The sequence below is a fragment of the Vicugna pacos genome, chromosome 7 (assembly GCF_048564905.1).
Source record: "Vicugna pacos chromosome 7, VicPac4, whole genome shotgun sequence".
NCBI classification, from domain to species: Eukaryota; Metazoa; Chordata; class Mammalia; order Artiodactyla; family Camelidae; genus Vicugna; species Vicugna pacos.
In genome coordinates, this window is record NC_132993.1 from 75,624,335 (window position 1) to 76,582,725 (window position 958,391).

The window sequence follows — 958,391 nt, forward strand, 5'->3', positions numbered from 1 at the left end:
AATATTATCGACCTTAGGCCCTTTCCCAGGCATTACTGCCTTCAACTGTAACCACTTTCCTATCATTGTCGATTAGATCTGCCTATCTTTTAACACTGTAAACAGAATCATACAATATATACTTCTGTGTTTGCTTTCTTTTCATCAACAATATTCTTGTGAGACTGTGATATTGTGATTTATAATAAGAAATATACATTCAGTCTCCAACCCATTCCTGGTTCAGAGCTCCTAAAACTCTTGAAATCACCTGATTAGAGCCAAAAAAGGTGTCTTTTGTTATATTAATGAGGTGACTTTTGGAAAGCCCTTAGGTAACCTAGGGAATGGGGGCTGGTTGCCAGGGGAACCAATCAAGTGATTAGAGGCTTGGAACTTTCAGTCCCACAACCCAATCTCAAGGGAGGGGAGAGGGGCTGGAGGCTGACTCATTTGCCAGTGGCCAATGATTTAATCAGTCATGACTATGTAATGAAGCCTCCATAAAAAATAATAAAATAACAAAACAGAATTCAAAGAGTTTCTGGGTTGATGAACACATGGAGGTGCTGAGAGAGTAGTGCTCCTGGAGAAGGCATGGAAACTCACCCTTTCCCCATACCTTGCCCTGTTTTATCTCTTCCATCTAGCTGCTTCTGAGTTACAGTCTTTTATAATAAATCAATAATATTGTAAGTAAAATGTTTTTCTGAGTTCTGTGAGGCCACTTTTGCAAATTAATCAAACCCAGGGAGGGGTTTGTTGGAACTTCCAATTTATAGCAGATAGTTCAGAAGCCCAGGTGACAATCTGGATTTGCAACTGGTCTCTGAAGTTGTGGGGGACAGTCTTGGAGTGACCCCTTAACCTATGGGATCTGATGCTATCTCAGAGTAGATACTGTCAGAATTGAGTTAAATTGTAGTATTTCTTCTTGGTGTGGGGAACCACCCCTCCTCAACACACACACACACACACACACACACACACATTGGATTGATGACCAGAACCTTTAGAGACTCACTCATGTTGTGTGCAGTTGTGGTTTGTTTATTTTCATTGCTATATAGTATTCCACTGTATCAATATAAAATAAATGTTTAAAAATCCATTTATTATTGATGGACATTCAGATTGTTTCCATTTGGGGGAGTTTTATAAAGGGTGATACAATAAACGTTTTTGTACCTGCCTTTTGGTATACATTTACACCAATTCCCCTGCTTTTCTGTTAGGGAATATACCTAAGAATGGAAATGCTGGATCATAGAGTATGCAAATGTTTAGCCTTAGTAGATACTGGCAAACCTGTATCTTCACTTCAACAAAGTGGTTTTGCCAAATTATACTCTCACTGGCAGAATATGAGACTTTAGGATGCATTTCATTCTCACTGACACTTGGTATGTCTGTCTTTTTAATTTTAACTTTACTGGTGGGTAATTTTAGCCTTATGGTTTTGATTTTTTTCTTTTTTACATTAGCTATTTTTATTTATTTATTTTTCTTAAGTATAGTTGATTTACAATATTGTGTTAGTTTCAGGTGTACAGCAAAGTGATTCAGTTATATATATATATTTTAAGATCTTTTTCATTATAGGTTATTACAAGGTTGGACTATAGTTCTCTGTACCAGACAGTAAATCCTTGTTGCTTATCTATTTTATATACAGTAGTTTGTATCTGTTAATCCCATACTCCTAATGTATCCCCCGCCATCTCCTTTGGTAAATATGTTTGTTTTCTGTGTTTGTGAGTCTGTTTCTGTTTTGTATATAGACTCATTAGTATTCTTTTTTAGATTCCACATATAAGTGATAGAATATTTGTCTTTGTCTGACTTACTTCACTTGATGTGTTATTCTCTAGGTCCATCCATGTTGCTGCAAGTGGCATTATTTTATTCTTTTTTATGGCTGAGTAAAGTCCATATCTTCTTTATCCAGTCATCTGTTGATGGGCACTTAGGTTGTTTCCATGTCTTGGCTGTTGTAAATAGTGTTGATATGAACATTGGGGTGAACGTGTCTTTTCAAATTAATGTTTTTGTTTTTATACCTAATAGTAGCATCTCCCACCTGGTTCTGCTGTGAAGGACTGTTTAGAAAACTATGACGTGCTGAAACATTATTATTATACTCCACATCATTACTCAAGTAATACTCATTATTTTATTCCCATGTTAAAATATACATATAATAAAACCATAACTTTAATACATTCACATCATGACATCATGAGGTAAACATAATTAATTTGTTCATATTAACTTTAATATAAAATAAAATTTTCTGGTATTATTTGATATATTGTTTGCAGGCCTGGATTAGGCAGTGGAGTTGAAGAAAATGTCGTTATTGTCTAGAATCTATGTGAATAGAAAGTACTTGGTTTGTCAGCACAGTTGATTTTGAGTCTTCAGTTGTCTCAATCCATTTTTATATTTATCATATTAGTTATGCCTTAATATGGTGAAATTCCACTGCACTATGGAGATAAAGCCTTTGAAAAAGGAAACATACTGCATTGTTCTTGCTTTACCTCACTGGGAAAACATTCTTATGATCATATTTAAACACTTGTTCATTGAGATTTACCTGCAACTTTATCAGACAATTCTCTGGAAGTTAGGTAGGCATTTCTGGGAATTTGTTGAAAACACTATGATGTCATTCAGTGAAGTGTAGTCTTAATTTTCTAAATGATATTCTGGTTCCCCGAATTACTAGACCAAATTGAGAGGGTTATTCTTTATCTGGTGAACTTGTGATAAAAGTGCAGCAAACATGAAGACAACAAAAATGGGAAGGGAAATGATTTTTTTTGTCCTACCTGTTTACATGGGGATCTTTCTTGAGGCTTTGGTTGTGTAAGAGATCTTCTGCGAGATTTCAGTTGGTTTTCTATGAGAATTGTTCAACATGTAGATGTATTTTTGTTAGTTGGGGGAGGTAAGCTCCATGTCCTTCTGCTCCGCCATCATGATCTTTGCCTCTGGAAGGGGAATGATCTGATATGGTGAGAAGTCATCTTAAAAATTGTGAACAGACTCACTTCTTTACAGATTGCTTCACACACACTATCTTTCTCTAAAGGTCTTACAGAGATGGGCCATCTAGAATGAAGCTGGGAGCAATGAGTCATGATGTATACAATGCAAGGGTTGGATTTTCTGAGCAGTTTCTGTAGCCAAGCACTTTCTCAGTGCTTCATGTGCATTATCTCTTTTAACCTTCCTAATAATCCTCCAGAATGGGTACCAGTGTGTACCAGCTGTACAGCTAAAGAAAGTGAACTTTGGCAAAAATAAGTAATTTGGCCACAGTGACACAGTTAATAAATAATAAGTCAGGATTCATCCCCAGGTAGCTAGACTTAAGATCTGGCACTCTTTATTCAACAGTATGCTATACACTCTTTGCATCCTGCCAGTAGACATTTAACTTCTGAAGAAAAATTAGAGCAGGGCTTTTCAAGGTGTACTCCAGAGAGAAATTAATTATATGCTCTTTATCACAAACATGATCACCTTATCAGGTTAATCAGCAGCCATGTTGCACTGAATCCACCAAGTCCCTCAACTTGTATATACCCAGTAAGACACATGCCACAAACATGCAAAAGTAAAATCAAGAACCTAAACAATTCCAGACACTGTTGTTCAGAAGAGGTCATTGAACATCCCTTTGATAAGGTATTTCTGCTATCCCTAAAGTAATCTTTTAAGTTGCTTCTCTGCCAATCATAAAATTATTATCAGCTTGAACCCTGTATCACAAAGATTAGAATGAGGCAATTTGGTAGATTTAAATAGCCTAAGAATGGGAAATGAAGATAGGGAAGACTAAAGAAGAATAAAAGAGTGGACAGAAATAAAGCACAGAGCTGGGATCTAGACTGGATGAAAGGTATAAATCCTCTATATTACTATGATTTCTTTGTGACTCTTTGATGTGCTGTGTTGATGATGGTTGCTTTGCTCTGTTCCATTATTTAAATGGTTGATTGAAAAGCACTTTGTAGTGACCAAATATTCAATCTGATTTAGTGATCCTGACAACCTAACTTGGATAGTTTGTCAGTGAAGTATGTATCTCTTTTACTATATGTTCCAGTTATCTCTTGATGTGAAACAAAATAGCCCAAAATTTCATGACTAAAAATAATGGCAATCATTTATTTGGGGCAGAGCTTTGCAGAAGTGGCTCGTCACTAGTCCACACAGTACTAGCTGGGGTGGCTCAACTCAGGGCTGGAGGATCCATTCTCCAGAGGCTGTTATACATTGTGGCAAGATGGTGCTGGCTGTCAGATGGGAGGTCAGGCAGGCCTATGGAATGGGTGTGGGGGGGGGTCTCAGTTCTCCATCTTGGACTTTCCTACAGCTTGGTGGCTGAGGTGCAAGACCAAAAGCATCAAAAGAACCAGGCACAAGCTGTTGCCTTTTATGACCTAGCCTCAGAAGTCATATAACATCACTTCTGCCGGAATCACAAGCCTACCTAGACTCAAGGGGAGGGAACATAGTTATCACCTCTCAACAGGAGGAACATTAAAGCCATGTGTTAAGAAAAGCATGTGGGGTGAGAGATATTATTGTGACCATTTTTGGAAAGTGAAACCTGACACACCATATGTGTTCATTCATACAATAAATATTTATTGAGCACTGAATTAGCAGTTAAGTGATGAAGAAAAATATACATTTATTGTCTGGTGAGAGAATAGGCATGATTCAAACATCTTATATATATATAAATTATAATGGTGATAAATAGTGCAAATGAGAGAGCATGAGGAAGTGTAAGAAGGTCTAAGAGGTTGGTAAAGGTTTCTTTCCAGAAGAACAAATCAGAGTTAAACTGAAATCTTGAAGATGAGGACAGGTAAATTTCTCCAAGAGCATTCCATGCACAGGAGACAGCATGTGGAAAGGCCCTGTGGCAGAAGGACAATAATGTGGTGAGAATAAGGATAGAGAAGTGAGTGAGAAGGACGTAGTCAAATAGGCTGAGGCTGGCGAGGCTGGTTGAAGTGTCCAGACAAGGCAGGAGCACGCTGAAACATTTTGCCTTTAGTCTCAGAGCAGTGAAATACCAGCAGAATGTTCTAAACAGAGGTATAATCAGATCTACATTTCAAAAAGTACGCTGTCCTCAGTGTGAGAGATGAATAGGAGAGGGTGAAAGCAAAGAGGGTGAGAAAGCATTGTTATGCTGTGGCTATTGCAGTAGTTCAGGCAAGAAGTGATTAATAACTTTGATTAGCCTGGTGGTAAAGATGGAGAGAATTGAACAGATTCAAGAAGTAGATAGGAGGTCCTGTATTTATTTAGATCTCTCCTGAACCACTGGACTTTGGTTCCTCTAGAGTAATAGGGGTCAAATCTGAATAACCTTTGAATCCATACCACTTAGCCCAGCATCTGGAATTTAAGAGACAATTAATGAGTATTTGTTGGACGGATGGATGATGGATGGATAGAAAGATCAATAAGAAAATAAACACATCTCTCCTCTTCAATTCTAAGTTCCCTAGTTCTTTCCTGCCTTAATGCCTTTACTGGTTTTGTCCTCTCTTCCTGTAACATCTTCTCTGCTTGTTCTCACTTTTCTCTGTCCCTCATCAATCCATCCCTCATCAAGGGAACTTTCTCAGGTTTAAAGCTAATTAGATGCTTCCCTCTGTGTCTTCAGAGGATGCCTCTATTAGATGCTGGAACTTTCTACACTGCATTGCAGAACTCAGTCTGTCTCTCTTTTACCTGATAGTATGCGCCCTCTCAGGCAGGGACTCTATCTCATTCATACCATTAAGGCCAGCAATTAGCACACTGTACAACCTAGAGTAGCCACTAGTTAGTAATTGTTTATGTCAGTGAATGAAAGAAATGAATCTTGCACATGGAAGAGCCCAAAATGCAAGGAGTCAGAGCTTATGTTCTGTGGGGGTAGATTAGGAGTTCAACTAGCCTTCTTCCCCAAAGGGTTGCCATTGCCTCTGCTTGGGAAGAGACTGGAAGGTTGCTGATGGGCTGTCTTCATTCCCCATCCTCCCTTCAGAGTGTGCAGCCACCCCTCCACCCCTGGCCAAGAATCTGCTTCAGCATTTGGAGAAATACTCAGCTGCAATTTCAGAATTCTCCATCACAAAACACAGTAGGAATGAATTGGGCCTGAAAAATACTTAAAAGCATGTGCTTTCAATTTAAAAATGTAATAAATAGACTACCCCTCCCAACAGAATAATTATTTGGAGCACTATTTCATGCTTTCAGTGAGGACACTGATGAAATATAAATGCTCACAAAACTGAGAAACACTACCAGGTGAGATGTGTGATGATTTAGGCCAGTGCTTCTTAAACTGAGATCCACATATTCTTCAGCATTTTTGAGTTCTCTAGGAGAATTTTTAATTTTAGGTTTTAATCAGGTGCTAATTTAACAATTAATATGAGCACATTTCAAATTATCTGATACATTTACTATCTGGTGAGAAAACAGGCTGAAAAACATTGCTGACAAACAGTTTTGGATCAGAGGAGGACTCTGTAATTGCATTTGCATTGATGCTGATAATCCACCAAAGAGTTTAGTTTTAAATATGTTGGTAAGCATGTCCAGCTCTGTTACACATCCTAATGTCAAGGTGACTACACTCATCTCACAGCTACTATTAGACAACTCTCACTACTTTTAAAGACAAAAAAAAAATCCCACTCTTCTTTTTTGCAGTGGTAATTAGCAATTGAAAATCATCTTCATAGAATAAGGTGTTCATTTCTTACTTACTGTCTATGATACTGTCATTTGAAAATGCAGTACAACAGAGAGTAATGCCATGAAGTAGTAACACATGAAAGAAGTGATCTTTATAAGTAAAGTCATTCATTCATTCTTTTGATATCTGCAATATGTCATGTACTACTGTTCTATGCTTTGGGGACACAGCAGTGAATCAGAAAATGTTCCTGGTCCTATGGAGCTTACATTCTAGTGAATGACGTCTAGGCACCAAGTAGAGCCAGAGTACATTTTGGTCCAACTGTGTAAGGGAGAGTTTTGCAGTAGTTTGGAGGGAGAAAATTGGTGAGATAATTGAGTTGCCACAGGGCACATTGTAGCCTAGGCATTACAGCCTCTGAAAATACCTGTGCCAGATCAACCGTGGCCAAATTCGCAGTGAGAGAGGACTGTTTGTGTTAATCTTGTCTTTATGCATATCAACCTGTATTAGTACATGTGAATAAATAATTTTAAGGAAAAGACTTTTATTTGGTGGTACCTTTAAATTTCTTAGTTATGTTCTGGAAAAGTTAATTTGAATTTTATTAGTTTGGTGATTTGACTATATTTAATTTGTAAGTGAATTTTGGATTGATAATTGCATAAGTAGGTTTCAAAATAAGCATAAGAAATGGGAGTTTACACTTAATTTGGTAAACAATTTTATTGATGTGTAATTGTCATGCCATAAAATTCAAGCATTGTAAGTGTTCAGTTCAAGGATTTTCTAAATAAATTTCTACAGTTCCACTATCCCCATAATCTAGTTTTAGAACATTTAAATTTCCCCCAAAAGTTCTCTTGTGCCCATTTGAATCCATCCCTGCTCCCACTTCCAGCTGCAGGTGATCACTAACCTACTATCTCCAGATATTTTCCTTTTCTGAAAATTTCTTATAAGTGGAATCTTTTGCATATGGCTTCTTTCACTTAACATCATGCTTTTGAGCTTCATCCATCTTGAAGCATGTATCAGTAGTTTTTTCATGTCTGTGGTTAAATAAATTCTGTTGTATAGATAAAACACATTTTGTTTGTCCATTACCAGTTCACAGACATTTGGATTGTTCCCTAGCCAATCTGACACTCTGTCTTTCGATTGTGGTCTTTGGTCCATTCACTTTGTTTTTGAAGTTAAAGTATATGTATGTTTACTTTTACATATAACTTTTAACATTAAACTTTTTATTTTGAGATAATTGTAGATTCATATGCAGTTATAAGAAATAATACAGAGATATTCATGTGTACCCTTCACCCAGTTTCCCCCAATTGGTAACATTTTGCAAAACTAGAGCACTATAGCACAACTAGGCTATTGACATTGATGCAGTCAAAATACAGAACATTTCTATTAATACATTGATCTCCACAGTTGTCTTTTTATAGCCACACCCACTTCCCTTGGATACCCACTCCTTCCTTAACCCCTAACAGCTGTTAATCTGTTCTCCACTTTATAATTTTGTAATTTTAACAATGTTATATAAATAGAATCATACAGTATATAATCTTCTGGGATTGGCTTTTCTTCACTCAGCATAATTCACTGGAGTTCACCCAAGATTTTGCATGTATCAATAGTTTGTTCCTTTTTCAAAAATGGTGAGTGATATTCAGATTTGAAGGACAGTTTTCCTGGATATACCATTCTTGGTTTACACTTATTTTTTTTCTTTCAGCATATTAAATATGTCATCCAATGCCACTAGCCTCCATTGTTCCTGATGAGAAATTAGCCCTAAATATATTGTTGTTCCAATGTTCCTATGAATTGTTTTTCTCTTGCTGTTTTCAATATTTTCTCCTGGTCTTTAGCTTCAGCAGTTTAACTATGATATGCTTAGATATTAATCTCTTTGTGTTATCCTACTTGGGATTTGTTGACCTTCTTGGTTCTCTAGAGCAATGTTTTTCATCAAATATGTGAAGTTTTCTGCCATTATTTCTTTAGGTAAACTTTCTGGCCCTATATGGGACTTCCATTACATATTCTTTGGTACACTTGATATCATCTCACAGATCTCTGAAGCTCTGCTTATTTTTTTAAGTCTTTTTTTCTCTGTGTTCTTCAGATTGGATACTTCTCTTAATTTATCTTCAAATTCACTGATGCTTTCTAGTATTATATCAAATCTGCTGTTGAACCCATCTAATGAATTTTTCATTTCAGTTGTACTTTTCAACTCTGGAATCACCATTTGGTTCTTTTTTTGTAGTTACTATTTCTCTATTGAAATTCTCTATTTGTTTAGTAATAGTTATACTTTTATTTATTCTTTCAACATGGGTTTCTTTCATTTTTTAAAACATATTTTTTAAAATTTATTTTTATTATTGAAGTATAGCTGATTTACAATATTGTGTTAGTTCCAGGTGTGCAGCAAAGTGATTCAGATATATATATATATGTATTTTCAGATTATTTACCATTAGAGGTTATTACAAGCTATTGAATATAGTTCCCTGTGCTATACAGTAAATCCATGTTACTTATCTAGTTTATATATAGTAGTTTGTATCTGTTAATCCCATATTCCTAATTTATCAGCACCCCTCCTCCTCTTTCCCCTTTGGTAACCGTAAGTTTGTTTTCTATGTCTGTGAGTCTATTTCGGTTTTGTGTATAGAGTTATTAGTATTTTTTTTAAATCCCACACACAAGTGATATCATATAATATTTGTCTTTCTCTGTCTGACTTATTTCACTAAGTATAATATTCTCTCAGTCCATCCATGTTGCTGCAAATGGCAATACTTTAGTCTTTTTTATGGCTGAGTAATATTCCATTGTATATACACATGTATATCACATCTTCTTAAGCCAGTAGTCTGTTGATGAGCACTTGGGTTGTTTCCATGTCTTGGCTATTGTAAATAGTGCTGCTGTGAACACTGGGGTATAAGTATGTTTTTGAATTAGAGTTTTCATCTTTTCTGGATATATACCCAAAAGTGGGATTGCTGGATCATATAGTAGCTATAGTTTTAGTTTTTTAAGGAATCTCCATACTGTTTTCCTTAGTGGCCGCACCAATTTACATTCACACCAACAGTGTAAGATGATTCCCTTTTCTCTATACCTTCCCCAGCATTTATTATTTGTAGACTTTTTGATGAAAGCCATTCTGACCAGTGTGAGCTGATACCTCATTGTGGTTTTGGTTTGCACTTCTCTAATAATTAGTGAAGTTGAGCATCTTTCCAAGTACCTGTTGGCCACCTGTATATTTTTTTGAAGAAATGTCTATTTAGGTTTTATGCTCATTTTTTTTATTGTTTTGTTTGTTTGTTTGTTTTGATATTGAGTTATATGAGCTGTTTGTATATTTTGAATATTAACTCCTTGTTGGTTGCATGGTTAAAACATATTTTAAATAGCTGCTTTGAAGTTTTCATGTACTAAAACCAATATCTGAGACCACTCCAAGTCATTTTCTACTGATTGAGTTTTCTCCTTAGTAAGGGGTTAGATTTTACTTTTTCTTTGCATGTCTCATTTTTTAATTGTTGTTGTTGAAAACTGAACATTTTAAGTAATAAATTATAGCAAATCTAGATTCTCATTTTTCCCTCCTGAGGGATTTTTTTTTTCAGTAACTTGCCTGGACTTAGCTTGCAGAATCTGTCTCCCTTATGGTATGTGGTTGCTGATATCTCTGCTCAGGTATTTTTTTTTTAATGATTATTATATTTATTTTTTAGACTGTCTTCCTGCATTTTTTTCTCCTTAGGTGTGCATAGCTTTGTGGTCAGGCAGTATTTTTGGTAGAGACTGTGCTCAAATACATCAAACCTGTAGAGCTCCAATCCTCTGACAATGGATTCTGGCATTTCTCAAGTCTTCTTCAGCTTTTACTTTCTATCAAATCCTTTCTGGTCTCCTCCAAAATTAGTTGGCCAGGGATGTGGCGAGCTTATCTAGCTTTTCTATGGCTCTCTCATTTCCAGGGTATCTACATTAAATTTCTGACTTGCCCTAAGTGGGACCTTGAGCTTGCAGAGCCATGGGTTTTCCATACTTATTTCTTACTGAGCTAGCTAATTTCAGTGATAATGTTGCTTGGCCTGGGCTCTTGTCCTCCACTCTAAATGAAGTCTTCCCCTTCTGGCAGAAGCTGCTGGTGTTCATGGCCAGCCCTGCCCTGATAAAACAATATGCTGACTGAGCTGGTGGTGAGTAGAAAGGGAGCCACCCTAGGCAAAAAGATCACAGACTCTGCTTTTCTTATTCAAATTATAGCTATTCTTCATGAATAAACACCTCTCAGTTTGTTGTTTGCCTTTGAAACCTTAAAATGGCTGTTTTGACAATTTTATTCAGTCTTTTACTTGTTTTGGAGGAGAGGAGGCACTGACTTCTTCATGCCACCATATCTGAAAGTTGATTAAATTAAGTTTTATGCTTTTAATTTTTACTCTGCACATTTAAGTAACATTGCAATAATAATCTTATAAGTCATTACTGTGGGTACACTAGTTTTTTTTTTTTTGAAGAATACATACTCAAGTTTGGAAAACACTGTAGGTTTGTGAGAATTCACAAGGTAACATCCACTTTGAAACTAAATGACATTTCTTGTGATGCACCCTTTAAAAGGGAGAATCAAATAGCATGTCTGAATATTATAAAATGTAGAAATTAATTATAAATTTAGCTTCTCATGGGAACTTTTTCAGTTTATTAATTTTTCTATATAAGAACCAAGTAAAGGCAGATTCTTCAAAGAAGAGTGAGTGGGATGAGGTATTTATCCAAAATGAAATAGTCTACAGTCTTAAAACAAAAATCACATAGGCATGTAGTCTAGGGACCATTAGAAAAGTAGGTTTTTACTAAAGTTTTGTCAGAGGATGGACATGATAGATTTGATTAAAGTTCTTGATTTTTTGCTCATTTGTTTCTTGTAAGAGGATTATGTATCCCTAGCACACTGACATTAGGCTTTTTCTTATGATAAGCTTTTGCCAATGGAATATGAGATGACATGCTGCATGCTATATCTGAGCAGAAGTTTTAGATACTGTTCTATAATTTGCCTTAATCTCTTATACTTCCGTCCTTATGCCAACAACACGTCCCAGATAAGAGCTGCTCCTTCAGATTGGACCTAAGAATGGCAGTATAAGCAGACCTGCAGTCAGGTCTACTCTCTGGACCTTGGTTAGCCAATCAACAACTGTTGTGTGGTGTGGGTTAGAAGAAAATGCTTCTGCTTATAAGCAACTGAGAGTTTGGGTTGCTTCTCTAGCAAAAGCAGATTAATATAGACATGAAAATGTGTCTCTTCAATAAAAGCACTGAGTTATCAAGATTAATACTTTTGTGTCATAAGAGCAGTAAAAGAAGGCATCTGGATGGGTTTTCTTCACATTTAGAGGGGTGTTTGGGATTATAAGATTTAAAATAAATAGTATGTGGCTTGGGGGAGATTCTCCGTAAGGCTGAATCGGAGATTTGAGAGATTTGAGCAATTGCCAAGTAGGAGAGGTAAGCTTTGTGGATAAAGATGCCTTTAGCAGAGAATCCAGGCAATGGTTTCAAGTATGAGTCCAATATTAAAAATTCAAGTGTAAATGTTCCAAATGAGAACGTTGGTTTTCAATCAAGGTACATCTTGAATGGAAGACTCCATAAAGCAGGTTCAGAATGAATAGCAAATAGAATTCATTTTTTAAAGATCAGGAAGACCAATCAGTAATAGACTCAAAGAGAACAAAATCTACATACTGAACTTAATATCATTTAATATAATATCATTCCATTATAGACAAAAAAAATCATACCTCAAGTGATGGTCATGTTTCCATAGTATTTTATTCAATAGAGGTTACTACTTACCTTCAGACAGAATTGTTCTGAAATTATCAAGGGCTTAAAAAGATTAACAGAGAGATAGTTCTTCTAAGATAGGCTGTTGGAGGTTCAGACTTATGAGAAAACAACTTATGGTCTTAGCTGGGTTCTGGAAAGATGAAAAGAATTTAGTAAAGGGATAACTCTTACACAGAATCCAATTCAAGATAGAGGGAAAAGGTAAGAAAGAGAATGACTGATTTTCCTATTTCCCATTTCTCTCCATGTGTGGAGTTCCACATCTCACTGCAAAGTGGTATAGACCAAGGTGCAATGAAATCAGAGCCTTGTGATCAATTTGACCTTGATTCGTAAGGGGCATTGAAACACTCAGCCCATCTGACTGCCACTGCTAACTGAGTGACTGATTAACTAAGAGATGTTGTTTCATGATTTCCAAAAAGCCCTAAAAGAAAACTAAGATGGAGAAGAGGCAGAAGGAAACTTTCGGTGAATGAAAAGAGCTTCAATTACTAGAATATTTATTTTCTGGAGCGGGATCTGATATTGACCTTGGTAATTGCCCTAGGAATTAAGTAATAGATTTTAGAAATAATCCTTTTCTCCATTTTCCAAGGTCATAGCAGTGACTCATCTGAAAATACTAACCACTCATTGCCTGAAAGATTATAACAGTTGGATTTCAGAAGGGATTTTCAATTTTGTATAAAACGTCTGCATCGTCAGAGTCTGATATCTCTTGTTTGGTCTTACCTCATTTTTTTTTTCAAGTACTGCATTTTATCTTTTTTTGCAAAGTCATCCTGGAATAGTCTTTGTGTAGAACAGGATAGAATTTTACTGCAGAAAGGGACCTGAGAATCCCTCTGATGTCCCCTTTCCCTCACCATAATTCTAGAGATGAAGAATGGAGCCCCAAGAGTGTTGGTCTCTCATGATTAGCTAAAGGCAGTGCTGCTTCTGGATTCCACGTCTCTTGCCCTCCAAGGCTTTCACACCTTCCCAAGTCATCACAGATTAGTTTGGGATCAAAACGTTTCGTTCTTTAACTCACCAGGAATTTTTTTAGTAGCGTTCGACTGTTCTTTTGTTATTTTCTCTCTTATAGCCCTAACATTAAGATACAGTTTGGGGAAAAGTGGATCTCACTACTGACCCTTTGTGGCAGTAAGAGAAAAACATTTTTAACAGTGAAGTTTGAGATTTGAGTGTTCAGTGTTTCTAATTTGATGCTGTCAATAACACTGACTTCTACTAGTTATTTAGCACATATGAATCATGTTATAATTTCAAAATACTTTTCTATCAATAGTAACTCCTTAGCATGAACCAGGCTAGACTTATTATTTCCTCTTCCCCAAAACATCCTTCCTGATCACATCATATTTGATAAATATAGGTAGTTGCCCAGATGCTTAGCTGTTTGAACTCCTGAAGTCTGCATGGTGCTAGACTAAAGCTTTAGATTAAGAATAGGGACAGTCTTACCTCTGGGGTTTCTGGTTGCCAAGGGCAAGGTTGGGGATGGGCATGGGGGATTTGGGAAGAAGATGTAGGAGGATAATCTGCATTCACTGATGGCAACTAAAGAGTCTATAGGCATTGCAGTTCATGCCTAATTCTAAGAGTCTTGGGAGATCCTGCTTCATCCTGGAAGGATGAAGGTGGAGAGAAGGGCCATTGGCAGGGTTCATTTCATCCTTGACTGACCCCTCACCTCAAGGAGCAACAGTTCAGATTCTTAGGGGGAAGGGATCACTTTAGATCAGCAACACACCAACACCGGTCTGTTCCTAGCTGCTGTTGATAAGACGGGACACCTTGTGTGTGCCCAATGGCAGACTGATTCTGAGCACGAACCCAGAGGCAATTCCAAAACTGGAATGAGAATAAGGCTCTCCTTGGGCATGATTCAAATAGAAAAGCTCTTTGAATCACAACATTTGAATCTGAGTCACTCGCCAGTCTTTTCTTGGTCCTGTAAAGGCAATTTAAGCACTGAGATCTAAACCAGGCTTTTTGATTCTCAGCCTTTCCCCTCTCAGCGACCTTCCATCTCAGCCACCCCAGGGGAACAGTAAGATGTCTTTTAGGCATTGATTTTAAAGAAAGACCACTTTATACAAGCAGGTTTAGGAGGATTTGAGGGCTTGGAAGAGTCACCAGAAATAACTGTCAGTTCTTGCTGTAAAGCTATCTCTGCCCCTGGGACACATGGCCTGCCAGATGGCCCCATAAATCCGATTACCCTCACCTTTCCTCTGCCTCCTTCCATGTTAAAACTCTCCTGATTTTCTTACTTACCAGCAATTTCAGGAGAGTTAAGACAAATGAAACCTAACAGAAGTTCTGACCCTCCGTCACCACTAATGCACTGATGATGCATCATCACGAATTATATTTTTAGAGATTCGCAAGTGTTATATTGGGCTGGCTCATATTTAGGTCACCCTCTCTACCTTACCCCCCAAATCCCTCTGATTTTTAAAAGACCTGAGAGTCTACAACCATACTTGGGAGAAATCCTTAGTCACCTAAACTTACATGTCTCATGCCACTGTTTAATTCTGTTCCCTTTACTTCCAAAGTCCTGCCTCATGGACCTTGTACTGTCATACCTGAACTTCATGCCTATAGGAAAAGCTGAATGTAAGATCCTAACTCACCTTTTAAAATCCTTTCTTAGTTTCAATCCCTTTATTAGCTTCTGTGTCCCACATCCCTGTTTCCACTGTCTCCCTCTCTCTCCCCATAAAATCTCAGAACTTCAGGTTAGAGGAGGGGTATGGTTGGTCTGCATCACTTAGGGTCTGACCTCTCTTCTGTAGAACAGCCATTTATGAAGTATAGTATCTTCTGGAGCTTTCCTTCCTTCCTTCGCAGCAGCTCCTTCTCCAAGCTGAACCAGTCTAAGAGTTCTGACCTCTTCCTAACATCATATTCCACCTTGTGTCTCATGTCTCTCACTATTCTAGTTAAGAAAGTGGACAGATTGGGCATTATGGTAAGAGGGTGTCAAGGAGCTTCCATATATTTTTGCATTATAATAAAGTGTGTGATTAAGTGTATACTTAAGGGTCAAATTCTGGCATAATTCTCTCCCTTCTACTCAGAGAATTCAGTGGTCTTATGTTTCAAAATGGTTGGTTGCTAAAATCTGATGCTGCTATTGAACATTCTGGTTTGATTGCTTTGAGCAGAGATTACATGCTTCTTTAACTAAAAAAGTAACAAATGGAAACAGAGAAAAGGAGTTTGAAAGGCTGGGACAGTTAAAAAAGCAATAGAGGCTTGAAAGGGAAAACTTTAAGCTAAGGAAACAGCACAAAGTGCAGGTATATAACAGCAATGCCACATGAAAATATAAGGGGTTATATATGGATCATTCAGAGGAAATTTTCTGAAAACAACTCTCTGGTTAGCTAGATCTTTGGGTTATTGGAGGAGGGGGAAATACCTAGACAAGGAAGGAAAACAGTCATCTGGTGTCACCATTGTATCCTGAGTACCTAGCACAGTGCCTGGGCACAGAGTAGCTGCCAGTGAGTATTAGTATAAGAAATGTACCCTGGCCACACTACTCAATATTTTCAAACTGCACATTTCTGTGACACAGTCACTTCCATATCCCATAGGCCCCATCTATGGCAGGATTTGTGGGGAAAATGACCTGACATAAAGGAAAGTATAGGCCATCAATAGGCTACAGTTTATCTGGCTGCATGGGTTGGGGAACGCGAAGAGGAGACAAGTTCAGCTGAGCAAGTGTGAGGCTGTCATTAAGGTGTGTCTTTTACGTTTTTGTCTGTCAGTTTCCTGCCCAACTTCTGTCTCCACCTCGTGGACACGACCGGAGGCCACTGACGAGTTAGCTAGGGTCAGTTTTCAGTGGTTGTCAGAGGGGAATCCTTTGCAGGCGGCAGGTCTCTTGTCCCTTTGGCGTCTCGCCTACATCAGCCGCGCTGCCCCTCGCGCCTCTGCAAAGATGCAGAGGTCGAAGCACGTTGCTGTGCGACGTTTCAAATGGTCCCAGAATCAGCCTCGGCGCCTGGCCCCTAACACCAACCGGGATCCTGGGATCGCCTCTGGGATCCTACTGGGTGCTCCCGCCCTCTCCTGAGGTGCCCCCTCCTCGACTCCAGGCCCGCTTCCCTGGCCCACAGCCGCCACTTGAGAGGCGTTCCTGGGTCGCCGCGGTCCTCCGCGCCGTGGGGTTTCCTGCGTGGAGCTGGGAGGAAGGCGGGAACTGAGCGGGGGGTGGGGGCGGGCGCCCGAGCTTGCGCGCCCCGCTGCCCCGCGCGGAATTTGCCGCCTTCAGCTGCAGCAGCTGCAGCCGCGGCGGCGGGAAGTCGGGCGAAGGGCAGTGAGGAGGGCTGGAGCCCCAGCCAGGAGTGGGGGAAGGAGGGAGGGAGGGGGACCAGGAGGCTGTGCCAGGCGAGCCAGAGGGGTGCTCGGCGCTCCTCCGCCCTCCTTCCGGGAGCGAGGATGCAGACTCTGAAACTGGCGCTGCTGGGCTGAGGCGGAGGCAGGGGAGTTGCAGCGCGCGCGGCACGGTGAGTGTGTCTCCTGAGCGCGGAGAGGCGGGGGGAGGCGGAGGACGAGGAGGAGGAGGAGGGGGAGAATGCCCGGAGCCGCCGCTGCTGCTGCCGCTGCCGCGATGCTCCCGGCTCAGGAGGCTGCCAAGCTGTACCACACCAACTATGTGCGGAACTCGCGGGCCATCGGCGTGCTGTGGGCCATCTTCACCATCTGCTTTGCCATCGTCAACGTGGTGTGCTTCATCCAGCCCTACTGGATCGGCGACGGCGTGGACACCCCGCAAGCCGGCTATTTCGGGCTCTTCCACTACTGCATCGGCAACGGCTTCTCCCGAGAGCTGACCTGCAGGGGCAGCTTCACGGACTTCTCCACGCTGCCCTCGGGCGCCTTCAAAGCCGCCTCCTTTTTCATCGGCCTCTCCATGATGCTCATCATCGCCTGCATCATTTGCTTTACTCTCTTCTTCTTCTGCAACACGGCTACGGTGTACAAGATCTGTGCCTGGATGCAGCTCACCTCTGGTGAATGCGCGCTCGCCTCTGGGAAGGCGGGGGGACCGGGAAGCCCGAACCCGGGAAGGGCGGGAGTAGGAGGGACGGGGACTGTGCGCGTCGTTGGGGGCCCAGCAACTTAATCCGCTCAGGCGGGAGCCCTGGGAGGCCGGAACCCCCGGGGTTCCCCAGCCTGGGCACCAGCGCCTCGTCCCGGGGCTTTCGAGAACCTCCCAGGTGTGGGGGGCGCCACCCAGAAGGACGCGCGGGAGGCAGGGCGGTTGCTGGGCCGAGTCCGCTAAGAACTAAAGATGGGGAGAAGAAGCGGCAGTTTAGGGCGCGAGCTGAGGGACTAGGGAGGGACTGACAGCGCGGCGAAAAGCGGATTTGGAGAGGTTGTAGTGGAAGGAGAGTCAGCCTGCTCTGTCCCTCTCTGGGACTGTTTCTGTCATTGCTTCCTGAGAGTGGTTGGGGATGGGGGCTGGAGTGAGGTTGTTTCTCTCTGTCCTGGAAAGTTATAAAATTTTTATCATCCATCTGGAGATGAATAAATCCATATTCTGTTTTGGGTTTTACCCTTTTAAGAAAAATGTAACTTAGAATGTTCCTTAGCAATTCCCCAATGTCAAGGCTTCAGTTTGCTTCCTTGTCAGAGAAAAGGTCCTTCCATTCCATCTTTAAGCAGAGAGGAGTCTTGAGGAAATTAAGAATTCTCAAGGTCTTACGTTTTGGGGAAGAGGCTTTAGGAAGATGGGCAGAGGAAAGCCTGTTTCGTTGGTATCTCTGATCACTCTTTGCCCGTGGCTAGTAGATTGTTGCTTGTTGGAGAATATGAAAGTACTTTTTCTGAGCATCAAAGTTACTTTCAACCCAGAAAGAATGGAGATACATTTCCTGGTAGCCTTGGAGAGTCCTGAAACAAAAACAGACTCTTTTCTCTACCTCGCGTGATCCCAAGTACCCTTTCTGCTAGCCACCTTGGATGCCTTGCCTTCTAAAGGCAGACTCCATCCTCAGACACTCAACACTCCCCTGTTCTAATGTTGGGGTCCTTTTGATTTTATGGATGGTCTGGTAGTACAGGAATATAGGATGTCTCAGGCAGCCACATTTTTCTCTTTTGGGTTTTATTTTGTTCTCTTTCTTTAAAGGTGTTAGCATCAAGATTCTGTAGTTTTTCCTATGCCTGGGGAGGTTTTCTAGGGAGCAGGGATTTGATCCTGGAGTTTACCAGAGTGTTACAGGATGATTAAGTCCGTAAAAATGCCAGGCAAGCACATTAAGGTTCATGATCTTATACTGCTAGTTTAATATGAGAGAAGCTTGTGGAAGAATGAACTTGTTTGGAAGTTGTATTAAGTGTATCTCAGCAGTTTTTAATTTGCTGTGAACATGTGCAAGTGAAAGGCAAGAAATGTACATCAGCAGAGACCCTCCCCCTCCTTGCCCCCGCCATATACCATTATTCTCCTGGATAATAAGAGTTTTCTGCTCTTCCTTACACCCCAATTTCTTGAAGCACCCTCCCCATGTTTTTATAATGTTAACTTTTATAGCCATTTCATGAGCAGACTAACTTTGAGATTTGAATTAAATTCATGTATTATTGTTGTTCTTGACACTTTTCTCTGTTTGACTTTGAAGACAACAGGACACTGAGGATGCAGATGTTTTAGAAAAAGAATTGACCCTGCATAGCTAATTTTAATTTTTCTAAGTTAAATGACCTATTTAGGCTGATTCCAATTAGATTGTTTTTCAAAGGTCTGAAAGTAATTTGCAGGTGATTTCTCAACAACATGTTACTAGATGTTTGATTTTTATGAGAATTTATACTCTAAACCCAAGTTCTTGTTGTTTTTAAAAGGTAAGAAAGGAAACTATCTTTGGAAAAGAGTTACCAGCTTTGAAGTTAATATAAATATCAGAAAATATCACAATGGCTTTTTCTTTCTCTCTTTCTGGATTGAGCACACAATAATCATTTATTCTGGGGTAGTGAAATATGATGTCATGTTTTCAGAAATTTGACATAAATACGCTATCCTGTTTCCCACATATCAGTGTAAAATGTGATCATAGCCTTTGTATTGGTGAAGATATAAGGACATTTACTTCATTTTTGGAGAAGTCCAGATCCTTAAGTTCCTGGTATACTTTTGGAAACCTTCATTTGTAATTTATTTGGTATTTTATTTCTAGGAAAACCACGGAAGGACATAATTTTATTTATTAATGAAGTATATTGATTAAAGAATTGATTATGAATCAAATTCAGTTATATTAAGAATTAAAGCCAGTTATAGTCACAGATTTTTAAGGGATGGGATAAAGGATATTTCTGAAGAAAGTCACATTTATCATGGTTTTCAGTTTTTTTTAAGTCTCATGACACTAATAACAGATTCAACATAATGTACTGTAAGTTACTTTCAAAGTTTAGTTTCTAACCTTTAGACTATTGAAGGCTTCTCATAATTTAACTGTACCTTGGCTTCTCGAGTGTGATTTGTTAACTATTAAAGATGAGACTTAATGTGCCATTTGCTAATTAGAGACTGTTTAACCTTCATTGAAAGTCAAATGATTAAGTTGTGTATTTAGTTATCTAAGCATTTTAATATAGTAACATCAGAGATCCTAGCCAGGTAGAATATAAAACCCCTTATGAAATGATACACTAAGATGATGAGGCAGGAGACTTTCTTGTGGCAATACAACATCCAGAATGATTCTTTTTATGATTCTGAACAATGAACTAGAAAAAGTGCATAATTTATTGGTCCTAAAAATGATGTTGCTCTCTGGTTGTGGGAAGCACACATAATTAATGGTGCTATTATGAACACCTGCCCTCTCGCTTGTGCTCTCCCCTCTGAATCATCATTAACCTCAGCAGAGTGAAACTACAGAATTGGGAGCTAAAATGTCACACTTCTTCCAGATGTAATTCTGTACTTAATGGACCATGCCGAACATAAAGACTGACGACATAAAAATAAGGTGGAAAATAAATAATAACAATTACAGATGCGAAATTTCCCCCATCGACAGAGAGACCACTTCTTGAGAAAAAAAGAGAGACTTTTCTTCTTCGTGTATAATTTCTCTCACACTAATAAGAAAGAAGTAGATCTGTAATTGGTCAAACAGGGCAATAAAGTTCAGATCCTTTTTTGAAAAATCAGAATTTAAAAGGGGGTTTTGTCTCTCTGGGAGCTTGATTCTCTGCTTTCATGTGTTTGTTTTCAAATCAGTTTTTCGATCTATTTCCAAGTCTATTAATAGCCAAGTCTCATAAAGGTGGGTTTTTGTTTGTTTGTTTTACTGACTATAAGCCCTATCTTAAATTGTTTCCAGAAACCCAGGTGTTAACCATTACAGGCCAATGAAGTCTTTTCTTTTTAAAATAAGCTGGAGCATTAAGGCAGGATTTAAGGTTTTTAGACATCTACCCTGGACCTTTTGGTCGAAGACAACAGATGAGGAGGTACTTGCATTCATCTGTGTAGAAGGAGCATGTGATCCAGGTTGGATTTCCATATTCAGGAGGGATAAGATAGGAGGAGGGGGTTGCATTCACTAGCTCCCACATCTCTAGCCGTTTTGAGCGTACCAACCAGAAGGGCCACCCAGATGGCAAGGCTCTATGGCAAGGGTTAAGGTCTGAATTGCTTAGTCACTTCTCCTGGCTTCCCAGCCTTAGTTTTCCCCAGCTCTTTTCAGCTAGCTTGCTTTCTTAAATTTTGTACCTTTGTTATTTAGGTGAAGTGAGAATCACCAGGGGTAATTACTGCATTTCTTAGCCTGCAAGAAGAATCTTTGCAATGTTATACCATCCTATCTCAGAACACCATGCTCTTTTCTTGTATATCTTATCAATATTTAAGATTACAAATGTATTTAATGTCTGCCTTTTTCAGTACATTGAAAATTCTGTAAGTCTACGTCCGTTGTTCTTCATATAGCATAGAGGTCAAGTTAGGGACACTGGAGTAAAAAGATGTGGGTTTAACCCTGGCGCTGACACTCATTGACTTGTAACCTGGGGAACTGATCTCTCTGCACTTCAGTTGCTTATCGCAAAGTGAGCTTATAATTGTACTTACCCTAGGAGGTTGGTGCAAGGATGAAATGAGTGAAGATATATAGAAGAATGGTGTTCAGCACATAGTAAGCAAGCACTATATGCATGTTAGGTATGGTTACTGTTCTTAGGTTATTATCACTATTGTGTCTTGGCACTCAGTAGTATGTATATGTCTGGCACATAGTAGGTATTCAATACATTTTTGTTGAGTTAATCGATAAAAAAATGAATGATTCATGAGGTGAAGAATGAAAAGAGAAAGAAGTGATTTAAAATGTCCCACATGCCATGTTAAGAAGTGAATACCATATACTTTGAAAGCCACAATGCTCATCTTTTTCATTGGTTTGTGGCATCAGCTGTGATTGCCTAAAGGAACTCTTCCAAAACCCTTTGATGGCAGTGGTTGTGACTTGACCACTTAATTCATGATGAGCTTTTTTTCCAAATGGAGGCTTTTTCTGATGCATAAGTGATGATGTTTATTATAATGCTGGGATATCATCGGTTATATCTTAGGATTCAGCAAATTTTCCCTTACCTTTTAGATTCTTGTGAAAAAAATCATGGTATTCAAAATAGAGGTTTTATGTAAGAATGAAAAGATCAGGCTTTCTTTCTTAATAATGGGACTCCCGTTCCAGGATGCATTTCCTTGCACGCCTTCAGGAGCAGTTTGGACAGGAGAAGAGGATGTGCCTTCCAGGCTTTCCTTTCTTCTTTCTGGCCATCAGTGTAGATGTGCTCTTTCTGGACTTGCAAAGCCTGCTCAGATGTGTGGCCCTGCATGTGCCGGGCTCTGCTGGGGGCTCTGAAGAGAGGACGAGGTCAGGATTTACTCAAGTTCCGGACCATCACCAGTTCTTACCATGTGACTGGTGCGGAGCACATGAGAAAGGCAGGCCTTGCCTCTTAGAGCTGCGAATCCATCTTGAGTTCAGAGCTTGGAGCGTTTCCTCTGCCAGAGTATTTCAAATACTCCCCCAGGTGCAGAGAAGAATGTGTGCTCCCAGGGAAGGCAGTTTTCCTTTCCTAACAACTCACTTCACTTATAAGAATTTTCTTTTTACCAAGCCAAACTTAGAAGAAATTGATTTGAAATGAGAATTTAGAAACTATTTTTTTTAAAATAACTGAGATTTTAGGTGGACATTTGTGAAAATAACAGGCCTTGCATAACCCATACAGTATATTATTAGGTGGTTTCTTTTTCTTGGTGTGAGGCTACACATTTAATTTTTTTCAGTTGTAAAAATGTTAACAAGGTGCTTATATACTTTTATAAATAATAAATACATACATCTATGTATGTATATACATCTATGTACATAACCAGAATGTGGTATCAGATGCTTAAAATGAGAATGTTTATTTAGCAATTGGTGCTTATGTCAGGAGTGATGATATGATCCAGTAAAGAGAATCCAGATGGCCAGGTCTGTATGTTACATTTTATGTGCATACCTTAGAAATCTTTCAAAGTGAGCAAAATTTTAAATGAAAGAACCCCCAACCCAGCAAATCATATAGCTGTAGTTACAGTATGTGGTTCAGTGTACTTCTGTGTGTGGTGTGAGGAGATAAACTCTGAGGACAGGAGAGGGAGGTGAATGAACTTCAGATCACATTGGCGTGAAGCAAAGAACACTGCAGGAGAATTCTAATTTAGGGGCTTAATAGCATGACAACTGGGAGAATTTTAAAGTGTAATTTTTATAATATATTTGAACTTTGGGGGTCAGCACCAGCTTTAATTAATGTAATTTTTTTCCTTAGAGTGAGCCAATTGGAGTTTTTATTTGATACGAGGATAAACCAATGAGCTGACCTTTATTCTTAATAATAACAAGAAAATATTAATAATGACAGAAAGTAAGAAGCTGGTTCACATAGAAAATAGTAGATAAGTTATTTAATGACTTAAACATAAAGCTATTATGAAAAGTCATTGGGGCATTTCAAGAAAAGAAATAAATAAAAGCAACCTTCTCCAGCATCCTAAATGTTCACATAATTAATAACATGCATCTCTCAAAGTATGATTATGATTCCATGAGGCTCATACTTCACAGGGTCATGGTGCTGTCTGTAGTTAAATTGCCCTCACTGTGATCTTGAGCACATTTCTTATTGCTTCTGCTACAGTAAAACAGAATGAGTAGCTTACAAGAGGAAGATAAATAATTTTTTGATCAATATAGACATGAACCATATCTAACTACTATTGAGCACAATGAAAAAAGAAAACAAACCTTTCTGAAATAGAGCTGTGGGCATGGAATTGTCAGAATGGGTCTCTCCTGCCTGGATTCTAACATCTTTCCCAATGAAACCAGGTCTACAACAGGGTAGGGACTGTCTACATATACTTAATAGGTGAAACGATCCTAAATGGTGGGCTGGGTGAAGTCAGTCTAATTGCATGGAATTTTTGAAATGATGACTCATCAGTGAAAGAGGGTGGCAGAGCAGTTAAAGTTAGTGAAATGAATGATAAATAGTTGTAGATCAGATAAGAGACCTTAGCACAGAGGCAGACATGCTAAACTTAATGAAGGAGAAAAGTTCACATTTTTTGCCCTGTTAGAGAAAAATGATGGCAGACAGGAGTTTGAAGGGAACTCAGCGTTGGCTTTAGCACAGAATGCATGATAGGCCCATTGACTTACGTGTCTGGAAACTCCTGGGGCGGGGTGCTCTGCATGGCCATATTTTGGTTTAATGAAGATCAAGAGTGAGGTTGTAAAAACCAAAGTGGGAAATGTGTATCATCATTGACAGGAGGCTCAGTATTTGAAAACCAGGCAGATAGATTCAGGTATGAAGAATGACAGGGACACAGAAGAGTGACAGCAAAAATAAATGAAGTATGAATAGAAACGACATGAAAAAATTCAAAGTTGGAAAGCCTGTGAAATTTGATAACATCAAAAGCCTGTTGAATTTGATATCATCGTTGGCTTAAAGATGTATTGACACGGGACAAGCAGAGAGCTGGAATTTGCACTACAGTGCAAAGCTGCATGCAGATCCCAATTACCAAGAAAAAATTATGGCTCCACCCTCCCCACACAGGAAGTTATAGTAGATTTCTAAGATCAAGCTAGTCAAAGAGAGAGATGATAGAGCTTCTTGTATGGCAGACAGAAACATGGTGAATTAAAATTCACCTAAGAAAGACCTAGAAAGACAAAGTCATTGTAAAAGTTGATAAATAGCATTTCTACAATTTCTCTTTGAAAATCTGGTTACAGATGGTGAAGCTAAATTGATTTCTAGAATGCTTTTAGTGAGGAAAGGGAACTTACAGTGAGCATTTAGGGTAAATACATTCTCAGAGCATTTTAAGAACATGTGTAGTTATAAGCTAAATTAATTGAATGTATCTAAATTTCAGATGATTAATAACCAGCAATATTGTGATCTGTACAATGCTGCATGTAATTTAACTGAATATCTGTACTTGAACCAGTTGACTGGACAAAATGTAGTATTGACTAGTTGGCATTTTAAAAAACCTTCATAGAGAAAGAATTGCTGTACTGTAGCGTTTTACAAGCTGTGGTTAGTGACCCTTTGATGGATCATGGAATCAATTTAGTAGATAATAATCAGCATTAAAGCTTGAATTAAAACAGAATAGAAAATGTGAACGCAATGCAGATGGTAAGAATTTGTGAAACCTTTATTTCCTAAAATATTTACATATGTGTGTGTGGACTAGATTGCAGTGTATTGCTTACTATGGGCTGTAGTCAAAATGTTTGAAAGATACTATTCCAGAGAAAAGATGATGTATTATGAAGGTAGAAAAATAATTATGTCTTCTTCGGAAAATTTTGAAATTTTTCACCAATTCCTAGGTAATTTTGCATTTGAGAGTAGATTAGGTAAAACAGATTAAATCTAAGCAATTTGAGTTATTTTTCTTATCTCATATCCATTAAGGACTTAATGCTGACATACCCTAATTAGACTGTGGGTTGATTGAAAGTAAGGATTATTTTTTCTAAATGTGATTTGATTGACCATGCATGCTATAAAATGACCTGGTCCTATAGCAACGATCTGTCTAAGCAAACATTTAAACAAGTGTACTTAACCCAGTGCCAAATGAATATAGACTCATAGGCTTTTAGAAGTTGGAGGGAAGTAAAAAATAATTTAGCAGTCTCCTCATGTTCTTGATAAAGAAATAATAATAATTAATACTATTAAGCAACTACCACCTGCAAAAACCTTAGTACATTTAGTTAGTATATTTAACCTTCACAGCAAACCTACAAGGTTAGAATTGTTATATTCATTTTGCATATGAATAAATCGAGACTTAAGAAATTGTTCAAGGTCAAAGAACCAGTAAATGGTTTGAGCCAACATCAGATTTTTACCCCTGCTCGAAAGAATATTTTGTCTCTGAGGCTGAGAGAAATTGAGTCTTGCCAAAATTACACCTTGATAGAGTTGAAACTAACACATCTGATTCTCAGTTCAGTACCTTTTCTATCACTTTCTTTTGCCTCCTAACGTAACGTACATTTGCTTAAGTTTAGTCTTCAGTACGCATTTGCAACATTTTATATCAGCACCAAGGGAAGGAGCTGGTATTTACAGGGATAATATCTATATGTTTACCAGACTTCCCTTTTCAGGCACGCTTAGGTGGGAAGAGGTACTCCTCATCCCACTCTTTCCATTTTTGTAACCTAGAGCCTGGGTGGTTCCTTACCTACAATATCCCCTTGGTTATACCTCTGATCTCCTTGCTATTGTTCTTAGACTATGAATTGTTGTAGGACAAGGGCAAATGTCAGCATTACTGGCTCTGTGTCATCCATTTCTGCCCTGGATCAAATATAGGAATGTTCTTAATAGATTGGCTTGTTGATGGTGCTGGTGAAGGTGGACAGGATCACCAGGTCACAGATACAGTTCTAGAGAGGGTACGAATAGACTCAGGCAGCTTCTGGAGGCAGCAGGGAAATGGGTGTGTGTTTGGAAGATTTGCATCTTGGCTTAGCCATTTATTGTCTGGAAACTTTGGGCAAGTCATCAAACTACTCTTGACTTTTCATTTTCTTGATGTTATTTTTCTAAAGTTTATATATTCTAGATACATAAAAGGAGGCTGCAAGTTATAGTCATTAAAATATATATCATCTGCTAACCAAGTGTTGCTGTGCCTTTACCAATAAAGTAAGTACTAGGAAAATCATCAAAGATGGGGTGAAATTAAAGGAGAAAGCAAGTAAGGAACAATTGTAGACAGGTAGGTATCTAGAGTTAGATTTCTTCAATATAATGAGACTTTAAATAGAAACACCTATCTATTGTGTTCTTAGGATTATGGAATTAAGTAAAACACTTAAAACTAGACCTAGCACACAATAAACACTCAATACATAGCTATGGTTGCTGCTGTTGTTATTACTACCACCAAAGAGAGCAGGGCTGGAGGAATGGTTAGTATTCAGAAAATCTAGTAGACAGAAAAATTGAACTCACAATACACAACTTAAAGAAGGGACAATTTCATTTTACAACCTGTATAGGCCAGACATACCTTGTTCTGATGATCAAGAAAGATAATGGCTGTGAAAACCTTTTAGAAATGCAGTGTTATATAAATGCCATTGTGATTCATAGAATGAATTTTGTGCATTACTAAGAATACACCGTATTAAGAGTTTAATTTTGTGTTAACAGGGTCTAGCTCTTCCATTTTATTTGTCTACAGCAGTGACTCAAAGGTAACAAGAATATATTTTGGAGATAATATTGAAATGTTTGATAACTTCAACTGAACAAATGTGAACACAGAGAAGCCAGGTTTTGAAGGTAATATGAACCAGACAATCTTTTTATTATGTCAAGCAGGACCTAAACACTTAGACATTCTTAATTAAGTTGCCCCCAAATGAGAGAGAAATCTTATCAGGTATTACCCTCTTCACCGTTATCAAAAGAAAAATTGACTATTCTTTATCTCTAATAGCATCATATAGCAGGAACAAATCAGAAGTAGCATTTTATTCTGTGATTTTTTTACATGTAACTGTAATATATTGAAAATTAGATTTCTCAACATGATATCTGTGAATATTTTTCTTCTTAAGCAAAGAAAGTAGTGGTTAAAGATTTTCAGGTTAATGCTCAAATGAGAATTATGTTGCTCTATTTTTTGTTAACTTGTTAATTCCTTGTATTTCTTTAGCGTTTCCAAAGAAGAGTAAAAAAAAAAAAGCCCAACATTGCTTCTTATTAATATTTTCATTTCAGGTTTAAAGTCATCAGCTTGTTGTAAAGTTTGAGTATCAGTTTGTTATGACTACATCTATGACTATGACCCAAACCATTGGATTGAATAGTGAACAAATGAATGTTCTCTGCCCTACATAGTAGCAAGATCCCTTTTGTGGTGACTATCCAGAGTTGAGGTTGACAAGAGCACTTATTAAATAAGCATTCTTGACCAGACCCTCTGCTTCTAGAGATGCTGGTGGGCAATGCTGGGCATCCTCCCGACGGCATCCTCAGGGCATGGGGAATAGCTCTGCTCTTGGAGAACTTTCAGTCTGCTGGGAAGGGTTCTCCAAGAGGATGAACTGGGATGGGGGAGTGGGCCAGGATCCATCCAGCCCTAAGTTCACTTTATTGAAGACCCCTCCATGCACTGCAGGATGGACTCTAGAGGGAGCTCCAGCCCTGTTGTCTTGTGCTTCTCAGACCTTTCCGTTTTGTAGGGTCAAGTCCAGAGTCATTATCCTCCTGACACTATGAGTAATATAGCATTTTAGAGGATGGAGGCTGAAAAAGAATAAGAAAAGGCATTTATGAGAATCCAAGCAGTAGAAGGGAACACTCATTTACCTACAAGGAAAAAGCCATCTCCTCCTGAACTTTTCTGGAGCCCCTTGCCTTGATAGAAATTCTTTGAAGTTACTCTTCTATAACTTTTGTGACTTGTTAGGAAGCTGCTATGACTTCCCACTGGCCTGCTTTTTAGGTGACTCATTGGGGTGGTCTTCCCCCATCCAAACATTTTGGCTATTGTTTCTAAGCTTGGAAATGGACACTTTGGAATAGCTTGGACATCCCTGGAGAATTAGCAGGCCACTGGAGACCTGCTAATAGTAAGTTACTGGAGAATTCAAAAGAAGTTAAGGAATTCAGAACTGCAGGATTCTGAATAGCTTTTTGATCTTGGCAGTCATGAACTATGCATTATGGTTCTGTCTCTGCAGCAGCCTGAGCATGTTTTGAAACTTTAAAAAGTAGAGTTGGAAATACCATTTCTTGGGAAACTTTAGGGACTTTGCAGAATTTTAAAATAATGTTTACAGTAACTTAGAACATGGGCCCCAGCCATAACTAAATAATGCTTCACATGGGTACTTAATTTCCTTACTAGCACTAATCTACATATTCCAGTCTCCACTTCCTTAAACACAACAAAATAAAAAGAGAATGAAGGATTGCCTGCTTTACTCACACATACCTTTCTCCACTGGAAGCCACTTGAAGAACACACCAGTTCTGCTCTTTTCTTTTTTTTCTTTTTCCTAAAAAAAGGGACGTGATCTTAATCTGGTTTCTATTTTGTCTCTTTGGGAACAGAGAGTGCAGGAAGTTCTATAGAGGAAAACTTTGAAAAAGCACACTTCTCTGCTCAATATTGAGCCTTTTTTTTTTTTTCCCATCTCATACCAGAAAACATTTGTTTTAATCCTCCTTAGACTTCCCCTTCATTAGCTCCACTGCCCTGACTCTGGCCCCAGTACTCACTAAAGTGTCTGAACAGACCGAGCAGAAAATCTGGAGCTGTACCAACACTGCGGTTCGATACAGCACACTAGCATCACTCTGGAGCCTCTTAGAATTTGGGTGCTGAATTTAATGTGTGTAGAACAAAGGGGAAGAATTCTGTAATCAGTGTGAGTTCATTTGACGAAGGCTGTTTCAATCCTTTGTGTACTGTTAAAAAATTGATTTTTTTACCAAAGATTTCTAGAATACCAGCCTAATGATGTGGGAGGTGGTCCCTAAACGCTAAAGTTTTAATTGTGATAGATTTATTCAAGAAGTGGAATGAGTCTCGCATATAATTCTTCCTCACTAAGTCTCATGGGAATGTGCGCAGTTCATTTGGAATTTATTCCCTAAAGTGTTAAACTACTAAGTTTAGTGTAGAAATATGACTTATATGAAGGTAAACTTGAACTTGTACAAGGAAAGAGAAGGTGATTTAAATTTCTGTTGCAGTTATAATGTTATTTAGACTAGCCATCATTCTGGTCTAGTTTAACATTCATTTGCAGAATGAATCATTGTTTCAGTTCATCTGCAAACATGTTTTGAATAATGTATTTTACATTATGTGCATGTGCCTCTGTGTGTTTGTGTGTACAGCTTAAAGACAATAATAAAATGACTATTTGTGTAACTGCTATCTACTTTCCTGATTATAACCACCCACAGGTAGCTACTTCTTTGAATTTTGTTATTACCCCATATTCCTTATAGTTTTATTACTAAAGTCCATATTCCTGAGTAACTTTTTTTTATCTTTTTCTATTTTTAAAGGAAATTTTTTTAATATTTCAGTATTTAGTATGACATATGCTGTAGGTTTTTTTTTTTCCCCCAAATACTATTTATTAGGTTAGGAAAGTTCTCTTATATTCCTACCTTGATAAGAAGTTTTTACATTGTGAATATATATTGCATTTTAATGAATGAATTTTCTGCATCTATTGAGATGATCAAATGAGTTTTCTGACTAGTGCATGTTGATAAGATGAATTACAATACTGGATTTTCCAATGTTGAAATAATGCGTTTTTAAACAAAGCCAACTTCCACACACATTGTCAGACTCAGCAGTCTGTAATATTTTATTTATTATTTTTGAAGTATTTTCATGAGTAGTTGTTCTTTGTTTGTTTTTGTTTTTTTTCTCTTTTCTCTTTTCTTTTTTTTTTTTTTCTTTTCATACTGTCATTATGTAGGTTAGGTATCAGTATCAGGGTTATGTAAGATTCATAAAAGTAGGTGAGAACTAGGTAAAGGGTGTAGCTCAGTGACAAAGTGCATGCCTAGCATGCATGAAGTCCTGGGTTCAATCCCCAGTACCACCATTAAGAAAAATAAATAAATAAACCTAAAAAGAAATAGATGAGAAGTCTCTCTTGGGTCTTTGAAAGAATTTGTGTACCATTGGAATTATTTGTTTCTTAAATATTTAGTAGAATTATCTTGTAAAACAGTCTAGGCCTGGGATTTCTTTGTAGGAAAATTCTAAACTACTGATTGCATTTATTTAATTGTTATAGAATTATTCAGGTTTTTCATTTCATCTTCAGTCAGCTTTTAAAGATATATTTTTCTAGGAATTTGTCCATTTGATCTACCTTGTTAAGTTTATTGGCATAAGGTTGTTCATATTATACTCTTGTAATTGTGTAAGATTTATTTGTTGGTATCTTCTCTGTTTTTATTAGATCCATTTTGCCAAAAGTTTGTCAGATTTATTAGTCTTTTTAAAAGAACCAGCATTCTTTGTTCTTCTCCGTTACATTCCTCTGTTCCATAGCATTAATTTTTGCTTTTATTTTTTATTTCCTTTCTTCTGTTTTCCTTAGGTTTATTCTCTTGTTCTTTTTCTAACTTCTTAATTGGTTATCAAGCTCATTGATTTTTAGCTGCTATAAATGTATGGAAAAAATGGCCTATCCATAGTGAGACTTTTAAAGAGATCATCTTTAGAAGTTTTTATTAGTATTTGCATGCAACTATCTCCAGCATGACATAAAATGAAAAAATATATACATCCATGAAAGTTCAAATTACATTAAAAATATTTACAAATATTCTAATGGCAGGTTAATACAAATTCAGTAAATTTAGTGTTGAATGTTCAATATTTTTAATACTTTATATTTTATTTTCCTTATATGAAGTAAATATAATGAATGTTTTTGCAAAATTACATGTAAACATTCCCAAGTGCTCTCTCATTTATTCTAGCAATTGCTAATATAGTAATATCATTTTCTATGTGTATTGTGATATGAAAAAGACGAGAAAAATAACCCTCAGCCACTAAGGATCAGTTGATGCCAGCAAGGTCAGTGTTAGCTTTGGTGTTCAGTTGCTTTTCTGAATATTTGCTTTGTCTTTTTTCTTACCTCTAAGAATTTCTCTTACTTTATTGCTAAGCCATGCACATTAAAAAATATTTTGAAAATTTATTCAGCATTTTTAGGGATTCCATTTGGGAGATTTTTGAGGAGGGGTCATTTGACTTGCTATATTGCCCAAAATGTAAATCCCATGGATAATACTTAGTTGACGTTGCTTAGTTCTATGGTCACATAGAATCTAGACTTCAAAGTTCCAAGTCAACCAATTCATGCCATTGCTAAAAGGGGGACATGACTGGAAAGATGTGGATTGATGAATACAAACCAATTATAATTTCTGATCCCACTACTTAAAACTCCTAAATCTCCCATGGCGAATTAGCATCATGTTTTTCTAAGATGAACTATGTATTAGGAGCAAAGGAGTGAAGGTCTCCACTTCCAGTGATGTGTGTGTATAACGTAGATTTCTCTGAGTTTTAATATAAAATGACCAAATTAACAGAAATAATGGAATTGAGTTCTCAATTTTCCTTTTATTCTTTCATTTATTCATTTATCCTTCCCTATTGCATTCCTATTATGTGTATTAGAGAAGACATGAAGACTAAAACACTTCTAATAATAAGGATCTCTTTGTGGTTGGTTTTCATCTCAGGATTGGAAAGAATTTTGCATTACTAAGAAGGAAAACATGGTGGCAGCTATATGGTACTAGATAAGTACATATGCTCTAAAACCAGGAACATGTGTGTTTGTGGTAGCTGCTTCACTTACAGGGTCATTGTATGACCTTGGGCCAATTCATTAGTCTATCTATGCCTCTGTTTCCTCATCCATAAAATAAGGATAAATATAGCACCTTTCTGATGTTTGGACCACAGAAGACACCCATAAATATTAGGTGTCAGTATTACCATCACCATCATCGTGTCATCCTCAGCACTCTAGAAAGGCAGTCCCAGAATAAATAAAAAGAAGTGTAAACCACATAGTAGGTTGCTGTTCTATAAAACCCCCACATGACCTCAATGTTTTATTTCTCTTTTAAGCTAGCAGAGGAATCATGTACATTTTGAAGCTGTCGATTCATTGCAACTCCATTTTTTGATTGGGTGAGGTCAGCCCTTTCTAGGCCTTTGAGAAGATTTTATGGTAGAGAGGAGACTGGAGAAGGTGGTGGAACTTCCCTGCAGTGGGTGCCCTTTTCGCCCTCTTTTTGGGTTGAAGACTGGGGATCTGTAGTGTGACATCATCAGGGCTCAGACAGGAAATGTAGTGGCTAGCAGTTTAGCTCCTCGTGCCCTTCTGACTGGAAGTTCCCTGAGGACAGGTGTCATGGCTGTTGTAGTCACCATCACACATTTCGTGCCTAGGATGCTCGGTGTTTTAAGTTTGCTTTACCTTCCAGTGCATTAAACTGATGCCACAACTCAAAGCTCTATCCTAGGAACTGATTTAAAGACAATTTCTCAGCTCTTTTTCGAGAAGGGATCAACATAGTGATTTCCCTACAGAGTTAGTGCAACTAGAGATCTTCCCATTTCTGTATGATTTAAGCTCTACTGAAGAAGACATGTTCTATTTTTATTTCCAGTTTCAAAGTGATGAACTATGAACCATACTTGATTATGCTTTAATATCTCGTGTGTATGAATATGGAATGACACACTCTGGATGGCTCACCTTGGCCGGACAAATTTGGCACTGAAGAAATAGGTGTTTTATTAACATCACATATGTGGGGCCTATGGTTGGTGATTTTTGACTTTCACACAAAGAATAAAAACATTACAGAACCAAGTAAACACTAACATGTGTGAGGATAAACCTTATTTTTAAACACACTGTTTTCCAAAGGAAGTTCTTTTAGTTCTCAGCCTTCAAGGTAACAGCCGTAGAGTCTGAGAGCAGAGCAAGACAGGACAATCTACAGGACAAAAGAGAGCAGTGGAGTCTGAGGAGCTGGACAGACAGGACTGGTGTGTGACGGAGGCAGGAGTAGTCTCGTGTGGTCTCTGCCATCCCTGTCCCATTTACGGACATTTATATAACAGTGGCAAGAGGAGAGCTGATCAGATAAAGTCTAATCAGGGAGCAAAATAACCTTTATCAGTCCTCCTCCTCCTCTTTGCAAATTTGGCTTGACATTCAAATTCTCTGCGAAGGAAGAAAAGCATGAAGTTTATAGAGAAAAGAAAACCTGTATAGGTAGGGAAGGAACTTTTTTTTGGAGGCTAACAAAAATACAAAATACTAAAAAATTAATTCAAGCCTCCTTCAAAATACGATAACATAGAGTTCACCACTGCTTCCCTAGGGCAACGATAAAGTGGTGTCATAAGCTATCCTTCATAATCATGTTTTCTCACAAAATAATTGTTTTGCCTTTTTCATTGCTGTAAGTTTTTAAAAGACATCTAAATAAACCCTCAGAAATGAGAAAAATGTGTAGAATATTGAGTGTAGTTGTAAAGTAGAGACGGGGACCTGAAAGAAAGTGTTGGGAAGTGAACTCTTTTCAATGATAAACCCCAGATGTACAAGGGAGCCCTTTCGTGATATTGTTCAGTTAGATTGTTTGCAAGGATTCTTTAAGAAGATGCTCATTATCTTTGATTTTGAAATGACTTTGTGATACCTGGCTGCTATGGTAACTGCTGTTTTATGAAAGTATAACATTGATAGTCAGCTGAACTTGTCAACTTGTTGGCATGCGACTCTAGATTTCCCTTACACTTACCTTGTTTTCTGACTTAGTCATATATTTGATATAATCTTACTTTCTGGAAATGTCTAGATCTCCCTTTACTTATTTATACGTTAGATTAATAGTGTTATGTCTGAGTAAGGACTCAGTGTTATTGCAATGCCAGCTGCTTTTGCCCACAGTAGCACCATTTCCTGAGCGTTCACTGTGTGCTAGGTACTTGTATTGAGTGCTGTATATTCCCTGATCTAATCCTCACAAAATCCTGTAGGTGTTGCTGCTGCTGCTGTAGTGGCTGTTGTTGTTGTTGTTACTATTACCATTTCACTAATGAGGAAATGGAGACACAGAGAGATTAAGAATTTTTTGTCAAGGATTATATGGCTAGAACTGTGTTGTCCAATACAGTAACTTCTAGGCACATGTGGCTACTTACAGTTAAACTTAAATTAAAAAATTCTTTCTTTCCCAGTTTCTGTCTGTTTTCCTTTGAGCCATTAGAGCCCATTGCATTTCTTTCAAATATCATTAATTTTGTAGTTTGCAGACTGAGCAACACAAAGCAAGTCTTGACACCCCTCTGTGATTACCCTCATCTCAATGGGATTACAGGATCATATTTGTTGGAAAAATCTTTCTGCTTTCATGGCCCCGTCCCCTCAATAAACAGAAACAAGTCTACCAGAAGTTACTATATGTAAAGCCAAGGTGATAAAATTCTTTTTTGAAGAAAATTAAGATGAAAAGAGACTAAAGCATGGTCTAAGATGTTACTTCTAGAATCAAGAAATAGTCTTATGATTTTAACTTTTAACTGTTAATAGTTTCATCAAACAGAAAGTGAATCCCAAGTCTCTGAGTAAATTAAAATTTTTCAGGATGGCAACTACCTTAACACCCCAGAAGGATACATTCAGCATCTCATTTGCCAAGTGTTTGGGAAGCTTTGATTTGTAAGGCAATCCCTAGGAATTTCTGTGCACCCTCCTTTCCTGACTATGGCACTGTTCCTCCCTTGGTCTCTACATCCTGTAAGTCCAGGTTCATGTTTTCCTTTTCTCTGTTAAGATCTAGTACAACAGGATCACTGCTCCCTTCTCTTAATTGTGAGGACAAAATAAGTTAATGAAGTATGTGAAATACTACTTTTATATTTATATTCCAAGCATTTTTCATGTAAAGTGCTTTTACACGTGAAATTCTTTGAATAGTACCAAGTTCCTGATAAGAACTCCATAAATGTAAGCTGTTATCATTATTACCTGCAATACTCCAATCCCTTTCTCTGCTTGTTTTGAGTAGGTCTTGCCTCTAGCTTCCTACCCTTTCTTGTTATAGCCCGTCTATATTTTCCAGTCCCGCCCCTGTTTCGCAAACAGCTTGAATACAGCGCATGTCTCCTTTGGTGAGCACTGATTCTCCTCCTGGTTCTCCTGATCTATCCTGCAAATGGGACTTCCTGTACCCTGAAAACCCTTTAAAATCCTGTACTAGGCACTGTTGAGATTTCACTTGTTTACCACAAGCATTTTTAACCTAAAGAGAAGCCCTCCAGGCAGAAGACAATAAGCCTGTTTCTCCAGGGGCGGAGCTTCCTCTATCCTTTTCCTTCAATGTAGGGGGAATCACGTGGGCCCACAACAAAGACTCCAGCTGTGATTCTGGGTGCAGTGAGAGTGGGCGGGATCCAGATAGAACCAGCGACAGGCTCCTGGCTCATCTACCAGTAACAGTCAGGGTTTCCCAGCCCCATTCAAAAGCAGTCAAAAAAAAGCTTGAAAGTTGGCAGAAGGGAGAAGGTGAGTCTCCAACTGCACTGGAGAAGAGCCTGATTTCAGTGGGGGGGCCGGTGACGGCTCTATGGAAAGGGTGTTTTCCTGCTGCAGTATGGATGCCTCACAGAGGCTCTGAAGGGGTTGGAATTTGCAGGCTTCTTTCTGCAATGGATTTGGGGGGAAGCACTAGAAGCTCTGACATGATGATGAACCCAGACATTTTGTCCAATTTACTGTACAAATATGTATATTATATATAGCTTATAAATAAAATATCATATCATATTATATATACATTACACTTTGGGCCACTCTGTGAGAAAGTATAAGATATGGAGCAGTAGCCAGTGTTGAAGGAATTCACATTTTAAACCTATCCAAGCTTATAGGCAACAGCACCAAAGAGGAGTAACTTAGGGACTGTGGGCTGCCGTGGATGTTAGATGAGACTAAATGAGGAACATAATGTATGAGAAGGATCACAGTTTTCACAAAACTTCTTAGTATTCTGTCACTGAATCACATTAGTCCTATTTATTTGTGTTTCCTCAGGCCTGAGTTTGGGTCTGTGTTCCTGATAGATACAGTGATAAATTATTCATTCGTGTATAAACATAGCAGATTCTGGGGGGGAAGAAGTATTTGCAGAGGGAGAGTAATTCCTGTAAGATGAAAGATAATCCTTTCAAACTACCTAAAATCTGAATTATGGCACCTGAGTTTCTTCATCGATGCCTGACCACTCTCGCGTTAAACAACCTATGAGCATCAGTGCCTAATAGAGCAGGAGGATGTGCCCCAGAGCATGAGCAGGGCCTGTATAAACTCCAGGTGATAATGGTCATTGCCATTTAGGAGCCCTGGGATATGCCAGTCCTGTATTGGGTGCTTAGACGTGGCACCCCTACTTCTCTTAACAGTTCTTCAAGATAGATTTTACTATTTGCTGTTGATGTAACTGAAGCTTGGAGGCTGTGTGACTTGTCTGCAGCCACCATGGTAAGTGGAAAAGCATGCTCGATTCTGTCTCTCTTCTTTGATATATTTTTTTCTGCTTAGTCCTTTTTCCTTCATTTCCCCCTCCCATTGCCTTCCTCACCCACTGACAAACCATTGTGACGAGTCTGATGTGTATCCTTTTGTTTGTATGGATTCTTATAAAAAAACTACCTTGCTCTATTGTGTTCCTATATTTTTAATTTCAGCACATGGTATTCTGCTCTAGATTTACTTCTTTCTTTGTTATCAGTTTATCTATTTAAAATATTTTTTCATGCAGCACTAGGTTTTGAAGATCCATCCATTGGCTGAAGGGACTTCTGGTCCATTATTGCCAATGCCTGCACAGTGCTCCACAGTGGTATCCTCCACATTTCATCTGGTAACAGATACCTAGATGGCGTCTAGGTCTCCACCCTGCATTGAGCATCTTGTCCACATCCCCTGGTGAACCGGTGTGGGATTGTTTGGGAATTGTGGGACCAGAGGGCACGTGTATGCTAACTTTGAGCATATTGGGTCAGTCTGTTGTCCAGACAGGCTGCCTCAGTCCACACGTTCACCTGCAGGGCAGGAGCACTCCTGTATACTCTCATCTTCACTGGCACTTCCAGTTTTCTCATTTTTCTAACTTTCTAGTTTTGTCATTCTGTATGTATAATGTGATATCTCATTGTTTTAATTTGCATTTCTAGATTTTTAACATTAAAAATAATCATCTCTTCATATGCTAGCTAGCTGAACTCTTTCTATTGTTACACCATGCTCCAGTTCACAGGTGAATGTTATGGTCAGAGCCCTGCCCATCTCTCTAGACAAGCACTGTTCATTCAAAATGTAATGCAATTTCAGATTTTCTAGTAGCCACATTAAAAAAAGGTAAAAGAGATAGGTGAAATTAATTTCAGTAATGTATCTTATTTAACTCAATAGATATAAATTGTTGTTTCCACATGCAATTGATAAAATAATTATTAATGAGATATTTTATATTCTTTTTTTCCATAATAAGTCTTCAGAATCCTGTGTGTATTTAGCAATGAAATCACATCTCCATTTGGATGCTAAATTTTCAGTGGCATAAGTGAATTGTCACTTTGTACAAGTAAAGTTTTGTTTAACAGAAAAATACTTTACAGTGTTTAGAAAATTTTAGATATACCTGATTATTATGTCTCTTCTTATATTAAGCCAAAATCCACTTCTAATATCTACTCATTTGTCCTAATACTGCTTTCCATGGCCACACATAAAATGTGTAATCCGCCTTTGAGAAGACATCCTGATAAGCCTCAGATTACAGCTTTTGAGTTTTACTTTCCTCATGACATCTTCTCTTCTTGGTCTTCCTCATCCTCATCTAAGTTGTAACTCACAAGACTTAGTTCTTTCATTTAATCTCACTGGACCCTTGGGTGGATTGCATAATCTTTCCAAGAAGGGGCACTAGGAGCAGCATGGTTCTTCAGATGTTGTTTATGGATGGGGCAGTGCCCAGATGAATTCTAGCTTCCTCTGACCCAAACACTTGGCCACCACCAGAGTAACCTGAAACTGAATTAGCTTTTAACAATCACATTTGGGCTTGGCTAGCAGTTGCTTATTGTTTGGTAATTCTTTTGTTGATGTTTTTCAAGTATCCACTGCGTGTTTACTATGTCGATAAAATTATAGATCAGATGAGACCTCCTACCCACAGCAATTTCTAACGGAATCGAGCTTATAGAAATAAAATTTGCTTAAATAAAATAGTACATTCCCCTCAACTCTTAACTCCCTACCCAAAAGCCCTCAAAAGACCCATTCTCAGAAATAACTATAGCATGTCGTAAGTAACTGGAGAAATTTCTTGGATATAAAATTAGTGGAAAGCCTCTTCTTTTAGCATTTAGCATCTAGCATTTCCAGAATGAATTAGTAGCCCAATCTTTGAATATTTCACTGTGACATAAGAATTAGTATATTTTGCTGCAGAAGCAAAGCCACTATACAATCTCATTTTATTAAGAAAAACATGATATATAGAGGTAAATTTCCATCTTGATATTATTGATGGAGTTCATTACACAAACATACTGAATTAAGAGATAATAATATGCAATATGGTAGGCAGTAATAATAAAGAGTGTGAAAGATTGTAGGACAAATGCAGTATCAGAAAAATGATTATATTAGGATATTGCTTTTATAACAGAAGGAAACATGCTATAACAAAAGAATGAAAAATGTGGTTGCTTGCAACTTCTCGGCCCATGGGAGGTGAAGAGAAAGAAACAGAATCCAGACTCAAGGCAAGAATATAGCAGATAAAAGAATTTTCTTCCTTGTTTTCTCTAGTCCTTAATGTTGATCACAGACTTCCTCTGACCATATATCCAGGGAAAGGGGTAACAACTTTAACCATGAAATTTGGCAAGGACCAATTTGAGAAACACGTGATGGGGAGGAATAATCAAGCAAATGGGAAGACATGTTGGGCCTGGAATCATCCTTACCTGACCCTTTTGAATCCCCTCCATGTTAAAAATCATTTCCAGGAAGAGTTTCATTTGGACCATGGCAGCTCTGGGTTCAAGTATTTTCGTTCAGTTCTGGTAGAACAGGGCAACAGGCAGAGCAGGTGATGGGGTGAAGGAGTAGGCAAAGAATGAAGAAAAGAAAACCCAGTTCTCGCCCAGAAAGATTAAAGATGGGCTCCCTGGCTCCCATTTCTCCCTAGATTCCTAGGTCTTAATTCACTTCAGCAGACAGGCTCCTAGAAGACACTGTGCTAGTCTTACAGGATCCTAAAGATGAGTGATACATCGCTCCCATGGACTGATGGGGAGGAGATGGCACCAACACACAGACAAGGAAGATCAAGGACAGACTGTGCTCAGTGGTCTGGGGGAGACACAGACTGTTGTAGGAGTTCAAAGGGAGGCCTTCACATTTAATTTAATTTGGAGACTTGGGAGTGAACTATAGAGTAGATGGTCTTTAAAGTGAACTTTAAAGGATGATTAGCATTTCCAGAGACAAAGATGAGGGGGGAAAAAGCATGCTAGGCTACTCGTTCAGAGGGAAGTCCCAAGTGGTTATTGTATAGCCAGAATTCTTTGCCTACTATGCACAAGGGGCTAAGTAGTAAAGGCATCCTTGTCTATGCCCTGCGTGTCTCCTAGCTTTGTGACGATAACCCAGTGTAATCTCGGAGCTGTAAGACAAATACTTCCTTGTTTCCTCAGCGTGCAGTATCAGCCAGATGCCTGGCCTCCAAATATGAGTCTGAACCTGGGATACAGAGTCAGATCTTCTTCCTCCTCTTGATGGCAATTAATACTTATTGTCAGGGGCATCTGGGCAAATAGCTATCTAAAACAACTATTTAAGATAAGGCGTCTTTAAAGCTCTGTAAGCACTAACTTTTAGGTACCCAACTTCAGTGGACTAGAACAATCAGAATACTCTGTGCTTAAGTCTCTCTTTTTCCTCCTGTATCAGTCAGAGCTCAATAGAGAAACAAAACCAATAGGAGATATCTATTAAGAGATTTAATCCAGGGAATTGGTGTACATGATTGTGGGGACTGGCTGGGCAAGTCTGAAATCTGTAGGGCAGGCTGTCAGGAAGAGCAGGTGGGAACTCTTGGATATGAGCTGAAGCTGCTGTTCTATGTGGAATTTCTCCTTTGGTGTCTTCAAGGAAGCCTCAGTTATGCACTTAAGGCCTGCAAATTGATTATGGACTTTAATCACATATACAAAATACCTGTATGGCAACACTTAGATTAGTGTTTGACTGAATAACGGGGGCCTAGAGCCTAGCCAAACTGACATGTAACGTAGACCATCACACCTCTTTTAGACAAGCTCTGATATTAAGGTGAGAGCAGGTAATATTAACAATGGAATGAGGCAACTTATAGCAGTGGCAGAGGGGAATGAATCAAAGATACAAAAAAATGCACCTATTATATGAACCTATTCCTATGAATAGCTGAAATAGATGAATCTGCAGAGATAGAAAGCAGATTTCTGGTTGCCAGGGGCTGAGGGCAGCAGGGAATGGAAAGTGACTGTTTAATGAGCATGGGTTTCCTTTAGGGATGATGTAAAAGTTCTGGGACTGGAGAGTGGTGAAGGCTGCACTACACTGTGAATGTACTTAATGCCACTGAATTGTATGCTTTAAAAGGATGAATTTTATGTGATATGTATTTTTACCATAATAAAAAAATAAATGTGACTGTAATTAAACAGTGCTCTGCACAGTTGACTGCAGGGGGCCTGAAATTGGAACAGATCTCTCATTGCAGGTTGGTAGGATGTAATTTCAAATTGCCAATTTGGTGTTTTTTACCTTTGCTTAAGCAAGGGATTCAGGTCCTTGACAAGTGGCAGCCTCAGCTCCCTTATACACTTGAGATGGACATTGCTCAAGCCTATTGTTCTGAATCCCCAGCTTATACTGTGAAGGCACAGGCAGGCTTTGCTTAGACAACTTGAAAGCATTTTGAGTAATGAAGATAATACAGAATTGGGTGGCAGAGCAGGTGATGGAGATCTTCAGATACAGGGAGCTTTTGTTTAGAGAGTACCAATTGGGAAGATGGTCATGAATCTCTGGGCTGTCAGAAAGAAAACTGAGATTTAGCTTGGCTGTTGTATTGGTATTCCTGGGAATACTTTACTGCCATGGCTCTTTTCTTCTTGATGAATGCTTTTCTGACTTGCTCTTTATGGGGAACTGTGATGTGTGGGTCCTTTCCTCTGCGTAAAGCACGAGCTCTCTCTTGGTGCACAGTGGATGTCAGTATAATGATCCTTTTACAGTGGTGACAGTTCAGAGAAATGTTTTTCAAATTTGTTGCTACTGATAGACATAGATGAATTCCCAACTAGAGTTATGGATCACCAAAAAAATGGGCTCTGACAGTGCCCTGGGGCTGGGGAGTGAAATGGGCCTTCCCTGGAAGAGGCTGCGTGGGGCATGTGTTGAGAGCTGATGTGCAGAGCCGCACAGAGAGAGCCAGCTCAGAATGTTCTTCTGTTTATCATCTCCATGGTTCTTCCATCTCAAGTGGAAACAACACATTGCATGTTTCATGCTCTCAACCCAGGGATTTCACCTTGGAAATGTTTTCAACTCTTTTAGAAGCAACATTAAATATTTGAAGTCATGAAGAAGGAATTTATTTACTGGTATAAGCAGGACTTCAGACAACTGAAAGAATCTTTGTCGGGGGTGTCTCATGTTGGGCTTCATTTATGTCATTTTTACAAGTTAAAAATGAAATTTTAAAGTGACTCATTAACGATCATAAATGCTTATTTCATGTATAACTGAATTCAGCCTTTAGAAAACAGATTTTTGACAAAATTAATTTTTTGAGGTGTGAGTGTGAATGTTCTCATCCTTAAAGGACTCGATAAATGTATAAAAAAGCTAAGTCCAATTTGATGTGGTTTTTTCCCATAGACCTGAATCAGCCAACTTAACACATCTCAGGCCTCCTTTGACTTATTCAGGTCCCTGAGTCTGGCAGATGGGAACCTATGACTAGCTTTATATTTAAAGAAGAAGAATCTTCTTTAAATCAACTGTATCATCAGTGATCACTGTTGGGGTCCACGCTTCAGGCTGGTCCATCTTTCAGGGACATGTCTTGAAAGATGATTATTTGAGTGTGATGTAGTGTGTTGGATGTCTAAGATTAGCTGTGATTTCATTTTTTCTAACAATTTTGTGCAGTGTGTATCATATCATAAAACTGACACTGAGAAAGGTGAATAACTTCCCCAAAGTCACACAGATACTAAGTGTCAGAGTTGACTTCAAACCCAGGACAGTCTGATCCTTTCCATTGCTGCATGCTAACAAGGATTTTCAACTACAGATCTAATGTCTGAGTCTGTTTGGGCTGCTATCACAAAATATCACAGACTGGTTAACTTATAAACATCAGAAATTTATTGCTCATGGTTCTGAAGGCTGGAAGTCTAGGACCACGGTGCCAACGTGTTTGAGTGACAGCTCTCTTCGGGGGCACAGACTTCTACTTGTATCCCTTCTTGGTGGAAGGTGCAAGCGAGCTCTCAGGGCCTCTTTTATAAGATGCTAACCCCATTCATGAGGGTTCCACCCTTGTGAATTAAGCACCTTCCAAGGGCCCCACCTCTTAATACCATCACCTTTGAGGGTTAGGATTTCAACATATGAATTTTGGGAAGGGAGAACACAAACATTCAGTCCGTAGCAAGTAGTCCCCAAAAAACAGGGCATAGGGCACGTACAACTTTAAAGGAGACAGGGCAATGAGGGGATGTTTCCTGATGGGAGACTGGGGCAACGGCAGTTGATTCACTTGAAGATCATCTGTTCTCTTAGAAAACACAGCTCAAGCATAACCTCTTCTTTGGTGCCTCGTGATCCCAGGTATCATGTCCCACAGTTAACCACACACTCTTCTATGCTTGCTGTAAACCTGCCCAGGTGTCTGTGGTCACACTTGTCATCCATTATTCTTGCTGGCACAGAGCCTGGCATAGAGTAAGACCAGAGTGAGTGCTTATTGGATTAATTGGGTGAAGGCATCCAGGTGCATCTGGGAGAAAGGGAAGACCAGAGGGAGACTGGGCAGGGGAATTAGGAGACCAGGGATGAGCTAACTGCACGTGAAGACAGGCCATCAGTTTCTGTGCCTGAGGATGGGTCAGCCAGCACCTGGAATAATAAATGCAGTGACAGACTTGATGATAAAATCCAGGCTTTCTATTCATTGTGTTTTCAGCTTTAGGGAAGTTGATTTCCACAGCGGATATATGTATTTTTTAACATGCTTTCTCTTTTGTGTGTGTGTGTGTGTGTTTATACATTTACATACATTCTTGCCCAAGATGAAAACAATGAAAGAATATAGAAAAAGACTTCAGGGAGAGTGAAATTGGGGACATCATCTGCTCTGAGGACTCAAAAGCCCCCCATTTTGGCCCCTAAACTAAGAACTGGGCAGCTATTTAGCCTGTAGGCCAAACCCCTCTTGCTGTCTGTTTTTGTACAAAAACCAAGCAAAGAATGATTTTTACATTTTTTTAGTGGTTGCAAAAAAATCCAAAGAAGAATATTTCGTGACTTAAGAATTATATGAAATTCACATGCCAGGGCCCATAAATAAAGTTTTATGGGGACCCAAACATGCCCATTCATTTATGGCTGCATTTGTGCTACAAGTGCAGAGGTGAGTAGGGGCAACAGTGATACAGCTCACAGAGCCTGAAATATTTCCTATCTGGTTCTTTGTGGAAAAAGTTTGCCAATCTCTGCCCTAAACCAAAGTGGTGTCACCAACTTTTAAGGCTGGTGGGAAAACAATATCATTGTTTCCATTGTTTCAGGAGCCTTCTAGCAGAGCATATTGATTTTATTTGTAGATTTCTATTGATTTTTTGGTGTAACTTTAATCTGTTGGCATGAAGGGCTGCGATAATTGTTGCACATTGTGAAGGTATATTCTAGATAGCATCTGGAAAATCTGTCATGATTGATTTTTGTAAAAAAACTTTAATTTTTAAATTGATTTTGAACTTTCCTACTTGAGAGTGGGCACTGAAGAGAAAGGGTGGGGTGGGTAATAGCGGCCCTCATCCCACGCTTCCTCATGGGCTGCCATGAAGAGTCATGATGTAACATATAGGCATTGTTCGTGCTTCTCGAGGAAAGACAGTGACAAGTATAAGACATTATTATTAATGACACACAGAGGGCCTTGGGGTAATGATCTTCATCTCTGACTCACAACACAATAGGTTTCTAGTAAAACAATTCAGATTTGATGGTTAAACACGTGTTTGTAATGGGGCTGAACTAACAAGGAAATCTTGGAGCCATGAGAGAGACCAGTGTGATTCCAAGATATATAAATCTGTCTCGAGTTTTTAAAAAAATAGTTTTGGGGATGTGCTCCTGAGAAATAAAAGTGAGGAGCAGGGAGATTAAGAGAAGGAAAAGGAAAAGCCAATAGAAGATGTTTTCCTGGGATAAAATCCAGGCTTTCTATTCATATCTATTGAGGGATGGTGAACCTGTGGACAACCTGGGCTCCATCTGCTGGGGACCCTCTGAGACACTGTGTAGATTAACCCTCAGATTCCCAAGGAGGTTAGAATTAGTAAACTCATCATATATAATAAATATGACCATTGCCAAGTTTTGAGTTCATACATTGTGCCAAGACCTTTGCCTGAATAGTTTTCTTTAATTCTGGAAAAAAAAAAATCTGGGAAGGTATCTCTAGGAAACAGGTCCAGGTCTGTCTAACAGCCCCACTCATGCTCTTTCTTCTATGCTATGTATGAATATAATTGACTCCTACTAAAGTCTTAAGTTGTTTTTAATTTGTAATGTTGGGAGGATGGCTACATGTGGCAAAATTTTGCTGCGGTAAGAAACAGCCCTCAGGATCTCAGTGATTTAACCACAACTTATTTCTCTCACTACACATGCATGTGGGTGGCAGGGTGGCCTCATGTGAATAGCATCCTCCCTTGGGGATCCAGAAGGATGGACAGCTGCTATCTCATGGTGCTGGCTCCAGGGTGATGCAAGCGAAGCACCGCTGGCCCTCACTCTCAGGGTCATACAAGTGCCAACCCTGCATTTACACAACCCTGGGAGTGAACACCTCCTAAATTCTGTACCATAGGCATCTCACTTTGTTTTCCCTTGTTTAGCCCAAGAGGCAGAGGGAAGGGGGACTGGTGAAGTGTGTGTACCCTCTTAAAGCTTTCACCCAGAGTGGCATGCTACCTCTATTCACATTTCATTGAAAAACTAGGAAGAATACCAGATAGTGGTGATTGATCATAGAGTCTCCCAGAGTAGGTTTGATTTAATTCATTTTTACAAGCTTCCTCCTTTTTAATTTTTTTGTTAATAGGTTAACAAGTTTAAGCTATTAAGATCATCATGGCTTGGAATAGATTTAATTCCAATGTTGACTTTCCTATGTGGGCTCATGAAAATTCAGAGAACCCAAGTGCTGCAGTTGAAAGTTCCTATATTTGAGGGTTAGAAGTAGAGTAACAGTGAGGATGCTCTGTAAAAGTTCTTGCCCACAAATCAGCTACCTACAGCTAATCTTGGATTTAGCCATTTCCTAGATGGCCTGGAGACAGAGGAGACAGACAGGCAATTATTACTCAAAGATTTTGTCTTGAACATCTAATAAGAGCCTTTGGCAATAGGCACAGTTGGATAATATTACAGCATGATGGTGGTAGAGGGCTTGTGTATGAGTGGTTGCCCTTTTCAGCATGTGGTCCAGCAGCTTCTTTTGTTGTGGGCTACATTTTCTCTGTGAGCTGGAAACACAACCAAACAGAGCAAATGTAAAAGGAACATTAACCACACACATAACACACACATTTCAGAGGTTTTGCAAGAAGAAAAATAGCTGCAAACAAATAACAGCAAATCTGACAGTAGACATTAGATTTTTATGTCCATTTAGCATGGTTCAGAAATCCAGAGAACCCAGATCTTCTACCAAAGTTGTACTCTGGTTTTGAGGGCAAGTTCTAGGTGTGGAAAATGACGTGGTACAGTCATGCTTAGTATTTAGGTGCTGGGGGGAGAGAGCAGAGTGTTAGGAGGAAGGAAATCATATCTCAGTGAAGAACTGTAGTATCCTTGTGTTTTGACCCACTCTAACATGCACAAGTTGTGTAACCATGGGCAGGTCATATAACTTTGCTGTCTTAATTGGAGAGGATTGTAGCTCTAAATTTGGCAATGAAAATAAAGGAAGAAATGGTCAGTTCAGAGGGATAGCAGCACTGAGACATTTCTGTGTTAGGCTAAGAGAGATTTTAGAGTATTTGTACTTATGCTGAGAGAAAGGGTTAGCTGAGAGGGTTACTGAAAGAGCAGGAGAAAGGAAATTTCTGTGGTAGCAAGGTTATGAAGGAGGTGAGAGTGATCAGAAGGTCAATGTGGGGGATTCAGTTCAGAGAGGTAAATGGGTGGGGGCGGGGGCGGGGACACAGTGGGTGGCAATCCAGGTAGTGACAAGGATGAGGTAATCTATCAAGAAGATAAAAAGCCTCATGCCGCCTTGGTCATCTCCCTAGGATATGTGGGCAGGGAGGGGAGATGGATATACTAAGATGTTGAGAAAAAGTTTGGAACAACTGTGTGGAGAGTGATCAAGAGATTTATCGAGAGGGTAACATTTTGAGGTGTGGCAAGGACTCCACTGAAGTTGAACAATGGGAATTGCTGTGAATCCAGTTACCATATTTTTTATGATCTGACACACCAAGACAAGGGGTAAGGGAGTTGAACTGGAAGACAGGGCCACCTTGGAATGATTGCCTTGGCAAACTGGGTTGGGAGGAAAACAGAGAGTTTGAAGTTTTCTGTGGTCTCTATGAGGGACTAGAGAAGGATCAGTAGACACAAGAGTGTGGGAAAGATTGGAAGGAAAGGATGTTTTTAGACACTCAGGAAACACTAAAGGCAAAATAGTGCTCAGAAAAGATGTTCTAAGAACCATGAGTGATTGAAATAGAGTCAGAATTACATTCTATTTTTGAGAAGATTGAGGAAGAGGGAGGGCAGAGTGCTATACTGTGAGCCCCATAAGGCCAGGGCCAAAAGTCTCTTGTAGTTTGATATCCTGACCCTTAGCATGTTGTCAGGCGCATAGTGGATGCTTAGTCAGTCTTTTTGGAAGAAAAACAAGCTGAATGTTGTCCAGAATGATGGCAAATAATGGAATCAGGAAGAAAATGCTGCAATGACTGAGCAGTAGACGAGGTTGACATGTGGAGGTCTCATCTCATTCAGAGGAGGTGACCTAGTTTCTCCTGCCAAACACCCTGTCAGAGGTTTTCCTTTCCTCTCTTTATGACTGGCTCCACAAATAAGGGGTAATTTCCCTGCCTATACCAGCCGTGCCTCCCACTTCTATAGAAAGGGTTTTTGCTAGCATCCTGATACAAAATTACATCCTTCTGCTTGCCTGTATGAATACATTTTATGGTCATGGCTTTGACTACAATCTTGATAAAGAGTCATTTCAGAAGATGTAGTAAATATAATACAGAGAAAATGAAACAGAAATGAGAATCCAGCTAACTTGTACTAGAGATGGGTGAATCTATTTGTGGATTGTTGAATTTTGAAAAATAACCAGGAAAGCAAAAACAAATAAATCAACAGCCAGCACTGCTGACTGTAGGCTTTTTCCCCATGTATTTTGCTAACTGTGGATGGTTATTAATTACATATTTATGATAATACTTCATAGCTTAGTTGTGAATGTCCTGAAGCATGTTTCCGAACCGTAATGAAGTCTGAAGTGCATGGGGTCCTCTTGCTCTGTTATTCTGCTATTAAAATTTATCTGAGAAGTGGTTAAAGTTTTGCTATAGAGTTTGTGGGTTAATTATATTGGGGTGGATTTAGCCAGGTTCTGATGATCAAACTAAAATACCAGAGAGACATTCTAAATTTTGAGAGGTTCTGTGAAGTTTCTACCTTTACTGCATACAAATAATGTCTTTGATCGTTAGAGCTATTTCAGTGCTGAGCTCTGACAGCCTTATGGGCTATAAATTTCAGGGTAACCCCTTAATCTCCAGCTTGGGAATTAAATGCCCTATGTTTAACCTGCGTGTACATTTCTCTTGTTCCCCTATTTCCAAATTAGGGAATTGGTATGTTGTTACCCTCAAGCTTTGTGTCTTAAGGTAGGTTTCAGTGTTAACCTCTACCTAGTATTACTGTTAGCACAGATGCAATGGGCTGTTGATGGCTTTGGGATATAGATTATTGGATTTTCAGTAGGTGGAAGTAGGAGGCTGCTCTCATAATGAGGACCCCAGTTAAAGATAGTGGAATTGGAAACATCACCATAGTGGATGTATGTATTCCAAATTGGAAATTCTAGAGTTATTCACATATTAGGAAAAAAATGTGTGTGTTTTGGTTTGTCTGTTTTTGTTTTTGGCAGCCTAGGCAAATGAAGTTGCATTGTTGTGACTTGCAGATGAAAGGGGCAGTTGCTGTGGGATTGATGGGACTTAAGGAGGGGGTGAGTATCCCACAGTAAAAAGTTTTTAAAATTTCATCTAAAGACATGAGGAAAAAAATTGCATCTCCGTAATGGTCCTTTTAGTAGAAGTCGCTAGCTATATCCCCAGCGCTTACTTTCCGTCTTGTACTTCTGAACTTTAAGCCTTTAGCCCAGAAGAACTTAGGCATTTGTCATTGTAATTCTTTGACTGTCATTTCTTGCCTGTGAACCCAGCTTTCCCCTCATTGGGCATTCAGTGCTCTTGCTAGGTTGTTTATCCACAGAGAGCGGTACTGAGTGAAGCTGTCAGCTCATTAGCAGTGGCGCATGTGATTTAGGTGTCCTGTGGAATTCAGGAGGGCTGAATTAGGAGGCTTTGCCAGGCAGCCTTGCTGTGGGTCCTGCACTTTTATTTTCCCCAGCAGGACAGTTTGGGTTTGAACATTTTCCTTGTGGTTATAACCTTCGTCCAGCTTCTTTTGAAAGGAAGTGTGAGGGAGAAAGGAAGGAAGGAGCCTGAATAGTTCTGTTTAGAACTTTCCAGTCTGATTTTAGCTTAGCGAGAAGCTGCAGGACCCTGGCCAAGGCTTGGAGACACCCAACTACCTGAATGGGGTGGAGAGGTGGAGCCCCACTTCTCCGGTTTGCAGTCTGTTCCTTTATGCTCACCAGCATTTCCTGACTTTTTATCTCTTTGTTCCTGCCTCTGCCTAAGTCTTTCCTCTCCTTTCCTGACCCTGACTCCCAGCCCCAGTATCTTTGTCCTCTTTTGAAATATGGGTGTGTGTGTGTGTGTGTGTGTGCACGCGCGCTTTTTTGTTTTTCTTTGCATAGCATTCCCACAGACCAGCAGTTCTATGGTTTCGATGAGGCTGTCTCCTTTTGGATACCTCATACTGGCCCCTTAGAAGGACCTGGCTAGCTTGTTCTGCTTTGATACCTACTATGTGCCACGCATTGTGCCAAGAGCGATGATATATAATGTTTAATATATCGTGGTACAAACTAATAATAATGTAAGTGTTAACACTTAGATCACACTTACTATGTGCCTGATGTTATTTTACACATCTTCTGCATATTAACTTGCTTTATATTCACAGCAACCCTAAGAGGGTTTTATCTGTCAGGGTCTATCTAGCAGACGGAAATCATGCCATTTTTAACAGCTCTACTGCATATAATTTATATACCATAAAATATATCTATTTTAAGTGTGCAATTCAATGATTTGTAGTAAATTTATAAGCTGTGCAATTATCACCATAGTCCAGTTTTAGAGCATTTCCATCACCCCTCCCCCTAGAACTCCCTGGAACCTGTTTGCAGTCAATACCTGCTCCCGTTCCCCACCTCGTGCAGCCACTTGCTTGCCTTGTATCTCCAGAGATATACCTTTTCTGGATTTTTCATAAGTATGGAATTGCATAATCTGTGGTATTTTGTGTCTGGTGTCTTTCACTAGCATAATGCTTTTGAACATCGTACATGTAGTTGCATGAAACTGAAGTCCATTCCTTTTCATTGCTGAATTGGATTTATTATATGGTTATACCACATTTGTTTATTAATTTCCCAGTTGATGGACATTTACATTTTTTTCCAGTTTTGACTATTATGAATAATGTGTGGACATATGTTTTCATTTCTTTTGGAAAGATTCATAGGACTAGAATTACTTAGTTGTAGGGTAAGTTTATGAATAACTGTTTAGGAAACTGCCAGACTATTTTCCACAGTGGATGTACCATTTTACACTCCGATGAGCAAGGTATTAGAGTTCCAGTTTCTCCACATTCTTCCCCATACTCAGTGTTGTCTGTCCTTTTGATTATAGCATTATTGGTAGGTGTTTAGTGGTATCTCATTATGGTTTTAATTTGCACTTCTCAAATGAATAATCATTTTGAGCACTTTTTCATGTGCCTATTAGGCATTCATATGTCTTATTTGGCATATTAGTCTATTCAAGTCTCTTGCTTACTGCTTATCTTTTTATTTTTGAGTTGGAAGACTTCATTATATATCCTGGATGCAAATACTTTATCAGATACATAATTTGCCAATGTTTTCTCCCAAACTATATCCCAAGCTGATCTTTTCACACATCAGCTATTTTAATAGAGAAAATTTAATATGCAGAATTATTAACCCTGTTGATATACATAGTAACCACATATTGAAGAACTGAAAAGGCAAAAAATAATATAAGAGCTTCATGGAGGCAAACATTGCAAGATGCAGACAATACCCCTGAGGATGGAGGGACAAAGGGAAGAGATTAAAATTATAAGACTCAGGAGCTTGGAGAAGGAGCTTAGTCCTCTAAGGGGACGATGTTGCCCAGCTGGTACTGGTGTCTAGGAAGAGGGTACAATGAGACTGGGTTTTGGAGTGTTGGGAAAACTACAAACTAGAGTCAACTGCTGCTACTGGAACTAACTTCCCCTAATGGGAAAAAGAAGAAAGGTTAGGACAACTGACAGGAAGATCAAGAAGTCCTTTTTTCCTCTTCCAGCTTTCTAGCCCCTTCCCCTATCCTGTTCATTGCAGAGCCTGAAAAGGAGCAATATGGCAAAGCAGAAATATGGCTTGCAGAGTCCTAGCCCTAGTATCAAAGAATAGAGTATAAAAGGGTGGGTTTGAAGGTGATAGACAATATTACCCAGCAGGCATATGTGGTACTATTATTCCCATTTCACAGATGAAGAAACCCAGGAACAAAGAAGTTATATGATTTTCCAACTTTCCCAAGATAGTCAAGCTGATGAGTAACAGAGTTGAGATCTGAACTCACATACATGGTTCCTGAGTCCATTTTCTAAACTGCTTCCTAGTCTGCCTCTCTCATCCAACCACATCGTAATAAACCATACGTAATAAACAGTGCTCTTTCCTGTTTTGAACTCTTGGATCTTCTATGGTCCTGTGGTCTTCTTAGTTGAGAAAAAGCTACTATAGTTCTTCTGAATTTTTTTTAATCTTTTAAAATTGAAACATAGTTTACAATTGGTCAATTTCTGGTGAACAGCATTACTGTTTCAGTCATACAAATACATACATATGTTCATTTTCACATTCTTTTAATTATAGGCTACTACAAGATTACAAAGTATAGAATATTGTTCCCTATGCTATACAGAAGAAACTTGTTGTTTATCTATTTTATATACAGTAGTTAATATTTGCAAATCTCAAACTTCCAATTTATCCCTTCCTAACCCCTTCCCCTCCCCACAACCATAAGTTTGTTTATTATGTCTTTTAGTCTGTTTTTGTTTTGTAGATGAGTTCATTTGTTTCTTCTTCTCCTTCTCCTCCTTTGATTCCACATATGAGTGATATCATATGATATTTTTCTTTCTCTTTTTGGGTTACTTCACTTAGAATGATGATCTCTAGGTCCATCCATGTTGCTGTAAATGGCATTATTTTATTCCTTTTTATGGCTGAGAAGTATTTCATTGTATAAATATACCACAGCTTCTTTATCCAGTCATGAATTCTTGAATGCATAAGAAAACTGTAGAGTTCTAGACCATACCTAAAGAGACTCCAGACAATGTGCTTTGGCTTCAGTCTTTAAAAGAAGCCCGTTTACCTAGTTTATTTATTTTTTTTTAAATAAACCTGTCTCCCACTTTCAACTTTTTTTTCCTATAACATCAAAATGATTTAAAACAAGGGTTTTTCTCCCCCAGTGTTACCCACAGGGGATGAGAGAATTTGACATTAGAGGAGAATTGTTTGGGTATGGTTCTTTCTTAGGACAAGAGTCTAATTCACTTGATCCTGTGTTTTCCAGTTGGTGATGTCTTTCTCTTACTTTTTAGTTGCTTTCTAGTTCTCCAAGTTTCAGAATATAGCTCATTCTTTTCACTTTGGAATTGAACTTGAGGCTTTCATTCCTTAGCTTGCAAGTTCTGGAGTAACAATATTACCATGACTTTTCCCAACTGAGATTAGGGAAATTTTCTTTTTTTCCAGATGAGTTACAATATGAATGTTACACATCCATGATTGGTTCAGTAGGCTATGTGGTACTCTTATGCTTAGAATTTGAAAGTGACATTTTAGAATACTTATAAGAGTAAATGTGCATAATTTTGCACAGAAAAATAGCATTGCAACAAAATAAAGTGAGCTGTCTGGGATATGCACACAGCATGTGAGTGTTCTCCCATTCTATGAATATACATGTGGGAGTTATATATTTTCCCTGACAGATTTATCCAGACCAAAATTGGACCAGAATTCTCTCACTGCACATTAAAACATCAGAGAGAATAAAATTTTTTGGTGGGTGGATTGTTAATGGCCAGTTAATTCCTTTCAGTGAAAGTTACAGTCCATTTAAGAATAACCTAGCTCTTTCAGAACCATTTCCTCTTTGGCGATAATTTGTTACTGTTCCAAACAACCATTAAAAACAGTATGAACTCAGCCAGAGTGGTCAGGACCTAAACATGACTTTAGTCTTATAGCTGAAAGGACTCAGATGTCCATCCACAACATAAAAATCCAGCCTCTAATGGCCTGGGTGGCTGTGAGGAAGCTACTCTCTCACGTATACGTTGACTTTTAGACTTTTGTCCCTTTCTGGTCAGGGAGCCTGTGAAACAAAAATTCATGGTTGCAGTTCTGAATATATGATGTTGATGTGAGACCAGTAGGAGCAGTAAATCTGATGCTTGTGTCTGAGTATTAGCATAGTTCTTGATTCCTCTGTGACTTCAATGCTTTCTGGATTCTGTCCACATCCTATTATTCCTAGGATCAGCTGGTTGTGATTTTATTATATATTAACCAGTGAATGATTGAATAGTGAATGAATCCAGATAAAATACTCTGTGCCAGTCATTGACTATACTTCAGAGTAAAGGAAAATGTCTATGGTTTAAACATGCAAAAAAAAAGTTTTCTTGAGAGATGTTTTTTAAGAAAAACCCTTCTGTAGGCAAATAAGTTTGTGAACTGCTCTAGTCCTCTACTAAAGATTCATAAAGCACTAACATATTAAAGGTTCTGAGAAGTTCCATAGTAAATAATGCTTGTGAACTTTGTTCATCCAACATGTTCTATTTATTTGACTATAAGACCTTTTCCTCCATGTAACGTCTAATGGAATAGTGTATCCATCAGCATATTCTGCTGTAAGCAAAATTTTGAAGACAACAAGGTGCTTGAATTTTACTTGGAAATAACTTCAAAGAAAAAAGTCTTTCTTTACTAATTTGCACAGTATCAGTCACATTTCAGGAAAAATTGTGAAATAAATGAAGTGAATTTTTAGTTGAATGAACCTAGAAAACACTTGGTTCAGAGTATTATATATGTTTTTAATATTTCTGAAGTTATTTTTGCTTTCTGTTATTGATGTTGTGCTGTAACCTGCCAGCCCATCAACTGCCAAGCTGGAAATAAATATGTCTTGACTACTGTTGATTTGGGGGATAATTCTGTTATCTGTGAGTGGATATTAAAGTTTCTTTGCAGATTAGAGATCGGGATGGGTGAGAGACACAAATGAGAAATGGAAATTAAGACACAGCACAAGAAGTTCTAGGTGGGGGTTGTCTGGGGTGTTAGAAACCCCCAGAGCTCTGCCTTGATCTAACAGGACAGTTTTGTAACAAACTCCCATAAATGGCATCAGAGGGACTAATGCTAGTGCAGATAGTTTTGGAGCCCACTAGAAGTGTGGGTTCCAAAAAATAATTTCACATTTACCATGTCCTTAGCACTGTACCAGGACCTAAGAGACAAAAAAAAAAAAAAAACCCCGTATAAAGTCCTTCTTAGAAATAAGAATGCAAAGTAAAAATGAAAATGACAAACACTGCGCATGGTAAAATTTGGTATGTTTGGTAAACTAATTGTAAAACCAAATCTGTTGGGTAAAATTGAAATCTGTAAAAACTGACCTGGGAAAAATTGGACTTGATGAAAAGTAATCAAAGTAATAAAAAACTAACAAGACTCAAAATTACACCTGGTTAAATTTCTTATTGGCTACGAGTTCACAGAAGAAGACAATCTTGACAGCATTTAGATTTATAAGATTTGACCCCAGAAAAAATAAATGGATTTGGTAGAAATAATGTGTGCAAAGGAAGTCTCACGGACACTATCCTGGGCCCTCTACTTAAGTAGCCGGTTTCTGGAGGCAAACCTTCATGGGCTAGTATTTTTCTGACTTTATTTTCCAGAGAATGCATTATTACAGTTCTCTAGCATCCTGCATCGTCTTGGCATTGTCATAGCTGCCTGCCTTCATCTTCTATGTTAAACTATGCACAGATAAAAAGTATCTATTTTCAGGTAGTGCTAACTGCAGTAAATGAAGTGTAATGAAGTTTTCGTATGGAACTTTTCAATGTATCATCAAATACCAAGAGCCCATAGGAAGAGAGATGTTAGGTAAATCCAGTCATCTCCTCAGTAGAAGCAAGGGTGACGTTGGGAGTTGTCTCCTTTCCATTCCCCTTATAATATCTCTGCTATTTTTCCTGATGTGGAGGTTGTCATGGTGGTAAGATGGGGCTGAAGTGGCAGGAGGTTTTGAAAAGTTGCATTGTGAGAAGGAATTTTTGCTCCAGAAAAGTTCTAGAAAAGCTTTCATCAAAATATGCTCCTTTGGTGGACAAGAAGAAGATAATAAGCTTGATGAAGTGTGGTGACGTGTTGGTGAAGACTCTGGTACTCTGGGCTGGCAGGCAAGCTGTGGCTATGCTCCTCCTCACTGCTAGAATATATTGGCGAATTAGGCTATTTTAGTCATCTTACCAATAATAGTTATACTTCTACACTTCAGAATGCATAGTTTTTTCTTTGAAAGTTCTAGGCGTCCTGCAAAGCAAGTTAATGTTGTAGTTGGTATGTGTATACCTGGGTTATGACTTTAAAATTTTGATATGTGATGTAGTATAAAGCTTAATTTTCTTGTTGGAAATTTTGCTTGGTAAGGGCAAAAAGGAAACATCACCAGTTGGCTACATTTCCCCAAATATCTGGACAGTTTCCAGTTCCCAGCTAACTCCATTAGGACTGCAGAAAGGTTGAAAATATCCCGATTGTTGTGGGTGGGAGGGGACTGGATTCATTGTGACATCTTGTAAAGTTCCATCCTTGTCTAATCACAGGGTATAAGGACGAATTTGCTGATTCACCTACCACCCTTGCAGGGGCCTGATTTAAACCATCCTAGGAAAGGTGACCGAGAGAAAGGGGGGTCATGGGGTTCAGTCAAACGCTGAATGCCTCTTGCAAAACACACTTAACTGTGAAAATGTCTCTTTGTTTCCCTGCTTATTTGTTACTTGAAGGGAGATGTAGCTCCATGTTTTATAGGAAAAGAAATGAAATCAGTTTTGATGTGTCACAAAGGTACACACAGGTAGGAGGAAAAGGAAGAATTTAAGGAAAGAAGCACTTCAACTGAATGCTTTGGAAAAGCATCTCTTCATCACAACATCTTTATTTTTTTGGAATCAATTTTTAAAGAAATGACAGAAACCTCATTGCTTGGGGTACTTAAAACCATCTATTGGTTTTTCTGAAGAATAAGCTTGCACCTGTGAGGAACTGGATCAATTAGCATAAGTTGACTCTTCACCATTTTCTGTGACATTTGGCAAAACAGTGACTGCTCCACATTTCACCTTCATCCCCAACCCAGACCATCGAACTGTCTTCTCAGCATTACATAACCCCTGGGAAGGACAAACCTGCCAATGAAAAAAAAACAAATAATGCTTCCTGAATTTCCCTGGGTCTTCTCAATAATAGTAGCTTAGTTTTTATTTGCTTTAACTTAGAAACCTAGAGTTTACTTGCCTATGACTTCTTCAATTCTTGGGAAAATTCTGTCTTGTGAAAACAAAATGGATGGAGTACTGCACTAGAATTCTGAGGTTTCCCAGATGAAATTTACTTTCAGCTTAGTTTTTTAAAAATATATCAACTCCTTGGGGCTGTAATTTTCACATAATAAAATGCACTCATTTCCAGCGTGTGGTTGAGAGTTTTGACAAACTATATACCTCAGTGACACTATCACAATCAAGAGGTAGATGATTTCTGTCACCCCCAAAACTTTCCTCCTGCACCTTTGCAGTCATTTCCTTCATCCTTGACCCAGGCAACCATTGATCAACTGTCTGTCATTATAGACGAGTTGACGTTTTTTTTCAATTTCAGAGAATTGGAATACACTGTATGTAGTCTTATTTTGCTTCCTTCGTAGAGCCTGCTTTTCAAATTCAACAGAATTACTGTGTTTATCAGTAGTTCCTTGCTTTTCATTACTGAATAGTATTCTGTTGTGTAGCTGTACTACACTTAGATCTGTTGATGAGCATTTATGTTGTTTCCAGGTTACGAATGCTGTTACGAATGAAGTATTCGTATGGCTTGAATATTGCTTGGTATTGCTTTGAGCATTCAGGTGCAAGTCTGTGATGATACATCTTTTCATTTTTCTTGGGTAAATACCTAGGAATGGAATTTCTTGGACATAGTAAGTGCATGTTTAATTTGTGAGAAGCTGCTGTTTTTCAAAGTGGCTGTATCACTTTACATTCCTGCCAGCAATGTATGAGAGTTCCACTTTCTCCACATCTTCATTCACACTTGGTATTGTCCATCCTTTGAATATGGCCATTTAATGGATGTATGATGGTATCTTACTGTTTTAATTTGCATTTCTCTGATGACTAATGATGATGTTAGGCATCCTTTTACGTACTTCTTGGCCACTGGTGTATCTTCCTCAGTGGCGCATCTTTTCAGATCTTTTGTAAGAGTTTGGTGTGAGACTTCTTCATATATCCTTGGTACGAGTCCTTCGATACATCTATAGATTTTGAATCTTTTCTCCCAGTCTGTGATTTGCATTTTTCTTAGTTGAGTCTTTCAAAGAGCTCAGTATATCTGTGTGTGTGTGTGTGTGTGTGTGTGTTTTATGCTTTGGGTTCAATTTATTCTTGTCTCCCTATACATCATCTACAGTATTGCTCCTGAATTCTGAAACGAATAATCAATTATATCAGGTGAGTGTGCTGACTTTTATTTTGTGAACTAAGCACAGTAATTTAAAAAAAAATAGTGCCAGATGGCCTAGGGATACACACCTCACTGTTTCTTGCCAATGTCAGTCCAGCCAGGTCTACTTCTAGGGCAAACTTGGAAATCTAGATCGACTGGCAGATCCCTGGTGCTGCTGCAGGGGAAAGCCAGGCCTCCAAATTGATCTCTCGAGGAATTCAAGGTAATCTGGGGGGACATTCCACACTTCCTGGGTGTTCCTCAGTGAAAACTCGCCTGAACCAGACTAAACTAACTGCCAACATTGGATATTTCCCTTGTAAGTTTGTAAGTGTGCCCGTCCATTATGATGCTTTCTTGAATATGAAAATTGAGTCCCTTCCTAATTCCCAGAGTCTAGTAAAGGGTTTTTTTGTTTGTTTGCTTTGTTTTTTGTTTTTTAAGGATCATGAAATATCTGAGAGAAGTACCATATCTGAAATAATAAAGAGCTTCTGTTTTAAAAGTCTTAAGACAAGTCAACTATTTTAATTGTCCAAACTGGCAGTAAGGAAACAGGACATTTGAGGAAGAAGGTGATATAACAGACACATTGGCCAGTGGACTTTCCTGTAGGTGCACCAGTTAATGCTTCTAGGACAGCATCCAATAGAGCAGAAACCCACCAAGCTATTGAGGGAGGAAGTCCCAAAGTTTTGTGTATGTGTGTAGGTCCATTTTGAACCTTATGGGAACTAGGGATGGGGGGAAGAGGGCTGCTCTGCTATGTAGAGGAAGCAATAGGTGTGGGTGGAACCTCAGTCTGGGACCCCAGTCACAGTGATATCCCAGGCTTTATCAAATCTCATGCTTATCATGCTGTGAAATGCCATATTTGAGTGTTTATTGGGCTGGTTATATGAAAATGCTCTGACTAGAGCAGAAACACTGAATTCTGCTGATGGCATAGATTTAATGGGAAAAAACACTTTCTATTTGTTATTATAAATTCTTATCTGTTTCATTATGGTATATATTATATTATTGATTATTATTTTGTTTTATTATGATATATATTATATTCTTAAGCATAGTGATTAAGAGCACAGCAAAGAACATGCAGAAGGATTACCTTCCTGTCATAACTCCATCACTTACTAGCTATGCAACCTTGAACATGTAATTATATTTTGTTGAAGCCTCATGTTTCTCAGCTGCAGAATGAGGCTATAACAGAACCCATCTCATAGAATTTTCTTATGAAGATTCATTCAGATAATCCATATGCCCAGCATATGGTGAGTCCTTAATAGATATTAACTATTATATTACTTAAAGTAATATCCTTGTAGAGATATACATGTATATATATTGAGAAATGAAAATTAAGAAATGTTAGATGTGGAGATGAGAAACCATAATCTGGTTTCTCACATGGTAACTGGTGTTTCTAACAGAAGGTTCAAGAAGAAATGGAACGTATACAGAATTCATTGATACAAATAGAAGAAAATGCTCCAGGGCTGGAAGAAGACTTGAATCTACAGACTGAAAGAGTTTACCATGTTTCAGGAAAAATTAATGAAAATAGCCAAAATCTAAATGTGTGATATTTTTGAATTTCAAGGGTAAAGAAAAAAATTCTGGCAAGCATTCAGTAAGAGGAAAAAAAGTTTCCTACAGTGGAATCAAAATGCAAGTTAGTCTTAGACCTCTCCGTAAGATGAAGGCTGTGTCAACAGAATTTTAGGAGAGACATTTGTGACCTAGCAATTCTAAATCATATATGCCTAAAAGAATCAGAAAGACATTCTCAGATTTAGAACTTAGAAAATGTGTCATTTATATTAATCCTGAAAATTTTACTCACAGGCATTCTTTAGCCAAGAAAGAAATGCATAAAAACAAACAAGGGAGTTCATGTTATAAAACGAATAATTGTGAACATTGAAATCGGTTGTGCAGATTTAATTCTTAATTGTTGCACATTTGTTTACTGAGAATGTAATTGTAAGAAATAATTCTTGAGAGAAAATAAATACTAGTTTATTATTTATAAGCTTGGTAGAAAATCTGAATTTTTTTAAAAAAATAGTGTGAGGAATAGTAAGGTGAAAAATAGTAAATATGTTCATTTTTTAATCTCAAGAGAGGGAGTTAATAAGTACTGTTTCACTTTCCTGCTGATGATTAGTGTCATAGGCTCAGTGTTTTTTTCTTTAAGCTGAAATGTCCTTGTAATTAGAATTATAAATAGAACTATACTTTCCAAAAAGCATAGAGACTGCAAATAGGCATGTATAACAGGTTAATAACAGGTTAATTTTAAGGCATATAAATGACACTGAAATAAAGCTGTTTTTAAAAAGTATAGGAAAGTAAAATATAACCCATGTTTAAAAAATAGACTGTAATGGAAAGCTCAGAGTACTATACAAAATAAAAAGCGTAAAGTATCATGACCAGATTAAAACCCAATGCTCAGTTATGACCATGCTCAATTATGACTATAAGTTAAAGTGGGTGCCATTCCTCTATGTACTGACCAAGATTTACAGATCAAGTTGATTAACAAGAGAGTTCAATGGAATAATGTATATAAGAGCAGACGTTAAATAGAGTGACTCAAAAAGGTCTGCTGTTGAACTTCTAGCATTTTTGCCTTCTACGTTAAAAGTTTTTCTTTTTCATATTTCCATGTCATGCTATTCACTCCATAAAGATCAGTGACTACTATCTCTTTTCTTATTGAAGTATAATTGATTTATAATATGTTAGTTTCTGGTGTACAGCATAGTGACTCAGTTATATAAATATATATGTATATTCCTTTTCATTAGAGGTTACTACAAGGTTTTGAGTCTAATTCCCTGTGCTGTACAGTAGGACCTTATTGTTTATCTATTGTTTTAAGTTACATTTCCATTATTATTATTATTATTATTATCATTATTATTATTTTCAGGTTTGTTCGGCTCTCTTCTTGCATTGTATTTTTGATATTTTGGATGTTTTTATATAAAGTCATCCATGTTAAAAGCACTGTTTTAAAACTCATACTCTTTTATTTATTTATTATAATTTTTACTGAAGTATGGTTGGTTTACACTGTATTAATTTCTGGTGTACAGCAAAATGTTTCAGTTATACATATATATATTCCTTTCCATATTCTTTTTTCATAATAGGTTATTATAAGATATTGAATTAGTGCCCTGTGGTACATAGTAGATCTTTGTTTTTCTATTTTGTATGTAGTGTTTTGTATCTGCTAATCTCAAACACCTAATTTAGTCCCACCCCTTTCCCCTTTGGTAACCTTTGTTTTCTATGTCTGTGAGTGTTTCTGTTATGTATATAAGTTTGTTTTATCATTTTTTTGGATTCCACATATAAGTGATATCATATGATATCTACCTTTCTCTGTCTGACTTACTTCACTTAATATGATAAGCTCTAGGCCTATCCACGTTGCTGTAAATGGTATTATTTCACTCTTTTTTATGGCTGAGTGGTATTCTACAGTGTGTGTGTGTGTGTGTGTGTGTGTGTGTGTGTGTGTATCACATCTTCTTTATCCAGTCATCTGTAGATGGGCATTTAGGTTGCTTCCATGTCTTGGTTGTTGTAAATAGTGCTGCTATGAACATTGTGGTGCATCTGTCTTTTCAAATTGGAGTTTTCTCCACATATATGCCCAGGAGTAGGATTGCTGGATCATATGGTTAGTCTAGTTTTAGTTTTTTAAGGACTCTCCATACTGTTCTCTGTAGTGGCTGCACCAAATTACATTCAGACCAACAGTGTAGGAGTGATCCCTTTTTTCCACACCCCCTCCAGCATTTATCATTTGGGGATTTTTTAATAGTGGCCATTCTGACTGGAGTGAGGTGATACCTCATTGTAGTTTTGATTGGCATTTCTCTGATAATTAGTGATATTGAGCATCTTTTCATGTGCCTATTGGCCATCTGTATGTCCTCACTGGAGAAATGTCTGTTTAGGTCTTCTGCTCATTTTTTGATTGGATTGTTTGTTTTTTTTTGTTGTTGAGTTGTATGAGCTGTTTATATATTCTGGAAATTAAACTCATGTCAGTCACATTGTTTGGAAATATTTTCTTGCAGACGACTATTATCTCTTTACCATGGAGTATATTCACTTAATCTTCTCTGCCCCATTTATTGTTTTTGGCCTTGCATTATGTTCTGAATGATTTCTTCCTCCCCTTCTGCCTTCCTCCCTTCTTCCCTTCCTCTGTTTAATATGCAGCTATTGAGTGTTTGCTTTGTATCAGGCACTGCACTTACTCTGGATATAAAGTTGTAAGTAAAACAGATATGTCTTTGCTCTCATGGAACTTAAAATCTAATGACATATTAAGATTGTGACTCCTGTTTTCATTTTTTGCTGGATGAACCTCTGCTCATCCATTAATATAAAACATTTTTGTAAATGAGTAATGGTAAGTAGATTTTGACTTTAAAAAATACCTGGTCTCTTTCATTGAAAGTCTGGTGTTGGGTGAAATATTATGACTTCCACTGGAACAGATGCCCTGGACTGATAAGAGACACTAATTTAGTTAAAATTACCAAAGATTAGCAGAAAAATGCAAACCCTACCAAAGAATGTTCATCATCTGAGCCAGCCTCAGGAAAGAAGTTGTGAGGCGGGCAAGAGTGTGTTTTGTTCCCCATTGTGTGTCTCTAGACTCCAGTCTGGGATACTTTGCTCCTCCTACCTCCCCATTCATCCATCCTCCCACTATGTTGTGGCTTCTCGGACTCATTCAGGCATGTGGATGCAGAGGGAATTCTTGACTGGCTGGGGCAGTGGTTCTCAAAGTGTTTTCCTCAGACCAGCAGCATCAGCATCACCAGGGAATTCTGTTAGAAATGCACATTCTCAGGCTCTATCCTGTCTCTGCTGAATCAGAAACTCTGGGGTGGGGAGGCAGCAGAAATCTATTTTTAACAAGTTCTCCGGGTGATGGTAATCCAGCAGGCCTCAAGCTTGCTGCGCTTTGGAATCACCTTGGAACCTTTACTAACTGCTGATGATTGGGTCCCACCTCCAGAGATGCTGGATTTAATTGTTTTGGGGCATGGCCTGAGTATCAAGAACTTTGAACTTGTACAGCCAAATGTGAATATTGCTGGCCTAGATCTTTACAGACTGTCCTTCTCTTAAAACTCCACATGTGATCACAGTTTACATATCCTGCATCCCATTTCCACAAAGAAATCTGCAAAACCAAACAACCAGCTTCATTCAGATCTTATTGTGGGGTCAAGACAGTATGAACATGCATGCCTGGGCTTGGTGACAGATGGTCCTGACTACTGTTCAGGGCTCCGGCACTCACCTGCTGTGTGCTTATCAGCAGGCCACCTCGCTTCCTTATGGCTCAGTTTTCTCATCTGAAAAATAATAATCAGAATACCTGTGTTCCAGCCACTCTCAAAGGCAGCTTATCTGTAATCACTGATCTATTGTTCACAGCCCCCTTTCACAGATGAGGAAACTGAGGCACAGAGAGACTCTAGGACATGACAGAGCCAGGCTTTAAGTCCAGTTAGTCTACTTCTTCAGTCTGTGCTCCTGCCAACCATGCTGTAATGCCTTGTCATAATGATAGTAAGAGTTGGACCTTGGGAGATTTTTGTGACATCATATGTAGTTACCCATGTGAAAAAAACCCTAGTAGTACTTTAATGTCTGGACTTTTCCTCCCCTTTCTTTCCTCTTGTGAACTGTACATGTTTTAGTGTCAATTCCTATGGCTGCTCCTGTCTAACCTAGTGACAACAGAGTGGAGGTTTCAAGTACCAAGACCAACTATGGGTGGGGTCTCAGACACAGGATGTCAATAGCCCTCACAAATCTGTTTAGACATGGGCTGGCCTTGTCAATCATCATTAAAGTAAATTTTTTAAAATATACATGCTCATTGGCCCCGTGAGCGTACTCCCTTTAACCAGATAGTCAGATGAACCAGCATTTGGAGATCTTCAATTTGACAGTTTATGCCCTGAGATCTTAGCATTTCATTAGCATTTACTGATTAAATAGACAGCACCTGGCTTCTCTTTCAAAGTGTTGCTATGAAGGAAATGGTCTTCTCTCCTAAAGGGCAACATTTTAAATTCATGTGATTTCTAGATGGAAAATTGTTGCTCTCAGCAAGCCTGCACCTTGTTGCGACTTTGCTGCTCTTTTTGACAGTCTTTAAAGTCAGAAAGTAAGATTGCAGGAATTACTGTCCTGTTTAAAAAAAAAAAGCACTATAAATATACAAGAAAGCAGTGGCACTCTTTCTTTTCTGGTCAGGGGGACTGGAGAAAGTCTATGGACCCTCATTGGAGGTTAGTTTTGAATCTTGAATGTCAGCAGGGCTTGTTTCTGTGTGTCTTGTGGAATTATTTTTAAGCATATCATCAGGTGCCTGACTTGTAGTCAAGCCTCTTTCAGCAATCAAAAGGGCATTATGTGAATCCTGGAAGTGTGGATGTGAGTATTACTCACTTGGCTTTTCCTTTTCTATCTGCAACCTATACGGGTGGCAGAAATGGAAATGAGGGATATTTTGAAAAATTAGAGCAGAGTACATAGGGAGAATAAGTTAAGTGGTGGACTGCAATAATGGCAAGGGAAACTAAATGAAGCCAACCACGGAGGAAACTGAAGGTGGGAGAATTAAAAGACCTAGTGAATAAGCATGTCAGGAAATGTTACCAACTCCAGAAATTGAGGGAGGTGAAATAAAAGGCTTAAAAATAAAAGGGAGATAGACTAGACAGAGGGTAAAGGGGAAAAGAGAACGATCAGGAGTCTTTGTAGATAGTTATTTGGACATTGAATGTCACGAAAACATGTTTGATGCAGACACAGTAAGTACAAAACCAAGTGGCAGAACCAAAAGGTGGTTAAATTAGACACCTCCTGAAACTGGGGTTGCAGTAGCTCTGTTAAGTCTATTTGAGGGACTCGAATGACGCCAAAGTAGCACTAACAAATGAACTTACCAAAGAGGGGTTGTTTAGAAATGGCACATATTAAAAGGGGAATCAGCAAAGAGGATCTAGGGGAGAACCATTCAAACTTTGCCCAGGAGAGGGAAGTCTTTTGCATCAGAAAGGTAAAGAGCAGCTGGGAAATTAAATCTTAGCCGTGTTTTGCACTGAGGAATTCTATAGGTTGCAGAAAAGTTCTGTAGGTTCTTGAGAAGTTTGGCCTCTGGTTTTCAGTCTGCCTTTGCTCTCACAGGTGGAATGGTCCATTTGAAAACTTGGGGCTTCTGAGCAGATAGGTACTGACTGCCCTTTCATCTGAAAGGGGGACTGTAGGCCTCTGCCACTTGTGGAACCACTTTCCCAAACCCTATCCCCCTCTTCTCCTTCTCAAGCTCAGTGTAATCATGTCCTTCCCACATCAGACCATTTCCTCTTCTTATTCATGCATCCATCTCCTTCTCCATCCCAACTGGGGCCATGCCAGCTTAACTCCTTGCTGGGCTCAACTTTCCAAGCAAAGATTGGTGATGGCCCAAAAAAAGCACAGAGAAGACGTTTATTCCCTTCCTTTCTTTTGCCTCCCCACCAACTCCCTCCTCCAGGTAAAAACAGTCTTGGATTTTATACGGTGAGATTACCTTTTCATTATTTCTTGTCTCCTAAAGCAAAAGGAACAAGGCAGAAGCTGAGTTTTAATAAATTCTCAGGCCTCTGTAGCCCAGCGTCATTAAACATTTGAGTTTTTAAACAATTTTTGTTGTCCTGTTTCTGTGCTCACCTGGCAAACATCTCAAAAGGATTTGTCTTTCCATTTAGATCTACCTCCAGGGAGAAAATGCACTAGAACTGCTGATATAATTATTGTGGTCTTCATGGCATTTATAGTTTTTATGGTAAATTAATAAGTTGGCATTATGATCTCTCTGAGCTGGGTTAATGAGAAGTTGTTTGAGAGGTGTGGCTCCACTTATGTGCTGACAGACTGGCTTAAGCCAAGTCTGCAAATTTGAAAGCCAGACTTGGCACCAGGGTAGAATCACCAAGATAATAGATTGCCTCTCTAGAAGGCATCTTGGTAGGCAGCCAGCCTGCCTCTGTTGGTGATACTTGAGTTCCTGGGGAGCATGGATGGATATTCATCATTTATGCATGCATTCACTTGCTCTTTCATTTATCCACTCATGTACCAATTCACTCATTCATTCTTTCAAGAAATAGAGGGAGTTTTACTTTAATTCTAGGATGAGCTAAGGTAACTGCACTTTCTTACCTACATTATAATGCTGTGAACTGTACATGGTCCTAAACTGAAGTTAATACATCAATGTCACATTCTCATTTTTTGGTTCTTTTAGTATAAAAGGAAGTTTTAAAATACTTATTTTTAAAAGTTTGAGAGGAGGAAGCACTTTGGGAATGGACCTCCAAAAACTGCACCCCCTATAAGAGCAATGAGACCACTGGCAAAAAAATATCAAAATCAACTTTTCCTAGAGCTCTGGAAGCTAACCAAAGGCTTGCAGAAATCTGAAAGAATCTGTGAAAGAAAAACAGCCGAATCTCACTAGAAACAGTGAGCTTTGTGGCATTTTTACTTGTCTCATACCCACCCCTCCTTACCCAGCTCTGTGGTAGCCTTGAGTACTGGCAGTCTCACAACCACTGGAGTTGTGAAAACCAGCAACCTAGAAGCCACTGCAGAGGGTTAACGGGTTGGGAACTCTCTAAAAAGTCCCACCTCCAGAGTATTGTTTATCTGACCCTTCCCTCAGTTCCCTGGAAAAGCTCTATTCACAGAGTGGTTATTATTTGACCTGATTTGGAGCACACTCACTAGAAGAATCAGTATCCCTGAGGAATGTGTGAAAAATAATCATTGGCAGTTGTTTAATATTACAGCTGCCGGAGGCTATAATGCCAATTAGGGCAAACAAGAGTTTTGCAAAAAGCTTAAAAGGAAGATGTGAGAAGCATGACACCCAGAGGAGTTTTTGAAATGTTCTCCCATAGTCCTATGGATCTAGAAGGCCACGTACGTGTGCAAGGCTGTGATCGTATCAGGAAAGACCAGAGAATGTTTTAATTTATCATATCTGGTTGACTTTGAGGCTCTGTACAACTAGAAAATGAAGGCACTAAAGCAGAGTTATAAACTTCTAGAGCATTGAAGGTGTGTCCCGGTACATACACACAGCCCCTTAATAGTTAAGAACAACAACAAAAAATCATAAATTGATGAGTGGATAAACAAAATGTCTTATGTCCATATGATGGGATATTATTCACCAGTAAAAATAAACGAAGGACTGATATATGCTACAACATGATGAATATTGAAAACATGCTAAGTGAAAGTAGCTAACTGCAAAATAGGCAAATCTTTAGAGACAGAAAATAAATTAATGTTTGCTGGGGGCTTGGATGGAGGAGGAGTGCAGAGTGACTGCTAATGGGTAAGAGTTCTTTTGGAAGATGATAGTGTTCTAAAATCAGATATTAGCAACAGCTATACAACTCTCTGAATATAGTAAAAACTGATTTGTATGCTTTAAAAGGTGAGTTTTATAGTATGTGAATTATATCTCAATTAAACAGTTATAAAAATTCTGCTTCAACACTTTGGCAAAGCAAACTAAGTCTACCTAGTATAGTAGTTTTCAGCTTTAGTGTACATCACATCACCTGGAGAATCTTATTAAAATGCATATATTCTGGTTCAGTGGGTCTGGGGTGGGGCCTGAGATTCATCATTTCTAATGAGCTCCCAAGTAATGTTGAAACTTCTGGAATTCAAACTAATAGACTTGAAAAAAATAAAAAGTCTAAAAAGATAACTTCAGAAATATTAATTAATGGGCCTAGTGATGTAATTTAGGTCACTTAAATTGTCTTTTTACACCCTTCTAAGTTTTCTGGCTCTTTGAAATTTCTTTTTTTCCCTTAATAATCAGAAAGGTGTAAATAGCCATTTCTAAAAAAGGAAAAGAAATCCTCTGCAAGCATGTTATATTTGTTTTAGGCTAGTGTTAGTTTTCCTTCTTTCCTACATTTCTGTCAAGAGAACTGATTTTGTAAAGAAACTGTGGATGAAAATCTAAATATATATTCATATTATTATTGATTTTATATTTCCTTTTTAAACATTCTGGTTAGCATTAATAAGGCAATTGAGATCCATTAGTTATAATTACTAGCCATCATTTTTCTAAGGATCAACACTGCCATAAGTTGTGACTAGTTCTTGCCCAGAGAGCTAATTTTTATACCACAATTATCCAACATCTAGTATATGCCTCATTGCCATGAAAGACACCAAGGAGGAAGGGATTCTAAAGATTTGATTTACAAAGACATTATAGTTATTTTAGTAAGGACTGGATAGCTTACTAAATTACAAGTCTCATTTTAACATGATCAACAAACATGGCGATTTAAAAATTAAAATAAAAAATTTAATTTAATTTTTCCTAAATATATGTATCCATAGTCCATTAAGAAAGCTGACTTCAGAGCTGTTTAGTTGTGGCAGTGGCCAGATCCTCCTGTCTGCTCATGTGCTCCACTTTCTGTGAGTGCATACAGTGACTTATCTGTGTGCTCCAGACGGTCTGCTACTTAGTGTCATTTGTATCATTACGGGCAATAATTTTTTTCTGAAACTGGCAGCCAGATTTGTTGCCACCGACTCTCAGCCTTCCTCCTCCGCTCCTAGCCCAGGGACACTCTCCATAGTTTTTATCTGCTTAGCTATCAGGAGAACCCACTGACTGACAGGAGGAGAAGCAGTTAGGAGAGGTGAGACTAATTGGACAACAGGTGAAAGAAATAAATTGCCTGCTACTGATATACTGACTTTCTTCTGCATTTTTATGTCTCAGTTTCTGCTCTGTCCCCAATATACTTTATGAGAATAAATTCCAATACTTTATGAGAATGAATCTCCTCAGCCTGGATTTTTCTAGGGCACCAGGTGATATCACATATTGGTGTAAGTCTTAATGAGTTTTATTCTTTATTTCCTCATGTTTACGGTGTTCATCTGGCCTCAGATCTTACAACACCCTCAAAAAAGAAAACTTTGCTTTTTATGAACATGCATTTACTAACAAAGGCTCTTCCTGGCTAAAAGTGATAGAAACAGGCAAAGTTAACCTAAACTTCAAAGGGGATCCAGATTGTCTCACTGGCCTCAAGAGCAAAAGGGCAGGTGGGCCTGAGGGAAGGACACTTTGGAAGACCACCAAAACTCCTCTTCTTCACTGTTCTCTCTCTGTATGGCACCTTTTCCTGCCCTTGGGGCCATGTAGAAAACATGGCAACTCCATCACCTCTATTGACCTGAAATATAATAGTGAACTGCCAGATATTTCTCTAACAAAGATGGGTTTATTTGGGGTCTGCAGATAATTGAATTGGGATCTGCAACCATGGGGAGCCAGGTGCAGGTCCCCCAACAGCAAGGAAAGGAGCATACTTTTATAGAGAGGAACAGGAGCTTGGGAAGGCTACATAAACAAAGAGACCATGGCTTTTCATTGGCTGAGTCCTTGCCAGGAAGGAAGAGAAGTCTTTCTTCTTCCTGTTGGGCTCTACTCTGGTTGCAGGGCATGACAACTCCCTCTTCTGGTCTCCCACCTCTATTTAATTGAGGTTTCTGTTTATTAATTTTTTACATCTCTGAATTTGTGTGTTCATAATCCTTTAGGTTCAGCCTTACTAAGAGGGACCAACTCTCTCCTAGACCTATTCCAGATTCTGAGGAAAGGGAATTAGCCCAGTTTTTTTCAGTTGCCCACCTTATGTGAGGGTCACATTGTACAAAATGACTTCCAAAGACCACTGCTACAGGGGACATGAAGGAGGTCAAATATAGGGAAATGAAGATGGCACAAAATGACACAAAACGGTATTGACCTAAGAGAAACAGTAACCTAGAAATGAAGGTCTCCAGAGCAGTGGTTATGGTAAGATACCAGAGAAAGTTGGTAAGATTTTGACTGACAGAAGCACAGGATATAGCCAGCAAGGGTGGAGTTATGAAGCTATAACTCTTCAGCTTCTCAAGGGAAGGAATGACAGAGCTATTATATTAAAGGTTCATCAAAGCTCAATCTAGGGAAATCAGAGGCATCCTCTTTTCTATAACCCATACTCTTCATTAGATCCCTTATGTTTCTACTATGAACTATGGTAGAAAAGCACAATGAGGAGTTAAGAAAAAGAAAGGTGAAAAATACGCGGAGATTTTCTTCTGTGTTCAGTTGTCATGTTTTGCTTGCTTGGGTTAAAAGTCATTCAATTAACATATCCAAGGAGTCCCAATAAAAATCTAGAAATCAGAGAAAACTGAAAATCAAATCAAATCTAAAAATAAATTTATTAGAGCCTAAAGAATATTCTCATAGTGCTTGGGACACATTTTATTTAACGTAACTAGTAATAAGTGAATTTTCCAGTAAAATTATACAAATTCCATTGTAGTAAAAATTATAGGCTATAATTTTAATATCATGTAGTATTATCACTTTGAAAATTATTCTAGAGCTGTAACACTAAGAGTAGAGAATCTTATCATTTTGGGGGTTTTATTACCCAACAAATCATATCACCATTTCACTCTTAACTTCCACAGTTATTTCATAAAAAAAAGTTTTTTACAGGTTTTATTTGGAGATATTGTGGGTTTGGTTCTAGACCATGACAATAAAGCAAATATTGCAATAAAGCAAGTCCCATGAGTTTTTTGGTCTTCCAGTGCATATAAAAATTGTTTACACTATACTGTGGTCTATTAAGTGTGCAATAGCATTATGTCTAAAAACCTGTACATACCTCACTTAAAAATACTTTATTGCTAAAAAATGCTAACCATCATTTAATCCTTCAGAGAGTCATCTTTTTGCAATAGCAGCATCAGGAATCACTGGTCACAGATCACCACAGCAAGTATAACAATAATGGAAAAGTTTGAAATATGGTGGGCATTACCAAAATGTGACACAGAGACACAAAGTGAGCAAATGCTGTTGGAAAATTGGCACCAGTAGATTTGCTCAATGTAGGGTTGCCATAAACTTTCAATTTGTTAAAAACACAATAGAGCAAAGCACAATAAAAGGAGGTATGCCTATATATGAATTGTGATTGTAATTTTTGGCCTTCTCACTACCTAAGAAAACCTGAGACCCTTGCGATGTTCCAGAATTCCTAGGAAATTGTGACCATACTTGCAGTGGCAGCTGGGGAAGCAAAATGTAACTGTTGGTCTAGAAGTTTTCAGCCACTTCATCACATACCCCCTCCTTTCCCCCAATTATAGCACTGTCCTTTCCCCCTTCTCTGGGTGCAGTCTGTCCTCCAACAGCACACACCTCATGATATTAAAAGAAGGCCCATTTCTTATCCTCCAGTAACCCATTTATTCAGCAAACACTTAAAGAGTATCTACTACTTGAAAGGCAGAAGGAGGAATGTAAACAACCAGAAAAGAAGCAGTGTCCTTAACTACTTGGTGTCCTGAACACCAAGGAGTGTCTAGTTCAAAAGGGAAATGAGGATAGACTTGAGCCTTGAATGGAGGGTGGGAATTTGATAGCAAACAGGGAATGGGTGTTCCATGTTAAGCAAATAGCACAAGTAAAGACTCCTGTGGCTAAAAAAGTTTATCTTAAGCCCCAAGAACATAGCAAATACCAGAACCACTTCAACAAGCAGTTTCTCATGATAGATAGACAGGGTTGAGCCCTTATTTTAAATTTCTCTCTCTCAAGATGGAAAACCAGCCCCTCTTAAGTTTTAACGGGTATTATTTTCTACTCATTTAACTTTTCTTCTTTGTTTTTTGTTTGTTTGTTTTTATGTTTTGGCAAGTCTCTTCAGCTTCTCTTCAACTTTCTTATAACATAAATATCACAACTATACAAAATCCTCCTATGAAGCTTTCACTGGACAGTCTAGCTTGAACTGCAGAAGTGATCATCAGTTTATAAAAAGTCACAGTCCTCTTTCCATGTGTTCAGGGTTAAGTCCCTCCCCCTGGGGAACAACTCTGTGTTATCATCCATGTGAAAAGCATAAGGAAAGACAGAGCTTCAGGGTTCCATCCCTGTTTCCAAATATCATTTCCCGAACAGAGAGGACACAGAACGCATGCAGATGTAATCCTAGTCGGAGTTAGTAATCTACTGCTGTTCTCTCTGGGTCATTTTCTTCCTGTTGTTAGTGGATTTCCTTTGTCTCCCTGTGCGGTGAGACCAGGGCAAAGTTAGGAGGCAGGTGAAAAACTGTCCCACAAAAGGCAGGAACCAACAGTTTTAATGCTTTACAGTTTGCAGAGCATTTCCACATGGACTGCCTCTTTTAACTCACATGTTCATCTGTGTTGATTATCCCATTTTACAGAAGAGAATAGTGAGACACAGAGAGAGAAGGTAACTTCTCAGTATCTTCCAGTCATTAGCAACAAGTTCAAGCCAGGTCTTCTTGCCTGTCACACCTTATTTCCAGTGATGCTGAGCTGCCTGGCAGCTGTCACATCCCATTCCTCCCTCTTCCTCTTCTGTTCTTCGTGGGCAAACTTCTGTTTTCCCTCCTTCCCTGGCAAAAAGAGTGTCCCCTGGGTACTTTTATCTGAGCTACATGTCCCTAATATCACAGCTCATCACAGTGTTTTCCTCTGATTTGTTTGCCTGTTTTTCCCCCTTGCTGGCCTGAGCGTCTTTGAGAGCATGGATTAAGTCTTACTTGTTTCAGTGTCCTCAGTGCCTCCCATAGGATCTGACAGGTAGTTGGTGCTTAAAAATGGTTAATTCCCTTTCTAGACACTGGAGTTATAGTCATGGTTGGAATAAAAACACTGGTTTCCAGGAGCTTCTGTGTGCTGCAGCAACGTGACAAGGAACTGGGGGGAAGATGTCACTTCCTATGTAGTTTTCTGAGAGGTAGTGAGTTTCTGTGAGCTGATCCATAGCCGCCAGCCCTGCTGTCCTCTCACTTCTCAAGCCGTGTTACTGAGTCCATGCTCATTCTGCTTGCTGCACAACAGGCCAGTAAATTGGGAGATGAGGTGTTAGGGCAAAGAATAATAACTTTATTTAGAAAGCCAGCAGACCAAGAAGATGGAGGACTAATATCCTAGAGAACTATGTTCCCCAAGTCAGAATTTAGGCTCCTTTTATACTAAAAAGGGGAGGGGATGTGGTTGGTTGTTGCAAGCTTCTTGGTGTGGGAATACTTTGTTCTTGCAGCTGTCCATGTAAGTCAGGTCATGGTGTCCCTGTAAACCTCCAACGAGACAAATGTTATTCTCTATTCTGCAACTTTTTTAGCTTTATCTGAATGAGAAAGTGTTAAACCCTTAAAGGTTAGAGCTTTGAGAGTAGGCTCTCCTGTATGTTCAGGCTATAGTCAACATTCTTTTTACAAAAGGTGCAGAACTAGCATGACTAAGCAACAGAAACAGAGCACAGGGATAGAGCCAAAGGAACAGACCAAATACGGAGTCAGATTTGTTCTTCCCTGCTACAGCCATGTTGGTTTGTTGGGTGAACAAAGCCCTGGTGCAGCTCTAGGTACGAGAGTAAGCATCTCGGTACTAAGAGGTTTGAAATTAGAGTGAATGTTGGTATTTTGCGCAGTTTTCATTTTGCTGGGTAATTTGATTTTTATTTATTATGCTATAATGATGTCTTCCCACATCTATTCTGTAACTAAGTGAGGTCAGAGTAAATTGTCTGAGAATCCTGCTGTGTTCTTCTGTTCTTAAGGTGATCATGTTACCCTGAAGTGGCTGCCCAAGATACCCAAGGGGTTGGATAGAGGGCTATATGAAGACTCTGGGAGAGAATTAGAACTTGACTTGTCATGTGTTTTTACAGATTGATATCCTTGAGCAGTCATCCCGGGTCAGGTTACTTACAGAAGTTCAAAGAAGAAGGCAAGTGTTCTCAGTTGTGGGCTGAACCAGCCAGTTAACTTTTATTTAAAAGACCAGTTTGGCATAAATTACACTGCAACTAAAGTTGTATTTGGCAGCTTCTGTCCATCATTTAATGGGAGAATATAATTAACCCTATCTGGTAGATCAGTTCTTTCAGCTACCGTGGGGCATATTCTTACGATTATTCATAATGACAGGCTCTTTAATTGCAATCTTACCAAAGAAAATTAAATATTCTACATAGACTATACTGAGGTTCCTTAGTTTATGAGTTATGTTTGAAAAAGTTCAGTTTTTAATTACCTGTCATCTGATTTTTACCAGATTGCATAAATATTAAGTGAAAAAAATCTAGAAATTTGGCCTCAAAGACAGTATCCTTTCCACTCAGCCAAACTAACAGACTCAAATAGCCTTTAAGCACTACCTAAATGGCCCAGTCTCTAATTTCTGTGAAAATTGCAGACATTTCAAACATTTTCTCAATATTTTCACCTCAAAAATTTCAGCCTTCTCCTTCTCCAAACCTTTCATAATGACCATTGATGAGTTTTTCCATTATACATCATTTGGAATCATTTTTATAAACACTCTGTGTTGGTGACGACAGCCGCCATTTATAAAGGTTGATTAGACTATATCCATGTGCCTAATGACATTATTGTAAGTAATTTAGAGCTATGAATTTTTATGTTGATATCTCCACTCGAGTCTTATAGAAATAACAAAATGTATAAAATTTTCTTGTTTGTTACAGAGAGAGGAAGCTCTAGGGCCAATTGTTGTCTGGGTTTGGGCCCGAGTCCTGGCCTTGACTGTTGGGTCACTTCACTTCTTCGCTGTAGCAAGGGCTCTTATTCTGTATACAGTGATTAGAAGTAGCACAAGTAATAAACTGCATATGGAGAAAATCAAGATTCTCAGCCACAAACTCCAGACACAATAGAACATGGCTATTCTAAGCTTATTCCAAGGATTTATCCCAAATTTGTTTATAAAGATTCTTGAAATTCTTGGAGGAAAAGAAAATCTTAGAGATAATATTATATTTGCACATATTTTAAAGGCTATCAGATGGAATTTTTAGAAGTGTATTTGGCATAACATTTAAACTAACATTTTCATTAAAAACAGCCAAATCAATTTCAGCAGTGTTCAGAAGACCAGAAAATAATTTGTGTTTACCAAACAGAAAAGGACAGAGACCAATGGAGAAGGAAAAACAAAACAAACAAACAAACAAACAAACAAAAAAAACAGAGCATAACCTTTTGAATGACTTTGAATTTGAAAAACAAAAGCAGAAATCCTAAACTCAAACTTTATTTAAGGAAAAAGAAGCTACCTAGTGCCAGATATTTTTCAGAAATTCAATTTGGAAAGGAGAATATTCAGAAATTGTAAGTAAAGGCAAACTAGATTCATTCTAAAAACAGCCATAAATAAACTTATACATTCTCTGTTTTTGCTGTTGGTATTTGAGTGGCTCAGCTGCAGACCTTTCATTAAGACAAAAATTCAGAAAACTGAAGAGAGAACCTGGTGAAGAGAAAACAAATACTGGAAATTATTAAGGGAACAATGGAATTAAATTATAAGGAAAGATTAAAGTAGCAAAAAATGTGTAGCTTTGCTTAGAAGTGACTCAAGGGAGTGAAGATAACAGTCTACAAACATTTAAAAGGTGTAAAACACCAAGAGAAAGAGGAATTATTTAGCATGATGCCACACGGGTATAATCAAAAATAGCGGGATAAACTCAAAAAGGTTATCAAAAAGACCTTCCAACCAGTAAATACTTTTGGATGACTGAATAGTTACTCCCACTGGAAGTGCTGCAGGTTTGAAACACTGAGATTTGTGAGCAAATAGAACAGGAAAGGTCCTCTTTTTTATTACCAGTCTGATCACTTAGTCCATGAATATTCTCAGATCCAAATTCCAGGGAGGTGGGAGAGACCCCACAACCTAATTAAAGTAACTTTATATGAAAGTTTAAATTAGGGAGTTGTGTCTGTTTGCTTCGCCAAGGGCTTTTGCAAATAAACTGCTTATTCTTTTCTAGTTCACCTTCCTTGGCAAACTCTTTCTTTGAGACTCAGTTCAGATATCGTACTAGAGAAGGCTTTGCCGCACAGGTGAGGGGTAGTTATTTGACTTGGGTCCTCCCGAGATGGAGTGAGGATGCCTGCACCCCAGCACATAGCACAGTGTAGCTTAGTGTGTGGAATCCGAGTTTAATTGCCTGTCTGGGTGCCTTTAGGGCAAGGACTGTGTCTTCTTCACCTCTGCACCCCTAGCACTTCTCCAGGCACTGTGTGTAGAATAGACACTGCAGAATTTTATTACCTGGATGACTGAATGAATGAATGAGGAAAAGATACAATTAATGATAGAGCTATTCTGCTTTTCTCCTTTTGAGTGCACTGCTTTGGTCTTTGGATAAGTTTTTAATTCTCAGATCTCTTTATACCATTTTTACAAGCGTGCTTAAAGATATCTTTGGAGGCTAAAAAAAAGGAGAAAAAATTATGAAGTAAACCTCCAGGATCTCTCCAGAATGGCCTGTGGTTTTGGTGGCACCGGGGATCAAAATGAGCCTAAGTGCTCATTCTCTCTTCTTATAAGACAGAAAGCCTGTAATGGAGGTGTCATTTCTTTGCAGTGTTCAGAGCTGGGTCGGCACGGTACAGCTACCAGGCCTGGTCTGGCCTGCCACCTGGTTTTGTGCAGCTTATTATCTAAGAATGATCTTTGCATTTTGATATGATTGAAAAAAAACAAAAGAAGAGTATTTTGTGATATGTGAAAATTACATGAAATTCTCATTTCAGTGGCCATAGACAAAGATTTCCTGGAATACAGCCGTGCTCATTTGTTGACATACTAATCTATGGTTGCTTTTGTGCTATAACAATATAATTTGTGGAGTTATAGCAGATTATATGGCCTGAAGTTCAAAGATCTGTCTGGCCCTTTGAAGAAAAGCTTGGCTGACCCTTTTTCTAGAGAGAGAATAGAGTTTTACCCTACTCTCAAGAAGAATGGTGTCTTGTATCTTGGTCGATAAGCTAAATCTTTAAATAATTATTTTAATGCGATCACTTAGACAATTATTTTCTTGATTTCCTACTTTCTGTAATAGATATGGGTGAAATAGTCATGTTTAATATTTGAAATGAAATATTTTTAAATTTTCAAAATATAATTACAATTAATTAAATATCTTTGGAGTTAGACTTTAAGCCAAATGAAGCAAAGATTTCTTTTTTAAATGTTTATGTGATTCATTAGAGATCAATAATGATTTGATTATAGGTCCATTTTTACTGAAGTAAAATTCTTTGTGAAATGCACACTATATTTTAGAGCATATATTTTGAAGGGTAATATCTGACTTGAGAATCAAGGTTACTGACTTTTGACCCTGGTTAGTAGCAGTAAATCACAGTAGTCACTTCTCCAGTCATAAAAGGGATCAGAATTGAGCCATAAAAGTATAAGACAAACTGCACTGGTTCAAACTAGCACTTTGTCTCCGTGCTTTTCTGCCTCTACTGTGTCAGAGAAGCCTTTTAAGGAGGCAGAGTAGCTGACCTCCATGAATCAGACCAGAAAAACTCAGGTGAGCAGGTCGCCCCCTTTTTTTGGTGGTAACCAGCTACCTATGAACCTAGCTAAATATTTATTGAACCATTTTGTATTTTCATCTTCTATGCTACCTTATAGGGACTCTAAGTTCCTTGACTTTGTAATTGATTATGTAGTTCGAGCAAAAATAAGCAAATAAACTCCTCTAGAATTACCTGTACAAAGGAGGTGAAAATTAGGTTGTTCTCAAATTTGTTGTTTCACCCTGGTCTACTGCTGATACTTGCTAATTAACTGATCAGGTCCATAAAATTTTCTCAACAAATTGTTACACCTACTGTAGTTACCTGAGGTTTTAAGGGGAGGAGTGTGGGTGAGTGTGTGTGTGTGTGTTTGCGTGATTTTTTATGTTTCTAATAAATTTAGGTGGGTAGTTTTTTCAAAATAGTGTTGATTATATTTGTGAGATCTTACTTTTTACTTAAGGTAAGCTCATGATGGGATTGTTTTTCTGATCTGTTCAGCCTGTTTTCCTACTGATCAGATTTTTGAGCCTAGCAGAACAGTTTAAGTACTACAGAATTACAGAATGAAGTAAAAATGACATTTGAGATACTGCTTTCTCCTGTTTAATATTTTATGGTTTTAAAAACTATTATTTTGCCTCCCTGCACTTTTACTTATAAATAATGAAGAAATGACAGGAAATAAAATATTTCTCATTGCTGACCTCAGTAGTACATTTACTGCTTAACTTATTAGGTGAGCAGTAAAGTAAAAATAAAATCCAGGGGATCAACTGTATGGTGATGGGTGGAAAGTCAGTTTTTGGTGGTGACATGCTATAATGTGTACAGAAGTAGGAATAGAATGTGTACACATGTAACTTATGTAGTGTTATTAACCAGTGTTACCTCAATTAAAATAAAAAAAAACATGTTCCCAAACAATGATAGCTAAGATTTACTTGGGAGTTATCATGTGCCTGGCATTCTCCTAAGTGCTTTACATAAACTTTCTCTCTTCATCCTGTCAATAGTCTAACAAACTAGGTGCTATGATTATCTTCATGTTATAAACTGGGCAAAGAGAAGGTAGATAAGTTGTCTAAAGTCACACAATAACAGTGGATCCAGGATTCAAATTCAAACTATTTTCAATCAAAAGTCCTAGATTTTAACCACTATACTATACTGCCTCCCAATCATTATATTCCTGACAATTCTTTAAATTATAAATTTTGGTTTTAGAACTTTGGGGCCAATCAGAATACTTAAAGCATGGATATGTCTGAGAAGATTTAGATTTGGCATACATTAGTTTATTACACGTTAGGCTGTAGGCAAGCCACATTCACTTCCTCTAATTCCCTTTATTCCTCCCAAGAGCTTGAGAAGTAAGATTCATTATTCCTGTTTATAAAATAGGAAATGGAAGCTTAAAAAAGTTAGCAAGTTTCCCTAAATCGAACAGGTAAAGTGACAGCTAGAATTCTAATACAGAGTGACTCATTTCTAACTGTATCTGGCTAGGAGTCTCTTTTTCCTTTATTGTCCTCTAGATAAGGATTCATAAATTTTCACAAGTATGCTGTCAAGTCAAAGTCTTCACTAATTTAAAGCTTTCCATTTATAACCCAGCCACTCTCCACCTAGATCCTTGCCAATTGGGAGCTTTCTGGTGAGCTGGGACCCAGATGAATGGAGATGTAATTGTGCTGCAGATATATTCCTATTTGCCTGGAAACTGTGAGTCCAATGATTGTAGACTGGGGCCAGCGCAGCATCCTTGCAGGCAGACGTTAGAGGGAGAGTTTTACCTGCAGAATGCAGGCTGAGCTGGACATGTTAAGAGAACAGTTTCATAGCCGACACTAGCAGTGATTGTACAGGGTCGAAGAGATAACTAAGATATATTGCTGCTGTAGACTGAATGTTTGTGTGCCCCCAAAATTCACGTGTTGAAACCTAATCCCCACTGTGATGGTATCAGCAGGTGGGGCCTTTGGGAGTGATTAGGTGATATAGGAGACCCCAGAAATCTCCCTCATCCCTTCCATCATACGAGGACACAACAAGAAGACGACCATCTATGAACCAGGAATCAGGCCCATACCGGATATTAAATCTTCTGGTGCTTGATCTTGGACTTCCCAGCCTCTACAACTGTAAGAAATAAATTTCTGTCATTTATAGGTCACCGAGTTTCTGTTATAACAGCACAGAAAGGCTGACAGTTGCCTATCTGCTATATGCAAGGGAATTCATATATTTTCTATCATTGATTCCTCAGAATCACCCTAGGATGTTGTTATAACTATCTCCATTTTAATTAATACATGAATTAAAGTCAGAGGGTGAGTAACATTCCCACAGTTTGTGTGGTAGAATTCAGACCCAGGTCAAATGACTCCAGAGCCCATGATCTTTCTACTGAATTAAATTCGTTCTCAGAGAGAGATATGTGTAGGTGTGCAGGAAGAAAATATGATGTCATTGCTGCTGTATGGTGGCCAGCTCATGTCAGGTGTCCCAGGTGACTGACTGGGAAATGCAATGGAGACAACAGATATTCACTGTTCTCTTCTTGTGACCAAAGGCAGTGTGCTAAAACCAGTGGAATTCAAAAAGACATACAACACACGCTCTACTTTCAGGGAATTTATAGTTTAGGGAACATTCTAGGATATCTACAGTGTCTGTCTTTCTGGAAAACTGTGCTTAATAACCTATACCTCTTTGGTTATGAGTTAGAAAGCCCTTAGACTTTGGCCACTTAATAGCTGGTGGATCTTGGGTAGCCTCGGGAACCCTTCTGAGCCACAGTTGCTCTTACAAGACTTACCTCATTAGATTGAAGTGAGGGTTCAAAGGATATCCTGAATAACACATCTGACCCTCTGTTGGATATAAGAATTACTCCTTCTTTCTCCAGGTTACTCTCACGTAGATGCCAGTTGCTTAGCTAGATGCTAATTTCACTCTGCTAGGTTCTGTGGTTGGGGGAAGATTATAAAACATAATCCCTGCCCTTAAGTAATTTAAAGTTTTGAGCAGATAGTCAAGAACAAAAATTGTTTTAAGAGTAGATAGGATAAGTTCTATAAAGAAGGCACAAAAACTGCTATGTGGATCTTATGAAGCAAAAGAAATTAAGAATGGGGAAAACCTTGGTGTCACTGGGGTGTGACCTAGGACTTAAAAGATGTTTAGGATCTCAACCTGAGAGGTGGCGGGAACATAATCAGTAGAGCTCAACTAAGTTCTTTGTGCCTCATTTCCCATTGGTGGTGAAATAATTTTATTTGAATTATCACATTTTCTTTCATGGCAACCATCTAGAAAGTTTAAGTAAAAGTTACATAACTAATAATTCCCCATTTTTCCCTCTCCACAGTCCCTGACAAGCACCATTCCACTCTTTGATTCTGTGAATTTGATGATTTTAGATACCTCATTTAAGTGGAATCATGCGACTTCCTGTGACTGGCTTATTTTATTTACCTTAATGTCTTTGAGGTTCGTTCATGCTGTCATATATTACAGAACTTTCTTCTTATTAAGGCTAAATAATATTCCATTGTATGTATCTATCAAAATTTGTCTATCCATTTATCTGCTGATTGATATTTAAGGTGTTTCTACATCTTGGCTGTTGTCAGTAATGCTGCAATAAATGTGGGAATACTAATATCTCTTTGAGATACTGATTTCAGTTCTTTTAATAAGTAGCCAGAAGTGGAATTGCTGGATTGTATGGTAGTTCTACTTTTAATATTTTGAGGAAACTCCATACTGTTTCCCATAACGGCTACACCATTTTGCAATGCACAGGGTTCCACTTTCTCTACATGCTTGACAACACTTGGCTTTTGTTGTTTGATAATAGCCGTCCTGATAGGTATAAGGTGGTATCTCATTGTGGTTTTGAATTTGCATTTCCCTGATGATTAGTGATATTGAGTACCTTTTCTGTACCTGTTGGCCACTTGTGTGGCGTCTTTGGAGTTACTAATCAAGGGACATAAAGTTGCCGTTAAGCATGACTAAAGAGAGCTAGAGATCTGCTGTACAGCATTGTACCCATAGTCAACAATAATGTTTTGTACCCTCAAAAATTTGTGAAAAGGGTAGAGATCATGTTAATTGTCCTTACAATAAAATAATTTTTTTAAAAGAGAAAATTAAGTGATAAAAATGGAAGAAAAGGAGGGAGGGTAACAGATTAAAGGCCAAGCAGGTAAAAACGCAAGTGTAGAAATGTAGAAGTCTGAGAGGGGAAAAAAAGAAGAAAAAAAAAAAGAACTAGGAGAATGTTAGTAAAGTCAAGGGAGAAAGACTGCAAAAAGAAGACAAAGTAGATGATGACCAACTAGTGTAGTGAGGGCAGAGGGCAGTTATCAGTGGTTAAAGAATAAACGGAAAATGAGGAGCATGTGACATTGTTGTAGAAGAGATGAGAAAGGAAAGTGGCTGAGAGCAAAATAGAATTGCTACTCTGTTTTTAGATAATATAATCATGGCTGCTTTATAGTTTTCAGCTTTTCAGATTAAAAATTATGGACTGATCATTTAAGAAATTTAATGTATATTTTCAGATACATTAAAACATGTATGTATATTAAATTTAAACCTTGGGACAACTTTCCACTATCCAAGTCTGAACTAGTCATGGAATAAAACTTAGCTTTGACCCAAGTAATGCTTAAAAGAATTATGATTCAGTTTATTTTATTTTTTCTAAGTAAAGCAAGGCAGCCCAAAGTGGCTATAAACTAAAAAAAGATAGATTAACCCACAGGAGGAGCTATGATGTAGTTTGATTCTCCTCAGTCCTTAGCTACATTATATATTTGGAATAAAGTAAGAATAACTATTTCTCTTTTCCTGATTAAAAGCATTTTATGCTTTAAATTATGTCCTCTAAGTCTGATGTATAGATTTAATTTCTAACATTTCCATAATTTCTAACAATAAAGAGCATGCATTTCTTTCATCTTAAAAAAAAGATCTAGTAAATGGGATAAGGTGGACTTGAACCTATGTATTATTATCATTCTAAATCCAGTGATTTTTCACTTCAGCGCTGGCTGTCAACTAATTTCACTGTCTCTGGGGATAGGATTATAATCAGATTGCCTATGGTTTGTATTTCTTTTGAGCCTTCTTCTAAAATGGGATGGATTAGGAAACCCAGAAATTCCCTACTTTCACATATTGGACTATTTGCTTGGCCCAACAAACCCAGAGACATGTGAGTGGGCCTTTTCTGACCCAGTTTTATTATCCAGCACAGTTTGCAATGACTAAGTCCACTCCTTCGATCTTTGAACCTTCTTTCCTGGTTTTAACAGTATCTAATCTATGCAAGAGGAATGTTTGAATTATATTTTTTCCTCATTTCTGTTATTTCAGACTCCCTTGTTGTCCAGTTTCAGCCAATAGCAAAGGTTAATTTTTGAGCTATCTTGTTCTTTTGGGAACAGTTTTTCTCCAGATTGGATTTAACTTTCACATATGAATGTGTAGTGTTTATACATACCAGCTGGTAATTTATTCACCAGATCTTCAGATATATAGAGTAAATATGATAGTTTTCTGCATTCCCCAAATATTGATCAGTACTGGACAGTATGATACAACTCTGTTGTTCTACACTGGTGTTATGTGAATCGAGCAGATTATGATTGGAGCTCAGCCCTTGAAACCAAGAAGGAAGCTATCAGGCCCAGTTCATTTTTTCACCACAACTTCATAGTGTTGATCAGTACAGTCTATCTCAGAAATTGCAAATAGATTACACTCCATATGCCAATTATGAGCTAGTGGGTAGTGGCTGTCTGGATGCTCAAGGCAGAAGTCTGAGACATATTTATGTTGGTTGGAATGAGCTCTGTGATAGACTAGCAATGCCTACGTTTTGTGCTGAGGGGGCAGGTGGGACAGAAAAGGAGTCGCAGCACTAGTGGAGTGATTGTCTAACCCTGTTGAGAGAGAAGAAAGTAGCCCTCAGTCCTTGCTCCTTGCTCAGAAAACTAAAAAAGTGGCCTTCCTACATCTTGATTTGATAAAATCTGTCAGAAAGTTTAAAACTGTGTGTGTGTGTCTATGTATCTGAAAGTTATTAAGGCTTAAAACTATCAAAGAATATTGGGTGAATCCTTGGTGTTGCTCCAGTTCTCAGAAGATTTGTTTCTGTTCAAGAATAGACTTAACTTTTTGCTGAAAAGTTAAAAATTTCTCATAATCTCACTATCCAAGGATAAGTACTATTAGCAGATGTTATCTTGTGAGCAGATTGTAAATATTTTCCCATTTGTCCAGTAGTTCTGAAAATAAAGTGAATGCATACTATTTCATTATATTGAAATAACTAAAACATGTAACTATTCCCTTCTTTTTGGGTGCCTGAGTGATTTTCAATGATTTGCTGTTACAAATAATGTGACAAATATCTCTGAACATAAATCTTTGCTTGTATGTTTGACAATTTCTCTTGACTCCTAGAAATGGAATTAGTGGAGTATTATAAATTAGCAGGCTCATTACAGGTCGAAAAATTTCTTTCTTTTTTTTTTTGGCTGTTTTATTTTTTCTCTCTGTATATGTATATGTATATGTATATGTATATGTATAGTCAGTTTACAATGTTGTGTCAATTTCTGGTGCATAGCACTATCAATTTGCTCTCCTGCCAACTTCATTAGAGCTTGTATCTCTCAGAAAGCCATGCACTGATGGTATACCTCCTTTTCTCATGCTCATCTCCTCCCTTTTCTGGTTCCCATAGTTTCCTGGGTGTAAGAATTTCGGAATGAATGTAGCGGGAGGTACCCAAGGAGAATGGGTGTTGCTAACACTTAGTAACCGTACATAACAAATTCATGGCAGAAGATAGTGCAGAGGTTTTTGATTGGTTCTGGTGCTAGATTATTGGGTCCAGGGGCCAGGAAGAGTCAGGGCAGGGAGTTGGAAGGTGGGGAGAAAATCTCTCTGTCTTTCCAAGTTTTCGGTATTATTTCAGTGGAAACTACACGGGTGACTCTAGTTCAGATTCTCGGTTCATTTCTACTGGCCCTGCTTCCTCCAAATTCTATGGCAGTACTCCAGGTTTTGTTTTATTTTATGTTTTAATGATTTAGCTGTGTGTGTGTGTGTGTGTCTGTCTGTCTCCACAGGGCTGCTGTGAGAATCAACTGGATAACATAATGAATGTGAAAACAAGTTAAAAGTTAACAAATTTAGTGACTAACGGGGTGTAATAATCCATAATCTGGAATATTTCACCATTAAACTGACCCACTAAGTCATGTGTGAGTTATAACACATCTTATTAAAGATTCAAACAAGGTCATTCAAAGGACATGAACAGCACATTATTTTGCAGCAGTGAGGCAAGTGTGTGTAAAAATGTACTTAATATTGTGTTGATTAATATGGATCATACAAAGATAATCACCAAACGATCTTAATGATTCTACAAAGAAGCAGCTAAGAAAGATATCAGTAAACATGTAAATTAAAACATTTGAAGGATGGCTTGGCAAAGGCAAATGTCTAATGCTGATGTGTCTTGAGTATCTCAGTGTGATTCTAAGTGATTTTCAGAAGTGATTCATTTCCTCAATCATGCAAGAAAACAGGAATTTTATAGGACCCAGCGAGAAATTATTTTAATGGAAAACACCTTCTCCTGTGCCTTAAACACTGCAGAACAGAGAAGGCATGTTGACTATGCCCTCCTAAAAGTAGACTCTTTCCAATTGGATTAATTTCAACGAGGATATTTTAGTTAAAAGGTAATAAGGGCTGAACCTGTGTGGAACTTGTTACAACTCCATCTCACGCGTGCTGGTGGCCAGTTGGTTTTGAATGTGTTAACCTCTCGATTTATGACTTACAAGTTCAGTTCTGGGTTCCAGTAGTTCTTCTTATTGATAACAATGTTGATTTCTTATCTTTATATGTGAAAGGATTAACAAGATGATAAATAGCTGCAATGTATTAAGAATACCTTGGAGTCATTACTCCGAAGGGCAGGTTATTTTGGCTAGATACTAGTATAACTTTGTGACAAACGGTGACAGGAGGGAAAGATAGTTTATATAGTTTTTGTATATTTTTGGAATTAAAAAGTCTTAATTCTTTGAAACATGCAGGAAACATGTGTGTCCTTCAAGGACTCTCCCTGCTCTTTTCCTAAAATCACCCATCATAGACCTAATTGAGGCTTAGAAGTAACAGGTTTAGAACATGAAAATAGGCTACCCAGAAGAAGTCCTCAGAAGACAAAATTTCTCCTTTCAACTCCTTTTATGGTTGTGGGTTTGTCCTAATTTCATTTGAGTCTATCAGAATATGAGCAGGACAAATAGCACACACATGAAAAGCAGTTCCAACAAGGGCAATATTGAAAGTAAACCAAAGAAAAATTTTCCTTTTAGAAATAATACTGCAGTACTGTAATTCAGATGTTAAAAAGTAAAAACATTTATTTAAATTTGTGGCAATCTATGGAACTAGATTTGCTAGCTCCAGAAAACAGGTGCAAAACAAGTAGCAATATTTTAAGTTGTTTTTTAAAAATCTGTTTAAGCCACAGAAGATGTGGCTGAAGTTCTCCATGCACAGCTCCTTTCTGATTGTTCAGATCAGAACAAGAAGCACATTGGCATAAAATTAAGGTGAAAAGAATGTGATCTTTCTCATTTTACTACCTCTCTACTACTTCTTGTCTGCCAGCAAAAGGCACTAATCTAAGATCCAGTAAGATCTCCCCTCAATTTCAACAAGAACTATGACTTAATGAGTGTTTACTGTGGTTTTAAGCAATGTATTAAGCCCCTTATGTATATGACATTGTTCATTTAATCCTCTCAGCAGTGTCTGGAGGAAGCTTGGCTCTCTCCATTTGACAGATGAGGAGGCTGAAGTAAAGACAGATCAAATAACTTGTGCAGAATTTTGCAACCTATGAGAGGTGGCATCACATCCAGTGCTCCTGCTCTTTACCAATCCACTCCACTCCCCTGCCTCCCTGTGTGCGGCTGCTCTGTGAAGACTGTCACAGAGAGGGAAGAAATGAAAGTAGAATTGTTTATCAGTTATTCACAATAAACGTAGATAACACAAAGCACCAAATAGTGAAATCTTACTCACACATTATAATGATCTTATCCAGTATCAAGCTTCACTAATAATTTCAAGGATACAAATAATTGCAGGGCATAGGCAAAGCAGGGAGTGGTCTAGAATCTGCAACACAGTACCCCAGGTCCTTTCTTGTTGCACCAGGATACACTCTGGGCCAAGATAAACACAGAAGGTATGTAAGTGATGTGTGCAGTTCATATGGCTTATATAAAAGTAGAATGTCCATTTTATAATAGAGAGTTCCATAATTTATGTGACATTTTCTATTTCTGTCTCATAAATTTGTAGATTCCAGCTATGTTTGCCATAAGCAATCCAGGCACATCCTACTAAAAGTATTCTATTGATAAGAACTCTTCTGCTAGTAAATACCATTCATTTATCAGATCTGTCCTTAGCATGTTTACAAGGAGATTTGAACTAGTCACTTGCCCTCTTTCTTTCCAAAGCTCTTCATCTCCTTCTAGTCCACCCCACAACCATACACAATAAAGGAAGAGGATGGATTGCAAACCGGCTCCTAACCCACTTCCTTGCAATCTTAGAAGAAGAAATGGTAGCTACTGGTCTCTTTTCATAATCAACTACTGGCTTAGAATATGTCAGGCAAAGGGAAGGAAAAGGATAGGCTCTGACTTGTTGCCACCTGCAGATTCCATCCCCATCAGAGCAGTCAGATTGGTGGTCAGCATCAGCCAACAGAGTGAGACCCCAGGTGGTGCTAACCAGCTTCTTCTCTCACATGAACTAGGTGTTGTTAAACCCAGCTTGACATAAAGGCCATGTTGTAGATTTTGCATCCCCACCTTGTTTGTCTTTGCCAGGATATGCCTGATCTTCCAGTTGGCCTTTGCCCTTGGTTCTTCTCTGAATCCTCAACATCCACAACAATTATTCTGGCTCAGATTTAGAAAGAACTTATGTGTCAGGTACTCCTCCAAGGTCTTTTTTTCCCCAAAGTGAACAGACACTTTATTGCTCAGAAGAAAAGTGCTCGACTGAGGAGCTTGTCAGCCAAGATGGCCAGTAGAGACAGCCCCAGCCGTAGCTTTGGGCCACGTGGTCCTTTCCGGGAGACTTCTGCCATCCTGTCCTTGTTTCAGGTATGCTGGAATCAATTGCCTTTCTTTTCTGTCCTTGTACGTGGGCTTTTCCAGGTATTGTCATGGCAGTTGTCAACTGTCATGGCGCTGGCGGGCGTGTCACTTAGCATGCTATTGTGTTACAATGACCGTATAATGACGCTCAAGGTCCACTGAAGATCAAATTCCCCACCATCTTGGGCTTCACAGGTTCTAAACAGTTCTTGTTTCTTCTCTTTGCCTCCTGATACTTAGGTAAGAGTAGTTTCTATTTAAGGGAGGGGCAGAGGTATGATCCTGGGGGCAATAGCCTTGGTAACCAGGACCCTGCTCCAAGGCTTCACTATTGTTTCTTTTTTTTTCAAAGTCTTTTTATATCAGCTCATTTAATCCTCAGAACAATCCTAAGGGGGAGATGCTATTATACCTATTTTATAGGTGAGGAAACTGAGGCACATAGCAGTAAGATAACTTTCTTAAGGTCCCATAGTCAGTCAGAGGTAGAGTGGGAATTGGAACCCAGGTTATCTGGCTTGAGTCCATGCTCTTCACCCATGTGCTCCTCCTGCCTTCTCTAAGAGAACTCAGCTCCATGTCCTTCACCTCTGGTAGAACCTTTCTAGGATGCTCCAAACGATGGTATGCTCTGCACTAGAAACAGCGTTTACTCATAGAAATGCCATCTCCCATTGTTTTTAGTATCCTAGGGTCTTTGTTTATGACTATTTTGTATTTCCATCATAGCACCAGACAAGGCTTCCAAATTGTGGATGAGATTGCCTGTTTTTTTGCCAGGAACCTTTTAACTTTTTTAACTTTTAATTTGACCCACAAGCCAGAGTAATTTCTTTTCTGCATTAAAAAGTGATTTAAAATATAAAATTCTCTCACTTACTAGAAAAAACAGACTTTAAAAAAGGATTATATTACAGTAGAGTTAGGATAGTTAAATGAATCCCTTCATCTCTTCTTTTTTAAATTTTTTTTTATTTTTTAAATTTAATAAATTTTTAATCATTTTTTAAATTAAAGTACAGTCAGTTACAATGTGTCAGTTTCTGGTGTATAGCACAAAGTCCCAGTCACCTTCATCTCTTCTTAATGTGGCACTTTATTTCTCCATTATATCAATGAAAGAGAGCTATATCACACAAAAGTTTATTTTTTCCTTTGATACCTGTTCATTTGCATTTAGTATAAATGGTAGATGGAGAATCAAAGTTATAACAAAAATGATGAACCATCAGTCACAGGGGCTTTCATACTTTATCCATGTGAAAAATATCCTCTTAATTAGAATTGCCCTTTTGCTTTTTAAGAAACATAGATTTTCAGTAATAAGAAGAGGAAATTGCAGCTGATGAGTTTTTCAGGATCCCTAGCAGATGAATTTCTGTGTGGATTTTTTAAAGGATCTTGTGGAAGGAGAACATTGTTAAGCATTTAATAGAGTTTCTGAGGATCCTCTGTATTCTGAGCAAAATATGATTGTACCCCAATTTGAGGAAATGAAACACAGCTGTCCTGATATTTTTAAGAAAATTGTAGGGGAGACACTATGTGCAATCAATTAAATTGTTCTTTTTCCCCCTTTCAGAAGACAGAAGAAAATTGTAAATGTAGAGTTGCTGCTGAGAATGTAAATTGGCTAGAGTATCTGTTTATGCTGTTAGATTTATGCATAAACTGTAGATGGCACAAAGTCTTATTGACCTTAGCAGCTAAGCAGTGATCCAAAACAGGCTCGTTGCATTCAATTTCATGCTACCTACCAGCAGTCTTAACAGTTCAGTTTTGAGGGTTGAACTCTCTTACTGATTTGAAAAGAACTTTGACAAATTCAGTTAATGTTGCCATCTAAAATTTTTATCCACCATGTCAAATGAGTGTGTTTCCAACATTTAATAATGGCATTGCTCAGAATGTGTTTGGATTTAATGGTCATTAGCATTCATTCATGGGTCAGTCTGAGAAGAAAACAAATTGCCCCATATTGTTACACCACCAGTAAATGTTAACTCCATTAGCATATAATTGAGATCATGATGAAAAACAAGGAGTACAGAAATTGATTTAAGAGCATAACTTTTTATTCAACAACTAGTGTCAGTTTGAGTGGAGCCAAGAAATTGGAAATTGTAACAGAAAAGTGGGAGAATAAATTTTTAATCCTTTATCAAGGACACTTGCTTACTCATACAACTATTAATAACTGTTCAACAACAAATATTCTGTTTGTGATGCCTGTACTAGGTGCTAACAACAAAATAGTTATGATAAAATTTCTGACTTGAGAACTTGATTGAGTGGCTGTCAGTCTTAACTATTCTGTGAATGATACTTGATATTTTTTTCCTAATACCAGAGTGGTAGATGGATTCCCTATCTCCAAATGCTATTTTGAAATTCCTACTAAGAAAATAATAAGTTATCGTATCAGATTGGATACTACAGACTTTGATTCGTTCATTGTTTCTTTCCTTCCCACTTCTTCCAGAAATTCTGAAAATTAAGAAAAGTACATAATATGGAAGACAATGGTGAAAAATTGGTAAACCATGGCTATACCCTCACCCCAACCCCGATATAATATTTTCCTAATGTTACTTTCCAGTTCTTGACTCCCTAAGTACATATTTTCACATGCATATAATCATAAAACAATTCCATTTTCTAGCCCGATTTTTTCATTTAATGTGATACATAAATATACTTTTAATTAATAAGTTTTTCAGGACAGTTTTAGGTTTACAGGAGAAATGGGCAAAAGTACAGGGAATTTGCATATGACCCTCTCCCTCTGCCCAGTTTCCCCTATTGATATCTTGCATTAGTATGGAACGCTTGTTAAAATTGATGGGCCAATGCTAATACATTGTTGTTAAAGTCTAAAGTATACATTGGGGTTCGCTCTTTGTACATTTGTTCTTCAGTTGATGAATGGATAAACTGTGGTATATCCAGAATATTATTCAGTAATAAAAAGAAATGTGCTATCAAGCTAAGAAAAGACATGAAGGAACTTTGAATGCATATTGCTGAGTCAAAGAAGTCAATCTGAAAAGGCTTCACGCCATGGGAGTCCAAATATATGACATTCCAGAAAAGACAAAACTATGGACACAGGAAGCAAAATCAGGGGTCGCCAGGGGTTAGGTAGGAGGAAGAGATGAGTAGGTGGAGCACAGAGTTTTGTAAGGCAGCAAAACTATTCTTATTCTGTATGATACCATAAGAGTAGATACATGTCATTAAAAATTTATCAAAACCCATAGACACATAAATATTTTTATACTTCTAGATAGTTGTATAGCATTCTTGGTTGAAAACAACAGAAATGTAGCTCATTTAAGTAGGAAAAGAATTATTAAGGGACATTAGCTTCTAGAATTTCTAGGAGGGCTATGGTTGACTAGCGAGCCCAAAGCAAGGGCCCAGTCAGGTCTCCAGCATGAGGAGGAAGCCACCATGTACTGGACGCTGAAGCTTGTGCTGGAGACAGGCTGACATGGGTCGGTAGATACCTCTCATCTTGGGTTGCATTGTGGCCCCCTAAAAGAGAGGTTGAAGTCCTAACCCCTAACATTTCCAAATGATGTCCTTTAGAACGTGACCTCATCTGGAAATAGTTGCCGACGTAACTAGTGAAGATGAGGTCATACTGGAGTAGGGTGGGCCCTTAATCCAAAATGACTGATAGCAATATCCTTATGAGAGGAAGGAGATGCACAGGGAAAGAGATGGCCATGTGGCGATGAAAGCTAGAAGAACAAAAGAATGATTCTCCTCTACAGGTTTCAGGGGAGGCACGGTCCTGCCAGCACTTTGATTTTGGACTTCTGTCTCCAGAACCATGAGACAATACGTTTCTGTTGTTTTAAGCCACCTAGTTTGTGTGACTTTGTTACAGCAGCCCTAACAAACTAACATATCACCTACCACTATGACATCTACTTACTGCTCTCACTGTCTCCAGAGAGAAACCTTCCCTGACCTTTCTTTCTGACTCACTAGCTCCTCTTTAAAGCATGGCAGGAGCATCTGAGCAGCGAATCCTAGGACACATGTCTGTGCCCCAGCTATAGGGAAGGCTGGGAAAATGAAGATCTGGCATCTTCTGCTTTCTGTAGGCTCTCATTGCAACTCATGAGGTATGGAATTCTCCCAACCTTAGGAAGGATGCCAGGCAACCGAAAGGAATGATAAATGTGTGATATAATTGACTTTATAATTGTGAATTTTAAGGGCCGCATAATATTCCATTATGTTGATGCCATTTCTAAAAAGCTTTTTCTGTTTATTGCAGGCAGAGTAATTTCCAGATTGCTAGTATTTTACATGGTGATATATCTTTGTCTATAAGTTTCTGGTTCTGTTGAGCCATGTCTTAAACGAAATGTTGCAGCGTTCATGACTCCAAGTACATATTCATAGATTTCTTTTCAAAAACATCTTCTCAGTTTATAACTTCACAGGTAGTATATATATATATTTGTTTGTTTCATCATAATCCTAGTATTAAGTGATTTTTTAAAAAATTTCTTTGTATTTAATTGGTAAATACCTTAAGGTTGATTTGATTTGCATTTACTTGACCTTTAGAAAGAATAAATATTTTTCCACATTGAGTTTTTATGTTGCATTTCTTCTGGTCTGATTTTATGGGGGCCTTGCTATTTTTTGAAGGATATATTTAAACAAGCACTTTTTAGATATTAGTCTTGAGAGATGTTAGGTTGCTGCCAGTAGTTTTGCTGAGGATCAACCAAATTGTATATGAATTATCAAAGAAAGCAATCCTTTATTTCCAAGTTACATGAATTAAAATAGACAAGGAAGTTGTGTCCTATCCTATGGCATGCCTAATATACCGTACCACACTTGGCAATGCCTGCCCCAGGGCAGGTATGCTGAGATGCTCAATAAAATGTCAATAACAGGTAACTTTCATGTTATTTTTATGTTGTGGGTATTTCCTATTGTTCTTAAGATAAGTAAAATAAAAACTTCACTTACCCGTTGTTTCAACAAATATTTCCTGGAGGCAAGAGATTGCACCAGGCACAGTAGATGATTCAACAATGACCATAGGTCAAGTGGCTTTACATTGAGTGCAAGAGATGAGAAAGCTTGCCATGAGCTGTAATACATTGTGATAAGCCTCCTAAAAAACAAAGAACTATGATACAATGTGATAAGCCTCCGACAAGTGATACAGATTTTCTTAGGATTTCAGAGAAGCAGGGAGTCACTTCAGAGTGTAATGAGTCCAGAAGACGTCACAGAAGGGAAGGATTTCACCCTAGACTTTAAGAGTGAGTGTGATTTCAATGAACAGAGATGGAATGGAGGCATTCCAGGCAGCAGGGATGACATGAGGAAGACACAGACAGGAAAGCATCCATCAATCATGCCCCAAGAATGAGAAATAATTAGTGGTATTCTAGCTAAAAGGTAGTGAATCCCTTCCACTGTGTCAGGCCCTGTGCTGACTCTGCACTGCATGTGCATTATCTAATTAAATCCTTAGAGCCAGACTGTCAGACAAATACCACTATTCTTTCTATTTTATGGATGAGAAAACCATAGCTCAGGGAGGTTATGTAATTAGCCAAGGTTACATAGCTACCAGGGGTGGAGTTCATAGCTTGAATCCTGGTTTGTCTGACTCTAGAGCCCAAGCTCGATACCGCATGTGAGAAAATTGTTTCACACAGTAAAACTAGCAGATGAAATTTGGTTGCAGTTTAGACTGCAAGTTGGAAATTAATAGATGATAAACCCAAGGAGAAGAGATATATTGGCGAAACCTATGGAAGGTGCGTTAGTGTCATGTGAAGAGGTTTGAACTTCATTAGCAGGGACAGAAGTGCCACTGGGGTTCTGAGCAGCAGAGTGATAGGTTCAGAGTGTTGCTTTGGAAGGGCAATCTGGTGCCATCATATAGAATTTTTTCAAAGAGAGATACTGAGTTAAGGAGATAGGTTAAAGAGAGAACTTACCATTGGCAAGGTAACAGGAGCTTGAAATATAGTTGAGAGATTGGTATAGAACTATTGTTGTGAATTTGAAAGCCATTTCTAAGATAAGTGAGCATAATTTAGTGACCTGTGGAAAATGAGGACAAGGAAAGGAGAGGAAGAAGTCAAAGATACATTTGTGTTTCAGATCTGAGTGACTGGAGGATTTTGATACCACTAAAAACACAGACCTAGATGTTAAAAGGAGAGTGGATTTTTAGGGGCAAGAATGTAAACTTGACTTTAGACATGTTGACTCAGAACTAGAACTTGGAAGAAGGGTGAAGTTAAAGCTACAGATCTGGGGGTCCTCTGAGTGGAGATTTTAGTTGAGAGCATGTATATTGGTTGAAGGAAAGGCTGAAGAGGATGCGATGGAGGTCAGAAGCCCCGGAATATCACAGTGAGGGGAAGGGAGGGAGGAAAAGGGGCGGGGAGGAACACGGAGAAGTAACCGTCTTCTCTGTGTTATGATGGGGTAGAAATATGATTGAACTGAACCAGGGCACCTAGAAATACCATTGAAAAGCTTACTCTCATCCTCAGACTCCAAGTGAAAAAAAAAGTTCAGGGCAGGCAAAGAAAGGAGAGGAGCACTTTCTAGTAGATAGCTTTAGCTCAAACCCCAGGAAGAGTTCCAGGGGTTCAGACTTGGCCACGTGGAGGACCCCATCTGCCTCGGCTGGATAAGCCTGAAGAGCCCAGAAGCAAAGCAGGATGGAAAGCACTTTTCTGGGCCTTCTTCCAGGAGCTATAGCCAGGCTTTCTCATTGCTTTTGCTACACAGAAAGGACAGAACTAGAGAAGGCCACGCTAGTAGTGGGTCCTGACCCCCTGGCACAGTGGTCAGCAAAGTGTCCATGGCATCCTTCCCTCCCTTGCATTGGTAGCCAAGCCACCAGACATAGAACAGCTAGGACTGTCCTCTGCCTTTTGTTTAACAGAGGCAGGACAGACAAACAAGTAGGTAACAGAGATGCTTGTCAAAGAAGAAAAGAGGAGCTGAGAGATAGAGGTGGTGGTAAGGGTTGAATTCCATCTGAGGACAAGGCAAGGTGAAAACTGAAGAAAAGTTGCATTTTAGTTTCTAAAATTTAAATTTAGGTGGTTGCCATCCAAGGGATGAATTTAGTAGGATAGTTGATTTAAAACATATTAACAGAATTAAAGAATAATCATGTGGGAAGCATGGAAAAGACTATATTTTGCAGTAATTTGAGTCTAAAGTTGTTTTGTTTTGTTTTGTTTTGTTTTTATTGAAGTATAGTCAATTTACCATGTTGTGTCAATTTCTGATGTACAGCATAATAGTTCAATCATACATATACATACATATATTCCTTTTCATATTCTTTTTCATTATAGATTATTACAAGATATTGAATATAGTTCCCTGTGCTATACAGTATAAACTTGTTGTTTATCTATTTTATATATAGTAGTTAGTATCTGCAAATCTTGAACTCCCAGTTTATCCCTTCCACCCCTATCCCCCCTGGTAACCATAAGTTTGTTTTCTCTATGTCTGTGAGTCTGTTTCTGTTTTGTAAATAAGTTCATTTGTCTTTTTTTTAAGATTCCACATATAAGTGATATCATATGGTATTTTCTTTCTCTTTCTGGCTTACTTCACTTAGAATAACAATCTCCAGGTCCATCCATGTTGCTGCAAATGGTATTATTTTATTATTTTTATGGCTAAGTAGTATTTCGTTGTATAAATATACCACAACTTCTTTATGCAGTCATCTGTCGATGGACATTTAGGTTGTTTCCATGTCTTGGCTATGGTATATAGTGCTTCTGTGAACGTTGGGGTGCATATATCTCAAAAGTTTTTTTTCAGTAACTCATAATGTAGTTATAAAATAAAAAGTTCTCTGTCAAAATACACTTTTCGCTGGGATGAATAAATGACAACAACTCAAAGGCATAGCCAGACTGAGACATTTGTAGTTGTTATTGTATATTGTTTAAAAGACAAGGGAGATTGGCAGAGAGAGGAAACCGCAAATGTAGTAAGTTTATGCAAAAGAGAAATATGCATTTAGTGAAGTAAGATCCTGGAGGACATGAGAAAGGATAGAATTAGAAAAGGATTTATCACTGAAATTTTTCAAAAAAGGAAAATGCTGTGAATTTTTAATAAAACTGGTCTTAAGGCAAGAATAGTTTTGTTCCAGTAGATTTAAGGAAGAAATATAAAAGGTGGACAGATTTAGGTGAGGATAGAGAAGAGAAAAGGTGGAAGTGAGTCCTGACCAGAAAGGCTTTGGGGCAGGAGGAAACTGGATGTGTTGCAGCCTACCACCTGTTAGCTGATTTTTATGGAATGTATCATAGAGTTAGGAGTCAGAAGGAAAAGACCCAAAGGAGCACACTAGGGAGAAGGAAATGGGCTGAAAATATGATTTGAGGTAGAGGAACATCACATATGATGGGGGGAAGTCACTTGAAAGTCTTCTTGGGAAGAGGCCATGAAGATGATTTTTTTTTTCCGGCAGTCTCTTGAACTAGAATAAATGAAGTGTTCATTGAGAATTGGAGAGGCTCAGCTAGGGAAGCCAGAAAGAAGATGATGGCTGTCAACCCTGGAGATTACATGAAGCACTAGAAGAGAAAAAGCTCTACAGAAAAATGAAAAGGGGGAGAATAAGATAAGTAACCAGGACTTAGAGGAGGAAGAAATGGATTTGGAAATTGTTCAGGCATGGAAAGCAAAGATTGTCCTGGTCCTCCTGACTTCCTCCTTTCCCAGAATAAATTAGGTTGGATTATATGGCTTATAGAGATTCACTTATCTTCAACTAACTTTTGTTACAAAACAGTTAACCAAGAATTCTAGAATTATTAACTGTCTATGTGAATTGGGCAAGTTACTTCATCTCTCTAAGCCTCAGCTTCTTTATTTATACAAAGGGGATAATAATGTAGTAGCTACATCCTGGTGAATATTAAATATGGTGTTGCACCAAAAAAGGGTCCCAGAACCAGCAACTGTTACACACTCATTAATATTCCCCATTACCATGATGATGGGGATGTAAAATACATTGGAAATTCAGAAATGGATAAGAAAGAGCCCCTGTCCTCAAGGACTCAGAGGCTATTGGCAAATAGATTAATACCTTTGAGTGAATCAATGATTATAATAAATTATAAAATTAATTAATTCATTGAACAAATAGTTATTGAGCCCCTTACAATGTTCTAGGTACTGCGAGTACATTGGTGAGTGAAATGTACCAAGATGAAAGGAGAGAAAAAATAAGTGTTAGAGTAAATAAGGGTTCTATTAGAAAGGAGGCGGTATGTGTATGAAAGGAGAGGAGAACAAGCTAATGGTAATGGAGATCAGGGAGGGGAGAGGTGAGGGGGATGCCAGTTAAAATAGAGGCTAATGTTAATGGCGCAGGGTGCGTGGGGGTTGTGATAGATTTTATAATGAAATCATCAGAGGGGCTGCTGCTTATGGAAGTACAGGGTGGAGCATCCAACTTTGCCTGGCTGTGGAGAGAGAAAAGGCTCCCCAGTCCAGGGGACGTTTGAACTAGAAAGGGCCAGCAGCAATCATAAAGGCTGGCAGAGCTTTGGGAAACAGAACAGAGATTACGCAAAAAAAAAAAAAATTACTAGTAGAAGCAATTCCACTTCTGGGTATTTATCCAAAGGAAATGAAATCACAATCTCAAAGAGGTATCTGTACCCCCATGTTCATTGCAGCATAATTCACGATCACCAAGACATGGAAACAACCGAAGTGTTCATGATGACTGGATAGAGAGTATGTGGTATATGTATATATGCAACAGAATATTAGTTATAAAAAAGAAGGAAATCATAATTTTCAACATTATGGATGAACTGTGAGGATATTATACCAAGTGAAATAAGTCAGACAGAGAAAGACAAATACTGTATGATCTCATTTATATGTGGAATCTTAACAAAAAAACCCAAACTCATAGAAACAGAACAGATTGGTTGGTGGGGGAAGAGGTTGGTCAAATGGTACAAACTTCTAGTTATGAAAGGAATAAGTTCTAGGGATCTAATATACAGTGCAGTGACTATAGTTAACAATGTTGTATACTTAGAATTTAGTAAGAGTAGATTTTAAAAGTTCTCATCGTACACACATACACACAAACTGTAACTCTATGAGGTAACAGATGTGATAACTAACCTTATAATGATAATCATTCTGCAATATATAGAGATATAAAATCACCACACTATACACCTTAAACTTATAAAATATTATATATTGGTTACATCCCAATAAAGCTGTGGCAGGTGGGTGGGGAGGGAGAAAGAAAAGCCAGCAGAGAACCGTTCTGTGAAGAGGGAACAATGCTCTGAGAAGGTCTTTAGCTTTGTCTGTAAAGAGACAATATGATGCATCCTAATGTGCTCGCCTAAAACAGAACAGAACAACAACAACAAAAAATCAGTCAACTACAGCTTTAGACAAGAAAATATCCAATAAATGCTTCTTTCTTTAAAACAAAGAGTGGGGAGGGAAATGTGATTTACAGTGTTTTCATATTAAGTTTCTGAAAACTATGACTACTTTACCAAGTGTGTGATTTACTGGTATCATTATAGAGAAATTGGTTTTCAGCATAACTGACTCTCCATAGGCCCAGGCTGTGCAAGAGGCGGCAGAGCCCCACTTGGCTCGAGGCACTTTTGCTGGGAATCTGAGAACTGTCTATTGTCACTCACAGAAGTGCTGCTGAATGAAGGGGCAGAGAGAAGAAAGCTTTCCACTGAGGTTCAGAGCTCTCACAGGATCTGCACCAAGACTAGATAGCTCTTCTGTTCATTTCAAAATGCTCACAAGCTTCCCATTAAAGAGGAGGCTGTGCAAGACCAAAGAAAGAGAGATAACAGTATAGATGACCTAAATAAATATGTTGAATCCTCCCCCCCCCAAAAAAAAACCCCAATAAATCCAAATATGGATAATATAAAAGGTCAGTCAGCCAGGTCTGGAGACATCAGTGGTCATCACAGCCAGCTGGGGGAGAAGCTACTGATATCTGCTAGGTAGAGGCTGCCTTCGTGGTCAGAAGTGAGGGGTGCTGCTGAACTACCTGTGATGCACAGGACGGCCGCCACCGCAGAGAATTATCCACCCCCAAGAGTCAGTGGTGCCGAGGCTGAGAAACCCTGTGACAGAGCATGGCATTTGAGCTGGGGAAAGGGAGACAAAGACATGAAGTAGACGAGGGGCAGTAAAAAGTGGTACAATCGCTAGATTGTAGGGTCCAGAATGGGGAAGCCGTGTTGCAGTCATGGTAGTGGAGGAGCTGAGACAGAAAGCAGATGTGGAATTAGAGAGTGAGGATGCTTGGTGGGGACTTCAGAAGGGGGTCTTCCAGTTATTAATATTGACAAAGGGTGTTTGTATGTCACATACACATGGACAAGGGTTTAAGTGTTTATTCCAGCAATGTAGTAGTTTTGTGATCTTTGTTAACTTCTCTGAGACTGTTTTCATATCTGCAAAATAAAAAAAGGTATTTGCCTCATTTGCCCATATGAAATAATGAATGCAATAGTGTATGTAAGCTCTAAATATAGTGCTACCTGGCACATGTTAGATGCTCAACAAATATTAGATCTTATTGTCACCATTATTATGATGATGATTAGAAAGACAACTGTAGTTATTTGCTGTCTTGTCACCTGAGGGGAAAAGAGGGACACGAAATGAAAGAAAAAGGGAGAGAATTTAGCCAAAATGCTTTTTGCTACACTGTTCGTTTAAGCATTTTATTCTAATGTATGGAGGGATTTCAATTTTAATTTTTTCTTGCTTGTTAAGGATTGAAATTTCATAGGTTGACTTGTATATGATATTTTCATTTTTATTCCTGTGTTCTATACTATATTCCAAAACGTAGTGAAGCTCTTAAGAAAATAAAGTCAGTGTTTATGAAAGGGACCAAATTAAGAGCAGATCAGAGAATTTAAAAATTGGTGAGCCAGGGGTAACTTTGTCCTGATAGTTCTCTATCTTATATATATTTTGCTAAGAGTTCTCTTTCCCCAAGACATCCTTTATTCCTTGGAACTACCTCATGCTTTTCTTTAGATTAGTGAGCTAAAAAATACTTTTTGTTAAATGGCTTAGCATTGCACTTCCATACTGCTTTATAATTATCTACAGTGGCCTTTCTCCTTTACTAGGTGTAGTTCCTTAAGAGAGGAGGAATTGTATATTTTTCACTCCAGCTACCCCCTAGCCCAAGGCATGACATGTAATAACCATTCCAAAAAAAAAAAAAGCCTATTGAATAGAATTTAAATAGTGAATAATTAGCAAAGATTTATAGAGTACCTACTGTGTTCTAGGTACTGTGCTAGGGATTTAAAAACATTGTATCTCAAGGTGTTCAGAGTCTTATCTGGTCAAACCAGCGAACACTTGTCCAGTGTCAACATTCAGTGGTGTTTATGGAGGGATAGAAGGCAAGACGGAAGAAGTGAGAATGGGAGGGAAAAAAATACAGCGTCCTTGAATATCTTCAAGGAATCCAGTTCTCAAGTGAAACGTCTGTAAACTTGAAAGGCTGGCTTTATAGATGAGTGAAATATTAGTATTCCCAATTCTGTTCCAGTCTACACTAACCTATCCAAGTAGAAGAGTCTGCTAAGAAATTCACAGGTGAAGGAATCATAAAGCTTGTCTCCAACTTCCTAAAGGAAGCAAGTTATTCTTTTAATCTGTTAATTGGTTTATAAAAATGAATGGTGCTAGTGTCAGATCATTCTTTAAAGCAGGCCTGGCAGAGTCTTTGCTTGAAGTTATTTTGTCAACATGTAGTTTGAATGACTGTGTAAATTTGAAAGAAGCAAACCACATAACTTAAAAACCTATATATAAAATAGATAAACAGATTTATACTGTATAGCACAGGGAACTATATTCAATATCTTATAGTAACCTATAATGAAAAAGAATATGAAAACAAATATATGTATGTATATGTATGACTGAACTATTATGCTGTACCCCAGAGATTGGCATAACATTGTAAACTGACTATACTTAAAAAAAAAAATTCTTTGGTCAGGCTTTGTACTGATGCAGCCTGACTTGTTCGCTGGCTGATTCGATCTGCATTAGGGCTTTTCTTTGCTATAAGTCGAAATCATTTGCACTCTCTTCATCTGGGGTTATAAGGAGACCAGCAGTTCATGTAGAATCAGAAGTTCTAAACCCTATTTCATTTCAAATCATCTAGTTCTTCAAGTACTTGACATTTTTACATGCAGGATCGTGAACAAAGTAGCTTGAATTGTTCAGTTCAAGCAATCACAACTTGAAACACCTCATGTATCACTTTTGGCTGTGATGAGCGTCAGGAATGAGGACTATCACCCAGCAATCCTAACTGCTTCTTCAAAATAAGAAAGCTGAGATTGTATAGCATATGCCAGGGTAGAACCTGTCTAGTTAAAATGGATGCCTGCCCACAATTATGTTAAAATCTACATGTATAACCAGGCAGTGAGATCCCATAATGCCAAGTTTTCCTCACTTAGGGAAGAGACAGTAGAAGAATTCATGTATGGAAACAGGATCCTAATATAATCATTGATTAAATTGTTTTACCATATCCAAGAATGCATGCTATTGTCTATGTAAATTTTCTTGCAGTCAGTATCCTTTTTCAAAGATAGTAACAATGGAATCTTCTTGATGACTTAGGAAGTAACAAAAGTAGGCATTTTCTTTTCAGGCTTTATAACGTTAGCCAGCTCTCTTGCCAATATCTATGTACATGTAGTTGACACATTAACAATTGCTCTCCTGATTGTATTGTCTAATTAATGTTGAATCTAGAATTTTTACTTAATCAGATGTTCCCAGAGCTTCCTATAGCACTAAAATGTCTACCTCAAGTCCAAGTCTTGGCTTCTGGCTTGTCAGTCATAATCTATCTTTGTGGAACTATCAGAATGGACCACTTAGGACTATAAAATAATTTTTGACTCTAGAAACTTTTATTTCATAATTATTTTCACACTTCTATTTTTTATTCTTTAGAAATGAATAGCAAAATATGTTTCCCTATCCAAGAGCCTCACTTTAATATGTTATCAATACGGTTTTCTCTGACAGACTAATAAATTATTATTTTAAATAATTCAGTTGATAGGAAAATGTCTTTGGAAGCTTTCCTTATGTACGCATACTGTCCTCTAGGAATTAAATACTGATATCAGGGCTGGGTTCAGAATTTGACCCAAAGCAAACAAGCAAAACCGCTCTGACTTCTAAATGCTTGCACAAAAAGAAAAATCCCTCTGAAAAACTGAAAAACATTATAAAATCAGGAACTACCAATGATGTTATCTGTTGCCTTTCTTGGTTATAAATATTTCTCATTTTATCCAGAGATGTGTGTTTTTGTTGATGAAATTGCTGATGTACAAGCATTTAAAATTTAATTCCCCAAAAGGGAGCTGGGACCACATGTACCCTCCTTAAAAACAGCAGCCTAGGTATTTTTTTTTTAATACAGAAGGATAATGTATCAAAATGTTTCATGTTCCTTCTTCCACAAAAGTGGGACAGGGTTTCACTCAGAAAAAGTTGTCAGCACCTACTGATGTACTACCAGAATCCTCCTTGGGCTTTCTGAAGCAAACAAGAAGTCCCTTCTGAAGCAACGAAGGGATGGGAATTTTCTCTTCCTATCTCTGCTATGCACTCTGAAATAGATTTGTCTCACAGCCACGAGTAGTTTCTATGTGAACATCCCTGGTGTTACTTAAACCACCAAGAACAATAACAACAAGCAAGCAAACAAAATAGCGTAGAAAATACCAGAGCAGAGCAACAGCCATTTAAAGATCCAGGAAAAGATCCAGGGACATCCGCTTAGGAGTCTAAGTGTGTTGTTCCTTATCATTTCTTACAAAAAAGTTGGACTCAGCACCGCCACTTGGGCTGTAATCAGTACAACTGGGACAGGTTACTCTGATTTTATTTTTTCTTATCTAAAAAGGTAGGGTAATAATATAAAACAGAGTTCTTTGGAAGCTGAAATGCATTTATATATGTATATGAATTTGAGACATGATGGAAGTAAATCAACAGAGAGTAATGCAGGTAGACTTTAAAGTTCAATGCAGGAAAAAAAGAAAAATAGCAATCGTGGTGGACCTCTCATTTCCTTGAATTTAGCCCCATGTTAGCATTCATCCTTTTGTAACTCTTGTTTGTATCTCCCTCACTGGACTGTGAGCTCCTTGGGTCTTTGTCATGGGTTTCCAGCACAGGACCAGATATATAGTAGGTGTTCAGTAGCATTGTTGAGACAATAAATTTAAAAAAAATTGTATAGTAATATAAGGCATTTATAACTGACTTACGTTCCTTTTGGTGCTTCGTAAAGTGGGGTTATGGTTTTCTATAACAGATGCATTAATTCACACCTTTTGTTTAAAAAATTCCAATTTTAAAGTACCAGTAAGGTATTAGTTGTGGATGCTACTGGGTGTATTCTATGGACCAACATATTTGATGGTTACAGAGGACTAACTGCTCTTGATTGGGTCTGCCTTCCCCTTACGAACCAGGAAATGGGTATAGTGGGGCTAGGGCATAAAAAGGAGAAGCAGTTCCATGTGGGTGTGACTACTTCCTCTGCCACCTAGAACTATGGAATATTTGCCTGTGGGCCATCTATGCCAGCAGTAGATTAACCTAGGGTCAGAGGAGCAGAGGAGACACAATGAAATTTGCATGCAAAAGCTTTTTTGCATATGTCAGTTTTTCTGGAAAGTAGATGTGTAGTTTTCACCTTTGAAAGTGCTCAAAGATGCAGAAAAGCCTAAGAACCACTTTACAGTGAATAAATTGCTTTTTCAGTGTGTAATGGGTTATTTTATTCTCAATGAAAAAGAGTGAACTTAGATGCAAGATCAATCAGTGTTCCAGGTCCATTTTACAATGGCATATTTATACTTACTATGACTCTGTGGAAATTCTCTATTGAATTTGTAGAGTTCCATACCATATGTAATACAAGCTGAGGATGTGAGTCTTTCTAAATTAGACAGCTACTGTGCAAATAGACTTTGAATGTGATTAGAGGCAAATTTGGACCTAAATTTTTGGGTTACTGCTAATAAATCATGTTCAAAATAACCTTATGCTCAGAAAGCTATTTTATAAGATCAGATTTCAGTTGCTGATTAATTCTTTAGACAAATAATTTAAAAACCATCAATATTTTTATATACATACTAATTAACAATATGATTCATTTTATTAGGTATTTGCTTAACTATTTATTAATGTATTATCAATTATTTATTAAGTGTGTTAAGTGTTTATTAAGTGTTTTGTTTGCTTCTGTGACATATCTTTTTTGCTAAAGATATGACTTACTTATTTGGTGGCATAAAAATATTAAAGCAAAAGAAAAATAAATATTTTAAAATGAAAATGAATGGTAAAAATAGGATTAAATGCTTTCCATAGTATTCTTCTAAATATTCATTTATTAAAAGGTTAGTTATACTTTGATATTTTTCCTTCCAGGTTAGATTTCTCTACTTATTTGTATCACCCCTCCTCACTCAAGATCTGCACCCTGGTAATCTTTATGGTTAGGAAGTGTTCTGGATTTGTTAGAGCATCAAGTGTCCTCAGTCAATGGCCCATTGCTTGAATTGTTTAATACCTTCTTTCTTCTCTGTTTTGAAAGATCACCCCAAGAAAATCTGTCCCTTATTGAATTCCTGTCTAAATGTGCATTTCCTCCTGATAGATTATTTATAGACTAGCCCCATGGCCCGTGTTTCAATCTAATAAGGTAAACTGGGTTCCTAATGATTTTCAAACAACAAAGATAAGGCCATTTCTAAGATCCTAGAAGAGAAATAGCAAAGATAATACTATAATATTTGATCTAGGACTATGGTTTGGATTTGCATTTGAATGTGAGGATGTGTGGTGATCTGAATAATAAATATTTCACATAATAGCTATTATACATGTTTATTATCTTATAGACCTATAGTGGCCAATATGGTTGCCCCTAGCCACATGTAGCTACTGATCACTTGAAATGTGACTGGTGCCACATGTTGAGAGGATAATATTTTGGAGATGTAAGGTTAAATAAAATATATTACTAAAATTAATTTCACCTGTTTCTTTTTACTCATTGAAGCTGCTAGAATATTTCTAAGTTACATAAGTGGATAGCATTGTATTTATTATATGAAGTTATATAATGTAAATTATTGTAATAGCTATTAATATAGCATTATTATAATTATTAATATAATAATGTTATACAATGTTATTACATAACATTTATTACATAAAGTTACATAAGTGGCTAGCACTGGTCTAGGCACTTTATATGCATTTTAATATCATTTAATCATTATAACAACCCTATGAGGTATGTATTTTTAATATTCTCATTTTTCATAGAAGGAAACTGATAAATAGAAAGCTTAAATAGCAGTCTTGGGTTATCCATGGTAGAACCAGTACCCAAACCCAATTTGTGCTCTTGACAAGTGGTCTCTAGCCTTTTTGATAACATCTCCCATCAGTTCTTTTTTGCCAACACTGACAGCAATGTGATTGAATAGGCTTCTTTATTTTTTTGAAGTCTTGGTTTCTTACTTTGTGATGGAGCAGTTCAAAGATCTCATTCATTTTTTTAAATGCGTGCATTTAATGGATTTGATGGCTGAAATATAGACCTCACAACAATGTGTACATCATGTGAGGAAGGGCAGCATTGACGGACTGCGCTCACTAAATCATGATGCTCAGAGTTTTTAATCCACTCATTAATTTTGCAAAGGCTTTTATTGAAATTCAGCTTGTAGATGTCTGTCTCTCCTCATGTCATTAAGTTGTTCTTGCATGGTTATTGGATGATGTTGCAGTTTTATATTATCGAGTGATTCCTACTAAAATTCTTTGACAGATTTTAAAACAGGTTTAAAATGACATGAAGCTTTTCGGAGATGACACTCATAATTTTTATGAAGGAAAATATGTAAACATTTCCACAAGTTATTCTTTAAAGTTCCATACGTTTAAGCATTTCCATATGCTTATCTTTTAAATCTTTCTGCTCTCATTGCTTAAAATGACACCCTCGCTTTGAAAAGACAGATTAAGTGTAATTTTTTTTCAAAATATCTGCTATGTCACAGACTACTTGTCATCACAGAAAAATTCAGAAGATTTATAACACTTGTCCTTTGTCAAAAAATGTGCAACATCTTTATATTTGACCGTTTTATTCAGTTCTGTATTTTGCCACAAGATACCAGAGATAAAACAATTTTTATGTTTAGAAACAATCTTGTTTTAAAATATTTTAAAGATTCTACCAGATTCTACTTTTTAAAAAATGTTAGTACAAAATAAACTGCATTGTGCGCTTGGCTGCCCTTGTTAGTGGCATTAGCTTGACTGTGCAGTGAATGAATTTTGTGTCTGGTGCTTTCTCTGTGACCTTACTTTGGAAATACTTTCTTTAAAATGCTAATTTAAAAAGTTACTCTACCTCTGGTTATACTTGCATAGATTTTCCATAAAACATTGTTCTTATCAAATAATTTATGTACTGTGAGCATATTGATTCTCTGGTATATCTTGTCTTTGGAGGTTTATGAAAACAATTCTTCATGATTTTGTTATTGAGGTGTAATTTGTATACAAGGGGAATTAGAAAGTATTTAAAACTGAATGATAATGAAAACACAGCATATCAACTTGGGTATGCAGTTATAGCGGTGCCTAAGAGAAATTTATGGCATCAAATGCATATATTAGAGAGGAGGAAAGGCTTAAAAATCAGTGATTTATATTTCCTTGTTAAGAAGGCAAAGAAAGATGAGCAAATTAACCCAGAAGTAAGTAGAGGAAAGGAAATAATAAATTAAGAGTAGAAATAAATTAAATGAAATACAAAAAAAAAAAACAAACAGAGAAGATTAACAAAACCAAAAGTTGGTTCTTAAAAACATCAACAATATTATTAAATCTCTGACAATGCTCTTCAAGAAAAAAAGAGAAAAAATGCAAAATACCAATATTAGGAAGGGAAGGGGCTATTACTACCGATTCTACAAGCTAAAAAGAGTAACAGATAAATAATATAAACAAGTCGATGCAATAAAGTCAACAACTTTGATGAAATGGATAATTTTTTGAAAAATATAATTTATCAAAATTGACAAAGATGAAGTAGAAAATATGAGTGAGTTTATATATATAAATAACATTGAAGTTATTATCAAAAATCCCCTCCCAAAGCAAACTTCAGACCTAGGTAGTTTCACTGGTGAATTCTATCAAAGAATTAAGAAAGATATAATAATCATATGCAAACTCTTTTACAAAGCAGAAGATGATGAAATACCTATAACTAATTTTATGAAGCCAGAATAACTCTGGATACCAAAGCCAGGCAAAGACATTACAGAAAACTACAAATTAATAACCTTCATAAACATAGGCATAAGTTCCCTTTTAAATTAGCAAATCAAATCCAGCAATACATATGAAAATATTATATATGGCATATATAATATACATGATGTATGTATGACCAACTGGGATTTATCCCAGGATTGATTCAAAACTCAAACAGTATAACTTACTATATTATCAGACTAAAAGTTGAATAATTATATGATTATCTCAAAAGATACAAAAAAGAATATTTGATATAATTCAATGTCCATTCATGATTAAAATAAAATGAACTGAAAGTAAACAAGGAGTGGAAGTAAACTTTCTCAGCCTGGTAAAGGGTTAAATTTACAAAAAGCCTACAGCTAAAATAGGAACAGTGAAAGATCGAGTGCTTTCCCCCTAGATCAGGAACAAAGCAAGGCAAAGATATCTACTGTCACAATTTTTATTCAGCATAATAGAAGAAATCCTAGCCAATCAATAAGGTAAGGAAAAGAAGTAAAACAAAAATTGATTTAAAAAAGAAGCAAAACTGTCCCTATATAAACATGATGGTACAGAAAATTCTAAGGAAACAATCACATTCTCAACCATCACGACAAAACATACCAGAACTAATATGTGAGTTTCACAATTCAAGATCAGTATACAATACAAAGCCATAAATGCTTCACCCATGGAAGTGTGGTTTTAAATGAACCAAAGTGTTAGTTTGGCCTTGTTAAATTTTAACCTACTTGAACAGCCATCATATTGAACAGCCTAATAATAAGGGGAAGGAAAAACTGAGTCATTCAGATTCCCATATCGCTAACATAAACGTGTGCATACGGACCTATATACATAAGCAAATGACATTAGTCAGCCTACAGTTTATATAGTCCCTCTTCAGACACTCATCAGCTTGAAGAGAACAGTTCACTAGCTTATTTTCTCTCTGTCCCAGCTTCTCTCACAGTAGCACTAATTAGCCAAAAAATGGGTGGAGGAGAAGAGTAAGGGACAAGGAAGGGAAGGTAAGCCTTTTCAGTTGCATAAACTGTGATTGCATGTTGAGTAGATTAGAATGCTGAGCAGAGTTCATGGAAGAGCAGGACCACAGAGACCTTCTGACTGGTTCAAGTTGTATGGACTGTGTGGGACTCTTATTTCTAAGGAATTGTGTGACCACATAGATGAACGGTCAGTCCTAATGAAGACTGGGTATCTGCTTGTAGGATATTTACATACACTAATATCTGATTTAGGACCTATGTCATGTGAGTGGTTCATTTCAGTCCTTTTTTTTTTTTTAGTTTTTTAAACAACTTTATTGATGTAAAATTGATACAAATTTAATGTATACATATTGATGAGTTTAGACACATGCGTACATCCATAAAACCATCACTACAATCAAGGTAATAAATAGAACAATCACCTCCAAAAGTTGCTTTATGTGTCTTTTTTTTCTTTTGTGTATGGTAAGAACACTTAATATCAGATCTACCCTCTTAATAAATGTAAGCGCACAATACAGTATTGTTAACTGTAGATACCATGTTGTGCAGCAGATCTGTGCAAGTTACTCATCTTGCATAACTGAAACTTTATACCCATTGAACAGCACCACTCCATTCCCTCCCATCCTAACCCTTGGCAACCACCATTTCAACTCTTTGATTCTATGAATTTGACTATTTCAGGTACCTCATATAAGTGGAATCATGCAATATTTGTCTTTCTGTGACTGGCTTATTTCATTGTCATAATATCCTCCAGGTTCATTCATGTTGTCACATATGGCAGGATTTCCTTCTTTTCAAGGCTGAATAATATGCTATGATATGTATATATCACATTTTCTTTATCTATTAATGGATATTTAGAATGTTTCCATATCTTGGCTAATGTGAATACTGCTGCAATGAACATGGGAGTCCAGATATCTTTTTAGATCCTGATTTCCATTCTTTTGGATATATACCCAGAAATAGGATTGCTGGATCATATGATAGTTCCATTTTTAATTTTTTGAGGAACCTCCATACTATTTTCTATCATGGATGCACATTTTTGCATTTCTGCCAACTGTGTACAGGGGTCCAGTTTCTTCACACCCTCACTAACGCTTGTTGTCTTTTTTTTTAAATAATAGCCATTCTAACTAACAGGTGTGAGATAATATATCATTGTGGTTTTGATTTGCATTTTTCTGATGATTAGTGATGTTGAGCACCTTTTCATATACATGTTGGTCATTTGTTTATCTTCTCTGAAGAAATGTCTGTTCAACTACTTAGCCCATTTTTAATTGGATCATTTGTATTTGTGCTATTGTAGGAGTTCCTTATACATTTTAGTTATTAACCCCTTACCTACTTCAATTCTTTTAAAAAAAAATCCTAGCCTTATTGTAACTCTTCTCCATTTCAGCCTGTGTATGTAGACATTGACATGAAGCTTTGCTACAAGGATTCTTGCTTTTTGAAAGATAAAAGGAATGACACACTATATGTTGAATTGAACTGAATGAGAAGTTTATGGAGGCTGAGGGAAATTATCTAAAGGAGTAATTTGCTAAGGTTCTGTGAATCATTATCTTTTCATGAAGCAGTTTATATCCAAGAACCTAAATTTGTGGCCTACTGGGTAGAATCTAGGTTTTTAGGTTGATGATTCTCTGAATATTTCTTCAGCCAGATGGTTCTGCAGGCTGGGTGCCATCTGACCAGGCAATGTTTAGTTAGATTATTTAATTGTGTGTTTATGAAAGCTTGCTCTTTCTGGAAGCATATTGTACCTTTTTAAAGAGTCTCTTTGGCAAACTGCTGAGTTTGGGGCGGTGATTATTTTTTCAAGTATATCACAGGAGCTGCCAGAGATCACCACTTACTCTCCTCTCCTCTAGAATGCCAAAGAATAGGGCTTCCTGATCTTTGGACCTCACTGTAATCCTACATAGAAACTTTTTATTTTTAAGCCTGATCCTTCATGTTTGTAATATTTGGAATTGTCCTTTGGAATGATTGTCGTAGATGATCTAGTGATTGGTGATTGAACCCTGAATCCTCTCATTGACTTGGGTTTTCTTGGAGAGCATCAATAGTTTATACCTGACAGTTGGTAACCATGTCAGGACCCCATTTTCACAGTGTGGTTAGGGTAACTTAAGCAAAGATCAATGTGGCTGGTGGAAACGTGGGAGATTTTGTGGTCCTTTGTAGCCATTGAAGAAAATGAAAAACAGGCAAGATGTAGCCCTATGCTTGCCCCAGAGTGAACAGCACAGCATCCCACAGTGCTAGCATACCCCAACCCTACCCATATACCAGGACACTACCCACACTGGATGGCACAGTTAGGGGTGAATTGTCAGAGGAGGCAGGAGTCTGTGACCATTATTTCCAATGCATGGATGTTTGGCCTCTAGGGTCTGTGTTCTCCTGTGAGCTCTGGTCACGTTGTGCCTGCCCATGAGCACTGAAGGGTACAAACACCATTAGACACCTTGGCACAACTTCTGCCTACCAGGTCTACCATTCATAGATCAGGCAAATGGTTCAGAAATGTCTAGATTTTTAAAAGACCCTCCATATCAGTCATGAGAAAATTCAAAAGCATTCAGGACAAAAGGAATGGGAGCTGGCCCCGGGTGCTTCTGTTTAACCAGCAAGGATGTGAAACTAAAATTCCTTAATCCCAAAGCAGCTGTGAGTCTTGACCCCTGGTAAGTTGTCTAAGTGAGGTGTCTAAGGCTGTTCTATGATATTCTGCAGACACCACTGGCTTACGCTTCTGCAGGCTGTTCGTGAAAGTGATCACAGAGATATTCTTCAGTGGTCAGAAAAAGCAGAATGGGTGTATTTCTTTAGGGAACTGAAAGAGTAACAGAGGAGTGTACAGAGAGGACAAGAGAAATTATAACAATAGAAAGATGATTTATCAAAATCTAGCACATTCATGGACTTATTGAACTAAAATGTAGATTAATGCAGTATTCATCCCCCTAAAGTTGACTGGTCATCACCATGGAAAATGGGTTTTGGCAAATTAACATGACCTCTGGGCATTTTAGAGAGGCTAGGGAAACTGTCATTCAATGTGCAGTTAAAGACTTATGGCTGAAACTGGATTCTTACAGTGAGTTTCCTTTCTCAGGTGTGATTCAGTACAGGAGGAGAGAGGCAGATACCAGCCAGGGGCCATTTGTAACCAGCAGAGCATCTGTGGCATGCCTGCAGAGTAACTTCGCCATTCTTTAAAGGAAATTTATGAGTGGTAACTTTGGCCAGGTGCACATCCCTGTAGCAAGCAAACAATAGCATTGAGGCTTTTGTTGTCAGGACAGTAATGTGTGTGTCAGTGAAGCGAGTGCTGAGTTATGATTGCTCTGAAATCCCCTGAACTAAGCGTTAGTTTAATGGACCCACTTTGTGCATGTGTTAGAAACCACTCCTCAGTATTTTAAGAGATTTATTGTATATGGATTATGTTTAAAGGAATTTTAGAACTCTTCATTGAACATTCTAGGTACCTCCACAGGTTATAGAATACATTCTGTCAGACTATCATTGTTCTTTTCCGATAATTCTTAACCGTAATTTCTAAGTTACAGTCACCATGTTCATTGAATCATAAACAGGGACTGGCAGGACCTAACTACAAGGAACCTGAATTGGGTGGCTTGGTAATTTTTTTTTAAGAGTGGCATAGAAGTGTGGACTTTTCTGATATTTAATTTGAATGTGCTCTATAGTTGAACAGAAGTTTTGTGTTGCCTAGGCGATTTTTGGTTGGTTTGTTTGTTTATGGTAGTTGTTGTTTTTGTTTTTAATACTATAGTGGTTATCTGGCCAAGGTGTGGTAGTCTTGTGTATTTACTTGTTCTTAATACACTTATGTGCCTTATGTTACTAAAACACAGGTTGGTGTTTTATGGAACTGAAAAATCAATTTCACAAGCTTCAGTATAGAGGGAAATGGTGTAACAGAATGGATAAGAGCTTTGATTCTGGAATCAGAGTTTTTGAGTCCAGCTCTCACTTTCCTTCTTACTAGGTGTGTCCTTGGACAAGCTACTTAATCTTTCTAATCTTTGGTTTCTTCATTGTTCAGTGGGGATATTAAAGAGTATCTATCTTAAAAAGTTGCTGTGAAGATTAAATGAAGTAATATACGTAATACAGGGCCTGGCATACAGAAAATATTCAATAAACTTTTATCATTTCATCTATTAACAGTCTCACAGGCTTGAGAAATCGTGCCTGCCCCTGGAGTTAATTTTCCCTTGTCTGGTTCCTGTGTTTAAGGAAGTGACACAAAACGACCAGACTTCTAGACTAGTGCCTCCTTTTTTTATATAGATACTTTTTCATTTATAACAATCAAATTTGTACCTAGGCAAAGTTAAAGATATGAGACTTAGAAACAGTTCTTTTCATTCTTTTGTGTCTTTTAAAAAGAGAAGTTTAGCATGATGTAATACTCCACCAATTTCTCAGATTCCACCTCTCTTAATATCTCTCCTACAAGTTAATAGCTGCAAAGCAAGGATAGAACCAAGACCATTTTCTCTATTCTTTGATTTAATCTCAGCCTCTTGACCCTGATCCATAAAGCAGAATATTTCATCTTCTGCAGGAACTGCTAATGAAATTCAAGTGTTATATGGCATTGTTCTTATCACCAGGAAGGTTTATTAGTTAGTGCCTTCTCAGAGAGACACAAGGTAATTGGACAAAGCTGGATATTTATTGGTTAAAATGCCTTGTAGGTCAGTTTCTATGAATTTTTCCTCAAGAGGACTGAGAATTATCCCAAAAATGAAAGGAAAAATAAAGGTCTTTGGAGTTGAGAATTAATTTTCAGTAGAGATTGACTTATGGGAAATCAGTTCTGTTTGTGTTTTCTGTTCTCTAATCACTTAGAATGACATCTTGCTTTATAGGAGGAAAGAGGCAGGTGCAAAAACAAAGACAAAAACAGTCTCTGAAGATGTGCTTACCAGAAGGTCATGCAGCACTATATATGTTCTTTCCGTATCTATAAACCCTTTGGGTAGGAAGAGTCATCAGAGCTATTCATAGATACCAGTTTTATTTGGCACTCATATCACATTTAGGTCTTAGCATCTTTAGGGTTAAATTTTTTTCCAGATTTTATCACCTGTTTTTTTGAACTATCAGTTACAAAATAGCAGCTTGCTCTGATTGACTCATACTAATGATATGTTCTTAACTTCAGGAGAATATTAGTTTTCAGACACAAAGATAGGAAAACTGTATCACATTAGGGGAAGTATTGAAATCTGTAGTTGTTATGTTGCATTTGGATGCTGACTGCAACTAAATAATACATTTTGCCCTTTTTCTACAACCCTTTTTCCTAGCATATTGTAGAACTAAATATCAAATTGCATTGAGCTTGGCTCTCAGACTGCAGAGTGTGGGGACTGGACCATATTGTGGGGGTAAACACTAGGGAAAAAACTGGGTTCTTTCTCTAAAACCTCTGGTGATAACTTACTGTAATCTGTAGCAAAAGAAAGATTGTAAGTTTCCCTCCCCAGAGGTCTTTGGGATTCACTTGTAGATACTAAATTTAAAAAGACAGTACTTTCTCTAATTGGTTAATCAAAACACTTATTGAACTAGATGATTGATTCAAATAATTATAAGTTTCTTACCTTCAACAATTTTTTTCATCTAACTGTTGATACAAGTCAAAAGGCCAGTCAAATTCTTTATAAATCAAGGCCACCAATGGTCTCTAAATCTTTAAGTCCAATGGCATTTTCTTAGTACTGTTTTCGTTAGTTGTCAGTCATCTTTAGCACCGGTGCCTGCCCCTCATTTTGGGACCCCTAGGCTGATACTCCTCTTAGCTTTCTGACTTCTATATTTCCTAAATGAAGATTTCATCAAGGTTCATATCTTAGGCATTTTCTATTTTCTCTGTAGCATTTGTTTTTGCAAAAACACTTTTAAAATGTTACCTTATACTTTTTCTTTTTTCTATCAGTGAATTTAAATAAATGAAAATATTCACTTATCTGGAAATAAAAGTTCAGGACACATGTATGATATTAAGTTGAACCATATGAAATTACTATTTTTGTAGGTTGGAAATAATCAAATATTGGCAATATCTTCTTTTTCTTTTTCTCTTACTCTACTGCTATGTGGGAAATCCATCTTCTGCTGTATAAATTGAGATATGATTTACCTTTAGGGTTTCCAATACATTTTAATGAAAAAATTCTCATTTTCAACTACATTGATTTATTTTGATGTTATGTTTTCCTCCTCAAGTCATGTGGGTAACTTCCATTATCATTAATATGGTACAAATATTGCAAAGGGAGGTGGCATCCTTGAGTTCTTTTTCAGGAAAATAATTTATTGGAATCACAGGTTTAACTGGCAGACTTTTTTTTTCTCCTGAGGAATACTGAATAATGAAAATGACAGGGAAATTCTTTTCCTTCTTTTGCTTTTGTTCAGAGTGTAGTTTATTCATTCCTGTCTGCAGTGCCAGAGTTAGAAATAAATGTAGCCAGATTTCAATGTCTCAGCCTTGTAGCAGGTTCACCTCATTTCTTGGCAGGCACTGACCATGCTCTATATGATGACTCTATAATTACCCAGTTTCGGTAAACACACATTATTTAGCCAATACAGCAAAATGGCTCCTTCAGAGCTATCACATTACAGTTCATCAAGTAAATAGTGATTTAACCATTTTTATGAAAAATGTGTGTTATTTCGTTGATAGTCTGTCAATCCACAGCATTCAGCTAATGTCCTATCATCCTTTATGAGTATTTTGGGACCTCTTTTTGAAAACCGTTACTGTATTATAGGAACACTGTACAATGATCTATTTCAATGTAAAAATCACTTAGTGTGATTGTTTTCACAGATATTTCTATGATGAACAGTCTCTCAGTGTTAGAGATACCAGGACACAGTGCCCAGACTATTAATGTGAAATGCTTTGATAGACGAGAGAATGGCTTTGATTGTCTTTAAAGAATGGGAAGAAATTATTTTATAATGATTAGGCCCTGGTGAAATTTTTACTTGATCATTTAAATCTGGAATAACTTAATCACAGAGGTATAAAACCTATTTAAGAAGATATGTTGAAGTGTCTCTGGCTGTTGTCTGCAAGCAGGTGTGCACTAGCAAAGCTGAGCCTTAACAGGAGCACAGCTAGTTTCACAAAGATGCCTTTCAGATTGAAATTAAAATGATATCTTTACTTATCTTTCAGAAGGAAAGGATTCATTTCCTTTAGGATGAGATTACAGTGTGTGTGTGTGTGTATGTATCTTCCTGGGGGCACAAGCATCAAGAAGTAGGCTTCAGAACTCAAAGGCAGAATTCATTGGAGACAGAGGTGAGGAGTTTGCACATTTGTTGTTGAAATGATGCATCCTGCAAGGATTTCTAACAAAGCAGTGCATTAGGATGGAGTCCCTGCCCACAGTAATGATTTTTTTTCCCTAGATGACGAAAATAGCTGCCCTGTGCTTCTGGGCTTTGATGGAAAATGTCATGCTGTTTCTTGCCTCCTCCCCTGATGGAATGGTACATAGACTGAGTACAGGTGTGACAATCTAAGTATATTTAGCAAGTCTCTGCAGGGCACAGAGGTGGGAAGTTAGAATGGAAGTTAGAAAAGGACTCTGAAATGGAATCCTATAAACCACATTGGACCTTGCTGCCTTCAGTAGTTCTATGAGGACAGGGCAAAGAATAAAATCTCAATTGCTCTTCACATATGAATTAACAGTGGTTCATATCTCAGTCTGTCTTCTGGCCCTAGAGTGTGGGTTTGCCTTAATGCATTTGCATTACAGAGAAAAATCCTTTAGGCCATCTTGCGTATGCCTGTGTGATTTAATAAGGGCAGAAAACTGAGTTTGAAGACAAAGGGCATTTCTGCATGGTGCTTTCCCATCGTCCCTTGTGGTGGTGATGGCCTCCAACTCTGCCTTGTCTCTCCAGCTAGCCACTGACTCTAGGATGTCTTCCCTAATAATGTGAGATGTCAGTAACGTTTTCTATCTCTGATGACCACTTGCTTGATGATCAGAGGTGTCTGCCTGGATTCTCTTGGTTGGTGACATATGAGAAGGACAGTTCCTTCAATTTCAGCTGCTTCCCTCAGCTCATACAACTTTCTGGTTTTGTTTTTACACTTTTATCCCTCTTTTGAGTGGCAATATTCAAGGAAAAGGGCCAAAAGAAAACCACCTCATGATGGATGGCAATATGGTTTTTGGGCATTTTTTTCTCCCTCAGAAATATTTGTGGTCTTCTGGGTTTTCCTGAGGACTCTCCAGGAAAATAAAAATCACCTGAACCTACATGAGAAATCTAGAGAGGAAGGAGAAGCAGAGAAAGAAAAAAAAATGAAAAAAGTTGTTTTGTTCATGGAGTTTGGCATCAGAAGTTCCATCTGTAGCATTCAAAGACTCCTGACTTCCGAATTTTAAATAATGTCTGTTAAAAAAAAGCAGTTGTAGGAAATGAAGTTGCCCTTCTAGATGGGGCAAAAAGTTAAAATGGCAAGTGGCTCTGTGTTTGCCCTCATGACTTTCCTGTGAATGCCCTGTCCCTGTTCTGGAGAGAGCTATCACTGTCTCTGAAAAGCCTTCTCTAACAAGACAAAGCAGAGTGGAAATGAATGGACCAGACTCCTATAAACCCTCCCCTATTTACCTCTTCCCTTCTCCCATCCATCCAGGGAGAGTCCTCAGAGGTGGGAGGCTAAGCATAGGTGGGCAAAAGCCCCGAGTGAGGAGCCCATAATTCCTCCTAAAAACCCAGTGGGACCAGGACCAGAGAGAACCAAAAGTGAAATTGAAACCACAGATCTAGATTTTGCTTTTCCGGATAGCATATGTATGTAATGGCTAAATCTTTTTTTCATGGAGAGTGTCAAGATTACAACTCACCAGATTACCACTTTTAAAATATCTTCCTGGTGATAAGGTGGCAAGGCTGGAAGGTACACTTGGCTACCATGTTCAGAGTTAAGACAACTGAAGAAATTGGAATCAGTAAGGCTAACCAATCAATTATAGATTGATTAAGCATACGTAATCTGTAAAGGACTGGGGTATTAGGGAAGGGGGAGAGTCTTGATGCTGGTGATGAAGAGTTCTGTATTTTTCTGCTTGTTTTTCAGTGCAATAACTTTTTCTGATTTAAAAAGTACTGTATATCTGTATATGAGAACATCGATATAGAAAAAGTGTGAAGATAGTAAAAATTAGTAATCATCTTAGTACACATAGGTAACTGTCAGCATTTTGGGAAAAGAATCTTTCTTTTTCCTATGCTAAATATATGTCATAAAATTGGTTTTAGAGTTGTGTATTCTATGTTTAGAATATTTGTATTTTTTTGGAAAAAATGATCCATGTTTGTTGTTTAACATTTTCAGATAATATAGTCAAGTACAAAAGAAAGAAAGTAAAAATTTCCCCCAAACTATCACCCAGAAATAGCCACCACTAACATTTTGGTGTTCTTTCCTTAGAATCCTCTCTCTCTGCATGTGTAGGTATGAATTGATCTGTGTGACTTTTACATGAATGGGATCTGCTTATTTACTCAAAATACCATGTGGCTTCTTCTCACACCAGGCATCAATTTTAATGGCTGCATTGTGTCTCAATCTGTGGATGAATTTTATTTTAGCATGGCTTAATTGATGGACATTTAAGTGGCTTAAAGTTTTCACACAGCAGTACAGAAGATATCCTTGTACCTGAAAATTTTATTTGTTCAGATTATTTCCTTAGGATACATTCCTAGACGTGTAGTTTCTGGGTTGGAGGGTATACCTATTTGAAAAGCATTTTGTGCCTAATGACAAACTGATATTTTTCAGTTTTAGTTTATATTTGTTTGTTTACTAGCTAGACTTAACCTTTTCATGTATTAATTAACTATTTGTATCTTTTTCTTTTATTGCTATTTTGTCGATATTTCTTTTATCCTTTTATCTGTATCTTTTTTGATGAATTGCCTGTTTGTAGTTTTTTAATAATATATAAAACTTTGTATAGTAGGTATTAACCCTGTGTTTGTCATACGTATCGCAAGTACTTTTCTGGTTTGTAGTTTGTCATAAAGACTTACTTAGTAGAGTCTTTACAGTTAACTGGTTCTTGATCTGAGACTTGCTTGTGTAAAAGAAAAATTGAACTGGATCAGCTAAACAGGCAAGGAAGACTTTATTCACAACTGTTGTAATAGGATGGAGAGACTGAACCCAACTTCACTGAAACAAAAGGTGGCGTTTTTAAGCACTACAGTGAGCTATGGAAAAGTACCAGAGGACTTCTGGGATAGGAGGATCTAGGCCATCTGTGTTTGCTGATTGGTGCTTACTGGTGTTAGGCTCCTATCCCCCCACAGAGACTGGGAGATAGGGGTGGCATCTTTCTCGATGATTGCATTTCAAAGGGAAGGCTCCCAGGCCCTTGAGAAAGATACTCCTGGATTATAGGAGACTTACATCTCAAAAGGGTAGAAAAAGAATTTACAATTGCCAGTTTTCTAAAGTAATTGCCTTAGAAAAGGGAGGTTTAAAGGGCCATTGGTCGGGAAGAAACTTCTCTGGTGGGGGGTGCGTTAAGACCGTCTTGCGTGGGAGTATCCTTCTCAGGCATACGGGAGGTAGTGAGGGGAGAGATGGGTAGCTCTGACTCTTCCATTTGCTGTCCGAAGTACTTCTCAGGCAGAAGCTAGGACTGAAATGTGTGTCCTGTGAGTATAAATGGTTGTTGAAGTAAAAGGCACCTGGTGGGGAGGGGTATCAGTCAGATCACAGGTACTGTCAGACCCCATTGGTTGTCCTCTGAAACCCTCCACCAGCGTCAGGTTGTGGTAAATAAAGCAGGCAGTCAAAATATATGTTGGAGGATTGGTTCTCACCTCTGAGAAACGAGGATGGTTACTGTCATTAGGCACTCAGAACGGGATTCTGCGAGTTCCTATTTCATTTTCTACATCCTCACCTGCCACAAATTGCTGCTGTCAGGGGTATCTAGAGATATATCCACAACATAAAGAAAAGCATGAGCTCTGAGACGTGCAAGCCTGGTTTCTAATCACAGCTCTGTGATCAGTGCCCTGAAGACCAAGTAATTTAACCTCTATGAGGTCCTTACCTGTAAAATGGTACTAATTACTCTTTTCAAGATTTTTGGGATAATTCAGTGGGATCATGTAAGCCGAGTACCTGGCCCAAGTCCCTCCCACAGAAGGAGCTCAGTTAATTTTTCTTTCCTTCCATATCACGTTGCCTCCCCAGCCCATTAATGACATCCCCCTGCTTTGATTAAAAGACGTGAGAGGCATAATTGCCTAAGTGTTCAATTCTTTTGTTCCTATATTGCCCATCTATAAGGGTGTAAATTACATAGGAATCTATCCTTTGGCTTCATGGTCTAGTCTGCAGTGTATGAATGATGAGTGGAAAGGAAATGGGGTATGTAACCTGCTTCTTCCAATTTGTCTTACTAGCTGTGATCAATTAGCTGGCCTCCTCCTTGTGCCTCTGTCATTCTGCCTCAGAGCCTTCTTAGTGTTTTTCCTTTATAGTTTCATTTAATCTTGATGCACAAACTAGGTGTGGATCGCAACTTTTCACTTTATCACCAATATCAACGTTGACTCTAGGCAGCCCTGTTCACCAAAAATGGATCTTGTGATTTTAAAATGCACATTAATTAGCATTTTTCTTTTAATGAGTTACTGGGGATGAGGCAGATTAATTGAGTCACAAAATGCTTATCTCAGGTCTATAATGTGCAAATTACTTGATTCACAACTAATTGAAAAGTTTCTGATCTGAAGATTTGGACAATGGAAGGCAAGCACTTCAAAAAACAATCTAAAACTTGAGTCATAAAAAAAGAGAGACTTACACTATGAATTCTATATATTAATAGTTATTTCTCTCAAGCTGCTAAGAATTAGCAGCTCAAGATAATGACCAAGTATACTCCTTGTAACATTGTACAAATAGATTATTTGTAAGGAAAAAATACTCAAAAAGTCAGAGCAATCTCTATTTTCATAAATCATTGCATGTATTATTCAGTGGTAATTCTTTTACATTTTAAGTGTTCATGATGGGAATTTAAGTAGTGGATTATGAAGTTTTTTGTTTTTGTTTTCTGTTGTCCAACAGAACATGGAGCACCTAAGTGCCAGGAATACTTTTGTTATCTGTATTTGTTAGTGTGATTACAGAGTCGACTTTTAGTGAATTAACTATTATAGTTCTGCATATATAAATGAAAAGTGTCTTTGGCACTTTTATGCACTCTGTAAATAATGGAAGAATAATATAAGTATGCAGATACATTTAACTTAAAAAGTTATATTTATACAGTGTGATGCTTTATGTTTTTGGAAGCTCAAAAATTATGATGAAATAGTTAATTCAAGACAGAGCTATTAAGCATAAAGTTCTCAGAGGAACTCAAAAGATTGAAGAGGAAAAGGGCAATGCATAGAGAGAGGACTGATGGTATGTACCTTTTAATAAAATGATTTGTAAAAAATTGAAGCAATAAAGGCATACATTATGTAAGTGTGTTCAAACTATAGTTTCAAAAAAAAAATCCCAATATGTAAAAAGTAAGTTAGAAGATGTTGCCAGAGATCTGGTAAGAAATACACAGTGGCTTCACAGCTTTAAACACTTTACAGTTGTTTTCGGCTTTTATCCCCAAATCATTTTTAAAGGATCTCTCTTCTGCTGTATTTAAAAAAAAAACCTGTATACTGTTATTGGCCTGTTTGCTCTAGGCCATCCTGTGCTCTGCTAGGTCCCAGCACTTTCAGACTGTATTTCTCACATCCCATTGTCAATGGGCTTTCCATTAGGTTCTGCTAATGAAAGGAACTATTAGGGAATTGGGAGGTAAGGAGAGGGGAGGATTTCCAACAGGGCAGGAGAGGTAGTGGCATTGTTAGCGTTGGCCACGGGATGGGGTGAGGGAGACAGTGGGTATCTGGGCAGCAGGCTTCTGGGCTTCTGCACACACAGCCAGGCTGCCCCAGACAGCTGGAAACATGTGGCACCGAGCCGTGACCTCCAAGAGTGTTTCTGTTTCTCCGGACCAGGGCAGCACTTAATCTTGGAGTAACTTAATCTTGTCCTTGTCCACTTTGGCTGCTAAGGTGCTTCCAACACCTGAGTGACCAATTCCTCTTTTATAGTTGTTCTTTTTGAAATATCTAGAGTAGTTCCTTTTTTGGAATCGGTTCTTAATGCACTGTGTTCAATCCCACATTTAAGGGCCACTTTTGACCTGTGACTGTATCCAAATCCTAATGTGTGGGTGTACTCTCTGAATTTTACCTGAAGTAACAGATTTAAACCTGAAGTAAAATTATAGCCTAGGGCATGAGGCTTCCTTCTGAGTTTTCTTCAAAGAAGCCACTCTAACAAGACAGAGTGGGCAGAAATATTTATCTGAGGAGATCCAAATTCTTGGTGCAAACTGCCACTACTGACCATCTAAAGAATACTTTATTTAATGTTTTTCTGTGGAGGATGTGGAAGGCAGGAGTTTATAGGGACCCAAATATGTTCATGGCTAGCTCTACCCATCATGTTCCTGGCTGCATCACACCTCCCTATGCTATCGCCTTGGAAACTGACAGAAGAAGAGCCCTGCCAGTGACTGGTACTGGAGAGGACCATGAATAATGGGATGTCACATTTGAGCTGTCCTCCTCTTTGCATATTATTCTCCAGGGACATGTTAACCTTAATCTTAAAGAAGAGTCCGTTTTTATTGCTTAAACATATTTACAAAAAAGTTGCGTCAAGTGATACCTTGATTCAGCGTCGTTTTAACTATTGTGATTGAGAGTATGCAAAGTATGACAAGCAAAAAAATTCTTAATATTGTTGACACTGGTAGGTATGTTTCTGATTTTATTCTTCTATAAATGTGGTTTTTGGAGCTCTCCTGGAGGTTAGAGATACACTTGAATTGAAGGGATAAGCTGCAGAAGTTCAATCCATAAATGTGCTTTTTGACAGTTCTTACAGCTTTGTCCTTCCCCGGGAGAGTAGGAAATGTCAATGTTAAAAACAAGAGAAATAAGTAGACTGTGTTACCAGGCTTCAGACAACTGTGGGCATGTCTTAGTTCATTCAGGCTGCCATCACACAACACCACAGACAGAGTGACTTATAAACAACAGAAATTTATTTCTCCGGAGGCTGGCAAGTCCAAGGTCAGGGCGCTGGCAGATTCCATGTTCAGCGAGGGCTGCCTTCCTGTTTCCTGGGGGTGTCTCCTCACTGTGCTGTCACGTGGCAGAAGGGGCAAGGGAGCTCAGTGGGGTCTCTTTTATATGAGCTTGAATCCATTCATGGGGGCTTTGTCCTCATAATAACATCACCTCCCAAAGGCCCCACCTCCTCCTAATACCGTCACTATGGGGGGACATAAACATTTATTCTATAGCCTTATATTATTGCAACTACTAAAAATATTGAGGTAATTTGAGAATAATCTACTCTTCCAGTGCTAAGAAAGTGACTATTGTTTTTTAAAATTCTACAGTGTCCAGCTATGTCCCCATGTTGTTACCAGTTCTTATTCGGCCACGACTCTTGCCAGTATGTCCATCAGTTCTACCCTATTGAAGCAAACTGGCTTTTTTATGATATTGTTTTATTGTTGGGTCAAGACTTTATGGACAAGTGGAACTGGGTGTTTGACCTAGCTCCGATCCCTCCCTATGGATTAAAAGGGATTTTAGCTGGAGTTAAAAACTTTTGATGAGAATCAAATGAAACTATTGTAGGACTCCACATGTTCCAGCAACACAGCATTTACCCGGAATCATCATCTGAGTTTTGGTTCCTATTCCCATTTTCTTCTTTCTCAAGAAACATATTTCTGATGCTTTCCTTTAATTCTACCCTCTTCCCTCTAAGGTGCTCACCATTGTGGGAATACACTCCTTCTAATGATTCTCTGATGGTCAACTCCATTATTAACTCCATTATTAACATCAGTTTCCTCCCTAGCTTCACATTGGTGCCTCTCTTTTCTAGCATTCTCTCTAGTGTAAAATGTTCTTTATTTTTGTCCTTTTATCTGTGAATTCCTGTACTATCTAAAGTTAGTCGGAGGTCAGGACAAAGGCCGTGACTTTGAGTGACTTGTTCTCTGGTGGTGTCAATAAAATTTATTGCAAAAATGGGAGGAGAGGTGTTGCCTGCCGTACCTGTCCTGTCTCACATGGTTGGTATGGCAGTCAAACAAGAGTAAACAGGATGCAGTAAGGGATAATGGAAAGGACCTATAGGTTTGGGGAAGGGGTAGAAAACTTTAGCTTAACTCACATCTCTGCAACTCAGTATCATGCAGTCTCCTTGAGTGTCTGTTTCTTCCACTGTCAAAGAGGAATAATAATAATTTCTGCCTGTCCATTTCACTAAAGTATATGAGGAGCAAGAGAGGTATGGTGTATGAATATAGGCTGTACACTGTCAAGTGCTATGAAATAAGAGATTATACAGGCTTATCTCTGCTCAGGGAAAAAAGTGGCAAGTTGACTATCCTGGGTTAATCCGTTTCATTATCCCTGTATTAGATTGTGTCGGATGACAAACAGGCTGTCTTCTGTTATTTGGCAGATTGCAGGTAGATGCATATCCAATTTAATAACGTTTCTTAGGTTGGTTTCTCCTCACCCAGTCAAGAAATTAGATACATTTGGACAGGACCATACTTGAGAATAGACAGATTGAAAACATGGACTGGCAGTAATTGAGAATTTGCATTGAGCAAATTGGACACCAAGTCATTTAGTTTCTTTCTTTGCTCCTCCCTCTCCTCCACTCTCCTTTCTGTTCCTCCTCCTCCTCTCCACCCACCTCGCCCCTCCACCATCTCCGTTTCTCTTTCTCATCTCTTCTCCAGATGATTTACCATGTCTTTCACCTGTAGGCTGACCCATGAATTTCCTTAGTGTTCAGTGTTTTTGCCTTCCCTTGACATTTGCAGTAGGGGGCAGGTTTTCATTCCAACTTTCACCCAGGAGAGATGGATTTGTCAGTTTTCAGTGCACTTGAGATATCTGCAAGAGAATGATTTAGTCTAGAGAATTAGGTATTTACAAATTATTGGAAAAGCTGGAGGAGCAGAAATCATCTGGACGATTGATTTCAAGGTTCAAGTAGCTTAGCTCCAACCTGGAGGCTAACAAGTGCAGCTGCTCCCCCTGCTCCCCTGCCTCAAATGGCTTGTACCCTTGAAGCTGTGACTGGACACTGGAATATGGAATCCAGTTACTGACGTTTAACAACCTGTCTTGCCAGCAACGGCATCTCATTGGCAGAAAGTATATTGCCAGAATTTTAGCTGCAAGGGAGTCTAGAAATGCAGCTTTTAACTTTCCACCTTCTACAGGAATGGGGTGAGAATGGAAACTTTTGCCAGCAACTTCAGCTCGAGAGGCTGGCTGGCATTTACTACCAGATCATCCTGAAGTTTTCAGGAAAAAAGAGGGGAAAGTAATGACTTTGGATTATAGGAAGCCCATGAAATGGATGCATCACTTGCAGCCTCACAAGTTGAGAGCAAAGATGGGAAGATCTGCTCTCAGACTGAGAGTTGTAGAGGCATGTTTCAACATGGAACATTTTCCGTGGAGGATGACAAATTCCCCAAAGTAGGGAGGACTTGTGAAAACGCTTCCGGCCTTCAGCCATGGAGGTGCTTCCCAGGGAAGATAACTTTGATTCACTCAGCTCTCGTGTCATTCATTCCAAGGGAGACTCCAGTTTAACAAGCTCACATCAAACCTTTTACCCTGTGGACATACTGATGTTTTGATCCTGCCTCTCATCACTGGAGTAAATAAAGTGAGCACCCACTGCTTTGGAGCTGATGGATGATTTATTTCAGAAATGGCTGCTGCAGATCCTTAAAAGTGCTATGTAGAAACAGAGAAGCGTTGCCATGCAGGTGGGCTCAAAGCTGACCTTCGTTCTATCCCTATCTCATCAGCAGTGTGTTTTGTGCAAGCAGAAAAAGGACAGGGTCTTTTTAACCCCCTGCCACCTTTTGTACCTGACTCATGAAATCTGTGTGTCCGATGATATAGCTTTACAACACTGTGCTGGGGGATTCATTTGCTTATTTGTGTCTGCGTTTTCTTAGTGAAAGTTTCCTTCTCAAATAAATAGCTTATTAACTATTCTTAATATTATTTACCAGATTTAAATAACTCATAAAACTTTGCATAAATCTTCTCCAAGGGGTGGCCGTGTGACTGAGGTAGCCAGGAACTGACAATATGCATCTCCCACCCATTTTCCTGCTCACCGCACTGGAATTTAGCTCTTGGAGATCTCTGGGATTCATGATGGGTCCCCTTTCTAAATTAACCTTTAACAGTGACAGAACTCTGTTCCATAATAGGAAGCGTTAAGTTCTGTTACTTGTTTTCTAGAGGTCCATGAAAAATGGTTATTAGAGAAACTTTGACTGGAGTCCATGTAGCACACTTTTTGTTGTTGTTGGAGAAGGGTGACATTTCTTAACTTCCAGAACATGAATGAGATACAGTTACCTTTCTAAATGTGAGATGAATAATGTATTAACATTTAGCCCTAATCTAACATTCCCTTTGAGCACAATTATAGCACAGTTATGGAAAAGTGTAGGGAAGTAGTTGGCTGCATTTAAAATGCCAAGGTCAGAGGATGCCCAAACCCCAGGAGAGGGCGCTGTGTGGGGTCAGATGCCAGGTTGGAGCATGTGTTATCTTGTGCTTCTTTCTGAAAGGAAAGAACTGTTGAAGAAAAAGACCAGTGGGGAGATACAGAGAAAAGAAGAAAGTGGGTATTGTTGAGTTTTTTCTGCTCTCTGTTCTTAGTGTCTGGCCCCATATTTTCAAAAGCAAGAAAAGGAAAAATGATCACTTAGAGTGGTCTTAGCCAGGACTGGCCTTTATTGGTAATTTCATGCTACTTCTCTCTTGTAAGATAATTCTGAATTTGAGGAAATGAACTATTTCACAAGTGAGTTAATCCAACTTCATCTTCTTATCTTCAATAATGACTTAAGTCTTTGTAAGCCTCTGTTTCTCACATGGTCCCATTCATATAAGATACTGTGTATAAGACAGGATTTTAAAGAATTGCTAATATCTCTACTTAAACTAACCTTGGCCAAGGGAGCAAATCAGCTCTGTGACCGTCTCCATGCCTGGCCCAGAAACAGTCTCAGCATGTTATGTTTATCCAGCACTGTTAGTGCTCACTCTGTGCAACCACAAACAGCTCTACAAATACTAATTTGCTGAACTCTGATAACAGCTCTATTGTTCTTTGTTGTATAGACGAGGAAACTGAGAGACAAAGAGCATAGGGAACTTGACCAAGGTCACACAGCTAGTAAGTCCCAAAGCGAAATCTGAACCCAGGCACCCTGGCCCTGGACTCCCGGTTCTTAACTTTCTACCTCTCCACACGTACAGACATGAACCACGTCTTTATTACAATTTTTTTAATTTAATTTAATTTTATTTTATTTTATTTTATTTTATTTTATTTTATTTATTACAATTCCTCTGGCTCTTCCATCTCTTCCATTTCATTCCAGCCCCCATTTCCATAATCTAGTTTCTGGTGGGACCCTTTTCTGTACAGCCTCCATGTCACTTCCAAGACACTGCCTTCCTGCCCGTTCCCAGCCCAGCTCACAGAGTGATTATTTCTACCCTTTGCTTTGTTGAAGCTTTCTCAGTTTCTGGTGTGTCCAAGAAGTCTCAGTTTTTCTGCAAAGACATCCCTCACCGATAAGAAGACAATTTCTCTTTATAAACATGGAATTCCTGTGATTTTTCTCATTCATCATATTCCTGATACATGATCATTATGCTATACACAATGTGACAATTAAATATTTCTTTCCAGGGAGTATACTTTTGGTATATTTTCTTTTTTTTCTTTTTGTTTTTATTCCACTCCCTCCCCACCTTAGGGCCTTTGCATTTGCAATGCCTGGTGTCTGGAACAGCCTCTACGTCGCTTTTCAAGGGGCTGGCTTACTTTTGGTATATTTTCTATATGTTTTTGTCTCTTAGACTCTAGAGGTCAGAACAGTCCTTGTAATTCAGTTCAGAGCATCCCATGGAACGTACTTAATAAATATCTTTGATGGCAGTGGTAATAGTTATTGATGATGACAATACTCAGTTGCAAGATGAGAATGTGCACTGTTGAAACAGCAATGTGGCTTCTTCCTTGTTTTTGTCTTATCTTCCTCCTCCTTATTGCAAGCACATGCTTCTAGTGCTTATAGTGTACCCCCTACACAGTTATAAGTTGTTTCGTTTAAGCCTTATCACCAATATAAAGTGGATATCATTACTCTTGTGTTACACATGAGGAAACAGATATTTAGGTCGCTTACCCTAGTTTGTACATGGCAGTGCCAGGGATCACAATCAAGACAATGATTTCAAAATCTTTGGTCTTGACAATTATTGTATATAGCTTATAAAAACCTTGATCAGCCTCAAATAAAAGGTTCTCTACTGATGACCTCCGGCAAGTTACATAACCATGCTGTGCCTCATTTTTCCTGGCTACATTTTATTTTTATTAATAGAATCAAAAGCCACATAATTTCACATTTAATACTTTACATTTGGATTTATTCCTTGAATTTGAATTATATTAATAGGTGTGTATCAATACTATGAGAAATCTTACACTGAAGTTGTATCATTAACACTTTGATCAAACATTTTACTTAATGTAAAATTCAAGAGTTAGTAAATGTATACTATTTCAGTCACTATGATTGAGCAAACCAAAGTAGATCAGCCTTGTGCCACTGATGAATTTTAGATGCTTTCAAGAAGGAAAGGTGAGAAGTGGAAAGAAGCTACATGTTTAGAAATCCAGCCTCACTTTCCATGAAATGGGTAATATGACGTACTGCCCTTAAAAGCTACTTCATCCCATTTTTGATAACATTTAAATACTACCGATGCTTTATAGAATATTGGAAATACAAGCAAGCAAAAATAAAATAAAATATCACATTCCTACTACTCAGAAATCATCACTGTGGCATTCTCCTTCATATGTTTCCAGATCCCTTTGTGTCTGAGTATTTGCAAATATTCATTTTTAATTAATCAGAACGTTATCCTAATATGCCCATTATTATATAATCTTTTATTTTTTTTTCAACCAATGATTTCTGTTTCATTTAGGTAAAATTCCATTTCATCTAAGTCAAGTCCATATTCCTATTTTACCAGTTGGCCCTATATTTTTCTGTACATTTTTTGGTCTGTTCAAACCAGTATCATTATATTTGGTTATTACCCCTTACGTCTCTTTTAATTTAACACAGTCCTTTTTTTATGACACTGGCTTCTTTTTAATTAAAAAATGCAATTTCATTGTAAAATATCACAATCCAGTCCTTGACTGAGGATTTCAAGCCTGATCAAAATAAAATTTGATGTGACATTACAGGAACCTCCTTCATCAGACCCTCCAGGAGATGTATAAGAAATATTAATGATCCTAATAAAAGGTATTTCTAATTTCAAATAGCTGTAATTTTAATAAAATTAAGATTTTATTCTTTGTGGAACTAGAGGCAGTGAAATGGAGAACCGTTTTCAAACACATGGCCTCAGAATCATACTGACATAGTCTGTGAAATATAAATCCCACCAACATATTGTCTGTGGTGAAAACAACAACCAGAAACCTGGAGGGAATACATGCTTTTTTCAAACATAAGTTTTTCAACCTGTTAAAATATTTTCCCATGCAATTTATGGTTGGCCTTTCTAAAGTTTTCTCTTAATGAAAATAAAGATTTTCTTTAAACAGATTATTCCAGTTGGATTTTTCAGTGGAACACCCATATACCCCGCATTTTTTTAAACTTGTGTCTACTATAGACTGAAAAGCAAATGGCAGGCAAGTCAACTAACATTATAAAAGCTTTAACATGCTTGTGCTTGGTTCTTATAATCTTCTTCCTGTCTCATCAGTAGTTTCCACTATTTGCCAAGAAAGAAAACAGGTGTTTATTCAATGCTGACTTTGTGCCTTTCTATCCACACAAGTGGTAAGGAGCTTGAGTTCTGGAGTCAGAACACCCTGGTTTAAATCCCTTCTCTCCTGGGTGACCTTGGGCAAACTACATAACCACTCTGTGCCTCATTTTTTTTTTTTTTGGTTGTAAAATTAGAATGAAACAGTCTCTGTCTCATGGGTTCCTTGTGGGGATTAGATTGGATACCCATGCCAAGCATTTAGAATAGTGCCTGGAACTTGGTAAGCACATAAATCTTAAAGGAAATATATTTTAAAAATTGAGTTTGACACTCTTCTGAAAAATGGTCCTTGATAGTCACCATTCATAGTCACCATTCACTAAAAGAAACAAGAAAAAGAGTAAAACATTTATTGGGGGAAAAGTATTTATAAAGGTGCATGATGTACACATCCTCATTCTCCCACCTAGGCACACACACACACACACACACACACAACGCACACTCTCTCAGTGTGTGCTATTTGCCCACAGGCTCACCATGCTTCCCTCAAACTTGCCACTATCAGGAAGCAAGAAAGCATCCCAAGCCAGGATGCACATGGGAGCTACTCAGCAAGGAGTCATATAAAATAAATCCTAAGACCTCTTCTTCTACCCCAATTCAGCACAGTACAAGAAAATCATTCCAGCCCAGTTTAGCTTATCCCCTGCCTTCCGGAAGTCACAGATGTAAGTCATCCCTGAACAATTAGAATTCAATCTGCTTCTAAAGACCTTCAAAGAAGGTCTATTCTGGGATTCAGTTTAATTCAGCTGAACAGATATTTAAGTGTTTATTATGAAAAGGCACTATACTAGGGCTAAGGTAAATTAAAAAATTAATAAATAATACTTGACTTCAAAGACTGTGTGGCTCTAGAATAAGGGATATGACAACAGGATGAAATATATGTTGAGAAAACACAAGCGAGGTGTTATGGAGAGGCTTTCTTTCCTGTTGCAGAGAGAGAAGGTAGGTTCTTCCTGAGTGGAGAACATGGGAGAAGCACATGCCCAGATAAAATCATAAAAGAGATAAAGGCACAGGGATCTAAAGATAGCATACAGTGTGCAGGGAATAGTGGGATGACTGAAGCACTGGGTATTAAGAAAAAAGACTAGAAATATGAACTGGGACCAAATAATGGAAGACACAGAATCCTTGCAAAGAAGCTTGAACTTCATGTTTTAGGCCATGAGAGTCACTGCAGGGTGTTAAAATGAGAAGAGACATGATACAGTCAGTTTAATGATACTCTTCCCTGGGAATTCTTCCTTACACATAAAACACCCCTTATAAGCTAGAAGCTTGCACTCTTTGAGTTCTTAGTACAGATGGAAAACCATTGCTTCTAATAACATCTCAACAATATTTCCCAGTTTTTATTCTCTGAAAGTCATGGGAGTAATGATAATCAATAGAGATGTATGGAATGATGATACAGAGAGAGATTCCAAAAGATGTGACCCATTATCATTAAAGAAAACCACTAAATATTTTTGGTTAACCATCTCCAACCTCTGTCCTGATGGTTTTGACCTTTTAGCTAAACCAGAATTTCTTGGCATATTACTTGAAAACTCTTGTTTTTTGGTATATTAAAGAGCTTACAAAAGTAGAAAGATTGCCAGGGGCTGGGGGGAGGGGGAATGGGGAAATTGTTCAATGGATAAAGCCTTTCAATTTTTGCAAAATGAGAGAGTTCTGGAGATCTGATCATGTCTTACAGAAAGGGCTCTGTGATTAAGTATGTTTGTGAAACGTTCATGCTTATAATTCTGTTTTGGTGATTTAACAGTTCACAAAGGCTCTGAGAAGTCCTGCAAAGGAACTGATTTGGTTTTGTTTTGTGCTAAATTTCCAAACGTACTAGTACACAGTAGTTTTTCTCAAAACAATTTCAGGAAATGCTTGTCTAGACCCCATGACTAGATAATAGTGAATGACTTGTTTTCTATTCTTTCTCGAATGGCATACGTGAAATTTACCAATTTTTTCTGCCAATTTTTTATATCTTCTTAATTTTGGGAAAAACTCTTAACAGATATTCTCACTGACACTAGTCTATCTAAGAAGTAATTGTTCTTCTTGCCTGAGTGTAGCATATCTTGAAACTGTGCTTACTAAGCTTAGAGAAATTGGAGTGGTAACATTTGTTTATTACTGAAAATACTTATTTAATGTTCCCTCAAGCATTTTTCATTGACAGATATCTAGCTAGTTCCATCTAAAGTTGGCATGCCTGAAGGAGCCTCTTTGTTAATGATTATTACAGAAAAATAAAACAAACATAAAATCCCATCAAAGATCTTTTGACTTGGAGAAACCACACAGGAGATGTACAATAGCAAAATAATGTGACAAAACTGCCCTGGTAAAAAGATTGGGAAACTAGAGTTCAGATGATGTTGATACTGTTCCTGACTTTTGTACTATTATGATCCAAATGTTGGAGGAAACGGGTGTGTGTAAATGACTTCCACTATTCTTTTTTGTTGGAGCATAGTCAGTTTACAATGTTGTATCAATTTCTGATATACAGCATAATGTTTCAGTCATACATAGGGAAAACTTAAAGGCTGCTAATAAAGGAGCCTTACTGAGTTGCTGGCACCCTTTGGTATGTTGCTGCACAGTTAACTCTCAATTGTTAGTTTTAACTCTCATGCACAATAAAGTGCTCCCTGGGTGTAGCAGGAACGTCCCTGTGGAGATGGTGAGCACGGACTGAGGGTGGGGTGGTAACAGGACATCATTGCCTGAGAACCAGATTAGGGGACCATAATCTGCTTAAAACAGTTCTGAGAGCTGTGCCGAGTGACTGAGGAAAGGACATATGTGTGCCGTGGTGGAAGGTTTCCCTCCACTGTTGAGAAGGACCACTTCCAAGGAAGCCTGCCTGGGCTGGAGTCGGCACTGTGCTGGGCTTGGCTGGGGCTGGGCTTGGCTGCTGGCTCTGGCTCATGTGGTGAGGAAGGACTTCATGCTGGAAGAAAGTTCCCAGAGCCCGTAGGTCCTTTATCTGAAATGAAAGGAAACACTGAGCTAACCCACATCTTGTCACCGTGTGTCCCAGCGAGCACTAACATAGGAGCACAAACAGTTTTCATCAAGGAGTTACTATTTTCCTCAGGCACTGAACTGTCTAAAGGTCATTCTGAAGGATCCCTTAGGGGCTCTTAGGTCTGCTAGTTCTATACCACCCCTGAATTAACCCGAGATTTTGAGGGGTCATCCTGAAGCTTCTTCCACTTCTGTTGATATTCAGCAGCCCTGGAGAGGGGAGAGGGGAATTTATTCACTTCCCAGACTTCCTGTGTCTGCCAAACCTGCAAAATTTTTGAGCCCTTCCAGCATGTATTTTCTGCTCCCAGCCACCACAGTATACCACACATGGACTAATGCTTCCTGTTTGTGTAGCTGTTTATTATTTTCTAGGACTTTCTTGTTGATCATCTCATCAAAATTAATCTGTAAGGTTGGGAAAATAGGTTTCATTTCTTCTCATGCAGAACAGAAGAAGATGGAAACTTTTGGATGAAGGTGATAATGTTTGGTATTTACTCATCACAGGTTTATACCAAATAAAATTTTGAAGCATTCTGTCAGGGAGACAAGTATGGAGAGAAGAAAGCATTGTAGGAGGGAAATTAGAGCCCTGGAGGAAGGCCAGCCCCACTGTGAATCCTGATGTTCTGGGATCTGTGATTAACTGTTTAACCTCTCTGAGGCTCTATCATTAACTATAAAATCAGAATAATGACTCTACCTCACTGAATTGTCCCAAAGATCAAATGAGATTACTAATATGCAAGTCATTTAGTTAGTACCAGATGTATAGCAGGTGCTCAACAAAGGATCCCTCCTCCCCCTGCCACCTCCCCAATTTCCAAAAGGCATAAAGTGGAAAAACACTGAAATTAGTGCTTAGTTGTGCGTAGCTGGTTGCAGACAGCCCTGTTCAACTGCAGATGAAAAGTTATAGAGAAAATTCCCTTCTGTGAAATGGGAAAATGTATTTGAATTAGAAGAGAGAATAGACAACTCTACTTGGACAATTTGGAGTGGATTCTTCTCAGAAACTTTTCAAGGATGTGTAATCGTGAGGTGTGAGCATTTGTACTTATGCCCAACTGCCAACTTGAGAGTTGCTTCTTTGTACAGCTCTCCAAAGTAGGCTGTTTTGAATCACTCGTTAGAAAGTTAAGTGTCTGCAAAAAAATAACAAATTATGGAACATATCCTGCTATTGTTCTACACATAGAGTGTCCCAAAGCTGAAATTATGGCCAGAACAAGGCCATGCATAAAACAGGTATTCTATATGCAAATAAGCTAATAGTAATGAAATCTTGAATAACCCATGGGCAAAATCAGGAATTGCTTTCGGTAGATACTTGTGGCTGGCATTTAAATGAGAGTGGCTGAAGGTGAGGTGTTGGGAATTCTGATTTATTTAGAGAAGTGTAAGACTTACCCATTCATGAAATAAAGCACTAGGCCTGGCCTTTTACGGGGCCACTTATTGAGGGGGGACACCAGGATGAAGCAAGGAAGCCTGCACTCGAGTCTCATTTCTGTCACTGGTCAGTTGTGTCACTTAGCCTTCCTAGGTGACACAACTCTCACCTATGAAATGCAGAGCTGTCCTGACACGGACATTCTACGCTTCCATGGATAAGGCCCTTGAATAAGGACATACAAGGCCCTCCACCATCAGGCTCTCTGCTCATCATTCCTGCCTCCCCTCTGACTTTCCCTCAGCTGAGGCTCCAGCCACACAAAATTACTTACAGGTCTCCAGTACACCTGGATATGTATAAACGGCAGTTCAGAACCCAGAGACCAAGCTCCGTTAATTTTGTGGAGATCAATACTCTTTGCAAGGAGTCTCCTTGTTGTCTGAGGGAAAAGTTCTGGGCTCTTGTTATTTGTGCTTCGATCTATAAAGCATGGATGCCACCAGTGAGGAGCAGTGGGGACAGGGCATGGGAAGTCCCATGAGTACAGAAGAATGTGGAAAAGCAAATATGATTGGAGGTTGGGGATCAGAAAAGAGGATAAGGGCATGGGAGCTGGTGAGGGGCTAGTGTGTCCGTGAAAGAGAGTATCGCTGTGCATAATGGGAAGTTGAAATTCATAAGTGTCTCCTGAATACAAGATATAAGGCACCTGACTTCAAACACTGAATGAAATAAGAGCCACTGCTTATGAAGATAGCTCATTTAGAAAGGATATAGGCTCAAAGACTAAGTGGTTGACCTTGCAGCCTAGGATGCGCCACTGTGTAGTAGCAGCTTCTGATTCCCTGTCCACGTCTGTAACTCTGCACACACCCACCCTTCTCACTCCAAAAGTGTGGGCTGCTGTGGGATCACACTTGTACCCTTCACTAGAAAATTGCCTTCATTGGAGGGCAATAAAACTGCGTGAATGGCTACATGCTTCCCTCCTCTCGGGGTGGTAACTGATGACTGATTGAGACAGGGGTATGAAAACCCAGGGTCTTTTCTGCAGGGTGAGAGAACCCTATAGTGCCTGCTGTTTTCACTCTAGAGCTCCCCAGGTGACCAGGTCGAGGTTACATTTCAGTTGAACTACATCCTTATTTTCTCTCTCTCCCTGCATCTCCCTCTTTCCTCACTTCCTTACAAGTTTGTCTCTTAAGAACGAACATGCCTCATAAATCACTTGCAAAATTACTTGGCTCAGGCTCTGCTGCTAGGGACTCAATCTAAGCCACACCAGGTCATCTGGAAACCCTCTCCTGGAGCCAGACTTTCCTGATTAAGGGGCTTTGGAGGGTTGCTGCCAGTCATGTATTTGCCCAGATTGGAGGAGCCTCTTTCAAGCCACTCTTCTCACCCAGAATAGATGTCCTGTCAATGGTGTGGTCAGCAAAGCTCTTCTTTAAATTGCGTCTGTCCATTTAGTCTCTTAGGTGTTTACACTCCTGTGATCCTCTCTCTGCTGTGATGTGTGTCATAGGCAGAATGAATCAGTCATTCTTCACAAATGGGGCTAAAAGAGGATCCTGCCTTTCTTGTTCCTTCTCCCTGCCACCCTCTCAAACCCAAAAACAGCAGTTGTTTGCATCTCATGAACACTGAACAGATTTAGGACCCAAAAGGCAGCTGGCAGTTTGCCCAGTGTGCCATCTGCCATCTTTCCCACCCCAGGTATGTCCCCTCTTGACGGGCAGCTCATGAGCTGGCTGTGGTCCAAGCTGAGGAATGGAGAAGATCTGGAAGATATGCTCAGCTCATTCTTCACAGAGCCAAGTCTCCATCTGGGTTTTAGTTTGTTGGACGGTGTTTTTTACCTGCCCATAGGGAAATGTACATGGAATACAGGAAGCACATTGGATGCACTTTGAGTCCTGATAATCTGGATACATATGGAACCACAGGGATACTTTCAACCTTGGTTTTGCAGAGAGATTGAAGTGATCGCAGAATTGAGGCGTTGACTTCAAAGAGGTGGAAGTCATTAAATTATGTGAAAATGTGCTCACTGTGATCAAAACAAAAGCGTGGGGACATCTCCACCATCTGATCAAAGGATAGGAACCAGTCGTTTGTTCTCACTCTTACTCCTGATTGGTTTTGCAAGATAGATTCTGCTCTCTTAGATGCCCTTCTTATCCTAAAGTAGGATGGAAAACAATCTCCGGTAAGTGGTGATGCTTAATTAATTGTTGATAAACTGTTCTCGGCTGAGATTAAGCTGGAAAAGTATGAATCACTATAACTGCCACTCTAATTTACCATTTCATACATTTTATGTTCAGTTGTAATGGCCTTTCTTAACTAAAGAACAAGGTTTTAAAATTGATGATCCACAGACTTTTTTTGTTTGGTTTTGTTTTTTAATTGAAGTATAGTCAGTTTATAATGTTGTGTCATTTTCTGGTGTGCAATGTAATAGTTCAGTCATACATATAGATACATATATTTGTTTTCATATTCTTTTTCATTATAGGTTACTACAAGATATTGAATATAGTTCCCTGTGCTATACAGTATGAACTTGCTTGTCTGTTTTGTATATAGTACTTAGTACCTGCAAATCTCGAACGCCCAATTTATCCCTTCTTACCCTCTTCTGCCACTGGTAACCATAAGTTTGTTTTTTATGTCTGTGAGTCTGTTTCTGTTTTGTAAATAAGTTCATTTGTCTTTTTTTTTTTTTTGATTCCACATATAAGTGATGTCATATGGTATTTTTCTTTCTCTTTCTGGCCTACTTCACTTATAGTGACAATCTCCAGGTCCATCCATGTTGTTGCAAATGGCATTATTTTATTCTTTTTTAAAGCTGAGTAATATTCCATTATATGAATATACTACAGATTCTTTATCTAGTCATCTATTGATGGACATTTAAGTTGTTTCCATGTCTTGTAAATATAGCGCTGCTATGAACATTGGGGATGCATGTATCTTTTCAAATTAGAGTTCCCTCTGGATATATACCCAGGAGTGGAATGGTAAGTCTATTTTCAGTCTTTTGAGAAATCTCCATGCTGTTTTCCACAATGGCTGCATCAAACTGCATTCCCACCAACAGTAGGAGGGTTCTCTTTTCTCCACATCCTCTGTAGCATTATTTGTGGACTTTGGAATGATGGCCATTCTGACTGGTGTGAGGTGATACCTAATTGTAGTTTTGATTTGCAATTCTCTGATAATTAGTGATACTGAGCATTTTTTCATGTGCCTATTGGCCATTTGTATGTCTTCATTGGAGAATTGCTTGTTTAGGTCTTCTGCCCATTTTTGGATTGGGTTGTTTGTTTTTTTCTTATTAAGTCACGTGAGCTGTTTATATATTCTGGAGATTAAGCCCTTGTCAGTCTCATGTTTTGCAAATATTTTCTCTTATTCCTTAGGTTGTCTTTTTGTTTTTCTTATGGTTTCCTTCGCTATGCAAAAGCTTATAAGTTTAATTGGGTCTCATTTGTTATTTTTGCTTTTATTTCTGTTGCCTGGGTAGACTGTCCTAGGAGAACATTGCTAAGATTTATGTCAGATCATGTTTTGCCTGTTTTCTTCTAAAAGGGTTATAGTGTCTTGTCTATGTTTAAGTCTTTAAACCATTTTGAGTTTACTTTATATATTCTTGCCTCCTTTTTTAAAGATTAATTAACCAAAAGTTTGTGGGTTTATTTCTGGGCTCTCTATTCTGTACCATTGATCCATATGTCTGTTTTTGTATCAATACTATGCAGTTTTTATTACTGTAGTTCTGTAGTATTGTCTGAAGTCTGGGAGGGTTATTCCTCCAGCTTCATTCTTTTTCTTCAGTATTGCTTTGGCAGTTCTGGGTCTTTTGTGATTCCATGTAAATTTTAGGATTATTTGTTCAGTTCTGTGAAAAATGTCCTTGGGAATTTGATTGGGATCACATTAAATCTGTAGATTGCTTTGAGTAATATGGCCATTTTAACAATATTAATTCTTCTAATCTAAAAACATGGGATATCTTTCCATTTCTTTAAGTCATCTAATTTCCTTAGTCAATGTTTTGTAGTTCTCCATGTATAAGTCTTTCACTTCCTTGAGATTTACTCCTAAGTATTTTATTTTTTTGGATGTGATTTTTAAAGGAATTGTTTCTTTGCTTTCCTTTTCTGATATTTCACTGTTAGTGTAAATAAATACAACTGCTTTCTGTATGTTAATCTTGTATCCTGCTATCTTGCCGAATTCTTTTATCAGCTCTAGTAGTTTTTATGTGGAGCCTTTAGGGTTTTCTATATATAATATCATGTCATCTGCATATAGTGACAAGTTTACCTCTTCTTTTCCAGTTTGGATCCCTTTTATTTCTTTTTCTTGTCTGGATGCCCACTCTCACCGCTTCTATTCACTATAGTATTGGATCCACAGACTTTTAAAGCTATACAGAATTTCTTTTACTATTTGTCTTCCCTCAAAAGGTATATCATGTAAAGGAGACTTAAAAGTAAAATGTGGATGAGATACTCTTGACACATTTTGAAATATTTGTAGTTCTTCCATGTAATTTAGTAAATTCTTAAACTTGATATTTTAGGCATGTAGTCATTTTACATAAGATATTGATTCAAGTAAATGAGAAAAGTTGGTCCATGTGGCAACTTTATTGATATGTTTTTACACGGAATCCTTGTGATTTTCAAATCTTATTAATTATAATAGGCCTGGAGATGAGAAGTTTTAATTCTTTTCCCCCTTCCACTCCTTCAATGGTTTGGGGCTCTATAAGTTTTTATGTCCTTTCCCTATTAAGAAAACTCATCTAGCTGTGATGAGTTCCTCCATCAGGTTTTGAATGGTACCACTGGCTCTGAATTGTTAAGGGAAGCAGGACTGAGCAGACAGGTACTAGTGACATTGGAGGTCTCAAAGCTCACCCCCCACCTTACTCACCCCAACCTCATAGAGACACCTTCCATCCTTCACTCCATCTCTCGGAGCATGGACATCCCTGGACCAAAGAGCTGGGGATAGAGCATGACGGGAGAGGGGCAAGGCTAAAAGCTCTGGGGTCCACAGGCAGTGTGCTCCTGTTGATCTCCTTGGCTTCTTGATTCCTTTTGGACTTACCTTCTTGAAGTCTCTCTTCTCTTCTCTTCTGAAGCAGATGATGCAGAGGATTTAAGGCCCCTCACATGTAGAAGGGGTCTCCAGAGGTGAAAATGGGGTTGCAAGCAGTAGAATGAAGGCCTGATGATAAGGTCTTTTTTTGTAACACATTATTCATACATTTTTTAATAGGCAATTCATTCATATGATTTAAACATCATGAAGACAATGTAAACTGTGTCTCCCATGTCTGATTCCCATCCTCTCAGTTCCTAGCTGTGGTGTTGAATTTTGCACTAAGAGAGATAGGGTTTATCATGCAAAGGCGGTATCTTGACTTCTCATTTCATGAAATGTTCTTTTTAAAAAAATTCAAAATGATAATGATCGAATATTTTAATTTTCTTGGAACTACAAATATAGTGAATGATATTAATGTAATTCTAAATATTAGACCATCCTTTCATCATTATTCCTTAATGTACTGTTGGATTCCATTTACTAATATTTTATTTAGGGTTTTTACATTGACACCCATAGGTGATATTGATCTATTGATCTACAGTTTGGGAATTTTTTGTGTGTACTCTTTTTTTATCATATTTATGTACTAATATTATACTTACTGTATTAAGAGAATTTAGAAATGTTCTTTTTATTGTTTTCCCCTGGAACAGCTTAAATAGCATTGCAATTATATTCCTTTTAAAGGTTTGGTGAAGTGTTCCTGTGGCAGCATCTTGGGGATTTGGAAAGATCCCTTTGATAGCTTCCTGTATTTCATATATGAAAAATAGACACTGTAGATTTTCTATCTTTTTTTTTAATTGAAGGCAGAAAGGGGCAAGGGTAATCATGCATGCTAACTGAGATTCACAAACCTACAGCTCTCTTCTTGGCTGCCACCAAGACAGGCGGCTTCCTGTATATGTGGCTAGTCTCCATGGTTTGTCCTGTAGTTCATTCTCCTTTGCTTTTCTGAAATAAACCAGGTGAGCTCCTTCCCACTGTGGCAGGCAGGGTCCCCTTGGAATGGGCCCTTTGACTTCAGAAAGTGTGTTTTTGTCATTATTTTCAGAGACCTCCCACAGCCAAGTTCTTGCCATAGAAATCTCTGCTTGGCTTCTCTCCAGTTTCCTCCAGGCAGCTCCTGAGTGAACTTGATTGCTTTTGGCAACCCCTACAAAGATTTTAGAATTTCTTCTCCTAATTTTGCCAAAAATTGAGTGCAATTTTGGATGATTTTCAAGAGTAGAAAGGGAAAATTCTAAGTGACATGACCATGTACATACCAAAACTCCCTGTGGGCCTTTAGGGAGCAATGCTATTTTCTTTGATGTACTTTCCTTGGAAGAGTGGTCAGTATAAAAGAGCCAAGAAGGCTGTCACCCTGCTTTTCATCTGGTCGGCTTGAGGTTTGGATCCTGGGACATTTTCTTTTCAGCATAGGGAATGATGGCACGATCTCTCTCTCTCACCTCTGGAGCCTGACTAAGAATCTGAAAGATCCAAGACCTGAACTGTAACCTATGCTTTCATCCCCTCAGGGGGGTGTCAGATGGTCAAGGGAGGAGAGAAAGTCCATCTGACCATGACAAGAGGTCCAGCTGATTGGGCAGCATAGGGCGTCAAGACACATGGCAACAGATTGCAAGGTAGTTCCAGTAAGAGTGTGGTGTCAGGGAGCCCCAGCTGCATTGAAGCAGTGTGTTGAGAGTCCAGAGCATGCAGCAAAGTTCCAGGCAGGCAGCAAAGTCTGCCAGCACTTAGCAGGATCCAGGGTCTCCACTGAGGATGAGTGGCAGCTGGGAAAATGTTCTGAGTTTTTGGGAGACTGGACTTAAGGCAGAGAGATCAAGGCCATATAACCAGGGCTGGCTTCCTGGGCACACAGCACAGTGTGCAGTCACAGTGTTCATGCTTGGAAGGGGCCCCACATAATTTACTGCTATATTGTCACTGTCTTGAAATCCTTTGTACTTTCTGAACAAGGGTCCCTGAATGTTCACTTGCACTGTGCTCCGCAAATTCCACAGCAGGTGCTGCATGTAACTCAAGATAGAGCCCAGGGTCTATTCATCCTTTTTATTTCAGTTCAAATCCTCAGCTACATCCTCTCTTACCTTTGTGCCCTCACCATCTAGTGTGCCTCAGTAAATGTTTAATAAATCAGTATAATGGTCACCAGAGGAGGGGCACAAGGTCCAGATAATTGCCCTTGGACTCTTTCTTCCCCCCATGTCAGTAGTAAGATGGAACTCAGAACCTGAGGTGGGAATAAACCACAGGTTACTCAACTCTAGGCATTGAGAAGTGTGAGGACAGGGAAGCTGGCCTGTTGAAGACCATAGATGATGATGTAACGTAGCACCATGTATGTGACATATGTGGTACCATAGTACCATGACATAGTACCATGACAAATATCCTGCTCCCCAAATCCAGGTAGATATAACCCTCTGGTCCACTGGGATAATTTGGAGATGAGCAGTTTTTGTGGAGGATCAGCTCACTCTTACTTTTCACGTGGTTGGGTGCACATAGTTGTGCAGTTTACAGCTTCCTCACTGCTGATGCCCTAATCTTTTTCTTTTCCTACCACCCCCACACTGTGGCCCAGAATATTAATATATGCTTCTCAGGAGAGTCTTTAAAAAAAAAAGTGTGCACCACCCTACAAGAGAGTGTGGGGGCTGGAGAAGGACTTGCACCAGGAGCTTGGTGCCTGCCTTATCACCAAGCCCTGGTTAGGAGGTTTTGTAGCTAGTTTTCAGATAGTGTCTACGATTTTATGATCAGTCCCACTTTTAACCTTTCTACCAGTCTACTCTCTTTTTCTTGAGAAACTAGGCATTCCTGCCTATCCTCCTTTTCTTTATTATTTTACCCCCTAAATGAGTGATCAACATTCCCTCATCCTTTTAGGGACTTCCTTTTTGCTTCTAAACTACCAAGCGACTTTTACGTGGAAGCTCACCCCAGTAGAGTGATAAGAGATTTACAAATAAATAATGATTCCTCTCCAGAGAAATCAGAGGGTGTGGCAAATACATGGGGACATTAATTCTGCTTGACCTCTGGCAGAATATCTGAAAATCAGCCCCTGCATACTCAGATCCAAGAATTCCCCCTGGTCACATTAGGCAGCCTTAAAAAAAATTTTTTTTTTGAGTTCTCCACTCTCCACCAGGTACATAGAAGACCACAAAAGGGCCTAAAGACCTAAAGCCACTAAAATAAAAAAATAATTCTCCATATGTTTAAGACGTAATAGCAATGACCAGAAAAACAAGCGGGGAAAAATTGAATGTTTTGCCAAAGATTTGCTCTAATTGTTTTTCCAGATAGAATAATGTATAACATAAAAAACTGAGCCTCTTCTATCTAAGCAGTGCTCCCTGGAATTCACTCTCTCCTCCTCTCATATGCTTCCTTTTGGGGTCCCACCTCCTATTTTAAGGCATTTTTATGGAGCTGCAGTTAAAATAGCCACAGCCATCCATACTTGGTCCTCTTCATGCCTTGTTCTACTGCTCCGTGTGGGTGACCCCTCCAGGGTGTGCAGAACTTACGTAAGAGTTCATTTACATGCTAAGTTCATTTGGAACTCGTTCCTGTAAAGATTGGTATCTAAATCCCAGGGGCCCTGGATTTACACCTGTGGGTGCTCAGATCCAAGAAAGCAGACCCCAGAGAGCAGGGCCCTGGGCTTCACTCCAGCTGTGGCTCTGGAAGATAAGCTAGGATTTAGATTGGACCAGAGACTCATATATGCAGCACTGGTGTTTCATTTCTATCCTGACTCCATAGATTTACCTCTTACATCAGCAGTCCGTTAGCTAGGAATTCTGGCAGAGCTCTACTTCCCCTACGGAATATACAGCTGAGGGGAAGTGGGATAGAAAAATGATCCCTTCCAGCCAAGCTTTCAGTGATTTGTAGTGTGTGCGCAGGTATACATCTCCTCTTGTAGATCACGGTATGTTCTAGCTGCTTTATATTTACGTTCTTTTCTAGGTATTTTCATTTAGAGGCAAAAATGAGGAAAAGTGTAGAATTATAATTCTTTTAAATTTAAAAGTGATTTCCATTGTAGTCTGTTTGTATCATCCAAATTAAACATTTTAATACTCTATCCAAAATAATCAATAAAAAGTTTTCCCATCCAAATTAAAATAACCAGCACAGAACACAAAATACAAAGTTTCCAACTAAAAATGTTTTATGCTTACCAATTTACAATCCACAATTTTATTCTCACATTTTTAACATAAATATTCTCATTCAAAAGTCATACAAAAATTAGGTCTATATTCTAAGAAGACATGTGTTTATGTGTGTGAAAGTGTGTGTGCCAGTGTTGGACTGATTGTGTGGTCAAAAGTAACTGGACTTGAATGTTTCTTTCCTTCCTTTTGTATGTGCTGATTCACCAGGATTTAATTTATTTTAAAACAATCAAAAATTCTTTTTTTGTTCTAGCATAAGTTCTAAACCAACAGATGAGAACTATAGAAACACTTGAATAACCATGACACAATGCATTGGATTTTATTTCTAAATGTTGCTTTTGCATTTAATGTTTGGTTAAGTAACTGTTTCCCTTTTTTTATTTACAAGAATTTAACAGGAAACAGCCTCAAAGTTCCTATAATAGAAACAGGATAGTAACATTCTTGAATCTGGACCTTCCCTGGGCTAAGAGGAGACTGACTTGCCCCAAATTGTTTACTGACTTATTTTTGGGAGAATGTTTCAGCTGCCAACTGGTTATCTCTGAAATACATTCATTTAGAGCATGCCTGAACCTAGAGCATGATCAGACCCTAAGACCATACTGAATTTACCAAAGAAATGGTACCTTATGAGGAGTATTGGGCAATAGTTCTGTCTTCAGGCTTTGCCTGGCATATGCTAACTCTTGTGTTGGCTGCGCTTTCCATTGGAACCTCATCCAGTTAGCACAGAAGAGCTTAATAAATATTGTATAATAATAAATATTCAAGACATATGGTTCTGGTTCTTATGTAAATTCTATGAAAATCTATTCTGTTTTCACATTCATTTTTAACTACCATATCCACTAATTTAAAGGGTGTATGACTTGTGAGAGCCCTCAAATTTCTTACTTTCCAATTTAAAATGACTATATCTTAACCTACCCTCTCTCCCTTCCTTTTCTGTCTTACAGGATGATGTAGATGTTCCCCTGTTCCCTCTATTTGCGTCATTAGTCCTGCCTCTTTGAGGCCCTTCATCCATCCATCATCACTCTTTCACCCCTCCTTCCCACCAGATCCTTCTCCTGAGTCTGTGAAGAGGGGCAAATCTCACTAATCCTAAAAGACAAAGCATCAAACCTTCACTTTCTCCTTTAAGCAATTCTTTATTGCTTATTTATTTATTCTCCAAATATATTAAAAAAGTGATATATGTGCACTGCTTCACTTCACTTTCCACATGCTCTTTAACCCTTTATAGTTGTCTACTTTTCCAACTATGTCCTAGATTCCCAAAGGTTACCAATGACCTTGTTAAAAACCCTCTCAAGTCTTGGTACTTATCCTCCCCAGTCTCTGCAGAATCTGACCCCTACTTTCGTGGAATGTGCTCCACCTTGGACACAGGGCTTTCTCAGGTCTCCTTGGACTTCTTTGATTGCTCCTTCCCCATCTTCTCTTCTTCTCTCACCTGCACCTCCAAGTGTGGGTGGGATTTTTGATTTTTGGTTCACCTCTTCTTCCCCTAAAGCTCCCTACCTCTGAAATACACCCAGTAGCAGAGTTTTAGTATCTCCTCTGTGTGATGACCTTCTGATCTAGCTCTCAGGAGCCATCTCCTCTCTCTGGAGCTCTTGCATTTCAAGAGCCTGCTGGCCTTTTTTACCTGGCTATTCTCCAGGCACCTTCAAAACTGAACCCATCAACCAACTCATCAGACCAAGTTGGCTGCTCCTGCCATGTTCTTACTCCTGAGGATGCCCCCACCCTTCAGTCTTGGAGTCACTGGGATCAGCTTTGACTCCTCCTTCTTCCTTAACCTCAGTGTCAAGTTAATTTTCAGAGGCTGTTGATTTTACTTCTGCAATAATTCTTGCAACTGTCTTTTGTTCTTTGTTCTTATCATCGTCATCCAAGTTCAACCCCTTTCAGCTTCTCTCCTGGGCTATCACAGTCATCGCCTGAGTAATCTCTCCTGGTCTCTTCTCTACAGTATCCATAGAGATCAGTGCTATCCAATAGGGAGCCACTAGTCACAGGGGGCTACTGAGCACTGGAAACGTGGCTAGTCCCAACTGAGATATGCAGTAAGGGTAATACATACTGCATTGATATTGACTTCATCCTGATATTGAATACTTAATACTGAAATAATAATGTAAAATATCTCAATAATAATTTAAAATTTGATTACATGTTGAAATGATATGATATTCTGATATATATTAAAATTAATTTCATATTTTCATGCAAACTAGAAAATTTTAAATTGCACATATGACCTTAAATATATTTCTGTTAGGTAGCACTGCTATAGCATATAGTGAGGCTTGTATTATTTTGCTCAACAAATTTAACAGCTTCTCATTATCATGAAATGATATAGATAATAGTAGCTATAATTAGTATCAATTATTTTACAAAATGCTTTCACATAAGTGCCTCCTGTAGTATCACATCTGAATGTTTTAGTTCAGCATTCCATGCCCTGAACCATCTGGTCCCAGCCTGTATTTCCCATGCATTCATTCACTCATGCAACAGATAGGCACCATCCCCCTCTGTTGCTTGCTTATACCCTCCATGCCTCTAAACCTTGCCTGCCACATATTCCTCATTCATCCCCTTGTGTTCCCATCCCTTTTTGTTTATAATATTTTCCCTACTTAGAACTCCTTTCTTATTTTCACATGTCCATATCCCACTATAAATAAAATCTTCCCTGCTTCTTCCATGCCTGAAAAGTGCTCCCCCCCAGTTCCTTTATGCAGACTGCTCCATGGCCCTTTTCAAAAAGATCATATTTGCTTGGTCCGTTTGTCTTTCCAAATCCATATAGCAAGAGGCAGAAGCCAAGATTCCAGGTGGTTTCCCAATATGTCCCCCTGTTTCCGTTGTACTTCTCTCTCTCCTAAAGTGTTTCTCTGGTTCAAACATCTCCTCCTCAAGGAAGGCTAATCGCTTTCTCTTCTACCCCCACCAGCCAGCTAGTCACTATCTTCTTTGGATTTTCATGGCACTTTTATTTGAGCAGTGTTTCACTTCCTTTTGTTCTCAGTACACGCCAGACACTCTATGTACATTATCTCATTTAAACCTCACTTATTTCTTCACTTTAGGATGATAAACTAATTATCTGAAATCACATAGCTGGACTCATAAGTAGAGGAACCATAGTTTTAAACTTGCTGGTTGCAGAGTCTGTGTTTAGCCATTAACTCGTGTTACTTCAGCTTAAATGTAATTGAATACATGCCCTTGAGCATGTATCTCATCATCACTACTGGTGGACGGGGCAGTGCCTGCCCTCTGGGCCAGCGTGGAGCAGTCCGTTCACGATGTGAATACAAAGCATTCCTGGAAAGGGAAGAAGGGGAAACCTAGAAAAATTTTAGTCTCAGTTCTTATAAACTTTCCAGTTCTTATGCGCTTTCCTAAGTTATTTTTCAGACATCATCTGCCCCTTGATGACTTAAAATTAAAGACGTATGCAAAGAACAAAGTCCCGTTTGTTCACTCCATTATTCCTGCTCTAAACATCTCTCAGTCTCCCTGGAACCTGGAGAAATCATCCCGCAGACTGTTTTGTGACTAGAGACCCTGGTTGTTACCGGTGATTTGCCGGGTAGCCTAGGTGCCAGGGGTGTGAGAATGGAAGAGTAGAAGATCTGATTACCATTCTTACAGTCATCAAGTATGATCAACAGGGGGAAAAACAAAAGCAGTCTTCCCACAGCATGTTTTATGCGTTTACAAGTTTACTTATGTGTCAGAACAAAACATTGCTAATTCATTTCATAAGAAGGTTCATAGGTTTCAAGCCCCAAAAGTAAAATTTCCTTTTGAACATTATTAATAGAAAACACACACACATGCATAATGTAAAGGTAGCGCTGTACATGGTAGAACAACAATAAAGCCAACAGGAAGCCACGTTGGAAGGCTTTGTCTTCATCTATGAGCATGAGCAGATCTGCCACTTTTAGTAAACAACCTATGATACGCATTTTTGAGGTGAAATCTCATTTCTCTTATTCTGCTGTTACTATGGTTACCATCCTACAGAATTCCTGCACACACCAATAAAAAAGGGGGAAAAGGAAAGCACAGACATAAATTTCAATATTAACATCCTTCCCTAAGTGTGCAAAACTGAATACAGGATAGGCTGCGGTGCGGAAAGTGCTGGTCATTCCTCCCTCCAGTGGCACCCACTGCTGGGAACCTGCTGGGACCCTGGTCAGACATCTCTTGGCTCCAATGTCCCAGTGTTGCCATCTCCACTGCCACTGTGCCAGGGTGGAGAGGCTCATTTTGATAGCAGAGTCTGGACCACTGAATCACAGAGTCATAACCTGTTGCAGACTGGTACAGAAGCCATGTGAGAAGCCAGGATCCGGGTTTTAAGGAAGTCAGAAAAACTAGGCATGGGGGGTGAGGCAAGTGTAGGTGCCCAAAGTCCAAATGATTTTTGCCAAGTCTCTTTTTTTTACAGCAGATGTAGCTTTTATTCTCAGTTTTCTAAACTCTAACGGGAGGACAAAAATAATAATAATACTTGCCCCACAGAGTTTTTGTGAGGATTAAACAAATCACTGTGGATGTATTTTGTGAACTCACAGTACTATAAACTGCAGCTTTTCATCATTGTGGTTATGGGTATAACTATGACAACAAAATCAACCACGACCTTCATTACTGGAAAGAAATCCCCATGTGTTCTGTCAGACCATCAGGCCCTGAGGCCTCCTTGTCACCCACTCCTATTCCTTATTCCAGATCTCCTTTCTTTCTGTAGAAGATAATTGGTCCAAAATCTTTTAATCTGAAATGAATTTTAATCCTCATTTGTTGCATTCACTTATGCTTCACTCTCTGAACATGGAAACAATTTTTAATAAAATTTCCTTTTCCCTGGGCAATAAGAATGCTTAGAAATGCCAGGTCTTAGGATGAAAATGGGTCCACAATCAATTCTAAGCTAACAACAGAACATTTAAGTACATTTGTAAATGGAAAGGTGTATTCATCTGTTTCTCCTTTGAGGACTAGTTCCAAAAATGTTCAGTGAGTTTCCTTCCATGAGGACAGTGGGTATAAGATTTGGGCATTCTGGGTACAGTAACTCATGGAAGCTCAAATGAAGTGGAGGAGGAATGAAAGTCATCTTTTACTCTGAAAGTGATGGCAGAAAACATGGCTAGAAAGATTTTTTTTTTAATTGCCTTACCTTATCCCTGAGGGGAGTAGTGTCATCTTAACCACTTTGTGAGGAAAAGAATACAAGGATGCAAGTCAGGAGACTTGGAATCCAGTCTCCCCTTTGCCATCAACTTAATGGGCGATCTTAGGAAAACCATGAAATCCTTGTTTACCTGTTTCCTCATTTGCAAAATGAATCGAAACTTCCCTACTCATCTTAGCAGAGTTCTTGCTATAAAATGAAGTGATTGATAATCAATGTGCTTTCAAAATAATTTTTTTAAACATCCCGAACCTGCATTATTTACATTTTTGTTCGTATTTGCTCTTAAGAGAAGAAACTCGTTAAGGTTACAATGAAGCATGACCCACTTGTTACTATCCTTTAAGCAGCTACCTTAGTATCACCCTGGCAGGCCTTGGAAAGTTCTTCCACCAGCCAGTCTCACTGGCTTCTCAGCTTTTGGAGAAAGGCCTTCAAGAGAATGAGGGAATTCTTTGTATTTGTGTTAGCTTTCAGTGCACCAATGTTGTATCATTAATTACAGGATGTTTTCCCTCCCCAAAGAGGCCTGGTGAGTAGTAATAAGATGAATTAGCTCAATCTGCTACATTAATTTCTTTTTATTGGGAGGTTTAAATCATTAAACTAATGATCATCATCCATATTTTGAAGCAAGATAATAAACCGCATGCAGTTATAATCACATTTAACCCCCAAATGATACAGAATTTGGTAAATTGCCTTAAGAGATCCCAGTATATTTTAATAGTGCTTTCTTAATAGTGGAAGGAAAAAGAAAATACTGCTGGAAATAAAGAAAATAACAAAATGAACCAACAGATTAGAGATGTTTTACAACTTTTATTTTTCCAAATGTGGTAAATGTATTATTCTGTTAAAGAATTCTTTAACAGGGGGGAGGGTGTAGCTCAAATGGTAGAGTGTGTGCTTAGCATGCATGAGGTCCTGGGTTTAAGCCCCAGGACCTCCTCTAAAAACAAAATAAATAAAAACCTAAGTCCACCCACACACACACAAAATAAATAAATAATTTAATTTAATTCAATTAAAAGTTAAAAAAATTCTTTTTTAAAAAAAAGAATTCTTTAACAGAATAATGGAGCATTGAATCCTAATAATGAGCACAGCACAGGTGGATGGGTAAACATTGGCTATATATCATCCCTGATTGGATAGCTGTTTCCATGGACTGATTCAGTCCAAGAAGAAATGGGAATGTGGGTTGATACTGGTGCCTCAGAGATCCCACAGGTGACCATAAGTCTTTGTGTTCTTGAGAGGTTTGTCCTTTTAAGAGATAGTTGAGGGGGCTCTATAGATTCTTGCAATCTATTTCAGCAGCCTGCTGATTTTATCAGTATCTTTGGGATCCCTTCTCATTAAATGGAAATCAATACTAGATATTTGGAAAAATAAAATAGAAAGAGTTTGCTACAGCCTAATTTGCGATTTTGTAAAGTATTTCTTACTTTACAAGTTTTGCTTTATAAAGCCAAAAGTGTGTTAACTTTTCACCTTTATGAAGGTTAACAAAAAGATAATTGGTGAAATTATATATATAATATATATTCAAATATATTTATATTTATATACAATTACAATTTCGTTACTGAGCCTTTTGTAGGTTTATAGAGGATGAGTTCCTTGCAGGTTTTGTGCTATCTCTTAAATCCTCCACCTTCTCTCTTTCCTTTTTACTTCTGGGCTGCCTGGGGCTTTCATCCTCTCTCACCTGCACCATTGTAATTAGCCCACTTTGATCCCCCTGCCTCACGTCTTTCCCTCTTCCTCACCTTTTTCTCCCCATGGAAGACTGAGTGACTTTTCTACACACAAATCAGATCACTCACCAGCCTGAAATTCTTGAGCAAATCCCTGCCCATGGAATAAACCCTCTCTTCTGTTTATACATGACTGTGTGCAGTTGTCTGAACATTCTGTGCTCCTTTATGTCTCCCAGCCTCCTCTCCCAGGGATATTCCTGTTGACCTTTCAAGTGCCTTGTCATCCTTCAAGTGTCACGTGTCCCTTAGATGCCCTCTCAAACCTGCCCCACCTAACCCTAAACCTCCAGAGCCTTTATCCTCTAGCTTGCCTGGCGTATACCTTGGTATATACTCTTGTCATTTTATATAGAAACTTTGTATTTACCTCCTGCCTCCTCATCTTTATCATTAATACACCTCCAGGGTTTATCACAGAATCTGGCCAAAGTGCTCAGTAAATGTGTACTGATTGAAATAAGGAAAGACTAAAGAGAGGAACATACTTTTTCATTTGGTGCATCCTTATGAATTTCAAATATTATTCCTTGGTTAATCATACATATACTTGCAGAGACTCCTTACAAAATTATAAGCCAATACCCTACACCACTTTAATGCTGTTTTTCTTTCAACAACATTCATTCTACTAATTTAAAAGCTATTAAGTAAGATGAAGCCTTCAAAACCAGTCAACTAAACTGCTCCAGTCACTTGGGAGCAGTTAGTGCTCTGTACAATTGCTAATGTGGTTTAAACTGAAAGCAAACTTTTTTAGAAGTGAAGTTAAGAGCAAAAAAAGATGTTAATAAAATTTGGAGCTCCATCTAAATGGAATTTTTGGCATGTGGTTTTATATGTTGCGAACTGTAGAACTGAAGATACGCTCCATCCCCTAAACATAACAGCAAGTCATACCAACAAGCCACTCACTCCTTCTCTTCTGGGGGCTTGGGAGCTCTATTTCCCACGCTCTGCTTCTCTCTGAAGTCCACCATAAAGCACCATGAGTTCAGAGGTTCTAGGCCGGGTGCCTGATATAGCCTAGGGCTCAGGTATGTTAAAAGAAATGAAACAGAGGGAAAAGGAAAGGTTGTAACTCAAGGAAAATCTCAAAGAAAACCAAATTTATTCCACAGCTCTGTCTAGACTCTGCTATTGAATTAGCTATAGCATAGCTGATTTGATGGTTGTTGTCCTTTGTCTTGTCTTTTCTTTTCTTTTTCTGGCTGTAATAACTGGATTTCTGAACAATAAATTAGATCAATTGTACTGTGCTGTGAATCGAATTAACTGAAAGGACTTTAAAATAAACAGATTGTGGTCTGCTTATTGTAAATGCATTTCGTCAAAGGGGTGGAAATTAGATTTCTAAAGATACTGATAAAGAATATGATCCAGTGAAAATATACATGAATCATCAAACCTTCACATTATCATTATTGAGATTTTATGAATATTGAAACAATTCAGAATTGTTCATGTCCACAAGAACTGTAGATCTGGTTTTCTAACTGTATAGCACATTGCTTTCTGTGTTGTATATGAAATATAATAGTGCAAAACACAGTTTATTTGCTAACACCTGACCTAGTTAAAAAATTTTATCTTTGTCTCATGGTTTGGAATTTGGAAATAAGTTCCACTTCTACCTAAAAAGTTTTTAAAGCTTCTTGAAAGAGATAATGCTTACCTCCAAATTAAGAAGAAAATGGTATTATACTCTTCTTACCTGAAGTCAAAAAGATGTTCAGGAAAAGACCACAGAAACAGTGTCTATGTGTTGGCTAAGCCATCTTCCTAGTGGGTACTTGCAAAGCTCTTGACTCTGATGGTGTGAATGATCACTGTCCACGTTAAGATTGCAGAAGATGCACCTGTTGTCCAGGGTGGATCCAGGTTGCTGTGCTGTACCTGCCCCACTCACACACATCGCCGCCTGAGGTATTTGGGTGTGCTCCTTACAACGAAGGTGAAATGCACGAATGTAGTGTTAACTTGTCTAAAACTGCTTTTCTAACCCTTACAACTCAAACGGTTTCTAATAGCATTTATTTTTTTTAATGTCGGTATTGTTACGGCATAAATATTATTTCTTATCGTTTATTCAACTCTATTTCATACTGACTGGGTTATAGGAATGGTGCTAGTAGTTCCAGTTTTCAGAGTATTATGTTTCAAAATGATACTTAGTTATATCTGAGTCTTTAGAAAAGGACATTCTTTCTCACTGTCAGTGGTGGTATAAATCATTTCCAGTTTTCTGGAAGATAATTAAGAAATAGTTACTAACAGCCTTCAAATTCTGCAAACCCTTGATTCAACAGTTTGCTTCTAGAAATTTATATCAAAAATGTAATTACATATGTTTGCAAATATTTAATTGTATAAATTCTCATCACATGTTTGTAAAAAGCAAAATCAGGACAATTTAAATACCCCAAATAAGGGATTGGTTAAATAAATTAAACTTTATAGGACAGTAGAATACGATGAAGCTATGAAAAAATGTTCATACATAATTTTAAGTGGAAGAATCAGGTTAAAAAATAGAATGAACAAAGATATCCTATTTTGGTGAAAACAAGCACATATACGCGTGCATATGCAAAGAAAAGACTTGAAGGCTTTTACTCTCTGGCTTGTGGGATTATAAGTGCTTTTATGGTCATCTCTTTGCTCACCATTTTTTCTAGATTATCTATAATGAATATTTATTTATTTCATGAGAAACAAAAACACTTTTATGTGCTCAAGGCAATGATATCCAAAATGTTTTCGAGTATTCTATTTCATAGTTTGATAATTTCCATATTTAAGAAATTTTTTTCTGAAGTGCAGCCAGTATTTCTTTAGCATTCATTTTAAACCCATTTCTTTTCCATTAAGCTCTCATTTTATATGTCTTGTTTTGTTTTCATTTGGTTGATAATGGAAATCACTGTTCAGCACATTTGCATGATCTGTCCTGTACTTGAAGCTAGTAATCAAGTCACCTGTTACTCATTTTTCTCTCCAGGCCTAAAAAGACCCCACTCCTTTCATCTTTCTTTGAGAACTGATTTTCTATTCCTTTAATCTTTATTTGTTGTTCATCTCTGACCATTCTGGTCACTACATTTTAAATTCTACATGAAGAAAGTAGAGAATGGTCAGAGAACCATAGAAAAATGTAGCTAGACTGTAGTGGAAGGAGTTTTCCTTAAGCCTTAGCTTTTCATGAACATGATTTTTTTTCATAATCATTATTAATTGTGTATTCACTTTACACTTATAAATATTTCCCAGGATTTTCTCTTTTTACTATATTTTTATCTTATTATACTTTATTCCAGTTTTTAATGTCTGCTGTTAGATTTTTGTTCTAAATGTTTTCTCACTTACATGCTTACCCATATGGCATTAAATTGCATTCTTTTGATACTAAAGTATCTCAAAAAATATTGAAGTCATTTTGAATGTAGTCAGTGGTATGAAGAGTAATAACAACTCTTCTGACTGAGAATTCTCTACAGATCTGTAAGTGCATTCCTGATTCTGGGTCATGAATGTTGAATACAAATACAGTGGCCTCAGGGCTGATTCCAGTACACCATAGCACCTCTTCCTCCAGGTTCCATCCTTTCAGCTCTCTGCCCTCATTACAGTAGGGCAATAAACACCTTACTTCCTACCTTGTTGATGAGATGTGGTGTGCAATGGCATTAAAACTGTCGCCACATTTCAAGATAAATCACTTAAGTCACTGTTTCTTTGTTTTTGCTGTAGTAATATCATGAAAAGAAAAACAGTTGGTTCAGCATGGTTTGTTCTTCATAGAGTTACTGTGGCAGATTTTTGTTGGCTGATCCCCAGCAATGCCCTGATAAAATTCTCCTAGTCTTCAAGAATTGCAAAGTCACACTTCTTGTATGTAGGAGGTAGTGCATCATAGCAAAACTCTTCAGCATTTACAATTGAATCAGAGTGGCCCTGGCCCGGCAAATCAATATTCAGAAAGATGGCATTAAAGAAAATATACATTATTTTTCTGTCCTGTGGGATATGAATCATCCAACCAGTGGAATTTTGGCTTCCAACTCCATAATTACATTCAGTCATGAACAGGAGAAAACATTTTACCTGGGCCGCATTTATTTTTAAAGCCATCACATTAAAATGAGATATGGAAGTGGAAAGCTTTCATATTGCCGATGTTGAAGAGCAAATTAGAAACAAATGATGATAATTATAAAGCACAACTCTGTGTTCTTCTGTGCTTAGAGGTAATGAGAAGGCAGAGGGTAAAAAGTTGGAAATGGTTAAGATGGAGAATGGTGAACTGTTGGTGTGTTCTAGATGAAAAGGCATAACAACATCAGTGGTGTTGGGTGTCACGGGGAAAATTGTCTGAGCATGGGTGATTGAGTTGTTTTGTTCAAGAGGAAAAAAATTTAGTGAAGGAGGGTATAGCTCAGTGGTAGAGTGCGTGCTTAGAATGCACAAGGCCCTGGGTTCAATCCCCAGTACCTCCATTAAAATAAAGAAACCTCATTGCCCCCCAAAAAAACTAAATAAATGAAAAATGATGTTTAAAAAAAAGAGGAAAAAAATTTAAACTCTTTGGGATTATTGCAATTGGTTAATTATCATACATCTCTTTCTTCCTTCCTTCCTTCCTTCCTTCCTTTCTTTCTTTCTTTCTTTCTTTCTTTCTTTCTTTCTTTCTTTCTTCCTTCCTTCCTTCCTTCCTTCCTTCCTTCCTTCCTTCCTTCCTTCCTTTCTTTCTTTCTTTCTTTCTTTCTTTCTTTCTTTCTTTCTTTCTTTCTTTCTTTCTTTCTTTGTTTCTTTCTTTCCCAAAAAAAGATAAGCACACGTGATGAACAAATGATGATAGTGGAAGAATGCAGTCGAGTATTGAAACATGAATAAATGCAATTAATGGAATTAGTCACTGTTACAATTATCAGAGCATGTCATTATAAAAGCTAATCTCTCTCAAGTAGATTAATGAAAAGTCTTTAAAAAGTTACTCTTCTCCATTTCTAAAGATCATAGTTGTAGACCAGAAGTTATCCAGTGAAAAAACATCTTGGTATATATCTCTTCCTCCAAAGCCGAAAATGGAGTTGATTCCACATAATATGTACTCGTTTTTTTTGAAAGTGAAATTTACTTCCAATTCACTGGAATAGCATGAAAAAATGACTTTATAAGGAAAATATTTTCTTCCTCTTGGTACTTCAGAGTTTGCAGAGCACATCACATATCATATCCCATTACTGAACTCCTACTCATACATCAGGACTCAGCTTATATGTACCTCCTTTGGGAAGCTGTGCCTGAGCCCTCAAGGCTCCTACATGTTCCCATGACAATTGCTGTTCATATCATGTTCCTCCCAGTTAGACCAGGACCTGTTCACTTCCTGTCTTTGCCGCTATACTGTGTCAAGTCCTTGAGGATGTATTATATTCGCTGTTGTATATCCCAAACTGACCATAGTGTCTAACACTAATCGTTTCACTAAATACCTACACATAATATCACTTGGGCCTCATTTCAATCCTAAAAGATAAAAGTCTAGATTATAATCCCCATTTAATAATGAAGAAAGTGAGACTTTAAGAGCTTTTATGATTTGTACAAGTTCCTGTGGACAGTTAGTGAAAGAGCTATGATGTAAACATTTGCTCAGAGAAACACAAGGCAGATAGAATGTAAACAGGAATAACCAGATAATTCTAAATGCAGCAGACATTTGGATTTAATTTAAGGAAAAGGATATGGGGGTAAACTGGTAATCTTCAAGAGCAGTATCAGTAGAAGTGCAAATCCAAGAAATTTAGAGAAAACCAATTGCAATGAAAGAGAAGTAATAGAAGTAGCTGACTAATTCACAGTGTTTTCCATTGAAAGCTAGAAAAATGTGGAAAAATTATTACGGTATATTAAGCAAATTCTTTTTCGTAAGGAGAGACATGGTGCACATTTAAGACAGAACAAAGTTCCACCTCAGGGAAGATGGAGTACATGTATTTTCCTCTAGTCCTGCTAGGCACCACTGAAAACTGTGGACATTATATACAAAACAAACAGATGAAGACTAAATGGTAGCCAGAAGAAGACAGATGAGCTGTGGACCTTCAGGCCTCAAAGAACAAAATGGGAGTGAGTACCGTGGGTTTTCCCAGACTTAGAGCTGAAGAAACCAGGAACACAGAAATGCCAACGAGCAGAGAGAAAAAAAGTCCCAACAAGTCTGCTCTCTGTCGCCCACACACTTGGAAAGGGGCAGCCTAGCAAGACAGGAAACTTTTCAATTATAACTGGTCCACTGTGGCCAAATATCACAGATGAAACTGTGGCTTTCTTCCACCCATGCCAGCAACAACCAAGTGGGAAGCTTTGACTTCTACTCTCTTCCACTGTCTCCATGCTGTAATAAGTCCCTCTCATCTGCTTCGGTGTCAGTGTAGACCACATGGGACACCTGGACTTCTATCTCCACCCAACAGTAACCTGGTGCTCTTCCCTTTCCCCACTGCGGCTTCCCCTCAGAGGAGGCCTACTCTAGAGTCAAAACTTCCATGTCCACCGAGCAGTAGAGCCCACACCCTTGGGTATCAGTAAATCCTAAATACGGAACGTGGAGTTCTACTTGCACATAGAAGTAACAATGAAGTGACAACACTCTGCAAGAGTGATGTCAGAGAAAATCAGCTAAAACATAAGGTGATTTCAAAATGGATTGTGGATTTAAATGCAAATCTATAAGACGTTTAGGAAAAAAATCATGGAAGAAAATCTTTTTGATCTAGGGCTAAGCAAAGAGTTCTTAGATTTTTTTTATTGAGTTATAGTTAGTTTACAATGTTGTGTCAATTTCTGGTGTACAGCACAATTTTTCAGTCATAGATGAATATACATACATTCATTTTCATGTTCTTTTTCACCATGAGCTACTACAAGATCTTGAATATATTTCCCTGTGCTACACAGTATAAACTTGTTTATCTATTCTATATATACCTTTCAGTATCTACAAATCTCAAACTCCCAGTCTATCCCCTATCTCTTCCCACCCCTGTCCCCCTGGCAACCACAAGTTTGTATTCTATGTCTATGAGTCTGTTTCCGTTTTATATTTAAGTTCATTTGCAGTCTTTTTTTTTTTTTTAGATTCCACATATGAGTGATGTCATATGGTATTTTTCTTTCTCTTTCTGGCTTACTTCACTTAGAATGACATTCTCCAGGAACATCCATGTTGCTACAAATGGCGTTATGTTGTCGGTTTTTATGGCTGAATAGTATTCCATTGTATAAATATACCACATCTTATTTATCCAGTCATCTTCTGATGCACATTTAGGCTGTTTCCATGTCTTGGTTATTGTAAATAGTGCTGCTGTGAACATTGGGGTGCAGATGTCTTTTTGAACTAGGGTTCCTTCTGGGTATGTGCCCAGGAGTGGGATTGCTGGGTCACATAATAAGTCTATTTTCAGTCTTTTAAGGAGTCTCCATACTGTCCTCCATAATGGCCACACCAAACTGCATTCCCACAAACAGTGTAGGAGGGTTCCCTTTTCTCCACAGCCTCTCCAGCATTTATCATTTGTGGACTTTTGAATGATGGCTATTCTGACAGGTGTGAGGTGATACCTCATTGTAGTCTTGATTTGCATTTCGCTGATAATTAGTGTTATTGAGCATTTTTTCATGTGCCAATTGGTCATTTGTATGTCTTCATTGGAGAATTGCTTGTTTAGGTCTTTTGCCCATTTTTGGATTGGGTTGTTTGTTTTTTCTTATTAAGTCTTATGAGCTGTTTGTATACTGGAGATCAAGCCCTTGTCTGTTTCATTTTTTGCAAATATTTTCTCTCATTCCATAGGTTGTCATTTTGTTTTGCTTATGGTCTCCTTTGCTGTGCAAAAGCTTGTAAGTTTAATTAGGTCCCATTTGTTTATTTTTGCTTTTATTTGTATTGTTTGGGTAGACTGCCCTAGAAGAACAATGCTGAGATATAGAATTCTTAGACTTAATTTCAAAATGTAATCCATAAAATGAAAAATTTACATGAGATTTCATCAAAATGTAAAACTCTTGCTTTGTGAAAAACTTATTAAGAGTCTGGAAATACAAGCTATGCAGTGGAGAATATATTTTGCAAACCAAGTATTTGACAAAGGACTAGTATTTAGGACATACTAAGAACTCTCAAAACTCTCAAACTCAACAGTAAAAATAGAAACAATCCAATTAGAAAATGGACAAAAGACATGAAAAGACATCTCCTTGAAGAAGATCTACAAATGGCAAATAAAGGTATTTCAACATCATTAGGCATGAAAAATATGCAAATTAAAACCACAATGAGACATCTCAAGGCACCTATCAAAATAGCTAAAATAAAAAGCTATGCTGTGACACCACCAAATTCTGGCAAAGAGGTGGAGAAATTGGATCACTCATAGATTGCTGGTGGGTATGTAAACTGGTACAACCACTTTGGAAAATAATTTATCAATTTCTTAAAAAAAACTAAACATTTAACTACCTAAGACCGAACACTTGCACTTCAGGACATTTCTCCTAGAGAAGTGAAGACATATGTTCTCACAAAAGCTGAAACACAAGTATTCATAGCAACTTCACTGATAATAGCCAATCATTGGAAACAACTTAGATGTCTTTTAATAAGTGAATGATGAAGACATACAGTGGTACATTCACACCAGGGAATGCTGCTCAGCAGTCAAAAGGAACAAACTATGGATACACGGATAAATCTCCAGACTGAAAAATGACAATCTCATAAAGTTGTACACTGTATGATTTTACTTACATAACATACTTTAAATGACAAAATGGTAGAAACAGAGATCAGATTAGTAGTTGCCATGGGTAAAGGAGTAGGTGAGAGTGGAGGGGAGTGGCTGTCACTGTTAAAGGACAGCTTGGGTGGGTCCTTGTGATGGAAATTCTGTGTCTTGAATGTATGGACGTCAGTATCCTGGTTGTGATATTGTACTACAATTTGGCAAGATGTTACCTTTAGGGGAAATTGAGTGAAGGGTATAGAGGTCTCTGCATTATTTCTTACAACTGCATATGAATCTACAGTGATCTCAAAATATGAAGTTTTACTTTTTAAAACAAAATGTAGAGAACCAGTAGAAAAGGCACGATTGAAGATGAGAAGAGAGAGTGTAAGGGAGAAACAGGAACCAGGAGTTTTCCTTTTCATTTAGGAGCTTTCCCTGGTGTTCCTGCAGTTTTAATTCCCATCCAACTGTTAATTAAGAAGTTATAACACAGAGGAGATCTCCATTACATGGTGAGTCCTAATGGATCAAATGGAGGCAATAATTAAAGATGGAAAGTAGCAAATACAAACAATTTTTCTTTTCCCCCCTTGTATTCTCCCTGATGGAATCCTGAGTTTAGGACAGTGCTTCTTAATCTTGCTACACCTTGGGATCACAAAGGGGCTTTAAAGAATACCAATGGCCAGACCCCACCCCTAACCCCACTTTGGCCAAAATTCTAATTAAATTGATCTAAAGTATCTCTCTTTGGCATTAGCATTTTAAAAAGTAATTTAGAAGTAGCTGCACACTGTAGCCAAGGCAGAGAATCAGCGGCCAAGTGGAGGTCCACAGCCTGTTTGAATCTTATTTGTGGGCACACATCTTCTGTATGTTTCAAACTGAAAGAAAAGGGATAAGGTCATGTGTGTGTGAATTGTTTCACTGTGTCTGTCATGACCGGCTTAAGTACATGTTTTAAGGCTGAGATTATATTGTGAACGAAATCAATTAACATAGCTTGTTGTTAACTCTCCCAAGACTTCCCTGCCTTCTGCGTAAACTGGCCTTCTTTCAGCTCCTAGAACATTCTCTGTTTTCTTTCGCCACAGATGCCATTCTCCTCCACAAATCAAGAAGTCTTTTCTCTTTCCTTTCTCTCTCTCTCCCCATTCTCTCTCTTCTCCCCCTCTTTCTCTCCTCCTCTCCCTCCCTTCCCTTGCCTAACAACCCCATTCTTCTTTCTCTCCCTTGCCAAACTAGTCTCATTCAGATCTCCTTCAGTCCTCACCTCCTCAGAAAACTCCACCTCTTACACCACCATGACCCTCTCCTTCTCAACAGTTAACCGCAGTTAAAATTTTACAATTATTTATCATTGTTCCATTAATGTCTGTCTCTCCCACTAGACTTTATAAGGGCAGAAATCTCATCTGGTTTTGCTCACAATTTTATCCCCAGCCACCAGCCTAGTGCGTGACATTGTAGGTGCCCTATAAATAATTTGTTGCCTAAAGGACCCAACCACTGTCTACTTAGAAACTTGAGGAGTGTTCACCAGAGATAGAGGATGTCAAGAAAGCAATTGCCTTGGAGTGGTTCAACTGAAAACTAGTTTAGCACGGCCTTGGGCAGGTCACTAAGTCTCCCTGGGGCTCAGTGTATCATCTGTGAAACAGAGATAGTTCTCAAACCTTGCTGTGTATTAGAACTGGGAAAACATTTAAAATACCAATGACTGGGAAACTCAAAACAGGTGTTCTCATTTAACTGGTTTGAGGTGATACCCAGGTATTAGATGTCTTGAAATACTCGAGGATGACTGAATATGCAGTCAAAGTTGGAAACCATTGGGCTGAGCTTAATGATGTCTAACATCTGGCATGATGATAAAATTCTAGGATCAAAAAAAGCAACCACCTATTTTTGGAAATAACCCTCCTTTTCTGTTAGAACAATTTGTACCCAGAGGAAACCAAGCCCATGGCGACTCAGGGACAGACGCAAAGGGAAAGGTCTTTGTAACCTACCACATTGATTGATGTCCTGCTTCTTTTACTTGTAGTGGTGGTGGTGCTTCCACTGCCATCTTTCCGCAGACTTGGCCTGCTGCCATCCCATGAGGTGAGACTGTGGGATGGTGCTAGGTGAGATACAAGTAAATTGGGAATTAATTGTTGACATAAAAACAGAGCAAATCAAAATTTGCTTTTTTGATTTTTAACTTTCTGATTTTCAAAACAGCAGTTGAAAAACACATCTTTCCATCCAAATGCCCAGAGGGATTAATCTGCATTGAAGATTAATTCCCTGAGATATTTCACTGTTTAACAGTCTCCTGGTTTGGTTTTTAATATTTGGCCCTAAAAATAGAATCCAGTGCCAAATTTGACTTGTTGTCACTTTTTAGCTGTAATTGACTCTAAGATCTAAAAGAACTCACTGGGCTCCGTGACTTTTATCTATAACAGAGCAGTGCCCCTGTTCAAGGAACTGGGATCAGAAAATGCAGATAAGGAGAGAACTTGTTACCCAGGCGTAGGAGAGGCTGCTCCAGAGCTAAAAAGCCAGGGCTGCTCCCTCCAGCTTCCTCCAAGTTGCATTATTTTTTGCTTTTGTTTACTGGCTTTGTGACGTAAATCTCAGCTGATTAGTAGAGTGACTGGAATTATAAAGAAATCATGCTTTGAAGTAGTATATTTCACTCTAATTAGAAGAATTTGTTGGCCCAAGGAGCAAAAACAATATAAAGAGGGAGAATTTTTTACATCTCTTTGCATCTCTTGAAATTAAGTGCCCTTCTGCGGTGGTCCGTTCACAGGGGGTGTGAGGAAAACACCAAGACAGTTTAAGTTGTTGGGTGGCAAACAGGAAGAGCTGCCCTCTTCATTCTCGACCAGTGCAGACAAGTACATTTCCTTCTCTGCCTGAATCACTCTGATACCCAGATGTGTGCATGGGAAGCCTGTTCACTTCTTGAAGCCAGACAGGTCCTATCTGAACCCACTCTTCAGCGGTTCAGTTACTTATATGGTTCCTCCCTGAGTGTTAAGTTACTACTAAAAGATATAGGCCAAAATGGACTTGCAGGCAAACCTTTTATTTGGGGAGTTGAGGGGGGCAGGCAAATGGCTGACTTTCTAGTCTTCTGTACTGGGGAAGGAAAAATAAAAGAGAGAAACTTTCTTTACTTCTACCTTTCAAACAAAATAACTCTGGCCAAAATCCAGCAGTAACTTATCTTAGAATGAAGGCAACCTCAGGGAGAGAATTAAACCTTTTGATCATTCACACTTTAGTATGAATTATGTAAATTAGAAAATCAGGTCACTTTCCTCCTCAGGGAAGTCAACCATCAAGAGAGACTGAGAGTTTGGAATGAGAGGGAGATGAGGAGTGGGGTTCATTTTAGGGCATAAGGACAGAAGGTTTGGATAGGGTCCCAGCGTAGGGGATTTCATATGGCTAGAAGGAGTCTGAGAGGTCCTGAGGGCTGGGTCCAAGAGCTGGGCATGTTAGAAACAGGGCAGACTAGAGCCAATTTAGAATAAGGTTTGTCTACTTTGTACATTTGCCTAAATTTAGCCACTAACTTATGTGGCAGCCAAAAATATACTTTCTGCTACATTGAGTGTGTGCATTGCTATAGGCAAAGAAGAGGTTTTGTTCTCTTAACCTAAAAATTAAGAAGTATGACTTCCTTAGGAAAACTGATGCAGTTGGCCAGAGTGTAGCCAACTACCCTCACCATCTCTCTGTTTGGTTGTAGCACTTCCTTCCATCCTCCCCTTGGTTTCCCAAGGCCAGAGAACTCCACACTGGTGTTCACCTGCTCCCAGGACTTACAGAGAGTGTCAGTGTGGACCCAGGGAGCAAAAGGGGATCAATTTCCAGATCTCCAGTGTCCACACGTACTCGTTCCTAAAACTGAGCTGCTTCTTCTGTGGGTTCTTCTTTCCCACCTCCTTTTCCTAGTCACTCTTTTCCTGCTTTATGAAAGAAAGTCTCTTTCACCTTTCCAGAATCTCCCTATGGTAACCTCCAGAATGTCAAACAAAGGGACAACTGGAAATACTGAAGTTGGGTCACCTCCCTTAATCAAAGCACTTAGGCAGGGCATGTGTGTTCCCCGTCTTAGACACATTTCTGTTATAGGACAGGCATGGTGTTACAAGGCGAGTGTGCTGGTCCTTGCTGAGATGTTTGGATCCCATTCGTGATGGCAGTTTTTTTTTTTTTTTAATGACCTCCTTCTTTCCATCCCCCAACTGTTATCAAAGAATGTGTTGCTCCTGAGGGAGAGTTCTTTGAGAGCAAAGCCACCGAAGCATAAAAAGAAATATTGAAGATGACAGGGCTTTATTTCATCCTTGCAACAAACTCTTGGCAGAGCTCCATGCCCTATCTACCTCTCCATCTGAGAATTAAAAATCTGAAGTGAGATGGCTGTCATGGAGATGCATATTAACACATGGATTAGGATGGAAGCGCAAGGCCAAACAGAAAGTGAAGTTGTCAAGCCAGTTGTTTGACAATAAGGACTGCTTTGCCAATTACGTTAGATCAGAGACATCTTCCATAAATCAAATGAGCTAGGTCTGCAGCTCCAAAGTTTGGACAAGAATTTAATTGTCATGCTATTTAAAAAATTTGTGTTGGCAAATGAGTTTTGAAGTTAACGATATTTTTATTTCCCCAACCATTCCCCAGCCCCACTGAGTTAACTAAGACACATTTAAGTGAAAGAGAAACAGGTATAATGAATAGTTGCTTGACAAACCTTGGTAAAATCTTTCTGGTCCACTTCCCAGAACCTGACAAAGTTAATGACTCCAACAAATGAGTATCAAATGCTTTTGCAAGATGAGTTTCTGTTTTCCAAAGTGAATTAGAAGTTGCCAGAGGCAGGGGTTGATGTTAGGTGAAATGGGTGAAGGGGCTCAAAAGGTACAAACTTTCAGTTATAAAAGAAGTCAGTCCTGGGGATGTAATGTACACCATGGTAACTACAGTTAATATTACTGAACTGCATATTTGAAAGTTGCTAAGAGAGTAGATTTTAAAGGTTGTCATTGTAAGAAAAAAATTTTTATAGCTGTGTACAGTGATGGATGTTAACTAGACTTATTGTGGTGATCATTTTGCAAATACCAAATCATCATGCTGTACACCTGAACCTAATATAATGTTACAAGTCAATTGTACCTCAGTTTTAAAAAATGAATTTAAAGATAGCATTAAAATTCTTTTAAATAATAATTAATATTAAATTTAACTAACTAATTAAATTTATTTGACCAAATAATTTCAAATGAAATTAAATTTTATTAATTAAATTATTAACTAATTTTAATGATAAATCCCCCTGTGATTTTTGGCATATAACTCAAAATTTGTTCAAATAATTAGTTAGCATTATTTTGACACAATTCTATCTACTTATTTATGTGAGCAACATTTCATAGTGTATGTCTATAAAAATGAAAAGTGGAAATCAAATTGATAGTGAGCCTGGTTCATTCCAATAATAAATATTAATCTAGGAAATATATAAGCTAGATCAACAATAAGAATAACAAACCATGAAGAGCTGCATTTCCAACAACATTTTACTTTGATAATTTATCAAAATTTATAATCTACTTGTGTTATTTTGATCACTTGTATACTGCTGATAATATTTATTTATCACTACTAATAATTATAATTTCTTCATTCAGAAGAAAATTTGTGAACTTTTTGCAGCCTTGAAATTCTTTAAAAATTCTGATTTAATATAGAACCTCTTTGTTTCAAAGAACTATGATAGGATAATCAATAAAAGGTTTTCAAGGATTAAAATCTAATAGTTTGAATAATAATTAGTGGAGAAAGTGGAAGGCAAATACAACTTAAAGGAGCAAAAGAATAGTAAAAGTTTTTGAGTTAGAATTTGGTCCTAGTTGTATTAAATAAATGATAATGGGTTATTCATTCAGTCTTTATGCTATTTAAATTCCATTGGATATGTTTAAAAGAGTGATGTAAGAGTTTTATTTTAGAATATTAATATACTTCCTTTATAGCTATTTAATTTTGTAATAAACTATTTTAGATATTGAATTGAAAATGTGCAAAGGGGCACATAGGTTTTCAAAATTTGGCGGGGCTGGGATATATGAGCAAAAATGTTTTGGAGACCCTTGTCTTAGAACTTTCCTTTTTCTTCCAACAAAACTCTCCTGTTCCCTCAGGACCCTCCCCACTCCCTCCCAGTCTGACTTGCTGATACTCACTTTGATGTGGGTGACTGTTAATCAGTTACTCTTCCCAAAAGGCATTTGTTCTGTCCCAGGACCTCCTGAAAATAATGATGTGACCTGGAAGAATGGTGTTACAGTGAAGCTTTTCACCCAGGGACAAAGGCACTTGAGAAAAGAAGGAAAGTTCCCAGAACATACATGGGTGTTTTGAGATTTGCTGGGCCTTCTTTGATTGCAGGTAATACAGGACTGCTAGGAGAGCCCAACCAGAGAGAGGGGAGCCATTGGCAACTTCATGGACCAAATCAAATTTGGGCTAAACTCATGATTGAGAAAATTAAGTTCAGTAGATATGTGTTGCTTTTTCTATTTCAATAATAATATTTCTGACACTGATACTGTGTATTTTGACAGATGTGTATGTACACCCAAAATAAGCTTGAAACTAGTTAGGAGTAAAGGAAGGAAACCAGCACCTTTAAAAGAAACTGATCATTTGCATTCTTGAGTTTGTTTGTTTTGCCTTGCATCGACTCAGTCCTCCCCAACTGAACTCTGTCAAGACAACACCTTTGATTTTTTTTCCACTTCAAAATATCTGATAAGCAGGCCAAGATCATGGCTTTGATGACTGTGTTGACAATTAAATTTATGTTACCTGGGAGCCATGGACAATAATTGATACAGGAGAAAAGCACAGGTGCCTCCAAGTGCTTCTGGGGAAACAACTGTAGATGTCATATTGAGGGATGGTCAGGAACATCATTTTTTACAAGTGAAGAATTGTAAATTATACATGGATTGTCCTTGGCGCCTGTGGAATTCGTCCTGCCTGTTTCTCTGGACTTAATGATTGTCAAGGTCTTGCAGCATCTTTGCCTGTATCCTCAGGCTTAACCTAGTGCTTGTCAGTGTGTATTGAACTGAATTAAACTGAATTGAGGACTCCTGATTGACTCTGACCCATGGTATGGCTCAAGAGTCTTATACTATCTTATTCACAAGAAAGAGATGTGTTTTATTTTGAAACATTAATTACAATGCTACTTTGGATAAAGACCAAGAATAATGGGAATGTTTTAATGCTGAGTTGTATTTGGCCCACAACTCTGATTTCTTCCAAAATGAGTAGGTACTATGCCTCCCCTAAGATATTATTTCAGCCCTGTTAATCTCAGCCTATTGGTTCCTTTTTCTCTCAGCAGTTTGCTTTAAAAAAAAAAAAAAAAAAGAAAGAAAGAAAGAAAAGAAAAAAGCCTTTTTTTCATTTTTTTCCGGTTTGGCTTCTGCAGTGCTTCAAACCGCTGACAAATTATACCCACCCAGTATTTCTGCTGTAATGTTGGCTTCCTAGAGAAGCAGGCTGTGCTGTGGCCATATGCATCGTCCTGGAAATATGAGAAGGTGGTGCTGATTCCCAACAGCTCCGTCAGCTTGTGTTGGAGTAACAGCTCCCCTTAAAATAGTAGTGGGTGTTTGTTTCCCACTCAAGAGTTGAGCTCCTCAATGTGTATCACACATCTTAAATCTCAATATGCTGCTCACTGTTTTAGCTCCCAAAACCACCAAATTCAAATCATCCTCCCAAAAGCAACCCCTCCCCTTTTCAGACTGCTCACATCACCACTTCTGTATGTACTTATGCACTCATAAGGGAACATAACGACTTCAGGCAATGGAATTCTGAAGACTAATAGCATCAGTATAAATGTATATGATAAATATTCAAGGGGCCTCTTAGAGCTCCGTTATATGTAAGATTTTTATGGGCATTATTTTACTTTAGGGTGGTGAGGCTACTTTTGGAAGTGATAGAAACCCAAGTCAATGAATTTAAGCAAAAGGAGGAAGTGATGACTCCTGTAGAAGAGAAAGCTACTCAGGAAATTCACCAGATTGGAAGAAGACCTTAAGGAATCAGGTGTCAGGGACTAGTCCAAGGGAATTGACTCCAGATGCCTGTCTTTATCTTCTCTTGATTCTGCTTGTTTCTCCTTGGCTTTATCGTGCAGGTAGGGAGGCTTTCCCCATGTGTGGAGAAGAGGGCTGCTGGACCAGACCCAGACTCATACCTTCTCCAATTGGCAACCCCAGTAAAAAGAGAGCATCTTTTTCTCAAAGTTTATGTATCAGTCCAAGAAAAAATTTTGATTGGTCCCACATAAGCCTTTTTCCTACCCCCCTGATCAGAGTTTCTCAGCTTTTACTGTGCATAAGGATTACCTTGGGTACTTTTGAAAAGTTCAGATTCCCAGGCACCACCAGCAGAAATTCCAAGTCGGTGGTTAGGAAAACCACATGAAATGGGGAAGCCGTGGTTTTCCAAAACAAAGGGACACTAGCCAAACAAACACAAAAAATACAGCCATAAAAGAGCTTCATTTAGGGTTTGTGATTCTGTGAAAATACTGACAGGAATCTCTGGGGCACAGCAGTGATACCGTAAAAACATAGAGGTGGACAAAAAAGATGGAGCCTTTTGTGTGAAAGTGTCACAACAGTCCTCAGCTTTCTAGTTACAAGTGACAAATTCATTAGCTATTTACTTAAATAATATAAGTAAATAATGGCTAGTGTCAACTTGAAAATGTGATAAACCCCTTAATGATGTTAATTAAGCATTTCTTTTAAATGCTGATTTCTATGTTCTGAATGCTTAAGTTTCCTCTGAATTAATATGTTAAAATCCTAATGTCTGACAAGTATTAGGAGGTGGTACCTTTGGGAGGTGGGTCATAACGGGAAACCCTCATGAATGGGATTAGTGTCTTTGTGAAAGAGACCCCAGAGAGCCCCCTTATTCTTTCCACTAGGTGAGGACACAGCAAAAGGCACCAGCTATGAAACGGGTAAAGGCCCCTCACCTAACTATGCTAGTGCCTTGATCTGGAATAACCAGCCTCCAAAATTGTGAGACATAGATTTCTGTTGTTTATAAGCTGCCCAGTCTAAGGCACTGATGAACAATCCTGTTGACCCACTTGAGAACTATTACCCGGACTTCTGCTGACACTGTAGGTAAGGCTTTTTGGTGCTCTAACAGCAGAGGCCAGGAAGCAGTTTTAGGATCTCAGAAACGTTCTGATTCTGTGGACCCAGCATTAATACCAAGAGATTCATCTCAGCAAAGACAGAGGACCATTCATTCAATGGTTGTGTTGAGTACCTATTAAATAAGAGGCACTATTCCTGTGAGGAGGAAGACTCTCAAAATCCCTACCCTTGTAGAATATGCACTCTAGTGGGGAGACAGACAGTAACTAAACACACACTTATCTAACAGAATGCCCAACAGTGTTAAGTGCAATGGGGAAAAAGAAAGCTGGGTAAAAAGTGTAAGAAGGGGTGCCACTTTGGCTGAAGGGTCAGGGAAGGCCGTTCCAAGGAGGGGTGACACAGGGATGGAGTGAGAACAGCAGCCGTGTACAGATCTGGGAAGAGTGCAAAGGCAAAGGCCCTGAGGTGAGAACAAGCTTGGTGTGTTCACACCAGAGTGGCTGCAGCAGTCGGTGGTGGGCACTGAGGTTGGAGAGGAGGGAAGGGGATATATAATGTAGGGCCTTATAGTCCTTGCAAGGAGTTGAAGTTGTATCCTAATCGTGGTGGGGAGCCACTGGAGGATTTGGAGGGAGGTGAGAAAATTGCCAAGTTTTATAAGAACTCTCTGGGTTTTGTTGGAGGCATAGACTGAGTGAATGATTTGATAAGAATTCATAAAAGCTGTCCCCAGGGCACAGCAATGGAGGCGATGTAAGATGTGGACAGATTTGGATGTGTTTTGGAGGACAATACACTGGATTGCAGACCAGGGAGAGTGTCAATGAGAAGAAAGTAGTAACAAATGTTAAGAATCCCCCCAAAATAGAGAGAGTGAGGACTGAGGAAAGGGTTTTGAGTTGGACAATAGGTCAGTGTTATTTTTAAATAGAAAGAAGAATATCAGTAGTGATTTTGAGAGAGGTGCAGGCAGAATGCTGGGGAAGCTGGGCAGCTGGGGAGTGAGGGAGGAAGCAGGTAATGAGGAAGGTCAGGCAGCAGCCCCAAGGCGGCCCCTTTGAAGGTCTTGGCCTCCCGGCAGCCATGAAGCTCACCTGGCCCTCATGTCTCATGTCTCATGGCAGTTCATGTCTCATGCTCTCAACTCTTTAAGGAATATCCATTTACTTCTGCATCTCCTCAAGTAGAGGACAGCCTGGGACACAAAAAACTGCAATAAGGGCAGAACCTGTATTTTAATATTCAAAACGGGTGACCATGTTTATTTAAATGCAAATCAAAAATCAAAGTTTACTCCTGGTTATCTTTGGGGACATTGATCTCTATCCTTCTCCATCTCTTGGAAATGACAGTTCCAAATTAATTAAACTCTCAAGAGAGCAGAGGATTTATGTGAAAGGCTGATCATTAAATTAATAGCTCCTTAGACATTGTGATACATTTTTCGCAAAGGAAACCAAAACAAGTTGCTTTTACATCAGGAATCCTGTGGTTTGATCATTTCAAAGGAATTGGTTGTTTCCTTTTGGGACCAGCAGCCACCATGGGATTTATCAACATATTTCAAAGCAATTGGATGAGTTGCTGTGATTGGTAGAAACATGTACAAGAAAGGGAGGACTTAGCAGTTATGTAAATAGAGTCATTCAGCTTCCTCTTGAATAAGCAATGTTGTAATAAGGGGATTGAAGCTAAATTTGATGAGAAGGGTTCAGAATCCGAAAGGATTTTGCCTTTTTTCCTCATCCTTTTTACCCAGCAGATAAGCAATTAAAAAACACCTACTGTATACTCAGGACCATGTGGCACATACAGAATTGTGGTCCCTGTATCAACAAGAGTAGAGCGAGTTGAGTGAACAAGACAAGTGTATAAGGATCAACGATAAACCATCTATGGGATAATGAAGGGCTATTAATCACGTACAACTGAATATGTTAACAAATGTTCCACTTTCAGGAGTTATTTATTGTTCCCAGGCCTTTTTCAGGATTATTAAAGGTTAATTATGACTTTCATATTAATTAAGAAGGTCATAATTATGTAGATTCCGTGCCTCACACCCTGTCGTTTTATTTTCTAGAGAACTAAGTCCAAACACCTTAACGTGGCATTCAAAGTGTATGTCTGAAGACATTTTTTGGGTGTAAGGGATAGGAAGCCCAATTCTGGCTTTGGAAGCAAAGGAAGTTCATTAGCTCGTGTAAATAGTCTAGGGTTGGGTGTGTTTTTCATACATGCCTTGATTTGGAAGCTCAGTTTCTCTCCAGCTCTCTGTAAGCCTTTTCCTGTACTGCCTTGAGTCTCAGACTACATGTTAGCTCCTGGCAGCTCCAGGCTCACAGTCCCAGTGGACAAAGAGCATGTGTTTTCTTCCCAAGAGGTCCAGCAGAAGGTTCATTGCATCTCTTGATTCTGATTGGACCATATGTCCAACTCTGAACCAATGACTATTCTCAGAATGATGTGATACTTTGATTTGCCAGACCTTATTAACATAGCTTCCCTTGGATATTCTTTTGCTATCTTTTCCGAAGGGAGTGTAGTCATGACAAAAGGAGTGAGGATGTACAGGAACAGAACTAGGCTGTGAGAGAGTATTGCTTCAATTACTTCTCATCCAAGAATGTGTCTGTGCTCTGATTTTATCCTCCCAGCCTAAATGATCCTCAGTACAGCTTCTGTTGGAATGTTAAAATTAGTGGAACATCTCAAGGGGGTTCTGACATATTAGGAAAGAAAAGATGATACAATTGAATAGTCATTATGATTGCAACTCAGAATTTGAGACTCGGGACTTGACTTCTATATCTAAGTCATTTTACATCCCACAGAAATGAAAACGAATTCCCTTAGACTTGCAGAAGATGAGATACTGGTTCTATTTTCCAGTGACTCAAAGGTAGCCAAAATCACTTTGCACTTGAGGCCATGTGGCCCTTTATAGCCACAAACAGCAAGCATATAGCCTAGAGAGAGCTTTCCTGCCCAGCAGTGATATTTCTAGTCGACCCAAGGCCCAGCACATCCACAGCTGTAATTGGCAGACAGCTCGTGTGGCTGGTTGTTTGCTTGTCCTTGTAAAACTGAGCATGACAAGCCAGTGAGGGGTGGAGCTGTGCCTGTTGTAAACATGTTTAGAATTCACAAAAAGCGAAGTGTAGATTTGAAAATTTTATTTGTGAAGCTCATAACTATTCATTCGTTTCTTAATCATAGTTAAATTTAACAGTTGTGTGACTGAATTCACAGATGACAACAGCAAGATATTCTGGGCCATAAATTACTAGCTGCTTTAAGAAAGGGACTGATTTAACAGTGTATTGTAGAGTAGTAATAGAAGCACTAAAATCTGTCTTTCTACCTCCAAGGGTTTTCTTTTAAAGGTTTAGATTGCAACAATAAACATTCTTTTAAATCTTCACTATGCAAGCAAGTCCACTTTCAGAGGCAGTCATTTACTTGTCTTGTAATAAAAAGTAATTTATGGTATGTGATATCGATTTACATTTATCCTTTCTCTCCATAGCAGGGGCATAATGCTCTTTGGTTGTTCTGGTAGAAAGTGCTTTACGATTATGTAATGTCTGAAACAAAAATATTGCCAATATTTAAAAACAAAAGTTCTGAAAGTTGGAATGGGGTCTGGAATGGGTCTGAGTTACAAAGTCTTAAGTGAGCACTGAAAGATGCCCACTTAGCATTTGCTTCTTGTTCTAAACCACTGATGTTCATTTTTACAACAATGATTGCATCTCTTTTCATTTGATTTTATTCCTGTCAGTGTTGAGTATTCTTTTCTTTCCCTCTACAACCCTTTTCTCTTCCTAGAGGTGTCCAGGCTAATCAGCTCACTTTGTCAGCTGAGAACTTCAGGGAGCAGTAGGACACCAGTGAGGATAGATGCAGCTATCACAAGCCAACAACCTCAACATCTGTTAACCACTAGATAAAATAAGAATTGGCAAGGGCCATTGGGTCTGAATAGATTATTTTCCTAATGGGAGGGCTAAACTTCTGCTGATCAGCACACTCAGGATCCCGATTCACTTTGTGGCCTGATGCTCACATAATTATGTCATTGGCCTTGAAATGAAACGCTTACTTTCAGAGATGCTTCAAAGGCAATTTTTGGTTTTTGCTTTTTCCTGGAACCTGAGGCTCTTACAAAGATAGTCTGGCCCATCTGTTGTGTGCAAACATACCTTTTAGGGTTTCTCCAAGGATCGCATCTAGATGTATAACAAAGGGGTCCATATAGGAAATTATTTATGTTGTGGGTGTGAATAGAGGGCCACAAACTCAAGAGTACAGAAAATGTATTTTTTTTTCATTGAACAATGTAATTCTGACTTTATGATACATCACATTTTGCTGGACTATAACCTCAGCTATCCATGCGGTTCTCCCCACCATGATTTTGCTAAGATTCTAGGAGTCAGGATGGTCCCCCTGGCCATCAAATGTCTGTCCCTACATTATCCCAGCCCAGGCCATCAATGCATTGATTGATGGCTTTGGTTTGACCCTGGGCACATAGAAACTATGTCAAAGCGGGGAGCCTGGGCTTTGATTTCTCCTAAGGTCTGCCAGTTCTTCTTGGTACTGACAGAAACTAACTTATAGTTTCTAATGCCACACACCTCTTTCCTCCTTCCAGCCAAGATAATCTTTTTAGTCTTGGAAAATTTCCCTTTCTCCCTATTTCCATCAGGAGCGTGAACACAGACTTCTCTTCCCTCTAACTCTGACCCTGAGAAATCTATTTTTATCTTGAGGAAATCCTTCTCTCTTCACGTTTTCCTCATACCCCATATCCTTACACCCCATTACTCTCAATGGGCTTTTGCTACAAAGACTGAAAATAGAAGTTTCTATAGGCAACCTTTTTTTCTTTCTCTGAAGAGGAGAGGAAATAGAAAATGTAGGGTGAAAATTGTAAATTACTATCACAAAAAAAAGCATTCTAGCATAAGCATATATATACATTCTCAAAGGCAGTTGCATGATTGATTCATTTTTGCACTGGGCAAACAGACAAACAGAAACACCAGACAAAAGGGCCTGCAAATCGTATGCATTGAGTAATTTATGAATTTGTCACAGTGTCCAAGATAAAAGAGAAACTGAGTTTAATGTGTCAATGAGGAGAAAGTGAAGAGAGATTCAGCTTCCCAGAAATCTTCCAAGGAACCTATAATTGTCAGGTTTCCACTTCAAAATTAAACTGTTTTACCCATATGATTTTATATATAATTCAATGATTTTTATAGTCATCTTTTATCTATTAGCATTAGACAAATCCTCTACATTATAATGATTTTTATAGAGATACATATTTATAAACAGAAACAACAGAACTAATGAACCTTCTCATAACCTTTGCTGCACTGGACATGAGAGACCACTCTTTTTTGAAACTCTCTTCTCCCTTGGACTCCCCGGAAGCACTTTTTTATGGAAATTAATACCCATTCTAAGTGGTTACAATGGCTGCTCTAGATTTCTCCATCTCCTCATTATTGCTTTCATCCAACTGGCTCTGGGACTCCAGATTTGACTGCATTCTTCGCTTCTGCCCCTGCCAGCTTGGTAATCTTTGGTGTCCCTTTCTGCTTCCTGGACTTCAACTTCCTTTTAATGTTTCACTCTCTTCTATCTCTCTGCGATCTTGTCCCATGCAATCTTGGAAGAAAGTCCCTGAGCCAGTGTCTAGGCTGCCTTCCACTGGTGAAGGATGTCTTGACTTCCAGGCTTGGCTTGAAGTCTTGACTCCTCACTTTCCTTCACCTCCTCAAACCACTAAGCCATCATCGAACCTGCTCTGAACTCTCCTGTACTTCCCTGCTGACACTGCCTTAACTGAAGCCCTCATCCCCTCTTCCCTGGATTATTCAAATAGCTTCCATGTGGTTTTCACTCTCCTATTTTATTCCCCACATGGCAGCCAGAATGATTGCTCTAAGATACAGTGCTGATTATTCCTTTGCTTAAAGCTCATCAGTAAATATTTGTAACCCTGATATCTCATCAGAAAAAAAAATCCATGAAATGTTTCAAATATATTGATTTTGGCTTCACCTCCAAAGATGGTAATTCAGTGGATTTGAAGCAGGGCTTTGGGCATCCATATGCTGAAAGAGCTCCTTGGGTGACTCTGATGTGCAGCCTCCTTCACATGGCCCCCCCAGATTCACAATGACATGCCTGAACCCACACTTCCATCTCACCTCCTGCTCCAGAAGATCTGGAGGGTGTATCTTACCTTTCTCTAACCGGAGGTCTATTAAGGTCTTAACATTCATTGACATTAACTGGACAGTTGCAGGATGAAAGCAGGTATTATCAAAGAGCCAGAGCTGTTTTTGAGGTCATTAAGCACCCTGGAGCTACAGTTTAAAGAATTCCTTTGCAGTTGTTCACACTGTAATTCAATGTATTCCTTTTCTTAATTCTATGTTCAGTGCTATTTCTGTAGAGTACTAGACAAAATAACTCCTCACCCTACTTGGTATTTACACCTTTAAAGTATTTGTAGACTGCTTTTATATCCTTACTTAGTCATCACTGAAATAAGCAGTATGTATTTTGCTTCCACACTATTAATTTAGAAATCCATTCCTCTATAAGGTGATAACTTTTCCTGAGTAATTCCATTCTTTTATGTAGTTCTTTGTGTTTTTTTTCCACTTTGGATAACTTGATTGTAAGCCCATTGAGGATAGCAGTTATGTTACAATTATGACTTCAGCTTCATTATTACCTCTCCCATGCTTGACACAGACCTGGGCATAAAATATTGGTAAGTGAGGAAAGAGTTGATTTACCAAGACTATATACAGACAATAAGTTGTGACTCCCCTTTCCATCATTTTTTTGTCCTGTTACCCCATACTTAAGATGCTCATTACTCCTACCACCAGGTGTTTTAGGCATCAGTATTTCTCTGATTGAACTGAGGATAAGTTATTCAAGATGCAATTTTCTTTGGTAAGAAAGAAAACCTAGGAGAAAATGGGATACTTTGTATTATTTTACATCTGTGGAAAAGGATTGACCACATCATATAACTTGCTAAGAATCTGCCAAAAATCCAAATGATGCTTCTATCAAGTGTTGTAAATTGTCATTCTGGATCTGTATTACAAGAAGTTGTATTTGGCTACAATCCAATGAAATGTACCCAAATGCCATTTCCAAGACATTCAGAATAGTACCCTTCATTTGATTCTGTGCATGCCAACGTAGTAGGTGGAAGACATTCATTTCCTATTACTGAGTGAAACAATTCAGGACCCATTTCCATAATTAGACACCCTCCCCACCAACAGCCCTCTCAAGCACCTGTCCAGTTCTGTTCTAGAGAAAGATTTAAGTGGAAAAGAGCCTTTACTAGCAGAGGAATAACCCTTGAGCCCAACAGCAGTGAGAGCCACAGAAAGAAAAGAGAAGAATTGTGTTGTTGGAAAGTGGGAAGCAAGTGGCATCAATACATACCTTAGCAGCCCCTGGAGTGAGCTGCGTGTGCCCCTTAGCCCAGGTAGTGTAGCTCTGCCCTCTGGAGGGATCATCCCTGTGCTCACAGGACCTCTTAACAAGTTCTGTCATCTTCCCGTGGCCACACCATCTACACCTGCATTTGTTGCTGTAGCTGCATGGAGGGAGTCATAAATAATCCGTAATCGTAGAGGACCCAAACTCAAATTGAGATTGATTGATTGATTAATTGATTGGCATTTTATTTGCCTGTTTTGGAAAGTGCAGATGTATGTAGTATATTTTTAAAGATTTTTAATTTAAAAAATAATTTAGTATAATGGTACACTTCTGTTCCTTTCTCTCTAACTTTTGTGTATCTGTTGTAGGCTTTTGATTTGTGGTTACCACAGGGTTCATATATGTTGACCAATAACTATATCTAATATTTATCTCTAATGAAACTGGGAGACATCTGTAACCCCAGACTACAATAAGCAAAGATGAAAAGCAGATGAATGTGAGAAGACAATGACATCAAATTTTGATGAATTCACATATCGTTTAATGGTTGACTGAGCCCACATGTCTGGGAATACTTCGTAATTTCATCCCCAGGCCATTGTGAAATTTTTTTTCAAGTGTGATTTCCCAGACCATTACATCAAGTCTTCTCCTAAAGCAGGAATAAGTAATTGGCTCTTTCTCAATATCAGTTAAAGTTGTTCTGTCAGAGGAAGCTATTGATCCAATTTTCTGTGATCTGACTTTGCTCAGAAAACATGAAATATGACCTTTAACCTCTAGTTCCTCACGTGCTTCCCCTTGAGTACCAGCCTCATATTTTCTATTTAATTTAATCCTTCTACACTGATGATAAGATGCCCTTACTGTTTACTTCCCTGATCCAAGCCTGTACTGTTTATTTCAACATGGTAATGAATTAAGCTTGCATTTACACAAAAACACTTCCATTAATTCCCTTCAAGTCAATGCATTTCTTTTTTTTTTCATTTTTCAGTTTTATTAGGTAAAGTTGATACAGTTTGACTGCACATATAGAAAATGTTACATGCAAATACATATATACAATATATTGCACATATTTTTAATTTACATGTATGTACTGTTCATTGTCTCTAAGAATAGTTTAGAGCTTTAGCTTTTCAAACTTACATAGTTATCAAAGCCAACCACAGAATAAGAATCAACAGAATTCAGTAATCCAATCATAAAGGACAGTCATATGTGCTTACACATATTTGAGAAATCAATCATCTAAGTTATAAATAATAAATAATTCATTTGTGTCTGGTTGTTTTTAGATTCCACATATAAGTGATATCATATGGCATTTTTCTTTCTCTTTCTGGCTTTCAAGTCAGTACATTTCTGATAGAACACACCAAAAAGTACCGATGAATTTCAATAATGAGCAACAGATTTAGGCTTAAATGACCATTAATTCCATCCTTTTTGATCTGTATTTTTTCCTGTAGTCCTTGATATCAATATTGTGGACGGTTTAATCTTCCAACTCTAGTTAGCCATTTTTTTTAGGTTGTAGAAAGTTCTCTCATTCAGGATGTGAGGCTAAAAAGAAATTTTAACTGTTGAACCCTTGCAGCTTCTTTAATGAGTCTGGCTGATCTTTAACCTGAGAAATTGGTGGGCCATCTGTTCAAGAGAAGCTTGATTCCTGCAGTTGTTTGGCTGGCGTCGCAGAAGGCATTTCAGCACACAGCCTCCATCTGGTCACTGCTGCTTGCTAATCTAAAAAGAGACTTGGGGATAAGGGAGAGTGACATTTCCAGTTAACAGTAATTATTTCTAAAAGCGCTCAGCTTCTTTTCATGTTTCCTCCTCCTCCTGACACTTCCATTTCCCATGGAAGACTTGGAAAATGAGGTTATCAGTAGAATCTTTAGACTATTTATAAAAAAGATATTCCTGTGCTGAATTTCCTCAGCTAGGCAACCTTGGTTTTGCTTTTTGATTGTTGATCTGTTACCCCTTCTACTCAATTGCTGTGGGTTCCAGCCAGAGTTATTTGTTTTTCCCAAGTCCATTGCCCATATCTGAAGCATATGTGATGAAACAGGGTGATCTCACTAAGCCTGCATCTGAGCCATCACCCAACCTCTCTAGCTGTTTTAACCTGTCTTGATGACCAGTGAAGGCTGTACATGTAAATTCATAATGCATCTGTCAGTTTTAATTAACCTAGATAAAATTGTTGGATTCCCTACTTCGTGCATGTGAACATTTTGAAGCTCAGATAATCATATAGATGGAGGTTTATCATCAATGACACTCCTCTTGCTAACTTAAATCAAGACAGCACTGTCAAAATGTGGTATATATTTGCAATGGATTTATTCAGCCTTTAAAAAGAAGGACATTCTACTATGTGCAAAAATATGGATGAACCTGGAGGATGGTATGCTAAGTGAAATAAGCCAGACACAGAACGACAAATACTGCATGCTCTCACTTAAATCTAAAATAGTCAAACTCATAGAGGCAGAGAGTAAAATGGTAGTTGTCAGAGGCTGAAGGGTGGAGAAGTATTGGTCCAAGAGTATAAAATTTCACTTATGCAGGAAGAATAAGTTCTGGAGAGCTGGTGTACAGCATGGGGACTGTAGTTAACAGTTCTGTATTATATACTCAAAATTTGCTAAGATCTTAAGTGTTCACACTACTGAGAGAGGAAGAGAGAGAGAGAAGGAGACAGAAAGAAAATGGTAGCTTTGTGAGGTGATAGATATGTTAATTAGTTTGATTGTGCTGACCATTTCACAATGTATACATATATCAAAACTTCAACTTGTATACCTTAAATATATACAATTCCCAGTTGTTATTTATGCCTCAACAAAGCTGGGGAAAAAGAGAGAAAGCTCTCTTTCCCTGATAGTCTCTAATACAAATGGATGAGGGAAATTGGAGAGACTTGTCTAGGATAACTTACACACAGTACTACCTATAAACAGATGATTCCTTTGGATTCCTTGCCACCAAGGTCCTCCTTCAGAAAACTATTCTGAAGCCAGGGGCAATTTGCAGCATTGTCTGACCACCTCAACAGACTGTAGGGCATAGTGAATGGAAGTCAAGGCAAGATTTCTTCTGCAAGAAATAATCTCTACAGAGCCCTGCTCTAGAAAATAAAACTCAGTAACTCTGGGTTTCGGTTCACTGGGAATTAGTGATGAATTCTGCCACAAAGACCTTACTTACCGTGCACTATTACATTAATTAAGCCTTGAAGTGCGCAAGCCATAAATCACCACTGTATAATCAATGCTAAAGTTTTAAACAAAAATAGCCCTTCCTACTCAACACAGGTTTTGCAAATCTGAACGTTGTGACAGCTAAAGGGAAGCAAGCTTGTGAGAAGGTGTTCTTAGATCAAAGTTAGTAAGCCTAACTGTGTAGTGTTTCAAGATGCTAAAAATACCTTGACACCTAGGGATGAGTGTTGCCTGACCGCGCAAAGCTGAGTTTCAAAAGCTGGAACCCAGTTTAGATTGTCTTTCAGATGTCTTGTATGGCCATGAACATCTGGCTTTTTTTAGCATGCATCTTATTTATTTTTTGTGTGTATATGTATATATATATGTATATTTATTGAAGCATAGTCAGTTTACAATGTTGTGTCACTTCTGGTGTACAGCAGTCATGCTTCAGTCATACATGAACATACATAATTCATCTTCATACTGAACACATACTGAACACAGAACATCTTCATACATGAACATACACAGTGTTGGGAGAAAGCATCAGTGCATTTACAAATGCCATCTAAAAGGTGCTCATAATAAGGTGCTTTCACTGCTTCATCATCCACTCCACATGGTGATTGTCCACTGCACAATGTGGATGTTTTGCCGTTGCTTTCTTTATCACCAAGCTATTGGAAGGAGCTTTATGTCCACATAGGCCTGGATTCAAATCCTGATTCTATCATTTATTATTTTTTTGATCATGAGCAAATTTCATTTCATGAATAAAGAGTGAGGAATGTGGATTGATAAAGAACAGTGAAAATGGGTATAATGGACAGAATATTGGCTCCCAAAGATGGCCACACTCTAATCTTCAGAACCTGTGAAATTATTACTTTACATGGTGAGAGTAACTTTGCAGGTCTGATTAGTTTAGTTTAAGGACCTTGAGGTGGAGATATTATCCTAGATTATCCAAGTGGGCTCAATCTAATGACAAGAATCTTTAAATCAGAGAACGTGTTCTGGCTTACGTCAGAGTTAGAGAGAGATGTGACTGTGGAAGAAAGGTCAGAGAGATGCAACATTGCTGACTTTGAAGATGGAGGAAATGGGCTACAAGCCAAGAAATTTCAGGTGGCCTCCATAAGCTGGAGAAAGAGAAAAACAGAATCTCTCTAAGAGCTTCCAAAAAAGGAAAACAACCTGTCAACACCTTGATTTGAGTCCAGCGAGAACTGTGTCAGAGTTCTAACGTACAGAACTATGAGGTTATAAATTTGTGTTATTTTAAACTACTAAGTTTGTGGTAATCTGTTACAGCAACAATAGAAAACTAGTACAGTAGGTATCCTGGTGGAGGGAGTGGAATATCCAAAGCCAGAGTCAATTCCACTACTGGATATAGCATACATTTATTAGATGCCCACTGTTTACTTGCAAGGTCCTTTTCTACAAAGATGAGGAGATGCTATTGGTTATAGCCCATATAAAAACAACTCCATGGGTAGATTATGGAAGTACCCCAAGAAGTGAAGTATGTGAACAGAAAGATTGCCTCTGGTTTGGACACAAGTTAATTTCTACATGCCGGCTTTGGAGAAGGAGTGGAGGTTTCCAGGCAGGGATGAGTGGGAAGAGTGCACTGGGGTAAGAGCATACAGAGGTCCATGGGCCAGGAGGGTCAGGCCAAGGAAGAAAATAGCCTAGCCTGGTTGGCCTGGAAATGAGGTCAGTGGTTCTAAAAAGCTGGTCCATGATGAAATTGGCACCAAACTTCTCAAAAATGAGGAAAATGAGAACACTATAGTGAGTCCTTTCATAAAGCTAAATTCAGTGCATTTAAATTCCTTTCTTTTATCCTGATATTATGTTCCTTTCTATTTTTCTGATATTAAAATTTCCTTTAACAAAATGATAGTAGAATGGTTGTTGTGGTTATTATTGTTGTTGAAATGTTATTACCTAGAAAAATGAGATGTTGGCAAACCTATGTTGGTTTTCTATGTGTGGGTAAGCTGAGGTGGGGTGGGGTGCAGTTCCTCATCCATGAAATGTTGAAGTCTGGAAGACTGAGTGTTATGGCAAAGGATGAATTGGGGGTGGATAACAGGAGATAATGATATCCAGCTGGAGAGTCAGAGGGGCTAGATTTATGCAGTGTTGACTGCGTACTAGGAGTTTGGGCTTTGATCTCTTGATAATAGAGTTGATGAAAATATCATTCAGTGACATTCAATATTGTGTTCTAGGCATTGTGTAAAGTGTGGGGAAATTATGTGGTATGACATGTGAATGAAATGGTAACACATCTTCCCAGCTAGAGTGGTGGTCCATTGAGGAAAGTAATCAGAAATTGTATTTTTAAAGATTGGATGTGGTATTGAAAATGTAGTTGGGAAAGGGACAGAAAATTCTAGAGCAGTGATTCTAAACCAGAGCCATTTCCCCCCCAGGTGACAAGTATGTTGGTCAATGTCTGCAGACATCTTTGATTGTCATCTCTCAGGTTGGGGTGCCACTGGCACCTAACGGCATCTCATCAGTGCACAGGATAGTCCCCACAGCAGTGAGTTGTCAGGTCTCAACTGTCAGTCCTGCCAAGGCTGAGGATCATTGCTGTACAGGAAGTTAGTTTCAATATAATAAAATAACAGAACTGCTGTGCATTCTGGAGTAGGGTATTACAGTTTACTGACAACTTTCTCTATGTCAGGCATTCTCATATGCAGTAAATCCTGATTTACCATCATAATGATAACAGGTGTTATTGTTATCTCTCTCATACAAATGAGGACACCGAGACTAGGGAAGATTGTGATTGGCCTGTGACCAGTTAATGACCAAGATCAGATTTGAGCCTAGCCCTGTTCCATTTAGTCATTCACCAGGGCCAGTCAGTTATTGATTATCCCCCTTCTGTCCATCCCCACTGCTACTATCTTTGTTCAAAGCCGCCGTTACCTGTTGCCTGGGTTACTGAATGCAACAGCCTCCAACTGGCTTTCCTCTCATCCCTTCTCCCAACTATAGTCAGAGGGAGTTTTCTAAAGAGTTTATCACTTTCCTGCTTAAAACCTTGCAATTTCTGGCAATCTGTCTACTCACTGTGCTTGTGCTTGTTTTCCTCATATCTACATCCTCCCCACAATACACACACACACACACACACACACACATACACACACACGCACGCACCGTTCACCCCCTAGCTAACTCTTGCTCCTTCCTTCAAAATTCACTTGCAGGGGAAGAACTTCCCTGATCCCCAAGGCTGAGGCAGGTGCCTTTCCCACATGCTCCCCCAGCATCTGTGCGTATCTCATTACTGCCTTTACCACCCTTTGCATTAGTGATTCACTAATTTTTCTGTCTCTTCCACTGAACTGTAGACAACTTGAGAGCCAGGACAGCGTGATTCCAGTAGCACTAGGCACATAGTAGGACCAGATGATACGTGTTGAGTGAATGACCCCCACTGTCAGTCTGTATGAACATTGAGTTGGGTTCAGTATTCTCCACACAGGAGAGCCAGATAAAAATCTGTTTTCTCCCACTAGGCACAAGGTGATGAGGATCTTGAATAAGGTTTTGGCCATGAGGAAGGAAAGAGCAGATGTGAAATACACAGAAGAAACAAGTCTATAAGACTTGTTGACAGATTGGCAATGTGGGAGAATGGAGAGAGATTACTGAAAAGCACTCTTAAGTGAACAAGTGTGTCAGGATGCTAAGGTTGTCAAAATAATGATACAGAAGCATGCTTCTGCCTTGCATAATCTCAGTAAATGTTAAATGAATAAACTTGAATGTTTTCCTTAAAATTTGAGAACCATCTAAACAAAGCATAGATGGTACTTAAAACCAGAGGGATAAATGGGATCCCTGAGGGAGAACATCTAGCAAGGAAGAGAAAGGAGTGTAAGATGAAGCCCAGGGAATACCAACAATTGTAGGTCTTTAGGAGAGGAGGCTGGGAAGGCAATGAAAAAGAAGATGCCAAATGGTAAGAGAAAATCAGAAAAGTGAGAGCATGCTGTGAAAGACAGAAGAGGAGGGTGCTTGAAGAAAGAAGTGGTCATCTCAGTGCAGTGCAGCTGGGAGACAGAGCAAGATAAGGAAGAAAAGTGACTATTTCACAGAGCTTTCCTTCCTGGTAAGGAGAAGTACCAGGAGTGCTCGCAGACATGGGGAGGACAAAGATGACTATCATGGGGAAGGTGGCTCTGTGTTTGAGGCTCCAGTTCTAGAACCTGGTCATGGAGACTCCACCTTGAAATTATTTTCATTCATTATATCACTTTGAATTTGCTCCCCTAAATAAGATAAGGCGATTCAACTAGTGAATGTGAAAGCCCTTCACTTGTCTGAATGGTCTTAAGGAACCAGCAAGTACTTATCAATAACTTTAATGGAAGAGCCAGTGAGTAGTGGTCCCTCTTCTGAAGAACAGAAGCAGGTATGAGGACTACCATAAAAAAAAAACAAAAACCCAAGACCAGATGGCAGACCCGGGCTGCTCTTTGAGACTTCCCAAATTAGTCCTGAACGGAACATGCTCTGATACCCAATTCTTTTGTCCCATCTTCCCTCAAGTGGAATCTTGTAAAAGAGACCCTGCCCAGACAAGTCCTGATCCTCAATAAGGCATTGTCCTTGCCTCCTCCCCAGATGTATCCATTCCCAAGTGAAAGGGTTCTGGAAGCACGCCAATGCATCGAGGTGTGAGAAGACCATTGACATTGCTTCCTTTTTCATTGACTTACCTCAGTGCAAGAGCTCTTCTTAAAATATCTACTATTAGGAGTTTTCCATTCATTCAACCCCCAAAAGTGGGTGAGGAAGAACTCTATTGGACTCTCTAATGTTCATCCCTGCCAGTTTCCCTCATTCCCTAGATTCCTGGGCTCCTCTAATACTGACCTCCAGGGAATATCCAAATCTTGTTAATAGTCAACTCTTCTGCATCTTTGACTGCTTGCTCTGAGTGGAGTATAAAGAAGCATCCTAATCTTTCAAGGGCTTTCTTCAAGTGAGTTTGATCTGGTTGACTCTGGTAGAATACTGTGTAAGCCACCACCTCCCCTCCAACTGTACAGGCAGCCCCTAGAGACACTGAGAGGACTTAGTTTTAGCCTATTGCATCCTCCCAACCAGCAGCTTCTTCTTACCACCCTCCCTTAATTGGTGGGTCCCATAATTGGAGCTTGCTTCTTCAGCAAATCTGTTTGAAAAGTCTAAGAATAAGGAAATTACTCTGTCAGTCCTTCCTAGATCTGCCTCCTGCCTCCACCAGGTCTACTTCCAATGGGGCACTGCAAACTGAAAAATGTACAAGTCAAACTCCTCTCTTCTACATGGAACAAGCAGACATTTTCCTTTCTTTCTCAACTTGTGCGAAACTCTTCAGACACTAAAACTTTGTGTGTGTGTGTGTATATATACATATATATATTATATATATTTATAATTGAAGTATAGTCAGGTTACAATGTGTCAGTTTCTGGTGTACAGCATAATGCTTTAGTTATACATGAATATACATATATTAATTTTCATATTCCTTTTCATCATAAGTTATTATAAAATATTGAATATAGTTCCCTGTTCTACACAGTATGAACTTGTTGCTTATCTATTTTATGTATATTAGTATCTGCAATCTCGAACTCCCAATTTATTCCTTCCCACCCCTTCCCCGGCTGGTAACCATAAGTTTGTTTTCTATGTCTGTGAGTCTTATTTCTGTTTTGTAAGTAAGTTTGTTGTCTTTTTTTTTAGATTCCACATATAAGTGATATCATATGGTATTTTTCTTTCTCTTTCTGGCCTACTTCACTTAGAATGACAATCTCCAGGTCCATCCATGTTGCTGCAAATAGCATTATTTTATTATTTTTATGGCTGAATAGTATTCCATTGCATAAATATACCACAGCTTCTTTACCCAGTCATCTGTCAATGGACATTTAGGTTGTTTCCATGTCTTGGCTATCATATATATTTCCCTCTGGATATATGCCTAGGAGTGGGATTGCTGGATCATATGGTCATTAAAACAACAATCCATTAAAACTTAATGGATTGTTGGCTGCATATGAACCTGCTATGAACTAGAATATTACAAAGGATACTGTACACACACACACACTGCAAAGGAAGAAATTTTGGCCTGGCATTAGCAAACTAAATTTTTATTTCAGAGGATGGTTCTGAGCTATTAAGGCATATTTCATTATGACATAAATGTTTTCACGAACTTTCTGAACCACAGTGTGCTTAATGAGTCTTCAGTGGATGCATGCTGTTTGCAGACTGACTTTGAAAGAAATATCCCAGGGAAAAACCATGGAATTTGATTTAACACCTCATTTGTCATTTGTATTTTATTGTGTATTTCTAGTGGAAATATATGAATCCATAACAAAATATTTAATCTAGCACCTTTGGATCAGTAAATTTATCTTGGAAATTCCCTTGATACATAGCCAAGACTCATTGCCAACTACTATTAATCACATGTTGTATAATGAAGGTTAATAAAGCATCAGATAACAAATGTAATTTTGTGTGTTGAGGGGCAGGAGGGAGACAGAAGACACTCAGAAGAAAGTCAAATAATGAAACTAGTAATTGACATGAAGACTGATCTTTTAATGAATGGATTCCTCCCTGTAATGTAAGTGACAATGTAGATTTCTTTCATTGTAGTACAGATTGTTACTATTGCTCATGTACTTAGCAACACATTGAATTAAAGATCCACTGTAGCTATAGAGGATCATGTAGGGAGCTCATAACCTACAGTAAATTCTTGGGTCCTCCAGAGGCTGCATAACTGACTTATGAATGTTCTTGCTTTGGGTTAGGAAATCTGGGCTCATATCTTGGCTCCACAGCCTGCTCTCAGAAAGCTGTGTGATCTTGGTCATTTTCTGAGCCTCAGTTTTCTCTTCTATAAAATGAGGAATATAATCTGTACCCACCTCACAAGGTTGTTGGAGGATTAAATGAGAAAATGTAAGGTTCTGGCACATGTATTACCAAAAATTCAACAAATGATGGCTTTAAATAAGTATAATCTATGCCAGTTAATTCCCCTGCTCCCAGATGGAATTAATTTATTCACCTGTCAGTGTAGATGGTTGCATTGGTTACTTCAAAATACTTGAGGGATATACTGCAGTTCTTTTTCAATAGTGTATTCAAGGGTTTGGAATCTCGGCTTGGGAGCATGAGAATTATAACGAGTGTGAATAATAAATAGTTACGTCATTCTCGGGTGCTCCTTGAAGGTTGCCTCTTGAATATAAAAGCAGTTTGTGTGCATATGTATCCTGTGTAAATAAATCATGATCGCTGATGGCGACGGTAGACAGAATTCTCCAGCTGTCCAGAGGGCCATGTTCTTCCATACTCCTCCCATGCTTAGAAAACTTCCGAACGGCACATTGACCTGCCAGTTCATTGGCCTTTCTCATACCGTAGTACATGAGGAAAAGTCAGAGATTGAAATGGAGATATAAACCTTCCAGGACCCGTAAAAGCCTATGGAAGGAATATTTGGGCCATTCGTCTTCAGTTTTCATTTATATCAAATGCATCTGATGATAAGTAATATGACAACTAGCTAGAGTTTCAGCAATTTAGAAAAAAATATTTTCATTTGCCTTCACAGTAAATATCAGCAAATACAAGTTAAATCCCAGCTATTCCAAGTCTGGAAAAAATGGTATCATTTAATGTGATTTTTCAGAAATATGAAATACATGTAGGCAACTGTGACAACATGCACACAATTAATTATTGCTTAAAGACTAAAAAATCACTACATTTTTAGTGTTATTTTATTCTGAATAGTATTTTCATCCTATGTTAAAGCTACATAAGAACTAAGATGTCTGAAACCAATATTCTTTAAACCATAAAATTCTTTCCAGTAATTAGTGCAGTTTTCTTCTCAATTTTGATTACTTGTCTTATTTTAAGCATTTGTTCTTCTGTTGCATGTGTGTATATGAACACGTAAATAGTTGTATGTTAAATCAAATGAGAGTAAGAGAGGAAGAGGAGAAAAATGGAGAGTTCAAGTAAATATGTCTTATCTATGTATAACCAGAAACGTTTTTTTAAAAATTGGTGATTTTTTTAATTAAGCATCATATTTATAACTGTTTAGCTGTAGAAAATTCCCTTCTTTAAGTGTTCCAGTAGCAGTCCCTGGCCAGGAAAGATATAGCTTGGCCAGGCTTGCACTGGTTAGCCAATCCAGGTGAGTGGTAAGAAGAGAGGTGCCCACACCCTCTTTCCATGTCTTCTTGTGAGAGGGACACAAAGCTGTGGCTGTCTCTCGATTAGCTCCCAAGCATTACTGCAGACTGTGAACTGCCCTGGGAGGAAATGAGGCAGCCGCCATCGATCTCGCCCTCCTACACAAAACTGCTAGACAGGAGTTCAGTACATTTCTTTTACGTGTTTGATAGAGTTGTAAAGTCCCTAAGGGATTCTTAGAGCAGAATTTGAGAGTCAGGAAATATTTAAGAGAACTGGACTTGACTTCAACTTTGAAGAATGCAGTAGTTGGACCTGTGGAGAGAAGAGACCTCTATAGGTTGAGATGGGAGTTCATAAGATCTATATGGGAAATAATGGGGGAAACTGGTGCTTTGGAGGAAAAAAAGGAGTAAATAGCAAAGATGATTTTAAAAGTAATGTGGAAATCTACACTTGTTGCAGTAATCTCGGTGGGCTTCTGAAAGGTTCTGGGTCAGGAATGATACTTTCTAGTCCTTACTATATTGGAGACATTGTTCTATTATTTATTTGTTTATTTATTTATTTGCTTATTTACCCTCGCTACAACTCAGTGATGAAGTGGATATTGTTAATCCTCATTTTATACATTAAGACATTCAAGCACAGAAAGGTTAAGTAAACCACCCTAGGTTGCATAGCTATCCTGTAATGGAGTTAGTATCTAAAACCAGGCAGTTGGTTCCAGACAGTACTTTCAACCACTACTTTATGGTACTCTTGAAGGGAAGTGCAGGAAGGAACATTAAGTGTAATGATTTTCTGTCATTGAGCTCAGTTTAGTGTAAGGGAATGAGTAGGAAATTGGTCCAGGAAACGTGAAGAGGTCTTGATAAAAGTAATCTTGTGCAAATAAGAGCTCAGTCTCCTGCCGTATAAAATGAAGGTGGAACTGTTTCTAATATTTTTCAATGCTAGGCACATGGTAACCATTCTTGCTTAGCACAGATAATCAAAATTGACTAAAATAGGGCTATAGGAGTCACCAGGATAGCGTTTTTTCAGGGTATACTCTTTTCAGCACCCCCTAACACACATATGCTTACATATACAATACACATTTGGTATGCACTTCCTATACCCAAATATGTGTTGGGATGGTGGGAACCCACAAGGGGCATTGCTTTCAGGGGTTTGCTTTTATAGTTGGCAGATAATGAGGAGGAAGAGATGAGATTAGAAAAGAAAAATTATAACAGCTTTGATTAATCTGAGGATGATCTTTACACAATGGGAAAATTTTTGTTTAGCTTCTGTAGTTCTGTATCTGTCTGACCTTGATTACTTATGGTTCAACTTATTGTGTACCAGTCACTGTGCTGGGTGGACACTGTCCTCCTGGAATTTACAGCTGAGGGGACGACAGAAATGTAAACCAATAAATATGATCAACATGCTGGGTGTTATATCATAGGTCTATATGAGGTACAGTGGAGGCCAAAGGGAAGAGGCAATCATTTTTGCCCTGAAAAGAGGAATAGAGGGTGGGGCAGAGCTGTCACGTGGTGGTGTGACTGAGGAAATAACAGTTCAAGGGTGAGGAAGAGTCTGCAGACTATGTGGGAAAGGACATTCTGTCCAAAGACACGGAGCTATAGCACAGTCATTTGAAGGACCACAGAATAAGTGGGAGAAAAACAATATAAGAGGGAACTGGAAACATATAATCATTGGCCAGAATACCAAAAGCCTTGATGGTATGGCCAAGAGTTTTTAGGCCATGAGGAAGTCACTGGGATTTTAAGCAGCAAAGTATCCCAGTCATCAGTGTGTCTTAGGAAGGTCACACTGACCTCGGCTCTCACAAAAGCAGCAAGATTGTCAGCTCTATTTAAACCTGTGAAAATGATTTAAGTTTCTTAGAGAAGAGATAGACTAGTGGAACATAGCATTATTTTTATGATTTTTTAAACAGTGAAAATTATTCTAGATTTCTTTTTAAAGGTATTTGCTAAGAAGTTTCATACGTCCTTGATACCTCTTTTTTTCAATCACAACTTCATAAAAAAGAACAAAATCCCTTCAAAAAATGTTCTTATCTTCCAAACAGTGTGAAAGCCTCTCAAAATTTTCCAGAGCTCTCCAAACTCTCTCTCACCAGGTTATATTTAGCTCAGCTATAGACCATGACCTTTTCAATAGACTGCACAACACGATACACTAATCGGAACATTTCTTAATAGACTTGAATGAGGTTAGTGGCCCCAACCCAGGCCTTGTCCACACACACACACACACTCATTCATGTTTTGGAGTATTTTGAAAAGTAGCTTTTAAATTGGCCCAGAGGAAGGCAGATGTTTTGTGATTTTGATAAAACAATATAGGTTTTAAATAGTCTTTATTTCTTTGATTTTAGGGAAAGCATTGATTTGCATTTCTTTTTTTCTTAGGAAATTTTTCTTTCTGTTTGAAAAATGTTGGCATATTTCCAGTAGCTATAAATTTGGGGTTCTATTTCTCAGATATGGTTTGCTTTGCAGGCAGGATCTATTTGCAGAGATTCACCTGCTGCGGTGCAGTGCTCTTCCTAGGAACATGACCCCTCCCCTCTTGTCCTTCCTTTCCGCCAATTTTGCTGTGCTGCTCCTGTGGATTGGTTTTGCTCAGGGAGACCTTTGTCATGTTGTCAAGGTACTTTCAATGCAGAATCAGGTTTTCTTTTTCATGAATTCCTCTTTTATATTATTTATTATTGTAGTATTAATGGTGATACTAATTACAGTGTTGATGACAAAGTGAGAGACCAAGCATGTCCTCCTGACTCTTGGCAACACAACTACTCAAAAATTAACCTAAAATAAGTAAGCCAGAAAGAGAAAGAAAAATACCATATGATATCACTCATATGTGGAATCTAAAAAAGAAAAAAAAAAAGGACACAAATGAACTTATCTACAAAACAGAAACAGAATCACATAGTAAACAAACTTATGGTTACCAGAGTGGGTAAAGGGACAGGAAGGAATAAATTGAGAGTTTGAGATTTGCAAATGTTAACTACTATATATAAAATAGACAAAATACAAATTTCTTCTGTATAGCACAGGAAACTATATTCAATATCTTTTAGTAACCTATAATGAAAAAGAATATGAAAATGAATATATGTATATATATTATAAACTTATTATACTTCAATAAAAATACAAATTAAAAAAATTAACCTAAACTTGGCAATCCTATTTACAATAAAAGTATTGGTGATTCTCAGAAATAAAAATAAAGGAAAACTGAATAATCAGGGGAAATGCTGAGTAGTTCTCCCAGGGAGGAGTGTGAGAACAGGAAGAAAGACTCCTTTTGAAGTGTATCAGTCTCTAAGAGGATATTCTTTCTTCATAGCAACTTGGTCAGCTGGCCATTTACTCCTTTCATGGTGTGCTCTGCTCAGCAGCCACCCTGTCCTCTCTGAAACTCTCAGTTTCATGGCACGGCACTTCCTGCCTGCTTCTGTGCAGTACTTAAGCCTTGTAGACCTTTATTTAGGGAGATGATTGCATGTGGAGGTTCAGAGTGTGGTCTCTGCCACTGGCCTGGCTGGGTTTGAATCCCAGCTTTCCTGCTTGTTAGCCATAAGCCTTGGTCAAGTTACTTAACCTCCTTGTGCCTCACTTTCCTAATCTGTAAAGCCCTGCCTAGATAGGCCACAGAGCTTAAAGTTGTCCACAGCAACATTAGAGAGGTATTAGGCAGCAACTGTTTGAGCAAGACATGCACCAAGTAATCAGCATGAGGGGGAATAAACACTAGCAAGACCAGCATGTATAGCCAAGCTCAGAAAGAGACCAGCACCATGGACAGCTCTGCGCGGTGCTATACTTTTTCCAGTAAGAAACTATTTCTTTTTTTTTTTTTTTGAGGTTTGTGTGTGTGTGTGTGTGTGTGTGTGTGTGTGTGTGTGTGTTTTATTTACTTTTATTTTAATGGAGGTACTGGGGATTGAACCCAGGACCTCGTGCATTCTGAGCATGCGCTCTACCACTGAGATAGACCTTCCCCCGGAACTATTCCCTTTCTGACTTACCATTGTAGCAGTTTCCTTCTAATTGATTAGGGCTCGCTAGATTTTAAAGGTGCCCAGAATGTCACCCTGTCCATGGTTGGGCTGTTTGAGATCTAACCTGACAGATGTTACTGAGGGTCCTGTGAGGAGGATTTAGATTCCGTAGGGGTGAGATAGGAATGGGAAGGCATCTTTTTCTCCCCTCAGAAAAATTATCTTTAGGATTCACCATTGTTTTTGCATTAAGCCATGGAGGTCTGAATCAGGTTTACAGCCTTAAAAGGGACAAACTCAGTTCTTGGCCATTTCTAAGAAAGTGCACGTATTACCTGTAATTAATCTGTGTTACGAAATTTATATATATGTAGATTTTATAATTGAAATATTTTGTGTTGTAGGTTTTTAAGCTTGCTGATTATAATCTAATGAATCCAATGAAGAAAATTGCTCTCTAATTTTTCTTCTTTTTTAACCTAAATTTTTATAATCTGGAAATATAGGGAAGGGATCAAGCTCACAAGTTCAGATCCCAGTTCTGCCTTTTATTAACTGTGTGACTTGGGCATGCTACTTAACTTCTCCCTGTTTTGATTTTCTTTCTTTAAATGAAGATAGGAGTGGTACATATTTTGTCTGTTATCTTGAAAATTGGATGGCGTAATATCCATAAAGCACTCAGACTGCTGCCTCTTAAACATTAATCTATACTATGATTTTGATTATTTATATATTAGATTTCTTTTTTGCAAAGTACCTCTCCACACCACCAGCTAAGTATGCAGCTTTCTACTGTGTTATTTTGATCTTGAATCTAAAATAAGAATTCAGGTCTTGTTCTATAGGTATTTTGCAATATCATTGCCCAAGAAAAACATTTCACACTCTGAGAGTTCACATCTTTTGAATTGAAGCTAAAGTTTGGCCTTCAGATTAATAACTCAGGGCAGAAGGCAGCCCACAGAAACTGTGGTAAGACCCAAAAATATGCTCTCCTCTGCTGCTTTGCCACCTTTCTGTCTATTTTGATAATAATAAGTTATAAAGGACCCAACATCCTCAACATATATAAGTTAGGTCCTTCTTCTGTTGCCTGACATGGTGGGGAATGAATAACGTGAGACCACTTGCTACTTCCCTAATCTTTGAACACCTTTCAGAAAATTTTAACTCTTCTGGTTCAATATGAAACTGCCTGTAGGTCCAGTAAATTTAAGAATATGAATCTAAAATGCAAGTGACTTAAGGTCTATTTGTTCCCATTTCGCTTTTCAGTTTAACTTTTACTGTGCCATACTGATTTGCATTACATTCTTCATAAGCCTTAAGGCAATTTATAAAATAAAACCACGGAATATTGGGATTATTCATACTCTACAAATAAGCAAGTCCCCTTTGTTGCCATAATAACATCCCAACTGTTACTGACACTCCACGCTGAGAAGTAACCACTAGAACTTAATTAGTCCAGGCCTGGAGGAATCTTCCTTTTCCAGTAACTAGTGTCTGGCTAGACTAGAGGCTAGACTGTGTGAATGTGAATTATTGTGGATTGTGGATTGATTCTGATTTGTTTCCAGGTATTCACTTGTGATGTCTCTGTTCCAAAGTCCTTTCCATATGATACCCAGGTATCTTATGATGTGACTATTTCTGGCTGATAACAATTATTCAGTAAAAAATCTGATCTTCTATACCATGCTTTATATTGTCCATCAATCTTACAATGAGTTGTCCTTGTCTATTTCATTGTGATAAACAAGTCAATATTTTTGGTAGCAAGGCTGGTTTTTGTTTTTGTTTTTGTTTTTGTTTTTGAATACTTGTACCAGTCTCAGTTGATTTGACATTCTTGTCTTCATCTAGGGATAGGATTATAATAATATTATAATTATTTTCATTAATATTTATTTTTCTTACCATGCATTCTAGATGATTTACAAATCTTATTTGTCATCATGTTTCACGTCTTGCAAGTCAGCTAACCAAATTGCAAGCCAACAACCTGATTGGAAGATCCTTGGGATACATTTTATTCCCTTCAAGTACAGCATTTTATATATAAAAGTCAATAAATGTAAAGAAATCAGCTAGCTAAGCAGAACTGGCATCAGCCAAGGACTTAATGATCACTAGGCAAATAGAACTGCAATAACTGATCTTCCTGTCGTAGAAGATTCCCAATGGCAATAGTAATAGCTACCATTTATAAGCTACAATTTACCATTAATAAGTATTACGTGTTATCATGGGCCAGAAATTATGCTAAACATTTCCTGTGCAATATCTCATTTGATCCTTTCAACAATCCTATGGTGTGGCTACTGTTATTTCATATAAGAGAGAATAGAGAGATTTAGTAACCTGCTCAAAGTCACACACCAGATAGAATCAGTATTTACACCTACGTTTGCCCTACTTAAAACTTGTATCCATAACCCCTATGACATGAACTTTATTGCCTCTACTTTTGCTGATTGACATTCAGAGATCTAAGTTACAGTCACAGCTTTACCTGTCATAGTCAAGACTCAGTAATTCTTTTTTTTTAACATTTTTTATTGATTTATAATCATTTTACAATGTTGTGTCAAATTCCAGTGTTCAGCACAATTTTTCAGTTATTCATGGACATATACACACTCATTGTCACATTTTTTTTCTCTGTGATTTATCATAACATTTTGTGTATATTTCCCTGTGCTATACAGTGTAATCTTGTTTATCTATTCTACAATTTTGAAATCCCAGTCTATCCCTTCCCACCCTCTACCCCCCTGGTAACCACAAGTCTGTATTCTCTGTCCATGAGTCTATTTCTGTCCTGTATTTATGCTTTGTTTTTGTTTGTTTGTTTGTTTTTGTTTTTGTTTTTTAGATTCCACATATGAGCGATCTCATATGGTATTTTTCTTTCTCTTTCTGGCTTACTTCACTTAGAATGACATTCTCTAGGAGCATCCATGTTGCTGCAAATGGCATTATGTTGTTGGTTTTTATGGCTGAGTAGTATTCCATCGTATAAATATACCACCTCTTCTTTATCCAGTCACCTGTTGATGGACATTTAGGCTGTTTCCATGTTTTGGCTATTGTAAATAGTGCTGCTATGAACATTGGGGTGCAGGTGTCATCCTGAAGTAGATTTCCTTCTGGATACAAGCCCAGGAGTGGGATTCCTGGGTCATATGGTAAGTCTATTCCTAGTCTTTTGAGGAATCTCCACACTGTTTTCCACAGTGGCTGCACCAAACTGCATTCCCGCCAGCAGTGTAGGAGGGTTCCCCTTTCTCCACAGCCTCTCCAGCATTTGTCATTTGTGGATTTTTGAATGACGGCCATTCTGACTGGTGTGAGGTGATACCTCATTGTAGTTTTGATTTGCATTTCTCTGATAATTAGTGATATTGAGCATTTTTTCATGTGCTTTTTGATCATTTGTATGTCTTCCTTGGAGAATTGCTTGTTTAGGTCTTCTGCCCATTTTTGGATTGAGTTGTTTATTTTTTTCTTATTGAAGACTCGGTAATTCTTGATGTAGTGATACTGCCTTTAGAACATCCTTTCTTGCACTACAAAATATACCACTGTGATAGGTAAAATAGCCAGGAGGAGGAACTGATGACATTCAATTGTACTTCATTCAATTGGACAAACACTTACTGAGGGCCTGTGGTGTGTAAGATATAGAAGTTCGTTACCACCAAGGATAAGAAGATACTTGAATAGCATAATGAACTCATCTAGATACCTCATTGAATCTGATCACCTAAATAAAAAATAAGTTTTATGAGAAAGAAACAAAACAGGCACAGTTGGGCAGAGAGAAATGTATTCTCCTGAATGTCTTTCTACAGACCTTCTACTCTGGTAATGCCCTACGACCAAGGCAATTAGATGTGAGTGTGCACCCGGTCCATCTCAGAAGGCCATGGGAAGGAGCAGGGGATGGGAAGGTCAGCCTTAAAATAACAGATATTGATGAGCTCTGTGGTTCTGAAGCCTGGGAGGACCACCCCATGACACCCACCTTGTCTCTGTGTAGGAGGAAAGTGTGCTGAGATTCCCAGAGTGGGTAGAAGACTGGGGAGGAGACACTATCTTCCTTTCCATGCTAGAGCAGAGGCTTGGATGTTGGCTGTGTAAATGTGAATTACCCATGTTCACTGCTTCTATTAGCAAAAACTCTCCAGTAGTGATAATGAAATGTAAGCTGAAAGGAATCAGTGATGGAATCTTGTGAATGTGGGAAGTTAAGTAACAATGTGTGGCCTGTACTGATCTGGAAAGTTATTTTGCAAATGGCTTAATTTATCATCAATAGAAAATACTGTTAATGGCTTAAAATTACAGCTAACTAGTGGACTTTAGAGAAGTACAAATCAGTCTTTGAAATCACCTAAGCATTCAAACTTAAGAGACATGTTTGTTGAAAAAATGTTAAATCCTGTGGAGATAACCTTATTCAGTGTTGTGACTCACAAATATTTTGAAAGAAACTAAAGCCCTCCAGAAAAATCATAAATTTAAGTCTGCCTCCTGTTCAGAAAGCTCTGTGCTTTAAATGATACATTTAAGAGACTAATGCAAAAGATGAAATGCTACTATTTACTTGAGCACTTTTTTTTAAAAGCTGTATTTAAGAATCAGGACTAAACTGGTCTATTTGTTAAATTGATCTAACTTGTCTAAAATAGATTTTGTTCAGTAGATATGAGGGGAGGTTGTGTTAAGAGAGAAGAGAAGAAAAGTAATTGGCAGGAAATAGAGGAGGAGAAATGAAAGCTGTGTGAATGTTTAAATCCTAGGAAAATACTAATTTACAATACGAATAACTTATTGCTTGTCTCTGTAATGAAAGCCATGCAGCAAATGCATGCACTTCATCCAGAGGAAGATAGACAATAGTTATCCTCCTTTTATTTCACAAGTTTCCTCATGCTTGCATAAATGGTACCATGTTTCATCTTCTTGTCTTTGTATAATTTCCGATAATCTTACCACATGACCTATCACTTTAAATATCAATTCTTGGGCAAGTATAGTCATCAGTATGTTTCACATGGCATCTTGCTTCATTAAAAAAATACAATAATAATTGGCTTTTGCACAAAAACTGGGTCTGTATAGCTATAAGAAGACTTCTTTTTTAGTCTTTTCTTTTAGTAGCCTTTATGTTATCACTCAACAAGGTACCCTGAGCTCCCATTCTAGGGCAACAACTGATGAGTGATGACTCTTTGTGACCATTATGTGACAGGGCCAACAAGTGTGGTGAGGTATTAAGACCCATTCACCAAAGGGAAAAAGTTTTAACTAGAAGAGCCAAATAGATGTAGGAATTGGGAAATAAGCTCTAATAATTTTTGTGACTCAAACCCACCTTCTTCCTACACCTATCTCCTACTCTTAGCTTCCACATCTGGAAATAAAAATACCCTGACTTCTCTTGACAAGTCATTTATTCATGTCTAGAAATTGAATTGTCAATCATAAAGTTTATACAAGGGCTTTCAGATTTCCTTTATAATATTAAGGAGGAAAGTGATGGATTTTGAGTAAGATCCAAAGATTACTCATATTAGTAAAACTGAGAGATGTGGAAAGGCCCACAACAGGGCCCAAAGCCTTGTTCTGACCTCCTTCCCACTAGCTAATTGCTGGCCCCAGAAGTCTTGACCTTTCTTCCCCAGTGATGATACCAAGGCAATTGTGCACCCTATTTAATGAGAATTAATTAGTATTTTTTTAGATGAAAAGTTTTGAGGAAATACTACATGAGATGAGAATTAATTAGTATTTTTTTAGATGAAAGGTTTTGAGGAAATACTACATGAGATGGAGCCAAGTCCCCTCTGTGCCATTTAAATTTCTTCATTTATCCAAGCACCAAGGAAAAACATTATTTATCTCTTAAATGCAACTTTCTGTTTCATAACTGTATTGCATGAGGTACTTCATAAGGGGAAAATGTTATAACTTTTCAAGTGAAACAAAAAATCCTCCTTGATCTTCTCTTGGGGTTTCTCTTCTCCAGGTCGTGTGCTTGTAGCTCATCTCTCACATGCCTTTGTTTTGTGCCTGTCCTCGCCAATGACTGTTATGATTCTTGGCAAACTTGGTTTTATTTGCATGGCCTCTTCTCAGACAGCTATGTCTTTTCTACATTTTGTGTACAAAATACAGTCAGCTTTATATCAAACTACGCTTTTAGGTAGTACAGTCTTTTCTCTTATCTTTTGTGAAAGCAGAGTTTCCAAAGTGATTTCTGGTGATTGAGGAACGGTACATATTTCAGAAGCTTCTGTTTTCTTTACCAATGAGTTCAGTGACTCCTCCTCAGTAATTATACCCAAAGGAACACATGTGCAATAGAGCAGGGTTTAATCATAGCAACATCTTAAGCTCTCCAGATAAATCAGTCATTTGCAGGAGATGCCACAGACTTGGGGGGCCTTCCTCAGGAGGTCCCCATGCAGCTTTCATTCACCTCAGTTGTGCCCCGGCTGTGTCAGGAGTTGGAGGCTTTCTTACATTCTTCTCCGTGAATGTCTGACATCCCCGAAGCTCATGTGTTGGCCCATCTATGGCATCAGATAAGGACCTGGACAAGCTTTAGGGTCAAAACCAACAGACAACCAGGACAAAAGCATTCCTCTAGTCACAAAGCTATGTGTGTCCCTTCCTCTTTGGAGGAGGTTCTAGAATCCTTGTAGACAGTACAAGAAAGCTGTTTTGTCAGAGACCAGCTCACAGTGAGGAAGGTGACTGGGCCCGGTGGTGAGGGAGGGGGGTTCTTCCCTTTTAGTTTATATCATGAAGATGTCCTGCCCCAAGGCCACAGCACATCCTTCCACATGCACCCACGGATCCCCGCCTCGTTCTGTAGAGGCCATACCTTCAGTACAGACAGATAAGCCCTGCTGTTGAACTAATGGTCATGCCAGCTGCATTGTTCTGTGGACCCTCCCACCCCTTCCAGGCCAGAGATACTCTTCCTCCCATCCCTCTAAGCCCTGGACCCTGGTGCATAACTGCTGCCCTCTGAGTCAGGTCTCGGGGTACCAACAGTGCCTTCCCTAGGAGCTGTGCTCTGCTCTTCTGTAGGTTCAAAGATGTCTTGATGGAAGAGGCCTGAGTCTAATACCCTTGTTTAAATCACCTTCCTCTTCAGTCCCCACACCCCTCCTATGGGGCCTCAAGGAACCCTAGAGACAAAAATCTTCTAAGAGGATCCCTAATAGGTATGTATCTGAGATTTACCTGGGGAGAATTTTCAAACTCAGGCTCTACAGAAAGCAGCTGACTTGGTAGATACAAGAAGGAACTCCCAAGATGATTCTGATATGCAATCCTGGTTAAGCATCTGATACCAGAGTAGTACTCTTCTTCTTGGGCTGAAAGTCCTTGTGTTTTGCTCATCTCTCTCACCAAACTGTGAGCTCCTTGAAGGCAGGGATCATGTTCTGTTCTTCTTATAACCGTATTATTTATCCTATGGTGAATACTCAATATTTGTAGACGAGATGGAAAGTTCTTCAGCTGAGAAAACCAAGCCTGGTGAATGTTAAACAACTTAACCAAGGCCACATATGAATTTCTTGCACAGTTAACACGAGGGTTCTGATCACCTTATTCCCAGAACACTGTTCTATTTTTCCAGAACTGACATTGTACGTTTACCCTCTAACCTTATGGTATCCATGTAGACTCTCTCTGGTAGGACCTAACTAACCCCTGATTGCAGCCTATATGAGATGCTAAAAATCATACTGCCCATCTGGCAGCTTCCTTTTCCTTTCTGACTGTTTCTGTCTTCTTACCAACTGTGACATGGTGCAGATTCTTGTCTCTCAAAAAGCACACTGGTGGTTCCCTGCCAGAGGCCAGATAAACCACAATTCATTTCCTAAAACATTATAAATCAATAACTAAACTTTTCAATCAGTTCCTCAGATTGCTGTTAAGTTTCCCGTGACTCTGTTCTTTGACATGTAAAACAACAAAATGCTACTAAAAATCTAGTGAGCTTTTTCTGAGTCATGTGAATTATTGGGGAAAGAAGCTTTGTTGTGACTGAATATAGAAGTGCATATTCAGCATATGTGAAAGTGACAGGCAAACATAAATGTATCTTAACAACAACAAAAGATCCCCCTAAGAATTAATAGATTTGGTGATTAGTCTTCATTAAAAGATCCAGTGCCTCTAATGCCATATTTTTATTAAATTATGTTTTTCAACTCACCTTTTATGTTGTAGCCTTGGATGGATGTCCAGCTACAGAGTAGATAGTGATTGAAGAACAGAGAATCAGAGGATGAGGGCTTCCCGTGTCCCTTCCTTCCTTGGGCCGTGCTGTCTCTTACATTTATCTCTAGTGTAGCATCCATGACATTGTGCAAAGTATTTGTTTTTATGACTGTGTCCTCTGCTAGACTCCAAGCAACGTAAGGACAGAGAAATGTCTTATCTATCCTCGTATCACCAGCATCTAGCGGATAATAAACGCATTCAGAAGGTACAGAAGTCTGTACCTTCTCATTCAATTATCTCTTAATAGCAACAGTTCTAAATACAGTATTCATAATAACATCTAACTTCTCTTGAGGGTTTATTATGTGCCCAGCACAATGGTTAGTTTGGGATACTGTGTCACTTAATTCTGAGAGCAAGCCCTGTAAGATAGATGCTATTGTTTCCCCTGCATACATGATACAAAACAGGCTTTAAAATGTTGAGTGACTTGCCCGAGGTCACATAGCCTACAGTTAATGTAAATAAGATTCAGACAAACTCTAGTTTCTGTTTGGGGCTAGAAATTATCTTCTCAACTGCTGTGCTATACTGCCTTCTGTCCCCTTCCACCACCTAATTTTCCTGATTATCTTCAAGAATAATCTTAAGACAAACTCAATGAAAGTCATAAATATTTGCTATAACAGAGACGTGACTCGTGTTTTGGAGCATGAGTCTTATATGAAAATGCTAATTTCTCCAAAATATGTTTGCTCTAACATGTTCAAAGTCCTGGCTTAAATTAGATTAGACTGTTTCTGTGTTAGGAAAGCTATCCTTTCCACAAGCCATAGGAAAATTGTGGGATGGGGAAAATTTACCATTACAGAGTAATTACTCAATCCATTTTGATTAATCAACTGATGGATTCAAGCCTTTCCATTTCTACCTGTTGCCTGCTCTTGTCAGTCCTGCCCCGTGCTCAGCAGTCATTGGCATTGCTTATACTGCTCATGATGCCACCACCCTTTGGCTAAAGACAGCTCATGCATGAGCCTTCCCTGGTGACTTAACATTACACAAATTCTTCACCCTAAAGCATGACTTTCTACAGTGGAATTTCGGAGGCTATGTCCTCAGTGGCACCACTGTCTACTCAGCAATAGGTTAGGTAGCCCTGGATTCAAATCAGAATTTGGGACTGATGATATGATTTGCATTTTTCACTATGTCAGAAGCCAAAAAAATGGCTCAGTTTCCTTGAATTTCAGTCTCCTTGTTAAATGGGCAGTAAATTTATTTCCGGTACCTGCCCTTGTTTATCCTAGAATGAGTGCCTCACAGCTGCACTGTCTTTATTATCATCAGTTTCCACCAATAGAATTGTTCCTAATAAGTTCTTTGCTGCTTTATTATGACCCCTTATACATAAACAACCCTACTTTTCCTTCTAATAATCATTCTGGAATATTGGCTGTTCTTACCTTGTGAATAATCAGACATTTTCACATGACTCAGACGTCCTGCCCTCAGTGTTCACCTGGTAAAAAGAAATGTTCTGGAGAACCCAGCAAATGTGAATAAGAGTAGCATCTGAATTAAAATGTTAATTTGATTATATTTCATACTCTGCTTAAATTCATCCTGCCTCCGTGTTAAAAACCTCTTATGGACTCCTTCAGCAAGTTCATCCTAAATGGTTTATGTCAGTAATTCATACTTCTCATTTTCACACGATGCCCTGAAGTGTCTACTTTAGACTGTATAATAAAAAGGCCATGAAAAAGTTTAAGAATTTGTCATTTTATCCAATCAAGAGACCATAAATGATTCTCCATTAAACCAAACTCTTTCCTCTGTTTTTTCGATCTTCAGTCAATAGCAAAAGATGGTGTGGGATGAAGTGCTGTGTTTCAGCACAAATCAGAGAATCTTCTATCTGGAAGGGGCCTCGAAGCTCCTCCATCCTCCATCCTTCGCCTTCTCACAGTGCAACCACCTCATCTCTGAAGTCACTGGTTGGTGGTTCCTACGCATTTTCTTCAGCACATTTAGTGAATAGGAGCTCACTCCTTTGAAAGAAGTCAAATTTATTGATGAGCTGCTCAGGTTATAAGAAAAATACTCCTTGAATAGAAACAAAAATCTGCCTTCCTGTTATTTCCACCAATTAACCTAAATTCTGCCTTCAGAAGAAACAGCACACATTTTACCCCCCGGCAACCCTAAGGTATTTGCAGACAGCCAAGTCTTCCCAAGGGTAAATAATCTCACACTGTCATTCCTTCCTCTGAGGAATGGTCTTCACTATACTTAAAACCCTGATGATTCTCTAAATGTACTCTATTTTGCTTTAAAAAATATTTTAAACAAATTATTCTTATTTTAAAAAATCTAAATATGCATTATGTAAGGTAGAATATAAAAATCTAAAATCTTGAACATCCCTCCCACCCAGGAATAAGCACTCTGAGCCATTTTGTGGATTGGTGGATATTCTGACTATCAGTCCATCTTAAAGTACAGATTTTAACTGAGTAATTCTATTCCTTTCAAGAGATGTACAACTTGAGTTTCATAAAAAACCAAATCTGTCATATAAAAGAATGTGGTGGTGTTTTCAAGTGTTTTCCACATAGATTTAAATCTATATTTTGTTATTTGAAAAGTTGTTAAAATAACATACAATTATAATTTTAAGCTCATCTATGGTCCACCTATTAGAGATATGACTTTAAAGCAAGAGAGAAATGAGGGTTGTGGTTTGGCAAATGATCAAGTCTGTTTTTGCTCAAAAGAATATTCTTGAGAAGAATTTTATAGCTTCATAGGTTCAGTTGGGGGATGCTAAAATCAAGCCTTTTAGAGAAAGTTCCTTTTCTTCAAGCACTGGGAACATTCATCATAATGTTGTCCAACATTTTTATACAGCCCATTGTCACAACTACATTTTCTATCTCTCATTGAAAAATATCACCAACTGTATTATATTTCTCCTGAATAATTTTGCAAAAGAGCAAAAGAAAGATTATTACTACTCTACATAGTTTCCTCATAATAGCACACACTTCCTAATAGTGCTCTGCTTCTAAGGGTTAATCTTGTACAGAGATTAGAGTAGATCAGTGTTTTCCTAAACCTGGAACTTCACCACTCGTATTACAGCAGATGATTTTAGGCATCGTAGGGACTACACTGAATACATTGAGAAATAAGTGAGAAAGGTATTTCTTTAATTATCTTTAATAGAAGAACAAAGTCTCATGTTGGTCTCTAACATTAACCTATTTCTTTTTAAACAGAAAGAGCAAGTCAACCACGTAGTCTTGGCCAACCACAAGATTTAGCTAAAATTAAATGAAATTTTAAAATTTTCATTGTGTTTACATTAATAATTATTAATTTACTTAATAATAATTAATACATTTATAGTAATTGATTATTTTCCATTAAAGTTAATATAGGAAGTTTCCTTTAAGTCAATTCATTCAGTGAAGAAAAATGAGTTGGTTTTAAAGAAAGATACCAAAAAAGATAATGCCACAGGTGGTATTTGGCTATTAAATGGTATATAATGGACTTTAGGAAATGAAGGTTTAAATGAAATACCAACTTGTATGACATAATTTTCCTGTTTAGGTATTCACTCCATTTGGAATTTTTTTCTCTTTTTCCTGTTCTCAGCTATAGTCATCCTTACATCCTTACATCAGTTTCTGAATGGCCCTTTCCTCTAATAGCGAGAATTCTGGATACAGGCTGGAAGAAGCCTGTTACTGTTTTGGTTTTCTTTCAATGTGCTCATCTTAGTGGCCCTTCCTGATAAAAAGGCGATTAATGGGTACATTCCCTTTCTCTCTCAATACCTTCATTTATTCTGGTTCCAGTGCTTTGCATTGCACAACTGACTGCTGCATGTTCCTCTTTTCTTCAAGGGTTCCCCATCTAAGCTTTGTCCTTTGCATTTGTTTAAAAGGATAGTATTCTACTTGAATTTTAGTGTCAGTGAGGATGACATTCACAAAAAAGCATGAATTGGAAGAGGCAGAGAATGGAGTGATTGACATTTGGGATAAAAAATTATTGTGTCACAGGTTTAAAATATTTACTGCTAATTCAGATCTCTCAACTGTGTCCAAACCGTACAGGTGGAGTCAAAAATAGGTAACCATGAAAAACCCAAGCAAAATTAAGAAATTTTAGAAGTTCCCAATAATCTAACTAAGTGTGATATCAAGTGAGTTTTCCAATCATATTCACCACTCATGATTGTCAACCAAAGAAAATCCAACCAAGAGAGATGGTTTAATTATCTGCTCAGAACACCATTGCTTCAACTGAAAGAAGTACAATTCTCATGCACCAAGTTCCATTAAGGAACAGGGACAGAGACGGCGACAAGCTGTGCTGGATAAGGAACATGAAAGTCCTACATTCTCATTAATGGATTATTAATTTTAAGAGAATTAGAATAGAGTAAAAGGCACTTAACGTAAAATTATGCTGAAAATATAACTCTCATCTTTTTATTCAGAAAATCCCTTAAAGGACTTTACATTTTTAAAGTAAGAGTTTTAACAAATGTTAAATCTATGAACGACTGCTGAAAGCAAATAGTAACTTTCAGAGTTCTCAATCCTATTGGAGTCTTTTTTTTTTTTAATGGGAGAAGGAAAAAGAACTAGCAAGTTGCCCTCTAGAAAATAAAATTTAAAAAAATGCCATAAGAATTTGAGGGTAATAAACATAGGTATTGCCAAGAATCCATCTACCTTATACATTTCCTTGATAACTAGAAACCTAACTATTCTGAAGTGATATATGATAAAGGATATTTTTCGACTTTGTAAAATCTACTTTATTTCATATATATTTTTTAATTTATTCAGGATTTTTCCCAGTCATGCATACTCTTAGGGTTTTGCCATTGGTAAATATTTTGTAAATGTTGCTGCTCTAGAGGAAGAGAAGATAGTACTGGGGTTAAAGAAGAGCAGCAATAGAATACCGGGTGGAAAATATGACGCCCTATGCGTGTAGGTCTTTGGAAAAGGATGAGAAGAGGTACCCTGTGCATTTTAACCACAATATAATTGATGAGAGTTTCACTAGAAAATGGCCACTGCTTTTGATGAATAAATATTAACTCTTTAATCATTATTAATGTCCAATAAAGTAATAAATTATTTATTCATACATTTATTTCTGAGAGAATAGAAATGGAACACATACAACAAAAGACTTCTTAGAAAGAGGCTAAGAATATTTTGCATATCACTAATTCTTTAAATTTGAGAATTGAAAGTAGCCTTAGAGGGGATCCAGTTTCCCCAGTTTGGCAAATCAGAAAACTGAAGCCCAGAGAAACTGTGCCTAATTCAGTTAATCGCCAAGTCAGAACTAAATATCAAGACCTCTGCCTCTCAAACTATTCCTCTGTCCACTGCACCATTATCCTTCCCATTGCTTTTAAAGAATTCTCTTTAAGTGTTTGCATGTAGTCTATGATATGCCCTAATTACTTTTAAAACATCAATAATCTTGAAAAGAAATTTGGAGATTAGTTTATTTAAAGAATATAATGATAGAAATTGAGTATGACTAGCTGAACAATTTTGACTATAAAATTCATTGCAAGTGTTATGTGCATTTTTAATATATTATTTACAAATAAGCCTATTTTTAACGTGGAAAGTGGGTGGTAAAATTGCAGACAGTACCCCAAGAACTTTAAGAAACAGAAATAAGCAAGCTGCCTAGGTCACCATGGTAGGCTTCTTCACTTTACCCTTGAAACATGAAAAGGGTAACTATTTCCCCTTACCCCCAACTGTTCTTGATGTGGAGTTCTTGAAAAGATTGTCTGCAGAACTTCCAAGTAGAAGGGGCTTAAGGGAGGCCATTTTTTTGGAATGAGTGGTTAAGGAATTTTTCTTACAGCCAAGATTGTAAACACACTGTTTATATTTAGACTGTATGTTCATTCTGAGTAGTTTGAGAAAGAGAACTGATGGAGATTATAGGTAGACTCAAGTACCACCAGTATCCTTCCAATGCTAGGCATTGCTATTAATTCTTAACCTTCCAGACTGCCTTCCTGTCTAAATGAAGGATAGATTTCCCTACCATAGTAAACATAGGTCTTCCTCTCAGGACAGATCTACTGATCCTCTGTCCTGTTGGAGAAAGTTGCTGTCCTTTCTGACATGACTTATGTTGTTTCATGGACCATTCATTCCCCATTGCCTTTTAGTCAGCAGTCTCATACCTTGACCTCCAGGTTGCCTGAGAAACAAACAAGTTATGGTTATATCCACATCATGGCTAAGGTTTAACAGGAGAGTGATTAGTGCCAAATTTCCAAAAACTATCAGTCTTATCTGCCATCACTTCCTAAGGGTCTTTATGTGTATGTATTAATCTCTCTTGACAGTCTCTCGTTGGGTCCTTGTCCACAGTGAATATGTCCCTAAAGATTCTCTGCTTACAGTCCTTGGGCCCTGGGCATTAGCCAAGTCCTCTGTTTAATCAGTTACCTTCTGATAACTCTTACCTTTACGATGCGCTACAAAATCAATTGAATCTATGTAGCCTCAGCTTTCCTGTATTCCATGAAAAGGGTCCAGCAGTTCACTGATTTATTCATTCAGTACACATTTACTGAACATTAAACATGAATCAGGAACTGCTGTTTTAAGGATATAAACATTCAATTCTTACCCTCAGGAGAGGGACATATTTTGTAGATGAGAGAGCTAGATGTATTAAATAGATAAATAAAGACACTGTGCTTTAGGAGAGGCTATGGAAGTGTGTAGAGAAGCAGGTGGGAGCCTGGGGATGTCAGGGAGAGCTTCCTGGAAGAAGTCACTTATAATCTGAATCTGAAAGGGTAAGCAGGTGTGAAATAATGACTAGTGAGAAAAAGGTATCCAGGCAAAAAGAACAGCATAAGCAAAGGCCTGGATGTAAGAATCAGCACAGAGAACATGGAGAATTTCAACTAGTTCAGCGTTTGGGAGCATAAAGTTTTAAGAGGAAGTGAGTGGCTAGGCAATCACTGGGGACTTTTAAGCATGGGAGTAGTCTAGAAAGATCATTCTCACTAAAGAATGGAGAATGAATTGAGATGTACAAAGCTAGAAGTAGAGAGATAATTGAGGAGGCTGTGGCAATAATCTAAAGAAAAATTATAAGGGCCTGAACTAGACCAAGGAGAAGACAAACGTAAGAGCTATATGAGACTCAAAATAAGCAAGACTTTGTGATTAATTGGCCTTGGGATATATGAGAAAGAAGCAGTTGTGCAGTTAGGACTCTGCTTCTAGCATAAGAATTGAGTCCATGGTGACTTCCCCAACTCGGGGAGACAGTACAGGGAGAAAGCTAACTTAGAGGAGGAATAATGAGTTTGGGGAAGGAAAGCATCATCACCAGTTTGAGGCTCAACAGGAAGGTTTAGTATTTTAAGGACTGAAAAGTGCCCATTAGATGTTGCAAGCCAGTACAGGAGGATTTGGGAGGGTGGGAGGGGTGGTGGGTGATGACAGCCTGATTGCAGTTGGCATATAAATGAATAGGTGGAAAAAGGAAGGGTGTATTTGAGAGTTTGGATGAAAAGAGGAGAGAAAGATGAATCTTATAACTGGAGGGAAACAATCAATGGGAGGGAAGGAATGGTGATGACTGATGATATGGGCAAGGGGTAGGGGATGGCAGATAAAATATGGTTCTAGAGCTCGCTGGAGAAGGTATGGTCAAGGGCAGAGTGTTGGACTTGACCCACTTCACCCTCTGAAACTTGAAAATACATATGAAGATGAGTTGGATGTGGGTAAATTTGGGGAAAAGTAAGGGTAGCCTGAAACAGGAAGTTGCATGAGATCATGCCCAGTGGCCCCTTGTGAGTGAGCCTGGGATTCTAACTGAGGGGAAGGAGAGAAGGAAGTAACTGAAAACAAGTAAAGAGATTGATAGGAGATACTTTTCTGGGCATTTCTGGGCACTTGGGACGCAGGAGTATTGATGCTGGACCCAACTAGCAAATAAAGGGCCAGAGAGGATGTCCTTGTTTCAAACTCATCCCAGTAGGTGGTGGTAGCAGAGAGGCTGTGACGGGGTCAGGGGTGGATCTGGGGTGACGAAGGAAAGAGAGGATCACTCTCCCTTGTTGCTGAAAGTGCCAGTGCCCCAGGAGAGGGTAATTTAGTTGAAGCTGGCAGTGGGCAAATTAGACCTATTTTTATGATGATGTTTCAAAGACCTGTCTCAGTGGTATGTGTGTGTGTGTCTGTATTAATGGAGGGCCAACAGTTGAGTTTGATGTAGCCTTCTTGTTCTCCTCTCTTTATTCTGACCCCTTCTTTCCCTGGCTTCTCCTGAGTCCCCCTCTCCTGGGTCTAAATTTGGTCTGTGATTCTTAATTCCCAGCATCGTGAAAATAAGAGCTTAAACTGTTTTTGTTCTAAAGCCAACTGTATTTTAACTGATGTCAAAGAAAAGTATTTGATGTCAAAGAAAGTGTTTGAACTCTTAACAGTTAAAATTCAGGCATCAGTCTTCACGTGGCTGCTGACTTGGTGCCATGGCCCAGGGTTTTCACCTCATCTGTGAACTGGCCTGTCCTTCACTGCAGAACAGCCGGTATGTCAGAGACACATTTTACTTAGTGGGTCAGATTCCATTACAGAAGGAACAAATGAGAATGTTTGGCTTGAGCCGTTCTGCCTTCTGAGAATACTTGAAAAATCCAGTCACAGGTCCTGTTGATTTTGTATTGTGTGCGTCAGTCAGGGTCAAGGATAACCATCACCACAGAGAAGGTTTCAAGTCAAAGTTTAAATGTTTTATAAGCCATCTTGCCTCACCTTAGAAACCTCGGAAATAAGAGAGAAGAATGAGAGTTCCACCCAAGTTCTTGGGAGAGAGTTTCACCTTTGGAACTCATGATCTGGAAACTCTCCACACATGTAAGCTGTATTTTCTTTAGTTCATTAGCTAAACTCCTCCTTGAAACATCCTCTTTGAAAATATCTATCTGTTCTATTATTCAGCACACATGTATGAACACCTAGCATGTGCCAGACTGTGTGCTGGGTGCAGGGGATGTGAAGGTGAGCAAGACACAGAGCTCCAAGGAGAGAGGTGTGGTCCTACCATTGTCATTGTGTGATGGCAGCTGTGACAGCAGGATGTTTTGGGAAGGAGGTGATAGTGCCACCTTCAGGTTTCCATTTAAGAAAACTCATTCTTGCTTGGAGATTTAGATGGTCCTGAGCCAAGACTCATAAGCATTTGGCTGGTATTCAGGGACAGTTGGTATGGTTGCCAGTCCAGAAACAGAGCAGTGAGGAAAACTTCAGGATTCCAAGATCCCCTCACAGTTTAATGAGAGAATTGCTTATGTGAACTAGGTTTTCTCTGATTATCTCATCTGGTGGGTCACCTACAGAACTGAAAATTAGAGCTGAATCTTTATCATCGGCATACAAAAGAATTGATGCACTCAGATCGTCCCCCTGTGCCTCAGTTTCTCTACTGCATCAACGTGAAGTGGCTGTGGAACTGCTGTTCTCAAGTCTCAGATGAAATTCTCTCCCTGCCTCTCTCTTCCATGGCCCCAGGTTACACACAATAAACTGCCTTAATCTTGTCTCCTAATTCAATCACCTTGTGTTAATCACTTGCTGCTGCCATTCTCTGAAGTCAGGCCAAATTTTTTACCTCCTTTGACATTGAAAGCTCCATGTTCTACTTAGAGTTATCTTGACGTATGTGAGGAAAATAATCATATCCTTCTCCTGTGTACTTTAACCTTTGTGTTTACAGAGTCTTAAACTTTTAGCCACTGCATTTTGTTATAGAACCATATGTAATTTATTTTCTTCTAATGCTCTCAAATATTTTAACCTTTCCTAAGGATTTTTCTTTCTGTTCAGTGGCTGCAAATTGAATTATCTAGTCCCTCGTGCCTTATAAGCCAGTACATCCCAAGTACATCCCAAGTGTCCTTTAGCTCCTGTTGGATGATAAACTGTCAAAAATTAAAATTAAGGGAGCAGGGAAGATACAGCTCAGTGGTAGAGTGCATGCTTAGCTTGCATGAAGTCCTGGGTTTAATCCCCAGTACCTCCATTAAAAAAAAAGTAAATAAATAAAAATAAAACCTAATTGCCTCCCCCAACCCCCCAAAAAGTAAAGCTAAATAAGTAAATATTTAAAAATTAAAATTAAGGAGTTTGAACCGTTTTGGCTGTGTCAGAGAAATTTATTTTTGCATTTGTGTTATTTTATTAGTGAAAATCTACTCTTGACTTTTTTTTTTTACTCTTGACTCCTGATAGATTGTAACTAGTAATAGGCAATTCAGATATTTTTGGGGGGATCAGATCAAGAAGGTGGAGTAAGAGAATATGGAGCTTATCTCTCCCCACAAACACATCAAAAGTACATGTACATGTGGAACAAGTCTCACTGAGAATTAGCTGGACACTGGCAGGACTCCTTGTACAACCAAGACTGTAAGAAAGATCCATTCTTAGTCATAAACAGACAGAAATTCTGTCAGTTGTACCAACATGGATGAACCTAAAGAATATTACGCTTGGTGAAAGAAGTCAGCCAGGGATAGATAAATGCTGTATGATGTCACTCATATATGGACTCTGAAATAATACAGACAAAAGTGTATAGCAAAACAAGCAAACTCACAGACACAGAAAACAAGCTAGTGGCTACTAGTGGGAGAGGGAAGAGGGAGGGGCACATTGGGGGTAAGGGATTAAGAGATACAAACGATACATATACACTATTTTTTTATGGAATGCTTGAAAGGAAAACAGACTGTCACATCAGCGAAACAACAGATTTCTCTACCTACAAACGGCTCAGGGACTCCGTGAGGGAGAGATTCGATGATCGGGGTGTGGTTGTGTAACACCATGAACTAAATGATGTTGTTCTGGTTTCAACCCAGTCCTTGCTATTAGCTAAATAGCCTTCTCTCACCTAGAATCATTACTGTTGGTTTTTCATTTCGTAGACCCATTTTCAAGGAAACTATGATTATTATAAAAGGCAGTGTATTTAATAAGAGGCTTTCTCATAAATGTTAATGAGAAAAGACATCCTTGGAGGCTGTGAAGATCTGTCCTTGGCGTTTCACCTGAGGGTAGAGGAGTTGAGATTGCATGGCAACTCAGTAACGGATCTCCTCATGATTTCATTTATGTTGGTTTTAAAGAATCAACATTAGGAGCCAGAAGGCGCCGGGGAACTCACTTTGTTTACTTCGTTTTGTAGATGAGGAGCCTGAGCTACAGGTTGGCTAGCTTTCAGCTCAGGTGAGAGCCTGGTCCTGAGTTCCACACTGTGTCGATTAGTCTTATAAAACATCCATACAGTACTGTGAGACTCACTCTCTGGGGGCACAAGAATCAAAACCATACAATCAGCTAATTGAACTAATAGAAGTTTTTTTTTTAATTTCAAATTTCTTGACATTTCAAATTTCTAGTCATGATAACTTTAGAAAGAACTAGTTCATTTTGTTTAGTTATTCAGCAGATGTTCGCTGAAGACCACCTCTACATCAGGCATTGTGTTCAATACCTCGTTTATTCTCAGTAAATAATATTAAAACATACCTTAAATTTAACCAGTGGTTTAACTTGGCATCTCATTAAAAAATAGCCAATAAAAGTTCACATAAAGCCTTTCTTCTGTAAGTTTATGTTTAAGTTATTTGGAGATTAATTACACAAATCTTTATTGTACGGGTATCATTTGCAAGGTAATTGCTGTGAGATGTAAAGGAGAAGAAAGCTTTTTACTATGTACATCTCAGAATTGCCAGTCTGTGAGCATGTCCCTTTTGTGACCAGGACACCAACACACGTGCCAGAGGTGTATTCAATCTGCCCTTTATGTCAGTAGTTCACCCAACTAAAAGTGGGAAGCTCAGTGCAGTGTGGACGCTAATTCACTTCTTTATTATGAACATTGCACCTGCCTCCAAACTGGATTTGAAGAGCAAACAATACAAGACAGATAACATATTTTATCAATTCTAAGAATGCATTTTTTTCTCTGATATTAGCGTGAGTGTGTTAATATCAATAGATCTTAGCATTGTTTCGTAGCTTAATTAGCAATGGTTTTTCTTGGTTCATATAATAATATTGTTTTATAATCTTAGATTGGATCAAATAAAGTACAATAGGATAATTACAATCAGAGTTTTTTTAAATAGAAGCAAAATAATTAGAAGTGAAAACTGAGCAAAGAAGGCTAGCTGCTGCAATGGAACCACAAATCTGACTCTAGGTTTCTAAAAATATAGGTAGAATGCCAGTTAAACAAGCCAGCACCCCCTGTCCCCCCAACAAGCCTCCTCAAAGTGAGAGTGAGGAATAAAATAGTACAGCCATCGCCTATCCACTCCGTGCAAAAAAAAAAAAGACTACTCAACAGATGAAAGATTTCAACATATGTTCACAAGACAGAAAGCTGAGTGGATGCAGGAGTGATAAGTGACATAGCGGAGTCAAGGTGGCAGTGATCTAAATGCCTGTAGAAGGGATATTGATGGTTGTGAATTGAACTATAGCTTTATGAGAGTATTTTGAGGGGCAACTAAAATTAGGTAGCCTGGGTAGGTGGGATTTTCGTAAGTACTCAGAGCGTCTTTTTAACCATCCCTTGGGAAGACTTCTAAGACTTCTCCAGGCCGGGGGTGGGGTGGGTAGGGGAAGGAGGAAGCCAGCACAGCAGCTGCATACCTTCTGTGGGGTCCACACTCCAGCAGGTTTCAGTCTGATGTAAATCTGACTTGTATTATCTCACCTTTAATATAGCTTTTAAAATTTGTTCAAGATTTTATTTAATTTGGAATAGTTTTTAAAACCTAGTCAATTATACTTTCTGTTTTAAAACATATAATGTTCCATTCTTGGGAGGATTGGCTCAGGTGGTTTAAATTGCATTAGTATCTAAATATAAGTGTAAGTATGAATATATACATGTATAGTTTATATATTTATAAATGTATATATGTAAATGTATGAGTACGTGTGTGCATATGTGTGTGTGTAAGTGGATGTGTGGGTGCAGGATGAATTCTTATTTCATATACAGGATCTTAAACCTACAGATGTTTCTCCCTACTGTCCCTCTGATATTCAGTGTTTTGCTAGAAGTTCTCCTCAGGTTTCATAAACTGTGCCTTCTGTAAATTCTAATGGCTAAGTGGGAGATGGAGTTTATTCTCCATAATGTGAGGCATATTGAGCTGTTTTCTGTGAGTGGTCATTCTCATTATCTCCTGGTATATTCTAGAAAACCATCAGTGTGCCTATTCTGCCCCAAGGCCCCTAATGCATTCTGACATCTTTAATAAATACTTAGACCTTTTCCACAGTAATATAGACTCTCTTTTTCCCCACAACCGTGAGGAATTGAGACAACTGTATTTGGGTCTGTTGCTCTATGGAAGAACAAAAAGAAATTCTGGAAGGAAATTCTGTCAGTTTATTATCTTATATTGTGGCATATGTGGAATGTCAGGAAGAATGGTGATCTTTATCTTAGATAAAGAAACGCAATAAAGGACAATTATTTAAGGCATTTTTCTAAGTCACTTGATATTGGTTGGTTGTGTCTCAGGTGTCAAGAAAAAGTTATAAGCAGTTAGCTTTTCCAGCAAAGACGTTTCAGAAGGAGTCACTGTGATTTATGTTTGAAGATTCACAGTATTATAGACTTGTTGTAAAAAGGCTTCCTTCAGGCATGGATAACTCCCAGTGAGCCCCCCTACTAAGAAGCCTCCGTGGAGCTGCCTTGCGATGCGTCTGCTTCAGTTATAATCCTTGTCACTTTCCATCCCACTTCATGAGACATTTGAACCCTGAGACTTCCCATCTATCATAAGCAGATTCTGCCTTTGATCTCCATATCCACACACCCTTCTCTCCAGCCAGGGGTACCCTCTGCCTTTACTTGTGCATTCCAGACCTCAAGGCAGCAAGGCAAAAATGTTCTGAGGATCAAATAAAGCATCTGAAAATATTTTAAAGCCTCAAAAGTTTTGATAGTACATTGTATTATATTACATTATATCATATTATGTCATATCAAGTCATATTATATTATAATCTACTGTCCACTACTATCCTTGCTTCAGCTTTCCTGGTATCAAATCCTTAGCATTTATTCTGGGACTCAGCCCATCAGTACCCCCACAGTAGGCATGATGGATGCTGCTTGACAGCATCACCAGTAGGGACCACCCTCTACCTTATCCTCCTCACTCTACACTTAGGTATGTCCTTGAAAAGAGTTAAAATTGATAGATGGGCAGATCAGCAGATAAAGTCAAAGACAAACTGAAATACAATTATTATGAGTGGTCAATCAAAAACCATTCTTGGCTACTCCTGAGCCTAAAGTAGAATTATATTTTAAGTCTCCTGTGTGATTTGAGAGCCCTGCCATCAGTTTCCTGAAGCATCCTCATTGTTTGGCCAACTATTCAAGGATGTAATAATGCATTCTAGAAGTAAATGAGAGGTCTACTGGGCTTCTCTGCATTACCTAATCTTAGTTTATGCTTGTCTTTTCCCCATAATCTAAAGGCCCGAGTAAATCAGCCAATTACCGTTAGCGCTTGTTGTCATTGTTAGTGAGCACTTACGTGGTATTTATAGGTATCTATGTTACTTCATTCAGTACTGAGTACTGAATTAGACCGGATTAGGACGCTAGTGAAAAAGCTGAGCCCAACCCATAATATTATCTAGCCACTCAACACAATGAATATTTACTGAACATCTACCATGTGCAGGGAGCTCTGCTAACATTGGGAACCCAGTACTGAGTTAAAACAGAGTTTCTGGCCTCCTGAAGCTTACTGTGTAGCTAACCTGCAGCTTGTTTATAGGGCATGCTGTAGCTCTTTGGAGTTGAGAGTTAAGTCTCCTTACTAGTTAACTGCACAACTTACAACTCAAAACTTAGCTTTTTGCAATGACATAGTTACCTAAATTGTTAACTGTTGATGCTAGATTCTGTGCTATAAATATCACTGTTCAATCCTAAATTGAAAAGGTGAGATACCCAGCAAGGTAGTGGCAAAGATCCTCAGGAGATTTACAGAAATTAAAACACTCACTCATCTTTAGTCAGAATAAGTTTTGATAATATTTTCAAGCTTAATGCACTCTTTTTAGCTGACCAGTCAGCTCTGAAGTGCTGGTATATGCAAATCATTGGTGACTATTTGTGAAGGCCCAAGAGTGCAGTCTGTCACAGGTGACAAGTGCAGTACAGGTTATTTTTTCTTTTTCCCAAACATTTTATTATGAAAATTTTCAAACATAGGAAAACTTGGAAGAATTGTACAGTGGTCACTCATGTGCTTGCCATCTAGATTCGAGAATTGTTAACAAGTTTGTGCTTTATTATATATCTTTCCATCTATCCAACCATCAATCCATCTTATTTTTTGGGTATTTCAAGGTGAGTTGCAAGCATCAATGACTTTAACACCTACATACTTCAGCATGAATATCATTAACTAGAATTCAATATTTTATTATAAGGTACAAATCTCAAGTGAACTATTCAGTGATTTTTGGCAAATGCATACCCAACAGCTATAAATACAGATACAGAACATTCCTATCACCCCAGAAAGTTCACCCGTACTCTTCCCAATCAGTCCTAACTCCTACCCTCAGAGGCATCCACTGTTCTACCCCACACCTACAGGGTGTCACAGGGGCCATCCACTGTTCTGATTTTTTCCACAACGGATTAGTTTTGCCTGTTCTAAAACTTCATATAAATTGAAGGAACTCTTTTGTGTAAGGCTTCTTCCACTCTGCATAATGTTTTTGAGATCCATTCATGTTGTTGCATGTATCCTAGTTCTTTTTATGTTGAGTAGCATTTCTGTGTATGAATGTTGGTTTATCCTCTCCTGCTGGTGGACATTTAGGTTATTTCCAGTTAATGAATATTATGGGTAAAGCTGTGATGAACATTCTTGTACAAGTCTTTTTGTGACTATGTTTCATTTCCTTTGCGTAAGAAGTGAAGAATGGAATTGCTGGATCACAGGGTAGATGTTTAGTCTTATAAGATACTGCCAGAATGCTTTCCAAAGGGGTTGGACTACTGCACACTCTTGTCAGCAAAATATGAGAGCACCACATCGTTACCAACATTTGAGGTCATTAGTTCTTTTAGTTTTAATCATTCTGATGGATGTATGGTGATATCTTACTGTGGTTTGGTTTGCAAATCCCTGAAGCCTAATGATGTTGAGCACTTTTTTGTGTGCTTATTGGCCATTCATGTATCTCCTTTTGTGAAGTTTTCATTCAAATATTCTTCCCATTTTTATTGATTTGTTTGCCATTTATTATTGAATAGAATATTTTTATGTTCTAGATGGAAGTTCTTTGTCATATATATATACTTTGTAAATTTTTTCTCCCATTGTGTGGCTGGCCTCTTCGTTTTCTTAACAGTGTTATTTGATGAACAGTAATTTTTTATTTTGATAAAGATTAATTTATCAGTTTATTTTATGCATATTTTCTAGGCCCTAAGAAACCTTTCCTCAGTTTGTGAATATTCTTCCTACGTCTCCTTCTAGAAATTTTATAGTTTTAGCTTTTACATTTGAGTCTATGATCCATCTCAAATTAATTTTTGTATATGATGAAGTTTACTTTTTCTGTTTAGATATCCAGCTGTGCTAGCCTCATCTGTTGAAAAGACTTTCTTTTTCCTATTGAATTATCTTGGCACATCTATCAAAAAGTAAATAACCATATAAGTGTGGGTGTAGATCTGGGCTCTCTATTCTGTTCCATTAATCTATTTATCTATTCTTATGCCAAGTGCTACACTATATTGATGTAGCTTTATAGTGGGTTTTAAAGTAAAGTATTGAAGTTCTTTAATTTTGTTGCTTTTTTCAAATTGCTTTAGGTGTTCTAGATATTTTTCATGTCCATGTAAAATTTTAAATTAGCTTGTTCATTTTTACCAAAGAAAGCCTTGATGGTATTATTATTAGAATTGCAATAAATCTATAATCAATTTCAGGAAACTTAGTATCTTAACTATACTGGGTCTTCTAATCCAAACGCATAGTGTTATCTCCCCATTTATTCAGTCTTCTTTAATTTCTCTCATCAATATCTTGTAGTTTTTAGTGAAGAGGTTTGTACATCTTTTTAAAATGTATTCCTCTTTTCAAATCCCTTTTTAAATTTACTTTGTGTTTATTGACACTATTATTAATAGAAATGTTATTTTCCTTTTTCATTGGTATTATATAGAAGTGTTATTGATTTTTGTATGATGACCTTGTAACTAAGTTTTAATTATTAATTCTAATAATTATTTATTTTTCATTTTTATTAAAGTATAGTTGATGTACAATGTTATGTAAATTTGGGGTGTACAACATAGTGATTCACAATTTTTAAAGGTTATATTTCATTTATAGTTATTACAAAATATTGGCTATATTCCCTGTGTTGTAGAATATATCCTTGTCGCTTATTTATTTTATACATAGTAGTTTGTACCTCTTAATCCCCTAACCTTATCTTGCCCCTCTCCCTTCTTGTTCCCCACTGGTAACCACTAGTTTGTTCTCTGTATCTGTGAGTCAGATTCTTTTCTGTTATAGTCCCCAGTTTGTTTTATTTTTTAGATTCCACACGTAAGTGATAACATACAGTATTTGTCTTTCTCTGTTTGACCTATTTCACTAGCATAATACCTTCCATGTTGTTGAAAATGGCAGAATTTCCTTCCTTTTATGGCTGAGTAGTATTCCATTGTATACATATACCACATCTTCTTTATCCATCCATCTCATGATGGACACTTACATTGCTTCCATATGATGGCAACTGTAAATAATGCTGCTATGAACATTGGGGTGCATGTATCTTTTTGAGTTAGAGTTTCCTCCAGATATATGCCCAGGATGTTAGCTGTAGGTTTTTCATAGATACTCTTTACTGGATTAAAGACACTCTCTTCTATTCCTATTTTGCTGTATTTACTATGAATGGGTGTTGAATTTTGTCAGATGCTTTCTTGTATCTCTTGAGATTATCGTATATGCCTTTTTTAAGTCTGTAATATGGTGAATTACATTGATTCATCATTTTGCTAAGGATTTTTGGGTTTAGTATGTATTATTTTTAATAAACCAGATTAAATAAAACTTGAAATCATTGAGTAGCTGATCTGGCACTTCTGGAGTGTATCTGGGTAGGTGATGAAGTACTGCCAAAATAGACTTGTCCAAACCAAAACATTGCAAACATTCACTTTCCCCACTTTAGTCAAACAGCTGAAGGGAAAATAGAGATCAGTTACTAAATCTTTATTACTAAAAAAGTTTTTGACATGATTTTATTTCATTTTCCCAGCAATTAACTAAAGTAACATCTAAAGGTAAACCAACTGGTAAGCCATTATCCAGTAGTAGAGGTCAGTTGTTATTTATCAGATTAGAAGACTAACCAGGGTAAGAAAGTCTCAATGAGTTCTTAGTACAGAATCTTGAATATTTAGGAAGAATGCACTTCCTTAAGGATGTATGCTTATGTTATCATATCAAAGAAAGAGTAATACTCATAAGTCATCAAAATAAAAATGAGTCACTAGATAGTAGTCCTTAAGAGGGAAATCTCACTGCTCATAGTGGTCCACAGAGTAAACGGAAGTCAGCACAGTAGCTCAGTGACCTCAGCTAACCTAAATTGACTAAGAAATGTTGAGTAGGTTTACCAATATAGGTGGCATCTGTAGGATTTGGGGTGGGGGGTTATTTTTCATATGTTTTATGTTCACACTAAAGCCTTATGCACGTACATGAAGGGCAGCCATTCCATCACATCATGGTCCCTCAGGGGCTCCTGAGCCTCATGGGTGTCTGCCATGATTGGTACTTTTTCCTCTCTCACATCCTCTCTCCTTCTCTCTACTCCCAACATTCTGTAGTAGTTTTCTGCCTGCCTTCCCTTTCCTCCTTTTACTATCTGCCCTCTGTCTCCCTTGTGCCGTGGGCCTGTCACGGATTCTTGTGGCACCTGGTGACTCCCACAGGGGCTATTTTGCCTGGGGGTTGGCTAAGACTAAGGATTCTACCAAGAAAAAGTTTGAACCAACTCTCTGTTCCTCTAAAGGAAGATGTTGACATTTTCCATGTATAAGTCTTTCTTTTGTCAAGATCTTCATGGGATTCTTCAGCATTCTCCATCCTCCTCCTCATCATTTTAATCCATAGCCACTTTATTTGAAGATGATGCAGCTAGTCCTGGAATTAGAATAAGGCACTGGGAAAAAAACAACACACACACACACACACACACACACACACACACACAAACACACACACACACACACATACACATTAACCTGGCTTTGTCTCTGATAAGGATTTAAGAGAGCAGGAGCCTTTGCATGATGAGGGTTTTAAACAGATTACATTGTTCTAAAATTTATCACTTGATAACTTTTGCTGCCTCCAAGTCATTGTATTTTCCCAAGTGAAGAACCTTTGGCTGAGCCGTGGAAATATACACGTTCCACAGAAATGAAAAGTTATTAAACTGAGACTGCAAAGAAGTGCAGAGGAGTGTTCTGTTTGTAATTCTGGGGGAAACAATTTAGAATGCACTTTTAAAGCCTTAACAAAATTACTTAAAATCTTGCAGGGAAACAACCAGCCTTTTAAAAATCTGGTCCCCGAGGATTTCATTTATCTTTTAGATCTAGTTGCTGTAAAATACTGATAATGCTCAAATTCTGTGAGGTGTTAAATCTGCATCTAACAGTGGCTTTCTGAATTAATCAAATTACCTTAAAGTTAATGCTGCCAGTGAGAAGCATTTAATGATATTCAAAACCTTCATGGTAATAATTATAGATGAAGAGGGTCAGTCAGTTGAGAATTAATGTGAAAAATGAATAGAATGAAAATCTGAATTAGGATATCAGACATGCATGAATTATGGGGAAGGTGAACCATGAAAATAAAATTCATTGATATTCATTTGGAAGGAGGAAATAAAAGAAGGTGTGTTCGAATTTGAACCTAGGGAAACCTTAAGGGTTGGATAGTTCCAATGGGAAAAGAGAAAGAGGAGTTAAGTATGGATAGGAAAGCAAGTTAGAGAAGAGCAAGCATTATTTCTTCTAATAGCTGCTTTCCTCCATCTTTTAAAGTGCTGAAAATAGCTTTTTATGATTCACTTACCACTTCCACCCACAAGTGTCTCCTCCTTGATGTCATTGTCCACACACCTTTTCTTTCTCCTCTGTATTTTTAAGAAGAGAGATAACACAACATATAAATTACCCTTTCTGCTCAAAAAATAATTGATTGTACAAGTTATTACCAAGTAGAAGATTGAGAAGACAAAGTAAATTACATTTTCTTCTAATTCATCTCGCCTTTCCCAGAATCCGTTTCTTAAAAGTTGGAAAGGTATGTTTTTTAAGGGAATATAAATATTCTTTTAAAATTTCTAACAGGTGAAAACATCTTAAATATTTTAGAATTAGCTTTATCTACTCACGTCATTTTTATAGAAGCCAGTCACAACAGATGGTGTGGTAACTTTTAAAAAACAGATGTGGTTCTGCTGTATTATATGTCAGGCAATATAAGGGTGTTTTATAAAAACATCTAACAGAGCACTTTACCCAATCTGTAGACCCCTAGTGAGTCAACTGGAAAACTACTGGAAAAGTTGGTAGGCACCTCTGGGAGTATGTGAAATGTTGAAAAGACCCTTTTTTCACATGTACCCTGTTGAAAGATTATATCCATGCTCTTCTCCAGTTCAGAGGCATAAAATTAGGAAGTTAGTATGCATAAGTATGAAACAAGACAGAAATTATTCCTATTGTGATGCCAAAAATAATATAGAGAGAAATGCTCATTGAGTTAGTCATTCATTCATTTATTTAGTCTGCTTTTATTGAGCATTTATGGTATGGTCACTGTGATACGCACTGCACTTGAGATACAGAAATGAACATGAAGGTGGCTCCAGACAGGAGGCCTCTGTCTGGAGTACAGAGATAAAAATGCAGCGACATATTCTGGGTACCACAATAGAAGGGCGTACAAGGGCATATAGAGAGATCAGGTCAGAGACGCATTCAGTGTTGAGTCTCACAAGATGAGTGGATGTTCCACTGCTTGGCAGAGGGAAGATGGCATGGGAGCCTGGTACCAAAGCAGCCTAGGGCCCCATGGAATGGCCCAGTTGTGGAAATTACAAGTAGCTAAGTTTAGCCAAAGTGTCGAGTCGCTAGAGGGCTGACAAGTTGGAGAAATAGGTAGGTTCCAAGTTATGAAAGCTCTCTTAAACTCTGTCTGGAGTATAGGCTTTATCTAGTAGGCATTTGGGAGTCCTGAAGTTTTTAGGCAGAAGGAGAAATAAAAACAGAGTTGATAGTTATGAAGATTACTCTAGTTGTAGGAAGGAGAACTTAAGTATAAGGGGAAAAGTTTTAAGATATTTTAGTTTTAGCAATGTTCTTCTAGGGCATTCTACCCAGGCAATAGAAATAAAACCAAAAATAAACAAATAGGCCTAATTAAACTTATACGCTCTTGCACAGCAAAGGAAACCATAAGCAAAACAACAACCTACAGAATGGGAGAAGATATCTGTAAAAGATGAGACTGACAAGGGCTTAATTTCCAGAATATATAAACAGTTATACAACTTAATAACAACAACAACAAAAAAAATTCAATCCAAAAATGGACAGGAGGCCTAAACAAGCAATTCTCCAATGAAGACATACAGATGGCCAATAGGCACATTAAAAAATGCTCAATATCATTAATTATTGGAGAAATGTAAATCAAAACTACAATGAGTTATCACCTCACACCAGTCAGAGGGGCCATCATTCAAAAGTCCACAAATGATAAATGATGGAGAGGCTGTGGAGAAAAGGGAACCCCCCTATACTGTTGATGGGAATGTAGTTTGGTGCAGCCATTATGGAAAACAGTATGGAGATTCCTCAAAAGAATTAAAAATAGACTTACCCTATGATCCAACAATCCCACTCCTGGCCATATATCCAGAGGGAACTCTAATTTGAAAAGATACATGCACCTCTGTGTTCACAGCAGCACTATTTACAATACCCAAGACATGGAAACAACCTAAATGCCCATCGAAAGAGGACTGGATAAAGAAGCTATGGTATATTTATACAATGGAACACTACTCTGGCATAAAAAAGAATAAAATAATGCCATTTGCAACAATACGGATGGACGTGGAGATCATTCAATATATTCAATATCAATATTCAATATCTTGTAGTAACCTATAATGAAAAAGTATATGAAATGAATATATGTATACATATGTATGACCGAAACCTTATGCTGTACACCAGAAATTGATGCAACATGGTAAACTGACTATACTTCTATTTTTAAAAAAAAGATATTTTAGTTTTACCAGAAATTAAACATTCAGTAATTATATTGCAAAAGTCATCTGGGTGACATGGTGGGTAGGTCATAATGCCCATCGTGGACTGCAAAGGCTGTTCTTCCTGCTGGTTTTTTGCTTTCACCCAGGAGCTCCAAGGTTGCCTCAGTTCCTATTGCTTCTCCACCACCCTCCTCAGCAAATGTATTTGTTTATTCAGTGAGTGCTCCTGTGCCAGGCCCTACAATGGCCCTCGAGATAGCAAGACAAAAATAGCCCATGGTCCCTGCCCCCAGGATGTTCATTGGGGCCATCTCTGAATGTCTCTCTGAAGCTGAACATGACCCCAAAGACTTGTCATCTCATCCTGTCTCATGCAGCCACCTCTGACCTGTCCCTCCCCCTTCCCCATATCAGACTCATTTGTTACATCATAAGATTCAAGTGCCAACTGAGAAGTGAGAAAGTACACCAGAAATAGCAACCACGATCAGTTTCATTTTGAGAGATGCCATGAAGGGAAGGGTGGGAGGGTTGAGTTTCATGGTCTACTAGTGAGTCAAGGCCTCATGCACCAGTTTAAATAATTTAAAAGGTGACTGCTTTTCACAAGCTTGCTATATATTAAGTTGCCAAAAATTCTATCACTCAAGGATTCAAAAACATCAGATGCCCATGATAGACATGTACGTTAACATACTAATCATTGTTTTGGTATCTAGAAAAACCACCCTGTCAACTACATTTCAGAGCCTCTCAGTTACATAAGCCAATGGCTCACTTAATATTCGGGAAAAATAAAACTCATAAAATGTGGTGCAAGTGTAAGAGGGTTCATTAAATCCAAAGAAATGTTATTTTATAATTTTTTTTGTTTCGAGCCTTGTTATAATAGGATAACAAGCTAGTACAGAAAGCCCACTTGAGTAAGAGTGTAGCTTTGCTTTCCTGACAAATCTTTCCTAATTGGTTTGGTAAATTAAACTAGAAAGAAAAATGTGTAGTGTGTGGAGGGAAAGAAGTCTGATACTTAGGGCTACATTGAATATGGATCATTTGCCACAGTTTTAGACCATTGCTATCTGAACTACCTATGACTAAATTCACACTCAGTAGTGCAACTTTCCCTTTTATGCTCTCAGTTTGTGGGGAACGTCTTCAGAAATCTCTTGCCAACTTCTTGGAGTCAAGTTGTTTCAGTGACATGAATTTCTTGGAAATTGATCGCTAGTAGTGTGAAACAATTCCTGAAGGACTTCCATGCTATCCCTCATAATAAGTGGAAACTTCTTTTTAAAGATGCCGTAGACCTCACAGCATAGCTTCCAGCAGTGAAAACTTGTTATCGTTGTCTTGCAGACTTCATGGTAAACTTGTCGACTCTGGCAAAGAGTTAAACAGCCCATGCTGTTCCATTGTTGATTGAACAAATGTTCATGAGAGCCTACTGCGTGACAGGCACTGCTCCACGTGCTGTTTTCTCTGCCTGGACACCCCAACCCCCAACCCCACATCCGCCTAGTCATTCTCCAGGTCTCTGCCTAAACATCAAGGAAGACTGCCCTCAATCCCCTCCACCAGGTTAGGACCCCAGATGGATGCTGTCATAACCTTCCTCAACTCTCTATAAACATTCAGCACTATCAAAATTGTGTAATTTTTTTCTATAATTTGAAGGGAAGGAAAAGCCCATCTTCCCCACCAGACTATAAGCTTTGTGTTAATGAGAATCATTTCTTGATTTTACACTTAACTGGGATCTGGTTAGGCCATAAGTAGGAATAATGAAGTATAAAGAGTGAAAACAAAAACTTTATTTTGTAATTAAATTAAATGGTATTTATAATATTGTAATTACAATATTCCAACTAGGAATCATGTAATAAAGAGCAGAGAGCCCTGAGGCACAACGTATGACTATCATGTAAACAATCAAGATTGCTGAATGCTCCGTGATATGAACTGGTTTGATAGAGCCTGGCCTTTTCTAATAGTTTTTGAATGGAATCCTCCCTCCGCATGCCCCTTCCTCATGCAGAATCTGCTTCAGACATCCTTTGCAAGCACACATGAAGGTAACTTCAGACATGAGGACGGTCGTTTATCTGATGCTTCCAAGGAGGGTCTGGAGCAAGCCTTTGCAACGCTCCCCTATTGTTACAGACAAACATGCTCTCTCCAGCTTTGGTGGCAGTGTCCAAAGCTCACGTTGCTCCTTTGATTTTCATCTCATGGGATGCAATCTCCCTTCCTAGTGCCTTCCCAGGGCACATAAACGTGTGTCTAGGCAAAAGGTGCCAATGAAGACCTTCACTGTGAATTCCACTTCCACATTGAGCATATGACTTATTTAAATACATCCCCCTCAGGATTTCTGATTTAAATCTCCTCCTTTGTGATTTTTTTTTTTAAATTGAAATACAGTCAATTACAATGTGTCAATTTCTGGTGTACAGCACAATGTCCCAGTCATGCATATACATACATATATTTGTTTTCGTATTTTTTCATTAAAGGTTATTACAAGATATTGAACATAGTTCCCTGTGCTATGCAGAAGAAACTTGTTTAAAAATCTATTTTTGTGTGTAGTGACTAACATTTGTAAATCTCAAACTCCCAAATTTATCCCTTCCCATGACTGGTGAGTAGCTACAAATATTGTGAGCACTTTTCAGGCCTCTTTGTCCAACAGGAAGTAGAGATAACAATAGTAACCCTGCATCTTTTTGAATCTTATCAAAGGTTAGGAAATAAAAATTACTCTGTTTAAATCTGTTTGTTTGTTTCAAGATAGATGAAAGGCACATGAATAACAAAACATAGCTAGTGACACACGGCTCCTCGGTATACTTCATCTCTGCCTTGGTAATTATAAGACCTACTGTTGTAGAGTGGAGGGTGCATTCAAGTACCTAATAATACAATTTAAAATTCACACTCCTAGACTTGGCCCGCTTTCCTCCTAACAGCACTCCAGGTCCATTGCCAGAAGGTGAGTGGCTAGGCTTTTGCACTTTGTTGGAGTGACTGATGAGCTCTGAATAGTTATCTTTTTCTATCTCCATCCTCCCCAGTGACCAAAAGCTCACTGAGGGAATTAGTGACCTCATCTTGTTCATTTGCTTTATCCCCAGCATCCGTCCCAAAGCCTGACCCAAATCTGAGTGCTGAATAATGATTTTGATTGAACTGTCTCTTCTGTTCTTCCCCACTGAAAGCCACTCTAGTCCTCTACGCGCCAGAGAAATTCGTGTTGAGTTTCTTTCTAAGGCACAAAGCTATAGCGTGATAAATGGATATATAAGATGTTACAGCCAATAATACTTCGCTTAATGGGAGGAACATTCTTTTATGCATTTGTGTATATAGCATGTTGAGGCATTTCTTTCCATTTAAAATTCTCTGGGGATAGTTGTTCTTTCTTTTTGTCTTTTGCATACTACTTAATTCAATTCAGTCATCCTTTTTGTGAATATTCATTAAAGCTGCCTTTAGAGTTCACTACAAAGTGAAGTTTCCGTTTCCAGTCTTTACATTTGAAGCTTCGATACAACTGAATCATTAAACGCTTTAGTTAAGACTTGCAGATGCATCTTTAAATTGATCCCCCTTGATTAAAGCTGGTTTGCAGGCGTCTGATAATACAGTCATACCAGAGGAAATTAAATGCTTATTATTCTCATTAGATTATTCAGGTCTACTCTGCTTTACTCCACTATGTAAATAGACAAGTAGCGCCTGCCTCTGCTGAGATATATGGGAGAAAATAAAATGTGGTTACTTACTTGCATTAATGCAGAGGAAAGACAATCTTAATTAATTAAAGTCTGAAATGGACTGAATTGTTAAGGAACTAGAATTGTCTTTGCTAAAATTCTGACTCAAATTTATTCTCTTTCAATCAATATATAAAACTGCTTTGTATATTGACAGCACTGGCTTCTTCTAGCACTGTGATTGCCCCTTTTGCATGTATATGAATGCTCCTGAAGGACTTCAAGGCTCTGCTTTTCTTTAATAGGTAAATATTCTCCCAATTCTGTCCACTGGTTATTTTTAAAGATAATAGAGGAGAAAACTTTGCTCTGATTCCCATTTGAACGATCACAAGTTGAGAAATAATGACCCAATTAATGAGTTATTCCTGTAGATTTCTCCAAGTTTATGTGATTTTTAAACCCATACATGTTGAGTTACTATTATCACCACTGATGATTTCTATCATAGAAGTGTTTTATATTTACTTTCCTTTCATTTTCATTGGAATTAAACTTGGCTTTCAAGTTCTATTTTGGAAATACACTTTTTCTCATAAGTGTAATGGAAGTTCTTGGATTGGATGTAGTGGAGGTAGAAATAGTCAGAATAATGAAGTTAGGTGGCCCCTGATAGGTCAGCAAATCCTCTGTCCTCTCCTTATAGGTAGAGCAGCATTGGCTTTGAGAGTGAAAGAACACATCACATGTTTTATCCTTTCCCTTCCTTGTTCATTCAATCAGGCTAGAACCTTTTCTATGCCAGAAACTATGCACAGCAATAGGAATAAGAGGATGAACCAAGCATATATCACTGCCTCATGGAGGAGACATCAGAAATGTAATACTTGAATACACTGAAGAAGGTCTGTGACTAGATGTGCACCAGGTGTTAGGGAAACATCACAGAGGGACCTAAACCAGGCTTCTCTTCCTTGCAGCAGTGGTGAGGAGGGGCCAGGGGCCTGGTCTCTTGTTTCCCCATTCAGTCAGCCAAAGTGCCTCTGCCAGCCAGACATCAGCTGATGTGAGGCCACTTGATAAACAAAGTCTGGCTATGCCGGCAATCCTGAGTTGTACTAGCTTAAAGTTTTGTAAAAGCCTTAGACCTCTTAAACTCAGACACCACCCAGAGCTTCCCTGGTCCTACAGCTATGGCCCCAGGGAGCACTGTGACAGTGGCCCTTTGGCTCTGGCCCCCAGCCAGGCCCGAGACTCCCCATCCTATGCCAGGAGCTACAGATAAGGACTTAAGCCTCTTTGCCCTTGGCCTGATGTCTGTATAGGGTAATGCACTCAGCCTTCCTCTCCACTCTTATTTTGTATTTAACCCTTGTAACTGTAACTCCTGGCCCACTGACTCATAGGTAATATTGGGGAGTGAAGGAAAAGGAAGGTATCTGGATTCATAGTAGAATTGTTCGGTGGGCTTTCTCACCACACCATTACTTCACTATGGAATACTTTCTGAGCTGACTACTTTTGAGAATTAAACCCTCGTTCTTCCCCTTCAACAAATATTTTTTGAGATACTGATCTCTGTTCTGTGGAGAATACAAACCCTCAGAAGCTTAAGGAACTGTCTTCAACTTTGTATCCTTTCCATGTCACCAAGCTGATCTGTGACTGAAAGATTATTGTCACGCAGGTTCTAAGAGGACCTTTACTTTTCAGCCGAGCTGTTATCAGAGCCATTGAAGCCATCATTTTGATGTTGATGGTGATGACAAAAAGCTCATGTTCCATAATGCTTTTCATTTTTACAAAATATTTTCCAAGCTATTATCTCATTTCATCCTCACAGTGAAGAAGTAGATAATGCAGATAAAATCCTCTTTTTACTGATAAATTCTTAGCAGCACCAAAGACTGATTTGGTCACTTAGCTCATGGTGAAACCAGGAACAGAGAGCCTCATGCTTGAATGCACTCTTAGTTTGTAAGTGGCTGTACTGTTATTTCATTCATTCTTTACAGTTTCCCCATGAGTTGGAGTTACTCCTCTTTCACAGATAAGGAAACAGGCTCATAGAGGTGATGTAGCTACCCAAGGTCATGGATAGTCACATCCAGCTAAGAGGCAGAAGCAGCTACCAGGCCCTGTGCTGAGTGTATTCATCTATAATGTCTTATCTAAATCATAAGAGTCTGTGAGGTAGGCACCGTTGTTTATGTTTGACGAAGAGTAAACCAGTTAATTACCTGGGTCTCCATTTACGAGCAGTAGAGTCAGTTCTCAAATTCCTTTCTAATGTTCTTTCCATTAAGCCAGAGGTTCTCAGCCTTTTCCCAGCCCCAGTCTGTCTATAAACAGAGCACATGCTCATTGATAATACCTCTTCTTACACCACATAGATTTTTCATAAAGGATTTGATCCCGTAGGAGATAGATCAGAATCTGCTGGCAGAGGAGGTGGGTAAGGAGAGGGGCATTCGGGAGAGAGGGTAGGTTAAGACTCTTCCCTTCCCCTATTAGTGACTAAACTATATCTCTTAACTCTTGTAATCGGCTTTTTTTTAAAGATACAACTTAATTTTTTCCTTTCAACAAAAATTTGAGTATTTACATGTACCTAGTGTGTTCTAGGTGCTGAAAATACAGCGAAATCTATGAGGCTCCTCCACTCACGAAGCATATATTCCAGACAGTGACACGTTCTCTGAATGGAACTAAGCCAGGGGATGAGATTGTCCCCTGGGGATGAGGGGAGTAGCTGCTGGACACGGTGGTCAAGGAGTTCCTCCCTGAGGAGTGACATTCAGGCCAGGACCTGAATGGCAAAAAGCAGCCAGCTGTGCAGGAAGCTGAAGCCAGGTCTTGGGCGTTTTCTTGCCTGCAGCCAGCCCTGGCGCTGCTCTCCCACATCCTACGAAGGCATCAAGCGTGAATTCAGACTACTAAGCCCCAGTCCAGGGCAGAATGCCGAGAGCACCAGACAGGCCTGTCGTCACAAGCCATTCTCCATGCCCAGGCCTGGAGCTGGCTCTGGGCCACATGACCTGGAATCATGACTGCGCTGTCCTTGGTTCCACAGCCCTCCAGGCCCCTCGGGGTACTCACCCCATCTTCGGTAAGGGTGGGAACCTACACACAGAGAGCCCCTGACTCACGTGCTAGTTGACTTTCAGAGTATAAGTTTTTTCCAAAACTGAAAAGCATTTACATCAGAGGCTTATTTTTCTGTAAGGAGTTTGTTGGGGGTCCTAATTCTTTTCTTTCCTTGCCCAGAAGGGACTTAACATAAAAGCAGGAGACAAGGCAACTAGTGGAGCGGGTAGGAACTAGAAGATTCTGGAAAGCAGCTTGACTCATGATTCCTTGCTTGACGTGTCTGTACCCCCATGTCCTGTAAGTTTTCATATAAGGAGACTGGCAGCTATGTTTCCATTCCATTTTTATTACATAGGGAGGCTGAGTGGTGGAGTTCCCCATAATTAAACCTCAAGGACACAGTCAGTGGTGCTTTCAGAATTGTGTCAGTAGAAGTGCTTCATGCAAACCAGTCACGGAAATAGATCAATCTAAGGACAGTGAATGGAAACCAAGTTTATGTTTGTATAAAAGTGAAAACCACACTTTAAACCACAGCCTAAAAGATCAACGATGTGGGTAAAGGAGGTGTATGACCCCTGGGGAGATTTTCTAAATTAACATTCCTTTCTCTCCTTCTGCGAAATTATGATACGTATCTTGGGGATATGACTCCTTTGACAATAATCATTATACTCCGCTCGGCTATTCATGATTTGTATTGGAGCAGAAAGAAAATTCTGGAACTGACTAGAAGAGAGTTTTTCACAAAGCCAAGCTTTAAATAAATTATAACTTGTAGAAGCTGTCAGGCCAGGATCAGGATTTGCACAACCTTCGCTGATGACCCCCAAGTTGTAATTCACACCCCCCCTTCCATAATACTTGCTGTGTCTATAACGGCACCTCTGCATCGCATTGCACATGTAATTTGAGTTGTCTCCCCCACCTCAGGGTGAAGACAGACAGATGTCGTTCACCTTCATAGCAGCACCGTGCCTCATTCATAGATGCTGAAGATTTGTTTAAAAGAATTTCTTGTATTCAGACCCTTAAACACGTCCTTATTTTTTGCAGTGATGCCTTTGGACAGAATTCTGGATTTCTAAGATAAGCTTCTCAAGTAGCACTTGGACCCTAAATCGGTTTACTCATTTCTTTAGTAAGTGTTCATTAGCATGGACAATACTGATCATCTTACCTCTCATAGATTTTTAAATACATACTTTAAAATAACATCATTTTTGAAATCTGTATAAGTCCTGATGATTTAATTTTAAGGTTTTTATGACTTAAAATGCTTACCTGTCTAATTTGAATCTACCTAAGTTGGCAGAAGCTTTGATATAAGCCCCTCCAGGATAACAGAATAAACTGTGTCTGTCGCTATGATAGGATTTTTTTTTTAACTTCTGGGAAAAGCAAATAGCAGGAAGATCAAATTCCTCCAATAATGGATTTTTCCACTCAATTATTCAGCTGTCGAAGCTGCTGAGCCATGCAGAACTGGTTTCAAGACTGCGCCACTGCCAGATGAAGCTGTGGGGATTGTCAGTCTCTGGGGAGCCTGGGAATTATTTCAGAATGGTCACAAAGGACCATCAGAATTAGACGGACTTCACTGGGGGAAATCGGTTCTTTTCATCCTGGGGTTTACCAGCCTTCTCCTTCATCCTTCAGGGTGCTGAAGAGTCTCTCAATAAACACAATTCTGTTATTTTCAATAGTCTCTAGAAGGTATCTATAACTAGTCAGATAACCTGGGTTTTGGCAGTGTAAACACAGCCAGTCTCCTTTTTTTTTTTTAAATCTATACGAAAAATTCTACACTATCAAACAAGGTTCCTAAACTTTTGAGTGACAGTTCTCAATCAAAATAACAGCTTTCACTTTGTTTCATAAGGACAATCCTTTTATCTCCCTCTTCTTTCCAATAATCTGACTTTTCAAAGACTTTTCTTAGTAATAGAATAAAAAGGAAATGGAGAGTTTTCTCCTATTAAAGCAAGTGAAGAAAATGGCCAGTTCCTTTGATTCCAGTGACAGTGATAAGCATGTATATTAATTTTCTTAATGGCTATCCTAGCTGTGTTTGGTTAAGTCTTACAAAATCATGCTCACTCATATTATAACTGCTGCAGTAGTATAAACTTACGGCTTGAGAATGCTAGTCATAGAGTAATGAATGAAAAATATTTTATTGATGTGTACTTACAAATTACAAATACACACACACATACACTCATATGCACCATATACACAAAAATTCCAAGGTCTACTCTGCACTTGATAAAGCTGACTGTGAAATTATAAACTCACAAACCTCAGTAAATGACATTTCTTATAAAAGCAATCTTCACTTTAAGAGCCTCAAATCACATTTTTGGTGATTCAGTTTACAGATAACTTTCAAGAACATCCCTTTTGCATAAAGCAATGTTTACCACTGTTGATACAATGACAGAAAAAAAAAACCAACTAAACTTACTTTTATATTAAGAGAGCAGAAAATTCAAGTCTGTTTTTTGAAGCTGGACTAAATCAAAAGGCCAGTTACTAAAAAGAAACATCATAAAAAATATTGAAAAGCTACTGCAGATTTGACAAGCTCTTATTGTTAAATATAAACAAGACACGTTTAGATGATGGCACTTGGGAGCTCATGGGGACTGAGAACGTGTGGTATGAACCCTATCATAGTCATCCATCTTTGTTCGGGTGACTTAAAGAGCATGCTTGGCACTTGGCCAAGCAGCAGTGAGTGAGATTTGGAAGTAGGGAGACAAAGATATGGGAAGGCACTATTGCTTTTGTCATGGTTTTTTTGTTTTGTATTGTTTTGTTTTGTTTTGTTTTTTGTGGGTTTTTTCAAATTCATCATTTGATCGTGTCTATAGATAACAACTAGCTTTGTTGTTTTAAACAGCCTGACAGGTGACTAGGGCTGACTTGCTTTGACTCTGTGTTTGAAATGCTCCATCGTTTGTGAGCTTGGCAAATCACTTATCCTCTTTGAACCTCAGGTTTCTGTAAAAATGTAAAAAGTGGTGACGATGATAATATCACTCCTGCCTGCCTCAAAGGGTTGGGAGGAAGGTCAAGGGAGATCCTTACGATAAGGAGCTTTGAAAACCACAAAGCAGTGCATAAATGTACGGTTCCATTCTAATGGTCTCAGAAGAGTTGTCTGCCTGAAACACATCAAGCAATCCCTAAACCTTAACTACATGCAAAACTGTGTGTTCAGATCAGAGTCACTTGTATGTCTGCCAGAGGCTTTGCAAAGCTCCCTGTGTGATGTTCCTTCTACAAACCATCACCATGGCATCACCATAGATTTGCACAACTGAAGACTGAGGGCTCGTGGCAGAGGGTCAGCACCCATGGGATGCCAAGCCTGAGACCAAAGGCACCACATCTGGCACCTAGAAGCACACCCACCTTTCCTCAAAGTGTGAATGAAAAGTAAAAGATCCTAATGCTGTTCTAGACATTGTGTCTGTCCTGTAGAAAGACTTAGGAAAACTCTGGCAGAAATCTAACCTTTTAAGCAAATGCATTCAAGTCCAGGTGTGGTATTAAACCAGTCTAGTACAGAACAGAGTTTGCAAAGGGAATTCTGCTCGATCCACCTACCTATGTGAGCAAGTTAAGTAACCTCTCTGTACCTTGATCTGTGAAATGCAGATAGTAATGCACATCTGATGGGGGTCGTTAAAAGGATTAAATCTAAAAAAAAACCACTTGGAACAGGCAACATAGTGAGTGTTCAATAAATGTTAGCTACAATTAGTTTTTTTTAATAACCTTATTTGAGGTTTAAACTGCTATATCCCTACTGGTCCATCTATAATATGAATGTAAACACCTACTCATCTCCTGCACATAGTAATTTTTTTCCAGTAATTGAGATATATATGTCTTGAGATACATAAGTAAATAATTTTTCTCTTTGGTTTAAGAGGCTGGACAAGATAAGGGATCTCTTAAAGGAACAGGAAGAGGCACAGAATCACCAGTAATGGAAGTGGTGCAGAGGGTGCAAAACAGTAAACAGGAGAACAGTAAAGTACATTTAAAATGACACTACTGGTATTACATGCTGCCCATAAAACAGCCAACATGCAGCTCCTGCCAAGCTTATTCGCCATCACTTCCTAAATTTGGCTTATAAGCGAGGAAGACATCTGGAAAAACAGTTAAAACAAAACAGTTTCTAATTAGTTTTAAAATATTTTAGTTAAAAAGTACAGTAATTAAATAATGCAATTCTGGGGATAAAAGGAAGAGGCTATTCTGGGAAGACACGATATTGCATTCTGAGACATTGCCAGTGGAGACATTTGGAGCTTGTGAGGGAAGCCTAATTATTTCTTCTTTAATTTTTCATAATGAAACTACTCAAACTGAAAAAAGTACCCAAAATAATAACCTTTTTCCCACCACTAAGATTAAACAGACATCAACATTTTGCCTTAATTCCTTCCCATACTTACTGTGAAAACCAAAATTATATCCACTTATTATGTTAGCTGATCCCCATTCTAGTATTGATTCTAGTTGGCTGTATAACTATTTTCTGTGACAAGGGATCCAATACAACAAATTAAAACTTGGGAGTAAATGTTAGATTCTGAGTTGTAAATAAACAATCCTCCTTGTATCTTCAATAAGACTCACTCGGCATCTTTGATTGAATTAATTAGTTTTTTTTTTTAATTGACCAAAGCAAAGCCAACTGTCTACATTAGGGGGTATGATTTAAAGTACCTTAGAGATCCTACTTACTCAGTGACATTTTTCCCATCAAGTTGCCAATTCCCCTATTGATCAATTGGAATTCTAATCATAACACACTCCTATGGGGTCTGTATTAGTTTGGGTTCTCCAGAGAAAAAGAACCAGTTGGGTACACACATTTACACACACACACACACACACACACATAAACATATACATATACATATTAAGAGATTTACTATAAGAAATTCATACTGTCCTTCAGGGATGTCCCAGAAAGGAGCTATAGTGCTACGGCAGTCCACTTTCAGGTGGTGCCTGCCTAGCATGGAGAGCCATCTCTAAATCTGGCCTCAATCTTCCTCTGACAGCTGATCAGAGGGGGCTCCCCATGCGGCCATGGGTACAGGCTTGGAGAAAGAGGGCCGTGTAGCAGGTGTGGGGATCATGGGCATTTGGGCCAATTCATCATGTATTCATGTGTCCTCTCAGGGCCTGCTGAAGCTCAGTCCCATGTATTCCACTTCCATTTGGTGATAGAGTTTTGTTCAACATGCCCACCTTCAAGACTTGGTGGGTCAGGTAACACCCAGTTCATGACAGGCAGCTCAGGCTGCCTGGGAACTTGGTAGCTCATGGTCCAGCCTCCACCAAGGCCCAGGAGCCAGCCAAGAGCTGTTCCTCAAGAGGAGAGTATCGTTGACTCTGGAACAACACAGATTTGAATTGCTTGGATCTTCTTACCATGCGATTTTTTTTTCAAAACATGCATAGTACAGTCCTGTGTGATCCGTGGTTAGTTGAATCTGCGGCTGTAGATACACACAGCCAACTGTAAAGCTATACATGGGTTTTCAACTGTGCAGAGGTTCACATTGTTCAAAGGTCAACTATAGTTGCTTTGCTCCAAAATCCTAAAAGCTCGCACAGTTGATTCAGCATAGGGAACTGACTGCCAAAGGCTGCAAACAGCATCCCCTCCAAGCTCTGACTCTTCAAGCACCCTTGGATCTGCTGCGTCTTGCGGCCAGCCAGGAGGGTGGTTCCACAGCAGCCGGAACCTGTTGCAGAGCTGCTTTTGTTCTCAGTCACATTCAAAACTAGCAGCTTTTTGGCTCACTCAGTAAGTGGTCCAGGCTAACACACTTAAATGAGGAATGTGTTGCCTCTGTTGTAGAAGGGGCCAGATGCAACAACTTATCCTTCACCTCAAAAGGTGAACGGGCATCCCAACATGCCCCTCACCACTGCACCCCTAGACATTTCAAGAAAGTGGACATCCTCTGAACTTTTGTCAGATTTATTTCTCAGCCTCTGACACATAAATGTCTAAGAGTAAGTCTTAAGTGGTTTCTACTTCTTGCTCACTACATTCAAGCAGCATAAATTCATCAGTGTAATTGGCCTGTATAATATATTATTGAAGAAAAGGGCAATTTAGATCCCTGCAAACTAGATGAAGACATAGGGCTGGAGAGTTGAGGTAGGACAGCAAAGGTGTATTGCCAGCTGAAAGCAAACTGCTTTTGGTGGTCTTTACCAACACGTATCAAGAAAAAAGCATTTGCTAGATTAATAGCTGCATACCAAGTCCCGGGAAATGTGTTAATTTACTCAAGCAATAAAATCACATTTAGTACAGCAGCTGCGGTTTGAGTCACCACCTGGTTAAGCTTACAGTAATTCACTGTCATTCCCCAAGATCTATCTGTTTTCTGTGTAGACCTGATAGGTGAGTTGAATGGGATGTGGTGGGAACCACCAGTCCTGCATCTTTCAAATCCTTGATGGTGGCACTAATCTCTGCAGTTCCTCCAGGAATGCAGTGCTTTTTTTTGGTTTACTGTTTTCCTGGGCAGAGGCAGTACTAGTGGCTTCCACCTGGCCTTTTCCACCGTGGTCCTTCTCATTCCATAGGTCAGGAAATCACTGTGGGGATTCTGCCAGCTGCTCAGTATCCATCCCAGTGATTCATTCTGAAACAAGAAATAACCACAGGATGGCTTTGCAGACCCACTGAGTCCACTGTGAGACAAACTTGAGCTGAAAATCCATCAATCACCTGATCTCCATAAGCTCCTACTCGCACTGGTGGACCATGATGACATTTGAGATCTCCTAGAATTAGTGTCAGTTCAGCACCAGTGTCCTGTAGCCCCTGAAAAGTTTGATTATTTCCTTTTCCCCAGTGCATAGTTACCTTGGTAAAAGGTTATAGGTCCCTTTGGGGATGGCTGGAAGAAAGATTAGTCCAGATTTGGGCAGTACACCAGGGTCCTTCCCCAAGGGGAACCAGCCTCCCTTTCATTCAAGGCGTCTGGAAACTGGCTCGTATCTGGGAAGTGATTGGGATGCCATGATTGTTTTTATGACTCAGGTTGGACTTTTATTCATTTGACCTCCAAAAAAATTCTGCTTATGCAGCCCAAAGATTTAGTAGACTCCTGTCTGTTCTACTTCTATGAATACCATGAACAACTAGCCAATACCACAGGTTTGCAGGGTCAGACTATTCTGATCTCTGCTTTGACTCTGCTGTCCATTATGGTAACCACACCCACCTTGCCTTTGAGATTCAAATGCTGCCACTTGGCCCTTCCCATCCTGGTATCTAATTACTCCCACTACCTTTAGGTTACTGAAGTCAGTGACCGCTGTCCCCACTGTAACATCTAGTCTGCACAGAAGAGCCATCAGAACTCTTTAAGGATACTGGGGCACCCTTCACAAACTTACTTTTCACAGCAGTGGTAAAAGATATATCTTCTGGGTGGGTGAGTAGATCTTAAATAGTAAATCCTCTCTAACATTCCAGTCTCCCTAAGCTTTTGAATCCTTTCCTCTACATTAAACCAAGGCAGGTCTGGTATTCCCAATTTGCATACTGTGGATCACTCTTTAATCTGTGTTTCAGTGAACCAAACAGTTACAGCCCTTTCTAACTACCCAAGCTGCAACATTAAATGCAAAATCCCTGCTTAGTGGGCTTATATCAATAAATTCTGCCCAATCCAACTTTGTATCCCTTCCACCATTATCCTACACCCTCAGTATTCATTCCTATACATGTTCCCCAGATTTCCGTCTATATAAATTAGAAAACTCAAGTAATTCTTTTGGAATGTAGCACACCTCCTCCTGGATCATACTTTGTACCTCACCTATAAGTGCCTCCTGGGACTTGAGACTAGTTACAGGTCTAGAAGTGAAGAGCTGTAGGGATGAGTCCTAAGGAGAATTCCAACCTACCACGGCGATACTGCTGGAAACGAATATCAATACCAAGAAATACAGGCCGCATGGGGAGTGATAAAGGCAGAAAACACACAAGGGCACACTTCATGCACTGCACAGTTTTGCCCAAGCTAATTAGAGGAAGGATGTATTTGTTAGAACACCTGAAAGTACCTGAATCAAAAGGCAAACAAGGAAGACTAGTCTCTGATGTTTAGCTCAACTCAGAGAAGTTGGCAGTGAGGATAGTTGACTGTAGTGAAAGAAAAAAACAAAAGGGGTAAAAGAGAAATAGAATCATCTTTGCTCAATCTCCCCATTCCCAAGCTTGAAATTAATTATAGAGGCAAAAGAGGAAACATGGGGTCAAAATAAGATGGTTGATTAGAAGACAGACTATATTAACAGAAAAGAAATTTAGATAGGTTTCTGTGTAGGGATAATAATAGAATAAGAATAGTTACAAATATATGAATTAAATCCCAATTTAGATCATTTGAGAGAGAGAAGTTAATACAGAGGTGTTGAGCCTTGTATGATAGATATTGCAATCCTGGGCTGCCATGTACCTCAGGTTGGTGTGCAGGTTCTTTGTGAGCATGTCATCCACTTCTGACACAGCATTTGCCTACAGTAAGTGCTCAGTAAAACATGTCATATCCCAGCTTTGCATTGGACAATTATCACAAGTACTTTTCCATTATTAGGCAACAGTCTAATTTTTGTTCTTCTTTTGGAATTACATGGTATGTGAAACATCAGAGAACTTAATGTTTGGAAATTCAAGACCAGAGATTAAGAATATAGGCTTTGGAGTCAAATCAAATTTTTAATCCAAACTCCTCTATCTATTAGCTCTAGGGCTTTAAATGTTAGTGAATCCCTCTGATCTCAGTTTCCACATTTGTGAATTAGTGCTGATTTTAGTTACCTCGCAAGTTGTTAAGGATTGAATAAAATATGTATTATCCGGACGCTTCAATAGTGATGATGGATGGATGGATGGATGGATGGATGGATGGATGGATGATGGATGCTTGCTCAGGAACCGAAACAAAACAATAAATGCCTCAAAAAGAAATGAACGCACTTAGAAATACCCAGTTTAGAATAAAGAGAAGTCCCACAAAATTTTATAGGGTACTGTCACCTCTCTAATTACTGCTAGTAGGTTTAGAAGTTTTTGAATGCCCACACAATGCGTTTGGTTGGGCTTCTAAAATTTGGCTATGAATGCAAAAGCCTAAAAAAGAGCTCTTGATGAAAGCCCCCCAGGCACCTGTGCTCAGATCTAAACCTTCACACCTCTCAGCTTGTGGAATTGTGGGCCAGTACAGAGATGGGCTGCTGTGAAGGATGATGTGGCTGCTTTGCTTAGAGAGGCTGACGTTTCATTTTCCTAACTGCCTTGCCAAATGATCCTCTTCCTCTTCCTCCATAGGCTATCTTTGAGAATCCAAATGTTGTGAATTAACCTGTGGCATTAATATAGCTTCCATGTTCCTGAACTTTTCATACCAGTGTTTTTCTAGGCCATAGTCAGCTCTCATGTTTATGCTTGAGAGGTGGAATTGGAGTAACTCATTCAGAAACAAATATGCAAAGAAATGTGTTTAACAATCATAGTGCTTGTAATGAAAGCTCCTCAAATGTGGACTCCAGAAAATTTGACTGTGAATTTACAAACTCATATCAGAGAATAGAATGGTGGTTACCAAAGGAGGTGGGGGCAACGAGGAAATGTTGCTCAAAGGGTACAGACTTTTAGTTATGAGATGACTAAGTTCTGGAGACCTTATGTATAGCATAGTGTCTGAAGTTAATAATAATGCATTGCATACTTAAAATTTGCTTAAGGAGTAGATGTCAAGACTTCTCACTTACACATACATACACAAAAGGTAACTCTGAGATGGTAGACTTGTAAATTAGTTTAATTTGTTGTAATCATTGCACAATGTATATGTATATCAACACATGTTGTACACCTTAAATATATGCAATTCTTATTTGTCAGTCATACCTCAATAAAGCTGGGGGTGTGGGAGGAGTCAGTACTAAATGATGCCAGAGCCTCAGAGCTTTTTAAAAGCTCCATGCCCAGATAGAAACTCCACAGATCAGCAGATCTAGGTGAAAAGCAACTTGAGCCATTTAAGAATTTTAAGAAAAAAAAGCTCTATTGCCTTGAATCCTAGAATTGCTTTTCTGTGAAATTGCAAATGACCCTCAATGCCTTTTAATTGCTGCTGTCAAAGAAAGGGATCCTGGGCCTAGAAAAAGATCATGCTTTTGAAATTACCTTTTCAGAACCAGTAGAAAGGCTAAAAGTGGCCAGTGGTTGATGAAAGGTGATGATAAAGAGTAGTTTATTCCTCATTGCCTTGCATACCCACCCCATCCCCAACACCAACCCACCTACCCTCCACTCATCAGCATTTGCCCGGATAACTCCAACTTTCAGACCTGTCTTAATCATCACTTCCTTTGTCAAGTATCCCCAGCCACTCTGCTACTAAAATTAGATTAGACTATCAAAGAAAAATTGCACCAGACAAGTTGAATAGACAGGGAAGATTTTATTCAAGACTCAAGCAACAGTAGAGAGAGACTGAACTCAGCTCTGTTGAGAAAGAAGGTGGGAGAAGTTTTAAGCCCCGGAGTGAGCAGTGGAAATGTTGGTGACTGTGATTAGGCCACCTGTGTTTGCCAATTGGCACTTAAGTTAGGCATCTACAGCCACCTCACCACCCAGACTGAGAAGTAGGGGTGGTATCTTTCTTGATGATTACACTTCAAAGGGATGGCTCCCAAGTCCTTGAGAAAGACATTCTTAGGCTGTAAAACTGGCAAGAGTTTGGGAGATTTAAATGCCAAAGGGACAGAAAAGGAATTTACAATGACAAGTTTTCTAAGAAAAGGGTGACTATGGATGGGGGCCTAATGTCAGGATTCAATCTGTCTAAAAGTCTTGTCAAGGGGAACATTAAAGACATCTTAGTCAGGGTCCTTCTGTCTGTTATATGCTTTCATACACTTTCCTAATAGTTGCTCCAATGACAATTATTTGTTTGGGCTTCTAAAAATTTCACTGTGAATTTACAAGTTTAAGAAGAATTTTTGATGAGAGCCCCAAAGGTACCTGCCTTGAGTGTAACTGTTTGTTTAGTGTTTGCCCATTTGGGCAGGGAGAGCATCTCTACTTTGTTCACCACTATCTCTTTAGTACTGAGTGCCTGGCACATAGCAGATGCTAATCAAATATTTGTGGGAAAAGCAGAAAGTATTGAAAGAATCCAGTTTCTTCGGAATTCCTCCCTGCTCTTTCTTTGTTATCACAGGGTTAAAGATTCACTTGGATATTGGATAAATGAAGAAGGACTTAATTTGTTAATTTAGAAATATTTACTGCAATGACCACAGCACTGTCCCATCTAAATAGCATATCTTTTACCTGATTTTCCCTTGCTAAGTCAAGTAAACACTGGTGTAACAGAAGTCTACACATGGAATGCACAAAATATTTTTTCCTGTATGTGAGCTGGCTCAGACTGATAGATTAGCCCTGATAAATGTGAGAAAATTTTTCATACCCTCAAATTCACAAAGATGCTTTAAGAAGATAAATGGCACGTGTCTCCTTAAAAAATTATTTGGGAATGTTTATACTAATGTCATTTTTTTCTTTCAAAAATACTTCCTCACAGCAAGTAAAAGCATTTACAATCATCCTTTTGATCATTCTTTTTCAGAAATAGTCATTGTACTTTTATAAACATTTTAAATCATTACTCAAGCCTCTATCCTTGGACTAGAAGAATAAGTTCTAATAGAAGAATGAAAGTATTCCCAGAACCTGGAACACGAGCTCCTCAATAGGGATACTTCCCCTAAATTCAGTAAATCAGCTGCCTTTTTAAAAAGTAAAGATGATTGTTAGCTGAATGTGAAGCCCTATGAAACAAACGTGATTAAAATGAATCTAGAAATTTTAAAACTTTTTCTAGCTGCCAAGAATCACTCAGAGTTTTCCATACATGGCATGAAACAGCATTCTTAAATCATAACACAAAATAAAGTCTTTCACTTCTGCCGGGACTATCTTGTGGTTGCGCGGTAAAGACAACAAAAGCGAATTTACTCCTTTACATATTTCATTGGTCCCTTCCAAAGTTTCAGAGTTGGCAGAGTTTTCATAAAGGCATCTTACATTTCTTTCGTATTTCCTAGATACAATTCATGTTTACATAATGCTTAAACACCTGGATGCAAAGATAGAAATCTAATTAATACTTTATGGGTTTTTCTAGATAATATCTAATATCCATATGTTTCCAGATGCCTGAATCACAGACACATAGTTGTCAACAAATAATTATTAGATGTATGGCTTGACATCCATCCAAATGCTCTAACTTCAGATAGATCCCAAACTCACTACTTTGTGGCTTCAGTAATGACTTCAAGCTGAGACTTCAGAGTTTTAGGGTTTTCTTTAACCTATTCATGACAATAGTAATTCCATATTTGTTGAAGACAATATCTGAGCCACTGTCTGTGTATCTAGAGGAAATTTGCAATCTGTGCATGCTGTATCAATTATAATGCTTCACCTGCCAAGCAACAGAAAATGAACTCAAAATAACTGAGGCCTTAAGCTTTGATAATGTATAGAATTATCTCATTGGTGAGGTGATTCCAGACTAGTTGAATCTGCAGCTTAACAATAGCATCACTGGCCAGTGTTTCTGTTCTGCAGTATTCCAGGTATCTTCCTTTTCCTTGGGACCAAAAGATAACTGCCCCAGATCCAGATATTGGGTTGAAGAGACAGGACATCTTTTCCTACATGTCCGTTTTTATCAGCCAGGGAACTTTTCTCTGCGGTCTTTCACATTGCCTCATATTATTCAATCACTCGTGCAGGCCTAAGCTAGTCACTCGCCAGAAGAGTGAGACCATCATGAAAGACAGAATACCCAGGATCTCCCCTAATTGGATGTCCAGGTTCCACCAGTAAGGAAGGAGGGGATGGCTTTGGGTATTTCGAAGTCCCTAGAGCTCATCCAGTCATTTATTCATATGCAACATTTTGAGTGCCTACTTTAGAGACTAGGGATAGAGCAGTAGGCAAAACAAATTAAGCCCTGCCCACATTAAGCTTATGGTCTAAAGGCAGGAGATATTTAAACATAAACAGAAATAAAAACAAAAACCAAGAAGATGAGTGCCGTGGAGGGGAAAAAGGGAGATAAAGAGGCTTGGGGTTTTCTGGTTCTGAAGGTAGTGTGTGTATATTTGTGCACTGAGGGTAGGGGGAGGGCATTTGGGTTGTTGCTGTATTATATCTGATAAGGGGTCATTTGAGCAGAGACTTGGGATGTAACTGAGTGAAATGAGAAGACATCACAGGGTTTGAGGAATGATGTGATCTAACTTAACATTTTTAGAAATAGACAATAAGTGGGCAAGGGCCAAGGAGGAGCACCATGAAGACGCCATGGCTGTACTAAGGTGAGAGATGATGTAGGCTTGGTGTAGGGTATTAGCGGAGGAGGAGAGAAGTGGTGGCATTCTGGATACACTTGCTAATGGAAGATTGGACATGGTGTGTGAGAAATAGAGTCAGGGATGATTCCGGAGACTTTGAGCTGAGCAACCAGGACAAGATCACCATGAACTGAGATGAGAAAGATTATCCAGGGACTAGCCTCAGGGGAATAGGGGCAGGTTTCATTACTGCCCACTGGATTTAGCAACATGGAGATCATTGGTGATCTTGACAAGAGAAGAGTCTTTTGGTAGAATGGTGGAGATGGACATCTCATTGGAGCACCTGTCTACTTCTAAGGAAAGGGGCTCTGAGAACGGCAACTCTATGTTATAAAAACTTAAGTAGTGCCGAGACAAGCCTTTCAGTAAACACTTTGCCCAGAAATGTACATGGGTACAAATCTTGTCTGTCCTGCCAAAATACTTGATGTTTGCAGAGGCCAGTAGCACATCCCAGAACTGACATAAGCAGCTTGCACCACTGTTCAGTGGCTTGGTGGTGGCGATAGTTGTCGTCTTGATGGAGGTTTCATTTTCTCAGCACCTTTCCTCCAACATTGTGAGCAATTTTATCATTTTCTTCCATGGTACCGATTTTATTCACCATTGTATCCCAGCACAGTGCCTGGCACAAAGTAAGATTTCAGTACACATTTGTTGACTAAATACATGTCTATTCATAACAGGACTCCCAGGTATGACTGAAAAAAAGGGTTATGTTCAGTCCTTGTTTGTTGTTTTTTTCCCCATAATCTCTTTCCATGCTAGCTCCATAAAACAGCTGTTCTTTTTTTTTAATAGCCAGAAATTTTTTTCATCTTGGCTTCTTGCTGTAATATATAATACCCATTACTGTACTTTGATAAAGATTGTGTTTTATAACCATGAAAACAAGTGAAGAATAAAGAAATTCTGTAATGAAGAAAATAATACCTCAGTGCTTCAGTGAACAGATGCTTGATTAACAACCGCTGCCTTGTGCAGAGCTTACCACAGGCTTTCACACACAGGCTCATAGAACCCTCATCACAGCCCTACAGGGAAGGTACTATTATTATCACTCCCATTTTACAGATGTGGAGATTGAGACTTAAAGAAGTTAAGTGTCTTGTCCCAACTTTCATGGCTGATAAGTCCCAGAACCAGGATTCAGACCCAGGTGGTCTGGCTCTGGAGTCCACGTTTTTTAACACCCGTTTCGGCTGCCTCCTTTTTAAGGCCCTACCTCCTCCAGTTCCTTGTACATTGTTTGATCATCTTAGCTTTACTTGTCTTCCCATTTCTGAATAAAAAACTTACTTGGGCTATGTCATAGACCTAACTAAGCTAAAGAAACATACTCATTCTTTTAAAAATCGTTCTTGTTTTCAGAGAGTGGAGCTCTCCATTCTAAAAAGGAAGAGTAATGTAAAAATCACTAGATTTGCATTATTTGATCCAGATGAGAAACTAAAAGGCAGAAAGGTCACATAATAGCTAAAACCCCACACCCCATACCCTTTAGGTAGATCTGGGACTAGTACACATATATTTTGCCAGCTACTTAGCTGGGTTTGGGGATGGTATCTTAATCAAGTTCAAAATGATGTGTGTGGTACCCTTTGCAAATTCAGGACAGCTGAAAGAATAGGCCCCCTGGTAGCTTCTCAGTTCATCCTACTTAGTGATTTGTCACTCGGTGATCACATAAAACCATTAGTTGTGATTGTAGCAGGAGCATTGCTCAGGCTTAATGCTGTCCCTTTGGACTCCAGGAGAAATGAGGCAGCATGCCATGTGTTCTGTGGAGAGCGGGAAACTCGAAAGGCTTTTTAAGACTGACAAATAGGTCTTTTTTAAAGATATAAATGGCTTTAGTAAGAATAATATACAGTTTCTCATATATAGTGACAACTTATAGTCTCTTATTTGTCACTAATAATATTTATTTCTGATACTATTTTTAAACCACAGTGTGAAAAATATTCTATCATTAATTCCATTGCTTTCTTTTAATCTCTTCTCTGTACTTCTGCTGTTTTTCACATACTCCTTTTATCATGACTTTCTCTAAAATTTTTAACCTAAGGCCACTGGTACTTTAATGCTACGTATCAGCTTATAAATAATAGTCCCTTGTTCTTGCTTCAGAGTTTTTTGTTTCATTTTGTTTTTGCCAGTGCTCATCATGTTCCTTTTATAATTCAATTAAAGTTTGTATTAATTGAGAATGATTTGGATGAGAGATATTCTGGTTAATAAAATAATACACATTTATTCTAGTTAGTAGAATACTACATATTTATTAAATCAATATGCTGAGGTATCAATTTTCAAATAATTCAAATTAAGTGAACTTAACAACTTAATGCTCATTAATTTATTCCTTTAATAAGAAAATATTTATTAGGCAAATCAAGCAGTGTTCTAGATACTGGGAAAATAACACTGTCATAACTTTGCTCTTCAAGGAGTTTATGGTCTACTTGGGGAGTAGACAAGTGTCATACAGTACAGCAAGTGTCATATGGTGAGGGTAAGAACACAGCGCTTAGGGGACCTTCAGGCAAGTCTGTGACCCAGCCTTGGGAAATCAGAGAAGCAAGCAAATCTTGTTAAAGATAGTTTGATCTTGGATGATCCAGAGAACACTTTGGGGTCTAATAGTCCTTACCTTTGTTATTAGAAACAGTTACCACTCTTATTAGTTCATAAAAGTGTTTGTTAAGACTTTGACAGACGAATGATGAATAAGTCCTTTTTTTCTGTATCGATTGTGTTACAGATTTTTTGCTTCCACCTCACCTTTTGCTTCCTTGTCCAATTGTACAACTTTTGCCTCCATTTTGACCATTTATCACTGCATGACGCTCTGCTTTTTCCCTTCAAGTCTGTGATTCTTTCAATACTTTCATAAATCAACATCCATTTCATTTCTGCAGGGACTCCTTATCAGTCTTAACCCCTTGTCTAAGCCTCCACTTTGGTCTTTTGTTACACACAACAACTCTAGTCAAATAGAAATACTTTTTATCTTTAGTGTCACTCTTTTTTTCCCCAAGTGATTTTCCATTTCTAAGTACACCATGGCCTAGAGCTCTTTAACTCATCATTGAGGGTCTTGAAACGGCAATAATTCCTGTGTGTAGGAGCCCAATTTGGGGGTTTGTGATTAACAAGAAGGCAGAATGAAGTACCCAGCTACTTTTTCTGGTAGCCAGAGTGCTATTGCAGAGAAAGATACGATGTAGTTATGACTGAGGTTGAACTTCAAATGTCATGAGGTCAAGGAACATCTTTTGTTTCCTTCCTCAGAGAAAAAGCCCTTTCCTTAACCCTTTATGGTGTAAGTCTCTACCCTCTTCAGGAAAAGCCCCAGCCCCTGCTCATAGAAGTTGGCTTTCTTCAGGCATTTGTCCAATACATCCTTCCTTACACAGGCAGTCCAAGGAGCAAAATGAGGACTCAGGTTTCAAGTTTCTTTATCTTCTACATCTTCTGCGGACCCATCCCCAGTTCTCCCAAATTTTAGTCTCCAACCCTACCCATGATCCCATAACACCTCTGCTGCCCATCCAAAGGCAGACTGAGATCTGGCCCTAAAAATTAATTTGGGGGCTCTTGAAGTTTACTTGAATTGGGTTTTTTCCCCTCCTGTTGATAGATTAATAGAAAACCCTAATATTCCATGAGAGAGATTTCACTGAAAGAGTTTGCCACTCCAGAAACAAGCATGCTCATGTTTTTGCATGTGGCCTTTCCTAAGAGCACAATGCTCATCTGTGATTTCCCAGAGGTAACACATTTATAAATGGAATTACTGCCCACTCCGCTGACTCATACTGAAAGAAGCAGCTGCTGCTGGAATGAGTGACAAAGACCACTGAAGAGTGAGCGGGGCAAGAGGGGGCACCTAGAACTTCCAAACAGAGGTGATGACCTTGACATCTTTCCCTCCATGGAGCTGGCGGATCACTTAATCTTCCTGCCATCTATGAAGATAATGGCAGGCTAGGGAGTTGTTCTCTCTCTCACAAGGGGGTTGTAACTGGCCTTTTAGTTGCATCTGTAACTAGGATAAGAGATGGCAGCATGCACACTCCAACTTCAGTCCTCGTATTTTATCATAGAATGTTAAAAGGAAGGAAGGCCGGAAGAGAGGACCCCTCTACTGATACAGGTCACAAAACTTTAGCTTTATAACAACTTTGAACTCTATGTCCCCAAAGAATTTTTTTTAAATTAGCCTCTCATGTTCAATCTTCTGGTCTTTTAGTAATCCCTGCTGACACTAAAATACATCACCTTCCATCCACCAAAAAATCCTCTTCCCACCCAGGAAGATGAAGCATATGTGTTTACAATGACTTAAATTCCCTCAATTTCTACTTACTGTGGCGTAAACAATGAGCCCTCCTAGTGTGCTAGATCGTGTGGGGCAACAGTACCCACCAGCCACCAAAAGCCCTATTGAGATATAATTCACATACCATAAACCTATTTAAAGCATACAATTCAGTGGGTTTTAATGTATTCACAAGTTGTACAACCTTCACAACAATTTATTTTAGAACATTTTCATTACCTAACCCCCTCCCCCCAAATCCTCATGCTCAGTAGCAATCACTATCCCTTTCCCTTCCCCGCTTCCCACCCTCCAGCCCTAGGCAACCACTAAGCTTCTTCCTGTTTCTGTACTCCCTGTTCTGGACATTTCATGTATGAAATCATACAGTATGTGTTCTCTAGTGACTGACTTCTTTTCACTTAACTTGATGTTTTAAAAGATCATCCCTGCTGTTGCTTGCAACAGTACTTCATTCCTTTATTACTGCCAAATAACCTTACATTGTATGGATATACTACCTTTTGGGTATTCATTCATCAGTTAATAGACATTTGGGTTGTTTCCACTTTTTTTGGCTATTATTCATAATATGACTCTGAACATTTGTGTACAAGTTTTTGTGTAGACATATGTTTTCATTTTCATATCTGTTTGGTATATTCATAGCAGTAGAATTGCTGGATTAGATGGTAACTCTTATGTTTAACCTTTGGAGGAGCTACCAGACTGTCTTCCAAAGTGGCTGCAACATTTTACATTCCCACCAGAACTGAATGAGGGTTCTGATTGCTCCATATCCTTACCAACACTTGTTATTTTCTGTCTCTTTTATAATAGCCATCCTAATAGATATGAGGTGGTCTCTCATTGTGGTTTTTATTTTCATTTCCTTGATGGCTAATCACACTGAACTTCTTTTCCTGTGTTTATGGGCCATTTATATATCTTCTTGGGTGAAATGCTCATTTTTTATTATTGAGCTGTAAGAGTTCTTTATATATTCCAGATACAAATCATATATATGATTAGTGAATGTTTTCTCCTCCCACATGCTCTTGTGCATTGTGATCTTGATATTCCTCTTTCAGCCTGGGCCGACTCTTTGGCCCCTTTGACTGATATGTGACAGAAGTGATTCTGAGTGACTTCTGAGTCTGTTTCTTAAAGAAGTGTCAAATTATGCCTTCAGACTTAGAAAAAACTTCTCCTTGGAACCTAGCTGCCATGCTGTGAGAAAGCTCAGTAGCCCTGGGGAGAGGCTCACGTGAAGGAAAACTGAGGCCTCTGGCCAATGCCTCCCACTGAGCTCCCAGCCAAAGTCAGGGTGAACCGCCAGCTACGTGAGTGAGGCCATTTTGGACCTTGTGGGTATTCCAGCACCCCAGTCAATGCCGTGTGAAGCAGAAGAACCATGCAGATGAGCCCGGTCCGAATGTCTGACTCAGAAGCATGAGAACATCAGATGCTGTTATTTTAAGCCACTAAGTTTTGAGGTAGTTTGTATCACAAAAGTAGATAACGAAAACCCTGGGAAAGTGACTGTTTGTGTCTGATTTAGAAATAAAAGGTTATATTTACTGAGAAACTTACTATAGAAGAGATGATGTTCTTTGGTGTTATAATTATGATCCTAAGTCTTGACTACTGTGGATACTGGAAGGTTTTTCAGGCCGTTAGTCTATAGTGATGCCTCAACTGGAACATTGCTTCAAATTTAACCCAAATATCCTAAGACCTTTACACATATCTAAAAATGGAGCCTCCACCTTAGAAACAATTCAGGATGCAGTTTGTGGAGCTGCAACTGAGCTCAGCAACCCAGCTACTAGCTGAGTAGGTAACATCGAGAGTCAGAAGCTTCCTCTAATTAACTCCTGTGGTTTGTGTATAAAGGAGGATCTGCTGAAAATCAGAAATTCCTAGGAATTTCAACTATTCTAATGGTCACTTGTGGATAAGTCACTTCATCTCCTTGGAACTCGTCTTCCTCCTGAGCTCCACAGAGTCCCATAGTGTACATGGCGATGCTTCAGCTACAGTTCCGGGGGAAGGTGGGGTGAGAAAGAAGAACGAGGCCAGTGGGTGGGCCTCCACAGCACCATCCCATTAGCCAAAGTATGTCTGCTTTTTTTCTGACTTAAATACTGGAAAAAAGAAGGGAGTCATTATTTTGAATTATTGTTATTAATTTGAAGAAAGAGAGAGAGGGATGGATAGATAGATGGATGGATGGCTGGATGAATAGGAGGATGGATAGAAGGATGAACAAGAGGAAGAATAATGTTCTTGAGAGATCATTTAGTGATATGCCTTCAACTCAAAAAAAAAAAAAAACCCCACAAAAAACAGAAGCATCACAAGAAGTGGCAGGTTGAGATTTGTGAATGGTGTTCGCTTCTTCTTTCTTTCCATAGTGGAAAAGCTGGATGTGTCTTTGGTTTATCATACATGAGAGATATTTGTCTCCAGAGAATTCATTAAAGAGCAAAAGGAGAATAAATCTGGGTTCAGGTATAAAAAGAACTTTCTGACCATATGGGATGTTAATCATTGAGATGGTTTATAGATAATAAGCATTGTGTTTTCACCACCTTAAAGATTATGAAGAATTAAATATTCATCTTCGCATACTCTTTTAGGTGACGCTTGCCTGTGAGTTATATGCAGAGGGCCCTTCTTGCTTCTAATTTGTTAAAACATCTCTGAAAGTCACGTATAGTCAGATGAACTCTTCACTTAGATGGTCCTTGCATTAAGTCTCCACCCAGATAGTTTTTAAGTATTGTACAATTATTTGAAAGATAATAACTATATTTAATATAGTGTCCTCCTGCACCAAACAAAATGTGTGAAAAGAAGGTGACATTCTAAATTAATTGTGATGTTTATTTGAAAACAATGACTGTAATTACATTTGGCACTTTGGGCTTATCACAGAAAACAGCCAACTTAAATAACAAACTTACAATTCTGCCTTTTTGTTCAATGAGAAAAATGCTGCCCATCTCAGTTCCACAGTATAGGATACCAGACTCCTCCTGTTCACGAGAAGTCCAGCAGCAGTAATAAGCATGGCACTCCAGCAGGGAGAGAAGCAACACTGTGCATTTTCTCTCTTCAAAGTGTCTGCTAAACATGCCTTAATTTTGTACCTCTACATCTTATCTATAAAGGAAGGATAAGACTGTATTACCCTTTTTATCCTTGGTGTTTCTGTTGAGACTGACATCACTAGGCATTTGGGGTGCGAACAGCAACCACTCTTGCTCATTGACTGTCCTCCATCTCTAAGTTACAAATAACTGCAGTCACTGTGTGGTCAAAGGCCCACCTAAACTTGAAACATCAAGGGGAAACTTTTTTACCGATCTATGAACAGCTCCCTGGGATCTTTCATGCGCTGGATGTGACTTTACCAACCAAACAAAATCAAGTTGACGCACACAGGAATGGCAATGTTTAAAATGTTCACATGGTACTCACATCATGAAACTTCTTCAGAGTTCCCAGAACAACACCCCAGCCAGCTGTCATCTTCCCTCCCATGGCCCTGCTGCCAGAGCCAATTTGCCTGACAGGCCTTAATAAGCTCCACTTTCACACTTGGCATATACTCAGTAAGAATAAACAATACAACGTTCTGTAGTCATTTCTTTCATATAAATAAGACGGTAAGATTGTGGGGAAAACATCCTCCAAGCCTATGTAATTTTTTCATTTTAATCAAAATATGCACTAGCTCCAGGACCTAATACTTTAGGTCCTGCTCCTTACAGGATTGCTTTCCAGAGGGGGTGGTGTGTGTGACTCATTATCAACCCCAAAGACACTTAGGGCCCTGAGCATCTGACTTCCTGCCTCTAGAGTCCAACTGTTCACAGCTACAAGTGTCAATATCAGAGGCAGACAGTTTCAAACTTGCATTCTATTTTTTCAGTTTCCCAATTAGGAATCTACAATAAGCTGAGTTTCTCTGACTTGCATGATAGCCTTTCTTTGTTCTCTCTTTTAATTATTTAAAATACTTACTGCCACTCCATCCTTCATTTTATGGTCCTCTTTGTTGTGATCTGGGGTCCTCAATCTAGTATACAAATCTTTGTAATTTAGGATTTTGACAAATGGATGCTGGACATTGTAAAATGCAAAAGAATTTTAGATATTATGAGATACTGGGGTATCTTGGTTGGAAACATCCAGAAACTAAATTATTTAATTGATGAAACACCCTTCCTGCTGCTTTTAGAATCTAATTGTGAGGTATGTTTTGTTATGATAATGGAAGGGACATCTTCCAGAGGAACTAGGAGAAGACATTGTACTATTGGACAGATCTGGGGTGAGAAGGCTTCTCTATAAAATTAGGTCTCCTCCTGGGCTGTTCTTCCAGTGCAGAGACCTCCTGATTTTGCTAGGACCTCATGAAGATACCATTCTTTTTAGTATTTGTATTGAATGTTCTTCTGAATAACAAACTAGGAAGAGCTCAGGACCTAGGGTAGTTCCTTGCATGCATCAGCAGCTCTGTGTTGAGAATCTGAGATTGGAACTCAGAATTTCTAATATTTGATCCACAATCAAACCACCAGCCTATACTGCCTTCAAGGCAGAATCCAAAGACAGTACTTTTGCTTCATTATGTAGTGTTATGGGGAGAGAATTACTGAAAAATCTAACATTCTTGCTCTGTGGTTGACTGCTGCTCTTGCAATAAGGGAAATCAGGAAGTAATTGTAACCATGAATTATCCAAACCAGATGTCTGTAGTCCATTAAAGTGGTAAATTTATGATCCTTTTCATCCTGAATCATCAGAGGAGGCAGGATTTCTAACATTCCTCTGCAGTCAGGGAAGCTATGCCTTGACTGTTGAATGTCAAAATAACTCTTGAATGCCTTAGATGGAAGGGCTTGTAGAGCAAAAAGAGGGAAGCACCAGTCTGAGGTGCATGACAGAAATAGCTGTTCTCTTGTCCATTAAAAATCAAATACACATGGCTCACTCCTGTCTACATTAATGCTGATAATTGTACATGAGTATGGAATCTCATTGGGGGTAATGTTTTATTAGTTACATTACCGAGGAAGCTTAAAATAGAAATGTACTTTATGGCTACAGCTACTACCCTAGACTAAGGCTTTCCTAAATCACTGCCATGTTCAGCTAAGACAAAGCACCAGAAACCAAAACACAGCACTGCCCTGGAATACATAAACCTCAGATACTGACAAATCAAGCTGTAGAATTTGACAAACAACAAAAATCAAATGCTCAATGATTTTTTTTATCTGATGATGTATGAAGGATCCTTTTATGTTTACAAAATGTTTCTTGGGGAGATATCAGTAATGACATAAATAACATTTGCTTTTAAGTCTGTGATACTGCAATATTAAATTTGGTTAATAGATCTTCCCTTGTGGTCCCATAAGGTGAAAATTGTCAAGGATCTCACTGCATGTGCAGAATTGCTAAGTTATTACAACTAGTGGCAGTGTTTTTTGATCATTGGAAATAAGTGGCTGTGTGTGTGTGTGTGTGTGTGTGTGTATGTGTGTGTAGTGTGTGTGTAGTGAGAAGGAGAGGGACAGTCATATTACTGAAATTCCCTAGAGCTAAATTTAGACCTTTTCAGTTAAAGCTAAATGTACCATTTTTATAGGATTTTTCTAAGTAATTTTAACTAAAGGTTAGTTCTTTTTAAAGAAATTAAGAATTGACCCCCAATTCTACTTTAATTGATTAATAACGGTGTCTTTGGACATTTAAGCATAATTATTGGAGGCTACACCTTAAGTGGGAATGTTTCTTGATATCAGATATGAAGCAGGCTTCTCAAATCCAGGGGATCAATGACTGTCTGAGGACCAGTTATATTAACATTAACTTAAGGTATCTTGGAGATGTTCTTTGCTAAAGTGTCTAAGAACATTGCTAAATAAAATACCATCTTACCTTCTGTCAGATAAATTTTGTTTGGGTTTTATTCCTTTTGTGTAAATTGTAGTACTGTCACTTAAGCCACCAAAAATATCTAATATGTGTTATCTCCTGGTGACTGGAAAAGTCTTTCCTTTATGTGTCAGCGTTCTCCCCCATTTCTTCCGACACATTAGACCTGTCTTACTTACTGCCCTTTGTATTCATACAAGGATGCTGCTGACGTCACTGATGCTCATGTGCTTTCACATGGTGATAAAGACTGATAGGGATCAGCAGCTCCTTACTTACTGCATCTTCTGGAAAGTTACCTGCTGACTTGGTCACTGTCACAATTTTGCTTATTTACTCCCCAGAATTTGTGGTCCCATAGTTCAGAACGCTTTACTTTGTCTCTGAGGGCCACAACCCAGGCTGATTAGCTTGCTGCTTCTGCAGTATTTAGAGTATAGTTAGCAGCACCTTCGATCTTTCTCAGGAAGTCTGCACTGCATTTCTTTTTCCTGCCCTTCCCTTCCCTGCACAGAAGCTGGTTAGCAGGCCTCCTGTTATCTGTCATTTGTACATTTCCAACCCTGCAGGGCTGATGCTACTCCAAGCCTGGCTGCAGTGCTGATAGCGTGGCTGTGTTCCAGCTCACCGCTTGTGACTCAGACTTTCCAACTGATGCATAAAAGGTATTGAGAAAACTACTTAAGAAGCTCCTCAGAGTAGCTATAGCCAGTCTGTATCCTAGCCACATTGGCCTTCGGATGTGGTCATCCCTACTCTGTTGCATTTAGCTAACTCTTCAGCTTGATGTAGTGTTGCTGCCACATGGATGGGGTTTATTTCTGACCACAACTCTTAAGTAAGGAATGTATAAACTGGATCATGTGCATTGCCTCAGTGTCACATATGCCCCAAGGTGTGGATGCTTCTTTGGGCATTTTTCTTCTCCTGCAGCAGTTGTCAGCATATATCATCTGTCAAAGAAATGACAAAGAATCGAAGGTTCTGGCTGTCCCTAGTCATTCAGTTATCTCTGACTAAGTAAGTTGCCTCCAGTGAGCATAGTACCAGGTCCCTGAAGGAAGACATGTAGGACAAATAAAAGACAAAGTCCCTGCCTTTGAAGAGTTTGTGATTTACTGCCGGAGTCTCAACAGACTTATAAAAGAGATTTCAAACATTTAAAATCCCTATTTTATATTGCACATGTACACCAAGGCCACAAAAGTACCAAGGGCAGAAGCAGGACAAATGAGCAAGTAATATGTGGTAAAGTTCATTCAGAAAGTTTTTTAGAGAAATTGAATGGTGATGCAAGTTTTTAAGGAGATTGGCCTGGTTCAGAGGAGGAAAACAAGCATTCAAGAAGGAGGTAACCACATGCAAAAAAGGCACAAATGGTTGAAAGAATATCGGCCACCTTATGGAAGGCAGCGGTATGCAGATTTGGCTAGAGTAAAGAATGCTGACAATAGAAGAATGAAAACTAAGATTTCTAAGATGGTAGAGCAAGATAGGGACTATCAATGGGAGGCCTGGAACACAACGCACCGGAGTTGAGTCTAGTAATTCAACACCAGACAATTCAGGGCAGGGGACAACTCCATTATTTTGTTTTGCATTTGCCAGGTTGTGTCAAGATATTTACTCACTTCATCTCTACAAGCTGGAGTCAGTTCTTTCTTATGGCCCTTATGTAAGAGTCAAGTTCCAATTAGGAGAGAAAAACCACACAGTAGCTTGAATAGGAAAGTTGAAAACAAAGAATTATTATTCATAACTGGGGACTGGAGCAACAAGAGATTGACTAGTTAAAAAAAAAAAAAGCTAAAGAGTTCTAAAGAAGATAAGAAAATAAGTTCTAAAGAGTAACCACTACCCTTAGAGCTTAGACAGTGTCCAAGGAAGAGACTCTTCCCACCCCACCCTTGCCTCAGGATTAAAATCCAGACTTTAATGGAGAAGGAGGAGCTGTGGCTCACTAAATGGTAGAGAAGTCATCGGGGTACCATGATGGTCGAGCTTGCTGGGAATCTGCCCTTGGGTGCTAGGAAAAGCAGTTCACAAGGAGGTGTCTCATTTCCTGCAGTATCTCTACACCTTTTATTGATGAACGTTAACATCGTAGTAGCTGATGAAGAAAAAAAAAAGCCCGCTCCATTTTTGCAGAGCAAGCAATGAAGTATGAATTTGCAGCTGAGTAATAAATTGATGACTGGAACACCTTTACTTCTCATTTCCTGAGAATTTACCAATGTCCTTTTTCATTTTTCAAATATAAAACCCTGTTGAATATGCTTTTTAAGTTAGTCACCTGTGTCTCACCCACCCAACCAACGCCACCTTCTCCAGAGATCTTGATTGGTCTTTGGAAGGAGCATGGCTTATGATTGGGAATCAGTGGTCTAAACTAACATGCTTATGTTCAGTGGGTCTATTGATCATCTCTACATGCAAAGGATGGAGGAGGAATGGATTTGTCAGTTTTTGTGAAAAAATATCTGGAGGTAGAGGGGTTAGTTTTCTCTAAGGACACTATGGCCCCACCATTTGATATGATCTCTTAAAAAAACAAAAAACAAATGCAGCCTTAGAATGCATTAAGGGGATTCAGAACAAGAGATATATTAACCTAGTTTTTGCCTGCAGAGCTTTTGCTATGACCTAGATACTGCATTCAATTCTAGGCACCTCCTTTTCAAGAAAGACAGGAAGAACTATAGCACTTGCAAAACCATATGATGAGGAAGCTGAGAAGGAGGGAAGGACCTGGAGATATAAACTTAAGAAAAAGAAGGCAGAAACAAGTCATGTTTGCAACCTTTATAAGTGCCTTCATGTCAGAAGATAATTTTAACTTATTCATTATCATCCCAGAGGGCAGAAGAGGAACCATTAGGATTAAGTTATGGGAAGGAATCTGAGATCTAATCTAAGGAGGACTTTCTCAGCATTAGCATTGCTTAGAAAAATCAAGGACTACTTTAGGAGGCAATGAGTCACCTCTCTTAGGATCGAGGTGGGACAGATTTCTTTGGATTTCCTTCTTTCTCTAGTCCTTGAGGAGATTCTATGAACAGGCCAAAGTAACCCTGCTTATTATCCCAATATTCCTTCAGAGAGACAATGTTCAAACCTCGTATTTAACCCATCCTCTAAGTTCCTTGTATCTGATGAGGTCACATCTCTTTTGGGAAGGAAACAATGAAGAGACCAGTAAAACCAGCTTTTCATATATAGGCAGCAATAAGACTTATAATCATCCCAGTCCTAGAGACACAAATAATTAAATTCTTGTACATAATTAAGTTGCATAGGACCATTACTAATACCACTATTTGAATGTGCTCTTCATGGTGTAGACATTATTATTATAATAAAAGGAAAGGATTTAATGGTTTATTTTAAGCTGTTATGTGAATTCTTAACCGAAAGATGATTACAGTGCTATAATGTGAAGCAATTTCTAATATATAACTATTGTGAAATAACCTAATTACATTTTAAAAGGAGAACAATGACTATTTTATAAATGTTTTCTAAGAAACTTGATTCAATTTCTCTAGTTTTCTATATAGATAACACTTTTAAATTAAGTCAGAGTTATATATAATTCAGGTCACCAGGTTAGATGTTAAATGTTAAGGGTGTAGATATGAAAACTATGAATATTATGCAAGTAGTTGTATAGTCTTAATAATGCTTTGAGCACCTCAGAATAACATTTTTCAGTAATTACAAGGGATGATGATGATGATGATGGTGATGATGGCAAAAATAATAATAGTGAAGTCTAGAGACAATTTTTAGTGCTGTGAGAGGCTTTTGAAACTTTCCCAGCCCTTGCTAAGGCTTCTATTTTGGTTGTCAATTTCTCAATGTCAGATACTCTCTGGAAAATATCATTCAATCCTAAATGCTAGTTAAACATTTGGAAGCATAATTTAGTGATTTGTCTTCCATTCCCAGTTCCTAGATTATATTCAGCAAATATAACTTTCTAGGAAAAGAATAATACTTTTGTTTCTGTAAGAGTAGAAACCACCTAATATCTGCATCTTTCAAAGCTTCCTTCCTAAAACTTGATATTAGATGGAATGGCCACATGTTTATGATATTATGGCAGTGAGGGATCATTTTTCCAATATGTACAATTTGTGTTGCATAATTACATTAGTGGAAACTATCTTTTTAATCTGTCCTAGACATAAACCTTCTCACTTGGGAAAAATTTGCCATCTGTGTATTTTCATCTACTAAAAAAAATCTTATTTTTATTAACTGCTAAATTTGCCACCATTAAACTGATTTATTTCACTGTGGGGTGACCACTTTTTCCTACCCATTTTCCACCCATTTCTCTGGACCCAGCCTACTTGTGGGTCTGGCCTACTCATGACACCCAGCAGCTGGTGTTGGATCTAAAGACCACTTTGGTAGTGTCAACCACCCCTCTCTATTCACCTACAGTTCAGAGATTCCAAGACAGCACTGATTAAGTACCACTATCGTCCTAACCTTTTATAAGAATATGTAACAAATCCCTTTTTTCACTGATGTCTTCTTTATTTTCCAAAGTAAATATGTAAAGTCTAATAGCTTAAGAGCATGTTTTCATTAAAAATATTGTCACTATGTATATTGATCAGCTGCCATAACAAATACCATAGGCCAGATGGCTTAAACATCGGAAATTTATGTTCTCGGTTGTGGAGGCTGAACGTCTGAGATCAGGGTGCCAGCATGGTCAGTTTTGGCTCCCAGTGAGGGTTTTCTTCCTTTGTGGATAGCCACTTCCCACTGTGACCTCACATGGTAGAGAAAGAGAACTCTGGAGTTTCTTCCTCTTCTTATAGGGGCACCAGCACTACTGGATTAGGGCCCCACCATTATGGCCTCCTTTAATTTATCACCTCTTCACAGGCCCTGTCTTCCAAATACAGTCACATTGGGGGTTCAGGCTTCACGTCTTAATGAGGAAGGGACATAATTCAGTCCATAACACTGTGTCTTCAGGATTCTTAAGCTATTTGCTGAAGAGTGCCAGACAACTGGGCTAAAAATTTAACACATATACTCTTAATCCTTACTGCAACTCTGAATTTAATAATAGTAGAGAGGCTATAAGGTCAAAGAGGTTAAGTGAATTGTCTGAGATGGGAAAGGTAGAAAAACTCAGAGCTTGGATTCAAGCCCAGATCCTTCCATGCCCAGAGTTTGTGCTCCTTCCCATTATACCATATTGCCTTGAAAAATACTTTGTCATTCTATATACCATGAGCAAACAACTTGCTAGACTAACATTTTACTCAATGAGCTGAACAGCCATTTTAACACAAGGATACAGACTGTTCGAGGAAGTGTATGTGCCTATCTTTTTGTCCTATAACTTATAACCCTTCTCTCTAAAAAAAAAAAAAAGTTAAGACAGCAGAAAGAACAAAAGCAAAAGCACAAATACCATTTTGAATTAAACAACGAGATATATAGCATCCTGCATCACAGCATTTGAAAAGAGAGAGAAAATATAAGAATGGTAAATGACTTATCCAGGAAGAGTAAAGTTGAGCCTATGCACCAGAAGCAAGAGGAGGAAGGGTGATGACAAGCAAGCCGATGTTCTCTTCTGTGGGACTCTTAAAAAACTTCAGAAGTTGGAGACATGAGCACCATGGAAGGAGGAATGCTGTGGCTGACAAGAGGAAGGGTATTTGAAAGTCTATATAAGGCATAGATGGAACCCCTCAACATTTCATATGCACCCCATGCAATTAAGAGACAGATCTTCCCGCACCTCCATAGAAAATAGAGGTTTATGCCTTGAAAAACACGAATCGTGTAAGTTCTGGATCAAGAACACGAGGAACTAAGGAGGAAAGAGTGTTAGACTTTAAATGAGAGGATTAAATCAAAGTCTGCAGGGTGAGCAGTGAGGCCCCTGAAGTCTTCTTCCTTCTCCCAGCTCTAGTATGCTAGCATCCAGAATCTATCTCCTAAGCAGGAGATTGGGGATCCTTCTGTGAAGAAAGTAAGCGATGCCAAAGAACTACAGATAATACAGATACTGAAATTTGGATATTGCCCCAAAATGCAAGCTGGCCATCCACTTCCCTACAGGAATGCCCTTGAGTGTATTGGTTCTGCCTGTGCCCAGAGAACTTCCAGTCATCTTTTTGGTGCCTCACTCTTAAATATAAATGGACAGAACAGGATCATGTGACACTTGAAAAAAGTTTCCAACATGAAATACAGAAACTAAAACAGAAGAACAGAGCCCAGGAGAAACAAATAGTACAGAAGGAAACAGAATCGAGTATCAAAGAGACTACAATTGAAATGCTTAGAAAGCTAAGAGAAGAAACACAAAACAAGAATAAGACGTTATGTTAAAGAAAAAGTGAACAATTAAAGACTAAGTAAGAACTCTTGGAATTTTAAAACGGTGTACACAAATAATTTTTTTCAATGGAAAGATCCCCCAGAATGTAGAACAAAAAAGAGAGACAATATAGTGGATGGAAAGGTAAGAAAATAGAATATCAATCCAGAATGCCCAACATCTAACTAATAGGTGTTATAGAAAGAGAGAACTTAAAAGACAGTGAGGAAGATATTTGTAAAGAAATGGAACAGAATTTCTAAGACAGAATGATATTAATTTCTCGTTTGAGAAGGCTACTAAGTACTCAGACAATGAATGAAAAAAGGTATACTCCAAGGTACATGATAATGAAATTTCAGAACATCAGGGGAAGAAAGAGAGGGTGCTGAGAGACATTCTTCTGCAAAGAACAAAGGGACAAAATGTAAAGGAAATGAAATAAAAGAGTGTGGGACCTCTGAATAGAAACATTGGAAGCTGGAAGACGATAGAGCAATGACCCTAAAGACACTGAAAGAAAATGATCTTTAAGCGAGAATTCTATATCCAGCCAGACTAACATATAAACAGGAAGGTAGAAAAAACATATTTTCAGACATAGAAGCCTGCAAAAAAATTTATATCTCCTCACTGTTACTCAGGAAGTTACTGAAGCATGTGTTCTACCAAACCAAAGGGAATGAATGAAGAAAGGAGACAACGGGAGATCAATACAGGAAAGAGATGAAGGAAGCTTCCAATATGAGAGTGAAAGGAAGTCCTAGCATGACGTCTCTGCTCCGGCCGGAGCACAGGCAGCCAAGATTGGGGCAGAAAACTAGAGGACCCCAGGAGGTATGTCTCTAGGGGAGAGATGGCACCAATAAATTAAATGACAAATTTGACCCTGTAGATCACACTGAGAAGCGTTCTATAGAACTGCTGGAGGTTGTAGGAAAGACTTAATCAGATCTTCCCCCCAAAATGAGTAAGTAAAAAAGGAATTCTTAGCCGTATGCATACCAAAATGTAATTCAAGACAGGAAACAGAGTCACATTAACTTTCTGGTTCAGCAGTGAGCAATCCTTACATAGTCATTATGATGAAAACACTGAGTACATGTGGACCTAACCAAAGTTAAAACATAATTACTTTGGAAGTAGGGGAAGAGTATGTACCGATAATAAAGGAATTTAAGCCTTTTTCAATAGTTAGTGTATAAAGCAGATGTGTTAAGAGGCGGCAGTATACGTATACACTTAGAAACATGGACGTTAATGCCGGAAGAAACAGCTCAGAGAGTTGAAAGGGGTTACCTCTGAAGAATGGGGAAAATATTTATGTTTGGTTTTGGACCATATTACATGATTTTAGAAGCATATTTGCCCCTTGCAAGATGCTTTCTTAGGTTAACTCATATAAAGACAGGTTTGCTTTTCCTAAGTGCACATACCCTGTGGGTGGAAGAGCAAGAGTAAGGCACACTAGCTGGGAGGGTATAGCTCAGTGGTAGAGTGCATGCCTAGCATGCACAAGGTCCTGAGTTCAATCCCCAGTACCACCATTAAAAGTAAATAAATAAATAAACAAACAAACCTAATTACCCCCCAACAATCAATCAACCAATCAATCAATCAATCAAGTTTTTTAAAAAGAAGGCCCACTAGCCTGAAAGTAGGACAGGGAATAAGTAAGTGGGTTGACCACATTTTTCCTTAGACAAGCTGTCTTATTTCCAATGGGATGCCAAATAACTTGAGAAATATCAAAAGTAATAAAAGTGTGAATTTCAAAATAAACCAGGCATTACTTCGATCACCAGCAATGCACATGCCAGAGAAAGCTGGCATTGTCAGACTTTGGTCATTCGGTGATTTGAATTAGAATTCCGAGTCTTCACTGGAATGGGACCATGCTACTCCCTCCCTGAATGCACCACAGAGAACATAACACACTCGGTGAATTTTGTAGAGAGGATGCATGAATGAGCTTATTTTGTTGTGAAAGAGGGTCTGGCTGGTGGCTTATGGGATAATTACCTCTCAGTAAGTACCCATCATTTGTTCCATGTTCATTTGAGGTCAACCTGAAAATCAGACCTGATTTCTTCTGGAGAAAGGATAGTCTTCAAGTAGACACTTCTCTTTCTTGGCAGTTTCCTTTAAGTAAAATATGAGAGGGTTTCCTCAGGTAACTAATCACTCAGTTTTGTTGATATGCTCTGGCCTGTGCTTTCAATGACAAGTTCCTTCTTAAATTGAGTGGGAAGAACCTTACATGAAAGGAGAAATAAAAGGGAGGGATTATAAAATGTTTGCAAGACTCCTCACTCACATCCTCAGAAGATTAGGTTCCAGCTGAACTTTTTTTTTTATGTTGCACTTCTTTTTATATTGAGATATAACTGACATAACATTATGTGTATCAGACTTTCCCTTGGTTATTATTTACAGACAAAGAAAAAGGACCTTCTTATGAAAGTGATGGGTATTTGTTCTCTGCACCTCGTTATATAAGCCAGTGTTTTTGAAGTAATACGTAAACGATGAAAAACAACCCAAGTTTTATAACCAGACATAACATTCATAGACACTAAGAATAATAAATCTTTGGCTTATTGCTCTTAAGATTCCTCGGGAGCAATATTTAAATTGCTTCACACCGAGATTTTCTTCTGGCCCATAACTTCTAAGTTTCCCAAATTGGTCTGTTTTCTTTTCCTCCCCTCAAGTAATCTGGTTGTTCAGGAATAAATATGGTAGAGTACAAACATCAATAAGAATGTTTCCAACTGAATAATTTGTGTTTTACTCCCTGCTTCAATTTTCAGAGCCCAGGACATCTCATGTTTACAAAACAAAGCCTCTTGCTTGTGAAGTTTCTCTCTTCTTCCTCCTTGTTAGTCACAGGGAGAGGGTTGTTTTCCTTTCCATGTGGAAATAAAGCCACTTTTCCCCCCTCCTTCACTCCTCCCCATAACCTGGACCCCTGCTCTCCCAGGCAGGACGTGGTAGGAGAGGATGGGAGGAGCAACCTTGCTTCTACTGCTGCCACATCTATTAATAAGCTCTGATAAGCTGACATAGTTCGAATCCAAGGACCATGAACGGATGTCAGCTACTTGTTCTTCGCTGAGTGTTACCTGTACTAGGAGACTGTAGCCACTGATAAAACATTTCCATTTTTGAATTGACAGTAGTCAAAATAACTTGTCATTGATTTCACAGATTAGTCAAAATACTAATTATCAAGTTTCTCCTTCATCTCCAGACAAATATTTCACTGATGCAGTCATAAATTACAACTGCCATTTCTGAGTCTTTCTAATAGGCTTGGGGACCTGTGCCTGTAGAATGATCAGTCCCGAGGCTGTAGGTACAAACTTCGTGTGTCTTCTGCATCCTCTCACCTAGAGCTCTGGTTCATACACCAACCCAAGCTCAGACTGCCCGCACTGTGAGAGTTCTTTACTAATGTTCTTTAACCCTGTAGTTCCCAAGAAATCTTTTTTTCACACACTTCCCATAACACAGCCAGAAAAATAGTATAGGGCAATTATAAAAAAACAGACACACACACAAAAGCACGGATGAATTAGCATCCATGCCCACTCTTAGGAGAGCAGTATCAAGAATTGGTCATCATTAAACTGGGTTAGTGGCATTTTCTTTGTCTGCCAAGCTGAGCACTTTACAATGGTCAAGACTGAATTTTCTTGGTAGAAAGACTACTTGGTACCTGGTAGTGTGTGACATCCAGCAGGAGTAATGGCTTTATCCTTAGCTGCTGGAGCCCTGCTGAGGGCTATGGCTCAGAGAGAGGCCTTGAGTCAGACTCTCCTTCCCTGTCAGTGCCTGCTGCCTCCCCTAGGGATGCGCATTCTCTGCCCTCCCTGCCTCCCATCATCTCTCCCAGCGGTTTTCCAGCCCCAGCTGAATGAATCACCTGGAGGGGCTTTTAAATTACAGGAGGCCCAAGCTTCACCCGAGATCAATCAAAAAAAAAAACCCTCCAGGGTTTTTTGGGGGTATTTTTGGTATTAGTATATTTTTAAACAGTCCCACGTGGTTTTGATGTATACTGAGTGTTTGAAACCACTGACCTGAGTCTCTCGTCCATTACCCACCTCACCCCTCCCCTCCCCACCACCTCGCTGCAGTTCCCAGATCTTGTGTCTACTCTGATCTCACTATAAAAATGTTCCCACCATAACAAAGAGGCAACCACTCGGGTTTTTCTGTTGAATCTAGATTATCTAGATTCTCCCTTCTGCCCTGTCCACGCGGACACAGCCTGTGCTTTGCTGCATTTATACCTGCAAAGTAGCCCCAGGTTCTCCTCTTTTCAAAAAGGAAAACCGGGCACAAAGATGAATTACGAGCAAAACTGGGACAAGGGCGACTGGTGGGCATATAATCCAGACCTTAGTGAATGGAATTAGCATTTGAAACAAGAGCAGTGGCACAGAAGCATCCCTCAACCTACAGACACTCATTAAGACCAGCTTCGAGAGTGAGTTGGCTTAAATTTTCCACTGATTCTTGTAAGACAAAGTCAGCATTTGAGGCAGCATAACTCACAGACCATACTTCCAACTCTGGCTTTAAATCTTGACTTTCTCAAAACTGAGCAGGCATTTTACTTAACATACCTGGGAAGTAGCCACATCTATAAAACAGGATTGGCTTGTTATGGGGATCAGATGAGAAAGTATGTAAAATGCTTAAACTCAATATTTGGTAAGCATGTAATTAATGTTCATTATTGCTATGGTTAGGTATTTAAGAACATTTTTAAATGTGGAAGATTTTTAAAGTTTTTTTCGTATTATTACGGAATTAATATCGATCATTTCATACAGAAGCATTGACTGGCTATATTAATTTACTTTTGCTTGCAAGAAACAAAAACCAACTTCAGCTTGCTTAAGCAAATTGAATTATTACAAGGATATGACGATGTTTAATAGAATCCAAGGATGGGAATGCAGCCCGGAAAGGCCTAAGTCCAGGGACCACACCATGATTCTCATCTTGTCATTCTCTGTGCATCTGCCTTCTCCTTCTCTTGTTAAACCAGCTTTTGTGTATGTTCAAGGTAGTATTGCAAATCAGTTAGGGTAGACTAGTCAATAAATGGTGTTAGAACAACTGAGTGCAACTGAGAAAAACAAAATTTGACTTAGCATATCACATCATATGGGACAATAAATTAGAAATTAAAGAATGAGGCTGTGAAAATACAAGAAAATGCCAAAGAAACTTTTATATAATGTCAGAGTAACTCGATTATATAAGAGCTCCTAGAAATCAATAATGAAAGAAATGCAGCAGAATGAAAAAAGGCAAAGGATATTAAAAAAAAAAAAGCACATCACAAAAAAGAAATTACAAATGGCTTAAACGAAAAGACATTCAACCTCACACATAAAAAGAGAAATGAAAATTCAAATTGCACTGAGATACCACTTTTACCTGTTAGATTAGAAGACCTTCAATAACTTGATAACCCATTGTGTTGGCAATGCCATGGAGAAATAAACTTTCATATGTAGCTTATGAAGAGTCAATTGGCTTAAATTTCAATGAATGACACATCACAATATCTATCGGACTGCAAATGCACACATCCTTTGACCCAGCAATTGAAGGTCTAGGAATTGATCTCACAGATATGCTTGGAATGTGCAAAAAATATGTAGAAGCTTATTCATTGCAGCAAAAAATTAGAAACTAAGTGTCTATCAAATGGGGGGCAGTTAAATGATGGCACATGTATGCACTAGAATTCAGAGCAACTGTTGGGGGGGGGAAGCAAGGTGAAGAGTAAAGTGTATTGTATGCTAAAATATATTTTAAAGGGGTTAAAGGACGTGTGTGTGTTCATGCACTTGTGTTTACTTGGTGATGCTCTGACATCTCAGAAAGGATTGACAAGTGACTGCAACTTGGCTGTTATCACTTTGGTAGGAGGATAGCAAATAGATGAGGAGAGTGGTGGAACATAGAACATATTAACCTGTTCAGACTTTGTTTCTGAGCCATGCGCATGTAATCTAATCAAAACTTTCAATAAATACATCTTATTTTTAAAAAGACTTATCACATAAACTGTAACTGCCCAGTGAAAGAAATTTTTTTAATGGAGGTACTGGGAATTGAACCTAGGACCCTGTGCATGCCAAACATGTGCTTTACCCCTGGCGCCCTGAAAAGAATTTTTTAAGAATTACTTCAAAAGTACTATGTTCCCTCTGAATATCTCACCATAACTGGACTCCTGACAAAAAGACAATATGAAGTAATTCTGTGAAAGAAATCATTTATAAATATAATTAAATGTTTCTAAAGGAACCCTGATATAAGAGAACTCTCCTGACATTTCTGCTCTGTAGGGGTAGGTTTTCCATATGCCTGCTCTTTAGAATTAAGATCTCTCATCCTAGGAAAGCAGAGCCTCACAGAGAGGCTTCCCCACAACACTCCAGGCACCGTGGTTTAGGGGAACACGAGGCTTTACCCTCAGACAGGACTGGCTTTGATTCCAGGCACTACCTCTTATTAACCAGGTAGCCAAAAATAAGGTACTTAACCTCTCTGAGCCTCATTTTCCCTGATTACCTGAGAGCAGGATAATAATGCTGTTGGGGAGTAAAAACTTTCCCACTATCCTCTTAGGTTCAGTGAATGGGGCCTGTAAATATAACCAACAAAAGACCAATTAACAAACCAATTAATAAATGTATTAATATTTTTACATGCATGGGAGGTCACAGTAAAGAAGTGAAACTCAAAGAAGTGGTTAGACTTGGAAGTTTATATATTCTTCCTTACAAAGAAAAGAGTGTTTATGGAGCTCATCCCAGTGCCAGCTCTCCGTCTCCAGTGATAAGGGTCACTCTCTTCATCCTACCACCAGAAAGCAGGAAATTTATGCCCTCTTTTTAGGCAAATAAGAAAAGGGGAGAGAACTCTTCCTGTATCTGTTGTTTCTTAATTGCCTTCAGTTCAAAATGATCCTTAGGTCAATGGGCATATTTTGGGATGGTGTACCCTGATCCTCTTCAGTGCCTGTATGAGACTTCAGTACATTTTGTACAGCAACAACCCCAACGCCGGGTGTATTGTAGGTGGTTGATAAATTAGTCGTTTAATTTATAAACATGTATTGTAAAGAATTTTTTCACTTCCGCTTGGGTTGCTTGTTGCTCACCAAGGACTCTAAGTTTTATTTTGTGTAGCACACTCTGGAACATTCTTTAAATGATCATCAGCATCATTGTAAGTGAAGAAAAATAGTTCTATATTTGAATCTAATGAGGAATTATGATTCAGTTTTATTTCTGTGAAATAGAATATAAAAATTGGGCAAACAGACAGAAAAGGGACCTGAAGCTTTTTTGCCTGCATTATCTGGTTTCCACTGAAAAAGCAGATTCTAAAACTCAATAAGAAAATTGTTTAAACTGGGAAGACTCTCCAGGTTTACTTGTAATATGTACTGTACTAAAACAAATTAAATGGGCAGGCACAAATTGTAGTTGTCCTCATCAAAGATAAACATAATTATAGGGGACTGTGCTATTGAATGTTTATATAACCTAAATCATTAGTCGCTAAGTTGGTTTTCTGCACATATGAGACATTTAGAGCACAGCAATAAGATCTGAATTACCAGCTCACTGTTAATAGAAACTATTTCATTTATTTAGTGTTTAGCAAGCTTCTGTAGGGTTCCAGATTCTGTGCTAAATGCTGAAATACAAAGATGAATAGGCACAGTGCCTGCCCACCCCCCTCAACCCTCAGGACCCCCCACCTCACCACCATGGAGGTATGAACATGAGTATCTTGATTTAGCCCACTGAGTACAATGGTGGCTGTTAGAAACAGGCATTGATTATCCGGGAGTCACAGATCCCATCCTATGGCCAGTGAAAGGCATCAGAAGTCCCTTTGGGATACTCAGGACAGACTGGGAGTCTAAGAGGAAGTCTTGATTATATACTTCTTTTCATTTAGCCTAATGAAAGCACAAGTCTCTTTGTTTTTTCACTGTTGATAATATAGTTGCTACAGCGTAGCAGTTGTGAACCTGAGTATTTCAGGAAGCAGGAATTCATTTGTCTGGACCAACACTAGAGAGCTTCCTCCTTAGTTCATAAAGGCTCATGTCACCCAGAACCCCAAGCAAAGTGTTCTGAGCTAAGTAAGGCTGACATATTTCCATCTTAGGGTAGCTTTGGACATCAGGTAGCTGAGTTTGACTTGAGCTAGTGATTCCTGCTCAAAGAAAGTATTCATCCAGCTTCCAAGGAAATGTAATGAATGGGGGCTAGAATTATGAATATGAGTTCTACAGACATCTTGGAAGAGTCTTGAATAACTTGTTTGTCTTCCTAGTGTTGCATTGGTTCCTAGCGCACATTTGCAAGGTTTATCACATCAAATATTCATTTTTAAAGTGCCATATTGTATTCATTAGCAATTCTTTCACCTGCAAGTACAGCACACTCCACAAGAGTGGCTTCAGTGAAGAGTTTTGTTTTTCTCATAAAAAAATTACTGGAATTCGTTTCAACAAGTCTACAAGGCCAGTGTAGAAAACTCCTTGGTTCTCGCATCCTTTGCCTCACATCATTGGATGGCATCTTTTTTATGTTCCTTTAGGAAGAAGGATGAAGGGAAAGGGGCAGCATATGTATCAGGAAAGCAAAAGGTTCCCAGGAAGCCTACAGCAGGCTGCTGCTGGCAATTCACTGAGCCAGGAAGGGGAGGGAAGTTGGGAAGGAGATGGGTCACCCAATCAGCCGAGTCTGCTGTACACCCCTCTCACCAAGGTAGTGGATGATACTGTAATAAATGGGTAACTGGACTCACATATCTGCTAATTAAAACAAATGGACTCGTATCGGCAGTGATGTCTGGTTTCTGAGGAAGGCTTCTACTGAGCGGATTAGAGAGTGAAATATCTACCATTTCTATTAGACATTTAGATGTGTTCTCTGCTTTCCTTGCTGAGTAGCTGGGCCATTTCCATCTGACAGATCAAAGCTTCAGTATAATTATCCCTGAAGGACCTCTCCTGTGTAGGCAGCCAGTGGCAGAGACACAAGTCCTGAAGTGTGTGCTGTTCCAGCTCCTGGGCTGCTTCTCTTCACAGCAGTGATGATAACATCTCAGTGTACTGAGAGCTTCCCCACTGCCAGGCACCATGCTCACGAGTGAGCCGGCCAGGGATGGCCTCTCTGAGTCCTTCCATCAGCCACATTTCCTTCATTCCAAGATGAGGCCCTCAGATGACATCTACATTAATAGTTTCTACCTCCAGACCCCGGCCAAAAGTAAAGCTCTTACTAAATTAATGAAGTATCTTTCCATTAGTGGCATCACAGAATCAAGGAACTGTGAGCACACAGTTACCATCTGAGCACACAGAAGCTAGTGAAAGAAGGTTTGGTAACTGAGCCTCTGTCACCCAGCTGGAGCCCCAGCTTGTCTGCTTTCAGCCCTGCACCACGTGATTCTTCTCTTCCCCAGATTAACGTGGTGCTGCATAACAGGGTAACAACCGTGTACAGAGTATTTACTTTGTGCCAGGCACTGAGGCCAGTGCCGGTCATGGAGAAGCCCATTTCATCCTCACAACAGTTGCCTAGCGACTACTAGCTCCAGTGCCTACTAGTCCTGTTGGCAAAACAGGCTCTCAAAGTTAAGCTGCTTGCTCAGATTAAACCCAGGTTGTCCGATCTCAGATGCCATACTCTTCACCATAATGCAGTACTAGCTCTCAGTGTAACATGTGGGAACGTTTAATTCTGCTCTATTAGACACATCTTGTCAACTCTCCAACCCAAACCATGGAGACCTCTGTGGACGTACCCTGGCTTCCCATCCTTTGAAGTGCTCCTCCCTGTTTTCTTCATTCCTTGTGCTCCAGTCAAGTGGCTCAGTGGGCAGCATCACTTGGATGCTGCTTACCTAACCTATGATCTAGGAGTTGAGAGAGGATTTGACTGCTCTGAAGCGCAAATAGGTTAGCTGGCAGAAATTACTTTATTGCATTTATTTGAAGAGCAGGGAAAAGTACTGGGATCGATGTTAGGAATGACAAGAACACTTTGCAGGCCCCTAAAGAACTCATAGTCTGCAAGGCATATTTGGGGAATAGAGACAGGCAAATAAACAAAATGAAACAGATCTGTCCTGGAAGCAGTTGGAGCATAGATAAGGGTGCAAGCAACCCTGCCTAGGGAATCCAGGAGCGCTTCCCAGAGGAGGAGGCATGGATCTCTTGCCTCGCAATAGCAGAGGAGGGGAGGGGGGCTCCTGGTAAAGGGGTAGTGTATTTAAAATCCCTGAGGAATGAAAGGGCATGGGGAATTTGTAGCATCAAAGAGATAGGTCCTGGCCTGTAGCAACCTCTCAGTCGGTATCGGTCACTTGGAAGGTGATTTGAGTGAGGGAAGGAGACAAGAGACCAGCCCAGAATGATAAACCATGATGTTTGCTGCGTTTGGGATTTTGGCAAACCGTATGTAGGCTTCTGTTGAGAGAGCACGAGTCTGCCAAAGGTGCTTAATCCAGAGAGGAGGATGGGTTTGTGTGTGACAAGCATGGAGGTGTGAGAGGTGGGGAGCAGCAAGAACGAGGAAAGGGCTGGTTCGTCCCAAATGGAACCATGGGCTTTGGGGAGGGATCCCCTTGAGATGCTTTCACAGTATCTTTGAATCTAGTATCTTGTACTCAAAATTGTGGTCAGTGGTTCGCATCCACAATACCTGGGAGCTTGTTAAAAATGCAGAATCCCAAGCCCCACCTGAGATCTGCTGACTCAGTGTGCACTTTTAGTAAAATCCTCAGGTGACCCGTTGAAGTCTGAGAAGCACTGCTCTAGTAGCTAGACATGGGCAAGACAGGGAACTTGATCAAGGGGTCTGTTTAAATCTGAGTCCCAATAGAAGGCTTTTACTTGAGGGAAGATGGCAGCTAAAAGGAAACATATAGGAAATCTTGGACAAATGAGAAGTGGCCATTAATGGATGTGGGGTTTCTTTTTGAAGTGATGAAGATATTTCAAAATCAATTATGGTGTTGCTGCGCAACTCTGATTATACTAAAAACCACTAAATTGTACACTTTTTAAAAAAAGAAGCCAAAAATCTGCCATCACCAAAGTAAGAACGACAAGGGAGGCTAAAGTGCCAGGATATGATGCCTTGTGCTCGGGCGCAGGAATCTGGAGAAGGTGTGTGTGGTTAGAGGCAGCCGTTCAGCCACCTTTAATGGGAGGATGTGGCTTCTCCCCGGAAGAACTGAGCCACCCTCCAGGGTGGGTGCACACGTCCCCAGCAGCCATACATTACTTCTAGATCCTGGAGAGCCCACTTGGTGGGGCTGGGAGAGGCACTCCAGCAGAGAGACAGCCCCCAGATAATGAGGGTGATGTAGAAATCGTCCTCACTGCTTCTTTCTTCCTCCTTAGTGAACAGCTCCTTCTAACAAGAGTTAGCCAGTTAAATGCCTTTAAGACTTAATGAAGCTGGAATATTAGAGAAACATTTCATAGAAGTCTAAGAATGGCAGTGCAGAGCTACACATAAGCAGAGTTCAGTTATTCCATTCAGCTGATGAATCCCTTGCTGAAAGCACTGTTTTCACGACACCTGAGCACCCCTGGAGTTTGTAAGATTCAGAAAGTTTTTCCAGCCTGAAGAGAGTGAGCTCTTCAACGCTACAAGCTTCTGATTACCCTTTCTTTTGTCAGCACACACATGTGTGGTGGGGGGTAGAAAATCCATGCTGTGGAGGGAGACCTGTCCTTGACTCTGTGACAGATGCAGAAGAGGTCAGTGGCAGGAAAAAGGGACAAGATTGTGAAAGCAAAGTGGACCGTCACTTAAGGTGATTCAAAATTTCTATGGGCATCACAGTGAAACTTCTAAAAGGAATGATTTGTATTGTCAAAGAGAGTCTGATAAAAAAACAGATTCAACAGTGACTTGCTTCGATAGAAGTCTGTCTTCATCTCAAAGACCTGTAAGACCCCAACTAACTGTCTTCGTGTGACAGGGTCGCCTCTGAGTGTAGTTGAGGGGTGAGGAAGCTGCCACTGTGAGAATAATCAGACTGCGTAACACCACAGGGGGTGCAGACCAAGGGTGAGTTTAAACTAAGCCACCAAGGGAAGATGTTTGAATAAGTGAGAAACAGGCTGCCCTTTGATGGGCCACACTGAGAAGCACTGTCCCCGATGATGTGGTTTCTCTTCCATGTGCTAAAAATCCGAGCCTCCTCAACCTCTAAAATGGGCAGAAATTTGAAGAAAGCCTTGATTGTCTGGGATCCTTATTGCCAGTATTCTGAAATAAAGAGTTTAAGCCATAGGGTATCTGGCTGCAATGCACTGAGAGCTGTGGGAACCCAAGGATGAAGGATCTCTGGGAAAACATGTCTGTGCAGCTCTGAGCCCTAGGGCCTTGGCACCTGTTCCAGGGTGCCCCATGCCTGGCAGCAGATCAGATGCTTACGCTGGCACATGCCCTCAGCAGTGCCATTTGTGAAGAGAAGGGAGGCCGGTACCTGCCTTTGCTTTTCATGTGGGCAAGGCTGAGTTGGATACAGGAGATCCAGCATCGTGTATTTTTCATAGAAGGGTACGAAAGGAATAAAAGTGACTTGAGCCAGGTCTTCTTCCTTCTCCGCAATCATACATTTCTGGTTTCACTATGTATGCCTCCGGCGTATACCACCACTTTGATTTTGCCCATGAAGCACATCATAGTGTGCACTTCTGGATTCACTCTGTCTCCCATTAGCAGTGAGACCTTGGAAGAGGTAGTAACCTCTCTGAACCTCAGTTTCCTGATTTGTAAATAAATGGTGGACTCACAGGTGGTTGTGAGGATTAGATGACGTCACCCATGTCAAGTGTCTAGTGTGGTTTTTCTGACCCATAATAGATGCTCCGTAAATGTCAGCTACCTTATCTATGTCCCCCGGGGTGGTGGAGAGATTTTGTGATAAGATGTGGGAAAGGAGCAGGAGAGAGGTTCTGAGTTCCTAAGCTTAGCAACTAGGTAAATGGAGTGGCTTTCAACTGAGAAAGGAAATGGAAGTGGAGGAAGAAGTCTGGGACGAGATGTTTGGTTTGACACATGCTGAGTTTAAAAGGAGGAGGAGATGTCCAGAGACTCTTGAAAAAATGCATTGATATCCTGGGACAGTAGATTGTGTCGGTTGAAGCCATTAACATTAACAAGGCGGGGGGTGTATGTGTGTGTGTGTGGAGAAAGGGCCAAGGAAAAGTCCTGGGGAGCGCCCACACTGAAGGGTAGGTTGGAGAAAAGAGAGCAAGCTTAGTTGGCAAAATAGGAGCAGAAACAGATGCTGGCAGTGCCCTGGGTTCTTGGGGAGTTTCAGGCAAAAGGCCTTTGTGTGGGGTCACATGATGCAGAGGCCGGAGAGGAAAAGGATGAAAGGAGGTCACTAGGAGGTCAGTGGGGATTTTATGGACATAGCACCCTGATTGCTGGGGATTGAGGAGTGGGTGGGAGGTAAGAGCTAGGAGGTGCTGAAAGAGGGCCACTCTGATGAGGGACTAAAGTTATGGAAGGTGTCAAAGAGAGAGGAAGCCAGACATTAATTAAAACAAACAAACAAATGAAAAACACACTATAAAGGCTGATTTTACTCAGTAACTACTCTAGTAGGGAAGAGAGTCCAGTGTGAACTGAGCTCAGTTTTGATCCGTGCAGAGTGACTCAGCGTTTTAAAGGTGAAAGGAGAGAACAGACAGGGGGAACAATCAGGGCTCAGACCGGAAAAGTGGAAAACTATAAAATGCAGGTGAAGAGGTTGGTCAGTGTAATTAGGCCACCCAGGTTTGCTGACTGGTGCTTATTACAGACTGCAGAGGTCCTGTCCCAAGCGGTGTTGGCTGGAACAAACAGTAAATTCTTTGGGCAGCTTTGAGCTTTCCCAGGCAGGAACCCAGGGTTGCTGGGTGGACCCAGGGGCGTGGCCCTGAGATGTGAAAAACTGTACTGTTCAAGTCTCCTAGTGAAGCAGGGGGTGGATGAAATCGTTTGTGCTGAGTCTACAGTCCTTGTAAGCCAGAGGTAAGGCCTCACCCAGAAGAGAGCACAGAGGAGCCTGAGTCGGGTCCAGGATAGAGTCTTCGTTTGAGGCAGGGTCCTGGAAACATAAAGATGTTAAGCTGAGTGGAAGGATCCAAGAGAGAAGAAAAGTTGCACCAGAAATGGCAGACTGGGTAAAAAGCACAAGCGATCAAATCCGCAGAGTGGGACTGAGGTATGCAGGCCCCTGAAGTCCCTGGTGGCAACAGTCAAGCCGGGGATCAGCACATTTTCTCTGAAAAAGTCCAGAGAGGAAATATTTTAGGCTTTGCAGGCCATGTAAGGTCTCTGTGGAATATTCTGCTGCTCTTTTCAAACCTTTAAAAATGCAGAAGTCACTGTGGCCACATCAAAGCAGGCTACAAGCCGATTTTAACCAGCTGTCACTTGCTGGCCCCTTTACTAAGCTCTGGTTTGACCTCCTGTATGTGAGGAGGTCGCTCTTTTCACCCCTCAAATTTACGCAGAACTCTTTGACATTCTCCCTGCCTGTGGGGACTTTCTCAGAACGTTCACCTGCAAAATTTCCTCCCCTCCTCCCAGCCAGGAGAAAGAAATTACAACCTCATCTACGGGATGCAGGACTGATTTGTTGCTTGGCATTCCCCCAGATCCTCAGGCGCCACTCATTCCATCAAGCTGCATGCCGGCAGCCTCCATTCAAAGCCAGGTGATGCTGCCTCCCTGGAGATAGCACTTTTTTGCCCACGACTTCAGCTTAATTGGGAGCAACTTCCTGCATGACAATGCTCACATTAAAAATATCTTTGGATGATACCTAAGATCTGCCCATTCACTCCATTCCAAGAAATTCCTGACTTGCTTCCAAAGAGAAACCACAAGGAGGCAGTTCCCCTTGGACTGCAACACCACATGCGATTTAATTAATAGGTTTCTAGTCTGTTGCATTATCTGAGAACAGGAACAGGAAAGCAGATGTAGTATCTGTCCGTGTATCATGCTGATACTTCTGCCTGGTGTCACTGGCAGAAAACCCAAGGACTGACAGAAAGAATTTGCTCCTTTCAGCTAATGATAATTTCTGAGAATTTTGTTTGTTTTAAATATTCAGAAATGTTTCCAGGATCAGAGGATTTAGGGGGGCTGCTGTGAGTAAATGATTTCCTGAATCCTGTACCCTCTGAAGTGCACCTCTGAGAAAAGCAGTGTGTCCTAGTGGCAGTGTTCCAAATTTGGAATCAGACCTGCATCTAAATTCTGGATTCAAAAATCTGTGTGACCTTGAGCAAGTGACCTAACTTCTCTGAACCACAGACTTATCTGTGGAATGAGGATAATTGTGCATACCTTGCAGGATTATCATGAGGATTAGATATAATACTTGTAACCTCCCAAGTGAGGCATCTGGCACTCAGAAAGCACTCAGTAAATGGTTGTCATAATATTTGTAAGGTCATAGAGTCTCATTTCAGAAAATATAAAAAGAAACTAACTGCCATCTATGCCATTTGGATATTCATCTGCCTGGAGATGAATCACTAAGCAATGTGACTTGTTCTCAAAGTCTTTTTTGATTCTAATTCTATAAACTCCAGATTCTTAACCATGTACTTCTTGATCCCAGCAGCCCTTTCTTATAGTTCAGTTATACTCCACGTACAAGCTTAGCAAACACAAACACATACACACACATACACTTCGTTACACCAAATCCAAATTGTTCTCTCCTACCTCGAGTATTCACGCCTGTTGCATTCCCTACCTCCGGGGCTTCCTATGCTTCTTTCCATCTCTGCCTTCCTTTCTGCCTTCTCCATCTGGTCCAGAAAGCCATCCCTGAGTGATGACAACCCTCGTTCCTCTAACTCCAGCTCTCCCACATGTATGCATAGTGCTTGCAGCTGGCTTTGGCAAAGTGCAGTTCCTATGTTTTCTCTTGCTATTTTTCCAGTTGGATGTCTTTTATTTTTCCACTCCGTATGTTTGTTCTGTCTCTTAGGTTGTCTCTTTCTTGGCCCAGGGTTCTACATCTTGTTTCTTCTATCTTTCCTTTCAGTGCATTGCTGGCATCCTGTGAATGCATTTGACTAATAATTAAAAGTGGGGAAAGATGATTATGTGGCAGGTACCTGGGAGTCCATCATGAATAGGTGCAACTAGCAATGTTACAACGTTTCAGGAGTAATAACTTGGCAATCCCAAAGGCAAATACTTTTGGCAGGAAATAGTGTTGGGAAGGCATTTTGGGGTGACAGCCCTTGAGGGCAAAATTGGGGATACCTAAAGGGCCACAGGCAAAATGAAACACTGAATGGGTTTTATTATAAGACACAACTCTTCTGTACACTAAGGCCAAAAATAAGTATTCCTTATGTTGAATTGTTTGTGTGTGGCAGGGAATTTTGTTACAAGAAATCAGCAAAATGCAGATAGAGATGTTGTTCACAGGAGTGTGGGCTCAGTGCATCGTGTCTTGCAGGGGGATTTAACCTACGTTGCACTATCTTTCTCCTACCCCTTCTTATCTTCCTTTGAAAGACATCCAACCATTCACTGTTCGTTTCCTTGGTTACCAATGACTTTAGTTTTTCATTTGTGGGTTTCTGGTGTTAAACAAAATATCTCTGCTTTGTGCTGCATTGAGAAAGGTTAGAACTAGTGATGGGCTTTTGTCTCCAGAAAAGCATTGCATTTTGTTTCTTCAATAAAATGAATACAGTAAGGAAAAAAATAGAAAATGAGTACTAGGAGTTTTCTTTAGTGGAGAGATTTTATTTCTCTTGTCACAGATTTCAGAATTGAGACTTTTGATTTAAAACTCTATATAATCAATCTTGTTGTACCAAAAAAATAATCTGAGCTTCTCCACCTAAATAAAATAAACAAGATGACTGCTCTAATTTTTTTTTTTGTATTTGATCCCCTCCAGCATCCCTGAATTGGCTAAGTGTGTTCTGTATGATTCCAGGGGAAAATAGGTGAGCTGGGGATTAGGGCATGCAGGTGGAGAGCCTGTTCCATAGAGGCTTTTTTTTTTTTTCATTATTATGGAGTACTGTTCTACACAACAATGAGTTCAAATGAACTTAACCCAAGTGTATCTTTTAGTCTGGTGAGGCCTAGAGTGGGCCACAAAGGAGGGAAACTTGAGCTGGAGTAAGTTTTTGTGTCGGTGAACAAATTGGGGGCTGCTTTCAGGGATGTGACACTGCTCACCCCCAGCTCACAGCCCCATGTCTCAGTTTCCATCGATGCTGCCTGGAATCTAGTGACCAGGTCGCCTGGCAGAGGCAGATGCATATCCTGACTGAGGAGTTAACATGCATGGGCATCCTTCCCCTTCATGCTTTCTGAAGGGGTGGCCCTTTGGACATTCCCAAGCCAAGAAGGACCTGCCCAGGGGAAACCCACTGGCTGTGCACCACAAGACTACTTTGCAGCATTCTCCTCCTACCTCCCAGACTTCTTCAGGACGCCCTGAGCTGAGGGGGACCTGTCTGGCAGAATATCTGCTGACTGTAAGACCATTTGCAATCACATTGTATTTTCCTTTCAAGACATCAGGTAGATATTCTAATTCCCCATGTGGACATCTTTGCATTTGATTGCCCCGTTTAAAAAAGGTCATGGCCCTCCTACATTGTTGGTGGGAATGTAGTTTGTTGCAGCCATATGGAAAACAGTATGGAGATTCCTTTAAAAACTGAAAATAGACTTAGCATATGCTCCAGCAATCCCACTTCTGGGCATATATCTGGAGGGAACTCTAATTTGAAAAGATACATGCACTCCAGTGTTCACAGCAGCACTATTTACAATAGGCAAGACATGGAAACAACCTAAATGTCCATCAACAGATGAATGGATAAAGAAGTTGTGGTATATTTATACAATGGAATACTACTCAACCATAAAGAATAATAAAATAATGCTATTTGCAGCAACATGAATGGACCTGGAGATATCATTCTAAGCAAAGTAAGACAGAAAGAAAAAGAAAAATACCACATGATATCACTCATATGTGGAATCTTTTTTAAAAAAGACACAAATGAACTTATTTACAAAACAGAAACAGACTCACAGACATAGAAAACAAATTCATGGTTATCAGAGGGGAAAGGGGTGGGAAGGGATAAATTGGGAGTTCGAGATTTGCAGATACTAAGTACTTTATATAAAATAGATAAACAAAAGGTTTTTACTATATAGCACAGGGTACTATATTCCATATCTTATAATAACCTATAATGAAAAAGAATATGGAAAGGAATTTGTATATGTATATGCATGACTGAAACATTATGCTGTACACCAGAAATTGATGCAACAGGGTAAACTGACTATACTTCAGTAAAAAAAGAAAAAAGGTCATGGGTCTCTACCCCTTCCCTTTGGAGCCTGCATTAATTTACATGTGTCTGAACTTGTGGTTGTCCCCAAGTCCACACCTGAGAAAAACATGCCTGGCCAGAAACAAAGCCCTGGCCTCTCATTTACCTTTTTTAAAGGGTGTGAGTAGGAGCTCGGCTGACTGTGCTGACTCACTTTCTCCACACTCACCTTTACTTTTCAATCTTGTGTAATCTAACAGAACGTAATCTAACATAACCTAATCCATTTGGAGCAACTTTATGTGCATGCTAATTAAATTTATGAATCCCTCTCCAAGTGATTCCTAAGAATCGAAATGTCCCATCACCAGTATGTTTTCCAACTCTCTATAAACCAGTAGCAGTTTGCACAACCTCATCTTTGAAGAATTCAGACTAACTGAAATGTGGCCAGGGGGAACCCTGCTTCCCGAAGGCGTGCTATGCAGAGCCTGCCTATCAGTACTTTCAACTGTTCTAAGTCATGTGTAGCTAATTACATTGGAAAGGCAAGGTTTAAGTTGGGTTTTTCAGGCAGTAAATCATTGGTCGAAATTCATTCTGAACATTAAAAATAAAATCTAGGGCTTTTTTTTTAAAGTTTCTGTTGGATATACCAGTGTCTAGTTTAATAGTTTTTCCTTACTGAGCATCCAGTATCTGCAGAGATTGAATCCACATAGCAGCCTAGCAAAATAAACAATAATATTCCCACTTTACTGAAGAAATTAGGAATTATGTAGCTAATTACTTTGCCAGGTACATGAAGGTGCTAGATGTGAATACAGATCTGTTTCCGAATCCCACACTTGTTCCAGTATAACTGGCTCTCTCCCCATGTGTTTCATCCCCACCCACCCTGCAGTCATCTTCCTTCTCTGGCGCTTCCTTCCTTGGCCTCTTAGAGGCTTCCCCTTCCCCACCTTGGAGGTCAAGGCTTCAAACTCTTCTCCAATGTACTGAAAACTTCCAAAATCACATTCAATTTGAACTGCTTAAATGATAGTAAATCCTGAGTCTTAACAGTTGAATAATACCCCATTTTATTTGGCTACTAACTTGCCAGTAGAAGGCAATTACAGTGATATGTGGGCCCATTTAATCAAGTATTTTTCCATAGATACTAGCACAGTCATTTTCAGTGCTAAGCCTTTGGCAGGAAAAAAAAAATAGGGCCATAATATTAAATCATAAAGTGTTCATTAGAAGAAAATAATACATGATTTCAAGTAAAATTATGAAGAGCTTTTGAATTTCTTGCTGCCTTGCAGATATAGAGGATTGCTTGGTATTTAGTGCTGACTTGGTCAAATAATATGCATATAGTACTTTATGCACCATTAAATATATCTGTATACATATATTATTGCAATTCTCAGTTCTGACTTCTTTTAAATATCAAGTAGATCAAGAAGAAAGACTCTAGGGAAATGCCTTTTCCCCAGTATATGTACACATCTTTCTGTTTTGGGTTTTTTTTTCACTCCAGCCCAACTTTGAAAACATGATGACGTAGTCCTTTAGCTGTATAACAAGTCTGTGAAATCAGTTTAATTCATCTCTTTTGTTTTGTTTTGTTTTGTTTTATTTTGTTTTTAATTGAAGTATAGTCAGTTACAATGTGTCAGTTTCTAAAGTACAGCATAATGTCCCAGTCATGCATATATATACATATATTTGTTTTCATATCCTTTTTCATTAAAGGTTATTACAAGGTACTGAATATAGTTCCTGTTGCTATACAGAAGAAATTTGTCTTTATCTATTTTTATATATGGTAGTTAGTATTTGCAAATCTCGAACTCCCAGATTTATTCCTTTCCACTCCCTTTCCCTGGGTAACCATAAGATTGTTTACTATGTCTGTGAGTCTGTTTTTATTTCATCTCTGAACTGCTCAGAATCCCAATAGATGGCATCAGTAGTTCTCCATCTTTAGGACCTGGAGTATTTACTAAAACGTTATCCCCTTGGGCTACACCCCAGATTCAAATTCAGGATGTCTGGGTTGGAGCCTAGTAATCTGGGTGTTTGACAGGCACCCCAGATTCTGACACAGGTGACCCTCAGACCCTACTTTGAGAAGAGCTGGAAGAGATATAAGTGCTAGAATAACAAACATTACCTTATTGGAGTTCTCAAGATAGTCCTGTGAGATAGAAATTTACCAGAGGAAAATCAGGTTCGGTGAGGTCCTACTACCTGCACCATCTGATTCTCTAGGCATGTCATGTGCCTTTGCACATGACCTTCCTGTGTCTGGACCCCACTCACTCTTCAGGGTGGCTCTAGGTAGGCAGAGTACACCACCTGCTGCTTGTATGCAGAGCCCTGGGCTTGCTCTGATGGCTTGGTGTGTACATACCACATTTAAGGTGGCTGGTTCTGCATCAGTCTGTACCCCCACAGGCTGTTCAGCTCTTCTGTGGCAGGTGTCTTCTCAGATACTCAGTGCCTCCCCCGTGCCTGGAATGTAGGAGATGCCTCCTAAAGCTTGTAGAGCCAGGATCCAGACCACCATCTTTTGTCGGCCATCCCGTGCTCTTTCCTTCCCACCAGGAAAGATGCCGGCCAGGAGTGCTCCATAACACACAGTATAGCCACGTGCTTTTTCTAGATGCTTCTGGTGACCTAAATCCACAATGGTAGGGGAATTCTTAGTAGGATTAGGGATATGATGTGAGGCCCTGAAACAGACCAAAGAGACTACTTTTCAACACAGAAAGTGAAACCATTAACATGGGTACCTTAATGCAGTGTCCAGAATAAGAAAGCAAATGAATGTTGCTGCTTCTCAAAATCTCAGGCAGTGAAATCAGGGAAGAAACTGGGCTGCTTCCATGGGCTTGCTTTGGTCTGGATTAGCCACACACCCTATTTCTGAGCCAACTAGCACTAATACTGGAGAGAAAGGATTAGTTAGAAGTGGTCCCCTGCTGTGTTCTGCTGGCCCACTGCCCCCAGAGAAGGGCCTCATTGTCACTTTCTTTCTAATCCTCATGAGATGTTTCAAATTGATTCCTTTTCTGGCCCTCAAGTTTCTCAAGGAACCCTTTTTGTTTAATTGAACCTGATATACAACAAGTGATCAGTTTACCATCAGCTTTGGCAGCCCAACCAGCCCAGCTTTGCTCATCACCAGTTCCTGGCTGAGAAATCTTTCCAATCATTTGTGGCTTGGACAAAAAAAAAAAAAAAAGGATTTATTTTCCCTCAGTCAGTGTAGGGGAGAATGTTAGTCATACCATGCTGCTTGTTTGTACTATTCCAGGTTGTCTATTTCTATCAGCAAGATGCAAATTTAGCAGAAGGTACATGATTTATGTGTCAGAGTGGGTTAGAAAGTTGCTATATACACAATCCAATGTGAACTTCCTAGTCACCTTCTGTTGTACGTGGAGGCGTAAGGAAATAGATTACTCTCTAGTCAATGTCAATTAAATCATCCTTGAAGACTTTCATCTTGCCTTGAAGGTTGTATTAACAGTCACATTTGCATAACTCTTTTCTTTTTCAAAAACTTCCATATTTGGCCTCACAACAGCCCTTGGGCATCAATGTTCATCTCATCTTACATAATACATAGAAGTCAAATAGTTCTCCCAAGGTCATACACTCCATTGTACACCATTTGTCTGGGCTTCTTTTCATTACTGGAGCACTTCCCCTAAAATTAGATGCCACATGTCTTCATATTATACCCACATGTAAACTCAGATGGGCTTAAATCTGAAAACTGGTGCTGCTCCTGGCTAGCAGTATGGTTATAGAGACACCACACTTCTATTCATGAAACTAACTTTCTTAATGAGATGGATGCCATATTGAGATCCCATGAGCGCTGATACCCACCAGGCTTAGGGATGGTACATTAATGATCCATGAAGTTGCTGGACCCAGAGAACAGTGAACTTAATTAAGTCAAAGGAAATTCATGTTCCCAAGAGGTGGTGACAGCCGCTGGATATATAGAGGTAGACGACACACAGAAATCTCTCTGGCCTCCAGAAACATCATTTGGCTATCCCACCCATTCCACCCATGTGCCCTCTTCCCTGGAGTCTTTACCCCAAATAGTTACAGTTACAACATCCCTGGCAATATTACCAACTAACTGAGCTAACTCATGGTAGACCACCATTTGAGAAAGCAGGCCATCTGAACTGCCCTTCTCTGAACAACAAGCAATTAATTCAGGAATCCAAAATGCATATGTCCTGACTCTTTTATCTTGTTTACTTGGCGGAGAGGAGAAAAAGATACTTTTATGTTATTTTGTGACAGGGACAAAATGTGTTTCCCTCATAACAGATACTAATAACTGTGGAATCAGGACACAGTTTGTAATATTTTGTGGTTCAGTTCTGGTGATATATTTGAACTGAGTCATCTTACAGGTAGTTATTATAGCAGAAGTATATTAGTACTCACTATTTACCTTCACTGCTCCAGGCATTTTTTTGTAGATTATCTCATCGAATCCAACCAAAGACCCAATGATCGAAGTACTATTATTAATTTACATTTTGCAGATGAAGAAACTGAGCACAGTGACCTTTAATAACTTGCTAAGGTTACACAGCTGATAAGTGGAGGTGCCTAGAGTTAAATTCAGGGAGCTTGGCTCCAGAACCAACTCTCTATAGCTATGTGCCCCATGGAGTATGGTGGGTGACACTCAACTCCTAGGGCAATGAGGATGCTTTATAGGCACTTAGTGAATATTTGTTGGAGAAATGATACAAACAAATGAGTAAACAAACAAACAAATGAATATTCAACCAGTTTGCAAAGACAAAAAAGGAGTTTCTTTTTTGGGGAATTATAACTGTTGATGGAACCTATCTTCCCAAATACTGGATCAAAATAATTTAATAAAAGCAAAAGCTGTGTATGATTATCATTAGATCATCAATTTTTAAAGTTTTACATGAAAATGTATGATTTTCCAGAAGCAGTCTTTAGACATTGTGAACTGATTCTCTCAATTATCTCAAAAAAGTCATGCTTGTCTGTGTTTAAAAAAATTTTTCCTTCTCATGACAGTTTATTCAACTCCCGATTCCTCATGTAACCTTTCTTCACAAATCCAACCATGCTTGGCACTTAAAAAAAAAAAAGTTTATTTGAATGCCTATTCTTCCAGTGTTAACTTTAGAATATAAAATAAAATAATAACCTTGATCACAAACTCAAGAACCTGAAGTTTCAACCATTGAGTTAGAGTCAAAAGTGTTTACAGTGCATGCAAATTTGAATCTGAAATGCTTTATGGAATTTTAAAATGAATTATTTTAACTGTATGCCAGAAGACCAACTCATGCACTGAAGGAGAAATCTCTCCAGAAGTAATGGATATCCAATGCATAAAGAGAATTGGCGTGAATTTCTCTTTTTTCCTCAACATCTTTGGGCAGCCAATGTTAGCATGCCAACCCAGGAAGAGTTGAACTTTTATCTGAAGGGATTCAGCTAAAGAAAACCATGTTTCAGGTCTGGCTGGAGCTCCCTGTCTGCACGGAGGAGCCAAGGCTTGTTCATCCTTCACTGAGCATAGATCCAGGCTGCTGATTTCAAAGGAAACATGGCTGTACCATCTGGTTAGAGAATTCATATACAACGTGCAGAGTTTTAAAGAGTGACGTGCCCTGCCAGCAGCCTCACTGTCATGGTTAAACCAAGGAGAGTTAGAGTATATGCCAGAATTTTCCAGGTTACCGTGTAGGAGATCAAATTTAGGAAACAACATATTTTATGCTGAAAGAGAACAACCAGAAAACTAAAAGAGCTAGGACTTCACAACGTTACAAAGATAGATTTCTATTTACTAGCACAGAATTCCATGATTCTAGAATTGGATCCATGTAAATGAGAGGTCTTTGGATTTGAGTGTTCAACTCTTCAGTCACTCAGACCGTATTTATTCACCTTGACTATAAGACCAACAAAAAATCTGAAATGGGCACAAGATATTACTGCATGTGTTTTCAGTGTTAGGTGATGTACTAGCTAGCAGACCTGCCTATCAGACCAGCAGATCTGATCTTCTAGGGGTGTGTTCCTTTGTTTGATTTGCTATTTACTGATTACTAAATAGATAGTAACTTTTAGAAAACTAATAGTGATGGAAATGATTCTTGTCTAATAGCAATCCAATGAGGTTTTTGTCCAGCAGATATAGAAATAATTTCTGTCCCATATTCTGTCCCATAGGAAATAAAACTCAAAGATTATATATTATTGCCCTGGGACATTAGCCAGTTTTGTACCAAATTAGTTTTATTTAATCATTCTTTCTTTCAGCCATTCAAAAACTTTGACCCTCCAATTCTCTTTGAACACATGCTAAAACAATTCAAAAAAATTTTAACAAAAAATTTTGGGATGTCTCAAATACAGAAGTTTATTTCTTTATCACTCCTTCAGATCCAAAGTGAGTGTTCCTAATCAGACACTTCTCCTCCTTGCGCTGATTCAAGAACATAGGTTCCGCCCATACTCTGTCTCCAACATCCCCTGTGGCAAGAGTTGGCAAATTTTTTCTTTAAAGGGAGAGACAGTACATATTTTAGGCTTTACAGGCCATGTAATCCCTTGCCATTCCTCAATTCTATAGTTGTAGTTGGAAAGTAGCCATGACCAAGGATGGCTGTATTCCAAGAAAACTTTATTCACAAAAACAAGTGGCAGGCCAGATTTGGCCCATAGGCTACTTTTTGCTGCCCCCTGTCCTTGGGTCTCAGAATCTTCTCAGGAAAGGGAGCACACACACTCCCTGAAAGTGTCACACATCACTTCCTTTGGTGAGAATTAATCTAGGGCTTCACCTAGATGCAGGGGTTCCTGGGAAATGTAGTCCCTGGCTGGGAAGTCACTTCCTGGCAACACGTCTACATCATAGAAAAGACACATGAGTTTTTGATAGACATTTACCAATCTCAGCCTTAGGCATATCACATACATAGCAACTATTCTGCTGGTCCCGTAAAAGGGATGCATGTTGAATTTCAGATTTCTTAAAAGCAATACTATTCATGGAAATGAATTTTCACACTTAATCACTAATTTCCTGATTATGAATTTCTTGGCCCAGACTGCTATTATAAAACTAGTTTTCAAAAGAGGTAATTCATTCTATATTGGAAATAATAGATCATGATTTTATCGATACATTGTTGTTATCTACAAATGTGGCATCTAATGGAAAGTGATGGTTTGTGTATCTGTAATTAACTGGTGGCTCTTCTGTGTGGTTTTCATCAGAACACTCAGCAGTTGAGTCCACCCATGAAGGCTGGATGTTGAATTGTTTTTGAAGTTGAATTGTTTTCTTCAGAAGATGAGGAAGACATGGTTCTGAGATATTAAAAAAGGCAGATTCTAATTATAATAATTCATTCAATTAAAAAATACAACCATATTGAATTTTTTTAATTGTAAAAGAAAAATTCCAGGAATTTCTAAGCTGTAGTTTCCGCAGTAACTTTGACTAGTCCATGTACAGAAACTCTGCTTTGCATAGATACAAAGCAATTGTATCAAAACAGAGTTGAAACCAAGGCAGCAAGAGTTATGATTATAGACATTCTAATTTGCTGAAAGAAAATGTGATTTTATTTTTTTTAGTGAAGCTTTACATATGTTTTATCTCTGCTAAAAGGCAAGTTGTTTCAGATGCATGAGGCAAGAATGACCTATCTCTAATGGACTTGTGGTTAAGGAAAGAATTGATCTGCTGTTTTTGATTTTTTTTTCCAGTGTCTAAATTGACAGGTGTCTTCCTAATCTCTTAACTCTCAGAAGAGACCACCTAACCAGTCATACAGTGTGAGGTGGGGAGGTCTGCTGCTGCTCTGTTTCCCACTTGGAGTTCACCTTCTGGGCATAAAACCACAAACTCCAAATACATTGCGGGTGTATCTTGCTTTATCTTTATAAATCCTATTTAAACTATTCCATGACAGCTTCTAAATGATTTTAGTTGAAATCTTTTTAAAGGTGCAAATTCCCAATGCATATATCTCGTTTTATAATTATCCTCTTCTGGTGGGGAAAAATCCTTAATTGGCTTCCTCAGCACCTGGTATATATGAGCGTATAAAGGTGTTTTATGGTGGCTATGCCACATTCGTGTAGTCACAATTCACTTTCACGCTCACTGCCTGTATTAAACATCACATGCTGTGGGCCATTGCTGTCACTTTATAGATTTGACTTTTCAAGGCTCACAACCCAGTGGTTGCTTCCATCCTCCTGGGTGCTTTGGCTGTAATTTAAATTAGCTGCCCCAGCAGGATCAATGTCATCTGGGTGATGAACTTGCAGTCAGAGTAGCCAGTCTTCCTGTAAAGCCTCGTAATTGGGATAAATATCAGCATAACTAATGTTAGTTTATCCATTTAGTGTGCCACACTGAACTTGTCAAAACAGCCAAAGGTAAATAAATGATCACTATGGTTAACATGCCATTGTATTTGCAACTTACAACTTAGAGGAATAATTGAAGAAATAGAAGGAAAAATTATGGACTTTTCTACTGTATGGTTATATAATGACAGCAAATTCTGGCTTCAACATTAGCTAGTTATGTACACTTGAACAAATTACTTAACCTCATCTGGTCTCAGCTTCCTCATCTGTAAAAAGGATGTTAAGAGTCTCCATTTATTCAGTACTGTGCACTGAAATGCTTTACATCCATTATTTAATTTATTTCTAATAACAACCCGGAAGGTTTTATTATACCCATTTTATAATTTAGTTGGAGAATTGGTGTTTAATTTTTTTCTCTAATGTCAACAACCCTGTTTCTTTTGAAAGAATTATTCTTTCCTTTCAGTACTTTTATTGATTATGATGGTCGTACTAAAGAGCGATTGATGCAGGCAAGTGGGAGAGTGTTTAATCTTTTTATAATATATTTTCCCTTCTTAGAAAAGTTGCTTTAACTTCCAAGTGCATCTTTTGTTGTTGATGGTGCTGCTGCAGCAGTAGTTACTCATGCAGATTTCCTCTGTTGTGGGATGTCTGTGGGACTGACATTCAGCCGATAGGCACAGAAGGGCCGAAGTGGTGGGTCAATGGGTTGTTTTTTTCTATCTGCATCCCTTGTGACTCAGCAACACCAGTTTAACAAGATGTTAAACATTTTGACTATCGTCCGAGGACAAATGATACGGGCTCACATAGCCCCTCTCTGCCGGTTGCACTAATCATCTTGGGTTTTTTTTCTCTCTTTTTTTAATTGACGTATAGTTGATTTATAATGATGTGTTAGTTTCTGGTGTACGGCATAGTGATTCAGTTATACATATATGCATATATACATATTCTTTTTCATATTCTTTGTCATTGTAGGTTATTACAAGGTTTTGAATATGGTTCCAATATCCTATACAGTAGGACTTAGTTGTTTATCTTATATATAGTAGTTTGTATCTGGTAATCCCAAACAACCCTGTTTTATAATCTATCTGTTAGGCGTGCGTCTCCCCTTCTAGTCTGAGGACTTCTTAGGGCCAGAGTCCATATCCTGATTCATTTTTGTGTTCCTGGTTCCAAGCAGAGTGGTTCACACATTGAATGTGATCAATAAATGTTTAGATCAATGAATGAATGACTAGAGAGTGAGCGACATGAAGGCAAGGCTCAGAGACATGAATAATCTCATCAAGGTCAACTGCTAGAAAGTGGCAGCGCCAGCTCTGGCTCTTCTCCCTGCATCTTAAACAGTCAGTGAGAGAATCAGCTTCGTAAGATCTTAGATGTGCCTAGCACTAGTGGGAACTCAGAGGTTTATTTCCTTCCTCTTCTCTTCCGAGGTATTGTTAGGTAGCTCAGTCTGAACCTTTGTTTTTGAATCACAACTTGATCTAGTCTTGGCTTTTGTCGACTCAAGAGAAGCACACCTTTTCAGCTCATCCTGAACCCTCATCGAGTCTGTGCTGTGTCCCTTCACCTCTCCTTCTCCCATTATCTTGGTTGACCCCAGGAATGGCTTCCTATTGCTGCCCTCTTCTTCAGAGCAGCTAAGTCCTCAGGGTTCCTGTGTCTTTTTCTCTCCCCAATCAGTAAAGGAAAAAATAGAGTCATTTCTCTGCATGGCTCTCCCAAGACTGTTTTTATTTCTAATCCGAATGAAATAATGTCCCACCCTTCACTTGACCTTAGATGTTTATCCTTTGCCGTGCTAGCTCACTTACTGATAAATTTACATTTATGTGCGAATCCATTATGACATCCAGCAGACCCCCTGCAAACTCACAGCCTGCCCTCTACTTAGCCTCTATATCTTAAAAAGGCTGGGAATGACTTGAATTCTGAACTAAATCAGTATTTAATTTTTTAAACACTTGAGCAAAATATAAAAAGGGTTTGTACACAGGTCCCAAGTGACTTAGCCACACATAGTATGAAGTTCTTGGGGAACACTAAATTAGCATTATTTTGTTGGTTTTCCTTGAGAAATTCCAAAATAGAATATTAAGTATAAAATTATTTGCTTTTATCTGTTACATGTTTTCGGAGGGTCACTGATTTTACGTAATCTTATGATTACAATGGTGACACATGATCAGAGATCTTTGTAATCAAAGGCGACACACAGGGCCCCTCCTGGTTGATAGTTACTATCTGTCTTTGCACCTTTGCTGCATGCACTGTGCGAAATCTTAGGTCAAACCAAGCCAGATGTGATGCTTTCTGATGTGTTCCAAAAGCTGTATGCATTAAATTAGAAAAAAAAAAAACCCTTCTCTTTGGAGAAATAAAACCTCCAGGTATAGAACAATGAGATAGTGGTACAGAAGAGAGGATATGATAGGAGACAAAATTGCCTGCTAGAGACTGAGTGCCGTGTGAGTTGAAAGACACTGTTCATAGTCAGCTGTGGATCTGATGGCTAGAAGCCAAACCAGCCTCAATTACTGAAGAGCTCAGTGCTGGATGAAAACAATAAAGACAGGTTGTTGTTGTTGTTGTTGTTGTTTTAATTTGTTTTGAAGTTAGATCCTTAGACCTGGGAATACAGTGGAAGCATAGCACTCTTAACCACTCTGTGTTGGAGCTGTATCTATGTAGTACTTGTGGCCTGTCTATGTGTTCCATTAAATAATATGGGAATTAAGAAGGGAAGAAACTGGGTTGCTGAAGAGGACTTCTGCAGGACTCCTCAGATCCCTTGTGAGAGGAGACCAACTGGACATAGCTCAGTTCTTCAACAAGATCTTGGCCACATTGAGGCTTATCTAGAATCAGCTTAGAGAGAAGAGAGTCCCAGGAGCAGGCCCTGGGTAACCTTCTACTTTGTCCATGATTAGGAAAAGCTCAGAATACTTGATCTTTGAAATATCAAAACCAATCGTGTTCTAGAAGCTCTGATATTCATCCTACTCTGGTCAGTTCTCACATACCTCAGTCTTATTGTCAAACACACCATACAGCAAAGATGATCTCAGATAGACTGAAAAGGTAAAAAATTTTAAAACACGCTATAAGAAAGTATCTGTGATTATTTTATTTAATGTGAAGTGGGGAAAGGACTTTGTAAGACATAAAAGCAATGAAATAAACTATAAGGAAAAAAGATTGACACATATGACAGCATAAAATGTTAATATTTCTATACTTCAAGGGACATCATAAATAAAATTTTAATGCATATCAAAATTAGGAGACAGTGTTTCCAAACAAGAGTAAACATATCCCAAATATACATCAGTCATATAAACCAACAACAGAAACACTGAAGACTTGAAAGAAAAAGGGATCAAAGATCTAAGCAATTCAGAAAAGAAATAAAAAATGTACTCATTAAACAAAACAAAATAAAACAAAGTAGAGCAGTAGGAATCCCAGGGATTGGAAGGCTGTGCACCTGAGAAGATGACATTTAAGCAGAGAGAAGAGAGGGCACTCAACATTTGGATATCTAAGAAAAGATCTTTCTAAGGGCAGGAATAGCAGGTGCAAATGCCCTGAGGCAGAGAATACTTAGTGTTTTCAAAATAAGAGCCATTAGTGTGGCTGAGCAGAGTGAGCAGAATGGACAACAGTGGGCAATGAAATCAGAAAGGCAACAGATAAGAACAGATCCTGCAGGGTCTTCCTGCTATTTCCTGCCTTTGCTCTGAGTGAGATGTGAAAGCTTTGGGAGTTTTGAGGAGAAGAGTGACAGTGTTGCTGGCAGTTTAAAAGGATCATCCTTCTGGTTGCTATGTAGAAAAAAGCTGGTGAGGACAAAGGCTAAAGCAGAGAAAGCAGTTAATAAGCAACTGCAATAATCCAGGTAGTAAAACTAAGGTAGCCTGGACTAGGCTGATAACAGGGAATTGTGGGAAATCATCAAATTTTAGATATATTTTGTAGGCAGCATCAACAAGTATTGCTGAAGTAGCCAATGAGGAGTATAAGAGAGGGGAGTCTCAAATGCCACACGGGTTTGCTGACCTGAGCAGCTAGATCAGGGATTTGCAGGATGGACATGTCCGTAGGGACATCTGGTTTGGGAGGAAAACTCAGGAGTTTCCTTTTAGACATGATATGCTTGAGGTGTCCCTCCAAAGGGGTTGGATGTATGAGTCTAGAGTTCAGAGGACAGGATGGGACTAGAGGTGGACACTAGGAGTCCTTAGTATATGGGTATTTTCTGCAACGTGAAACCAGATGAGATGCTCTTTGGCTTGGTGCTGAAGAGGTAGAAAGAAGAGAAGTTGTCTGAGGCTGAGCCTGGGGTGCTCCAACATTAAGAATCCAGCTGATGAGGAGGAGCTGTCAAAGAAAACTGAGAAGTACAGAAGAGTAAAATTTTTATGTTGTGAGATACATCAAATGTTTGCTTCACGATTTGTTCTACTGCTTTTATGCTCACCTGGTCATTCTATGTTCATTAAGTGTTCTCTACTTCTAAGGACATTTGCAAACTAAATCTAAAGACAGAAAAACAGGACTGGGGTAAATTTTTGAACCAAGGGTTAATATTTCTGATATATAAAAAACTCAGAAACTCCTAAGAGGAACACTAACTCTTCAGTGGAAAAAAAGGGTTATACGTATGAACAAGTGTGAAGTCAGGAAGTCATAGCTTTATGCTTATCATCCTTTTACTTTTTAAAAATCCATTTTGGGCTTCCAAAGGAGTGGAAAAAAATATTTAAGTATATCTAATGTAAAAGCAAAGACGTAATGAAAAGTCTCATCAAGAAACTTCCCATATGCATTTATGATGCACATATTCTTTTCTGGTAGATATTTTACTGAGCATATCTTATATTTTTTAAAAAATATTTGACAGCTACATTGGATGAAGCAAACCATGTTAGAAGTACCATTAATAAAGACTTGCAGATGTTTAGACTTACTAATAAATAAATACATTTGAATGAAATTTAATTTTTCCCTTACAAAATTGGAAAGAACACAAAATAGAAAAAAATTCCAGAATTAACTTTGAGATAAAGGTGTGGTCTTTCTAAAACAATGCTGGAGATTTTGTGAATTGGTATACATTTTCTGGAGGATAGTGTGTCAACTTGTATCAAAAGCCTGAAAACTTGGCAGACTCTTTGACTCAAAAATCTCAACCTTAGAAATTCTGATTCTAGAAGCATATCCAAAGGCAACAATACTTGATTAGGGCCAATGCTGAACAAGGAGAATGTTCATGGTATCCGTAATTAAGGTGGTGAAAACTTATGAATATCATGAACAAGACAAATATCTATATGATAAAATACTATGCAGCAATAAAAAATGATGTCATGGAAGTAATGACATAGAAGAATGTTTCTAATATAGTGAAACTGTTTGACCTATTTCTGTTTACACATGCCTGGAAAATAGACTGGAAGAAAATAAGCCAAAATAACATGTTCATCTCTGGGTGGACTGAGATAAACGGTCTTAATTTTATTAGATTTGCCTGTTTCAACTTTTCTGCCATGTATTTATTACATTGGCAAGTGGAACAATTACAGAAGAAAAGGCTGGGAATTTTTCACAGAAATAACGCAGACGCAAGCACAACCATTAGAACTTTTTGCAGTGATGGAAATGCTCTGTTCCTGTGCTAACACAGTAGCCTCATGTGGCTATTGAGCACTTGAAATGTAGCTAGTTCAACTGAGAAACTGATTCTTCATTTTAATTAAGTTAAATGTCTGAAGCAGAATACAGATAATGGCTACTCTATTGGACAATGAGGTTCTCTGGCAGTTTGGCATGGACGTGGAGGAAAGGATCCGCAGACCCTGCTCAGTGTGAGAAGAGACAAGACCCAGAGTAGACAAGATCTAAAAAGAACAGTCCCTTTGGAGCTAGGATCATCAGTGTCCTAGGAGAAACTGGAGGTTTATTTCCCACTCCACTGTATAGAATTCATAGATGCATGTAATTTAGGTATAACTTAACTGTTAGTAAACCACAGAGTTCTCATTCCATAACGTAGGGTTATTTCTTAATTTCTACAGTTGGTTGGTGTCATTAAATTTATAATAATTAAAGAACTCTTCTGGTTCCTAGTAAAGACAGAATTATGGGCAGGGTAAATACTATCCCACTGTTACAGGCAATATTCTGACACTCAGACAAGGTAGACAACACCCCTTCTCAGATGTTGTTTTTAAAATAGGCTCATTTCTGTCTGCATGTGCCGCACGTTACAGTTACACATGAAGAACTACCCTACAATGACCTCTTAAAGGGAGGAAGGCAAAAACCACTCTTCTCTGCTATTTTGTTTTGTGGCTGATGTTTTAAGAGCTGTTTTCTTTTGGTTAATGTGTTTAAAAGCTTCCCCAAGATCTACTACCATTTTTGTTTTTAACTAGAAGAAAAAGGCACCATTCTTAATTCTTCTTAGTCAGGATTATTAAATTTTATAGCACTTAAGGTAATGTAGCTATTATACTCTGATGGGAGAATAATGTTTTAAAAATAATGAAATTATGACCAAGGCATTTAGATATAATTATGGAACCATAAAAAATTTCAATTAGGCTTCCTTTTCATTGCAATTAACTCTGCATTATTTAAATATTAATATTAGCATGGCTATAGGTTTCACTTGTTTCCTCCTTTTTAAAAAAAGTAAGAAATATTTTTCCTTTTTGTTTTCACATTAGTGGGAGAATACTCTTCGAAAGCTTAATTATAATCTAAATAAATTTTCCCCAGAATAAGCAAAAAGCACAGGAAGTTATAGTCCAAGTTATAATTCATAAGTAAGCACTGTATTATCTATTGATGTGTGAAAAGTTAAGCTACAACTTTGCAACCTAGGACATGTACTAGTCACATCGTTTCTGAAGGTGAGGAACCCTCGAGCAACTTTGCTGGTGGTTCTAGGTCCGAGTCTCACGACATTTCAGACAAGCTGTCCGCCAGGGCCGCAGTCTTCTGAAGCCTTAACTCAGGCCTCCAAGTGGAGAAGTCACTTCTATTAAGTCTGGCACAGAGTCTCAGTTCTATACAGGGTGTTGGCAGGAACAGGCCTCAACACGGGACTGTCTCTGCAGGGCTCCTTGCGTGTCCTCACTACACGGCAGTTGACTTCTGCCGGAGTTAGTGATCCAAAAGAGAGAGTTGAAGCCTCATTGTCTTTTATGGCCCAACCTTGAAGCCACAGAACCATACTTCTGCCTTATTCTGTTCATTAGAAGAGAGTCACTAAGTCCAGCCCACATTCAAGAGGTGAGGAATGAGAATCCACCTCTTGCTGTCTGCTTTTCCCTACCTGCATTCTTCCTCTGGGTGAATCTCATGCAATTCAGCAAGGTTCAGATTTTTTTATCTCCAGCCCAGACAGCTCCCTGGTCTTCAGACCTGTATATCCAGCTGCCTACTCAGTGTCTCTGCTGGGATGATGCATTGGCTTCTCAGACCTTCCATGTCCAAAGCAGAATATTTCCTTCAGAGTCACAGGGAAGAAAAAACGCAGTGAGATAAGCTTGCAAAACACTACAACCTCGTTGCTTCCCCTGAAATTGGGCTGTTTCTGCCCACGTGGTGATGTGGCTACTCATCGGCTGTGCTGCTCCGATGCAGAGGGGACGGGAGGAGGCGTATCCCACTCCTTTGGCAGCAAGAGTCATTTTCTGACAGGGCTCCAAGCTGCAGATGGATTTCCCCTATTTGGATGTCATGGCACTGCCTATGTGACAACATTCATCATCCCTCACGGCTGAAGGAATATTTGCCAGCACAGGGAATGACTCATCAGTCACTGATGCTCAGGATTGCATGGGCGACATGAGCAGGAAATTCTGATGCTGTGACCCGAGGCAACTTGAAGTGCTTTTTTCTCCAAAAACACCTCCCTACTGAGTCCTGCCATTCTCTGGTTCCTATTGTATCATTCAGTCCTCCTTAAATGTAACTCCCCTTGCAGAATCTAACATTCCAGGAAAGTGGGTTTCAAAGGCTTTTGTAGATTTTGCTCCATGGATACAGGAAAGAACATTCACACTATAAAGGTACACATTAGCCAGGACAATTTAATATGACATGCTTACTATCATCTCTGAGAGATCCTTGCTTGGGAGAACCAGGACAGAAAAATAGATGATCTTGATGGAGGTGAAAGAAGAAGAAAAGAAGGGAAGTCTGGGGGTTGCCCACAACAGGTAGATTCTACCTGAGGGCCAAACATGGGAAGGGAAGCACCGATAAAAGAGGACAAATTAGCCTGGTCCTCACTGTTTGTTGAATGAACGAGTTACTGGCTGAATGCTTAGAACTATAGTACCCATCAAACCTAACTAAGCTTAAGCTCATAAAATACTGCTATTTCGTATAGAAAAGTAACTGTGTACTTGAACAGGTTGTGTTACAGGAGATACAGCCTCTTTCCCCAGTGTCTTAATAATATTTTAATTTTTTAAGCAGTTATTAAAATGAAAGGCATTGTTTTACATGCTTAGCATATTTTACTGATTTTGAGGGGTTTGTTTGTTTGTTTTTTTGGTTTCTGTTTGTTTTTTGGGGTTTGGTTTGGTTTTGTTTTTGGTATGCCCTGACTATTACCTGTTTCCTCCAATAGAATGTAAGGGCCATGAAGATGAGGACAGGGATTTTTATCTGTCTTATTTACTGCAGTCTCCCTAGGCAACATCTAGAATAGTTTTTGGCATAAAGTATGTCTTCAAGAATTATTTATTGAAAAAAGAAGGAAGGAGGTCAAAGGATATTAAATGATGAGCAAGTTCTATAATGCACAGCTTGGTGACTGTAGTTAACAATACTGTTTCATGTACTTAAAGTTGCTAAGAGAGTAGGTCTTAAATGTTCTCACCTCCACAACAACGACAAAAATGGCAATGATGTGAGGTGAAGGGTATGTTCACTCACTTTACTGTGATAATCATTCCTCAATATATATGTGTATAAAATTATCACACTGTACACCTTAAACTTACCAATGATATATGTCAATTATATCTTAATTAAGCTAGGGAGGAAAAAAAGATGAAGGAAAGGTGGGAGGAAAGAAGGAAATATTATTTCGTTTAATCTCTACAAGGCTTTTTTATCCCTATTTTACAAGTAAGGGTATTGAGGCTTAGAGAGATTAAGTAACTCACCTAAACCGCATGGCTAACAAAGGACTTGGTTCTAACACATACTCTTTTAACATATATCCTTCTTGTAACCTTTACAAGACAACACTAGGGCACACGTGGGCCAGATCCCACACACTTTATTCTGATCTACACCCTCATACATGACTCTGTGACTTGTGTGTAAGACTTAAATAGCTCAAGTTAAATCCAGATTCTGCCATCAGCCTCCTGTAAAGAATTTAAAGATACCATGTACAATCAACTGGGCCAAAGTACACAGATGATAACAGTTACCTCTCTTCGAGATAAATTGATGGATTAGCAAATTAATAGTTACAGAAGAGCTCTGAAAATATAATGAACCCCATAGTTGCCAAGCATTGTTATTAGCAGCCTAACTAGTATGGAAAATAACTCGCGTAGGCATCCTAGGAAAGCTAATGCTGTACACGTCCCTTTTCAGACCCATTTCACTTTTACTTTAAAAACATCCAAAAAAGTAGAAAGGTATTCTCACGTCCATTTTTCACTAGCTGTGTGACTTGGGATCAGAGACCTCCCTCCGGGAATTCTTGCTCCTCAAAATGTCACTCTGAGGGCCCAGCAGTACCAGCTTCATCTGGGAGCTTGTTAGAAATGCAGAACCTCAGGCCCCACTCCAGACCCGCTGAATCAGAAACTGCATTTTAAGATCCCCAGGTGACTTGCAGGTATGTTGGATTTTGAGAAGCACAGCTCTAAGCCTCAGTGGCCTCACCTGGTAAAATGTCTGACACAGTGTCTGACAGTGCTCAATAAAATTCTGTTCCTTATACCCCCTACCCCCTACAATAACAGGAATCTTGAAACCTCTGGGAAAGCCATGGTGTTCTGGTGCTAAAGGGTCAAGGTGAGGGTCTGGCTTTGGAGGGTCCTGGAATGAGACTGTGCCAGCTGGGAAAGACAATTTTTGGGATAAGTATGCCCCCTTCCTCTGCTCCAGTGTGTATTTGCGAGTTTATTTTTATCCTCTCAACTGCTGAGCTGTTGTTAGGATTTGATTGTGTCATGTGCTTTGACATTAATTTTAATATGCAACAGTTTGAATGCAAGCTCATATTTAGTTCAGATGGAATTTTTTCTTCTCATGTTGCTTATTTATATTTGACTATAAAAGCAGTATATGCTTATTGTAAACAAGTTAGAAAATAAGAACCACTGCTGATAACGCATGCTTCTTATCAGTCTTTTTTCAAGCAAAAGTGGAATTATATTGGTGAATTTTGTGACCTGATTTTTTTCACTTGGCCTCGACACCTTCCCACCTTTCATAATTTGAAGATAATTAGATGGATCTCTGTTATTCTACTTTGTGATTATTTCAAAATTTAACCACCCCTAATTGAAAAGATATATATGGTGTCTAATTGTGTTTACTATTTAAATCACGTTATGATGAACATTCTTCTTTATAAATCTTTGTCCATGATTGATGATTTCTTAAAATCCTCATGATTGGAAATTTCTGAAAATTTTCTGAGTCAAAGGGTATTTGATACCTTTACTTTGAAACATAATGTCAGCTTCCAGAAAGACTATGCCAATTCCTGGTCCCAAAAGCAGTCTAAGTACTAATCTAAATATGAAGCCTAGAGTTAGTGTATGTTTCTGAGTTTCTACTAAAAGGGCAGTATAATGATGATTACTTATATTAATTAATTTGCATTCTTTGTTTCTTAGTAAAATTCAATATTATCACCAAGTTACAAAAACAACAATCGAAAGTCCACATCCTTTTAATTCAGCTTGGGAAGAATTGACATTTATACAACATTTAGCCTCATTAGCCAGGAACTTAACATTTCTCTCCACTTATTCAAACTAAATATTTCAACAAAAAAATCATGTTGGCTTTAGTGTATGCTGCTATTATTATAAAGAACCAATACTTTCTGTAATGTTTGTGAAAAGACATATCTACATTTAGGGGTAGAATTTAATCTTCTTTTTCCTATAATAAAGAAAATGCTGGATTACTTTTAAAACGTTAGTTTCTGGAACATATGTTAGTGCCAAGCTTGTTAATCCATCATTTCTGGGTTTAAATTTTGCTTTCTATCAATTTCCTTTTATTTCCCGTATTGTTGTCGTACTAAAGTTAATTCATGTTAAAGAATTCTTTCATACTTAAATAAGATTAAAATGAATCAAGCAATCATCATATAAATAATGAGGTTATATTCATTCAGAGTTTTTCAAAAGCAGGTCCCTGACACCCCCTTTCCTAAGGGACCTTCTCAGGTGACAACAAGGAGGAGGCAGGATTCTGAATACCCCTTCCCCTGACCCTACCTCCAGTCTCCCCACTAACCAGCTCAACTCAGCTCTTTATCTGTTTTTCATACCATGCTTCTGCTTCAGACTTCCTTTGAACAAAAGACTGTGTAGCTAAAATAAATTAATAGCATGGGATGGGATGGAATGGCAGAGAGCAGGATAGAATAGAATGGATGGAGTGGAATGGAACAGAACAGGATAGGATGGAATAGAATAGATGCCACTTGTCCTTCCAAGTAGAAGAATCTGACTCTTGCTCTTTGAAACACCTTTAATATTCCCCTGAAGGATAGGCTTGATAGAGATACATTTTCAATAAAACTTTTGTATTGATTGTATTGCCAAATACTAGAGAAAACAGAAAACAAAACAAACAAAACAAAAACCTAAAACAAAAACTTCCACCTTAAACTGGCCAGTATAACATGGATGGATCATATTTGTTTTTAAAACTTGCAGCTTTACTAATTGGTTGAGATTATTTAATGTGCACCACCCAGAGATGACATTTGAACACAAAAAAGACTGAAAAAGAAGGGACTTTAAACCAAGTTCCCAATTCAGTAAAACATCTTCTGTAGGCTTTTCTGCAAACAATAATATAGCAGGTGTAAGTCTTATTTCACAACACTCATCAAATAAACATCCCAGTTATCTCTCTAAATCTAATTTTGTCTACAGTGAACATCAAATACCTCAGTCATTATGGGGCTCCTCTCACCAGAGACAAATGACAGTCCCAAAGGTTCTTACAAGGTCCAGAACTTTCTCCACAGGCTCTCCAGTCAAGGGGTCAGCACTTTCTGTAAAGGGCCAGATAGTAAATATCATAGACTTTGCAGGCCCTACTGGTCACTCTGGCAACAGCTCAATACTGACGTTGTAGAAACCAGCCACAGACAACAGGTACATCAACAGATGAATGTAGCTGTGTTTCAGCAAAACTTCATTTAGGGACATGGAGACTTGAACTTCATGTAATTGTCCCGTGTCATTGGGTGAGGAAAAACCTTAGTCCTCCTTTTACCGAACTGAGTCGTATGGACCCTGCTCAGGCCCTAGCCAGGCGGAGGCTCTCTGCCTCAGTGGGGGAGGGAGGGCTCTTTTTCCCATCGGGTTCAAGTAGGCAGATAACGAAACTGAAGCTGAGATCAGCACAGCACAAGCTCTATTCAGTGGCCCATCCTTTTTCAAGGGAGTGGTGTGCCACCCTCTTCTTACCCTGTTTTGGTCCTTAATGTCTGGTCATGGCCCCTGATAGTGTGTCATTTAATATGCTAATGTAGTCAGATCAACATATAATGAGACTCAGGTCTGTCGGAGGTCAGATTCCTCATCTCCTTGGTCCCAGCTAGCTCCATCTGGATTTTGCTATTGTTGTTTGTAGCTTCCTTTCTCATCTCTGGACTTTTAATTTAAGGATTTACGTTAATTCTTGCTAAAGGTGGGGATTGGCACGTTTTGAGCAAAGACTTGAAGCAGCTCTGGCAACATTCCCTCTGCCTATATTTCTTTTTTACTCTCACACTATTACCACACTCACCATACTTTTGACACAGATGTGTGGATGCTTTCCCCACAACAAGCAGTTCTGTGACACCAGCTGGGTGGCCTACAACTAAACTCCGTTCTGACACTGTCTCTCTGGAGGTAGCATCAGAGTCCACAGTGTAAGGGCTCAGTTCACAGGACTCCCCCCACCCTTTAGATGACAGTCACAAGTCCAGGTTGTCACCTGCGCTTCTGACCAAATGGCCATAAAGCAGAGGTTCCCAAGCTCCCCTCCTCGGTTGGATTAATTTGCTCGAGTGGCTCACAGAACTCAGGAAAACAGTCAATTTACTATTTGCCAGTTTATTCTAAAAGGAACTGATAAAGGATACACATGAACATCCAGATGGAAGAGATGTATAAAGCCAGGTATGTGGGAAGGGACACAGAGTTTCCATGCTCTCTCCTAAGCACCCTGTCCTCCCAGCACCTCCCCCAAGTTCTCCAGACCTCATACTATTGAAATTTTATGGAGGCTTCATCATGTGGGCATGATAATTATTAACTCCATTTCTCCTTTGGAGAAGAGGGGGATGGGGCTGAAAATGTCAAGCTTCTAATCATGGCTTGGTAACCAGCCTCATCTAGGAGCCTATGAAAAGTCACCGCATTAGAACAAATGACACTCTGATCACCCCAGAAATTCCAAGGGATTTAGGAAACTCTGCGTCAGGAACTGGGGTCAAACACTAAATATTCAAACAAAATATGTTCCTAGTGCTCTTATCACTTAGGAAATTACTGGGATTTGGGGACCTCTGTTCCAGGAACAAGGGACAGAGGCATGTATATATATATACACTATTATCTCATAGTCATAAATTCTTCTTCTTTTTTAATTTCTTTTTAATCATTTAAAAACATAAAATCCAATTTTGTTCCCAGGCTGTATAAAGACAGGCAGCAGGCTGTCTGATTTTCCAACTCTTGCTCTGATCTTCTGTCCACACTGGATGCAACTGATATGCTCAGGGTAGAAACCCACCTAGGGCCCTCAAAGAAAGGCAGTTATAGAGGCTGGATCCCAGCACCCAGCGCAGGCAGCCCTAGGTGCTCCACGCTGCCACGCCCTGCCAGGACCAGAGCGGGGAAGCAAGCCCAGCTCAGACCTCGCTGGCTCCTACTTCTTAGACAATTTTCATCCTTTTTTTGAGAACTTGGGAGTTAAGGATGCTCCTGATCTCCACCACTCAGGGTCCTATTTGTCCTCTTTTGGGTGAAAGGGTAAGTCATACTCATTCTGTTTCTTTGACAGCAGTAAAAACAAAATATGAACTGATCATCTCAAATTATTCTGCCACTGTAGGTACTTTGAGAGGAGAAATAAGTTGTCCTTCTTAAGGGGAAACTCATTTATTTATTCTGTGAGGATGGAATAAAGAATTAGATATAGGACTTGGGAATTGTGCTGCTCCAGTTCATTGTTCCCTCCTTCTGATGAAGTCTAGCCCAGAAAGTTTCAGTAACTCATTAAAAAGACAAAAACAAACAAACAAACAAAAACACTCGAAGGCAATAGCATGATCAAACCCAGGCATTCTCTGTCCTCTTCCACACTGTCTTCTCCAGAACTCATCTTCCTTGCCTTGCTCAACTCACTAGACTGTTAAGTCAGAGTGTAAGAGTATCCAGGACGTATCCCTACAGGTGCTTATCACAGGAAGACTCCAAAAGGTGTAACCAGGTACCTGTTGCCACTTGCAGTCAACTGAGTGTCAGCACTGCAGGACTCTTGGCCTCTAAGATTCTGCTCACTCGACAAGAGACAGAATGTAGTGTTGAGAACACAGATTCCATGAGACACACACTCTGCGTGGTTACTTCTGAGATTCTCCTAGTGAAGCTGTAGGTATTCCTCATGTGAAGATCAGTTGCTTCTTGCGGCTAGTTGTTTATGTATCTCTGAAGACTTAGGTGGGGAGGAATTGAGAAAATGGATATCAAGTCCAGGCAAGACCTGAGGAGACTTTGCAGCGAGATGATTCCGTGTTAGCTTGATAAACAGAAGTGCCATTTCAGTAACCACAGTGTTGCAGGAGAAAGTGGAGCCCTGAAGTGTGCTGTTGAGCCAGAGGGGAAAGAAAGACGAGGAGAATAGAGCTGGTCCTGCCTTTACTTAAAATTAGAGGAGAACTTTCAGAAATGACTTTCTGTTAGATGGGTACATTCTGAAATTTGGGGCTAAGAGAATAAATTTCTACTTGAACCGCTTGCACTGTATACTTCTTAGTGCCTCATCCCTCTTTGGAGAAGAGCTGTAAAAGCAAAGCTCCAAATACTCAGCGGAGGGTACAAGATGTTCTGCTTAAGCTTCAAGGCCAGATTCAGAATACATTTCTCCACGTAACTGGTAGCCAGAATTAACCAGGCTCTACATGTGAATGGCCATCATTATGCTTTTAACCTCAGTCTTGATACTCCAAGCTGCCCAACTGCTAGACCTACCAAAAAATATCTGTCTCTTCCTGGATTGCCCTCTCTAAATATTTTTAAGACAGACGAGGTGCAACTGGGACCAGATTCATCCTCTGCCACCATCTTAGGCCCCAGTCTGAGGTTAGGCCTCTGCGTCCAAGGCTTAGAATCCAAGGATAAGTTTAAAATCCAAACAACACAGCAGATTCCCAGAAATCTGGAAGGAAGGAAAGATTCTCAGGTGGCTTATGCATTTCAGATGTAAATGGGCACACCTTACTGGATTCACCAAGGGCTAGTTACTCTTAATTCTCAGATGGGTAGGGTATGCCTCACCCTACTGAAATTGAGTTTTACTGATCGAAATATATTAAGTATAGAAATGGTATAGATAAAAAAGTTAACAACTAGTCCTTTAGCATGAGAAGTAAGCACCTGAGGATTGGTGAGATCCTGTTTCAGAATGCTACCTTATGTTTGCACCTCTAGTATTTCATATTACTCTTGCTTTTTCCATATTTGGGAGACCTAGGCAGAATTCTGCCTTCACTCCCTCAGAGGGGGGTCAGGGTATAGCTCAGAGGTAGAGTATGTGCTTAGTATGCACAAGGTCCTGGGTTCAATCCCCTGTACCTCCATGAAAGAATAAATAAATAAACAAACAAACAAACAAACAAACAAACCTAATTACCTCCTCCCCTGCCAAAAAAAAAAAAACAGCACAAACTACAAAACTCCCTCAGATAAAGGACAATTCAGCAGGGCACACATAATGAGTCAAATTCTTGGTTTTGGAGTTTCAAAAGCCTAAGCACTGGCATAAGACAAAAGGTTTGGAAGAACTGTGAGTAATGAGAGCAGAGTGCCCTCAGGGTTGAGGGGTGTAAAGGTGGCCCCTAAGGAGAAGTCCTATTCCTTACTCCATCCCGGGACCACATCTCCAGGTGAGTCTGGACCCTCAAAGTGGGCAGAGATAGCAAGAGCCCAGCCCCACAGCCCGCATAAGAAACAGCTGGGTGTCCAGGCAGACCGGCCCCAGTCTCTGGGACCCCCTGCACCACCCATGGGACCTGCAGGGGAGCCCCGGTGCCTGACAGGGGCAGAGAAGTACAACTCACTGCAGCACAGTGTGGGGCGAGAGTAGGGGTCAGCCGTGTGCTTCCCCTGCACCAGGATGGGACAGCTGAGGACAGAGAGCCTTGCAGGTGGATACAAGGAGAATATAACAGTGTCCTACCTGGAACAGCATTTGGAAGACAGGGCATCTCAGCAGACACCAGCACTGATAGGAAATGCAGGACCGGAGCTCTGGAAGCCTACCTGGAGTTTAAACAAAACCCCAGAGAAAAGAGGAATGAGTCTTGAGTTGCCTGATGTTGAATGTCTACCATGCAGCAGAGTAGAAGTAAGAAATAGAAATTAAATTCCATTAAAGAAAAATACAGAAATTTGGGTTTCTTGCACACATGAATTTGTCAGATTCTTAATACCACACACATAACTAGTAATTCGTTTATGTTATGCATAAACTAGTAAGTCCCTAGGTCTAGTGATAGGGTCTTGAAAAGGAAGGATAAAGAAAGTGTTTGCCTCTCCCTTCCTATGCAGAAACAGCAAGGACCATAAAAAAAAGTTCTAGAATTTTTTAACATCTAACCACAGTGTCATAGAATTTACCTTGGTGGTCTCTGCATGCATTCTCAATTGGGGAAATATCAACTTATAGTGGTTTGTGATTCCCTACAAAAGGGCTTCAGTATATAAGCAGATTCATAATTCATTTTGGTATTAAAATTTCTTGGGAAGGGAGACAATTAAGAAAAAAAGTCTAAAAACGCTCCTTACACAGGAATAATGAAAAAACAAAGATTGAGAAACGCTGGTCTTTTGCAATAAGGAAGCCCAGGGACCCAAATTGAATAGTCTTAACCTAAGTACACCTCAAAAGAACAGTTATTAAAGGCACTATGACAACTACATTGAATTAACGAAGTTAATTTACTTATCCAATTAAAAACCTGAAAACCCTTTTTTTTTCCTTTTTCTGAAATTGGAAGCAGTGGTTATAGAAATCTGTATAAAGGTTTGCAGACATGATGTCAAAATAGAGTGAAAAATTCAGAGTTGTATGGATGTCTACCACCACCACCACTCCCCCAAAAGAAAGGGAAACAGTTTGTCAGGTTTTTAATTGAATAAGTGAATGAATTACCTATGTTAATTCAATGTAATTGCCATTGATGGGTCATCTACCGCCAGAACTAAGAGTGATGCAGTAGAATATGCAAAGCAACAAAGAAGCAAGAAGACAGGTGAGATTCTTATCGAAAGGGTATAGACTTGAACATAGTTCCCTGTGCTATACAAAATTTTTTTAATCTATTTTTATATATAGTGGCTAACATTTGTAAATTTCAAACTCCCAAATTTATCCTTTCCCACCCCCCCCCTTTTTTTTTAGATTCCACATATAAGTGATATCATATGGTATTTTTCTTTCTCTTTCTGGCTTACTTCACTTAGAATGATGATCTCTAGGTCCATCCATGTTGCTGCAAATGGCATTATTTTATTCTTTTTATGGCAGAGTAGTATTCCATTGTATAAATGTACCAGAGCTTCTTTATCCAGTCAGCTGTTGATGGACATTTAGGTTGGTTCACATTGTACTGTACACCAGAGACTGACACATTGTAATTGATTATACTGCAATTAAAAAACAGAATTAAAAAATAAATTTAAAACAAAGGGTATAATCTTATCTGTTGGGTCTCCTAGCTTTTTGCATCCTCAATATTCTGGTAAGGACAATTAGCTGGAGAGAAACATCTTAATTTGTAAACAAGGCCAAACAAGCTGCTAAGGATAAGAAAATCAAGGGCTTTTCATCTGGGTGTCTCAGATCTGGAAGACTGACACATTGCTTTTGCTGGGTTAGGTCCATGAGATGAAGTAAGGTGACAGGAGGAATGCAAAACATCCAGAGGAAACTCACCACCTCCCCAAGGGACTCACAAGCATGAGCAATAAATATACTAAATCTAGCACGTGTCTACCTTAGACAAGGGCAACAAGCAATGAGCAGAAGGCCTGGAAATAGTGCAGAACACTAGGTGCAAAAGCAGCAGGCTGGAGGAGACAGAGAAACAGACCAGGGCTCGCCTCCTTGCTCACCCACTTCAAAAACATGTATGTCCTTTGCCAGATGATTTGAATTCTGAGCTTCAAACCTCTCATTTGTAAACTAGAATTAATCTCTACTTGCAAGATTATTTTGGTTTAATCCTTAAGACCTCCATTTAAAAAAATTTTTTTAAGATTATTTTGAGAATTAAATGAGAATATGTGAACTGAAAAGCACCAGGGTCTAAAAAATGCACCCAGCAAATGGGAGTTTAAATAAAGAAGATGGGTGAAAGTTTAAATAAAGAGATGAATGGAAGTCTTAGTTAGAAGAGCAGACAGAAATGAGCCTAATCCCTGTTTCACCATCACTAGAGAAGACTAATCCCAGCAAGAACTGAGAAATTCAGAGTCGTGCCCCCAAAAATGAAAGAAATGGATGACGCTGAGGATTTTTCAGCACCTGGTAAAACTGTCCCTGCAGAATTCCAAGCAAGGAATTTGCTTTGGGAGTTGGCGTTGGAGCTGCTTGATGAAAAAAAATAAACACATAGCACTGGGGTACAAGGGCAGCAGACTGGCTCGTTGGAAAGGGGTTTCAGAGCACAGGAGTGAACTTGCAAGAATGCTGCTGAATAGGAAAAGGTGAATAGGAAGCAAAAGGAAAAATACATGTATCTAAGCCAAATTAGCTTGTGACTTTAAAGTGAAATAACCCATTATTTTATCCCTTTGGTAGAAACTGTTCCTGTCAACAAGCTCTGGGAGAGAGGGGGATTAGGTCACTCCAGGTAGGATTTCTCTGTTCCACATTAAGAATACCTTTCCTACACCAAGGAAATAGCTGTAGGGTCAGGAAGAAGGAGACAATGATGCAACCAAAAGAATGCTGGCTCCCAAAATAAAAACAAGCATTTTAATGACTAATAAGAGAGAAGCTCTGAGCAAAGACTTATCAAACAACCCGAGTTCTTTGAGAATGTGGGTGAAAACTTGCAATTTATTTCAGATTGGTAGATACATGAGGAGGTTCACGTAATTTATAGGCTGTAAGACTCCATAAACAAGGATTGAGTAAATACATTGCCTGAGAATAGTAATAGCACATGATCAAAAAATAAATAAAATAAAGTGATGTTTCCTGCCAAAATGAGGTTTTATAGCCTTCTTAGACACACCAGGAGAACAGAAATCAGATTTACTATATATTAGGCCAAAGAATGTAAGTGTAATAATTCACTTGTCTTTGCAAAAATAATAAGTACATAGTATACCTGGGAGATCGGAACAGTTTCTCCATACACCATTTCAGAAGTGCAACCAAATGAAAAGAGCCAAACTTTTATTTTGAGCTTTTCATCTAACTTGTCTTTATAATTGAGTTTTACCCTAGTGCCAGTGCAATATTTATGTTCTTAAATATGAAAGGGAAAGAAAGCTGGTTTGTCAGCTCTTTAACCTGGGGCTCAGGGCACCAGAGCAGCAGAGAGAACACCCGGTTAATGAATCCGCGTCCCAGGGATCTGGCGGGAAGGCCACAGGTGCGCCAGCACACTGATTCCTTCTGAAACTCTGTTTTGCCTTTTATGACTTTCAATTTAAATTCCCAACTTTAGCATGGTTGTATTCTGGACTTCTTATTACCAGGGTGATGGTTTTCATGTTCTTGAGAAAGAAAAACAAATAAGTTCCAAATCCTCATCCAGTATCACAGGGCCTGTGTGTCTAATTCTCCAAATGCTGAGCAACGTGCTCGCCGGCCAGGCCTCGTTCTTGGTGTGGAACGATGTTCTATCAAAGTTTTCATGGGGCTTTTGTTATATTTTGCTTCTGAATTTTCTGCCATCTTTTTGGGTAGAAATGTATGCACTCAAATTCAGATGTACAAGAACAACAAAAAGGCAACTTTCATTTTTTGTAACTGATCACATTTTGCATACAGCTTCCATTCCCACTTAGTAGCAAAAAATAAAAACAAAACAAAAAAGTCATGAATTTACCAGTTGAAGTTAGCCTTGTCTCTTTCTGCTCATTAATAAGCTTTGGAGGGGTTGACTTAGACTCTTTGGGGGTCTCAGTCAATTCAAAGTTTAAAATTCTATGAGGACCAAAAGCACAAACAAGCACCAAAAAAAAAAAAAAAAAAGACTGGGTAAATTGAACTTTATCAAAAGTTTAAACTTTTATTGCATCTGAGCACACTCGCATCAACAGAGTGAAAATTCAGTCCACAAAATGGGAGAAGGTGTTTGCAAATCATGTATCAGACAAGGATTGGTATGCAGAATTATATAAAGAACTCCTACAACACAACAATGACAAAACGAACGACCCAGTTTAAAAATGGGCAAAGGACTTGAATAGACATTTCTCCAAAGAAGATATATAAATGGCCAATAAGCACATGAAAATATGTTCAACATCACTAGCCATTAGGGAAATGCAAATCAAGACCACAATATCACTTCACACCCTTTAGGGTGGCTACTATCAAGAAAGAAAGAAGGAAAGAGAGAGAGAGAAAAAGAGAGAAAAATAAGGGAGAGAGACAGAAAGGAAAAAAGAAAAAGAAAGTATCAAATGTTGGTGAGGATGTGGAGAAATTGGAACGCTTGCACATGGCTGGTAGGAAGGAAAATGGTGCAGCCGCTGAAATAGTATCATTTTTTACAAAAAAAAAAAACCCGAAACCCATAAAATTACCATATGATCCAGCAGTTCCACCCCTGGTTATACACCCAAAGAAAGAAACCAGAGGCTTGAGTGTCTATCGGTGATGAGCACGTACACCAGTGTCCATAGCAACATTATTCACAGTAGACCCAAGTGTCCACTGACAGAAGGATAGATAAGCCAAATGTGGTGTATGTACAATGGCATGTTATTCTGCCTTAAAAAGGGAGGAGATTCTGACACACGCTACAACATGGATGAATCTTAAAGACATTATGTTAAGTGAAATAAACCAGTCACGAAAGAACAAATATTGTTTGATTCCTCTTCTGTGAAATTCCTAGAGTAGTCAAATTTATAGAGACAGAAAGTTGAATGGTCATTGCCAGAAGTTGGGTGATTGGGGAATGGGGTGAATGTTTAATGGATACAGAGTTTCATTTGCGAAGATGAAAAAATGCTGGAGATGGATGGCGGTGATGATTGCACCATATGTGCATGTACTTAAAATGCCACAGAATTGTACACTTAAAAGTGCTTGAAATGGTAAATTTTATGTTATATATATTTTACCATTAGAGCAGTTTTTTCCACTTTCCAGGCTTCTCCTGGCTGCTTCCTCCTTCCCAGAACTTATGTATCCTCACAGCATCAGTTCCAAGCCTTTGGGTTTTTTGCATGTGGACACCAGTTGGGGTGTCTTGACCTGAGGAAGTTCTGACCTCAGCATTGCCTCCAGCATTATGATATCCTTGGTCTGTTCTTCCAGGAAGTTGCTCTTTTCCTCTGTGTGGACCTCAGCCATCAGGCCTCACAGTTCCCCTGGGGTCAGCTGCAATCTCTATTCATTCCCCAGTCTGTGAGTCTACCCTTCAGTCCTTAGCTGCAAGGTCACCTCACCCCTTGCTGCACTGACCTTCCCTCCCCACAATAAGACCACCAGTCAGCATCTTTAGGCTTCTTACACGTCCCCACATGTGAGGACCTTGCAGGATCTGTATACTATGTGGAATCAGGAAGAGCTGCCTTGAGTCCTCTCTTGAATCAATATGCCAGACCACCATTTCATTTTCTCCTGTCCCTTCCCAGTATCCTGCAAGCACTATTAATCATCTCTACTTTGTCCATTGGCTGGCTCTAAAAGTTGAAAATGTCTGAACTGCCTTTACATTAATATGACTTGCAAATATGCTTTTGTCTTGGGGCACACGGTGTGTTTGATTATGTTTCTTTCCTCTATCGGTGACTCAAAGGAGAGTATTTTTAGTGTTGAGGTTAATGAATTCGCTCTTGTTACAGTCTATCAGTTGTTTAAATTCATGCCATATTTTAGTTTACAGTTTTGATTTTTTTCTAGTTTTAATTGTCTTTTTGTCTTGCATTATTTGACTTTATTATGTCCTTCCTTTTTTCCCCCTAAAACAACCATCATATTTTCTATTCTGCCAGCTTTTTTTCCATTCCCAGCATCCAGTCTATACCAGTCTGTCTCCAGGTCTGCTGCACATTCAGTAACTGGCAACCTCCCTTTACTGCCCTTCTGCGTTGGATCTACTGTTTCAGGACACCATGCCTTTCTCTTTGTTTACACCCTCATTTTGCTGGAGTATGTCCTCAAAGAACTCCTAAGAACAGATGGGTGGGTTATGAACTTTGAATCTTTGTATTCCTGTGTCTTTACTTTGTTTTCCCACTTAATGAATAATTTGTCTGGGTATAGAATTCTGGGATGAAAAATTTTTTTAACATGCCATTGTACATACAGCACATTTGGTTTATCTATCCCTCTGTCAGTTTTTTGGAACTGCTTGATTATTTTTAAGCATCCAGTGTTGCTGACAAGCCTGATGTCAGTCTGATTCTTGTCTGTTGTACCTGAACCATTTTTTCTCTAGAAGCTGTTAATGTTACTTTCTTATCTTTGGTGTTCTACAGTTTTATAATGACATGTGTTGTCTAATTTTACTCATCCTGCTTAGCATTTACTGAGTTTTTTCAATCTAAAAATTCATACCTTTCAACTTTGGGAAATTCTGTGTTTCTGAGAACTTCTTTTTGTTCTGACTCTTTTTATGGCATCTTCTTCTTACTCTTTAGAGGATATTAATCAGAAATTAATATCCTTTCTATGTATATAGGGGGAACAGTAGGATTGTGTTTTGTTTTCTAATTCTGTTCCTTTCCCTACATTATTTGTTATTCCTTCAGTGTCTTTTTTTCTGTTTGTTTTTCTTGTTCTCATTCATGTTGCCAGCTTTTCCTCAAATATCTACTAATCCTCAGTTTTCCATTCACAATTCAGAGATGAGGCAAAAACCAGCTAATTGTGAGGACTGCATATCTGAATAGTGGACTTCACTGGTGGATTTGACTTTAGGATGAGCAGACAGTGATCTGACCTTCAGACTAAGAACCAAAAATACCCAATGAAGAAGCTCTTTTCTCTTAAAAGCCAGTTCCAATACTGGCTGCCTTAGTTCTTGAAACAATTAGTTCAATTTCTTTAGAGGAAACTCTCCAGTTATTTTGACTGGCACATAAAACAACGAATGGGCATTATGTACCTGGGAAGGGAATGGGGCCAACTGTTCCATATAGATATCTTCAGTTAACCCCTATTTTCTACGTCATAACTCGTTCTCAGGTTCTACCTGGCTTTTCCAGTATCTTCAGATCGGGTCTCTCCTCAGTCCTGGCCCCTTCATCTCATATTCTAAGCTGTGGCCTCATCCAACTTGTTTAATCATTCACTAATCCACCTTCTGCTTCCATGCTTCAGTAAAATACTGGACAGTCTCAACTGCCAATAACAAACTTTCCCGCCTATCCACTGTCTTTGTTGTGGGATTGTATCGTTTTTCCTATATCGACTAAATTTAATGGCATCTCAGAGCGATGAAATAAACATGTCATCAATCTACTATCTTGAAGGGCAAAACTTTGACCTATAGATTATATATAAACACCTCTCCTTTCCACTTTTTGCTGGCTATTTTTTTAAACTTTTGGTATATATTAAATTTCCAAGTAGTTTTTCTGGTCATCTTTTTATTATTGATTTCTGATCTTTTCAAATCAAGATATAGTTCCTAAATCCCAATTTTGATTAATTTATTTACATTCTTTATCACCAAATTGATGTCTGTAAGTGTACTATGGGCTCAGATCTATTGTGTTTGTAGAGTAAAAATTCTATAAAAGTCAACTAACTTGACCTTGTTGATCATGTTATTCAAATTCTTTAGTTTATTTTTAGACTGTCAAATTCTAAAAGAAGTTTATTAAAATCTCCCACTGTGATTTTATCATTTTCTCCTCCAAATTTTAGCAAATTCTCCCTAATGTTTTGGTGTACTATGCTTGTACATAACCTGGTACATAAAGATTTATGGCTTATTTTTCTCATAGATGTCACCTTGTGTCAGTACATAAACTTCTTTGTCCCGTTAAATGCTTTTGACTTTGAATTCTGCTACTCCTGCTTCCCTTGTTTGCATTAGTTAGATTTCTCTTTGTCCATACCCTTGTTTTCAATCTTTCTTTGTTACCTTTTTTTTCATACATCTATGTTTTCTATGTTCTCTGCATCTATAACTCTGTTTCTGTCTTGTTATGTTTGTTCATTTGTTTTGTTTTTTAAATTCCACATATAAGTGAAATCATATAGTATTAGTCTTTCTCTGTTGGACTTCTTTCACTTAGCATAATACCCTCTAGGTCCATCTATGTTGTTGCAAATGGCAAGATTTCATTCTTCTTTTATAGATGACTAATACTCCATTGTATATATAACACATTTTCTTTATCCATTTATCTATTGATGCATTCTTGGGTTCCTTCCGTATCTTAGGTATTGTAAATAATGCTGCAATGTTATAGGAGTGCATGTATCTTTTCTAATTAATATTTTCATCTTCTTCAGAAAAATCCACAGCAGTAGAATTGCTGGATTATGTAGTAGTTCTGTGTTTAATTTTCTGTAGGATCTCCTTACTGTTTTCCATAGTGGCTGCACCAATTTGCATTTCCACCAGCACTGCACAAGGGTTCCCTTTTCTCCACCTTCTCACCAACCCTTGTTATCTATTGTCCTTTTGATAATAGTCATTCTGACAGATGTGAGATGATACCTCATTGTGGTTTTGATTTGCATTTCTCTGATAATTGAGCATCTTTTCATGTGCCTGTTGGCCATCTCTATGTCTTCTTTAGAAAAATGTCTATTCAGACCCTCTGGCCATTTGTTAATTGGGCCTTTTTTTTATGTTGAGTTGTATGAGTTTTTGTATATTTGGGATATTAAGCCCTTATCAGATATATTGCTTGAAAATATCTTCTCCCATTCAGTAGGTGATCTTTTCTTTTTGTTGATAGTTTTCTTTGCTGTGCAAAAGCTTTTTAGTCTGATGTAGTCCCATTTATGTATTGCCATTTCCCCGGGCTCAGGAGGCATATCCAACCATATGTGTGACATATCTTTGTCACTTTATTTTAATTGTGATTCTTGTTAATGTATAACTGGATTTTGTCTCACCGAGTATGATAATGTATTTTGATAGGGAAATTCAGACTTCTCACATTTGTTGCGTAACTGATATTCTTTGTGTTGTTTCTTCCATTTACTTTAGGTTTAATATTGAACCTACTTCATTTTTTTTTTCTTTTTCCCTCTACTTACTTTTCTTCACAAGTGCTTTTCGGTTTTTCCCCAGCCCCTTACATGGGGCAGGATGGCTAGAGGGGGCTGGAGCTGGGCGTTTCCTCCCTTACCCCAGGTTGATTAAGCTCTAATAAAATCCCATTAGATTAGACTATGGTAGAATAGTTTCCCTTGAGGGGAGACCACGTGAGAATGAACAGACACTCTGATATTTCAAAATAGTTCCCTTACCACTCTTTCTGCCAGAAGCATGAGATCTTTCTCCAGTCTTTACTGTGGGGCTCCAGGAGGTAAAACTGACCAAAGTGTGGAGGCCACCTTATGGCTGGGTCCCTCGAGTTTTAAACTTTCAGACTTGTCCACACTGAGCCCCTAGCAATTTGTCAATTACCACTCAGATTTTCCTATCCCAGCACTGGTTTCCGAGGCCGAGGTTTCTGCTCTTAATAAATTCTGAATCTCTGTATCCACCTGTCTGTCTCTCCAAATGTGAGGGCAGTGGTTTTTTGCCCTGTGACCTCACTTTCCCAAGAAAGTTATTGATTTTTTTTAGTTCAACTTTTACTTATAATTAGGATTAAGTGGTGACTGCCAAGCTCCTTGCATGATGGCCTGGAAACCAGAAGTCCCTGTTCTTACTTTTCTGATTTGGTCAGTTCTCTCCTCATTGCATTTTGCCCCATTAAGTTGGAAGTGCAAACTAATTGTTTTCAATTCTTCCAAGGCTTACTTTCTCACCCCAACAGAGATAATCACACCTGCATTTCTTTTTTTTATTGAAGTACAGTCAGTTACAATGTGTCAGTTCCTGGTGTACAGCACAATGTCCCAGTCATGCGTATACATACATATATTCATTTTCATATTCTTTTTCATTAAAGGTTATTATAAGATATTGAATATAGTTCCCTGCTGCATTTCTCATGTTAAAATTGCCCCCACACCCCCACAGTAAGGTACCACTGAAGTATCTTCTTTGTGTACTTATTCAGGATCCTACAAAGATGATACGTTTTAAGCTGTTATAACCTCTCCTATCTACCTTACCCCCCTCTTCAGTGGTGTCCTGGAGCTGGTTTAAACACTCCTTTCTTCCCAATTCCGTGTTCAGTGACATCACTTGAGAGCTTGAAATTGACCATGAAGGGAGTAATTACTCTGTGAAAATTGGCTAGAACTATAAAAGCAAGGCTTTATTTTGTTTATCATTTTTCCATAGGGTCAGTTGTTAATCATTTACCAATCCACCACTGCATTTCTACTTCCTCTAAAATTTGTGGAGTTTGCTGGACTGCTTCAAAATTTCAGTTTCAGTATATGTTTTGTTTCAGAACTCTTTAACAGATACTAACCACAGCTTTAACTAGTTTGACTGTTGTGGTCATAATTTTCTATGCTGAAGTTTATAAGATTTTTTAATCCAAGGAATTTATAAACTTTGTCAAGATATAAGAAGGTATGTAATTTTTTTTCCATTCATCCCACCTGAGTCTTGGTAACCATTATTAATCTAAAAACTTGTCTTCATTCAAATAAATTTTCTTCCTTTTATAAAAGAAATTATTTCTCCATATATTTCTTTCTTCTTAGAGCTTTTAATATTTACATTTTTAAGTCTCTAGCCTCCAAATCTCTTGTCTTTTCCCCACAAATCCTTGAGATTTTGTTCTTTTGTACCGTTTGTTCTACAAGGTCTTCCAAACCACTATTTCAGTTCTCAACAACACCCATCTTTTTCAGTTTTTTTTTCTTTGTTTAGCTGAGGTTGATGTTTAGCTCCAGGAAGTCTTGGGTATTCTAACTGCGTCTCCTTGAGAAGCTTCAGTACTTTGAGTTCTCTCCCACTTCTTTGTTCTATGGCAATAGAGCCCCAGGCCCAGTTCAGCTTTGCCTTTCTCCCTTGGGTCTCTGGTTCCTCTTTTAAAAATTATCCTTTTTTTGTCTCCTCCCAATTTATTTACTTTCAGCACCAGTTCAGTCAGGACTTTGAGGTTCCCTAGGCCATTGATGCTGGGCATGCAAACTTCTGCTTATGTTGGTTGATAAGCAATTGAGCTGACAGTTGCTATACTGAAGCAGGAAGGAGTCAGGCAGGCCTTTCTAGAAACAAGCAGTAGTCCTCTCCCCTTAAGGGACTCGGAGCAGTTCAGCTACCAACGTATCTCCTCCAGACCATGAGGTCTGACATTCCCCCCGGGAGTGTAAGCAGCACTTGCAAACAGGTCCCTGCTTGCCTGGCCCCCTCCAGAAGCAGGAAATTTGGAGTCCTCACCCCACAACCCTCTCCGCTCTTCAACACCACAAGGAGCAAAGTGCCACCACTGTGGCACACACCCTTCTGGCTCTGCCAGCAGCCTCAATTTGTTCAAGGTCAGTAAAGATTGTATCCCAGAACCACATTGTTTGAGGATGTTTGAACTTACTGCATTAAAATGTGGTAAAGATTATAGGTATTAACTATTCACTGGAAGTCAGTTTTTAGGTAGGTAGGTCATATCTTACAAAATACCCCATGATGGCCTCCTCTTTTATCAACCTTCAAACGGGAGAAAGGTCATCATTGGTCAACTATATGGGTGATGTTTGTCTAGGTGATGAAATTTCAATGACCAGTGTTGATGTCAATATCATTCCAGATAAAGTGGCTCAGCCACAGTCCTCATATTTGGCAACATCTTTTTAAAAAATAACTGGTAAACATGAGTAGCTGCAGTTATGAGACTCTAGCAAGAATAAGGTCTGTGGGCATGGGGTGATGCCTAAGAGATCTGATGCCCAGCTAGACTAGAATGGATGTTGATCAATATCCTGGTCCCTCAGGGCATAATGATAAGAAAATAAAAAGAAGCCTTAGATCTTCATTCTAAATTTGACACCAAACATTCAACATCCCAGGTGTGCCAGAGGAGCAGTTGCATCATCACTCAACCATATCTAAAGCACAGCTTCAAGTCAGACCCAATATGAATGTACCTGACAGCAGATAGATGGAGACCTAAGTTCATGCTCCATTAGGCTTAATTCACACCAGAGCTCGCTGTTTCCCAGGGTACACTATAGCGTTCAGTTGAGGAAGAGCCAGGAGCTTAGGGTTTCTAACCAGCCAGTTCACTGAAAAATATATTGTCAAATTTATAATTCTATCAGCCTGCAATGAATAAAATAAATGCATGCCCCCTACCACCACCCCAGGTGTGGAAACTTTCTGGTCAAGTTGACCTGGAAAATTGGGACCCTGTAGGAACCACAAGAATGCACTGGCCACCAACCAGATGAGAATAATCTGTGACATTTCAGCAATTGATACCCTGGGAAGACAAGTCTGCAACAGTTCCATGTCCTGGATCCTCAAGGAGCTCCTAATTTAAGGATTTAACCATTCCTGGTTGAGATCCTACTAGGACCACATGGAGGATGTTCCTTCTCTTCCTCTGACCCATGAGTAGTTTTAAGTACAGAGTTGTGCCTTTTCAATTTTCTCTAGTACTTTTTAAAGATTTTTCTGTATACTGGCTCCATTCTGGCTTATAAAAGCCATACTGAGTTCACGAAGTGCATCTGCATAACTGAAAACACTTCCTGTAGAATTCAAGGGGCCAGTGTGATCACCTACCCAGTGCATGAAAAAAGATGTTTAAGGAGAAGGGACAAGGTAAGGTTTTGGGAGACATATTCAGCCGTGAAACTACCGTCCCAGCCAAGGCAAGCAAGAGTAATCTAGAACTATGAAATGGTGCTTAATTCCAAAAAATGCTAAGAGAGGAGTCTACAGGGGCATCAGAGAAGCTAAAGACCTCAAATATATCAGAAATAAAGAAAACATGAGGAAAGAGGAGAAGTCTGAGTGCCTAGAAGTCTTTTCCCCTTCCTTCCAAGGGCCAGCTTGGAGGGCTAGTGGAAACAACCAAACGCCCATCACCATGAAGAAAGGCCCAAGAACAAGGTTCTTGTCAGCCTTGATAGTGCATAGGTCACTTCAGGTTTTAGGCAGAATTCTAGGATCTGGCACAGAGAAAAGATATGAAGTATCTTCATCCAAAATATGAGCATGGTAGATCATTTTTCCTGCCATTTGGACTCTCTCAAGGAAAAGCAACTTTCACTCTGGAAGCATCCAGTCCTCATATTTAGAAGAAATAAGTAACATACCACACTGCTGATGATATAGGGAGCTTGTGTTTGAAGTTTATAGTAATATAACAGAGACATCCCCTGACCTGCTCAGCTTGAGACTATAAACCAGTTCCTATTTCTTTTGCTATAATTATTAGTTTTTTAAAAATCCTTTTTGTCCTCTCTAGTCATTGTAAATTCTACTGCACATTTCTACTTTGATGCTGGTTATCTTCTTATTCTTAACAGTTATATTTGTACCTAAATTTTATTTTATATACTATAATTAAATAACCATGCCCCCCCCAACATACACATATACATACTATTTTACTTCCCTCCTCCAACCTCCAGTCCTTGTTCCCCAGTCTTCTTCCAGCTGTTGGGTCTGGTTGAAAGAATAATGGTCTGGGACTAAAAATCTTAGATTTTCCCTTTCAGTAAATTTTCAGATTTCCAAGCTTAGGCTGGAGGTTTAAAATCATATGTTCAATTCCACTCAGTAGCCTATGTCTCCCTTTTTTTTCCTATTATAGCTGTTAAACTGGGCACCCTTTTAGATTACAGGTCCCTCGAGAGAAGGCATTAGGAGTGTCTTAATCAGTGCTATCCCCAGAACCAGGACATAAATAATAGTTAACTGACTGAAGAGGCTGTTTGCCAAGGATTTGGAAAATTGCTCTGTCTGGCAATACAAAAAATGGCAGCTCTTAAGACTGTCATCAGCCACTGACAAGAACTCCCTTAACTGGGAATAGATTGCTCTAAAGTTCAACAAAAACAACAACAACAAAAATTGATGACGTTCTTGCATTTTAGCTTCCTGAGATTTTGCTGCCAGTTATTTCTAGGGATGTCTTTTTGACAACTCAGAATGCCAATACTTTAAGATGAGTTGGTCCATTTCTGAAAGTTCATGGGAACTCTAGTATTGTTCCACTACAAGACCATTTCTCAGTAACAGCCTTCTAGCCACGTACTGCAAGACAAATATTTGTTGATGAGTCCAGTTTTTGCATTTTTTCCAACCCGCTTTGACCTTAGTTGTTGACTGTATTTAGTTAAGTCACAGACCAGTCCTTCATCAGATTACATCAGTCTTACCAGTTCTTAGGTGAATCTACTTCTTTTTGATATTCTGATTTTACTGTCAGAGGAAAGCTCTGTCTTTTCCCAAAATAATAAAAATTAAACTCTACAATTATATAACAGTTAAGAGACAGAATGGCAGTCAGGCTACCCAAGGTGTCAATCCTGGCCCCTCACTTAGTACCTGTGACATTTTTCAAGTTACCCAAGCTCTCTATTCTTGTTTCAATTTCTATAAAATGGCAATAATAATAGTACCTACTTCATAGGGTTGCAATGAGGTTTCAATGAATTGATTCATATAAGGGTGTGCCTGGCACAAGTGCTCAGTAGTGTCAGCTATTATTTCTATAGTGTTATTTTAAGAAAATGAAGGTACTACAGGTTTTGTGCCAATTCTCCTACCAAATTTATTTTCTTCAACATTTGTTCAAACTACTAGTTTCACTGGGGATTCTAGACTCTCAGAAACCTAAATGATGGCTTTGACTTTATGTAAAAATAATACTATTAGTGTCCAGAGATCAGTACATGGAAATAGTGGATAAAAATTGAGATACTAGACCCATAACTAACTCCTTGCAGCGACATCTAGCTCTCCCAGTATATTGCCTGTCTTCGTGAAGAGGGTTAGAGATGTGAGGTTGAGCCCACAGGTGCATCAGTACCTAGAGGTTAGGGGACAGGACCCATAGGCACTCTTATCCAAATTTTCAAATGTGTCAAATGGCAAAAGTTTCAGGAAATTTCTTTTTGGCTCTGTCACTCTGCAGACACCAAAGGTATTCATGTTGATCACCCACACTTTGGGGAACAGTGGAGACAGTATAGTCTTTGGTGGCCACCTCTGCAGGTCTAGAGCTGTTAAGATGGCCTTGGTGGTTGCAGTTTGGATGGGTTCAGCCAAATAGTGTGCTGTGACCCCCAACAGGGAACCAGTTCTGAAAGGGAGAAAGTGGGGTGCAAGACTGTGCTTACAAAGAGTCACTTAAGAGGAATAGCCAGTAGCCCAAAGGATTCCAAAGTGAGGCTTGCTTCAAGCTGGAGGCAATATTCAAGGCAGAGAGGTGGCCAAGCAGTGGGTTGAATCCTACAGCAAGAAGACTCCCAAGTCATGACCTTTTTGAGCCTTGCTTGCTTTGGTCAAGATGATCCATCCTCTTGAAACATGACTTACACTTGCATTTAAGGGCTTTAGGAAAAGAATTTCCATAGCCAGAGACAGGTAGAATATCAGGACTCCAGGCAAGCAGGCTCAAAATAAAAGGTCCCAACAGGAAGCTGTAAAGCTGACCAGGAAACCAAGACTGAACCATGGTCATTCTGAGAAAGCCCAGCAGAGACGCATGGAAGGCTAGCCTTGTGAGGCACAGGGGCTTAGGGTCTATCCCATACAACAGATCTGCAATTGACTTTATGCCCCTCAGTCTGGACCACAGTAATTACAACTCAGAAGACAGGAACAGGGTTGTAATAACAGACTACTGTGTGTAACATCATGTGACAGGCAGGGTAATACCCATCAAAGATGTCCACACCCTAATCCCTGGAACCTGTGAAAATGTTAGGTTATGTGGAAATGGGAAGTTAAGTTTGCAGATGCACTTAAGGTTAATAATCAGCTGACCTTGTAATGGGGAGATTATCTTGGATTATCTAGGTGGGCCCAATCTAATCTCATGCTTTTTTGGGGGTAATTTTTAAATTAAATTTTTTATTGTCAAATAATTATAGGTTCACATGCAGTTATAAGAAATAATACAGAGAGACCCCATGTACCCTTTATCCAGTTTCCTCCAGTGATATTATCTTGTAAAATTATAGCACAATTCCACAACTGGGGTATTGAAAATGATAGTTAAGATAAAGAACATTTCCATCACCACAAGTATCCCTAATGTTGCCCCTTTTTTTAGTTAAAAACTGATTTTAATTTTCAGCTCTTAAACATTTTTGTAGACCCCTGAAAGCATAGTTCTAGGCACTTAGAGCTCTATGTCCATTTACTCCTAAACCTACAACTGGCTTTAGCCTCACTTCTTTATGGACATTGCTCTGGCAAAAACCATCAGAGTCACATGAATTCTTAAATGTGGAAGGAGAAGAGGCAAAAGGGAGAGTCAGGTTGTACACAAAAAGGACTCGACTTACCATTGCTGGCCATGAAGATGGGAAGGGGCCAGGAGCTAGGGAACGCAGGCAATCTCTAGAAGTGGGAAAAGGCAAGGAAACAAATTGTGCCATAGGGCCTCCGGAAGGGAATGCAGTCCCACAAACATCTGGATTTTAGCCCAGTGAGATGTATATCAGAATTCTGATTTGCAGAATTATAATAAATTTGTGCTTTTTATTATTCAAAATAACCTATCTTTATTGATGTACATATAAGCATTCTGCATAGTTACAATCAATCAATCAATTGCTTTGTCTTAAAAATACCATTTAGTTTCCATTTTTCCTCCTTAATGTTATTTCATACAAACAATACTGTATTTTTTAATCTATCTAGATAAAAAATAGAGTTGTGGTTTCAAATAGATTTTTTAGTATTAAATTACTTTTTTAAAGACATTGAAGTGTAGTTGATTTAAACCACTAAGATTGTGGTGATTTGTCCCAATAGCACTAGAAACTAATACACATTACAAATAAGGAAATGTTTAACCTAAATTGTGTTTGAAGAATCAACAAATCCTCAATTTGTCCCAAATGGTATTTCTTTTATATATGAAAGTCAATGACTTCTCTTTGAAAAAATACAGTTCTTGAAGAGGGAGAGCAGGCAGGCTTGAAGGATGTGTTCATCTTCTTTTTATTCCCTGGAGCCGGGCTCAGGTAATGCTAGGGACCAGAACTCCCCTGATCATGGCTGCTCTAGACTGTTTTCAATCTCTGTTCAAAAATTTTAAGCTCTTTTTCTGGTCTCCAAGAAGAATTAATCTCCCCCACTCTGTCTGGGTAAACAGGAAACTGGTATTCTGGATTCTGATGGTTTTTTAAAAATGAAGAAAGAACAAATTCTTTAGTGAAACATATTGGAACAAGGGTACCATCCTGTTGCTTTATTAAATGTTTCTAACTAGCAGTTTATCAGTAATTCACCTGGCCATCATCCCACCATTTAAAATGCTTTAGATCATCCCAGTACCACCAGCATATTGCAAATCAATCACAATGGACTTTTTTAACCCCAAGAAGGAATCTGGGATTCCTGGTTTAAGGGTGGGAAATACCAGGCCCTGAGGGGAAGAAAGATCCCCAATGGCAGAGAGCAAAAGCTAAACTCCGCTCCACCTCAAGTTCCAGACTTACCCACAGCCTTCCCTGGGCAATTCTAGCCCCTGAGTTCAAAGCAAAAACACCTTCTGGGCATTTCACTGGCAGGTGAAGACTAGTTTACATTTCCTTTTAGTCAAGGGAAGGCATTGTTCTGACTCAGGCATTGTTCTTCAAATGTCACATGGTCAAGGTTTTGGTTATGTTTACTGCTTCCAGAATTTGCAGTTGGTTAAATATTTTTCCTCTTGTCTGGTATCAAATTCTAGAAAAGCTATTTCTCCATTATGTAGCTCCTAAGTGCACGAGTGGGTAGACTCATGATTCTCTCCTTTCTTGTTAAACCTCGGGGTGTGGGTTTCACAGTTGATTCAGCAAAAGGTAGAGGTGGATGCAGGGCTCCCTTTACTCAGGCAATTAGGCTGAGAATCTGTGCAGAGTAGAGATGCCTTTCTCATCATCACACATAACTTTCTAACTCTCCTTTTTTGAGAGCTCATTGTTTTATCTACACTTTCTTTTCCCCCACCCCTTTCTAAGGGATGTTGTATCTTTTGTGTTATGACCTCAAATTAAATGCTCATAAAATTATACTGGGTTTAAAACCAAAATTTATCAGGAGACAATTTGTTTTCTCCACTGGACTCTAAAACCACAGTTAACTTCATGTCCTAGATTGTCTGGCATCTCAGTTTTCCAGAGGTAAGCTAAGGTATCAATATAGTACCTTTTCCAGTCTTGGAACTTCAACAGAATATCAATTGCATAAAAATACAAGCAAAATACCCATTGCATAAAATGAAGAACAACTGTATATTGTATCATACTTCAACACTGTAGTTCAAGTTTTTTGGCCATGTGCTAATGAAGAGACTGTAGGAATGGGTCTTGGCTCTCCTTTACCAGGTATTTGGAAGAACAATCCTGGTGTGAAAGTGCCCCCTCCATAGCCTGGCAGCTCTGCTGGCGTCAGTTTCTTCCATTGCTCCATGCCTGAATAATTGATAGAATTAAGTGAATACAGATTCTTTTTTTTTTCACCACGTTCCCCTTGAGTGCTTCAGCCACACGAGGCAATTTATCATGCTTTTTGTGCAACCATGCATGGACTTTTTAAAGAATGAATTTAGACTTTCTCTTTCTGTCCAAAAAATAAGCAGTCCTCCAGTTTGCAGCGTTGGAAGTCCTGATTAGGATAGTTGGTCCAGCAATATCAGCAGGCCCAAGTGACCCAAATCATAGGCCCCTATTGCTTTTCTCATCTTGGCTTCATTTCCCTTTGGAGAAAGACCTAATTAAAAACATTTGTGGATTTTTCAGAGGCTGTTGGCTCCACAGAGGTTACGTTCAGTTCTTTGGCAAGAAAGATGCCAGAGCAATTAGTGGCTCCAAGGAAGTGCTAGCTGTTTGTGTACTATTTCAGAAGAAGCCGATGTGGGCAGCAGTAGCCTCCACGCAGGGGTTCCTTTTAGAATGTGAAGGCCTCCTAACCATTTGGAACAGGCTTAAAATTGAAATCAAGTCATGCCCTCACAAGGGTGCCTTGATGGTATCTCCCAGATGAAGGAGTGTCATGGCAGCATTCAATAAAAACCTGGGTTTCTTGTCATTATTCCTGTCTGCTCACCTCCAGCGTGGGAGCTCTTCGTTTTCTTTAACATACAAGAACGTTCTCTGGTATACTTCCAGAAAACCTGCTGCTGAAATGAAGGGCTCTATAACTGCAAGTAAGTTAGTCATTTCCTAGGTGACAGTCTAATAAGAAACCCGGTTTTGGAGAAGAGCCTAGTTGGAACTAATTCTCCACGGTCCCTCCCAGTCAGGAAATAGCATGTCCAAGTGAATCAAATATTCTGATGCCTTGTATATTCTGATGTTTAGTGTAGTGATGGTGCTACATCTTACAGGGTGATAAATTTGTAAAGAATTAGAAATAATTATTTACAAGGCCAAGAGGAATATTGTTTAATCTTTTGTTGACTGAGGCATTAGCCTAGGATCTTGCAGATACTTCTTTTTTATTGACATATAATCATTTTACAGTGTTGTGTTAATTTCTGGTGTCCAGCATAGAGATTCAGTTTTATATATATATAATATATATAATATATTTATATATATAAATATATATGTTCCTTTTCATTTTCTTTTTCATTATAGGCTATTACAAGGTATTGCATATAGTTCCCTGTGCTATACAGTAGGACCTTGTTGTTTATCTACTTTGTATGTAGTAGTTAGCATCTGCAAATCCTGAACTCCCAATTTATCCATTCCCAGCCCCTCTCCCCCTGATAACCATGAATTTGTTTTGATGTCTGTGAGTCTGTTTGTTTTGTAAATAAGTTTATTTGTATCTTTTTTTTTTAGATTTCCGCATATAAGTGACATCATATGATATTTTTCATTCTCTTTCTGGCTTACTTCACTTAGTATGACAACCTCCAGGTCCATCCATGTTTCTGCAGGTGGCATTATTTTGTTCTCTTTTTGTGGCTGAGTAGTATTCCATTGTATGTATGTGGTATATGTATACCACATCTTTTTGTAATTCCTTTTTTTGTTTTTTGTTTTTACTTTATTATTACTTATTTATTTTAAATTTATTTGTTTTGGTTTTTTTTTTTGGTCAGGGAGAGGTAATTAGGTTTATTTATTTTTAGAGGAGGTACTAGGAATTGAACCCAGGATCCCATGCATGCCAAGCACACACTCTACCACTTGAGCTGTATCTTCCCCTACCACATCTTCTTTATCCAGTCATCTGTCAATGGATATTTAGGTTGCTTCTGTGTCTTGGCTATTGTAAATAGTGCTGCAATGAACATTGGGGTGCAGGTATCTTTTTGAATTAGAGGTCCCTCCAGATTCTTTCCTCAGAAAACTTACAGCCTGTGATTGAGATAATGCTTGTAAATAAGTAACTATAGCAAATGTTAAAAAAAACAGCAAGAGCTTTAAGATAAGTGCAGTCAACAGCTATGGGAGTTCAGAGAAGGACAATGTGTAGGTGAAGAAGAATTTGAGATGGCTTTGCGGAGAATGTTGCTTTTGACTTGAATGTTAAGAGATTTTTAAGAGTAAAACACATAGGGATAATAGTGGCAAATACTCCAGGCAAAAGAGAAAATAGAGATCCAAAAACTTGTTGCATGGACAGGGGATCATGTGTATTTCAATGTGTGTGAAGTGGAGAGCATAAAGGGGAGGAGGACTGAAAAAGTAAGTGGGGGCTAGATCATGGAGCCTTGAGTACCTGGCTGAGTGGGTGTTCTTCAATACCAGTGGGAACCAGCAGAACATTTTGAGTCTGAGCTATAATGTGTGATCTGAAATAGAGTGAGGGCAAACTGAAGGCAGAGGGAAGTTAGGGTTCCCTCTGAGAGATAACAAAGGCTTAAAATAGGTGTGTCAATGACACCTACCTATGCAGGGATACTGCACAGATAGATGAGAGGAACATGGCAACATTTGGGATGTGGGGTAAGGAAAAGAGAGGAATTAAGTGTGACCCAAAGTTTTGAACTATCATTTTATAAAATAACTAGGAATCCTAGAGCAGAGTTCTCCCAGGCAGTCTTCCTATCTGTCTCCTCCAGACCTGCCTGGTAGAGCCATGCTCCTGTTAAAAAGTAGGGAAGTGGTTGTCTACTTCTGGCTTGTTCAGTAAGTAGCAGTGAGGCAAGAGTTATATTGGACTCCCTCTTGCCAGCTTCAGGAGTGGTTTGCCTCTACTATCACAGAACTCTGACTTGGTTGTACCATCATGATTTTTTTTAGTTATGTGCCCTGAAAGCAATAGCCTGCCTTGATGTGTCACCCCTGCCAGCCTCACAGCCTCAGCTTCTCAAAAACACCAAGTCCCTGTCCAGCCTCAGGGCCTTTGCACATGCTGCTGCCTGGAACATCTTTCCCATCAATTTCACATATCTCCTGCTTTGCATGTTTTTGGCCTTCACTTAAATGCCACTCCCTCAAGAGGCCTTATCTGATCACCATCTTTGAAGAAGGTCCCACTCATTACTCTCTATCTGAACCCTTTGTTTCTTTCCTACCTATTACTTAGTACAACTTAGAATTATCTGATTTGCAAGCTTACTCATTTTTTTCCCTCTTTTCCTGCCAAACATAAAGTCTGTATTAACATAAAGCATGCCTGTTTCCTTGATTGCTGTATCCCTAGCACCAAGAACTGTGTCCCACACTCCATGGGAGACACTCAATAAGGGATTATTAAATTAATGAGCAAAGGAATTGATGAATTAATGAATGAGCCACCTATTCAGGAGGCTCTGTATAACCTAATACTGTCATTTACCCCCAAATGATTTGATTAAACGTAAAGAGATTAGTAACAATAGCCTTCAAAGTAACATATTCTTATTAAAAAGTAGTCATGTGATTCCTGCAGTGATATTTGGGAAACAGAACATAAGTATTCTCCTGAAATTCCTGAATTTCCATAAATCTCTTTGGGTCTACAACGTGTTGCCGTGTTTTTCAGACTTTTAGAAAATGAAATAGAGCAGAGAATAGAATTGAAACTATCAGAGTGCATTGCATGTGGTAAGCATAGTTTCAAGAAACTTCTCAGTGTGTGTTGGAGGCCACAGTATGAAATTATTTTTCACTGTGACTCAAAGTCAGTATATGCTCTGATATTTTCCATGTTACTCGTATCCCTCTTTGGGTGGCTGTCCTAGCTCTTCAAAGCCAGCACTGAATTATCATTCTGCAGTGTTAGGATTCCTTGTGGCATATTTGCAGTGGAAGCCTTCCCACAATTGCACACTGAAATTTTTTTTTTTTTTTTTTTTAGTATAATTGATCAGCATACTTTAACTCCTCTTTGAATGCTCCCTTTAGAGCATTCCCAGAGCTCCTCTCACTGCAGAGTGCTGGGCTGCTGGGCTACTTTTAGATTAAACAAGGGGGTGAAAAACCACTCAGGGTTGGACAGCAGGTTTAAGATTTTCTGTTCTTTACATCAAGAATTTGAACAATGATTTGACATGTAGTAGCAATATTTGCTGAAATGAAATTTATGTCAACTCCTTTCCTTTTTTTCCCTCTTTTAGCTGCCTGCCTTGTGCTTGGCTGCATGATTTTCCCTGATGGCTGGGATTCAGATGAAGTAAAACGGATGTGTGGAGAAAAGACAGACAAGTACACTCTTGGAGCTTGTTCAGTCCGCTGGGCGTACATCCTGGCTATCATTGGGATTTTGGATGCCCTCATCCTCTCGTTTCTGGCGTTCGTGCTTGGTAACCGACAAGACAGCTTGATGGCAGAGGAGCTGAAGGCAGAAAATAAAGGTAAGATCGCTTTGGTCAACTCTTTCCTGCTCGCCTCAAACACAAAAAATGACACCCTTCATTCTTTCTTGTCCGGTACCAGTGCATTCCCTGTGGGTCTAATTTGCTGCATCATTTAATGTTGTCTGGTTCACAGACCTTCCCCAGACTCAAGACATTTACACAATTAAAATCGCGTATTTCTATGTTGACCTTTTCGAGGCTCTCTGAACCCATTATTATTTAAATACATTTTTTCCAGGTTCTTCGTCCTTCCCTCTCTGAGTTAAAGGCTATGGCACAGCTGTTTTGGGGGGAGGGGTCAAGTTGGCTAAACAGAAAGTGCTTTCTCTCCACATATTCAGCTATTTTCCGGGTGGAAATAAATGCCTGGAGAATCTTTGAAAATAATCTATAAGCATTGTTATTAAACTGCTCACTATCACTATATTTGAATTCAGACTCATCCTCTCAGAAAGAGGTAGAGATACTGGGCCCAAATGGGTACAATTAGATGTTTCAGTATTTACCTAATGAGCTGAATTTTATATATGTTATCTGGGTAATCCGAAGCCCTTGGATTTCTTTTCAAAAAGAAAATGCCTTCTGAAACATACACACACACACCAAAAAAAAACTAGGATAGAAAATAGGATGTTGACTAGTGAATGATGTTGATTAGCAAATGATAAATATTATCACGTGTCAATAAGAGGTTGTAAGTCATTATTCAAGATGAATCTTAATTTTCTTTCCAAATTTCTAAACCAATTTCTTGGGATAGAATTCTGCTGTCTGTTTTGTTATAGACTTAGATTCATTTAACTATTTTATCTTCATGTTATCTTTAACTTTAATACTGTGGACTTATATCAGCACCTTCAACTGAGTGGCTCCTTTTTCTAGCTTTTATTCCGAATTAAGAACTAAATCCATCCTTGAATTAGGAAATTTAGTTTATCTCAAGTAGTTGTTAACTTCAAAAACTCCTGATTGCTTCACCACGCCTCAGATATAAGCATACATTAGTATCTGCATGAATGTCACATGTAATGGCAGTGTAGCAAGCTTTATATTTAGAGCATCACTCTTCACAGTTGTAAACCGTCAACTATAAAGAGATAAACAGAGAGGTCTGGGAGAACAGCAGTCACCCACAGCCCTTTATCTTCCTGATTTATGGACAGAATACATATTAGTTTACTTGGTTCTGTCAAAAGTATGCTAAACACAAAAATAATCCTTTCACAGGGGAATAGTGCTGGCACTTCCTAAAAACACAACTACTTCCCTCCCAGAGTGGCCCTTTCTGGATAAAAAGGATGATAGGAAGGTGCTAATTACACTTACAAGCATGTGCAGATTTAAAGTGCTTTCACACGCACTCATTCATTTGGTGCTCTTGGCTGTTATCTTTGTGACTTGTTGGGTGTGCACAGGTCTCTGTCCTGTTAACGTCACTTCAAATTGAATTGTAAAGGTAGCTCAATATTAGAGGAAGTTCCCTTTCCCTAGAGAAGGAATTAAATAAAGGAAGCACTACTTTGTTCTGCAAGTGCTTGATTCCCACCACCACCAGAATGCTGTTGATTCACTGCACAGTTCAGGTTACATTGAGAGCCTTTAACTTTCCAGACATCCCTTCTCCACATATTAAGGAGAAGAAAATTCAGAAGAAAAAAATTAATAAATGACAAAACCAGGAAGGTTTTCGCTTGGCCACTGAGAATGCTAACTCATAATCACAAAGACAAGTGATACTTGTCCTGAATTCATGCTTCAGAAAGGAACAGGCAAGATTATAGAGAAATATTCAACAGTTTTCAAAATGGGTTTTTCTTCTGGTTGATTTGGTTAATAGTGGACGTCTGAGCCCTTCCACCAAGGTCTTTATTGAAAAAAGCGTCATATTCTACTCAGTGTTAGATTGGGACCACCTCAGTGACAGTGTCAATGGGAAAGAAGTTTAACATAGGCCAGTATGAGGTGCAGGGACTACCTGCGTATAGTTCTTCCTGTGTTCGTCTTCTCCATTTGCATGTATTCTGTAGTTTCTTCCATCTGGTCTGAAGGACTAAAACCAGTAGCAGTTCATCTATATCAAATCAGATAGATCCAAGAAAGCAGCAGAGAACATCAGGCCATGTTGATGAAGTGTTTCACTTCTACCACTTGTTTATCTCACAGTTGAAACTCCTTTCCCTGGAACCCTGAGACAGAGTGCAGCTCTATTACTCAGGCAATTCTGATCCTTAAACAGTAGAGTCCGTATAAAATCAAACCATAGTTTCTAAGCCCTGTAATAAAATGTAATCCACCTGAATGTTTCTGAGAAATGGTACAAGATTTACAGTGGCTATACAAAGCAGCCTTTGTTGTTTGGTATCATTTAAACATTTGTTCCACATTCAGACTTCTGAAAACTAAAGGTTTGCATGTTTGTGTAGGAACCTAGTTTCACTAACTGTAGTGTGATGGCTTTGAAGTGCACACAATAACCAAAACAAAATTCATCAATGTTACTGCCATAGATCCTCAGGGAAGTAAGGATCGATAAGAATAATTTGTAATTAAGGAATTGGTTGTATATAAATAGGTGCTTTTACAGTTTTCATGACTACATTAATAAAACTTTTGACTTGTTGAAACACTGTTTTTCACTAATTTTTTTTTCTGATCAAACTACCATGATGTTCTCTTGATAGCTAGGGCTTTGTTTGGGTTCCAAGGCAATGCAATGAAACAAGAGGCCAATCTAGCTCATGGAATTTTATTTTATTTTTCTTTATTTTTTACTTGAAGTACAGTCAGTTACAATGTGTCTATTTCTGGTGTACAGCGCAATGTCCTAGTCATGCATATTTATACATATATTCATTTTCATATTCTTTTTCATTAAAGGTTATTACAACATATTGAACATAGTTACCTGTGCTATACAGAAGAAACTTGTTTTTTTAATCTATTTTTAGATATAGTAGCTAACATTTGCAAATCTCAAACTCCCAAATTTATCCCTTCTCATCCCCTTTCCCCAGTAACCATAAGACTGTTCACTATGTCTGCAAGTCTGTTTCTGTTTTGTAGATAAGTTCATAATGGGGTTTTTGCTTTTCTTTTCTTTTTTTTAAGATTCCAAATATGAGTGATATATGGTATTTTTCTTTCTCTTTCTGGCTTACTTCACTTGGATGGACCATCTCCAGGTCAATCCACATTACTGCAAATGGCATTATTTTATTCTTTTTTATGGCTGAGTAGTATTCCGTTGTATATATATACCATAGCTTCTTTATCCAGTCCTCTCTTGATGGGCATTTCGGTTGCTTCCATGTCTTGGCTACTGTAAATAGTGCTGCTATGAACATTGGGATACATGTATCTTTTCAAATTAGAGCTCCCTCCAGATGTATGCCCAGGAGTGGGATTGCTGGATCATAGGGTAAGTCTATTTTTTTTTTTTGAGAAATCACCATACTTTTTTCCATAATGGCTGCACCAAACTACATTCTCATCAACAGTATAGAAGGGTTCCCTTTTCTCCACACTCTCTCCAGCATTTATTATTTGTGGACTTTTGAATGATGGCCATTCTGACTGGTGTGAGGTGATACCTTACTGTACTTTTGATTTGCATTTCTCTAATAATTAGTGATACTGAGCATTTTTTCACGTGCCTATTTGCCATTTGTATGTCTTCATTGGAGAATTGCTTATTTAGGTCTTCAGCTCATTTTTGGATTGGGTTGTTTGGTTTTTTTTTTTATTAAGTCATATGAGCTGTTTATATATTCTGGACATTAAGCCCTTGTCAGTCTCATGTTTTGCAAATATTTTCTCTCATTCCATAGGTTGTCTTTGTTTTTCTTATGGTTTCCTTTGTTATGCAAAAGCTTATAAGTTTAATTGGGTCCTATTTGATAATTTTTACTTTTATTTCTATTGCCTGGGTAGACTGCCCTAGGAGAACATTGCTGAGATTTATGTCAGAGACTGTTTTGCCTATGTTTAGATGCTTTTATTAATTCCATGATGCCTTCTGGTATCACAGAAGCAGACAATACCATACTTCAAGCCTTGTCTCAAAATTGGAAAACATTTGTACATCCTGATATAGGTTATATCACTATACATACTGTAATATCTTTTACAATCTTCCAGTTTTATGGTCTGCCAATCCTCCTAACAACCTCCATCCTATAATAAGGAGCAGGAGCATTACAGAAAAAATAAACCTGCAAATGTGTCATATGCCCCCAATTCATAGAAGTTTGACCTGAAAGGTTTCATGTTATGATCATCTCTTCTTTATGTGGCTTTCATAATTAATCTAGTAACACACTTCCCCCATGTGTCTGGAAAAGCCACCAAATGCAATAAGATACTGCTTAGATGCATGAATCCTTCCCTACAGCCACCCCAATGGATAGAACAAGAATCACTGTTACAGAACGTATCAGAGAAGGGAAGGGAGCTCAGTTCTAATCGTCTTAAGATGAAAGGGAGCATAGGAAGCTCCAGAGCCATAAATGAGCCATCACAAAGGTGCTGTTCAAAGAGAAAACAGGGGGAGACTCACAGATGAACACGTCCACCTCTGCAGACCATTGCCTCTTAAAATAAATTTCCTGTGTACTCACTCCCATCCCATTTTTATGTCCCCATACCACACTTCCCACCACAATGCATAAGGCCCTCCTTTTCCAGGAGTGTAAAGATAATGTGAAAGAGGTCTTAGCTGAAATTTATCATAAATGGTGAAATGGCAAAATTGGAATAAAGGAGTTGTAACGTTCTTTCACCAAACAGAAGGCAACAACTTTGATGATGCAATGTGTTGTCTTAGAAGGAACTTCCATGAGAGATAATCATCTATGGAGCTCCATTAAAGTCCTGGAATATTTTTTTCATGCCAAAAAAAAAAAAAAACTCCCAGTGAAAAACGAACAGCAGTGAAAACTCTTTAAATATCCAACTGACTTTATACAAGAGTTGGCACGTGCAAGAAAACTCAACTGCGTACTGTGAATTTGGGGAGCCAGCCCTGCAGGCTGTGTGCTGTCCCTGGCTCTGGGGATAACGGCAGATGGGCAGGTGTTCATTCTTGTTTGGGAGCTCGGCAGCACGATTCCTAAATGAGCCAACAACAGTAGGCGTTTAACCTTGATATGCTGCTTAATTGCGTATTTTAACACACTGAACTGTGAAGTCAATTTAATTATGTAAAATTAAAGTTTCATCCAGATAAAAAGGATTGAAAATGAAAGCTTCATTTTCAATTTCTTTCATTAATTGTGAAAAGATAAATAATTACATTTTCCAGAGCTCCTTTGCCACAAATATCTCTTTCCTTGGCAGACACCATTCATAAAGAGGTCTGTCTCTGCGTTTGTGTATATGGTCTTTGGAATTGCTTATCAGATAATTGGGTCCTCTCATGAGCAGTTTTAAAGTCACTTTGTCTGCTAGCACTTTAACTGCAAATGAGAAAACATGATTATCCATCAAGAGGTGACTCCAGCTACCATTTATTTATTTATTAAGTGGTTTAAGCCCTATTTAATGCTATAATAGGGTGAGTTAGGATAAATTCATTTTCCTTAAACAACTAATTGAGAAACGCATCAGGATGTTGATTTAAGGTACCACGCCATGCCACGGCCTGGTTGCCAGCAGCAGCGTGGTGGAGTGGAAGAAGCGTGCACCGCCCAGAACTGGTGTGACGTGACCCAAGGAGCCTTGCGCTCGTACCTTCAGGTCCCCGAATTCAGCCTCCTTGTCCATGAAATGCAGATGGTCTAAGAGCATCTGAGGTTTCTTCCAGCTGTGAAACATTCCAATTCGAGAGACACCTTCCATGATGTCCTTTTAAGGATGCTCTGGGCGTGGTGAAAGCTTCTACCCTCAGAGCAATGAACACACTAAAGGCTCTTTGAGGGACTTGTTAGCCACGCATGGTGACTTGGAGAAGGGAAGGATAAAGGTCAAGGGGATGGAGGTCTGAGATGCCTGCATGTTTCTCTCTCACTCATGTACCCCCCCCCACCAGTCCTGCTGTCACATCCCACTCCTTCACACCACCAAGAGGAGAAAGAGTCAAATTTAGAAGCTGTGTCCCAAGCACGGTCTCCTTGCCACAGTAGATTCCCATACCACATGGTGTCCATGTGGACACCCTGACAGTGGACAGAGCCCCAGATCAGAGACAAAAACTTTGTTTCTGGTCTCAACTCTGGCACTTACCAATCGTGTGACTTTGAGGAAGTCCCTTCACATCTCAGGGCCTCAGCTTCACCTTCTTTAAAATGGAGCAATAATAACATCCAGCCCTGCCTCCATAGGGTTGGGAGAGTCTGACAAAAGCATTGTGTAAAAGCAGTTTGTAATCAATATTGATATAGGCTTTACTGACTCCTTTTTTTTTAATTTGTAATATATATATAGAGAGAGAAAAATACAGTCAGTTTACAATGTGCAAATTTCTGGTGTACAGCATAGTGCTTCAGTCATACATAAACAGATATATTCGTTTTCATATTCTTTTTCACCCTAAGTTTCTACAAGATATTGAATATAGTTCCCTGTGCTATACAGCATGAACTTGTTTATTTTATATATATTATAAAAGTATCTGCAGTTCTCAAACTCCCAGTTTATCCCTTCCCACCTACTTCCCCCACTGGTAACCAGGCTTTAACTGATCTTTAATCATTTTCCTCATATAACATTTTATTTGATCTTTGCAACAATCCTGTGAGATAGTTACCATCATTCTAGTTTTACACATCAGAAACTGAGGCTCATAAAAGTTAAATATTTTGTCCAAATTTTCACAGCTAGGAAGGAATGGATCCAGGACTCAATCACATATCATTTTACTCGAAATTTCAAGTTATTTCTGTTACACAACAGGATGGAACCAGAGAGCTCTTAGTGGATGCTGATTCTCTTGTTTTCCACTTGACCATCAGCCCTCCCACAAGTGAGAGTTTAGTCTTGTTTTCATTTGGTAGCTTTTAGATAATGTTATGTAATGAAAAGTTTAATATACACGAGAATGGAGGGTAGCCTTGAATTCCAACTCATCCTCTTACTTGACTCCGTAATTTTATAAAAACTAGTGAGGTAAGATCAGGAAGCATAGGAAAGAAAGTATCATCAAATGCTTCGAATTAAAGCATTAAGGCCATAGTGAACTGTCTATTTCCTGTTGGGATTTGTCTTGAACAGAGTCATTGTGGTCCTCAAAGCTCCTCAGAGTGTGCCTTTAAAAATCTGCAAATATCCTGACACTTTTTCAGAAGGGCTCAAATCAATCCGAGAGTTAGAGCAGACTTCAGTGCTCATAGAGTTGTTTTATGTACTTGCACCTTCCAATTCCTCTTTCATAAGCTCACTCAATTCACGTTTTCACCCCTAGCACCTCACAGACAGTGTCTTATGAAGGCCACCCCCAATCTCCTAACTGCTAAATTTCATAGTCAATTATCCCTCTTTGTATTGACTTATCAGCAAACTTTGTACAGTTGTTTACTGGCCCCATTTTGAAAGTCTTTTTTGAGTTGGCTTTCAGAAACTGACCTTACCTTGATTTCCTTTTGCCTCTGTGGGGCTGTTTCTGCTCAATCTCCTTTGCTAATTCCTCCCTACCTCTCCACTCTTTCTGTCTACACTCATATCCCAGGTGATCTCATCTCTGCCATGGCTATAAATAACATCTACACTCTAAAGACTCCCAAGTTTAACCCATCTCCCACCTCTTCAATGAACTCTGGTCTTATAGACCCAACTGGTTACCCTTTTTGAATATCTAATTAGCTTCTCAAACTTAACATTTCCAAAACTGACCTCCTAATCTTTCCCAGAAAACCTCCTTCCCCCTGTCTTCCCATCTTAGTTCATGACAACTATATCCTGCCAACTGCTCAGACCAAAACCTAAATCATTCTGGACTCTTCTTATTGTCTCACAACTCATATCTAAGTCATCCAAAAATCTTATCAGCTCTACCTTCAGAATATATACAGAATCCTCCCACTTCTCACCCCATCACTGCTGCCATCCTGGTCTAGGCCAAGTCTGATCTTAACAGAGCAGAATCAACATGGTCCTGTTAAAGGGAGGTAGAATTATGCCATTCCTCGGCTCAAGACCCTCCAGTGACTGGATGATCTTGAGCAGAGTGACAGCCAGAGTCCTTTACCATGGCCTCCGAGACCTTGCAGATCTGCCTCCATCTGGGCCCCTCATACCTCGTCTCAGCTTTCCCCCCTTGTTTCCTCTGTTCCAGATGCATTGACTTCCCTGTTGTTTCTCAGACACTCCAGGGACAGTCCCATCTCAGGGTCTTTGCATGTGCTGTTTCCTCTGCCTCAGATGTTCTTCCTCAAAACCTCAGAGCTCACTCCCTTACCTCTTTGAGGTCTTACTCGAATATCACTTCTCAATTGGGCATTCCCTGGCCAACCTCTCTAAAATGTTACATATGCATTTTATCTAACCCACTGTGTATCCTACCTCTTTTTCTGGTTAATTGTCTCCCCACAGAAAAGTTCCACAAAGGCAGAGACTTTTGTCCCTTTTGTTCACTACTGTATCCTCAGTGCCTAGAACAATGCCTAGCGTATTTAAGTACTCAGTAATTATGTACTGAATGAGTGAATTATTGGATGAATGAGTGAATAGATTCTGATCTTTCACTCATGAGAAAGTCATTCCATTGTTGCACAGATCTAACCTTAGAAAGTTTTTATTTCCATTGCTATACCCTCTTCTACTGTAAACTATTGACTTACTTAGAAATCATTATTGTGTCTGTTATGGTTAAAGTTACACGTTCACCAGCGGCATAGCTCCCCACGTCTTGCTGGGCATCTGGAGAAACCCATGAGGTCAGTGCTGTCCATTGCCCTCCCTAGGTACCAGGGCAGAGTTCCACCCCTGGTGGGGAGGAGGAGGGAGAGGACATCCAAAAGTGTAGAGGAAGGGAGAGAGCTGTACAGAGTTGCTCATGGATGTGTTGCTAGAAATTGTCTCCTTCAATTTATCTTCCACGCCAAGAAGTAACTTGGACAACATCTGAACTTAGGAGACTGACTCTAGTCCATCCAGCAACTAAACATTGAGCTGTCTCTTTGACCAGTACCCAACCTTAAATGATCCTCTCAAAGCCATTTATCTTCCTCTCAGCCTTCCGCAGTGAACAGACTTCCAGTCAGAAGTGGTTTAAGAATCTGAGGGCAAAGCGGTGCTGACTCTGAATGACTGTCACATGCTCCAACATTACCTGCTTTACTCCAGTAGCCAAAATAACATTGACATTCCAGTGATCTTTTTAGTCTCTGAGATAAGGAGTAATCTTTTCCATCCTGGAGAAAGAGTCTCTAGGTAAATATTAAACTAGTGAGAAGAAAGAGGAGGGAGTGAAAAATAAAGGAAAATATATACAACAAAGTCATGTTGTCTAAGATTTTCAATTAATATTCCAGCATAACTTTAAATGAAGTCTCACAGTTAGGTTAACATTTACCAGCTTCACCTCCACCCTTACCTTCTCCCTTTTAACAATATCATCCTGAGAACTGAAAATAGGGAGTCTCATGACCTCCATGAGGCCCCACCCAGGTTTGTGGACTGTATTTCTTATTTCTGTCACTGATCTGTGGCTGCTTCTTTTTTAGTTCTATTTTATTAAGACTGAGTCTACTTTCAGATCTGTGTACTCTGTGTACTTTGGTAGGCGCCTCAGTCTTTGAAATTAATTAGTGATCAATTACCTCTTTCTAAATTTACTGGGTTTTTTTTCACATGTAATGCAGACTCGCTCATTAGAGTAAACTTTATTTCAGGGCAAATCTATTATTTCTCATCATCTCATCTACACATTTAAACTTCTAGACCACAGCTATACCTCTGAAAATATCTTCTCCCCCATAAATATACTCAGGTCATTTATTTTTCTTCTCGTTTATCTAGTTAGTTTCCTAATAATGAACCCCTCTAGCTTTATTAATCCATCCTGGGGTCTCTGGTTCTTTTCCATGCACCTTACCTGGGCACGAACAGATACTAAGTGAAACATTAGTGTTCTTGACTTTAATTCTAGTTAAATCTCCTTGGGCCTTAGCTTGCCTACTCAGACTGGTTTTTTAATGTGCATGAATCTTTTTTGGCAAGTCATGTTCACATTCTTGCTACATGCTAAAAGGTTCCATTGTGAGATCAAGGAACAGACGGAAAATGTAACCTGTCACTTCACTTGTCCCTGGCAAAAGACTAACAGAGTTGTTTTTAACATCTAGTAGGGTGGGTGAGAACACAGCGCCAAGCAGATACTATTGAGTTAAATAAATGTTGAGATTACTTGTAGAAATAGGTGTTGTCTCTATTGGTGCTTCACAAAATATGACCATCCCTCAAAACCCCTGCAAATCACATTTTTCACTCTAGATTTCTTGAGAGCAAGGACTATGTCTTATTTATCTGTTATCTCCAGTATTATAGTTCCCAGGACATAGTAAATGCTTAATAAGCTTGAGCACTTGTTATTATTGTTTTTATTGAATCAATTACATGAAAAAATTGTGTAAATGTTTAATGTCCCCACTAAACATGTCTTCTGTATGTGAAGCAGTTTGTCCTTTGCTGCATGTTACGCATAGATTCATATTTTTAAAGAATCAAAGAATGACATGTTAGAACAATATACTGAAACTCTGCCCCTTTAGGCAAATCAGTGCACCTCTTTAGGCCTTATTTACACTGCCACAAAAATGTATTGGGCACATGCTGTGTGCCAAGCAATGGGCAAAACTGTGGCATTCAACTCATCAAACATTTCTTCCATGCCTTGTGTGTACCAAGGCTAGCGATAGGCACTGGGAGATTTGAAATGAGTGAGATGAGGTTTTGCCCTCAGTCTCTTTGGGGAGAACATGTAGTGTTGCAGGTACAAGGTTATATTCCTGAGGTCCAGTGCCGTTCTGATATCTGTGGCTTCCCCAGGGCACTTGGCTGTTGCCACCTCCGTGTAAAGTGAATGCATGCCCATCCCTGACAGCTGCCTTACTCCAGCACCAGTGAAAGATGATGCTATAATAAGCACAGACTGCTTCCCAAGGACAGTTTGACATACAAGGTCTCATCTGCTGAGAGGCTTTAAAAAAATCAGCTTGTGGAAAAACATTGCTGTGTCTATCCGTATTAAATAAAGGAGAACATAACCATGAAGAAATGAAAAAGTACAGTAGATGTGTTGTGGAGCAGGGTAGGAAAGGATGAGAGGAGAGGTGGGGAGTTTACTCTTCTTGCTAAAGCATCTGTTTTAGAGCAGCCTATTGAAAATCTAAACTCCAGAAATTGCATTGGGGAAAAGTCCATTGTAACAGCCAATGTGATCACCCTTGAACCACGTCTTTGTAGTTAGTCAGCCAGCTGAAACTCAGCAGGGGCTCCATCTATGCATTTTGATGAACTTTTTCTTCCTGCTTCCCTGCACATGTAGTCTGGGCTTCAGATTGGGGTGGTGGGGGGGGATATTAGTTTGGCCTGAATAGATACCCTCTCCCTCACTTAACTTGACCATGTCAACTTTGAAAATGTACCTGGATTAACCAGGTGATGAAATGTGAATTTTGGCAACTGCCAGGCAATGCTGTCTACAAGTCAATGTGCTGTCAAGCCACCAAAAGAAAGAGTGATGATGTTGTCAAGTGATCTGGAGGGCAGAATTCAGCTGAGGAGAGAAGCACCTGGGTGTTAGTGTCAGCCACACCAACACATGTTCTGACAGAGCCACTAGACAAGCCAGCTGCTGGAGAGAAGCTGGACCCAGCCCATCCCGTGCAGCGCTTGCTGGAAGGAGGGCTCTGACCTGGAGAGCTCAATAGGGAGCAGATTCTCCAAAGAAAATCCAAAACACTGTCCCTGGTCCCAGGGAAGGTGACAAGCCCAGAAGACGTCACATGAGCAAACTCCATCTGCTGGCCTGCTAGCTCCTCACCAGAGGCTGGCCTTTTGGTGCCAATGTACAAAATGAACCAGACGTTCTCTGACCACCCAGGTTGGAGAAGTACAGTTGTCTCGGCTCTGAGAAGCTTTGTTAGCAGTTCGCTCATTTAAAAAAGAGAAAAAGGGGGGGGTTCCTTTTCCTGGTCTTGGTAAGGGGGGCTTCAAAGATGCTATTTAGATTGGTAAAAGGTAGCAGATGACCAGATGACACTGTCTTAAAGTCTCTTGTTCAGGAAAATTCTCTAAAAACGTGAGTGACTATTTCTTTGGTTGGTTTTTGGTTTTTGGTTTTAAATCAACCTGAGGAAAAATGTCAGTGGTGGGCTTACTAAATCTTCAGACGTAGGATGAATGACCATCTGTCTCTTCTCATCTGTACCGGGGGTCAAGCTAAAGAAATGTTGAAATACAATCACAGAGTGAACACATTTACAGCCAGAAATCCTTGGTTCTTTACAGTCACCTGGGGAGCTTTAAAATAGAGTCCAGGGCTTGGATCCCACTGCAGAGATTCTAATTCAGTTGGCATGAGGTGAACCCAGGTAGGAGAAGTCCCCAGGGGTTTCTTTCTCATGTGCAGCCAGGGCTAAGGACCAATGGGCTCACCCAGCACCCTCATCTTACAGAGGAGGAAGCTGAGCCCCAGAGAGGAGAAATAAAAAACACCTCATCTGTTTGAATTATTATAACTAGGAATTAGTACATAACTCATGAAAATAGTCAAGTTTCATTCAACAGTGGGCTAACTGATCATCTCTCTGATACAGTTCCATTGCTGCCGTTTTTGGAAGCAGAGCTCTCTGGCAGCCCTGGGAAATTGATGCGTGCTACCTGCTAGCTCTGTGAATTTGGGCAAACGTCCTCATCCGTAAGGACAGTAATAGAACCTGCCCCACAGAGGTGTTGTGAAAATAAGATAATGCATGTAAACTGTCTGTCACAGTGTCTGACACCTGTCAGTTGTTTTTATCTTTAGAGATTTGATTTTACTTGACAAACACATAGACAGAGCTTTCTATATGCCATGATTCATGCAGTGGAGAACCCATGCCGTAACCACTTTGCCCCACTGTCTCCCTTTGTTCTTAGCAACTCTGTGTCATAATGGGGACCTCATTAAGATCTAGAAATCGCTCCATCCCATGTTGGAATGCGATTTTTTTCCCCTGGTAGCTTTATGAATATTTTTGATATGACACAGGAGGGTTAGTTGGTGAGTTGGTTGGTTGGCGGTTTGGGGAGTTTGTTTTGTAATCTTCCTATGTATACCCATATCTCTGGATAAGCAGGGGCGGAGAGGATTATTCCTTTACATTGGCTACTCAAAGAGCTCAAACCGTATAGCTGGCTCTGTAAATTCAATGACAGTCACCAAGGAGAGCCTGTGCTCCCCTGATAGAAATGTGACTCACTCATTACAACGTTACCCCATTTCAACCTGGCTAAAAATTCCTTCACTGCACTGCTGGACAGATAAAGGCCAAACTCAAGGCTTTAAAAGTATCTGAGAGGTGTGCTTCAGAAGTGATGGAGTGAAGGGAGCCCACCAGGAGGCAGAAGAAGCAAGAAAGACAAGAACCCCCTGAATGTAGGAAAATACAATCATTTCAGTTCTTCCACAACATGATAAAAATTTAGTGTCACTAGGCTAAAAGATCACTGTGTTTTGGTCAGAACACATTTTTATTTTCCTCACCATACACATGGCAAATAAAATTCACATGTCAAAAGTAAATTATAAGGTTTTTATTAGAAGCTAAAATAAACTGGGGAGGAGGGACTCTTCCCTCATTATTCAAAAAACCATTTCTCTCTGGCTCTCTCTCCTGAAGTGCTCTGAAATGGTCCCTTCCCTCACCAGCTAACTAACAAGCCTTATTATCATCATTACTAAAATAATAATTTTCAGGTAGTAGCTATCAAACTTCTGTGAGAATAATATTTACTTGGGATGCTTATTTTTAAAATGAAATTAAAAAATGAAATTATGGCTTCAGTAGTTCTAAGGAACAGCTCTGGAGTCTTTTTCTTTTTTAATTAATTAACTTTATTTTTTAGAGCAAAAATAGATTTTAGATTTATAGCAAAATTGAGGAGAGTTCCCATATATCCCCTTCTCCATATACACAGCCTCCCCACCATCAACATTCCACATCAGTGTGGTTCATTTTTTCTAATGAACCAACATTGACACATTTTTATCAACCAAAGTCCCAATAGTTTATATCAGGGTTCACTCTTTGTACATTCTGTGGACATTTTAATAAGCACATTCAAGTAAATGTGCGACAGTTGATTCGAGGGCAACACCTTAAGCAACACTGCTCTGGGTCATTTATAATCAGATTAACACTACAGTTACAATGTAATGCTACTAAGGCCAACAGCCACAGCCAAACCAGTATTGTAACTTTAGAGTTGTTTTTCATAAATATCCTGGTACCCTTCAATGCATAAGTAAGCTCTATTCTAAAAGTTCACTTGTAGATTGGTATTTTGGAAGTATTACATACTTTTCATAGAAGCAACTGATGTAAACAATAGTCAGGTTCTTGGATCTGTCCTCCAAAGCTTGTTTCAACTCATAATGTTAGAGGAATAAAATTATTTTAGCAATCACATTTTAAAAGGAAACAATAGAAATGTAACCTCATAAAATTAATAGATAAAAATATGAAATAAAAATCTTTGAGAACTGGAGATGTGGTAGGAGTTTTAAACAAAACTTCAAGGCACAAACTATAAGGCAAAAAATAAATAATTGAATTACATCAAAGTAGGACATCTGTTCATAAAGGACAATAAAGACAAAGACTAGGTGACAGATTTTTGAGAAGTTATTTGGAATGTTACAAAACAAGTGTCTAGAATAAGCAAGGAATTCCTCCAAATTAATAAGAAAAAACAAAATCAATTGCAAAATGAACAAAAATAATGAACAAGCCATTTTGTAGAAAAGAGAACAAAAAATAGAACCGTTAACACGAAGAAATGTCCCAAGTCATTGATAATTGAAGAAATAGAAGTGAAAACAGTGATGAGTTATAAATTGACATCTTTTAGTTTGGCAGCATTTGGACAGGATAACAGGCAGGGGATTTGCCTCCACGCACTGCTAGAGGGAGTTTGGACTGGAGCAACCATTCTGGGGAGCAATCTAGTCCATTTGTTAAACATACTCTATGACCTACCAGTCCTGCTCCTGGATTTATGTCCAGGAGTTTCTCACTAGCACCATGAGGGTCCATGTCTGAGGATGCTCACTGAAGTATTACTCGTGGTGAAGAGTTGGAGACAATCAGGATCTTCATTGTGGAGAAGTGAATAAATAATTTGGGGTGAGTGGAAACCATAGACTGTTATGTAGCAGGTCAGAGACAACAAATTAAATCCACACATGGCAACATGGATGGATCATTTTTTTATTGAGGTATAGTTGATTTACAATATTGTCTTAGTTTCAGGTGTACAGTAGTGAGTCAGGTTTTTGCAGACTGTATTCCATTATAGGTTATGACAAGATATTGAATATAATTCCTTGTGCTATACAGTAAATCCTTATTTATCTATTTTATGTATAGTACTTTGTTAATCCCATACTCCTAATTTCTCCCTCCTCTCCTCCCTCTCCTCTTTGGTAACCATAAGTTGGTTTTTTATGTCTGTGATTCTGTTTCTGTTTCATATATACATTCATTCATATTATTTTTTAGATTCTACATATAAGTAATATCATACAGTATTTGTCTTTCTCTGTTTGATTCATTTCACTAAGCATGATATTCTCAAGGTCCATCTATGTTTGTGAAAATGGCAATATTTTATCCTTTTTTATGGCTAATACTCCATTGTATGCATATGCCACATCATCTTAATTGTCTGTTGATAGGCACTTGGGTTGTTTCCATGTCTTGGCTGTTGTAAATAGTGCTGCTATGAACATTGGCATGCAAGTATCTTTAAGAATTAGAGTTTTTATTTTTTTCTGTGTATATACCCAAAAATGGCCTTACTGGATCATATGGTAGTTCTATTTTTAGTTTTTTAAGGATCCTCAAGTCTGTTTTCCATAATGGCTGCACCAATTTACATTCCCACCAACAGTGTAGGAGAATTCCCTTTTCTCCACATCCTCTCCAGCATTTATTGTTTGTAGACTTTTTAATAATGGCCATTCTGACTGATGTTGTAGTTTTGATTTGCATTTCTCTGATAATTAGCGATATTGAGCATCTTTTCATGTGCCTCTTGGCGATCTATATGTCTTCTTTGGAGGAATGTCTATTTAGGTCTTCTGCCACTTTTTGATTGTGTTGTTTGGGGTTTTTTGATACTGAGATGTATGAGCTGTTTGTATATTTTGGGTACTAACCGCTTGTCGGTCTCATTGTCTGCAAATATTTTCTCCCATTCTGTAGGTTGTCTTTGTTTTGTTGATGGTTTCCTTTGCTGTGGAAAAGCTTTTAAGTTTGACTAGGTCCCATTTGTTTATTTTTGCTTTTATTTCTATTGCTTTGGGAGACTCATCTAAGAAAATGTTGCTATGATATATGTCAAAGAGTGTTTTACCTATGTTCTCCTCTAGGATTTTTATGGTTTCAAGTCTTTCATTTAGGTCTTTAAACCATTTTGAGTTTTTTTATATATGGTGTGAGGGAATGTTCAAATTTTTTCTTTTACATGTAGCTGTCCAGTTTTCCCAGCACCAGTTATTGAAGAGACTATCTCTTCTCAATTACATATTCTTGCCTCCTCTGTCATAGATTAACTGACCATAGATGTGTGGGTTTATTTGGGGGCTCTCTATTCTGTTTCATTGATCTGTGTATGTGTTTTTGTGCTGAAACCTCATGGTTTTAGTGACTGTAGTTTTGTAGTATAATCTGAAGTCTAGAAGAGTTATACCTCCAGCTTTGTTCTTTTTTTTCAGGATTGCCTTGGTAATCAACACTTGGCAACATGAATTGCTCTTAAAAACAAGATGCTTAGTAAAAAAAAAAAAACAGAGTAAGACAGGTAATTAAATATTGTTTATATAAACTAAAAATAATGCATATCAAAAAGTAATAATATATATCAAACAACAATCCATAGTGTAAAATAAAGTTTATTAAAATAAAAATACATACATTAGTGATTGCCTATAGGGGTGAGAAGAATGACAGTGGGAGATGGGGATAAGGGGATTCAACCAGAGTGGGTAGTGTCATGTGGGTAAAGAGCCCGGGCTGTGACATCAGACTGCCTGGATTAGAGCCTCAGCCCCACCACTTACTAGCTGTGGATCTTGACTAGCTTCTTCACGTGTAGAATGTAGATTCTGTCGTCTATCTTACAGCATCACAGTGAGATTTAAAACATACCATCTGAGGAAAGCACTTAGCTCAGTGCTTATTAATTAGATATAGTTAGTATTCAATAAATGTTAGCAACAATTATGATGAAACTTCAGCCTCATCATGAAGATTGATTGTAGGACATTGTTTATTAAGGGAAGGAAATGAGGGTTGGGGGAGAGAAAGGAAATGACAAGAGCTGAGGCAGGAGCAGGCTGAGAGTGATGACAATTAAGTTTTCCATCTTTCCAACAGGAATCCCACAGTTGAGATCAGTCTCCTCTCCTTTGCCCTTTTTCCCTCTTCACCTTCCCAGTACCACAGAAGGTCCCACTGTTAGCGACCAGGTGCTAGGACAGAGTGATGTTAGGTGGACGAGAATCCTCTGAAATAGCAAAAGGGAGGTCTGTGGTCTGTGGTGATGACAGAGTAGGGAGGATGGAAGTTATCGCTGTGTACAAAGCATCCCAACACTCATTGGCTCAAGAAGACAATCATAAATTATTCTTTACAAGTCTGTGCGTTATCTGGGCTTTGGAGCGTCTGGCTAGATTTGTCCAGGAATGTTTCTGCTCCACGTGTCTCTCATCCTCTTCCTGGAACGAAGAGGCTAGGATGTCCTTTCTGGGGTGATGACAGGGTCACAGGAAAATCAAGCTCAACCACACAGGACATTTGAGCCTCTGCTCTGTCACACCTGCTAACATCCCACTGGTCAAAGTAAGTCATGTGGCCATGCCTGCAGCCGGGGGACACACGCTGCCCACAGGAGGAAGGCATAGTGAAATGTCTAGACAGAAGGTAGGGAAGAGTGAAGAAGTGGGCCATTCATGCAGTCAACACAGGGAGTGACATCCTTCTTATGGGTGACAGGAGGGAGGGAACAGAGCCTAGCTGGAAAAGCAGGAAAATTGAAGGCCAGATGATTCAAAAAGTGGGTCCAAGCAAGTCTCTCTCTCACACACAGAAAATACCCACACACATGAGGGCAGAAGCCCCAATAACTAGTGTGGTATTAGCTTTAATACTGTCAGTTGGTAACTAAAGACAGGAAAGTCTTACTGTGGGGTCTGGGGGTGGGACATGCAGAGGGGTGGAGATCTTTCCTTAAAGAAGTAGATGACTGGATAGAGAGTGCTGATTTGGGGATGTTAAAAAAATAAAACCTTTCTGGAATCTAGAGATGTTAACCAAGGATGGGATGAAATTACAAGTTTTTATAAAGTTTTTGTTCCTAACTTTTAAGTAATGGTACCTTACCCTGAACCTTTGATAGACTTACTGTCATAGCCTCATGTTGTTGTTCAAACTAATATCAATAGCTACAGTCTGGTGTATATAAAATTCAAATACAAAATTGTCAGTTTCTAATGAAATGGATTAGTACCCATAAATCTCTTTTAAGGAGGAAAAAAATGAATCCTTTGTCCCACGGTAGGGGCAAACCTGCTTAAGCAGCCTGACATGAGCATTCTTATTTCATTATGAACACAAAAGTTTCACCTTCAAAGAAACATTCATTCACTCAAAAAGGTTTTTTGGGTTTGCATACTAAATACAGAGTCTAAAGACTTTTCACTATTGTGTGTAAAATATTCTTTTCTCTGCTGCTAAAATTAAATTTAAATATGCCTTCTATACTTTAGAAATGTACCTAAAATGGTGCCTTGCAAGCAAGGAAAAAAGAAAACAATGAGCCCTGTGCATGAAAATCAATAAAATAATCTTGGGTTTGTAAAGGAAATTGTCATTTATTTCTGTTTTAGTTTGAGCTAGACCTAGGACTGTGTCTGTTCCAGTTCTGTACCCTTAGTGCCTGGCAGAGTGCCTGGCATCAGCAGGTGCTTAGTGTTTATTTGAACTTAACTGGGAACTTTCTGCACCCCACCAAGCCAAAAACCTGAAATGACTGATCAGGTATCGTACATATTACATATGCAAGTTTACAGGCATCGAGTCATCTGTCTTTACCTCATCGTGTCGAGGGGCTTCTTTATGTTATTAAAATGCTCTGAGTCTCATATAAGAGTTGGGTTCTTCAAAAGAGACTAAATATTTAAAACAGAGTGCCAAGTTTCCTTAATCCTAAAATCTTTTTAACGATTAGAGCTGACTTGTGTTGTCTTGAATAATTGAAGAGGCACGAGTACAAAATTGTCATTTGAAACATCTCAACTCACATAATTCCATGACTGCTTCTCTCTGTAATGTACTTGATTGACAGACGGTTTCCTGAGCCAATTTTTAAGTCAAACCAAAGACAAATATTCATCCGAGGGAATTGCCTTTCACTGTCTTTATTTAAGGAAAGATAGAGTGGGCTGATGTGGAAAGAACTCTCATTTCCTGAAAAATGACTTTAAAATATCTGAAAGGTTAATCAAGCCTCTAGATTCTGCCTGTAAGAGAGCAGGATGGAGTAGGGGAGAGGTGATGGCTGATGGGGTGGGGGACCATCAGCGAGCTTTCCTTAGAAGAGGATGTGACTAACAAGCACAGGTGGCCTGTGTTTTTATCTGCACCCACCCCAGCCTCTGCTTTGTAGTTTCTGTCGTTCCTTTGCGGTCCCGGTGCACCACTGTGTGAGGGCGTGTGTCTGTGGAGGCCTCCACTGGCCTTCGAATGATGAAGATCACTTTAATGTGTCTCATAATTTAGCCATGACCTGCCTCACAGACTGTGTCCTAAGGAGTAACTGATGAAAAGATAGTGGAATCCTTTGCAGCTACAAAATGCTGCAAAGATGATCATGAGAACAACTCCACAGTAATTATGCATTTTATAACCAAGAAGCTAAAAAGCCATTTTTATCAGAAGGCTCTTCCCTTGTCTCCTGGGTCTGGCATGAGGGCAATGCAGTGACACTGGGGGGGTTGAGACCAACACTGTCCAACAGAAATGTCACATAAGCCACAAAGTACTTCTACATTTCCTTGTAGCCACACTTTAAAAAGTAAAAAAAATGGTGAAATTAATTTTAAGGCTGTATGTATTTAACCCAGTATAGCCAAACTTTCAATTCAATATGTAATCAATATTTAAAAATTATAAATTAAATATTTTTACTTTTTTTCATATTAAGTCTTAAAAATCCAGTATGTATGTTATACTTGCAGCTCATCTCAGTTCAGTGAGCCACATTTCAAGCGCTCAGTGGCCATACATAGCCATTGGGTCCTGAATAGAACAGCACAAGCCAGGACAACGGATAGTCTGCTTGATACAAGATGTCTGACTTCCATTATGATGTCCATGAGTATGTGAAAATGCTCTTAATTTTCCACAAATATTGATGAATCTGATCTGCTGGACTTCCCAGCAGGAACCCAGAGCAGGGAAGAGGAAAAGCATCAGTGTTTTCTGAGCTACTGTATGAACAAGGACTTAGGTCATCTCATTTGCCCCAGAACGGATTTGTAAGGAGGGGAAAAGAACATCAAGATCAAGGAGGCCAAGGGCTTGCCAAGGTCATGCCAAGGTCACGCAGCTAGTGCTGGCGTGCTCGCACAGCGGGGAGGGAAGGAACATAGGCTTAGCTCCAGAGCCCAGGTGCTTTCCACTCTGTCATGTTCCCTCCACAGACCTCACTGGGTAGGAGTGGTTCCCACATTGGTGAGCATCCAAATTGCCTGGAGGTCTTGTTCAGACACTGGTTGCTGGCCCCCCACTCCCAGGGGTTTTGATTCAGCAAGTCAGGGTGGGGCCTTGAATTTACATTTCTAACAAATTCCCCGGATGCTGCTGCGGCTCATCCAGGGACCACAATGTGAGAACCTCTGTACAGACCCGACGTGATGCCTTTAACAGGCATCTGTCTGTCTGAAGCTAATAATAATGCTACCCTATGCTCCCCGATACTGGACTTTTTTTTTATTTTTTTAATTTTAAAAATATTTTAAATTTAAAAAATTTCTTTTATTACAAGATGTTGAATATGGTTCCCTGTGCTATATATACAGTGGGTCCTTGTTGTTTATCTGTTTTATATATAGTGGCTTGTATCTGTTAATGCCAAATTCCCAATTTATCCCTCCCCTTTCCCCTTTAGTAACCATAAGTTTGTTTTCTATGTCCATGAGGCTATTTCTATTTTATAGATAAGTTCATTTGTGTCATTTTTTTAGATTGCACATAAGTGGGATATGATAAGTGGTTTTGTCTTCATGCTAAGTGAAGTCAGACAAAGGATTTGTCTTTGTCTGACTTCACTTAGCATGATAATCTCTAGGTCCATCCATGTTGCTGCAAATGGCATTATGTCATTCTTTTTATGGCTGAGTAGTATTCCATTGTGTGTGTGTGTGTGTGTGTGTGTGTGTGTTTTCCTCAGTCACCTAATGACAATATAAATGAAAGTGAAGTGGTGTCGGGCAACTAGGCTGGAAAGACCACTAGGTCTCTCCATGGCACTCACAGCCTACATCTTTCATAACAGATGCTTTAAGCCTGTTTTCTTAACTGAATGTGCATGGATTGATTGGGGGGGGGGGTTCTTTTTTGTTTATTTTTAGAACAGTTAATCCTTGTAACATTTAGAGCTTTTAAGGGAATGGGTGGGGCTTTGGTGTATCTGAATAATTGGAAAAGGATAAAAATTATACCCCAATATCACAAAGACATATTTTGAGCAAAAACATGAGAAAGAAAAGCTACCAGTTCAGTCATGTCACCAAAATGCCTGCCATTTTTTTCAACGCTTTCCCCCATTATGTCCCCAATGACTCGTGGGCTCTGCTTGGGTGCTGGTTCTGAAGAACTGGTGAAAGGAAAGTTTGGGGAAGTCTGGAGTAGGAAGAGGGAAAAACCATATGATAAAAAATGGACTATAAGGGTTCCTTCTCTTTTATAATGCTATTCACAAATGCAGAATTCCTTCATTTGATTTGATCCAGAAGCCAGTAGAACTGCCTTAGAGTGAATTTCCTCAAATACATAGTCTCCCAGAATCTTCCTTTAGCTGCCTCTTGACATAAGCCTGGACTTCATCCTTAAAACACAAAGCCCATGCCCTAGATGAAAAGACATGGAATACCATGCTGCAGTCCTTTTGATGCAAGACATAATAGGAAACAGCAGTTTGTTTCAAGAACATCACAAGGAGGAAGATTAATAGACGGTGCCAGACACTACCGAAAGATTTTCTAGCCTAGCTATGTTTCCTTGCTAGAATGCAGTGCTTCTCAAACTTTCATGTGCCTATGCATCACCTAGGGATCTTGTTAAAATGCAGATTCTGATTCAGAATAAGCTGCACCACAATTTTGAGCAGTAAGGACCTAGGGGACTTGGTTTCATATCCGAAAACACTGTGTGGCAGGAGAGAGTTAATATTTCAGAACCTGAGAGCACTGAAGTGGGGAAGATGCAGGTAGGAAAGGAGGAAAAAGGACCCAAGTAAGAGACCCAGTTCCTGCATTAAATCCCTTTCTGCTTAAGCTAGCTAGAATGGATGCGTCTTATCTGCAACTGAACCTTGACTAATCCAGGAGGAATTTACAATAAGGATATGTAGGGATGTCACTTAGAAATGGAACAGTAAAGAAATCAAAGAGTACCCCCTTCGTTCTTATTCTGTGTGTGTGTTTATCTCTGCCTTTCTCACCTACTTCATTCTTGTTCTCAGTCAGCCTGCTTTCTTCACTAATCAGCCCTGCATACAAGATGCTTTGAGTTCTCTTCTTTCTGACATCCTTGCTCAGAGGTGATGGACAGTCCTTTCATCCTAATCCCAAATTCTCAAGGGAGAGAAACTGATGGAGGTTAGACTAGATGTCTACCCTTGATTTACTTGGCTATTATTTCAATTACAAAACCCTGTGAAGTTTTTTGGTAGTTTAATAATTCACATTTACAATTATTTTACTATGACTTAATTTAATGACTTGCCCCAAATCACACAACTGTTAAGCAGGAGATGTCATATTTATACCCATGTCTCCTGAGCTCAAATTTGATGTTCATTCCACTGGACTGTCACTGCTTCTTTAGTATTTAGAATTCTATCTATGAAACACTTTACAGTTGACAATGTGTTTTTATATCCTCTCTGATTTGATCCTTCCAGCAGTCCCATTATGATTGTCCTCACTTTACAGACAACAGAATTGATGCGCACAGAAGCTAGGTGACTTGTTCAAGGTCATACATTTCATAAGAGCCAGTACCAAGGTTCACACCTCCATCTTCTGGTTCTCAGAGGAATTAATGTTGGGGTAGGGGTGGGGAAAGACAAAATGTAAATGGAGCTCAATCTCATGGGTTATCAGATCTGAAACTTCAAAACCACTTCTTATCATGGGTTGTAAGAAAAGCAACCAGAATATGACACTTAGTTTTTTGTTTTGTTTTTGATGAAGTAGATGGGGAAAATTCTGTTGGACCCTAAAATTTTGATAAATCTAAGTAAATGGCAACTTTAAGGGAAAGGACTCCAGCCTAGCTACAAGGAAGAGGAACATTTATGACACTCGCAGGTGACTAAGGAGCTGATAAAACACATCTGAAATAGGAATTAGGTGATTTTCTTAAGAGTTAGAGATCAGCGTGGACTGGAGAATGCTGTTGAACTCAGTACTTGGTCAAAGACCTTGCTATAGTTTCTTACCATACTTCAAAGAGGTGCCTAGATGACCTTCCAAATTTAATCCACCTTGGGAATTACTTCTGTTGGGGAGGGACAGCATTAGCATGAAGGACTCATTCTTGTTCTCTTGTCATCACTTTTAGAAGTGGTTATGCTTTCCTTTCAACCTAACTTTGGCAAAAAAAGACATTTCCCAGGAGAAATTAAAAAGGCATTTTCTGCACCATCTTTAATAGGTATTGAGCTGCTGTCACATACCAAGTGCAATGCAGGGCATGCAAAGGACCAAATACTTATCCATAAGTTTTTGCAAGCTGCTCCATTATTCCTCCCTTGATGACCTTGTGGCAGCAGGGCAGAGCCCCATGATAGAAGCCTCGATTACTGTAATTCTCTCTAAGCAGAGCTTTCAGCAGACATTTCCAGTCCCCACCATTTCTGGACACTGCTGGCATCTGATGAGTTTGTAGCACAGTGATGGAAGTCTAGGCTCCAATCTCTTGTGCAGAAATCCTGCCCTTCTCCTGGAAAACTTCTGGCAGCTCTTTTGTGGTCAGCATCAGGCTCAGTCCACCTGCCCACACTTCTGACGGCTCCTTGGGAACTGTTTTAAAACTCTCACATGTTCTTTCCTATTTTATAGTCAGCTTTCATAACTCTAAACCCTACTGTATGGCTAGTTTCAGTATATTTTCTGTTATATCATCGTTGTATAACAAAATCCTTTGTTCCTGAGTTGGCACAGAAATCCATAATGACTATCTGGAATGACCCTAAATTAATTTCTGTGAATGGTGAAGCTGAACTTTGCTGTTATCTTGGCTTTCTAGAGAAGAAAAGAAACTTAGGAGATGTGAGAGACAACCTGAAGAGGGAGGAGTGGGATGCTCTGCAGCTAACCTGTGTTTTCTTGGGGTCTGAATGGCGCAGGACCAAGGCTTTGACCGAGGCCAGTGTGAGGAGCTCCCTCTTCGTCAAGGCCCTGAGCTTGGGAAGTCCAGCCATGACGGGTGTGAACCAATAACAATGACAGGATCTTTCCCTTGGATCATTTCTGATCTTTGCTGACTTTCTCCACCTTGATCATTTCATGATCCTCATTTTAAAAGTAAAACACTAAATGGGTAAAATTTCACCTGGGAAACTATAATGGGCTCTGTCTTTAGGATTTTATTTTGCTGTCCGGTCCATGAAAGTTCTGGGAAAAGGGCATGGCATCTATGAGGAAGCCCCTGAAAAGAACTGCTGGGGTTCCTTAGCCCACCATCTGCAAACCCCTGCCATACTTCTAGCCTAGTGTGTGATCCTCTGATTCTGAGCGCCTGAGATGAGAGGCAGAGTTTGCCATCAGAGGATAAGAGAGCAAACATTCCTTTCTTCTGTCATTCTCCTCCTCGACCTCCTGCTCCCTTTTTTTTTTTTCTTTCTCCTCTAATTTCCTTCTCTCCACAGTTTTTCTCATCTGTCACACTCTCAGGTGATGGCAAAGTTCAGACTGTGGGTTTGGAGAACCATACCAGATGTCCCAGAAAAGTCATCCTCAAACCACATAAATGATGTTTTGGGAAGGAAAACTCATTTCAAGGGTTTTTCAGTCAATACCTCTGATTAGCACCAAATCCAAAGTAGCTTAGTATTGGTTTGCATACCAAGTTCATGCATTTTATTATTATTTGCATTTAGCAGAGCTTATTATTATGGGAAGCATTGTAATTGCTTGTCTTCATCTTAAGAAACTTGGATTTTCTTTTTGAACAGCTAAAACCAAAAATCACTGAACGTTTCCAAATTTTGAATGATGACGTTATAATCCAAACCAGTTTTTATAAAAGGTCAAAATTCTGATCAAATGGGATAAGCTGGGGCTTTCTGAAGGTGATATTTGTCAAGGCAGCCATCATACACAGGCCCTAGTTCGGTGCCCTCAGTGAGGAGACTAGTAGTGATCAGAAAGAAACTGTTAGGACTGGAGCTGGGGTGGGGGCGTTACCTGGAGGCAAGAGAGGTCATCTGGCCCTGCAATCAGGGAATGAGCTCTGGAGGAAGAAGTGAGAAGGCTGGAGGATCTGTAAACCAGAGGTGCCTCTGGCAGGAAGGTTGCTGCCCTTCCTGGAGAGGACCTGGAGAGAAGGGCTGACCATCCAGGTAACACCCAGAGGGACAGGATTAACAGAATCATCCTGCCTCTGGTATTTCAAGGCCTGTAGAAGCTCATCTGATTCTCTCCAGTTGGTATTTATGTAGTCTCTGGGTAAAGTTTGCATTTAGGCTTCTCCAAAATGAGTTTAGGTACCCTGTGTGTATTTTTAATCTTTTTTATAAAGCATCCTCAGCTTACTTTGTTACACTGTCTTGTATTTCTAAGCACTTTTCATTGAGCCTCTCAAAGTACAAACTTCAATTAAACCAAACCTGCAACTTCCACAAAAGGCAGGGAGTGACTTTGTTCAAAAAAAATCATGGAAGTTCAGTGGATTGATGAAATACATCACCAGATCCATGGGTTGGCTTTAGAATAAAAACCCAGAGTTCAGTGGCTTCTAACTCCCTCTCCTGACGACCAGATTTGGGGGTTTTTCCCCACTCGTAAAATAATTTTTATTTATCTTATCTTCATGTGACATGACTTTTAAGGAAATTACAGAACTAAATAGTAAAGGAAGACATGTGATTTCCTCTTTACCAAAAAATGAATACTCCAAGGTTCTGTTTGCTGTCTGCTCATCCCCACCATGTGGCATTCCCCAGTTCTCTAAACCCTAAAGCTCTGAGACAATGACTCTTTGCGCATAGAAAAAGAAGCTACTGCCTTCTTCCACATCAGACTCCAAGGAGAATACTCGTGAAAGACTGAAGCAGACATCAAACACCGTCTGCTAAAACAAAACAAAACACTTCCTTCCTTCCTTTTACTTGAAATATCTCAGGCCTCTAGTTTTGAGCTTCATGTTCTCTATTGTTTTTAGGCACAGTGACCTGGTCAGTTGGCTGAGGGAGTCTAAGAATTTGCTGAGAACACTTTTCTTAGCTCAGTGAGAAAAGGTTGACACCAAAGGACATTTCACTGGCCTTTGTGAACTGACTTTACACTCTTATCTCTGGAGAGAGAAAACTACTCTTGAGTGTTGCCATTTTTATTAGTAAAGCCAGCAGAGTTGGCCTTGAGCCTGCTCCTTGGCCCACATAGCTAGAGGTACTGTGTGACTAAATGGTATGTGGTGACAATGCAGGGAACCAGGTCTCTTAGTGTCCCTTTGTCCTCCGTAGATGCTCCCCTTCCCAGCAGTAGAATCCTCTAATTAGCCAACTGGCTGCATTAGATCTATGACTGACAGTTTTCAGACAATGAGAAGTAGGCACAGCGAGCAAAGACCCTGGCACAAAAAGATGAGTTTGACTTTCATTTCCAGAAACAGAGCACTACTCCCAGCATCCCCCTTTTGGAAGACGAGTCTGTTGCCACCTTCTATCAAATTGAAACAGCCCTCTCTCCAACTTGTCTGTTCCGTTGCACTCTTTAGTTGCACTGCAATCCTTCATACAAATGTTAATCAGAACATTCATGTACTTCCATACCTGCATGCACACACAGCCATTGGATTCCATGAGTGAAATGAAAGGGGATGCTCAGACAAAACTTCTCTGAACACCAGCCTAGCCTTCTTGCCAGGTTCCATCAGCAATTAAACACAGATGCTACTCAGTAGTTAATCCAGAAACCTAACCATCCGTAGGCATTTGGGAAACAAATAAAGGTGTGGACATCATTTCAAACATCCCAGAGTTTCTTCTTAAATACTTCTTATTTCCATCTAACCAGTGAATACTAAAGGGGATAAGTTGCCTTCTGACTTTACGGCATTTGTAAAGGCCGAGTTGAAGGGTGTCCAGCTCTTCAAGTTCGGGAAGAAATTCTTTTTTTTTTAACATTTTTTATTGATTTATAATCATTTTACAATGTTGTGTCAAATTCCAGTGTTCAGCACAATTTTTCAGTCATTCATGGACATATACACACTCATTGTCACATTTTTTTCTCTGTGATTTATCATAACATTTTGTGTATATTTCCCTGTGCTATACAGTGTAATCTTGTTTATCTATTCTACAATTTTGAAATCCCAGTCTATCCCTTCCCACCCTCTACCCCCCTGGTAACCACAAGTCTGTATTCTCTGTCCATGAGTCTTTAGATTCCACATATGAGCGATCTCATATGGTATTTTTCTTTCTCTTTCTGGCTTACTTCACTTAGAATGACATTCTCTAGGAGCATCCATGTTGCTGCAAATGGCGTTATGTTGTCGGTTTTTATGGCTGAGTAGTATTCCATTGTATAAATATACCACCTCTTCTTTATCCAGTCACCTATTGATGGACATTTAGGCTGTTTCCATGTTTTGGCTATTGTAAATAGTGCTGCTATGAACATTGGAGTGCAGGTGTCATCCTGAAGTAGATTTCCATCTGGATACAAGCCCAGGAGTGGGATTCCTGGGTCATATGGTAAGTCTATTCCTAGTCTTTTGAGGAATCTCCACACTGTTTTCCATAGTGGCTGCACCAAACTGCATTCCCACCAGCAGTGTAGGAGGGTTCCCCTTTCTCCACATCCTCTCCAGCATTTGTCATTTGTGGATTTTTGAATGACGGCCATTCTGACTGGTGTGAGGTGATACCTCATTGTAGTTTTGATTTGCATTTCTCTGATAATTAGTGATATTGAGCATTTTTTCATGTGCTTTTTGATCATTTGTATGTCTTCCTTGGAGAGTTGCTTGTTTAGGTCTTCTGCCCATTTTTGAATTGGGTTGTTTATTTTTTTCTTATTGAGTCGTTATGAGCTGCTTATATGTTTTGGAGATCAAGCCTTTGTCGGTTTCACTTGCAAAAATTTTCTCCCATTCCGTAGGTTTTCTTCTTGTTTTATTTCTGGTTTCCTTTGCTCTGCAGAAGCTTGTAAGTTTCATTAGGTCCCATTTGTTTATTCTTGCTTTTATTTCTTCTAGGAGAAAATTTTTGAAATGTATGTCAGATAATGTTTTGCCTATGTTTTCCTCTAGGAGGTTTATTGTATCTTGTCTTATGTTTAAGTCTTTAATCCATTTTGAGTTGATTTTTGTATATGGTGTAAGGGTGTGTTCTAGCTTCATTGTTTTACGGGAAGAAATTCTTTTGAGCAGCTTTTCTTACTGTCATTAAGGAGGGAATAGGCAGAGAGAGCTTTGAAGGCAGAGAAACATGTTTTAACAAAATATTAACATTAATTTCTCTTTTGCATTTCTAAATACAAGACAGTCTCCCTAGTTTAGTCTAAATCTCAGATCCTCAAGATTAGGATTGTTTAAAGAAGATATATAATATTAGGTTGAACCACAGAAAATTGCTGGCAACCTTTTTGACCTAAAATATGGCAATTTCCTATAGTTCAATCTAATAGAAAAAATTTACACTTTTGACATACAAAATAAATTTTGTGCTAACACAGTAGCCTAAAGCAATACAGTCACAACAGAGAAAGGATTTTCTAAATTTTTTTGACTCATCAAAGGCTAAGTAATAGGGTTTTCTCCCATCTTCCTTTAAGGCCCAGTCAGAAGGCCAGAGTCATCCTAGTATGAGATATTCTGGAACTGTTGCAGGAAAAATGGGACATGAGAGGTTGGGTGAGTCCCTGGGACGTGCCCTGCCAAGTGAGGGTCCTTGGCGTTGTGCAGGAAAGAAATTGAAGGGCGAGCCATAGTGAAGTGAAAGCAAATTTATTTAGAGAAGTGCACACTCCATAGACACTGCAGCCTGTCTCAGAAGGGAGAGCAGACCCCAGGCATGGGTCCTCTAGGAAAGCGAGAGCAGCTCAGGAGATAGACATCCCATAGGCAGAATGTGGGCCATCTCAAAGGGCAAGAGGCCTGGGGGTGCAGGGATATTTCATTTTTATGGACTCAGTAATTCGTATGCTAACAAGTGAAAAGATTATTCCAACTATTTGGGAAAAGGGGTAGGGATTTCTAGCAACTGGGCTATTGCCCACTTTTTGGCTTTTTATGGCCAGCCTTGAAATTGTCATGGCACCTGTGGGTGTGTCATTCAGCATGCTCATGTATTACAATAAGCTTGTAATGAGGTTCAAGGTCTATTGGGAGTCAAATCTTCCACCATTTTGAATCTAGTTGGTTCTAACCAGTTAACCTATCTTCAATTGCTGTGTCATTCTTTTAATGGTTGTACCCTGTCCCCTTCCCTCCTGTCTTAGAAACTCAATACACTGCAAGAGATAGGAGGCAAAGAAGATGAGTCAATAAGGAGGGCTATATAGTTTCCCTAGGAGACTTAAAGGAAAGAAATAGGTCATTCTCTTTCTAAAATGCTATGAGGGGAATGAATTAGATGACTCCAAACAGAATACAAGAATAGAAAATAAGCAACTAAAAATTCTGAGAATCTAAGAGGCTGAAGCTCACTTTAAGCTGGGGTCCAGGGAATCAAAGAAGTGGAACCACAAACAGAAATATGTTCTATGAAATATTGCTCTGTTACATAGCTACTTGTGGTCTTAGTCTAGAGGGGATAAAAGTTTAGAGAAGTCACCTAGTAACACTTCCATTTATGTAGGGGAGCCTTTCTCTGAGAATATTGAAATAAGTTTTCGTGTACACATAAGTGCTGAACTTAGTAATACTCGCTTATTGGGCTTCATAACATTCTCAGGAGACTGGAATAGCACAGACCATAATGGCACAGATATAATCCAGCCACGTGAGAATGGCGAATATCCCACATACATTCTCCAATTCTCCCTTGGCAGACATCACTAATCAATACTGTCACTCTCCCACCTGAGTCAGAAGAAAGTCTCAGAATCCTCCTCAACATAGATTCCAGACAGCCACTACCAAATAATCTGAAGTAAAACCAGAAATGAAGCTTATTTTCCAAAGCCCCTGTGAGTTCCCTTTCTGTATCTTTGTTAATGTTGTTATCTCCCCAGGGATGATCTTTTCTCGCCTTTACAACTTGCATCTTCTGCCTCACCCAGCCCCCACCTTCCTCCACTAGAATTTAAGTTCCTGGTGCAGGGGTCTTCCTCTGTTCATTGATGAACTTCCAAGGCCCGAGAACAGTGCTTGGCACAGGGGTGGAGCTCAACAAATATTGAATAAATGAATGAATGAATCTTTGCTTGTTCACACTTTTCAGGGGAAGCTTCCACATCACCTTTGTAATGAACCCTTCTCAGTCCTTCCAGCCAGAAGTCACCTCTTTCTCCTCTTGCTTCATGTAGCCACATGTATAACCACATGTGCAATTTGCCAAAATTACCACACTTGGCCTGTAGACCTCAGTCGATATTTGTTGAATTAAATTAGAGTAAGAACAGAGACCAGACCAAAAGATTAAGACAATGAGAACTCACAGGTCTACGGCACTTTCATTTTTTCAAATATGTATTTCATTTCATTTCATTCAACCCAATTATACATTTTTGGAAATAAATACTAGTTACACAGTTGTAGTTATGTTATATTTTGAGTATTTCACTAGTTTTTTAGCCCAATGAATATTAATTTTCTGGCTCTATTTTGTAGTTACTAATTAATATTTCTCCTCCTGCTCATCACACTCATCCCTGAGTGACTTTCTTACTCTACCTCTTTGCATACTTCCTGAAGAAAATAAGAGACTGGATTTTCCCCCCTGAGCCCAGAATTCACCTTTAGTTTTTTTATTTTTCTTATTGAGATACAGTTGACATTAGTTTCAGGTTCACAATGTAATGATTCGATTACTGTGAAATGATCACCATAATACGTCTAGTTATTATCTCACCAGACGCAGTTGCAAGTTTTTTTGTCCTGTGATGAGAACTTTTAAGATCTACTCTTTTAGCAACTTTCAAATATGCAGTACACTATTATTAACTACATCACATCCCATGACTTATTTACCTTATAACTGGAAATTTGTACGTTTGACTCCTTCACCTATTTCCCCCACCCCCCATCCCCTGACTCTGGCAACTACCACTCTGTTCCCTAAGTATCTATGAGCTTGTCTGGTGTTTTGTTTTTGTTTTTAGATATTACATACAAGTGAGGTCTTCATCTTTCTCTGTCTGACTTATTTCACTTAGCACAATGCCCTCAGGGTTCATCCGTGTTGTCACAAATGACAAGATTTCATTCTTTTTATGGCTGGATAATATTCCATTGTAAATATATGTACCACATCTTCTTTATTCATTCATCTGTTTGTAGATACTTAAGTTGTTTCCTTGGTTTTGGCTATTGAGTAATGCTGCAACAAATGTGAGATTGCAGATATCTTTCAAAATACTGTTTTCATTTCCTTTGGATATCTACCCAGAAGTGGAATTTGTGAATCACATTGTAGTTCTATTTTTAATTTTTTGAGGAAGCTCCATAATGTTTTCCATAGTGATTGTAACAATTTATATTCCTACCAACAGTTCACAAGGGTTCCTTTTGCGCCACATCCTTGCCGACACTTGTTATTTCTGATCTTTTTGATAATAGCCATTCTGACATGTGTGAAGTGATTAACTCCTGGTGGTTTTGATTTACATCTTCCAGATGACTACTGATTATTATTGATACATCTTTTGGCCATCTGTATGTCTTCTTCAGGAAAAAAATCTATTCAGGTTTTCTGACTACTTTTGAATCAGATTGTTTGGGGTTTTGCTATTGAGTTGTATGAGTTCTTGATCTGTATATAGGATATTAGCCCCATATCAGATACATAATTTGCAAATATTTTCCCCCACTCATTGGGTTGCCTTTTCATTGTGTTGATGATTTCCTTTACTGTGCAGAAGCTTTCTGGTTGATGCAATCCCATTTGCTTATTTTTTACTTTTGTTGCCTTTGCTTTTGGTGTCAAATCCAAAAAAAAAAAATTACCACCAAGACTAAAGTCAAAGAGCTTATTGCCTATGTTTTCTTCAAGAAGTTTTATCATTTCAGGTCTTATAGTCAAGTATTTATTCCATTTTAAGTTAATTTTTTGTGTATGGTGTAAGATAGTGGTCCAGTTTTTTTTTTTTCTTTTGTGTGTGGCTGTGCAGTTTTCTCAATACTATTTATTGAAGAAAGTGTCCTTTCCCCATTGTGTATTCGTGATTCCTTTGTCATAAATTAATTGACCATGTATCCATGGGGTTTTTTCTGGACTCTCTATTCTATTCTATTAATCAGTGTATCTGTTTTAATACAAGTATACTGTCTTGATTACTATAACTTTATAATATAGTTTGTAATCAGGGAGTGTGATGCCTCCAGCTTTGTTCTTCTTTCTCAAAATTGTTTGGCTATCTGGGTTTTTTGTGGTTCCATACAAATTTAGGATTGTTCTATTTCTGTGAAAATTTCCTTTAGAATTTTGATAGAGATTGTATTGAATCTGTACGTTGCTTTGTGTAGTGTGGACATTTCAACAATATTAATTCTTCTAATAAGAAAGCATGGAGTACTTTTCCATTTATTTGTGTTATGTTTCTCTTATTAATGTCATAGTTTTCAGTGTATAGATCTTTCACTTCTGTGGTTAAATTTATACCCAGGTATTTTATTCTTTCGATGCAATTGTAAATGGGATTGTTTTCTTAATTTCTCTTTCTCATAGTTCATTATTAGTGTATAGAAATACAAGAGATTTTTGCATGTTGATTTTGTATCCTGAGACTTTACTGAATTCATTTGTTAGTTTTAACAGTTTTTTGTTGGAGTCTTTAGGATCTTGTAAATATAATATTATGTCATCTGCAAATAATGACAGTTTCACTTCTTCCTTTCCAATTTGGATGTCTTATATTTCTTTTTCTTGTCTAATTGGTATGGTTAGGACTAGGACTTCAAACACTAGGCTAGGACTGAAAATATTATGTTAAATAAAAGTGGCAGGACTGGGCATCCTGGTGTTATTCCTGATCTTAGAGGAAAATTTTTCAGTTTTTTCACCGCTGAGTGTGATGTTAGCTGTGGACTTGTCATATATGACTTTTACTATATTGGGGTATATTTCCTCTACACCCACTTTGTTGAGAGCTTTTATCATAAATAGATGTTGAATTCTGTCAGATGCTTATTCTGCATCTATTGAGTTGGTCATATTTTTCTCCTCCATTTTGTTAATGTATTACATTGATTGATTTGTGGATGTGAAGCCATCCCTGCATCCCTGGAATAAAGCCCTCCTGATCATGGTGTATGTTCCTTTTAGTGTAATGTAGAATTTGGTTTGCTAATACTTTGTTGAGGATTTTTGCATCTATATTTGTCATGAATATTCGCCTATAATTTTCTTTTCTTGTGGCATCTTTGTCTGGTTGTGGTATCGGGGTAATGCTGGCCTTGTAAAATAAGTTTCGAAGTGCTTTCTCATCTTCTATTGTTTGAAATAGTTTGATCAGAATTGGTATTAATTCTGCTTTGGATGTTTGATAGAATTCACCAGTGAAGCCATCTGGCATGGACTTATGTTTGTTAGGAAATTCCTCAGTTTTATTTTGTATTTGTATTCGTTTCTGTTTTGTCTTTTTTCTTAATATCCTAAAATCACAACTTCCCTGCTGGCCAGCCAATTAAAGCTACTAATAACTACTTATATTCATGGTACTTCTGTGCCTATCATTATTTTTATTATCTCACCCCAGAGGGACAGAGTGAATTTTTCACCTCCATTTGACACATGAGAAAAATGAGGCGTAAAAAGGGGAACGGACTTGCCAAAAATCATTCAATTAGTTAATGACACAGTGACTATTAGAACCCAGTTCTTTTGACCCCGGATCCTGTACTGTTTCTGCTCAGATACAATGGTCTTTGTGTGAGCTGTCTCACAGCTTCACAGTTCCAGGGCGTGCAGGCAGGAGAGCTCAGACAGTGGCTCAGTCTGATTCCTTGCACCAACCCAACGAAGACACTGGAACCTATACAGCAGTGCCCTTTCCCATTCTGATGCTACCTCTGCTCCCTCTCAAGGAAGAGGGAGACTGTGCTAAACTGCGCTGTGCCCTGCAAAGTAAATGGAAACATCACGCAGAGATAAAGTAGAAAGCAGAAATCTCATTCCTTTGCTGTCTTAAGGTGGAAAAGAAAGCATCCTCGGGGCTCCTCCTTCCAAGAGTAGGTTCACATCCAAAATGTAACCGTGACATTTCCTACTCTCGAGGCAGGCAAACCACACGTTCAATGGGTAAGACACATGACTCAGGTTGAAGTCCTGCAATCAGATATATTTTTAATTCAAGTTCTGTGCAGTTTGGCTAACAGTAACTTTATTGGGCAATTACCTTATTTGGAGTGCTCTTTACAGCACTAATGACAAGAATGTCAGCTTGCTGTGAGAGATGTTCTTGCTGACTGCAACACAACACAAAACTGTGGCAGGTTTTTCTTTTAACCTATTTATTAAAATTTTATGAGTCAGTCATTTTCTCCCATTTGGGCTCTGCCTTTTAGTTTGTATGGGATCACAGCTGTTTGAATGTAAAGGCAGCCTGCCAGTCTCCCTGCCATTTACACCAGCTGTCTGTAGGCCAGGAAGGCCCCCTTGGTGGGGTATCTCTCGCCCACACAGAAACTGACAGGGCAGTGAGGGGCTGCTGGCTTGGCTTCCCCCATCATCCCAGTGAGCTAACCGAGGACAGGCAGGACACTGCTGGAGGAGAGCCAGGGTGGGCTCTGCCCTGAGATGGAGGGATAGCTTCTGAGACTGCTTACGATCAGCCCTGATTGTCCACGTTTCCTGACAGGGAAGTCACGGCCCATCAGCATCGTCCAAAAGGCTGTCCATGACTAGCGTGAGGCCATCATGATTCTCCTCAGTGGAACAAAAGTGCTCTCTAGTTAGATCAGTTGGAGGAATACCCTGCATGCTTTCTGCCCCTCTTGGAGAATCAGAGAGCCCAACAACAGCTGGGAGACTCTGAGGAGTGTCCTTTGTGTTATAGGTAGAATTGTGTCTCCTGCTCCCCCAGCCAAATTTAAAATGTGGAAGTCCTAACCCCCAGTACCTCAGAATGTGAACTGACCTGGAAATGGAATCCTTGCAGATATAGTTAGTTAAGATGAGCTCACACTGCAGTAGAGTGGGCCCAAAATCCAGTCCTTATAAAAAAGAGGATGATGCTTCTATAAGCCAGGGAAGGCCAGAGCTGGCCAGCAACCCCCAGAGGCTGAAGGGAGCACAGAGTCGTAGAGGAGATTCTCCCCAACAGCCTCAGAAGGCGCCAACCCCACCGACGCCTTGCTTGGGTCCTCTAGCCTGCAGAACTGTGAGACAGTACATTTTTGCTTTAAGCCACCCAGGTTGTGATACTTTGTTCAGAGAGCCCTAGCAAACTAATACAGGAAAGAGAACTTCCCCACAGTCTCACAGCTGGTTAATGGAGAAGCCAGGAAGTGAATTCGGCCTCCCGGCCTTGAGGGCAGTACCGTGTCCATACATCACACTACGTGTGCTCCACTTCCACTCCTCGGCTTCAGACCCCTTTCGAAATGCAGCAAAGACGTAGAAATGGGAGGAGAGAAAGGTGACCAAAAGGAAAGGAGAAAAGAAAGGAAGAAAGTAGTGCTTCCTCGACTCTTCCTCCTCTTCCAGGGCCTTCCTCAGTGAGTATTAAAGTGATCTCCTTAGCAGTAGCTAAACTCACTGAGCACTTGCTGTGTGCCAGGCATGGTTCTAAGCACTTTACATCAAGACCTGACCCCAGCCTGGAGCTACATACTACTGTTATCCCCAATGGACAGGTAAAGAAACTAACGCAAAGATTTTTGGATAACTTGTCTAGAGTCACTCCGCTAATTAGCGATGGAGCCACAATTTGGTCCCAGGCAGTCAGTCTCCAGACCCAATTCTAACCACTCCACTGTGCACTTCCGTGCCTTCACTCAAACAACGTAGGGAGAAAGGGTCTTTGCAACCTGAAGTCAAACAAAGCCTTTCACGTTTTCAGTGCTAAAACCCCAGGAAAGCCTCTAAGCCAATACCCATCATCAGGTCCAAGTGTTTTTCCAGAACCTGGGCTTTATAGAAAAAGAAGGCTTTGATTAGTTATATTCTGGGCATCAAGACGCCACTCGTTTTATTCAAGAACTTTTGTCTATTCAGTTCCTTCTGATTGTGTTCTTTTATGGAGTTTGGCTCTGAGGATCTCTGTTTGCAGTGCAAGGAGCATACTGGGTTAAAGGCCTCATTCAGGAGGCAAAATACATGAGTCCTAGCGTCTTTATACATTAGAGCAGAACTGCACTGTAAAATTTCCACTTGCTCTGCCTCTTTGATGCAAGGCAAATGCTGAGCCGTCAGCACTGGTGCTACAGTTACAGCAAATCACTGGCTTTTCCAGGGCAGGTTCGATTTCAAGGATCCTGCCCCGTTGTCAGTGCACATGACAAAGGTTGAATCACACCAAGGCTCAAAAATAGGATTACCATAATATGATGCATTTCAGGCAATAAACTACAGCTACCAATTTTTATAGGTTATTAACCAAACAATATCTCCAAGGAAGCCTCAGCTCTCTTAATATTACACATTTGTATCCAAATGCTAACTTTTTTTTTTCATTCTCCTGCCAGGTGTGTGAGAATTAGAGGCCACATAGGGAAAAGTTACAGATTAAAGAAACAGTTTGCAGGAATTTAAAATACCGTCTCCTGCCAGACTGAACAATGTGATTTAAAACCTCAAAGGTTTTTTGCTTGCCCTGAAGCAAGCAGCCACTGTAATAATTTAACTGGAACATTTTATTACTTTAGTCATTAACTTTAAAAATGCAGATCTTCTGAATATAGCCAACAACTAACAATCTTCTTCTTGGCTAAAAGATTTATTCTTCAGGGTTTCTTCTAGATTCTCTGAACTTTCTTTTCCATCTTTTCTTCTCAGCTTAGCAGAATATAAAAAATGCATATTCACATTTTTATTAAATCTTGATTTTCTATCTGTATTCTAAAATGCATCTGATTTGTATCAGAATCTTGGAATGCAGTGTTTAGAAGAAAACAAGGAAAATGCAAATCCAAAAGTAGCCTCTGTCTGTATTTTCTAGTTGGGATTTAAAGTGTAGACTGGACCAGACCAAAGCCAAAGAGGCATATAGATGCAGTGGATATAAATCTAAACATATTCCTAAGAACACTGAAGCTTCATCATAGCGAACATGATACATACAAAGGACTAGGAAGGAAGTCACCTCTGTGAGTCCAGTCACCCAGACTACAAGTGAAATTATACTCCCACACTGATAAGAAAAATGTATTTGGAAATATGACACTTTAGCCTATTGCCATGATTATAATGCCAAATAGAGCAAATTTTTAAATTCATACCCCAAATCCATGTTACCAAGCTACCTATGGGTCTCCCCACCCGCACTGCTGGTACAGCCCTCTTCACCACTTCATCCCAGACTGCCTGTATCTGAAATACCCTGAAGTCCTAGGCCAGGCACTAGAGCCCCCATCTGCTCCCTCTTGTACTCAGGTAAAGGAAACAAGTGGCTCTCACCTAGCAGTGTGCGTGAGAACCGCCTTCCAAGCCTCCTGTTCCACTGGGCCCCACCCCCAGGGCTTCTGATTCTGAAGGTCTGGTGTGGGGCTGAGGAATGTGCATTTCTAACAAGCTCCTAGTTGATGTGAATCTGCCGGTCCTAGGTCCACACTCAAAGAATCTCTGGTCTTAAACTAATGAGAAATTGCTGTTTTAAACATCCCAAATATTTGTATTGACGTTTAGATGCTTTATCTTCATGGCATATTTCCCCTGTGTTTGGTTTCCCATTTTATAGCATGTTGAACTGTGAGGATCAGATTGGATGGCTGGGCCACCAGACTGAAGGGAGATTGATCTCACATTGTAAAAAAAAAAAAAACTGTGACAGGCTTTTATGACAAGGGGAACAAACACGAGTGCTTATGGCTGAACACCACTCACCCCTGATTCTACTGCGAAAAGCCTCACTTGGGAAATAAAATGATGCTTGCTGATTTCTTCAAATCGGTCCTGAGACCACTTTGCTGGAAAAGAACATCATGTTCTGGCATTGTCCACAGGGCACAGCGCTATCTGACTCTGAGTGTCAGGATCCCCAGGAGCCTCACGTAGTCTGGGCTGCGGGATAGAGATGCAGGGAGCTAAATATAGCCCCGTGGATTTTTGGTGTGGCCTTAGGAGAAAGGAGCCACCTCCCTTGTCATCATTTTCTGCCTTGAAGGGACAGTGTTCCATGTATGGTTTTTAATGGTCTCTGCACATTCTTTGATACGTTTGGAGATGAGCTCAGGCTTGAGCTTTTGGTGTTTTCCTTCCGGGGGCTCCTGAGAAAACAGGGTTCAAGAGGTTAGCAGGAATCGGCACTCCAATAAGCCCTGAAGTCCTTTAGCGGATGCCCTTCTGTGGCCTTCGGTCCTGATTTGCTGCTGCCCCGGTATCGAGTCAGAGAACGCAGTGGGCTCGGCAATAAGGAGCCACAAGGCTTTTCCTGAGGAGACCTTCTGGTTGCTTTGTCTGCAGTTTCTTCTCATTGCCCTTTGCAGCTAACTGTTCCCTTGTCCTGATCCAAACCCCGACAGGCAGCCTTCCTGGAAACCCCCAGTGCCTCATCGCCAGCACTTTGGAGAAAGCTACTTGTCTCCCTGAACATAGATTCTGCACAAACTCAGCAGACACGTGCAGCAGGTCTGACTTGACAGCAATCTGTAGGTGGCTTGTTGTAGCTGCATTTGGTCTCTGAGAATCCATCCTACAGCCCAGCTTCATGACTAAAACCCCTAAGTGGAACTCTTCTAAATTATATATATTTTTTAAAGTAATCTTTAATCTTTTAAAAAATAATCTGTCATAGCTTATGCTCTTATCTATAAGTGAAGGAGTTTTACAGTTTTAGAAGGGCCAGGGGCCCCTCCTCGTGTGCAGATCTGTACAGGTGTGGCCCCATCTCTGGGCAGAGAGACCCCACATGCACAAGGACTGGCAGACCCTCACTCCACACACTGGTGGCCGCCGCCACCTCCTGAGCGAGTGCTGGTGCAGAGTCCTGCTTTCCTTCATAGGAAAGAGCCAAAGCAGGGGCCCAGGCAGGCATCCCTCTCCCACTGTCGGCAAGTCCCTGGCACCCTTGATCTCCCTCTACCTCCTCCCGGGATTTTCCCTCCACCTCCTTGCCTCAACTGAAGCCCAGCTCTGCTCTGAGAACCCCACTTCTGCAGCCCTGCCCGGAGGAAGCGCTCACTGTCCCACAGCTTTTTAAGGTGGTGGTGACGCTGTCCTCCTTGATTTCCAGTGCTGCTTCCAGGGTATATCCTGGCACCCTCAGGTTACAAACAAACAAGAATAAAAAAAGCTCATTGAGATTCACATCACCAGGTGGCCTCTCTCCCAGCCTCTCCCCATCGCTGCAATGTACAGCCTCCCAGACCTGCATACTTTCTGAGCAGTTTGGCAGCTGCCCACCCCCGCCCCCATCTTCCCCCACCTTCAAGCCCTGCCGCCTTCACAGATACCTTTTCAGTGGGCATCTATACAAATGTGGACTCTCCATGCTTTGATTTCCTCTACTTAATTCCTCTCCACTCCAGGCACCCGCTTCAGATCCTGGATTCTGCCATTACCTACAGCCTCCAAAAAACAAAAACGAGATATCCTTTCTCTGTCCTTCAAGCTGGTCAAGACCTTGATCCCTCAGACTTGACTTTCTTTCTCTATCATCACTGGCTTTCTGACCAGTGCACCCTCACTTCAATCCTTTCTTTACCAACATTCTCATATCCTTTACCTCAAACCCTTGTCCTTATAGAACTCCACCGAGACCCCAACCCTAGATTACTCTAACCACCTGCCTTCTTTACTTCCACACTGGGCCAGTTAAGTAGTACCCGAGGGAGAAGAAAATCACACAACCACAGAAACAGGTGCCATTACCAAGGATGCAATCCTTCTATGTTTCTCTGCTCAGCTCCCTGCTGTGCCCCACAGTGGCCGTTTCAAGTCTTCTCCATTCTCCTCAAAGTTTATCTCACCAATTCCCCACCAGTCCAAGCACACAGCCTTGTCTCCTCCCTCGCAGGAGAAATAGATACCATCACATAAAGTATCTCCTCACCCTACAGCCACAACATATCCACGCATTTCTCTTCTTCTATAGCACCATTTCCCCGTTCTCTCCTGCCACAGTGCAAGAGGGGTCCCTCCTTCCAGCCCAAGCAAATCCCTCTGCTTGTACACTAAAACACGTGCCCTCTGGCTTCTGCACAATCTTACAGTGTCCACTTGCCCCCAGAGCCTCTCCTCACTCTCTCCTTGCATTTTGTATCCTTCCCATCAGCACCGAAATATACTCAAGTCTGATAACCTTTCTCAACCCTACATACCCAGGGATCTACCCTCTTCTTCACCATGAAGCTTCTTTTTAAAAAGTTATTTATTTTTTTAGTTGAAGTACCGTTGATTTACAATGTTGTGTTAGTTTCAAGAATACAGCAGAGCAATTCAGATATACATATATGTATATATACATATATGTATATATACATATATACATTCTTTTTCAGATTCTTTTCCATTATAGGTTATTACAAGGTATTGAATATAGTTCCCTGTGCTATACAGTAGGTCCTTGTTGTTTACCTATTTTATATATAGTAGCGTATGTCTGTTAATCCCAAATTTCTAGTTTATCCCTCCCCCTATTTCTCCTTTAGTAACCATAAGTTTATTTTCTCTGGCTGTGAGTCTGTTCTGTTTCATGAATAAGTTCATTTGCATCATTTTTTAAACATTCCACAAAAAGTGATATAAAAGATTTGCCTTTGTCTGACTTACTTCAGTTAGTATAATAATCTCTAGGTCTATCAATGTTGCTGCAAATGGCATTATTTCATTCTTTTTCTAAGGCTGAGTAGTATTGCATTGTGTGTATATATATATATATATATATATATATATATATATATATATATACCCCCCATCCTCCTTATCCATTCATCTATCAATGGGCATTTAGGTTGCTTCCATGTCTTGGCTATTGTCAATAGTGCTGCTATGAACATAGGGGTCCATCTATCTTTTAAAGTTGGAGTTTTCCCCAAATGTATGCCCAGTAGTGGGATTGTTGGATCATGTGGTAAGTCTGTTTTTGGTTTTTTAAGGACTCTGCATACTGTTCCCCATAGTAGCTGTACCAGTTTACATTCCCACCAACAGCATAGGAAGGTTCCTTGTTCCCCACATCCTCTCTAGCATTTATTATTTGTAGACTTTTTGGTGATGGCCATTCTGACCAGTGTGGGGTGATACCTCATTATAGTTCTGATTTGCGTTTCTCTAATAATTAGTGATGCTGAGCAGCTTTCACCATGAAGCTTCTTGACAGGGTTACTTTCATCTTCTGCTTCGATTTCCTCCCTGCAGACTGTCTTCTGGACTTAACAGACATTCACCAAGGTCACCAGTGACCTCTGTGTCATTAAATCTAGAAGACACTTTGGTCCTTATCTTTTTTACTTCTTGGCAGTATTTGACACTAATAACCATCCTTTTCTATTTAAACTGCTCTCTTCTTTTGGCTTCCATGGCACCACACTCTCCTTGTTTTCCTCCTTTTCTTTATAATTTATTCTGCTTTGAGGACCTCTCTTCCCCTACCTGCCCCTTAAATATTGGTGTTTCTTTGTGATTCAATTATTGAAACTGTTCCAATTATCTATTATTGCAAAACAAACTACCCCAAAACTTAGTAGCTGAAAGCCACAACCATTCCATTATGCTCATAACATTGTGGGTTGGAAGTTGAGGCAGGGCTCCACGGGATAGTTTGTCTGCTCCATGTGGCATCAGCTGGGGTCACTCGATGATATTCCACTAGTGGCTGGGCTGGAAGTCCCCAGATGTCTTCACTTACATGCCTAGCACTTTGGCAGAGATAGCCCGAAAGCTGGGGCCCTGTCCTGATCCAGGTAGTCTCAGGACTTCTCCACATGGTCTCTCCAGCCAGATTGTCAGTCATCTCACAAGGCAAATCAGGGATCCAAGAACAAGTATTCCAGAGATAGGAAAAAAAGGCTGCCTGTCTCTTAGAGCCTGAGCCTGGAATCTAATGCAGCATTACTTCTGCCTTATTCTATTGGTCACCTAGTCATAAGCCCACCCAGATTCAAGGGAGGAGACACAGACCCAGCTCTCAATGGGAAAAGAGATCCAAGTATTTGTGGTCATCTTCAATCCACCACAGTCTTCTCCTCAGCAAAAAACAGTCTCTGCACAGCTGTCATCATCTTTCTCCTAGATTACTAATGCCTTCCTACCTGGCCTGCCTGCCCCCACATTGCCCCTTCCACCCTGTTATCTGCAGCAAAGCCAGAGCAACCTTGCTGCAACGTGTATCACATCACAGCACTCTCCTGACTGGACCACCTTAGAAGCTTCCATTGCCCATAGAGGGAAACTCAGACCCCTTATCATGGCCAACTAGGTCCTTTACGATTTGTCACTACTGATGTCTCTGCCTTCACTCCTCACCACTTCTTATACTCCACACCCTGTGATATTGATGTCCCCAAGCATGCCATGCCTCCTTTGATCTCCAAGCCTTTGGAGTACTTCTGCCCAGCACTCCCTGGGCTCCACCACCCATGAGTGAGCACAAACGCATGCTCACAGGTGTTCCACCTTCACCCTCCTTCAGATCTTGGCTTAGACGAGTGATTCCCAAAATGTGGTCCCAGAGCAGGCAGCACTGGCATCAACTGGGAACTTTTTAGACATGTGGATTCTCAGGCCCCACCCCAGACCTGCTGAATCAGAAATTCTAAAGATGGGGCCAGAAATCTCTGTTTAATAATCCCCTCAGGTGATTGTGGTGCATGCTGAAGTCTGGGAACACTGCTTTAGACAACACTTCCTCCAGGCAGCATTCCCTGACCTGACCCCCACCCACCTCCTGGGATAAGAATCTCTTCTGTGTATTCCCACAGTCCCCCATCCTCCTCTGACCGTATCCCTATCACAGGGTAGTGTGATTGCCTACTTACTTGCTTAATCCCAGTAGGCTCTCTCCGAGCTCCCACAGGCAAGGACTGTGTCTTGTTTATTGCTGCATCACCAGCATCTGCATAATGCCTGTCACAGTAGTAGCTCAATAAAAAGTGGCGAAGCCAAGGTTCAAACCCCAGTGTGCATCTCCATCTTCTAGAAGGGCAGTCTACAAACACCAAAAAAGAGAGAGAGAGAGAGTCTGTGTTAGTGCACTGAGGATACTGGTAATTAGCAGCTGGAATCAGGCTTCAAGTAAATGCTTTGATCCTTGCATAACAGAAAGGAGAAACTGAGTAGGTACAGTGCCTACAAGAGAATTAATAAAACCCCAGAGGGGAGAGAGATGCACTGTTCAATCAATTTTAAATTCTGAAAATTGACTACCTGACTCTAGCCCTGAAGTCAGATAAACCCAGCTCATCATCTCCCTGTCTCTGCATGGCCAGTTCCCCACTTCTGCTTGCATTTTAATATACTAACTGTGTTGACTGGAGTATCTAAAAATGCCACTGAAACTTTGGGAATTTGGCAGAAAAGAAGAATCTGGGTCATGCAACTGTGAAATGTAAATAAGGTATAATTAACATGTCCATCAACTTTCACAGAAGTGATGCAAGTTTGCAAACTTCATTAATTCTGCACAATAACAGCAACTGGGTACAATGCAGAGACAGAGCAGGAGATAGGAGGCTCCGCTTAGTGCTCACCTGTGGTGCTGTTGGTAGGAATGTAGGAATGAACTGCTTCTATTTTCTGCATAGAAAGATAATGACTGTTTAAGTATTGAGGGCCAAAATTATCAGAGTGGCAATATAATTACTGACTCTTAATCCTTTTAAATGTAACCTTGTGATTCACAAAATACTTTCCAAATTATGAAACACATTTCATGAATTGCTAGGGAACTTAAGAAAATGAGCCCTTCTCATTAGAAATAAAACATCAAAATGGCTACATCTGAAAATCAGGAAAGACCCAAAGTCACGTCCCAAGTCTTAACTAGCTCTCCAGACTAATGTTTCTGTACCTCACCTGCAAAATGTGGTAATAATACCTCTTTTTTCAGAGCATTGTTTTGACAATTACATAAGATAATGCATGCGTTCTCCTCAACACACAGCTAATATGCATAATAGCTATCTTTTCTATTCTTCCCAGTCAGAATTAGTGATACAAAAAACCAAGTGGATGATAGAAAACAGTATGGTGGTTCCTCAGAAAATTGAAAGTAGAACTATCATATGATCCAGCAACTCTACTTCTGGGTATATATCCAAAAGAATTGAAAGCAGGGTCTCAGAGAGATATTTGCACACCTGTGTTATAGCAGCACTATTCACAATAGCCAAGTGACCCAAATGTCCACTGACAGATAAATGCACAAACAAAACATGCTATATACATACAATTGAAATATTATTCAGCCTTGAAAAGGAAGGAAATCCTATCACATGCTACAACATGGATGCACCCTGAGAATATTATGCTAAGAAAATGAGCCAGCCACAAAAAGATAAACACTGTACAATCCCATTTACATCAGATATCTAAAGTAGTCGAACTCACAGAAGCAGAAAGTGGAATGCTGGTTACCAAGGCCTAGGGAGAAGGAAATGGGTAGTTGTTTAATGGGCACAGAGCTTCCATTTTACCAGGTGAAAAGGTTCTGGAAATCCTTTGTACAACAGCATGAGTATATTTAACACATTGAACTGTATGCTTAAATATAGTTAAGATAGTCAATTTTAGGTTATGTGTTTTTTTTTTAACCACACTAATTTTTTTTAACCTTAAAAAACAAGTAGACCTGATTCCTTCCCTTTGTTCCAGCTAGTTCTGTGGGCTCCTGCCTTTCTCACCGCTCCTTCTCAGCCCTCTTCGCTCCCTCCTCTTCTCCCGCCTGCCCTCTGGTCATCGAGTTTCCTTAGGATTCCGGCTTTGGCCATCCTCCCTTCTTGTCTCACACTCCCAAGGGTTCCAGCCACTTCTCCAGCCTTTACCAGCCACTTACATGTTGATGACTGTTCACTGCTCTGTTCCAAGTTTCTGCAATAGGCACTCAATAAATATCTGTTAAGTCAATGAATATCTAGATCTCTCTAGTCCCTACCCAGCTCAAGGCTTCAAAACTGTATTTTCCATCTTCTCAATGAACACCTCCAGCTGACTGTCCCCTAGGTCTCACAAACTGAACATAACCAAATCTTCATTTATGCAACTTCCCCTAAGGAAATAAAGAAGCTCCTCTCTTTGTGATCTTGGTTAATATTGTCCTGGATTTCCCAACCTGCTTTCACTGATTATCCAGACCCTATTGATCTCAAACTAGTGATGTCTTGAGAATCTGGCCACTTCTCTCCTTCCCCAGAACGTCATTGTCTCTCACCTGGACAATGGCAATCGCTCCCTGCCTGTCTCTATTTGCTCCTCCAAGTTTATTCTCCACACTATTGCCAGATTTTTCTTTCTGAAGGGCAGATCTCATTGTGGAGTAATGTTGCTTAAGCTTTAACCCCACCAGCGCTTCCATAGGCTCCCATCTCCTACAGTTAGTCCCACGGGCATTGTTTGGACCAGCAGAGCCCCTGTGTCCTGGCCCCCACCTGCTCTGCCACTCTTTCCTCCCTGACCCAGGTCTCCGGCATCACAGACACACTTTCCCTCGCCCACCAGGCCCATCCTTAATCCATGTCTGTGTCCATGCCAGACCCTCTGGATGGACAGACTCTCCACCACCCCAACTTCCCTTCCTAGGAAGCACTCATGCTTCGTGGAACAATGTAGCTGTGATGTAAGCAATTTCACCTTGAAAAATTTCCCACCTGAGCACAGTGGTCCAACCAGCTTAGCTACTAGTTACAGGCTGAAATGTTTTTACAAAATTCTGCTATCCACAAGGAAAGATTTAGGTGCAGGGAGTGGAGATTCTGGCTAGCAATACTTAGAATTAAAATCATCACTTTTATCAACGTCAAAGAGCATAACTGTCAGGAGCCAAGCTTTGAAAGTTTCTGTAGCTGGGTTATTTGCTCAGCCCCCTTATCTGCCAAATAAGGTTAAGAATAATACCTACCTCATAGACTTACCAAATTTTGGATGAGATGATATAAAAAGTGATTAACCCAATACATGGCATAATGTAATGCTTAATAAGTGGCACCTATTATTACAATCATAGAATCATCTTTCTCATTCTGCTACTTAAGCATGTGTTCTCACTAACAGACCTCATTAACATCTCCAGGATCCCTACATAATTCCTTGTAGGCAGAGGGGTAAGAGAGATTGAAATAATAGGTGCCGTCCTGAATGGTATGACATGAAGGTCCATGGTCCTCTTGAGTAAGACTACTGTGTGTGTGTTCTGTATAAAACTTGAAGAAAAGATTTATGTACCTAATAATGTTGTTACATATGGTTAGTGCAATCTAATTCTGCTCATTTGTTCTAATTACGCAATTAAGTTTAATTACCTAGATCATAGGAATGCAGTTGTATTATTGGAAAAATAACTTTTAAAGAAACAGTGTGATATCTTCTAAAAGCCCAACATTGTTCAGAACCAACAAGAGAGTTCTAGAAAATTCTCTTACCACACCCCATGACTAGTCCTCACTGCAACCTGTTATTATTAAGGTAGATCTTTGCTACTGCAAGCCACTTACCACTATGCTTTGTTCATTTTGTTGTCTTTTAAATACGTTCATCGCTGGGCATTGTGGCAGATACTCTTCCACTCCTCAGATGGGCTTGTTCTCACAGTTGCATCAGGAAGCGCTCAGAACCACTCAGCATCATCACTGAAGCCTCGTGTAATTCAGCTTGCACACTCTGCCCTGAAGTATAGGAGATTCTTGCAATTGCTTTCAGTATAATTTGGGTGACTTGATGGAACATAGCAGCTGTGAAGCCAAAGATGAATGTTAGCTCATTCCCAGTACAGTCACACATCCTAAAACAATAGCGAGCATGAGGACAATAGACTTGGGATGGTTATCTTCCTTACATTCTTCTCTTTGAATTTTTAAACCCTGTTCTGTGCAACTGATCCCTAGTGATCCTCTTATAAATTGTGTGATAGGACCACAGGAAGAGTAGAAACCATTTCTTTCTGTTCACACGTAGGAGAAAATGTAATTCCTTGATGAAAAGTATTCCCAGCCGATTTCCTGGTTCTGTTCTTATAATCTCTGACACATGATGTAGGTCAATTAATTTATAGTCTAAGAAGCAGAACAGAACCACCTACAGCCTGTTAGGGAACTCATTGTCTGTGTATCAAGAGACATGAACGGACTGTTCAAGACTGTGCTCTCCAGAAAGCATCATCGACGCTGCACCCTGAACCCCGTCAGCTACAGCCTCTCAGAACAACTCTGCCGTTAACTTAGCTCATGCTCCTCATGCACCATTTCACACTTGATCTTTTCAAACTACTGTAGAGCTTCATCCAACAGGACTATAAAAACCTTTTTCTGTTACTTTGCTCTCACACTGTTGAGAAAACATGTAATGCTCTATTTCGTGCTTACATTATACATGTAAGAGAATAAACTAAGTCCTGGCCCCCACCTGCTTTCTCTCTGACTAAGCCCCACCAGTACCATGATTTTCTTGCTTTTCTAATGAGGATAGGGCTGTCTTCTCCTTGCCCTCCTCTGGTGAAAGCTCTGAGAGTTGCTGAAGCCCAAGAGAAAGACGCTGCATCACAGGTGGAGATGTGACCGTTCGTGGGCAAGGAGGCATCTTCCTGAGGTGTCGCTGAAAGAGGCATCCGAATCCTACCACCTAACTTCCTAGGACTTTCTCTTCACCTTCATCTCTCTCATTCTTCAACAAGACTGCTTGTCTGTGGGACTTGTGAAAGTCAGCAGCAGGGCAAAAATTATGTGAAGCCAGAATTACCCTTGAAAATCCCTTTCGGAAAGCATCATCCTTTCTCTAAGTCTAACACATCAAAGTTTTCTTTCCACTGGTATGGGAAGCGATTGCTGCTGCCTGGTTGAGCACCATTCTTGCATTTATGGACTGTGCTTTAAAAAAAAAACCTTCAAACTTCAAAACACACAAAAGGCCAAGATGCTCACAGCATGGAAAGCACAGGGGGACTGAGAAGGACTGAGTGAAGAATGGAATTCACAGCCCATCATCTGCTCACTGACAGCCTCCCTTCCAGATCCACAGTGGAAGGCCAGTAACCGCCCTACACCATTTTACACTCTCTCTCTCTCTCTCTCAGTCTTACACACACACACACACACACACACACACACACACTCTCTCTCACACCATAGCATGTACAGGTACATGGTGTTCTTGGTGAATATATGGAGAGAACCTAACTCAGTCCTGGGGACAGAGGTCAGGGACAAAGTGAGTTTTAAGGACTGTAAACTCTAAGATTCCTAGAGTTGAGAGGAATGCTAAGGGGCCATCTTTAACTGGGTTGGATTTGGGGAGTTTTCCATGTTCCAGCCAGCCTTCAACTATCTGTGTAGGAAGCCACTGTGAAGGAAATAAAATAAGCGTAAAAACATAGATTCTGGCTTCCTGTCCCACTGCTCAACCTCTGAGGAGTAGGAAACTTTGGCTTCTATTTTCAGGCACCAATTTCTCCTTCCCTACTATTTTGTACTAAATCCATATGCACCTTAAAATGGGTTGGGATGACTTAAAGAGGAGCAGGAAAACAGAAGAATTAGCTCATGCAGCCATCCGTTCATCAACTGTGATCTTCCTTCCATCCTTAGTCTTCACCGTTATTACCAGCCCCAGGTTCAGGTGGCTGTGGCTCACTTAAATGTCTTTCAGGAGAATTTGTCTTCATACACATCTAATGGAGGAGTGAAGCCTTAACAAGACTCTTTGTCAACATTCAGACTGATTATAGGCCCTAACTGTGTCTAGGATCTTTTTTCTTTGCTATATAATGAAGGCACTAAATTAACATTACATATTGTAGAATTTGTCAGCCAGACAAGTTTGTCTCTAGGTTTCCAAACTTCCTGTTTTATCCTGCTAGTTTTTTGTTTTTGTTTGTTTTGTTTTGTTTGTTTTGTTTTGTTTTTTGTATTCAAAACTCCCTTGCAAGACAGGAAGAAAGCTGGTGGGAGCACTTTGCTGAGTAGAGTAAACCAGGTGGACCATGTGTATTCACCAGGGCTCTCCACTCCAGACTGGTTGCTTCCAAATGTAATTCCAAGCGTTGAAATTTATTCTGAGGTGTTAAATGATTTAGGTCCTCACAGCCTGATCTATTTACCACCCTAGGCAATTCTTCCCACAAATTCCAAAATCTCTTTGTACATAACTAAGATCAGGATATTCCCCCAAGTTGCTTTTTCACTCCCTGGGTCAGATTCCTCCTCTCCCCATGGGCAGAGCCTACTTCTCTCCAGGGCTCAGTTCACATAGATCCTGCCTGCTGTCTGAAAACCTTCCAGCATTGCCTGGCCATATTTGTGTCTTCTTTCCTGAATTTGCTTGCTTTTTTTTTTTTGATACTATCCAGTTTTACAGTGTCTTATTTATCCCTTATTTCAGAGCCACTCTCTGCAACCAGATTGTAAACCACCTATGAGTAGCGTCATGTCCTATTTTCCTTTGGAAGCCCCTGGTGCTGGAGACAGTACTCTTACAGTAATCTTAGTTATTCTTTGACTTATGTTAAGCTGCCAAGTCCATCTTCTAGAATTCACCCTCCTGAAATATGTTAAACAGAACATTCTAGTGCACTGAAATTCATATCTGACCCATCGCTGGATGACCAGATTCCTCGTTAATTCATGACTTTGGACAAGTCACATAACCTTTTTGAGCCTCATTGTTCCTGGATACAAAATAAATATGTTATATACCTTTCTACTTCCCAGGCTCAAATAGGAATCAAACAAGATAGGATAAGCAAAAGCAGTTAGTATCAATAAAACACTATTCAAGTTTTATTGTCAAGTCATTGGTTTTTCTATACATTGTTGACATTTGGATAAAGCATCTTGAACTTTCTAGAAGGTCTTCCACAAATCCAAGGCTTTATCATTGTTTTTCTGACTGATATTCTATTATTATTTCCATAACCTGTCCCCTTTTTCTTCATACTTCTTGTTGGTGTAGTTGCAACTGTCTTTCTAGACTGTTTCCTCTCCAATAACCAAGTTATCACCATTGTGATCTGATCTAAATGGAGGGGAGGATGTCGTTGGCTTAGACTTTCGTGGTGTCAGGGAAACCTTCTAATTGCTCACAAAACAAGCACAAAAGTAAAAGGAAATTTGAAAAGTCTGGGAACTGAGCCTATGGGCAGCGTTTCTATTGACAGGGCTAATTCTGGCATAATTAAAAAGGGTTTAATTAATCATGGAGTTAAGTATAGAGAAAGGGTTTCTGGCAGTCTCACATCACAGGTTCCTTGATATTTTTGGCTTCCCACCATATGAACCCTGCAGTTTAAGGGTCTCCCCACCTGCCTGCATCTTTGGAGGCATGGCTGAAATCGCTGGTTACCTTGCCATCCTTGGTAATCTCAACCCTTTGGGCTGCTGCCTCTTCTGCCAGTCAAAGAAGATAGGGCTAGATTCTGAATTTCAGGGGTCCTAAGGGATATATTTCCTGCCTGGTTGTAAATAATACCCCCTCAGAAGTGCAGGGCCTAAGTATTCTTGGATTCCAAGGCAACTATGTCTGATTCACCTGGCCTATCAAACTAGGACAACCTTATCTGACAGTCAGCTTTTAAGAATCTTCAGTGGCAGCTACAGGATGATTTCAGGCCTCTTTTTCTTGAGATACTATGCTCTCAGGAGGCGGAGAGCTTGCCTATTCCCAGTCTCCCCATGGATTGTAGAAAGATACTGGATCTTTAAGAAGTTCAAAATAACAAAGTTTTAATACTGCTGATGGAAGGAAAACATCACTTTCCTATTCAACGTCCAAGACAGTTTTTCCATCAGTGTCATCCCTGCTCTTTTCCCGCCTCCTTTCTCCCTTTTCCCTCAACCTGCAAAGGCAGGCGGGCCTACAACCCTCCAGTGAATAGGGAGACACTTGGGTAGATATCTTGGGAAGGAGAATGGATAGAGAATGGCTCCTTATTAGCTAGAAGGCTGTCAACTTATAAATTGTTTTTAATCTCAGAGAAGATCTCTCTTTGGCCAGCTTCTCCCCTAGAAGCCATGACATGTCTCTCTCCCATCTGAATCCAAAAATCACTAGAACTCTCTGTGAGTCCCGACTCTATTACAGATGAGTTAATCACTTCCGTTACAGCCACCTATTGCAGTTCACTTTGACATGGTACTATCCATGACTAAATAGTTTTTCACTGTTGGCTCTTAGAGGAATGTCAGAGAATTCTGCTGCCTCTGGGGAGGAAGACACAGGCTGTAGAAAATGCCCTCTAGAGAGCAAGCCCAACCACTCTGTTCCTGAACCTTGTTTTTACTCCTGTGACTCTACCCCTTCGTTTACTAGACAAGCAGGATCTATTCTATTTTTCCATATGCAGTAACTTACAGAGCAGAAAAATAAGATTATCTGCAGATAAGCTGAAAGAGTTCAGACAGCTGGTAGATCTGATTCTGTAGCCACTTTTATTTCAGTACATTAAGAATCTGCTTTGGAAAAAGTATCTGACTGCTCAAAGAGGGATGTGTGATCAAAAGATGCAAATCTCATGGATATTCTGTGAGCTGACCATTAGTCTGTATCAAATCCTGCCATTTGCTAATATTTATAGATGCAGTCAGTTGCACAACTGGATGGTAAATGAAGCATGTAGATTTACAATACCTCCTGGAGAAAGGGGAGAAATCAAAGGAGTGATGAGAAGTGTCTGTCATAGAAACTAAGTGTTTAAATCAAAATAAAAACAAACAAACAGACTAGCGTTGCATTATGAAATGAGACATAGAAAGTTAGCTATTCATTGGGAAGAAATTTAGAAAGTACTCGAATGATATTTCTGTCTCTGAATCTACTAAAACATCAGTGATGAAAAAGCAATACTGTCAAGGATAGTAATGTGTCAGGGTGAAAATCAATAGCAGCCACAAAAAGGTAATACATTTTTCTAAAGAATGGTTGGAACTCACACTTATCGAATTATAACTGTCATCAGAGTGGCCAAGAAGCAACTAGGTGGCCCTGCCCTCACAGCTGACCAGACAGGAGGTGGGTTTGGCTTGTTTTGTTCTTTAGCAACGTGGCTCCAGTGAAGTGGTCTTGTCCCTAACTGTGAAAGATTCTAGAGCCGCCAGCATCTCCTGCCAGCATCATTTTTGAAAATACTGAACTCTTGTATATTATCTCCTTTAGAAGGTATCTCTCTTCCAAAGAAACTATGGTGGTGGTAGAAGGACCACTGAGTTAAAGGCTTTGGGATCCTTTCATGTGAAGTCTGGACGCAGGCAAAATTAGTCTCAGTAGGAGGAGACAAGAGGAGGTTACCTTAGGGACACGTGGTGTGCTTGGGAAGAAAGCTGGAAAGTACTGATTCTGCATCTCAGGCCAAGTGCTGTCTGGGTGGGTGTTTCCACCTTGTGAATTCATTGAGCTTACACACATGATGTGCCTACATTTCTACATATCCTACCAAGGTATCACACACATTAGACTTCAGTAAAACATTTACATTAAAAAGCTTTTGCATTCTCTTGCTGTGTCCTCTGAATAGCCAGCAGACTTGGGGGAGCTCACTTGAGCCCTAGTCTTCTACAAAACGAGAAGGCGGACCAGATGATCCCAGTCCTGAAGCTCCTCGGTGCCGTCATCATTGGCACACGATGAATGCAGAGCATTGATATTCCTGCTGTTAGTGACTTGAATAGGAAGCAGAACGTGGGCAAAGTTGCCACAGTCCTTCCCAGAAGAGGCAATGAACTGAAAGCTGTGTAAATGTGCTGCGTGGGGAATGGTGTGGAATAATAACTGGAACTACAGGGCTCGTGTTGATAGCAAAGACATCAAATTCAGGTGGCTGTCAATGTGAGCCCCTCTTTTAAAAGCAGGTGTTCATCACACAGCTAGTGATGTAGTGCTATCACATTACACCGGAGAATCAATGTTCCTCTAATAGTCTCTTCCCAAAAGTAGCTGTTAGAAAATATGATTCTGTTCAAATATACTACGGGAACTGCCAACCAATCGTGCGGCTCAGTGTTTCAAGCAGTCCTTTTCCTTTCTTGTTTTAATATCAAGTGAACTTTGAAGGTGACTTATACAGGGACTGATTGGCAGCCAGGGAGAATCAGCATCTCTGTTATCAGTGAGAAGTTGCCAGTCACACCTCACTGGATGAGAAGAGTCCAGAGCCTGGGCTAGAGGGCATTTACTGGACTGATAGGAGAAATTACTGCAGCCTCCATTTGATAAGAAAATGAGCTGTACCCAACTCCCTAGGGGCTTTTCCTACAACTTGAGTTTCTTAGAAGGCAAAATATGTTTAGTAGAACACAGAAAGGAAAAAATAAATGATTTTGATAATCCCCTGCACAATCAAACTAGGCAATCAGCACCTGGTTCCACAGGGAAATTCTTAAAAATCTCATGATCCTTTTCTAAAGTCTCTAAAGTGCCCTAGAGATAGGTCACCTGATTCTGCTAAGCCACCTGCCTTGCTCCCCCTGCAAACCATTCTGGAAAACCAGACCAGACATGCTCTCTGATGGCTGTCCCTCTTCTGAATCCCAAGAATAATCCTTTGGTACAAACATAGAAGTGTATTATTTCATCTTCCAGCAAACATGAAGGGAAACAATGAAATGAAGGAAATGCAAATCATGAGCTGCCACACAAGATCCTAATTACCATAATCTGACCCATCCTCCTTCCCACTGCCGGAAAGTCAGCCTTCTGGGTGGGAGGAAGCCAAGCCGGCTAGATAACAGCCTTCTGTTCTCTCTCCCCGTCCCTCGTCTCCTTTCTTTCTTCCTCGCTTCCTTAAATGATGTTCATTAAGACAGCGATTCTTCTAACGGTTTGTAAGCCTCAGTTGTATTAGTGAAAGCCTTGCATGACTTGATAAAACGAGCTAAAGAAAAGGAGAGGGGAGGGAGGGGGAAGCGGACAGATGCTGTCTCTTTACTCCCCAAAGCAACAGTCAGTCTCAGAATATTTTCCTAAAACCTGCCAGAAATCTCTCTGGAATGATCCCTGTTAGATACAAGGATAGTAAATCTAAAAGGTCCAGGTTTTCCATGATTTTAGAAAGTATTAATAATTGAGAAAAGGGCCAATACAGACTCCCCGTGTCCAGTCACATCAGTAACACCAGGCGCTCTGCTCCCCACACAGCTCCTAGAATAGTTCTCTTTCTTAAGTTACTCATAGCTTTATCTTGTCCCTGACTTCTCCAAAATGATTTGAGATAAGTTATGTTGGCATAGCTTCTTGTATTTATGTGGTAGATGAGTCAGGCTGGGAGACATACAAAATGTGTTCACCTCATGCCTTTTAGACTTCACTTAAAATATGCCTATTAAAATCTGGATCTAGGAGAGAGGGTAATTGCTCAGTGGCAGAGTGCATGCTTAGCATGCATGAGGTCCTGGATTCAATCCCCGGTACCTCCATTAAAAAGAAAACAAAACTGAATCTAAAAAGCACATCCCTGCTCACTCAGTGCTAGGGCTTCTGCCTTTGGCTGTGACAAGCGCCACAGAAATGGGCTCTACTTCACCTTCAGCTCATGTGTAGGATGTGATAGGATGTTTCGATGGCAGCCTTAAATCAGCTTGCTGAGGCTTCAGTAGTGCAGCTCCAATTAGGACCCAAGCAAGTCATTAAATCACAGAGCTGACAGCTCTTTGACAGCATGTGCTGCTGACAGAGTGGGGGTACTGCTCCGCTGATCTTTCATACTCTATTGCATTTACTAGGTGGGCTGCTTTAGTTTCAGTAAGTGTGTAGGTAAAATACAATTTAATGATAGAAAGGGCATATTTCCAAGAAGCAAAAATGTACTTGAGCACCTGGTGTCCTTAGCATTGGTGTGGGGGCTGCTACCTCAAGACAGGCCAGGAATGGTCCATGTAGTTGGAGGCAGAGAGTAAAAGATGAGCAGGCCATATGTGAAAGTCCTGAAGTCAGTAAGTAAGGGGAGGAATTCTTATGACAGTAAATCTATATTGAGGTAAATCTATATTCTATATCTGAGTGAACTGTACCAAGAGGGAAAGGCAGCCAGAAGAGTATGAATAAGGAGGCCAAGTTGGAGTCAGGAGCTACAAATCAAGCAGGAAGGACAGGAAGGAAACCTGGGTAAGCAGATATATCAGTTTGGATGCTTTTGGCTGCAAGTAACAGAAAATCCAACCCAAAGTGGCTTAAGCAATGAGGACATTTTTTAGCAAGGATAACTGAAAGTCCAAAGGTGGGATAGGCCTAAGACTTGGCTGATCCAGAAGCCAATCATTTCATCAGGACCCCAGGTGTTTTCTAACTCTGCTCTACCAGTGTCCGCTCTATCCTGAGACTGGTTCTCCTCTTAGTCACAGAATGGCTGCAAGTAGCATTTCAGCTTCCAGGCTTTCTCCCTCAGATCCAGGGAGAACAAAGGAGTTAGTCCTAGAAGCTGTGCTAGGAGAATGAGAAGAAACTTCCCCCAAAGGCCCTGCAGCCTCTCATAGCATCTCAGTGATCTGAATTATGTTTCATGTTTCTTCCCGATCCAATTTCAACCAGGTTTAAGATTATTTTGATTGGCTTAAATGCATCAAGGGCTATTCCTGGAACAGGAAATAGGTTCAGATTTGCCCAACTTAATGGACAGCATGGGAAAGAGAGAGATAACTAATCAAAGTCAGTATTCTCCTAGGAAGGATACAGAGAAGATGAATATTGTGTGGGTGACTATACTATAAATCATTAATTCTGTCCACCAAGTATTTTTGGCTTCCCAGCTTCCTGACACGTGATGGGATTACTTTCTGGTTCTTAGAGCTTAGGGGGACTGTGATACTTGCTACGATCAGTGACTAGGAAGCAGAGGTGACATGTGTCATTGCCAGGCCAGAAACCTTAACAGCCAAAATGAGGCCTCCAGACCTATCTTTAGTTCTGCTTGGGAGACAGGTGAGTGCTTGAGATGGTGGCTGCTGCTTCAGTCTGTATCCCTGAATGAGGAGATAGAGCAGAGCCCCAGCCAACCCATGGTGGGAGGCACAAGAAGTAAAGTTGTGTTGTTGCAACCCACTCAGATCTTGTTTCTACTCCAACACATGAGTCTATCCTTGATGCCACAGCAAACAATACCCATGGCAGCTGCTGACGTTAGCTCTTGAGGTCTTGTTCTCGGTAAGGAGGCCACGTGAGGTGGACATCAGTATCACATATCAGTGTGGACAGGCCAGTGTGAGCAAGTATGTACTCGAGCCAGAAAAAAAGCAGCCTTGTCCTAAGAATCCCCTTCTGTAGTCAGAACTGCCAGTTACGGCTCTTGTCCTTGGGGAAACAAAGGAAAAAGATTACTCTTAATCTGTCTCTTTTAAATAATCTAATGATCTTCAGGATATAAACACATGCCTGACGTATAAGAAATAAAAAGGAATCTACTTTCTGTTGAATTTTTTTTTAATTAAAGAAGTAACTCAAGAAATTAGGAAAAAAGAATTACCCAGAATCAAGAAAATCTGAATTCAGGTCAACAGTTACTTAAGATCAGAGATGTATTCATGGAAAAAAATAATCTACAACATAGAAAACAAAGATCGTAAGTCTCACATTTATTAAAATAAGTTTAGAGGTTTCACTAATTAGTATGAAGATTTAACTACATATATGCAATGTTTATTGTAATGTATAGTCTACGAAAATATAATTTGGTACCATTTCATCTTATAATTGGCTTTTTTATTAAAATGTAATTGACATAACATTGTGAGTTTAAGGTTTATAGCTTGTAGATTTGATATAGTTATATATCACAGTGTGATTACCATGCCACTTAACGATCATTTCTATTTTGTGGTGAGAACAAATAATATTCTCAGCAGCTTTGAAGTTTGTAATGTGGTATTGTCTGTGATCACCATGTGATCACCATAAGAGCTCTAGGACTTATTTATGTATCTACTGGTTACAAGTTTGTACCCTTAAAATCTCCCTAATTCCCCCAGCCCCTGGTAACCACCATTCTACTCTTAACTGCCTTTTTCTAAAATAACAGAATTTTTAAAGTATAAACAGATATATAATACAGATTATCCTAGTACCAAGAAAAATAAGTGCTGTGAAGTCTCCAGATATTTTCTGATTTTTGAAAGCTAGGTCTCAAGTGAAGATAAAACATAAAAAGTTCTCATTGTTTATTGATTAATTACTAGAACACTGCTTCCATATATTCATCTATATCTTCTTTCTTAAAAAACTTTAAAAATCAACTCCTCTGTCTATTGCTACTTTCTTTGGGCTGACTCTGACCTGTATATATTGCAAAATTTCTCTAACCACCTCAACAAAAGTGATTGTGTGAAATTCCTTGGTGCGTAATCTGAGAATGATTTGGAGGAGGTTTTTTTGCTCTCTGGGTTTTCCTCCAAGAGATAATTTTTATTGCTGCATTCAGAAACATGCTGTCTGGTTGTTGAGACCTTCCAGGGCAGTATACCTGGGTAATTTTGATTAGGTCGTAATCTTCAAAACATGTTACGATTTCATAGTGACAAGATGCTCATGTTTTAGAAAAATTTTTGCCCTAAAATGCAGTTATAATTCCCTACTTGAGGGCTATTCTTATTATCCTCTTTTCAGAGCTGAAAATACAAAGGCAAAGAAATTGTTAACAGGTTGTCTGCTGGTTTGTGAAAGGGCACTGGCCTGGGAGCCAGAAGATCTGGGCTCTGGGTTCTGGTCCTGACTGCGGACACTCAAGCCAGCAAAGCCTGGATGGGAGTGGAACCTCAGACATTTGCTGGTGGGAAACGTGTGTGGCACGTACACATCCAGGCAGCCCCACAAGCCTCACCTCTAGAAGAGGTTCCCTTTCCTTTGACCAACGACCCTCCTGGGTCTGTCTGGTCAGTGTGAGATGGTGAAGCACCGGCCTTGGCCATGCCCTGCCCAGTCCTCCCCTAAAAGTCAGTCCAGGGAGGAGAGCATCCCAAAGCCCCCAGGCCCTGTCATAGGAGGAGAGGGGCAGGCTCCCCCAGGGCCACCCTTGGGCATGGACCACCCTGGCATCTAGACTCCCTGCCCAACCTTAGGAGCTGGAAGCTGACACTGCCGACAAAAGGGCCTGCTGGGTAAGGGTGTCGTGGCATCTCTCCTGATGATTTCCATCACGCTCTTGCTTCCCACACGCTGTGCCCTGAAGCACCTCATTGTCCCTTCACTTTTACCTTGATTAATGCCCTTCACGAGTTTGCCTTCCCACGACTCACCCTGCAGTCGCTGCCTGGGCGTGTACTCAGCTGACGTGATCTCTGGGAGTTGTTGTCCATCTCCTTTCTGGCAACTGCATCAGCATTCCTCTACCTCCTGACCCATGGCCAGTGGGTGCTGGAGGCTTTTGCTCTGCTCTGCCAAGTGACCTTCCTTTTTGCAGGTGCTGGATACCAGGTCTAGGCTTTGTCTTTTGTTGCTGTTACATCAGTGAGCTGAAATTTCAAATAGTTGCAAAGGCAGATCATGAAGGGGCTGATGTCCCCAAACCAGAGATGTCTATAAGCCTAAGACAGCTGACAGCACCTCCCCTTTGAGACTCTTCCTCATCCAAAGTAGAGCTTACACCTCAGCTTACCTAATATACTTCTCTCTTATTCGAAAGGCAAAATGAACTTTTAAGTATTGCTGTTTAAGTAAGTGGAGGGTTCAAAAGTTTCCTGGGTGGAATATGGGATGATCATAATCCCCAATGTGTCAAATGTTAGTTTCTTGCTTTGTGTCAGTTACAACCCATTCTGTTGCTGATCACAGAAAACATGATCCAAACTAGACTGGGCACATTAGGAATAATACACTTAAGGCACAGCTGGATTCAAGGCATCTTCAACAATAGCATCAGGACACTTCTTGGTTTCCCTTCTGCTATGTTACCTTCAGTCTTGGGCTTTGCATCATCACAGATGGAGGCAGCAGCTCCAAGCCCTAGGTTCTCTCCAGTTTTAAGTCAGCCTGAAAAATGGCGTATATGTTTCTAGGACTCCCAAGAAATTGTCGTTGTTTTTCATTGGCTCTTGTTAAATCATATGTTTGACCCTAAGCCAATCATTGTCACCAGATGTGATATTTCTAATTGACCAGGCTTGAGTCACATGTCCACCTCTGAAGCTGGGACTGCTGGAATCACTTTGAAGGTGATGGAGAGAGCTGTACCTCAAAGGAAAATCGAGGTCTTAGAAGAAAAATAAATGGATAGAAAGCAGAAATGAACAACAGATGTCTGCCAGCCCTCTTTCTTTCCTGTGGTAGGCAGACTCAAAGTGGCCCCCAGTGATTCCCCAACCCCCAGCATTCTGCCCTTTTGTAATGCCCTCTGCTTGAGTGTGGGTCAGAACTGTGACTTTTTCTAATCAACAGAAGGAATATGGCAGTGGTGATGGAATGTCACTTGCATGATTAAGGTGTAAGACTGTGGCTTCCACCTTGTCAGCAGACTCTCTGTATAGGCTTCTTGGCTTGCATGCTTTGGTGCATGATTTGGACAGGCCCACATGGCAAGGAACTGAAGGTGATATTTGGATGGGAACTGAGGCCCTCAGTCCAATAACCATCAAATAACTGAATTTTGCTGACAACCATGTGAGCTTGGAAGTATATCCTTCCCCAGTCAAGCTTTCAGATGAGACTTCAGCTCCAGTCAACATTTTGATTGCAGTTTTGTGAGAGATTCTGAGACAGAGAACACAGAAAAGCTAGATAACAAATGTATGCCATTTTAAGCTGCTAGGTTTTTGGTAATATTGTTAGGCAGCAATAAATAACCAGTGCACCTCCTTCTCCCTCCCACATGCCTTTCGGAATCTCTCCTAGGTCTGCTTTGGTCCCCCCACCCACCCAGCACCCAGTGCCAGTCTTGAGCATCCAGAGGGTCTGTACACCCTGCAAAAGGCCCAGCCCTCCTGCTCCCTGTATATTCCTCTCACTCATGTGCACAAACCTCAGTTTACTGTTCAGAGAACATATCTGACTGGGCATTCGTCACAGATTCCTCAGGACTTAACCCCAAAGAAAGGACATTCAGTGACATTTTTCACTGATGATATCTGGGGCCCTTCTGGCATCCCTTAAGTTCAACTACAAAAGTCAGCTCCACACGTAATGTGATGGTGCAGAGCTGAAGGGTAAGGAAGCATTTTGGACCCCAAAATAATTGCCCTGCAAGAGAGAAATAACTCAAATGAAAATGCTGTCCTTGTAAATGGCAGGTCATGATTGCCTGTGCTGCTGGGGACAGTTGTCACCTGTTACTCTTCTTGACGACCTTTCCTATCTGGAGTCAGCATAAAGGTCCAGAGTCGACTGTGTGGTCCCACACCAGCCTTCTTCCTGTCTTCAGTCCCATCCTCTTCCCCTCTTTCACTCTTCCTGGGGACACACTGGCAGCCTCGTAGAGCCCAGACTGCAGTAGTGGGAAGGAGGGTTCACAGCACTGCACAGAACTTCCAGTCACCAAAGCACAAACTTTTCCTTCAGTCAGGCTCCAGGGTCTCCCAGCTCTTCTGAGAACCATAACCCTACATGGAGATTCATTTTTCCTCTTTCTTGCGGGGCTTTTTAGGCTTACCCCAAACTCTCTATCCGCTCCCATCTGTCCCCTCTCTGCCAGATCCAGAGTTTTCAGACGAGATGCCTCACCTCTCAGCGAGTAGGATTCACCAGGTTTACCCCAGCCGTACGGCTTTATTCGTCTGCAGATTCTATGATTCTGCAACTCAGTACAATGTTTCAATCTCCTTGCACAGTAAACCATATTTCGTGATTAAGCACTAAAAAGGCGACAGGTGGTGCATTTACACGTAATTAAAGCCTGCCGCGGGCCGTGTTGTAATACATGCGACTGACAGCACAGAAATTACAGCAACCCTGGGTGAAGAAACAGCTCTGCCTGTCACATTGCATTGCTATCAGACAAAGAGCAAGATTCAGGGGAAAAGCTCATTTTTTTCTAATGATTTTTTTCTAATTGACCTTTAGGTCATTTGGGTGGTAACTACTTGAAGGTTCTAGGTTTTTAGTTTCACTTTGGATTTTTTTTTCCCTCTGAGCATTCTGATGCTGTATGCTACAGAGCATAATGATTCTCTCATACTGAAGTTTTAATTTCTTCAGGACTGAGTTATTCATAGGCTGTTTAGAGATGCATTACATCTTTAGAATTATTAACGCGGGATAAAACTCCTTCTGTTCGGAGGAAATTTTTATGACAGTTATCCCAAGAATCTTCCAATGGTTCTGGATCTTGGCAGATTCCTAAACTAATAAAGGGATCGCACTGACCCCAAAGTTGTCTTTGATACAAGCACAAGATCTGGATTCAGGCAACCAAAACATCAAAATTCTCTTTCTAGTAACACTACATGCTCTCTTAATGACTGTGAATGTCTTCTCTGGAGTGTCTACTGAAATGAAGAGCACTTAGGATCTTTTTAGGATGTTTGTCCGTTATGTTCTTTGATCTGAACATCATCTGAATGTTCTCAATATGAAAAAAAATCAAAATGATTAAATCTTGTTGACATTTCTAGAATGAAGCTTAATTATTTGTTAATGCAGGGAGGTTCTCTTGCTTCATTCAGTTGTAAACAAAATATTCATCAGGTACCTGTGGGCTGGGCCCTGGAATGAGGACAGGGCACCAACAAAGTCCTGCTGTGGGCCCTGCCTGGGGTCAGGCACCTGCCTTTACCCTCCTGTCAAAGCCAGGGGTTCGTTGTACTCGTGATGACTCAAAGGCATTAAACATTACTTTTGGAAATTCTTGTCTCCTTCTACATGTTCTTCCTAATAATTTCATTCATTTCTATGACACTGATGTGGAGTGAATTGTGTCCCCCCGAAAAAACGATGTATTGGATCCCCAGCACCTTAGAATGTGACCTTATTTGGAGATAGGGTCTTTAAATAGGTAATAAGGTTGAAATGCAGTCACAGAGTGGGCCCTACTCCAGTATGACTGTGTCCTTGTGAAAGGAGAAATTTGGACACACCAGTTGACACAGAGAGAACGCCATGTGAACATGAATGCTTCTAGGAAGGCCCAAGATGGCCAGAGGACCACCAGAAGGGAGAGGCCTGGAACAGGTCCTTCCTCACAGCCCTCAGAAAGAATCAGCCCTGCCAACACCTTGATCCTAGACTCCTAGCCTCCAGAATACTGAAACAAAAAATTCTGTTGTGGAAGCCACTCGGTCTATGGACTTTGTCCTGGCAGCCCTAGAAAACTAGTGCAGACCCCAGCTGCCTCACTGACAGGGATACACAGCTTCCCATGTTCACGTAAAGGGCTCATTTAGCCCAATGCCTGGTCCGTAACAAGTTCTCGGTAAAAGTTAATGGTGCTGCTACTTCTCTTGCTGCTGATAATGATGATTATGATGATGCTGATGAAGTGGCAGAAGATGAAGGGGGAGGAGAAGCCACAGCAGCAGGAGAAGCAAAATCAGCAGGAGGAGGAAGAAGAGAATGAATTAACTGAGCCCGGCTCTCCTCTGTGCGATACAAAAGAAGTAAGCCGTCTCCACCAGATGTGTATAATGTCTGTCTTTGTACTCGCCCCACCCACCCACCCAAAGAGTTAAAGCAGACTCATTATGGAATCTTCGGAACGTCTGTTTTTATTGATGCATGGGTAGACACTGGTGTTTAATTGCACATGGACACCCTTGAGAGGAAATCACAGTTCCTGGCCCCTTCGTCCATTCAGGGGAAGTATTTGTTTGTGGTCAAGTCGTCTGGATCTATACTCCCTCCTAGAGGAAAGGGAGGTGTATGTTCACACGAGGGCTGTGCCTGTGACTTAAGTAACAGTGCTCTGACTCCCAGCCTCCTCTTCTGCCCCTTCCACAGTCTCCCTCCAGAAGACAAGAGGAGGCGTAAGACAGCAAACTGTGCCAACTTCCTGCATGGCCCAAGCGCCCAGGTTATTTTAAATAGTACCATTTATCAAGTACCCGCTAGATATTTAAAACACTAGGAACATACTGTGTACTCGTTATTCCAATTGATCCCACCAACTCCCACTTTCAGCATGGAAGAATTATTATTCCCATTTCAAAAATTACCACCTATTTCACAGCTGGCTGGATTGCCTGAGGTCATCTAGCAAGGAATTGGCAGAGCTGGGATTTGAACCTATGCCTCAGGACTGCCCTGCTGAGGAGCCTGACCCTGGAATGGTGCCTGGTGCATAGTGGTGTTCAGTCAACAAGTGTTTTGTGGCCCATATGACTCCAAAGCCGACACCCTTTCCACAACATGGTAGAAATCCTCTAGAATTGGAAGAGAAGAGGTGAAGAAGACAGAAACTCAAGGCCAGAGCTCTGGGTGACAGGGGTCTGGATATTGAGAGATAAATATTCATTCTTTTTGCACTACCAATGGCTGGTTCCACCAACTTGTAGTAATTACACACACTGCAAGGCAATATGTGTTAGGTAACTTAAGGTTAGTGAGTCTTAAAAACAGATAAATGACAACAACAAAAGAAAGGTTATTATCATCAGGAACATCTCTTGATTTTAGGGTAATCTCTCACAAAATATTCGTTTCATTGATCACTACTTAGTCACTTACTGCCCTCTCACACAAACCCCATGGATCTTGGATCATCTTGCCAAAAGATCAAGAATGAATCTAAAGTGCAGGTCTTACAGAAAGACAAATACTGAAAAGATCACTTAAATGTGAAATATTAAAAAACTGAACTCATAGAAACAGTAAAGTGATGGTTACCAGGAGCCCCGGGGTTGGAGGGAGGGCAGGGGAAATGGGAAGATGCTGGTCAGAGGATACAGATTTTGAGTTATAAGACAGATAATTTCTGGGGATCTAGTATACAGTGTGGTGATTATACTTAATAATATTGTATTGTATACTTGAAAGTTGCCAAGAGAGTAGATCTGAAATGTTCTCACCACAATAAAAAAAAAGTGATAATAATGTAAGGTGATGAGGGCTTAGCCAACACTATAACAGTAATCCCATTTTGCAATGTATAAATATATCAAGTCAACACGTTATATACTTTAAACATTGTTATATGTCAATTATATCAGAATAAAGGTAGGGGGAAAATATGAAAAAATAAAGTGCAACTCTTTCAGCCCCAAGCTCTCCAGAAGTCCAAAAATCATTTAACATCTTTTTCCTAAATGTCAGTTTCCTGAGACAGGCAGAAGAGGTACACATGCCTTCAGATTCTTCTCTTAGTACGTGTCCTGAAGAGAATGAACAAGATGGGAAGGGCCCTTTCCAGTTTCCACCTGGCAGGGCAGATTAACTGATGTTGCAGTGGGTACTGGAGGGACGTCCACATCTGCCTTAAGGGGCTGAGCCTGGACACAGGACAGGTTTTCTATTAGGAAAAACCCTGAAGCCCTTAATCTAAAGTCAACTGTGTTTACTAGTCCTTGATACATTTTATTTTTTAAAATATATAATCAGCACTCTCATAATGACATTTTACATTTTGAATTATTGGTAAATAGTATTTCCTGTCAATTATCTTGTATCATGTAACATATGAGTTTATATATAGTACCAAATAAATAGTTTAAGGAGATAATTATGGAAAACAAGAGTCTGACCCAAACAGTACAGAGGAAGTTCCTTCTTCTGTGGCTCAGATACCCTGGATTGAATGTTAGTCATTGTATTGAGGAATTTTTCTGAGCATTATTGATGGGCTATGCATTGAGCCAGCTGCCAGCAATGTAATGATAAGCAAGATGAACACAGTTCTAGCCACTTGGAGCATATAATCTATAAGAAAGCAATGGGCAGGGGGTGTTGGCTATAGCTCAGTGGTAGAGCATGTGCTTAGCACACACGAGGTCCTGGGTTCAATTCCCAGTACCTCCATTTAGAAAAAAAAGAAAGAAAGAAAGAAAGAAAGCAATTAGAATCAATTGTGTTCAGTGCTTCAGTAGGAAAGATGCAGGATCCACCTGACAGGAAGAATGAGTCTAGTCTAGAAGGCCAAGGAAGGCTTCTTGGAGGAAGCAGCAACTAAGATGAAATCTGAAGGAGCAAGCCAGGTAAAAGGGAAGAGCAATGTATCTACAGATGAGGAGAAGTCTATCTACAGCACCTCAGAGCACGTGGGCACAGTCCTTCCTAACACCCGAGGTCCTGCATGTCTGGAAGGTGGAGGGCAACATGAGGGGTCCCAAAAGGAGCAGCCAGAGGGCTAGATGTGATGGGTCCCCTGAGCCATGGACTTCATGCAAGGGCAATGAGAGGCCATGGCAGGGATTTAAGCAAGGGTGACGTGATCAGACTTCTTCAAAGGGGGGGGGGAATCAAGTTACAAAGGAGCAAGACAAGAGGCAGAAGGACCGGAGGGGAGGCTTCATGGAACAGCCCAGGCAAGAACTGATGGTGTAAGGAGAAGATCTGTGGCAGGGAGGTGGAGATGTGCTTGGTTAGAGAGAGGTTTCCAAGGTAGAATCCACAAGGCCTGATGAGAGAAGATCATTCCTCTGCTCCCCTTTGAGCCACAGGAAGGATGATGATGCCAGTAACTGAGAAAGGGAACATCAGTGAAGTAGTAAGTTGGAGGCGTGGAGGGAGGTTGGACGAGGGAGGACATGAATTACATTAGGGTAGGGTGACCATATCATTTATTGTCTAGACAGGTACATATTTGAAAAGGAAAGGAGGCACAGTTGGTGCTATTGGGAGAACAGCATAAACTGAACCTGTACCTCACAAGCCAGACATAGGGTCATTCTAGGTTGGGGATGTATTAAGGTGGGAGTTACTGATGAGATATTGAAGTGAAAGTGTCAAGTACACAGATACATGTGTCTGAGTTTAGATGCCTCTTAATCAAAGGCTTTTCCAACAGGAGAACAATTAAGGGAGTTGTTTCTTTCCAATTGCTTTATGATGTTTAATTAAGACACATTTTATGACCGTCATCACTATAGTTGCCAAAATAAACTGGCAGCAAAGGATATTGCCCTGTCCTTTCCCTTAGAGCATTTCTAATATCAGTGGTCCAAGAATACCCTGAGTGTGCCCAGGAGAACTATCTCCAGCTTGAAGTTAGAGGTAGGGTGAAATGTGATCAAAGGCATCTTGCCTAAGCTCCGACTTCTAACAAGGGTTGGTTAAGAGCAGAGATGGATGAGCACACATATACTGCAATCCTGGAGGGGGGGAAAAAAAACCTCAAAAATAATAGTCTACTGACTCTGGATTAGTGGCATCATTTTATGTCTGGATGACAGCACGTTGTTGCTGTGGTTGTTACAATCATTAGCAATTATCATTATTATTATTATGACAGATGCCATGCTGACACACAGCATCCATCTTTGTCAATGCAAGCATAAATGAATGCATATATTAAAGCTGTTTCCACTTTTAGTTCATTCTCATTTTGAAGGCTAAACCTGAAATAACATGAAGACTTTTATTGCTGTCACCTACTAGCTGATTTTATCATCATAAGAGAAAGCTGTTTTAGAGAATGCACACAGCTGTGAAGGATTTGGATAGTAAATCTGCAGAATTAATACAGCTCACAAACAGTAAAGGTTTAAATTATTATTTGATAATTTGTAACCTGAATGCAGTAATACAGAGAATTAGTTCTCTAATGCTGACAAAGTCACAGGAAAGTTGCCAATGTGGATCTCCAGAATATATTAGCAGCTCATATGACTTAATAAGAAACAACCAAACAACCTAATCCAAAAATGGGCAGAAGAGCTAAACAAGCAATTCTCCAAGGAAGACATACAAATGATCAATAGGCACATGAAAAAATGCTCAATATCACTAATTATCAGAGATATGCAAATCAAAACTACAATGAGGTATCACCTCACACCAGTCAGAATGGCCATCATTCAAAAATCCACAAATGACAAATACTGGAGAGGCTGTGGAGAAAAGGGAACCCTCCTACACTGCTGGTGGGAATGCAGTTTGGTGCAGCCACTGTGGAAAACAGTATGTAGATTCCTCAGAAGACTAGGAATAGACTTACTGTACGACCCAGGAATCCTGCTCCTGGGCATATATCCAGAAGGAACCCTACTTCAGGATGACACCTGCACTCCAATGTTCATAGCAGCACTATTTACAATAGCCAAGACATGGAGGCAGCCTAAATGTCTGTCAACAGATGACTGGATAAAGAAGATGTGGTATATTTATACAATGAAATACTACTCAGCCATAAAAACTGACAACATAACACCATTTGCAGCAATATGGATGCTCCTGGAGAATATCATTCTAAGTGAAGTAAGCCAGAAAGAGAAAGAAAAATACCATATGAGATCATTCATATGTGGAATCTAAAAAACAACAACAACAACAACAAAGCATAAATACAAAACAGAAATAGACTCATAGACATAGAATACAAACTTGTGGTTGCCAAGGGGGCGGAGGGTGGGAAGAGATAGACTGGGATTTCAAAATTGTAGAATAGATAAACAAGATTATACTGTATAGCACAGGGAAATATATACAAGATCTTATGGTAGCTCACAGAAAAAAATGTGACAATGAATATATATATGTTCATGTATAACTGAAAAATTGTGCTCTACACTGGAATTTGACACAACATTGTAGAATGATTATAAATCAATAAAAAATGTTTAAAAAAAGGTAAATAAACCAGTAAATAGAGAAGCCAAAAAAAAAAAAAAAGAGTTGCCAATGTGGAGACTCAAACTTCTCTGTGTTTGAGCCACCATGAACCCTATTGTTTGTTGCATATGCTGTCTTACTTGGAAAGTGATTGATCATGCTTTCTCAGTGACTGATCTTCATTACAGTCTAGAAAGTCTCCTTCTGAACCTCAGTTAACAATTTTTTTTTTGACATGACCACTGTTGACAGAGAGCCAGCTACTGCTGAGAAAGGGATGATCTCAAAAAAGAAAGAGAAATGACCCAAGTGGCCATCCCTACTGGGACGGATGAATAAATAGGTATATTCATGGAAGGGAATACTAGACAGCTATGGAAATAAAAGAACCACAGCTTTTATAAAAGAACGTGAATGAATCTTCTAACGCGCAACGCTGAGTGAAAGATGGTAAATGTAGAAGAATACACATTGTATCCGTCCAGGATCAAAAATTGGACTTAGACTGTGGTTGGAATGTGTACATAACTGATAACCCCATAATGAAAGGCAAGGAAGTGATTCTCATGAAAGGTAGGGTAGTGTTACCCACAGAGGGAAGAGAAGGGCATGTGACTGGGAATGATGGACGTGGGGGGTTTCCAGGATGCTATTTCTTGACCTAACTGGTAGTTACATCAGGGTTCACTTTATAGTTGATCATTAGTCTCTGTATCGTACACACTTTTCTGAATGTGTGCTCTACTTCACCAAAAAAAAGTTTTAAGATAAAGAGACAACTTGAGTAGTGATATGAGGGAACCTAAATCTCTACATTTAAAATTTCTAGTTACAATGACTCATCCAAAAGGAATGAAGAATTCTTCCAGCTCCACCTTTCCCTCCTTTTCCTCCTTCTGTTCAGAACTCTTCCCCAATGCCACCTCCCTCTCAGATGGCCCTTTCTTTTAGTTCCATTCAGTTCTCCCTGTCCCCTACCCTACCCACAGGAGCGGTCATGCCCTGAACCGCGTCTTGGATTCTGACACAAGGAGAGATCGCCTCTTGGTGGGCTGCAGGCATGGCTATCAGGAGACATGGGGTAGCCATCCCACTGCCTCATAGCAGCACTGGGAGAGAGAGACTCCATGGTGAGAATGGCCTCCCGCCCAATTTACAGTATTGGCAATGCCCCCGCACCGTGAAGAGTGAGGGGTTTCTGCAGGGAACTGCTTTGCTCACTCAGAGTGGAGAGGCCAGACTTCTCCTCGCAGCTGACCACAACATTCCACACAGGCCAGCACTGCTGCCACCACAACGAGGAGGATTAGCCCTGTGGTGTACTTCTCGTCACCTGTTCTAGGCCCTTCTACAACAGGCTTCACCCTCCTTCTGAGTATGAGGTGGAGATCCCTGCCTGAGAGAGCACCCTGAAGAACCGAGCCCCATGAGAAAATCTTTTGTTCTTCAGGCTCCTGAGAAAACGTGTTTTGCAGGGATCACCCTTGCTAACAGGTGCCATGCTTTCCCCCAGCTAGGCCCCCCAGGAGCAACAGAATCAGCAGTGTAGGGAAGAATTATGTCTAAAAACCTCGCACCTCCGTTCCTTTCAGCCAAGCAGGACTCCATCCTGCTACCCAGGACTGGAGGCTCTGCCCAGACTTTCAGGGCTGTGGAACCTCTGCACTCTCTCCCGAGATTGCTTCACAAAAGGATGCATTTGCAAAAGATAATCAGATAGTCTATACAAAGCATATGTGTGAGCTCCAGCTTGAACCTTTTCTATTTCCTTGGATTTGAAATCATCACCTTTGATCTTAATTTTAGTCCTCTGTGGTAACCATGGTTTCAGAATCCTTCTTCCAATTGTTATGAGCAGTTACATAAAGGAGATGTTGAGTTTAATCTCTTAAGCCTCAGCTGAAATTTCTGCCCCGGGCTGGGTGGCAGCTCCCTTATAAAATGAACCTTAGAGCTGGCTTTCCCAGGCAGACAGTGGCTGTCGGAGCTGAGTAGTTTTATTTTCAGGCCACACAACCTGGCAGAGGGCTTGGCGAGACAACCTTTGGCCAGGTGCGGAAACAGCACATCTCACTACAATCACCACCTCCACGGGGCCTCCCAGCCTCGGGCTGTTTTAACACCCCCATATTTGTCAAGAAAATGCCCTTTCGAAGGCTGCCTCCTTCTCTCAGAGTCTTCTGACTTTCCAGAGTCTTCTGGGTCAAGCACACACTTCTGAGCATGAGCACCTTCCCTTGAGAACAGCTAGCTCCTCCAGTCACTCTGTAGTTACCCTCTGACTTTTTTCCATCCCTCCTCCACTTCCCACCCAGTTAAACTCTCCAAGGCCCGCTCCAACACACACACCCTGGCCACCTCAACCCACAGGGGCCTCTCCCTGCTTGAAGCTGGGAGTGCCCTGTCCCTGCCTCTCCAAGTACTTCACGGACTGCTGCTCCGTGCTACTCTTGACCTCGGTTTAGGTAGAGCTGGTTTGCCAGGCTACAGAGCCTGTCCAATACTTTGTGTACACAAACAATGCCTATCCTATGCTGGGCATTTGATATTGATGTGTTGAGTAAAGGCTCAGATTTCTTTAACTTCACCCCATAATCTCAGGCAGCCACACAGGCCTCCCCTTTTCCTCCTCCTTGACTGACCTTCTCTAAAGGCTGCCCAGCCCCAAATCAGAGAAGAGCATGGCTTTCTTGATACCTGGGAAGTTCTCTTACGAAGATGCAACCATTTTTTTCCACCTTATTTTCCAACAGTCTCTGGATTCCATTCTTTTCCCAACCTCTCGCAATATTTATTTGCTTGTGTTTCAGTCAGTAGTATAATCTCTACTCTTGTTTGTCTCTCTCTATTAAACTGGGAGAATACTGAAGACAATATCCATTCCTGTGCTTGATTAGATAGCCCCAAGGGCCTCACATCCCAAGGGAACTCAGAGGCCTTTCCTGATGTGCCAATTGACAGTTTTCAGTAGAAATTCACAGAAGCCTTCTCCCTGGGACAGAGCCATTTGTCTCATTCTAATCCCCTGTGAACCTCCCCACCCCCACCCCCGCTTAATCACACCATTACACCTTCCTGCTCTGAATAGTCCTCCCTCACAAGGCATGATCTACTGGCCTTTGAAATCCTCCCACTGCTGACTCATTACAAAGTCTTCAGTTTATATTTAAATTAATTAAAATTAGGCGGGAGGGTATAGCTCAGTGGTAGAGTGTATGCTTAGCATGCAGGAGGTCCTGGGTTCAATCCCCAGTACTTCCATTTAAAAAATAAAGAAGTAACCTTATTTATCCCCACCTCAAAAAAAAATTTTTTTAAGCTTTATCTAAATTAATTAAAATTAAATACAAATTATTCCCTAAATTTTCCAGTTTAGTCACACTGGCTACATTTCACATGAGCAATAGCCACATGTGGCCAGTGGCTACCATATTGGACAGCACAGATATAGCACATTTCCAACATCGCAGAAAGTTGTATGGGACAGTGGTGACTTAGGGCAAGCAAGAAGAGTGATGAGAAGGGAGGATTTATTGCGCCAACAGGGATCAGCTAGTTCGTTACAGAGCTCTTAACGGATGAATGTGCCTGAACTCTTCTGAGGAATATCGCGGTTCATCCTTCTGTTCTGCTTCATTTTCTACCCATTTCATGGAGAGTCTTTTCACCACCTTCTGGGTAATCTATCGAACCTGTCACAGTCCACCCTTGCAGGAAGTTCTCCCTGAAGTCTAACCTTGCTTGTGGAATTCCTTGCCTGCCTAAGACAGCTGACCTGGGCAGCCCAGTGTATGTGATCTTTAAATATCTTCATGATCCTTTTAATTGCACTTTCAGCTTTATGCTTTCTTGAGATTCTTTTGTACTTGACTCTGAGTGAGCATATCATTATGGACTCAAGTTTAAAAGTGAAATAGTTAATCATCTGAAGTTCATATGTTCAAAATACTCAGAGAGGGGAAACTGGAGCAAAGCCAGAAAAACAGAGACATTTCACTTTTCCTATTATGTGGTTATTTACATGGGTTGGATTTGGGAATTTGTTGGCTTGTTTTAGTAAGTTCTCCTCTGGCTTGCTCAAATGCTGGGGGAGAAAAAAGTTCCTATACAAATTCAGGATCTTAGCGATTTTATCTTGAAGTGCTTGTTTTTAGGCCTCTTCCTCTTTTTTATCTCTGGTAATTCCATCACCAACGCTGAGACTTTCCTTTCTCATCATATGTCTACTACACAGCAGAAACTGCCTGTACAATTCATAGCTATGTAGAACTTTAAGAGAAAATATATCATAGTCTCTTGTGGGTATTTATAATGTTTATTTTACATGCATTAGGCATAGCCCCAAACCATTCCCAGCATTACTAAATGGATTTAATATCAGCTTAATGTGATCTCTGTAAATGCAACTGAAATTTTTTCATCTTGGCCATGCTAAGAAAGTAGTAAATCACAGGAATGATGGGGAGTGTGCTTGCATTTCTCATAATAATTCCAAAACAGATGGTCCCTATTTACAACCATTGCAATTAACATATCACCACCAGGAATCCACTACAGCTCAGCACAGTTCAGTTTTATGCAAACATCTTCTGCTGCCCTTTATCTGTCTCCAAAAAGATGCATTCTTCTTGTTCATTTGGATCTGGGAAAAGAAAACAAAAAACAAAAACCTGCTCTCTGCTCTCTTGACTACTTACATTCAGCTTTGCACAGGAGCCGCCTACGTGATTACACACAAAAACTCTGACCCTAGCTTATGAATGATGTCTCAGTATCCCAGCAGGGAAAAAAAAATTTCAATAGGAAGCCTGTGCTTTTTTTCCTCTTCTCTCATAGAAAAACAGCAGTTGTATTACTCCTGTGATATAAAGTATATGTCCTTCAGCACTAATGCCCCATGTCACAGCAGTTAAATTAATCATTTTAAATGCCGCTCACAGGGAAGCCCTTTGCTCAAAAGTAATCATGACCATTCAGGATTCCAGTCATTTTATATTGGAGCTCATTGATATTTGCATATTTTAGAAGGGATTCCACACCATCTTTACAAATCTGCCCCTGCAGCCTGTATTTTTGAAGGCACACAAACAGTTTGTCAAGGAACAATCCATTTCAAAAATTACAAAGAGACAAACATGGCTATAGATAAGCTTCAGCTGCCACAATGGTCCCCACTGTCACCAGGCCCCTGACGGAAGGGAAACTCAGGATCAAACCCATGCATAAAATGAGCTGGTTGTGACCTTTTTTTAATGAGAGAGAAAGCTCTTTTTGTGTTGTGTTTCCTTGTGTGTTTAACAATTTGGGCTCCATATTCATATTCTTGCAAAATCCTCTCCGGGAAAATTGAGCTCATCGGGACGTTTGCACCTTCTCACTCATACACATCTGGACATGTTACATCTGAAAATTGGAAAATGCAAGTGCATTCGCAGACCATGCAAAAAATGAGAGCAGCCAAGCCCATTTATCATTCTCAGTGAAAAATTGTCCAGGCGGCTTCCCCTGCAAGAGAAGCAAATGAACTAAAGGGTGAGTGGAGTGCTAATAACGAACGTACCACAGCTCCAGATTAAAGTGTCAGTGCTTTCCGCTCAGCATCTGAGCAGCTGAAATGCTTCTCTGGGTTTGATTAGCAAATGGAAGATCCTCAAAGAGATGTGAGCTGCATATTCAGAATACATTTTCATAAGCCAATCACGCCTCGTTGGACCAGTAGCAGCGATGATGCTGGCAGAGTTGCGAGGCAGATGAATCGGTGATTCTAGGGATATTTACTGAGGCTCTCTAAGAGCCTGTCTCATGCCCAGATTTCTTCATTTTATGAGCAGGGCACAGAGATCCACCATGTATGGAACCTGCACCACCAGCGTCCTCCCAGTACCACACAGAAGCCATTCCTCCCTCTAGTCAGACAGCTCTCCTCACTCACTCTATCTGACCCTTACTGCTTCAGTGAACACCGACTTGGGGGAGACACCTTATCTCCCCCCTGGGCAAAAGAAGCAAAGGCCTCCATGCCAAAAGGTCTTGGCCACACTGTCTCCAGAAGAGGAGGAAATGCCTCCCACACCTTTGCAATGAGCTCACTGTCAAGGAGCACAAAGTTAACTTCTTGACCAGTTTGTCCTGGCATTGGTTTCAAGCATTTTCAAGATCTGATCCCAGACGGGAGCCTAGAGAGACATCCCTAGGGTTTCCCCACTGGAACTGGCCTGCATTTGCCTTCTCTGGGAACTTCAGACGCTCCCAGGAGCCTTCTTCCCAACGTTAGCCCTTATACTGCTAATTTTCAAAATGGAACCTTCAAAGCAGTGCCACAGTTAAGCTAATCTTTGTTTCTTCTCCCTGGCTTTAGTAAGACATAGTTGACATAGACCACCTTTGAGGAAATTTAAGGTGCATGATGTGATCATTTGATACAACTATCTGTTGTGAAGTGATTGCCAGAACAGGCTTAGTTAGCAATTCCATCTCCACACACATTTGTTGTTTTTTTTTTTAGTGAGAACATTTAAGATGAATTCCATTGCATGTGTGTATACACCGCATCTTTATCCATTCATTGTCGGTGGACATTTAGGTTGCTTCCATGTCTTTGCTGTTATAAATAGTGCTGCTATGAACATTGAGGTGCATGTATCTTTCCAAATTAGAGTTTTTATCTCTTCTGGATATATGCCCAGGAGTGGGATTGCTGGATCATATAATAACTCTGTTTTTGGTTTTTTAAGGAACCTCCATAGTGTTCTCCATGGTGGCTGCACCAATTTACATTCTCACCAACGGTGTAGGAGGGTTCCCTTTTCTCCACACCCTCTCCAGCATTTATTATTTGTAGACTTTTTGATAATGGCCATTCTGACCAGTGTGAGATGATACCTTATTGTAGTTTTGATTTACATTTATCTCATAATTAGTGATGTTGAGCATCTTTTCATGTGCTTGTTGGCCATCTGTATGTCTTCTTTGGAGAAATCTGTTTAGGTCTTCTAACCATTTTTTGATTGGGTTGTTTGTTTGTTTTTTTGATATTGAGTTATATGAACTGTTTGTATATTTTGGAAATTAAGCCCTTGTCAGTCATATCATTTGCAAGTATTTTCTCCGATTCCATAGATTGTCTTTTCGGTTTCCTTTGCTGTGCAAAAGCTTTAAGTTTGATTAGATTCCATTTGTTTATTTTTGCTTTTATTTCTGTTGCCTTTGGACAGTGACCTAGAAAACATTGCTACAGTTTATGTCCGAGAATGTTTTGCTTATGTTCTCTTAAAAGGGTTTTATGGTGTCATGTCTTGTTGTTATGTCTTTAAGCCATTTTGAGTTTATTTTTGTGTATATATAGTGTAAAGATCTTCTATGCAAGCACCTACTCCACACTTCTTGCCCCATCTTGTGGCAGATTTCTTAAACTTGAATGCCTTCTCGATCCTGCAGAGCCATGCCATATGCTGACAACCTCCCTTTTGCTTTCCAAAGGCAGTACTGATTGTTCAGGTTTGTGATCTCTCCCAGGCCCACCAATTCAGGCTCACTAGCCATCTGCAAAAGCTTGCTCTTGCCATCCTCGGGAACACATGCACGTATAGGGAGTCGCGCATCAGGTAACAGGGCTTGTGGATGAGGTGCGCAGAGCACTGATGGTGTTCATGGCCCAGGTAAGGAGATCTGCAGGCGAGGCATCCCCAGTGCCTCATGGTCAGGCTTCCCCCATGAAGTCCCTCATAGAGTTATTAGGATCTGTGTCCCCTTGACATGTTCTGGTCCCTCACTCTTGCAGCTCATGATGCAGGAGAGAAGGGCTGCTCTTTTGCAGCTTTTCCCAGTACCCCTGGGAAAACTGGGCACTCAGTCACACCCTCTCACTTTGCCCCACAGGGGAAACCACAGGCCAAGAAGGGCTCTTGGCACTGAACTGTGCCACCTTGGGGAAGGTTGATATGGGTCATATCAAACCGTTCCTCTTTTCCTCTCTAGTGCATTCAGTTTTGAATTGGTTTGCTCCAGTAAATTGCTGAAATTTCTCCTCTGGAAAACCAGACTTCCACAAAGGTGCTCTCCTCCATGGGTGATTATCTCAGTCAGTATTCACCAGGCGCTCCTGGACCATGACCAGGAGTGGCTGGAGCGGGTTCACAGGGCACTCAGCCCAGTCAGGACCAAGCACACAGGTGACTCCGCTCACCGTTGGGCAAGCCTTGTCCCAGATCCCTTGGTGTATGATCCATGAGACAGAACCAAAGCCAGATGGGCCTGTAGCCTCATCCTCAGGGAGACAGTGTTGTTTCTGGGCCTGTAGTCACGACCGTGTGAATCAGATGTCTGGGTGAGGGCCTGTCTCCTAACATAGCCTTCCTCATTCTTGGACTTCCCGGGGTTTCACAGTCTCCTACCTGGATCCCACAGCTCCCATAAAGGCACTTTTGTCCATGGATGGATTCCCACTTGTTGTCGAGGAGGGGATAAGAGATGAACATCTTCAGCCATCTTGCTGATGTCGCTCCTTCTGGATACCCAGATTGATCTTTTGTGCATGTTTTCTGTCTTTAAAAAAGTGCTATTGCATTGTGTTGAATTTTTAATAAGTGTACATGGAGTGCCTGCCAGAGAAGAACAATTCCATAGATTTTAGCAAGTGTCCCTAGTGGTGAGGGCATGAGGGAAGTGAGGCTGACGGGCTGCCCTACACCCTCCTCCTCCAAAGCTCTGTGGACCATCATAGTAGCACAGGCCCCCTGCTAAGGGCATCGACCTCAGGGTCTGGCAGGGCTGCCTCTGCAGGAGCAGAAGAGTTAGGGAAGGAAGAGTTCTGATTCAGAAGCACTTGCAGCTGTGGGCAAGAGGTGGTTGAATATAGGTGCACTCTGAAGTCAGGGCTGAGGAGGGGAGTGTTCTCGTGCTTCTGAAATGAAATCCTGAGTTATCCCTTAAGTACATTTACCTGTCCCTGCTCCTCAGGGAGAGCCACATCCCCAAGTTCCAGAAGGTCTAACCATGTGGGCCCAAACGTTCTGGAAGACAAAGGCTGGACCCACTAAAGGCATTCCGTGTGATGTGCATGAGGTGGGACCTGAATTTGGGGAATCTGATTTAACCTACAGTATGACCATCTCACTGCACTGCTATCTAAATTTGTCTTTGCTATCTCTAGTGGCCTCATGTAGCAGAGCATCTAGGGTTGCAAAAGCTGAGTTCACAGAGAAATGAATTAAATAACCAGTTCTCCCAACTCTAGGTGAAACCTCATTTAGATGCAATAAACTGCACAAATAAGAATATAGGCGAAGCACTTTGCAAACACAGATTAAGTACTGTAATCAAAGGTTGGTAAATTTACCAAGAGTTTTAGAGAGCTACTTAGCTCCCCTGAATTGTGGGGTGGGGACAGTCTATAACAGCCTGCATATATTAGGAAGGCATCAACACCAGGGAGAGAAAGGGCCTATTTGGTGAAGCAGCGGGGGCTGAACTTAGAGCCTGGTGACAGTATCACCAGGAAGAGGAAGGGGGAGGATCTCTCAGTGATTCACACCCAGCAATCATAGCTGGGGCTTTATCCTTTTAAGGAGGTTTCCATGAGACTAAGTGATTGGACGAGCTTTCAGTAGCCTAGGGCTCAGAAGTGATCTTAGTCCAAAGGGTCTTTCCCAAGGTAGAAACATAAAGCCTGAATAAACTCTAGTGTAGTCATGATGCTTCAAAATACAAATCCAAGAAGTATTCAGTCTTGATCCAAGCAGATATTTGATGCAGGAAATGCTAAATTCTTACCATAACACATTTATCAGGTAAAAACAAAGTCCCTGATATTTTATCCTAGTCTAGTTCTGAAAGTTCTCCTTCTGCTGCAGGGTTTCTCAGTGTGACCACTATTGACATTTGGACCAGCTAATTCTTGGGTGTGGGGACCCTGCTGTGCGTTTCAAGATGTTTAACAGTGTCCCTGGCCTCTATTCATTCTAAGCCGTAGCACCCTTCAGTTGTAACAAACCAAAATGTCTCCAGTTATTGACAAATATCCCCTCAGATCCAAAATTTCCCCTGGTTGAGAACATTGGCAAGGAAGAAGTGACTTTCTGATTCCTTCGAAGGCACCCTATGGGCTAGCAATGGCCTATTAGCAGAACCTTCTTTTTTTTTTTTTTTGTCTTTTATTTTTATTTATTTTTTTAACATTTTTTATTGATTTATAATCATTTTACAATGTTGTGTCTAGCAGAATGCTCTTTGTCCACCCCTAAGACTAAGTAAGCCATATCAGCTCAGAGGAATCCTAGATGGAAGGGAAGTTCAAAATAGCTATCTTCTTCAGCAAAGGGTTAACATAGAAAGGACATGGGTTGGGAGAGTAAGGACAGTGGGCTAGTACCCAGAGATTGCTTTGTTTTCATTGTTCATTCTACCAAGAAGTGCTTGTTGACTATCTATGGTGTGACTGGCTTGGGGTTACACCCTGCAAGGGATACAAAACCAAACTAACATGGAGTCCCAGCCTCCAGAACTTTTTTAAAAAATATTTTTATTGAAGTATAGTTGATTTACAGTATTTCTGGTATACAACAGAGTGATTCAGTTTTTATATATATATATATATATATATGTAAATCTGAATCACTCAGATTCTTTTCCATTATATGTTATTGCAAGGTATTGAATATAGTTCCTTGTGCTATACAATAGTTCCTTATTGTTTATCTGTTTTATATATAGTAGCATGGATCTGTTAATCCCAAGTTCTTAGTTTATCCCTCCCCCCATTTCCCCTTTAGTAACGATAAGTTTGTTTTCTCTGGCTGTGAGTCTGTTTCTGTTTTGTGAATAAGTTCATTTGTATCATTTTTTTTAGATTCCACATATAAATGATATCATATGATATTTATCTTTCTCTGTGTGACTTACTTCACTTAGTATGATGATCTCTTGGTTCACTTTTGTTGCTATAAATGACATTATTTCATTTTTATGGCTAAATAATATTCCACTGTAAATATATGCCACATCTTCTTTATCCTTTCATCTGTCAATGGATTTTTTAAGGCTGAGTAGTGTATGTATGTATGTATACACACACACACACACACACACACACATATACCACAACTTCTTTACCCAATCATCTGTCAATGGATATTTAGGTTGTTTCAATGTCTTGGCTATTGTAAATAGTGCTGCTGTGAACATTGGGGTGCATATGTCTTTTCAAACTAGAGTTTTCTCCAGATATGTGCCCAGGAGTGATCCATCATATCATAAGTCTATCTTTATATTTTAAGGAACCTCAATGCTATCCTCCATAGTTGCTGCACCAATTTACATTCCCACCAGCAGTGTGGGAGGGTTCTCTTTTCTCCACACCCTCTCCAGCATTTATTTATTTGTAGAATTTTTAATGATGGCCATTCTGACGAGTGTGAAGTGATACCTCATTGTAGTTTTGATTTGCATTTTTCTAACAATTACTGATGTTGAGCATCTTTTCATGTGCCTGTTGGCCATCTGTAAGTCATCTTTGGAGAAATGTCTATTTCCCAAGCCTGCAGAACTTTGTAGTCTGTGTGAGGAGATGAGTGTAGACATGTTGAACAGTAGGATTGTGGTCCATAGCAGTATGTGATGAACAGAAAAAGTGACATATGAAGGTACACCTGTAGGTCCTGCAGCACAGTATGTGGAGAGTGTTACTGACAGCTCCCCAGATTTATAAATAATTTCAGAAGAAGATGAGTTCATTCCAAAACATTTCTATTTCCAAAAAATTTAATATTGTAAGTATCTTTCACCTGAATGTGGTTTGGAAGGCCCAGGTTCAAGAACTGGTCTTGTCCTCACCAGCTTTGTGACTACGACAGGCACTGAATTGCTCTGGGCCTTAGTTTTCCCGTCTCTAAAATGAGAGGGCCGGACTGGATGATCTCTTGGGCCCTTCCAGCTACAGCATTCTCTGACTCTGAGCCCATTTGATTTATTGTCTCCAGGTGATTGTATTTATTGAGCAGTTTTAGTTTCTCCATTCTGAGCTTAATTCTCATCCTCTGAAGTATTTCATCCCAGAATGTTTTATATATTTAAAAAACTGTATTTCCAAATCTACAATAGCTTTAGCTTGAAATATATATTATGCCATAAAGATCACTATAGATTTGTAAAGCAAAACTCAGAAACATTAAACAGCCCATAAGTGCTTTAAAATTAATTTGGTTTTGAATGTGTCTGTGAATGAATGGGCTTGACATAAGCCTTTCAATTTTTCTCTCCGCTTCCGAAAGTGCACAAAGTACAAACTGTAAATCAACCTCCACATTTGCTGATAGGGCCACTAAGCTGAACCAAAAGGAAAAGAAAAAGAGATATGGCTAATAAACTATTCAAACAAGATTTAGGAGCTTGGAAATCACAGGGCCTAGCTTGTAACTTGCCTTCTTGGAAATATTCACGGTTGTGCATTTCAGCTGGTGTCTAGACACACACAGAGTGGACACTGGAAGTCATAGGTCCAGTAACTCAAGGCAGAACAGGGCTTAGCTTTGATCATCCATTTCAATCAGGCACGTATACATGAGATAGAACATATTAAGGTAGGAGGATGAGAGAAGGAACTGGGACTGAGATCAGAGGGATACAAATGATCACTTCCCTTCCGCACTCATGTTGGCATGGGTCAAGCACAGCAATGGTGAACCTGATGGACTGAAGCATATTTCGACAGCAGTGGTAGTGCATGGTGTGGGTTGGTGCAGAATTTGCTATCACACATTGGCTGCTAGGTTAAAAAAGGGGGGGGTGGAGAGAGAGAGAAGCAGCATGGAAATATGAAGACCTTGGAGTCAGACTGATCCAGGATCACATCTTACCTCTACCACTTACTAGTTATGTGTCCTTGGACACAACATTTAACCTCTTGGTTGCACTTCCATATCTATAAAATAGAAATACTAAGACCTATAATCCAGAAGCGTGAGGATTAAATGAAATAATGTATATTTCAGGATTGAGTCAGCTGCATGTAACAGAAAATCCAAATAAGAGTGCCTTAAACACAGAGAGGTTGATTTTCTTTCATATGATATGAAGTCTAATGGTAGCAGTCATGGCTGGCACAGGGGCTCTATAACCTCAAGAATATTCCAGTTTCTTTCTTTATTTTGCTGTATTATCTTCAGCTTCTGTCTTTGAGATCATAGATTACCTTGTGATCATAAGGTACAGCTACAGCTCCAACCATCACGTTTGTATTTCAGGCAAAAAAACACCCTGACTCCCAAAGCCCATCCCTGTGCGGCCCAGGCGGCAGCTTGGCCCAGACTCCTGGCCTCAGGGTTTAGAACCAGCCCTCACTCCCCCATCAGGCAGAGCACCCCCATCGAGAGCCTCCCAGGGGGTCCTGCTCTCACTGACCAAGGGTCCGCAGCCTGGCTTGCCCCCTCACCATCAAAGGCAAGCAGAAATGGGGAATTACAAAGAAAGAGAGTAGGAAAAAAATAAATAAAAGGACCTACTCCTGCAGCGAGGAGGGATAGAGATCACAAGTGCCTTTTAAGTCATGGACTGCTGAGTTTCTCGTGGAAATTTTACAAAAAGGAAACGTGGTTTCCTTTTGGCTAGGATGGGTATCCATCCTCGTTTTCCTGAGCAGTTTTATACCTTGCTGACCTGACATAATTTGTTAATAACTTCCACTTTCACTCTCAAAAGCGACCTGATTGGACAAGACATGGTGACTTTACCTTGGGGAGGGACTAGAAAAAATAAAAGGTTATTCTTTTGATAATTTGTCTCCTATAATTCACTGTATATGTATAGCTAGACATTGACCCTTTTACCAAGTGACCATTTTCATCTTTAACAGATTAAAAATTTTACTCTTATCCAAGCTAAGTTATCTTAAAGTAGTACAGCATCAAGCTGCACTTTTATTCTTAACAAAAAAATACATTATCTAGGCATAAGGGTAATGCTAAAATTTACCAGAGAGAGTGCTGATGAAAGTACAGTCTGTGCAGTGTTTCGTTCCCCTGACTGCTGGAAAATTCAATTCAGGCGGTTCCAACTATGGACAGAGAGCTTTAGAAGGTAGCTGTGCTCTCAAAACTTTCCCATACTTGAGAGCATTTTTTCCTTAAGAAAAACTGAGTTTGTTTCTTTTGAAGAAAAAGACAAAAAATTTAAAGCACCAAGCAGGGAACAACATTTAGAACCTGGAGGTGTAGTTCAGCCTGTGCGTAACCACGTCCTGCCCTATATCAAAGAGAAAGTCAAAGGCATGCACTGCCACGTGGGAGAGTGACCTGCAGCCCCCTGCCCTCCCCCCACCCCACCCCTTGCTCTCTCCCAGTCCCCACGTGGACCCTGCTCACACCAGACCTTACCAGACACCCCAGTCACATTTCTAGATTCTGAGAGCCTCCCTGCAGCACGGTTTCCTCATTTGAAAAAACAGAGGCAGCAGGAATTTTCCTGCATCACAAAAATAATTGTGAAGTTTAAGATGTAAAGTTTCCTAGAATACCTTAATATATCAGGAAAAGATGCGCCAGAATACTGTACAACACACATAGTGTGCTCAGTAGTGTATCGTCCGCAGAGCAGCGAGCCCTGAATTTGAATCCCCAGCAAACCTGCACTACCGCTTACTAGTCAGGTGACTTTGGGTAAGAGACTAAAGCCTTCCAGACTTACTGTCCTCATTTGTAAAAGGAGGGTTAATAATTCCTGCCTTCAAGATGTCATGGAAATGGACTAAGATGGGGCATAAGGAAATGCCTGTCATACAGCAGACAGTCTCAATCCCTCTCCGCGGTTAGCCTTTCAGTAGTGACGTGTGCACTGTGTAAATTTTTCCTGTCCCTTTGCCTCTCCTTTGTTCCTGTATTTTGCCATTTTAGTATGTATTGGTGAAAGCAAAGCTAGAATAGTGAGGAAACTTTGAAATGGCATGAAACTTACAGAAATCAGCATTATCCTTTTTTATTTTTGCTCCAGTTAAAGAGCTTGGCACAGAAGACAGACTCGCATATTTGGGTGTTTAGCTGCCCCAGATAACTGCCATTGACCCTTTATGGTGGAAAATCTAAAGTTGGTTGCATTGCCCGTCATCCTAACAATCATAGTACTCCATTCTCCACTGAATGTTAAAAAAAAATGAGTTAAGTAAGTATGAAAGACCAAATTTTGCTCCCAGCTACACGTTTAGTGACTTTAATTCATAGGGCTTGAGTGCATACATCTGAGGAGAGAATTTCCTTCATAACCAATGTTCACTATATCCAAATATGTCACAGAGTAATAGTCCTGTAAAGCATATTTAACCTAGCAAATTGAGTCCAAAAGCACTTCTTTTTCTCTGCTATTTCTCACTTAGAACACTTTTCATCCACCTCAGAAAGCTCTTTCCCTGTCATGCCTCACCACCTTGTCTTAGGCTCTTTCTGTTCAGTATTTCTACTTGATGCAAAGGTCACACCTGATGGTTAGAATAACTAAATCCTCAGGAGGACTTTCCTGTCTCTGGATTCCATGGGGGCTGAACCTCAGGCTTCTTCTGAATCCTCACCTGTTGCTCTCCTGTATCTCCTAGACACCCTTAGACATCACCAGTGCTTTTGCCTCTTGACCTTAAATATTCTGTAGCATCATTTGCTTCCTAAAAGGATCTGTTTAGACCTAGTAGACCTCAGAGGGATCTGGATGGACAAGAGAAATAAGATGGCAAGTCCAGACAGCAGAGACGATGTGGCAGTTGTCACTGTCCAGCAGAGACAAGCAGTTGCACAAAGGGGAGGTGGACAGAAGGAAGACTAAAGGCCAAAAGCCAGCGGACGGGCTCCAATGTTCCATTGGCTGGCTAACCAGCACGCATGTGCATAGTCCACTCAGTGTGACCTGCTCAGGTCCTGGAGGCAGAGAAAGCAGCTTCAGTTTCATGATGGTTCAGATGGAACGTGCCCAGGGAATCCCTTTACTAGATCCCCCTAGTGCTGAGACACTTGTTCATCTCAGTGGACGTTCTCCCATGGCTGAAGGCCGTGGTAGCCTTGGAGACGTAGGGATGCCTTTTATTTTGATGGAGTAGGAGACAGTTATCAGCCAGATTTATATTCATTAAACAAATATAAATTTCTATTCTCTGCCTTTTTTCTTTTTTCTTTTCTTTTCTTTTCTTTTCTTTTTTTTTTTTTTTTTTTTTTTTTTTTTTTTTTTTTGGCCATTCATTCCTTCCTTGCATTCTCTTGTGTGGGTTCCATTGTAAATTTTCTACAACAGTTAGCAGTATGGCCTCTGGAGTCAGATGCCCCAGGGGTCAATCTTGGCCGTTCCATTACTATCCTTGTGGGCTGTGGGTGTTACGTTTAACTTTAAGGACCTCAGTTTACTGATCCTCACTAATGGAAATGAGAATAGTGCCTATCTGATGAATTGATTGAGATTAAATGAGTGAATCCCCATCAAGACCCTAGTATTAGACACAGAGTAAGCATTCATTAACTACTGTTCAGTCAACAACATTTGCTGTATGTTTTGCTGATAAGAGTGGTTTTTGGATTTGCTCTCCAGGGTTCTCCACATTTTGCATCTAGTCCACCAATACCCAGAGCCTGGGAGATTCGCTGTAGGCACAGACAGCACCAGCAAGGAAATGAGTTTACATAAGCTATGGTCCTCACACAGTTATCACTCGTTCATCCATTCCTTTCAGTCAGAAAATATGTATTGAGCACCTACTGTGTGCTAAGTAAAGTTCTAGAAGAGAGAGATAAATTTGCTAGACAAAATCCCACTTCTCCTGGAGTTTGTTTTCTGCTGGGGAGACACAGGTGATACATAAATATAAAAGACAAGGAAATGGCAGATAGTGTAAAGTGCTGTGCAGAGAATTTAAACCAGGTGATATTAGAGACTATGACCGAGTAGCTATCCCAGCCCTAATGTTCAGGCAGGGCCTGTAAGCCAGAATCTGGAAGGACTGATCCAACAACAGTTGTGAGAAAGAATTTCAGGCAGTGGGAGGAGCAAAGGCAAAGAGCCAAAGACAGGAAGGAGGAGCGGAAAGAAAGCCAGTTTGGACAGTACTGAGGGAGGGGAGAGGGGTATGAAATGAAGCTGGAAGGTAGGCAAGGGCCAGATCCAAAGGCTTCGTAAGCCATGGAAAGGAGTTCAGATTTCATTCCAGCTGTGATGGGAGCCATTGGATGGCTGTGAACTGGGAGCAATGTAATCTTACATTTTTTAGTGTGCTTCCTAGCTGTCTTATACCTTTCTCGACTGTCACCGTGAATGGCTGGCCCTCTATGCTGAGGTGTTTATTGTCTTTGGAAGAAGCTACCCCTTAGAGCCACACAGGAAGAGTGCTCAGCAGACCTAGAGGCCATCACATACTGCAGAGTCCACGGTCCTTTCGTCATTTGTGCTTTCAGGAGGTGACAAGATGAAAGCAGTGATTGAAGCAGGGAGACATCTGCCCTGAGAAATAAAGACCAAGAAAGGTAGTACCAGGGCTGCAGTGAACATGAAGATGGGGTCCTACCTTCCTGCACCCTGTTTTTCAGTAGTTCACTGTGCAGTCCCAGTCAGTCTAACATCACAAAGAAGTTTGAAGGTTTACCGCCTGCTGAACAGTGATGAGCCTGGTTGGCTTTGGGGATGTACCGCAAACTAGATCCTGAGAACACTGGGCTGTTATAGGTCGTGAGTCTGCACTGAGTCCCTTCTAGGAGCTGTGTCTCATAGAATGTTGATTTACTTCTGAGGACAAATGAAACTTGCGCCCAGTGTGGGGTCTGGCTTCTGGAGCTAATGCACTGTGTTTGGAAATAACCCCGTAGCCCAGTGATAGTAACATAAGCATCTTTCCTAACATTTTGTGGTGATGAAGATTTCTCTTCCATTAGGAAACTATCAATTCATATACAACGAACACTGGGCAGGGAATCAGGGACCCCAGGTTCTGACCTCAGCTCTGCCACCAAGGAGTTATTTTTAAAGTTTGGCGAAGCACTTTGACTTTGAACCTTAGTCTGCTCATCTCTGAAGGAAGGAACTTGGACCAACTCCACCTTGGATCATTCTCACCTCCCACACTTGATTGTCCATGTGCCATCATCCTGATTTCCTAGAGGCCCACTCCTGTGAGACAGTGGGGCTAAAGGCAGGGGCATCTGGTCTGCCCTGCAGCTGATTGGCCCACACAGGGATTGAACCTTTACCTTTGACTTCTTTAGCACCATTTCATTATCAGTTGAACCAGCCACCTCTGCAGTGAGAAGGAGTACAGCTTGAGTCGGTTTATCTTCTCACTAAACTGTATGCTCCTTAATGATACTATAGTCACTAAATTTTACTGAATGTTTACTGTGTGCCTTATTATTCAGTCCTCATAGCAGCCCCATGAAGTAAGTGCTAGCATTATCCCCAATTTAATGCAGGAAACTGAACCTTGTAGAAGTTTAGTAATTTGCCTGAGGACACAGCTCAAGCGTACCAGATTTGAAACCAGGCTGACTCCAAAGCCCATACAGGAATTCAGCTGCCAACTCCATGCCTTACTTACTTTAACATATTCACAATATATATCATGGTGTTTGATAGATATTATTATATGTTCAATAAGTGATTGTTGAATGAATAAACATTCAATGATCAGCCTTCAATATTTACTCACGCTGTTTTGCAGAAGCAATGTAACCTTGCTAACCAGAAGGGCTTTACTCACTCTACTTAGACTTTTGTGCAGACTTACCCATGAGACTCTCCTCTCTAACCAGAACTTAACCTATGTGATCATTAATTTTATGAGTCAACTTTACCTGGCTCAGAGATGCCCAGATAGCTGGTAAGACATCATTTCTGGATGTGTCGTTAAGGTATTTCCAGAATAGAACAGATTGAGTGAAAAAGACCACCCTCACCAATGCGAGAGGGCATCATCCAGTCTGTTGAGGGTCTGAATGGAAAAGAAAGTTGGAGGAAAGTTGAATTTGTTCTCTTGCTTCAGGTGGAACAGCCATCTCCTCCTGCCTTTCAGGAGTGCCTTCAGATTTAGCCTGGGACTTAACAGCCTCTGCTTCCCTGGTTCTCAGGTATTTAAACTGGGACTGAATTACGCCACTGGGTTTCCAGTTCTCAGTTTTGTGGATGACAGATCATGGGACTGCTCGGCATGAGCCATTTCTTACCATCAGTCTCTAACCTGCCTGTCTATCTGTCTCCTATTGGGTCTGCTTCTCTAGAGGACTGTGACTAATACAACCTGTATAAGGACTGATATATTTAACTTAGATAAATTATCCTGATATTCTGTGATTAGGCACATCTCCCCAGCCAGTTTAGCCATTTTTTGGAGCCATGGTTCCCAGCTAGAGAGATGGAGTGAGAAGACACTTGAGAACCACTTGAGGAGCTTTTTCAAACTACACAAGTTCCACCTGCAGTACTTCCCCTCTCTGACAAATCCTAATCCTGTCTGGGTAGGGGGGGAAATGTCTAAGATGACACAGGTCATCTTAGGTTCCCAGGTGTTTATGCTACGTTTTCCCCAGACAGTTCCTCCATCCCCAACCCCACACGTGCACCTCCCTTTAGAGGAAGTTAGTTCTATCTCTTCATTTAAATAATGGCTGATCTTCTTAGAATCTGAATTACGTGATGAGGCTTTGCATGGCTGACTTGTACGTAAAGACAGCCAGATTCCCACCTGTATTGTTTATAAAATATATTACATAATTATCCTCAGTACTTTACAGATGGGTTTTGACTGAAAATATCTTCCATATTTATGTTTCATTGCATCTTTTTTGGAATTCAATGTCTAGCGCACAGTACATGGCTTACATTCAGATTTTCTTAGAGCATGATAAATGTTACAGAACAGCACCATCCCACAGGACAGTGATGGAATGTTTTATATCTGCTCTGTCCAATACAATGCCCCAGACACACGCAGCTTCTGAGCACTTGAAATGTAACTGAGAAACCAAGTTTCTAATTGTATTTCATTTTAATTAATTTACATTTAAAGAGCCACATGTGTCTAGAGGCTGCTGTACTGGAGTGTACAAGTATGGTATAAAGAAACATTCTTTCATTTTTCTTTTTAGTCAAAATAATATAGAACTAGGACCCATTCCATTTTCTTTAATCACTTTCCATAAAATCCAAAACAAAGACAACAACATGGCTATAAGGAGCCTGGAAGAATTCTACCAGGCTTACATTTTCACTGGAGAATGAATTCTTAATGAAATAGAAAATTCTGACCCAGGATAGATGAATGCAGGTAGGCAAGAAAGAGACACTCCCAAGGGGAGCTCCCTGGCAAATTCCTAGTTGTCTGTGTCTGAGACGCGGAGCAGAGAGAGACTGTCAAGGAAAGAGAAATTCCCCCTCAGAGGAAAATCTAAATGTGTTTTTAGCCACCTGTCACCCCAGAGGGAGGACAAGATGGCAATGCTAAATTGGTGAGACTGTAAAACAAGAAACTTAGCTACCAGACAAGGCCAGCTGAGGTGTTTAATGTGCATTTTAACTGATGGGACTTCATTCCTGAAATCCAGATGGTGGCTGATGCTGCCTAGGTGGGAACCTGAATCTCTTTTGTTTTAAAAAACTAGCATTTTTATTTAAAAAAAAAATACCATTCCTTAAAAGCAGGATTATGCTGAGTATTCATCTAAAAGAAATATCAGGAAAATCACGAAGTGACCCCAGATTCAGAAAGGGTGATGAGGCAACAGGAATACGGGACACACAGGCTCTGGTGCAAAAATGGGAACTGAATATTCATTCTGTACCAAAGAAGTGGCTGCCAAAGGAGTGAAGGTAGAAGGGATATAAGCTGGGGAAGTTCATTCAGAGGCCCAGGGAAGAAACCGGAGATGAATTCTGAGCTAGGACAGTGTTTCTCAAATCAGGTTTCAGGGACATATGCTTGCGGGGACATGGTGGGGGTCTTTGGATTTAATAAGGATATTTAGGTTTTGTGCTTTCATTTTACCAGTTATAAAGATAAAACTTGTCTTTTTTCACTGAGACTTCTCAGTTGAAAATCATGTTCAAAGAAGATTTCATCTTTCTTAAGTAAATGTTTCTCAGATGCTGGTTCAGAAAATTTATGATAGATCTTAGAGGATTATTTTCCTGTAAAGGGGTCCATAGTTTATTCAGTTTTAAGGATCATTGACTGAGAGGCAGACCACACACACACCATTGATTTTTATCTTGGGGCGGTGGGGAGTGGGGGAGCAGTTTTCGAACTTTGCTCTTAGCTTGCTTATGAAGAAATTAAACCTTTCGAAACTCAGAGGGCAGGCCTGGCATACGACTCCTATTATATTCCCTAATGGGTGTCCTCGCTTGGGAAACTGTGCTCTTCCACTGCAAGTGGAAACCAGTGTGGTGGGGTCGAAGGTCTGCCTCTAACCCTGACTCTCCAGCAGGCTCTCACTTGTCCTTTCTGAGCCCCCGTTTCCTCATCTGTCAAGTGAAGCAGTGGACTGGATAGTTAATTCCCAAGGTCACATCCAGCCTAGATTTCTTCGGTTCCAATAATAAATTGCAGTGACATCTTGCGTGTCTTCTCCGAAAAGCCTCTCAATTGAAAATCGTTTTCACTAGGACTCTCTTGCGTTTTTGTTCCTTTCACTGTCCCCCTCTACCATGCGCCTCAGAGGCCCAGGAGGGGGATGCATTTGAAGGGGAAAAGAATCAGTCAATACTCAGCTTTCCGTCTATTATCCGGCTACCCCCTGGGAAGCAGGAAATTAAACTACAGAACCCAGTCTCCCAGGGCTTAGTACAAATCACCCAGATCAAACACAAGTACTCAGAGGGGCATTTGGGGTGTTTTCTATAAAGTCTGCAGTGTGTGCATGAGGCAGCTGTTTGCTCAAGTGTGAGTGAATCAAGTGGAAACAGAAAAGCTACATCTGTTTTTTATGTTTTGAGTATTATAGATAAAATTTCTTAATGAGTGGACTCTCGGACTACTGGTTGATCTTCCCCTCTGAGAGTGACACACACTCAGTGAGCCCCGTGAACAGTCAGAGGTGTCCATACAAGCAGCGATGGTACAGGCCTGTCTGTGTTTGTAGCAGAGAGAAAAGCACGCTGGCCGTGCGTGTGCGTGGAACCGCTGCCACCACTGCCTTTTGGGAGGGGTAATGCTGCTCCCTGTCTCTGTGGGGGCCCCCTCCCCCTCCCCCTTCCATGGAAACGTGTATATAAAGTCCGTCCCATTGCCTCAGCTACGATGGGAATTTCACACCTGTGGTCTGTGGGAGAATTCCTAGGGGTCAGAGGGATCCAAAGGAGGTTTGCTTGAGACCTCTGTAGTCAAGAGAGAGCGTCAGAGTACCCGAAATGTTACCCAGACATCAGCCTCTCGTCTGGCGATAGAACCCATTCTTCTGACCTTTCTCCGGCACGGGCTCCCCACTGAAACACAGCCTGACAGCTCACGCCTGGAAACGCCTGTCCTGCCTCGGGAGAGGACTGGGCCCTGGGACTCAGAGCAGAACGTAGCCACCATTGCTGTTGAACAAGGTGGAGTCCTGTGGCCTGGTGGGGTCAGTGACCCTCCAGGAGATGTGGCATTGCTTGTCCCGTCAACAAGAAAAATGGGACGGCCTCTGTCTCTTCTGTTAAAATGACAGTCTTCTGGATGGCATGGAATGAAAGCCCTCCAAATCAAGAGAATGACTTATTTGAAATGGTTCCCTTTGAAACCACTGTGTAGTTCCCATATTAGTTATAATTTGTCTAATTGCTTAATAATCCTGTTTAAACGTCTCGGTTGCTGCAATTCATTAGACCTGGTTTTTCCGTTTGGAAATCCCTTTGATTCTCGAAGTCTCCTCTGCCTGTTTCTCCCATTTTTAGTTTTGCCAGAACCACATTCTGATGACGTAAATAGCATCCCTGAGAAGATGTGCTGAACAGATCAAGGTGTCTCTCTCTTCCAGAACTGAGGCATTGTCATCTGTGTCTTTGAAACAGTACCTGTGATTGGGAAAGAGCAGAGTGTGTGTCTTTAAAAAAGCAGCCTCCCTGCTGGACAAAAGAGGCTTCAATCAGAACACCAGCAGCCCTAATCCGGTGGGGGGGGGGGGAGTTGGGGGCGGCTGTGCTTCACAGAGTGAGAGGCTGGCTGCCCGAGAACCCAGCCTGTAGGAACCCATGGCCCAACTAGCAGCTGGGGTGACATGTACACAAAAAATATTGTCCAGGTTAAAACTGCTCAAAGCAAAGGCCTTTTCAGAGCTCAGCAATCTGTGGTTGGACACACACACACACACACACACACACACACACACACATACCCTGCTTGCTGGGAGAATGCACCTCTGTGGAAGCTGAGAACCACTGCAGGGTCTGTGCTCCGGGGGTGGGCGTGCTCCCTGCCCAGGCGGCCCGTGACTCACCCTTTCTGGCACAGGTCGGTTAAGCTCAGCCACTAAACAGACCCTGGCGTGTTCTTTGTCCTTCCCTCCTGTGTTCCAGCGGCTGAAGACTTCCAGTGTTGCTTTTACTTTTTCATTGGAATTGATGCATTTAGCGCCCAACTTTCCACCTATAAAGAATCAGATCCCTTCATCCCAATGCTCACATCCCAGCAAAGGCCACCCCTATCCTCCCCACCTTTGAGGAAGTGAGAAAGGGTATGAGGAAACTCGGAGTGATGGGGAGAGGCCCGCAGCATCCACCCTGGAAACCTTTTGAGATCAGTGATGAGTAAGAAGTGACACCAGCAGGTAACAGCCGGATGAGAGAAGTTAAGGACAGAGTGGACTGGGAAGCAGGAGATGGAGGCGTTCCAGGGGAAGGAATCGGGCATCCCTGGGTCGGAAGGCGAGGGCAGCCTGTCCGTCTGGGGTTCGTGGAATGCCACGTGTATTAAATAAGCTCTGTCTCCGTGTGCAGATGCACCACTGGGAGATGGAGGGGGCAGTGAAGAGCTTGCAGGGCACTGGTCCAGCCATCCAGGGGCACAGAGTGTGATCAGCAAAGGCAGACTCGGCCCAGGTCCTCCTTGCAGCACTTTACTTACAGGTTCCTTTCAGGCTAAGGTCCCATTCTTTCCACAGGATCCTGCCAGGTGAGGTCAAAGCTGACAGAATGGTTCTGGGAAAGAACTGAGGAGAGAAGTCTGTCGTCCTGCATGGCTTGTGCTCACAACCCACCCCACCCCCCCACCCCCGTCCTTCCACTGGCACCTTTTAGCAATTCGCTCGCTGTGTGAGGCACTGGGTGCAGGCGAGTTAGAACATGTAAGGTGCCATCAACCCAAAGGGGAGAATCTGATGATGTGTCCACTGCCTTGAGTTGTCCCACATGAACCAGGCCTCAGGTTCTAATCAGTCTGTGTATGTGTGCCATTGATTTTATTTTTCTTTCTTAAAAACCTACTCTGAATTGCTTTGGAATTTGAAATGACGGCCTCGGAGAATTATAGCAACACACGAGCCATTGCTCAACCCGTGCATTTCTAACTCTGCCTTTTTTCTCCTGAATGAGTTGATTTCTTCTATTGTTTTTCTTATGGGGCATCTAAAATTCTCACCAAGTCCTTGGTTTTCTGTGAACATCTCATCTGGATGTTATTACCTGAGGAAGGCAAAGGTCAAAATAACAGCAATGATAGCTAATAGTTAGGTAATGCTTAGTATTGACTGGGACTGTTCCAAGTATTTCGCATGTATTACTTCACTGCCTCCTCACTACACACAGTCTTCTGAGGTAAGTGCTACTATTAGACCCATTTTATAGATGAGGAAACTGAGGCACAGAACGGTAAGACACCTGCCCAGGGTCACACAGCTGCAAGTGGCAGAACCAAGATATGAAACCACAGTCTGGCTGTCAGAACTGTGTTTCTCACCTCTATGAATTGTCATCTGTCTCTCTCTGCAGGCTAGGAATGGGATGGCCAGGAATAACATTGTTATTTTTAACCTTTAAAAATAAAGTGCGAGCTCTTGATTTATTTTACCTTTAACCATTCTGTTTTTCCCTCCCAAACTCTCAGATGATGGAAATGCTTAAAGCAAACTAAGGTAGTGTGAGACCACACCATGTAAGTGTGAGCATGGCTCCTCGTGGGTCCGGCTGTGTTTTGTGCGCTTCTGCCTACCATTCCCGCATGTTTTCTCCGCTGTTCTGACTCCCGCTTTTGCCGCTTGGCACTGGGGCCGCATGAACCGTCAATTTTAAGCCATAGATCTTATGTCTTTGTTCCTGATGTTGTTTGTGTGTTTCTCTCTCCCACAATCCCCAGCACGTGGGTGAGAGCCAGCTCACATGCAGCTGTCAGCCTGGCACCTTCCAGGCAGGAGCTGGGGACCCCTGGGAGATGCGTTGGGTTATTGCTCTCTGACAACAAACCCTCATCTTGTCAGCTTTTAGGATTCTGGGCATGTGTCCATGCTCTCACTGCAACATTCTCTTCTGCAGAGTGGAAATGTATCTTGGCCCCTAGTGCTGGCCATGGTCACCCATAGTGAATCTTTGCTCTGCAGGGTTCTTCTGGGGCCTCCAGTCCAACCAGATTATTGTTCTGAGAGTCTTTGCAGGAGTAGGTGCTATGTGAAAATAAATAGCAGGTAACAGGGCTAAAATGAGCCCTGGAACAAAGTGGTCATCTTCTCATTTGTTTATTATTTTCTCTGTACTTGGGTGTATGACACACACACACATCCATATACTGCACAAACCTGTGATTCTGAAGGAGAAAGGTTAATAGTTTTTAAGCCAAATGCGAGTTATATTGGCTCTTCATTGTACACACACACAGTTCCTTTTCGTGTTCCTTGAATCTATATAAGCTATATTTCCACTTTGAATTTTGCATGTGATAAACTAGATTTCCAGAATAAATAAACTGGGGAGAAGGAATTTGTGCTCGACAGAGTATCCTGAGTTTCTGTACAGTCTTCCCCACCTGCCCATGTGATTTTAGGGTTGGAACTTTCTCTTGTTCTCAATCTCCCTGAAGTTTCAAGTGCGTGTTGAAAGGGAATTCGTTAGGAAGAAACTTGACAAGTTAGTTTTCAGTGATGACAAGAATTTAAAATTGCAGGGGCTCTCGTGAGATGTGACTGAGCACTTAGTCTGCTGCAGTATTGAGACCCCAACCTGTTGCTTAGACACACACAGAATTCTGGAGCTAAAGGGTCCTTCAAGATGGGAGATTCACCCCAAACCCCTTCATTCATAGACAATGACTAAGGCCTCCAGAGGGAAAATCGCTTGGCCAAATGGGGCAGAGCCTGGATTCAAGCTCATTTCTCCTCTCTCCATCAAAGCATCTTCTCAGTGTGTTGTCCTACCTCATTCCTCCCTGGGAGAGAACCCCGTACACAGCCAGGAAGTGAACGAAAGTGAGGGAGCCAGCACCCCAAGAAAGGACCAAGTCCTGCCTCTGCTGTTAAATATCTGGGTGACCTTGGGAATCTACCCCTCTGGACCTTGGACTCCTTGTCTGTAAAATCACTTTGACAACAGCTGATTTCAGAAACCACACGATGCTAAATTGGCTGCTAACCTGGGGCTTTTGTCATGCAGCTTCCCCTGAGCAGTATTCATTTCCCACAGTACGATTGTGGAAAAAGTTATAGTCAGGCTGTGTAAATAGGGACAGCCTACGGGAGCAAGAGCCCTGTGAGCCTCTGTTCTTAACTGAGGAAGGACAAAGGCAGGAGGGAGAAGGTGCAGGTGAGAGGCGTGTAGCCTGCCCTCCTCTCCACAGACCTAGGACACAGCCGTGGCTGCCCAGCTACGCTGATGTCTGCAGTCTGGAATTGCTGAAGTGCTGGTCTCCACTGCTCTCCCTTCCATGACACCGCTGATTAGAGCTATGGAACTTACAGAGACTCAGTGGGTGAACGAAGTCACATTTTCTCCTTTCAGTGTATTGCTTACTAAGCTAACAAGGCCAGGGGAGTCTCTGAGGCAGTCTGAGAATAATTTGAAAGCCAGTTAAGGCAACAATAGAGACCCACACTTGCCAGCTTCCAGCAGAGTTTTGAGGTCCACTTCTTGTTTATGTAAAATTATAGAAATACCAAGATTAACCAAATATGCAATGTCATTTTAACAGAGCTTTCTTTTTCTGTGGTAAATCCATGGCATTTTTATGATGAATCTTTCTTATAAAGGCAAGAATCATCACTGATTTAACATTTGGCCCATTTCAGTTTCCACAGATCAAGTTTGGCTTAACGTGCAACTTTTTCCAAGACAGCCCATCTGGTCTGCAGCTGCCTTCCCTGGATCTGATGCTGATTCAAAGTTGGGTGGGAAGAGCAGGACAGGATGGGGAAAATCACAGAGGTGAATAACTTCCTGTGCACTTCTTAGTTTCTAATGCTGCTGGACAAAATGCAGCACTGCAGAGAGCTGTGACCTCAGAAAATATTACTGGCACAGAAGTTCAGCTCCAGCATTTTGGTGGAGTAGGGGCTTTTTGCAGGCAGCAAATCTGGCTGGAAGGGTTGTACTAGAGGACTCTTAGAGCTGCATTTGCATGGCACCTCACATAGGACTGAAAAATGCCAGTCAGCCATGTCACTGGGAGGGAGCAGCTGGTGGAAATCATGGTAAAGTTCCTGCAGGCCCCCTTGCAAGCATCATTGCCCTAGTGTTACCCTTCCTTCTCACATGATGACCATAGCGCTGAATGAAGGGGAAAATGACATCCCTGGGCAGCCGTGCAAGACCCTTTGTCACATTGAGGATACTGGACAGGAAGGCAGCGGTCATGAGCCCCCCACCTTACTTTTCACTTTGCTGGAGAGCCCAGGAGGGTGGAGGAAAGAAGCACTTCTCAGGCTTCATCCTTCCAGGTCCTTCCTGGCCCCTTCCTGGGATAATCATTGTCCTGCTGAGACCTCTAGTGGCCATACTGGTAACTACAGGAGCCTGAGTCAGGAGGGGAGGAGACAGACACTGTGGGTGGCGGGGAACCACAGCCCACCCAGCACGTGCTCCGTCGTCTGTGGAGGTCTCAGCCTTACACACCTTCTAGATGGAGGAAAGGGAGCATCAGAGACCTGAGACCCCTGAGGTGTCAGCCTGGAGGCCTTGTGGCCTGTTGCCATGGGAACATGTGCAGCTGTTAGCCATGGTGATGAAGACTGCCTTCTTGGGTGCTTCTCATTATTCCAGCCTAATTCTGGGATCGAGTGTATCCTTCATGTCTTGCCATTGGACAGATGTATGATCCCACTGTTACCTAAAACCAAACTGAGCTCCCGAGAGTCTGAAGAGCCAGCCTCCAGAGGCCTGGCCTTGTTATCCGACAGACTCACGGACCAGCCCACATTTGCCCCTGGGGGACCTGTGTTGACTGGCCAGGCATGGGGGCTAGAGGGCCTTGCCCTGCATCCCCAGATATTCACCTCCCAGAGGGACAGGACAGCATCCCCCCCACCACTGCCTCCCACACTCTGATCCTCTGGGCTTCCTGAGAACAGTAAGTAGGCTACACCTGACTGACACGAGACTAAATTGTTATAATTGTTCTAACCCAGTGGTTCTCCACATGTGATCCCCAGACTAGCATCAGTATCACTCAGGAACTTGTTAGAAATGCAGATTTTCAGGCTGTTTTACCGGCTTCTGGGTGACTGTGAGGCTCGCTCAAGTTTGACCACCTCTGCTCCAAGCGCTGATTTACTGTATATGTGATGACAAACTCTGCTCACTGCAATGTGCGTGCTGACCCCTCACCCACAGAGATTCAGTAGTTCTGCAGTGGGGTTGCAGAAATCTAGTTCTTAAACCATCATTCCATGTAATTCTGATGCGGGTGAGCCACGGACCACTGTTTTCAGGAATTCTGTCCTAAGAAGAGCAGGGTCATCTTCACTAGCAGGTTTAGCTTCCTCTCTTGAATGAGAGATAAATGTTGTTCTCATATCTCACTGGTCACGGAAGAGACCTCAGTAAACGTATCAGATACTCCAGGACTTTGGCAGGGGTCATATTGTTCCCTCAGCAAATGAGGTTTTGCTACTGCTGTGAGGAAGATCTCAGTGGGGTCTGTATCATAATTCAAATGTGAAATCTTCCCCTGGAAAGAGATACTAATCACTGAGGGGACAGAAAGAACAGGAGGGCCTGCGGCTTCTTGTGAGTCTGGGTCTCTGGGGGGTACGCTGGGCTCATCCAAGGAGCAATGTGTCATCCCTAGGCTGTGAGTCCGCCAGGTGGCAAGGTGCCCTTCTCCCTTCTCGAACAATTCAAGACTTTGTGGTGCTTTCTCCACAAGACCTCAGACACTGGTTTATTATAAGACTGCTAGGAAGAAAAGGCTTTTAAGACTTGAGGTTGTGAGTACACCTGACTCACACGCCCCCAACTTTGATCACCCTGGAAAAACAGTTCATTTGTATAGAGATTCTTGGGAATGAGAAGTCCCATCTCGCCCAACACAGCTCTGGTCCTGCTGGGAGCTCCAGGGGGGATTTGCCATCGCTCTTCTTCTGTCCCATTTAACCAACACCCCAGTTCCCTCCGGAGCACCCGCACCGTCACGGGGCGATAATCCATCGGGCTGTTCTCTGGGAAGACTCATAAGCAGAGTCACATTTTCAGAGAGCAAGAGACGTGGTGGTGACGCTCCTGCTCCCCCCTGGGATCCTCAGTCCTGTCTCGGCGCCTGTGTGCATAGTATTATCCACTAGGGGGCAGCAGCTTTACCAGATCAAGCCTCTAGTCTCTGGAATCCCGTGGGTAGAGCTGGCGAAGAGCTGGCGCCCTTCCTTCCTTCTCCCTCTCTTCCCTCCCTCCCTCCCTTCATTGCCACCCTCCTTCCATCTCTTCCCCTTACACACCTTCCCACGTCCCTTTCTTACATTTTCTCTGCTTCTGTGACTTTCTCCAGCTTTTCCCCCTCTCTCCTTTCTTCTTGGGCGTCCCACAATCCTGAAAAGCAGCACCCTCAGCCCCACGCCTGGAGCTGAAAGAGCCTCACCAGCATGGACTGCTGAAGCCACACCGCACCTGGCCAGGCAGAGAATGTCACCTTAACTTACTGTAAAGCATAATTTAAAAATCTCCCATCTCCCGTCGCTCAGACAGACTGAGGCAGAAGGGCAGCAAGGAAGGGAAAAGCAGCAAAGGAAACTCTAAAAAGAAGCCACAAACATGTTGAATTTAAAACTGTGTCGGGAAGGGGTGCTGTCCACATTGCCCCCAGCACCGGTGGTCTGGTCAAAGCACCAGGCTTAAAATCCAGAGTTGGCTTGAAAGGGAGGAGGAGGAAGAAAAGAGGGCTATGCGAAAAGCAGGGCAATAGTAAAGAGAAGGAAAGGCTTTTGTCCAGAGAGTAAAGGCACTCTTCACAGAGACGGTCCTGGGTCGGGAAGGACCTTGTTCTGGAGTTGGGAGCGGGCGGGGCCGGCCTGGCTGGTGGGCGGCGCTGCTGTTCCTCCCGCTTCCTTGTTCTTTGCTCCTGCACCCAGGGCACCACGAGTGCATGACCGGTGTAGTCCCACAGGGTCCCACTCTCAGAAGGACCCTGCGTTTGTGGTTTAATGGTCTGCAGCCCAGTCCTGAAACTGTTTTGTAGGTGAAGTCTGATGGGGCAGTGGCACATTGGAGCATGCACTGGGCAGGGAAGCTTGGAGACTGTTCAGGGAGCCCTGCTTCCCACTGCCTCCCCCTCCCTCCTCCCCCCTCCTCCCTCTCCCCACCCTGTATCCCCAGCTCCCTAGGGGTGGGTCCTTAGCCCATTCTTCTGCTCCCCGGAACCTGGGACCTGCCTGGTCTCCCCTCCTTGTGCCTGCCCCGTGACCACTGCCACCCTCTACCTCAGGAAGCGCCCAGGTGCAGGTGGGGAGATTCGCGGTTGGATGCATCTATCCTGCAGCACCTTGGGGGCAGGGCACAGCAGTGGCCATCCCGCCCAGGACTGGCAGTGCTGCAGTGTATGTAGTGCACATAGGGTAGGGACCACAACTCAAAGAGGGTAGGACCTATTGCCCACCCGGATCCGTTTACCTAGCACAAGGTTGCAGTACCTTGGGGGTGTCCCCCACCTGAGCCAGCTGGGGGTTCCTCTGGTGGGAAGGGGAGATCCCCCAGGGCCTGCCCCAAGCCAGGAAACAACAATGTGTGGGTCCATCAGCTGGTGGGATGGGGTATCAGCAGCCATCATCAGGCCTGAGAGGGCACATGGGGCAGGACTCCTCAGCGCCTTGAGGCTCTGAAGTATCCCCAGGCCAGAGACCCAGTCCCAGCCAGCTCCCTTGAGCCGCTGTGTGCCTGGGGGGCCTGCTCTTCCTTCCCAACCTTCCTGAATCTGTGTTTGTTTTCTCTGGCCAGCTCAAGTCATCCTCCAGGGACAAAATACATCTGTGTGATTTCGATGATTGCACAAATGAGTTAAATGCTCTGACATTTGCATTTAAAACTGGCTTTGCACGATGTTAAAATTCATGCTAGCCATTTAAATGTTTAATTTTTATTTACTTAGAATGACATTAAATAGCAAATAAAAAATGTCATGACTGGTGGTGGCTGCACAACAATGGAATGTATTTGGTACCACTGAACTGTATGCTGGAGATGTAATGTGTAAATATTTAAAAAAAAAAAGGTTCAATGGCAAGTTTTATGTGTCTATTACCACAATAAGAAAAGGGAAAAAAGAGTGAAAACAAACAAACACTGTGACAAGGTGAGAGAGAGAGAACACAGGGAAAAGGGGAAAAGCTTTGTATTTTAATACCTTTAGTGGCACTTTTTCCTGCTTTTTGAACAATTTTCATCTAACATTGAGCCTGCAAATGACGCAGCTCACAGTCCCTCCTGACTTGGAGATGATCACATTAAATCTTACACAATGTTACAGAGGTGATTCTAACCCTGTGCAGGGGAAAGTTCCCAATCTATGACTAAAGGTAATTTCAATCTTAGTATCCATTCATCTACAGGGGGAAAAAAAGAGGAAATCTAAGAGTGAAAAAGTAAAGAGATTCTTGTGTTTAGAAGAGCACCCACACACTGCTAGGTGACTTGGAATCCGCACAGGCAGTGAGAGTTCTCGGGTGAGGTCAGTTCAGTTATTTGTTGGAAAATGTCTTCAAGAACATAGCTTCTCACTCAGCACAGATTGTCTACATTTCCAGTATATCGCAAATGATTTTAGTCATTTATCAGCCTCCTGTCTGAAGTCTGGCGCCTCAAATGATAATAAGTTTATAACTTCTCATAGCTTTAGTATGAAAAGAGGAAATAAAGCAGATTTAAGTGCAGAAAATACCATTTCTGTAGCACCATTTGTGTAAAATTTGTGGAGCTAAAACTTCAATGAGATTTTTAAAAGAGATTATAGCATCGTGACCCTTCCTTCCAGGTCAGGAAAATTTTGTTGAAACTTCCACCTGCTATGGATTATAAGTTCCTGATAATTACTCTCTTTGGGCTGATAATGTATCCACCCAAACACACCTTGCTGTGCCCTGGTGAGCCTCAGTAAGCGCTTTAGGCAGGCGTGGGAAGCTTAATGTATTTCCTGTGAAATCGTACCATTCTCCTTGATCTGCTTATCCCCGCTTTGCAAATTGAAAAAATTTCATTCCTGTCATCAACAGCCTGTTAAATTAGTTCTGATTAATAGCTGAATCTTAAGACCCTTTCACGGCAACATTTACAACAGATTAGTGGGAAAGGGGGAGTGACACCCTGTAGCAGCATGTCGTGCTGGGACAGACTGGTGACCTCAGGCTGGAGGTTAAAGGTAGCATCCAGACCCTGGGAGGTTTCATTTCCTGAGAAGTCATGCAGATATACAGAAAATTCTCCCCTGGAGACTGATGGGTCTAGCATATTATCTCTTAGTAATATATTTTTAATGCTGACCTAGACACATTCTTCTTGGACTTGCGTGTGACTGTAGGTCATATTCTTGTGGTTCACATTAAGCCCTCTCAGATTTTGAATTATTTACAATGGCAATGCAGACTATTTCTTTCTTTAGTCCTCATGGAGAAAATATGGTCCTCCTACAATGTCAGACTGAGAAACAGATGGGCTTCTAGCTTCACAATCCAGAAGTATTCTTTTGGATGCTTTTTGGGCATTAGGATGTCCAGGTAACTCTGAATCTTTGTGGCAAACCCTTTAAGCGTGTCTACACTTGTACAACACCAGAACTTGCCTGGCCCAGGCTTTCCCAGCCCAGTCCGTGACTGAAGGTAATTTCAAGCCTGTCACTCTTTCACCCACTGGAGAAAGAAGAAGGAAACTTAAAAATAAAAGAACAAGGAAGTTCTTGCTTCTAGATGGATACCCTTCACATTTTTAAGTTCTACCTCTAGAGTTTCTCAGTGAAGGCTTTTACGCTGCCCTGAAGTGTTGCATCAGAACCACCTGGGAGATTGGTTTAAAATGCTGATGACTGTGTTCTACCCAGATCTATCGATTCTGATTCTTTGGGAATTTTTTACTTATCAGGAGACTCTTAGGTAGTAAAAGTTAAGAACCGCTGACCTCCAGACACTTTCATTAATTTCAGTGAGTTGTTGTATTTTCAAAACCTAAGGATCTGATGGTTCTATTGTTTTGCACATATGAGAATATTTAAATCCCTTGCTTAGTAAGACTAATGTGTATGTTTTTTAATTCCCAGAGGTTGAGAGCACATTTCTTTCAACATTCATTTGCTCATAAGCATGTTCTGAGGATGTGGGAGGACTTGTGCACTGCACTGGGTTCTGTGAGTTAACTAATCCTCACGGCTTCTCTCTGAGCAGGGACACCCTGCATGTTTGGTGTATTTAGGAAAACCTCAGGCTGCCAGAGACAGTTGAGAAGTGAATCTTTAGGAGGATTAGAGAACAGTAATCATATTGACAGCCAAGAGACTCCCAATTCCCTTGCATCATTGTGATTCTGCTATATGCCAGGGCTTGGCCCGTATTATTTCATTTCATCCTCACAGCCACCTATGAAGTAGGTACAAGTACGATGTCCCATTTTCCAGATGAGGACACTGTAGCTCAGTGGGGCTGTTTGGCTAGTCAGCAGTGCAGGGGTCCACTCCCAGCAGTCTCTGGCCAGAACACAGGCTCTTATTCACCACTATTCCAACTGTCATGGTAGTTTTCCTTTCCCCAGTGAGGCAGAAACCAGGAGGTGATGCTATGAAATGTCAATATTTTGTTCTACCATGTGGCCACCCAATTTCTGTTCCAATGGTGATTCACTGTGTATCAAATCCATGAAGCACACATGGATGCCAGGCTCTGGGGGTACAAAATGAATCGGTGTGTGCCAGGAAGCTCCCAGTTCCTAAGACATGCAGTCAGATAGAGAGTCTAGAATTAAAACTCACAGCCCCCAACTTCCTTGAGCAACACTGAGCCTGTCCAGCTGCGTGACCTGGCTTTCTAAAATTCTCCCCAGGGAAGTAGTTTCCAACTCGCTTGCATCAGTGTCATGTCAGAATAATGGCCAGCTTGGCTGTTCTTACTCAAGGAAAACTACTGCTGAGGGCAGTAAATTTGAAACTGAAGCCTCTTTGTCATGCAGTCTGGAGAATTACCATTTTTAACACCTTTCAGTGTGTTAAAGTCCCCCCTTTTCTTCCTTCCCGAATGCCGGTAAAATTTACTGGGCTCCTGAACCTGGCCCCCTCAGTGTCATCCCTGATAATAAAGAGCAGAGCTATGCATGAGAACAGCAGGGAGGTCTCCAGCTGAAGGTTCTGCAGGAGAGAAGTGGGGCATGTGGTTTGCAGCCATTACTGAGTAGCCGCTCTGTGGCAGTTAAAGTCTAGTTAAAATAAATTCTAGCTGCGTGCCAGGCTACTTCCTGCAATGAAGACTGAATACAAACCAGGATATCTCACTGTCAGTATGAAAACTGTGTAAAAATATCTTGAAGACCCTTTAGACTTGACCAAAAGCTAGCATTGCAGATATCTTTTATCCCAAAACAATCCATCTGTAGGTATTTTCCTAACCCTTGTACATCATAGGTGTTCCTGTTGGGGCTTACTAGGAGCACAACAGCCCTGGGGCTCCATTACAGACTGTGGGACCTGGGGCAGCTCAGATCTTACAGCAAACTACAGCTCACAGGCTTCCCTCCCCCATCGCAACGTGGTCCCCGAAAGCAAAGCTACATGCAGAGATGCCCTTCCAAACATGACTATAGAAAGAGAGGGTGTCTTGCCCTGCCCTGCTCAAACTCTGTAACACCCCCAAAAGAGTCCCCCACCTTGAGGACCCTGAGTCTAGCTGAGCATAGCCAGACCCCAAATGTGGTGGCACGTCCACTGCACCTTCCTACGACTGGCCTCCGCTGAGCACTCATTGACACTGGGCACGTCCTTGTCCATTCCTTGCTGGTCCTGCACACCTCCCTTCCAGAAATGGCTCCAAACCTCCTCCTCTTTGTTCAAGCCTGCAGCACACCTTCACCCTCAGTGGGCACCCCCAGCCCTTCTGCTGAGATGATGTCTAATAACAGTTATCTAATAACAGCTCCCAATTCCTTCTGGCCCACCTCAAATCTGTTCTTTATTTTCACTCTGTCTTATTCCCTCTTCACTGTCTCTGTCCTTTTTCTGTCCCAGAGACTACTCTTCCTCTTAAGTTATTTTTTTTAATAACTCCCATCCCCTCTCCCCCAGCCCCTGGGAACCACCATTCTACTCTCTGCCTCTCTGACTTTGACTACTCTAAGTATCTCATATAAATGGAGTCATTTATCTTCTTGTCACTGGCTTATTTCACTTAGCATAATAATGTCTTCAGGGTTCATCCATGTTATAGCATTGTCAGAATTTCCTCATTTTTTAAAGCTGAATAATATTCCATTGTCTGTATACAGCACATGATGCTTATCCATTTGTCCAGCAGTGAACAACTTGAGTTGCTTCCACATTTTAGCCTCTGAGTTCTTAATCCTCTCCCCTTTCACCCATCCAAAGTTTACTTTCTTATTCCCACAGGGAAGCTCTTTCTCTTCATTGGCATCTTTCCTTCATCCTACATATATGCATCGCAGTCATGCATATATATACATATATTCATTCTCATATTCTTTTTCATTAAAGGTTATTACAAGATATTGAATAGCACAGTTCCCTGTGCTATACAGAAGAAATTTGTTTTTATCAATTTTTATATATAGCAGTTAACATTTGCAGATCTCAAACACCCAAATTTATCCCTCCCCACCCCCTTTCCCCAAGCAAGCATAACATTGTTTACTATGTCTGTGAGTCTTTCTAGTTTTGTGGGGGGTTTTTTTTGTATATGAGTTCATTAATGTCCTCCTTTTTCTTTCTTTCTTTTTTTTTTTTTAGATTTCACATATGAGTGATATCATATGGTATTTTTCTTTCTCTTTCTGGCTTACTTCACTTAGTGTGATAATCTCTAGTTCCATCCATGTTGCTGCAAATGGCATTATTTCATTCCTTTTTGTCACTGAGTAGTATTCCATTTTATAAATATACCAAAGCTTCTTTATTCAGTCATCTGTCAATGGACGTTTAGGTTGCTTCCATGTCTTGGCTATTGTATATAGTGCTGTTATGAACACTGGGGTGCATGTATCTTTTCAAATTAGAGTTCCCTCTGGATATATGCCCAGGAGTGGGATTGTTGGATCACATAGTAAGTCTAATTTTAGTATTTTGAGGAATCTCTGTACTGTTTTCCATAACAGCTGTACCAAATTACATTCCCATTAACAGTGTAGGAGGGTTCCCTTTTCTCCACAGCCTCTCCAGCATTTATCATTTGTGGACTTTTGAATGATGGCCATTCTGACTGGTGTGAGGTGATACCTCACTGTAGTTTTGATTTGCATTTCTCTGATAATTAGCATTGTTGAGCATTTTTTCACACACCTCTTGGCCATTTGTATGTCTTCGCTGGAGAATTGCTTGTTTAGGTCTTCTGCCCATTTTTGGATTGGGTTGTTTTTGTATTAATTTGTATAATTCTGGAAATTAAACCTTTGTCAGTTCCATTATTTGCAAATATTTTCTCCCTTTCCGTAGGTTGTTATTTTGTTTTGCTTATGGTTTCCTTTGCTGTGCAAAAGCTTATAAGTTTAATTAGCTCCCATTTGTTTATTTTTGCTTTTATTTCTATTGCCTGGGTAGACTGCCCTAGGAGAACATTGCTAAGATTTATGTCAGACAATGTTTTGCCTATGTTTTCTTCCAGGAGGTTTATAGTGTCTTGTCTATTTAAGTCTATAAGTATATTTAAGTCTTTAAGCCATTTTAGGTTTGTGTATGTGTGTGTGGTATGAGGGAGTACTCTAACTTCATTGATTTACATGCAGTTGCACTTGTGGACTTTTTAATGATGGCCATTCTGACAGGTGTGAGGTGATACCTGTTGTAGTTTGGATTTGCGTTTCTCTGACATTGAGCATATTTTCATGTGCCTACTGGCCATCTGCATATCTTCTTGCCAGGCAGGCTTTTGATTGGCACAGATATCTGGAGGTGATTCTCCCCATCAAAGTCTAAAAGTGCTAGGGTCCAAAACTGCTGACTGAGAGACTTCATGGGCTTTGGGGGACCAGCAGGGGGGCTGGTCTGACAACTGTTATGGCAGCTTTGTGACTTCTCATGCGTGGAGACATGGTCCTGACAGGCAGCAGGTTAGAGCTCACTTGCACAAGTGACACTGCAGTGCCCCTCTTCCACCATCTTTGTTTTCAGCTATCAAGGAATAAAGGAGACACACTGACTCAGAGATAGAAAATAATCTCCACATTTCACTTCCTCCAAGTTTAAGCCTCGAATACAACTTCCCCAAAATGCAAGACATGCAGTCTACCAGCTAGAAGACTCAGCCCCTCATCTTTTGCTGGGAGTTACAGACCCTGGCTAGTTAGAATCCCCTAGACCCTGAATTTTAATGCAGGTGAAATGAGATGAAAAGGAACTTCAGGGGTGGTCTTGAAAGGAACTGATGGAGGAGCTACTGCATATTGCCACCTCCAGGCGCCAGGCAGGTTAAATACCTCTGATCTTCATTACTTACCTTTCAGATCAGTGGTATCATCTCCATTTTATTTTTCAGATGAGAAAGTGAGGTTGGGAGGTGATAAGCAGTGGCCCAGGGTCACACACTGGTAGAGCAGCACTGTACCCGCGGTTTCTCCAACCGCAAGCACAGGACCCCAGTGCCTCACCCCTCCAGGCAGCAGAAGGCTTTGTGCTCTGACCTCTGTGATTTGGAAAAGGCCAGGTCTACCTGCTTGTTTATGAGCTGCTGGTCTTGTCCAGGTCCCAGGTCTCTGACTGGGTACCAAATCCAGCATCCCTTCATCCCTGCAAAGCTCTAAGCTGGACACTGATCTGTACCTGCCACACCCTGGGGCCAGCTTTTCAAGGTGCTTTATCCATACCTCCCACTAGCCCTCACAACAGTCTGGAAGTAGGTGGAGCCAGACAGGTAACAGTCATCCCAGGAGAGTCAGAGGTAAGCGCACACTCACACACACACACACACACACCCCTGCTGCCCGAGACAGAACTGAGAGAAGAGCCCAGCTGCTTGGACAGCTGAGCCCCAGCACGGCATGCGTGGGAAGATGTTGTACAGCTGAGAAAGTGAGGGTCTATAAACAGCCTTGCCTATTGCAGATGTGGACTGTAAAGCCCAATCACACGGAGCTGAATAGTGCTCTGTTAATTGCCCTTCATATTTAGCTTAGTGAAGTTTTCTAATTGGAGCCCCTGACCTGCCCTGAAAAGAAATTAAGAATAGAAATGGCTTTGTGTTAGTGACTCCAGATCATAGTTTCCGTCGTTTCCCTTGACCTCCATTTGACTTTCCTCTCTTCATCTCAAAATCCTGTAAAATAAACAATGCAAAAATGACGGATAGGGGGTTGATCTTCTGGCTGGAAACATTTCAATTTGTTCTTACGAGTGTATTGAATTTTGTTCTGGCCAAAGAAAATTGACTCTCCTGCCTCCGTTTTCACAGAGCATCTGCCAACACCTGTGGCCGCTGACCAATTACAAATAAAGCAGCACATTTAAAGCTCTGTGTTTGCATCAGTGACATCAAAGGTTATCCAAGATGCAAGCGCTGTGTTTTTAGGGTCTTCCCTCTTACACCAGCTCCTCTTCAGTTGGGGTCTGTGTGGCAGAACCTCAGGACACCTTATGGTCAGGATGGCAAGGGTGCAGCCGAAAAGGCAACTGCCGTCTCCCGCATCACTATCGCATGCCAGCCACCTCCCTCCAGTTACCACCATTCAGTTCTAACATAATCCTCCGGGGTAGGATTTACTGTCCTCATTGGAAAGGTGACAATACAGGTCCAGAGACGTCAAGTAACTGGCTCAAGCTCACATAGCAAGTCACTAGCTGGATCAAGCTTTGAACCCAGTTCTCTCTGATTCCAAAGCCCATTTTCTCCTCCTGCCACACTTCTCACTCCATCTCGCTCGTGGGGGAATCAGGCACTGACCTTCATACATCTGGGATCAGTCACTCACAATAGGCAGGCAACCCTGGAGAAGTTTCTCATTTTCTGCTGGGCAGGTATCCTCCTGATGCAGACACATGTATTTCTCTGGGAGTCGGTGGGGTGCTCCATTTTTTAACTTAGTGTTATTCTTGGTCCTACTTTCTTTTTCTCACAATTCCATCTTTATCTTTCCTTCCAGCTTCTCTCATTCTCCATCTCAGCTCCAAAATCATTTCTCAGCTTCCCTCTTTGTTGACTTCTTGCCCAGTCAAGTCCTGCATGAATGAGGTTGCATTTAGCTAATTAGTCGCTTAAAATGTACCAAATCACCCACTACATGCCAAGAAGACATGAAAACCAGTGAGCCCCAGCTGCAGCTGGAACACAAAGGGGAAGTGGCTGAGCAAGCCTGTGGGGGCCAGGAGAGCTTCCAAGAGTGGTTTCCTCATCCAGGATAACCTATCCTTACACCAAGAGAATCCTCTACAAACAAAAAAACAGAGGTCTCAGAGCCCCTTTTTGGATGTGCTTATGTTCATTCAGGAGGAGGAGGATGTGCAGTGTTCAGGATCCCAGACTGGAGAGCAGCCGAACTGCCTATGATAAAATTCCAAGTCCACCACCTGCTGGCTGTGGGACCTTGGACAAGTTTCATTACCTCTCCACACCTCCCCTTTTCCATCTGTAAAATGGGAATATTAAAATTACTTGCCTCTTGGAATTCTTAGGAAGCATATGTTTATAAAGTGCCCAGGTCATTGCCTGGCACAAAGTTAGCAGTCTATAACCATCAGCTGTTCTTCTTTGCTCAGTCGACAAACATTAGTCGAGCCCCTGTGCAAACGTTCTGTGCAGGAGACAGCCCTACAGCCGAGAAGCAACCTCACTCATAGCTGATGGCATGGAGTTTGGTTTTGCCCGGATCAAAGGCAAATCCCAGCTACTTACCAACCCTGTGACCACAAGCAAGCCACCTCCCGTCTGTGAGCCTACCTGCACGTCTGTAAAGTGGGAATGGTGGTATCTGTCTCCCAGGGCAGGGGTTACAGGTGCAGGTGTATGAAGACTCTCAGCCTAGAGCCTGCCTCACTCGTGACAAAAGCAAAATAAATAGCAACTGCTAATGTCATCGCAGACACTGTCCCAGGTCCAGACAACTGACTTCAGGGAGCTTTCAGCCAGGAGGCTGAAATTTCCCAAGTGGGAAATTCTACCAGCCCTAAAGCAGAGTGGCCTGGGACAGCAGGAACTTCACCAAAGACTGACAGCCTGGTTTATGTATCGAGGAAAGAAGCTCGGGGCCATTTCCTTAAGGACTCTGACTTCCTCTAGGATGGCCTCCCCGAGATATATGCAACCTGGAATGTAGGATCTGGATGTCTGGAGCCAGGTGTGAAAGATGGACAGCATCGTGAGAAGCATTCTGAAGAGAAGGAAATGATCTCAACTGTGACCCCTTTTTCTCACCAAATCGTGAGACCAAAAGGCACTATATAGACAGTGTAGATGTACCCGGTCCTGCGAGGCCCCGGTTCTCTAGCTCATAGTGGGACAGGAGCAGGTAATAGCCCTGGACTGAGGCCAAGGTTCCCTTCGGCACCCCAATACTTGACAAGGGTGTTCTAATCCGTTTAATTGCCCATGCAGGTTGAAGCACTGGGCTGCTTCTACTTTTCAAAAGAAGACAAAGTAGATGTGTGTGTGTTACATGAATATTTCTGTCAAGTTTATCTGGTCTTCAACTCATCTTCCTAAAAGGAATATGTTTCAAGTAAATAAGCTGTTACTAAGATTATTTTCAAGGAAAAACAATGGCAGACGATCCTATTGAGGAAAAGAAAAAACTGAAACTGGTTTGTTAATTTTTTCAGTTCTGATTTTGAACAGCATATGAGTGTGCTCATACACTCCCACGCACACATTTTATTTATTTTTCTGCACATTTCCGAGGGCATTTCAGGTACTGACAGCCAACTGCCTCCACCCACTGTTTGCCTTCAAAAAGTGGGAGATCTCAGAATGGGAGGCATGGCCCCTGGCAAGACTTTTAATTGTGCCCATTGTAGGAAGCCTGTCTTGACCATCAGGTATATCCGTGGAAGAGATGGTAGGGAGGAGAGAGGGGTGGGTGGTTTCACAGGCACCAGGAGTTCCCTAATGGAAACTAGGCCTTGGAGTCTTCCTTCACAGACAGGACCATTGGTGAGCAGAAAGTCACCCCAGAAGTGGAACAGGACTCCCCACAGGTGTCATCCATCTAGAGCTGGCAGCATCTCTAATCTCATTTCTCTAATTCTCCTTATTATTAGAATGTTCAAAATATTAACCTCACTCTGGATATTAAATTAATTTCGACAAATCACAATTGATGCCAATTAGCTGTACTGCAGAGCATTTCCTCTTAATACTACAATTCACAATTGCACATAATTGCAACTTAATTTATTTGCTTTAATTAATGTTTGACGTATATAAAATGAGAAGAGAGAGAGAATTTTCAAGAGTGTCTTTCTGCTGAGTGTTTTTGTGCCTAAAAGGAAGCCTTTTTCTGTTAAGGTAGTTCTTTGCTATGTTCAAATGAGTTGGGTTTCAAGAGGCTCTGAGAGTCATAGTACATACATGTTAATTCATGCTTGTTTGTTGCCCCTAATCCCATGACATTAAAACTCTGTTACTTGATGCTTCTTGCAGAGAATAATATTACATGAATTGTCCTCTCAGTCTAGAAGATGAAATGCCCATTCCCCATAAATAGGGCAGGCCCAGGGCCCGACTGTGCAGTCAGAATTCATCTCTGATGCTCCTCCACGTTCCTTTCTTTGACCTCCCCCCTTGTCATCTCCCCGTTTGCCCACCCGCAGATCGTCACACCTCCTGCCACCCTCCCTCCAGCTCACCGGATCTAAGCCAGCTCCACCCTTCCTGGCCTGAGACCTTCAGAATGTACTAGCCCTGAGTTCTGGCAAGTCATTAGATCTGTCACCTGGCTGATAATAGCTCCCAGATAATCCCAGATAATATAGCTTCATTTCAAGTGAGGGATGTTTAATGGTGATGGAAATGTTATGTGTTAGTAGCAGAGACAGATTTTTCTGACTTCAACAAGCCTTTTAGAATTCCTTAAATTATGTGACAAACAAAAAAAAAGATCACAACTCCAGACCCTCAATAAAGAGAGGCAGGAGGGTGCCCAGTTTAGTTAGCTGCTGATTCAATGCTTATTTCAGATATTTATCAGTCACTCTGTGTGTCCCACATTGCACCAAATATTAGAGCTAGATGAAGTTACTCTCTATTTACAAAACTTTTCCCTCCCCACTCTCCCCCAAGTCATTTGAATAGAATTAAGATGAAAAAGAGGGACCAGTGGGGTTTGAAGTTAAGAGAAAGAGCTCCCAAAGGGTTCAATATCTTAGGATTCTTTTAAAAATGATATTAATAATAGTTACATGAAATAATGTTTCTTAAAGGTATTTCATTTTGGATGAAGCTGAAGCTTCCTCCCAGTAGTTGAGTACATGATGAATTGTATTATAAGTAAGTCTATTTTTAGCCCACAAGTGCTTTGGCAGACAGGCTGTTAAAAATAGAAGCAGGCCTAATAGAGTAGAGGAGATGGGAAGCTTTTCCTTACTGATGAAAGAAAATGAAGCCGGTTCTCTGAGCCTGAATGGTTGGGGAAAAGGTGTGTGCAACTGTGTGATCAGGTTAAAAGGCCGTGGCTTGTAATTTGGAAATTAGTGTGTCGGTGAGACAGAAGATGAGTTCCTACGCGAGTTGCCTGGAAATGCTCAGACTCAGGGAGTCAAGGGCTTGCGTGTTTGATTAGGTGACAGGCGCCTTATTTTAAGAATCCAATTTGGGTCCTGCGGAGCCAGGACTCTGTTCATTGACTGTTCTCCCCACGACTTCTCAGTAAAACAGGTTAGCGGCCACCAGGGGGCAGCAAAGTAAGCCCATCCCGGAGGAACGTGTGCTCGTCGCTGAGTCATTGCCGCTTGGTGATCATCACAGCTTTCTTTCCCTTTGAGCTTTCAGGCCCCGACCGCGCCTTTCAGCAATGCAGCTCGGTGGGTGAGCGCATGGATTTGCGGTCAGCCAGACAAGGTTCAGACCTGGCTCTCCCGCTTAAAACCGTTGCGGCCTCTTTAACCCACAAACAGGGATTATAAAGTACCGCCCTCATTAGGCAGGTGATAAGAATTAAATGAGACAGTGTCTGGAAAGTGCTTAATACCTATCCCGTGCCTGGTGTGTCATAAATGCTCAGCGCCTCAGTCCACCCTGGAAGCTGTAAGCGGGTTCGGGTGCTAACAACAGCACAGAGAAGGCATTAGCTTCCTTCCGTTCCCTTCCATTCTGGACTCTCTTCGCCTTCACTGTCTCCTTCCTCAAGGACCCCTCGAGACCTTCATCTCAGTCAGTTGAAAAGTCTTCATTCTGGCAATCTGCCAAACATGTTCTCCACAAATATACCCAACCATCCCCCAAATTCTGTTCAGTCCTCTCTATCCCAGTATTTTCCCCGGATTCACAAGCCACCTGCATCAGAATCATCCTCACCCACGAAACGGGAGTTTCTGGGGATGGAACCCAAGGCTCTGCATTTTAATGAGCTTCCCAACTCAGTCTTATGTGTGATACAGCTTGAGAATCTCTGCCTTATTCCTAGAGAGATTTTTTTTTAATAGAAGATATAGTACAGCTTGATCTCAGCCAGCTGTTAGGAGGGAACTTAGCTGATTATCTGATTAAAGTAATTCACACTGAACTATGAAGAACAAATAAACTCCCCTTTCAGGAGAATTTGCATTCTGACATTTTGCAAGCCGTGATGAATTTTCAATTAGTGAAATGTCTGGGATGGATGTTTAAAGAAAAATGACCTTGCCTGTGACCCACACCTCAGGGGAAGCCTTCATTTGCCCTAGAATCACCTGAAATTCAGCCCCACGCTTGCTGACTGGTGGAGAAGAGGGAAAAGAGGAGGAAGTGAAGTGGAAGGCAAAGGAAGAATGGGACATGGAGGAAAGGTTAAGAGAGGAGTTGGGGGGAACAGGGGCAGAAAGGACACCCCTCCTAAATGTCCCCACCCCCACAGCATTCAGTACTTCAAGCTTATCCAAGTGTAGGATGTACTCATGGGGAAAGGACTCAGCCTTTCCACTCTATCCCAGAGATGATCACAACTGACACTTCTGTTTTATTTGCTACTCACTTTAATTTTTTAATGCGAAGCTGCCCAGTTGCCCAGTCTAGTATGAAGCTCCAAGGATGCAATAGCGCCTTGCTTCTCTTTGTTGCTCCCAGACCACTTCTTCTCCCTCTGAAGGTGCATACAGCACAGGCTCCCATTCTTGGGCTTCCCTTTTCTGTTTTACAACCCCTGAGTGAATTCTTCCTAGCTCACGGTATTAAATACCATCCGCACAACTGATGTTTCCTAAACATGTATCTCCAATACCACCCTCATCCTTGCTGTCCAGATCCTTATGTCAGACTGCCTCCTCGTTGCCTCCACCTAGATGTTTAATAGGCAGCTCAAACTTTAACACGTATAAAACTAAACTTCTGATTTTCCTCCAAAATAATCTGTTTCTCCCCCAGTGTTCACCATCCCAGTGAACAACATCCCTCTCCCCCAAATGGATCAAAAACTTCGAAGTCATCCATGAGTCAGTCAGCCTCCCTCTCTCTCCCTCTCTCTCCTCCCCTTCTCCCAACCCCAATACCCTCTTCATCCACCCTATCACCACGTCCCGTCCCGATGGCTCTGCCTTAAGAGTGCTTCTTGAATCTGACCCCCTCTAACCACCTCCACCTCTAGCAGCCTGGTCCGAAAGCATCCCTTCTCACCCAGTCCACTTCGCTGCCTCCCAGCTGTCCTCCCTGCTTCCATTCTCACCCCTACAGTCTGGTGGCCACATATAGCCTCTGTTGAACTTTTTATGACTTAATTCTCGTTGCCTCCCTCCCCTTTTTCCTACCCTCTGAAGACTTCTCATCACTGTAAGAATAAAATCAGACACCTTACTGTGGTCTGGGTCCCACAGGACTTGCTCCATCCACTTTGCTGACCTATCTCCTATCTCCAGCTTCCCTGTGCTTCCTCCTGCCTCTGCTTCACTGATGCCTCCACCCAAAAAGGTGGAGAGCCCCAAATATCTTGTTCCCTCACTTCGTGCAGAGAAACCCTCCCTGACTGCCTGCCCCAAAATAGCAACTGTCCTCTAGCTCTGATTTCTTCCTCTTCATAGCACTTAAGTATCTGATATATTACAGTATATATTTACTTGTTTCTTGCCTACCTCCCCATTGGATGTAAGCTCTATGAGAGCTGGGACATACTCTCTTCTGTCCACCGCTGTGTCCCCAGTGCCTGGAACAGTGCCTGATGCATCGTATATGCTCAGTTCATATTTGTTGATTGAAGGAAGCAAAACTAAGCAAAAGTACAAATGTTAAGTAAGGATGGCTACTGACAGGGGGCTTCAAGGTTACATTGAAGGTCTTATTTATTAGGAGAGTTGGGGAGAGGCTGGAGTATCTAGTTCCTCCCCTATGTTATTTGGTGGTGTCTATTCGGTTAAGGCATGTCCCTGTTTCATTGCCTATTTCAGTAAGTGACCATTTCTGGAGTTCTGGACCTCCTCCTTGCACACATAGAAAATCTGTTCTTTATTCCACATTCTAAGCACTCAAAAATTATGTATTCATAATTACCAAGTCACAAACTCAGCTTTTACCCACTTACTGTCCATAAAACAGAGCTAATGAGATTAGGCAATAGGAAGCTTTTCTATTACAGAATTATATTAGTGGGGTTCTCCTGGGGGCTAAGCTGTTTCCTCTCTCAAAGTTAAGCACATTCCAGAAATCACATTAAAACTCTTTCAGGCTTCCCTGGGCCTTAGGGGTCAATGGAAGGGAAGCCTGATGTAGCTTCACAAAGCAGCTTCTGAATCTTGACATTTAACTGTGGATGGAGAATCTGCTTTGTGGCTTTCCTCCCGTGGGTTAAAGTCAAGAAATCCATAGTATTTTCTCTTTTCCTGCCAAAGCTTGTTATGCTAGCAGCCGTCTCCCCATAAATTTCCCCACAGAGATGGGCTTCGACTTCCACTAGAGGAACATCAGTGTCAGCTCCACAGGGCAGAGCAAAAGGCAAAACTGATTCCTTCGTAGGAAACCGTTGGAATAAAGGAAAGGTGACTAATGTATTCTGTACGATCTTAGTTTGAGTCCCCCATAAGCAGACCCTGAAACAAGGAGTTGAGGAACAGATCCCAGGAAACACTGGTGGGGCATGAGAAAGGGAGGTGTGGGGGCAAGGGGTCAGCCCCAAGTCACTACTGGATTTCAGTCCTGCCAGAGGGCCCGCAGGGTCCAGGGGCAAGAAGTGGGTATGTGTACCTCATTTCTCATCAGTCGCTGACTGAGGACTGCTGAGGTAGGGGACTTCATTCCCTGGCACTACTGGTCTGCCCCACAGGTGAGCAGAGAGGGCTCCAGCATCCAGAGAAAGCCCTCTGGCAAACAGATGCCAGGTGGGCAGTTGGGCACGGGTCCAGTGGACATGGAAGAGCCCCAGGAGAATGCGGCAGAGAACTGACAGCCTCTGCTATCAATGTTGGCTTTTGCAGTGAGAGAACATTGTAAATTGTACAAGATGCAGAGATTGTATGGAGGAGGCGGCATGGGGTACAGCAGGACTTTTCACACAAGATTCCTTGAATCCTTGGAGAGCTGCAGAGATGTGATACAGAGGAGGGACAGGCGAAGAAAAGGCTGGGCAGAGTTCTGGGCCCTTGATGGGGGCAGCTGCACTCAATTCTGTTTCATGTGCAGAACTGGCATTCCTAAAAGATGGACCTGGAAACAGCTTTCCAATGGAAAAAAGGAGAGAGAGAGATAACTTAGTGGAGAAAGAACATCACTCTAGGTCAGAAAAACTCTAATCCAAATCTTCCACTAACTAGCCAGATGCCTTTGGGCAAAAGGGCCTCCGAGTGCTTACCTGAAAATGAATGAATAAATAGAGGGCTTGGCCTTGTGGACCCCTGTTTCGGTCTGTTAGGGCTGCATAACAAAATACCAGAGACTGGGTGGCTTAAACAGTAGAAGTATGTTTTCTTACGATTCTGGAGGCTAGAAGTCCAGGCTGGTGTGATGTCTCCTGAAACCTCTCTCCTTGGCTTACAGATGGCCGTCTCCTTGCTGCGTCTCACATGGCCTTTTTTCTGTGCATGCACACCACAGGTGTCGCTGTTTCTTCTTGTCAGGACACCAATCTTATAGGATTAGGGTCCCACCCTTAGGACCTCATTTCACCTTAATTACCTCTTTAAAGGCCATGTCTGCAAATCCAGTCACAATGGGGGTTAAGGTTTCCACACCTGAATTTTGGAGCATACAAGTCAGCCCATAACAGTGCCTAAGGTTTCTTTCAAGAAACCTCAGAGATTGGCTGAGCATCTGCTCTGTGCTGGGCCCTGCTCTGGATGCTTGAGACACACAGGCTCATCGGAAGCAGCCTTCGCATTCCCAGAGCTCCCTGTCTGGAAGGATGAGGCAGGCTTAGCTAAGTGATGACAGGTGTGAAATGGGCCTTTTGGTCAAAAGAGAGAAGGAAGTGAGCAGGAAATGCCTCCCGGAGACTTGATGAAATTTGAGACACGCAAGTGTGTTCAGCACTTAGAGAACTGAAGGACAGGCATTTCGGCAGAAGGGGCAAAGCCCTGGAGGGCCCATTCCAAGACCCCCAGGTCATAATCAGGAGGCCAGAGCACAGTCTGAAGTGGGGGCCCATGAGGTGAGGCTGGAGTGGTGAGGCCATGCTGGGCCTCCTAGGCCACGCTGAGCAGGTGGACTTACTTGGCCGCACAGAGCCACCTGTAAAACGTTCTAAGCGGAAGAACAGTCCATTCACTTCTGCATGATGAAAAGCCCTAACACTGTGCAGTTCAGCTGGTCTCTGACTCTCCCTGTCCACTGTGTCATTTGTGGCTAACTGACGGCAGCCAGTCAGTGATGGATCACACGTTTACTAAATGCATTAGCTCCTGGTTACTTCTCTAACAGGGGCTGAGGGGTGTGTGGTGTGTTGATTAGATCTTGATTATAAATTGCCTTCTGAACTCTGCAGTTCACTTCCCTTTGGTCTGAAGAGGAAGCATACCTCACACTGAAATGTCTTATTACATTACGACAGACACCCATATGCACAATTAGAACCAGGCCTACTAAATTTGTGGTAATAAATGCATATAAAGCCTCATGATCTTGAACGCTCTGCCTGCTAAAGACTCACTCGAGACCATAGGTCCACATTCTGAGAAACAAAAGCTCACCACTTCCTGGGGGAGAGAAGGAGTTTGTTGTTTTGAAGAGCTGTGCCTCGCTGTGATTTCACAGAAACTTGTAGAGTAGTTAGAAAGAAGAAAGAGGAACATCAGTTGGGCTTCAATAGCTAATTATTAGTAAATTCCTTCTTAATATCACTGATTCCAGGGCTCTCTGAGAGATTTTCAAAAGACAGTCCCTTCCTTATCGTAAATAATATGCTAAAAGAGGACATGCGTTATTAAATAAAGCACTTAGATATATGAATACAAGTATATCAATATACACTGTCCAGGCAATATGATTAAAAACAAAATCTTCCCCCAACCCAGAAAATATCTCCATAAAGGTAGTAAAAAAAGAAAAGGGTTTTATTATTGACTAAGCATTAAACTACAATGTGGTGCACATCACAGGCAGTCTGCAGACCAAATGAAATTTTACCTTTTTGTAGGACCCAGCAGATACAACCCATCACATACCTGTTTCCAGGATAAATAACTCTTCCTCAAGAGGGCTTGGCAGCACCATTCATTATAGACAGATTTGCCTGGTTAATAGGGGGGGACCATCTGTGTCAGTTCATTGATTTTATACAAAAGAAAAATGAACTTCTCTTTACGACAGAGAGTTTTGCGCCTGGGAGCAAGGTGCCCTCCCACAGGGACTGGGAGACTGGGGTGCCGGCTTCCTTGATGTTTGCATTTCAAAGAGATGGCTCCCAGGTCCTTTTGAAAGACGTTCCTGGGTCACAACACTGCCAAGAGCCTTCTTCAGTTTCTAAAAAAATTTACACACATTTCAAAGAAACAGAGAAAAAGCATACAATATATTTCTAATGCTCTAAGAAAAGGGAGAGGGTAAGGGGAGTTTTCAACAGGGAGAATTAAGGCTCTTGTTTTTACTTTTTATTTTTCCTTACAATTTCGAGGTAAAAATCTAACCCCAAATCATAATAATCATTTTTAGAGCTTAAAGGTGTTGGCTTTATTTTTTTTTATTGAAGTATAGTTGATTTACAACGTTGTGTTAGTTTCAGGTGTATGATAATAATCATTTTAGCTACAGAAATAGTTATCATATCATAGTACTTGCTGTGTGGTAACTTATTTAAAGCATACAACGCCTCTGTGAGCAAGGCTAGTCTTATTCCCATTTTACAGAAGAGGAAACTAGGACAGGTAACGCGCCCAAGGTCACAGAGCTACTAACTGGCAGAGGTGTAGTTCACACCCAGTCTGTCTCCAGTGTCCCCAGTCTCAACCATCTCAGGGAAAAGTAAATGCTTACATGATTTACTAGCAGCTATTTCTGGAATGACACAGTGCCACTTATGCTATCCTGCATTTAAAACAGAACAAAACGCAACACAGCCTGCCAGCATTTATTGAATTCTTCCCATCTGCCAGGTTTGCTCATTAAGTCATAAACAGCTTGTAAGCATCATCTCAGTCAATCATTGGGACAGCCATGGGGAAGGGTAGCCCCATCTTTCAAATGAAGCTCAGAGATGTCCAAGAACTTCCCGAGAGTTACCCAGTGGTGGGATTAGGACTCAAATCCAGAGAAAACATGTATTTGACCAATAAGCTATATACTTACAAGAAAATCAGGAACCTTTCTTATCAGGGGTTTCCAGGTGACTTCAAGGTCGTGTCTGGAGAATAAGAGAAAGTCTGTGAAGCAGACCTTGCTGAGAGCAAGAGCACATCTGGGGCAAGACAGGTGAAGACAGGAGCAAGGACCAAGAAGTGCTGTTATCCTGGGTCGTGTCTCCTGAGCAGGAAGGTGAAGCAGCCTAGGGGAAGATGTGTGAGGCTGAATATTCATTGCCACAGACAGAGGTGAATATTTATTTTGAGAAGCCAGCACGTGTTTGGGTTCCATCATTTGCAGTTTCATGTGTGGCAATACTCAGATTTGGTTTTGCCTTATCTATACTTTTAAACAACTGTCATGACCACAGAGTGAAGTGTTAGTCATGAGCTAGTTCATGAGTGGAAAGGCAATACAATGAGGAAAAATTTTGTAACTTCTGTGCACAGAAGAGTGCATAGAAGTAACTAAACTGGGGATGGCACAGCAAGATGGCCACCCAAACTGTGAGTTCTTGTGAAATGCACCAAGATTGAGGGCATTCTCCCCCTGTGATGGGCAGGTCTTTGGGACTTCAGTATTAAAAAGCCTTTCATCCTGTGTGAAGTATGGAATGGCTCCCTGTTAACAATGGACAGTGAACACTGTTAGGATTACTAAGTCAGCACCCACATTCTGTTCTCCACATGCCTGGGGAAGGCCTACCAAGTAGTTGTCCCTGTTTTCTTGTTTTTAATAGATTCTACAGTATTCCTTAGTGGGGACAAGAGGAGGAAGGAGAGAAAAGAGATGTTCATGAGTAACAATCAAAATTTCTCCTCATGAATTACTTTCTAGAAAAGGCCACACGAGATAGTGTCGTGCCTGATGTGGAAGCAGGATTGTCTGTTGTACACAGGAATGGCGCGAGGTCACCAGGACTTGATTCTTAGGCCATTTTCTGCCCCTTCTCAGCAAGGAAGTTCTACAGATCTACATAAGTAGCCAGAAGAGCAGTATTAGCAATTATCCTCGGACTCTCCTGTGTCCAAATCAGTATGTCAGATGGTGTTAGTAGGAAACAGCAAAATAGGGAGAGCAGAAGGCAGAGAATATAGAGCCTAGAAAAGAAGAAGAGGCTGGGGGAAGGAGGGAGGAAAGAGAATGTGCTAGGACTGTCCCAGGTTGTACATTTTTCATTTCCTAGCTACCTCTCTATGTATTTATACTAAAAAATAATAATAATTATTGTTACAACCAAGCGATAAAATCTCTCTCGGGCTCAGGATGAGGGACCTCCCTCCCCTACCTCTGTCCAGCTCTTTTAATGGAGGTGGAAGGAATGGAAAGCTCCCAAAAAGTCCCCGTGGAGGTTTCAGTTCACTGAGTACCTCCACCATTCTCTTGAGATTTGCTTTGCCGAGTTTTTCATAGATTCCTGTGATTGGTTTGGTTTCATCCATTCGTTCAACAAACAACTCTTGAGCACTTGTTATACAGCCAGGCACCTCCTTGAGCTGGGAATACAAAGATGAACAGAACACAGTCTCTCCTCGGGGAGCGCAGTCCAGTGCCCTGTTTCTCAGAGTGTGGGACCAATGGTGGTGGCAGCATCACCTGGGAGGTTGTTAGAAATGCAAATTCTCAAGCTTTGTCCCAGACTCACTAAATCAAAATCTGCATATTTAACAAGATCCTTGGGGGAATCTTAAGCATACTGAAGTATGAGAAGCTCTGACCTACTGGATTACTGGCAGGGAGCGGGAGATCCTCTTCCGTTTCTTACTTCTTCCATTTGTTCAGCAAGGATTTATTGATGACCTGCCATATAGATCAGGCTCTGGGCTGGGAGCTGGGCTGCACTGGTGAGAAAGCCAGAGGTGCCGCTGGCCTGCCGCTGGCATTCTCGTGAGGGAGAAAAACAGAGAATGAGAAAAAACATACTATTGTTACAGATGATGAGTAATGCTGGGAAGCAAATAAGCTGAAATATGATAGAAACTAAAATGAGCTATGACAGGGAAGGTGGTGGAAGTCTTCAGGAGTAAGTTATTTCTATTTCGGATCTTGCTTTCTGTCTAAAAATGTATACATAGTCACTGGTCCTACATGAAAAGAGCCAGAGATTTGTCCTTCTTTCCTCTTCTCCCGACTCCCCATCACTCTGCCTCTGGCACCCAGCTCTTAAGCTATAGATGCCACCAAGCAGGTACAAGCACAGCCTGAGCAACTAAGAATTTGGATGCGAGCTGAATTATAAAACCCAGAAAGAAGCACCAGTCTTGCCTTTATGGTTGGGGTAAAAAGACATTAGAGAGTGTAGAAGGGCAGTAACTGGGGTTGTAGCTTCCTATCCTGCTGTCTGTCTTCTTGCATCTCTGTAGTCAAAGGCCAGCGAGTGTGCTGATGGGGATTGCGGGGGCTGCAAGTAAAGGTTAGCAGTGGGAATATACAAGCCACCACAACGAATTCAGACCTTCTCATCCCCTATAATGCAAGTGTTAATCAATCTGCAACCAAAATCAGTGTTAGACCATTCAGCCCAGAAGCATGTTGTGAGCATGCGTTGATTTCCAGTACAGATCCAAACCCCCTACTGTTAGACCACTTGAGAGACAAGCCAGTGATTTCCCAAACAGATAACCTGGATAGACCAGTGAGCGGGCGATGGGGTTTCAGGTATTGCTTCTCAAGAAATTATGTATCAGGAAGGAAAACACAAGTCAGAGATGGCAGTGCTCTTTCTGACTTGTGAGCGTTGTGCAGCTGCCGCCACACGTGTGGTTTACAGTGTATTTAATGCAGCCATCTAAACCACAGCCAGAGAAAGGGCATTTGCCTCTGTTGGCTTCTCTATTGCTGTGTAACAAACTATCCCAAAATTTAGTGGCTTGAAACTTGGTAAAAGGTTTGTTGAAGAAACTCATACCTGTTAGGATGACTACTACAACCTCTTATTATATCTCACAACTGTGCAGACCAGGAATTCGGGAAGAGTTGAGCTGAGCAATTCTGCTCCATGTAACATCAACTAGAGTCGCTGTGTGGCATTTGTCGGGTAGAGCAGCTCTATAAAGGGTCCAAGATGGCTTGAGGGCCCCTTACAGAGTTGGCTGGAAAGGTGGGCTCACCTGAACTGTTCTCCCTCCCCACCTACCACCAAGGCCTCTCCAGTGTGGTCACTCCAGCAGGGGAATCAGAAACTACCGGTACTCTGAGATTCTCAGCATCAGTAATCATCCGAGAAATGCAAATCAAAACCACAGTGAGATACCACTTCACACCTATGAGGATAGCTACTCTCAGAAAAGCAGAAAATGACAAGTATCTGAGAGATGTGAAGAAATTGTAACCTTTGTGCCTTGTTGGTGGGATTGTAAAATAGTGCAATAGAAAATAGGGTGACCATTTCATGTATAACTGAAAAATTGTGTTCCACTCTGGAATTTGACACAACATTGTAAAATGATTGTAATTCAATAAAAAAAAAAGTTAAAAAAAAAAAGAAGAAGAAAATAGGGTGGCAGTTCCTCAAAAAATTAAAAATAGAACTACCATATGATCCAGTCCCACTTTGGGGTATACAGCCAAAAGAACTGAAAGCAGGGGCTTGAAGAGGTATTTGCACACCCATGTCCCAGCAGTGCTGTGGACAATACCCAAGAGGTGGAAGCAACCAAAATGTCCCTCAGTAGAGGAGTGGATAAACCAAATGTGTGTGTGTGTGTGTGTAATGGAGTAGTATTCTATCTTAAAAGAGAAAGAGATTCTGTCACCTGCTACAACGTGGATGAACCTTGAGGATGTTATGCTAAGTGAAATATACCAGTCGGAAAAAGACAGATACTGTGTGATTCTACTTAAAGGCACTCTCTAAAGACATTAAAGTCATAGAAATAGCAAGCAGCATGGTGGTTACTCAGGGATGGGTTAGAAGGAAAGGGGGATGTTGTTTAATGGGTATGGAGTTTCAGATTTACAAGATGAAAAAGTCCTGGAGGTCTGTTTCACAACGATGTGAATATACTGGACACTACTGAACTGTACACTTAAAAATGGTTGAGATGGTAAATTTTGTGTTTTTAACTACTTTAAAAAGTAAACCGCCAATTCTCTTAAAGCCCAGATTTGGGGTGGGGGGGACCATAGACCCATCTCTCAATGAGAGGAAAGGCAGAGAATCTGCTGCCAGCTTTAACCTGCCACACCCACTGTGGGGCAGAACCTGTCTGGAGCGCCTGAGGGCACAGGCGGTGAGATGTTATTTCCAGGAGACTTTATTGAACCTCCTAGAGATGTTAGAGGTGGGCACAGTTTGAAGCAACAGAGTGGGAGAAAAAGACAAAGTTTGAAAAACCAATGAGAAAAAAATGGCCTGGAATTTCTTCCTTACTCATTTTCACAACAAAGATACAGCAATCCTTTCTGCCAAAAGCCTGACCGCTCCCACCAAGCATTCTTCTCACGCAGACACTGCCTGCCCCCACCCCCAGCCCTCCTGACAGTGGGGGCTCCAGGCCCCAACGGAACAGATCAGATAGGAACAATCCCCAGAAGCAGCTTGCAGGAGACCGTTCAAAGTCGGCAAACACAGAAAATTCAATGCCGCCCAGCATTGAGATAGTCTGGACAGTGTGTCCGTTATAAATGCTGCTCTCATGAGCAGTGATTCAAATGACAGCTTCCAAAAGGCTTTGCAAAGAGCCCTTTGGAAATGGAACACAGGCAACTCAGAGCCCATGACATGTTACAAGGACAAACCTGACTGAACAAAGATCCGAAGCAGCATTGAATGACTTATTTATTCAGTCTTGCTCTGTACAAACCTAGGAGAAGATGACAGCTTCTAAATTGCCTCCCTGAGCTATGCAACATCCGTGGTGCATGGGAAATGTTAGCAAAAGTTTTGCAAAAAACAGAATGTTTTACAAAGTGAGGATCACAGTGTAACTGTGTTCATGCTCCCCCCATTCTGCAAAGGTTCCTGGTGTCTCACAATCATTAGATGGAAGGGGTGGTGACAGCATCTGGGGAGGAAAACCCTGCCCTTTATCCTCTTTCACCTACTGGCTTCACACATCTGTTTGAAGGGCTAGCCCTTTCCGAGCCTTCAGGTGGAAAATTCTTCTTCTTGCAGGCCATTTAAGTAATCGAGGTAGCATTCCAATTGTATTCCTTCACCAAAGTGTTTTCCTGGTGTTGTGTGGGGAGTGTTGATGTTCTGCTCACCCATGGAACACATGTGCTAGTTCTTTTAGCCTAGCAGCGTCTGCAGGATTTGCACATGCCCTGGGGTTCCTGTTGCATGTTGGTATCATGCGCTCCTACATGGTAGGAGCGGTGTCTGGGCGACCCCAGCCCAGCCAGCTTCCCAGGAGGCCTCGTGACGGTGCAGCCTGTGCTCACAGGCAGGACTGGGACTAGGATGAGGCAAATGAGGGGCCTAGAGTGCAAAATTTAAGGAGACCCTCGCCCTGTATTTGCACAACCCTAAGAGTGATTGCCTCCTTCAGTCTGGTCCCCTAGGAGCCTTGCTGGCCTCACTCTGGTCCAGGACTGGCTCACTGGCTTCACTCTCTCATTTTCCATTCCCCGACCAAGGTTTATAGTAGGGGTGGAGAGTGTAATCCAATGTTGACAAAAGTCAACAAAGAAGAGAGCTTTAAGAAAGAAGGGCTGAATAATCAATCAATGGTGAGATGACAGTGAGAGATCCAATGAGGAGTTTGGCTATGTGGAGTCTACTTGTGACCTAAGACCAGAGCAGATCCAAGAAGGATTGGTGGTGGATGACTTGTCCTGGTCAGCGCCCTCCGCTGTGGACCCAGATGGTGAGGCATAAACAGGAAACCCTGTGAGATTGGCCTCAGATGTTCCCTTCCCACAAGAGTGCTCAGGATCTTCCCAGGAAGGTTCCTACCCTGCAGAAGCTCCCTTCTCCCCAGACTTGGGTGTCAGAGCTCTGGGGGCTGATCTAAAGCCCTTCCACCCATTTGCTGTCTTCCCAACCCAACATGATGTCATAAAGCCAAATCGGCAGTTTAGAGCTGGAGAAAAGAGAAAGTAGGAGTCTCTGGTTCCTAGATGCTAATAAACACTTTGCAACCAAGCAAGATTTTCCTATTATGAAATCAGGGGTATATTCCATTTGCGAACCTCAAGACAACAGGGGCTACCTTCTCGCCTCCCTCTTCCCCTACATCACACAAGCATAGCCCTGGGCCCATCCGGGTGCTACCTTCTCTTCCAAATGCACAGCCACTTTTCAACACCCATTTCCCTATTCTCCTTCACATGTTTACAACCCCACCCATTTTCCCTCTTCCCCACCCCACCTAGCACTTTGTACAGATCTTACTGGAAAATCCAGACATTCAGCTTTGTGGATTTTAAATAGAAAAGTATGCAGAGTGAAATGAAATGATGCTGGAGTCGTGGCATCATGGACCCAGAAACCCAACTTTGGATTCCATCTAGCAAGAGCACCTCCATGACCATGAAGCTGAGAGAGCACTCAAGGTTTAGAAGTGCCTTTAACACTGTAAAATCCACAGGTTGCTTGCTTATGTTCCCTTTAAAAATATCTGAAGAAAGCATTCTCTTCTGGAGGGTTTCTGCCAGCATGATTCAAGCTCAGAGGATCATTACAGACTAATCATCATTATGACATGGTTGTATTTCAGTTATCCCCTGTGTAGTCTGGGTACATTAAAGAGTAAGAGAAGTGCGTTAAAAATCATAATGTGCATTAAGAGTTCTTAAAGCATGTTGGACAACAGCGAGGGGATAAATTCTGGAAGCAACAACAGAATCTTTCAGAGGTTTCTCTAGCACTTACTCAGAAACCATAATCTTACCTTGTGATGTGGAACAAGGACTGTAACTGAATAATGGGGCAATCGTTTTATTATACTTTGTGTTTCTACGTGCTCTGTGATGTAAAACCCAACAGGCTGTTTTCTTTCAGCCCAAATCTGCCAGCTCGGTGCACTGACCAACTCTGCAGTCTTTAAGGTACCCCTAAGCCCTGGTTAACAGTGCCAAAGTCTATGAAAATCATCCAAACCGTGGAATCGATCATACTATTTGTGGTCTATATCAGTGCAGGCATAGTCCCTAATATGTTGGAGAAAAGAAAAAGCAGCATCCCCTGAGAATTTGTCCTAAAGAAAGAAATTTTAAAAACAGAGTTTTATATGCAAAGACATTCATTATTGATAATAACAAAAGAAGCGGAAGCCTACCTACACATCTGATGGTGGTAAAATAGTTGAGAATGGAATATTGAGCATGGAATGGAAAGGAATGAGATTGGAATGGCATATAACACAGTCATGCAAAACTGATGCTGATGCTACCAGGAGGGGAAATGTAGGAAATTTCTTTTAATACAATGTTAAAAATGTCATCTAGACTGTGATTCCAACCATGCCAAATAAGTGCACGTTTAGATAAGGAATAGAAAGAAACATGAGAAGAAAAACTTTGGTGTCTCACAGTGATTGCACTGGAGGTGATTCATCTTTATAACCATTACTTTTGTAGCTGTTATAATGTTGATTGGATACTGAATAACTAAACCTTGGAAGGAAAAGGTGAACACTCAAGCGAGACATTTTCTATGCCAGTCAGAAAAATTGGTGATGCTTGAGATCATTTCTCATTCTTCCTTGCTCCTTCAAAGCCGCCTGTAATCTTCACCCAGATGTAGGGAACATGCACATCTGGGTTCTCAAGGGACCCCCTTGCCAGGAAGACTGTGCTGTTTGTTCAATGGACCGGAAACCTCAAACTTTTCAGTCTTTTTGAAAGCAAGTCTAAAGTGCATTTGAACCATTTGTTGGTGGGGTTTTTCCATGACAAATACGCACAAAAATCTTGCGGACAGAAAATGATGCATTTGTTCTTTCTCTCTTTTCTCTTTCTCTTTCCCACTCCCCTATCCTGTTCTGCAGTTCTGCTAAGCCAATATTCTCTAGAATGAGCACAAAACAAATCAAATAACAGCTAAACAAATTGAGTAACAGCTTTTGTACATCAACATCAAGAAAGAAGACGCTTGGGAGAGATCAGAGTACCGAGATGGATATGGGAGAGAGTTGAAGTATCCACTTCAAAGCACCTTCTAAATCTAGATCGGCAGAGATGGGAATGATTTTCTGGAAGAAGACGTGATCATGGATTAAACACCAGCTCATTGGAAACTATCATTGAATAAGGGCAGATAACATTCATGAGAAATCACATTCAGGAAGTATTTTAAGGAAGGGGAATATAAATGTGTTAGAATGAACATGTAAAATATATATGTACTGAAGTTTGTAAACTGTCCTTTTTTAATCAAACAGAAAATAAAAAGCTTTAATCTTGCAACATTATTTTAAAAAAGGCAGTCAATCCTAAATTATTCCTATCTCAATAGCCAAGAGGCTGATCAGGCATCAGTGATTGAGAAAGCGTCTTAGAAAATGCCTCTGAATATTTTCATAGGAGCCATGACCTTTGGTTCCTGTCTCTGCTGTTCATTTATTTCACTGTGTAATTAGTTACAACCACTCAGTTAAGAGATGTAATGCTTCAAACATTTTACCAAGTCTGTGTTCAGTTTAATCTGTCTGTACAAGTTATTACTGAGAAAGTGTTTCTGACATATACTATTACTCCATCAAGCTGTATATTACATCTTCACATCATAGACTTCCCTATCTTTCAGGAAACGGCATCAAGGAACTCTAAAAAATATAGAAAGCTCATTTTCACCTTGGATGCTCACATGTAATATATAGGCTACTATCAAACAAACACTTTTTCTAATTCTCCCTAGTATATGCATAGGAATTCAATATACTTTATAAATAGACATCTAAAATATCTTTTTTTTTCCTATTTCTTTGCTGACATGTCATCATGTCCTTTCTTTCCATATCCTTTCTTTCCCTTACTGACAGGCACTCATCTTTATTTAAAAAAAAAAAATCATTCCATTAAACCTATTTCTAAATGATAGTAAGTGGTACTAACAAAATAAATAATAATTTAATAGCCTTAGAAATAAATGAATATATACTTACACAGGTCAAAGAAACTTAGTAGGAGTAAGTTGCCTTTTTGTTGACTAATGTTGATTTTAAGACCACTCAATTTTTTTTAGTTGATTGGCATTTGGAAGTAGTGACAAATGATCAGTTGTCTTCAACAATCTTTTGCTCCCAGGCTTCCCCCACCATCACCCTCACCACATATCCTGCCAATCTGCAACAACACAAAAACATTTAATATCAAAGAAGCCAATTCCTTGAAAATGAACAGAAGCTAAAATGTATGTGCAGGGGTAGTCAGTGTAAGCCAAACCATGTTCTATAACTGAGGAGAAAACATGTACGTGTAGAATGCCTTCATTTTTAGACTTAAAATTAAGATCCAGTTAGCATCAATCACTGGAACACCACACAGGATAATACAAGAAGTGGTACAGATTACGGTGGATTTCTCTTACCCTGTCTTTGTTAGGACCACACTCAGTTTTGCCAAGTGTTTCTGGTACTAGCCATTTTTTCACCATAAATGAGATTATGTTTCAAATGGCTAAAAGAATATTAAAGATACTGTCAAATAAGTGCAACCCAATTCACAAAGACACGGATTTTCTCAAGCACGCAATTAAGGGAATACTTATTATCTCTATAAAGTATTAGCCATCTGGGAGTTATTTGTTGCTTTAAATAATAGCTCTCCCACTACTTTCAAAACACTGTACTTACTAAATTTAATTACACACAACTTTTCAAGAATTCATCATTTATTTAAAGGGAGGTACCTCTCTACTTTAGAAGAGGTATTGGCTTTCTCTAATCCATGTAAATTACAGGTTCCACAGGGAGTCCTACAGGACTAGTAGCGGCGTTTATGAAAGTGAAAAAGTGCTTCCCATCCACATGCAAATGTTTTTAACAAGTTTTCTCCATAAAACCTAAGTGTGATTTAGCATACACAGTGCTCTGAAGAGGGGTCATTGACCATGTACCATTTGTACATAGGTAATACACATGTAAATCACTAAATGTCAATTAAGTGTAAGAAGTACGTTTTTACCTTTTTTTAAAAAAAAAAAAGTGACTCCCTTTCTCATTCTGTTCTGTTGTATTGCGTCCAAAAGTTGTGTGTAATTTTTTTAAGGTCCAGGAATTGTAAAGAAATTTGTTGGAATATCTGAATTTCTGTAAAAAATAAAAATAAAAATAAGATTTTGTTATTTAAAAGATTGCTTGGTGGTGTGGCATACCTTCGGTATCCGTCTTTGTCCAGTGATCCAACGGCAGGTGATGATTTGAATGAAATAACTATCTTTGGGAAATCTGCTTGCTATCAGATTCCATAATATTTTGCCAACAGCAGACATTTATCAGATGTGAAGGACCGTCATGTGGAAGGCATAATTAACATCTCCAAAGCCTCTTCTAGCCAAATACAGGAAAACCTCAAGCTAAATCTTCATGGACTCAGTGGAATGAAACTGATAAGTAAATAGCCAGACCATTAATATCCAATTAATTGCTCCATCTTGACTTTTGCGTATTGGAAACAGCTACCTGTTCCTCAGACAGGAGCTGCCCTTTTGCAATAGTTGGTATCGAGTGTGTGTTGTCTTGGTAGGTCCCAAAGCCAGACCCTTCATGTGCTAAGTAACTCTAAACAGTGCAAAGCCTCAGTGTCCTCACCTGTTAAATGAACACAAGTAGTAATACCTGGCCTCATAGTGTTGTGAGGCTCTAAATTGTAGTGTTGCCACGGTGCTTGACTGGTAGGAGATGTTCAATGAGCTTTCACTCTTTCCCTCATTCTATGTGCAAGACATTGAAGAAGGAGAAGAAACATAAAACAGCCTCTGTTCTCAAAATGTCAAAGATACTTAGAGTAACATTTATGAGCAGGGATTGAAAACTCAAACACCTACAGGGGCCAGGGAGATAAAGCAAGCTGGGCTGGGAGGATAACAGGAAGCAGTGGGCACCGCGGAGCCCTGGAGAGCAGGGGTCCTGTCTAAAGAGATGGCGTCGCCAATGCTCAGTGCTCGTCCTTCAGGAGATGTGCAGAGTACTGACTGTGCGCCAGCAACTGTTCCAAACCGGACAAACAAGGTCCCTGGTCTTACAGGTCTCCTGTTCTAGTAGGAAAAGAGATAATGTCAGCTAATAATAGTCAGTGCCCTAGAGAGAATCGAAACACGGTGATGTGGTGCAGAAGCAAGGAGGCTGATCAAGGAAGGCTGCTGTGAAAAGGTGGCATTTAAAGTGAGACCTGAATGATAAGAACGTGCCGACCGTGGGAAGGAAGGGGGAGGAACATTCTACACAGGGGAGCCACTAGTGTGAGGGCACCAGGCAGGAATAAGGTGACTAACTGGAGGAGCAGCGAGGTGGCTGAGAGGGCCGAGAGTGATGGAAACTGTTCCACAATGTTTAAAAGATTATTCCTGGCTTCTGCTTCTGACAGTGTGAACTAGAGACACTAAAAAGCCTTCCTTACACAATACTACCAGGTCTTGGACAAATCACAGTGAGCTTGTTTTTAATACGCAGCTTAGCTTGCAAGGTAGTAAGAGAAATCCCAAAGGCATAAAAACGAGAAAGAAGAGTAAACGGAAAGCTGACCGTGACATGTAAGCAAGTGCAAAAGCTGGGACTGTCTGAAGGCAGGTGCCTACATCAGAGTAGGGCTGGGGAGCCTTGGGCCACTGGAGTAGACGGGCTAAATGTGCAAATCTCGCCCTAAACCAGGACACTTGAAGATGGCCACTACCCTTGACAGGGGTGGCCCAGGAAGAATACTCATGCTGGTAAACAAAAGTAGCCTATCAAGAATTGTGACCCCACACTAATTCTAGATAGAGGGAAAAGCAAAAGAGGAACAGTCAGCAAAAATCCAGACTGTAGAACTCTGTCAGAGACTGAGTTCTACAACAGATAAAGTGTAAGGAAACGAAAGGAGGGAGGGAGAATCTGTAGATTAAAAGAGACTTAAAAGACATGACAAGGTGTTTTTTAAAAAAAATAGGCAAGACTAAATTACAGCATAAAGAAGTGCAAGGGAGAGATTGCTATGGAAGTCAGGACAGTGATTGTTGTGGAGGAAGAGAGGGGCTGGGAACTGCAGGGGGCATGTGGAGGGACTCCTGAGATGACTAGAAAAGTTCTGTTTCTTGACCCGGGTTGTGGCTACAGGGTATCCACCATACTAGTTTCTCACTAAGCTCTGCATTTGCTTCATTTTGTTTTCTGTTTCTATGACTTACTTTACAATTTGGAAGTTTTAAAAAGTTTTTTTTAAGTTGTATTTCTCTATCAGGCAGCAAGCAATTAGAATATATAATTTTTAAAAAGTATTAACTAAAATAATGATTCCCAGGAATACATTTAGCAAAATATGTATAAACCTTTATGGAGCAAATTATAAAACTTCAGTGAAAGACTTGAAACAAAATCTTTTAAAATGTAAGGATATACTATATTCACTGATAGGAAAACTCAGTATCATTAAGATCTGATTCTCCCCGAATTGGTTGTTGTGGAGAGACAGTTCTACATGAGCCTCTTGTGTTTCTGCACATCTTGCAAGAGACACTGACTGCCTTTATTCCAGGCTATCTTTTCAAGACTCTTTGTGTAGCAAACAGCCTGGGAGGATGGAGACAGGGTCTCCCTCCAGAGCAAAGAGTAGGTTTGTTTATTGTTCTCTAAGAAGATAATGTCTCCCTCTGGGGCAAAGTTGAGGCTGACTCATTGCCCGTTATAAAAGGTTCAGGTTCCCTAAGTTCAGTGTCCTCTCTGGTAACATAACCCACTGCACTGCAGGTCCCACCCAGCCCTCTCCTCACAGCCCTCTGTCTGGGAACATGGCAGGGGAACCAACACCAGCATGCTGCTTGCTGGGCTGGGAGTAATAAATCCTGTCCTTTGTCTGTGACCCAGGAGTCTACTGTGTTCTGCCAGCATCCATGAGACTGTGGCAGGCTAGCTTCTTCGTGTGCAAGTAAGATAAAATCTCAGACCCTTCACAGTTCTTCCCCGTTAACTACTTGGGAAATTGGTATATAGTTAAACACAGTGCAGACACTGTGAGGGTCAAAAACACATCTAGGAGTCAGGTTCAGCCAATAGGTTTTGAGTTTCTGGCTTTCATCAAAAGGACATGCTCTCATCCAAAAACGGGCGTGCTCTCAAAAAGTAAACTGAATCCACGGCAAAGCACACTACAGGACAGGTGAGTGAGTGCAGGAATATTGGGGAGGCTAGAATAGATAGAGAGTTGGGTAAGATTCCCTTAACATGACCCCAGAGTGGAAGGCAAGCCTCAGATGGACTTTCTCAAAGTCAAGACTGAAGGAGCAGGAAGAAAAAATTGATAGCAAACCCTTGTGACTGCGTAACCGATCCTCCAGCGTAGCATTTCTCAGCAGTAACACTGACATTTTGATTTCTGTGTGGCCCTCCCATTGAAGTTATTTAGGTAGGAGGATCAGATTGTCAATGTCTTTTAATTCCAGCTACTTTGAAGTTTGGACTTTATTCTGCAGGCAATAGGGAACTATGGAAAATTTTTGAACAGAGGAAAGATATAATCAAAGTGAGTTTTAAATAGGATTATTGCTTCAGCAGTGAGCAGCATGGAGTCAAGCAAAGTCAGTGAGAAGCAGAAAGTCCACGTAGAAGGCTCTTCCAGTTGTGGAAATGGAGACTAAGAGGTGAAGACTGATGGATGTGGGGCATTAGAGAACAAAGACGATGCTGGCGTTTCCAGTCTACATTTGTGTGTGTGTGGGGGGGGTGACCACAGGGTTGGGAGGGCTAACATGTTAAAAGGAGCAATAGCCAGTATGTGGATGGCGCCGTATTGCTTACAAGTGCTTTCACATCCCTTATCACATTAGCTCCCCCAGGACCCCTGTAAGGTATTATTATGCCCATTTAACAGTTGAGGAATCTGAGGCTCAGAGAGGCTAAATGATTTGCCCATAAGGTCACAGAGGATGGTCTTGACCATGGATGTTCTCACTCCATGCTTTGATAATGCCTTTCAGATACACTTTGGCTCTTGGTGGTCTATGGGCAGAGTCAGCCTGTGTTTCCCTTTCAAAAGGCATGTTCTGAAACTTCAGTTTCTTGGAGGAATTAGCTGGATTCCATTTCTTTGATGCTGGTTTCCTGTGAACCTTCTAGAAGAGCCTCTTATTTGCATATGATAGAGAGAGAAAAAAGAAAGAATCCATTTCTACTTTAGTTTTCCATTTTGAGTCCAGGCTTTCCCTGAAATAAAAAGTTAATTCTTTCTCCTAGACAGGATACCAGATCATTAAAATTCATCCTATGGGAGCCAAACCTTGGTAAATTAGATGAGCAAATGCATTTGCCTCACCTCTCACTGCCTGCCACTCACCCCCACATAAAAAGCTGGGAATCCGCTGCTAATGGGTGAAATCTATTTCATTATCTCAACCACAGATCAATAGACCCAGCGGCTCAGATGTCAAACCAACCTGTGGGTCATTTCTGGCTTCCTAAATTACTTAAATACTGGCTTTTTCTCTGGCATTAACTGAAAGGAACTTCCCCAAGGAGTAATTTGACAACTATATTTCAATTATAGACTAAAGGCTGATTCTTATCCAAACCAAGATGGTGGACTGAAAGGATTCTAGAAGTATGTGGATATGATATTACCTTACTGATGCAGTTTCCCAAGTCAAAACACTTACTTAAAACTGTCTTCCTCCAAAGCAGGAATTTCTAAAATTTTAGAAGTTTTCCTTACAAAAGCCTTTATGCTTTTCAGGTCTTTAAACTTTTAAAAGCTTGTGAATTATCTTCTAGGTGATTAAAACCCATTTTGAATTAAATACAGTTGCCCTGATCATGTCAAAAAGTGGCTTACAAGAGCTTAATTTACTATACAGACTTAGAAAGCAGCTGGGTTTTTAAAAATTGATTTGTACTGCCATCTAGTGATACATTTCATTGCAAATTTCAATACCTTCGAGTGTGTTTTGGTAGGTCTGCTGGGTTACCCTTAACATTGTAGAATAGAGGATTTACGCTTGCAAACAGAGACTAGCAAGATACACATACTAGCAACGCTATGCAATACACAAGGCTCCTCATATACCTTGCAGGCTAAGAAAAATATTTTAACAGATTTAGAAAGGGGTCCTCTTAAACCACTGATGCTTCTTACATTAGCTTTTTTAATTACCTGATTTTTACCATAATTATCCCACATAAGCTATTGATTTCTCCTAGGTAAATAAATTCAATCTGGCTGACTAATTTAATGGTCATTCTGTTTGGAGAGGTAGGATTGTGTACAGGTAAACACACAGGAGCTAGCATGATGCTGTCTGGTTCAGATCCTAGCTCAGAACAATCTCTGTGCCCTTGGAGAGTTATGAAGCACCTCCATGCCTCAGTTTTCTAATCTATTAAAGAGGGATACTAGTCAAATCTACTTCACAGAGTCATGCAGAGACACTGTACCTAGCACAGGAACTAGCACAAACTAAATGCTCAATGGAAGCGCAAGGTACCATTATATTGGTAGATCACAGTCAGCCTAATTTGCATAGCCCCTCAGGATGCCAAGATAGCAGAACAGCCCCCGTTCCATCCTATTAGCAAACAGATCTTTGGGCGCGATGAGGACCCAAGTCAGGTCTCTAGACACTAGAATTACCATATGCTCCAGCAATTCTAGGTAAATACCTAAAAGAATAGAAAACAGAGGCTCAAACAAATTTTTTATACCAATGCTCAATACAGTATTGTTCACAAAAGCTAAAAAGTGGAAATAATCCAAATAGTCATCAGCAAATGCATGAATAAATAAAATATGATATATATATATACATCAGTGGAATAGTTTTCAGCCTTAATAAGGAATGAAATTCTGATACATTGCTACAACATGGATGACCTTGGAAAGATTATGCTAAGTGGAATAAGTCAGACTCAAAAGGATAAATATTATCTGATTCCAAAATATGTAAGGTACCTAGAATAGTCAGATTCACAGAGACAGAAAGTAGGATGGTGATTACCAGGGGCTGGAGGAAGTGGGGAAAAGGGAGTTATTGTTTTCTGGATACAGAGTTTCAGTTTGGGGTGATGAAAAAGCTCTGCACATGCAGTAGTGGTGATGGTTGCACAACAATGTGAATGTACTTAATGCTGCTGAATTGTACACTTTAAAATGGTTAAAATGGACTGTGGAAAACAGTGTGGAGATTTCTCAAAAAACTGAAAATAGAGCTACTATATGACCCAACAATTCCACTCCTGGGTATATATATATCAAAAAAAAAAAAAAACCCAAAACACTAATTTGAAAAGATACATGCCTCAATGTTCATAGCAGCATTATTTACAACTAACATGATACAGAAGCCACCTAAGTGTCCATCAACAGGTGAATGGTTAAAGAAAATGTGAAATATATGTATACAATGGAATACTACTCAGCCATAAAAAAGAACAAAATTTTGCCATTTGCAGCAACATGGATGAACTTCAAGGGTATTATGCTAAGGGAAATAAGTCAGACAGATAAAAATAAAGACTGTATGATATCACTTATATGTGGAACCTAAAAAATACAACAAACTAGTGACTATATCCCCCACAAAATGGTAAAAATATACATTTTATGTTATATATATTTTACTACAACAACAACAACAACAAAATAGGCAGGGCCAGAGCCTTGGCCACACGTTCCTCGTCCCCACACGTTCCTCTTCCCCAGACATTCCTCTTCCCCACACATTCCTCTTCCCCACTCTTTACCCTCATTACCTACAAATGCTGGCTAAGCAGCCCTGGGGCCCCAGCAGGCACAGGGATCCCAGCCAAGGGACACCAGGACCTCAAAGGAAGCCAACAGCCTTGCACTCACAAACGCACACACACAGACACCTTTTTGTATGACCTTCTGACACTTGGAGGGAGGACAGAGAGACAAGTCCCTGGGATCCTGGAAAGCTGTCAGGGCTTGTGGGACAGTGGCTCTTAAACTCCAGCCAGGGCCCTGCTTCTCCCATGTGGCTGTCTGGGCCTGGTAAGTCTAAGTTATGCTTTCAAAAGAAGGGAAATGTCAGAAAAACGTACATGATTCTAATTTTCATTTGTGGGTAGATCAAGGACTAAACGTGGACAACCTCGATGCCTATTGATTAACGGCAGAAACAGCTTAACTGAACCAGTGAACCAAAAGTAAGCCAGTTCCAGAAACAGCTGTGGCTCCCAGCCCCCTCGCTGGACTAGACGTCCACGGGACAAGTCAGAGATGGAGACCTAAACGCCTGCTCTTCTATGCTTTATCCTCAGGTAAGTAATCTTACATGTGAAAGGGGCCAGAGAAAAGCAAAATCAAAAAGTCCCTTCCCCAAAACCCCATCAAAAATGCTTGGGCTTAGAAGAAAACAGAGTTTGGGCCCAGCTCTTCGAAAATATCTTATAATGAGACACATTGTTTTTCAAATGTATAACCCAGAATTTATTAATCACGTATTTTCAGATACTGTTTTCAGATACTGTACTGACAGGATTGTTGTATTATCTATTAGTGTGTAACAAGTCACCCCAAAACTTTGTGCTTAGAACAATAATCATATATTATCTGTTGTTCTTTCTGTGCGTCAGGAACTCAAAGAGGGCACAGTAGGGATTGCTTATCCCTGCTCCATGATGCCTGGGACCTTAGCTAGAAAACTTGAAGGCTGGAGCCTGGTATCATCTGAAGTCTTGTTCATTTATGTGTCTGATGGTTGATGCTGGCTGTTGACCAAGGGCAGCTAGAACACTTAACATGTGGCCTCACGATGTGACCTGGATCACACAGTGGTCCACATGGTGGTGAGGATCAAAGTGCAAGACTCCCGAGACAGAGAGCCAGTGGAAACCTTACTGCCTTTTATGATCTAGCCCTGGAAATCACACAGCATCGCTCTGGCCACATTCCACTGGTTGGTGTGTTACAAGAATCTGCCTCAATTCCTCCCATCAGGAGGGAACGTGGGCCCCACCTTTCCTGACGCAAAGTAAAAAGAGCATTTAGGATGTGATCTGTATCCATATATATTGATATCACCATCTTTGGAAAATACAATTTGCCACATTGTGCTTTATCTCAGTTAATCGTCTCCCCACCCAAAACAAGCAAACAAATGAACAGACAGCAACAGATGAGGTAGATATTATTAGACCTGTTTTACAGCTCAGGGAACTAGGGCTCAGAGAAGTAACTTTCCAATGGCAAACACCTTGTAAGTGGCAGCACAGGGACTCTGACCCCAGTGTCCAAGCCCTTAACCCCCAAACTGATCTTCCTGCTAGAGGTTATATTGCCTTATCTACAAGTATACACTGGAAGTTCAAGTTTCAGGTCTGTTTATGAATATGCGTAAGTTCTTAAAGAAAAAAAAATTTCTTATTACAGGAACATTGGGTCCTCTGTTCCTTCTGTACTCAGGGCTGGAGCTTCAGGAGCAGACTGTATAGAAATATTATGTCAGGCCAGACAGTATGAAGTCCACACACAGCCCAGAGTAGACATCAAGGGTGTCATGCGCCCCCAGAGAATCAGCCCGAGTCCCCACAAAATGGCCAGTGCACTTGGCAGAGGAAGGTGCCACCACTTGGATCTTGTCCAGCTGACCCTTAAAATCAGCCCAGATTATTGTGGTAGCCAGCCTCCAAGACGGCCCCAGTGATCCCAGTGATCTGCGCCTCCTAGTAGCCACACCTTTGTGTAATGTCCTCTCCCAGGGCTGTCGTCACACTCTACCAGGGTTGGTCTGTGTGACCAACAGCATACAGCAGAAGAGATAGTAAGTCATTTCCAATATTTGGTTTTAGAATACTATAACTTCTGTTTTGAGCTCTCCCTCTCATCACTCACAGAAGCCAGCGGCCATGTTGTGAGGACATTCAGGCAGGCTCTCAAAAGCCCACAAGCAAGGAACTGAGACATCTAGCCAACAGCTAGCAGGGAACTGAAATCTGCCAACAGCCATGTGAGTGAGCTTAGAAGACGCTTCTCCAGTGTCAGTTGAGCCTTGAGACCTCAGCTAAGCTCCTCCTTGACTCCTGACCCTCAGAAATCACTTAAGGTAACAAATGTTTATTGCTTTCAACTGCTACCTTTAGGGGTCATTTGTTACACAGCAACAGTATCATATAGTAGAAGAGCTGCAGCTTTGGAGACAGGCACACTGCCATTATTTTGTTGTTGCTGTTTGGCGGGGGTGATTTGCACTTAGGATTTTATTGTATGTAAATCCTACCCCAAAATACAAACAAAATAATTATATACACGCTGAAGTATTTAGGGGTGAAGTGTACCTGTAATTTACTTTGTGTGTGTGTATGTGTTTACTGAAGTACAGTCAATTTACAATGTTGTGTTAGTCTCTGGTGTTCAGCACGGTGATTCAGTTATACCACACTGCCTTTAAATTCTGGTTCCACCACGCCCTGTGTAAATAGCGTGACCTCTCTGAGCCTCAGGTTCTTCATAAGCAAAAATGGGGATAATATTTATTCTAAAGGCTGAGTAAAGGTCAAAGGAAAGAAGTTAGAACAGGGAACATTCCTCTTCTTCCTCCTCAGTGTTTCTAAAGCTAGAGTTAAGAATCCCCTCAGAGCAAATTGCTCTGTGATAATAAGAGGTGATCATTGTACAACCAGCACTGTAGTGGTAATAAAAAGAATAATCCCTTATTTCACACCAGGCAATGAAATTTAAATTTAAATTTCAGGCACAGACCTCCTGTACTGTTACTTCAGCTTTGTTTTTATTCTTTTTATAGGCACATTAGAAAAATTGTAGCATTAATAATAACATGTACTTTTAAATTCTGTTTTACAGAAATGATTCTTTAAAAAAAAAAGCCTATCTGCTTATAGTACAAGAAAGTACTTAAATTATTAAACTAAATACACAACATATTTCACCTGTTTCCCATATACATTTTATCATTTAGTAATCCATAGACAAGTGTTTATAGAGTACCCATTAAGCCCAAGATATTGTCCTAGGTACCATGAGGTATGAAAAATAGTCTAAGGAATCATCTCTGTCTTCAAGGAATTTACAGCCTTCTGAGGATAAAATAACATGAAAAATTTAAATACCATAAGACAGCACTACAAGTGAAGTTACAAGGAAGTAAGTGACTACATAACACAGCAAGCTCCACTGGCTTTAAGCTATATATGTATCTGGAGCAATCTCAGATTTGCTGTTTACAGCTTGTGGATTTAGGAAAAATCACTTACCTGTCTGTGCCTCAATTTTCTCTTCTGTAAAATTGAACTAAGGTTGTTGTAAGGCCTAAATGAGGAGATAGATAGATGGATAGGTAGGTAGACATAGTGCCTAATATAAGAAGGAACACTCAATTTCTTATAAAGATATATCTCCCATGTGCAGGTGTCTGTTTATGTGGAGGTTACAGGCTATTAAGAAGAAAGAGACACCAAAACCACAATGAGGTATCACCTCACACCTGTCAGAATGGCTGTCAGCAAAAAGAACATCAATAACAAATGTTGGCAAGCATGTGGAGAAAAGGGAACCCTCATACACTGTTGGTGGGAAAGTAAACCGGTGCAGCCACTGCGGAAAACAGTATGGAGGTTCCTTAAAACACTGAACACAGAACTACCATATGACCCAGCAATCCCACTCTTGGGTATATATCCGAAAAAAAAAACAACATGAATTTGAAAAGATACATGAACCTCAATATTCATATCAGCATTATTTACAATTGCCAAGATATGAAAGCAACCTAAGTGTCCATCAACAGACGCATGGATAAGATGTGGCATATATATATGTGTGTATGTATGTATGTATATGTATGCATATGTATATATATGTACATGTGTGTGTATACACACACACAACAGAATAGTACTCAGCCATAAAAAAGAATGAAGTTTTGCCATTTACAGCAACATAGAAGGACTTGGAGGGCATTATGCTAAGTGAAATAAGCCAGACAGAGAAAGACAAATACTGTATGATATCATTTACATGTGAAATCTGAAAAATACAACAAACTAGTGAAGATAACTGAAAAAGAGAACAAACTAGTGGTCACTAGGTCGGAAAGAGAGGGGGAAGGGGCAACATAGGGGTAGGAGAGGAAGAAGCACAAACTATTAGGTATAAAATGAGCTAGAAGAATATATCCCACAGCATAGGAAATATACAGCCAATATTTTATAATATCTATAAATAGAGTATAACCTTTAAAAATTGTGAATCACTATATAATACACCTGTAACTTATATAACATTATACATCAACTATACTTTAATTTTTTTTAATATTTTTTTAAAAAGAAGAAAGGGTAAACCAGGCTGGAATAGGGCATGTGCTGGGAGATATTGAGAAAGTGGTTCTTGAATTGGCCCTCAGGACCAAGCCAGCGTTAAATGATCTGGGAGGAGAAAAGAGGGATGCTGTGGGAGGACCCGGCCTGTTCTGAGCATGTGGGAGAGCTCAAAGGACAGCCTTGCCAACAGTAACATCTCCACTCTGTAAAATAAGAAATAATAGAACAAATAATAACAATGGCTAACCTCAGGTAGTGCCAAAGACTTTGTGTTTATTTCCTTGCATAACCCTCACGTAACACCAGGAGGTAGAGCCGTAGTTACCAACCCATTCTACGACGAAATTGAAGGACGAAACTGAAGCTCAGAGTGTTTAAATTACTTACCCCAAGACCATGCAGCTAGAGAACAGCAGAGCTGGACCTTGAACCCCAGCAGTCCCACTGCAGACCCTGGGCTCTTAACTGCTGGATTAAACTCCCACTGGTTAATCAATGACACATTTTTCACTCTACTTAACATTTTCCCACCACTTAGCCAAATCCCAAGACAACCGAATAGAAAGTTAAACTAATTTTAAATGAGCTCCAGTTAATATTAAATCAACAAAACATTATCTGACTCAGTCCCAAAGTAATGATTCCTAACCTTTGGAGGTTACATATCCCTCTGAATATCTGACAACTGAGGCCCCTCCTCCAGGAAAATGTGTATCTATACACAAATACAAAGTTTGCATAGAATTTCAGGGATTCCCTGAAGCCCGGGAGGGGCCCTAAGTCAACACTTCTTGACCTAACACTTCCAGAGCCAAATAAATCCCCTCCCAGTGCAGATGATGGAGGGCATCACACCCAGTCCCAAGGTCCTGCCTTTAGCACAGATAATCGAGGGTGCGGGGGCCGCTGCTCTGCCTACACACGTATTCAGGTCACAATCGCTCTTCCACCATGGATGCTCTATTGAGTTCTTGGTGGGCCGCAGGCCTCGCGGTCTGGGATGCGGATGCTTCCGTTCTGCCAGCATAGAGGGGAGCAGGCCGTGGGTGGGGCTTCTGCGGGAAGCCTGTGTGATCAGACGGTGTGCCTGCGGCTGAAAGTGCTGTCAGGTGCCACTGGCTGCTCAGGTGGTCAGAAGCCTCTTCCAGCCTGGGGCCAAGAAAAAAAAAAATACAGAATTAACCTAGCTCGCATCCTGGAACAGTCCTGCCCTGCGTGTATTGGAGGAAGTCAAAGGCATTAAAAAATAGTTTCCTTTCACCTTACTCTAAGTCTAGCAGCAGTATTTTTCTCTAGTGTTCTGTGCAAAGAGCAAAACTCAGACAACATGGTATAATGTGGAAAAAAAATGTGTTTAGGAGACAGAAGTAGGTTTAAATCCTAGTTTTACCACTTACTCCGGCAAGTTACTTAGCACCTCTGAACCTCTGATTTCTGTTCTAGAAAATGTGGACACGCATGTTTATATTGCAGAATTGTTGTGAGGATTAAATAAGACAGCACACTTGTGTTCCCAGCGCATAAGGAGTACTTAATAAGCAGTCACTAAAACCAGACCTCATGATATTTATCTTTCAGGTTCTTAAGTTTCCACTGAGATTAATAGCCCCTTGAGATGGGTGTGTTTAAGTCCTTGAATATCAAGAGCTATTGTGATCTCAAGGAAATATAAAAGAGCCATAAATCCTAAATCCTATAGTTCAGAAGCCATAACTGCTTTCTTAGATGTCTCTCCACTCCTGGCACAGAACTTAGTGAACAATTGAATGTTGGCAGGTACCTATGGGCCAGAAGTCACTCTGGGAGAGCCAGGATCCCCTTAAGAAATTAGCAAGTGGAGCAGACATCCTGTTCACTGTCAGAAGATAGGGTCCACGTTAAGTCATAACTACCTTGAAGAGCACTCTGTGTCAGGACGAGGCTTGCTCTTGGGAAGTATTGTGCAATTCTCTGCTTCCCTGAGAGGAACTGGCTATGAAGTACCTTTGGGCAGGTTCTTCATCTCTTAACTTGGAGGTGAGGAAAGGCCTTGGAGGAATCAGCTGGATTTATTAATATCCTGATCTTAAAGCAAACAAACAAAAAAGAATTTGAAGAGAATTTATAATGAAAGACATATAGTGGGCTTTAAGGCTTAACAAACTAGAACACAGGATTGAGGAAAAAAGGAGAAGGAGATACGATAACCTTACAACGTACCAGAGTTGTACATTTCCCTCTGTGATTCTTGAATAAAAAGAGAGGCAATCTTCTAGCTCCCATCAGAAAAAAATAAATGAAATACCATTTGTTGGAGACACAGCTCTTTCCTGGCCCTAAATCTGGTGAAAATTTCTCATACAGAAGAACACACACAAGGAGCTGGAGTCATGCCAGGCACTGTCCTCAACAACTGTTGTACAGCAAATAAGTGGTTTTCGTGTAGCCCTTTATCATAACGACCTGAAATAAAACACTACCTCAAGGGAGATGATCAGACAGCACCAGAAAGTGCAACACTTCACTGTGCCTTAATGTCTTCAAAAAGTCAGCACTGAGAACGGAAAAGGTGAGGGTGGCGGGAATGTTTAAAATGAAAAGAGACAAGATCCTGAAGAGACAGAACCATTTCCGATGCATGAATCTTGGTTGGTAAAGAAAGTCATGGTAGGACATTTTGGTGATAGTCTAAGAATCATGAATACAGACTGGTTATTTATTAGATGATACAGGGAAGTATTGTTAGATAGGGTAATGGTATGGTGGCTGTGTAAAAGACTGTCTTTTTATTTGTTATTTCTTTTTAGAGACATATACTGAAGTATTTAAAGGTAACTTTGAAATGGTTCCAAACAAATTTTGTTTTTAATTCACACACACACAAATGAATGATATTTGACAAAATGTTAACCCGTATTGAATTTAGTGAGGGATACATGGGTCAGTATATATTCTACTATGTGTTTGAATATTTTTACCATAAAAAATGAGAAAAAAAAAAGACTTGGAGAGAGATCTCAGAGGGGCATGTGCCCTACATGCACCAGTGAGAAAAGCTGACAGACCACCCCAGGCTGGGAGGAATGAACCTCTTATGAACTGAACTATGGCTCCCCTCAAATTCATTATTTTTGAAGTCAATGCCTAGTACTTCATAATGTAACCATATTTGGTGATAGGCTCTAAGATGAGGTCGTTAAGAAGGGCCCTCATCCCATATTACTGGCATCCTTGTAAGAGGAGAAAATTTGGACACAGACACACACAGGGAAGATGTTACGAAGATGCAGGGATAAGACAGCCATCTGCCAGACAATGGCCTAAAACAGATCCCTCAGAAGGAACCAACCCTATGGGCACCTTGATCTGGAACTTTTGGCCTCCAGAACCATGAGAAAATAAACTCCTGTTGTTAAAGCCACCTCGTCTGTGGTACTGTGTGAAGGCAGTCCTGGCAAACTAATAGAGAACTCCTTGATTTGCCCCCAAAGCCCCGGGGAGATTTTCCCGTATCCCCATGCCAGCCCTCTCCCCGACACTGCAGAATCCACAGTGGGCAGAGCATGACTGCGAGACTCATAGAAGGTAGCTGCCCAGGGCAGGCTGGTGGTGCACTCTCTCCACCCCAGGGACTGCGCATCTGAACAGCTGCGACCCAAGTCTGACACGTGTGGTCCTCTGCTTCTCTGGGTTTTCTGTCTTAAAAATGAAGAAGCCGTATGTATGTGTGTGTGTCTGTGTGTCTGTGTGTGTGTGTGTGTGTGTGTGTGTGTGTGTGTATACATGCCTGCATGTGTGTGTTGCGGAAGAGAAAATCTAGCTTTAAAAGCCCTGTAGCTAATATTTATTTATTCTAATGAATAATTAATATTTAACATTTAGAATTACAATTGATATTCAAGTGGTGTACTGCCATACTCGACTGTTAAAATATTGAAGTAATTCACACTTGTAGATAAATATCATTACCTCTCTCATCACCCCAGCTCATCTCCAGAAACTCTCCACAGTGCTGCATTGAATGAGTTAATGCCCGGCACCAGAAGGTGTTCCAGAGTCTGCTTCAGCAACCTTGCCCTCCATTCTGGTAAGAACAGCCATCTCTGCCTTTACTAGTTGCTACAAGCTTTTCCAGTCCATCCCTGTTTGGTATGCTTCCAGCACTGTCCCCTAAATTCTTTCTGTTCATTATTTCACAACAACTCCAAAGCATATACTATTAGTATTTCTCTTCACACGTGAAGAAACTGAGGCTCAGAGAAATTAAGTAGCCCAGGGTCACAGGCAGAGTGGGTACCCCCCAGAATTGGTCTGTCAGAATTCTTTGATCTTAGAAGAAAAAGCAGAGCAACCAAGAAGCGTTCAGAGGCTGCAGCCTGAGGTCCTGGGGAGCCTGGGTATTCTTGGGGCATCTCTTTTCTCCAGGTGGGATCTCCCCATGTGAGAACACTGACAGAGGTACTGAGTCGTAGTAAAAACTCACAAAGAACAAGCAGTCCTGCCACCAAACAGCTTCGAAAGCTGCACAGCGGTTCCGGGCTCTCCTCCCTGCAGGCACTATGGGAACAAAAGACACCCCTCACCTGCAGCCGTGGGACCCCTTGAGGGCGAGGCAGGGCTGAGCGGGTGGGTATGACCCACTCTAACCTTTCAAAGCCGTGGCAAAAGCCTGCACAGCTATCCGGGAACACCTGGGCGTTCCTCTGGCCCTGAGAGTTTTGCTGCAGGGACCTTGTCCTCAAGTCCCCGACGGTGTCCGGCCCACTTACTGGACACTCCCTTGGGCCCTCTAGTCATGCAGTCCAGGGGGGCCCACCTCCTTTCACTCTGGCCCTGGCCCCCTGGTTTCCTGGTGACCTTCTAACTTTGTTTTTGCCTTTCCCATGGCACTTAACCCCAGTGTGACCTGAAGACTCTATAACCCTAAAAACCAGTCCTGCTAACCAGCTGGCCTGGGTACAATAGCACATGGAAAGCAAAGTCATGGGACTGAAACCAGAAAAAAACCTATTCATGAGAGAAGCAGCTGGCAGCTGGAAAACAGAAGGAGAGAGAAAGAAAGGCCAGTCCTTACTTCCTACAGGACCCGATTAACTGGGGATTTCGAAGCAAGAGTCACTCAACCTGCCTAAGACCCCCTCCCTCTACTAATGAAGGCAGTGATGCTTACCGCCCCCACGTCCCTTCATCCTTCCCAGCAGGGCTCAGAGAAGCCATCCTGCTGACAGGAGCTTTGAGATGGAAAGCAGTGGGGAGAGGGGTGGAGGGACCACGGCTGCCTTGGGCAGTTAAGAGATGCTCTTCATCTAAGGCTACTCTCCAGTTAAACACCAAAAAAAAATTGCTGAGGGCATATGTTCAATAATTTTAAATAATTATTAAGTAATTGTATTCATTTTAAAATTTCACAAGTAGTATATGTTCACTGAAGAAAAAAAAGAGAGAAAGAAAATTCACCCATAATACAACTAGGACATAACCACTTTCAATATTTAGTGTATATATGTTTTTCACACACAAAAAAACTAGCTACTACTGTATATGTCCTCAACAATAGATCATAAACGTCTTTCTACATCAGTACAGCCACTTCTACCACTCCTAGAAGGGGGTGCAATGTGTTTTATTACATAAATAAAATGTAATGGTTTAAGCCAATCCTCCACCGCAGTGCATTTGGACCACTTCTGATGGAATTTAAATTATTTTATGACGTGGCAGATGCTGGGACCAGAGGAGGTGACACCCCAGCCTCTTAGACTGGGCTACCACCCCCGCCTGCCCAGCCCCCACTCCATGTCCCACTCCAACCTGACTACTTGGCATTTCTTACGTTGTGTTCCCTCCCGCTCAGCCCCAGGACGTTTCCACATGTTTTACTGCATGAGCCCTGTCCAGAAACAGGTGTGGTAGGGCCCCTGCCTCATCTTTTACTTTCGGCTTCCCGTCTTAGCCCTCAGAGATAACAGATCACAGCTGAGGCAAAAAAGGTGGCTTTAGCGAGATCTTGTTTCCAGCATCTTTATTTTACTAGCGGCCGGTGATTTCTCAGTTACACTGTTGGCACCTCCCTGCCCACACTAGATCTTCTGCCCTGGAACTGGCTAGCGGGGGCGTGATGCTCCCCAGTGAGAGAAGGCTGAGATGGGGTAGGGACGAAGAGATGCCAAGTGGGGAATCACACGCATGTGTGCACGCACACACACACACACACCAGCACACTCTGGAACCTGTACACATAGGCGATGAGACACTATCATAAGGAGACAAAAGTTCTGTCGTGCATCTCAGAGGGAGCAAACCCAGGGCTAGGGACCATTTTGCCCCCAAAGAGGGATGCCGGTGCTAGTGTGAAGGAAAAGCTGGGCTGGTCTAACAAGATAACTCACAGGTCTAGGAATGTAAAGGAGAGGCTGGGCTGGGCTAAGAAGTCTAAGTATTGGAATACCGATCTGAGTTCTGCTGGACTAACTTGTAAATCTAAGTTAATTCGTGTTGGTTTGCTGTTTATGTTTTTTTGCTAGCCAACTGGATTTTCAGAGATACATATCTGGCTTTGGAATGTTGGTTTGCTGCCTCCCCGCCTCCAATTTTGTGATGATAATGCTGCTACAGTTGTTCCATGCCTATTGGCCGAAAACCCCAAGCTTGTACTTTACCCTATAAAACCTCATGTGCACATCTTGAAGGTGCTCAGAGCTTCGGAGCAGAAGCCCCTCTGAGCCCGCTGGCGTAATACATTTGAGTACTCCAACCCTCCGAGTGGTGCTTGTTTCTTGGCTGGCCTGTCGTTTCCGTAACACTAGAGGCTCTCTGTGGACGCTGAGCCAGCTGTGACTGAGACGATGTTGTTGTCAGGTATCACACCTTTGCCATCTCTTCTTTCTTCCTACTCTCTTTTTTTTTTTAACATATTTTTATTGAAGTACAGTCAGTTCACAATGTTGTGTCAGCTTCTGGTGCACAGCACAATACTTCAGTCACATAGGAACATACGTATATCTGTTCTCATAGTCTTCTTCCCCGTAGGTTACTACAAGATATTGAGTATGGCTCCCTGTGCTTTGCAGTATAAGCTTGTTGTTTATCTATTTTATATATATTAGTTAGTATCTGTCCTAGTCTCTTTGAAATTGCTTTAAGGTCTCTCCCTTTTCTCATTTCCTCATTATGACATCAAGTGCACCCTTGAGACAACAGAGTACCTTTAAATGGTTAAGATGCAGCTTCTGAGGAAAAAAGAAATGACGTAGGGGTTAGGGGAGGCCACTCCTGCTTTTGGCAATTAAACGGAGGCGGAGGCGGGAGGAAGGGGAGCCTCTCCCCTCTGGCAGGGAGTGTCTGGATAGAACAGAACAGCCACACCCTGACATCCCTGTTTCCTGCTCTTGATGGTATCTGCCCTCTCCAAATTGCCCAGACTTGAAAAGCTGAAGCCTCTTGGTCTTCTCTTTCTTTTTCTGCCACACCTAAGTGTCAAGTCCTGTGGCTCCTCTTTCCTGTTTCCCCACTTCCACAATCCCGTCCCTTCCTTTGCATTTCCATAACAACTGCCCTAACTCAGGCCTTTCCCCAGCCTCCTGCAAGTCTTCACCTTCCCCACTCCACCATCTGGACTCCTCCTGGCCCTTGCAACCAACCAGATTTGTATCCCTAGTTAATGATTTGCATTATGTTGTCCAGCTGCAAAGCTCTCCATTGGCCCCATGGCCTGGCAGGAAAAGCTCACCACCATTAGGCTCTGTCCTGCTCTCCCAGCCTGTCCGGCCCCAGCTGCTTCCAGCCACTTGCAGGCAATCCATTCTTCCCTGGAATGTCCACCTTTCCCTGGAATTCTACCCCTGGAATACCTAGCCTTTCTCACCTTCACCTTTGGAATCAGTGGGATCAGAATGACTCTTCAAAGCGAATCTACATGAACCTTTCATTTATCTCTGAATCACAGGAAGGTACTTCCTCTTCTATGGCTTTATTCTCTGTACCTTTCACTGCCCTTATTTTATTATCTGGTTAACATCTTATCTCTCCTGTACATTTCCTAAAGGGCAGGGGCTGAGTTTTGTTGGTCATTGTATTGCCTGCAGCCCCAGGAAGTTCTGAGTTTATGTGAGCTGGTTTGGTAACTACGGGTAATTACCTTGGCAGCTCTGTTGGGTTGAAGACCTGGCTCAGAGGCTCACCCACCTCCTGGGTTCCCAGGCATGAGAAGAGAGGCCAACACTTGCCAAAGGAGCTTAGGCTGGTTTTATAGTTTGAATTGTGTCCCCTCAAAATCCACGTGTTTAAATCCTAACCCCAAGGACCTCAGAAAGTGACTTTATTTAGTATAGACACTTTACCAAGGTAGACAAGTTAAATGAGGTTATTAGGGTGGATCCTAATCCGATTTGACTGAGGGTCTCATAAAAAGGGGACATGTGGACCCAGAGACACAAATGTAGAGCAAAAATGTTGTAAAGACACAGAAAGGACATCATTCATAAGTCAAGGAACTTGGGAGGCTACTGGAAGCTAGGAGAGCGGCCTGGAATAGCTCCTTCCCTCACAGCTCTTAGAGGGAACCAGTCCTGCCAACCTACACCTTGATTTCCAACTTCTAGGCTCCAGACAGTGTGACTATAAATTTCTGTCCTGATAAACCACCCAGTTAGTGGTGCTTTGTTGAGGCAGCCCTGGCAAACGTACATACTGGATTCCTGAGAATCATAACGAGGGCAGAGCCAGTCCTGGAGATGCCCTGGGCAGGAAGGCGGTGGCCCCCAACACCAAGTAGCCTGTGCCAGCAGGCGAGGGCTAGCGCTCGGCCTGCCTCACACAGCCCTTTGAAGAGAGTGTTCTACTTTTATATTTGGGCAGGGGCAGGTGGTGTTAGGAATGGGGGCAGGAAACGCCACTGGAGGACAGACCCTCCTTCCAGGCTCCAGATGCTTCCAGCCACACTCTTTAAAAGAAAAGAAATGGAAGGACTTCATAAACTCTGCAGAGACTGGGAACTCTGCCCTGGAAACTCCTCCCTAATTACCACCTTCCACTGTGGTTCCTGGTGCCTCCTTCCTCCTCAGCAGGGGGCGGGGGATGTGGCTGGGCCTCTACTCCTGACTCAAAGGGGCATTTCCTGAACCCTCCTTACCCCAAACATGCCCTTCCACCCCTGGGGAGCCCCACCAGACATGCTAACTGCATTAGGCTTAATTGGGTATAATTAAGTTAGCTAAGTGGAAGGACTCCCCATTAGCAGACAGGAAAACTAAGGCATGATGGGTCTCATGTTGGCTGCTGGCAGGAAACATACCAGAGTTTCTGCCCCCCCCCAGAGTCAGTCCCATAACCTCCCACAGTGAGGGCAGTAGGCAGGGAAAAGTAAGAGCAGAGGCAAGGAGTTGGGGAGGATGTGCCTCGGGCCCAGGGCCGTGGAACAGCTATGCCACTAGACACAGCAAGCACAGTGCTGTGGAGCCTACACTTAGGCACCAGGCCCTTCCTATGAGCGCCCTAAGCCTGTGCTGCCCAGTACGGGAGCCACTGGCCACATGTGCTTACTGGACACTTGATGTGTGGCTAGTCCTCCAAACTGAGGTAAGCTAATTATCCTTTTCTTTTTTAAGTAGTGCTAATTTGCCTTTTCTTTTTTTATAATATGATGACTAGAAAAGTTCATAAATTACACATAAGTCTCGCATTTATATTTCTCTTGGAAGGAACTGCTCTAAACACAGCATCTTGCCAAATCCTTAGCACAGCCCGATAGAGTTATGCTATTCTCATTTCTGTTTTACAGAGATAACAGTCAAGCCCTGAGAGGTTAAGAAACTTGTCCAAAGACACACAGCCAGTAAGAAGGAAAAAAAAGAAAGAAAGAAAAGAAAAAAAGAAACAAGGGAGCACAAGGATGGCAACAGAGAGATCTGTAAGGAGGTGAGCGATGGGAACGGCTTGGCCTAGGGCAGTGGCAGGGAGACGAAGAAAAGTGAGCAGGTGCAGATGCATTCTTAGGCAGAAATAGATGCCAGGGTTGTGTGTGAGGAGGGGAAAGGATGACTCCAGGCGTCTGGCCTGAGGCACAGGAGCATTTGGGGTCACAGGACCAAAGTGACACTGGGAAAGAGGTGCAGAAATAATGTTCAATCCCAACTTTTCCATTTACTGAGTGTCTTATCCGGAAGTTATGTCACCTCTCAGGACTCAGTTTCCTCAGCTGGAAAATGGAAATCATAGACCCTCTCATCACAGGGACATCATAAAGGAGAAAACAGAATGATGAATATGGAAGTGGTGCCTAGGTGTTTGTTGGTTAGTTGTTTAAGAAGAGAGAGAGAGATGTTTCGGAACCTGAAACAGTCCTGTCCTCCACTCTTCTGTCATTTCCCCAGGCTGCTCAGTCAATGATTAGCTCCTGGACCACCTCCCCAGGGAAGCACATCAAAGAGAGCACAAGTGGAGTGGCTTCTCCCCCTCCAGGGAGGCTGCCTAAGTAGGGTCACAGCCCCTTTCTCACGGGAGGAGCAGGGCCAGGGCCACAGAGCAAACCAACTCACAATGTCAGGTCAGCCCCAGGGCAGAGATCTGAGAGGCAGCTCCTTTTCTCCCCTGGGATTCCTTGTGCAGATGTAGAGCCACACACCTCCAGAGGCAAACTCACCCTCCTCTCAGAGAGTATCTTCGCTGTTTCAGGACAGAACCCTCCCAATCCTGCCCAGTGCCATTATCTTCGATGAGAATGGCCCCCTCTGGGGTTGTGTGGCAAGACTTCCACAAATCAAAGCCAACTGCTGGCTGCCTCAGCTAGTCCTACAAAGCCCAGGCAGATCTGAGACACGTGTTAAGGGTGTTTCGAGAGCTCTCTCCATCCATTCTGTAACCCCAGGCAGGAGCACTTCCTGAGTCCTGCTCTTCCTTACATACTGCAGTGGCAGATGGAGGAGATCTGAACTGAATGCGGGGCCCTTCCACCATCCTGCCCTGGCCTCCACCCTGACCTTGGTACACTGAGTTGACGTTTCTTGCTGTCACTCCCATTAGACTGGGCAGGGTAGCCCCTACTCTCGTCTGGTGTGTGGTGCTTAGTGAATGTTTGTTGAATGAACAATGAATAAGTCCATCTCTGCCAACAATCATTTCCCATGGAGATAGTTATATTATAATGGCAGGTTCTTTAAAACCAAGACTTTAAGAGCCAAAAGACTGACCACTCTACTAATGGCATACCCACTGTGACCTCAAGGAAAAGGAGCCTTTACAATCCTTCTCACATTTTACCAAGTAGGCAACAGCCTACTGCTCCCTGGGCTTCAGGTGGGCTGGATGGGGCTTTTGGAGGCACTCTCCAGGTGTGGTCCCAGCAGAACTCTCTGTGACAAGGCTGGCTTTTCTCACGTCTCCACCCAACTTCAGTATCTAGGCCTGGGTTATCTGGGCCACACTTCCCACACCTTCTGAAGGGCCCTCCCCTCCTGACTAATCATCACCATGGGGCTTTTCCAGGTCTCCTAGCTCTGACTATTTGTGAACACCATCATTTCTCAGCTGAGCAGTGTCTAGCTGAGCATTCGCCTCTGGTGTAAAATTTAAGGGGGCACCAAAAAACTCGGTAATTAAGATAAACAGCATTTTGATGTAATCTTTTTTAAAAATTAAAACTAATGTAAAATAACCCATGATGAACAAAATACCAAAAAAAATTAAAGATTACATTGAAATATTATTTATCTTGATTGCGGAGTTTTTTGGCGCCCCCTTAAATTGTGCACTGAGGGGAGCACCTCAGTTTCTGTCTGTGTGGAGTGGCCATTGCTAACCTCAGCTCCTGGCTCTCACTGCTGCTGGCCTTAGCGCAGACTTCAACTCGTGAGAACCCGCTTGGAGGAAGTTGGTGGGATGGTGATTGGTCTGGGGCCCTTTTACCTCTTTCAGAAAGCCATGTAAACAGATAGGCAGGGGGCCAAGTCTATTGTTCCAGAGTTTCCACAGGCTTGAATGGCCCTGGCGCTCTGCGGTCTGGTGATCAGAGGTGTAGAGGTTTCCGAACAATCCCAGGCCTTTGATATGGTTGCCAACACCCGCATTTTTCATTCTGGGAACAGTGCCACTGAGGACGAAGCCACCCTCCCCCGCCTGAGTGAGGAGGTGTCTGCTGGTGGCGGGAGGGAGGGCAAGGGTCAGGAGGACGAGGAGCCTTTCTTATGCTGGCTGCCTGTCCTTTTCCCTCTGGTACACGCTGACCTCTCCACCCCTCTGCACTTTTCAAAACCTGTACTTTTCTTATCTCTCTGACCCCCTTGGCCAAAGCAAACATACATCTCTGTTCCTCCCTCTGGAGGAGCTGTCCAAGCACTTTACAGCATGTAAAGATTTCCCTTCACTGGTTCAGAACTTGGCCGTGGCTCTGTTCTTATGTCCTGACCCCACTGCCGTTTCTTTTTTCAAAAAATACTAAAGAGAGTGAGTTATCTCATTACAGTAGCAGGAAAGACAGAACCTCAGGTTCCCCTAATGATGCCTTTAGAACTCTCTTCTGAAGAACTGGGGCATCAGATTCATCGAAAAAGTCCACTGGGGGGAGGCACCACGTGGGGATGCCCCCCAGAAGAGAGGAAATCTGGGCTAATTTGACTGCTGTTTTGGAAGAATGCAGGTGAACGAAAGGTAGTTTCCACTATGCAAAATGTTTTTTCCACTTCCTGTTCTATGCTATTTTACTTTGTTCCGGTGTTAAACCACGGAGTTTCAGAATCAGATGAAACTTACAATGCAGACCTGCCACAAGGTCTCCATCAACCCCATAACCGGGTGAGTCAACTAGATTTCACGATGCCAATCAAAGGACAGACTTTTGCAAGAGTTAGGCAGAACTCACGGTTCTGAATCAGGCTCTTAGCAGGAAGCCTGGATCTCTTGACATTTTTCTTCCTAATGCTGGCCTGATGGAGACGTGCACTTTTTCTTGGAAAGTATCTGCGTATTTTCACTTCAGCCCCCCACAACTCCCCAGGAATGACTAGGGGGTTTCTTTCGCTGTCATCTGGCCCTTGTGAGGAAGCCAGGAAATGCAGCCGGGCTGCCGGGCCTGGGAGAGCCCCTGCAACCACAGCCTGACAGCAGAGCACGCTCGCAGAACCGGAAGTGTGGGCGTGTTATGTTGCTGCGCAACCAAAGGCACCGAAGCAGCAAACCTCAGAAGGCAGAGCCCATTAAACTAGGGGGAGTTTCAAGCACTTTGTGTCCCCAGGGACCGGGCCTAGCTCCATCAAGGGAAAAGTCATCATCCAGAAGTCCTCAGTGACGCAGAGGAAGCCAGGGGAAACAGTCAATGGTCAGTCACCACTGACTCACAGTCTCAGAACGTTAGAGCAGGAACGAGCTGCGACAGTTCTGACCCCTCGCTTTGCTGATAAAGGAACCAGAAGCAGGAAAGTACTTGATCAGGGTCCCACTGCTAGAGTCAGGGCCAGCACCACCGCCCTTATGGCCTTTGGTTGCACAGCTTTGATGGTTTGCACAGCTTTGACAGTTTGCAAACTCTCTCACCTACTTTCATGGCGTTTGATCCTGAATGAAGATCAGATATTTATCTTTCAAAGGAGAGGCCAAATGAGGACTGCTTTGTTTCCTCATCTGAGAGAAGAGTCTGTTTCTAAGGGAAGCCTTATTAGGATTAATAAATTTGGGGCATTAACAGTTTTGGAATTCAAGAGAATATAATAAAGGACACCCCTCATCCCTTACAAAGCTCTGGGTAATTAAGGGATGGACCTGAAGAAATCAGGCAAATGGGATCAAAATATCAACTTCATCACTCAAAGGTTTTATGCTGGAGTCAGTGGTTTATATGTGTGGATAAGTGAATCCAGAATTAAGCAGGGTTCCTGCACAGGCTAGGACAGGCCTCCCAGCTGGGAGTGTCCCTGTAAACCACACATCACGGGAGAAGAGAGCCAACAGCAACTCTGGAGGAGGCCTACTGCCGAGAGAAACAAGAGAGAGGCTGAGCTCTGCACCCTAGAACCACTACTGAGAAGCTGCTTCCTCCCCCTCCCAGCCTCCCGTCCCTCCCCACTCCCTGGGAGGAGTGAGTGGAGAAAAAGGGAGAAATCTTACACCACAAGAGCTTCCTCCATGCAGAAGGAAACGTCAAGGGTGAGGAAGAAATTTTTTTCCACCCTAATGAATATGTGTAAACACTTAGTACTTGGTACAATTGTAAGTGCTCAATGAAAGTTAGCTGTTACTGTTCTTATTCTGGCTGTAGCCTATTAGTCACACCAGAGACTGCCTCACCTTCACCAGTGTGGCTTCTCTAATTGGGTCAGCCCTTAGATGTGGGACCTCAGGCATGGTACTTAATGTCCCTGAGTTTCAGTGTCCTCCTCTATAATAATAATAGTACCTACCCTATAACTGGGGGAAGTACATGATTTAAGTGGAAAGAACTTAGCCTGATGCCTGGAACATAGTAAATATTCAATGAATGGTGACTATTGTCATTATAAATAGAACCTGGGTCTGGGGAGGCTGTAGCTCAGTGGTAGAGCGCATACTTAGCATGCACGAGGTCCTGGGTTCAATCCCCAGTGCCTCTTCCAAATATAAATAAATAAACCCAATTACCTCCCCCTCATAAAACAAAACAAACAAACAAAAAGAACCTAGGATTTCTGAGCAAAATAAATGGAAAATTAAGGCTGAGACATGATTGATCTGGAAGAGGCATGTAAGAGGAAGGCTGGCTACTATCCACTCGAATTAGAGCAGTTGCTTCCATTGGATCTACCGTCTGGACACCTGAGAGTGTAGCCCTGGAAGCACTGCCAAACTCTTTGGGCCTTTTCCCATCACTTTCTATTCACGAAGGAGAAACTCTCAGTCTGGTGTTCAGCTTGGGAAGATGATGACGTTCTTGAAGCTGTGAGCTCTTTGGGAAAGGATAGCTAAGTGCTGTTTTATGAATGGACCCAAATGGCTTGAGCCAGTCACAGAATCTAAGGGCCACTGTCTGAGCTCCAGGATAGACTCTGAAATTGTCTTATTCACTGCTTTGTCTTTAGCACCTAACATGGTGTCTCACATAGAGCACAAATTTACTAAATATTTGCTGAATAAATAGGTGAACCGGCAGGTTGCTCTCCACATCAAGAGATGGTGCCTGAGATGTGCTCTGACGCCTCTTCTAGGTCTAAAAAATGCTGAACCAGAAGCATTTGTACAATCCCTGATATTGGCCTTGCTGAGGGGAGGGGGCAGGGAGAGGGGGAGGACTAGGTTGCTGAATAATAAATAACCCACAGAACTGTAGACTGCTGCTTTTTTTCTTCAAAAGCCCAGTGGGTGTTATTTTGAACATAGGAGCTTGAGATATTCATGTTAAAGATTTCCTGTGCAAAAGGAGATAAGAAAGAGTGACAGATGGAATTTTAACCATCAGGCTACACTATAGCAGTAGCCCATTTTGAGGCAGGGATAGATGTAGGGTGGTGGCAGGTTTAATCAGATTTTATCCTAAAATCTCAGACACTCAAAGAAGCTACAGGTACACTTTATATAATAGCAAAAGACTGGAAACAGCACAGATAGCCATCTGTAAGGGACATCTACACAATGGAATATTGTGCAGGTAAAAAGGAGAAGTGAGTCTGTGTATTAACATGATCTCTGGAGTATATTGTTAAGTGAAAAAAAGCAAGATGCACAGCAGTGTGTAGAGTATGCTACTGTTATCTCAGAAGGGGAAATACAACTCCTTATGTGTATTTGCCTTTTTTAAAGGGAAATATAAGCCAAACACTAGTAGAACTGCTTATCTGTAAGGAGAGGGGGCATAGAGTGAAGAGGGGAGAAATAGACTTGAGACTTGACTTCTCTCAATGTACTTTCTTTTGTAGATTTGACTTGAACCATCTCTATGTTTTAAATAATTGTAAAACAAAATTTAATAAAGATGGGTTAAAAAAGATATTCCTAAAGTTTGAGAGCACGTGAAACAAACAAATCTAATTGATTTATTAGAGTCATTTGAATCTATTGAATTAGCACCAACTATACAGAAAAGAATTATTTCTAATAACTTTATTGTACAGTAAACTGACTCTGTCCCTACTATGATACATCCTTTTCCTTTTTTTTTTTGATAGAGGTAATGAGGATTGAACCCAGGATCTCGTGCATGCTAAGCATGCGCTCTACCACTGAGCTTTACCCTCCCCCCAGCTAATGATATATCTTGAAAAGAAAAAGAACCGTGTATTAGTTTGCTAGGGCTGCTGTAACCAAGTACCATGGGCTGGCTAGTTTATACAACAGAAATTTATTTGCTTACAATTCTGGAAGCTGGAAGTCCCAGATCAAGGAGTTGGCATGGCTGGTTTCTTCCGAGGCCCCTCTCCTTGGCGTGTAGATAGATGGCTGTCTTCTTCCTGGGTCTTCACAAGGTCTTCTGTGCATGGCTCTGTCTTAATCTGCTCTTCTTATCACCACACCAACCACCCTAATGACCTCACTCAAACTTAATTACCCCTTTGAAGACCCTATCTCCAAATACAGTCCCATTCTGAGGTACTTCAACATATTAATTTGGAGGGACACAGTTCTGCCCCTAACAAAATGTAAAGAAATGTAAGACTGTATTCCATGTTGCAGTAGTAATATTGGTGTAGGGGTGTGTGTCTAGTTTGAGTTTTAGCCCCAGCTAAAGCCCCAGACACCATGAAGCAGAGATAAGCCATCCCTGTTTTCCATCCCAAATTCCTGACCCATAAAATCATAAGCAAAATTAAAAAGTTATTTAAGCTTCCGACTTAAGGGGTAATTTGCTATGCAACAATAGTAGCCAAAACAGAATCATTTTTGTCCCCTCCCCCTACCAAAAAAGCAACTGGTTGGGGAGGGCTGAGTCTTTTCAAGCTGTCAACGTAATTCTGCCCACCAGTTTGCAAGATTAAGGAACATGTTAGGGGAGCATAATGCCACAGAAATACAGTCAGAAAAGTCCAGAATGTGGGGATACATGCAGGACAAACAGTCTGGCTTTTTCAACAACAACAAAAAATAGCAAGAAGAGAAAAAAAGAAGGGGAATTTGTAGGTTAAAAAACATGATACACCAACCATGCAAACTCAACATGTGGGCTTTGGGACCTGATCAGGCAGACCGAAACCAAAACATTATTCATGATACAATTGGGAGCATTTGAATACTGACTGGATAATTGATGGTGTTAAAATTATGGTTAAGCTTTTCAAGCTTGAGAATGTTACTATGGTTATGTTGTATTTGTTTTCTTTTGTTTTAAGGGTCTTTATCATAAAGGGATAGATGCTGAAGAATGTGAATGAAATGAGGTAATGTGTGTGGTTTTGTTTTGGGGGGTTTTTTATTTCTCTTTTGGCGGGGCAGAGATCAGTAGGTTTATTTATATATTCATTCATTTATTTATTTATTTTTAGAGGAGGTACTGGGGATCAAACCCCGGACCTTGTGCATGCTAAGCATGCACTCTACCACTGAGCTATACACCCCCTCTGTTTTGGAGGGGTTTTTTGCCAAAATAATCATGTGTATTGTGGAAGTTGGGGGGAAATAGAGTGGAAGGATATAGGTAAAATGTGATTGGTCATGGATTGATCATTTTTCAAGCAGAGTGATGAGTGCACAGGAGTTCATTTTACTGTTTCCTCTAATTTTGTGTTTGAAAATGTCCATAATAAAAGGGGGTTGTTGTTGCTGTTAGTTTTGTTTGTTTTTGAGCAGAAAACTTTATCCTTCAAATATTTGAAGGTATAATTCACTTAACAAGCATTTCATTCAACGTGAATTGAGCACTTACTGTGTGTCGGCCGGCACTAAGCTAATCTCTGAGGGTACAGAAATAGATGAGTCATGGTACTGCCTCCTTGAAGCTCATGGTCTAGTGGCAAAGAAAGCATGTATACAAATGAAGTACAAGGAGAAAAAAACATGCTAAGAACTGCAAAAAGGAATAGGCTGTCCATCTAGGACAAAATTTCAACAAAGAGTTTGTCTTTGCAGAATCCATTCCCACCACCCCACTATGACTTCAACGCTTTACTCGGCATTTACACCCGAGCCTCCCAGGGTGTAGCATAATTAGGTTTGGTTGTGTGTAGGAAACATGACCTCAAACTATTTGAAACGCTCCATGTGTTATGATATGACTGCAGCTTTCCCAGCGTTACAAAGGCTGGCCAGCTTCCTGCATCCACTTCAGGCTTGTCCTCATCAGCTTGAGCTGCCGCAGCAAGATGGCATTGACAGGATGGCTTAAACAACAGACATTTATTTCTCACTGTTGTGGAGGCTGGAAGCCCAAGATCAAGGTGTCAGCAGATTCAGTTCCTGCTGACCCTCCCTTCCTCACTCGAAAATAGCAGCCTTCTGGTTGTGTCCCCACATGGGAAGAGACTGAGTGCCTGGGTGTCTCATCTCTAACCCCATCATGAGGGCCCTAGTCTCATGCTCTCACCTAAAACTAATTGCCTCCTAAAGGCCCCATCTATAAATACCATCACATGGGGGTTAGGGCTTCAACATGGGAATTTCAGGGGGACACAATCAGTCCATAGCAAAGGTCTACTTCAGTGTATTTTCAAGGTAAGGTCCACAATCCAACTGTATCAGAATCACCTGTTGAGCTTTTAAAATATATTCATTATCAGAAACCTTACCCCAAATTCAACAGGTCTGAACTGGGCCCTGGCATCTGACTTTTTAAAATAGCTTCCTGGTCACTGTCTTGAGCATTTGGGTGAGAACCACTGGCTGAGAAAGGGTCAGTCCATTTGGCTGAGAAAGGGTCAGTCCATTAGGGAGTGGCCACACCTGGGGGAAGGGTAACTTAAACATTAAATTTCACAAGGTCAGTATTTCCATCCCCCAATTTCTACTTTCTTATTTTTTTAGTTGAAGTATAGTCTATTTACAGTGTTGTGTTAGTTTCTGGTGTATAGCATAGTGATTCGGTTATACATATATATTCCTTTTCATATTCTTTTTCAGTATAAGCTATTACAAGATATTTAACATAGTTCCCTGTGCTATACAGTAGGTCCTTGTTGTTTATCTGTTTTATATATAGTAGTTAGTATCTGCAAATCCCAAACTCCTAATTTATCCCTCCTCACTCCTTTTCCCCTCTGGTAACCATAAGTTTGTTTTCTATGTCTATGAGTCTGTTTCTGTTTTGTAAATAAGTTCATTTTTTTAGATTCTACATATAAATGATATCATGTGGTATTTTCTTTCCTCTTTCTGGCTTACTTCACTTAGAATGACAATCTCTAGGTCCATCCATGTTGCTGCAAATGACATTAGTTCATTCTTTTTCATGGCTGAGTGGTATTCCACTGTATAAATATACTACAACTTCTTTATCCAGTCATCTGTTAACAGACATTTAGGCTTCCCTAATTTCTACTTTCTAACTTTGATTTTGGATTTGTCTTGCTTTTCTTTTGCTTTTGTAATTCAACTGTTTACTGACAAATTTTCTCACTCTGGATCCCGGCATCCAAACTTCTCTCCTGTGTAGATGCTAATTCTTCTACTTGACCCAATCTCCCACTTCTGAACATATTCACTATTTTGTACTCATCTAAGTTAATCCAACTTATACCTGCAGCATGAAGTTTGTTTTTTTTTTTCCTTTCTGGAATAAGAAAACACTTCTTCAACAAAAGACTTTAGTAGTATCTTTCCTTATCTTTCAAATTTATTTAACACCTTTGCAAGGGCCACCCAAGAAGAAGTAAATTTTCTAGACTGTTTCAAGGGGTTACATATATAATTTATTAGAATATAAATTCCTTATAAAACTGTGACTTTGCTTTACTTCACTAAAATGTGCAAAACATTTCATGGGATTAAAAACACTTTTGGGTCTTGGGATGGGTTTTAAGAAGCTTGATTAGTTGCAAGCTGATTTTTTTAATTTGTTAAAAATTTTGCTTCTTTCCCCTTATCTCATCCTTGCCTGCATATGCGTGGCTTCCCGGCTTCAAACCACCAACCAAAAATGGTAGAGTGCCCTGTCCCCTGTGTGCAAGGCACAGTGAATGACAGCAGAAAAGGAAAATACACATTCCCTACCTTCAAGATTAAAATGCAGATGGAGAGATAAGAAATCACAAGGGATTATAAAAATAGTCTAAGGCAGTTTATACAGCAATGACCATGTTCCAAGTTTTTCCTTTTTTAGAATGTGTTAGTCTGCCAGCTTAATTGACTAGATAATCTGAGTGATTTGTTTTCTTCATTCCTCCGACCAAGTGTGGGCTATCAGGGGAGGCAATCTGGCATTTTCTCAGGGGCCTATGAAATCACCTGAGCTTTGTATAAACTGGCAGGAAAGAGAGGAAGCAGCCATGGTCTTCTGTGGCTGAAACTTTTGCACAAAGCTTAGGCATCATTGGCGTTCTTTGCTGAGAGGATTTGACTTCCAGGCAGCACTTGGAACAAGCAGCCGTCAGAAACATTCTCCACCCTCCTCCCCTTTCTCGCTCACTTCAGTCATTGCTGTTATATAAACTCACTCATTCTTTCCCTTCAAGCTCAAGCTTGCTCATCCGGGCAGTACCTTTTTCCGTGGGCCAGCCTTCTGTAACCTCTACTGCCGTGAAGTCTACAGGGAGCTTTGTCACAAACACAGGTCCTTGATTCACCTTGTGTACTGGCCAAAGGATCCTTAAACTCTAATGCTTAAGAACTCATATTTCTTTTTAAGCCACATTTTATAATTCTCAGACTCTGAGAAAGGAAAACCATACCCAAGGGCCCAGAGAGAGAGGCGATTTGAGAGCTGGCTACTGAGTTTTTCCTTTGTTTTAAATAGCTGGCTGTTCTCACTGTTTCAAAGCAGTGACTTCAGTTCTCAGCACTTCGGACTTGTAACCTGCCAAATGCACAACATTGTAGGACAGCAAGGTCTGGATCTTTGGTCCTGGAGTCAAGCTCTGATGCTGTGCACATTTGATTTTATATGCTCTGCACCCCTCTCTTATTCAGTCAGGACATAGAAATAAAATAAAATGCCTGTTTCATATTTACTGAATCCTCCTTGGGAAGAGAATTGCAAGTGGTAAACGAGTTAATTTCCCAAGCAGGACATCTTAAAGGATGCAGCTGGACCCCAGGAAATCTGCCACCTGGCCAGCCAGACAGAACTGTTCAATGGGCTGTTCATTTGATCACAAGTGCCTTGTCCACTAAACACCTCTTGAGACCCTTTTGATTGTAAGTCAAATTTGCGTGGAATCCAGGATTTCTGTCTGCTTAGTACTGCTAGGAACCCAGAATTTCTGAGTTTCTTCCTGCTTGGATACTTGTTTATCTACTACATTAAGATGAGCAACATGGGAAGTGAATACTTGGCCTGGCTATCTTGTTGTCATGGCAAGATCTTTTTAACCTTTATAAAAATCAGTCAGAGCCACATATCATATGATTCTTCTTATAAGTAACATCCAGAAAAAGTAAACCCATAGATACAGAAAGGAGATTAGTGGCTGCCTAGGGTCTGGGAAGTTTGAGGGGAAATTGGAGTAGCTGTTTATGGGTATGGAGTTTCTCGGGAGGGTGATGAAATGTTCCAAAATTCTTTGTGGTGAGGTTTGCACAATTCTGTAAATATACTAAAAACCATTGAGTCATACATTTTAAATGGGTGAACAGTTTGCAATGTGAATTATATCTCAATAAAACAGTCAGGACATACACAGGCAGCATTGAGGAGAGTGTGTACACAGATTTGTTCCCGTGAAGAAGACAAACCACCTTCTGTCACTGAAGGAGAAAAGTCTGGTCTCTCATCCTATTTACCCTTACTATGTATACAGTTTCTATTTGGGGCCTTTTTATAGTCTTACTATAGATAGTGAGCAACAGTTAAGTCAAAAACCACAGAAAGGCCTTGGTTACAGCTTTCCTTTGTTTTCTATCAACAATAAACATGACTCATGTCACCAAGGCTCAACTCAACCACATATGTGGATTCAGGAAGTTTTGGACAAGCCCTGGGGGCTGGTGGGGCTGACCAGCTGGAGACTCGGCTCCTTAGGGAGACAGTGGTTGGCTAAACTTGGGCTCCAGAGCCAAGATGTTGGTGAAGTCTGGGAAAATGTCTTCCTCTGACCCATGTGGAAGGAAACCTGAAGATAAAGAGAGTTTTCTGACTTGGTGTGGACATAGAGGCTGTGAATTCATGAGAAGAGCAGATATTGAGCCCAACATCCCTCTAATTAACTTCCAGTTCAGCACCCCTCTTCACCTCACCCTGTCCCCTTTCAGTGACCTCCACAGGAAACCATACCAGGTCAGGACCCCAGGGGACCTATGATGGAGTGACTGCACCAGAGGTAGGGTGCAGGAGAAACACAAGAATAGAGACACTTCTCCCCTGTCACTTACTAACAAGGGTCTGTGATGGTTAATTTTATGCATCAACTTGACTGGGCCACAGTGCCCAGATATTTAGTCCACTATTACTCTGGATGTTTCTGTGAGGGTGTTTTTGGATGAGACTGACATTAAATCAGTGAACTTTGAATAAAGTAGATGGCCCTCCATAATGTGGGTAGGCCTCATCCAATCAGTTGACGTCTTCAACAAAACAAAAGGCTGACCTTCCCCGAGCAAGAGGGAATTCTGCCAGCGGATTGCCTTACCACTTGACCTGCAACATCGGCTGTTCCTGGCTTGCTAGCAGAACCCATGGGTTCAAACCACAACTGTTTCCTGAGTCTCCAGCCTGCTCTTGGCCTCTGCCATCAGATTTTGGACTTGCCAAGCCTCCGTAATGAGCCAGTGCTTTAAAACAAATCTTCTCCATATATACATGTTCTACTAGTTCTGTTTCTTTGGAAAACCCTAACCACTACAGGCTCACATTTCTCTCTCTTCAAGAGTAACACTTGGAGCAGAACAGATGTATAGCTCCAGCCTCACCACGAGGAGACTAGAAGACAGCAAACCAGGGACAGGAGCTTCCCAAGTAGGAGCTGAGGTCTCAGCACAGTGACATTGTGAGCACAGTCACGTGAGAAACACTCACGGTGCCTCCAACTAGAGAGGGAGGGTTGGAAGCCCGTACTTCCAGGCTGCACCCACAGCTGGTGTAGCTCGGAGAAGCGTGGATTCCCTGAAGTACTAAAGCAAATCCTGCCTGTCAAGCCGGAATCTTCATGTTGAAAAAGCTTCTTACAGAGAGGGTCAGTCCAGGTTTGGCTCTCCAGGCTTGGAAAGGGTCACTTCGAATTTCCGCTCTTTGTGGACAAAACTCATCAAATACTCATTATGTGTGGGCAACAACAGAAATCTCCATGTTCAGCTTCTTGACCTGCCTTTAAACAGTGGAACACACAACAAACAGCAGCGCTTGAGAGTCCTCATGCACATGGGGTGATGCTTGGCTGTCAGCAGGGACTCACATGCTGGCATATATAAATAACACCCGCTTGGTCAGGCTTGCTGCAAACTTTTTTTTTTAAGGTGGGTAATTAAGTTTGTTTGTTTTTAGTAGAGGTACTGGGTATTGAACCCAGGACCTCATGCATGCTAAGCATGCACTCTACCACTGAGCTATACCCTCCCCCAACTGTGAACTCCTTCGAAACTTAGGGACACATACATAATCTGTAGTGAGTCACGCTGGTAAAAAAGATAGAAGGATAAAGGCGCTTGATATTTAGGAGAAAAGGAGAGCTCCGTGGGCAAGTTACATAAGAGAAGGCACAGAGGAGGAAATAAGGAAGCAGGAGCAAGGCAAAGGCCAAGGTCAACCGAAACAGGAAAATCAGCCTGAAAGCACATTGCTTGGTCTTTGAAGAGGGTTCCTCCAAGTCCCAGCCAGTCACAAAGCCTAACCAAACCTGGGATGGGGAGCACTCTGGCCTTGGAGCTCTGAGACACGCGCTGTCTCCTTTGGCACGTGGCACGGTTTTCTGGAATCATGAGCGTTTCTGTACAAATGTCCTGATTCTCCTGTTAAATTTGAAGGCAGCACCACCACCTTTTTTTTTTTTTTGGAATAGTATATCCATAGCGCAAGAAGTACGAACCAGACTAGATTTTAAGCACAAGAGAAGTTAACACAGGGAAGTCGGTGCTTATAAAATAGTTGGAAGTACTGAAGGAGCAGGTGTGTGGGCTGGGGCTTTCTGGAATGACTCCCTGGAACCCACAGAACTGACCCCCCACCTCCCAGGAGCTCCAACCTCCACACAAATTAGGATGATGGGGGACCAGGGGGCTGTCTCTGGACCTGCTGAGCTCGTGAACACACTGCAGCTGCTGTGCTCGAAAATGTGGAAGTTGGAGTCAGGAACCACCCCTGATGCTAACGACCGACCGAAGCTTGAGCAAGCGCAGAAAAGAAGGCCAGCGGCCTCTGTTTCACTTCCGCCATCTGAAACTTGCACAATCAGTGAGTTGCACATCCGCCACTACTCGGGAGTCTGGGAGATGTAGTTGTAAGCTTTCTAGCTTCTGAAACACAGAGCTTCTGGCACCCCAGGAAGAGGTAGGAATGGATATTCAATGCCTGTCGATATCCCACATAAGTAGTGATTATAACTGGGGTATTATCCTTGCCCTGGCTCACTGGTAATCTTGCGCTGGTTCGGTTCAGCCACACCCAAGATCAAGCGCAAGGCCTCTCTCCCTCCTGTACCCTTTCCACTAGAGGTCCGGGGCCCCGCCTTCCTTCTCAAAGGCTGAGGAGCATTCCAGGATGTTGCAAAGAGGGGTTATCCATATGGAACAGGGAGGACAGAGACCCAACAACTTCTCCTGCCGGCCAGGCAGTGGAAAAAGCCTGGTTGCTGGCAAGCGTAAGTCCTCACCAGACACGTCGTTGGCACAAAGCATGGGGCTTACTCAGAGGCAGGCAGGCACTCAGTCTCAGCCCCAGCACCTCTCTCATCACTTCCCATCTGTCTCCCCCATCCCTCAGCCTGGGGAGTACCGTCCTAACCCAACATCAGGGGCTTTGCTTTTACTGCTCATGTTTTCGAAATCTGCTGCTTATTAGTCCTCTCCAGTCCACAAGGGTCTAGAGCAATGGTTTTCAAACGCTGCTGCGTCTAAATCACTTGGAAGGCTTGTTAAGACAGGCTGCTGGGCCTCATCCTCAGAACTGCTGGTTCAGGTCTAAGGCAGGCCCAAGAATTTGCCTTTCTAACAGGTACTCAGGTGACCCAGGTGATGCTGACGCTGTTGGTCTGGAGACTGCACTTTGAGAACCACTGGCCCAGGCTTTTGAAACTCCAAAACTCTGTGCTTTCTGCTCTCAAGTCCCATGCCTCAGGTATGAGCAAAGAATGGCTTATTTGTTCAAATGGGGGTACAGGACAAGGGGAAGGGGGAATAAAAAATCTGGGAGGAAAAATAATTAATGTTTCAAAAACATCAACAACAAACAAAATCCCACCACTCTGTGGCAATAACGTGACACCTTTGCTATGCCTTTAATATTCGGAAGAGTAGTGCTTAAGTAGTTGAAAAACCTGGCTACTGGATGGTGCAAAATATTTTTTCTTTGCTCCTGGAATCTTGTATCTGCCCCTACCAAGTATGTCTTGGAGGACAAAAGGGAGCAAGTCCTTCCTCCCTGGTTCTCCTCTCTCCTCTTCCTCTCCGTCTTGGACCTTCGGTCTCCCCTTCCCCGCTCTGCTCCCTTAGAATCTTGCTTCTTCCCTCTTTCTATTCCTGGTTGACAGTGAGGTACTCTATCCAGTCTTCTCCCAAGTGGAAGAGCTTAAGCTACTACTTCTGGATGCTTGCTGAGCAATATACATACGATGTCTCCTTTAACCCTCACTACAGTCCTGTAGGAGAGTATTTTGTTCTCATTTCACAGATAAGGAAATGGAGGGTTAGAGAGGTCCCACTACTAGGAGGTGGTGAATCAGGGTTTGAGCCCAGCTTCATTTGGCTCCCAGCCCTGGGCCCTTCCCACATCTTCGTGGTCTTGTGTCATTTCGCATCCCCCTGCCCATAGGACAGATACCTTCCGAAGGAGACCCGCAGTCATTGCAAAAGCTCTGCTGTAACTATATTTAGCCTTTTAGATTAGGTACTTAGGGCCAGCGGCCCACCACCAAGGACAAGAGCAGCAACTGAAGGGACTCCATGAAAGATGCCAGTCTCCAGGCCAAAGCTTTCTGGGACACATCACTCATGGTAGGGGCTGCAGGACCATTGTTTCCACCCAGGGGATTCCTTCTCTGGATGTGTGTTCATTTTGGGGACATTCTTTTTGAAAATGAACTTGGTGGGAACTTATAGTTTCACTCCAAAAAAAACCCCACAAAATTCCCAGTGAACCCCAATCGTGTAGGTTGTAGGGAGGAAGTATGTTATTTTTGGCAGAGATAGTCTTAGTCTGGCAGTAAGCTTCTAAAAACATAACAAAAGAACTTTTTAACATCCTGTTTTTTCCTCCTTTTGTTGATTTTTGAGCATTTCTTCCCAAGCAAGGAGTTATGCAACAAGATTTAAAAGTTACCAGACTTTTGTTTTATTGGGAGCTTTATTTGGTTCCGTTTCTATGTTTCTGTACACCTTATCTGCTTTGAACTTTACCCTAGGAATTGAAGTGACTATAGAGCACGCTGAGAGGGGCCTAGAAACCCCATGGGGCTGGGTTACAGTTTCCTGGAGCAAAGTGAAAGGCTCCAAAAAGTTAATTGCAGGCTCTGAAGGTCATATGTGGTCCCCTGTTAGTGGGTAGGCAAGCCTTAAACCTAGGAATGTGGGTATCTGTGATAACCAGTCCTTGCTCTTCCTGAACAGAAGATTTCAGATCCCTGTGTCTTTCTAGGTTTCAAAAACATCCATTCCCCGTTTCCCATGAAAGCCAATCTGGTGCAGGGGTTAGGACTTTGGAGCCCCAAAGTAGGCAGTTTCATCCAGATCTTGGTTCTGCCTCTTCCTAGCTGTGTGATCTTGGGCAAGTGACTTGACCTCTCTGTGCAATTTCCTTGTAAAATGAGGATGATAAAGCATCTGCTTCACAGGGTTGTTTTTTGGATTGAATACATTAATACATATAAAATGCTTACTTAGAGCAGTCTCTGATGTGTAGTAAATGCTCAACTAAAGTTGCTCTTATCATGAAATTTCCTTTGTCTTATGATGTAAATTAGATCACAACATGTGAATACATCTAACATCTTTCTGGCTTCCAGACTGTTAACAGACAGAGTCCTGATCCTTGCCAAAGGTGGGTGGTCACAGTGATTCCTCCAGAACACTGGTGCTTCTTATAAATAAGTAACATCGCCATCCTTTTAGAGAGGCCTCTTTGCTGCCCCATGGCAGAGATTAAAACCGCAGAGGCAGAAGTCGCAGGTTCAAGTAATCTAGCTTGCCATCACAAGCCCTGCTGCAAAACGTGGTCTTTCTCGTTTCCAGCCAGCTCAGGGGGGCCTGGGCACAGTGAAACTGCAGTCCTGGCCCTGCCATTAACTAGCTGGTGACATGGGACATGTTACTTCAGTTCTCTGGGCCTCAGTTCTAAATAGTAAAATGAAAGGCTTGGGCCAGAACCCTGAGATTTAGAGCTTCCTAGCCCCCAGGGAAACCTGTGCAGGCCTCAGAAAGTGCGTGGCTGCCTGGCCCAGGTGTAAAGCTTGATCATGGCCAACAAGCCCTGTCCACTGAGAGGGAAGCCAGCTGAAGTAACAGAAGCAGAAGTAAGAGAGGCAGAGTCATCAGTGTTCTAATGGGTGGTGGTGTCCAGTGCATCCTGGGAGCCTGCTTAGCTGAGACTTTGCACAGCCCCACAGAGTGCTTCCCCCCAGCAAACGTACAGCGCACGGGAACCATGCAGAGGCGGAGTGAGTGCTGAGAACCCTTGGCCTGCAGTTAAGAGGATTTACCTGGTGTAATCTTGTGATTTATAATAAGAAGTGGGTATTTGGTCTTTGTCCCTGTTCTTGGCATATTGCTCCAGAAACCCTCGGAATTTTCTAAGTGATGACAGTGATAAATGTGCGTTTTGTCATGTCAATGACGTGCCTTTGGGACCCCACCGAAGGATGGAGGCTGGTTGCCAGGAGAACCAACCATGTGACTAGAAGGTTGGAATTTTCAGTACCCACCCTGACCTAAGGGGAGGGGAGAAAGGCTGGGGATTGAGCTCCGTCACCAATGGCCAATGATTTAATCAATCGTGCTTAAGATGCCCCTAGAAAGACCTAAAAGGGCAGGTTCCTAGAGCTTCCAGATTGGTGAACCAGTGGAGACTGGAGGAAGGTGTCAGCTCACAGAAGGTATGGAAGCTCTGCGTCCTTTCCCCATACTTTGCCCTGTGTGTTTCTTTCATTTGGCTGTTCCTGAGTTACAACATAAACTATTAATCTGGTAAGTGAAATGTTTTTCTGAGTTCTGTGAGCAGCTCTAGTAAATTAATGGAACTCTAGGAAGGGGTTGTTGGAACCTCCAATCTATAGCCCATTGGATAGAAGCACAGGTGACACTTGTTTTTTTTTTTTACTTTTTGTTAATTGAGTTATAGTCATTTTACAATGTTGTGTCAATTTCCATTGGAGAGCACAATTTTTCAGTTATACGTGAACATACATATATTCATTGTTGCATTCTTTTTCTCTGTGAGCTACCACAAGATCTTGTATATATTTCCCTTGTGCTATACAGTATAATCTTGTTTATCTATTCTACATATGCTTGTCAGTATCTACAAATTTCGAACTCCCAGTCTGTCCTTCCCACCCTCCTCCCCCTTGGCAACCACAAGTTTGTATTCTATGTCTATGAGTCTGTTTCTGTTTTGTATTTATGTTCTTTTTTTTTTTTTAGATTCCACATATGAATGATCTCATATGGTATTTTTCTTTCTCTTTCTGGCTTACTTCACTTAGAATGACATTCTCCAGGGACATCCATGTTGCTGCAAATGGTGTTATGTTGTCATTTTTATGGCTGAATGGTATTCCATTGTATAAATATACCACATCTTCTTTATCCAGTCATCTATCGATGGACATTTAGGCTGTTTATATGTCTTGGCTATTATAAATAGTGCTGCTATGAACATTGGGGTTCAGGTGTCACAGGTAACACTTGTGATTGGCATCTGCCGTGGGGTAGGGTGCAAATTCTTGTAAGACCTTACCCTGTGGGATTTCACATTATCTGCAGATAGTGCCAGAATGGAGTTGAATTGAATGAACAAACACCCAGTTGGTGTCTGACAATTGCTTGGTGTGGGGGGAAACCCACATGTTGGAACTGGGAGCAGAACTATACCTGGCATCAGAAAGACCTAGGTTCAAATTTCAGCTGTGCTGTTTACTCTTAGGGTGACCTTAAACAAGTCATTTAACCTCTCCCAGTGTTGGTTTCTCTAAGTGTTGTAGTTATTATTAAATAAAGTATATTAACACCTAAGACAGTTTCTGAGACAAACCTTTTAAAGTATCATTAATTACTGTTATTAGCAGCATCACCTGGTGGGAGGAGGGAGGCGGGGCGCTGACTTGGCCAGCAAGGCTGGCTCTGGAAAAGGTAATCAGGTGGGCTCAGTAGATAAGGCAAGCTAGGATCTGGTCCAGGAAACTATCAATATCTTCAGGGAGCAAAGTAAGCAAGGGGAAATGACTGTGTTTAGATCATGGACCAAAGTCTTGGAGGAGTCACGACTCTTGAGCATTTGACTTGTTCCCAGCAGAGGCCCAGCCAGTGGGGGCTGTGGAAGGGTGGATAGAAAGGCATATCGCTGGTAAAGAGCAAGACAGAGTCACTGAATGTCAGCTAAGGGGCAAGTCTTCGGTCCTAATGAGGTAAATTGAGGCATAAGGGCAGAGAACGAGCTAGGTCACTGCAGGGCGGATGTCCAATAGAGGAAGGAAGGGGAGGAAAAGCTGTGACGTGGGAGACCTCGTGGGCTCTCGGAGCCCCGCCCGACCAGTCATGGCCACCAGTGACTCCAGCGCTCAGCACATCTCCCAGCAATGTGATCACCTGATGTCCAGGGAGGCATGTGGTCAGCACATGACAATCAGAGGGAGACAGGAAGGAGGAGAATGTTCCTCAGCAGTGACAAGGGCCTGAGCTTGGAAGAAAGACTCTTCTTGTCGGTCTACGACGTACATGTGGTTTGTTCTTGGAAAAGAGCACTCCTGGGTCTACCCTAGCTGTCTACTCAGTTTTTTAACAACTGCCGAATCAAAATGAAATGGAAAGGTTGGAGGGTAAGAATAACTAAAATGACTTGGCCTGCAGATTTGAAGGAATTTCCCCAAATAGTTTACCAAATATGAAATGTTTTAGGCTCAGACTGGGATTTTGTTTTGTTTTTAATTTAGAAACAAGCCTGAGTACTTGAACCCTCTTATAAACTGTGTTACCAGAAGTCTGGAAGTTTATACTTCCAAGTTTCCTGTCATTTTTTTCCCTATGCATTTGTTTGTAGTCATGCACGACTCATATGAGAGACGGAAGAAAAAAAAAAAAACATACCTCTGGGATAGATGGCAGTTCTAAATCTTTTAGTTTTTTTAACCTGCTCATAAGATTTTTCATTTACTTTAACGTCTCTTTATGGTACAGTTAAACTATCCTTTGCTCCTCTACAAACCACTACATGATTTTTGGCCTCAGCTTTGTTTCACTTTGCTGAGCTTTCTTGTTGAGTCTGTTTGTGAGCCAAGTGTCTGTATGGGGCCAACTCAACTTCAGTTGTGAGCCACTGGATTTCATCTATGCCTCAACTTCGAAATGAGTTCCCTGGAAGAATTAGTTCTGTCTCCTTGCTAATGAAGTTAGTAATAGCTGCAACATCATTTCTTTTTATTTTTTCTAAGAGGAAATGCTTCAAAGTCTCTGGTTTGAAAAATGGGAAAAGCTAGCTTTTATCTTTTATAGATTAAAATCCTTTCAGTGCAGATTATAGACTTGACTTTTTTTTTTAGCTGAGCTCATGGTTGTCATCTAATGATTTTAAAAATGCTAATTTGTCATACTTCTTATGGAATAGCTATATCTTAAATATCTCCCAACTCCCTCTGGAACAAAAATTTCCACTTAGGTACAGGATATGAGAAGATGGTTTGGGTACAATTGGTAAAGATGATTTTTTTGTGGATTTCATCAAAGCCTGTTTTAAAAAAATTGTACTACTAAGCTGTTTTAAGTTTTTTAAATACATTTTTATTGAAGTATAGTCAGTTTACATTGTTGTGTCAATTTCTGGTGTACAGCACAATACTTCAGTCGTATAGGAATATACATATATTTGTTTTCATATTCTTTTTCACCATACATTACTACAAGATATTCAATATAGTTCCCTGTGCTATATAAATATAAACTTGTTTATCTATTTTATATATATTAGTTAGTATCTGCAAATCTCAAACTCCCAATCTCTTCCCCCACTGGTAACCATAAGTTTGTTTTCTATGTTAGTCTATTTCTGTTTTGTAAATAAGTTCATTTGTCTTTTTTTTTTTTTAAGGTTCCACAGATAAGCGATGATATATGTTATTTTTCTTTCTCCTTCTGGCTTCACTTAGAATGACATTCTCCAGGTTCATCTATGTTGCTGCAAATGGCATTTTTTATGGCTGAGTAGTGTTCCATTGTATAAATATACCACCTCTTCTTTATCCAGTCATCTACTGATGGACACTTAGGTTGTTTCCATGCCTTGGCTATTGTAAGTGGTGCTGCTATGAACATTGGGGTGCATGTGTCTTTTTGAACTAAGGTTCCCTCTGGATATAATGGGATTACTGGGTTATATGGGAAATCTATTTTTAGTTTTTTTGAGGAATCTCCATACTGTTTTCCACAATGGCTGCACCAAACTACATTCCCACCAACAGTGTAGGAGGGTTCCCTTTTCTCCACACCCTCTCTAGCATTCATCATTTGTGGACTTTTGAATGATGGCCATTCTGACTGGTGTGAGATGATACCTTATTGTAGTTTTGATTTACGTTTCTCTAATAATTAGTGATATTGAGCATTTTTTCATGTGCCTATTGGCCATTCATATGTCTTCCTTGGAGAATTGCTTGTTTAGGTTTTCTGCCCATTTTTGGATTGGGTGGTTTGTTTTTTTCTTACTAAATTCTATAAGCTGTTTATGTATTCTGGAAATTAAGCCCTTGTCAGTCTCATCTTTTGCAAATATTTTCTCCCATTCTCTAGGCTGTCTTTTTGTTTTGCTTATGGTTTCCTTTGCTGTGCAAAAGTAAGCTGTTTTTCAAAGTGATAGTTATGTGGGCCCAAAGTTTTACATAATAAGTAGTCAGAATTTATATTTCCATTCAGCAGTGCACAGGTTTCATTACCTATTAACGGAATACAAAATGTTCTTGGTAGTTACTGTGGTTTCAAGTCAGCTTCCTATTGTCATGACCTTATTATACTTAACTGGCCTAAAACCAGCTGGAGAAGATTCCATTATAGCTAGCTCTGATTTATTGGTTTCACGTTTGCTGAAGAAAGCTTTTGTAAAGACCTACTCTATAGGTAAATAATGTCTCAGTATTTTTATAGTCCTGTCTTTAGACTTTGTCATTGTAAAGGGATCGCCTTTTGGTACTGTTAGAAATAATTTGGGTTAGGAAGTAAATATTGGTAGGTTTATTCTTAGTTATTGAGTTTTGTTTGCAGATGATTAAAAGTGAATGAGAAATTTTTTTTTAAGTGGAAAAAAGTAAAGGTAAATTGTTTCCTTGAGTCATCATAAAAACACATTTAAAATAGCATTTCCCGACCAGCAATGAGTTGTCACAAACTAGGGGTGATCACTGCTTTTACTCTGTGCTCCTCAAGTCTGTTTTAAAAATAGCATATACACATATTGCAAAGGAGCAAATCCCAAATTGTGTGTGTACAGCGTGTGTCCTTGCATGTGTAAATAGCAATTATGAAGTAATATTTTGGGCACAACAAATCTGAGAAATTTTTAAGTTGTGAAGTTAGAGTAAATGTGACAGAGAGTGAAAGGAGGAGAGAAGAGTGAAGTGAAAAAACCTGATAGTATTATTTTGTCCTGTTCATTGTTGGCAAAATGGTAAAAAGAAGTTTCTATTACATACCACTACAAAGGACTAATTAACATATGGAAGTGTTCTTTGCATAGTCAAAAGCTAAGCAGGGAAAAATAATGTCACCAGAAATTGCTGTAGCAAGTTTCAGTAGAGGATTGCAGAACAATAAGGCTTTGTTAATCCCATACTGGCTTGTTCAAATAGTGTGTAATTCAAAACAATTGCTGCTCCCCAGGCAGGAATTTACAATTGCTACATTTGAAGGGAGGATAATGTGTCATTCCAAGGGGAAATCAGGTCTGGAAAAGGCCTTGTGGTTGAAGAACCTCATATGTCCCAAAACAGCTCCAAAGTAGGCCAAGGAAAACAGACCGAGTGAGAACCACCCTGTGAAGTCAGTCGGCTTCGAAATGAGCTGTATTTCCTTTGCTTCTCTCCTGCCTTTTTGGTGGATGGCAAAATGTCCCCAGAGCAAGGAGAAGGGAGCAAGGCGGGGAGGACAGAGGAACTCCAGTCCTGGATAAGCTGACTTAGAAAGTGACTCCTCGCCCCTGGTAGGGGCATCCAAGTTCATTCCAGAGCACGCCATCATCCATGTATGGGCTGTATGTTTGTTTAATTGATGATGATAGTGAATACAGAGCATCCTCCCTTGGCATAAAAACATTGGACAAGAGTCAGACATGAGTCAACTGCAAGAAGAGGCTTGAATCATATTTTGAACAATTTTGGTCAACAATCCTTCAGAGGACAATCCTCCAGTTTTATGGTGTCATTTTTGTGGAATTAAATGTGAACAGCTTAAAATGCCATGACTTTTAGAAAGTTAGCTTTGATTCAAAAGATTGATCTATCCATGCTTCCAGGGACACCAAGCTACGTCAGTCCTCCACAGACGATGGTGAGGCTACACAGAGCGACCAGTTTCTGTGAACTAGCTAATTAGGTAGATAAATAGGTGGTGCCCATAAAACTCTTATGAAGAACCCTCTGTAAATGGGGTAGGCCGTTTTTGACCTGAGAGCTGCCTGTTAGGCACTCAGGAAATAAGGAAGACCTTTTAGATGAGACATCCCAGTGGATTTGGGTTCAAATGATGGTTTGGGGCTCTGAGCTGTCATTACCTGTTACAGCATGCACCCGGCATCCAGGTGCTGCTTGGGCTGCAGCATCGATTGTTCACCAGGTATCTGTGTGCTTCTCCATCAGTCGCAGCCTTTCTCTAGTGCATTGTGTCCAACTACTGAGATAGAAGTGACCCCTGTCACTTCCAGGCTGACACACAGAAGCACCTGTGTTTTCTCCAGGCACCTCCTCTCCCACTAGGATGGTAGAGGCCTAAGACTCCAGTGATTCAGTTCCAAACATCAGAGCGAGAATAAACTTTCATTGTGTTGGGCCAAGATTCTGGGCTTCATTTGTTACTGCAGCACTGTCCAGGCTAATACAGCTGCTTTTCTAGACCCTTTTGTGAAAAAGGGAAAATCCGTCTGGCGAAAGGATGAGCAGTGGGATTTGTGCTGTCCTGGACCCGGCCACGAAGGCACTGCCAGGTTGCCTCTGCCCCCTGGGCCCCGAGTTACTCCACTCACGGGCTGGCGCTCTTCCTGCAGGAGGTGGTGAAGGGGGAAGTGAGGAAGAGCCCTGGCTGGCGGTGGGGTGCCTATGTGACAGTTCCCTTCTGATGGTTTCTCTTCTGATTCACTGCCGCCTCTTGGGATTTCAGGCTTGCTAAACATATGGTACAAATCAGTGAAATTATTCATTGTGGTTTTCTTCTGAGTGAGAGAGTTTCCGCTCCTAAGAAGGGTCTTAACAAAACAGGAAGTTTTTCTTGGATCTAGAAATGGAACTCTGCCTTCTGACATGAGTTTTTACTAACTTCTGCAAATCTCAATTTTCCTACTTCCCAGTCAAGAGGGTGGAGTGAGGAGCAGAGATGAGATAAAAACCAGAAAATGCTGATGTGTGTAGTAGTAGAGTTAGGGCTGGTTGGGTTCAGAGGGGAGAAGGGGAGAGGAAACTGGCAGCCTGACCAGGGCAGACCTCCTTCCCCATCTGACCACTTTATATCCCACCTCTTCCCACACTTGGAGGTCTGAAGAGAGGAGTGAAGGGCCAAGGAACACGGTGAGTGTTGGTGGTCACCCCTTGATAGGAACCCTTGACATACATGTCAGAGCTGACGTTCCTCATGACATTTTGATGTGCCTCACCTGGTGGATTCAGCTCCAAGGGGGCGGGGAACATGTCTCAATACCAGCCACGTAGAGGGCAGCCAAGAGTGCTTGGAGGAATACAGGAAGGGATACTTGATTCTCATAACTGTCTTTATAATGGGGACTGAAAAAACCAAATATAATTTCTATTTTACCTACAGAGAAAGAGAAACATTAAGAATTTGTTACTTGCTCAGAGTCACACCCAGGGTCAATTAAGAGGTGGGGTTAAAATGCAAGTCTCCCAATTTCTATTCTCTTTCCACTGTATGACCAGTTAAAGTCCTCTCCCCACCCCACACATAACAGAGACCACTTACCATCACTGCCATTGTGTAATGTAAATTATCACCCCAAGGCTCCATGTCATTTATGCCTACATTTGTATTAGGCAGCTCTATCAGGAAAGACATCACAATCTAATGTTATTATCACTAGGGGATGGAGTCTTATGATGCTAATTCTTAATTTCTTACTGATTTGTATTTTCTATTCTTACCCCAAGAGTAAACACATATTACCAATGCTATCTAAAAATAATAGGGTAAGACTGCTTCTAGTTTTCAGTGTTTTCTGTATATAGAGAATTCAGTAGGCTTCTAGTTCAGCACTTTCAGTGATGAACCAAGTAGGTCGGGAGTGGAAAAACCACAGGAAGGGAATTATGGCAAAAACTGCTAGTTGTCCTCCAGTCTGTACTTTTCTTCTATAATTATAGAATTTTGCGGGAATGTAGATGTGAGGTTGGAGCTGGAGCCGCTATCTTGGACTATGAAATAGAAACCATGTATTGAGCATGGCAGCACAATGACAGAAATGGGGCCCCTGACACTGCTGAACCACCAATGTTTTTCGGCATCTCTGTTAACTTGTGAACCCATATCCTAAGAAATACCAGATCCAAATGTTTAGTCGAACACTGCTCTGACTTCCTGACCCCAAAAACAAATGCACTCTTTGGAAAGAACATTCAACTGAGTTTGTCAAGCTTTCTTTTATTTGTGGGCACAAGAACCTGATTCTACCTTGAGTGAGTCCAGGACACGTATATATGATAAGGATGGTAAAGAAACTGCAGAAATGCAGCAGATCATATATACCGGGGCTCTTATTTTCCAGTTGTTCCTGCCTAACACTAACCAACCGGTCCTGCCTTATTCAGCACCCCCCCACCACCACCAATTCAGAACCTGTGCATATGGTGCCAGGGGTGTGGTGTTGGAGGGCTACATTTATGAGCCTTCTTGCCACCTCGCCTCTCAGGCAACATTGTGAATTCAAGGCCACATTTGCCACTTAGTATGAATTCAAATGAATTATTATGATTATTTTATTTTTATTGAAGTGTAGTCAGTTACAATGTGTCAATTTCTTGTGTACAGCATAATGTTTCAGTCACACAAATACATACATATATTCCAAATGAATTATTGAAAATTATAGTCAATCATGTATTAACACACAGGATAGGTTAAGATGACTAAGGAAAAACCACGGGGTAGCAACATGAGAGAAATTCTGAACCTTTCTGACAGCTCTTAGGTTAGGATCACAACATATGCTCACCTCCTGAGCTACTCATTGACAAGATTCAAGCCAGGCTCTGGTCTGTGACTTCCCTGGGTCATACTGAGCCCCTTTATAATCTACAGACAGAATGTCATAATTTAGAGAGGTTGGCAAAGCTCTCCAAACCTGTTAATTAGCATATCTATTCTACTCAGGGAAGTTTGTAAGTCATCCAGGCTCCTTCCAGATTAAAGCAATACCTGACTGAATGCTGGAGACACTTCATGATTGTGTTTGAGAATTCTATCACAACTTTCAAGGTTAGTCTCTGATACCATGGGCAAGGCAGTGGTAATATTTCATTTCCCCCTTTTTCCAAGTAAGGAATCTGTAAAGTCACACAGCAGCGTCAGGATTTAAACCTTTCTTCATCTAAGGCCAAAGCGCATTTTGTTTCCAGCCCTCACTAGGCAGAGTTGGTCCAGAGGCTGGAAAAGTCATTTGACAGCATTCCAGCCCCGTCAGCATCTTCACTGAGTAGCTTTGTTATTTGCTGTAAACAGTTGTAAATTTCCAGAACTGCAGACACACCCATATAAAAACGTTAATGACTAAAATGCCTCATAAAACCAATGTAAATGAACAGTGTATTGAAGTCCCATTAGGATTCTGTTTCTAGATTCCCTCCACCAGCACAGATAATTGACAATGGACAAGACTTAGTTTTTCTTAAATTATGTTTAGTCAGCTCTATAAAATCTGACTCCTTCTGTCATCCTGTGAAACTTCTCAATTCTGGAGAAAATGGTGGCTGATGTTATGCTTTAAACTACTTTTCAAAAAATGTGAAACCTATTTTTCTAAGGGAGAAATTGAGGCTTGTGTAAACAACAGAAATTTTCCAGGCTCCCAAGTTTGGCTGAAACGCTTTCCGAGGACACACATAGGGGCAATTCTGTTGTTAGTACTTCTGCTTTCTAAAAGTTCCAGAAACCATAGCTTCTGGTAAAGTGCCCTGCTGGAATAGCAGGCTTTAGAAAACAACAACAAAAAAAATCCCACTGGGATGAAAGTGGCTCATTTGTTTTCAAGTTGTGGCCCTTCCACCCTCCAGGCGGCCCCTCCCCCTGCCTGTGTCTGCAGCTGATTTATAATCTTCCACCCACACAAGCCTTGGCGTTCACTGAGCTCCTACAAGGAGGTTAAGGTGTAAACCTAGAGGAAGCTTTTAAGGACAAGACCTTGGAGTAGAGGGAAGGAGGGAGAGAGCTAAAGAGAGGAAAAGCAATTAGAAGAACACATGCTTGGCCCAAGTGAGCGCGCACATGTGTTGGGGAGGCCGGGCTAACTGAAGGACTGACTGGTGGATGTGGTTTTGCCCGCCAAGACCAACCTTTGGTTCTTCGGCAGCTTCTGGTGGGAGAGCTCATTGCCCAGTGTGCTGTGACTGGTGCGCTTGTGAATAACCCTCCCTTTTGTCAAGATTTCTTTATGTGCTTGCACAGCCAGATCTGAAAGTGTTCCCAGCTGTAAAACTTGGGATGTGTCCTGTATCCTCTGGGGGGTAAATAGCAGCTGCAATCTTGTGCCAGGACAGAACTTGCTGCCCCGGCGTGGAGGTTCAGTGGGTGATGAGTGCAAAAAGCTTTCTGGAAGAGAAAATGAGATTCCCCCATGAGCCAGCCTTTGAAGACTGTAAGGTGCCTAGCACATGGGAGCCATCCGGCTTGTAGAAATGATCATTATGGCAGGGCTAGTTAGGTGGGCTGTCTTGAAAGGAAGCAGCTCAGAACTGATGGCCAGTGCCTGAAGGGAGCTGCAGGATTCTCCTTGCACTTCTGAAGACTTTCTAAAATTCTGTGTGTTTCTGATGCAGTGTTGAAGCCATGGGCTCTAGAGGCTGACTTGGGTTGGATGTCTGGCTCTGACACTTACCTGGGTGACAGAGCAGTTTTCTCTTCTGGGAATAGGGAAAATACCCTTTGCCTAACTGGACCGTGGTTTTGAGAGTGAGAAGTAATATATGTAAAATGCTTAACATAGTGTCCTGACATATAATAGAAGCTCACTAAATGGCCAGCTGGTGAATGTTTACGGAAAAATTAATCTGATCGAGCACTGAAATGGTACAAGGGGAAGAGAAACAATACTGACATGTCTAATACAAGGCACATAGGAAAATTAAGCATGGGGACACTTACCATATACAAGGCCAAACAAAGACTCCAAAGGGGGGATGAGGATATAGCTCTGGTAGAGCACATGCTTAGCATGCATGAGGTCCTGGGTTCAGTCCCCAGTACCTCCTCTAAAAATAAATAAATGAATTAATAAACCTAATTACCTTCCCCTTAAAAAAAAAAGACTCCAAAGGGATTCAGGGAGTCAGAAGCACCCAATGCTTTCTGCAGATAACTGGGCTTTGGGGGACCCCTGGACATGGTGATGTCAAGCACCAAAGCCTTGGTCTGTCAATGCAGGAAGAGAACTACAGGTGGGTCAGAAGGAATAAACTAGCTCGTATGCCTAAGCAAAGCTGGAACTAGGTGAGAATGGATGAGAATTCTGGAACCTACTACTCTCACTGATTTGTAAACCCTGATTCACATGGATTCCATAGTCAATTATGCTGCTTTCACTCTGTATACTGCTAACACACATACTGCCCAAGCCTGTTCAGAAACCACACTAATCCAGAAAGAGGCCTTTGGAGCCTATGCTCAAAAATCAGAAATTTGAATCCAAGTGTTCGAAGTTTCAATTATTTTCTATCACTCTGCATCTTCTATATTTTCTAAGGTCAACCATGTAACCATGTACCTTGAACATTAAAACAAGACAAGTATTCCTTAAGGGAATGTAATTATAGGCACTGCAAAGGATGCCAAGAAATTTAACATGCTTCCAGATTTCAAAAATGGCATGAGTTGACTCAGTAAGATGGGACCAAAGAATCATAATTAGGCCTTTATTCTTTTTTTTTTAAGCTACTCACTAACATTTTTCACATTCCCCAACTAGCAGATTATGACACTTGAGTCAAGATTACTGTCTTCAAGCATGTTTAATATTGACTGGATCTATAGTGTAAAACAGATAGCTAGCAATTATTGAGCTCCTATTATGTATGTGGACATCCACGTTATAGTTCTCATGATTATCATCATTTTATAGATGAGGAAATTGAAGCCCAGAGATTAAGGAACTAGTTAGTGTAAGGTCACAACCTAGCGAGTGTTATGACTAGGAAATAATGTGTAAGTGCAGAGATGGGTAAGTCTCTTTGGATGTCGAAAAAGCAGCAAGATCAATCACACTGGGAAGGTGGATTGAAATGGACATTTTATCCTCTTCCAGTGAGCAGCTGAGGAAGGATCAAGCAAAGCTCTTGTCATTTAAAAATAGTGCACTAGAGGGCGCCAAACACACAAACTGCAACTAAAACTTTTTTTGATAATGCAGTTCCCACAGTGCTACGATATATAATCAGTAATGGATTCAAGCCAAAAGGCCATCCCAAAAGAGTATGACGTAGTTTATGATAATTAAGTAGCTGTATTTCTAGCCCCTCAATTAAAAACAAAAACAACCTCGTGCTTTATATTGAGCAATTTGTAGTTTGTCTCTACTTGATACTGATTGTTACTCAAAGGGCCTTTCAGCTGGTGTTTAATTTCTCTTTGCTCTGCCTGCTGAATGGTAAAGGGAAAGGACAGAGTGACCTGGAAAGGGCAGGATAACCTAGATGAAAATCAATTTTTAAAAATTACACTGAGATATATTTCATCTTATAAAATTTATTTAGCAAAGTAAAACATACGTTTATTAAAGATACACACACACACAGACATCCATATCCAGGAGCTTAAAATGAAAAGGAACAAGACCTCAACCTTTTAGAGGTAACTCCAGATTCTTAAATATGTTTATGTTTCTAGTTCTTGATTTATAAAACTGACATTATTTGTTTTCTTCTATGGAAATTGAGGAGTTAGTTAATAGAATATCCATCTCTTATAAGTTACAATTTACAAAATAACTTATTTTACACTATTACAAGAGGAATACCTCAGCATTGCAGAACATTTTAAAACTAGACATAAAGAGGAAATATTAACATTTTGATGCATATCCTTTACACAATTTTTTTTTTACAAAATGGTATTATGAACATGGGATTTCCTCAAACTGTGTATGATGCCCATCTTTCTATGTCAGTAAATATTTCATTTCATTTTCGGTTCATCTTTATTGTAGTATAACTTACATAAAAGTTAAATGTTCTAAAGCTTAGGGAACCTCCACCTCTTCAGCCAGTGTTGGGAACAGGTAATTTCACTCCACAGTAAGAACTAGTGTTTGAAGGTATCATTCAGTCTCAGTTATTGGTCAGTGAGAATAGTGTCTGAAGGGGCAAGGACTTGAGTCCTGCTGGGAATGCAGAAATCAATCAAAAGAAGTTAACTTAGCCTGGAAGGGAAAAATTCTATTTCTCAACATCTCAAGACTCAGTGGATCATGAATGAGTGAGTCACAAGTTTGGAGTTTGTCCATTTTTTGGCGGAAGATAATCTCTTGTATGCTTCTCTATCAGTCCCTTATAAATTATCACAAGAAGCGTAACTACTAGAGTCATTAGCGCAACAAAAAAATAAAAAAGCATCTTTCTCCTTTTCAAGACTGCCCCACTCTACCCCCACCGGCACCTGGTTCCAAATGGTAGAGGGCAAGAGTTGGGAAGTGTTATGGCCTGCTGTCAGGCAGCAGCCTAAACTACGCCTGGGAAGAGGCTTATCTACCTTTTCATTCGCCTCCATTTTCCCTGTGAAATAAAAACATGGCGACGCTACAATTATAGCAAACCTAGTCTTGTCCACTATCCCTACAGGGTATTCATCCAGTACAAAGTTCTGCAAAAAGGGGCAAGTCAAGTTGGGTAAGAGCAGAAACTTCCTTAGGAACTAGGAGCTTGAAAGGCTGCCTGGGAGCTGGCAAACATGCTAAAGAACCATTAGACAAACAGCTCTTTCATGTGGAGAAAGCCATTCCTATGGGGAAGGAGACTCTTTAACATACCTAACACAACCAACATTACTTGGAGCAAAAAGACGCTCGATAAATTCTTCTCACTTTTCCTTATTTTTACTTAACCTTTATGCTAGCTGCTACACTGTGCCAGGTATTGTTCTAAGCGCTTTGCATGTATTACCTCATTTGATTCATTAACAAATTAGAGGGGCTCAGAAATTAAGTAACCTTTTAAATTTGAACACGGCTGGGAGGCGGTGACAGGGGATTCAATTCAAACACAGGTCATTCGCACGGCAGGGACATGATTGCTCTGGCCTCTCTCGCAGAGCACCACGAATAATGAGCAGTCACTTCCTCCCGGCACACAGCACAGTAAGCTGGCCGCTGCCGGCATTCCGGAAGACGGCGGTTGCTCCAGGTTCAGTCTGAGCGGGGTGCGCCACGGCCCTGGGGAGTTGGGAGTGGCATCATGCTGTGTTTTGGAGGGAGAGGAGAGGCTGGCGTTAAAGGGTGTTACACGGTATCCTGAGTACAGAGGAGGCTCAGGCTTAGTTTAGGCTCTGGGCCCCGACAGCGCCGAGCGGAAGCGGGCTCGGCCGCGCAAGAAGTGCGTTTCTGGGGCTACCCCCCGAGGACGCGGGCGGGGCGGCAGCGCCTGCGGCACAGCGGACGCGCGGACAGCCCGCCGGGCTCGGCGCGAGGGGCTGCCGGGCTGTGGACAGGGGAGGGCGGCTTTCCGGGGCCGCGTCCGCCCGCCCCCAGGCCCGCGAGGGCGGCGCCCGCTGTGACGCAGGAAGCGGCTGGGCTACGCCCTTGACTGCGCGGCCAGCCGGCTGGGCTGAGGAAGACGCCAGGCCCCGGCTCGCTCGGCCGGCCGCCAAGCCACGAGTTTGCATCTGCTGCGCAGCCACCCACGGCTTGCTCCTGCAGACTGAGAGCGAATGTTTGGACGGCGTGGTAGAGATCACGAGGGCAAAATACCATCCCATCAAGAGCGAGCAAGATCTCAATGAAGAGGTTTCTCCTCTAGTATCAAGGGGATCTTGGGGCGGGTGCTCAGTTCGGATTAAGCCAGTTAGGTACCACACACAGTGAGAGGGGCTATTTCCACAAAAAGCCCAAACTGGGTGACGGAACCTCTCCCTCGTTTTGATTGGTCAGCTTGTTTGGAGGGCTAACTTCTTTCTCAGTTGTTTCCAACTAATGTAAAACTCCTCACTGTGGCGTCTCACCTCAGCCACTTTTAAGTGAGCTAGATTCTCCAGGGTCAGTCGAGAGAAAGGGTTATTCTAGGCTAGAACAGGGTGTTGAGGTAACCTTAGCTACAGGCCACGTTACTTAGCCTTCCTTCAGAGTTTCAACACCTGGCAAAGGATTCCTAACAACGAATCCGTAAACAGAAATTTAGAGTTGTGTGCACTGCTTAATACACATCTACAGCGTTCTGAGAAAGGATTCATAAACTTTAGGAGGCTGTCAAAAAGGTCATGGCACAAAACTAGTTAATGTCTGTGTATTTGGGGATCAAGGGAAGCATCTCTGGAAGAAACTCATGTTAAGGTGATTTAAGCTTATTTTTTGGGCGCTTCAAACAAACGGATCTTGTTGCAAATAATTTTGTTCCATGAAACCATCGGAAAAGTAAAGATTCTGATCAATCATTATTTTAATCCACACTTTGTAGATATTTTAAAGCTGTTTTCCTTATGTACAAAGAACCTGGTTTTCGCACTTGGTTTCTCTATTTTCCAGTTATGGCTGGATTCAGGTTACTAGTGTAACTCAAAAAAAAATTTTTATGCCTACACACTGTAGCCATTTGAGTAGCAATATCAGATTGTTAAACCCACCATACAGACAAGTAACTTCTTTTTAGATACAAATTTCCCTGAAGATTGTTATTCTTCTTGTTACTTTAACTCTTTTGGCCAGGTGAATTCCCTTACCCCACAAGTCTTCGAAAGTGTTATTATTCATGAATTCTACAATTAAATATCTTTTGCAGCTGGTTATCTTTAATCATGTAGGTTTCTTGTTCACCAGGAATAGAGAAGAGGGACTGTCAAATCTCACATGTGATGCAATTTATCTGCACGCAGCTCAAAATAGTTTTTCCTTCCTCCTTTCCCTGTAGGATTGCACTGTAGATTCATAGCTCCCTCAAAAAGCTGTGATTGCTCATATACACTCCTCTTCACAACTATTCATACTATGCCCTATATAATATTTGCATCCCTCAAGTCGTTAAAAAATACTGATCTGGGTTTCATAAAACATTGCATAAATAAGGAGCCTAATATTATGGTATCATTTCTCATATTTTAAAAGGAGACAATGTCTTCAGTGCAGTTTCAGTATCAAAAAAGAAACATTTCTTTTGATTATAGTTTCCTTTTCAAAATATAGGACTGATTTGATTTTAACTTGGTAGGTTTATCAAAATCTGCACCACTGGTAACTCTGCTGCAGGTTGACCCAGAATCTGCATTTTTAAGAACCACTGGCTTGAAGGCAAACACATCATGCTTGCTTCAAATCATTTCTTTGGTTAGTACCAGGTTCTCCTGACTGTACAATCAGATGGAAAATACCTATTGAGTCATGATAGCCACGAAACCGAGTAATTTGTGCAAAAGTGCAAATGTGCTTCAGGAATTCATGAAGTTCTATTGTTTCACAGGGAAGGAACACAGCCAAATAAAATGTATTGGATGGAAATGTGGCCTTTTCTATGGAAAAACCTGTATTACAAATACTTCATGTTATTATTAAAGATGTTCAGGCTTGGAGATAATGTATTCCAAGCTGATTAAACCAGTTTAAATTCTCCACCTATTTATGATCAGAATTTATAATTATTACCTTGATTAATGTTGATTAAGGGCCTCGGTTGAGGGAAAGCACTGGAGTTGGCAAATCAGGCTTTTGCAGGCCCAGGACCTGAATCTAGTAGTGAAGAACAGACCCTGTACTGCAGTCACACCTTGCCAAATACCTGGTAAAATTAGGCAGCTAAATCCAGTGAGACACTCCCCAAAGATATTAAGCAGATGCTCTGTTTCATTTATAGCTGTGTTCCTCTGTGACAAGCAGCCAAAGGGTTCTTGTTAGTATCAGTCCTATACCCAGTGGGACCTTGCACCAAGCATCAGTGTCACAAGGTAGAAGAACATAGAACTGATCATACTTGCCACTTCCTAAGCAAGTACAAGAATATACTTGCCAATTTTGTATATTGCCCAACTGCTACATTGTTCTGCATAAGAAAACAAACTTTGAGGAGGAAATTTTTAGAAAGACTGGGCAGCTGAAAAGTGAGAAACAAAAAGCTTGGGAGAAACAGTACTGTATGGTATACTTTAAAATTTGTTGAGGATAGAGCTCATGTATTTCTTTTACCACAATTAAAATCTTAGGAGATAACTGCATGGGATTTTGTGAGCAAAATAGAGTAATTTTTGTGATTTAAACTTCCTACTTAGTCTCCCCTGTGAAACTGTCAGTAAAATATGTATTACTTATTAATACCTTGCGATTAAGTACCCAGCCCTGTCTTAAATTTTAGGATGAGTCAAAGGCTGCCCAAGGAAGGCAAATACACATGGGATGTACATGGATTGGTGACCAATTTTTAAGGCCAATATAGCTTTGATAATTACTTTATAAAATGCTAACACCTCACTGAAGAGTCCATCATCTTTAAAAAAAAAAACTTGACTGCTTATTATGTCTGACTAACTTTGCTAGCACAGTCTGTCAAGTAAAAAGTATTCATAGTACTTTATGATTCCACAGTATTAAAACTTTTACAAAGGAGTACCATATTTGAAGATTAAGTTTTCCTAGTGAGGAGGCAAATAATCCTTTTCCATTTATTAATGTCATGTATCCCATTAGTTTATTCTTTTTGAATACTGAGCACGATTCAGGCCTTGGCTCACAATTTCCTTAACCTATTAGTTTCTATTTCTCTTTAAAATAAGGGTATTGCCAACATGATTATTTCAGAGAATGCTGTTGTACAACCAACTACTGAGTACTCAGTAGGTAAGAATGAGATTAAGTAAAACCTCCAAGAGAGAAGTATGCACTAAACCAAGGTTACATGTCTACATTTGTTAGTTGCTGCGACGTATCTTCTTTAAGTACATTTTTTCCCTATATGTCACTAAGGTGTAGGGTATAAAGCCTAATAGTTTAAATATGATAAAAACATTTTTACATGTTATTATAAATTCATTTTAATGACAGCATATTATTCCATCTGCTGACTCTGACACAGGGTATATAATTATTTGCCTATTCATCAGCCAATTCTTAATATTTGTATTCTGACCTCCTGGCTAAAATGGCCTCCCTCTTTTCTATGTACGAACTGATTCTTTGATGACCAGCGGGCTCTCTGGCTTACCAGTTACCACATGAGCATTATTTGTTTTTAGACATCTTAAATTCAAAGTATCTCCTTTAATTGCTCTAGTCCAGGAATTCACAAATTTTCCTTCTGCACAGGGCCACACAGGAAATATATTAGGCATTTCAAATCACAAATAGTCTCAGTCACATAGGGTCCCCCCACCTCCACACTAACCCTGTAAAAATATAAATGTTTTTAACTCCCCAACTCTAAAAACACAGGCGGTGCTTGCTAAAGTTTACCCATTCCTATTCTAGTCCTTAATGGGAAAAAGGGTAAGTAAAGCTCAACCTCATGCATGCATGTATGATCACAGTAATTTAAAAGTGCCGCCTGGATATTTAATTCCACTTGGTCTTTACCATAATGCTTTTTGGCATCTGAAATTATCACTGAATGCTTGTTTGGTCAATTAATACAGTATTAAAATATACTCACACTTACTTTAGGGGAAAAGAAACTCAATGATTATAAAGTAAGAAATAACTGAAATTGAAATTTAAGGTTATTGCATCATGGGTGCAATAATCATTTACTTACACGTATAATTTTATTATTTTACATTTAACATCTTATATCTCCTAAAACTTGCTGCTGTAATTCTAGTAACTTAGTAACATAATGGAAATTGTTATTTTATGAAAATACTCCCAAAGATTTAAAAATAACACTTGAAAAACATTAAGGTTAAGTTTCTCAAATAGTTTGTTTATTTGGTTAGTCTGCTTATGGAATGAGCTACATGTCCAAATAATCCACCCAATTTTTTTTTTTTGCCACCTACCTACCCAGTTCCTCATTTTACTCTCATGTTGTGTGGGATAGAACCAATTTGGGAAATTGTATTCCATTGTAAAGGTCCAGAGGAAAAAAGAGCTGACCAAAGGTGTGATAAACTGCTCCAATATCACTGTGGCTATTTAATCAGAAGTCAATCACTTGTTGGGCAAATTAATGCACGCATATGGTTAACACTGGATACCTCAGAGAGCTTTAGGCTAATCGTAAATTCTATCAGTCTCCACTAATATTTGTTAAGCTTACACTGAATGGAGTAAGACTGACCACTGTGACAGCCCGCAGATATACCTAAGATATACAGTGTCTGAAAGGAATTTCAATGGAGTGTTCTTGTTCATGTATTTGGCACTTGTGTGAACTCAGGTTCCAGGAATATTGATACTTTAGATGAGTCCCTGGGGCAACAGAAACCATCAAATGATAAACAAAGAATGAAGGCCAAGTTCTTCTCTTTAGGACCCATAACTCCATCCTTCTGTCTGCCCTTGGGTGTTTACAGAGCACATTATTTAAAACTGCAGCCACTCACATATTATTCCTCACTACCTCTTTGAACAGGAAAAATGATTAACACAGTGGAATGTTGGAAGGACTAAATTCTACACTTCGTTTGTCCCTTCAGTCATGAATTTATCAGGCAGGAGGCATTAAGTACAGTCATCTTTAATTTTCTTCCCATCTCACCTCACAATTCTTTATCTTATCCATACATTCTTAAATGCAGTCAGTTGTCTTTTACCTTTCAGGTTAAAGAATCCTACAGCTAATGATGTGACTAATTTCCAATTTGGGGCAACTCTATGCTAATCTGGGGGGGTTCAATGAAGGGTAAGATAAGGACTAACTATGACTCTTAACAAGAGCCAAATACTTCATCATCTACATAGTGATGCCTATGAATGGACTCCCACTGTCCCTACCTAGGAGCCAGTGAAATACTGCCAAATAACCAGGGCTTGGCAGAATCAGCAGGGAAGGATTTGGTTGAGCCTAAGTTTGCTCTAGAATAAATTAAATTTTACATTTTCTATTCCTGGTTAATCTTCTGGATAATACAGTGACCACAGTAGGAATTACTCAAAACTATAAGATGTTACCAGTATTCTCAGAAATACACACACACACACACACACACAGTTTATTACTAACTTGATGAAAGAATGAATTCTTTGTATTATATTTACTATATTTATGTATCTCTGCATATGCTATACTAATGACCTGCTGAAGTAATTTGTAGTTCTTTATATTTAGCTTTCATAAATAATTTAAAAGTTAAAAGAATGCTTACTTACCAATCTAACATAAGGGATCAAAACATTTGATTGTTAATAAATAAACATATCTCTGAGGCCGAAGGCTCAGTAAGCAATGGACAGATGTGTTTAAAAAAAAAAAAAGTCTAATTTGTCAATTTATGAAAAGAATTATCTTTTGGCCAGTAGTGTCTTCCAAGGAGATTAATTATATAGAACTCCAATTATATTCATAATGTTGCCTGGTGAACATAATACCAAAACATGTAGAATTATATGATGAGAATATTTATTGGTATTAGGACTGAATTTTTTGTGAAGTAGGTCCTTAAAGTCCCAGCTCATGACATCTAAATTTCTTAAGTTATACTACTCTTACATTACTAATATTAAATGAAATGATGCTTCTTTCTACTCTGAGTTGCACTTCTGGGATTTAAAGTTACTGGTATGACCTTTAAGGGAAAACAGTAATCTTGTTAAAAGATCACACACACACACACAAAAACATAAACACAAAACAGAAACAGACTCACAGACATAGAATACAAACCAGTGGTTGACAAGGGGGTGGGGGGTGGGAAGGGATAAACTGGGATTTCAAAGTGTAGAATAGATAAGCAAGATTATACTGTATATAGCACAGGGAAATACATACAAGATCTTAAGGTACCTCAGAGAAAAAAATGTGACAATGAATATATGTATGTTCATGTATAACTGAAAAATTGTGCTCTACACTGGAATTTGACACATTGTAAAATGATTATAAATCAATAAAAAATGTTAAAAAAATAAAAAAATAAAAGATCACATTGTCTGAACATTTTAGAATAATTAGTTGTAAAAGTAATAGGATGAAATGTCACTATGTTTAAAATAAGTTGATAGCTCCTCTTCTTTTAAAATGCTCATATATATTAAAGGAGAGGAGGAGTTTAGAAATTAGGCTTCTTTTTCACAGCAAACTTAAACACCCCTAAAAGAAAAAAACCAGACTGGTTCTCAGATTAAGACTTGACCTTATCTACTACAGAAAAAAGGGTCAGCCCATCAGAATATTCTAAATTTCTTAGAAAACAATTAATGTTGCTGTTTAGATGAAATCTCCAAGAAAAAAATGCAAGAAATGGTTCATGCCAATAGTACCTCCAAGCTTCTCAGGTTGGAGAGGTCTAACAGTATAATGACACCCCCCTAAAAGAAAAACCAACCAACCAAGAAACAAAAAAATCCTGTCTTGGCACTGTAGCTTTACATCATTTTGGTGAGGTGCTTCATTCCATATTTAAATATTTATCAAAGTAGCATTTGCATGAAAAGTACCTGAGGATGAGAGGTTTGTGTAAAATGCAGATTCCTGGGTCACACTAAGGAGTTCAGCATATGGTTCTTCAGGGATTGCTACATTCTAAGAAAATTATAAATGATATGTAACAGCTTGGGAAAGCTGTGTGTGTGGAGGTCAGGAATGTATAGTTTAATAAGCTTCCCAGATAATTATGGTCGTCAAACTGGCTTGGGAACCACTGACTTGCAGCATTTTAACGTGCCCGTATTAGGGAAACTAATTTTTAAAAGTAGGTGTTTTTGTTGTTGTTGTTGTTTTTAATTTTAAAGCTTGGTAGCCATGACTATAACCCTGGGCATAAGAATCTGCCTTCAGTGAAAAAATCAAGTTTTAGAAATGGATGGCCATCTAAATTCTTCCTTGAGAATTAAATGTGTAATATTTCTACCAGTTCTTTATGTAGTACACTTTCTTTGGAAAAGAAATTTGTTGGTATCTTTGTAACAGAATGTATCAACTTATTTAATGTTGCAAATCTTAGAAGTGATTTTTTACTTAGGGCCAACCTTGCCTGAAGAATATAAAATTGCTTGTGTTGTAGGGGGACTGGTTAGTACATTTATGGATTCAAGTTTATAAAAAAGGGTATCAACATCATTTACTGTTGACTGTAAACCATTAAGAATTTAGGCTAACTACCTTTCTATGCAGAGATAAACATACCTTTACCAAGGCCAATTGGAGATGTTTAATCCCTAGGACTGTTACTGCCTATTGGTAAGCATTTATAGATCTCTGTATTTGTGGGACCATAGCTACTCTTTTGAAATGAGATACCAGAATCCAGCTGGGAACTTCCATCCTGTTAAGAGGGTTGTTGAACTGTTTAGAAAAGTTAACAATGGGAAGGTTCTCTTCCCTAATGGAGTTAAAGTTCCTGCACAGTTATCTTTTAAAATTATTATTATGCATTGGAAAGGCAGGTTAAACTTAAAGAGTAGAACTTATAACCAAACACCAGAGGATGGACAGGACTTTTCAATTTGCCCTTAGAGGAGGAAGCTTTTATCTGCACTGGACAGACAACTGTGCCAGGATGTTTCACCTGGGACTGTTAGTCCTTCAAAGAGGAACAGATGCTCAATTATTTTCTTGGTATTTTTCCCCCTAGAATAAGAGTTGCTTTGCTCTTGGGTGCAAATCATTGCCACTTTGAGGTTTCCTAACTTTTAACAACAAAAATACATCTCTAACCCTCTTTTCTTCTGTTCACAATCAAAGTATAGGAGCTATTTTGCAGATTTATACTTAAATCAAAGAAGAGAAGAGACCTAATTAACTTACGGAAACATTTACTTAAGCACTTACTATGTCCTAGGTATTAATGCAAGCACTACACGTTTATCTAAGGGAGATGATGCAAGTTAAAACACTGCTCTTCAGGGGCTTATATTTAGCAGGGTGAGGAGATTCTAAATAATTATAACAAACTGCAGTAAGTGCTATAATAGAACTGGGGAAAAGGTACAAGGAACTGTAACAATGGACTTCTTGAAAGAGCACCAGAGAAAGCTTCAAAGAGGAAAAACACTTGAACTGAAGGATGCATTCACAAGGGGGAAAGTGGGAGAATTCCATGAAGAGATGACAGTATACTCAAAAGAAAGGATGTCTGAGAGAACAAGGTTAAGTATGCAGACCTAAAAGCAATGATAACATGAGTGGAAGCAAAAGAAGCAGCAACTGGATCTTTGGTTAGAAGAAAGACAGGAGCCAACAAGTCACAGAGGGCCTTCCTGGTATGCCATTCCAAGAAGCATGGACTCCATTAAGGCATTAAAAATAAGATAAGATTCACATTTTTGTGAAATCACTTTGAAGGATGACAGACGGATTAGAAGGGGCAAGATCAAAGCCAGCAGCATTACTACATAGTTTTTTATATCAAATCTCATATATCTGGCAAATATTCAGGGCAACTGACTACATGATACCAGGCCTTAACTAAAACAGTGGCAATGGTGATGAACACAAGGGGAAGTAGACCAAGAAATAAAAACTTAGAATGGGCAGTACTTAGGGACATGATGGACAAAAGGTGGTATGAGGATGGTTCCTCGGTTCTGAGAAGCTGTAGACCATACTGTTTGTATCTCATTTTAGGTTAAATATACAAGTATTTTGCCTTATCACTACAAACTAGAACTCTGAAAAAAATGCTTTCTGGTAATGCTTGTCTGTTGTAGAAAATCCATCTGGAAGCCTACAACCCAGACACCCAGTGAAGCCATTCTATTCTGTTTCCTTTACCCCCATTTCTATGGAAGCACACATAATATACAGAAGCCCCACAAACTGTAATCCTATTTTCTTTTTTTTATATTACCATTTCTTTGTAGTATGTGATGCTCTGAAATGATTCTTTTAAAATAATTTAATGAATGTATTTATGGACAAATCCTAATTTAAATAGATTTTGTTGGAAATTTGTAAACCTTTCACACATTTGTCTACTTCTAAGATTGACCTGTCACAATTAAAATGAGATGAGATACATGAATGATTCACAAATTATTCAAAAGTAGCTCTGGGTAACTTTTTATTATTCCATAGCAAAATGAGAATAAGAAAAATGTAAGAAGTTTTTCAAAATGTCAGCCTAGTTTTTTAAATCATGAGACTATGTCCTTATTTGCTGCTAGTAACCATTTTTTAAAACCAAGGATACAGTGTTGCAAGTAAAACTAACAACTATACTGGTTTCCCCATTTATCATCTGATTCATTCATAAATCCCAAAGTCTGGGAACGAACAGATTTGATTAGGTTTAAAGCCTTGCCAACTATTTATTTTTAGTTTGCCTCTCATATATACTGGATGACTACATTCTACACAAACCCCATAAGTTTCATACTTTTGTTTTGTTGATTCATATTCCAGAGATCTATATGGACATACATTGTTCTGTTTGTCCTAAATCCCTGAAGTTACCTTATCTTCAGAACAGCAGCTCTGCATTCCAAGGGCATAGGATGTGAGCCTTTCCTATCTTGACTATTCTGTTATAAAGACTCCCATGAGACTCAAGACATAGACTATGAAGCAGAAGTCCTATATTTAGAAGGAACAAATCTAATCAGTTTGTTGGGAAGCTAACTATTCGCTGACTGCTAATATATAAGGTAGTTATCCATGCACCTTAACAAAGATTGTTTTATGATAAGTAATTACCCTGTTCTTTTAAGTACCTTTTTTCCAAGTAGCTCAAAGCCTTCTGGTACACAGTACCTCCTTGATGCATAGTAACAACACAATGAACAAGCAAGGAATTAAGTTCTGCCTGTGAGAAGAGGCTACAAAGAGCATGAATACTCAAATGCTAAGTAATGAATCTACCTTCAAGTTCATAGCTTTCAGTCAAAATAGCCTGTTTGTCAAAACTCTACTCTCTAAACCTAAAGAGGATCGATATCCTTCCTACATGTACCTTCATATGAACATTCTGAGGCCCCAAGTTTTAAGAAATTTGCTGGTCTGGCTGTAATTATTGAGTTCTAAAATACCAAAATTTCATGATTGTTTTAAAGATACTCTTTTCACTTAGAATTCCTTTTCAAAGAACTAAGTTAAAACCCCATATATGAATGCTTAACTGTCCTCTTCCATCTCCCCAAGTCTTACCCCATGACTTGATTTTGTAACCTGGTTCATTTTACTTTGCTAATTCAAATTTCAGAATGATTGTATTTTAATTTTCACACCAATTATAGTTATCTCATAAAAAATACACAGCAAAGAAAAACTATTTCAATTTATTTACAAATATAAAATGTATTGAAATGGGAACATACAACTTGTTTCACTGTTTTAGAAATGGAAGACATAACCTAATTATTGTTTATTATTATTTTTGGAATGCATGATGGTAAGGGTTGGTAGGAGGAAGTTTATAAGAAATCGAGCAGCTGCACTCTTAAGTAAATAACTGATTTTACTAAGCACCTGTACAGAAAACTTAACCATGTGTTTAGAGTTTAATCTTAAAAAAAAATCATACTTCAATTTCCTCCTTGAGACTTGATTTCTTCATCCATATTATCAAGAGGAGGCCATCAACTCCGTGAGGACAGGGAGAGTGTCTTATTCACTGACGTACCTCTAGGACCTAGTGCAGTACCTGGTGCATCACAGATGTTCAACTCAGGAAACTGTTGACTGAAGCCTCAGCCTAACATGGGCTATACAGGGCATGCAAAACCGAAAGGGGAACCCGGGATGAGTGAGGAGTGTGGAAGGAGACTGAGCCCTGCCTGACTGGAGAAACATGGCAGAGAGAGTGACGCAGAGGTGTGAGCAGCTGACCCAGAACTGGGCACTTGGGTCTGGGGAGACCTTGTCTACTGGCTGGAAGAAGTCTTTGGCTAAATGACCCCTGCAGCCACTATGCCTGATGCTGAAGAAGAGGCAAGGAAGGCAAATGGACCACGCTTAGAGGCAGCAGCTAATGGCATTCCCAGAGAGAAGTGCGCTTGTGGCGCTGGCTGCCCCGGGCTTCCTCTAAAAGCTCACCTCCGGGACTTGCCTTTTTAACATCCTCCAGGGCCCAGCCCACCACAGTGAGGAAGTGTATAGAACTACCACTAACTGAGAGCTTATCATGCAAGGCATCTGGCTACTCACTTTAAAGATCTGAGTCCAGCTGAGTCTCCCCAGATATCTACGGGTAGGTGGTATTATAATCCTCCTTTTTACATATGAGGGCACTGAGGTCCAGAGATCTTAATTAACTTGTCCAAGATTATCAGCTGATAAGTAATAGAGCTACTTAGCTTACTGTTTTTTGCTTTTGTTTTTAATCAGGTGTTGTCTCTTAAAATGATGAGGGAGAGAAGAGGATGGGAAACAGAAAATACTTTTTAGGAAATTCTGCTACTTCCTCAGGCTAAATAAGAAACTCTTGAGTGAGATTAGACCTTTCCAGTTATTTGAGTTATTGCTTTTTTTAAAAAAAAAGATATTAAGGGACTCCCTCACTATACTTTTCCAGATTCTTTTTCATTATAGGTTATTACAAGCCATTGAATATAGTTCCGTGTTATACAGTAGGTCCTTATTGTTTATTTTATATAGTGGTGTGTATTTGCTAATCCCAAATTCCCAGTTTATCCCTCTTTACCCTCCTTTCCCTTCTGGTAACCATAAGTTTGTTTTCTATGTGACTGTTTTGTAAATAAGTTCATTTGTATCATTTTTTTAGATTCCACAAATCAATGATATATTTGTCTTCTCAAAATTATACTTTCATCTAGGCCTCCAATTAAACTACTTAGAATTTAGTGCTTATGCTTAAACATAATTTGGTACTTCCCATGTGGCTGACAGAACAAGGCAGAGATACACAGAAATAACTACTATCATAGCTATTAAGGTCTCATAATCATTTTGATTTTCCTACATAAACCTCTACTACCCTCAAAGTTTTGTTTTGTTCCTAATTTCAGAGAAGGCAATTTGGACCTAAAGCTATGAATTAGGAAGTAATCTACCACCTAACTGCAACTTAAGGTCAGTTTACTTTGTAGCTTAATATGAGGGAAGGTTGAGAAAAATTTTCCTCTCAATATAACATATGCTAACTCCTGGTCATCTTTCCAGAGGCCTTTGGTCATCTTTACCAAAGTTTGATTTGTCAGTTAAATGAATCTAATTCTTGCCTACAGATGATAAGGGTAACAAATTGAGAACACTTTGATACATATATTTGTAGAAGGGTATACACTGTTACATTTACAGAAATTGCAGTTACTAATCAAGAGGGAAGCCTGTAGAGTACACGGGTAGAAAAAAACAGGAGGACAGTAAGCATGGGAACCAAAAATTTTCTACTCTATGTTAATGATCACCTAGGAGAGCAAAACACATGGTACATAAAGTATTAAAAACAAATGTGGATGACTTATTTACAATAAGCATTGATAAGGTGACTGGATTTATATAAAAGTAAAGGAAAAAAGTATGATCAAATTTGATCATACCTAGGAAAATAAAGTAATTAAATCAGTTATTTTGATGGAAATCAATGTTCTCATTTTGTAAAAAGAAGACTAAATCAAAACTCTGTTACTAAAAACTAATTTCTGTAAAAACATACCACAAAAGTAAAGATAATCCAAGTTCAGCTGACATATTCAGCTGACATACATTATGTACAGGTGACCCTCCATATCCATGGGGAATCCTGGAACCAATGCCCTACAGATACCAAGGAATGATTATATAAATGGTATTCATTCTTAGCTTGTTCTGATGTTTCGCTATCTGTGAACATTTAAAAATTACGAATTTGGTATCTAAAATGTTAGTCCCTAACAGAAGTTTTAAGCACATAATACAAAGCATATCCAAACCAGACCCTTGATATAAAAGCACTGTAAGTCAAGCTTTATTTCTCAAAATGTGTAACTTTCAGAGCCTTGGAACGCTCATTAAGGTAGTTTATATATATAAACACCACCACCACCAATGACAGCATATTATTTTCCTTCTTAATTCAATGTTTAACTTAATTGGGGGGTAAAGTTGCTTCTGCTTTCTAATGGGGGTGCTTGCATATCTATAAATGGATGAGGTATGAATAACCAATAAGTTTTTCCACAATACACTGTAAAGTGGTGAGAACATGACAGTCATCTGAGAATTATACTCAGAACTGTCATATAAATATGACTATTACCAAGTCATAAACATCACAACTTTCTTACAGCAGTAGTTTCTTACAGCAGCAATACTGGCCAAATAGCATTCAGTGTAACACTAATCTTGGTCATATATATATTACAACAACTTGATTGTTAAAATTTCTGCTGACTGCCAAATATTCATACATGTTCTAAAAGCCATCAAAAAATGCATTTTGTGTGAGCATAATTGACTTAAGATGTACAAACATGAACAAAAATGCTAACCTAAAATTTGCATTTTATGAAAGTTTATTAGTGCCTAAAATTTTAATAAGGAAATCAGGAATCCAACTATATTTCCTGATGCAGCAGCAAAATTACAAGTTCTGACTTTTGCTATACAGATACAAACATAGGCTGCCTGTGGTACATGCATTCTCAGCATAAAACTTAAAATGCCAGGACTCTCTTCAATCCACATTTATCAGCAGCAGTGACTATAAATTATTCATCATCTAATGCTGTCAGGCACTAAGCTACATGCAGATGTATGTAACACACAGGTAATTAATCAATTTACAAATGAGGAAACAGATGAAATAAGCCAATCAAGATCACGTAGGTTGTAAGAGGTGAGCATACTTGAGAAAGGAAAGGTCTGACAGTAAAGCTCATGCTTGCTCTCTCATTCACTTTTTATGTACAACGAGTAAGAAAAAAAATGCACTAAGAAATTAAGTTTTTCTAAACCCTAATACCACCTAAAATCAAGTTGAAGATTAGGAATGAGATCTATTACCTGGTACATGACTGACTCTTTTACTAACTGTCCGATTTTCAATTGGGAGTTAGTTAGCAGTATCTGGGTCCCAGGCCTACTGTGAGACTTAAGCCAGTCATTTCCCTCTTTGAGACTATATCCTCAAAAAAAACAAGGAAAAAGAAAAAAAGAATAAATGCCTTGAGCCTCACTGGCAAAAAAAATTAAAATTAATCTAGATCTTAAAAAATAATGAAATTATCTGGTCCCAATCCACCCTATTTTCCAGTCTCATCTTTCAATGTACTTCACGCAAGCCTAGTCAAATGGGTTTACTTTCTTTATTCCTGTTCTATGCCTTTGCACACTGACTACAAGTATGTTGTGCTTCACTGCCTCCATGCCATTCACTTTTGAAATCCACAAACATTTTGCCTCCTATTTCAAACATTCGATTTCCTCTGTGAAGCACATTACCTGCAGTAAACTGAATGCTTACAGTACACACTATATGCCTTAATCCCAAATTAGATTATAAATTAACAGAATAGGGACTAGTCCTCACTTGCACAATCACAGGTACAAATACTTAAGTGAAGAGAGCAGGGTGGAGAGAAGCCAGATCTGAAGGCTAACACTGGTGTTTAAAGAAAATGGGGGAAAAACACCCCAAAGTTTTCTAACATGAAGGTATAGAATTGACCAGAGCATTTTGCATCCATTTATACATACAACTAACTTGCTATTATTACCATAAACATGCAATTTTCAGGCACTGGACATTGAAGCACATTATCTGTAATTTGTACAACAAAACTGAGTGACTATTATATGTCAGGAGTTTTGCCCTTTGGCTACAAAGATGAATGATACACCATCCACCAATACCTCATAAACTAACAGAAAAGAGGAATATGAACATACAGTGGGATAGGTACAGAATTAACAAAGAAAAGGGAAAGTCATTTTCTGGAGATAAAAAAATAAGAGCAGATATTCAAACTTGGGTCATTTTAACTTAGGTGGTGGTTCATAAGCAAAGCCAGATGAAAGACCCTGCACGTCATAGGGTGTGTTTGAGCTTGATCCTCAAATCTGGTGAACTAATTGAGTGTTTTAAGCAATAAAGATTGTTTTGGAATGTTTGATTATATAAATTAAGCTAGATGGGTAAAACCATTAACCAAAAAAGGAGACACACGGAGAAAAGCTAAGAGGAAAAAGTTGTTTTGAATTATGTTTAGTTTGAAGTAAGGTATTCAGTAGTTCCAGTTAAGTTCAGAGATGATAAATTCTGGAGTCATCAACAGGTAAAGGTGTAGAAATTGATTAATACAATTGGTGAAAAGGGGCTAAGGACATAACACTGGGAAATACCAACAATTAAGCAGAAGAAAGCAACTAATGAAAACAGGAAGGACAGAAGTAGCAATTAGAAAAGGGTATAAGCATATAAACCAAGGAGTTTTAAGGAGGTATACTGTACGGAATCAAATGCTGTAAGTTATGTAAGTCCATCCACATCCGGAGCACATAAGAATATGAATTTTCACAAATGTTCTAAATGCAAATAACTGCATATAGTCTTCTCTTGTTCCCCAGGAATAAGTAAACTTACGTAAGAGGATGAGTTTGTGGAGAAAGGTAACTAGTTAACTTTTAGACACTTAAAAAAGTCCACAGCTGGCACAAGTAAATCTTTAACTTTTTATGTTATGGGTTGAGTATCTCGTCTCAGCCATTTAATTTTCTTGTAAACTACGGAGTAGTTATCTTGTCAATCTAATTGAAAATATAAGGGCTAGGAATTATGTTCCATATGTCTTAAATATGTAAGAATGCAAATTATTTCACTGAAATTAGAGCTGGAGTTTCGATGTATCCCAGGAACAAAGTAACCGGAAGAGAAAAACCAAAATACAGTTTTAAGTCCAAGACACAAATATCAATGTACTCTGGCACCTTTAAAAATAAGTACTTTTGAAAACAAAAAATATTATAGTCTTATCTCCATACAGTTTAACTTGATTTAAGCTTCAGTTGTATGAACTACCATATACACTCGGTCCATAACCAGTTTATTAAGACCAGCAACACGTAAGAGAAAGCTGTTCCCTAAAAGTATATTCTACACCTCAAAAAGACAATGTTGACCACCTCCCTTTCTGTTTTGTGGTGTGCACACAATGAAGGAGCAAACAGCCCTCCTAAACCCAGTTTTCTTTTGAAGAAATATAAATGCAAGATAAACTCTGCATACTTCAATGCTTATGACAAACATAAGCAATGAAGGAAAAACATCATAATATACTCTTAAGTCACTCGGGAGAATGGTGGGCTCTATAAACTTTTACCACTTTCCTAATTTGCTGCATTTAGGTAGAAGCAGAATATTATTATTCTAGTTTCCATGGTAAATTACTATACTTAGATGTTTCACATTTGAACTAAATATAAAAAGTCAACAGGGAAGAGACTCTGGGCCTGATCCTTTTGGACAGTAGACGGCTAGTAACTTTCAAAATGTTTTTAGATACTCAAGAATAAACTTACTACCTGTCCTTAAGAAAAATAATCAGGTTGATTCAAGGTATCCACAACAACCCTGCAAGTTTGACCACTATTTGCAAATATGGATTTCAGGTTTAGTGTTAACATAAACAACACCTTGCCTAGGAAGAAAGTGATAGCACTCATCTATTTTTTGCCCCAGGAAGTTAAACTAATCAGGCTGTGTATGCTGTTTAACCATAACATATTAAGGTATGTTTAATGGTTTCAATTCAAACAATTCTCTGATACAAATCTTTTCACTACACTTAGAGGACATTAGTCAGGGGTGAGGGTGATAAAGGGAAATATTTTATATAAAAGAAAAATCCAGTCAAAGTCACATGTAATTCAGAATATCTCATGTGAACTTTCAGTTTTAGCAAATATGTCAAAAGATAAATAGGCAATGACTATTCAAAATCTCTCCAAAAGCTTTAAGAGCAGACAAAATGGTCATCAATGTTTGCGCTAAAATCTCCAATTTGTTAAGTCTAACTGCAAAGCTTCATTTCACACACAATTTTATTAAGCCCTATTATTGGAACACCAACCTTATAATACATAAGACACATGTAGCTACTAGAGGCTGGCACAATGACACATCTACATAAAAGACAACTGACAAAAACACTAGGGCAAAATAAATTGCGTCCTCTAGTATCAGAGCAAGCTGTACTATATAATTTGATAAACCCCAAACACATTAAGGAATTATACACCCAAATAATCACTGGTGTTTATATACTGTTGAAATTTGTACGTTAAAATGTCCCCTAGATGTGAGAGAGATGGATGTTGAAAAATAGTAAGGCCCGTTTCTTTCTTCCCATCTTTTTGGGGGGCAGCACTATCTCTATCCCATCAGCTCCCCCTTCCCCCTTCTCATACTTGAAAAGGGAGGAAACCTTGCTGCTGAGATTCCTTAACCCTTCATGTCTTCTCAAAACTCTGGTGGTCAAGAGTTTTTTCAAAAAAGTCTGAAAGCCAGTATTTTATAGTTTGTCCCAATACAGTCTATTTGTAAAGTGCCTGTTATCAGTCTCTAAAGAAAACACGTACACCCGAATGCCAACCAAGTGTCAAGCACTGGGAGGGTCATCAACGTAAAGAATGTCTCATTTCACTTGGGAGTAGGGATTTAGAAGTTTCAGAGGCAAAGGCTCAAGTTGTGTGGGAAGAGGCACTTCAGGTAATGTGGACAAAGGCACAAAGGTGTGAAATAGCAAAGCATTCAAGATGTATGCATTTTAGCCTATCAGGGAATCTCTGCTACATTATAAAATTACTCCAACTGTACAAGAGATGACAGTTTGAACAAAAACAGGTAAAGGCAAATTGGGGTAAGATTTACTCGAATAATGAGCTATATATTGAGAAGCAAAAAAAAAAAAAATTGAGGGAATGGTTGAAAAAAGTTCTCAGGAATTAAGTACCAAGCTTGGTATTTTTATGAGTTGAGGAAGTCTGTGGCTCCCAGTAACCCTAAACATTCCACCTGGAGCTGAGATGAAAATTTGGGAGTTTAGAGGATAATAGGACAAATGAAACCCAGGAGAGAATATATAATGCAAGTAGGTAGACAAAGACAAGTAGTCTCAAGTAGTATTTAAAATGCCACAGGAATGTAAAGAAAAGGTAGAGCTCAAGAGGTTCATGGATTTAGCAATCTGGAACAACGAGGACCAAGCTGATTAAAAAGTACAAAACAAAACAAGGATTTGTTTCCATAGCTTGAAATATGGCCTCTTTTCCTTGTAAGGGACAGGGAAGCTAGAACATTCTGAAAATTATCTTTGAATCTACTGACTTCATGTTTTAGTCCCTCTTTTCTAAGCCAAAACAAAACTGCTTTAAAGGTAAAGGAGATATTACCTAACTTATACATAGACAAATAGATCCTTCAAGTTTTTCAAGAATTCTTACAAGCAAAATGCCCATTTTATACTGAGTGGACAAAAAAAGATTTTGAACTTTAAAATCTTTGTACTACTTACAATATTAAAAATTCAATCTTGTTTTCAAACTACCAGGTCTACAACTAAGACTAAGACTAAAGGAGACAGCACAACCTTGACCCCAGGCTGAACTCATCTTTTCAGGTCCAACAAACATTTCCTCCTAGCACCAAATAGGTGTTCAGTCAAAAAACAAGCCAGGTTTCTGATTTCAAGTTTCATTCAACACCACCCGGGGAGAGCCCTTTTAAATCTTCTATCCAGTTCAGTCAATGGCTACTTATATTAGTTTGTCTAAGTGGGAATAATCAAAAACAAAATTACTCTTTTCTACTGCATCTGCCAATATTGACCATAAGAACCTTTGAACTACTGGAGATCTTCACCTAGCAAGGTTCCTAAAACTAAAATTAATACTCATACAAAATTGACTTAAAGAGGTAGACTTTAATATGTCATAATGGTGCAGAAATCTTAATGAATAAAATTTACCAAAGTGATTATAATTTAATCTTTTATTTTAAAAACCATAGTAAGACAACTTAAGACTAAAAATATTGAGAACAGCCTTACAACTTCATATAGATATATATATTACAACACTAGCAGCTTTTATTCTGTGTTACTAATCATGCCTAAATTAAAACAAATCCATTGATCGGATTTAACATTCTTGTAGGACATATAGATAGGGAGGAAATGGGAAGAAAGTACAGACGGAAGGAACAAGGAGTTTGAAAAGGGCCCTCAAAATTCAAAAGCTTGGTTTCCTGTAACTTTTAGGAAATTAACAGTGTTCCTGGGTGTTACGACGCCTTTTGCACTTGCTCCCAAACTTAGGAAGTATTTTGCTTTTCGGATCCGAGAAACTTACACGTTTTCTAAGAAAATAACTGATACTCCTTGACGTTGTGGCCCAGGAGCTAGACTCTCCTTTTTACTCAGTCCAGTGGCCCTTGCGGACTCAAGAGTTGATTCCGACTCCCACATTAGGGACCTGCCACCTTACGTAAGTATGCTTCGCAAGGAGTAAGGTAGATAAGAAAGCAGGGCGCCAAACCTTTCCCTCCACCAACAGCCGTCACACCCCATTAAGGAGTGGCCCTCCGGAGGCTTTCCCCTGGGAGCCGTATGGGGGAGGGAAAGCACTCTCCGACAGTCATCTCTTCCTCTTCAGGCCGCCAACGCCGACCGCACCACAGTCTCCTCCGCCCAAGCCCTTTCCCCTCCCCCGCCCCAGCCTGGGTCTGAGCCAAACCCCACAGGAATGCAGCCCGGTCACATGCGCTGCGGCGGCGGTGGACGTGCCTCTCCCCCCGCGCCCCAAGGAGACCCAGCGCCATCTTGCCCTGACGCAGTTACAAAAGTCAAGGGAGAATTTGTGTCTCCTCGTCCGCGCCAGCGCCCCGAAGTTTCGCAGAGGCCGAGCCGGGGCCCTCACCTCGCGCAGGGACAGGAGAAAATAGTCAGGGAAGAGCCTTGAGATTCTCTTCGCCACTGCTTGTGTTCCAATTCGGCCGCGGCAGCAACGATCACCATCGTCACTTCTCTCTCTCTGCCTTTGCAACAGCCTCCCCCGACACTCTGGCCCCACCCGCTGCTGCAGCATGAGGTCACCGCTAGCCAATCACGGAGCGCCCGACAGAATGCTTCAGGCACTGATTGGCTGCATAGGCCGCCTCTGCCTCTCCCGACTCCGCTTACTAAGCTCTCCTAGCCGCTGTCGGGCGAGAAGACGGAAACCGCCATTTCGGGGAAAGACCCCGAAAACAATTGGAATCACCGTGTCATTTTAGTGGGGAAACCCTTTATTCTTTGGCCTCCCCTTTATTTTCTTCGAGAAAACCACCTCTGTCCCTCCCTCATTTAATCACCGCCACATAAAGGAATTCCCGCTCCCCTCCCCGCACATTGTCCCGCCTGCGGGGAAATCCTTCCCCGGGACCAAAGTAGGAGGCAGCAACGGCAACTGCACCGACGGCAACGGCAGCTTTTTACCCCGATACACGGTGGCAGGGAGGCGGCGCTGATGGTGGCTGTATTTTTCCTGCTGCTTCTCCCCCCGATCTCTTCCGTTTCTCGCTCCTCCATCGAGACGGCGCTGGACTCGCCAGCTCCGCTTTTATCTGGTGCTCGGAGCCTGCGCACTGGAGCCGCCTCAGCCCCTAGTGGGCGTCGAGTGACACCCCAACCGAGTTCACCCTGCGCTGGAGGCCAGACTGGGGTGGGGGGAAGACCGGAACTGAGATGGTTTTGGGAGTGGGAGAAAATGCATTGCTTAGGCAGGGTGCAGAGAGAGGAGTCTTTTCCAGGGCCTACTGTCATTATCCTTCCACCCAGTAGTGGCGCGCCCAAGCTCACAGATACCCAGACTAGGGCTACTCAAGGAAAGGGGATAAAGAGCCAATCCCACCGAACACCGAAACTTCCCCAGACCTTCGATGAATTGTTGAATGCATCTGTTGTGAAATAGACGGAGATTCTGCCCACCTTTCTGCCTCCAGTTGGCTGTCTTCGAGCCTCCGTGGAGAGGCAACGGCGGGCGGCAGCCCACAAGCAAAATGGCGGCGGGCAGCTTCGTCCCCTCCCCCTCTGCCCCTGCGGAGCGGGGCGGGCGGGCCCCGTGCACTTGCCGCCGCCGCCGCCGCCGCCGCCGCCGCCGCGGCCGCCGCCGCCGCCGCCGCCATTTTCCCAGAGCGAGAGGCAGTGACACTGAGCGGGCGCAGGGGGCCGAGTCGGAGACGGTGCCTGAGTTCGGGAGCGGCAGCAGAGGGGGCATAGACACTCTGAGCAGCCTCGCCGTCGACTCTGCGTTCCCGTTGACTGTCTCCGTGCCCCCTCCCCTACTCCACAGTTGCTGGTGAAGAGGCTGCGCTCTGCTGTTTGGGGAGGGGGTGTGTGGAGCCGGGTCCTGCGTCCGCAGTGGCTGCTGTCGGGGGGTCGTCTGACCGCGGAGGTGTGAAGAGACTCCTTGGGGGTCGAGCAAATAACGGGGTTCGGGTGTCTGGTGTGCGAACATCACAGGTCAGTGCTTGTCTCCTTGGGAGTTCGCGGGGTTTGCGGGGTGGAGGGAAGTGTGTTTCCAGGGGGGAGGGGGCTTTCTCATCCTAATCTTCCCGGGGGGAGTCGGCGTTGCTCTCAGGTGTTTTGGCTTGGGTCAGACGTTGCTTGTTTGAATCGAATTTAGCTTTTCTCCTCCCTGTCTCCAGGAAGGGAGCATTATGGCGGGTTTTAGGGTTGGGGAAGGGGAAACTGGCAGTTAAACCCCCTTGAGAGTGGGAGTTAGGGAGGGGGCGCACTCCTCACTGGCAGTGGGTTAGGGCCGCTTGGGTGAGGAGGGAGGCTTGTGACTGTTAGTAGGGTTTGTGTCGAACTGGTCCCAGGAGCTGCCAGCTCTCTCCTCTACCGCATCTTGTTCAGGTGCTGAGAACCCGTACAGGCCCCATTTTCTTCTGCTACTTCCATGTCTTGCCTGGCAGTCTCTGGTATAATTTTCTCGTAAATAGGATGGGGGTGGAAAGAACGCCCTGGGTATCTCCCTTTGTGGGAGAACGAGTCAGCTCCTCATCCTCTCCGGGAGAGGGTAAACCCGCCCCTGAGGTGGTCACCCCAGTCCCCAGCCTTCTCAGTCTCCTCCCCCACTCCTCTTGCATTATCGCCGTCCTTTACTGTACCGGGGGCTTAGAACCCACAATATGGCACATTTCAGGGGAGCTTATTTTGACCAAGGGATTGGCACAAACACTGGCAGGAGACAGAAGAGAAACAAACGGTTCACTGTGCTAAACGGGGGAGGGGGAGAGAGAAAACAATCCGGAGGGCTCTTCCACCGGCCTTAGTTCCGTATAGATTCGTTCTTGCTAGACTCTGTCTTAAGAACGATACAGTTTACAGTGAAAGGGAAATCGCTAGAGTTAGCTTTAGAGTAAAGCCCGTTTTGCCTATTTCCCCCCCTTATTAGAGATGTGAATAACGTAAGGTGTTTGAAGTTCTGGAGACCTTCGAGAGAATTAAGTGAGGTGCATTCAGCTCTAGGCTGGAGACATCAATACTTAATTGGAAAACAGTTCGTTTTTTCCTTTAATCTCTGAGATGGGCAGTAAAAAGTGAAATTTCCCTCTTTTGTCCTTTACAGATTCTAAAAATGGCGGCCCCAGGCTGATGTTGTGGTAATCTAATCAGCTCGGGTCCTCCACACCCCATGCAGTGCGTTTGTCTGCAGCATATTACAGGCTTATTATGTTTACATGAAAGGACTGGCTTTTTTCTTTCTTCCCCAAACCGTGTAGAAAAATGTGTTAATTTTACTGCAAATTACAATGCTGTGTTTTAGCTGATTAATTTTATGGGTTTTTCCTGGGAGACAAATAAAATGACACCACTTTTGAAAAAATAAAAACACTCAGGTAGCCTTAGAAATTTTCAGTAGTGAGGCTAAGTGATCTCAAATATTAAAAAAAAAAAGATATTTGGGGACAAGTAATAGTTTTCATTTGGTTTAATCCAAGCGTCTTTTATTCAGTTAGCCAAAGTAAATTAAAATGTTTAGTAAGCGTAAAGCACAACCTATTTTATATGATTAGATGTTTTAATCTAGGGTGGAACGTTTCTCATCCAACTTTTGACCAATCTTCTGAATTTTGGTTTTTGTACTCTTTCAGATTAATTTTTAGGGAGCTGTACAAACAAGCCTAAACCTGTTACTTCACTGGGTATGGAGATGCTTATTCATCTCACTATGATATTTTGGATCAATTTTCCCCATATATTTTATTATTCCTTAGGAATTTTCTAAGTTGATTGTGTATTTGATAAAATGGAGCTCCATGCTTTTCTGCCTTTTGAAATTGTCTTACAGCATACTGTTATAATTATGGAAGTAAAAAAGTAAGGCTCTAGTTCTTGATTTTTTTTTCCCTTTCCAAAATGCCCATTTATTTACCTTTTATGAGATGTGGACTTAAGTCTGTTTTAATAACAAGCCATATCATAATAGGGTCTCAAATCCGTTTTATGCTAATTTCATAATCTTATGGATTAGGGCAGACAATTAAATGGTGTCATTTAACTTTATTTTTAAAAGTTTAATAGTTAGAATTCATTTCTCTAGTGGGAGGTCAATCTTTTTGTCCTGAACTAAGCAGTAAGATATGAGTGGGCCATTAATGGCATTTAATGACCATTCTGATTGTGGAGCAACTGGAAGATGAGTGCCTTTCAATCCAGTAGTACTTAAAAAGGTTGGAGAGGGTACTCCCTTTCATGATTCTTTCATTCCACTGCAAATTCTGCTCTAAAATATGTACAATGGAATAAAAGAATCATAACGTTCACATATGAGTTAGATTGATTATAAATTTCTAATTTACAAAATAATTGTAGGAATTACTGGCTTTGGGTGTTTCACTGTGGAAGACTGAGCAAACAAAACCTTACTTAGAATCTTTGAAATATTTTATTAGGTGAAAACGGTGGATAGGGCAAGAGTTTGTTTAGGAATTTGGGATCAATACTCAGTTGTATTATGCTTTGAGTGATTATTTAATCCAGATCCTTAACTCCTGTGTAAAGATTGTGCATTTATTTTATAAACTAAGTGGTTAAGATATATGGTTCAGAGTTTGGTTCGTTAAACTTACTATCTAATGTAGGAAATCAATATAATAGGAGAAATTGGTTTATGTAGCCATAGAGGGAAAAATACTCATATTGTTGATTGTGACCTAGATCAAGTTAAAACACATAAGGCATTTGGATTTATTTGGCTTTAAACAATATCAAGTTAAAAACTATAAGAAAAGCTGCCTTCACTAATGAGCTTTCTTCGTACTGGTCTGCTTCATTGCTTTGGCGTTTGTTTCTTTTTCTTTATTTTGATACACTTTGGTTCCTATAAAATGAAACTTTTTTGTATGTTACACTTTATAAACGGGCTTTAAATGTTCGGTTTTTATTCATTTGTACCCCCAATGGACTATCTATGTTTTTGATTGTCAAGGCAAATTTATTAAAAGGTGAAGCATAATTTTGTTCCCAGAGTTTTAAAACATTTGGTTTCTTGGGCAAAACTTAGTCAAATGGTCTTTGTTCTTAGGATAGCTGAGTTTGGGGGATTAGTTGTTTATCTGTTTAAGTGGATTTGTAGAAAATCATAAAGTAATTGGAGAGCAGATTTTATTTTTAGAGGCTGCATTTTGATCATGCTTCCCTTTTGTTGTCAGTATAAGTTATAGGATCTCTGATCTCAATTTAAGTTTAGAACCTTTACAAGACTTCTTATTTCTCTTCAACTCTTTAGATCTCTGATAACTCTTCTATAATTTTGGCTTGTCTTGTCTTCCTCACAGCTTCCAGCCGGAGAATTTTTACCATGTATACCATAGTAGGCTGTAAAATTTCTTGAATCTAAAAATGGGAACATGAGGCAAAAAGCCAATTAGTAAATTAGGAGAAACTCTTCCTCTTGGACATACATTAGTGGTCTTAGTGAAATTACAACTTCTTAAATTGGTTTATTTCAAAGAATAAATGGGCCCATTTTTATGCATCAAACTTTTAAAGGAATGTGGTTTTATTTTTTAAAGTGTGTTATAAATGCTAACGGTTCTGCTTTTCTGGAAGTTACTACTAGGACTTACAATGCGTGCTGACATTGTGTGTTTAAAGTATTGTGTAAAACCAATAGGATTTTGAAGAGCTATCAAAACTGCTTAACGTTAGCTATAGTAAAATAATACTTTCTTAAGAGATGCTATCTTTATTTTTAAAAACATTTTAATAATGTGTAATAGCTTCTGTCTCCAAAGGGTTCATTCTTGGCAGATGGTAGGTGCTCAGTTATTTGCTGAATTTAAGGCTTTTGTTTAAGCAAACACATTTACATCTCAAATATTTAGGGTGATCAGGGACTGTTTCTTGTCATGTGTTAGAATAAACATTAAACACTTGTCTTCAGTGAGACCTACTTTTTAATGTTGAATATAGAATTATTTTTACATTGTGTTAGTTATTTTTTGTGTTGACTGGCAAAATAACAAGACATACTATTTGAGATAATTGCTGTGTAAATGTTAATCCAGTTTATAGGCTGGGTTTAAAATTGAAGTGGCTATCTCTTTTTTACTGTCTCTTTTGTAATGTACAAATGTTGGGAGGAGCCTCATTTTTTCCTTAATATTGAAAGGATAGTATTTTGTATTACTTAAAAATTTATTTAATATGGAAGAGAATATTTGTGGTTGAAAATTGTTTTTAAGTGCACTAATTTTAAAGTAGACAGTATCCAACTGTAACAATCTTGCTATTGCAACTTAATGATGAATATTTTCTAAAGAGAAGAGAATTAACCAAAAGAATTATTTTTTGTTATTGTGAGCACTTACGCTACATTGAAAATCAAACGGTAGCAACTCAGACTAAGTTAATTAGATCCTAATTGTATCTTTAAGAATATGAAAAGGTTTTATTAATCATTGGTAACTTAAGGATGCTTTTTATTTAAATCAGAGGCAAGAAAATTGTTGATGTTCTATTTCATTTGATAGATATTTTCACTTGATGTGAAATCAGTCTTTTTTTCCCCTTGAGGACAGCTCATAAATCAAATTTTATTTTAAAAAGGAAAGCCATATTTGTATTGTTTGGTGAATTTTACAGCTTTGTTGAAAATCTGATTTATTTACCTAAACTATTTAAGCTTTTGGGGATGTTAGACATTTTCAGTGCAACAGGTCAATCACAGAATTCTTTTTTGATGTATTACATTAAGATGCCATCAAAATGGATGATACGCCTTTTAATGAGTAAACAATGTGTAATTTAATTAGTAAATAATCAACTACTCTCCCATTTTTAGTTAAAATATTTATATTTGCTTTCTAAAATTGTCTCAAATGTGAAATCTGGGTTTAAGAAAGGACCTGTATACAGTCAACATAAGAAACAAAATGATTTGTGCAGCTTACTTTATTCTATTTCACAATTAAAGGAGAGAGAATATTCTAGCAACTCTTAGATGATTGCTCCTAAGGAATAAACATTCTTGGTCCTGAGATTAATTATTGAGAAAGATGACATTGAGTAATCACACCTGTGTTATGGCCCACATGGGCGCAGCATATAAGTCTGAGTCTGTGGAAGAAGCTAAGTAATATAACAATGGAATTGAGTTAGTTTTGGTTCGTGGTATTTGTAGGTTAATTTCAAGCTCACTTAATTATATTATCTAACATTTTACCTGAGACCAGAAATTTTTTTGTAAAAAGTTATGTTGACTTTTATTTTCAAAGGATATTTAAAAACATAATTTCTATTTAAAGACTTTTAAGCTTACCCTAATAAATTAAACTAAATTTAAGCTTTAGACTTAAATAAGTTTAAAGATTAAATGTGTTTTCCATTTTTTTCTCACTCTTTGGTCTAAGAATTAGGTAAAGCCTACTGTTAATGGTTTTTGGCAAAAAAGTGAGGAATGTGGTGAAAATAATGAACCATTATCACTTAGGATGTTGTCAGGAAAACACAGGTTTGTTTTTCAAAATTTACATGTCAGGAGACTATGATAAGACACACTCTTCTAGTATTTTTTATTATTTCATAGACTAATAAGTCATAGTGTCTACTTTGGATTTTACTCTTGAATTCCTCTTAAATTTCATTTAAGGAAATACAAATTTCAGGAATTTGAAAACCCATTTTTCTTCATTAATCATGTGGCAAAAGGTGGGAAGATTCTTGATGTGACTGATTCAAATGGTTAGGATTACTTCAGGAACCATAAACAGATGGGGAGCTGAGGTTAGTCTCATACATAGTAACTCTTCTCAAAGAAGTAAGATTGTTCCTTTTCGAATTATTCGCTTTTCTCTTTAGCTGAAGCTGCGTAATTGGTTGAATTGACACAGCTGTATTACATCTTAGCATTAAGCCCCTACTTAAACACTGTTTCTGAAGCACAGACAAAAGGTTAATTTGAGTAGCTACTGTTTCCTTTGCACTGTTTATTTCTGCTTCTCAAAAGCTTACTGTTACAGGATTTGTTTGGATGCAAGGAACAGAAATCAGCTCCAACTAGCTGAAGTAAAAGATTTGTTATAAGGCTGTAGGGAAATCTCACAGAACTTATTTGAAGAAAGTACAGTTGGGCCTCACAGGAATTGGCAGGGTGTCAGAGAGCCACTATTCTCCATCTTGATCCCTCTAATTAGCTGTGACTGGTTAAGGAGATGGTACTGGGGTGAGACTTTATGGTGTGTGTGTTGGCGGGGAGTTTCCTTGGATTGAGAGCAAGAGAAAGACACCTCTAATTCATCTGAAAATAATTGCTTTTTTTCCAGAGATGTTCAAATGTAACTGGGAGGGCCTTTAAAACTACTTAGTATCAAACTGATGATTCCCTTTTCTAATTTAAAAATGCAGATGGTACTTATACACATATATCCGTATGTTGAGGAATGCTCCCCCAAAACCAGGGTTTTCTTTTTGGTTTAATTTTTTATTTTGAAATAATTTCAAACTTACAGAAAATTTACGTGAGTAGTGCAAAAGTTCCTTTAGACCCTTCACCTAGAATCCCCTGATATTTAATAATTTGTCACACTTTCTTTACTATTCTCTATACATGTTAAAAAAAAAAAGAATTATGAATCATTTGAGAGTATATTGTAAACGTCATGCCCTCTTAGAGCCCTCAGTACTTAATTACACATTTCTTTTCTTGGGTAACCAGAGTAGTTAAATTCAGGAAATTTAGCATTGATAACAATATTTTTATCTAGTCTGTAGTCCATAGCCCACTTTTATCAGTTGTCCCAATTAAGCCCTTTATTAGTATTTTTTGCTGATAGAATAGCCAATCCAGGACCATAGATTGCATTTAGTTCTCAGGTCTCTTTTTGTCTCCTTTAATCTGGAAGAGAGTTCCTCAGTCTTTTGTCATGACATTGGCAGGCTAGTTATTTATACAGTGCCCCTCGATTTTGGCTTGTTTAAGGTTTCTTCGTAATTAGATTCAGATTTTGCATTTTTGACAGGAATACTAGATAAGTAATATATGTGTTTTTCTATCACCTGGAGGCAGTTGATGTTTATTTGCCAATTACCAGTATGCTCATTTTGATTGCTTGGTTAAGGTATTGAGTAGTTTCTCCATTATACAGTTAGTGTTTCTCATTTTGCCATTATTGAGTAATTTGTGGGGAGATATTTTGAGATTGTGTAAATATTTTGTTTCTCATCAGACTTTCCTCTCCTAGGTTAAGCATATGTTGATGATTCTTAAGTTGATGATGCTTAAATTTTTGCTTTGGTGACTGCGCATACACCAAAGTTTTTAGCAGTGGTTTGTTTCTGGGTAATTGGAATTATGGGAATTTTTCTTTTCTCTTCTGTTTTTTCTGTAATGCCTATAGATTGCTTTTGTAATCACAACAAATGGAATTTTAAGGTAAGAAGATCACATCTAGAGGGGCCTTGAATTTGCACTGTAGTACTAGTCTCAACTAAGTATTACACTGTTCTAGCTCTTCCTTTTTATTTTACAGGTAGACCTAGCCCCAGAGAGGTTAAATAATTTTTCCAAGGTCATATAGTCAGTGGTTGATTATGGATTAAAATTTAGGTCCTGATGCTTAGTACTTTATACTTTTCCAAGAAATAATGCTTACTTTCCTCTTGAAAGGCCAGGCTTTTAGATTCTCTTAATGAGGGGAAACTGGTTTTTGGGCAATGTTATGTGGCAGATTCTGTTTAGTGCTTTTTACATCCCAGTTCAAGATGATCTATTGATTTTCAGAATCCATGTTACTTGGATAAAAGTCTTGGATTGGAATTATAGCAATACCAGTGGGGATCAAGTTTCTGTGAGTCTTGAATGCCAGGATAAAAGAGTATGGCTTTTATGGGAGAGCCACTGAAAAAATTCCTTTGGCAAATGACATACTTGGGCATGCTCATTTGTTTCTCTAATTCTTAAGTTTATGAAGGTAATATGTGCTTTAAAAATTATTAATTACTATTGCTTTTTTTTTTTTTTTTGGCAGAGGGGCGGTAATTGGGTTTTATTATTTATTTTTAGAGGAGGTACTGGAGACTGAACCCAGGACCTCGTGCATGCTAAGCATTTGCTATACCTTCCCCCTGGAAATGTGTGCTTTTTAAAAGAACTCAAACAGTACTGCTTTAGAGGCAGTATTGCAGAAGGCTGAAGAGTAGAAACTCTAGAACCACACTGCTTTGATTTTACTGCATTCAAACTAGTTTTTACTGCTGTGTGACCTTGTGCCTTAGGTTCTTGATCTGCAAAATGTAGATAATAATAAAGCCAGCTTATAGAGTCTTCTTTTAAAATTGAGGTTGATCCAGAGTTGTTTAAGAATTCTATGGGTTAATATGTGTAAAACTTCTAAGCTTTATAAGCTGTTTCTGCTGTAGTTGTTTAGGGAAAAAAGTGAGTCTCTGACTCCCATCTCAAGTTCTCTTTTATGCTGACGTGATCACTGCTTATAGTTTATTTTTTCTGAAATGTTTTATGTAGAAGCTGTAGAAGTTTCTTTAATGTTCATTAAACAAACCTTTAGGGTTAATATTCTTCCTTTAAACAATACTAATGCCCATTGCATGTTGAATAATGAAAACTAGTCTGTGCTGCTTCCACCACTAGTTGAGTTGAATGCACATAGCAGTCATATGTTTGTTCCCAAATTGGCTAATCTCATTGTACTTGTGTTTATATTAATTAGATATTATATAAACTAATGATAAATGAGTGTGAAGAGAGAACTGTTGTTTAAATGAAAACTAAGTTAAATGCTTTGGAAAACTTTATGATAAAGGCAAATTAATTGCTGAAGAAATTGTCAAGTTAGGTATGGGTAAGACAATTAAAAGATTATGGGGAGAAATTATGAAAATCTAGAAGGAAGTATGCATTCACATTGCTCCATAGCATCTAAGTGATTTACCTTGGAATAATCTAAAACCAAAAACCATAAACAATTCATTATAGATATAGCTTATACAAGAACAAGAACCTAGAATTTGAATTAGGGGAGCGGTATTCCAAGAGAATATTTCGTCTTAATACCAAAATATTGATGAACGATATTCTAATTAAAATAGTGTTTACTCTCTCTCTCTCTCTCTCTATATATATATAATTTTTTCATGATTCTCCATGTTAATGACTGACTTTGATGAACTTACAAACTTCTGTTTTTATATATAAGTCCAGATTTCTCTGTTTAATCCCAAAAGGGATGGGTCCCACTACATTCTGTAACCTTTTTTCTTTTAGTAAATTGGAGATCTAAAAATGTTCTTTTGGAATCAGACTTTGGTTTGCCCAGTGGGCTTTATAGGACCCAATCTAAATGAAATGACAGATTGCAAGTATCTCTGGAATTTTAACAGATACATTGACATGTGAAGATCCAATAAATAACCTTTGTTATCTTGTGAGATTTAAATTGTTCTCTTCCTTAGGACCTTTCTGATTGATGAGATTATAAACTAGATTCATTTTGTGCCAGATAGTTGAATGCCCTCTATGTGAAAGCATCATGGAAGCTACTAATTTTGGTTTGCTGATCTTGCACATATTTCCTAAGGGAAGTAGCTGATGATTGTGTTGGCTAATATCCTAGGATCAGTTTGTATGGTTTTCAGATTTCAGCTGTAATTGTTTGGTATATTGTAACCTAGTTGCTATATGTTAATAGTAACCTGTTAGTTATACATTAATGTAATAACTGCTTGATTTTTTAATTCCATATTAAAACTGGCAGATTTTGTGGGGATGGTATGATTGTGGCAAAACACAAAAGTTCTCCAATTACTAATAATAAAAATGAATAAGTAACTAAAACTCCCCCAAACAACTTTAGGATCAGATGGCTTCACTTGTGAATTCTGTCAAGTATTTAAAGAAAAGTTAATACCTATCCTTCTTAAATTATTCCAAAAAATTAAAGAGGAAGAAATGCTTCCAAACTCATTTAACAAGGCCAGCATTATCCTGATACAAAACCAGACAAAGACACCACAAAAAGGAATATTATAGGCCAGTATCACTGATGAACATAGATGAAAAAATCCACAAGAAATTATTAGCAAACAGAATCCAACACAGATGGTAAGTAAGCTCATCCTTGTGACCATTTTGAAATGTATGTAAGTAGTAAATCACTATAATACACACCGGAAACTAGTATGATACTGTGTCAGTTATTCTTCAATTAAAAAATGAGCTGCAAAAAAAAACCCCACAAAACTTTTTTTTATTGTCATTATTTTGAGAATATCTGAGAAGCTTTGATATTTATCACTTTAATTATATCTAGAGTGATAGTGAAGATTTTAAAAGGCTTTCTGTTGGTATAGCCTAAACTATCACAGAAAGTTTAAAGTTTGTGCTTCTTATGTCCTAAAGTAAATGATTCATTACAAATTTGAGGGAAAGTATTTCTAATTCACTCCCCAACTTCACACAGCAATTTCTTTTTCCATGTTCAAATGACTTTTATAAGAGTGGCCCATCAGCTCAGTACATGTGGATTGTTTTTCATTTATATATAATCTCTTAACAGAAAGTCCTTTTATTAACCCCAAAACTTGGTAGTAGTTTTTAATCTCATAAGTTAAAAAAAAATTTTAATTCAAGTATAGTTGATTTACAGTGTTGTGTTAGTTTCAGGTATACAGCAGAGTGATTCAGATATATATATATTCTTTCTCAGATTCTTTTCCATTATAGGTTATTACAAAATACTGAATATAGTTCCCTGTGCTATATATTAGGTCTTTGTTTATCTGTTTTATATATAGTGGTGTGTATATGTTAGTTCCATACCCATAATTTATCCCTCCTCTGCCCTTTCCCCTTTGGTAACCATAAATTAATTTTCTGTATCTGTGAGGCTGTTCTGTTTTGTGATTAACTTCATTTGTATCTTTTTTTTAAGATTCCACATATAATCACAGAAAGGTCTCTGCAGTGAAGTTTGAAAGTGAAATTGGGTGTAGTCTGTCTTAGAGCAAATATACTGGTCACTATAGCACTTGTATATACCAACTTCATTCTTGACTTTTTTTTTTTCTTTACTGTAAACTTTCTTAGTGCTTGTATGCTTCTTAAAGTTCTCCTAATAGAGACTTAGATCTATTTATGCCATAGTTCATTTTTGAGGGTAAGATGCATAGACTTTTTCTGTAACCTTCAACTCTAGTTGTAATGCACTAGTCCTTCCATTTCTTAATTTTTGTTTTTGTTTTTACATTAATGTATGAAAAGGGAGAAGTTGATCTTTGAATACTGTAAATCCTGAGATTAAAGGACTGGGAAAAATTCCGTAGAAGTAAACATGGTTTAAACATGGAAAATATTTTTCCCTCTTTTATTCATTTTGATCTCTTGCTAATTTTGTAGGTTGTTACTCAGAAATTAAAGTACTCTTATTTTAGACTTAAGATTTTTTATGGTAAATATTTAAATGCATGTGAAATTTTAAGACAGCTTCAGATACTTAGAGTAGTAGAGCTACTGTTCTTTTACCATTTGAGTGGCCTCAGTAATCAACAGTATTGTGAATGGAATTGATTGAATTATCATTGGATTGAAAAGTACAAGCTTCATGGCTTTAATTCTAGAGGCAAGACACTAACATCCATAAATGAGTATCTACAGTGTATTTGCATATCTTATTTACTCCACACAGTGACTCTGCAGGTAGATCTTTTACCCATTTTTCATGAAAGGCCTAGAGAAAGTGAGGGTCACATAGCTGAAGAGTGATAAGAATTTTAATTCAGGTCATTTGAAAATTACCATAACTTTCCATTGATCCTTATAAAGGACTAATTCTTGGCAAGGTAATGAGAATATACAAATTATTAGTCCAAGGCAGTTACTTAAGAAAAATACTCTTAGAATACTCTTGATTATATTAGATTGTCCTAGCTCATTTCAGGTGTCTTAAGGACAACTTAATTTTGTTCACTGCTCATTCCCCATCACCTCAAACAGTATCCAGAGTATAGTGTATACTCAATAAGTCTATTAAATGAATGAACTTGAATTTATTTTGTTATATTTTAAAATAATAGAATAGTTGCCATAATCTGGGGGGTAGAAATTCTTTTTTTTTTTTTTTCACTTTTCCAACAAGTGTTTATTATTAGTTAAGCCATGATTCAGGATCCCAGGTTGGGGATCACTATGTAGCCGGGTCTGCCTTCACCACCCCGGGGAGAAGGACGGAGGACAGAGGTGGGGTGGGGTCAGTTCAGATCTTCCCAGGAAACGTGCCATCGGCCCGGCGTTCGTCCCAGGTCGTCACCCAGGATATGGGGCAGAGGGACTTGTACACACACCGGTACCATTCGCACACGGAGATATCACCCCCTTTAGCAGTCATTGCCTTCTCACAGCGGTGGAAGTCCAGGTAGTTCTGCCAGCAGTTCCTGGTCTGGTTCTGGTTGGGGAAGCGGCTGTCAAAAGGGGAAGTCTGGTAGTTCTTGATTTTGGTCTTGATGTCTTCTGCCATAGTGCTGACTCCTAAAGACGCCCCTGCAGCGGCTGGAAGCTCAATGTGACCCTCAGCAAAGACCAGAAATTCTTAGCACTAACGATTTCTTCCATTGTTTGGAGACAAAGTACTCCAAACTTGATGGCAACAAGTTGAAAGGGTTGTTGATTGTTGGAAATCTCTCTGATGATGAAGATGATGATGGAGGTTATGGAAACTGAGGAAGAATGAATTTGAAACACTAGAGGGGCACAGAAGACTGGGTGACCAAATATAATAGACTAGAGAAAAGATTAAAAAGAGAATTGGGAGGATCGGTTACTAATAAGAAATGAAATGGAAGACAGTATGTGAAAATGATTCAGTTTGAAAGTTTGTTTGATTTTTGCAGTGATGACAGATATTTGAACTGGATGTATGCTATAGATGTCTGGGAATAAGAAGTCAGAAATGAATGGTTAAATCCAAGATTGGTGGAGGCTAATACTGGGAAGGATTGAGCCTTAGAGGACAGCCAATTTTTGGTAATAAGAGAAAAATAATTAAAAAAACAAAAAAGGTTCCAGAAGGAAATAAATCACTAATATTCTTTAGTGGCGGGTTTTTTTGTTTTGTTTTTGAGATATGTTCTTGTTCATCTAAAATGAGAGGATGGGATTGAATGTGTTAGAAAAAAGGAAAATGTGGCTTAATCAAGAATAACTTAGGTGGTATCTTAGCCACTATGTACTAGGCTTTGAGAGCTAATGTATAAATATCTCAGTTCTTGCTATAGGGTTATATAGATGATCTAATTGTGGAAGCTATACATCTAACACTTGTTTCCCAAAAGTGTCAAAATATAAACCAGTGATGGGGAGGGTATATAGCCCAGCGGTAGAGTGCATTCTTAGCATGCACGAGGTCATGGGTTCAATCCCCAGTACCTCCATTAAGTTAAAAAATAATAATAATGATGATGATAATAAATAAACATTACCCCCCCAAAACCCCCAAAAAACAAAAAAAATTAAAATTAAAAAAATACATAAACCAGTGACTAAAAAATATAATATATTCTTTAGGAAGTTAAGGGGGGAAGAGGTTAGTATGTAACAGGTTTTATAGCTGTAACAGTTTTTTTGCGTTAACCTAGTGAAATTTTTGTTTGCAGATAAGGTAACAGTTGTCAGGAGGTTGATATGCTGGAGACGTCAAAGCTAGTTTTGTAGCAGAGATGTCTCAGTTGGGAAGTTGAGGCTTCAAGGAGGCATTCATTGGTACTTAAACGATCCTTGAAGGCTTAATGAGATTTTTATTTATTGGGTGGAATGGATATGAGTAGAGGAAAATGAGTTTAGAGAACTTGAAGGGGACAAGGATATGCCAAGCAAGAAGACTGGCATAATCAGTGGATTTATATATTGGATTATTAGTATGGAACGAGGTAACTTGATAAGGCCAAAATTAGAAACTTACTATTACTATGAGCTATTATGTTTTTTTTTGAAGAGGACAACATTAGGAAATTAGTGGGCTTTGAAGTATATTCAGTGTTTAAGCAAGTGTTCTAAAATAGAGCACTGTAGCAAATGCCTTCTTCTTTTTTTTTTTAAGACATCCAAGCCACATTCCAGACCTGCTAAATCATATTGTTGAATATGTTATTTTCAACTCCTAACCTCAGGTGTATGAAAAATAGCATTTTGTCGATCTGCTTTTGAGAATCACTGGTTTAAAGGTAAGTTAGAATAGGAAAGACCATTTAGAAAATTAATGTGGTAGCCCAAATCTGAGATGCTAAAATGTAGCCAGTGGGATCAGAAAGATTTGTTTAAATCTTATTAATTAATTAGATTTCATGCACATTGTTTTTATATAGGGAAAGAAGAGAGGATTCACGTTCTCAGTCTAAAAGAAGTGATTCAAAATAGTGATAGAAGGAATACTTAGTTAATCCTGAAGAGTGAGGACATTGTTTTACTTGAGATTAAAGAATGAGAGAATAAAATTAGTGCCAACTTTGTTTCAGTCAAAAAGTATGCCTTTGCCGGGTAACTTACTTATTTGAAGGCTGAAAAAGAAAGAGTGAACCAGCCTGATAGTCTATGTAGGTTGAGTGACTAATGCATAATTTTTATTGTTGATTTTGTTTGATTTTTTAATTACAACAGACTTTAACACTACTTTTTGGAAGATTTTTGTTTTTTTTTCCCTGCCCTTGGACAAGAGAATTTACCAATGAAGTAAGTTTTTCATGTCACATGTTGAGTCAGTAAATACTTACATTTAGCCAATGATTTTCAAACTATTCTTTAGGAATCCTTAGGTTTTTAATGGAACTTACCTGGTAGGTGGGAGGAAATGCAGGCAGGGACATTCGCCTGCCACCGTCTTTAACCATAGACGTTGCAGATAATGAGGTACCAATGCCTACTTTGCCCAATAAGAGATATCACTAATCACTGTGGCCACCTCCCATTGTATCTGGCTGTAGTTTTTGTAACATAACAAAGTTGACACTAACAATCATTGAAAAAGCATAGACTATTAAAATTATTTTTTATCCTAAAGTCAAAATAGATGATTAGATTTCTGTGTAAGATTTCATTTGTAGGAAAGTTTCTGTCAGTACTCAAAAAAATTTTTTGAAGGCCACAATTATATAGTCTCTTTTTAAATTTAAATTTAAATTTAAATTTTGAGGTAATTGGTAATTGTAGATTCATGTAACAATTGTAAGAAATAATAGAAATTCTGTGTATCCTTTCCCTGGTTTACTTAGTGATTATATCTTGCAAAACTGTGGTACAATATGATCACAGTATTGACATTGATATGATTCACCCATCATTTTCAGATTTCCCCAGTTTTACTTGCACTTGTTGTGTGTATGTGTGTGTGTGTGTGTATGTGTATGTGTATGTATTTCTTTGCATTTTTATCACATGCATAGGTTCCTATATCCACCACTTCAGTTAAGATACAGAACAGTTCCATCACCACAAGGATCCCTTGTGTTGCCCTCTGATAACTACACTAATCTGTTCTCCATTTCTATGTCATTCAAGAATATTAGCTAAATGAAATTACACAGTGTGTGTGTGACATTTTGGGGGTTGCCTTTTTTTTTTTTTTCCACACAGCACAATTTCCTTGAGATTCATCCAAGTTGTTGCATGTATCTGTAGTTCGTTCCTTTGTATTGCTAAGTAGTATTCCATTTAATGTTATTTTCCCATTTGGTAGCTACCACATAGTAACAAGCAGCTTCGTACTTTTCATTTTAAATATGCAGAATATGTTGTCTCTCAGTTTCTTTTGTTAACTTCCCTGACTCTGTTTTCTTTTATATTTCATTCCCCAACTCTCTTAGGACTGTTAGGAGCACAGTTGAAAAATTACTCATGTATGATAATTTTTTTTAACTGAAGGAATTTTAGGACCCATTGAAGTATGTGGTGTTATACTTTACAGTACTAACTACTTTTGTATATAAAAGTAACATTTTAAGAAATTGGGAAGATGTGATTATTCTTAAGTATGAAGATGTCTTTTTCTTCTTCATTTGTATATCAAGCAGTACATTCTAAGGTAATCTTGGACCATGGCAAGTAGAAAATGGGAATAGATAACTGTTTAGAATGAAATCACTTTTGTTACTTTACATATTCAGGTAGTAACAAAGACTAAACTCACTCTAAGAATAGTTTGTATGTGTAAGAAACAGAAGTTGTATGTTTCTATCTGGAAACTACATAGATACCAATCACTGAATGGCATAAAAGGCCACATTTTAGTAGATTTTACTAGTTTAGTGCTCTCCCACACTTTGGGGAGTGAAAAATACTATTTTAAAATAATAGCATGGTGCATTAAAAAACTGGATGGTATTGAAATTATTTTAACTCAAGGGGGTTTTGGGGTGGTGATGGAGGAGTGTGCCAGTACTTTAACAGGTTGAAGAATTGGTGTTTAGAATAGCTTCCCCAAACCCTGTTGGAAAGAATGGTACTCGACTATGTAATGCCAGACAGACAGTGCAGCATATTGTATTCACCATCAGCATTCCTTATCATTATGGTACATTTTTCATATTCGATGAGCCAACATTGGCACATCATTATCAATCAAAGTATATAGCTTATGTTAGGACTCACGCTTTGTGGTCATGGTTTTGTTTTTTGGTTTTTGTTTTTAAAGATTGTTCTTAATACTTTACTTTGATTCCAGTATCAAATCTCTGATGCTAAAGATAAGGTAAACTGGTTTGCAGGGTAGCCAGTATGGAGTACTGCCAAATACTGTCAGATTTGGGAAAGTGCTTCATTCTTGACTGTATAGAGGTGATTTGGTGCTCATTGGGTAATATCATGAGGGTTGCCATTGGCTTATTCTTTAAAGAGTTTAATCTTATTAGAGTCAATCTTGTTTTGATAAAAATTCTGTAAAAAGGGATCTCAGGGTCCGGATAAGCTATTTATTTTAACCATTACCCTTTACACAGATTTTCATTTTATGACAATAATTGAAACAGTGTGTTCAGAGTTTGTAATGAAGAGGTTTGGCTGTTGGCTTTTTAAGTGAAACGCTTCTGTCACATTCTCTGAATCTGCAGTCCAATACAGAAGCATCCTTTCTCCTTTACTGACAAGAATGCACTCTGGAATAGATTAAGCATTCGTAATAGTTTACTTGACTTTTACAGGTATAATAGCTGAGAGTTGTTCTCTGATACTCATCTTTTGAGGACTCTTCCTAAATATTTAATGTTACCTGGTAATCATAGCTAAGTCTTAACTGAGTGCCACACATAATCCTTGAAACAGTTCAGAAATATGTTCTATGATTATTCCTGTTTACAGATAAGGAACTAAGACTTCAAGAGAATAAGTTACCATTATTAATAAGTGGCAGAGTGAAAACTGAAGCAGTGCTATTTTGATACTGATTTAGTAGTAACAGTTGGAATTATACTAAAATATGATACAGTGAAACTGTGAAAACCTCATATGGAACAAGAAACTGTGTTTTTTGAACTTTGAGTTTTACATGTAGATTTCCATTTCTTAAGTAGGTCCATCAACATTAACCTTGACTACAGGAAGAAAGGTTTTTCTGAGTAGAGATTTTATTTGCTATCGAAGTATTATAATGTAAGTTGAATTGGTGAAATTCTTTGTCTCTAGGAACCAAATGGTTATCAAAGGGAAACTCAAGTTAAAATTCAACTGGTTAGATAGGTGGTTTTTGCTTAATAAATAATTCGATATAAGCAATTGAGTATACTTATGTATACATTAGTAATCTCAAATTCAGAACCTGATTCCCTTAAGGGTTGCTTTTCAGTTCACTAGCGAGGCACGTGTTTGTCCCTGAAAATAAGAGAATTTGAATATCTTTATCCTTTGAGTATATGCTTTACATCATCCCTGAAATATTTTAAACATTAATTTTAGACTTTGAGCCCATACATTTTTACTTACTTTGTAGTGTTTTAATGCATTGTGGAATAGATGTAATTTATTAAGTAGATCAGGTTTGGGGAAGGAGCAAAGTGGGTTTTGTTATTTCATGTAGTGTGCCAGAATGAATGTAGTCCAGATATTTTGGAGTGAAACACTTACGTATTTAATTTCTCCTCTTTTTGAGAGAGGTAGTTGTCAGTTTTTTCCCCTTAACTATAAATTCTAAATTATTTATTTTACCAGTTATCTCACATTTTAATTTCAGGCAAACTAATGTGTAGGTTCTGGAATCAGACTGTTGGGGTTCAAAACCTGATTCTGCTATTTATTAGCTATGAAACTTTGGACAAGTTTAACCTCTCTGCCTTACCTGTGAAATGGGGATAAAAAATGTGCTCACACCATGGGCTAATTGTGAGAATTAACATTGTAAGCACTCAGTGTTTATCATCACTATTACTATAATCTCTAGTTGCATACCTGTCAGATAAATGCTCATGGAGCACTGCCTGATAGTAACAGTAACTCAACTAGAAAAATACATTATTCATTCTGTTGTCAGATTTATTTTTTTGTAACTTTTTAGAATCTGATATTTTGTTGTTTTGATTATCAGGGATAATCTGTTAATGTACTTGTGATTGTAAAATTTAAACTATAGGATCATCAACCTAACCTACCTTCATTTATATTTGTAGCTCAGAATAGCGAAATGAGTTGACCAAATTTTCATAGGTAGTAACTTGGTAATAGCTCTTGATCAACCAGTATTCTATTTATTATACCTTAATCAACTTCTATAAATAAAATTAAAATTTTAAATGAGTAATGAGAGCTGTTTAATTTCTGATTTATGAGGAAATCTCAGTTATGTGGCCCCTCACAATATTTTCAGGTTTCTTTATTTCATTTTTATTAGCCCAAAATTCATCCAATTATTCTCTTAGTGATTCGTGTCCAAAATGTAAATGTTGATTTAATTTTAAATATTTATTGAGGTCTATGTAAGGTGCTTATTAAGGACTGAGAGATTATAATAAATGACCCTTTGCTCAAAGAGATTATGTTAGATTGGGTTGGGCACTTTTATTTGTAATTTTAGAAAAAATTTTTCCTTGTATTTTCATCTTTCCTTCCTTTTGGGCATCATGTTCATCTTTTCAGTGACTTTTTGTTTGTTTGTTTCTGAACTTCTTTACACGGTCTTATAAGCAGCCTCAGTCGTCCGGTTTTTCTGATAGACAGTTTTCTAATTTAATTGCTTTTCCTTGTCTTTTATCTCATTTTTTCCTACTTTAGGGTTTTGTTTGTTGTGGTTTTGGTATCATTGCCTTTGCTCTGCTAAATCTGTTTGTAATGCTATATTTTCCATTTCTTTTCAATTTGATTTGGGATTTGGTATTTAGCATTAATTGTTGCCTTTACTTGTGTTTACATTTTATTCAAAAAGAGTGAAGAATAAATTCATCTTTTACGAATTGGCTGCTGTCTTTATGTGAGTCCCTTTGGTTTTAGGTTCCATGTTAGAAGTACCTTTAATTTTATGCCATTTAAAAACAGCTCAATACTCCTATGTTCACTTGGTTTCTAGGTCTATTCTGGATAGCAGGTTTTGTGAAGACATTTATTCTTTCTTGGACCTCAGATTTACCAGACATCTCATGGTATTTCCTTTTATATTATTTCTTTAATGGCTGCCATTTATTCTCAATGTATTTTGTATGCATTTTACTTGCTAGTTGGATAACCATTTTTTTGATTCACATATAAGATGTGAGAGCTTTGTGGTAATTGGATTGTGTTGAATTGTTTTCTCTAGTTATGCCTGTGTTACAAGTTGATATCCTTTCTGTTTACCACTTTATCTTTCCTTTTCTTTTCTTACTTTTAAAGACACAGTGATTTGGCCCTAATGAATTTATGATTTAAGTATCAACTAGATTTTTAAACAGGGTGAGTTTCCTGGCTGTGGAGTTATTTATATTAATGAATATAGTGAAATATTAGCCATTTTATGGCCTCATTATGACCTCTTGACTTCTGATCTCTTGTGAATAATTTACTGAGATCATTTTCTCTACTGAATCAAACTCATAGTCCTTGGTTCTGTTTCATATGTGATATGTTGTTATCCTGGGATGAGCTTCTGTGATTTCAGAGACATTCATTTCTGGAAAAGGTGTCTTGTGGTTGTTTTTATAGCACTTAATTGTATAGGTTGACAACTTATTTGGTTAATGGGGCCAGAGCTGCAGTTTCATCCTGGGTGCTCTAATTCATTCACCAATTCTTTGTAAAGTGCCTGTTAACATTTCAGGCACTGGTCAGGGTTTGAGAGACAGGTAGTAATCATACAAATATAAACCACTGTCTGAAAAAGGCTTATAGCAAGCTCTTCACTGCTATTTAAAAACAGCTCAAGTGCAGGGTTTATTGAAGATTGTACATTTGTATAAAACTGGGATACACTATTAAATACATACTCAGATAGATGTTTTAGGCTGGAAATATTACTTAGTTGCCTAAAAGAATACATAATGGTTAGACTTCTGCTTTCCAGATTTTGCCTCTTGTTTAAAAAAAAAAGTACAACTAAATATTTAACAATATATACCTAAAATAAAAAATTTCCTATGAATCTAATGTAAATATAATTGAGCTGAAGAAAACTTCTACCAAGTAGATGCTACCAACAAGGAGGAGAATTTCTTTTCTTTGTAATTAACCATTGTTAGCCCCAAGTCTTCAGTGTTTTAAAGAAATACAGAATATTATAACATTTGAATAGAACAGAATTAGTTTTATATATTGCTTGTACTTTGTCATTTGGAAATTTTATAATTTTATAGCTTTATTCAGATTGATAAGTATGGGTTTTATGAGGTAATTCTGGAAAAATCACAGGTGCAGAAAATAAGGTGGGGCAATTTTTCCTTTTTTTCACTGTGCTTTGTTTTTAAATGATTTTAATTTGGTGAAAACTGTAAAATCATAGCAAATAGGGAACCATAATTATGTACTTTATTTTCAAAAACTATTAGAAGATTCTCTTTAGAGAAAGAGTTTTTCTATCCACACAGTTTTTTATTGTGTGTGTGTGATGAAATAAGAGCACTCTTCTTATGTGACTACCACTTACTGATTGCTGAATATACATAACTCAGTGTACAAAATGCTTTACATTCATTATTTTCTTCACAGAAACCCTATGAGGATAAATCCCCATTTTATAAACAGGGAATGCTTAGCAAGGTTCAAAACCTTGCCTAGTTCATACATCTAGTGAATATTAGAGAAAGGCTCCAGTGCTTATGTTTTTAATTTCTAGGTGCAATTGCCTATTACTGTATATGTTTATTATAATAAAATATATGTAATATGTAATATAGTAGCTCTCCCCTAGTTATACATGATTTAAAAGTAAAGGCTACATTTCTTGGAGAATTTAAACCACTGTTACCTTGTTATTTCTCTATTTTGGTAATTTTCCCAGTAAAATATGCACTCAGTAGTTTGTATCATCTGCGAAATAGGAATTAACCTGAATTACACACTTACTTGTAAAAATTAAAGATAAACACAAGAATTACTATTTGAGGAAACACTTCTCTTCGGAATTTTAGACATAAGGGACAATTTTGGCTTTCTCTTATTTATAGGATTATCTCTGTTTGCTTTGTTCTGAGTTGTACTGTATCATTGCTGAAAATATTTCGAGAGGGTATTTCACAAGCAGTACATATAGCAGGTATTAAACAGTGAATTTAGAATAGAGAAGTATTGTATTAGGAATCATTAACTCAAGGGAGAAGACTGAAGAAATAGAGGAACTCCCTCAATATATATGTATTAAGGTGATATAGAAAATGACAACCACTATAAAACAATTGATTTTACTACAAATAAAATAGCCTTTTAAACATACATATATAAACAAGAGAGTGGAATTGGTTCAAATCCTGGTTTTATCTCTTGAACTGAGCAACCTTGGTTACGTTATTTAACCCTAGTTGCTTTTGTATTCCTCAGTGGTAAAATAGAGATCCCTGTATCAGAGCTGTGAGAATTAAATAGATCATGTAAAAGCTTAGCACAGTCTTTTGTCGACACTTGCTTTGTAAGTACACAGATATTTAATTTATTGTTAGATCATTCAGTGAACCAAGAAGACTTATTTTTGGATACTAGTACTATAAGAAATTCCATTTTATCTTTCAAAATGAATAATATTTGTTGGTTTCTCACTAAGCAATATGCCTTAGTAATCTTTCTTTTGGCATCCTAAATTCATTCCCTAAGGGGGATTATGATTCAGAAACTTTTCGTTTGATCACAGTCACCTAACTTAATTCCAGAAAAATAAACAAAATACAGACTCCCTGAGCGAATCCCAATTTATATTGATATTTTAATAAAGAATGTTTTCTTTGTGTATTTTGCTTACCTTTGTTATAGTATGACTGTTGTTGGGAGTATGAAGATGGTTCTTAACTTTTGGTTCCCTTTCTTTTAAACAGGGTTTGTGGATGCACTTAGATGTTTGCAATGAGCACTGTGGCTGGCATGCTCCAGTGTTTTGGATACCAATGCATAGGACTCCATAGTAATCGAATTTACCAGAGGCGAACGTCATGAGCATAGTGATCCCATTGGGGGTTGATACAGCAGAAACGTCATACTTGGAAATGGCTGCAGGCTCAGAGTAAGTATTTAAATTAAAGGTAGTTTGGATAGGGAAAGACAGAATATTTCATACAGTTATTTTAGCAAAACCAAGCAGTGCTTGATTTGCATTTTTTTTCTCATTTTAGACTTAGCTAAAATGAAATATCAGAAGTTTAAAGGCTTTAACTAAAATTACTTTTTAAAGTAACTTTTGAGTCAAAATGCTGTTTCAAATTCTTTGTCTTTTTTTATTTGCTAAGTGTTGACATCAGGAATCAAGATAATAGGTTGTTTTTTTAAATTGTAGGATATATCTTGCAATTAAGAAATGTTTATATAGGAAAAGTTACTTGGTTTTAAATTTGAATCTTTTAAAAAATTGTAATATCTGTTTAAACACAAGATTTGCTTTGTTTTTTTTAAAAAGTTGAGTTGAAAAACAAAATTCAGGCCATTTTTAAAGAAGAAAAAGGGAGTATTTTCCTGCTGGATGGTTATTTTGACAGTTTTGCTTTTAATGGGAACCATTTCTAATGGATTCAGTGAAAGATTCTTACCTTGCTTCTAGACTGTTTGGTCTTGGCAGTTGTGAAGATAGATTTCATTATATTTTGATTTTGAGTGACCAGTACTTTAACACTAAGTTATTGCTGTGAAAATTGACAATTTGTTTTTGGAAATTGCAAGGGATTTAAGTGCATTGTTGGAAGCTGAAGAACAGGCAGATGCATGTTTGATCTCTGATTCAGAATGTAAAATATATTGTTCTTAATGGAACTCTTTTTGACCAGAAAGCTGAATTTAAATTTTACAAAAAGGAAATTTACTGATTTTAGGGCTTCTAAAACTGATATATGGAATGGACAGAAATGCAGTTGTTCTCCTGTTGTTGGCATTGCAGTGGTCTAGAAGTGTTTTCACCACTTCTGCTTCTACCGTTGAAAAAGTCCCAGAGATGCTCTCTAATATTCCTGTGATATACTGTGTGGTCCATTTAACTTGTGATAGTTGTAGTATAGTTTTTAAAGCCTTTTTTTTTGGTCTGTGCTATGTGTAAGGTATTTTTGTTATAAAATAATAGATGCTCAAACAAGGCACTTGTGATAGTTGATTACCACTCATTCTGCCCAAATAGGAACGCTACTAAGGAAGGAAAGAACCTGGAAGCAGGGCTTCACAGGCAAGAGGTTCCCAGTCTAAAGTACTAGTTTTTCTTAAGGTAAAGCATCTGATAGATGCAAGTCTATATTTGATAATAGTTGTAGACATTTATTGGTAATAATCAAAGATTCTTTGCTTCCTAAAAGTATTTACCTTGACAGTCTTTTTTAAAATTAGCCTTTTATGCAAGTAATACAAGAAGTAGTTTATAAAATATTATTTATATGCTAGATAAGAATTAGTCCAATATAGAATGTGAGATACACCTTTACCTTGTTTGCATGTCTGGTATGTGTACTGCAAGACAATTCACAGAATGAAAGCCATATATTAATAATAGAGTTAAAAGAGAATTAAAAATATACTGAAAGAGGGCAGTGTAAGGGATAGCTTTCTACCCATGTTCTTTATTTAAATACATTTATAGAGTATTTATAGAATAAATGTGATTTATATTGTGGAGCCAAATCTTTTCTAGTACAAACATGGCCGTTTTTATTACGAGAAAATGATCAATTAGTAGGTAGTTACAGAATGACTTTTTAAAGAAGTATTTTTGTTTTAGGAAATGATTTTTTTTTTCTATTCCACATTCAAGTATATATGTTCCTTGGGTGTAGTATCCCCTACTCAATAGACACAAAAAAGATAGCTGGTGCCAGTTATGGAACAACCATTAGAATTTTTGTGGTTTAATTTTCAAACCTTTACATTCTCTTTTTTTTATATATTTAAAACTGGGAAGCTTAAAAATACCCTTAAATCACATCCCCTACCCTCCTTTCCACATTTCCACAGAAACATAAAGGTTTTGGAGCTGTTTTCATAAGAAATTTTGATATAATTAATATGTTGCTTCCTTTTTAATTTAAATGCATAATCAAAAGATACTGTAGTTGTGTAAGCTGCAGGATGCTGGGGGACAGGTGCATGGCACTTCCCTGTACATTTCTTTGTTAACCTCCTGTGATGCTACATAATTATTTCAAAATGTTTTTTAAAAAGAGAGCAAATTACATTTTATTACACTCATGTGGCTATGTAATGTTATTAATTATACATGGAAAGTTGAGAAGTTCTGTGAATCTGTGAAGAATGGGTTTGGTAAGCTATAATCTAGTATTTCCATACTCAGTAACATTTGCTCTTATATTATTGTGTCTCTAAAATAAAACTCGTTATTCGCACCAAGTCCAGCCTCTATAATACTTGTTTTCCTCTCATTACTAATTTTGAAAACTCTTGGGTTTTGCCTTTCTTTGAGAGTTAAGGATCTTGTATTTTACTTATTTCTGTTCCCCATTATCTTGCGAAAAGTTGTTTCTCCCCAAATTTTGAACCAGAAAAGAATGGTTTTAAAATACTTGAGGAATAACTGAATACTGAACATTGATAAGACTGTGATTTAGGGATATCTGGTGTAATAAAATTTTGTATTATTTGCTTCTATTATTTTTTAAGCAGTTGTAAACATTACACATTCAAATAACTAGGCACATTCACATAACTAGGCTAGTTATGAAAATTTTTTATTTAAAAATAACTTTTTACTGTACATAGTGTGAACAAACCAATACGTAGACCTTGGTGAATAGAAACAATATTGAAGCCAACTCCTATAGTGGAGACTGTAAGATGCTCTAAAAAAATTGCTTACTGGCCACTCTTACTTCTTAGCACTAAGGTTTTACCTGCGTTGTGTTTGTCCTTAGATTTGAAAAATGCTGATCACAACATCACAGATTAACATAATGACCGATTGATTTTCTCAGTAGGGTCTGGCATTATACTTGGTACAATTGAAAATGTGGAAAGGTAATAATATATTTAAAGGGAAAGTTGCACTAAGTGTAACCATAATTTTTTAAAACTTAATTAGCAAAATGATCATAACTGGAATAATCAGGAGACCATCTTTCTTACCAGGAAGCTATGTCTATAAAATTTTTGATTAACTACATGCCCTTAAATGTAGGCTAATACTAGAAATAGCCTTCTTGCTTCTGGCATAATTGCAGTGGATAAGACTAACAATCTAAGAGAAAGCACATTCTGGATCATCATTTGTAAGCATCAACAGTGTGTGGCGTATTTTACTAGAGCCTCAGTTACAAAGGTGAAGTATAAACTTTATAATTTATCAGTTGGGAAGTCAGAACCCTAGATTAGAGCTGTCCAATAGAAATATAATGTAAGTCATATATATACTTTAAAATTTTCTAGTAGCCATATTAAAACGATTATAAAAAGGTGAAATTAATTTTGTCATGTATCTTACTTAACTGAATATCCAGAATATCATCATTTTAACATATATCAATATAAAAATACTGAGATAGTTTATGAATTTTTTTCCACGCTAGGTCTTTAAAATCTAGTATGTGTTTTACACTTCCAGCACCTCTCAATTCGAACTAACCACATTTTGAGTGCTCAGTAGCACACATGTCTAGGGAAGGTCTAGCCCAAATAAAAAAGTGTAGGAAGAGAAAAGAATGATGAAGCCTAAAATTGTAAGTGAAATCATAATTATTTCTTTTTGAATAAGATAAAGATGTAACTATGATGTAGATATGTTATTCTCAAATTGTTAGTGAGGAAGCTGAAGTCACAGAGTGGGTAAGGGGCAGAAGTAGAACTTATCAATGATCGATTTTAGGCCTTTTCTGTTACAGTTCCTTTACTAATACTATTACAAAAAATGATTTATATAACATAACTAGTTTATTTTGATATATGGCTCATATAAGTAGTAGCTCCAGTTCTAGGAGTAGTGAACTCAGTGTAATAAATGACTGCATATAACAAAGGTATTCTCAGGTGTCTGCTCATAAATAGAGACTGTAAAAGAAAACCTGGCCGGGGTAGGGTATAGCTCAGTGGTAAATGCATGCTTAGCATACACGAGGTCCTGGGTTTAGTCCCCAGTACCTTCATTAAAAAAAAAAAAAAAAAAAAAAAAACCTAGACTTCATTATCACTAGAAAGTTGAGCCAGAGTTCAGCCATTTATTAGAATTGCATGTTTTTTTTTTAATCCTAATTGATAGAGGTTGACCTCTTCCATTCCTTTTTACCTCTTTCACATCTGACATTCCAGCCATCTGAATTACTAAATTGGTTAAATAAACCAAGATGAGAAACCCTTCTGGAGCTGGAAAGTGAAAGAGTTAATAAATGGGAAATGTTAAATTTCTTTCCTAGCCTTTTTAAAACAGAAAAGCCAAAATACTTTTCCCTCTCAGAGACTGGGAACATAATTGCTAACATTGTATTCCTTTTAATATTATCATTGCTACCAAATATTCCTCTAGAAATCTTTATGTAATGAGCGTTTGTATAATTATATGTATTTTTGGATGAGGTGGACAGATTAGTAAATGTGACATGTGTAGGTTGCAGGGGGGTTATTTTGGAGGAGGGCTCTTGGTAGTATGACTGACAATACAGTAAATACCTATTTGTTGGCTGAGAGTACTAAGGAGAGATACCTAGGTTTTTGATTTTGCCACTAGCACTAACATACCAGTGAGCCCTTAAGCTGCTTAGTTATTGTGAACTTTGGTCTCTTCATTTGAAAAAGGGCTTGGGTTGAAGTATTGATGCGACTCTTTTTTACTCCTAATTTCTGAGACTCGGTACATTTTTACCATCTTTGATATCGGTATTTGATATTAAGTAATTTCAGTGCCTCTAGAGCCACCTGCTGGCAGAATTCATTAATTTGTTGAAGTGCTTGGGTGCTTTTAGTCTGAATTTATATAATTGAAAATACTAAAATGTTTTGTGTATAATGAAATGTTTTCAGTAGCTTTTTACTTGTTCATTTTGCAGTCGTACTTAACATTCCTTTTATGATTTCTTTACTCTTAATCTGCTGTTAAGAACTAATACATTCTGCTGCTCTTAAAGTAGATGTTGATTTGCTTATTGTAATTTGCAAGTGCTTTCATTAAACTGTGGTTTTGTTTTAATATTCAAAAACCTATTTTAAAGTGCTGTCTTAGCATTGTTTAGAACTGTTCTTAGGATGATGTTGAATTTCTCATTTTTAATACTTAATACTGAACAAGTTTTTCCTCTACTTGTTCTTCACTTGTGATACTGAATACAGAGCTCCCTATATCCATATAGCTGTCTGTAATAATGTCTCTTAACCATCCCAGCAAAAAGTCAGGCAGGTATTGTTTCCATTTTACAACAGAAATAAGGAGATTAACAAACTTACCTAAGGCGACATAATTAATAAAAAGTAAGAGTTAGAGTTAAGCCCAGGGTTCCTTGGCACCAGATCCATGTTGCCACATAGATCAGAAGAGCTAGGTTTTGTTAATGGATGAGTTAAATGAAGTAAAATGCCACATTTGGTAAGTTGAGGACAATTGTTATACCAGACCTCTCCATTAAAAAAAATTACTTGTTATGCTATTTTAATGTGTGTATTTTTAATATATCTTTAAAGTATAATAGGTTATAACAATGGTGATAAAAGAGGACAAGATTTTTTTTAATTTTTAGTTTTTTGAAGTATAGTTGACATAATATTGTACAATATAGTGATTTGCAGTTTTTAAATTTATAGTTATAAAATATCGGCTACATAGAAATGGACAAGTTTTGATCACAAATCTGAAGGAACATATTGAGAACTTGTGGAGATCTTTTATACTCATTATTAAAACAATTAGGGGAAAAAAAAAACAATTAGGGAGCCAGTCTATCCATGTGCCATTGCTGGTACCCATGTGTTACTGAATGTTTTAATGTTAAAAGGAAAATTAGAGGTTTCACCTGAAACAATGATATAAACCACTCATTAAAATCCAACTGTATTTTAAAGGTTTATATCAGTGAGAAACTAGAATTTTGATGAGTATAAGAAAATTATAAAAGTCCAATTTCAAGAGGAATCAGCTTATTTAATCAATTATTCTAACCTGTTTTATTTCTCTAGATGCCTCTCAATTTAATGATTGGCACTTCTCTCCTTTTAGAGCTTCAGTTCAGTTCACCTGCCTTACTTAAATGTCTGCACTAAGAATGTATAATGTGGCTTGGGTGATCATTTTTGATGACTTTTTAAAAAATAAGGATATTTTGGTATAAACAAAGAAGATTTTAAATTTGTAAAGTTGTTCCAGAAAATGTAGCAACATCAGGTAGATTACTCAAACAAATTGGTAGTTCAGCTTTCTAAGTTTTCAGCAGTAATTTAAAACTATAACACATTTGAAAATAAACTTTTCACTTTTAAGAATGGAAATACTACATAAATAATTTCAAATTTAATGACTGCAATGTTCTCCATATTTAAATAGTAAAGTTTGTGTAGTAATGACAAAGTAGCGTAGATTCAGGACTACCAGCACTCAGGCTTTGTGTAACTTTAATAAAGTGACACATAGTACTACTGTGTGAGACAAAAATGAGGTAAAGCTTTTGACCTTACTAAGTCATTAATCCATAGGTATAAACAGCACTCTAGTAAATTTCACAAGCATAGTGGAAATAATGCAGTTCGGTGGGAAAACTACTAGACCAACTTAAGAGACCTGGGCTTTAGTATTTTCTTTGCTATTATAATATCATGTGACTTAGAATTAAGACTTCATTTTATAAATGTGGAAACTGAGACCCCAGAGTGATTATGTGGCATGTCCCATGCATAAACAGTGACTTAATGTTAGGGCTTAAGTCTAGAATTCTGCCATATCAAGCATGACTCAGCAGCTGGTCCTCCACCTCTAGCTTCATGACAGCATTGTTTGAGGTTTCAGGAACTTCCCTCCACACTACACTTGTCTAGATTCAGCGAGAGTAGATCTGCTACCACCAATCCTAGGCCAAAACAAAGCTACTTTCAGAAGGAGGGAAAGGAAACCATATACTGACACTCCTTTGGGGCCAGGTGCAAACCAGCCCTACCATAACTTTATTCTACCTGCTCAATTTACCAAGTCTTAGCAACAGCATTTTACCTTCTAGAAGCCCTGAGCATCACCTCACAACTTCACAGTTAGCTTCTGAGAGTGGCTAATTCAGATTAAATCTTGACTTTTTGTTGATATTTTCTGTGCCTCCCGTTGCTTTAATTCCTCAGGCATTGTTTAAATTGTAAACCCATTCAGATGCTTGAATCCTTGAATATTCTCCGTTCTATTAATTCTTCACCTGCTGCATACAAGTTAGCTTTTACTTGGACCATGCTACTGGCATATTGAAGCTAGTGCCTTGTATTGCTTGCTCTTTCATCAGGATTTAATACTATTGATTCTCTACCTTTGACTTTAGTGAAACTAACCTTTTGTGGGTTTTTTTTAATTGTAGTAAAATATACATAACATAAAATTTACCATTTTTAAGTGTACAGTTCAGTGGCATTAAGTAAGTTAAATACATTCACAGTGTTACGTCAGTGTCCAGGCAAGAGATGACAAGGCCTTGGACTAGGACAACAGTACAAATGGAGCGAAGTGTACTGATTCTCAGTGTGTTTTGGAGGGAGACACAGGATTGACCAAAGAATTAGATGTGGAGGGTGAGGGAAAAGGAGCAATGAAGAACGACACTTTAGGGTTTTAGCTTAAGCAACTGGAAAGTGGTGGAATTGTCTAAAGAAAAGATGAGCCTTGGAGGTGGGGGAGGAGCATTTGTGGGCAGAAGAAGATGTGGGCAGAAGAAGAAGAGCTGAGTAGTAGTACTAGTTGCAACAGAAACCATATTTGTTCCCGGTCTTAAATATGTTTACTCACTGGCCCTTTACAGAAAAAGATTGCTGACCTCAGCTCTGATTTTAATTCATTTTAAATTCAAAACTCTGGGATGCAAAAGAGGATTTTTTACAGCAGACATGTACTTTATAGTCATCAGAAATCTGCATTAAAAGGTCTAGTAATATGGAGGGCTATTTGCGTGGAGCTTATGAGATAGAATTAAGGTTAAGGATGATGTGGAAGTCATGAGCACATAGGAAATGGTAAAAGCTATAATGGTGGATGAAACCTCCAGGAATGGTTTACAAAGTACAGACTCGTGGAAAACACAAATATTTAAAAAACAGGAGAAGAAACATTTTAAAAGGAGGTTAAGGCATAAAAAGAAAACCAGATGGAAAACAGTTTGGTTGCTTCTCATGATGTTAAACATAGAATTACTTTATGACCCAGCAATTCTATTCCTAATGGTATACTGAAAAGAATTGAAATCAGGAGCTCAAAACAGATACTTGTATACCAGTATTCATAGTAGTATTACTCACAGTAGTCTACAGGTGGAAACATCCCAAGTGTCCACCAACAGGTGAACAGATAAGCAACATGGTAAGTTTATATAATGGAATATTATTCAGCCATAAAAAGGAATAGGGTTTTGCAGCATACTACAAATGAATGAACCTTGAAAACGTTACACCAAGTGAAATAAGCCAGACACAAAAGGATCAATATTTTATGATTCCACTATTTATATTAGGTATCTAGAATAGGCAATTAGAAACAGTAAAATAGAAGTTACCAGACGCTGGGGCTTGGAGGACGTAAAAAGTTGTTTTCATGAGTGCAAAGTTTCTGTTTAGGATGATGAAAAAGTTTAGAAACAGACAGTAGTGAGTCATGAATCATATGGCTTGAAGATCTCTTGGTTAAACCTGAATCTTATTATATAGCAGTAATTGTTGAATGCTCATATCTTAGCTAATTTTATTTCATTTGTTTAGGAGAGGTAAAACTAAAACTACAAATACTTTACAGCCTTTCCATGGTAGAAAGACTATATAGAACTGAACAGAATGCCCCTTGTTTGTTTAAAAAAAAAAATCTTACGTAGTTTGTTTGATTTCCATGAGTTGAATGCTATATTTCATTAAAGTAACAGTTCTGATTTCTGGAAACTGGAAAATACTAAAAATCATTAGGAAACTAACAGAATTAAAATAGTTACTAGAGAGAGATTGAAATTTACTATATTATTTGAGTGACTGTGTACTGACCATGATAGAATACATTAGGAGAGAATTTAGAGGTAAAAGGGATATAAAGTTCTCCAGTATAAGAATTTTAACAAGTGATAGTATTTTTTAAGTGATAGTATTTTAAGTAGGAAATTTTAAATCGTATTCTCTTTAACTGATGAAGGATTAAGTGATGAAAAATTCCCAGATTGTATAATTAAAGAGTAGGAATTTAAGATATTAGTATTTTCTCAACTCCAGAGTCTATGTAAAGGTCTCTTTTTGGAAGGTCTGTAGTAAATAATGTGCTATAGATCAAAAACAGGCACTTGAAGCTGACTCAAGCTTTGTGTGGCTAAATAGCCAAATAAAAGATGCAATTATAAATAACCAAATAAAAAGTTTCTTTCAGAATTCTGAACAGTCTCTTAAGGGAAAAAGTAGACTCAAAGAAGTTTGGCATGTCATGTAATTACTAGAAATTAAGTGGATAAAAAGATACTTTGAAGCATATTCAGCAAATGACACCAAGTTCGGTAAGGTTTTAAAGACACATTAAGAAAAGGAATGCTGCTAGAGAATTAATGGAAACTTCTTGTTGGTAGTGTAATTGATAGACCCAGAGATTACCAAGAGTTAAGTCTTCATATAGTAATAAAATACTGGGAAGTCTTTTATTTTCATACTGTCATTGAAAGCAACTAAACATCAGATGAATCTAACAAATGGTTAATGCACTCTGTGTTCTATACCTAATAAAAATGTTATGTGGGTAAATCATCAAGGTGAGTTGGTCCCATACTTAAGAATTGAAGGAACTCAATAATGAAATTGCAGAATTATTAATTGCACCATTTAATATTGCTTTCTTGAATACAAAGGTTAACAGTTTGGACTCTGGGCACCTTGCACTCATGAGGATCACTTTGAAACTAGACAGGGCACTAAGTGTTTTTCAGTGAAGCAAAAAACAGAGCAGAAGTAATTTATTTATAAGTAGGGATGGAGGGAAGGAGTCTGGGAGAGGTAGCAGTTTTTACATGCGCTGATCAAGTTCAGAGCTTCTCCTGAATTTGCTGGATCTGGGAGAATTATTTACAGATTACTCAACCTCACATTTGAAGCTCTCAGCTTTATTTTGATATGCTGCTACTCTGATCACATCATTACTGTGTATAATTTTTAAGGATAAAGATAATATTCTTTAGCTGGGTACCCAAGATACTTCTGGAATTTTTCCTCGCCTGACTTATCTGCCCTCATCTCTGGCCCCTTTTCCATACCTGTAACTCTATCTGATATGAATTTTAGCAGTTCTTTTAAATCTGTGCTTCCTAAAATTCAGTGAACATAGGATTGAATGTGCTTGTTACCATGTAGATTTCTGAGCCTGATCTTTAAAATTTTTTATTCATTTGGTAAGAAATTGTAACATGCACTACTCGTGATTGTGATGCTGATGATCTGTCCATCGTGCTTAGAGAAACATGCTTAAACGTGTCTTACTGTTGATACCTCTGACTGCATGTGTGCATTCTGTCTGGGATACCATCTTCATCTCTTCCACCTCTGTATTTCTTGGGCTTGTTGACTTGTCATTCTTTAAAACACTTTAACTATTGTGAACGGCCCCCGTGCATACCTCTGATGGCACTTTGTAATCATTGATATACTTGTTTGTCTTCCCTTACATCATTTTCTTGAAAAGAAGGACCACTTCTTTTACTTCTTTATTTTTTGATTTCCAGCATCTCAGTGTCTTCTACTTAATGTGTGCTCAGATATTTATTGAATGAATGAAAACTATTATTGTTAAGTTCCTTGAAGGCAGAGATGTCTTACCTTTACATTCTCTCATACCCTGGCAAACATTAGGCCCTCAATATTTGTTTAATCAGTGCTAGTCAAACTGAGGTCTATGGATGTAGTCCCCAGGGGGCTGTGAGCTCTCTGACGTTTTAAAATTTGCTATTATAATTTTGAGCTGGGGGAAAAAATTAAGTATGTTTAGAGTCATCATAGATGACTGCCACTTAATATCAAATACTGTCATAAGATTTCAGTGCAAGTGCTTGAATTCATGTTTGATGATATTGGTACACATATCACCCAAAGACCTAGTTGTAAAGTTTCTCTAAATCCAGATCTACAAAGAAAAATCCCCCTCCTATTATTGGGATTGGTGTATTATTTAATTTTGAGAAAAAGCTAAGTAAATAAACACTATCCTGAAATCTGACTCTTCTCTCCATACTCCTTAGAGATTCCACATGCCATTTTTCCTATCTTTTTGCGTATGCATAAGAGACTGTCTCTCCATCATTACTGCTTTTTTTTCTAATTAAATTTTTTTCAATAGAGCCTAGAACTCTGGGCTCAGAAGGATTGATACAAGTGAAGAAGTTGGGAAAGTGATGTATGTAAAATGCTAGGCCAGAGAACTTACAAGTCAACCATAGTGGGTGAGTTGTTACTCTCAGTTGTATCAGTGGTTGGTCTGGTCATCAGCCATTATCAGGCCAGAACTGCTAATCTTATTACTCTGCCACAGGCTGCTAGTTATGTTTTTTTCATAAGCAAACCTTGGTTCATTGTGATATTTCTTATTCCTTAACTTTACTAATATTGCCAAGGCCTTACTATATCTTGACAAACTAACACATACATGGAGCTTTGAACATTGAAATGTATGCTCACTTTCAAATTGGGGCCCATATAGATTCAGTGTGTCTTTTAGTCTTGCTTAAATTATTTCTACCACTTTTTTCCACCCCTGTGCATAGTGTCCCCAGTGCCACTGAGTATATTAAATAATGTTTAATTTCTAATAAATTTTTGTTTATTTATTTATTGTTTGGGGTGGGTAATTAGATTTATTTATTTATGTATTTATTTATTTAATGGAGGTACTGGGGATTGAACCTAGAACCTTGTGCATGCTAACCTAAGCATGCACTCTACCTCTGAGCTATACCCCCCTTCTAATTTTTTTTAATGATAGGAGAACTATATTTGAACTTGAAGGTGGGGCATTTATTGCACTTAATTAAACAAAAGTTTTTTATGATGTGGACTCTAGATAGGCTATATCATATCCACAAGGTGTCTACATTTTAGACATTTTAAAGACATTTGTGTAGCCAATAACATAAATGCGTATAATTTTAAATTGACTAAAAGAAAAATAAATGAATGGAATTCTCTTTGATGCAACTTTTTTCCCTCTAGACCAGAATCCGTAGAAGCTAGCCCTGTGGTAGTTGAGAAATCCAACAGTTATCCCCACCAGTTATATACCAGCAGCTCACATCATTCACACAGTTACATTGGTTTGCCCTATGCGGTAAGTGTCAAACATTTATCTGGAAGGGTGTTTTTTAATAGGTATTGTGCCTAAAAGTGAATATTTAAAATGTAAACTTGTTTTATCCTACCTAAGCAATTAGGTGTATAATTTGTAGTTTAATTGTTTTCATTGATCTAATTATATTTATTCAAGGGGTTAAAATTCTATTAGAGCGATTCCCTAGAAGGTTTTGTATTATTATTATTTCCCTTTTTATGCTATTAATAGTTTAGTTCATGATTCTCTATCATTTCTATAAAAAGACTAGATAGAATTGTATTGTACTATCTATTGTTGATTCTAAATTACACAGCAATTTATATAGTTACCATTTATTTAGCACTAATGTGTTAGGCTGTCTGCTAGGCATTTTTACATATATTATCCCATTTAATCTTCAAAAACAATCTCATAATTTTCATCCCCATTTCATAGCTGAGAAAATGAAAGCTTATCTAAGCTGACTTATTCAGTGCTGTATATCTAGTAAGAGGCAGAGCATAGACTGAAACAGCTGCAGAACTGGACACACTTGTGATACTATTGAGGCACAGTTAGAGATTTTTACCACTTGGACCAGAATAAAAAATACCAATATTTTAGAAATTCCTATTGTATACTTTATAGTGACAATATGTCTTTTGTAATTGTTTTTGTTAGCCTCCGCTTGGCTGAGGTGGCTTTTTTTTCTTAACCTTTATTCTTACATCTTGCATTGTAAAGGTGACCAAGATTGTAGATACATGTTTTCTTTTTCATTTACTACTATGGTTTAATATCTAGTTTCACGAAGTCATTAGTTTAAAGTATTAAGGAAGAAATATGCTAGTTTCATATCTCTTGGATATTCAAATTAAGGATTGAATTTTGTTTAAGTTGCTAGCTCATATTGTTGTTGAAATTATTTTATGCTGTATTTGTGTTTAATTATCCAGGACCATAATTATGGTGCTCGTCCTCCTCCAACACCTCCGGCTTCCCCTCCTCCATCAGTTCTTATTAGCAAAAATGAAGTAGGCATATTTACCACTCCTAATTTTGATGAAACTTCCAGTGCTACTACAATCAGCACATCTGAGGATGGAAGTTATGGTACTGATGTAACCAGGTGCATATGTGGTTTTACACATGATGATGGATACATGATCTGTTGTGACAAATGCAGGTAAAATATTTCACACCATTTGTTTATTTTTCTTGAATGCTCCTAATCTTTGCGATTGTTAACATGTTGGAAAAGATAATTAAAGTCACTTTTGAAGGAATTGATGAATGCATTTTTTAAGTGACACTTTTGCTACTGTCAGTGCAGTCTGTTTTGTTCCTAGATAAAGCCCCTATGGGAAAAAAGCTATCTTAGAGTTGATTAGAAATCCTCATTGTTAATTGAGTCAGTCTGAACTTTATTCATACAGGATCACATCTCTCCACTCATTCGATAGTAATACAACTACATAAAGTAGACAAGATAGAAATGAGAGGAGAATTGAGTCCTGTGTATTTCCTTTGGAATTATTTGTGCTGTATAGTCAACTGTGATTTTCCAGTTTGGGGGAATTATACATTTTGATTGATGTTTGTTTGACCTGACTCTCTCACCTCCTTTTGACTTGAACCTTGCAGCACTCTGGAGTCTCCTTGAACCAGAACCACAGTCTCCCCTCCCCCAACCCTGGTTCAACCACCAAGAAAGGCCTCCTCCCCTAGAGAAGGTGTGATTGGGACAGAAAGTGGGGTTTTGTTTTCATTTTTGTTTTTTGTTTTTTTCCGGTGGGCGGGAGTTGGGGAGGATGGAGAGGGAACAGTAGGATTTCAGCCTTGAAGTTTCTGAGTCCGTCCCCTGCATAGGGTGGGAAGCAGAGAGGATTTAAGCAGCGCACTGTAGAGGGTAAGAAAGTACAGAATGTCCTGGGTCTGGTCCTTAAGGCATAGCTTCATTATTTGATTTGAAATAGGATGTCATATACTCATATTTGAATAGCGTTAAGATGCATCATTGAGCCAAATATAAATTACTTTGCATTATTTGTAATCTTGTTCCCATACATTAGATTGGGTGATTAAGAGTGGGATGTTAACTGATATAAACATGTAGTTAGGGTTATATTTCAAAAAGTTGATTTACCTTTGCCAGAAAGGGGAAAAATTAGTCTTCAGTGGAATGTGAAATTTGGTGTTATTTTTATGGAAAGTTGTAATATTAATACTTTGAGTTAATTTTAATAATAAAAATATATTGTAATACCTTTTTAAGTTTAAAAATAAGTTCTCATTACTTGTGATACATATTATTACCATAAGCAATCACCTCAGTGAATGTATTCAGGAGGTAAATTTTAAGACTAAAAACATAACTTCACTCATAACTTGTTTTTCTAATTTTTAATTAGTTCCTTATTAGCAAATCTCAATTCATATTTTAATCAATCCTATAAAATACTTTCTCATAGCTGATTTTGTCTAATATGATAAATTACATACCATTTGACAGTGTTTTTATTTTAATGCATAAACTGTTTTTTCTTTTGATGAATTACAATGATCTATATATAATACAGAATTTTCTCTATTAGAAAATAGTGAAATAGTCTTTAGGATTTATACCTATCTACAAATTCTTGAAGGACTAGTTTACATTTTTTGGATTATTCATGGTATTTGCTTCTTAGTGTCTGCTCTCTTTGTTGTGAATTTATTTTTATTCTCCTTTTCTGCCATTCAACCTGTAGTATACTGCAAGGCTTAATCTTTTTTCCTCAATTCTTGTTTTACATTGCCTCTGTGTATTTTCATATATCTTGTGCTCATACTCATTTCTTTCAAGTTTGATATCTAGAGCTCTGATTATTCATTTTTTAGTTTTATTTTTTCTGTTGTCTGTGTGACATCATTACTTACCCCCCAAATTTAACTTAATTTGTTATTCTGACTCTCCTTGTCAGATGCTTTGCTCTTCCTTTACACTTTTTCCCCAAAACTTTGCTATATATTCCATTACCTTCCACATTCTACCAGTTCTTACCCCAGCATCCTCAGTTAAGAAATAAAAAGCAGTATCATAGCAGTTAACTTAGTAGCCGTATATTAAAAGTAGCTCATTATTATGTAAAGAATAATTAAGACTAATTTTAGAAACAGGCATATATATCAACTTTAGACTAATTAAAGTCTGGGCAATAAAATACAACAATAACAGAAGTTTACTGGTCCATGTATTGCATTAAAAATAGAAGACAGATAGTTTTAGTCTCTGTCTTCATGGAATCTCTCTTGGATTCTTTAAATTCATTTTCTCTGCCATCAGTCTACTTCTCTACTTAACTCAGATCCAGAATGTTGGAAAAGCCTCTTAGTTGATTTTTCTGCTTCGAGTTCCTTGACTTCTTTGAATTAACACTGTATACCATCATAGCACCTCTAGTTATTAGCTGTTGCCAGTTAGAGGAACTCTATGCATATCCCAACTTTCCAAGTTCTGTATAATCTGACTACACTTTACTAATCCAATTTTATCCCCTTCTATTTCTCAAAACGAACATTCTTCATATATATTAACTGCCTTCTAGCTGTCGCTCCCTGTATCTGTCTACTTGAGAAAATGTTGCTATATTGACATCTCTTCTTCCTAATTTCCCTAATGAGATTCTCTGCAAATCCATTATTCTTCAGGGTGCTTTTCCCATTAATTCCAAGTAGCATGATATCTCCACTTCATGGTTTTTAATAATTTCACATTTTAAAATAATCTTTGCTTTAGAAATTTATATCATATATATGATATCTTATATTTGTCCTCTTGTTTTTGCATCTCAAAGCTTTATCTCCCTGAGGACATATTTCTATAAATTCTTCACAGGACCTTTTACAGTGTTAAAGTAGGCACTGACTAAGTGATAGTTACATGGAATATCAAATCTTAATTTAAGGATGACTTTAATAATGTTTTATTCGTTGTGCTTTTTTTTTTCTCCCTTTTTTAAGTGTTTGGCAACATATTGACTGCATGGGGATTGACAGGCAGCATATTCCTGATACATATTTATGTGAACGTTGTCAGCCTAGGTAAGTTGTGCATACCAATAAAATTGCCAGTAATTTTACTGAAGTAATCTTAAGTTAATAGAAGTTTATATATGAATTCTAGATTAAACAATTAATGGATTAGTATATTTCATCAGATCTGAGTTACACATTTCATTTTTATGGGGTTTTTTTTTTATTCTGACATCTAAAATCAGGAATAATCTTTTCATTGATAATATATCATGGTTTATTTTCTAGGATTTTTACTCTGTTAATAAGATGTAAAATAACAGTACATCTTCTAAGTGATGACATCTTTTTTCCCCTGGAGTACACTATGTTAAAGAGTTCCTAGCAGGACATTTCTCTTACCTACAGAATTTTGTAGGGCTATACTATCATTCTGCCTGTTGGCAGTGATGTGCTTTCTTCCCAGTTCTTTTTTGAGATTTCAAAAAAAAATTTTTTTAGTGGACATTTCAAACCTATATAAAAGTAAAATAGTACCCACATTTCCACCACCATGCTTTAACAGTTATCAACAGTCTTTTTTCATTTACACTGGCATTTATTTTTCTCCTTCACATGTTTTAATGGAGATCCCAAATGTATTCTTTCATTCATATGTATCCTTATGTATTTCAGTGTATCTATTTGTGTATGTTTTTAAGTATATATCTATAAAAGAATTATTTTAAAAATACATAACCATAAAATCTATTCTCTAACTGCAACAAATTCTGTTATCATCCAGCTACTGTTTAAGGATTGATTGGTTGATAAACATCTCTTAAATCTCTAGTAATCTAAACCTACACCCCTTACCCGACCAACCCCAGTCTCCTTTGCAGTGTGTTTCTTTAAGGGACTGAATTATTCATCCTGATGAGTTTGTTAATTGCATTATTATGATTTAACAGATTTTTCTGTATCTGTATTTCTATAAATTGGTTTATGATCAGATTTAAGTTTTTTGGGGGGTTTTTGGGTTTTTTTGCTAAGACTATTTTATAGACTGTGTTCTGTCAGGTGACACATACTATCTGACTATCTGCATGGGACCCATTGCTAGTAATTCTTGTAATCTGTTCATTTATTAGAGGTTGCAAATTAGTAACAATTTAATTCTATTGCTCATCACTTAGTAGTTGGAATATTTCTATAGAAAACTTCCCCATTTTAACTATTCAGTTCTCTTAATGTGTATTTCAGTGAGGAAAGGCAGGATAAATGCTTGTTGATTCATAGCCTTTATTTATGAGCTTTTGGAATAATGAGAAGATTTTTAAGTATCATTATGAACTCAGGGATTTAAGCATATTGGATATCAGTCTGTCAGAAATATTATTTTTATGTTCAAATTTTGCCGCATTTTTGGTCATACTTAATAGCTTTGTGCTGTCTGGTATGACAAGATGTCTTGAGCTTTTATACTTTTGTGCCCCAAACTCAGAATTGGTTTTCAGTGTCAGAATCTGAGAGCTATTCGTGCTCCTTCCTAGTATATTACTCACTGTTCCTAGGTCTTTTTAGTAGACAAAACTAGTCTGAGTTATTTTTATTTATTTCTAAAATAAAATACATGAGTTTATACTGATAATAGCAGTTTAAGTTTAGGGATACAGTTTTTTTAACATTTTTTTATTGATTTATAATCATTTTACAATGTTGTGTCAAATTCCAGTGTTCAGCACAATTTTTCAGTCATTCATGGACATATACACACTCATTGTCACATTTTTTTCTCTGTGATTTATCATAACATTTTGTGTTTATTTCCCTGTGCTATACAGTGTAATCTTGTTTATCTATTCTACAATTTTGAAATCCAAGTTTAGGGATACAGTTGACCCTTGAACAACATGGGTTTGAAGTGTGTGAGTCCACTTATACACAGATTTTTCTCAACAGTAAATGCCACAGTACTACACACTCTGCATTTCAGCACCCCTAACCCCCACATTGTTCAAGGGTCAGCTGTATAAGGTGTTTAACTGTTTCTTTATTCTCTCTGTACCTCCTTTTTTCCTAGTTTTCAACAACACAAATAATAGTGTTAATTAGAATATCACATAATTTACTCAATTACATAATCCCATAGAAGAATATAAGTCTCAGAGTAACAATACTAACACTAGCACCAGCAATATGATTATGTAAAATAGTTTAGAACTTTTTTTCCCGTAGGGTATTTTCCGCAAGGGATGTACAGTTTATTTATTGTGTTTAAAGTTCCTTAAAGAGTTCCACTCTGTGGTTGTAACACCAACTGGGTACACACTTCTGGCTTAGGTTTTATTTTTTATTTTTTAATTGAACTTTGTGAAATAATGTAGATTCACATGCAATTGTTAAAAAATACAGAGATCCTGTGTATCCTTTACGCAGTTTCCCTCAGTGGTAACATCTTTCAAAACTGAATACAATATCACAGCCAGGATATTGACATTGATATAGCCAAGACAAAGCATTTCAATCACAAGGATCCCTTATGTTGCCTTTTATAGCCACCCCCATCTCCCACCTGCTACTCCTCCAATCCCTGACCCACAGCCATTAATCTATACTCCATTTCAATAATTTTGTCTTTCCAAGGATGTTATATAAATGGAATCACACAATATATGACCTTTTGGAACTGGCTTTTTTTATTTAGCGTAATTCCCTGGAAAGCCAGCCAATTTGTGGCATATATTAGTACCTTGTTCTTTTCTTTACTAAGTAGTGTTCTGTGGTATATATGTACCAGAGTTTGTTTAACCATTCATCCATTGATGGTCATTTGGGTCATTTCCACTTTTTGGCTATTACAAATAAAGCTGCTGTTTACATTTGTATACAAGTCTTGATGTAACCTAAGTTTTGTTTTCTCTGGGATAAATGCCCAAGAGTGCAATTGCTTGGTCATATGGTAGTTACATGTTTAGTTTTATAAGAAATTGTCAAATTATTTTGCAGAGTAGTTGTACCATTTTACATTCCTACCAGAAATGAATGAGTAACCCAGTTTTTTTTATTTTTAAAGATTGCTTTTTATATTTCATTTTTATAATATATGCTTGTTTAATTATGTAAGAAGTAGTCCTGTTGTTCTGAAGTCAAGTATTTAAAATAAGGTGTATTCAGATAAATCTAACTTCTGTCACCCATGTTCCTTCAACTCCAGAAGTAACCATTTTTTGAAAATTGATTATTCCTTCCATTGTTTATTTTCTCACTAAAAACAGATATGCACGTATGTATTTGCATTCCCTTCCTTACTTAGGTAAGCAGTAGTATATTACATGGAGTTTTTGCCACTTTCTTTTTGTCTCTTAAAAATATATGCTGAAGATCACTTCATAGTAGCATATAGAGATTTACCCATTTCTTTCTACAGCTTTAAGATGCTCTGTCTTTTTCATGTTTAATGAACCTTTTGAGTGGACATTTGAGTTGTTTCTAGTCTTTTGTAATTGGAAATATAAGTGATACTGTTCAGTAAAGAGGTAAATGTGTATGTAAAATTTTGTCAGATATTGCTAAATTCCCCTCCAGTAGGAGCTGTACAATTTTGAATTTCCACCAGTAATGGATAAGCATGTCTGTTTTTCCCTAGCCTCACAATAGTTTGACAGACTTGGTTTTTTGCCAGTTTAAGTAACTGAGAAATGGTAGTCAGTGTTATACTTTGCATTCTTTTATTATGAGTGAGGTTTTTCTATGTTATTTTTGTTTCCCTTTATAATACTTACTAGCCTTTTGCCAGGTCCTTTTTGATAGGATAAATACCTGTTGTTGAATTCAGTGAGAGTTGGTTAAAAACTGTCCTTTAGGGGGGACGGCAGTCACTTGAATGATACCTGCATATCATTCTGTGATAACTGGAATAATTATCAGTGATGCTAGGATAGTTTCATGTCCTACTGTACATTAAGGAAAGTCTATTACTCAGTAATAGGCATTTCAGTCTACAGCCTTTATTCTCCCATCTAAGAAAAGTATCTAATTATTTGACCTTTAGACTAATAAATTTAGACATTGAACACATTGTAGGGGCAGGGGCAAGTTAAATAACAATTACTAGGGATCATGTAGTTAATGAGTGGAGGCTAGGGGAGAATAATGAAATAACATTACTTGCTAACTATTTCGTGTTTATTATTTCAAAAATGGAAAAAGTTTTAGGCAAATGGCAATGATGCAAATAGAATCTAATAGTACATTTATTTTAAGAAACTGAATTTTTGGTTTTAATTACAGAAACATTTTTTCCCAGACTTTTTGCTTTAAATATTGTTTGCAAAAAAAAAATAAATAAAAGAGTACTTATTTCCTAAGTAAAATATTAATTTCTTAGCAGAGTACAATAGAGTCACTTAACTGGAATCTACTGCTAATTATGCTAGACCACATCTAAACCGTAAGGCAAGGAATAGTACGTATATTTTATACTGTTTGTTTTTCAGTAAGAACATTAAAGAAATTTTAAAGTTTATCGTATTTAAAATAGATCTGCTTTATAGCCGAACTTTTGAAAGTTTGATAAATAATCATGTTAATGTTTTAATGTAGGAGTTTGGATAAAGAAAGGGCGGTGCTCCTACAACGCCGGAAAAGGGAAAATATGTCAGGTGGGTGAAAAGTATCTATAGTAAATTAACTGCAGTATGATTGAGAGAATAAGTGGCCCTAATATTTTTAGTCAGACGTAAACTACTTACTGACGAACACTAATTGTATATATAATTTACAGTCTCAGGTATAGATTTTTAAATATTCTTTTTTATAGATTTTATAGAATAATGTATTTATTTTAGGAAATATGGAGACTAGAGGAAAACAAATAAAAAATTTAAATCATCCATGTTTTCCTGCATATAGATAACCTATTGTTTTAAAGAATAAAATGTTTGTTCTGCACAAAGATGATGATCCATTAATTGATTATGTGGAATAGTATTTATTTCATTTTTATAAAGAGGGTTTAGAAGTGTAATATATGCTACAGCTTTCACTTTGGCTTAAAACATGTTGATACCATTATAGCTGAATTTGAATAATCAATTTATTGAACTGTTGCTATTTGATGGACATTTGAGTTGTTCCGTTATTTTTGTTTTGTTCTGTTTTTGTTATTACAAATTGTAAGTTCAATGAAACCCTCTTAGATAAGGTTTTCTGTACTTTTACCACTTTATCTTTGGATAGATCCCTAGAAATAGGATTGCTGGGTGAAGGGTAAGGACCTATAGAATTTTTCTAGATATGACTAAATTCCCCTTTATAGGAATTTTGGGTTCCACTGGAAATGTTTGCAAGTGTCTGTTTCCCACAGTCACATGACCTAAGTGTGTTGTCAGACTTTTATATCCTTTCTAATTTAATGTATGAGAAATGACATTTGTAGTTTGCATTTAAATCTATCTTAACTATGTATGAGGTGAATGAGGAAATGAAAAAAAATTTTTATTCTTCTGAAAGATGGGGATATAATAGTTTGTTATGTGAATTGCTGTTTTATGGTTTGAAATAGAAGTATTACTTGTGCAATAATTTTTATTTTGTCTTTGAAGATGGTGATACCAGTGCAACTGAGAGTGGTGATGAGGTTCCTGTGGAATTATATACTGCATTTCAGCATACCCCAACATCGATTACTTTAACTGCTTCAAGAGTTTCCAAGGTTAATGATAAAAGAAGGAAAAAAAGTGGAGAGAAAGAGCAAAACATTTCAAAATATAAAAAAGTAAGTTTTTCCTGTTTTGAGGATGAATAGATAGGAAGTGGTGGGAGTTGCATAGGAAAGGCAGGAAGAGTAATGGATAGTAGCTAGAAAAGGTGGCAAGATCTAAGCTTAATTAAACTCTTAAAAATTTTAATGTGTTTTGAAGATTGAAATGAAATACAGAAAAATGTTTGCAAACGGCTTTGAAATCATCACTAAGGAGACTAGTCATAGAAATGCAAAAGCTAAAGTAAGAAAAGATTGCTGTTTTAGAAAACAAATAACAGTTCTAAATTTCTAATAGCTTATAAAGAGGTAGAGGAGCATAAAATGATTGTGAATGGTTGTTTTATAATTGTAAATCTCTGAATCATATTTAATCATTTTAATAAGGCTCCACATTTGTTGAATTCTTATTACCATGTAGATTTTTTTCACTTAATTTTTTGTAATAGATTATCACCAGGATAATGCTGACAGAAAACTATAAACCACTTTTTCATTCAGTTTGTTACAATTGCTAATGAAGGTATTTGTCATATAAAGTAAAAAATACTTTTCACATTGACTATATAACTGTTATAGAGTGAAATTATACCTAGATAAAAAATGAGGGTTCCCCCAAAAGCTTTTATTTTTTAGGTAATTCTTCATGATATTATTTGATTATTTAATAGGCAGGATATACTTTTAAATACATTTTTCATTTTCTAATTTTACCTCCCTGTGTAAAGTAAGTCGTGATTCAAGCAGTCCTCACATGTATGTTTCTCCAGTTTTGCTACTCTTCTACCTGTATTTTATTCAATCTGGACAGTTCACTGTTATGAAATTTCACCTATACTTTGTGGATATGTTACCTTTACTTATGATTTTCCCTTTATTATTTAGACTATTCTCTTCTCCATCTTTATCTTCTGTACTCACTCCTGCTATACTTTATGCCCATCTCAAGCACTACTTTTTCCATATAATTTGCTTTTCTCCTGCTGAATATGATCATCTTTCTTTGCATTTCATTATGGCACTTGAATCTTTTATTGTAGCATTAACCACATTTTGCCTTATTTCGTTGTTACTTTTCTTTGTTTCAGATTGTAACGTACACAGAGAAAGAGACTGTCTATGCTTTAGTATGTCTATTAAATGCCTTTTACAGTTTAGGAACTCACATATAGGTATTGACTCAACCTTTTTCATCTATTGCTTCCAAATTATGTTTTCCTCTTTGTTTATTGTATAATAGTTACTTGGAAAAGTTACCCTTATATAGTCCTGTTTTTAGGTCATTTAGTTTAACAAATCTATTTTTTGAATAAAGCATAGATTTTGCATTTTCTCTGGCTGGAATAATTTTTGGCTAGTTGAAATGAATCAATTCTGTCTTGGATTGCATCACATTTATTTCAGAATATTGCTGTATATTTAAAAAGATATTTTTCTCCCAAGTTGGTAATACTTGATAAGGATTAGGAAAAAAAATCCAGGAACTGGGTATAAAACATCTATTTCACTTTACTGTTTAGTTTTTTTTTATTATTTGGGGGTAACATGTAATAAAAATATATAGCAAAAGAATATATACAGTTTTGCTTTTTATTCAGCTTGTTTTTATGGCTAACTGTTAAAAAAGTGAATAGAGTTAACAGTAGACATTCTGGACAGATGGCAGTTTTAAATATTCATAAAACCCTATTAAGGTGGTGTTGGTGTTTCAGCAATTCAGGACTTTGACATGAAGTGTTAACACTATTAATAATGCAGAATCAAATGTTAAAAGACATGGATTGTATATTATGACCCATATGTTAGGGTTTTTTTAAGTAGTATTTTCTAATTTTACTTGAAAATAATTTTTTAAACTTGATTCTAATTTTTTAGTTCATAAAACCATTGTCAGCACATATTGCCTATGAATGTTCATTTCCATTTTTCTTCCAGTGATTCCTCTGTAAACCAGACTTGTATCTTCTTTCACCACATTACATATCCTTCCTTCGTTTGAACAGCACAGCCATTATCCATGTTTAAAAATCTTTTAAAGTCGTCTTTAGTCTTTGACATTCAGATTTATTGTCAAAAGCACTATTGATTTTGGGGGTGGGTGGAAGTCTGTCTTCAATATATTGTTATTTTTTTCCTTTTTTATTCTGTAAACCCAGTCTATGGCCTCATTACCTCATAGCAGTGCAGTAATATCTCCTTTAATTTCTCTAACTTTATCCTCTTTTCTCTTCAACCCATTCTGCATTTGGTTATGACAGTTTCTATAAGCATTGTTCTCTGCTCAGAAGTGTTTCATGGATTCCTATGATTCCATCATAGTGAAGAACATACAGTATTTAAGTCAGAATCTTAAAATCTGACTTGAAAATAAGGCTTCCATGACCTAATTTTACATTTTTTTAGACAGTCTTATGTCATACTATTTTCAATAGGTACAAGTGTGGTAGATTAGTTTTTCCTTAAATGTGACTCTTATTTCATGCCTTCTTTCATATTTCTTTTGTACCAGAATTGTATTCCTTTCAGTTGTCCACCTGTCTGAATATATCCATTCTCCAGGGTCCATCTGGCTCTTTTTCCATGTTTTTTTACATGAAGGTTCTTTGCTGCTGCTGCTTTGTTTGTCTGTCTGTCTGTTTTTAAATAAAACTTACTCTCTTGCAACATACAGTCTGCATACATATTTGGCACTTAAATATATTTGGATCTATATTGCTTATTCTAGGTTTATGTTTGTTAGTCTCTCCAAATAGTTTACACTTTTGGAAGTTGGGTAGTGAGGAGGCTAGGAATTAAAATGTTGTAAATACTGCTTTAGGACCCAGCAGATTAGAGAGCTCCCATTAAATATTTATTGAGTAAGCACAACTCTGTTTACCACAAATGCTTATTATTTGACTTATCTCATGACTTGAACAAAACTGCTGTAATATTTTTAATACTCTTCCAACTTTTAACAAGTATTTTTCCATGATTGTAATATTGAGCACACAGAAAATTTATAAATGTTCTTAGCATTGTACCTTATACATATTTTCATGTTCTTACATAGTCTGTATTCTATTTTTAATGATAGTACAGTATTCTAGTAGATAACTTTACTTCAACATTTCCTTAGTTCTGGATATAGTGGTTATTACCAAATTTCTTGTTATTTATATGCCTTCAATAAAAAGCTTGAGTGAACTCATTTTAAATATTAATTATATCCAGTTTTTAAAAACCTAACTCAATTCCATGGTTCTATTTCAGGCCTTTCGTGAAGGATCTAGGAAATCATCAAGAGTCAAGGTAAACATACAAAATTTAAGGCCTTGTTATCAATTGTCAGTTTTTCAAGAGCTTACTTAGTAGTTGCTTGTCTATAATCTTTCCTTTATGCCCTCTTCATTGTGTGTCATTTCATTCCTTGTTATCTTTACTCAAAGTGAGGCTATAGAGAATTTCAATTGGGTTAATATACCACTCTTGGAGTTTATTAACACTGTTAAAACATTAAACAAAAGGAGGAGATATATAAGTAATTTCTAATATTAAAATTTTGGGTAATCTGAATTTTAGTTATCCTTATATTCCATGTCTCCAGTACCACTTTGTATTAGGATACTAGACATATGAATGCAAAATCACATTTGGAATTTGAAATTTTACTTATTTGCATAGTTGTGATTCTAGTTATTTAGTCCAGTCAGTAATTTATAAAATACTATTTAAAAATAATGTGGTGGGAACAATACAGCTCAGTGGTAGAGTACATGCTTAGCATGAACAAGGTCTTGGGTTCAACCCCCAGTACCTCCATTAAAGGAATAAAGGAAGGAAGGAAGGAAGGAAAAGATAAACCTAATTACCTCCCCTGCCAAACAAAACAAAACAAAACGAAACAAAATAAAAATAATTTTTTAAAAATACTGTTGAGTCAACATGGATCCACCATGTAAGTACAGACTAGTCACTTACACCTTGAGTTAATTGGAATACATCCTCGATTTTGTAGATGCCAAGATTGCTGAGAGAAGCAAGGCTCCCCATCTCTGCCTCCCACTAAAAGATAGGTTTGTGTTGGATGACAGAGGTTAGGTGTACAGTGTTACTATAGTTTTCTAGGTTAGATAGTAAATACAATGAGTTTCTTGAGTTGCCAGATACTAAAATAGGATGAGGGAGCACATTACAATACATCTGTTGTCTCTGTGATACAAAACATAATAATTATTACTTACTCCACCTTTCTGGAAAACATCATTAAACAGCTGTGCAATGATTATTTTTGCAAAGTTTTGTAACTCTTTCTTAAGAATGTTAATACATGATGTTACTCAGCATACTGCAAGTCCAAAGTTTCATAAAATGTTTTTATATGTTACAGTTGAGGACTTCATACCTACTATGTTAAACTTCTATTTATGGGATTTCTCTGACACAAAATAAAGAGATCTGAAAAAGATTTTTTATTAAACTGTTGAAACTATTGATACTCCAGTGATTTTTGTTCTTTCCAATCTGAATAGCAGGTTTAAAGAGGAAGGAGCATCTTTTAATTAATTGAAATATTTTCATTTATTACATAACAAAGTGACTAAAGAAGTAAAACTAAGAATGCTTTATGCATTTTTGAAAATCTTTTCCTTAACTTGAAGATGTCTCTTTAAGATCATTACAGTTCAAATAAGTAATTCTGTAGGATTTAAAAGTCCAAGAGATAATAGAAAAGATATAGAAGATATACACCAAATTAGTAGAGGATTTTTTTGGGGAGAGGAAGGTAGCAAAGAAGAAAGAAAAATGAAAAACAATAGATTTCTATAATAAAGCTTAGGAAAACCTTAATATGTAGTGTCTCATAAGAGAAAGACAGATATTGTATATTATCACTTACATGGAATTTAAAGAATAAAACATTTAGTATCTTGTAATAGCCTATAATGAAAAAGAATATGAAAAGGAATATATATGTATGTATAACTGAATCACTATGCTATACATCAGAAATTAACACAACATTGTAAACTGACTATACTTCAATAAAAAAAAAAAAAGACCATCGGCAACTCTGCTGGAAACAGATTATCATATTAACCGCCGGCCGTGGAGACATATAACTCGCATTCTAACAGGAATAAAAGAGACATTGGCATCTGAAAAATACATAAATAAGTAAAATAAAATGAATGAATATAACAAAACAGAAGCAGACTCACAGAGAGAACCTGTGGTTACCAGTTGGGTGCAGGTGGCAAGATAGGGCTAGGAGATTAAGATGTACAAACTACGGGTATAGAATAAATAAGCTACAAGTATATATTGTACAGCACAGGGAATATAGCCAATATTTTATAATAACTTTAAATAAAGTTTAATCTTTGAAATTTTTGAATCACTATGTTGTATGTCTGAAACTAATATTGTAAATTCAACTATACATCAATATAATAAATGAATGAATGAATGAATGAATGAATGAAAGGAATAAAGAGTGCAAAAGAGTGCTTGTAACCTGTGTGTCTGTATACAGTATTTAAAAAAACATTTTTGTATTATCTAAGTCATATTTACTATAGAAAACTCTGAAAATAAAAATAAAGACCAAAAAATAGTGTCTCCTATTTGTGTAAAAGTCTATTCTTTATCAAGTGGTCATTATAATGTAGAATATGTAAGTCCATAAAATAACAATTGCTGAAATAAACCTACCCCTATGAAATAGTTGAGCAACTTACTATAGTTTGTTACATTGTAGAAAACAATACTTTTTGTAATAAATGTTACTTATATGAAACTATCCATATGGTGAATTTTAGCAAGTGTTCCTGTACCCATGTACACATCTAATAGCACATATAAGGATCTCCATGAAATCTGTGATTTTAAATCTGTTATAAATGTGAATGATGCTGTTAAGATACAGTATGTTTTGTTATTTGCATTAATTGATTTTCATCCTAAGATTGCAAATAAAAAATGTGGGAGTCCAGGCATTCATAAATTTTTTAAATGTGTGGTGATTATGCCTTTCTATAAATTGCATTCCAATGAGAAAAGGGTTCCTTTTTTGTTTGTAAAACATACTGAGAGGTTGTAACTTTTCATTGCTTGAGATTTAGCAGTCTTATCTTACAGGTTTTAATAGGGTGTATAGAGGAGGAGCAAGCACTTAAGCTTGAAGGTCCTTGTTTACATTCTATGAGACATTTTATTCTCATGTCAAATTTATCATGTGGACAGTTGATTATGTATCTTGGAATTATACAAAATTAAGATGTCAAAGTATATTTTTGTTATAAAATATTAAAGAAAAGTTATATCAGAAAATAAGCTCATACTTAATATGCTGTATGTGTAATTTACATAATAATTGCAAATTTATTCTGGTTAAATAGAACTGTAAGTACAGACTAGATGTTGGCAGTCTCAAAAAAATTACATATGCATTTTCTTAACCATTAGCTGACAATGACTCCAAAGTTTTGGATATTTGCAATTTTATTGATAGCCTCCATTGGCTACAGTAGTGACATTGAAGCTTAAATTTCTTCTATTCAACTTAACTCCGCTCCCTTCAGTTTTCCAACTCTTGACTGTCTGGCATGCAGAATGTAGTTGGCTGCTCATTTGTGCTCTTTTTTTTTCTTTTCTTTTTTTTTAAACTAAGACCAACCTAGAAAGCCTATCATTATTTCTCATTTACATTATGTTCTTTTATATAGACAGTCATATTACGTGTGCGTGTATGTGAATAATAAATACTTCAAGTCCACATATTAATGCTTAGTTTGCTGTGATTTTAGGGCTCAGCTCCAGAGATTGATCCTTCATCTGATGGTTCAAATTTTGGATGGGAGACAAAAATCAAAGCATGGATGGATCGATATGAAGAGGCAAATAATAACCAATACAGTGAGGGAGTTCAAAGGGAGGCACAAAGAATAGCTCTGAGACTAGGCAACGGAAATGACAAAAAAGAGATAAATAAATCAGATTTGAATACCAACAATTTGCTCTTCAAACCTCCTGTAGAGGTAAATGTATCATTTGCCAAAAAATGATAAAACAAAAACCTTTTCTATTGTATGTCCTAAGCAGTTAGACTGAAAGCAGTCTGGTTTAATTATTCTCAACGTTTCTCTGATTTTAGAGCCATATACACAAAAATAAGAAAATCCTGAAATCTGCAAAAGATTTACCTCCTGATGCACTTATCATTGAATACAGAGGGAAGTTTATGCTAAGAGAACAGTTTGAAGCAAATGGGTATTTCTTTAAGAGGTATATTCATTGATTTTTCTCATGTTCGTTTCCTATAGTTAAGTATTGAATTTTTTGCTATGTTTGAATGCTAAATATTTAATGATCCTATGTTTATATGTATTTTGTTTTCTAAGTGATCATTTTAGTATTTAAAACTCTAGTGTGGTTGAACTTGAAAAATAACTTTTGAACTATAATAAAATATAACAACATAAGAAATGAAGATATACCTTAGTCTCTTAACCATCTCTATCTTGCTGGCACTCCTAAAACAATCTATTTCAAAGGTAAACTGCAGCAATATAGGTTTAATGAAAAACCTGAGATGATAAAAAACCTTTCCATCCAGGACCTTTCCTCATTTGTTATAATCGCTAGATCCTGAAAAGACTGTTGATGACCACAGGCACAACCTCTGCTTTTATTAGAGGATGTTAGATTTGGTCTTACATTACTGCCACCACTTTGAACTCTTACGTTCTTGGTGCTGGAAGGGCTTTGGAAACCTCTTCTATCGGTTGAGATTTGGGGAGGGGGGAGGTCGGTGGGAATTGATGTAATCTGTGTTAACTAACCTGTGCTTCCCTGAGGTCTAGAAATATGTTTGTATCTCTAGGGAAATAGCATTCTTAGCCTATATGCTGTAATTATTAAAAATATTTTTATTGTTATAACTTGAGTTTTTACTTAAGATATGAAAGATATACAAGAATATCTCCCTTTTATGTAGCAGATTTGATCTGAAACAGCTCTAAATCAAGCACTTAAATGTACTAAGAGGAACTTTAGGAGCATCCTATTATGAATCCTTATGTAAAGAGTAGTCACCCCCTTTTTATTTTAAATTTGAATTCCCACCTTCAGCTAATTACCTTTGATTTGGACAAGGTTATAGGAGCAGGTAAAAAAATATTAGCATTAACTGGTGGGTAAGAACAGGTTCTGGTTTCAGACTTCCTATTTTCAAATCTTGGCCTCCCTACTTACAATGAGTCTTTTAGAAAATTACTAATTTCAAAATGTTAATAGTTTCTAATGTTTTTTTTTTTTTTGTAGACCATACCCTTTTGTTTTATTCTATTCTAAATTTCATGGGCTAGAAATGTGTGTTGATGCAAGGACTTTTGGGAATGAGGCTCGGTTCATCAGGCGTTCTTGTACACCCAATGCAGAGGTAAGCTTATAGAAATCTTTTTGGGAGGCAGGGGTAGAGGGTGTGTAGACTCAGTATTAAGCACAAAAATCTGGTGGCCTAAAACACTTTTTAGCTGTTGATGCATTTTTATACTGCCCAGCATCCTTCCATTGTGAAAATTTAGGTGGTACTGTCTGTGAGGTCTTAAATTACTTTGTACATTGAAGATACTATGATATTCTTTGTGAGAGAAGATATTTGACTTCTGTTTATTCTGGAAGCTCTACTTAATGAGTTAAATATATGCTGTGATTTGATTGAAGTAGATGACAAAACTGAAAGCTAAGTTGGATTTTATATGTGCCACTACAAGTTTTTTTTAATAAAATTGTGCGGTTTAAATTAAAAAAAATCTTTATTATGGTTAAAATTGTGTTTTAAAAGTGGCACATAAAATAATATTTCTGGCTTTGTTCTTTTTACAATGCCAAAATGTTTTATAGTTATATAAAATGTAGATTTTGAAGGCAGACTTACAGATTCATGTCTTCTCTTTGACTAGCTTTGTAACCTTGTCTGTGCTTCAGTTTTATCTGTAAAAACGTGTTACATGGACTAAAGGAGCTAATATATGTAAAGTACCTAGAACAGTGTCTATCATAGAAAAGTATTGTGTTAACTGTACCACTATTGCATCTCATCAAATCAAAGATGCTCTCACTTGTAAAACTCCCAGTTTCAGAGATGTTAAAAGGTGAAAAAATATGCATTATAGAACTGAAGAAATACAATATTTTCTTTTTGATGCTACTAGAGCCTGCATCATTGCTTGCATTGATGTACCTCCTTTCCAGTTGATAAACACTGATTTATGTTACATGTCTTATTATTAACATCATGTTTTCCATGTTGTATTTGTGAATTACTTTGAAAATAATAGTCTTCAAAACTGCAGGATGAGATGTTTTAAGGTAAATAATTTCTAGAAATAAGAAAATTTTTATGGAAATAGAAAATTATTCTTTTAACAGGTGAGGCATGAAATTGAAGATGGAACCATACATCTTTACATTTATTCTATACAAAGTATTCCAAAGGGAACTGAAATTACTATTGCTTTTGATTTTGACTATGGGAATTGGTAAGTTCAAGTCTGTAAATATGATATCTGTTATTGTGAAATAATTCTTTAATGTCCTCATAAAAATTTAGGGATTGTCATTACTTTTATAGGTTTTTATTTTTATTTATCATTTGGCAATTAAAAGTAATTGGAAACAAGCATTTTGGTATCAGCTTCCATTACAGCATTATTGCGTAGTTCTTTTCCAGACTTTTCTTAATTATTATTGTAATGTAAATGGTTGTAGTATTATAATTAGTAATCCTAATTCAGCAATACAAAATTAACCTTGTTTATGTGAAAATTTTTTCCTTCCTTTCTTTCTTGTATATTAGGTTGGACATACAATTTAGTCATTCAGTTAATTTGGTTAATCAATATGAATGAGTTCACTTTTGCTCCTCAAAAGAAAAGAAATTATGCCAAATTTCTCTTGCAGTATAAATTGAAGGGGTTCATTTGAGAGTCTGCAAGGGGACTCTGAGAACAATATATTGTTCTGAAACACTAGGGGGGAAAAGTTAATTCTGAGTATAGAAACTTCAATTTAAATTTTTAAAAATGTAATGTAAAAAATAAAAGTAATAATACATAAAAGCCATGTGCCTACTTCCCATATTAAGAAATGAAACTTAACATTGAAGCCCGTGTTTAGCAGCCAGATTGTATCTCTCGTCCCTCTTTTTTTTAAACATTTTTTTTATTGAGTTATAGTCATTTTACAATGTTGTGTCTCTTCCCTCTTTTATGAGAGATAACTGCCCTTCTTTAATTTGATGAGTTTAATATTTTTACTCTGTAGATGTCCCTAGTGTCTACTATTTTGTATATTTTAAAATTTTATGTAAATTATAATCTTTATTATTTTGCATTCATATTTTCTCATTCATTACTTTTGTGAGTTTTAGTTCTGTTGTTATGTGGAGCTCTAGTTCATTTCTTTTCACTGCTGATGGCATTTATCAATTCCACTATTAGTGTACTTTTAGATTTACAAAAAATCCTGTGTGTATACATTTTCTCTCCATGATAAGGACCTAGGAGTGGAATTGCCAAGTTGTAGACTGTGCACAGCTTCAGTTTTTACCAAATGTAGATAAATGACCAGTTTCTACTCTCACAGCAATACTTCCTTGCTGCACTTCTTTATTGTACGACTTTAAAAATTGATGTTAATTCATGTACAGTAGTATCTTTTTATATTTGTAATTACCATTTCCCTTGATTATTTTATGATCCCAAGGATCCTTTTATATATTCATTTGTCATTTGGAGTTCCTCCCTTATGAATTGCCTAATCATCTGTCCATTTTTTTCCTGGGTAGTCTTTTTCTAACTGATGTGGCCGGGGTACTTCTTTATATATCCTACTCTTTTAAGGTTATAAGCATTTCACTTCATTTCTTCCTACATTCTGTATTTTAGTTTTAAATTTTTGTATAGTTTCCATTTTAGATGCAGAAAATTTTAATGTCCATTATGTTTTCTCTCATTGAAATCCTCTTCCTTCAGTATGCATCTCTGCTTGATTGTTGGAGTCAGATATATCCTGATAACTAAAGTGATTCCTTTCTCCTCCGCAGGTGGAAAATTTGGCATAATGGCTTTTTGCGCATTGCTTTGAGACACTATTTCCCTTAGTGGTTAAAAATATAACCTTTTTATAATCTGACTCTGTTTTCAAATCCTAGCTTGGTCACTTAGTATGTAACCTTGGACCGATTTCTTTATCTTTCTGTTCCTTATCACCTCATGTCTAATAGGAGAATACTGATACCTAATAGGAATGTTTTAAAGATTCAGGAAGTTAACGCATGTAAAGGGTTTAAAACAGTTCCTGGCACAAAGTAAGTGCTTAATAAACATTAGCTGTTGCCATCATTATTATTTGCAGTTCTGTTACCCTAAAATCAATGAAAATATCTGTGACGTTTCCAGCAAGTTTCTATTTATACGTGATTTGGAGAGGTTGGGGGTAGATGATGTTTGAGTTCTTCCCCTGACTCATAGAATTAGGCAGTTTGACTTATATCTCTCTACCAGTGTTGAAAATTAATGAGTAGGAGTATTGGAAACTTGGAAAAGTAACTTATTTTTTATTGTGGAAAGACATTACACTACTCAAAACATGCAAAGTGGGAGGCTTCTATTATTGTTTAACTCCAGTTTGGGCCTCTAGGTTGTATCCTAGAGATGAACAAATCTTGGTGGTAGACATAAAGCAGGGAGAGTGTTAAGAAATACTGAAGAGATGAAACGTATGGGCTTTTGGACTCAGACCTGTATTTGAATGTCATCCCTACCACTTACTAACTTTGTAGCTTTGGACAAGATACTGACCCTCTGAGCTTTAATCTGATCTGTAAAATGCGAGTAATAATTATCACTTCTGTGAAGATGAGAGAGAGTGCAATTATTTTTTAAGCTTTCCTTTGAAAGAGGGAATACTTAAAAAAGGCAAAAAGAAGCCTAACTGAATTTTTTCAGGGTAGCTTTTTAAAGAAGCGTGGTTATTGAAATCATTCCTTGAACTGTAAGATTTGGTATTTATTGTACCTAGGTACAGTATTTTTTATTTAGGTCATATTTAGAGTATTTCATCATATTCTGTATATATACTTTATAACACTTTGAGGTAAATGTGGTTTTTGCCTTAATGTAAGCCATGGTATCATTTTACTTTAAAAAGACTAAGTTTTAATTTACTGGGTTTTTTCCTTCTATAAACCATTACTAGTTATCCTAATGATTGAGGGCCCAATTTCTGGTCAGAAATCAATTTCTAATTATTACATTATTTTTATGAGAAAATAAAAATTCTTTTGTCATAGCTACCAAATAAATGGAAAGTAAGAGTTGTAGTTTTGTGGAGTTGCAGCTCAAAATGGATCAGAAAACTTTATAGTCTGTTTTATGTGTTGAATAAATATTTAACTGGTTTTCCTTCCAGTAAGTACAAGGTGGATTGTGCATGCCTCAAAGAAAATCCAGAGTGCCCTGTTCTAAAACGCAGTTCTGAATCCACGGAAAACATCAGTAGTGGTTATGAGACCAGAAGGAAAAAAGGGAAAAAAGAAAAGGATACTTCAAAGGAAAAAGATACACAAAATCAGAATACTACTCTGGATTGTGAAGGCACGGCGAACAAAATGAAGGGCCCAGAAACTAAGCAGAGAAAGCTTTCTCCACTGAGACTATCAGTATCAAATAATCAGGTACTAAACTTGATGACAGAAGTTAACAGAAGAAAATTAATTTGTCATATTTTAACCTCTTTGTTTTATGTAAAATGGCTTAAAAATTAATGAAGTACTCACAAATGTAAAATACAGGTTCTGCTAGAATTTGTACAATATTTGTTAAACTATTAAGAAACAGCTCAGACAGCAAATCCTTGCAGAATTGAATACAGGATTTTTCTGAGACTGGGTAATTTTGAAAATTCTTTCATATGGCACTGTCCTTAAGTTTATAATAAATGTTCTTATTAAAGTCTTAAGCCATAATTTTTCTTTCCCTTTAATATTTGGGACAGATTGAAAATTCTGTAGGGGTGACATAAGATTTTTGAGAGGAAATTCTCTGAAGAACACATAAGATAAATTTGGGGAAAGAGTTTGGTGTACACTTCTGCTGTACCCGGAAATATTTTGTTACATGCCCTCTAAACAAACAGAAATTAGGAAACATTTAACTGTGCAGATTAAAGTTTTACTCACTTCCAGTGCCTTATCTTCTAGGGATAGTTTCCTGTAAGTTTTAAGTTGAACAAACATTTATTGAGCACTTGTTATGTGTAGGCACTGGGTTTTATGAAATAATTTATATATTTATGTGTTGGGAAGAATATAAACCTAAGGCTTTGTGGATTCCATTGATAAGAACTTTATTGACTAGCACTTTGAAAACCAAAACTATTTGATTGCATGATTTTGAGAAGTTTCTTGAATTAGGAAACAGTTTTAAGTGTCTGAAAGGGATTTAAGTACACTTTTAATTTTGACATGTTTAATTAGTTGTGGTTGAAAGTTATTGAAAATACAAAGTTCAGTGTCTAATTTGTAGATGTAGTAGTAGTTTCTATAAAGCAGTCATTTCCATTTTTCAGGAACCAGATTTTATTGATGATATAGAAGAAAAAACTCCCATTAGCAATGAAGTAGAAATGGAGTCAGAGGAACAGATTGCAGAAAGGAAAAGGAAGATGGTAAGTTGGGAGGCCAGTAGCAGCTTCGTGCTGTCACTTGGTTTTAATGACACTGCTCTTCCCATAGCACTTGGTGCTGCCTTTAGGAGGAGCTTTACCCTGTTCTTTGAAGTTAGCAAACATGATGTGTCACTGAGCATTTCTGCTTGGCTTTGTCATTACTATTCAAGTAACTTCAACTAATCTGTATTTTTATTGTGCGTTCATTAGACAATTTAGAATTTGTGACATTCAAGAAATTTTTTAACGTTTTTGAAGCTGAGTACGATTAATAAATTTTAATGCCAGAATTACTGTTTAAAATGTCTTTTATTATTAACTAAATGTATCCTTTTCATAATTTTTAAAAATTATAGTCAGTTACAATGTGTCAATTTCTGGTATACAGCACAATATCCCAGTCATGCATATACATACAATGTAAAACAAAAATGGAATTTTAAAATTTATAATAGTACCAAATAAATGGCTTATGTAAAAAAAAAAAAAGAAAAAAGAAAAAAAAGTTTGGTAGCTACTGTTCCTGAATCTTATATTCCTATCATAAAATAAGGTTTTCATTAAAATAAGTTTAGTATTTATATTCCTTGTACTTGCAAGTACCTTACCTGCATGAAAATTAGGACAAGATATTTCCTTAACAATCCATGGTAATTTAGCAATTGATACAAAGTCTAGACCAGTTAAGAAAGGATTATGGTATAGTTTGTTCTAAGATTGGAAAGTGACTTTATATATCAACTGATGATCTTAGTATGGGTTTTCCGCACTCCCCTTTATTTTATATGCTCTCTTGTTTGCAGTTATAGTGATTTTCATGGTGTATTACATGGAATCAGGTGTTATATACTTAGGGGCAGGATCTTTGGACTTTGGTCATTGTAGGCCTCCTTAATGTAAGTCTGTTTTATGGCCTTGATGCCATTCCTGATTTGTTGTTGATGTCCAAAATTGTGAAAGCAATGCAGAACTGTTTTACAGCCTCAGGATTTTAGAAACTGCTCTGATGGGACTGGGTAGTGTTAGAGATAGGAAAGAAGAAAAACAAAGAGAAAATATTGGAGGCTGGTTGTAAAGAAAAAAGGCTGCTTTTTTCATGTAAAGGAATTATCCTGAAACTTCGTCAAGATTCAGTTACATCTAATAAATTACCTATACCTACCCAATTTACCTGTGGCCATTTCTCCACTAGATTTTCAATACTGTTCATTCCACAGTTGTCACAGCCTTGACTCTGCAGTAATCCTGCAGGAATCTTTAGAAAATCAATTTAGGGTATGACTGGTTTCTGTACAAGGCATGTGTCTGGTACAGATAGCTTGGAAGGGCTATGTAACAATGCTTCGGGGGGAAAAAAAGAAAAAACAAGAAAAAAACTAAAGGCTTGTTTTATGCCCATACAGTAATTTTACTCAGATTGCATTCTGTTTAATGATTATGGGGACTACTTTTAAAATACTTTTTATCAATGCTGAGAAAGTTCGTGCAGCTCGGAACATCCTCACTTTCAGATCCCAGAAGAAAATGGAAATGCCCTTTCTTTTAATGTTTAAAATGATAGAACTTTGGATAAATAGACAAAAAGGCTTACTTGGGAATCCATGTTTGTCCCAACTTTGATTGTTAGCATGCTGTATTAATACAGATGAATACTTCGTGTTTTATATCCATTTTAGCATATTTATTTTAATATTTGCCACTAAGGTGGCTTTGCAGCTGAGTATTTTTCATAGGAATAAATAAGTGTAAATTATGAATTACACTAAATTACACAAAGTATAAATTACAGTATGTCTGGTATTTTGAAGTGATACGAAATAAATATTTTAAAATTGTTGGCTCCTTAACCTGTAGCCCTCAAAGTCATCGCAGTGTTTTTAGTTGTAATTGCTGAATTTGCTTTGATGTTTTAATTATAGAATTTTTGGTGTAATCAAATGAGCAGAATGCAAAAGCATGCATTGTAGGATTCTTAAGCAATTGGTGACCCCCTGACCCCAGCCAAAGTATTAGTATTTTTAAGGACTGAAATATTTGGTTTTGAAAAGTTTAAATGCGATCAGCCTTTATTATTCTTGTGTTTGCCTTTTTTTTTTATTTTTGAAGTGTTTGCCTTTTATGTTGGTTAATGTCAGTAATTGGAAAGATAGGTCAACTCATGAGAAAATTATGTCAAGCTGATTTAAGTTTTCCCCTGTGACAGGACAGACTTTAAATCATTGAGTGTAATAGGAGATACTAGTTCTCATGCATATCTGTGAGACTGGGATATAAAAGGAGTCATACTCTCCTGCCAGAGAGTATCATGTAATGTCCAAATTCAAATATACTTCAGCTCACCCTTTTTTTGTATAGCTTGAACCAGATGAAATTGTTGATAGTTTTTACCTACACAAATGAAAATTTCCATACACAACCTAATATTAGCATGTTGCTCGGTCTCCATAAATAGCACCAGATGATTTATGTATTTTGGCTGCTGGTTTGTTTTTTTTTTGTTGAGAATGAAAGTTAATGTCTCTGCCTTCAGGGGCATTTACAAAACAATTACATTGCAGCAAGAAATATGGTAAAAGATACAAATATGATAGATAACCTATAGCTGGGGGATTGGAGGCCACTTCATGAATTAGGTAGTATTTATGATGGACCTTATGATGTTTAAACAAGTACAGATTAGCTTGTGGCTAACTTGTATGGAATTGAATTATTTCTCTTAGGGGAAATGGCCTGGAGGTTGTTATAAATGTGATAAATTACATTTACCTGGTATTCTAGGCTGATTTTTTGGGGGGATAGGGCGAGATATAGGAAAATAAGGTTGGTTGTAGATCATGTGAAATGCTGAATGATGATTTCATGAAAGAATATTCAGATCACTCTGTGGCCAGGATAAAAGCCACTCATTGATTAACATTTTCCTTTTTCCTCCATTATATTCCCCCCCCCTTTAAGAAGTTATTACCTGCTTATAGACGCTAACTTGTGGCTAAATGGTATGGAATTGAATAGATGGTTATTAGACATTTCCTCTTTAGCTAGTAAGAGATACTTTGGCAGTGGGTTTGTCTTGGGAGAATCTTACCATCAGCCCAGTTAAGCTATGGCAGTTAATGCTCACTTGATTCCAAAACCGGGAAACTACGGAGTGGACATCCCAGGTCCCTGGTAGATGAGGTTAAGTTAGGTGGCCATAATCTTGTCTGAGGTGAGTATGCAGGAGGTTAGTGGGAAGCTCACCTTATTCTGCTGAACAAACAGGTAATCAGTTACAATATAAAACCTTTGAAGGATTTAAGTAAAAAAAGGAGATTGCTTATATGTGGAATTAAAAAAAAAAGACATAAATGAACTACTTTTTATAACTTAGATGATTGATTTCTTGAATATGTAAGCACATTTGACTGTCCTTTATGATTGGATTACTGCATTCTGTTGATTCTTACTTTGTGGGTGACTATTCCTTTGATGACTGTGTAAGTTTAAAAGGCTGAAGCTCTAAACTGTTCTTAGAAACTGAACAGTACATATATGTAAATTTTAAAATGGTTTTATCTCTCAATGAGTTGGTCTTCCTAGAATAAACTTTGTTTACCCCCCAAAAAGGATAGAAAAATTGAAAACTGACGTTTCTGACTAATGTTAATTTTTCCATCTTACTTGAAAATCTTTATTAGAATTATCTTGTCCTGATTCCATGACTAGTATCTTCTAAGGATTCAAAAAGTTTACATCTTAAAGTGTCTTTACTTGTTACCTTCAAATGCAATCATTGAAAAGTTACCTTTTCAAAGTATATTAAATTAAATCATCCTAACTTAGAATAAATAAATGAGGCCTACTCCTCCCCATTTACAATGGGATAAAAATAACCTGCTTTATAGCATCTTTTAATATTGCATTTTCAAAGTAATATTCCATAACCTTATGGACAGATTGGAAGGTGGTTCAGGAGGTCCTCACGTTTAGGATAGAAATTTGAGAAGCAACAAAAAGGATATGAAAGGACAGTCATTTAGGTATGAGGTTCTTGAACTTGTCAAGCAGCTAGGATAGTCTAGAATTAACTGTGTATCACTAGGATATAAAGTACATAAAGGGCAAGAATTTGTAGTTTACTCATTGTCATAGCCTCAGCTCCTGGGGGGAGGGAGAGAATGCCTGACTTTTATAAAAGCAGATGGCCAATAAATGAGCCTACGAAATGTTCACAGCAGCTGCCTGAGGGAAAATACAGATTTGCCCATGAGTGTAAACTAAATGAAGCTTCCTTGTTGTCCAGGCAGTACCCTAGAGGTCTTGCCAGGATGCAGGATTCCCCACAATCTTCTCAGCCTTGATCGTTTACATCAAAAAGTATTCTGTGGAACTCTCATTTAAGATGTTTTATGAAAGAACTTTGTGGCCAGTTATTTGGTAAACAGCTTGTTTTTTTGTAGTGACACCTTTGATATCCCAGACTGTTATTCCATAGAACACACACACAATGGGAAAACACTGCTATACAGAATCCTTATTAATGCGTCTAGGAAGTGACTTGATTTATAGGATCACTTTAGAAGATGCAAAAGAAATTTTAATAATAGTAAAATATAATTAGGGAGGGTAAACTTGTCAGAAAAGTCACCTGACATGTGTCATCTGTCTCAGTTATGATTAAGTTGATTCTGATTACTATTTATTTTCTAACGTCTCATTTTCTTTCATCAGAGTGTTTAGGAATTATTATTTCCAAAGATGAGTAATTAATGAGTAATTCTAGTATTGAATAGCAAAAGGGAGCCCATTTATTTTCACAGGTATTCTGTTCAAATAAAATGAGGATATTCAGCTTCAGCTGCCTTGTAATAAATTCCAGATTTCCAAAATCTTGTTTAAATACTAATAATGATAAACATGGTTTATGTAATGTTAAACAATTCTTATTCACTTAAAATTCTGGGTGTTTGCTATGTGCTGAGCACCATTTCAAGTACTAGGTGAACAAAGAAGGCCAAGTGGCTGTTCTGGAGCATCTTTCATGGAGGATGCAGTACAGGGAATAAGAAATAAACATCAATTAATTAGTTCCCAATTCCTTTTTGAAAAGATAAGGGAAATTATTTAAGGAATTTAATTTCTCTATTTTAAGGCTCAGGTAGGGCAGTTTGGCAGGTTGGCCCTGTCATTTCCCTTTCCTTCAAGTATTTTGTTTTTAAGAGCCACTTCCTACTTTGTAGCAAGGTAGAAGAGTAAATTACAGGTACCTAGATGTCTTCATTTTCTGTTTCTTTCTCAATTCTTATATCCTACTACTAGCAAATATCCTAAATTTATGGTGCAGGCATCCACAGTTCATAAGATTATTTTTAATCAGTTTCAAATTACCTAGCATCTCTAATTGGAATGAATTTTTAACAGTTTACTCATTTTTTCAATTGCAATATTGTATTGTAAAACTTTAATTCATGTTCTTTATTATATAACCCTTCAACTATATGGACCTTAGGTTGTCCTCATTTGTTGAATAGGGGGCTTGGACAAGAAGCTCTCTATAGTCTTTTCTAAGTACAAAGGTTCATGATTTCAAGTGAAATTTGTGCTCCAGTGTGTTTATACAATGAAGCACAAAGCTGGAATAAAAATACTCAATATATCCACTCCTCAAGTGATAAAATCCTATAAAAGGTTATTTAAGCAGACTTTATTCTGCTTACAGGGAATTATTATACTTTTTGCTATTGTAAAGCCATAAGCTGAGATATGAGTGATAAAAGCAATCTGTATATAGATGTCATCAGAGCTCTCTCGTAGTTTAGCACCCAACACTCCAGCATTAACAGTTTGTCAAAATCTAATGCAGTATTCCTGAAAGGCAAATCTATCTGATTCTAATTTTGTATCATAGCCTATCAATTGTCCAGGTCACAGATAATTTTAACAAAAATGAGGTCTAGACAGTCATTGGCTTGGAATGAGTTAGGATTATGAGACACACAGGCCTTAGTGGTAGCCTATGTGACAAGTAAGTATCATCTCAGCTACATCCAACCCAGATGTTAGGGTCTGTAGACAGTTTGCTAGGTCTATTTAGGACTCTTCAATTTCTCTAGTCCCCTATGCAACCAGCTGTAATTACCTCAGGCTATATATAAAACTTATTTTTCAGTTAGATATATAAAGTGGGTGGTAAACTTTCAGCCATTAGATACCGGCTGTGTGTGTCAAAGAATGTATTAGATGCAGTGGTGAAGAATATAAAAGCTGAATGACATAGGAACTTCAAGGAGTTTGAAATAGATCAGTACACTGATTTTGTTTTTCATTTCGAGAATCAAAGACATGCTTACATTTCCAGCATCTGTGTGTTTTCAGATGAAGCTGGGTTAAACCTGTTAAGATACTTGTTTAGTGCTTTCAGTTCTTAGTTGTAGTAAATGTAGGAAGAGTTATGCTTTATTTTGCTTTATGTAGTATGTCTGTGGCTGGTAATTGGAAAGAAGAACAAATCAGGAGCCAGGAAACTTGAATAATTATGGCTCTGCCTTTGAGTGAGTAATACACATGGGCTTTGGTTTCTTCAGCAGTGTAGGATTAGATTATTTTTAAAAGAAGTTCCTGACCAGCTCAAAAAAATAAGTCATCTCTAAAACAAGAATTTTGCTTTGACTATCAATTTGTTGCATTGTTTATAAGGGAATTCAATTTTTAAATGAGTTTTGTCTTTATACCAATTAATTTTATCTCTGACCCTCACTCTCACCATCTGAAACAGGTGAATGATGTCAAAGAAACTTCTTTTGGCATAAATACATATTATCTTAGTAAACCCTGGATAATCACAAAAGAGAACATACTTTCCTTGGGTTCCTTTCCTGAACATAATTTTTTTTTTACACATAAAATAATTATTGCTAAGACAGGTTTGTTTCTGTTCGGAAAATGTACTTTTCCTAGATTTAAAAAAAATTGTAGAGGTAACAACCAATAATGAACCCTTTCTCTTACCACCTCCATTCAACAGGTGAAACAGTTATGAAAATCATGTTAGTAACTCCAGATTTCTAAATTTAGCGTTTTTGAAAAGCCCTGATACATGGAGACAGGGTTTTTTTGTTTTTGTTTGTTTTTAAGAGAGCCACAGATGAAAGGGGATTGAGTAAAGGGATTTTGAAAGTCCAGAGACATAAATTATCTGAGGGAAGAATTCAGCTTTAAAACTTCCAGTTCCAGTAAAAAAAAAAAAAAAGTCTTTTGTGTGTGCTCTTTATAGACCAAGAAAGTTAAGATGCAGATATGTGTCCCTGAAGAAGCAATCTTACCTCTTTGGACCTCAGCTTCCTTACCTGTAAAATAAAGAGGGTGAGGATAACACATTTTGTAAGACTGACACACTTGCGGTATGGCAGTTTGTTTTAACTAATTAGAACGTTCTCAGAAGACTTCTTTACATACTTGTTTCCTTACTGAGTGTAACAAAGAAATACAGGAATGAGTTAGTAACAGTTTCCATTGTGTAGGTGTCTTGATGCTTGAATCTCTGTTGATAATTACTGGAACTCTAAAGTTCCAGTGTTGAGAAGATCATGCAGCCAGACCTTGAGTTTCTGATCTTTCTTTCCCACATCGATGACAAAAGAGGAAAGACAAATGGATCTGAACCTCATGACCTTTGTTTTTTTCATTTGGAGAACTGGACAGTTGATGGACGTGCTTCCTGTTTCTGGCTGAAAGCCGAAGCATTTGCCAGGCCCACTGGCCAAGGCTCTGAGCCTCTTAATGTTCTGTTTCCAAAGAGAGCTGATGCTCAAAGAAACTCTTGCTGTTCCCTTGAACTGTCAGTGCAAGACAGCAAGAGGGGAGGGTAGAGGGATTCCTTATAAGGACTGTAATAATGGAGAGCAAGAATGTGAAAGTAGAAATAACATAACACGTAAGCGATGCCCACCATTTTCCAAGTAAGGTTGGAAATGTCACAGATATTTTGTTTGAACTCAATGATTCAGTGAAGTGTTAAGTATTGGTATTTACATACATATAAGAGGCTCAAAAAGGTTAATGACTAGGGTTAAGTTGCCTAAGGTCACAGAGATAGTAAGTGACTGGTAGAGTTGTGATTTGAATCCAGGACTTCATCCCACAACATCCTGCTGTCACATGTCAACATATTCACTTCTTAAGTTTATATGAACTTAGCTTTTTCAACATATATTACCTTAGGAACTTTGTTCTTATTTTAAAAAGGCTGACTGATATACTATTGAGAAAGAGGGATTTTTTTTGTTTGGCAAAGCAGGGTCAGTTTGGAGGCTTTTTTTGTTTTGCTTTACCTTTATCATTAACAATCATCCAAGTACTTCTTTCATGAAATATATTTGTAATGACAGAGCTTCCTGAGAAGTTCGGAAAGATCTCCAATGTTTTATTCCTTTATCTACAGTCAATAGAAGTATTTCACTAACATCATAGAAATTTTTTTACAAATTTGCCACGAACATTTGGACTTTTGAATTTTACTTCAGGGCAGTGATATTTACTAAACCATTTAAAATTTAAATTTCATAGACAAGAGAAGAACGGAAAATGGAAGCAATTCTGCAAGCTTTTGCCAGACTTGAAAAAAGAGAGAAAAGAAGAGAACAAGCTTTGGAAAGGATCAGCACGGCCAAAACTGAAGTTAAAACTGAATGTAAAGATGCACAGATTGTCAGTGATGCTGAAGTTGTTCAGGTATTATTTTTCAGGTCTACTTTTATTTTCGAGTTTCCAATAAAATTTCCACACCTGATTTAATTGCATCTATAAAGAACTTTAAATATATATTAGCCTTTCAGTAGCATTCTTCATATCCTGTGAGAATTTAGACTTGAGATGTGAGACCCATACTTGCTTGGTTTTTGAGAGTTTGAAAATTTTTAATTATGTCATGTTATGTTCTGTTTAGTATATACCAGGATTCATAAAGAAATTCGGAGAAGTTAGCTTCTGAAGCAGATCAATGCCATTAGATTTCAACTTCTCACTTACATAAACATGTATCAGAAGTTCCATTCTATTGTATTTTGAATTAGGAACAAGCAAAAGAAGAACCTGCTAGCAAGCCAACTCCTGCCAAAGTAAATAGAACTAAGCAGAGAAAAAGTTTTTCTCGGAGCAGAACTCATATTGGACAGCAACGTCGGAGACACAGAACTGTCAGCATGTGTTCAGATATCCAGCCATCTTCGCCTGATATAGAAGTTACTTCACAACAAAATGATATGGAAAATACTGTACTTGCAATAGAACCAGAAACTGAAACTGCATTAGCAGAAATAATTACTGAAACTGAAGCTCCAGCACTTAATAAATGTTCAACAAAGTACCCCAAAACAAAGAAGGTATGATTCTTAATGGAAGAACTAATTTCAGGTTTTAAAAATTCAATCTGTAACGTCTCATACGTAACAGAATAAGAGGCATAGTTTTTCTACTTGCAGAAGTTTGAGAACTGCAAAACTGTAAAATCAGTCAATATAAATGTGTGCATAATTGTCAAGAAGACAGTTAAAATACTCAGTATATCAGAACTTCCTTTTAGTACTGCAGTTCATTATTTCTTTAATTTTGACTACCCTATATACTAAATGGCCCTTCTCAAAAACAACTGGTCTAAGATGTATTATCTTTTCTTTATTTTTTGTAGTTTTTTTAGTTTATTATTTTCCCATTTTATTATTTTTTAACATGTTTTCTTGAGTTAGTCATTTTACAATGTTGTGTCAAATTCCAGTGGAGAGCACAATTTTTCAGTTATATGTGAACATACATATATTCCTTGTCACATTCTTTTTTGCTGTGAGCTACCACACGATTGTATGTATTTCCCTGTGCTATACAAATAATCTTATTTATCTATTCTACATATGCCTGTCAGTATCTACAAATTTCAAACTCCCAGTCTATCCCTTCCTACCCCCCTCCCCCTCCAGCAGCCACAAGTTTGTATTCTATGTCTGTAAGTCTGTTTGTTTTGTATTTATTTATTTATTTTTTTTAGATTCCATATACGAGCGATCTCATATGGTATTTTTCTTTCTCTTTTCTGGCTTACTTCACTTAGAATGGGTTTCTCTTATGACCTTTCTTTTACAGTTAAGGATTAAGATGTAGGAAGTTACATAACTTGAGTAGCAAAGCCCGGATTCACGGCTGGGCAGTCTGGCTGCTGACTCCATGTGTCTTAGCACTAACAGAACATCCAGTGGGAAAAAAGAGGGAAAGAAAGGGTGCCAAAATGTTTATAGTGATTATCTCTGGGAAGACAGGATGTGGGTAAATTACTTTTTTATTGTGTGTATTTCTGTATGTGTATGTGTGAGACTGTATATGCAAATAGATATATACCACTTTTTCTGCATTTTATACAAATTACATTATAATAAAGAGTATCATTTGATAACTAGATAGAAAAGATATAAATGCCCAGCAAAGAAAATGTGCTTGTGCTGACAAAGGTAATCCTTATTTCCATGCCTATTACAGTTGTATTTTACCAAATAACTAGTCTAGAAAAAAAAAGAAAAAGGTGACTGATCATTATACTTTAGGATCAGGTGTAGTTTATGTAATCAGTAAAGACTTAATTATGTACATTGTAATTAAAAAGTCAACAGAATTAAGAAAAGGATTATGTGAATTTTCAAGGCATGCAAATTTAGGAGATTTCAGACCTCTCAAATCAACAGTGATTGTCAATGCTGACAACTTAAAAACAAACAAAGGATATGCACTAGTCTCAACTGGAGATTCTGATGGGCAGCCAGGGTAGAAAAGCACTCCCTAAAGTCAGGTTTTTCTTAAAAAACTGAACATTTTATACCTCATATAGAAACAGTAACAAACCTCAATCTAGTGTTTGTATTTTTAAGGTGGTACTGAAGTCTCATAGATTTCACTGTTACAAAAACTACCACGTGCTTTATTCCTGCAGAGTATTACTGTATAAAAACTTTTTGTTGTAAGATTAGAGAACCAAGGAAATGTGGAATGACTTAAGAATGGGGTTTTTTGGACATCATAATGATTTAATCTATCATTTTAGATAATAAATCAATTTCAAATTTGGTATAAGAATACTCTGTAGGAGAATCTGTATAATTACATAAATTTTCCTTCTCTCTAGCACTTGGTCAATGAATGGTTAAATGAGAAGAATGAGAAGACAGGAAAACCTGCAGACAGCCTTTCAGAAAGGCCTCTCCGCATAACTACAGATCCTGAAGTGTTAGCTACGCAGCTCAACTCTTTACCGGGTCTCACTTACAGTCCGCATGTATACTCTACTCCTAAGCACTATATTAGATTTACTTCACCATTCCTTTCAGAAAAAAGGAGAAGAAAAGAACCTCCTGAAAACATTTCTGGCTCATGCAAGAAGGTAAACTTTTCTCTGGACATGACAGTCTAGGATGAGCCGATGCCTCTCATTCTTGGTAGTGAAATGCTTTTGGAATCGACTCTACATTTATAAGCTATATAAATAGCTATAAACTGATTTGTATTCATTGATTGTTTTATGTATTTCAGCGGTGGTTGAAACAAGCTCTAGAAGAAGAAAACTTAGCAATTTTACATAGATTTAATTCACCCTGTCAAGAACGATCCAGAAGTCCTACAGTCAATGGTGAAAATAAAAGTCCACTGCTGTTAAATGATAGCTGTTCCCTCCCAGGTAGAATTTTTTTCATTCAGTATTATGTTAGTGTGGGAAGACACGGCAGGACGTATATAGCTTTTACATATACTAGTTATTACTGTGTACCTTACAAAAGCAGCACACCATCACATGAATTTTCTCTTCTGTCCTCCAACATTCTGGATGAAGATAGACCAAAAAAACCTTAATTGGCAGTAGCATGTTCATTGGAGTTTATGGTTGAATTTTGGCTTTTGGGCTAGCTGTTTTTCAAACAGAAAGTTAAATTAACATCTGCACTTGTAAGATTTCTTAGAGATTGCTAGGCCTGTAAGCCTTCTGGCAAGATGATGCTTGCAAATGGTGAAATTAACTAAGCTGGGGGTGGACAGAGATTGCTTCATGCTAGTAATATCTTTAAAAACCCTAAAATTTAGTTTTGCCGTGAAAGTTATAATTATAATTGTTGTTTTGATCTTTTCCACAATATATTATAGCCAATACCAGCAATGTAATTTCTATTATTTCACCAACAGATTTAACTACACCACTAAAAAAACGAAGACTTTATCAGTTGCTAGATTCTGCTTACTCGGAAACCTCCACACCTACTCCTTCACCATATGCTACACCAACTCACGCAGATATTCCTCCCACGGACCCATCATTTGCCACTCCTCCACGGATAAAGTCAGATGATGAAGCTTGCAGAAATGGTTATAAGCCCATATATTCACCAGTTACTCCTGTAACTCCTGGCACACCAGGAAATACCATGCACTTTGAGGTGAGAAATTTAAATGAGAAAAAAAAAATCAGTGGGGATGGGGTTTCTTTAATAGCTTTCCCCCCCATTTATAATTAGTGTACTGAGAGCAGAAAAAAGATTTTTTAATTCGGAACATGCATTTATGTGAATTTCAACTTTAATTAAAATGAACATAACTTTCATCTTATTGATATACAGAGTCAGGCTGACTACATGTATCAAACTGACCTGAAAGCAAATATAAGGGGAGTAGAAATAACACAGAAAGTTTAAAACCAGTGTTTCTCATTTTAAGTTTTCACTGCTATAAATATCATGGGTTTAGTTATATATTTTAATTTTCAAATCCTGATTATTTCTTTTATGTAGAATATTTCTTCCCCAGAAAGTTCTCCAGAAATTAAGAGACGCACTTACAGTCAAGAGGTAAGGAGATACTCAAAAAGGTTTTTTAAATTGGTGACTTTTTCCTAGTGTCATTATTTTGCTTAAATTATTGGTGGATTTAAAAATAAGTAGCTTCAAAATGTGGTTATTTGTATAACTTTTGTTTTTAATTCTGTAAACAGGGATATGAGAGAGCTTCAACCATGTTAACATTGGGGCCTTTTAGAAATTCAAATTTAACTGAACTGGGTCTGCAAGAAATAAAGACTATTGGTTATACCAGCCCCAGAAGTAGGGCTGAAGTCAACAGGCAGTGCCCTGGAGAAAAGGAATGTGTGTCAGATCTTCAGCTGGGACTCGATGCAGCTGAGCAAACTGCCTTACATAAAACCATGGGAACACCTACGCATGACAGGACCGATTCTAACAGCCAGCTGGAATCTGCTCACCCTGGACGGGGTTCACTATATTCTTCCTGGGTAAAGAGTCCTGAGAGAACAGGAGTTAACTTCTCAGTAAACTCGAACTTGAGGGACCTGACACCCTCACATCAGTTGGAGGTTGGAGGAGGCTTCCGAATAAGTGAGTCAAAGTGCCTGATGCAGGATGATACTAGAGGCATGTTTATGGAAACACCTGTGTTCTGTACTTCAGAAGATGGGCTTGTGTCTGGTTTCGGACGGACTGTTAATGACAGTTTGATCGACGGAAGTTGCACACCCCAGAATCCACCACAAAAGAAAAAGGTTACAAATTTAACGATTTATAGTCCTTTTATTAGTGTTTTTTTTTCATACTACTTCTGAGGGTAATTAGTAGGTATAATACGTATTATGTAAGGCATTCATACTTTAGTCATTCATGTTAAATTTTTGATATGTATTTTTAAACCTTTTCTAAATTGCTCAGTTAAATTAGAAAAATGTTTGTAGAGAACTAGAACATTCTAGTACTGGACCATACAGAGATCGAAATCTCAAGATGATTTATTTCATTGAAAGAATAATTTTTAAAGATAACCACTTCCCCACCAAATCAACAACTGTATAGTATTTGTGTTATTACCCTTATTTTACATAGAAGAGGCAGCCCTGTACAGAAGATATACCTCTTTCTTCAGCCTTAGTATCTATCTTTATTATTTAGGCCATGGGTATAAAAGTATTCTGAAAAGTATATAATACTTATCTATTACTATTAATAAACAGTAAGTTCCTTGATTTACCACCACTATTTGGTTGGCGGACTTACTGAGACAATTAGAATGCCTTGTTTCAGTGCAATGGGAGAAATTTCAACACTTATTTATTTGTTAACAGGCTTATTGCTTTGTAAGTCAAAGAATTTTAGTGATGTGTGCTTTTAATTTTTATAACAGAGTCCAGTTGGCAACTTTGTGGGAAGCAATATAGTATAGTGGAAAGAGCACGGGCTTTCAAGTAAGACCTAGGTTCGAATCCCGGCTCCAACACTCACCAGCTGTGTGACCTTGAGTGAGTGAGTTACTCAATTTCCTCATCTGTAAAATGGGGATGATAATATATACCTATTTCATAGGGTTTTTGTTGTGAGGATTAAATGAGATAATGTATGTAAATCACCTAAATATAATGCCTGGCATATATAGTAGGCATTTGATAATTGTTAATTATTATTATTTGTAGAGAATCAAATTTTTTTACATAATTTTCCTAATGTAAATATAGTAATTCTCTTTAGAAAAAAATAGATTGACTCTGACATATCAAACAAGAATAAGAGATTTGCTTTTCCTATCTTTCCTGCTTAAGGTTTCTCTATTAGAATACCGGAAAAGACAGCGTGAAGCTAGGAAAAGTGGCTCTAAGGCGGAACACTTTCCACTGGTTAGTGTATCACCTCACACAAGTGGGAACTTGAGCAGCAGCAGTGGTGATGGGTGTGCCCACAGGAGTGAAAACGGGGAGCAGGCAGAAGGCACTGCTGGCCTACCTTTACCAACACCAGCTACAGTCTATAACGTCACTTCGGAAGAAACCAGCAGTAACTGTGCTATTAAGGAAGCTTCTGTCAGTGAGAAGAATGAACCGGAAGTTCAGTGGTAAGCCTGTTTAAAAAATCTAACTGGTAACCTTAGAATTACAAGTAGTATACCTTACAGTGAAAGCAGTCTTTTTAATTTTGTCATCTAGTCAGGAACTTAACTTTTTACACAGCTGAGTTTGAATGGAGCTATGTTCTTAAAGATTTGAAGTATGCTGTTGGGTGGGGGGACCCCAACTTTCTGTTAATTAATTAACTTTCTACTTCTTTGTTGTTCTCTCAAGACTAAGCACATAGAGGTTGGTGGTCATAATTTTGAAAGATCCTTTTTTTCTGATAGAGTTTTGAACTGGCTATACATTTGCCTATATTCGTTAAGGGCCATTGTGTTTACGCCTTGATAATTTTCACAAATATTCCTCTCTAAAGAACCTTTATTGTAGTCAGCATCCTGTGATTTCTTTACCACCCTTACCAGTGACCTTGAAAAAACAGTGTTCAGTGTTTCTCCAGTAGGAATAGAAGAAGCCGGATCTAGGAGGGTCTTGGCAAAGGGCAGGAGCTCACATTCATACTTTGCTTCGTGGCCCTCTTATCCCTGGGAGCTTCCTGCTAGCCTTACAGTCCAGACACAAGGTAATCTGTAAGGGGTATACTTGGTTCCTTGGGAACCTGAAGTGGCATTCTATATGTCAAATGCTTTCCTTTAATTCCCCTCTCCTGGGTGTCTGCTTCAGTTTTTGAAATACATGAGGATAAAAAAAAAAAAAATCTCAGCTCTGGGAGCTGTTAAGCTTTGAAAACAGCTTTTTTCTCCTAACAAACACCAAAGTATCTTTCCCCAAAAAGCAAAAGCCTTGGTCTAAGGGGATATGTAGACCATCAAGGGACATAGAATGATGTAGTCTGCAGTAGGTTTTGAGCTGATGATACAATTTGATTTTAAAGGACTGCCTCAACTTCAGTGGAGCAAGTGAGGGAGAGGAGTTACCAGAGAGCTTTGCTTCTCAGCGATCACCGAAAAGATAAAGATAGTGGTAAGTGACCTTGTTCCTTGCCCAAAAAGGAGTCAGCTAGTCGATCGCTCCGCACCCTCCTCTGCAGTTCTAATGTTCCCTTTGGGTCTGCTTCTGCTTCACCTCTAGGGGGAGAATCACCATGTGTCCCATGTTCACCGAGTCATGTTCCGTCTCCACCTTCATCTCATTCAAATCACATTCCCCAGTTGCAACCCAAGGGCTCAGTCCCTTCTTTCAGTGAACTTATGGAAGGTCAGTAAGCAGATGACCTATCATGGTTTTTGTTTTCAATACTTTTTAAAATCAAAGGAGAGAGCCTTTCTAAGAAGTTGGTTTGAACAGCAGGATTGACGCTGCAGTGTTTATCATGTAATTTTACCTTTTCTATGGTTTCCTATGCTTTACAGATCCTGATCCTGAAAATCCAGAACCCATGACTACAAGTGAATGTCCATCCCCAGATACTTCCCAAAATGCTTGTAAAAGCCCTTCAAAAATGAGCAAGGTAATAACATTGACTTTTGAATGTGGCCATTTAGAAAAGTGGATGGTAACATGCACATGGAGATTTCTCTGCTGTATGAAGTATCAGTTTCTGATTTCTCTGCACTTTTCCTGTTAAACAAAATTTGACCAAAAGTTCCAAGGTGATAAACGTACTTCAGTAGCTTATATTTGCTCCAAGAGTTCCACCCCTTATTCTAGTGGTGTCTAGGAAATTTACAGCCTTTTCATGAAATATTTGACCACCCAATTCTCAAAAATAGTAAGTAAGGTGACATAATCATTTAACAGAAATGCCATCTCCACCCTGGCTCGTGATCATCCAATGTGGCGTTATCTTTGGAAACTAAAGATGAGGAATCTGAGATTGATTTTTTTCTTTTTCCTTAAAGAACATCATAGTCCAAGTCTACTTGAGTATAATATCTATATTTGAATAATGTAAAAACTTTTACCATAGGGGAGCAAATTAATATACCCAAGCAAATTAGTTATTAGGTTGAGTGCAGAAATTTGAAGTTCTTTCAGAGTAAGGCTCAGAAACAGGTTTCAGTGCTTACAGGGAAAAAGGCAGGTTAAATTTAAAGACCAGTATTTCCTTAACTTGTCTTGAAATAATTCAGCTTAAGCTTATTACCAGAACTCATTGAACTACTTTTTAATAAGTGGCTTTTCATTCTCCCAAGCCTCTGTAATTGTCTCAGACTTGTCTTATTCCCTACCTACCCTCTTTTATATTTAAGTAACATTAAATACCAATAACAACAGGCCTCAGTGTACATAAACTGTTTCTTAAGTCTGTGTAACTTGTTTTCTTTTCACAGCCTGGTTCCCCGGGACCTGTAATTCCTGTTCAACCACTTGGGAAAATACTCACAAAACCAGATTCCCACTGGGAGGGAACAGTTATTGTATCAGAAGCTGAGAATGGTGTTCATCCGAAAACTGAACTCCAACAAAAACAGCTATTAAATAACACCCAAGCACTTTCAAAGAATCCTCCTCCTCAGCCACTTGTCCGTAATTCATCTGAGCAACCTTCACAGAAGCTGCCTTCTGCACCAGTGAAGTTGCACTGTCCTCCGTCACCTCACATAGAAAATCCCCCAAAGTCGTCAACGCCTCACACGCCTGTGCAGCACGGTTATCTGTCACCAAAGCCCCCTTCCCAGCAGTTAGGCTCTCCCTACAGGCCTCACCACTCACAGTCACCTCAAGTTGGAACACCTCAGCGAGAGCCACAAAGAAACTTTTATTCCACAGCACAGAACCTTCAAGCCAACACTCAGCAGGCAACTTCTGGAGCATTATTTACCCAGACACCCTCAGGACAATCTTCAGCAACATACAGTCAGTTTAACCAACAGAGTCTGAGCAGCACGGCACCGCCGCCTCCACCCCCTCCGCCCCCTTCTTCTTCGTCTTATTATCAAAACCAGCAGCCCTCTGCAAACTTTCAGAACTATAATCAGCTTAAAGGTAGTCTTTCCCAACAAACTGTGTTTACATCAGGACCAAGTCAAGCACTTCCTGGCACCTCAAGCCAGCAAACAGTTCCGGGACACCACGTTACTCCAGGGCATTTTTTGCCTTCTCAGAACCCTGCTCTTCACCATCAGACTGCTGCTGCTGCTGCTGCTGCTGCTGTGGTCCCACCCCCTCCTCCGCCACCACCTGCTCCAGGACCACACCTGCTCCAACAGCCGAGTTCCCATCAGCCACACTCTGTAGCACACGTAGTGGGGCCCGTTCACGCCGTCACCCCTGGGTCGCATATTCATTCTCAAACTGCTGGACACCATTTGCCACCACCCCCTCCACCTCCTGGGCCTGCCCCTCATCACCATCCACCGCCCCATCCTTCCACAGGACTCCAAGGTCTGCAAGCACAACACCAGCATGTTGTAAATTCAGCCCCTCCACCACCCCCTCCGCCTCCGCCTTCCAGCGTTTTGGCTTCTGGGCATCACACCACATCAGCTCAAGCCTTACACCATCCACCTCATCAAGGACCTCCACTTTTCCCTTCCAGCGCTCATCCAGCTGTACCACCGTACCCCTCACAAGCAACACATCACACCACTTTGGGACCGGGACCCCAACACCAGCCTTCCGGAGCAGGGCCACACTGTCCATTACCAGTTGCAGGTCCTCATCTCCAGCCCCAAGGACCAAACAGTATTCCAACACCTACTGCTTCAGGGTTCTGTCCTCATCCTGGCTCTGTGGCCCTGCCACATGGGGTTCAAGGACCTCAGCAGGCATCTCCAGTGCCTGGACAGATTCCAATTCACAGAGCACAGGTGCCACCAACATTTCAGAACAACTACCATGGTTCAGGGTGGCATTAAAATGGACTGCAAAAACATTTTTTAAAATGTTCTGTAAGATAAACTGTATATTTCATATGTACCTATTAAGGTACTTTTTAAAGCTTGTACATGAAACTTTGTAAAAAAAAAAAAAAACACCAGTGCTCTTTCATTGTATTTTTCCCACTTCTGCTTTTTAAAATTCCTTAAGAAATGTGCTGTTCAGCCAGTATTAGGGATCTTTACTTTGTAAATGAACGAACATTCCAGCTGTTTTTCTGGCAGTAGATTTGATGCTACATGATCTTTACATTTTTTTTGTTGCAGTTAAATTCATTTAGTGACTGTTTTCTATGTTATTTTATACATATGCATTAAACTACACAGCTAAGTAATGGCACTATGAGGATTTTCTTTTCTTCCTGTCAGCAGTTCTGTGAGTGCATCTTAAATATAAAAAAATGCAATACAGATCTTTATAGTTTGGTGTGGACATGGCTCATTTTGTTTTATCGGTTAATTTGCAAGCAAAATGTAATTTAATGTATAGATGATTTTAATGTCTCCTGACAAACTGTAAATACTGTATTTCTTTCGCGTATATAACTGCTTACAGCTTTTCTCATTTGATATATAGCATTGTACATATGACAAGTCTTTGCAAAACTGTGTGATCTTTGTGAAAGTAGTACAGTATATGGCCTTTAATTTCTTTTTTATTTTAAATATACTGTCACATTGAAGCACTGGTTGGGCATTTTAATTCATGTTAATAAATCACAATTATGTCAGTTTTACCAGATTGTCCTGTACAACTTCTGAGATTGGGAATCTGTTGAAACAAGTGTTTTCACAAAACTTACATTTTCCAGACAGGAGTTTGGAAGGAGGCTTCCATTTTCTTTAGCAACTACTACCCCAGCGGGACTGCAGGAAGCATCAGGAGGCAGTGAGGGCTTGTTCCTGTAATATTCCTACTTGTTATTTTTGCAGGAGCAACAGCTATAGGAAACTACTATGTACATCTACTTATATCTGACATACAAAATGAATTCATTCCATTAAAGCATCACACATAATACAGTTATAGACTATGATTTACAATAACTTTGAAAATCTAGAGTTTACCTAAAAACACAAGCATACGTAATTTGTACATGCCATGATCTACATGGCTGAAATGTACTACCGATGAATCAAAATTATCTTAAAACCTTAAATTAACATTTACTATCTAGCTATAGTATTAAAAACAGTAATAGGAAATTTTAAAAACCTGTTTTAAATATACAAAACTAAAGGAAAAAGGCATTATTTCTAGGATCTCTTAAGTGAAACTAAAATGGCCTCAAATGAACATTTTATTGCTGAAATATAAAATGCTAGTTATTTTCAAAAAATAAAAAATTCTTATCCTTTGTCCTCTACCTTTCAGGAGGCTTAATTAAGTATAACCAATAGTAATGACACTATTTGTCCACACATTTTTCATCATCCAATTACTTGACATACTTTGGCACCATATACAAATTCTGTGTATTGAGAAAAAAGTAAACAGACTAAAAATGATTAAGATTTGGCAGTAATGTAAGTCATGTTTTACACTTTTAATTTCCATTTCCTTTTGAAAATAGCTGATGATACATTAACACAGCTGCGTTTAGGGCTCAAATCCTAATCATCTTCAAGTTTTAGAAGAACTCAGGTCAACTTTTGCCATCCTTGATTTATCAAACAGAATTCTACTTATCGTATTCACTGAAGAAACACTTGTCCAAGGCGAAATGGCTTTACATCATCGGTCCCTTGACAGTTTCAAACACAAAATATAGTTAACTAGCACAGTGAACTGTCCATATTCACACCTCTTTAAAAGGACTATCCTAAAGATTTTTAATTCCTCATACTTTTAGATTTGCCCACTACATAAATAATGTATACAGAAGCTTTTCTGTAAACTGCAGAATCTGAAAATGGGTGAAAACAGTGGAATTTAAGAAGCAATTTCACCTATAAATACAAACTGAAGTTCTCTGCCCAAGTAGAAGGGGTACTTTATCCTAATTAGTTATGGATGATCCAAGTACAGGAAGAAACAAGTTAGTATATCAGTTTTCACCTAGAAAGTTTATGCTTTTTTGAAGCTCCTATATCCTGTTTCTCTCTGCCTTGGCACAGTTCTGTCTAATTTCCAGATAGCCAGCTTATGAGTCTGCTATAATCACATACGTGATTCCCTGCTTGTCATTTTCCATGAAGACTTCACATGGACTAGAGAAAGGAAAAGACAGGACATTCAACTAGAATCACGGAGCTGGCCATAGTGTTCTGCATAACCAGTTGTTCTCATTTAGCTTCTACGCAATCATCATCATCAAGCCACCAAGAATCTGCTAAAAACCGTACTGTAAGTAATATGAACGTACATTCCTTCGAGAGCAATTGCTTTTATACTGTAAGCTAGTTAACCATTTTAGCTTAAGCAACAGATCCTTACATAATTCATAATAATCTAGATTATTTTTGAACATGAGCCAAAACTGCATTAGACAAATTTCATTCAAGTGTGCTTATAACCCTGATAATTCTTACAGACTTAGAGAAGACATACATGTACTCTGGTTCTTGTGAGGACGGTTCCTGTGGAAACTGGATGGCATCACTGGTCTACAGCCGCCATCTGCCACAGAACCTACATGGTAACCTACAGCCTCAAGAGCAAAATTGAGCATGCACATGTCATAAATGAACAGTATGTTCCACCTCACAGCGATATGACTTAATGTTAACTCCTAAGAGGACTGCGTGCCTTGTTCCCTCCCAGTCAACACTGTCAAAAGAAAACAGAAAAAATTGGCAATGATCAAACAAAATGTAATTAGTATGCTTTTGATGAAACATGAATGAAAAAGGATCACTGAAATTCTAGGTAATGCATCTATCTGACAGCATCTGTTCTAGACCTGTCTTCGACACCTTACAAAGCAACGAACAATTTACTCACAATAAACCTTAATGAATGGTTCTACAACTGTATCTCCTGCAATAGGAATGTTGACATTTCCTTTAGTTTTGGTGACACTACACTAAAAATAGCAAATTTTTGTCGATTCTGTCACTTCAAATATAGGCCAATGACCAAGGTAATATCTGGGGGGGAGGAAAGAAACCCAAAACACTTTAATTCTTACAACTGCAAGCACCTCAAACAATGAATTCTTGTTACAATACTTGTTATCTTTTCACAATCTAGTTATTGCAAAGGCATATTGATAAATGTTAATGGACGAAGTCAAGAAAACAGAGGCACCTTGAAGAATGTAAAATTAAAAAAAAAAAAACCCGACATTCAATCCACTGATTTCTAAAAAAGGCTGAATGTACCTCTATATATTACGTTCTAAAATTGTATTGCCTACTATGGTTTGTGTCCAGGATTCTACAATTTTAAGGAAATGCATAAAACAAAATTGTGTGCAACCTGCAAAGGGAAAATCATTTTCTCAGCTTCAGTATGTGGAAAGACAATGGAAAAGCTAGTAAAATTTGCTGTAGCCTCACATAAAACCTGTCTCTGGAATGAATGCAATCACCTTTACCTCCGAGATATTAGTGTTCTGCCCACCGTGCTGCAAATTGTACATATACATACCTTAGTTCTAGACAAACACAAGCGAGCTTCCCCCACCCCCCCATATATATATGTATTTTTTTTTCATTCCACACACTGAACATGTTTCTCTTGTCCAATTTAATCTATGCAGAGTTTAACTTAACAGTGCTTGGAGGAGGCAACACCACATGGTACCAGGCCACCACATTTTTAAAGGGAAACTGCTCTTTTTCCTTAAAAGTATTTTTAATTAAAAATATGCAAAAATACGAATGGGAGTGCTACACTATCATGTATTTTAGAATAAAAAGCATGTGTTTTCTATCTTTAAAGTGCCATATAGGGAATGACAAAACCTGGAGCCACTTTGTTTAAAATCCAATGCAAAAGGACTGTCATGGAATGAAAAGTTGGCACAACTCCTTGGAGCAGTTAAAGTCTGTTACATGCAACTTAGGCTACAAAGCACTCAAGACTGGGTAGCTTTTCTGAAATTTGAGTCCCCATCCCATATTTAATGGAAATGAACATTTACAGGGTGCATTTACATACACTATAATACAGGAATGATGTCCCTTTGCTGGAAGATAAAATTGTACATTTCCTTGCTATTTCTTGGTTCCAACTTGATAATTTCTTAAGATTGTAAATTATATAGTACTCAGCTAAAATATTTCTTCATAAATAGTTACAAAACCTGCCGAAACACAAGAAGGAAAGTATTTTTCGTTCAAAAAAATTGACATTTGAATGTCACACAACACAAGAAACAATGCTTAGAGACATGTTATTGTTTCCAGAAGAAAGTGGGTCAGTAAACTACTAAGCTGAAGACAAAAGACTGCCCTTCCCCAGGATCACAGTGCACAAAAAGCAAAATGTCAAACGACAGTACCTCAAAGCAAAATAAAGGTCTGAGGATGAAGCCAGCTCACTTGTAATCCTGTTAAAGAGCGAGAGTCCCCCTTTAGGGCCAATGCACTGGACAACACGTGCCAGCTCAGAACGCTCGTGCGCAGAATCCGCTAAGAATTCAACCAAGGATGCCGGAGGCATTCACCAGCCGAGGCTCGTTTTTCGGGAACCATTTCTAACATCGGGATCAGGAAATCTGTAAACTGTGCAGCATCTTCATGGGGCCAACCGTACTTTTCCACGAGTACATCAAAGAGGCTCCAGGGCTTCAGCTTGGTGATGTGCCGCAGCTCTCCTACGGGAAAGACAGGCAGCGTCAAGGCCGCTCCCAGGCTGCGCCTTTCACTGACGCACACACCCACCTGCTCAACACCAGGCGGCACCGCAGGCCAGCTCTCACACACAGGATAATTGTAAACTGTCTACATGCCTGTGTCATGTTTCAAGCGGGCTTGGGGAATGCAAGCAGGGGTCCATCTGTACCAGCTTTAGTTTCTTTAAGCAGAGCGAGCTAGGGATGCTCAGAATATTTACTTTTGCTAAGACTGAGGCACTCTCACTCCACCTTGGATTCTTTTTTTTTGCAATTTGCAAATTTGCTTAGAAAAAACTTTAAGCTTTATTTAAACTCCTTGAACCATTATTTCTGCAGGTAACTATGCAAAGAAAAGTCTTTTCCACTGGAACAGTGCTTGGGCGAGAGAACTTTCTGTGATGGGAGAGATGTTCTGTATCTATGCTAATGTGGCAGCTGCCTATGTGGCTACTGAGCATTTGGAATGGGGACAGTCTGACTAAGGAACAGAAGTTTAATTTTAATTTGTTGCACGTTAAACAGCCACATGTAGCTAGCGGCTACTGCACCGGTCAGCACAGCTCTAGGGCCAACCCAAATCAAGTACCATTCACCTGTCCACATTTGCTGTGACGTCTATGCTATCAGGACATCAATTATACTTTTCAAACGTGCTGAAGTTATACTTTTCAAAACGTGCTAACTGCAGTAAGAAAAGTGTGGGTTATGAGCAGCCCTGGCTGACCTACAGAGTAACTAACAAGCTAGTAAATGGTCTGCAATCCATTACAGCCTTTCTCACAGAAGGAAAAAGTGGTTATTTTAAAGTCAAACTGCCAGAAGGACAGATTGACCATCTTTAAGAATAACTCATTTTCCGTGCCTGTTAGAACTTTTCACAGGATGCCACACAGGACATGCGCATCAACAGGCCTCCCCGGTGCCCTCAGTGTCCGGCCCGCAGTCCCCGCAGACAGCACTGCACCCCACTCCCCAGGTCCCCGGGCCCAGGCTGGCCAGAGCCCTGCGTCCGGCAGCTGAGAGGCAGGCACCTGCCAGGCGCCCTTGCACAAGGGTGGGTTCCTCTCTCCTCTTGCACCTGCTGTAACTTAACCAACAAGGTGAATTTGTGCGTGTTATGCGTTAACAGAGAATCAGTCCTGCGCTTACAAAGGTCTTCTCAGGAGGCCTGGTCTGCTTCACCCATTTATTCAACTCAGTGTAGGAACATACCCCTTCCTCTTTCTTTAATCATGAGGAAGATAAAAACGCCACAGAAAATCACAAAAGCAAAAGGGAAAAACGACCTGTACTCCACCCCACAATGACCTTTCCTTTTAGCCTAGACTTTCAATGCACATTCTCATGAACTGGTTTGTCTACAGAGTCGTAATCATGACGTAAACACAATGCCGAATACAGAAACCATCAGCAGGTAGTAAGTTTCTGGCTCCCACGTGAGGGCAGGGGACGGAGTTAAGTGTGGCTTCTAGACCGCAGGGCAGCTCTGTCCTCAGGAAGCAGGTGGACCCGCCGGCTCAGAGAAGGAAGTTTCCCTCCCGGGACAGGAAACAGTCTCAGTGAGAACAAAGTGTGAGCCATCAGCGAATGTTCACCCCTTTAACCTGGAAATTCCAGTTCCAGAATTCAGCCTAAAGAAATAACGCTGGCATCCACCACCTCCCCTCAGATATGCTCACTGCAAAATTACACACTTATAAAGTTGTAAGTGCTCTATAATTGGAGAACAGTGGTTAAAAAAACAAACAGCCACAGTACATCCACTCGAGGAGTACTATTTAATGTTACTTAATAACAAGGGGGAAATAATACGATAACAAGCTCAGTAGTAACAGAAGTCAAAACCATGTACTACGTATGATCCCAGAAGTAACTGTCAAAGTGCCCACAAGGACGTAAAGCAGGTGCCCCTAAACACCAGCTTTGTTTTATGGTTGTTTCTTTTATTTTTTTGCATTTTCTCTAACACAGCTCTATGGCTTTTACAGTGACTGCTGATCTTACCAGAGCAAGGTGCGAGCACACTGAGAAACCACACGCCTCCCGTGGTAAAACCAGCTCTGTGCGGAGAAGACATTCTCATCTCGGACAAACACACCCCCCAGGATTGCAAATGAGAAAAACTGCTGAGAAGTCTGCTCGGAACACAGGGATCTACTCCCGAGGGCTCAGTGCTCAGAGTGACTAAAATCCACCAACAGGCAGCAAGTCAGTACAATCTTTCATGACGAGAGCTACACTTTACCATGACAGCTGCACTATAAACCAAAAAAAAACATTTCCAAAGAAAATCCTAAAGCATCTAACAGACTTTTGACCAGGTAATCCCACACAAAAACTGTATGTGCAAAGACGCTGTCTGTAATAGGAAAATACGCAATACGCCAAGTAGTTCGAGTACCGGCAGGCATTCAACGCATAGTAATACAGCACCGTAACAGCAGCAAACTGCCTCTGCAAAGAACAAGTATGTGGACTGTGGATCTAGGTGGGAAACTCTATCATGCCAAGAAAACCAGGAATTACACTCACCTAGGCCCTACGATCATACGTACAAATTCTTATGTTCAATTCAGTGATAAGAATAAACGCTGCCCTGTAACACGTCATAAAGGTCACTTGAAACAACCCCTAAGCTCCCAGGCTGGTGCATATGCTGTCAGAAACACCAAGAACAAGTCCCTCCAAGGAGCCAGGGTCTCAGGTCCACTCAAATGGCCCAGCCCTACTCGTAACACACAACAAAGACAGCCACCTCCACTTCCACCACACACAATAAAAACAAAAATAAAACAACCAGATAACAAAACATTTTAACAATAATTTTTAATTACTTGCTCCTATTGTAAAAATATCTTTTACCCTGACAATCTTTTCTCTTAGGAAAATACACCAAGATATTACGTTGTACTGAAACAAACTGCCAATAACTGAACACTTGACTGCGACCATCTTAATTTTTCAAACCCTTTCCAGGCCCGACTCCCCACAAGCTCCTCAACTGGTCCAAGTCAAGAGGGCATCTGCCCGGCTTCACTGCCTGCACCAGCGGAAATGCCATGACAAAGGTTTCAACTTGAAGCCAAGAAAATCAAGTGAAGGCAGTGCCCAGACTGTGTGGGCCAAACCCCACAAAGGGGCTCTTCACAGAAATGAGAGACTGTTGATTTTTAGACGATTCTGGAGATCAGTTACAATCACTCTAGCAAGTTTCATCTCAAACACTAGAAATTAAGAATGGTGTCTCTTTTAAAACCCAGCTCCTGAGTTTCACCCTCAGTTCTCTGTCCACCCCCTCCCTTCTACCCGACATCACTTATCTTGAGCCCGTCCTGCAAAGAGTCCCTGGGCTACACAGAAGTTCCCCACATGCTTTGAAATTTTCCATTGTATTTAAGAAAGTTTTTGGCCTGATACACAATATCGCTTATATAGATTATAAAACACTTAATGCCCTCATCCACAATCAAACAGTTTTCTTTCTTTTTAAAGCTGTCTCCTCTCATACTTTCATTCTCAATACAGCAATTTTTACTAACATGACAGCTTCTGACAGGTCGACAGAACACCCGTGAGTCAGGTGTGCCCCTGGCTATGCCCCTCTTCCCACCACCACCTCAGGGCTGGGGCCCCTCTGGAGGACCACTCCCTTCCCAGGTTCATGTCTTAGTCCGGTCAGGCTGCTATCACAAAACAGGACTGACAAGGTAGCTTATAAACAACAAGTTTCTTTCTCACCGTCCTGGAGGTGCCAGTGCGGGCAGGTGAGAGCCCTCTTCCGGGTCACAGACTTCCTGCTCTGTTCTCACACGGTGGAAGGGGTGAGTGAGCTCTCTGGACCTCTTTATAAGGCACCAGACCCATTTATGACTTCACCCACCTTCCAACAGCCTGCTCCTAACATGGTCACCTTTGGATTTCCACACGAGTGGGTGGAGGGACCACACAGACACGCAGACCACGGCAGGACAGGACAGGGACAAAATCCTTAGGCGCTCATTTCTACTGGGCCACACCTGGACACACCAGTCAAGATGGTCTTTCTTAATCATCTTTGGTGGCTAATGCCCACATCCAAAGGAATAACCAGCAGATGAAACCTTAACGGGTGAGAACAGTAATTACATTCCCTGCCAAAAAATCCAGCTCAATTTTAAAATGCCTGGACCAAGAAATAATTGAAAATAGTATCATTTTACTCTGAATTGTAAGCAACAAGATGACACTTAGCTGCATTTGATATTCAGCTTCAACACACAGACCCTGCTCCTCCTCTCTGACCTCGGGGTGGGGAAGAAACCTGCTCCCCTCCCAGTAGGACGAGGGGCAGGCAGACCTGCTGTTTGCTCCGTCTGTCCCAACTGCTTTTCAATGTGACGGAAGCAAATTCACAGCAGTTTCCATCCTGCCTTTCTCTTTATCAGCTCTGGCAGAAAGGTATTTAAAAAAAAATTTAAATGAAGACATACAAGGTCCTGTAATTTCTGAAACGTACCCTCGCACTCCTTCCCAGCAGCAGCACACCAAAACACGTTTTCAGTGCAGCAAAAACCCACCGCACCCTGAGGGACACGGCGAAATCGACTTCGCTGACAGGTCCTCATTCCTCACGTAATATTACTCCTGTCACTCCCACAAAGACCCTAAATTCCTTCTGATCTCCAGTTACTATAAATAATAATCAGGAAAGAAATGAAGTCCCAATTCCCGGTCATTTTAGGGGCTTTCTTGCCTAATCATCCAAAAAAGGGAAAGGACTCTAGTTACCACAGGCACACCGAGTGCAGACGTTCCTGGTCTGTCCCTGCCGAGGCTCCAGACGCACTGCGCCCTGCGGGTCACCTTCTAACAAGCTCCTCAGGAAGAACCCCGCACCCGGCCCTGAAGCGCACAGGCCACAGCGACGTGGGGACGCAACGGCAAGCCCTCCGCACGCCCAGCCTGGCGCCAGTCCCTCAGGCGTCGCTTACCACATCCTCTCAAGGACGCCCAGAGCAGGCGTGAGGAGGGGGTCCAAGCCCCCGCTGGCGCTGGACTGGCCCTCAGTGGTGCCACCCTCGGGCCTGCAGCTCAGGCCAGTGGCAAAGCCTAACAGGAACGAGAGAGCCCAGAGCAGCCGACTCCAGCAGCAAACCAGGCCACAGGCTGCAGGCAGGTGTGCCTTCAAATACTTCACCTGACCCTTCAAGGCCCTTCCTCTGCCCCTCTTCATCTTTCCCACGTGCGCAGGACTGGTACCTCACCCACGAAGGACAGAGGAACACAGAGCACAGTCATTCTAAACGGCTCCTTGCTGCAGGAAAGGTCAGGGCAGCACAATTAGAGGGAACACCCTCGTGTGCCTTCGTTGGCTGTTGTTCCTCCCCATGCCTGGTGCCTAAGTCAGGGGACAAGGCTTCCACAGCCCACTCCCTAGAGGAGTAGGTGCTGTGGTCCAGAGCCCCCCTGGGCCTTCTCCTGTCCCCTGCAGAGCACCGCAGGCCAATACTGCTGTCTACTTCCATGAAGATTAAAGATGACGCTGGTAGCCCCAGGCCACCCTCCCCACCAAGCCCCCATCAGACAGTGCTGAAGGTTATGGCCAAGGGCAGGTCATCCACCAGCCAAGGGCTCCGGAGGCCCAGGCTCTCCCACAAGCTCTGAAGACACTGAAATGTGGAAGAACGATTAAAATAAACACTATTTCCCAAGTCACACTGAATCCCAGTCCATAAAAATCCAGAGCTTTTCCTTGCTTCAACTGTTCTCAAACGGCAAAGCCACCTTACTGCCCTTATCCCCACCTGAGACTGTGTGTGAGTGTCTGTGTGTGGTGAGGGGATCTCTGTACCTGCTCAGATCACCCAGTGTCGAAGACCAAATTTTCAAAAACAAAACTGATACAAGTCTGAAGAAAATTCTTCCCTGACAATCTTTTCCCCTTGTGATAAGCTTTAAAAAGGAAATGACAGAACAATTGCATCTGGTTACTTATTTCACAGGTTATGCACGGGCTGGTCCAAGCAAAGCTGAGGGCTGTGGTCAGCGCACTCTGAGAAGGTGGAGCAAGAAACCACCATCTTCGGCGTGGCTGGTGTGCAGGTCGTGTGCATAAACAGGGAGGTGGGATTTAAAAGACAAGACAGGACTGGTTAGCTGAACGTCATCATAGTGTATCATAAAAGGTTATTACTCTACAAGAATTCTTTATCTCACAGGAAAATAGAGAATCAAACTGGTTATTCAAATTTGGCTAAAGCAGAGGAAATGGCCTATCTAGTACCTACAGAAATTTCTACAAACTCCAAGTTCTGCTCCCATCAACTTTAAAAAGTTCTTTTTTTAAAGGGTGCTACAACACCTCCAAAAATAAAAGAAAAATCTAAGCTGGAAAAGACATGAATTACAAGGACCATTTATGCTCACACGAAAGATTATGGCATGGAGCAGGGGGGTGGGGGGCATTCTTTAAAAATAAACTCCCTGGAGCTTTTGGGTATTTTTTTAAATTGATCATTTACCAGGGACTATTCACAGCAAAGAAAGGGTTGTTCTGAGTCACACGAAGGGAAATCAACAAGAACTAAAATATGAAATAAATCACCTGTAATACAGTGTGAGGCAGTGTAAGGGAGAGTAAAGTTTGATTTACAGGAATGTGAGGCACACAGGGCTCCAAAGGCCCACAACCCTACCCACAGAGACAGCTCAGACAGGTCCGAGGGCGCAGATGGACGGTCACTAAGTCCAGGCTCTAGGCCACCTCTGCTCCACTGCAAAAACACCTCGGCTCCAGGAACAATGTGTGAAATACAAAGGTTAACTCTAGCCGGTTCCTAAAAGTCACTTAAACTCCTTTTTATAAATACATGAATACACAGATTGGTGCTTAAAGTAAAAGAAAGGTGTGGAGGAGATAAAGGATTTCAGGAACGCTGTTTTCTTACAAAATTCTTACTCCACAGATCAGATGGTTCGTTATTTCTTGAGCACTTTCTTCAGCAGAATCCCCTGGTGGTAAAAGTCCAGATCTTTCTCCACTGCCTAAACGTGAATGCACAATTTCTCCTTTTGGGAGAGTATTATGCTGAAAATTAGTGTTGCATAAATACCGTTACCTTTTCTGGTGAAAAACTCCTTGGAATATTTCCCCAACATAGCGTATTTTCGAGGGACTTTCCCCAGCAGTTCAATGATCAATGCTATGTGATCTGCATTGGGAAACATTGCCAGCAAAACAGAAACACACGACAGTTTAATCAGTACACTGCATGCAGACACTGCCACCGCCCGCGCAGACAGAAACAGAGGCCACCTGAACCATCAGAGCACAGTTCTGCCCTTGCGGCAGGATTCAGGCCACCGCAGAGAGGGGGCTGACGCACAGGGTGACCGCAGCACACGGCCAAACGCAGTCTTCCCTCTCAACTTGGAAATCAGCATAGGAAGTCTGCTGGGTTGCTTTGGGAATTTAGCAGAAATGCCTTTGTCAGCATTTATGCTACGATCGGCAGCTGCTATTCCGTTTCTGTCTGCATCGTGGCGCTTTTCAAAAAGAAGAGGTACTACCTCTGCGATTGAAGAATTCCCGAGAATATTTTCCAGACAGAGCAAAGTGCCTTGGGATACTGCCTAGCAGCTCTATGATGTGGGCTATGTGGTCTATGGAGGAGAGAAAAAAAAGGATACGGGAATGGGAGGGGGAAAGGGAAGGATGGGATAAAAAAAAAGAGGGGGGAAAATTGAAATTAGTAAAAAATCAGAAATAGATTCAAATCAACAATGTCTGCAGCACATCCATGCAGAGGCTTCTGGGACTGGCAGGTGTCAGGAACCATCTGGAGCATTAACAAGGACTGACGCCAGCTCACCCCAGGCCACCGCAGCATAGCAAGCAAATAAGCATGGAGATGGTCAGGTTTGCAGATGGAATTCAAGCCAGAATTCCTTGGTTTTCAACTCAGCCCCCAACAGAACAGAGAAATGGGCAGTGATGAGTGGACAAAAGGACCAAGGAGAGGCTTCGCGTCTGTGCGGCCTGTCCCCTCCCGCCAGCTGGGTTCGGGCCCACGGGAGCAGGCTGAAGCCCAAGGGCTCCCTGCAGTGTCACCTATGCCAAGAGGCGCTGCCCATTCACTGTCACTGGAGGGGCTTCAAGTTCAAAGGGAAAGCATTTGAATTTGGTGTTTGAAAACCAAAACACAGTCCTATTTTGGTACAAAAACACAGTATTCTCCGGAAGTTCAGGACTCTCAGGAGACTCAGAAGGAGGGATTCAGCAGGCAGCAATACTCACCTTCATCTCTGGAATAGTCTTCCCCAGAATGTGGTTCAAACAAATAATCTCCCGTTGCCAGCTCAAATGCCTAGGATACAACAGATGACATGCTAAGCATTTCACAGAGACCGGCCCCAGCCAGCAGCTTCATCTGGTACAAAAGACCTACATTTTATGAGGATACGAATTAAACCAAAAAGCCTCCTAAAGGGGCTCAACACCAGGTTTTCCTTCTTCCCGAAAGTTCAAAAAAGCTTCAGAAATATTCCTGTATCTCTCTGCTTCGTTCTGCAGGAAGCAGCCGTGTGCAGGCCTGCCTGGAGCCCTGCACGCGAACCTAAGTGGAAGAATGAGGACTCACCCAGGGCCCGGCCCGTCTGGCCCCCGAGCCTGCCCGCCGCCCGCGGGCTGGCGCGCCCTGGGTGGCGGGCGCTGCTGCTCTCCGGAAGCAGAGCCTTCCACGTCTCAGTAACGGGGTTATTTCCAGCATCTCATCATCACTTTATTCACTTCTGGCACAACCAAAGGAAATCCTCAAAAGAAGCCCCTCTTGCTCTGTCCCCCGGGGGCCAGGGGGACCCAGATCAGCGAGCAGAGCCTCTGAGTTTGGCAAGGAGACCAGGCTTCCTGATTACACGGTCGCCCCCACAGAAAGCCAGGCGTGGGGCTGGGGGGCAGGAGGGACATTTGTTTCCATTTCTGCCCGTGAGTCTATTTCCCTCCTTCACAAAAACATCTCAGGACCATGGGTTTAACTTGGGTAACAATATATAAAGATGGCAACTGCTATTGCTCTGTTGACCAAATACCATGTTTTTTTAAAAACACGTTTTAAATAAGAATTTAAATGAATTAAAAAAAAAAAGAATAACTAACTCCCATTTTTTGGTTTTTTCCATGCTCACTTCTCTTGTATATTAGACCTGCTCCGAAGGCCCTCAGAGGCCTGGTACCAGCTCATTGATGCCTGTGGCTCAGTGGCTGTGGCACTACCCCCATGCATCTCAAGGCACTGCCCTCCCCACTCCTGCATCAGCCCATCCTCTCCTGTCGAAGATCAGAGTGTGGGGATGGCCTGAGTGGGGCCTCTCGCAACAAGCCAAGGTGGGTCCCCTCAGCTCATCTCTTCACTGTTTTTTTTTTCTTTTTCCAAAAAGGAAAAGAGGGAACAGGATGACAAGCCTGTTGCCAGCCATCCTCTTCCTGAACTCAGGATCCCTGCCCTGAAGCAGACCTGGGTCTGCACAGGACCCAGACGTGCCAAGTCTCAACGCAGAGTAAGTGGCTGTCCGGGCGCCGCAGGGCCTCCCCTCTCCACCCAATGAACAAGGAAGATGCTGGGCCAATCCCAGGTCAGGGGAAAACCTCACATTTGGCCACAGATCCCAGAGGAACAAGTGGATTACACACTGAATGGCCAGAAGTGTCTTCTTTGCCTGAGACACAAGGCAAGAGAGAAAGGTGAAACCCTAATGGGAAAGAAGACCCCGGAAGCCACATGATGAATCCAAGGAGAACGCCAGCCGCTCTTTACCTTCCTTGGGTCCTCCCGCACTCTTCTTACTAATTTTCAAGAACATTTCAATCTGGTTGTATGTATTTCTTACCTAACAAGAAGATATGCCAGCTGCATGTTCTTTGAAAGATGACCATTTTGATTAGCATTCATGTATTTCCAAGAAAATATTTAGGTCAAAGAAGCCTATCGATGAAATGGTGTGAAAGACAGAAGGAAGAGGCGAGATGAGGCTCCCCGCCGTGCTGCCAGGCCCTGGTTCTCTGGAGAGCAACGAGATTTCTTAACAAGTAGGACACGGACAACAGGCAAGCACACCTCACAGTGAGAACATGTACTTCACCACCTGCTTTTATGCCAGCAGCTACGGAATCATGGAAGAGTACTGCCTTCAACCCAGTAAGTGACTCTACGTATGACCCTGATTATCATCGTTTACTTTCAGTACTTGGGAACTTTGGGTTTTGCCCTCTCTGCTCGACCCAGTCCTCTCAGAGGCCTTGCCCCTGGACTGGCTTCTGTTCTCAGGTTCTAGGGAGGCCATTTATCCCCTTCCTGCAACGCCATCCCAAGACAAAGCACCGTATTCTGAATAAATAAGGTCACCTCTTCCTTCTGCGATGTGACCAGTGCTGAAGGCGGCCGGTGAAACCTGTCAGACTGGCTCCCGACTCCGCGGCCCTGCCTGGGGCTCACCATGGGGCCTGCAGAGAGGCTTATTCAGGGCTCTGACACACGCAGACAGAGGAACCAACGCCTCGGCCCACACAGCAGTTTTAGATCATACAACATCTGGAGGGGCTCCAAAGCTCAAGAAAAGAGAGACTCACAAACTGACATATCCCAGCTACTGTGCCTCATTTTGTCATCCCTGTCCGGCTGTAAAAGCTCTCTTCCCCGAAGGCAGCAAAGACACTCAGGAGTGAACATGGGTACCGGCTACCCATCCCATCTCACTGGAGTCTCCGTAAGATTTGATACCGCTCATAGCAAAGGACCCTGGCTTTACCACCAAGAATGATCGGGAGCCTGACTGCAGCTTGGTATTATGAAGTTAATATACTATAATACATTTAAACCTCGACAGAAGGATAGGGGTGGGGGAGGACTGCCTCAGCCTCCCTAGATTCTCTCTGACTCAGCCATGGCCCCCCAGGAGGGTCTGGGGCAGGAGTGAAGGCTTGTTCCATCCCCACTTTCAGGAAGTCAGCCTTATGACAACCATCCGATTAAAAAACACTTCATAAGAAACTTCTTAGAAGCACCGCGCGAGTTCATGGTTCACTGCGGCGGGGGCGGGGGGGGGGAGCTCGGAAGGCGGCAGAGTGAACGCTTTTCCTCACAGGTCTTCCCTCTCTGTTGGTGCCGCCGTTCACAGCAGCTGCCGGGGTGGGCAGGACAGGAGACTTGCAGAAGGACAAAACCTTATCTCATGGAAGGTAGGGCAGAAAACCTGGGATAAAACTGCATTGACAGCTCCCCCATTATTCTACTACATCTGTGATCCTGCCCTATTTTTCTGGTTACATCACCAAAATTTCACACCCAAAATTAGAAACACAGGATTCAGAGCTGAAAGAGTTCTCAGAGTTTAATTCAGGGCAGCCCTGGTACGGCCCCTTCTGTGTTCCTGGGGACAAGTAAGCCTTGACCTCACCACATCCTGAAACAGCACATCCCTTCCCTGCAGCTCCAGCTGTTGTAAAGTGCACGCAGAGGGAGTCAGGTCCTATCCTCACAGCAGTCCCTACCGTCAAAGGAACCATCGTGTGTCCACTGATTCTTTAAACCATTCTTTCCTAAACCTAGCACAGCAAGGACTCAGTTTCTGAAACTTAATGAAAAACTTAATTTAAAGTCTTCTCTGGCGTTAACACATCAGAGCAACATGGGAATAGAAAGGCAGACCGTTTCAGACCTACTGGGCCACACTGGCTGCCTCTGATCATGTGAACGTGAAAGATGGTAACCTGTGCTTTCTTCATACTGATCTAGCACGACCTGCTGACAGTGCTTCCACCTGAGCATCAGAGGACACACAGTACAGCACACCCGAGAAGCTTACAACAACCCTGGAACAACGGACAATTACATTCATTCTGCACCGCTTTTTTCAGTGAGAAGACAAGTACTAAGCTTTATACTCATGCCCCTTCATTTAATTATCAGGAGAATTTGGGAGAAAAAATGACACGAAATAAGAAAAGTATGAAACACTGTTGGAAGCAACAGACACACGCATTCCCTTTTCCAACAGAGGACTACAAAGGGCAGCCCACTAAGAGGAAGGTGCTGAACTGGCTGGGGAAAAGAGCCTAGAAAGAAACTGAAATTGGCTTACAGACAAGCGACCACTCACACTCATCAGTTCACAGGTGAGGAGGAGGTGAGAACATGCACTGGGGGAGAAGGGGAGAGTTTGGACGCAACCAATGTTGTGATGTGCAAAACTGGCAGCAGACATGGTGAGGGTTACATGGGAGAAAGAAGCGGCACCCCAAGGCCTTGAGGAAAACCATCACTGTGCTCCCTGTGGAAACGGTCAGACACGGTATATGCAGCTACCAGGATCTCGGACGGGAGTGGACAGCCTGGAGCAATAAGCCAGAAGAGTCTCTGGATTTTGCTAAACACAAGAGAGAGTAAACACTGAAGTGTGGGGAAATCCTCTCCTCTCCTCTCCTCTCCTCTCCAGTAAGGAGGTAAGGTCCGACAGAGGCCACTGAGAAGGGCTCTGACCTTTCAGTCACAATCTTCCCCAAAGACACAGCTGTCTCATCTCCTCCACAGCCTGGGTGAGGGGCAAAACTGCATACAACCTGCAAGCTTTCAGTAACCAAACAGTTACCTGAAGTCATTTATCACCACAGCGGAGGGTCTGATTCTGGTGGTGTGGGCTGCAGAGGGCCGCACGAGGTTGTCTCTCTCAAGACCAAAACCGAAACAAAAACTCAACTCAGGACATGCCTAAGAAGGATTCTTTCAACTCTTCAGACACCAAGGCAGCAACCTTCCCCTCACTTCCTCCCCGGTGCACAATCTTCACAGTCAGAAAGTAAGCCCACAGGCACGGGCGTGGCTCCCCCCACCGTGCGGGTTAAAGGGATGAACCTTTACATGGAGGAAAATGGCAGAGGCTGTTCTTACCATGCACGCCGTACTCCAGATGTCAGCAGGTGTACTGTAACCCGCGCCTATCAAAACCTCTATGGATCTATACTGACGCGTCTGGATGTCTTCTGTGAAGTGTTTATGCTGGAAGGGAACGGACTGCATTACCGTGGAGGAAAACACACAGTAAAGAAGAGAAAAGCATCTTCTAATTCATGATAAAAACCAAAATGCTTCAGAAAGAAAACTACTTACCACCCAACAAGCATTTCCCAGGTCGGCAATTTTAACTCTGATTTTGTCTGCGTTTCGTGGGTCCAGGGGATTCACCAACAAGTCGGCAGCGCGGGTTTTTGCTGGCATGAGCAAACAGCAGGAAGTTAGTGCCTGGATAAGTGGTTTGCACGTGTGCACACAAGACTTGCTGGGCACAAGTCTCCTTTTCTAAGCAAGTGATGGGATGATCATTTAGGCCTGGAATCCTGTAAGTTGAACTCAACAGAATTTAAATTCTTGGTCTCCATCTCTGGAAAATACTTCACAAGAGAACAAACTGGCCAGAGGCCCCATGGACACTTCCTTACCCTTTCTCCTAGACGCCCGACGCTTCACCTCAAGGTCATTCCCGCTCGGCTCCCCTCTCCTCCCACTGCTCCCCACTAGACCTGTGCCCACTCCCTACGGGAGCCCATCCAGCTCAGAAGCGCACATCACACAGGACGTGAGAGACAACAGCCCCCTGCACGGGCGGCCAATGCCTTCCTAAGTGGCCACAGTTCACCTGGGACCCCATCCCCTACCTCCTCACTGCTTGGGGTGAGCACAGAGAGCTCAAGAGTTAGATGATGGCTGATTAGCAAATAAAGGTTAAAGGCTGGGACTCATCAATTCTGGCTCAGCTGTGGATGAGAAATGCTCCATAAGGCTCCTGAGATGGCCCAGGCCCTAAGGTCGCTCACAAACGTGTCCAATACTCAGGCCACTCTCAACCCCAGGGGACCCTGAAGGATTCTCAGCAGCAGGCATAGGGCTGGGATTCTCAGGGCTGTGGGGCCAGAAGAGCTTCTCAGGCAAGTCCAGACCATGCCTGCATGAAGCAGTTAAACCAGGGGTGAGCGACAAAGGAAAACAACATGGTGAGGCCCCAGACAGAAAATGCTTAAGTGAGTCAGCATCTCCATCAAAACTCAACGATCGACGAGCTTGGATTTCTGGAAAGAATGAGACATGACCATTGCTTTTATTTTCAAAGTAATTCTGAAATGGTACTCACAGACTAAACAGAAAAGCCTGCTCAATGCAGAACATTAAACACCCTTTTGTTCACTAGAAGGTGGGCCCTGCTGAAATGACCGAACCTCCTTTGGGTACAGCAATGTGATGGAGTGCGGCACCCGACACGGGCGGCAAGGCCAGGCCAGGCCATATGCACAGTGAGCAGGGCAGTGAGTGGGCAGGGTGCCTAGGACCTGGGGCACCCACAGAGCTCCCCAAGGGGGGGCGAGAAAATGCAAGAGAACTCTGGCAATGTTTTAACCCTCAAGACCTGCTCCTCGGGCTTGTGGCTCAATCCAAGCCAGCCAGGCCACGTGTCCCTTCTCACTGTCTGCCCTGTGCTCATGTCCCTCTTTATGCTGGTTCCCAGGAGGCCTCACCAAAGGCCAGGTATGAGCCAAGGAGAAGAAACATAGGAATTCAGAAGTGATAAGGACAGCAGCACAGAGACCCACACAAAGAGTCGAGGTAAACACTGAGCAGGGAGTGGGCTGAGAAACAGAGCTCCAGGAGAAACATAAAAATGCTGATGCAGCAGACAGGTGGTCAGCAATGGGAACGGCCAGATGACTCCCTCGTGTCCTTTAATTGAGGAGAGTCAGCAGGCAAGAAATGGAATCTGAGGTTTGCATAACTAGATTCAAACATAAATTTCAACACCTTAAAGTTATAAAACTCTGGCAAATGACTAAACCCTCTGAGGCTCAGTTCTCAGTAACAGAGGAAGAGAAAGAATCATCCCTCCCCAACCAAGAAATAAAAATGAAAAAGGACCAAACACGGGGGAGCAGCAGCTCGGCCTGGCCAGCCAGACCCAGGGCCCACTCTGCCTGCAACTAGCCAACCACCCTCTGAGGGGAGTCTCCTCAGTGAAGGACCAACCAGAGCGGTGGGTTCCACCACCCCAGATCACTCAGACCAAAGGCCTGGTGGGAGAGGAGGAAGCTGCTGGTTCTGATGGTGAGTGAGCCGCTCTGAGGGCACTCACTGGGAGGAGGGATCTGTGCCCGCCACCACCCTGCTACTGCTGTTGTTTTAAAGACACCTCCTGTAACCCAGCTCCGCTAGAGGAGACACACTTCACGAGACACATCATCACATACCTTCAGTACAGATGTTCCTCCACGTACGACGGGGTTACATCCCAAAAAACCCATCTCAAGTTCCAAGTACCATAAGTCCAAAATGTATTCAATACACCTCACCTATCAAACATCATAGCTGAGCCTTGCCTACCCCAAACGAAACTCAGAACACTTACACCAGCCCACAGTTGGGTACAATCATTTAACACAAAGCCTATGTTATAATAAAGTAACTTGCTGCACTGTCCTGAAAGGGACAGCAGGCCGGCTGCAAGCGTCAGGGCTGCCCCGCCTCGGGATCACGGGGCCGACGGGAGCCGCGCTCGCTGCCCTGCCATCTACCACCCGCCAGCAAAAAGGCCACAATTTAACATCTGAAGTATAAAGTTGAACCATCATTAATTCAGGGACCATTTGCACAGCTTCTCTGTCCTTAATATTCCTCGTTTATGATCACTGGACAAAGTCTCTTTGGTGACACACTGTTATCCTCCTGGTTCAGATACGTAAGTGGCTACCTGGTGCACGATGCATTCCACATGATACAAGGCAACTTACCTCAAAAATGTAACTGTACAAGAACACAGAGGTAGAAGAGAATCAGTTTGCATTTCTTTTCTCAGTGTGAGAGTTCCCTGCTCTAGGTATCTGTGACAGGTTACCTGACTGTAACACTCAAAAAGGTCCACTTAAACGCACTCACATTTGCTGTGTGCTCATACCAATTTTGCTTTGCCCGGAAATCCGATCACCTCCTGATTCAGTCACCATCAAATAGCTATCACAGCTCTCCCCTGCTCTCTGCTTCTATCAAGTGGGAGGAGAGAGGTGAGAAGATTTCACTTCAGGGAGGGCTGGGGCCCTTGGGTCATTCTGATAAACCAGTCTCTGGGTGACACCGCATTCACTCCCTGCAAAGCGATCCTAGAACTAGTAGGATGGCAGCCAGCCAGGCTCGAGTGACGAAACAGCTGTCATCACTTCTCTGCAAGGCACTGTGCTGGGTCCACCTGGATTCTTTCTGTTCCAAACAGCCTTACAAGGAAGGCGTGAGCACCTTCTTCATGTGCAGGAGGTTTAGCCCCAGCCCAAGGAAGCAGTGGTACTAGGAGATTCTATGCCCAAACCTGACCTACTTGTTCATCAGGTATCTATCGCGTCCCCTCTACGTCCCAGATGCTGTCCTGGCACTGGGAACAGCATGAACAAGAGATACGAGGTTCCACTGCCATGCCCCAAATTAGGAAACTCATGCACTGGCTGGGAATATGGGTGATTAAGTAAATAAAATGAATGGTTCGTATAGTAACCCTATATGCTCTGAAGAAAAAGCAGAAAAGGAGCTGGACACTGATGAGGATGTTCAGGGCAGGCCTTTTCTGGGAACATCCTGTCTGAGGAGTGGCCTGATGAAGGGCATGGAGGAGAGAAGCTCTGGGCGGAAGAGATAGCAAGGGCGAACCGCACAGAGACAGAAACAAGTTCACACCCTCAAGAAACTTCAAAAAGAAGCCAGTGTGGAGGTGCAGAATGAGTGAGGAAAAGGCGAAGGAGGTGAGGGGAAACGGTATCAGGAAGAGAACGGCCAGAGGACGAGCTGCACAGAGCAGTCAGCTTCAGAGAGTGACGCCCCTGGGCTTATGTTAAGTGGAAATGCACCGGAGACCATGGCGGGGAGCAATGGGGCGAGCTTCAGAAAGCCCTCAGTGGCTGCTCCCCAGGGAACTGGCCAGGGAGTGAGAACTAGAGTGAGATGAGTATGGAGCCGTTTTCCAGCAGCCTAGCCAAGCACTGACGCCGATGGGGGTCACTTCTAGGTGAGGGTGACAGGCCTCAACAAACACCTTGCAGGTGCCAGCTTGCTCCCGGGCCTTTGTCCTTCAGATGGGTTGAGCCAAGATACATGCTCAGGCTCCAGCAGCTGATAATCCTAGAGGAATCCTGCCGCCTCTTCCCAACCTTCAAGCAGCTATCACATCACTCCAGGGAAAAGTTCACATTCTTTAGCCTGGCATCTAAGTTCTTCCTCAATCTTCTCATCCTGGCCCAACCTTTTCCTCTCCTACCCCTAATGTACACACTCTGCTGTGATGACCAGGCTCCACACAAACTCTGAGTGAAGCCTGTTCCTCTTGCCGCATGTTCCTGCAGCACCAGGTGGCCAGCTTCCAGCCGCTAGGCCGTCCTTTCCCCCACAGGAAGCACAGCACCTCCCATGCAGGGCTGTCCATGGCTATCCAGAGACTGGGCTGGAAACCCAAACTGAGTGCCTCCAAACAAACGACTGAATAACTGAAAAGGTCTGCTTGGTAAGAGACCGGGATCAATGAAAAAAATCTTCACAGAACAGGGTGCTGCGGATGGAGTGTGTGGGGGGCAGAGTAAAACTGTGATTTTGAGTGGAAAAAGACCAGAGAAAGGGAAGAGCTGAAGAATATAGCCAGGCATCACTGATTTCTTAGTTCATTATTCAAAAAAATGCTTCTTTCAGCACTGAGTTAGATGCTGCAGATACGAAGATAAAAACACACAGCACCCTCAAAGAGTTCACACGGCAGTGAAGAGAAAGACAGCAGGAAGCGAACAATGACCACGCAGTGAGGAAAAGGACAACCAGCAGGGAGAGGGGAAAGAGACCTAGGACCTGCCAGGCAACACGGGGAGGATCCGACACGAGAATCAAACTGAGCCCAAAGGGCTGGACGATGAACAGGAGAAAGCACTGCACGAGGAGGAAAAGCACCAGCAAAGGTACAGAAGCAAGAGTGAGCACGTCACTCTCAGAGACGCTCTTATTATGTCTCGAAGACAAATGCGGAACAGACTACACTTGGGATTACTAAACCTTTCCACTGTCTGCTCGATCTGTAAAAGATGTGTGGACACCCATTTCAATACATGCATGCTTACAAGTTTCGCATACTACTGTTCCTTTGTATTATGCACACTGTAAAACATTTAAAAATATTAACAGCAAAAATCACTTGGACACATGTCTGACTCCGGCTGGGACTTGTGGTTCCAGAAGAGCAAGGAAACACAGGAAGACTAATGGGCTCAAAAGGACTCAGAGACAACCTCAAGGGGCTCACGCCGACCAAATCGGGGATAATTCTGGCACCAAAAAAAAAAAAGCTGTAAACGTTGGTAACACACAATTCGATGTGTTAATTAAAAAGAAAAAACAACCCACCAGCCTGTGATATGAAGGAATGTGCGAGTCTGCAGAGGCGGGTGCGTCGAGCGAGAGCACGAAAGCCTTGCCCCCCACACGCCGCTCCCTACGCACCCATTATTATATCCTTTCCCTGTAAGCCGACAACCTAGCAAATGACCCGTCTTCCTGAGCTCTGCCAGCTGTTCTAACAAATTAATCAAACCCTAGGACAGAGTCAAGGAAACCTCTGATTTACAGCTGGTCGTTCAGAAACACAGGTAACAACACGGACTTGTGACTGGCAGGGGGGGAGGGCTAGTCCAATGGGACTGAGCCCTTAACCCCAGGGTCTGACACACTCTCTCCAAGTAGTGACAACTTTATTTAAACTGTAGGACACTAAGCTGGGGTCCCTACACACACATTTGGGAACTAAAAGTATCAGCAGCAGTGGGGAAGTAGAATGAGAGTAAAGGAGAAATGCAGAGGCGAGTTTTTCCTTAGATGAGACCACTTTCCTCATGAAAGTTATTAAGCACTTTCAGAAAGCTTCTGGCCAGAGTAAAGGTGCACAGAAGCGGCACGTGTCCAAGTACAAAAACCACGGCCTTAGGATGGTTAGTGGCCGACGGCTCTGCAGGGCTCCTGCCCGCCTGGGCCAAAGGGCTGCAGGGCTGCGCGGCCTTCTCTGCAGGACGGGCTCAGCAGCTCACCCACCATGTGCTCAACACTGTCGTCAGGAGATGGAGCAGAGGAGGATGCTGAGCTTTTCCAGACTAGAAACCAACTGTGCTGCCCGGTGTCTGCCTACCCAAGTCCCCTAGGACGCCGCAGGAAGAAACATGGCACGTGGTGTTCACTCTCAAAATCAGTTCTGTGTAAGTCGTCATCACATTTAAACTCAGGCCACTTCCTTTAAAATTTCTTTAAAATTTCAACAGCAGAATCTTATAATTGAGAACAACTATAAAAACGAAATAAGACACTTCTTCCTCAATACAGAGAAAAAGCACATTTTTCCTTGAACAGAAACGAAACAAAACAAAAACCAAAATCTAAATACAACACTACCAGATGGAAGTATAGATTAAAACTTAAACTACATATCCTAGAAAACCACAGGTGGAAGACACTGTACTCGGAAGGCTTCTGCAAATGTCTGATGTCACTAAGTTTCGGAAGACGGAAAAAAACTCAGAGATGGGATCTGGTATCAGAGAGCAGGAAAGCCCAGAAGCAAAAAATGGACTTTACATTACTTATTCACAAGAACACAAGCAATAAAATGAAAACAGTTAATGCACGGACGCGTGACTTCACCACCTCCAGGCAACTCCCCTCTCAGCACCTGTCACGGGTGTGATACCTGGGCCACTGAGAGCAGACACTTACTTTTTGGCAAATCCCCAGTGCTGGAGGCCGAGACTGTCCTGCTTCTGTCACGGGATGGACTGCTTTCCTCGTGCTCGGTGAGTGGGGATCCCTCAGAAAGCGCAGAGCCACAAGCCACAGGTTCTAAGGGCCCAGAGAACAAGGATGTGGAAAACTCTGGAAACTGTGACTCAGGGATTTTATGTCGTCCATTTGGCAATTCACCATTGAATTGTTCATAGGAGCTGCTATATGTGTAATCACTTTCTGCATTTGGCTCGTCAAGGTTATATTCCTCGGGATTTGGGCAATCTTCCTCCTCATCATCTTCGTCATCCAGCTGCTGTTCCAGTAAGAACGGGCCATTCTCAATATGGCCATTGGTTTTGGGTGATTCTATCCAAGTAGGGTCTATGTTCACCAGTTCCTGCTCAACATCATCTTCATCCTTCTCAGTGTTTTCTTTCTCGGTGTCTTCTTTCTCTTCCTGGTCCTCAGCCTCACCTTAAAAAGTCGGTGGGTAAGAATTAGAACGTGTCACTCTCCCTCACAGAGTGCACTCGGCACTTATCTCCTCCAACAAGAGACATGTGTGAACACTCCAACTTCATGTGCTACAGCAAACATCTCTTAGCTCTCGGGGTAAAATCTCTAAGTTTTCTAAATCTGATTTTTCATCTATGAAACAACTGCCTATTCTTATCAGGAGAAGTGAGCTCTTAGGGAAAATGAGTATAAACAGAGCTGCACTTCCATTTCCAAATCTTCAGAAAAGGTCTGCGAGTGCATCATTGTTAAGTAAAACCATAACTACAGAATGAAGGACAATCATTAGCATGATAAAGACGTGGTATTTCTCACACATTTTTCATTTTTTAAGACAACTACCTTGAAATACTAACATATTTCTGGTTCATCTGACAAAACAAGAAGCACGCAGTTCTGCACGCTCCCCGACAAGGAGCGGGAGGCCACCCGTCCTGTGTCTGCACAGCAGCAGCCCCCGGTCACATGCGAGCTGACCTCGAGGGCCCTACTTCCGGGGCTCCCATGCAGCCCTGCCTCCAGATCTCACTGACCGTTGTTATTCGCAGTCTCTCCCTCCGCTGCCTCGTCTAGTCCTGCTGTTTTTAGCTTCACCTCTGGGTGGTATTCATCTTGCTCGTTGGAAGGTACAGCCGATGTAACGTTTTCTTCTATTATTTTCCTTTCAGCTTCTCGCTCCAATTCTTCTATTTCCTGCAGGCGCTTTTCCAGTAACTCAGCCTGCCTTTTCTGCTTCTTCTTCAGTTTTTTCTTTTTGTTTTTTGATATCTTTCCTATCTATAACATGTTAAGAAAATACCACAGGTCAGTTTGCTTCTTTTTAAGGCACTAGTGCTGGCAGCATGGCCAATACCAACATACTCTTTTTTTCAGGTTGTATTCAACTAAAATCCCACGCCCAGACACAAGGTCCAGAGTACAGCTAGGCATATGGTAAAACCGGAAAAAAAAAAACCAGTGCTAGCATCAAGCAACGAGACATCAACAAGCTGCTGCCCTCAGAGGGATGGATACAGCTTATAAATCCACGAAATATTTCTCCTTTAAACTCTTAGAACTGAATATGCTGAGATACTGTGGCCTTTAAACAGAATCTATTGCAAGTTTTATTTGCTGCTGCCTGACCACAAAGTAACAACGTCCCCTCTTCTCTCCTTACACTCACTCAACTGTCTGCCAAAAAAGAAATGCCTGCCAAAACAGGTGTATTTCACTCATTGTTGGTCAACAGCACTGCTTGTGTTTGGGTCCCACACACTGAGCTATTATCAACAGCCAAGGCTGCAGGAACCGTAAGACATGAGCAGGCAAAGTAAAGAAAAACAAGAAAGAGCCACGGTGTCAGTCTGCCTCCAATCATGGCCATCTGACTTGGAAAGTACTGGCAACCAGGACCTCTAGTCTTTTACAGAATCAATAATCAAAACGGGCTGCTCAGGCCACAGCAGAACTGTGGGAAATGACTGTGCTCCTCAGCAGGCCAGGCGGCCTGACTCTTACAACTCCCTCCTGTGCTCAGACGTCCATTCCAAACAGAGGGCTGCTGGCAGCTCTCTGAAGCTCTGCATATTTCCTTCCAAACTCTTCTGGTTCATAAAGCTCTTTTAAAACCTGTAGGTGAGCCATCAGCTCAAGATGCATACATCCTATCCTCTGCTGGAACCAAGCCCGGTTTAGATTCCTTGGGGTAGGATTTAACTCCAAACAGCTCGTTTCCTCTGACAGGACCACAGAGATAATACTCTTTCATATTTAGTTACTGACTGGAAAAGAATTACAACTGCAGCTTCAGAAAAACAGGTAACTTGGAGGCAAATCAGAAATGATATAAAGCGTTTTTGGAATAATCACACTTCAAACCCTCTCTCTGTCACCTCACATTTTTACCAGACTCAGCCATCAGCACTCCAGAAAGTGCACGAGAAAAACAAAGACAGAATTTGGGACGGCTCTAACTGCTCCAGCCCTAAAAACCACTTCATCTTATCAAAACATTAGCTCTTATATATTCAAGAATGCCAGGCATCTATAAACATGTCTTTTACATTAATATACATTACAACATCGATGACTGAGAAGGGAACAAAAAATGTACAACCCATTCCCCCGAACAACTCTTCAGTGAAAAACTGCACAAGAAACAAGAATTAATGTTACAATTTGAAAAGCTCAATAAGGAATAGGTGGTTTTGACAAGGAGGTGAATATAAGTAGGTAGGTAAGTACTTACAGGTTTTTGCTGTGGAGCGGTGCTCACTAAAACAAAACAAAACAAAAAATGAATGTTTAGAGGGAAAAACATACTTACCTTTATGTAGGTAATTTGAATTGTAAAATGAAATAACTACTGCCTTTTAATGGCTATCCAACTTTAAGAACTGTTAAATATTAGAGCTTCTTAATCATAGAGACCTAAAGAAAGTTTAGCCAACTCAAAGGAACGACTGGCTCCTTGAGGCAGAGCCATAGCTTTTCACGTGGGGCCATTACTCCTATTATCTAAAATTAAATACCCATTCACTTCACAACAGTCAATTCCAAAGCACTGACTGATAAGAAAATAAAGAGTTCACAAATGTCACACAGTCGTCCTACCAAATTTGTTTTATATGAAATGAAAAACTAATTTACACATTTTAAAACTATTAATTTACATATCTATGTTTGAAAACTATCTCACAAGTTTATACAACTAAAGTAAATCTAATACTGCAACAAATGTTCTAGGAATCCCATCAACAGACGTGGCTGGCATCAAAAGCTTGATAGACTATGGGTCCATGATCTAAACAACACCCTGACGGTAGAAAACCACATTCAGAGGTGGTGCATCTTCCAATAGCCCCCGTGAGTCACAGGGCTTTGGCCCTTCAGGCCCCATGCCTGCCTGACAACACGACACGGCAGAGAGAAGATGAAGAGAGGGTGAAAGCACCGTCCACACTTCGCTGCCACCCTTATGCTCTGTGAAACCAGAAATAAAACTATATAGGCCATACTCAAATCACTTGGTCATCTTCTCTCGCCCTGAGGTCTTTTGTTACTAATTCTAAAGCCACCAGTTAGACGCAGACTGATACGCTAACTGGAGACAAGGAAGCATTCTAACAAAACTGAAGCTAGAAAAAAAAAAAAATCTGAGGCCTGTAGGTGGGCTACATGAAACCTGCAATGACATACTCCTCTGCAGAGAAGTGGGCAACACAAAGAATGTTCAAACATAGATGAAGCAGGGGCAAGAATTCAAATGACCTTTCAGGGGAGGACAAAGTAATTCAAATATTAAAGTACAATTTAATTTGGGCATCCTCCTTCTCAAGAAAAAGGTATACTTATTTCTAGTAATCAGGACCTTCCAAAAGTTCCTCACATGTTCACGTTTGACTCAGTTGCCTTCAGTGTGCAAATCTGCCCCCAAAAAGACTGAAACAAAGCTGGCTCGGGCCCTCACCTGCAGATCCAGAAGGAGGAGGAGCGCCCGCTTTCTGCCACTCAGTGGCCTCGGCTGCCATTCTTCTCACATAGGCATCGTCCACACACATCAAGATGTTTTCCGGCTTTATGTCAGTATGAATGATCTTGCACTTGCTGTGTAAGTAATCTAACCCCTGAAGCACCTGGCCACGTAAAATCAAGAGAGGAGATGAGTTACTAATATCTTTATTATCCAACATTTATTTGTAAAATACTTAACATCATTACAAGGCACAAAATACAACAGATACAAAGAGTTTTAGTAAAAATCTCCCCTTGACCCTGGTCCCCACAGGAACCCAGCTCTTTTTCAGAAGCAACCAACATGTATCATTCAGGAGATAATTTATGCTCATGGAAACAAATGCATCTATGCATATACTTTTTAAAATAACAATTTTACTGAGATGTAATTTACACATCACACAGTTAACCCTTTTATGTGTACAATTCAGGGTTTTTAGATGTGCAACCATCACCACTATCTAATTTAGAACAATTTTACCACACAAAAAAGAAATATCGCACCCATTAGCAGTCACTCTCCATCTCCTCCCAACTCCTCTGGCCTGAAGCCACCACTAATCTACTTCGCTGGGTTTGACATTTTATATAAATGGAATGATACAAAACTGTCTTTTGTAACCGGCACAAGGTTCATCCAAGTGTAGCACATACCAATACTTCATTTCTCTTAAATGACAAGTAATGTCCCATTGAATGCACCGTATTTTGTTTAGTCATTCACACAATGAATATTTGGGCTGTTTCCACTTTTTGGTTATTGTAAATAATACTGCTATGAACATTCATGAACAAGTTTTTGTGTGAACATATGTTTTTATTTTCCTTGCATATATGCCTAGGAGTGTAATTGCTGGGTCATACAACTCTATATTCAGCCTTCCGATCAACAGCCAAACTGTTATACTGTGGCTGCACCATTTTCCGTTTCCACCAGCAATGAATGAAGGTTCCGATTTCTTTATCATGGCAAATACTTGTTATCTGTCTTTTTTATCTTAGTCACCCTAGTGGGAGTGAAGCGTATATCTCACTGATCTGCATTCCCATAATGGCTGGTGTGTGTACATTTTTAATATTGCAGGAACAGAGGATTAAATAGCCTTGGTATCCAGGCAACACTATAGCACTGAACTAAAAGAGACTGCTGAACCAAGATATTCGTGTACTTATCACATAAAATATATATACATAAACCCCACAAAATTACAGTGTATGGAGACCTAAATGCAAGGCCAAAGTTTTCCTGGAATTATTTCCATTACAGAGGAATTCTTTCAATTCTTTCCATAAACGAAAATATATTAAAAATACAGATCATGTACCCATACATCAGAAATCCTAGACTCTCAATAAACACTAACAGTTAATAAGTATCATTTAAATATTTAAAGTAATTTATGAGTCTTAACCACAGGAAACAAGAAAGTGGGAAAAAGACAAACAAAAGATACGTAATATTATCCAGCTCTGAAAAGTGCTCAGCAAAAACCCAATCCTTCTGTCTACCTTGAGTTTCTGGTTGAACAACTTTATCAGAGGACAACATTAAGAAGTAAAAGGACAGAGGTTTCAGAAGGAAAATCAAAGGAAGATCTGTCTCTTAAATAGGACGAAAATCCCCACATTTATCTCAAATAAGTTTTCCTAAAATACTTTTACGTAACGTCACTACTGAGCATCAGTCGAGCTCCTGTTAACAGGCCACATGCTGTTCTGGATGTTTGATACACAGCAATAAACAAAGTTCCCTGTCTCCATGGGGCTTCAACTTTTAACCTCAGAGTTAATATTTAATGTTTTGGATATTTCTTCAATTGGAATATGTTTAAATTATGTTTATAATGTCAGAGGACCAGTGGTAAGAAAGGTATCACTATATATTTCCAGAGAGAATAAGGTTATAATCCTGAAAGGAACATAATCCAATTGGCCTGTATATTATTCTCTGACATTCGTGCATCTTCTTTGTGCAAACTGAAATATCATATGGAGTTTTTATATCTGAATAACAAGAGAAATTCAGAAATACAAGAAATTAATGGACAGATACACTGATGATTTCCAGTCTATTGAGGTCAAAAGAATAAGATTTTTCAGAAACTTCAAACTGTTTTAAATTATTCCAACTGAAATTTCATTTCAATTATCAAATATTAACTCAAAGTTAAAATGTCAGCATCTTTCTAAAATTATCTTTTTACCACTATTTCATTGTACAAGTTGCTCCTAACTGCCCCCCTTAGATCTTTCATAGTTCTTAGGTGGTCATACTGTGGGCAAAGCCACTCAGGTGAGAGTTAATGTGATCCATTACCCAAATGTGTTAACGTGAACTTCCAGTGACAGTGAGGCACCTGCAAGGAGCAAAGTGTTCTCAGCAAGTTTCCAGATTTTTTAAATACCGGCTATTGCTTTCATCTGCATTATTAACCTTCCTCAAGAAGCACAGCTGACATCCGATAATGAACGCGAGGAAAAGACTGCCACTGGGATAAATTAATTACGGTAACACAAACCTAACCAGTAAGGAGACACAGCACAAAGCAGTGTTACATCATGACCTTGGATCCAGACCAGTCTGGTATTACTGCTCACGCCTTCATTGACTAGGCAAGTACTTAAGTTGTCTGAGCTTCTATTTTCATAAAAAGGGGGAACATATCTATTAGAAATATGGGAAGAATTAGACATCATGTATGGAAAACTCACAAGGTCTAGCTCACAGGAAGCTTACAGTAAATGGAAGAACTGAACTAAGTAAATGGAAGACTTGTACTGATACTGACTAAGTACAACTTTGCTAAGTCACTTAGTAAATTTCTGGGGGTCTCATTTCTCCCATTTAAAATATGAATGGATCTACTTCATACAATTCTGATTCTATAATTTCTTTTAATTCTGGACTATTTTTTACACTTTAGCTATAAGAAGAATGGCTTTATTTCTGAAAATAGCATTTCTATTCTCAGTCAGTGAAGTTTAAAGCAATTGAGGACCTCAGAATCCAGAGGCAAACACTAATGATGAGCAGTCTAACTATTTACGCTGTATAGTTTTGATGATTCAGAAAAAAAAAATCTACAAATCAACTCCATGCCAAAGGACAGCCATCTCTGCTGCCTCACTTGTCGATCATAGTATCTCTGTCTCTCTTGCCTAAAAACATCCCCAGCACCATCGGTAGGAGGCAGCAGAGGCCGCAGAGATCCCTGGCTGCCATGTGCTCCAGTCTACAGCTGCCATGAGACCCGAGGTGAACCTAACAACAGAGGGGCCAGGACCGGGCTGCATCTCACTCAGAGGAGCCAAATCACACCTCCCGGGCCAGGAGACCTGGTTTGGCCCTGGTTCTGTGAGCGAGGCCTTGCTGACACAGCACTAAGGGAAACCTGACTGGCAGCCAGGTGGGCTGACAGAGCAGAGGGCTGGCCTCGGGCAGCAGCACCTCACTGAGATCCCTGTGAGCGGGAGGGAAACAGCAGAGGGCTCTTCTCAAGCCAGAAGCTTCCCTACTGGGAAAACTAAAGCTCCCACTGGATTTCCCTTCCTCACCAGGACAGACATGAGGTAAATGCTACAAGCTGCTCTGACAAGCATCTGCCAGACCGAATGGGCAAGTGTGGGAAATACCTGTCACAATCCAAGAGGACAAGAACCAGACACAGACCCAGGAAGAAGTGTCCACGGACACTATCCTCATCCCCTCTGCCCTGAACTCGCCCTCTGCTCCTTCTTCTTTCTGGCTCTGACTAGCAAGAACTAACGAGAGAGAAGACCGCAGCAGCTGCACCGCTGAATGCAGTCAAGACAGGTGAGCACGGCGTCCAGCACTGAGGCTGCACAGAGGAATGAGCCTGGAAAGAAGCTCAACTCCCTTGAGGGGAGCAACTCTGGCAAATTTCTGAGTTGAGGATGCGACTTTTTGAGGAGAATTCCCAGCCCAGGACAGGACAGGACAGTACTACTACACTTAACAAGCTACAAATCCAAGAACACAAAAATGCTTACCAACTTAAAATTAAACTTCTGTTCTCAAATTGAACAATATTGGCCCAATCATAATGAATTCACTTATAACCAACCAGTGAAATAATTTAAATGGCACACAAATACTAAGGGTAGACAAAGCCATTCATGGTAACTGTTGAGGCAGCCTGCCAGGTGGGCTCTGGTTCTTGGTACTGCCTGCAGAATCTGCTGCCCCACAGAAGGTGGGTTTAAGAAAGAAAGGCATTTTAAAAGTCCCCTTAGCTCACATAGTGCAGCACATCGTACACATTACAACTTAAATAAAATCTAATGGCTGTACTTTTAAACAATCTAATTGCCAGCTCTATTAAGGCAAAAGAAAACCACAGAGACATGAATGCACACTTCACAAGACAAGCTGCAATTTAAAATACTCCCAAATCTTCCTATGCAGACATTTCACAGTACTCTGCAGTTAAGAGCATGGATTGTGGATTACACCACCTGGATTCAAATCCTGGTTCCACCACAGTAACTGTGGGATCTGAGGAAGATTTCTAATACCTTCTTTAGTTAAAGTGGAGATAACACTCCAGGCCTTGTAAGGTTGTGGTTAGGACCAGAGGACATAACAAATAAAACACTTGAAACAGCGAGTGCCTGAGAGGGCCTAATAAAGGTTAGCGACAACCATGATAAGAGAAAGGTAATGCTCATTCAAAAATCCAAGACTACACGCTATAACTGCAGACTGTAGCAAAGTCACCAAAATCAGAGCTTTGCCCTCACCAAGCTTCATTTAATGGCAAGCAGCCACTTCTTCATAAGCTTTCTATAAAGGGCAATGAATTAAACTATAAAGTTTTAAAAAGTAAAATATCAGCTCAGTTACATAAGGAGGTAAAAGCCATGTTTAAAGAAGAGCAACAGCATTTAAAAACACCATCACCTGCAGCACATCTTGAATGCACCACAAATAGCACATACTGCCAACACAGGCACCTGTTTTCTTCTTCTAGCTTTAGAAACAGAAGCTGGACATAAAACAGACTTCAATAAAGCTGATTTTAAAAGAAAAAGAAATGAAAGCAGAAGGGCGAACAGACAACCCCGAGACTCCCCGCCTGGGGCCAAAGCAGCAGCCTGGGGGAGGCAAGGGGGCGTCCTCACCACCACCACCACCACCACCACCAGAAGCCACAGGATGGCGCTTCTGACCCTGCACAAGGCCACCAGGGCCAAATGAGGACAGCTAAGAACTGATCAAAGGATTGACAGCAGTGTATAGGAAAGCCTGGAAAATCAAGTAATTCAATTACACCATGACTTTTAGAAAATAACCAAGTAGTAAATGTTAAACTATGAGCCCTTAAAAATCACAGAAAGGTTATAACTCAATAAAATAAAATTTAAAAAGAAAAGAAAATCACAGAAAGCTCAGCCATTTTGTACAGTACGAACAAGAGGAACACACATCTCTTCTTTCACTTAAGGAAAGATACAACCAATCAAAAACATTTCTTGACTGCCTATGATATGAAGGAAGCTAAAGAGATGCAGAACTCACAACACTTGATCTGGGACCCTGAGGTGCTCACAATGCAGCTCGAGAGATGGGATGGCTGCCCTGTGCTGGTCACTATGCTGGACGCTTTATCAGCAATCCCTCCAATGTCATCTCCACAATAAAACCATGTATTAACATCCAGATTTTTCAAGTGAGACCGGTTCACAGAAGTTAAGCCGTAATTTGATCAGGGTCACAAAGTAGTAAGTGCCAAAGTAAGAATTTAAAATTCAGTCTACTGCCAAGCCATGGACTCCATATACTTTCCCCTATTCCAATGGTTCTCAGTGAAAGGAAATTGTGCCCCCCCCCCCGAGTATATCTCACAAAGTTCAGAGACATTTTAATTGTCACAAAGGAGGGGGGGGGGAGTGGTAGCTGATACTGGCATCTAGTGGGCAGAGGCCAGGGAAACACCCTAAATGCACAGGACAGGTCCCTACAATAAAGGATTATCCAGTTCAAAATGCCAGCAGGGCCAGGGCTGAGAACCTCTGGCCTATGACACTTCACAACCATTAAGAAAGGACCATTAAGAACAACAACAAAAAAACCCCCAAAAACTACAGTTTAAAAAAAAAATAAAAGGCCAAATGTAGACTGCAAGCAACCCTGGAAGGGAAGAAATAGCACCCTTAATTGGAGTATAGTACAGGAAGCCTTTGTCACAGTGGGATTTTGGTTGTCTTTATAAACATGGGTACAGAAGAAAAGGTGGCATTTTCTGCAGGTTAAGACAAAAGAAATGAATCAAAGATGTGGAGCTTCAAAAATGGCAAATTTTCTCTTTAAATAAACCTACAAAAATGAAACTAGTAAAAATTTACAAATAAAAATTCTGGAAAAGCAGCATGTGTTTATAAACGCTTGAGGTATCTTCGAATATTCATAAGAAACTCATAAAATCTTGGCTGACTCTGGAAGGGAAACGGTTTATCCAAAGGACATTTATGCATCTTACCTATTTAAAAGACTGATCAATTAATGGGAAAAAGTTTACCTGCCAGGAGATAAAGAGCTGAAGTTAGGTTTGCAAGGAGAAATACAGGCTTCCACCAGATGACAGAAACCCTTAAACAGGTTCATGGGAAGAACAGTGATTTAACTTTTATAGGTCATAAGCTAAGCACAAGTCTAAAGGTATTATTATATGATGCTTGAGAAGACAGTAAGTGCACATGCTCCACAGCTAGACTCCCTGGGTTTGGTGTCCTGCTCCACCACAGTTTTTATGTTATTTCCTGAGTAGGACCAAGTTACTTAACCTCAGTTCTTCTTCCATAAAATGGGAAGAATAAAATCCTAGACAGGTCTAGTTCAACCTCTGGGCCTGGAGACAAGGAAGGGGCTTCAAACCACCTGGTCCCCTTCTCAAGCAAACCATGTAACCTCCTTGATATGACTTAATCTGCAGAAGTTTCTGTGGAAATTATCCATTATATCAGAATACACAATCTAGAATAAGTCATATCTGCAAGTTTCTTAATTTAGGCTGTAGGGGCAATGAGTCAAAGACTGGTGTATTGCATGCAGAAAACTGAATCTGCTGAACATTTCTAATTAGAAGGAGATCTTCCCTACCTGGGCACTTTCACTCTGAAGACTCTTGCTGCAGCATTCACACTGAACCAGGCTCTAACTAAAGGTTTCCTTCTGAACCAAGTACACATCTACTACAATACTCCATATATAACAAACATTTCTTAAACGGTCTTTCACTTACTCTCCATCCAAATACTTAGAAACAGCAAATAAACACAATGAATTACCTGTTTCTTTCGAACTACATTTACTATTTTCTAAGGAACTAAGTGGGGTGTTTTGTAGCATCGATATTGGATAAAACAACTTCTCACTATACTGCATCATCTACCCGAAAAAAGATGAATACGCCAAAGGAAATGTACGTGTGACATTTACACATTGTTCCCTTCGGAAGACATAATGGCTTATCATTAAATAAATATTAAGCTGATTTAAGAGCTTCAAAATGTTACATACTGTAATACGCATATGTATTTTTAAAACAGGAATTATACATAAATTTAAACATACACATGTGTATATGTTTGTGTGTACATGTACTGTTTTTCTTTAAAAAACAGGAATTCGTGTTGAAAGGGTAGCCAGTTAGGCATGAGAGATGCCCTCATAAGCCTTACCTGTCGAATGATACTCTTCACACAACGTACTGGGAGGCCTTGGTAGTTGGATTTGATGATCCACTTGAGGAGATGGTGGCCAAGCACTTCAAAGACCATGCAGACGTCTGGGACAGGGTTAAGGATCATGTGTGGAGACATTTCCTGGAGTAATGCAAATACTAAAAGTAGCATCATTGTGGCACTGGGTAAAATAATTATTTCTATATAAAATGCAACATTAATACTATCAGTAATACCAAAAGTGGTCATTTGCCGTTTCTCATCTAAATAGAAAGACCTAACATTTACTAAGTACTTATTATGTGCCACATTACTTACTGTGTACTCATAACAACCTTAGGAATGAGAATAGTAAAACTCAGAGAGTTTGAAGAACTTTCCAGCGACCCCGAGTCAAAGGTGGCAGAGCCATGACTCAACGCCACACGTGCCTGAACTCTCCCTCCTCCAACCTCACTCCTCCTTACCATCAGCCTTAACAAAAATAAGCAAGACTGAAACTCCACACAAACTGATGAGGAAAAGAACACAGAACTCCCCCGTCTTGAGTGTCTTGCCCGCCTACCTAAATTTCTATTTCATACGTTACATAAAACACTTTATAAAATGGAAATTTACCGAACACAATGAAGATGTTTAATACTTTCCTTCAATAACACCTTTCATTGTGTAACAGGATCAATTTTACTACTACATGCAGTTTGTAAAAATGTATGATCCCAACTTAAAACATGGCATGTCATAAGACCAACCTATAAAAATGAAATCTCAGGATTCTGGGGGTTTTTATAATAAAAATTTCAGTCAACCACTGATCTTCCAGAACAATGATCCACCAAAGTCCACCATATAAATATATTCATGTCATTCTCATAGAAAGATTTAAAATGGCTCTGAAACCATCTGAGAATACAATGTTCACCCCTGGAGGCCTGCTGACAACCTATTGAGGAAGGTTATTTAATTTAGTATTACAATAATCTGAATTTATCATATCATCACAATATCCACTGCTATAAATGATTTTAATAAAATATTAAAAAATATTTCTACAATGTTGGAAACATATCCACAGATTTACACATTGATGATGTAAAGTCAGAAATTCCTTACTATTTCCCAGGCTCCTTTAAAAAAATGGAAACCAAGGTTTAAAGTTAGTAGCAGACAGAGAGCCAAAGCCTAAGGTTTTTAAATTTGGATGGAATCTGACAATTATTGACTATGTAACAGTACAAACAGCCAAACATATGAAGAAGAACTTATACTTATCTCTCTCAAACTCTTCCAAAAAACTGAAGAGGCGGGAATACTCTCCAAAGGCATTCAATGAAGCCAGTATCACCCTGATACCAAAACCAGACAAAGATACTACCAAAAAAGGCCAATATCTTTGATGGATACAGATGGAAAAATCATCAACAAAATACTAGCAAACTGAATCCAAGAAAACATAAAAAAGATCACATACAATAATAAAGGTGGATTCATTCCAGGTTCACAAGGATGGCTCAACATACGCAAATCAAACAATGTGATAACCCTATCAGCAAAAAAAGGACAAAACCCACATGATCATTTCAATAGATGCAGAAAAGACATCTGATAAAAGTCAACATGCATTCTTTGATAAAAACTTCTCCAAAGTGGGTATACAGGGAACATAGCCCAACATAATAAAAGCCATTTATGACAAACCCACAGTCAATATAACATTCAACAGTGAAACACCGAGAAGTCTTCATGCTAAATTCAACAAGATGACAAGAATGTCCACTTTCCACTTTTATTAAACCTAATATTGGAAGTCCTAGCCACAGCAATCACACAAGAAAAAGAAATAAAAGTATCCAAATTGGAAGGAAAGATGGAAACTTGTCATTATTTGCAGATGATATGATACCTAAGGACTCCATACAAAAACTATTAGAATCAATACATTCAGAAAGGTAGAAAGATACAAGATTAATATACAGAAATCAGTTGCATTTCTTTACATTAACAATGAAATATCAAAGAGAAAGTTAATAAAAAAATGTTTAAAATTACATCCAAAAAAAAAAAAACCTACAAATTAACCTAAACCAAGGAGGTTAAAGACCTGTAAGCTGAGAACTATGAAATACTGATAAAGGAAACTGAATATGATTCAAAGAAATAGAATGATATGCCATGTTCTTGGATTGGAAGAATTAACATTGTTAAGATGGCCATACTACACAAAGCAATCTACAGATTTAATGTGATCTCTATCAACTTACTCATGACATTTTTCTTGGAACCAGAACAAGTAATTCTAAAATTTATATGGAATCACAAAAGACCCAGAATTGCCAAAGCAATCCTGAAAAATAGAACAACACTGGAAGAATAACCCTCCCAGACTTCAGACAATACTACAAAGCTACAGTAACATAAAAAGCGACATATATATCAATGTGACAGAAGAGAGAGTCTGGAAATAAACCCACAGACCTATGGTCAATTAATCTTCGACAGAGGATGCAAGAATATACAATGGAAAAAACAGTCTCTTCAGCAAGTGGTGTTGGGAAAGCTGGACAGCCTCATGTATATCCATGGGTGGAGAACATTTTCTTACACCACACACAAAAATAAACTCAAAATGGCTCAAGGACTTAAATATCAGACATGATACCATAAAACTCCTAGAAGAGAACACAGATAAAACATTGTCTGACATAAATCACAGCAATATATTCACAGATCAGTCTCCCAATGCAAAAGAAGTAAAAGCAAAAGTAAACAAACAGCTAATCAAATTTACAGGCTTTTGCACAGGAAAGAAAACCATCAACAAAACAGAAAGACAACCTACAGAATGGGAGAAAATATCTGCAAAAGATGCGACTGACAAAGGGCTTTATTTCCAAAATACACAAACATCTAGTACAACTCAATATCAAATAAAGAAACAACCTAATAAACAAAATGAGTAGAAAACCTAAATAAACATTCATCCAAAGAAGACACAGAGACGACCAACAGGCACATGAAAAAATGCTGAACATCACTATTAGAGAAATATAAACCAAAACTACAATAAGGTATCATCTCATACCAGTCAGAATGGCCATCATCAAAATGTCTACAAATGATAAATACTGGAGAGGGTGTGGAGAAAAGGGAACCCTCCTACGCTGTTGGTGGGAATGTAAACTGGTACAGCCACTGTGGAAAACAGTATGGAGGTTCCTTAAAAAACTAAAAATAGATTCACCATATGATCCAGCATTCTTGCTCATGGATATATATCCAGAAAAGAGGAAAACTCTAATTCAGAAAGATACATGCACCCCAATATTCACAGCAGTAACATTTACAATATCTAAGAACTTGAAAGCCACCTAAGTGTCCATCAACAGATGAATGGATAAAGAAGATGTGGTATACATATGCGTGTGCGTGCACACGCGCGCGCACGCGCGCACACACACACACACACACACACACACTGGAGTATTACTCAGCCATAAAAAGAATGAAATACTGCCATCTGCAGCAACATAGATGGACCACAGTAAGTCAAGTCAGACAGAGAAAGACAAATATTACTTAATATCACTTATATGTGGAATCTAAGAAATACTATAAAGTTATTTATAAAACAAACAGATTCACAATGAAACTAAATTTATGAGTACCAAAGGGGGAAGTGGAAAGGGGATAAATTAGGAGTATGTGATTGACAAATGCAAACTGGTATACATAAAATAGATGAACAAGGATTTATTGTACAGCACAGGGAACTATATTCAGTGTCTTGTAATAACCTATAATGGAAAAGAATCTGAAAAAGAATATATTACACATATATATGACTGAATCACTTAGCTTTACACCTGAAACTAACACAATATTGCAAATCAACTATAGTTCAATTTAAAAAGATTGTTGGATTTGTTCCAAAGATGACATAAGGAAAGAGTAAAAGATGAGGAAGGACAGGAAGGCTCCTGACACTCCCCTGGCAGTCACCAACCACAGGATTCTGAACACTTAGCTCAGTATTCCTGACCCTTGGGAAATGAAGGTACTGCCCATGTCAGGCACTTAAAGGGCTATCTTAGAGGATCCAATATGAAAATATGGAAACAGCACTCTGGAAACTAAAGGCAGGATTCTGTGCAGGATCAAGTGTAACTCTGCTATGTTGACACTGGCAGAGCATTTTTGCTCTTATTGCCTCAACTTCATGTGATTCTTTGCAGCTACTGGAGGATACATAGCCTTGGAGTACTAATTTTTAAAAGTTTAAAGCAAATAGTGCTGGCATACACTTCCCCCTACCACTGCAAAAGTAAACTTCACTGGAAATAATATGCTCAGTAATAAATTCTATGCCCAAATCAAGTTGAGTAGTTGTAAAAAAATAATTTTATAATATGCTACTAAACCAAAATCTCTGAAAGGTCCTTGCAGAGAACTCCATGTAAAACATCTTATAACATGATGCCAGTAAAGGCATCATTTGGAGAGAGATACAGCAGAGCAAACAGCAGTTTACATGGGGGGACTGTACAGCTCAGTGGCAGAAATGCATGCTTAGCGTGCCTGAGGTCCTGGCTTCGATCCCCAGTACCTCCATTAAAACAAACAAGCCTAATTACCTCCCCCACAAAAAAACACAAAAAAATAAGTTTATATGAACTTGAAATATTTCCATTTTTTAAAAGTAAAAAGAAAAACTATAGTGTAATTTCAGCCATTAGGGAGCAATGAAACCATCAGAAAGGATACGTATTCCATTCATGCCTGAAATCTTGAAGTCATCAATCAGCTGCACTACCATGTCTTTATTTGGGTCACTGGGATCACTTTCTCGAACCTATGGAAAGAAAAATGAATTCAAGAACAATAGCGTTTAAGACTAAAAAGCCATTTCCATAACACCAACCAAAACTATTTCAATAAAAGCAATGTTTTTATAAATAAAAGAAATTTGCTAATATTAATTAGTTATATACATAAAAAGGATAAGCAAGTTTCTTCTGTATAGCACAGGGAATTACATTCAATATCTTATAGCAACCATAACAAAAAAGAATATGAAAACAAATATGTATGTGTATGTATGACTGAAACATTGTGCTGTACACCAGAAATAATTGACACATTGTAAACTGACTACTTTAATTAAAATATTTTAAAAATAAATAAAAGATTCAGTATTTGACCTTATAATGAATTCAACTTTACTTTAGTTAATACCCAGAAGAATCCCTCTGTAAAATCTTACGTCATTAACTTTTCTTGTAGCATTCACATTTTTGCAGCACTTACACATTTGAGCAATTTTATCTCATCCAAGGCTGTCTCCGTATAATGCTGGGCACTTTTTACAACCTTCATTGCAACAAATCTTTTCCCCCTATAAAAAACACGCATTTAAAAAAGTATTATTAGCAGAGCTGATCATTATAATGAAATCTATCCAGTAAACAGAAACTTTTAATAAGCTTTCCTTTGAAATAGTACTTTCCAAATTGTGGGGCCACAATTAAGTAGTGGGTTCATGAGTCAAATTATCTCATTTTCATTTTGTTTCTATTTTTTCCTAATAAAAGTAAGGCAGACTAGATAAATGTCAGAGTTAATCACATACAATTAAGACTAAGTATTACCTTATAACCTTTGTTTCAATTCATACACACACATGTGTGTGTATACTGTCGCAATGCATTTTCAGACTACTGGTCATGACTTTTACAAAAAGTCAAAACCCACTAATCTGAAAGACCTATACATTATTACTTTATATTTGAATGTTTTCCTGGTATGGCTGAATTACTAGAAGAACAGGACCCCAGTGTAGGACAATTTCAAAGAATAAACTTCAAATATAAAGGCAGAAGAAAATATATTTAAAGATGACAAGAAAATGAACTTCAGGTGGGGGGGAGGGGGAGTCTGGCTAGCACATAGCACATCTGTGCTATGCAGTTTATGCCACAACAGAAGGGTGCCTCTGAGCCTTACCTTGTTATACTATAAAGATGCTGAACTAGACCAGGAACCAAAGGCACAAATGACAAAGAACACTTACTGCATATCCCAGCACAGCCAGACAGTAGAGAAGTGTCCCCATCCTAGCTTCCTAATAACATGATACCGGCCATTGAAGAGATCTCCAATTTTCACTGGATGATAGCCACCTTTTATTTAAAACACAGAAACAAAAAAAATTTTGAATTTTAGAAAAATGGTAACAAAGTCTCATTTCTTTCTTTGTCGTTCTTGATATCACTAAAGAAAGTACTAAATAATAAAATTGGGTTAAAAACATTATAATATTTTTTCAAGAATGTCTTTCATCAAGAAAAAAGTGTCCTATGTCTTTGTTAGGCTTAAACAAAAATTTAACCTAGAAAAGCAATGAACCATATTGACCACACCATAACAATAACTGGAGATTTTATATTTAAGTCTAGGTGTATATAATACACACATACCAGCTCTTGCTACTTCTGAACAACCTTTTTCTCTTCTAAGCAGTAAGTTAAATGTAAATATTTGGGAATCAGTTTAACATAACTCACCAAAACACCAATAGTTTATGCATAATCAACAAGATATTGTGTAATGTATGACAATTTATCCACCAACAGAATTTGCTCCTCTCAACACTCTTTCTTACCCTCAAACTCCTGCCAGAAAACAGGCTGGAGAGTGCAAGAGGGCATCCTATTAAGGCAGATTCTCAGGAAGTAAGGATGCTTCACACACATCTAAAAGAACTTCACTTTGCATTTTAAGTAATCAGAAGGCTACAAAGTAGCATGTACAAAATGATACTATTTTTGTGAAACAAGAAAATGTCTGGGAGGGTAAGATGTTAGCAACAAATATCTCTAGATATAAAATAACTCTTTCATTCTTTTAATCTATATTTTATCTGCTTTATCTTTTCCAATTTTTCTAAAACAAAAAAATACTTTCCAACTTTTTATTCTTTAACATCTACTCCTTTTCTACTGCAAAGATGTTACTTCTCATTTTCTAAAATCTGCAAATCACTCAAGAAAGACATGGATAGTCTGTGCCTAGTGTGGAGACGCTCAAAGCACAAAGCACCTAAACCACATCCTCCAACACATCTATGTAATTCTCAGAGGGCTTACATTTCAAGTTATATTTCAAGAAATATCATGAATGTTGATGAATATTTAAATTGTATTGAATTAGTAAAGCAGGAATTTGACGAGATACTGAGTATTCTAAAATTCTTACTCTCATAACACACTTGCTTTTGCTGGACTTTAATACCAAAGTCTGTAACAACATATTGGGCAAAAGATATGAATTAAAAAATAGTAAATTAGGAATAAAATATAGCAAATTATTAAATAAACGGATGGGTGTTAACAAAAAGTATTATGCAATCATTTCACAATATAGACATATGTGAAGTTATTATGCTGTCCGGCTTAAATGTACACAGTGCTGTAAGTCAATTATATCTCAATAAAACTACAAGAAAAAATGGCTTGCATAGAATTACTTACATAGAAGGCTAACTAAAATTAAAGTGGGCTCTCGGTTCAAACCACTAAAATTAACACTGAAAAGGAGGAAAAGAAAACCATTATTATTTAGGTGCAAATTAGGGGTTCTGTGCTAGGCACTGTATTTTCAAAACCACTTTCCAGGAAACAAAACTAAACTGAAACATGTTGCAGACTTTCTGTAATGGGAGCAGGGGAGGGGAAGGAAGAAAAGAGAAGTTCTGTCTGGGAAATACAAAGCTGAATAAAGCAAGGCAGATTTCTTGACCAAAGAGGTTCTCAGAGTTCAATGTCTTAACACACAATGGGAACTTCTAAGAGAACAGGGAATGCTACAAATTCCAACAAATGATTTGTGCTCATGAAATCATTTCTTCAAAGGATTAGTTACATTTCATAGCATGAAGTATTTAGGAAACACTGATGTCCATTGTTTTTTACAACCACTGTGCAGAGTAGACAGTACTATTTCTACACTGTTGAACTGGATAAAAGTCTCAGAAACAGGTAGTACGTTCAGGGCGGGAAACTGGGTCTCACTCAGCCCATGCTCTCTGTTCACTAGTAAGAAATGCATTCCATTTTTATTACACAGAGGACCTGGTCTTAGTACACAGGAATACTTGATAGCTTAATCGAAAGCCATTTATCATTTAATTGCATATTACTGCTAACATTAACGTTTCTGAATTTAAAACTAATTTAATTATACATAAAGAGAAGAAACTTTTATCAGTATTGTATACTTCAGACTTGAATTCCCAAACAGCCAGTGTGTGTACATGTGAGCTAAAGTGCACAAGCACTAACTCCAGTGTAATCACAGCATCAGAGCAACCATTCTTTTTCTCAATGGGACTGGAAGTTGAACAAAAGAAATCACGAGCTTAGTCTAGTTAGCTCAGGAGCCCACAGACTAGCTAAGAATACTGTGCCTAAAAATAATCCAACCAAACAAGAGGAGCATGAAAGTAATGATTAAATACAAACATAAAAACAAATGAAAGTACTCAACACTTATCCTACCTTTTATTTTGCAAATCTGATGTGCACAATTTCAGATCTACAGTCCACATACTTTCATTTCCTTACTCCCAGATTTCTACAGAAAACGACAGTCTCTTTCACTTTACAATCTCTTTTCACAGAACAGTAACTAACATCTAGGCCGCCAGAGGGTGGAGCACATCTCCCCACAGCAGACCACAACAACTGACTCCACACACAGGGAACTAAGAGAAAAATGGACACTCTTCACCAACTCCCTGCACTTAGAAAACGTGTGCCACGACAGCTGTTAGCAGAGGATACCCTGCGACCCACAACGCTGTCTAACACACAAGGAACAGCCAGACTAGACAAGGACCTCCTTTTGCTGCTTCACCATCAGTCAGTCCAGGAGCCCAGGATAACAACAGGACCACACAGGGACCCTCCTGACGGCATCAAGCAGAGAACCAGGAGACACCAGCCCTTGAGGACTGCCTTGACCTAGGGGTTGGGATGACACATTAGTACTTCACTCTTTACACTATTTAATATAAAAATCATGTATTTATCACTTACTTTTCCTTTTATTCTTAAAAAATAACTATTAGATTGGATTACAAACACAAGAGAACAAGAATAGACTATTAAACAATCATTAAGTATGCTGCTCTGGGTTTTTTTTTTATTCCTTTGCCCCCTAGCACACCCAAAAAACTATAACTAAAGCTCTACTTGTACTTCTTATAAGTCTCCAAAGACGACAACTCTGAAACTATCTTTCTTAGGTGCTTTGGGGGAATTGTCAGCCAAAGATAAAGACGATTCCCTTTTCCTTGCTGAGCAAAACATAGGTTCAATTTGAACAGTGAATCAAAAGTTCAGAACTCTTATCACAGACAATAATCTGGAATAATTTTCAGCAAAGTCTTTGTTTTCTACAAAAAAAAAATTATCTTTTTTTTTCCCACTGACCTTAGTCTCTCATCTCTCTGATGCTGGCATTTCTCTCAACCAATAAAGGCTTTCAAAGGTCCAAGGAATGATTTGAAAATCACCTCCAAAGTGCTCAGTCTTAAAAGAGGAAGGAGGGGGTAAAAACATATTTCTTCACAGAATGGTAACACAGACACGATTTGGGTCACTGAAGACTTCAACAGTCTTTTCCTGAAATTTTTTAGTGAAAGATTTATTCAGAGAGATACATACTCCATAGACAGAGTGCAGGCTGTCTCAGAAGGCAAGACAAAGGCCATGAGGTGCAGGGTTGGGTGCTTGGCTCAAAGTAAAAGCAGATATACACTCTATAGACAGAGTGGGGGGCCATCTCGGAAGGCAAAGGGGAGAATCCTCCTCCTGAAAATTAACAGAATAAGTAGACAGAAAAGCACTAAGGACATGAAAGAGTTGACACGACCACCAACCAATTTGATCTAACTGACATTTATAGAACCTTCTACTCAAAAGAGAGTATTCAAGCACATCGAACATCTACGAACACAGACCACGTACTCGGCCATAAAACAAGTCTCAATAGAAATTAAAAGATTCAAGTCACTTAAAGCATGTACTCAGAACACAACAGAATTAACTTAGAAAGCAGTAAGAGAAAATATCCCCAAACTGGGAAACTAACACGCTTCACTTCAAAATAAACCATGGAATAAAGAAGAATTTTTCAAAATTATATTCTATATACAAAATGAAAATTAAAATACATTAGAATCTGTGAAACACTGCTAACACAGAACTAAGGAAAACTTAGAGCACTAAATACCTAGATTAGAAGATTTCAAATCACTGATCTATTGCCACCTCATGAAACTAGAAAAAGACCAAATGCAACCCAAAGTAAGCAGAAGAAGAAGAAATATTAAAAATATGAGCTATAATCAGTAATATAAAAACAATAGAGAAAAATCAGTGAAACCAGGGGCTGTTTCTTTGAAAATAAGAAAATAATAAACTTAAGGCCAGGTTGACCAGAGCAAAAAAAGAGAAAACACAAAGCATCAACACAAGGAATGAGTGAGGTAACATCACAATATATATTACAGATATTAAAAGGATAATAAGAAATATTACAGTGTTATGCTTATAGACATGAAAACTTGGGTGAAATGGACAAATACTATGAAAGACACAAAACACCTAAGTGTTTCCTTCTAATCAAGAAAAAATACATATCTAACTACCCCTATAACTACTTTTTAAAAGTTGTAGTTAAAACCTTGCCTTAAAAAAATGAATTGGTGAATTTTCCCAAATATTTATAACAGAAATATTAACAATTCTACACATTCTTCCTAAAAACTGAAAAAGGAAAAATACATTCTTTGACTTAAATTACAGCAATATTTTCTTAAATGTGTCCCCCAAGGCAAAAGAAATATATGTGAAAATAAACAAATAGGACCTAAGCAAACTCAAAAGTTGTTGCACAGCAAAGGAAACCATCAACAAAGCAAAGAGACCTATGGAATGGGAGAAAATATTTGCAAACAATGTGACCAACAAGGGGTTAACATACAACTCAATAACCAAAAGCAAAGAAAACAAAAATAAACAACAACAACAAAAAAGGCAGAATACATAGGTATTTTTCCAAAGAAGATATACCATTGGCCACCAGGCACTTGAAAAGATGCTCATCATTAATTAGATAAAAGCAAATCAAAACCACAATGAGGTATAATGAAACCTCTAAATTGAAAAGATACATGCACCCCAATGTTCACAGCAGTGCTATAAACAATAGCAACATAAAAGAAACCCAAGTGCCCATCAACAGATGGTTGGCTTAAAAAGATGTGAGATATACATGTATATATGAAAAACAATGGAATATTACTCAGTCATTGAAATAAGTCATACATACAAATACAAATACTACATGATATGACTTTTATGTGGAATCTAAAAATTAATACAAATATTATCTATATACAAACCAGAAATAGATTCACAGACACAGAAAACAGACTTACAGTTACCAAAGGGGAATAGGAGGGAAAGGGACAAATTGGGAATATAGGATTAACAGAATCAAACTAGTATACATATAAAACAGATAAGCAACAAGGATTTACTGTATAACATGGGGAATTATATCAATATCTTGTAATAACCTATAATTGAACATAATCTGCAAAAAATAAAAACCAAACAAATCACCATGCTGCACACCTGAAACTAACACAGTATTGCAGATCAACTATATTTCAATTAAAAAAAATTTAATGGGAAAATTCATTTAAATAAAAATGAGGTATCCCTGTATTAACCCCAAATTGCACAAGGCAATGAAAAGTTTTAACTGTCAATACTATCTTTGAGAATTAAAAAAAATTCAGTTATAACTTTATAAACGTGGAGGGTGCAGGGGGGTTAGAAGATGTAAGTATTTTCTTACTTTTTATTATGGAAAGTACAATGAAGTTCCATGTATCCATCACCCAATTTCAACAATTATCAATTCATGTCCAATCTTACTTCCTATCCGTACACCCCCATACCAAATTATTTTAAAACAAATCTGATATATTTTACCTACAATATTTCAGTATGTGTCTCTAAAAAATAAGACCTCTTTTATCTTTCAACATAGCCATAATACTATTAACACCTAGAAAATTTTGACCAAAAAACCCTTAATGTTAAATACCTATCTAGTTGGCGGGGGTGGGGTATAGCACAGCAGTAGACTGCATGCCTAGCATGCACGAGGCCCTGGGTTCAATTCCCAGTACCTCCATTAAAAAATAAATAAGCCTAATTACCCCTCCCCCCAAAAACAAATAAAAATAAATATCTAACCAGTGTTCAAATTCCCTTCATTGTCTCATAAATGTTGGAAATTAGCTTTTTAATTACTGAATGGACCTAAAGAAAAATACTGTATAATGGTCTTTAATAGTTAAAAACAAAAACAAACAAAAAAACACTCTCCATCTCATTCTATGAAGCCAGCATTACTTTGATTCCAAAGCCTGGTGAAGACATTATAAGGCAGCTACATACCAACTTTTCCTAAGGATGTAGATGTGAAAACTTCTAGACAAAGTGTCAACAAATCAAAATAAACAACATATAAAAGGGATAATACATCATGACCAAGTTGGGTCTATTCCAGGAATGAAAACTCCTTTAACATTCAAAAATCAACAGATGTAATTCACCATAATTAACACACTAAAAAAGAAAAACCATGTGATCAGCTCAATAAGCAGAAAAAACATTTCATGATATCCAACATGCATTCCTGATAAAAATTCTCAACAAAGCAGGGTCAGAAGAATGTCTATGAAAAACCTACAGATAACATCAGAGTTAATGGTGAAAAACTGAATGCTTTCCCTGCTAAGATTAGGAACAAGATAAGGATGACTGTTCTCTCTTCTACTCAACACTGGACTGGAAGTTCTAGTCAGCACAGTAAATAAAAAGGCATCCAAGATTGGAAAAGAAGAAGTAAAGCTATCCTTATTCATAGACAATTTGACTGTCTATATGAAAAGCTGAAGGAATCTGCCACCCTCAAAAAAGCTACTAAAACTGAGTGAAGACAGGAGGATAAAGGCTCAAAGTAGAAAAATCAATTGTGTTTCTTTTTTTTTAAGTTTTTTAAAAAGCTCATCTTTTTTTCCCCAAAGTCCAATTATTTATTTATTCATTCATTCATTTATGTCAATTTTATTTCTATGTATCAGAAATGAACATTGAGAAAATGAAATCTTAAAAATACACTTAGGGATAAATCTGAAAGAAGATGGAGAAAACCTACAGAACACCACTGAAAGAAATTAAAGAAAACATAAATAAATGGAGAGATGCACTGTGTTCATGGGTCAGAAGTCTCAATATTGTTAAGATGTCAACTCTCCCCAAATTGATTTACAGATTCAATGCAATCCCAGTTAAAACTTCAACAGGCTTTTGTTGTAGAAGGTGACAACTAATTCTAAAGCTCATATGGAAATACATAAAGCACTGATTTCAGATAAAGGTGCCAAAGGCAATTCAGTAGAGCAAGGAGACTATTTAACAAATGACACTGAAACAACTGGATATTCCTATATTGGGAAGGCAGGTGGGCAGGGAAGGGCAGGTTGGTACCTGTGGAGAAAGAGAAAAGAAAAACCTCCTACTCATAACTCACATTATACGCACCAAACTCAAAATGGATCAAAGACCTACCTGTAAAACTGAAAACTACAGAACTTCTAGAAGAAAGCATAGGGGAAACCTTTGTGACTCTGGGTTAAGCAAAGATTTCTTAGGATACCAAAAGTATACCTATGAAAAAAATCAAGTGATAAATTGGACTTAATCAAGATTAAAGACTTCTGATTTTTTAAAAAAGACAAACTGTCAAAAGAAGGAAAAGACAAGCCATAAACTGAGCAAAAATACTGGCAAAGCATGTAACTGATAAGCCCTTGTAATTGCTTCGTTTTGCATTTATTAAAAATGAGGTTGAGCATCATTTTTTATGTTTACTGTGGCTACTCATGTTTTCTCTTGTGGGAAATATCACTCCAGTGATTATCCCCATTTTTTTCTAATGTGCTATTTGTTATTTTATTATCATTCTGTAAATATTCCCTGTATATTCTAAATATTAATTCCTCCCGGGTTACACATGCCACAACTCAGCTAATATTAACCACACCTTAAAATGATCTGATAAAGTGGGAACAGAAACATGATATGCAGAGAAATCAATGAAAAATTTTGATGACTTACCATTATGCATATACTGATTGTCACCTCTCTTCATTTATATATGTGACATATATAACCAATCTTTTTATTTTCATGAAAGAACTTAAGTAGATTATTAAGTTGTAGGATACATGCAACAAACACAAGGAACTGCAAAGAAATCTTAAATTTTAACCCAACAGGCCTACTGTTAATATTATTAAATATATTGTGAAATACCCCATTTATATACTACAAGACAAAGCAAATAGGTAAATACAGTAATGTTTTAAGGAATTTAGATTTTAAATACAGAAGAATTAAAGTTTTATAAAACCTAAATAGTTACATACTAACTGGAAATATTGTAAACTAATTTAAAATAGTAATTTCCTCACAGTCTTGTGAAAGAGCCTAGAAATAAGTCTTTGTAATGATAAAACTATCTACTACACATACATACGTTCCTACAAATGTATCTACACAAATCTACACACACACACACCCCCTCCATATGGCATTCTCTAAAAGAGGAACCAGCTGCCTTAGGAAAACTGCTGGTTCCATTTCTGAATTAGAGAAAGTTTAAGGCTAGCCTTGGATACCATGTCGTACCAGAAAGCAAGAAACAACTCAGATAAATGTGGTCATTTATACAAAAAGGAGAGAGAGTGAAGGAGTCCCAATGACCAAATCTGGGATTCTTTGAGCATTGAAAAATATAACTGACATGGATTATAATACATTGAATAAATAAGAATCTTTAAGTCCATGCTGATACCAAAACCCCGGACCAAAGAGTTGACGACAGGGGAGGGGGTGCCGAGGATTTCCTCATGGAAGAATGTTAGCTAATAAATGGAGGAAATGACAGAATTAGAAAAAAATCACCATTTTTTAAACTCACAATATGGTTAACTAGGCCAAAGATCATCCATGGATGATAAAACTTTTAGGTAAAATTCTTATAAAGGAACAGAGAGTTTGTACAGAGCCAAGTGAACAACCCTACAGAAAACTTACTAATTGCAAAGTAGAAAATAGACTTTATAATGGAGATATCTGGCCAATGTCAGTTTCACTAAATGAGACAACGGCAAGACAACACGTGACGCAAGGTGAAAAACATTACCTATAGAACGTTATTGCCAGAAGTGTTTAACTTGAACGTAATCAAGTGGCTAGACATAAATTCAAGTTTACAGCAAGTACAGAGACAAGAAACAGATTACATTATGAAAAATCAGACAGAAAATCAGACAAATCTAGAATGTGAAAGTCTAAATAAAAAACCAACTGGTGAACACCGTGGAACTGGTAGAAAGAAAAGGGGGCTGGTTCCTAGATTAAAAGGAATTAAGAAACATAAATAATCTTACAGGTAAATGCTGACTGTGTCCTAGATATAAAAAGGGGAAAAAGTATAACAGACTTTTTTTTTTGACACAATTAGTTAAATTTAAATAAGAAAGGAATTTTAGATGACATTATGGAATTATTTATTTTCTTCAGTGTCACACAATGGTATCATGGTTATATAATAAGAGAATACCCTTTTTCTTAGACATCTGCTGAGGATTTGGGGGGCAAAATGCCATAATTTTAACTTCTTTTTAGGTAATTCAGCAAAAAAAAATGCATATACACCATACATGTATATAATAAAGCAAGTAAGAGAAAATATTAGCAATTCTTCAACAATGCTAAAATGGATGAGGATTCACTGTATTATTCCTTCAACATTTCTCTATGTTCGAGAGTAATAAAACAATGTCATTTTTAAAGGAATTTTTTTTTTTGGTTTTGGGGGATTTTTTTGGTGGGGATAATTATATTTACTTACTTTTTTTTTATTTATTTATCGGACATACTGGGGATGGAACCCATGACCTCATGCATGCTAAGCATGTGCTCTATCTCTGAGCTATTCCCTACCCCCTAAAAGAATGTCATTTTTAACCCATCTCTTTACTCATTCCAAAGGTGTGCTGGTGAGAAGAGCTGTCTGGACATCAGGCAATCACTGAGAAGGTGGGGACCAACCACTGGGGGACAAAGGAGACAGGCTCTGCGTAATGCAATGTGCAGGACCCCAAATCCTCTGAAACAAACTCTAAAAAGGAGGCCAAGAGGGAAAATAAAAAGTCTGCTCAAAGCTCACTCTAGATTTGTGATGTTTATGTCATTTAAAGCAAAAAACAGTGAGATCTTTATTATCATTCCTACGGAACATGTGTTGCGGTGGGAGGGACTGGGGCTTGTGCACTAGTCCAGTGTCACTCAGGAAGAAAGCATTAGAGTCAAGATTAGAATAGAGAGAGCTCTGTCAGATTCTGAGCACTGTGCTCTTTTTACTCTACTATGATTTAGTGTTCACCCTTCAGCTAAAATAGGGACCCATTTTCTTTATGACTAGGATTCCAGTATGAATTAAGTGTACATTGCTGTGAATGAAAAGAGTAAAAGTCTGAAATAAAATAAAAACGACCATTTTAAATGGTATCTATTTTTCAATACAAGAGAGCAGTTGGAAATGGGTTTGTCTGTCAATGGTACATGAGAATCTACTGTAATTGACCTTCATCACAAAATTTTCCACAACTCATCTTTAAGAACCACAATTTAGGTTATAAAACAAATATGAAAAAAATTACTGCTTTAAAATTTTATCACACAGAAATTTCCTACTATGAGAGCCACATCACATTTAGCAGTTGTGAAAAATGCTTGTAGGTGGTATCAACTGAAAATGTTGAAATCTAAGAAAACACCACTTTCTTCACTAAAGCATAATTCAGATCATATGCACCTTAATAGAAACTTTAGTAATAATGCTAAATATAAAAAGGCAACAGGAATAAAGGCATAAAAACCAGCACTAGTACCCATCAAAAAAATAAGCAGCAATGAAGCCTATGACACAGCTGTTAAACTCCCTTCAGACTAGGGAAGATTCAATCAGAACAATCACTGTTACTTAAAAACTCTTCAATGAAATTATTCTGTTATTACACCAGGTATTCCGTGTAACATTAATGAAGGGGAGAGAACTCTAGAGAGAAAACCTGAGCAAAGGAAAATGCTCCCCAGACAGAGGATTTCTATTTACCTACGACCTAAAAGAGGTAACAACAAAAACTACTTGATTGTAAGATACATAGGATGGATGGAGAAACAATTTTTGCAGTCAGGCTACAGGGATTTCAGTAGAGTATGTAGAATGAGAAGCCCTGAACACGTGAAATGTTAATACAAAGGCCAACAAATAATTTTAAGCCCTTGCCTCCTGCCAATTACTTCTACAGATTTGTGTTTAAATTCAGGGATGCTGAACTGAATCACAGCAGCGGCATATACTAGCTGCATGACACTGAGCAAATTTGTTTCTCTGGGTACCTTACTCTCTCAGACCGAGACCTGGGCACATATTAAGTTGCCACATAAGTGTTCACCACTGTTCTGCCACTACCCAAACCCACTGTGACTGATGGCACAGATAATGAGCCAGCAGGCCAGGGTTAAGGGTGTTATTACCTATACCTATTTAAGATGGTAAAACTAACTGATCCAAAGTGTAATCTAAATTATTAGCATAGCCCAACCAGCAAAAGGTAAGATGATGATTTATAGTTATCAAATGCCGAAAAAAGAAAGGAAGGAAAAGAAAAGAAACAAATTAACTTGTCCTTTTTCTTTTCTTTTTTAATGACGTATAACTGACCCACAACACTAGTTCCAGATACACAACATAATGATTCAATATTTCTATACACTACAAAATGATCACAATTAATTCACCTTTTTATTAATGGTTTATGCAAACATTAAAATAGTCTTATAAGAGAATCCAAGACTTTCAACATTCAAGTTTAAAGTCACCTCCCAAGAGATAAGGCCGTGGCTTATCACAGTCTTACAGAGACTGGCTTCTCTTCTGGGTGCTCTCCCCTCCCTCCCTCCTTCTCTCCTTCTGCTTAGCTGGCTGCCTTACCGTGAGCAGCTCTGTGAGGAGGACCACATGGCAAGGAACCCAGACCTCCCAACAACCACCTGACCACCTGAGTGAGCAGGAGCAGGTAAGAAGATCCTTCAGGCCAGTCAAGCCTTCAGCCGAGGGCAGCCCCAGCTAACAGCCTGACTGTAACCTCATGAGAGAACCAGATCCAAAGCAAACATATTTCTGTAAATCTTTTGAACAGAGACACTGACAGTCTTTGTTCCAGAAAATCTTTCAAAAGTTTCTAAAATGAACAGCCTTGGAAAATAGACACACTATCTCCTCCCTCTGGAGAAGAGGGCTGTCCAATGTAATAAATACCTCCCTCAGGAACAAAGGCTGGCAAGTTTGGCTGCAGGCCCTGATAAAAGATTGGGCCTTGTTGTTCCTCAGCTATGACACAAACCCACAGTGTGCAGAGCATCCACCAGGGCCTGCCTCCGCATAAGCCCTTACTGGATATGGTCAGGTGAGGGGAACCAGTATGAACATGAGCCCAGGCTGCCTGTGGTGCTATGAGTAACAAAGTCCTTTGTCTCTGGCCCAAAAGTGTCACGTCTTCTGCCAGCACCCAGGAAACTGTGGCCGACTAATTTGTTAGTTTGCCAGAAAGGTAAATCTCAGAAATGTCTTGGTTTGTAGCAAACTTATCTTTCACACCAGAAAAAAACACTCTTGTTTAGAGTAACTAGTCTGTTTTCATCTTATGAAAACTGTCCATCTTAGAACTGTATTTCCCTCCTTGCTTTGATGACTAAGGAACTCACAGGCAAATATACAAAAATTTCAAATTGCACAGATTTCTCTAATGAATCATAATAAATCTTAATGTATCAACCTTAATCTGACTTTATTTCTACTATATAATTTCCTCACCTTGTCTACTGTGCTCTGTATTTATTTGTAAAATGTCTCAAGTATGCAAAGTGTTAGGATACAAAGAACAGCACTTATCCATAAGGACAAGCTTGAGCAAGGCCCCCTTCCGAGGAAGCATTTCCTAATTTTCCTGGCTGGAGACAAGTCCCTGTCCTGAGCGAGACTGAGAGCATGAAGGAGGAAAAGAGGAAGCAAGAGGGGGAGAGGGAGAATGAGACATAAAAGAGACACACACAGGGACGGGGGGCGGGGGGCGGACGCTTGTCCTCTGTTCCCTGGTATGACTGGAGGGAGACGTGGGAAAAGGTTTCACCAGTAAGCTGTGGGCAAAAATTAAATTCTCAGTTAATACTATATTCTAACCGAAAAGCCCAGAAGGAAGAACAGATAGCATGAGGAAAATCACAACAACAAGAAGGCATGTTTATGGTAAAATAAATAGTTCTGTTTGATGCTGAGAAAGAAAACAAGAACAGTACATTGGAATCACACCATGAAGAGCCTTGAGAGTTGTGCAAATTTAGACTTTCATTCTCAATTGTAAGATGAAATTTAACAACACAGTATATCCTTAGAAGATTTCCCTTTCTCTAATGACCAGGTGGGAAAAAGTGAACTAATAACCTAAATGTAATGCCGTATCATATAAAAACACGGCTACGAGTGTTGTATAGTTAAAACATTGTATTTTATTACACTGCAAAGTTAAAATGTGCTGTATTTAAGGCAAACTGGTAATGAGGGTATCAAGGTGTGATAATATCGTAAGATGCTGAATACAGCAATCACTGGATCCACAAAAAGTAGCAATATGATTTTAGACAGCATCGAGTAAAAATAAGGATTTCTTCTGCTTTTATGATCAATAATCTATAGATTTCTTCTCATTTCAGTGCTGCAATTTGGCATCTACATGCAAACATTTTTCTAAAATACATCAATATATTGACAATTCCACTTTTCTAGAAAAGACCCTCAAGATTGATAAGAGCCCACAGCAGAAATGCAGCTCACACTCCGGAGGGGAAAGCCAGAATCTAAAAAGGTAATCTCTGCATTCTATAATCTAGAACATTTCTGAGTAATTTCTTAATCCAGTGAGAATGCTTTAGAACACAGCATTTTAAATGCACCTTCGGTAGGAGTCCTTAAAATGCGCAGGGGTTAACACTAGATCATAAATGGCTAATGGCTGTTTTCAATAGGCCAAGTTTAGAGATTTACTTGACTTTCCAACATGGGTCACAAATTTTTTTTCCTCATACATAAAACTAAGTGTTCTATTTCACTGAAAGTATTTTGAGCATATTAATACTCTATAAATCTCGGAATTCACAATTAAAGACAGTTACTGGACACATTTGGTATCCACTACCACCACTACCAACACTTTCTACTGTTTCTTAAATACACAGTGCCAGTCACAGCCATTGGTCTCTTCACTCTATCTTTGAGAGAAGAATCTAAACCACTGCTCCATTAAAATTGTTATAAAATTTACAGTTAAATTAAAAAATAAAGTCTATGGAAACTAAATACAGAGTCTTTAAAGTCCATTTGAAAACCCAGTTAATATATTTCCTTACCAGTACACTGAAAGGTAAGTACTTCAGAGGACTAATACAGGGTTAGTTTCTCGGGTGTTCTTTTGTCCTTTTATGCAACCTGTCTTTATGTCTATACCTCTGCAATGATTTCGGTTGTTCCTTTGCCTCAAAAATTTTATGACTACATCAGGCAGGCTAAGGCTGCAACGTTTACTGGGATTTTTGCAATGATTTACTAGTTTTTATGTCTTTCTTTCTTGTTCTTAGCCTTCTACTTACTTGCTCTGCAGGCAGAGGAAGAGTAAACAGACATTATTTGAGATCTTTAAAAGGGAGTTCTCTCCATAGTTAATATGAGCTTCAGTACCTGAACTTGGACACTGTTCATATGCACTCAAAGATTTGGAGTTCATTTCTCACTTAATTATGTTTGGGGTAAGCAAAAATACAATATATTGAATTATGAACTGGGGAGACAACTAATCTCAGAATGAGAAAGTCTTAGTTCGGGGAAAGTAGGGCTCAGAAAATAGAAGATACATGAGAAATACTGAGATTTCTTTCACAACGTATTTTAGTAACCAAAAAAGTTTTAAAATAAAAGAATATTGGGAACAGTTCCCTAGTCATTTAAAACCAAACACTGTAACTACAAACACTCAGACATCAAAATATAACTGAAAGATCAAGCGCCTTTAGTAAGTCAAGACCTACTGCTATTTTATGCTCCTGCTGTTCACTAAGGCACAAGGGTGCATCACACAGTGCATAGCAAGTCTGACCCGACCACACAGCTACAGGCACGCTCCCTGGTGTTCGTCACACGTCTTGTAAAAAATGAATAATTCTTTGCGAATAATCCAAATTCTCACTAGTTCTAAAGGAATTCAAAAAATAGGAAGAAAACATAGATCTTAGAGGTTAATGACTACAAATGCAGGAAGTAAAAGCTCTTTGACACATATATGGAAAACAGAACTGATTTGAGCCTCATTCTAAAGCCACACCTAGTTTTACAATCCAAGAGTAATTATTGCTTCCTGGTTTAATCATCATCAAAAAGCCTAGCTCATGTACCAACTTGTGTGTCCTCTGCTGGTAGGCTCCCAACATAGCAATTTAGAAAGTCAGTGGACTTTAGGCTTACGTCTTAATTTATGCCAGGCAAAAAGAGTACTAAATGAGTTTATGTCCTGGGAAAAATGGGTAAATGATTACACCAAAACATAACTATACATACTTAGAAGTTCTCAATGTCCTTTTATTAACTTCTTACGTCATTCTTCTGGCAGACTGTATTATCCAAGGAAGGCTACAATAGCACCTCCCAAACCACTGGCTCTCCAGAACCCTGCATTCTACTACAAGAAATGGATGCTAATCCTCCTCTGTGGTTTCTGATGTGCTTCTAACCAACAGAAGTTAGTGGAATTGGCTGGGTGATTTTTGAGGCTAAGTCATAAAAGGCAACAACAGCTTCTATTCAGTAAGTTAGGAGTTTACTTCTGGAACTCTGGGATGGTAGGTAAGACATCTGAGCACCCCGAGGCCACCATGATGAAAGCAAGCCAAGACACATGGAAAGAACACAGAGAGGCACTCCCGTCGGCAGTCTTAAGCCTTCCAACACTTCTAGCCCAGGGCTCAGACAGGAGACTAATGAGCTTTCAGACGATTCCAGTCCTCCATCATATAGTCATTTCAAGCCTTTGAGATGTCTCAATGGAGGCCCCAGATACCATGAAGAAGAGGCAAACCCCTTCTGCTTTGCCCTTTCTAAATTCCTAATCCATAAAATCATAAGCAAAATTAAAAGCTGGCTTAAGGTGGTAAGTTTTGAGATAACTCGTTACACAACAATAACCAAAACAGCCCTTATTCTGCTTATGGCAACAGTTATACAAAACCTCCTCCATCGTTCTGCAGAAAGAATGTGCCCTCAATCTTTCCAAGATTATGCCACTATCTCCAAAAAGCACTCACCTAATTTCTTCCGGTTGGCCCTTCAACCTTTCCGCAGATTTCTTCTCTTCTGCTTAGAAATATGCTCAGGTATCCTGTCTTAAAATCAACTTTCTCCTGCCTGTATCTGGCCCCCACCCCCACAAGCTATAACCTCCTCTTCATTTCACTGCTAAATTTCACCAAAGAATCTGTTATGGTCTCTCCAGTATGTCCTCACCTTGATATCTGCATGATCCATCACTGACCCCAACTGATGGGTCTCTAGGGACCTCCCCCCTGGCCACAGGTAGCTCACTGGCCCTTTCTTAGACTTCACCGTCCTCAAACTATGGATTACATCAATACTGCTATTATTAAATTCTTCCTTCTTGAAAATGCTCCTCCTTTTATGCCTCAGACCTAACAGTCTTGGAAAGAACACCACCATCTTAGTGTGTTAACAATAATGGAAAAACTACTGTAGTCCTAGGGAAGAAGTTTGGTAGTCTGATGAGATATTCAGATTTAAATGTTCACAGTGAATATGGGTGGTATAGTAAATAGAGCTGAGTAGGCTGCTGACAGGATCAATAAAAAGCAAATAGGTAAAATGATCTTAATTAGTATATAAAAAGTACAAAGAAAAGTATAATCAAGATATGAAATTATAATAAAAAACTAAGTCTCTTCTAAAAAACCAAATACAAGATTACATGATACAGAAAGAATAAAAGCAAGTTTTTAAAACCCAATGGTCAAAAATAATATGAAGTACACAATTAAAAAACTTAACATTGTAAATCAACTATACATCAAATCAATCAATCAAAATACTAAATACAAATGGCCAGTTCTACTCATAATCAAATAAGTAAAATAAAACAAACAAATCATTGGTGACATCATGTAAAGACAGCGGTGCTATGTGGAGCCCCATGCATGTACTTCTGGTTAGTGTATAAATCAGTATAATCTTTCTGGAGGGCAACTGGTGACATGTTTTAAAATGAAAATGTGCTATGCTTCAAACTAGATAATCCCAGCTACACATTATTGCTGAGGACAAACCCATAGGTGAAAATACAAGCAGTTCCCAGTGGCATTACTTACAATAATGAAAGCTGAGACCACATAATACCCAGATACTACTGAATGAAAATAGCATAGTATGAGAGAGCACACATGGATCAGTCTCATTTACGGTAGTTATACATATGTGGATATGCATATACCACATTAATTTCCGGGATGATACCTTTGAAACTTTAAACCCCTTTAATTCACCTTGGCGAGCTGACTATGGAAGAGAGTGTCAAACAAAGAAAGTGAGAATTTTTATTTTTTGCTTCCTCTCTGTTTTGTTTGAATTTTTTAACTCTACCATGTACACTTTTATAATAATTTTTTGATCTAGCAAATAAGAGTTTAAATAAATAGCTATAGAAATATTTAAGATCACTTAGAAATGCAAGCGTGAACCTCAATTCACACAGTACTTCCTAGCATTGAAAGACAACAAGGAAATAGGGGGAATCACAGCCCTGTAAGAGCCATAGTGTTAAAAACATTAATAACACATTAGGAGACAGAAGTGGCACAATTTTCCCAGGTACTGAGAGTGAAGGAAAACTCTCATGGATCCTCAGAAATGGAACAACATGTGTTATCACAAATGACAACCTTAGCAATAAGAACGTGTGTGTGGGCATGTGCATGCATGCACACGAACACACAACACACACACACGCACTCCCCAGCAACTCAGAAGATACATAAATGGTCAGTAGGCACATGAAAAGACGCAACACATCAAAAACAAAATCACAATGAGACACCACATCAAATGCATGAGGATGGCTAAAATAAAAGAGTAACAAATGTTAACGACAATGTAGAGAAACTGTAACCCTCATATAATGCTGGAAGAAATACATAGTGATGTAGCTGCTTTGGAAAAACAGTCTGGCATTTCCTCAAGTTAAACATGGAGTTACAATATAACCCAACAATTCTCCTCCTAGGTATATACCCCTGAGAAATGAAAACATATGTCCACTCAAAAACTCACATACAAATGTTTATAGCAGCACATTCAAAATAGCTCAAAAGTAGAAACCACCCAACATGAATAAAATCTGAAAACGTGTTAAGGAAAAAAAAAAAGCCAGCCAAAAAAGGCCACAGACTATATAATTCTGTTTATATGAAATGTCCAGAATAAGCAAATCTATAGAGACAGAAAGTAGATTAGTGGTTGTCAGGGACCGAGAGGAGGGAGGAGTGGGGACTGACTGCTAATGAATATATATCTCCTTGTTAAAGTGATAAAAATGTTCAGAAATTAGATAGTGGTAGTAGTTGCACAATTCTGTGAATATATTAAAAACCATTTAAAGGGGTGATCCTTATGTAATCGATAAAAAATAAACTGTATGAGGAAAAACCCAGAAAATTTTCAATTACTCTTTCTTAGTCAATATAAAATAACCCCATAACTCCAACAAGACCTGAAACTTCTTTATTTCACTTTAATCTTCTATTTCAGTTTGAAATAGGACCTAATATAGAGAGACAGAAAAATCACCATGATTCTAACCAATCCAGAACATCAGTATGAAGAAGGAGAGAAATCTGGATAAAGAACCTAAGAACATAGTTCTTTTTTTTTTTACTAGCCTCAGGTGAAAAATAAAGGATAAAACATAGACAACAAAATGATGTAATATAAACTTCAATGTTGCTAACAGATTAGATCTTAACTGTTCTCACCGCAAAAAAAGAAACGATAATTCCAGGACCTGACAGAGATGCACAGTGGCAATCCATCTTGCAATACACAACATATCAAATGGAGAACTTAACTTACACAATGTACACTTTAAAACTTATACAATATGTCAATTATATCTCAGTAAAAATACATTTTAACAAAGAAAGAGAATAAATTATTCCAAAACTTGCCCCATTACCAGGTTCTGTATGTAAATATTTTTTGAATCCTACCTTAGATGCCAAATACAAATCAAACATGCCTGGGCCCGCCTAGGTAACTGGATAGTCCCAAGGAGCCAGAGTGCAAGAAATGATTTACAGGAGTGTTTTCATTTAGGGCTAGGAGAGGGAAGGCATTTTATGCTCCAGTGAGCCCGTAAGGGGGTGGGGGGGATGGGGACAGGGAGAGGATGAGACAGAAAATGAGTGAAAGCAAAGCCATCACACTGACTGTGGACTCTTTCTGAAACCAGACTCCAAGGACCAGTGGTGTAGACCAGTGGGCGGAGGGCTGGGGACAGAAAGAGGAATCAACCATAAAGGACATGCTGAGGTGCATGGCACAGTCAGTGCGGTGCACTCCTAGGTGACAGACTGCAGACTGGGAGGCATCTGGCCTGGCCTCTCACTACCTGTGCCACACAGTCCTGCACTGGTGCTGAGTAAGCAGGGACAGCCCTGGTGGCATGGACAAGAGCACCCTCATAGGGGGTACTGGCAGCACCATGGGAGCAGGAAGCAGGGAAGATCATGACAGACATCACATGGTGAGTCTGGCCAGGTCCTGAGGCACCTCCTCTGGGGAAGTCCAGATCCAAAAGGGCAGAGGATGCAGGAGGCTAACAGGTGGGGACAAGAACCACTGACATTTAAAGTGACTGTAAGCAAGACCCAATCTACACCTCCAAAATGAAAAGTTTAGGTCAGACAACTAAATATGTTCAGGATTTTTTTTTCATTCAGAATAACAGAGCCATCTTCTCAGAGCTGGCATCTTCTCGGTTCCTCAGTCTGCTCCATGTCAACTGAAGCCATGCCTTTGGTTGCTCTCCTGCCTCCCTGTCTGCTCTGTCTGTTCTTCCACTTGTGTTTATTTCCTCACTTGTGTCCCACGGAATTTCTCGGCTTGTCACTAAACACTCCTCCTCATGTGACCTGATTTCACATCAAATCTGTAATACTTGTGTAAGGTTTGGAACAGTCTCACTTCTGACAGAATGCAGAGTCCAGACACCAGCTGTAGGTTTGGAGGTTCTGGACACTGTGTTTCATCCCAGTAATTAATAATTTGTGAGAAGAACTCACAGAACACACTCAAGGTGATATACTTGTGGTGATAGCTGACAACAGCACAGGGGCTACAGACAGTCAAGGGAAGAGACACATGGGGCAGAATCAAGGAGGGGCCCCAATTTGGAGCATCCAACTGTCCTCTCCCAGTGGACAGTGTTGATTCCTCCAGTTAATGACACATGACAAAGCACAGATGATATTGCCAATCACAGAAGTTCACTCAAGCCTTGGAGTCCAGAGTTTCTGTTAGGGCTCCATTATGTAGACCTGGTTGACTGGCAACATGACAAACCTCATGCTCCATGCCCTCCAAAAGCCCCCATGAGGCACAGATCACACTATAAGATTACCCTGAGGGGGCCAAGGCCGAGGTAAAAAGGATACTTATCAGACAGACATTCCAAGAGCTTAGAGATTACCACCAAGGAGTTTAGAGCAAAGGCCAGATCTCTTTGGGCAACGTTAAATTCCTTACTACACCATCAGCTTGTCCTCTCTTTTGTGCCCCAGATTCATCTCTCTAGCTGCCTTCTTGGTTCTCCATCAGTTTCTTTAAACTCAAATTAATAAAGTCAAACTCATCAATATTTCCCCAGACCAACTGTAATTTCACTGTTTCTGTTAACACTACTCAACCCACTTTTTTTCAGTAAAGAACTAAGGCAGTTTTTAAAACCACAATACAAGATACAAAATTAGAAGGAAACTGGGATAAACAAAAAAATGACATAGAATAATGCTGCGGTGAAGTTAGGACACAGAACGCATGCCATAAATTCTTGTTCAACTGTTAAAGACGAGCTGCACACTTAATAGCCACACAACATCCAAAACTAAGAGGAAATGACAAGTAGTTTCAAAATTCAGAGTTTTTTTTTTTTTTAAATGATGCCCAGAAGGCACTACTCTTCTTCCAGTCACCCCAGGATTCAAGACTTGGAATTTTTCTTATTGTTGCCCTCTCTTAGCCCAATAGTTTGTCAAATGATAAAAGATGCTACTTCTGTGACGCTGTTTGCTTTAGTCTTTGCCTTTATATGTATATAGATATACACCCTCTCTGTCTGAATCTAGTCATTCAATATTTTACATTAATCTTCCTTAAACACAGCGCTTCCCTGTTCAAAATCTGCAGTGGTTCCTCACTGCTAAGCTTTTCTTTTTTAAAATTTGTTTTCTGTTTACAAAGAAATACATGCTCAATGCAGAAAACAAATAAAAGACAAACAAATATGAGAGAGAACTCCTACAAACTAGATACACAATTCCCTAATATTTGACAAATGCATATGCCCTAATCAATACAAAGAATATTTCTCCAAAATCTCAAAAGTATCCTGATGTAGTCTCTCAGTCATGTTCTTTGTCAACAATATATACTGCAATTATTTTCTACTTATCTGAAGCTGGTCTTTCCATTTTTAAAAATGTCTCTTAATCAGTAAAAGATTTTGTTTTGTTGAAATTCAGTTAAAAAATTTTTTAATCTCACACTTAATACTTCTTACACACTCTACAAAGTCTTTCCCTACTCCCACGTTGTGAAGACATTCTACTTTTCTTTTTGTAAGCCTTGACGCTTTTCCTTTTTTTAAACCTATGGGATCCATCACAAACTGAGAAAGTTATCTTTTAATAAATCTACACATTTACTCTAAGACCAAAAACAGGACAAGGATGTCTAATTTTACCACCTTTACTCAACTGTGTGCACAGAAAGAAGCATGAAGCAAGAAGCAAAGCATGCTAAGGAAAAGAACACTCTGCAGTGAAGTGATGATTCTGTGTGCAGAAAATCCAAAACACGAAAACCTACACTCACACACACTAATGGAATTAGTAAATAATTTAGCACAGTTACAGGATACACGATCAATGAATCAATTATATTTCTATGTATCATTTAAAAAAAACTGCCATTAAATACAGCATCAAAAAAACAAGAGGAGAAAGTTTAACTATGAGCAAGACTTCTAAAAAGAAAACACAGAAGTACTGGTAAGAGAAATTAAATGAACACAGACATGTTAGTGGTGTCAGGGAGGAAGAAATTTCCTCTACTTTTCTAGGCTGTCCTAAGAATTAAAGCGACATGAGACAGACTGACAGGAGAAAATCAAACAAAAGTTTAATGACATAGAATGTATACATGGGAGAAACCCAGCAAAACTGAATAACTCTCCAAAATGTCTGAAACCCTCACCTTACATACGATCTTCAGCTGAAGACAAAAGAGGACATTGTGGGTAGCGGTCTGGGACTTAACAGGGAAAGGAAGGCCTTTCACATGGAGCAAATGCTTGGTAGGTAGACGTCTGCTGGGCTATGCAGACACAGTGGGACACAGAGTGAACTCTGATTTTTAGGCTCTGCTGAGCTTCCCCCACATCCCCAGCCCATGTTCTCTGCAGATGCCGGTGATAGCTCTAGTCTTGTCAGGTAACATGCCCTCTAGCTAAATTCTATTAGGAATTTAGGAGAAAAGTCAAAGCTTCTTTCTTAGTCTTTTGGGCTTTTTCAGCTCCAAATAATCCACATGCCCAAGAGGTTTTTGGGGTGGCAGATTTTGCTTCCCTACAATGGATCAGAAGATTCAGTATTATTAAAGACATGTCTAAAAAAACTGTATGTATAAGCTGATGCTGAAATTATACATAAATGCAAAGGACTATCAAGTCAAAATCCATTCTGGAAGAAAAGCACAAAGTTGGAGGACATCCACTGCCCAATTCAAGACGGACTATATAAAGCCACACAAATCAAGGCAGTGAGAGCACGAACAGACCAAAAGAGGAATGGAACAAAGAAGAGTCCAAAAATAGGCCTTCATACATACAGTGAATTTATTTACAAAGGCACCAGGCAATTCCATAGGTAAAGATGAGTCTTTCCAACAAACGGTGCTGCAGCAACTAGACATGAAAGTACAGAAAGAAACCTCCACCCCAACGCCACACCTTACTGCTAACATTTTAGTACAGTTCTTTTGCTCCAAACAAATTTTTTAAAGAGAGGTGATCACACCACAAGGGTTCTTTTCCTATTCTGCCTTTCTTCATGTTTTTAAAAACTGTATTTCTAGATGATGTTCTAATTTACTTCATGTACAAATTTCTTATCCTCGTTTGTCCTCTCCATGATGCTCCCAAATTACTCTTCCACCTAACCTACAGCATGCCTGTCTGCTAGGAAAGCAAAAGCTTCTCAGAGACACCTCTCCCAGGCTCCAGGATTTTCCCTGAGTCCAATTATTCTTAACTGGTAAGGCCCTGCACATTTCCCATGGAGCCTTTTCTTTAACCTCTAACCAAGTACACTCTCATTCCTTTTAACTCTTCACTAACCTTCCCTTTTCTCCTCATAACTAGTTAACCACACAGTAAAGGTGAAGAAAGGCAAGCAGCTTCTTAACCTAGTCCATTCATTCACTCCACATTCACTAGGCACGGCCTGCTCTCTCTCGGTGTGAGTGACAGGGCAGGGAGCAAGAGAGGCAAGGCTCACGTTCTTGGGGCAAAGTCTATGAGGCCATGTACTCCTAAAAAGTAGGGGCTGTTCCTCATTTACCTTCACATTCTTTGTGGTGAGACACAACACTTAACATGGAAGAAAGTCTCAAAGAATTCAATAGTTACGCTAACTCAAGCTTAGTGATCACTAAATCAATAAATACCCTTGCCAGTAGTGGCGCACACAGCAGCAGGCCCAGCAGATGTCTGAATCTCCTCAGTCTCTGGGAAAGAAAGATAACGAGGGCTTATGCAAAAAAGCCCTCTTGAGAATCTCCTATTTTCTTCGTATAGATCAGCAGAGTCTCTTCTCAAGGCTTCAAGTAAGCCAGATAAGCCAACTAATTTTAAAAACACGGTGTAAGCAGGCATGCAGCATTAGTGGTTAAGGAGAAGAACCAAGAATGAATAAAAGTTACCTCTTCTTACCAAAAAGAATGGAAACTAAAGACCACATTTCTATAAAATACTTGAGCTACGTGACATCATTTCTAAGGCAACTTTGTGTAAGACACATTGCTTTTTTCCTTTAAAAAAAAAACCTGAAGTGTAAAATGGTCTTAAGTCATAGATTCTGGGGACGGAAATAAAACCAATGAGAGCTTACAGCCACCAACATTAAATGTTGAGACTTATTACAAAGGCAATTTGTGTGTAAGAAAGTCATCTGACATTTTTCTAATGCGCAAGGATTTATATTATTTATCCTATGTTTTAAAGAAGATACTCCTAAATTCCCACAGAAAATCATCTGAATGCCAGTCAGACATGCATAACATCTAAGAGCTCTGGGCATTATGGATGATTTCAAGAAACTTTAAAGCAGAAATGAAGGATCTGTACTCTTATCTGTGTGTCCCTCACAGCAAGCCCTTCAACCTCCTCACTCTGACGTAAAGCTTAACTCTAGGCCCAATTCCTTTATCCAATCAAAACCACTTACTGCACAGTGGATGGTTCAAATGCAATGGGGTTAACAAAACATACAGCCCTCGCCCACAGGAAATCTTTCAGACTGAGGAGATCACAAAGAAACACAGAACAAAATGTATGATGATATACTGTGATCGGAGCTATGGGGGGTGGGTGGGGTGGATACTACTGTGGGCAATAGAGGAAGGGGCCTAAGTACGATATGATTAGGGATTCAAAGAAGGCACAAGTAAATGACACATATTTTAGTACCAAGTCAGACCACAACTATGACGAAATCGATGTCTCCAGAAATAATACAAGTGATAAACCATACAAGGTGCCAACTTAGCTAAAAATGACTTAGGAGAGCCACAAAACAGGATCTCCAAGGAGTCAGTCGGTGCAGACAGCATGATATACCAAAGCAATGTTCCTACTTTCACCATTTTCTCGTCCTTGAAGCAAGTATGTGCTGACAGTTCTGGGAAGATTTTGGAACATAAGGGAATTCAAAGCAGTAATTCCCCTGACACAGCGAATCAGTCAAACAGTGTGAAGTGAAGGGAAGGGTCACTTCTCTTAGTTATAGCTTTGAAGACCGAGAGGAATGGTTCATGAAACTAGGTGGCGAGCCTATCCTAGTTTCAGTGTACAGAAAAAACACCTCGTGAACTTGTTAAATACTTGGAGTCTGAGTCCTACTTCCAAGGATGCCACCTCAATATTGCGAGTGTAGCCCCGAAACGTTTTGATGCAGGTGGTACAGGTCACACTCTGAAAACCAACATTAGGCTAAAACCTCCCCAGAGGAGGACGTTTTGCCTTGACAAAGAGCAAAACTCACAAAGCGAGCAAGTATTACACAAGGGCCTCCTGGAACTATCTGTTTACAGGCTGACCCTGTGCCTGATCCCTGTTACCAGCTTGGAAGCAACAGTTTAAATAAACCACACAGCTGACTGCTACAGTTCGTGCCTCAGACAACTGATCAGAGGTAACGTCAAAAAAACAGGGAGAGAAAGAAGCAGTGCAGAGACCAGGGAAACAAGCCCACCACAAGCAAGGTAGTTAAGACCACTAAGGGGGCCAGCGTGAATGGGTGCAGTGTGCAAGTATAGAAGGGGACACACCCGGGAAGAGAATAATGGAACAAAGACAGGACTGAGGAAAAAATTTATTTCTTAAGAATCTTCTCTGTACTGGGTAGTATGACCTACTTCACAAATTTATCTAACTTTATTCTTCTTAAAATTGTAGGTGGCAGATGCTGTTATGTATTATATTATATAGGAAGATTATATTGTATCAAAGATGCAAAAACTAAAGCCTAAAGCAAAAGGAACTTGTATCCGAGGATACAGAACTGGGAAGTGATTAGGCCAGGTTTTATCAAGGTCTTTCAGACTCCAAAGTCCATACTCCCCCTGCACTCGTAGGCAGGAACATGCTGGCTACAAAGAAAGGAAAAGGAGAGCCCCAGTCCACAGAGACGGCTACGGCCAGTAGAACGGAGCAATGAATAACACGTTAGCGGTACAAGAACTTTAAATAGTGGCCCTTCTGTTAAACAGGCAGAAGTTTCACAAATTTTGAATAAGGAAAGACTTATAAAGGTAAAGAAGTAATAAGAAGGGAAAAAATTAAGACACAATTTGGTTGGTCATGAACGATTCAGAATGTCAAGGATCCAAATGCTCACTGCAGCTACTGCTGGGGGATGGGATTCCAGGTGATCTGCCACACTCTGCCTCCCCAAATACGTAATCCCTATGGTGAACAGAAATGTCCCCTGTGAAGAGAGAGAAAAGATGTGGCGTATTTTGGTTTTGCTGATGTTTTACTTAACTTGGGGAGTGCTGTGAAGTGGCTGGTAAGGCAGAGGTTCCCCAGGAATGAAGTCAAAGCAAAAGAGAGGTGCTACGACAAGACAGACAAGACACCTCAAAAGACTAAGTAAAACACACCCCTAGGCAGTGAAAGCCATCGCTCCTCTTCCCACTTCCTGAACAATTCAGTCCACAGCCACTAAATAGCATCAAGCAACGAAAGATGTCTGAGCACAAGCTAGGTAATGAGGAAAGGGGAGAAATGCCAAAAACTGTAGTGACAGAAACTGGTGACCCATTACATACAAGGAAATGAATCCAATACGTAAACATAATGAGGATGGCCTAGTCGCTTACAGTCAAAGAAAGAATCTACAGATACAATAAGGAGAAAACTGGCTAAATCCCCTGGTAAGAGTGAAATGAGATATCATATTAAACTTGTGGATTTTAACAGATTCACAATAAAAACAGAAATAAACATATAGAATATATATAAACATAAAAGAGCGTGTGTGTGTGTCCTGAGCCTGTGCTAAGAGGTCTGGGAGCAACGACACTCCAACAGTAGTAATCACACTTAACGCCCAGGTCTTGTTTTCTGAATACTGCTCTGCACTAAAAGGAACCGGAGGTCCTGGGAAAAGAGCTAATTAGGGAAAAATACAAGATGAACCAGGAATATCTTATTTAAAAGAAAGGGCTTAAAGAATGATAGGAACTTTTCAAAGGAACACAGTATCAACCAGAAGGGACCCCTAAGGTCAAATTCGGGATAATCTAAGCATCCAAACAAACAAGGAGAGTAACTGATTATAAGCCACTGAATAATAGGAAAATCCACGAATGAGCCCATCTGAGGTAGACAGACAGGGGGAAGGGAGGGATAGATAGGACAGAGGGAGGGAAAGAAAGCAGAGGAAGAAGTAAATTCTTGACAAAGGGATATTTACAAAGCCTCAGTGTAACTATCAATAAAATACTTATTAACTACAAGGGGGAGAGGTTAACTTTATGGTCCAGATACCTGACAGACACCACCATAAACAAGTGATGGACATCAATTGTATGGTGTAAATCAAAACTCTGTACCACCTGATAGGAGGCAAGGAAAAGAACACTTCTCACAGAACAACACTTTTTTGACATTCCAAACTGAGAAACATTATACAAAATAATTGGTCTATAATCTTCAAGAATGTCAAAGTCATGAAAGCCAAGAAAAGACTAAGGAACTATATTCCACATTAAACGAAGAAGAAAACAACATGCTGTGTGATTCTGCAATGGATCAGTTTTACATAAACAGCAATACTGAGTAATGCAGCCTGAGTAATGAACGGCAGAACTACATCCACGCTAACTTCCTGATCCTGACCCTGACAGCTGCCTTGTGGTTACACAGGAGAATGTGCTTGACTGTAGGCAAAATGTACTAAAGTACTCAGACGTGATAAAGCGTCATGTTGGTAATAAACTCAACTATCTCTGAAGGGAAAGTTATCTATTCTATTCCATTCATGAGGGTGAGGGGAGGGGGAGGAAATTCCAGAGTTCTTTCCCCAAATATTCCTCAATAATTCCACAGGCTCCTCGAACACATTTATGTCAGTTATCTTAAATTGTTATGGTCTATATTCATAGAGTAAGGCATCTGTCACATGTAATGCTGACTAGAGGCCCACGTTACCTACTCAAGCTCTGTGTGTGTGTGTGTGTGTGTGTGTGTGTGTGTAGGCATGTGTGCAAGAAAAGAACTTTACCATCTCCAACATGTCTTAGTGAGGCTCACCTTTATATTCCAAGATGTATAGAGTGAACAGTTACCTAGAATCAACCCTGACCGGGGAAACCTTCAATCATAGCCCTATACATCAGTCCGAGGGGTCTACTGTGCTGATTCACATGTTACAACAAGCAGACAGCTAGATATAAGCAGAGAAAGGAGGACACAGGCCAAGTGCAGGAAACCCTACATCATGTAAGCACCAGGGTCCCAGGGCAGAGGAAAAAAGGCAGGAACCTCTGGGCTGATAAGCAGTCACACCCTGTGGGGTGACGAGCAGTCTGGAGGTCGACAAAGAAAGATGGAACAAGGCAGGAATCTCCAGCGTCAGAATGTAACCTTTTGCTCATTATGCCCTCATTTCCATAAAATTAGCCTTGCAGATTAGAAGTACCCCTCAGGGAATACGACCCCAAACTCTTCCCTCCCCAATGAATATTCCACCCATTCAGTTTTACACTCTATGCAACCAACTTACCAAAGAAACTCAGGGCAGCTACTCACTTGAGCCTGCCCTCTCTCCCCTTGAGAGTGTACATCTATCCCTTAATAAATCCTCACTTTACTTTCTTAACCTCCAAGTCCTGTCTCTGAATTCTTTCTGGGACGGGACCAAGAACCTGGACACTGGTTACATCTACTGGCAACACACAGAGGTGGTAAAGAGATAAGGGTATGGTTACTAAATCTCCTGACAACATAGTGAAGAACCAGGTGTGAGACAAAGTTCTCATTCCAGCATGATGGAGCCTATTGACAGAAAAGAACGGTTCCTTCAGACCAACACAATGCTTTGGCCTAAGCAGCAAAATCAAAAGCCAATTGTCCATATTTCCTCTTCAAATAACTTTATTTCCAAACCAAGAAATGCAGGTTAAGAGGGAGGATGAAAAACATCTTCTTTTCATCCTTCCTAACTGTCTCTGAATCTTCTGACCTTTGGGGTCATCATCACAACTCATATAAATGCTGAAGATCAATATTTCATTTCCTAAGGAAGACACTGATTCTATGTATAGAAATCCACACCATGGAAGAATCAGGTTAGAGTGAAAGATTACTTCTTAAACTTTCACAGCAGAATGAGTTCCTTTTCCACTTAACAGTTAACTAAAAAGTACACTGTTCCTAAAACAACACACAAATGGCCTGCAGTAATTAGATAAATTGATACTAAGATCCAACAGAGCCAAAGATTCATTAACGCTTCATGGCCTGAACATGTGTGCATCTCCTGCCATCTATTCTTTGCCTGTATAGAATCTGATTTATAGTTTCCTTAATTTGTAGCAAATAAATGTCTCATCAACTGTTCAGAAGCTAAGAACTCCAGACTGTGATACTTTTCTGCTAGAGGGAATCAGAGTCCAAATGAGTAAAATAACAAAGAGGCAGCCCAATGGATTGCCTTTCCTTTCTCCTAGATTCTCAGAGTCGGGTCTGCACAGAGTCTGGATTATATTCTCAACAGCCATCACATGACATGACATGACACGCTTGCCTTTTAGGAGTCTAGCTAGCTATGTAGCCTTGGTCTTTATGAAGCATCAATACAAGGAAACTCCATTTGAATAATTTTTATGCATTCTGTGAAATCACAGCTGAAAACACAATCCACTATGTCACACAGTGGCAGAACCTACAGAATGTCTTTTTCATTGAGTACACTGCCAGGGAAAAGTCTGCCTCTGCAAATAAATGGGCAGGCTTTCTCTCCACAGACAATGAAATTCAGTGCTATGCAGAGAAAGGAACATTTCCTTGTCAGTCTTAGCAGCCACAAAACTTACAGTCCAATGCAGTTAAATTGGCTCCCCTTAGGAGTCTGGCACCCTCTATTTTCTATGCTTGTCTGAGATGGCTTATTATGTTTTTAACTTTAATTGTCCCATTTTATACTATCTTTAATTCTATCAACAGATTTAAATTCTCTTGAAAGTACCCAGAGTATGTATATACATATGTGTATATTTCCTATCTCTTACCAATTTTCCTTCTGATATCTATTACATTCTCTGGTATCATTCTATATACTTAATGAGCTAAAAATTTTAAATGATATTGACACCAACTTAATAAACACTGAGCAGCTGGCATCATTAACCTTCCTGTTTCTTCCTCCAACAAATCACAGGGGGCCCAGCAAGGCAAGTACATCACCTTTGCAGTAGTCTGCGGGGTCCTCCTGCTCCTCATCGTCTGATCCCAGGATCTCCTCCTCTGGCTCTGGGGGAGTAGGGTCTGGCAGAGGTGGTGGCGGTGGAGGCGGTGGCGGTGGAGGAACCAAGGGAGCTTTCTGTTGAGGCTCCGGCCTGAAACAGAGGAGGAACGTTCCCATTTACTTAGAAGTAAATCTTGCATTATTATGGACACACTTGAGAGTTTCTCAATATGGGGGGGGGGAGGGGGACGACTTGCCACACACTATGAAGAGATGCTGATTAACATTACTTCATCCACTTTTACAAGCTGAGAAGGGTGGGGGAGAACTACCTTTATTGACTGAGGAATATTTTTTCAGGCACATCTTCACTCAGACCTTTAATATTTCTCAAGCTCTGATACTATGAAATGTAAGTGAAATAAGAGAGTATCCCATTCCCCATGATACACAGCTTTATTAGTTAGAACACATCCCACAGAGATTATAAAAAGACAGATGAAAACAACCCTGGACTTATGAAGGGGCTTACTTTCCATTATTTTAAAATCAGAATTCCTTTTCCCATAGGAACAGGAGAAATGCGGTTAGGTTCCTAGATAACTCAAAAAAGCTGATTAATATGTGCTGTAAATGATACATAATTATTTTCATTAAGGAATTCAGTTATCAACCTTGCTTATTAAGCACACTGCCCCAAACTGGAAATTAAACAAAGAAAGCACCGACTGTAGTAAAATGCAAATATAATCCATACAACAATGCAAGTTTTGCAGTGGTCATCTCTAATTGTCACAGGAAGGCTTAACGTTTAGTATGCTTTTTTTTTTTTTTACAGAAGATAGAAAAAGCAGTAATACTAAAAATAAACAAAAACTTAAGAAGTTACAGAAGTAAACCTTTTCAGATATCTAGAATAATTCAAGCACATATTAAATACATTCACTTAGAAATAAAACCTTCATAATGCAATTTTACAAAATCAAGCTCTCACTTAAAAAATATAACTGCTATTTCTAACCATGTCCCTCCCAATAGAGAATCTTGAACCTAAAGTCTCAACTGTATGCAGAAGCTCCCTTGTGCAGCAAGCTGCCCTAACAATGGGACCACTGCTACTCTCCCGAGCTCGCCACTGCTCTGAGGGTAAAAAGTGGGGAGGGAACAGATACCTGGGGGCAAGGAGGTTAGGATGAAGGATTGTTCCCAGAGGCACTTTCAGGAGGATGAGCAGAAGGTCTCTAGCTTGGGAAGCAAGGGGAATCCCACAGGCAGCGATGTGGTAGATAACTGCCACTTTTTCTTGGCTTGCCCAATACTACTGCTCCCCTTCTTAAAGCATCTTTTGAAACCCTGCTACTCCCTGCGCAGTGAAAAGCTGGCTCCAGATCCTCTCTCCTCACTGTGGTACAGCCCAGGGCACAGAGCCCTGGAGCCTCACCAGAGAAGCTCAGCCATCACAGGTGCGAGCTCACTCTAGCTGCCAGGAAGAGGCAGAGTGAAAGGAGCTGCCCTGACCACCACCCCTTTCTAAGCTGGACCTCTAAACTCTTGCTAATTCTAAGAGTCCCCAAAGAGCCTTCACTACTCTGCTTCTGGCCTAAGACAGCTCATTTATGTGGTTTGCCACCAAAAACTCGAAGTGCCACAGTAATGAAGGGAAGCGGCAGAAACACAAAGCAGTCATGAGGATGTGGTGGGGATCATAATCCAAAGAAGGCAACACTGCCAAGTATGATTACCCCTGGCAGGTCAACCAAAGAATGCTTATAAGCTAAAAATGACTTGTACTGGTTCCTTCTTTGCTAGAAGCTATGAAGACTCAAAAAGTTACAGCTCCCAGGGTAACAGATTAAGGACAAAGGTGGTGTAACATTCAGAATTAACCACTCCTCATGATGCAGCCCTGAAAGGGAATCATCACAATCAAACACCTACATCACTGCAAAAACATTCACAGCTCCCAGCAGACCTTACAGAAGTGCAATCATCTTTTTGGCAGCCTTGCCAATGCTCATCTTCTTGTTGACAGATATGCCTTTACTAAAAGTAAAGTGGTCTAGGGGAAAGAGAGGTCTGAGGAATGGGAGAGGAGTGGTTAGAGAAAAGGTCTGCACAACTCATTCCTCGGGGGCATGGGTAGAATCTACTCAACATATATGTTCAATAAGAAATACTTTCAAAGATGGCTAGTTCTTCCTCAGAAATTTCATATGAAAAAATGAACAGATTCTCTAAATTTAAAAAACAGAAACAAAAACCAAACAAAAAACACCACCACATTATATCCCCGGTAGAGACTATGTAACAACGGAAGCAAAGAGAAGGACTGGAGGACCTCGTCCCACCAGCGCAGGGACCTGCTGTGCTCGGCACCACTGACACTGGGCCAGGAAATTCACTGCTGTGGGGCTGTCTCGTGCACTGTAGAGTGCAATCACTTTACACGACACGTCAGCTGTGACTCTCAAAAATGTGTCTGGACATTGACAAATCCACCGGGAACAAAACTTTGCCCATGTTGAGTACCACTGCACCAGCAGTATTTGCGAGATACAGCTTTACCTCAGTAGAATAGACTGTACCTGTGATAAGGAAGGAGAGATTCTAGTTTTCACGGGCCCACTTGCTCTCATTTGAGAGGCTCAGGTATCTTTACTATAATGTGTCTCTCAATTTTTCTTTACCCATTGAGTGAGCTGCATGTCGCTTAACAAAATTCTCAACCTTCTGATCTCAGTGAGGGCCAAGCTGATAGCCTCCCCAAAGCCAGTTCTATCAAGTTACAGGGATGAGTCAGGGCACCCTAAAATACAGAGGAAGTTGAGTAATGTTGACGTAATATTCTGACTAGCTATCATATCAAAACATCTAGAACTCTGCTGTCCGATATGGTAGCCACTGGCCCCATGGGCATACCGAGCACTTAAAATGTGGCTAGTCAAAACTGAGATTCCATTTTATATCAAAATGTCCAGAACAGGCAAATTTGTAGAGATAGAATAAATTAATGGTTGTTTAGGGCTGGAAGTAGGGGAAAGAGAGAGAGAACAGAAATGGAGACTGACTGTCAGTAGGTACGGGGTTCCTTCATGAGGGATGAAATGTTCTCATGTGGTGATGGTTACACAGCCACATGATTACACTAAAAAATACTGAATTACACAGTTTAAATATATAAGTTGTACAGTATGTGAATTATACCTCAAAATGCTATTTTTTAAAAAATGAAAGCCTATACAACTATATAATAGGTTTTAATATCAACTCCACATTTTTAAAAGTGGATTTATTTAGGGGTTTTTGGAGGAGGGAGGAAATTAGGTTTATTTATTTATTTTTAGAGGAGGTACTGGGGGTTGAACCTCATGCACTCTACCACTTGAGCTATAACCTCTCCCTCTTACTCTACACTTCAATAAAGTACATGCTTCCAAGAAAAAGCAAAAGTATCTACATTTAGATTTAAGCAATCTGTATGCATGGTCTTTTACAACTGCCCCAGTACGTTCACAGTGAAAAGTAATACATGGTTTTGTAAAAATAGACTGAGAGTCTATCTAACTGTCCAAAGTTTACATAAGACACTTGTAATTTAAAAATGTGTATACATAACATAAATGTACCACCTCAGTGACTGGAAAAAAAAACTTAGAAAGCAAAATTCCAACTAGTCATTCATATTTTTCACAAAGAACTATATTTATTTAGCCCTAAATAAAACATAGCTAAACATTCTAATCATTACTCCAAACAGGGCTATCATAAAAATATAGTTATTAAAAAACACAATATTTTTCTTTATAACATTAGAATACTAAGATTATTTTATCATGCTTATCTACTTCATATTGTATCTTTCATGTACATTTGCTCTATCAGAAAAGAGAGGGAAAACTGAACAAGCCTAGCAAAGTGCATGCACCATCTGCTCTAAATTGTCATGGCAACCAGATGGGAGTTCTGATTTCCTTCCAGCTGCTATTTCTTTCCTATTCCAGCAGAGTAAAGGACAAGTAAACTTCACATTTGGCTGAAAAAGAAGTAGTTCCCTTTGTTATCAGCTTAAATGACAACTGACACAACTTAAGAAATTAATTCAGTTAAATCTTTAATCAAAACATAAAGAAAAGGAATACCAAATCAATTTCTTCAGGTAGTATTCCATGGACAGTCACATAAAGTCAAATTTCTTTTTCTTTCCTCCTATGTCCACCACCTCATCTAAAACTCACTCTATTCCTACCACCCCTCCTTCTCACGCCCCTCTTCTTGGTAGTAGTTGTCAGTCTGAGAAATATGCAATATGGCATTTCTACTGAAGGATAGAATCAATCAATATATACTTTCTCTCAAAATAACTTATCTAAAAAGGGTAGCTGCTGTAGCACTGCATGAAGTCACAAAGCTAGGGAGGAAAAAGCCACAATGGTTTCATGTATTCCTGTCTAATAAAAAGAAATTCAGAACTTTGCATAAATCAAACCTAAAGGTGAAGTGTCTGCTGTGGTAGGCAGAATTCTAAAGTGAGCCCCAGTGACCCTCACCCTGAATAATTCTCTGTTACTCTGAGTGTGGGTAGCCCCATGAATATGCTTAGAAATCACTCTTGTAATTATGTTATGTTATGTTATGTTATATGGCAAAAGAATAGCTACACTGGGCAGGCCTGACCTAATCACATGAGCCCTTTTAAAGTAGGTTTCCTCTGGCTGGTCACAGAAGAAGTCAGGGACATGCTCCAGCTAGACTGGAAAAAAGAAAACATTCATATCGTGAACTACTCATTAAGGCCACAGGGCAAGGAGCTGTGGGTGGCCTCAAGGAGTGCGAGTGGTCCCCAGCCAACAGCCAGAAGGATAATAAGGACTTCAATGCAAAGAAATGGGTTCTGAAAATAACCATGGATATTAAAAGAGGGCTCCTATCCCCAAACAAGAACTGCAGTGTTGGCCAACAGCTTCAATTCGGTTCAGTGAGAATGCAGTCACGCTGTACAGCCCTAACTTATGACCTACAGAACTGTTAGTTAATAAACAGGTATTGTTTTAAGCTGCTAAGTGTGTAGTAATTTGTTATGCAGCAAGAGAAAATGAATATAGCTGCCAAGTTCTCAATCTGTAACAGAGTAGTTCATGTTAAATTAACAGATTTTGGCCTCAACATTGAGATTTGGGTTTTTTTAAATAAATGAAATAACCAGAGGAATTAAGAAACTGGGTAGTAAGAATGAGAGCCAATTCTCCTTTGGGAACAGGCAGGTTTAAAAAACAAACAAAAAAACCCCCTGAATTCCCAAACTCTAAGAGAGACAATCCTAATTCCAAGCCAGAGGCTAACATTCTTACCATTCTCATAGTCTAAGGTCTTATATTCTAAGACTGCAGTGTTTTCTACAAAACGGAACATAGTGAACTAAAAGTTAACGAAGAGGCAAGTAAATCAGACCCCGCTTCCCAACTAAACGGCACCTTAGACAACAAAGAAGTTGACTGACTGATCACCTAACAGCCTCTGTATGGCAGGGCTATGTACTTATGTCACTAGTATTATTCTATTTTATAAAACATTTGTGGGACCTGGCAGAAAATGTTATTACTACTTAAGTGGAGAAAGAAAAGGTAGGAAAGTTTAAACCAAAGAGTTCAAAAGCACATAAAAATGACACCCGCTGATTCTACAAATACTCAGGATAGTGTCTAGCATGTACCAGGATGTAACCCAGGGCACAAAGGAGCCCAGCACTGCGGGCTGTACGGTATAGTAAAGCGAGAGAGAAGATGATCAACTGCTCCGAGTGCTGTTATGGAAAGGGAGGTGGCAGAGGGCTGAGCCAGAAAGGCCTACACGCTGGGGGAGATCATAGAGACACCAGAATGAGGCACAGGGGGCAGAGGAGAATGCCCAAGGCCCAGGAAACAGGGTGACCAGAGGCACAAAGGCCTCAAATAGCCCAGTGTGGCTAAAGACAGGCAAGACATTCAGCAGCAATCAGCCGATAAGAGGCATAATCTACTGTTCTAAGGAACTGGGGCTCTATCCTTAAGGCAAGTAGGAGCCACTGAAATACAGTTTTAGGGCCAGAGAGTAGCTCTTTGCAAACTGCATACGGAATTGGTGTGTAGAATGGGTAGAAAGGATACAAGCCAGAAGGAGGGAAACTAGTGAGGAATCCAAGGAGGGGATAAGTACCTAAACTCACAACTCAGTAATTCATTTGCTGCAGGTGGGTGTCTGTCTCCGAGATTTCTGGTAATAAGACAGCGTTACCATTAATTTGGACCAAGAACATAGCACAAGGAGGAGGAGGAGGAACAGTTTTCAGAGAAAGCTTACTTCTGTTTCAGCTCATCAGAGTGTGAAGGGCATGTGGGACACCCAGCACTGCAGAAATACAGCAGACTGCTTGGTATATGGAATCTATACCTAAAAATTAAAGGTTTGGGCTGCAAACAGAAGCAGAGGTCATGAGCAGTTGGTAGCTAGTGCCTTTTGAAGCATGTGAGAGTGCCAAGGAAAAATGAAGGATTAAAGTACCAAGAACAGAGCCTAAGTAAAAGCCAATACACAAAGTTAGTCAAGCCACTGACATATTCTGGCCTTCCTGGTTCATGATCTACAGGCAATGACCCATAGTATAATCACCAACATAATCTTACAAATTTCAAAGACAGATTTTGGAGAATACACATGTATGAACACCTCGTATAAGCCTATCTTTTACATTAGGATAAGATATACATATAAGAACTAGCAAACTAAGGACTCTGTGTTTCTATTTAAAAGCTCTGTTTGAAGGCAATCTGAAGCCCAGTTGGTGCACAGTAAACTGCTTAAAAAAAAAACTTGTTTACTGAGACCTATATATTGATGAAACTTACTATAACCACTAATGATTGCCTCATACTGTGCAGGAGATAATGCAAGATGTACCACTGGACAAGGCTTCTGCAAACCTCCACAAGCTTTAAATGAGAAGGCAACTATAATTATATGATACAATAGCCACTAGTCAAATTATTTTAAACAGAATAAAATTTTACTTAGAGCAGTCGTCTTTTTTTATGTTCATGTTTTTGAATTTTATTTGTTAATGGAGATACTGGGGATTGAACTCAGGACCTCTTGCATAATAGGCACTTTTCTACCATATTCTAGAGCTATGCCCCTAACCCAGAATAAAATTTTAAGTTCAGTTCTTCAGTCACTCCAGCCTAATTTTAAGTCCTCAACAGCCATAAGCACATATAGCTGGACAGGGCTGCTTTAGACAATATTTTAGCAGCATGAACCTATTTTAGCATATCATTACTATTACAAGTAAATAAAATTTACTTTCAGTTAATTTTCAGTAACTTTCAGTTAATGTTCACAGTTTGGAGCATTTTTCTATAAAGCCCACTATGGGAATTTTTCGTTGTAAAATTATAAACAGGGATGGTATTCCATATTTGACAAATGATTTCAATATTTGAATATCCTTTGGCTCAGCATGCCTCCTTACTGGAATTCACCTTACTGATAAAATCACAGTGACAATGCCTGCAAGTAGCAATATACTGGGACCTAGACATCCATCAATGGGAGACTTGTTAATAACATGATGACAGATTAACGTATATGCATACAACATGACTACACTAAAAAGAATGAGTCAAATGAAATTAAGAAAACTCCATTCACAATAGCATCAAAAAGAATAAAATACATTTGACCCTTGAACAATTTAAGGGTTTGGGTACAACTGAAAATTCGATTATAACTTATATAGTCAGCACAATGTATATGCAGTTCCTCCACATCCATGGCTCCTCCATAACCACAGATTCAACCTGTGGGTTGTGTAGTACTGCAGTACATACTATTGAAAAAAATCCACATATAGGTAGACCTATGTAGTTCACACCCATGTTGTTTCAAGAGTCAACTGTACATAGGAATAAATTTAACAAAATAACTTTAAAACATATACTATGAAAATAAAAACATTATTGGAAGAAATCAAAGAGGATCTAAATAAATAGGAAGACATCCCATGTTCACAGATTGAATACTTAACTGTTAAGATGATAGTATGCCCCAAATTGATCCACAGAGTCAATTCAATCCCTGTCAAAATAGCACTTTGCTTCTTTACAGAAACTGACAAGCCATTCCTAAAATTTATATGGCAATGCAAAGACCAGGAATAGCCAAAAAAATACTGAAAAAGAACACTGAAAGACTCATGCTTCCTGATTTCAAAATTTACTACAAAGGTACAGTAATCAAGACAGTGTAGAACTGAGTCCAGAAATAAACCTTCATATTACTGTCAAATGACTTTTCTACAAAGGTTCCAAGAGCATTCAATAAGGAAAGAATAGTTTTTTTAAAACAAATCGTGATGAGACAAATGAATATCCACATGCAAAAGAATAAAGCTGGACTCTAAACTCACACTATACACAAAAATAAACTCATAATAGATCAAAGATCTAAATGTTAAGAGCTAAAATTATTTAAAGCTCCTAGAAAAGATATTCATCATTAGCCATCAGAAAACAAAAATCAAAACCACAATGAGACACCAGTTCACACCTGCTATGATAACAATAATCAAAAAGAAATAATAACAAGTGTTGGCAAGTATGTACAAAAACTGCAGTCTCATACACTGTTTATGAGAAAGGAAAATGTGCAGCCATTCTGAAAAACTAAAGGCATTTTCTCAAAGGGTTAAACAGAGTTACCATATGACTCAGCAATTCCACTCCCGCGTTATATGCCCAAGAGAAGCCAAAACATACATCAAAACAGAAACCTGCACATAAATATTTGTACCTTCATTATTCATAATAGACAAAGCCAGAAATATTCCAAACGTCCATTAACTGATGAATGGATAAATAAAATAGTAATGTGATGGAATACTACTCAACAGTAAAAAGTAATGGAAGTCCTGACAAATGCTACAGGATGATCCTTGAAAACATTACAGTAAATCAAAGAAGCCAGTCACTAAAGATCATACTGTAGGATTTCATTTATATGTAATCCCCAGAATAGAGAAAAAGTAGGTTAGTAGCTGCTTATGGCTGAGGAGGTGGTGGAGGTTGAGGGAAACTACTCAAGTACACAGCATTTCTTTAGGGAATGATAAAGATGTTCTAAAACTAGGTGGATGGTGATGACTGCACAATTCTGTAAGTGCCCTGAAAAATGTTTGAATTGTACTTTTGAAATTTTATGGTATGTGAATTATCTTTCAACAAATTTGTTACACCAAAATAATGAGATGTTTCTCTATGTCCTAATATGGAAGATATGCCACTTAGTAACACAAAGGTAAAGAGTGTTTGTGTATAGCATGCACCATTTGTTTTACAGATACAAAGCATGCACCTCATGCTAACAGACTGTTTCTGATGGAAGCAACAAGAAACTGATCAAAATGGTTCTCTCCAGGAAAAGGAACACAGTGACTGATAATCAAGGACAGAAATTAACTTCTCAAAAATTCCTAATACTCCTTTCATACTTTTTCAATTGGGTACCATATTTATGCCTAATGAAATAAAGTATTAATTTATAAAGAGAAAGAAATAAAGGAAAGAGAAAGTGGATGCTGGAAAAGTGGGTCATATGTCTAACCCCCAACTCCACCTCACCCCTCCCCAACCCCAGGCACCATGAGAGAATTTACTAAAGAATAACAAAGTGAAATGTCCAAGACATGAGTGAGTCATGCCTAACTCTATTTTAGGGCTGAAGAGCTAGGATAAAAATCTAAGTCCAAACAACATGCAGTTTTCTGGTAGAAAGGCTGTGAGTGAGGTGTGAATACCAGTTCCATCACTTAAAAATTCACAAGAACTCAAGCCAGTGACAACTTCTCTGGACCTCTAATGAAAGTAAGAAGGTTGTGATAAAAGAGATGGTAGATAAATTCCCTGGTATGGTAACTGTGTACACGGTAGGCAGTCAATAGAGGTTAATCCTCAACTCCTCACAGTTCTGGTGAGTGGTTACCATGAACTTGTTTCCTCAGGACTCCAGTAGTGACTGGTAAGTGAGTGCACCCTGATACACCACGTGTGATACTGCCATCACACCTCTGGCCCTCTCTGTTCACCTGTGATTCTCCTAATGCAAAGCTCAGCATCAGTCTACGTCTTAACATTTCTGCTTCTACACTCATGTATTTTATAATTATGACTGGCTAAGAGATTTAATAAAGTTTCCCAAGGATATCTACTGTTAATTATCACATATTTCTACAAAGCAATATGACAAAATGGGTTGTACTGCAGTTATAACCATCTTCAAAGAAAAAGATGTCTAACACAGACTTCAGAATTTTAACAAGCAAACTGATTAATAAACACTCTCTCACAACAGATGACTTATTCTAACTAGGTCTTTTTTACAAAGTTAAGATCAGTTTTCAAAGACCTTCTCATGAAATATGGTTTCAAAGGGCTTTACAAAACAAAAATGTTCCCATCTTAAAAACAGTTTCCTCTAGAGGGAAAAAAAAAGTTTACAATTGCTGGCATGAGGAAAGGTTGAAGATTAGAGTACAGAATGAGAAGATCTAACCAATCTACTATTTGGGGAAGGCAGAAGAAATAATAGCTGAGAATTGTCCAGAATTGATAAAGAGCATACATCTCAAACTAAGCAAGCACAAAGTGTGCCAGATAAGGTGAAAACCCCAGAACAGTAAAACTGAAGAATTCCGAAGCAAAAAAAAACAAAAAACAAAAAACAAAAAACAAAACCCACCACCACAACAGCAAAAAAACAGAGGAAAACAGCCAGATTTTCTATATAGGAATGACAATTATACTGTCCCTAGACCTCTCAAAAGAAAGAGGTCAGATTACTGGATTAAGATAGCAGAGCAGAAAGACACTGAGCTCCCTTCTTCCCATGAACACAACAAAATCACAACTAATTGCTGAACAACCATCGATAAAACAGACTAGAAACTACCAAAAGAGATCTTCTACATCTAAAGTCATCAAGGAAACATAATGAGATGGGGGGGCACTCACAGTATAATCAAATCGCATATCCCCCAGAGTAGGAGACCCACAAACTGGAGAATAATTATATTGCAGACAGCCTCCCACAGGAGTGAGAGTTCTGAGCCCCAGCGTAGGGGCCCGCCATCAGGAAGAGAAGCCTCTAAGAGCATTTGGCTTAACTGCAGAAGCTCCACAGGCTTGGAGGAAAGAGAGACCTCACTCTTTCCTTGAGACTATCTTGCTTGGGTCATTAGCACCAAGATCTGGCCCCACCCAACAGCCTGTAGGCTCCAGGGCTGGGATGCTTCAGGCCAAACAACTAGCTGAACAAGAACATAGCGGCCCACCCCTATCAGCAGACAGGCTGCCTGAAGACTTCCTAAGCCCACAGCAGCCTCCAGACACGCCCCTACACAGGGCTCTGCCCACCAGAGGGCCAGGGCCAAGCTCCACCCATCAGTGGGCAGGCACTGGCCCCTCCCACCAAGATCCCCACAGAAATCCCTAAACCAGCCCCACCCACCAGGGGGCAGATGCCAGAAGCAAGAAAATAAGGATCCCACAGTCTGATTCCACAAATGCAGGCCAGACTCTACCTTGGGATCAGCTGGCCCCTTGATGAGAGGGGAATGCAATGTTGGGATGCACAGGATGATTCCCACAGAGAGCCACTTCTCGAAGGTAACTAAGCTACCAAATAGAATAAAACAAAAATGCAAATAGAAATTTAGATAAACTGAGGTGGCAGAGGAATAGGTTCCAGACAAAGGAATAAGATAAAATTCCAGAAGAAGAATTAAGTGATACAGAGACAGGCAATCTACCTGAGAAAGAGTTCAGAGTAATGATCATAAAGATCAGACAACTTGTGAGAATTGATACATAAAAACGAGAAGTTAGAAGTCTTCAACAAAGAGTTAGAAAATATAAAGAACAAACAAATATAGTTTAAGAATATAAAAACTGAAATGGAAAATATACAAGGAAGAAACAATAGTGGGCTAAATGAAGCAGAACAGATCAGTGAGTGAAGACACAGTAGAGGAAATCACTACTGCAGAACAGAAAAAAGAAAAAAGAATGAAATGAGGACAGTTTAAGTGACCTCTGGGACAACATCAAGCACACTAACACTTGAATTATAAGGGATCTCAAAAGCAGAAGACAGAAAAAGGGCTGGATCTGAAGAGATAATGGCTGAAAAATTTCCCAACTTGGAAAAGGCAACAGTCCCCAAGTCTAGGAAGCCCACAGAGTTCCACACAGGATTAATTCTAAAAGGAATACACACACCTAGACATATTATAATTAAAATGACAAAAATTAAAGAGAGACTATTAAAAGCAACCAGGGAAAAGTGACAAGTAACATACAAGGTAATTCCCATAAGACTATGAGCTTATTTATCAGCTGAAATTCTACAGGCCAGAAGCAAGTGGCATGATATATTTAGTGATGAAAAGGAAAAACCTACAACCAAGAATACTTGACCCAGCAAAACTCTCATTCAGATTTAATGGAGAAATCAAAAGCTTTACAGACAAGCATCAACTAAAAGAAGTCAGCACCACCAAACCAGCTTTACAACAGATACCAAAGGAACTTCTCTAGGCAGAAAAGAAAATGTTACAACTAGAAACAAGAAAACTGTGAAGTGGAAAAGCTCACCGGTAAAACAAATACAAAGTAAAGGTAGGAAATCATCCACATACAAACTAGGAGGAAAGTTAAAAGACAAATGTAATAAAATCATACCAAATATAAAATTCTTCAAGTGCCCCCAGTCACTGATACTAACACATAGGAAACTCACTGACTAGTTTTAAACCACTTACTACCTTGCAAGGGCATTACTGAACAGGTGAGAGAACAAAAGCTTTAGTGTTGAGCATAAGAGCCTTACCTAAGGTGGAAAAGAAATTCAAAATACAAAGTGGCGCTCAGACTAGCATCCATGAAACCAAATGCTACCAATTAGTCCCTCTTATGCACAGATGACACAGTACCGCTTCAGTGCAAGTTTATCTGAAACTGAGGAGTGTCTTGAAAAACGTCAAATTGGTTATCTCTGATGGACAAGAACTATAAAGTACTCCATCAGTCTGAGCATCCCATCAGCTCAGATCAAAGAATTCAGGGGCTGTGATGTTCTCTCCTCCTTGCATCATAAATTTTGTGATTCTACCCTACAGTTCTAAATTCTGCCTCATTACCCAAGTATGGAGAAGATACCTCATTTATTTGTTAAAAAACATATTTATCAAACCTTTTTTAAAAATTTGCTTAAATGAGTAAAATGTGTCTTCATTCATGAAGCCAGGCATTTAACAGATTAGAGCAGACGTATATAACAACTTAAAACAAAGCAGACAATGGTTCAAAAACATTATTATTATTTCCTTAATTAACTCAAAACTTATTCAAGGTATATGGTTTCAAGATTCAGGGATACAATGTTCTCTCTGGCTACTGAGTCCCAAGGAATGCACAGGGAAAGGAGTGACACATGAGGCTGAGCTATGAGGAAGGGCTTTAGAGGCAAGAGGAACACAGAAATGAGCACCGGCATGGCAGCAGCAAAGTCCAGTTTTGCTGATATACAAGGTACCCACAGGAGAATATGTGCAGAAATGCTAGAAAGATTGGAACCAGATTTTGATACCTTTGAATAAAGAATTTGGAGTTTATTTCAGGTAGGATACAAAATGCCATGTGAAATCTAATCCATTTATTTTTATTTTAGAATCTATAACACAATAGTTCTTAGAGAGGACTATAACCATGATCATGTGGAAGCTTTTTCAAAAAACGAAAGCCTAGAAGCAGGAGATCCTGACTCAGTAGGTCTGGAATGTGGCCGGGCCCATGTCAGTAGGAGACTGATAAACACCCGTGGTTAAGAATCACCACTGTCATCACCAGACCTAACAGATGTCTGTCAGTAACACACTCAAGTGTGCCTTATGACTCAAATTTAAGTAAGGAAAGCAGATACAAAAAGACACTGGCAAAGAAAGGCAGATAAAATTAAGAATTTCTGATGTTCCAAAAGATTTCAGGAACAGGGCCTCCATTTTAATAAATGTACGGATCTTTAAAAAGTTACCACACCAATCACAGTCTGTTTTAATCGCCTGCTTCCTTCAAGTAAAATCAACCTTAATTCCATCAAGATATAAACAATTATACCATTAAGTATAAGAGCTCAGAGTCAGAAAAGCATAGCTAGACTTCCATTTTAAACATGACTGATTAACATCATACATTTTTATTCCCTCCTTCCCACAGTAAAAGAAAAAAAAAAGGAAAAGACAGAAGAAAATCTAAAATAACAGACAATGGAAAAGCAAAAAATCAAGAAACAAGAAATTCAATGTTTTTAGAAAACAAAATGGAGGAGGTAACAAGTAGGAAGAACACAAGCAGCTACAACTGAAAGTGACTGTAGCCACAGACACTGGCCAGAAACCAGTCCTCCTAGGAGCCACAGAGCCTCAACATGAAGAACAGGGTTTGGGTTTCATCCGGGAGGAGGGGTGGAACTACACACAGAGCTCAGCTGGAGAAAGCCATGACTCCCTCCCCACTCATACCCACCCCCAGGGTAGCCAGATTACAATCTTCCCTAAAGCAAAGCATCTTGGACACAGTAGGCACAAAGTAAGGTACTGGGATGAGAAACCATTTTGATGACTGACAGTGAGAATCTCAGACTCCTTACTCCACTTTGCCCCCAGGAATTCCTTATTGGAGAAACTGAACAGCCGGCCACCCAGAGGCCCAGCCCATATAAAACTATAGTAGAATTTACTTTTTAAAGTCCTTCTCTTAAAAACTAGTGATCAGTAAGAGCATTTAAGTATCACCCACTGGGTTCTGCCTACACTGTAATGAACCAGCTCCTATAACCGAGGCTCCTTCACTCTTTACTCTGTATGATGTTAAGGAGATCAGAGGATTAAGTTAAGGATGTTAAGAGGACCAGAGCTATGCCTTAGTCCCCGTGTGCTTATTAGCACGGGTCCTTACTAAGAAAAACATTCAGCAACACATGCTGAATGAAAAATCAAAACTGAAAAGGTGTGTGCCTGCTCCCTTCTAAATCATTAAGCCTACAGTCTAAAACTTTGATTTCATTATCTTACATTAATTGTGAACCTCAATGAAGTTACAAAAAATTTCTGTATTAAAGAATATGTTTACTAGTCCTTTCTTTCCCCCACATATGCAGTAAATAATGAGGTGCCATTTCAAAGTATAAGATTCTGGTGACTGGAGATACTATTTCTATGTATTAGGAATTCAAGAGTGAAAAATCTTACTAATGACTCAGTCACAAAGTACTGGCAAGATCAGGCAAAAACTCCCAACCAGTGGACACCTGACTTAGAGGCATACAAGCTAAACATTCTATTCATCACTACTTATTAGGGAGAATTTTAGAAACTCAAAAAAAATATGACTTAAATCCTGAAAAAAATGAAATATGGTTTCATTAAAACGGCTGTTTTAAAATCAACAGACAGAAAGTACATATTAGCCCCCAACCCCCTCCCAAAAAAAGGAGCTTACATCTGGCAATAAAATTAATGTTTTATATTCTGAATGCTTTAAGTAAATTTGTTTCTCCTCATTCTTTGATCCATTATAGTTTTTACACTCTGACTTGTGATACTTAGCCAAAATAAACTCTTTCAATGGTTTGTTATTTTCTTGGAACACAATGTCAAGTAAACTATCAGGTCAGAGATTTTACACATTTAAAAAACCAAACCTACTGAGAAACTGCTAGACAAAAAGATCTGTGTAAGTTATACCCTCATCATCAGAGATCATCTTCATTGGTAGCTCAACTGCTTAAGATGAGCTCCTGCACATACTCCACTAGAAACATCCCAACAGCCAAGGAAAAAACTGTTCCTTTATAATGGCTCATTAACTTTTGTAGTAACAGTCCTTGCAATAAAGTCACTATAATCAACAAAGTTTGAAACTTAAAATCTGAAGTAAAATTTTATCAAACAGTAACTGAATATATTACAACTAACAGTTTAAAAGCATTTTAAGCAACAAATCATTTTTAATAGGAAAATCACTGCTGAAGTGTTTCCTACCTACCTCAGTATCTATTCTGGGTACTGCTAACTCTTTAAACACTATTATCCCACAGTATTTCTTGTAAGCTTCTCACCATAAATCACATTTTTGATAGAGTATTCTAGTGCAAATACAGAAACTGAGGGGCCAATGATATGAATTTTAGAACACACTTCCAAAAGACTTGCACTTATGTGTAACTATACTCTTTTATTACATCTTTCTTTGTTTTATCACGAACAAGATTGATATGGCCCCTGACTTCATGGAGTATTTTGCTGGAACTACACTGGAATCAGAACACACAAGTTTACATTTATAATTTTACTGGTGGAAAAAGCTAGCTAAATTCTACTTCCTGTTATGAGCCAGGCATTACCTAAATGCTTTCACATCTATTTAAAAAATTTTTAAAACTCTAATCTTTAAAAAGGCACAGATGACAAAGATTAAATTTTCACTTGTGATGCAATTACTCTGCAAATGACCCAGGTGTAAGAGGGAGTGGTGGAGTCACATGGACACCACAGGGAATGGACCCATCTGGGGCCAGGCCTCTCCGTTCAGAAAAGGAATGTTAAGACCGTGTGATTTCATAGCCATAACTCCACCTGCCCAGAATGGGCTCAAGGGTAATAATTCCAAAAATATCAGTGAATCCCATCAGCTTGAGGGGAAAAAAAAAATCAACTGCAGTAACTATTCTGCCATTGCCTTCCAGATCCTTTACCTAACGTCAGCAAAGATGAAAAAAGCCTCTTCTAAGGAGATTCCTAAAGTGCTGACCAGTCATGGGCTCTCTTTCTACATTTAAATAATCCAGGCAGAACACAGGACTGAAGGCCCAATCTATCCCTGCTATCCTGTCACACGTTTATCTCCCATCTCAACTCAGCTTTGACTTTTCTGCCTTATAAAAGCCATTCTTCCTTCCTCCATCTCATCATTTACACTCTCCCTTCAACAATCAATTTGAATTTGGCCGGCTCCCTGTGAACCATCTGTCCTCCACTGAGCTGGACCACAGCGCCTCTTGCATTTTAATGACCTGCACATACATTTTCCACTCCCACATCTGGGGTTTATTGAAAATTTTAAAAAACTCTATATTCTTCCTCGCATGTGTGTTTTAGATAGTTGTGAGTGAGAAGAAGAACAAAAGAATACCTGTACAGCTCTTGCTACACAGGTATTTAATCTGTTAGGTCAAGAAGACAGAAAAAGTTCAAACATTTAACTACTTTCTTTAAACGTATAAACTATTTCCAACTTTTAAAAATCCTTTGAAATCCTTTTCTACTCTTAATTTTTAAAATAAATTAAATGTGCAAACACAATAGAATTATTTACATTTCTGGATAACATATGTGTGAATTTAAATGAGCAAGAAAGCTTGTTTAAGGGGGGAGGGTGACAGAACTTGTGCTGGTCCTTAGCATGCATGAGGTCCTGGGTTCAATCCCCAGTCCTTTCATTTAAATAAACAAACAAACAAACAAATGTAATTACCCCCCACCCTTTTTTAAAGCTAGTTTATCTGGAAATCCTACCAATATTTCATAAAACTGCCTGACCAGTGAAGGGCTCAAACAAACAAGGTACATTATCACAAATGACATTATAGGAATATCCCAAACCACTTAAGTTAATCCTACTCAGTGAGAACCACTTGCCTGTGTTCTTATCCTAAGTAAAAATATGCTTCTAGGAGAGATGTTTTATCTTCACAAAGTAATAAATGAACTTCAAAACACTAAAAACTGTAAAAGATTCAAATATTCAATATGTTGGTCATATACTTTGGTTCAACAAGTCTGTGTGTCATGCACTACACTGATAAACAAGGGGACAGTATCTTCGAGAATAAAACACACGATGGCCTATCATCTCTGAAGATTTTTAATAATGGCTCTAATATACAAAGATGGATGTAGAGAAGCAAAGAAGGTTTCCATTCACCAGCAAGTGCATCTCTAACATGTTCCTAACAGAATAATGGTTTGTATTTATGGGGTCAGTTGGAATTGCCAACTATGGATTTATCAAATTCCATTCATGTGGAAAGGAAGACAATAAAGTAATAAAAGAATAAACACAAAGCTGGCTTCCTGAACGAGCTACAACTGAAACAGAAGTTAAAATTACACATGTAGGAAATGTGGTATTACTTTGAAATTTCTTGTGATGTTTAAGAATGCTAACTCACAAAGAAAAAAAAAAACCAACAGATTAACCCAATAGCCCATGGTATATGTGAAAGTTCTGCATATATAAATGGTATCATGAGGCAAAATCAATTCTCTATTATTATTTTAAGTATCTCCACTGCTTTCAAATGGGTACTTTGTCAGACAATCTTAGCATCTTTTTCTTTCATCTTTAAAGAGAAAATCACCTTTTTCATCAAAATCAAACTTTAAAAAACTGCTCTGTGAACATAAAAACAGTAATTTTAAAAGTTTAGTTTTAGTTCTTTCAAATATCAAGCTGAAAATGACCAGCATAATCACCCTCCTATGGGAAACTCTGACTTACCATTTAATTCTCTGTATGCACCTGTAACCTAATCCAGCTCTTCTGTTTCCCCGTCCAGGGACAACCATCATTTATATACCAAAGTAGTGAACAGGGAACCTGGGAGTTACCTTCAGCTTCAGCCCTGCCCCTAAACCTGATCAGCCACCAACAAACTGACACGCCTCCTTCATGTCCACCTCCCACTGCCCTGCTGTGCTCAGGCCACAAACACCCCTCAACCGAATTATCATGTGCTACCTGCAGCCTCCGTTCACCTAATTTATGTCCCAAACTGAGTTAAAGTAGCCCTTCAAAAACACAGATCTGCTCTCGTTTCTTTCTTAAATCCTTCTGCCCTAAAGATAAAGCAAAATATTCTTCACTTAATAAATAGAACTCTGACGATCTGGGTACTGCTTAAGGCTCTAGTCTCATTTAAGCCCTCTGCTCTTCTCCCTCTGATTTATTATATTCCATTATTTCAAACATACAAAATAGATATATCCACCTACAGTATTAACAAATCTCGGTATTAAGTCATAATTGCTTCCTTTTTAAAAAAAATTCTGGTGCAGGGTTGGGGAAGGTAGAGAGAAGGGGGAGGTAATTAGGCTTATTTATTTTTAGAAGAGGTACGTGAGGATTGAACCCAGGACCTTGTGCATGCTTAGCACGTGCTCTACCACTTGAGCTATACCCTCCCCTCCCCTTGCTTCAGATCTTTTTAAAGGAAGGACTAAGTTATTAAAGACAGAGTTGAAGCCAATTCTTCTCCCTCCTTCCACAGATAACAGCTATGCTGAAATAAAGACTCATCTTTCCTGTACATGTTTTTATACTTAAATCATATAGCTTGTACCAGTAAACATTATGTCATATCATATTCTACAATTCTTCCTTTATGTGTCATTCTATACTTTTTTTTTCACTTAATTTGTTTTCTGAGATTTACCCATGTTGATAGAGGTAACTCCAGTTCTCATTCTGTCAAATAGTATTACATCGTCTGAATATTCACCAGTATATTGAGCCCTTTTCTCAATGAATGTTCAAGATGTATCACTTTACATTATCACAAATATGCTGACGTTCTCAAGCACATCTCCTTGTTTGCACATACAAGAATTTCTCAAAGGCAGCCTTTGTCAAGCTATACTCAACAACTCATGAAATCAATGTCCTGGGTCACAGACCATATTTTATTAAAAAGGGAATAAAGTAGAAAATGTGTGTCCCATGTAATAAGAATACTGCTTCTTCAAACATCTTTCACTTATACACAGATAGGTCTGTGTACACACTGGTCACAAAAGAATAAAATACAGAACCCCCTGCTTGAAGATGTGTATCTGTAAGTAAAACTCTAACAAGCAGGCAATGCACACCTTCAATTTTGATGCACTGAAGATTCAGATACCAGAGTTTTCCTTTAATGTGTGAGGTTGAGCTCCAGTATTGGCTTACTCCATACGAATAACCAATTGTCCCAGCAATTATTTATTTATTTTAGGTAAGATTATTAAGTCACACATGTACGCTGAATTTACAGACTATAGAAGAGATGGCTTCTGCATAGCATTAAATCATCCCATCCCATCTGTTCACTTTATGTTCAAGAGGATTTTTATGTCCTCAGTAATATTCTGTCATTTTCTCCATAAGGGCCATGCATACCTTTTGTTAAGAGTTATTTCTAGGAATTCAGAATCCCTGTCATTCACTAAAAAAGTTCTTACACATTCTAACTACCTAGTGAATACAACCTTCTCTTATCATTTGGTTAATGCTGCCTCAAGTTTCAGTTTGCCACCATCTTCCATATGGAACATTTCAAATTCCAAATCAAACTGCAAACTGTCAGCGAAAATGTATCTTGCATCATCCCTCATCTTATTTCATATATTTTGTATGTTGAGCTACTATTATTTAAAGTGAACTGAACAGTCTCCCTAGCCTGAAAAAGTTTCAAATGTGTGCTTGCTAATCCGAGTTAAACTTTTCTTAAGAAAAAGCCCTAATCTCAAGACACATGAGCTTAACCATAAAGTGTGGTAAAATATCAAATAAACAGATCCCCTCTCCTTCCTGAAGCTTTCATAATCATATTAATGAAAGTAAAGACTCTCAGACATAGAATACAAACTTGTGGTTGCCAATGGGAGGAGAGTGGGAAGGGACAGGCTGGGAGTTTGAAATTTGTAGATACTGACAGGCGTATGTAGAATAGGTAAACAAGATTATACTGTATAGCACAGGGAAATATATACAAGATCTTGTGGTAGCTCATAGCGAAAAAGAATGTGACAATGAATATATGTATGTTCATGTATAACTGAGAAGTTGTGCTCTACATTGGAAATTGACACAACATTGTAAACTGATTATAACTCAGTAAAAAATATGTTTAAAAGAAAAGTCAAATTTACTTAGAACATTGCCACCATCCAAAAACTGTCAATAAAACTGGTTTCCTTTTTAGTCTGTAGAGGCAGTAGACGATGAATTTTATTTAAGGCTAGCAACTAACCTCTCCATTTGCACTAAGAACTACTGCAGCTACTAGTTCTGGAGAAGGCTACAGAGAGCTGCTCTCCAGCACTTAAGCTCATCCACCCTAGTAACTTTATACTTAAGACTCATACTTGAAGCTATGAGTTGTTGCCACCTGTGCCATATCTTGGATGAAGTGTGGCAGGACTTTCGAACCATCCACCAGCCTCTCCCACTGATGGTGGCCACCTTACTCCCCAAGCCACTCTTAAGTGTGACACATAGCCTATATTTTCACTGAGAACATCTCAAAACTTCTAAAATTGGTTAAAAAAAAAAAACCTTCCAGCCATTTTTTACATTATAATTATAGACCAAAAGACAAATTTAATTTTATGTATAAAGTTTAACAGGCTGCATCTAGAAAATAAGCACTTAAGACTGAAGAAAACAGGAAATACAGTAAAAAATATTAACCAAAAATATATTCAACTTACTTCTTATAAAAATTTTTTTACAACTGAACTTTTTTTTTTAAGCAACAGTAGTAGCAAAGTTCTACACCTGTGCTATCTAAAACCCGTGTAAGGCATCCACTAGTCATGTGTGGCTATTTAAATTTAAATTAGCTAAAAATAAATTAACCTAAAAATTCAGCAGTTAGTCCTACCAGTCACATTTCAAGTGTTCAGCAGCCGCATGTGGAGGGTGGTTTACCATATTGCACAGAACATTTCCCTTACCATAGTTAAGTTCTACTGAGCACTGCTGCAGTGGAATTTAAAAGATGTTAACTGTGTTAATAAAATTATCTTTAAAACACAGCTTTTTACTACCAAGTATAAATTTCTGTTGACATGCCCTCAGAATCTAAAGACCTCCAAAATATGTTAATAACTGTCAAAATATTAAATCTATTTTCGATAAATACAAAATCATATTTGCTGGTAAAGCATTTAGGGAACTACCATATTTATGTATTTCTCAGTATACAAATTAGAAGAACATTTTTGTGCTTGCTTTAAAAAAAAAAACATTGCATATATGTTCAAGGAAGAAACAAAACTCATGCTTTAAAAAGATAAGCAGCAGTGATGACCTCCCCCTTAAAAAGAGAGTTCCCCTTTTCAAGTTTAGGGTTAAATCAAAAGAATATACAGGTTGGGATATAAGGATAAGAGGACAGTGATTTCTTTCACCTGCACTCAGGAGCAAATGACTCCTCATCTCTGGCTTCCTCTACCCTCAATGTTAAGATTACTGGAAACAACTTAGTCGTGAGAATTGGGAGTATTAACCGCTGCCTGGTCCTTTTCCCTCTAGAATCAAAGGAATGTTACTTCTAAACTCAGTAACTGAAAGCAAACACAGAACTCTTACAATTCAGTAATAAAAAAAAGATAAATGACTCAATCTAAAACTGAGCAAAGGATCTTAACAGACATTTCTTCAAAGGTGACATACAAATGCCCAAAAGGCATAAGACAGTAAGTAATGATGGTCAACATGATCAGCCACCAGTGACACAGAAATAAAAACCACAATGAGATGTCACTTCACACTCAACAGAATGGTCATAGTAAGAAAAATATAACAAATGCTGGCAAGGATGTGGAGAAAGTGGAAATCTCTTACATTGCAGGTGGAAATGTAAAAGGATACAACTGCTCTGAAAAAGTCTGGCAGTTCCTACAAAAGGTTAAACATGAGAGTTACCACTACATGACCCAGAAATTTCACTTTTAAGTATATACTCAATAGAAATTAAAACCTACATCCATTCAAAAACTTGCACATGAATGTTCACAGCAGCATTATTCAAAACAGGGAAAACAACCCAAATGTCCATCGACTGATGAAAGGATAAATAAAATGTAGTATATGTACATGAGAGCATTACTTACTAATAAAAAGCAATGAAGGCTACAATATGGATGCACCATGAAAACATGATTATGAGTCAGAGAAGTCAGTGACAAAAGACAACATATTGTATAGTTCCATTTATACAAAACAGACAAATTCATAGACAGAAAGTAGATTAGTGGCTGCCAATGGTGGGGGGACTGATAGGAAATGGGGAAGGACTACTAAAAGTTACAGGACTTTTTGAGGGGGCAACGAAAATGTCCTAAAATTGACTGTAGTGATGGTACAAAACTGTACTAAACCACTGACTTATACTTTTTAAATAAGTGAAATATATGCTATGTGAATTATATCTCAATGAAACTGTGTGGGTACACTTTTAAGTAAAATTAAAATGTATAGCTTATCAATTTCCTATTAAGTTTTCATTGTTTCCTTTAGGAAGCAAAGGGACAGATGGGGCTACCAACCAAATCATACAATAAGCCAAGGAGCCAAGACAGTAATCAGGAGGGACCTGAGTTCAGGCTTTGACTGGGCTTTATCCAGGAATAAAGAGGCTTATATTTACCAAAATCTGTGTCTCTGAGTTTGGAGACGATGCCCCCGAGTAGTTATTCCATCAGAGCCCCCAGAGTTAAGCATCCCCATTATTTTACACCTTCATCCAGGGAAATCTCGAGGTACAAAGACACCAAGCCTAAAGGAATAGTTAAAGCACTGGCTACAACAACTGCAATATGAGTTTGATGAGTTTTACCGGCAAGATGGACATAAGAAATGTACAGTCCTTTTTTCTTCCAGTTTTCCTCCCTTGGGCTCAAAGTTCATACCTTGGCTTCAAAGACTAAAAAGTTTTTCTGAAACACGTTTATGCATTTGGAAGAATGCAGAATCACCTTCAGATTCCTCAGCAGCCCCAGAGACCCAATGGGTCCCCTGCAATGTCTAAAAATTCTTACCTCTTTCAACAATGCAACTATCCCTATTCTTTCAACTTCAAAAGCCAAATTAACTATGCCTCAAAATCCAGAATTTTTTCACAACTCATCACAGGTTTCTTCACCTCTCCTGTAGAGTCACTATACTGCACCCTCAGGGGTCTTCAAGAAATTTACCTACTTGTCTGTTATTAAATTCAAATGTCTTTGAATTTTCTCCAAGGGGGAAAAAAAACCCAGATTCACCTATTTCTCTACTTTCTACTCCAGGCAGGTACCAGAAAGAAGACGAACCTTTGTGCCCAAACCACCAGTATAAAAAAAATAAAATAAAAAATAAAAACAGAAACAAAAAAACCCTAACTTTGTTATAGGATAAGGACAGTCTTCTTAAAAGACAGTCTCTGCAACAGATGGTCTCAGGAAAACTGGACATCCACATGCAGAAGAACGAAACTGTAACATGCATTACACCACACACAAATGTTAACTCAAAATGGCTTACAGAGTTAAATGATTTAAACTATGAAACTCCTAGAAGAAAACATACATGGAAAGCTTCATAACACTGGTGGTGGCAATGATTTCATGGATGACACCCAAAGCTCAAGCAATGAAAGCAAAAATAGACAAGTAGAACTGCATCAAACTAAAAAGTTTCTGTACAGGAAACAACCAATATATATTTTTTAAAGTATTAAATGTAGTAATAATAGATTTAAATGAGTGCTAGCCACTGTTTGAAGCACTTTACACATGTTCACTTTATTAAATCCTACTTACAATTCTAGGATGGATATTATTATTACCCTCCATTTTACAAAATAGAAAACTGATGCCTCTTTGATTTAAGCCTGGAAACTGGGGAGATCAGAATCATATCAAGGAAAAGAATGAAAGAAAAGTCCAACAAGAGCATTTAACATGCATTAAATTACAGATAATTCTCCCTACCCCACCCTCCCACCTTCCTTTCTTTTGAATTCACTTTTATATCCTTACCTCATTTGCTGCCAAATAAACACCATATGCCACAGACCACAGGAAATTCATTAACTGGTTAAAGGGAAATCTGTATTGAGAACAAATGCCATTATTTGAACCAGTGCCTCTAAACAGAATTTTTAAAGTATAGACTGTATTGCTCAGGAAAAATATTTTAGATTTTAATGTGATTCATTTTGTCACATTTTTTCTGTCAATGAGGTAAATGTACTAAAGGCAGTAAAATATAGTAAATATAGTTCAATTCCTCTTCCATGTGGCATTTGGTTGGGGAGATGAGGCAAAAATTGAGTTACTGCAGAAAACTTTATTGTACTCAGTTGTACAGAAAATGTAATGTCCTGTACTAATACAAAGCAGTTCTGAGAGACCAAAGAAATACTTTTTTCCTCTTTCATTTCAAAAATGTCATTAACTAAAAAAGGGTGGGGAGAACACAGCAAACATCTCACAGCCTACCCTGACCTTAAGAGAAATGAGGGAGGGGGAAATGACTGACAAGGGTAAATCTCCATGTCCACAAGCTATTTTTAATCTATTATTCTTAAAATAAAAGAGTTCTAGTAACAAAAATATGAATGGGGGCTAAAACTAGTATCTTATGTTGATATGGGAGTAGTAATAAAAAGAAATGGATAAATAAGATGGAAAATTAACTAGTTGTTACTAGAAAAGTATAGTACCTGAATTTAGGTCTTTTGAGTAAAATTTTAAAATTTTCCATTTGAAGCTGCATAAGCATGTCAACTTTCTGAAAATATTTTTTTTCCAAAAATGTTTTAAACAAAAATTTCTGACATTCCAATATTCAGATACTAAAGACAAAATATGAAAGAAGCAATAAAAGTTCTTTAGACATATAACAGGTCCAAAGTAAAGAAGTAGAAATGATGCCAAAACATCTTTTTATTCTTTTACTTTGGAGTCAAACTAATATATACTGTCATGTAGCACTTTTTCATATAGAAACATTGTAATTTACACAAACATTTTAGCTTCTGCTATGTTAACTAACTACTGCTCACAGAAGTAGCAGTCTCTTTACTGCCTTTTCACTGGAGAATTAAAGCTGGAATGACCCTAACCCACCAAGGGCTGTTTAAAAAACAGATACCCAAGAGAGCAAGAAAACTGCAGCAAGTTCAGCTCAACAAGGCAAGCAGACATAAATGCCTCAAAATTTCAGGAGACAATGTTGCTTAAAAGAGGCATTCTTGTGCTAATACAAAATTCCAGACATCTAAATTCAACATACAGTCTTAATCTTTGCTGTGACAGAGCTCTCTCTCTCCCTACCTCTCATTCCACACCACCACCCCGAGGCACTACTCCTCCTGAAAAAAACTGAAGAGGGAGAACAGGGATAAAATCCTAGGGTCAGGTTCCATGATCAGAGAATAGGAGTATGTCCTGGTAAGATTACTGTATAGCACCGAGGCCCAGAGCTGAGAAATATTAAGCAACCACACACAGGGCAAAAACATTTGAATATTCTATCAAGTAAGAGTGGTAAGAGGAGCAGCAAAGCAGACTCAGTATCCCAGGGATCTAGTCCAGGAGCCCAGGCAAGAACTACACAACAACTTTTAATTTAAGAACAAAATGGTTCTGATAAAAATGATGAGGACTTGGTGATCCAGGAAGGTTGAGGGGATGTGGAATTGAACTGGTCCTGACTGTAGGCAGAATCCAGGCAGGAGTGGAGAGGACATTTTGTAATGGGAGACTCAATCCCTCTTCTAGCCTTAAAACCAGAGCAGGAATGAACATGGCCGGCAAGCTGGAAGCAGCGAGGCTCAGTCTGAGCCAAGAGTATCTGAGGATGAGACTGACCAAAACCACAAAATCCTTTAGTGAAGGAGAAGAAAATAAGATGCGCTTTGAAGACTCCAGCAGAGAGGAGCTGGAGCACATCAGGCAGAGGGAGCGGCAGTTAGAGCACAGCTAATGCAAGGCGTCAGGCTGACGGCAGCACGGCCTCTGAGGGACATAACAAACTGAGCTGCAAAGACAGGAGACCACAGAAAGGTTCTGAAATTGGCAGAAAAGCGAGTAAGCAGTGAATGGGAATACAGGAAATGACATAGCCACATGTGCTTCAGAAGCGTCACTCTGGCACACTTAAGTAAAATGAATGGAAGAACACAGGACACCCAAAAGATTTACCTAGAGTGGATTTACTTTCTTACAAAAGGCATATACACTACTGGGATGCTCTTGATTTACTTTTCACATTCGTTCCAGTTTTGAAAAAATAACCATACAGATAAAAGCACTGAAACTTGTGCTTTTGATGAATGTGAACTGCTAAAATAACTGGGCAACATGTACCAACAACCTTTAAAATGCCTTAGGAGTTTATTCACGGAAAACACAAAATTTTTCAGTTAAAAAAAGCATAGAACAATTATCAAGAATCATTGTTTATAGTAGCAAACATATTATAGGACCCTATGAATCCAATATTCTTGAATTCACTAAAAATAAGATTTTTAAAATGAAGTTTACAAAGAATCTGTAGCACAATATTAAAGCAAAACTGGCAATACAAAAAACAGTATTTATAAGATTGTCATTAATCACACATTTGTAATCTAAGCCTCTGAAGTGATGAGTTTGCAAAAATAACAAAAATATTCACAAATGAACTGACAAGTCATAAAATTAAATTTTATTCAAGTATCTCTCCCTACCTTGTTTAAAATATCCATAGACCTGTTTAATGCAGGCAGAGATTAATTAGTTGGTCTTTCACTGAAGCAAAGCATTTGACAACAGAATGCAGATTTTGTTCAGTGAAATGCAATGAATCTGAAAATCCTGAAAACACGCAGACTACATAGTGGTAATAAAATAGATGTAAATAGTAGAAAAGTTCCTGGCAAAAGAGAACCCAGCCAACCAACCGACAACTGCGGACAACTTCAGCAAGGACACTGCAACAGGAGGCCCTTCCGGTGAGAGCAGTCTGCACACACAAGGTTTGGGGGGGGGGGTCACTGGGGAAAGAGCTCAAACTCTCAACTACTTCCACAAAATAAGGTCCTCTTAATTTTTAATTATTATTGTTCCTGTAAAATTCAAACAGGAAGTAAAAATATATATGGGGAGGGGGGTACATCAACAGAAAAAGCATTTGAGGGTCATTCATTGCTCATTCTATGAACTGGACTACAGATGCAATGATGATACATTTTGTTAATTGTAAGATAAAATTAATCTAAATAGTTTATAATTATTCTAATATCAAGCTAAGGCCCAGATACACCTTTTTCACAATTTATGTGACATCAAGGTCCCTAACTAAAATAGATTCACTCACATTAAGAAGATTTCTCCTATTCCAGTTATAATCAGGTAAATGAGACTGGATTTCAGTAAATTCAGTCACATAAAAATAAAAACTAGACAAGGACCGCAAAGATACTTACCAGTAGTTGCCACTGGAAGGTCAGATTGTGGCCGACTTTTTTTAAAGGATGGAATTAAACAAATACTGTTTGAAACAATGAAATAATATTAGCTACTAAATAAAAATTTTGAAACATATGGTAATATTTCATCTATGGATTACTACTGCTCTTTGACCTATCCATAGATAATTGGGTCTAAATTAGAGAAAACTCCTCTATCTCACTTAAGAAATATATCCTGGGTCCCTATAATGTGAAGACAAAACTGAGTAATAAGCATTGGCTAATGCTTTCCATGTGTCACTTAATTCTATCTTTAATATAGTTCAATAAACTATTATCTTCAGTATCTGCAGACTAAAATTAAGTAACTTTCCCCAGGTTATAAAACTAAATAGTGGATAAGCCATCCTTCAAACCAAGGCTGTCTACAAAGCCCATGCTTGTTACACTTAGTTATGCATTACCCTATAGAGACAGCCTTAAAATAACTTACACATTAATAGACAAAATAATGAAGCTACAGAAAGCACCAAAGCAATGTAGAAAAGTACAGTGATGCAGTATGTGCCCGATGCCAAATGAGGCAGAAGAAAGGTCCCCTTAACCTCAGGGTGAAAAAGAAAAAAAGACTTTGTAGACATGGGGAGAAGATGGTACCGAAGTTTTAAAGAATACAAGAATCCCACAATGAGAAGAAAGACATGGTAGGTATTCCAGGCAGAGAGAACAACGTAGTTTCTTGAAAACTACAATAATTATTTGGCAGTTGCTCCCCTAAAAGTTACGTGAACTTTTAGATATAGAGATCCAACAGTCAAATCTTTCCTTACTATATCTAATATTTAATTTAAGAATTAACTTAAACATAATCTTTAATATTTAGTTCACTTTATTTAAAGTTAAAAACAATACTCCAAATTTATATATTTAAAGATAAACATAATACTCAAAGTTTTTAACTCACATGAATATTACTCAAAGATTTTTTTCTCACTCTCATGAAGTAAGTTTATTCATATGTTTCACATGCATCTTTGTCTCTTTTATATTCCATCAATAAGCCACTTCTTTAAAGTCAGCTATCCAAAATATAGCATCTTCATTTTTAAATTGCATGAGATAAACTGTTGTTGTTTTATTTAATCATATATAATACTGCCACTGGAACTGTTATTCCAGATCAGAAGTAACTATTCATTCGGGTTAGTTTTTCTACTTGATTTTACACACACACACACACACACACACACACACACACACACACACACACACGATCTCCAAATTACAATCACTTATTGTTTTGCTTTCTTATGGGATCTTTAAAAGGCCTTAGAAAGACAGTCAACATTTGCAACTGTGAGGAGTAATTACAAAATTGGTGTTAAATGTCTTGGCCTTTTTTTTTTTTTTTAAAAAAACTACATCCAGTACTGAATTCTAAAAATATCTGAAACTAAGCACTGATTGCAATCATTTTGATTTATAATGTCATCACCAAGAATTCTAATAAAGTCATTGAAATAGTTCCCCTTCATATGAGAGATGTGCAGTGCTCTTCTCTGGGAGATAATTTCTTGAGGAAAAGAGTACCCACCTTATATTTTAGCAGTCACAGTACAGGGAAGGGGCGTGTTTAGATTTGTTTGTTTGTTTTATCTTTTAAGTGGAGGTACTGGAGGTTGAACCCAGGACCTCATACATGTTAAGGATAAGGATGCATCCACCACTGAGTTATACTCTCCCCCACCACAGCACCTCTAAATTAACTTCTACATGCACATTAGAGGAAGGGGAAAAAAAGAAATTTAAAACAGGTTTGACCTAGATCACCAGTTCTCAAACTTCAACATATATCAGAAGCTCCTGAAGAGCTTGCTAAAAGCATAGACTTCTGATATCTATTCTTGAGTTTCTGACTCTGTAGGAATGGAGTAGAGTCTGAGAGGCTGCATTTCTAAAAAGTTCCTGAGTAATGCCAATGCTGCTGGTCTGGACACCTCGCTTTGATTCAGATTATGCTAGACCTTGTTCATCATGTGAAGGGTTTGAATTTTATCCTCAGGCTATGAGAGTTGTTGAGGAATTACAAGCAGGGAAATGACATCATAAGATCTGTGGGTTGTGGGGATTTTTAATTTTTTTTTTCATGGAGGTACTAGGGGAATGACCAACTGAGCTATACCCTCCTCCCACAATCTGTAGTTTTTAAAATATCACTCTGCCAGCAATATGGAGAATGGAGATTTCACATATAATGTATTTCATTTAATCTAATACATATTTTTTACATTTATAATTTCTTAAAGTAGGAGACATTTTTTGCAGTCAATGTTTAATAGGCAGTGAATTTTCTTAGTGGCACATAAAACAATGGTATTATAGTTTGTAAGTGGCTGATTCATTGAAAAGTATTATAGTGCTGTAAGAGGGAAAGCAGGTTTTATTCCCATTGTACAGATAAACAAACAGCTTTTAAGACAGTATAAGAGACTCATTCCAGACCACACAGCTAGTAAACAGGTCTGAGACAGGAAATTCAAAAATTTTGACACATAAACCAAACATCTTCCCCCTAATATGATACTGTTTATAATAATGACCTATAGTTTGCTTGTCAGAGAGAAGGAAAGAAGATGAGGGCAAACCAGTGCACTACAACCTATCAATAACAGAATTTTTAAAAAGATTTTTAAAAGATTTTATGGGCACCAGGTGTGAAATACCAAATTTAAGCAACTAAGATGAATCATTTCAAGATTTTTATTAAGAAACTGTAAAGAAGTGAAAAAAGCCAAATGAACCACCTTCACAAATGCAGAGAGAGAATCAGACAGCAGTTTGGGAATACTTTCTTTCACATAATGCTGCAGAACACAGAATATGACATAATGTCTCTGAAGAGACAGACATTGGTCTAAGGATTCACTTTAAATTATAGGTGATACCATGAAGTCAGGTTTCTGCCGAAACAGGCTCTGGGCCTGAAGAGCTGCCAGAACAGTGTGTATCATCAGCTTCTGGGAGACAACCAGAAACCCCAGGCACTTCAGCAGCAAATAGAAATGACTCAAAAAACACAAGTTCTATGCTGTTGATCAAATTTGGTTTGAAAAAGTATGGCTTTCTCAAGTATCATTCTGTAGGCGGCCAAAATGATTTTTCAATTCTAAACCTTAAAGGAGAAAATTAGAATAGAAAATCTAACAAATATTATTTGTCATAACATCCTACATATATTCCCACTCCCTACTGCAAGTCTACTAATAAAAGAGTCACTAAATTATGCAACCTAGTCAGCACACGTGAATACCTTGACTCTGATAAGTGAAGAGCTGTCACACAGATGGCGTCTACCAGACGTGAGACGCTTGGGTGTTCTATTAAAGCTGCAAGCCAAACTTTAAGAACCCGAGGAGACACGTTCAGAGAAATTAACACAAAATATTCCTATTTTTCCCATTGGTTTTATGTTCATTACAAACATTAAGTCTTGGACTGATTACAGAAAGAGCATTTAAATGTTTATAAACAGCCAATAATAGCAGCAGTATATTCTGACAAGCACTAAAAACCCGAGTATTATTAGGTTTGACACAACCTATGAGGAAAATAACCTGGAGTTAAAGGCAAGGCATAGATCCAAATCAACCCCTCTCTGTCAGCATAACTGGTGTTCCGTACTTCCCCAACCAGACAAATAAACGACAAGAAGGTCTAAGTCAGGGCTGAATCATGCAGGATGAACAATAAATAGCGAAGCAACATCACCTGGGACTTGTGGCAATTAACAATCATGTTCAAGTCAAAGCAGACTCCCTTTAAAGGCACTACCTGCCTCCTTCACACACCTAATAGATGAGATCAAGAAAACTAGGCCATTATTACCGCTGCTGCTGTTATTGTTATTGTTATTGTTATCATCATCCCTCTCCCCCTCCTCCCTTGGGTGTGAACTGATGGTTAAAAAAAAAGTTCAAATGGGAGACATCAAAAAGCACTGCCCCCCACTCCTGGAGTAGGACATGTGGTCTGTTCCTGTTCCCTGAAGGCCAAGGCACAGATTCATGGCACAGGCTCAGCTTTGAACACTCCTACTCTGAAGGGGTCACTCAACGTCACAGGAAGTAAAATCAAAGTGGGAGGGGGTCCAGCTACAGTGGTGGGGTATGTCCAGTAGGCATGAAGTCCCATGACTGAGCCAGTGGCATGAGGGTATCTGCTGCCTCTCTTAACTGTCCTCAGCTTTTCTGTTCTTCCATCACTTTCTTTCATCATTCCAATCAATTCTATTTCTAGTTAAAATACCCTGTCAGTTTGTATTCCTTGGCACACAGAAGCCTGACTGATAGTCTTTACCATCACATAGTCTCCATTTTATTTTTGCTAAAATAGAACAATTTTTGAAAAAATGTTTAGTTCTGTTTTGGTTTTAATAATAAAATTACTTCGTTTAGTAGAAAGTTAGAGAATAGAATTAAGCACAGTGAAGAAAGTAGTATCACTTATAATCCCACTTTCTAGACAGAAACAACCACAATTATTTTGGAACACACTCTTCCAAGCTTTCTCCATAAGTGGACACTCTGACCCCAGAAGAAAGTGTGGACACAGTAGCCACAAGGGAGATTTATGAAGTCATTAAGCCAGGGCAGGGTGACCACATAATTCATCACCCAATACACTTTTGAGAGTGAAACAGCTTCTTTGCCTTCTTCCCCTATTAATAAGTAAGCCAAGAAAACATATAAATTGGGATTATCCCTGGCAAACCCATGTGTACAGTTGCCCGACATACCTGAATACTTGAGCTGACTGATTAGGAACCCCTGTGTTAGAAGCAGTCCCATTCGTCACCCAAAGAGGCTATGAATTACAAATTGTTACTTAGCACAACTTATTTGTAAGAAGATAAATCTAAATCCTAACCAACTGAACATTTTAACAAAAAACTTCTTTAACAAAAACCTACAATATAATTACCATCAGAAAGTATAAAATGAAGACATCACGCCTTCTTAAGTTAGAAAAACTTTGATACAGTTTGTCTCTGCACAGGAAGTCATTCAATAAAAAAACATACAGAGAACAAAAGATTTTTTCCCCTGAACTGTCAAGGCACCACTAAAGCAGTATATCCAGTTTTCCATATCCAAAACAATACATTTTTTCGGTTTCTTCCCCCATAATTGAGTCAGAATCCTTAGGCAGACTGAAGAGGGAATGCCAAAATACATTGTTTCCAACATACTCCTAGGGGCTGAGATGTACCGGGATGAGAGCAAAAAACATAATTAACAAAAGACAGAACCAGATAAAGGAACAGGACTGCTCTACAATACAAAGCAACAAGAGAAAAAACACTGAAGTATGGAAAACCCAAAAACAGATTTAAATACATTTAAATGGCTGGTAAGAATAAGAAAGCCAGAGACCCCAAGCTTTTAATTCTTTCTCTGTCTTTTAAATTAGGATATTGCTTTGCAGAAGCTTCACTTTGCTTTCCTGGCCTGATCGGCAACTCCTCCCCTTCCCATTTTCTCCGAGTATTCTCTTTTGAAGATGAATCCTGCTCACAGTCCCCATTGCCACTGATCATTTGTTACCTACTAAAAGGTCCAAAGTAAATTTTCCATAAACTTATTTTTAACATTTTATCGAGCAATTGTGAAATAATCATTTTATCAAAGCAGTATGAAATTAACATACTCTAAAACATTTTCTTCAAAGTGAGTCCCAAGAAAATAAAAAAGGCATAAACATCATGCGAGGTACTATACTTTATATCTGGTTTCTAGAATTCCCTACATATAAATCCCGGACAGAACCACAAATAGTCAGGGACAAGGTGAGGGAGAAGGAAAAAGAATTTTTTTTTTAACTTTAAAAGCCTAAATAGATTGTAGTTTCAGAAAGTACAGGGCGAACAGCTGACCTTTAAACCTTACTTGTTTCCAAAAATGGAAAGATTTCTGAGCAATGAGAAAGAATATTGCTTTGAAATGGCAGTTTCTAAAATACATTTTCTCTGTATGTTTTATTTTAAATATGCTCTTGATTCACTGCAGGATTTTAATTACTACAAATGAAAATATTTACCTGATATTTACCAAAAGATTTATCAAGTATTTTACCAGATACTTACTGAACATTTACTTAAGTGTTTAAAATGCTTAATAAAAGTGACCTCTGGCAGTACTATTCCAGCTCGCAGCTGTAATCTTTATTTTCACTATCATTTTGTTTGTTCTGAGTTTTAAAAAATGTTCAAGAACCATTTTGTCAAATTTAAGAGAAGAGTTTAAAGGTAAAAAGATGCCTGAATTCTAAGTGAAAACAGAGAAATAGTGTCAGAATACAAAATAAATTAACTTTTTAAAAAAGAGACTGTATGGTAAGAAAGGGATGTAAACTTCTTTTTGTAATTTTGCTTCCAAAGAACTCTAATTCTGATACCAGAATTAGATGATGTCCAACTGAGGTATATAACAGGCCTGATGGGCTAAATTTAGACACTTCTCCTATGCAGTATCTAACAGCTCCTAGACTATTTATTTAATTGTCATCTTGTCCTAAACACTTTATGTACATTATGTCAGTTAAATCTCTTGATCACCCAGCCAGTATACATTATTGTATTTGCTTTATACAGAAACAGAAATTGGAGCTCAGAGCAGGATAGCTACTTGCCCACAGTAAACAAAGTAATTCAGTGATCTGAGCTCAATCGAAAATCTGGCCTAATTCAAAATGTGACCATATCTTTACACCACACTGTGTCTCCTAAAACACCACCACCAACCACCTCCTGAGCACCCATTTTATATACATTACCTCTTTAAAACTTTACAACTTCATGTGAGGTGGGTCTTATCATCTTTATCTTAAAAATTAAGAAAACTAATTATTAAGTTAGGTAGCTAGCCAGGACTGAACTTCTGGTCCATAGTTCCCAAAGGCCATATACTCTGTCCAATTTATCATGCTGTTTTCAATTCTAAAATTCTGTAAGTCCATCATCACAGGATGATCCCTTCCTTTACAGGAAAGAGGAATTCTGTGCAGGATGAAGATCAAGTGAAGCATGATCTTTTGTTACCAGAGTAACTCTCCTCTTCCTCCCTTCACATGCCCCCTCATCCCTCTCAGCAAAATGACCAGACGACTTCTCAAGGATTTACATTATCATCAGCTATTCCCCTACCACACCTCTCAGATTAACTGGAAAAGGTGAAAGGTATTAGAAGGAAACCTTCCCCTAGAAAAGGCCTTCAGGGCCACTGTCAACTCTGCATAACCTTACCCAATTTTTTTAATATTTACAAAATTATTTCCCACTGTCATGTCCATCTTGAACCATCATCAACCTGGTTAATGACGGACATTTCTAGGTCTGCTACCTCACCTATAAAATGAACATGATCCCAAATGACCCTTCCGTTTTGGAGCTGTAAGATATGTGATGTACATCCCCTCTTCCTCTGCCTGCGTGTGAGGCATGGGCTGGAAATTTGGAGAGGGGAAAGATGTAGATAAAACCCCACAGTAAGTAAACCAAAGTAACCATTATCAGGTTCTAATGTATACACAAAGATCAACTCATAGGCACACAAAAGTCCAATCTGAAACAAGCAACAAAAAACAATCCAGAGCTTGTGCTTTGCCAACTCAAAGTGAATCATCTATTTTTAGCTTAACTCCACTCAAGAGATGGCCTAGGCTGGTCTGCTGCAGCCAAATGAACAGCCAAATGGGCTCACCAAAGAATCTTAAGGCAGGCCAGATCTCCAACCCTTAAGAGTAAACTTTGCCTTGACCGCAGCTGTAAGTTTAATATAAGAACAGAAAGTTAGAAAGGTTTTAAGCTTGTCAAGAAAGTAGTACTTCAAATATACAAATCTATTTTCAGTGTTTTATTTATTTTAGTAGAAGACGCAACCAAGCCTCAAGAAGTCTGAAAATCTTTACATTCCAATCTTAATTCTCCACGTCTACATGAGTCACTTTACAGTTGAGGAACATGAGAAGGAGCAAAAGTGGCAAGATTAAGATTAAAATCCTATAGTTACTTGCAAAAATAACCTTAAGTAATAAATGTTGAATTTAGGGCTATGAAAAAAGTTGAGAATTTTAGTAACTCTGAATTTGAGGAAAGGTATAAAACTTTATACTACAGTTATAAAATGTATTTTATCTATAAATTAGAGCATATTAATAACATTTATATATTAAATACTAAATATTTAATATTTATTGATTTGCAGTTCAGCAGATCACCTAAATTTAAAAGTGAGAACTGGCATAAACAAAATTTTCTCAATCAAATCTAGGAAGCTGTGCCTAGTATTCTGGATGCTGGCTTCAGTCAGACACAAGGGAGAGAACACTAAACAAACTGGTGGCACAAGCTGAAGTCCCAACTCTGCTGTGAATTAACTGGGTATTCCTCCAAGGCTCATGGCCCACAGGCAACTCAACATCAGGACAGCTATTTCCAGAAGCAAACAGCATACCACAGATAAGCTACTGGAGACCACAATGAAACCCTGGAATCCTTTAAGATTTCTGAGCACAGGGAGGTGGCATAAAACAGTCCAAAGAAACATTTAGCAAAGCTTTTCAGAGGAGAGTAAAGCAAGAGAATGCTGCCCAGCATTTTCTAATAAAAGAGACAAAAATCACTTTTTCTTAGAGAAAACTTCCTTACTAATTGGTAAGAACTTTAAAAACTTCTATTCAAATAAATATGTACGTCTACTATATGGGCCAGAAGATGTGCTAGGTACCAGGAGCTTATATAAAGACAGGTAAAACTCTGTGTCTCGTAGTCTAGTACAGAAGCATAAGGGAATAGTAGGGGGCAAAAATGGGGAGGGGGGCCCTCAAGGGGAGAGAGGGGCAGCTCAAAATGAAGACAGGGCCGAAGCAGTGATGAGGTCAAGGCAGCGGGAAGAGCTGTCATGAAGATAAAAAGGTGAAGGGACCAAGGATGCCAGAGCAGAGGAACTGCACATGAGGAGCACCAGACTATGAAAGACCTTCTTAAGCTACACGAAAGAGTCTCTTAAGGAACATAATCCCGGAGGTGGTGCTAAGCCAACAGGCCTGTGGCAGTCAGGAAGGAGACTGAGCAGCATTGAGGCCCAAAGTGAGGAGCGGCTGAGTAAAAGCAGTGCAATCAAGTCTCAGGGGAGCGCACCAATTTGGCGAGGAGATTCCTTCTGCAAAGAAATCAACAGACCCTATGATCACTAGGTGTAGACTGTGAGGAAAACGAAGAGTAATGTTGAAGCTTTTTAGTCTATACAAAGTTATCAATATTCACACTTTTAAATTAAATAATGAGCAGAGTGACAAAACTTTAGACCCAGAAGGGACATTCCCAATCAATGTGGGCCCCAGAGTTGCAGAGCCTGGCAGTTAAGGAGTAACGTGAGCAAGAAGTCTGGTAGGCAGACGACAGTGGCTCCAGCAGCTGCTACAAAGAAAGCTGGAAGGTTACATATACATACCAGCAAAAATGCTCACTATTTACTGAGGAAAGATTAGGGAACTCTTTTTATCCTTGCACAGGCCTCAAAGTTTCCTTTCACTTTCTTTCAAAGATATTTATGACGTGCATTTAAACCCACAGAGGCAGTTAACATACAGGGTAATTTTTGTCCCTGACCCCAGAGCCCTTAAGGACAGCTATAAACCAAAAGGATTATTTATTCTCTCTCCCTCCCCAACAACTACGTATTATAAGACAGAAAAATGAAGCAAAGATTGGCCACATAAGCCATCTATCAGCACAGTAAGGAAGGATTAAACAAGATAACAAGTTTGGTATAGTGATGGTTAAATTTGACCTTTCAATAGACAAGTAGGTAGTAAAGTAAAGTGGGCAGCTGGATATGTATGTCTGTAGATGGAGGTATAAATCTGGGAGTCACCAGCATACATATGGTACTCAACACCATGGAAACAGGTGAGATCATCTTCAGAGAAAATGCAGCAAGAGCAACAGATTTGGACAGAGACCCTGAGAAAGGGCCAACATGTGGATAAAGGAGAAATCAAAAAAGAGACTGAGAAGGAGCACTTTTAGTTCTTTATCTCCTACTGCCACTTCTTCACTAACTTCCCAAAGACAGGAATCTTCTGTATTAAGCATATCGATGTATTTCAGTGCCAGATATTTTGAATACTGAAGACAATCACCCAGTTTTGAGATGTGGCCAGTTAGTGAATGCAATCTTCCGTTTGACTAGAACTGTCAGGAGAAAGGGTGAAATTTGCCGGTGAGTGACATTTCCCAAAAAGGGAAGCATTCCGTTTATGTGAATGGTTCACAGTTCATGTGCCTCCAAGAATCAGCCGGTGAGTGTGAAGCACTAAAAGAGAACAGCAGTAAACCAGAATGGGCAACAGGATGGTAGAAGGTGGCAGAAATGTGAATTCTGTCCATATGCACTGATTATATTTGCGCTAATTCATGGCCAAGGTTGACATTCCTGATCTCTTTGCATTCTTGGTGCTTATATGTTGAAATTACTGGAGAGAGAAGTGAAGAGTACAAACTCTCATTAAATGCAAGCAACCTGACTCAGGACATTTAGTATATAAAAATTATCACAATCTGTTTTTAGACAATGTACCCTGGGCACAGGGGTTGGAGGCACAAAACATGGCTTTGAAAGTATTTCTGCCACTAACTGAGGTGTGACACTTAAATCATAAACACACTGATATTTTTACCTATAAAATAGGAACAGAACAATCTACACATCTACAAGGATTTCCTAAAGAATTAATAGTGAATAAATAGGAGATTGCACTGTAAAATGAAAGATGTTTAACATTTCTTCTTCCATGCTCTGGCTGCAGCAGATATAAAAGAACAATACTAGTATTATTTAATCACTCCTGGTTTTTTTAAAGAAGAGAAAGAGAACTGGTCAAACCAATTACATTGTGCAATGTTCCAAGATTCCAAATTTCTTAACTTCAAATAGTGAAAGTTACTGGTTTAGGAGAATCCTATCTGGAACCTCAGATGAATCACTTCACTCTTTGAGGCATCAGTTATCCTCATGGAGAACACATGGATAGAGTTAGACAAGCTCGATCTCCAAGTTCCTTTCTTGATATGTTTTCATCATTCTATTCTCTATATATGTCTAGTCATAAAAACTAGTTAAATGCTTTTGGTTAGTCAATAAAACTGAATCATTTTAACCGCATTGTATCACTCATATGCACTTCCACCTTCCACCATGTTGGCTATGATAAAGTTAAAGGGTAAGTAGTAATTTTGATAATATGGTGACATCCCTTTCAACAAACTAGTGACTTGAAATGACATGAGCCATGATGTGTAAATATTCAGTTTCTTCGTATGAGCTCTTGTTGCCCACGTGCCTCTCAAAGTGTATCATCGGGTTAGACGTTACTCTGATGTTCAAATTTAAATACATTATTTTGCCCTTAAATGCAAGAAAAGAAACGATGATGTGCTGCGTTACTAGAGGAAAGGATTCCGTCAGCTGTGTTGCACTTACTGGATGTGATTACGATGTCAGTCACTATGTAATTCCACATTTGAAGGTACACTGGTTTTAACTTACACACAGGCAAAGTGTGATGCCACTGAACCCTTAATGGGAATCTTAGAGCTCAAAATTACAAAAAGTACCAAATCACATCCGGTAACTAGACGGCCTCCACTTCAGAAAAACTTAACTTCGGTGGATCCACTTTTAAAACATTAGATTTGAAGAAATTTCTTGGAAAACGCTTGATTTGCAATTATCTAAAAGTATTTCTACAAACAGATACATCATAACATCTAGTCTTAAGAATCAGAAGGCCTTTAATGTTCTCCATAAAAATCTGTGATTCCATTGTACACTCAGGTGGATGAACAGCAGGTAAGTTTTACTACTATGAAAATCAGTTCCATTTCTGTCACCAGCCATAATATCTTATAGTAACTCTGAGAGAAGCAGAGGATAATAACTATTCTTCCTCAGGGGACCACCAAGGAGGGCCTAGGCTGCAACTGGGAATACGGCTGACCTCAGGGCAGCAACAGCAACCACAGCAGAAGCTCCTCACAGGACACGACACTGGAGGGACAGCGTGCGGGAGAGCGGGACACTACACAGCTCACTACACCCAGACACAAGCTCTTCATCTGTTCGCTCTGAAATGCACACCTGTATCTACACTGAAATGGACATATACCAAGATACCACCACAGCAATAATTTAGTCAATACACTTCCTGATTCGGCTACAAAAGCCTGGGGGGTGGGGGAAAGAAAATGTCAGCCCTAAACTGAAGAGGAAAATCACATATAAAAGACCAAGATGTTATTACATCCAGGCAGCCAAGGAGTCCTTCAGAAGTCTTTCATTTATTCAAACATGGACTGTCAAACTATAACTAACACACACCCAAAAAGCAAGCAGGCAAGCAAGCATTATTTTTTAACCTCTTAAGAAAAAGACTTGGCTGAACCACAAACAAAAAAAAAATTTTCACAATTCTATCCCATCAGACTTCCTTGTCCATAAATAAATATAATTTTGTACTCAATGTAACTGTAAACCTTCTTCAGCTCTGCAGTAAACAGAGGCTCCTCCTGCAGGCTAAGGATTATCCTGACCTCTAAAACAGGATGTCCTTTTTCATTCTGGGTCCAAGGAGTACAATTATCACTAGTAAACTGTTAGGGAAAAAAAGGCTGGTAAAGGGGACAAGAACTGACTTTCCAATCAGAATTTTGGATTTTCTAAAAGACCCAGCTAAAACAATGTCAAGACTGAGAATAATCTGTGCGTTTGGTTCTAAGTGTTGAATAGCTTAAAGCATAAATTCATCTATGTATCTTTATCAGACATAACACAGACTTACATGTTTGTCTATCTCATTTTATCTTTCTCTTTAAACCAGTCAGGAAACTAATGAATTGCTTTTCCAATTAACAGACACTGTTAAGTTAGTAGAATATTAAGAGAACTTAAAATTTAGTTAAGTGGTGTGATGGTAAATAATTAAGTGATATTTTTCTCCCTTGAAAGAGGAAAGGGGACTAAGCATCGCCCCAAAAAAGAAATTTTTTTTTAGTAAAGTTAGTATCTTTACTAAAGGACAAATAACTAGTGAATTTCCTTTATATTACCCATCTGAGTTAAAATACAGGAAATAAACTGCTTTATCCATAATATTATCAGGATAAAAAAAGCAAAATAATAAGAAAATGGAAACAGGGTAGAGCAAATAGCAGAGAAAGAACAATGAAGGAAACAATACTCTTTTCTACATGAAAAAACGTTAAAACAACAGTTCACTGGCATTCTCATCTGAACATAACATTTAGCGGTCTTAAATTTTCAATTAAAATGAAATAAAATTTAAAATTTGGTTCTTTGGTCATAAGAGCCACTGTTCAAACGATCAGTAAGCCACATCTGTATTCTAGACTCCCATCACTGCAGGAAGTTTATCACACAGCACTGGCCTAGAATGTTCTAAATAAACAATTTAGAGATGTGATACTCTATGTATACACTGGACAAAGACTTCTGTCACACCGTTGACAGAAAATTTTGATACCAACATTTCGTATTTCTAACATTTTATATTCATGATTATCAGAATCCTGTATTCATGATTAACCATATAAACACAGAAAAAAACACTTCAGGTTCTCCACAGGCCAATCACTTGTCTCTAGAGTGTCTCTATTCACTCAGAAGAGGAACCTCCCTCTTTTCAAAGCCTTCAAGAGGAATATATTTCATAGCCTCTCTTGGCAATTCCCCCAGCATCACAGAATTCATCTGCCCTCAGTCACTCACATGGTAAATACTGCTATAATTTTCCCACCTATTTCCAGGACAGATGACTAACATTTTGCCACCAACTCCACAGGACATCTTACAACCTTCAATCCTAGAAGAAAAAACATATTTCCTTTAACTTCCTTAACAGAGCTTACTTAATGTCCACAGGAGCATGTACCTGTTCTAAACATGGACAGAATAGCTCCCTTTCTGAAACCTTTCAATGGTTAATGTAAACTAAAGCAGAAAATTAAAAAACTTCACCACTGCAAAGAGTCTTTGCCACCAGGGTACAAGATCTCTCTCCTACCTGTTTTCCCATCCTTTCCTCTACTCTTTCCCAGCCTTATGGAATGATTTAGAGTTCCCAATGGTACCACGATACTGCATTTCACTCCGACTTCTCCCATGCTGCTTCCTCAGATTGCAAGGCTAACCTGAGGATTTGGACCTTAGATTCCAGTCTTCCTGCCGTACACAGCACACTCCCCCCACCTCTACTCCCCAGGAAAAAAATTCAAATTCCAGCAAAAGAAATGCATTTTGTCAAAAGGAAGATCTTAACTAAAACGGTGATTAAATTTTGCAATAGTGAATACTTACTAAACATCCACAAGGCTCTGGTTTAACAAGGAAGGTTAGAGAATCTTAATTCCTGTGTACCTTTGAAAAAATATAAAAGGAAAACCAACCATTTGTGTCGAATGTTTTGTCATCTGTCTGGAGTGAGAAGCTTGACTCACGCAACGTTTTAAAATCCCTTACAAAATTAAGATTCATTAGCATGAACACTCAGTATACCTAAGACATTTCATAAATGCTTAACTGAATACAAGAACCTACTGTGTCCTTTACCTTGTTAAAGTTGACTGGACTGACCTCACTTGCACTTATGCACATCTGATGCAACACCTAAGGTACAATAACAACATTTGGTTTTACTAGAGGGAAGAACCAAGGAGTAGAGGGACTGGTATGTCAACACTGTCTAGCAAACTGCTCAAAGTCGTCTATACAACGTAACACTCTTTAAAGAGACTCTTGTGAGAACCCCAAATCAGGGGATGTAAGAAAAAGGTTCTTTACACATAGCCTGTTAGCGTATAAAGCCATACCTTTGGGTAGCCAATTTAACACTCCCTACTGAGAGTCTTACAAGTTGACCTTGCAAGTGACTCCATTTTTAAGACCAAGACTCAATTAATAAAGTTATGGTACACCTATCCATATCATGGACTCAGTCCTATGCAGCCTTTAAAAATAATACCATCAAAAAGATATTATAAAAGATTACTTAATAACATAAGAAAAATTGCATGTTAAATGTAAAAAGCTAATTTGAAAATAATTTTTCAGTATGATATTGAGTTTTCTTGTTGGTGATGGCATTATTAATGTTAAAACTCATGTGCTTGATTTTGCAGATATACCTGAACTAAAAAAAAAAATTAAACTTGAAACAAAAAATTAAAAATGATGACTGACTTAATGATAAAAGCATTTTCTTTTTGTTTTCTTTTAATCTAAATTTTCTAAAATAAGTAGATGGATCTTCTGAGATACGTGGGGAAAAACATGTTAAATAATAATCATAATTAAGAAAAGCTTTGGTTCTCCTACAGAAACTAGTATATATTCTCCTTACAGGTAATAAGAGCAACGTCATTTGTTTTTCTTTAGTTTGGTTGTCAGGAAACAGAAAGCCAAATTTGTCAGTCACCTTCAGTAGGTGCACAGCAAACACCACATAAACAGGTGTGCATCTGACTGTCCTTCCTCATAACCTTCTACCCTGACCTGCATTTTCTCTAATTCTTCTTCCACTGCATTGTAGACATTATTCTAACTAGTCTCAAAATATTTTTTTGTGGAGAAGGATGGGTATGAAGAGGAAAAAAAAATGGAAAAAGAAGGAAAAGGGGAAAGGAGAAAAAGGATGAGGCGGCAGTTGTGCAACAGAGTACTGTTCCCCCTCTAATTTTCAGATTATTTATTAAAGTTCAAGTTTCACCATAGTAGATACTTAATAAATATTTGTAGAATAAATGAACATAACTTCCCAGTTTGAGAAATGTGTATCTTTTGGGGGCCTTAGCTACTCCAAATAGTTGGTAACTTACTGAATTTTTGGTATCTTAGTATGCAGGTATTAGAGGAGTGACTGCCAATGTTTTTTGCTTATTTAAAATGTCAGAAAAACTCAAAAACACACTCCTTAGCATGACAATTGTTTGACTTGTACTCCCCAGATTGTGCTGAATACTCACAGGATTTGAAACTCCTTTACATAAAATCTGAACAGGTCTGTGGCTCACAAATTGTGAATCAATGTGCTACAGTACAGTAGAAAAATGTTTCCCATGAACTGAATTTAGATAACAGATGCTCTTTTTTTTTTTTAAGGTTGGTACAGGCTTCTGTTTTGTTTTGTTTTTTAATTTGCACCATCATTTAAAATAAGAGGAATCTTACATGAGAATCAAATTTTCAACTTCTAAAAATCACAAAAACTGGCACACTTGGCCTTTATTTCAACATGGCAGTAATCAGCAAGAGCCAATCAGCAGCCACCTCTTTAAGATGGGGTTGTGGTCCCAGGTTGCTACCGTCCCCAACTGGCCCTTATCACTCATTTACAGCAACTGCATTTGTAACCCATTACCACAGCTCTAGTCTTAACATAAGTTCCCCCAAAACGCAGTTATTCGTGATTTGTAATTCTTTCAGCAACTGCCAGTGGCCTTCCACCAGCGTCATCCATGATGCAGCACTCAGCACTGCACACCCAAGAAACTGACCAAGGTATTTCAGGTGTAAGCCACCCACCAAGGCCTCTTCTGCTTTTGTGCTGCCTTTGCTGCTCCCTGATTTCCCAATAGCTGGGTGACTAGCACACAGCAGCTACTGATAAACAATGGATGGATGGATGGATGGGTGGATGGGTGGCGGATGGATGATAAAGTAATCTATACTAAAATTAGTTGTAATTTCTTTCAACCTACAGGCAAATAAAGAATTCTGCTATAAAGGGAATCTGCAATATGACTGTTAAAAGTAGAGTTTTGGGTTTTTTTGCTGCCATTGTTATTCTTATAATAGCTGTTCACATTTGTTCAAAACTTAATGGGGGGGTGGGCAAAAAAATGAAGAGGAAGTGTCACGGCTGGTATACAAAATGACTTTCACTGAGTCTGGACTAGGCACTGAATCACATACTGAGAAAATTACTCCTTTCCTGAGGCTCTTTCAATCTGAGTATATAAAAAAATAAGTCTCACTTCAGTGCTAACATATTTAAGCCCGTTTATGACACTGGCAATTTAACCTCCCTTGTAAAGAGGGAGCATATTGCTCAGGCCTGAACTCTTTATCAGACAACAGAATCTAGACAGGATTTAATAGTAATTGTTTTTAAAGGCAAGTGACACTGGTTCTCCCGTTCTGGTAGGGATAAAACGATTCCTTTTTAAAGAAAATTAACTTATAAAAAGCATTATAAAGTTTTATGTTGTGTATATTTTACCACAGTTAAAAATAAACAAAAAGTCATAATATTAAGTAAGTAACAGCAGAGGGTGAAATGCTACCATGACAAAAAGCACCAAGATAATATTTAAAATACTGACATTTGGGAAATAAATGGCTATGGTTTGATGTTACCAGCTTGGCACACAGATAGAGAGTGTTCGGATTCACTTTAATTTCTAGTATACATTAAAACAAATGTAAAAAAATACATATAATGAACTATGCATTTTTATGGTGATAAAAAAACCTGATTTTAACCTTGATAATTTATGAGTTAAATTAGCTTATGATTACACATGACTGTATGATTACATATATAATAGACTATGATCATATATGGCTATAAATTATTTATCTATGCCAATATCATAGAAATAATGACTCCTATACCAAAAATAAGACCTTTTCAAGTTTGTAATTTGTAAGCAGCAAATGATGGCATAAAAATATTTTGTGATGAAAGCACTTCTGTATTTAAGATCATAAGCTGGGGCGAATAGTAAATAAGCCAGCAAATACACCAAATGTCACTGGTACTCCCCACTGCCAAACAGCAGCTGTGACAAATGCTACAAATGAGAGGTGCACAGCTCTGTAAAGGCTTATAATAGGTGTAATTTGACCTAGGCAGGGCTTCTTGAGATGGGAGGGATGGAAGAGGCAAAACAGCAAGGCAGGATAAACATGACCCAGTGTGAGGTTAGGCTGGAGAGGATAGGTGCTCAATGGCCCAGTTTACAATGGAGTTTACCTTTATACGAACAATGGGAAAACAGCAGAAGAGGTTTTAAAGTGCAGTGCCATACCTGAGCAGATCTGCCTTCTCTGAAAGGTTTGCTCTGGCTGTAATGTAGCAACCCTCCCAAGAGGCATCAGAAAACAGAAGCAAAGTTTAAACGGATAACAAACTAACAAAATGATTTAGAAACAACTGCATCTAGATCAAACAAGTAACGGCTAACAGGAAGGAAGCTCTGATAACTGCCCGGGTTTGTTAGTTTTTTTGGTTTTTTTTTTTTAACAGAAATTAAAAGATAACACCACATTTTTATTTAGGTACATGATGTAAAACTTTGAGAGACCATGAACAATATAAAACTTAACACTCAGAACATACCAAAAATGTCTTAATTTCTTGGTCAGACCTAAGTGGATTACTGGCATCACAGGTTTTAAGGTAGAGAGGACTGGAGATCTAGGGAGGGATATTCAGGGGTGGGGTGTCTAAATACCAACGGTGAGGCTCTGGTTACTTCTCCACTTCCTAGTCCAAGCTTCACTTTTGTATGTTTTACATGAGAGGTTTCTAATAAGGTTCAGCTGACGAAATGGTTTTGTTACTGAAACCAAATCTGAAAACTGACGTTAATGGCCTGTGTCCTCCAGGATGCAGGTAAAAGACTAGAAGCAGTCAGTGGGAGAGCAGCGCCTCAGTGACTACACCCTACGGTTCATGTTTGGTCTAAATTGGTAATTCTGATCTTGATCTGTCATGAGACACAGTACTCAGAAATAGTCCCCTATCTGCTTCTAATCCTCCTCCAAAAGGTTCAAACTCTGGGTCACACTGGCACAGCCACCAGAATGCTAAAAGAGAAAGGAGGGATGGAGGGAATGGTAAAGGAAGGGGAAGGGAAGAGAAAAAGAATATATAGTAGCCAGCTGGCAAGGACGTGGAGCACAGCTAGTGAGAGTGAAAATTGGCACTGTTCACTTCGGAAAATTGGCAATATCCACCAAAATTCAGCAACTGCACTCCTAGGAATACACGCAACAGAAATGCATGCAAAGGTCCCTTCACCAGAAGACATGTAGACAGATCTTCACTGCAGCACTGTTCCTAGCAGCCACCAACTGCAAATAGGCCACATGCTCATCAATAGGAGACTGGATTAATTTTCTATTGTGAGGTATATTCATACGGTGAATACTGTGCAGCAATGAGACTGAATCAACTACAACTACACATGTACGCATCTCACACAGGTAAAGCTGCAAAAGGACAGACCAAAAGAGTACATACACAGAAGGTTTCTATTTATATGTAATATTCAAAAACATATAAAACTACCGAATAATCATGTACAGAAATAATCTCTATCTCTACCTTAATACTAAAGCCCAAAACAAACCACAGACAAATATTAACAGCTGAAAACCTCTACAAGCAAACTTAGCTGAAATTCTTAGTGACCGTGGGCTTGGCAAAGATTTCTTGGACACCACACGAAACAAACTACAAAAGGGAAAAAAAAATCAATGACTTCAATTTTATAATGATTTGTGATCTATGCACTTTCCCATATACATCTTCAATTTAAATGTTACTGAATAAAAGAAAATAAACATAAAATCATAAAGATTGAATAGATGGACGACAACCCAATCCATCACTGTCATCTCATCTCATCACTCATGAAAAACTACATCTCAAATACTTCCATCCTGCAAATACAAAAACAGAGAGGGGTGGAAAGGGAAAAATGTTATCAGTAACTCCTTGTCCTACCCATTGAGTTGAAACGGGGAGGTGGCAGATCCAATGAAGAGAGAATCTTTTATAAAATTTGGCTCTCCTCTCACAACAACTCTTTAATTCAGAAACATGGAGGAAAATACATTCAACATAAGAGCAAATAAAAGACACTTTGATCCTAGATCATGTTTCACTGACTATTCTTTACTTTCTTCTCTCTGCATCTGGTCCCAATCTTATTTACTTATTTTCTCCCTTCCGTTCTCCGTATTCTTCCAGATTTCTTTTTGCTCTCTGCAACCACGCGTAATTATCATATGCCCTTTTTCTTTTCACCAAAGAAGCTCCAAACTAAGAAAAGGAATTAAAATACATACACAAAAATAGCACAGGTTTTTTATGCATTTCAAATGCCTTTATACTGGGGGAGGGAGGGTCAACATACAATCTCCACTTCTCACCAATTCTGTTTATACAGCATTGGTAGAATACAGGCCACGGTATAATTATTTATATATGATATTTTCTCCTTCCTTTCTTCTTTAGAAGGCAACTAGCAATTTATCAATACAAGTATGTGCTAGCTATGTGGAATGCTAAGATCCAGGATACTACTACTTATCTGATTCCAGTACCAGGACCCCTTTTAACACCAAAAAATATCAAGAACACTTACACAACAAGAAATGATCCTTTTATTATCCGTTTCCTGAGAAAATGCTATACTACCTGGCATTCATATTTCGTTACCTTTTGACTGATTGTGAACCTTACTAACCACAACAACATCTATTAACATTTCACAAAGCGGAAGTGGGCAATGCTTAGTGTAAATGGAGATTCTCTGCTTCTCAAGCCTCTCACCCTCAGGACCTCCCCCACAGTCCTCCTTGGAGTCAGTCTAGATGGACTGGGAACCACAGTTCTCAGCACTCTGGGCTCAACTCTGATCAAGAATTATACAATCTTGCTCATGAGTTCACTGAAGTAGTAATACCGTTTGACAAAAATTGTAGCAAAACAAAGTGCCTTCTTTCACTCAGGATCTTCCCAGGATGATTTATCAGAGTCCTCCCAACAGCCACAATTTACTTTCTTCTCATTCAGAATTAGTATCTGAAATATTTAATACATGATTACTACTTTTTTCCTAGCTATTATCATGATTATTGCTCCTCATCTTTCTCTTCCCCACCCACTCTAACCCAACAAATTCCCACATCCCAGAAGTTCTAGATAGGAAAAGGGAAAAAGGAACAAAAACTAACTTTCACATCAAATAAATATTCATGGCTATTTTCTTATATTAGGTGGGAGTAGATTTAGAAGTAAAATTGTGCTTGACCCTTGTCTCTGACATATTTAACCTGAATATATTCATTCATTCAACAGGAACTCAATAAAAAAATAAAACATTAGCCACAGAGTGTATTCCTAAAATCTGCAGAAGGGTACTCTCTTGCCACAGATAAGTCTTCCTCTTAACTGTCAATAACAAACAAATCGTGCTCCTTTTTTTTAATTCATTCAATAATGTTCTCTGTCCTTAATTTTTAACATGGGTAAGCTGATATTTTTCTCTCTCCAAAATATAAAACCAAAAAGTAAATTATAATTTTTGTCACCGCATTGTTTTTTTCCCTATGAGTCAGCCATTCTGAACAGAAGTACTCCATGCTCCCCTGAAAAGTGACATCTGATAGATCCTCATTATTTTGTTAAAGGTGAAAAAAAAAATTACAATTTTTAAATTTCAAGGTGGTAATGAGTCTGTTAAGATAACGTACTTCCTAATTTAGGTCACAAAACAACCTTCAAAACTCCATTATAACATTACTTCAAATCTTATCTGTATGTATTTCTCAATGAAGGATCCTTAAGAGTCTACAAAAATGAAGTTTTTTGTTTTGCTTTTCCCATTTTACAGAATTGTCTAGAAAAATTAATTCAACCAATACTGTCACAGGACTAGCAATTTCCATTAAGCAGGTTAAAAATATGAGCTAGAAAGATTAGGAACATTATATCACTTTTTATGTATCTATTATGTTTTGTATTTAAAAAATCTTTCCTCCACTCCTCTGAAATATCAAAAATTATTCTATACCGTGGTGAAAAAATCAATAATGACAAACGTTAACTTGGTTTCTTACAAAGAAGTAGCTTCTCCTCTCTTTAAAGAAAGAAGACAGGGTTTCTTTTCTTTTCTTTTTTTTAAAACAATAAATACATGGGAATGGAATACTGACCACAGGTAAATTCTACGTATCTTTTAAGACTCATGCCATGCCTCAGATAACTAATTTTAAAATAAAACAAAGACTTTAAAAATTCAGGTAATTAGAGAGCAAGGAATTAAAGAATGTGATGGTAACGTTACATGATACTATAAACAATTACATCCCTGGGCAGAATAGTCTCACTAGGCCATGAAATTTTTTTTAAACTTCAGATTTTTATTTCTCAAGTTCTTCCAAATAAGTTTAAAAGACAAATGATTTGACTATCACTGTATAATTTTTATAAAGGAGGAAAAATAAGTAATTTCTATTTTTAATATATCTGCATTAGTGAAACAACTTCTGTGTTGGCAAAATGTTAGCTGACCCACACAACTACATTTATACCCACTAAGTCAGCATATCACAACTGCCAAATACATGTGTAAGCACCCCCAAAAGAATAACAAACAAAGTAAGCAAGCTATGGTAAAACTGTGCATAAAGCTGTCATAAGCATAGTGGCTGTTTTCTAAACTTTAAAATCATGACCACATGCATCCTCCCTTTCCATCAAATGTAACCACAGGAGCTTAGGGAAAACAATAGCAACAATAATTTTTAAATAAATAAATGTAATCACCAAAATATTTTAGAATATTTCCTTATAAAAATAAAAAAATTAAAATGTATTTTCACCATAAAAACCTCACCCATCCCCAACATGTTTCTGAAGAATTTTCACCCATTCTGTTCAACCCTAATTTATCAACAGAGAATACATGCTACTCAAAAGAGTTAATATAATTATTACTGTCATACCATTAAGAATGTTCTTCCTAGTAATAAAACTCTAACATTACAGTTGGCACTCAGTCCATTCACTATTTACACCACCACCCTCTCCCCCTTCCCATCACCACCATTTTACTGGCAGAATATTCACAAGGCTGAAGATTGTTTTTCATCTCAGCAAAAAGAATGCTTAAAATCAGACGGCCAGCCACAAACCAGAAGTTAGAAGCTACATAAAAATAAACACAAATGTGCCTAAATTTTTCTATTTTCAACCTCTAAAGAAAGTAGTAACATCTTCGTTTTTTGTAATTCTCTAAATTATAGCCAGGAGCCTTTCACCTAATTATACTAATAAATCGATTGAATGTCATCATTTTGCCATCAGATCATGTCCTCCATACACTAGTGAACTATAATTAAACCCATTTTACCATGTTGGGTTCTTCACCTCATATTTTTTCCCAGTGCTTTTTTCAAATCATTCTTTAACTACCAAATTATTTCTCTATAATACTTTCCTAAATATTAAATCTATGAACAAAAAGATAACCCTGAAAACTAACCACAGAAAAGATAAATTAACACACCTTAATACAAAATATCAACATCAGGTATAAACTATCAGAAAGGTAAGCACCAACTCAAGAACCACAACTGAAAACATTATGTAGTATACATAATTTTGGTAAATAGAAATAAACACATTTGCATATCAAAATAGGCAACTATAGCCTCATTTCTGACTTGAGATAAAAATGTTTTAATTCTATTCATTAAGTAAAATAGGTATTTTAAGAAAATATCTCCTTACAGGTATAATCATTTGATTGACAGATAAAATAATTGCTTTAAAAATACTTCTGAGTCATTTTGTCCTTACCTGCAGGCATGAACCATTACTGCATGCAGTGACTGTTCCATTTCCTAGCACAGACTTGAAGAAGCATCATATCTCTCTTTCAGAATGTGACTAATCTGTGGGTTTGCAATTCCTAAGCTATTCACAAATGGCACTCCCTTTCCACGTAAGAAAATATTTATCACAACCAAAAGCTAAGTATTTTTAACCTAATCTTACAAATAATATTAATTTTTGTGTAGCAACAACCTGAAAATACAAGAAAACCTAATACGAGTAAGTCCTTAAAGAAAGCAAGATTTTTGTTCATTTTTTAGCTAAGTAAATTATTCTTTAAAGCCCTTAACAGCTGTCACACATGAACCAGCGGTCTGCTGTGTTATGGTGTGCATGCTGCAGCTGATTAGGCTTCACTTTTTTTTTAAAAAAATCAATTACCCTTTGTAAAAGCTGAACAGCTTGCCCAAATACACATCTTCAATAAAGCACAATGATCAGCATGCAGTACAATACGCTTCATAGCAAACTTGACAAGGAAAAAAAAACACATCCTGGTTTGTTTCTTAGCAATGCTACACCATTAATTGTTCATGCAAGAGATGTAGCTGTACCTTTCTGAAGAGGACGACTTCTCAGAGTTAACTGACATCAGCAGCTCAATCTTCTGCTTGATTTCTGGAAAAATCAGAAAATATTCACAACCAAGATTGCCTGTCCTTGCTTTCAAGCCTTATATCAAGAGATTTTTCTTCTCTAATCCCTTTTGTTCAAAATGAGGCCACAAGATTCGCAGTACTTCTGCTAGGACTGGGATTCAATGGTGCTATAAAGGGAAAAGGCTCCAGAGGCATCAGGCCTTGCTAAACTATGCACATGACTGTTTATGAAAGCAGGAAGTACCATTTCTTTTAAGCAGAGGGGTGTTTTCTTTTTTAAGGTAGAACTAGCTTGGCTCTACAAGAAGATTTTAAATGCAGCAAATTAAAATACAAACCAAAAATGCTAACAACTGGATTCAATAAACTAGATAATTTGAGAAGCCTGGGTAATAAAGTTACAGACTGTAATGAACAGATAGGCAACCCTCGGTCACTTCTATTTCACCAGCCCTGAAAAATATGGCTCAGTGAATCATTTTTGTCAGTTAAGAATTAAACCAGAATCCCAATTTACAGATTAAAAATTTTTAACCTTTGTTATAATTTCTTGATTGTCTTTAAAGATGTATTTAACATCTACTCCCTAACTCCTTTAGAAAAAGACTTCCGTTTTACACCTTAATTTCCCCTCCTCCTTCGCAGTACAGCACAAGTGAACAGCAACACCCAGTCACCGGGCAGATAATATACTTGTCCTTTTAGGAAAGGACTGAAAATGCTATCTGCAACAGAAACGTAAGTGCCAATTCAATTTAATTAAAAGATCACTGCTGATACTGATTTGAGAAAAAAAAAGATTCTAGACTTTAATGGAAGGTGGGGTAAAAATAAAAGAGGAAAAGAAAAAGAGAAGGGAAAAATATCTAACACATTTCCTTTAAAATATTAACCACTGACCTAAAGCACATAATTTTACACCAATAAGCAAAACATGATCCTATTACCCAGACTATTTCAAATATAAAGCTGTTTTCCTATTTGTAAATGTGTTTTCCTATTCGTAATTTTAAAAGTTCACATATCAAAAATAAAACAAAAGTGCCACTGAAATGTTATAGGCAGTCTCAGGATTTCAAAGTAGACCTCAGCCAGTTGAGGTTTTTTGTAAAGGGCGAAACAAATTTTAATTTTTAAGATTCTTGGTAACAGGGAATATGAGATGTAAAAAAAAAAAATTAGTTGCATAAAATACAATGGCTGGAACTGTACAGAAATATCCCCTCAATGTTGTTAAAATAAAGGTGTTTCCAAAGTGTCCAAGCTAATAACTTCATTCACTGTACATTATAAAGCTGGCATGAATAACTGATGAGAACAGAATCTACCACAAGCTGTAGCCAAACTACCTAACCACTGGGGGAGAGCACACGGCACAGCAGTTCAACTGAAATGATGATAATGAAACTTACCTTGAGGATTCTTACGTGGATTACAGAGCCTGGCACCTGGTGCCATGGTGAACGCTCAGTAAAGCCCCTCCCTCCTGTTTAAAAAGAACACGGCATTTAAGAGCCCAGACCCGGCTGCCAAGCAGCCCTGGATTTGAAAGCAGGCTCCACCGCCATTTTTAATAGTCATGTGACCTTGGGGGAAATTACTTAAACTCTCTAAGCCTCTATCTCCTCTCCTATAAAATGGGGATAATAATTCTACGTGAAGAGCTGTTGTGAGGATTTAATGAAATAATCCATGAAAGGACATAGTGTTGTGCTTGGCATGTAGTAACCCTCTGCCTATTGTTAGGTAGTGCCTAGCAAAGGATGGGATACTAAATAAATATTTGTTGATTGAGTTAATGAGTTATACTAGGTCTGTCTCATTTTAAACAGCTTTAAAGAGTTTTAATCCACCTCCGTCTTTCTACCAACCTCAGCATTCACCACAGTGTTACTGTATGTGGAAATTTAATCTGTATCTCAGCCTTTCTACCTAGAGAATTATTCTCGGTTTATTAGCTAGCCACTTCAGGAATGAAGCAACACTTGAATCCTTCTTCAATGTGGCATTTTTTAATTCCAAAAAGACAAAAAGTTTACACTTCAGTGTATGTATATAGTGTCTGTGCATTTAAGGTGGAAGTCCTCAAGATTAAGCTACACAGCTCTAATGAAGTATATGCCCATTTTACAAACATAGATAGAAAAGTTAAAGTTCTAAATCATTTTCTGGCTGGTGATTTCGTAAGATCCAAACCAAAAACATTTCAAGAAATACACAGCAAGGTTTCCAACATCATTTTCACATTTTCTTCAAACCTTCAGATTCGTTTATACCTCCAGAAGGACTAGAAGGTTCAGGAATGTTCACAAATACTATGTTAACACTGCATCCTTTGAGGCTCATGAATTCCATCTATGCTACCATCTAATCCTTATCAATACCATCCATGGGTCTGAGTACTTGGCATGTTCACAAAGAAGTCCAGAAGCCATGTCACTGAGTTTCATTCCACCACAATATCCACCATAGTCCTAAAGGGCTTTGATGTTCATGTTAATATGACTTCCAAACACCCTTGGCTAAAGACCTTGGCATCCCCAGTAGTCTCCTGAACCTCTGACCACCCGAATCATCTCCCACCAAGACCACACATAGGAGACTCTCTTATACACACTGCAAATACATTACCCAAATTAGTTGCTTGTTTTTCAATTTTATTCACAGTATCCAGGACCCTATACCTTATTTTTCTGCAATTAATTCCACCAGGGTTTTCCTTTATGAATCATGGTTTTCCTGTTAAAACTAGAAAAAATTTCCCCACATCAATTTTTTTTAAAATCATCATCTTATTTTCCTCTAATATCCTGTATAATTTCATTTTTGCATGTAAATCTTGGACCCTTCTAAAATTTATTTTGGTCTATGAATTGATGTAAAAACCTGGTCTGTTTTTATAGTTCACACTTCAAAACGTTATGCCCCACCCACTCCTACAATTCTAAATTACTCTCTTCACCACCACTCTTTGGTTCCTACAAAGTAACAGTCTCACAACTTTGTAAACATATTTTTTTTTTACCATCCACTGTCTCCATTTATACATTCAGGCTAATAAGTACCAGAAAGGCTATACTTCCTTATTTCGCAAAGGTATAAGCATATTTCAGATTATAATTAAGTTGCTTCTTTAGTCACAGCTTTGTTTAAATTTCTAAGTAGTAATATAAAACAATGTAAGTTTTATTTTTAATGCTTTTGTGTTTTTATGATTCTCCTCTGGGTTCTTTGCTGGATCATCTTTTTTCATCCAGACTTAAATGCTGGAGATAGTTACAAGACCCTCTTTCCACTCACTGACCTTTCTATCTACACCCCTAATATCCACAACCATAAAGTCACTGATGATGACCAAATCTGAATTTCTAGCCCAACACTCCCTCTTGCAACCTAGAACTCTGTATACCCTTTGAGGCCTACTGGACATTTTCACCTAGATGGTCCCTGGTAGCCTTGAACGCAGCCTGAAACTAACCTCATCAACTCCCTAATCTAATGTCATTTGTTAACAGTCAACAGCAGCATCACTGCGCCTCCGAGTCAGACAGACATTTTTGAGAGATCCAGACTAGTACTTGTCTCATATGGGGTATCACTGCCACCAGTCTCCTTTTTTATATATTCTATGCTCTGAAATACCGAGCTCTACTCTGTGATTCCCCAAATACATCATGTTTTCTCACACCACCAAGTCTGTTCTTACGCACTCTCCTCTCCGTGGAATGCCACCGTCCTGTTTGTTTCCTTTGCACATCCAACTCACTTTCCTAACCTCTGCCAAATTGTTAACTCCTTCCTGATGTCATCCCAGACAGAATACAGTTCGTCTCCTCTGCCCCTCTATGTATCACATACACTTCATTACAGAATTACTAAAATACATACACAGTACCTGTTTGACTTCCCATGAGATCACAGCTTCCTTAAGGATAAGGATCTGAATTTTCACGTCAATTAACACTTATATGTTGATACTTTTGTGGTTTTCTTGGGCTGTTCTCCAGTTAGTGTTAAAGTTACAATCTAGCTAAGTTAGTCTCCTTGTTCTTAAATATTCATTTCCAGATACAATTACTCAACTAGAGATTCAAACAACTGTGGAGCTAGAAGGGTCCTAGAGATCAGCACACAGCTGAACCACATATAAAGAAGAAATCTGAGGGGGGAAAAGATAAACAACTGGTGGTGGTAACATTCTTCACCTTTTCCAAAAGATTACTGTGTCTGTGATTTATAGCTAATTTCCAAGGACAAAGCAACCTAAGTAGAACAGTTCAGCCTTTTTTTAAGTTGAAGTATATAGTCAGTTTACAATGTTGTGTTAATTTCTGGTGTATAGCATAGTGATTCAGATATATATTCCTATTCTTTTTCATTATAGGCTATTACACGGTACTGAATATAGTTTCCTTCAGTCTTCTTTTGAGTCAGCTTCTTAAATGCTATTTTCTCATATCTCCAATCAATTAAAATCATCACTATTAGTCAACTTTTTTGACTAAAACAACTTGTTGGTCTGTGATACCATATTCTTCTTATTCATGACCTTGTATACCCAAAAAGAAAAACTAATTCACTGCAATTTCCCCGCTCATTCTCTTCTATCCAACCTATAGACCTTCTTAATGATATCCTTTTACTGGCATACTCACGCTTTAAAAGACACTCAGATTCCCTGTAAAGATAAATAGTTCAACTCTTCAGTTAAGGGCCTGCTATGTCAAATCTTTCATTTTCCACTCAATAACATAAGTTTGAAGACTCCTGGGACACCTCCAGGAGTGTCCTCTCTCTTGCCAAAACAAGATGTGATTTCAGGCTACAAGAAGCAGGTGTGCTCAGGTTACTTCAGATGACATGATAATACAAGCAAGAATACATCTAGAAATTAAGAAAGTGGAAAAAGGACTCAGCAGGCATCAGAACCAGAATCTTGTTCAGAAGACAAGCAGCTCTTGAAACCCGGTTACATCACCAAGTGCTCAGAGGGGCCATTCTCCAGTGAAATGCACCCCCATTCTGGTGGTCAACACCTCTGACCCTAATTCCATTTCTCCCATCATTACCAATTAACTGCTTCTCCTCTTCAATTCACATGTTCACAAATTCTACTGCCTTGAGATGCATGCTTACGGCGTCACCAGCTTAAGTAAGTATCTTTAAGGGGCTCCTATTTAAACACCCAAGGGGCCCTGCAGACACTTCTGGCTCAGGTGTCAATCCCTGGTATTATCATGTGGGACCATGTATTGAGGTCCTGACTCAAAATTCAAGAGACTGACACACCACAGACCCTTCATAAAGGGGCAGGAGTAAAGCAAGTTCTCTGAGACATCTAGGAAGGTCAATGATTAACTGTCCTATACCCTGAAGATCAGTCTAGCCTAAAAAGGAGTCCTTGTTATTCCAGTATTCATTATTCCAGTCTTCTTTGTGATGAGAATGGACAGAAAAGCAAAAACTGTTCAAACAAAAATAATCATTTATGAATTGAACAAACAACTGCCCCTGATTATCACCAGACCATATCACCACCCAACAGATACCTTCTTTATCTGTAAATAGTCCAACAATTCAAATAAAGTGGAAGTCCAGAGCAAAGTGAACCCTGAAAATATGCAACAAAAAATGCAACTTTGGACAAAGTAGATGGACAATACTAAAGAAATGTTAGAATCCCGGGCAAACCAACTGGCAAATGAGGATATAGAAGGAGTTAGGAAGGTTAGTAATTTATGAGAAAAATCAGCAAGGAAAGTAATACGTGAAGTATCTCAAGAATGATAATTATTTGACTATGAGAGACTATCAGGGAGAAAAATGATTAACATTCTTAACTAGTCTGCAAAAATGTCCTCCATTACACTTGTATTACTACTTAAAAGACATCCAATCATATTAATTCAGTCATCCCGTTATCCGAGAGGGGACTGGTTCCAGGACACAACACCCACTCACTCCACCTCCCACTGATAACAAAATCCACGGACGCTCTAGTCCCTTACACAAAATAGCAGTTCAGTCAGCCCTCAGTACTCCTAGATGAGGGACCCACAGATAGGAACAGCTGACTGCAGATAAAACACTGTATGAAAATGTACGCCAGAAACAATCAACACTTGGTGCATTCTTTGTTCATTCTAAAATTTAGTGCATATTTTTCAATTATAACCTGAACATTGCTAAATAAAATAAACTGACTTCTAGAATCTGATTTCATTTTTTAAGATAAAGTTTCAATTTCACCCCCCTTCCTTTACTTTTAAAGTAGTCTTTTTCCAGTATCAAATTTCCTTCTGCAATAATTCCAAAACAGGATTACTTATGTTCCTGAATATGGCACAATGCCAACCAACCACAATGTGTTCATTCCAACCTCTACACTGGGGTGGGGGTGGGAGGTGAGTGGGGTTGGGGTTGGGGAAGATTAGAAGAGGAGAAGGAAGTGATCTCAGGGTGGTTAGGTTTCTGGTTTAGAACTTTCAAGGTAGCTTCTGCTGCCACTTATCAGAAGCTAGAGGACTTATCCATTTACTAGAGAAAATGTTTTTCCTTCTGTCACTTTGAGAATTATTATTCCAAATGCAATTTATATCCCCAAAGAAATAGTAGTTTAAAAGGAAAGATTTATTATGGATTTCCAAATTCAAGCAAGAAAAGTAGGTCAATCCCCTCAAACTGGGATTCTCATCCTCACCCACCCCTGGAAGCCATCAAGCAAAAAGGCAGAGAGAGACCACTGCAATGGCTGTGTCTCACCAGGCCCAGACCCAGATCTACCATTCCCAACACTGTATGGAGCACCATAAAATTTCAAGTTCAGCACATGGTATTTGTTACCATTGTTTTGTTATTTTTATGTTAAGGAATTTTAGGAGCGAATACAAAACTACACTGAAGTGTAAAAAGATGAATGTTTAAATTCTTAATTCTATTAGCTTCACCACCAATGCCCTTTATTAGCAATTAAATGTAATGAAACTAATCCCTGAAAACCATCTACAGGTTTCTCACCACAGCACAGTATCATTAATAGTTAATCCAGCCACTAAACAGAACAAAGGCACTCTTACCCTGCTCTGCTGGGGAGACAAGAAGTAACACAGTGCTTACATAAGTGCGCTGTTAAACCAGGGGTGAGAGCCAGTGCTCTAGGCACCATGAGGCCAAGAATTAAAGCTGCCTCTATTTTACACTTACAAGTTAACTATCACTTGTATATTTTACTGATATATGTGAATTTTAGAAATTATACCACAGAATCATACTCAGAAAAAGGAAGCATTTTTAATCCTAACTTAAAGATAGCTTTTCATACTAGATATAAATACACAACTGAAACTACTTAGTTCTCTAAAATTATGATGTACAACATCCTAAAATTAAGACATTTCACATACAATTTTGGGACATAGAGGACTATGAGTTCACCAAGGCAATGAATGCCTGCTTTACATCTCCTTTGGTAAGCCAAGGCCCACTCAACCATCTTAAAAAGAAACCACTATCTTAAGAGGTGACAAAATTATTGTGCAAGGCTTATTTATACGTATAAGAAAATAAGCCATATCAAAATATGCAGGTGTAAGGCGGAATCAGTGTCTATAACTCCCAACCAACGTTAACTTTCAAACTTAGGAACTTAATTTGATGTGATAATAGTCCAATTTTTCCACCCTTCTACATTCCTTCAGCATCAACAGGTACAGAGCTAGGTGCTACCTGAGCAGGGGGAAGAGAAAATATGTCACAAAAATATGTAAGGCAAAATTCCTTCCCTCAGAGAGTTCACAGTTTAATATTTAACATTTAGCTTGAACCAACAAACTTACTTAATCTCGTTTTGTGAATGAACTCATTTAAATCTTCACAATTGGAGAAGGTAGATACTCAATACGTCCCTTTTATATGCAGAAACTGAAGCTTTGAAAGTTTAAGAAATTTGCTCAAGATTCTAGAGCTAATAAACAATTTCATTTATAATAGCATCAAAAGCAAAACAAAATAAAAACAAAAAAAACCAAACAAACAAAAAAAGACTTTGAAATAAATTTAACCAAGATGAGACTTGTAAACTGGAAAACTACGAAACACCACTGAATGAAAGAAAAGACTGAAATAAATCCTACAGTCATAGACTGGAAGATTTACTATTGTTAAGGTGACAACACTCCTCAAATTGATCTACAGATTCATACAGTCCCTATCAAAATTCCAACTATCTTTTTTGAAGAAATGGACAAGCTGACCCTAAAATTCCTACACAAATGTAAGGGACCCTGCATAGCCAAAACAATCTTGAAAAAAGAACAACACTGAAAGGCTCATACATTGATTTCAAAACTTATTACAAGGCTATAGTAATCAAAATAGTAGGGAACTGGCATAAAGAAAGACATACTGACAATGCAATAGAATGAGAGTCCAGAAATAAACCCTCACACGACAGTCAACTAATTTTCTACAAGATGTCAAGGCCGTTTTATGAGAAAAGAACAGTCTTTTCAGAAGACGGTACTACGTGTTACTACATGTAGAAAGAAACAAGGACCCACTGTACCGCACAGGGAACAAAATTCAATTCCTTGTGACAGCATATTGCAGAAAAGAATGTGAAAAGGAAAAACATGCATCTGTAACTAAATCACTGGGCTGTACACCTGAAACTAACATTGCAAATCAACCGCATTTCAATTAAAAAATTAGAACAACAACAAAAAGACAGCCCTGGTCAGCTGGACAGCCATTCGCAGAGTGAAGCTGGACTCCTGACGGACTCCATATACAAAATACTAATTCAGATTGGATCAAAGACCTAAATATAAAGGTTCAAATTATAAAACTTCTAAAAGGAAATACAGGTGTAAATCTTGATTTTGGATTAGGCTAGAGTTTCTTAAATATGATGCTGAAAGGACAAAAAACAAAAGAATAAATAGATAAACTGAACATCCTAAGAATTGAAAACTTTTGTGCATCCAAGGATACTATCAAGAAAACAAAAGGATAATCACAGAACGGGAGTATATATTCACCCATCAATATCCGGAACTTGCATCCAGAATATATAACAACTCTTACAACTGAACAATTTTAAAAAACTAACAACCCAATTAAAAATTGGGCCAAGGATTTAAATAGACATTTCTCAAAAAAATAAATACAAATGGCCAATAAGTACATGAAAAGATGCTCAACATCACTTGTCATTAGAGAAATGCAAATCAAAACAACAATGAAATACCACTCTATACCCATCAGAGTAACTATAATCAAAAGGACAATAACACATGTTAGCAAGGATATGGAGAAACTGGAACCTTCATGTGTTGCTGGTAGGAATGCAAAATGGCAACTTCGCTTTGAAAAACCACCTGGCAGTCCCTCTTCTAACAAACAAGTTAAACAAACGGTTATCATGTGACTCAACAATTCCATTCCTCGGCATAAACCCAAGAGAACTGAAAACATGTTCATGTCATTTACACAAAAACTTGTACACAAATGTTCATAATAGTGTTAGTCATAATAACAAAAAAAGGGGAAACAGTTATGTCCATTAACTGATGAATAAACAAAACGTGGTACTCGTATATCCATACATAAAGGGAATGAAGTACTGATACACGCTACCAAGTGGATGAATCCTGAAAACATTACAGAGAATGAAACAAGTCTGACACAAACACGTGTGATTCCATTTATACAAAATGCTCAGAACAAGGAGATCTATAGAGACAGAAAGTAGCTCTAGGGGCCTGGAGCAGGAGACTAGGGAGTGCCTGCTAACACACACAGTTTTCTTTTCAGGGTGATGAAAATGTTCTGGAATTAGGCAACATTACAAAACATTACAAAAACATAACATTTTTACATTACAAATATGCTAAAAGCCACTGAGTCGTACACTTCAAAATGTGTGTGTGTGTGTGTGTGTGTGTGTTTCTACGGTCCCAGAGCTAGTACATGGCTGAGCCAGGACACAAGCCCGGACAGTTCAGCCCCACAGCTGCGCTGCACAGCCCACAAGAAGGAAAGAGCACTCTGTCTGGGGAAAGGACTAGCCAGAGAAGGCTTTCAGGCTGGTTACCAGGTAAAGAAAAGCCCACTCCAAACAGGAAAATGGCATAAGCAAAGCTAGAGAGACCACCACCACGTGGGCCATCTAAGTTGTTTTGGTGACTGGCAGAAGTGAAGCAGGTACTGGTAGGAAATGAGGTCAGAGAATCTGGCAGGGCCCAGCTCTGAGAGAATCTTATATGCTATACAAAGAAGTCCTGGCTAAATGTAGGGTAGAAATATAACCAACTATACAGACAAAACAAAAATAAGGCATCCTATATGTGAATGAGACTGAAAAGCAAAGTTTTAAAAATCTATGCCATGTGGAGGGAAAACATAAAACTTCATGGAGCTATTCATAAGATTTGTCGATTCGCCACAATTCATTTTGTGTCTGTACGCCCACATGGCACCCGTCGGGAACTTTGCCAATTATCACTTCTCTCATTTGTAAATCTTAAAATTCTCACCTCAGGCATCAGCATAAGTCAGTCATTCCCTAATTTCTATAAAAACCTTTAACAGCAGCAAGCAATAGTAAGTTTACTTTCAAGTTCTGTTGCTTTACAAAATGTTAGGAAGCACCATAAACACTTTAACAAAACAGACTCTATTCTTGTCCTGCTGTCTGTGGGATTTCCTACCAATTACATGAACAGGAAATCTGAACTAGTTCTCCACTTCAATATGCCAGGAACAACTTACAGGACCTTAAACATATCAAGGACACAAAAAAATCTTAGTTTTGCTAAACCAAAGGGACTTTGAATCAGTACTCCAGAGTACAGTTCTTCATCCTCATCATCTTTAGCCATGTATTGAGTTGCTGTTTTCCGGTCACTGAGAACAAAAATGCCTGAAGGTTAAGACATGAGGATTAATAATAATCGTATTTGTAATGAAAAACAACAATAACAGCCAACACTTCATACCAATTATTATGTGTCAGGTACTCTTCTGCTTGCTTTATATATAATCATTCTTTAATATTCCTATAGCTCTATAAAAATAAAGTGTCACTATCCCCATTTTACAGAAAGGGAAACTGAGGTATAGAAAGGCCAAGTAACTTGCCAAGGTTCACAGAGCTAATATGTGAACTAGTAGGGGGATCTAGACCCAGGTGGCCTATGTATAGGGTTTGGGCTCTCAACTGTTATGCTCAACGCATGTCTGATTTAAGATGCCCTCCAATTTTTCCATTATGAAAAGACCTAAACAGTCATTTTTATTAACAATATTTATAAAACCTTTAACACAATCCTACAAATTTAGTCCTTCAGACTTCATGTTTATAATCTTACTGTCCCTTCCCCCTAAAATTAATCTTTTTTCTTTTCCTCTATCTTACACTCATACACCACAGTAAGTGCTTGGAGGGATAAAAAGTCATTAACTAACATTAAGAGTCTAAAGAAAATCACATTTTTCTGCTACATTTGATTGCGTTTTAGGGGTTAGGTACTAGATTGGAGGCTCGGTAATTTGGGCATTCTAAGAAAAGTCTCAGGATGTATCTCTTGTATTTAATTTTCCTCCCCATGCCAAGGTCCATCTGTACTGATCTTCAGACCTATTAACTTACTCTCTTGGGATGACAATGCCTTAAAAGTCCCAGAGGTAATTCTGATGCACAACCAGTGTTGAGAATCACTAGTTTCACACTTGGCCCCATTCCTCCCTATCTAACTAAAATGGCATTACAAATGCACAATTCATTTACCAGCACAATTAATTAGTCAATTAGTCAAACAATATTCTATTTATTAACTTCCATGTAGGGAATACTAGACCTTTATAAACAGGCAATTCCACTTCTTCCAAATCTAAGCTAGAAAAACATTCACATGTGTCCTGGGAGAATCAAACAAAAGACATGCTTATCATAATGCTGTATTCAACAGCAAGTTATGGATAATAACCCAATTGTTAAATGAACTAGGGTACATTCATAATACACATCACTGAAATTGAAAAGAATGGGGTAGACCTACATACACTGAATGTTCTTCAAAACTAAGAAAACTGCAGCTTGCAGAATACACACAGTATGATACTACTTTTGTTACATACGTTCAGGGGTGTGTGTGTGTGTGTGTATGTAATTAAAAAATAAAGTTGAGGAAGAATATATGCCAAAATGATTACAAAAAGGCCTTCCTCAATTCTGAAGATGGGACATGTAATGAGGAATAGTGGTCAGGGGGGATTTTACCATCACCTGTACTTCTATTTTTTTTAAGAGGTATTACTTATGCAATTAAAAACAATTTTCTTAAATAAATTTAGGTGTTACCAAAGGATACATCATTTAAAATAAATCCCTTTTGCGGTTACACTGCTTTCAAATGGACACTCTGCCATCACACCATTATAAATAGCTTTCAAAATGCCAATTTTCACTTTTAAATAAAATTCACAGTTTAATCAAGGTCAAAGCAATGTTCTGTTGGAATTCTGAGAGTGTTATACTGAAAGGGAAAAAAAGAACACCTGAATTATTCTGACACTGTTTTATCATAAGAATGGGAGTTTCATGGAGGTTGTACAATCAGCATTTAAAACTAGCTTTACAAATTCATTCTCTTCTTTCTAAATCCATCAAGAACAGGCTCTTAAAATCAAACTGCTGAAATAAATTGCTGAACTAAAATGTTCCTTAGGTTGTTACATATCTAAAAATATAAGCATTAACTTAGCAGCCCCAAAATGAGCAAGTCTCAACTAATGGATTGGAGTGTGCTTATGAAAGATATGCTACTATTTACTGTAGAAGAGCATCCCACAGATCGCAGTTGAAGATAAAAACTAGACATGGAAACAACCTAAATGTCCATCAACAGATGAATGGATAAAGAAGTTGTGGTATATTTATACAATGGAATACTACTCAGCCATAAAAATAATAAAATAATGCCATTTGCAGCAACATGGATGGACTTGGAGATCATCATTCTAAGTGAAGTAAGTCAGAATGAGAAAGAAAAATACCATATGATATCACTTATATGTGGAATCTATAAACAGACAAATGAACTTACAAAATAGGAACAGACTCACAGAAAACAAAAGTTACGGTTACCAGGGAGTAAGGAGGTGGAAAGAGATAAACTGAGTTTGAGATTTGCAGATACTAACTACTATATATAAAACAAATAAACAACTGTATACTGCATAGCACAGGGAAGTATATTCAAATCCCCATAATAACCTATTATGAAAACAAATATATGTATGTGTGTGTGTGTGTATATATATATGACTGAACTATTATGCTGTACACCAGAAATTGACACAACATTGTAAACTGAGTACACTTCAATTAAAAAAATATAAAGATAAAAATTTGTTAAGTAGAGCCATCTGAATTATTAGGGTTCTTTTGTCAGACCGTGCAGAGGATGAAGGCATGTGCTCAAGAAACTAGAGTCAGGTGCCAGGGCAACTGCAGAACAAGAAGCATGTCCCACAAAAGCACCACACAGAGCAACAAAGAGGTAAGTGTAAAATGGCTCAAGAATGGGGCTTTAAGAATTCTAGTCTTGCTTTTTAATAACTTTCTTCCAGTCACATAATCATCCATTTTAATAACAAAATGGTTCTTCAATTTATACTAAAATATACTAACCAATGTCATTTTAACTCATCTGAAATATCCAACTTCTTCTAAAGTTTAACTCTGCTTGAAACCTGGACTGAGACTACAAGATGTGGAGGTGGGGGTATTACTTAGACTGACAGCATTCTATTTCCTGAGTTACAGGGTGGGTATTCAGGTGCCTGATTTACTGTTCTCTAAATTTACATTCATATTTCATGTACAAGGTGTCATAAATTCAAAAAGTGTTCTAACCAGAAAAATAACTGAAAGATGTGCCAGGGCAAAACTGGGAACACTGCTCATTCCAGAACGACTTCCCAGTCCCCTCTGAGTTTTTCCCCTGCTCTCACAGCATATTCTCATATTCCTGCCTCTGAAATACAGAGCTAGCAGGGCTTCAAGGCCTGAGTGGTTCTCAAGAGCCATGTGTTCTCATAGTTTAAAGATTACCTACCTCATTTAAACCATTCTGGATTGAAATATTCATGCTGAGAATAACAAAGTTTCTCGGCTACCTCACAGCCTTTCATCACAGGCACTCCTCTTCAGGGCCTCTGAAGCGTATTGAAGGCCTGCTTTTGCACCCAGGGCTCCAGACCTTTAGGACGGCACTTTTTTACTTGTTACTGCTTTCCTGTGCTGTCCCTTACAGTCAGCCACCTGTCACTGTATGTGTATACTAATTGTGCTGGCTCATTCTAACCTGCTGAGAAAGCCAGCAGTTGGTAGTTTCCCACACTGTACCTAAAGTTTTCCTTAAACTAAACAACTGAATGTTTGAATCCCACATCAAGGCTCAGAGTCCCAGTCCTGCATCTTTTCGAGGGTCCCACTGCCACAGTACATCTGCTTCTGGTTGAGCATCTGCTCCATTCTTTTCCAAGCAGTTAGCTCTGTAGCTGCAGCTTGCACATAGAACATGAAAGTATACCAGGCTTCTCCATATTCCAGTGGCAATAATGACCTTTGCTTTGTATCACAATGACAACAATAACCCTTGGATATGGCAAGGGTTTACATATCTTTATCTTCATAAAAACATGACGTACACATAAATATCATCTCTGTTTTACAGATGAGTAAAGGAGGGGGAAAGCCTAAAATGTAAAGTGACATGTCTGAAGTCATCCAACTATTAAGTGGTAGACACCGAACTTGGCCCCAGGTCTATCAAACTCTGAAGTCAATGCTATTATTAGTTACAATGATATCACTGGCCCTCCCAAACTGACCTAATCTTAGTTTCAGAAATCCAAATTCCTGAGGCAGGAATTACATCAAGCCCTACAGCACCCACTGCAAATTTCTGTTCCAGTTCTAATCATTACTCAAATTTTTCTACTCAAAATGTTAATTACCTAATGTTTACCATTACTGTATTTAAGACACTGTGAGTCAAATTTTTTAAAAAATCATCAAGAGTTCCTTAGGTCTTCTCACCAGAGATTCTGGTAAAAAAAAATTCACAGTGAAATATTTCTTCCTCTAAAGGCTCCTATGCTGTGTGAAATCTGACACAAAGGAAAAGCTATGCCTGGCTCTTAATCATTTTTTCAAATCTTTCTTTTTTCTATGGCTGATGACTACAATCTTCTCTAATACTGCCTTTCAGCAAATATTCTTCTTTATAGAGTTTGTGTTGCTTAATAATCAAGTAACCTTTCCCTTTCCTAGACCCACACTGTCCAGTACAGCAGTCACTAGCCACAGCGAGCTACTGAGCACCTGAAATGTAGCAAGTCTGAACAGATGTGCTTATCAGTACAACAGATTATGTTCATAATGATACTATTTTGGATATGTTGGGTTAAATATATTAATCATTGTATTTATGGAATATTATTCAGCTATTTAAAAAACCCACAATTTTGACATGCTATAACATGGATGAATCTTCCAAACATGCTAAGCAAAGCCAGACACAGAAAGACAAATATTGTATAATCCCATTTACATGAAGTACCTAGAAAAAGCAAAGCAGGAGAGACAAATTACAACAAAGGTTACCAGACACTGGGAAGGGGAAATGGGGAGTTATGGTCCAGGTTCCACAGTGAAGGTGCCTTACTCATGTAGTAAGAAAGGCTGCAAAGGTTACCTCAAATCCTCAGTATAGGGGACATAAAAACCACGAACTGATTTGCTAGCAGTTTAAGCACCTCCAGTGAACACTACCCAATTTAACCCCACACGGAGAAAAGACTAGCAAACGGGTTTGCTACCATCAAGCTTAAAAGTCTTATTTTCTCCTACTAAAGAACGGATCTGAAGAGGACAAGAATACTCTGTGAAACCTCACAGCCATTCCACAAGTGCTTTTTAACAAACATCTTCAAAATACTCTGACAAATACAGTAAGCTTTGTGCTGAGAATAAGCACTTCTCTGTATAAGAGACACGTTTTTACAAAGGTAACACAGCACAGAGACACAAACCAGTTGATGTTCTTCTGATTTATAGTATTCAGTCTTCTCAATTTAGAAAGGCTTCTAAATCACAATACATAACCACATTCCCTGTCTTCTAACTTAAGAGATTTAGTTTTGCCTTTTTTGTCTGATTTCTTAAGGCAATGAAGTAGCTTTGTATCTCTGAACACAGAAGACGGTATGATGTAACAAATTATTACCAACTGGTTTATATAGAAGTCATTAGAGGCAGACTCCAAAGGTATCAAGCATATTTACTGAAAATCAAATATGCAATGAAGTATAAGAAAGAGGAACTACAGGGAAACAAGACAAGAAAATAGGATTTAAGTCAACTGGTTTTACCAGAACTAAAGAAAACTAGTCTCAGGAAGCCAAAGGAGAAATAGCATCATAGCCATTCTCATATTTCAACATTTAGGGCAGGCTCAGGAGGCTACCCACTGACACAGAGTAAGAAATAACTACAATAAAGGCAGCTAACACTGACATCCACCTCCCTGCATGCTGCTTGTTGTGCGGGCTTTTCATTTATTAGCTCATTTCATCCACATAAACTCTCCACGGAGTCAGTACTGTAATTATAATCCTCGTTCAATGATGAGGAAGCAGAGGCAAAGAGAAGGTAAATAATTTTTCCTAAGGTCACCAGCTTGTTAACAAACTAGAGCTGGGAGCCAAACCCAGGCCATGTAGCTCCAGAAGCCACTACTTACATACTGCTTCTCCTAATAGTTACTGGGGTGGGGGTGGGGGTCACAATAACATTTACAGTGGGGTTCAAGTGTCATAAACTAATAAAAACTGTAGAGACTAGGAGTACCTAGTGAGTCCCCTCCCCCACTCACTGGACAACAGTCTAAACAATCTTCAGTAACAACAACTCACAACTGTAACAAAATTGTCAAAGTGAAATAAACCGATTTTAGAAATAAAAAATAAAAACATATGCACTGCTGGATATAGCAAACCAACTGCCAATCACACATCTTTAGTTTTACACAGAGCTCAGTAACACACTGACAAAATGAAGTTACACAGACCTGCGCTCCACAGACCACACACAGTGGTCACAACTGCTGGAAATGCAAGGCAGGATGCAGCACCCACATTTATGTCCTGCCACATTTTCCCTAATAATAAACTTTACTTAATGCTGTCCTATTCAACATCTGAGAATTTTTCAAAAGGCACCAGCTTTCACTGATACAGGGGCCATCTCATCCATAAGATGTGCCTACACGCTACAGTCTGCCTCCCTGGTTTTGCACTTCTGTAAAAGATTAGGCACACAGAGGTCACGCTACAATCCACCTGACAAGCCTTCAGAGAGTACCACATTCTGGTGAATTGTTACCACTCCAAATTTGCAAAGTTATGTTAAGCTTTAACAGAGGTAACAAAACCTTTGCTAAAGCATCCATATCAAGTACTTATGTTTTCATTTTTAATTAAGGTATAATTTACATACTGTACAATTCACCCTTCGGTGTTCAGTTCTGCAGGTGTTCTATGAGAAACACACAGTTGTATAACCATCCCCACAATCAAGATACAGAAGAGTTCCATGGCCCACAACAATTTCCCCAGGCCAGTCTACGTCCAACTTCCCCCACCCCCAGCTCCTAGCATCCTGCCTTTTCCAATATAAATGCCAACTATACAGCCTGGCTTCCTTCACATAGCACAATACATGTTAGATCCATCCATTTGTTATAATGGTATTAGTAGTTCATTTATTTTTACTCCTTAGCAATAAGGGTCCATTGCATGGGATGTGTCACAGTTGGTTTATCCATTCACCAGTTGAGAGAAATTTGAATGGTTCCCACTTCTGACAATTGTAAACAAAACAAAACAAAACAAAAACAGCTGTTATAAAACTTGTGTGCATGCTTTTGTATGAACAAATTAAAAACTTATGTTCATACATAAGTTTTTTATTTCACATGAGTAAAATCATGTTTTTATGTGCTTGTTTATCTATCTTCTTTAGTGAAATGCCAAGACTTTTGCCCATTTTTTAAATTGGGATCTTATTACTGAGTTTGCAAAGCTCTTTATATATTCTGGATAAAAGTCCTTAATCAGATATGTGATTTGCAAATACTTCATATCAATTTGTGGTTTCTCTTTTTGTTACCTTAAGAGGTTTTTTATAAGAGCAGAAGACGGTTGGAAGAGTAATAATTTTCAATGGATCATACTTTTGGTATCCTACCTAAGAGATTTTTGCCTAACTCAAGTCACAAAGATTTTCTCCTAATGTTTTCTTCTAGTAGTTTGTAGCTTCACATTTAAGCCTATAATCCATTGAGTTAATTTTTGTACACTGTGCGAAGTATCAACTCCTTTTTTAATTTTTACTGCTTGATTCAAAGTTCTGGCCCTTATCACAGTATTTATTTGACAAATGTTTTCTAAGCACCTGTATTTGGCCTAGGGATATAAGAGTAAATAAGAGCACAACATAATTCACTAAAATACATAGTGAGCAGTATAAAATCAGAGTTAAGTCCAAGTACAGAGGCAGAAGGGACTCAGCAGCTAACAGCTGGGAGGGGTGGTATTTACACTGAGCAACACTCCACCCGGCAGAGAATAACATTCTATGAAGAAGAAATACCACAAGCAATACACAAAGAGGTGGAAGTATAAGGCCTGCTCAAGAAACAGCTGTGGGGGTGCGGAAGGGTCTTCACAACCACTCTGCATTCATGGCAGACCCTTCTGCATGCTAGCTTTTTGGGCAGGACATTTCAGGGAACTAGAAAGCTAAAAACCCCATTAAACTAGAAAGCAACAAAATTCATTCCAATCACTACTACAGTGTAATAATGTTTCTGCATCTATAAAAAAACAAAGAAAATTATCAAATAAATAGACCTTCAGGCTAGTGTGGCTCAGAGTAAGCTACCAACCCCAGCCTAGAAGTCACTCTTGCTCTTCCCCCAGCTGACTCCCCACCAGCCCAGCAGGAGAGAGGACTCAGGGGCACCCAGTAAGCCTGCCTCCCCAGGCGGCCTTCACTTGATCTCATCACCACCAAGCAAACCAGCAATAGCACCCGTTCTGTTTAGAACTGCCACCTTCCCAGACCCTGCTCAGCCCAGTGAGTCTGGGTTATCCACATCACCACCAGCATCACTAATCTGCCCTAATTCCCCAGCCCTCTCCCCAATGCCCAATGGAACTTAAGAATCCTCAGCAAGTCCCTAGATCCTCTGCTGTCTCTCTGGCTGGCTGCCAGAGGGCACAAGTTCTCCTGCAGGCCGTGGGATGTCCCTCTAATATCCCTCTTCTGCAGGGTGTGGATGGAGGTGGGGTTACTATTCTCACCGTCCCCAGAGTCTCACTTCCCATTTTTAAGACTGATTATTGGTTTGGATGGGAGAGCCCAACACTTTCAAGTAAAGTTCAAGTTTCTCATAACCCCTTCAACATTAAGCTTCATCCCATCTCAACACTTTGAACAACTTTTTTCGTCCCCACAAATTTTTAAGTGAAATCTTCTCCGTATACCCCAGAGATAAGACTGCTCTGAATATTTGCACTAAGTGATAAAGAGAAGTTGGAAGTTGTTCTTTATCTTGGATCTTTCACAAACAGCTAAGAAAAAATAACATTTTGAGAAAATTAGTAGAGCTAATGATAAAAAATTTTCGTTATGACCTGAAAACATGAAATGTACAAAGGAAAACTGTGCTCCAGTCCAAACCCAAGAAAACATCCATATCGAAAGTCACAAGTGAGGACAATGTTAACTTGTTTATTTGATCTCAATGGCATTGCTAACGTAGGGACATCCCACAAAGACCAGGAGTCAACTGGGCCCATTGTTCAAGTTTGCTGGATGTAACAAGGAGTTAACTGTGGCTCAGAAACTGGTTTCATCATCCTGAAACCGTTCTGGCTCACAGCCCATGAGTCAAAAACAATAGGCCAAAAGCTCTAACAACCCAGATTGACTACCCAGGTTATTCACCAGGCTTGGCACTCAATGGCTTCTAGCTGTTGCCAAAAATTGATTCTAACATCAAAGGATAAAGATTTAAGACCAGTGAACATATTTAAGCCTTAAAGGTGTAACAAGAGCTTGAGGTACAATGGCAGCGTTGTTGGAATAAGTACACACCATTTAGAAGCCAGACTCACTTCAACTTGAGACTGGTAAGTGTATTTATAAATAAGTCTTACTCAAACCATAGAAATGCCACCTTAAATTATTTTTGGAACAAGGCAGGATATGCATGTATGTATTAAAGCAAGCAGAAATGTCCTGCTCAAAGACTTGAGACTCAGTTTTGCCTTCACCCTTCACTTCCCATTTGGTAACATCCTAAGTCTTAGTTCTATGACTAATGGTAAGAAAAACTGATAAACTGAAAAAATCAAAATATTTGGTCTTTTTCTTTTTTAATATTGTGACTCTAGGAACCCAGAGACTAATGATATATACAGCAGTCCACTCTGGACACCTCAGGACTGCCCTTGCCCCAATTTGCTATGGGGCAAGAAACTGCTATCTGAAGCCTATGGATCTCCTCAGACTAGGGACATCTTCTTGCTAAAAGAAAAACTACAGGCCTTCCTAGACTATGGTTTTAAAACCACAGTGTCACATAACTAAAGAGAATTCCTTACCTAATTGAAAAATATAAACTGTCACTCAAGCCTCTACTTTACAAGCATCTACACTGCGACAATAAATAACTACCATTCAAAATGCTTTAGGTCAAGTACCTGTTTTAATGATTTCTATATTGTCTGGGATTCTAAAGCTTTGGAAAGGATACACAATGTTTACTTAACAAGAATCATGTTACCTGTTACTCTATCATAGCAATATATAAAAGACCACGAGAAAGAATTAACATTTAGCTTATTTTAGAGAAGTAACTTTAAAAACAAAAAGTTTCTTCCAGATATAATATGCTCTCTTCCTCATTCTTGTATTGTTTCACTTGTCTTTTGTATAATTTACGAGAGTCAGCGCTGAATTATCCAAAAGGAAGAAGATGAAGCACATGTCAAGGAAAAAAATCTTCCACTACCCTTTTAGGTTCAGTAACTGGGACCTGCAAATCAAACTGATAAAAGATTAAGAAGAGAAAAAAGTTTATTTACCCATACAATGTGAATACACACAGAAAAACTCACTGATGAGTAACTCAAAGAGATGGACAGAATGTAGGGCTTATATACCATGTTAACAAAGATGATAAAGTATGAAGAGGCTAAAAATAGCAAAGGGGTTTGGGGGTTTCTGGGAGGGGAGGGAGGAGTTGTGAGAGGGTGACTAGGATATATAGTAAATAAAGACTGTTTCGTAAGGTTTGTTATGTAGATAGACTCATTCTTCTCTTGTTGGAATGGGAAAAGGAAACACTTCTACAAATGGAAATTTAGGTACTGCCTTTAGACAGAAAGGGTAGAGAGCCAACTGCCTTCAGCTCAAAACATTTTGCCAAAGTGGCGTATTTTGGGGTGGCATATACTCTGCTCCCCTTCAAAATGCTTAGGAAACCAACAAAAGGAGGATATAAAAAAAATCAGAGAACTACTTCTCTAAGACCAATACTTTACTTTTTAAAGGCACAGGTAACAATGAGAATTCTGCTAGACTTCTTTTAGTTTACGTTTTAGTATTGTCATTTTTCACTTTACACAGGCAGTGCTTTAGGTTTTTAAAGGAGTTAACCAGGCCCTAGAGGGTCATTTATCCCTGTACTCTCATTTTCTGCCCTTAAATATATTTACCAAAAGTACCATAGTTTCAAAACATAAATGCAAGTCTTAACTATTTTGAGTTATTATTTCAAAGAACATATTGCTAAAACCAAACTGTTTAAGTAGAAATTTTTTAATCTTAAGAGACCACACCACAGTCATCCTCTGGTCAACTCTTTTAAACTAAGCAAACAACATTCGTTTAAAATCTTACGAAGGGAAAAGGAGAAGAGTCTTCTACCCTTAAAGTAGCAGGATATTACTCTGCCTGAACAAAGAAAAAAAAAACGTAAAAACACACGCTGGCTAACTGCCGCCCTCTGGTTGGCAAGATGCCACCTTCAGTTGGAAAAGCATTTAACCAAAACACTCATTTACAAATGTCTTCGTTTGCAATCTCCCTTAATGTTGTACACATCTCTACTTAAGCAGAAAATAACTTTTAAGAAGAAAATGAGGAACAAAAGTCATAAACTTCTCAGAATTAGAACTAAAACACTATCATAGGAGCCTTTATGTAAAAGAAAACAATACTAAGAAGGGGGAGATGTAGCTACAATACTGAAAAAAGAAATGTCTGGACACAAGTCCACAACTGGATTATGGAAACGCAAACACACATTCATGGTCAGGTGTCAGATAATCACACCATCCTAGTTCTGAAAAGGGAACACAATCCTTCCCCTCTTATTTTATAACTCTGCTTAGTGCAGAGAGAGATTTGAGTATCAGGCAGGTGCAACTGAACATGCCCTGGAAACACAAAAGCCTCGGCTCAAAAGGAGGTCTTAGTTTAAGGGTCAGATTTTATGATGTAAAAGTGATCATGAACTATCTTGGAGGGACTTAACCTTGACTTCCCCAATAGAGAAAAGGGGGGATCAACTAAAGCAATTAATTGGAGTGCTATTTTAGTAGCCTTACTACTGAAAAATTTAGAAGTACAAATGCCATTCCATCTGCCATGGTGGATACAAAGAGGCTTTTCTTCATGCAAGAAAGCCTTATTGTTAAAAGAATTCCATGATCTTTTTAAAAGGATAAACAAATAATAAACCAAAAAGGGGATACAGAATTAAACAATTTCCAGTGTATAGTAAGTAAGTGGTTTACTCTATAACTTAGCCTGTTAAGTTGGTGACCTAGGACTCCAACAAATAACCACAAGGACAGGCAGGCGAGAAAAGCCTCCCCATTAGAGCACCAGCTGGCAGTATCATCCACCTGGCAACAGATACATTCTGATTTTTTATTCTCTCCTGTTGTTTCAAAGTATTATTTAAATCTTACTTTTTATATTATACTTTCACACTTAAAAAGACCCCTTGCAAAAAAAAATCAAAGGTATACCTCTACAATGCCCCAGCACAGTGCCTTGCAGAAGTCTTTAGTAAGTATCAGTAAATGTGAGGCAATACAGAATTCAGCTGAATTTATATTCAAAGTGATTACATAAGTGGTAAAACTAGGAGGGTTTTTCCCTTTGTCCTACATTTCTAAATGTCCTACACTGGACTATGAAATACATTTTTAAATCAGAATATTTTATTTTTTATAATCATGATAATAATTTAACAATAAAGTGAAATTGGTGATTAAGAGTATGGGCCAACTACCTGGACTCAAACGAAAGCTCCTAAAATTCAAAATACTTTACTACCCCTAACAATCATCTACAAAAACGGAATGGAGGTCACAACAGTTTATATACTGTTTTCATAAAAACATTAATTCCGCACCAAGGAGAATAAAAAAAAAATAAAAACACTGGAAACAAGCCCTGTCCTTTCACCAACAACCATGAAACAAGACTGAGGTGGCACCTGAACTCTTCACTCGTTCCTCCTTCTCCCATCTCCCCTCCTGAGCAATCAGGATTTTGTTCTCGGAGAGCTCTAGAAACCCCATGCCGGGGGCATGATGGCTACTTTCACATGTACAAATGTTCACACAGTTCATATAGTAAGTACTGTATTACTAGAACTTCTATTTAAGGGCAGCCAGCAGGAGAGGGAGGAGTGGGGGGATACCTTAAGAGACAGTGGACACATACAGACTTCTGTCTGTCTGGACTTTAATCTTCATTCTGATGGCCAACTATAAAGCTACAATACAAGTCAAATAGCATTTATTCTTTTGTTCTTGAAGCTTTCTACAATATTTCCACTTACAATAACTACCAACCATAATGTAAAAGAAATTTCACTCTGAAGAATTTTTATTTGGGGATCTCTCTTCTCCATTAATAAAAATAGTAACAGCAGTAATAGAAGCAATGAAAGTACTTACTAAATACTAGACTCTTCTGTAAACATTTTGCATAGAGTAATTTATTTAGTCTTTGCAACAACTCTTTGAGGTAGATACTTTTAGTCTTCCCAGGTACAGTTGAGGAAACTGAAGCACAGAGAGAAGTGGTGACTCCCTTGGAATAAAACCCAGACAACGTCTCTTCCCTTTAACTAGTAGGCTAGTCTCAGTTTGGTGGCTGGTATCAGGAACTACCTCCTATTGGCAGGACCATGTCTATGGTGTCTAAAGCACCTGACCCCTATACCATGAATGTATCACAGGGCAGGGCAGAAAGGGGTAATCCTGAGTTTCTGCTTATTCAACCAAAAGACTTCTTTCCTACAGAGAGCTATGAGTCTATCTTACCCTTTCCTTTATTCAATCTGCATGGCAGCTTATAAGAGATCCTGTCAGCCATATTCACTCATTTTTATCTGAAAAGGAGTTTCATAATTAACCTAAGTACTGCGATGACCTACGACTTCATCAAAAATAAGCAGGTAGACTCTCTCTCTCCTTAACTGTTCATTCTCAAGTTGGAGCCCTTATCATGTCTGCCCTCCACCAGAACCCCTGCCGTCTCAAACTTCTCTAACCCTCAACCCACACTGCAGCAGTCAAGTTTCAAAACCAGCAAAAAGATCCCCCTACAGCCTTGCTTCAAGCCCTTCAGCACTGCCCCCTTTCCTACAGCCATAGGACTTTGCTTTGGGACCTGGGATCAGTCTCTATTAAATATAACAGGAATTATGGACCATATGTCTCACAAAAAAAGTGCACACAAATTTTGAATACAGTCACACCAAGAACAATTTATTTAATGCCTTAAAATTCTAAATGTTAAGTAACAAAACTCCATTTTTAATTTCACAAAGGAATGAAAGGGTTCTCCAGACAAGTCCATTAAGTATTTGCTGAAGGGAAGAAAAGTTTATTTTAATCAAAAAACCATGTATCAACATACAGATTATATGCCAAAAATTTTTAAAAGGAATCTAGGAATTTCAGAATGATAAACTTTCCCAATAACTAAACACTTCATTTTATTCAAGCTTGCGTCATTAGTACAGCCATTTCTGCTAATATCCTTGGAAATTCAACTCATCAGCATTTTGTATACATTTTAGTTGTATATGTATGTATGAAAGTTTGACTGTATCCTTAATTGGTTTCAGAGAAATACAAAACCGCAGAAACGTGCCAGAAACCAAAACCTCAAACTGTCTGCTGTCCACCCTCTACCAAAAGGCCAACTGGAGACAGATGGGGAGAGATCTGGTTGTATGACATGCAGTCCATCCTTCCACGAACCCCAAGTGTCTCAGGGGGACATCTCCTGTAAGATGAGAGGGGTGGGACTACGCCAAACCATGTAAAAGGGGCCCCAACCATAACCCAGGTCTAGTCAACAGCCATCATGAAAGAATGCTGACTCAGGGTGGCCAGAGGGTCTCATTTTTTCATAATATGGAAACAGGGAATTTTATGTGAAATATAGTTCCAAGCACTGTGAGGTACAAGAACAAATCCACAGATGTGATCCAGCCCACATGCACACTTCGCACCTGATAGTGCAGATCTCACTTATTCATTTAACAGACAAGTATGGTACCAACCCTGTGCCACACACTCTGCTAGGCACGGGGACAAACAATGAAGAAGTCTCAGTCTATCCCCTCATCCAGTGGAGAAAAGCACACAGACACAATGCCAAAAGCACCGCAGTTAGCACAGTGACAGAGCAAGTAGAGGCCACGAGCAGTGAGAAAAGGCTCCTGTGTCAGCAGAGAAGTCAGGGAAGTCTTCCCCTGGGGGATATTTAAGGTGAGTTCTAGCAGGTCTGAGCCAAACAGCAAGGAGAAGGTAGAGGCCAGATTGCAACTGACAGAACAGAAATGTAAAGTTCGAGACTAGGGAGATGAGGCTGGAAGGTGCCCTGCTGGGACCACGACCTGGATGGAATTGGGGTGGAGCAGCTCAGGGAAGAGGGATGGACTGAACACAAACGCAGATAGCAGACAAAGCTGTAAAGATGGATCATACATCAGTATGAAGGAAGCAGCAAGTCTGACAAATGCATTCAGAATTTGAATAATAGTGTAGTAAAATCTCCCTACTAAAAGTAATGTAAGTTAAATAAAAAGTAGAAACCGTCATATATAAAGAAGAAAACTTTCTATCATCCATAATCCTACACCAATGGTTATGCATTTCCTTTCTATCTAGAAATATCCCACGACATTGTTCTGCCCAATTTTTAATTTATTTATTTTCCCCTATCCTTATTTTTATCCGCTTAGCCTTCTCCATTTTGTCACATCTATTATAAGCCTCCTCAAACCTTTTCTGGAGTGAAATGGAGCATAAAAAACTAAATTATGTCTCAAGCCAAACCCACCTTTCCACAAATACACAATATTTATGTCAATTCCTTCAGCCTTTTCACATAGCACGGGCCAGAAAGAGATACTCTTATTATTCTTTTCTATCAGAGAACCCACACTAGGAGGGGCTTAACTCCTATAGCTGACTAAAAGCTTCAATAAAAATGAAGAGTTATTTTGTGCATCAAAGAACATTATCAAAGAAGTGAAAAGACTATATAGAATGGGGAAAATACTTGCAAATTATATTATGTCTGATAAGGGTCTATTATCCAGAATATGTAAAGAATTCCTGCAACTCAACAAAAAGACAAATAACCCAATTAAAAGACAAGCAAGAGACTTGAATAGACATTTCTGCAAAAAATATATGAAAATGGCTAACGAGCATATGAAAAGATGTTTAACATCATTAGTAATTAGGAAAATGCAAATAAAAACCATAAGATAATTCTTCACAGCCAGTAAACTATCATCAAAAATATTGAAAATAGGTGTTACAAAAGATGTGGAGAAATTAGAACTCTTACATATTGCTGGTAGGGATGTAAAATGGTTTAGTTGCTACGAAAAACACTGTAGTGATTCCTCAAAGTTAAACACAGAATTGCCCCATGACCCAGAAGTTTCACTCCTAGGTATATACCCAAAAGACCTGAAAACAGGTACTAAAACACACCCTTGTACAGGAATGTTCATAGTAGCACTATTCATAATAGCCAAAAAGTGGAAATAACTCAAATATACATCAACAAATGAATAAACACAGAAGAGGCAAGATGACGGAGTAGAAGGACGCTCGTAAGTCACCCTCTCCCACAAATACACCAAGACCCACATCTACAGACCCACTCAGCCAACCAGAGCACCTGCGGAACTCCAACAGATCATCGCCCTCTTCAAAAGATAAAGACGCCAAAAATCTGGTAGGAGAAAAGGAAAAAAGAAAGAACAAAAGGCAAAGCAGCGCGGGACGGGTCCCGCGGGGAGGGAGCGGCAAAGGAGGACTGGCGCTTGCTCGCTGGGTCTCCCCTCTCCAACTGAGAGGCCAGAGGGACGGAGGGGGAGCCTCCGAGGCTCGGATCTGTACAGAGCAGCCCTTGTCTGACAGAACTAAGTTAAACGGGCACAGAGCGTCCCCCCGACACCCAGCCTGAGACGCGAGCCGGCAGCGGCGGGCAGGGCCAGGCTGCACAAGCGGGCGGAGGACGGGGGCGGCTTCACGGAGGCAGCCCCGGGGGACTGCAAGGGGCTGGGCGCCGTGGCTGTGGGTGTACAGGACAGAACAACCTGGGCCCTCCATAAAACAGCAAGGTTGATGTGCTCTCGGGGGAAGGGTACATACCCCCATCTCTGAAAACCCGCGGAAACTTTTCAGGGGAAGAGGGGCGGGGCCCAGGCACAGCCGCCATATTCTCCGGCGCTTAGCACCCAGGCGGGGGCAGAGGCGAAACCTGCATCCGCACCGAAGGGCTTGGCAGCCTCAAGAGCCAGACTGAGACAGGCCTACAGCCTGGGGCTGATAGGATCCTTCCATCCTGGTCCCTCGGAGAACTTGCTCCACAGGGACAAACAAGGAGCTGGGTCTTGGCTCGGAGCAGGGACGAGGATGCCCCTCAGTCTTCCCCTAGCCCACCCGCGGAGCGCGACCAGGGCGGAGCGCCCACCAGGGCGGAGCGCGACCAGGGCGGAGCGCGCAGCCGTACAGAGCAGCAGAGCTACTGGCGGCGCAGGCAGAGGGAGAGCGGCCCCCCCCCCCCTGTCTGGCAGGAACACAGCCCCTGACCGAGGTGCTGGGAGGGGGCACGACCCGCCCTCCTGCCTGGCCAGTCTGCAACATCTGACTGCGGCATCCGGAGGGGCAGTGACCCGCCCGCCCGCAGCAGAGGAGAGCTGCATCTGACCCCGTGTTAGGAGGAGGCGCGATCTGCTTGCCGACAGGTGCTGGGAGCAGCACAGAAGAGGGCGCCAACGGAGGGCCTATGAAAACAAGCTGAGCTTCCAAAACAGGACGAAGACAGAAGGACTTCACATTAAAAGCACACAGACTCCAGGAGAACACCGACAACCCCTTTTTTGTTTTGTTTTGTTTTTTGTTTTTGTTTTGTTGTTTTTTTTTAAATCGGTTTTTACCTGTTCTATTTTCAATTACTCTCTTAATTTTTACTTCTTAATTCATTTCTATTTCTCTTGGGTTTTGATGTCGTTATTGATTAGACACAGGCTTCAAATACATCTATTCGTCTCCCCACCCCCCCCTTTTTTTTTAAAGGTTTTAAAAGGACGTCTCAACCCGATTAATACTCTGCTTCAACTCGCTCTTCTATTATTAATTATACACTGTTTTCAAACCCTCTTTCTCCCTTCTTTTAAAAATCTTTCTCTCTCTCATTTTTTTTTCTTTTTTTTCTAAGTTCTATTCCTAAATAGGCATTAGATAGATAAAATCCTTAAGATCCAAAATAGACAACTGATACTCCATAAACCACAGTGCCAGAGAGGTATGAGCAAGATGAAGAAGCAGAGAAATCTTTCCCAATTAAAAGAACAAGAGGAATCCCCTGAAAGAAAGATCAATGAAATAGACATCGATAGCCTACTAGATCAAGATTTCAAAAAAGGAGTGATCAAATTGCTGAAGGAATTAAAAGAGATAGTGCTTAGAGAAATAAAAAAAATATGTCAAAAATGAAATTGAAGCTATAAAGAAGAGCCAAGCAGAATGGGTAAACTCATTGACAGAGATGAGGAATGATCTAATAGCTGTGCAAAGCCAACTAGTTAATGCAGAGGAACGAATTAGTGATCTAGAAGACAGGGCAATAGAAAGCACCCATTCAGAAGAACTACAAGATAAGCAAATAAAAAATAATGATAATAGCATAAGGGACCTATGTGATAATATAAAGCATCCCAATCTTCACATAATAGGGGTCCCAGAAGGGGAAGAAGGATCAAAGGGGATTGAAAAGGTTTTTGAAGAAATCATGACTGAAAACTTCCCAAACTTAGAGAAGGAATCAGATATCCAAGTACAGGAAGCTCAGAGGGTCCCAAAGAGGAAGAATCCAAATAGACCCACACCAAGACATATCATAATCAAGATGGCCAGAGTCAAGGATAAAGAAATGATTCTAAAGGCAGCAAGAGAAAAGCAAAGAGTGAATTACAAGGGAACAACCCCCATAAGGCTCTCAGCTGATTTCTCTACACAAACACTACAGGCCAGAAGGGAGTGGCAAGATATATTCAAAGCCCTGAATGAAAAAAAGATGCAGCCTAGGATACTTTATCCAGCAAGGCTATCCTTTAGGATAGAAGGAGAAATAAAGAGTTTCACAGACAAAAAAAAGCTGCAGGAGTTTAGCAACACTAAACCCATGCTAAAAGAAATACTGAAAGGGCTATTCTAAATAGAAAAGCAGCAGGATGCTACAGAAATGAGAAACTCACAACTGGAAAGGTGATAACTCATGAATTACTCCAATAAAGAAAACACGAAATTATAAAAGAAGACATACAAATCACTGCGAGTGGGAGAGGGAGGCAGGGAAATAAAAAAATTTTAAAAAGAAAGAAAAAAAAATTCTCTAACAGTAGGATGGGTTTGAGATCATGTTATTATCAGTTTAATAAAAACAGGTATAGGTTAATAGATTTACAAAAAAGGGTAACCACAAGTCAAAAATTTACAAGGGAGTCACAAAAATTAAATAATATCCTTGATAATACAAAGGAAAATTACCAAACCACAAAAGGAAGAAGAAAGGAACAAAGAGGATATACCAATTCAACTGCAAAGATAAGTTCAAAATGGCAATAAACACACATCTATCATTAATTACTGTAAATGTTAATGGACTAAATGCCCCAGTCAAAAGACATAGAGTGGTAGACTGGATAATAAAGCAAGAACCTTCAATATGCTGCATACAAGAGACCCACTTTAGGGAGAAGGACACATATAGATTGAGAGTGAAAGGATGGAAAAGGATATTCCATGCAAATGGAAAAGCCAAAAAAGCAGGTGTTGTAGTACTGATTTCAGACAAAATAGACTTTAAAACAAAGGCCATAAAGAAAGATAAAGAGGGACATTTTATAATGATTAAAGGAGTGATACAAGATGAAGATATTACACTCATTAATATATATGCACCCAATATAGGAGCACCTAAGTACATACAAGAATTACTAACAGAGATAAAGGGCGATATTGATGGGAATACAATCATAGTTGGAGATTTTAACACTGCATTAACATCACTAGACAGATCTTCCAGACAGAAAATAAACAAGGCAACAGAGAAATTAAATACTACAATAGAAAAACTAGATTTGGTGGATATTTTCAGAGCATTACACCCCCCAAAAATAGAATATACATTCTTTTCAAGTGCACATGGAACATTTTCCAGGATCGATCATGTACTTGGACACAAAAGAAACCTCAACAAATTTAAGAAGATAGAAATTATCTCAAGCATCTTTACTGACCACAATGCCATGAAACTGGAAATCAACAACAGAGAAACAAAGGAGAAGAAAAGAAAAGCATGGAGATTAAACAATATGTTATTGAAAAAACAATGGATCAATGAGGAAATCAAAGCTGACATTAAAAAATACCTTGAGACAAATGATAATGAAAGCACAACCACTCAAAACCTATGGGACACAGCAAAGGCAGTGCTAAGAGAGAAGTTTATAGCAATACAGGCCTTCCTCAAAAAAGAAGAACAATCTCAAAGAAACAAGTTAACCCACCACCTGAATCAATTAGAAAAAGAAGAACAAAAAGCCCCAAAAAGCAGCAGACGGAAGGAAATAACAAAGATCAGAGAGGAATTAAATACAATAGAGATTAACAAGACCATAGAAAAAAATCAACCAAACCAAAAGCTGGTTTTTTGAAAAAGTAAATAAAATCAACAAACCTCTGGCCAAACTCACAAAGAAGAAAAAAGAGAGAGCACAAATTAGCAAAATAAGAAAGGAAAATGGAGAAATTACAACAAACAAAATAGAAATACAGAATATCATACGAGAATATTATGGAAAACTGTATGGAACCAAACTGGATAACCTACAGGAGATGGACAAGTTTCTGGAAACATACTGTCCACCAAAACTGAATCAAGAAGAAACTGAACACTTGAACAATCCGATCACTAGAAAGGAAATAGAAATAGCAATTAAAAACCTCCCTACAAATAAAAGTCCAGGACCAGATGGCTTCACCGGGGAATTCTACCAAACATACAAAGAAGAACTCATACCAGTCCTTCTCAAACTCTTCCAGACGATTGAAAAGGAGGGAATACTCCCAAACTCATTCTATGAAGCCACCATCACCCTGATACCAAAACCAGGCAAAGACACTACAAATAAAGAGAATTATAGGCCAATATCACTGATGAACATAGACGCCAAAATCCTCACCAAAATTTTAGCAAATAGAATCCAACAACACATAAAAAAGATTATACATCATGACCAAGTGGGGTTCATCCCAGGGACACAAGGCTGGTTCAACATACGCAAATCAATCAATGTAATACATCACATCAACAAGAGAAAGGACAAAAACCACATGATCATCTCAATCGATGCAGAAAAAGCATCTGATAAAATTCAACACCCATTTATGATAAAAACTCTCGCCAAAGTGGGTATAGAGGGAACATATCTCAACATAAAAAAGCTATATATGACAAACCTACAGCCAGCATAGTTCTCAACGGTGAAAAACTCAAAAGCTTCCCACTAAAATCTGGGACAAGACAAGGATGCCCACTATCACCACTCCTATTCAACATAGTCCTGGAAGTCCTAGCCACAGCAATCAGGCAAGAGAAAGAAATAAAAGGGATCCAAATTGGAAAAGAAGAGGTAAAAGTGTCATTATATGCTGACGACATGTTACTCTACATAGAAAATCCTAAAAGGTCCACACAAAAGCTACTAGAGCTGATTGAAGAATTCAGCAAGGTAGCAGGTTACAAAATTAACGTTCAAAAATCAGTTGCATTTCTTTACACTAACGATAAATCAACAGAAAAAGAAAGTAAAGAAACAATCCCCTTTAAAATAGCACCCAAAGTAATAAAATATCTGGGAATAAATCTAACCAAGGAGGTGAAAGAATTATACACAGAAAACTATAAACCATTAATGAAGGAAATTAAAGAAGACTTTAGAAAATGGAAAGATATTCCATGCTCTTGGATTGGAAGAATCAATATTGTTAAAATGGTCACACTGCCCAAGGCAATCTACAGATTTAATGCAATCCCTATCCAATTACCCAGGACATATTTCACAGAACTAGAACAAATCATAATAAAATTTATATGGAACCATCAAAGACCTAGAATTGCTAAAGCATTACTGAAGAGAAAGAAAGAGGCTGGAGGAATAACTCTCCCAGACTTCAGACAATACTATAGAGCTACAGTCATCAAGACAGCATGGTATTGGTACCAAAACAGACATATGGACCAATGGAACAGAATAGAGAGTCCAGAAATGAACCCACAAACTTTTGGTCAACTCATCTTCGACAAAGGAGGCAAGAATATACAATGGAATAAAGACAGTCTCTTCAGCAAATGGTGTTCGGAAAACTGGACTGCAGCATGTAAAACAATGAAGCTAGAACACACCCTTACACCATATACAAAAATCAACTCAAAATGGATTAAAGACTTAAACATAAGACAAGATACAATAAACCTCCTAGAGGAAAACATAGGCAAAACATTATCTGACATACATTTCAAAAATTTTCTCCTAGAAGAAATAAAAGCAAGAATAAACAAATGGGACCTAATGAAACTTACAAGCTTCTGCAGAGCAAAGGAAACCAGAAATAAAGCAAGAAGAAAACCTACGGAATGGGAGAAAATTTTTGCAAGTGAAACCGACAAAGGCTTGATCTCCAAAATATATAAGCAGCTCATACAACTCAGTAAGAAAAAAACAAACAACCCAATCCAAAAATGGGCAGAAGACCTAAACAAGCAATTCTCCAAGGAAGACATACAAATGATCAAAAAGCACATGAAAAAATGTTCAATGTCACTAATTATCAGAGAAATGCAAATCAAAACTACAATGAGGTATTACCTCACACCAGTCAGAATGGCCGTCATTCAAAAATCCACAAATGACAAATGCTGGAGAGGCTGTGGAGAAAGGGGAACCCTCCTACACTGCTGGTGGGAATGCAGTTTGGTGCAGCCACTGTGGAAAACAGTGTGGAGATTCCTCAAAAGACTAGGAATAGACTTACCATATGACCCAGGAATCCCACTCCTAGGCTTGTATCCAGAAGGAAATCTACTTCAGGATGACACCTGCACTCCAGTGTTCATAGCAGCACTATTTACAATAGCCAAGACATGGAAACAGCCTAAATGTCCATCAACAGGTGACTGGATAAAGAAGAGGTGGTATATTTATACAATGGAATACTACTCAGCCATAAAAACCGACAACATAATGCCATTTGCAGCAATATGGATGCTCCTGGAGAATGTCATTCTAAGTGAAGTAAGCCAGAAAAAGAAAGAAAAATACCATATGAGATCGCTCATATGTGGAATCTAAAAAACAAAAACAAACAAACAAAAACAAAGCATAAATACAGGACAGAAATAGACTCACGGACAGAGAATACAGACTTGTGTTTACCAGGGGGGCAGAGGGTGGGAAGGGATAGACTGGGGTTTCAAAACTGTAGAATAGATAAACAAGATTACACTGTATAGCACAGGGAAATATACACAAAATGTTATGATAAATCACAGAGAAAAAAATGTGACAATGAGTGTGTATATGTCCATGAAGGACTGAAAAATTGTGCTGAACACTGGAATTTGACACAACATTGTAAAATGATTATAAATCAATAAAAAATGTTAAAAAAAATGAATAAACAAACATAGACAATGAAAAATTACTCAGTCATAAAAAGGACTAAAGTCTGACACATGCTACAACATGGAACCTTGAGGACACTACGCTAAGTGAAATAAGCCAGTCACAAAAAGTAAGTACTGTGTGATTCTACCTACAACCGGTAACTGGAGTAGTCCTAGTAACAGAGACAAAGTAGAATGGTGGTTGCCAGAGTGTGGGGAGAGGGAAATGGGGACTTGTTTAATGGGTGCAGAGTTTCAGTTTTGCAAGATGAAAAGAGTTCTGAAGACTGGTGGCACAACAATGTGAATGTACTTACCTGCATACTTAAAAATGATTACAATAGTAAACTTTATGTGTATTTTGCCAAAAAATTTTTTTAATTTTTAAAGGAATGAAGTACTGACACATGCTACAAAGTGGATAAAACTTAAAAACACTATCCTAAGTGAAAGAAGTCAGACACAAAGGTCACATACTGTATGAAATTTCCACATCAGGCAAATCTATAGAGACAGCAGACTGGTAGTTGCCAGAAGCTGAGGGGACAGAGAATGGGGAGCAACTGCTTTTGGGTTTGGGTTTCTTTATGGGGTGATGAAAATGTTCTGGAATTAGGTAATGGTGAAGGTGGCACAACTATGTGAGATACTAAAAACCACTAAATTACACACTTTTAATGGGTAAATTTTATGGAATGTGAATTATATCTCAATTTTAAAAAGTGTTTTTTTTTAAAGAAGCTGTTCTTTTGGAGCTACAGTGCCATATAAAACAGAAATCAAAATGCCACTGGTCAAATGATATTTTCCCACATTTCCTCTTTTGTAAGTTACCTACAGATACGTTTTCTTAAGTGAACACAATTTTCTTTACCTTTCGTTGTCTTTAACTAGAGGAAACAGCAATAGGCAGGTGCTGCAGGAGCAGGTCTGCTGCACATGTACCCCAGTGCTCCCTGGCACTACGAGAACCACCCGTATGCGTGTCTCCCTGGGCCTGGGACCCACCCTCACTGACTACACAGCTGCTCTATTTTATCTCTTCCAATGGCATAGTCTTACCTCACTGCTGCACCTCATCTCCATTATGTTCTTCCACTGTGTTGTCAAATTTCCTTTTCAATCCAGCCTGTTACCCCTAGGCTGCAGCCACCACCCCATACCGGGAACCTGTGCTCTAACTACAGCACGGCCCAGATAGAAGCTCTGCCTTTTTTATTTCCATGGCTGCTTGTGCTCTGGAGTTGCTCTAGTTACTGACAAGTTTTATGAGCTGTGATGCTAAAATAAGGGGTTAAAAAAGGAAAAAGGAAAAGAAAAAGTAAAAGAGAAAAAAAAAAGGAAAAGAAAAAGTAAAAGAGAAAAAAAAAAGAAAAAGAAAAAGAGTTAGGGAGATAAAGATGGGGGAGGGAGGGACAGGAAGAAGAAACTGTTTCAAGTAACCATAAAAACAGATCAAAAGCCAAACGATCAGGGGACACTGTTCAACCAGCAAACGCAGAGGAAGGGTACTCCAAGTGACAAAGGAATAACAAAGGCCAGCTACTGGGTACTGGAGTCAGGCAGCTCAAAGAGAAGCAACCAGAAACAGAAAAGAGGGGGAAGCAAAACAAGGCAAACCCTCAAGGAATCAAGTTCTCAGGATCAGAACAAATTCTTCCCTGTGCCTGCACCCAGTCACAATGACAGCACAACAGAGGCAGAGTACCACCAAAATAAGCAAGAGTCAGAAAGAAAAATCTGAAAGGGTAGAGGAGCACACAGTGTATTTCACAGAGATTCAAATCACTGAAAATGTAACACTGATGTTCCGAGTATCACTCTGGACAAGCAAAGCCTTGCTGCACTACACCACTGTGATCACCGAAGCACCTTACATTTCCATGGCCCATTTACACAGACATACAGTATGAGCCTCACAATTACTCCAGACAAAAGAGAGACTATCACCATCTTCAGTCTGCAAATGGAAGGTCTTCTGGCTTTACTAATCTCTTCATTACACAGTATTGTGTGACAGCCTCTGACTGATACCAGGGACAATATACACAGGAGGTCCACATACTATGAACAAAGAGAAAAACTGGAGTGGAAGGCCGGAGAAGCAAATGAGCAACAAACGTGGAGAATATGAACAAAGAGCTTCTCCTCTTAAAAATATGTAACACCTGCTGTATACAAAAGAATACGTAAAGTATACATGTGCAAAAGTTGAGTAGCACAATCATAAATAGTGGACCCCCAATTTAAGAACTAAAACATTAATACTGTAAAAGGTATCTCAGGGTTTGTGTATCTTTGCCAAGACAATGAAGGGTAAGGCAGGAAGGAAAGAAGACTTGACTTTTGTTTTTCTTTTACATGGGGAAAGTACGAACAGAAAAAAAAAAAAAAAGACAGTGAAAAGGGAAAGACTAAAGGGGTGAACTTCAACATCCACTTGAGCATGGTTAAAGTCATTTCATTAAAATATTTACTGAGCGCTTGTTCATTCTTTCAGGTACATCCATGATGCTGATGTTACTGTATCTCTCTACCCTGGAGAATGAAATCATTGCTAGAAGTAGCATGGACCCAGGTTCCACACTGTGAACTACAGTATGGATTTCTAAAAGCTCACTGAACAATGCTTCCACCAAAATGTTAACATGTCCAAATTTTAGGTATTTTTCTTTCCCAAAAGAAGGTGGTACCGCGCCCCTTTCTCTGCTCGCAGTAAAAAAACAACCATCACCTCAAGGAAGAAAGCCAGAGTTGTTTCTTCAAAGACCACAGAAATTTTGGACTTTTTACTTCACAGCCAAGGGATTTCTTTCCTGCAGGCTCCACCGTAGGATCATTTTAACCACAGAGTGATTTTTATCACATGTGATTAGAGGAATTAGATGTACTTAGTCTCCCAACTCTTAATGAACTTAATTCCATCTTAAAACATTAAACAGATATTTCTGAGCTTCATTTTCAATTATTCTTTCAGGATATGGTTCCTTGTCTACCCACAAACTCATGTAACACAGCTCCCCTCAATGCCTCTGTGGTGTGGGCTAAAGGCAAGATTTTTATCTTACAGACTGCAGGTGTGTAACAGCTAAAAAGTGTTGTGTTCACTGATGCTTAAACTAGTACATTCACATCATCCTGTTTCATATTCTACAGAGCATTCAACTGAAATTACTTATTCATGGTCACTACTGGATCCCTCTCATGATGAAGAAACAGTTAATCAAGTATTTGGTGTGCTGATCTCTAAGAAATAACTATACTCCCCAGAAAATTCAGTGCACCTCCCTCCTCTTCTAGGCATCTCAGACCATGCAGCTCCATTCCACAGAATGCATGTGGTCTTTGAAGGCAAGAGCTGGAGGTCAGAACAAGTGGACTCAGCCTTGCCACTCATTAGTAATGTTGAAGTAGCCCCTGCTGACCATAGATGAAACAATCTATGCATCAATAAATATAATAACACACTAACATGTTTACATCCGTAAGTAATTCTTTCAGTCATTTTGAAAGAAGCTAGTAAAATCAACTATTTCAAAACTGCTAAATAAAATTAAAAGAATCAAGCATGTATTCTTACTTTCCTACACAAACTGCACCTGATGTATCCAAACAGGTAAAATGGGGAAGCTTCTCTTTACAGAATATTCCAAGAAATGAATAAAGAAGAAATGATAAAATTACAGTATCTGCATTTTAGAATACCTAATGAATTAACGGATGTGGGCAATGGTCATCAGTGGCTTATAACATCACAAAAGAAGGGATAATCAGACATTATATGCATTGAAAAGTTTTAAACTTTAAACTCCTTTCTGCCAAAGATTGATTTTTCCTAGCCTTGGTTTAAAAATGAAGGCAACAGGTATGACAGGTACGCAGAGGGTTTGGAATGCAGAGTAGAGTCACAAGAATACATGTTTCTTGAACTCTTATTTTTTAAAAGGAGAAAAGCATCCAAATAGAAAAACAGGCAAAGTAAAAATACTATGGATTTACAAATGAAAAAATAGAAACAGCTAATAAATGTAAAGGAAGAAAGTTTGACCTCATTTAAATCCAACAAATGTAGATTTAAATAATGACTTATTTGTTTTAATGGCACTGTCCAGAACTCACAAGAGTTTAATGACATGATTTGTGAAAGTATAAGCTAGCAACACCTTCCAAAGATCAATTTAGAAATTGTTCCAAAATATATTTTTAAAACATCTGTTGATCCAGTAATTTGAAATCTAGAAGTTAAAGCTCCAGAAATTTTATGCTCATTATGTGTTCATTAAAGCATTAAATATAATAGTTTAAAAAAAAAAGGAGTGGGGAATCCTGCAAACATCATAAATGCCCAAGAATGGGAACATGAAATCAACTGTTTAGATTTAGTAAAATTTCATCAAGTAATCATTCTCACAAAGAATATTTAGGAAAAAGAGAACATTTTAGAATATATTAACTATAAGAGACTCAAAATGGTACAGTGAGTATATCCATTTTCTAATAAAGAAACAATTTATAAACGGGACTAGAAAAATCAATACCAAAATATGATCAATCCCTAAGTAGTGAAGTATTTTTCCCTTTTGTAAACTCTTCCATAAATCCAAAAATTTCTGCAATGAACACATATTACTTTCACATTTGAAAAAGTAACACACTATATACACATACCATTGGCTAAACTGACTAAAAGGATTTTAAAACCACTAATTCTACTATAAACTAGTTTCAGACCCTGGGCAACTATTTACGCTCTGTGGGCCTGTTTCTCCAGAGATAAAATTCAGAAGTTCAACTAGATGAGTGGTTTTCTAACGGTGAAATCACGCATGTAAAAGTGCTTTAGTACCTGGCCGAGAACGAACACCCAGTACATGTTAATGCTGTTTCTTACTACTCACCAAGGGCTCTCAGCAAGGGGCAAACAGAACCTGTCAAGCAAGCATGACAATTCCAGACCCATGACTCTCATTTCAACTATTTTTTATGCCCCAATTAGACTCCTGGATATGATTTTGATTGAAGAAAAGGCTCTACTGTTTTAAAGTTCTAAAACTACTTGACTAAATTAATCCCTATAGTTTCTTCAAGTATTATGTCACCCTAAATATTATACATCTGTATTCTCATTCCTTTGGCAAGCCTAGAAATATTCTTGATGAACACACAAATAATAAAAATCCAGGTTAACTTTTTTGTCATAATTCGAACACACGGTACAACGTAATAAATTTTTGCTAATTCTGAAATTCTTTGATAGTTTTCCTCTACCCATGTTCAAATTATAGATATTAGTCACTGAAAGTTTTCTGAAATTACTTCCTAGTTGGTATCCTGAAACTCCCGACATTTTTACACAAAGCAAAATGGTGTACACTAAATAAGAAGGTATCTTTTAAGTAATCTTAAAAGTGTGCCATTTAACTTGAAGGGAAAGAGTTCTTCAAGCAGTAGAAACTACCTCTCAAATAACTGTTCAGAAGGGACTGGAAAGTAGCATTAAACTCTGTAGACTACTTACTACTTATTCAAGACACTCTCAAGGACTAGGTAAAGCGCAGTATTTATTCACTTGTAATACTCTTCCTCCATGTTAAGTCCCTCAACAGCAAACTAGTACAAATAATTCTAAAAGCCAGAGAGCCCACCAAATAAACTATATTCCTGACTTCTAGCTTTGACAATATTTTATTCCTTGACCTTACTCCAATTTTACAAATGAGATCAAAGATCAAGTAAATATCAGTTGTTTCCATGAGGACTCATTCTAACCAAGATTCCTATTATTCTTAATAGCAAAAGGTTAATGACAAGACAAGAAAAGAACCTGATACAAAGACAGGGCAACAGTTAACCTGACCTTTGGAATAGACTCTTTCTCATTCCAGGATTCATTACATCCATCTGGAGACACATGTGGTTCAGAGAAGAGCACATGGACTCTGCACCCAACATTTAGTTTCAGTCCACCAGCCACTATTTACTAGTTCTATGACATCAGACAAGTTACTTAACCTCTCAGGATCTACTTACCTCATGTGCAAATAAAGGACAACAATATCTAGGATTACAGGGCAGTCTAGAGGCTTAAATGAGAATGAATAACAGGAAAGTCACAAGCATTTGTTCCCTTCCCTTCTCCATTATACATGAAAATTAGACTGATGTGATTCTTTCTTGGTGGGGTAGGGGTGGCGGGGGAATGTGTGAGGAAGAGCGGCCACAGCAATTCAATAGTCGGACTGTCCACGTCTGCCAGCAATTCTCAAAGTATGGTTTACAAATCCCAAGAAATCCAAGAGATCAAAATTATTTCCATAATGACACCAAATCAGTTGCCTTTCTCACTGTTGACATTTGCACTGACAACGTAAAAGCAGCAGTGGTAAAACTGCTGACACCACAGCACCAATCAAGGCAGTGGTCCCAAAGTGCACCTGGAGTCACTGCATTCTTTGTTGACAAGGACTTGCAGTTAAGGTAATGCCAGTATCACTTAGTAGTGTTCTTAATGAAGGAGTAAAACATTAATTTAATTAAATCTCAACTCTGAGTATATATTCTATCTGATAAAATAGGAAGCCCTTGTGCTGCATCAATGGATGTCTCAAGGAAAACCACTCACACAGTTGTTTAGTTTCAAGCAGAACTAGTTAGTCTCTTTTTCCAAGGAGGATTTTTCTTACTTGAATGACAGACAAGCAATGGTTATTCAAACTTGGGTACCTGGCAGACACATCCTCAAAGAAGAAGAAATGAAGCTTCCACTTTAAAGAAAACAACTGACACAAGGACACAGGATGGGTTTAAAGATTTTTTTTTCCCATTTATTTCAGCCAAAATAGTATGTTGCAACAGACTGGAAACAGAAGCATATATAAGAATCCAGCTTTTAGTAAGCCAGACATTAAAGAGATTTTTTAAATGTAAAAACAATGTCATCCCAACTTTTGTTTTGAAAAATATACCTATTTTTTCATCTAAAAGTATGCCATTTATGGCACTATTCACAGTAGCCAAGACATGGAAACAACCTAAATGTCCATCAACAGATGACTGGATAAAGAAGCTGTGGTATATTTATACAATGAAATACTACTCAGCCATAAAAAAAATAATAAAATAATCTCATTTGCAGCAACATGGACAGACCTAGAGATCGTCATTCTAAGTATAGCGAGCCAGAAAGAGAAAGAAAAATACCATATAATACACTCATATGTGGAATCTAAAAAAGGCACAAATGAACTTATTTACAGAACAGAAAGACTCACAGACAAAAAACAAACATGGTTACCAGGGGGAAAAGAGGGTGGGAAGGGATAAACTGCAAACAAGATTTGCAGATACAAATTACTATATATAAAACAGATAAACAACAACTTTCCACTGTATAGCACATTTAGTATCTCATAATAACCTATAACGGAAAAGAATATGAAAAAGAATATATGTGTGTACATGTAGGACTGAAACATTATGTTGTACACGAGAAACTGACTAAACATCAATTTAAATAAATAAAAATATGCTATTTACGATTAAGATGGAATGAGTTTACTATTGTTCTTTTAAATGAATTAACATTTTGTAAGTTTCTCAATTTTAATTCTTAACAGTAAGTATTTATATATATACATCAAATTTTTAAAAGCACTCTATAATCCTCTTCTATGACTTTTAAGACTGTAAGAGGCCCAAGAGTCCTTAATTCAAGCTATTTAAATAATCAAAATGCCACTCAACACTTGAGCCTTTTATGTTCTTTCTGTCACATCCTTAATAGCAAAGAACTTTACTAACCTTACTTTGGTTTACTCTTTCCCTTGTCAATATGCTAGCTTAACCCTTTTTTTTTTTCTTTTTTTGAGACACGCTTCCCCATCTTTTTCGAGAATGTAAGGAAAGCTTTAACTCTAGAAAACCGAACTCGAGGATTATAGAATGCATGCAATTTCTGGGCTCAAGGAAAAATGTCCTTCAGCCTCTGCCACTAGACCCAGGTATAAAATCCTGGTACTGGAGAGCAGTGAGGTTCAGTATTTCACATGTCTAGTTTTAACTACTGTACTCCAAAGACAGTCACAAATCAAATGACTGCAAGCCAATTTATAAAACATTAATTTACATGCATGAGTAAAATTCGGGTTTTAAAACAAAACTCAGGCAATATTTTCAAGTAAATCAAGGAGTCAAATCTCAACTAAAATAAGTGCAAATCTAAGAGTGGAAATGAAATTTGTCATATGAAACATTTGAATTGTAATTTTTAAACCTAAAAATGACTACACTCTAAGCAATTTCAATGCAATCAAAAGAATATTTTGTGACATGTGAAAATTAAATGAAATTCCAGTATTTATACTTAAAAAAACTGTTTAGTTTACAATATTTCAAAACTGAAAGTCACAATCAAGAAAAACATTCACATCACCCTTTACGTATCTATAATTTCTGTGAAAATGTAACTAATATACTATTTTAAAGTTCTACATGTGTTAATTGAAGACTTAAAAATTTTCATCACTGCAAGTGCCCTTCTGTAGCAAAGAATTACAAACAAAATAGAATTATCTATCATTAAACAGCAGTCACTTGGAATACAGGGGTTTAAGTACAATGGCCTCCAGGTATTTATGATTTTATAAAAGAATTTCTAACATTTATTAGCAATATTAAGGTTTAAAATTACCTTCTCTCCTGCCTTTTCTACATTCTTGAAAACTTAAGAAGCATTAATGATTAACCTTAACAAGCTTTAGTTTTTTTTTTTCCAACATGCACTCTTAAATTCAATTCAAGGAAGAGAGAAGAATAATAAGCTTTCTACCACCAAAAGCCAGAACGTGGTCCCCAAAAACCTTCTCACATGGAGCTCTTCCTTAGAAGTAAATTCTAGATAAATCCATATACACATATACTGAAGTAAAAATTTGCACGCCAAGACCATTCAAATGGAGAAAAAACAGTCTCTTCAATAAATGGTGCTGAGGCAACTGGATATACACATTCCAAAAAACTTAAGATGGACTCCAGTCTCACAGTATGTATGTAAATTAATTCAAAATGGATCAACAACCTAAATATTAAGAGCTAAAACCATAAAACTCGTAGAAGAAAACATGGGGGTGGGGGAGTAAAGATTGCTAGATTTGAATCTAGCAAAAGATTCTTAGATTATAAAAACAAAAGCATGTTCAACAAAAGAAAAGTAGATCGACTGGACTTTATCAAAATTAAAAACCTTTCTACATCAAAGGAAATTATCAGGAAAGTGAAAGACAACCTACAGAAAAGAAAGTATTAACAAACCATGTACCTGATAAAGGTCTAGTATCTACAATATATAACAAACACAATTCAACAACAAAGACAATGTAATTAAAAACTGGGTAAAGGACTTGAACAGACATTTCTCCAAAGAGATTCAAATGATCAAAAAGTACATGAATGATGCTCAACATCATTAATCCTTAAGAGAATGCAAATAAAAACCACAATGTGGTATCACTTCATACCCACAACGATGGCTATAAATTTTATTATAAAATGAAAGAAAAGAAAAAGGAAACTAACAAGTGTCGGCAAATGTGTGGAGAAACCCTCATACACTGCTGAAGGGAATATCAAATGGCCTCTGGGGAAAACAGTTCCCGGTTCCTCAAAAAGTTAAACAGAGAATCACAACACGACCCAGCAGTTCCACTCCTAGGTATACAACCAAAAGAAGTGAAAACTGGTACTCAAATACAAATAAACATCACCATAGCAACACTATTCATAATAGCCAAAGGGTGGAAACAACTCAAATACCTATCAATGGATAAACAAATCATGGCATATATGTGTAACGGAATATTATTCAGTAATAAAAAGAAGTATTGATTCATGCTACAACAGGATGAATCTTGTAAATATTAAGCAAAATGAAAAAAGGCCAGACACAAAAGGTCACATATTTTATGATTCCACTATATAAAACATACAGGAATAGGTAAGTCCATAGAGACAAAATGCAGATTAGTGGCAGCCACCAGTTGTGGGGAGAGGGCAATGGCGAGCAACTACTCACTGGGCATGGGATTTCTTTTGGGTGATGAAACATTTTGAAACTAGACAGAACTGATGGCTGCACAACACTGAGGATGTACTAACTGCCAATGAAACGTTCATTTTAAAATGGCTAATTTTATGTTTCGTAAAGTTCACCTCAGTTTTTTTAAAAAATTTGCACATCTGTTAGTCTACACAGCTCCACCTCAGCCAAGAATGCTCTCCTCAACTCAGTGGTCCCCTCTCAACATCTTAGGAGACCCTGGCTCATAGCGCCAATGCAGCTGCAGAGAAAACACTGGATCAAAAATGACCTATGAAAAGAAACATTAAGAATGTACATTTACACAAAGACTAAAATTTTATGCTGAGGGGGGAAAACACTAAAGAAAAGTATACACTAAAATGTCCTTAATAACATTCAAAAACAAAAGAAGGTGAAGTTTCTGTCGGTCTGCATTACCAGCATCAACACTAGAAAATGTCAGGAAATAAACAACTTCCTTCTAAGTTTCAAACTTCAAACCACAAGGCAGAATTGCACAGAAATTTCTCTGAAACACCAACCCATATTTCATATTTGAGACACTGCAGGCAGTCTATTACTTTTTCAAGGGCTGATCCTTCCTGCAAATAAAAGTATAGTACTGGCACTGTTCAGAATGTTAGAACAATTAAGTCTTTCTTCTCATTTACTTACTACTAACTTACTCAGCACCAAAGTGTACAAGATGCTACACACTAACACAGAACACAGGGGAATAGTGTTTCTTGCCATTATAGTGACTATTTTAAGAAAGACAAAGTGGAAATAGTACATTAATTTCCAAGCGGTGAAAATATATCTACATTATGCATAATATTATATAAATATATCCATATCTTTAATACTACAGTAGATTCAAGGACACATCATTCATACCTTTCCATAGTGGAGCCAAGCTAACTGGATGAAATCACTTTAGAAAACCTGTTTTAAGAGAAGAAATGCCAACTCAATTACGCACAACAGAAACAAATTTTTTAAAGGATTTAAACTGTCTTAAAGCACTCTGACCGAACGATCCATACCTGAAAAACTAATGAATGTACAGTATAAAAAAAGCAAGACTAGTACACCCCCTTTGACTGGGGAGGAACGTGACTGACATTTAACGGGCGCGACCATCAGGCATCATGCCTGGAAGTTTTCCCATCTATTACTATTTAATACCCAATAACCCTATTATTGCTATTGTACAGTCCACCATGTATGCCGAAGTAGGTACACAAGGAAGTTAACTGATGGTATTCATCAGAAACAATCACCTACAGGTGTTTTCATTCCAGCAAGACTTTTCTGAATCTCCAATGCATTCTCTCCAAATGGGCAGCTCTCCAGATCCCTACATATACTAATTTGATAAACAGGTGATCTATGTATTCATCCAAGTCAGTAATAAAAACATTTAACAAAATAGTTTCAAAGACAAAGTATTTCACCTCACCACTAACAAGCTCTTTAGAACCTAGTGATTAACTCATTAATACTTTTGGAGAGCAGGCATTAAACTACCAAGAATGCTATTATATAAACCACATGCAGCTCTTCAACAAAGTGTCACAAAGAAACAATCACATGACTCTCTGACATCAGGACCTGGTATGGCTCAAGTAGCCTACTGGTCCCACTGTAAAGATTTTATATGGTGCTGTCCACATGAAGCAACCAAGAACCAGAAATATCAACACAGAAGTTAAGTTCACACGCCATCTCCATGGGTGAGCTAAGACTACAATAGAAACCAGTTCTTTTGACAAGTTCTATTTAAAAAAAAAATTCCTGGCATTATTTAATGGCATCATCTTTCTCTAGTCCCAGAAGCCTTAAAAAATTAAGAAGCTATCCTCGACTCTTACTTCACACCTTCATACCAGCCAGCTCTACCTTCAAAATAATTCTGCAATCTGACCTTTGACCACTTTCATTCACCTCCTCCACTAAAACAACCTGTCCATCATCAAAACCTACCCAGACTAAGCCGCAGCAGCCTCTTCTCTGGGCTCTATGCTTTCACTCCAGCCACTCTACAGTATCTACTTCCCATACAGTAGCCAGAGTGGTACTGGTGGCTTTTGGGTTTTATTCCAGTTCTGAAACAACAAAATTGCAGTAAAGTACAGTACAAAATAAATGTTTTCCCCAAACCACCTGAGAGTTGCCAACATGATGCTCCATTATCCTCAAATGCTAAAAAAAAAAAAACAAGGATGATCTAGATAACTGCAATAGAATCATCAAGATCAGAAAATTTAGATGGATAGATTAGTATGACTTAACCCTCACACTCCACCCCTTATACATGATGAGGACAAAGGGTTGATTCCCCATGCAGTCTGCTCTCCTGTCAAGACACTCTCCTCACCCTGACTGAGCTATAGCATCCCACAACCAAGTCACCTGGTCAGAAGATTCTGTCTTCACTCTGCCTGGGCTGAGTGGTGCATGCCCTCCCAATATGGACACTGTCCCAAGCCAATCTCTTCATCCCTCTTTTGGGCCACAAATAGCTCCTCACATCTGTTCCTCACACTGTGTCTACCTTGCTTTGCCCTACCCGATGGCTTTTGGACAAAATTGTTCAGAAAAGAGAAAGGGAGATTGATCACTTTTAAAACATACTTAGATTATTTCACTTCTTTGCTCCAAATCCTCCAACAGCTTTTTAACCTTTCTCAGAGTAAAATCCAAACTCTTTTCCACGGTCTACTAGGTCCTATAAATCTGTCCCTACCACCACCACATCACTTGACCTAATCTGTGTTTGCTGACCTTTATTCTGGTTTTCAAATATACTCAATTCCCTCTTACCTCAGGGCCTTAACATTGTGTGCTCTAGCTTTCTGAGAGCTTCTCCACCTCCCCAGACCCACAGGGCTTTGTTTAAACATCCTCACCAGAGGCTTTCTCCCAGGCCCTTCCTCATCCATCATCCCCCATGCAGCATATCTATCCCCTTGCCTTTATTTTCTTTATAGCACTTAAGAGTGATATTCTGTCATAACATTTACTTATAACCCACAAGGATAGAAAAATTTCTTGTTTATTATTGTATCCTCATACCTAGAACGGTACCTAGCATACAGCAGACAATGTCTGCATGATGGCTGAGTTCTTCAAGAATCCATCTTGGTGACACAAACTAATCAATCATAATGCCATCTTATATCCATATGATAAATGTAAAGATGCCAGAAATGGCTGCGTAATTTTAATATATTAATGCTGACACTAAATGCTGCTTTCAAAGTACACCACTACTGGCAGTAATTCTGACCAGTATCTGTGTTAAGTTTACTTTCTCTTTTTTACAGACAAGGCTCAGAAAAGTACAGTGATCAGCCCAACATTACACAGCTAGTAACTGACAAGATCGTAACTGGAACTCGGGCCTTCTGAGTAGTATTAATTATGCCAGGGAAACCCCTCTGCACGTGCACCACTAACCAATCACCCCCACGATTCCCAACATCCTTTTAACTTCCAGAATTACTGGAATGTTTCAAAAGAAGAGCCAGAGGTGTAGCAATACTACAATTTTCAACCTTGCCTACAAACGTAGGTCTTTACTGAAAGTATAAAGTATACACTGACTATGCAGGTCTATTACACAACAGCTCTGTTTTTTATGAAGAGTTGATCAATGGACTTTTTAAAGTACCATATTCCAGGACTCAGCAAACTACAGCCACCACCTGTTTTTGCTACATGTGAGCTAAAAATGGTTTTTATCTTTTTAAATGGTTTGAGGGGGAGGGGGAATCAAAATATTTCATGACACCTGAAAATTGTAAGTAATTAAAAGTTCAGTATCCATAAGTCTGACTGAAACATCATCATATTCATTCATTTATTTATTGCCCATGGTTACTTGTGTAATACTATCACAGGGTTAGGTAGTTGTGACAGAGATGTAGCCTGAAAAGCCAAACATACTTACTATCTGTTTCTTTACAGAAAGTTTGTCAACCATTGCCATAGTTTCCAGACGCGGCACCTCTCCCCAGTATCCTGACCTTCAAGAAATGTTCCTTTTCCCTGCCAAGTCCGGGTAAGTTGCTCCCATAGTATCCGATTCTTCTCCCACCACTTTGTGGTCAATCTGAGATGTGTAATTGTCTGCTACACATTTGACTCCTCAAGTAGATTACAAGATGCTGGAGGGCGGGACCCACGTCTGCTTGCCCATTACTGTGTCCTCAGTGCCAGAATGCCCATTTATACTAGGTGCCCAATACTTGCTGAATGAAGGCATTAAATTCAAATAAGCTGATTTAAAGAACTCATAAGTAAGATCGCTTCTAGAAGCGATCAGAAACACAGAGTATCAGACTTTCCAAAAGGGCCACCCCTTGGCTCATTTCAGTAACAAATCCCAACAGTACACAAAATGGACTGGGCAGGACAGGAGACTGGGGGTTAGGGGTGGGGAGCCTTAAATTCATCTGCAGTCCAGTACTAAAAAGTTAAAGGCACTAACAACAGAAACAACTTGGGGTTCCAGGCTCAGACGTGCATCTACATGATCACTGATCACAGGATGCACTGCTCAGCAGTTTCAACCATCCCTCTCAAAAGTTCTTTTTTCTCCCACATTGCCTACATCTTTAAATATTTCCCCATGTCACACTGCCCATTAGTCATCTAATTTATTCACTTACCTTACAACAAATAGATTGGAAAAGCTTAAGAAAATAACAAAACTTCATGCATTAATATGCACTGGACAAGTCAGTTTTAACAGTGAGACAAAGAGAAAAAGAAAAAAGGTATGCACTTTAAGGAGATGAAGCCCTTAAAGACCAAGGCAAAGTGAGACAAGGTTCTGAACCAGGAGCCTTGGGAAAACGAAGGACACTGGGAACAGAAAAAAAGAACAGCGACAGATGGAAAACGCAGAGAGAAGAAAGTGGGAGGTGCCTGATATAAACATCAAATTTAATTTTCCCCAGGTCAGACATGCATCCTGTAGAAAAAGGAAAGATAGCGCTTGTCTCTATCCTGTGACTTAAGAACTCTGTTAGAGCAGGGAAAGCTCTTCTCTTTAAAAGAATGACAACTAATCAATGTAAAAGGATAAAAGAATTAGACAATTATCATTTGCAACCAACTGTTGCAAAAAAATTGATTCAGGCAAGAAACATGAAGGGTTGTTAAAACCAATGCATAAATATAAGAACAGTATTTACAGTCTCAAAACATCTTAATTTCAAAAGGGAAACGAACAATATCAAAAACCCTGGAAGACAACATTTTAACCAAGTGATTATGAACATCAGCAACAATGATGTGCCCCATTTATGACGCACTGAGGATACAAAATTCCCTGTGTTGTATCCTTCTCAAAAGTATGTAACCTGATTATAATTATGACAAAACAATCAAACAAATCCAAAGTAAAAGATACATCTATAAAACAACTGGCCTGAACTTTCTAAAACTCCCGTGGCCATTAAAAATAAAATAAAATAAAAAGGCTGGAGAACTGCTCTAGATCAGTGATACTTATTTCATAGATCAGTAATGGCCCGCAAAATGTTTATTACTGATCTAGGAAAAGGTAGTACACAGATTCAGAGTTTAGAAATTTTCATAACTTGATAGTAGACCTTAATTTTTAAAATAAGTTTCATATCTTTATACCTTTTTCTACCACTTTATTTTTCTAATAATCTATTTTTATTGAATTTTACAAAATTACTGGTCATAGCAAATTTAAAATAAAAGGAAAAATTGATCCTTCATCATAGAGAATTTCGGAAGTACTGTTCTAGACTAAGGAGAACTAAGAAACACGACAACTAAATGCAATGTGTGATCTTGGATTTAAATGTTATGTATATATAAATTTACATATCATTAAATAATATATATACCATTACTGGGAAAATTTAACTACAGACTATACATGAGGTGACAATGTTATATTATCAATATTAAATTACCTGAGTGACCAAAAGACTAGGAATAGACTTAACATATGACCCAGGAATCCCACTCCTGGGCATATATCCAGAAGGAACCCTACTTCAGGATGACACCTGCACCCCAGTGTTCATAGCAGCATTATTTACAATAGCCATGACATGGAAACAGCCCAAATGTCCATCAACAGATGACTGGATAAAGAAGATGTGGTATATTTATACACTGGAATACTACTCAGCCATAAAAACCGACAACATAACGCCATTTGCAGCAACATGGATGCTCCTGGAGAATGTCATTCTAAGTGAAGTAAGCCAGAAAGAGAAAGAAAAATACCATATGAGATCGCTCATACGTGGAATCTAAAAAAGAAAACAAACAAAGCATAAATACAAAACAGAAATAGACTCACAGACATAGAAAACAAACTGTGGTTGCCAAGGGGGCGGGGGGGGTGGGAAGAGAGAGACTGGGATTTCAAAATTGTGGAATATATAAACAAGATTATACTGTACAGTACAGGGAAATAGATACAAGATTTTATGGTAGCTCACAGAGAAAAAACTGTGACAATGAATATATATATATATGTTCATGTATAACTGAAAAATTGTGCTCTACACTGGAATTTGACACAACATTGTAAAATGATTATAAATCAATAAAAAATGTTAAAAAAGTTACCTGAGTGACAATTACATTGTGGTCGTATTGTAGAAAAAGTCCTTGTTCTTAGGACACATGCTAAATTACTTAGAAGTGAAGTCCAGTATGTCTGTAACATACTTTCAAAATGGTGGGCAAAGAATAAAGCTGCAGGACAGATGGACAAATAAAATACAAACTAAGTACTATTTAACCTAAAAATACAAAACCCATCCAAGTGTAAAAGTGACAATACTATAAATTTAGAGATTAAATAAAATACCACATAGAAGCTACATAAAATATTTCCTGTAACTTGACTCTTTGATAGTAAAATTCACATGGTTTGCAAAAGTTAATCTAAATGAAAATTATTATATATTCATGCAATCATGAATCAAAACATACTAGTTTGAAACCAGATTTTTCTAGTTTAAACAGAGAAGATATTACTCAATGGACTAAAACAGTATCTCTACATATAATTTTAAATTTTAAATCCTTAGCAACAACAAATAACAATAAGAAATAACTCAATACATAATAAACATAGTTTAAAACAAATGGACATTACACAATTACTTTGGATTATACTTCACACTATATTCTACAATAAATTTCAGATGTGTCAGAGAGTTCAATATAAAGAATAATCCACAAGAACGAAATTTTATCCTGAAAGCATACTCTAGCTTTGGAGAGGAAAATTCATCACTACAGAATGGAGACAAGAGAGATGAACAGAAGAAAGTTAAGTAAGTTCTGACACAGAGAACTCTTAAATATTCAAAATTCATTCATTCAACAACTACTTATTAAATGCACACAACACTGCAAGCACTGCTGTAGGCCCTGAATTTTCAGAAGATTTGATAGCTCACATACAAACCGTGGTGTCATGGAGCTTAAGCCAAGTAGGGAACCGAGCAAAAAAGCACAAAAAGCAATGGAAAGCTTCTGTAACACACAGAGAAAAAGACACACTACTCCAAGAGAACACAACTGAGGAGGCACTATAGATGGGATGGTCATGAAAAAGTTCTCTAAGGCATAACATCAAAGCCAATGCCTGAAGGAAGAACAGGGAAGCAGTCAAATAAAGAGCAGAGCAAAGAGCAGCACAGAGCCACAGGCAGCCAAGAGCCCAGGGCCACCGTGAATGAGACAAATGAAACAAGTGATGAAACACGGTATTTTAAAGTACCAAGAAGCACACCAAGTTTCTGCACAGTACAACATTTCATGGGAAACGTACATTCTTGAAGCTACCTGTGTTTACCCATCTAACAAAACTAAATCAAGTATGTAGCTAAAAGTTGGTAGGGATGAAGAAGGGGAAGTACAAACATACAATCAGCAGAATTATACACTAGTTTGCTCTTTCTAAAGATAGTCTAAAAATAAATAATACAAACTAACTACAGCATTGCTCATCCCTTTAGACTCAATATAGACCCCTTTCCCCCCACCAAAATTACTCTTCCTCCTCTCAAAACTAACTGCACAAAGATGTCCACAGAAGTGATATTTATAAAATAAAAAAATAAAAAATAAATCTACAAATGTGGAACCATGTTAACTTATGATATATTAAACTTACACCAGAAATGTGAGTATACATTAAAAGATACCCCAAAATGTTTACTATATCAAGTATTAAATAATGACATTTGGTTTGTATATGAAAGAAATGCAGATATATATATATATATTTAATTTTTTAATTTGAAATGACAAGTAACTAACAGTTTTTAATCACTCGTTGCTCTGTTCAGGATTATTTATGTTCAATTGTGTCTATTTTAATTCAGAAGATATGGAAAAGAACAAAAAGTATGGTAACAAAGATTCATTCCTACTCTTCAGAATTAACTGCTAATATTACCAAAAAAACAGCTAAATTAACCCTTTAAAACAAACCTTGAGTCCCAATCTCCTTTCCTACTTCCAAATAGCAGTTAATTTCTGGTGTAACCTTGTCAATCCATTTTCATGTAGTTTTATAAGACAGAGAGAAACAGAGAGAGAGGGAAACATACCCAAATCCATCAACAATACATGGTACCAAGCTATTGGAAAACTTGATGAAGGTGTTACACTTGTGTGTCATTTATCAAACTTCCTGATGCAATACTGCACATACAGCTGATAAACTGTATCTAGAGCATTAACAGCAATACAATAATCGCAGAAATATAACCCTTATTAGCAGTGATTTTTCCCAATTTCTATCACAGTGCTATAAAGTTTGTTTTCTTAAGAAGTATAAGCTTACCTTTATCAAGTTAAATAACACTACTTATTAACCAGATTGTTAAACTTCCAATAAAGCAAGGCCAAAAAATAATTCCACAAATCATGATTATTTCTTACTGCCAAGTAATAAACCAAATAATTACACTATCATCCAGTTTTTAAACATAACTATAATCACCCAACTATCAAATATCAATCACAGGTTTAAAATGAATATGCATCTCATATAAAAATAAAATCTATAATAACTCTTCAAATTAAAAAGCATACAGTAAAGACAAAATGTTTATCTGTGGAAAAAAATCAACGGTACCTTGTTTATGACTTACACTATTTCTCCTGAAATTCAGGTATTGATCTGTTGCCACCTACTGGTTAAAATCATATTTCAATAATACAATTTCACCTCAAATAGTCACTACAGTTAATATAAAACACAAAGACAAAAATAGTAATGTTCTTTGTAAAGTTTATTATTAATCTATTGTCATAAACTCAGCTTTGGAGAAAGGTTTTAAAGTGTATCATGAGTTAATGTTATCTTGACTTGATATCCTCATATAAAACAATTTTTTTGTTTTAAAATTAAAAAACCATTGTAATTTTGAGAAATATAAAAATCCTTAGTTAATTAAAATACTTTCAGAATGTTATTTTTTCTTTACAATTCAAATGTTTATGTATCCCTGTTTTCTAGAATACTGGAGCTAGAGAACTCAAGATATTGCCACCTTTTTACAGTTCAGTTGCGAGAATCAGGATCCCCCCACCCCCAAAAAAAGTTCACATATTACACTTGCAAATGTTGCATTTTAAGTATCTTCTACTCTATTGCAGTCTCTCCCTCTCCCTCTTTTTCACACCATTGTTGATGGAAGAAAAAGTGAGTTGTCCCACTGCACTGCTTTTTAAAACCACCCTTTTGGTTACCCAGATTTTAAAAGCATAACAAACAAATGTAACACGTGAACTTATTTTTGGATCCCAATTCTAACAAATCAACTGTAAAAAGACCTTCCTGAAGTAACTTGACAGAAATAGAAATACAGATTGAGTTTTAGATGACAATAAAGAATTCTGTTAACTTTTAAATGTGATATGGCATTGTGATTATGTAAGAAAATATACAAATCTTAGTCACTGCTGTGGATTGAATTCTATCCTCTCCTCTTAATCCAGAATTCATACACTGAAGCCATAACTCACACATAATAGTATTTACAGATAGGGCCTATGGTAAGTAATTAGGTTCAGATGGGGTCATGAGAGTAGGACCCTTATAAGAAGACATATCAGAGAATTTACTCTCCCTCTCTCTCCTAGTGGGGACTCGGCAAGAAGGCCATCTGCAAACCAGGAGGATGGCCCCCACCTGAACCTGACCATGCTGGCATCCTGATCTCAGACTTCCAGACTCCAAAACTGTGAGAAAATAAGCTTCTGTTGTTTATGCTACCCAGTCTATGGTATTTTTTTTAATGGTATCCCAACCTAAGACAGTGGAAGTATGCAGCAGTGAAATAACATATCAAATACCTGCTTTAAAATATATTCACAAAAAGGAAAAAGCAGATACAAAGAAATGGAGCAAAATTTTAATAATTTCTGAATTTAGGTTAACAGGTACTTGGGGTTTAATACGCTATTACTTCAACTTCTAAGTTTGAAATTTTTCATAACTGAAAAAACAAGCCTTTAAAAAAGAAATGTAGGAAAATGCTTTTCAATGTAAATTCTATACCTGAAACTTGAAAATGTTTTACGATGAAGAACTAATCTGAAACTGTTACAAGGCAAAAATTAAAGTTGACTTGAAACTTTATCTTTGAATAAACTGTGGGAAAACTGTTACAGGATTTTTAAAATAATCTGTCTCATCTAAGAGTTTCAAGCTAAAAAGCACTTACCTTAAATGTTCATATTCTACTTAAGTAACCTGTCCAAATTATTTATCTGCTTAAATGTCCTCAATTAAAAAAGAAATCACAATTTTTTTGGATCCTTTTGTAAACAGGGTTATTGTACATCCAATAAATTATTGTTGAAATATTTTTAAAGTATTGATTTTTTTCTGCTTAGAAGTCACATTTCTTTAATTTTTGAATATTATAATTTACAAATATAGTCTCAGATTTTTAAGTAGACAATATAACCTGAAAATAATCAGCTTTCCTCCTTTCTAATTTGTATGTTTAGTTTTCTTATCTGACTGCACTAACAAAGAATTAATACAAAGCAACAATGAGGCAGAAGTCACTCCAACCTTCTTCCTGACTTTAACAGGAACAGTAATATTCATAAGATATACCATGATCATGGTTATCATGTTGCAACTGGTTTTTTTTTAATGATTGGTATTCCTGTTTTACAAAGGGTTTTCAACAGAGACGTATTTTCAAACTTGCTCCTTTGAGCCATTCTTGCATTAATTAGTCATAGAAGTCCTGTTTTCAAGCAAATATCAGTAAGTATGCTATCTTTTATGTATAACTCTGGGTCATTGCTGTAAATATTTAATGTTCTGTGCCCAAAAAATATTCCCTCAGGAATTTTGAACAGAGGTAGAAAGGGCTATTTTTTTCTTTTAATAGATTCCAGGCTAGTTTGGGGGTTCTTACATGTTTATTTCAGTCACCTCATTCATTCCACAAGCACTTACTGGTCATATACTGTGATCCAGGTACTATGTACCTGGTATAGGAGAATATGATGTGATTAAGAAACAGTTCTCATCTTCAAGGAGCTCACACCACCACACTGTGTTAAATACTGCAACAAAATGTTGAAGGAAGAAATAACATCAACCTGAAGTTTCCAGAAGAATTCTGGAGGTAACAGCTGAGTCTTCAGTGCTAAGTGATGTTCAACAGCAGTTCTCAAAGCAGGGCCCAAACAAAACATACACAAATTACAAAGAAGCAAAGCCTATTATTTTCAGATTATATATTTTCAAGGACTCCAGTGGCCCCTGAGAATAATACTGAAATACTGTTTGCTTTTTTCTGTTGATGGTGTAATAATGGTGGGTAAAAGTGCTGGTGTCTTAGCAGGAATCAAAGCAACGATTCCTACCTGTGTTAGCAGTCAGTGTATTCTTTATCACTATTAAGAAAAAAAGCCTTTCACTCAAGAATGTCCTTAGTGAAGAAGCAAAACCTATTTTTATTGATCTCTACCTTTAAGCATATATATTTTCAAAGTTCTGTGTAACAAAATGCACATAAAGTACCACTGCTGCCCACCAAAGCACGATGGCTCTCCAGGAAAAGCACTTGGACAACTGAGCTGTGAACTGAACAAGCCACTTTTCTCAAGAAACATCATTTCTACTTGAACAGATACACGAACTATGCTTATTCCCGACTTGGGTATACGGCAGACATTTTCTCACAAATGAGTGAAGCAAGCATTTCAACTAAAGAAAAACAGATTAAAGTATTTGTTGCTGAAAATAAAATTTAAGCTTTCCAGAGAATATTAGAATTCTATAAAACATATCTGCCACTCTGAGTATGACAGGGCACGGTACTCAAATACTTTCTGATAAGATGATGAGTATTATTTTTGGATACTGTGTGCATAAACATTTAGAAGATCTGAATAACTCAGTAAGCTAGTATTTTCCAAATGATGTTACAAAATCATCTATGGGAGAAAAGGTCATTTAAAGTGCAAGAAAATCAATAGATTTTAATGTTAATAAAGTTATGTTAAAGTCCATCAATACAGGTTCAGATTCCATAATACAATCTTTCTTCTAACACTTGCCAAGTTTTAGTATAACAATTAAAAATATATAAATAACATTACTTATTAACATTATTTAATATTATTTACTACTAATATTATTAAAAGTAAACATATTTTATATGGCAGTGATGTGATCTTTTTAAATAATAAACTTACTTATAATTGTTAACTTCTTAAATTAAGTTTCTAATAAATATTGATAGATATAACCCACATAAACGAAAGCTCTTTGGGAGTCCTCCAGTTATTAAGTGCATAAAGGAGTCCTGAGACCAAAATGTTTGAGAACTGCTGTTGTACAACTTGAAGAAAATGGGTAAGAACATTTCAAATGTTAGAGAGTAGTTTTATTTTCTTTCAGTGTAAGTGGTACATGTTTCTCCAGCAATCCCAGCCTATCACATTCTTCTACAATCTAATGTGTGGCTACTTATCTACTATAAACTACGAAGAAAACAACTATGAAGGTGTTTTTCCTATGTTTTTCCAGTGGCTTTCCTATGATTAAAGGACATGCATTTTTTTCATCAGTTTTTAACAGCATGAGGGTTTTCTGAGATCACCTGTTGATGTTCTCTGAATTTCCAGATAGTTATGATCAGCAAATAAGCAAAGCACAACCATCATCCCCCTTTAAAAAAGTAAACAGATGGTATTTTCAGATTCATGTTAATTCTCAATGCTAATTTCCCAATCATAAAACAAATCAAACAAACGAACAAAATACCTTGATGTTAATTAAGAATTTCTAGGGGACGTTATAAAATACTGAATAAACATTCAAAATGTGAACAGTGCAAAGACAGTTACATCTAAAAGAACAAAGTTAAAACTGTACTATGTAATCTTAATAGACCACTTACACTTTGAAATACTAGTTTTCTGCCACTGACAGAGTGCCTTCCTAAAAAGAAGCTTTAAGTCTATCTTTTTCAAGTACTATCTTTAAGCACAGTAATTTACTTCTAATCTAAATAAAGTTAAGTAGTAAATGAAGCCTGACAAATGGCTTCTGGCTTAATTTCCTAAGAAATGTTAAAATGCCATTGAAAGGGATGCCCTGAAAGCTGGCACTGGCCTTCCTATCTTCATTAACAAGTCTACCAACTTCTACCTAACCTCACCCACTTTCCAAGACTGCAGTTCAACAACTATCTCTAGGCCTCAAACTCATCAGGCAATCACAGAACTAACCAGTCCTAGTAAGTCTTCTCCTAAATATCCAGGAAGTTTACCTACAGCCAAGACAAGAGACAGGAAAAGGTACCCAGTCACCTTGACAACAAATGTCAGTTTTCATCTGTACCTCTACAGGATGACGTCTGCTTGGTATTCAGCCTAAGACAGAGATGCTCATCCCTACAGATTAACATACTACAACTATCCAACCTATGAGGGGATTAGTCTTTTTTAAATGGGAAGTGAGAGGCTTTATAGAATGTAAAACATTTCCTACTCTCCGGCTTATTAGTGTTAAAATTACTTCACTGTCAGTTGAAAAAGCCTACAGAACCAAAAACAGAAATAAGAAAATTTCTTCAAAAAGGATTCAAAAGGGCCACTGTCTGATGAGATTCTTTGTAGGCCAGATTTATTCTTAGAAAACAGTCCTCCACTAGTAAGAAAGTCAAAGAAATGATTAGAAGGAACAATGCTAAAATTAGACAAAATAAGGTATGAAAAGTACATACTTAACACTTTTCAAAACAAATCTGGGCCCTTTGCAGCTTTTATCTAAGCTATTTGGGAAGAAGTGTAAACATCAATTTGTTTACTGCATTCAGATAAAAAGGGGAAGGGGGCTGTTAGAAAGTTATGAGGACGCTCACAGGGTCAAAGGAAAGGCTAAAGATCCAGGGACAGAAAGGTTCAGATGGAGGCATCCCTCAGATAATCTCAACTGCTTCATTTGGACCCTGGTCCTGGAGGGCAGAGTCTCCAGTCACTGTGCAAAAGATTCAAATTCCAGTGAGGAAACCCCAGGTTTAGATTAAGTCAGGTACCTGCCTCTTCGCTAAGGGAGGACAGCAGATACCTTCCATTTCCATCCTGCACTTCCACTAGAACTCTCAATAGTGTAAGAGTAGGCAAAATGAAATTAGGGTAGTCTTTTCAAAAGATGATAAAATGAATGATGAACAGCAAAGAAATAACACATGCCCATCAGGCAAGGTGAAGTTAACTGTGTTTTTGAAACACACTTGATTTTTGTAACTGATATTCTGGAAACTCACAATCTTTGACAATAAAATAATAAAACCATACCAAGAAATGACACAAGAAGGTAGACCGTAGTTTAATTTCTTAGTAATCCTTCATTTCTTTCTGATTGCCGTGCAGAGATGTAATTAGATATACATTCTCAAACTAGTATAAAGCACCCACACTGAATTATTTCTTTATCAAATGTTCCCTAATTTCTTTCCAGAGGCTATCCATTTTGAGCTTATTTAGAGTAAACAAAATAACTTAAGGTACCAAAACAACTTGAAGAAGGTGGTATCAATTACCACCTGCCATGGACAAGTACTCTAAACTTTCCATACATATCCAATTAATCCTCACAGTAATCTCATGAATTACGAACAACAATGGTTCTCAATCAGGGGAAATTTTTATGTCCTGTCCCCCTTACCCCGCCTCCAATGCCCAGGGACATCTGGCAATGTCTGGAGACCTTTTTCATTGTCAGGCAGAACAGCTGTTACTGGAATCTATAGTGCCAAGGTTGAGAAATCCTGTTTATAATCATTCTCCATTTTAATGATGAAAAACAAGTTTAGAGAGATTGAGTGACTTCTGCCCAAACCATGTCATACAAAAGGAGGCAAAGCTGAATTTTAAACCCAGGTCTAATGCCAGAATCCATAATCATTACCAAGATTTATGTAAGCACTAATTATAATAAAGTAAAAAATTGAAATTTTAAAATATATACCATTAACAATAGCATCAAAAGTATTAAATACTTGGAGACAAACCTGACAAAAGATGTGTAAGACCTGTACACTGAAAACTACAAAATGTTGCTGAAAGAAATTAAAGATGACTTAAATGAATAAAGAAATATCAAGCTCATGGAGCAAAGACTCAATATTGTTAAGATGTCATTCAGCCCAAATTCATCTACAGATTCAATGCAATCCCAATCAAAACAAGCATTTGTTGGTAGAAACTGACATGCTGATCCTAAACTTCAAACAGAAATACAAAGTCCCCCAAAACTATGAAAAAGTAACAAACCTGGAGGATGTGTACCACCTTAATTTCAAGACTCATTATTAAATCTACAATAATTAAGACAGTATATCAAGAGAGAGAAACAGATCAAGTCCAGAAATAGAAATAATTCACATACATGGTTAATTAATTTTTGACAAAAGTGCAAAAGCAATTCAGTGGAGAAAGAATATCTATCTTTGTGAGAGTGGCTTGGGCAAAGATTGTCTAAAATCGATACCAAAAGCATGTAACAGAAAGTACTGGTAAACTGGATTTGATCAAAATTAAGACCTTCTGTTGTTCAAAAACTTTTTCAAAAAAATGAAAAGACAAGCCATAGAATGGGAGAAAATATTTGTAAATCACATACCTGGTAAAGGACTTGCACCCAAAAAAGTTCAATAATAAGCAAGCAACCCAGTATTTTTTTTAATTGTTAAAAGATTTAAACAGACACTTCAAAGAAAATCTAGGAATGACAAATAAGCACATGAAAAGAAGCTCAACATCATTAGCCCCTACAAAAAAGCAAATTACACCATGAGCTATCACCACACACCTATTAGAATGTCACAATATTAAAAAAAAAAAAAAAAAAAAAAAAAAAGACCAGCCATGCCAAGTGTTGGCAGGGATGTAGAGGACCCGGCACTCTTAAATAAGCTGGTAGGAAGAAAAAATGGTAGAGCCACCCGGGGAAATATTTGGCACTTTCTTAAAAAGCTAAAGATACACCTATTACATGATCCAGTCATCCCTTTGTCTATTTATCCAATAGAAATTAGAGCATGTGCCCATATAAAAACCTACGCACAAACGTTCACCACAGCCTCTTTATAAAAGCCAAAACTGAAAATAAATGTCTATCAATAATAAATATAAACAAATTGAATATATCCATACAATCCTACTCCGCAATAAAAAGGAATGAAATACTGATATACTCAACAAGATGGATAAATCTCAAAATAAATATGCTGAGTGAAAGAAACCAGACACAAGATACATGCTGTATGGATCCATTCATATGAATTTAGACAATGCAAACAATCAACATAATAGAGGATCAGTAGCTGTCTAATAAACGGGGGGGGGGGATCCAACAGGGAGGGACAGAAGGGACAGACTACAAAATGGCAGGAATAAATGTTTGGGGACAATGGGTATGTTTATAATCAAGAGTGTAGTGATGGTTTCACAGGTGTTCATACATTAAAAACCTATCAAATGCATGCAGCTTTTTGTATGTCCATTATACCTCAATAAACCTAGCAAAAATCCAAAACAAAGAAGTGTATACAAATAGAAATATATACAAAAAATGAAGACAGTATTAGGAATATGAGTTTTCAGTATCTTCATTTTTGAAATACGTCAACTAAAAGTGTGTATCATTTATTTTTCATCTCATTTAATTCTAAAAGGGCTTGCAGTAGTATATAATAACAGTATAACAGTAAGACTATTAAGCAAGACAGTAAAACCGTAACCAATTAGAATCTGAGAATAAGATTTAAAGAGATAACTGCAAAAAGGAAAAGGAAGTCTTCCGTGAAATTTACTCCTTTCCTGAAGTAAAGTTAATCTTAATTTTGTTCATCAAAATAACCAGGGAGTATCACTCTGCATTTTCCCAAATTTAACACAACTTATTTTATATTCCCTCTTTTCATCCTCTTTATCCCATGTGCCACTTTTGTTCCCATTTTCAAGTTTTTTCTCAAATTCTTTCTTTTCCAGCTGCTACTGTCCTAAGAATGAAGACTCACCAATTCAAATCATTTCTGGAATGACACTGAACACATTAATTACTTTAACAGCCTCCTAGCTTACCTCACTGCCTCAAATTTCTCCTCATCCCAATGCATTCTGAACAATTCTTTTGGAAACCGCTTTCCCAAGGGTCACTTTTCTGATGAAGAACCTTACAACATTAGCTATCTTACTAACAAAAAGGTGAAGCTCAAACAAGACCTCAGGACCTTCCACAACCTGCTCTCACCCCAGTCATGCTTGTATCCCATCTGTCATCACCCACCTTGGGTTCAATGCAATTTAGACTCAGACTCTCGGGGTGGGGCCAAGAAGTTTTAGCCTAGGTTAGTCTCACACTAAGATTTGAAAACCAACAGGTATAAAAAAAGGTCTTTCATAATACAAATTTTCTCTTCTTCCCTGGTCCAATCTCCCAACACTTTCCCACAAAGACATGGAATTCTAGACGTACCAAATCACTTGCAGAATCCATGCTGTTCCCCTTTGACTCCTGCCTCTTCTCTCCCTGGAACATCTGACTCTTTTTCCCAATCCTGTCATTCTCCTCCCACAGAGCCCCTCAAACCACAATTGCAGATCTGACCCAGATGTGGAAAAACAGATAAGTTTCAAATAAACAAGAAGGAGAGAAGGATGGAAAATGAGATGGAATACATAGAAGCATAGAACGGGGAAAGGGTAAACAGAGCCAAAAAGAAGCAAGGGAAACAAACTGCTGGGCTGGGACCCAAATTATATTGAAAAACAAAAAAGCGCAGGCTTCTGCTAAGCAGCTGAAAAACAATTTCTCCAAGCCCAAACTTATTTTCAGGGGTTCTTGACAGCAGGATGTGTTCACAAGTTCATAAACTGAAGACTGCAGGAAGCAGTAAGAGAGATGTGGTTAAGGAAAGTAGGTAGAAGCCTCTATGAGGCAGCCTTGGATGCCGGCTGTGCCTCAAAGGAGGAATTACAAAACAGCAAACATGCATAAAATTTGTGATTATCAAGATGAACACAATACTTTAGCAGTACCTGAGTCTTAAAAATAGGAGAAAGTAAAGGCCAGAAAACATGCAACAATTTGTGTTCAGCTGTCAAGTTCTCTATGAGAACGTAGGTTGAGGAAAGAACCCTTATTTACCTCTTAGTTCAAACACATTTGCTGACTCACTACGCGTGCATTTCCATTTCAGCACTTGAGTACTACTATTTTTCAAAAACCTGTACTTCTTAGTTTACAATGTAATATTCTTCCATTTTTCAGTAACACTCTCAACAGAGGTTGGCAAACTTTTTCTGCAAAGAGCCAGATAAATATTTTAAACTGTGAATGGTCTCTATTGTAGCACAAAATACACAGACAATATGTAAACAAATCAATGTGACTGTGTTTCAAAAAAAACTATTTGTGGACACTAAAATTTGAATTTAAAGTAATTATCATGTCATAAAAATTTTTTTTAATTTTTTCTATTATTTAAAAATATAAAAACCATCTTATCTCACAGGTCATGCAAATACAAGTGTCAGGCTATCTTTGGCCAGCCTGGTACAGTTTGCAGACTTCTACTTACACCTTAATTTAAAGGTTCAACAGTACAACTCTTCCATTATTCCATATTTCTACAGAACCAAAATTAACTTTATTTGCAAGTCTTCTTGCTAAATCTCAATTGTAGGATGGCCTCTGGGTAATGAACAATTATGCATTCTTTTGATTTAAACCCATTCAGTTTCACTCACATTCGCACTTGAAGGGTGAGGGTTGCTTTCTGGTTTCTGATTTAAAACACTGAAGGAAGGAAAAGGGGATTTTAAGTAATTGTGCAAATGGAAAAAAGAACAATGACAACTCTAATGTTGATGTCAAGTGTTAAAAGAGTACATTATGATGAATCCCAATTCTTAGTACTCATTTTCCTTCCAGTTTCAAAAACTAAAAGCTAAACAGTAGCTTTTGAGTTTGCTACTGAGATATTCCAAACTCATTCTAACATGTTAAAACAATGCACAAGACCAGACTAAAGACATGAATATCACCAAGTATATGGCAACAAATGAGAAAATACTACAAGGAAAACGCATGCTATTATTAAACAATTAGAAGTTATAACAGAGAAATAGGTAAAAGACACCTGAAACATTCTATCTTTTGAAGGATGAAAACTTTCCTCAGATTCATTTATTTATTCATAAATATTTTTCATACATGAAGAAATCAATGTGTTTGGAATACAAAGTTGAACAAGAAACAGGTGTCCAAAACAGACATGGTCTATGACCACATGGGCCTAAGTTCTCTAACTGTTCTGTCCAATGTCACAGCCACTAACTGCATGTAACTACTGAAATTTAAATTAACTAATAAACAAAATTAAAACTTCAGTTCCTCAGTCACATGGGCCACACACTTCAAGTGCTCAAGAGCTGGCCTGAGCCTACCACACTGGATAGTCCAGATACAGACTCACTCTACTATCACACAAAGGTCTGCTGGACAGCACTGGTTTTAAATGTTACATGCTTCTCTGTCTCTGTTGACTGAAACATAAAAATGAAACTTAACTTCTCCATTTTTTTCAAAAGGAAAGTGTAAAACGTTTGCCACCTACCACATGGGAAGTACTATGTAAGTCTTTCTATAAGACATTAAAAGCTGAAAAAAACCACTTCTTCCTAGGTTGATTCACACAGCAAAATAATCATCTTGAATGGTCTTACCAGCATTTTAAAAATTTTACAACATTCTGGGAATGAGTGTTTCATTAATAACTACTTCATTCTCCTTATTAGCTTTAAACCACACTTCAACTGCACCTTAAATATTCTCAACCTCTGTATCTTTGTCAGGGATAGTGAAAAATGCTCAACTTCACTGTCATTATCACGCAGTTCTCTTTCAAGTGGAAAACAGCTCCTCCTTGTCACCTCTGCCCAGTGCCTGGTACACAGAAAGCACTCAAATAACTGTTGCATGAATGGTCAGTGAACTCTAAGTTTCTTTGGTACAGTCAAAAAAAAACCAGATTCCGCTTCACAACTACAGGTATTCAAGTCTTTTGCACCTCCTTATTTTTTACGGAACTGTGTTGACTGTAGGATTTAAACGGTATCACATCTGAGGGTATGAGTTTTTTGGTTCCTAAAAATCAAGGACTTACTAAAAAGTCTACAAGGGGAAGAAAAGTACTGCACACTGCCCCAAAACTATAAAAGTAATGTAAAATTTTTAGTTACTTAGCTTTGAAATAGACTAGCTTTTAAATGAGTATGTATAAATACAATGGAATATTATTCAGACTTTAAAAAAAAGGAAATCTTGTCATACATTGCAACAGGATAAACTTTGAGGACATTATGCTAAGTGAAATAAGCCAGGCACAAAAAAGACATATACTGTATGATTCCACTTATATGTGGTGGCTAAAGTTGTCAAAACTCTCAGAAACAGAAAATGGTGGCTGCCAAGAGTAGGGTCAGGCGGAAAGGAGTTGTTGTTTAATGAGCAGAGAGTTTCAGATCTGTAAGACGAAAAAGTTCTAGAGCTGTGTTACACAACAATGTGCATACAGTTTTAACACTACTGGACTGTACACTTTAAATGATCAAGATGATAAATTTTTTGTTGTGTTTTAAACCACACACATACACAAAAAGTGAGTATGCGTAACTATAGTTAATCCCTGAACAACGCAGGGGTTGGGGCACCAACCCTCCAGGCAGTCAAAAATTCACATATAACTTACAGACAGCCCTCCCTATCCACGTTTCCTTTGTATCCTCGAATTCAACCAACCACTGACAGGGTGATCCTGTAGTACCTGTTTAGTGAAAAAATCTGTGTATATGTAAATCCATGCAGTTCAAACTGATGTTGTTCAAGAATCAACCATATTTCTTTCTTTTTTATTGAAGTATAGTTCACTTACAGTATTGTGTTAGTTTCAGGTGTACAGCAAAGTGATTCAGTTTTTTTTTCAGATTACATTCCATTATAGGTTACTGTAAGATACTGAATATAGTTCCCCATGCTATACAGTAAATCCTTGCTGTTTATCTACATTATGTATAGTAGTTTATATCTGTTAATCCTATACTCTTAATTTTTCCCTCCCTCTCCCTTTCCCCTTTGGTAACCATAAGTTTGTTTTCTATGTCTATAAGTCTGTTTCTCTTGTGTATACATTCATTCATATTATTTTTTGAATTCCACATGTAAGTTATGTATTTATTTTTCTCTACTTTACTAATTTTAATATTCTCTAAGTCCATCCATGGCAATCTTCCATTCTTTTATGGCTGAATAATATTCCTCTGTATGTGTGTGTGTGTATATCACATCATATATACCACTTGGGTTGTTTCCATGTTTTAGCTATTATAAATAGTGCTGCTATGAACATTGCATGCATGCATCTTTTCAAATTAGAGTTTTCATCTTTTCAGGAGATATACCCAGGAATGGGGCTGCTGAATCATATATTAATTCTATTTTTATTTTTAGTTTTTTTAAGTAATGTCCACACTTTTCTCCATAGGGGCTGCACCAATTTACATTCCCATCAACAGTGTAAGAGGGTTCCCTTTTCATCCTCTCAAGCATTTATTTGTAGACTTTTTGATGATGGCCCTGCTGACCAGTTTGAGGTGATAACCTCATTGTGGTTTTGATTCGCATTTCTTTGTTAGTGATAGAGCATCTTTTCACGTGCATATTGGCCAACAGTATGTCTTCTCTGGAAAAATGTCTATTTAGGTCTTCTGCCCATTTTTTAGAGTTGTTTGGTTTTTTTGGTACTGTTCTGTATGAGCTGTTTGTACATTTTGGGTATTAACTCCCTACTGGTCACATCATTTGCAAATATCTTCTCCCATTCCACAGGTTGTCTTTTCTAATTTGTTTTGTTTTGTTGGCATAGCTAAGCCCTTCATTAACAGATTAAAAACCTCAGACCCAGTGAAATAAAATGGCCTGCTCATCCGAGCCCAGAATTCAGGTCTCATGACTTCTGGTTCAGTCAAAAACATACAATTTAACTCACTTTCAACTGTTCTGAGTCACTTCTTAAAAATAATCAGTTAATAATGAGTTGCTTGCTTTGACTCCAACATGAAAAAACAGACATAAACACTTAAGGACTATTTCTAAGTGCTCAATGCCCTCCTTCCTTGCTTGGATATTCTATACAATGTCATAATCAGAAGCCTCCCCAAAAAGTAGTTAATAGGTATAGAAGGATTTTGGAGATATCTTTTAGGCTAATGCTAAAATAAACAATGGTAAGGAAACTACAATAAAATATAAGAATAATTGGTTATTGGTCAAAGTTATTTTTATTTACTTCTTGTAAGAATCATCAAGATTTTTAACACATCAAAGAACGTTATCTGTTAAAATATCAGCATGTATTAGGTTTAGATTTTGACTTCCACTTGCTGAAACTTACTATTTTTTAATAACTTTTTTACTGCGGTATAAATGTTTCAGGTATACAGCAAAGTGACTCAGTTATATACATATATTCTTTCTCAGGTTATTTTCCATTATAGGTTATCACAAAATGTTAAATATAGTTCCCTGTGCTGTACAGCAGGTCCTTGCTGTTGTCTTTTCATCTTGTTGATGGTTTCTTTTGCACAACAAAAGCTTTAAAGTTTGATTAGGTCCCATTTATTTCCATTTGTTGTTGTTTTGCCTTGGTACATTGCTACAATTTACGTCAGAATGTTTTGCCTGTGTTCTCTTCTAGGAGTTTTATGGTGTCATATCTTATACTTAGATCTTTAAACCATTTTGAGTTTATTTCTGTGTATGGTGGGAGACAGTGTTCTAATTTCAAGGATATGCATGAGGCTTTCCAGCTTTCCCAACACTACTTGCTAGAGAGACCATCTTTTCTCTGTTGTACATTCTTGCCTCCCTTGTCATAGATTAATTGATCATCAGTGTGTGGGTTTATTTCTGGGTTCTCTATTCCCTTCCGCTGATCTATACATCTGTTTTTGTGCCAAATCCACAGTTTTGATTACTGTAGCCTTTGTAGTATTGTCTGAGGTCTGGAAGGGTTACGTCTTCAGTTTTGTTCTTTTTCCTCAGGACTGCTTTGGTAAATTTAGGGACTTCCGTGGTTCCATATAAATTTTAGGATTATTTGTTCTAGTTCTATAAAAAATGTCATGGGTATTTTGATGATTTCATTAAATCCGTAGATTGCTTTGGGTAGTATGGACATTTTGACAATATTAATTCTTTCAACCCAAGAATATGGGATGTCTTTCCATTTCTTTGCATCTTCTTTAATTTCCTTCATTAGTGTTTCAGTTTTCTGCATATAAGTCTTCCACTTCCTTGGTTAAGTTTATTTCTAGGTGGGCTTTTTTTTTTTTTTAATGAGACTTTTTTTACTTTATCTTTCTGATATTTCACTGCTAGTGTAGAGACATGCAACAGATTTCTGTATATTAATCTTGTACCCTGCTACCTTGCTGAATTCATTTATTACTTCTATTTTTTGTGTGGAGACTTCAGAGTTCTCTATGTAGAGTAGCATGCCATCTGCAGTCACAGTTTTACCCCTTCCCTTCCAATTTGGATACCTTTTATTAATTTTTCTTGTCTGACTGCTGTGGCTAGGATTCCCAATACTATGTTAACAGAAGTGGTGAGAGTGGGCATCCATGTCTTGTTCTTAAATTTAGTGGGAAGGTTTTCAGTTTTTCACCCCAACCATATTTCTTACACATGACAGAAAACTAGCTCTCCAGCAAACCTGATACAAATATTTCTAAAAAGAACTTCAAACAAAATTGTTATGTATCAGATCCAAAAAAAAATCCATAAAATTTTGCTGCTTTTGAAAGTTTCTCTTAGCTATTATATAAAATAAACTATCTTGAACCTTCACAAAGATATTTTCCTGCAAATATATTTTAACAGTACTTGGGGAGGAGGATATAGCTCAGTGGTAGAGTGTGTGATTAGCATGCACAAGGTCCTGGGTTCAATCCACAGTACCTCCACTAAAAATAATAACTAAATAAACCTAATTACTTCCACTCTAAAAAAAAAAATAAGTATTTTTTAAAAAGAAAAAAAAAACCCCAATACTCCACGTAAGCAGTGTCAATTTGTATTTTTTTACTGTACCACATAGCAGTGCAATAAATCTTGTCTTGATCATTTTAAAAATTGAAAACTCATTGTTTTCATAATAGCACTTAGTGAAAAAATGTTTAATAAAATTCTAGTTTCTAATGGGTACAGAGTTTGAATTTGGGATAATGAAAACATTCTGGAGATGGTCACAACAATGTGGATGTACTTAATGCCACTGAACTGAATGCATAATTAAAAATGGTGAAAATGGTTTATGATATATATTGCACCATAATAAAAACTCAGGTTTCAATAAGAGATTTTATGCATGTCATTTGCCAAGAGTTTATGAACCACTATTAAGAAAAGTCATATGTGATAATCTGCACAATTAATTCCAAACTACTACTAACAAAGAAATCTCAAAGGTCTCAATTATTCATCAAAGATACAATTACATCACAACTGAAAATATCCCTTGAAAAAAGTTTAGGAAACCAAAACATTTTCAAATTGGTCCATATAAATGACATGTAACATATTAATATTAATGAGACTATAACTACTTAACAAACTTATTACGTAAGTCACTATTTGGTACAGGACAGTTTGAAATATTTTCTAACAAACTGGTCTGTACAATAAGGTGGCTTTTTTTTTAAGTTTTATTTAAAGAAATATATTTGAGTTTGCCAAGAACATATGAAGTAACATATAAAGGGGAGGTAATAATAGCAGTATTAAACTATAACCATACTATAACACCCTATATAATCAAGGATCCTTCATAAATATCCCCTTGAAAGTCAAGGGCCAAGTACTGGCTAAAGTCCAAGAAAGAGGTAACAAAATGGATACATGCAAAATGTGAAGAGTTTTAAAGTTACTATTTACTAAGTAATGCCTGGTCTCAAATGTGCAGGCATTACGCTAAATGTATCACATGAATTTTCATTTAACCCTCACAGTAACTCATGAGATAGATACTTTAATTAATCCCATTTTACAAATGAAACAGGGGCAGCAATGGGTTAAACAACATGCTCAAGATTACACAGTTGCTAAGGAGCAGGGCTGGAACAAGAAGCTACGTCTGTCACCAAAGCCCACACCACTTAGACAGCACCTGCGATGAGCTCTGTGGGCTTCAATGTGCTATTACCTTTATGACACACTGTGCAGCAGACTGCAGCGTTAAGACCCCTATCTTCCTAGAGGAGACACTCACGGAAGATAACCCCCATGCTCAGAATCTCTTTGGGAGCAAGCAGCAGAACTGGGCTGGAACCCAAGTCTTCTGACTTCTCACCCACTCTCTTTTCTCCTCAGTTACCTGACCTGTGTGGTGATTTTAAAAATATGTTCACAAATTATTTAATAAGACTCACTTCAACAGGTAGATCCTAACTGTCCCCTCAATAACTCACTTTTTTTTTCTGAAAATTTTATTTTTAACAGTGTTCCGATTTCAAGTACCTCACTTCTAACAACTACAATGCAGCAGAAGTGACAGGCGTGAGACTTCCAGGGGTAGGTGTGAGACTTACACGAGTAGGTCATAAAAAGCACTGCAGCATCCTCCTCTCAGCTCCTCACTCTGGATGAAGCCAGTTGACATGTTGGGAGGACACTCAAGGAGAGGTCCACATGGCGAGGAAGCAAGGCTTCCTGCCAACAGCCATGTAAGCAAGCCAGCTTGGAGGCGGTGCTCCGCCAGCCCCAGCCAAGCCTGCAAATGACTGAAACCTGAGCCAGAACCACCCAGCTATGCTGCTTCTGAATTCCTAACCCTCAAAACAATGAGGCAATAAATGATTGTTGTATTGAGGCACCATTTATTGACCTTACCTCTTGGAGTCACTATGAGGAAAAAATGGAAGAATGTGTCCGGCACTTGGCATGGTGCCTAATACGCAGTGAAGGTTCAGTAAACATTCACTGTTACTAATCTTATTTCTTTAATCTACCCTTCATTAGCAGCTTGCCCCAGACACTAAAATTCCCAATTCTCTGTAGGGAGCACCAGCATCCCCTCTAAGTTGACCAGTTGCTTTTTTTACTGGTCTTCACTGACTTTACTTACTCCCCTGCTTTATCTAAAATTTATCTAAAACCATCTCCCCTCCTTTGGCTTCCAGAGAATGAGTAACATGGTTCTCTTTTAGTCTCTGCTACTGTTGCTACTCCTCCCCATGTCCCTTCAAAAGGTATGTTATCCTCAAAGCTCTCTCCCTTCATTCTCATAGCCTCTATCCAACCTTTCTGCAGATGCTCTCTGACTCCGAAATGCATCACAGCCTCTACCTCTCATCTGAATCACAGATCCCAATTTCCGCACTTAACCACCTCACCTGAATGTCTCACAAGTATCTCAAACTCAATAAAATCTGCATTTTTTGCCTCTCTCCTTACTCCTGACTTTTTTTTCCCTTCTTGCCACATCCAACCCTGCTTCTCCTCCTGTGTTCATTAACAGACCAAAATCTGTGAAGTCAGAGGCTGAGATGTCCAATGTCATATTAAAACCTTCCCCCTCCTACTTTCAATAAATGTCTGAGACACTGTGCTGGGTGCCAGGGATACATGGAGCTCAGTCTAGCATGCTTCTAAAATCAACTGTCAAGTCCTAAGGATTCCACCTGTACAGACTCACATATCCATCTCCTCCTTTCCATTCCTACATCACCCCATCCCCTCACACCTGGACCTCTGTGATAATATGCTTACATTTCTCTCTTCAGTCTCTGCCCTCCACCCCAATCCATCCTTCAGAGAGCTGCCCCTTATCTTTCTCAAGCACGTGATCATGCTAATCAGTTCCTCAAAAATCTGCAATGGTTTCCCACTGCTTACAGAGAAAGTCAAAATTCCCAAACATTACCCTGACAGTGCTTCATGATTTTTCCACTCAAATCACCTTCTACATACTGCAGTACACTCTATAGGTACCCTGAGACATTTAGGTCATCTCACTCTCTCACTAACACTCACACCTGTTTACCAGCTGTTCACTCAGAATGTCATGGCCTCTATGAAAATTCCCTTGTTTAGTCATCAGAATTAACAGCTCCTATCTTTATTCCACACAGCACAATGCTTGTACCTCTATTTGCTATTAATCCCTCTACTTTCTATCACTGTTAGTTGCTTACTTGCCTGTCTCTCTGAGTCAGCCATAAATCTCTGGCTGCCATTAATTAACTAAGCAATCTTGGGTAAGTTATTGCATTATCTAAGGTTCAATTTTCTCATCACTATAACAAAAGGGTTAGATTAACAAACTTCGCCAACTCCGAAGTTCCATAGGGATGTCTTATTTATCTTTGAAAAGGGCAATACAGCACAGCTGTAAGCTTGGACTTGGTAGTCAGACAGGTGGTTCTGAATTCCAGCGCTACAACCTCCCAGCTCTCAACAATGAGCCTGCTGCTTAACATTTCTGTCCCTCAGTTCCTCATCTGTAAAATGAGAATAGTTATCTGTTAGAATTCTTCCAGTGTTTTATTATCTTGTAACAACTTTAGTCAGACATAATTCACAAATCATACAATTCACTCATATAAGTATACAACTCAGTGACTTCTGATATATTCAGTTGTATAACCATCACAATTTTAGAATCTTTTCATCACCCCAAAAAGAAACTCATATCTACCAACAATCACCCCACTTTCCCATCCCCACAGGACCCCAGCCCTAGGGTACTACTAGTGACTCTACTTTCCATCTCTATGGGTTTGCCTATGTTTTTAACTTTTTTTTCCAAACATTTTTTTTAACTCTGTGATTTTATTTATTTTTGGCGGGGGGGGGGGGAGGTAATTAGGTTTACTTATTTATTTTTAGAGAAGTACTGGGGATTGAACCCAGGATTTCATGCATGCTAAGCATGAGCTCTACCACTTGAGCTATATCCTCCCCCAGGTTTGCCTATTCAAACATTTCCTATCAATGGAATAATATAATACGTGGTCATTCATGACTGGCTTCTTTCAATTTGCAAGATGTTTTTAAGGTATATTTCTGTTGTATATAACAGGACTTCATTTTATTGCTAAATAATATTCCATTGTGTGGATACACTACATTTTGTTCATTCATACCTCAGCTGATGGACATCTGAGTTGTTTCCACCTGGCCATTATGAATAATGCTACTCTTTCAACTTTAAGTAATAGAAAATCCAACTCAAACTGGCTTGAACAAACAACTAAAGGTCTAGTTAGGTAGCATTCACTTCAGACATGGACTTCAGACATCAGGACTGTTTCTTTCCACCTCCTGGCTATGTTCTCTTCTCTGCTCATTTTCGGGATCTTCCTGTGACAAAATGGCCACTCCACATTCTCTTATAGTCAAGCCAATAGGAGAGAGCAAAAGCCCCTTCCATATTCTCATGCAAAAGCCCAGGGTTTATTTAGCTCAGTGGGGGGTGAGGGGGGCTCACTGTGACTCATGAGTGCAAAGCGCTAACTGAAATGGGCTGTGTTCCATCCTTGGGAAATGGGAGAGGTACCCAAAGAATGTGAACCAAAAACAGGTAAGAGATAATCCCCACACAAAATGAATGCCCCTTTCCAGTAGGATAAATGGATTCTGAACACCTAAAAAGTTTAAAAGCCCAATTTTTAAAAATAAATATATTTTAAATAAACAAACATATAACAACCAATTTAAGGTTGTTGTGAGACTTAAATATAATGAATGCATATTAAGCTTTTGGAAGAATGCTTAACACGCAGTACCTGCTTAATAAATGTCAGCTGCTTTATTAGCTATTATGAACCACATGATAGCTGCTGAGATCTGACATTTAAGGAAAAAAGCCAATTCTATACAGCTCAATGCCATGTATATTCAGTTTAAACTTAAGGCATGTTTAATTTTATGCCCATATTTGCTCTTTTTTTGGAAAATTTTATGCAAATATTCCATATTTACTCTTCCACAGTGAAATCTAAGACCGCATCTGTATCAAACAGAAGAGATATTGTAAATTGACTATACTTCAATAAATAGTGTGTGTGTGTAAAGAAAAAAAAACAGAAGTGATGAAGCTTGTTTTCAAATTTTTTTAAACTTTAGGTTATAGAGTCAAGGATCTCTACTCTCAGAATTTCTGTGGTCTTGCAGAAAATATGAGAGGCAAAGTATGGGAAAGGGAAGTCTCTGAGATTGGTAGTCTACAAAGCATTTCCTATCCTAACAACAATACATATTATGGTTCAGGCCTGACATCCACCTTAATCCTTTAATAGCCAAAGTTCTCAACTCAGTCTATCAAGAATTCTTTTCATGGGAAAACATCACTTTGATTTCTTAATATAAGCTAACAGGAAGCTACAATTCCCTTAACAAAAAGTAATTTTCCAATCTTGACCAAAGTAGATTTATCTCATTAGACAAAGAACACCAAATGTTTATTTCCCTCTTGAACTCGGCTGAAACATGATTAAAAAATAAATGTTAAAAACTACTAGTGAGATCACCCATGTCTTTTATCACATGTCTTAGTCTCATCCCTGTCCCCTAATTCCAGTTTCAAATTATAGACCTAGACAAGAGATCGCTTGCTATGAACAATGAATATCCCCTTCATGACTTCTAGATCTGATGATAATTCTGTTGGTCTAATTCACTTTAAGGACTACACTTAGACAACGTATCTCCTTATCATTAACTTTTAGGAGTTATTATTGAGAAAAATATTTAAACTGGCCAAAATAGGTAAACATATGTTCATGTTTAGATGCTTAAGAAAATTTTATCGTAATTCCATAGCTTTCCTTTTTTCCGATTATAAAAATTCCTAAAATACAACTGAAACACCATAAAATAACTAATAGCTGCCACTTACTGAGCATTTGTTGTGTGCCACACAGAGGATACACATTATCTTATTCAACCCTCACATTTACTCTCTGAAAAGTATTAGCTCTATTTCAGGATGAAAAAACTGAGACTTAGAAAAATTAATTTATCCAACACCACTGAGAAACGAGATGCCTTCAAAACTTGAACCTAGTCAGCTGCCTCTGAAAGCAATATCAGCCTCAGTAAAAAATACTCAAAGGTTAACCAGATTTGGGGACACGGGAAACTATCGCTTCTTCTCTGGTGAGTTGGGGAAGTCAGACAAGCTTTGCCTACACAAAGTAATAGGATTCAGACTTTAAGAGTCAAGTTACAAAACCTAGGGTCCTCTAAAAGGCAAACGTATCCTCAAGTGGCCTGAACTTACCGCAAAGACATTGCAGGTAGTAGGCAGGAGCGGAGCGAAGGGGGAGAGGAGGGCAGTTCTGTTATTACTGTTATACCTGCAGGGTGCTGGTTGCTACATAAAGGATATTGAAAGGCTCAACTTTGTAGCTACTGAAAAATAAAACCATGTTTTTAAAGCTAAGACAAAAAACACAGTTACATCTTTTTTTTTTAACTGTCTTACTGTATACTAAAGCTTTCTACATAAAGCAGCTTCTATCCCACTCGTATTATGTATGCACATGATAAAATCGTCCAGGCCTGTATGACTTAAGAGTGGTCTCCATTCAAAGAGAATATATTTTTCCTTTTTTTGACAGTGAAGGAAGGAATTAAAAAATAAGGTTCTTGTAATCATCTCTCTTTGGGTGCTAAAAGCTTTACCTTCTTTATTAGTCCCAGAATGGCTTGTCTTTCTGCAGACTAAATGGTAGCTTTAAAGACCATCGAACTGGAATCCAGGAATCTAAACCAGCACCCTAAACTGGCTCAGGAACTAACAGATAAGTAACCTTAATCAAGCAACTGCTTCTTCTGGCCCCCTCAGTGCTCCTTCACTGAAACTTCTCCACTGAAAGAGAAAGGGAGGAAAAGCGAAGGCCTGAAAAATGTTAAGCTCTGTTCCAAGAAGCTGCCTTTGAGAGAACAACAGCAGATAAGACAAAGGACAGGTGGTTGGGACCAAGCTCTCACCAGCCAATTCTCCCAGAATAGAGCCACTTTTTCCGCTTTACATATAATAGAGTTCCTCCCAAAATTTTCTTTAAAAAGCATTCTGCTACTACAGAGTACAAGTGAAAAACCCTTGTCCAGGTGCTCTCTAAAATCTGACACTCCACTGCTTTCAGAGCCACAGTCTTATACAGTACACTAAGCCTGTGAAAGACATAATCAATTTTACATTAATGCTGCAAATTCACGTTCAGTTTCATCCTATCTTAGGATAAACATATCATGTGTGCCCCCCTCCAAGAAAAACCATTCCATGGGATACTCTAGGAATAAAAATAATCAATCGGATACAATTGCCTGTGTAACTGGTGGCGATAACTGGCTGACCACAAAAAGCGCAGGAACAACCTGTGTTCCCTGGACGCCAGAAGCAATGATAGCACCTCGTGACCAAAGGGAGCACCAAAGTACCAGAGTCCCAAAAGACAGGAATCACTTCTGAGTGGATTGTCCATCTTATCTCTTCCACATTTCAATTACACTTCTGCTTCCTGGGGTTACAGAAGTACCCCTAGCTGGAGTCTTTCTTTACTCCTCCCACCCTGCCGAGTAAACCTGTGCAGTTTGCACAACTGTCCAGGGGCACACCTACTACGCACAGGTATCACAGAGGACATGGCACCCACACTCTATGCTTAGCTAAGGTGAGTTAACAGTCTTGTGTGTCACACAGCCAAGTTTAAAGCATTCAACAGTCCCACCCAGATGCTCCCTCTTGTCTTATCCTTTTAGGCTCCACATTCTAAGACCCTAACTTGAGAATTATAATGCCTGAAAATACTGACATTAAGAACCTGTCCAAGAGATAGCTGAAACAAGTGTACTCTGGAAATGACAGACCAATTATTAACTTTAAACTTATTAGCAAAACAATTTGACTATAAAGATACTGAATTCAAGTATCAGGGACAAAACATTACATATACATTTTGTAGGATTTATCCCATAAGGCTAAAAACTCAGCATAAAGTATCATATATGCCCAAATATAAGCCATATTTGGATATTACCCAAAAAAATCCCTCAAAAAAGCGTAGTTTCCTTAGATTCTAGTCCTTACAAAGCCTATACAATGAAAGACTGCTCTCCCAGGTATCTTATTTTTAACATAATAAGGCAAAAAAAAAACAACAACAACTTCATGACAAGAGGAAATGAACAATCAAGATTACAGTAATGCTAGGCTTGATGGCAGAGGGTAACAGATCATTCCTAGAAGAGCCTGGCTCAGACCAGTCTTGGTCAGACTAAGAGAGGGGAGGAGGGATGAAAACTCTTCACAGACGACTGATGGGGGGAACTGTGTGAAATCACCATAATCAATACTATTTTGGGAGGCTTAGAGACATCAACCCAAATAAAATCAATTTAAAAAGAGGCAAGTAATTTCAACACATTTTTGGAATTATTCCTTGGAGTATGATCTTAATGCTGTACACAAGCCTTTTTAAAAAAAAAACTGCTCTAAAAAAGCAAGTCAATCATTAAATTGTGATAGCAAATGTAACTCTAAAGAATGAAAGATGGAAAAAAAAGGTCTCAGTGTTTTGCAAACAGTTCAGTATACTTGGATAAAATATCCAGTGACAGTATCAGGAATGATGCATTTCAGTTTGGACTGAAATAAGTATGTGCTCCCTCTATACTACCTTCAAAGTTTTTCTGTAAATTTAAGTTGTTCTAAAAACTAAAGTTTACAAAGAGGTCAGATTTGTGGTCACCAGAAGCATGGGGTGGGGAGAGGGGAGACTGGACAATGGTCAAAGGTACAAACTTCTAGTTATAAGATAAATAAGTACTACGGATATAATGTAACAACATTACAATGACTGTAGTTAATACTGCTGTATGACAGACAAGAAAGTTGTTAACAGAGTAGATTATAAGAGCTCTCATCATAAGGAGAAATTTTTTCTTTCTATTTTATCTACATGACATGATAGGTGTTAACTAAACCTATAGTGGTAATCATTTCACCATATATAAATCAAACTATCACACTGTACACCTTAAACTTATGCAAAGATGTATGTCAATTATTTCTCAATAAATCTAGGAGGGAAAGCCTTTTTAAAATATGTATTATATGCCCTGGAAAGCTATTAACTGAATCAAAAAGGGTTTTTAACATATTTCTTTAGAAAACCTTTTTATTTTTATAATCAGACAAAACAGAGAAGACATTAGTCAATCTCCATAAACAATTACTCGGATTCTACAATTTCAAGACTTTGATAACTTTTTTCAGCTTTATTGGGGCATAAGTGATAAAACTGTATGTATTCAAAGTGTACAACTTAATGACTTGACATACATATCTTTGTGAAATCATCACCACAGTCAGGTTAATTAACACATCCACACCTCACACAGTTGCCATTTTTGTGTGTGTGGTTACTCAAAGCATTTCTAGGGCTGGAGGTATAGCTCAGTGGAAGAGTCCATGCTTGGGATGTCCTGGGTTCAATCCCCAGTGCCTCTGTTAAGTGGGGAAAAAGGTGCTCTAATGATAACAGTCACTGATGTTGCAAATGTGAAATGTCTGAATAAAACTGCTTCATGACACACTAGTGGAAAAGAGGTATTTCTAAATCAAAGCATAATTTTACTTGTGGATTTAAATGTGTATGCAATTAAGAAATTAAATATCTTAAGCAAACATTTGACTATTCCATCCATATCTCTAAAATTTACATATTCAAGTTATATAAAATTTAAACTTTTTATTGGGGAATTAGGGGACTAACAACCAAGGCTGTCTTATATTCAAGTACATAAGATACCTTACAATACAAATTCAATCTAAAATATTCCCTTGGAGACATACACAACAAATAGGGCATCCCCACCAAAACAAAGGGAAGAGAGAAAAAAGTCTCTGGTTAATGGCTATCCACAGAAATGGTGGACACACCATCCAATTTTTTTTTAATGGGCAGAAGACAAAACAGGAAATTGAAATGACCAGTAAACATATCAGAAGATGTTCAACACCATCACCCAGGAAAACGCAAATTAAAAGCACAATGAGGTATCTATCAATATATACCCAGAATAGCTATAATTAAAAAGAATGATACTATCATGTATGGAAAAGACGTGGAGCAACTGAAACTTCATACATTCTGCTGTGAGTGTAAAACAGTTCAATCAAAACTGTATCATAATAAAACTGGGAGAAAATATCTCTGCAATTATGACTAAGACTAACATATACCTCTCTTCTGTAACCTAGAAATCCCACTGCGAGGGCATATCCCCAAGAGAAATGAGAGCAAATGTCCACAAAGGACATGAACGAGAAAGCTTATAGCTGCTTTATTCATAATGTCTAAAAAATGATGGAAAAAAATACTCATCAAAAGAAGACTAGACAACTAAACTATGATAGTACATTCATTCGACGGAATACTACAAAGCAGTAACAATAAACTAACGGTACAACCGGCACCTGCAACAACTCAGACAAATCTCACAGGTATTATGTTGAGTAAAAGAAGTCAGACACAAGAGTATATACCATACTATTTTACTTACATGAAGGTCAGAAACAGGTAAAACTTAACAATAATGACAGATATCAGCAAAGTGGTTACCCCTGGGAGGCAGGGTATAGACTAGGGAGAGGTCTGAGGAACTGCACAGGCTATTGGAATGGTCTGTATTTTGATCTGGGTGGTGGCTACAAGGATGTCAATACATGTAAAAATCATCAAGCTGGACACTTGAGATTAGTACACTTTACTACTTTACTGCATGCATATGAATGTATATAGGCTACAAATCAGTTATTTTTAAACAAAAATATGCATAAGCACACTGTAATTAACAGTAATGTATTACATACTTGGAAGTTAAGAGAGGAGTTTACATGTTACCACCTCACACACAAAAAAAAGGTAATTTTGTGAGAGGATGGAGGTATTCACTAACCTTAATGTGGTAATCATTTCACAATATACACATGTACTAAATCATCATGTTGTATACCTTAAACTTACAAGTTATATGGCAATAGTAACTCAATAAAACTGGGAAAAACTATATACAAGTAAAAAGATAAAACACCAAATGTTTATAAACATATACTATGTAACTCAATTTTTAAAAAAACAAAAATAAGTACAAGTAAAAAGATATTTCACCAAAATAACAGGTGGAGCTACAACTGATATTTTTAAACTGTTTTGTACTGTCCGAATTTTCCACCATGACCCTACTACTTTTACATTTAAAATGAAGCTATCTCATTAAAACAACAGTAAAGCTAAAATCAAACAAGGTCTCTTCCTAAAGCCTTCCCTTAACAGTTAAAGCACCACTGTACCTAAATCTTCCAGTGCTCACCACAGTTCTGAAATGGGTCTGCTGGGCAGGTAATCTCTCCTACTTGCCAGTTAGTACAGGGCTTTATTTACTTCATTCTTCCTAGCATTCAACACATCGTCCAGCTCTAGGTATCTGCTTCATGTATGTTTGCTGTTTTGAACAGCATCACTGGCAAGCAAAAATGATTGTTAAATAATCTATATAACAAAGTAATAAGTCATAAGTGATTACCTTCCATGGGAGGGATTCCAAAGTCATGGGCTTCTGAGTTTGAGTTTATGCTACAGGGAAGGGTTGAGGCTTACCTAATAAACATATAAATTTGTACAACAGCATTCCTAAATTGTCTCACCTATAATTTACTAACCCAGTGCCACCAATCCCATGGCTATCATTTCCTGCAGCAGTCAGAACTCACACATATTGTAAGAAAATGGATAAGCAATAAACTACAAGATCCACCTGCCAAACAGAAAGTCACGGGCCCATAGAATTAAGAATCCAGTCACTAACAGCATGCATTCAGATCACAGATATCTGTGCAGAAGAAAAAGACACACAGGAAAAGAGACAGATAGACACTAAGAAACCAAGTTGCTACCTTCCTGGAATATCAAAATACAAACATAAGTCCTCCAGTAATCATACCCTTGGGTATTTACCCTACAGAAATGGAAACATGTTTACATAAAAATCTGTACAGGAATGTTCAGCAGCATTACATGTAAGAATCAAAAACTAGAAACTATTGAAATGTCCTTCAACAGATGAATGAATAATGGATAAACTGCTGGACAGTTACATAGTGAAAGACCACTCAGCCGTAGTAAAGAGTAAGTTACTGAAGCACACAACAACAGGGATAAGTCCCAAGGGCACTATGCTGCCTGAAAAAAAGTAAATCTCAAAAGGTTACATACTATATAATTTCATTTATACAACATTCACAAAGTGGCAAAATTACAATGATGGAGAATAGTGCTTACCAGGGGTTATTAAAAGTTGTAACAAAAAGGAGTTTCTTTTTGATGATGAAACAGTTCTGCATCCTAATCCTGGTGATAATTTTACAAGTGATAACATTTGACAGAACTACACACATACACACAGTGCACCTAAAAACTGGTAAACATGAGTTAATAGTATTGTGCCAAAGTCAATTTCCTGGTTTTGACAATCTTCTATGGTTATGTAAGATATCAGCACTGGAGAAAGCTGGATAAAGGACACACAGGGAACTCTACCATTTTTGCAGCTTCTTGTGAGTCATAATATTTCAACATAAAAAGTTTTAATTTTAAAAAAAGGAGTTAAAAAATGATTTATAGCCAAAAAGTGTAAAGAACCCAAATGTCTATCAATGAATGAATAGATAACAAAAACGCAGTATATCAACACAATGAAATGTTACTTGTCGATATAAAGGAATGAAGTACCAATACATACTACAACATGGATGAACCTTGAAAGCATTATGCTAAGTGAAAGATAATCAGACAGAAAACCTTATATTGTATGAACCCATTCATATGAAATATCCAGAATAGGTAAGTTTATAAAAACAGAAAATAAATTAGTGATCACTGGGGGCATGGGAAAATGGGGAGTAACTGCTAAACAAGTATGAGGTTTCTTTTGGGGGTTCTGGAATTAGGTAACAGTTGCATAACTTTGTGAATATACTTTAAAAACAGCAAATTACACATTTTAAAAAATTAAGTTTTTAAAAAATAAATTTTATAGCATGTGAATTATGTCTCAAAAAAAAGTTACATGTCAAGAAAAACATCAGGGGAGAGGGTACAGCTCAAGCGGTAGAGCGCATGCCTAGCATGCCTGAGGTCCTGGGTTCAATCCCCAGCACCTCCACTGAAGAATCAAATAAATAAATAAATAAATCTAATTACCTCCCCCCTGTAAAAAATTTTCAAAAAAGAAAGAAAAAGAAAAAAATCAATACCTTAAAAAAAAAACTTTAAAAAGCTGTATACATATGCACATGCTCCAAAGCAAAAATCTACCCCATTCCATGTGATTTAGCTAATTCTCAAGATTTATGATTGATACTGTAGTCCTTCCCTCACAAAACAGCACAATTAATAATCAGCAAACTAAACCCACTGGAACAATCTGACAAGCTAACAACCTCGGCTAAGTAAAGAAATCTTAACCTTATTTTGATAACTACAAATTCTGGAGTTTTAAAAAAGTAGCCTATATTATAGAAACTGACTCAATTCATAAAAGCTCACAGAATTTAACTGAATTAAAATGAATGAAGTGCCACTTGCATATACAAGCAGACAATAATGAAAGTAGATCATATTACATTAAGCCAGGCCCACGTAGTCACATAATTCAAGTTTGCCAGTCATGATATTAATACAGTTTAAAATTAGATCTATTACTCCCTTTCCTCCTCTGGAGAATTAATCAAAAGCAAAAACACGGCATCAGGAGACTGAATACTGGTCCAAACTAAACGAACTGTGTGACCTTATCCTCTGTCACAGCTGTCTGTAAAACGCAGAATACCTCAGAGACTACCAGTCTCCTATAGTCCTCTACCACTTCTCCCCAGCGCCACTCCATGCACCCTAAGCCAAGTCACCATGGTTTCCAGAGTACTACGGAAGGCCAGCTCTTAGTTTCTACTTCTCCCCTGCCCTACACAATCCATTCTTAACTTTGAAACTCTTTTTAAAGCAGGAATCAGATCCTACCACTTTCACTGTATGCCTCCCAATGGCCTAATAGACGAGGCCCCACCCATTCTGACTCCTCCCCCCTCACCATCCTCTTGGGTAGCACTCTACCCAACCTGACCTTTAGGTTCCTCCAACATACCGAGGGGCCAACATTCCTCCCCAGGGCCTTAGCACACTCCCATCTCCTCCTTATTCTAACTTCTGTTCAAATGTTACCTCCTCAGAGAGGTGAGTGTGGACTGGTCCCCGCCTGTCTAGATTCAACTTAATAGCTGGACACATTACTTATTCAGCTGTGCCTCCGTTTCCTCATCTGTAAAATGGTGATAGCAACAGTGCCTAATTCATACTTCTCACAAGGGATAAACGCATGTAAAGCAAGCAACAAAGTGACCGGCAGTTTTCAAACGTCATCTATCACTATACTTAAGGAAACCCAACTTCATTTTCTCCCTATCCCTTAGCACCACCTGGAATGGTCTTCCTTTTATCCACTTTAGGGTTTCCCTAAACCCCTACAGAATGTAAGGTTCAAGAGGAGCTGTGTTTGTCTCGTTCAAAGGTCTACTATCATTTCCTAGGAAAGGCATGTAAATACTTGTTAAATATATGAATAAATCAACCACATCAGACTTTCCTTTAATATTGTCTTGAGTCAAAGAATTAAGTGAAAAATGACTGCCTTAATCAAAGTTATGTAATGCAGCTGGTCTCTTCCTGATACTTGCAGTATGATCAGTTCATTTAGTCACTGGCTAAGGGGTTTCCCCCTCAAATCCAGTCACATAACTACAGAAGACACAGAAAAAAAACGTGACAGATTAATCTTTAAGAGTAAAGGGTGAAAACTGTGAGTATACGCTAAGTCTTTATAAACATACAACATAAATCCAAACTGCAACACACCAAAAAAAGGCCCTTAGCCATTAGGAAAGTCACACCCTGAGACAGGAAAATACGAAACACGCATTGACTGACTTAACTGTTTTCCTACATGAATCTATCTATATAAAAAAAAATTTATTTGTATTTACGTATTTCCATCTACATACACACACACAGAGCCATCCCCAAAACTAGGGGCATGCTTTTTCAACTCCTTTTAACTTCTCTAAACAAAATGGGCTATGTGGGAATAAATGCTTCGTATTTAAAGTTGTGATCAAAACCCAATACTCAGGATCCTGAACATTACAGTTCTCCTTTCTTATGGGCTAAACTTCCTTCCTTCACCAAAGGAAATCCCAAATACAAGGTTCTGATTGCTAGCACTTTTAGAGCATCTAAAACTACCAAATACCCATTGCAATGTAATGTTTTAAGAATCCAATATTCAATTTTTATCCACCAATTCCTCAAGTTCCTAATAAGCACTTTTCTTTCACTTTTTTTAAGGAACGCATTACTATGTTGGTATCAACATTTCGTGAAATCCTTTTCTTTCAAGTTATATTCCAGTTTGAATGAACAAAACCTATCATGATACGTCACATTAGGAGTGATTTAGGCAGTTTTCACAGACGCCACCAATAGGTATGAAATTCGCTAGGCAGAGACCAAGACGAATAGGAAGGGCGAAAGCCTAGGAATGCTGCAGGCTAGTCCCCCAAAGAAATGCTTCGTGATTTTATTTAAAGATGATTACGGACTATCCCCACAGTATTAAATACACAACTGAGTATTTTCTTGCTCAAAGGTAAGAGTGAAGCCACAAATCTAGGCGTAAAGATGTTGAACGCTGGTAGTCTTCAAAATTAGGAAAGAAAGGGAAAGGAGAGACGCGGCGGCGCTCTGCGGTCTTGGAGCAGCTCTCCAGGAAAGGCTTCCCGGGCTTCGGCCGCTCCCACTCCGGTCCGCGGCCAGGCTGGAGGTGGCTGGCTGCTGGCACGTTTTAAATATCACCACCCTATTCATCGACTCCCCGGCACAATGAGGGGCTGGGCAGCCGCGCCTGGGACCGCCCGCGCACACGCCCACCGGTCCCGCGCCGCCCGAGACCCGGGCGCAGCCGCCGCGCAACGAAGTCACGCTCGGCCCGGGCAGAAAGTTTCGGGGGGGAAAAAAAAAACACAAGCGCCGAAACGCACGGGTCTTGGAGCTGAACTCGCGCCAGGAACACGCCCGAAGCAAACCACTTGACAACTAACTCGAATTTTCAGCAGAAAAGGCCGATAGGCGGGGGCCGGGGAGGAAGAAGAGGACGGACGGACGGACACACACACACACACTCACTCTTGCACACCCGGCTCCTCTTCCTCTAGGGCCCCGGAGCCCAGGTGGGAGAGACGCCGCAGCCTCACAGCCCGCACGCAGCGCGGCCGGGCCGGGGCCGGGGCCGGGGCTGCGGACGCCAGCGCCCCTCCCAGGAAGGCCCAAGACCCCTGGGCCGGCTCGGCGCCCAGGGGAGCGTGCGCACGCCCGGCGCCTCCACGCCAGCCCGCCCCCGACGGCCGCGGCGACTGGGGGCCCAGGGACGCTCGGTCGGCCAGCCGCGGGCCCGCGCCGCCCCTCCCCCAGCCGCCCCTCCCCCCGGGCCGCCCGCGGGGCGCGCTGGAGGCGAGCGCCGGCGTCCCGGGGGATAAGCCCGCCCGCCGGCCCCGGGAATGCGGGCAACTTTCCCCTGCGCGGTCACGGGCTACCCTCGACTGGGCGCGGGCGGGGGCCCGGGAACTACCGCAGCGTGGACTCACTTTTTCGCGTGTTTCTCTCTTTTCGGCCTCCGCTTTCGGGCCTGAATGGCCAGCACTGAGGAAAGAGAAGACACACATTAACGGTCGGCAGGCCGGCCTGCGGGGCCGCGTGGCGTGGAGGAGGGGACGCGCGGGCCACTCACCTTTCCGGGAGCTCATCCTGACACGGCGGAAGAGGGGCAAGGGGCTTCGCCGTGACGGCGGCGGCAGTGGCCGAGCCCAGCTGCAGCCTCCACTCGCTCCGCCGGCCGGGAGGAGGCGGGAACCGCGCCTGCGCCGCCGCCGCAGCCGCCGCCGCTCCCGCTGGGGGCCCGGCAAAACCCACCCCCGGCCGGCCCCGCCCCCGCCTCGCCCCGCCCCCACCCGCCCGGTGGGGTCGGGACCCCTGCGCCGGCCCCTCCCGCGCGCCCCGCACCCACCCGCCTGACCCACCTGTGCGGAAGTGGCCCCCACCAAGACCACCGCCACTCCCACCCACGCCTCCCCCCGCCCTAGCCCGTGGCCGGGGCCTCTGCCTCCTGAGCCCCCGCGGCTGGCCCAGGCCTCCCGCCCCTCCCCGGCACGCGGCCCACACGACCCTCCCTCTCCAGCCACAGCCTCTCCCCTACCCACCCCGGCCGGTCGCGCCGCTCGCGTCTCCATGCGCCCTTCCTTGGGCAGCGCCTCCGCCGGTCTCACACCACCTCTCCTCGCGCGGCCTCTTCTCCCCCTTTGCTCCTCTACATCCTTGCATCCCCATGAGCGCCGCTTTCTCCTCTCCGGCGGGTGTGGAAAGGGCACAGGACCAAGAGCTGGGAAACCTGGGTCCTTCACTAGCAGTGTGACCTTGGAAAAGTCATCTTATCTCTCACCTTTATCTATCCCGAAGGCTTGCTTGAGTGCAATGGAGGAAAAGATGCAAATAGCATGGAAAGTAGGATCGAGCTTCTGCAGGTGAATTAAACCCCAGTTCAATAAATACCACGTGCATAACAATCAAACACAACTACCCACCAAGGTGTTAGTTCTCCACTTTACAATGAGGAACCCAAGTCCTAAAGAGATTAAACAGTTTACTCACAGCTATGATTCAAAATTAGCTGACTCCAAATTCCATGTGTCATGCTTCTTAATCAAGTTGATAAACAAAATAACTGTAGTGCTCCCTTGTTAAGTAATTATCATATTTTTGAAAGATATTCATCCTGACCACTTACTCTCTCATCTGTAATCTTAACTGGTCCCAGTAGCTAGTCTAAGGATACTTAAACACACCCCCTACCCCTCACCCCAGAACAGCGCTGCTTGAACTTGAAGAGCTTTCTACTTTCTCAATTTTCTATTTTCAAAAATATCAAACCTATAGAAAAGTTATGAGAAAAATACAGTGAACACCCATATTAACCCATATTCACCAATTTTCAACATTTCACTACATTCACTTTCTGTGTGCGTGTGTATGGGTTTGTTGTTTTATGACAGTCATTTGAGCTTTTTGCATACCTTGTTACTCCTTACCCCTAAATATTTCAGTAAGTATCTACTAAGAACAAAGATACTCTCCTACGTTACTCATAATTCCATTATCACGCCAGGAAAATTTAATATTATAATAATATCTATAATACCTTGGCTACATTCAAATTTTCAAGATGTCCTTTTTAGCTGACTTTTTTCTCAACCTAGGATCGTGCTGTCCATTTAACTGTCATGTATTTTTAAGCTCCTTTAGTCTAAAATAACCCCTAGTATTGTTCTTTTATAACATTCAGTTTTTTAAAGAATTCAGTTCTGCCATTTGCAGAATGTTCCTTAGTTTGTATTCATCTGTTTCCTATTAGATTCAAGTTAAATAATTTTGTCAGGTACACTGTGTAGATATGTGTCCATCTTACTATGTTGCATCAAGAAGGCTAAGTACTATTATTGGTGGTGTTACATGTAATCATTTCTGCATGGTAAAGGTACCTTTTTTTCCTTCGTATTTCAAAAGCGGTCTGTGTAAAAAACGGGCAAAAGACAGTTCTCCAAAGAAGATATCCAAATGGCCAATGGGTACATGAAACGATGCTCAGCATCACAAGAGAAATGCAAAGCAAAACCACAATGAGATATCACTTCTCACCTACTAGGATGACTATAATATTTTTTAATGAAAGTAAGTGTTGGTGAGGATATAGAGACATGGTAATACTCATACATTGCTACTGGAAATGTAAAATGGTGCAATCACTGTGGAAGACAGCCCTCAAAATGCTAAACATAGAATTATCAGCAGTCACTCTTGGGTATATATCCAAAAGAAATGAAAACAAGTACTCAAATAAATCTCTGTACATATATGTTCACAGCATCACTAATCACAGTAGCCAAAAGGTTAGAAACAACCAACTATCCACCAGTGTATGAATGGATAAACTGTGGTATAGAATACAATGAACCATTTTTTCAGCCATAAAAAGGAATGAAACACTGGTAGATGCTACAACATGGATTAACCTCAAAATACTGTGCCGAGTTACAGAAACCAGAAACAAAAAGTCATATATTGTACAATTCCATTTATATGAAACATCCAGAATAAGCCAATCCACAGAAAGCAGACTGGTGGTGGCCAAAGCTGGGCGGGGGCGGGGGGCATGAGTAGCAACTGCTTAAGAAGTAAGGGGTTTTATTTTGTAAAGATGAAAATGTTTTGCTAGAGGTGGTGGTGGCACAACACTGTAAACGTACTAAATGCCACTGAATTATTCTAAAATGATTAACATGTTAGGTGAATTTTACAGCAATTAAAAAAAAAATAATAATTGGTGGGGTAATTCCTTGAGACTGTGTGAGTATCCTTCCCCAAGAATCCTTCACTCCATGGGCTAGCATCCATCCATGATGCTTGCTTGAATTAACTAATACAGTGGTTGGAGAATAATGATATTATAATCCTGTCCTTCCATATGTTCCAACTATGTCATTTAGGTGACATTCTTTTGTAAGAAAGAGCTTTCACTTCTCCTGCCACCGCTTTGTTTTCATTTTTGGCTTGACTTTTGTTTTTCTGTTTTTAGTATCAATATTGACAATGATCACTGTCACTTTGATTTTTTTGATTGTTGAATTGTCCCATATTTGACCAGGGAAGATACCTGCAGCATCTATGGACATGTCCCAATCAGTTTTTGCACATTTCTTTACTTTCTGGCCCAAGATGCTCCAGGAACTTTGTGATTTCTTACCTGTTTCTTTAAATTGGGGGGGGGGGGGTTAGGTATTTATTTATTTATTTAATGGGGATTGAACCCAGAACCTCATGCATGTTAAGCCTGCATGCTACCACTGAGCTATACCTTCCCCTCGTCTTTTATTTTTAACAGCTTTATTAAGATATAAGTCACATACCATACAATTCACCTATGTAAAGTACAAAGTTCAGTGGTTTTTAATATATTCACATGGTTGTGCAACCATCACCACAATCTAATTTTAAAACATTTTTGTCACCCCTAAAAGAATCTCCATACCCATTAGCATTCACTCCCCATTACCCCTAACCTCCTTTCGCCCAAGCCCTTTAGGTAACTACTAATCTTTCAGTCTCTGTGAACTTGCCTCTTCTGGACAGATTATATAAATGCAATCCTACCATATGTGGCCTTTTGTAACTGGCTTCTTTCTCAGCTTAATGTTGAAATCAACTGCTGCCACTTAATTTTTGCATAACCTTCGATATGTTAGTTAATTACAAACAGTAATAATATCCATACCAATCCTCCCAGATCAATATGAGAATCAAATAAGATAATATTCAATAAATAGTAATTATCATGAACATTAGTTGGGAGACATTCAATCTGTTTGCTGCATCTTTTGCATTCATTTACATCACTAATATTTATCAAACACCTGTTACACAGCAGGTATTATTCTAGGTACTGAGTCTACAGCAGTGGAAAACACATAAAAATCCTGCCCTCATGAAGCTTACATTCTACTTCCAGAAGACAGAAAATAAACAAAATAAATATGCAAAATATGGACTCTGCTTACTAGATGGTGACAGTGGCTAGGGTAAGGGGAAAAAACAGCAACCTGTTGTGAAGGTGTTTAGGAAAGGTCTTGCTAAGAAGGTAACATTTAAAGAACTTAAGGTGATCTTGCCAGTCTTTACTTCTATAAATTAGGAGAGAACTGTATTTGTCACCTAGAATATTTGTGAATTTACTGAATTAAAGTATACCAATCTGATTATTAATAAAGAACTATGCAGGCTGCCCATCTCTCTCCCTCTTCGGAGACAGCCCACATTCTGTCTATGGAATGTGCACCTATTTTTAATCTGAGCACTCAACCCCCACACCTCGTGGCCTTTCTCTTGCCTTTCAATGTATCTCTCTGAATAAATCTACCTTTACTCAAAAAAAAAAAAAGAACTATGCATACTATATTAGATGCTTAAAGAAAGAATGATAAATGCTGGGGAGGGTGTGGAGAAAAGGGAACTTTCTTACACTGCTGGTGGGAATGTAGTTTGGTGCCACCGTTACAGAAAACTGTGTGGAAATTTCTTAAAAAATTGAAAATAGACTTAACATATGATCCAGCAATCCCACTCCTGGGCATATATCAGGAGGAAATTCTGATTCAAAAAGATACATGCACCACAATGTTCCCAGCAGCACTATACACAATAGCCAAGACATGGAAGCAACCCACTGACAGCTGACTGGATAAAGATGTGGTATATATACACAATGAAATACCACTCAGCCATAAAAAAGAATAAAATCATGCCATTTGCAGCAACATGGATGGACCTGGAGATTGTCATACTAAGTGAAGCAAGCCAGAAAGAGAGAGAAAAATACCATATGATATCACTTATATGTGGAATCTTTAAAAAATGACACAAGTGAACTTATTTATAAAACAAACAGACTCAGACATAGAAAACAAATCATGGTTACCAGGAAGGAAGAGGGGGATGGAGGGATACATTGGGAGTTCAGAATTTGCAGATACTAACTACTATATATAAAATAGATAAACAAGGTTCTACTGCATAGCACAAGGAACTGTATTCAGTATCTTGTAATAACCTATAATGAAAAAGAATATTAAAAGGAATATACATATATGTATAAATGAACCACTCTCCTATACACCAGAAATTAATATAACACTGTAAACTGACCATAATTCAATAAAAATAAAACAAAAATATGAAAAAAAGAAAGAATGATAAACTATGAACCTAGTCTCTGTTGATTTGGAAATTAAAAATTTCTTTGAGATGCATAATTAGAATGATGTTTTAAAGGAAACACCAAAAAAAGAAACAAAATAATAGAAAGTATGAGTTTAATTTTTTTCTATCATCATTTCTACACAAATCAGATTAATTATGTGAATATTATAATTAAGAAGAGAAATGTATTAGAACTAGATAGAGGTTTCTATAGCAGTCCAAAAGAAAAGGACAGTACAAGATGCACGTTTCCCCAACCTAGCACAATGGAATTCAAGACAAACACATCATATTCATTGTTATCAAATACAGAAGAAAATTAAAGAATGCTACAAAACCAACTGCACTCCAATATGTCCAAGTAGACTTACTGAGTATCTTAGAAGGTATATTTAGTATGCCATAGCATTGGAAACAGACTTGAGAGGACATTTAATCCATCTTGGGGTCTTTAGTGGATGAGAACCTAGCCTTCTAAGGGCTCTCCAACACTTTTAATTTTTAGGGAAGTTTCTTTATTTCTAATTCACACTTTCGATCATGAAGCATAAGTCTATCCTTTGTTATTTCATCATAGCGTATTTCTCGGTAGCAGCAGCACCATTGTAACAGTGTCATGCAGCAGTTAGTGTACAGAACAGTAAAGCCAAGCTGTCAGGGTTCAAATCCCAGTTTTGTCATTAGCTGGGTAGCCCTGGGCAAATTTCTCAGTTTCTCTGTGCGTCAGTTTCCTAATATGCAACATGCAGATAGTAATATTACCTACCTTATACGTTTGTTGTGCTGATTAAATAAGTCATTCACATAAAATGCTTAGAGAAGCATCTAAGTGTTCCCCCTAAAATCAGCTGTTCATACATATGCTCATTAAGACATGTGTCACTTATCTACTGCTGCGTAACAACCCTCCTCTCCCCCAGTTTAGCAACTTAAAACAATAAGCATTTATTATCTCACGATTTCTGTGGTCCAGGAACTTGGGAGCACTTCAGCTGGAGAGTGATGACGTCCTCTGGGGCTGTAGTCATCTGGAGGCTTGAGGAAGGCTGAAAGATCTGTTACCAAGATGGCTTGCTCACATGGCTGTCAGCGGGAGGCCTCAGGTCCTTGCTGGCCCTTTCAGAGAGGCTTTACTTCCTCCACCTGGATCTTTCCATAGGGCTGCTGGAGTGTCTGGCTTCCCCCAGAGTGAGGGGTCCCAGAGAGAGCAAGGAAGAAACTGCAATGCCTTTTATGACCTACCCTCAGAAGTCACAATCCACCATTTCCACCACATTCTGTACATTAGAAACAAGCAGAGCACAGCCTCAGAGGAGGGGGGATCCCTTCCTGAAGGGAGGATTATGGGAGACTGTGTGGACGTATTTTTAAACCACCACAAGGGGTCATTCCGTCTTTCCTTTAGGGCCTCTGATGTGCAAGTGAGAATCCCTCTGAGGCCTCTCATTCATATTGTCTAGACAGAAATGGAAGGAAATTTTCAGCCCAACATTCAGATTAAAGAAAAGGGAATGTAGAGACTATCTAGATTATCCAGTGAAAATCATCAGTGGTAATAAATTCATTACCAATAACATGCCTTCTGTACATGACTCTTACATAAACCAGCTAAAAAAATGACTCCTGAAGATTTGTCCAGGGCTGGATTAGGACGGATTTACAATATTGACTAATATGCCCACACGTATCTAAATAGATGAAATGGTCTGGCCGCGACAAACGATGCTGAACTTCCCCAGCCTGGGCTCCATTTCTTTCAAGCATTTAGATGTGGATAAAACCATGACAGAATACTCATTTCTCAAATATTTGAACTCTCTGAGTATAAGAATTTGGCTTTCCATTTTACTGTAACTGGTTTAAAAATCCAATATAAAATCTAATATAAAAATATACTGAATATGATTTTGCTTATAGTTTCACACATATTATGTTCCAGTATAATTCATAATCAGTTCTTCAAAAAATGTCTATTTGTCACTTTCATGGAGGTTTAGGCATTGTATCTGCTGATAAAATATACTTCACCATTACAAAGCAGCTTGATAATCCTCAGTATTACAGTATTTAATTGAATGTACTTTTAAAACTTTTTTATTGTTACATAATATACCTAGAGGAACATGCATAAATCAAAAAGATACAATGAAGCAAAGACATCTGTGTTTAAAAATATTGAAGGTTACCAGTACTTTGAAAGCCCCCTTTGTCCCTCCTTAGTCACTACTCCCACCACAATTACCTCGAACTTCTAACATTGCTGATTAATTCGGCCTGGTTTTCAGTTTTATGGGAAACGGAATCATACACTAGGTGTATGATTTGCATCTGATCTTTTGTATCTGGCTTCTTTTGCTCAATATTATTGTGAGACTGAGACTGTGTTGTGTTCAATAATTTTTTCATTGTGGTAGAGTATTCCATTTTATAAATATATCACTTTTTCAAAAAATCCACTGGTGCCATTAATTAAACTACTGTCTTCTAACCCCAAACTCACCCATCTGTTCTCAGCTTTGTAACGAGGGAGCTGTGACTCCGCTAACATTTCTCCTTTACCAACGGGCTCCCATTAGTTCTGCCAGCGGGGGGCGCTAGAGGGAGACCAGAAGGGACTTGCTCCTTCCTGTTTCCTGGCCGTTCCTGTCCCCTCTCTGCACAGGCCCTTTATGGCCACGGTTGGTTCCAGTCTCAAGTTTTATGGTGCTCCTCAAACCAGCTTCATTGTCTCCCCTTAGAAGGACAAAGGCCAGGCTGTATCCCCTCGTCAGACATCTGGGACCCAGCTCCCTCCTCTAAGCTTCTAAGGTCTAACAGCCCACCTCCGTACTTTGTTGCCCAGCCCTAGGGGTAGGTGCTGATTCCCACATTATTCCTATGTCACTTGTGTCCCTTTACTCTTTTTCAGTTCTCTAATACCTCTTCAACCAAGCAATGTCTTATATTAATGTTTTTGTTGTTAAACCTATCTAACTGCAATACAAAAGTAAACAACTTTTGTCTTCTCTCTAGATTCTAATGGATACGTGAGCCTACCAGTGATGGGTGACTGGGCTGTCTCCAGTTTGGGCTACCACGTACAGCTGCCATGCACGTTTCTCTAGCTGTCTTTTGGTGAATATGTGCATATATTTGAAATGGAAATGCTGGGTCACAGGGTAGCTGTGTGTTCACTGTCAGCAGATATTGCCAAAAAGTCTTCCAAAGTGGTTGTACCAATAATTGTATTGATTCTAAGACACTCCCAGGATCTCAGACCTGATGCTCAGAACTTTTACAATTTAGAAGTCAATAAACTCCACATTATTGTAATTTTTATGTTGCAGTGCTAAAGAAAACCTGACTCTGTTGCTTGAGGACAGAATTTGTGTCCTTAATTCCTCGATCAGTGCCTGGCACAGAGTAGGTGATGTCGAATACACAGATGATAAGAGGAAGTTTACATCTGTTCTTCTGCACAGCTGAACTCATGTGAAACAGTAAGGGAAACTGAAGGCAGTCCCACCTAGGGGATACTCAGGAACCCTAGCACATATTCCACTGGGCAGCTATAGATAAACAGGCCTCCTTTTCCCCAGGTTGCTTCTATAGCCCTGTGAGGTCCATTTCTCTCCTCACAGTCCCCTTAAAAGACCTGATCTAGGAGCAGAGCCAACCCAGCAGTGGCAGGGAGGCTGCCCTGTGAACTAGGGCAGCCTGGTGTCTGGCACGTCAGTCTCATTGTTCAAATCCTCTCTCAAGAATCTTTGGTGGAGATTCCAAGCTGAACTGAATCCCTTTGAGATTTATTCTTAGAGTGACTCAGACCTCAGGGCCCTCCCCTCACACCTTTGTGATGTCTTAAGAATCACCTACACAACAAGCCTCAAGGCAAACAACCCACGTCTGCACACCATACCTGAAACCGGCACAGGGAGAACTCTCAAGAACAGATGGGTTTCTAGCAGCTGCTGGGAACTCAGGGTTCCTGCCGTGAGCCAATCATGGAGAAAAAGCAGCAGCTGCTAGATGTTAACGTAGGAAGCTGACCACCATCTAGAACTCATAAACCCACTCAACAAAAATTAGGGCGGAGGGAGGAAGAGTGAAGGCAACATATACATTTGTTCAGAAAACAATCTCCATGCTTTCTACAACACAGCTTCCAATTGCATAGACCTGTTTTTATATGACACAGGATTGTTAAGGCGACATCATCCTGATTTTACAAGTAGTATAACCTGACCGACAGAACAGTGAGGAAGCACATGCACCTAATTAAGAGCTACAGACAATTGTATTGTTTAATCTCTCAGTATGTAAGGCATGTTTTTGTGACTCATCACAGGCAGGGATTTACAGCACACAGATGTCTCCTCTCAAGTACTACCTGTCACCAGGGAGGAAGCCAACATGGTCTGATGTCATCACGTGAGGTGATGTAAGTGCTCCTGTTTCTGACTTCTCAGACATTTCTTTATTTCTTGTTCTTTCCCCTCCCTGTCTAATGCTAAATTCATCATCACCTAATACCTAAAGAATCCTCCCATCACCACTGCCTCAGTTATCTACTACTGCATAACAAAACAACCCAAAATTAGTAGCTTAAAACAACAATCTCTTATTATTTCTCACACATCTTTGGGTTCACTGGGTGGTTCTTATTCTGGTCTCACCTGGGTCATTCAAGCTGCTGTGTCCATATGGTGGGTCAGCTAGAGCTGGAGATCCAAAGTGATCCCATCTGTATATCTGGGATCCTCGAAGGGACTAGAACGCTGGGACCTCTCACTGTCTCCACGTTCTCTTTCATCACTAACTAGCCTATCCGAGCTTCTTTAAATAGCAAGTTCCAGGAGAGTGAAAGCATAAGCTGTGGAGTTTCCAGAACTCACAGAATGTCATTTCAATAATATTCCAATGGTTTAGGCAAATTCTAAGGCCAGATTCATTGCAAAAGGCAAACACACAAGGGCATGAATTCAGGGGGGCATGATTCATGAGGGTCAACACTCTACCATAGGTGTGTATATAGGTAATCCTGCCAGACTTCATTTGAGGCATGTTTGCCAAAGCACCTGAGCCTCTGCAAGGTCAGTCAGTCAACAATGTTTTTTTCTTGAGCAACTGCAAGGAACAAAGTCATAGGCTAGGAATATACACTTACTGTACAATTGCTGGCTAAAAGAATGTTCTCAAGTCCATTAAAATTTTTTTTTTCAAACCCGCCCTGTGAAATAGGTAAGAGTGTATGTCCCTGTGGGAAAATAAGAAATATATTTGGTCTTTGATTCCCATTCCTGGCACAGAGCTTCTAAAACCTTTGGAATTTCTGGAGTAATAGGAGCGTCTTTTGTTATTTTGCTATAAGCCCCTTTAGATCACGCACACCTGGCCAACTTAGGGTATGGCTCTTAGGTGGTCTCAAAATGAGGCCAGTCACCAGGAAGAACATATGATGAGAAAGTTGGAACATTCAACCCCACCTTGACCTCCTGGAAGGGGAAGAGAGCTGGAGATTGGGCTCTTCTATCAAAACTCTTGGACGAGCTTTGAGCTTCCAGGCTGTGAAGCAACAAGGTGCTAGGAGGTGGGAAACCCCAAGGGGGCATGGAAACTCTGCACCCCACCAACCAATACCCTGTCCTACACATCTCTTCTATGAGGCTGTTCTTGAGCTGTATCCTTTATAATAAACCAGTAAAAAGCTTTCCTGAGTCCTGTGAATTATTCTAGCAAATTATGGAATCTGAGGAGGGTGTTGTGGGAACCACCAGTTTATAGCCAGTCAGTCAGAGAAACATGGATGGTCTCGCCAGGATGTGCAGTGGTGTCTGAAGCTGGGAGGAGGGCAGTCTTGTGGGACTGAGCTCTCAAACTTTGGGGTCTGCATTAGCTCTGGGTAGCTAGTGTTAAAACTGGATTGAATTGTTAAATACTCAGTTGGTGTCCTGAGAATGAATCAGAGAATTGGTTGCTGGCGTTAGAAAACACTCTGGAGTCCCCATTTTGCAGTAGGGGGACTTTTTCCACACTGGTTCCTCCTCCCCCTCAAAATTTTTTTTTTATGAATCATAAGACACTGCCCATGCCCTCTTTGTATGTGAAAGAACTAGAAAACTTTAAACCTAAAGTCATAAAGGAAAATTAGAGAGTACGAGTTTTCATGATAACCACATCAGTAGGCAGACTCTCCAGCTGCAGCAAAACTTTCCGGAGGGAATCAAAGCTCTTATAATCCAAAGTTCCAAGGAGAAAACTGAGTTGACAGTCATATGTTTGTATGTATGCACAAATAGCACCACTAGAAATGAGGTATCTAAGCTGTCTGAAAACAAATTAACTGAGTATCACAGGAGCAAACTTACCACTAACAGTTCCTGGCAAGCATTAAAATCAATTTAGGCAAGATAGTGATCCTGGATTGTCCAGAAAAAGAGTTAAGCTGAGATACTTAAAACAAACAGAAAAAATGCTTACCATGAATATTTCCGGCAGGATAAGGTCTAAACATAGAGCAACGTCTTCCAAAAGTACAAATAGGTAGTTCTATCATGGGAAGCTACAATTACAGAGTATCACCCTGCACGTTAACATCTAAGGCAGTTTGGGAGTCCCTCTCCCCTGTCACTTGCAGCACCTTGGACAGAGGATAGGGTGGTTTTCATTACCTCAGCAGCTTTCCGGGACTCCTGCTTAGGGTTCTTAGACCCCACGTGGTCTGTGAACACACTCCTCCACTTCTTCATCTTGGAGTGAAACTGTCTTCTAAACAGTCTTCCCCACAGATTGTTTTGTTTGCATAAAATCGTGGTTTAAAAAAAATGTAAATGTACAACCCAAGGAAGAAAGGTAAAAATATTTCCACACTTAAGGTACAAGATTACAATGTCTTTCAACAGTTAGTTTCCTGACCACCAGCCTTCTCACCACAAATACTGTACGCTACTAAAACTATAGCCTGTTTCCTCGTCTCCTGCTTCAGACTTCTCACTGCTAATCACAGCCTTCCAGAAACTTGCTTCCTCTGACCTAATGGAAGAAAAACTCACTTGTTCTTATTTCCCTCGAGCCACCCTTACATTTCCTCTTCTCCTCTGCCACGTACCCCAGATCCAAATCAACTCCCTCCCGTAGCAGACATCATTGGATGCCTACCCAGAAAGCACATTCCTTTTCTTCCATGCTGGCAGAGCTCCATTTTTTTTGTTCCTGTGTCCACCACCCCTCCGTGAGTTGAGAATATTTTGGTTGATTTGTACTGCTGGTTCCCAAACTCATTGATCTCAGGATCTCTTGACACTGTTAAAAACAGTAAAGAATCTCAAAGAACTTTTGTTATATATTGCCATATAATTTTAGAAATTAAAACCAGAAGAATATTAATTGATTTTTAAATAATAATAATACACTCACTATATGTTAATTTAAATAACATATTACATGGAAAAAAAACTGTATTTTCCAAAATCAGATATTTAGTTAGAAGAGTGACACTATTTTACATTTTGAAAATCTCTCTGTCTGACTTAACAGAGGACAGAATCTCATACCTGCATCTGCATTCAGTCCATTGCCATCCCAAGTCATACAGCCTCTGAAAGACTCCTCTGTTCATTTCTGAATGAGAATGAAAAGGAAAACATGAAAAAAAAAAAAACAAAACAGTTTAGAGTACCTAAAAAGGATCTTCCAGGGCTTCCCAGAGAACATGTTAGGAGCCGGTGATGTAAACCAATCATGGTGGTCCTTTAGGGGTGAGCATGTGACCCAGTTCTCAATGAGACATGAGGAAACTTTTCTAGAGGCCATTTGGGAACAGTTTCTTTACCCTTTGAAAAAGAGACAGAGAGAGAGATTTATCCGCCAGTGATTGGTCTAAGAATAGAAACCACTCCAAATACATCAAACAAAAAGTCATTTAATACAGGGAATAAGGTACTTAGAAAGTCACTGAAAGGGCTGGGGGAGCAGACATCAAAGGCTGCTATTGGACTTTGGTTCAACACATCACTGTAGCCGCAATTCAAAGATGAAGAAGCTGCTACGATTGCCTCACACTCACAAACCTGGCAATTAGACTTGGGAACTCACTGTAAATACTCACCAACTCAGTCATTTCAACCACAAGAAAGAGGTTTCCATCTCATTTCCATCTTTTACCTCTCTCTCCTACGTGTAGTTGGCAGGACCTGATTCTCCAGAATTCTACCTGCCAAGGAACCTGGAAAATACGGCTTTGGGTTGCACATGGTGGTGCTATGATCACATCCAGCGACTCAAACTGACGTGTTTTGTGGCCAAACAGTGCATAGCGAAGCATGATTCAAATTATTTTGTTACCTACAACCAAATGTTAAAAGATTTTATGTAAATAAAGCAGATTTTCATCTTCTACTAAAAGCATAGAGTCTGTCCACACTGGAACCTCATTCCTACAAGCAACATACAAACTCTGGTTGGCCAGAATCCTCACCAAACTTGCTTCACACACGACATTCAGTATAGATCGTAAAGCCAGACTGCTCTGGGTTTGAATCCTGACTCCAGTACCCTGTGCTCTTGGACAAGTGATTTATTTTCTCTGTGCCACAATCTCCTCATGTGTGAAAGGGGGATTATATAGGGACCTATGTCAGCGGGCTGTTGAGAAAACGAAATGAGTCGAAACATGCTAAGTGCTTAAAATAGTGCTGAGTGCGCAGTAAGGACTACATGAGTATTTGTAAACAGCACTGTCATCATCAGCATCACTTTCTTGGCTCCTCTCGGTACTTGAGTTTGCCATTCCTGGCTCAAACTATCAAACTTCAATGTAGATTAGTAACACACAGCATTTAGCCTCAAATATAATTTATCAGGGCCCACCCCAAACTTGTTCAGTAGGTTCAATCTGGGGACGAAGGGATGTGCATTTTAACCAGAAACCTGATAGTCAAACGCTTTTTGATACTTCACCCCATCAGTAAACAACATTTGAACGAAGCATCCTCAATATGAGTTACTCATTTTACACAATTACTACATGAATTATGGAATCAATATGTTATTTGCATTACGTAAGTGTACAAAATAAACATTTTAGAAGGACAAAATAATTCTGAAAATAATTCTATTATTCACAAAATCTAAACACTTCTTGTTCTTACTAAAAATGTTATCTTGTTGGGGAGGGTATAGCTCAAGTGGTAGAGCGCATGCTTAGCATGCACGAGGTCCTGGGTTCAATCCTCAGAACCTCCTCTAAAAATTAGTAAATAAATAAAACTAATTACCTCCTCCCCCAGAAAAGAAATTTTTAAATAAGAACCAATTAAAAAATTTTAAAAATAAAAAAGTTATCTTTCACTTTATTCTGGTATGTAAGCTCTAGTTAATTTGGTACTTAGTTTTAACCATCATCAAAGCCAAAAGGGTATCCCCTAAAGGTTTAACATATAATAAACAGTGAGGGCAAAGATTACCAGGTAATGATAATGGATAAAAATGCTTATTTCAATTAGTCCTTATAATTCTCTATTTTTAACCTAGTTCTTGTCAGATCTGATTAGATCATTGTTTTTATCTCGTAAAGTAGCTTTCTAAGAATTTGTTCTAAAAGCACAATTGTCAGTTTGCATGTTGTTTCCTTGTTGTCGTTTGTGCCCACAATATTAATGCTATCTTCAACCTGTGACTTCTCAAATTTTTTGGTCTCAGGACCCTTTTGTACTCTTAAAAATGATAAACCTCGAAGAGATTTGTTTTGGTGTAGATAGACACACACACACACACACACACACATATTTATTTATTTATTTACTTATCATATTGCAAAGTAAAACAGAAAATTTTAAATATAAGAGTTCACAAGCACACATTCTATTTGCAAGAGAGCACTGACATCATTACACAACCCAGAGCCTCTGGAAAACTCCACCACACACTCAGGAAATGCTGAGAGTGAAAAAAGGCACATACCATCTCACTGCTACATATTTGCAGCTTAGGGATCTCCTGTGGGTGTCCAGACCACACTTTGAGAATCATTGCTCTAGGGAAATATTTTTAAAGCCATAGGTTGATTTTGTAAGGGCTGATTTCATTAAACTGGGTAAACTACCTACAAATCTAGTAGCTAGACTTAGCTGTCACTCTCAGTGCCTCCAGGTCGGGGAACTCCTGCTCTTTCCTCAGAACAGCGTATCTGACACTGAACGACTGAGGTATGAATGACAGGGTGTCAGAGTCAAAAATCCACATACTAAATATTGGCTGAGCTGAATCTTATATTTACATAGAAATAAACATAAGTACAGGTTATAATAGTTATTTCACATCCTAAGCAGCCTGCTCTCCACTTTAGACCATTAGGTAAAGTTAGTGAACGGGGTACTGCCTAAAGAGAACAAGTTAGAAGAGGGCCCTGAGGTGGGTTGAGCTGTGTACCCCCCTACAAGATATGCTGCAGACTTAACACATCCACCCTTCACCCCATACCTGTGAATGTGATCTTATTTGGAAAGAGTCTTTGAAAATGTCATTAAATTAAGATAATGTCATACTGGATCAGGGTGGACCCTAATCCAATGACTGACCTTATAAGAGGAGGAAAATTTGGATACAGGGATATAGAAGACACAGAGACGGGGGAAGAGGGCTGTGTGACAACGGAGGCCAAGACTGAAGTAGTGCATCTCCGAGCCAAAGACTGTTAGTGTTGTGGGCAGCCACCAGAAGCTAGAAAGAGACAAGGGAAGAATTCTTCCCTAAACCTTCACAGGGAGCATGGCCCTGCCAACAACTTGATTTTGTACTTTTAGCTTCCAGACCCATGAGGGAATACATGTCTGCTGTTTTAAGCCACCCTCAGTTTGTTACAGCACCCCTAGGAAACCAGTTAGGGGCCATATGGTTGGAGGGATCTTTTGAGTCTTTAAGAAAGAGATCTGAGAACAGGGAGGGAAAAGACAAATTTCAGGTGGTGTTCTCCAGTTTCACCTTTCAACAGTCTACTAGTACAAGCCACATTCTAAGCAATTATCATTAATAATCTGTTTATCTATTTTCTTTATCCTACTAACTATCATTTACTTTCTTTATCCTATTTCTATTTGTCCTTTGATAATCAAAGCAAAAATCTATTCTTTATTGTGTCTTTCAAATGTATTGGTTGGACTACGCAGCTGTGAGGCCTCAATAAACATTTGTGTATTAACTACTGTAAGAGACAGGAAAGGTCTTCTAAAGGAAACATATCAAAGAGAGCCTCAAACTTCTGCAGTTTAGAGAGTCCACTTAAAAGAAGTTCTCTTTTATGCTGGAGAGGATATGAAGAAAAGGGGACCCTTGTACACTGTTGGTGGGAATGTAAATTGGTACAGTCACTGTGGAAAACAGTATGGAGGTTCCTCAAAAAACTAAACATGATCTAGCACTTACTCTTGGGTATATATCTGGATAAAACGAAAATGCTAATTCAAAAAGATGCATGCATGCCAATGTTCCTAGCAGCACTATTTACAATCGATGAGAAGACATGGAAACAACCCAAGTGCCTATCAACAGACAACTGGCTTAAGATGTGGTAAATATATATACTCAGCCATAAAAAGAAGGAAATATTGCCATTTGCAGCAACATGGATGGACCTAGAGACTATTATAGTTAGTGAAGTAAGACACAGAAAAAGACAAATACTATATGATATCACTTATATGGGGAATCTAAAAAATAATAAAAATGAATGTATATACAAAACATACTCACAAACATAGAAAACAAAGTTATGTTACCAAAGGGGAGAGGGAGGGAGGGACAAACGAGGAGTATGGGATTTAAGAGATACACATCACTATACATAAGCAACAAGGATTTACTGTGTAGCACAGGGAATTATAGTCAATAGCTTGTAATAACCTATAATGGAATATAATCTGAAAAAAACTGAATTACTTTTCTGTACACCTGAAACTAACACAATCTTATAAGCCAACTATACTTCAATGAAAAGTTTGCTTTTACACTGAATATGTGTTAATGTATTCTTTCTCATCAGTAAATTTGAGTGGAAGCACTTTGCAACTGATAAGAATTTTTACCTATTACTTTTTTTGCTTAGGGTATTTCAAACTGGCTTAAATGGTATAAAATGACTTCATCGTTTATAATATATCACATCTATCACTTTTTGACAGAAATAAAGCATTTAAACAAATTTCATTATGATTGGAGCCCAAAACACAAAGACTTGATCTTTTCTCCTACTTTTATATATACAATCTAAAGACATTAAATTATTTGCTCAAAAGAGGTTTTTAAAAGTGCCAAATCTCTGATGATTTGTGTGTGTGTGCAGTTAAGCTTAAACTTTTTATCAAAAAGGGCAAATATTCTTACCTGGCAGGAGAGATACCATGATCACAAAGGTGGTTTTCCCAGGGCGAGGCTTATCCATTGCACTCCAGATGTGCTGACCCCTGTGATTTCCCCAAATGTGGGAAACTCGACTGCATAATTTGTGCTAGTGGGGGGGGAGGGCAAATAAATTCAGATGGGTTCCTGTAACTAGTTGTGGCTGTGTTCGTTTTTAAATCTGTACCTCATTAACCACTCATTTAATAAGTTCATAGCATAAGTACCTTTATAATAAAATGATAGTGGAAATTAAAACTATGAAGAAAGTGTCCTTTAAAGTCATACTGAATTCAACACTGTCTTAGAATCCTGGCCAGAAGGCCAACTGATTTCCTGTCCCACCTCTGCCACTCCCTAGCGGTGACTGTGGACAAGTAATGAAATCTTACTAGTTCTCAGTCTCCTTCTCTGTAATATAAGATGGACAATACTTGTCTCATGGGGCTTCTGTGGTTTTGTAAAGAATGAAATTAATATGTGACAGGACTTTACCTCAAAAGGTTAGCCACATTTACAGTTTTTAAGTTTGGGATCTCTTAGTTAATTTCCCTGAGTTCTTCATCCATTTATATGGAATTTCAATCATCATACTATTCCTGCTAGTAATACGCTCCATAAATGTACCTGCTTTGTAAAGCAGCACTTCTGTTTTTTAATCCCTGAACAAATCCTTTCAAGTTATAACATTTTTCTTACTCTTATATTGACACTGGAATAATTATAAAATGATATCCTGAAGCAAAAGAAAAGCAAGCTTCAAAGAAGAAATAATATAGTCAGCTCAGATTAGTAAGAACTGTCTTCCATTAAAATAATAATTATTATACATATATAAGAATACCAAAGTGATCTCTTGAATTTTTGACATACTTGAATGGAAATCTTTGGTTTGAAATAGAAGTGTTTCTAATTCTTAGAGGCATACACTTTTTTTGATTATTTTTTGTGTATTTTTTCTTAATTGAAGTATAGTCAGTTTACAATGTTGTGTCAATTTCTAGTGTAAAGCATAATGCTTCAGTCATATGAACATACATATATTTGTTTTCATAACCTTTTTCACCGTAAGTTACTACAAGATATTGAATATAGTTCCTTGTGCTCTACACTGTGAACTTGTTATTTATCTTTTATATACAGTAGTATTTGCAAATCTTAAACTCCCAATTTATTCCTTCCCACCCCCTCCACCCACTGGTAACTGTTTGTTTTCTATGTCTATGAGTCTGTTTCTGTTTTGTAAATAAGCTCATTTGTCTTTTTTTTTGATTCCACATATAAGTGATATCATCTGTATACATTTTATAATATACAATGCATATAGATACATATGTACACGTAGGCATAGATAATACAAAATACATATATACGTAGGTAATTCTTAGAGGCATAAAACATTTCAACACGAAATGAGACGGTGGTATTTATTACTTGAAACTAATGGAGAAAAAAACCTCTATAAATTGAGAATATTTAAATGAATGATCTTAAAAGATAAACTAAAGTAAAATTGACACTTTGAAGAGTTCATTCGAGCAAACATCAGTTTGACTTGGCAGTGCCAAACCAGGAACAGTTAGGAACGCTCGAATGACAGTAGCTGGGGGAAAGACGTGTACAGAGCAGACCTGGAAGCGAAGAAAGGAGCATACTTGATCGGCTAAGCAGTTGCCTTATTTAGGAAAGCCTTGTTGGCTTTGTAGCTGGTTGTTCTTAGGTTTCAGTTTCTTACCCTTGAGACATCTACAGGAATTTACTTGGGCTTAGGTTTGCTTAAGGAGGCTATCAAGACATAGAGCCACCTCAGTCAAATGGCGTACTTGTTTGGTTACATAAAATATCTAAAAATCATCTACTCTCCTTCCACCAAAGAAACATTTATCATGAGAAGTATTTTTGGTGGAACAAAATTACATTTTCTTCTGACACCTGAGGTTGAATTTCCTAATAACCCTTGAGAATAAATAAAACAGTGAAAGTGAATTTAGTAGGCTTTTATTAGCTGAGAATTTGGGGTAAAGTCTGTGAATACTTTAACATTATAGTGACTACAAAAAACTGCAGCTGCAAAAATATACCATGAAAGGTGGGTTACCCCTTGATTTTCCTCAGGCTATGATGTAATAGGACCATATTCAACACTGAGTTCTGAATTGAGAGGCTGCCTGAAGACCAATATTATTCAGATGAGGAAATACATGAGGAATTACTTAAAGAAAACAGCATGAGGGATTTCTGAAACTATGATGGTTTGGGCAGAAGGAATGCAAACTGGTTCATTGTAATTTTAGTTCTAATTGTTAAAAAACTATTGTCCAAAACACAGAAATAAGGCAAAGAGAAGGCAGCATGTCTTTTCAATGTCTCACTGAAACATTGTTTAACAGGCCCATCAAAGTATTACTTAATTATCTAGAATCTAGGGGTCAGCAAACTTTTTCTGTAAAGAGCCAGATAGTAAATATCCAGGTTTGGGGTTTTTTTTTTTCCCTTCTGTTTTTGTTTTTTATAATCCTTTAAAAATGTAAAAGTCAATAAAAATGTTAAAAAAATAAATAAAAAATAAAAAATAAAAAAATACAAATGTAAACACCATTCTTAACTCCTGGGCTACAGCAAAACAGGCCAGTGGCTCAATGTGACCTGCTGACCACAGTCTGCTGACCTTATTCTAAAGGAAGCCCCTTTGTTTGTCTCACTATTCAAGATCGAGTAAAATCCTAGATTTTATGAATTCACATGTTAACTTGCAGATTTTTGTCCAGTAAAGGTAAAATTAATTTGGTACGAATATAACACCAAAGTTACAGAGTTACTGTCATACGACATTAACTAGTTTTGTATCTAACAGAACAATATTTTTTTTCCATTAAACTCTTAATTTTGAGATTATTTTAGATTCATATTCAGGTATAAGAAATAACACAGAGAGATGCTGTATATACTTTATCTGGTTTCCCCAATAGTAACATCTTTATTTTTTTAATTTATTGTAAAATTTATTTATTTGGTGGAGGCACTGGGGATTCAACCCAGGACCTTGTGCATGCTAGGCATGTGCTCTACCACTGAGCCATTCCCCAACCCCCTCCAGGAGTATATCTTGCAAAACTATTAATACAATATCACAGCCAGAATATTGATACGGATGGAGGTAAGATGCAGAGGATTTCCATCACTACAAGGATCCCCCATGCAGCCATTTCAGAGCCACATCACTTTTCTCAAGCCCTCCCTCCTTCCTAACCCCGGCAACCGTTACTCTGTTCTCCACTTCTGTAAATTTGTCATTTCAAGAATATGATGTAAAAGAGTCATAAAGTATGTAACCTTCAGGGATTGGCCTTTTTCACACAGTGTAGTTCTCTGGGGATTCATCCAGGTAAAAGGTAAACAATTTCACTTAAAATTTATTTTTTGAAAGGCCTATCAATACCCAGTTCCTCAAATGCTCCTTGAACCAGCCTCATCATTCTGTTTAATCCTTCATTAATGAGTTGAAAAAAATGTTTTCCACATGTTCATTCTCTATTTGTATGAGTCACATTTTAAACTTTTTGAAAATACATTGACAACCATGTATCTTGTTTGCCCCCCTAGAGACAGTTTCCAGTTGGCCCAGTTTTTTATTTAGAAAACTTGTATGTAGTCAGAAAAGATCAGATCACCTCTACTCTCCTCCAGTCAATAAAAATGCAATTTGCTTTGCTTGAGTTTCACAGTAATGGTAAGAATGATCAGATGTTCTCTCTCCAGTGACAGGCTATTTCTGTGAGATTTTCGGGTGAGTTAAGAAGAAAGAAGTTTTAAAATAGCATTTTTATCCTATGCCACGGGCTCTTTTTTTTTTTTTTTTTCATTTTTGAAGCAATGCTTCTGGCAGTATATCAACATAGAGATTTATGAGTAATTGGTCCAGAAACCCCTTGGGTCCTTCAGACTTTGATTTTTTTGCATCTAGTGAGAAGTGGATAGTTTATGATAGAGATCATCACTTAAGAGAAAAGGTATATTTTCTCAGAAGGGAAGATTAGAAGCCATTTAGTCCACTCCACTGTTCTGGAGCATGACTAAACTAAATCTCCTTTTAAAAAGCCAAACAACAATAATGTTCATAGCAGCACTATTTACAATAGACAAGACATGGAAACAACCTAAATGCCCATCGACAGATGACTGGATAAAGAAGTTGTGGTATATTTACACAATAGAATACTACTCAGCCATAAAAAAATAAAATAATGCCATTTGCAGAAACATGGATGGACCTGGAGATTGTCATTCTACGTAAAATAAGCCAAAAAGAGAAAGAAAAATACCACATGATATCACTTACATGTGGAATCTGAAAAAAAGACAAACAAACTTACTTGCAAAAAAGAAACAGACCCTCAGACATAACAAACTTGTGGTCACCAGGTGGGAGGGGGGTGGGAGGAGATAAATTGGGAGTCAGAGATTTGTAGATACTAACTGATACACATAGAACAGAGAAACAATTTCATGCTGTATAGTGCAGAGAACTATATTCAATACTTTGTAGTAACTTAATGGTGAAAAAGAATATAAACAAATATATGTATGTTCACATATGACTGAAGCATTACGCTGTACACCAGAAATTGACACAACATTGTAAACTGACTATACTTCAACAACAAAAAAAATATACACATATACACAAAAAGATGCAAAAATTTCTTATGGAAAATCTCAAACATACACATATGTAGAAAGAATAGTATAACAAATCCCCATGTAACCATCATTTAAATTCAATATTAGTAATATTTGGCTAATCTTGTTTCATACATACCCATCATTTCCTCCAATTCAGCAAATCCCAGACATCATATAATTTTATTCGTAAATACTTCAATATGTATCTGTAAGAGGTAAGATTTTTTTTTAACGTTAACTCCATTATCACACCAAAAACGACTAATAGTTCCTTAATATAATCTACAACCCAATAGGTACTCAAATGTTCCCTATTGTCTCAAGCATTCTTTTTACAAAATGATTCAAAATAGGATCTGAGCAAGATCTGTGTGTATATTTAGCTGATGCTTTCTTTCTTTAAAAAAATATCATTTATTTTTAACAGCTTTGTTACAGTGAAGTTGAATTACAATAAACTGTACATGTTAAAGGTAAGATTTGATAACTTTTTTTCTTTTAGGATTTGATAACTTTTGACATTCACCTGAGAAATGATTACCATAACCAAGATGATGAACTTCACCCTCAAAAGTTTCCTCGTGCCCCTTGGTAACCTGCCTCTTCCAATCTCCCCACACACGTCCAAACCTAAGCAACCACTGATCTGCTTTCTCACAGATTAGTTCGCATTTTCTAAAATTTCTTACAAATGGTATCATACGGTATTTTTTTTTTTTGGTCTGGCTTCCTTCCTCAGCATAATTATTTTGAGACCCACAACACTGTTGCATGAACCAATAGTTCATTCCCGAGGCGAATTGCGTGGTATGGATGTATCACAATTTGTATGTGCGCTCACCTTGTAAATGGATAACTGGGTTGTTTCTGGTTTGGGGGACTACAGATAAAGCTGCTGTTAACATTCATGTAGAAGACTTTGTATGTACTGTGTTTTCAGTTCTCTCTGGTAAATATATAGGAATAGGATCACTGGCTCATACGGTAGGTGTATGTTTAACTTTTAAGAACAAGCAAATTGTTTTCCAAAGTCCTTGTACCACTTTACAGTGTCTCCAGTAAGAGTATGAGTGCTATGAAGCTCCACATTCTCACCAACATTTGGTACGGTCAGTCTTTTACATTTAAATATTCAACTTTTAAACATTCTCATAGGTGAAGTACCTCTTTTTCAACTACATTTCTGTTTAAGGCTAGATAGTCTTCAACCAAAACAACATATTGCAACAGACTGAATGGAAAAGCAGATATGAGACCAGACATCAAAGACACTTGCCAAAAGGTGAAACAACACCATTCTTCTATTTTTTTATCATGAAAAATAGTTGTTTCCATTAAAATATAATATGTTTATTACTAAACATCTTAAAAGACAAAATTCACATAAAATTCACCATTTTAACCATTACAACTCAGTGATTTTTTTTATTATATTCACAATGTTGTGCAACTCTCACCATTATCTAATACCAGAACATTTCCATCACCCTAAAAAGAAACCCTGTAACTTCTAATTCTCCCTTCTCTTAGAAACCACTAATAACTTTCTGTCTCCACACATTTACCTATTCTGGACATTTCATATAAATGAAATCTGACAGCATGTGGCATCTCTGTATCTGTATTCTTTCACTTAGCATTGGTTTTGAGGTTCAACCAGATAGTAGCATGTAATAGTACTTCATCCCCTTTCATGCCTGAATAATATTCCATGTATTAATATACCATGTTTTGTTTACTGACTCATTAGCTGATGAACATTTGGGTTGTTTCCACTCTTTGGTTATTGCAAGTGATGCTTCTATTAAATTCATGTACAAGTTTTTGTGTGAAATGTTTTCATTCCTCTTGGGTGTTTAGCTAGAAATGGAATTGCTGGGTCACATGCATTTAACATTTTGAGAAATGTCAAACTGTTTTCCACAAAAGCTGTGCCATTTTACATTGCCCCCAGCAATGTATGAGCTTCAAATTTCTTCACATCTGTGTCAAATGTTGTCATTATTATTAACTATAGCCATCCAAGTGGGTGTAAAGCAGTATCACATTGCGGGTTTGCTTTGCATTTTCCTGATGGCCAATGAAGTTGTGCATCTTTTCATATGCATTTTGGCCATTTGTACCTCTTTGAGGAAATGCCTGTTCAAATCCTTTGCCCATTTTTAAATTGGGTTGTCTTTTGCTGTTGAGTTGTGAGAGTTTTTTATATGTTCTGGATACTAGATCCTTATCAGATGCTAGTTACAAATATTCTCTCCTATTCTATGGGTTGTCTTTTCACTGTTTTTATAGTGTCCTATGACACACACAAGTTTTAAAATTTTAATGAAGTCCAAATTATCTACTTTTTCTTTTGTTCTTGTGCTTTTAGTGTCCTAAGAAACTGTTGCCCAATCCAAGGTAATGAAGATCTATACCTATGCTTTCTTCTAAGAGTTTTATAACTCTTACATTTATATCTTTTATCTATTTTGAGTTAATTTTTCTATATGGTATGAGGTAGGGGTCCAAGTTCATGCTTTTGCATGTGGATACTGTCAAAGAAAAAATTATTCTGACCACTTCAAGATGATAAAAAAGACTTTATTTGAAACTATTGGAATGGGGTTTTGCAATAGGGGACAGAGATTGGGCTTAACTCCAAATACAATATGGAAAAGTGGGGATTTATAGCCAAGGAGTGGGGTGTAAGGGGAGAGTTAGTGTGTGAAAAATTACTAAAAGAAAACATCAGGATTAAGGGGGGGGATTCTGGCTAAGCTGACGTGACAGTATTCTTGCTGAAGCCAGACAAGGGTGATCAGGTATCACCTGTGGGACTGATGGGGCACGAGGAATTTTATTAGACAGTGACAGTGGGGGTTCTTCCTAAATAGAATTAAAAGATTCTTGTTGACACTGGGTGATGCAAGCCCAACCAGGATGGACACTGAAAGTTGAGGCATGGAGGGTTTAGAAGAGCCTGAGTGGAATTAGGTCAAGGAGACAGTCTTCGTCAATACCCAGTTGTCTCAGTGCTATTTATTGAAGAGTCTTCTTTTCACATCAAATAAGCTTGGAACCTTGCCAAAAATTAATTGACCATAGATGTATGGATTCATTTCTGGATTCTCAGTTCTATCCATTGATCTATGTCGGTCCTTATGCCAACACCACATTGTTTGTGGGTACCTGACTGTAGCTTTGTATTAGGTTTTGAAATCAGTATGAGTCCTCCAACTTTGAGTTTCTCTCTCAAGACTGTTTTGGCCATTTGGGGTCCTTTTCATTTCTACATGAACTTTAGTAATATCTTGTCCATTCTGCAAAAATGGCAATTGGAATTCTGTTATGGTTTGCATTCAATTTGTAGGTCAACTTGGGGATTACTGCCAAAAGTTGTTATTATAAATATTTTGTAGTTCCCTTTTAATTATTCTATCCATAAATGAAATTCATTGATCATCTAAGTTATCCTCAATATAATTTCATAAACGACCAATATAATTTATGTTCCAACTATATTATAAAGCAGAAGTAAAGGAAATAGACATTTCAATATGTAAATGTTCAGGTATTTATTATACAAGAAGGCTTAATTAAATAATCAGACAATTGCACCTTAATGTAGAATCAATCAAAGTAAATATGACCAGTTACAAGTGCAGAGTAACACAAGTGTGTTGTATAGTGAACTGCATACACTGCATGGCGCTGACGGAGATGCGGTGTTTTGAAATGGTGAAAAACTCTTGCTAAGGATCAGAACATAACACTGTTATGTGTTACGAAATCTTCCTTTCATATACATGATAATTGTTTTCTTGGAAAATTCAGGGTATATTATAAAACATGTAAAAAAAAAAAACTTGTGTGTATTTGTAACACGAGTTTCTCCTAGAGTCAGATAATTATAAACAGGTTTTCAACTTACATGTGATAGGACATTTGAAAGTTGTGTGGGGTGAAGGACAAGATTTCATTAGGCGTGAATGTCCCTGCACGGCAGACATCTTCTGTCTTCGGTCTCCACGCATTAAAATGCCAGTAAAGCCACGTAATCATTGTGACAATTGACAATGCCCTCACACATTTTCAAAATGCTGAGAGGACAGTACTACCTCCTTGGAAAGAGCACTGAACCAGGTGTTGGAGATGAGAGGGGTGCTCACTGTGGCCCAATTCAACTTGCTCTTCTGGGTTTCATTTTCCTCATCTGGAAAATGGTCTGCGTGTGTGGTCTCCAAGATATGTCCAATGATTCCTTGCAGGCTGACATCATCTTTCTTATTGCTAGTTGAAGTGTAGCTGCTAAAAGCTGCACAGCCCTGTCTCCCTCTGCCGGCTGAGTAACATGTCTTAAAACACCAACAAAAGATTTGTGTTCTTTTGCTGGTAGAAGCTGTCATCTTGCAAAATTTATAAACGCCACACAAAATGTTGACCAATTAAAAAAAAGACTATGTTCAAATTTTGATTACCATCTTCATATTTCTAGGTCCTTTATAAATATATATATCACAACAAAGTCTCCAACTTCTCATCATGTAAATTAAACTTAGAAAAGCAGGTCAGATTTCAAGTGAAACTGACATTCTGTGTTGGTCAAGGACTTCTGGCTGGAATTATTTGGCTCATTCCCTAAGATGTCTCCAGTGAATCATTATCTTTGTTCAAAAAGGGAATTTTCTGTTGGAATTAACACAACTTCGAGAAATATTCAGCAGAGTATTAATCTTTTAAAGGCTAAGCCATGAGAAATCTCCACTTCACATACATCTTAAAAAGTTTTTAAATACTAACATAACCTTGAACGTCACAACCTTCAAACTTGTTATGATTTTCCCTTTTTCCCAAATTCATCTAATTATTACCATTATCGTTGATGTTTATATTTTTAGTTTCTTTAAATGCTTTTTGGATCAAAACAGGTTCTGTATTATTTTTAAGCCATTTTAAAATTACAGTTATGCATGCAAGATAAAAAGAAAAGGCAGAAAGTAAAGTAGGACTAATGGGTAGAAAACGAGAAGTGAAAGTTTGCCCTTATTCCCAGGTTCACATACAGAGACTACCGCTCTTCCTAGTTTCTGGCTTAATTCTCTAGTTCATTATAACATTAAAGTTCTTTTCCTTTTGTATCCTGACTTATTAATTTTACACTGTATTTTTTACTTCGGGGAAATAAGTGATTTATTATACTTCTAACACATCTCTGACTCTTCCTATTTACCTCCCAAGGGGTCTGGTTGGCTTTTATTTCTGCTTCTCCAAGTGGCTACCTTTTTGTCTTTATTACATGAAGTTATCTACTTCTTAAATTATCAATATCATATGAGTCTACTGATTTCCTCTCTGAAAATCAGTACATTAATGCATTTGTTTTTAATATCCCTTTTTGCTAGTTATAGCATCATCTTACTTTGTTGACATATTTATACTGTTTACCTACTTAAATCTAAAGTTAAATTTCCTCTTTGCTGCAGCATGCATATCTGTGCCACAGGGCCTTTGTATTTGCCTCACTTGATTCAGATCTCAGCTCAGATGCCACCTCCCCAGAGGCGCCTTCCCTGACCAACTTATCTAAAAGAGCAACATCCTCCTCTCCACCTCAGTTGCTCCCTATTCTCTTCCTCTATTTAATTTTCCTCATAGCATTTATAATGACTTAACATTATATATCTAGATGCTCCTTGTGTGTCCCCACTAGAAAGTCAGTCAACGTGGGGAGTTTTGTTGTGTTCACCGAATATGCCCAATGCCAAGAACAGTTCTTGGTTAACAGGTGCTCAAAAAATATTTGTTGAATGAATGAATGAATTCTAAAAGAGGAAAACTGAAGTAAAAGCTGTGAATATGCAAGTATCCTTATGGAACCAAATAGAGTACTGCATCTAATACAGAAAGGAAAATACAACCCCATGTTATGAACATACTGGTAATGAAAGAATCTTCCAAATATTGATGTCTTATATATTTATTTTTAGTATCATTAAACATATTGTATTTTACTTTAATTTTTAACTGCTCCTCCCATGTCATCTTCCTTTCCTGGGTTTATTTTTATATTGCTGGAGAAACTCTTAAAAAAATTTCTCATGTAGGGAGATAGGCTTTTGAATATCTCTGTGTGGAGATATTTTTATTTTGCCTCCATATTTGGTTGATGCCTTAGCTAAGTATAGCATTTTAGGTTCCAACACGTCTCAATCTTTGAAGACACTGGTTCAACATCTTCCAGCATCTGGCAGTGAGAAATCTGAAAATGGTCTGATGTGGATACTTTGCAAAAGCGCCATGGCTTTTCAACTCCCTCTATGGAAAATTTTTGGATTTCTGAAATGTCATTAGAATGTGTAGACCTTTTTAATTAGTCCTGCTTGACACCTGGTGAGTCTTCAGTTAGAGGAAATTTTCTATTATGTATTTCTCCACTCTTATCTTTGTTCTCTCCTTCTTTAGGTTGACACATCCTCCACCCGCTGCCTTTTTAACTTCTATTCTGAGAGGCTTCCTCTACTTTGTCCTCCCAATCACCAGGCCTTCAGCTTTCCACTTGATCATTCTTCCAAGCCATTACGTTATTTTGGCAATCACTCTTCCCAGTTGTCCAATTAATCTCCTTTCATTGCAGACTTTTTGTTTGATAGATGCATAATCCTCTGAGCATCCTAATTAGGACAATTTGAAAGTCCCTTCTTTTTCTAGTTATCTCTGTCTCCCATGGGGCCTGTTATTCAGTGTGTTCATCCTGGTCCTTCTCTTTCATGCTGCTGCTGCCTTTCCTCCTCTCTGGGGAGCCCTGACGTTCACTCAGACGCATGAGCAAAGGCCTCCATTGGTTAGTCTAGGAGTCATGGGTGTGGGTTTCTTAAGCAGTGATGCTCTGTTCCCCAACTGGCCTCCCCCTAACCGGAGGGCTGGCTGCTTCGGAGCAAGCAGCAGAACTTGCTTTCCAGCATGCCTAATGAGATGTGTGGGTGCAGAGCCAGCAGGCAGGCTGGGGAACCCCACGATCACCTAATTAAGGAGGGCTGGAGGGCTGTCCTTCACATGGAACAGGTTCAGCATTTCTCTTTAGGCAGAGCTGCCTTCCCCTCCTCCTCCCACAGCTGCGGTGCATTCTCAAGTAGGCACGGGCTCCGTTCTCTTTCCACAGGCTTTAGCACTTCACTGGTGCCCTCCTTAGGCCACCTGCCCACCTTCTTTAGGAAGAAGCACTTGGGACAGGGCCTAGTACTTTGCAATGTGCTCAACAAGTATTTGTTGAACAAATAAATGATGGAAGGTGAGTGGGGAGGGAACCAACTGTACCTGCAATTCCAAGCAAGCTTCTGTGATGAATCATCCTCAATATGGCTTCCTGACCCAGCCCTGCTCTTTGTATTGACCTCAAGCTCGTCAACTGCCAGGATTTCCTTCATTAGATATGATGTGCTGGGCTAAGTACAATTTCTTTTCTTTTTCTCCATCAGTGTGATCCCACCTGCTCACTCTCTGCCATAATTCCAAAATTAAATATGACCTTGGGAGAGAAAGAAGATAGATGTGTGTTCAGTCTGCCATATTAAGCCAGAAATACATCTGAAAGCTACTAAAAGTTTTATTTTCCAAAAATTTGGTTTTTTTGTTTATTTGGTTTCTGGAGGTTAATTAGATTTCTTTACATATTTTTTAATTAATTTTTAAAAATTTTTTAGTGGAGGTACTGGGGATGGAACCCATGCTAAGCATGCGCTCTACCACTGAGCTATACTCTCCTCCTCAAACATTTGTTGAAACCTCACAAGATGGAAAATAGAAAAACTTGGTTCAGCTTTTTCTATTTATTATATGTTATTTTACTTGGAAATTAGGAGCACAATGATATAACTGAATACTTGCATAAAAAGTAGTGGGCGGGGAAGGGCATAGCTCAAGTGATAGAGCGCACGTGTAGCATGGATGAGGTCCTGGGTTCAATCCCCAGTACCTCCTCTAAAAATCAGTAAGTAAACCTAATTACTTCCCTGCTTAAAAAAAAAAAAAAGTAGTGGGAAGTGAATTAAAATTTTTTGGCCTGTTTTTAACAGAATCACAACATTTTAATATAGTATGTGTATAGTGTGTTAATATACACTATATATAATATATATAAATATCAATATAAATGAAATTTCAGGTCTCTTGAAGGAAAGTACAGTTTTGTCAGTTGAATGTAAACCTCATTTGAAATAAATTTAGCTTTTAAAGAAAAAGGAAATATAAAGAATACTAAATGGAAAAAGTTGCAGATACTACGATTACACACATTACATCCACATTAAAAATGTGTATAAATATATATATGTCTATGTGTAAATATATCTACATACCCGTATAAGATATACATACATATAGATACAGATATATACACACATACATACATAGAGAAAAAATTAGAAATCACAGCAAAGTGTTAAGTTATTTTAGGAGTCTGGGGTTAACACAATGGTGTTTGTAAAAGTACTTGCATAATGAAATTTATTCTAAGTAAGAGGGACCATTTCAAATGTTTAATTTGAAAAAATACACACTAGGGGCTTCCAGAGTCAGTTCTGACATAAAAAGGGTCTGGAAGTTGTCACTCAGGTTCTTAAAGGAAAAGACTGAACAAATTGAAAATCAATGACTTTGGAGTTATCAGAGAATTGAGGTTGCAGGGCAAACTGTCACCTCAGAATCTGGAGAGATGGGAGAACATAGAAAATCACAGATGAGATCACTCTGCCTGAAACAGAAGCTGCTGGAGTCCTAAACCGTTAGGTAACTTTGATGAATTGCTAAAGGCTGGGCACGGAATGGTCTAGCAGAAAGGGAAACTCTGAGGGGCTGTCGTCTTACAGAGGCCTCCATACCTGAACAGGTTTTACTTCTAGGAACCCCAGTAGGTTCTCATTATGAAGAGCCAAGAAGAAACACAAGTGTTTCTGGCAGAAGGAGGGAAAAAGTAACCATTCTGAAACATGCCCAGTGTTCTCCATAACAAAGACCTATTCAGCAGCGAGAGAAGACTTTACCAGAGCCTTTATCTGACTTGGAGGAAGGGAAATGACCCAAACCCAGCCCCCTCCAGTGTTCTTCTCTCACCTAACATGGAAAAATACTGAGAAACAGTTGTGAAAGTCCAGGGACACAGGCCCATTAAAAGACCATGATTTAACCACAGGATTATAGAACATCTCCTCTCTCCTGAATACACTACCCCATCAACACGGCTACAGTATAGTAACAATGGATTACAGCCAGAAGAGCTGCAAGGTGCAGTCAACTCAATCGCAAAGACCACAGGAGAGACAGAAGCAAGGACACAGAGGAACTGAAAGTCTCTGACACCTACAGCTACAGCAGACACAAAACACAGTCAACTCCCAGCCAGACTAACATAAAACCTCACACCCAACACCTACTCACCTCGCTTCCTATTACCTAATACGCAATGCCTGGCTTTCAACAAAGACTTGCAAGACATGCTAAGTTTTAAGGCAAGAGGCAAAACAAGAACAGAACCAGATTCAGGTATGGCACAGAGTCTGGCATTTAAAACAACTCTGGTAACTGTTAAAGGTTCTAATCAGAAAAGCAGATAATATGAAGGAACAGGTGGGTAATGTAAGCAGAGGATGAAATCGTTAAGAATAAAAAGGAAATACCTACCGAATACCAGAAATTAAAACCCCACTGTAACAGAAATAGAGAATGTCATCAACAGGCTGGACATAATCAGGGGAAGAATCAGTGAGCCTGAAGATGCTACTATACAGTAGAGAAGACTATACCCCAGGAGCTACCATCTTCTCCTACCTTCTGAGGCTCACAGGGAACAGTCACCAAGACAAACGACATTCTGACCATAAAATACACTTGGAGGAATTAAAAAAAGAAATAAATCATACAAAGTACATTCTCAGACCACAATGAATCAAACCCGAAGTCAGTAACAGAACAAAAGCTGGAAAACCCCCAAATATTTGGAGATTAAATAAGACTCTCTAAGTAACACAATGGTCAAAGAAGCCACAAGGAAAAAAATGTAATCTTTAATACTCTGAACTAAATGAAAGTGAAAATGTAACTTATCAAAATTTGTGGGATGCAGCAAAATCATTGCTTAGCAGGAAATTCAAACATCAAATGTACATTTTAGAAAAGATTTAAAGTCAATAATCTAAGCTTCTGCCTTCAGAAACTAAAGAAAGGAGAGCAATTGATGCCTAAAGGAAGCAAAGAAAAACAATTCAGAAATCAGAGCAGAAATCGGTGAAATCAAAAACAGGAAATCTACTGAGAAAAGCAATAAAATCAAAAGCTGGCTCTTTGAAAGGATAAAACACATTGTGAATTCTTAAACATTAGCTTCGGCGATTTTTGCTAGAAATATGTATCAGAAAATACTTTAGAAAGTAATGTAAGATGAGCTGTGAGAGAAAATATTTGCAGTTTTCTGTATTAACATTTAAGTTTTCCATTAATATTTTTAAAAGTAAAATTGAATTACTGGGAACATTTTCTGTCCTGAACCAGTGGAAATACATTTTGATGTTATTTGCTTCATTTGAATGTTCAGTTTGTAGACAGAATGCATGGCCAATCACATTTTAAATGTCCACTTGAAGAAAAGCCATTTTGTATACATAGAGAGGTAAAATTCATTAATATTTTATTGGACCATAAATTCTCTACTTTTGTTAGTACAGCTGGTCAGTGTAGTTGTGCCTTTATACTTACTGTCTTCACTGAGCATAAGTTTAGGAAATTGCACACCTAAGGAGAAATATATTCTCAATCATTAAAATTTTTTTAATGGAAGTATAGTTGATTTACAATATTGTGTTAGTTTTAGGTGTAAGCACAGTGATTCAATATTGTTGCAGATTATATTTCATTACAGGTTATTACAAAATAATCAGTGTAATTCTGTGCTATACATCTTTCTTGATTATCTATTTTATATATACTAGTTTGTAGGAGAAATATATTCTTCAAGTGACAAGTGTTACAAACTTTACATTCAAAATTTTGTGAAAAGCAACTATCTCCAGTCTCTTGATTATCCACTTAATTTTCCATTTCCTGACTTATTTTTCAGTTTTATTATGGGGCCAGGCTTCCTTTTCTAGCAAGGTTTTGGACAGTTTTTCTTCTGCCATCAGTTGGTATACGCACAGGAAGAAAGTACTGGACAAACTAATTCCAAGAGCCCTTGGAGGGCAGGGTCTACTTAAAGACATCAATACATTGCTTTCCATTAACAAGCACACCTTGGAGATATTGTGGATTCAGTTCTAGACCACCACAATTAAGCAAATACTGCAACAAAGTGAGTCACATGAATTTTTTGGTTTCTCAGTGCATTTAAAAGTATTTCATGCTAAGCGGGGAGGGAGATAGCTCAGTGGCAGAGTGCATGCTTAGCATGCATGAGGTCCTGAGTTCAATACCCAGTACCTCCAATTTAAAAAAAAAAAAAAAGGGTTTCATGCTATATCGTCTATTAAGTGTGCAATATCATTATGTCTAAAAAAATCATACATATCTTAACTAGAAAAATACTTTATTGCTAAAAAATCCTAACCATTATCTGAGTCTTCAGCAATTAACAATCTTTCTGGTGGTGGAGGGTCTTGCTTGATGTTAATGGCTGCTGACTGATCAGACTGGTGGTTGCTGAAGGCTAGGGTGGCTGTGGCAATTTTTTAAAATAATACAACAGTAAAGCTTGCCTCACTGATGGACTCTTCCTTTCATGAACGATTTCTCAGTAGCATGCAATGTTGCTTGATGGCATTTTACCCACAGAACTTCTTTCAGAATTGGAGTCATTCCTCTTGAGACCTTGCTCCTGCTTTATCATTCAAGTCTATGTAATCTTCTAAATCCTTTGTTGTCATTTCAACAGTCTTCTCAGCATTCTCACCAGGAGTAGACTCCATCTCCAGAAACCGCTTTCTCTGCTCTCCATAAGAGGCAACTTTTCATTCATTAAAGTTTTGTCATGAGATTGCAGTAATTCAGTCACATCTTCAGGCTCTACTTCTTTTCTAGTTCTCTTTTTATACATACATATATATATATTTTTAATTATAGTCAGTTTACAATGTTGTGTCAATTTCTGGTGTACAGCACAGTGCTTCAGTCATACATGAACATACATATATTCATTTTCATATTCTTTTTCACCATTAAGTTACTACAAGATATTGAATACAGTTCCCCATGCTATACAGTATGAACTTGTTTATTCTAGTTCTCTTGCTATTTCCACCACATCTGCAGTTACTTCCTCCACTGAAGTCTTGAATCCCCTCAATGTCATCCATGATGACTGAACTCAGCCTCTTCCAAACTCCTGTGAATGTTGACATTTTGATCTCTCCTCAGGAACCATGAATGTTCTCAGTGGCATCTAGAATGGTGAGTCCTTTCCAGAAAGTTTTCAATCTGATTCACCCAGATCCATCAGAGGAATCACTACCCATAATAGTGACAGCCTTACAAAATGTATCTCCTAAATAAGACGACCAGAAAGCTGAAGTTATTCCTTGAACTATGGGCTACAGAACGGATGCTGTGTTAGCAGGCATGAAAACAACATTCATCTTGTTGCATGCCTCCACCAGAGCTCTTGCATGACCAGGTGTATTGCAAATGAGCTGTAACATTTTGAATCCTGTTTTCTGAGCCATAGGTCTCATCAGTGGGCTTACAATATTCAGTAAACCATGCTGTACAGATGTGCTGTCATCCAGACTTTGCTGTTCCATTTACAGAGCACAGGCAGAGGAGGTTGAACATAATTCTGAAGGGCCCTAGGATTGCTGGAATGGTAAATGAACACTGGCCTCAATTTCAAGTCACCAGCTGCATTAGCCCCTAACAAGAGTCTTCAGCCTGTCCTTTGAAGCCAGGCACTTGACTTTTCCTCTCTAGCTATGAAAGTCCTAGATGGCATCTTCTTTCAGTGGAAGGCTGTTTTCATCTACATGGAGACTCTATTTAGGGTAGCCACCTTCGTCTATTACCTTAGATCTTCTGGAAAACTTGCTGGTGCTTCCACATCAGCACTTGCTACTTCACCTTGCACTTTACTGATATAGAAACGGCTTCTGTCCTTAAACCTTATGAACCAGCTTCGCCTCTCTCAGCCTTCATAGAATTGAAGAGTTAGGATCTTGCTCTGGATTAGACTTTGGCTTAGGGGAATGTTGTGGCTGGTTTGACCCTCTATCCACACGACTAAAACTTTCTCCATTATCAGCAATAGGGCCGTTTTGCTTTCTTGTCATCCATGTGCTCACTGGAGTAGAACTTTTAATTTCCTTCAAAAACTTTTCTTTTGCATTTACAACCTAGCTAACAGTTTGGTGCAAGAGGCTTAGCTTTCAGCCTATCTTGGCTTCACCACGCCTTCCTCACTAAGTTTAATCATTCCTAGCTTTGGATTTAAAGTGAGATATATGGCTCTCCACTTGAACACTTAGAAGCCACTGTAGGGTTATTAACTGGTCTAATTTCAATACTAGTGTGTCTCAGGGACTAGGGAGGCCAAGAGGGAGCGAGATGGGGAAATAGCTGGTGGGTGGAGCAGTCAGAACACACAACATTCATTATGCTCACTGTCATATGGGTGTGGTTTGTGGTGCCCCAAAATAATCACAGGAGTAACATCAAAGGTCACAGATCACCATAACACGTCTAATAATGAAAAAGTCTAAAATATTATAAGAATTATTAAAATGTGACAGAGACACAAAACGAGCAGATGCTTTTGGAAAAATGGTGCCAACACACTTGCCTGACGCAGGATTGCCACAAACCTTCAACTTGTTAAAAAAACAAAGTATGTGTGAAGTGCAGTAAAATGAACATTGCTTGTTACCAAGAATGCAATAAACACCCGTGGAAGGAATGATGCATATTTTTCCTTTGCAGAATTACAGATATCAATAAGCTGTGCTATACTTAAAGTAAACTATATCTAATTTTGGATTTTCACTTTTTTGGACTTATCTACATCATGACTTCCTCATAATTAATGCACAAGGGCCAGGCCCTAAGAAGCTGGGATGGCCCAGGAAAGAGTCAGACAGACTTTAGCTCCACTTTATTAGACAGAAAGTATTAGGATCAACTAAGACAGTATCAACTTTCCAAAGGGTGAAGTCAATGGGAGGTGGCTTCCCTGTCAAATGAAGTGACTGTGTCCTTTAGACCAACGTTTTTGATAGCAACACATTTTTCTAGTGGTCAAAACAGGCATTAAGATCTTCTATGTTGAATTCTTCGACATAAATCTTAGCAATGTTCTCCTAGTCTACCCAGGCAATAGAAATAAAAGCAAAAATTAACAAATGGGATCTAATTAACTTATAAGCTTTCACACAGCAAAGAAAACCATAAACCAAACAACACAACTACTTACAGAATGGGAGAAAATATTTGCAAATGATGCAACTGACAAAAGCTTTATTTCCAGAGTATACAAACAGCTCATACCACTCAGAAACAAAAAACAACCTTATCAAAAAATGGGCAGAAGACCTAAACAAACATTTCTCTAATGAAGACATACAAATGGCCAATAGGCACATGAAAAAATGCCCAATATTGCTAACTTTTAGAGAAATGAAAATCAAAACTAACACCTCACACCAGTCAAAACGGCCATCATTAAAAAGCCCATGAACAATAAACACTGGAGAGGGTGTGGAGAAAAGGGAACCCTCCTGCACCGTTGGTGGAAATGTAGTTTGGTGCAGCCATTATTTAAGACAGTACAGAGATTCCTCAAAAGACTAAAACTAGACTTATCATATGATCCAGCAATCCCACTCCTGGGCATATATCTGGAGGGAACTCTAATTCGAAAAGATACATGCACCACAATATTCATAGCAGCACTATATACCATAGCCAAGACATGGAAACAACCTAAATGTCCACTGACAGATGACTGGATAAAGAAGTTGTGGTCTATTTATACAATGGAAATACTACTCAGCCATAAAAAAGAATAAAATAATGCCATTTGCAGCAACATGTACAGACCTAGAGATCATCATTCTAAGTGAAGCCAGAAAGAGAAAAAAAAAATACTGTATGATATCACTCATATGTGGAATCTAATTTAAAAAAAAAAGAGGACACTAATGAACTCACCTACAAAACAGGAACAGACTCGCAGACATAGTAAACAATCTATGGTTACCAGGGGAAAGGGGGTGGGAAGGGATAAATTTGGGAGTTTGAGATTTGCAAATGTTAGCTACTATATATAAAAATAGATTAAAAGAAACAAATTTCTTCTGTATAGCATAGGGAACTATATTCAATATCTTGCAGTAACCTTTAATGAAAAGGAATATGAAAATGAATATATATGTGTATGTATGACTGGGACACTGCTGTACACCAGAAATTGACAGTGTAACTGAATGTACTTTAATAAAAAAAATTTTTTTAAACTCAATAAAGAATATCTCCTGCAACTTTTAAAACTCAGACTTCAAGAAAGTGAAAAAACTCATGAGAATGAGACAATATTTTTCAATTGGGTGTCTGATAAAGTATCTAGAAAATATAAAGAGATGTTACAACTCAACCACAAAAAGACAAATAACTCAATTCTAAAATGGGCCAAGGATCTGAATAGACATTTCTCCAAAACAACATAGGAAAATGGCCAAAAGCACAAAAAAAGATGTTCAACATAGTCATTAGGGAAATGCATTCAAAACCACAAGAGATACAACTTTACAACCCCTAGGGTGGCTATAATCAGAAGGACAGATAACAAGTGTTGGTGAGGATGTGGAGAAACTGGAACCTTCATACACTCCTGGTGAGAATGTAAAATGGTGCGGCTGCTATGGAAACCAGTCTGGCTATTCCTCGGAAGATTAAACACAGAGTTACTATATGACTCAGCAATTCCACTCCTGGCTATGTACCCAAAAGAAGTAACATATATCCATACAGAAACTTGAACAAAACTGTTCTTAGCAGCATTATTCATGGTAGCCAAAAGGGGGAAACAACCCAAAGATCTGTCAACTGATGAATGGATAAACAAAATAGGGTACATTCACATGTGCAATATGATGCGGCAATGGACAGGAATGAAGCACTGATAACCTGCTACACCATGGATGAACCTGGACTACATTATACTAAGTGAAGAGAAGTCAGTCAGAAAAGATCCATATTGTGTAATTTCATTTATACGAAATGACCAGACTAGACAAATCTATAGACACTGAAAGTAGTTCTTGCCAGCAAAGTAACGGTTGCCAGGGGCTGGGCATGGAAAGTGACTGCTGATGGGTATGGGGTTTCTCTTTTGGGTGATAAAGATGCTGTAAAACTGGTTGTGGTGATGGCTGCACAACTATGACTATACTAAAACCCTCTGAATTGTACACTTTAAATGAGTGAATTGTACAGTATGTGAAATTATAGCTGAACAAAGCTGTTAATAAAAAAATTTTTAAAAGACAAAAATCTCAGGCCTGCTTCAATCGCCTTACCACTCCTGCACAACCTGGGTTCCCAGCTTTATGTGCTAACCAGTCACAAAATCTTCACTCTTATCCCTAAAACCTCAATTTATATTCCATGAATTTAGGATTTAAAATCTAAATAGAGGCTGCACTAAGGATTAGCACTGCATTATTTAAAGAGAGAAAATTGCAGGGTATCATCAGAACTGCTTAAGGAAAATTTCAAGCATCCCAAAATATTTCAAATCTATTAACAGTCTTGTTTGTTATGTGTTCCCATAGCAAAAATATTTATTCCCAGTCACCATAAAACGTAATTGTCTATTAAGCATTTCAAAATCACGTTTACCTACCCTGACTCCCAAATTACATACTCCCAGTTTTACAAATTAAATCTTAATACTCAAGACAAATTTACCATTATACCAGTGACACAGTAAAGAAATGATATTTCAAAACCTTACCATCCAGTACAGCAGCCATTGGCCACGTGGCTACTGAGCAATGGAAATGTGGTTAGTCCAAATTGAGATGTGTTGTAAGGATAAAATACACACTGTATTTTAAAGACTTAGTACAAAAAGGAGACTGCAAAATATTTAGCTTTGTATATTAATTACATGTTGAAATATCTTTTAGATATTTTGTTTAAATAAAATACATACTATTAACCCAACCTGTCTCTCTTTAAACAAACTCAATGTGGCTACTAGAAAACTTTAAATTACATATGCAGCTCACATTTTATTTTTACTGGACATAGTTGTTCTAGGAAAACATTTAGAGCTTTTGAGGGGATAGTAAGTATGCATCAGAAGACAGGGTTTTGAGTAACTTCTCCCATTAGTTCCCTGTTGCCATCTCTTTTACTCACTGGTCACTTTCCAGGAGTCTTGAGCATGGGTGGAAAAGCTGTAACACAGTCATCACTGTACTCCTCCAAGACAACAAAATCATAAGGACTCTCTCACCGTTCCTGTTTTCTGCAGCTGCTGCTTTCATAAGAAGCTACAGTGCATGCCAACCAAAAGGGAAAGTTTTTAATAACAGCAGTTAAGACATTTTCTGGATAATTTTCCCCTATCAAGCAATAAGACCATAAAGCCTAAAGAATGGTTTGATTAAACCTCTGGACAAGGTATCTACATGGAAGCAAAGGCAGAAAAGGGAAAGGATCACAAGTGATCTTGGAGGAAGCCAGAAAACGAGAAGCGTGGAACTGAGTGTAAAGAAGACACCTAGCGTGTCTTTTAAATCGCCAGTGTGACCCCCGGATCTAATTACAGTGTAATTCCACTTGCACCTGTAGAATGTGTATTAACTGAGTGTTTGCCTTTAATCATTAGCATCACTGGGTGTTGCGCCTCCTTTGTATTCCGGATGACAGACTTGTTATCCAGAGCAGTGCTGTCCAATACAGCAGCCACTAATCACATGTATGGCTATGCGGCTGTTGAACTGTGCCTAGTGGGACTGGGAAGCTGAATTTTAAAGTTTAGTTTAGTTAAATTAAATTAACCACATGTGGCTAGTGGCTGCTGTACTGGTCTGCACAGGTCTAGAGTTTTGCTTCCCCAAGTATGGTGTGCAGACCAGCAGCACAGGCCAATTCCACCTGCGTTTCCTAAAATACATTCTGCACTATAATAGGATCACCAGGTAATTCATACACACATTAAAGTTTGGAAAGCACTTATCCAGGGTAGGGGGTCTCGACTGAATATTACACTGGAGTGCACAACGCTGCATAAAAAGTAAGCATGTATGTGTGTGCATATGTGTGTGTGTGTGTATGTATGTGTCTGTATACACACGTTACCCCTTCCTTTTCCCTGGAAAGTGTCCATATATGTTCCTTAGATTTTCCAAGGAGTTTACCATTCAAAACAGAGTTTTATCCTATAGGAATGTAGCCCCATAAAGCAGGAAAGCAGATTTCATTCAACAAAGAAAAACCTTAAAGTTACCCTTTGTCAGACAAACACACTCTTCAGCTTATGAAGGGCAGAACCCCGCCATCCACAGCTTTGTGGTTCTTCCATTGTGTTTTCAATTCTTCATGTACACTAACCACACAGCACACTCTCCTAGACTGTTTCTATGTTTCCAAATACCACATGGACACACATTATCACAGGTGAGAAGTTAATATAACATTTATATATACTCTCTATTTTGTATTGCACACACACCCTTATTTTTTAGTGCAAAATTGGCCATGAAATGCATTTCAGTGCAAATACATACCAGTCTGTGGTTATCTGTACAGCCTGGAACAGCTGCTGGAGTTTTAAGGACTCATGTGCTATTGCAGCTGCTAGCAATTTTTTGGTTGATTCAGGAATCAACCAGGGGGGAAAAATTTATTAGTATCATGGTTGTCTGGTTATTATGCACAACATGCAACCATGAAGATTCAGGAATCAACCAGATGTCTTTTTTTATTAGTATAATGGCAGTCTAGTTATTACCTGCTACATGAAACCATGAATAGAAAGTTGATGGCCAGACAGTGGTTATTTAGCTTACTTTTCTACTAGTAAACAGCACTTGGTTTTACATTATATAATAAAAAGTAATCATCCTTTACTATTTCTTTGAGGTAAAAACCCAGGAAACAAAGACACTTCTATGTTGAGGGCGGGGTTGCTGTCAGGCTTTGTAAATCTGCCTCAGAGGAATCCTGCCCCCTCTGCTTTGTTAACAACAAATGTCCTGACAGCTAGGCTAAAGCAATGATTTGATCAAAGTTGACCAAGTCCCCAGAGTTGGACGATATGTCCCCAAGTCTCAAAACAGCTCTAAGAATCTGCCTTGAATCATTGTTTCCCCACCGGGGTTTAAGAAGACATGCACAAACTGGTAGTCAGCTAATGCAGCCAGGAAAGTTAGCTCACCACAAAGAGCCACAAGTATTTCCCAAATGAGGAAAACATTTTATTAGTTAAGCCTCACTTTTTTTTTGTAATGTAAATTTATAAACGCAGAAGTACTAAATGCACTTGCAGTAGTATGCAGCTAGGTTCCCTTAATAAATGCTTTCTCACTAATCAGTCTGATGAAGAGCAACTTGCTAGGCCTAAAAAGTACAAATAGACCAATATACATTTAATACATTTGGTCCTTGTGGGGCAAAACACTCTTTAGGAACCAGCCAGCCAAAAGGGGAATTTACCATGGTAGTTCTGATCATTTTTTAAAAAAATTCTGCAAGGTGATGGACATCAGTAAAATACCAGGGCTGAAAAACAGTTTTCCACCTTGTTTCCACTGCCAGATACAGGGTACATGCCATCCACACTCCCACGGCGTGATGTTCCGGGGGGGCCGCTTTTCTCCATCCTTTCTGTTTCCACTCCAGAAAGCACACCGGAAGGCACGTGAGCGGGGTGACTGCAAGGAAAACCGTGAATCCAGTCTAACACGGTCAGTTAGTCATACCATTCGACACTCCATCACAGTATCTCACATCTGGTCACGGTACACCTTCTCTGAGGAGTCCTCGTTCACTTAGTTCCTTGCCTTCAGTGTGGCCTACATTCTCATTTGCATTCAGTTTTAGATATTTGATTTTATTAACATAACCAGGAGAACAGAGTTTTAAAAAATATTTATTATATTTGGTTCTAGAAATGGTAGAAAATAAAACTTGGTACAATTATGTCACACACCCTTGGAAAGGCAGATTTATGCTCTTACACCAGAGAAAAGTTTTATGCGTGGCCAGAACTGGCAATACCTACGCTGGGGTAACAAAGGGTACTGCAGCTGATAGGAGGAGCCCTTCTTTATGTTTCAAAAGCTTTCTTATCTGCTATCATTTACTGTTGGGCAAATACCAGGCCAGTGGAAAGAGTTCTGAACATAAAAGGCACCTATAGTAAAAATTAGACCTTAAGTAACAAAATAGCTGCACGTTTACATCAAGAAAAGAGCCCTATTGATGCAACTGTCCTGCAAGGCAATGATAATAATAAATGCAAAAGCTGTTGCAACTGAAAAGCCTATGAACACTTACCTGAACCTGGTACATGAGCTGGATAATGACAATCACTTTTGTGTTCATAAACCTTTAGATGTTTTATCATCATTTGAGTAAGCATGATTACTGTATTTCTATTCATAGGTTGGTGGGGTATCACTCTTTGCATTTCCTCTTAAAATGCACTGTGGTGTACTCCATTCATGGATGTATTAAAATTTCCTGTTGTCCTTCAAGGATGTAGCAAAACTGAAAACTGCTACTTTAAATCAAAGTCCTTTAAAATTATTATAAAGCCAGTAAAGCTGATTCAAGCACCTGAAATATATCTAACCAATCTATATTCTCTGAGCTAGAATCAGGATCCTCAAGATTTGTATACATGTACAAATATTGCAAATTAAGCTAAAAAAAACTTGAAAAAATACGAAGTCTCTCACTACAAAGATCCAAAATCCACAGATGGGTCTGTACTAAGAGGAAAATGAACAGGAAGCCAGCAAACACGTGTCTGCATTTTCTAATCTGGGGACAAAGGCCTCAGCGGAGCCAGGTGGTATTCAGCTGGGTCTGCTTCTTGATGCTGGTATCCATTTTTAGCACTTCGCGAATGGCCATGGTCGCATAAGTAGAAGGAGGAAGAGAAAACTCCATCTTCAGAGCTCTGTATTTGCCTTCTGCCGGGCAAGAAAGAGAACCATCAGAAAAGTAAGGCAGCTGCAGACAGACTGCGGCGAGTCACATAATCTCTCTACAAATGAAAGATCTGTGCTCCTTTCCTCAGGCTGCTCCCTATGGGGCCCCAGAGAATGAGACGCGGAAGCAAGAGATCTGTGAGAGTACCATCCAGCTGAACCTCTATGGTAATTCTACCCAGAACCTTCATAAAAAGGGCAGGTGGCAGAAGAGCACAGGAGAGAAACGCATGTAAAATTAAAAAACAAAATAAAATTACAGCACGGGATGAAAACAGACAAAGGAATGGCAATCAGAATTTGACGATGAGAATGCAAACTTCATGTTTTAGACCCTCTTCCTGGAATCTCACTCACCTTCGCTCACTCTCTACAGGGTGGGGAGGATAGTCAATCACTGACAAAACACAAGATAGAAATCACGGAGTGGGTGGGGGTGGGGATGATTATCAGATTTTTTCTTTAGTATGTTTTTGTATGAGAAAACATTTCAAAGTGGACGCAGAACTGATGGCTGAGTAAACTCACCAGAAGCAAAAACCGGTGGTGGTTTCCCTTCCAGGTTGTCCACATCTGTGTTGAAGAGTGGAATTTTAGGATCATCATATGCAACAACTTCCCTTCAAAACATATAAAGAAAAGTGTGAATGAGAATTTCCATAATAGGTACCAAGTTGCGTATCACCATTTGTTTAGCAAGGAAAACACACAGGTCTAAACTGTAAATAATTCTAGGTGGGAGTAGTCAATACAGAATAAGGCCAGTTCTATATATAAATACTACACAGCAAGTGGACAGAGGACGCCAGCCTATGTAAAAGACGCAAAATGTTTCCCTAGGATGGAAATTCCTTTTGTATGTAGTTGATAAGCAGTAAACTTCACTTGGCACAGATGCAATTCAACCAATCACAGCATTTATATTTTCTCCAGTGTGGTTAACACCACTAACAATACTCTGTTACTCGTGAGGACCTGCTCTTCGGAGTGGACCAGATCGATTACAACTCTGCCAACCTCCTCCCACCATCCGGAAAAGAGGAGGGAAGAGGGGAAGGGAGAGGAAGAGATGGAGAGAAGGAAGAGAGAGAATTTCCGGACAGTGGGCAACTAGTTCAGGCTTTAGTTTTTAAAATTCTCGAATAAAGCTTTACATAATACTAGGTATTAAAGTAGTTTAAAGTGTCTTAATATAAGGATCTTTTTCTCTCTGGAAATAGGATATTAAAACAACTAGATCAGTGTTTGCAACTCACAGCTAATTCTGAATAAAGTAGCTAGCAAATCTCTGCTTCTTAGAAATAGGGGGAAAGTTCATTCTCTGCACATTTCTTCAATAATTTACTAACGTGAGTAAGATGTAAATTTAGCCACTTTCACTATATATTTGAATTCATTTATCTCTTGATAATTTGAAAAATACCAAGTAGTAACAGTATGAGAACAGTATCAGTAACAACAGTTAATGCTTTTATGACAGGTTCTAAGCACTGAGAAATATACATGTGATGCAAAAGCTTGAAACTTCATGTAGTAATTCAGTTCTATTTCATTCCGGACGGTCACTCACCAGCTGACATTCTGAGGACGAATAATGATCTTCCGGTAGGCTCCTGATAAGGAATAATCCCGAATTTTGTGTCTCATGTTGTCAATATCAAGGTTGTCTGCTGTGAGCATTTCCCTGTAGGCTTCGCTAACTAATATAAAACACAAAAAGTTGGTTGGAATGCAGCATGTCAGCAAGCTACCCTGAACTAGACCACAAAGAGCGTAACACAGATTCAGTTATATCACCTTCACAAAATCAGTCACCTCAATTCACGATCCAGCCTGTTCTCCGGAATTAAAATTTAGTGACTTCTCTAGAATTAAAATTTAGTACTAGCTGTTTCCAGGTTAGGTGTGGCCAACTTGTGGGTCATCTTTGCAGCCAGGCACGGTACCTGGAGTGTAAAGTCCCCAAGACAGCTACAAAAGGCCACTTCAGCAGAAGTTACTCAACTGCAACTTGTATGTGCTCAGAGTTGGAAGAGACCATATACAGAGACTCACTCTTTCCGGGAGAAGGTAGTTATAAATAAATGTATAAAAATAAGAGACCTGGGAACACCATCTGGCTCACCCTCGCACCTGATGTAGAATCTTTTTTTATAACACCAGAGAGAGACAGTCATCCAGCCTTTGCACGTTGCCATTTACAGGGAGCTACTACTTTGTGAGGGGTGCAATTATTAGAAGGTTCTTCCTATGCCAAGCTGAAATCTGGCTTCTTGTGACTTCTGTTGACTGCTCTGGAACTTGGAATAATTGCCCTCTTCCATATGCATTCGTAAGTATTGGGCCTTTAAGCCATACCTCCTCTAGGCCAGCAATGGTTCCCCCAACTGGTCCCCCTTTGACATCTCTTTACCCTCCACCAAGCCCTCATCTGTCTCGGGGAACAGGCTTACGTTAACAGTTGACACCGGATACGTTTTACGTAGACTACTACCAAACCGGGCCTTTTCCATCTACGCATTTGTTCTTTGAGCATAAACATGAGAATTTACATTTAACCCTATTAAAGGCCCTCAGCAGTTCTATTTAAATACTTATTTTTCATACAATTAATATTAACTTTTTGGAGTTTTACTATTTGCAAATACGATACGCAGATTTCTTTACTCAACTCATTCATAAAGAATGCTGGGTAGACCAGGGGCAAGGAAAGATTCCCTCACGACCCGCACTGAGGACAACAGGGATCCCTCAATGAGCACCGCTGACACCAAGTGTGCCTCTGCTGCCAATCCACGTGTCTGAACTATCACCCGTCCAGCCTGTGAGCCCCCGTCTTGGCCACGAGGTCTCCACCAACGGCTGTCAAAGGCTGTGCTGAATTTATGTCTTAATTGGTACTGGCCCAAGTTTCTGACCTTGAGAGGTACAAGAAAGAAGAAAAGAACGTTCTCTTTTTCTTTCTTGGAAAGAGGGCCAGTGTGGCTCTGAGCATTTTTCTCTCACTCCTGGTACCCATCTCCTGGGTTCCTCGCTGCGCAGTCTCCGCAGCAAGGCAGGCCACACCTCTCCCTCATCTACCTCCCCGATTCACTCTCCCTCCTCTTGGCTAGTCCTCTTCCCTCTGTGACATCAACTTCACACAGCGATTTAAGATTAAATTAGCAGGCAGCGATTTACTAAACTCTTTTGTTGTAAGTATTTGCCTTATCAAAGAAAGATGTTAATCCTAATCATTCTATAATTTCAAGGAATAAAATGCTGATAAGTTTCTACCCTCTTGAGAATAAAGATGTTTTAACAAAAAACCACCTCCTACAGACCAGCCCTGGCGAGGAGTAAACCTCCAGGGTCAGTTCCACCAAGTCAGTCTCGTGCTCAGAGCTGCCTTTCTTCTTCCCAATTTCTGAATCCTTGAACAATAGAGGCTGCAATTCTCCCCACAAAGTGGCATCCATGAAGGTACAGAAGCAATTTTTAACAGCCTCTGGGGAATGGGAAATTAGAGTAGGGAATTTTGAGTTTTCACTTTATAAACTTCTGAGCCCACTGACTTAAAACACAATGAGCAGATATTACTTACATGATTAAAAAAAAAAAGGTTCAAAAAGGCAATGTTAGAGTAGTAGTATCCATCTGCTTTCTCAATGACTCTTTCCAAACCCTTCCATCCTTAGTAAGAATTATTAAATGAATATATGTATATCCATATATGACGGAAGCATTGTGCTATACACGAGAAATTGACACATGATAAACTGACTATAATTCAATTAAAAAAAAAGAATTAGTGAATTTCAGAAATTTAAGTAACAGTGCCAATAATAACAGCAACAATAATAATACCAATACTTTCACCACCATCTCCACCATCAGGTTTCTTAATTTAAGTCTTCCATCTGAACACATCTATTTCAGGGAGACTTTTATAAATAAACATGGCTTATGTATGTTTGAAATAGAAATCAAGGTTCTAAAATTAGACTTAAAATATTGATTTTTTTTCCCCCTCTCTCTGCTCTTGGCTGCCAGTGGCTTAATTATGTTACATTCTCTGTTACTTATTTTCCCCACATAGGGAACTTACTTTTATGCTTGGGGTAGATAACATCAAAACCAGGCAAGGGCATTACCACATCATGGATGGAGTAATTATTAACATCTTCTTCCTCAATATAGGTGGCTGTGGCTGGAATTCACCAAGAACACATTAAGAAAAATTAAGAAAATAGGCAACAGTTTCACGAGCCCACTCTTCAAAATTACACACATCTAAGCAGTCAGAAATGCAAGCTGGTACAGGTTCAGTGGTCTATGAAGCATAAAGAAATTAATTCAGAATCTATGTCTTCTGTCTTTTCTGTTCTACCCAAGAAATAAATATTATGGATTTAGAAAAAGTAGAAAACTAAAAATAATCTGTTTCTCAACTGCACCCTCATTTTTTTTTTAAAGAAATCCTTTTTAGAGGGTAAAATGTGGTGGCACAAGGGACATTAAAACACACCAGATGTGATCAATACTGGATGAAGAAAAATTAAACCAGGTAAAAAGTAATTAAAATTTCTGTACAAACAAATTAAAATCTTTAACGGATTTACCGGGCACACCTGCAGATGAGCAGGCTGTGTCTGCAGACAGTAGCGGGGCAGTTGGTAAGCCAGAACAACATGGACTTGGGAAACAGACAGGTTGGATTCTGATTCCCAGCCTTTTCTTTCTTCTTTTTTTTTTTTTTAATATTTCATTTATTTATTATTGTATTATTTAATTTTGGCAGGGGGAGGTAATTAAGTTTATTTATTTTTGGAGGAGGTACTGGGGATTGAACCCAGGACCTCGTGTATGCTGAGCATGTGCTCTACCACTTGAGCTATACCCTCTTCCTCCCAGTCTTTTCTTTTTTTTAACCAGCTGTGGAACCTTGGGGCAAGTGACTGAACCTCATCTGAAGAACAGAGACAACACTTCACAGGAGCTTTAAACTAGAAGATGTAGGTGAAGGGCTTACTGAGCACAAAGCCTGGCACACAGTAAGGGCTCAAAAGCAGATGGGATGATTTGCACGTTTTATGAACATTTCAGGCATGGCGTATGCACTAAATGTCTATTACATCACAACTCGCACATAAAGTGAGCTCCAGCGTTGTGTTGACTTAAAGAAACTCTTGAGAATTGGCTGACAAATGGCAGGGAGGCTAAAGTACACCCAGAAGCATAGAGAAGTACTGGCGAGACCAAGATTAGGGTTTGGAGAGTGCGACTGCAGGCAACATTTAGTTCAAATCTTATTCTAGTTGAGAAACCTGAGGCCCATAGAGAGTCAGGAGCATATTTTCAAATCAGATGCATATCCTTCATGAAAGGTAACAAATCCAAACTAGTCAGTCTGGGCTTACAATGTCCTTCCATTTCAAGCTTATCAGACAGCTCTCTATCTTAATTAGTAGCCAGGCTAGACTTTAAGCACAGTGTCAAATAACTGAACCCTAGTTTGGCTGAATAAGGATGGTATCTGCCTTTTTACCTCCTTTGAGAACAAGGTCCCCTGGGACAGGCTTCAGTCCGTACTCCTCTATCCTCTGGCTTACCATGTTGTTCCACACATAGCTCTGATAGCTATGAATGTACATTAAGCGGTTATTTCTTGGTATCTGAGGGAACAACAACAAAAGAAAACAGGCAAGAGAAAAAAAATACACTGAATATTAAAAGTACTGTCCTTTCCAAGACATCCCACTGTTCAGCGGTGCCCCTTAAGAAGCTCTTAACTTAAATCTCCCATTTTTCTAAGAGCCTAGAGAAACAGGGACTGACACATAACCATCAGTTTCAGAGACGGAAGCCCTCAGACTAAAGGGTGTTCACAATCAGCAGCAGCTACAGCAGCTCTGCTTCATCCCCGTAGAGCAGGCACGTGTGCGAGGAAAGCAAGTGCTTGGAATTCCCACCCCAAATCTAAGACACAGGCTGCGAACTCAAGGAATTTACACATCAGTCAGAAAGCCAAGAGTGCTTTCTCCCACATATGGAAGGGGAAAACCCAAATAACTGAACTGACAACTACTTTGATGCAGCGGGAATCCTGCCTTTTTTGGGACACCTGGAGAAGAGTAAGTAAGACTTACATTTAAGAGGTGAACTTCAGTCTGTCTGGATCAGGGAACCTGAACACTAGCACAGGCCACACTTACCAGGATGGCACCCACTCTCGAGTCACCATGAAGAAACCACACTAAACTGTAGTCACTGAGGCCACTCACTGTGCGACCCTCACTACGGCAGGTCACAGCTCTGACGTTGGGGAAGGACCCACGAACAAACTCTGTGATGGGGACTGAGTTTCTCAGGTGCCAAGATACCTAATTTAAACTGAACTTCCTGGGAGATGGTATTTTCCGCACCGATGCTTTTCTCAGGCCCTCCACTGCCTGCTCCCAGCACCCTCTCCCGCCACCATCAGTCTGCACGAGGAGAGGATCGCTCAGGGAACACCTCTCAGAGACCCCCAAAGGATCCCTGGTTACCTTCTGCTCTTTCAAAGTTCAGTAAAACATTTACAGGTGAAGTCTGACAGCCTTAAGCTGCCCTGAGTTATGCCTGGCTTCACAAGTCGCACTCACTATGCCGAATGCAGAGACTATGTTCTTCATTCCGTACTTTGAAAGTCCTCGGAGCAGCTGCCCTTCCACACACCTTTTGACAGGCAGTTTTCGGAGGGCAGCGGCTGGGTCTTTGGTCTTCGCCCATTCCTCCCTGCATTTGACCAAGTACCCCTTTTCAGCTGGGAGAGGAGGGAGAAAAAAAGCTGTGATCAAACAATGTGTCCGGGAGACAGACTTCTATAACCTGAAACACTTCACAGAGAACACAAAATTAGAAAATGCTATTTGTAAATAAAGGTACCTTGAAGGGCTTCCGCTCACCTGGCCCAGGAATAACCATCAGGAAGTGAAAAGATGGGAAAGGCAGAAAGCTTACAGGACTAGGTGGCTTTCAACATGCTGCCACGCCAGGACTTAAAGCCAGTGACTGACTTGTTCATTATCAAGCTGACTCAGTATCAGACAAAACACTGGGAGTCCTTCCTTCCTGCTCTTTTCTACCATATTGTCAAATTTGATGGCTTACTTTTGATAAAATTAGACGACTTTATCTTTTTAATTTGTAAATGAATAATTACTCAAAGTGGGCATACTTATTTTGGTAATTTGTAAAGTAGTATTTAAATCCTTTTCATACAGTATGACTTTAGAGTTTTTAATGAACTCTTCAAACTGAAAATCCACAATGTGTTTTTGTCAAGTTTTTATATTCTATTTAGCTACCAGAGAAATCTGTTTGGATTCCTATACGTTCAGCAATTTCGTGTGCATGGAGAAAAAAAAAATGAATGTAATAATTTATGAATTAATAAATTAGATGAACCAAAGAACTGAAAATAACATATGAATTAACAAATCTCAAATATATACATACAATTTGCATAAAAATAGATATAAACTATATCTTTTATTTTAAAAACAATTTTTTAAAATTCTGAAATAATGACCTCAACTTGCACCTATACTTTTATTCAAAGCAATTTCATGAATTCCTACTCATACTTTTTTTTTTTCCCTAAGACATTTTTTTTTCTCACCTCCAGAGCGGGGTTTCAATATTAAATCCATGACTTCGGCCCAAGAATTTTGTAGTATAGCTCTAAAATTAAACAACATTTATTTTACTTAAATTTGCATTGAGATGAATTTTATCTGCCCAAATCTATGAAGTCAATAGATCATATTAACTTTATATATTTTATTAAACTTAAAAGCAGAAAAACAAATATAACAATATAGATTTCAAATGTAAATGTCAAATGAACTTAAGAGACAGAAGAAAATTCAGAATGTAGAGTTTACTCACAACATTTAACATCATTTCACAGTTTAAAAATACTATAATAGTAAAAATACCACCGTGTCATGCTTTAAACTGTTATACATAGTATTATCTGCAGAAATCAAAGTTAAGTCCTCAATGTACCAGAACCTACTGGAAATGTCTCAAAAAATTTTCCCTCTATGTATCTTTACTTTTGCTGATTGTAAGTTATACATGCTTCTTAAAAATTAAACAGTACTAAGAAAGGTCACTTATTATCTAAACTCTAAGAAATAAACACTGTTAACACTTCAGAGTGTAGTTTTTTGAGACTTGTTTGATCTGTAGGTGTATGCAGTTTTTCCTTTAATGATACTATCTTTTCCCATACACAGGTTATATTTTGTGTGTCATATCCAAACATTTTTTTCTGGTAAGATTTCTGGTCTTGGAGTCGCGCTTAGAAAGGACTTCCCCACATAACAAAATAGAAATTTCTTCCACTAATTTTTCTGTTTTCTAGTTAATTAAGGATTTTATTTTTTGCATTTAAGTTAATTTACATGAGATATTTCTGTGTATAAAATTATATAAAATGCTGTTTATCTATTGATGTGATCATATAGATTTTTAATCCACTAATGCAATGAAGGACATTAACAGATACCCCACTGAAGTCCTGCAACAAGCCGTGCTCTATCAATCTTTAAATATATTCCTGAGTGACCCATTACTTAGCTGGCTAGGCCTTCAGTCCCATTTCCAAAAAGAATACAGTACTAATTCAGGACAAGGCACTGGTCTGCCATATACCATGGAAAAAGACTTCTGTGCCCAAAAACCTTTGTTATCTGGCTGGCCACTTGATTCTGTAAATAGTTTTACTGGAAAACAGCTGGTATTAATTTATATACCATCTGTGGCAGCTTTCACACTGCACCAGCAGTGCTGAGCAGCTGCTGCAAACACTCTGTGGCCCACAAAGCCTAAATACTGATTTACTACCTGGCCCTTTACAGAAAGTTTGCCAACATCTGGTCTAATATATTAAAGTTTCTTACTACCCTACACGTGGAGGTTCAGTAAACACTGCCATGTTAAAGACGGATATGTTGGATTTACAACAGGCCGTCGTATCCAGCCCGCTACACATTAAAGTGGTTTCTACTTATGCTACCTTTCCTTCTTCTATCTTTTTTAATTGTAGAAAAGTATACATATCATAAAATTGATCATTTTAGCTAGTTTTAAGTGTACAGCTCTGCGGCACTAAGTACATTCACACTGTATGACCATAAGGACCACCTGTCTTCAGAATTTTTTTCATCTTCTGCAACTATGTACACGTTAAACAGTAACTGCCAGTTTCCCGTCCCCTCAGCTCCTGGCAAGCACCGTTATACTTTGTCTACGAATTTGACTACTTTAGCAACCTCAGATAAGAGAAATTATATAGTACTTGTCCCCTTGTGACTGGCTTATTTAACTCAGCATAAAAGTCTTAAGGTTTATTCATGTTGTAGCATATGTCAGAATTTCCCTCCTTTTAAGGCTGAATGATACTCCACTGCATCTACGCAACACATTTTGTTTATCAACTCATCTGTTAAACACTTTGTTGCTTCTACCATTTGCCAATACTGCTCTTATGAACACAGGTGTATAAATATCTGTTGAGTGTTTGCTTTCACTTCTTTTGGGTATATATCTAAAAATGGAAATGCTGGATCATAGGGTAATTCTATGTTTAATTTTTTGGAGAATCGCCGTATCATTTTCCATAGTGGTGTTCCATTTAACATTCTCATTTGCAATGCACAAAGGTTCCAGTTTCTCTGCATCTCCCCATCTAACACTTATTTTCTGTTTGTTATTAATACCCATCCTAATGGGTATAAAGTAGTATCTCATTGTGGTTTCGATGACAATTTCTCTAATGATTAGTGATGCTGAACATCCTCCCATGTGCTTATTAGTCATCTCTCAATCTCCTTTGGAGGACAATCAAGTTCTTTGCCCATTTTAAAATTAGGGTTTTTTTTGTTGTTGTTGTTGAGTTCTAAGAGCTCTTTATATATTTTGGATATTAATCCCTTATCAGATGTATGATTTGCAGATATTTTCTCCCACTCTGTTTTCATTCTGTTGATAGTGTCCTTTAGATATTAAATATTTTAAAATTTTTATTAAGACCATCTTATCTAATTTTTCCTTCTGCTGCCTATGCTTTTGGTGTTATATCCAAAAAAATTATCGACAAATCAAATGTCATGAAGTTTACCCACTACATTTTCTTCTAGTTTTATAGTTGTAGCACTTACATTTACGTGTTTGACACATGAGTTTATTTTTTATATGGTGTAAAAGTAAGCATCCATCTGGGTTTTTCTGCATGTGGATATCCAGCTTTCCCCACTATTTGCTGAAAAGTTGCCCTTTTCACCTTGAACTGATCTTGTCACTTGTCAAAAATCATCTGACTATATACATATACATATATATGAGGATTTATTCTATCTTTTTAAAAAGAGTTTCACTGAGGTATAATTCACATACCACATAATTTACCCTTTAAGTGCACAACTCAGTGACTTAGCATACTCACAGAATTGTGTGACATTACACAATCAATTTTAGAACATTTTTATCACCCAAAGAGGAAACCCTATGCTAAGTATCAGCAGCTACTTACTCTCCATTACCCCTGCCCCATCAGCTTTCTGGTTCTCCATATTTGCCTACTCTGGACATTTCATATATAATGAATCACACAGTATGTTGCCATTTGTGACTAGCTTCTTCCACTCAGCATGTTTTCAAGGTTCATTCATGTTGTAGCATGTATGAGTCCTTCATTCCCTTTTATTGTCAAACAATATTCCATTACATGAATATACTACATTCTGTTTATCCATTTATCAGCTAACAGACACCAGGGTTGTTTACAGAATTTTAGCCACTATAAACATCAGTGTAAATTTTTGTGTGGACATATGTCTTCAATTCTCTTGAGTATACATCTAGGAATGCAATAACTGGGTTGGTCATATGGTAACTATAACCTTTTGGGGAACAGCCAGACTGTTTTCCAAAATGGCTGTACCATTTTAGATTTCTACCAGCAGCACATGGGGGTTCCAATTTCTCCACACCCGCACCAACACTTGTTTATTGTCTGTCTTTCTGATTTTAGCCATCGTAGTGGGTGAGAAGTGGTATCTCACCGAGGTTTTGAATTGCTTTTCTCTAATGATTTAGTGATTCCCTAATGATGTCAAGCAACTTCTTGTGTGCTTACTGGTCTTTAGTCTATGTTCTTTGGAGAAATGTCTATTCAGATCCTTTGACTATTTTTAGGTTGAGTTTTCTGGGGTTTTTTGTTTTGTTTTGTTTTGTTTGAGTTGCAAGAGTTCTTAAATATTTTGGATACAAGTCATTCTTCCACCTTTAAACTATAAACAGATTTTTTTTCTTTAGATGGTAACAGTGGGCTAATTTGAAAGCTAGGAAACATTCTTATGCTGTAAAAATCGTTGGTTAGGAATTTTGAACATATTTTATACAGACTGTATACTTAGGGCATGTTATGCAATTTTTCCTCCTCAATAAATCTGATCTCATCCTCTTAGCTACTTTACATTATCTTTGGAGTGCAAAATTTACAAGGTCCTATGGTTGCTGTTAGGCCAAATTATTCTCCCATAAAACAATCAGCATCTTCATTATCAATGTCCTCTGAACATGAGCAAGTTGAATATATATCGTTTATTATCTAATAATAGTGATCATTATTTACTATAGCTATCTTCTTGGCAACAATTTTTTCTCTGATTAGGATGTTTTAATTTTAAAATATTACTTTCTATTTACTGAACACTTCCCATATGCTAGGCATAGAAACATGTGCTGCATAACTTTTCTTACTTCATTTTCACCACCCCTGTGAGGCTTGGGATTACCATCTTCATTTTACAGGTGAGGAATCTGAGGGGCTCAGAACTCAAGTCTGACTTCACTCCAAAGCTCTGAAACTTGAGCTTTTAACCTTTGAAACACTGCCTCAAAGAGGTAGAAGAAATAGTACATAATATTTTTCATTTTGTGATTTTAAAAATGCACGAACAAATGAAGCTTTATGGAGTCAGCTGCTGAGACCGTGGACTGTAAGTCAAGAAAAACCCTCCATTCACAGGATTACAGCCGACCAACCGCTGAGTGCAGGCAGCCTCCCTAACCGAGATCCATCTTTGCTAAAACTGAAGGTTTCAAGTACTGGGAAGAACACGAACTAAATAATCTCTCAGATCACTTTCAACTCAAACTTCCACAACTCTAACTGCCACGTGAGTAACTATTTATGCAACACAGTCCCTGCCGGGCAGGACAGCGTAAGCAGGTTTATAAACACAAGTATTTATTGGTGGGATTTCCACCCTCGCTTACTCTAGAGGGATTTCCTATTATCTAAAAGCTAATCAGAGAGTTCATAAAACAAATTTTACTTGCTAATTACGTCCTACACCACTTTCTTTAAAGGGAGAGGGAAGGGCAGGTGCAAGGTTAAGGACCAGGAAGCGCTTGTTAACAGAGACCATAAACTCCACCATCTCCGTCAGGCCACTCTGGGTCTGAGACACCCAACTGCTGTTGTGAGGTCACTTACTGAGCCAAGATTCAACTGTAAAAAAGAAAGTGAAACAGAATCCCTGGATGGGCTGTCAGGGGAGAGAGAGAAACTTACTTTCCAGGTTACATCCTTTTGAGCTCGGTTTTATTTTTTTCACCCAGTGCATGTATTATTTTGACACAGAACAAAACTTAGGAGGAGGCTGTGGATCAGCTGGTCACCCAAAAAGATGAGACACAGTGGTTCATTTGGCCCAGATTTACATGAAGAATTCTAGAAATAATTAAAAACACCACCAACAAAAAACCCTGCTCCTTTTTTTTTTTTTAATGAGAGAGCTCTTTTAGACAAAAGTTAAGAAATTAAATACAAACCTTCCAACTTGATACGTGGGGACAGCGGTAGTTCCAAACCTTTGCATTCCGTAATAGTTAATAAATCCAATCTCCTTGAGAGAGTTCATGGCTTGCTGTACTTGGTCATCAGTTCCTGTTATGTTTCTGCAGGGGCCCAAATTACCCAGAGAAGATTTATAGGCAAAAACATAACCTAAGTGACAAGGCTTGGCTTCCATGCCTTTGCCTTGACCCCTGCAGCTTTTTCTCTACCTCCTGAGGACTTTTGTCTTTTTTAAACATGGTGGTGAAACACATACATTAAATTGACCATCTTAGCCATTTCTAAGTATGCAATATAGTGGCATTAAGTACATTCACAGTGTTGCGCAACCCTTGCCACCACCAACTTCCTGAAATTTTTCATCTCCCCAAACCGAAACTCTGCACCTATTAAACAAACAATAACTCTCCATTGCCACCCCCTGCCCTGACCCCTTTACACCCAGGTAACCTCTATTCTACTTACTGTGTCTATGAATTTGCCAATTCTAGGTACCACATGTAAGTGAAATCACAGATTGTCTTTTAACACAGTATTTCAAGGAGAAGGCTTCTTTCCAAAGGTGGAGCTGAGTTTTTAGAGCAGTGGGTGCTTTGGTATGAACACCACAGCTGTATTTGCTCTCCCAGCCCTGAAGGGCCGCCCCACTCCACCTCCCCCCTGCTGCCATGATGGTAAGGGCCAGCTCACTGGGAGTGACAACTGTCCCGAACAGCTGGAGGTGCCCGCAAGCCCCTCTGTGCTCTGCATCCCCACCCGCAGCTCTTTACCTGAGAACAACAGTGAAGTGATTCCCCTGAAGCTCTCCCAACTTCAGAGGGTTTTTCTGATAGCTGAAATTCCCCAGCTTAAAGTTCATCAAGCACTTGTTCAAGTGGGCGAGTCTTTGTGCAGTTATTCTAAAATACGGAAAATAAAAAAGGAGCAGAAAGAGGGTTGTGAAATATCGCCCGGCTGAAATGGTCTAGGACACCTACTACAGAAAAACAGCCGCTTGAAACAAGACTACACGCTGCGACAATGGGAAAAGAAGGGCACCGTGGCCTGAGGGTGCGCCTACACGACATTTCCCTCTGGAATGCCCCTCCAGCATGATGGCACCTGTTCCTCCTGCAATGATGTAACTAACCGGCCCATCTTTATATTCTTAGAGCCTCATGTTTCATACATACTGATAACAGAACAGTAACACCTGTGGAATTTTCTAATTTTTTTGAGGGGAGAGGAGTGAGAAAGGGGCTAAGAGCTAAGAGCAATCCCTACAGGTACAAAGATCAAGTATTAAAAAAGAATCGTATTATAATTTTTGTCCATCAGAAAAATACTGCAATCTTACTACAGAAAACCTGGAAAAATGCAGAAAAGTACAGAGGAAAAGTAAAAAAATTCAGATTTATCACCTAAAAAAATCTGGTAATATCTTAACTTTCAATTTCCTCCCATTTCTTTCTTTCTTAAACATACGTCAGATAAAGGTATATGTATATAGTCTTCATCCAACTACATATATATTACTCACACATAAACACATACACATATGTAGTCAGAACCCTACCACATTCTGTACCTTGCTGCTATCATTTAAATAGTATTATAAATTTTTTATGAAAAATTCCTTATTTAATAGTAATACACATAGGAAAAGAAATACAGTACCTAGAAGCCTCTGTTCTGTCTCTATCCCTCAACACCCTTTCCGACTGGGAGCCAACATTAACAGCTTCTTGTACATCCTCCTAGAAACGCTTTCTGTATACCTAAGCGTACCTATGGTCTTCCCCCTTTTGGAATTTCTTTCTAAGCTCTTAATATATATGTTATATACACAGAAAAGTACACATATCTTAAGCGTTCTGTTTGATGGATTTTCACAAAGTGAACACGATCATGTAACCAACACCCAGATCCAGCCTTTTAAAAATTTCTGTTGCATTATAAATTGTTCAGCATCTTGCTTTCTTCACCAAAAGATGCGTATCAGAGATGTTGCCTTATTCCGTACAGTAAGCCACCTCCCTTGCCTTAACAGAAGCACTGGGGACTGAACCCAGGACCTCACGCGTGCCCAGCACAAGCTCTACCACTGAGCTGTACCCTCCGCCCCCCCAGGCAGTACTTCTGAAGCTGCCCCACTCTTTGTACAGCTGCGCAGGGTGGCTGCCGCACTGCCGGGATACCCAGTCCTTTATCTGACTAGTCCCCTTTGATTGACATTTAAACTGCTCCCAGTCTTTTGCTATTACAACAATCCTGTAACAAATATCCTTATACAGACTTCTCTGTGCACCCACATAGGTGAACGTTTGGGATAAACCCCTGGAACCAGAAGGCATGGATTAAAAATTTTAACCCTTACTACCCTCCAAACAGGTTATACAATTCACACTCACACCCTTAGTACAGAAGTGACTACCACCTGCCTCACCCCTGTGTCTCCTCACACAGCATATTGTAAACCTTCCTGAGCTCTGCCAGTCTTATAATTTAAAACCTGTATTTTGATTTTATTTGCATGCTTCTTACTGTGAGTCAAGTTAAACATTTCTTTATCTTGACTGTGAAGAGCCCAATCGTCCTGTTACCTATTTTTCCATTGGATTGTGAATATTCCTGTTTTCATGTATTAAGGAAATCTACACTATACCACATAGTTTGCAAGTATTATTTCCCATTTTGAGCTTACTTTATTTATAATATTTTACACTTTAGACAATTTCCCAACTTTATGTTAAAAAGAATTCAAAGGTGAAGAAAACTGGCAACACTATAGCAAACAGCCTTGTACCTTAACCTAGATTTACCAATTGTTAACATCTTCCCAGATTTACACCACAGATCTCTCCCGAGGTATATAAATGCCCACACATTACACACACACGCACACACACACACGATTTACACATTTTTCTGAACCTCGTGAGAGTGAGTTGCAGACATGGGGACACCTCACCCTTAAACTGAATGACTGAAGCGTGTCTCCTAAGAACAGCAGAGTCTCCCATGTTACTAACCACCGTGGCCCCCCTTACAGGAACGCAATGCTACTGATGTGCAGTCTGCACCCAAACTCACCCAATTCCCCAGTAATATCATTGAGATTTTTTTTTTAAGCTCCTTAAATTCAGGACCTAATCGAGGACCAGGACAATCACTTGTTTCCTCACAATTAGACTCAGGTAGACATTTTGGGGGGAACAGCACATGATGTTGTGGCCTTTTCAGCGTATCACAGAAAAAGGCAAGGGTTCAGTCTGTCAATCACTGATGGTGATAAATTTAGTCCCTGGGTTAGGATGGTATTTGCTAGGTTCTTCCACTGTGAGGGTACCTCTCTCTCCTTTCCCTTTGTTTTTAACTGGTGACCTGTGTGGTGATTTTCTTTTGTGGGGGGAGGTAATCAGGCTTACTTATTTGTTTGTTTCTTAATGGAGGTACTGGGGACTGAACCCAGGGCCTCGCGCATGCTAGGCACACACTCTACCACTGAGCTGTACCCTCCCCTGCTGTGGGGTGATATTTTTTAAATTCTATGACTATCCTGTTCCCTCACAGTCTTTCACCCAACTGTTTGGGTACCCACGGATAACTGCTGGCTGAAGCAAATATTACTGTGCTGACTGCCAAGGAGTGTTTTTCCTATACCCACCATTCCTCCTGCATCAGTCGCCATTCTTCTACAAAAAGAACTGCATAGTAAAATTTCAGGTCAATTCTTTTTTTCAATAGCTCTGGGATTTAAGTCATCCTTAGAAAGGGCATCCCTAGTCAGAGATTATTTTTTAAAACGTATACCGCAAATAAGTGGAGTACTCGTACAGTTGTTCAGAGTAAAAAGGGAACAGTCCCCTCTGTCGCCCGTCGGCTCACAGCAGCGACGCACTTTTCATCGCGTTTCCGTTACAGCAGCGCTGGCCCCCGCGCACTCACTAATACACTGCTCTTCACTATGGCTCTTTTACAAGTTTATTCTGGTTGTGGCAAAAAAGGGAAAGAACTCTGGGCACTGGAGTTTGAGAGGTTCTGACTGGGGGTTTCTGCTTACTCTCCCCAGTCCACTACTGATGCCAAAGGTGGCTTATTCAGAAAGGAGACGGGGGAGGCCAGGCTCTCATCCTCTGCTTTAAATCATGGAGTCTCTTTGTCCTAAGCAACGAGGAGGTTAAGGAAAAAAGGAGAAAGTTCTTCACACAAACCAGTAACCATGTCAGCTGCCACTCAGGGGCTTTGGTTCTGCATTTTAAATGAATAGCATCATGCGTATCTTTTTGCTTTTTGTCTTTTTTTCAAAAAGCAGATTGTGGAGCATAAATACTACATCAAGGACCTGGCTACAAAAAAATAAGTATTCTTATGGTATCTGTCTACTATCTCTCTGTCTCTGTTTCTGTCTGTCTATCTATGTAGTGACACTGTGGCCAATGCCGCCTTCTGATTGGCTCTGTTAGCATTTGGCATAGCCTTGCCACCTACTCACTCAGTGAGGGTGTACAAAAAATGAGGTAAGGAGTCAATTTAAGTTTTTTTTTTCCAGATAGCTACTCAGTTATCTCAACAAATTCACTGACCCGAAACATTTTTTCTCTGCTGTTTTTAAATGCTACTTTGAATACCCACTAAATCTGTGGGTGTATCTGGGTCTGTAACTACCCTAATTCTCCCTACCCATTTATGCGCCAGTATCATACTGCTGTAACTGCTGTATCACGTAACATGCTTTAAAATATACCGAGGCTGGACAGCTACATGTAAAAAATGAAATCAGAACACTCTCTAATACCATATACAAAAAAACCCAGCTCAAAATGGATTAAAGACCCAAATGTAAGAACGGATATCATAAAACTCCTAGAGGAAAACACAGGCAGAACACTCTTTGACATAAATCCCAGCGATATTTTGGGGAATCTGTCTCCTAGAGTAATAGAAACAAAAACAAAAATAAACAAATGGGACCTAATTAAACTGAAAAGCTTTTGCACAGGAAAGGAAACCATAAACAATGAAAAGAAAACCTAAGGAATGGAAAAAAATATTTGTGACTGATAAGGGCTTAATTTCCAAAATATACAAACAGCTCATACAGCTACATATCAAAAAAACTAACAATCCCAACAAAAAATGGGCAGAAGACCTATACAAACATTTCTCCAAAGAAGACACACAGGTGACCAACAGGCACATGAAAAGAGGCTCAACACTGCTCATGCAAATCAATGCAAATCAAAACTACAGTGAGGTACCACTATCTCACACTGGTCAGAATGACCATCATCAAAAAGTCCACAAGTAGTAAACGCTGGAGAGGGTGTAGAGAAAAAGAAACCCTCCTACACTGTTGGTGGAAATGTAGTTTGGTGTAGCCACTATGGAGAACAGTATGAAGGTTCCTTAAGCAAACTAAAAATAGAGATACAGTATGATCCAGCAATCCCACTTCTGGGCATGTATCTGGAAAAGACGAAAACTCTAATTCAAAAAGACACATCGCCCCAATGTTCATAGAAGCATCCTACAAAAGCCGAGACATGGAAGCAACCTAAATGTCCATCGACAGATATTGGATAGAAGATGTGATACATATAAAAAATGGAATTATTACTCAGTCATAGGAAAGAATGAAATAATGTCATTTGCAGCAACATGGGTGGACCTGGAGATTGTCATACTACATTGAAGTAAGCCAAAAAGAGAAAGACAAATATCATACCATATCACTTATATGTGAAATCTAAAAAAGTGATACATATGAACTTATTTACAAAACAGAAACAGACTCACAGACATAGAAAACAAACTTATGGTTACCAAAGGGGATGGGAGGGAAGGATAAATGGGGAATTTGGGATTAGCAGATACAAACTAATATATATAAAATAGATAAACAACAAGGTCCTACATAGGAAACTATATTCAATATCTTACAATAACCTATCATGGAAAAGAATATGAAAAAGTTATATAAATGAATTAAAACATTGTAAATCAGCTAAAAATTTAAAAATTAAAAAAAATAAAAACAGATGGTAAGTTAAAAAAATAGACTACTACAAATCCAGAAATATGTTAGGGTGGGGAGTGTGGTAAAATGTTTTAATGGTATAAACATACAACTTAATCCATAGCAGAAATCACCATGGGAATGTTTTAATAAAAATATTTTAAAATGAAATATATATATATATGTACATATATATATATATAGAAGCTAATTCCTTTATTAGTCACTTTTTTCAAAATTTTTATAACTAGCTTTGTATCTTAACTTTTCCACATTATAACCAGCTTGATTAGTGTAAAAAAAATCCTATTGGTATTTTCATTAGTATCAGCATAAATTTATACATTTATGCATTAAAAGACACTTACATTTATCTAAGAACAGATTACAGCATTCATTTATTCAAGTCCTTTTACATCTATCAATAGCATTTCAGAGTTTTCCGCAGAGAGATCTTACACTTTTAACAAACCGTTTGTTTCTAGGTAAGTTCTTTTTTTTCCTTTTTCTGTGTAAAAGACTTTTCTCCATTATAATTTGTAAGTGGGTCGTCTGCCAACTGATTTTTGTACATAATCTTCCTTATCTTGCACAACTTTCAGTCAGCTCCTCAAGCAGAAACAATCATATGCCATGAACAAAAACTGCAATTTGGCCACCTTCATTCTAATTTTCACACCATTTATTTCTTAATTTGGTTTGTTTGTTTGTATTATAGTATGCCTAGAACAATGATAAATAGTGGTAACAGAGCAACCATCCTTATTTATTCTGTTCCTGATCCTAATAAAATGCTTTAGTATTTCACCATTTAAAAAAAAGACACTGGCTTTTCATTTGAGACTTTCACACTTTGTCACATTAAAATGTTTTTACGTTTCATTTTCTTAGTATTCCTCTTTCTCTACTTTAGTAAAGAGGATTTTTTTAATTAAAAATAATCTAATAGGGTCAAAAATAATGCACCAATTGGAATTTACTTATTTAACCATTCATTTTATTTAAGATTTTCCAGCTGGGATCACCTGGGTCATTTATAATTTTCCAAAATTACACAAAATGCTGCACAGAACATCACTGCGCATAAGACAGTGGTTTGAACTTTTTCTGAATTCAGATTTCCTCTGAAAAGACAACTTTGCTGAGAACTACCAGAACAAAGAGCATCTGTGCTTCACTTTGACTACACTTCTCTCTCCACCACCCTGGACTGTGTCAGTGTTTTTCAGTGTTGGTCCTTGAGTGCATTCCTGCTGGCTCTCACTGTCAGGAGCCACGTTCCAGCTTTGTCTGGAAACGCAGGGGTCGGCAGGGTCTGGATGTGGATCTCCGGCCAACACGAGATGCTGTTCTGCCAAGTGCCTAGAGTCTAGACCTAAAGTAGCTCATCACAGGAGCAGCCCCACAGAGGCACGTGCCCCTGCTCCATAGCCTTGCAAGTCCCAAGGTTACAGGAATAATTAGTAGGGGAATTTATCCTACTCTCTACTTAAAAATATGCTGTTCTTGAATAAAATTGTCTAAAATCCACCTATATAATACCAGTTTGCCACTTTATCTCACACAGTTCTTGTTTCTTTGCTGAAAATTTCCCCATACTTCCTGAAGACAATCAATTCCCTGATGCATTATCAGTCTATTTGTTTCCTGGTTCAGAATGTGTAGAAGCTGCCTGACCAATTCCTTGAGGAAAAAAGATCTGTCATTGTCCCACTAATTATTATAAAATATAGGAAGCTAGCCAGAGAAGTTGACAAAGCTCATACTCCATTACCCTCTCTCCTGGCCCCACCAGAGGACCAAAAAGGCATAAACTGGGTCTACACCAGCGTGGGCCAGCTGCTCAGAGGCACTAGGTCCAAGAGAAAAAGAGCACCAGGTCCTTGACTTCAGCTATACGGGGAATGAAGATGCATAGGTCATAAATTAACCCAGAAACGGTATCCCAGAGAATCCAGGAAGCAGACGATCAGGATGAACAGAGTGAGGAACAGGAGGACAGAACTCTGCTTTGGTCAGCAACTACTGCTGTAGAAACAGAGTATTTAAGAGTCAAGAGGTGAAAGAAGGAATCAGATAGGAAACTGGGCCGCTGTGGGGAGAGATTATGGAGACCGCTTCCAACAGCCAGGAAAGTGCCTGATCAAGCTCTGTTCTTTTTTTTCCTTAAGTTGAGATAAAATTAACATAATATAAAAGTTATCATTTTAACCATTATCAAGTGTACAATTCAGTGGTTTTTAGTACATTCACAATGTTGTGCTACTGTCACTACTCTAATTCCAGAACATTTCCATCATTCACAGAAGAAACCCTATACCTGTTGAACCAGTAACGTACCTTCCATCTTCAGAGATGTCCCTATATTGGACATTTCATACAAATATAACCATATAATATGTTACCTTTTGTGTCTCGACTGCTTCCACCTAGCATAAAGCTTTTAAGACTCATCCATGCTGCAGTACATATCGGTACTTCATTACTTTTCAGGGCTGAATCATATTCTGTGGTCTATTTATTCTTGAATAAACAGCAGACACATATTTCTGAATCCCACTAGCACAGCAGAAAGCAAGAGCTACACTCAGCCCTTGCTGGTGTGGGTACTCCCTGACAAGTGATGGAAAGAAGCTGACAATCTCTTCACAACACTGTTCACAGTTTTAATTTTGATGATCCTGGATCAAGCGCTTTGGTTATAAATCCACAGCAAATTTTGTGAGTAACTTGGGAATACCAAAACCTACTTTTAAACATCAGGAGCCAACCTAAGCAGCACATTGCACAAAAAGCCTTTATTAACAAAGCCAGGGAAATACTGGCTCAGACTCAGAAAGGAGACTGGCAGGAAGAGGCAGGAAAAGAAACAAATCATTCTGAATGAGGCTGTTCCTGCTTGAGATCCTGTTAAAACTATAAGGCAACTTTGGAGAGTTACATGAAGCTAAAAAGAAATGCTGCTTATCCTGAGGACTGATCGATTCAGTAATAATTAAATCGCTGCATGGCAAAGAGGGTTTATCCTGTCCACCAGTTCTCACGGGAAAGGCCAATCTGCCCGGCTCCATGTAGCCATTAAGCAAACTAAGGGTGTAGCCTGCATCCGCGAGATAAGTGCTATGTGCTTTCCAAAGGCCAACATTAAGGTGTCTAACATGGTTTCTTACTAAGTCAACAGGAAGATGATCAAGGCAGCAAAGGTCTATGAAGACGGAGCCACACTGTGATCAAGTATGACACCTTGTGGCTGACTAAGAAGAGAAATAAGTATTTTCACTCTTCAAATATTTCACATCACATAATGCAGTTTAGAATAATGAGATGCCATTTTTGACCCTCAAATTAGCAAATTTTTTAAAAAAATCATAACATGTCAGGGAAGATTCTGGAGAAGAAGAATAAAGGTGATAAACTGGTACCACCTTTCTACAGGGCAATTAAACTCTGTTATCAAAAAACCTAAAGGGGGGAGGGTACAGCTCAAGTGGCAGAGTGCGTGCGCAGTAAGCACTAGGTTCTGGATTCAATCCCCAGTACCGCTATTAAAAAAAAAACCTAGTAAATAAAAAAACAGACCTGATGATCTTCCACCCACCCCAAAATAAGTAAACTTTAAAAAAAAAAAAAACCTAGAATTTCACATTCTCTTTAAGTCAGTAATTCCACTGCTAAGTTTATCTCAACAAAGTTATCACAGATGTGTGCCAAGATTTAGCCAATACATCTGATTCTGGAATTGCTTGTAATAGCAAGAAATGGGACAGTTCATAAATTTAGCTACATCCTTATATTTAAATATCTTTTGCTATGCACTAACAGGGAAAGAAGTACAACAGTTACTGTTTTTAAGAAAAGAACACACTTTATGTAATTATTTCAGTTAACAAGGAAAAAAAGAGAGAGGCCCCCACAAAAAATATACCAAGCAGTGAACAAGGCAGTCTCTGAGGGAGTACAGCTGTGGTGGAACTTTCATTTTCTACCTAGTTCCTTCTGTGTTGAAAACAAAACAAACCAATCTATTTTTCAATTTAGCTTGAAAAATTCAGAGCCGGCCAGACAGCCTAAGAGTTGACTACAGAGATATTTCAGACGCCAGAAAGAACATTCGGTGCACACGTCTGGAGTACGGGAAAGCCTGAGCCCTCAAGCCACCGTCGGCCCCTATTCTCAGGAGCTGCTGACCAGCCCACTGCCCGCGGAGGCTGTTTCAAATCTTCACTCTCTTCTCAAGTTCCCTTCCCCACCCCCGCCCGCTTCACCCTCGGCAGTGACTCCCCACCCCACGCGTCCAAGGGAGAAGGGACACCCGCGTCTCCAGGGGTCTCGGCCTGCTCTGCTCAGACACAGCCACAACTGCACACGCTACTGCCCCGTCACGGAGAGAAGACGCTCTCACTCTGCCTTTACTACGACGCCCTGCGCTGCCCCGAGGCCAACGAAGAAGAGGACTGGAGAATCCGTTAGGATGTAACCTGGAGCTCAATCCCGACTTTATTTCAAACGGACCAGTGGAGGGCTGGGAAAGAAGCTGGACGGGAGGGGGCTGTGGGGTGAAGAGGAGATGTCACCTCAACTTCCTTATGAAAAGACAGGGGAATTACAAATACATGTATGTGTTCATTTTAAGTGGGGACAGCAAGCATAAGTGATTTTAATGATCGAATTACCATATGGTAAACTGCACACATTCAGAATGTACAAGTTTTAAAACGCGGCTAAGTCCGCGAAACCATACCCACACTTAGGATAGTGGACAGAAGCATCACCCCGAGCTTCCTCCTGCCCCTCTGTCTCTGCCTCCCACCACTCCTGACTCTGGGGGTGCATGAAGACGGAAGCCCAAGTTGGTCTGACTCCCTCCTGCCCCTCTGACCTTCACTGACCTGACCCCGTCCTCCTCCCTAGACGACGGCAATAGCTCGCTTCTCCCCTGTGCTCCCGCCAAACGCCTAATCCTGTCTCTACACACCACTCACTCGGTTCAGGTTAAGGTTAAGTCCAAGATCCTCAACATGACCCACAGGGCCCGCCCTCCAGCCTTATTTCCTGCTAAACCCCCACAAAACTCAAGCTCCTGTCAGGGGCAAACATTTTATACTCCTCAAATCCTTTCCAGTCTTTTCACAAGCTGTTCTCTTGGTTTGGAACAAACCACCCTAGCCCCCCCCCGCCCCAGGAAACTCCTATCCATCCTTCTAGAATCAAGACCACTGGTTCTCAGCCAGGGGCTATTCTGTCCTTCAAGCGACATTAAGCAATGCCTAGAGATATTTTTGTTTGTCATGACGCTGACATCAGTAGGTATAACCCTACAGACATCTAGAGGGTAGAGACCAGGACTGCTGCCAAAAGTCCTGCAGTGCACAGAACAGCCCCTATAACAGAATCATCCAGCCCAGAGTGTCAGCAGTGAAGAGGTGGAGAAGCCCTGATCTAGATTAAAGCTTAAACACCCCATTTTCTATGAAAGCCTTCCCTGGCCTGCCCCTCAATGAGTGCCATGCTTTGTTGTCGGGTCTGCCCTAATGCTCCCAATGTATCTCTATCTTAGCATTTACCTCACTGTGTGGTAAGTTCTGACTTACTTATCTGTCTGCTCCATTACATTATAATTGCTTTCTCACAGACATAGTAAAGAATCTTATGATTACCAGAGGAAAGGGGTGGGAAGGGATAAATTTGGGAGTGTGAGATTTACAAATGTTAGCCACTATATATAAAAATAAGTTAAAAAAAGTTTCTTCTGTATAGCACAGGGAACTATGTTCAATATCTTGTAATAATGTTTAATGGAAAAATATGAAAACGAATATATGTATGTGTATGTATGACCAGGACATTGTGCTGTACACCAGAAATTGACACATTGTAATTGACCATACTTAAATAAAAAATTTAAAAGGTAAAAATTATAATTGCTTCAAAACAGAGACCATCTTTTTCATCTGTATCCAGTGTGTCACAGAATAGCTCACTGTTTTGTAGTTAAAACTTAAATAACTTATACTTAATAATGAATGAACAGGAGAGAGAAAAGAGAAGAAAAAATCACTTACGCTCTTGGCTTCACCACAAAAATCCTCTAAAAATTACATACATAATATCTGTTTGCTGCAAAAACATCAGGATATACAGATAAGCAAAAAGAGAAAAACAGAAACGATTTTTTGAGTAGGCAGAGGCACGATCCAACCATGGAAGAAGTAAACCCCACAAAGCAAACCTGAGAACTCTGAAAGGCAGTGCCAGGGTCCTGGCAGAAGGAATCCTGGTGGGTACTCTACTTACTTGAGAACAGCAATCTCTTGAACGGTTATGGCCCTTTTATCCTTGGTTCCCATGTAGGAGAATATGTTTGGCTTAACTCTGATGAAACAGAAAACAAAACCTGCTGAAGTTGCATAGCATCAGGAACTCATATTTCTCTAATTTAAAATTTAAAATAGATACACTTGAAATCATAACAGAATTGGAGAAGAGTAAGGAGAAAGTTTACTTAAAAATATACCCAGGAAAACAATGTGCAAGCCAAGAAAGTAACACCTGAACACCTCCCTTCTTAGCTGTGGGTGACAGAACGCCTGTGCCAGCCAGCCGCAGAGAAGGGAGTGACACACTTCCTGTCGATTACATGCAATTCATTAATTACTTAACTGTGAAGGTAAGGAAAAATCCATTCTGATATACCATGTACCACTTTGAGAATTTTATATCTTCAGTTTTTAAAAAGTTAATAGTGAATTTTCCAAAAACACATGCTATTTCTTAGTTATAAAAAAGTCAAATGCTGAAACAGGGATAGGAATAGTTTTAATATGAAGAGATAAGTAAACGAGTTAACTAAGAATTTTATAAAAACTGCCCCACATGAACAGGAGAGAAACAGGAATGATTTCTTGAACCCTGAGCAATCCCCAGCTCCAGATCTCAGAGGAACTAACGCCCTCTCTGTCTACTCTCCTGTCGGGAACTGTTTATTCTCCCGGGCTCAGGTATGGACAAGGCATCACTGACTAGAAAGCCAGCAACTAGAGTAAAATAAAATGTTACTTCAAACGGTACTGTGTCCTATGGGCTGAACTGTGCTCTCTTATAATTTGTGTATTTTACTGACTCCCGGTACATCTGAATGCAACTGTATTTGGAGACAGCACCTTGATTAAGTTAATGAGGCCATTAGGGTGGGTCCTCATCCAATTCAACTGGTGTCTGATAAGAGGAGGAAATCTGGACAGAGAGACTCCGGGGTACAAGCGAGCGCGCGCGCACGCACACACACACACACACACACACAGACACACACACACAGACACACACACACACAGAAGACCATGGGAAGATTCAGAGGAAGTGGCCATCATCAAGCCAAGGAGAGGTCTTAGGGAAAAAAACCCTGCCAAGACCCTGAGCTTGGGGCTTCGAACCTCCTGATAATGGGAAAATGAATTTCTGTTAAGCTGCCCAGTCTACGGTATTTTGTTACGACAGCCTTAGCACACTAACACACTATGTACTGTGTTTAAACTGGGCTAAATATATGTCAGAGAGTAAATTTCCACTGTACAGATTTGCTGTGGTGCCCCAACCCACTTCTAAAGGTAAACTGGCTTCTGACCCATCCTCAGAGACCCAATCTCTGCTAAGTTTGCGTTCCTCCGAGAAAATCTGAGTGGTCTCAGGTTTCCCATCTAGTCAACCTCCAGGAGCTAAGAGCTAACAGCAGAGCAGGCAAACCTCCCCAACCACATCAAAGCGCAGGCTATCAGGGAAGACAGTTAATTTTTATTTTCAGGGGGATGGACTGGTAACTCTCCACTATATGCGAACCGTTTACTTACAGAATTTTCATCTTGAATCACTGGCAATATGCAAGGAGGTTAAAAAAAAATTAACTCACCTATTGCATAAGAAAACTATGATGGGGAGGAGGCACATTTGCTACCTGTTTGCCCATTTTCCCATTCCTCTCTCCTCAGCACCAGAAGAGGAAAATACATTTCTGCTTTGATTTTGTATGGGTACAAGAACAAGACACTAACCTTAAATATTTGGACAGTACATTAATAGCATCCATGGTGTCTTTGTTTTCCTTGTACAGTACGAAGTGGCAGTAACTTCCCCTAGACTTTGGCCAAGAATGTTTTCTTGGATCTTTAAAAAAAAAGAAAATTAAATGTTATATACACCATAATAAAAGTTAGCTGAGTTTTTTTCTTATGAAACCCTACAAGCTCACTGTTTTGCTAGAGAACCCTTGAGAGAGAAATCAGATCTAGTCTGGCAAGAAATACAGGTTAAGTGGTTACAGCTTCGTGGACTACAGGCATTGAGCTGTGACTGGATACTTATCTGTCTGCATTTAAAATCAGCAGCGAGAAATGCAGGTGGTGTGACAAGTGGCTAAGCCTAACCAGCAACCTTCACAGAGAGAAACACAGAGGGGTCCAGCACTCCCCAGCAGCTTACTTCACAAGCTCGTGTCTGAAGGCGGGCCGACTGGCTCTCTAGAGCACATGCAGGTCAGAGAGAAACAGCAGTCACGTCAAACTCCAAGCCTTGCCTCGTACCCCAGTCAGGTGTTCACACGTACAGATTAGGATGGGGATGAAGCTTGTGAGGAGCTGCCTCAGTGACACGTTTAGATTTTCCAAAGGCCACTTGCATCACAAAAGTTGAGCTGATACTAGATCATTTACAGAGGTCTACCCGACAGAGAGGGCAGGTGGCATTCAAGACCTAACTGTCACTCCTGGGGGCAAAGGAGACTTCAAAAATTAAGCCAGGTTCAATGTTAACTTCTGAGCTTTCTGGAAACTGACAGACATGTCAACAACACTCGGGAGAATCTGAATTTTTAAACTGTTCTTTTAAATGAACATTTAAATTACACTATAATCTAGAAACATATATTTAAACAACATTAAGATTTATTTATTTTAAAATTTTGGGGCGGCAGAGGTAATTAAGTTTATTTATTTATTTTTAGAGGAGGCACTGGGGACTGAACCCAGGACCTCATGCATGCTAAGCATGTGCTTTAACACTTGAGCTGTACCCTCCCTGCAAGATTTAGACCTCAGTTCTCCGAAGGGTATTTTGAAAAACCAGCACTTCGGGGAAAACATGTAAGCCACAACTGCACTTCCTAGAAGGCTGAACAGCAAAGTTCATGAGTCCACACCAGAAACTGACACAACATTGTGAACTGACTACACTTTAATAAAACATACACATAAACAAAGCTCATGAGTCTTGCATGACACACAGCTGCAGCTGTTATTTGAACGCATCTACTTCACTTGATTTCTTTAAGTTTATCAAAGAAAAACAGTGAAAAAATATTTCACACAATCCCTAGAAAAGAGTCTTCTTTTAAAAATGCTCCTTTGTTTTTGTCCCTAAAATAATCCTTTGGCATGAACTCATGAATCCTTCATCTTCAGAGACATGAGAAACTTCTGGTACTCAAATTGCTTGTACACCTGCCCTTGTCAAGGCAAAAAGCTCTGCTTGATAGCTTAGTGTTTAAGTTACAATGTAAAGAACAAATTGACTCCTACTGCACAGCACAGGGAAACATACTCAATTTCCTGTAATAACATATAATGTAAAAGAATCTGAAAAGAAAATTTTTTAGACATATGCATATATGCATAAATGAATCACATTGCTGGACACCTAAAACTAACACTGTAAATCAACTACATTTCAATTAAAAAAAAAAAAAAAGAACAAACTGACCAAAAGCTATCTTGGAAAACCCATAACTCATCCTCAGAAAATTGTGAATAGAAACATTATTTTTGGTTTTCCTTCCAGCTCACTTACAAGTTGTCTATACTCAGCACTTGTGCCAAAAATCATTGGCATTTCATTTTCTCTACATGAAACGCCAACTGCTCTTACCTGCTGCAGTTCTGACCTCTGTCCAAATGCACAGCATAAAGAGCACAAGAGAGCAATATTTAATTTATGATAATATTAAAGTGCTTTCGAAGTGAACATGCAAATGACCGCATGGAAAGTTTCCACTGAGGATTTCTACCGGACCTGGCAGTTATGCGGTGGGGTAACAGCCATTTAGACATTAACAATGGAATGTCGCAGAGGCAAACAGTGAACAAGAAGAAAACTCACCTACGAGGCCCCAGGCTTCCCTGTCTCAATGCCCTCACGATGGCCTGTCCGCTCATCCTCACAGCTGCACTGTCTGTGCCCAGAGGATGGAGCAAAAGGTGTAAGATTGGATGCAATGTGCCCTCTCATCCAGAGATGTTTTCTTAAATAGGAGAGGACGTGTACCAAAATGCTATTTGGGATTATCTTTTGGTGGTGAGACTGCACGTAATTACTGTTTTGCTTTGTGCTTCTAATGCTGTGTTTTATGAGTTTCTTGCACTGATTTCTTGTTTGAAAAAAATTTGAAAAATTATGGAAAACAGTTCTCAAACCTATATAGATTAAAAGAGATTTAAAAGACTTATCCATCAAATGCAATGTTCTGACTTTCTTTGCATCATTATCTGCACAAGCCATTTGTACGCAAAAAACATTTTTGAGACAATCAGGGAAAACTGAACACACACTGGCTATGAGATATTAAGAAATTACTGTTGATTTTGTTGGGAAGTGATAATGGTTTAGGGTTTTAGTCCTTATCTGTTAGATACACACTGAAGTATTTATGAGTGAAATGAAGTGCTACGTAGAATTTTCTTTAAAACACTCCAACAGGAAAAAAGAAAGTGGGAGGAAAAGACTAAAAAAACAATAGAATGTTAATAATCTTAAAGATGGCTGACAAACACGCAGGGGTCCCCTTCTTTGTGTGTGTGAAAACGCCCAGAATAAAAACTAAACAAACAAACAAACAAACAAACAAAAAAGCTTGTGATAAAGTTGAAGTGTAGTTACCTTTTTCTCTAACTACCCCTTCAGTACACTCGCAATTAACTATATGGCAAGAAATAAATGAAACCACGAGACTAAAAAACTAAATGCTATTATACCTTAAGAGAAACCATGACAACCGACATGAGTTTGGCTCACAGGCATGCATCTTTTATTAGCAAATCCAAGCACTGAGCATGCATTCAATTATTTCCTCTGCAAATAACAGATACAAGGATTCTTCTTCCAAGTGCACTCAGTATACGAAATAGTAACAAGCATATACATTGATTGACTGGGAATATTTTGAATAACGGAAAACCAGTGAGTCTCAATGTATCTGGGGCAATTTGTTTGACTTTATAAAAGTACAGATCCTTGGAAGTTAAGTAATACATACGGCAGCTTTGCGGTTTAAGTGAATTTAAAACAGCTTTTAGACATTTTTGACACACTCTGATTTAAAATGCGAATGCAAAGAACTCTCAGGCCAGGATAACAGGCAGCAACCTGAAGGTCTGGTATGTCAGCCCCAGGAGACGGGAAACAGAAACCATATAAAAGACGAAAACCACGGTCAAGAGTCATGTACTGCACACGGAGATCCCCATGAATAAAGAAGGAAAAATGTTTGTAGCTTGAGAAAGATGACAGGATGGGGGTGCATGCAGAACATTCTTTCCTTCTTATTCAAGGCCAGCTCCGCTGCTGCACCCTCACACACCAGCCTTGCAGCGCCCTCAGGGATCCTGCTCCAGTCACATCAGCTCCCAGCCGGGATGCTCGCCCTCCCTCGCCACTGGCTCTTTCCCTTCAGTTTACCAACATGCTCAGGGCTATTGCATTTTAAAAATCAAACCTACGTCTCCCTCTCCTTAACTACGTTCCTTTCCTTTCTCCTTCTCTTTACAGCATATTTATTGCCTTCCATCTCAACCTCCTGTGTAAACTGGTTTCCAATCATTCCACTACAACTGCTCTGGCAAAGACGTCAATGATCTCCATATTGCTAAAACTGGTGGACATGTTTCAGAGTTCTTGTCTGTAATACTTTTCACTGCAAACCACTCTAAATCACTGGAATTCCCTCTTTCTGTGGATTCTGTAAGCCAGTCTCTCCCGGAGAGTTAACTTTGTATCTCTCCACTCTTCCTCCGGAGTCTTTTTTGGGATGCAAACTCTCTCAAAACATAAGTTCCTTTACCTGATTACACAGTTTATATAATTAGATGGTATTTTCAGAAAAATATCTTACGTATGCTTTGGTAGGGAAATCAATGTGCCCTGTTTATCAGACTGGATTATCACACAAAATGACGTTGGAGTTAAAAAAGTTGGTAATTTGTGTTTGGCCATCATGATTTAGAATCCACCTTGCCTGTGTTTTCGGATACATTTGAGCTATATTCTCTCTCCCCAGGTTTCTTTTTACAGTGAGAAATTCCTATTTTACTGAAGATGTCAGAAGGGAAATGGGGAGGGGTGGTTCATGTCACACAGAGCTCAGCACCTCACTTGGAAATTTTTTATTCGGAAAAAAGAAGAAAGGTGGGTATGGTGTAAGCACAGAAAATGTGGGTAAAGACAGCTCGAGAGATCTGGCACCACTCACTTGAGGGGAAAACTATAAGGGCCACCAGAGTCTGTCACAAAACCTGGCATCCTCTAAGGAAGAATGATTATTTCTAAGAAGCAACCAGTCCAAAAAAAATCTGCTTCTTCATGACCACAGTCGGCAGAAGGAGACCCTGCCTCTTCCTCTTGTCTTTGTGCAAGGGTGGTTAACCAACGAGAACTGCCTCTTTACAGACATCGCCCCAGCAACCCTTCACCACCTGGGTTCCTCCAGAGAATTAAGACTGAGGGCACCAAGGCACCTGCCGTACACAGGCAGTCACCTGCTCCCCTCCACAGCTACACGCTACCCGTGGGACAACAGTCATTGAAACAATTTCCCACTGGACTTAATTCTCTTGGACAGCCCTGGGTGCAGAAAGGCTGTTAAGGTAGTATTTTATACTGTGACTCAGATATCAAAGAAACATCTAGTAACCCCATTAGACTGAGGACAGAGAAGTGATTAACAACACGCGACCTCAGTAATTTGAGGATACATCACCTCACTGCTCTTTTTGGTGACCTCCAATCTCCACATTCTTCCTGCTGCTCAAGCTTTCTCACTTCTATGTCACTATCCAGACACTGATTTGCCTACATTATTCTCTCAGGCACAGCTAAACCTTTTTTCTACTCCCATTTTTCTTATACCCTCTTCTTTCACTAGAACTGTACTTACAGACAATTAAGGCCAAGTCCACTCACAGCATTAACTGAAGAGAACACTGACAAAGCACTGATGGGCTGAACAGTCTTCTGTTATATAATAGTCTTGGAGTGTTGCTCTAACACATGTCTCTAGAAATAACTCATCACTAACAGGGGCCATCAATGGTAGGGGAGGAGAGTGAGGAATTAATTTTTCCTTCTGTAAATTTTCATTAAAATTTTATCTGCTGATTTGACAGGTGAAAAAAATTATCCAATTTCTCTTAAGGTCATATGCAAATAGAAATTTTCATGGCTGTAGAAAACATATGAGAATATAAACATCAACAAGATTCACTGACAACACATCCATTTCAAATGAATGCTATACAACGAAAGATGGGCTCGGGCATGGGGCGGTTTTCTATGTATTCCAGGTTTTTAACGTGAAGAAGATACTCACGGTCGGAAAGCAGCAGCTCTTTCAATAGAGGGACTTAGCAGAATGTGCCACTGGGATTGGTGACAAGCCTTTCTTTCTTTACCTGAAAGCTTTCTTACCTCCATTACAAGCACAGAATGAGGAATATCCTTCCGTTTCCTTCTTGAATTGCCACTCAGCCTGCTCCGCTCTTTAGGGAACATACCAAATTCCTAAGACTCTCTCCCAGGCACCACCACAATTTCAGCAAATCCGTACTCACGTATAAAACCTACAGCCCCCTTACCAGACGCACAGTCTGCAGGAGTGCTCTGACATCTGAAATGGTATTATTATTCACCTTCTTGGAAGGAATGACATGATCGATGTCCTTCTCTGAACAACAGCAAAATGATGCCTGAACGTGGACAGGCAGGGAGAACGAGGAGACAGAAGAAACACTGGGTCACCTGCACACTTACTTGCCAGAGCCTTTTTTCCCGCAGCATGATAGGCTACGATGTATTTCTTCCCCTCTCTATCTTCTGTTTTTGTCTCTAATCCTGGAAACAGGGATTTAATCGCTTGATGGATGATGGTTCTTTTCTCTTTGGTGTCCTCAATAACCTATTGAAAACACAGATAATGATGCTGCTAACTTAACAAATATTAAATAAGGAAATAATACTAGCAAGTTAGTGAAAACACCGCTCATCTTATTAACGATGCGAAGTAACGGAAGTACAGGGAAGGAATCTTTCACAGCTTCACAGAACTGCTGATCCTAAGAGCTCGATTACTGAGCTCGCCCAGTCACCTCACAGGCACTGTCCTATCTAATCCCCATCAGCTCCCTCTCATGCCACTAGTGTACCTACTTAGAGACGAAGAAGTGAGGCTAAGAGAAGTCAAGGGATGCGTCTAAGGTTGCACAGCTGAAGGGTGGCAGAGCCAGATCTGAAATCCAGGCTGTCTGACTCCAGAGCTGCCCATCACAGACGCTCCCTCTCAGGGACTCGGCTGAACCATGAACACCTTGGGGCTCAAGGGTGGAAGAGGAGGTGAGCTGAGCCTTTGGGGATGTCAGAAACTACTCTCCCAACAGTCTGATCTACAACTGCCTCTAGTGAGTCCTGCTCTATACTAGATTACTTTATAATGACATTCTCGTACATGTGCTCACAAAAAACAAAGATCTGTATTAAGAAAGCTAACTTATTAGTTATACAACTGTTTCTCAATCTCTGAATGTGTCTTACACTGAGAAATACATTTCACATCTGGATTCAGCAGCCAGCAATAGGTATCTGCAGATGCCTTATTAAAAAATCTAAAAAAAAAAAAAATGCACTGAACAGTACTCATCCTACCTAGGTGCAATGCCCTGTTATTTTCTATTTTATTGCATTTTAAAAAAAGATGCTGGTTAAGATCCACTAAAGTGATTTCATGACCCACTAAATGGACTGCAACCTGCAAGGTAAGAAACACCGAGATATGCTATAACTACCACTAGCTAAACCTAACAGTATTTTAGCAAAATGCAAAAGAAAACCACATTATAATTATAGACTAGTGACATTTTCATGTAAGTCTACATCTAGAATTCACTGAAAGCACTGAGTTGTAATCATAGTTTGTGTGTTAAGAGTGAATACATATTTAGACCTCAAAAATTCACAAAGCCCATCCTCCTCATTCTACAGACAAGGACACTCGCCCGTGGTTAATACCCTTTAATAAGGTAAAAGCTTTCAGTAGGTGGCATAACAATAATTTTTAAGATGATAGTAAATCCTGCCATCTCTGTAGGAAAATGCATATTGTGGGGCTAAGATATACCACTGCATCGCATAGGCAAGGGAAACCTGGACCATCCTCCTGGACTGCTCTCAAAACCAATTCTTAAGAATTTTCTCCTTGGCACTGCTGCACATTTTGTCTATGAGTAAATTCAGTAATTAAAGATCCCTAAAACTGCAATGGTACATACTTTTGAGAAATTTTGGTGGTGAGAAGAGGAGATGAGGGTTGGAGGCAAATAATAAATTCTGCAAAGTTACAGTAAACTCTTTTTATTTGGGAGCGATGGAAGGGGAGATTTCAGACAACCAGTTAAGTTGTTAAAATATGGTATAAAATGAATTGAACATAAACTTAAAATTCTAAAAATCTTGTGCTACAAGATTCTTAAAATCTTCTAATACACTTTGCATAGGTATCACCCAGAAATGCTCTGTCCCACGTGGTAGCCACATGTGGCAACTGAGCACTTAAAATGTGGCTAGTCTGCATTGAGATGTACTACCAGTATGAAGTAACACTGGCTGCTGAAGAAGAAATGTAAAACATTCCATTAGTAATTTTTTAAATACTGACTACAAATTGAAATGTTTTGAATGTACTAGGGTGCATAAAACATACTGTCAAAATTAAATTTGCCTGTTTTTATTTTTAAATTTTTTTTAAGATTTAAAATTAAAAACAAGGCTCGCATCCTAATTCCACTGGACAGCACAATCGGGAAGAATAAAATTTTCATAACAAAAAGCTTTCAAAAAGGCATTTACTGTTCTATTTAGTAGCCCTCTTTTCCTGGAAGAGCAGAAGTAGACTCATGATGAGCAGAGCAACACTGCTTCACCTCCTTACCCCGATTCCTACCCCTCTCAGAGCCCCACATGATACCAGGACGTCTTTGGAGGCAGGACCAGGACCTCCCTACCAGGATTACACATCTGATGGTCAGGCTGTGACAGACAGCCCTTTGCAGCAGACACTGTGTGATATAACAGTTGTTCTGCAGTTCAAACAACAGACTTCCTTGTTGATTTGTGGTCATATAAAAATTTTATTAAACAAAAACACAACTTTTTCTTTTTTTCGGCCACAGTTAACCTGGATATTGGTTATCTGCCACTGATAAAAGCATATTGAGTATAATACTCCTTTAGATCAAATGGGGCAAGGCCATCCTTTTGTTAACGAAAGTAACTTTCCCAATACACATTTATCAACATCCACCCCCCAAAAAGCAATGAAAACCCCCAAAAAACCTTTTCATATGTTTTTGTACTACTTACCTCAATGGCAACACTGGTTTCCTTATTTTTAAAAAGCTGGAGCTCTTCTAAACGGCACTTTTCTTCAGCTGTTAAAACCGTAAATACATCTTCTGAAGGATCCTTTAAAATAATCATGAGAACACCCAGTGAGTCACACACAGAATCCAAGGCCGACTCTGTATTTCTACGATCTCTAGGAAATGCTATTTTTAAACAGAAGGTGACTTTTGCTGGAGCACTGCTCCTACCTCTTCATCCACTGGCACAGACAAGTCATTCAAATGGCTGATTCGTCCATCTTTTCCTATTTCATGAACCACGAAGTCAGAGTATCTGAGGAAAAGAAACCATAAACTTTCAGAGCATTAACATTTTGCTGCCTATTAATTTTAGAAGAAAGTTTCTCAACAGTAAGCCTTACTAGTGTGCAAAACAGGGATTTAAAAAAAATTTCTGGTGCAAAGTCACGTGGAGTTATTTTTTTCTGGTTTCATAATGAATTCTAAGCCACACCTTGGCTTTTTATCAGAATGGAAAGAAAAGATCCTCTGAGCTTTTAGTATAGGCTTCCAGAGAAATGCATAAATTGAAGCTTATTACATTTGTCCTCCGATTACATAGTCCATTCTAAAGTGAATTATAAGACACAGTAAATGGTCAGTTGAAGCAGAACCCAGTAAATCTACCATGAACCACCCTGAAGCTTACCTTCATGCTAAATACTTTACACACATTATTTAAAGTCCTCTCAACAACCCAAAGTATTATGATCCATTTTGTGGACAAGGTTACTGAGGCTCAGAGGAGTTAAGTAACTAGGAAGGGGCTGAACTGGGTTCGCACCCAGATCCATCTGCTCCAAAGGCCACCTCTTTTCTACTGCAGACGTGGCCCCTTCAGGTCAAGAGTTTAAGACCAATCCAAGGGAAAACTCAAAACCATTTAAAGTAATTTATTTTAAGGAAATGAACAGCACCCATTCATGTATTAACAAGGCACACCACAGGCAAATTTGTATTATTTTTGGATACTTTCTTAAAAAAAGTATCTTTTATTACTATTTTTATTAATTGGGGGGGTAATTAGTTTGTTTGTTTAAATGAAGGTACTGGGGATTGAACCCAAGACCCTGTGCATGCTAAGCATGCACTCTACATCTGAGCTATACCCTCCTCCAGAAGCAAATTATTTTTATTTACTCATTTTATCTTCACATAGTTTCATTTATGCAACCAGGCAGCTTTCCTTCGTCCTATTCCTTTTTGGCAATCCACGTGAACAGTCCTTGGCGACAGAAAGCTAAATGGAAGAATAGACTGACGATTTCTTTTTTTTTTTTTAACAGTTGTATTTTTTGTTTTGTTTTGTTTTTGTTTTGGGGGGGTAATTAGGTTTATCTATTTATTTATTTTTAATGGAGGTACTAGGGATTGAACCCAGGACCTCGTGCATGCTAAGCACACACTCTACCACTGAGCTATACCCTCCCTCCCTTATTTTATTTTTTTAATTTTTAAAAATTAAAAAAAAATTTTTAAAGGAGATACTGGGGACAGAACCCAGGACTTTGTGCACACTAAGCATGCACTCTACCACTGAGCTACTACCCCACCCTCCTGATGACTTCTTTCTAAAGCAAAGAACTAATATAACTAAAATAACTTAATTCATACACTGAACGTACCTTTCTTTTAAGATTCCTGAGAACCCTTGGTGAGAACTTACAAACTTGGTGATACCCACATCCAGCTCCGTGAGCCCGTGTTTCATCATGTCTGCAAAGCTCTCAGCTTCCTCCTCCTCCTCACCCTCCTCTGAAAGGCCATCTTCCTCCTCTTCTTCCTCTTCTTCTGACTGAGTGTCAGAACTCTTTCTGCCCTCTCCAGCACCTGCAGCTCCAGGTGGCCCTGGCACCTTTCCACTGCTGGGTAGACAGTTGTTGTCCAGCCCATCTTGACTGTTGGGTGGACAGCATTCTGAGACCTTCTGTCTCTTTGCCTCCTCAGCGGGAGCCACGCTGTCATTATCTTCAACAGCAACGGACCCCCGTTTCAGTGACATGCCAGTAATTCCTGTCATCTCCATTTTCAAGGATCCAAGAAAACATTTAAGAGAACCTTTCAGGAAAGAAGAAAGAGTAAGCAATAATAATCACCTCTGTAAAGAAATAGGTTTCTGCAAACAGAGGTACACTTAATTTTGTTCCTAGGGTCCTAAAACTCATTTATTAAAATAATTCTTCCAAATATACCTTCGGTGGCACAGGAAAATGACAACACTTCTGCAGGGAATTTGACATCAAAAACCTTAAGAATATGGATGCCTTTTGACTCAGTAATACAATTTTCAGGAAGTATCCTAAGAAAATAATTAAAGTGCTTAAGGTTTTAGCTGTAAAGACACTCATTTCAGTGCTTTTATCTTAGCAAAAAATTAAGAACAATGACATCTGAGTACATAAACTGAACAACATGTAGAAATAATGTGAAAGGAAACTGGGAAAGGTAGTTACTTCTAGGAGAAGGTATAGGTGGCCAGGGACAGCAGAAAGACTTGCTGTTTTTGCTGAATACCACACTTGTATCATCTGATTTTTGTTTCATGTATGTTATACTTTCAAAAAGCTGATTAATTAAAAACTGTATGAATACATTTACTGATGTTAAAACATACTCTCACCATGCCCTTTTTTTTTAAAGCAAGAGGAATGGGAAGTTCTTTAACAGGTACAGAGTTTCACTTTTGCAGGATGAAAGAGAGTTCTGCATGTTGGTTGCACAATGTGAATGTACTTAAAACTACTGAACTGTACACTTAGAAATGGTTAGAATGATGGTATGTATACTTTGCCACCATTTAAAAAACACAGCTTACCATTTAACTGGCCTGTACACAGTGTACGGAGCAAAAGTTTAGGAAGCCATACGTACTTTCCAGTACAGAGCAGCGTGAGAGAGGAGTAACATGTGGTAATCAAAATAAACACATTTATCGAAGACCATATACCTTCTCCCTGACCCCTCAAAATTCATAGTATCTAAGACCACAAGCGTCTGTCCAAATTGATCTTATTTGACTCTCAGTGAGATAAGGATAAAGCTTTTTCCCATATTAATTATATAGGGAGATACTAAAATTAACACACAAGCTTAGTAAACATAAAGAACATAAATAAGCAAAATATTCTAGTTCTCCAAGGCTTAGTTAGCCAGGAGCCCACTTACAGTAACATCTACAGCAGAATAATAATGATGAACTAAATTTTAAGAATCCATATTTGACCCTGCCTCATTGTCAAAAATCAAGAATGGAAAGAAAAGTAAAGAAAAAGACAAATATAAGCAAAAAGTGAAAGAAAAAATGATCTTGATGGCTACAAAAAAAGGGAGAAATGTGAGAAAAAACAATTTCCCTTGAAAGACAAAAAATTAAAGAAAATGGAAGAAATTAAGAAACGGGGAACAGAAGTAGACCCACAACTAGTTATACAAAATTATCTCTCACTCAAGTAAGAAAGTATTTATTCTCTATTCACTCTAAGCAAGGTATAGTAAAAGAGAATGCTAGTTTATGAGATGCTGATGCCACTTAATTCTCACTATATATCGACAAAGTTCCTCTCACAGAGCTTGCACACCAGTGAGGGCCCAGGGCTCACTCAAGCACACGGTAAGACACAGAAGACCTCAGGGGGCGTTGGTGAGAGGATATTGGAGAAGACACCCTTCCTAATGGAAGATGAGCAATGAACAGCTGAGCCAAGCATTGGCTTGGGAAGGAATAAGAGTAGGGCGGTAGAAAAGGGGCAGGAAGGCGGTACAGCACTTGAAGAGGCATGGGAGAGCGTGGAACGCTGCAAGAACCCCACTGAGCTCATCCGGGGTCAGAGAGGGTAAAACACACAAGGTGAGAGTCTGGAGTTAAGGCGGGGACTGGGCGGAAGCCACGCCAGACAGAGAAGAGGAAATTACATCCTGAAAACCAAATCACCACCAGGTTCATCAGTTAGATTTCCTGGCACCCCTCTGAAGAGAAACACCGGGGTTCGGCTGGGAGAATACATAAGCCAGCAACTGAGACAATAAGTTAGTACAAGTTGATCCAAGGCTGAGGCACGGGTGACAAAAATGAGGGGTGGATTCAGGGACATTTAGGAGGTGGTGCGGACAGAACTGGGTGATAAATGTGGGGGGGAAAGAGAAGATACTACAGGATGACTTAGGTGTTCTGTCTTGGGGACCTGAAAGGCTCTTCCTGACACGAGGACCCAGGAAGAGGAGCGGGTGCGGGAGAAGACAAGCTCACTTACAGTCCTGCGGTATTGCAGGTACCTGGGGGACAGCCCAGAGCCAGTTAGTACACTGTGTCGCACATATTCTTACCCCTAAACCCGCAATGGCTCCGCAACACCTCAAGCGCGGCGTGACCTGGACCAGCCGCAGGCCATGCCGGTGCGCAGCTGACGCAGCGGAGAAGCGCTCCGGCCGAACCGCCTGCGCAGGCGGAGAAGGAGGCGCCGCCCACCGAGAAGCCCCAGGTGGTGAAGACGCACCTGCGCACCACAATCATCCTGCCAGAGACGGTGGGTGCCTACAACTGCAAGACCTTCAGCCAGGTGGAAATCAAGCCTGAGATGATCGGCCACTACCAAGGCGAGTTCTCAATCACCTACACAGCCTGCAAAGCACAGCCAGCCCTGCATTCGAGCCACCCACTCCTGACGCTTCATCCCCCTCAAGTAGCCTGCTGGCCAATAAAGACACAGACTTTTCCTAAAAACAAACACAAGGTTCTCAGCTGGCATGACGGGATCTACTGGGGATCCTAAGACCCTTCCAGAAGCCTGAGCTCCCAGCCAGTCACAGCCACATCCGCAGCTTGGCTCAGGACTCTATGGTCTGCAGGACATCCACCGCCTTCCAGTATGAGAGAACTCAGGAGGCTCTTTTTCAACAACCCGATGGCCATGAACCTTGATGGAAACACCAATTACTTCCTCTGCTCCATCCTTCTGCTTCAGCACCATCAGTCACCCAGTGCCACGGACCATTATATTCCTCCAGCAAATTAGGTCCAGCCCCCACAGGTGCCCATTCCCAATTCCACACCTGTCTCAGAACATCCCGGTCTCACCTGTCCTTTTAGACTCATCTGAAGGCCACCAGCCCTGACTTCTCTATAACTTTGTTAAATGCATGTCTTCCCACGTTACCTCCCTTCTTCTGCACTACCCATGTGGGCACCCGAGACTTGCACTTTCTCCACCACATCCTGGCTGTAACTGGTCCGAGTAAATTAACTTCTCTAAGCCCCTGTTCTTCAGCTGTAGAACGGGAATGATATGTGCTTCACAGGGATCGCATGAAGGTCACATGAGACAATGAACACAGAGTGGCTAGCTACAGTAGGAACTAAACAAATGTCAGTCCCTTGTTCACCCTCAAGAGGTCTAAAGATTCTTTGAGGCTACTGATTCTTTGTACATGCCAGAGAATCCAGAGAGGTATGACAGGCCTCAATAGGTATTTTATAGAATTCTTGAAACAGGTGCTGACTGTTCCCCATCTACAGAGATCAAGACACATGAAGGAGCGATTTCCTAATGACATAATGGATCCGGCCAATGACTTCAATGGCCACTAACATCACACACACAAAAAACAACCAGACACTGCAGGCCTCTGAAAGGACAGGCTATTATTTTTGAAGTACTCTTACTGATTGAAACTGTATGTCCAACTACTAGTTTAGATGACATAAAGGGACAGAAGAAGATATTAAACATCACCATGGGGAAGCAATCAGCAAAATTCTGAACGTGGAAAACTCAGCAAAGACAGTCCTTCATCTAATAAACAGCAAGAGAAAAGGGGAACGTACAGATAAACCTACAAAGAAATGCAAGGGCTGGATCCTTTTTTGGATCCTGATTTAAACCATGATTTAAATCAAGTATTAAAAAAGCATTTATCTGGGGAGGGTATAGTTCAGTGCTGGAGTGCATGCTTAGCATGTACCAGGTCCTGGGTTCAATCCCCAGTACCTCCATTAAAATAAATCAACCAATCAACCAACAAACCTAATTACTTCCTCCTCATAAAAGGGGGTGGGGGGAGAAAGTGATAATTTACTTGAAAAAGCACTTATGAGACAATCAGGGATATTGAAACACTGGGGATATTTGATGACATTAAGGTAGTACTGTCAACTTTTTAAAGGGCGATATCACTGTGGTTACATTTTTAAATAGCATCTTTATGTTTTAGAGATACAGACTGAAATCTTTATGGCTGAAAAGATACAAAGTCTGGAATTTGCCTCAAAATAATTTACCAGTGATGAATGGAAGTGGGTATAGATTTGGAACAAGTTTGGCCATGAGTTGATTAACTGTTGAAACAGGTGATAGGAACATGGGGATTCCATCACATCATTCTCTCTACTTGGCATGTTTGAATTTTTTTACATTAAAAATAAAAGTTCAAAATATAAAAAGAAACACTAATTATTCTACTCTCATTGAACCACCAATCTTTCCAGTTCTGCTCCCTCTCTCCCATCACCTGTTCTTCAAACACACCTCCAGTCTCAAGATATCCCCTCCTCCATCTTCACTTCTTCAAGTGCCCCAAACCTCAACAACTCTCAACCAACACTAAACACTCTTGCTCATTAGTCCTTCTGCTGCACGATCCTTGCTAAACCTCAACTAAGTACCAATCCTCCTGTCTCCAGTTGTGTTGCTGGCTGCTGCTGAAGAAGACATCACCAGGTCAGGGGATTTCCTTTCATGACAGCCCTCCACGCTGCCTGGCCATCCCTGGTCAGCATGGTCTTCTCCAAGTCCTGTGTGCCATTCACAAAGAAAACAGGGATCCTCGTGTAGACATACCGCCTCCCAGCACATTTCACAGGACCACTTATTATATAAATCATTCCTCTTAACACAACAGTTCTCTGAAGGGAAGTCCAGATTCATTTTAACACTCACTCATTTCTCGTCCCTGCACTCCATTCTCTCAACAAACATTCCTGTGCACCACTGTGCCAGGCGTTAGTCCAGATACTGTGACATGACACCCCAGCAAATCAAATAAACACTCTGCACATGTGGAGCTTACATTCTGGTGGAAGATCTGGCTGCTACTACTTGCTTTTCTCCTGCCTCTCCAGGTGATCTTTCCCCTTCTGCTTGACCTGTTGTTTAAATTTGTGCTTCCCCAGGGTCCTTCCACAGTCCGGTTCCTTTCTTAATTCCCCTGTTTTAGAGCCGAGACCCATGTCCAACTCCCTGGTTTACTGAGGAGTACAAGGCAATTGTAATGACAGCTAGACAATTATAGAGTGTGTACAGTGAGCTCATTCAAGCCTCGCTCCAGCCCTATAACATACGCATCATTATTATTCCCATCTTAGCCAATAAAAAACTGAAGCCCAGGGAGCATCTTGCACAAACTCCACAGCTAGTAAGAGGTAGAATTGATCACTCAAATTCAACATGCCTTAGGGGGTGGGTATAACTCACTGGTAGAGTGGGTGCTTAGCATGCAAGAGGTCCTGGGTTCAATCCCCGGTACCTCCACTAAAAGAAAAAAATCTGTGAAATCATGCTCTAAATTGATCTCATCATCTCCCACCACAAATGCGCCTCTTTTAAATTGCACCTCTTACCTCAGGGAATGTTACCACCAAACTTCCAGTCACCTAAGTCAGAATACGGGCATCACCCCAACTCCTCACTCTCCTCTATGTGAATAAAGTTCTAAAAGGTTTAGGTCAGCACGGTAACACCTAACATCCCTTGGAATGAGAATATTAGCAGGTCGTGGATCTGAAGTTATCAACTACCAGTTTCAACTCTTGCTTGGTAAGCAGCAGTTTGGGGTTGTGACTTGGAGCCTGATCTAGGTTTTGTTGTTAATCAAGTGGTCACTTAACCTCTCAGGTCTAAGTTCCTTTCTCTGTAAAGCTGAAAAATGATGACTTGGTCAAAGGTCTGTACTAGCTGTTCCTATTCAACTGTTGGTCATTAATATTTATTATGGATGGTTTCCACCGCAGAACTGTACTGCTGAGTCTGGGAAAAAACAAAGCTTCTTATGCTTCTTTTGTTCTCTGGGCTAATGATGAAACATTGCTTCTCCTTCAAATACCATTTAATTTTAAGAGACCCTGAAAGCACTGCCAAGAGCACCAAATAAACAGGCCTTTAGTATTTTTTGGCAGTCTTTTTCTTGATACTTGTGGATACTTGTCTGATCTCTTTTTCTTATTGCATTCAATTGCAAAGACAAGCTCAGTAAACAAAATTATACTTTCCATTTGTTTTAGCCAATGGCCTATCACAGACATTAATTATTAAAGTATATACAGCACAAGTGATTATAAATCATTTAATATATATTTTGCTAAGTTCTGTCTGTGCGCTTAGAAGCTGAGAACATATTTAGGAGAACAGCTGTGAAAACTTCCGGAATAGGAGAGGCAGAAGTTAAATCAGTGTCACATTCTTAAGCAGGAACTATGTAAAATAGAAGATTGAAATGCAATGTAATTTTTAAATGAGAGAGGATCATGTGAACATTGAAGAGGCTAAGAATTCAACCAGAAACATAAAACAACCCTGACTGCCCCAATTTGATTTCCCTAAGGAAGTGAGTTTTGCATTCAGAAAAATCCATATTTACATATTCAAGCCTTCTAACTCAAAGCTGTAAAAAGTGATTGGCTTAAAAAAGGGGGGTGGGGAGTAAAGCGCCAGCTTTATGAGGTTTTTTAATGGTATTAAATTTTTTAAAAATGTTTAAGAAACGTGATGCTGCACAAATAGACTACCCACGACAGTAATGACAGCATCTCAAACGTCAAGCATAATCTTTATAGACCAGAAGCTTGATGCTACAACTGGGGATAAAATGAAATCTACTGTTACTTATCCATGAACTTACATTAACGTCCTACACAGTTCTTTGGAGAGAATACTAAAGTGATTTTTTTTGTTTCTTTTACACTCTGAAGCAGCCAAATGGGATTAGAAATATTACAACTTCAACAGTATTTTAAAGTCTCTTTCATTAATATATAAGATTCACCAATAAGATTCCTCTACAATCCACAACAAAAATAACGTTCAACATTTTCAAAATTTTAATACATCGACAGTCCCTTAACGTTATTTCCTGTAAAATAAATCACTAAAAAAAAGCCGTATTAGTCTTAATCGTATCTATTTCAAAACCCTCCACAACTTCCACTTTTTAAATGTATCTACCCTCCATCCTCTGCAAACTGTCAATAATTCCTCCAGCTCTCACAATAAAGAGCACTATTTTCAGGGTAGAGCACACACTACACTCTAATATGCAAAGTCATTAAGTCCGTTAGATTCGTTCATTCCACAAATATTTATTGAGCACCTTTTATGAGTCTGACACTGTTCCAGGCACTGGGGAAAAGAGGGGAACTTCCGGCTCCCATTGAGCTTACATATCAGAGAATAAAATAAAAAAAAAATCCCAGAATACGCAAGCATACGAGCCACAAATCAACAAGAGTAAGGACAGTGAGAAAGAGGGGTGCTCTTTAGTGAAGTCTCTCTTAAGGAGGTGCCTTGTTAGCAAAGACTCGAAGGAAGAACTAAACTAGAAAAGATGCGTGTTCCAGGCAGTGGGAACAGCGTCGGTAAAGGACCTGAGGCAGGAGCAAACTTAGTCAACAGACCAGCTGGACTGTCATTTCTCTCTCTTATTTGGGGGCAAAGGCCATTTTTTATCAATAGCTCTACTGCACCAGCTTCTATCAAGATATGTTCCAAAGGAGTGTTAATATATACGTTGGCTACTTTGCCTAATGATTGAACATAATCATTGCCTATCCATTCCCTTTTCAGTACGTGTATAGTCTGATTTTTGACAGATTCCTCAATTACCAAGACATCCCCAGGCGATGGTGCATGCCCGTTTCACAGATGGTTAGAGACTAGGGACCAAAGTCCTTAGTAATTCTATATTTTTGGAAAGAGTAGGGGGAACGTAGTCTGACAACAGAACCAAATATCTGAAAGACTAAACTCACACCAAACCCTATATCTTGGCAGGCACTAATACCCTGGCAATGAAAATGTACTTTTAAACCTCTCGGTGCAGGGCTGGTGGTAAAGACTCCATGCGGATGAGTTTCAACACGCCGAACAGCATCTACTGCATCCACTCATTAAACGGTGACCAAGCAGAAGACCGGAGAAAAACTCCGGTTTGCTCCTACACTGGGGACAACGTACACAGAACAAGCAGTTACCAGAGTGCTTGCCTGGCACACAGTAGGCTCGCTGTTAGTAGTGATAAATAAGACGAAAGCACGTGAGCTGGACCTGGTAGAAGGCTGGCCCGGAGATGTATTGGGGCTGTAAAGGGCTTTAGGGATAAAGGCTGGTTTTATTCTTCCGGGAGGAAGAGCTTAGGGAGCCTCAGGGGCAAAGAAAGGGAGGAGTGGGACTGGGATCCGCGGGCTGATAGCGCCGCGGGGAGGAGGGAGGGCGCGGCGCCCGCGAGGACCCGCCCGGAGAGCGGGGGGCGGGGCTGGCACCGCCGAAGCGCCGGACCCGCCGGGCTCCAGCCGCGCTCCCGCGGGCACGAGCAGTAATGGAGGCGCCGTGGGCGGGCCGAGGGCTCAGACCAAGGCCGGGACGCCTTTCTAGTCCACGCTGCCCCTCCCGCCGGGGTCTTGGGGGCCGGGGCGCCGGGCTGAGGGCTGGCAGCGGAGCCCAGGCAGCTGAGGGAAGGCCACGCACTTACCCGGGGCCTGAGAGCGCAGGCGCGGCGCGGGCCGGGAGGCGAGGAGACGGGCGCGCTGCTCGGGGCGCAGGAGGGCGGTGGCGGCGAGGGTCACTCGGAAGAGCCAGCTGCGAGAGCGGCCTGGCATAGGCAGCGCGTTCTGTTCCCGGGCCCGGCAGCCCCAGAGCAGACTCACAGCGACCGGGCTCGTACACGTGCTGCGCAGCGTCGCGCCGCTGCCGACTGGCACCGCCTTCGGGGCGGAGCCTGCCCCTAGCCGCCGAACACGCCGCCGAACACGCCGCCGAACACGCCCCCTCTGGCCCCGACCACCTTCCCGGTGTAGGAGAAGTCCCGCCCACTCCCCCTCCACCCCTGCTCAGTAGACCCCGCGAGGCTTGGTGCTTGCATCGTTTGGCCTTGCCACCTGCCGGGCTGGAGCTCTCGGTGGTCCATTCACTCCGGTTGCTGTCAGGCGGTTGCACTCGGGCTTTGGCGGGGACAAAAAGTAGTTTATTCAGGCACCAGAGTCCTTTAGACAGTCTTAAGACTTTAAAGCGGCGATTGCCTTAACGAATGTAACTTGTATTCTAATAATGGTTTCTTCCACATACTTATGACTCTTTTGTTGCCCTCCACCACGAATTTAGTAATGAACAGAGAATCACTTAAGGGACTATATTGTTCTATATATAATTGCTTCGAATGCATCGGATCCAAGAGCACCTTTTTTCTCATTTCTTCAATTTACCCCTCCTTCTTCAGGGCTCCCTACTGAGACCTGCTTAAAGAAACCTCTTCATAGCAAGTTTGTGCTTCTGTGTGAGGAAAAATAAAATTCATTACTCATCCCATGCTCTTCAAGTAGCACACATTTCCCAACTAAATCTTGGCCTCTTTTTAAAAGCTCTTGCACATTTAATATTTAGCCAAATTTCAATCCTTAGTGAAAAAACAGTAGGTTATTATAGGTCCTTATATTTCTGCTAGACTTTTTTTAATTGTGGAAAAATACAAATATAAAATTTTCCATTTTAACCATTTTTTAGTGTACAATTCAGTGGCATTAAGTATATTCACACTGTTGTGCAACTATTACTATCAGCCATCTCTAGGACTCTTTCCATCTTGCAACACTGAAACTCTCTACCCATTAAACAACTCCCCATTCTCCCCTCCTCCTAGCCTTTGGGCACCACCATTCTAGTTTTTGTACCTATGAATTTTATAATTCCAGGTGACATATATAACTGGAATTGTACAGTATACATTCCTTTGTGACTGGCTTAATCCTCTTAGCATGATGTTCTTAAGATTCATTCATGTTGTAGCATTGTCAGAATTTCCTTCTTTTTTAGGGCTGAATAATATTCTATTACATGTATACACACATTTTATTTATCCATTATCACTTGGGTTGCTTCCAAATTTTGGCTATTGTGAATAATGCTGCTATGAACATGGATGTACTAATATCTCTTTAAGATCTTGCTTTCAATTTTGAGGGGTATATACCTAGAATGGAGTTGCTGCATCATATAATAAATTTTAATTTTTTTGAGCAACCCCCATACCATTTTCCATAGCAGTGGTAGACTTGTTTTTAAAATTTGGGTTTACATGTGGGGATCTGGTTAACTGAGTATAGGTAATTTGCTCAGACTGGTAGGGTCTACGCTGCCTTCCTCTGAGATTATTCACCTCAGCTAAGTACCTCGGGCAGTTTCCTGTTGCTAATACATGTATAATCACATGTCCTTGGACTATGGTTAATTCGTAAGTTAGTATCCTCATGAGAACAACTGCACATATTCTTACCACAGCCACGCAGTAAAAATTCAACTTAAACTTTAAATTTTTGTATACAGTTGACCCTTGAACAATGTAGGGGTTGGAGTGCCAACCTTCTGTCCAGTTGAAAATCCATGTATAACTTTATAATCAGCCTTCTGTATCTATCTGCATTTCCACATCCACGGATTCAACTAACCACAGATGGTGTAGTACTATAGTAAGTATTTATTGAAAAAATCTGTAAAGGGGACCTGTGCAGCTCAAACTTGTGTTCTTCAAGGGTCAATTGTACTTAAACAGCATCTTTTCTGAGATTGCGGCCCAACTCCAGATAGACGTGTATGGAGGAAAGAATGTTCACATTGCGTGGACGTTAACTGGTTCCATGGTCAAAATGTTTTTTGGGGGGAGGGATAAATTAGGAATTCAGGATTTGCAGATACTAACTACTATGTATAAAACAGATAAACAACAAAAGCCCTACTATATAGCACAGGGAACTATATTCAATACCTTGTAAGGGGCCTAAGATGAAAAAGAATATGAAAAGTAACATAAATATATATGTATAAGTGAATCACTATGTTGTACACCAGAAATTAACACAATATTGTATATCCACTATACTTCAATTAAAAAAAACTTACCCTTTTTGCATTTCAGCCTAAACTGCCTTAGTTTTTTTGTTTTCCACAAAAGCAGCTCCTCATCGGCTTTTATAGTTAAAATAACACAGGATTGTTCAAAACGTCTTCCCTACTCCAGCTCCCTCTAGTAAACATTAAACAGTTTAATGTTCTCCTTGACTTTAAAATTATATCCTAACATGTATATTCTGCATAATATTCAGGATCCTGCTTTTAACTCCATTCCAGCACTATGGATTGCTCAGTGCCTAGCACACACAATTTCTTGTTTCATCCTTATTATTGTCTAGTATTCTGTCCATCCTACATGCCTGTCCACTCCCCAAATAGTACTTGTTTTCTGTGCTCCCTCAGTCATTGCAAACATTTCCGTTGTTACACTTATTGCACTCAATCTTAAATTATTTATCTTCATGTCTATTTCCTTCACCAGAAAGTGAATTGTTCAGAGGCAAAATTTGGGTTTAGAGCAATCCTTTTTCTCAATTTTATTTTTTATTTTTATCAGTTATATGCATCTGTGACTTAGAGTCAGATGATTCTGTAAAATCTTGTAAGTTTTGCAATGAAACAACAGAGAGTGTATCCCCACCTCTCCCCATCCCTGTTTCCCCATCCTCAAAGAAAGCCATTTTACCTCTTTCCACTGGTTATTTTGATGTTTACCTTAATTTTTCTATATAAAATGTTTGTATAGCTACCTCTTTTTATAAAACATTTTTTATTGATTTATTATCATTTTACAATGTGTCAAATTCCAGTGTAGAGCACAATTTTTCAGTTATTCATGAACATATATATATTCATTGTCACATTTCTTTCTCTGTGAGCTACCATAAGATCTTGTATATATTTCCCTGTGCTATACAATATAATCTTATCTATTCTACATTTTGAAATCCCAGTCTATCCCTTCCCACCCCACTGTATCGCTATTTCTTGATGTGTCACTTTTAGGCATTATCTATTGACTTCACTTAATGGAAAATGAGGGTTTAACTCTTCTTACTTTCCCCAGCCCTTCCTCTACCCGCCCTCCACACTTCCCATCCCTTTATCTGTCCAATATAGTTACCCTGTATGTTTTAAAAGAGATTTGTGTTTACTTTGTTATGACTAGGTAAACATTACTCATCTCTTGGCAAAGTAATATACTATGATTACTTCTCTTCCACAGCTTTTTGTTTTTCCTGTAGTTAATAATCTTATTTTGTTTCACTATTCATCACTAGGCCAAGTCCAGACTTTTTTTTTTTGCTCTTAAGAGTTTTTTTTTTAATTGAAGAATAGTCTGTTTACAACGTTGTGTCAGTTTCTGGTGTGTGGCTTAATGTTTCAGTCATACATATACTTGTTTTCATATTTTTTCATTATAGGTTACTACAAGATACTGAATATAGTTCCCTGTGCTACAGACTTTTTTTTTTAATATGGAACGCTTTACAAATTTGCATGCTATCCTTGCGCAGGGACCATGCTAATATATGCAGATTTCTTAATTACTGTTTAAATCTCTCCCTACAGACAGTCAGACAGATGAGGTGTCCTATCAGTTTTATCTTCCTGAAGGAGCCTCTTCTGGAGCCTTCTTTTATTTTTTTAAAGTTTTTTTTGAGGGGGGTTAATTAGTTTTATTTATTTACTTATTTATTTTTAGAGGAGGTGCTGGAGATTGAAGCCAGGACCCAGTGCATGCTAAGCACTCATTCTAGCACTTGAGCTAACCCTCCCCCTTTCGGGATCCTTCTGACCTGCACCATCTACACGGAGCGCACAGTTGTTGTCAGGGCTTCCCACTGTATCTTTCTTCTGTGTCGTGTCTTGTTTCCTATATCCTATGTGTTCGTTTTGTTTGTTCAGGCCTCATTCTAGTGAAGCACAACTCCAGTAGCCTCCTGAAAAGGGATAAGTAAATTAAAGGGATATTTTTCGAGCTTTTGAATGTCTGAATATACCTTTATTCATTATCCACACTTGATTGGTAGTTTACTAGCCAGGTATAGAATTTCAGTTTGAAATAAATTTCCTTTTGAAATTTGATGGACTTGCTCCCAGGTGTCCTAGTTTTCTTTGTGACTGTTGAGAAATTGAAAGATATGTTGGTTCTTGACCCCCTGTAAGTGATGAGTTTTTCTCTCTGGAAGCCTAGGGTTGTCTTTTTGCCCCCAGTGCCCTGGGTTCCTCCTTCCTGGCAAAGAACAGGTTTTTTAAGGTGTCTGCTTTGAGTAAAGTGTATATTAGATGCTGAAACCTTTTCCTCCATTCAGCTCCCAGAATGTTTACAACCAGATCTGCACCCTCCAAGTAGGAAATTGGAGGGCCACCTCTAGTTGAACCTTACCAGCCTTAAAAGAAAGATCTACAGATAATGACATTGGAAATTATGCAGCTAAACAGCCCAACCAAATTACATTTAAGCTAGTCACTAAGCCCCTTCACACTCTCAGAACATCTGGGATATCATCTAAAGTATAAGTTGAAATGATTCATATTGAATTTATGCTATGGAGGGAAGGATACCTTCAAGCTCCATCATTAAGGACCCCAACGCAGTGGAGGTGGTTTTACCGAGGAGCACCCCGCCCCCGCCCCGCCCCGCCTCCCTTTCTCCTTCCCGAGCGGCCGAGCCAGCCTCCGGCCGGCAGGGGGAGCCACCGCACACGGCCGGCGGCTGCAGGGGGAGGACCTCGCTGGGAGGAGAGGAAGAAACCAGAGAGACGGCAGAGGAAGTTGTAGTGACGCTGAGCGTTACGGTCTCCGAGGCTCAGCTGTTCCTGGTCATTGGCCGGAGCCCAGCCCACACAGGCCACGCTGGCTGCGCGTGGAGCCAAGGACTCGCGCGGAGGCAGGATGCTCCCCGCCGGCGAGATCGGCGAGGCGCCGGCAACCCCGGTGAGGGGGCCGTGGTGGCCCGGGGAAGGGACACTTGTGGCCCCAGGAGGTGGTACAGACCTCCCAGGGGAGAGTGTCTCGGTGAGGTTGTCCTGGGGCCCTGGGACGTGGTTGCCGTTGCCCGGGGGAGATGGCCCTAGCAACCCGGGTGAGGTGGAACACAAACCTCCCAGGGGAGGTAGTCCCAATGCGGTGGATCTGGCGATCCCAGTGAGATGATACAGATCTTTCTGGGCAGGTGGCCCTAGCGGCAGGCAGAGTAACTCTAGCTGTCCTGGAGAGGTGGCAGTGGTGGCCTGAGGGAGGTGAACCTTCTTGGAATCCATCAGATCGCCCTGGCCCTTCCGGAAGGCCCCAGGGGGAGGGGTCTGGGGCCTCGCGATCCTCCAGTGGATGTCCTCTCGGTACCCTGTGTGAGTTCCACCTATCACTTAAGTCTTAACATGTTTGTCACACCTGTTCTCCTAGTGCTGCTCTGAAAATGGTGACCAAAGGAAGAACGTTGAGGAGAAAAGTAAGCAGACTCCAAATACCTTCGCCCTTTCTACCCAACCATCTCTCCAAAACTTGGCCCTCAAGGGTCTGCATCCGAGAAGGGTCTTAGCCTGTTATCTTTTAGATGAAGCATCTTTTTTTTTCTTTCTGTACAAGATTCTTGCATAGTGTTTAATACTGATTATCGTCATACATGTATTTTTGTCTTTCAAGATTGTAAAATATGGGATGATATGGAGAAGAGCACTTCCTGACCCCTCCCTAGTGCAGGGACTGGTGTGGTTACACTCAAGTCCTGCCCCTCATACTGGATTCAAAATAATTGGGACCGGCTTGCTATTTGATTGAAGCATCAACTTATTAAGCATTAGGAATTTGGAGGGGCTAATGGTCTAGGAGAGATGACCACCCCCTTAACTGGGTTCACAGGAGTCAAATGAGCTATACTTTATCTTCAGTGAATTTGCAGTTAAAAGTTGACCTGGGAAGAGCACAAAGAATAAGTTGGTTCCTGGATCTTGAACTGGACAAGGCAGAGGGAAAAGGTCAATATTTTCATTTCCTGCCTAAGACTGGAGCGTATGCAAAGATGTGGACATTGGCATTTTACTTTAATGAGTTAAACATGGCAGACTTGGAAATCAAGGGATCTTCAGAGGCTTTTGAAGTGACATTTACTGGGAGGGGAAGGGGGAAAGCATGTAACAGCTGTTCCATAAGAGGGATTTTGGTTCATCTGACCATGACAAATAATCTGGGAATGAGTAGTGGTAGGAGAAAGGGTTCCCATGTTACCATATTGGCTTCAGGAGTTAGACTTGCCCTTAACATTGCCTCCTACTACAACCTGCCTCAGAAAGAAAGCTCTGAGTACTTCATAGCACTTGACAATCACAGCTGCCACAACTCAGTTCCTCTTCCTTAAAGGATTTGAGAGAACCTCATATCATTGAATTAAACTCTTCCCTTTTCCACCTTTGCCCCATACAGTTGCCTGAGAAGTTGATGCCACTGAGCTGTAGACTTTGTCCTTGTCCCTCCTTTACTGGCTTGATCAACTTCTTTGCAATTAGAAGTGCTCTTTACAAAAAATAGAGGAAAAGAAAACATTAAATCTTCCCTAGATCACCAGTGTCTTTTGAAGAATGTCATTTGACTAAGAATGTACTATGCTGCATTTCAGTGGTTAAATCAAGAGTATAATTTTTTTTTAAGGGAAGATAGAATTGACTCCCTAAGCTACAGCAGCCTTAGCATTCACAAAACATTCCCTCTGCACATAGCCCTGCCTGTCTCCAGATACATGGCCCAACTCACTTGTTTCATGTAAGATAAATTTAAAAAGACGGCATTGTGACTCTTGTACGTAATAGTAGATGGATTCCTGTACTAATAAAGTTTGATGCAGACCAGCCAATTTGGATCATACTTGAAGGAGAAGAAAATAAGAATATTGTGTTGAGAGTCAGGAAACATGGATTTTAGTCCCATTGACAACCATGGAAGAATCTCACTTTAGACTGTATAATTTACTGGTTACATTAGCCATTTTGAGTTTTTCCTAGTAACTTATTTTCCCTCATATTTCCTTTTTTCTTTTTCCCTGTTTCTAAAATGGGTATTTTTGTACAATGGCATTTGAAGCTTTTAAAACTATTTTACTCTTACACAAGGAGGAGTTTTTACTCATTGGTCACCCTTTCAATTTTTTTTCATTTACTTGAAATCTTTCAATACCATTTTTTTTTCTTTTTAAAAAACATTTCAAAACCAGACTTCTCCTTTGGTGTTATTCTAGACTATACCATCTGGCTTCTTATAAATTTTGAAAATATATTACTAATTTAATAACAGCTGCATCAATAAAATCAGATTTGACCTTTTCCCCCCACTAATAAAAGATTCTTAGGAAAAATGGCTATCTCGAAAAGTTTAATATCCGTTTGAAAGTGCATCGTCATGCCAATGTCTGTTGAAACCTGTGGTTACCAGGACAGAGTTTGGTAATTTTTCCTTCACTCTGAATTTCCTTAGCTCCTAAGCATTTTGTAGTAGTTGGTCGATAGATTGCTTTGTAGCTATTCATCTGGGTACTTATGTGTGTGTATGTGTGTGTGTATGAAATCTATAGCCATCCCTTGGTATCCATGGGCATTGGTTCAGATCCCTGTGGATAACAATCCCTGGATGCTCAAGTCCTTTTTATAAAATAGCACAGTATTTGTATATAACCTACATGTATCCTCTGTATGCTTTAAATTATCTCTAGATTACTTATAATACCTAATGCTAATAATAATAATTGTACATAAGATGTAAATAGTTCCTGGAGCACGGCAAATTCATTTTGCTTTTTGGGACTTTCTGGTTTGTTTGTTTGATTTTTAATTTGTGGTTGGTTGAATCCGTGATGTGGAATCCATGCATGTGGAGGGCTGACTGTGTATAAGTGTGTGTATATATATATATTCATTGGTTATTTTGTGTGTGGGTGTATATCTACCCACATAAGTACTATATATACACACACACACACACACACACACACACAAAAATGCCATATATAGATGGATAGTGTTTTCTTTAAATTATTAACTTTTAAAAGTGGCTATGTTGCCATGTATAGCTTTTGCATTTCCTTTAACTTCATAGCACTTAATGGTGTTGGATAATTGTTATTTTTTTCCTTTTAGGTGACTTAAATATTGCAGCTCTTGCTGGAAATGAGCAAGTCTGTGAAGGTACAGATAATGGTGATCTCCCTTCCTATGTGTCTGCATTTATAGAAAAGGAAGTTGGAAATGACCTTAAATCTTTAAAGAAACTTGATAAACTCATAGAACAGATGACAGAAAGTAAAATGCAGTTAGAAGAACAGGCAAGTATTAAAACTCACTGAAACACTATCAGTAGTATACTCATTGTAATATAATGGGAACATAACCATTACTGTACAGGCAGTTTTGAAGATATAGATTGTGACAAATAATCTAATCATTTAAAACTGCTTAATAGGTTTTAAGTACCTTCAATGTGCTAGGTGGTGTACAAATTATGTAAAAGATAGAGTTCCTACTGATGATTTTTGTCTAACATTTTAAGTAGCTTTTCATAGCATGACTTTCAAAGTGCTTTTACAAGTAAATAATTTTGTGGAGTACAAAAATATAACACCATCATTCTAATTTTTTTAATATAGGCACACATAGGGAGAAAACATTAAAATAAGTGTAACATCATAATAATAGTTAATTTCTGTGTGTTTGGTTAACAGGTGATTTATTTTCTTTATATCTTTTTGTATTTTCAAGTTTTTCTTTTTATAATAAACATATTATTTGAAATCATGTTTTAAAAATCCAATGAATGTAATCTTAAGTGGGTTCCTATACTCGAAACAGTGTGTTTGTCAAAGATGAAGATTTGTATTGAGTAACTGCTTTAACTGGGTTAAGTAATCTCTGCGTGGGTAAGTTGGTGTGCTATTCTCAAGTCTTCCCAACCCCAGCACCTCAGGCCTCCCTATCTTCTGTCTTTCCACCACGTCTACTGCTAACCTCTTAAGTTTAGCCCAGCCCTGTCCTCCTTTTCCAAGCAAGTCGTGGGCTCTTGGAGGAGACCACACAGCTGAGTGGGTGGATGCTAGCCTGGATATGTGGTCTTCAGTCCCACCTAGGGGGTCCTTTCATGGGAAGGTCGGCCCCCCTGTACTCCCCTCAGCTATTCTTCCACATTCTCTCCAAGACACCCACCACACCTGGCTGTCCTTTCCTTTTCCCAAACTGAAGACATTAAGGCCATCTAGCGTGAATCTACTGAACAAGTCTACTCCACATTCCACAAAATTATTTGCTAAAATTTCTACTTCTTAATTCAGCAGAGGATCAAGCTAAGGCAGTCCTTATACCCCAGTTCCCCCAGTTCCTACCTGCCCCCTCAGCATACAGACATACCCAGATCTTTTCCTTAAAACCTGAACAAACAAAAACCTTCCCTTCATCTTTAGTGGGTATTAGGCCCTTTCTTTTACTGTTAGGTGTCTGCAAAAAGTTATCCTACTTTGTACCTAATATTCACTTCCGAATTGGCCATTTGCTCTTTGACCTGCTGTAATCAGGCTTGTGCCCTGATGTCCATGGGAGCTTCTTCTGAAATCCCTAATTGAACCTCAAGTTCAGCATGTCCAAAACTGAAATTATCCATCTCTTAAGATGCTTCCCTATCTTGGAAAATGGCACCACCAATCTGCCTGTCTCTCAGGCCTGACACCTGGATTGCTCCTCATCACCCTCATTCTACCCCCATCACCCAGACGTCTGAGTTCTGCCTCCTTAATGTCTCTGCTCGTTCCCACCCCTGCTGCCACCACCTCAGTTCAGGGCTGCTGTCTCTTGTGCTTGATGGTAGTTTGCCCACCTGTTTTGTTCATACTGCCAGTAACTATCTTTGTTTTTTATTCCTTCCTGAAATTTTATTATATGTAAATAAGCAAATATATAAAACATATACAGTTAAAATCTTTGTGTATGCAAGCATATATCTACTTAAAATAATGCATAGCTCAACTTTTTCTTTTTAAAATTAATGTGATATACTACTTGTTTCTGATCATATCAGTATATATATGCATCTCCCTTTTTTTTTTTCCCTGTCCATCTCTCTGGGCCCAAAGGCCCAGTGACCCGGTGGCCCCGCAATCACCAATTCCCTACTCCTGGCTGCAAAAGGTCCTTAGGGCAGTGTTTCTAGACTTTCCCACCGTGACCCACAGAACAAAGTAGCTTTTACAATGGGAGCCAGCACATACATGGACACATGAGCACACATACATCTGTAACTGACCCTAAAGCTGCAGGGCCGTGCTTGCCCCTGCTGTTCACTGTGTACCCAGATGTCCCCAGTCCTATCCCTTCCCATCCTACCCAAGTTTTTAAAGTGCTTGTGGCCTTCTGGGGGTTGGCCAGGTGAGCAAGGGTTTCAACTCCTTTTGAGGCTAACGCTCACCTTTGCTGGTCTTCACCTCTTCTTCAGGCTTATTCGGTTGTCTCTACATCTCCCTTTTTTAATGGTTCCCTGGAATTCAAATATGGCTGTACACAATTTATTTAATTAGGCCATTATTGGTAGACCTTTTTACTATTCCCAGTTTTTACTATTACAAATAGTATGAGAATAAACATGATTACTTATCATATCATAAATCTAAGTTTCTAAATCATAAGTCCCACTGAATTATTACCTTAAAAACTCTTAATGACTTCCCCATGGCCTATTGGAAAAAGCCCGCATTCTTCTAATGCTCAAGACGCTACCTGTGACCTGGTCTCTCCCTACCTGTCTAGGCTCATCTCTTCTCTCTGTGCTTCTTTGAACTGTATTCTGTGCCTTGCTCCTCTCTTTGCTGCTCTCTGATAATGACTGATCAGTTCCTTCAGCCTGAAATGCCCTTTCCTTCCAAACGTCCCTAAAAATTTCTACCCAAACTGTAAAGGTCTGTGCATAAGTCATGCAAGCACAGGTGCCTTGCACCTCAAAATCTTGCTCCTCAAAGTGTGGGAGCTCATTAGAAATACAGAATCTCAATCCCTACTTCAGACCTACTGAGTCCAAATTTGTATCATAGATCTCTAGGTGATTCTTCTGCAATTCAAGTTTGGGAAGCACCGCCTCAGTACAGCATTACACCTGACATCTCTGTTTCCTTGCACTAATCCCACTGCTGAGTATTTGCTTACATCTCCCTTCCATACCAACTGAGCTGTGTCTTATTTATCTGTCAGCCTCAGCACAGGGCCTGGTATAGAGTAAGTGTCTATAATCAGCACTGATTAAATTGAAATTCCTCTATAATATTCGTATCATGTTGTACTGATGCCTGATATTTGTATATGCTTTTCCATCTGCTAGAAGAAAAATGTATTTAATAAATACCCTATCAGAAGGCATTACCTGGATATCATCTTACCCAGTCAATGGTTCTCAGCCTGGGCGTAAATCAAAATCACCTGGGGAACTTTTGCAAAATATAGATACCCAGACTTTTTAGAATCAGAGCTTCATTTGTTTTTGAAGGAAAGGAATTAGTAGATAAGCAGGTAAGTGTTCTCTGGCTAGATCCTCTGAAAGTTCTGAGCTTCACCACGGCAGCTCCAAAGATGTTTACTGGGGGCAAATGGGGTAGCCCCTCCCCACATACCTCCACATAGAGCATTCATGTTCAGGTTTGGTCAGCAGAGGATGCAGAAATCCAACCTGTCTTTAGAAGCCTTTAAATGACAATTTTTAATTCTATTGGAACAAATATGTACTTTGAAGGTAAGGAACTAGTAAAACGGTTATGAGAATTTTATCTGATAGGCGCTGTTTTTTCCTTTTTGGTTTTTGGTGTGGTTAGGTACTTACAGTTTCATCAGAAATCCCTAAAAGAATTCAGAGTGCCTTAAAAAATGCAGAAGAATCAAAGCAATTCCTTTATCAGTCTCTGGAGCAAGAAACCCGTCTCTCCAGTTCCATTAACAGCCATTTGCTGACTGCACAGCCCTGGATGGAAGATCTTGGGGCCATGATTAATCAAATCGAAGAGATTGAACGGCATCTTGCTTACCTTAAATGGATTTCACAAATTGAAGAGCTAAGGTAATAGGCTTCTTTGTTCTCATAATTAGTATTTTCCTTTTCGGCTCTGTCTTAGAGAGTACATGCATGCCATTAAATAATTGAGTTAATTAAAGATTATAATAATGTGATTTTACCAGTTGTTATGAAAATAGCATTATGATAGTGATTCTTTTCCTTTATTGTGAATGAGCATAAACTTTTCAGGGAGCTTAATTTGCATTTGAAAGAAAATCCAAGTAAAAAATTTTAAGCCCTATAGCTCTATCGTGAACACATGATAAAAATGATTATAATGCCAAATTAATAAAGCAGTCATGTGTGCACACTGACCATGAGAACAGACCCCCAGAGAACCAGTGCCTTCACTCAAAAATGGTGGATACGTTGACACCCAATGGGAAAAAAGAGTGTTTTCAATTATGAACATAGCTATAAAAGACAAAATCTGTTGGAAATCTTAGTAAGAATGATTAGAAAGGGAGAAGAAAGAAAAAGGAGAGAATGAAAAGTAGGTGAAGGCCTAAAAGGCTGACAGAAATAGAATAATGCAAACATGAGCTCACTGTGACTGTCGAGGCTTGAAGCAGTGACAGTGGAAAAGCGGCTTGTGGAGGAAGGAGGTGGGAAGATACTAGTGCACAGTTGGGCTGGGCAGGGCGGCGGTACATGTTCCTGTTCCTAAGGACGGCGCTGGGCCCACGCAGGAACGTCACTGAAGCAGCACACCCAACCAGGGACAAGAGTCCCAGCAGGGCGGTCACCTTCCCCCACAGTGGCCGTGCCCAGTAGAATGTGCACAGCCTGCCTAGAGGCAGAGCGCTGACTCCTGATTTCCTGCAGGGGAGACCCCTGAACCGAGATTAGTTATTTAAAAGATTACATTTTGTTCCTTATTCTGGCTTAAGATATGGAATATTATTTTTATGGAAAGAAACATTTCATTTTTAAATGTTTTGTTTTATAGAGCCAAACATGCAAAATGGTAGTCAGGGACTGAATTAGTCCTGAAGACATGTTGTATTTGGCTTGTTTTAAAGACTTTGATTAATTGGTTTGATTTTGACATGGAATACTGTGTGTGTGTGTGTGTATTTTTTTTTTTAAGTGAGGTATAGTCAGTTTACAATGTGTCAATTTCTGGTGCACAGCATAGTGATTCAGTCATACATGAACATACTTATATCCGTTTTCATATTCTTTTTCACCATAAGTTACATCGAACTCTTGATTTCTAGCTTCTCTAGAAAAATGTTAAGATTTGGCCACACTGGGTCCAGCGTGGCAGCACTTGGCTGGAGCCTTAGGATGGGGTATGTGCTTTTTAGTTTGCCCTAGTCCCCACTCACTTTCCTTTTTAAATTTACTTCCCCTATGAGCAAATCTGAGTTTGCTAACCTTGCTGTAAAGCTTACCTTAAATTTTGTCTGCAACTTGGCTGACAGTAACTTGAAAGGTCTAGACTCTGAGGTGCTACCTCCTTCAGTTTCCTATAATCAAGTTCAGCTGGACAAAGTAGGTAAAAATTGAAGATGACCATATTTGACCTTACCAGATGCTACCCACATTCTTCCCCGGGATTAAGATACTAAAGACTTATGTCAAAGACAGATTTATTAGAAATGAGTGATGTCTGAGGGCGTGTGACACAGGAAAAGTCTATTCTATTGGGAGGAGTGGGAAGGGAAAGGTGGAAGGAGGTGTCCTAAACACAGGCTACTATTTTTAGAAGGATGCTGAATTTGAGGACTCCAGGATCCCAGATATTTGAGTGTCAGGTAAAAAGCCACTTCAAGGTGGCACTTCCTTCTTCCTTGGATGTAGCTTTATATAAAGCAGGAGGAAGAAGTAGCTTTTCCATATTTGGAATTACTCTGGACAGTCTTTAAAGTCTGCTTTGCCTTGTTTTGCAGTGATAACATTCAGCAGTATCTGATGACCAATAATGTCCCAGAGGCAGCCTCTACTCTGGTGTCTATGGCAGAACTTGACATCAAGCTTCAGGAATCATCCTGTACTCATCTCCTTGGTTTCATGAGAGCCACTGTTAAATTCTGGCATAAAATTCTCAAGGACAAGCTTACAAGGCAAGGAGTTTATCCATATTTCATGGTAATTGCTTTCAGATGGATATTTGGTGCTCATTGTATTTTACTGTAATATGTGCGTCACTTTTCTGTTACAGTGATTTCGAGGAAATTTTAGCACAGCTTCATTGGCCATTCATTGCACCGCCTCAGTCTCAAACTGTCGGCACAAGTCGACCAGCCACCGCCCCTGAGATATACAGTAACCTGGAGACATTCTTTTGTCAACTCCTGAAACTACAAACCTCGTATCTTTGTTGCAGTTAAAACTTACTAAAATTTCTTTTTTCTAGAGTAGATTTGTGTCCAGAGAGTAACGCTTTTTGAGAGTGGCCAAGAAGCCAGATGGGAGTACTGGGGAGTGGCAGACTGTGCTCCTTCGAAATAAATTGCACGTGGGTGGGAGTTCCATGAGGAGTTCTAAAATACATGATTGACCCAAGTTCGCATCACACATAGGTCTCTTGCTTGGGACAATCAAAAAGATGGGCAATTGGAAAGAAACCTTAGTAACTTAGTTTTAATTTTTAAAATGATTACTTGAATGTGTTTCCTTATTATTCTTTATTTTAGGAAAGACAGATTAATTCTAATAACATTTTTACTGCAGTCATATGTAAAGCTAGATTACATATTATCTGTATTATAATTAGTTTTGCTTAATATCTTACATATCTGTTGGAAAAATAAGTATTGTGTGTATATACATACATTCATATATACATATGTGTCTGTGTGTACATATATATGCTTTCCTTTTTCCTTGACTCGACTATGTCAGAGATGAACTACTTACTGAGCCAAAACAACTTCCAGAAAAATACTCTCTTCCTGCGTCCCCTTCTGTCATCCTGCCCATCCAGATTATGCTGACTCCCCTTCAGAAGAGGTTCAGGTATCACTTCAGAGGGAACCGACAGACTAATGTTATAAGCAAGGTGTGCTTTGCTGATTCTTGTCCTTGGTTATTAATAGTAAATGCTAAGGATTTCTATATTTTTGCTAGTTTAAGTTAAAATCTGATTCTATTCACATTTCTGGTTTTTTCCCTCAAGCACTAACTTCCTGTGTCACCGCCCTTTATGGATATACTCTGGGACTTGTGTTGGTTGCTGCAGGAATCAACTCACTCATTAGCATATCATCTGACCAGTTTCTCAAGTATCCCCCCCCAGGTGTGCTGTCGCATTTGCTAGGGCACTTTTTACAACTGGACCCACATATGTTTCACTCCCTCAGGTTTATAAATATATCAGAAGGCAAAACAAGAGTCAAAAGATAGTAGAGCATTAGCTTCTGAATAGACGTGCTGATGCTACAATGATCTGTAGCTGTGCAAGAGCGAGCATGGGGCTAAGTGGTGGGAATGGCTTCGCAGGAATTATCACCAACATTTCAGTTGAGGGGCTACATCCATGTATATTGGGCATATTGTTGAGATTGTTTTCTTTAATTTGACCTGAAAAACAATCACAGACATCTGTTTTCAGTGAAATTTGATTGAATTTGTTGAGAATTACAGCCTTGGGACCTGCAAGGGGCTGGATACTGTTCATCCTTGAGTTTTGCTACATCTAATGCAGTGCAAGTAGCAGAGGGTTTTAGTTAAGTGTTTGGAATTAGTGTTATTACATGCCAGATTATAACAGGCACTGTACATATCATATAAAAGTGAGTTTATAGGCTTCATAGAATTTTAAAGGAATCAAGCAATAGGCAGTTACGTTTGCATGGGAAGGAGTAGAGTAGCAATGGATTTCTGGTTCTTAAACCCAGCTTGCTCTTTTGTGCTTTGTGGGTCTCCTCCTTTTTGGGGTGGGGTGTTGGTGGAAAAAAGAGTAGAACCAATTAGTAAGCGGTAAGTGAGACTGAGCAATAAACCTAAAGCTGTAGAGAGGCAGTAATAATTTGAGGTAAGAAAATTGTGACTTATGTTGGCTGCTTTTTAAAGTGTGGTTCCAAAGGCCCTAGTACTGTGACATCAAGCCTGAACTATGCAGCCCCTGAGATTAGAGACTGTGCCTTTTTCATTTCTGTGTTCCCAGCATCTAGCACACAACAGGATTTTATGTTTCTGAATTCCTGTCCAACAAAACTTGGAAGGTTTATAGAATCATCCCTAGGGACAATTTAAAAAGCTGCATACATTTCCTTTTCTATAATTATACCTGTTTTAAGGCCTGTGCATTTTTTATAATGCCAATTTTTTTTTTCTTAATTTAGCTTTGGAAAAAAAATCATGTTTAAAAATTATTTTGGAATCTTATTTCAAAAATACATGACTGGGACATTGTGCTTATACACCAGAAATTGATACCTTGTAACTGACTGTACTTCCATTAAAATAAATAAAATAAAATAAAATAAAGGAGAGAAAGAAAAAAATATAAAGGCCATCATTCTTTGTAGTACTTATATTTTACATATTTCTGAAGTGCTAGGTTTTAAATACATATTGCATTGTAAATTTATGAGTTTACAGACTTACACTACACTACTGGAATTTATTGGGAAACATTTGATTATTAAGCCTTGCATGAATTTGAAGTTCAGAGTAGAAATTATGCTCTTACACATAGGAATCTTCAACTGATTTTTCTAAGTACTTTGTGTGTACAATGAAATAGAGAGATTTAACTGTAGCTTTCTAGTTGGGATTACTTAAGAATTCAAAGTATTTTACCTCCTTCCTTAGCCTGAATGGTACTTGGCTCAGGTGCTTATGTGGATTGGGAACCACACTCAGTTTCTGGATGAGAAGATTCAGCCAATATTAGACAAAGCAGGCTCTTCAGTAAATGCAAGGGTAAGTGACTCAGTCCTCAGCATTTCAGTTTTAGAATTGAAGGTGTCCATGAATAACTTATCATTTTCATTACCTTATGCTTCTGTATTTTTTTAGCTTGAATTTTCTCGGGGCCTTATGATGCTGGTCCTAGAGAAGTTAGCTGCTGATATTCCTTGTCTGCTGTATGACGACAATCTCTTCTGTCATTTGGTGGATGAGGTGCTTCTGTTTGAAAGAGAGCTACACAGTGTCCATGGCTATCCTGGCACCTTTGCTAATTGTATGCATATTCTATCAGAGGAGACCTGTTTTCAGAGATGGTTAACTGTGGAGAGAAAATGTAAGTGCGCACATGGCCGTAGGGTGGAGAGAGGTCTCCTTTTGTGTCTGTGAGTTTTTGGTGTTTTTCTCCTTCAGTTCTGGGCAGAAACTAGAGCCATCTAAATTTTTCTTTGAGTTTACCGAGTTGCCTTCAGAGATCATTTTCTTTTCTTTTCTTCCCGTGAAATTTTGGTTTTTCCCAGAATTACACTCCACGTTTCTAGGGTAGGACATTCAAGCCAGTACAGTATATGGGTTATATAGGTAACTGTTTTACAGATTTTACGTATAGTATTTCTGCTCTTAGTAGAATCATTTTGGATGTGGCTTATCTAATCAGTATAACTATTTTGAAGATTCTGAGTAGGTGTGGAGTATTTTATTTAGGGTAGGAGTAAAGTATTTTATTTAACCCTAAAATACAGCATGTTAAATACAGTACAACTAGAAAGAGGTTGTAGTTTTTTTTAATAGAAAAGTTATCATTCCTAAGAAATTATGAGTTGAAAAATTAGGAATGACTACTTGTTCAACATAATCCTTCTTCCTGTATTATCAGTTGCTCTTCAAAAAATGGACTCAATGCTCTCATCAGAAGCTGCCTGGATATCCCAATATAAGGATATCACTGACGTGGATGAGATGAAAGTTCCAGACTGTGCAGAAACTTTTATGACACTACTCTTGGTTATAACTGGTAAGTATTGTCTTTTAAGACCTAACTTTGTTTTAAAAGTACTGACTCTTCACATGGTACTTTTCAACAAAATTATTATTCTATAGTGGTTATTATAATATCTTCAAGTTCAGTTTCTATTTTGGCAGAACTCTAGCACAGTATTCTGGCTTTTGGATTTTTAATAATTTAAGTAAGATCTTAAATATTGGTTTACACGAGGGGAAAATTCCTGCATCGTTACATAAAAACAAGTAAGAATTTAATTTTATTACCTGAATTCTCTTGCCTTTCAACTTTTTAAACTGTCTTCAGTGAACAGTGATGGATAAATTTTGAATTATTATTTTCTTCACTTTGACACATCAAAGAACATAGAATAGTATAATAATAAAGTAACTTTAATGATTGGAATAGTAATAGGAACTCTTCTTATGATGCAGGAATGTTCTGGCTGGAGGGTGGCCCAGTGGCCTGTAGCCCTGGTTGGTCGGCAGCCATCCATGTTGCCCCAGGGCACTGCAGGCCTGCTGGTTCTCCAGGTGACACTGAGCCCTCATTGCCACTATCCCCCTCTGTCTTGTCCATTTCATGGGCCTTTATAGTAACCTGGAGGGGTGTTAATTCCAGCCCAGTTAGTAAATAATTTTATATTCTTAACTATAATAAAAATATGAAAAACACTGAAATACAAAAAGATTTAGCAAAACTGATTTAAAAAAAAACAAACTTTTTATTAGGGAAAATTTCTAATATACACAGAAGTAGCACAACGAACCCTCAGGTATCTGTTACTAAAGTTTAAAACTATCACTTTCCTATTATATATTTTTCTCCCCCCAAAAATACAGGTAATATTTTCATGAAGTATTTTAAAAAACATTTCAGACATTTTATCATTTCCCCTTTAAATCCTTAAGTATGTCCCTTTTTTAACCTATCCTAGTTCCTCCTTCCTTTTTAAAGTCATTTATTTGTTTAAGAAATGGAATAATTTTTGTGTGTAATTTTCTCAAATGCTTTTTAAAAAAAACTGAGGCATAACTTACAGTGAAATACAGAGATCTTAAGTATACAGATCAATGAGTTTTGAGAAATACCTGTACTTGTGAAACCCATGTCCTTAGAGAGTTCAGAAATAGATCCATACTTGAATGGTCAATTGCTTTTTTTTTTCATTTATATATTTATTTTTTTATTGAAGTATAGTCTCTACAATGTTGTGTCAATTTCTGGTGTACAGCATAATGCTTCAGTCATACATGAACATACATATATTCATTTTCGTATTCTTTTTCACCATAAGTTACTGCAAGGTATTGAATATAGTTCCCTGTGCTATACAGTATGAACTCGTTGTTTATCTTTTAAATATATTAGTTATTATCTGTAAATCTTGGTAACCATGTTTGTTTTCTATGTCTATGAGTCTGTTTATGTTTTGTAAATAAGTTCATTTCTTTTTTTTGTTTTTTAGATTCCACATATAAATGATGTCATATGGTATTTTTCTTTCTCTTTCTGGCTTCCTTCACTTAGAATGACAACCTCCAGGTCCATCCATGTTGCTGCAAATGGCATTATTGTTTTACTTTTTATGGCTGAGCAGTACTCCATTGTATATATATACCATATCTTCTTTATCCAGTCATCTGTCAATGGATATTAGTTTGTTTCCATGTCTAGGCTGTTGTAAACAGTGCTGCTATGAACATTGGGGTGCACGTGGTCAATTGATTTTTGACAGAGGCACCAAAGCCAGTCAATAGGAAAAACCTGTAGCTACGTCATGGACGGTACCATAAACCTTCATGTCTTGTTAACTTTCTCCACAGACAGGTATAAAAATCTTCCCGCTGCTTCCAGAAAGCTGCAGTTCCTGGAGTTACAGAAGGACTTGGTAGATGATTTTAGGATACGATTAACTCAGGTGATGAAAGAAGAGACTAGAGCTTCCCTTGGCTTTCGATACTGTGCAATTCTTAATGCTGTGAACTATATCTCAACAGTACTCGCAGATTGGGCTGACAATGTTGTAAGTTAATCTTTTATATTAAGTAATATAGTAGTAATTTGAACAATTTTACCTTTTGAAATGTTGAATCTGTAGCAGGTAGAAATACACACATTAGGCAGAATCACAATTGGGCCAAACTTAGGAGGTGTGATTAAAGTACATGTTTTTCTCATTCAAGTCTCAAATGGTTAAATAATCCTGATATTTTAATCACTGGAAAAGAAAGCCATCCTTTCATGAAACTGTTGTTTATAAAGTGAACCTTTTTCCTCTTTAGACTTTGTACTTGGGAAATATCATGTATGGTAATTGTCATCTCAGAAAAAGCTAAGATTGCATAATGGTCTCAAAATCAATAAAATTTAGAGCTTAAATATCTCATACATTAAAAAGTATTTAATATTTTACTTATTTTACTTTCAGACATATTTAAGAGTAAACAGAACGGCAAATGAACTCCCATGTGCCTGTCACCCAGCTTCTTGTAACAGTTTTGTTTCATTTAAACCTTTCCTCTGCTCTGCCATGCTTGATTATTTTGAAGTGTGTCCCAGCTATATTTCATGATAAATATTTCCATATTCTTATCTATAAAAGATAAGAATCCCTTTTTTAAGAACATAATACCGTTATCATATCCACAAAAAATTAACTAATTTCTTACACTGAAATGTATATTCTAAATAAATGTAAAAATCAAAATCCTGGCTTCAGTTAACAAGTACAGTGTAAGGCCTTTTACCTCCCAGGATTTTACTTATCCTTCCTTTCTCCATGCAGATACCATGTGCTGACAGATTTGATCTGCATAAATATAATTATCAACTAGTAATTTATTTTTACTCTTTTTATTAATCCAAATATATTGGTGATCAGGGCTTTTGGTAACCAAATTTTCCAATATGTACCTCCAGCTAAAAGAGAAGAAAGTTAGTCAAATGATCTCAAGAGAGCCTCCAGGACCTCCTTCTTAGACAGGGTGCCCTGAGGTTAGGAACCACTGTTCTAAGATCATCTGTGGATCATCAGCTTAGGTTGTTACCAACATGTCCCATGCAGTATACTTCATGACAGAAAGCATCAACACAGGATTAAGATGACCATAAAACAGTGAAATATACATTAAATGGTGAAAAAACTATACTGAGGCTAATGAATATGAAGATATACTATAAATGTAAAGTGTTATGTATATAATTGTGTCATTAAGTGAAAATAGGAAAATAACAAAACAACTATAATTTTAACTAAACATTTAAAAATACAACTTTTAAAATGTGTTAAAGTGGGAATGGAAAAATTACAGTGTTAAATAATTAGAAAGATTGATTAACTGGAGACTGGAGATAAGTTCACAATATAGTAAGGAAAACAATTTTAGAGTATGTCCAGATGAGTCACAAATATGGATAAAGGTAAATTAAGATTTCTGTATGTTGTCGAATCTTAAGTAATAAAACAAAAAATAAAAGCAGAAATGAAATATAGTCAAACATAGGCATTTAAAAATAATTGATGCCTGGGTTAGGGAGGAAGTCTAGAAAACATGACAAGGATATATTTTAAGTTATGAATTTATGACAAAAAATTGTAATATACTGCTAACGCATTATATAGAAGAAAATGAATTCCTTCACTATGAAAGAAATAACAAAAAAAGTCTTTATCTTAAATCCATGTACTAAGCCCCCCAAATAGGAAACAAGAATAAAGATACTAATAACAGATATAAACAAGATAAATATCTGATAAACACAATCTTAGTTTATACTAATCTGGACCTTGGCTGGGACTCAGTATATTTAAAGCCTTTTTCTACAAAAGCGTTAACTGAAATCTTTGTGCATGATATTCCGCTGAGCAAGGAAAATAAGACAAAATAATTACTTCATAAAATGAATATAATGTGGCGTGTAATGATCAATAGATTTATTTTTATAAAGTCACCTAATCAGAATACATTCATTCATTACGTACTTTTATACGTCGTGTTCCTAATTTTATTAAGTGTTTTTTTATTCACTCAGCCCTCAAACTGCTCCATTTTCTGCTAATATTTTTCATGAAACAAAATGTCATTCTTGATTCTTAAGCCAGATGATCTAATAAGAGACTCATTTGGGGCCACATTTTTAGCTTCAGCTAAATGTTTGTAGAATATCATTAACTCCTTTAGGGCCATAGTCTGTTACAAAGATGAATTTGCCACCATCCCTAGCCTTAGAAAATTTATTATCTGATGCTGAATTAACTGGGTCCTTCTGTCAACAGAGAAATAAGCAAATTTTAGAGTTGATTCTTCAAATCATGAGTGAATTCTAACATTTTAATTCCTTTAACTCGTATCTGCTGTGTTTACTACAACTCTCAATCTATGTCTAGGAAAAATGAGTACTTAAAGAAGTTAGCCACCAGGGGAATGCAAATCAAAACCACAATGGGATACCACTTCATACAAACTAAGATAGCTATAATAAAAAAGACATGACAACATTTATTAGCACGACGTGGAGAAATCTGAACCCTCACACACAGCTGATAGGAATGTAAAATGGCACAGTTGCTGTGGAAAACGGTCTGGCAGATCCCCAAATAGTTAAACATAGAATTACCATACCATCCTGCAATTCTACTCCTAGGTGTATACTGAAGAGAAAAGAAAACACATGTCTGCACAAAAACTTGTACACAAATGTTCACAGCAGTATTATTCATAGTAGACAAAAAGTGGAAAGAACCCAGATGTCCGTCAACTGAAAACATGGATATACATATAATGGAGTACCATTTGGCAATAAAAAGAAATGAAGTACTGATACATGTTACAACATGGATGAACCTTGAAAACATTATACCAAGAGAAAGATGCTGGTCACAAAGACCCATAGATTTTGTATGATTCCATTTATATGAAATGTTCAGAATAGGCAAACCCATAGAGACAAATAGTGGTTGCCTAGGGATGGGGGAGTGAGGAGGGGATTGCTAAGGGGAGTGGGAGATGATGGCTGAGAGTGTGGGATTTCTTTTTGGAATAATGAAAACATTCTTCAAATTGACTGTGGTAATAGATGCACAACTCAATGTACTAATAAAAGCCACTGAATTGTATACTTTAAATGAGTGAACTGTATGGTATATAAGTTATATTTCAAGCTGTTAAAAAAGAAGTATCTTAATAAATATGTTAACACATTTCTGCTTTCAGTTCTTTCTACAACTTCAACAGGCAGCCCTGGAAGTCTTCGCAGAGAATAACACTCTCAGTAAACTGCAGCTGGGACAACTGGCATCTATGGAGAGCTCTGTCTTTGATGACATGATTAACCTGTTAGAGCGTTTAAAGCATGACATGTTGACCCGGCAAGTAGATCATGTTTTTAGAGAAGTTAAAGATGCTGCAAAATTGTATAAAAAAGAAAGGTAAGTCCTCTGTATTTTCTTGTAAGTTGACTCTCAACTCCAGTTTGGTAAAAATTAAGAGATGAAACATACAGTCAGATTTCCAAGGTGTCTAGGTAGCACAGAGTTTGGCCTTTTGCACTCCAAACGTACAACTGTTTTTGATGGAAATCTTCCTAAAGTATATTCAGACATTCTTACTCAGAATAAACTGATCATAACTTAACCTTCAGAGGTGTCTGTAAATACAGATTGCTGGTGTATGGAATGGGGTTGAATGGCCTAGCCTGTCCCCATCGACTAAGCAAGGTTTTCCTGCAGCACCTGGGCGGTTGGCTTGTGGTGGAGCCTGTCAGGGTCCCCTGGGGGTGCCCTTATTACCCCACCCACCCACCCTGTGAGCTCCTTGTGAGCAGGCAGGTCCGTCTGTCTTGGCACAGTCCTGTCACACAGAGTACTTTTTAGCAGTTTGGAAGTGTTATTAGTCCCTGTTATTTTGCTGAAAATTAGAGCATAAAATTAGCTGATATCTTAAATGCTAATGCATTTTACATTCTAACTGGTTTATATCAGTAAGTCATTAAAATCTGAGATTTTTTAAAAATTATCTTCATTAAATAAAAGAGTATTTAATTGAGAACTAGAGAATTTTTTTCATTTATTTACATTTATTTTCCAAGACAGCTTTTCACGTTGGGCTGTACATTTTCTCCTCCAAAATGCCCCAGAACAGTGCACTGCCCCCACTTTAATATGATTTGTTAAATCTTTAAAAATAGTGATGAAAAATGTCAAAATAAGCGTTAACGTGCAGTGCCGGTTTTGTTTTCCAGGTGGCTGTCCCTGCCATCTCAGGCAGAGCAGGCGGTGATGTCCCTGTCCAGCGCGGCTTGCCCGTTACTGCTCACTTTACGCGACCGTCTACTTCAGCTGGAGCAGCAGCTTTGCTTCTCCTTATTTAAAGTTTTCTGGCAAATGCTTGTGGAGAAGCTGGATATATACATCTACCAAGAAGTAAGGAGGAGTGGACTGTATCTGGGGCTGTGATGATAAAGGCAGCTGCTGTATGAATTGTCCTTTGTTTCAGATAATTCTTGCCAATCACTTCAATGAAGGAGGAGCGGCTCAGCTGCAGTTCGATATGACTCGGAATCTTTTCCCTTTGTTTTCCCACTATTGCAAGAGGCCAGAGAATTATTTTAAACAGTAAGCTCAGTTTTTAACAATTTATTCTAATGTATCAGATTGTTAGAGGAGGTTGATTCCTTTTTTTTTTTTTTAACAACTTTAGGGTTCCAGTGATGTAAAAATATATATAGCATCAATTAACAATTTAAAATATTCGTGTACCAGTAATACAAGGTGTGACCTATGACCCCCCCAAATTGACCAGAACTGGATATAAATTATATGTTGGGCTATGTTTTCTAAAATTTGGTTTAATGTTCCTATTTACTTATTACTGAGAAGTAAATAGAAAATGAAGCTAATGCAGTTCCACTGGATAACAGGCCAGGCCTGAAGAAAATTTGTTTTCTTAAACATCTGATATTAATGTTGGTTCTAAGTGTAGCTATAAATGTATGTTAGAAGTATTTTTAGAAATTGTTGACTTAAAATTTCAATTATTTAGGTTTCTGAGATTATAAAGTATTCCTTTTAAATACAAAATGAAAGGGTTTTTTTGCTCATTTCAGTAAGATATCTACTTGTGCTTTTTTATTTTAGTGTTCTACCTATCCTTAATTTTCTCTTTTCCCATATCCTAATCTACCTAAAGTCTTAGCTACATTTAATAGACTGTTAGTATCAAGTATATTTTGGGAAGTAATGGTTATGTATTGAAAACAACAATCCTCTTACCTTACAGTAAGTCGTCTAATGAAGTATAAACTCTGTATATGTACAGAGTTTACTGTACATATACAGTCAAAACACCTTAAAAGAGCCAAATAGTTAATCCATAAATAGTTTTTATAAAGGGCATATGCTGTTAGATTTTCAGAATGAAATTGTTATAGGATAATACAGATGATTTACATAATGGAGATCTCATTTCCTTTCTGCTTTTTTTTTTTTAAAACAGTGTAAAAGAAGCCTGTATTGTTTTGAATTTGAATATTGGTTCTGCCTTACTTCTGAAGGATGTCTTGCAGTCAACTTCGGGGCAACCTCCTGCCACAGCGGCATTAAATGAAGTTGGAATTTACAAACTGGCTCAACAAGATGTTGAGATTCTACTTAATTTGAGAACAAACTGGCCTAACACTGGAAAATAAAGTGTCTTTTTTTGTTGTTTTTGGGTTTTTGGGTTTTTATTTGTTTGTTTTTAACAAAGAGAAAGCCAGTTGGATTTCAAGTTATATGATCAAGTTCTCAAATAATGAAACTGGACAAATGAAAACTTTATACAATCATTTATTATCTTGGACTTACAGTGTTATTAAAATGCTGACCATATTTCCTGAGTCCTCTTGTTCCTAAGAAAACAAATACAAAAAGGTCAGAAACCATGAAAACTCAGATATTCAAATATAAATGATGAATGTCTGTTGACTAACATACAAGAGCAGAGATAATATATTATAACTGACTTTTAATTTCCTATGCCAATTAAGGGAGACTGTTGTAGATAATCTAATACATCAAATAAATTTTTAAAAAATCACTTTAAAATGTATGTTTATAATTGAAGTTCCTATAGTTCAGAAATTCATTGTATTTCCCATAAGAAAACACATTATGAGATGGTGATTGAAATAGGATTGCTCTCATTTTCCACAGATGTCCTTCCATTTAGAATACTTCCTAGTTCCACTCCATGTGACAATGGACAACCTTTGCTTTGTGGATCAAACATTTCAGCTAGAGCACCGTGCTTCAATCTTTCACTGGGGTAGGGAATGTAATTAAATTTTCTGTTGGATATTTATATAACTAATGATGAGATGAGAATCTTAAACTTTCTTTTTCTTCTAACTTTTCCTTGACCTTGGACTGTGTTAAATAAAACTTTTAAACAAACTGAGCTAGATTAGCTAGAGGCTGCTACAACTATCAAATTTTATTCCAGTGTTTTTTTTTTTTCTGACAGCATTTAGTTAGTACTTTTCATGCTGTAATACTTCAAAATTTTCAGGCTGGCATGATATGTAAACTACTAATAAACATTTACTTTGTGGAAGTCATTTTGAGGAGGTATTTTGAGAGAAATTTTATTACTCTATATTTTATACAAAGATTTTCCAACTAATGTATTGAGCTGAAAGCTTTTCTGTTAGTTCTTCTAGCAGATTGGGGCTCCTCTACTTCACTCTTTGAGAACTGCTGGGGTTTCCCATTGAGAAAAGAATGCAGGTGCCTCTAGCTCTTCCTAACTCCAGCATCTTCTCCTTTCCCGCCATCCAGACTTAGAGACTACTGTCAGCCCTCTCTGTCCTCATTTTCTAGTCAGCTGAAAGTTTCAGGGAATGAAATGTTTCTATCACAAGGCAGGAAGCTCTGTTTTAAAATACATTAATTGTACTTAGAAATCATGCCACGTTATTTAAATATTAGTCATTTAAAAATAAACTTACACTTCACGCCGGAATTTTTCCAAAGTTATTCCATGTCCATCATCTTTTAAAACTTCATCTGCAGTACACAGACCCAGGGTTTTTAGGGCTATGAGAGTCAGAATAAGAAGGAAGGAAAATTTACAACATGAGAATTTGTTTCAGCTAGACAAAGTTATGGAATGACCATGAACCATTAGCTCAATCTGTAGAAGATACTGACCTTCTTTATACTGGATAAATGATATGATGCCTTTATTCGAGGAATCCATCATCTCAAACATAGCCACAATGTTAGAGTTATCCATAAAGAAAGGGAAGGCCACGCCTGTTAGTTTGGCAATTCTCAGCCGTTCCAATATAGATATTAAATACTCTCTTGGTTTTTCTGTAAAAGAATGGTTCCAGTTCTTTCTGATATGAAATTAAAATATGTCACACGTGGAAATAGTCATGTAACGATTATTAAATATGTTTGAAGTACTATACTAGGTACTGGGAATATAGGCATTGCTTGCAGGAAAGTCAAGACATTGGACAATTAAGTAATAACACACAAAAGTACTCTACTCCAGATGACTGAATAAAAATGTCCAGAGATTGGACGTGCACATTTTTTAAAAAAGCTCCTTAGGTGACTCCAATTTACAGACAGTTGAAAACCCCTTAAAAGGAACAGCACGATGCAGGAAAGGTCAACTAAAAGAAGGGAAAAATACACAGACTTAAAAGAACAAACACTTGGATTAATACAGTCCTCCAATAAGGAAGCATAAATGTTCATTTCTAACATAAAGACAGCATTTTGGATACATAGGCTATCATCTTTCATTTAAAGAATGTGAAAAATGAAATACCAAGATCAATCCACTTTCCAGAAGTAATGCAGGTTAGTTATGATAATAAAAGAAGCAAAAAGAAGTAAAGTGGTATGGCTTAGATGGTGAGTGCCACATCTGCTCCATCACTGTACTTTAATCCCAGGATTTACATATATATTATTTTAAAAACTTATGTCACTGAGAATTTCATACACATATAAAAGTAGACAGAAAAGTATAATGAACTCATCACCAACGTCAACTGTGGCTGGTCTTATTTCACCATAATCTCACCTAGTTCCCCTCTTCCTGTATTATTTTGAAGTAAATCACAGCATTATATTTCATTAATGAATGTTTGAATGTGTATCACTAAAAGATAAGGACCCTCTTTCTCTTTTTTGTTGAGGTATAGTTGTCATGTAACATTGTGTTAGTTTAAGGCGTATGACATTTTGGTGTGTGCTAGCCAATATTTCTATCACATCACAAATGATCATTGTTTTTTTGTGATGGGAACAATTAAGATCTAGTGTCTTAGCAAGGTTGATGTTTACAACACAGCATGGTTCTCTGTAATCACTATGCTGTGCGTTAGTTATCTGCTAGTTGCAAGTTTGTATCCTTAAACAACATCTTTCCTATCCTCCGCCCCCCAGCGTCTGGTAACCACCATTCTAACTGATTTTATGAGTTTGGCTTTTTAAGATTCCATATATAAGTGACAGCATACAGTATTTGACTTATTTCACTTAGCACAATGTCCTCAAGGTCCACCCATGACAGCCAGTCTAACAGGTGTGAGTTAATAGCTCACTGTGGTTTTAATTTTCATTTCCCGATGATTTGTGATATAGAGCACCTTTTCATGTACCTGTTGGCCACTTGGATGTTTTCTTAGGAAAAATGTCTATTTAGTTCCTCTGCCCATTTTTACTCATTGGTTTTTTATTGTTGTTATTGAGTTATATGAGTTCTTCACATATTTTGGGTTTTAGCCCCTTATCATATATATGATTTGCAAGCATTTTCTCCCATTCCATAGGTTGCCTTTTCATTTTGTTGACTGCTGCTTCTGCTGTGCGTAAGTTTCAATCTCACCTGTTAATATTTGCTTTTACTGTCTGTGCTTTTGGTGTCATGTCCAAGACCAATGTCATGGAGCTTCTTTCCTATGTTTTATTCTAGGAATTTTACAGTATCAGGTTTTATGTTTAAGCCTTTGATCCATTTCAAGTTAGTTTTTGTGAGTGGTGTTAGGCAGGGGTCCAATTTCATTTTTCTGCATTTAGTTATTCAGTTTTCTCAATACCATTTGTTGAAGAGGGAATTCTGTTTTCATGTTACCACAATACGATTCTCTTGATGTAGTTAACATATCTAACAAAGTTCTTAATATTCTCAAATAGCCAGGCATTATTCAATCTTCCAGTTGTCTCACAAATGTTGTCAATTGTAAACACTCTTTAAAAATCAGTAATCAAATAGAGTTCACACATTGTGACAGGTTATGTTTTGAAATCTCTCTTGATATAAGTTTCTCTTCAATTTATTTCACTCCTTGGAATAATGTGTTGAAACTAGAAGCAGACAGACTTTTTTTTTTATCTAACATAGTGTATTTTTGTGCAATTTTTAATACACTACAGCAGCAAATAGTTCCTAAGGCAATCACATCATGTATGTAGTCTTCTGTCATTTCTTCCTGTACTACATATAAAAGTCAGAAAAACGGCCTAGTTTGAATTTCAGCTCACTACATTTCTTTTTAAGGCTAGAATAAGTAGATAATGCTGATGAAAGTTGGTATGTTACTTTGATGAAATTTATTGCTGTATTGCCTTCAGATTACATGAGGTGCTATGTTTAAATTTGTATTCTATAATTTACACTCCACCTGCTTCTAAAAATGTTTTGAACATGCTTACAACAGAAATATATGTAATAAAGATACAGACTTTTTAAAATATGAAGGGAAGAGCCAAATGTACTAACCACTTAAGTTGCATAAATGTCAGCTGATAATTACAATCAGTTCTTCAAGGGAGATAAACTTCGAGTATAATGTCTCAATACTAATAGCTAATATTTATTGAGCCCTTACTACGTGCCTGGTACTATGCTAAGCATTTTCTATGGATTACTTCATTTACTTCTCACAACAGTCACTTGCTCAAGGCCACACAGCCAGTGTGAAGCTAGGCAATGTACTTCTAAGCTTGCAGACATGACCGACCACACTCTACTAACTCAATATGAGAAGCATCAGCAACACCCAAATCTAGTCAGTCATGATGATCCTAGTCTTTTTCCTCAAAAGCTCTCAAATTCATCTTACCCGCACCACTACCACAGCAGTATCTCTCACCTCGGTTACTACAAGTGCATCCTTTAAAAAAAAATTCTAATTTATTTAAAGTCACCCCCTAAAAGTGTATACTCCCTCCTTCCACAGCACAGAGTTGTCACTGGGAATGACTGCCCAGCCAGGGGCTCTATTTCCCAGTAAACCCCAGGTAAGGCCAGATTTTCCTGCCAAAGGACTTCAGATTACGGCAGATTTTACTGTTAAATGAGTTATGAAAATCTGTTGGTTTTTAGAGCTTTTAGAATTTGGGGATCAAAGATGTGGGATTGTGGAAGTGTTCCCACCACAGTAACAGCCCGACCACACCGTCTAGTGTTACATTCCATAACCCTGTTACAATTCCAAGGTTTTCTGAGACACTGAGACACTGCCAGGAGCTTTGCAAAGACCCAAAATAGACAGTGTTTCTTTCTAAGCATTAATCATCCTCTGCTGAGTAATATGAAACATTAGGAAACGGTAGCTCCCCCATACAGGAGGGATACACTCCAAGACCCCCAGTAGATGGCTGAAACCACAGACAGTACTGAACACTATCTATACTACTTTTTTTTCCTACACAAACATATACCTATGATAAAGCTTAATTTATAAATTAGGCACAATAGGAGATTACTAATAATAATTATATCAACATACCATAATAAAAGTTATATGAATGTGATCTCTCTCAAAATCCCTTAAGGTACAAATTTAATGCCTTTTCCATCTTAAACAAGCACTTACCACACTGTGCTGTAACTTTTGCAGTTTGAGTGAGGTGCAAACAGCAAACCTCACATGAATTTCTTTCTCCTCCTTCACAATTTCACAAATAGATTTGTTCTTACCACAGATCTTAGAAACCTCAGCATATGATTTTTTTCTTTCCTTATTGAGGACTTTTACCTTTTCACTTAAAGGAAGCATTTTATGGAGCCTCTCTGGCATATCCATATTGCCAGCATCACTACTCTTGCACTTTGGGGCAATTATTCAGTAAAATAAGGGTCACTTGAGCACAGGCACTGCAATATCAATCACCACAGTCAGTCTGGCAGCTGAGATGGCTGCTAAGTGACTAAGGGGTGGATGTCCTGGACAAAGGGACAATTCGCAGCCTGGGCAGGATGGCACAAGATTTCATCAACACTACTCAGAAGAGTGAGAAATTTAAAACTTATGAATTGTTTATTTCTGGAATTTTCCACTTAATATTTTCAGACTGCAGTTTACTGCAGGTAACCAAAACCAATGAAAACAAAACCATGGCTATGGGGGGACACTAGTGTATCTGCAGAAGAACAAAACTCATTAATTTTTTAGATAAAACAAGTGACTTCAAAGCAACTTGCTATGCAGCATCAGGATAAGGTCTCAGACACTACAGGTATGGGTCCCTGGTCCCCTGTCCCCTGCCGCCAGGGGGGCTTGGGTGGAAACTCTGAATAAGCACACCTACACAGTGAGTGAGGGCAGGGCGGCTGAGCAGTCAGCCCAGCCTGGAGCAGGAAGACAGAGCTGGGGGAGAGGGTGCGGGTGGTGACTACCTGATGAGTGTAAATGTAGTGAGACGAGATCTCTACTTGTGACAAAAAGAGGATATGGATAAATTGGTGATAATTACACAGAAAATTTAAGCCAACATAGAAAATGTATCATTAACTTCCAGGAAAACAACAAAGGCAATGTAATCATAGCACACTATATGCATTAGCTGTGGCTATCTGCCTGATAATAATAATGTAAATTCTGAATACCGATCATACCAAAATTGTGTTCTATCGGGTCGATGGGGTGAGTGGGAACAGGTATGAGTGTGTGAGTGTGTGCGTGTACTTTTGGAATTGTAGTGACCACCGTAAGGGAACTTCTAACTTAGAGAAGTCCACTTAAGAGGCACCCTTAAAAGAGAGGATCCCAAACCTGTCAGAGACAATGAAATGCACTCTTTGGTTGGTATGCAGAAGCCTCTAAGAGAAAAAATAACTCCAAAAATAGCTCTAAAAGGTTTCTCACAGCCTGCAAATAAAAAATTTTTGGTGAAAAAACATCAGCCATCTCAGCAGGTAATCTTAGCTTAGTCTACTTGCCAGAAACACAATTTGGATCCAACTATTCTTTTAAGTTTTGTATTATGGTCCCCGAGACATGACTAAAATTTAAAATGAAAGCTATAAAATCTCTGTTTGTGTCTATTTCTGTTAAGGAATTTGCCAATAAGAAAAATAACTTAAGATAAAAATAAATAAATAAGAGAAAAGTAATTTAAGATAATGGTTGACTGTTTAATGTCTAATCCAAGTATAATTGCTAAAAGCCAAGCGTTTTAAATAAATGTAAATATAAATTTATACTAAGTTAAACTAAATAATGGATATTCATTGAATATCTAGATCATTTCCAGAGAAGATAATATACTGACATATTGATTGCTAAACATTAATTTATCTACTTTTGGCTTTTTAACTTTTACAAAGAGAGAAAGAATATTTGGGTCTATTGGTACATTTTTGCCACATTAAAAATTGTACTGTAAAAAACACGTCTCTAAAAAGTATACTTTTTTATGATTATGTATTTATAAATTTGCTAATCTACTATGGAATGCTAATATATGATAGTTCACAATTGCCTGCCTCCTAGTTTTTACTGGAAAGCGAAGACTACAGTTAAATTTTATTATTAACATGTACAAATAAAAATATTAGAAAAAATAAGAGTGAAAAGACACTTCATAAAAAGTAGGTAAAGAAAATAGAATGTGTTCTTTAGATAAGGAAGGGTATAAAGGACAGGGGTTTCTTTTTTTGTTCCAGAATAAGAAAGGAAAAAAGACAAAACAAAACCTAAATGGATATAAAAGTTGTAGAAGGTTTGTGGAAAAAGACTCTTGAGAAAGGAATTTTATGTGTTTTCAAGCTAAGACTGAAATGGATTTAAGTTTAAAAAAAGAGTTCTAATATCAAAAGCATAATGATACAAAATTAGAATTTGTTTTTTTGTTAAAAATCACAACTTTTTAAGATTATTGATCTGCTCTTAATAAGAAATTGTACACAAAAATTTTTAGCTTTAATGTCATCTGCCTCGGAAAGGAAGATGTGTTTTATGAAAATAATTTCCTGTGCTTCACGTTGTATTTATCAGGTCTTTGACTATGTAGGGAAAAAAAACCCCCAAGTCTTATCGATACTAAAAGAGCTAATTTTTATTTGCTTGTTTGTTTTACAACTATATGACTTTCTGCATTTGCCTCTGAAATCTTCAGTCACTTTACTTTCAATGGATAACTATTGTTTCACAGTGACCAATGATTCTATTTGATGAAGTATTTTAAATATTTTGACATTTTAAACAAACTTTCTAAATCAAATTCTGAATGCAGTAAAAAGAGGAATGTTAATTTATTTAGGCTTATTTGATATATTAAATTGCATGGGAAACACTGTGAAATAAAAGCAATATTTAATTTTCTTAGATCATATTTATATGGGATATATCACTAAAATAAGTAATTCAGAAGTTATATGAAATTCTTGAAAACCTGGTATGTTCTGGTATGTTATTAGTCATAATTCCAGCTATTATTTTAAAACATTATATACCATAAAAATTACCAAATTTCTTTCTTAACTGAATCATTTTTGTGTGTGAACACTCACCAGCTCTTTAATCATGGTTATTTTTAAGTCTTTAGTCACTCATAGACAGTTATTGCTTCCCTGTGATGCTTTTGCAAAAATGATCGTGAAAAGTGCTTCATCTTCAAATAGATTCAAACAGACTCTGACAAGTAAAGGTTTCTGATAATTGTAAGATCATAATATTGAACTGGGTAAAGATTTCTAGAATTCTAGTGGAAAAGTGATTCATAAAGTTACTAACCAAGATCAAGCAAAACAAGAATTATGACGACTGAATGAACTGATGAAGATGATTTTAACTTTTATGATTTCATTTAAAATACTGCTGATTCTTTATTGTTTTGCTTTCCAGATTTAAAGGGACCTCTCCTACTCTTTTAAACTATACATGATTTACCAGAAATTGGTAAAGTATATTTTTGAAACAAAAGTTGAAACACTTATCGTTTTCTTCCCACCTGATTCCTCCAGAATTCTGAAACTCTTATTAAATATTCTTATTTTTCATGACAATATATGTATCTGTGTAAGTTCAGTAAGACTGTTCTCTTTGTAGCAGGACACAACCATACAAGTCCTTGGCTTGATTTCTTAGCCTAAAGAGACTTTAAAGGTCTAACCTAAGATTCTTTATGAAAAGTTCCAGCAAAGCAGATTTAAAAGAGCCCAATTGGTCAATCACTGTTCTTGTTGTGTGTTATATAAATAAGCGGATCAACTTTGCTGAAACTAGACTGAATTTGCAAACAAACTCATCTTACTGTGGTTATCTTTGACAGCAGTGGGGATGATTATACAGAGAAAATTTATGTTTCAGTAATACGCCTTTGTAAGAGATCAGATTCTGGTACTGTTAACCCTCTTTGACGTTTTATTTTCTATCTATAAACTGGACTGGATCTTGAATTCTTTTAGTTTCTTCCAATAGTTGACTACAATACTCCAAACTAACGTTTCCAATTTTCTCCCACTCTTTTGACTCTGAATCACTATGAAACACAACTGCCTTTCCAGAAGCCTCCAAATCACTATGAAACACACTGCCCTTTCCTGAAGCCCGAGGCAAGTTAAAGCTGGACAACTTGATAAAACCTCTGAGAAATCACCACAACAGCTCAGGGGTGGGTGATCTGCAAGCTTGCTGTTCCGGAGCCACTTAGAAAGGTCACCAGGAAAATCCACCATACTGTAACAGCCATACTCACTCCACCATCAAGAGATACTTCCAACTCAAATCTAGAAATTTTCTCAAATGGCTGCTCTCCAAACTCAGAAACTTAATTTAAAATTTGCTCAAATGATTAGCCTTTACTTTTCTTTTGTTTCCATAGAGATGCCTCTCGTTAAATTACCTGATTGCTCACACCATACAGAAGCCTCATTTAGGTGGAAACTCACCTGCAACACAGCCTCCTGAAATAAAATGTCTTCACATTCATCAGATGACTGGATGAAATCAACAATAACCACATGAAGATGAAGACAGCGACAAGGTGGCTCTCTCACCTAAGGACTCAACTAACGCAGTGTCTGTTGGTTCTTCAGCCTGACTACTTCAATGGTGATAACCGAGAATAACGCTGTACTAGTTGGTCATACTCTTAGTCCGCCAAGAGAATGACCGAAAGGGGGAGAACTGTTAAAATCAACAGCAAATGGAGACCAGCCTTGAAAAATTCCCCGAGCAGACAAAACGAGTTTAGTCATATGAGCAAAGCTAATTTAGCTTATTTTGCAAGACTAACTTGACCCAGGTCATTTCTTGCTTATGTCTCTGGAAATCATAAGCAAAATTTAAACTGTTTCCCAAGGTTGATATGAGGTTATAACCACTTACTAATTCTCTATCATTTAAGAAAATTCTAATATTATAATAAATTACTGTAAAGAATAAACAGTCACTGCCTTCTCATTGTATAAGTCTCTTTAAAGCAATATATCTCTGAGACTCATTCCTTGTTTTGGTTTGAGTGCTACTGGTTTGCAGACTGACTTTTTGGTGTGTGCACAATACACTTTTACTGATTACTACTGTGATGATTCATTGGTTTTACTTCTGCAATTTCTGAAGTTCTGATATATAGATACATAGATATGGTTGCTGCATCTAACAGCAAGACTATTTTTACCACTACAGTACTGAACACCAGCAAGAGACGGTGACTACTTTTTTCAAAAAATAGGTTTTTAAGAATTAGTATGATAGCAACTTTTCCTCAGTGCATTAAAGAAGTGCATTCCTTTATACTTTATTTTTCATTTTCTATTTATTTTTAATTGTTGCAGAGCTTTTATTGCTTTGCTATTTTAAAACCACTAGACTGGAATGTTTGGTATTTACATTTCCTGACAGAAGCAAATGGACAATTTTGGCATTTTGGACACTCTATATGAGGCTGGCAAGTTACAATTCTGCACCCTGGGCAGAAGGACATCAAGTCATTTTCACCTTAATATAACATTTAAATTTACAGACCACACAAAAATTATGAAATGATTCAAACTTTGTAAGGGGATCAGATGTATTTTTAAAAATGCCAAGAAAATCTGTCTCAAGAACGACCTTCCGTTTTACCCTATCAGCTGTTTTCACCAGATTAAAAACTCTTTGAGGGCAGGGCTAACACTGGAAACATCTGTTGCTTACCAGGCATAAAGATGGTTTATACAGTATTCACTTAATCTTCCCCACTTTGCCATGAGATCGGTACTATTATAATCCCCATTTTCCAGAAGAGACTGAAGTTCAGACTCTTGCCCACGGTCACACAGTACTGAGGAGTGGAGCCTCTCGCCCACCCGCCACTAGCCCTATACCCTATACCCGGCAGCACCCGGCTAGTGGCAAGCACAAAGAGGCCGTTCAGCAAGTCCTCGTTTAATTGAAGCCCACAGCGTAAACTGGCAGCAGAAGGGATTAAGTAGCCGAGAGGCAGGAGAAAGTGTGCGTTTGTCGCGGGGAGGTATCTGTGAGGGAAGCCGGCCCCGCGGGACGCCGGCGGGAAGGGATAGCTATGCCGGGAGTTTCTGGGGACCGCTTGGTGAGGGACAGAAAGCCAAGGGGTAGGCAAGACACTTACCCGGCCGGAAAAAGAGGAGGGCGCTTGTGAGAAAGTTCAGCAACTCCATAATCTGATGTTTTTCCAGATAATTCCTGGCCTCCAGCTCCCTGCTGCTGTTGGCCTCCATTGCTCCCCGTTGCGTCGTTGCTAGGCGACCAGCAGCGACGCAGACGCTCGGCTCCGCCCACTCCGCTCGGCGCGGTTACGCGACGCTCCTCCCACTGGCTTAGACCCAGGCTCCTCACCGTGAAGGGGGCGGTCTGGGAGGTGTGGCGTGGGACGTACGCGGAGGCCTGGGGAGACCCATGCCGAGCCCCTCATGGGCGGATGGCTCTGTCCCCCCATCCCGGCTGAGGGCTAGGCCTGATGGTCTTTTCCTGTTTCTGTCTCTAGCACCTAGCTCAGTACTTACAGATCCAGTCAGTAAGGCCTCGTGTGATAGTGAGGATGGACTACTCACAGACGGAGCTTGTCTGACTCCGGGGGTGTCCAGCCGGGAGTCCTAAGCAGCATCTTTGGGGTGCGCAGCCTGCAGCACAGAGCTGGCAATGTGGCAGGAAGGCAGCCCATTTTCTCTACCGGATCGTGGGTCATGAAGTGCCTGGATCCTGCTTAAGGAGGCCATGTGAAGCTGGTCTTACGCGACAGAGACCATATGACAGTTTTGAGGGAGAATCACTGGGTAAGGTGGGATGCAGGTGGCTAGAAGAGCCTCTACTTACTCAGCCATCAAAATAGCTGAGAAACTAAACTCTAGGCTGGGACTCCTGTCCTTGAGGGCCAGGCTCTGAGGTCTGTGCCCTATCCTTTACCAGTTATCCCATAACAGCCACTTCAAGAAGAGAAAAGATAATGGCCAATAAACATATGAATATATTCTCAGCCTCTTCAGCAATCCTGTAAACAAAACTACACAGAATGCCATTTTACATCTACCAGACTAGTGAAAATTAGGAAATTGGACAATATCAACTGCTGGCAAAGATATAGCGCAACAAAGCAGTCAGTGATGATGGGCGCATTCCAAAGTGGAACATGCACCTTGAAAAATGATTTGGAATTATCTTGATAACACCGATTTTTACCCTAAGACCCAGAAATTCCATGCCTAGAGCAACTCTTGTATACCTGTACCAGGAGATATGTACAAGGATGTTTACAGGAGCCCTGTTCATGATGGAAAACATGACAGCCTAAAGGTCACTAAGGGTAGAATGGATTTAAAAAAAAAAACTGTGATACATTCACAAGGGACAACTATAAAGCACTGCAATAATGGATTGCAGCTACTTGCAACAATTAAGTGAATCTCAAAAACAAGATTGTCTTGAGAATATATACTGTATGAATCAATTTTATATAAAGTTTAAAAACATACAGAAGTAAGCAATGTATTGTTTACAGATTCAAGCACAGGTAGGAAATCTATTAAGAAGTGCAAAGGTGTGATACACACAAAATTCAGTGTAGTGTTTGCCTTGGATGTGAGAGGAAGGGAAATGGGGTTGTGGAGGAATGTCCTGAGGACTCCAGGGCTAAGAATAATGTGATTTTTCTTTCCCTGTGCCATGGGTACCCAGGTGCTCATTGGATTATGATTCTATATAACTTATATGTACTTAATACATTTTTAAATCTACTCAACATTTAATAACAAAAATTTTTAAGCATTTGAAAAATAGAGGGTGGGAAGAGAAGCCAGAAAGTCAGTGCCAGGAGACGGAACTAAGTCTGAAACAGAAGAAGGTGCTGGAGACATTGTGGGGACCGAATCTTCAGAGGTCAACCTACCTTGAGAATTCTTTGCTCCGAGTATCTGGAAAACGTAGAGAAGGAGACTTTGTGGCTAGTGGTTTGGCACAACCTTGCAGCAAGAGGAGAGGCAATGCTCTTTGTCTGGAAAGTCTGGGGAGGGCAGAATCCCATTCTCTGAAATGACAAAATCTGTGTCCCACTCTGCACAACAGCCTAGGTTTGTAAGGAGAACACTTCAGGAAGATGTAGGAGAGTGCTCTGCAGACTTTCTAGCAACAGAAACCTTTAGGAAATCATACATGGAATCCCTGCACATAGAACAGAGAAAAGAGCGCTATGCTATGCGGGATTCACATACAATCAAAGGGTCTTGTTATCTAAGCTGCTGCTTTGGTTGCACTTTTCTCAGGCATGGCTGCCAGCATGAGTGACCCTAGAGACAGAATTCGCTGGAGCTGGGGATCCGTGACAGAATTAAGTTGATAAAGCAGGTGCCTCACTTCCAGAGCCTGTGGACCCGAGGATCTGCTCAGACACCTGGTTCCTGATGGGTTCTGGGGAGAATTTGGAAACTACTAATGTGGGCTGTTACTCGCCCAGTGTGTTTTGGTTCATCTTTTGGGGACCTGCTTTATGTTCCCTGATGGAGGGGACAGTGAAGCACAAACAGCAGAACTAAATTTTGCCCCCAACACACCATTACCGCCTGGATCCTTGACTCTTCAGGGTGGACCAGAGGAGTGTGATCACTTAGGCAAGTGATTCTGGCTCAGCACAGCAGAGGCCAGACAATGGCAGGGGGACTAAAATGGAGAGGGACCCCTGCAGAGGGGACAAAGGCTTTGGGAAGCAGAAGAGGAAGTCCTGAGTCACAGCAAAGAGAGGGGCTGGTCATGGTGTCCTGCTTTCCCGGCGTGGCCTGGGAAAGCAAAGTTGAAAATGTAGGGAACAGCCCTCCACGGAGAGAGAGAGGACTGTCCTAGACACAGGGTTTCTGCTCCATGCTCAGTCTCCTTGAGAACGTCATTCACTTATTCTCCAGGAGTTAGTTCCTGAATAAATAGCTCTGCTCTTTGAACTTCAAATGACCTAGAACTTCAAGTGACTCTTGACCTGATATCTTCCCAAGTTGCTAATTGTCTTCTGTTCCAATAAGCCTGGTGCCTTTGTCTGCTTGGGGCTCCCTCCTATAACATACCTCAGGCAGCTTCCGGTTCCCTGGAAGTCATGCTGAAGAGAAGTGTCCAGATGCCACCTAGTGGAATCAGCTGTTCTCTGTCAATGCCATTGCCTAAGAAGCCCATTTGCGCTTCATTAATCATCATCATCCTCATACTTCGCCTTCTTCGACTCTTTGTCCTCCATCTCCTTATTGTTACTAATCCTTTCAGTTGTTTAGGGCAGGAACTCCAGGTGGCAGGTGTCAACGCGCCAGTTTCCAAGCAGGATTGCACATTTGAACTACCTTTCAGAGTGCTTAGGGTCCTTTAAAATACTGAGGCTTGAGTCCCCTTTTGAAATTGAATGTCTTGGGATGGGGCCTGAATATCGGTAGTTTTGTTGTGGTTGATATGAACAGCTTTATTGAAGTATAATTAACATTTAATAAACTGCATATTTAAGGCATACTCCTGGATAAGTTTTGATGTATGTTAAAATCCATGAAATCACCACTGTCATAAAGATAAGGAACATAGCTATCACCTCCACAAGTTTCCCTGTGTCCCTTTCTAGTTCTTTCCTCTCACCCCTCCATAACCCTGCTTCCCATTCCCACCCCCTCACCAGGCAAATACTGACCTGCTGTCTTATCCTGGTTTGCCCAGGGCTATGGGGAGCCCACTGCCGTGAAGCTTTCAACCATAAAACTGGGAACATCCCAGGTCAACTTAGGTCATTCCACCTGTGGGCCACTAGCATAAAGAGCTGGGGCTTTGGCGTTAGCTAGACTTGTCAATCTGCCTGTTAACTTGGAGTTACAGCTTAGAGTTAGTGTGTGTGCTTCGGGCCGGGTATATAAAAGGGAAAGTGGGGGCATGAGTGGCCGGGATAGAGTGGGGCTAATTGCCTCTCTCCAGTTTCTGTTTCAACCAAGGACAAGTTAGAGATGCCTCAATGAGGAGTTCTGGTTGCTGTTAAAGAAAAGGGGGAAAATATCTGAAGCCCGCTTTTCCGGAGAAAGCTTGTGCTGAGGGAATGTCCAGCAGCAGCCTCTGTAGCCAGACTGCCTCATTTTAAAACCCAGTTTTACCACAGGCCATTAATAACTATGTGGTCTCGGGCAAAACACCTAAATATCCGCCTCAGTTTCCTCAAGGACATAATGGGGACATCCCAGGGGATGTTTTGAGAACTGAATGAGTTAATATACATAAAGCTCTTTTTAAAAATGGTGCCAGGCATGTACTAAGAGCAACATAAGTGTTCACTATTATTATTTTAAATGCCTTGTTAAAATAAGAAGGGGAAATTGTGACTAAATATAGACCCTACAACATATGTCCATAGGCTGCCCTACTCGGTTTCCTATTGAATGATTTTTTTGGTTAACCTTTCAGATTTTGTGCTGCAACTTAAAAAAACTATAGGTTCTTGGTTCTGTGTGTCAATGTGAGAATAACTGAAGGTATATATACTAGAACTTAACGTTCTTGTGCAAATCACAAGGGAGACATAGTTTGGAACCTGATAGTTTCATTTTCACCACACTGTTTTATTGGTGAACTGTATTTTTAGAATTCAAAAACAGAACACGGTCTAGTAGTGACGTGGTATTAGCCTTCGTGTTAGGTGGGACTAACACAGGCACAGTTTTAGCTTTGCAACTGTGATTTAACAGGTACACAGGGTTCTGTGGAACTCAGGTCTCAAAAGAACTCTGTAAATTCTGTGAAATGGTAACACTCAATTATCTGAGATAGTGCCCCCTCTACTCAGAAGCCTTTTACCATTCTACAATGAGCTAAAAAAAAAAAAAGAAAAAATACTAAAAACACCTTTAAACACTAATTTAAATCCATTTTACAAAACATGAAAATGTAGGAACTATCAACAGGGTGGCCACAGTACAAAGAACAGCAGGGGAAGACTGGGATAACAGATCTGGTGCTTTGGTACCCCTTCTACAGTACTTCATTTAAATGAAAAAAAAAATCTGAAATAGTTAGGACCCACAAAAAGTTGCAAAATAGTACAAAGAGTTCAAGCATATTATCCTGCAGCTCCTCCCAACGCTAATGTCTTACATAACTTAGAACATCGTCTTTCTTAAACTAGGACATCAACATGGGTGCAATGCTATTACCTCATTTGGATTTCACCAGTTTTTTTTTTTTTTACATAAACTCTTCTTTTTTTTCTGTTCTGCTTCATTTTTGAGGCTACTTCTATATTTCCAAATATCATATTACACGCTAAGCCTAAATTGAGCACCCATCACACTGATGAGGTCTGTGTTAAGCTTTAATTAGGTCCATGAAATGGAAGCCCAGAACAAAATATATGAACAGCAACATTCTTTGAGCTTCTAAATAATTTGTATGAAGGGTGACCTCGGATGATCTCCTATACACACAGTTTGCATGGGGAGTCAAGGACCCTTTCCCAAGAGGTTCCCCATTTACTAGCTGTGTGATCTTGACCAAATGACTTGACCTGTCTCAACTTTAGTTTTCTCGTCTGCAAAATTCAATGCAGGTGATAATCTTACTACCTCATAAAGTTATTGCAAAGATTAAATTAGAAAGTATGTCAAACACATAATCAGTGATGTTATTAGTTCACTCCTCCTCCTCCTCCCACTACACCATTACCACCAGTACCCCCAGTACCACTAGTACCACCACCAGGGGAATCCCTGTCCTTTTAGCCATTTTCTTTATGTCAGAGCAGTGCAGGTATGGCTTAGAGCTGGGAATCTGCTGGGGTGCAGGCCAGACGTCTTTACTCTCCTGGAAGTTGGCAGATGGTGAGGTGGCAGGGAGTGGCCTCTCGTGGCTGGGATGGTGGCCTGGTGGCATATCACCCTGTCTTCCCTGGCTGAAACTAGGGATACGTTTCCCAAGATAATACCACTGCACTGATCAGGCTTCAGGTGCACTGCGGGTGCTGTGGGTTTTTGTGGGTATTTGTGGGTTGTCCTGCAGTCTAATCACCTTTGATATTACATTTAAATGGAAGAATATATTAGGTTCCAAATGAAATATTTGGAGCACAGCCCACAGCGTGAGGACTGCTTATACAAGAAAGATAGATAATTGCTTAGATATTATTTTTGAAACTAAGACATCCACTTTGCCCCAGTGCCCTTTTCAAGCAGAAATAAGTTTTAAACAAAATTAAAAAGGGGCAAGGAAAAAAAAACTGTTGATTTGAATGTTGGTTCTTTCTAAGTAATAGAAAAATTCTCCTTGTTGGACTTACTAATGAATTAGATTATTTCCTGTAGTTTAACGTGAATTGATACAGTATCACTGGTCATAAGAACATCTTTTGCATTGGCCAAAATCATGCTGTGCTGGAGCTGGCTTGCTCAGACCCATGAGAGTTAATGTGCACTTCTCGTCCCCTCTGCATTCAGAGGGGTGATGTTGGTAGCCTGAAATCAGTCATGGTGGCTGTATTAAAATCAAGGAAATCAGCAAATGCTTCCCCTGTCACCTGTAAAGCTGGATGTTGGACATTTACTAGCACACCATTCCACTTTTTAACTCAACAAACATTTATTGCATGCCAACTGTATGCCTGCTACTGTTTTAGGGGCCAAACAACCTCGAATAAGACAGTCCTTTAAAGGAATCTTACAGATAAATGTGAAGTCCAAAGAAACATGAAATATACATTTTTTTTCTGAATGAGAAGGCATCAGGATGTCAATGTAACCCATGTGGTAATCCACATCAAACTTAACCAGCATAAAGTCTCCATTGGGAAAGTTCCCCTCTGAAGGAGGATTGTTTTAAAGCCATCCCAGGCAATCCATTTTTAGCCATCTCCAGGACAGTGTATTCCACAACTATTCATAGTAATCAACTATATATGATCACTTTCACCACTTTTCTCTGGTCCTGTATACAGTGTTTTTAAGCTGGTGAGCCTAGAGCCAAACATGTACTCTGGAAACACAAAAGTGGGATCATCTAATGGCTCCCATATATTTCATCATCATGTAGGCATCCTGATAACATGCTTACCTAAACTTTAAAAATATCGAAGCAAAACACACATGTATTTTTGTAGCCAACTAAATTCTACAGTTTATGATGAAAAGAGAGAATCTCATCCCACCCTCTATTCCATCCCAGTGTAACTTTCCCTGCTGAACCTGGTATCCTTGAATCCTGAATCTCAGCTTCTCTCTCATTCAATTATTCCAGAAAATAGCCCTTTAGCTCCCTGCCGGGGTCGGTGGGAGGGTGTGCAGAGGGAGAGTAACCCCTTGGCTGCATTGGGATGTGTGGGAGGCCCTGAGGGGTCAGATTTCAAACCCCTCCTCACCCCACTGCTGCACCCCTTCCCCTGTGGTACCTACTGCCTCTGGGGGATCCGGGGAGAAAATGGGGTTATTAGTATTCTCCTCAGACTACTTGGTAACTTTCTCTTTGCTGCTAAGACAATTGCTCCAAGTTTGCCATTTACCTTTTGTGTCTGTGTGTAAATTTTAAATTTAAAGTGCACAGTAAAATAAATGAATCTTAAGTACACAACCTGATAAATATTTCACCAATGATTACATTCATTTAACAAGCTCCCAGGTCAAGATACAGAACATTTCTAGCACCTAAAACCTCCCTTGCCCACCAAGGGTAATATCTATTCTATAAACTGTCTGTTTGTATTCATGGCTTTAATTCACCAAGGTTACCCTGAATGCCAATTAATTAATTAAAGTGTTGAACAATGCTGGGCTCTGCGTGGATCTGGTGGGAACATCCTCCAAATGCTGGAAGGTGAATGCTGGAGGAGACACCCTCTCTGGTGTGTCCTCCAGCAGCCAGTCAGGTCCAGAGCTGTGCATCTAGTCTGTATCCAAACCTTCTCTGTTTATGGAGCTGGACACAACCAAAAGACTTGCACACATTGCAAACATAAAAAAACATGCATCTAATTCTTTCTGAAAGAAAAGCCCCAGAATCATGTTTTTCTTCCCCCTTCTCTTCATTTCTCTGTGGTTCTGCCTTTGCTCTATTCCAATAATGTGTGGGGATTGTTACCCTCTCCCGGCCAAACCCCCCGACACCGCATATGGATTATTCAGGAACGTGGGGGAGATTTGGGGCAAGGGCAGAGGAGGGGGTTGATGATCATACCGGCAGGGAAATCAGGGAGGGAAGTGAAGTGAATTGAAAGAAAATTAAAACCCTAATAAAGACAGCACAAGCTCTGATTTTCAGAGCAGCTGAGGAAGGAAACACTTTTGTGATGCTGCTGCTTTGATTAAAAATTTACCAAAACACTTAAAGGAGAAAGAAGCAACCCAGAAAATGTCCAGAATGTTTTAAAATTGAGAGAACCTTTCCAGTGTTAATGACCTCAGATCAGATTCATGATTTCAATTGTCACAATAAATGCAGTGCCCCTGAGCTGTTGGCTTCCAGTGTGATTCTGCAATGAATCAGACTTGCATGGGACTGATTGGGTTTTTGAGGCGTTTGGCTTTTTTAAACTTTCCTCATTGACTTTCCTAGTTGAATGGCTTATGAAGATGTAATGAATAGAAAATAAACTTATTAAATACATTTCTGGGAACTTTGCTTAGGAACATCGATACATTAAACCTGATGTTCTGGAATTGCCCAAACCAGATCAGAAAGCAAGAAATAATCCGTTAGGCAAGTGGATACTGCCTAATGGGAAAAACTGAAAAGGAGAAAAATATTGAAGTATTGAAAAATAAATTCCAGAGAACTGAGTAAACTACCTAGGAGACACAGAGAATTGTGAAATATCTTTATGGAAATACCCACAGTGGCTTATGAAGAAAAGTCTGTAGGTGGAGTATGTTTGTACACGAGGCAGGGAGATAACCACAGAAGGAGCACCAGATTGAAAGAAGAGGCTTGCCCATCAGCCAGCTGTGCGGTCTTGGAATCTCATTTGACCTGCCTGTGTCTCAGTGTCCTCACCTGCAGAAGACGGTCTTCAGGATTACTTCCGGTTTTCAAACTGATTCTCCAAACGTAGGACTAGTTTTGAAGGAGGCTTCTCAGAGTCCTATACACAGGCTGTATAGGCTCCTTTCAAAATGGAGTTAGAAGTCACCAGGACATATGGCCGGTGACAGAGCTCAGAACCAAGGGATAAATGACGTCCTTGGTGCTAGGAACATCACACTGACATCTTTGTGCCTGTAGATATCCAATTGTACAAACACTTATTTGCAACATGCTTTCTCTGTGCCAAGCTTCAAATCTGCTTCTTCTGTTTTTTTTTTTTTCCCTTCTGCACAACAGTAAAAATATTCACACTTAGGGCTGAGGCCAAACGACAAGAAATTTGCCTTAGTTTGCCTGAGAGCCTCGGCTCCAAGTAGCCTGGCTCTGCCCTTGGTGTGCTCAAACCACTCGCCAAGATGGTCCTCCCCATGCCACCACCTTGCTTTGGTCATGAATCTCAAATGTGCTCTCAACACTGTGAGGCAATCCAGTTTCATCAGTAACCATTGAATTCTTTCCTCTTCTCAGATGTCCTCCGAGCTCTCAGGCCCACCCAGCTTGCTCCACAGTCACTGAAAAAATGGAACCCTTCAGGTGGGAACTCCCTCATCTTCCCAGCAACAAGCTACAAGCTGACTTTGTCCCCATTTCCCTAGAGAAAAGTGACTCTCTGACTACTAAGAAATTAATTAAACAAGGAGGCCATTAGACAGAGAGGCTCTCATGCCTTAGAGGCCTATGTAAGCAAACCAAAATCTAAGCCTGTAAATGTCCAAAGATTACAAAACGAAGATGCTAGGGACAACCAATCCCAAATGATCAACTAGGCTTTGAACTACAGTCAATCAATGATTTCCTCACTTTGCTTCGGCCTTTTCTCTATAAGTCTCTCCCCAATGTTCACAGCAGCACTATTTACAATAGCCAAGACATGGAAACAAGCCAAATGTCCATCAGTGGATGACTCGATAAAGATGATGTGGTTTATGTATACAATGGAATACTACTCAGCCACAAAAAAGCATAATGTCATTTGCAGCAACATGGATGGACCTGGAGATTGTCATTCTAAGTGAAGTAAGTCAGAAAGAGAAAAATGCCATATGGTATTGCTTGTATGTGGAATCTTTAAAAAAAAAGGACACAAATGAACTACTTATTATTTATAACTTAGATGACTGATTTCTTGAAAATGTGTAAGCACATTTGACTGTCCTCATGATTGGTTTACCGCATTCTGTTGATTCTTTAAAAAAAAGTCTCTCCCCAGCTCCTGTTGGTGGAGCTGCTAACCACTTCCAGTTTGGCTCTGCCTGATTCGAATCTATTTTTGCACAAACTCTTAACATTCTTAACATGCTCCAGTTAATCTTCCCCCACTACCAAGGCCAATACCTTCATGTGCATTCAGGTTCACCTCTCTCTTGCCTTCTCAAAAGCTTCCTGTTTTAAAGACGTCGCCCCTTACTCCTGCTTCTCCAACCTCTTCCTCTCCTGTTGTACCTGCCCCATCAGCATATGAATCATAACCTGGACACTTCTCCCATGAAAAACAAAATTAGCAAAAAGAAACAAAATCCAAACGCTCCCTTGTGCCTTCTTACCTTCTTCAGACTGGCCTACACAACTGAATTTCCTTCAGTCCCTTGCTACTTCATCACAACTGCTTTGCAAAAGTCGCTCTGCATCCACTCTTAACCCCAAGAACCTGTTGAGTATGAACTTATTTGGGAAAAGATGTAACTGTTAAGCATCAAGTGAGATCATCCAGCATTCAGAGTGAGACTTAAGTCCAAGGATAGGTGTCCTTAGAAGAGAAAGATCATGGGAGACTTGAGATCCAGGAGAAACCCAGGCGAGAAGATCACGTGAAGAAGGAGGCAGAGGTGGGAGTGATGAGTCTATAGGCGAAGGAGTGCCAAAGACTGTGAGCAGTCACCGGAAACTGGAAGAGGCAAGGAAGGGTTCTCTTCTAGAGCCTTCCAGGGAGTGCAGCCCTGCTTGATTTTAAACTTCTGGTCACCAGAACTCTGAGAGAATAAATTTATGTTGTTTTAAGCGATCAAGTTGTGATCACACGTTATGGCAGCCCTAAGGAACCAAGAGCTACCAATGACCTCTGCATTGCAAAACCCCAGACATGGGACCATCTCTGTCTTGTGTTTTGCAGACTATTTAACTCAGTTTACCATTCCTTTCTTGAAGCAGCTTATGGTCCTGGCTTCCAGGGAACCACTGTCTGTTGAGTTCTCTCTTCTCTTTGTGAATGCTTCCTCGGAGGGTTCTTGGCAAGCTTTCTGCTTCTACCTAACCTCTAAATGTCTGCTCTTCTTCCCCTACATCATTCTCTCAAGTAATCACACCCAGATCTGTGGTTCTAAATGTTATCTATTTACTAAAGATTCCCAAGTGATGTCTCCAACTTGGACCTGCTGACAGCTTCAGTCATGCATAGTCCATGCCTTCTTGACAGAGCAGCTTAGGGGTGTCACACTCATCTCACACATGAGCAAACATACATGTGCAAAACAGAACTTCTGATCATCATGAAACATTCCTTTTACCCGCCTCCCTCTCCCAAACCCTGTTCTTCCTCCGGTTTTCCACATCTGAAGCATCTCTACCCACCCAACACAACTGCTCCACTAGAAATCTGTGAGTCCTTCTTTCCCTTGCTCTCACATCCTATTC

General features: G+C 39.2%; 8 protein-coding genes, 1 long non-coding RNA gene, 2 other non-coding genes and 1 pseudogene across 30 annotated transcripts; 6 read left to right on the forward strand and 6 right to left on the reverse strand.

Moving 5' to 3' along the window:
• Positions 1-62,906: 62,906 nt before the first annotated feature.
• LOC140697584 (uncharacterized) lies at positions 62,907-63,892 on the reverse strand. Its single transcript, XR_012074736.1, has 2 exons — positions 63,783-63,892; positions 62,907-62,977 (listed from the first exon to the last, which is right to left on the reverse strand). It is a non-coding gene; the product is annotated as an uncharacterized lncRNA (long non-coding RNA).
• Positions 63,893-79,656: 15,764 nt separating this feature from the next.
• Positions 79,657-483,676, forward strand: LHFPL3 (LHFPL tetraspan subfamily member 3). Its single transcript, XM_072965207.1, has 8 exons — positions 79,657-79,707; positions 325,647-325,883; positions 462,157-462,348; positions 463,924-464,132; positions 470,334-470,434; positions 472,872-473,205; positions 476,126-476,262; positions 483,630-483,676. The coding sequence occupies exons 2-3, from the start codon at positions 325,670-325,672 to the stop codon at positions 462,192-462,194; spliced, it is 252 nt and encodes an 83-aa protein (XP_072821308.1). The 5' UTR covers positions 79,657-79,707; positions 325,647-325,669; the 3' UTR covers positions 462,195-462,348; positions 463,924-464,132; positions 470,334-470,434; positions 472,872-473,205; positions 476,126-476,262; positions 483,630-483,676.
• TRNAS-AGA (transfer RNA serine (anticodon AGA)) lies at positions 155,034-155,106 on the forward strand. The gene has a single exon. It is a non-coding gene; the product is annotated as a tRNA-Ser (tRNA).
• On the forward strand, positions 419,626-455,235 carry LOC102535455 (LHFPL tetraspan subfamily member 3). Its single transcript, XR_012074570.1, has 2 exons — positions 419,626-419,673; positions 452,932-455,235. It is a non-coding gene; the product is annotated as an LHFPL tetraspan subfamily member 3 (transcript).
• Positions 483,677-499,561: 15,885 nt separating the features above from the next.
• LOC140697450 (uncharacterized) lies at positions 499,562-530,624 on the reverse strand. Of its 4 annotated transcripts, XR_012074568.1 has the most exons (4): positions 530,282-530,624; positions 529,844-530,064; positions 501,590-501,716; positions 499,562-501,104 (listed from the first exon to the last, which is right to left on the reverse strand). XR_012074568.1 is itself a non-coding variant. In XM_072965206.1 (3 exons), the coding sequence occupies exons 1-3, from the start codon at positions 530,622-530,624 to the stop codon at positions 501,705-501,707; spliced, it is 576 nt and encodes a 191-aa protein (XP_072821307.1). In that variant the 3' UTR covers positions 499,562-501,704. The 4 variants fall into 4 exon arrangements, 3 of the variants coding, with proteins under 3 accessions (XP_072821307.1, XP_072821306.1, XP_072821305.1); XM_072965206.1 differs by having other exon boundaries at positions 499,562-501,716; XM_072965205.1 differs by lacking the exons at positions 499,562-501,104; positions 501,590-501,716 and adding an exon at positions 508,349-508,604 and having other exon boundaries at positions 530,336-530,624.
• KMT2E (lysine methyltransferase 2E (inactive)) lies at positions 530,529-608,847 on the forward strand. 3 transcript variants are annotated; one of them, XM_072965187.1, is made up of 27 exons: positions 530,529-530,869; positions 550,405-550,477; positions 553,331-553,515; positions 565,815-565,929; positions 566,868-567,097; positions 569,914-569,994; positions 574,510-574,568; positions 575,511-575,683; positions 578,921-578,959; positions 582,457-582,687; positions 582,804-582,934; positions 583,973-584,090; positions 585,083-585,192; positions 588,125-588,389; positions 589,283-589,381; positions 597,926-598,090; positions 598,432-598,740; positions 600,525-600,779; positions 600,929-601,073; positions 601,574-601,824; positions 602,176-602,232; positions 602,376-602,939; positions 603,984-604,273; positions 605,164-605,252; positions 605,361-605,486; positions 605,642-605,739; positions 606,563-608,847. In XM_072965187.1, the coding sequence occupies exons 3-27, from the start codon at positions 553,445-553,447 to the stop codon at positions 608,087-608,089; spliced, it is 5,598 nt and encodes a 1,865-aa protein (XP_072821288.1). In that variant the 5' UTR covers positions 530,529-530,869; positions 550,405-550,477; positions 553,331-553,444; the 3' UTR covers positions 608,090-608,847. The 3 variants fall into 3 exon arrangements, with proteins under 3 accessions (XP_072821288.1, XP_072821289.1, XP_015090012.2); XM_015234526.3 differs by lacking the exon at positions 550,405-550,477 and having other exon boundaries at positions 530,538-530,869; XM_072965188.1 differs by lacking the exons at positions 550,405-550,477; positions 605,361-605,486 and having other exon boundaries at positions 530,537-530,869.
• LOC102535870 (cytochrome c oxidase subunit 6B1-like) lies at positions 542,988-543,447 on the reverse strand. Its single transcript, XM_006198500.4, has one exon. It carries the CDS (start codon positions 543,382-543,384, stop codon positions 543,124-543,126), a length of 261 nt encoding a protein of 86 aa, XP_006198562.2. The 5' UTR covers positions 543,385-543,447; the 3' UTR covers positions 542,988-543,123.
• A 3,586-nt stretch (positions 608,848-612,433) lies between the features above and the next one.
• Positions 612,434-826,350, reverse strand: SRPK2 (SRSF protein kinase 2). Of its 15 annotated transcripts, none has more exons than XM_072965190.1 (18): positions 820,475-820,721; positions 819,863-819,917; positions 733,927-733,990; positions 681,259-681,410; positions 650,482-650,590; positions 649,719-649,806; positions 649,176-649,263; positions 644,412-644,518; positions 636,664-636,829; positions 635,443-635,468; positions 633,746-633,989; positions 632,688-633,170; positions 626,034-626,134; positions 625,815-625,922; positions 621,170-621,239; positions 620,443-620,535; positions 619,992-620,084; positions 612,434-612,873 (listed from the first exon to the last, which is right to left on the reverse strand). In XM_072965190.1, the coding sequence occupies exons 1-18, from the start codon at positions 820,502-820,504 to the stop codon at positions 612,689-612,691; spliced, it is 2,262 nt and encodes a 753-aa protein (XP_072821291.1). In that variant the 5' UTR covers positions 820,505-820,721; the 3' UTR covers positions 612,434-612,688. The 15 variants fall into 15 exon arrangements, with proteins under 15 accessions (XP_072821291.1, XP_072821300.1, XP_072821301.1 ...); XM_072965199.1 differs by lacking the exon at positions 820,475-820,721 and adding an exon at positions 820,006-820,135; XM_072965200.1 differs by lacking the exons at positions 819,863-819,917; positions 820,475-820,721 and adding an exon at positions 826,038-826,127.
• An 11,079-nt stretch (positions 826,351-837,429) lies between these two features.
• Positions 837,430-837,602, forward strand: LOC116281372 (U1 spliceosomal RNA; annotated as a pseudogene).
• A 24,623-nt stretch (positions 837,603-862,225) lies between these two features.
• Positions 862,226-909,871, reverse strand: PUS7 (pseudouridine synthase 7). Its single transcript, XM_015234549.3, has 16 exons — positions 909,645-909,871; positions 900,536-900,968; positions 899,100-899,184; positions 898,870-898,971; positions 896,269-896,413; positions 890,250-890,361; positions 888,499-888,576; positions 876,977-877,105; positions 876,182-876,307; positions 870,954-871,015; positions 869,935-870,095; positions 868,839-868,965; positions 867,399-867,500; positions 864,882-865,011; positions 863,840-863,931; positions 862,226-863,293 (listed from the first exon to the last, which is right to left on the reverse strand). Exons 1-16 carry the CDS (start codon positions 909,769-909,771, stop codon positions 863,157-863,159), a joined length of 2,148 nt encoding a protein of 715 aa, XP_015090035.1. The 5' UTR covers positions 909,772-909,871; the 3' UTR covers positions 862,226-863,156.
• Positions 909,872-914,683: 4,812 nt separating this feature from the next.
• Positions 914,684-935,817, forward strand: RINT1 (RAD50 interactor 1). Its single transcript, XM_006198503.4, has 15 exons — positions 914,684-914,956; positions 915,425-915,470; positions 918,145-918,329; positions 921,846-922,087; positions 923,980-924,153; positions 924,252-924,401; positions 924,935-925,091; positions 926,849-926,959; positions 927,056-927,281; positions 927,822-927,959; positions 929,774-929,973; positions 933,164-933,378; positions 934,191-934,371; positions 934,445-934,563; positions 935,444-935,817. The coding sequence occupies exons 1-15, from the start codon at positions 914,915-914,917 to the stop codon at positions 935,634-935,636; spliced, it is 2,379 nt and encodes a 792-aa protein (XP_006198565.1). The 5' UTR covers positions 914,684-914,914; the 3' UTR covers positions 935,637-935,817.
• EFCAB10 (EF-hand calcium binding domain 10) lies at positions 935,760-946,937 on the reverse strand. The gene is made up of 4 exons (XM_015234555.3): positions 946,810-946,937; positions 937,138-937,302; positions 936,936-937,023; positions 935,760-935,837 (listed from the first exon to the last, which is right to left on the reverse strand). Exons 1-4 carry the CDS (start codon positions 946,916-946,918, stop codon positions 935,801-935,803), a joined length of 399 nt encoding a protein of 132 aa, XP_015090041.1. The 5' UTR covers positions 946,919-946,937; the 3' UTR covers positions 935,760-935,800.
• Between the last annotated feature and the right edge of the window lie 11,454 nt (positions 946,938-958,391).

Excerpts from the sequence above, each read along its gene's own strand:
- KMT2E (XM_072965187.1), top strand. The coding sequence starts at position 553,445 with ATGAGCATAGTGATCCCATTGGGGGTTGATACAGCAGAAACGTCATAC. Across the intron at positions 588,390-589,282 it reads TATCAGTATCAAATAATCAG|GAACCAGATTTTATTGATGA; the intron begins GTACTAAACTTG and ends TCCATTTTTCAG. Across the intron at positions 601,074-601,573 it reads TGATAGCTGTTCCCTCCCAG|ATTTAACTACACCACTAAAA; the intron begins GTAGAATTTTTT and ends TTTCACCAACAG.
- LHFPL3 (XM_072965207.1), top strand. The coding sequence starts at position 325,670 with ATGATTTTCCCTGATGGCTGGGATTCAGATGAAGTAAAACGGATGTGT. Across the intron at positions 325,884-462,156 it reads GCTGAAGGCAGAAAATAAAG|ATCAAGGACTAAACGTGGAC; the intron begins GTAAGATCGCTT and ends ATTTGTGGGTAG.
- LOC102535870 (XM_006198500.4), bottom strand. The coding sequence starts at position 543,384 with ATGGCAGAAGACATCAAGACCAAAATCAAGAACTACCAGACTTCCCCT.
- SRPK2 (XM_072965189.1), bottom strand. The coding sequence starts at position 820,601 with ATGGGGATGCAAGGATGTAGAGGAGCAAAGGGGGAGAAGAGGCCGCGC. Across the intron at positions 636,830-644,411 it reads TGAAGAGTATCATTCGACAG|GTGCTTCAGGGGTTAGATTA; the intron begins GTAAGGCTTATG and ends TTACGTGGCCAG. Across the intron at positions 626,135-632,687 it reads CACTGGGGATTTGCCAAAAA|CAAAAACCCGCGCTGCCGAC; the intron begins GTAAGTGTCTGC and ends TGCTCATGCCAG.
- EFCAB10 (XM_015234555.3), bottom strand. The coding sequence starts at position 946,918 with ATGGAGGCCAACAGCAGCAGGGAGCTGGAGGCCAGGAATTATCTGGAA. Across the intron at positions 937,303-946,809 it reads CCTCCTCTTTTTCCGGCCGG|AAAAACCAAGAGAGTATTTA; the intron begins GTAAGTGTCTTG and ends ATTCTTTTACAG. Across the intron at positions 935,838-936,935 it reads GAAAAATTCCGGCGTGAAGT|GAACAAGAGGACTCAGGAAA; the intron begins GTAAGTTTATTT and ends TTGTTTTCTTAG.
- PUS7 (XM_015234549.3), bottom strand. The coding sequence starts at position 909,771 with ATGCCAGGCCGCTCTCGCAGCTGGCTCTTCCGAGTGACCCTCGCCGCC. Across the intron at positions 888,577-890,249 it reads GTACTGTCCAAATATTTAAG|AGTTAAGCCAAACATATTCT; the intron begins GTTAGTGTCTTG and ends CTGTTTCATCAG. Across the intron at positions 877,106-888,498 it reads CAAGAGATTGCTGTTCTCAA|AATAACTGCACAAAGACTCG; the intron begins GTAAGTAGAGTA and ends TCCGTATTTTAG.
- RINT1 (XM_006198503.4), top strand. The coding sequence starts at position 914,915 with ATGCTCCCCGCCGGCGAGATCGGCGAGGCGCCGGCAACCCCG. Across the intron at positions 925,092-926,848 it reads AGACTAATGTTATAAGCAAG|CCTGAATGGTACTTGGCTCA; the intron begins GTGTGCTTTGCT and ends CTCCTTCCTTAG. Across the intron at positions 933,379-934,190 it reads AAATTGTATAAAAAAGAAAG|GTGGCTGTCCCTGCCATCTC; the intron begins GTAAGTCCTCTG and ends TTTGTTTTCCAG.
- LOC140697450 (XM_072965204.1), bottom strand. The coding sequence starts at position 530,624 with ATGCCCCCTCTGCTGCCGCTCCCGAACTCAGGCACCGTCTCCGACTCG. Across the intron at positions 530,065-530,281 it reads CATTCAACAATTCATCGAAG|TCTGGCCTCCAGCGCAGGGT; the intron begins GTCTGGGGAAGT and ends CCCCCACCCCAG. Across the intron at positions 508,605-529,843 it reads CCCTGCCACCGTGTATCGGG|CATGATGCCACTCCCAACTC; the intron begins GTAAAAAGCTGC and ends TCCAAAACACAG.